At 41.7% G+C, this 957680-nt stretch overlaps 19 protein-coding genes and 11 long non-coding RNA genes across 67 annotated transcripts; 16 read left to right on the forward strand and 14 right to left on the reverse strand.

Annotated features, from left to right (window-relative positions):
* Positions 1 to 34205: 34205 nt before the first annotated feature.
* On the forward strand, positions 34206 to 41739 carry LOC102687795 (TNF superfamily member 15). The gene is made up of 4 exons (XM_015367165.2): positions 34206 to 34805; positions 35095 to 35116; positions 36071 to 36139; positions 38247 to 41739. The coding sequence occupies exons 1-4, from the start codon at positions 34602 to 34604 to the stop codon at positions 38672 to 38674; spliced, it is 723 nt and encodes a 240-aa protein (XP_015222651.1). The 5' UTR covers positions 34206 to 34601; the 3' UTR covers positions 38675 to 41739.
* Positions 41740 to 64416: 22677 nt separating this feature from the next.
* LOC107079873 (uncharacterized) lies at positions 64417 to 69299 on the forward strand. The gene is made up of 3 exons (XR_011183511.1): positions 64417 to 64508; positions 65335 to 65394; positions 67698 to 69299. It is a non-coding gene; the product is annotated as an uncharacterized lncRNA (long non-coding RNA).
* Positions 69300 to 108960: 39661 nt separating this feature from the next.
* edf1 (endothelial differentiation-related factor 1) lies at positions 108961 to 117132 on the reverse strand. 2 transcript variants are annotated; one of them, XM_006640694.3, is made up of 5 exons: positions 116883 to 117132; positions 116026 to 116077; positions 113038 to 113198; positions 112182 to 112275; positions 108961 to 109703 (listed from the first exon to the last, which is right to left on the reverse strand). In XM_006640694.3, exons 1-5 carry the CDS (start codon positions 116958 to 116960, stop codon positions 109642 to 109644), a joined length of 447 nt encoding a protein of 148 aa, XP_006640757.1. In that variant the 5' UTR covers positions 116961 to 117132; the 3' UTR covers positions 108961 to 109641. The 2 variants fall into 2 exon arrangements, with proteins under 2 accessions (XP_006640757.1, XP_015222637.1); XM_015367151.2 differs by lacking the exon at positions 116883 to 117132 and adding an exon at positions 116683 to 116856.
* A 5897-nt stretch (positions 117133 to 123029) lies between these two features.
* On the forward strand, positions 123030 to 125198 carry bbln (bublin coiled coil protein). Its single transcript, XM_006640722.3, has 2 exons — positions 123030 to 123422; positions 123763 to 125198. Exons 1-2 carry the CDS (start codon positions 123353 to 123355, stop codon positions 123951 to 123953), a joined length of 261 nt encoding a protein of 86 aa, XP_006640785.2. The 5' UTR covers positions 123030 to 123352; the 3' UTR covers positions 123954 to 125198.
* A 1787-nt stretch (positions 125199 to 126985) lies between these two features.
* On the reverse strand, positions 126986 to 146245 carry ciz1a (cdkn1a interacting zinc finger protein 1a). The gene is made up of 15 exons (XM_069183323.1): positions 146097 to 146245; positions 144287 to 144432; positions 142011 to 142174; positions 141261 to 141378; positions 139828 to 139912; positions 138526 to 138614; positions 138111 to 138190; positions 136921 to 137094; positions 135347 to 135477; positions 134382 to 134475; positions 133542 to 133655; positions 132900 to 133046; positions 131583 to 131661; positions 130605 to 130726; positions 126986 to 129127 (listed from the first exon to the last, which is right to left on the reverse strand). The coding sequence occupies exons 1-15, from the start codon at positions 146243 to 146245 to the stop codon at positions 128360 to 128362; spliced, it is 2460 nt and encodes an 819-aa protein (XP_069039424.1). The 3' UTR covers positions 126986 to 128359.
* A 1965-nt stretch (positions 146246 to 148210) lies between these two features.
* On the forward strand, positions 148211 to 154014 carry LOC138224957 (uncharacterized). Of its 3 annotated transcripts, none has more exons than XR_011183466.1 (6): positions 148211 to 148303; positions 151570 to 151688; positions 152141 to 152193; positions 152746 to 152839; positions 153076 to 153131; positions 153592 to 154014. It is a non-coding gene; the product is annotated as an uncharacterized lncRNA (long non-coding RNA). The 3 variants fall into 3 exon arrangements; XR_011183465.1 differs by lacking the exon at positions 148211 to 148303 and adding an exon at positions 150985 to 151143 and having other exon boundaries at positions 151561 to 151688; XR_011183464.1 differs by lacking the exon at positions 148211 to 148303 and having other exon boundaries at positions 150994 to 151688.
* A 755-nt stretch (positions 154015 to 154769) lies between these two features.
* On the reverse strand, positions 154770 to 161143 carry LOC138224953 (uncharacterized). Its single transcript, XR_011183459.1, has 4 exons — positions 160983 to 161143; positions 155671 to 155717; positions 155467 to 155517; positions 154770 to 155047 (listed from the first exon to the last, which is right to left on the reverse strand). It is a non-coding gene; the product is annotated as an uncharacterized lncRNA (long non-coding RNA).
* Positions 159103 to 271933, forward strand: dnm1a (dynamin 1a). Its single transcript, XM_015367101.2, has 22 exons — positions 159103 to 159528; positions 189523 to 189596; positions 195121 to 195270; positions 195990 to 196193; positions 199356 to 199454; positions 203418 to 203578; positions 204022 to 204164; positions 204631 to 204766; positions 208179 to 208246; positions 211674 to 211812; positions 218959 to 219045; positions 219957 to 220027; positions 220118 to 220169; positions 222700 to 222711; positions 229056 to 229169; positions 255273 to 255382; positions 257188 to 257299; positions 258691 to 258702; positions 259427 to 259597; positions 260370 to 260611; positions 261478 to 261681; positions 269608 to 271933. The coding sequence occupies exons 1-22, from the start codon at positions 159368 to 159370 to the stop codon at positions 269666 to 269668; spliced, it is 2583 nt and encodes an 860-aa protein (XP_015222587.1). The 5' UTR covers positions 159103 to 159367; the 3' UTR covers positions 269669 to 271933.
* Positions 239642 to 242542, reverse strand: LOC107079874 (uncharacterized). Its single transcript, XR_001480778.2, has 3 exons — positions 242370 to 242542; positions 241910 to 242073; positions 239642 to 240396 (listed from the first exon to the last, which is right to left on the reverse strand). It is a non-coding gene; the product is annotated as an uncharacterized lncRNA (long non-coding RNA).
* Positions 271934 to 272315: 382 nt separating the features above from the next.
* golga2 (golgin A2) lies at positions 272316 to 312692 on the reverse strand. 6 transcript variants are annotated; one of them, XM_015367090.2, is made up of 29 exons: positions 312555 to 312692; positions 307509 to 307628; positions 304810 to 304890; positions 301529 to 301678; positions 300462 to 300511; positions 299916 to 299979; positions 298923 to 298985; positions 297465 to 297545; positions 295572 to 295610; positions 294660 to 294722; positions 293651 to 293744; positions 292839 to 292945; positions 292307 to 292365; positions 291705 to 291846; positions 290968 to 291057; positions 289975 to 290082; positions 288594 to 288681; positions 287944 to 288080; positions 286992 to 287210; positions 285096 to 285209; positions 284112 to 284336; positions 282012 to 282099; positions 281382 to 281470; positions 280978 to 281131; positions 280555 to 280622; positions 279734 to 279836; positions 279091 to 279197; positions 278136 to 278307; positions 272316 to 277848 (listed from the first exon to the last, which is right to left on the reverse strand). In XM_015367090.2, the coding sequence occupies exons 1-29, from the start codon at positions 312636 to 312638 to the stop codon at positions 277619 to 277621; spliced, it is 3189 nt and encodes a 1062-aa protein (XP_015222576.2). In that variant the 5' UTR covers positions 312639 to 312692; the 3' UTR covers positions 272316 to 277618. The 6 variants fall into 6 exon arrangements, with proteins under 6 accessions (XP_015222576.2, XP_015222575.2, XP_015222578.2 ...); XM_015367089.2 differs by having other exon boundaries at positions 282012 to 282102; positions 312555 to 312690; XM_015367092.2 differs by lacking the exon at positions 297465 to 297545 and having other exon boundaries at positions 282012 to 282102; positions 312555 to 312690.
* A 2285-nt stretch (positions 312693 to 314977) lies between these two features.
* On the reverse strand, positions 314978 to 322715 carry haus4 (HAUS augmin-like complex, subunit 4). Of its 4 annotated transcripts, none has more exons than XM_006640723.3 (11): positions 322472 to 322715; positions 321713 to 321789; positions 321146 to 321240; positions 319750 to 319889; positions 319375 to 319506; positions 318944 to 319084; positions 317967 to 318063; positions 317168 to 317313; positions 316641 to 316771; positions 316086 to 316154; positions 314978 to 315519 (listed from the first exon to the last, which is right to left on the reverse strand). In XM_006640723.3, the coding sequence occupies exons 3-11, from the start codon at positions 321210 to 321212 to the stop codon at positions 315336 to 315338; spliced, it is 1107 nt and encodes a 368-aa protein (XP_006640786.2). In that variant the 5' UTR covers positions 321213 to 321240; positions 321713 to 321789; positions 322472 to 322715; the 3' UTR covers positions 314978 to 315335. The 4 variants fall into 4 exon arrangements, with proteins under 4 accessions (XP_006640786.2, XP_069039493.1, XP_069039492.1 ...); XM_069183391.1 differs by lacking the exon at positions 314978 to 315519 and adding an exon at positions 321910 to 321998 and having other exon boundaries at positions 315540 to 316154; positions 322472 to 322711; XM_069183390.1 differs by lacking the exon at positions 314978 to 315519 and having other exon boundaries at positions 315540 to 316154; positions 322388 to 322476.
* Positions 322716 to 328305: 5590 nt separating this feature from the next.
* hspa5 (heat shock protein 5) lies at positions 328306 to 333388 on the forward strand. The gene is made up of 9 exons (XM_006640698.3): positions 328306 to 328434; positions 329359 to 329516; positions 330114 to 330345; positions 330576 to 330710; positions 330797 to 330909; positions 331080 to 331470; positions 331600 to 331837; positions 332044 to 332211; positions 332431 to 333388. The coding sequence occupies exons 2-9, from the start codon at positions 329401 to 329403 to the stop codon at positions 332997 to 332999; spliced, it is 1962 nt and encodes a 653-aa protein (XP_006640761.1). The 5' UTR covers positions 328306 to 328434; positions 329359 to 329400; the 3' UTR covers positions 333000 to 333388.
* A 2554-nt stretch (positions 333389 to 335942) lies between these two features.
* rabepk (Rab9 effector protein with kelch motifs) lies at positions 335943 to 342877 on the reverse strand. Of its 7 annotated transcripts, XM_069183520.1 has the most exons (10): positions 342359 to 342873; positions 342169 to 342255; positions 341972 to 342083; positions 341681 to 341790; positions 340992 to 341146; positions 340301 to 340453; positions 338507 to 338668; positions 337676 to 337825; positions 336781 to 336930; positions 335943 to 336279 (listed from the first exon to the last, which is right to left on the reverse strand). In XM_069183520.1, exons 4-10 carry the CDS (start codon positions 341731 to 341733, stop codon positions 335978 to 335980), a joined length of 1125 nt encoding a protein of 374 aa, XP_069039621.1. In that variant the 5' UTR covers positions 341734 to 341790; positions 341972 to 342083; positions 342169 to 342255; positions 342359 to 342873; the 3' UTR covers positions 335943 to 335977. The 7 variants fall into 7 exon arrangements, with proteins under 7 accessions (XP_069039621.1, XP_069039623.1, XP_069039622.1 ...); XM_069183522.1 differs by lacking the exon at positions 342169 to 342255; XM_069183521.1 differs by lacking the exon at positions 341972 to 342083.
* A 378-nt stretch (positions 342878 to 343255) lies between these two features.
* On the forward strand, positions 343256 to 353878 carry ppp6c (protein phosphatase 6, catalytic subunit). Its single transcript, XM_006640699.3, has 8 exons — positions 343256 to 343346; positions 344372 to 344470; positions 346262 to 346357; positions 348565 to 348630; positions 349292 to 349433; positions 350140 to 350219; positions 350603 to 350812; positions 351952 to 353878. Exons 2-8 carry the CDS (start codon positions 344396 to 344398, stop codon positions 352198 to 352200), a joined length of 918 nt encoding a protein of 305 aa, XP_006640762.1. The 5' UTR covers positions 343256 to 343346; positions 344372 to 344395; the 3' UTR covers positions 352201 to 353878.
* A 2057-nt stretch (positions 353879 to 355935) lies between these two features.
* Positions 355936 to 406328, forward strand: scai (suppressor of cancer cell invasion). Of its 5 annotated transcripts, none has more exons than XM_069183212.1 (18): positions 355936 to 355960; positions 356636 to 356709; positions 373621 to 373752; positions 382934 to 383029; positions 385861 to 385947; positions 386453 to 386551; positions 386979 to 387075; positions 387794 to 387892; positions 388484 to 388636; positions 389126 to 389227; positions 390610 to 390711; positions 391982 to 392060; positions 397105 to 397204; positions 397937 to 398018; positions 400120 to 400192; positions 400843 to 401016; positions 401490 to 401590; positions 402723 to 406328. In XM_069183212.1, exons 3-18 carry the CDS (start codon positions 373646 to 373648, stop codon positions 402867 to 402869), a joined length of 1698 nt encoding a protein of 565 aa, XP_069039313.1. In that variant the 5' UTR covers positions 355936 to 355960; positions 356636 to 356709; positions 373621 to 373645; the 3' UTR covers positions 402870 to 406328. The 5 variants fall into 5 exon arrangements, with proteins under 5 accessions (XP_069039313.1, XP_069039311.1, XP_069039314.1 ...); XM_069183210.1 differs by lacking the exon at positions 355936 to 355960 and adding an exon at positions 355971 to 356170; XM_069183213.1 differs by lacking the exon at positions 355936 to 355960 and adding an exon at positions 355971 to 356090.
* Positions 406329 to 412017: 5689 nt separating this feature from the next.
* golga1 (golgin A1) lies at positions 412018 to 458389 on the forward strand. 5 transcript variants are annotated; one of them, XM_069183150.1, is made up of 25 exons: positions 412018 to 412179; positions 414748 to 415012; positions 417701 to 417791; positions 419984 to 420058; positions 421649 to 421746; positions 422184 to 422216; positions 423395 to 423523; positions 424621 to 424790; positions 425816 to 425927; positions 426834 to 426929; positions 428525 to 428650; positions 429835 to 429930; positions 430222 to 430317; positions 431681 to 431776; positions 432664 to 432816; positions 433126 to 433221; positions 433582 to 433671; positions 434410 to 434512; positions 436942 to 437102; positions 438594 to 438752; positions 439300 to 439359; positions 439996 to 440166; positions 442561 to 442647; positions 442960 to 443041; positions 458371 to 458389. In XM_069183150.1, exons 2-24 carry the CDS (start codon positions 414884 to 414886, stop codon positions 443038 to 443040), a joined length of 2508 nt encoding a protein of 835 aa, XP_069039251.1. In that variant the 5' UTR covers positions 412018 to 412179; positions 414748 to 414883; the 3' UTR covers position 443041; positions 458371 to 458389. The 5 variants fall into 5 exon arrangements, with proteins under 5 accessions (XP_069039251.1, XP_069039253.1, XP_069039250.1 ...); XM_069183152.1 differs by lacking the exon at positions 458371 to 458389 and having other exon boundaries at positions 423395 to 423511; positions 442960 to 448354; XM_069183149.1 differs by lacking the exon at positions 458371 to 458389 and having other exon boundaries at positions 442960 to 448353.
* On the reverse strand, positions 449738 to 460714 carry arpc5lb (actin related protein 2/3 complex, subunit 5-like, b). The gene is made up of 4 exons (XM_069183154.1): positions 460301 to 460714; positions 453076 to 453147; positions 452598 to 452774; positions 449738 to 450411 (listed from the first exon to the last, which is right to left on the reverse strand). The coding sequence occupies exons 1-4, from the start codon at positions 460439 to 460441 to the stop codon at positions 450349 to 450351; spliced, it is 453 nt and encodes a 150-aa protein (XP_069039255.1). The 5' UTR covers positions 460442 to 460714; the 3' UTR covers positions 449738 to 450348.
* A 2540-nt stretch (positions 460715 to 463254) lies between these two features.
* rpl35 (ribosomal protein L35) lies at positions 463255 to 468942 on the forward strand. The gene is made up of 4 exons (XM_015367149.2): positions 463255 to 463345; positions 464778 to 464914; positions 465724 to 465805; positions 468756 to 468942. The coding sequence occupies exons 1-4, from the start codon at positions 463343 to 463345 to the stop codon at positions 468903 to 468905; spliced, it is 372 nt and encodes a 123-aa protein (XP_015222635.1). The 5' UTR covers positions 463255 to 463342; the 3' UTR covers positions 468906 to 468942.
* Positions 468823 to 478631, reverse strand: wdr38 (WD repeat domain 38). Of its 2 annotated transcripts, none has more exons than XM_015367148.2 (9): positions 478227 to 478631; positions 477461 to 477548; positions 476718 to 476834; positions 475880 to 475977; positions 474498 to 474578; positions 473560 to 473682; positions 472527 to 472676; positions 471771 to 471818; positions 468823 to 470888 (listed from the first exon to the last, which is right to left on the reverse strand). In XM_015367148.2, exons 1-9 carry the CDS (start codon positions 478293 to 478295, stop codon positions 470754 to 470756), a joined length of 909 nt encoding a protein of 302 aa, XP_015222634.2. In that variant the 5' UTR covers positions 478296 to 478631; the 3' UTR covers positions 468823 to 470753. The 2 variants fall into 2 exon arrangements, with proteins under 2 accessions (XP_015222634.2, XP_006640792.3); XM_006640729.3 differs by having other exon boundaries at positions 477461 to 477581; positions 478227 to 478630.
* Positions 478632 to 492672: 14041 nt separating this feature from the next.
* LOC107079878 (uncharacterized) lies at positions 492673 to 515507 on the reverse strand. Its single transcript, XM_015367147.2, has 7 exons — positions 515356 to 515507; positions 510507 to 510661; positions 507691 to 507833; positions 504093 to 504239; positions 501727 to 501873; positions 500203 to 500371; positions 492673 to 494526 (listed from the first exon to the last, which is right to left on the reverse strand). Exons 1-7 carry the CDS (start codon positions 515461 to 515463, stop codon positions 494235 to 494237), a joined length of 1161 nt encoding a protein of 386 aa, XP_015222633.2. The 5' UTR covers positions 515464 to 515507; the 3' UTR covers positions 492673 to 494234.
* On the forward strand, positions 507814 to 541547 carry LOC107079879 (uncharacterized). The gene is made up of 3 exons (XR_001480785.2): positions 507814 to 508581; positions 536895 to 537004; positions 539785 to 541547. It is a non-coding gene; the product is annotated as an uncharacterized lncRNA (long non-coding RNA).
* Positions 537282 to 641879, reverse strand: LOC102689638 (olfactomedin-like protein 2A). 2 transcript variants are annotated; one of them, XR_011183435.1, is made up of 9 exons: positions 641585 to 641879; positions 617605 to 617868; positions 612746 to 612853; positions 610808 to 610990; positions 609473 to 609710; positions 601728 to 601985; positions 601120 to 601305; positions 596204 to 599325; positions 537282 to 537291 (listed from the first exon to the last, which is right to left on the reverse strand). XR_011183435.1 is itself a non-coding variant. In XM_015367132.2 (8 exons), the coding sequence occupies exons 1-8, from the start codon at positions 641651 to 641653 to the stop codon at positions 598721 to 598723; spliced, it is 1911 nt and encodes a 636-aa protein (XP_015222618.1). In that variant the 5' UTR covers positions 641654 to 641879; the 3' UTR covers positions 595880 to 598720. The 2 variants fall into 2 exon arrangements, 1 of the variants encoding a protein (XP_015222618.1); XM_015367132.2 differs by lacking the exon at positions 537282 to 537291 and having other exon boundaries at positions 595880 to 599325.
* On the forward strand, positions 640716 to 649163 carry LOC138224939 (uncharacterized). 3 transcript variants are annotated; one of them, XR_011183437.1, is made up of 4 exons: positions 640716 to 640917; positions 647731 to 647849; positions 648297 to 648356; positions 648920 to 649163. It is a non-coding gene; the product is annotated as an uncharacterized lncRNA (long non-coding RNA). The 3 variants fall into 3 exon arrangements; XR_011183438.1 differs by having other exon boundaries at positions 647742 to 647849; XR_011183436.1 differs by lacking the exon at positions 640716 to 640917 and having other exon boundaries at positions 644951 to 647849.
* A 715-nt stretch (positions 649164 to 649878) lies between these two features.
* Positions 649879 to 651026, reverse strand: LOC138224995 (uncharacterized). Its single transcript, XR_011183525.1, has 3 exons — positions 650989 to 651026; positions 650779 to 650829; positions 649879 to 650139 (listed from the first exon to the last, which is right to left on the reverse strand). It is a non-coding gene; the product is annotated as an uncharacterized lncRNA (long non-coding RNA).
* A 13345-nt stretch (positions 651027 to 664371) lies between these two features.
* nr6a1b (nuclear receptor subfamily 6, group A, member 1b) lies at positions 664372 to 868388 on the forward strand. 6 transcript variants are annotated; one of them, XM_015367133.2, is made up of 11 exons: positions 664372 to 664568; positions 702564 to 702611; positions 789877 to 789900; positions 836141 to 836371; positions 846423 to 846478; positions 850257 to 850423; positions 853179 to 853409; positions 854299 to 854553; positions 858945 to 859066; positions 859175 to 859330; positions 860459 to 868388. In XM_015367133.2, the coding sequence occupies exons 1-11, from the start codon at positions 664502 to 664504 to the stop codon at positions 860593 to 860595; spliced, it is 1494 nt and encodes a 497-aa protein (XP_015222619.1). In that variant the 5' UTR covers positions 664372 to 664501; the 3' UTR covers positions 860596 to 868388. The 6 variants fall into 6 exon arrangements, with proteins under 6 accessions (XP_015222619.1, XP_015222620.1, XP_015222621.1 ...); XM_015367134.2 differs by having other exon boundaries at positions 859178 to 859330; XM_015367135.2 differs by having other exon boundaries at positions 853182 to 853409.
* LOC138224952 (uncharacterized) lies at positions 732706 to 749458 on the reverse strand. Its single transcript, XR_011183458.1, has 2 exons — positions 749133 to 749458; positions 732706 to 734784 (listed from the first exon to the last, which is right to left on the reverse strand). It is a non-coding gene; the product is annotated as an uncharacterized lncRNA (long non-coding RNA).
* Positions 868389 to 889522: 21134 nt separating the features above from the next.
* LOC107079877 (uncharacterized) lies at positions 889523 to 891572 on the forward strand. Its single transcript, XR_001480782.2, has 3 exons — positions 889523 to 889610; positions 890234 to 890393; positions 891275 to 891572. It is a non-coding gene; the product is annotated as an uncharacterized lncRNA (long non-coding RNA).
* Positions 891573 to 899248: 7676 nt separating this feature from the next.
* Positions 899249 to 947008, forward strand: nr5a1b (nuclear receptor subfamily 5, group A, member 1b). 2 transcript variants are annotated; one of them, XM_006640701.3, is made up of 7 exons: positions 899249 to 899448; positions 904787 to 904905; positions 905068 to 905209; positions 907189 to 907835; positions 930551 to 930670; positions 933318 to 933465; positions 940168 to 947008. In XM_006640701.3, the coding sequence occupies exons 1-7, from the start codon at positions 899388 to 899390 to the stop codon at positions 940413 to 940415; spliced, it is 1485 nt and encodes a 494-aa protein (XP_006640764.2). In that variant the 5' UTR covers positions 899249 to 899387; the 3' UTR covers positions 940416 to 947008. The 2 variants fall into 2 exon arrangements, with proteins under 2 accessions (XP_006640764.2, XP_015222626.1); XM_015367140.2 differs by lacking the exon at positions 899249 to 899448 and adding an exon at positions 903401 to 903679.
* Positions 947009 to 947965: 957 nt separating this feature from the next.
* LOC107079876 (uncharacterized) lies at positions 947966 to 951203 on the forward strand. 2 transcript variants are annotated; one of them, XR_011183461.1, is made up of 4 exons: positions 947966 to 949151; positions 949571 to 949698; positions 950235 to 950289; positions 950960 to 951203. It is a non-coding gene; the product is annotated as an uncharacterized lncRNA (long non-coding RNA). The 2 variants fall into 2 exon arrangements; XR_011183460.1 differs by having other exon boundaries at positions 948736 to 949698.
* Positions 951204 to 951921: 718 nt separating this feature from the next.
* On the reverse strand, positions 951922 to 953658 carry LOC138224976 (uncharacterized). Of its 2 annotated transcripts, XR_011183501.1 has the most exons (4): positions 953608 to 953658; positions 953040 to 953086; positions 952830 to 952880; positions 951922 to 952198 (listed from the first exon to the last, which is right to left on the reverse strand). It is a non-coding gene; the product is annotated as an uncharacterized lncRNA (long non-coding RNA). The 2 variants fall into 2 exon arrangements; XR_011183500.1 differs by lacking the exon at positions 953608 to 953658 and having other exon boundaries at positions 953040 to 953555.
* Between the last annotated feature and the right edge of the window lie 4022 nt (positions 953659 to 957680).

Here is a 957680-nt window from a genome sequence, read left to right on the forward strand (position 1 = left end):
TCACGCCTTCATGTTGTCTTCAACAGCTACTGTAACTCCACTACAACCGGAATAGAAGCAGACTTGCCTTCATAACCTCAGACAGAAGTTTGTTTCATATCCCACTTCAGTGTGTGATAGCTGACTCAGACAGTGCTTGTCTGTCAACTCTTTGGGATTCTTTGACCGACAGAATGATATGTTAATATAATATTGTTACAGCTTTAGGTGACTTAGAAGTGATTTTAGATGAAGTTTGTGACACTGGGAAGAGTAAATACTTCGAACTTCAAAGGAGAGAGGATCTGTGCTGAGGTCTGGGGGTCCCTTGAGCAGAAGCAATAGTAAAGTGTATCTTAGTATGCCTAGGCAAGTTGTGGATTAATGATTGCAGGGCAGAAAGACACAATATAAGTCCACCTTAAGGACATTAGGAGAAGGTGAAGAGGGAAAAGGAGAGCAGGGAGAAGACAGATGAGTCCCAAGGAGTTGGGGCCTGAAGGTTAAGCCAGGCAAGAGCTCTTACTTCTTGATCATCCAAATCAAACCTGACTGGAGCTAAGTATTTGAACCTTGTTAGAGAGAGCATGCTATTCTGTGTTTTTAGGGAACTTGGGTTTCCTGGTACCTCAGTTAGAAACGTCTTTCCTGATAAGGGTGCATTTTACGGACAGGGACATAGGCTCCCATTTATTTTGTGGCAGCCAGAGTGCAGAAAGATTTAACTGCAGGTTGCTCTTTATTTAGTTAGAAGGCAGCTTACAGTATCTCTTGTGTGGCCTCTGTAGGCAAATTAAGAGTGTTGTGCTTGGTTGCAGTCTGGGGTTTTATGGGTGACCAGAATGTTAGGCCTGTGAAACACCTTGTCTATAAATACTGTATATGATGTAACTATGTGTTGTATGTTTTGTGTCTTGTGTAGTTTATTGTAATAAATATTTGTTTAACCAAGCGCGCCTGGATCATTACTCCTCTCAACAAAGCTGTGCTGGAGAACAAAGAATTCACATGCCTCTAATTATACCAGCCACTCTGGTATAGTAATCGCTTACAAGTCAGGGGTTATGAATAATTATTTTGCTAATCTGTCCAGCCCCCATTTGTAACAATATTATATATCAATGTATGGTATTTGGCAAAGAACAGTCACAGACTCTGTATGTTGTGCAAACCCTCTCACTTCACTTAGAAATTTTTGTTCTCACCTTCTTCTCATAGACTACAATAAGTTTTTGCATTGTTGAGCAAACTGGAGGAAACCTGCTTGTGACTTTTAACCGGCTCTTCAAAATGAAATGTTGTTTTTTTTCCATGCGGTAATTGGAAAAATGAAAACAATTTGGTTTCCACATTCAAATACTGTGAGGAATAGGCAATTTTCTCTTTCTAACAAACTGGAATTTCCTGTGTGGCATTGTGTGGTAAGTTCGAGGATGGTAAAACAGAAAGGTGCTCTGCAGAGTTTTGAGTAATTTAAGATACATTTGAATCAGATTGAGTTTAACTCCATCAGCAATGTATCAAATCCTCCAGGGCATCAATTATTCTAAATTTCTTGCCTGTCAAAACTCAGTTCATTATTTAGCCTGATGTATTCAATTATAAAGTCATTCTTTTCAAAGAAGTTTCTTGTAGTATATGAAACAAATCATTTGGAAGAGGTTCAGTTCTAAGAAAGCATGTTACAGAATGCTTACCCAAAATTCACAGACTTAGAGTAGGGGTATAACCCCGGCGTCCTGGCCAAATTTCCCATTGGCCTTTAGCAATCATGGCCTCCTCACAATCCTATGAATCAGAAAAGCACTATATACAAGTGTAAGCAATAAATTAAAAAATCGATCTTTTCCTGATAGTGGAATTCAGCTTGGCTCTACTGTATATGGTCAAAAAATACAACAGTTCTTATCTATGATATTAATATTTCAAGTGCCTAGAAGTGATTCAAAGTGAGTTATGCCTTATCTTTAACCACTGTAGTGCTAAAACCCCTGTTCTGGAGCTGTACTAGTTTTTGGAGGTTGCATTGTGTTTACGACATTGGAAACATAATCAGTAAACTCTATTTCGCACCTTGCTTAGGGGTTATAGGGACTGATGAAGAAATGTGTCCTAATTGTTTTAAATGGGTTTTAATCTGAGAGATACTGAACTGTCAGCTGCAAAGGGGTGTAGCTGAAACATTATGCTTTCCTGTCAGGTCAGTGCCCAACCTCTCCATTCAATACATCCTGTCAGAGGAAGGAAGAAAACTCCTACTCCTTATCTCCATGAAGTGCAGGTGATACTCCTTTTAAAGATGAAGAACACTCCTTTCAAAGATCAGAAGAACACCGCAAGTCAGTGTAAAAGGTCAGCAGGTCAGAGGAAGCCAGAATGGTTCAGTAATCAATGTGTTTTCTCAGTGGAATATCTGGAATGCATTTTAGGTGGGGTGGAATCAAAATCTATAAACCTTACAAGGAACCATATTTACTTATTTGGTGTTATCAGCACTCAGTGTTGTGTTTCACAGTGACCTTGTTTGAGCTGCAAGTGTAGTAATGCTTATCTACATCAGAACATTATCTACTTCAGAGCAGTTCTTGAAGTGTGATTTTTTTTTTCCACTGGAGGCATGGCTGTTTAACAGAATGCAATAGCAAATACAAAACAAGGTGTGCTGCCCCAGCAACTCACCTGTGCCTGACAGGTCAAACCTCACACATGGGGCACCTTGAATGCTCATTATAGCCTTTATAACCATCACAAGGGAATCTGTCTCTCTCCACTGCAATGACATGGGCTCACACAGAAATTCTGTGGGCTGTTCTTCCCTTCTATTGCTGTTAAGAGCTGGACCAGGACATCAGTCCATCTCTTTAGTCTCCAAGTTATAATCACAATAAAAAATAATAGCGCAAAAAAAAAAGTGGAGTGAAAATGATTTTTTTTTCCTGAAAGCTGGTCCTGGGGTAAACTGAAGTCACAGGTAAGTTATCTTTGTGACTGCTACTTTTTTCCCCAATGTACTGTAGCTCACTTCTGCGTCCCTCCTCTCCAGCACAGCTCAAATGAAAATGGATGGCCACGTAAGAATATGTCAGAACTCATCAGACACAGATGTCAGTACCACTGAATAACATGAAGTCAGTTCACATCCACTTATATTTTCAGGAAAAGAGAGAGGCCACCACTTTGAGTCAAAATAAAAGAAGAGCTACCTCAAATTAATAGATAATGTACTCGTGTGTGATCATCGTTTATCTCCCAGTCAATCAAACGTCCGCCAATCACAGATTTCACTCAGGAATCGGAAAATGAAACAGGAGACATTAGATGTTGTGAACCAAAAACAATTGCCTCTGCTTCTCGGGAAATCGAAGCAGGAGGGAATTGGATTGTGTCCACATTTTCAGCCCAGAAGTTCAGCTTAGTCAAAAGAGCTCTCCAAGAGAATGTGGGGGTGTCATTATTAAAGGAAAATGGAAATCACAGCTACTGTATGCTGGTGATCAGTCCCATTCATACTGGGTGCTAAACACGGCCTACCTCACAGCCAAACCAGAATTATGCTAGAATTTGCAGCTTTCTGCATGTATGTTTAAGCTCCTCAGCCTGAAATGCATTTCACTGAAACTTTTAATACTGATCTCTCCAATATCCCACTATCACTAGCCCATACTAGCCAGTGTTATTACACAGGCAGTTTTGCCATGTCCACTATTGGAAACACACAGTTTAGTTAGGTGTGTCTTTTCCACACACCCACGGTCCCTGTTGGATGGGCGTCTTTTCAGCACACAGTAGTATTGTTCTTGTATTCATTTACTAGTAAATAAAGGAAAGGTGTGGTCGACTGCCAAATGTGGGGAAGTGATTTCATCTGGTGGACTGAAAGGACGTGCACGAAATAAATACAAACAAGCCGTGCAGTGAAGAAACATGAGTAACGCTTTAAGTGAATAAGGCTTATATCGTGTTCCACAAGGTTTTTTGATGTTATGTAGTGTTGATGAAGGAGCGATGCCTATTCTTTAGCCTCATTCAAATAACAAAATCGAATTTTAGGGATTGTGACTATTAAGCCTGAATAGAAAATGATCCACTAGTAAATCAGGTTCACTCTATATAGGGACATGAATTGATTTTCCACTGAAAACAAAATACGAATTGAGTGATCATCATGGCTAAGTGAAATTTCTGTGGTCATTAATGATCAGTTCAGCATTTTTGCTTCAAATCATGTTACTACCTGTATGGAGCCACGGGTGCTGGCATAGACCTTCCTGCGTGCTCAGCTGTACAATTATCAGATTTAATTTGGTCAAATTACTGTATCTGCCAACATAAACAGCACTTTTACATTTGTAAAAGTACACTTACCACACACCAGCTCTCAGTGGGGAGGAGAACAGAGTGATGAAACCAGTTCATAGATGGGGATTACTAGGAGGCCATGATTGGTAAAGGCCAGGAGGGAAATCTGGCCAGCATAACACCCCTACACTTTTCAAGAAACACCCAGGGATTTTTAACAACCACAGAGTCATGACCGTGGTTTTAGGTCTCATCCGAAGGACGGCGCCTTTTTACTGTATAGTGTCCCCGTCACTATACTGGGGCATTAGGACCCACATGGACCGCAGGGTGAGCACCCCCCTGCTGGCTCCACTAACACCTCTTCCAGCAGCAACCTTAGCTTTTCCCAGATGGTCTCCCATCCAGGTACTGACAGACTCACACTGCTGGGCTCCAGTGGGGCTGCCTGTTGCGAGTGGCAAGGTGATAAGTCTGCAGGTTTAAGGTCTACACAGGTGGTTGTTTTATATGGCTATTACTTTTTATGCAGTTCATCACCAGTTAAGATAATTGGTCATAAGCAGAACACTTGAAAATCCACAGCAATCCAAACTACAGGTTATTCTATGCCTATAGAGTTGAGGAATGTTGAAACATAAGGTAGGGAGAGATACAAAACAAGCATCTCTGATCCAGAACGTCTCTCTCAGAGGGAATGATTAAATTCTTCCTACATCCTGAAAGATTGCTCTTATACATTCCATTGTATAGTTTTATGATCTCGATATTGACATCATGCCTTCTTCCCGAGTAACCTTTTATGGTCCCTTTGCAATTTATCTTATTGCTTTTGGCGGTAGAAAACGTTCTTCTTCTGATATCCTGAGCCAAACCCATGGTAAATGTCACTTTAGTCTTGGGTGGAAAATTCTATGAAGGGACTTTATTCAAGAATTGTAAGTCTTGGGAGGAACAGCACTAGCAAAGTGAAAGGGAAGAAGCTAATTCTCAGTTACAAAGGTGTTCTGATTTAATTAGCTGTGATGTTATAATACTTCTAACCAGGCTCTGAGGTTGATTTACATGTGCAGCTGTCCTGTTAATGAAGATAAGTTCATGTAAAAAGCCTTAAGAAAAATCCTATGCTTTAATTAGAAAACAATTTGGTTAATTGACTAACCAGGCACCCAGAAAACCAAAAGTCCAACAGGAACTGGGTTTTAGACATTTGAATTAGATCAGTGGATGAAAAAAATAAGAAAAAATAGATTTAGATTAGATTAACATTCAAATTAATGTAAAGTCTGGAATAACTCAAACAAAATCTCGGTGGCCTTGTGGCTTTGGAGACATGGATTCTCACTCTTCCTTACTGTACCACCATTTGCAAATTACCACAGCTATTTGATTTTTGATCGTCCAAATATTAGACAGACTGCTGAATATCTTAGACAGACAAATGAAATCAAAAGCCTTATATGAAGAGATCAATATTAACTGTCTTATAATAATAATTATACTTATAACTGCTTACACTTATATAGCGCTTTTCTGGACACTCCACTTAAAGTGCTCTACGGGTAATGGGGACTCTCCTCCACAACCACCAGTGTGCAGCCCAACCTGGATGATGCGATGGCAGCCAGAGTGCACCAGTACACTCCCCACACACCAGCTGTCAGTGGGGAGGAGAAAAGAGTTAATAGATAGAGATTATTAGGAGGCAATGACTGGTAAAGGCCAATGGGGAAATTTGGCCAGGACACCAGGGTAACACCTACCCTTTTCAAGAAACGCCCTGGTATTTTCAATTACCACAGAGAGACAGGACCTCGGTTTTAAGTCTTTTTACAGTAAAGTGTCCCCCTTACTATACTGGGGCATTAGGTCCCACACAGATCACAGACCCCTGCTGGAGCTCCAGTGGGTTGTCAGATGTGAGTTTCAGGGTGACATGGCACATGACATAGAGCAACTAAATACTGTGGTTCCCCAGAGGCACAGGTGCAGCCTGAGGGCAAAACACTTGGTTGCTGGAGGTGTAGACAGGACCCTGGGGAGCTAACAGTGTCATGCAAGGCCACAGGTAGGCCAATCAGCTTTGGAGCTTCCTGGAGCTTCAGAGCCGTTTGAAGGAGCAACCCACAAGGAGCTCTGGAACTGGGACCGTGAGTGGTGTTCTTGGATGCTGTGTGCAGCAACAGGGCACAGCAGGGAGCTAAATCTCAGCATTGCTTGTACACAAATTTCATTTCCAAGCACAGATCCTGTATCCACATTCTTCAGCACCTGGTGCTACAAAATCAAGAATGCTTCAAGAATGATCCTGGATTCTGTGGATCAATACTGTGTCCTCTCACAAAGATAGAATTCCTGGAATGTGAAGGAACAAGTAAAACAAGAAACAATATTTCTGCTCCCACCCAAAGAAGGCTCCACAGCCAAAACGTTGCGTTTCATTTCTTCTCCTTTCAGCATTGAATAAATCTTTGCAGCCTACGCATGCTGGCACAGCTTCCTAGCGTAACTACTTCTTCCTGGAATGTGGAGTATCATGTCACTAAAAAAGGATGAGATAGTATCTAGATGAAAAGGCGGCCATAAACTACCTTAAGGTTTAGAAAGCATACAAATATTTATTCCTCGTCTGTAGCACACCCAGGGCTGGTATGTCATGTCAATGACCTCTTTTTACGGTTGGGGCTTGGGAAACAGTCAAACAAATGCAGATGAAGGTAAAAAAAATAAATTAAGCAAAAAACTCTGAAAACACACAAGCCTAGCTCTGTCTGAACTCTAACTCCACTTCTTCTTTTTACTCCAAGCAGCCAGGCAGCTGCCTGCTGGCATACAGTCATGTGTGTCTCCAAATTATTTTAAAAAAACCACTCACTTTAATATCCTCGTGTCCTTCTCAAGAAAAACACCGATTTGCAGGGTCAGTTCCTTCTCTTTCCCTTTGCTTTCTGGTTTTTAAATGTCACCCAAACAATTGCTTTAATCCGATTGGTCAGGACAGGAGGAACTCGAATTGGAAACTGGTGGGCATTCCCTGATGCCTTCTGGGTAATGCGGTTCACATAAGGACTGCCATGTTGTATGAACCTACCAGCCTCTTCCACTTCTGATCTTTCTACCCTGGTGGAGGGGCAGGTACTTGAGACTGCTTTCTTTTTTATTTCTTGCGACTATCACCAAGAACAAATAAAAGTCCTTTTTCTAAAACCTTGATATGAGGAATGCTTCACCCACTGTCTCTAGAACACAGGCATTTTTAAAGTAGGTACAAGGGATTTAAACCATTTAATATAAGACTGTAAGGTCCAAGCATTAAAATTAAAATAAACATTAAAATTGTTGCTGGGTTTGGTAAAAGAGCCTTCAATATGTTAGGACATGTAGTCAAATATAGAATGTAAATCAAGGAAAATTATTATACTTCCTTCAGAATATCTTGTACAATCACCACATTATAAAATGGATACCGTGCCAGTGTTCAACATATTAAAATGCATATCATACACAAAACCATTTTCATAGAATGAATCTATTTAGTCTTGAACACAGTAGACAGTGTGAGGGGATTTGAAGAGATACTGCATGAGGGGATCTGATTTAAATTTTTAAGGTCCTGAAAGGTGCTGACAAAACTGATTCATCACCTCTGGAATATAATAATGCAACGGGAGCCAGTCCAGGCTCCTGTGAAGCATAGTTCAGGACCCTATGCAGGCGGTATAATCCGGGAGTAAGTGGAGAAGGACATCCGGGGAAGCTACAGCAGGATCAGGACAGGTAGACAGACAGGAGGGCGTGACGATGGTCATCCAGTGCTCGGGGGATGTGGCAAGGGCAAACAAGACCAGACAGTCCGATCTCAGATGGTCAGGACGCCGTGATGAAGCCTGTGCCGTCGGGTACTCTCCTGGACCCACTGGTACGTGGGCTTCTGGGTGTCCATCTTCCAAAACTGAGCCAGGAACAGCTGGGGCCCCCGGCTTAAATAGTGAGACAAAACAGGGGGCAGGTGCATGAAATCAACTAAAATACGAAAGAGCTGGAGCGCCCTTAAGAGGAGGGATGAGGATCGCGACACATAATGCTGCACCAAGGAAAGACACCTCAGACTTCAATCACTGGTCTTGCAGCTCGGCTTGGTTGCGATATGTCCACATGGAAACACATAAACGGCAGAAGGCAAGAACAGTCCCATATATCATTTTGCATTTAGAAATGTAATCTCAGATCCTCCATTCTTAATTGTTACACTGTATATCTACAGTACCTCTATCTAGTAATGTTTATATCTAATAATATAACAGGTGATATTTCATTTATTTTGTGAAGATGGACAACATTAAAATCCTAAGTTGTTTTTACCGCTTGCGATTACAGTAGGTGTGTCTTTTTGTGCAATGTTTTCATAATGAAAACACCTGAGGCACATTCATCTCATCCCTAACGGGAAACCATCATTATTTCCCAGGATTTCCAGTTCCTGTGGCTGATATGCCAGATCAATCATATCTTTGATCCCTCACCTTGTGAAGCACTGTGGCACCTTGCAAGCCAGTATTAATCCTGCCTCTGTGTTTAATTTGCTGTGAGTCACTGGCACAGACTCTGCTGTAGTGCGCACAAACACATTACATTTGTATTGAATATAAACCTAGGTGGAGACAGAAATGATGGTCCTGCACCAGCATGAAGATTAGGAGCATGTTCAAAAATGACCAGCCCTGTGGACCAGCAGGATGTATGTACCGAATCAAAGTCCTTTCCTAAACAAAGCAGGGCAGCGATAACGACAACTAAAGAATGTTTGAATACACTTTACCACAAGGAGTCCAGAATGCAAATCAATGTTCTACCAAATATTATATGACTAAACCTGGGACATTACTTTTGTGTGCTGCAAAATGAGCAAGAAAAGAATTCCAAAAAGAGAAGGCAACTACTTTAAGAGGGGAAGTCATTTCATGCACTGAGTGTCGGAAAGTACAGTTGTTTGCTAAATTGTTGGCCTAATTTTTCTTTTTTTCTAGCTGCAAACACATGAGTAACAAAACCACAGAATCACTCCCCACCCCTCCCCTCCATGCTGTTTGGCATGCTAGCAAAATAACTTTGGAATTGTATTTGCTGTTCTACCAGACTCTATCGCTGGCCCTTACGGAAGAGTGTTGTGCCACACACAAGCAGAAGATACAGTAACTCCTCAGGAAATTAAAAACAGCAGCACACGCAGGCCGACATATTCAAACAATACTATTTACTACATAAATATTCAACACAAAATTTACTCTGTTGAGACCTCACAAAAAAACCGGGTCTCAACACGCAGACCCAAGAACAGGCAGTAAAAACGAGCAGCAAGGGTTTGATATGCTTTTACAAAAGGATGTGAAAGATTTTGCAACCCAATTCCCTCTCAGGCAGGACGGCTGTCAGGGGCGGTCGTAAAGAGAGCAATTGTGTGTGGAACTGAAGAGTGCATTCCACACTAATCCTTAAGACAGCTGAACACAGAACGCTCCTGGCAAAAGCAAAAGCACTAGTAATAATAGTTGCTATTAATGAATAATTTCATTATTACTTATTCTCTTCACAAAATAAGAACAAAAGAACTACGGCATTATGACTAACAACAAATAGAATGTACAGTATAATCTGGATAAAACGTTTTTTTGTTGTTGCATGTATTCTGCCACAATTAACCCACCCTCCCAGATGTCTGAGGCCTGTTCAAGGCCCTCTTCTAGAGTCTCAAGAGCAGCCAGTTTTTTCTAAATTGTCAGCAGCCTCTGACCCATTTAGAAAGGCTAAACATGTTGAGTTAAGCTGCAACTGGGCTAATTTTACTGTCTTCCAGAAGTGCAGGGCTGTATATGAAAATATGCACGTACTGCTGGGCTTAATAACTAGGACAGGTGCCTACTGGCTTTCAATGGAAAAAACCTCTGTAATTGAAAGAGGTTTTGACTATGAAGAAATCTCTGCGGTTGCACTTGGATCGCAGCCAAGTTGTAGTTAAAAAAACATCATCTCCGGCTGGAATGTTTCCTGACCAGCAGTTTCATCATCTTATAGTCACGCCGGATCTGAGCGGATACAGCGTGGATCAGCCACGAGACTCGGAACGTACTGACAGAAAAAGAAAAACTTATCAAAATGTTCCTGACAACAGTGTCGGCTCTGCCACTAACTCACCATGTTTTAGCAAGACACTTATTCTCCATATACAGTACCCAAATACATTTCTAACCAAAGTAACTGACCAGAGCAGCTGCTGATATTGAGTCTCCCAACAAACACAGTTTCTTTAACAGCGTTTCATTAACTCGTTTTCGACAAAAATGCTTGATGAACATTAGTGAGATACCCATGGACTTCAAAATCCAATGGACCTCATTTCCATTTCATGCCAAAGGCTAATTTGTTCAGCTTGGGCACATCATAATTGACAATTACGATATCAATTGATTAAACAGTACAAACAGTGTGCCTTAATGACCAAATCCAGCTAATCTGTGACTTAATTGGACCAATGTAATAGCTTGTCGTTACTCTTCAGGTGCTGTTGCTTTAAAAAGACCTAGGAAACCTACAGACATAACCCAGACCAGTGAACGCACCCCTGGTGTGTGTTATATCCTGATGCTGTTTATGTGAACGTCAGATGTCTGTTTTGAATAATTCTTATCCTGTTGAAAGCTGGGAGTGGGAGAGTGCAGACGTGGGTGGGTTTAGAGAGGAAGAAAATGGAGACTGCTGTAAACATCTAACAATGACCTACACAAGGCGAGCAGGAAAAGGGTTTCCCATATGCAAAATCAGAAGAGTCTGTTTCTGTTTCAAATAGGCAAAAGGCTAAAGCAGCACAACATCTACAATTTTTTTTTGTAAACGTCCGGTCCTTGTCTTTCCTTTTCCTGATCAGGAGAGCGATTGTTTATGTAATTCCAAAACAGATACCCTTTTCGTCTCCCACAGGAGGCTTTCCACAGCAGCTACATCTTAGTAAAAACAGCCGGATTTACCATTGTGCATTTCATCATGGTTTAATACAGTAATCTGATACGTGCGTTTGATGCCAATACCCACAGTCGATAAAATATTGTGCTGTAATATTGTGTTTTTAATAATAATAATAATAATAATAATAATAATAATAATAATAATAATAATAATAATAATAATGTTTGCTTCCAGTAATGTTGTGCTTCTCTGGACTATCCACTCAAAGAGCTTTACAGGTAATGGGGATCCCCTCCACCACATCCAGTGTGCAGCCCCACCTGGATGATACGATGGCAGCCATAGTGCGCCAGAACGCTCACCACACCAGCTATCAGTGGGGAGGAGAGCAGAGTAATGAAGCTAATTCATAGAGGGGGATTATTAGGAGGCCATGATTGGTAAGGGCCAAGGGAAATTTGGCCAGGACGCCGGGGTAACACCCCTACTCTTTTCGAGAAACACCCTGGGATTTTTAATGACCACAGAGAGTCAGGTTTTACATCTCATCCGAAGGACAGCACCTTTTTTACAATATAGTGTCCCCGTCACTATACTGGGGCATGATTGACATTCCATGATTTACAAACATGCACAGTATATCAGTATATTGTAATTTCATTTCAAAATAAGTGTTGCTTTGCAGCTCTGAATGTGAAAGTGTTTACGTCTGATATTAATTTAGCCTAAAATCGACATAAAGAATGACAAATTACAAATTAATAATGATACTAAAGTGTTTTTTTATTTCCCATAACTGTTCCTTCCTTAGAATGACATCCATACAATGGTAACTAGTTGTTAAATATTGTAGAAAGAATCAACAAATAATCAAGGGAATGTATTATAGTGAGTTTAAAAAAACTTCAGGTACACCTGGAGTACTCTAGCCTATAAAAATAGTATTTATCCAAATAAAACCATCAGTGTGTTTCCTATATAATATAATAATAATAATAAACTTTATTTTATATAGCCCCTTTAAAGGTGGCTTCTCAAAGTGCTTTACAGGATGACAATAACAATAAATAAGAAGACTACAACAATAATTAAGAAGATTTCACAAGATAGGACACAATTATAATTACAACAATACAACAATAACAATAGAGGAGACCGTGGAAGGTGGTATTAAGAAGCGCAGAGGGGTGAAGAATGGAACCAGTTAAGTAAAGGCTTTTCTGAAGAAGAAGGTTTTGAGTCTGGATTTGAAGGAGTTTAGAGAAGGTGACTCTCTAATATCCTTGGGCAAAGAGTTCCAGAGCTTGGGGGCATAGCAGGAGAAGGCCCTGTCGCCCATACAATGTAGACGGGCTTGGGGGACAGTAAGGAGGTCAGAATTTGAAGAGGGGAGGTTGCGAGGTGGGGAGTAGGGCGATAAAAGTTCAGACAGGTATTGAGGTGCCAAGCCATGTAAAGCCTTATAGGTGAGCATGAGGATTTTAAAGTCTACGCGGAATTTGACCGGAAGCCAGTGCAAGGACTCCAGGATAGGAGTAATGTGAACACTTGCACTAGACCTGGTCAGGATTCTGGCTGCTGAATTTTGGACATACTGCAGCTTGTTCAGAGTAGATTTAGATACCCCAGGGAGTAGAGCATTGCAGTAGTCAATTCGAGAGAATACAAATATGTTGATCAGCTTTTCAGCCACAGTTAATGATAGCATAGGGCGTAGTCTTGCGATATTTCTAAGGTGAAAAAACTGTTTTGACAGTATGCTGTACATGTGGGTCGAATGTTAAGCCAGAATCGGATATAACCCCAAGGTTTTTCAATTTTGATTGAAGCTCAAGTACAGAGCCATCTACAGACAGGGTTACAGGACTGGCTTTACGAAGTTGATGGGGGGTACCAATAAGCATGACTTCAGTCTTGTCACAGTTAAGATGAAGGAAGTTTTGAGTCATCCAAATTTTTATGTCAGAGATGCAATTAGATAGAATAGAGACAGCCACATCAGTATCAGGTTTGGTATGGATGTATATTTGAGTATCGTCAGCGTAAAAATGAAAGCTGAGGCCATGTGATCTTAAAAGCTGACCAAGTGGGAACATGTAAATGCTGAAGAGCAAGGGGCCCAGTATTGAGCCCTGGGGGACACCAGACTTGACAAGACCAATTTCAGACCTGTACCCATTGAGAGAGACAAAGTAACAGCGATCAGTGAGGTAAGACTTAAACCATTTGAGGGCAGTGTCAGAGACTCCAAACACAGTCTCGAGACGAGAAAGTAAGATGTTATGGTCAACAGTGTCAAAGGCAGCACTGAGATCACGAAGGATGAGTATGGAAAGAGAACCAGAATCAGAAGCTATTAGGAGATCGTTGGTGACTTTGACTAGGGCGGTTTCTGTGCTGTGAAGTTGACGGAAGCCAGATTGGAGGGGTTCGAAAAGGTTGTTTGTCATGAGGTGGTTATGTAAGTGTGACAGCACGTTCTAGAATTTTAGAGAGAAAGGGTAAGTTGGAGATGGGGCGAAAGTTGTTAAGATTGTCGAGAGCCATGTTAGGCACTGGGGTAATAGCAGCAGTTTTGAGGACCGTTGGTACAATGCCAGTGCACAAGGATTCATGTATTATATTGAGGACAATGGGACAGAGAGAAGAGAAACAGGACTGGAATAAAGTGGTGGGAATGGGATCTAAAATAGATGTGGTGGGTTTCATGCGCGTAACTAGTTTGTTTAGAGATGCTGAGTCAAGAAGAGAGAAGCTGGAGAGACGGGAACCAGAGAAGTTGGATGATGAGGGAGGAGGTATGGAAATTATATTCGTAGTGGAGAGAATGTGATGCCGGATGTTGTCAATCTTAGAACTAAAGAAATCTAAGAATGTGTTGCAAAGTTGTGATGAGGCAGGTAATGTGGTAGGGCAGTTCGGCTTGAGCAGTCTGTTGATGGTGGAGAAAAGATGTCTGGGATTGTTTTGGTGATTTTCAATGATGTGAGAGAAGTAGGTGGATCTAGCAGACTCTATAGTAACCTTATAATCAGATAAGTAATCTCTCCAGGCCTGATAATGTACATTTAGGCCGGAAAGACGCCACCTACGCTCAAGTTTGCGAGAGGCTGCCTTCATGAATCGCAGATGGTCATTGTACCAGGGGGCAGGGCGAGAGAAGGAGATGATTCGAGTTTTTAAAGAGCAAAGGTGTCGAGGGTAGATAAAAGAGCATTGTCAAGTATATAATGGTTGGCAACTTTTTCCACTGTTTATCAGAAGTATCTCCAGTAATATAATGGTTAGCAGGATGTACTGTAGGAAGTTTGCATTATGATTACAATGAATACATAGTACAGCTAGTTATAGTATTATATGGTATTTGTTAATCTCAATGGACTGACCTTAAATAAATGAAAATGGAATAAAAACACCAAAACAATCTATATCTCTTATCAAGGTACATATTGATTCAATGATTAAAAGGACCGAATGATTATTTTTCTTTGAAAAAGGAAAATTGATTGCGTGGGGTCTCTGCGATTTTCCTAACCTTTGCCCCAAGGAAAAGATAATGTATTGTGTGGGAGTGAAATACTGAAGATTTCTTGTCATTTCTTAGTTGCTGGGTGAGGTGTTAGTGTTTAAAATCTCCTGTTTTTTTTTAAACATTCCTTTTGTTCCATTATTTTCAATTCCGGAGACATTAAAGGTAACTTATATGTACAGTACATAAGTCCGCATAAGCTTCACAGTGTGTTCAAAGAACTATAAAATCATAGTGTGCTTCTAAAACAGCTATAGCCAAATTTCTTACTGTAATTTGCCTACAGTGAACTCCTGAACTATTGTTAGCTGTTTTACTGTTTCACTATACCAAAACTACTGTCCTCCATCTATGTTTTGCATGAGTATGAAATAACCATGGTTAATAATGGGAGATGTGTGGAGATAACTGACAAGCATTGGATCTTTAAAACACAGATGGAAAATTGTCATAGAAAAGGCAGCAGTGATGCCGTGGGAACATTAATGTCAAAATCAAAATAGAGCAAGCAGATGAGACACCTGTCCACAAATTAGGTTATAACATAATGAATAACAGAGGAGAAAGGCTAGTTGAATTTGAGAAAGAAAACGATATGCTAATTTTCTTTTTATAGTGGAAACCTAGTATGAAATAGATGTGGAAAGGTCAAATGAGATAAAGAATGAAATGTACTACCTCCTGAGACATTTCAGTCGTAAATGACTATTTATTGTTTGTTCATAACAAACAATGAGTACAGAAACCGTGGGTTTGCTGTAAAGACACAACACACCTTCCTTTGGATGAGATGTTTTACCGAGGTCCTGACTCTCTGGGGTCATTAAAAATCCCAGGGCTTTTCTTGAAAAGAGTAGGGGTTTAATCCCAGCGTCCTGACCAAATGTCCCATTGGCCCTTACCAATCATGGCCTCCTAATAATCCCCATCTATGAATCTGCTCTCCTCCCCACTGAGAGCTGATGTGTGGGGAGAGTACTGGTGCACTATGGCTGCCGTCATAATACAGTTTTGATCAAGACCACACAAGAAAATAAGGTTTGAGCAAGGTGTCCAATATAGTGATACAATTTCCCTTAATTCCAATTTTATTATAAGTGTTCAGTTACTAAAAAGACTCCTGTTACTGGTCTGTTAGACCAGATTATCAGGATTTTTTCTGACACAGGTTGAAGGCCACTACAAAAACCCAGGGGCTCTGGAAGAGCAGATTGACCAAGAGGCATACATTCCAAAGAGGTCTGATTTTCTTAGCAGTCTGTCACAGGAATGAAAGCCGGAATCTTTTCAGAAATAAGTCTCTTTCAGATAGCCACACATGGCCTCCCCAGAGAGACAAGTAAAAGGTTTATTTCATGCTGAAAAGAGAAGAAAGGAAACATGGTTCTCACATCCGAAGAAGGCTCCACAGCCGAAATGTTGTGTTTCTTTCCTTCTCTTTTCAGCACGGAATAAACCTTTTACTTTGTTCCTTTACAGCCTACGCACGCTGACACAGCCACCTCCTTGAACTACTCCCCAGAGACAGTTTATTCAAGAGGGGCAGTTCCCAATCATTCCTTCTGGGGGGAATATATTCATTGATCAGAACAGAGAAACGGATGCCCTCCCATGACTCCGTGTTCAGAAAATCCAACTGCTTCTCCTCTGGCCAGCAACACACACAGGCCAGGTCAGGAGAAAAGAACAAGCAGCAGCCTGCCTGCTTCATCATTACATCTGCTGTCTGATGTCATAAAGAAAGGTGCCTCCTTTTAGGCAGTCATCACTGATACATCAAAACATTGCATGCTGAGCAACTACAGGGCGTGTGCTTTCAAACTGAAATGCGTTGGTGATGCAAATTTTACACAAACGGTGCAATAACAATTAACCAAGAGGATGACACCGCCTGAAGAGGATCGACTTGCTTTCAATTAGGTTTATTTTTAGAAAAGCTCTGTTGCTACAAACAAATATTAGTCATTGTCTGACAATCAAAAAAACATATTATACAGAGAAGTGATCTTGGCACATACCGTACTGTAGTTCTGATTTGAGCAATATAAGAACGTTAGTGGATGAGGTGTTGAAAGAGCACGTGGTTGTTGGCTAAAATTATTTTTTGATCCTTTAATTAATAGATTTCCTACTCTTAAGAGTTTTTTATGGCATTGCTTTTTTTGGCAGACATGCCAGTACTTTGTACTTTTAAACTTCCTAGCTCTTTAACCCGGTTTGTGACACTTACCAAGGTTCTGAATGAAACCTTGAAGATCAGCTTTTTTTTTGTTTTACCTTGGAAGAACAATATATACCTGGACAAATGACATTGCTGATACCACTAGATCAGTCTCCTTTCCCTGACCTCAACCTCCATCATAACTCATCCTCGATATTTTTATGTTGTTTGAGTAACAAAATTGCCTACCCACTATGTGATACCTGTAACTCAGGGCAAGAGGCTGCTGTAAGCATAACTGCTCTACACAATCTTATATTTCTACAAAGTTCTAAACTGAAGAGTTTGATAGTTTCATATTTTGTACTCCAGTCAATAGGCACAGTGTACAAGTTTATGATAACCGAAAACCAGTCCCTTAACTTGAGCAGAGAAGATTACTGGGGGACATTCATATAAGTCTAGAAATAACCAACTGAAAGTTTTCCGAGAATGCAGTGTACGTTGAACAGAATCTGGAATCAGCGCGTGAAGAACATTTAAATTCCAGAGGATTCGTCACACAGACTTTGATCCAAGCTACAAAAACTCAGAAATGGTGCACGATTACATGAAGGAATACACATAAATAGTATTTGGATGACTGATGAAGCAGATGAAACAACATTGTAAGGTGTCAAGGTGTCATCTAAAATTATACCAACAAAAGACTCAAAGCATTTAAATTGTCTGTCTCGCATGGAATTGGTTTTCTATTGTTCCAGTTTTACTCATTCTAAATCATCAAAGAGTGTATAAATTGCCACTTCTTTGTGTTTCAGGAACAGCACATTTCAATTGACCCAACTCTTTTGAGGAACATAGGAAACTATTGCATGTAAAAGTCAACCCCAGCTGTAATGTAATCTCAATATTCATGTGAGTGGAGAAAAAAAAAGTCAAGATCATCTCCCTTTAATGTTCCTGATTTATGACCGCATAGATTTTTTGCCTTCCTGTCTATCAACTACTCTATCTTTTGGTACTGCTTGGACAAAAGTATCCAGGTATAAAGCATTTCAACAGAGTAATGGTGGGAATTATCTTTCAGGTGAGTTGACAAGAGGTACAGCCTGTTGAAAGCTAGCCAGGGGTGTCTTGGCATTAAGGAATGGTGCAGTGTGTGTGACAGAGGATATGGACTTGCGGGTTCCATCGATGTTTCATTCTCCTGTGCTCATATTGTATTTGGTCTTTGCCAAGCATCAAAAGGCAGGAGCGTGAAGGCATAGGTCACAATGTGGAGTAATGGTTAGGGCTCCAGACTCCAGGCCAAAAAGTCATGGGTTTAAATCACAGATGTTGTAGCCTTGAGCAAGGCGATTTCCTCACATTTCCTCCGACTGTAAAAGGCCATGGTTGGTACAGACTTGTGACCTTTTTCCACTTGAATAACATCCCATGCACTACAGGTTTACGTATTGTCGCAGTGCATTGTAGACTAATTTGCACAAAAATTGGCCACCTTAACGCTACTCATCTGGATAAGGTGAAGGCGACAGAGAGGCGAGCTGCATCAAAATAGTTTTCTTGCTGATGGTTTTTGAATGTTTGTTGAAGGTCTCCTGCTCCTTTCTTCGTTATAAAAAAGGGAATGAAATTTGAAGTAAAATGGAAACTTGGAAATCCCCTGATAATTCTAATAAGGCGGCGTGACATACAAGAGGAGTGTCAGTTGCCTACAGCAAGTTCCCTTTATTGTGTCTGCAGATGTCTTACATTCCATTTCCCTTTTCAAAAACCAACACTAAATCGTGTTCGGTTTTCGTGTCTTTTTGAGAGAGAGAGAGGGAGAGGGGGAGAGAAAGAGAGAGAGAAGATCTTCAGAGTTGAGAATCTTTCAAGAAATAATCTTCAGAGAGAGGCTCGCTTCAATGACAAAATGTGAGAGGAAGAGCCACATCCCCCGGGTATGGCGAGCATGAGCGTGGATTCACGTCCACAACTGTGTCTGGGATTTCCCAAGCAGCGTTGTTTAAGCGAACACTTCAGAGGGTGGGGATGAGGGTTGTTCTGATGCAGCTGCCTGGACATGTGATGAGATGAGAGACCTCCCAGGAGAAGGCAGGCTTGTGTTGGCGTTGGCTAGGGACAGCCCTTTCCTCCGTCTGGAACTGAACCTCAGGCTCAGCCTCCTGTGTTGTGTCAAAAGGGGGATGGGTCGAGGCAGGAGGGATTGGCGACGCCTGTTTCTACTTTGTCATCCTCCTCTGTGTGGGCACAGCAGTCATAGAGGTGAGCCAAAAAAAAAATAAAACGCACAAACCTGCAGCTACTGTTCTACGAATAAAACCATCTGCATTAGCCCTTGAAATCAAAGGGCAACTCTCAACGATGTACTTTGAAATATTTTCCTTGATGCCTTGTGTGTCTGTTCCTTTGCGGTATACTGTATCTAGCCCATTGCCATATTAGCCTCTTTGCTCTTTAATGATGTATCACAAATGTGCTTGAACTCTGACCCATTCATTTCTGTTTCTATATCTTATTGTAAGCCTCTTCTGTAGTTTCATGGGTAGTCTGAAATGTTGGTATGTTGTAACCCAAGATACTAATGCCTGCAGCGCTTTTCTTTTGAGGCTCAGCAGTTTCAGCTTTGGACATCTGTCAGTCTCCCTCATACACATCAGTACATTATTGTTCTTTCTGTTATTATTCTTTTATTTGCTTCTTTTGTACTTCCTTCAGGTTTTCTTTGGTTTCATTTTCAGGCACAAGCAAGTCCTGAATTCATTCATTCATTCATTCAATGTTATTCTATACTGGTTGCTGTTATTAAGCGGTCATTATTTCAGTATCAGTGATTTGAATAGGCAACAGAGTTATCACAGCCTTTCAATAGTAGCTGTATAACATTTAATTGGAATAATAGGCAGACCCCAGTTTATTATATAATAAACTAAGAAAGTATAATAAAATTGAAATTAAACAGAATAAACGGCATGAAAAATCCAATTGGTCACATCGCTGCTTCATGATGCTTCTAAATCACTGAACTTGAGAAAAATGAATCTAAATCTCTTATTTCAATTTGAAAGTAGCAGTTTATGACCTTATCCACTAATAATAAATTAGAACTGGTATGATTTCATCTGCTAGCATGCAACCTGTAACTGATTGGATTTATTGAGCTTTACTGACCAGAAATTTGATAAGCACATTCAATTTGTCAGGTTATATGAACATCTCTGTTTGGCCCCATGCAACATTCCAGGAAATAACTATTTTTATAGCCAAACAGACCTAAGAGTTCCGTTACAGCATGTAAGCGTTATTTTCACTTCCATTGCAGCAACAAAAACAAAATCTGATTAAAAAGACAAATAGACACAACAAATGAGCAGTGCAGGAAAGAGGAATCAGAGAAGTAGACAAGATTCTTTTAGAAGGGTTTTTTATATGTTTCTTGAAAATAATATCTTAAATCTTTGAAAATAAAACAGCAAATCTGTAATTTCTTCTCTGCCAACTCCATCCGTTTTCCTTTCCAGATGTTGGTAATCTCTCACACAAGTTACATTGTGAATAACCAGACCATAAAATGGCTCTACTGATAATTTAACAAGATTACAGCTATCTAAATTGGTTGATAGTGATCTAATTCTACCAGTAACCGTTCTGCACTGGAATTGAAAGGGAGGTGGAAATGTCTGACTGAAATTAGTATTAGCAAGAGATTACCTGAAATCAAACATTAGTTAACAGAATAAAGTGATCCAGTGACTTGACATCTGAAAGATTAAGGCAAGATGGCAGCTCTGGCCTGAACTACATTTCCCAGAAAGCTGGGGGGGGGATGTCCTGCACACTCAGCCATCTCTAAAAAACAATTGGTCAGGTGATGCTTTAAAAACAGGAAGCTGAAACGTCTTGAAGAGGACACAGACGAAATAGAGAGAGGAAGAGAGACCGTTGTGTGGGGTGAAGGATGGACCCAGTGGGTGACATTAGTGTTTTATGTTGAAATTGCACAGTGTATTAGAAAGGGAACTGAAGAAGTCTAGTCAGTAGCTCAAAGAGGAGCTAGCCTTTTGTTTGGACTGGTTTTGTTTCTCGTTGTTTGGCATTTCTGCACTATAAAATAAAAGCACTTCTTTTTTTACCTTACAGCTGCATTTGTGACTGTTTTTCTGAAACTGCCTATAGAAAGATCAATGACATTGACACGCCACCTCAACTTTCTAGTGACAGTAACTTTCATTTTAGATGTGCTTTAGAACAGTTTTCGTCTAGAGTCAGTTAGAGTCATCTCCTCTCCTATTGCAAACTGCGATACCTAAGCTGACAGACCTCACTGCTGGGTTTAACTGGGAAACACACGTGATCAGGAAATGAATTATGGAAAATTCAAATACAGGCCAACCTGTAGGTTTGCATTTAATAAGCTTCAGTACTCACATTAATGAACTTGTAGAGGTACAATACGTCTTCTGCTGAAACAACATGTAATATGTCAGACAAAAAATAGTTTAAAATCTTACAGTGCTTATTAGTCATCCGACATTTTCACAAGTCTCTAAAGCTGACAGATGTTTCTTGAAAATCCCATGGTTCACATTCAGTATGAATATGTCTCTACAGTACAAAATCCATTTCGGTCGTTTGTGTTCATGGAGATAATTAGCAGAAGATCTCAGATTTTCATGGATATCCACAAGACAGGTGAAGGCTCTAAAAAACATTTTTTAGAATATCCAGCAGCCATATCACCCTGCAGCTCACAACTGGCAACCCACTGAACCTAAGCAAGTTTGAGCCTGGTCAGTACCTGGATGGGAGACCTCCTGGGAAAAACTAAGGTTGCTGCTGGGAGTGGTGTTGGTGGGCCAGCAGGGGGTGCTCACCCTGCGGTCTACATGTGTCCTAATGCCCCAGTATAGGGACGGGGACACGAGACTGTAAACAGGTGCCGTCCTTCGGATGAGACGTAAAACCGAGGCCCTGACTCTCTGTGGTCATTAAAAATCTCAGGGTGTAGGGGTGTAACCCCAGTGTCCTGGCCAAATTTCCCATTGGCCCTTACCAATCATGGCCTTCTAATAATCCCCATCTATGAATTGGCTTCATTACTCTGCTCTCCTCCCCACTGAGAGCTGGTGTGTGGTGAGTGTTCTGGCACACTATGGCTGCCCTTGCATCATCCAGGTGGGGCTGCACATTGGTGGAGGGGAGTCCCCATAACCTGTACAGCGCTTTGAGTGGAGGGTCCAGAAAAGCGCTATATAAGTGTAAGCAATAATTATAATATCCATGTTGTGTACCATAGGGTAGAGGCCACGGGAAAGTAGAGTTACAAAAGTAGTTTGGAAAGCTACATGTAACAAAAACCAAAAGACATCAGAACACGGCTTTTGCAGGACTCCCTTTGGATACTACCCGCAGTGAAACATAAAATCCTTGAAGTTTAAATGTTTTCATTTCTAAACCTAACATAGAACCGTTACTATCATGTTTCCAACACAAACAAAGAATGCTGAGGTTATTTCATTACACTCGCATGTACATTGTACATTTGAAAGAGTGCGATGAAGACAGTCATACATCTACTATCACTCAATCTATTTGGCCAGGTGTAGTTAAAACACTCTCTGGAAATCTATTTATTTCTGGCAAAGCACAAGCTAAACTTTAAGATGAAAACTACTGTACAAATACAGTAATACTAATTGCAGGTTTCCAGTAACGAGACCAGTAAGAGAACAAACTCGTTTTTCTAGTACAGCGCATTTTTTTGGGAAAGATAACAGATGAAGAAACTGAATTGTTTTTGTAGTAGTCATACACGTACAGTATACATCAGCTATAGTGTTGTTTACTCCACAATAGGATGTAGGTGGTGTGTTTATTGTCTATCAGAATGTTGACAATATATCTTTCAGGAGGTTTATCTGTCAGTGTTGTTTTAGTCTGCACTTGAGAACCTGTGCTGGGCTGTTATTACTTGAGTTTATTTATTCCTAAAATAGACATCTAAATATCCATATAGTCAATTATAAATACTGTGTATTGTAATGACTGGAGGATTCACGCAGAATACAGCACATGCCTTTGACATTGCACCAAGTTTATTGAACCTTTACCCAACAATGAGAGATTTAAAACTGTTTTCCCAAACAATGGGGTTTACACACTAGGAAGGGGTAGGACAGCCTGCAGGGATTTACAGAGACACAACAATAAACACCAGCAACTATTTACAAGGACCACTCAACAACACTACAACTATTTACACGGCGGGGTCAGTCCCAGGTCAGCGCGCTGACCACAAGTCCAGTCCCTAGGCAGCTGTTCCCAGACTGCCTTGGGAGCAATGTGAAAATGCAGCCGCTAAACCGCTCGGCGAGGGCACAACAGTATATACAGTCAAACCAGCCATTTCGACCATGTTTTGGTGATGGTTGTGCTGTTAAAAGGCATCCAGTATTTAAACAGGCTTAATGCAAGAAAAATGGTGTTTGGAACAATCTACTCAGTCCTGTGGCTGAAGCCAGTATTTTACCCTCATTCGAGGAACAGCTGGATGAGATCTTTAGATCAATAAAATACTTCCAAACAAACCAGACAGGCAAAAAGGCTCATCTCTTTCGTAACCTCTAGGATGTTCTTTGAAGAAAATATTGATAAGTTACGACAGCAATGTCTTTGTCCTGCCCTAACCGAGGCTGTGTTTCTACTTGATAAAGAGACTGCAGCTCAGAACAGAAGGCACTTTGTTTTCTAAAAAGCGTAGTGGGAGTCTAGAACAAGCAGCCCAGCCCTGTTATTCAGGCAGATTCTTTCAAGAAGAGTCTTAATAAGATCCTCTGATCAATTAGCTACTGAAACACCAAGCAAGCTCAACTCATTTACAGCCACTCTGAAATCCTAATGACACCTTCTCTCCATACACAACGATAATGGGACTGATCTTACAAACCTTTTATTCCTGCATACCTATGGTCTTTTATCACTGCACTGCTCCATACTGTATCTGCAAAACTGACTTCATCCTCTGAATTCCTCACCTGGATTAAAAGTGATTTGTTTTACAAGATAATGTTATCTTGCTCCTCATGTAGTCTTATTTATTCTGTACCTTGCGTGGTTCTGGATTTCCTGTCTCACTAAATGTTTTCATATCAGTTTTCTTACATCACTCTGTTGACTTAATTATGGAATGACTATGTAATTGCTACACCTTATGGTACAAATTGTGATCATTCTATGAAAGTCAGTGTAAGCAAATAAAACCATATCTTTAAACACAATTCTAATAATAGTAACCAATATATTTCTACTAAATAGTTACTATTAATAGCAGCATGAGTTTGAATAGGCATGATAACAGAGTAAGAAAGGTCTGGCTATCAGTCTGCTTTTTCTGCTGTGTGGCACTTCTTTTCACAAACTGTAGTTTCAACTGCTTTGTTAACATTCTTTTGTAATTCAAGCAATAAGAACATCCTGTTACCATTATGTCATGTGTGTTATCACACAACTTCATATAAAGCAAATAACTGAAACACAAAAGAGAAGGTGCATATGCCTTTAAACCATGTGCGTTACTGAACGAACACAGTGTAAAACGAAAATAATTTAAAGTGTAATTGCTTTCATTTTTTATTTGAACTATATGAGTCTGATTTATATTTGCCATGCAGACCATACAATAATTGTACTTAATTAATATTCATCTCTTTACTGTGCAATGTGTAAGTAGATCAGAATATCGTGGAGACCTCACTAACATTTCTTTGTTTTACATTGCAATAAAGTACACTGTTATTTTAAAGCTTGCAACCACAACTCACTACTCTGGACTCATGTTCTCAGTTCTCAGGTTGCTTTCATTCCATTTAGAGCATTAACAGGCAAAGCATGTTCTGCACCCCTATCAATTGATGTAGGTGTCACCAAGGTGACAAAACATTACATAAAAAATAAGATTTCTCACACCCATTTTTTCTATGTTGTCTCTTACTGGTTTGATCTGTCACCAAACACATTAGGGTGTGTTTTATTACTAAACATTTTTTTTACATCCCATCACTGGTAGTTTTCCCTTATCTCAGCTTTCTTTTTACATTTCCTGTTATAACTGTCAGCAGCTGTTTATGACTCTGCATAGAGAACAATTTACTCAAATCTATAAACTTTCTATAAAATCTCAAAACGCTTAGACATCAGAGATATTATCATAAGTTACAATACATAGTTTATTATGAGCATTAACAATTGCCTCTGTGTGTCCACTGCTACCTCTACAATCAACTTTTTATTCATGCATTTTAGTTTGTGTTAGAAGAAACCAAGCGTGTCATTTTGCTACAGTATCTTTCTTTAATTCACATTAACCAGAATCTTCAGAAAGCTTGATCAGAACATTGTAGGGAAAACTGAAAAGCTTGTGCGAGGTGTGGTGGTAACGAATCTGTCCTCTCTTCAAGGTTTTTCTCTTCATTAACATGATTTATTTTTCAAAATCGGTGAATTTCAGCTTCTTGCGTCACTAAATACAGATTTGTTTAGGACTGTTTCATAGAAAATAGCTACAATTGTGGTGGATCTGCAGAATGAGAAGACATTGAGTGAAAAGAGCAGAATAGAAACAATAACTAACATTCATACTGTGGTTTGTGTTTTTACTATTAAAAAAAAAAAACACTGCTCACCTATTTGAACATCACTAATCATACCTGAATACAGTACTGTACCGTATAGTAACCACTAGATTTGTTTTTTGGGCAATCACAAACACACTCACACTCATGAGCTAAGGGGTCATGATAAAGTCTAAACCACAAACATTCTTACAAAAAATGAATTTATCACACGTCTCTTGTGCCACTGTAAGCTCTGTGCTGGCTCTCACCTGTACCAGTTCGTAGAATGTGATGCAAACACTTGATATGAAACAAGTCATAAGGTGCTTCTCTCTTCACGGTCTATATTTGGCGGAGGTTTAAACGAAATCTCTCTTTGTAGCACTTCTTTTACTTTTGAAGTTGGCTTTCATTATACGAAATGTGGCTTTGTAGAATTGGATTTTCATAAAAAGAACATTTGTAAAAAGAGGTATGGGTGTATTCTGTATGCTTGTATGAGAAAGAAGTTCTTAATTTATTGCTTTGATTCACTGTTTATAGCACATAGTCATATTGCATTCCTGGACCATATGTGACATAAGTACTCCCCATTAAAAACTTTCTAAAGGAATTATTTAGTTAAACCAAATCTCATCACTGATGTTATTTAGCTCATCACTGATGTTTATTAGATATGTTAAATTGCAAGGTATCTGGCATCTGAAACAGGATAATGTTGTAATAAACTACACTTTTGTTCTGCTCGTCCCAAAACACTCGGTCTGACTATATTTTTACCTCAGAGACAATAATGAATACGTGACAGAAATTGTCACCACTTCTAATCTCAGTTATTGAACTCCATAACATTGTACCTTTATACACCCACATGTGAAAAGAAGGCATTTTAATACTCGTCCTTGGTGAAGCAGTAGTTCTGGCATATAATAATTATAAATGTAAAGAGACCGCATGCCTCATCCAGTAGTTTTATGACTGACGTTAATTAACTTGACGGAGAAAATCCAAGGAATGCTCCAGGGAGCTGCTGGAAGGGTGGGGAGTCAAAACAAATGCACGTCGAATTGTGGACAGATGCCAAGTATTTCTATGAGGGAGAGTGGAAGGACAAAATTACATTTTGTCCTCTTTCTGAACGTCAAACAACACCATTTTGGTAGTTTGGTCAAATTCTAATGGTCAGTAGTCATACGGCAATTCTGACAACCACACAGGCCTGAAGAGCAACTGATACGGTTTCCATCACTGTTCTTGTCTTGACCTTTCGTTTTGATGTGCAGTTCTATTTTTAAAAAGTTCTTCCTGGAGATGTTTAGAGGTTTACCGTCATAGTGTTTGTTTTTTTTTAACCTAAATGCAAGCCTCAACAGTGTTGTAAGTAGTTGTATTTACTCTTTCCTCCTCCCACCCCCCCTTCCCTCTTTTAATGTTTTGCTTTTCCATTGATCACAAGATGACCTTGTTCAACAACCTGCTTGCGTTCTCAGAAAATGCTTAAGGCCTGGTCTACTTTGGAATGGCTACAGCCGTGAAGAAGAGAGAGAGAGCCATGGAGTTTTTAAATAGGTAACTTATTTTATTTGGTTGATATTTAAGATTACTGCGCTGACATTCAATTCCATTATTTATCTCAGCAAGGAGAAAGCTTAATTTCTTTCAGAGCAACAGCAATTTTTAATCCTATCCTGTCCCACAATGTGGTAAAAAAAAAAAATCTAGGTTTCTATGCCACCACCATGACAGGTTAAAACACCTAACATTAGAAAATAATCTGAGATTCTACATATGCTCCTGGGCTTCAAGGCCAGAAGGAAAATGAGCTCAATGCTTAAATCTAAACCTACATCTGTTTTTGAAGCCGACAAGAGTTACAATTGAACTTTCTGCATCTGAGCTTTGAGATCTGTTTGACTAAATCTGCACTTCTAATCTAATCTTTGATCTCCTAATTTATCTAACCTCCCCTTTTCACGGACAATGGAGAAGTCACGACATTGCTGATAAATCCCTAGACACTGGAGAGGAAAGCCTAGTAGTGTCTAACGGTTCATAACATAGGAAACCAGAAGAGTTTTGAGAATAACCTGACTGCAGGTATGGATCTCAGCAGATACACGTTAGCGTAAAATAATCTCAAAAGGTATGCACACGCTTTGAAGCCTTTATCAAATAGAGTGAAAGCTAAACAAACGTAACTGTTATTTGTGTATGCCTTGAGAACTATAGTAACAGTAAAAAATAAACATTTGTGAGTCACTCCATCTTGCTGAATGACTTCTTGATCACTTCATACTGTATCAAGTTAAAAGGAAAAACAAATATCACTTTGGATGGCTAATCTGTCCATGTATAATTAGATTTTGAAAGAATCTAGTGACTCATAGGACACAACATCTGAGCCTCCCATCAGCTTTTGATACTTCCATTTTTCCCCCCCCCATGTGTCAGTTATTAACCACTTTTGTTGATGCTACACATTACTTTATAATACAACCATTTTTTCTTCCATACACCAGCAGAACATGGAAAGAGGACTGAATTTGTCCCAGACCCAGCTTTTGGGGTCTGTCATTCGGTTTCAGTGCAGGCTGAACTCTCCCATCTGGAGACATTTCGAGTCTTTACTAAACCATGACAGGAGTTCCTCCAGTGGTGAACATCTGGTCTAATACTGCCAGAGCTGGGTATCTTAAGTTGCCCCCAGAGTATGTAAGACTTGCTGTAAATCAGCACCAAATAGGACTTCAAGGTACAGGCACAAGGCAGGCTGTACCCTAGATGAGACACCAGTCCACCACACGGTAGATACACAAACACCAGAGCCAGTTTTCCCCAGAGGCCAATTAACCTACAAGCGTGTCTTTGGACTGTGCAAGACAGCAATGTGCTAGCAGTACAGGGCTGCACTGTACTGCCAGGTGAGATAGACAGACTGAGTTAATATTAAGGTATCAGCCAGTTTGATCACCCAGTTCCTTGTGATAGAACTTCACAGATAGGATTTCACCCAGGAACTCTAGGAGTGTGAACACACTCCTCTGACAAGGTCACCTGTTAGAGCCATCCTTCTTTTAACACATTAGTGTGAGCAATTAGTACTGGCTTTCTTGCTTTATCTTCAGTCGAGTTATATTGTTTTATTTAGCCACAACTTAACTTCTAAAGTCCTCTACTTTCTCATTTGATTTTTTTGTTTTTATCCATGTGACCGCCAACTGAAACAAGCAAAGACAACTTCAAGCAGAAGCAGATGGGAAATTTGGTTTAATCAAGCGAATAGTATTGGAGGGTTCGGGCTCAGGTGAAATTGACAACTTTTTGCTCAGCCCTTAACTGGTCACGCCCAGGCTGGCACTGACTTGTAGCCAGTGGTTGGCATGGGTAACCGTGGCATTCTGAAGAGTGCTCGCCCTCCAGCTGGCTCTGCGAGTATGAGATCGGGCCTCTCGTCTGGCCGTCTGGCTGCCTATCAGTCAGGCAGCTAATCTTCTAGAATCGTCTTCAGTCAGAACACTGCCAGACAGGTGCTCTGACGTTAAGCTACTGAGAGCCGTCTGGTGAGACTGAAACCAACAGTGATACCCACCTGCCAGATTCCCCCGAGCAGCTCAGATCCTGTCAGCTCGTCTGCCAGATTCCCTGAGCGGCCTACCAACATGTCTTTGGACTGTGGGAGGAAACAGGAGCACCCAGAGGGAACCCACACAAACACAGGGAAAACATGCCAACTCCACCATGCAGACAGCAGCCCAGGAATTGAAGACCCCTGTGCCATGAGGCAGCAATGCTAAGCACTGGACCACCCTACCACCCTGTGTAAGGTGTAACTTCTGAAAGCTTATCAGAAACAAAAACCATAGGGATGAAAATACTATATACAAAAAAAAAACACAAAATCCAATGATAAAAGTCACAGCAGTCTAGGTCTGTGAGTCATGCACACCACATTTAAATCAGCATTGCTGTAACTGTAATCAAAAGGTCACATTTTGCTCACGGTGGTTTAGAACACCCGGCAGACAGAGATGAGGATGTTGCAAAAATGCTCTGCAAGTATACAGAACTGAGAAAGTCAGTAGTATTTGGCAGGGATTCCTGCTCCTATGCCAGAGATATAACCATGTTTTGATCTTCTATTAGGAGATAAACAAGGCTGGGCCTGGGTAGCAATAGGGAAGATAGACCTAAACCAGGCTGTTGGTTTTCAAAGGTGGGTTGGTGGACCAGTAGGTGGCAGTCTTCCCTCGGTCCATTATTTCCAAACCCAGTATAACAACCCGGACTACTGTGCGGAAGGAGATGTCTGTTACGGCGCGTAGGTCAGGACCCTGTGCAGACGGTGTCATCCGGATCGAAGTGGAAACAGACACGGGGAGGAGATGACGACAAACAGGGGGGCGTGACGAGTGTGCACTGGTGCTCGGGAGGGGCGTGGCCATGGTGAACTAGTCCGAAGGAGTCCAAGGGAAAATCCAGGGTGATGTCCAAAAGTCCAGAGATCCGGGTGATCCAAACGAGACGAAAAAAAACACCGCTAAAAACCTGAACGGGATCCGGTGCAGGGACGGGGAATAAAAGCAGGAACACGAGGCCAGGCGCTCTGGGCCCTGGACTCAGCTGGGGCAGGGCGCCGATAGGAGGCCTACGCCTTCAAGCCGCGGACGTAGGGCGACTTGGTGGTAGGCGGGCCTCTGGGCGTCCGTCTTCCAGTGCAGAGCCCGGAGTAGCGAGAGTGCCGGGCTTAAATAAGGAGGGGCAGGATTGAGGGCAGGTGTACCGAATCAGCAAAATGTGAAAGAGCCGGAGCCCCCTTAAGAGGAGGGGTTACGATCGTGACAGATGTCCTTCAGATGGGATGTTAAACAGAGGTCCTGACCACACGGTCACTAAAGAACCCTTTGCACTCTTCATAAGACTAGAAGTGTTATCCCCAGTGTTCTTTCATGCTTAATCGTACTGCTCAATGTATTGAGTTTAATCCAGCTGTATTTATTTCAATTGAACTCTTAATTTAGCAAATAATCAGGTACACTTTAATGTTTTAAAGCTATTACTGAATATCTGAAGCCAAATGTAAACCTCTGTTACTACCTGAAGCGGTAACAGATCAATCTGTTCCTAATTAATAAATCATTGTTCAATTAGAATTCAAGTAAAAACATTATTTCCCAAAATTCATATTAACTAGTTGCCACTAAAATGCACAATACACAATGTTGAAAGATGTTCTATCAAATATGAATATACTGTATATGTCTTTTTTCCAGTTCATAGTTAACTGTGTCCCATAGATGAGCCTAGAAGAGGACTAAACAGCTGACTGCTTAATTTGACTTTATATACTGTATATTAAGATGAACTACAAAATGACAAGTCTATTTAGACTGTTTTCAGCATTGTGTAATCAAATTCTTTTATTCCTTTAAACTATTAAGTGGAATTAGAAGTCTGTTGAGACTGATTTGGTTTACGACAATGTGAAACAGTAAGAGATTTATAGTTAATCCGTTGTAGCAAAATAATAGTCAATCTGATAATATCAGGAGCTCTAATATGTAGTCAAGGGGATTCAGATGGAGAAAACCATTACTGTTGTTTATAAAAAAATAAAGGGTTAACTTTGTCGATGTCCTATTTCAAATAGTTAGATAGGTCGCCCACACACACGCTTCTCTGTTCAAGACTAAAAAGGTCCAGTTGTTTCAGTCAGTGTGGGGCATTTCTTTAACCCCATAAAATGTAAATGGTCACTCTTCTCTGATTTCAGAGGAGTAATTTCTTTTTTTGTAATGAGGTGACCATACTTTTGACATAACAACCCCTTTGATTTCAATTCTATAATTTAAAAATATATCCCAAGTTAAACAAAAACTTGTCCTTGAAATGCTTTTCACCATACAGCTCCTGTTTATGGACGTTTGGGCCAATTAATCCAAATTTTGTGCAAACAGAACATTACAAAAATAGAAATCACAGAGCAGGATAAGCAAAAATGAAGTAAAATAAACACACAGCCCCCTCAAATTTGAAAGATGTACCAAGAATGTACCCTTAGCAGCTTGAATAGTTAGAGGCACGTGAGATCGTTATTCTCTGGCACTGCTCGTTTGAAGAAGTTAAACATCAGGCAAACTGGGTTAAACAAATATTTATTAATAATGACAGCAACACACACATAGCAATACATAACATTTATACTACTACTACTACTACTACTACTACTAATAATAATAATAATAATAATAATAATAATAATAATAATAATAAGGAAATCACATACTGGGCTGCTGTTCTATTGAGTTTCCTTTCCCTGCATTCAGTGGGATTTGAAGCTGTTCCGATTCTGGCAGAAGCGTGAATACTGTGATTGGATTTGTTATTTATTGAGAGCGAGATCCGACCCATGAATTATTTTCCTTATAGCTGCTAACTGACCCAATGGTCTTGTCATTAATAAGCCAGGGCATTGGATTCAATAGCGTGTCTGGGTAACCTGTTCCATACTCCCACAACCCTTAATGCAAACCATTAATAGTAAATTAGTGAGTAAGTGAATCTCACCAGCCAGAGACAGGGAAGAACTCCAGATCTAGTCCCCACTGGCCTAATGTGGTTACAAGACAGTTCCCCGTTGGTGATGACTGTATTCCATTTTCAGGAAACCAAGGTAGTGAAGATGCCCCATCATTCTGTCACACTAAAACTGATTTCAGATGTACACGTCATGTTGTAGCAACGATTTTTAAGCCCATAGCTGGTCATCACCTGTTTCTCGGAGCACAATCTGACTTTCTACCTGTTTCTCTTGAAAACCTCACCCAATTAATTCCAGACATGGTATCACTCTAATTTCCTATAGATTACTCAAGCTCCTTCACAGTGCTTAAGGTGCTCTCCTGGTTTTGCGTGTTGTGCTGACAAATATGGTTTGGAACTCTTTACTTTTTGATTTTTTCTTATTGTTTTAATTATAACAGAATTACTTAAATTTTGTATTTGGGATTTTTACTATTAATGTTAGCATAACAGATGTTTGATGTAACTCATTGGCATGATGAAGTGTACCTTCAGTCTGCATTTTTATCCCCCAGAATTTATTTCGCAATGCCATCTCACGAAATCTGGGCCTGCTCACTTTGAAAAAGTTCCCTGCAGTAACACAAGATTACTCTAAATACCTAAATCCCACACATAACAAAATAGCCATTTTTAAGCGTAGTACAGAGACGGTATTACACGTAAAATTATTTGGACAAGAGTCTGAAAAGCGCTCAACCTCTTTGTGTACCGCTTTCATTGGCAAAAATAGTTCAAGAAAAAAAAAACACTTTTCCTCTCCCTGCTATAAAACCGACCAGTCCAGATGAATTCCGTGTGTTGAAAATTTGTTATTTTTGCTTGAAGTACTGAAAATAAATAATCCCACTTTCAACCTGAAGTGAAGTTTGTGACTTTTAGTGTTTTAGAATGACGGACTGATTTGCTCAAAACAGCTTAAAGTAATAATTTCTTGAAGCATTTGGACTTTCTGGAATCGAGTCTGCAGTTTTCCGTTCGGAAGAACACCCTGGGTTTAGAGTTGGAAGTGGGATCATTAAGAAGTATGATTCAGTAAATTCCGGCAAAAAAAAGAGAATGAATACATTCCAAATATTTTGTAATAACTCTAGATGTGAAATTTACAACTACCAGAAATAACTGTGGTAACTGTTGTTTTGTTTTTTTTCAGCTGAAGAGGCACTGTTCGAAAGTACGGATACTTGTTCTTAACCAAACTGCGTCTCCGGGCCTCTCCGAGCCCGTAGTTGCCAAAAACGTACTCGGAAGAAGACGCCGGTTTTTCCATCATTATCTACAACGTAACCATCAGCTGTTCCCTATATACAATTCCCTATAATTTAACAAATTAAATAAAAAAAAACGTTATGTGTACAATACAAAACTGTATTTCCGTGGTTTTCCAACGTAGATTTCTAAGTACATTCAACGACGAGGGAGGGCGTTCATTTGCGACCGGTGACGGTCTATGCGTAAAAGCGCATCTTTTCGCCTAACAATCTCTGCCTCTAATGTAACCCGTTAACTAAACGCGAATCAGCCCAAACAAATGCAAAACGGGCTGTTTCCAGTCACAACCACCCGTGCCACCATCTCTGCACCACTTAAGGGGCTGGTGTTTTTCTCGTCTGTTCCTTGTCACGGTACAGAATGGTGCTCCCTGTCTTGTGAAGTACACCAGCTGCGGCCGTGGGACAGCGGCTGGGGCTCTGGGCTAGTTAGAGGAGAGACGTGACACCAGGGTTTGGCTGGGGATACTTCTGCCATACCCTGCACTCAGCTTTAAGTTAGATGCCCAGCTACAGTGGGTACCGGGGCTATGTTGGATATACGCTTCAGCCAAGTAAATTCTTTGCAACTACTAATAATTTGAAGGTTATGGCCGTAATGTCATTATTCTGTAACTTATTCTCCGGTCACCCAAATTGATCTAGTCGTGTACGCGGAGAGACAGATTCCTCGTTGGCGAAGGAATGCTGTTTTCACGTTGGAAGCGGAACTTCTCGGCGCGCTGCGTTGTGAAAGCAGCTGTGAGGCAGCAGGGACCTCCAGCGGCGCAAATCCTGCTCGCCAGCCTCGACAGAAACCCGAAAGGGAAAAGGGCTGCGGAAAGAAACGAGAGGAGGTTCCTCAGAGGGTGCCGAGTGAATCATGCGCTGTTAGAACCGCACTTTCCTTGTAAAGTCTCCGCGGTAACACCCCCTTTCGCTCATCCAGTTGAGATCCTGTGCCGTTGTGTAATGCGCAAAGCGACTTTTATTAGGGTCGCCCTCTGGGACTTTCCGATTCTACATCGCCCATCGCCGAAAAACAAAAATGAATATTCTGGTTCGTGTTCGTAGGCGGTGCTAAACAAAGAACGCGGGGGATCTAATTAGTATAAAGAGGGGCTCGGTTCGATGAAGAGGATATCGCGCATCAACACATTCAAGACTGAGATACAGTACGTGCTATTGCTCTCGGCTTGGGCTGCTGCTGATACGGAGAAACTATGGATCGCGGGGCTGACGTGTCGGAGGAGACGAAACTGCAGATCTTGGAGCACGAAAGATCTGTGGCCGTGATAATAAATACCTGCAACGAGATGAAGAGGAGGGACTGTGTCTCTCGTTTTTCCTTGGGCTTTCTGTTCATCTCTTGTGCGGCTTTCCTGCTCTTCTGTCACGCAACTCAGAGGGAACCCTCTGATCACCAGGTGGGTAGCGTCCAGTCAGCAGCGATGTACTGTACAGTACGGTTTCAGGACACTACAGTATGTACAGTACGAGAAAGGCTCATGAGAGATTGTGCTGACCGGAGTGCCTCTCAAAGGCAAAAGATATACTGACACTTAACTCTAACTGTAAACTTGAGAGGGCGTGTGGGGAGCTCATGAAACACTTTCATTCTTCACACACCCCTGGAGCTGATTAAAATCTTTTATCCCAATTAACAGATAAAACACGCGTGCTCAACCAGTCTAACTCTATTCTCTCTTTTTACAGACAGCTGCGCAAGTTTCGCAAGGTAAGATTCTCTGACTATTTTTATATAGAAAATGAGTAAATAGCGTAAACCTGTATTTTGGCAGCATAAATCGGTGTTTTTCTTTTTAAAACCAATCACACCTATGTTGTTGTTTTTTTCCAAAAGGAGAACAAATTTAATGTAAAAAATGAAATGATGAAAATGATTATAGTTTCTCATAGCAGTCACGAGGCGTGCTTAATAAAAGTTACTGTGGCAGTAGTGAATATTGCTGGAAGACAATTGAATGGTATTCTGTTGCAATTTTTAGTTTATTTTTCTGGTTATTCTAGTATTATTTTCACTTGTCTGAAATCTTTTCGGCAAGGGTCAGAAAAATGCGTCCTGGGCTTTTGTCTAAAATCGCGTATTTCAGATTTGTCTGACAAAATTCATTGATAGGGACACAGCTGAAGATAGAAGACGATCGGTCTTTATGAATTCCGTGTGAAATATGAGGTTTCGATTTCAGACGTTTGTCGTATTTGCTTAGAGAACAATAAATAAACCACTTCCACTCAAAGTCAAGTATGCGTTTTTACAGTGTGTAAGAATTAAGAATTGATTTGCTTAAACAGTTTAAAATAATTCTTTTCTGAATAAACAAATATTTTGGTGGTGGGGGTTTAACGTTTTCCTTTTGGAGAAAATGTCCACATTAGGATTGATTTGAAAGGTTCTGTTCTGATTTCAACTAAGAGTAACATTATGTTTTCTAGGACAGCCTTAGAGAACATAGATTTGTACAGAGAAAATTGTATTCTCGGTGCAATCAACAGGCATAGCAGTGGCAAAGCATAACAGCTACCTTACAAAAAGCGTTGTAAAAAAAAGAGCTGTATACAGTATGTATATTGGTTTACAATTGAGGCATCGACCTGAATAAAGCAGCAAACTAGTCTAAATGAAAATGAGATTCTGTGCCAATAAATGTTTTTTTTTCCCTTCAAAAAGGTCCTTCACAACAAATGGCCTTATTGACTCCATCTCCTAAGAGATCTATGCCAAAAGCTCACCTGACTGGTAAGTACAACAGTCTTAAAAATTTGTGAGCCATGTGATATGAGCAGGGAATATTTCATCTTGGCAATGTGCTCTAATTCCTTCAGTATTCTTTGAAACGGTATACTAAACCCTGTTTGTACACAGGTTTATATCTACACAATTAAATACATTCTGATTTTCAGCAACTCCACTAAGAGGCTGAGCTTGACTGTTCTATACAGCTCAAGATTAATCAAGACCTTCTCCTCCTCAGCCAGTGGAAACTGTTGTCAAGTTTTAGAGTCTGAAATATGTGGCTGTTAGGGTTTAGGTGTTATTATGTAATGGGGGCCTGTCTGTTACGTCTTAGAAACAGAACACTAAGTACAGTATGACATTTGAGAGATTGCACAGTTTGAAAGGTGCACTGTCTGCAGTTTGCAAGTCATCACCATCATCTCTTCTAAAAAAGACATTGCACAGTTTTAGTCGACATTTCCAGTTCCAGAAAAAAAATGGAATATGCACGTGAAAATATTTATAAAAAACCTGTTGTTTCCTTCTTATTTGTTAACTCTCAGAAACAAGATCCCTAATCACAGAAGACATTAAAATAGATCGAATGAATTCCACTCCTTCTTGAAGTGCGATAGTGAAAATAATTAATTCGTGACCCAGCCTGTCTGGCAACATGTTTTGTCAAACTGGTTAATTTTAATGTGGCAAAATGCATCCATTCTCATTGTTGTTACCGATAAGAGCTACACACAAAGAAATTAAAGCAACGATTGAGAATTATTTAGTGTTATGTTCTTCAGACAAAAAAAGCAATGCATCAGGACTTGTTCTAGTTTCCCTGGGTATCAGGTGTTTGGACAGGTGTAAAAAACTCAAAAAACTGAACAGTTTGAGAAAGCCAAAAGAAAAAATCAGCATGGATGAGTATGTCAATAAAAATTCAAATTTTCCCTAGAATTTCCCTAAGAATATCTATAGGGGAACACTATATGCTATAGGTGAAACTATATGCGAACAGACAATTAAGGATGTTTGAATTAATTAATCCTTTTGTTGGCAAACCATCTAGATAACACATAAGGTATTACTGTGGCTATTGCTTTGTCACAAAATTGCCTCCCGTCCCTCAAAGAATCCAAGCCGAACATTAAAGCTTTGGAAAATGTGGCATTGCTTTTTAAAAACAGAACATTACAAGCCGAAGAGGTACAAGCACCGTTGATAAAGGGTCTGGCACGCTTCTAGCAGCAAGCTGCAAAACGAAATTGCCAGTGGATTGAAAGGGAGATTGACAGAAGAGATCGTGAATTTGTAGATGTCAGTTCGGCACTTGATTATTTGTATATAGGCAAGGTCGTGGCTTTTTGGCTTACTGTGTAGGCTAGGAAGTGGCTGACCCTCCTTCTTCAGGAAGCGCTATTTGTTTATTCCTCCTTCTCTGGCAGCAACAGGCTGCATGTGATCCTCTGATCCTTAGACAGGAAGATCAGGAGTGTATAGAATAGCATTGGGAAAGTTTATTGCGCCACTAATAATGCAGCCTTTTCTTTGGTGTGTAAACCACACCCTGTAAGAGTGACCTCAGATTCACCTACAGCAACAGCCAGTAGGGCCGGTGAGTAATGTGGTGAAGCCTGTGGGTTGTGTGAAGTAAACAGAGCTCCGTGGAGCTGATTTGTGGTTTAACTCAGGAGGATTCGATCAAATTCTTTCTGCTTTGAAAAACGGGAGCGTTTCCCTTGGGCCAGATCGTGTGCAAGGCACCCCCCGAGAATAAAGAAAACATCAAATAAAAAAATATGCCGTTTGTACTGTAAGAGGTAGAAGTTTACACACAAAAAAACATTGCATGGTTTACCTTATAAAAGAGCTGTTACAATACTTAGATTTGAGCCTAGTATTCTTATCATTCTCTGATGTAGCCTGACATCTCTCAATCACTTCTTTCCGCACGGGAAATTAAAACGTTTTCTTTCTAGCTTGTTTTTTATAATCCCACGCACGCACCCTCCTGCTAATGCTTTTCGGCTGAGCGTCCCGGCCAGTGGCGGTCTCCAGTCCCGGGAGCCCCGCGCTCGGTTTCAGTTTCTGACGTCCCCCCCGCTTGGGCCCTTCTCTCTCTCCGCAGCCAAAATGGAGACGACCGCCAAACTGGAGAACATCCTGCCGTGGGAATCGAACCTGGGCAATGCCTTCACGGACAGCGGGTTTGCGTACACCGACAACGCCCTGCTCATCCCTGAATCGGGACGGTACTTCGTCTACGCTCAAGTCACCTTCAGAGCCCTGATGCACGATCATGGGAAGAGGGGCTGTGAGCCGGTGAGGTTGAGTCAGACCATCAGCAAGATGACCAATGGATACCCTACACCTTCAGATCTCATCACTTCTTTTAAGACTGTGGAATGTGGCAGCGACACGTGGATGAAGAGCCTGTATTCTGGAGCTGTGTTCTTACTGGAAAAAGGTGATAAACTGATGGTGCTCGTCAACAATATCACCTTGGTCGACTTCACTGATGAAAAGAAAACCTTCTTTGGGGCTTACTTGCTTTAAGTCAGCTTAGGGGTGGGATAAGGAGGGGGTTCAATGTGAAAATGGTTGGGGTATTTCATGATGTCTTTTATTTATTTTTGGGGGGGTGGGGTAGGAGGCTTAAGGAGGATACAAAACCACTGCATTTTCTGTTAGTTAGGACAACACTTTAACAAGACGGGCAAGAGCTTCGCCTTCCTTACATTACCAAAAATGAGGCCTGTGATCTGAGATTACAGGGATATAGTCTGTACATTGGACATTTCAGTCAAAATGATCAGATGATCAGATTTATTACCAGATTTTCCAAGGTAGTATTTTGCTACAATGTGGCATATTTACAAGCCCATGTAAACCCGATGGACTGCATGCGGTGCTTAAAAACAAAATAAAAGATTGGTACAATTTTTAGTATCCTGGCACAGTAATTCATGTGATCCTGATTTTTCTAATATTTTATATTTTGTTCAGTGTAACACAGTCAGGTGAAGGCTGGGCCTGGTCAAATACTAGGAAGGCCTGATGGCTGCTTGAAGTGGTGTTGTTGTACCAGCCCTCCCTCTGGATCAGAATTTCCAAAACTAATGCACCAGTAAGGTGATGAGGGACACTGTACTGCAGGAGGTGTCATCCTTCAAATGAGATGGCAAACCAAGGTCCTGACTTCTTGGTCGTTAAAGATCACGTGGTACTGTTCGAAAGAGTAAGGGTTTTAGCCCACTCTGGGCTCGTAAACTCTGATCTACCTACAGAAAACTAAGGGAATGGCTTCTCAGCTACCCATCTGATCTGCTGGGAAGTGTGAGCACTGTGCATCACCCAGACTAGTGCCGCAGTTCAGAGGGTGGATGGAGTGAGTTGCCCCCTGCATGCAAAACACTTGAGATTGAAAAGTGTCATATCAAATTGCAATTTGGGATTAATTTGGGAAAATCTGCACTAAAAACTGATGGGTTCAGTTTGCACTAGAGGCAGCTGACGTGTAGAAAGTCATAGCCAAAGTTGGCAGCTCTTCATATGTATGATTTGGTCTGATCCCCTGAGCTATTACGTGTGATTCAACAGAATGCCAATTGAATTCACTTCTTTCCAGAGGGGTACAGCAAAACAGGGTTCATGCAGGTTTCTATCGCATGTTTTGTTATCAAAACGTATTTTCTCGTTTTCAGCGAAAAAACCTTTTTGATGTCGATGTCGAACCTTTGATGCCAGAATGTGGTTTTTATTCTACATATATGCAATATACACTGCACCCAAGGGGCGTTAGGTGAAGCATTACTGTGGGACGTGGGACTATTTATTCAATAACTATACAAGTACCCGGGTTATTAGAGGCTGAAAAACAACATTCCATGGATCAGCAAATTGACACATCGAATGTTTGTCCCTGGCTTATAAATTGCTAGAAAAAAATCAAAATAAACCTAAAAGCAAAATAGCCAATCTAGTCCTTGTATCATGACACTAGATTTCAAGATTCTTTTGACCTAGAAGAAGAACCCTGGTACTTGTCTATCAATAGCATACTCTATTTAAGAAGATAAGTATCTTAATTTGCGCATATATCAATCTTTGTGATGGTTTGTTTGCTATTTAATATGCAAAAAAAATGATTCTAGTGCTGTTAGACCGTTCTGTTAGTAGGTCATCTCCATATCTGAGCCACAGAGCTAGAAGGCTAGAGCTTATTCTGGTTTCCAGGATGTTAAGTGGACAAGAAAGCACATGCGTCCCCTTCTCTGCAGGGATGACCCCCAGAAATTCTGAGCGGACTGGAGCAACTAGGGTACAGGACGCCCTGTTCTGTTAGCCTAGGAATGAACTTTGACTTTTACCATTATCTCTGTCTCTTGGCAGTCCCACAGCAGAAATCTCTCAGGAATGATGACTGCTGCTTATATGTATTGCCAGGAGTTTGAAGGGCAACATTGCAGACAGAGTCTTTGTAGTAGACTTGTAGTAGACTTCCCAACAGAAAGACCTGAGTGTCGCTCTTGCAGAGAAGAGAGGACAGAGATGTTTCTTACCGGTCGAGCTCTCTGAAGTCATAAAATGAATGTGACAGAAAACCCAGCCAGTAGTTAGAAAGGTTCTCTTTTTTAAAAATAGTATTTATTGAGTATTAAAGTATTTGTTGAGTTGACGATTGTGTAAATAGATATGTAAAAAAAAGTAAAGTAGATGCATGTAAGGAAAACATAGCAGCAGTTTGGTTGCATAATGTTTGTGACTTTAATATTACAGGAATTTGGGAGGGATATAAATGTGGAGATATTTATAGGAAGATAACTACTCCCTATTCATATTTGTTCTGTAACTGACTCCAGTCAATTTTGAAAGTATGATAACAATGACTAATGCAGTAGTTTAATGATATCTGCACAACCTAATTCTCCCTGCGTAATTCAGCACTTTGCCTGAGACTACTCAGTGTCCTGAATTTAAAATTTGCACATCATAAAATGTGGGTCCAGAAGAGGAGAGACAGTTGTGCTTTCTGGAAACCCGTTTGCACAGGCCAGTGCTGTGACATTGTGTGTTGTCTGTGGCAGAGATGTGGCTTGAGCCGAGAAGCCTTGATTGTGGTTCCACATGTAATGAACAGTCTCTTTGAATGCACTTAAATGATTTGGAATAAATGTGCACACACAAATATCCTCCATATATTTGGATACATATAGCTATACATATTCATGTTCTACTGAGTGAACTACCTTCTAAACTTTAGAGGACCTCATTTTAAATTTTGCACGTGCCATCCTTCCACATCTGAAAAAACATTTATGAGAATGCAGCTGCTGTACTAGGTGGTATGTTGATATGATGACAATGTCTGTAATGCCTGACATTAGGTGTCAAGTGCTGTGGTGGCCACAATTATGTAATAGTTTGATTAATTTACATTCAATGTTTAATGCTTAGATGTAAGTCACGTTTTATATTAAAACAGTTGTAGAGTACAGTACAATGTACTGTGCCCAATTGCAATAATATTACTATGTAAATGTGGAGTAATTGTTTTGTGTGGTAGGATTCTATCATTTATGATTATATTTGTTATTTAATAAAATAATAATATTAAAATATTCCACTGTGGATGTGTGTTTTGTGACATGCTATTGAAAATAATCTTCATGCAGGCTCTTAGATCAATAAGACTGACAAGACGCGTCTTGTAGGTTTGCAAATCGTTCTGTGACTTGATTTGGGAATAACTGTCAAATTAGAGGCACACAAGTATGTCCCTTGAAAACACTGCACACGCGTATGTCTAATATTGTGCTTAATTAGTAATTTAGATGTTTGTTGAAGGTGCTCGTACAGTAGCACCAACACTCGAAATTCTTTCGTTCCTATAATTCTTTTTATCAAATTAAAATTCTGATGAACTAGGGTCTGACTAAACCATCTGACAGGGTAGCCCATACAAAATATGGGCCATTCAAAACACTAGTGCAACGTAGTGTCCATTTGCTAACAGTCCTCCTGTGCAAAAAAAATATCCGTACAAGAAACTATTCAACAAAAAATAAACTCAGTGAAATTTCTTACCAGTGGTTTCAAAACAACAGGCCTTCCATTTCTCAGGCTGTGTACCAATATGCAGACAAGGATACTGGACAAAACTAAAGTACTACTGTACACCAGAGTGACGGGTTAAATATCCTAAACCCCTCACTAGGCTCCTCCTCATGGACAGGTAAGCTCTCATTTTAAGCAGAACTGCAACACTATTTTTATATTTGGGGGTTAAAAAGAATCAGCAGTGATCAGTGCATTTTAAAAAATTAAATATTACACAGCAACGTGTACAATTTCCGTCACAAAACAGATTAGATTTCCAGGTCTGTGCAGCGTCATATTCTGCAATTCAGAATGTGGCAACCCAAATTCCAGTGACATGAAGAGGAACTATTACGTTGCAAACAAACAGGCTTGTTTTTGCAGGTTTTGCAGAAAACTGCTACAGACTTGTTAGCTCTGCATGTAGATCACAACCATTTCTACAGTGAAACCTCTGCTGCACATCCTGTACGTATTCGCTCAACCATTGCAGTGACTAGTGAGAGGGAAGGGCTGCATCACGTCCAAATTTGTGGGAACTCAAATGCAAGTCTCTGGCAACATGGTGACTTAGAGCACTTTCACAAAGTTTTTGTGCTTAACTCGAAATTCGTACATTTTTTCTATAACATCAATGACTGTATTTTGTTACCATGATTTAATAACCGGTCTGAGATATTGGGACTGCCCCCTTAAACCAGAGAGGAGGCAGGATCTGTAACCCCGATACAAAATGAAAGAACAGAAAAAAGTTGTGGATCTGCAAATCTAAGCGAAAGCCAAAACATACATTAAATAAACTCTACTTTCTAAGAATACAAATAAGATATAAATACAAAGATACGTAAGAAAATGACTTCCCGGAAGAAAAGGTGAATTGGGCTTACGAAAGCTTATGAAAAGACCTCAACTGAGGTTGTGTGACAACTTTAGCAGATGGAAAACCTTCTCAAACTGAGAACCCTGGAAAGCGTTAATCCTTCAGAAATCTGGGCTTGAGAATTCCCCTTGATCAGCTTGACAGTGAGCTTCTGGTATATAATGGCTGCTGTGTGTCAGGCAGCTGGCTTCTCCTCCCCAGGGGAGGATGTTAGCGGATCCCCTCTCCTGTGTGAATAGCGTTTGGACTCCTTTGGAAGTACTATCAGAATGCAAGGAATTAGGTCACTTTCCTGTCATTTCTGCTACCAACAGTGCGTCTGCAGGCACTGCAGTGGCTACGTTGCTTGTGTTTACACTGACTGGAAGCTACACTCGGCAAACGGAAACATTTCAGGCAGTGAAGGTTCATCGACAACTTCCTCTGCACATCCCTGCCAGGGGGTTTTCCATATTCGGCAGTTTCCTATCTGACAAACAACGTTTGCACACCCTTAGGTGGCACCGCATGGACCTTCACCTACAGAAAAGGCAGTCAACTACGCAATCCACAAAATGGCACACAAAGGTCCTTGAGGGAAAATATGTGTTACGCGGTTCTTGTATCTCTTTTTCTCTGTTCGGTTATCGACCTATTTGTTTCAGTTTGGCAGCTGCTGCTGCAGGGCAATAAAATGTGCAATGTATAAGACGACACTGGGGCATCTTATCGAATCACTTCCGGACGTCAGGGTCTAACCCGCTGTAGCTTCGATAGCAGAGCACGGAGGCCTTCCCCCCACATTGTCTAATTGCTCCAAAGTCTATGTGGAAAACAAATATTTGCACCAGCGGCATTTGTAGTGAAGGCAGCAGCTGTATTACTGTACTTCCTCTGTCTTTTGTTCTCCTGTATGGTAATTCATTGGGTAATATTTTACGATACCATAGGCATTCTCTGGTTTTACATCTACCTCTCGATGTTTGTTTTTCGCTCACTCTTCCTGTTACGCGGCTTTTTGAAAAACTAGTTTCTTGAACTCCTTGGAGTACACTGAGCATATGACGTACATACAGTGCCTTCAGAAAGTATTCACCTCCCTCGCCTTTTTTTCGCCTGACCTTGGTGAACTCTCCAGCGCTACGACCCCTTCATCTGCACAAATATCCCTTTGGGTCTTCTCTGGTGCTTACGCCTCACTCCACTTCTGCCGTGTGCCTGACTGCGATCTCTGCTACGAATCTCTACTTGCCTGCCGATTGACGTACACAAGTTCAGCTTTTAACTGTACTAGGATTCATCAACTGCCCCAGACTGTTGCACACTTTCTGGGTTGAACAGTGCTCTGCTACACATTTCGGATGTACATTTACAGACTTTTGCTGTGCATAACACCTGTTGTTGTGGATCCACAATCATCGTCATTGCTGTGTTTATCATCTCCTGTCTGTTCTACTGCTGCACGTTATGTTGGGATATGGACCCTGACCATCTCACCTCTGGTCTAAATGGAGTCTTGCCTGTACACACCATGGGGAAGTCTCATTTAATTTGGGGAGTTTAATTTGGTTGTAAAATTCCCTACCACTGTCTGCGTACTGTTCCTCAGATTTGTTTTTCTTCACAGACTGATAAAAAACAATTGTTAGGTGTGCATTTCCTGCAAAGCTACACTTTCATCGAGCTTCTATTGTCTAGCACTTAAGGAAATGAACATTCTTTTATCCTTTCGGCTGTTTTGGTTTCCTGTGGAGTTTATGAGTTCCGTGACCCTCCCCCCACTCCGTTTTTACATCAAGCTGGCTTAGTCCTGTAAAAGCTGCTGGATTGGAAATCTCCAGGAGCAGGGCTGGAGATCCTCAGCAGCATGGTGAAGCCATTGGGAGACAGGCAGGGCACAGAGGGCAGTCATGCAGATTAAATTTGGGAGACGGTTCCTTTTGGGATTCTGTATTAGAATTATTGGAAAACAAAAATAACGCAGATTTGGCCATTGAGAATATTGTACATCATTTTCTATTAGACAGATAACTCAAAATTTATTTGGCTGGTGCTGGTATCCAAAGCAACTTACATTCATGCAGTACAGACAGGTATTTTACTGGAAGGAGGTGGTCAAGAGTACTTCAGCAGTGTCTCAGTTGGGATTTGAATTCCCACTTTTCCAGTCCAGAAACTGCCCAGTCCTCCACATCACTTCCCGTTACGTAAGCAATATAAGCTTCATTTTAAAGTGTCTCTTAGACCTAAAACTGGAGGGTGTGAAGGAAATATTTCTGTTCTGCCGATATACTAATAGGCTTAACTTATTTCCAGGTGTAGAACATGAGATGCAATTGCACATGGGTCGAAAAACAGAGAACAGCTGCAGACAGTTGTCAAAAGCGATTGCAAAAGGGCATGCTGGATCTTGAGAATGCCTGAGGCCCATTAGATTGCTAACATGCAAGAAAGTTCAATTGTTTGCCAGTGTCCCCCATGAAAGAGAGAGAGTCTGTGGGTGGGTGTCACAACTCTTTGCCGATTTCCCTCTGATGAAACTGCATACGCACTTTTTCCATGCTAAGTTCCCTGAGCATTGTTATTCGTTTTCGCTTTTCCTGTTGTGAAATGGAATTTTCATATTTGGCTCCAGTGAAGTGAGAATGAGATTGCAACACAGGGCTCTGACTAAAGCAGCACAGTCTTGCTCTTTCAAGTCTTCCCTTCATTCCCAGCCCGCTCTGCGTTAACAAAGACATCAAACTTACGGTCCACATTTCAGCTCCGTTGACTCTGGATCTGCTTGTGTAAGCAGGCATGCGTGGTGTGACAGGAAGAAATGTAATCCAACAAGCTAAGTTGCCAAATGAGTTCAAGATGTGAGAGGTTCTTTGAGCAATCCTTCATGCCCCTGTCGCACAAAAATGTAGCGTTATGTTTTTGTTTTCTAATGCACGTTTCTTCAAAGGAGAAACACCAAAAAGGGAAAGAATATTCTGAGCTGCATTGAGCATAAAAATATCATTGTCAGAGTGAGCTTCACCCCAGTGACCAAGCACCCTGGTTGTACTGGGTTTCGTCTGAGCTCTGCAGTGTGACTGAAGAAGCAAGAGAGGAAATGCATTGTACAGGTCTGAACCCATGCTGAACACTACCAATAGAGTCAGAGATTTTAGAACACACAAAAATGTGACTTAGAAACGTTTGCCATATTTGTCATGAAAATAAATCAGTTTAATTATGTCAAAACCCAGCGAATTGCATTGCTAAAATAATTTTATTGCTTGCAAAGCCACATTTAATATTTTTACTTCCTCTGTAATGCATACAGTACGTGTGTGCAATAAGGCCAAGTGCTCTGAAGATTAAAGACTGACTTCTGGTGTGACTTGCATGCGTACACAAACACAGCAAGTACTGAGAATGGGCAAAACGGTGTACTTTGAAATACATATCCATGTGAAAAATGGAGGGTTTTCCTTTGAATGATCAGTGAATAGTAAAGATGTTCAGGCTCCTGAGGGGCTCAATCAGTAACTCTATATTCCTGACAAATTGTAAAGAGTTGAATTAGATACTTTGCATTCTAAATATCAAAAAGAGTTCATTGCAGAAATGAGAATTCTACACACAATAGAAAACTACACAAGCAACTTCATCTTCATTTGGTTTAGTTCCATAGACTTTCTCAAGCTCTGGCCCTCAGCTTTTATTGGCTCAAACCTAAATGCCTATCTCTCTAACCCTACAGCTGAAAGATTCTGTTTTGTGCACGTAGCCAAACAATTCAACTAAGAAGCCAAAGTCATTTCTGACTTTCCTTAGACCTTACAAGGGAAGCAGCAGTGGGGGTGCTGTTTTGACATTTAAGAATCTTGGAGGTAGTTTTAGTTACTGTACATAAGGCAGCAGAAGTCCAAAGTTAAAAACACACAAAGCCTATTAAAGTACATTTCAGACACAAAACATACATTCCAATTATGGCTCTGAAAACAAATTGCATCACTAGCATGTGACTTGACGCAGATCGTCAGCCTTTAAAACATTTTCATAGCAGCTCTTTGATACTTTTTAAAACTCACGTATCACAACTGTCACAGATGTCGGAAGGGCATGCCGTGGAATGACAAGGAGAGCAGTGGAGACCCTGTGCGTAGAGGCAAAAGGGGCAACATGGAGGCTAGCCCAGGCTCAGGGGGTCGGACGATGTCAGTATAGAAACCTATGCCCTCAGGCCACGGACGTGGGGCGCCCTGGTGCTAGGCGGGTCTCACGACATCCGTACCCTCAATGCTGAGCCAGGAGCAGAGCAGACACAGGAAGTAAATAGGCTCCATAACAAGACACACTGGAAAGGCGTGAATAATCACAGCGAACTAGGAACAGGACAGAAGAAGAGCGCCCTCTAGTTGTACAGCACGTGACAATAACTTTGCCAGAACCCCAGAAACAAAAAGGAAAAGCTAAAAGTGTGATTAAACACCTGTGTATTTAAATACCACAATGTTAATGTGAAATGTTATCTGCATCTTGTTGTGGTTAATATTTATATTATCTCAGATATCATAACAGAAAGTGAAATTCATGTTCAGCAATGGGGATTCTGAACTTTGTAATTCCTAGGTATTCCTTATGCGTGACAGATTTAAAACAGAGACAAAAGCCCAGCTGTGATTTCATGAGCAGTATTCAGTTTGCTTCATGAATACCTACTGTTGTCTCTCATAGTATAAAGACCTGTCTTTGTCTTTTAATTTTACACGTGAAATACTAAATAAAATTAATACTGTGAGTCATTTATCTTTTTCAATCTAAAATGACTGGCATAAGTTGGAACTTTACAATGAAAATGCTCCCATTTCAAAACATTTAACAGTAAATTAAAACAACTTTAACTGTCTGTATGTATAAGAGCTTTTGCTGTTAATGATGCAAATTGCCTTGGCCCAAGGCAACAAGACTATCACCTAAAATATTACTCCGCAGCCAAGAAGCTGAGACTGTTTTAAGAAGGATGCGTGAACGGGAGTTTATAATTCGATATGTAATCTGAAACAGAACTGTTGTTATCAAATGGACAACATTGATTAAGGACTCTTAAAAGCCACGAATCATGAAAAGAGATGTCAAAGTCCTGGTGCCGGATTCTCTGTCGAGTAAAATGAGGGAAAAAACCTGCCTGTCTGATACAATAGGGAAATTTACCAGGGTGCTGCTGTTGGAGAAACAGAGAGTCATTTCTGTAGACTGGCAGCAGACAGGCAGCAAACATGCAGACTCAATACAGGAGGGACCCTGACAATCTGCGGAATCTTTTTGTGGTCATACTATGGAAGGTAAGTTCCAGTACCCCTCTATTTAAAAGAAACACCTGCAGCAAGGCCTGGATAAGGCCTCCGGGCCTTGCATTTGTGCATGGTCTCGTCATCTGAAACTTTCCATCCTGTCAGGTGATTTGTCCCGAAGCTTCTGTACAGATGCACAACAATCATACCTTGTTTATTAATTAACACACTAGAATTCCTGACTCCCACTTGCTAAGGCGAGTCAGTGTGGAATGGCAAATATAATATGAACTGGTCTTAATGAGTACATAACATTGGTGGAGATGAGGGGGTTAGCAGAAATGGGAAACATTATACAGGATCATAAGTCAGGTGTAGAAAAGATCATGAGAATTTTAACTAAAGGACGTTTACAGCCAGTTTAGCTAATTTGGCTGTTAGTAGTTGGCCTCCAGCCTCTAGAGGGCGCTCCACTGCTCTCTTGTCATTAGTTCCGTGTGATTGTTTGTATGTTCTCCTGCTGTGCCTTGTTTGTCTTTCCCTGTATAACCCCAGCGCCTCCAGGGCTCAGGGCTCAGCCCTGGACTGCGGATGTCTAGAGGCCCGCCTACTACCAGGCTACGGCTTGCCTGAGGGCATAGGCCTCATCCGCGACATCCCTGATCTCTGAGCCCGGGGCTGGAGCACGTCGCCCTGTGATCCCTCAATGTTCCTGTGTTGGTGTTCCCCCCTCCTGGGGATTTTAGCCTTGTCCTTGTCTCTGGACGGATCTCCCAGTATCGGAGTTTTGGACTGTGCCCTGACCTTCGTGTGGACCTGCTTGGACTTGGTTGCCTTTGATCATTCCCTTGTGCACCTGTTCACGTACTGTTACTGTTCACTAGCATCACAAGTAAACCAGTAAAGTCTTCCCTGAAGTCCGCCTCCTGTCTCTTCCGGATTCTGCCTCTTACAACAAACCTAGGTTCGGATTGCTGAACTACATCCTTGACAAGCAGATCATTGATCTCGGGATCGCATCCAGCAGTTTCTTGAAAGCCAGGGTATCAGCTTTGACAACACGGCTCGATAGCTTGTTCCCCTCTCCCACAAAGGGAAGACCTCCTATTCTCCAGTTAACGTGCAAACTACTTTCCCACACTTCACAGATTGCATCACTCCAATGTTTAGCTGTTATCCCTTATCTATCTCTCTATTTCCTGTGCATTCACCAGTTGTTTATCCAAATACATGCCTGCTGCTCACAAGAACAATTTGTTTTTACAAGAAAGTCTTCAGAAAATGTAAATAAACCATATGCTCTGCTTCTATTCACTGCTGTTGCTTGTTCAAATACCTCTAACAAGATAATAAAGCAAGACCAGCCTTCCCTTTCTAAACACTGTTGACTACCCCATAAAATCTTATTGCCTATAAATCCGATAAGTGAACTTCTAGTGCCCATGATGGACACTGGAGGTTTCTCTATCACTTGGGCCCTGCACAGGGACTAAAGCAGAAATCCCTGGTCCCCTGAGGTCCTGCGGAGGACCGGACAACCATAGTTTCAGAGCCGGCAGAGACAGGGAAATGTACAAAAGCAGGTGGTGGGGCTTGGAGGGACTTTTCATTGTGCAAATCCAGCCCCATCATCCACCTGCACTGATTGATAATGGACAATCACGTGATTTAGAAAGTTCGTATTTGATGTGAGTTGGATCATTTGTTACGAGTGTGTACGTATTGTGAAATGTTGTTCGTGAAATAAAGTTTATTTTGATACAAAAAAATGATCTAGTTTAGCTCTAATTTGTAATGGAATTAAGACATCATAGTCTGTAATAATTTCATTTGATTTTGCCAATATCTTTATAGATGGATATTACGTTAGTTTAAATAATACCCAAAGCTTGAGAGGAAGGGTTATGTTAATAACCAATTCAATTTGCCTGCTTGGAGCATAAAGTGAATTCAAAAGTTGAGATATGTTGGCTCATATAAGCACTGCTTCATTAGAAAAGTGCAGGTGGGATTTGTAAGACTTTTCAGGCCTTGTGAGTTTCCAGGACTTTTAGACCTGCATCTGTCTTCCAGTTAACGAAAAGCCCTGCAGTATAAAAATATGCTAGAAACTGTGCATTTATCGATGAACCAGTGCATGTGGTCACAAATCCCAAGGATGAGGTTTGAGGATCCTAGGCAGACGAAGGAGAGGGAAGATACTGAAACAGGCGTACACTCCAAAACGTTACTCGAACGTGATCAAAAGCCAAAAGGAAGATCAGAAGCTGAATAATACAGAGACAGGTGTGCACTCCAAAGCGTGAGGCGAGTTCGTGGTCAAAAAGCAAAAGGAGGTTCAATAGCCAGGAGAAGTATCACAAGAGGGGTTTCAAACAAAGGCGAGGTAGGAGCTCTCTAGGAGAGGAATCAATAATGAAAAGCGAGTTTAGATGGTTTAAATACGTGGCCAAATACTGTATGTTTTGTCCCTGTCTTGACATTTATAGTAACGAGAGGTTAGCCAGAACTGAAATTTTGAAATGGATTTCAAGAATGATTGTATTTTAAGCACAGCTGGAGACACATTTGTATCTCTGTTTTTTTTAGTTTCCCCAATTTCCCCAGAAGCCAATTAACCCATCAGCTTGTTTTTAGTACAAGTTGGGAAACCAGTACACCTGGAAGAAAATGGGGAGAGCATACACAGACAAAATGCCAGGAACAATGACAACATGAACTGCATTCTTCATATAAATAATAATATTGGATATATATTTTAGGATTATGATCATAAAAAAAAATAAAACTATAGTTGTAAAGCAATAGCTATTGTATTTAAGGTGGGTAAGAAATGGAGTTCAACAGGAAAAATGCTCCTGTTTACTGAGTTGTGCCTTTTCAGGGCTCTGGATTTTAAGGCTGCCTGGCTTCAAGTTTGTAAATCAAACATTCCTGCCCACTCAGACAAACAGGGCTAAACAAACAACTAGTGTTTATTAAAGGATAGCAGTACTGTACAATCAGATGACACACCCTCTGCAAAGGGCAACTTGATTTACAATATATTGATAAATCAGCCATTCAGGAGGAGACAAATTATTATTTACCTCTTATTCTTACATCAAATAGTGTGGTGACGAACCTTCAGTCTAGGCATACGTAATCTATATCCTAAAGGGATGCAAATACTGAACAACACATCCATCTCCCCAAGAACTCAGAAGCTGACATTACTGTCAGGGTGCCACAACACCAGCACACTCAGAAACTGCTCTGCCTGCGTGTCAACTGCAATGTTTTGTTTTATGTTTTAAGCAGATTGCCTTTCATCTTTCATGTCCCCTCTGGGATTCTAGTTCTTTCAAAGTGCTCCCACCTTGGTGAAGATGGCAAGTCCTCTTCCTTGAAAGGTTGGGCTTCACTTGCCTCTGCTGAGACAAGTTACAAGTCTTCCCAGCTGTGCATTTCCCGTGATGTCGATTTTAATGCATCACAGTTTCCGTTTGTAACTCTGCACTCTGACTTCATTGCAAATCACTTTAACTCAACTTTCGCCTTTACTCTTCACTAAGCAAACGCCTATTAACTTCTTATCACCACACCAGAAGAAGGCGCCACAGCTGAAACATGTCTCATTTCTTCTCTTTTCAGCACAGAACAAACTTTTACTTGTTCCTTCTTATTACCAGATTTTCCTCTGCTGATCCTGTTTGGCCAGGAACTCCTTTTATTCTCACACTCCTGGAGACCACCAATCCATTTGCTGCTAGGATGGCCCAGGGAGAACTCAAACCCATGTTATCTAGACTTCCTTCTCTTCTACCAAGGTACACTTCTACCATGCCGAGCCCTGACCCACACCCCCAAGTTTCCAACACCTCCATTCAATCCTGGTTCAGGAGTCCAAGACTGCATTCTACCCCATTGAACCTGGCTTATGAACTGCCACAGAGCCAACTTGTCCACCTGTGATGGCCTGGGCTGTATTCTTTCAAGCCCTCTGGAAGAGTTCTTTAAGCCAGCTGTAAGTGTAGTTCAGGACCCTGTGCAGATGGTATAATCCGGACGTGGAGTAGGACAACAGGGAAAAGACGTAGAGGATCAGGACGGGTTGACAGACAGGGGTGTGGCGAAGGCAAACGAATCCAGACAGTCCAAAAGGGGGGAATCCGGGGAGCAGTCCAGAGCCCAGGAACCAGAGGATCCATTCGAGTCAAGACAGGGTTAAAATCAAGAGTGGGATCCGGAACAGGAAAAGGAGGTTAAAAACAGAATGACGAGGCCAGGCGCTCCGAGCCCCGGACTCAGCTAGGTCAGAACGGAAACAGAAGCCCTCAAGCTGCAGATGTACTGTAGGGCAACTTGATGCTAGGCAGGCCTCCAGACGTCCGTCTTCCAGTGCTGAGCCAGGAATAGCGAGAGTGCCAGGCTTAAATAATGACAAACTAAACAGGGGGCGGGTGCACAGAATCAACTAAAATACGAAAGGGTCGGAGCGCCCTTAAGAAGAGGGATGACGATCGTGACACCAGGCTCAGTGCTCCCCCACTAGAACTCCCACTCTTCCTTATCCTGACAGCCTCCTTTCTGTCATGTGAAATTTCATTCTTTCTGAGAGCTAATTACTCAATCCATTCAATTTTCTCTCTCTCTCTCTCAAAGGCAACTCTCACTACCTCATAGAGCGGTTTGACAAGAATCGCTTTCAGGACATCTCTGCCATGGTAGTTAGTAGCTAAATGATCCTAAGGTCTGAAAGAAGTCCGGTTATCGGCTTCAAGCACGTCTGTGTACTGTGTTCCATACTTCCACTGGGTGAGTAGAAAAATACTTCCTGTTCTCAGTTTTAAATGCACTTTCCCCATTTGTCCTCTGTTTGTGCTTCACTGCACATTCTGAAAAAGTCCACTCGGTTGACTCTGTCAATACCTTTGAGGATTTGGTATCAAATCCCCTTACACAATTCACTATTAAAGAGTAAAACAGTCCCATTCCTTCGGTCTGTTAGTGGAGGAGATCCCCTTAAGACCAAGAATATATCTGGCTACTCATCTCCGGACTGATTCCAGAGCAGACTTTTACTTTTCAATACTATAGTTGCCAAAATCGTACACAATATTCTAAATGAGTCCTTATTAGTGCATTATACAGTTTTATAATAATAATAATAATAATAATAATAATAATAATAATAATATAATTGTGTTTAAATTCTGCCCTTAGGATTATATATGTTTTGCCTTTTAATTACTTCCATTATTTAGAAGACATAAAGGGTGTTTCAACACAAACACCTACAGTGTGACTTTTTCATAAACAGCCCCTTCTAAGTCAGCATACCCCATTTTGCAATTATAGTTTTTATTATCTGCATGTAAATCCCTCCATTTGCCTACATTAAATGTTGTGACCGAGGTCTTTGGCCAATTTTGAATTTTATCTAAATCTTTTTGAATTCCTTTTGCTGCTTATGCAGTGCTTGCCAATCATCCCAAATGTGCGCATTTGACCAGTTAACCTTAAAGACCAGAATGTCGATACTTGATATAGGTCAGGAACAGCAGTGGTCCAACTATGGATCCCTGTACACTGTTCAGTAACTGTATTACTCTAATTGTAATGTCAGGAAAAACTTTGAAATCCTAATGTGTTATAATTGGTACTGGGCAGGAAAGGGGCACTTACCAAGGTCAGGGGCAACTAAGGGTAAGGCACTGTCACTGCTCAGGGGTAAATAAAGGCTGCTAGGTTTAGTAATTTGACCCATGTGTTTATGCAGCTGTCCTGTGCCCCGAGTCAGTAAACATGGGCAAAGGTCTAGATGATCAAACGAGTAACACTGTTAACTCAGGTGCTGTGTGTTGAAGCCAGACAAAACATATCCAACATAGTTTACAACACACAAATTACATTACACAACCCAACCCCCCTGCCAACTGACCTAAAGCATTGGGCACAGCAACACCTAGTGGCACAGGGTAACACCACCTCCTGTTCCCCCGTTAGTAAAGAAAGCTTTCTTGCAAGGTACTACTAAACTCATATTGTTCCACATTAATAAGACTTCAATGCACATAATCAATAAACAAGCCATCATACTTTTCAAACCGCACAGGTGGTCTCTTTCAGTGGCAGGCTCTGTTGACTCAGACGTAGTTTTCTAAAAACATCAGAAACGGGTACTTTAAATATCCCTTTTCAACGCGCTTTTCTCCTTGGTCTTACCAAGCAGGTGCAATGTGAATTGCATTCCATCTCTGTCCATCACACATTTCATATACTGTAAAACACATATTGTACAGTCCTTTTCATCACTTCAAATGGATTAGTGTACTTGTATTGTCTTTTCTTCTATAAGCCAGGTTTCTTGCCTCTGAGGAAAGACCCACTCTTGAAATTACCTTCTCTAGTTCCTCACTTTCTGTTTTTGTATGATTTACATTTCTCCTGCTGTTGTTTAGCTACAGTACAGAATATGTGCAAAAGGCATTTTCAGTACATCAGTTTTTTTGTATAGTTTTCAAGTTGGCAGTTATGTAGCTCAGTAAACATTTGTTTATCATGAAGCAATTCTGCAGGGGACATCAAATGCCATAAAGGCCAGTCATGGAATGAACAGAAAAGCAGATGAGACCCAATGCGTAGTGGCACAAATGGTACAAACACAGAGCTCCGGGTTGCTCAGGCGATGTCGGGGATGAGGCCTATGCCCTCAGGACACGGACGTGGGGTGACCTGGTCCTAGGTGGGCCTCATGACAACCATACCCTAATGCTGAGCCAGGAACACTGGAGACACAGGGGCTAAATAGGAAACGGAAACCAGACACACCAGAAGGACATGAATAATCACACGGAACTAGGAACAGGAAAGAAGTGGGGCTCCCTCTAGGGGATGGATATCGAACGAACAAGTACCACTCGAGAATAAGCTTCACAGCAAAGGGGGGAGGAAAAACCTCATTTAACTGTCAGGAAACCTCTGGGAGTCCACGTCTGATAGCTACTGTACCCTCTCCTCCAGGGTTAGACAATAACCATTATTAACATGTGGTAGAGGAGCCAGTAGTCTCATTTGGACCGTGACAGGTAGTTGCAAGGCTAGTTTCTCCAACAATATGCAAAAACTCTGTAATGAAAGTTTTGTGGGGTTTTCCTAGCAGTTTGTGGTGTTTTTTTTTCAGGCATCTGTTGAATCGCTCAATTTTCCCGTTTGATTGAGTTTAATACAATGAAGAATTTCTAAGCTCAATATTTTTGTCTCTCTGAAGAAAGCATCAAATTCCACTAAAAGAAAATGAGAGGCATTGTCGGAAAAAATTCTTTAGGATTTCCTTATCCGCTGGAAACTTTTGGGAGGAATGTAACCACAGTGGCAGGTGTAACTTGAGAGGTAGTGTAAATGCAGTTTCTGGCCATTTACTGTAGGGATCTATCAGACTTAGAGTAAAGCAGCAATCCAAAGGTGCACTGCCAAATGTCAAGTCAATGTCAAGTTCTGCTCATGCAAAATTAGGATAAGGTACTGGCTGCAGTGGTGTCTGTTTCTGGTTTTGCTGGAAGGTGCAACAGCACCACATCAGGCTAAACTAATCCTCTGTAATCATTAAATCAGGCTTCTAAGAAAATAGGTATTTAACATTTAATAGTGAGTATTAAGTTAGTCATTAAGTTAACCATTAATTTAGTATTCAATGAGGATGGGTCAGGGGACAAAGCTGGACTCGAGGTAAGGTGAGCACAAGACAAATGAAGGAAGTAAAAAGGGAGGAGACGTCATCAGCAGAAGGAAGAGGGAAATATTGAACTGTGGGAGTGTTTGCTTACAGTAGACTAGAAGACAGAATTTGTCCAAGAAATCTGAACTATGGAAGAGAACAATACTCTTCATGAAGGGCTGTGCTGCCTTGTACGTACAGTAATTCTGATTTCCTCTATTGTGGATACTACAGGATAAACATCATGTCTCCACAGTTAGTAATTAATCATTTGGAGAAACTGGTACAGACAAAAATGGTTCAGATTAATTTCTAGTATCCATTTTCAGAGGCACTTTCACAACTAATATTTACAGATATGTATGATAACTTACATATTGCAATATGGTACATATTTGTCTGTTGTATCAAACTTGCTGTCTAGTTATTACTCCATTACCAACCTGTGCCAGAGAATAAAGAAGTAATGTGTTGTGATACACTCAGTATTTCTGATTTCAGAATTCACTTATACTGCAAACTGGAGTCATGATTTAATTTCAATGTCATAACTCCTTACCTTAGAATTTTTAACACTCTCTTATTGTGTCAAGATAATCATGCAGTTGTCCAGCACGTAAATCTAACAAATATCTCTCACTGAACACACTGTTCTCCCCTGTTCCATCGAAAAGAAGGATGAATCGATGTGTGTGGATTTCAAAGCATAAAACAAAACAAACAGGCGCAAAATAAAATTAAACTGTATTATTGTTCAATTTATGAGAATTACAGCAGCACAGGACCAAAAGCAGATCAGGAGACAGTCTGAAATCTATGAGAGACCGTTCAGTTACATAAGTAGACTCTGGGGATCTGAGGACATCAGACCCACAAAGGTGATACTGGATGGTGCAGGACACCTTTAATGCAGAAACGGGAAGCTTATGCAACTAAAAGATTTCTTCCCAGCCCCCCCAGAATGTTACCAAAGTCCCAAGCAATATCACTTTTATCCCTGAAGGAGTACTGATGACACTGACTTAACCATCAACGGTAATCACAACAATTAAATATTTACCACCCTCTGGGCCTACTCATAAATTCTAGACACCTTAGAGTCGCAAGTGGCAGGTTGTTTGTTGAACAGCCCCCTCAGCAGACCAGCCTTGCAAATTCCAGTTCAAACACGTAACCGTCTTTGAACTGAAAAATGAAATGATCTGTGCACCTCCCTGGTTCCAAACTGAGCTCAAGCTGTTAGTAGAGTAGGACACAGCAGCACGAAGGAAGCCTAAGGAAATTAATCACTTTGTGCACCTGAAAAAAAAAATTATACTGTGATTAGAATTAAAATAACTTGTGCTGTATGGGTGAGTTAAAGACTCAGGGTATGCCCAGGGCTCTTGTAATCATAGTGATAACAGATGTTTGAGCAAAGCTTTATTACTCACATGCTTCTAAACCACAAAGGCTTCTTCAAACGCCCTCAAATCACATGCGCAGAAAAAAATGAAGAAATGCAACGAATAAAATGTAAATTAAAGCATCACATGAATCTGCCCCCAAACTAAAAGGCTTCCCCCTTTCTTTTGTCACTACTAGCAGACCCTGTGCTCTGACCCCAAGCTTCCCTCTCCCTGTCTGTGTGCCTGTGTGCCTCATGGAGAGCGAGCTGGGGTACGCGAAAAGACAAATTCCCAATGCAAGAAATTGTATATGGCTAATAAAGTGATCTTATCTTCTCTGATCTTATCTTAGATCTAAAACAGGCTTGGAAGCAGAAGATAGGAGCAGAGCAGAGTCAATATAGAATCACGCTACCACCCACCTGACTCTTCCAGTACCGAACTCCACTCACCCACACCATCGGCTTGTTATCTCCATGCTGCTCTGGCCGGAGATTGTAAGCAACTTACAGCATAGCCTTTCTGTCTCGAAAATACCGAACTGTGGCTCGGAGTCTCATCTGGGAGCATAAGGATCTGGGACGCAAAATATCCTACTCCCCAAAGAGGGAGGGGGGTTTTGTGGCCGAATAAAGTCTGGACGTGCGCCCTTTTCTGCTACTCCTGCAGAAACCCTCTCTTTCCTGCCTCTGGCTCTACTGCTCGTATCACGTTCCACGTTGACTGTTGTCTCGCAAACAACCACTTCTTCCCGGCAGAAAATCATAGCATGGCAAGGTGTGACAAATCAATATCAGCGAACGTAAATTCCCGTAAATTACGACGGTCTTTTAGGGCCGGGAAGTCACGTAACAGCTCTCATTAGTTCCCCCTAACGGTCGAGCCATCGATTGACTTCCTACACCTTGCTAATAAAGGATCGCTCATCACTTCAACGTCAGTGCCACCCCTGTTGTTCTGTGCCGTAGGCCACCCTATGCCATTGAAAGTCAAAAAGAAACAGGCAGATTCCTTGCCAGGGTTACATTTTCGTCAACCTCTTGGGTATGAATGACCCTCACATGAACAGCAGATTCCCGGATTTGGAAGGTCCGAAGAAACTCGAAGCCAGGACGGGTCAAACCCAGGCAGCAGGATCTGTACCAGGAGGCGGAATAAAAACATCACGGATTTGTCCATAGAGACACCGATACTGTATACTGCAGGTAAAAACTTTGAAAAAGCAGAGACTGAAGTGTCAGACAAATAAAAAAATAATGTAAGAAAGCGAAGCACTGTCTCTAAACGGAGTATATCCTAAGGTTTTCAAAGAAATCAATAAGGCCATTGGTAAACCACTAACAGATTTGGCTAATAAATTAAGTGAATATTTCACGCTGATTTCATGTGGTAAGGAAGAAACTGACCGCGTGGCTCAATTTTAATTTCTCTCAGCTTGAATCAATGCACACAGTCATTTTCTGGTTATGAATGGCAGTATAACAAATGTATGAGATCACATATTCAGAATATATAAAGAAGCTCTGTTACCGTATAATAATTTAATATTATTTGATGGAATTTTTCTTTTTCTGTCCCAATTGTAACAAACCTTAAGAGTCTTGCTGGGATGAAGGCCTGCAGAGCTACAGCCCTCCAGGAAATGTGTGTAATCTCTGCTGTATATCAAACGCTGCTTTTGTTAGGTGACCTTATCTGCCCGTGCCGATGTATTTGCATAAACATGTCAGTGGAGCTGGGCTCATTTCCTCTTCTGTGTGCTAAGAATTCTGGGACTTGTCGTTCCCCAAAACCACGCATTATATCTACTGTATCTCCTTTAACCTCCTGTTTGAAATAAGCCTCTCACTGTGCTTTATCAAAGGATGAGCATCTTACAGAACAAATATGGACGCTCATTCAATGAGTCTAGTCCTGATACGAACAGAGCCCGGTTCCATTCCCATTTTTTCTCTAGCTAGTGGATAAGTAAAACCTTCGATGAACCCAGCAAGCATTTATTTGGGGGGGCAACCTCTTCAAGTTGAGTCAACTGACTAATAAGTTTCCAGAAACTGGGCACAATAAGTTAAATGCCCGACAACCCCACCCCCTCATTTATAACCCTTTCTATTTTCCTAAACAGGAATTCTGCAGATTACCAGTTCGTACTACGAGGGTAAAATAGGCAGGAGGAATTAGTAGCAACTCTGCAGAGGAGCTCAGGCACGGCCGAATGATGGCACTGCTCGCCTTAGGCAGGAGATGACCACTTCTACCTGTCTGTATGTCTCACACATATCTGTCCGGCAAACGCCTTCTGCTTCACACATTGAGCCTGCAGTCATTTCCACTGGAGGTTTGGTAAAAGCAAAACAAGGCCTCATTATCACTTCTATCAGCGCGCTCCCTCGTGCTGATAAGAGAAGCAAGAGACTCTCGGTGTGCTATCAGTTGTCCGGTAAAACTCCAGCCCTGGGCTCATGTTCATTCCACTGATCACAGCACTTGTTCTGCCCCGCTTCCAAGTTGACAGTGGGGGATTTTCAGCGGCCCACATTAAAAAGCCCCAGATACACGTGTTCAAATAGTGTCCCAGGAGATAAAATACACAAATCATTGATGTGACATTGAAAGTCATATTTGGAGCAAAATTACTTGCCGTTTGAAGCAGTTCCTGTAAACTTTTGCTTTTAAGGGATGCTGATGACCTTTTCTATTATATTAATGATGCATATGTACAGTATAAGTAAATAAGTATATATATATATGTTTTATAATGAGGTACCTATTCCTACCACATTTTGACATAGTAACTTTCCACATTAGGTAGATTGCTGTAGGTGTTTTTTTATTAAAATATTTGAACTTTTGAAAGATTGTATTTGTTAAGCCTATTAAATTATCCCCTGAAAGCCATGGTTCTTCACACCACTGATACAGACTAGGGGGTCTCCAAAGCCATAGGGAAACTTTTTGTCCACAATTGCCAGTCTGCAATAATGAACATTTTTATGTAGGGGTTAATTTTGCTTTGAATAATTGAATAGTGTCTCTGACAAAGCTCCTGATGGAGTTGTTGATCTGAGAGTCTGCTTTAGTTTTTGTCTCGAAAATAATTCTGGCATTATTTATCATTATTCGTCGTTTTGAATTTCTTCTTAATTGTGAAAAGGAATGAGTTGAGGAGTTAGGATATTACCCAGAATCTGCATTGGAATTATTTCATTTAATCTCGCCGGGCGCCTAAACTATGAGCTAAAGTACAGAATCTAAAATAAAATCTCTTAGACCCTCTAAAAACATTGCCACCTCCACCATGCATTTAGTCTGTATTTTTATCTACCACCATTGAGCATAAGCTGGCATGTAAACTGCTGTATGGTAACTATCCAGAAGGCATACAGAACATTCACGACATCGCCTCATTGTGAATGCTTGAATGCTTATCAAGATTCCAATTTATACGCCTGATAATGAAGGAATATATATCAAGCAAATTCCTTTTCATAAAGTGGATTTTAATCCCCTGCAATATTCCCCCTGTGCTGTCATCTTTTTATTTTTATCTAGAATAAATCAATAATTTCACTTATCTGTTGGGCTTCACAGCGCTGTACCTAATTAATCTCTGCTATTCATAAAACAGAAAGACACAGACCAGTGTTTGAGTGTACAGTGGGATACAACATGACAGGCAATCAGCATCTGAATGAAGAAAAATGTTGCTATTCACCCAGCACAGGAGCAGGACTGAAAACGCCACACACAGTTGGAAACAGCAGCAAAAACAGATCACTCTCCTTTAGCAATAATAAACTTTCTTGTATCCCCTTTGTTAAAATTATATCCATCTGTTTAAAAAATATTCAAAGGCAGTCCCCTGTGTGCCTGCCTCACCAATTCTATTACAGCATATTAGTTACCTTTAAACTCAATTAGAATTCCTCGACTGACTCTTCACATTTGTCCTATGTACATACACAAGGGAGTGCACTTGAGATCAGCTGTAACGTAGATCACATTATTGCAGTTTGCCAGAAATATAGGTGGCATATAAAAATGCCCTGCTTATCCTCAAATATCTCAAAAGGCTGTTCAGTTGTAGGTTTTGCCCATCTCCATCATTTCCATCATTTCATTTCTAAATTCAGCTCCCAGAAATCTCTCGTGAAAATGTGAAATCGGATCATAGTGGCACAACCCTAATCTTTAGTCACGTGGGCTCTTTCCATTTGTTTCCATTCAAATTTGTTTGCCTCGTTTTCAAACAGAAGGACGTTATAACAGCTGCTCTGTTATTGCCCAGAAGAACATGTAAAAGAATTCTTAATAAGGCTACACGTGGGATCAGGGATTGAAAACCTGAGAAGCCAATAGTGAGTACTTGAAATTCTGTGGTTTGTTAATTGTAACCTTTCTCAATTATCAGTGTCCTCTAGTGAACATACTATTGTCACGTTTGTAAACCCCTCCTCTTAAGGACGCTCCAGCCCTTCCTTGTTTTCTACTCATCCACCGCACCTGCTCCCTGTTCCAGCCCCCTGTTCAGTTCTCCTTAAAAGCCAGGCTCTCACTTTCTTCCGGGCTCTGCATTGGTTTCTGTACCAGGCGAGTCCGGGACCTGGAAGCGCCTGGTCCCGTCAAGTTTTTTGTTCCTGTTCCTGTTCCTGTTCCTGTTCCTGTTCCTGTTCCTGTTCCTGTTCCTGTTCCTGACCCGGTTCTTGTTTTTAACCCCGTTTGTCTTGGATGGACTGCTCGGCTTTGGACTTTTGCCTCCTCTTGGATTCTCCCTTGGACTCGGTTCTGGACTGTTTGCCTCGGCCGCACCTTCCCCGATCACCAGCGCACCCTGGACACGGCCCCTGTTTTCATTCCCGACTCCCGCATGCTTTTCCCCCCGTGTTTTCCTCACTCTACCCCGGATCGTGTCGTCTGCATAGGGTCCTGAAAGAACGTTTTCGTGACAGCTATATTATTTGAAAACGAATTGAATTTTAAAGCAAGTTACTCAATCATTATCATCTTCAGTCGTTTAGACCCTTGCTTATCAATATGCTATTTCTTTCCAGTGTAACAGAGTTGTCGCCCTTTCTCTAACCAGACCAACGGACTTGCTCTCCATAAGCAGGGAATCACACTGGAGACCACTAAAGATTCTTCTCACTGGGCTCCAGAAAAAAACTAAACCTTTGAATTGAGCCTCAGGGACACTTCAATCCTCTGAGAATGTTCCAGAAGCTTCAACAATGCCTCGAGTGCACAGCAACATAGATGAGGAGGATGAGGTGTATCACTCTATCAGAACTGAGCAATTTTTAAGCATAATTGTATCCCAATGATAAAGTGAACATGAAGGGGGAAAAAGAGAGTCCACAAGAATCAGATTACTTGTTTCACCAATACTACCCCACTGTCTATATTGAGTGGAGATACAGTGGTGAATCCATTATCTTACGGCCTGCTGAACTGGGCTCCATGGCTTTTGAGGACCCAACCACCTCACTCCTAGAAGAAATTCTAATTTCATGCATAAGCAGATTACTTTGTTCCACTTCATTGTTCAGTGTCCTGTGGAGACCGCAGAGCAGGAATGAGCCGACGGTTTAGACAAATTCTAAAAAAAAACGCCAGAAAGTACCGGACAGTGCTGCTTATCGTTACCTCGAGTGACATTTTACATCTGTAGTTCGGACTGTGTGTGCACAGGGCTAGAGGGCCTAGCAGCAGGAAACTGAGGGTTGGCTGAGAGATTTTATCACCGAGGAGCTTTACGTTATGCTGGCAAGTAGGATGAGATAACACAATCACTTAATCAGACTGAAATGTCTGTCTCGGGGGACGAATTCAATCCACGCAAAAAAGGCCTTTCACTATGTCACAGACCAGCTGACCCTAGCTGCATTTCAAATACAGCCTCGTCTCAAGACTTCTCCCATTCTGGAAACACTCCATCCAAGTAGAGTGTGGCTCTGCGCAGATAACGATAAGGATTTTAAGCTTTCCTCATGGACACCCAGAGACCCAGGGCCCAGGGGTGCCATTCGGTGTTGTTTTTGGGCGTGGCTCTGCAGTGGTTGGTAGTGGTAGGACTAAGCAGCTTCATTTATCTCTACACAGAAGCTCACAAGCAGGTAGGTTCTTTTTTTGAAGGCTGGGGGAGCTGAACACCTTTTTTACTTTCAAATCAAGTAAATCGTTAAAACCTTGCACTCAGCTGGAGTTATGCAAAATTGCTCGGACTGAGCTCAGAAAGCCAAATGCCCACTGTATACTGTAATATACTGACTGATACCAACCATATGGCTGTTATAATCTACCTATTGGAAAATAGTTACTAGCTTCGGAAGTCAAAGTGCCCATAATGGTATTATATTTGTTTTGCACATTGCCTGTTGTTGTTTTTTGCACATTGCCTGTTGTTGTTTTTTTTTCACATTGCCTGTTGTTGTTTTTTTGTTGTTTTTTTAAGTGCAAAACTGTGCCAATAAGTATAAAAGGGCTTTTGTTAAAAAACAGATGGTAAGAGAAAATCGAAACTGATTCATGCAGTACAGGGTCGCATGGGGGAGCTGGAGTCTATCCTGGAAAACAAGAGCACAAGGCAGGGTACACTCTGGATGGGACGTCAGTCCCTCTGAGATCACATACAGACACAAACACACACAAGATTAAATTTCCACATAGGCCAATGAACCTACTAGCATGTGTGAGGACTGTGGGATAAAAACTGGAGCTTTATCTAACAAACACTCAGGGCAAGCTGAATTATGTACTCGGGTCTGTGATGGACTTTTTTTTTTGACACATTACGGACAAACGTCAAATCTGGACAAACGTCCGATCTGCTCTGTGCGTTCTGACAATTGGAAGTTCTGGAGCTGGTATTAATATAAAAGCAAAAGCTGGATGAAAAATGTCCACAATTAAGTAGAAAACATTATAAGGAAGAAAGGGCTTACCACAGAACAAGCAACAGAATAAAAAATGTACTAAAAATAGACCAGCGTTATCACAATTTTTTTTATTTTCTGCACTTTGTTGTTAAAGGATATTCAGAAGCAAGTGGAACTGATAGCTACAAAGCTCAACTCCTCCTGTAAGTCTGCACCCTGTGTTATGCTGTTTAATTTTCTCTTCTTTCCCTGTGAAAACATTTCACACAGGCTTACTGCAGTATGTTAATATGTTATTTATTACAACATGCATAGCATAATCACAGGAAAACAAATGATGAAACGTAACAGAAAATACCAAATCCTTCAGATTAATGTTTTTTTCTGATTAGATAAGGATCATGCACATTGTTGCATTGTTTATTGAAAAAGAGTGCAATTGAAAGTTCATACTGATAAGTTTGTTATTTCAGGTGTTAGTACGATTTCTAGTATAGAAGCCAGCACTAACTCGTTAGCTCTCAGTTTGTTTGTTTGTTAAATCTTTTTGTGTCTAAGGTTGTGTTTCTTCTTTTAAAAAGTAAGAAGTTTTTTCCTACATCAGCCAGCAGTGAAGCTTTGTGTAGATGAAGCATTCACAGCATCAGAATGATAAAACACTGAGATTAGAGCCTCACTGATGGGGCTTGTGAGCATAATATTCAATCAGATTAGCAAAAGTGCTTTTGTTACAATTCGGAAATTATAAAGGGTATCTCGACAATAAAAACAATACTGGACCGAGGTGTAACTAAAACCTAATGGCTGAAAATGTTTACACTTTTAAGCTTTGACACTGGCTATTAAAATTATATTTTTGCATTTTGTGAGAATGAAATTGCCTAAACACATTAGTAACCGATTTCTTTTAAATAACAGAAAAAAAAAAATCTCATTCTTGAGATTCCAATACTGTCCGGCACAGAGCTCTGAAACTCAGGAGCAGACACTTGTAAAAAACTGCCTTCATTTTAAAATTCTTTTCAGCAGCTGGTGGTCCTGTGTATGGTATTCAAAACCGGTACATTGCACATTTTACAGCTTCGTCTGGTAAGTAAAAAGCCACTTTCTTCGGTAGTTCAGTAACAGTGTTAACAAAGTTTTCTCTCTTCTCATTGTCTTCGATTACACAGTTGGCAGGATCACTTTTAAAAGAACAATGCGGGTGAAGAAAAGATCAAATTACAAGTTTTAAAAAGCAGCTTTGTGATATGTAATACTGATTTACTGTTTACATGTACAAGAGGCAATTGCACATGAAACCCCTCTTCATTCTTTTATGGTGTGCTCAGTGTGGCTGCAGCCCTCATCAGGAATAATAGATGCAGCTGAAATAATTAAAGTAATCTAATTGTGAAGTGTTTAAAAACGAACACTTGTAATAATTCACTACGATAAAATATCATACATTGATCCAACATTTCCCAATACAACCATACTTTGTGTTTTGCACTGCTTGAAATAGGGTTTACTGCAGTAAACTGACCATGCTTATAGGTAATGACCATGATTATAGTCTATGACTATGACTATACTAAGAATTACAATTGTGAAGACATATTAAAAAGACTGTGAGACTGTCAGCATAGTCATGGCTGTTTATTATGGTAAGTCATGGTAATGTACCATAGTTATAGTTATAGTTAATAATACTGTGCAAAGTTAGCAGGACCAAAAGGTCTTTTTATTGATTGGCTCAAACGATTCATACCATTAGTGCTCTCCTTGAGTATCATATGAATTAGAACAGGAAACAGGAACATTAAAACAAGAGGAAATACGCGAACACACACTATCGTTTCAATTTTATGTCGGAGGTTATTATGCCATTTGCCTTATCGCCCTGCAATCACTGAAGCTCAGTGTGAGCCTGGTCAGTACCTGGACGGGAGACCTCATGGGAAAGCTAAGGTTGCTGCTGGAAGAGGTGTTAGTGGGGCCAGCAGGGAGTGCTCATCCTGCAGCCTGTGTGGGTCCTATTGCCCCTGTATAGCGACGGGGACACTATACTGTAAAAAGGTGTTGTCCTTTGGATGATATGTAAAACTGAGATCCTGACCCTCTGTGGTCATTCAAAACCCCAGGGCATTTCTCGAAAAGCTTGGGGGTGTTACTCCAGTGTCCTAATTAGATTTCCCCCTGGACTTTACCAGTCATGGCCTCCTAATAATACCAATCTGTGAACTGGCTTCATCTCTTTTTTTCCTCACCACTGAGATCTGGTGTGTGATTACCTGTAAAGTGCTCTGAGTGGATTGTCCAAAATAGCCCTGTATAAGTAAGGAATTATTAATTATTATTATTAATTGCCAGACATACTGCTTTGCCAGGTCTGTAAGTAACTTAACGTATGCTTGAATGTTTCTGTTCTTATTCTGAACTATTTACCAAAAGGAGGAAGAGGTCTTCCTAACAGTGATTAATCAGTACCAAAGTATTCTGTCAATGTTTAAGTGTAACAGGTGCTCTGTACTTGTCTGAAGGGTTAGCTCACAAAGTTTATTTAATCTGGGAGTGATATCAGTATAATGTTCAACGAAATTAACTGTTATTGCATCAAACAAACCTGTTGAAGCTGGCTGCATGAACAGAACCGCAGAACAGAAGAAGCACTTGGTCACTCCAACCAGCTGTCAAACACAGTACCTTGACCAAAGGATTTACTAAGAACTTAGTGCTTTCACCATCATGATCATGCTAGGGATTGAGGTTTTTAGCAAGTGTAAGATACAGTGGCCAGTAAAAGTTCTTCCAACCCCTTGCATCTCCTGGCCGATTATGTGCTCTTGCTCTTGCGTGTTTTTGGTACTACCAACACATGAGGTGTTCAGGGATACCTTTTTGGTGTAGCGTTGCTGTTTCAGTTTACTTCAGGCCATGCTGACTTCTCATTGGTGCCTAAAGAGGAACAGCAAGGCTATTTTTTTATAGTTTGGGCATTTCAAACCACAATGAAAATAAAATGCACACGGTAACAAGTTCAACCTCCAATTAACGTCACAGAATAGACTAAATTTCCAGGTATGTGCCCCTCCATATTCTGAGATTCAGAACCAGGCAACAAAACGTCCGGTGAGGTGAAGCGGCCTTATGACACTGTAACCAAGCAGGCTTGTGAATCCATCTCTTTTAATCCAACAGAAATATCGCCGTAGACTTTGAGACGGTTCAGCCATCAAATACAACGTTCTTGTTTACTCTGCATGCAAATCACATTAGAACATTCCTGCGGTGAAATGTCTGCTGCACAACTTGCATTTATTCACTTGTACATCAGATTACATTTATCTAGGGAGCTACATGAATGCCAACTCGCTAAGGTGCTGGACTAAGATTATCCTGTTTTGTTTCAGCCATGGGGTACACTGGGGGAGTCCTAACCTTTGAGCAATCAGTTGGCTTGGCCTTCAGCACAAAGCTTATGGCTGATGGGAACAACCGTCCAGACAAGACGAACCTGACAGTCCCTCAAGATGGTATTTACTTTGTATACAGCCAGGTCACGATCAAAAACAGCTCCAGCTCTGTCCAGGTGTGCATCAGAAAGGACAGCAAGAGCTACAGAGATACCGTGACGCTCATGAAAGCCAGATCCGGCTCGGACAGAGGGGATTCCATTTTCCAGGCAGGGATCTTTGAGCTCCTTGCTGAGGACAAGCTTTATGTGGAGCTCCAAGGCTACAAGTTGGACACAGTGTCAGTGTCCAAAGAAGAAGCTGAAACTTTCTTTGGAGTGTTTCAACTGCAAGGCGCAGATGAAGAATAATGTGGCACCTCAGCTACCCCATGAAATTTCCAAGGCCACAAGACTCCTTTCAGCCCTCAGAGTCAGAACTGACTCATCTCTGCTACCACAAACAGTTCTCAGTTCCTTTCTCGTTTGTTTTTGTGTTTCACTTTTTAAAAGTAAGAAATTCTTATCGTTGGACGTACTTTGAATTTCCTTCGCCTGTTTTCCCTTTGAATTTCGGATGTATTCCCCTTGCACTTTGAATATTTGGCAGAATTTTGTGAAGAAAAACATCATGTTTTTCCACATATTGTTTCTTTCTAGCTGCTATTTAATTGGAAATGCAGACATCGATGTACCTCATTCAAATTTGTATGTAAAACTGTATGTTGAATAACCACATAACTCTTAGTTTAATTTGTTGTTTAACCAGTGTGGAAAATCATTCGAATTTAAAACTCTTTAAGGTCTGGGCCGTCTTTGACTGCAGAGTGTTATAAAATGGTGGCAAAGGTACTTAACACATTTGTGGGCACAAACTGTTTTGTGAAAAGTGAAAAAAATCTCTTAAAATAAACCTATGCAATTGTTCCCATTCAGCCAGCAATGTGCACGAGAAGAGCTACGTTTTTTTATTCTTTCATGAAGATGTGGCAGCATATCACCCTGCAATTTACAACTGATGACCCAATGAAGCTCAGCAGGTGTGAGCACGGTCAGTACCTGGATGGGAGACCACCTGGGAAAGCTAAGGCTGCTGCTGGAAGATGTGTTAGTGGGGCCCGAGGGGGCGCTCACCCTGCGGTCTGTGTGGGTCCTAATGCCCTAGTATAATGATGGGGACACTATACTGTAAAAAGGCACCGTCCTTCGGATAAGAAGTAAAACCATAAACTGACTCTCTGTGGTCACTAAAAATCTCAGGGCGTTTCTTGAAAAGAGTAGGGGTGTAACCCTGGCGTCCTGGCCAAAGTTCCCACTGGCCTTTACCAATCATTGCCTCCTAATAATCCCCATCTCTGAACTGGCTTCATCTCTGTTCTCCTCCTCACTGAGAGCTGGTGTGTGGAGAGAGTACTGGCTGCCATCGCATCCTCCAGGTGGGGACTACTCACTGGTGGTGGAGTGGAGTCCCTATTACCTGTAAAAGCACTTTCGATTGGAGTGTCCAGAAAAGCGCTATATAAGTGTAAGGAATTATTACTATTATTCTGAACAGTTATATAAAATGGAAAAAATCAAACACTGTTAACATTATTTTATGTACATACACACAGATGTAGGTACATAAGTGTTCTCTTTCTTCTTTTTTTCAGCATGGAATAAACCTATTACTTGTTCCTTTGCAGCCTACGCATGCTGACGCAGCTACCCACCTGATGTATGTTATTATTATAAGTAACAAGATTATACAAGAAACATAGAATTCATTTAGTAATCACAAACAAGTAGGAGTACTTACAAATGTCAGTGTCTTGGGAGTCATCGCAGTGACTGCATTTTTATATTTGATCTAGTCAGTCTTAATTTAATAATCATAGTTTACTCAATGGGTTTTGTTTAGCTTGGAGCACTCTGAGCATAATGGAAAAATGAAGGAGCCTGTTCTGTTATGGTAATCACCTCAGGTTCAATGTGATGAAAGACAATGTACAAGTTTAAAAAAAGACTAGCAAAGCTACTGGTAAGAGCCCCTGTGTCTTTCTTCAAAACCACCTTGCAAATCCTTCATTTAGCACCAGGTACTGATGTGATATGATTTCATGCAGCAAAGTGCAATATGCTTATACTTTCATTAGAATGTTTGTCTTACTGTATGTTTCATCAAAGGGACAGATTACTACGTTCATTAACGTGATTATTGAATACGTGGAAAGAATAAATGCAAATGAAGTTCTTTCAAGTAATGTGTGGCTCCTGATTCTCATGCCTGGGACAGTCCTGACAAAAGTGCTACAAAATTAATTTCCTGATCAAAATGCACAAAAACACCCATCTCACCTACATCCACTGTTGTTTTCATTGTTTAAATTTCACTGCACTGATTTCCAGGGGAATACAGTATTTCATGGGTGTTTTGTCAGATACTGTAAATAACAACGGAGCTTTTTTTAATTAAATTTTGGCTGGTTTTTCATAGAGTTTTTTTTTTTTACTTTTATAGACTTCCGGCTTCTTTTACAACACAGAACACCCCAGAAACATGGGTGTGAATCCATTGAAAGATAGCAATTCATTCATCGCAGAATAAGAGGAAGTAATATGATTTTTAATTCAGAGAAAGTATCTTTCAAAATGTAACCCTTTTGTATAGATTACACTGTACAGTATATGGACAAGCAAAGACATGACTCAGAAGTTAATACCCCAGACTCAGTTACAGGTGATATTATGCATCAGTAACTCGCAGTCAGCATCATCAATGACAACAGCTGGTCACTACTAGCCACATTCAATGTCAAACATAGCTTGGCAATTGTCCCATTGTTCTTAACAAGGAAGTCAAGCTAGGCAGGGAACTCCATGATCTTATAGTTAATCCAGTTCATGGACACCATCGAAACCATATCTGCATGGCTCTTGCTACACTTTTCCATCTGTTTCCTCCTCCTCAACCTCCACTTTCTCTCCAGTTTCACCAAACAGAGGAGTGGCAGTGAAACAGCTCTTTTTCTCTCAGTGCTTGCTCCTGGTCTGGCTGAATGAGGGGGCGTGCTTGTCTCTTCCAACATGTCTCAACACCAGTTTGCTTATGTTCTTAGCATTACTAATAGCAATACTACTGAAATACACACATTGAATTGTTTAACAGGGCTTACTCTAGGCTTCCTTAATTACATGATCCGCTTATAGTAACAACCGATTCCATTTTGTTATCTTGGATTATCAGTTATCTTTTGGCCCCTATTTGTTCTTAGACAACAGAGCGTTCATTGAGCAGATCATTTTTTAGTTAAGTCAGGTTTGAGACGTGGGGTCATATAATCTTATTGGTCCATTTGGGCAGGTCCAAAGTCATCTATACTGTATGCAGAAGAGGAGAGATATTAGAGCTGAATATGGGAGGTAATGCCAACTGAGAGTGGAAATAAGCAATGAGGTATAGAAATGTTCTTAACAAGCTGTTCTGTTTTTTAACCTTCCCATTGCACGCATTTTAAGTACTCAGTATATGTTTTATTAGTGTATTTCTTGATGTCACACTCTAATCTCGATAATCGGTGCAGGGCTTGACACATTTTTTTCAATTCAGTTTTCTTCCTTTACTTAAAGTTGAAAAAAATTAGCACGCCCTATCAAGTGTCAAAGCAGCACGCCCTCGGGATTTCTTCATGACAAATGTGAGGCTTCTTCAAATTACAGGTTCACATTGCAGAAAAGTATATTTAGCACGCTGCAACACGTCATGGAGCTCAGAAGGAGGTGACATGTAGGGCTCTTCACGGCATTGTTTTTGCTTTCCATTCTGTTGTTGTTTATTACAAACAAGTTCCTAGGGAAGTTTTCTAGGGAAATGATGTGCCAGAGCCAGTTTTTTCCAGAGTTTCTAGTGGGCAGAAGATACTCCAGAGTAACACATGAAATCTTGAAAGACTTCTCTGCTCTAAATGACTGTTTGTTATGGTCTATTACCACAGGTGCTGGGTTATGTTGTTATTTCATGATTTATTACTCGCTGTCAGAAAGGGACACAGAAAACAAAAGGAACGTCTTGAAAGTCCTGGGGCTGTTACACTCTTCAACAGATTTTACAGCATAAGCACTCATTCACCTGCAGTTCCCTACACTGGAAACTGAAAAGGGCATTTCTACACTTTAGCAGTGTAAACAGACATGCTCCGATTTGTGAAACAAAGGAAACTTATAAGTACACTCATCCGTTTCCAGACAAGCGCCATTGATTTCAAAGTTTCTGCTCGTAGGAGAAGCAGCATTCAATTTCCTTTAAAAATACTTTGTTTTTGCCAAGTTGTTCCAAGCATTCATAACCGGACGTAACTTTGATCTACTTTTCTGATGTCCTTGAATAGCGCGGAACCAGAAATTGTTAAGGGTATGTTACAAACGAGTAGAATTTACCAACACCTGTTTTTTTATGCGAGCCGTTAAATGTGCTATGAAGCAGTTGGGTAAAGAAATAAAATGTTCATGATCTCTGTAGGAGATGGATAATATACAGTATATGATGTACAGTCTTCAGAAATTCTGCACCAAACTGTCTGGTGATACTGTGCATTCATAGATTACATCATATTACAATCTAAATTGGAGCCCCCCAACTCTTGCTTTGACAAAGAGCTTTATTCTGAAATCAGATGGAATGCAATGATAACTCACCTATACAGTAGAAATGTGTGTCTGTCAGGAAGGAAGGCACCAGGGAGATATATGCTTGGAATTTCATACCTAAAGCCAGGAAAAATTCAGCATTTGTTGATTGTGCAGCGGTATTCTCGGGTGGGTGTCTCAAACCTTTTTTCCAGGAAGTTGAAAAACATTTAAGACACATTCACGTGAAGTGTACAGTGTCTTCAGAAACGATTCACCCCTGTGTATTTTTTCCTCAACTTTCCTTGTGTTGCAAACTTAAATAAAAAAAAATTAATATGTCATTTTTTGTCACTGCTCCACACAAATGACTTTATGATACGAAAGTGTAATGCCAATTATGTTTTTTTTTCCCGTACCTTTTCAAGAAAACAATGAAATGGCTTGATGTGATAAATATTCAACTCCTTTGTTATGTCACTCTAGATTGAGCCTATGTGCATCTCATGTTGCATGTAGACCATGGTGAGGAAATTGTGTCCTTGGGAGAATATTTCTTGTTCTTGTCACACAGTAAAAAGGTTTTTGCCCCTGCGATTTGTCGCTTATGTCGTGTTAATCAAGGGAAAAATCATTAACACGACAATATTTGCAATTGTTCAAAGAGGTATACACATTCTGAAGGCATTGTGTTGATCGCCTCCAAATAAAATACTCTGAAATAATTATTTTGCTAACATTTTCCCATGAGCATCTTTCATCCCAGCAATCCTCATTCGCACAGAGTGCAGCATTCTGTTACACAACCTGAGCAAGGGAACAGTGTATAAGGAGATAAATATGCAAAAATCTGCATTTGTATATATAATTCTAATTATATTAAGGTAACTGGAGAAGACCTGTGGATTCATTTTTTCAATACAGCTCTTCTTCCATCTGGGTTTAATTAACCCCAATTGTGTGTTCAGGACTATTTTCCCACTGATTCACAAACTATTCAGCCAACCTTTTTCTATAACAGCTAAGAATATAAAACTCTCTAAACTTATAGTTTAGTACATAGTCTATCTATGTCCAAAGGCTATCAGGCTTCCAGGGAAGTTAGCCCCAGTGTCAGTGTGTGTATGTCTATGTGCTTGCCTTCCCATTACTTGCAAAGATAGACTCCAACTTCCCCGAGAGCCTGAATCAGATAAAGCAGTTAGAAAATGGCTAAATGTAATGAGTCCGGAAAAGAATTAGAAATGTATTCCAAACTAAACAGGTGGATGTGAAATACTTTTGTATTTCTAATTATGTTTCATACCATATTGTTTTACATCAGGTATACCAATGTTCTCTGTTTGTAAAAATAGTATATTGGGTTCCAAATACTGGAATACACACGGCCAGTGTGACAGTATCCGCAAGCATATATTTTCATTTATAGGTCAATCCATTCGGGTTAGCTCTCACCGTTGATTCTAGTTCTGGTTTTCCGTGAAGGAAATAGCTGCTGTCACAACCAGGAAGACGTTTGTGTGTACCTGTATGGGAATTGTCACTTTCGGTTTAGTTTCATCATCACTGCTGAGAGAAAATGCCTAACACACACCACAGAGGTGCAGAAAATCCCTACGGTGTCAGGTTCCTCATAAGATGTTCTTCTCGCTTGAAAGTGAAACTGCGTTGGACAATAACATAACAGCATTCCTCCTCCAGGAGTTGCCTCATCGGTATAACCTGGGTGACGGCAGCATCTGCGCGATCCACAAGCACAGCTGGATCGCCAGGTTTCTGTGGCAGTGTCTGGTATCGCCAACACAGGCCAAGCCGAGGCGGAAGACGCCCCACGATGCTATGAGTACCTGGAAAACGCAGGATGTGAGAGGCGCACAGTCAGCAGGCTCGGGGAATGACAGGGTGATGTGGACACTCTCCGACTCTTTAACTCGTTTGACTTGTTTGACAAGTTTAACTCACAGGCAAAGGAAACAACCGAGCCTATCGTTCCCCCCTTTATCCAGTTCTTTGAATCAAAAATAATGGATATTGATAATAATTCCTTACACTTCTGTAGCCCTTTTCTGGACACTCCACTCAAAGCGCTTTACAGGTCATGGGGACTCCCCTCCACCACCACCAGTGTGCAGCCCCACCTGGATGATGTGACGGCAGCCAGAGTGCACCAGAACACTCACCACAAATCAGCTATCAGTGGGGAGGAGAGCAGAGTAATGGAGCCAGTTCAAAGATAGGGATTATTAGGAGGCCATGACTGGTAAAGTCCAGGGGGAAATTTGGCCAGGACGCCAGGGTAACACCCCCACTCTTTTCGAGAAACGCCCTGGAATTTTAATGACCACAGAGAGTCAGGACCACGGTTTTACGTCTCATCCCAAGGGTGGCGCCTTTGTATAGTATAGTGTCCCGATCACTATACTGGGGCATTAGGACCCACACAGACCACAGGGTGAGCGCCCTCTACTGGCCCCACTAACACCTCTTCCAGCAGCAACCTTAGTTTTTCCCCGGTTCTTCCATTTTCCACTGCTGCCAAACAGATGGACATGATCCGGATGACACCAGTCAACACTTCTGAGAGCTTCTCAAAATTGAAATTCCAATTAATTAAGTCAGCTGAACCTTTTGTGTTGTTAAAAAAGTAACCCCTTTTTTACCACAGTTTTTTTTGTAATCCCCAACTGCTTCTAATGAAAGTAAAAACTGAGTGAAGATTCCCATATCAATGGTAAAAAAAAATGGTAGTCATCTTCCATACTGAATTAAGAAGGCAGTCAATGAAGAAGAACCTCTAAAACCAAATGAATAAAGCTTGAGGTCATGCAACTATTTTAATCCTGAGGCAAAATCTCTAATGAGAGGTAAGAGAGTTATGAAACATTTGAAGAATCCACACTTAAAAGAGATTTTCAGAACCCTGATATTAACCTGCCTATCCCATAATCCATAATACTTTTATATCCTTAATACTATATACAGACCCAAGTTCTGGAAAATCACAGAAAACAGAAAATGCCACTGAAGGACCCAGAAATTGTTTCTGTCCCTGGGGTATTGGAAAGAAAATCAGAAGAATTCTCCTTCCAACATATTTTGACAAGGCCTCAGTCTCAGCAAGTTGTGAATACGTGGGGGTGTGCGATTCTAGCTGGAGGCTCAATGCTAGCATTTAAATTTTGCTTGTATTAACATGGATTACCCACACACAATTTATGAGGAACACATGATATGTATTTGAAAACACAGCCAGGGTGATCTAAAAGTGCACATTTGTGTCTGTCATTGTATTATCGGTCCGCAATATTATTTATCAGGAAGCCGCTTAAAATCCGCATTTGTTGCGATCAATTCATAGATTTGTCAAACACAAACATTTTTGTTTTCACACATTAAAACTAAGGAGCATTAAAATTTGATCATGGCCAATGGTCCCACCTGCTCCCATAAGAAGGCTTTCACTGCCTCTGACATCACACTTCCAGTTTGTACCAAAAGCTCAGAGACCTGGCCAAGAAGACAGCATTACTAACGTTCATCAGAACATATGTAAATAACTGACAATATCAAAGATCTGAAAGAATACTGGATGCGTTAACAGTAGCAGTGTTAAAGCAACCAAATATATCTGATATATAATTCCTTATAATCTTAAAATGTAAATTCATTTTATTTTTGTTATGCTTGGGAGAGCACGAGCTCACGGCCCTCAGTCTCCTCAGAAAGCAGGCACATTCGCTCGAGGACAAACCCCTCCTGGGTCTGTGAGGACCTTCTCGGCCACCTGCTACTAATAAACGGGCAATTATTCCATCGGCGCAGGATATTTCAACCCTGATCCAACACTGATCCGGTGCTCTGTCATTGAGCTACACACTGACCAGGACAGAGTTCTCAGCATAACTTGTCCGTGTCCCAGAAGGACGTGGACAAGTTATCCTGAAGGACATTAGCCCTGAATCGTGCCTGATTGTATCTACACCTATCTCGAACCTCTGCCTGTCACCTCTGCCTCTGCCTCTCCCCATCTGTCCAGCCAAGCACTGGATCAGCGACACAGAACCTAATCCTCCCCCCGATCCTGTGCAGGGACACAACTGTCCTGCTCCGATCAGCCCTGATAGCCACGATGGCCTGCAAATCACAGCTCAACCCATGTGCTATCGCCTATCCTCCAGCCTTCTCTCTCTGACCTGCTTTGGCAATCTCCGTCTGCAATCATCTCTTTCCGAGCCTTCACTGGAATCAAGCTTGTAGTTTCCTCTTCCTGCTTGCCACATCACAACTCCTTTCAGTCTTCCTGAAGATTGTTGCTGGACCAAAGGGCCAAAAGTTATTTTTTTCTTCCAAATGAAGGACTTGCAGGGCCTTTTCAGGGAGTGTGGGATCTACGATGGTGATTGTCAACAGCAATAATTAACAATGAACTAAGGTTCAATGGACGTTGACCCAAAATAGGTTCAAGCACAGAAATGTACATACTGGCTGTCCAGTTTAAGTGAGAATGATAAAGTCAGCTCCATCTTCCTGGACAGCTTGCAGCGAGGAGTAAGAGAGCTGGAATCCGACAGCTCCAGGGCACAGACTGCCTAAAACAATTAACAATCTTGTTGCGTAGTCAATAGTGAAACAGAAGCATAGGATACAAACCTATTTTCCTAAATATTGAATGAAAATTGAAATTTGTTGAAGGACAGCAACCGAGTTTCAGTTTCGTGGATTCGGTTTGCAAACTTTGAAATCCTCACCCAGCCAGATGCCCTGCAGCGAGAGGCCCAACGCTTTAGAATCTGTTGCTTGGGAACTCCGCCTACGGTGAAACTGGGGGGGTGACTCCATATTGTTCACGCTTCTTTGCTGTCATCCTAGATTCGCACTTATCAAATTTGGCATCCCTGAGCAGGTAACAGTCACCTCTCTTACAAAATGCTAATGAGGGTTCTTTCAGCAATGGCAGTGTCTTCCTTCCTCTGTGAGATCGGTAAATTCGGAGAATTAATCCACTTTACAAAGACTTAGTTGTATATTATTAATTTTCTTTAGCAATTGCTTTAGCTGACACTTTTGCCTACAGAAACTTACATTTGTACCCCATGTATTCAGCTGGAACACTTCACATGAAGTAGTATGCCGGGGATTTCTAGTTATGTCTCCGGAATCAAACCACTGCCTTAAAATTGGTGCTTGCATTCACAGCATCCCTGGAGCTGAGAAGGACTCAACATCAGAACCACAGTAGATGATTAGAGGCTTCACAGGAAAGTGTAAAACGTCATTCAAACCAAGATGTCAATATCCTAGTCTTGTGTCCGATTTCGCCAAGTGAACAATGTAATGACCACAAAGTGAATTTTAAAGTGTGTTTGTCCCCTACATATACTGTATAAGTAGTATGCATTAGTCAATCAGTGTTTAACAAGGCTACAACGTCTAATGAGAAACAGTTGGCATTTCACACGATTCTCAATTTAATTTGACCTCTTTCCCATTGGAAACAAAAGGCTGGAAGGCAAGTTAGAGGTGGTAGGTACCTGTTCACAGACGTAATAAAATTAATTAAACTTCTGGGTAAAGTGTATGATAAGTATACATCACAATATAGATGAAACAAACACCGCCTGATTTGAATGTTAGGCCACTGAGAATTTAATGCTTCTAGATGCGTGAGGTGAGATCCTGAGGGAAGTCACTGTAAATTAACTGTAAAATGAAAATTAATTATCTCAGTGAAAATCAATGGGAATCCCTCTGTTTCTAAGAGAAACCACAAGTAGGCGGGTTTCATTAGGTATCACTTCATGATTCTGCTTCGTGGGCACCTACTGCTTGTACTGATGCATTTCTTTCAAAAACAAAGTGTCTGAATTGTTAGAAATACATATTCTGCCTGCGGCACACATCTCCCTTACGCAGTTACACCTCTGAGTGGGTGTTGGAGAAAAGGCCACATCAGGCTGTTCTCGGTGTGTTACTGTAGTTTGCGGATGAAGCACGGTTTGACACCCCCTAGTGCCAGCCAAGAGACTTTGCAGCACAACACAGCCAGTCTACACAAACCTCCTCACAGAAGAGGACGTAATTGGACGTGAAAGTGGAAGTTGGATGGCGCAAGATTTAGCTGGGGAAAAAAAACTGCATAAACAACAAAAGTAGTTTTTCATTTCTCCTTCAAGAAAAAGGCTGAAGAGCTTCTCAAGAGGAACCAACCTGTTTTTCCTCCCCCATTTCTTCTGGAATGTTCTTGATCGAATGACGGCATTGTTCATGTTAAAATCCGGTTTTGATCATAGGTTGGATTTTGTCTGATAGATGAGAAGAGGACTACAGATACAGGTTGATTTTAAGCACGGATGAACACGGAAGAGGACGTCATTGGATGTGAAGGTCAAGGATAAAAGGTCATTGATCTCATTTGTCTGATAGATGAGAAGAGGACTACAGATAGGTTGATTTTAAACACGGATGAACAACAAGGGGATTTTTCACATGTTAGAGCACTATCGGGATGAAATAGGGTTTTATGAACTCCTTCTTATATAAAAGTCAATGGATAAGTGCACTAGAATTAGCATGGCCACCAGTGTACAGTAATTGCAGGCAGTAGAACGTAAAAATCCAGGGTATCAGCTTCAACAGCATGGCTGGGTAGCTTGTTCCACACTCCCACAAATACGTCCTTCAAGCCTACTAAAGAAGTTCCTCCTGTTCTCAGTTTTAAATATGCTTCCACATAGGCCCAACTTGGGTCCTCTTAGGGGGGGATGTTGTCAATGAGGCTTTTGAATACCCCTCAGATCCTTCTCTGTTCAGGACTAAAATAAGTTGGTACCTTCAGCCTGCCTGTGTAGGATATTCCATTAAGATTGATTCCCGGGAAGCGACATCTTTTCTGTAACAAGATGACAAAATCGGCCACGAAACTCGGATGGCACAAAGAGATGAAAAACGCATTCAAGTGAGAGCAGATCTCCAGTCTTGATCTTCTTCTTCTTCTTGCACTGGACAGGAAAGGCGCAGTGGAAACAAAATGCCAATTATTAAATTGATGCTCAATGGGAGGTTTTAAATAAGAGAAATTGGAGACCAGTGAAAGATTCGGGGTTTCTGTTTCTGCTTTATGGTTGAGTGTTGCTGTCATCTACTACCCAGATTCTTAAATGCTGAGAAGATCTGTCTAAGCAGAGAATCAGAATTGCCTGTACAATATCTGTAAAGACCCTCCTGCTACAATACAAAAAACACAGGTGAAAAGAAAATGGGTCTGAATCTTGCTTTGATTTGACCCCCAGTTGTTTTCTGAATTCTTCGTTGTGAGTTTCACTTTCTGCATTGTGTGCTCATTTGCTGTTTCTCTGTGTTTGCATTTTTGAATTATAAAGGCACTTATTGTTGAAGCCTAGGTTTCAGCATTTACTTCCCATTTTGAAGTTTGAACAGGTTGGGTTGTACACTTTCAGTGGAAAAAAGGGAACTTGTGATGATATCATCCTCAATTATGTCAGCAGCTTAGCTGCTCTGCTTTCAATAATTATATGAAAGAAATGATGGGGATATTCTGTATTAAGTAATACTGCGCATGTATAGGCATGTACTCCAACATCAGTGTGAGTGCAAAATCTGAGTAAACATCCCCTAAAATATCTCCTGACAAACAGGCAATGTGAGGACCTCCCATAACAATATCCTAGAGACGATGTCTTATAAACCAACTGACATCTGTTAGAATAATTCATTTGGGGTTTGTTTTCATCCGGTGTGGAATTGCATGTACGTGGAGTTTAGAGCACTAAATAAAACTCCAGTGAGAATCAGTGGGGGGTGATCCACAAAGACAGGAAAGCAGAAGGCAGGTAGAATACTAGAATTCAGGGGTCTCTCCGATCCACAAGTTTGTCTAAAATCTTTCCTCAGTGCCCTTGCCTCGGAGTCTCTGCCTGCTACTCCTGCTAATCGAGTTTGTAACAAAAGTCTGGGTGGGATGACAACAGCCAAAACTCAAGCAGGCTCATCTGTTTGTGATTTGCAATCACCCCCGATGTCATTTCTTTACGTAGAACTTAGAAATACTGACCGCAACCCACTTCTCGTCCTAGCATGTCACTCCTATCTCTGCAGGGGGTCCCAGCATCATCATCCTGTAGCCAGGAGGTCAGCCCAAAGCCAGATTGTGATTTTTTTTTTAAAATCCTTTCAGTACACTTCAACACCTGGGTGTTGTTATCGCTGGTGCTTTCACGTACCATCAGCAGATTTTAGTCATTTGCGGACTATGACGCAATCTAGATGGATAATATGCTGTCGATTAGAAAGAACATTATTTTGAAATCCCTGCTGTACACCACTGTTTACAGCTTCCAGCCAGAGGGTACGCCCCCAGCAGTTCTTAAACCACGTGCATATATTACCTCGGCTTTCTATAGCTCTTAGTTTGAAGATTAACCTTCTCAAAATTCTCAGGACACGTAAATGTCTCATATGGTATGATTTTGTTGCTTGTTCAAAGAATTCTGATTTAAACAAGTCCTTCCCGTTTCAAATTTATGTCTTAAAGGGCCAATGTTTTTGTATGTAAGATGATTATACAAACAGGTTAAAGCCATGATCTCCAACACTGATCCTCAAATTCTTTAATCCATTTTTTGACGGATTTGGAGGCGACAAAATGAAATAGGTGAAGGATTTCCTTTTTCCATAACAAGTGGATATTGAGTTATTTATAATAGAAATTTCATCATTTCTTCATTGTATTTATCATGCCTTGCTTGTATTGTAGATGTAGAAAATTCTTTCACCAACGTTTGAAATGTTTAATAATGCTGTTCAACACATCTGAAAAACAGAACCACATAAATCTGATTTATATCTGATTTAACTGGCTTTATTTCTGATATATCTGATTGAACAGCCCCGCTCAAAGCAGTGCCAGATTTCCCATCAGGCACTGCAGGCACAGTGCCTAGGGCCTAAGGAATGTTTAGGGCCTACGAAGGAGGGAAACACTAGTGACTAACGAAAAACAAGCTGAAACAACATGCTTGTGATCGACTCTAGGTGCTCCAAATCAAAAACCACACGCTATCCAGTGGCTCTTCTAGAAACTAGAAGTATTAAAGTGATGGTTGCTCAACTCGCTCCATCAATCACTAGGTTAAACACTAGAATCAAGTGCCTCATGTCAATCTATGTAATTCAATTGGAGTGTCCCCCTCTTTTTGCACATTTCGGAATGAAAATGCCTAGGGCCTACGAACACCAAAATCCGGCCCTTGCTGTAAGAACTAGAGCCAATTAAACATTTTCTTTTGTACCAATATAATAGATTACAGTCTGCCTACTTATTTTCATCAAGCTAATTGAAGTCTAGTTGTGGTAGTGTAATAATAATATTAATATTACTACTTCTACAACTAAACTGACCAAAATGTAAATTAAAGAGATGAGGATTCGTGTTGGTAATTTTTGGCCTTCTGAAAAATGAACTCTGTATACTAATATTGTTAAATTCGGTACCTGTAAATGACTATGGTCAACATATTGTTAAAGTATTTTAGAGCTAAAAAATATTCAAAGACAACAGCTTTTCAAGAACAATTCAGGCTTCTTCATAGATTAACTACGGACGAAACACACAATTTCCTGCAAACCTTACCTACCTCAACCAGAAAAGAAAACAACAATTTTCCATTACAACACAGATAAGGAAATAAAGTCAACAACTCAAAACAAATGGATTTGATATTTAAGAATATTGTAGTTCTAGAAATAAAGAAAAAGTCAGTCAACAAAAATGACAGCAGGCAGCAAAACTCACAAATCCTGCAAAGGCTTTAAACAGCCTTTGACACATTATTTTGTATGTTACACACATACTTTAACAGTTAGAGTTTCTCCTTGTTTTAGTTAAGCGTGTAATGGCAATTGAAGAACTGCTTTCTTTTTAGTAATTTTAATAGTGGAGCCTTTTGAGCCTTGAAAGAACCAGTGCTATGACTCAGGTTTTGCACCTTGAAGTGTCTCTGCAGTGGAAAAATGAGAGATGTCTGAAAAATAACATAAGTAATAATAGTTAAAGGAAAATAATCAGTTAAAGTTCAGAATTGTTCCCAAAGGCACTGTGTTATACTGAGTCATGTCTTGATTGTGTAATACTGGAACGTAACAGAGCATATTATACTGTACAAAAACTGCTACCACAAAAAGAGACTAACCAAATGCATTTTCCGGACACAATTTACCATTTCTGGACACACAGTATAAATAAAGACTTTTATTGTCCTCTTTTCTCATTTGAGAAATGTGACTGTTTGACATTCTTGAGTTCAGCAGGTAGAAACACTGCTTTAAGAATTTTCTAAAGCATTCTGTCACAGAAGAGCTGGCTGCCAATTCAGTATTCCACATTTAACACACTTTACAAACAAAAATAAATTTGTTTTTTACATAGGTAAATCTTGAGCACCGTTTGGAACAGAAATATTATAATATCAAAACAGGAATAACGCTAACGAAAGCAAAAATCAGATGCTTGGTGAATGTCTACTGAGTTTTTAAGTATATTCAATTTTGGCTTAACCTGCACAGTTAACAGGTAGCCTCATGGACATATTAACTGTAGATTTGACCTCCCCATTAAGAGAGAGAAGTTAACCAGGGTGGAGATATAAGGTGAAGATGGCACAAAGGTGAGATAAATACAACACAAAATGCAAAAAGGACATGTTTGCTATATACATACACAGTTAGATATACATATACAGTAAAGCAAAGTTGGTAGTTTCCCTCCCGAATGACAATATTTCAGCTTAATTCAGCTGGGCACATTCTATGTAATTGTCTGGATATTTTCCTCATCATGCTAATTGAATTCATTGTTTTAATCTGCAGGTAATAGCTTCTCACACAGGCGGTGTCTGCTGGAAAGCTGAGATTCAATCCTGCATTCTGGTTGTCTGCTCGAGCAACTGGCACTCTCCTAAAACCTGTTTGAGAGGAAGCGCTTTGCGTTCGTATAACTAGCATTTGAGCTTGACTTGACCCAGGGGACGTGATGTGTTATCATGTGTTATCAGAGCTACCCATGAGCGGCACTGCGCAACTGTGGTACTGCATGTCCCAGCGACACATTCACAAGCAATGTTGGTCAGCTTCACAAACCAGAAACGGAAATCAAATTAAGAGCGATGCCAGACGGCACTCTCAGATAAAGAAGCTTATGTGTTCTGTATAGATATGATTCCAACCAAGGCCTCCATCATACTTCTCCTGATGCCAATAAGAAATAACAGCTGGTTGTACAACAGCTCAGAGCTGAACATACAGATGCTGGAGGGTTCTCTTTTATGATTTTTTAAAGTTTATACAGCTTGCCTTTTCCCTCCGCGTACATACAAAACAAATCCTAAGTGGAAAATACTTTCCGCTGAAAATAGAAGAGCAGCAACAAATCTTTTCCGTCTCGTGGGGTAACTTATTCACCCGCTTATAGCACCTCGACAAACTGCAGTCGTTTCGGTGGAAAACTGTATTGAAACTCAGCTCTTTTTTCTTGGCAAGGAATTCATTTCCCATTACGCAAACACAAGACCACCCATAAGAAAAGCACTGTTGTCTGTGGTAAATGTGGAGGGCACAGTCAGAACGACACTTAGCTTCATTTCCCAGAAAGCTCAGTCTCAATCAAAAAGGCAGGGGTTCCCTCCCTTCATGGATGCACGTGAATTTTAAAATCTCATTTCCTTTTTTTTTAAATCTTATTTGAAACTTTCAGCTGTAAATGATTTGTTTCTGAACTTATTCTTGCATGAATGGGAAAGGTGAAAATGCAATTCGCACATATGGTAAAAAAATAAGAATATTACACTTTGCCAAGTGGGAAACAGAAGAGACTTCTGCAGAAATAAATGATCCTAAGCATTTTTTAGGGCTACAGAAACCACAAGAGCAGAAGTAGCTTATAGTACAATAGGGATCTAATAACAAGACATGAAAAAGAATACTAAACGTTCCAAATTACTAATTCGCACCAGTTTTTACTACAAATGTCAACATCATGCCCAGTGATGTCCCTGGAAGGTTCTACAGAGTCTAGGCCAATTTTAAACTAGTAGATTATTGGAGCCTGATATTGATCTTGTCGTACTTACCAAAAAAACAAAGGAAACATATTCATTCACTCCCTAGTGCTCACTAGGGAGAAGTACCCACTGATTGAAGAATTGCAATTCATAAAAAGATGGAAAGGAAGGAAACTACAGACCTCAGAGTCGTACTTCTGCTACTGATAAAACTGCGGAAACGTAAAACACTTTCAAAACTGATAGTTTTAAGAAAAGCCCAGCACAGATTCGAAAACAGGTCTTGTTGAAGTCAGTTCTTAGAACACTTCACAAAAACTTATGACAGGATACATTTACAAGTCAAGAAAACTTTGATAAGACCCCTTATAAATGGTTAATACTCAAATTCAAATGCCTCTAGAAACCATTGTTTTGATGTACATGAGTTGCGAAACAGTAACAGCGTAGATCTACTGATGGTTGTACTGCAGAGATCTGTTTTCATCCCATTAATCATCCTGATTTTTGTCAATGATTGAGATTCTGACATAGTTCCCAAAATAGGTACTGTAAATCTGCGAATGCTTTTAAAATTTAGTGGGAGTGACAGAGACAAATGAAAGGTAGGCATTTTAGAATGCATATGGCCAAGAAAAATGTATACATGAAATCTTTTTGCCCCTGTGCATTATTAAACTTGTGTTAACATGATTGTTATCAGTATGAAGCTATCCAATTAATGTAATATGGTCAGAGTGAGATGTGTGTGTGTTTAGATGCATTGTTGTATGGCTAGGCTATTGTTTGTTTTTAACACTTTAAAAATTCTGAATTAACCACACATTTTTAAAGTTCCTGAAAGTACTGTATAGTTGCCATGTTGTCACAAAGCCCTGGTCTTGCCACTGGTGAGACTGAGCATTTGCAGGAATCCATCCTTCCTGCTTTTCTTTAAAGGGGTCTTTTTTCTAGTTTTATCCTCTCCCACTTGACTGTTGGATAGTTGTTCTTTAACTCCAGGAGATTCAAACAGCTCCTCTGCAAAACGATACCCCTTGTGTATCTTCAGGGGTATTACTGTAGAAGGAAAAAGCAATGAGATGTTCCCCTGTTACCAGGGGTTTAGGATAATTTAGGAGGTATTATTATGATGTTGTTACAAATGAATGAAAATGGTTAGAATCAGGAATTGACTCAATAATTGGTTGAGCCAATAAGTTAAATAAATATTCTTAGCCCCCAACTTGGAAGTGTTTCTCCAGAATATACCCGAGTGGTTGGTCCAATTAGAGACACGAGAAAGCTCCCTTTGCAGCAATTGTTGGACACAAGTTGTTTTGGTCACAAGTCTATCAAATCTGCACACCTGTTTGGTGCCATTTCTGCCAATCTTCTTGGGGATCGATTTTGAACAGTCGTTTTTTGAAGGAGAACTAACTTCTCAGGTCGGTTATTAAATTTCAGTAAAAAAAAAATAATTCATTGATAGCAGTTCCCCTTACAGTCTTTCCAGAGATTGTCAATGGAACTCAATTCAGTACTTGGACTGCACCACTCTAGAACATTCACTTTCATATTCTAAAACCAATTCAAGTCTCCCCGAAAGGTTAATTTATCACCCCATTTTTATGTCTTTTGGAACAGATTGGAACAGGGTTTTCCTCTAGTTTTTGCCTGTACTTTGCTCTGTCCATTTTTCCTTCAATCCTATCAGGCTTCCCAGTCCTTCCTGAGAAACCTTCCCATACTACCATCATCATGCTTGACTCCTTGACTATAGGGACAGTGTTGACTGGGTGAGGCATTGTTTTGGATAACACTTGGCAATCACCCTAGACAATTTCACCAAAAAAGTGTTTGCCACATGTTTTCAGTGTCACTTAAATGTTTTGGGGCAAATTACATGAGAGGTTTTATGGGTTTGCCATTTTCGTATATAGGCCAATTTTGTGGAGTGTCTGTATTGTTGACTCAAGACATTGTCTCCAATCTCAGCCAATGAGCGAAAGTTTCAAAGTTGTTATCGGCATCACAGTGACTACTTCACCAGTTTCCTCTGTTCCTGTCTGCTCGAAGGGACAGAACGATCTAGTCAGTGTTTGAAACATTCCAGTTTTTGGTAACTGAATTAACTGCCCACCAAGATATTCAGCAAGTCCAATAATTGTGTTACCCTTCTCCTGATCTGTGCTTTGCAATGACTTTGCAATGTTTGTTTTTTTTTATCCTTGACTTGTTCTAAAAACTACTTAGCCTTTATGGTTATGAGACTCGTTAAAGCAATTTTGTGCACCTAAATTAATTTAGGTTTCCCACAGCAATCATGAGATTTCCTCTTTTCATACAATTTTTTCAATTTACATGTTTTTGTGCTTTTAATGTCTGGCTTAGTTTGTGTTTATTCTTCCAAGTGTAAGTTTCAGAGTAACAAAATACCAACAAAGTTGGGTGGGTGCACAGATGTGAGAGGTCAAAGCCAAAACTACATATCAAGATTATATCACATCCAACAACAGACAGGCAGCTGAATTGTACAATTACCTATTTTTATAAGTCCTATTAAGATATATATATACCCTTGCATACGGTATGTATTTATAAAGTATATTTTATCTGGAAGAATCCCAAAGCACTTCCACAATTCCATCATGGGTCCTCAGGAATCTCCACAGCATGTTAACTAGGAAGCTGGCTTCAGCACTGTTGAAATGACTTGGCAGCTATTATGGCTCAGAGATACACAATGCACAGTCCATTGCATCTGGAAATGAGAAATTACATCAACCATTGAATTAAGGGGGATTTTTAGGTCAACTTTATTATTGTAGTCCAGTATAAGTGCCATGGGATTTTTAAAAATGAAGCACACTGGGAGCCTAATTTAATTTCGCATCCAAGGGAGTTTTCCTTCGACAGTACAGTGACCCCGGTCATTGTACTCTGGAACTGGTTTGGAAATTCTAGTCTAGAGGGGAGACTCACAGCAATACCACTTATTGTACAGCAGAATTCCTTGGAAGACTCTCTTCCCAGTGCATACAGTAAAGGCCCAGCTTCTCCTACCTTCAACACAAACAGTAAAAACCATCCACCCAATCACGGAGGAATCTCAGGAGCACATCAATGACTATTCCTCTTTACTAGGAAGACCAGATTATCTGAGTCGATGGTGAGTCACATCGGCAGTAATCTGAATGTTTCCAACATTAGCTCTCTAAGGCAGACAATCTTGGGCTGTGCTTAGTCACCCAATATTGTGATTTCTGCCACTACTTTGACCTTTTCACTGACATTTTGAGACGATGACTTCCCAGGCAGTTTCAGCAATATGTGCATCTTAGTTTTGGAGTGACTGTCTGGTTTCAAACACATATTTTATTTAGACAATAATTCACTATCCTATCACCTATCAGACATGTCCACCAGCGGCTGCCCCTAGAGATTTTTTTTATCTTTTTTTAGGGTATGCCTACATGAAAGCACGCAGGAACTTGTCAGCGGAGGACGACGGGGGGAGCAGGTTTCTGTGAGTTTGGTCGGGCTTCGGGCCAGTTTGAAGCTCGAGAATGAGACGGCTGGAAAAATTTATTGTGGCGGCATGCCCTGTACGCTGCGGGTGTCTGATGCGCTTGACTATCGCTGTGAACAGAGTCCCGGGGTGTCAAATAAGTGTAATGAGAGCGCTGTAAAAGGAAAGGTGAATGGTTGTCTTGGAAGAGAGAGGCAGGCGGTTCCATCGGCTGGGCTGTGCTGTGCGTGGAACAGGTGAGTGTGGGGAACCGACAGTGGGGAGACTCAGTCTCCCATGGGCTCTGAAAAGCTTTATGGAAGTATAGATTGGTTGAAATACCGCACAGGATCTCAGCTTCAGCTCTTTCCTTGTCTTACCGCGACCCAAATTCGGGTGCTTCGCACAAATCGGCTTCCGCCTTTCAGCTCTCCCCCCTCGACGGGTGTGAGCTTTCACTTCTCTCGTTCCCCTCAACTGCACTACGAACATCATCTCACAGGCCCTTTCGTCTCCCGTCTCATCCTTAAGAAATCGAGACGCCCGCGTTGGGTAATCGGGTCAGAATTCGTGCTGCCCATACCCCTGGGTTCTCAAACCAGAGCGCTGTGTCGTGCTTTCAGTTCCCCCAATCCTGGATCTTGTCTTCAGTCACGAAACGAGGACCTACGTCGATTCCCCCCTTTAAAAAATCATGTTTCCATTCTCTGTAACCTTTGTTCGCTTTCTCCAAAGCGTCGCAGTTTGCACTCAGCACTCTCGTTCAAGTGGAATTGTCTCCACCACATAATCTTTCCCTCTTTACCCCTGAAATCTGAGCATACTACATTCTTTTTCAACAAAGCAGCTTCCTTTCCGCTGTACACAGATTCCCGAAGATTTATTTCTCACTTTTATTTGGTTTCTCACAGAGTGCCAAATTCATGGTGCTAGCCATATCTATCACTCTCACCTACATCCCGATTTTCAGACGTCCCTGTCAGCTTTCACAGTAAAAATCCTGACCACCTCAAAACGATCAGTCAGGTCAAGGCGTTTACATTCGCTATTATAAGTTCAATTCTATCATGACCCCTCAGGAATCTCCACAGCATGTTCACTAACAAACTGGCTTCAGCACTGTTCAGTTCTCCAGTCATATCTTCCACTACTCAGCGGAATACCAACCAAAACGCCGGATCAATGGCCTTCTAGAGTGTATGGCTCATACATCCGATCTGGATATATTAGTTAGAGATTCTGCATCCGTGATTCTGGGAGATTTTTGTGGGATTTGATCAGCCTTACCACACGACCAAACTGCCCCTCCCCCAGCTAGGTGAGTGACACCAAATACGGCTTCCATATTTTGTCCTCTCTGTCACATTCATCAGAATCTATCGGAACAACGGGAATCTGTAAAACTCTGAAGCTTGTGAGGAAGGTTATATCTTAATCTGGGACACGTGCAGATGCAACTCTCACACCCAGGAATCTTTCACGTGTCTCCTCATCTACACCCTTGTAGCAGCTCCCTAAATCACTGCTCAGAATAGAGAGGGACGGTTCGAGCAGCCTGTTCCCAAAGCTAGGCCGTCATTCCCTTCAGTTTGTCGAGTCATAGCAAATTCTCCGTACATATTTCCTCCTTCTGTCACTTTAATTAGGATCTAGCCAAAGAACTAAACCACTGCTTGTCTTTTCACTTGAGATCATTCGGCTCTCCAGTTCTTCGATTAGCTGAGATGCAGCAGCGGACACTGTAAAGAAAAACAGAAGACTTTTTGATGAGTAACATGGTAAAAAAAAAAAATTAGTTTGTGTGATGAGAAGAAGGTAAGATATCCTGATAGCATAGGGATGGTGGGACATCTGATCAATTGCCTGAATATATTCCAGACTCTCTTCAACCTTGAATGTATCCAAGTCGAAGCACTAAAATCAGTCAACAACTCGATCAGCTGAGATCAGCAGGTTCATATATTTCCACTGCTTTAATATTGCAACACTCTAAGAACTCTAAATGGAAAATCCTTCAACGTAGGCCAGACATACGTTAGCTGTTGACAGGTTGTAGCACGATTTGGCTGAATAATGGTTATGATATGATTTACACAGACTACTGTAGCTTCCAACATTAGGAGGTGCAGGTCAGGACCAATAATCCCACCTACAAATCCCAGCAAACTCTGTGTCCTGTGTGAGGAAGCCATTTCGAAATGCAAAACATTGGCCTCTGAAACGCACGTTCAAGTAGGAATGTCAAAAGCGCGTGAGTCAACATGCCTATGTTTTGCCACCTGGGAAATCTTCACGGCTTACATCTCCTGTGCTGCCTGGGACAAAATATAAGAACCCTGCAAACATAGGACAAAATCGACTAGATGGATTAAGAGACCTGGAAAACGTTAGAGGTAGCACAAAAAAAAGAAAAAAAAAGGAACAGCCCTGAATACAATGCAGCAACATTATATATCACAGTTGAGTATTGTACAGTACATCCATTTAGGATACATCGATTAGTGGGAAGCACCTACCTAGCAGCTTCAAGCTGTACAATATCAATGGTTCCAGTTCACTGCAAGCAAAAGCAGAGCAAGGGGAGATAAATTGTGAACATACAGTAAGTCAATCATACTCTTTATGTAAATGATGTGGTCTTGCAGCAGCTCTCTGTCTGCAGCACTTACTATATTAACATTAACTAACTAACCGCAAGACGAAGGCTGTTAGTGTTATAAAAATAACAAAAGCGTTCAGTGTTTCAATTTCAGTCAACAGGACCGAAAGCAATGGTCTCTAGTCTAATGTAAGAAAAAAGCAGAATGACTTTAAGTATCAAACCTTATATATAAAATCTTTATATTTTCTACTTTATATTTTAAAAGTGGTCAAACATAAAACATGTCGCAAGGACTGTACATTCTCACCTGAATTACAATGAAATTGAATTTTTAACCTCATTCTTGTATTTTCTTAGATTAATTTCAGGCAAAGTATTGTGTAATTGCATTGCATAGTACACACTGCACATCAGTGTCAAACCACAGTGCGAAAAAAACAATTCTAAAAATACTACGTCTGGTTTAAGAAAGAAAGCAGGGACCTTTATCTGTGTTGTGAAGCTTGCGGCTTGCTAATGAATTTCAGAGCTGTGCAGTTCCATGTTAATTCATGGCTTGACAATCGTTTTTAAGAAGGCATTTTCTCAAAATCCCTACAGAAAAAATCCAGCAAAATAGAAGTGGAAATCCCCCATACAGTAACCTCCATAGTCAGAAATGGCTATTAAAAGAGGGGACTACTTTATTATAGATTTTATGTACTATGAAATGTATTCATCTATAAGGAATTAATTTAATATGGCAAATTTGTCTCATTATTTCATTTTCCCCCAGTTTTCTGGGTTAGGCGACAGCTTTTCCGGCACTTTGTAATGGATTAGCAGTTAGCAAATGGATGGATGGATTTTTCCCCATCAGTTTCACATCACATCAGATTTGTGGATCAGAGGACAAATTACGTGGAAGTGTGTGGAGCTTAAAACTGTTAACAGGAGGCAGTTCTGTCCTCACACAGTTCTGGCAGTATGGAACAAACCACCCAGGCGATACCCTGTCTTCTTCTGTCAAGAAACAGCAGGATCCCTGGATCAAGTAACTACTGACTAGATCAGTCAATTAGCCTCCTCTCAATTGTAACCTTTGTTCTCTGATGGCACATTGTTATAAGAGTCAGATCACTGGACTGGTGTGATGAACAAAATCTCCACTGCATGAAACTGGAGAGGGAAGTCATGAAATTATACTACTGCCAAGGCAAACTTTTTTCAAAGATTCTGTACGTGGTGTTTTCTTTCAGCTTGATCGGTCATGAGTTTTTTGTATCTGGTGTGATTTCTGGGGAGAGTAAAAGATTTCAACTAATCGTTAAAAAAAACTCTGCAACTACATCACATTCAAATGAAGCTCACTTTCCCAGCCACAGGTTTCAGTCTGTATGTCTGTCAGTGAAACTACTGGCTGATCAGTTGACTTTGGCAAGCAATTAACCCACTGTCAGGGATTTTAGTGTGACAAAAAAATACAATGTTTCAACAGAAGAGAGAAAACAGGGTTTTTTGCTTTATTTTGCAGAGGGCAGACCTAGGGTTCCTAACTCTTAGAAAGAAAATTACCATTAGCTTTGCCAACTCAAATGCCTACTGATTTTCAGCTTCACAGGACACATTCTGCTGTTGAGATTATGACCAACTAATGATTCATGCTGTGACAGATTAGTAAAAGTGTACGGACAGACAGGAGTTCATGTTTGGAAGAAAAATGACAACAATGTCAAATCATTTACTGTATATCAATTTGCAACTACAGATTTCAGAATGAAAATTTCGGTGACAACAAATGTTCACCAGCCTTGTTAAAATGACAAGGGTTTAAACATGTCGGCATCTGAAATCATACACACATATTTAGGCATTAAAACCCAGGGGAAATAGGAGAAATGCACAGTAGGCAACATCTTTATCTGCATTTCTCAGAGTGGTTTGAAGAGTGTATTTCACGTTGCAGTTCGTATTGGGAGGGTCAGTGCTTATGAGGTACAGAGATCCACATTCAGCAAAATAGTGAAAGGCATATTGTAAACAATGCCAACTAAAAGCTAATCAATTAGAAATGACATTTAGCTTCTGAATGCTGTGAGCTGAAATTGCGATCTAGCTGATTTTAGCAAAAATGTAACTATAAAATTCGACAAGCTGTTGAATCAGGAGAAATAAGGAACACTTGGTGGGCAGGCTGTGTGAAAATAGATTCGTTTTCCCCTTGTAACGGAACAAAGGACAGAGAGACTTGGGCGGCCTGTGGATCTGTTGGCGTTTTCCTCCGTGGTAGTAGGTAGGTACTGATGAAAAATCATTTACAAACAGCACATAGCTGTACGCTATCTGCTACACGTACAAGTGTGTTTTGTAAATAAACGGGGTTCGGGTCATGATTGTCAGATCACGATTTGTTGAAGTGCAGAAGGGAAACGTCGGCATTTCAAAGAAACGGGACCGCAATCCATTTCAGGCCTTAAGCAGAAATCCCCTGCCGAGAAGCACACCCATCGGTTTCGCCCACTTTTCCGATTTCGTGTCTCCTGTTCTTGGGGGTCTTCGCAGTAAATGGGGTGTGTGCGTCACGGGACCCCCGGCTCTGCGCATGAGACAAACGTGTGAAAAACCCGCGGCCAAAAAAACTTTTTTGCGATCACTTGCCCTCACGAAACTAAGTTTTTGTAGGCCCAAACGCTTGGCAGCAGGCATCGCAGCTGGTGAAGAACACCAAAGGAAACCACAACTGAGGGCGACCTGGAGTCATCTGAGCGAAATCTCGATCCCCCCCTTGTGCACATCGCCAGACTGCGATATTAGTCACCAAGATGCTTTTAACTGTCAGCTGTGCGAATCAAATCGAAAGTGTGGCTCTGAAGGAAACTTAATGCTGTGCGGCTGAAAGGTTAAGTGATGCCTGCAGCGACATTTATCAGTCTGTACCCCACGGCGACCCCCCAGTTTGTCTGTTTTTTGCTCTTCCCGTATTCATGTGTTCGTGTGATCGCAGGCTTTTGCTTCGCAAGAAGTACAGTGAAGAGCAACCCGAGCCCATTGATAAAACGTACAAGTCGAGCCCATAAACTGGTGTATACCGCTCTGTGGACCACTTTAGGCTGTGGCTCAAAACTACTGAGAGGTGATTTAGTTCATTCGTCACATTTTCACCCCGGTATTGAACTATTGAAAATGTTAACTGACCCCTGTTCCGTCTGTTTCAGCACGGACATGCGTGAAACTTTGTCATTCCAGACTGAGGTGAGCACCTCTTGGGCTTTAGGCTGTTTAAAGAAGCAGCTCTGAAAGAAAACAGACGTAACAGGTCACACATCACCTAACCGTTTTTTAAAAAATCAAACTGTAATGTGAACTCAAAGGTAAAAAAATGAATCTTACAGCCCTCTCACATCCATGTGTGAGGTGACGTGAGCCCCCATGCTAATTAATAAACTATTAAACTCCCAACCTCTCTCACTCTCACCTCACCTCTCACCTATGATCTGAACCTCACAGTGTCTTCTTTCTTACCAAAAACTCAAACACACATCTACCTCTACCTCACATTTCAAAAAGCTCACTCCCCATGATTTCTATCCTTTTATTTAATTCTGTTGATGTGTGTTTTTGCACATCTGATGTTGTTTTGCACATTACCTGTTACCTTTTTGTTGTTTTGCACACCGTCTGTTGTTGTTTTTGCACACTGCCTGTTGTCTCTGTCTTTCTACTATTATACAATTGTATTGTTGTTTTTTTGTCCTACTTATCGTCTGAGAGCTAGCTAAATAGCATTTCGTTATACCATATACCTGTATATGAGTATAACGACAATAAACTTGAACTTGAAATTAATCAGCAGGCTCTGTAAATTCTGGCAACAGGGCTGCCTTGCACAGTGGTTCCTCTCTGTTACTTTTATGGTTGATGGGATCTGATCAGCATGTGGATTTGCAAATAATTAAATTTCCTGCTCATTCATTACAGAGATCAGGTAAGGATGCTATGATGATGATGCTATATCAAGAAAAAAAACAATAGTTTATAATAAGCATCATCATCACTTGAACAGTATAAATCTATTACCATTCCAAAGCTTCAAAAAGCCGAGAGCAACGTCTCACTCAGCTCTGTGCATGTGTAATCAATACCTGCAAAAATAATGAATTAAGAATGATCAAAATAAGAATACAGAAAAAAAAACATTTTTGACAGGGTGAGAGTAACAGAAATGTTGCATAATTTAAACATGGGTTCCAGAGCAAATCAGATTCTTTTATTTTAATTTTATTTTATTCCCCTGGGACTGAAAAGTGGCATTATGAAGAGAAAAGGTGAGAGGCCCTGAAACCTTTGACCCTGATTTTAATTTCTGCTTTTATCATTCCAGGATCTTGAGATCAAGTTGTTAAATGCCTCAGAGACAAAGCTACAGTCATCATCGAGAGATCATACACAGACTTACACACTACTTAAAATGTGCCCGGAGTAAGTAGCACTGCAAGATTTTCATCTGACAATAAATGCATCATGAGAGAAATATTTCTCTGAACTAACGTAAAAAGTATCCGCTTCACTTAATTTTAGAACTTAGCTTTTGAGTTAGTTATGAAATCGACCTTCATCTGCTTTTAAAAAAAAATGGCTGATAATGATGTGCACTATACTGTCTGTAACCAAATTTATTTTGTTTTCAAACCTTTTCCTCTCATTTTTTATATACACTGCATAGATATCGCCATACTATAGAGAACTGTCTGGTTCAATTCAAGCTGCAGATATTCCACAAAACATTCAGAGGTGATTTTAGCGTAGATACAGTATGACACTACTGGATAAAGAACTGGTTAAGCAGCTTCTTTGTGCTTGAAAGGGTTTTTCTTTTGGTATATTTTGTCGTCACTGTGTGAGAGCCACTGAGGCATCTTGAATGTTTCATTAGCTATTAGTGATCTCTTTCAGATCAAAACCAAAGTGCCTTGTCTGCTACTACTTTAAAATCCTCCGGATGCATGGAACATCACTGGTGCTGGAGCGTTCTAACAGTTTTTTAAGGCATGGGTTACTCTCACAGACAGGATCCATTTCATTCATAAATTAGTAGTAAAATCACTATGTATAGTCACTGTATACACATAGTGTAAGTGCATATAAAAGCACATGCCATACATAAATATCTTAGTGCTAAACATTGTTCAGTTTCCAACAATTATTTGAAAACCTTCCAGACTTCAAAATATCTGTATTGTATCAATAAGTTACAAAGCTGCACATAAACAGGATACAGACAATTTGCAGAGCGTTGAGCTGTATTGTGTTGGAAACACATTTTGCAATAACGTCACTCCCACCTCTCACCTCCATCTGCCCATGTGAGAAAGGGAAACAGATTTTAAAAAGGGGGGATTGTTCTCAGGTCAGGGTTGTGCTGAAGCTCCAGAGAGGAGCTGGGGAAGTACCAGTGAGCATTTTATGTTACAGAAAACGCAACATGACACAACAAGAATAGCGAGGGCTTAGTCATTAGACACCTCAGGGGAACTACATCTCCAGTCCAGCTCGACCACTTTAAGCGAGGGCCTGTCCCAAGCCTACATTACTCCACTCTGACCTTGTTCATTTTCGGTCTTATTAACACAGTAGCCCTGGCAAACCTGTCACTGTCACCTGTTTTGATCAGCAGGAGCAGACTGCACAACAGTACTTAGGAAAGGGTGAGGCAAACGAAGGCAGAATGACTCCTTTAGCTCAGTTAATCCCTTTCATCATCAGAGTTGGAAAAGTTTCAAAGCTGAAGTTTTGAAATTTCTGAGTCAGGAAGATTCCTAAGGAACGAGACTGTGGGAGAGTTCCTCAAACAGGACACTGGAGGACATTTGATCCAACGAATCTTTTTTGTTATTCTTTGTTGCACGGCCAGACCCTTAATTAGGATGAATATAGATTTTCAGCTGATGCCATATTCTTTAAGTTAAGTTAAATATCTGAAACATAGACAGCTACCATTCAATAATTGACATTTTGCGTCTGTGATAGATTGCATTCTTGTACAACATTGCCACTACTGAAAAAAAAAACCTTTAAAGGGAAAGGGAAAAGCTGATAAAAAAGAAGCAGTGCAGGAGAGATTTTTACACTGGCATTTCAGCCTCTTTGCCCACATTTCACGCGCCTGATTTCCTGTTGCTTTCTTTCAGTCTTCCACTCAAACTCTTGTAAGAAAAAGCTAGAAGACATTATAAATCAGTCTGAATCCTGTCCTATTTTCCGTTCTGAGCTACGCCTTTTCAGTGAACAAGATTGTAGCCTACTGGGGGTCGTGACTCGACTGTGAAATTCAAATTTCATAGTCTGAATTTTGCAAGACATAGAAAGCTAAGAACGGAGGTAAAAAAAGGTGGAGTACAAGGTTATTCAATTGTTCCACGTGTTGACCGCTTGTTGATAAAACGTTTGGTTTCGCAGAGACGACGATCTAGAAAGGACGTGATTTCAAGTGACTTCAAGTCATCAAGGCAAACGCTGACCAAAAGATGCCAAAAGTGCGTGAAAATTGAATGTATCTGGAGCTAGAAAACCTGACTAGCACAGCAAAATCTAAAAAAAAAAATGAAATGACATCTTAATATTGAACTTCAAACAAAGCCAGGCCAGCTCTCCTCGTGGGATCTGAGGTCTGGGTTATTGGAGAGGGTCCTGGCTCTGGTAACTTTAATAAAAATACTAGAGCAGTTTTTCTGTGACGCGCTGTGCATATGGTTCTCATTCGTGCCTGAGTTCTTAAAGACTTCAAATGAAAGGCAGTCAGTCAGCCTCATAAATCATGGACTGGCCCTCACTGGCCTGGCTGATCTGTATGAGAGAGAGGGCTGTGTGTGGGTGATTCCTGTCTGACTGACCCTGAAGAGCAGCAGAAAATCTCAAGATTGTTATCTCAGTTGCTCTCGGTTTCGTAATTAAACTCATTACTTGGTAAACTGGCTGTATTTTTGCCAAGCCTAACGCAGCTGTCAAGTTAAGATAAGCCTTGATTTCACTGACCAGAAGAATGAGAAAAACTTTCACAAAACTTTTTATGCAGTGTGTGTTTAAATCAGGGATGGGCAGCCTCCATCAAGATTCTTACAGGGTTTACTTGTACTTTTTATTAACAACGGATTTAGACCCTTGAACAGGTACCTGACTTCTTTCATTGACTAATTATTCAAGTAATTGAGATCAGAGGTATAATGAAAATCAGAGAAACCTGACCAGAAATGCTAATAAAGATTATATATTATGCTGGGCTACAGTGCCTTTCTTTGTGGAGTCTACATGTTCTCCTGTGTTCACATGGGTTATCTCTGGCTTCTTCCTACCTGCCAATGACATGCTAGTTGGGATTTTTGGTGTCTCCGTGGTGCGCACCCTTTAACAGGGTGCTGTCTTAAGCAGGGTGCAGTTTTGCACCCTATATTTTGTGAAAAAATAGGCCTCTGAAAATCTGCAACCCTGACCAGGAATAAGCGTTTTTCAGGTAAGGAAGGGATGGATGAGCAGGATAAGGGTTACTGGCCATGACAGAGGCCCTGTCTCATCATCTGAAGGGAAACCAGGAGAAAGGCTGTCAGAGTAAAGTTCGTCCACTAAGCCTTTTTAGGACAGATTAGTTTTAGAATCTAACCTGACAGTGTAGATACAGGTTAATAACAGGAATGCATTGAGCAGGGTTGTGAACAACATGGGCTGTGAAACATTCATACCAGGGCTCTTGAGTTCAGTCTTTGTTGCATCCACAAACTCAGTGACATAGTCAAATCATTCAATGAACTACAGTATATAACTGTTGTGCTTCTAAGCAGACTCTGAGCTGTTTTCCAAGTTAATGAAGTGAAAATTTTGAGTAACTTCAAACAGATCCTAAGAAAATAGACAGTAAACAGAAAACATAAGACTCTGGGCTATCCAGGAACTGACCTAGAGTCTAGACCCCAGATTTACGCAAATCAGTATCTGAAAGGTAATGTTTTCTGTAGATCTGAGTTTACCTTGCAGGAACTAGAGCCCTTTGTGTTCGTCTGTATGAAACAGTTGCTATTGACCTTATTATCTTATCCAAAGCAGTGGTATTTAATTACAATAGCTATTAGCCGCACTTGCAGCATAAGATTACAGGGTTAGATAGCAAAGTGTAGAATATTCCTGGCCTCGAAGGATACAATGGACAGGATATATACAAACACACACACGGGAAAAGGGAAATTAATATTATTATTGCAAGATAGTGGGCTGGGAATAACCAAGCATTACACTAATGTGTACTTTTTCCTCTCGGAAACACGTCTGATGACAGAGTGATAAATCAAGCCCAAAGGTGGACAAGAAGCAAATATTTATTAACAATAAATAATACAACTATACAATATTTGTTTCATGACACATACGTACAACATTCTGGGGTCCCACTACACTGAGGTGTAGCAAACCAGAAAGAGTTTTCTTACTCAAATACAGTAATTTGCATACTAATAAAAATGGGATATTACTCAGGACTAAATTTCCCTTTCTAAACAGAAAGAACTGAACTAGCCCACAAGTGAATGGGGACCAATTTTCTTTTTCTCACAATGAGTCACTAACATAGGACAAAATGTTTTTAGCCAAAGGATTGTACAATACAGGAAATCAGGATCTCCAAAAATAAATTAGACAGCAGGCTCCCTTTATAGATACCTAGTCTGTCTCTAGTTACCTAGACTGAATCTGGTCTCCAAAGCTGATGAGAACATTTCTCACTTGGCTCAATTATCCCTTGGCTCAAGCTTTGGGGGGAGATGAAGATGACAGACGATACATGATGATGATGATGTTCTTTCTTCTTGTCTCTCTCTGTTTTTTATTACCATATTGTTTTTCCTTTTGTGTCCTGTCCTCCCCACATTTGAGCTACAATCCATTTCCTACAGAGTACATCTCCAAAAACGTCTCTCGCAATGGCCAGTCAGTGTTTAACGTTTATTCTGTATTAGGGTATCGTAATGATGTGTAGAGCTGTTAATTGACCAGGATAAATCATCAGGAACACCCTTCGATCGTTTGTGTCTTCCCTGTGTTTACTTGTCTCTTAGCCCACTAACAGATAGACAAAAACCTCAACACAACACCCTTTCTTCTAAAAGCCATCTGTGAGGTTGTGAGTAGTCGCTTCGATAAGGAAGCCACCTTAGAAGGAGGACCAGCTGGTCTGATTGAGTAATTAGCACTCAGAGGGAGTGAAATTCCACATGAGGGAAAGGAGTCCGTCAGGATTGGCCCTGGCTGTAATTAGCCACATCCCTGGTGGAATGGAGAGGTGTATAAGAACTGCCGGGAGGTCTTTCTCTGGTGAGAGCTGTGTAGGGCAGGGGTTATGAGTAATTGAGCTGGCTTATACAGGAGGCCTGTGAAACTCAGTAATTGAGAGATATTTGAGTAATTAAAATAGGAGAAATAGATTAGGCAGCACTGAGAGGTGTGGTATAGTTTCATGATAAGCGGGCCTCTAAGAGGTTGAGTTGTGCTGTCAAGGAAAAGGGCTGGCTGACTGGAGGTGTTAATACTCCTCTCTTCCAGGTGCTACTTGACAAGGTAGTAGGCTACCTTCTCCTCACTGCTGAGAGAGCAGTCTGGATAGTACAGACATGTGAGTTGAGAGAAAATGATGAGGCAGCTGGTGCTGTCAGGGATGTGAGTGTTTCAGCAAGGCATTCCTGGCTAACGGGATGTGCTGGTGCAGTTTAGTGATGAGATGTTATTGGTTAAGACACGGGCTGAAATGTTCTAGGGACTCTAAATGCAGCCAAGTGGAGAAGAACCTCTGGGAGGGAAAGAAATCCTGCAGATCTCCCTGAGAGGAGAACAAGTACAAGCTACTGTAGGCTCTAGGTGAGGGGAAGCCAGACCCTTTAAAATGTGGAAGGCTAAGGTGACGCACTGGTGGGGGAGACTTGACTGAGATGTTTGCCAGCAGTTGTCCTGCCTTTTGGCAGGAAAGTGAAAATGTACTCTTCAGTCATAACGTAAAATCGTCTGTATTGGTGGGGTTAAACTTACACTGCAGTTTTAAGTCCTCTAGGGTAGATTGGGTCTTTATATAAAGTTGTGGATATCTGAAACAACTGGTTTGTCTTCCCTGGGCACTCTTTAAAAGCAATGGAAGTAATTCTTGGGTGGGGGGTGCTAATTGATTTTTATTTCTGGTGGTCAAGACTGATTGAAAGGCCTCTTAGTGTTGGTCTTTGTCTCCTTCTGTTCTCAAATGTGAAACGTCTCTTGAGAAAGAAAACTGGCAGTTTTACCGCTGGCTTTCCAGTGCAAAGACCTTTGGGGGGCTAACGATTTAAAAGGGGGCACATGGGTGAGTTTGGCAGCAGACTGATTAATACTTGAGTGAGGCTTCCCCTGTCTCACGACTGAAACTGTTCACAAAAACCAGTTAACGAAAAGGGGATCGGGCTTCCAGATAGCTCGAGGCACTGTTTTGATCTCCAGTTAATGTTCTGTCGTGGTGTTTTGAAATTAGCACTTGAGTGGGAATTTCCAGAATACATGTTTTCTTTCTCCTTTCATCCACTGTCTACAGGGATGAGTCATTGTTTGTTTTACACAAAGAAATGAAGAAGTTATTCAAAATGTGTTGTGATATCCCCACTGCACGGTATGGTGATGCTGATGCGGTCTTTCATGTGCCTGTTCCTTTAGTCTTTGCCTTGGATATGACGCACGGATGCTCCCAGTTCTGAGTTTCTTCTGTTTTTGTGGGAGTAGGGTTGTCAAAAGATTGTTGGGATCCCCAAATGTATCACTGAAACGGACCCCAAGCACAGTGTATACATGTTCTGAATCTTGACCATGAGGAATGAGAGGAGAAAGCTGATAATTTAGATCAACATCTAATCATGATACCCTCCTGGGGAAATATAAAATACAGGACACCAAAGTAATATTTCAGTTTATTATTTTGGGATTTGAATTTACTTTTGAAAACCATAAAGTATCGACAAGTACTTAAAACGCAAACAATTCTGCACAGGGACTCCCCCTGGTAGCATTATATCATACACAAAGGATGCAATACGGTAGTTCCTCAATTGAAAAAATGCTCTCACTCAGGTCTGAAGATAACATATCACATGAATGATGTACACTATGCCTCAACTATCAAAACACTACTTCAAGAGGCAGAGACTGAATTCAAGATTAGAGCACAGGATCTGTTGTATTAATATTCATTTAAGTTTGAATTAATGGCATACACGATGAACAGGCAATGCAGACAGTACTCTATAAATTCTAGATGACTATTAATTGGTGTATGATGTGAAAAGGTCAGATTTGGACATACTTCATACCCAATCTAACATGAATAACTTTAAATGATTTAAATTAAAATATTCCTCATTTATCACACCTGTAAAGATACAGTATATAGGGGAAATGCATTAATGGTTTGAGGCTAACAGTTTTTGCTATTGTGAGAGATACAGTATGACTAATTCTTTGACTTATCAAAGATGGCAAGCTGAATTAGTTAAAATAGTTAGTTTTTTAATTAGTTCAAAATAAAATACAAATACAATTCTGTGATTTTCATTGACAAACACGGGATTAAGCTAAGAATACAGGACTGCTCTCAGTAACACAAGATGGTTTTTTTCTTGATTCGTATCTGTAACTTTTGATTCTCCTAATTTTTCCCTGACATTTCGTTCAAATAATGCATCCTCTATATCTTTAGTTAAGAATTAAAGAGCTCTATCTCACCATTTAAAGTTGGTTTTCAAGACCTGTCGGCAGTTCTCTTTGGTTTGTAATTACACTTCTGCATGTGAAACACAGCTATTTTTCAGTTCTACATTTTTCATTCCCGTATCTGCTTACAGCGTGAATTTCAAGCAAGAAAAAGTTTGCAATTGTTTTCGACAACCCACTTTGGTTTCCTGGCTGGCAAAGTTTAATTCTGCATCGGACTTTGTGTCTGCTTTCTAAAACGTTGGAAATAAAGAATATCAGCTGCTAATGAGACAATGTAAATCATGTGGTTTACGTAGACAATAGTGCAGACCAACGGTTTCAGCTGTTGAAAGCAATCTGTGGTGTTTTTTTTTTCATTTCATTTCAAAAGGTGCTAATTGTTGATCTCCGTATTTATCTTCTTACACCCAAAGTCATATATTAAACAATACGATGCCATAAAATGTGGCCAACTACTACAGGACCTGAGAAGGAGTGTCGTTTGTAGCATCTGCATTTGTAGCATCTGCGTCCTGCTGCTGAGATAAGGCTTGGCAAATTCCCACAGGCCTTCAGGGTGAGATCTGGAGTTGAGCCAAACCAAACATTAACACTGAGGCAAGCTTCCACTCCAAGACGATGCTGACAATCAACGATTGCAGACTTTCGAGTTATTAATCACTTGCATACCGAACATACTTTACTCTTACCAGCAGTCCATTAGCTTACTAATGACTCACCATTGTTCAGACGGCAGGTTTAGGCCAAGAAGCCTGTCATTAACAAAAGGAAGGACAGAAAAGAGAGAGAGAATGTTAATTATAGGAATACTAAAATATTGTGGTTCAGTGGAATTTTATATCTTCTCTAAATTTGTCTTGTCTGAAAAACAGAAAGAAAAACTAAGGCATATCAAAACAGCATGCATGCTCTTTTAAGGAGTGTGTTATACATTGCTATCAGTGATCAAGGTTCAGACAGAAGGTACAGATAAGCTGTGGACCTTTATCTAAATTCTATCTGAGCACGTCAGAACATATTGAGAAAGCGTTATTGTTGTGTTATTTGGCTTTGGCAATGGTTGGACTCCCAGATACTATTTGTTGATTTTCTTCTTTGCATATACTTCATTAGTAACATGTTGGAAAACAAATAGGAAGGAGATCAGTCGCGACTCCTGCTGAGACTTCAGTCCATCTCGGTTCTCAAACAGCCGTTCTGTCCTCGTGCTCCAAAACGGGACTTCTTGGGAATTTGTTCCAAACTGGGGGGCAAGGGCCAACTCTCTAAGTTAGAAATCGGCACACTTTTAAGAGTCAGTTGTTAATTTTTTTACTTCACGCCTGAAGACCGCTTAGCTGACACCTTATACCTCCTGGGCCAAGACGATGACCGGGGTGAGGAAGAGACAACATTGCGTGACTTTACAGCCTACCAGAGAGGAAGAGGAAGCTATGACTGTGTCAGTTAGGGGAGAGACTCGTGGTGATCCAGCTCAGCACCGCACGTGGAAACTGATTTGGCTCGGTGCTAACAAACAGCAGCGCTTGACTGTAGAGAGGGGGATTCCCAGTGAAGCACCGTCCATCAGCGGCCTGTGGCCTAGAAAGCACAGCTTTTTCCTGCCATACTAGTCAGTGAGCCACTGCACCGATGAACCCCCAGAGCTCTGGCAACAGGAAGGAGCAAATGGCAGTAGATGAAGGAGATCAAAATCCTTTTTCAAGGGCTTTAAAGGAAAAATTAGCTCTCAAATAGCCTACCTTATCATCGTTGCCAAATGACATTTCAGGGTCAGCCATTTCTACGGCGCCCCTGGAGCAGCTGGGGTTAAAGGCCTTGCTCAGGGGCCCAACGGAGTAGGATTCCTCTGCCAGCTGCTCCAGTGGCGCCGTATAAATGGATAGACCCCGTGCTCTGACCCCCAGCTTCTCTCTCCCCGTCTGTGTGCCTGTGTGTCTCATGGAGAGCAAGCTGGGGTCTGCGAAAAGACAAATTCCTTATGCGAGAAATTGTACATGGCCAATAAAGTGATCTAATCTTTCTGTGGAGGGAAAAAGAATCCATATGTTTTCTCTCTCCACTTGTCCTTTTTTCATTCCCCCTGCTGCCTGTAGTCCAACGAATTTCATTCTGAATCCGAAGCCTGACTCGTATCCAAAACCCTGGCCGTGCCAAGCTATGGGGCTGAGCAGCCACAGCAGCTGGTTCAATCTGGCCTCGGTTCCCTCAGCTTGCTGTGCCTCAGGGTTGAGACAATTTTGCTATGACGTCTTAGACGTCGTTAAAGACAGGGATTTTGTCAAATTGGGCGGGCAGGGGGGAGTGAACAATTTTTAAGTGCTCACATTAAAATCTCGCACGGATTCTCTTTGGTAATGGTACACAGCCCACAGAGAATGTTGGCTGACGTGTGACAGAGAGGGCGGTCTGGTTGATTTTGATACTGAAAGGTTCACAGCACATACATGGTCAGTCAGAGGGGGGACAAATCAACTGTATCCTGCGCCCAGTGCTTCAGGGTAGTGGGGGTGAAAGCTCTGGTTTGGTGGTTTGACAGTATGTGCCGCACAAGTTCATTTAACAGACCTCTCAGAAATGACAAGCTATCATTCAGGGGACTGAGTCACAATCACAGTGACCGCAACAATTGCACCTCCTCAAACCACTGACAGACCACTTTCGAAATCACATTTTGCCGGCGCCCTTAAAGTCCAACAGATAGCAATATTTCAGGGCTTCTACTGTATGAGCCTTTAACATCCTTTCAAAACCACTAGTGCCTCTCTGTCTAATTTTGGTGCTGCCCAACTGTCATTCCCAAACTCTCTTTTTCCAAGACTCACCTTTGGCCGGATTAAAAACTGAAGGCTGTGGTGTGGCGAGTGCTTGACTTCATCTGAGAAATAACTCTCGGTTCGAGAGGAAGAGTCTTGTTCATGAGGTCAAGCTTCTTTGAGTGACTCACTCTTCTTGCAGACCTCTTCAGACTGCACTTCAGAATCACCGACGATGCACTTCAGCCACTTCAAACACACTAATTTAGTAAAATATCTAAAAGCCGGTAGGATCTGGGGCTAATATTTTATCCCTTTTTAAAAAACAAGGAAGCATCTGTACCCTGTGAACTCCACTGACAAGAGTCTACTGTGGCTCTTACCTCATCTGTTTCTCATCCTCTCAAAGCTCTGTGCTCTTTGTTTCTTTCCTCGATTACATTTTCTGGCCAGAGAGTAGCCAAAGACCGAATGCTACTGACAACCAATTTCACAAGCAACAGAAGAGCAGTGCCAATAAACTAAGCATTTTAGGACTCTGTCTCCACAAAGTCAATTTTGATTGGCCTGTCTCTTATCAACTTCTGTGGTTCTGAATTACCCATTACCTTCCTGCATGACTATATTTGAAAGGGTTGTGGGTCACAAATTTCATGTGTGCCAAAAGGAAATGTAATACATACAGTATATATATATATTTCACTAGGCATAACAACATCCAAGAGTTGAATGCTTCGTGAATGTTTGGAATAGCTGTTAAGATAGGTTTGTCTTAACCCACTCAGTTAAGGGGCAGCTGCAGGCTGGAAATGGGTAGGAGACACGCAAAGGGGGGTGACCGAGTTCAGTTTATGTAGCTAATTTTTGTAATGATGGCCACTAGGCACAGCCATGTGAGACTTCCTGGTTGTTGTCCCTCCCTTGGAGTTACAATATCATTGACATCTTATTTTGATTTTCATAAAATCGGCAATACGACGAAACTTTTAGAAACACTAGCAACTAGTAAGCGAAATACCTGAAGTACAGTACTTGAAACACTTGTGGACTTGTGTTCAAAGAGCATTACACCGTCTTTGACGAGTTTTGTATTTTTTCTTGTCTTGGAGTTTACTGACATTTGAAATGCTTTGCGCCTGAGGGCAGAGTGGTGAACCATAAATGGTGAACAATTTACGTATTTTCTGTTTTCGAGAAGATTAGCATGTATACATCCCCTTCTGTGCTCTATATCTCTTATATTTTAGGAAACGTTATTTTTTAACAAACACTGCTCTAACTGGTCCAAAATGACTCAGTATTGAATAAATAATTTACTCTAACTTACTTACTCTTGGCTACATTCTTCCTGAGATGGGTCTGTTTCTGAATTTCATCCAGAAGTATGTTTTTTTTTATTTCAGATGTTGGACATAAAGAAATGATGCTCAAAAGACCCAATCAAATGCATGAAACCAAAATCATATGATGAACATTTTGGAGTTGTCCGATAATGGTATATATCATAATAATCATAATGTGGTTTTAGGACTGTTTTTAGCTCGTATGCGTTTCCCTTTGAGGTGTTTGAATAGTGTTTTGAAGGATGTTTCTGGGGAGGTTTGTAGATTAGGCAGCAACACTACCCCCTGGTAGCCAGATTTAGCAAGTACTGGGAGACTGAGAGTGTTACTACTGTTGGCGGGCTAGTAGGTGATGTTTCCTCCTCTGAACCAGAAGTTTCAGTATCATGCCCCAGTATAGGGACTGGAGACACTGGGCTGTAGGAGATGTCATTCTTTAGATTAAACCAAGATGCTGACTGGCTGGATTATTTGAGAGGGTCAGTGTGTTCACTCAGTAAACTGAGTTACACAATCTAAGCTTCCCAGATTTTTCCCTTAATACAGCCAGTGAAGCAACTTCTTAGGTACCTGGCTCATCAGCCTCATAGCAGTGAAGTGGGTCTCCTACTCTATGCAAAGTGACTTGGGATTCTTGATGATGAGATGCAATACATAAATGAAAACAACTACTATAAAGAAAATGTGTTCTTGTTGGCACGGTGGCACTGGGGTTGGCGGTGTTGGCTCACTGTGCAGGTGGGCTGGGTTCAATTTCAGACCCGGGGTACTGTCTGTGTGGAGTTTGCATGTTCTCTCCCTTGTTCACGTGGGTTTCCTCCAGGTGCTCCAGTTCCCTCCCAGAGAGCAAATGTGGGTGCCCTATGATGGACTGGCATCTCATCCAGAGTGTACCCTGCCTTGTGCCCATTGTTTGCCAGGATAGGCTCTGGCTTCCTTGTGACCCTGTATTGGATTAGAAAATGGATAGACGTTTTCTGATTGCTACATACCGTACATGCAGTTAAACTTTTCACAGTAGAATACAGCCGATTTCATTTGCTGGTAATTTCTGGAAGTTGTTAACTGTTGCTCCCTAGTGAACTGATATTGCTGCTTAACTATGAAGAAAATGGCCAGAATTACTTAAAACAGACAGATCTGAAAATAAAGTTGCAAGCCGAGTCTTCCCCTTTTTTTATTTTTCAGCCACGCTGCCAAGCACCAGTGGTTTTAATGTGATTTATCAAAACATTTTTTAAGGGCTGGGTTTACAAAAAGTGAACTATCCATGCATCTAACAACAACAACCAATAAACCAATCGTTGTGCTCATGTTGGTTTTCGAGTGCGCATGTCGTCTGAACCTTGTGTATTTTATGCTGGGATAGACTGCCATCTAGTGGAAAACACCTGTAACTCACAATTAACAAAAAAAATTCTGTGAGCATCTTCCTTCTTGTTTCTCTGCAAACTTGTGCAGTTTTTCAGACGCTTCTTTAATGTTATTCATCTTGTTTAAAAGTGCACTTAATTACTTCTGGAATTGACCACTATTACAAACCCATTCAAAAACTCCTGAAAATGTTTCATGAAAACCAGGGTTTTTATACCCATCTGCTCTACAGTGATCTTGTACCGATAATAGTTCCATACTGAGCATCAAAAGAAACCCATCACTGCTGTTACAATTTTATCACAGTAAGCAAAATGACAATCTTTTGTGCAGTAGGTACATTGACATTTCACTTAACAGATGAAATGTTAAATGTGGATTAATGCGTCATCAACAGGATTGATCCACAAGGAGCTTGTTATGAACATCACAGACGTATAGCTTTGCACAGCCACTGCTGGAAGCCATACAAGATATATACCTGTGGAGCATAACTATCCCCAATCTGCAGACTCTGACTTGAGGGTTCGCCATTACCCTAGATGTCACATTATCCCATTCACATTCCAAACTCTTTCAGCAACAACTCCTGTCGGGAGGGAATTACAAATCTTCCATCCTGATAAGTGGAGAACCTGAAAAGACAATTTGTTGAGGACTGTGCGAGAAGAGGCAGTAGCTCCACTGGATTAGCTTCTGAGGCTAAAAATATACCCAATACAAACATTAAAATCTAAATGTCCACTAATCTCATCTTACTTTATTGTGATCTAAATTTTTAATTCTAGACAAGCCTTTATTTACCCACTTGTGGAATTTTTTCATCCCAACTGCGTAAAGAGTTAATTTTGGCCACAGAGCACCACTGCAATGTTTAATCTATCAAACATCTACAAACAAGGCACACTATCAGAGCATACTGTGGGACAATGCACAAGGAGAATATACCATTGTCCAAGACCAACAACCACCTTGAAACTGTTAAGTACCACAGCAAGTTCCTCAGGAGTCAAATGAACTCGTAATGTTCTTTTATTGAAACTGCTCAAGGAATTCTAAAGTATCTTTTAGCCTGGAAATTACATCACTCTTAAAAACAGAACAACGATTCAGTTTGAAGGTAAAAGACGGGAAATCCTTACATTGAGCTGAAAGACCCAATACTTCATCATTTGCCAAATACAGTCTTGTCATTTCAAAACAACAAAAAAACAATCAAAACAAGGACAACAGTACTTGCACATCATATATTTAATTTTCTCTTTCCAAATAGCTCATACAGATGTGTGACAACAGCTGCTGAGAAACAGAGAACCAGTGCCCAATTTTGATGTATTAGCACCTAAGATATTGGCATAGTATACTGTGCACAAGCTTGTAAAATATTTTTTAAAAAAGCCCTGTTCAAGCAGGCAAGGTAGAGACTTTGCGAACCTCCCCTAAGAGTAACTGAAAGAAAAGGGCTGCCGCACCAAATCAGAAATTAAAAAAAGCCACAAATGCAGGTGAAATGCCAAAGGGTTTTATCTTTATTTAAGTCCAAACAACAACTTGGGAGGGTCTCCGTATCGTATGTGAAGAAAAACCCCCAGGAAAACCCAGGGTTCACAGTTGCTATAAACGCACTGCCTAAAAATGGATGGAACTTGAATGATTCTTTAAAAGAAAAAATATACTCAAAGAACAGTGGTAAAATTCTGGTAATAGGTATGAACCAAAACCAAAAAAGCAGGAACATCTTTTCCAGGAGCTTGTTTCATGCCAAACCCAACACTTTAAACCACAGGAATTTGGGATCTTGTGTATGAAAGCCACCATTCCTCCTCTTGGCAATGACCTTGAACACCCTGGTTCTCCCGTGGGAACCAGCCGAGATCAGCCCCGATGGCACAGGGGGCCGACTTCGAGGCTTTGTGTTCATTTTGTCTTTGGAACCACCTCGAGGGGTAGTCCAATATCCTTCCCGCGCAGCTTCATCCCTGGAAAAGAGAAAGAAAGGGGCACTCATTAAACCCATTGAAGGTAACATTTCAAGATGATACATGTACAGGGCAGGTTTCCTGACCAATCCCATTCTAAATATTTCTCTCAAAAGGTCCTTTACTGCCAATTACTCATGCCAACAGTTCAACACTTCATGCTTACAATAGCTTTGAACCAACCGATAGCCTTATCAAACATGCCAAATGGGATCCATTATTACCATTTGTGCCTTCTTTCATACCAACACCAAAAGAAACCTTTTCAAGAATTAAAATTAAAACTTTAAAGCAATTGTTTTCCAGGCACACTGGAAGTTACATGGAAAAGCACTTAATACATGTGTTACACACACAATTACAGAGGTCTAATGCTATACACTAGTGTTATCAGACACTGCCTTCTGAGAGAACATTTTTCATACGGCTGCACCAATAAATTCTCTAAACATCAATACCACATGTACCTTATGTTGTAACAGCTGGCTCAGACTGCCAACTATTCTATTAGCATTAAACCAAAATAAGAAATCCCATAAACTGCTCTTTAAATATTAACTTAAGATGCTATCTTTTGTAGTTGTCTAGTGTACTGCCAGTTCATGCGATAGTTCTTGCATTTTTATGGTACTAGTACATGTTACAGCTTAAGGATTCCACTGCTTTTTTTTTTCCAAGGAGGAGCATGTAGTATCATTAAGAGTACTGTATACTGTATGTACTATGTACTGTATATTATATTTCGGAGTTGTAGTTTGTAACATTCACCCAGATTTGAAAGAATTGCCTTTTCAAAAGTCTGGGTAAAGTTTAAAAAATACGTGTGAAAGTTTTCAGCATGAAAGAGGATTTTATTCAGAATTAAAATGTCAACAACAAAGTACAGATGACTACTCTACATCTGAAAAACAAAAGTTGGCCATTAAGTCTACTGCTTTTGCTACCAGTTAGCACTCTTAGATAAGTTAATTTTGATGTTTAAGACTGACTGATTCCTTACTACACAAGAAAAGGTAAAACTAAACTCCTGATATTTTAGTATTTACCACCAATTTGTAAAATGTGATAAAAAACTCAGTTGTATTACACTAAACAATAGATAACTATTCCCAAACACTTCAATTCCCTTTAACGAATAATTGACAAAACATCATTAAATTAAATTAATTCCATGCTGGTGTAAAAATGCTGAATTAATTTGATACATATGGTATTTATCTCCAAGCAGAACTATGCATTGGAATCTTTTTTGTTTTGTTCACATACACTTTGCAAATAAACAGCAAGATGCCACCAGCCTGTGACACTTATGTATACCTGGTTTAAAATCCTCACCCTCCATACAGGCAAGTCAACAGGGAGCACATAAAAGAACTAACAGCTACAGTACTTTAGAGTTGGCTGAGTAAACAATCTCATGTTGCAGTACGCACGTGCCAAGTTATTTCTGATTACATCATATAAGGTTGGGTTTCAGTTTTACAACTGCACCTAGCTGATGTACAACGCATCACTAACATGATTAAATGCAGAGAAGCAGTTTCTGGGACACCCAGATGAAGTGAAAACTTGCCCATGAAGTACTTTTGGAGAACATTAGTAGTGCAGATCAAGTGCACATATACACAAAGGAACAAGTGTGGCGTGAAAGGGGTATAAACTGTGCTGTAATTGCTTACTCGACATTACGCAGTGCCCAAAGACATTTCAAAGGGACTCACTGAAACAAAACAAGGGGGAAGGGTACTGAGTGTTGAAATAGAGATCTCTCAAAATAATTGGCTCATTCTGTAGCGATGCACTTTCTACACATCATAGGAGTAATTAATAGGAAGCTGTGGGGGTCTGTGGAGCGGATAGCTCAGGGTTCAGACGTTTCCGGAGGAGAAATCCGCAATTGCACAAAAAAACAGTACACAAAAGGCACAATAGTGTGAATTCAGTTTTTTTCATTTATTATAGCATTACACATTATATATAAACCATTAAAGAGGCATTTAATGTACTATACATTTCTCAGAAGAAAATGCTTGGATTTAAAATTGTTCATAATTTGATTTACACGGCTTTAAAATGATATTCACAATTTTACTATTAAGAGCTTCGGGGAGTCATGAATGAGCAGCTTGCAACTTCAACACAATTCAAGCGCCACTGTGCTTAAGCACATCCCTATTCAAACATGCAAATTCCTCTGTTGAGACAAGTTCACCATACAGCACAAACAAGCCTGTGTACTGTTTCCGTAAACAGTCCGTCAATTGGCAGTATACCCTTAAAGCTAAAAGCTCCAAGCAGCAATCCCTTGACCAGCAAAATGGCAGAAATGAATGCAGTGTCATTCAACCCCTTAGCAGTGCATTTCCTTGTGAAGACAGACCTATTTTTTTAGTTCATAAGTCCTGAATCAGGACAGTCATCCAACAGGTTCCGCATTAGTGAGTCTGTAGTTTCCAGTGAACAAGTGTGAATACTCACCAATAGCTCGCTCAATCTTCCCCAAGACCTGGTTGTTAGGAATGGCTTTTCCGCATTCATAGTCCGCAATGATCTGAGGCTTCTCATTGATTTTCTACAGAAATAAGAAATGTATGAAAATGTAATGATTTCCACCAAATGTGAACATTAAATAAGTTACAGCAAAACCATACATTTAACTTGTGCCTTAAATCCAAACATATTACAGGATTTCTTAATTTATTAGACAAATTTAACATCCTTTCTTATATTACTAATTTTCTGAACCATAAAATGAAAAAAAGGCACAGAAGTTTTATATTTGTGGATTTTTTAGGTGGTCTTAAGTTATTACTAGCTCCAATGACCAAAACACATATACCGATCTGGGCACATTAGAATCAGCTCACATTAGCTCAGTTTAAACATTCTGCAGTTCTTCATTACTGCTCAGTTTCAATTACTGAGTGCTTAAAAACGTGATGAAATCATGCCCTTTACTGAACACCTTTCCTGAAGCACGAAACTATCATTTTTAATGATGTCAATGACCATAATGTTCCAATGTATCCTACAGCTATATTTCAAACATACCGACATAACGTATGTACTTCTGACTTGGGAGAAATCCTGACATACTGTTCAAATAGTGCTCATGTAGTGTTTGATGCGTAGAAGGCAAACACTCCCTTTCAGGTGTGGGACGTAAATAATACACAGATAAAAACAAAACTCAGCTATACCAACCAGACGCTAAATAACCCTGAAGTCATTCAGATTTAATATCTGCTGCAAAATACCTCTGGTGTCGCATGCATTAGCAGAGTTAATTCAGCAAGTACTGGTTCCATTCCAGGTAGGTCACGATGTTACTCACAGTGGCCAGGTCTTTCTGGGTCAGTCCTTTGGCCTGTCTGCCTTGCTGGATGACTTTTCCCACCTCCAGCGAGACCCTCTGGTGGTGCAGTTCTTCCGTCTCCCGATCAAGCTTGGCTGTGTTTTTGGTCACCACGTGCTGCTTGTTTTGTCCTGCAGACCCTGTGGGATCACAGCACAGTAAAGCGCTAGCTGGCTCCCGCGGCACCACTCAGAAAATACAGGACGCATTCCTCCTAGGCCACAAAGCACAGAAACACCGGCATTCAAAACGCACCACTGCATTAAGAATAAAACACTGTTGTAGCAACTTTCACAGGTTTTGCTGGGATTGTAAGATAAGAATCAAACACAAGCATGTTTTTATCAGGTTCATATACACTGCTGCAAACAGATGTATGGAATAGCTAAAACGTTCAATCAAGGTATAAGATAAATGATGGATTAAGCATTTCTAAAACAGTGTCCACCTTGTACAAATTCTACATCATATAGCAGATAAAATTAAAGATAGTCACAAACAGTTATATGACCTCTAAATGATTGTCTACCTTAACGTTCAAAACAATCAAGTCCACTGGCACAGAAACGTTTTTTAATTGACATAGCAGCATAGCAACAGCTTATGAGTGTACTGCCCTGACATACAGTCCTACTTGGAACCATTGCCCAGTGTAACATTCTAAAGGGCATAAGTACATGTAAATAGAAGATTGGTTTATATAAACAGCAAATGGGCAGAAAGAGAAATAAAAGTGTACATTTTTAAACTTGTTCTAAACAGTGGGAACCACAACCGTGTTTCTTTTACCTTTTGCCCGTTTGTGTAAGCATGGTCAGAGTGCACCACTCAGACAATACAATGTCTAGGCACAGGCCAAATTAATGGAAATTTAAAAGACAAACACAGCTGTTTCACCTCTTCTTGATGGTGAAGCCAAAGCCTCAAAGGGAAACCAGCCAGTCAGTGTTTAAAGAATTGTTTTCTACTCCCCCCTTTTGAGTGAAATGCCTTTTACATTCCATGTGCAACTCGGTGTCCTTATTTCACTACTAAGTACTTAGTTGGGTTTAACTGATGTATACCCCTTAATATTTCACATGCTTGAGTCCCATCTCTACTCTAATGCCTTTTGGCCTAGACTGAAGAGATTTAATTCCTTTACCCTGTCTGCACTTTCAGAAAGAATTCCTGACGAGCAACGACCTTTTACTGGTATGGCGAGCACAACCTTCTTAAAGAAGTCTTAATATGGAATATAAAGGTTGGGCATTAACTTCTCTGATTTTAAGTCCCGCACATTTTGCTGTATACCCGAGCACTACTGGCATTTGATCGATTCCCCACATGGTCTGGATGAGAACACAGAGGAACCTGCATAAGAAAAAAATACGCCCAAGGCTTTAGGACACTTCGAATTAGATGCTTACTACCTATAATTTGTTACTACGCCCTGTGTGGATCACTGTGCGTTTCACAACAGTAATTTTGGCAAGTGTTTAACCAAATGATCGTCTAAATATTTCTGCTGCTCCTTGCAGCTTTTTCTATTTTTGCTACCCCCACTGTTTTTTTTGTATAACGTGCACTTTATCCGGCTTACTAATCGCACCTCAGTATCGATCAATCATGACTACTGAATGAAAACTAGTCATGAATTAGTGCTCAAACCACAAACACATCATTTCTGCAAAAATAACTCACTATGGGTAAAACCACTGCTATGGCACGTGGGCATGTTATAGAGTGGTACCGTGTCTAACAGCAGCTGAACCGAGATGATGCAGTCCCTCCTGTTTTCCCTGTCAACTCAACATACAGCGGGCTGATTAACGGGACTTCAAAGTATGTTAAAAAAAGCTGGAGGATGAGTGAATCTTACATGGATTTATAATAGCTGTCCATTGCAGAAACCCCAAATCAAGGTTCTGCCAAAATAAGAAAAAACAGTACTGGGGGAAAAAAAATGCTGGACATGAACTTACTGTCAAGAGGATTCCTGGATCACTACTCGGACTAAATAAGATTTGGTGTTAAATTAAGAGCACCTTCTCCAGTTGCTGTAAGTGGAACTCCCTTGTCTCTTTGATATATTTGCAGGGTTTGAAAAATAACTAACACACACACAGGTTAAAAGTGACACTGCTGTCCCCGTTAGCCAGTTTTACACCTACTTCTCAGACTTGTATGTTTGGAAGATCAGATGAAACTATTAAAGATAACCAAAAGGACTTCTGTTTTTGCAAATGATTACGCACTACCGTTTCTGTATCCTTTCACTGTAATCAAGGCATCTACAAACAGTCATAACCTTTTTAAAGGGCATTCCCCACGCTCCATAACTACTGCTTCCTCTAATAATCCGGAAAGTCTGGTGAAAACCAACACCGACTGTAATTCAATGCCATGGGAAAACACCTTGTGTGATAAGCAGACAAATCTTTAACTCAAAAGTTTCTTCGAGGTCAGGCACCGAAAGAAATGTTTTTAAGTCACATCTCTAAAACCTTGGCTGGAAAAAAACTATTATAAATGTATTATATTATAAACGCACTGGTTTTCCCCATGGACAGAAATGTAAGCCTTTTAGTAGACAAGATAGAAATCGCAGCAGGAGACCATTACTTGGTGGCATTTAAAAGGACGTATCAACCAAACGGGAACAGTGATTACTTTCTACAAGACTTACACAAAGTTTCAAACCGTCACATGTAAATTTTACATTTGTAAATTAGTAAATCTACAAGACTACCTAGTATAAAGTCTGACAAGCTTGGAGAACTCATGTCCCCATAACAAACTGCACCCTTATGATAAGCAGTCCATAAACTCGGGGACATACAGGTGGATACACAGGGACTCCAAGCACGCCCAGCAAAACAAAGCCATGTGACCTGACACAAAGTCACAGGCAATACTACACTTCCAGGTTTGTGAAAAAAAACAAAATGCATAGTACCACACTTCACAACTACGCAGGATTCTTACATTTCTTTGTGGTTTCGAGCTCCTCTCCTCTTCTCTGTGCTGCTATAACTGCCTGGAAGACAAAGTCCATCATTACAGAGGGCATTTGCAAAAGCTTCGTCATAGGCATTTCCTCGGGGGAGGGGGGTCTTCAAAATATATTTGGCACAGATTTACTGGAAAACGGCTCACTAACATCGTAGCGTTTTGCAAGCACCGAGTCAGCAGCGATGGGCGCTTAACGGGCAGGTCGCCTCCTTCCATACGAGAGACGCGGATTCTCAATCGGCCGCTCGAAGTTAACATGGAGCGACAATTCATGAACGGCCGGCTGCTGGTTTGAGGACGCCTGTTCGTGCTGTTCCTCGTCGTAATGACAATGCACGCAGGATAACACCAGTACTGTGCATCGGTAATATAACGAGCACCCCGATCTCCTGAACATTAACCAGTGGCCCGTCCGACGCCAATATCTCCACACGACACGGTCACCTCGAAGCTCACTGGCGAAAATGGGGTCAGCTCCCACAGTTTAATAACGTTAAAAAAAAACATATTTATAGGTTTATAGGGGAAACTACTATGTCGTTGGGTGGAGAACACTGGACTTTAAACCACTCTCGCACGTCACCCTGCACATATGTAATGCAAACACACGAACAGTGTGGCCGTGTATACCTTTGAACAAACTACAACGCACGGTTTCTTGTCTGACGACGCCTCCTTCGGCATTCAGTAGTGTCGTCGGGCGAAAAGGGCGAGTCGTTTACGGTCTGCACACGGGATCGAGCCGAGAGGCCCAGTCCTCCCGCTCCCGTCCCCGGGCTCGATTAGTGCGGAGCCCCGGAGACCGGCCACCGCGAGGCTGCCCACTTTACCTGTTTGGACTTCGCCTGCGACGCAGTCGGGCCCTTCTTCCTCAAGACAGTCACGGTATCCCAGTCACTTTCTGCCATTGTTACAAAGATAAGTCTCTTATTTACACAGGTTATGACGCGACGTCGCTTGTTTTTTGTTTTCCCCCCCACAAAATCTGTACCCGCAGAAGTTACCCCCGAAACAGACGCACGTTTTCCTCGAAGCTTTATTTAAACGCTCTCGTCGCAGACAGAGCTGGAGCCCGGGGGGGGGCGGGGCCTGGTGTGGAACTTACCAGAAACCTGCGGCTGACGTCACCGCCCTGGGAATACTGTTTACAGGGAGCTGGGCTGTCATGTCATGACAGGCCGACATCGGGCCAGCGGCGTGCTGAAGACGCGTGAAGAAACGTGCATTGGCAGAGTTCATGCAGCGGACCTCCCGTGTAGCTGGTTGTTTGCAGACTTTGCTGGTGGGCAGGCGCATACCCTGCACCAGTAGGTGGGGCAGTACAGGGGATATTTAAAAATATGCTAAGAACATCTCGTTTTCATCATCCTGTATGTTATATGCCAAAAACATCACATGTACATTTTAGGCATGTAATATTAGGGAATTTCTGGACGTTTGGGACAGAAGGGTGCAAGAGTTTGATTGCTTATTAGCTCTAAATCACTTGCTTTGACAAATCCGTTACACTGTACACAGCGCCTCCCCAGGGAGCACACGGTAGCGCAAATATACCCCTTTTCCCAACACAGCATTCGTGGTCAGAAAGAAGTGTGATGTCTAAAGGGGATGGAGAAATGCTCTCTGCTTTTCGAGCCGAGGAAAGCTCTCCAGGTGGCATAATAAACTTTTCACAATTGCAGTGCAATACACTGTGACTTTTGCATCCCTATGTTATTGGTCCTTCAAGCCTGCTTTCAGCAGAACTCAAGCTTTGTGTTAGAGATCTCCCATTCTGGCACAAATGAGGTGGTGTGCACGAAGGCTCAACGTCAGGCAAATTCATCAGGGGAGTACCCCAGGGGTCTGTATCAGGACCACGGCTCTTCCTAATTTCCATTGATGGTCTACGTTTGGCTAAACTAATCGAGTTCACAGACGAAAGTTTTAAGATTAGCGAACACTTTGCTTTAAGGAAAGCTGAAATGGAAATTCAGAATGATTTAGGTGCGAACGGAAACGTTCTGATGCGTTTAGATCCTTTCAGATTAGGGGGTCTCAAACTCAATTCCTGTGGCCCCAGCGCAGTGCTAACCACTGCAACACCACCCTGCCCTGAAGAAGCTTTTTCGCTGTCTCTGGAAGAATAGGATTCAACATCATAATACTCATAGAAACCTCATATTTAATCTTTTTCAGTGTAAATGAGCAACATGAGGACGCCACGCGATATGCTGGTTAGTGTCAGAGGTGAAAGGTCAATCTGCGAGCACAAGGTCGAACTCCTGATTGGCTGACACAAGTGAAAGATGAAAGGTCACCGTCTCTTCACTGCGGGGGGGGACAAAGGTCATTCTCGCCGATGTCCTGATCACTAGGAATGGGGCGAAGCGGCTACCAGGCACAGGACAATTCAGAGGCCGCGTCGCTGTTCCTGCGCGTGCGCGCGGGAGACCAGCCAAACTCAGACTGGGCATCGTCGCCGAACGGTGGCCTGGGCCTGCGTCCATAGCGCTTGGAACCCTGCGTGCTGCCCCAGGTGCGAGGCTTGGTGTTCATCTGGGAATAAAAAGGACAATCTCTTGAGTACGATTACGACAGAAAGAGGTGCTCCTCAGCAGGACAAAGACGTCCTAATTTAAGCCTGCCAGCCTAGTGGACATACTTTCTTTCAATAGATGCCTGCAGAAAGACTAAAACTGAGCTCATTCACTTTATAGCAGCTTAATGGGTACACACTGGGTGGGATGCCAAAAACAAAAATATCTTATTAAATCCCAATTTAAAAGCAATGCATTGGGTAGGATTTATTGGACTTTGTACCTACAATTCTTACAATGGTTTTGAATGGATAAATCTGTCAAATTTTAAAACACAACAAACTATGTATAATGGCTCATGCAGATGTGGTCTGGGGAATAGAATTATGGATCCCACTGCAAGGACACACGCCAGATCACATGTATGTCATGAGGCACGGTATCGAACGTTTCTCAATTTAAGGGAAGCAGTCACAGTCTTCTCAGAAATGCCCCTTTGAATCTGCCACTTTTGATCTGCCTTCTCACCTGTACAAACACAGCTGTGCTCATCTGCAGAGTCTCCATTCGCTCGCTAAGTCGGGCCAGCCAATCCAGATGGTCAGCGATGGACATCTTCAGGTCGATGTTGTTTTGCTGGAATTGAACAAATAACAAGTAACACCACCAGTTTCATAATGAAGTTTAATCACTGGCAAACTTCTTACTATGGAAAAGAGATAATAGACATTCGGATACCTAGGGATCAATGCTAGGAGTATCCAGTGTCCACAATTCCTGCAGTCTTTACATGCAGTTCCAGTTATGTCACTGGGATCCAATCTGATTCCCTGGTATGTATTCCAGAGAACCCAGTTATATAGCTGATCCCTTAACTGACATAGTTATGTCATTACTCAGGCCTTTTCAGTCAATTACAGGTCCTAAACTTACAGTGTTCTGTTGTTTCTTTGAAACCTCCTGGGTTTTGAGGAACTGGAAAAGGGTCCACTTGGGGAGATCAATTGGCTCAATTAAAGACTCGATTCAAAGAGACCAGCTGCTATGAAAACTAGAACTGTGGGTCACCACCCGCATTCCACCCAAGATGTCCTTGGCTAAAACCAATGAGAGATCATGGACCTCCGCATACTAAAAAGGATGTTTTCTTTCATTAACTGCAGAGAGCTGTTTTTTTTTACCCAGAAGCCACCTTCTCCTGCTGAGCAGGAAAAGCTTGGCCCCCCCAGAGACTGAAAAAGTTCCAAAAAGAAAGACCCCAATATGCTTTAGTGCATTGTTGACTCGTAACCCCACAGTCTAGTGATCCCAAGGTTGGAGACTGAGGAAGGAGTCAGGTGCTGTCCAGGAACCAGCAGGGGGAGTTCAGACCTGGTCCCAGAGGGCAAGTTGTCAAGGTGACCTTTAGAGGCACAGCACCTAACTGGGAGAAGATGTTCAATTGGTCCAATGAGGCCAGCCATTCAGCGGTTTAGCTCATTAAGACCCATGCTGGAATTAAAACCTGCAGGACCTGGGCCACCCATCCCTACTGTTACGTGTTCTGATCTTGAATGTGTGTGGGAGTTTGCAGGTCCACTTATTTAAATACTCTCCCAGAAACATCCACTTTTTCAGGGCGCTGGCTGCCTTTACCCTCTAGTCTGGAAGGTTTAGACCAAGGTTAGGTCAAGAATTAGGGCTAGGAAAAAATTAGGGTTGAGGCTGACCGCAGGTGATGAAGGCGTTTGGGTTCAAACCCCGGAGCGGACAAGTGTCGTACCGCCGCCATGTTTTCCTTCAGCTCGGTGGCGGAGAGCCGCAGGTGCTCCAGCCGGTCCACCTGCTCCCGGAGGCGACCCTCCAGAGCCTCCATGAGCTCCGGGCTTTCCGCCGCCTTCGGCCCTTCTCTCGCAGACATCGCCGCCTCGCCTGGCGGGGACGGACGCGCCGCGGGCTCCGGCCTGCGCAAAAAACCAAGAGGCGCATCGCCGCGTCAGTTGCAACTGCCTCTCCCCTCAAGAGTGAAAATATACGACTACGGCGTGAGCGTCCACGTCAGACCCTGCGGCATGCACAAGCCATAATCGCCGCCAGAGCCGGTGTTGGGGGTGGGGATGAAAGTTGCTCGGTGTTCTGCAGCTGAGGTCGATATTTCCTCGGTGCTGAGGCTGCCCGATTTTGTGGCATGTCAGAAAGCCGCACTACACGGGCTGATTGTGTAGGAAATGTACCTGAACCCAGAGCAACTTCATTGGGGGCCCCGATTTTTTTTTAACTTTTCAAAATATATACAGTTTCACGTCGTCTCAATTAGTAGTAGCCGATTCGATACCAATTAGAAACTCTACCGTTATCCCCCCCCAAAAAAACAGGTGTCGGACCATTTTATTTTATTTACAATCACATGCAAGCTTCTTTACAGTTATTAGCTACAGTAAATTGCCTCATAGCCGCTCAACATTTACCTGGCGCTTAAGTTCGTGTCAGGCTAAAAAGAAAAACAAGTCACTACTATGCCATTATCATTATATCGGCAGCGATCAGGTGATCCTCTATGAATCTCAATAGAGAAAAAGAAAGGCAAATATATAATGGAATTTAATAGGAACCTAAACGAAGTACAGGACATACCGAGCCCGTCTGTGTAAACAACATTTGTACAGTCATCTTACTCGACATTAGGAACAATTAGCATGGAGTTAAAACTTTTGGTAGTCTCCAGCCGAGAAACCCTATCGAGGTAGGGGGAAGGATAGCTTTGAAGGAGATCAAATTGATAACTTGCATGACAAACTGGCGCTTTTGTAGTCCAGTATTTAGCGGAACAGCAGAAAACAATTCACTTACACTTCTAAGGAGACTGTAAAAAAAAAAAAACAACAACCCCGGGACCGTGCGGGTTTCCTAAAGCTTCAGCGGGCACCACAATGCTTCTGTCGAGAAGTCCGTCCTATTTACGGCTCTCCGATTTCCCAGTTTTGAAACAGCCGTGGAGTATGACTTTCGGACAGGGGACGTCTTCAGCGCACGGCTGGGAAGCTGGTCTGTCGCCGTTGTAGGAGCACTGGAGAGACCTTTTGTCTCGAAAGAATCCCAGGAATCTCACCTCGGCTGACGTCAGCCCCCTCCGCCGAGGGGAAGAGTGGAAAACGGCGATTTCAGAGCCCAGAGGCACCGGCTTTCCTAAAGCCTGAGCGCTCACACCGTGTCCGTCTCCACTATTGTGGCTGTGAAAGACGCACACCCCCAACACACACACACACACTTTCCCAAGAGCCGTAAACTGGGGTGCCTCGCTGGACAAGACGTTAGGCATTGTAGATAAGACACCGCTCTGCTGTAGGCTGCTGGCACGAAAAATATATATTTTTTTCATTTACATTGTGTTGCATCAGGGAGGCCTTGTTGTTTTTGTAAGTTAACTGCGTTTTTTTTTTAAAGGCAGCAGCAAGTTCTTTGCAGTATGTATAATTTTCAGTATTTGCATTGTGCGTACTCAGTTGTGTGTCCACGACAGCATTATGTAACCTAAATCCTTCATGCAGTAGCTATTCCATGACAGTGTAGCACGGACATTTGTCTGCTCATTTGAACACGATGGGCTCAGTTTGTATTGTACTGGAAGACCTCAGTGAAAGACCTGTTTTTTTTTTTTATCGTGGCGCAGTCTTATTACGAGAACAACGGCGCGTTAATATCCAACTTTATTTTACAACCCTGCTTTTGGATAAAGTATCGTCTACAATAGAAAAGAAAAAATACACAAGCTATTGTTAAAGCTATTGACATCGTGAGGTCCATACAAAACTAAAGTGTCTTATAATGAGACTTTTGTGTATGCATGTGGGATTTTTTTGTATACACGTACAGTAAATTCATAATATTCAATTCGTAATATTCATAAAATCTTAATCCTGTTCATCGGGTTTTTAAGTTGTCTGATATGTACCTAGAAAAAAATAGATTTGTGCAACGTAATATGCTACACATACACTGCACAAAAATGAATGTGCAGTAGATTTGTCCACAAAATGTACTGCTTAATAATCACTGTTTTTACGGCTTTCGTCATACATAATCTCAAAAGCACTTTTTAAATATCTTGCTGGCAAACTTCTGGAAAATGCATGGCGAAACAACACAGACTAAATAGCAGAATGAGCGAGTTTTTCATGAAGGAACCTTTTGTTAAAACTGGATAATACCCAGATATGGGTATCGCTGTAAGAAGTCTGTTTTTCTTGCAAGACTGAACTACTATCCGAACATACAACAACACCCGCAGGGTCTTTGACTGAAGGACCCCGTGTGAAGTAGCTCACAAGATGCCTTTAACAAATGTTTTTAAAAAATGGCGGTGAAGATTTTTGTTACATACAATTATTTCAGTAAATGCACTTAAATATTTTTTTTTCCTTTTTATTCATTATATTTAAAAGAATTGTGCACTACAAAACTTAACTCATGTACGATTAAGGCGTTATCGTTGGACACCCTAGTGTCCTTACTCGTGAACATCAGCTGAGCCGATCATTCGTTCTGCTTTTTAAAATAACCGGGTTATGATAAATGGCGATATTCTGAGTTTGGGTTTCTAGCTGTATGGCAGTACTTTTCACTTGTTTATAGACCTAGCGCTGTGTCTGAAGGCATTGATTGCATTCTGTAGCTGTCCTATATATGTACGCTGCACTCTAATCTGACCTGTTCAGTGAAGGGTATTGTGATCTAAATTAGGCTCGCCAAAACAAGCTGTCCTGTTCGAGGTGGTAAACCCGTTTTTGTGATCCACAAAGATCATGTCCGGACCAAATGGAGATCCAAGTGTTTCCATCGAAGTGGGCGAAGACGACGAGTTCAGCGAGGAAGGTAAATGCACTTTGTGATTTTTAAAAGACAAATTTGAAAAATATAACCGCAAGTTATCACTGTTGATTTACGCTGGGCAACAACTGTCCGGTAGCTTAAAATTCTTCTCATCGATACGCTTCTGTTGCTGTGTCATGTTATTTAAATAATCATATTGAATAGTATCTTGTTTCTTAAGCTTGCCGGCGGAATTGTCGTTGACGAGGGTTAGCGTGAGATTGATGTTGAATCAGGGACTCTGTCCGGACAGTTACTAGGCATCAACAGGATCAGGGTTAGGGAGCAGCCCCGGGTGTATCCCAGCAGTGCAGAACTGTGCTTCTGTCGCCATCTCTTCCAGAGTACGCGGCCATTAACTCCATGCTGGACCAGATCAACTCCTGCCTGGATGACCTGGAGGAGCGCAACGACGTGCTCAATGCCAAGCTGAAGGACCTGCTGGAGTCCAACCGGCAGGCCAGGCAGGAGTTCCGCGAGCAGGTGGCGCCCCCCCCGGGGGAGCCCGCTGATGGGGACCGCGTGGAGCAGTGAGGGGCGACCAGGAGGAAAGCGTCTGGGGGGCGTTGGGGTGGGCCAAGGAGGATGGTGGGGAAAATATGTTCAGGACTCTATCGGGAAGCACTTTATCCTGAGGTCACTTGCCAGTTTGTAGTCTACGTCATTTGCCAGCTTGGAGATCAGGCGGCAGGGCAGTGCAGCGAGCATCGAGGAATGAGGAATGAGGAAACGCAGAACCGGTGGTGATGTAATCAGGAGATGAAATGGATTAGCTGTCAGGTGTACGCTTCTTGGACCCTCGCCGATTCCTTCCTTCTTATTTCAGTGACGTTCTGACTGTGGTTTGTTTGTGAACAGCCGCTGAGGCCCCGCGTCCGGCAGAGGAATCCGACTCTGTTGGGCCCCTGAGCAAGGCCCTTAACCCCAATACACTGCTCCAGGGGCGCCGTACAATGGCTGACCCTGCGCTCTGACCCCAAGCTTCTCTCCCTGTCTGTGTGTCTCATGGAGAGCAAGCTGGGGTCTGTGAAAAGATAAATTCCTAATACAAGAAATTGCATATGGCCAATAAAGTGATCTGATCCTATCGTGTGGAAGTCTGCAAATGAGGAGCTCTGTGTTCTGTGTTCTGTCGGGCGTGTAGATGGCTGCTCCTGCACACCGTCATCTTGTGGCGTAACTATTTTGTCGAGACCAATTTAGTTCCTGCTAATTCCGAGCTGAGCATTCTGAGCCAAATTCTCATTTTCTGTTTTGAGCCTTTCCTGTCTGCTAAAGGTTTTGAATCTATGCGTCTGCCGTGTTGCATCTCAATAAATTATTAGCTTGCAACTTTCACATTTGTTCGACTTATCCATTTATTGTATTAATGAAATGTATTTCAGAGCAGCGGATTAATGATTAATTTATTTTGGGACCCTGCATTGTTACCTGTTACTGTTTCCTGGTAGTTTGAGTGTGTAAATAAAACATAACGTGCAGTTGAACTATAATATTGGAGTGTATAGCAATTAAACCAATATATATTTTGGGTCATCAATACTCGAGACTTTTTTATAATTCAAGTGGAGTGCAGAATTTGCTTCACTTTCATTAATCCTGCAATTTCCCACACAGGATCAATGAAGTATCTATTACCTGCTGAAATTACTTGCATTCTGTAGTAACCACGGATTGTAAATATTCAGGACGAAGGTACAAAAGACGTTTGATGCATGTTGCTGTGTTTGACTTTAAAGGACATATGAAAGATTTGCCAATAAAGATTTTAAAATCCCATCGGCAGCAGTGGTATTCTCTTCGGCCAAAACTATTGGTGTGATAATATCGCTTCCATCCGTTTTCTAACTGCTTCATCCTCTTCGGAGCTGCAATCTATCCCAGCAAGCAGGTGGCACGGTACACCCTGGAGAGGACGCCAGTCCATCGCAGAACAGACAGACACAAACACACACTCACACCATGGCCAGTGTTCACAGAAGCCTACCAGAATGTCTTTGGACTGTGAGACCAAACTAGAGCACCTGGAAGAAACCCACATCGACCTGGGGGGAACATACAAACTCCACACAGACAGCACCCCAGGTCTGGAATTGAACCCAGGACCCCAGCACTGCAAGGCATCAATGTCAACCACTGCACCACCCTAAAAAGCAAACACCCTGTGTTTATAATGAATTGCAAAGGAAAGCATGTGAAGAACTCAACAGGGTTTCCTTAAGATCTTACTCTCAGCCCTCAACTGACACATGCACACACTGCATAGTGTTTTGCATTTTGGGAGCTTGGCTTGTGTCGTGTCTCTTGAGTTACAGCTGAAGGATTCTGTTTCCCTGTCAAAACACTCAAATCTGCTCGTATCATTTCAGTATCATCAAACAACAGAGCTTGTTTGGCCTCAAACCCTCAAGACAGGCAAACCAGTTTCACTCATTTCAGTGCCGCTGTTTACCAGCTGATGTTTGCGGATGTTCAGTTTTTTTTCTTTCTTCCAGTACACAGCGCTTTTCAATCCAGAGCAGTCTCGAGGCACTCTACATAAATATACGTACAATCAAATGTACAGTTAGCAGGAAAAAAAGACTACAACAAGTAGTCAAAATAAGAAATGAAAGGAGGTGTCTGATTGCCTGGCTAAGGCAAAATACGTAGAGTAGAGCCTTTTGGTGGTAGGAGTGTTGCTCAGGAAGTGAGAATGATGATTTAGACAGATCCTCCTGGAGAAATCCACGGATCAAACCGAACACGATAATCCAAATGAAGTCAGACCGCTTCGCAGCTGAACTGTATCATGACTTTCCCCGGTTTTTAATTCTACGCCCCCGATGCGTTGAGTGGCCTGTGTAACCCCACAAGACACCACATGAGGGCACTACAGCGTGCAGAGAGCGGCAGTGTTTAAAATGACGGCACAAAAAACACGCGAGAATGTGTGAAGTGGGATTCCTCGTGCAGCCTGCGGCTGCGGCAGGTTGTGATTGGGGAGAGGGGATGATAAAACCGTGCAGTCCGGAGGACTGGCAGTCTGTGTGCTTTTAGGTGTAAACGTGGTAAACGGTATAGTAGAAAGCGTCCAGTCTTCTTAACAAATGTTAGGATGACGCTCGAAGAACGAGTTTGCGAGGTTATTAGATGAGAAAGGAACCTTAATACCGACAGCACCCGTGTCGGGAGGGCCAGAGAAGCCGAATAAGGGAATTCAAAGTCCATCTCCTACCCAAGTGTTGCATTTTTTTTTAAATGCAACGATAAATATTGACCTGCTCCGACCAGCAGGCTGTGCACTTGCACAAGGTGCACCGACACAGTATAAACAGCAGCGATGTTTTTTCTAACCGAATCATTGAGTAGTTCATGCCTTCTGAATGACTATCATTGTGAAAACAGGACGTGTTGGGGTTGATGAAAGCTAATTAAAACTGTTGCTGGAAGATGCACCTAACACCGAGGTCTTCATGTACCCCCACTCCATTAGGCAGTAATGGATCGTTCAGCGTCGTACTAGCTTCTCGTTTGTAGCGAAACATCTCGTCTATTAGCATAATGAAAGAAGCTGGACCCAGAGGCAAATTGTCAAACTTTTATAAATTAGAAGACTTAAAATACAACCAAAACAAACTGCAGACATTACAAACGAAGCTTCTAAAAAAAACCACACTTGTTTCAGTTATTTGCAAAAAAAATACATTCTAAAAATGCACAGCATTGTTTTGTCTTCCAGATACACTGTTCTGTACCATCACCCTGCACCTCTGCTGTATTCCGACAGGTGGCAGACTAGTGAATTGGCTTGTCTGTGGATGGCATGAGAGTTCTCCCACTCGGCACCTTGTTAGAAAGGCGTTGCACCAGAGCTTGCAATCGGTACTTCAGAAAGGTGTAACAGACCAAATGGGTTTTGACAGATTGATGGAGCCCTCTAAGCATTGCACTAACAAAATGAGCACTTTCTAGCAGAAGTTAAATTCACTATCCTCTTATAGGAGGATAAAAACTGTAAACTGCACACTCACAGTTTTAAAGGAATACAGTAGGTTTTTTTCAGATTTATCCTTGCTCTTCGGAGTTCGACAACCCTAATCCGCACACGACTGTCACAGTATTTTCACATGGAACCCCAATGTGTCCAATGTGGACACACAGTCATTCCTTGTTTGTTAAGAGGCATTAGGAGAGGTTATTGAATGCCCTGTAGAAGTAAAAAGAAAAAAAGTGACTTATTCTGCAAATGCGTCTGATGCTGAAGTGGAAAAGTAGGAGATCTGAGTGCCACAGGGTTTCACTACCCCTCAGTTCATGTTCCTTAGCTGAAGTAAAAGACGTGACTGGACAAGATGGGCACTTGTTGAGTGCTGTGCAGCTGCCGGTCTGTAAGCATTTGAATATGCTTACGTCAACACCAGTGAGTGTGTCACTATCAACGTTGCTGGCTTCTAACCTAAGAAGAACACATTTGTTCAATCTATCAAATCATTTGATTGGAAACAATGAAGCTCCCACCTGTCTATCCAAGCTGTCCAGTAGTAGACAGACCTGCCCTAATGCTGTGGAAAGTCTGTCTCTCCAGTTGAACAGGTTTTTATGTACAGAACCAATACGCGATTACTTCCTTCCTGAAATCAACTCCAGTGTCTCCTAATTTCATTGTTTTTTTTTTTTGTCACATTGCGGATCAAACTAAGCTACACACACCCACCCAAACCTAACCTGCCCCCTGTTTAATTATACCTTCATTACAAAGCTGGGCATCCGTTCCACTACGTCAAGACCCTGAATTGTCTTCAGGATCGGAAGCAAAACGTCATTCAGTCTCGCTGGTCAAACCACTTCAGGGCACACGTCTTCCGTGCTCTTTTAACACGGCAACTCCCAGATGCTCGCTCAAAATCTTTCGGTAGAAAAGGAGGGGAACCCTCTTTCTCCAGCCAGCCGACGGTATTTCAGCGCCTCCGGGTCGTCCTTGTGGATCTTCTCCTCGGAGCTGTTGCCCGGGAGCGCCCTGCCGTCAACCTGTCACCCGCCCCCGCCTCCTCGTCCTCTTCTTCCTCGCCTTCCCTGGCTGCCTCTTCCTCTTTGCCTTCAGCGTTAGGGCTCCCCTTCTCTGCCTGCCCAGACAGCACCTGCGGACCATCCCTCTCCGGCTCCTCTTCCCCAGGCTCCTCGGCTGGGGGCCGATCTGGGCAGCCGTCCTTCTCCGACAAGGAACTACGGTTCCCCGGGTCATCAGCGAGCTGGGCGGGCTCGTCCGCCGCGCAGTCCATGTGGGAGCTCACGGAGTCTGACGTCCCGTCTTCAGAGCCCTCTAGCAAAACACAGGGAGGGCTCGCGGATCTTGTCGGGTCTGGCGAAAAGTCTTTGGTCTTACTCTGAGCCGAACCATTGGAGCTACTGTCAACAGCAGCTCCACTAGAGTCAGTTTTGCTTCTGTTGGGGAGATCCGAGCTGGCCTTCTCAGGATCCTGGATATCAGAGGCCGATTTGGGGCCTCCCGGGGTGGCCTGGTCAGAAGACGGGCCGAGGGAGAGAGCGGGTTCGAGGTGGACATTCTTTCTGTTCCCACCTACGCTGGTCATTTCAGGTCCCACCCCTGTGGTTCCCTCTGCTGGCCCCAGTTCCTGATGGTCCTCCAATATGCCGCTGCTGCCTGGCTCCCCTGCCTCTGACAGAGACTCTTCGGTCTCTTCTTGGCTCTTTAGGGCTCTGTATTTCTGTGAATAGATGAGAAATGAGACCGTAAATTCGCAGTGCAGGCCCCTTCAGAACCAACTGCAGCAGACCTTTACTATAGTCAAGTTACAAAACATTCAACGACTTGCTTAGTTACATGATAAAGATTAGTCCACGGAATAAGTTGATCGAACAGCAGTTATAATATACCCTGAGAAGGAAGAGTTTGTCATCTCCAATTGGACTCATTAAGCATCTACAAGACGTGGGAAGTAGATCTATGCACGACTTTGGTTCCATAGGCTGCTTAAGCATTGTTCATTTAAGAAAATCTTTCAGCGATGGACAATATGTAAAGGTTATGTACGTAAAGCTCTTCAAGATCCTTCGCCAGCAAAGACCAAACCTTGCATGAAATAAAATGGGGCCTAGAGAACAATGCCTTGGATTGCTCAGGAATCCAACAAGACAGAGCACGGCCTGCTGCTGCCAAGCCAGGAAAACACATGAAAGCGGGCCTGGTATTACCAATATTACAAATTGCACAGTGTTCAATTCTGGGTGATGTCTGAGTTCTTCTCCCAGACGACGGCCCAGGTTTCGTCACAGCTATGCTGGGAGCGGCTCGCTCGTCCAGCAGCCCCAGAGGACGCCATTTCTGTTCCTCCAATTTTTCAATCGGGCAGCCAGTCTAATAATCAAGCAGCTTAATGAGCCGGCGATTTAAGGCTTAATTCTCCACTAGACCGGTGCTCGTGGCACCGAGTCGTGACAGCACCAGCTCTACGTTCCTCTCGTTCCTTTGCCGCTGCTTAGTAGTGTGACACTCTATTCGTGGAAGCTGTGCGTGAATGTGGTTCTAGAGTCTGTCATCTGAAGAGATCTACCGGCTGCCGACCCCTGATCAAGGCTGGTGCAGCTTCTATGTCCTTCTGCCGGTTGTAAATCATTTGGTTCCTGATAATTTCCAAGAATGAGGGCTATCCTGCGGTCCATGTGGGTCCTAGTGCCCCATTATAGTGATGGGGACGCTAGACTGTAAAACCAAGGTCCTGACTCTCTGTGGTCATTAAAAATTCCAGGGCGTCTCTCGAAAAGAGTAGGGTTGTTATCCCCGGTGTCCTGGCCAAATTTCCCATTGGCCCTTACCAATCATGGCCTCCTAATAATCCCCGTCTATAAATTGGCTTCATCACTCTGCTCTCCTCCCCACTGAGAGCTGGTGTGTGGGGAGAGTACTGGTGCACTTATGGCTGCCGTCGCATCATCCAGGTGGATGCTGCACACTGGTGGTGGAGTGGGATTCCCCATTACCTGTAAAGCGCTTTGAGTGGAGTATCCAGAAAAGCGCTATATAAGTGTGAGCAATTATTATTATCCTTTATAAAAAAAGAGGCAGGACTTCCCATTTTCCCCTCAATGCACCCAATAGAGGAAAATCTGTTAAAACAAGCGTCTTGAATGGATTTGTACGGATCGCGAGCTGCTGCAGAGACACAATCGCCCCGAGCCCCTGACCTGGAGGTTCTGGAAGTGCATCTGAGACTTGCAGTGGGACAGCCTGGCGGTGGACTCGAAGTGGTAGAACTTGTGGCACAGCCTGCAGAGGAATCCAGCCACTGGGACCACAAAACTAGAGCCTGTGGGGGGGGAGACGTTGAGGGGAGAGGAGGGGTTAACAGAGGATAGCAATAAACCCGGTGGTAGAGAAGCACGCTACGACAAGGGCAGAGTCGGTGCCACAGCCATGCCTGGTTGGCGCCAGAAACGTGCCGGAGAGACCTTTCGCCTTCAATCCGAGCCGTGCATGGGTCGGGTTACAGATGCTCACGAATCGAGCGAGCTTCTTTAAAAATACTTCCTTGCAAGACGTTTTGAATGCCACAAGGTTGCAAAAATTAGCCAATCCGAATTGCACGTGAACAACGGATGGAAACAAATCTAGTGTTCATGGCACAAGGCTGGAGGAACACTTGGGACAAAGACATAGATGGACGAGGAGAAGAGAGACCAATGTTGCAGACAAGACGGCACAGAAGGCGCTAGAGGACCAGTCACTCCTCTTATCATGCAAGATTCTTCAGATCTTGAGTATCTACTTTGTCCTCCTGAGTCAATTCACTGAGGTCAATAACAGAACCAAGCCCGTTCCTGTGTGGGATTAAGGAATCCCCAGCAATAATCGTTAAAGCTACTTAAAAACTTTTGTCATGATCTTCTGCTGCATTGGTACTTATTCTGAGTACTTGAGCATTACTGCACTGAACTTGAGACAATTAGGAAATTCAACCCCAAATGAAGTCTTTTTTTTTTGTGGTTTGCTCGTAGTCCGTTCAGCAGGACAAAAAGTGAGAAATAATGCAGCTTTGTACTCTGATATTCAACATGTTCTGATTTGCCACCATGGGTTTAAGCGGGCAGGGGCTCAAACCCACGGTGCTTTCTGGCTAGAGGGGAAAGCCCTGCTCCCAGTGACTGCCCGTGCAGACCACTTACCGTACTGGGTCTCCGAGTCGTACTCCTCGTCGTCCCTCATCTCCTCCAGGGCCACCTCCCTCTGCGCCGGCCGGACCACCTGCAAGGACACGCCTGGCCGGATCAGAGCTCTCGCACCCCTTAACACCCCTTAGCAACCTTCCAGCTGGCTCAACCAGGAAAGACACTTGCTCGGACTGCTGTCTGAACACTGGGGTTTCCAATGGCAACACTGAGCCTGGCCATGACCAGGACCACGTTTTCCAAGCAGCAGTCACACATCACCAGATCTAGCACTCGGTGTCCAAGATACTCCCCAGTTTCTGACAGATCGTAGCTCCCAACGACATTGAGACCCTCTCATTCAGCGCTGTGGTGTTCGCAGAGTCAGGTAGCAGATGACTCTTCAGACTGCTGTAGGAGCTATAGATCTACCCATTTTGCTCTTTTCCGGAGTCGGCTGCTGACTCTTTAAACAACTGGCAATTCCAAATGAAATGGCTATAGAATAGTCAAATATGAATCACACGTCTGCGTACCGTTCTCTAAACACTAACATCAGTATTCGTCTTGGAGAGCTGTTATGCTGCAGCTTCCACCAAAGTTTACCCATCGTGACATAATATGTACTCTGCAGCCTGTCTCTTGCCAGGTCATTTGTTTATGGTTTCTGATCCAATTCATGTCTGCCGTCAGCAATTGAAATTGTACCTGGGCATTGTTCTGATGGCAAGAAAAATAAAACCACTGAATTCCTTTTATACCTTAAAAGATGACACCTGCTTTCTTCCCTAACATGACCCCTCCTCATTCAAACTGCAAGTAAAACAGTCCCCGTGCAGGACAGCTGGCATCCACAGAACGGCTCAAGAAATTCACATCAAGCAAATCCACAGACAGCCCAGCTAAACTGGCTAAGCCCTGACCAAGAAATAGGAGCTCGTCGGCACCCACCTGACCCAGTACCTGCGCACGACAAATTAAAAAACGTGCGATTCTCACCTGCAAGCTCACAGCACCAACTCCCAGGCTGAGCCATCAGAGGGAAGCCTGACGCAGCTCCTGTCTGTTAACACGTTTATATTCACAAGCTACCAAAGCCCAGCTATGCTTAAACCTTTTATGCACCAGTGACATTGAAATCAGGCAGCTGTGGCTGCGGTTTCAATGACCAATCTCTGAAAATTGGCCTTTACCAGATAAACCGGAACATGAACCGATTCCGCCACCTCACAAATCTATTACATAATGTCTGTGTGCTTAGAAGTACAGGACTGTCTTCTATAATCTCTGGTCTTTGCCAGCTGTCCCAGGCGAGCATGAACACAGGCCTCTTGCCTTTTGGCTATGGGAAGGTTGACTGTCCTCGTCCTCTTCCTCCCCCTCGGTAGGCTCTTCCTCGTAGTCCTCCTCTCCCTCAAAGCAGCCGATGGCATCCACCGTGATCAGCTCCTCCGGGATCTCTGGCCCCCCCTCGTTCCGCAGCTGCGGGGGAGAACATTCACTCTTCATCAGTCTGTCTGGAAATCAAACCGGCCCTCCTAACCTACTGTCAACCCCCCTTTCCAGCCCACTTTACTCTCTGGCACCCCTGATAATATGCCAGAACTGCTCATTTGAGGATAGCAACATCCCTATAGTCTGTACAAACACACAAGCGACTGAAAATGTCTCCAATCTCTCTGGCTCGGATTGCATTCAAAGGCTCTGATCATTCAATGCCGAATCATAACCCTTTTTCTAAAACAAAAAACAAAACAGTTCCCCCCCCCGGAACAGATGCTCCAAGAGCACGTTCGGCATCAAGCCGTTTTGTAGGATCCAATCGAGATTTTACGCGGGGAATGAGAAAGCGACGTGGGGTGGAATCAACTGGAACTAGGGAGCTGCTGGACCAGCGCTCGTGAATCTCCCCCTGATGGAAGTGCTGACGTCTCTTGCCCACCACCGGACCTGCAGAACCCCCGCCACGCAGCCCACCTCCTCCACCCTCTGCTTGTGCTCGGGCGACTTCATGTGCTCCACAAACTTGCGCGGCGTCCTGAAGTGCCACTTGCAGACCGTGCAGAACGGCCGGGACGAGTGCTTGGCCATCTGGGGAGGGAGAGGAGAGTAGATTTGGTTCTTACGGCGTCTTTGTTTTGCTCCCGGCAATCATTCCTGCCGGGGTTTTCCAAAGCAGGAAAAAACCAGCATGGTCGGGGAAAACTGATTTTAAAAAAAGGACAGCAGGTTCTTAATGAAAGGAAAAACCGTGCTCGATTTAGTTGGGCGGATCATTAAAGGGGTTGTTCTGATCCACTATGGTTGGAATTTTTATTTATTAAACAATAACTGACGGTAGGATTCAAGAGGGTTTTGATGGGAACCGAACAGATGGGACATAGTGAACTCGGAGAAGCCAGACTTGGTTGTAGGATTCCAGTCTGGCGCTGTTCCTTGAATTGTCCAAGTGAAGGATTCCCACCCTCCCCTTCCCGACACTCAAACTCAAGATATTCCAAAAATACGCCTCTTTGGGTACTTTCATATTGTGATGCCCAGCAGGGGCGTCCCTTTGTAAAACGTATTCAAGCAATCTTGTAATAACTAATACAAATCCCAAAAATACAATGGGAGAGTTGCAGATCAAGCAATTTGGGGCTAGTCGCCGTCGAGTGCAGGGCCGATTTATTGATGTATTGGTGTAGATTATGGACCCCAGTCAGAAAACCACCCGCTTAACGCACTGGTTGAATCGTGGAGCACTCAATGCCAGGAACAAGCCCTAGCAGGGTATGGCACAAGGCGGCATGCTCCCCGCCACCCCCCTCCCCTCACCTTGTGCTCTCTGGTCCTGCGGTGCTCAATCAGATCCCCGGTGAAGTGGCCCTGGCAGGTGGCACACCATCGCTGCAGCCCCAGCCTCTTCTCCCTGGGACACACCAGCACACAGGTCACCCGAGAGCTCCACACTGCCTGCGCCGTGTCAGCTGCTAGTGGCTCTACCGTCTCGAGAGTGTGCTTACCTCAGAGTCGCAGATTAGTTCATGTGTAAAGGCACTTGGGACACATGTTAAGCCCGGTCACATGATCAAGCACGCACAATGCTGCTAGCCAATGGTGAATGGGATTCTCCAAATAGCAATGCAATGTGCCACCTGGGAAAGCATGGGATGAGTTGGCCAGGGATCTGTCGGCTTTCTAGCCAGCTTCACTCCCGTGTCTTGCCGGGCACCTGCAGGCTTACAGCAATGCCAGTGAGAGGCTGTGCTGCTTTCTCTGTGCTCTGCTGTGCTGCAGCACTTACAACAGAACAAAAGGTGCATGGCTCTGCAGATGAGCAGTTCCCCATTTCCTCCGGAGCAAGACCGGGGTCATTGTAATAGGGTGAGCAGGATGGGCATGCTTTCTGCTCCCAACAACTGATTGGACGCAGTCAACTTAACAGTTTAAGTGCACATAAAGGCCTACAGTGGGACTGCAGGAAACGAGACACTGCCAGAGGACTAGGTCTTAAAAAACCATTGCCTGAGCACTGCCAAAAGCAAGGTGGAATTAGTTCATCAGTGTGTTCTCAGCAACAACTGCAGCCTCCTAGGCACTTGCAGCAAAGTGGTGCTATCAGTAAAGCAACGTACCTCCCCTCCAATATGGGGCTGCTTCCTGTGATGTGCTAAGACAAAACCCTGATTGATAATTTGATCTTTCTGGGGAAAACTCTGCTTTTTGCAAAACCTGTTTTGGAATTGAATCCTAGCACAGGGATGTAGGGGAAACAAGCCCTCCTGCTCCTGTCCTCTCACCCTTCCCTGCGTGACCCCTGGAGGGACTCCTTGACCTTCGGCAACAGGGTGACCAGACAGGCGTTGCTCATGTGCTGGATCTCCATCATGCGCTGCTGGTGGGCCAGCCCGTTCATGTGGCTCTGGAAGTTCTGGAAACGAAATAGATAGATAGATACTTTATTGATCCCGTGAGGGAAATTGCAGAAGTCGGGAAGGGCAAAAAAGCTCAGCTGGCTCCTTAAAGCCCTGTTCTTAAAGCACAGCTCGATTTCAAATCTAGCGCTAGGCCACTAATAACCACAAAACTTCCATCAGGCAGTCAAGATTGGCGTAATGCCCACCGACTGGAAAAGTGATCCATCCATCCATGAAAGTAATCCAGCAAAAGGGAGAACAGCCTTACTAAGAAATGGCTAAATGAGATTCTTGGATCACCAGCAATCGAACAAGCTCCAGTACTTGGACTGAGTGGCCTAGTCTTGTTTGGGGCCTCTCTCTTCTTATTTCTAATTGCAATTTCTAATCAATAGTTTAGTAGAGAAGCACCAGAGGATCTTGTTTAGGACTTGTGGTATAGGGACACAAAATTGCCAAGTGGCTGAACTGCGCTGTTACTTTGTAACTTTTTCATTTGAAGAGAACAGACGCACAGCTACTCCCTCCATTACACAGTGCCTGGCTCTTATGAGCTGATCACCTTTTATGGAGCAATCGGAAAAGACTGTGCCGTTTCCAGTCCCTCTCACTTAGAACCAGGATGCAGCGTTTTGACTGCATGTTCTTCTTTCACAATCTACCCCCCACAAAATAAGACACTTGAAGAACTGCTAGTCCGTTAGATGGAAGAAACGCAAAGGATCTTGGCATGCTGGAGAAATGCTCAATACCAGGATTACCGGGATCCGTGGAAGCTCAGACAGCAAGGGCGTCTATCTCTGGACCGGAAGGTCCCGGGTTCAAACCCAGGTAGGGGCAAGCAATGTAGCTTACTCTAATTACTTCCTGATGGCTCCCAGGTCCACTCAGCCTTCTTTTAAAATGAGTACAGGGGGTTAATCCTTATTAGAGCAATATTACCCTTCCGGGGGTAAAAGACCAGCCAGAGCGTGATGCTGGCCACATCACCTCTACCTCCAGTGTCGGATGCTCGAGAAAAATGGTCCTTTTTGGTCCTTCCCATGGGCCTATTATGCCCTGAAAAGGGATCTCCCCACCTACCAGGATTACTGAATCCTGGGCGGAGCGGTGGCTCTGTGGCTCAGGATCTGCGCCTGTGACTGGAATGGTTGCCGGTTCAAATCCCGCGGGCCGGCGGGGGAATCCTACTCCGTTGGGCCCCTGAGCAAGGCCCTTAACCCTAACTGCTCCAGGGGCGCCGTACAATGGCAGACCCTGCGCTCTGACCCCCAAGCTTCTCTCCCTGTCTGTGTGACTGCGTCTCCATGGAGAAAAGCTGGGATATGCGAAAAGACGAATTCGTAATGCAAGATATTGTACAAGGCTAATAAAGAAGCATTATTATTATTATTATTATTATTACTGAAAGGACTGAAGTGGCCCTGATTCGGAAGCAGGACCCCACACGTCCGTACCTGCTGGTTGTGACAGGTGATGCTGCAGATGTAGCAGTAGAACCTGTTGGCCCCCTCGCAGTCGGAGTTCCGCTCGCTGCTCCTGGAGGCCAGCTCGGACCCGCTGGTGCTGAAGGCCCGGCTCTCGCTGCTCTGCTGGATGGTCACTTTCAGGGAGGCCCCTGCGCCCAGGACCTGAGGACGGCAGCAACGTGCCCCTGAAAACTCGTCCTGAAACGACTCGATCTTTCTTGCAAACTCCTCCATCAGAAACCGCTCATTTCCTGGGCGTGTCCTGTACAAGCTCCTCATTTTCCTTTTGTTAAACGGATTTGGAGGCGCCAGGAATAGAGGAAGACCTCACTGAGAATACGGCGTGCGGTTTTGGTCACCATACCGCAAAAAAGAATACAACAGCCACGGGAAGAATTCAGAGCAACAGGAATTACTCCTGGTCTCAGGGGATTAGAAATAACAGACATTGGAAGGGAACTAGATCTCTTCAGTCTTGAACAAAGGAGATTTTATCTAACTTTATAAAACCGTAAAGGGTGCAGATATAGTGAACCCATGAGACTTGTACCCTTGGTTGCACGAAACAAGTGGGAACTATAAAGGAATTAATTAGCATGAAGAATAGGAAACGCTTCTTTATCCAAAGAGTTGTGGGGAGAGTTCAAACAGTCTTCCCAGCCAGGTGGTTGAGCTCCAAACTCTTGGCTTGAGAAATGGCTGGAAGGAATCTTATATTAACTTTACTATTAAATTACCATATCTGTTCCTAAACCACCCACAGGGAAAATCAGGCCAACTGTCTTAGCCACTTTCCCAGGTAAATAACACAATGGTCTAAAATACAGCAGATTTCCTATGAGCCAAATGCACAATCTTATAAACCTTGCATATTAGCATTTTTGCCTTTGTGGTCCTTTTCTTATTCCATTTTTAAAATTATTATGCCTTTTGCTACAAAAAGTATATCTTCAGAGCAAAGTTTACAAAGACTGCTCATCTACGTCTTACAGAAACAGTTCACGCAACTGCCATAGCACTGAAATTTAGTTCTTAATACAGCTTCATTAGCCATTGATCACTAGCCCAGATTACCCTTAACCAGTTTCCCAGCATTCTGGAAGACTTCTCACAATGGACTATACTGTGGCTTTGACGACCAGTTTTAGACCCCCTGTATCCCATCATCCCCCACCCACCTCCGCCGCTCTGCTCTCTTCAACAAACTCTACAGCCTCTGGTCCATCTGCACTTCCTCCTTCTTCCAGAACAGCACATTCTGTTGGACAAGAGAACATGGATCAGTGATCCCCTATACTGGGAATCTTTCTTAGGCGATAATTCTAATAGACGAAAGCATCATTCCACTGGATTGGCTTCTACCACTAACACTGCTCCCGATGTCCCAATGTTCATGGCTGGTTCGGACGACATACAAACCCACAGATATTGAGCCATGCCAGAAATACTGTAAACGTTACGCGAGTATAATTTTTTTGCAGCGTTGCTCTCTTTTAAAACTATTGTACCAAGCAATTAATCATTTCTGACTTATGACGTAATGGTAACATAAGTGAATTTTACAACACTCTGCACAGTACAGAAACCACACACCTCCAGGCTCTGTGTCTTCCACTGTACTTTTATAATCTGCGGTCAGCGTTTCAGCAGAAGCAGCAGCAGTCCCTATATCCTCTTCAGATCTGTAAAGGAAATGCAACCTAGGATAAAAACCCAATTAAGCACATCCTGTATAATAGTTACTGCTCGGATTATTAAAAAGGGACAATGTGAAACACTGAATGTTGGACATTCCTGCCATGAAGTATTCAAAAGAAGCACAATTAAAAAAAAAACAACCTAGTGTAGCACCAATAAAGATTTTTCCATTTACGGGTTTATATACCTTATATTATATATGCAGACAGTGGTTCATGACCAATGAGCCGTGATCATTGGATGTCATGACATAAAATACAACCCAGGATGTGTAAAAAAACGGAAAGAAAAATAATCATTCAGGCAAGGGCCTTTGGAGACTGTTTTAATTCTCTAGATTGACTCTGTGCAATTAATATTCACAAATAAGTTGTGCCTTCTCACCTTTCAATGTTAACAGCTCAAACAGGAAGCGCACCTTGAGCTATCTGCTTGACACTGCGGATCACTTTCCTCCTCTTAGCCCTTGCTGACCTGTAGACTTCAGGTACTTTTCATCCCTGGTCTTCTTGAAAACACCTCAGGTATCCTGGTGCGTTCTATTCTCTGCTCCTTCCTATCTGCAGGTGTTCCCCAGGGGTCTACCCTGGGTCCTCTACACCCACTCTGAGTTTTTTATCTCCACCTCCTTTTTATTCACCCATCCTTCTTTCCCTCATTCTGACAATCAGGTCTTCTACCACATCTCTGCTTCTGTGATAGCCATCTCCTCCTGTGTACCTCTCCATCTCTATTCCTCCACCCTCTACTCTCACCTGTTAGGGTGCAACAAACTACCCACAAATTCAGATTGCTCAGTCCCTGATCGTCTTTCAGCATACTACACCCATCCTTTCAGCTCTTAACTACATCCTTTAGTTATTCTTACATTCCACTCCACTGTTTTTAAAGCACAGTCTGGCAATCTGCTTTTTCACTGGAAACACAGAACACAGACCGATAGGGTTACTGGATTTCTGCTTTGTGTTCACACTGCCTTTACAATACTGTTTTCATACTACTTCATTTTTGAGCAGCACTTGAGGTGTCAGTTTTTCTTTGCTAGCCTGCCTTACTTTGCTCTCCTTTATTGTACTTATTTTACTGCAACACTTTTCAAACAATGTAAGACGCACCAGGTACTGGTACAGTATCTACGCACTCGATGCAGGCTTTTGATGACCATGCAAATGAACAGGTTTTGGTTTCAATTCATACCTCTCTGTTCGCTGCCTTTTCACCACAGGCTCTTCTTGATCAGCTGAGGGCTGAGTCTGGCCATCTGGGACTGCAGCGTTGTCCTCTGTACAGACAACACAAAAGTCACAACCGTTTTTCCCTCCAGAGAGCGGGACTAAAATAGTGCTGTAAATGTATCTACAAATGAAATACCAGCTCTGTCGGACGGATCTGAGAATATACAGAAGTTTACCAATTTAATACAAAGCAGCTTGTCAAATCAGTGCCTCTGCATAGAGATTTCCATCCTAAAGGGTACCAAAACATTTTAAACACAAAAGGGGAACCATTTCATCCATTGAACTTTCGGTTAAATAAAGGGGAATCTTACAGAGACCAGATTGTGCAAGACTGGGGATAAATTTAGACAGAACCTTGGGGTGACCCAATTAGTGAGGATCTCGGCTTAAAGTCATATCTGAAGGATGTCTCCATACTGGGTTGTTGGGATTGGACGTTCTGGTCTAGATGGAAGTCTGCTACCTACTGGTCCATCAAAACCACTAAGAGTTGCTTCCTGATTTCAGGTCAGCCGATCAGTACTAACCATTCCAGCCTAAGCACCTCAAGGTTATGGAGATCTGACCTAATCTTCGAAGGTGAAAGAGCTGCTTATTAGACCGCCTATTGCTTCTGCAGTTCTTGAAGAATGAAAGTATGCAAGTATGCAAATGAATATACATTAAAGCTTGAGTAGGGAGCTGTGTCAGCATGCGTGGGCGGCAAGGAACAGGTAAAGGTTTATTCCATACTGAAAGGAACCAAAAGCGACAATGTTTCAGGTGTGAAGAAGGCTCCACAGCCGAAACGTTGTCTCTTTTCCCTTCAGCATGGAATAAACCTTTACGATTAAGCTGGTTGCAAACCGAAAGATGTTCTTAGCGCACTCTACACCCCTTAAGAGTAACACTTGAGTCCGATTCTTTTCGTACACATATACATCCGACATGGGGCACACAGAGCGCCCCACTCCGGCTTTTACAGGTCATCAAGCAGCGACTGATCGCAATCCAAAGGGACAGGTGGTGAGAATCCCCATGCAGGGCATTAGTGTTAAATCACTTCTATACCTTTCACGGTACACGTCAAAGTGCTGTACAATTATCCCACGTGGACACCCAACGGGAAATCAACGCTTTAAAAAATAAAACCCAAGATGCGATTTAAAAGTGCTCAAGATCTGAAATGTGCAGGGAGCTCACTTCCCCCAGTACTAGAGGGACAGGAAAGGAAACAGAAATGAAGAGAAATGGGGACTATGGCTATTGGTGGCACCTCCCTAATAGGAGTATTACAAGCTAGAGCTGTACTGTGAGTGGAAACAAATACCCACATGTCCCGTTGCCACTCGGCACATGCTCAGATCACATTCGGTTCCACCTGCCCAGAAGGCAGGAAGGGGGCAGCCATACCTCTGGAGACTGCCCTGTCGCTGGGCTCCCCTTCACTGCCACCCTCCGGTCGGACCTCCCCGCTGGGCGGGGGCCGCTGGTCACTCTCTCTCTTCCTTTCTGGGAGCCTAGCAAAGTCCTGGGGGGGTCAGGAAAGGGGACGGACCAAAAAATAAATAAAAAACTCACTATTGACTTGCATCACACAACTTAAAGGAGGAGCCCTCTTTCTGCCATTTTAGACCGCGTTAGGAGCGTAGACCCAAGATGTTCACTAATTCTGAAGCCAAAATGGTTTCCTGCAACTTGCCATTGGGCTGCAGGAGGAATACCGGAAACACCCCCTGCTCACCTGCCAGGTGTTTGATCTTCGTCCTGCCTGTGACTCACTCTGACAGATGCCAAGATCCTGGTCGGGATACCGAGGTGTAACAGAGATTGATTACCGCTGCATTTCGGCATCTGCGTTCGTCAGCGGTCAAGGTTCTACTGCAAAAATAACACCTGCTCCCTGCCAACATGCCCACTTGTCCAGATGGAGGCCGAACTCTGTAATCCAGGTGGTGACGAGGCAGGCAAGAGAAAGAGTTTGCCAACACACGATACGTTTTTTTGACAAAAACGAGGCAGCCGAGCCCTGGAAATCATACTGTTTTATGCGATTGTTTAAGACCTTATTACGCTTAAAAGTACTGTACGTCAGCGAGTGGAAATGTCCCCCTCCGTTGGGAAAAACAGCTTTCCCCCAAGTTCGGCTTGAGCACTCCTCACCTTGTAGTGACGGCTGTGGGGGTGGTAGTGTCGGGGAGGAAAGCCCATGACGGGGGTCTTGATGGCCACTCCCATGGGCGCAGGCCCCAGGAGGGATGGCCGGGCCCCAGCAGGGAAGAAGGGGGGGAACTGCTGCCCACCCATTGCGAAGCCACGCAGGTTTCCTGGACGGGGAAACAGACCAGTGGGGGTTAGAGACCAGGGCGCCCACACGAGATGGGTCTGGGTATCGAAGCGCGCTCTTCCTGCTGAAGCGTCCTGCACTGGCAAAATAAGAAACAGGCTTCTGGTCTTGCATCGTCAATACATCTGACACAGGATTTTTCAAACAGGTGGCGGTGAGGAGCTAAAGTAGCACCCCTTTTACTCCACTACTAGGTGTGGCCCCAGTATGTGACATACTCTGCCCCTAGTTGGAGCAGTTCCAGGGATCTGCGCACTTATAAAATCACAAAGGTGACATGCAGAGCCGTCTGAAAGTCCTTTCACGCGTAAGACCTGCAGATCTACTGTTAAACTCTGCCCGTCTGGCCGCTCCCACAGAAGCAGGTCAGCTGCTCCTGCATTCCCCCAGTTTCCCCAGCCCTGGAAATCAGGTTTGCACATTTCCGTGTCTTTTAAAATGAGTATCGAACAACTTGTGTTTCAATGCAGGAGAAAAAAAAAAAGAGATTCATGAAATGGAAGTCAAATGTTAATGACGAGCCACTTGTTGAACTGTCCGCAGTCCCTTTCCATGAGGAGGCTGAATGACACACAGCAAATGCGGTCAAAAAGCAGCAGTCTGGAAGTCACGCTAAGCAGCTGTTGCGTTCCCCACTGATCAATTCTTCAGTCACTCAAATGCAACAAAATAGAATAACGCTAATTAGAGGAAGCAGCAACAGTTATCCCACTCAGGTGGTACAGAACTGTGGCTTCCCACTCTGTTCCTGATGAGTTCTGGTATTTATTCCAACTTGGTTCGCACTAATTGATTTCGATTTTCTATTTGAGGAGCATCTTGAAATGTCCTTGAAACTTTCGTTCTTAACTTGGAAGGCTGTTTGGAATTAGTGGACTAATTACCAAGAACACCGCTCAATCGAGTGTCACCTTAAATGTTACCAGCTTGATCCGTGCAGAATGTTTTTTCCCCTTGTGGGGAATATTTGACACGATTATTCCTACCCGCTGCTATGTCTATCATTATAAATTCTATTAAGAGCTGTGTAAACAAAAAAAAAATAGGGAGACATTATTAAAGGATTATTAGGTTTTTTTTTTCCTGCATTGTGGAGGAGAGACTGTATACCAGTGCTGTGTGCATAGTCTTTAAACCAAGGACTGACTGAAAAGATAAAGTATAGCTAAACAAGCAGATCCATTAAAAGCATCAGTGATTATGATCTCAGATGGAACAACAACCAGTGAAGATGGGGAGTCACAGGACTGTGGATACAAGCCACTGGGCAGGAACACAATCATTTCTGCAATCAATGAAAACCTCCACAACAAATCACGCCACATCTCCGATGAAAGACCTCTCCAGAACTGGGTCTGAAAGGAACACCAGATGGACAATACATTTTAGAACTACTGTACATGTACCGTCCTCCAGTTTTCTGCATGCAAATGTTTTCTTTCCCGAAATAAGAAGCTGACGTTCTTCCATGTGTTTCTTGGTGCAAAAATCCTGCATTTCTGATGGTTTCCAATTGCATGAAGCCCCTTCAAGCCCCAGACATACCGCTTGCTGTAGAAAATGTAAATATGCTGGTAGGAGATTTTAAATATACATTCAGAACATAACTCACATCCAGAAATAGCAAAAGCAATTGAAAGATTAATAATATTTGTTTCCATTGTATACCCACCACATTCCATGTACAGTATACTGCACTACCTCTACACCCCTTGCACATGAGCCTAAAAAGGTGATAACAGCATTTCTGAAAAGCCTGCTCTTATATATTGAAATAATAAACGGACAGAGATTCAAAAAGTTGGCGTACGTGTGGGGAAGCCTATAATCGGGGATCTCTGTACACTGTCCAAATGGAATACCTAATTGACCCGAAGTCACAGTTTTTCCATATGCTTGATCCAGAGAGCTGGCATTGCTTGCAGCCTGCTTGGCCAGCCTATTCCCGACACCCTCTTCTTCTCCACCAGACCTTCTCTGGACTGCATGTGACAGCAGGAGCTGTGCAGCGGCCCCAGTCTGTACCAGCGGCGTTGGGCATCTTGGGAACCGGATGCCCGAAACAGCCACGGAAGGAGAAGACTGACAGTACCTTGCATCTGCTGCATCAGCAGGGCGCCCTGGAGCATGGGGTTGGGCCCGATGAGGGTGGTCTGGGTGGCAGAGCACAGATTCACCATGCGGGGTGAAGGAGGAGGAGGAGGCGGCGGGGGGGCCTGCGTAGGTGGCGGGAGCGGCCTGTCGCCAAAACACAAAAAGGCAGAGGACACGAGACGCGGTCAGGACCACCCAGCGCCAGTCTCAACGTCAGGGTGCTGTCCCAGCCCGCCTGAACCCCACTGACTCCTAGCAAACTGATCTGCGAGACTGAGTGTCTGCGAGTGTGACCGCTTTGGATTCATGCCTCTCCAGCACCTGCAAGACGCCAGCGGGTCATTTATTCTCTTTAAGGAGGGCGTGCTGGGAGAGCCCAACAGCAGCAAGATCTTTCCAAAGAGGAGTGTGTGAGGTGAGATGTTAAGTGTCGTTAACAGTTTTAATCAAACCGTCAATGCTCAAACTCAACTCTTTCAAGGGTGAAATGCAAAGTCTGCAAGACTACAATACAAAAATCATACACTACTATGTTGATTGGATGCAGTGCCTCGCTGAAAGATTCAGAACCCTCCTATAGTGTTCCTTTCTGTAAAAACCCAAAATGATACCTACACTATTTTCAAACTTTCTCAGCCAAAACCTGAAGAGTCAAATTGAATATTTCTAAAGGGTCAGCAGATACAGTGAATGTCAGGGAAAAAAAACTGGGATGTTGATTACAAAGGTACTGTATTCAGACACACAAACTGCTCCAGATCCCTCAAGTTGCTTAAGGATTGCTTATGGTCAGCATACTGCACGTCTTTCTACAGATTTGCTATAGGACTCAAGTCAGATCTTTGATGGTGCCACACAAGAACATTCACTTTCTTATTCTTAAACCACTCCAGCGCAGCCTTGTGCTTTAGTTAGATCACTGTCCTCCTGAAAAGTGAATTTTCATTTCTACGTCTTTACCTGCTTTAGTCTAATATCCCTCGATATGCCTGTACTTTGCTCCATTTTCCTAAAATATCTTAAATTAATGTCCACAAAGGGTGTGTCCACTTTTTTGCTCGATTTTATCATGTTAAGATGAATGCTTAATAAATATTCCACCACTAATGAGTCATATAATCTAATTTATTTTGCCTAAATATCTTAATTTAAAAGTTTCACTTCCTTAACATAAAAGGCCTTGTACTTTCTTTGTGATTAACGCCATGTTGCTGTCCGATTATCACAGATCAATAGTTTTTAAAACCCTCTCCAATGTTTAGCAAACGATGACGGGTACCCCCAGACAAGCCAATCACTTTTTTAGGACTTAAAACAAGTTGTACAGTATTTCGTTTCATAGTCTAACGAGAGGAGACGGGTGAGATGAGATAAAATTAATGTTTTATTTCAAGGTGGGCGATATACACTAGGGTTACAAATATTTTTCGCAAAAAGGCAGCACACCGTTATACTGTAAATTAGCTGCAGATCACATTGGTATAAAAAAATCTAGATACTTCAACACGCACATAAATGATCAAATATATTGCAGATATGCAATAAATTGAGGCTCCTGTCAGTTATTTGAATACCTACTGCGTAATTGTTCCGTGTAAACCAACAGGTAGTTCATTCAACAGAACACTACTTCCTGTTATAAGAAAATCATTTCGCTCCTCATAAGATTTGTGTTATTGAAATAAACTCTTTACTATTTCCGAAGCATGTGGATGGAGGGGGGTTGGGGGGTAAATGCGACATTTTTTTTGCCTACGATTTCTCGACTTCGCGGCCTTCAATCCCCGGCCTGGATTGGACTCTCTTACCGGCCTCCCTGGTGGTGGTGGTGGTGGTGATGGTGAGGAGGCGGCGGCGGCGGTGGAGGCGGAGGAGGAGCTGGCTGGTGTTGGAAAAGCTGTTGGAGCTGCCGGAGGTGCTGATGAAATTGCTGCTGTTGGTGATGGTGGTTGAACATGTTGTCGCCGTGGAAACGCTACTGCTGACTATAATTACAGAAGAAAACGGAGGCAAGCAGTAAGTAATCCATAATAAACCTCTTAGAATTACTCATACTCACACGAGTATCTACGCTGTGACATCGCGGTGGATCTTGACGTTTAATACCGAGCAATAACCTCGCTCTCCAAAAATAGGAACTAACTTTTGATTCATTTGCAACTGAATGCACAAAAGCCACTGCTCACTCGCTCTGCATAATTCAGTGAATGAGTGCACTAGCTACAGCTGACAAAAACAGCCTAGTAACATGCAGTACAAAGCGCATCTTGTACACACGGCAGGTGAATTGGGTGTTTTCGCAATCCAGTCATAAACCGTAAGATTTATCGACCCCCCCACCATACAAATAAAAATGAACAGAAAAGGCGAAGTGCTTCACTTCGAATAATAAAAAGGCAATGTTCAATGAAAGGCTCTAGAGCCAGCCTCCCTGTCTGTAATCGCACTGACACAGGAACTGTACACAGCGTAATACTCCGAACTTGGCAATGCACAACTTCAGGAATCCAGTTACATGCTCAGGGAACATTTAAATTCAACCTGTCGTCGCTCCTGTCTGTCCTGTTGATTATGTTTTTTTGTCCCACCGGCAGCTGCGCCTGCTATTTTCTTTGAAGCAATTCTACTGTACTTGCTTTTTAGGAGATCGTGCGCTTTGTCACTGAAGTCTGTGGTTCCCTGACATCGCCTCCGGGAGGACGGGAGGACTGTATGCACCGTTTTTATTATTAAAGATGGACGGGGGAGGTACTGTACGTGACATCGCTGGTCTTCGTTAATTAAGCCATCTCCCTTGGGCCCCCTTTCCTGAGAAGGGAAAACCTTTGAAGACGCCAAAAAAAAAACGCTTCCAGGGTAGTGTGTGCAGTGAGCCGCATTCGAATGGCCCGTTTAAATACCTCGTGTTTATAAGCAATGTAGGACCAGGAGGACAGTTCACTGCTGTGCAAGTCGACTGGAATTCTATTTATTATTAATAGAATTTTCTATTATTGCAGAGGTGATCAGTCAGGGGAAAAAAACACTTATTTAACTTCTCGAATGAGCCATGCAAACAGGCACCATTGTTTGTTACCATAGTCAAGAATACCTAAAGCACAAGCGTGTCAGCCTGCATCCCACTGTCTATAACATGGTGTCAGAAAACCAGTAGCCCTGGGCAGGGGTGTGACTGGGAAATTGTTCAGGGTCCAGCTGTAGTGTCTACACAGGGCCAGACTTTGGTGTTGGTAGGCCCTGGGCACCCCGAAAACTTTCGTAGGCCCTGAAATCCAGCACTATATCTCCAAGCAGTGAAAGATACCCAAAAATCAATTAATTACATCTAGCATCCTAATATCTTCATCTAACTGTGTTTTCTCCGGGTGACCTAGTTTTCTGCTGCTTTCCAAAGCCATGCTGGCTAGCTTAATCAGGGTATTTAAAACTGTCCCTACTGTGTTTACATGTGACCTGTTCTGGGTTCTGTGGTGTCCCATCCAGGGCGTAGTCTTGCTTTGTTCTCTATGCTTCTGGGGTAGGCTCATACTCCAAAGTCTTTGTAAGAGAAGGAGTCATTCTGATAATGTATAACAAGGGCAAAGATCTGTAACCAATAATGATATGGGTATGAAGTCTATTGGTATGCCAATATATGTGTTTTTAATGTCTTTTCATTACATTACGTATTATAGGTTAGAGCAAACATATTTAAAGAGAACCTATTAAAGGCTTGACATCCAAAGACTGAGTTGTGCCATCTTTTCTTTCATAATATCTCTAGAATTTATAATGGAGGGGAGGGACTTTATTGAACATGCTCATTCAATTTTAAATCTATTCACATTGTTTAGTATGGGGGTTTATTTTAAAGCGATGCACAAGTTTAAGGGGAAAAAAAAGCATAAATGCTCAGTCAAGTAAGTAGTCAGTTTTTCTGTTTCTCAGATTGCAAATTTTGAGCAGCTGGACCCTGCTTGCCGACACATTGTTTCAGCACCATGGACAGAGTTTGCAGTTGACTATATAAACCAAGGTATGATATTTTTATGCACTAGAATTTCCAGTAGAAAATAAGCTGATACAAATTATGAAAACAACAAATCGTATGAAAAACATGTGGTTTCGTATGTGTTATGAAATCATAACACATAGGAAACAACAATGCATACTTGCTCAACTCTCTGCTGCAAGCAATTATAAAAGACCAGCCCAGAGAGGACCTGCATATTTAAAAATGAAAAATCGGAAAATTATAATAACCTTTGTTTGAAAAGTGCCTTTCCAAACTCAGGGCCGCTGTACATAGTGATCAAAAAAATACAGTGAAATAAAACTGGAACATGCGAGACAAGATATAAGACAAGCAGGTGTAGGTCCGCCTTAAAAGGTGTGTTTAAAATTTAGATTTAAAAACAGTGAAAGAATCTGCCTCTCAAAGACAGCCAGGAAGGGCATTCCATAACAATAGAGCTGCGACTCTAAGCACAGTCAGTAGTATAACATTTAGTCCCAAGTACAGTGAGCACAGGACCAGCCTCAACTGAATGGAGCCTATGGGAAGGAGTGTAGACAAGGAGGTGTTCAGATATGTATGATGGAGTCAAATTATTCAGAGCCTTATAAGTCAGTAACAACATTCGATTTGAAAATGCGACTTCATAGGCCGCCAATGGAGAGACACAGTGGGTGAGAGGTCCGTCTGCAGAGTTGTGGACATACTGTTACTCATTGAGGAGAGTCTTTAGGGCGCCCACAGAGCAAAGAGTTGCATCTCAACGCGGGCAATATTTCTAAAACAAAGCCAAAAAAGCTGTCCCGTTTTTCACATGGGACTCAAATGACGGGAGAGGATTAAGTGTGACTTTCCAGACTAAGGGAAGCTATCCACCATTACTGTGAGTCTCTCCCACCACCACAGTACCTGCATTGCCTGCCAGTAAACGTTTTGTTCTGACACTATTTAGCTTCAAGGATTTCCATCTAGGAATTTGCTGGACTGATCTCATACACACTAGGCATTGCACTAAATTCTTCAGAGCCCATTTGCTCTGTACCGTCTGAATGTAGCAACCCCGTGCCGCCAGTGTTAGTACTAGAAGAAGCAACATGCTTTCAAAGTGTCATTCTGTGCCACCTGGAGAACTTAAACCCATCAGCAGTTGAACATTTTCTCCCAGTCCCACGTTCCTCTAGTCCAGATTAGACGGGGAAGCATGTTTTTGAAACTCAGTGAAATTTCAAGCCGAGAAATTGTCAGTTTGAATTTACCGTGAGTTCACTGCAAACCCACCGCATTCGTTAATGCAGTGTTTGTGCCGGTTTGTGCCTTTGCAAGTACAGTAGCTTCCCAGCTGCTTTCCCTCCGGAGAAATAGCGGATATAGCGCCTTCTTTTTCAGATAATCACATGACCATGTACGGCGACTTTGAAAGCTAGTAGCCCCGTCTGGAAACGATGGTTGATTTTAAATCTAATACCAGTATTTTCTGTACGTTTGTGTGAACAAGAAAATGAAGTCTCCGGGTTTAAGTTTAGCCCGTAAAAGCGAGCTTTAGCAAACAACTCCATGTTGTTAAAAAGGCTTTATCTAGCACGTCTTAATACTGCATCGTCGTTTTTTTTTTATCTGAAGAAGCAATCGGTTTCTCATTGTCTCATTTCTCAATGCAAATATGCAAATCAAGGGACGTTTAAAGATTCGACCTGTCTTTTGAGCCACGTACAGTATGTACAAATACAAGAATTAGCTGTATTACAAGACCTGTAATATAGGTCGAATAGAGAATTCCTGTATTACAAGAACAGTATTATGCTATCTTTTTTTATGCAAAATTCGGAAACCAGTGAAAAGGAACCAGGATTTTTTAAGGGAAGGGACACTGTGTACTAATTCGACTTAGGTATTTCATAACACGATATTGAATTCTGATCACTTTTTCAATTCATCAGAAATTTGCATCTCTCTCTCAAAGATGACAATTGTGAGTTTATATAAAGACACTGCGTCCATTCGTTCATCGTCAGCCGTCTGATATTCGTAGACAACATTTTTACCACCTGCATTTTTTGCACTTGACTCCTGTTTTATAGTATATTAAATACTAGCTATTCTAATAGTAGTAAGAAGGAGTGATGTGATACTCCATTGATTGCAAAACTAGTTATTGCATCCTTATCACTATACTGTTTTCTATGCACACACCAGTTCAGATTCTGTTTACATGCATTGCTTTTGATATTTAAATCTTTAATCTGAAGGATTTAAATTTCCATATGGAACCTTGTCAAACGCCCATGGAAATATACAGGTCTTGACAACTACCAATATAAGGGAACTAAAGAGATACTCCACACACCTGGGTATAAAAGGTTTAGATAAATATAGTGTAGTTTTTTTTTAATTGTCTTGAGAATCATTTTAGACACCTTCTTCTAAAAAATAAAAACCATTAACATGTTAACCTCTCAGACTTCACGTCTGATATGATATGCAGGCTCCCCAGCTCTATTGCAAATGTTGACGCTTTATTTTTCACTGTCATTCGGAAAGATAAACAGGTCATGTCCAGAAGTAAAAACGGCTAGAAAAGCGCATTAAAAAGGCGTCTCAGTAGCCTTAATGTTACAAAACCGAGCAAACAGGCGGAACCACCTCGTCTCCGAACCGCGACTTGGCTTTAGTCAGGATAAGAGATGTACACGCCCAGTGTTTTGCGTGGCCGGCCTGGTGGCTCCGCGGGCTGAACCATCAGACACTTCTAAAGTTCAGAAAAGCGCATCGACTCCCCGTGAGTGTCGTGAATCGAAGACGAGCCCCGAGCCTCCCCGTCAGTCTGAGATCTAGGCCCCGGGTGAAGCTCTCACGCTGTCGGGGTGAGTTTGTGGAAGGGGCTGTTCTCTACCACGCCGGCCGTTTTGGGGGGCTCCATTTTCGGGGCTCTCCAAAACTGGGGAAAATGGGGGGTTTAAGACATTAATTAATGAATAGTTCTTCATTCAATTCTAAAAAGCAGCCCCTTATACCACTGAGACACCTGCAGGACAGGTGTGGCACTAGCAGTGAGAGAGAGGTGCAGTCCTCACTAGGAGCGACAGGAGTCTCTCTCCAGCACATTTCTCTTGATACGATCAACCGGCCGCAAGCTAAACGAGTCTGGCGAAGTCTCGTAGGGGAATGTCGCTGTATTAGGCTGTCTGAAACTCCTTAGCCGTTTTATACTTTATGCATGATTTGGTGAGTTACAGTTTCTATTTATCTTCGGTGTGGTCAGTGTTGAGCCCTTGTAACAGAATCCACAGCTGTCATTCAGGAGCCGAGCCCGCCTCCAGAGTGACCTTCCTCAGCGGACACGCCCCGTCCACCTGTTCCACAGGTGCGCCCGGCAAGATGGCGGCGGGGCGAGTTTCTGCGGCGTGAGGTGCGTTTGCGTTTTGTTTCTATTTTTCTTATTTTAAGTGCAAAAATCAAATCTTACTTTGAGGAAAGATAGACAAGAATGTATTGTTGTTGCTAATTTTGTTGTTTGCATTTGTTTCGGTTTGATTTGTGTTTTAGGACGCAGAAATTAGTGTCCTGTCCTTTTCGGCGTGCTCTCGGAAGTTTTTAAAGTCCGTGCTAAGCTTTGTTATAGTTATATCGTTCATTTCTTATACTCATTTTTCGTGTTTTAGTGTTTTTTAATGATATTGTATACCTAGGTTGGTTTTCTTTAACGAAAAAAGGCTGTAGTTTATCTCCAAACATTTGCTTTATAAATTCAGCAGTTGTGTATCCTTTCCGATTCGGGCTACAAATAACGCTTTCCGCTCCGAATTTATGAAATATTGTAAAGACTAAATTTACTAATTCGTAGTTTTCTTATGTCTCCAGGTGACAAAAGGATTGCAAGAATTCGCCTCCAGTTATGAAAGTTTTTTTCCAGGGTAAGCTATATTCCTACTTTCCGCTATACTATTTATCTTTGTGTAAGTCGGTTAAGACAAACGTATTTTCCAACATTTTAACACCAGAACGGGTTTATACTGACTATATAACTGATTTTCGTTCCGTTGTGCTTTTGTTAAATAGAAAGTGGAAACTCTAAGGCGCTGAATTTTAAGCTTCTTTTATTTATTGAATGCATTGCGTAAAAATGGATAATACTAACAAATTGTAACAATTTTTCAAAGCAGGGAGTTAAAACGAATGTTATAGATGCTGAAAGTGGTACTTTCTAAGTTTATTTGTTCATTTATAAGTAGAATTGCATTTCTATGTGGCTGAACGTATTTCCTAAATATTGGAGTAGTTTGACTGGGATGTATCTGTGATTTCTCATGGAATTACCTATTGCTTTCTTATTGAATTTGATCGTGTTTGTATATTTCTTTATTCAGGCAGCTTGTTTGAAAAGTTAATAGACTTCAGAACGTCAAGTGAATCGATTCTGCAAATCCGATCTCTTTTTCACATGATCCTTTTTCTTTTATCTTCAGTTCTGCGGCTCCTGATCTTCAGCGCTCCGACGATCTCCTTTCCAGCTCCACCCCAACAACTCGTCGTGGGTTGGCAAGTTCTTCTTGAGGATGTGTGCGTTTTCTTACATTTTATTTTTGATACCAGTGGCTTGATCTGTAACGTACCGATTCAGTGATGTATCTTGTATCTTATTCTTGACCTGCAAGATTCCTGTTGACTGTTGTGCTGTATAAAGTTAGTAGTTGTGTAATCTCTACTTTTCGGATTCGGATTATAATAACGCCGAAATTTTAAAATGGTGTAAAGATGAAATTGACTAATTCGTAAATTTTTCTTTATTTCTCCAGGTAACAAAAGGATCTGAAGAACGGACATCCACTTATGAAAGTGTTTTTTTCCCAAGGTAAGTTATGTTCCTACCTTCCACTACACTATTTGGGTAACTCGATAAAACAACACGTATTTCCCAGCATTTTAACAAAAGAACAGTTTTATACCAACTTGATAACTTCTTTTCATTTTATGGCGCTTTTGTGAAGTTTTATGATACTTTTATTCATCTATTGAATTCATTGTGTAAAGATGGATAATACCAACAAAGTTTATCGATGGTTTTCAAAGCCGAGTTTATTCGAATATTATACACGCTGTTACCTGGTCTTGCATTTACAAGTAGCATTGGATTTCTATGTGGCTGAACGTATTTTCTAAATAATGGAGTAGTGGGACTGAGATGTATTGGTGATTTCCCATGGTTTATTGTTCAATTTGAGTGATTTTAAATTTCTTTATTTAGGCAGCTTATTTAAGATCCCGCAAGTCCGATATCCCGTTAACGTGATCCTTTTTTCTTTTGCCTTCAGTTCTGCGGCTCCTGGTTCTCTGCGCTCCGACGATCTCCTTTCCAGCTCCACTCCAGCAACTTGACGAGCGTTGGCGAGTTCTTCTTGACAATGTGTGCGTTTTCTTACATTTGATTTTTGATACCAATGGCTTGATCTGTAGTGTACCCTTTATATATCGATTTATCTTGTTCTTAACCTGCATGTTTCCTGTTGACTGCTGCTATTGTATGTGCTGCGGCTCCTGGTTCTCTGCACTCCGACGATCTCCGGCAATTTATTCTCGACAATGTGTGCTTTTTTCTGACATTTGATTTTTGTTACCAATGGCTTGATCTGTAATGTCCCGATTCAGTGCTGTATTTTATTCTTGACCTGCATGTTTTCTGTTGACTACTGCTATTGTATTTGCTGTGATTTTCGCAATAAAAACTCTTGATTTCATTGTCTGCATTGTCGTGTATTTTTGAAGGTGCGAAGGGTTGTCTCGCAGTGTGCGCCACGCACCGCAAGGGGACACCCTATCGCACGTGTACCTAAAAGTGCGAAGACGCCCGCCTTTTTAGATAGTCTCTGGGGGGGAAAAGGGTCCCTAGCAGGGAGCGTGGGTACAGCCCCGGGGGGAGGAGAACTGAGGATAGCTCTAGCCAAGCCCCCTCACTCCCAGCTAGAGGGGAAGGGAGGCTGGAGATGGCCTGGGCCCGAGAGAGACAAGGCACCCAGGGCGGACTCAGCCTATCAGTCACAACTTGCAACTGACAGCTTTCTAAGTCCACACCAGGAGACCCACCTCTCACAGGCACCAAAGCCATCACCAGCCTGCCTTCCTCTCCTGCTGGGAGTGAGTGGGCTTGGCTAGAGCTGTGGTCAACCACCCGCCCCCCCACCTCCTAAAAGCGGAGTGGGTGGGGCTTGGTTTGATTGATGGGTGGAGACCACGCCCTGAAAAGTCCCCGATATATACTAAGTTTTTTGGCGGGAAAATCTGGCCACACTTAAAAAGGGGGTAGCCTCTGCAGTTTCCAAGTCACAATGCGATAGGGTGTCCCCTTGCGGCCGGGCACTCCAAGCAACAAACAGCCCATCGCATCGATTCTCAGAAACTGTTTGCAAAATCTCTCCGCCAAAAAACTCACCAACACCAGGGTTTTTCAGGACCAAGGGGGTACAAAACTCTGCACAAGAAATTAAGAACACAATCAAACTTCAATCAACAATTTATTGAGCGAAAACTGCATACAAAACAAAGCATTCCAGTACGACACATGCACAGTCCTCGAAGTGAAAGTAACATACATTTCAATTACAAAGTTTCAAAGCACGGCTACATGAACTCTAAATGCTGTTACAAGTCAACAGTACGAAAAGATTTGCATGCAACTACACGGCAAAAACAGAAACATACAGCACGTTACTGTTTCTCCAAGGCTTCTGTCGAGCAGCGATCAGCATGAAGACTGGAACTTCGGTGCATTTCCTGCAAAACAACAGAAATCAGTCTGAGCTGTGCTTTCTGTAACAGGATCTCAAAACGAATCCAGCCAGTTAGTTCGAGTATTGACGGACACGTTCAGAAGATGAAACTATTTAAAAAGTTTTACAGTTGGATTAAAGCGATTAGCCTGGTGTAACAGAAAATGTTCCTGTTCAACAGGGTATTGAAGCATCAAAAAAACTAACGTGATCGCAGTTTTAGCAGACAATTGCTTTTTTTAACCAGCAGGCCTACAGTGTTGTCGGGTCAAAACCATTTCTGCCCTGGAGAAATCTAGTTTCACTAGTCTAAGTCTTCCTTTGACAAGGTGCATCACGTTTTCCAACAACAATGTTCGGCAGGTACAGATATAGTGTACCTCAATAGGATCCGTGTAAAAGAATAAAAACGTTTATACTTACATGGTTAATTCCAGCAGCTGAGCCAAGCATGTCCTGCCCGAAGACACCAAACTGGAAACAAAAGAAAACATGTATTTATACGACCATTTAAAGATAATTTAAACCAAGGTTTCTTACTAGCAAACGGCGTTTTCACCAGGGCAGATAGCGCAGAATATATTTCAATAAAATACGTGTAAATAAATGAAAAAAGTTTATACTTACGTTTATACACCCATTATTCAGTGCGAATCATGTCCTGCCCGAAGACACTAAACGGAAAACACAAAACAGCCCAATTTAGAATTTAAAGACCATTTAAACTAAAAACTATTAGAAGCGAATATTTTTACCACGAATTTGTTTACATAATCTGGAAAATAATTAAAAAAAACTTTACAGGGATACTGTCGGTTTGGATAAATGCACACGCTTGATTTTGTGAACAAAGTTCATGAAGTGTCTGATAAAGAAATATTAAGATAAACATATTGTACGGAAAGCGACGTTTTTATTTCACCAATACAGCAGTGTCTTTACGGCCGCAACAGAGCTTCTCTTCCATGTAAGAGGAAAACACATGTTGTCTGTGAAACACAGGTGGCTTGTTAACCATAAGAGAAGCGATGGAAAAGAAAATACTTATATTACAGAATGCCAACGAAAATACGAGTTTTACTCCCTTATCCTGCGAGTTTTAGATTTCACGATTATCTGAGTTTAATTTTATCTGCATAAAAATAAAGGACAAATTAAAAAAAAATCATTAAAAGACGCGGAACAAACTCACCCAGCTCCCTTCTCCCCCGCTGAACCTGGCGGACAGGTGCGCGGGGCGTGGCCTGCGACTGATGTCACCCGAGTGGGCGTGGCTACAGACTGACGGTGCACGTAGCTTTTTTCTTGACTGCCTGAAAACGTGCGGAAGAAATCCAGTGTGTTTTCATGGCTTACAAGTTTCAAACTCTTTTTTTTTCCACGGCCGTCTGAATAATCACAGTTAGTACATTTAATCCTTATGACCATCTTAGGGCCAAAGATATGTGAATGAAAGCTACAATGCTTCTGCACCAATGAATATTTAAGAGTGATCAATGAGTGAGAGGGGAATCAATTGCAATGAAAAGCTGAAAACCAATAATCACAAACGGACAGCTAAGATTTCGTGAACCAATTGCCCTTTAAACTGATTTGCTTGATTGCCTTCTGTCTCTGGTTAGGAGCGAAATCCTTTATTTTAATCATATTAATGAAAAGGCATACACGCTATTAGCATGATTATTGGAGTTTATGCTCATATACATGCTTGTAGGTTATATTTAATCCGTCCTACATTTCCATAGGTAGTGATGACCCGTGGAGTTATTGTGAAATGAAACTTCCAGGGTCATGCGCTCAAATAGATCCCATTATTGATTAATACTGTAGGCTGTTAATTCCATCCACTCAATGTATATCCTAATATCTTAGTTAGTACAAGGAACATGGTCAGGGTGGCACTGTTCAGTACTTTTTCTCAGCTAAACTCTCTTTGACGTAAAAGTTGAATGACTTCCTTCGCTTTTCTTAAGATCTGAAGGTGATTCATTCATTTCTGTCCGTTTGCTGCTCGGGAGTAGAAATGCGTCTTTTTTATCCATTTTCACAGTCCTTGAGCTCACCTCGATCTCGTCTCGTTCTCTTTGTGGCAGCGTGACTATTTGAACAACAACAAGAGCCTAGGAACACTCGAGCAGAACAGAACGCAAAGAAATGGTTTGATTTTATCCTTCAATGCACTTTACACAACGAGCTTCCAAATCCCCTTTAGGTGATATTTCAGCCCTGTCCATGACAAATAAATTGGACCCTAAGGGGGAGATAAACCTGTTCTAGTCTACGTACTGTATCTACCTTTTCAGCTTGTAAATGTTTTCAAAGAGATAAAGTAAAACATGTTTCACATGTGAGTGGTCTAAAGTTAAGGTGGGGAGCTGCGTCAACATGCGTAGGCTGCAAAGGAACAATAATAGGTTATTCTTGGTCTAAAGTTAATCCTGGAGTTAAGAAATTGCATGATGTATACAAAAGATCTAAGAGGGCAGTGACCATGCAGTTTACTTTGTGGTGTGATTTTCTTTTCTTTGAACTGGAATTTCCGTTTTTGTCAAATCTGTCTGAGAGGAGCGATTCATCTGGTTCATTCCGATAACGAACAAGTTACACCGAGCCATGGCGGGCCAGTAGGGGTGCGCACCCTCTGATCTGTAACGGGGACACTATACTGTAAAAAAGGCGCCGACCTTCGGATGAGACATTAAACCGAGGTTCTGACTGTCTGTGGTCATTAAAAATACCAGGGCGTTTCTCGAAAAGAGTAAGGGTGTTACCCCGGCACCCTGGCCAAATTTCCCCCTGGCCTTTACCCATCATGGCCTCCTAATAATCGCCATCTCTGAACTGGCTTCATCACTCTGCTCTCCTCCCCACTGAGAGCTGGTGTGTGGGGAGAGTACTGGGGCGCTACGGCTGCCGTCGCATCATCCAGGTGGGGCTGCACACTGGTGGCCCCAATCACCTGTAAAGCGCTTTGAGAGAGTTAATACTAATGTCATCCGAGAGGGGATGGTGTTACAGGTTTCTCCTGCAAAGTGCACTTTGCCCCATGTAACAGCTCACTTTGGATTACACGATGACACACAGGACTGTTACTTGGCTGTGCTTTACCAATTTCTTTTCCAGTCTTGCCCCTGAGCAGCCCTCGCCTCTTCACTGCTGTATATTATAGTATATTAGTGCTCTAGTGTTACATAAATCCTCATTTTCGTCTCCGACGCAGTGCGCCATAGTCTGTGCTTTGCGGGCTCCCAGTATTGATTTGCTCTGCATTTCGAGCAAGAGAAAAATCCCCCACTGCAACGGATGTAAATAGAACCGTTTCATCGTCCGGCACCTTCAAAAGAACAGACATCACCGGCCCCTTTGATCTCCGTTGCCTACCTACAGTAGGTACCTTATTTCAGGACTGGGATATGTTTCACGTGTGCCGCCTCTGTCCTCAAACTTCCCCGCGGTGACGTTTGCCCCTCCCCAGGGCCCAGCGTGTGTCTGTCGCAAGTGCGGGATCCAGAACAGAGAGAGGGACCGGATTGTTCTCCTCAATGCCCAGCAATTCAGATCAGCATCAAAGCCCGAACCCGGGCTTGAGCAGCCCGCCCGAGTCGCCCAGCTGGGTGAGTTCAGGACCTCCCTCGCGTTCAGGGTATTCAGAGTAACCAGAGAAACAAGCTAAGTCTAAGCAGGAAAGCAGGTTACTTAAGTCAGCAAATAGCACTGGAGATGCAGAGCTCAGCTAGAATCAAAATCAGAAGAACCAGGCCTTGGAAGAGCTGTTCTAGAAGAGACCTTTCTTTGAGAATCGCTCAATAAAAAAGCTGCTTTTAATTTCCATAAAAGTACGATTAAAAGTCAATTAAAAAAACGCATTACCTGCTTTGTGGCCAAGCTTTTGTTAAAACAAAATTGAGCAAGATGAAGAACACCTCATCACTGGGCAATACCAGCTCTCACCGTTCTATCGCAGTGCAAAGAAAACTACGTTTCCCAGAACGCCAAGCACGGTCCACGCTGGCGCACGCCGTCCCTGCGCCCCCTGGTGGCCGATGCCGATCATCGCAAGGATATCCCATTTATCCGACAAGAGCGGAGATCATCCTGTAGCCAAGCTGGGAGACAGCAGAGCCGAGGAAGAGGGGGAGGCGAGAAGCCGCGTTTCGTTAAGAAGGGAGACGGACAGCGTATAATCAATGAAGGTGCATGCAAAAATAACATAGCCATCGGGTCCAGACGTTGCAGTATCCAGCTAATAAAAAGATCAACGATTTTTTTGGGGGGTTGCCTTCATTTTATTGGCTGTGAGGGAGAATAGGCTATTCTTGCAAAGATGGGTAACCGAGGGATGGAGGATTTAATTCCTCTGGTAAATCAGCTCCAGGATGCCTTTTCTGCAATCGGACAAAATGCCAACCTGGATCTGCCCCAGATCGCCGTGGTCGGCGGCCAAAGTGCGGGCAAAAGCTCGGTTCTGGAGAACTTCGTTGGAAAGTAAGTGATTTTTTTTTTGTGGTATTTCGCTGCGTAAATAAGGTGACAGCAAGAGTGACCGTGGCCATACCGTGGTCTCCAAAAACCCACCCCTTTAAAAACGCATTGGGGAAAATAAAACAAATCGCGAGGCAGCTGTCAAATTCAATTCGCCTTTCAAGGGGGGAATTGCTCTTGAAGGGTTTCTGAATTTTCTCAAATCGATGAAATCCCTGTCAGCCATCGTCATAGCTAGGGGGCAAATATGAGGGGAGATTATTCCGTTACATAAACAGTGTGCACTGTCAGTGCTGTGGACATATTATACAATAGAAAGATACAACACATCAATCCAACCCGTATATTTCCTGGTACACATTTCGCCTGCTATTTTAGCTTATTTGTAACCAGTGTCAACGATTCTTTCTCTGTCCTATTGAGGTGCACTAATCCTAGTGGAGGTGTTTTTTTCCAAGCGTGTTTTCGAGCTCTCCTGATGGTGGAGGTTTTGACATTAAGGGGGTTATATCGATTTTTAAATGGCAGAACGTACCGCCGCTGATGGAGCGGGTTTGCGCTCGCCCTGTATTGTCCCTGTCGTCCCCCAAGATGAAAATGATTACTATTTTTTTGTTGTCGTTTCTGTCAGCCGCAGATTTGAAGCCGCTTGCGGGGGGTCGCCGGGGGCAGGTGACAGCGGCGCTCGCACGGTGATGCGATGAGAAATGCGCACGTAACCAGCCATCTATCAGAGAACTTCCCGGGCTCGAAACACAGCCCGTTCTTCCCCCCAATTGCAAGAATAAAAGATAGGGAACTGAGGGAGCGGAGTTCAGACCGGAAAAAAAATATGGCTGTTAAATAGTGCAGTCGGGATGTTCTAAAGTGGTATAAACATAATGTATTTAGCAATTCCATGCATTCACTTGATAATTTCCCAAGGATGTTTATTGAAGGGAGACGTCCCTGTTCAATATATCAAATATGCAGATGCGTGTAGCAGGAGAGCACCTTACCCCGGTGTGTGGAGCTCCGAGCTTGGTGTTATTTTTAGATCTCGCTGGTGCAGTTCAGTTGCGCTCTGGGGTGCTGTTTAGAGGACACGCACACCCCTACGAAATATTTAGAGCCATCGGCTATAGAACGGAGTGCGGTGTTTTTAAAACGAGCACAGCTGCCATTTTGTTGCACTTTTTTAGCAAGCGTCGAGCTAGCCCGGCGCGGTCCTGTGGTGTTGGTTCAGCTCTGACCTTCAGCGCATTGAAGAAGAGTTGGCGAGCTGCGGGTTGCAAGGAGAGAGCACACACACACATACAAGGCAGCTGTAGGGCGCTCTGTCCCTGTTCCCTGGACGGGTCCGCGCTGTGAAACGCGTCTTGCACACACCCGCGGTCGGTCTGTGGCTTTGCACGTTGCCGTGACCTTGTGTGGGAAGGATATCACCCCGGGGGCCGGTCCCAACGCGCGCACTGTACCTGGACTGCAGCATCCAGTGCGTTTGGCGAGGCCGGCCTGAACGCTCCTCTCCATCCCATGACAACGGAAACGTCGGGCTCCTTAAAGAATGTGTTTACCGTTTTGGAGGACTTTGTTTTTCACCCCCGGGAACCCTGATTTTAAACCCCTCCCATGCCACTACACCTATCTCCCGTCGCCCGCAAAAAAAACGTCTTCCAGCAGCTCCTCCTTTGTTTTTTGGAGATGCCCGGCCTACGTCGTGTCCGGTGTGGTTTTCCAGTTGTGACCGTGACAGCATCAAACTGTCCCATCTTACCTGTGATAACAACTTCATAATAATAATAATAATAATAATAATAATATTAATAATAATAATAATAATAATAAATGTCAATATTGCTTTTAACCTGTGCGCTACGTGTCTGTTCTTAATGAGTAAGGCTGTAGTCAGTTGCTAGGGTTCAGAGAGGTGTGTGTCACTCAGACAGTTCATCATACATGACTTACAAGCCACCTTTGAAGTCTTCCTATGTTGTCTGTTATCTTTTGAGCTTTTTTTATTATTCCTCATTTGCGTTGTGGATGTGATTGTTCATGATCATGAGTGTCTCAACCAGTATAGGTGCTCACTCTAGTGCCGCGGGTTCGAGTCACTAGTGGACTGTGTCTGCTAAGGGCAGGGTGCGATGAGTCGGTCAGGTCTCTAGTGGTTCTCGGCGACGCGCAATAAGCGCGGGGTACGCGCAGCCCTGCGGCGCTGCGGGTGATGGACACGCGTGTTGTCCAATCAGCGCCGTGCCTTTCAGACAGGAGGCCTGAAAGTGGGCGGGTTCGAGGAGTCGACACTTCCTGATTCGCTGAGCTGCGCGGTGGCGGTGCTCATACAGTAGCTGTGACTCGAAAAAGACTAGTCACACACCTGGCGATTCCAAATCGGGTCGGCATAACAAAATCTAATTGTACATTTGTTTTTTTTTAAAAAGCACAATTATGCCGCAAGTTTAAAGGGTCACTACTTTACAGGAGAATTCAGATCTCAGTTTTAATATCCGCACGAGGCACTGTATCATCGTATTGTTTATCTCCTGGAACTACAAGCAACTGTACGACCATCCATTTTCTAAACCCTTTATCCACCACAGGGTTGCAGGGAAGCCAGAGTCTATCAAAGCAAGCAAGGCAGGCTACCCCTTGGATGGGACGGCAGTCCATCACAGGGCAACACACAGACACACACTCGCACCAGAGCCCATTCATATATATTAATAATATCAATACAGATTAATACCGTATATTAAACTCTCAATATAGATACAAATATTTGGTGATGGCCTTTTTGGATGTGAAGGAGAGTACCCAAAAATGCAGATTATTTAAAACTGGTTTGAGTATAAATAGGATTCAATCCAATGTTTGACCAGTTTTCTTTGGAATGAGGAGTGCAGTATGGGGTGTGATCATGACAAATTATGTGGGAGGGAGTTTGCTCTCCGATCTCCTTCTGTCATTATAGTGAGACAAATCCCGGTGCACATGAAATACAATCCGGGCGTCACAACTCTAGTCTGATCTTGTCCTGAAATGGTGTAGTCTTGCAGACCTTGCAATTGTCTTTACAGTGTCAATGACTGAAAACCTGGGAACAACAGCAGTACTGGCTAATCAATTAAAAAAATGATTCAATTAAGCAATTAACAGCGCGGAATTAAATTCGGGGACAGAATTAGCTATCACATTATACGATATGGGCAAACTGAAAAGTCTGTAAATATGGGATTACAGAGATCCCCATGATATTTTAATCTATCTTCTGTCTAAAACTAAGCTCAGGGTCAGCGCTAGAGGAGAAAACAATATCTGGTCAGTCTAAAGACCACGGAGGTCCTAGTGAATGAACTAGATTGAAAGGGCTCCAGAAATCAGCTTTCATGGGAATCCTTTTCACTGCCTTTTGGTGTAAGGTCGTTCCTGACTCTCTTCGTGTCCTATTTGTTTCACGTTTTTTGCTTCCTTCGAACACTTTCTTGACATCACGTTCCCTTTTGAAATTCGATCTGGTTTTTTCTCATCTCCAAAATCCCCAGTGTCGGAAATGAAGACGGTATAAGTTTCCTTCTTGTTCGTCGCCAGATGAGCGTTTCTGCTTTTTAAGCAATTTCCAGCTCACGTGTTCGTTCGGCAGTGAACAATGTGATGACAAAGCGTCAGATATCAGTTTCCAATCAGAAGGCAAAAGCCTCCACAAACCTGCTCACTATTGAAAAGCCTCCTGTAGCGTTTTCTAGTGCGCGTTACTTTCTTTTTTTAAAGTTTTTGGACTTAACTTTTCCCTTTCGACCTCGTCTCTCGGATTTCGCCTTTCGGATTGTCTTCTCGGTTTGTCTCGGCTTTCTGGCTAACGGATCACAAGCTTCGCCTAACCGACCTTGCTTCTGGATTGCGATTTTGGGTTGTTTGCCTCTGCATCCCGCGGAATTCATGGCTACGCTCGGGATCAGCGGTATCTGCCTACTAAAAAAAACACCCCAAAAATCCCAACTTTGGTTCTGGCAGGGGGTGAAAGTATGGTGCTTAAATATCGGGGGAGGTGTTCAGATATACATAAAAAAAATCCTAAATGAGCAAATATTTTGCCTGAACAACCAAACTAAAATTGTTTAGAAAACTGGTGACATTTTCAGTTTCCAGAACCACCTAGCATATACTGTAACCTGTGCTGAATGGTATGCAGACTTGAAAACCACAGGCACCTGTGAGAACAGAGTCCAGAATTCTCAAATTTCTATATGCACTTGGGTTTTCTCATCGTATTTTTTCATTCCGTCTTTTTGCACCAGACACCTGATAGCGAGTGTCTCTTTACATCCTGTAGGCCTAGAGGACTGTGAAATCCTTCTGGGCTTTGTCCCTCTGAGACGCTGAATTGAACAAAACATGTTGTGTTAAATAGCTGCGATGAAACATCTCGCCTTTTGCAGCTGCTGCTGAGTCAAGAAGAGATCTAAGCAATGAAGCTCAACCCGCACTGTGGCTTTTATGGAGCAGAGTGGGACATGTTGGAGACATTTTTCCCCCTTCCCCTTAAAAGACAGTCAGGAGTCCGTCTCAGAAGTTTCAAGAAGTTCACAGAGGTGTATTTTTCTCAAAGTAATGAAACTAGAACAGTCCTTAAAACGTTTCTGTTATCTATCACGCACCCCTTCCTACCTCCCTGTTTGCTGAAGATAACTTCTTTTAATACAATTGGTCACTGAGGTTCATAGCACACATTTCTATATAACGGTATGGAATAACATAGTAGCCCTTTTTCTTCCAATCCAGTTCAAACCAGTTCTGACTGTCCACTTTATAAAATATTGCATCTTCTGCAGGAAAAGTGTGTACAAAGTTCACAGAAACCCTCTCAACGGACGAAAGTGGTGAAACACTCCCCAGGTGTCTATGTGGGAATATATGTAGTCACAATTCTGCACCTCTCTCAGGACGCCTGGTGCTGTTAATCTCAAGCCCAGCTGGCTCCACTCTCCAGACCTCTGGGTCGTAGAAGTCAAAGCAGCATTTTCTTTAAGGCCTGTGCAGTTCCAATTGCAAACTGCAGGCAGTGCATACAGTATGTGAATAGAAGCATAAATCTTCACCGATCTGGAATATACATTTTCATAAAGCTGTGCCAGTTGGAAAGAGTGACCCAGCTACCTCACAATGCAAAGCACAGCGAAGCTTGTGTTCCAGAACAATACTGATACTGTAAGGTCACTCACAGAATGAACTGAGCCCTTTTCAGATAGCTCTGTTGGGGTATTGAGATTTCTTTTCAGTCGGACTCTATGACCTTCACGTTGTAAAACACTATTGTTTTAAAGAAAAAAACGAAGACATATGCCCTTTCTACAGTACATGGGGAGGTAGCTACAGGATATGGAGTCTGTTTCCCTGAAACGATAGTCACTTCTTGTTGTATACAGTGTATGTTGCACAGTATGTCAATCTGGGCCTTTCATACCTTAGTGTGTTTTCTCCATTTACCGTCACAACAAGTTATTGTATTAATTTACTGCTTTAACTTAGTCACAATTGCACATTACAGTAGCCATGTCATGTGGGCCTAAAAGCATCACATTACCACAAGTAACAACCTCTTTCGAGCTCCCTTCATTACTGGCAATTGAAATGAAAACAGCAATGGTATCACGCTTGTGAATTGAGTCCTGAACCGCAAGATGAGGGAAGGTATACTGAAATTGCTGAAAACCGGGAGACCATTGTGTAAGAAATTAACTATTAAAATCGTGCAAGGACCATGTTAACTGAAACACACTGTAATATATCCATTTTGCCTACAACCATTGATTTAGCTCAATGAAATATTAACATGTGAGCCACTTTCGTTCCCTTATTGTTTTCTCACAATGAAAGTCCTCACCCTGGTCTGATGCGATTCACCACTCCTGCGCTCTGTGTCGTTCAGCTCCCTTTCAGCTGCGGCCGTTGTGTATGACCCGTGTGCTGCAGCCTCTGGATTTCTGAAGGCAGGCAGGAGGCATAGGGATTGTAGAACCTGGCAACCAGCAATGCAATATTCCTTTAGAGCCACAGATGTCCTGTCAGAAGAGCTACAGGGACCTGCATGTGTGTGGAAAAAAACTTTCAGAGACACTACAGAGACATGTAAGTCATAATTCCTCAGCTCGTTACAAAAGAAAATCAGCTCGTCAGCCAACACAGCTGTGGAACTTTGGAAGCAAAAAACAGCTGTCCAGCAGACAAGGTACGCAGAGGAACCATGCTCTGTTGTGTGAGGGCTGTAGAAAAGGCTGGCTGAACTACATCTGAGAGGGGGCCATTTGACCCACTGAGAAGAAGTCAATGAATTGTGGGATACTGGCTAAGTCAGTAAGCGTCATGTAGTCAGGTGAAAAGTGCCACTGTATTGTGAAGGTTTCAAATGCAAGAAGACTGCAGAGTAAACTGCTTGCCGACAGTAATACTGGACATTAAAAAATAAGGTCAGCAAAATCCAATAATTCTACACTATTCACCCCCGTTCAATGATCTCCCATTTTTCTTGAACTACAAACTTCGAGATAATAATTTATCAGAAAACACAATCCATAAAATGATTTTTAAAGTGAATATTTGGATCAAAATGTGAATGTTCCACCTGGATGCTTTTAGGGGTGAAAAGAAGTTACGTGTCCGCAAAAAACGGAAAAAGAAACTCCCCAAACTAAACGACTGTATTTTGTGTGCTTTAGAATTCGCCCCCAAGTCAATACCTGGTGGAAGCATCTTTGACAACAGTTACTCCTCCAAGGCTTTTCGGATTAATCTTTACCAGCTCTGCAGTCGCTGGTTCGGTTTTCACCCATTCATCTTTACAAGCGTGCTTAAGGTCTGTCAGGGTAGGGATCAATGATGGACAGAGAGTTTCAAGTCAGCAAACTGAATGTCCTTGAGATTCCCAGTTACTCCCGCTTTCTGTGTAAATTAATCTGGGGTGGTTTTGGATCATTCGGCAAAAAGGTGGAATTTCTTTCTAGTTTTATGTCTTTAGCAGACTGAACCAAAGTGGCCCATCAAAGGAATTCAGTAATAATAGTCCACTTCTGAAATGAAGAACTAGTTTAGCTAGATTTATGTATTTTCACAATATACATTTTTAATAGGCAATATTTATTTTAATCTGTCTAAAATTGTATTAATTGGTGCAGCCATTAGAAACATGTAAAAAAAAAAACAATAATAATCAGATCACTTTCAATAAGTGCTTATCCAATTCAGGATCACAGTGGCCCAGAGCCTATCCCAGGAAACATTGGGCACAAGGCAGGATACAGCCTGGATGGGACACACCCAGACACAAACATTTACATTAGGGCCAATTTCACAGAGGCCAGTCAGCCCACCAGCATGCCTTTGGACTGTGGGAGGAAACCCATGTGAACACACAGAGAACATGCAAACTCCACACAGACAGTACCCTGGGAATTGAACCCAGGGCCCCAGTGCTGCAAGGCACCATGCACAAACAGTGAATGAAAAATGTTATCGATCTTGTCTAAGTGCACAAGCTAACTAAAAATCTGAATGTACAGCAGTCTGTCACCTCCAAAAGCATTTGCAGAGAGAGATTGAAGCTGTGAGGCCTTACACCACAACAAAAACGTAGCTTGGGCAAGGAGAAATAGACCGAAAAAGACAGTAATGTGCTATCTTTAGTAAAATGTTTGCAAAAACTTACTTATTTTACACAGAACTGTTAAGAAATAGTAAATATTATTAGATCAGTGTATGCTTTTATACAACATCAAACATAACAACACAAATATTTATAGGAACATCAAATATTGACAGTTCTGAAACTAAACTACAGTACAGTTGGCTACGTCACTGAGTATAACAAACAGAGTGTGCCATTAAACTGGAACAACCTGTTGAAGTAAGAGTTCCAAAATATTACCAGTCACAGTCTAAACAACACAAAATAACAGAACAATAATATGATCAAGTGAACAACCACAATAGTGCCAACCGTGGCAGAAACATTCCCAGTAAAACACAGGCGTGCTTGTGTAGGAGATACAGTGGAGCAGTGCAAGTGTGTTTCATGAATAAGTGTGTGTGTGAGCATATCCGTAACTGTGATTGTGTGTGTCAGTGAGTGAGTGTGAGACAGTGTGTGTGAGCGTGTCCGTGTCTGTATATGTGCGTGTCTGTGAGTGTTTGTGAGTCTGTGCAAGTGTGTTTCATGAATAAGTGTGTGAGCATGTCCGTAACTGTGATTGTGTGTGTCTGTGAGTGAGAGTGTGTGTCAGTGTGTGTGTGTTTCTGTCTCTCAGTAATTTAATGCTCTCATCTTGGCTGTAATCTGTTGCCCTTCATTAAGCTGCTTGCTGTTTATCCTTTTACTTTTAATAGAAACAATCAGTGAGCTTGGAACTGCAGTGCTATTCCTCGCAGTAGCAGGGAGAAGTGTGGCAGCAGTCCTGACCACCAATTCGTTAATTAGCACCATTAATTACAAGACAGCTGCCGCTCCCCAGACATTGGCCCATGAGGGTCTTAACAAAAGCTGGTTTCCTCACCTTTCAGTGACCACCAGACCTGCCACAGGATAGTTCATTGGCTCAGAGATGGTGGTTTAAGACTGTAGTTTAGGTCATTTGTATTTGGTGATTTTTCATTGTCGAATTGGATGAACTGCAGCTCAAAACGAATTAAAGGAAACCTCCCAGCCCATTGGAGATGCAGATATTTAGAGTAAATGTTCAATAGACCATGGTGTTTGGCTGAACCGGCTCAATCCCTGCCCATGGGTTATGGAAAAGTCTGCATTCGAGTCTAGGGAATCACTTTCCGGAGATTTTTGGGACCCTAAATGGGATGCTAGTCCATCTGTGAGTCAGCCCTATGTCGTTACTGGTACCCACTGTACAGTAGGTGTAAACTACAGCAATCAGGCTGAAGCAGCACCTTGCTCAAGGTGGCGCGTTGAAGAAAACTCTTCACTAAGTTCTTTATCCACGCACACGGAGAGGATACAGCCATACAGATCTCTCAATGAGGATGGCAAAGGCAATGGGTTTGATACAGCAGACTCGGGGTCACATAGCTCATTCTCAATTTCCGTATGAGGAGTTGGTTTGCTCTACAAATACGTCTTTGTAATTGACCACTGTATTCTTGAAGAAATGAAAGGACGTATGCCGATAGAAGGTGTGGAATCCAGCTAAACGTTCTGTGGTTAAAGCATTCGCATCAGAAGATCAAATAACTTGCCCGCAATTTATTCTTTCACGCTGTTGCTAAGTTAAAAAAAAGGCATGTTAGCAAAGACAAATAGTCTTTAATAGAGCTATTGAAACTATGAAGCAAAACCTAACCAGCTGTGGATAGCAAGGTGTCCTTTTCTTATTCCTTTACTAAATTGTAAGATCTGGGACTCCAATACCGTCAATGCAGAATTCAATAAAGGCCCCAAAATCAAAGTAAACCCATAGCACACAATTCTTCATAACCTAAAACAACATTTGAGGACAGCAGGCAGTGGGACGCTTTGTACTTTTCATCATTATCATCATCAAGTCTTATATTAACAGCTCATGAAACTAAGCGTCAGGATGGGGCCGAAGCCTATCCCAGGAAGCACTGGGCACAAGGCAGGATACACCCTGGATGGGAAGCCAGTTCACTGCAAGGCACACACAGGCCATGCCAACCACTGTGCCACTCCCACATTTTCTAAAACAAATAACGTTTCAAAAACGAAGTCAGGGGATTATACTGCACTGTCCAGCAATACTGCAGCCATATCACCCTGAACCCCACAGCTGGCAGCCCCACTGAAGCTCAGCAGGTGTGAGTCTGGTCAGTACCTGGATGAGAGACCTCCTGGGAAAAACTAAGGTTGCTGCTGGAAGAGGTGTTAGTGGGGCCAGCAGGGGGCGCTCACCCTGCGGTCCATGTGGGTCCTAATGCCCCAGTATAGTGACGGGGACACTATACTGTAAACAGGCGCCGTCCTTCGGATGAGACGTAAAACCGAGGTCCTGACTCTCTGTGGTCATTAAAAATCCCAGGGCGCTTCTCGAAAAGAGTAGGGGTGTAACCCCGGCGTCCTGGCCAAATGTCCCATTGGCCCTCACCAATCATGGCCTCCTAATATTCCCCCTCTATGAATTGGCTACATCACTCTGCTCTCCTCCCCACTCATAGCTGATGTGTGGTGAGCGTTCTGGCGCACTATGGCTGCCGTCGCATCATCCAGGTGGGGCTGCACATTGGTGGTGGTGGAGGGGAGTCCCCATTACCTGTAAAGCGCTTTGACTGGAGTGTCCAGAAAAGCGCTATATAAGTGTAAGCAATTATTATTATTATTACTGTTCAGCTCAGCTGAACATGGGCCCATTTATAATAATAATAATAAACTTTATTTTATATAGCATCTTTAAAGGTGGCTTCTCAAAGCACTTTACAGGATGACAATAACAATAAATAAGAAGAATACACATGATAAAACACAATTACAATATATAGAGGAGACCGTGGAAGGTGGTACTAAGAAGAGCAGAGGAGTGAAGAATGGAACCAGTGAAGTAAAGGCTTTTCTGAAGAGGCTTTTGAGTCTACTACATTTCTACTATGCTAGATGAGCACAAATGTCTTTGACCTACAGTACCTCTGCAGGATGCCTTTACTGGGGTGTCCCAGTCCCATGCTGAAATGCTGGGGTTTAGAATGCAGTCAGATTACACTGAAAAGAAGAAAATTACAGTGCATCTTGATCAAAATGACGGGGCTAAGGTATTATTTAAAGGGGGCAAATGACTTCCAGAGGGTGATTACTTAGGGTCAATTGAGAAATCTGCGCTTTTCATCTGGTTTTAGTAACACTGCCGCTGAAAAAAGCTTTTGAGCATTCATGTCCGCCTCCTCAGTGCAAGACTGCCACATGCCATTCAGGTTAATAGTAGGGTTTGAGGACCTCGTTGTGCTCGTCAATGGAAATTAATGAGCTGTGCATCAAGTGAGTAATAAAGGAAACTCTGGGAGGGTTTATTTTGTGATTGGCTGATGCGGGAGGCCCTGCCGTGCTGTGTGGTGCTTTTTCATTTAGGTGATTAATGACAGGCATCATTTTTACAAGCTGAGTGGAATTCCTTTAATTTTCTCTTTGACGGGTTGGGAGTTTTTTTTCTGTACAATGAATAATGTACACTGGCGCCACCAATCAATAGCATCAGCACACGTGCACCTGCAAATACTAATAATAGTTCACTTCTATAGTCTTTTAGAAAGACAGCTTCTTTTGCCATTTTTTTAACTTGCCGTCCCGTCTTAGTATGTCACTTCGTATTCATGGAGCATGTTAGATTTCAATGGTTTTTACTATTTGGTACTATTTTTGCTGCACTTTTTCAGTTAATCCGAGGTGCATTGTGTAGCTGAAGTGAGTCTGTGGCACGACACGTAGGTTAGGTCTGGGGCTCAGCTCTTATCTGAGGTGCCTTGTGTGTGGAGTTTGCATGTTCTTCTTGTGGCAGTGTTTTTTTTGTTTTGCCAGGTTCCTCCTTTAGTCTAAAGACAAGTAGACAAAGTGTACTCCTTGCAGTGGGCTGGGCTCTTGTCTCACCCTACTGTACTTTAGGGTGTAGTCCTGCCTTGTGTCCTGTTATTGGGACCCTTACCAGACCTAATCAGCTTTCTAATAATGGATGGATGGTTTTCACTTCTGTTTCCTTAAAGGGGACACCAGCTCCTGGCTTCAGATTTGTATTCATTTGATTATTATGCATTCATGATGTCAGCAGTTATGTATTGATTTTTTTTTAAATAACCTGCTCACACTTAGAGCTAGTGTCATCTAACACATCTCACAACACCTATTTATTCCAGTGACTTTTCATCATCGCTCCCCCCCCCCAAGGCCAAAGTTGGGTGTTAAAACAAATAAAAACCAAATGAGCTGTCACGCCTGTATACGCTAGACCGCAATGCTGTGAATCTCCTTCGTCTGCTATCTCAGAGCAAACATCCACATGCAGGGCGAGAATCTAATCAACCTTTCTGGAAAAACTGCCACGTTACACACAAGCCTGTCACCCCCTCCTGGAGCAACTCCTCAGGCCTGACTGAGTGTGGGCAGAGACAATAAAAGTGTCACCGCAGAGATAACCTCACAGCAGCGGGGTGGGGTGGGCTTGTCTCTCTCTTATCAGTGAGGGTCCGGCGGGCGATTGCGCTGTGGTTCTGGTTTTTAGGCTGCCAGCTGCCGAGCAGAACGTGGAGCCAGGAGCCCAGCTGTGTGAGCCCAAGTGGGTTCTGTTACCCCTGCTGTTTCAGTAGAGAACAGCACACGTCTTCTTTAATGACCTCATCCCAGATCTTAGGAGTGTTTGTTTTAAAGGAGCTATTAAAGGTTAATTCCACCTGGAAAAGCAGAAAGAAAAGACAACGTTTCAGCTGTTGAGCCTTCTTCCGGGATGAAGGAGAGAAAGAAAGGTAGCAGCAAGATGAGCAACACCTGCTCGCTCCCACTAACACCATTTATTGGGCCCGTGCTAAACACCTCGGGAGATCGAGGGTACTTTTAATTTCGGATAAGTTTCATGCACGAGAAAACAGTAGAAAAATGTTGGATATTTTAACGGCAAGGTTTAGAAAGAGAGGCGTAAAGGACTAACAGGAGAAGTTTATTACTTGAAATGTAGCATAGTGGTTAAGGCTGTGGACACTTAACTGGATGCTTGTGCATTCAAATGTCTGCTTCTCTCGGATCTTGACCGCGCTACTCCATCCACTTGAATTGATAAATACCAGGATTGGAGGTGGTTTGGAAAAGACCAGTGCTACAGCCCATCAACCACACTTTCCCATAATAGTGAAGGGAATTTACTATACTTCTTAGTAAGAATTCAGCCCCAAATTTTCCAAAAGCCATTAATTGCCTTACGAGTCTGAAAGGAAATTAGCAGTGGTGTAAAGGAAGACGTATGGCACTCTCCGAACAGCCAGCGTTGCAGAAAGAAACCAGAATTGCTGCTCAAGAGACACCAAGAGATGACACACCTTAGGAGTGCTTACACTTATTACCATTTGTAAAGCCCCAGTTAAAAATGTTCGTATCGTCACGTAGAAGATTGACTTAACCGATTTTTTAAAAGTTAAAGGAAATTAGAAGTGGTTATTATTGAGAACTTTTCTTGCAGCGCATTACTCCAATATTTTAAAGCCTTCCCCGTGATCTTATGTTGGGAGCTCTTCCATCTCCCATGTCTCTTGATGTTGTAGAATGTTAATCCACAATCTGTGTCATTGTCCCCACCCCCCCACCCCACTATTGGATAAAATTGGCTCAACACATCAGTGCCATCTAGATCATTTAAAACTCGACTGGAGCTGTTAAAGATGAGAAAATAAACAGTGGGTAATGGGCTCAAGGCATCACTGGGAACACTTCTGTCGTATCGTGTAGAGAAGCAAAAAGTCACAGCACAGTTCGGCAATGGTTTGAATTGAGTTTTTAATCTGCGATGAAAAAGGTGATTTCCGGGGAACCCTGAAGGAGACCCACACAAGATGTATCCCTCTCCCCCCTCCCCACGGTGCATGAATCCAAGCAGTTCAGCAGTATGTTCTATAGTCAGAGTGCTGCTCTGGTCCGCCTCGGTTATTTCCATGAATGGGTGTTGACAAGTGACCACTGCATATGCATTAGAATGGCAGAAAATACTTTCACACGTGGCACAGCTCTGATAATATCCCTGCCTGTCCGTTATCTCTGAAACGTCATACGCACAGGTTTAAAAGGTGTCACACACACAACTATTAAAATACACTCAGGTCAGGCTTCTTCACATCCGCAACATTACTGTTCTTGACCCGATTGCGGCTGAGCACCTGTAACAGACTAGGGTTCCAGCCAAAGATAATCTAGTATCCTCAGTTTTTTTTTATCACTACTGAAAGTAGGATAATATCCCACAATATAACCCAGTTAAGACTGGAAGAAAGGCTTTGAGCTCACCCAGGCATGTGCACAAGGTGTTCTAGTACATCATGTGCCTTGTGGTGTCCAGGCTTGAGCTGTGCCGCAGTGGCGTTAAAATTGGAGGACGAATGCCCAAGTCACGTATCTGTAGTTGGGCTAAGTGAGCTGTTGGCATTGAAGTGGGTGCAGATGTAATGGACACCTGGGTTTTGACTCCACCTGCTCATGAGGTTGAATCACATTTTCATTAGTGTCAGTTTGTGTGACGTCAATGTGCTTGCGATCTGTGCTTCCCTAATTAACTGCTGAGGTGACGTCCTGTAGAGGTAGCTGGACTGAAAAGGCTAGTGAAGTCTAGATGGCAGACTGAAGACTTCTTATTATTATCTAGCCCGTGAGAGGATACCATCCATCCAGTTTATGAGCTCTGTACCCAGTGATTGGCTGCAGGGGAGCCAGAGCCTATCCCAGCATGCAGTGAGAGTATTCATGATAGGGAAAACTACCTGTGATTCCTAATGGGGCTCCACAAGGCTGGCCGCTTGGATAAGAAGTGAGAATTCATTTGAAAAGAAATGCCAGAAGCCAAAGAGACTGAAAGGAGTTACAGAAGAGTTGGGCTGTCAGGTCTCGTTTCCCCACAACTATCATCGTCCTTTCTTCCCCTTAACAGACTTCTCTGCCTGTTACTCTTTTTTATTAGCGTCTTGCTTAGAACTGTATGGTTTGCTGTGCACTGCGGTTGTAAATTGTCACTTTATATTTATATTGTCACTCGTACTGCATGTTGTGCTTGCCTAATGGCTGCCGCGTTTAAAAAAATAAACGCTTCTCCGATAAAAACCCGAATCGACCGGCTTGATTGAGCTGCTGTCGAGCGGCGTTAAAAGAGGAGACCCTCTTCTGTTGTCCTCGCCCACGCTATTCTAGGAAATACCCAGGAGCAGCTGCATAAATAATCTGGGATACGGGCGATTTCATTGCTAGGAAACAGGACAATATCCATGAGGCAGGTAATCCGGTGAATGTTTGTCTGTTTACAGCGTTAATGGATTTTTCTTTTAGCTCTTTCTGGAAGCCATATCGTATACTCTTACAGCAAGAGACTTCTGGAGTATGAAATAAACAGTAACTTCCCTTTTCCCCCCCAATTTTCACTCCGATTGTGGTTTTCATACCTCAGTGTCACTTTCCTCTGAAATACCTCTTATCAATAGGTGTCACACAGGCCAGATCACTGCAATGTATTAAGTGACAGGATCCTTATGGGCAACCTTATGGGCCTTTAACACTCATTGAACTACCCATTTGTCACCATTAATTTACATGTTCTGTCACTCTTCTGGAGTGCTTTTCCACATATTACTTCAATGGAGGAGGATTCTGTAACAATATGAGGTCTTAGTGCATGCATTTTCCGTTTTGGACTTGCATTATTCCATACATAATGTTAATGAATATTTTAATGCCACTGCTTGTATTAGATTGCATGTAGTGTTTTGTCTAGATAGAGCCCAGTCATGAGAAAGCTTGTTGATTTCAGGACCATGGACAGTACAACCAAGGGTCCTTTCAATCACTTATCAAATAGGTCAGAGCAATGCTAGATTCCCCACATTTGTAGGGTTTGTGTGCTGTGCTGGTCTGGGTGCATTTCATTGTGGGTTTGTCAACCCTGTTGGCTGGTTTGGCTTAGCACAAACCAGCCAACAGGCTCTCTCGTACAAGTTTACATTGGACGGCTTAGCACATTTAAAAAGCTATACAAGCCTTCCTCAGGAAACTGTTCCCTATAAGAATTATAATAATAATTAATAATTGCTTACACTTATATAGCGCTTTTCTGGACACTCCACTCAAAGCGCTTTACAGGTAATGGGGACTCCCCTTCACCACCACCAATGTGCAGCATCCACCTGGATGATGTGACGGCAGCCATAGTGCACCAGAACGCTCACCACACATCAGCTATCAGTGGGGAGGAGAGCAGAGTAATGAAGCCAATTCATAGAGGGGGATTATTAGGAGGCCATGATTGGTAAGGGCCAATTGGAAAATTGGCCAGGACACCAGGGTTACACCCCTACTCTTTTCGAGAAGCGCCCTAGGATTTTTTTTAATGACCACAGAGAGTCAGGACCTCGGTTTTACGTCTCATCCGAAGGACGGCGCCTGTTTACAGTATAATGTCCCCATCACTATACTGGGGCATTAGAACCCACATGGACCGCAGGGTGAGCGCCCCCTGCTGGCCCCACTAACACCTTTTCCAGCAGCAACCTTAGTTTTTCCCCAGGAGGTCTCTCATCCAGGTACTGACCAGGCTCCCACCTGCTGAGCTTCAGTGGGTTGCCGGTTGTGAGTTGCAGGGAGATATGGCTGCTGGATTATGGCACTCCACGCAGAGCTCCTGATGGAAATAGACCAGGAGCATGAGGCCAGTTAACTGCTGGGCATACACTCACCCCTGCCAGTGTGGAAGAACCCAGGACAGCTGCACAAAACCCACACAAAGACAAGAACATTGAAACTCCACACAGAAGGCACCCCAGTCTGGATTCAAGCTCAAGACAAATGCTGACCCCCCCCCCCCCATGCCACCCAATAGCTGTAGATGCCAAGACCGACTGTGAATGAGGTTCTTTCAATAACCACCCTTCACCACACCTCCACCCCCAGCTTACCTGCAAATCCTGAACAGTTCAGAGAACCAGCTTGCAGGATATTTTCATAGGAGACAAGTGTTCACTGTGCTTTGCAAGTCACTTAATAAAAAGGTCAAATGGCTACTGCATAGGTTCTCTCTCGGGAGGGTCCAAAACCTCTTATCCACAAAGGCAGTTGAGGATGGAAGAAGGCATCAAATATAACCTGGACTCCTCCTAGAAGCAGTTCTGCATCCCCAATGTATTTCAGGGTGTTCTAGGGATTCTTTGTAGACATTGGAACACTTCAGACTGGGATCTCAATGTTGTAGTCCCTGGGAAAAGTCAACAAAGTACTTCAGCCTCAAGTCTCAAAAAGTGTCTGAAAACACAACCAAGCACCCAAGGGGAATATGAGCAGATAGAATCCTTAACAAACACCAAACTCCAGTATTACTCACTTTAGAGCCCAAAATGAGACATCACCAAAAACCAGACTAACTCTTAAACAAAAAACTCTAATACCAGGGCTTGACCACGCTCTTTTAAAGCCAGCAAGAAGGCCGCTAATCCCTCACACCTGAGACTTTTTAGACAGGAAATGAGCAGTTCCTTCCGAGGCATCATGGGACGTGTAGTTCTCCACATCCCCTGCACAGAGGAAACTACAAAATCTTTAAAGAGACAGGGTCACTTGAGTCAACGTGAATAGCATATGTGGTATAACTTTTCACAATAAATATGGCACTTACTGTACATGTGACTGAAATTGACTACATTTATGCCTAAAAAGTTAGAATCACATTCATGCCCAGTGTGTGGGCTATTGGTGTTACATGTGCCTTATGTTTGCTATAAGATTTTTGTATATCTATTTAGGGAACGAGAAAAGGAAATGAGTGTTAACTTCAGCATCAAAAGTAACTCATCCAGCATCAGATCATAATGGTAGTGGACATCTGCACCAGTTCTCTCCCTCATTCCCTTTTGTGCAGCACATTATGTTACCCCTCTGTAGAAAAATATTGCACTAAAGTACTTTCATCTAACTGCTTCACCTCGTATGTGTTTAACTAGTAGAATACAATAGTAAAAAGGGAATAGCATTATTTGGAAATAATAAAAACATCCTGGAGCAAAGATTAGTAGATCTGCCTAACCAATCCAAGAAGGGTATTACTGTATATGTAAGAACCAAACTGTAATGTGACTAAACAAGGCAGATCCCCCAAGTTAGTGCTTCCTGTTTCCCTGGTACTCAAATGTACAGACATAGAGATTAATTGGATTTCTGGCTTTGTCATGCAGTTGCTCTGTGGGATTCACAGAAACTGCGTCTGCAGACAGCTGCCTGTAAGACATGACCAACATCTGTTCAGGCGAGGAGAGGGAGGGCAGGATAGGGCTGTGTTGGGGCCAGTGCATTTTGAGCAGGCACTCTTAAGGACAGCTCTGTACTGAGCCCATGTAGGAGGTTTGATTGAGCCACTGCAAAGAGAGAGAATGGTACCATAGAGCAGGTATTACAATCCCTGAGAAACTACTGTGGGATTAATCTGGAAGCCTGTGATAATAAAAAGAAAGCTCATTCGTTCTTAATGGAAGAGAAACAGCGTGTTCATCAGTTATGGTGTCCAGACCTCGGTTGAGCACTGATTAGTATAGTTTTAGCCCCTGAGCTGCAGTGTGCTGAGTAGCCCAGCCTTGTAATAAGAGTTTAGAGCGAAAATATTAAAGGTACTAAAACTTTGTTAATAAAATACAAATACTGGGCTGTGGTGTCTTCAATAGCCCAGCATTAGGGTACAGTAATGCTTGTGTTCACTAGCTACATATAGCTCTTCCCTGCGAAATGGGCTGATGTCAGATTAGCACACTTGTGGGAAGCAGTCTGTTGCAAATAAATGCAGATTGCTTTGAATTTGCCAAGGAGTCATTTTCGTAATGCTCAAGAAAATGTGGTTCTTTGTTCATTGTGTGGCCCCTGAGTATATCAAAATATGGATATCTGTGTGTAGGCTCCTGGCTGGGAGCCAAAGATCGCAATGTAATATTGATTCTGCCCCAGCTGAAACAATTCACTGGGCTAAGGCCTTTACATTATCGACTGTTTTGCCTTCTCATTAACAAATACTTCCAATGTCAGAAGACCTCGAATACATCATCTAAAATAGGAAGAAATTTTTTAGTGTTCTGAGCAACCGCCAATCATTTTGGACTGAATAGCAAAACCCTCAAGTCATTGTGTCGATAAGGTCATCGTTCTGTGAGGTTAGGACTGCAAGCCTGGCGCAGGTGGTTTCAGCCGAAGGGGTTGTGACTGAACTCGGTTGAATACAAAGTGAAAAATCAGTGTATTAGTTAATAGAATTAAAATTCGACTGCTGGTCCAAGCCTAGTGTTTTGTGGGTGCAGAGAGTGTCACATTTCTGACAGGTTGGTGCTGCTTTTTGTCATCATCGAAGATGTAGGCAAGTCTCCTTTGTCTTTACCTTCTGGCCCTTTCTGCTAGTGCTGGTGCCACACCTTGTTGTCCAAAAAAGCAAAGAAAACAGGGCTAGAGGAGAGGAGTCTCTTCACACCCTTTCCCCTTCATGTCTGCGGGAATCATCTCTTCCTGTAGGAGCAGGGCCTGTTCGAGACTGGGCCTCAAATCCACTGAAGCAGGTCGTTCAGTAAGAGTGCATCACGCAGAGGATTCTCAGTCTGTCAGGGAACTCAACTGTAGGAGCACACAGCCAGCACGAGCCGAGCCGAGCAGACCGTGCAGGGGGGAATGAGCTGAAAGTGGGTCACGTGAATGAAGTGCAGAGCCGTGAAATGGCAAAACCACGATCTCGAAAGTCAACTCGCAGTCTGACAGGCACACGGCGTCAGGAAGCAAACTGCAAGGAATGAAGGAAGGGACAGAGAAATACAGCAGTGGGCGGGAAATGAAAACGGCCTCGTTATTTTTTATAGGATTCGGCGACCAGTTCAAGCGATATCTGTCTGAATCCGCACCTGCTGCAGAAACCTTAAGGCAAGAAGAATGAGGCCCGCGTAGCAATGTTGCTGGTCCCTGATTCTGACCTCCTGCAGGCTCTATGAAACAAATTGCGAATATGCCGGGGTGTCTGCTTCTGCACAGCCAGGCTTTATCAATAGAAGCTGACACTGTGGCGACAGTGCAGCTGTAGCAGAGCCCAGACCAGCAATTACACCACGCCAGAGTGCCCCCTGGCCACATGTGATGGTGGCCTGAGGAAACAATGCTGCCGGGAGACCAGCTGTCACTTTGCTTTACAAAGCATCACGTTACTAATAATACCTTCAGGCTGATCAGAAGGCTCTGAAGTCAATTAGGTTGAACTCATTCACAAAGTAGCCTTTGTTGTTGGTCTTTATGCAAACGGCACGCTGATTACTCGTTTTAAGCCACCAGGATCACTGTTCAATTCCAAGAACAATCTTGATGGGATTCTTAAAGTGAATAACGTTAGTTGTTTGTGAATGACAGCCCGTGGTCATTTTCCTATTCCAATGGGAATCCGTATGGATGCTGTTTTTCCGGAACGAATTGCTCACATGTCAATATGAGCCCCCCAGCAGGTGACAAACAATTTTCCTTCCAAGAACTAAAAAAAAGCACTCTAATGTAGGCTCATTCATTTTTCCAAGTTTGAACACAAACGTTTGCTTTTTACATTACTTTTTGATCTACTGTACAGCACATAAGTGATCAACAATTTAAAAAATGCTGCAAAAGCTTTGCTTTTGTCTTGGTGATAACTTGTTTGGAGTTGGTAAAGGCATTTAGTATGAATTCTGACAGTGTTATATCCTTTTTAAAAATACTACCTCGGTACTTATTTCATGCATATTATATAATATAGTGTGCACAACTGTAATTCTGGTACTGTCACGCAAAGAATTTCATAAGCCTTTAATGGCGTTTTATGTGCTAAAATACATATAATTAACTTGTACTGTGAACAAGCTTAGTTTACTGGTTGTGTCTCCCAGCCCGTTTGCAGCCAGATTATATAACAGTCACATGCTGTATTTCATTTTTCTGGAAAACGCAAAATGTCAAGAGAGGCTCACATAAAGAGTGCTGTGTAAGAAGAAACTGCATTGTATTTATTTATGGGGTCGGACCAGTTTGGATTTGATTCTTGTTACGGGATTTTGAATTGAGTTTCCAGCCGGAGAAGCTGGAAAACGTGCTGGCGCTCAGATCAATGGTGTTTAATCGAGTGCCCACGCAGGGCTGGTGTGTGTGTTCCATATGACATCTCCATCTGCTGTTGCTGGGGGAGGAGAGGGTCCTGTAGACACTGCCATCTGTCCTAGGCACACAGATACACTGGCCCCCTGCAGGTGGGAGCAGGGGGCTTACAGACTGACCAAAAACACCTATAACTGTTCTTTCGCCTGGTTTGGTAGATAGATTTTACTATGCATTTCTGGCGAGACGATCAGATTCATTCTAAGCTGCTAACCATTTTCTTACCCATTTTTTTTTCTGTGCATGGTTAATTTATTGAAGTGAAGTTGATTTGTTTTTCCCAACCTCAGGATTTAGATCCACTACAGGCTACAAGTCTGGGAGTAAGCACAAGAAGCCAGACAGAAAACCACAGCGTACGTAAGCAGTACACAGTCCTGCACCTTCCAATTAAGCAACAAAACGCAAATTAAAAACATTCCTTGACATCTCTTCAGGCGTAATCAGTCCCCGCTAGATGACAGTCAGTCTCCGCGCGGATTGCAGAAAGGGAACGAATGCTGATAGGCGATGCTCAGACAGGAAGAACTTGGCCAAAGCAGGGAATAGTTCAATAATAGTTGCGTGTAATTGGTTTGTGTCCAGATAAGACTCAACCTGCTTTATCCCAGGGATGTCAGACCCCTCCGTAGCTGCACGGCTCATTCTGCTGGCCGTGCAAACTCAGTGAGCAACAGAGACACATCAAGTCACGTGACCCTGCTCCAGAGAGGTCCCTCACCAGAAAAGAGCCTTGTTTCACATTCACAGAAAGTAGTAGCTGACTCAGAGCCCTAGACATCACAACCACAGCATCATGTTTACTGCTGAGGGGGAATATCTATGGCCTACGGAGTCAAGTCGAGTTGTGGCTGTAACAGTGTACTTGCTGTAAACTGGTACACAAAACAGAGAGATCATCTGGCCTGTCTTGCTTATTTGATCTCTTCTTCAGTCACATCACAAAGGCAAAAAGCTGGGCAAAAGAAATACTAACGGAGCAGCAGAAGATTAAAAGACGGTTCTGTCCAGAGGAAAAGCTTCATGTGCCCTCATTCCTGCCTTGTGCCCTGTGCTTCCAGGATCAACTCCATCTTGCCAAGCCCCCTTCCAGGATAAGAAGCTTAGTGGTTATGGGTGGAATTGTGTGTGGATCATTCGGAAGAATCTCTTTTCAGAATTGCGTTTTACAATATCTGTAGGGTTTGCTTAAGCTTACAAAAAAAACTTCATTTTCTAAGCATTTTGTTAGTCCTTTGTACAGTTGCCGATCCTCTCATCTCATCAGTCTGCTGATAATGCAATTACTGTCTTGTGCAGTAAACAATCAAAGTTTCATAACATGCGTCTACAGAAGGGATCCTTGAGTACCTCTTTGGATACAATCTTCCCCAAGCGCTGTAGAGTGACTCTGATACTCTGGAGATTGCCAGTTCAAATCCAAGATGTGCCTCTTGCCAGTTACAGGTCTTAACTGGGTGGCAGAGCATTTCCAGATGCCAATTGGAATAGGTAGTTGTCTACAGCAGTGAGCTCGCTTGTGGTGTTTGAAGTGGTTCATTTCATTTTTAGCTTAATTCCCGGGAGACTCGTTTCCTGCAGAAATCGAAGGGGCTGGAACATAGCAGCATTAGTGGTCTGGGCGTTTATAATGAGCAAGTGGGTGCAGGCGTCCTTATTTCTGGGACTCCTCATGATGCACAGACACGGGCTTCTTACTTTTGGCTTCCTGCTCATCTTTACTGTCCCGCGCCACGAAGCAGGCGAAAGCACTCCTGGAGTTTAATTCCTACCATCTGCTGGACTTACACACCCCAGCACGTGAAAACCGCAGAGGGTGGCCCAGTGCCAAATTCGAATCCAACGTGGCGCTCCGGTACGGCACTGTATTAAACACTCGGCTTTTGTCTGCGCGCGTCAGGACAATAACTGAAGTGTAACCCACTGCTCCTTCACGAGGAGCTCTCATCCCGAAAGAGCAGCGATCAACAGGGCCCTTGTTGAAGGAGGGAGAACAAGGAGTGTGTTGAGAGGGCAGAGAGAAGTCCTGGAATGCGAAGGCACAGGGGAAATGAAAGAGGGCAGATTGTACAGCAATCGGGCAGCTGGAGCAGCAAGAACGAGCACGTCTCCCGGGCCTTGAGACCATCTGCGAGGGGCCACGGAGGGCAGTGTCCTCTCAACAGGTTTGCAGCAGGCTGGGAGACCTCAAGAAGAATGTCTGACTAGTCTGGCCAAACAGCCAGGGTGCCAGTGAGCTCTCTCACGGGCTTTTAGAGACAGCAGCCCTGTCATACGCATGGAAACAAAACCCCTCCTGCTTTGATCCTGCAGGGTAACTATGCAGGGTCACTGCCAGCAGCCATATCACCCTGCAACTCCCAGCTGGCAGCCCCCTGAAGCTCAGCAGGTGTGAGCCTGGTCAGTACCTGGATGGAGGCCTCCTGGGAAACGCTAAGGTTTCTGCCTGAAGAGGTGTTAGTGGGGCCAGCAGAGGGCGCTCACCCTGCAGTCTGTGTGGCTCCTAATGCCCCAGTATAGGGGACACTATACTTTAAAAAGGCTGACTCTCTGTGGTCATAATAAATCCTAGGACGTTTCTCGAAAAGATTAGGGATGTTACCCTGGTGTCCTGGCCAAATTACCCCCTGGCCTTTACCAATCATGGCCTCCTCATAATCCCCATCTTGAAATCGGCTTCATAACTCTGTTCTCCTCCCCACTGAGAGCTGGTGTATGAGGAGCATTCTGGCGCACTATGGCTGCCGTCGTATCATCCAGGTGGGGCTGCACACTAGTGGTGGTGGAGGGGATCCCCATTACCTGTAAAGCGCTTTGAGTGGAGTGTCCAGAAAAGAGCTATATAAGTGTAAGCAATGATTATTATTGTTATCCACTGGTGGTGGTCCCTATGCTTTCCTCTAATGGCTGTCATGGACACAGACTCTGAGTTCACCCCCACCTGGCAACTCTGGCCAGCTGAAATCCATCCTGTTGGAACCTGAGCAAAAGAAGAGAAAAAACGGTGCAACACTTTATTCCTTAAATCGGGGAAAATGTTAAATGTCCCAAATGTCCTGTCCACATGACTGGCCCTGGGAATATTGTGGTGTGATCATGAAGTGGAACTGAAAGCCCTGTGTTGGGAACACGAGAAACTATATTAGAATTATAAAAAGACTGTTTTGCTTACCCCAGTTCACTAAGTCCCTGAGTGAAAAAAACACATTTAAACAGGAAGGTTATTAGAAAATGTGCAGCAGGTGAAGGGAAGATGGTAGTTTTTGTTGAATCACATTGCCAGCAAAGCTGTGGGAAATGACCTGCCATCTTCAGTCACCTGACCAAGTGGCGGATGATGATTGGTCAAGTGACACTTAAAACGGGGGGCTGCCAGGGCCTCTGCTACCTACAGCAGCAGAGGATGCAGGGAAATAACCACCCGATGAGCCAGAGACCTGAAGTGTGAATTGGTTTCATGGGAAGAGGGTTTCAGACACTGAAACTGAAGAGAAACTGAATTTCAGAAGCGTCTCAGACAGAGGCTCGTCTTTTTGAAGCCAGCAAGCAGCTTAAGCTGCCCAGCTGTGTTATCAGAAAGGTACTGAAGATGTTGAGTTAGAAGCTCAAAGAAGAGCTTCTGTTTTTGTTTCGTGATTTGGGTTTATTTCCTTGCAATGTAAAATAAAGAACAGTTTTGATGCCTTCCTGCTGGATTTGTGTCCGTTTTGCCTAGACCCACCTATTTAGTGACTGGCTGGAGACAGCAGACCCTGTTAACACTGGATAACACTGAGAGTTGGCTCAAGATCCCCTTGAGGTATTTCCATGAGAGTTATAGGTTTTCTTCTTTGAATGCATACCACAGAAAATTCACCATGCATGTTCCAGTCCATGGACTACAGCTGCATGTCTGAATTCCCTTTTTAGTTGACTACTGCTGTTTGAATCCCACAGCGTATCTCTGGTTGATTCTTGCATTGGGGCCAGCACAACAGGTTCTTCATACACGACTCTCCAGGTGTGAGCAAGAGTATTCCTTGCTGATGGACTGAAAATTAGAAAGGTAGGAATGAGAAACAAAAACTGCACACATGTTCTTTTTAGTTAGTCAAATGTTTTCCAGAGTTGGTAGTGTCTCTTGCAGTGAGGTATGGATTCATAACATCTGGTAGCCAGTGTTATCAAAGAGCTTGCTGTCTCCAGCCAGTCACTAAATGAACCCTGGGAATGAACAACCAGTCCCATTGATTGGCTTCTCCAAACAGCTGTCTCAGGAGGACACAGGGTGTTCTGGGTAAAGAGGGATGACCCCGAAGAGTAAGGTCAGCCTCTCCCTCACAATGGGTCCGATTCAGCAATCCACACATTTATTGGAGCAGTTCAAACATTTTGGTTTCCCTGAGCTTTGCACTTAAAAATGTGTGCAGTTCAGGCAGAAAATAGGGGTTGCTCCATTTACGCACACCTAACACAGGACTACTGGTAATACCACACTGAACAAAATGCCGAAGTTCCTGAAAGTGTGCATGGGGTTGTGATTTCCTTGGAAGGCATTGATCTGCCTGGTTGTCTTCTGCAGGGGACAACAGCATAACAGACGGCCGCACAGTGGTACTTCTGCTAATCCCTTAGTTTACCTGCCTTGCGGAGATAAACGACAAAAAAATTCAAGAGCAGTTCTTTGCATTTAATTGTTTGCTAGTATTAGTTCAGTTTCTTTTAAAATTAATTGCATGTGTGGCATATTTTAATCCATTTTCAAAATTATCCAAATGGTTGCCTGTTTTGACAATTCTGCAGGACGTTTCAGTTAGACGTTTTATTTTTAAGAAAATCCAAAGTGCAAAAGTCACTTGCTTTTCCAACGAATTTTCAAAGCTGCATAAGAATGTCTGAATAAGATAGGAATGGCATAAAAGAACATGGATTCTGTCAAAATCTTTAAGAAAATCATATCAAAGATTTTGAGTTTCTGTCATTGCAGTTTCAGTACTAGAAGCTACTGTACATAAAGAACAGTTTACTAAAAGACAAGGAAAAGCATACAAGGTTTGAAATGTTTACAATAGTGACAGCAGTGAATAATGTAGTTGCATATGAGCAAAGTGTATTATGCTGCAGAAATGCATTTACTGTCCAGTGCAATACTAGTAAATATGTTTTTTTTTGCAGTGGTTTTCTAAATGAGAATAGCTGTTCTACAGCAGTGTTGGCTTATTTTTAACATGACCTTACGCTTACCTTACATGCTCTTACTGTTTCTCCTTAATCTCAGGGCCCTGGGTTACAAGGAGGGAACCCAGGTCAGGTGTTGCCATGACAGCAGGCATATCCATCAGGATGTGCTCATAGGCACATTTCCTCTTGCACCGTCTGCGGTTCTCGTTCACAGAATGTGACCGGATCACGGCCCTAGTTTCCTGAGCTGCTTTTGGACTGTAAGTGCTTTAGAGTGAAAGGGTCTGAGAGGCGATTTCATCACTAAGTAAACATTTGAATACCGATGGACACATTGGCAACCGTCCAGCCTTCCTGATTGCAGCATTAATTGAAACGATTTCCTGACTTTTCTAGAAAGCTTATTTTGCCGTTCTGGAAGAGAGCCTAATGTTAATAATCCATCCAAACCCTTTTCTAAACACTTTATATCCAATTCAGAGTCGTGGGGAAGCCGGAACCTATCCTGGCAAGCAAAAGGCGCAAGGCAGGATTCATCCTTGACCAGACACCAGTCCGTCCCAGCGTAGACACAAACACACAACAGGGCCGATTTTACTAGAAGCCAATTAAATTACTGGTATGTGTTCAGATTGTGGGAAGAAACAGGAGCACCAGGAGGATACCCGCTCAAACAAGGAGAAAACCTAAAAACTCCAAACAGAAAGCACCTCAGGAATTGAACAAACAATTGATTATAGCAAATTATTGGTTGATTAAGTCAGTTAAGGATTCAGTGCCATGATTGAAGATCCCTTTTCTGAAGTACAGGATGGAGTCCGAAAGCTTTCTATTGCTTCGTTGTTGGCCTCTCTTAAGATATTTCTTCTGTGAGGGAGCTCACTTCCATGTTGGACCACAGCCCAAAGCCTTTTTCTATGGCATTATTTTCAGATTTTGCTTTTGTGTTCGTTTTGCTTAAAAGCATAAACCAGACACTGAAGCTTTCTGGGCATTTCCTCAAGAAGGGAAAGAAATATCCACTTTGGGCAGCAGGACTGGGGCTGGAGTCTTTCCCAAATAGTTTCAACACAGAGGTTGGGCTCTGTGGGAGCGCTCAAGGCCACCTTCAGTAAGAAGTGTTTCCTGAATACATCAGAAAATGACAAAAAAGGGATTACACACAAGAGGCCACTCTGTCTGTTTTCTCTCTGTTGGTTTTAGTAGCTTGTTTGGCCCAAGACCCTCATGTGTTCATAGGGGGTGAAAGAACGGAAACAGTCTTTTGTGGGGATCTGAAATGTTGGGGATCCAAACTAATACAACTGCTCTTGCCATCCAATGTGCCTCGATGCCACATATAGACCATCACCTCGCTTGCGTCTCGTGGAGATCGTGCTTGATTTGAAAGGGCAACTCTGACTGCAGAATTAAGAGAGCTGTGGATGAATTGCATTCAGCTGTACAGTAACAGTTATACAACTGTAACAGAAATCGTCTCACCCCCCCTCGTTCACTCTTTGCTCTCGCCACCCCCTGCATATTTCTGGAGAGGTAACTGGAAAGTATCACAACGCTCCATTAGATATGTAAAACTGCCCACCACAGGAGGTAGGGGATGTAGCTTGTCGAACCGGCACTCGTGATTTCTGAAACGATGATTTCATGCCGAAGATCTGAGGGGCAAGCTATTTATAGAGTTGCGTCGGAAGTCTCTTTTTTATCATTTGTGATTCCTGGCATATTCCTTGCATATTTTCTGCTCATCTTGTCATTTATGCCCTTTCCCTGATCAACCAGCATCAACATGCTTTACCCAGCTGAGCTCAGATGCTGATTTCCAGTTCTTTAGTTGCAGAGTTTTAAGGGGAAGTTGTGTAAGTGCACTGGGAGAGAATCTCTGAATTTCTTTTTTTTCTGCTACTAGTCAATCCATCCACCCATTTTCCTCCAATTCAGTCTTGCGGGGGAAGCTGGAGCCTATCCCAGCCAGCGATGAGCGCGAGGCAGGGTACATCCTGGATGGGACACCAGGCCATCTCAGGACAGACACAAACACAAACTACACACACACCAACAGGGCCAATTGTCCTAGAAACCAATTAGCCCACCATTGTGTCTGGAATGGGGGAGGAAAGCAGAGTACCCGGAGGAACAGGGAGAGAACATGCAAACTCCACACAGACAGCAGGAATTGAATTCAGGGCCCAAGGCCGCTGTGAGACAGCCATACTAACCATTGCGCCACTGTGTCACCCTCCCACTGCCATCAGAATAGGTGGAAACTGGAATTGAGACGTAATTCAACTTAAACAGGTGTGAAGGCCTCTCTTATTCCAAAGCGTCGCTGATACGAGCTAGGCCCAACATGTTGACAGAATGGCCTTTGGGTTCTATACAGCAGGTGAGCTGAGCTGTTGTCTTTTTGCAGTATTGCATCGAATCCAGTCCTGGTCACAGGCCACTCTTGTTTTTCTGAGAACTTGCACCAGCACTTCCCTAAAAACCCTTACAGCGCAGACACAGAAAAGTATGCACCTCCTTTCTCCTTAGAAAACGACTGGCATGGGAATTCCCTGCTATCTCCTCCACAGTTTCCATAGCAACAGATGGGCAACGTGCACTGCTCAGTGTGCTCCTGTACAGTCTATGCATGTACTGTAGTAAGGTCTTGGCTTAAATGGCAGAGTTGTTCTGTGAGTAGGCGGTGATGTGTTATAGGTCTTCTAAGTTGTTACTAGCATCAGGACCTACACAGAGCGAAGCAATTGTGTCACTGGCGTAACTGTGTCAAACGAGCTTCAGAAATTCATTTCTCTGATATGAGTTCCAGTCTTTATAACATCGGAGGGAAGGCTAAACATTTTAAAGTTATTGATTTTTTTTCTGGCATTCCAATGTGGGCCTCCTGAGCTGAAGATCATGGTGTGCTGATTGGATTTTCCTTTCCTTTTGTAATGCTCCTTTAGAGCCTGCAGGATTTTGACATTTTTTAAATGTATAAATGTCATATTTTAAGCAAAAATTGCTTAAAGCAACTGCAGGGTTCAGCTCAAATGAAGATTTTTTAAATCCTCCAATAATCCCTGAAAAGGGCCAAATAAAAAATGAACCGTTATTACCATACGTATTATCCACAAGCAACATGAACTGACTTTAATATTAAAGAAAAACACTAATGAGTCTCTATGTTACCATTGCATTAGAGCATTTGTTTTGTTTATTGCAGTAATGTAATTTTCGATTTAGCCCATGTTCACAGATGAATCATTTTTTTAAAGTGATACATTAATGTTGTTAATAAAAAATCAATTGAAAGGAACTGTGACATTAAGGGAAGCAGGCAGCACCATCTGGGCTCATTTTGGCTCCTCCTGGAGTTTCAGACAGTATGGACAATTTGCCAAATTTACAGACCTGTAAACAGTCAAAGCAAGACCTGAGCTCGTGCTTTGCAGCAGTAAGCACAGTGCCTAGAAAAGTATTCGCCCTCGTCTAATGATGCCCTTGCGTCTCTACTGGTACCACGTCCCACATGGCATCACAGAACAGGCACATAATAGCTTCTTCCCCAAAGTGTGGTTCTAATTTGTATGGAAATTGTTCATGTTGTCTTATAAGCCTTCCAAAATTATATTACACATGCACAGTGTGTGTTAACAGTACATGAATCATCACCAGCTCTGGTCTGGGGGTTTTATGAACTCGACTTCTTTTTGCCCTTAACACTCTTATCTTAAAAGTAGAGTAGATTGACCATTCTTCAAAGGGCACAGGTGGTTTCACGGTGTGATCGCTTGTTTTAGCAGACGCATTTGCTTGGCTTCTCCGATTTGCTCTGCTCAAAGGACGGGCCGCGCTAAACACCGTTTACCAGTCAAAACGGTCTTCTGGAAACACCGCCTGGTCAGACTGTGAGGAAGCCGGTCAGGAGGTCTGGCCAGCAGTGTCCCGCTGGAGGGCTGTGTGCCTCTGGGAAGGATCTGATGATGTTCTTCCTGTGCTTCTTACAGGGACTTCCTGCCACGAGGATCTGGGATCGTCACCCGGCGCCCCCTTGTGCTCCAGCTCATTAACTGTCCCACAGGTAACGGCCGAGCTGTTTTTGTCTCTGATCTCCTAACCAGCTTGCACACGGCAGGTCCCACTGCCGTGTAAGGTGCCCACCCTCGGCCGGAGAAACACTGCCTCTTTTTCCACTTGACAAATCTTAAGCCAACGTAGCCAAAGTTTTGCTGTTGTCCTAGCATGGAGGAGAACCACACACAAAAAAAAACGATGTGCTGTTCTGGATGCAGAGGGAACTGATTTAACCTGACCAGCACTTCCACCTCCTGGTGATTCCAACACCTGCTGGTCTTTCATTCAGTAATTGAGACCCTGATGCCTGCTTTGTTTTTTTTTTGCCCCTAAATATTAATGTCAGATTACTTTTTGCACGCGTAAGCAATCAATGGTGAATCACAAGTTATCCCAAACAATTTACAAAACACCTTGTATTACAGATCACTGTAATGTTAGGTGGATCAGAGTTCTGCAGTGCCTTCATATTATAGTAGGTACTGAAAAAGCATCTAAAGTTGATAAGAATTGAAACTAAGATTATAAACCATAAAGACCAGTCTTATATACATTTAGATATACAGCATTTATACTTTGGAGTATTGTTTCATGATGTCAAAAATCGTGAGATGGAAACGAATGAGACTCATTTAGCCCACAGGTTTGGGAGTGTCATGGCTCTTGCATTTACATTTCTTTCTGCCTGGGGCTCAACAGAAGCAGATCAGCCCCCCTGACAGGCATCTGATGGAAATGGAAATAGATTCACGCTGCTATCTAACAGGGCAGCACATAACTCTGAGCGATTCTCATGCGACAACGAATGTGCCGCCTCAGTTATAACAGCTGGCACTGGTGCTGAGAGAGCAACCTACTTCTCCAATAAAGTAAATATTTTCTTTAGGAAAAAAAACAAGGGCTTTCTTAAAGTGTTTGCTCCTATCAACACTGCCATCTAGTGTAATATCCAATGCTCAATGGAAACCAACTTAGCAGAGATCCAACCAGATTGAGAAAAAAAAATAGACCACATATTACAGTATAAACTTATTTACTACATAGTTGACCTTATTTTACTTGAGTGTAAAAAAGCCCCAGTGTTCTAAGGATTGACTTAAGCACAATTAATGATTTGATGACAAACTTGTGCATGAAAACTCATCAACCGTCATCTCGAAAAATGAACAAAATACTTCGAAGGGGAATGAACTCCAGAGATCAAAAGCAGGTTTCAACCCTCAAGTAAAAATCAGTAAGGAATAAGTATAGGTTTCTAAGAAGTGTGTGTGTGGAGTTATCAAATGCAGCCTACAATTGAAATATTCCAGATATCTTTTGGATTCTGTCGCTAAACTACAGCTCCATTCCCAGGTCTCATCCCATTCATGGGGCTCAGCAGTGGTCAGTCCAAAAAATCAGGTCACTGCTGTGTGCAGTATTGGTGGGCAGGTGGTGCTTTATTTAGACTACAATTTCAAAGACTTACTCTACAACTTATTCATTTATGTGGCTTATTCCTTTATCCAAAGTGACAACTTTCCACCCATTTATACATGTAGATATATCGGAACAGTTCAAGCACCCTGCCTTAGTTAAGGGCACAACATAAGCATCTCAGCTGGGACTTGAACCCACGGCCTTCTGGGTCTAAGCCAGAAAATCTTGACCACTGCCCCAGTCTGGTCTGGCTAAATTTCCATTTTGGCCTTGAACACTCACCCTACCTGAAGATCAATCACCCTACCTGAAGAACAATCTGAAGTTCCCTTTTATTTCAGCTAGGAGTGAAGAAATGTCTCACTTCTCTAATTTGTGTGTTTGTGTAAGGTGCTGCGGGCACAGAAAAGACGATACACCTCCCTCAGGAGGGATTTGCTCTTCAGGGGAGGATAAAGAGGGTCTCCTTCTATGTGCTTTAAGGTCCTTTGAGATTAAAAACACTATACAAATAGTTTTTTTTATTCTTATGAATAATTAAATCTATAGAAATCACAAAAAAATGATTTTTATCTATTTTGAAAAGGCCTGGATTTTTTTGAAATGTGACCCACTGGTCACCAAATTCAAAACCTGGGGAGGACAGTGCCTTCCTATAGGGTAGAAAGAAGAGACCAACAGCAAGCTGCTGTTGAGGGATATTTTAAAATGGTGTGACTGGTGATACCATGGAATTTTTTGGGGGGGCTTTCCAAGGAACATAGGTCTGGAATTGCTTCCTCAAGACTCTTGAGAATATGGCAGCGCTTTATTCCAAATACTAGAAATAAGGTTTTAAGTGATATTTAAATAACTTACAAAGGTTTAGTCAGAAAAACAGGTATAGCATATGATGCCAATAACACATGAAGGCTATGAGTTAGAGTTTTTTATTGGCTCTCTGAGAACAAAAGCAACTTTTGCATTACAGCACTGAATGCTCTGTAAAATGTCATTTTACAAAGATGTTATTGGAAAACAGCACTGAGCCCTGTTTACAACATTCAGTATGTTATTTGTGCCATACAGGTTGCATTAAAAAGTAAAGGGCTGCACAGTGCTTAGTCAATTTTGTTTTTGTTGAGCTCCACGTCTGCTACAAGCCTGTGTTCAGAGGACTCTCTTCTCTGGTCAGATTACTGTACACTTGGGGATTGTTTTTGGTTGTTTTTAAAAGCTGCCCTCTCTGCCTGGGTTGACACTTGTAATCAACTCTGTCACCAGGTTGTCTGTGTTTCTAAACTAAGTCCACTTTCCCAAAGATACCTTCCTCGAACAGCTACAGTGATGAGACAGCAGGGAACAACATCAGGCATTTGGGATGCAGAATCAGGCGATTGTGGAAATGGTACAGCCAAAAATAGGATAAGGATTAAGCAACCAGCTTCACATCTTCTTTCTGTGAGTCACTGCTCCCTTAGAGAAACTGCTCATTTTAAAAAATGTGAGAATGAACAAGAACATGAGAAACAAAGGGAGGTTAATTGCGAGCTGAAAAGCAGAAAGGAAAAAGAAAAAAAAGGACGTTGCAGATACATGCCATATTTTTAATATATATAGCAGTAGGGTAACACTTGCTGTTCTACATTTTGCAAGAGCTGTCATCCGTGGAGCCTTATCCATGTGTGTGGGAATGAGAGTGAGAGAGCAGGAATAATGTACAATATCAGGGATAGGGAAAGGTAAGGAGGACAAGATAATGAACGAGTCGCCAAAGAAGTGGGAGACTTCTTTGGGAGACAAATTCCGAAGGAAATGTGAAAAGACGTGATCGATAGTTTGAAGAGAGATTCAACGAGGTAAGGTTAATTTCTGTCCTGGTATCCATTTGATCGATGATTGACCCAGACAGAAAGGTCAGTGTCGTCATGGATGAGAAATTCCCAGTGGGGAATTACTGTATCCACTTCGATCAGGAAGAGGTCTTTCATCCATACTCTGACATATTTTCCCTGAAATGGCTGGCTGGTCACTTTCCTCTTTCAGCAGTGGAACTGCCTAGGTCCTTTCTGCAGTAAGGGAGATGGGCGGACAGACATGATGCCCTTTAGGTGATTTTGAAATGGCCAGTGGAGCTGTGTGTATTCATGCAAGTGGACCTGTACAGTATTTGCAGGTGATGCAGAGAGCAGGATCAAGTGGACAAGAAGGCTGTGCAGATCAGGTGGACAGTGATCGGACATGATTGACGGTTCTGGGGAAAAAAAAGGCTCCAGTTGAAGTTTCCTCCTGTTAAATGGAGAAGATTGAATCGTCTAATTCATCTAGTAGTTAGAATCTCATCCAGGGTCAAAGCTTCGAGAACATGGCTGGGCAGCTTGTTCCACACTCCCGCTACTCCTTGTGTAAAGAAGGGCTTCCTGTTCTGCTTGGATGACCCCACCCTGCTGTTTAATGATAGAAGCCAGGGTAATGGCTTCAATAACATAGCTGGGTAGCTAGGTCTATATTCCCACAAGCCTTTTTGTATAAAGAAGTTCTCAGTTTTAAATACACTTCATCATAATGTTCACTGGTGCGGTTGGCTTCATGTTTCACTGTTGATTCTGAGCACTGGGTTGACTTTGTCAACGGCTTTCCCTAATAGTCCCCTCACAGTCTTCCCTGTTCAAAACCACAAGAATGACAAAACGTTCTAGGCTGCATTCCACCGTTTGTCGTGGTGAGAATTCCCCCTCCAAACTCCTGTTCAAACTGTTCTCTCACAGGGTCAGAAGATGATAACCCAGTGATTGAGTTCAATGGATGATAACTTAAGGGCAATTGAGAGGTAACATATTAATGAACAGGGGGGTGAAAAAAAGCTATTTGAATAGTTTTAGAATGTCAAATGTCATTGAACTCCAATCCAGGTATGGTGCCTCTTAGATCTCCAATCGTGTCAAGCTGGGAGGTTAGCTTTATGGTATAGGGAACTCCTCTGCAGTAGATGTGGGCTGTGTAACTATAGCACTGAGGTACCGCAGAAATGATGGACAAGACCCAGGGACAAACACAAACACCACAAAACCCTGAGGAGATGATCCATCGGGGAGCAATAAGGGTTGATTCAGTAACCTCACGAAAAGACAAAGTCTGGAGTCCACAGATTCACCCACCTAATCTTCCTAGTAGGTTCACTGGATTGGCTAGGCTTCACTCATTTCCTGTTGAAATCTCTTGCTTGTGTTGGTGTTAGTTATCAGTCCTACAGCAGCTTCTTTGCCGACACCTGTCGGGTTTAACGAAGATCTTGCCCTGCATTTAAGCCAGTGCTCAAGGAACCCTGGTTTGAAACTTTGTTAAGAGAAACAGGACACGTAAAGCAGCCCAGCAACAGTTAAGCCTAGACTCTGAGGCCAGGAGAAACAGCAATAACATTAATGATAATGAAGATGAAAGGCATTTATACACCTGTCACAAAAGGTGTCCCAGGATGATGGCTAAACATTAAATAAGAAAATTACTGAAATAAATTACACCAGTCAAACTATAAAAAAATAGTATATATAAAAAACTGCAGCTACTGACAACACTACTGGCTTATAAGGCTAATATTCCAGCAGTGTGGTTACAGTCCTGGATTCATAAAGTAGAGGATTGTGGTTTTAAATCCCAAGAAGGGCATAGCTGTTGTAACCTCGAGGCAAGGTCATTCACTTGGATTGCTTGCATAAAATGTCTAATATCTTTATAAAAAGGTGAACTACAGTACCTACATATCTTTTTTTATAGGGGTTATTCATTGTTTCTAGTATTCAGACCCTGTTAGCTTCTCCCAGCTACGTCCTTTGTTAATAAATGAAGGGTAACAGTATTACCATCAGGATATCCTTGTTTAAATGACCAATCTACCTCTTTAGCTTCAGTTAAAGGCCCTTTGTTCCAAGTCTAAAGTGATTTCGGGTGATGTTCAAAACCTGGGATTTTGTGGCTTTCTAATATTAGCGTTGGAGACCTCTGTCCATTCGATCTCATTGCCTGTGCTTTGCATTCGTTTCTCCTCTTATCATGGTAGTTTGGCAGTAAGATTGGGTTACTGAAAAATCCAGACCTGCTGTTGCCTGATCTCTCATCTCTTCTCCCCCTCATAGAATATGCCGAGTTCCTGCACTGCAAGGGGAAGAAGTTCACCGACTTCGATGAGGTGCGACAGGAGATCGAGTCCGAGACGGACCGAGTCACGGGGATCAACAAGGGCATCTCTCCTATCCCCATCAACCTGCGGGTCTCTTCTCCTCACGGTACGGGCCTAGCAAGGCAGGGAGGAGGCCAACAAGTGCTGGGGAGACCCCTGAGCAGCACTCCACTATCCCCACTGGGGTTTCTCCTGCAGACTCTCGGGAACTGTTCTTGCAGGAGCATTGTCAAGTGACAAGGCTGGCACATCCACAAGACGAGCAGTTTAGGTGCAAATCCATGTCTGTCTTTCATTCTACAACTTGGGGGACAAATATGAAAACTCATTGATATATTTTCTAAAAGAAACATTGTGGCTCATCCAGTGAAGCAGGATGTACCATAAGATTTAAAGCTTCTTTCTTGGACAAGTTACTCCCTAACTGTAATCATGATTGGCTGCAGTTGGCTGGATTTGCTGCTCATCAGAGTGTCCCTAGCTGCCATTTGGACACTTGTGAGCCTGTGGTGCTATCAGTGGTGTTGGATTAGTCCTCTTCCCAGCGTTAAGCTCTGCTGGTCATTCACAGTGTGAAAAGGGGCAGACAGCATCATAGTGCTACTTCCATGGAGTTGTCTTCATCTCTGGATGTTCTGAAGGTTTGTTACTGAATATCAGTTGGATATTTCAGATTGGTGGGCGTAGAAAGGTTAGAAGGAATTCACAGTTCTACATTACACAAATAAGAAAGCAGATATCTGTCTTCCCCTGCATAGTTTTCTTCAAAGAAACCATCAAAGCGCAGTGTTTGTCTTCTTCATTGGGTTATATGTCTCGTCGCAGTGTTGAACCTCACCCTGGTGGACTTGCCCGGAATGACCAAGGTGCCCGTGGGCGACCAGCCCCCTGACATCGAGCACCAGATCCGAGAAATGATCATGCAGTTCGTCACCAAGGAGAACTGCCTCCTCCTGGCTGTGTCCCCGGCCAACTCTGACCTCGCCAACTCGGACGCGCTCAAGATTGCCAAAGAAGTCGACCCACAAGGTAGGAGGGCACGTGAGACTCCGAGTAAGAACAGGCTGCAGAAACAAACAACTGAAGTCACAAAATGAAAGCAATATTGAAATATTAAACTGGATTGGTCATTGAAGATACCGTGGCCTCCAAATTGTCCCCATGAATGATTGGCTTGCACTTGCCCTGCGATGGTGTACCCTGCCTTGCGCTCGTTGATTGCCGGGTAGGCTCCGGCTTCCCACGACACCATATGATATAAAGCGGTTTGGCAAATGACGTGACATGACATAAACTGAATTGACCAGGCACATAATTGACTGCTTTTTCATCATGAAGGGTTAGAAACTGTTAGAAGGACAGGACTGAATGGCAGGTAATGTTGCTAGCCTTCAGTTCCAGCTCCTGGTACAGATTAGTGGGAACCCATACTCAAGCTGAATAACCATTAGAGAAAGGTTCCGGTGTGTAGGTGTAGGTCTCCTTCCATGATTCCAGCACTGCTGAGGACTGCAGGACCGCATTACCATCTTATTAACGGGACATTTCTATGAGACGCTTTGGAAAAAAATCTATTCCAATTTGTCAATCTTACCAAAAATGAATGATGATTCTGTTTTTATCAAACACCAATCGTTTTACAACCCAGGATATATTATATCTGGGATCCTGAGTCGGTAAATGAAGTAAATGGATAGAGACACGTGCCCCAGCACAAACTTTGCAGTGGTTAGCACTGCTGCCTCTCAGCTCTGGGGCTGCGGGTTCAATTCTCCAAAGACATAGGTAGGTTGACCTCTTAATCCTCGCAGTCGCCTGCGACCACGGGTTAAATAAATATTTACTTAAGAGGCGCATCTTACTTCATCGTGTTACATCAACAAAACCACAAAACCTTTACAGAAAACCTTTTATCAATCGAAAGAAGGGACAACTGGAGCTTCACAAAACAGTTTTCAGAACCAAAAAACACCAAGGTAATTTAAGCAAAATATGATTGCGTAAGTCCATATTTACTTTTGAGACCTGCGTCATATTTAATCATTTTTTACCAACAAAACCTTTACAAAACCTGTTATCAATCAAAAAAAGGACAACCGGAGTTTTACAAAACCATTTTCAGAACCGAAAACACCAAGGCAATCAATCACACTTTTTATCTGATGATGCACTTCCAAACTTTCAAAGTGCATCGATAAGGTAATCAAAAAGTCAGCAAAACGTAACCGCAAAAGCAAAAACCAGAAAAAAAGAATATATCCCATGTTTTTACCTTATTCTGAAGCACGTTATATATCCACAGAGGCTAGACTAACCCACCTCCAGACCTGGAGGAAACTGAACGTTATTGGCTTTGGAAGAGATATTTGAAACAGGACCGCCAGAAATAAGGTGATCTGATTGGTAAAAAACGCTGTCATTCATTGTATTTTCAGCCATTCGGAGCCCTTAGGGGGTGAGACTTCCTCTAGAGGCCTCAGGCTGCATTCCGCCTGCCTTCTAGCTGTCAGTCATTGACTCAGATGGGGTAATCAGTTTCTTATCAGTGCCCCTTTTTTTCACACCAGAAGGCAACTCTGAGTTTTCTTTTCAATGTCTAACAGCAGAAAAAGGCTTTCTAGCAGTGTCTAAAGGTTTTTATAGCAATTGCAATGGCTTTTACTGTTATTGCTTTCAATATTTTTTAGAATTTATTTTGGGATGCAAGAAATTTCATTCCTGGTCCAGTCTTCACAAAACATTATGCAGAATTTCTTTTCAAATTGATCGATTTGTCCCAACGTTTTATCCAAGCTAGTAGAAACCTACAAGCATTCTGACCTCTGAAGACCCCCCCCAAAAATTCCGCCTGCTGTTTTTTGTTGGTTTGTTTTGTCATAAATTGGTCTGCTGAGTGGACACATTAAGAAATAAGAAATAAGGAATTTGCTCACACTCAAAGCCAAGGGGGTTAGCTTCAATTTAAGACCTCAACCAGGCTCCTGCTATGTTCTGCTGCAGAGATATAACACAATGTTTAAGGGGAGGAAATTCCAGGTGGACATTGGCTAAAAGGGCCTGGAAGAGTTTGGGGTTAACTGGCTTCTGGGAAAATTGCCACAGGAATGAAGGTTTGTGTCTGGGTGCCCTGTGATGGACTGGCGTCCTGTCCAGGATGTACCCTGCCTTGCGCCCATTGCTTGAAGGATAGACTCCCTGTGATTCTGAATTGAAGAAACTGGTTAGAAAACAGATTAACAGATTTGCTCAAAATAACTCAATTGATATGTCATTTAAAATCTGCAAGCCATCCTAATTACCATGAACTGTTTAATAACAGACCGCTGTTGTTGGTAGTGTGTTTACAAGTAACACCACACCATGGACCTATAGGAATGAGCAATAAATGTAAGTGTAATGAGTATAATTAAAAAAATACTGTTTTCAGTCATGCAGGTCTTTTTTTAGTTGGTAAAGTTTGAGCTTTAGTAACAAAACAGCTTCAGATTTACCCACCAAGGTTTTGAATTCTAGACATGATAATAATTGCTTACACTTCTATAGCTCTTTTCTGGACACTCCACTCAAAGCCATTTACAGGTAATGGGGACTCCAATCCACCATCACCAGTGTGTAGCCCCACCTGGATGATGTGACAGCAGCTAAGGTGCACCAGTACACTCCCCACACACCAGCTCTGGGGAGGAGAGCAGAGTGATGAAGCCAGTTCATAGGTGGGGATTATTAGGAGGCCATGATTGGTAAAGGCCAGGGGGAAATTTGGCCAGGACGCCAGAGTAACACCCCTACTCTTTTTCGAGAAACACCCTGGGAGTTTTAATGACCACAGAGAGTCAGAACCTCAGTTTTACATCTCATCCGAAGGATGCTTTGGGATTTTGTGTCAGCCTTACTATACTGGGGTATTAGGACCCTCACGGACTGCAAGGTGAGCGCCCCCTGCTGGCCCCGCTAACACCTCTTCCAGACGGAACCTTAGTCTTTCCCAGGAGGTCTCCCATCCAGGGACTGACCAGGCTCACACCAGCTGGGCCTCAGTGGGGCTGCCAGCTGTGAGTTGCAGGGTGATACAGCTTTTGGCTGCAAAACAGTTGAGTACAGAAAGTGGCCATTTTTCAAAGGGTAAAAAAAAAAACAAGGAAAATGAGGTGCAAGTCTGAGCTGTGTTTGTGTGTGTGTGTGTGTGTGCAGGTCAGCGTACCATCGGGGTAATCACCAAACTGGATCTGATGGACGAGGGCACGGATGCCAGGGATATCCTAGAGAACAAGCTGCTGCCACTTCGCAGAGGTATGTCACAAACTCTCTCCCTCTCTCAGGAGTCGGCCTCTTTCTCCCTGCCTCCTCCCCTAGAGATGCTTACAACACTGGTGTGCTGCCCCTGCCTCTTTCAGGATCTCCGGCCGTGACCTCTGAGCTCTCTGTTACCGACTCAAACCCATTCATTTCTCATTCAAAGAGACTGGCCTATAATAACTCAGCCTGCATGAAGCTTGTGAGCTTAGATCTGGGTACATTCTCATCTTACATGGTGTAAAAGTGAAGGAAAGAAAGGCCTAGATGATTTGGAAGACTAACCAAAAATTAAATCAAAAACACTGAGAAATGATCTGCTGTTCATGTGCTATAACAAGTTTAATCCTAGCTGGCCATCTTGTATTGATTTGATTATTACCATCAAGGGGAAATATTAGAAGAACAGAGCATTTCATCTTTGCATGTTTCAATATTTATGTCAAATGTAGCTGAATGGTTTAACATCCTGAGAGCCAATGGAAACACAAAGTACTGTATGCTCTTGAGGGGGATGAACACTTAGGCGGTGTTTCAGTGTGTGGAAAAAGACTTTGGCGCTATTGGTACTGTACACAATGTACTGTACTGTATTGATAACTGCTTTGCAACAACTGCAACAGTGTGCCAGTGTCATTTGGCTTGCTGTGTATCTGCCAACTCTAATTGGCAAGGCAGTAATGAATCCTGCCATTTTACTGCAATTTGCCATGACGGATGGGTTTAAGCAGCCAAGCACTTGGGTGAATGCTAGAAGGTGACATCTTTTTAATGTCCACCCAAAAAATCTTTTTTTGCAAGACGTCCCTGCTTATCCTTGTTCTGGTTTTGCACATGTCAGCACAGTGCAAGTATGTCTTGCAACAGGTATGAATTACCTTCACACCCATGTATGGTCACTTGCTTTGTTAAGCAACTTGGGGGCCACCTTGTTGTGAAAGGCGCTATATAAAAATGAATCGACTCGAATTCCTTGGCCACAGAAGTCAAAATGGAATGAATTCCTTCCTGTCCTGACAGATTAATCACCTTTAAAGGGAGTGATCTGCACAGAAATGTGTTCCTGAAAGATATGGGTCAGATGGTAGAGGGGCAGTGTGGGATGCAATTCACACCCGAGTCAGAATCCGTCATGCAGAGTGATCTCACCCTGCCTGCTTCGTTTTCCAACACAATATCGTGTCCGACAGCAATCTCCTCGACTGCAGAGCTGGTGGAGTTCTTGCATCGTCATTAGATCAGTCTCACAAGCGGTTAATGAAATCATCCTACCAGACTTAGCCATGACATCCTGTACTTCTGTAAGCTTGAGGGAGTCCTGCTGGACTTTAGTCAGGCCACACCAGTACAGGCTGCTATTTCTTCTGCTTACGGGGCTCTACAGTGTATTTTCCATCCATGCATTCAAGGAGCTCTAAAATGATTTCACTCACAGAATTCTCGATTTATATATATAGTTTGTTTTACTATTCTGTTTACGCCGTCACACAAAAAGTGTGGCCCATCAGCACAGATTTCTTGGAGCAGATGTGCTGAGTCGTTAATCTGTGTGGTGAAACGACTGTGTGGTGCCAAAGATGAGAAATTACTGCGTTGACGTTTTTTTTGCACCTACCATTATAAAATCATCATCAGAGAAGGCAGGGTGAAAACCCTTTCTCGTTTACACTGATGACTTGACGGTGGGAGCACATTTTATAAGCCTTGAAAAACAAGCGCCACTTCGGTGTGAGCCGATATCAAGTTCCTATTTGCATTACGTTGCATTACGACTTGAACGGTGAACTTTCCGGAAAGGTGTTTTGTTCAAGCATCATTCTTCAGTTAGCTTATAGCTTCCAATGTCAATAACTATGACACAAAAGCTCCCTGATTCTCCAACATAACTATTGAGCTATAGTACTGCTAGGAACAAAACAAACTAATCAGAAAACAAACAAAATGCTAGAAACTGCTTCCGTTTTAGTGCCAGCTGGTGATTGATTAATTGGTTTTTACAGCTGTGCAGAGCCCCAGCATTTTCCTCAGCCTGAAATTGCAAATTTGTGTTAACAACTGGGACGATTCTTCTGTTCCACTACTACTGATGTGACGTTTGGTAGCTGTAGACCTGGGCGAGAGAATTCTGGGATTGCAGTGCCAGGTGGCAACACCTTATTGCGAAGCACCTTGCGATTTTTTTGTGGTTGCTGAAATAAATCGTCAGGCCAGCCCAGTCCCATCCTGTTTAAAATAAAGTAAATCAAGCCTGAGGCCCAGTCCAGTCTACCAGGTAAACCAGGTCTCAGTTTCTTCCTGGAAATCCACTCCCGTTTTTGTTTGGCCTCTTTGGCTTGATTTGTCTCCCCCTGCTGGTCAAACTGGGACAGGGCTCGCGGTGGGATTCTCTGGGGCTCTCCCTCTTCCGAAAAGGAAAAAAAAAAACAGATTCCAGCTTTGGGATTTTGTCTGACATGTCTGGAAAAAAGCTCCACCCTCCCTACCGCCCCCACAACCCACTGCTGGTTGGCCGAATATGTTGCTGATCTTCACAATAAATTTATTTGCGGGGAGTCTTGTAATGAAACTGCTGACATGCTTGTTTTCTTTGCTTTTTTTTCCATTGAATCCAGATTTGGGTTGAAGCCTAGACATGCTCTGTCATCGGTCTGCAGACATTTTGCCATCTTTTTTTTTTCCATATAGATAGAATTTTTACTTTCCAGAAAATCCGAACTACTGTAGTCATGTTGGCTCTGTAATTTCAAATTTCCTTTGTGTGTGTTTTGGAGTTGAAACGAAGGGCATGTTTATCTTAAAGGGTAAAATGCCGTCTTCTTTAAAAAAAAAAAAAAAGACTGTTCGCTTAATGTAAAAGATTTTCGAGCAAAACCGGGGTGTTGTGTAGTGGCCAGCCCTCCTGGAAAAGACATATTCTCCTTCCTGTTTAATTTCTGAATTCACATTCTCTCCTTAGATGTTTTCCATGCACTGTGTGTGCCATCAGGCACAGAGTCTGCTCGCCTCATTCTGCTCTGCTGTAATGTCCTGAAACCTGCTGTGTTCCATCTCACTGTGTAGCTCCAGCCTGGATTACTGTCGTGCTGAATGCACTGTTTCTAAGCTTTGGCTGGTCCAAGACTTTGGCGACCAGAGCATTAACATGCTGCACAATCTATAACTCCTAGATAAGTACTACATTCACTAGCTTCCTGGAACTCAAACAACTGAATGTCTCCGTTCACTATTAAGGCTCCATTAGGACAGCTCGCCTCTCTGACACCATCCCCTCTGATGGCTCGGATATCCTGAAGCGAGCTCTGTGATGCTCTCCTGCATGCTCTCCCTTTGCCTTCCCAGGGAGCATTATTTCGTTCCCAAAACTTGGAGCTCTCGGTCTAGAGACAGCGAAGGCAGCTCTTCATTAACTCCTTCTTAAAGCGAGGAAAAAAAAACAAACATTCTTGTCCATCCGGGACTTTAATGAGACATTGACGTCTTTTTAAACTGACTCTTGTCAGTTGGTTTTGGAGTCGGGGTTCTGAGCTCCACCAAGGAGCGGGGCGAGATGTGGTGACCAGGGCTCTCTCGGCTCTCAGGGAGAGAGTGACCCCTGCAGCCTCCGGGGAGGTGGACTTGGTGAGGGGTACACCTCTCTTCCAATCAGCTCTCAGTCTCTGCAACGGCGTGTTGAAAGACGTGTTGAAAGACAGGAGGGGTTCAAAGTTGGGGCAGGTCAAAGGAAGTGGCCAAAACTTTCTTTCTCCCCCGTGTGCGGTCACGAGGTTCATGGGTAGGTGCGAGATGAGTTGAGACACAAGCAACATCTGCCAATGCGTAGTGGCCCTTCCCTGCAGACCAGGTTTATCTTCACAGATCCTGTGCTGTGACGACGAGCTTTCATTCTTGAGGGTGGTAAGGATCATGTTTCAGGAAGGACTTGGCATCACTGCTTATAAAAGGGAGCTCTTTTCTTCCCAGGGTACATTGGGGTGGTTAACCGCAGCCAAAAGGACATCGATGGGAAGAAGGATATCCAGGCAGCACTGGCAGCCGAGAGGAAGTTCTTCCTCTCTCACCCTGGGTACAGACACATGGCAGACCGCATGGGCACCCCTTACTTGCAGAAAGTGCTCAACCAGGTGAGCTGCATCAGTACGGAGCTTCGGAATTCGGTTTCACTCCAATGATATTTTGTTGATTTAATTCCCGATTTTACAAATAACAGAAGCAAACATTTTAGTGTAACTGTAGGTTTTCATAATTTTTCAATCTGCTTTTAATAATTATAATAACTCCTTACACTTCTATAGCACTTTTTCTGGACACGCCACTCAAGGCGCTTTACGGGTAATGGGAATCCCCTCCACCACCACTCAGGAGGTTTGTATGAACATTCACAGCTAGATGTAAATGCATCACATGCAAAAAAGGCATCATTGGTCACTGCCGCATTCGCGCCTGTGAGGGAGGTTCCTTGCTTTGGAAAAACAGTTTGCCTTCGAGGCCTGTAGAAATGGTGGCTCTGTGCGTCGCAAGAGCAGGGGTATTCATGAGACTTCTGCACTTTACCCCCTCCCCCCAGCAACTGACCAATCACATCCGGGACACCTTGCCTGGTCTCCGGAACAAGCTGCAGAGCCAGCTCCTGTCCATCGAGAAGGAGGTGGAAGAGTACAAGAACTTCCGGCCGGACGACCCGTCTCGCAAAACCAAGGCCCTGCTACAGTGAGTCCGAGCCCCGTCCGCCGCTCCCACAGCCTCACCGGGGTAAGAGCAGGGGCAAAGAGAGCGTTACTGAATGAAGAACGGTTTTTCGCCCCCCCTGGAGCAACATCTTTCAAACGGACCCGAGAGTACAGATGCCAACGCCTGCTCCCGCAAGCAGGAAGTGAAATGTTACGGGTTAGAAAGGCAAAAGGTGCAATGGCTCTTCCCCAAAGAAGACATTTTGTCTCCGACTGATGAGACAAGGAGCTAACGACTGCGGTGACTCGATTTAGATGCGGTAACCGCAGTGCGGTAATTTCTACACTGCGGTACACTACAGTCATTTCTGAGCGCAGAAATCACAGGGCCGCGGGCCCCACCCATGGGTCACGGACTTTTTGTGCGGGTCCGCAGCCCTGGTTCGCGGTGCCACAGCACGCGTCTGGGGACGGTAATGACCGTATGTCCTTCTCCCTCCCCGCAGGATGGTGCAGCAGTTCGCAGTGGACTTCGAGAAGAGGATCGAGGGATCCGGGGACCAGATCGACACGTACGAGCTGTCGGGAGGAGCCAGGATCAATCGCATCTTCCACGAGCGCTTCCCCTTCGAGCTGGTCAAGGTGCGACCCCCCCCAGGGGGGGCCCGGAGTTTAACGTACCGTTTAGCCGGAATTCTCTGCGGCCAGCAGGAATGTCAACAAAAACACGAAGCAGAGAGCAGGAACATTATCTAGGGTCTTCCCAGACCTGGCCTGAGTGCATTTTAAACAGACACCTGTTGTGTCAGCATGTGACGGTGCCGAAAGACAAGCAGGGATGACATTAGCAGGAAGAGGCACTGTGCCACGTGTGGAAGTATTTTCTATAGCTCTGCTGCATATGCAGTGACCACTTCTAAGCATCTCTTCGTGGTAATAACCACGAGGGTGACCTGAGCTGACTATCAAACCACTGACAAAAACGGCTTGGATTCAGAGGACAATGGTGGGATACTTCCTGCATGAATCAGTGAAAATGATTCGGGGGTTACAGAACACATGAAACGCTGTGAATTGTGCTTTGAACCTGAGATTTGTTGGGGTTTTTTTTTTTAAGAGCACAATCCACAATGGCTGTATTTTGTCTCGTGTCATTTGCGGATTTCTGGGTAATGGAGTCAGGTGCTCTGCAGGGAAATGGCACAGCCATTAGCAATTTCATGACTGTAGTGCCGGGGCTGTATGTGACTCAGATCTCTTCTGGCACGATCCTGCCTGACACAGCTTTCTGGAAGTCCAAAATGGAAAAAAAATAATGTGAGAGCAACAACTAACCAAAGGCGAAATCTGTATGAGTACAGCACAGAAAGCTGGTCAGAGCTAGTTTAAACAGCTTTTATAATGAAAACAGGTGCAAAGCAGGCTCTGATATAAAGCCACTCTGTAGTTTTACTCTCCTTTTAATACCACAATGCCTTACTACAGTGCATTTGAATACTAAAGGCCATCTTATTGGCAAACCATGAGCTAAATTCCTGCTTTGGTACCACACATGTGGAAGACTTGAAGCCGTCTGCTTTAATTTAATAGCTACAAATGACTAACAGCTCCGGATTGCATCCCCTACGGTGCTCATGAAAAGCTTTATGACAAAACCATTCCACTTTGGTTTTGGAAAGAAACCCAAACAGGCTTGGTATATCGGCAGCCACATCGTCTGTTTTGGTAGTAATCGTGAATATCCCACAATTCCACTCTGCCGTGCAGGTAGGCAGAATGGTTTTGCCTCGAGGTCTTCTGGCCAGTGTGGATGTTTCCTTACATACCGGGCAAGATACAGTTGTATGCAAAAGTCAAATTGCATATTTCTCAGAATCTCTAAGTGAAAACACGTTAGCGCAACATCTGCTGGGTACAAACTAAAGCATGACATATCTCTAATGCACAAAAAACTAAAAACAGTGAATGTGGAAAAGTTTGGGCATCCTGTCAGTCAGTACTCCATACTGACTGACACCTGAAGAAGGCTCCACGGCTGAAACGTTGTGTTCTTTCTTCTTTTTTTCAGCATGGAATAAACCTATTACTTGTTCCTTTGCAGTGCTCCATAACACCTCCTTTGGCAGAAATCCTTTGACAGCTTCCAAAGATTTCTTGAAGCCAGCTAAGAGACTTCTATTCTTGCTTAAGGAATTTTTTCCCCACTCTTCCTTGCAGAACTCTTCTAGCTCGGAAAAACTTAGGTCTTCCCCCAGGATTTTCAAAAATATTCAAGTCTGGGGACTGTGAAGGACATTCCAAAACCTTAATCTTTCATTCCTCTAAGTACTTGATCTTTGTCTTGCTGAAATATCCAGCCTCTTTTCAGCTTCAGTTTCTTTCACTGCCTCTAGGACATCAGCTTCTAGGACTTGTTGCTATGTACTCTCCAGAGGTTGTATTAACTCCTTTTCATTTAGAGCTTCAGTGAAACATGCAATATGACCAGAGTTGCTTGATGTTTTCAGGGGTTTTTGAGTAACAACAACCCTAGCGCCTTGTACTAGCAGTGAAAAGTCAGTAAAGTACTTAATCCTCAAGACTTTTTACAAAAACATAACCATGCTTCCTCTTTTAGGAAGAATAAGCAAATAGAATGCTTAATGTAAACACCAAACTCCAGTATTACTCAATTTAGAGTCCTAAATAAACTATCACCAAAATCCAGACTAACTTCCAGGTCCTTCTCAAACAAAAGACAAAAGGTTGGCTTTGCCACACCCTTTTAAAACCAGCATAAGGCAGCTAATCCCTCACAGCTGAGACTATTTAGACAGGAAATGGGCAGTCCATTTGCCCAAGGCATCTTGGGACGTGTAGTTCTCCAAGTCCCCTGCACAGAGGAAACTACAAATTTATAAAGAGACAAGGTCAAAGAGAGTAGAGGCTTCTCAAAACTCTCAGCCCAGGGTACACATTTTGTAACAGTGCCCAAACTTTTGCATACAACTGTAAGTAGTTTGAATCCCTGGGTTATTAAAAAATGTGAGATGTCAGGTTTTAAAAAGGTTTTTGACACCTTTAGAGAAATGATAAACACCCAGGAAATCAGATATTATCTCAGCTTGATCTGAAATGTATTTAGTTTTATCTGTTTTTTATTTCCGGAGAGAGTTTCACAGATAGCTTGCATTTTAACAGACCTGCTGGCTGCCACATTCCTTTGCACACTTGGTACAGTATGTTCAGAAGCCCAGAGTCTAAGCATCAGAGAAGTCCAGAAAAGATCAGAGAGAGATGAGATACAATTATCTGTGCGGTAGGTTATCATCGCTAAGCTCAGCCTGTGACCTTAAGGGTAATGGCAAATGTCCCCCATTCCTGGTCTTGAAGGGACAGAATGTTTCCCAGTTTTCTCAATCCCTTTGAATCACCTGAGGATCTGCGAGAAGCTCTTATACTGGTCCAGTTAAGCCAATAATGAGCTGATTTATGAGCCCAGTAGATACACCTGTGCGCAAGATTCAAGATTCAGTATCCTATACCATGGCTATAGGGAGCAGCGGAATATTTGAATCATCCAGGAGAAAGAACAGCCAGTGCCCGATTTCCCATGAGGCCCTGCATGCACAGCGCCTGGGGCCTACGAACGTTTTGGGGCCTACGAAGGAGAGAAACACTAGTGACTATTACGAAAATAACGAAGTGAAACAACATGCTTGCGATCGACTCTAGGTCCTCCAAATCAATAATCATCCGCTATCTGGCAGCCATTCTAGAACCTAGAAATATCGAAGTGATGTTTGCTCGACTCTCTCCGCCAATCACGTGGTTTAGCATTAGAATAGTGTAAGGTGCCTCATGTCAATCTATGTAATTCAATTGGCGTTTCCCCCTCTTTTCGCACATTTCAGAGTGAAAGCGCCCAGGGCCTATGGACAAAATCCAGCCCTGAGAATAGCCACGATTTTCGGAGACTAGCAAAAGAGAACGCTTTGGTGTGGTTGCGGCCTGGAGCCCTGTGTCTTTGTGAAGCCATGCAGGGTGATCGGTCTGCCTGTTGGCTGTTTTCCAGATGGAGTTTGATGAGAAGGAGCTGCGCAGAGAGATCAGCTATGCCATCAAAAACATCCACGGTATCAGGCACGTAACCCCAGACTTTTTCTCACCTCCTTCCTAGTCTGTCTGTCTGTCTGTCTGTCTGTCTTCTCCCCGTTTCTGCCACCCGACAGGGGGTGTCTGAGTGGCCCCACAACACTGGCAATGAAGTTTGTGCCCTAAGTTTCGGGGGTACTCGGTGATCATTAAGGATCCTTTTGCCCTGTTTACAAAAACCTCTAAACTACTGCAGTTTGCACCGCTATTGTGGCCAGTCCAGTTGATATTGAATTGAAATTTTCCTCTACATTTGCAGCACACCCTTGATGTATCCAAGGACGTCGCTAAACAGTTCTTTAGAAGGACGGGTGTTTATCTGTTGAGAACGGCAAAAATCTCAGGAGCTAAACAATCTCAATTCAATAAAAACAAATGATTTCAAAGAAGAGGCCGCGTTAAGTACAGTAACTGAGAGCCCAGTCAAAAAGAAATCCAGAGCAGGGAAAGTGCCTGTCAGAAGCAGAATCTGTGAACGTGGGCTCAAATATTGCTGGCTTCCTCCTTGCCCTGGTCTCACCTGGACGGCTGTCACACTCTCCATTCTTAAAAGGAAAAAGCGGGCCCTAGATCTCCCCCTAGTGGTCCCTCTGTGTTTGACACCCAGAATGCCCCCCTTTTGGGTAGACTGTTGTGCATTGAGCAGCACGCCTATATGAATGAAAAGACAAGCACATCTTTCCTTCCTGTTCCATTCAGATGCCACCCACTTCCATTCACTCAGAAATGTATTGACTGAATTGGCTTTTTTTAATTGATTGCACTGGGCCGAAGCCAACTTCAATATTCAAGGACTGACAGAGAACATAACTGGGTAAGGAAAGATAAGGGGAGAGCAGACTCTTTTCATCCTTTGTGTATCTGCCATTTAACTATTTAAAGTTCTATTTCCTAAAGCTTCAATCACTCTGTAGCAGGTAGGGAAATAAAAGAAGGTTCTAACCCTTTGTTCACATCTGCCTTGTACATGTATTTCCTTTTGTCTACTTTTTGTTTGCATTCTTCTGTTGTGTAACAATTCTGCTAACCTGACATCTCAAAATAGTTCCTTTAGATTAGGTTTTGATGGCATGAAGATACACCATATTATTCTAATAATAAAACACATGATTATTATTATCCTCATTATTATTAATAATAATAATGGTTTGCGCATACTGTATGTAGTACTTTCCATCTACAAGAATTTACAAGCAGAAGGGGCCTCAGTTCACTAGTCATTGAAGTGTGGCTTTTAGATGCACTTGAGAGGATAGAAAATGTATTTTTTTTTAAATCACAGAAGGTTTGATGTTTGAAAATATAAAATACTTCTTTAAAGGTGGGTCTAACACAAACCTTAATAAGAATTCAAACTCTAACCTGGACCCTTGCCGGGTTGTGATTTAAAAGGGAACTGCAGTCCCAATTTCTCAGATCGGTTACTAAATCTTGTCGACATAATAAATTCATTGACAGTATCACACAATTTGACAAATTCCGAATGAAGCACAAAATAGTGAAAGTACTTTCTGAAAGTCCTGTAAGGCTGCCACTGCTGTCGCAAGCTGCTGGTTGTGCTACGGGTGAGAGCGAGGGTTTGCCTGAATTGTGAGGTGATGCAGCCCTTCCTGCTCAGTAGTCCCCGTAATGGCTGATGTAATGCGAATAAATACATATTGCACAGCCGACATTTCACCGCAGAAATGTTCGATTTAGCAGCAAAGCCATCTTGAGGCTGAGAGCAATATTGCTTTTGGATTAAAAGAGATGTTCTCACAAGCCCTGCTTGTTTACTACAGAGTAAGATTGGTTCATGTCACTGGAGGTTTTGTTGCCTTATTCTGAATCACAGAATATGGCGCTGCGCATACCTGGAAACGTAGTCTATTGTGTAATGTCAATTGGAATATTTACACACCACGGTGGTCATTTTACTTTCATCGTGGTTTGAAACGCACTCATCGCTGCCAATTCGCTCTAACCCCGAATTGTGAAAATGGAGTTGCAGTTTTAATCTGTTTGTTTTTTCGCATATTGTGTTTTTTGGCAGATTGTTTTTCTGTTCGATTAACATCTTTCTCTCTGCCCGAACCTTCCTTTCTTTGTTCTGCTGTCTTCCTGCTGGTCAGGACTGGCCTCTTCACTCCGGACATGGCCTTTGAGACAATTGTGAAAAGGCAGATCGCGAAGATTAAAGAGCCGTGTCAGAAATGCGTGGATATGGTCATTTCTGAGCTAGTCAGTACCGTTAGGCAGTGTACGAAGAAGGTAAAGCCCTCTGCAAAAGTCCTCACCCCCCCCAACATTCTTGGCCTTGGTGGGAGGGGGGAGAAGAGCGCATGAGAGCAAACGTCATCATGCCTGTTGCTTCTTAGGGTCCTGAGAATGCCCTGGGGCATTGTGGGGCTGGTGTCTGGATACGGTGGCATGGCAAAGGTATGGCAAAGCCCGGACCCCCCTGCAAACACATTCAGCTCAGCGCAAAAAGACATTTCTCATTGGTCAGTGCCCAGATCATGCCTGCAATCATTGGAACTATTTCGATGTGGTTTCCGTCTCTCTGCCGCCTGCAAATTCCAGTGGCAAATGACGTTCCCCCCACCGATCACGTCCTGACCTGAAAACACACCCACACGCTAGGTATGTCCGCTAAGCTCTTTGGCTGAGCTGGAGTAGGGGTGGGGCCTTTAAAAGTGAGCGACTCACTGAGAGTTTGATACCTGGTGTTGGTATAGCAGCCAGACTAGCTGCCTGTCTCCAGACACCACATCTGTGACAAGAGCTGTACACCCACGACGGGCTCACCAATATCCTATGAAACATCCACCACAGTGTTCAGGAACAGTTCTTAATATTTTTAATACATTACAAGAGAAGGGGGGTAGTTGTTCTGAAAGCTCTTGGGACCAGGAAACTCTTTGCTCAGCAGACCAGGTCTTTGGTCTACCTTGTGGCATCCAGGCCTTTGTTCCAGGTTCCAGTCGGATCCATAGCTCTTTGGTGGCCTTGGAAGGTGTACGGCTCGTGTTGCCGAGCTCACAGTCTCTAGCTGTCAATAGCAACAACAAAAAAAAGGGAAGGCACAGGTCCCTCTCTTATTTCAGGGACAACTGATGAGGCGGCTGGGAAAAGGAAGCAGTTGTGATCTGGACAGGGAGAAACCTGTGCCAGCCCCAGTCAGAATGGCTTAAGGAGATACCAATGTCTCACTCTGCCTTTTTTCCCCTCCCTTTGTGCTGTTTTCTCCTCCCCCCCCCCCTTTCTCCCTCTGTCTTTCTCTTTTTCTCTGGTCTCTTTTCCCCTTGGCTCTGCCTTTGCCCTCTCGGTCTCCACTCCCTCTGGGTGACTCTCCCTCTCCCACTCTCCCTCTCTCGGCTATGTGCGTCTCTCTCTCTGCTTCCTGTCTCCTGTTCCTGCCCAACTCCCTCTACAGGACGGGACTCTTTACCCCTGACTTGGCATTTGAAGCCATAGTGAAAAAGCAGATCCAAAAACTCAAGGAACCCAGCTTGAAGTGTATAGATATGGTAGTGAGCGAACTCACCTCTACCATCCGAAAGTGTAGCGAAAAGGTAACAAGGAATGAAGCCCTTTGCGTCCATCTTAGGCTAGGGATAGACCGATGGCTGCATTTACAAAAGAAGGCTCATTCTCCAGGTCTCCTTTCCCAATTCCCTCGCCTCTGCAGGACAGCCTCCAGGGCGTTCCTCACTCACTGGCGATGGGCTGTCCCAAATTCTAGATCACATACAAGGTTTGTCTGGTACTGTCCTTCTGTCGGACAGTTGCCATATTTGCTCTCAACTTTGTGTGATGTTCTCCTTCTCCAGTGTCCTCTGATTCTCCTATCTCCCAGGGCCTTGTCTAAGTTTGTGATCTCAACACGTTTGGATGGGGTGGCAGGATCTTGCTCGTGGAGGAAAGTGCCACAAGACAGCAAGGCAACTGATATGGCTGCTTAGTGTAGGGTTAGACTGATGAGCCCATCAGGTCATCTTTCCATCTGTATTGATCTCTCCATCATCCTATCTCTTTGCCTTTCTATCTGGTTCCCTACCTACTGATCAGCTGTTCTCTCTGTACGTCGCTTATCCTTCTTGTATCGTGAGTGCATCATGAGATCAGTGTATTTTTTTAAAAAAGCTTTTGGGTAGAGGTGCATGCTGCTCTTGCTGAGAGTCCACACATTTTTGTTTCGTTTTTTGGCCGACGCCATGGAGACGTTGATCGTCCCACTTTGGAAAAAAACAAAACAAGGAAACCAAACCCTTGAGTCCATAACTGCAGTTTTCAAGTTTTGAACTTGAAAATATCTGTCAGAACAGTGCTGAAAAATCCAGCTGTCTTGTGCTTCAGTACCTTTCCGATGACACAAAATACAGATTTTAGCATACTTATTCTCAGCATTAATGCACTCTCAAGTGCTTTTAATCCATTCAATGTACCCTTACATTCCCTCCATTTTAAAGAAATGTGAAGACTATTTCCCAACATCTGGCCAGGTCATTAACAGGTAAATCACAAATGAGCCCCAGTGGTAGATTTTGCCATGTAAGGAGAATGTGACTTCGGTCAAAAGTCTAAAGAGCATGTACTAATACACAAAAGAAATGCAACACCCAGACCTAATGGATGTAAACGGTCACTGCGGCTGTTTTGAGCTCCTCCACAAGTGTTGTGCACGACTGTGCATGGTCGGTGCGTTTCCAAAGACTTGCTGCACAAACTATGATGAAGATCGATTTCTTAACCTGTCAAAATCTTCCCTTGGCCTTTAAAGAGCCTTTCGGGACAATTTTACTGTGGGCTTTAAACTAGGGAAATGGTTTCTCCCTGAGGTCTGTAAATGCATATTCATAACCACCAGTTCAGGAATGAGCATGCTGCTCAAGGACAGGTATTGAAGTCGGGGTACCCAGCTCCGTTCTTCATCAAGAGCAGGGGTATCAAAAGCCCTTAGAGTAGGGGGTCCCCAGTCCTGATTCTGGCAGGCTAGTGTGCCCTAGATCCTAAAGAGCTGAGAGAGCCTATTAAATTGGTCCACTCCTTGGGGTTGTGAATTGGTCCTGATGGCAATAATCCCCAGGCCATCTGAGCCTCACATATCACCTACTGGGGTCAACTCTGGACAGAAAAGCATGTAAAAACTTTCAGAGATTGGAGTCAGGCGCCTGCAGGAGTCAGTGGCCCTTAGACGAGACTGTGTCTGACAGTGGAAAATGACACAACAGTGCACACTTTCAGATTAACATAAATTGCTCTAATGACATTTTTTTAGGTTTCTTCTAAATGGGGTCTATAAAGCCTTCATTGACATTGTTAGTGATATAAATATATTGCATCTCTAACAGTTTTAATTGGTTCATTTTCCCAGTGGACTGTCAAAGCATGGGAAATTATTCACTGGATTTATATTGCAGGTTCTGTAGAATATGTGGGGGGAATTCCTAGACTGAGTCAAATCTCTTCCCTGATAAGGTTGTGCATGCACCAGAACCTAAGTGATTTCAACCAACAATAAAAGATTGTGTATTACAGACAGTCCATATTTCACAGTCCGGAGGAAAATTAAACATGTATGTGGTCATGTTTACACAATCCTAACATACTTGCTACTTGAGGGACTGTTTCAGTGCTGATTCATGGAAATAATGAAGGGTTTAGTTTTCCTACAAATAAAAGACTTCATCTCCCTCAGAAAGCTTTTTTCTTTGTGCTATTAAAATTGGCAGCCATTATATTTGACGCGTCTCTTGGGAAAGTGGAGAGATGAACTAATGATAAAGTCAGGGGACGTGGCCAACTTTTGCATCATTAGGAGAGTCTGGACTCAGATTTTCCAAAGTGCTTTTCTAGATCTTCACAGATGTTGCTGTCATTAATACTGTGAAACAATTCTTACAGGCTTTCAAGTATGGTCTACTTAACTGCAAAATAACTTACCTTTACTTATAAAAAACAAATTTGTAAGGCATTAGGTGTAAGCAGATTCAGATATGATTCCAAGCTATTCCCATAATTTAGACCTGACATATATTAGACATGTTATAGTGGGTCATTTTAATTTGGTGTGAACTGAATTGAATTGCAAGATGGAACTATCGATGAAGAAATTTTAACAAATCTATTTTGTCTTGAACAAAATGTTGTTTTAGGACAGAAATAGGCTTCAGTGCTTGGAAGACCAAGTCCCTGGAATGTTTTTTCAAGAAGAAACTGTTTTTAAAATAATTATTTCAAAAGCAGAGTTAAGATCAAGGGTGCAATAGAGAACCCGAACGTCTAAAGTTGGCCATCCCCGTAAAGACAAAACTTAGAATTTTAAACTGACTAGCCTACTTTTTCAGTACTGTTCATCTTTTGAACAGGTTACATTGAGAACTTTCTTTGACATTATTAATATCATAGATCTCCTCCTTTATATATACACTCATGCAGCCATTAAGATGAAGTCATTTTAGTGACTATGTGTGATGTTTGATTTTGACAGCTTTCTCACCAAGCTTCTAGTATAGAATCCTTACTCTTTGGATAACTAAGACAAAAAAAGTTTAGAACGGACACTTTAGGTACTTCTCTTAACTGCTCGTGCAATAACTCAGACAAAAATATTTAAATAATTAAAATGTCGCCAACCAGTTCCTTTTACGTTTTAAACATCCCCGAGAGGAGATGAACCGCACTGTCCCCCTCTCTGCTTACTTCAAGGGTTTAGAAGTAGTCACACAGATCTGATTGGAAACAGCAGCCCAATTTTTTCCCCATTCTTTCCCAGCAGTTAATCGGTCTATCCTTACCACAAGATTATTATTTTATTGTCTTTAATTTTTTTTTTCCCCATCCAGTGTCCAGGAACATTTCTTCTAAAAGAAACGGCACCCACAATCTTTGATTCTTTTGGAAAAAAAAAAACTGAAAGCATGCCAGTTATATTCTTTTTTTTTTGCCGATTTTTCGTTGTTCCTCTTCATTCCATTTCTGCATTTTCAGTTTCCTACCGATTTCTAATTTTTGAACTTTTTCGGGGGTTTTTCTTATCCACTGATATGGGTGATCAAGAAGATTGTGTTCCACACTTTGACTAACAAAGTGCACCCTGGGCACTGTTTAATTCCTCATTATTTATTTCACAGTATTGCTTCTTCACTGGGCAAGGATAATAAATAGATCATTTGAACTCCTGTGGATGTAGACAACACCAAAGGGGTAGATTCTCTTTAATAGTTTAGGATGCTAAAGTGCACTTAAGTTGCAGAGCTCTTAACTTCACATCAAACACTATGAATGCAGAAAAGTGAATTTTGTCCCCCTTTTAAATAAGCTTTTCTAAATGTTATCCGTCTGTGATCTGTGGCTCACCCAGCTCAAAAAAATATTAAATATGATATATAAACTTAATTAAACAACACATGACAGTTTGGAATTGGTATGAGGATGACAGAAGTCAGTAACCTACAATAAAAAGAAAATTGAAATGGATTATGAGACAATGGAACTGCATATCAAAATATGAGCTCTTGTGGTGCCTCTTAACTGTGCAGTGGGCTGTGCAGTGGAGAATGAAGTGTTTTAGGCCATAACGTTGGGCTGCTGAGAAACAATCTTGGCACAGTGATCATTAGAGAAGGTGGCCGAGCTCACCAATTCCATGGCAGTGCTCGATCAACAGAGAGACCAGTGGAGTTTCGGGTGTTTTCAAGGTAGCTGAAACAGAAATGAAGATCCGTGCACAGCTCATTGTTCCTTTGCTAGGTAGTTTCTGTGCTTTGCCTTTGCCAGGAGAGTAGACCCGTAACTGGGTTTGCTGGCCTCGCGCACGATTGAGCTTGCGTTTTCTAAATTGGGAATTTCGATCGCCGCATTTGAACAAAAGCTACAATCCACAGGAGATCATGTGGTTGAGAGTTCTCTCCCTAATCTCCTTCCCTTCCCCTCCCCAGCCTTCCTTTGCCTCCTGTTTCTTTGTCGATCTGTCCCTACCTGTGCACGCGTGCTGGCCTGCATGCCTGACCTAACTGCGATGTGTTGTTTAATTTGTGCGTGAAGATAAGCATTGTGTTGCCGAGTGGTGCAGAAGACCGTCGACATGCTATTGTTTACCTGAAGTTCAACACTCCTAAAGTTGCAATGCATCCTGCAATGCAGAAGGGGAGAAAGCAGATTACCAAGTGTGAAGCCTAAACTTTGAGATCTTTTTTTTTCTCCCTGGTTTATAAAACTACCCTATTTTCCCTTGGTCTCTCATCTTAAAGCTGAAAGCACATAAGAGGTGAGTTAACCGGGTAGAATCACAGACTGACTTCACTAGCAGTGGAGTCACTAGAAAATATGGGTAATGAAAAAATAGATCACAAAAATAAAGTTGAATGAGAATCCCAAAACTATTTGAATGGGGGAAGAATCCGTTTTATCCCCCTCATCTGCATTGTCCCTTGCAGAAGTCAAACCTCTAATTGCTTAAATGGCATCCATACAATTGGAAATACATTTGGATATCCCAAAGTTCAACAATGTCCTCCAGTGGTGCATCAAGTAAAAATGTCCTATTAGGTTTAAACTGTGATGACACACTCCGATAGAAATGTGGGACTTATCAACGCAGACAACGTTCTTGTAAAGATGACCCAAGTTTGAAATTTAATTAAACTCTCTGGGAACTACATTTTGATTCCTTTAAGGTATTGCTTAAACACAGCTCATACGTTCTGACTGGACCTACACAGTCCTATCTTCATCTGGAACAGCAGGATGCATTGTAACTTTAAGCAGTCAGCACTTTGTTACTTCTAAGACTTTTGCCTAACCGAGTTAATTTCTTTTCGCTACCTGCCTTCATTTATGTCTGTTTTTGTATGCTATTGATCCGTTTTTTGGTTACCATGAACAACCATTTATTTAGCTATTGGTGTATGTGATGAAAAAGGAAAGTATCAGTGTATCATATCAGTACAAAGGACACACCAGCAGTTATCGGTCAAACAAAGTGATCCTATGCTAAGGGATAACCAAAGACTATTCACCAACAAGTATTTCATTCACTTATGTTAGGCAAATCGACTGCACCGTCTTGAAGAAAAGTTGAACTTTTTCGGAATCAGCTTTGCTTGCTTGCTTGCTTTCTTGTTGGTGTGGAGTCTTTGAGGGGTTTAGGGTTTTCTCAAGCTGCTTCCATGTTGGTCTGGGGTGGTACTGGTCTCTCAGAAAGAACACTGGAAGCAGCAGCAGCACAAAAGGAGCACAGTGAGCAAAGCATCTGGTTTTAATCCACGTCAGACGCCCCCAGAACGCTGTCAGCTCTCGTCTGACGGAAGGAAGGTTGCTGTGACAGTAGTGCTATCAGCACATTCTTAAACCACTGCATTCTTTATCTGTGCTCGGGCTGGGTTACATAGCCAAACCGTCTCATGTTACTTCAGGAGACCACGAATCTGATTTTCATTTTATGGGTTGAAATCTTGTCTTATTATAGATTTTAACCGAGGGGCTGGTTCTCATTCCCTGCTGCATAGAGTTAAGATTTTCCTGTGAGAGCGCTAGCACAGGCCCTCGCAGTCTGTGAGCTGACATCACCTCTGTGCAGCAACACAAAAGATTGCTGACACTTTCACAGTTTTCTAACTTCATTCTCATTCATGATTCTGTAAAAAGAAATGATAGAGGATAATTCGACACAGTAGATCGTTTTAAAAATGAAAAAATTCCAAGTGAGGAACAATTTTTAAAGGACTCCTTGAAGTACAGGACAGATTTCAGCTGGTTTGTCATGATTTTCCACTTTGCTGAAGGCTGTCATCTCCAGTGCATTCAGTGAGGATTCAAAGGGAAACGAAGTGGAGAAGTTAAAAATCACAAAGCTCCGGTAAACTGCCTATAAATTGAGTGAATAAGAAGCATTGTGCTGGACTTGCCATCAGTTTACTCCAGACATACAGTGCACATTACAGATCCCAACAATTTCATTTCTTTTACTTCACTTTAACCTCGAGCTATAGTGAAACCTGGGTTCTAAAAGGCTTTTACAAATGATAAAAGTTAAGCAAGAATAAGGAAAACGTACCAATCATTACTTATCAACCAAAGGGAAAAGAAAATAGTAACTCACTCTGAAGTCATTTGAGATTTTCTTCTGTAGCTGCGCTGAGGTGTTCAACTACTTTAATTCCAGCACAGCTATAGCACTGAAACATCATCACGGCTGTTCAGCCCTACTCATGAGAGGCAAAGGCCAAGATGATCAGCTATAGAGGAATGTTTCAGACCATGAACAGCATTGCTCAAAGATTAGATCCTGAATCATTCACAAACTGGCTTTCCCCAACTAGATGGGCATAGGCGCCTTTTCATGAAAACCTTTACATTTTTATGAAGCTGACTCATCGCTTGAAGGGTGAAATAAAAAGTCCTCAAATTAAGAGAATCCCGCCTGGGCTAAATTTATACACTAGCTTAAATTATTTTATTTTTTATGGCTGATCCCAGAGGCAAACATTTAGAATGCAGTCGTTTGCTTCTCTGCCCGCCACCAGCAACCAGTCATATTGTTCCAGATGCCTTCTTGCTAAACGTTAGGAGAATTGGTAGCAGCCTGGGGGCACACCCCAACATACTCTATCCCAGATGCTTGCCTGCCAGTTTTTGCACTCCTGCTGCCCGGTGCCATCTTGCAGGCCTGGCGTTATTGTCAGATACCCACGCTCTCACTCTGCTTTGTCTTGTAGCTAGCACAGTACCCTCTCCTGCGAGAGGAGATGGAGCGCATCGTCACCACCCACATTCGGGACCGCGAGAGTCGGACCAAAGAGCAGGTAGGCCACCCCCCAGGTGATCAATTTATTGCCACATCATCTGGGGTACTACTGAACCGATCAGAGGCATGATTTTGTGTCAGGGGTCACCGACGTTGCTGTTAATCTACCTGGTGATGCCTTGTGACAAGGTCTTGGGCATGTCATCATGGGATCTTAAAAAAATAGGTAGGTCCAGGTCAGACACACTAAAAACCAAGCTGTAAGGTTTCAAAAAGACTCCCCAGTGCCAGGAGAATCAGAAACATCATAGCCAAACCACCAAAACAAAAACTTAAGCTCTTTTCATAGCTACTTACTACACTTCTTGAAGCCCCTAACTATTCCAGGCTAGCAGCTAAACCGCTTCCCAGAACCAAACACACTATTCACAAAAACAACCTCCCTCTTCACAAAAATTCACAATACTCACAAAGTTCCTCTCTTCATCACTCAGTCCTTCTCCCTCTGGTGAGTGGTGTGTGTGCACACAGGGAGTTCTGCTCCCTCTGACAGCAACCATCCTCTCCCACAGCATGACACCAGAAGCCTCTTCTTCCTGCTTTTTAAAACAGATACCTGACCAATTGGCTTCCTGCAACTGGTCAGGTGACACAGCCACAGCTCCTCCCCGCAGAGGTTTCTGGGAATTGTGCTCCAGACAGGTCTGAGCTCTCCCAGCCTGTAAATTGGAGCAATTAAATGACTAATTGAGATGATTAAGGCGCCACGATGCCATGATTGTTTAAGTGGCTTTAGAAGAGGTGAGATTGACCTCTTGTTGTCAAAGGACAGGAAAACAGATCAAACTAAAATCCAGAGGTTCTTTATGTGGGTGCATGAAAGCTTGAGCAGTTGAAAGGTGCCTAATAAAGGTGCCTACAGTGTTCATGACAAGAACTCTTGTTCCATTTTATCACTGTCATTCTCAGGTGATGTTGCTCATAGACATTGAGCTAGCCTACATGAACACGAACCATGAGGACTTCATTGGGTTTGCCAAGTAAGTAAGTCTCTCTTACCTGCAGATGTATTCACAGACTTGAGCAAGAGTGAAGTACATTAACTAACCTGACATTTCCTTTCTGTGCAGTGCTCAGCAGAGGAGTAACCAAATGAGTAAGAAAAAGGCTTCTGGGAATCAGGTAAGGAGCTACAGACTCAGATTTCAGTCCCATGTTTTCTACTTTGTCCTGCATTTTGCCACTGCATTTGCTAAACATAAAGGCAACCTGCTTTTGTAGAGGTGGCATTCATAAGGGATGGTAGTTCTAGCAAGAAAATGTGTGGGATTTTCGAACTGCTACTGAACTGAAACAAATAACATTTACTGTCCTTTTGTCAGATGGACAGAGTGGCTCTGTATTTCCAGCCCAGGCTGTCCTAAAGAGAAGTTGAAAGCTGACCAAGGGATGTTATTTTGGGAGTTCATCCTCTGCAAAGCCTCTGTATTTGCTAAGAAGGCGACAGAAGAAAGAGATTTGAGGGATCAGTCAATCTGAAGGGTCAATCGAAACATTGGAAGCTAAATTCTTCTTTATTTACGTTACTATTATATCACATTTACTACACTCCATCGTGTCTTGGAATGTAAGGATGGGGTGACACTGAGTGCCACAACACTGGGCAGATCTTCTGGGGAGATTTGCTGGTTTATGCTCAAAGATTGATCTTGGATGGTCAGCGCCATAGTGCAATTTAGATCAGAGATGTCCAGTTCTGGTCCTGTTTTCTTTTTAAAGGTAGTATTTTGTAGGTTGTAGTTGGTTCTAAATGCAGAGTTTCTGTTTTTCCCCCTGAGTTCTATAAGAACATTTATTAAAAGGTATTCGGTTTTAATCATTAAGGTCAAATGTGTAGGTCCTCATATTAAATTACACTTTCCTATACCCTGGTATGCTATAGTAAATGGTCCTTGAAAGATTAACCATAGTATGTCAAAGTATTCCTGCAATCCAGTATACTTAATTTTAAATGTATGTTAAAACCTTAGAAACCCACATCAACACTGTGGTGAAACATTTGCTAAATATTGTTTGAGAGTGAGATTGCAGAGGGCAGGAATGATTTCCTATAACCATCACACCAGATTGGAGAAGTGTAAATACGCAGTGGAGAGAATGTTAAAACATTTTTGCTAAACGATTTGAAGAAAAGTGCTGAAATGGTTTTCTATGGCCTTTTTATGTCAGCGCATTTATTCTATTTCAGGTTTTTATCTTTGATCAGTCCCATCAAGTGGCCATATTAACCAGCAAGCCCTAACCACACAACTCAGGTTGATCCTCTTGAGTATAAATGCTGTGAACGTGATAAACCTACTGTAGTATGTCTCTTTGGAAGAGGAGAGAAACATATACGATGAAAAGCAAGCACAGTTTGTGATAGAAAGATGCCAGTCCATTTGCTGCTTTGTCCATTGGAAGATAGTTATTAAAGGAAAGCTTTCATGTCATGTCATGTCCTCCCAAGAAGTCGCAGAAGTCATTTCCGGTATTTTCCTTATACGGGAACACAAAATCAAATTCCAAGCAGGTGCTAAACCAGAGAATCACGCAAGGAGCTCAGTCTTGAGCAAGGCCATTAGAAATCCCATAGGCAGCCCACTGAAGCTCAGCAGATGTGAGCCTGGTCAGTACCTGGATGGGAGACCTCCTGGGAAAAACTAAGGTTGCTGCTGGAAGAGGTGTTAGTGGGGCCAGCAGGGGGCGCTCACCCTGCGGTCCATGTGGGTCCTAATGCCCCAGTATAGTGACGGGGACACTATACTGTAAACAGGCGCCGTCCTTCGGATGAGACGTAAAACTGAGGTCCTGACTCTCTGTGGTCATTAAAAATCCCAGGGTGCTTCTCGAAAAGAGTAGGGGTGTAACCCCGGTGTCCTGGCCAAATTTCCCATTGGCCCTCACCAATCATGGCCTCCTAATAATCCCCCTCTATGAATTGGTTACATTACTCTGCTCTCCTCCCCACTGATAGCTGATGTGGGGTGAGCGTTCTGGCGCACTATGGCTGCCGTCGCATCATCCAGGTGGATGCTGCACACTGGTGGTGGTGGAGGGGAGTCCCCATTACCTGTAAAGCGCTTTGAGTGGAGTGTCCAGAAAAGCGCTATATAAGTGTAAGCAATTATTAATTATTATTAAATCATTGTAGTGGCAGCTGCTCATACTTACCTTGATTGCATTTAGATGCCAGTCCAAACATCGCGCTTTGCTTTTGACTTCACACGTAATATCCCCGTGAACGCACACTGGGTGTGTTTTTGTATTGGCAAAACCGCAAATTGAGATAACGACTGGATTCGTCAGTGATGGGTCAGCCAACGTGAGGTAAAATGAAGTGCTAATCCGAATCAAGAACAGTGGGATTAATGCGACTTGACCAGCTGTGAATTTCCAACTGGAACGTGTCTGATGTTTCACTGTGCACTGGCCTCCAAACTTATCCAAATATCCCCCCAATACAGCTCAGCTTGGACAAATGCTAATAACCCATGAGGTGTGCAAGCTCTGATCCTTTTTGATAGCAGACACTACTTGCATAGCTGCTCTAACAAGTCCCCTTTGGGTGCCTTTGGTGCGAAGCCCCCTCTGCTGTGTTCGTTTGCTTCTCTAATAAATCTCTCACCCCTTCTCTTTGCTTTGCTGCTGTTGCCACGGCAACGCCCTCCAGGATGAGATCATGGTGAGTAGGCCGAGCGCGTGGGTGTGGGCGTGTGTGTGTGTGTGTGTGTGAGCGCGCGTGTGCCAACAGTCACTCACTAATCTAGTCTGGGTAGGCTGGGTAGGGGTGGGTGGGAATTTTCACCTCTTCTGTGCTCCCTTTTCCCTCCTCCTGTCCCCCTTTCTCCTTTTCCGTGACATGCCTAAAACCAGCGTTTTGGACGTGGGGTGCAAGCGAGACAGTGAGCCAGAAACGAAAATCAATGATTTCATTCTCTTTCAAGAAAACAACGCCAATTGGGCCAGGAAGATTGAGAGCCTGTCTGTGCTCTCTATGCAATTCTTTCAAATGATGTGTTAAATGATAGCCTGATTTTCATTAAGCGAAAGGGGTATTCCACTTGAATTTGAAAATAAAGCTATAAAAAGGTATCTTGGTTTCATATTTGTAATCTTCACAGGCAGCTACTTTATGGCTGCTCAGAATTTCTGAGTGAATCCTGCTCTATGACGATGCAGCATCTTCAAATTCACCAAAAATACGTTAGGATATCAGGAATGATTTGGCGTTTGGTGTGATCTGTTTCGCTTCAAAAAAGCTCCTGACTTGCACACTGCAATATTGATATCCACTGTAATAATCATGTTGTCTGGTTACAGTTTATTTATTTGTTTTAAAGCAAACCAGATAGCACTTGTTGGCCAGTATTAATAGTAAAACTAGTATATTAAAAGGGCATTTTCACCCTTATATAGATGGTACATAAATTGGGTCATTTGTAAAATTCAATGAACTGTATTTAAGTGAGCTGTAAACATTTTGCAGCATATTATTTGGTGTGTATAACTCTATTCAGGATTTAGACAGAAACATCACTGTCTGCTATACTGTCTAATAATACTAGGATTTAAAGGTCAGAATCCCACCATCCAATTGTATTAGTAAGTGGGCAAACTATTTGCAGTGCTCAGAAATATCATTCCACTGTGCTTCTATAACTGTATGGAGCTGGCAAGACACCAGCTAGGTTCAGACTGAAGTACTGCAATCAGTTCTTGCTTCATTATAGGCAATGAAAAGGTTTCCTGTTGAAAAACGGGGCTCGTTATCTTTCCTGAGAACCTCAGCCTGCTCTGCAACAGAACTGCCATTCCCTGCTTGCGACGTGAATGCTGAATGTAGAGCTAGCGATCAGCATGCAGAAGAAAGCACGTTCATTTTTTTATCTTTCTGTGGTGCTCTTGAATCTATTGAGTCTTGCAATGAATCAATGAATTACACCCTTGCTCAAAAACTGAAGTAGCTTGATTATCCCTTTATCGCACCGTGTGGTTTAGGCATCAGCTTTTCGCTTGTGTTAGTTCCAGAACTGCATGACGCCTAGGAGCTAAAGTACTAAACTGTCACGTGAGGCTGTATTGCTCTGTCTTGTGCATTTTGTTGCAGTTATAATTTCTCAATTCTATATCACATCTAAGAAATCAACCAGTCATAATTCAGCATTTATGAAAAATTGCTGTTTCCTTATATACTGTGCATTCCTTACAGTCTGCACATGAAACCTGAAAGGTTTCATGAATTCTGCACATGAAACCTGACAGATGTCATGAAATATTTAACCAGGGATTTCACATATGTAATGAAATAAACAAGGATGTTACTGATTGATTTACTTTTGTGCTGTCACACATAAAGCTCATCTTGTACATGGAATGTATTTCCAAGATATAACTCCCTGCTTGATAGCCACACACTGTGAAATAGGAATTTATCGATCCTACTCGACCACTGAGACATCCCGAGCCTGACAATGAGAAAATCAATTTCCCAAGACTAGCACAGCTCCTTTTTTTATCAGTCTCTTAGAAAACAGGCAAATGCTCAGTTGTGCCGAACATTTTATTAAACGGCCCAAATCCCAGCTGCACATTCACTTAAAATAATCTCTGAGGCTTAATTTTTACCTTTAGAAAAGTTGCAGTTCTTTTCATTTAAAATCTTATTAGGTCTGAGTTATGGCAAGTGGACTTGCCAAATAAAAACCATCTCCTGTTTTATAAAAGATATTGTATACATTTGCAAAGCGGTAGATTGGAACAGCTGCTACACCAAAGACTCTTCCCACATGATATACAGTATATCAGTACATATACATTATCATATAGGTCCCGGTCACTCGCTTAAGTTTGGCACACCCCTGCTGGCTAAGCAATCTTAGGAAATCAGGACAGAACATTTTTTCAATTAATTTGATGAAATACTGGTGTGTTGTCTCATGTTTCTTCAGAGATCCTTCTTGAATCAAATGAATCTCAAACATCCTGGATTCCTTACTCATTCTGATTTGTGCAAAGTCCTGCTCTGGCGAAGGAGGCTCTGTAAATAAAGTTGTACATCTGCATCTGGTCAGGGAGCATACCGACTTTCCCTGAAATGTATACTCAGGGCTCAGATTTGTCAGATGTTCATCCTGAGCCTTATCCTGCTGCGATTTCAACTCGAATTAAGATTGCATTTTTTATATTTGAACAAGCTGTTCAAATTATTATTTTGGATAATCATCACCTTGTAACTTTCCCAATCTTCTAAAAAATGACAGTCACCTCCATAGTAGGTGAAACCCCATATCACGTGAAACAGAAACCAGCAGCAACCCACTTAATTAAACCAGTGGGGGAATTAAAAAGTAAAAAAAGACAGTGCTTTACTGTTTAAAGTTGTAACATGACATGCACAGGTGTGATTTGCTCAGTGCTCAGAAAATCCGAGTTCTGACATCCCCCCTGCTTTCTAGAAGTGACAAAACTATCTTCCCTGGCTATGACTGTCCTACAGTAGCTTCCTGCGCTGCTCTGCCCGGCTACTCTACAGCACTGAATGCAGACCTGCTTATTCCTCCTAGCAAACTGAACTTGATTCCTGTCTTGGTGTAATTTCTATTTAAAATTTTCATTCAGCAGGATAGAGGATCCGTAAGTTTCAGATATGCGGAGGTAATTGAAAATCTATCTTGTTTTAGCAGTACATGAGATACAAATGACAAAGGGCTAAGTCTCTCTGCCATGAAATATATCATATATCATGTTTTGCATCAGTGTGTTTTTTTATTTTAATTGCCATACTGGGTTAACAACATACTGTATGTTTTTTTTTCTTTTCACGATACATTGAAATCTCTGTTTCACTGAAGTTTAACTTCAAGTGAAACTCCATATGACAAAAACTAAATAATTGTAATACTTGATGGCATCCATTAAGGATCAATCAGAACAGAATGCAGTAAGAGTCTTGTAGGTCTGTGCTTTGTTTTAGTTGAAATAATACATCAGTGTCTATTCTATACAGCAGAAATCTACTGCAGTTTGGTCCTAATTTGGTTCTAAGACCACGCTTGAAGATGGACTCCATGGACTGGAGGCTATTTGTACATAAGCATTTTAATAACAAGCTCTCTGGAACTATCTGATGCTTATCTTAATCAATGCAAAATGATTTACAGGAACAAAGATGTATCGCCACTAATACAATATACAGTCAAACATGTTGTCTGCTTCATGTCAAAACTAAATCCACAAACTGTGAGTAATCAAGTTCTGCTGTGGGAGTAGCAGTGATTATGCCTTGGAGTCTTTAAGATCAGGGCAAGAGTCTTGCTAATGTACTCAGAAATAAGAATTAAATAAGTGTTTGGTTAATTCATTACCCTTACGGTATCGGCCACTTTGTACTGATCCCTTTGTGTCTTTGACTCAGATTAATGACAAAGGCAGGGATCCTCACAGCCAGTCCTGGAGACTGTCTTGTTTTCTCGATGACTGAACTTAATTAATTCTTTACTTATTGTTTGATTTTGTGTCTTTAGTCATTTAGTAGTTTGAATTCCCTATAAAACCTGCAGGGCTATAGCTCTACAGGTCCAGCAGTGAGGGCACTGGTTTGTAAACTTCTCAAGTGTGAAATAAAGAAAAGCTAGGAACACAGTATTTCTCCACTTACTCAAATCTGCCTAACCGATAGGCACTTTGCGTACCTATATAATGTTATACAAATTTAATATTCAACTGCAGCTTTTTATGAATAAAAAGTTCAAAGTCAATATTAAGTGCAGTGCAAAAATATTATTCAGAAAAGTATTAAGTATTAAATGAAGCATTAACATATTGTTGTCTAACACCACTGTGTAATTACATAGTTCCATTTAATGTCGTTTAACTCTTAAATCAAACCATAACATGATTCGTTCATGCCGAATTTCACAATGAAACAGTGGGACCGAGAGGGTTTGATTGCGAAAAGTAAAAATCAGACTACAGAATTGTTGCAACTCTAAAATCAATCTTAATTCTTGTGTCAAAGTTAGTCTTTTCCTTTCTGAAAGCATGTAACTTGATGTTACTGCATTATTAGTATTATTACCATCATTATAGTTGAAATGAAACATTTCCTTGATTTCCCTAACAGTAAGTGAACGTGGTTGAGTTTTCACTTGCGTTTTGAATCCTCTCAGTAGAAGGCAAACTCCAGAATTATGCTGTGCATGAAATGCTGGACTGGTTTGCACACAGTAACTCAGATAAAATGTCAGTCTGTCTCCCAACTGCGATCCAGCCCTTTAATTGCTGAAACCTTCGTAATATAATGGATCCCATGTGTGGGCCCTGCAGAACCCCAGGGTACTCTGGTTTGTGTTTATCGAGTTCTCAGTTACTTAATATGATGCTTAATTGAACTAGTAATTAGATAGTTGTGAAATATTATACTGCTGCATTGAGGTTTTGTAAATATCTTGAAATCTGCAACTGCTTGGGAGCCGAAAACTTGGAAATCCAGTGAATTTCGGTCATTTCTCATCAAATCTAAGAGCCCTTTGGAGTTTTCTGTTGCCCTTTCCTCCCAGGTTATTATTCGCTGCAATCAAAATGTTTAAATTGTGTCAGAAGCCTTCATTCTCCCACCAGCCGTCATTTGTCGATCTCTGTTTCTCTCTCAATTCATACTGTTATCGTAAAGTATGGCGTTTTTGTTATTCATTATTCAACAATCCCGGCTCTCTCTAGTAACGGAATTGAATTGCTGTTGCTCAGAAGGAAAATGTTACGTTTTTCTTAAAGCAAATCACATCTCACAGCGGTAAGGGGAGACAGGAAAGAAAGACACGCAGGATACCAAGAATCAAATCGCCGCACTCGGTTCTAACGAAGAATTTGAAACACAGCAATCAAACAAAATCACAGCAGTTTTCAGTATGAACTGTGACCCACTGCCAAAATGAAAACGTAATGACATTCATATGGTCTGAGTTTGGGTATGGCCTTGCTGAGTATTAATACAATGCTGGAAAAGAAGATGCACAGGCTTGGTCAGCCGATGCACTGTCTGCTGTGGGCTCCTCTGCCAGTCTGTGTACAGTACCGCGTACTCTTGCTGATAGCTCGGGGGCCGCAGACGTTCTGATGGATTAATTTTAAAAGAAGAAGCCTTTGCATTGTTTTCTTGAGAACATGCCATCCTAGCGCTGTGTTTCTCTGCTGGAAATCAGCATTTCCACTTTGGCTTGTAGGAACAGAAAAACTGCTGGCTAAAGGACTTAAGGACATCAATGTATCTTTGCACTATGAGGTCTGTTATTACTAAGCAATAAGATTGCCCTTAATGTGCTCTAAAAGCCTTCTTTATCTTGAAGAAGATTCCTCACCACCAGTTGGATTGCACAACACAGCAGACGGCATAAAGCTTACCACAAAGTTTTTTTTAAAAGGTCTTTCAAGAAGAAAACAGCATTTATTGGCGCATAAAACACTCTACCATTCTCTCTGCTGCCACCTCAGATCCTTTTTGTCCCACAGTTAGCAGCAGTTTCATCCGAGCTGCCAACATTACCTCTGAACAGCCTCTGAGCACGCAAATCCCTTTAAGGCAGACAGCAGGCTACAGTCATTCTGCTGAGGTGCAAGGTGTTACTTCTCCTGCTTTTATTCTCAGTTGAAGAATGAACAAACGATAAGCTTTTTGTTACTTCAGACTCGGAAAGAAAACCTCTGGCATGAGAGATAATGTGACTGATGACAGTGAGTTTCATTTCGAAGGTTACACCATTTACCAGCGTCCTGGAAGCATAGGGTACGAGGATTGCACGCTATTACAGCATATAACATAGGAAAAGTATTATAGAGGGGTTTTCTAACAAGCAGACAGATGTCAGTGGAGATGTTGAAATGCATTGTGCACAATTTCCCACTGAATTCAATTTCCACCTTGCTGTAGACATATAGCGGGCATTGAACCTTACCTAGCTCCATAATGGGTTTAAATGACTGGATTGGCATTGCTGGCACACTAATGCCATGTGTTGTCTTTTGCCCCAGGTGATCAGGAAGGGCTGGCTCACCATCAACAACATTGGCATCATGAAAGGAGGAGCCAAGGAGTACTGGTTTGTGCTGACAGCAGAGACACTGTCCTGGTACAAGGATGATGAGGTGAGTGGCACTGAGACACTGGACAGTCCTTCTCGCCTTCACGGGGCCCGAGGGAATCCCAGGGTTGACTGTGAATGTATTTTTCATTTATTGTTCATTTCATTTTATATCAACAACAGAAACCAGGCCCGTTTTTTCTGTTTTTGTTTCAGCAGGGTCTGTTGGCCTGTTTTGTTTCTGTGAATTGAAATTTCCCACCGCGTTATGGAGCTGGTTTTGTCTAGCTCGGTCTTGCCATACCTATTCCTGAATAGTACTTTTTATTTTGCCTTCCTTTCTGTGACTTCCTCCCGCCTTCTTAACATCCGCGCATGGTCGACTTGGTCAATTTTCACATGAGAAAGTTGACGCGGAAAGTCAAGTTCACCCAGCCTGCCCAAAGCCGATGTGTTTTCTCCCCGCATTTAAAATGTCAGTTTGCTTAACTGACCCTGCCACAGCAAATTGCAGATCCCTTCCTCGGTATACTCCTGATTTATTGCCAAACCAATGAGTCTCAGCAGCAATGACCTCTTTGAACATTGCCCAGGGTGGCTGACACAATCGCTCCCCCAGGGAGAAATGGGCTGGGGTTCATTCTGTATGGGGGAGAGGAGGTAAAAATGAGACGAGGACCTTTCAATTTCAGTAAAAGAAGGTCCCTCCCCACAGCCTGACACTCAAATAAAAGGTGGCACCCACATCTGTGGACCAGAAACTACCAGTCGGCCTTAGCTTTCTTCTTTAGTAAAATGTGAGGACTGCTTTTCATAAACGTAATTTCTTTCAAAAGCAGGAGGTGTGGGGGAGGGGGGGGGTGCCTGATTTGGGCCTTGTAATGAACTCCATGTGGAAAATATAGGGGCACTGGGGCACTGTGGGCTCTCTTTCATCTCCTGGCTAACAAAAGCCTCTGTTTAACCCACACGCACACACACACACACGAACACACACACTTTCCTAAATGACTAACACACGCGGTCAGGCGGGAACCTCTCTTTCCCGATCCTGGGCTCCTAACCTCCATATGTATTTATTTTTACATCAGACCAGGATCGCGGTTACTCGCCGCTGGGGGACCCAAAACTAACACTGCCCAACTCTGAGGAAAAAGTGGGCCATTGTTTCCATAGCAATCTTTCAAAAGAAGGGCACATTTCCCCACTTTTTATTATTATTTCTCCTGTGCGCAGGCCTGGGGGTGGTTGAAGGGTTGAGAGGGGGGTTGGCAGGAGTCAGCATTACTGACTGTCAATCTTGGCCTTTGTTCCAATTTCCCTGGCGTACCAGCGCTCAGAAGGAGCCCTCTCTACACTTGCACACGTTGTGACGCAAATGACCGTGTGTTAAAACCATTTATCCCCCGTCTTGTCTTCACGTTAAAGACACGTTTCGTTCTAGGAGTCTGCTACACTCCGGCGACTTCTATACCACAGGAATTTTTTTATTGTATTGCTGGTCCCTAACTCTGGAAAAAGGGACTTTTCAGTGCACATATAAGAAAGCCTTGGTGCTTTCGTTTCGAGGTCAAATCTGCCTGCAATGTCCCCTGCAGTGTCCTTCTAGTGCTTGTGTGTGGAGCAGGGGATCCACATACTGTATAACTGACCTTTACAGACCATAGGAATCAATATACAGTTTTATTTAATTCTATGTGTAGTTCTTCACAAATAACGTTTTGATGCAGGAGTGGAGTGGAGCTAGCTCAGAAGTAATGCGTCTTGACTGCAATAGTTGTTGTTCAAATGATCGCAAAAATGTGGTCATTAAACCCCCTTGTACACAGGGATACTCCTGGTTTCCTGTGTGTATTTTCTGACAAGAGCTTTTGTGCTCCAAAATGTAAAACACTGAGACAACCTTTCAGAGAGAGCCGCCGCCAGACATCTCTCTCCATCTGACTCGCGCACAGACCTGTCTTCAGATGCGTAGCCACAGTGCTTGTGAGAGAAAACCTAGTGCTCGCTTGAAAAAAAAAAAAAAAACAACTTATCGTTGGCTCTGGCTCTGATCATTGAAATTCTTTAGTCAGGGACACTCCCAGTGGTCTACCATATGTATGGTCTGTCGACATCTTGGCTCTCTTGGCGTGTCACAGCAAAGAAACCAGACGTGGAAGCAGTACGAAGCACGACAGCGAACAGGAGTCAGCCCACATGTCGTTTGAATGCTGTCAGGTCTTAACCAGTCCAGCCTCGCCCAGCCCCCTCCACCATCTCCTGCTAGCCCCCGACACTAATAATAATGTTCAGTGGAAGCATTGGGAGAAATCTGGTTTTCATTAGCGGACATACCAAGTCTTTGAATCAAGCAGCCCTGCGCGCTCCGAGTCTCACTGGAGCTTGCAAATAACAGCGTAGAAGCCAGAAGCTCTGCGCTGTCGGACACGGAAAAGCCCGGAAAATGAAGGAAGCCCGATCCCCAGACTGCACTCAAACCGGCCTCTGCTGGGCTCCTGTCTCCCCCGGCCTTGTGTAGGCCAAACCCTCAGCGAGCTTCAAGCGTCGCATCGCCTGAAAGGCCTGCCATTTTCACCCCGCGAAAAAAACTTTTCGATATTCTAGGATGCTGTGGGGTTTGGTTTTTTTCCAAAGCTGTGGTTTGGGCGGGAATTTCTGAGTTGCCCAAGCTTCATCGAAGCAAGTTTTTTGAAAATCCCTCAGGCTCTCAGTTGACAGGTTTCCTTCAAAGCACCCGGGCGTACAGTACGAGCAGAGGAATCCCATGATACACAACCAGAACCCTGCCTGGACCATCCAGATTTCCAAAAACGTTTTAATATTTAACCATAGTGCCTGATGTGGTCAGGTTTTGAAAGCATACATCAAACCCTTTCTTTAAAAAAAGCACAAATGTTTTAAATAAGAAAACTGTCCACAGAACATGTGGCACATACTGTATGTAACCTTTTTTGGCTGCTCACTTTTTTGGTTAAACGCATAGATACAGGCAGGAGAGAGTTACAAAAATATCAAATTTCCGCACAGGTTTTGCAAGTAAATTGTCATTCAGGCGTCTCCTTTCAGAAATCAAAAAAACTTTCATAGGCAGCGCTGACCGTTCCACAATAGCTGAATGTGGAGCAGTTTATTTTCATTTTACTTCAGCTCGGTGTGGATCTTTTGGCAGCGAGAAACTTTTTGCGCAACCTTTTCCTCGTGATTGATGAAGTTTGCAGATATTTCTTCTACGTTTTTTTTTTTCCTTCGAAGGCAGATCGCAGTTCATGCGGTGTTCGTTTTGAATTTATGGCATTTATTTTCCAGCCGAACCTGCCAATTACATCCCTCTGACTGGAATGGCTAATTACTGCTCAGGCTGACTCAGTGCTGCAGCTTCGCCACAGTAGCTGGGTCGAAAGAGAACAGCCTTCCAGCATCCTCTGAAATATCACGGTAAAATAGTTCTCTGGTTGTGTCACCGATAACATGTCAGAACAGTAGGTGTCTGACAGAGGGCACAGGGGTGCCCACAGGCATCCTGCTGGCGTGTTAGTTCCTGAATCAGGCCTGCCAGGTAGACTTGAAATTAAGAGTTTATTCCAAAGTCTTATTTACTCACTATTGCCAATATATTCAATAGCCTTTTATTTTATTGGGGGACGTTTTTACAAATTTCCTTTTTTCAGGAACAGTGCAAAAAGTAAAAGCTCTAGACCAAGAGAACAGGGCCGTTTGGCTTTGAGTTGGCGTTTTTGGCTGCAGTAGGTATCCACTGCAAAACATGACTTGAGAACCGAAGCTATGTACTGTAGCTTGGGAAATCGCACCAAGCTCTGCGAAAGCCACGAGACATTTCCAGGAACTTTGGGGCTGGAATGAAACAGGAGGAAGTTAGTTACCAGCAATCAGGAAGCAGGGAAGGAGACAGCCAGGTCTGGAGGCCTCCTGTCGTTCACAGCCTGAGCAATGTCCGCATGGGTCTGTTCTTACCACTGTTCCCTGCAATTCACACTGTAAACAGGAGACTGTAGGCTTTGGTCAGCTCTGAGAGCTGCCTGCTGTGGGTGTTCTTACATCTGTACTGCAGTAAAAAGAAAATCAGAAAAAAAGACGCAACTTCAACCGACAGTCTGAGGCGTGTCATCTTGAAAATCCCGTCGGCGTGAAAGGACTTACAGCCTCTTTCGCTGGCCTTGATCCAAAAAAGCATTGCAGCATTCGCAAAGTGCGCGTCACATTTTCACGTTTCACATCTCGCAACGTTCGCGTTTTCTTCAGAACATAAGACAGGTTCCAAACAAGAGGAGGTCACTCAGCCCATCTAATCTGTTCGGTAGTTACAGCTATCCAGCCATTTTGTAAAAGAAGCCAGACTACTGGCTCCAACAACAGGGCTGGATAGCTTGTTCCACGCTCCCACAACCCTTTGGGTAAAGGGCTGCCTCCTGTTCTCTGTTTAAAATGCACTTCTTTGCCCCCTTGGTTTGTGTTCCAAAGTTCATTCTGAAGAGACGCCCCTGGGTCGACTTTGTCAATTTTCACTCAAGATTCAGGGAAAGTCGCATGAAACGACTGCCCGTTCACTAATGCAAAACCAAATCCAACTGATGTGTTCAAATGTCTCTCTCGGAGCCACAACCAAAAGTAGTGACCCTCGAGGAACCGAGCTCAGGACTCTTATTCAAATGAAAGGCCCTGTTCGGTCAAACTATCTGATTCTTTAAAAGATTCGGTATGAACTCACACATCTGTGCTCTCCTTTGAACGGGAAAATGGAGTGAAGAGAATTTTGGAGAAGAGCACAAGTAAAAATGAAGAATGAATTTAAAAATGAATGAATTTAATGAAAAGTTCAAAGGTATTACTAGACCGCCCAGGATACTCACAGTATGTGGCTTTTTTTCCTTTTTCTTCCTCAAGAGCTGGACCTGGTTGCTGTTAAGTCAGAAACAAGTGGAAATGATACGCGAGTGATATCCATATGTTTCTTAAATGGCCTTGGCTTAGAGAGCTAATATTGTTCCAAAATAACTTCAGAGCCTATATGTTTCCAATTATTGAAATTGTGACACCTGTCACAAGCTAATCTTTCTAACTTCTCATTCATTTTCTCTGCTCATTTTTGTCTGTAATGCAGACGTACTGTAGTCAGGTCTGTCCGTTTTGTCTTTTTTCACTCTATGTAAACGTTCTAACACAAGTATATCACTTGTACGCATAATGAAAGTGTGCAGAGGTTGAAAAGGAGATTTTCTTTTATGCATTTCTGTAGTTGTTTAGTTCTAAGTTCCAGACTCAAACCGGCTTTAAAACAGCTCGTAGAATTCCAGCAATTCGTTTTTGGCTGAAGCTAAGCGGGGCCTTATTATTTCAGTGCTGCCGGAGATCAGTTTAGCCTAAAGAGTGTCAGTCACCTGCCTTGAAATGCATGTACATCACATGATTAAAGCGAAGGACCAGAAAGATATCGCTTTTTCTTCTCAGCTATCTGACAACTAACGCTGGTAGACTGAAGCGGTTTTGAAAAACTCTTGAATCAAGGTCAAAATCGAACACATTCCCCCTTTTTGGGAGCATGGCACTAATTTGAAATTCTGAATGACACACGGCCCCCTTTTAGGACATACAGAGCTTTTAGACGCTAATGACACCTCAAAGTCCGAAGCAGATCCATTGACATCTCTGTTGTTCAGTTTTCTTCTTGGCTAAAGAGAATGACTCATGCTGGAGGAGGGGGTGTCAAGGACAGATGTACCCCATGAAAGTGCAGAGTGCTAACAAGGGGACTGAGCACATGGTGCCCCCGACCATGAGGAAACCACTGAGTTATTATAAGACAGGACTCCGCTATGAAACCTGGCCCAGTTTCTCGTTTGTCTGGGCCTGCCAGACACCGAAACTCCTTCCAAGCCAGCCAAGTCATAAAAACTGTCGGAAAGCCAGTTATGTCAGGCCCATAAATAACTTGGAGGAAAAGTGGATACAGTTTCAGAAAGTTGATTAAGAGCTGAAAGGGAAGGAGAAAAGACTTCACTGAAATGTGTGGCCGTGTGTGTATGTGGGGGGGTTTAACACAGTTCCTGGTGTGTGGAGACATGCAAACCTTTGCGATTCTTTAAAGATACAGAAGCGTTTCTCTTGGGTTTTGTTCTGTGATCTGACCTTCCCCCGTGCTAATGCAGTACGTTTGTTTTCTAACTGTTACGACAAAGCTCACGTCTTCCCACTTACATGTGTCATAGTTTGTAAGTGGTTTTGAAGCCTCTCTCAAGGCCGCAACAAGGGAGCGTAAATATTAATTCAAGTACTACTGTGCCACATATTTGTGCCTCCTGGTAAAAACGTTGTTGTGGTGCCTAATGGCATTTCCTCTTGCTCCAGATTTGAGAAGGGGTTTGTCATGTGCCTAGCATCAGACACAGAGACACACAAGATGTCTTTGCCTGCATAATACAGAAACATGTACTGCCTATGTAATACACAAACATGTACAGAATATGTGTATTACTTAGGCAAAGGCATCTAAATAACTGAGGCCAAACGCAGTGATTTTTTTCTGTATAGTGTGGTCTCCTTGAAGGCTCAACTTTGTGAATATGTAATTACTTGTCCTAGATAGGGATGTTTTAACTGATGTCTGTGTGGCTGTAAATGTTGTAATGTTGGCTGTAAATGTTGTAATACAGTACAGCCATGTAAATGTGGATGTGAAAAGTCTGCCCTCACTCTTGGGATAAGAAATTTAAAAGAGGCGATTTAGATCACAATGTGGCTCCATCTTCTACAAATTAAGTGTACAGAGGGTTTGCACAAAGTTTGAGTAAAAACGTATGGGCACACATGTAGCTTTGATATATGCACATCTGGATTGCTTTACATCTGGAATAGAGATTCTAACTCTTCAGCGCACACATGAAGCACAGTGAAAACCAAAAACCCATTCTAAATCCATCATTCATAAAGCAGTTGGAGTTACAAACATACAGGAAACCCTCTCCACCGAACATTTTAGTAAGATTCTAGGTCCTAAAATCTCCCCTCGATAGAAATAATACCTCCTTCTCTGTAGTGGACTGCCTCTCTGAGAGCGAAGTGGGTGTCCTTAAACCATTCCCTTTTTATTTTGGATGTTAAAACAAAGCTGTTTTCTGTACAGGAGATTTTTTTCCCCACAGTAAATGCAAAGATAACACAAAGCCTGCACAATTCCTTTTTAAAACGGTTTTTGAAAGAACACTTTAAAGAAGCAAGCAAGATAAAGCAATAATACAGATGTGTCTTGGCTGGCTGAGAGAGAAAACTATCCGGATTTGATGTGGTCCCAAGAGTTACTAGGGGGCTATGGTGAAAGAGAGCGCTACCTATTCCTTCTCTAGGTTTTAGCATTCCGTTTGTATTTTTGTGATGCAGGATCATCCTAAAAGTAATTCCAACCATCACATTTTGTCCTGGTGAAAGCAGATTTTCCTTTGAAACGCTGTCAGATCTTATTGAAGGCCTCAGAGCAAGGACTCCCACGTCGGCTTCTCATGAGCTCAGTATCTGCCGGTTCGGACTGCAGCTGAGCTTGTTCAACTGAAACAGACGGTTTCTAGAGGAGAGCCTCTTAAGAGCTGCACCTTTCAAGGTACTTGTGAAGTCTCCTAGTGGACACGATACTGTATCTCTCCCGCTTTTAATAGCCAACACTAGGACTACTGCATACCTTATTGAATAGGACCAACAATAAGCAGACACTGGCTCACCAGGATTAGGATTAGGAAACTCTGTTTTAGAGGTCAATTGGGTGCTGAATTGAGGGGAGGAGGATAAGATCATCAGTAACATTATTTAGCATTGCTCACTCCTCAGTTTCCCCACTTGTTTATGTTCGGTTTCACGGTTCCGAAGTTCTTTTGTGGATTTATTTATAGAAACGCCAGCTTTCTTTTTTTTACCACGTCCTGACAAACGAGCAGTCGCTGGAGGTCGCCCATGTGGCCGGCGTCCCCCCCGACAGCACGTCCCCCTGCGCTGTCAAGGTGCGGAAATGATCCAGAAAGAAAAAGCCCAAATCGCTTCTTCAGATGTCTGCCGAGCAACATCTGGAGAACGCTTTGGTTGAATGTGTATAAACCTCTCAAAGTGGCACTTTGGAACGGGGAAAAAAAGTGCACATTGTGAGCTGGACACGTAGGCATGATACAGAAGCAAAATTAAAGATACCGAAATGAAGGGCGTTTGGCACTCAGTGGTGGTCTTGCTCGGTGAAGCTACATGCTTTTTTTTTGACAAACGGCTAACAAGGATATTTGTGTTTAATATCCGCCCTTGTCTTCATCCTCTGATCCTTTCTTTTTTAAAGTTTATGAGGACGTATTACTGTGAACCTCAGGGGGCTTTTCAAAGGAACATCTCTTTAAAACCAGTCATGTAATTGCAGGAAATAATTAGCTTTATTATTACTGTTATTATGGGCTGCTGCAGTAAAGGTATAAATAGTATGAACAGCGCTCTTATTTTTTCCTCAGGTTTACTTCTAAAAGATATTTTAATGTACAGTGAAGGCAGCCCTGTTTCAATGTAAACACTAGCGAGGTGTGTTGCCAGCACAACTGCAGCCCTCCTCTAGGAGCTAAAAAAGTCTCAATATCTTCAAGGTCTTAACCAAAAAATGTATCTTAAGGTAACTGAGAGTACTGGTAACACAGCAGGGAAATTACAGCCACCGCTTAGTTCCGTGCTAAGAGGGGAGTCCTTCATTTAACGGAGAGGCCATTGACGTTTTTAAGGAGTAATATCTTGAACAGTGCAAATCAATTAACTGTTTTATTAATTGTGATCACCAGAGAGTGGTCACATGAAAGCAGAAACCTACCTTATAATCTACTGAGGATTACAGTAATAGTGATAAGTGCTGTCGCTCAGTATCTGAGTGAAGGTTATGCGCTGAATTCTTGAGTAAACATGCTTGCAAAAGGAGAACCTGCTTTTTGAAGTGGGAGTTGCAGAATTAACTTGAAAATATGGCATACCACAAGTTGTCTTTTCTTTTCATAAATTATCATGAGACTTTCTAAGTCTTTGAGTTCTTGTCTTGTTGTGGCAAAAGTGGAAGACTGAATAGAGCATGTATTTTTGTTTTTAGAGATTTCTTAACCGTGTTTTCATTAAACTACAGACTGCTGCATCAGATTATTCAATAAGTGGACATTGTTTTGCTTCCCTTGATAGAAAATCTTAAGAACCCAGAAACCAGCATTGTAATGAAATAAACAACTCTTTGTCATTACTAATGACAGGCTATGGATCGGCTCTTAAAATCACAAGACGTCCAATAGTTGGAGAAATTAGATCTCCAAAAATATATATTTTTGTCTTATTTGTTTTGCTCAAAAATATAAACCCCAACACACAAAAATTCACATAAGTACACACTTTTTCAAAGCATTGCTCACGCACCATCAAACTTTTGCTCTGAGGGACCTTTGAAGTAAACATTTTTGATTCACAGTTTTCATTCTGATACTAAGTTTCATACATTAGGCCCAGCTGGAGGTGGACCAGGCACTGCTTCAGTACAAAGACTGCCTTAAGAAAGACTTTGACAGGACAGAAGCCAACAGTTCAAAACACTTTCTTAAACAATACAGTGCATGTTGCTCCTGGAGCAATGCTGGTAACGATAGTCAAGATGTGCAAGGTTTTCTCCTCTTAGAAAATACTAAATAATTTTGACATAAGAGAACAAGACCTTTATTAAAAATCTTTATTACAATTCGTATTGTATTGAAACAGGAAAAAAAATAAAAGTGACAAAAATTACTCTTGCATTAATTTAAACGTGCATTAAGAAAGTCTCCTCAGCTCATACATTTCCATGTCCATGAACATGGCTTGGGGAAATATATCTTTTGCTGTTAGCATATGATATAGACTGTGGGCCACCTGACCATTTCAGATTTACCAGCTGAAGCTCAGTGACCGGTTTAGTTTGCCAGAGAAGTCTGCATTGACATGAAAGATCTTTAATTTGTCATTTACAAGTCCTTCAGCATTTTAGCTTATCACACCTCAGTTTCAGAGTAACGGTTCTCTAGCTTGTTAATCTCAAAGTGTTAAGAACAAACTGAGTTCCAAGCTGAGCAGGCAGCAAGTGCACAGACACCAGCACAGGAGTGATGTGTGTTCTTCCCAGAAGTGGTCAGAACTCTGTCAGCAGGATTTCTGAGTAAGCTATGAGTCAGAGTCTGGGCATTTCAACATACTAGGAAAGATGACACCAAAGCAATCTGTCCCCAAAGGTATGCAGCAGTCTGTTAACATCAACCACATGAATAAAGAGGTCTAATCATAGTAATAGTTATGAGATTATAGCATAAAATTGCTCCCTCAGACATTTTCTTCCTTAAAGACCTTAAAGTACAGTGTACTCAGTCACTAAAAACACTCACACAGAAAGTAAGCAAAACATTATAACTAAAGCCTTACATAAAGTCATTAATAAAGAAAAACTAAATACGGTATAAAACTGCACTGCGTGTTACAAATCCAAAACAGACGCGAGAAAGCTCATGAAGCAACCGCAGTTAAGTCAGTTGCATTTGCAAAGCATTTTAATACACCCACCACCAACACCACATTGAGCAAAAACTGTAGCTGGAAAGATTTTTATAAGTTAGTATTTAAATAGAGAGAAGAGGATTTTCTGTTTTACAGCATGTTCTCGAATAGGAAAAACACCGTCTCACAAATACAACATCAAACAAAGTCCCGCAGGAGCTAGATTAGCGATTGCAATGATGACTGTGACGCCCTGTGACACTAGCGGTACCCTTCAATGGCAGGACCAAGGTGTAACCTTGAGGGGGGTGGCCCAGAGTGTGCTGTCTTTGAGTGACTGGTAGAGTAAACGACTGTACCACCCCTGTTCAGCTAGAAAACGCCTTGTGCTCGGCAGAACAAGGCCTGGCGCAGAGCACATCACGGGGTTCTCGGCGTCTGTGCTCGATGAGGCTGCGGGTCTTGATGTCTCGAGCTCCCCCACACAGCCTAACCAATGTGCAGACTACTGTACAACCACAACTTCCTGAACAGGTAGTCTGAACACTGGGCAGGCGAGGCGGGTCACTGGGCACTCCCTGGGCAACGTCCGACAGGCTCAACGGTGGCGCGTTAATTCACACAGACACACAGAGATGCCAGCTGGGAACCACAGATACCATCGTCACCTACTGGTCAGGATACTGGCCAGCACCAATGTGCCTGCTGGCCTCGAAACCAAGGGATCTTCAGTCCAGGCTGGGCTTTGAAGGAAATAAGGGCTCCTGAGGAAAAAAAAGGGGCATAGTTATAAAGACCAGTGACGATAGCTTCACACCTACAGAAAATAGTTCCTGCAAAGAAAGATCAGTATAATTTCACATTCGCCGTTTATTTGGAGATCAAAGCTGCACACTTTTAGATCTGCCATCTTATCACGATAAGAAAAATAATGCAGAGTTTAATGTCAGATAATCTGTTCTGGCTGATGGTTCAAGCGCTGCCTCTCGCTTCTTGTCTTTTCTTTTCAACTTCTAAGAACAAAAGCTTTCTGATTTATCGGCCAAAAAAATCCAAGAGAGTTTAGCGCTTCCAACAAAAATGGTGCACATTTTAAAGTGAGATACCGCCGTGGTGCTATAAGGATGTGTCATCCCCTCACACTGCTGCAACAGAGACCTGAACAAAAATATCTGCCCAGTCAGAATCAAGAATGTAACGGGCTGAGCCAGAGAGGTTTAGAAACCAATCAAATCAAGGAGAAAAAATTACATTCCAATCACTTCTTTGTAAAACTGCCCAGTAATTTTCTAATATTCTTCGCTTTTTTTTAACCCTGGCAAGAATTTTTTTTAAATTAAGTTTAAAAAGCAAAAAATTAAAACATAGATCACAGAAAAGTATCCGGTAACATCGACTCATCTACGCTGTCATACAATTTTATTTAAGACAAGTTTATCATTATCGTATTTTTAGTCTGTTTAAAGTCAATATCTCGTACATTAAATAGAGAAGTAATAACATTGTGAGGGAAAATAATCCGTTTTTTTTTTTCAAAACTGGACCTGATCTAATACAGTTCTTTTTATGATTGTAAGATCTTTTTTTACCCATGGAGTTAACTGTCCAGACATTCACATCCACAGGCAGACTCACTCCGACACCAACTAGCTACTGAATCAGACTCCATCCTGCATCTACTGTAGATACACAGTATGTTCCAGTGCTGGTGAGGAGCACAGTCCCTGTTCAATACGATTAACCCATCTCGAGCAGAATGCTGCCAACAGGAGAGATGTGGATCAGTTTGGAGCCTGTAATGCCATCAGACTTTGCCACAACAGGCACCCCAATCAGCCAGAATAGGAAAAGCCAGCACTTAGATTTTTTTCTCTGCCTCCCTCTGTCTTTGAGCATAATTGTGAAACAAATGAACCTATCACCCTGCTTTGCTTTAAGATGCTAAAGCAATTAATCCTAAAACCCAAGAAAGAGACCACTGGGTTAGCAACCGGCGTTCACAACGGCAAATATGTTTGAAAAAAAAATGAAAAGCCAGTCTAATCTGGGAAATTCATTTTCTTTAAAAGCGCAAAATTAAGCATTATCCACTCATTGCTCAAACAGAAATAACTCCTTGTGGACTGATGACATGCAGCAGAGGAGTTCCTGTGGCTTCAAACACCCTATGCAATTTGGCTCAAGACTAGAAAAAAAAAATATGGCAGCAGACGTTTCCACTCCTGTCTTCCTCACTTGCCTGAAGAGGTTAAAAAAAAAAATCAAAGCATTCGTTACCCAAAGGGCTTCCTCTACGCCGCTGGTGTACCGTGGAGGTGAAGTCAAGTTGAGCCGCTCTGGGCGGCTGAAAGGACGCAGAAAACGTGATGCTGCTGTCCAGTAGTTCTGTGCGACAAAGGCGCCGTAAGCAAGCGGATGAGGTCAAGATCTGCTTTCTCCGCCTGAAATGAAAAAGAAAGGAAATGAAGTGTTAGATAGGTGCACTTCGGGGGGCTGAGCTGTCTGACTGGTCCAGTGGTGCTCTTTCTCCTCCCTCCTCTACACTCCCTTTCGGTCCACAGACGAGTCGCTGTGCAGCTTCAGGAGTGGAGATGCTTGGAGCTGGGGGGGGGGGCCGGGGGGAGAGAGGGGGTCTATATGATGGAGGTCAAGGGCAGAAGTAGAAGTTGGGAGGGGCAAAGTAAAGAGGTTGCCTTCTCCTTTCTCCCTCATCAGCCCAAACACCCGCCAAAGTTACCTGGAGGTGCTGCTTTGCATGGCTAACTGGAGAAAAAAACAAATCAGTTCTGATTTGCCAGTAGCCACCCGGAAAGTCCCGGAAAGATGGTAAAGCAATAAAATCAAAAAGGGAGCCGAAAGGGGAGAAAAGGAGTGAAATTCAAGTAGAGAAGAAGAGAAAGCGTCCCACATCCCTTTCCAAGGGCAGTGAGAGTAGCTGTAGGATTGACGTGGCAATGTTCTGTTAACTAACTTTCCTAGGGAGGGAGGGAGGGAGAGAGAGAGAGGTGGGGCTTCTTGTCTGGGTTTTTTTTTCTCTTTTTCTCGGGCTTTTGAGGAGGCAACAGGAAGTGGGAGGTCAGAGGTCAACAGGAAGTGAGACGTATTGAGTTGCCCCATGGGGAGGAGGAGAGGAGCCTGGATGTGGAAGGGAGGGGGGTGTTGGTTTGTATTTGGTGGTTGCGCTGGGGGCTGGTAGGGGGCTAGGGAGGAGGGGGTGCTGACATTAGAAGCTCCACGACGTTGTAGCCAGCTAAGGAATGTCGGAGTTTCTTGGCGGGGACAGAGGGTTGTAATAACTCCAGATGTGCAGCCCTGTGGTCTGTTGCTTTTGCTCCTGTGATTCTTTTTTTTAAGCTGATTTCCTTTCCCTGTCATGAAGCAGACTGAATAAAGAGGCCTTTATCTGAGGGCAGGAGCCCCTTAACAGGGGTGATGGAGTAGGGAGAGTTGGTATGTGTGATTTGGAGGTTGAAGGGGGGTCTTTGGGGGGGGGGTACTGCCGTGCATGAAAAGCTAGGGCAAAGTTCATTTCCTTCACAGATTTCAGTACGGGTGCAGGGGACGGAGTGGGGTGGTGAGAGGGGGTTGCAGGTCCGATGAGTGATTCTGGAAAGCAGTTGATCCCAACTGCCTGGGTTGTCAGCCTCAAATGCAGGTCCTTCGTGGACAGCTAATCATCGTATTTGTTTCGGAAGACAAGCTGTATCAAGCATTCAACAGTCGGGGGGGTTAAAGGAACAATGCTGCAAGGAATTTGACTATATTTTAAAGACACCTACCTTTAAGTAGTTTAAGTAGTAAAGAGTTTTAACTCTCAGAACACAGAGGCATTTTTTCTACCGTTTCACTTCCCGAAATGTTAAGTTCTATCATTTGCTGTGCCGTGCTTTATACTGTCATGGTGTGTGTACAGTATATTGGCTGCCAGTGTCTTTTCAACCAAAAACCTGCATCTGAAGAAAAGTACTAAAGGACGTTAATGACTGTGGCACCAGGTACCCATCCAGTGGTAAGGTGCCCACAAAGGTGCCACAAAATGTTCATGTAGAGGCACCTCAGGAATCTAACTCGTCTCGTTCTGTTAGGTAAAAAAATGAGAACTCTCTGGGTTCTCTTCCAGACTGCCAGAAGAGACATTCTGTAGATGGGTCACACCTATAGGACATTCCGTAGATGTGTCACACCTATGGGATACTAGGAGAGAATACCCGAGTTCAATTACAGCATTGGACCACGCTACCTCCTCACGCTACAGATGTTTCAGATCTGTCCAGTTTTACACTTATTCTACATGAGACGTCCTGCAAACCGCGTTTAGAGACGGCAGATTGCAGGCATACAGTCAAGGTGTGTCCTGCAGGTCACGATCCCCTCCTGCCTTAAAGAAAAAAAAAGGAAAATGACCGTCTTGGCACATTTCTCCCTCAAACACTAGTTTCACCAATTTGAAGCGGATGGATTTTGGGTGGATTTGTGTCTGGCCTCTGGCTCTGTCGAGATATTAGAAATACTAACAGGTTGGTCTGCCTTCAGTAAACTACAGCTCCGACAGGTGGAGCACACCAAGGCACATCACGTAGTTGTCTGTGTAGAGCCGGGACCAGTCAGTGGTATTGGATAAAAGTATCAGTCAAATCAATCAAAAAAAGCTTCTTTGCAGACTGAATCTCACTTTCCGTTGGTCTTTGGTAATGTGCTACCAGTCACCCCACATAAGGCACCACTTGCAGCACACAAGGGAACCATGCACAAAAGCCTGCCTTCCCTTTACGATAGCATGCTGGTCAAAAGGTCTGGTCTGCTGTTGCTTTACATCTCTCTGGGATCCTGGAAGTTACCACATGCTGGATGCTTCCCATTATTTTGGATCTTTGGCAGGGCAGTGCGGGTTCTCAGTGTGTCACAGGAGGCCAGCATGTGCACTAAATTTCCAGCGGGGCCAGATAATGTATTGTGGAGTGTAGGTGAAAAGTGTGTATATGTTGTTTTTTTTTTAGTGTTATGCACTTAATTATAAACAATTCAAAGTCCTGCATACCTCCCTGAATACAAAGGCACCCTCCACACACACACACACACATACACACACACACTGTATACACTAAACTCCACTGGTGCCGCAGCTTAAAAAATAGGGGTCATGGGATTTAACATCGTCCTCTTGATTGGAATCCAAGGTGGTCCTAGGGAATAGAAGTGGTGTGTTTGTTTTAGCTACAGTTTCGCTCATTTTCCCGAACGAGAAATCAAAGTGGACTTGCTCCATTCCCATGAGGGCTGTGTCAGCAGTTCTGCAGGTAGGCAGCGAGATGAGGCCAGAGGAAAGGTAGCGTTTTTCCACAACGTCTTTCAGCCGGATTTTAAAACCCACTGAGGGCACAGTCATGGCTGACAACTTGTCTGAAAGCAGACGAAAGAGACTAGAAAGGTGCAGCGGCATTTTTCGTGAGGAAATGCTTTTTCGCTTTCTTTCTCTCCAAATAGGCCTTTCAACCACTATCTTGGAAAAAACAGGACAGGAAGATTTACAACTAAAACAGGGGCCTTAGTAAGCTGGGGAAATAGTTCATTTTATTTATCGTGGGAAACATCCTGTACAGTGCGTTATTTCTTACCTTTTGGATTTTTTTTTCAAATTTAATCCTTCCCTGTCCGACCCCCATCCTCCAACACCAGATCGTTTTTTTTGGTTCCCCTTTGCTCTGGAATTCCAAATTCACCATTTCCCAATTCATCACGCAGGTCTGAGGATTAAAATGTGTTTTCCCAATGCCAGAATTACCCCGTCAATTCTTCTGCAGTCTCCCCTGCAAGTTACTCATACGCAGTAGAACGATGTTATAATTAAGCATGATTTTCCCCTTTTGTGTAGCTACAAGTAGCTCATTGGAGGGAGAATCTTATTCAGTTACAACGTAAAAGCTCAAGACCCCCATCAGTTTCAAATATGTACAGCGCTGAGCAACAGTGGGTAAACTCCTGATATAATTATCTGAGTTGCAATTTTTTTCCATGATACCTCCGTTTAATTGAAGCCATTGTTTCTTAAATGGCCAAAAGGTTTTAGATGCACCAATCTGAGATTTTTTCGGAGATGCAAGAGAATAATTAAGAATCAGTGTAAGTGAAATAACAGTTTCCTTAGCACAGTTGTGGTGGCAATTAGCACTGGGTTATTTAAATGAGAAGTAGACGAGGATGGTGTTTCAGGCGTCCCTGTTCTATATAGAGGTCAGAATGCTCATGTGTTTGGTCTTCAGCCATATGGGTAAGTGCAAACATGCCATGCCATGATGTACAGAGATTTCAGAGGGCCTCAGGAAAAGAGTGGCTGATGCCCATCGGTCTGGAGAGGATTACAAAACCATTTTGAAATGGTTGGGTCTCTATCCATCCACTATCAGGCAGATAACCTACAAATGGAAAATGTTCAAGACCGTGGAGACTCAACCCAGGTCTATTTCTCCTGCCGAGAACGTCCAAAGGAGCAACCTGCAGAATCATCCAGGAAGTGCCCCAGAGTAACATCTAAGGATCTGCAGGCCTCCCTAACTGTGGGTTGTGTCAGTGTTCATGCCTGGACCATCAAGAGAAGACTGAATGGGAATGTTTTAGATGGGAGAATAACCAGGAAGAAACCAATTCTTTCAAACAAGAACATTGCTGCCAGTCTGAAACCATAAAACGACTGAAAGAATATCCTCTGGAGAGATGAAGCTGAACGTCTTGGCTGCAATGAGAAATATTTCGTGTGGTGAAACCCAAACACTGCCTTCCAAGAAAAGAACGTATCCCAGCTGTCAAGCGTGCTGATGCGAGCATGATGGTTTGGAGCTGCTTTGCTGCCCGGGGAACTGGATGACTTGTCATCCCTGATGGATCAATGGATTCATTGTAGTATCAGAAAATTCTGGAGGAGAATGTCAGGCCACCCCCTTCGTCAGCTGAAAGTGAGCAGAAAGTGGTTCCTGCAGCAAGACAGCGATCCTAAGCATACAGGCAGCTGAAAAGGAAGAAACTTCACATTTTGGATGGGCCAAGACAAAGTCTGGACCTCACTCTGCTTTTCGGAAATGTTATGGCAGCATCTGAAGCACGTTGTTAGAACAATGAAAGGCTCAAATGTCACGAACTTGCAGCAGTTCCACTAGGAGGGAGGGGCCAAAGTTCGTATAAGCCGATGCAAGAGACTGATGAACGCTTCGAGAAAGCATCTAGAGGAAGATTCAGCTGCTCAAGGAGGTGCCCCCTATCCTATGTCCTTCTATGATATATTTAATCTGATATATTTTATTTCAGTAGTCCAGTTAGATCATTAGATCCAGACTGACCGTAAGAATGAGGCTGACTGACCCTCCCTCACTTTCACGAGGAATGAGCGAGGGAGCTGCTGGAAGAGTGAACATGGGGTGACAGGAGGAGTGTGTTAGAGAAGTGTAAAGCAGGGTCCAGAAGGTAAGCGTTATATACATACAGTATATATATATGTAGGAGAGAGGAAGTAGGCAAGATAAGGATCTAACCTTCCTCCTGAACTTCTATGATAAACTGCATTAAGACTTTCATGAAGATCAAATTATGCCTTAGGTCTAAAATATACAAAATCACAGACCAACCTAGGGGGTTTCAATTTTTTTCTTGGCACTGGAACAGCGTCGTTGCCTTTGTCATTCAAGTCTGTGAGCATGTGAACAAACCAGGTCCTAATCTTGCTTTTCATGGCGCTCAGGACTGAAAGAGTTTTGAATTCACAAATAACACACTTCTTTTTTCATTCATTCTCCTGCATTCCTCTCACCAAAGGTGATGTTCGGTGATGTTCTGTCTATGGAACCAGGAACAGGCTAAATAATCAACAAACTATTGTCACTGTGTAGAATACATTAAAGTACACCTCTATGTTTAACGAGACACAGCACGTCACATTTGTATTGGGGGGGAAAAAGCTACTGGCAGAATTGGAAGTCGAGACCAAATACTTACATTTTACTATTCCGATTCCAAGTGGCTATGGGTTCCCCCTTCAGATGTTTCAGTTGTGTGTTCATCTCAACAATGAGTAAGGTATCTCTTGCCCGCACAGTAGCTCCCTTCTGCATTCTCCCGAAGGCCTTGTACTGTATGTGCCCCTGCAGCTCAGCAAAGCTGATTAAAAAAGTCAGAAATCAAATCAAATCAAAGTGTATTTATCAAATGCACAACTATACAGCGTGCAGCAGTAGTTGCTGGCAATGAACTTTTCTGCAAGCTCACAAGAATCACAAACATCACTAAATTAAGGTTACATCATAATAGATGATAATGTAATAGAAATTGAATAAAACTCAAGATGAATTGCAATGTATCCATGGTGTATGCAATATATACAAGTAGTGCAGTATGCTGAATACAATGAAAACTGTGTGTCAAACTGTGTGTAGCCATTACGGGTGATTTGCTAAAGGAGCTGCAGGTTGGCTCTTTAGCAGTCTAATTGCCTGGAGGTAGGAGCTGTTCCGTAGTCTGTTGGACTTGGACCGAATGCTTCGGTAGACGTTTACCGGACGGTAGGAGAGAAAACAGTTTGTGACTGGGATGACTGGGGTCATATGAAAGAAGGAGATCATATGAAAAAAGGTACAAGAAGTAACCCAGCATTCTCCAAAAGAGTCTCCTCACAGAAACACTTTTTATAAAATGACATCCTGCATGAGGCAGATTTCTTTTGAAATTGAAGAGTTGAGAAAGTAATGCAGAATCACTTCCTTTCTGACTCAGCCCCCCGTTTCTGCTGGTGTGTTTTTTACTCACACAAAAAGTCTTTTCTTTCAGGAATGTGAAAAATAGGGTGGCCTAGCAGCACAGTGGTTGGCATTGCTGCCTCCAAGCACTAGGCGCCCTGTGTTCAATTCCTGAGGTGCTGCGCGTGTGGAGTTTGCATGTTCTCCCATGCGTCTTCCTCCCACTGTCAAAAGACACACGAGTAGTTGACTTGGTTTCTGTAAACGCCTGGTGTGAGTGTGTGCGTGTGCCCCGCAATCGACTGGCACCCCAACAAGGCTGTACCTTGCCTTGAGCCCATTGCTTGCCAGGCTAGCTGCTCCCCGATCTTCCTGTATTGGATAAAGCAGTTAGAAAACAGAAACAGGAAAAGTAAATTTGTTTTTAGCGGCTGGCTTCATGAGATATGACCTTCCAACCACCAGACAGTGACAAAGTTGTTCAGCAGACAGCAGTCTTTTCTTGCTAACCCAGAGAGTGGCCAGGAAGGCAAGGGAGAGAGAGTGAGGGGGCAGGTGATGTGAACTCTTCTAAACAGAGGAAAGGACGTCTGTCTAATTTGATATCCTGCCGGCTGATTAAATGAGCCACTTGCATCGGGAGGTTATCTCGTCTCATTTCTCCAAACATCACTGACCTCTGACCTGTAAATTGTAACCAGTGCTTCCATCTGATAGCACGTGGGATTTGCATCTTGAAAATAAAAGTGGTCTCTGCCCCGTTTAAGTCCATTTAAGCTCAGGCAGATGTTCTTGCAAAATACTTGAGTCCAGCTCAGGTTTGTAACTAACAAGCAGATTTTCTTTTTGAAGTGTGTTAAGAGTACAGATACATGAAACAGAGCTGTGACCCGCAGACTCTTAAATCAACTTCCTGAAAGATTTATCGGGTACTCCATTACTCCACTGTGTTGCTGTCTGATTAAGAGCCCAACAAATGTAAATTTAACTTAGTGGTCATTGTCATTTAAGAGAACTCATTTTTATTTACAGCTTGTGGTGTGTAGTTTGAAAGGATGGTGTATAGTTTGCCCTGAGAATATTGTAGTATTTAGGACAATTTTGATATTGTATTTGGCAATGTTGTTTTTTTTTTTTAGAATATTCATACCAGCCTCTATAACAATTTCTCGGTTCCACAATTTAATCTCACTTATGCTAGAAGAGTTTTCAACAGCTTCAAATGCAAATAACTATTAAACTTTAGAAAAAATAAATCCATAGACAGAAGCCAAAAATGGATTAAGAAATACGAAATTCAAGGATACACAATATAGATTGCAGCTGTTTAGATGTTATGCATGGAAACTACTGGAGATGAAAAAATGTGTTTCTAAAAATATTATAGCATGTTGTTTCAGTCAGCCTTTTATGTTGAACTGACAATTTATTATTAAAGTCACCCTTTTCAAATGATATAATAAAATAATTACAATTTCTCTAACGGAAGTATGACAATTTTGTAGGCAATTGTGTGATACACAGAGAAGGACAAATTGTAGAGTGATATAATACCATAGCAAGTGTTACATGTAATAATATGGTACTGTACAATACAACATTTGAAGCTCTAGCTAAAACAAATCAGTAAAAATAATGTCTGTTTGAATTTAAAAGTTATTTTGAGTTTGGGAAAAAAAAAAACCTCTCAAACAGCCACAAAATGTTGATTAATCTAGTACGTTTTCATTCACAACTTTCCTCATCTTTTGGAGAGCCTAAGAACTCCGCAGATCGGTTTTAGGTCTAGCAGAGATTTTAAACTTGATGTGGAACAAAGTTAAGTGAAGAGTTTATTATGAAAGCCAAATGTTCTTTAATGCTTTAAAGTGTTATATAACACGCTTGGACTTTCATAACATCCTGTGTGCTCTCCATTAACTGTAGCCTTTTATTAAACACGAGCCCGGCTGTTTTGGTATTTTTCTGACTCATTTATTTACAACGTGGGCTGTTATCGGGATCATGTCTCTTCCCACAATGGGGCTAGAAAAATGCAGAAGTTGCCTCCTATAAGCTGCGTCCCATCACACATTTCTGTACACATTACAGCCTCTCCGATGTTTTATTTTAATTTATTTCAGAAATGGAAATTAAAACAGAAACTGGTAGCTATTTGTTGCCCACAGTGCTATAATAAGGGCTGCACATGCCCCAGTTTGTACGGAGAGTGAACAGAAGGAGAAAATATATTCAGATAACAGTGTTCACTAAAATTACTTCTCTTACCGTATCAAAGAAGCACATAAAAATGTCAGAAAGTTTGCTTGTTGCTTTAGCTAAGCTGTTTGGGAACTGAAAGATTTTACAGTCCACCGTAATGAGCACTGATGCCAAGTCCTGTGTGCTCTCTCCCCTTCGTTTTATCAAAGGTTAATGTTATACGTTTATTTGTTGCTTCAAAAGTCAGGACTTACCAAGAGGCAGCAATGTGCAGACAATCCAAACAAAGCCCTAGCTCAGACTAAATACAGGCTCGGCCACTAAGTTTGCAAGGGAATTTTTATAGCATATATTGTTACTCGTTCAAAAGTCACAAACGTCAGTTCAGTCACAGAAAAGCTGATGACTGACGCTTTTGAGATGTAACTTTAGCCAGAAAGCTGGCAGGCAGAGTGGACTGACAAGGTGGATTTTACTCTGGGCTTACACATTAAAAAATTAACACAGTAAAAAAGAAAACTAGGTAGCTCCTAACTTCGGAGTTTGCACACGCAAGACTTCACTTTTCAAATAGGATCTTTACAGGTCCTTCAACCAAACTCTGATCAAAATCTTTTCATTTCTTGGGGAATAATAAAGAATGTGTGAACTCGTTGAAGCCACTGTGCTCCAGATAGACCAGGTGTCACATATGGATAACAAATAATACTTCTTGCACAATACTTTTTCATTCCGTACAACAGCTTCCACTGACATGATAGTGTATCAGCACATCAGGATTCCGATTTCAAAGTTTAAAATGTTCTCTAAAAAGGCAAATGAATATTTCTGCAGGTAACCCCTATCGAAATTTAATTTTGTTAAACCAATCCTTCTCTAACAATTAAATACTCAAGAGGAAGGATGGCGATAATCAGTGTCAGTTAACAGGGCTGTCTTCGTTGGAACTTTTTGCGAAACAGGGAAAGTCTGAGAAATGTAGAATTCAAATGTAGCGAAAAAAGGAATGAAAAAAGTTTGGAAACGTGCTACTGGCCTCCTCCCAAGGCCCAGACGTTTCAGTAATGAGGGGTTAGCAGTCGGCTTATTGTTCCCAGATGTTGCCCGTATTAGAGTGAGCCTTTGAAGCAAACCCAAGTCACCAGCACTTTTCAATCTACTTTTAACAGAGACAGACACAGGCAGTTCCTTAAAGTAACAGTACCTCCCTTTCTAACCCATCAAGGCTCTGTCATGGGAGAATTTGTTTCCTCTCCCAAACTCGCACTGAACTTTCCATTCAGAAGACTTTGCTTGCAGTTAGAACTGTTAAAAACCCTACTGGGCCTGCAAATAAGCAAGCCGCTTAAATGTGAACATAATTTTCAAAAAGTCTTGTCTTCCTCCGCTCAGCCTCAGCATGTAATATCTAGCGAGAGTTCTGCCTTTTTTGATCAGCTAACTAACACATTACATCCGCAAAAACCTAGGATTGGTGGTTGTTTTAATTCCTTCCAGCCATCATTCAGCACTGTGTGTTTTTCCTTAACAATTGGGTGGGGACGTTTTTCCTATTACATTTTCATTATAATATAGAATGATACGTTTGTAATAGTTCCTGCTTTATTCTTGAGGTAGTCCTTTTACACTCTACTGTTACGAAAGCATTAAAACTGCAAAATTGTAAGTTAAGCAGTCTGTTTTTCACTGAATTGTTTTCCTAACTGATCTTCTGTGCGTGCCCTGCGCAGTTCCCCGGACTTTATTGTGCCTGCCTGTTATCTGGCCCTCTCGCAGAGCACCCCAAGTCGAAAAGCACCGAAAAGACAATACCAGCAATAACTGGAGCAAATGTTGCTGAGGGAAGCAATCAGCAGCCACACAGCAATGACATAGCAGTGCAGTGTTGAAAAGCACTAGTGAGGCGTTTTGAAACCATAGCAAGAGTACAATACTTCAAGTACATTTCTCCTTGTGCTTGTGCACAGGCATTTCCATCTGACCACAGGGCCACAGTACTGACCCAGGCAACAATACTAACCACAGCGCCACCGTGCCTAAAAACCATCAAATGCGTTTCTTTTGATGCTGTTCATGCTTGGTATAATTTGCGTTAAGGGCATTCTTTTTCTCCCCAAAAAACAATAGTTCCTTTCATTCTTAAAAATATCGTTCCGTCCATGTCTCTAAGCTCAATTTTGAGTCTCTTTCTTTTGCGACATGTGTCTTGTGTGAAAATTCAGTATGCGATCCAGAGTCCGTTTAGGATGATTTACTGACATGCGCTGTGACGGAAATGTCTAGAAACCATGGAGGGTGCAAGAGGAGCCCAGCCCCTGCCTCTGGGTCAGTGAAAAGGGTTTTATCTTTCAAGCCCTGCGACCATAAAGAGAAATCCTGCTGTCTAGGACCGGCATGGCAGGGAAAATAATTCCCCCACCCCCACCCCCGAAAAGACGTCTGCTGGGCGCCATCTGCCTGGTGCTGGGTTTTGTGATCTGGTCAGATTGAGGGAATCTTGTAGCCGTGGTGCTCTTCTGTTCCTCCCGGGAATCTCTCCAGCCCCCCCCTCGGAGAGAACTCCCGCGTGCTAGCCCCCGCAGGGCGTTCTTCGAAAGAGCCGGAAATTTGGGTGAAAGTTGTGGACTGTCCTTCCCTGCTCCCTCTCACACTCTCTGCACCCATCCCAGAAGCGCTCGGCACCCAGGAGCACGGGGGCCAGGATAAAGCTCAGAGACGGCCGAAATATGTTGAAGAAAAATCTATTCTTCAGTTTCATGGTCGTTTTCAGTTTTTTGTTCAGTTCCAGCTTTAACAATGATAATTCCTTACGCTGATATAGCAGCTAAAATGTACCAGTCACCAGCACACAGACCAGCTCTCCGTGAGGAGGAGAACAGAGTGATGAAGCCAGTTCATAGAGGGGGATTATTAGGAGGCCATGACTGGTAAAGGCCAGGGGGATATTTGGCCAGGATGGCGGGGTAACACCCCTACTCTTTTCAAGAAACACCCTGGGATTTTTAAATGGCCACAGAGAGTCAGGACCTCGGTTTTATATCTTATCCAAAGTACAGCACCTTTTTCAGTCTAGTGTCCCCAATCACAATACTGTGGCCTTACCCACGCAGACCGCAGGGTGAACAACCCCTACTGGTCCCACTAACACCTCTTCCAGCAGCAACCCTAGCTTTCTCAGGAGGTCTCCCCTCCAGGCACTGACCAGGCTCACACCTGCTGAGCTTCAGTGGTTTGGCAGTTGTGAGTTGCCGGGTGAAATCGCTGTGGGGGAAATTTGTTTGGCAGCAGTCTCCAATACAACAATACAAACGGAAGCCAACATCACCAACAAAGAGATCGGGATAACAATTGTTCAGGAGGTAGAAGAATGACTGCCTTTTCTTCGTTAATGTCTGCAATGGATAACTGACTGCGGTTTTCACATTTTCTCATTAGTGTGCTTGGAAAAGTTTTACAAGAATGTGTCTCTTTTGGCTTTGGTGTTAAAACCCATCAGCTCAGCATCATAGATTTCAGTTTCAACACCAAGCCAGCTGGTGTGTGTGGTTGCCTTAAGATATTTCAGTTCTGGTTAGGTTAATTAAAGCACAGCTTGACACAAAGTGAGGTGTTTTAACCTCTCATACTGTATATTGCACTGAATAATAGGATTTTCACTGTGTTAGTACGACCGTTTAGGAAACAGAAAGCAATTTCCCTCTAATCCTTAATCATCATCCAATCTGCAACGGAATTGATAAAGAATCTGAACTTTTGGATTACATTCTTTTATTCAGTTTCTCCATTGCTATAGACATGGATGACAACCTTATCTTTGATCTAAAAGTGTGTCGTGGAATATGACTGCTAGCTTAATCTGGAGTTGAAGTTGGGTTTCTGTTACTGACTATGAACGAAATATGATGTAGAGATGTTTATTGCAAAATTGTGGTGATTTATCACCACTTTGAACTTAAACCAGACAAATAGCTATTTTATTAAATTTAGAGTGTACGCACATATTAATCACAAGACGTCCTTGAAGTTTAATACTGAAGCAGAAAGTAAAAGGAAAACCCTGGAGCTGTATCCTCATGGCACAGAAGTAAATATTAGTAGAGGTATAGAGTACAGAGACATACACTGCTGTGAATGTAGATACTTCATTGATTCAACTGATATTACTTCAGATATTGAAGGGTCTATAGGCAGGTATAAGGTTAGTGATATTAGTGAGTATGGTGGAGGTGATTTTAAATTCCCGTGGAAACAATGTCGACACAGTCTAATCAGAAATCCATAATAAACAACTCATCTCCTTCCCTTGCCAGTATAACGAACGCACCCCTGCGTATAACAGGGATCTCAGCCTGGGGAGGGGGAGGTCTCCTTTAGCTCATCCAGCAGGATCCCTGTTGTGTGACACTGGAGACCCAGGTTCGCGTCCAGGCAGTGAGGGACGAACTGGCAGGGCAGGAGCAGCAAGGGCAGAAACCCAAGAGAGCCATTACACCCGCCATAACCTTTTATATCGACGAGTAAACTGCACCGATTACCAAAAATTGCAATGTGCAGAGAAGCATGACCGCAGAATGTTCCCTTTGCTTGAAAGCGTGAAACACTGAGGTACTCGTCAGGCCCATTCAGGGAATTCACTGGCCCTGCGGGCGCAGGGATTTCAAGGCTGTGAAACGAGCCTCCCCTCACCTCCACTGAACTGTCTTGTGCCCCCTCTGCAGGAGAAAGAGAAGAAATACATGCTACCGGTGGACAACCTGAAGCTGCGAGACGTGGAGAAGGGCTTCATGTCCAGCAAGCACATCTTTGCCCTCTTCAACACCGAGCAGAGGTGACTCCCATGTGCATATCTCTCCTGTATCGGGCTCGGCCCATTCCTGTCCTCCAGAGTTCTGTTGGGTCTCCTGGCTCGGAGCCCTTGATGAGATTTAGCTGAGCAAGTCTGACAGTGTTCCCAAGACATAGGCAATTGATGATTTAAAGATAAACCTGTCCCACACTGTCCAGTAACCTGGTACACCTGGTACTGAACAGCAAGCTCACATGTTACATTATAAAGAGGACTTAGTAGCTTTCTTTAAATGGTATTTAACAGCTATGTCCTGCTTTGCATCAAGAGTCAATTAAACACCTGACTGATTGACAGCATTGTTACACTATAGATCACAGAGACCAGATACAAGGTGTGTGAGATGTGTTTACATTTCGGACGTTATTATAGACTGCAAAGGAAAATCTCGCTTAACAGCTTGCAGTAATGAAAGCACACACAATGACAAAACAGCACAGCTTCCGAAACGGGACGAGCAATCACCCTCAACTGCAAGCGCTGTGCTTGAAACGCAAAGAGAAGAAATTCCAGATTTCCTGGTGATCCAAGGTGAAAAGCAATCAGCATTGCTCCACAATCATTAAAGGTTGTTTTTTTATCAATTGGGTGATTATATTGATTAAAAAAACTGAAGCATATCGTGAAATGAAAATAAAACCAGAAAACTGCAAACCCTAACTGTGAAAAAATGATGCCATGGCCAAACTCATTATTTGATACATTGTACAATTCAATTAGTTTGTTGTACACATGTTCATGTAATGTTTTTAGCTTGTCTTTCAAAAGGACCTTATCTATTTTCAGGGCGTCCAATACATAGGGAAAAACATTCTCAATTCAGAGACACTAAACAAGTATTTGTTATAAAATAGATATGTATAGTTGAAGAAAGTCATAACTTGAGTGAATACGATTAAAATTTGATGATTACATCACTACAGGTAGAACTGGCTTTCAACAAATAATTCTGTAAGACCTTCTTGCATGTAAATACCTGTGTGCTTTCAAGACAAATTGAACAACTTTGAGACCGGCCATATTTCTTCAAAGATGTTATTAATTACATTTCCACTCAAAAGTTGAAAAACTTAAGTCACGAATGAAAAAGAGCAGCTAAATAGCAGCCTCCGATATATTTTGAAGCTGAAAACAATGGAATGCACTTTTAACATGTATGTTACCGAATTTAAAAATGACTACCAAAATGTGCTAAAATGCATTTCATATATATTTTTTTATTTTTGCTCAAAGATATTTCAGACACAGTTTGGAACTTAGAATACCTGCCTTTTTACATCAGACCATAAACAACATAACATGTACTACAACATTTTCAATTTCAGCTAAGGTTAATTTCAAGGACTACAGTATGTGCCCAGAACTGGAATACGTCTACAAACATAGCTATAATATACCTAAAGGTTTTGCAATATATAATGAAACATTTTGCTGTAAAAGACTAAATATAGCTCGCAAGTGTTTGCTTTTTAGTATTCTCTACCCTACATCACGATATATGTTCCAGTAAACTGAGCAAAATGTTTTTCTGAAAATGAGCTTGTATGTTTTTAAGGGTTTCCTAAAGTGTGCATGAAATATTTTAAACCTAAAAACTTTCAGTATGGTTTGGCAGTGATTTCTAAGTGCTGTTGCATATGGTTCTAATTACATTTCTGCAATACTTTTTGGGTATTTCATTTCCATATGGGGCTTTTCCCATGTGAGGAACAAGAATGTTGTTCTTTCAAAATGGCTCCCGTCCTACCTGAGTGTGGCGTCATGGCTGCCCTCCGCTTTCCCCACAGGAATGTGTACAAGGACTACAGACAGCTGGAGCTGGCCTGTGAGACCCAGGAGGAAGTGGACAGCTGGAAAGCCTCCTTCCTGCGGGCTGGTGTTTACCCAGAACGCATTGCGGTACGACCAGGGGTTCACTCCTCCATCGTTTGCATGCGTTTTCAAAACTGCACCACCCTGAAACCAACGGCAAATCCAGGAAGAACTTCGACCGGACGTGTTCTGCTCTTTTAAGTCATCTTTTTGATTTACTTTGCAGCCATATGCTTACCGCAAGAGTTTACCTTACTTGGCATAGTGAAATGCTAATGGTATACACAAACATCGAGTGCATACTAAAACCCACCAAAAGCTCAGGCAGCTCTCTAATGAGAATATCAGTATTGTCATTGAAGATTGTAGGATTTTTTCATCACAAAGATAACCCTAATACAGGGTGGCGCAGTGGCTAACACTGCTGTCTTGTTGCACTGGAGCCCTGGGTTCAATTCCTGGGGTGCTATCTGCGTGGAGTTTGCATGGGCTTCCTGTGTTTGTGTGGATTTCTTCTTGCAGTCCAAAGACATACTAGTAGGATAATTCCCTTCTGAGACAACTAGCCCTGGTGTGAGTGTGTGTATCTGTTGTGTGCCCAGAAAAGAAACTGGGGTCCTGTCCAGGGTGTACCCTGCCTTGTGAATGTTGCTTGCTTGCTCCATCCTTACCCTGAACTGGAAAAACAAACAGTTCGAAAATGAATGGATGGCTGGATTTAAAAACAAATATGTCTACTGCCTTGCATTAAAGGTAAACCTTTCAGAGAGATGTTACAGCGCAGCTGTGTTAAGGCTAATGGAGCTGTATTGCTCAGGACTCAAATGAACTGTAAAGCAGAGACACATCAGCCAGCCCACACCTGCTCCGATCATAATGTTCCCAGATACCTCGGCCGCATGCTAATGCTAACCTGTTCAGCCCGCCTCTTAATGGAAACATCAGCCTGCTGAAGCAGAGCTGCAGTCGATCAAGGCCAGGGAGCCTGGGAGATGAGGCTGCTGTTTCCACAGTCAAGCTCCACAGCTCCTGCATAATAATAACAGCGCAATAATTATTAATTAAAGGTTTCGTGACGTGTTATTAAATCCAAAGACGTGAGTCTCCACCCGTGTCTATGTGCCACTCTGTGTTCATTTAGTGTTAATGACAGTCCCTCGTTTCCATTAAGCTGCCCTTGCTCTCAGTCAGCCACAGAAAATATCACATCCTGTAATCTAACGGCATTGAAGACCTGCGTAATTAAAAGCTCTTTCCCCGCTGCTGACCCCTGTAACATTAAACACGATGCCTTGAATTCGTATTAGACTGAGTAGGCAGCAGCAGGAGTTACACTAGGGTGATGGCACACACTTAAGTGTTGATGGTCAGTTCTGCATCGCAGACGGAACATCAAGCCCTGTGGAGTTCATGCTTATTTTTTATTAATACATTTTCTCTCTTTTTGTCTCGTTCTTGTTTTCTCTTCAATATGACAGGACAAGGACAAAGTAAGTACCTGTTCTTACTGCTAGAAACATCCGTTCCGTTCTGCTGCTGCTTCTCTTTTTCTGTCTCCTATCCATGAAATCTCAGTGGTTCTGCCTGTGGTGCCTTGTAGCAGCAGTGTGGGGTTTCACTGATACGGGCAGCGTTGGTTCGGCTTCACGTACAGAATGTTTCTTCGACCAACAGCTGTTCCCTTTTGGTTACATGGAAAAATAAGAAAGTTAACATCCTGTCTGGAGGACCAGAACAGTCCCTGTTTCAGATGTGGCCCTTCATAAATCATTAGCAATGCCACTATTCACCCAGAGAACTGTAAACCGTATGTGTAACACTGACACCACCCCTCAGCTTTCTGGGAAGCACTTTTTGCACACCAAGTAAGCAACAACAACCCAGTGTTACATGGAACCTGATCAACTGAACAAGAAATTACACATTTCAAAACAGGAGAAGGTAGTGTATAAGGCAATTTACCCGGAGCTCTGACTAGTGAACTGTTTGGGTAGAGCGCCCTCTTCTGGCAGGATCCCATATTAGATATTATGGAAGCAGCTAGTGTGTCTGATTCTGATCTTCCAGTATTTGGGATTGCTCATTTCTGATCATAGGGCTGTGTGATTTTAGTAGGGGGGTGAGGAAGCACGCCAGAGCTCTTAGTTTTTCCTTTTCCAGAGCTGAAGCAGAATGTCCTGTTTTAACGAATGTGCGTTTTCTCGCTGCCTCCAGCAAAGCGAGTCGGAAGAGAACGGCTCGGACAGCTTCATGCACTCCATGGACCCGCAGCTGGAGAGGCAGGTGGAGACCATCCGCAACCTGGTGGACTCCTACATGGCCATCGTCAACAAGACCATACGCGACCTCATGCCCAAGACCATCATGCACCTCATGATCAACAACGTGAGTGTCTCTCACCCCCTCACACCCCATCATGAAGGTTTTTCTGTCTTCCCAGGATGAACACAAGATCATCACGCAGATGAGCTGAGGTTGCAATTACAGTACATACAGACTGACTGGGGAGAGAACCATGCCTTAAAGATTGGCAGTAGATTGGCTCTTCTATTTAAAAATATTTAGTCTCATCTATCCACCTCTAATTTGGAACCGCCAACTGTTTGAAAGCACAGCCGTCTGGCTTTAATTCCTGTGCTGCGTCGGTAGTGAATGAGACACACAGGCACTCGTCATTTGACACAGTGCCTGACAGGAGAGCTAGCCGATCACCGATCGGCAGAGCAGCTCTGGCAGCAATGCAAGCCTGTAGTCTCTCGGCTTGTGTTAGGAGAGCTGAAACCTGGGGCCGGGCTGACCAATCCAAGCTCTAGCCTGGCGGTGACCAGCCAATTCTTTGATGCCAGCTGGGTAATCATGCTCACGGTGGGTAAGGCTCGCTCGTGCCGCAACATGGGTGCCAATGGAGTTCATTTTATTGTAAGTGAAAGGCACTCAGGAGCCCTCTTGTGTTTGTCATGTTCTGTTGCTGTTAATTTTGTTCTTCCCTTCTCCTCCCTTATTTCACTGCCTCTTTACCTCCTTCTCTTACTGTATATTTCGTTTACTTGATCGCCTCCTCTCTCTGTTTCCCTTATCGAACAACAAATCCTGTGTCATTTCCTCTCCCATCTCTCCGCCGGTGGCCCCTGTCCCTTCCACCCAACCCGCTGTCCAGACCAAGGAGTTCATCCACGCCGAATTGCTGGCCCACCTGTACTCCTGTGGTGACCAGAACACGCTGATGGAGGAGTCCGCCGAGCAGGCCCAGCACCGCGATGAGATGCTGCGCATGTATTACGCCCTGAAGGAGGCGCTCAAGATCATTGGTGACATCAACACCACCACCACCAGCACGCCCATGCCCCCACCCGTCGACGACTCCTGGCTGCAGGTCACTGGCCAGCTGTCGGGCAGGAGGTAATAATAATTAAGAATTGCTTACACTTTTAGAGCACTTTTCTGGACACTCCACTCAAAGCGCTTTACAGGTAATGGGGAATCCCACCGCCTCCACCAGTGTGCAGCCCCACCTGGATGATGCGACGGTAGCCATTGTGCGCCAGAACGCTCCCCACACACCAGTTCTCAGTGGGGAGGAGAGCTGAACAACTACTGGAGCTCAGGACAAGACAAGTCAATGTAGAAAATGAAATAGTTTTTTTTTTTTAGGATTGCATTTTCATTATTTATCTTGGTCAAAATAGATCCTGTATTTGTACATCTGTGAGATGTATAGTGTGAGTCAGAGCCACGAATAAAGCTCTTAGGTCTTCTCTTTAACACAAAACAATGATTCAAGCAACAATAGTTTTGATGAAACTCAATTTCCATCGAAATTTTGAAATAGACTGGGAATATTAGAGCTGCCGTGGCAACATGGCTCCCCCTGCTGGAAAAGAGATGAACTAGTGATATCACTGTAGATCAGAATGCTGCAGTCTTCCACAACCCTCAGATCAAACTCGTCTTGAATATTCTGTATCATCGCTTCTCAGTACAGCTACAGGAACGGCTAATTCACTGACAAAACAGCCAAACAAGGGGATGTTTTTTGCATGAATCTGTCTGCAGTGTATCATATTCTAGTGCTTTAATTAGTATCATTCCCCTAAAACAGGAAATGCACTCTTGAGCAGCTTCCTCCTTCATTGAGTGTTTCCCTTCAAGCTGTGATTGACCAATGCAGAAATGCCAGCAGGCCTCCTTTCACAGATTTTATAGCTGCTTGTGACACACCTCCCCAGGAGTCAGTGCCCAGTGTGTGTGTCGGCTCTGCCCTGCAGGTCTCCGACGTCCAGCCCCACACCCCAGAGGAGAGCCCCCGCTGTGCCACCAGCTCGGCCTGGGTCCCGGGGCCCCGCCCCGGGCCCCCCCCCAGCCGGGGCGCCCCCGGTGCCCTCCCGTCCCGGCGCATCCCCGGACCCGTTCGGGGGACCCCCTCCTCAGGTCCCCTCCCGACCCAACCGCGCCCCCCCCGGCGTCCCCAGGTGAGTCACCCTCGCCTGAGTCGAGCCCCGGCTGTTGTTGGTTGTTTTGTTTTTTTTTCCAGTCTAGCACGGTGTCCCAGGTGAACATGGTGACAAAGCAGCCCGAAGCAGAAGTCGCTCCCCACTGAGGGCGATCTTCACCCTAAAAGCCTCTTTTCCAAAGCCAGCGCTCTTTCAAGCTCTCAAATCAATTGAATTAACCCAAACTGTGAAAGTATAGAATAGTGGTGAAAGGCTATGATCACCTGAAAAAGATTACATTCAATTTCTCTCTAATTTCCCTCCAGGCAATTCTCTGGTTTTCCAAATTTTACACAAAGCAGCCCAAGGCATTGAAATAAATACCGTAGATAGTCAAGGAAATCCCTGATTGATACTTGAGGTGTTGAGTGCAGAAGGTTTTCTGTGCAACCGAGGCCTGGAAGATCTCCTATATGGAGTGGACGCCAGGATTAGAGAAAACCATGTTCATTTGAGAACCATCTGGAATTTAAAAACAACAAAAAAAATACTTGCTACAAATATCCCTGGTGTAAAGATTGTTGTGTCTGGGGGTTATGTTGATGTGCTGATACATTAAGCTGAGTAGGAATTGCTTGTTTTAAGCAGCGTTTTCATGATGATCTCAGTGGGAGATCCTCTGATCGTCATTTTGATGCTATATGAACACCTAAGGGATCTAATCAGTGTGATGCTGGGTCTTTGCCCCTCCTCTCTGCTCCCTCGTGTTCGTCTCTGACGTTGAGAGCCCCTGTGTCACTGTCAGCCCCCCAGCCCTGTCCAACAGCAGCTTGTAAACGGACACCTGAGCCCCAAAACTGTGTCTCCCTCCCTCTCACCTCTCCTATGGCCCTGTCACCCCTTACAGCCTCTGAAGCCCCAGATGCAGTCAGTCTTCTTCTTATTGACAGCCCACCACTGCCCCAGTGCAGGACAGTAAAGAGACAGACAGAAAGAAAATGTTCAAGAGACAGATAATGAGAAACCAGCGTCTGGAATCCCTGCTGAATTCCTGGAGAGGCCTTTGACTTCACCGCAATTTGATTCAACATTTTAGTCTGGGTTTTTTTTTTTTACAACAGCCTATTAATTCAGATTAACGCCACCATCTACGAATAAGTCCCCAGAAAGGAGACACATAGTCCAGGTGACTCCTCTGTCACTCATGTACAGCGCATCTGTGGAAAGACGGTGTTGATCTGCAAGTTCAGTTAACGAACGTTTCTGGATCCAAACCAGGTTCCAAGACTTTGAGTTCTATACAAATCAGACCTGACAATCTTTTCTTCGGTCCAGATCTCTCAGATTCCCTCGTCTTTCCCCGCAACACAAAATGCTCATTTCTTTCTACATTAGATGATTTCTTTCTCTTTCTTTTTGTTGCAGTCCTTTTATTTTCAATACTAAAAGGAATGATCTCTGAAAAACATATTTACTACACTCACAGTACATTTACTTACAGTTTTAACCCTAGAAAACGCGGGAAACATTGTCAGTATTTACATCGGTCTGTGGCTCTTCCACCCTCCTCCTTAAACGCTGACGATAAGTGTAACCTGCCATCGTTCCAGCTTCAGAAATCCTCCACACTTTTCTTTAAACCTCTTTGGGGTTTTTTGTCTTAAATTTCCTCCTGCCAAAGCCACCTCCAAACATCACCTCTTACTTTAGCTCCGTGATGCGAAAATATTGAAGAAGTGCCTGAGGGGGTTGTCATTGGGTTCACCCAGCCCAAAGGCTTCTGGGATCCTGTGTGTTTGTGTTCTGTGTCAACTCCTCATCCCTCATGCCTGAGCTATGTTAACACCCCTTAGGGGAGAGGAAGACAAGTTTAACCCTATTCTTTCCTAACACCTCTCAGCTGTTTGCACGAACATCAGCACTATCGTACTTTCGTAAGCTAACCATCTGGAAATGGCGCATTTACAACAGGAGACACACACTACTGTCCAAGACTCATCCGACGAGCCTACACAACAGCACTGTTCAAAAAGATGTTAAAGGGTAGTCTCATTAGGAAACACTGTGATGTGTTGTGCCGTGCTTGAACAGGTCTGCTGCCTGATCTGGCCTATTTTCCTTTCTCTGTGTTAAGAAACATCAGCCTCTGTTTTTGTTCAATTGGTCAGTGCTGTTTAGTCTCGACAGTGTGTGTTTCTTCTGTTTGATCTTAACCTCTGATCTTGCCCCCCTCCCCAGCAAAAAAAAAAAAATCTCGCTCCTTTTCAAGTGCCCCATGTTGATTGACTATTATTTTTTCAGAATTACAATCAGTGACCCATGAGGACTAACGCTAATGGTATGTCTTGTACTTTCATACCGTGATTCTTCACCATCATCTCGATGCATGGCTCATGACTCTCGCCATAATTTTCACCACCTCCCATTGCCAAAGCTCTTAAACTACTAAATCCAACTGCTACCACCAATGCCAGTAACAACACCTCCCCCTTTACTTTCAATGTCTGACCTAAATCAGTGAATGAGTCCATCTATCCCAGTTCTGGTGATACTAACACCCAGATATACTGTAGTCTAGATCACAAAGATGAAAGAAGACGACATGTTTCTTTCCTTCCTGTGGGTAGGAGTTTGGTTACCGGGATATGTGTGGTGCTTCACTAAGATGCAGAAAACTGGGTCATTCTCTAAACTCAGCCCTCCCAGAGGGTCCTGGAATCTACACTCACTGACCGAAATGTTTGTAATCCCACATTAAATGAAAAGACTACCACCTAGAGGCATTTCATAGTTGGAATAAAGGCAGACCTCCATCAGCTTCCTTGGCATTAAGAATTCTCTTTTCTGAGACCAGGCCTTCTTGGCAAAAATCTAGAAAATTGGAATAACGCACTATTTTGCTTCTGCATCAGATTTGAATTTGAACTAGTGCCCTAGTGCAATATGTGCAATTGCTTGTTCTTACTTCTTGCGATGGGCTGGTGTCCCATCGTCAAGGGTGTGCCCTGTCTTGAGCCTCTGGCTTGCTGGGATAGCCTCTGGTTCCCCCTGCGAACCTGAATTGGATGAAATGGATTAGGAAATGGGAGGATGGTCGTGCGCAGTCTTCACTACTGCTGTTCTTGAGCTAAAGTCATAACAGAGGGGCGGTGACATTTTCCGCTGTCTAGGGAGTGATGCTGTATCATACACCACGATCATATTCTAGTAGGGGCCTGGGACTGCTCAACTCTGTGTGTCTTTCTGTGGCACGCAGGGAAATGTGTGTTTGCTAACAACCTTCACCTAAAGATAAATTTATAGAATAGATGAATAGAATAAATAAATAGAAAAGAGGCACCTCTAATCCTTTCTAAACAGAAATAATGGCTGCAAAGCCCAGATAAAACTAGGAAAGGACAATGCAGGAACCCAGTGTCCGACAAAAGTTACCTGATTTTATCCTGCATTCCTTTGGAAGCAACCAGGACAGCTGTGCATAGTCTTCAATGTTAGTTAACGCTTGCCAGAATTAAACAGCACTTAAAATACAACCAATCCAATGCAAAGAGCATCATGGGGAAAGGTAGAGATCTCCACCTGGGTCAACAGGAGCTGAGGTGTGTCTCTTGAGACGAGGTGAAGGTTGAAGTGATATTCTTTTCTAGCTATGACGAGGAAGAGTAAAAAGACATTAGCTACAGTCTACTGAGGGGAAGGCGCAACAGGCTAAGAGGCGCCTCTGGAGAGCAGGGCTGCAGCTGCTCAGTAGGGTTGGCACTGATGTTCAAACAAATAATCCATTGAGTCCATAGAGACTCGGTAAACACTTTAAAAAATGTGTGGGCTGCTGCTCTCATCAGCAGTTTCTGGGTTTTGTAAGTTACTGGCTTGCAAACACTCCAGCTACGCCATCATTAACACGTTTCTGAGTTGGAATGGAGAAACAGATTTTGCCAAAAGGGAGTATTTTAATGAATTAATTGCTTACACTTATATCGCGCTTTTCTGGACACTCCACTCAAAGCACTTTACAGGTAATGGGGTCTCCCCTCCACCACCACCAATGTGCAGCATCCACCTGGATGATGCGACGGCAGATTATCATTTAGAAATAATCTCAATTCTCTTTTTGGTAATTTATGCTCGTCTCATATTCTGTATTGCCATTAAAGTCTCGTGATTCATTTGCAGTTAACTGACATTGGAGCAGAGAGGCACTGATTACCTTACACACCTTACACACACGCATGCATAGACTGTATACCACCTAACAGGATTTATTTTTAAATAAATATCTAAAATCAGCCCCAAAGGGTCTGCTGAAGGAAAGGTAAGCTTTTTTTAAAACTGGGTTTTAACTTAAGGTAAAATGGGTAATGTACAGACAGTACTTTCCAATATCATCATTTATACACAGGGCAATCCCAAATAAGTCAAAAAACCAAAGTGGAGTGCACTAGGACAAACTTTCAATTTGTGTAGAAAATGCCCAATGTGTACTCACTTCTCAGGCCTTTCCATCATGGGATAAAGATTATTATTTTATGTTATTATTTGATAACACTTTTATCCAAGGGATCTAATTAAAGATAAAGCTGTCAAAAAATACAACTTACAAAATACTACATAAAGCGGCTCTTAACATAAATGTATACAAAGATAAAGAACAGCCAGTACATTTGTCAGAGCAGTGTCTGGTGAACCAAAGATGTGAAGAAACAGTTGGTATAGAAATCCTTTCCTGTAGCCCCTTTAATCTGGAGTAGCTCCATTTGAAAATAATGATGTTTCTATGATGCGCAGAGGAAGAGGAAGACGTACATTTTTAGGAGTAAGAAAGTCTGTCATTTTTTTTGTTTTCTGTAAAGATATGGTTTCTCCCACGGTTCCATCGTGTGTGTGTTGGTGTGTCAATGTGTCAATATGCGTCTGTGTTCGTGTCAGTATGTGTTTCTGCTATCGTGTTAGTGGGTGCGTTTCTGTGTCAGTATGTTTGACAGTGTGTGTTTGGGTGTAATAGTCTGTTCTGTAGTGTTTGTGTGTGTGAGGACGTGTGTGCTCCTGACTCTGAGGCACGGGTGTCTGGGTCTGTGGTCGCCACACTGTGCCTCAGACCTTGCTCAGGGATTGCGAGGGTGTGTGTGCTGGGGTGGGTGATGTCACTTCCTGTACCGCTAGTTTATCGCTGTTGGTGTTGACGGCTGTCCTCTGTATTTTTCTGTCTTTGTTCCCTGTGTCTCCTCACAGCCGGAGGGCTCCTGCTTCACCAACCCGACCTGCAGTGTCCCGGACAACAGAGTCCCCCCTCTTAGATCTCTAACCCAGGGTCCTCATGCGATCCTAGGGCTGCAGTAGACCACCGACATAGCCCTGCGCCTAACTTGATCTGCTCCAGTAGACCTCCCCCCTGTCCCTTCCCGGAGAACATGCTACACAACACCCACTCGCACGCGAAAAAAACGGCAAAGAGCTTGTCCCATTCTCGTCTCGTGTAGTGTAGATCGTATACCCGACGTGCTTCTTATACTAGTCCAGTATTTGTATTTCGTAGAAGTAGAGCAGAATGACTCGTATCCTCTTAAAGATGTGCAGTGAAGTCATTGAATTACATCCAGCCTATAGCTAAGGTAGGGGAAAACTATTATATACAAGATGCATCTGCGTTTCAGTTTTTGGTCGATGCCTCTCTCTCAGCGGGCGATGGAGGTCCGGTTCGGTCAGCGTAGTGTGTGCTCGGCTGGCCTACGCCTCCAGACTGCTCGACGAAGCGCCATCAGTGCTGCATAAACAGCTCTTTGAGTCCCGCCTGGGGCCTGGAAAAACGCCCCCCCCCCTCCTGTCTCTGTGCCACTCTGCCGTTTCCGTTTTCAGATGTAGTCCAAATCCGTGGGCACCGCCCTGTACGTCTTGGTCTTTTTTCCCCCTCTTTCGCCCGTTATCGCTCACCCCCTCTGGAGAAAAGTAAATCCTGTACCCCCAAATTTTGTCAGACGAACATGAACTTTGGGGACAGCAACCTCCTGCCTGCCTTAACGCTGCTCCACTTCTCCCGATACGCGCTCTGCTCTTCCCCTCCCTCCTCCCGCTCCACCTCCCTCGGAACTCTGGGAGAGAGCCGCTGTCCTGGTCGACCAACCAGCAGGCAGCACTGCGTTGGGCAGCCAATGGGGGGAGGGGTGGATCGGAGCACTTGTTTGCTGGCGTTTACTTCCTAATTGTGTGACTTCTTTTTTTTTTTCTTTAATCTTTTTTTGTTTTCTGCATGTCCTGAAGGTGTTCCATGAGATGCAATATTCCTCGAGGCTGTAGGAGGGATAACTGCATTTTTTTTTGTTTGTTTTCTGTCTTTTCTGTCCAGCTTGGGCCTGTCCTTAATTCACATGCCAGCAAACTGACCCCGGGCCACAAAGTCATCTTGCTTTCCCCTTTTCTGATTAGCCAGAGGTTAGGACCTGCCAGCACACACTGAACGTGTGACTGCCAGTAGCAAAAGGCAAAGTTTAGTAAATGGTAGTTAAAGCTTATCCACAAGTCAACAGGTATTCTGATTAAAAAACAGACCAGACCTTTTCACATCAGTTAACAGCCATCAATTGCTTGCTCAAGGACTGAGAAGAGTAGAACATTTATTTCAGTCACTGCGATTTCACAAATAAAATCTAGTGGGTTTTACTTTAAGGACCCAAGAGAAATGCTTACCGATGGACTGATCTCACCCGGTGAGATCTAGCATTTCTACTCTGTTCTAAACTTCCAGTTACTATGATATTCCAAGCAATCAGAGAAGATTTAGATAAGCTGTTTCTATTAAAATTATAGAAGACAACAAGCCCAAGTAGAATCTTAAGCAATCAGAAGTGTTTTCCTTTAGCCTTGTGAGCTTTTAAGATGCTTGGCTTAATCTTTGTTCCATTATTTTTAATAATAATCATTAATAATCATTTTCAATTTCTGTAAACCCCCTTATGATGCTCTGAGTTGCTCTGTTTCACAATTCATTACCATCTCTTGCCGATGCCTTATCAGAATGCCAGATCAGGTTTGGCTTTAGAAATCTTTGCTGATGGGTCACCCCTTTAATATTTTACAATTTGTTTTCTGAATTATTTGAAGAAAACTTCCGTCAGAACAGTTCATCGGCACATGCGCCAAAGCTTTTGTATAACTGTGCGAGACACAGAAAATGAAGGCAGCTCACGTTATTTCAGACTGCACCTGCTGAAGCACAAGACCAGCCAGGCATGTTCAAAGTCTAGAAAATATTAAAATCCCCTGAGTCACACCAAGCAAGGCAGCAGAGCCACTTTCAGAAGCTCGCTGTGTTAGAAAAAGCAATAAAGACGTTCAAAGCACAATCTGAAACGCTAGCCGTTGATGAGCATTTTGAAAAATGGAACGAGAGTCCGCGAGTCTTTTGAGACGGAGGAGAGATTCATGGTGCTTGATTTCTAGGGCAAAAACAGATCAGGTATAATAGATATTACCTGTCAGTTCACCTGCAAGAACGTGTGCTTTAGGCTTTGCACGGAGAAAAGCCTCCTTTAGTTCTTTAAAAACATGCCCGTCGGTGAATACTGCTTACCTGTAGATTCAATAATACTGGGGGCCGCAGAAAAGGGGGGTTTGAAAACTAAGCATGCTTCCATGCAGAATTTCTGACCCAGGCATTCATTTGTTCTCTTTTTCAACCCCTCCAGAAGATAGAATTGTCTTTCCTAGATATTTTCCAGGGTGTACATTCATGATATTCAGTGGGAATGTCGAGGAGCACAGATATGAGGCAGGCTGACTGGGTCGGGGGTCGGGGGTCGGGGGTCAGGGGTCAGGGGTCGGGTCTTCTTGCTGGCTATGTTGCGATCAAGGGCAGCCCTCGGTTTTTTTTCCCCCCCTTACCTGTTGCGTTCGTCGACTTCTCGTTTCACCGTTTTACGATTTCCTTTCTCTTTCTCCCCCCCAACCCCTCCTCTCCTTTCTTTCTCCCAGCCGACCCAGCAAGGGCAGCCCTTCCCGCCCCGAGAGCCCCCTGCCCCCCTTTGACTCGTAACGGCCCTCCCTCCCCTCCCTCTCCTCTCCCCCCCCCCTGCACCCCGGAGACCACCAGCCACAGTCACGGCGGAGCGCCCTTGGAACCTCACCTCTCCCAGCAGCTCGTCCCGTGTCCTTCATGGCGACGTCTCAGGATGGTTCCCATTAAACACACTCGCACGTACAAAAAAAAACAAACAAACAAACAAACAAACAAACAAAAGAGACACAAACCGGGGGGAACTGGGCGAGAGGAAGAGGAGAGAAGCTTCCCAGCACCAGGAACCCCGTCGCCTCCGTTGCCCAGAACCCCTTCCTCCGAGACCACGTCTTGTAGTGCCGGTGTCGGCCGCGTCAGTGTCGTGCAAAGTGCCGTGTTTCGTGCGAATCGTGGGGAAAAGAAACGTCCCAACGCAAGCCCAGTCCCCCTCCCCCTCAGCTCTCCACGCAGCGAGCTTGAAGGTGTCGGGAAGGTGTGAGGAAGGACCGCTCTTTGATAGACGGGATGGCGTGAACAGGACCAAAACGAGAAGCGCGTTCTGCCCCCCCAGCTGCGGTTAATGACATTGAAAAACCGGAGGAAGGGGGTGGAGAGTTCCGAAAACCTGAGAAAATCTTTTCTCCTCCTGCTCGTAGGGGCGTAGGGAGAACGAGATCTGTTTGACGTGAGGGAACAAGTTCACATTGGAGAGTGGGGTTTGTTTCCGATTCCCTACAGCCCGGCCTCGGGTCCTAATCGCTGCCTCCGCAACAGTGCCTTCATTCGCGATAACTCTTCTGCTAAAAAAAAAACAGAACCAGCGTGAGGCGGGGATTCAATTTGATGTGCAATATCCGATTGAAAGGAATCCGTGACGCAACGCGGATTCCACAGCAACTACAGAAAAAACGCTCATTAATAACAAAGGCACTGTTGCGACTCCAGCATTTGGAACTGTGGCTTGCCACTGCAGGTAGGCCCAGTAAGGTTACCCCCTTCAGAACAGACAACGGAGCAGGAGATGAAAAAAGGGGAGAATATGGAATTCCTGGTTTTACACAAGAATTAAAAGCTAACAATCATAACCAAACAATCCCTTGATAAGTACAATGAGTGAAGGAAAGAAAAACCTGCAAGATGCCTACACTAAGGCTGGTTTTTGTTTAGCTTGTGAATTCTAGGGAAACATTTATGCTCAAGGATCTGGGGTGGCAGCTTTCGTAAAGTCTGTAACGGCTGATCACCATCATTAATGACGTTAGATGCAAAATCCAAAAAGAGCTCCGCTGTGCCCGAAGCTGTACACTTATGGTGGAAATCGTGGAGTAGTGGTTAGAGATCTCAATCATTTCAAAGGTTCCCGTCTAGCAAAGAATACTTCAGGGTCTGGTCTTTCTAGAAATACACCACACAAAGCAATATTTGCTGCTAACGTTTAGGACACACATGTTGGTTAAGTGTGAATGACAAAGTCGGGGGGTGAAAGTCATTGCATTTGCTGAATTAATGATTTGCAGGACTTCCAAGTCTTTATGTTCACAAGGGAAAATAATCTATAGACTCATATATAGTCTATGTATGTCAGGCACGATAAATAATGGGAAATCAGAATGGTTTATCGTACTATGCCTTGAATGTCAAATTTCACATTAAGGATCGGGGGGCATGGACGAGAAGAAAAAGTCATCACGTGAATCATCACTGGCAAAGTGAGCACAAAACAGGCGACTTAATTCTTATGACTGCTTCTGCATGTTATCTTAACTCTAGAGAGCGCTGGAGTTCATCTGTCAAGGTGATCACACTCTGACATGGCTACCTGGCAATGATCTTTCAGAAAACCGAACCCAAACCAGCACTGTTATTCTCTGACTATTATTCTATCCCTTTTCTTGTCCAACACTCCCAATTCTCAGAAACATCAACACACAGAAAACAATGATCACGGACATATCTTAAACGTGTTATGTATCTTTGTTGTGCATATATGGGAATTGTGCTTCCATTGTTTAGATTTTAGTAAGATGTAAGAAATAAATGATTATGAAAAGTGATTGTGCAAAATTATATATGGGGGGGGAAAAAAATCGGGGCTTACTTTCAGTCGGTGTATTATAAATATTCTTTCTGACGAACTGCTTACAAGGCGGAGATGCTGGGAGTTTCAACCTTTGAAACAAAGTGAATTTGTGCTTATCTGATGCAACACGTGTCCTGTACTTATTGCTGTTGGTTGAATGATGAGTATCCTATCTGTTAAACAGGGCCGTGCCTTGTAAAGAAATAAAATTATGTTGGTGTGAAGCCTCTCGAGTGCCCGTTTCCTTACGATCCAGGGATTTTGCAGATTTAACGGTAAGGAATTCAGCTAATGTAAAAGAAGCAGCCTGTTTTGTTTTGCTCAATCATTTTGTTTTTATTCAGGAAAATGTTCTAACAGGATAAATCACAATCAGAAATCCGAGGACAATTGCAGCTGTTCCTATTGTCTCGATATTCATTTTAAAACTGATTCATTTCATGTTTATTCCAAATAAATATTTGTAGTTAACTTCAATCTGAACTATTCCCCAAACACCTTTCATTAGATTTACAGGTAAATAATGCCAGAGCTGCAAAAAAAAAAAAAAAAAGGCTGCAGACCCACTCAATCTGTTTTAAATCTACTTGATGAATATACAATATGTTACACAGTTACAGTATGTACACAGTTCCTTTTACAGAGAACATCAACTTGCACTTTTTGTCTCCTGGTCGTTCAACAAATTCAGACACTCAACCCTGGAAAAAAATGTGCAGGATAGAAAAAGATCAGAAGCTGGAAAACACTTCCAAGTTTGTTTGTTTTTTTTTTTGTTTCTCGTGAAGACGGGTGCGATGACATTGTCCTCATCTCGGCCCTCGCAACGGACAGATTTTTAATAACTGCCCCCAGAGGGAAGGGCTAGAAAAGCCCACAGTTACATTCAAAGATGGCACACCTCCTTAGAAAATAACAGGTCACCGAACCCAGAACTGTCAGGCTAAGCTTGTTGAGTTTCCTGACTTAACTATAGTATTTAGGGATGTTCAGCACTGCTACTGAAATGCACAGTATAGAAAATTATTCACAGCAGCCAGCTACCTCTTTTTTGTCCCACAAGTCCTAGTCTCCCTTGATTTATAACAAACATGTTACAGCTTCCCCACTGAGATGTTTTGAATAAAGCAGTTAAATAACAAGCCTTATCTCACTCCTTCATAAGGGATGAAGTTCTACAAGCTTTCATTACTGACATTGCGAAACAGGATTGCTACAGGGTTTAGTATTAAGGTCAGCTACTAAGATGTACGCACGTTACTTTTCGTAGTGTTTTCTTCTCGGCGTTTGGATTTACAAAAAGATTGTTCTGGAGTTACAAAGATTACTCTTTAGTGACATTCAATTCCCAGCATGTCCACTGGTTCGATAAAGTAATTCGGAAGCGTTTTCTTAAGTGTTCGTAAGTACAGTTTGCTTGGCAAAGACAACATTCATATTGTTCTCTGCAACAGTGTTAAATCTTTAAACCAAGTTTGTTCCTTACCAGGAGCTAATTTGTTTGGACGTTTTGGATTTTCCAATTTGGACCAACTTTAAAAATGTATCCCTTTTGCCGACAAAAAAAAAAATTGTTTTACACAAATTAAATGGGTGGGAACTGATTATATTACTAGCAGTGAGCAACTGTGGAAACTGCATTAAAAAAATGGACCAGAGTATTCCAGACCTGGTCCTGGAGAGCCACAATCCTGCACATTCTCTAGGTGGTGTTTCAAAGGCCAGGGAGACGAGATCTGCACACCTGTTTAAACTTGAATCGACCGATAGGCTTTCAGAGCTCAGCTGGAAGGTAAACCAGTAAATACTACAGTCATTAAGTACCAGGTTTAGACACTCCTGTTGTAGAATAGCTGTCCTTCAAATGCAATAGGAGTGAAAGCATGGCAAATTCCCTAGGAAACAAATCTGGAGGGGAAGGCAGAGACAGCAGAAACCCGGTCCGGATCGACTGAGTGATGGATTCAAACAAAAATAAGAGACAAACTTTGATCTTCCAACTAGGTGAGCAGCTGGGTTTATTTCTACAAAATACAACTCTGGCTCCTGAAATACTGTTTCTTGAAGAGCAGTCATCTTGAGATGGCCAGCAAGCTGGGTGAAGGGATCTATGGAAACAGCCCAGGGTTTTGTTTCTTATTTAATTCAGGGGATCCTAAATTAAGTCCCATTTAAACTGCTCACAGTGTTCTAATGGTGATCAGCATAACTACTTCGGTATCCAAGCAGGTGAACCTCCTCCTTCCCATATAGTCCAGTTCATTCAAAAGGAGACAGTGTAACCTCAGGATTTAATGATTATGATTTAGCAGTACACAACCAATCAAAACACTTCTTTTTCCTTCGCTGTCTAAATTCACAAATCATGAATAAATTCCATCTACCCTTCACCGAAAGAAAACTCGCTTCAGGGTGACACGGAATGCAACGTCTCTGGGGTCTGTCGGCCACAGTTAGAAACTCATTCAAACCAGAAGGCTATGATCTCAGGCCGTCTCAATATCAAACTCCTTTCAGTTTAAATCAGTTTAGACTTTTAAATAATGCACAATTCTGGTGCCATGTCCAGGTTATCCCCATTGCTAGCTGGCTTGTGAAAGACTGTAACAGGAAACTAATGAGAGGAGGACAACTAACAGGAAAGCCATATTACACTGAATTAATAACCTTATGCTACAGATATTTTGAAGAAAGAATACCAGATAGTGTCAGACCAGACTCCTTTATCTGGATATTCCAGAGTGCAGGGAAAGCAGATTTAGATTTCAAGTCTGAACATTGTGACAAAAGCAGCGTTAGGTGACACTGGTAGTGAACTAGACTCCATAAGAATTCCACGCTGCTTTCTTTCATGCTGCTAGCTGTCACACAATATCTTAACTGCTCCTCAGCTAGAAATCCAGGATCACCTGGTTGTGTTGAAATACCAACACAAAACCCTGCAGTAAGAAAAAATTTGATGAACTACTGTGAAAAAGCTGAAAGTGCTCTTTGGTCTAAGCAGAACTATATGTACAAATGAGACATTCAGTCCTCGGACAATGCCCTTATACCCCTCCACTGAAAGCCAATGCAGTGTAGACCATTCCTACATCTTTATTAATAAACCACATCTCAGAGGACTCAAGTTATAAAGAATTAACATTTACAAAGCAAACAATCTTGCAAGTCAATCTCCTCGTCTCGCTCGTTATATTTAAATTACCTAGAGACAATCGGACAGCGTACGCAAAACACCTCTGAGACCATCAGAGGTACTGTAGGGAGACCATATCATGTCTTCATGGGGACACTTTGAGACTGGGCAGGATTTTAAAACTACCCTTAAACTGAAAGACCATTTGTAAACGGAGAGCTGACCCTTTGCTGAAATGAATAACACATGCTTAATGTCACTAAAGAGTAAACCTAAAACCGTTCATCTGTTCCTGACAGGTGCAAAATATGACTGGTTTGAAAAGTGTCATTTCAACGAATATCCGATCAGTTTCAAGTTGACTGTGCACGGAGATTTAACACCAATTTCCATCTCGGTAAAGGTGTCAAATTGAATTTCCAAGTTAACGTCTTCCCAGGGCAGTTTTTGGTCTCGGTGAACACAAAATCACCAGTATCAGAGGATTCTCGGCCAAGCCTCACTTAAGGGCTTGGAGGGTCACTGAATTCTCTGTCTGCAGCTTGCCAACCTCTCTTTATATCAGGCTGTCCTCAACAGAACTTCCAAACCCAAGCCCTACATAGACAAGAACATTCAAGAGTGCTCTTTGTCCACTGCGGACTCAACATAGAACAAAAAGACAATAACACAAGTCTGAGGTTTCTCTTTTTAAATCGATGACATGTGGCTTGATATGAGTGGATAAGCCTATTGTAAAGTAAAATCATGTACGATATTTCACAGCTCCTTCCCCTCTGGGAGAGGACTTAAGGAAACATTTATCACATCTTTGAGCACACAAACACAACGTTTGAGCAAGAAACTCCTTAGCATTCTCAAGTTTAAAGCTTCACACTAGGCCTTCCAGAACTGTTTTGCAAAAGAGATTCCAATGCATTCATCTTATCAAAAAGGGGCTGATGTAAAAAAAACAAAACAAACATGTTCTGTCTTCTTAAAAATTCACAGCCCCCAGAACAAGTTGCCCTTCTAGGACGTGTCCAGTTTATAATCCTGATCGACACTATATGCACTTTTCCTGCACAATTGACAGAAGACCCAGTGCAGTGGGAAACAGTTGACAATCATCTCCTATAAACTTTAGCTTCATGCAGGAAAAACACCCCAGCTGCTGAGACAGTTTATCAAGACTTTCCAAGTTTCATAGTTGACTATAACCATGAAGGAATGGTGGCAAAAATTCACCCATTTCAGTCTGAAACTGTTAAAATGACAAGGACATGTGGAAGGGTATACAGAATAGTCATTAAAGGACACTTCACCCAAAAAAAAACTAACAGCAGCATTTAACTGAACAATCTGGTTACCGATTCCCCTTAACCCTGTCCCGTGTCCTTCAAGGACATGAAGCTCCATCATCTCAGACATTCGGCTCTCACTCATGAGAACTGGCAAGACCCTCCAGCCCCCAGGTGATCACGCTGCTTCAAGAATCCTCTCCAATTCTTCTGCCTCGTTCTTAGTATTCATTCTCATTTATGAGATATGATCTCAACTCAACCTTTAGTGCTGTATCCTCCCTGAACAGAACAATGCAGTGCTGCATACATATGCACATCGCATGCACATGAACAAAAATGCCTGAGTCAGTTTCGAGTCTGTGCTTTGGCGTGTCATTTCCCTCGTATCGGATCGCAAATGGATCGTTTCCTACACCATTTTCACCATGTCTGCTACTATAAAGATCTCCTCCCCCTCTAGTATTACACGGGGTAAGTAATGTACATTTACAGCTGACATGGGTGGAATGACACAGGCCGGCCACTTTGAATCGGAACGGGACATCTAGGTTAAAACTCCTGCCTTACGTTTCTGCTCAACAAATATCATCAACAGACTGCTCAATTGGGAGGTTTCACAAGAGTCCACTTATTCCTGCTTAGAAAGCAAAATCTTAACAAGAAGGGTAAGCTCCAGTCTTCCTGGTATATTAACTTCTTTCACTAAGTGTTATGACCTCAAGGTAGACTTTGTGGATCTCTTCTTTAATACAAAGTGCATTTCTCCTATTCTACTTGTGCAAAAAAATTTGTATGCAGGGTTAGGAACACCCCCTCGCCACCCACCAACGATTTCTAAACATCTTCACTTACATTGGCCAGAAGCCTATGGCACATTGCCGGGAGGCAGATATGGTCTTTCTATAGGCCAGGGTTGACACCCTTTTCAAATCCACTCATAAAACTAAGAGATTGCGGTATGTCATGATACTGCTTTTTATTGCACCCACAACTCCCGATATCAAAGGGGCTGCAAAACCATCCACCGTTCCCGAATCCACTGCAATCAGGGCATTAAAAACACGGGAGATTCAGTAATATCAAGCTGTGAGTATCTGCGGAACACAGCAGAGCCACCAGCACTCCCTCGCGACAGTTTTAAGGCCACAGTTGATTACCCCTCCACTTAGATCAGCAACAAAAGGGGGGAGCAGATAAGATATTTTATTCCCCTTCAACAGAAGTAAAAAATATTTCCAGTTCGCTGCTGAAAGGGGGCATGACGACAACACCAGTTCCTTTTGCGATTAGCTGGTCCAATCTTTCAAAAGAAGAGTGTTTCTTCACAATAAATAATTGGGGGAAAAACCAGGAAGGACACCGAGATTAACTGCATGCAGCCCTGTTACTGGGACCCAGATCGTCCAGGGTGCGGTGTGTGATCGACACGTCGTGGGGGGGGGGCTTGTGGCGTCCTGGGGCTGACCTGACCTCAGCAGGGAAGGGCAGGCTCAGACCACCAAGATCTTGACCTCGTCGTTGTCGTCCGCGCGGTAGAAGAAGGGGATGCAGGGGTTGTCTCCGAGGAAGGGGGCGGGCCGGGCCTGGGGATTCTGGATCTCCTGCAGCAGCTGCATGATCTGCCGGGCGGTGCCGTCCTCCTGGGGCCGGGGGGGCTGCCCCGCCTGCCCGGACAGATCGCCCTCCGGCGCCGCCTCCAGGGAGCTCAGCTCCGGCGCTTCTGCAGGGGAGGGAGAGGACAGATCGGCTCGTGACTCTGGATTCTCCAGCCCCACTCCAGGACGGGAGGAACCTTTCGTAAAAGCAACCGCCCCGATGGAAACGCAATCAAATCAAGTGACGCGCGTGGAGAAAATCCTGCGCTGGCTGTCGGGCTTATTATCATTTTTTAACTCCAGAACAAACCTAAAGGTGTCCAAATTCGGGAGATCCTCAGGAGTCAGAAAGGGTGGGATGTGGCCAGTCTGTCTTCACTGCGGAGCGGCCGGAGGCAGAGAAAATGCTTACCTGGCCCGTCGGTGGCGTTGAGCTCTATGCGTCTCTCTGCCGGCGCGCTAGGCTCCACGCTGCTGCTGGGCAGCAGGTCAGGGTTGCTAACCGAGGTGATGTACTTGCTGTACCACTCATTCCGCTCTCCCACCAGGCGCAGCACAAGGTCCTGCAGCTCGGCCAGCTTCGCCTGTACAGACGCACACGTTCACAGCGCTCGAACATCTCTTCGCTTAGGACTCCCATTTTCTATCTGCCTACATTCTGTCTGAACTGTGGCTTTATTAAGAAGCGGAAGAAAGCTGTTGATCGTTGGGTGGGGTCAACTCTTTTCGCTCTTTAGCTCTGTTAAATCTACTTGCACATCTGCCACATCAGGTTCTTACACCTTCATTTACCAGTCTCTACACAAACGGTAAACGGCAAAACATCTGGGTTTTGGCTAAGCTACAGAAACCCCCTTCACCATGCACAGGTACTGCCATGCTAGGCAGACAATGTACATGGGTTATGATCGGGGGCTTGCTGATTTAATGACGAGTATATAAAAAAAAAAGACTTTCCCCAGATACTGTCACGGATAGAAGCGACAATCCTGATTACAAAACAACAGATTGAAATTCAGATATCAGATAAGCCTACAACAATCAAATAAGGACATACACAGTCCTGGTGTTTCTTGCATGTTTTAGGTACAGATTAGAGGTTGCACTCATCCCTTTTTGTATCGTTTGGATCTTTGATCTCAATCTCCTCTCTGGTTTCCTTCCCACTGTGTTTAAGCCAGGTAGGCAAAAGTAATTGATGCGGGTGTTTATTCCATAAACAGTATATTAGAATCTCTTGCAGTGGCTTTCTGTGGTTGTTGAACCCAAGAGGAAATGTAATAGTGGGGAAAGTGAAGATGGTACTGGGCTGTGGTGCGAGGGGGAGATCTTAGAAGGAAATGCCAGGAAATCTACAGCATCTGTACCTTCATTTCCTCCTTGTCTTTGGCCAACATGCTGATATAGTGCTCCTTCTCCATGTGCCTCTGCTTCATGATGGCTCTCTGACTCTGGTACAAGGCAATGTACTCCCCTGTAAAACAGACCACCGCCCACTGGAGGGCCTTCATTCCACACATCACAAGATTGCCCAACCCATCCCGCAATGCAGATTCCTGGAGTCACACAGATGGCTCCGTTGTTTCGCTCAACACCAAAGAGTTTTTCCATTTGATATATGAACTTCAGCCAACAGGAGAACATTTTGAAAACATGGTTGGGTTTTGTAGTTACCAACCAAGAAATCAATGGGGCACCTGTTGTCACCTACACATGCATGGGCAATAGCCAGTCACCAATTGCTAATCCCCGTTTCAAAGACATGTTTTCACATCAATCTGATTTTTAAAAAACTAAGCGTCCTCGGAGCTGTGCAAGCTGCACAGCCTTCAACACTAGTATTAGGGAGGGCATGTTTTGCAGAAGCACACTGACGTACAGTATGTGATGTGCAGAACTGACGTGTTACTGAGGTACAGTAGTGCTGGCCAGTGGAGGACCCTTGGCATGATGGGAACCTGCAAGGCAGTATGGGAATGTGCTTCAGCCCCTAAGGCGGCAAGCCCTCACCTATGGTGTCCGTTTCTCCAGACAGCTGTATACAGCGGTGCTCCAGCTCCTCCACTCTTTCCTTGAGGTCTGCCTTCTCCTGCATCAGCGCTGTGAACCGTGACTAGAGACACAACACAGGAAGAGAAGAGGAGATCACTCACTCACTGGGAATGAAGAATGAGATGGTGTCATGGAAAACCACACCACCCCCTCTTTGGCTGCGAGCAGTGCATAATTGATCCTCTCCTGACACTTCCGAACAATGGTGCGGGAGATATACTAGAAATACTACAATGCAAAGCTGCCTTCTTTCACCTGTAAATGGATTTCCACTTGTATCTTCGCCAGCAGCCATCTCACCCTGCAGCCCTCAACTGGCTACCCGCTGGAGCTCAGCAGGGTCGAGCCTGGTCAGTACCTGGGTGGGAGACTCCTGGGAAGCTAAGGTTGCTGCTGGGAAGTGGTGTTAGTGGGACGGGCGGGGGGGCGCCCACCCTGCGGTCTGTGTGGGTCCCAATGCCCCAGTATAGTGGCGGGGACACTATATTAGTGGGCGCCATCTTTCGGATGAGACGTTAAACTGAGGTCCTGACTCTCAGTGGTCATTAAAGATCCCCGGGCGTTTCTCAATAAGAGTAGGGAGTTATCCCAGTGTCCGGGCCAAATTCCCCCCCCCCTCGGCCTTTACCAAATTGCCCCCATGTACGACTGGCTTGCACTTGCCCTGCGATGGTGTACCCTGCCTTGCGCTGGGCGCTTGCCAGGTAGGCTCCGGCGTCCCACGACACCGTATGGTATAAAGTGGTTAGGCGAATGACATGACATGACTCCACGCTTACCTGAAGCTTTTCCATCGCTGCTCTCAGAGCCTCGTGTACTTCAACTGGCACGCCGTCCCCAGCAGGGCCTAAAAAGAGCAAAAGCACATCAGGGTAACAGATCCACAAGGTCACCAGATTCACAGTTTGTCTTCCATGGTCTTCTTGCGCGGTGCGTTTCCCAAATGTTTCCATCCTGGCACATGGGGTTCATGTGAACCACGTGACCTTCGTGAAAACATGTAGCTTCAACGGCTACTACATGTTTATTGCTTGGAAATCACACACAATTTGTTTTATTTAATGTGGTGGAGACACCACAAATGCCAAGTGCACAGAAACCAATAAATGCGATCGACACTGATCAGAAATGGCACGTTCTGGTGTAATGTTTTCCACTCCAGGCTCTGCTCCCTTCTTTAAGACAGGTGGGAAATGCCCTACCTGCAGCAGCGGTGCTGTGGTGCTGGTGCTCACTCCTCAGTGCTGCCACCTGCTGGAGAGCGGCCTGGTGCAGCCGCTGCTCCTCCTCGTACAGCCTGCTCACCTCGTCCCACTCTCTCTCCACCTGCGACAGCGCCGACTGCAGAAAGGCAGCCTGCCAACAGCAATCGGCAGGGACAGAGGATCAGGGAGATTCTATCGCCGGGCAGGACTCTCAGAGCCGCAGCGCGGTGCACACAAAACAAAACTACAACACCGACGGCTTGGAACCAATTCTTTACATAAAACAACACAACTGACAACCTGACATAAAATAAAAGACCGAGACAAGTGAAGAGGCCTTGTTTTTCCTCAGTGAAAGTTGGGAAGACTGGCCTGATTTCGTCTTGCAAGAGCACTCTCACCATTTCTTCCCTGCTGTCAAAATCCTCGGGGATCGCGATCGAGGCTTTCTGAAAGCTTTCAGCCGGCGATTTGCTCTCCACACCATCACCTAGACAGGAAGCCTGATATTAATACACACCACATGCCCTGGAGAACCCGCAGTGAGGTGCTGCATGTCAAGTGCTGGATTGTGCCGAGCCAATTATTTTGGCTACAAAATCGTAATGAAAGTAGACTTTTTTTTTTTTCCAACGACACATTGCTGGCCTTTGACGATTGTGACCCAGTCTCTCGAGAAGATTAAAGTTCGCCTGGTGAACTGGTGATGCCGAGGACATTATACACAATCAAAAGGCACGCAGTGTCGTATTATGAATTGCAAAAAGGTCTGACTCATTGAAATCAGTTCCCCTCTTTGAGGGCGACTATGGGAGACGCTTACACTGCATCTATTATTAAGATTGACCTAGAATACCCAAGCAAGTACAGACCCTGGTTATTACACTGTGAAATAAGAGAGGCAAGCAACACAGGATGCCACAGCAATAATACACTAGATATAAAGTGTGACACCGCTCCCCCTTGCAAAACAGCCCCCCACGTTCACCTCAGTCATACAGAACTGACAGTTTCTCTCGGGCAAACCCTACCTTGATCTCTTGGCTGCGTGCCGAGTCCCGTCAGCTCTTTGACCTCTGTCTTCAAGCTCTCGTTGTCTTTGGCGAGCTGCGTCAGCTTCTCCTGAAAGACATTTCGTCCAGAGCTCAGCCCGTTTTCGGCCTCATACTTCAACATGAAGACGAGAATACAAAATTCTGGATGGCATTTTTGTTCCTACATTTCCGGCATCCTGCAACTTTCTAGAAAAGCGTAAAAAGTATCCTTCTCCCTGCTAATGGAGATGAATATTTAACAAGCAGTCGCATTGCTGGGGTTAAAATTCATCAACTGACAGAAGTCATATCCAGCTTTTGGGTTGATTTGTATTTTTTTCCCAGTCATTAGATAAAGATTTGGATTATTACTGCTAAAAAGACTCGGGAAACCTTCAATAGCTGGATGGGATTATCAGATTAGCATCGATACAAACTAGACTGCCTCCTCTTTTTTGCAACTTTTAATATACTCTGAACAGAGTGTCATGAATTACACTGTAGAGATTCAGCTCCAAAGAAAGATGCACGCTCTCCCCAAATGTACTTTCCTTTACAGCATGGACGGCATAATTTCTGTTCTGTTACAGCCCTAATGGCCACTCTTTAGAACTGAACAGTCATTACCCATGGTCATTATGCACTCAGTCTAAGAGCTGCAGTTTCGTATTGATTCTATTTTAACCTCAGGTTTAACCAGGTTGAATGCCATTAAAACACTGATGAAAAATCCCCTGGAACACTTTTCCCAAGCAAGTGTTTTTCCCCCTTCTGTGCAGCTGAGGTGCTCTGAATGTGAAATTCCTCTTTTTTATTTTGAATCGGGGATGTGCAGTTCCAGTCCTTCAGAGCCACTGGTGTTAATTACTCGAACAATTAATCACTCACCTGATTCCTTTAGCTCTTAATCGGCTGCAAACTGAACAGCGCATTTAAAACATGTAGGAATCTGGCTCTTGAACACTGTAACTACCCATTTCTGCCCAATATGAATAAAAAATGAACAATGTACTTGAACCAGATGGGGCAAGTGGAAACTTCATGGAAGTGCATTTGAAATTAAACGCTGATTTTAAATGCAGGAGGCACTTCTTTAGCTTAAGAGTGGTGGGAGTATGGAACAAGCTACCTAACCGTGTTTTTAAAGTCATACCCTGTATTCTTTCAGGAAATGGCTGAATGAGATCCTAAGGTCAATTAGCTTTTAACTAGAAAACAGCAGTAACTTCTTTTTAAACTTTCTCATGTTCTTAAAAAAAATTACTTTTACTTTACTTTCTGTAATCTGTACGGCAGTCACAAAGTACAGTTTCTGGGACGAATACTGGTATATGGGATTCAGCACAGTACAGCAAGTATGTGAGGGAATTGGTATGAACGGTCAGTGACCAACAGGACGTCCCAGAAAACAGGCTTGCCAGGTGACTTACACGTGAGCATTTCATTTGAATTGAAATTCAACACTGGGCAAACACCTGGCCGATATTTAAATACTGACAAAGCAGGAAGCAACTGAAGCTAGTTATAAAAAAAAATACAGGTGTTTATAGCTAGCCAATGTGAGAAAGCAAACAAAGGGAATTTTACTAGTTATAACCATACATTGTAAAACTGTTCAAATTGGACAACAGACTAGTTAGGCCTCATTTAAAGATATCATACAATGTTGGTCACCATGTTACTAAAACCTATTAATGCACTGGGACCGGGCCAAAAAGAAATGGCCCCTCTCATTTTTAATTTTCATTTAGAAAAGCTCCAAATTACTGAAGAGCAGTAGTACCCTCACTCTCGTGCCCACGTATTGCTTTAAAACAACTGATCTGTGCACTGATGTGTATCGGTGTGCGTGTTCTTGTCAGTGTGTGCCCTGTGATGGACTGGTATCCCGCCCAGGGCGCACCCTGCCTTGCCGAGCTAGGCTCCAGCTCCTCTGCCATCCCACAGCTGGAAGTCGCCGTGAGAAAACGGGTGGGCGGACAGGTGGATCGGTGCCTTTTCGACACGCTCGGGTGCGGCTGAGGAAAGGACAACTCTTTCTTATTTGGCTTTCTGTGTATCCCCTGGGTGCCCCCGGGGCTCGGCGCCCGGCCCTACCTTGGCCCGCTCCAGCTCTTTCTGGCTCAGCTCCAGCTGGACCTTGCCCTGCACCTCCTCGTGCTGTAGCCGATCCATCAGCTGCACCTGGTGCAGGTACTGCTTGTGCAGCTCCTCTCGCTCGGCCACCAGCTGCTGGTAGCCCGCGGTGTACTGCTGCAGGTGAGCCAGGTACTGGTCCCTCTGCTCCAGGAGGGAGCGAGCCTCCTGCGTCTTGCCCTCCAGCTGCGCGCACACAGAGAGAGGACTTCAGGGAAAGCAGCCTCACGGCCTCCTCTGGAAACGCTGCAGCGTCTACTGGCCCTCATTCAGGGCTGCTGCTCTGAACTTGGCATTTCTTGAGACAAGAAATCGGACCTCTAATTCTTTTTAATCCACCTTACAAAGCTGTTAATTTCAGATACATTAGTTGTCATAGTGGCTGTAAGCACTTAAATGCTAAAAACAAGTAGAGGAGTCCTAATTCAGTAATGATTCAATTAAGAGCTTCATTCAGAGCTCAGGTGGACGAAAATAACTACTGTTGTGAAATCACACTTTTCCAGGATCAGTGCTCAGTGAAGGGTCCAGGAAATGGCTTCACCTCCTATTAAGGAGCACGAGGTATAGATTTCTAAAGGGAATCCCAGAGTATCTTCTGCAAAACTGGGATCTTACAAGTAACGCACAAGAATTTACTTCCAGTATGTTCTAACTGGAGCTCTGTCATGTATGGTAAACAATTTAAAGGGCCACAAATTTTCACAGGAATGTTCCAAAGCACTGGCAGAAATTTCACCTCTAATGTCTAATATTCACATAAAAGATGTTGTACCTGCTCAAGGCAAAGTACCCAAGCCAAAATGTGTTTTGGGATTTGTGAAAAGCACTTTTCTTCTTGCGCTTTTTAAAAAGTTGGTACACCGTAAAAGGACAGTGAAAGGAAGCCTCAGACGAGGCTACATAGCTGGGCTTGTGCTATCGAGACCCCTGAGCCGCACTCACCTCCTCCCTGGACTGGTGCAGCTCCTCCTGCATCTGCCCCATCTTCTTGGCCAGCTCCTTCTTGACATGCTGCTCAGACTGCAGCGCGCTCATCAGCTCCATATTCTCATTGGTCTGCAGGGGCGGGAAGAAAACCGTCTGCCACAGCCCGCCGCCAACACCCTGCCTGGAGCCCCTCACGATGGAGGGGCCTTGTCCCGGATTCTCGACAGGATCCGAGTCCATGTTGAAATTCCCCCCTCCTTGCAAGCAACGTTCGGCCAGGTGTGGCTCCTGTTTCTAGCTGACCTTTTACCTGTTTAAACCCCTTTCGTGGGACCTTCATTCACCAAACTGTCTTATGTGCCCCAATTCTACCTTCTGTATGGAGTCTGCGTGCTGTATGGCACTAGGCTTTCTGCTTTCCCAGTGCCGGAGTTCCCGTTAGTCATTGCAGGCACTGTGCCTATGACATTTTTAGGGCCTACGAAGGAGGGAAACACTAGTGACTAACGAAAAACGAGCTGAAACAACATGCTTGTGATCGACTCTAGGTGCTCCAAATCAATAATCATCCGCTATCTGGCAGGCTGTTCTAGAAACTGGAAGTATCGAAGTGATGGTTGCCCGACTCGCTCCGTCAATCACGTGGTTTAGCATTAGAATAGTTTCAAGTGCCTCATGTCAATTAATGCAATTCAGTTGGCGTGTCCCCCTCTTTTTGCACCTTTCGGAGTGAAAGTGCCTAGGGCCTACGAACACCAAAATCCAGCCCTGTGGTTTCCTCCCAACTCCCTTTGACACATGGGCTAGGTTAACTGGAGTCTCCTAATTGACCCTGTGTTTGTGCTTTTCCTGGAATGGCTGGTCTCCTATCCAGGGTGTAGGCCTGTCTCGCCCCCGTGATTCTGGGACAGGCTCCAGGTTGCTGGGATCTGGTCCAGGAATTTGCCCTTTTCTGATAATGGATGGATGCAGTTCTTGTTTTGTACAGCACTTGAAAAGATCAACAAAATCTCGGCTCTGTATCAAATACTTCTGCATGGTCTTCGCACAATTACTACTGTCACATACTCCCTCGTTACACTGCTGCCCTTTTCTCAGTCATGCCATTCATTTTAATGATTTAATTAATAACTCCATGCGCAACTAAAGCCTTCAGGATTGGCAACATGTATATGAATAAAGAACAAGGTTTATTCCATGCTGAAAAGAGAAGAGAGCCGAAACTTTGCGTTTGCTCTCTTCTCTTTTTAGCATGGAATAAACCTATTACTTGTTCCTTTGCAGACTACGCATGCTGACGCAGCTACCCACCTCAACCACTTCTGTATATGAATAAACCCATTTGGTCTATCTGGCTCAAAATAATTGTTCTCCAATTGATGAAGTACCAAAAAAAAATGGTTATAATATTCTTATGGATGATGATCCATCCCACACTCCAGCATCCTAAAAGGCATTATTTTAAGATCCAGTGAATTCAGACACGGGTGCAAATACAGTTCCCGATCTTCCTCCTTCAAGTTCCTAAGGTGTTAATGTTTCTTTATCAGCCCTATACAATTTCTTGCATTAGGAATTCATCTTTTCGCATACCCCAGCTTTTCTCCATGGAGACACAGACAGAGAGAAGCTTGGGGTCAGAGCACAGGGTCAGCCATTGTACGGCGCCCCTGGAGCAGTTAGGGTTAAGGGCCTTGCTCAGGGGCCCAACGGAGTAGGATTCCTCTGCCGGCCGCGGGATTTGATCCTTAACCACAGAGCCCATCTAGCCGCCCTAAACAGATCTCACAGAGAGCCCACCTCATATTTGGTTCTATCGCAGTTTTTGATCGTGACTGACTGTACGGAGACGCCTGCCGGAGTCGGGAAGGCGTCGGGCCCCCCCGGGGGGGGGGGGGCGCGCGCTCTCACCAGCTTGACGAAGCCGTTCTGCAGCTCCGCCAGCTGCTCCTTGAGCTCGCGGTTCTGCGCCAGGGCGCGGCTGATGGTGGCCTTGTCGCTCTGCATGCTCTCCAGGATCTGCTGGCGGTCCACCGCGTCCTCGGAGAAGCGCTGCACGGTGCGCTCCAGCTCCAGCAGGCGCTCCTCCTGCTCCTGGCACAGGCGGCTCAGCTGCTCGTTGTCCCGGACCTGGGGGAGAGCGGGAGACCTCTGGGGTTTAGGGCAGCAGTGCAAGCTTCTTGACTTTTATTGGATAAGAGTGCATCATCTGATTAATAAAACAGTGTGCAGGTATAACAACAACTCCTGACACTTTTATATTATTATTAATAATAATAATATTTTCTGGACACTCCACTCAAAGTGCTCTACAGGTAATGGAGACTCTCCTCCACCCCACCAGTGTGCAACACCACCTGGATGATGTGACAGCAGCCAGAGTGCGCCAGTACTCTCCCCACACACCAGCTCTCAGTGGGGAGGAGAACAGAGCGATGAAGCCAGTTCAGAGACGGGGGTTATTAGGAGGCCATGATTGGTAAAGGCCAGGGGGAAATCTGGCCCGGACACCAGGGTAACACCCTACTCTTATTGAGAAACGCCCTGGGATTTTTCATGACCACGGAGAATCAGGACCTCGGTTTTAAGTCTCATCCGAAGGTTGGCGTCTTTTTTACAGTATAGTGTCCCCATCGCCATACTGGGGCATTAGGACCCACATAGACCGCAGAGTGAGCGCCCCCAACTGGCCCCACTAACACCTCTTCCAGCAGCAACCTTTGCTTTCCCAGGAGTCTCCCATCCAGGTGCTGACCAGGCTCACAGCTGCTGATGAGCTCCAGTGGATTACCACTTGGGAGCTGCAGGGTGATATGGCTTCCTGGAGTGACGCACAAGCCTCACTCCGCGATGTGCGAATTACCTGGGCCTGGTACTGTGTGCTGAGGTCGTCCTTCTCCTGCTGCAGCTTGCCGAGAGCCTCCTGCAGGGCAGTCTCATTTTCAGAAGGTCCTGTGGGCTCGGGGGCAGCCTGGTCTTCCCTCTCCTGGGACAGCAAGGCTGTGGAAACACAGAAGAGCACTGAAGGGGCAGAGCAGGGGTGGAAGAAATGGACTCGGACTTCTGTTTTGCTTTACCATTTTGTAGCCTCTTCAGGCTTAAAAAAAAAGTCACTGAATCTAAAGGCCTCCGACAACAAAGTAAACTCCACTGCCAAGTCGATCTCATTCATCTTTAACAACCAACTTTTTGTGTGCACAACTAAAGTAATCAACTCATCTTCAAGCTGCAAAAATGTCCCCCAAATCACACCGAGTCTAGAGATCAGTCATTTTGAACTTTGGAATGGGTTACTTTTGCCACTGGCAAGTACTTTCAAAACCACTGGATGAAGTAATCAAACACACAATCACCTTCGAGGAAATAACGCTGTGGTCAGCTCATTTCTATGCAACTTAAAGATCTTTACCATGATTAAACTCTTTATAAAAATGAAGCAGGTGTGTTGCAGTAGAAACCTAGGAAATGTAGTTAGAAGAGAAGAGTTCATCTTCGCAACTGCTGATGACTTACCAGAGGCGTTTCTCAGCTCTATGACTAAGTTCTCCAGCTCCTGGATCTGAGTCATACTTCTCTCCTTCTCCTCTGACAGTGAGTTCACCTAGAGAGGGGCAGCAGGAAGGTGAATGCGGGTTTGGCTCATCAGTCTAGATTTATGTACAGTTCTTCCTAAGTTTAAACTGCAGGTTTACTTCCCGACAGCTGCAAACCAAGATCCTGTGTACACTGTGTGGTTTATTGTGCCTTTCATTCTTGCCATATTCGTGAGTTAAATCATGTCTCCCAAAATGTGTTAATGCTCTAAATTCTCTGGTTTCAGGTTTTTTTCTGCATCAGTGCCTCTGTGGATGTTTAGCCGATTAGAAATAAACAGAACTGGTAGTGATCTGGACTCTACATTGTTGTCATAAGTTAAGTAGGAAGGAACATAGCACATATGATCATTTCACTGTGAGACAAAGTAGCAGGAACAGAGCATTCCCAAACTGGAATATTCGCTCATTCAGCTTCACTAGAGGATCCTACATAACTGTGGTCAACATCAAAGAACTCGTTCAAATCACTAAGTCTGAAGTCACATTCCGAGTAACAATTTACTGTTTTTAGGTGGCAAATGTAAACGGGAGGGCCATTTTCACATTACTCCATAGCACATGTTGTCAGGAACAAGCTACACAGACAAGCTGTTGAAGTGGACATCCCTGGGAATAAGCTTCTACCAGCCAAGTTAAGATCCGTCCAATGGCCTTTAGTTTGAAACCTTTTTTTTTCATCTAAATGATATGAACAAAGATCAGTTTTCCCAGACAGTGCAGCTCGATGGCCTATGAACTAGACAAGGCATTTCTGCAGAAAAACGTGAACTCTCATTGGAAGGCTGTACTCAGATCTCCTCTTAAGGCCCCAGAGTTACCCCTCCAATGGTTGACAACGCTGTGGGTCACGAGCAAAGTCTTTTAGTATTACACTTCAAGTTCTCTCTTCTGTCTCTCCCCAGCATTTCTAAGGCAATACCAGAGGTTGGAAAGTAAAGAACTACACCTATAAAAGAGATTTTCAAGGAAAATAAAGGAGTGTGGAGTCACTGTGTATGAAGTGTCTACTTGCAACTAAACTGAGATGTTCTGTAAAGTCCACTCACCTGCAAACATTCTGTAAGTTACTGTAATATCTGCAAAAGTGAAAATACTTGCAAAATGACTTTGACTTAGCAAGTGCTTCATTTTAAATGAATGTCTGAGGTAAAGTTACTTTAATAACCACAACTCTCTTGAATTATTGCTGTATGGAGGTCTTTGCCTGTGAGAACACTCCAAGAGGCAGGCAATGACGACAACACACCACAGTAACAACGCGCTCTCTGGGAGGACATGCACTGAGGAACTGCAGTTACCTGGGAGAGCAGCTGCTCAGTCCTATCCTTCCACACTTTGCCTTCCTCCTGCAGCTGGGCAGCATACTGATCCCTCTCGGTCTTCAGCTGCTGCACAGACTCCATCAGCTGAAACAACAGAGGGTGACCCATTAAAACGGCACGTGAGCCGATGAGGAAGTCAAGGGCGATTTGTGTTACATTCAACACCTCCAAGTGATGAGGTCTCTGGTGAGCAAGAGATGTGTTATTTTGAACACTTCAGCCATCTGAGACCGTCAACCTTGAGCTGTTTTCTGTAAATAATATCAGTCGCCATGGAACAGTCATGAAGCACAAACATACACATACAGGGGTTCCTTCAAATGCAACAGTTTGTAAATAGTCTCATCTGCGCACACAGTCACATCGGACCAGGACTTGAAACAAAACATCACTGAAGACAACCAGTTACGCATCACTCTACCGTGTTTCACTGGTCAAAAGTTATTCAAAATAAATATGTAAATGGAATGTACATTTTTCCCCTCGCTAATGCAAAGAGCAAAACCTGGCACAACGACTCATCGTCTCAAACCTGATTACCCATCTTGATGACCATCTTAGAGAAGAACTACATCAATGTTTTACACACCTTAGTTCAGCAATTAAGATGGAAATATTCACCTTCCAGACGTTCAATTTTAAGATGTCAAACACTCACTTAATAACAAAGCAGGGATGTTTTTCCATACAAACCATTTTGGGAGAGTAGGGGGTTAAAGATCAAGTGGGTAAACTGAAGAACCACATATTTGACTTGAACGCACCGACTATCATTTACAACTTCTAATACCCAGACATGTCTGTAGACGGCCTCTGCACCCCACAACAAGCACACAAATGAAGCTGTTTAAAAAAGCTCAGCTGTCCCAGATAACACTTCCATGTCCTCATTCCATATTCTGTCCAGCTCAAGTTGACCTCCCGGTCTTCAGTACTCTCAGCTCTCACAGACTCATTGCTCCCACAAACCTGAGATGTCTGAGCCTCCAATTGCATCTTCTCCTCCAAGGCCATCTGGAGCTGCTGGTTGGCACTGGGTGGGCCTGACTGGCTAGAAAACTACAGGGAGACAGTCAGGTCAGGACAGGCACAAACAACAAACAATTTTGACACAGACAGTCCATCACCGTCTTTCTGAGCACTCATCACTGCCCTACCAAGCTAGTCAAATCAATCAACTGTATGTCTTCATCTTTACTGAGTTTATTATCAAGAGTAACAAATCTTTTTTAGTGGAGTGAAGGCACAAAACAAAAATCACTATAGCTTTTCCAGTCACCTCAAGGCAGAAAACAGGATGTTTAATTCTGATAGCTTATTCTTTTTATAACTGTGCCATTACTATCGGCTGGTAATTCACGGCAGGAACCTGGAATTGAGGCTTTAAGTCCGTAAATGTCCTCATTAAATTGTAAGATGCAGTTAATCAACTAAAGCCTCAGGCTGAGATGTAGGATATGTCTTCAGCCTGAACACAGTCAGTCAGATTTCACTTGTGCCTCTTGGTGAAACAGCACAAGAGCTGAACACACCACATGTCAAACATGGCCCTCCTGGAGCAGCTAAGATGCAGAAATGCAGCAGAACTATCGGAAGCTACAAACAGTATAAAAAAAAGGGAGAACCAAGGGATTCGGGAAAAAGAACATTCAAGCACTGCCGGTCAGAATGCTCGCCGGTGTGGTCTGGGGGTGCAGAGCTCTGACCTGTTGGATCATGAGGTCGGCCATCTCCAGCTTCTTGTGCAGCTCCTCCAGCTCCTGCCTCATGGCCGAGCTCTCGCCCGCTCTCAGCCTCAGCTGCTCCGACAGCTCCGAGCTCTGCTGCTTCGCCTCCTCGCTCGCTTTGCTAGACGCACAGACGCACAGGTCACGATGAGTAGGACAACATTTGCTTTTGTAGAAGATGTGATCAAACTCATCAAAATGGGGAAACCCCTCCAAACCCAGGCCTCGGACCCACCGAGGCCTCAACCAGCTTTAATTAGCCGACACATGTTCTTTTAGCACTGATTGAAGATTCTTTATAGATTGAAAAGAACTAGGCCTCTCCAGGAGCGCAGATGGATACTCCTGCAGAAGGGATGAGGGATTTTTCTTTAATACTAACCACTAAATGTCTAGTAAAAGTAACAGCTGCAGGAGTTTCTCAAATGAGGGAGCAGAATTCATGGCATATACAAAATAAACACTTTCACGAACAACAGAACTGACCGGCCCACCAGCAGCCAGCCACACAGCTCTGAGGAAGGTTATTATACAACAAACCAATAGGAAGGCAGAGGTGTCTTATATTCTATACCACGTACTTCAATCTGTAAACTTCCAGTTTCAAGCTGTCCCTTTCCTTTTCCAGTTCCTTATTATGCTGTAGGGGGAAAAAAAAAAAATCAAACGATCACCAATCGTTAAACTGCTAATGAAGTAAGACATTTCCAAAAGACGGACTTAAAACTTGGAGCTCAGGAGTGGCTATGACAAAGCAGATTTTAAAACCACTCATCTCAGAGTAGTGCTGCTCTAGCCCTCAATAAATTATGCTGTCACCCGGAGAGACGTTACAGCTGATTATTTGACGATGATCTCAATCGTCATTATCGAATAATCTAGTTAGAAACCAATGGAATTCCAATTGTTGGTTTCCCAAATACATGCCAAAAGAAAGAAACTAGAGTTTCATGCATGTTAAGTATTAATCTGTCTATATGAAACAAAAATAAAGTGTCTTTCCTTGTTTTTGGCCATTAGATGCATTTAAGCAACAAAATCAAAACAGTGCATGCCTTGCCTATACAGGCGCTATAAAAACTGTCAGCTACTGAGGACTGGCCTGTGTATTACCTTTTCAAACTGCTTCTGCTGTGTGGACACTGTGGACAGGGTCCTCTCCAGCTCTGCCACTCTCTGCCTGGTTGCCTGCAGGCGGTTACTTAAGTCTTCTGCTTCCGCTGGGAAGAGAGGAAAATGTCACGAGAGAGAACTGAGGACTGCGCTGACTAGACTTTCATTTTCAGCCACCTGGTAAAACGCCAGCAGACAGGACCGGAACACAAGGAGCTGTATCTATCCATTGATATAACGTGGACTATCGGAGACACCCGCCCCCCTCGTTTCACTCTCCCCATTGTATGAACAAACCTGGTTTCTAACACTGAAAATCCAACTGTCCAATTTCTAACCACTTAGTCCGATTCAGGGATGCATGGGGAGCCAGGGGCTATCCTGACTAGCAACGGGAACAGGCCAGGAATCACTCTGAACAGGATCGCCAATTTTGGCCAATTTTCCTAGAAGCAAGTTAGCCTACTGGTATGTCTTTGGACTGTGGGGGGGGAAACCAGTGCACCCAGTGGAAACCCACACAAACACGGGAAGAACGTACGAACTCTATGCAGATCACACCCCACGTAAAGAACAAAACCCAGGGTTTCAGCACCGCGGAGCAGCAATGCCAACTACTGTGCCACAGTGCTGCTCCAGGTCTACAAACATGGATTTAAAATGCATTTAATACCAAATGCCAAAGCATGCAATTTCGTAAGAGTGTGATGACTAAAGACTTTTATTTCCACACAAACTAAAACAAGGACGGATCTGTTAAAAGATGACAAAAAAACAAATTGAAACACACTGAGGCTGTTCTGTGATGGTACCTGTTTTCTGTCTGGCCGCCTGCTGTGTGTAGGACAGAGCCGTCTGCAGTTCAGACTTCTCCGACACCAGGATCCCAATGGTCTGGATGTGCACCTGCATGTGAAGGTTTACATTACATTTCGATTATTACTGTTTCTTAAAATACTCCTAGTTCTTTTCATTTGCATCATGCTTTTCAACCCAAGGGATTTTACACGTAGGAGGGGACCCACGATCTGGGTGATGCGCAAGAACCTCTGTGCGTCAGCAGCAGCTCAGGTGGGGAAGTGAGAAATGAATTTACTGTTTGAATTAAGGGAGAATAAACCTCTTTTGAAAGCCGCAGAGGAATATTTCAATAACTGAGTCAGGACCCCATCTTAACATCTCGATAGGAAGGAGGGCAAAGTCCTACTACAGAATTTCCCCGTTTGGGAATTCTACATTGCGGTGAAGAGCGCCACCTACTGGTCTGCCAACACCACAGACAGCAGAACCCTGGATTCCTTTGGAAGAAGGACACCCATCGCCATACTGACAAGGCCCAGTCCCACGTAGTTTTCCCCCCAACATCAACATCAGTCAGAAGGTACCGACACTGGTTGTACTTCGCAGCACTTACAAAACCAGGACAGCAATGAGCGTTGTGTTTTTTTCTGCAGGTATTATCACTCTAAATATTAATTAACTGAAGCTGTTGGGACCAAATGGTTCACTGATCACAGAGGAAGCACCTTGATGAAGTCCCTTGGCCAACCAGCAACCAATCAAGAATAAAGGGACTAATAGCGTCTTAACATCTATAACATATGTAAGGTTCTTATTTCCCAAATGAATAAAAACTTCCATTTACATTACTATCTGAATTTGTTGTACAACATGCTTTGACATACTGTAGATAATGAGTCATTTCCCACACCCTGTGGCAGGTTTTAAAACTGCACTCCGTTCCCCAGACTCATCACACGGTGTGGCCTGGCGCAGAGGGTCCCTGTGAGATGAACCCAGGCCCTGATCTTCCAGACTCACCTGCAGCTGCTCTCGCATGGCTCCCTGCTCCCTGACGAACTTCTGTTCAAAATCCTTCCGCTCCTGCCCAGAAAAAGACACACCAACAGCGGTTGCTGGACTGCGCGGCTCACCTCCACTGGAAGAGTGGCCCAGCAGTGGGTGGTGTCGGCTGTGTGAACACTCCACTAGTGCTGCCAGTAATTGAGAAGCTTCAGCTGCAGGCGCTGAACAAGCTTCCATCTGCAGCGATGCCGTTCTGGGTATGGTTAAAGCTGTAGGCCATTACTCACTTTTATTTGGGAAACAGCTTTCACAGGCTTCAGATTCAAAATACAGAAAATGTATTGACTGATTTTAAGTCAGATACAGGACAACGTCTCTTTGTTTTTAAAGGGGTTGACAGGATTTTAAATGGGGAAGACCTTCCACATGCCTGATATATATAATCCACAATTGAAGACGGGATATTTTGACAGTATTGCTGAGTGCACACTTCTCTTCGGATCTTACAAGTCTTCATCTAACAAGCTGTAACTGCTGAAGAATGAGGCGGGGGTTTTTTTATTTGAAAGCAAAATTGATATACTTTGTGTACACATTTTTAGAACACAACACCTTCAGCTGGTGAGGAACCTTTTGTGCGTTATGTTGTTACAAGTGCACTGAGGAGTTAAAATGAGGAAAAATGCTTTATTTGTTCAGAAGTGGCTTTAAAGTGTACTGTTGTGTCCTTTTGTTCATTTCCTGAGATCCCCAAACACTGACACTGATCATCTAGATGCTGTGAACAGATAAAACGTGGCAGAAGTAAAACCTTGTATGAGGAATTTGTAAAACCTGGATATGTAAATAGAACTGTACCTCCCAAGCCAAGAAAAGGCTGTTTGGCAATATTCCCCTCCCACATGGTAAATACAGAGGACTGCTTACCTTCTGCAGCTGGTCTGTAACCTCCTGCGATTGTTGCTTCTAAACAACAAAAATAAAGGAAGAAAATTATTTTTAAAGATATCTGTTCCATCTGTGAGGGGTGTAGCTACGTAAAAGAAACGGGGTGCTTTTTCACGGCTCTTCTGCTCATCACTGCACACAAAGACGACCTTTGGCCCAACAACGGCGCCCTCCACAACAGAGGCCACATGGACTTCGGAGATCAGGACAGAGATCCCCTGACGTAGCTTACCAAATGTAAGGAATGATAACCGCTAAATCCTAATTGAGGCATTTTTTGGGTATTTAAGCACCACATATGTGCAGTGACAACAACACGTGCTTACAAAACAGCAGCCCAGTTTACTGAGCTCTCATGAGCTGGTGGGCTTATAAAATCATTCTCCATAAAGTGGCCGTTTATCATGGCTTCAGGCCAAAATAAAAATGCTATACCCACCATTCTCCTAAAACCTGGTGTTGTCTCACCACTATCACATCACTAACTCTTGGAGTGCATCATAATGTCATATGGCTGCACCAAAGATCAAGCAGACGGCCTACATCTCACAATCACGCAATCAAGATCATAAACAAAAAGTGTGAAACTGCCCAGGCACATTACTTCCCTTTAAGCAATTACTCTAAATTTGCAAAATGTTACCATTTATATTTCCAGCTTACCTTTGACTTGCTTTTCTAACAATTTTACTGCTGCACCCAAATTTACAATCATCTCTAGTCATTGTGAGCAGGTACAGTCTCTGAGACAAGCTGTTTTGTTTATACCCACCCTTATTAGGGCAGACATATTCTCTTGAAGCAACACACTCATTGTCTTTGTGAAGAAAACAACATTCGCTCTCGAAGACTCGACAAGAAAAGGCATAGAGCACATCACCATCACCGGCAGATGCTAGCGTTAGTCAGGTGTTAGTACAGTGCTAAAAAAACACACATATCACAGACTCCAAACACCAAGAACTTCCACCAAGTCAATGTAATGATATGTCATTTGTGACGTGCTAGCGAGCACCCTCTTCAGCCTACAAACCAGACTCCACTCACAGGATACTGCAAGAAAAGTTGGTACTGCTGTCAAAAAATCTACCGTCCCATAATTCCAAGTCTTACTCAGCGTTCCAGAAAAATGCTCTTTAGTCTCTCTTAAAGAGACTAATGTTTATCATTTTTTCTACAAGCTAGGTCTCCCTTAAAAGCACAGAAAAGCATAAAATAATTCTTAAAAGAATTAAGAATTGAAATAATCTATAAAATATTGTTTTAAAGATCTTGGGGAGTCCAGTGCTCCGGTTTGCTAAACTTGGGGGGGAAAAAAAAAACAACTAAAATACAAGCACAGAGATCAAAACTGATACTGCACGGACTGTGGATTAAAAAGCATCCATGCCGATGACCTTTAGCACAAAACCAGTCAGATAATCAACGTCAAGAAGAACAAAAACACTTCATTCATTCGGTCATGCAGATGCAACAGAAGTCCAACATTCCGTTCATATGGACAGACTGCACCAGGAAGCAGGCTGCTTACAAGTGCTTTAGACTGGCAGGATGCAGCAGACATTGTTGCAGGAGGGAGAGCATGTCACTAGCATTTATTGTTAACTGTGATCACTTAAAAAAAAAAACGGAAAAATGGTTGTGCTAAATATTGCCAAAAACCAAAGGGAGGAGCACAATCTTAATTAAACCAGGTGAGGGGAAACGGAGCACATCTGGAACAATGCCCAATGGAACGACCGAAGGAATGAGCCAGTGAGTGGAATGAGCGGGGTTAGTGTGCAAGTGAAGATGGGACAGTCCAGAGCCACACAGACACCAGAGAGCAGCAGCACCAGCAGCAGGCCCACACAGCCCACAGGGTTCTCTTACCAACTCGTCTAGCTTTGCACTGAGTTGTGCGTTTGTTAGATTGCTGGAGTCTAGGGCGGCTGCCAGCTCCTGGTTTCGTGTCTGACGTGCGAGCATGCAGAGAGAGGAGGGTCAAAACAGTGAAGGATGGAAAGGAGGAACAAAAATTTACATCAGCATTTCTGACACAGATACCCAGTTCCACCAACAAGTCACAGACAGGCTGTGAAGCAATGGCATATAATTAGGTACTCAAATCACAATACAAAATGTGTCACGACGCACATCTGAAGAAACAATCGGTGTCACAACACAGCTTGAGGTGGCAAATAGGACCGTTGCACACTCGCAAGAGTTTACAACTTGCTTTTCTCCTGCTGATGGGAAAAAAGAACGCAAGTTAACGTAACACAACCATAGACACACTGCTGTGCAGATTGATCAGGGAGCCATTGACAAACTGCTGCATTATATTGAAACTGTTGGCATTTTGAAAAGGAAAAAAAGGAGCACATGGCATGAAACAAACTGGTTTTTTTCCCCCAAATGGTTTGGTTCGAGTCTTCTTCAGAAAGCTGGAATCGTGGACCAGAGGAAGCACTGGAGTTTTGTAATCCAATCTGTGATTCCATCTGGGAAGTAGCAGACTGAATTTCATATTCCCAAAACACCCCCAACGCTATTCCAAGATATGTTTGAAGTTCTGATGTCCCATAAGATCAGCTTGCCATCATCACATCTCTTACCTATTTAGTATGTAAAACCACACTGAATAAGGCATTCAAACACAATATAATATAATCGTGTATTCTACATATATTTCCATAGATTTTACAAAACAGACACACATCTCTTGTGGTCATTATTTGTCAAACCGTATGTTAAACATGCAGAAACCTTGATTTTCTTATGGTGTAGGGATTTCCTTCATACACCAGGTCTCTATTTGTGGGTCACACATTAAGTTTACAAGATGTGCAACATCCATCACATATTTCAAATAATTCTACCCTGCAGACTGCAAGCAGCCATTGGAAGATGTGGTTCATCTCTCAATATGATGATTCCCACTTGACACATGAATGCAGACACTCACTGACCAAAAGGGTCAGCAACGTAGACTCGGTTCTAACCCGATGGACTAATAACCCAAACAAAATCCTAAATCGCTAGAACCTTGAATCGGATTTGCAATAAACCGCAGATTTTCCTGTGTCGGAGCCAACATGACACGAGAGGCTGAAATAACAGTTGGCTTTTTACCGGGAGCTTCCACATTGCAACACTAGCTGAATCCAACTTTACCCAACCGATTCTACCTGCTTCAATGCAGGCAAGTCAGATCAATCTGCGATTCCTCAGCTTCATCTGCAATTAAACCTTTATCATATCTATTTGAAGAACGAATAGGACTGATGTTTCAGAACCAAGGGTTGAGAAAAGAAAAAAATCGAAGGCTTTTCTGAAGCCGGGTCTCACCTCCAGCTCCTTCTCACTGCCAGGAGTTAGCTCACTGTCCCCATTGACGTAGGATGACGGCGACTGTCCCAAAACAACAAAATCACACAACACTATGGTAAACCATTCTGAGGCTTAAAGTGTCCAAACAACAGCAATTTCTGAAGTTGTTTCTTTACATCCATCCTGTCATTTTCCTGAATACCACCATCTATAAATTTGGGCAATGGTTATCAACATACAGTTTAAATTTGTGGTACAAAGTCCATTCATAAAAATAATTTGTATCTTACTGATTCTGAAAGTGCAGTAATACTGGACGCTGCAATAACAATTTATTTTGACTGCAATGTCATCACACTCACAAGTTAAGCTGGTTGCAAAGCAGACAGCTGCAGTATAATGAGTGGTATTAAATATGTAAATACGTGAGTACTAGATGTATCGTACTGTGGACTCGTTCTGAGGATGGGAAGTATACTAATGTTCCACGGGCTTCAGTACTGATTTCACAGATGACTTGTGAAAGGAACACAAAAAGAATATTTCCCATCGTGTTTTTTTTTTTACAATACACAGCCTTTCCTGCAAGTTAAGCAAGAAGTGCACACTTAGTGTGCATCGACATTTTTGTATTTAAAAGAAACCCTTCCTTCAAGATTTTAAACAGCCTGAACCTCCAGATCCTGGATCCTGCATACATTTCACATTTATTGCTGTCAATTTCATTCTTTTTTCATTCCTCGGATAGCTATGTATAACCATACCTTGATGCGAGCCCATACACATTTGTGAATGAACATAATTTTAGTTTATGGACTTTTACTTTCTTTTCCTTTGTTTTGAATGCTAAAACCCAAATAAAGTACAGGCAGCTGGCGGCGTACCCGTCCTACTCTTCTACACCACTAAAACAGAAGATAAAAAGCTACAGATTTAGACAGCACAAAATGTCAGATATAAACTGTTGCACTGACCCCACTGGACAGAAAACGGTGGCGGACAGAGACGTACCTGGGAGAGCAGGCCATTGAGCTGTTGGGACAGCTGGCGCAGGCTTTCTGTGGATGACAGGGGTCTACGAACACACGTGCAACATTAGTGTCACGGGAATCAGGGCTCTGGGCAAGTGACAGAAGAGACGTCACCCCCCTCTGAAACCTAGTGAGCTGCGTTCGGCACGTTAGCACACAACAACTAGACGCTGACAGTTCTGCACAGAGAACGACGAGACAGGAAAATCACTGTAGAATATGAATCAGTTGATAAAACCACAGGCGTATTAGAACAATTCACCAACTGATCTATCGCTTAATGCAGTCATTTCAAGTTTGAAGTCCTATCAAGCCTCTTCACCAAAAACCCAGCATTTTATACTAGAAAACAATACTAATGGTCTCTGTTGTCCTCGTGGAAAACCAGCCACCCCACGCTTATAATTAGTGCTTGGAATTTTTAATTAAGATGGTTGTAGTGCAGCCTGATTTGCAATAAATATGTGGCAATAAATATGTGGTTGACTACTGCATGTTTCATGTGGTTTAGGACACCCCTTCTTACCTGTTTTCCTCAAGTGAATTTTCATTGCAATTAGCATCAGTACTGGGGCTCTGTGAAAAGACGGGGAAAACAAATAATGAACCTGACGAGAGAAAGTAAACAGCAAAACAATGTGAAACAAGAAACTGCAAGTCACAAGCAACAAAACTTCAAACTGAAAGCCGCACATTAAGTAGGAATACTAAGGCTAAGCGTCACTCTTGCAATGGATAAGCAATCACACAGTCATCTTTTGAAACATTATTTAGGAGGCTTCAATTGTTTCACAGTGTATAATTGACCATACTCAATAACATTGTGTAACATCGTACCTGCCCTGGCTTGATGTAACACAGAAGGGCCTTCTAACAAAAAAAACCTGTGGCAGCAACAGCTATGAGAACAGCATACTTTAGCAATGAAAATGTCAAACCACGTCTCCTTATGGGTCTCCTTCTACAGCAATAAAAGCTGAAAGAAATCGGCCCTTAGAACTGCAATTATTTAAAGTTCTAAAACAAGGTAAAACCAACATCAACAAAAAAAATGAGACAAGAAAAAGAAAAGAGAAAAGCTCAGGTCTAACCTACATGTCTAGATTCAGCATTAGTCTACTGAAATATAACTATTACATAGCACACTCCATCACAAAGGATCCCAAAGCAGTCTAGACGTATACGAGAGGATCCTGTTCATCCCTGACTGCTGAAGCACAGCAGTCACTATGCACCATCCGCTCCACAACACAGCAGATCAGCTGGAGACGTGGGAAATTACTTCACCAAGGGAGTTAGGAAGAAACATGAGTTAGGCCGGACTGTTCAAGTCCACAGTGACAAGGAAAGGTTTACTCCATGCTGAAAAGATCTTCCCGCCTGAAATTTTGCGGCTCTTTTCTTTCCCTTGAGCATGGAGTAAACCTTCACCTCGTCCTTTGCGGCCCCTTCGTGAGGACGCAGGTCTCTGCCTGAACTCCAAGTCCAGAACGAGCAGCTTTGCCACGGGCTTTAGACCCCTCCAGGACCTCCGGGACAGGACGAGCATGACGGGGAAGCACAGGCGCAGAAACGCCTTCCTTGCGGACCAACCTGCGTGCCAGGGGGGGCGGCGGCGGCGCACTCCGGGTTAGTAACGCCAACGGTGTTAGAGACGCCAACGGTGTTAGAGACGCTCTCCCCACGGGGGGTCGCAGCCGGCCGGCCACTGGGGGGGCTGCCCGCTTCGGCATCGCTGAGAGCCTGCCAGGACAACACAAGCACAGGACCGTGACACGGCGCGGGCGAGAGAGGCACAGTCTGCCCCCATGCGGCCCGGAGGCCAACGCCGACGCAGACACAGACACACGGGCATGGACAGCACACATACTGCGGGGCTGGGGTTAGCGGGGACTGAGCCAAGTCCACAACACTGCGGTACGGCATTCAATTACGCACAAAAAAATAACAGGCAGACAGGATACAAAATAAATGAAATTATTAACTAAATAAACACCAAAAAAAAAACATGACCACAGACCAATATCGGAATTGTACGGGGCATTTCGGCTCCTCGATACTGCTTCTTACTGTCCTCACAGAGTCAAACACCTAAGAGGGAGCCATCACAATCTGCCTTTCCGTGGAGTACAGTTGCTTATCTCCATCCTCAAAAGGCAGCGAGATAAATGGTATACCAGAACAGAGGCAGGACTGTACCCTGTGCATGGTGCCATTTTCCTTAAAATCTTACATTTAAAAAAAATCAAACCCACCAAGTGCTGGGAGTCTTTCTTAAATAACCATCGTTCAAAGAGACGCGTTCGACCCGAACCTTAAAGATCAGCTTGCGCCGCGGCTGACTCAGGTGAACGCAGCCTGCTGCCAGCAGGGAAGCAGGTCTGGTATGATTACTTGGCAAGGATCAGATCATTACCATACCCCGCACACAGTATGGGAACTAAGAAAACGCTGTAAAGTTGCAGCTTTAAATCTGAGAATGTACTAAGATAGAATGTATAAAAGGCGGTAAATTATGGCAACTGTTAATCTATGAGAGCGGGACTGGGAAGCCCAGTATCCTTAAATAAGATATTTAATTTGTGAAACAAAAACTTTTTGCAATAATCAATGACACTGGCCAAGGAGCAGGGTGTGGAAGGAATTGCATAACCTGGCTGCTTTCAGCCCTGCAGACCAGGATGTGAGCTGAGCAAACAGCCGCAATGTCACTTTATATACAAGCACTATCCAAACACAACAAATAGCAGGACCTCATGCCTCTTCAGGGCTTTCAGGTATTCGGCAGTGGTCACGGGTCACTAAGCGTTGTGTAAAGACTGCGCTAATTGCCCTGGGCATGTTTTCACTTCAAACATGTCCCTGCAACAAGAAGATCACCTCTGAAGATGACCACAGTCTTAATAGATTACCCCCATTTATGACCAGTACTAAACTGCTGAGGCTGATGGGGCCTATTTATCACCAGGGGTAACTTCAACACGGTCCAAGACAGGCGGTCTCCAACCCTGGGCCTGGATCCAGGTCACCTGTATTTACAGACAGGCCACGCCCGTAAGATATTGAGGAATCAAGCAAGTACTTAGAGATCAGTAATGATCTCTAAATTACTGGATTTAACAAATCACTTGTGGGTGGCGTCCCATCCAGCCTGTATCCTGCCTTTTTTCCCCCCAGTGCTTCCCCGGATAGGCTCCGGGCCACTGTGATCCTGAATTGGAGAAGCAGTTATTGAAACTGTTGCGGATGTGATGTGGTGAACAAATAACTAGCTTCATTGATCACCACGTAACGACTCCATATCTTTAAAAAAAGAACGATTCAATTAAACTGGCGATTTAACTGGACTGGGGCTCTCAAAGACCAAAGCCCGAGACCATTTAAACTTGGACAACGAATTCTCTTCTACTCGATAAACCGCAGCTAATAACAATGAATCACAAAGGGTGGGGATACGGACGCCTAAAACTGGCTCTTCGTGAGCATGAAAGGCCTTAGCGATTAAAGGATTGGCAGGGTAGTTTTGGCAGGACGAAGACCACTCAGAGCCCTTGGCTCTCTGGACAGCTGGGCAGAGCAGTCACGGACAGAAAAAACGGCACCGAGTCTGGATTTTGTTTTTTTCTGGGTGCCAAGAGGGTTCTCGAAAACCGAAGAGGACCTTGGCGATGAGAGTTCCAGCCGGCTGCCAGCACCCGCTGCGAGGACAGGGGCGAGGAGGCCGGCAGAGGGCAGTCGGCCAGGACTCTGCTGCCCGTTTCACACAGAAGGCCGCCGGGGCCAACGGCTCAGGATAAAACAGGAGTCCCCAAACCCAGGTCCTGCTGCCCATGGGATCTTTTTTTCCCCCCCATTCAGGCTGGGTGCTCATTTCCCTTAAATCACCCCTTATGAATTAACCCAAACGTGTTGGCTTTCCTAGCACTGCAGTATTTCAGGACGGGAATCCTGCACTTTTCCAGTGACTTTCAAATCACAAAGAGCTTCAGCCCTCCGAATAACTCACTTCGGCATTTGTGAAGCAAATAATTCGTTCAAGAGGCTCGCGCGCAAGAGAAGTCTGATTTTTCCGCGGTGCTTGAAGTTTGACGCCGGTGCCGAGATAATTCCTGCTTTCTGGACGCGTCATGTGCCTTTCCTAAGCCAGCTCAGTTTCTCCTCTTAAACCTCCTCACACCATGAGCCCCTCTGACTGAGTTGACTAATTTGTCACCGCTGCCAGGAACAGCGGGCGTGGCGCACTGAGCTCAACGGAGGAAATGATCGCTGGTGCCATGCTCTGGAGTGGGCAAAAGCGCGAGAGAGCTCTCAGGATCAGCGTCGCATCGGTCCAGAACGGATGAAAGCAGTGCCCTTTTACAGAGATTCAGTAACACAAGCACAGCAGCTTCAAGTAAAGAAGCCCAAAGAGACGAAATCGTGTTTTTGCAGCCAGAGTACATTTCCTCTGGCTAAGCGAAGTGATCTTGTTGTCGGCTATAGTCACACGCTGGTTAACCCCAACTCCCAACGAACACTGCTCAATGGTGTGATCCATACATCGGGGCTAAAGTTCTATGCACTGACCTGGCCTCTTCAGCTGCAAAGAATCAATTAGCGAAACCTAGGGAAAAACACGCCTGGATCTCCGCCCGACCCAAGACGCCAAAAAAACACAGGAAACGATTCTTTCGCCAAACCAATCGAGCAAAAAAAAAAAAAGATACAGGAGGAGACGACAATGACATGCCAGCATAGCAGATGACATCTAGCAGTCAGTGAACGAATGAAAAACCGGGGCTCCCCTGCAGCAGAACAGAAGCAGCAGTGCTGTGAACAGAGAGGACGGCATGCAGAGAGAGAGAGTGAGCCGATTTGGCAAGCAGTCCCCTCACCTGGCTTTTGTCCAATGGAGGGAGAGCCACCCCATTGGAGAGATTAAGATCAGACACCAGCACCTTCAGAAGGGTCTGAATCTAGAGGAGAGCGAGAAGTGAAGAGACAACGCAGAAGGCTCAGAAGGAAGAGAATGACACAGAGAGAAGGGGGACACATTTCATTACGTTGGGTTTTTTTTTGTCTTGGGGATGCCAGCTTACCAGCCAACTCGCATTCGATTCGCCTTTTTCCTTTGATTCTAAAGGAAAAAGGCAAATTTCGAATCATGTCTCGACTGAACTGCAGAAATGATAAGAGTCCAAACTCGGCGTGCCGAGTCCCGACACTTCACATACTGTATTTCAGAATCCATTTGTGCTACATATTTTGCTTTAGTGTTCTTTTGGAAGGGGGCTTAATCAACATGATCGAATCAAACACTTTAAACACTGTCCGTACACGGACTTGGGAACTTTCACTCGGGGAATTCAAAAGCCACATGAATCGAACGTATGAATCGTTGCTCGTTTTTGTCACGTGCTGCTAAACCAGAATGCAATTTATAAAGCTGGTTTCAAGCATGTCGAAAAGCCTGAGCATTTCGCTTGACTGGTCTCGTAAATTCCAGATGGAGGAAGTGGTCAGAGGAAGAAATGTAGGTCACATGGCAGAACGATTACCTGAAGAAAGCCGGCATGTTAAGTATCCGATCAGTAATACTCTGGGGGGGAAATTCCAGTTTGGTGCACAAAACTAATGACGTTGTGCACAGATTTGTCTGAATTCTCCTCATCCGTAAAAAAATTAACATGTAATACCATTCCTGAACACTGACGAACGCTTTGACACTTGGAAAATATACATACATCAGGAATCTGAATAATCTGAGAGGCAACAAGTAAAAAACAAAGCTGCAAGAGAAGACGATAATAACTGGGGTGTTAAAATTACTTTTTTTAGATGCAGGATGGGATTAGGAATATACCCATTTCCATGTTTCTGAACACTTTTTCCAATGTTTATGCTCAGTAACGTTAATTATGTTTACCACAGTAACTCTGCTGTCAACACACAGCTTCCCAGAAGACATCTAGAACCTGATTACCAGGAAACACCCGGGGAGATTAAATTACTTTTCCCCTCTGCTCATTCACCCTATTTCCTCTCATGTGGACTTAATGTACTTGCATATGAAGAAGCATTTCAATCTTCAGGATTCAAAAATAGAGCAATAACTTGAGAACAAAAGTCTAAAAAGAAACTGAAGAGCAACAGAGTACACGATATATTGTACATTGCACTCCATGACCTCCTCGGCAGTCAAGTCACGATGACTATTTCTGCTGTAGACTCAATTCAGTTTGATTTTGAGATTTAATGATTAGTACAAGGCAAGAGTTCACCTTTTATTCCTGGGTAACAATGTCACCTTTTATTCCTGGGTATTTCTGTACATATTTGCTTTAGCATTCTACAATAATACCAAAAATAAAAGGCATCATTCTGTATTTTTGCCTCCTATTTCTACTTTCATCTTGAGTATACATGAACTTTGACTTCACTGGACCAATATTAATGAAGGGACCTGTATAACCCTCTATTTCAATGCATTGATTAGATCTGCCTTTGTGAAAGGTGAACTAAAATGAAAACTGAGAGCTGGTGCAGGGCTTCAGCAGCTACGCTGATCCCACAACTTGATATACTACCCACTTGTTCATTGCTCTAACTGGAATGTTGGTCTCGATGATTTGCATGGTAGAGTTCCTCACGGCCTGCAGAGATACGCAGAGATCTATCTCCAAAGCAAATTAGTTTACTACTCATCTGCAGCCAGAAAGAAAAATGGTATACAAGGATGAGCTACGCAGGGCAGAATTGTCATTTTGTCCTGAATTTCAGTAGCATACCGTGGTAAGTGTGCAGCACAGAAACAACAGAGGGATGCAAGGTGTAAGAACAAGAAATCCAAAATACAAATTAAGGAAGACAGCACTTGATATACTGACTTCACAACTGATAAAGATCTTGAATAGGAGGAAAGACCACAGTGATGCTAGTAGCATCGTCCGCTCATAGCCTTTTTGGAATCACCCCTATATGAGCCCCACATCAGCTCTGGGCATTAGATTTGTCCTTCACTGTCTCACTATGGCCACCGGCTGTATAGGACACTCACTTCCCGATCCCGGACAGACAATATTTGTTTTCCCCGATTTTCACTTTGGACCTTAACGGTAGGATTTGAATCCGCTGTTCACTTTGGTCTCATTAGTCTATATTAAGATAGTGGGCAGGTCTTAACACACAAGAAATTATAAGCCACTTAATAGGTGTAGTGCAGGCACTGCAAGAAGAGGAAGGGTGTCAGGGAAGCCAGGGTGGGAACGGACCTCCAACTCCCTGTGGGAGTAAACTGCATCTGTTCAGAGCAGGACTGACTCCCCACCACACTCATAAGGTACTGGAGTTCTCTCAATCAGATTCTTTGTAAAGGAATTCTGCATTTAAAACTGTTTTTGACACTGCATGCGCTCACACGGTGCAGGTCTCGCCCATAAATCGGTAACTGGGTTACTCTTTAAATAGAAAGCCTGCGCAGTTAGCTTTTTTAGCGTGACTTCCCGATTCGCCATGGGCAAGCTCAGAGGCAGAACTACAGGACGGCGAAGGTGGGACAAGGCCCGGCCTCGTCCCGGGACGCACAGTGACTCACGTTTTCGGGAGAGTGCCCGTCACCGGAGGGGGTGTCTGGTCGGCTGCTGTCTTTGACCTTCCTCTTCTTTTTGGCCCCTGCGCCGGGCCCCGGCGTGTTCTTCTGCTGAAACTCCTTCAGCTGCGGGGAGGGAAGAGAGGCAGGACGGTAAAGACTGCGGGCGCACACTGAACGGAACCCAGCCGAACCTCAACACAGCACCACCAGCTGCAGCACCAAACTAAAACCTACAACCTGCAGGAAAGAATTCCGAGACGTTATTAGAAGTATGCTTCTACATCTACATCTCTTTAATAGACTCCATTTCTTGCGACTTAGAGGGGGGAAAAAAAAAGCAATCCGAATATTGGAATGTACGAAAATACAAACAGGAAAAAAAGTAACTAAAATCGCTGTTGCTGTACTGTATGAATAAGGATATATACTGTATAAAGGAGTTCCCAGCAATGAGAGTAAATCTGAGGTGATATAGTAATATACACGATTTAACACACACCTCTACTTATACAGCTTTTCAAATAAGTGGTAGGATTTCTGCCGAGATGACAAAACGGACATGTGCAGATTAAGGAAACAAATGATTCGCGATAACAAATGAAAGATTCCTCACTTCTCCGCTGTCATCTCCAGAATCTTTTTAGTGAAGACGCTCTGGACCTGACTTGCCGCTGACAGCTTGTAAAGGAAACCCCGCCTCATTATTTTTTTTTTACTACCACCACTAAAAAGCAGCGCGCCGAGCTTCCCTTGCGAGCGAACGGCAATCAATGAGGTGAAAGGCACCGTGCATCTGCGATGCCCAACAATAGTCCGCGTGACGCAGCCTGGCACCCCCTCGCCAAACTCCGATGATCTCAATCGGCTGTCACCAGGAGCGGAAACTCACCGATTTCATTCAACTTTTAGATACGAGACGGTTCACCCCTTCTGGGAATCACCTTGGTGGAGGAATTCCCACCTCCAGGTGAACAGAACGCATCCATCGCTGTGTGCTTGGATAAACAGCCAAACCACACTGTGGGTATCACATTCTCTCAGCAGACCAAACTGCAGCCTTGGCTACGAACACTACAATATTTACTGAAAATAGGAAGAAACTTATCATTACCTATACGTATGCATATAAAATCAAGTGAAAATCCCAGAAAGGCACCGATATCAATAAAAAAAGAACAATGCCTTCTCGTTATTGATTTATTGGCATTTATTTATTATTTATTGGCAACAGTTCCGGTGCACTCACCAGCAGTGAAGCCAAATCCTCTTTAGAAATGAATCATCAGCCTGTGCAAATCACCCTGATCAACATCCACGACAACATCCACATGCAGAACAACGTATTAAATCAGTTGTGCACCACAGACCCAACTGATGGGAAGATCCCAATGTGAGGATCAGAGCAAACTCCACTTGTAGTGACTGACTGAGACCTGACTGCTTGGTGCATCTCTGATCAAAGTGCCTGCTTCCCTTCCAGGGAAGGTGTGTGCCACAACATTCCCACAGGACAACAGGTTTCCCGCAAGAGGAGAATAATAAAGTTATGCCAAGGATGCCTAGCTGAACATGTGTGGCAAGACCTGGGATGGGGTATGGCATCTAGGGCTCAGAGACCAGTGAACAGGCGGAGGTCTGTCCAGGTTCTCCATGGGGAATTAGGCCAGAATCCCCAAAGACAGCGGCTGCAAAGCATTACGGATACTGGGCTACCATCCTTATCCTTGCTTCCAGAAGGCCCCCTGTTGATCTGCTCTATCGATGAATTTCCATCAGTCAAGTCTTTTCAATAAAACGTCCCTGCACAACTACAGAAAGATTTTCATTTTCCTGACAATACCTTTGAGAACGTCGCAGTTATAAGTAACAGGTTTCTCTTGATGCCCTGTATACTCCTACTGCTCTGTGGCCTTCAAAGCAATACACACTACGAATAAAAGAAAACAGACAATGCTCAATGCTCTATGATATGACTACGGAGCAAAGACTGCACTGCTGAAAGCAACAACTTGCAGGGTAAAAATAATCAGACCTAATGTTATAGCCAATGTACCACTGCTTCACTCTAATATTATAACATTAAGTTGCATACAGAACAGACAGTCTCTTACGTAATGCCCGAATCAGCAAACAGATTAACCTCTCGCTGTTAAAGTTTCCATTTCAGCTCAATAAAAGGATTATATCTGGCCTGCACATACAAGTCCTTCTGCGAGTTACCACATTCTCAGAAATTTACAGCCAACTTAAAGCGACATGAATCGGAAAAATCCCCTTTGTCTGATGCAGACCTTACCTTTAGTTATTTTTCATTACTGCATTCACACAGCATCAGGTATGGTCGATACTGCTGAACCTCCGAGTTAAAAACAATCCTTGAAAACAGAGTGGGAGCGCTCAAGTCTTAAGTGCTTTTGTTGACTGAATAAAATAAAAAATTTGCTGTGATCATGTTCTGGGGAAATTATTCCTTCATCAGAAGTCAGGACTCTCCCAACTACCGACTCTCATTCTGCACTGCAAACCAGGAAAAACAGGAGCAGTGACAGGATATTTCGAGCTCCTACAGGTGCGGTGTTCTGTAAAATCCACACTGCACCTTAGTCTGCTTCAAGCAAAATACCGAGCAAACTTTGCAGACCATTTACAATACCTCTAACATTTCCATAGTAGTTTATTAAAGGCACAGAATCCTAGAGGCATCTGCAATGCCAGGCAGAGCGGTGGCTCTGTGGCTCAGGATCTGCGCCTGTGTCTGGGAGGTTGCCGGTTCAAATCCCGCAGCCGGCAGAGGAATCCTACTCTGTTGGGCCCCTGAGCAAGGCCCTTCACCCCAACTGCTCCAGGGGCGCTGTACAATGGCTGACCCTGCGCTCTGACCCCCAGCTTCTCTCTCCCTGTCTGTGAGTCTCATGGAGAGCAAGCCGGGGTCTGCAAAAAGACGAATTCCTAATGGCAGAAATTGTATAGGGCTAATAAAGTGATGTTATAATAAATCGCCAGATGTGCTACAATATCATTAAGATGTGGCTATTTCTAGATAGCCAGCAACACGAACTCTCATTTTCCCTTTGTGCATCAGCAAAAATAGTCAGCGTGCCGCCCCGATTAAAAGACAAACATTTTTCACACAACCTGAAATCTCGCATGCGAAATCCGTGTGTATTTTTCCCAATAATAACATAATGCTTTCTCTGCCCAACACCAAAATCTGTGCCAGGCAACACCGGATACTTCAGCATCAGCAGGAGAGGCGTCGAAACCCGCTGTTTACGCACAAGCGAAACTAAAGTCAACACTCGGTCCCAGTCTCGGCAAACTGACCAACTGTGACATGCAGTCAGGTCAAAATCAATACTGGACTTACCCTGTTGGGGTCAACTCTGCAAGATAAGACTGGGAAATCTGGCTTCGGTCGAAAGCGTGCTCTCAAAGCACCTACCTAAAGACAAACGGGGCCATAATGACCTCTTTGCAGATCAGCCTCGCCGGGCAAAGGTCACAAGATAGCCATCGCTGCTACAAAATGACTACAAACAGCACACACATGCACTGCACCTCCCCTTACCCCACAAAGTTCTCCGGCTACATCAATCACAAGTCAGTCCATCACACAACTCGGCAGCTCCTTTTCCCACAAGTCCATAAACATTACGAGTGTACTGGAATTATTATTTAGCATCCCTCACAAACCAGCGTCCTCTTTTCTGCTCTTATCTAAGCGACCACACAGACACACTAGCACTCGGTACATTACACAGCCAGTCACTGCTGCCTTCGAAACCTCCCTAACCCTAACCAAATCTCTTCTCCCGGTGGTTTCACTCCTTTAGAAACCGGCCGGGAAAGGACGGGAATCTAGCTGGGATTGATAGAGACGCACGTCTCATACGACTCGTTAGGATGCATTAGCGATGCAGCTGAAATTGGATCCGGTTCTTGGAGGGAGAAAAAAGAAATAGGTCTCCGTCATCGACACATTAAAAGGCAGTGCCAGCAAGTACACCTGTCGCCCTCACCAAGTCCTTTCCGCAAACCCCTTCGCCGATTTCAAGGTGTTCAGACCCGTAACCTGGATAATTGGGAAGCATTGCCCTGAATTTTGGGGAATGATCCGGCAGGGCCGGACCTGCGACCTTTCGCCTCTCCGAGAAGACACGGATCCACTCGCGCCTCAGCCCCCCACGCGTGTCCCGCAGCCCCCAACACCCACCCACGACAACCGGTGCCACTGAGAAATGAGTGAAGCCATCGGGACCCCCTTAAAATCCCGGATCCTTGTCGTGAAGCGCTCCTACCGCAGCACGGATAAGGCAGGCACTGCACAGCCCAGCAACAACACTGGGGGCCGGGCTGAAGGCAGGAAAGAATTTAAAAGGCACTTTAAACAAAACCAATCAGAAAAGGGGTAAACTGTATTTCCCACGAGTCGATTGATATTTCCGTGTAGATTTTTTTCGATCCATGAGATTTCACCCGGTACCGTGCCCCGGCTTAGGTAGTAACAAGGTCCAGGGATAACTTGACAGTAAAACAAGACCACAGACATCTTATCACACGGGATTGCCTTTATAGTGGTCCTGCAACCCCAGACCCCGCAGACAAGGCAGGGCCAATCACACGATATCCACGACTCGCCGGCTGACCCACTTTAAAAAGCCGAAACATAATTTACAGCCGCTCAGGAACTGCGCAAAAAAATAAAATGACACCCCCACCCCACCCCCCAAAAAAATAATAATAAAAGGAGCAAAACGTCCACCTGCGCGTCTGCGCTCCCCAGATGCAAATGTGTCACGGTGCACCCTGAACCCGCACTGGGCAGGCCAGCGCGGATCCCCGGCCTTTCCAGCGCCGCGGCCGGCCCCCCCTCGGCGCCGCAGAGCCGGTTCCGCGGCCGCAGAGCCGCCGGTGGACGTGGAAGTGCTTCGTGGCTCCTTGTCGTTTCAACCCCGCGGAGAAGCGACGCGACACGTCCACCCCTCCCTCCTCCGCCAACCCGAATGATTTCTTTCGGTGTGCGTGTGCCTGGGCAAAAGTTTTTAATACCTTTTTCTTGGCCGCGGCGAGTTTATTCTGCCTGCTCTCGTCAGCCATCCTGGATCGCCCTGGAGGTAAACGGCACCACGTCATCAATAAGGGGTCCGCGGCCGCCGGCAGTTCCCCCCGCCGGCCGCCAGGGGGAGCGCTGCGCAGCTCAGGATCCAGCACAGGGTAAACGAGCCAAGCAAAGAAATGATCTGAATGCCGACATTCAGGTGAAACCACTCCAACTTGCCACGCATGACAGGTGTGATCTCTGCTGTGACAAGACAGGGATACCCAGTTAATACTGCACTGTTGCTAATACCAGACCCGAGCGTGTGACATGCCAACACAGTCTGTACAGCACTGTCTTTGTCCTTTGTCTTTGGGTTTTTCAAGATGTGATGGGGCAGATCAACAATGGATCAAGCGGATTCGTCTCCTGGGGACGTGTAAACCAGCACAACAAACGACGACGCGCTCGCAAATTCAAAATGATCACGGCAAAATCTGAAGTCATTGGCAGCCACATGTCATTCTCGCCTATTTCCGGCTGCACAGACACAATACCTGCCTAAAGTTGATAAGGTTCTTTTATTTAAAAAAAAAACCAATATCGCGAGAAGCTAAAACTATGCAAAGCATGACAACGACGATATGAACGAGCCGGCTCTGACCACTGGAGGTCGTAAATCCGACACGAAAATAAAAATGCATCAGGTGCGTCAAGAGTCAGCAAATGGTTGTTCGGTTACAGAACTTTAGAAGAATTATATAAATCTAATGAAAGAAAAGCAAAAGGCACTCCAGGTAGCCTTTAAACTTGTCAGCTTTATTTATAGTGCAGTAAAAAACAAGAAATGGTACATTCTTTGTGCTTTAAGTAGAAAAATGTGAAGATACTATTATTTCTTAATAATATACTATATTTTCCAGTAAGATACAGTTTGACAGTCTGTGGCTGCCACAAAACTCACTGCATGCAAGGATCATGCCGATGTGTAGCAATATGGCAGAAAGCAATTGTTTCATTCAACAGTGTTCATTGAGGCTTTGTAGTCCGCCCGAACATTTTCCAACTGCTTCTTCCTGCTGAGGATCGTGGGAGAGCCGGAGCCTATCCCAGCAAGCAACAGGTGCAAGGAAGGAGACACACTGGGCAGGACACCAGTCCATCACTGGGTACAGTCAACCCCAAAGCCTCAGCCTTTAACAGTGAATACAAATCCAAACGTCATCCCAGACAAAGCCAGAACTGTGCGGTATTGAAGCTGGTTGACCACTTCCAGACAGGGGCCTTGTGCTCACTGCTCGGCCACTAGGAGTACCAGCCTCTACCTCCATTAGGCTGGCAAGACAGGCAGAGCTCTGTCAGGACATCACATGTGATGGATTTTTGTGATCAGTCCCCGAGCGCAGCTTGCTTACGAAGTGATTAAGATACCGGCATTTCTGATGAGACCGAGGCTCTAAAACTGTCTGGAATAGTCCTGAGTGATGCTTTATGGGTAGAATCTGTGTGTGGTTGAAGTTAATCCATTTCAAGTCACCGATACTTATTTTGGGTGGTGCAGTGGTTAGCAGGTTCAATTCCCGACCTGGGGTGCCATCTGCATGAAGTCTGTATGTTCTCTCCGTGTTCACATGTGCTTTCTACGTGTGCTCCAGTTTCCTCCCACATCATGAAGGCACTTGCAGGCAAAGTGTACCCTGCCTTGCGCCCATTGCTTGTCGCGATTGGCACTGGCTGCAACACGACCCTGAATTAGATCAACTTGTTGGAAAACGGAAAGGAAATCGGCGTTCTGTGCCTTTATTTTACCGGGGCAGACTGCAAATGCAGTCTCATTCACAGACCTGGAGGCCTAAGAATACAGCAGGTTCAAGGCTGCAACGCTAGCATCTCAGCCTGGGTCTCTTCCTCCCCAGTCTCGAGTCCAGAGCCCCCGGCCAGCCTGGACCCCCTGTCTCTAGAGGTCCCAGGTCCAGCATCCAGAGCTCCCAGCCAGCCTGGACACCCCAAGTCTCCAGAGGCCCCAGGTCCAGAGCCCAGAGCCCGGCCACGGCTCTGTACTGTAGCCTCATGTATTGGCAGGAGCAAATGTCCTGTGATGACCTGAGGCAGCCTGCCTGTTTGATGCAGAGCCAGTGAAGTCACTGCCCAGGCTGGTTCCTCCAGTACTGCATGTGTGAAGCCCCTACGCTCCTAGATTCTGTTTCCTTGCTCTGCAATATGTTCGATCTCAAGGGCCATTTATTATCCGTAATCAGTCCGTTCCAAAAACAAGTCTCCCCTGTAACACTTTGAATGAGCACCCAGCTACAGAATTAAATACAATTATTTCTAATAAGGTGTTTAGTCAGTTAACATTCCATCCTCTGTTAACTAAAAATGTCACATTCTAACTTAACGTTTGAACACAACTGGGAAAAATAGGACATCAACGTTTCCAGCAAATAATGGGATATCATTCCTCAACTTTATTTGTTTCCTTGAAGCATACAAAAGTGCCATACCTCTAAGTAAATAAGTCTTATTAGGTGTAAATTCCTATATGAAACAATGCCACTGGATAGCAGAATCAAAGGGGGCTGATGAATCTTTAGTCTTCATCTCAGTCCCAACTGCAACACTTCCGGTTCTTAATTCTGGTCAACAGGGCAACACAACCGTGCTACCCTGTGCGATTAGTCCGGAGTATTTCCATCCGCCCTCTTTCAGGGGCTGCTGTCCGAATGGCAGGACATTCTAGGTCCGCGCTTCCCCAAGGAGCTTTGAGGGAGCGGTTGGACTCTGCTCGGGTCTCAGTGGCTGTGCTGCGAGAACTCCTGCAGGGCCCACTTCTTGTTGTCAATCTCCTGCCGGAGGCGGGAGTACTCCTTCACCAGCGTCTCGAAGTCTTGGCCCAGGATCTCGAAGGAGGACAGCATCATCTCTGCGGACTGTTTCTCACTCTGTTCACTCTGCAGCTCCGACTCCAGCATCTCCCTGATGGGGTGAGAGAGGCAGAGATAAAGCAAAGAGACGGGACATTGTGAAACATTGTGAGAATATAGTTCACTATATTCGTTTTTCAATGCGGGAGTTCATTGATCTAACCAGGTGTTGCTCAAGAGCAAGGTCCTTCAGATTGCTCCAATGAATGTCAAACTGGACATGTGATGCTCCAGATTCTTATTTTCAAGGACAATTTGTTCTCAATTGACATACCTGGTGAAATAAACAATCTATCTTAAGTGACACCTGTCAGCATTACATTTTAAAGGAGCAGTTCAGAAATAAGAAGTGCTACAGTTTTAAAAGGAATGTGATGAGTAAACCAGTCAACTTCAAGCCCTTCCTTGTCATTTTAATTAGTTCTGTATTACCCGTTGGTGTCGTTTCCTAAGGTTTTGACTCTAGTGAAAATCAATCACATCTATCCCAGTTTTCAAATACAAGACTTGTAATTCATTTGCACAATGCAACAGAAGTATTGCTTGTAGTCTCCTTACGAGCAGTGGAAATAAGATTGTCCATACCTTACAACACACAATACACACGGTATCTCTCACCTGATCATCCGATGCACAGCTATTTTCTGGGGTGCATAGGAGTCTAGCTGAACCTGAAGCATCTCCATTCTACATAAAATAGAACAATCCAAAGATCTGTCAACATCAACAAAAAAGCACATTCCCGTACAAAACCAAAGCTTTAACAAGCTTCTGCATATCTGCTCTCATGTACATGAAGTCCACACTGCTCATATGAAGAAGATATTGTTTCAGAAGGATACTTTCAGTATTCGTTTTATAAAAGTGTTCCAACTACATTTAAAACAAATATACCTTTAAGTATAAAAAGTACACATACCTTATAAAAGCCTATCTCAGCAATCACAACTACCCATAAAAATGCATAATATATAGGAAGAACTTATATTGCAGAGAATTGATTTTCACCAGGGTAATCTAATCAGTAATGACATACATAAGCCACCATATGAATTACAGAAAACGCAATGTACTACGGGCAGAAGAGTTAAATCAATCCAAGACTTTTTCCTTCCCATTAAAGTTTTACAGCACCCTCCTCCCAGGAACTCCCAGAACATGAGATTTTCTGACCTGATCTTGTGAATGATGATTTCGCACTTGGCCTCCAAATACTGGGTCTTCTTGCGGTCCAGCTCATTCTGAGCTTTCAGCCGGTGATCCAGGATGAGCGACTGTAGAATCTGAATGCAACCCAGAAGCTCCTGCAAAAGAGAGCAAGCGGCCCGTTTTGAAGAAGGGGTGGAGATCTGCACCACACACAGCTGCTGAAACTGTATCCCAGAGTTTCTGGAACTGCTGAAACTGGATCCCAGGGCGTTTCTCGAAAAGAGTAGGGTTGTAACCCCCTGTGTTCTGGCCAAATTTCCCCCCGGCTTTTACCAGTCATGGCCTCCTAATAATCCCCATCTCTGAACTGGCTCCATCACTCTGCTCTGGTGTGTGGGGAGAGTACTGGCGCACTATGGCTGCCGTCGCATCATCCAGGTGGGGCTGCACACTGGTGGTGGTGGAGGGGATCCCCATTACCTGCAAAGCGCTTTGAGTGGAGTGTCCAGAAAAGCGCTATATAAGTGTAAGCAATTATTATTATTACTCACGGTCAGATAGGAGTGAGTTAGGGACTGCAGCTGTATGGCGTTTTCCTTGGCTTTCTGTCTCTCGCTCTCCAGCCTCTTCCTCTCGCTCTCCAACAGGTCCGGGAGCTGGGACAGCTTTGCCATCTTCAGGCCCGCGCTTTCGCCCTCTGGTAGGAAGAACAAGTCAGCAGGCTAAGGAGCGGCCACAGCTTCGACCGCCCAATTTACAGATCAACAGTATGAGCAGGTCTGCGCCGAGCCAACTTCATGTAGCTTTTCACATTACGCTCAGGATAAAAGGTAATGAACCTTGTGACACCTTCTATGAAAACACCTGTCTATTTTAAAAAGGCAAGCATCAACAAGGTTTACCAGTTTGGCCAGGCCGTCTGTTGCTCCCTCAAACGTTTCAAGCTATCCGATGAAGCAGTCTTGTTGCAGGTTTGAGACATTTAGAAAGAGGTTCCAGTTCTCAAATAAATTGAGAACCTACACATTTCAGGAATCTGTTTTGCTCTGATTTAATCAAAAACAGATCACTGCTCGACACGTGACTGTGCATCTGAAAGCCAAGACAAACCTGTGTGCGAGAGCTCTCGTCACAGAATAATTAAAAGTACAGATTGCAGAAGAATAGGAGGCAGAGGAGAAACAACACAGGACCAAAAGACACTCAAAATTAAACTTAAAAAATCCTCTGACATGAGAGGGGTCTTATTACAGTACTTTCAAAAGTGAAATTAAAAAGCCCCACGAAGGAGCTGGACATAAACGGAACATCCTAATCAGAAGCCTGGCTGTCTCAGTCACCAGACATTACCCCAGTCAGGCTGGTAGTAGGCGAGGATGGTCTGACACTTCTTCTGTAGCGTCTCCTCTAGCAATCCCAGCAGCCTCTGCTTCATCCGCTTCACGTCCTGCGGACAGAGAAGCAGGGCTCAGTGTTCCAGACCCACCTCACTATTCTCGACAGCTGGAGATCCAACAGCAGGGGCACAGCACCTCTTCATGGACAGAGTGAGCTTCTCAATAAATTCCTACATGGGAGGACTAAAAAATTCAACAAGCGTGTGCTCGAGAAGAAAGCAATTTCTCCTGCTGTTAATTGCTCCCATAAGTGTCTGTAAACAAACTGTCCACAATGAAGCCAGTCTGACCTTTACTGTGGTATCCGGATATGAGCTGTATGGAGGTTTGGGGAACACACAAAGGGCCACAAACACAAATGTAACGGAGAATCCTTCTTAAAATGTGCGCAGCTGAATGAAATGTACACAGTAAATAGCAAAAGGGAAGAAAATATTTTTACATAACCCCCCAATAACTGCAACCAATAAGTGGGTTTTTAATAAAAGAATTCTGCAGACAAGACCTTTTTAACTTCAGCACACCTAACCTATCCACATTTCGGCTAGTATGCTGTATAAATGTAATGCAACAACAAGCAGTCTACGTCTGCTCCAGACGTAATTGAATTTATTTAATGCATTCAGAATTAGCTCAGGGTGGCACTCAGTGCTGGGGCCCTGGGTTCAGTTCCAGAGCTGGGGTGCAGTCCGAGTGGTGTCTGATCTAGTAGTTTTCCCTGTGTTGGTGTGGGTTTCCTCCAGGTATTCTGGTTAACTGGCCCTGGTGTGAATGTGTGTGCCTGTAACAGACATACAACCTGCCCGGGGCGTATCAGGCTTTGCACCCGTTTCTCCCCAGTGACCCTGAACTGGAAGAAACCAAGCAGTTAAACGGATGGATGGAATGGGCTGACCAGTATGCCAGTGCGAACGTGCCAGTCATGCCCACCTGCTCCGTTGGGAAGAGGTCCAGGACCAGCTGGGATGACAGCCCCAGCAGCTGCGGCTGATCCTGGGCGGTGGTCGGACTGGGGTCCAGCTGCCGGGCACACTGCGCCACCAGCAGGCACTGCTCCAGAGTCCCGTAGAACTGCACCGAAGAAACGGGCTCTTACTGCATCTCCTCACCCAACCACTCCCACAGGTCAAACTCCAAGGGGTTTCTTCGCCTCTGTGAGCCCCCCCACATACATCTGTGAATTCCCGTTTTTTTCTACACTTCAGATGCAAATTTACCATAAATCATGGTTTTAACACTCTGTTAAAATGACTACTGAAAGTTAAGAGGCAAAACATTTTTACCATTTTTACTGTGTCACACTGACCTCCGCAGAGGCAAGACCGACCCGTTTTCCCCCCATCTATTCACAAAATGTGCACCTTGCCGTCTTCCGGCGGGATCTGGGAATGATGTTTCCTGCCAGAGTAATCCTGGAGCATCTCCTGCAGCAGCCGGTGCAGACTCTCCGACCTCAGCCACCCCAGTTTCTGCGCCTGCATCTCCCTCTCAGCCTGGCCTCCCCGAGGAGAAAAACAATTCCGCAAAACAAACACAGTTTGTTGCCGTAGACTTAACTCACTGCCAACCTGTACACATTCAGAAACAATTTCTATGTTAGATCAGTAGAGGAGTAATGGAAAAGAAGATCCAGGACAGTGCTCCTAATTGTAGTTATAAAGTATATTGACATCTGTATTGCAAATTACAAACCCCCTTTTTTCAGCTAGTGTTGCTTTGCGAGAAGGCCACCTTACCTTTTCCAGCTCTCTCTTCAGAGAGGCGGTCAGCCCAGTGCTGTCTATGCGCTGCGAGAGACTGGACAGCAGCCTGCAGAAGTGAGGGTTCTGGAACAGGTCCTCCTCAGTCACCTCGCACAGGGGGAAAGACCCCAGCACTGCGACACAAACAGCGGAGCACCGAGTAACTTTCAGAGAGGCGCCGACAGGCAGACGGCCCGCCTGGGGCAACACAACAAAACATTTTACAACACCAGCACGCTGCTGGATCCATTTCCCAGGGTTTGTGGTTTTAATCAAGCTCCTTTTCATGACGTGCTTCATTCCAAAGCTTCTTCCACAACGCAGAGCTATAGTGCACAGTAAAAACAGTATGCAAAAAGTCCAGTCTAGACAGGTGAAATATTAAAAAAGGTAACAGCCTGAACCTCAGTTACAATGTCAATTTCAGAGAACCTGACATTACATTTCTATGAATTTTAGAAACTGCATAAAATGAATCCTCAATTGTGCACCGATATTAATGGCAACCTACTAAAAGTATTTCATGTATTCTTACTGTGAACGATTTTTCTTAATTAAAATAGACGGCGTTCACAATATATTTCTGAAGATGAGAAAACATCTGACCACGCAGTCACAAGTTGGACATTACCAAATAGGAATCTAGCTGTATTTCCATCCAGAACAATTCCTGCCGCTGAATGCAACAGAGCACGATTTCAGAATAAACGGATCTCAGCCTCTACCCAAAGACTGAATTTTATTTTTCATTTGCTTATGAGACCTCGCTGAAAGGGAACTGTCGATGGCCTAACGACACATTCAATATCGAAAGGACATACGCCCAAAAGCACCTGCGATAACAGTGCTCTGTTATAAGTGTGTCTGTGCTGGTTCAGAACACTTTCGGACACTTTTCTGTCGGGAAAAGAAAAGAAAATAAGTGCCGACGCTCACTGAAGGCTGCAAGAGGAAAATCGAATGCATTATTTGATCAAATGTAATTATTTTCATTACGTTTCCCTATAGGCAGACAACATGTGAATAGGCGTCTGGAATAGTCTGTGTAGTTAGGAAACGATATCCTGGCGACACCACTGTTTAGGAGTAGTTTGGTTTAGAGTCGACTCCAAATCGGGTAACAGATAGAGCTCTGTGCCTGCCCACTGACTCAGGGACGAACAGAGAAACAGAAATAAAACAATTTGCTCCCCCACCAGTGACCTCACACACTCTCCCAGGAACCAGTTCTCCACTGGGGAAGGAGGGGCAGCTCTTGGGTGGACAGAGCGATTTCACCTGCAAGTTACGGCCTTGATAAGGTGGATCGAGCCTCAGCCCCAGCTCCCTGAGATCACTGCAGCGTAGGTGGGACAGTTTCTGCAAGAATGAGCACATGGGAAGGGCATACCTTGCTGGTGTAGGCCATCCCCTTTGGCCAGTGGAGGACTAGACACTGGATCGGGGCACAGAGCCATCTGGACCGCTCATTAAATATCCAAAGTCCTGAGAGGAAAAACAAACAGGGGGGAAATATCACTCACTGAATCTCCGCTCTGAGATAAGCATCCGAGGGCTTTGAGAGGAGCTATGACCCACGCTTAAGGGACGTTTCAAAATGTTTAACAGGTAAAACACAAATGCTAAAAAAATCGTCAATGGAAAAGATGGAAAAGAGGACAAGATGTTGCATAGGAGGCTGGTCTTTTTTTTTCTTCTCATAAAGATCTTCAGTCACTACATACTTGTAAGTGCTGCTTAAGACTGATTGCCAGACACCAACAGTGTTGAACTAGAGATCTTCATGACTGGAAACCACTGATACAAGGCAAGAACTGGTTCATTTAATATACCGTATTATTCCTGTCCGGCATGACCTGGTGTAAGTGGATAAGTTAGCGAAACCACTGTTTTCTCCACCATGGCTGTTCAGACATGTAAGTTAATGTCAAAAAGCTGCAGGAAGACTGGAAATTACCAAGGGTCTGCAGCTCCGGAGCTCTTGGGTCTGCGATTTTTCCCTGCTGTTGGCCACGTCCTGGTCGCTTAAGACACCTCAAGAATGAAACACGTTAACATTATTCTTTAAGTATCGCGATAAGTATCAATGGGCTTAACTTTCATGGGCAACGCGATTTAATTTTACTACAAAAAGGAGAAATTAAAAAGCCCAACTGTCGCGGGTTCACAGCCTCTTTCGTGTTTTCACCACTATCCTGATCGAGATGAAATACTGTTGTAGATGTTGCACTCGCTGAGAAGTCCTGGAACAAAATGTCAGAGGGCTCATTCTCACCCTTTCAGCGTTAAAGCACATTTCATTAAAGAACGCATACCTACATTAATAACCTTGTCCCGACTGCAAAACCCAGTCGTCATAAAACTCTACACCTAAACTAATCCAATCGTAAGAAGAAAAACTTGAAACAAATAGGGGATTGGAAGCTGCATTTTTTTTTTGGTGCGACTGCACACACAAACCTTCAGTTTCAACCATCTTAAGTAAAACATTTTTACAGAATTGTTCTTTTTTTCTATACTGTCTTTCAAAATAAACGATTGCACGCCAGAACGACAAGACATATGGCGCAGTTAAAATAAAGCAGCTCATTTCAACGCGCTAGTTGTACCCTACAAATTTCGCCCCACTTACCTAATCGGTATCCCAACAGAAATTCAGTATTTAGCGGGTTGCATAAAATGCAAGTACTTTTTATTAGAGATCAAACACACAAACCTCATAAAACCTCCTAACTGTCCATCCAACCCATACCGCGCTCGGTCTCAAAACAGAGTATACCATCTGGCCTACAGCACTCGACTACAAGGGGGTTAGTGCATAGACCTCAGGACAATACATATATAGGCGATATCTGTAATGCACATGTGTAATGTCTTTCAAAAAATCTAGTTAGACATTATATGTGCAATAACACAAATAAAAAGGCATTTTAATTAGAGAAGCTCATGCGCTGCATAAATCACATCTTCCGGTTTCCCCTACGAGGAAGACGGATTTGGACGCTTCAAAAAACCGCCTACAGGAAAGCTCACTGTGCGCAGAGCATAGGGGTGTGATCAGTTGTTAGTGGGCCGTGTCGATGTTACATTTAGGAACATATTATACGTGCTTGCTTGATTTTAAACATTTGACAGCATGTAATTTTTACCTAGAGAAATTCAGGCTGTTTTCTTCGTGTTCCTTTCACTCCTGTTAGGAATCTTTACCCTACACCCCTCCAGAATAATAGCATGGCCCTAAGACTAGGGAGTGGTTTGGTTTCGTCATCTGACGTCACACACACGGGGCGGGGGGGACATGGGAGTTTTCATTCATGAAATGGGTGTTTAACGTTTCAATGATTTCTTCATTATGTCCGTTTTTACTTCATTTTGACATCCGATATCCATCTATGAAACTAAAAGCATAAATGCTGTCATCAGAAATATACTTTCACCGAATTGGTCTTTTTTTTCCTTTTATTTATTTGATTACACGAAATTTCCAGCAGGTGTCCTCGGACTCCAGAAATTTCCCCAATGTACATCATCGTACTGCATAGGCAAGGGAAACTTGTTTTTCTTATTTTTATTGTATTCGGTATTACGTGTCATTAACACATAATATAAATACATAAATTATTTCTGAATTATCACCTTCACTGTACATCTGTTTGAATGTTTCCACTCTATAAAGTCAAAGTAAAAATAAATATTTTACTAAATTGATTAATTAAACTTTGACATTAAAGAATACTTTGTGTTGAAGACAAACATTGGATGTCAAACATTGTCAGTTAAATACATCATGGTTCCAAGCTGTAACAATATAAAATGTGAAAAAGTCTAACGCAAGGTGAATACTTTTTATAGGCCATGTATATAACGACGTCTCATGTTGATGAGCAGTATTTACAGCTGAATTATATTTAAGCTTCTTAATGACAAAGGTGTGTGAAAAAGCTCTGCAGTAAAATGGGTGTTTGAAGCAATTATCACACGGGCTTAAAGAAGAGAACAGAACCCTCTTCTTATGTGATCTGTAATCAAGAGGTATCTTATCTCACACCTTGATCACACACCTGACACATGCAAAAAAAGCATTGAAAAATCAGATAAATGATATCCAATTCATAAACCCCATAAACCAGTCTGGAGAGTCATGTCATGCAGCATTCGATGGGTTCAATCAAGTCTGCCTTTCACTTGTATAGCACAAACTGAAATATGTATCATTGATTATGCCAGGAATCTACAATAGAGTCCTATATAACACAGTCTTGTCAATGTCCAAGCAGTGTATGATCTTAGATCATGCACGTCTCTAGCGAATGTATGCATACATCGTGTTACGTATACATTAGAGTCCGTGATACAAGTCATTAAAAAACATTGCATTTCCTTGTGTGGAATACTGTGGGTGTTGTGTATTTCCTTGTAAGATTTTTTTGTTTTCAAATGCATCTCAATCTTTTAATAAGAATATAACGTAGCTGGTGGTCACGGCACAACGTTTTGCTCATTTATGGACGGATGGAACACACAGTCAAGCCTGCAAGGTGGAAAACCGCGTTTTAAAATCTGAACAGAAAAGCTGTTTCACGCATAAAAGAGTAAATACACTCTGATATTATCCACATACCAGAGTGTTTCCTAGAACAAAATAAGAACATGTCCTGTAAGCCCATTGTAACCCCACTTTCCTCCAAATATGGTGAAATACAGTTCCGTGTCAAGCTGGAAATAAGTACAGAAAAAATAATTAACATAGAATGCAAAATTTACGCTCCACATTAGCTTACAATGGTCACAGGGGTCGTACAGCTGTTCGCGGCCTTTTGTAATAGGAAGAAACAAAACAAAACGTTCAGTGGGACTTTTGCGTGCTCATGTGCTCTTCTCCAAGAAGCAGAACCGCCCTTACTTGGCAGTGAGGTTGTTCTCGACATCTCCGAAATCGATGGCTGGTTTCCAGGATGGACTCGGAAGAGTTATCGACCCTGTTTGGCAAACGGCACAGGTTTCGCTTACCTCCTCAGAGTCTTTGCATAGGACACTGATCACAACAGCCAGATAAGCTGCAGGCTGTTAACGGGGTAGGTCTGCGCTAACTTATTTCTGCGCTCTGCTCTTGTGAAACGTTCCTCCCAGGATCACTGTGTCACGACCGCCAGCCAGCATAGATCAACCCACGAAAGAGCTAACCGGTGCCAGCAGCGGGTTGATCGTGTTAACCCATCAGCACGCAGCGCTATTTAAACCATCTGAACTCGTTTCTCGGTATTGATTCCTCTCCTAGAGAGCTCCTACCTCGCCTTGTGCGATGCTTCTTTCGGCTACTGAACCTCCTTTAGCTTTTTGACCACGAACTCGCCTCACGCTTTGGAGCGCACACCTGTCAATGTATTATTCAGCTTCTGATCTTCCTTTTGCCTTTCGACCACGTTCGAGTAACGTTTTGGAGTGTACGCCCGTTTCAGTATCTTCCCTCTCCTTCGTCTGCCTAGGATCCTCAAACCTCATCCTTGGGATTTAAACCTTTAGGAGGGTCTCGCCGCTTGTACTTACGGAGGCCTTGTTGCGTGAGTCATCTGACAAGTTGTCTGATTACCGGTATCAACTACATTAAGATGCACACTGTGCCCACTTTTTGTCTTTGTTCCCTCAACAAACTCGAATCCTGGTATAGGCGACATTAAGTAGGAATGCCGTGCCAAGACTGGAATGACAGATGTCTTTGAAAATGTTTTGTCCGTTTGAGCGACTCAGTGCAACGCTTGAGCGCTGTATCCGCCCCAACTGAGGGACGCTGCTTCAAGCATATCCCTGAGTTGAAACGTTACCCCCCCAATTCACCTGTATAACATCGAGATAATCCGATAAAACACCAGTTTTGTCAGAAACTCCCCTGATTAGCCGTGGAGCGTCTTTAACAATCGAACAACAGACTTATTCCCCGTAGCTTTTATTAATGACTCTCCCCCCCAGAAAAGAGACAGACCGAGCACGTCTGTTGGACACCTGGGCCCCATATTCAATCAGCAATATCCTCAAGAGGCTGGCGGGTCACAACACAACACGCACAGTCACAATCCAACCGGTTTGGGATTCCTCTGAGAATAATGACGCTTTGATTGCACTCCATTTCGTGTGCAAGATCTGGTGGGTGATTCATCCCCGATGTGTCACTGATCCACGGAAGGAGAAACGTGTTGACGGGTGTTACCACGCAGGAATGCTCCCGGCATGGCCCGATCACGCACGTTCGCTCCCATCCATGAAACATTCACTGTCCGGTAATGTTGAGTCACATCATGGAAATCACGAAGTAAACCTCATTCTGTGAAAATAAAAAGGTTCACATTCGTGGTTCTGTTATGGGTGTGCGCTTTCTCTTGCATTTGTGCTGCGGGAAACGAACACAATTCTTATTCTCAACTGTCTTTTTCAGTAGAAGTTTTGCATACTTCACAGGAACCTCATGTGCAACAACTGAAAAGGGGACATTGTTTGTCCCGCTAACTTAGCGAAGAAAGTTTAAATCCTTGTCAACCCACTTCTTGTTCAGAAGGAGCGAATGCCCTGTGATGCAACACGCCGCGTCTTCCCTGCAATTGCGCACCGAATCCTAGCCAGAGCGCCGTCAGATTGCGTCAGTGTCGTATTTTTCTCGTTCATTCCCCCTGTCGTCGCTGTGATGCTGGATCGGCAACACCATGGATCTGGAGAATTCATCCTGCCATTCCCCCTTACCTTGAATGGCGTGCTGGTTCAGTTCAAACTAAATGCATCGCCGGAACTACACAGCAAATGTCTTTGTAGCTGTGGACCTGCAGATGTCGTTTCGTGTGCTGTGCTACGCTATGCTATGCTATTGAATCCTAGTTTTTAAACGGCTCCCCACCCAAACCACCACTTTTCTGGAGAGCTTCTTCTAACCTTAGACAATTAATTACGGGGCGTGTACTGCAGACAGTAACACGGGTAACAGACTCAAGGCACCCGGTCACCAGGAACCGCGCAGGCGAGCATGTGCTCCGAAGCGAAACCGAGAGCGGGGAGAGTCGCTTCAATCAGGTGGTGTGGTTACCGGCGTGGTTACAACTACTGTGTAGCACTCGGTGACCAGTAGAGTGAGCACAGCCTGAGCCCGGGTTACACAGCTGTGGGCTGGGGGCCTAGAGAGGAATATGATCGTGTCTGTGTGTAGTAAGACATGACCCCGGCCTGGGTTTCTATAGGGGGGGGAACAGATCAACAGGAGGAATACCGACATCACAGACTGTGGCAAAACTAATAATGCGGGGATCTTTTCCGCACTTAACCAAAGACCTTGTCTGCATGCCCTGTCATGCTACAGGGCTGCTGAATTTCAGTTGTGACAATAATGTGGCATTATCTGTCAAAGCGCTTTGAGTGGAGTGTCCAGAACAGTGCTATATAAGTGTAAGCAATTATTATTATGATGATGATGATGATGATGATGCAAAGGAACAAGTAATAGGTTTATTCCCTGCTGAGAAGAGAAGAAAGGAAACAACGTATTCGAATCCCACACCTGAAGAAGGCTTCACAGCCGAAACGTTGTTTTCTCACTTTACTTTCCAGCATGGAATAAACCTATTACTTGTTCTACTGAGGATGAGTACTTTATACACGAGCTTTCATAGCTAGTTTTTCAATCATTGACATTTGCTTGCTAGATTGAAACTGGATGCTGGAATGTTGCTCCTGGGACAGCCTGAACTGCCGACAGAGAGAAAAAATACTTGCTTACATTACACCTGTCGGAATTGCAGCCGTGAAAGAAATCTCCAGAAACTGGCCGACGTCGGACAGACCTAGTGTTCAAATGTGGATGGTCGCTGTGAACGAAATACTATCAGATGGCGAACAATAACCACAGAATTAGAAACCACCAACACGTATTTGCACAAAGACGGTCACAACGGGAAAGATATGTAGGGACACCCTCCCAGTAATGGACTAGAAACGAAAGATGCAGCAATCAGAAATTGCATAGCAAGTAATTTCACACTTATTCTGATTTTCTACATGCCCCTTTCTTACTGAAGTTTCTTTTTGTTTTCGGTAGTGTGAAATAAGGAATAATGCTTTAACATAACTACAATAAAGGATAAAAAAGGACGCTTGCTGTCGCTCGAAATACACTGAGAATTTCACTCGGGAGAAGGCAGTGTACCAGTTCAGGCCCGTTTTAAAAAATGAATTTTCGCAGCCTGCACCGTGAATCTTCCAGAACCGCTGCGGGAACGAATCAAAGAAAGGCAGCGCACGGCGACCGGCAGCGCGGACAGCCAATCACACTCGGCCCCGGGACACCGGCACGTCCGCGATTGGGCCGCGGCGCTCTCGCAGCCGGCCAATGGCGGGGCCCGGGGGGGGGGGGCGTGACTCTCCCGACGTCACCTGGCCAGGACGTGTTCGAATCGGGAGCAGCCAGCGTGCTCCCCGCAGCCAATGAAAACCCTCCAACGAGCTGCTCGCCGACCAATCGCTGGCCTCCACGACGGGGAAGCGGCGAAGGTTTATATAGCGGTGGCAGCGCAGCGCTGAGCATCACACTAACCTACTGACGGAGAGGAGCGAGTGTTTCAGATCCTAAAATCTGTGCGGAATTGCGTTTGGCCATTTTGTTGCCGACTGTGCGGGAGTCTTTCTTTACTCTTTCTACTTGAGGTACGTGTTATCTCTTTTTTTTCTTTTTACTCCCCACTCCACTCTAATGCCGCTCTTGGTGTATTTAAAGCGATAAAATAGGAGTTGGCGGTGCTTGCGCTAGTAGGAGTGCAATTCTCTAGCCTAGCTGTCGCTGATGCATGTCTAACTGTGCCCGGTCGAGAAGATGCAGTCAGGATTTTGCTCGTTAAGAAGCGCGGCTGTGATCTCTGCACTAGGCGGTTGGTAGACAGAGAGGTGTGAGCGGAGGTCGGCGTGCAAACCGCGGGTGCTCATAACGCCTTTTCCACAGACCCCCACCTTTCCGATGGGGGGAATAAAGCTCTCGACGCGACTGGGTATGTGCATCTTCCCAGTTGCACGCAAGAGAGTTCATGCATTTTAAGCGAACGTGTAGTCCTCCCCCCCAAAAAAAGGGGTGTTGCATTTTGAAACGTGTCAAGATAGCGAGCGGCCGCTTTTGTCTTCTTAAAAAAAAAAAGGAAACCGCGCTGGGGGTCGCGGATCTGGTGGTAAACGCCGAGTTTTTAAATGTCTTAATGGAGGAGGAGTGGGGGTGGTGTTCGTTTCCGTCTGATTTCGCGGGGTCCCCATGTCATTGATGCCTCGGACCGAGTAAGTGAAGATCGGAAAGCCACCGCCTGCGGCTGTAAGGTCGTTTTCCGCTCGTTAACCGGAAACGTCTGGGTCTCCCGGCGTCGCCTTGTTGTGCGAGGAGGCGCCCCTGTCTCATTGAGGCGCAGAGATGCGCTCTCGCTCCCAGGCCTGGAGGCGGCACCGAGGTTTCGTTTCCTGTAGGGGGGGGGCTTCAGTTTGCGTCTTGGCATCACGATTGATGGTCCCAGTTGCCTCGGAAAATCGTTGCAAGACATAACGGCGGTGCCCGTCGCTTGTGGAGAGTGACCTCCTGTCCGTCTCTCGCAGGCGACCGCAGAGGGACGTACCGGTGAGCGGACGACGCCGAGGATGAAGAATCTGCTTGTGGTCCTGCTGGTTCTCGGCAGTGTGTTTGCCGATGATGAAGACAAGAAGGAGAGTGTGGGCACCGTTGTTGGCATTGATCTGGGCACCACTTACTCCTGGTAAGCCTGAGCTGAGTACTGTCTTCATTTGTAAGTAAATGACGAGGGGGGTGTCAGTCCTTGGCTGTGGTTAAGGAATTTTAGAAGATTATACTATACAATTTCTTGTATTAAGAAATTGCACTCCATGACACACACAGACAGGGAGAGAAGCTTGGGGGTCAGAGCGCAGGATCGGCCATTTATACGGCGCCCCTGGAGCAGCTGGGGTTCAGGGCCTTGTTCAGGGGCCAGACAGAGTAGGATTCCTCTGCCGGCCTTGGGATACGAACCGGCAACCTTCCAGCTACAGGTGCAGATCCTGAGCCACTGCTCTGCCCATTTGCAGTGGGGACCCAAACAGTGGGTTTTGAAATTCCACAGGTGACAGCAATGTGTTGTCACTGGCTTAAAACGCCTGACCTCTTTCTAGAAGAACTGTTAGAATCTGCTCCTAGTGCAGCTTCTGTACGGGCCCTGCTCGACGAGCTCTTCAGAGCAGTCTGGCAGTAGACACAGTACCCAGGGCCTAGTCTATACCCTGTGAAACTTGGTTGCCGTTCCATGACTGTGGTCCCGTTTCAACCGAGCGTGGCTTGTGGCTTTTCCTTTGGGCAGCGTTGGCGTCTTCAAGAACGGCCGCGTGGAGATCATCGCCAACGACCAGGGCAACCGCATCACGCCCTCCTACGTGGCCTTCACCGCCGAGGGGGAGCGCCTGATCGGGGACGCCGCCAAGAACCAGCTGACCTCCAACCCCGAGAACACGGTCTTCGATGCCAAGCGTCTGATTGGCCGCACCTGGAACGATCCCACCGTTCAGCAGGACATCAAGTACCTGCCCTTCAAGGTAAAGGCACCCATGAATCGGACTGCTTCAGATGCGGGAAGACTATATACCTCTAAAGCTGGAGGCACTTGGGTTTTAAGAGTTCTTCTTTACAATCCTGCTAGTTTCTTTCCAGATAAAAACCCGCCAAAGGCTTACGTTTTCTTGTGCCGACTGTTTATTACATGCTTACTGGCATCTTTATCATGGGGACAGATGTGTGAGGAATTCTTTCTCTTCCTGGTCATTAGGTGATTGAAAAGAAGAGCAAGCCCCACATCCAGGTGGATGTCGGTGGTCAGATGAAGACCTTCGCCCCAGAAGAGATCTCGGCCATGGTGCTCACCAAGATGAAGGAGACTGCCGAAGCCTACCTGGGCAAGAAGGTATGGAGATACCCAAGCTAAATGCAGCTCTGCAGGCGATCGAAACGGGCCAAGATGCGCTCTAACCTGCTCTTCCATGCCCACAGGTTACTCATGCCGTGGTCACTGTGCCAGCCTACTTCAACGATGCCCAGCGCCAGGCCACCAAGGACGCCGGGGTCATTGCCGGACTGAACGTGATGAGGATCATCAATGAGCCGTGAGTGTCCAGCAGTGCGACGCCTTCAGCTCTTAAGCAGATGTGCAGATGGTTTTTATATCCAACTGCTACCATGCAAACAAGTGGAATTAGTTGCTACGAACTGGGATTTTGTTTTTGATCTTGTAATCGAACTCGTTTTTTTTTTTTTTTTTGCCCGTTCTCTTCAGGACGGCCGCCGCCATTGCCTACGGCTTGGACAAGAAAGACGGGGAGAAGAACATCCTGGTCTTCGATCTGGGCGGCGGCACCTTTGACGTGTCCCTGCTGACCATTGACAACGGGGTCTTCGAGGTGGTGGCCACCAACGGGGACACCCACCTGGGCGGGGAGGACTTCGACCAGCGCGTGATGGAGCACTTCATCAAGCTGTACAAGAAGAAGACGGGGAAGGACGTGCGCAAGGACAACCGGGCCGTGCAGAAGCTGAGGCGCGAGGTGGAGAAGGCCAAGCGGGCCCTGTCTTCCCAGCACCAGGCTAGGATCGAGATCGAGTCCTTCTTTGAGGGGGAGGACTTCTCCGAAACGCTGACCCGGGCCAAGTTTGAAGAGCTCAACATGGTAAGATCCTGCCTACTGAAACGGGCTTAGGTGTCCTTTGATCAGGGAGTGTTGCATGGAATCTTGACTAAAGTACTTTGAGCTACAGGGAAGATCTTGGGTTTTTAAAAGGCTTTCTATCTTGGGCAGGATCTCTTCCGCTCCACCATGAAGCCGGTCCAGAAGGTCCTGGAGGATGCCGACCTGAAGAAGTCGGACATCGACGAAATCGTGCTGGTGGGCGGCTCCACCCGCATTCCCAAGATCCAGCAGCTGGTGAAGGAGTTCTTCAACGGCAAGGAGCCCTCCCGGGGCATCAACCCGGACGAGGCTGTGGCTTATGGGGCTGCCGTGCAGGCTGGCGTACTGTCGGGAGAGGAGGACACAGGTGCGTCTCGGCTTCACTGCGCCTCGAAACCAATTCAAGAGCTTGCATCTAGTTGGCGTTTTATACCCATTGTTCTACCCAATTGGGGAACATCTAACTGGTCAGCATTATCCACTGCTCATCCAAGTCCTCCTATGTCCTAATATTTCAACGCTGTCCGAGTCTGTGACCGGTGGGGAATGAATGCGTTCTTGTGTTTTGCCCAGGTGATCTGGTCCTTCTGGACGTGTGCCCTCTGACCCTTGGCATTGAGACCGTTGGTGGCGTCATGACCAAGCTGATTCCCAGGAACACCGTCGTGCCCACCAAGAAATCTCAGATCTTCTCCACAGCCTCCGACAACCAGCCCACCGTCACGATCAAGGTGTACGAAGGTGAGTCCTGTTCTGCACACATCTAAAAACGTGGTTATGTCATCTTGAGATGCTTTATTTTTAATAATGGGTCCTGAACAGGAAGTTGCATCAAACCTTCCTTAAATATTGATCCTACAGGATGCGTGAATACTGATCAAATGATTCCTTCGAAGTTGATGCTTTGTCACAGAGCATAGTCTAGACTGTGCAAGATCCTGACTACTTTGCTTTGTCCAGGTGAGCGCCCCCTGACCAAAGACAACCACCTGCTGGGGACCTTTGACCTGACCGGCATCCCCCCTGCGCCCCGCGGCGTCCCCCAAATCGAGGTCACCTTCGAGATCGACGTCAACGGCATCCTGCGGGTCACGGCCGAGGACAAGGGCACCGGCAACAAGAACAAGATCACCATCACCAACGACCAGAACCGGCTGACCCCCGAGGACATCGAGCGCATGGTCAACGACGCCGAGCGCTTCGCCGAGGAGGACAAGAAGCTGAAGGAGCGCATCGACGCCCGCAACGAGCTGGAGAGCTACGCCTACTCGCTGAAGAACCAGGTCGGGGACAAGGAGAAGCTGGGGGGCAAGCTGTCGGCGGAGGACAAGGAGGCCATCGAGAAGGCGGTGGAGGAGAAGATCGAGTGGCTGGAGAGCCACCAGGACGCGGAGCTGGAGGACTTCCAGGCCAAGAAGAAGGAGCTGGAGGAGATCGTGCAGCCCATCGTCAGCAAGCTGTACGGTGGCGCCGGCGGACCCCCTCCTGAGGGGGGCGACGAAGAGCCGTCGGACAAGGATGAGTTGTAGAGCTCCGCCTGGGGGAAGTACGGTGTACATATTGGACTCCTTGAACTGTTGCAAGGAAAACGAAATCTCCTGGGAAAGACTTTTTAAAGCGGAAGCGAGCGGATGTCCTGTATTTTCTTCACTGCGAAGTGGAGTTTAAAAAACAAAACAAAAAGCCCTAGCCCGACTGGGCTGGCTGCTGCTGTTCTTTGGCAGTTTCTGACTTAGGATTTATTTTGTTCTTCGGGGGGGGGGGGGTGGGGTGGGAGGGGAGTGAGGTGTTGATGGGGCTCGACGCGTTCACAAATTCTGAAAGTTATTTATTTGAGATTTGGTCGTTCTGGGTGACGTAGAAAAGCTTTCTACTGTACAAAATACCTTGAATAAACAAATGGTAAGTTTGATACGAATACCTGTCTGGCTCTATTCTTGCACTTCATCTCAGTAGTCAAGAATGACGAATGCCTTGGGCGTTATAAAAAGTGACACTTGAGTGGTTTAAATCTTTTTTTCAGTTTGAAAGCTGCTTATGTTTAGTATGGTTTCTTCATACCCGAGACTGTTAAACGTGGATTTTTATTTTGATAAGAAGTATGTCTGGCGTTTACTGGGGGAAAGCTGCAGTAATGGGACCCATCCTCATCATTCCTGCTTGCAGGAATAGACGCCCAACGTGTGAACTAAAAAATATTTCATCCAGAAACACTACTTCTGACCAGGTTGAATAGGGGAGGCAGGGAACTCATTGAGAAGGAAAATTCAAACTCAAGGACTTCTCTGAAAGACCAGTTTTCTTCAGAGAACTGGTGTGTGTATAGAAATGCCTTCTCACATTTTTCTGATGGAAATGTGAGACACTGCAGATTTGAATTATAGATTCTCCCTAAATCTTTCACACCTGTGTATCCTTTAAATATGATTCAACATGTATGACATTCTGCCCTTTGCAATAGAAGACTGAAGTTCACTGTGGTATAAAGAGGTAATTCAACAGGGCTGACGAACCTGATTCATGGAGGCTCTTTGGCTTTGTTTAAACAAGTAGTTTAACCTCAACCATCTGTCCACTTCTTCCAAACCAGCAAGCAGGAGCCTCTCCCAGCAAGCAATGGGTACAAGCGCAGGATACACCCTGGATGGGACACCAGTCCATCCCAGAGCAGCCATACAGACATGCCCACACTCACACTGGAGCCAGTATTCCTAGAAGCCAATTCACCTACCAGTATGTGGAAGGAAATGTGAATGTGGGGGGGACATGCAAACTCCACACAGACAGCACACCCTAAAGAATTGAACCCAGGACCTGGGTGCTGCAGGACAGCACTGCTACGCATTCTGCTGCTTGTCAGATAATCTAAACAGACTTAATGAGGTTTGAGGTTTTTAATAGTTGACTTTTTGCAGTAAAGCACATCAATAAAATGACTTAAACCTGAGAACTGGTTTCTCACCCTGAACCATGATGACCACACCTGTCCTGATTCTCATTCCAGTTTAGCTTAATTGCCTTATTGAAGCTTTAACTGAGCTAATAAGTTTGGGTGGGTTTATGAGTTTTGTTTTGCTCACAAATCTGGGATTTTAGGTTACTTGTCAAATGGACCTGACCTTTTATTGTTGCAAGGTTTAAGACAATTAAACCTATTAAGCCAACTAAGGGTCGGAACAACAATTAGCAAGTGTTTGGGCCTGCACGTGTAGAATTGGGAATCGCTGACAAGTATGTTGATGAAATAAGTAAACCAAGGATATAACTGCACTACAAGAAACCCAGGAGACTCCAAGAAGCATCACAATGGCGAAGGTCACTGCTGGCTAATGGTCATCGATCTCCACAGGTTGGTAATGACTATAGAAGAATCCAGAAAATACTGAATCCAAATCTTTCTACTGTGTCCATCTACAAAAATGTAAACTAACATACCTCTAACAGGATGGAAGTGGATCTTGCCACCACAAGCTATAAACCAAAGGATCTGAACAATTTACATTAGAGCAATATGCATTGTAAAATGTTCATAACTGCCCTCTGACCTTAATTCAGAAAGTTCATAGTCCCCAATTACACTATTAAGCAGCTGTATGTACTCCTTGCAGCCTCCATTTTAATGCAAATAGTTTTTCTAGAAGAAAAACTAGTCAAGTGTTATGACCACTGGGTGCTCATCTTTCTCTGATTTTGCTTTAAATGCTAGTTTCACACCTGAGAGAGAGGAGGTGTGGTCTTGATGTTCCACATGAATAGGAGGAATTTCCTGGTATTTCCCTATATACCAATTGTCAAATCATAACATAGCAGCCTTTACAGGAGTTTGTCTCTGTGGTTTTGTCTGCTTGTGCTCATTAATGGACTAAAACTGTGATGCTTTCTTGACATGTTCACAGTGCCTCTTGCGTCTGACTTTCTCCTTTTCTCTTTCATTTTGAATTTGTTATTTTGTTTCATGTAAATAGGGAATAGAGAGAGTAGCAAGATAGTTTGTGGAAGACTTCCCATCAGGGGACGTGCGTTGTTTCTTGAGCCAGGTCAGAGTGCTGGAGTATGTTTGGACAAAAGCATGTAGTTTTGTGTTTTTGTTTGGAGAAAAGCAGTAAAGGTCTGTGTTTGTTTTGTTTGTAAAACTGTTTGTTGTTTCTTTTCTGTTTCAGCTTTTGTTGTATTCATGATATAATAATAATAATAATAATAATTGCTTACACTTATATAGCGCTTTTCTGGACACTCCACTCAAAGCGCTTTACAGGTAATGGGTATAATGATAATGTACGTATAATGATATAAAACTGGGGCTTGGGCCTCAACACAAGTTCTTGAGCTCTGGGGTGCTACAATTAGACTTTTCCTGCGCCGTGCTGCGTATCTGTTCCGACATACACTCCTCTTAACCTTCCTTGGTATCTAATACAGGGCTTTATTTTTATCCTTGGGGGCGGTAATCACAAATTACAGAACAAACTGGGTCAGTTCTGAAATTCCTTTATGGAACTGAGACTTTCTACTGACTAAGAACAGCCACAGCACAGTCCTTATAAATGTTCCCCTCGGTGTCCATGCCCCCGAAAACAAAACACAGATGAACAAACTCCCCTGGGCTGGAAAGGCTGCTGTTCTCCTCCTGCTGTCTTCTGGGTAAGCTTTCTGCCGGGTCGTCTTTGTCTCCACCGCCACCTGTGTCTGCCAGCGCCCTTGAGACGTCACCGCTGGCTCTCAGGCGCCAGGGAACGACACACATGGAGTGGTCCAGGCGTTTCGAGGGCAGGGCTCCGCCGAACGTGACAAGGGTCCAGCGCTGCCGGTCTGCTCAGGGAGAGAAGAAGCCCCACACGTCACCCTTCGGATGAGAAGGAAAACCGAGGTCCCGACTCTCTGCGGTCATTAAAAATCCCAGGATGTTTCTCGAAAAGAGTATCCCGGCATCCTGGCCAAATTTCCCCCTGGCCTTTACCAGTCATGGCCTCCTAATAATCCCCATCTCTGAATCGGCTTCATCACTCTGTTCTCCTCCCCACTGAGAGCTGGTGTGTGGGGAGCAGACTGGCGCATCATCCAGATGGGGCTGCACATTGGTGGTGGAAGTGGGATTTTCCATTACCTGTAAAGCACTTTGAGTGGAGTGTCCAGGAAAGTGTTATATAAGTGTAAGCTATTATTATAATAATAACCTCAGATGACCTGTATTTCTCAGCCGTAGAGTCGGAGGACAAAAACTGAGGAATGAAGACTACTCGACAAGTCGAAGTTAACTCAAGATTCTTTGAAAGGGAAAGGGAACGGGATCGTTCGGCGTGTCCGTCTTACCGATGTGGAACTTGTACATGGAGTTGACGGCCCCGGCCGCGGTCATGCCCCCGAAGATGTAGATGACTTTTCCCAGGGCGGCCGCAGAGTGGGCCGCACAGCCAGGGGGCACGTCTCCCTTCGCTCTCACCCTCTCCCATCTCATGTCCGCTGGAAGACAGGCCGCAAAAACACAAGCCCTCAGTCCCAGGCTGACCGGCATACAGCTCGCAATCAGAACAGATCGTAGCGGGGCGTGTTCAGTGTGGGGCCCTGGATTAAGCTAGTGAAGGACGAGCCGCAGCTGTGTGGGGCCCTTTGGGACACACTGAGCTCCTCCCCGCAAGGGGAGAACCTTCCATCGATAGCCCCGGAGGGGGTTGTGGAGGGAGCGTTGTCCTTTTATTTTCTCCTTTGGTTGCAAGGATTCACCAGGGCAGGTTGAGTTTTCTTCTGTTTTTGGCCTGGCTCTTTTTTCTTCAATCTGGACCCCGCTAAACAGAGATAATCCAGGCTGGATCCCACCGTTCAAAGCAAATAACTTCCCCCCCCAGACAGGACCCCGATAAACGTGGACAGTGCAGCCTGGAACGTGGACGCCACTGTGCAAGGCAGCATATTTTACTTCTTGCTTTTGGTTTTTCCCCCTTTATGGGTGTTTTTGTTCCCCCCAGTTTTCGTCACACCAGTGCCCCTGGTGTCCGCTGCGGCCCCTCCCCCTCCCACAGTGTTACAACGGAGAAAAAAACACCCTGCTTCAAATGATACAGCCTAAAAGCCGAAACACGATGACATGTCTCGGCTCTACATACAAAAACAGCCGTGTGGACGCCCCTGAAATAAGACATCATGTGCAGCACAGCTCCTGCTGGTCCTACAAACAGCTCAACAAGCAGTCCGGCTGGATCGCACTTACTGGTGTCGATGCAGTGCAGGTCACTGTGGAGCGCCTCTCCAGCTAAGCCGCCGTGAATGTAGAGCTTGGAGCCGACAGAAACTATAACGTGGCCGTGTCTTGGGGAGGGTGGTTTGCCCTGAGTTTGTGGCTGAGACCACGTCAGAGATGCTGCAACAGAAAAAGCGCCCCCACCAGTGAGAAGGGGGAGAATTACTTTGAACAGACAAGAAAACTGGTGTGTTCATTAAAAATCCCAGGCCGTTTCTCAAAAAGAGTGTTACCCCGGCCTCCTGGCCTCCTAATAATCCCCCCATCTCTGAACTGGCTTCATCACTCTGTTCTCCTCCCCACTGAGAGCTGGTGTGTGGGGAGAGTACTGGCGCACTATGGCTGCCGTCGCATCATCCAGGTGGGGCTGCACACTGGTGGTGGAGGGGATCCCCATCACCTGTAAAGCGCTTTGAGTGGAGTCTCCAGAAAAACGCTATAGAAGTGTAAGGAACTTTCATTATTGTATTATATTAAAATGTCTCTATATTTAAATGTGTGGCCAAGAACTGTGCTTGCTCCTCATTTTCTGAATATGAAAAGGTTTTAAGCCTTTCGCTTAAATGCAGTTTTGGTTTCGTGTTAGACACTGGGGAAAAAAAAGGAAGTACAAGAAATATTGCAATGGAGGAAAAAATCTTGATGGACATCTAGTACGTACTATACTATATAATCCAAAGAGCGTTTTGGGGTTCCAGATATTGAAATATATCGAACCTCCTTTTACAGCTGGTGACACAGAGCTGGTCAGATCTGGGCTGGTCAAATAACGCCCATCAAAATCCCGTTACTCCGACACACCTGAGTCGAAGACGTGAAGCTGGGAGTCTGAGACAGGTGCAGCTCCCTGGTCCCCTCCGGAGAAGACATACAGCCTGTCCCCGATGCAGGCAGAACAAGTATGATAGGTCCGAGCCGAGGGAGGTGTCCCACAGACTTTCACACTCCTCCATGAACCTGCCTCTGGACACAGGAACAGGGGAGACAGGTGTCACACAGGGGAGAGAGGTGTCACACAGGGGCTACTCAGAAAATTCCAACCTAGGCTGAAGCAGCATAGAGCTGTGTTTCAGATCCCTCAATCTTTCTGCATCAGAAACAAACAGGCGTTCAAACACCTAGCTGATCGCCCTGTGGTTTCTCCTGGATTCTCCAGGCTCCGTCTGGACTTTCATCAGGACAAGTCCCTCCAACAGCACAAGCTCAGGCTGTCGAGTGGAAAACGCGCTCTGTACGTTACCGCTGTTCTGCCCCTCTTGCATCTGAATATATAGGTAAATACAGCTGAAAAATTGACTTTAACACAAAAGATGCGACCGGTTTTCTAAAAAAAAGTCCTTTATCTATTCATGTCCTTGACTGCCTTGTGCACAACCTCCAACGTGGAGGACCTGGCGTCCGAGGTGGGACACAAACCCACTACCCTGGGATTATGAGTCTCATGCTCTACCAGCAGAGCTAGTCAGGGGGCCCAGCCATTAGTATGCAGAGGGAATAATAATCAAGTTATTAAGAACTCATTAATAATCAAGAATAGGGTGTGTGAGGCACTAAAACTAAGAACAGAATGAACAAGAAGGTTTTGGGTTTGATGGGCGCTTATATCGAGCAGTCAAGGACATGAACAGCGGTAACGTACAGAGCGCGTTTTCCACTCGACAGCCTGAGCTTGTGCTGTTGGAGGGACTCGAAGTCTAACCTGGACTGTGAACACTGACTCTATCATGAAGAAGGCTCAGCAGCGCCTTTATTTCTTGAGGTGCCTCAAGCGATGGGGGATGCCAACACATGTGTTGGTGAACTTCTACCGCTGCACTATCGAGAGCGTCCTCACCAACGGGATCACCGTGTGGTATGGCAACACCTCTTCGCGAGAAAGAAAGGCACTGCAGAGAATGGTCAATATGGCCCAGAAGATCATCGGCAGCGGTCTCACCGAGATTAAACAGCTCTATGAGGACCGCTGCCGTGGTAGAATTCTGGCCATCACAGAGGACAGTCACCACCCAGGGCATGAGCTCTTCACCCCACTGCCCTCAGGCAAGAGATATAAGAGCATATGGACACTTACCACTAGATTCTTCAATAGCTTCTATCCACAAGCAGTGAGACTGGCGAACACATTTAGCCATCCCCCTCGGACCACACCTACACCATCACCATCTACCTCATTGTAATTTATTAATTGTACGTCTCCAGTCATTGTTTACACGTCTGTATTGTTTACATTCAAACTGTCTGCATGTTTACTTGCACATTGTCTATTGTTTGTTTGTACATTGTCTTGATGCACTGTTTGCACTTTGTTTTGTTTTTTACACTTGTTTTATAATCGAGAGACTTTCTGTAAGTAAGAATTCCATTGTACCAGTACCGGTTACATATGGCAATAAAGTTCAAGTTCAAGTTCAAGTTCAAGGCTAACAGCCCTGTCCTGTAAACGACTAATGTTACGGAAACAACAACAGGGTGTTGCTGCCTCTACGTGCAAACATCCACACTAATCGCTATAACTGCAGTAATAATGCAGCTACTTAACTGTCAGAGAGAATTGAACTGGAGCTGTTCCCAGGCTTGGTACCAAAGTGCTTTTACCCATCTGTAACTCTTGCACGCAGCTACGGTTGCCATTCTGCTCCGCCCCTCCAAACACCCAGAGGCTGCCAGGTCTGCTCTGGGGGACGAAGCTGCAGTGCTCGTATCTGGGCAGCAAGCCCTCCCAGGCCGGCACGTCCCACTCGTGGGCATCTGTCCCACGGATGAATTGAAAAATGAAATGTCAACGTCTTCAGATTGTCTCCTGTCGCTGGGGAAGCTCTGCTTTGTTTTTTTTCTGCACAATCATGCCATTTAAAAAGATTATGAGAACCGCTTTCCTATCAAGGGCCACAAAGCGACCTTTCAGTTTCCGTTCACCGAGCGCTATAAAACAGGACACGCACGGAAACTGTGTGCATAAACACTGCACCTCGAAGTCAGCCTAGGAGTTGCTGTATGGTGCAATAGCAAACTAGCGCCTCAGTTATTCGTTTTACAAGCCAGCATCTGTAATCCATGAAAAGAAAGGGATAATACCGGCAAAGGTATGCCTTGGGCTTAATCAAGTCTTTATTTCTTACAGTGACTGACTGGGACACAGATATTTAAACCCCCCACCCTAGAACCCTAAGCTAGATTCATTGAGATCTCTTGATATCTAGACCAAGCTCAAAACATGCAGTGTCTATAGCATAGAACTGCCGCCTTTCAAATGTCCCCTAACCAGGTTTCAGGATGAGAATCCTACCCAGATCGATGATGTAGGAATCTGAAAAGCTTCCATTGGGATTGGCTCCTCCAACAATGAGAATCTTCCCTTTGTGTCCATCTTTCCCGGGAATGTAGGTGCAGGTGTGGCCAACCCTCTCGCCCGGCCCCTCCCCTGCGGGCACCAGTGCATACCTAGACCCAGAGACACAACATGCGACACCGCCATCGTCACAAGGAGCTGCTTTCTCATTACAAACACACAGGTTGGCGAAACCCTGCTTCAGAGCTTTGCCAGGTATGAGCTCAGTAGAGACAATTCCTTGAAATGTAAAAAAAAAAAAGTCAGGATTATGTTTTAGCTGTTGGATTCTCCGGACTGCTTAAACCGAAAATAGAGGCTGTACAGTTTCAGACAGATGTAATATTCATAAACTATAGGAATCTGATTATATACCACCATGTGGATTTTCATTTTCATTAACCAACGAAATGTTACCTAATAATCTGTAGCAGATTATTATCCTTATCCTTACTGAATAACAATAAAAAATAATCTGACTTGACTTCTTACTGGAAACAGTATATACTCGTTGTGTTTTACCTGCAAACGAGCTCAGAGTTCAGTATGCTTTTGTTTGAATACCTACCAGCGGATTTTATGCACTGACACAACGTCATTTACCATAAACCCTAGAATCTCCGAGACCAGGTAAGGTTGTGACTGACCAGGTTGATTCTTGTGGCTTGTCTTCAGGCTCCAGTACTTGAAGTAGCTCCATTAATCTGGAAACACGGTGCTAGCTCTTCACGCAAAGGAAATCGCACAAGCAGCCCACCTAAACATGCAGAAGGCACGTGTATCAGCCTAAAGCATGTGTTGGTTTCAAACTTCATTCAAGGTACTTAAATCTCCGTGCACAATTCATAAGGTTTCATTTAACGAGTGATGGAGTATTGAACTGAAATAACTTTTTTTTTTAAATGATACTACTTATATCTGTAAGATAGACACCTCACCGTCACAAAGAGGTTTCGGCTAAATTCAATCCGCACTGACGTTTAATGTCACACGTCCGTCCTCCTCGATTTCTTTAAACTCCAAGTATAGAGGTATAGTTATCGGCATACGCTGAAACATTTTGATAAAGTACATCATGCCATGCACACAGCAGATCCGTTGTGTGCCTGATTATAATGTACAACAGCAAACCTACCATCCTCCGTCTAAATCGCGTTGTTAACACTGAAGCGTCTGCGGAAATATCTGGCTGCAAGCTGTAAGTCTATCCGTTCCGGACATGCTAACACGAAGTAAAACGGTCAAGCCTAACAAACCACCCGCACTTCCATCCGATTTAAATTTTGTCACATATAAATTACGTCTATAGCATCATCAACACTTACGCCGCAGTTCCAGGCGCTGTTGCCACCACACGCCGTGCACTTTCACCTTTGCCCTTTGCACTCCCATGCAGAGCCAATGGGATGAGACATTCAGGAAACCATGGATACGCCAACAAGCTTCTTTAGAGTGACGTCGACGTACTGGAGGTGGTTATGTATGTATGGCCATCTTAAATTTTTTCACATGCATCTGTCATTTTTTTCCCCTAATCGCAAAATAGGCAAGAACCTAAAAATCTACAATAAAAAAAAGTAGTCAACACTCAACACAACAGGCGTGGCGTTGCGGTGCCGAGCGCCAGTGATTCATCACAGCTCATAAAACCCCATGAAAGGGCAGGAGGCAGAGAAAGGGAGGTAAAGGCCTCCCGCTGCCGGACAGCACGGCGAACTGCAGCTGCCCCCTTCGGCCCTGGGACGTCCTGCGGAGGAGGCCGGCGGCGGTGACCTTCATCGTGGACCAAGCAGGAGAAACCGTCAAACCGAGGCGTCTCCGCCGCTTGTGAAGAGTTTTGTTTCTGTGTTTTCGTTCTAACTTAATGCCACGTTTACGTGACGTAATAAAGTCTCATTATGACCCTCGCTTGTGGTATCAGTTTAAATATTTTTATTGCATTGCACCACCGGGTAACAACAGCAAATACCTTTCTCACATAGTTGGGCGCTTACTGTAATTATACGATTTCCGCGTCAAAAATGAGCTTACAAATCGTCATTCTGTGAAGCAAGATGGTTTTGTTGTTTTTCCATCAACAATAGCATAATCTGGGACATTCGATGAAATTTGAACAGCCCAGCTGCAATAAAAAACAGAAGAAACCCATGCTCTAGGAAACAATTAATTTACCCCCGTTGGTGTATGCGGCCTCTTGTGTTTTTGTCATCTTGCCTATGACAAAATGGAACAGTTCACAATTGGAAAGGGATGTTGAAGAAAAAGGAATATTATCTTGGAGATGTGGTGTGGTCTGTGGTTGGTCTGAACTAGGTAAAGTCACATTTATAGCACAACAACAATTTTTTACATCCTCAAAACTAGGTGGAATGTGATAAATAGACCCACGGGTAATAGGAAATTGTCGTTCTTCATTATTGTTCTGCTTTCTTGTAATCCTATTGCTGTTTTTATATCACTTCCTCCTTGCAAATTGACACAGAGCTGTGCACTGCTAGACAGGAAAAAGTCTCATTCCTGACACAAAAATAAATTGTGCCTCTCCAAAAGTAGTTCAAATCTGTTCTACAGACCCCCAGCTAACAGTATATAACCATGGTTTTGCCAGATGAGCGTCCTTTGCCAATGTTGCTGGAGTTTATAGGGGTCTTTTAGTGGCCGATACTAGATTTTTCTTGAAGGGCATTGTTAACACTTCACCGGTGGATCATCCTTTCTGGTTTTAAATAAAGCGTCAATTTCACAGGTGTTCTGTATCAAAACACTGCGGATTTTCTCTTCAATCAGATCAGCTTTCATTATTTTGAGTGTAGAACTACTCAGACAGCATTCAAATGCTGCTTCAGCTTTCTGGCCTATCATCCTGTGGACACATACATTCTGCACAGCACAGGGGGAAGGAAAAACCTCATTTAACTGCAAGAAAACCTCCAGGAGTCCAGGGCTTGGGAGTCCAATTTTGGATCATAGCTGTTCCGTGAGAAATTCTCTAATATTAGATTCTATGTCAAAATATACCTGGTTCGGTACCTACGGGCATTTTTGGAAATCTGAATAGCTTTAGATCCCAGAAGGGTCTTGAAAGTCTTGTGTATTGTTACAGGTAAGGCTGTCTGTTTGTCTGAACTGTTGCAAGAGGGAAGCTGCCTCAGGGCACAGGGTGAGAAGCTACACCAAGCGACACGAATGAGCCGGAAGCGTATATAAATAGCCGAATTTCAATCAGAATTACTGCAGATTACCGCACCCGGCTGCTGCTAAATCAGATGGAGAAAAATGACTGCAAGTGTCTGGCCAAAACACAGCGGAAGTGACGTTTTACCTCTTCCCTTTCGCAGGCTGTAACAGTTGTTGTTCCTAAAATGGCGCCGCTGGATCTAGATAAGTATGTGGAGATCGCAAGACAGTGCAAATACCTCCCAGAAAACGACTTAAAGGTGAGAGGATAACTATTTTGTCGGGAGCTGAATTACGCTAATATTGCACCGCTTTTAAATCGAGCTTGGACTTTTGTACATGGGGGGCATTATAGATGAGGATAGGATATAGGGTATGCCTGATAGCTAACAGTTATTCCCTTCCACCGTAGAGGAATCAAAACTAAATCTTTACACATGCTTTTCACTGCAGAAATGTGTGTCTGAGGATAAATGGGTAAAACAGTCATGCGGAAGGGAAGCCGGGCACAGACCGGAAGAAGACAGGGCAAAAAAACACAGTAACGAGGAATTGCCGAAACATGCTGAGAAAAACACGGCGCGTATTTGTCCATTAACAAATGACTAGGTAAAAAAAATCATGGTTTAGTCTCGAACGTACAATTCTGTTCAGGTCCCGAAAGGAGAGTAGTACATAGTGCACGGTATTGCAAAATGTTCCTGGATAGACTATTGAACTGCACTGTCAGGTGTATGGACAGCCAACGAGTTTCCTAGTCCTTATGTTGGAAAATATGACATTGTTTCTTTAAGTGACGCTTATCAATAATTATCAAATAGTTCTGAATTTAAAACCTATTAAATCTGCATTAAAAATGTTTACTCCGCTACTGTTTGAAGCCACGAAATAACTTAATAGTACAAGACTGAAGTTTTGTTAACCATGTACTTGAGTTCCTTTTCACCTCCTAGTGTCAGGGTTAAAAAAACAGTTAAAAACATAGATGTAGTCCACCACCCGGTTCTTGTCACACTGTGACAACTCCAATTTTGTAAGAATAGTAAAAAAAAAAATCTTAATTTCTTCATTCACATTCAAATTGAATGTGGATTAATACTTTAGTTAGATTAGATATGTTAAAACAATAGTTGAAACTTTTGGATACCTAGATTTCAACTAGATATTCTCAGAGAAACAGCAGAGGAGCCCAAGAAACTGTGGGTTGTGAATTGGCTGTTTTAAAAGATTATATGTTGTAATTAATAGCAAATTTTAGCCTAATATTGTATATGAATTTGATGTTGTGCCTGAACAGGGGTTCTCTTGTGAGAAACCCTGCTTGAAAGCAACTCTCTCCTCCCAGAAAGCCAGAATGTGCTGTCTTTAAACAGAACGTTCATTTTTGACTGCCTCGGTCAGGGCCAGGAATGTTAAAAGGGCGTGGGTTTCTATAATGTTAGCTGATGATATTCCTTTAGTAATTTGTAAGTGTGCTTTTTACTCTTTATCATCGGCAGTTCCATCAGATACCGAATGTTTACAAAGAGTGTTGTAAAATACCACAGGAGAGAATTTGTTCAGGCTTCAAAGAGACGTCTATGATACTGTGTTAAACTTCCAGCTTTACGTTTTTTAGGACTACTTTTAGAAACATTTTAATGAGGTTAATTTATGATGTCTAGATCACTTTCACGGTTTCATGAGTATTTTTTTTCCCATAAAACCTTTCATGCCAAAACATTTCCAAAACGCTTTCGGAGAGTAATTTGCTGTGCCTAATTTTTCAAATTGTACTTTTGTTTAAAAAAAAAAATTAGAACCTTCTTGTAAATGCTTGAGGTTGAAAGCGTTTTGCAGTGGTTTGAAAGGAGTTTGCCCATTAGAGAAGACCCTGTTCATGCAGTGAACTGATAGTGGGGTGGGTCTGTGTTTTCCTTTTTTAATGCAAGACAGCACAGTAAAAGTGATAGTAAAAGCAATGATGATTAAAATTGTAGCAAAATGGTAAAATGGGCAGTTAAGTCATCCAGATGTCCAGGTTTAATGCGGTTTCCTTTTCTTCCCTCTAGCGATTATGTGACTATGTCTGTGACCTTTTACTTGAAGAATCAAATGTCCAGCCCGTGTCCACCCCAGTGACAGTCTGCGGAGACATACATGGCCAGGTACTGTCACGCCCTGCTTCAGAATCCTTCAGTTCGGCATCACTGTTGGGGAAATTGCATTGCTATGTCTTCTTTGCTGATGGACGAAACCTCATGCGTGGGTTGACATCTCAACATCTGAATCCGATTCGGTCGAACCCGGGATCACAGCCCGAATCTGACACACTGCAGGATCTCTGGTCTGCACTCCTGCTGAGCTCTTCATTTCAAAATCAACCCTGTTATTTGCTAGTCTGGATTAGTGTGAACTTTGGTTTCCAAGTGCTTTAAAAACCTAAAGAAGTGGAAATCTCTCAGACAAAGGTTGGAGATCGCTGAAGTACTGTCTTTGGTAGGCCTTAGATAACGCAGTACTCTGCAGCCCCTGTTGAAGATATTCCACCAATTGCACCTCACTCACATTTTCAAAGGTTAATTACAATTATTTGTTGTATGTATGGTCTCAGTCCTGCCTGCGTCACTTAGCTGCTTGATCAGTGTTTGCCCTTATCAACATTTTCTGCGCCGACTTTGGAAAGTCCTCATCTCAGGTGTTTTTGTTCTGTCTTTCCTTGAGTGTTTTTAAATAGGGATATTGCGCAGACAAGCTTAACGCCATGGAGCAAATGGCACTGTTCAGGGCAATGATGAGCCGCGTAATTATTGTATGTGCTTTTGAAGGTGTTTTGTGTGACCAGGGCCCGCTCCTCTAGTTCCATCACATTGTAGTCTCCTGCTTGACACCCAACATGACTTTGGGATCTGGGGATCAAATCTTTGCCCAGAATTTCATCACACTGCCATCTGCCTCTCATTATACTCAGTTTCACTGCACTCCAGGCTTAAATGTATTTATTTTTGGATGTTTATAGCATTTTGGGGAAATTTTGTAAGGGGGATTTTTCAAATGGTTGTGTTAAATTGAAGCTAGTTAAATATGCAGTAGGAGCTTCTCTTGCTTTTGCAGTTTCTTCAGTGGTATTTTGCACCTGTGTTATACAGGCATTTTTCTCTGTTTATAAGGGGATTGTAAACTGGTGTTTAAAGCTTCCACTGAGTCTCAGCTGACAAGTAAGAGCAGGTTTCACAGCTGATTCCACAATCCACACATTAGCCTTTATGCATAACGAGGAATGAGCTAATTAGGAAAAGTAACAGATTTTGACTTGACTACAGCTCTTGGCTGCTGCTCATTGAATTCCAAAGCTGTTCTGTTGAGTATGTAAACATGCTCTCGCAGATTATTTTCAGATAGGAATAATGCTAACAGATTTCTTGCTTACAAACAGAAGTAAAATTGGTGGCAGGCTTTTTGTCCTGAATGCTTTTTCTTTACATGTTAAAAATGAAGTCTAAGGAAGATATGCCATGTCATGACTGTAAAACAAGAAAAAGACAGTATTTTGTCCAGCTGTAGTACTATGAAGCCAAACCTAACTCTGTATGTAAAGTCTGAGTAGTGTCAAGGAAGGATAAATTACTGATAGAAGCAGCTGTTGGGTCTCTCTCCCTTTTTTCTCTCTGGGCCAGAAATCCAGCTCAGTGGCTCGGTTCTTCTCTGTATGTTTGGATATGCTTGTAAACATTAATTTTCATCTTTACACCTAAGCCCTATGGTGTGTTGTACATAGACATTGAGTAGTGGTGGAAAACTAATACATTGTTAACTTAATCTCCCCAACTCTGATCAGCTGAAGAAAAAAAACATAACTTAACATGTCGTTGTCTGAAACCTAGGCACTTGCGGATAATGAGAGTTTATACGCTGCACTCTGTATAAAATCCTTTTCTCTGTACGCGTTTAGCCCTGATGGATTTTACTGCTTCGGGTACTGGGGCAGCCTCCTAAGGCCTTCATGGTCTGACGACGGCAGTTCAGGCCCTTGAATGAACCACTCCGGTTTGTTTTTAATTATTTTTCAATATAATGAAATAGATAAGCCAGCAGCCATATCACCCTGCAACTCACAACTGGCAGCCCACTGGAGCTCATCAGCAGGTGTGATCCTGGGTAGTACCTGGATGGGAGACCTCCTGGGAAAAACTAAGGTCGCTGCTGGAAGAGGTGTTAGTGGGGCCAGTAGAGGGTGCTCACCCTGCAGTCTGTGTGGCTCCTAATGCCCCAGTGAAAAAAGGCGCCGTTCCTTTGGAATGAAACGTAAAACTGAGGTCTACTGAAGTTGTTCTCAGCCCTTCCTCAGAGAAACTCCTCTTTTTCTCCTTTTCAGTTTTATGACTTGTGTGAGCTCTTCAGAACAGGCGGCCAGGTTCCGGACACAAACTACATTTTTATGGTAAGATCCTTTGCAGGAAATATCACTTTGTGTATCAGGCAGGTTATCACGTTGTTGATTTGCAGCTTTCGTTTCTCAGAGTCCTTTTTGTCCTGTTTTAACTGCGTGTCCGAAGTGAGCTGCTTCTGTCGAGGGTTAACCGAAAAGAGTTGTTGGTTTTATATGCACTGAAAAGTAACTGTTTCCACTTACCATTTAAAGTGAAACCTCGGTGATCTTGCATCTTCTGGCAAAGCTTATGCTGTGTTTACTGACATCAGTGTCTAACAACTGATCTTGCCAGCTCATTATCATGTGAGATCTCATAACAGAAAGGTGGCCTGCTTTAAGTGTTAGAAAAGGAATCCCAGTATTTCTGTTTCATCTGTTATGCTGTACTTCACGTGATAGAAAGATGCTAAAATGCTGTACTTATGGTGTTGACATATTTTGTGTAAAAAAAAAAAAAGATTAAGCTTCTTTTTATGTTATTGATTATTTTTGGTGTTTGCCATCCAGTGCTGAAGTTGTATTTTGTCGATTCAATAGACAGGGGGAAGGATCACATTTCCTCCTGCTGTTCAGCGGGGAGGTTTCTCTTTAGTTCTGCCTTCTGCTGTTGTGCCAGTCTGAGCTGCCTGACTGGGTGGCCCAGGTCTCATGGCATGCCTTCCTATTGCAGGGCGACTTCGTAGACCGGGGATATTATAGCCTGGAGACCTTCACCTACCTCTTAGCCTTAAAAGCCAAGTGGCCTGACCGCATCACGCTGTTGCGAGGAAACCACGAGAGCCGACAGATCACCCAGGTGTACGGCTTTTACGGTAAGGGATGCGTTTTTAATCCTTAAACAAGAAACTCCAATATGAACAAAATACATTAGCTGAGGGATTGCAGGCATGGGTAGGAATTCCAGACCCGGATTGCTAGCCATTGTAACTTTGTAGCTGCTCACAGTAAGCACATTGTCAGAGGACATCTTAAGCACGGAAGGTTCAAAAGAAGCTGAGCGCATTAATTGATTACATATTGCTATGTTATTTCTGTGGAACCATTATGAAATAACTGCAGATGACCAAGTGTAGTTAAATGAAGGTCATTAAAATGAGATTTAAAGTAATGTAACTTAGTTTGTAGATGTGCATCAGGAGCCATTGCTTTATTCTGTAAAGCATTTTCACGAGACAAAATTCGGCATTTCTTCAGATAGTAATTATGACATTATTTTGAACCTCCTTTTTTCCCCCTTTCCTGTTCACTAAATCCTTTGTACGCTAGATCTGGCAAAAATTATACTTGCAGTCCAAATACACTTCAGTGAGTTTTTTACAGGTTTCCTTCAGGTCTTTTATTACCAGTTGTCTTGTATTTTGCTCTACATCTTACTTTGATGAGTACCCTGGTCTCTGGAGCTGTAAAGCTCTAGTTCTGAGATACCCTGTGCCTCACCTACACCAACATTGGTAGCATCCAGAGCGAAGCCATAGATTTTTTTTAAATCGGATATTCTTCTCTTTTTTCTTTTTGCAGACGAGTGCCAAACCAAGTATGGAAATGCAAATGCCTGGCGATACTGCACTAAAGTGTTTGACATGCTTACCGTAGCAGCTGTGAGTGCACCTCTGTTGTCATGTAACTCCAGGCTAGGCTCCTTCTGTCCACGCAGAAATCACCACCATGCAAACGGTTTCTTTCAGTTTCCAAATTTAAATAAATCCTTTTTTTTTTCCCCAAAATTAAAAAGCACTTCTAATTCATAACTAGCGCCATAATGTTTGATTTTTGCAGTGTAATAGGGGCAAGTGACAATAACAGTGGAGTGGGTTACCTCCTGTCATTAAATGAACACTATTCTGATTTAACACGTTCTGGCGTATTACATTCAAACTCGCCGTGCTTTGAGTTTGATATGAAGTGTCTGTAATAATGAGGTTCTGATGCCAAAACCCAGCTCTGCGGCCCCTGATGTGTGCTCTGTCTGCCTCGTGTCCAGCTGATAGACGAACAGATCCTGTGCGTCCACGGGGGCCTTTCTCCTGACATCAAGACCCTGGATCAGATCCGCACCATCGAGCGCAACCAGGAGATCCCCCACAAGGGGGCGTTCTGCGATCTGGTGTGGTCGGACCCCGAGGATGTGGACACGTGGGCCATCAGCCCCCGGGGAGCAGGCTGGCTGTTCGGGGCCAAGGTCACTAATGAGGTCAGCGGCCGTACCTTTCATCTCTCCTTCCTTTACAGATCGCACTGCGGCAGTGGTTACTACGGTTTTACTGTATGTGGAAGACTTGGGCATATAGTAAGGTCCCTCAGCTTAGTTCAGGGAAATACGGGTCATATAGCGCACCCAGAATTAATGTAATTAAATGTATTCATTTAAAATATCCTTAACCTTAGGAAGACATTGCATACTATGTAAACCTCTGTTCTGGCAAAAAGAATATTTTACAGTTAATGGAGATGACGAATGTGCACCTACATGCATCCAACACTTCTCTCTTCGAATGCTTGTTGGCTGATTTTTGTTTTAGCTGCAGCCAAGCTTGTCTTCTAGCATGTTGTTCACTGCACAAAGACACTTTTGCTCCACTGACGGCGCGACCCCTGAATCCTGTTTCAGGATGTGCTTTTGGATTGTCCTTGGGGCTGTGAAACTGGGAAGTGATAGGAAGGCCTGAAAAGACCTCCTGGAGACCTGCGGCACTTGCGTTGCGCTGACCTTTAACTGCATCGTGCCGTAGTTTCAACAGTGTATTCTTTTTTTATGCGTTTTAGATCTTGAAGCTTAATGCCATTCTTATTTCGACAAGTTATTCTCTAGCTCTCTGGAAAGAGATGTAATGTAATTCCCATTTCAGTACATGTAAAAGGTTTTCATTATGCAAACTTTTGTGTCACGAGCTGTTTGAGGCACAAATCCCCTCTGTAAACTGAGGTGGTGTGCGTCTATATTGCGAGTTCTGTAGGTTCTTGGATAAGGGTTTATTCTAACCTGTAAACACTGCTCTGTGGACTGATATCACACTCCGCACCTGTGGTGAGACAGAAGCAGCTCGCCTTATTTTGTAATTGGCAGGGTTTTAGTGTTTTTATCTGTGAAACAGAATTGGCAAAATACAAGGTTAAATGAGCGTTGCCTGATAAAAAAAACACTGACAAATCAAAAGGTAAAACACATACCGCAGATCTAAATGGTAAAAAATGCTGTCGATTTCTGTCCGGGAAACCGATAGGTGCCCGTCCAGCCCTTCTGGGATTTTACTGTGTAGATCGTGACGTGTGCATGAGGCTGCCGGTCCTGCGAATTAATGCGTCTTCCGCTGTCACCTTCCCCCGCCCCAGTTTGTTCACATCAACAACCTGAAACTCATCTGCCGGGCCCATCAGCTGGTCCACGAGGGCTACAAGTTCATGTTCGACGAGAAGCTGGTGACGGTGTGGTCCGCCCCCAACTACTGCTACCGCTGTGGAAACATCGCCTCCATCATGGTGTTCAAGGACGTCCACACGCGGGAACCCAAGCTGTTCCGCGCCGTGCCCGACTCCGAGAGGGTCATCCCCCCCAGAACCACCACGCCCTACTTCCTCTGAACCTCCTCTCTCCCCCTCAGTGCTGATTATTTGTCCCCTTTTTTGTTTTTTTGTTGTTGTTTTTTTTTGGGCTTGGAAAGTAAGTTATAATCAAGATCTTAATTTTTCTTTTACGTTGTTTTTTTTTACTTTAAAAAACAAAGTGTTAATAAAACCTTAAATACCTTGGAAAAGACTTTTAAAAGTTTATTGAAATGTTTTGGAACTAGATCTCAAGATCTCGGCACCTTCCCTGTCGGATTTGGTGTACACTTTCTTTTTTTGATGTTTTTTTTTTGTGTGCACATTTTGCAATAATAGATGTATTTGTAAACGCATTACTCCCCACGTTCGTATTGGACAGCTCTGTCAAATGGAACGTAGTAGACCTTAAAAAAAAATTATGATCCACACACATTTGTGAGGACAAGGTGACCATATCTATTGATTATAGGGTTATACATGCTGTATGGTCCCTAGAATCTTCATTCTTTTGTCAGAACTGTTGTACACCTGATGCTTAACTTGTCAGTGAATGTTCTGATACTTTCTGGACCAGCCCTGTGTTACTGTGGGGGGTAATGTGTGAGGGTATCCCTTGTGCCACCTGTAGCACTGACACCGTTCCCTGTTGCTGCTTAATGAGTAGTGAAATTGGCTTTAAGGAATGTCATGGTGTATCCCATCTTCAGCCCAGCCTCCAGGGAAAAGGCTCAGAACACAGGCCTTCCCTTTCGTCCTCAACACTCGCAGGTCGACGTCTGCATCCAGAAGGTCCTTTGAATGCTGGTTGTACGTGGAGCAGCTCTTCGCCTTTGGCGTCTGGATGGTCACCTCCTGCACTGGGAGTTAGTGGGGAGACTTTAGGGCAGGTCTCCTGCTTGATTCCCCATGTTGTTGGGATTGTTAGAATCAGGAATGTTATGCAAGAGTCATTTTTCCGCCCGATAACGTTACTGTTCTTCTGTTTATTGGATATCTTACTGGGTCAGCCTTAAAGGAGCCGGCGCAGAAACGAGTGTTTTTACTTGTACTTTTAATAAGTAAGAGCTGTAGCTGTTTTGGATATGATCAGGCGAAATGAACACGATTCTGACACAACTGTGGTCATTTAAATGTTGACCATATTCTCGAATAATAGTGGATTTGGTTGGAGAGTAAAAGGTTGTGGATCCAGACCTTCATTTCCTGTGTTTGCAGTCAATTAATTGAAAGCAATCATTGCATCGATTTGAGGTTTTGTTTCTTAGCAGAAATGTGGGTCCAACTTTATATTTGGGTTCTCAAATGCCATTTATAATTTGTTTGAAAATGGCATCCAGTGAAAGTGGGGGTGCAGCTCTGGGGCCCTGGGGTGAGTTCTGGCTCTGGGGGGCTGTCTGTGTGGAGTTTGTATGTTCTCCCCATGTTCATGTGGGTTTGCGCCAGGTGCTCTGGTTGCCTCCCACAGTCCAAAGACATTCTGGTAGATGAATTTGCTCCTGGGGGAAAATGAGCCCTGGTGCTTGCGTGCGTCTGTGAGCCCCGTGTTGGACTGGTGTCCCATCCAGGGTGTACCCTGCCTTGCACCCATTGCTTGGCAGGATAGGCTCTGGCTCCCCTGTGGCCCTGTATTGGATGAAGCAGTAAGAAACTGGAAGAGTGGATGGCCCTGTATTAATTAAATTGTGAATAATTAAACTAATCTGATGATAACCAACTTGTGCTGTAGACTCATTCATTTTAGTAACAGAATCACAATCCTACACCCTTGCTTGAACCCTACACCTGATCGTATCCCCGGAGTTCTTTGTAGGAAGCTACTTGTTCCATTTCTAGTACTTTAGCAATATGTTTCCATTTCTTAATTGTGATTCGCAACCCCTTAAGCACGACCAGCAGTTTTACTTTGGTGTTACAAATTGGATCTCCATGTTTGTCACTGGGGGTTTTGTGTTTGTTCTGAAGGACGTGTACGATATGTACATTGACTGAAACGAAATCCCATCCTTCACGTCATTCGTTGACCCACAGTTGTGCTGTTGGGTATACAGGCCACTTGTAATATAAGGGCACCAGATGTGATCATTTTATAAAAGCTGTCGCTCAGCAATTTACAGTTTAATGAATGTTTTTCGTAGCCAGGTGTAAACACTTTGCTGGAGTCACGATGCACAGAAATGTTTGAGAACGGCGAGGAAAAATATTTTGACTGCTGGTCATCTAGAACAAAGTAGTGCAATAGTACAGTCTGAACAGATTTCCCCAGACACGATGACAAATTAATCTTGCTGGCAGTTGGATGAATTCCGAAAGGAATGGCATTTAATTTCCTACTGTTCAGTATGGTACGTGTCTTACTGCAGTCCTCGATTTATTGAAGCCGTCTTGGGCTGATGGAGATGCTGTCAGCCCTAAAGTGTTTATGATTGGAGCACTAAAAATATATTACAAGCGAAGGGAGTGGAGGAGCTGTAGGCTGCAGGCTCAACGGCAGACTCATCCCCTTGAGTGCGAAACTGGATGTGTCCCCTCAAGATCCACGAGGGCCGCCCAGGATGAAAAACACAAATGTCTTTTAAAAACAGGAGGACAGTGTGGCTTGTTGCTCTATGACTCTTAATTTAAATAACGTCAGGAAGCCTAGTAACTAGCCAGCAGCCATATCGCCCTACAAGTCAAAAGTGGCAGCCCCACTGGAGCTCGGCAGGTGTGAGCCTGGGCATTGCTTGGATGTGTGACCTCCTGGGAAAGCTGAGGTTGCTACTGGAAGAGGTGTTAGTGGGGCCAGTAGGGGGCACTTACTCTGAGGTCTGTGTGGGGTCGGATGTCCCAGTATAGTGACTGGGACACTATACTGTAAAAAGGTGCTGTCCTTCAGGTGAGATGTTAAATCGTGGTCCTGACTTTCTGCGGTCATTAAAAATCCCAGGGTGTTTCTCAAAAAGAGTAGGGGTGTAACCCTAGTGTCCTGGCCAAATTTCCCCCTGCCGGCTGCGGGATTTGAACCAGCAACCTTCCAGCCACAGGTGCAGATCCTTAGCCACAGAGCCAGTGCTCTGCAGGTTTCCAGTCCCTCACAGATCACTCACATCAGGGCCAATTTTCCCAAAAGCCAATTAGCCTACCAGCATGTCTCTGGACTGTGGGAATTCGGGATGAACGTACAAACTCCACACAGATAGTGCCTCAGGAATTGAACCCAGAGCTACCACTGTGCTACCCTGCCACTCTTAAGCTATATAATAAATCTCATCGGCGTGGCTCTATATTTTAAAAAAGTAGCATTTGTGTTAATTTGTTCTCCTTTACCTCACCGTGTGAGAAAGCCGCTGTGAAGAATAAATGCGATGGGACACTTTTCATTTCAAGTCTAGTAGTTTTCTTTATCGTTTAATTGCGTATAATAACAGTTGGTATTTTTCAGATAAGACTGGACCTCTGATCCTGCAGTACTGCTTCCAATCTAATGTTTCACGATTATCTGTAATGTTATTTTATAATGATGTACTTCTATGTAAAATGTTGAAAACCCCCAGCTCGGGAAAATACGCTGCTTTTCCTCCTTTCGACCACACGGCGGCGCTGTGCTGTCAGTGCAAGAACATCCCCTTGATAACAAACCTGACTTCTGGCGTCGACAACAGCCAACAGCCCCGGAGAGGGCGGGGCCGTCCGCCTCTCGCCGCCGTCTGATTGACAACCGGTGCACCAATCACAAGGGAGAGACGGCTAACCGACGTTGGGGAGCACCAATCCGCGGGCCGGAAGGCGGGTGTTCAAGCCTGCGTGTCAAGATAGGGTGAGTAACACTTCGCCGTCGCCTCCTGCCGCAGCTGGCTGCAACTGTATAACAGCCAAGTACATCTTGCACGGAAAGCCGCGTTTCCATCTGCAGTTTAAAAATATTTTTTACAAAAATCCAACGGAAGGTAGTAAACGACGATGCGACACCTTGCCATGCCCGAGTTTTAACGCGTCTCGTACGTGCCGAGAGCTGGCTACAGTTTCTGTGAGTAAAAGTCGACAACAGGCAGTGCTGCCTTTTGCACTGCTGTTTGGACGGCAGGGCTGCTTTGCAACAGATTGGAATAGCGTCTGGCCAGCGCCAGAGCATTAGCTCGTAGGCGAGGGCATGTAACACAGAACGTGAGACTTTTTTTGTTGTTGTTGTTGTTGTCTTGTAGCAATGCATTTTCTTGTGTGCAGACGTGAGACTCTCTGCCACTCTCTCCCTCTCCCTCTCCCTCTCTCTTGACGTTTAATTGGCTCGCACGGAGCCGAGAGGAGAGGGCATACGCCGGGGGTAACCGTACGGAAAAGGCAGCCGTAAATCACCGCCGGCTCGGACTGGCCAGTCGTTGTCGGGCCCCCATCCTCGGGCGTGATGGGGACCGTGCCCCTCCGGCTGGTCCAGCCGAGTCGCATCTCTGGTTGAAAATCCGCCAATCAGTGCGGGGTGTTTCTGTGTTCACAGCTGGAGGCGAGGTCCCCGAAGGGCGCTCCCGACTGCATCCTGGAGACCTGCGCTCTGCTCGCCCCTCAAACGCAGTGAGTCTCGCCGTCTTCAGCGGTGCCCGTCCGGTTGTGCAATGCAATGCAATGCAAATGCAATGCAATGCAATGCAACAGGGGAGGGGGGGCACGGACAGGATAGGTACGGGGCGACATCACCTTGCGAGGCGGCTGCTGAACCCGCGTTGTGAGCCGCGGCATGGCAGGCGTGCGCGGCGCGGCGTGAACGCACCGCTCCTGGATAGTAAAAGGGGAGGGAAAGGGGGAAAAAAAAAGCATCGGTGTTCACCCTGCGGATTGCACGCTGTCGAGAGAGGGCAGAGGAAATAAAGGACCGTTTGGAAAAAAACGAAAGCGCAGACAACAGTGGAGTCCGGGTCTTGAGGAAGTCGACGTGCCCGCGGGTTTCATTGCTCCTGCACCTCAGGCGGCCGCAGCCGGAGAAGCAGGTCAAGCGTGTATGGCTACAAGCTGTCCGGTGCTCTCTGCTGGCATGTCTGTTTTGCGTCAGAATGGACGTCTTTTTCCCCGGAGGTGTAGCCTGTTCATTCATCACCGCAGGGTTTGTAGTGGAGTACAACGGTGGCATTCACAGTACCACATTAAACAACAACAACAACAACAACAACAACAACAGCGGATTATGCTTTTTACTTTTTGCTTGCTGCTTTTGGACCCTTCTGTCCACCATATGGGGGGGGTTCTTTTCCAGCTAATCCAGCAAATGCGAGTCCACAGCCCCGATAGGTGATAGTGTAGCGAGACCCTGCTCTGCAGGTGAGCCTGTTGTCTGTTTCAGATGGCTTGGCAGCAGTCTAAGTTCTGAATTAAGATCCTCATTTATAAGACTCGTGGCGCACAGTTAGAAAGTACTAAAACAGGAAGATTCGGGGTGGAGGGTGAAGAATTTGAGTACGAGGTCTCACTGACTGTAGACAGAGACTCGAATCCAATTAACTCAGCGGTATGTCTTTGGACTGTGGGAGGAAATCAGACCACCTGGAGGAAAGTCATCCAAACATGGGGAGAAAAAAAAGTTAGAACTACCCTCATTGAGGGTTGCAATTGCACCTCTGCAGAAAGAAAAAAAATGCTCATCGTGGGTGTGTCCGATATGGTATCTTTCCCACCCCGTGTCTGCCCACCATTAACTGATTAACCGGTAAGAGCTGTTGAGTCAGAGGTGCCAGGAAGTGAGTCAAGGAGAGGCTGGGCGCTCGTCTGTGAGCTGAAGTTGTTTGGGATGTTTTTAACGCTCGAAACCGACGAAAGAAACAAGTGAACTAAATCTAAAACAAGCAAGCAGGTCTATTAAGTCATCAAATAGCACTGGAGAGATGTTGAGCTATTCATTTCCAGCACCACGGTTGGGATCCACTGGAGTTGGCTCCTGCTCTAGAGAGGCTGTGACGAAGATTTACATTTCCCTAGTTCGGCTTGCACCGAGGAGGCTGTGACAGGAGTAGAGCAACAGGCTACAAGGTCAGAGTTATGAGTGCGGAGCAGACTGGAAGAATCGGAGCTCGGCGCAGGTGGAGCAGATCACAGCTGGGAGGAGATTCCAGTGGAACTGCGAGGCACCATGAACCGGACTGAGAACCGCCGATACAGAGGATGTCAACCCGCAGACTGTCTGAAATCTGTCCTCTTCTGTATGGATCCCGAGCGGTCAAACATGAAGGGATATTCGAGTGAAGGCAGGTTGTTGTATGAAAGTAAAGCCAAGCTGATTGACAGCACAGTCTTCATTAAAAAAAAGGCTGCTGTGTTTTCTTCATCCGACGGAAGCTGGTTGTGATTAACGGGCCCCGTCGTCTGCCAGAAGTGGTCCCCTCCGTATACTGAACACGAGCGATCGCTGCTTTCTTCACTTCTGTCGCCGTTTTTTTCAGCAGCAGAGCTTGAAACTGACAGCACCGGGGAGGCTGGTGAAAAATAAAAGTTTTTTTTTTAAAAAAAGGAGGGAAGCTTGGCTTGAGTTTCTTTCTCGTGACAGCTGGTCAAGGAAGACGTGGAGGCAGATGGCTTTTCCGGAATGATCAGTGCGATGACCACTGAAGCAAAAGGGCTTGAAGGAAGAAGACGTCGGACTGAGGCATTCGCGGTATATAGCGAGGGGGAACCCGATCAGGGCGTTTCGGCCTGGTGTGGAAGTCCACCTTCGAGGAGTGTGGCTGTCCTGTCGGGGTTGTGAAATGGGCTCTCTCTAACGTGGGATCAAGCCTGTGTAGCAACAGTACTGCAGTGGAAGGTTGCCAGGCTTGGGGCAGCAGCCCTGCCTGGAGCTTTGTTGCTGGGGCAGGGGTTCCCCCGAGCTCTGGAGGTGGCCCGCCCTGCCAGCTGTGGCACCCTCCTGGGCAGGCCCTGCCCTGGGTCTCTCGCTCTTTGCCGCCGGAGTCCAGAGAGCAGCCGCGCATGAAGGACACAGTCCTAGTTTTTCTCCCTTCAGCCCCAGAAGGAGGATCAGAGGAAAGACGGCTTTTGCAGACACAGCAGTGCGGTGTTAAAATAATCAGATCTCTTATTATTATCAAGCCAGGGAGACCGTGAGGAGAAGGAGAACAAGGAAGATTTGATAGGAGAGTTCAAATCATCCTTCCTGGGTTTTTTTTTTCAGTCGGAGGCAGAACTTCACACCCCAGTACGGGTGAGAGACAAGAGCACTGTCCACTTCCTGTGAATCGTTTTCTGTAGAACGCGACGGTGGGGAACTTTCTTTCGGTTTCCCGCAGGTGCTGTGTGATGTTCTGTTGCACTGGGGGTCCGGGTGTTCTGTGCCAGGGCTGTGGAGTTTAGCGTGAGAGGGGTCCGTAACGAGTTTCCTGCTGAGAAGAGGTTCACATGGGCCTTGAACAGACTCTGTGAAAAATGGCGACACTAAGGTCGAGCAGAAGTGCCACCTATCACATTGTGCGAGAAAGCCTTCGCTGCCAGTGGTCTGCTGTCCTCAGCCTGCCAGAGTTTTGGACTAAAACTTGAACGATGAAGAAGGATTTCAAGGCTCCTGGTGTTCCCGGGTCGTTTGTGTGGGAAATGGAGGCTCTGTCTCTGGGGACCAGGGTGTCTGTCAACACAGTCTCCATGGAGGGAGCACAGCAGTTCAGACAGCCATCTTGTTTTCCCAGAGATGAAATACAGCATAGATGTGCCCTACTTTTGCCTCATTAAATCGGTTAATGTCAGGTTTTGTTTTTCTGCGCTAAGTGAAAGCAGTTCCTGGTAAAGAGGGATAATTACTCAGGCTATCACCACCAGATTCTCATGGATCTTAATTCCTGTGAATATCCTTATTAGACGCAGGGAACCTGTTTAAGTGGTGTATTACGCAATTCAATTGTGTATTATTCAATTATCCAAGGTTTTGGAGTCTGAGCAACCCTAGATCTGTACTAGCTACTTATAGTAACACTAGGAAGTCCAGGATCAGAGCTAATCGGGTTGTGTGAAACCAGCCCACAGAGTCCAATTAATTACATTTCTCCTAGAGCAAATTGGAGAAGCGGCCTAGGCTTCTGACTCCTGGCTATGAGTTCCAGTCCGGCGATGTGTGTCCAGCTCGGACGTGGGTTGGCATCCCAGGGGATGATCTGCTATGATCAGACAATGTGCGGTCCAGCAGCTCAAGCTAAGATCACGGGTTCCAGGACATGCAAGGGCAATGCTGGCTTTGGTGGATCTAGATCCAGTGTTGCAGGTCCTTGGCTCTCGTTGTGGACAGATGCAGATTAAAGCTGTATTTGACGCCAGTCGGAAACGACCCTTTCACTTCAGGTCGGTGGAGCTCTGACTGCTGTCTATCTTCTATGCAAACTACTCAGTCTTTGTGAGGAGGGAGGAGAGACACCAGAGCCTCTCTTGACAGGCCAGGGGAATGGGGTGGGGGGCGCCTAGTTTCTGTGCCCCTTGGTTTTTACCTGAAGGGCCCATAAGAGGTGGTCAGACCTCTGTAATGGACACCCCGAGCAACAAGGCTCTCGCAGTGTCTGCAGCAGTGCGAAGGCCTCCAGCTGTTTCCTCGCTAGCAGCTGAAGGTTTCACAGAAATAAGCAGACACAGGGGAGACCTCTGAACTCTCAGATTAATGGCTATGCACTGCTCGACGTCACTTGTTTACTAAGAAACGAGTTTTGGATTCTTGGAGCGCCGTGATACAAAGCTGTTACCTCACAGAAAGGTACCTTTCACCTTGCACCTTTGTGACACCGGTCCAGACAGGAGTCGGCAATACTCCTTTAAACTTCAGCGGCGAGAGACTCTGTGTGGAGAATGGTTTTGTAGAGCCTGTCGGTATCTACCCTGACTGCGCTGTCCAATTTTCTGTTCTAACTGCAAGGCTTTGGGTTTTTTATAGTGAAAAAAGATGGCATTAGGTATAGACGCATCCTAATCAAAAGCGTTCGAGCACATAGCCCACGGTCTTGGTGTTGGCTGCAGTGGTCCCCGGCTTGAATCAGAGTTGGACTCCCTGGTGTTTATTGTTTTAAGTCGGTTTGAACTAGGCCTCAGTATGAATCTGTCAGCCTCATTGTCATGGGAAGCATTTCCAGAGTTAAAGCCCAAAATTACATCTCTCTCGACAGCACCAGTTCCTCAAATGTCTGCTCCTTGGGTTATTACTGCAGTGGTATTGTGTCTACTGGCGCTTTATTTTTGTTGTTGTGTTCCGATAATCAGGTTTTCAGCAGTTATTCACGCCTTCCGGTTGAAATGGTTGCTAAGCGTTCTGGACGGTGTTACACGGTGTCACACGAGAAGGGCCGTTTTACGGTGGCGAAAGCGTTAGTTGAAACCAGCACTGAGAATTTGGGCGGTGTAAGCACCCGCATAGCTGGCCACACATGATGTGAGATCTGGTACTTCATTCTTGGGGAGAGAAAAGGGAACAGGGTGCAGTCCGGTTCCTGTTGAGTGCCTTTAAAGAGCGCTGGTGTCTGGAGACAGTGGGAATACGTCTGCTTCTTGTCTCTACTTCAGGGGCATTTATTGAATTAAGCTGCTATCTAAAGGCCATCAGCCAACACTCTGCCTGCTGTTTCTCAGCTTTTCATTTTCCCTGATGTTATTTACAGCCGTAACGCAATGATAACATGTAATAAGTGCCTCTTAACAGTCTTGCAGCAGAGAGCTATGCTGGGCCTCCCTGGGTTTTCTGCCATCTTGTCTCTTGCTGAACACTTCTCTGCGTGAGTAGTGATTTAATTTTCCGGGTAATGTACTCGGACGTAGTGGATTGCTTTTTTTCCTGTGGAATTCTGTTTTCCCTCTGACCGCTCTCCCCGAAAAGGCTCAAGCAGTAGACCTATTGTTGCCTGTTCATGTTCTGGAATCATGTCAACAGTATGATGCGAGTAACTATTCACTGCGTTCAGTTCATTGTCAAGGCAACACCTATATGCATGGGATTTCTCAGTGTTTTTTTAACGGATATCTGGCGCTGAAAGGGAGGACAGACTCAGCTCCTGGTGATGCTTCCCAGTTCCTTCTTGGACAGCAACAGGGGTCACTGGAGGCGTTTCACTGAAATGGATAAAAGTGACATCATAGCTGCCTTTGGAGTGATGCCATGTAAAATCATGATAACTGCCTGTGTAATAAAAACAGTTTTAGTGCTAGTACCAGGAACAGAGGAATCCTAGAACTAATCTCAGATCTGCAGTTTTGTGTTTAATCTTAATTTCCAAACGCCTCTGGGATCATTTCCTAGGTTTGATTTCTTCATAACCATCGTGTTCGGGACACGATCCACCCATTGGCACACAAGATGTTTCAGCCGAAGCCTCGTCTGCCATTTGGCCCCTTGGTATATGGGATATTTCCTCCAGTACACACTCATTTACTGTGTGGCATAGTTCTGTGCCTGCAGCCCCTCTACCCAACAGGTCAGGTAGAGAAGAGAAGTTATTTCACCCATTGAGCTGAGGGGAAGCTCTAAGTAGATCAGATTATGCAGACCCACACTGGAATTGAAGCCAGGACATTGGAGTAAGTGGTTGCTTATTCTGTTAAATCCAAACTGATCCCTCACTAGATGCAAACAGCAGCAACGGGAAGAGCCGTAGAAGCAGATCCCGAACAGGATATTGGTTTCTTCATTTGCTCCGAGCTGTGGACGACTGTATGCCTGGCAGTGGAAGATTGGTCACTGTTAACCTTTCTGGTGCCGAATTGACTGTGCTATTCTGGGTTTCTGGTGCCCATCAGTCATTATCAGCGTCTCCATGTTGGTGTTTGACTGTCGAGAGCAGAGAATATATTTTAACGGCAGCCCTGAGCTGCGGCTTTCAAACCATGGAAAGGAAAATGTATGGAGTTATGAGCAGCAATAAATCATCCCGAACAGATGTGAGAGAACTGTGCGAAAGATGAAATGGAACAGTTGTAGCTGAAGGCTTAACGCAAGAAAAGGGTTGTTTCTTGTCTCACCCTTTCCAGAGTAACTCATTTTGTGGCCCAACAGCCTGAAATCAAGAGACATTAAATTCGTATTACCTTTAGCTACGCATTGTAATGCAATACCTCCAAGTGAAGATCAAATGTCCAGACATTCTTAAAATTAATTAGCCATTTGGCAATCGGGAGAGTCACCAGTAGAGACTATAAAATGTCTTTGATAAAAGTGGTGGATGTTCTCATCCAACACCCGAGGTTCAGAGAAAAAGCCTTTGTCCACTTTCCCTTGCAGCAGGGAAAGGCCTTACTTTGTCTCCAGCACAGTTAGCTGTTGTACATTATAATTCTCTTCCCCTACCCCTGACATGTTTATACGTGTGTTTGAAAACGATGCCGGAGAGGCATGTTCGGCAGGTGAAATACAGAAAATTAAACCACAAGCCAATCCATACTTGACCCCTTCGCGTTGTGAAGGTCAGGCTACGCATGCGTGCGAGTGTTAGTCTGCGTTTACGAAGGGACTCTTCATGTATTTCGGTACGGTCTGTAATGACTGTGGGCCAGGCATAGCTCGTCCTCCGCCTACAGCTTCTCCTCCAGTTGGTTTCACGTCGAGAAGTGTTTGCAGTTAGCCGTAGCAGAGTGCCGCTTTGGCAGTTTGCCGTTTTAGATTTATAAAGGTTCCCAGAATTCTGAAGTGGCCAGCATTCTCTCACAGTGTAGAGGCTTGGGTACCCTAACTCATACATAATGTGCCAAATGTTCAGGACAAAGTGTGTATTACGCTATGACATCCTAGACTGCATCTCGTGACAGACGTCTGAGTTAGAGCCCTTTCCCTTGTTGCAGTGTGGCTGTGCTGTATTGCTATTTATGGAATGGTCAACTTTAGGATATATGTATACTGTATAGTTAGAAATCTAGAGATGTTATGATTTATTTAGTGCTTTTGAATATAAAGGACAGTTATGGTCCCTTCAATACAAATCAGACATTGGTGCTCTGGATTTGCTGCAGAGAAGGCTGACTGGCTACATCCCCAGGCTTAAAGTAATGATCTACACTGGCAGCAGAAAGGATCCAAATCTTCTTCTCATGCTGGGTACTTTAAGCCCACCCACTTCCTTTCATTTCCAAACGAAATTCGTTCCTTGAAAACTGTCCTTAAAGTGAAAAATCCGAAACCAGAAACAAAATTCTTACTTTACACGAAAACCTTCCGTGTTCTTCCCAGAGTCTAGAAAGTTACCCACTATTACCAGTTGTTACTGCACCGGTATAAAATGTACAAACATTATACCCTGAATTGTAAAATTAAGGACACCGTTGCTTACGACAGTTACCGTGTTTCCCCTCGTACGGTACTTACCAAGGCAGATAGACAAAATGTGTCCAATTCAAATTCTAACAACACGGACACGTTGAGGACCTGTTGTAAGAGGCTGTGGTGGGAGATCACGTTGTGATCGGTGTCTTCGCTGCGGTGAATATATGCCTGCTTTGTTATAGTGGGAAATTTGGAAACTGGAGTGTTTGTAAATAGTCATCGACAAAGCCAACACAGTAGACCTCTTCAGGATCAGCACAGAAACCAGAACCAGGGGACACCAGAGGAGCCTAAGAGCAAGTGCATTTAAGGCTAATAACAGGAGGAATTTCTTTTGTATAAAATGCTGTGGGAGTCTGGAATAAATAACCTGCCATCAATACCATGGCTTAGTTCAGGAAAAGACAGGATGATCAGATCCTCAGATCGGTTAGCTACTCGCGCCCACATGAGCTGGGTGGGTAGGATGTTTAATATTATTCATATGAAACATTGGAAGGGCTGTCTGGGTCTTAAATTTAACAGTTGAGGAGCAGGTGAACAGCATCCTGTCAGAACAGACACAGCTGTCGTTACGATGAGTCACTGCTGGGATGGCGCGGGTTGTGGACGTAGCAGGAGAAGACCTTGTTCGCTTGCCCCAGCAGGTGGGAGGAGCAAGGCCTGCGTTTTGTTTGCGGTTTGCGGCGGGAATCTGCCTCAGCCGGATCCTCCCATCCCTGCCTTTCTGAACCTGGGAGCTCCTGAAAAACTCTGGACGTCGCCTGCCCTGGTAGAAGCTGGAGAATACGCCACAGCGGAGATTTAGGAGACGTTCTAAACGTACTTGAAAATCAAACGGAAACATCGCGCAGGAAGGCGTGCCATGTCTCATACAGTACATGTGCATGCCTTTCAAAGGCCGCCATGCTGGAGTATACGCTTTGTGTGTGGCAGGGTTAAGTGCCAGATACAAGACGAGATTTTTTCGGAAATGACACGGCTAATGTCTCTTTTATTGATGCGAGCTGCCGAGTTTTCTCCGGGGGGTTTCAATGATGATCTGGCTTACTCACCTCCGATACTCAAGCTGTGTTTGTGTCTTCCTGGGTACGCTTGTCGATGGCTTTGAGTTTTTAAAGAGCAGGTTCTTGCCTGGCGTTGTGCAAGTGAGGCGCGTGCTACAATGTAACGCTTCTTTTTTCCGGGATTTGCCGTGGATTGGCAGCAGTAAATCTGCGTTCTGGTTCTGCTGCAGTGCATCTGTTGAGGCTCTTCGCTTCGCGTCTTCTTCTGGGCTGCGCTCAAAAATGAAGATTAAGCCCCCGTCTCTCGGTCTGGATTTCCATTTGCCCTGCATGCTTTCAGTTCGAGTTGCACGCTGGCTGGCCCGTCACCAGAGCTCGGGCATTGTTATGTAAGTAGGTCAGACGCTCTTGTGTACAAAAAGCCTTTTAAGTGTGTGAGCAGAACAGAGGGCGCGTAGTAATGACATTAGGCAGGTTGTTAAAAGCTCGGCGCTCATTGACAGGGAGAATTTGCCCATGTCATGTTGCCCTCAGGCCTCAGTCTTGCCCTAGTGCACTGGACAGTGCATCTATTCTCCCATCCAGCTGGCTTTACCAGTGAGTTGCAGTGCACAGAGGATAATAATAATAATAATAATAATAATAATAATTGCTTAAAGCACTTTTCTGGACACTCCACTCAAAGCAGGTAATGGGGACTCCACTCCACCACCACCAGTGTGCTGCCCCACCTGGATGATGGGATGCCAGAGTGAACCAGTACACTCCCCACACACCAGCTCTCAGTGGGGAGGAGAACAGACTGATGCAGCCAGTTTATAGATGGGGATTATTAGGAGGCCATGATTGGTAAGGGCCAATGGGAAATTTGGCCAGGACGCCGGGGTTACACCCCTACTCTTTTCGAGAAACGCCCAGGGAGTTCTAATGACCACAGAAAGTCGGGGCCTCGGTTTCCTCGAAGGGCAGCGCCTGTTTACAGTATAGTGTCCCCGTCACTATACTGGGGCATTAGGACCCATATAGACCTCAGATTGAGCGCCCCCTACTGGCACCCACTGACACCTCTTCAGGCAGCAACCTTAGGTTTTTCCCAGGAGGTCTCTCATCCAGGTACTGCCCAGGCTCACGCCAGCCGAGCTCCGGTGAGTTGCAGGGTGATGGATGAAGGATGGCAGGAATTGTGGGTGTGTGTGTAGGGAGGGTCTGTAGGCTGCCTGCCTACACAGCGCAGCTGAAGCAGAGGGTGCTCGGACAGTTGAACAGAGCTGGGTGGAGAGAGGTTTATACGTGGAAAAACTTAGGGTGTCATTGACGGCAGAGCTAAGCTCCTCGTTTTGGCAAGGCGTTTGATTTTTAACGAGCACAAGACCGCTGACGGAAGGAGAATTATTACCATCTGGTAAAGCAACGTGTGGTTCTAATTGCGATCTGCTTGGCTGTACGGGAGACTGTGTGACTTCTGCATTGCAGCCTCTGTTCCGGGGTAGGCTGTTCGGAATAGTCTCCATTCCTATTTTTCCGGTGATGGTTTTTATTACATCGAAGGCAGGCTAAAGCGTCTTTGATATATTCGTTATGCTCCACTAGTCAGAGCTGCACCTTTGTGGCCGCTACGTGTGACGTGACGCAGTGAATCCGTCTGTCTCTCTGGTCACCTCCTGCCAGTTGGCCCGTGTAGTGGGCTTTGCTCTGGTGTTCCTGTGACACAGAAGCTGGGAACAGTCGCAAAGATGAATTTGAACCGATATGACCGCACTCTTTTTTTTTTCCCTGTTAAGGAACTCTTAATTCCTGTTTTTATTAGCTCGAGTGATTGCTAATCTCCACGCTCGGGTAATGATTCGCATGCATGTGGAACATAGACAGTCACACGTCGCATGTATTTTTTGTCTTTGTTTGTACAAAAGCCCCTACTAATGACTGTGTTGCCAATGAGAAATGTCAGGAAGCTCACCTGCTTCTTTGTAAATATTATTTTACTTACGGGCAGTGTATGTTTTTCTTGCTAGTATGGTCGCCATTAACGTTGCTGACTTTGGACTTTATACTGTAGTTCCCTAATGCATCTCAAAGTTTCATTCCAGGCCCGAGAGTAGGATCTATTGGCCTGCCAACTCGGGAATCCCTAGTTAACGGCAGTCAACACAGTTTGAGCAGCACTTGCCAAGCCCTCGAAAGAAAAATAGCCCCAGGGGCATCACAGTGGCATTTTGTTTTCATCAGTTGATCTCCCCATCTGGATTCACTGTTTCAGTCCCTGCTGAGAGTTGTTTTAAATTGCTATAGGATTGCTTTGTTGCTTGTAAACCTAAAGTGAAGGTACTTAAAACAATAAATCGTTCAGCAACCGTAAGCGTGGATCACATCATGATACTGTGACGAGCCTCAGAATGGCTTTTGATGGGGCATAAAGGAGTAATTTGGACAGGCTAGACTTTGCTAGTTCCACCAGGGTTAGAGAAAGCTGCTGAAGTCTGAAGCAGACTCCAGGTCCGAGGTGTTACCAGGGGGACAGACGCCGGAGCCTGGGATTTGAATCAATAACTAGATCGATTTCAAGAAGGTGCAGATTGCGAAAGTTGATTACTGCCAGATGACTATGCTAAATCGATGAGAACTAGGAGGCTAGGCATGAATCTTGTCAATTGCCTGTGTTTTTTATGAGTTTTTGTAAAAAATTAAACAGTCCGTTGTTAACTAGAAATCTGACGGCCTCTCTGTCTCTCCTGGTCTGTCACAGTGAGGAATAAGGTCTTGCTTTTGCTGCGAGTTTGTTTTTCTCTGCTTCCCTCTGGAATAAACATATTAACACTGTTTAAGAAGATATAAACGATTCTTTAGGTTTTCTTGAGATTTTGCTTATATCTCTCTATACGCATTTGGAATACAGGACATGCAAGGCATTATATATACAAATTGTTCATTGCTGCATTTATACAATACCATATAGAATAACTTTAGGATGTCTTTATAGCCCCAATATCCATCACATAACAGGTTTTCTGTGAGGCAGCTAGGGCTCCAGGCGTTCAGGTCTCACAGTTGACATTCCTCTGTCTTAAGCTGTTTCTCCGTTTGAAGTGGGAACTGACACAATTTGCGTCCTTTCTGCTTGCAGTTCTTGACTTTTTTGATTAAAGTGCCGAACAGCTGGTTTGTGGTGTGTAGCTCGATATCAGTGCCAACCCCAGTGTCGGTGGGATATTGTTCCAAAGAAGAAGAGCAAAGTTTCCTTTTAAGTCGGGTGGCGTGGCGATGTTTCTAGTCTGTGATATTACAGCAATTTCTTACATTTTGTGAGACAGCTATTCCACAACCATTTGGATGGCTTTATTCCTCTGGATAAAATGCTTGCTTTAAAAATCATCCTTAGTAAAATATTCTGGTATTGGAGAATGGAGCAGTAGCTGATCCTTCATCTGAGGCTGTAAGGACATTGGGTGCTGTGCTGTTGTGAATGCTGTTCCCTAGAAGCCTTTTTTGCCTGCTGCTTGAGGAGGAATCTGTGCAGCACTGAGATGCATTCAAACTGACGTTTCTCCACAGGCCAGTGGCATTTTGCTTCCACCAGAACGCGCCGAGAGAATTGTCCCATCATCCCTTGGTGCAGCGAGGCAGTTTGCTGCCGGTTCTCTGGCTCAGTCCCGCTTTCCGAAGAGGGATAGAGTCAGCGTCAGGGGCAGAGTGGCGGTGATGGTGCCTCTTTATCCCCAGGGCCCTGTTTGTCCTGCGTCCATCTGTCCCTCTTGAAGAGGAGGATCATGGGATAGTATTGGCGCCTCTGGGCCCGTGACATTCAGGTCTCCCAGAGTGGGGCCTGGGGTGGTGCCCCTCAAGTAGGTGCTAAACGCCAGCCGCTCTCGAGCATTATACAGAATCCCACCTCCGGGTCCGGCGAAATTTACAATGAAAAAAACCAAACACACAAAAGTCACGTCACAGTCTGCCCTCACACTGTGGGCTCATGCAGTGGCGGCCAGCTAGCGGGCTTCACGCGCCTGAGAATCGTTTCAGACGTGCCTGAGGCTCGTGAGCAAGCGCAGACATCTGGTGGGGTTTCCCACTGTAGCAGACCGCCAACGGGGATCCGCCCAGTGAAACCGTGTCAAGTGCGCTCACCGCTCCATAAACACCATAGCAAATCTGCAAATAATGTGAAGAGCCGTACAGATGCTAACAAGCCAGTCCTACCTCTGCAGCTCTCCGTTTTGAAGAAATCAGTCAGGTGATCAGTGTTGAGCCAGGATATAGATTTTTGCTTCAGGTTAATAACTGATCTGCCATCCTTTCCAAGGGAATTTTTGCCTTTGCCAATGAAAACATCGGGAAGAAAACCATTGTTTTACTTCATGCTGCACCGGGACTATAAAGGACTCAGTAGGAGTACATACTGTAAGTCTTGTGCGGTTCCATTTGGAATTTGATCCCCTGTCTCACAGAGACGACGAGTCCTCAGAGGTCCTCGGCCAGTTCTGTGACTTGGCAAGGATGAGTTTACTCTTGTTCTCTGCGTGTGAATGTGTGTCATACAGCTTGTTCAGGTGTGTTCATGCATGAGATTGGGCTTAATTATTCTCCCTATAAGGCAGACGAGTGGTGCTGTTTAGGGCTCAGTGCTGAACGGGCTTATTTGATTAGCTTTCACTCTTTCCATCTCGGAGACGAGGGAGTTTCTCAGGAGCCTTACTGTAGGTGCTCATGTTCCTCGCCTGGCAGATAAGACCTCTTAGATAATCCAGGAGCGATGAATCTCCGCCAGGGCTGAACTCAGAAGGCTGGAGGTTGAAGTCCCAGTGTGGCTGTCAGCTGGAGCCAGGTGTTTTTTTTTCCCTTCACTGATCAAGATGGATTTCAGCCCATTGACGGACCCCCCGCAGGGCCATGCCAGGAGTGTTCCACAGGGATGAGCACAGGAGACTGGAGACCCTTCCCTTGTTCTTAGCCTGCTCTCCGCAGATTCCTGCAGGCAGTGCGCGTTCCCAAAGAGATCAGCTTAGAGAAAAGCCCTTTTAGGTCCGTGAGCATTGGTAAACTTCTATCGGAGCGACTGATCTGAAGGATAATGGGTGGGGTAATAATTCTAGTTTTATCCATGGTTCAGCAGCATTTAAATGTTCCTCATTGGGATTTAAAGAGATGGAAACGTGCCAGTCTTTCATTTATGACCCCGATAGTTATATATCCAGGAGAGTATCATTCAGGCAGTGCAATCACCATTACGGGTTATAGCATTTTGTGGTTATCAATGCGAGTGGTCTTGACTGCAATAATAAAACATCATTAATTAGAAATAGGAAAAACATAACCTTGAAATCCCAAAACGGCACATCAGGAGACCCCACAGCTGAAGCGCTGTTTTGCTCCTATTTTTCAATGTGGAATTAACGTTGGTCATGTTCCTAAGAAAGGAGGATGTTCATTATTGTAATCTAGACATAGAATGTTTGTTCTAAATGAAAAATGCAAAGTAGCCTGCGAATATGGATGAGTTCACTGTTTGCTGACTTTTGTAACGTCTTATTTTGGATTTCTTTTTTACTACTTTGTACCTCAATGTAACTGTGACAAAACAAAACATTTCTCCTGTAAATGTTTGAAGCAAATGGAATTCGCTTAAAACAAAAAGGACCTTCCTGAAATTTTTAATTGAAATTGGATTTCGCTATATTTCATTGTTGTCATTAATAATAGAAATTAGCAATAGCAATCTGAATTAGCTAACTTTTTTCAGTGCAACCCACAGAAATATTATTGTGTAGTAGCTGCAGGGAAAACAGGTTTAATTTCATACAGCAGTTTTGACAGTTTTATTTAATCAGGCAAGGAAACATATTTGGTCTTCCTTATTATAGGCACTGTAGTTAATCAAAAGCCACACTCCAAGCCTGAATGTGACAAGATTATTATATAAGTTATTGCTTCTAAAAAATGCATGACTTACCATTGAAACATTGACCAATACAGGAAACCTAGCAATTAACCTCTCTCTTCTGATGCCTGCCACCTTCAAACAGGTTAAAAACGATTTTCTGACGTGACAGCATTAATAAAATAATTTAAAGAAAAAGAAATTTGGGATCAAACCACAACAAAAGTAGAATCGACACGGTAATTTGTAAAACCTCCAGTTGACATCACAAGGTACAGTAGGTCAAATTTCCAGATATGTGCAGCGCCATATTCTGAGACTCAGAACGAGGCAACAAGACATGCAGTGAGCTGAAGTGACACTGTGACACTGTAAACAAGCAGGCTTGTGAATCCAGCTCTTTTAATCCAAATAATTATTGCTCCTGACTTTGAGACGGTTTGGCCGGCAAATACTACTTATTAACAGGCTGCAAAGGAGCAGGTAAAGGTTTATTCCACGCTATAAAGAAAAGAGATGCAGTGTTTCTTCTGGTGGTCCTGTGTTTGTCTTCTACCTGTCCCTTCTTCACTCGTGCGTCACATTGCATTAATAATTACAGTGACTAGTGAGCAGGAAGGGCCGGTTCATATCGCCGTTCTCGCAAAGTCTCGCTCTCCTGTGGTGACACAAGGGGTTTGCCACAACCTTGAGTCCTTTCGCAACTTTGGGAAGTTTTGCGAGACCGCCAATTGAATTGATTTCCTTACTGAGATGTAATAACCGGTCGGAGAAGTTGGGACCACAGATCCCCTTTGACACGGTTTCTTCCGATCGCATGACCGAGGCGGCAGCTGTACACAGGAATCGCAAAATCTGTCCATCAGTCTTCAGTCTGCTTTTTCAGATGAGGGCCAGTGCAGAATCACAATAGCCCCTGTTTAACTGTATAATAGTCTGCTGGTCTCATAACATAGTATGTGGTACTGGACGTTTAGGAACTTGAACTTGAACTTAATTGCCACATGTAACTGGTACAATGGAATTCTTACTTACAGAAAGTCTCTCAATTGTAAAACAAGTGTAAAAACAAAAAGTGCAGACAGCGCATCAAGACAATATACAAACAAACAGTAGACAATGCACAAGTAAACAAGTAAACAGTTTGAATGTAAATAATGCAGACATGTAAACAATGACTGGAGATGTGCAAAAAATAAGAAATCATAATGAGGTAGGTGGTGTAGGTGTGATCCAAGGGGCATGGCCAAATGTGTTCCACAATCGCACTGCTTGTGGACAGAAGCTATTGAAGAATCTAGTGGTAAGTGTCCGTATGCTCTAGGATCTCTTGCCTGAGGGCAGTGGGGTGAAGAGCTCATGCCCGGGGTGGTGACTGTCCTCTGTGATGGCCAGAATTCTTCCACGGCAGCGGTCCTCATAGAGCTGTTTAGTCTCGGTGAGACCACAGCCGATGATCTTCTGGGCCACATTGACCATTCTCTGCAGTGCCCTTCTTTCTCGAGAAGAGGTGTTGCCATACCACACGGTGATCCCGTTGGTGAGGAGTTCCCATAGCTGCGGTGTAGCTATGCCAGTACTGTTTTGGCACTGTGAAATGGCATGGATGCCCCGTGAATTGAGTCAGTACATGAAGCCACGTCTTTTTTTTTGCTCCGGAGCGTCGGCCCCACAAACGCACGACGGGCCTTCCCCAGCCCCAAACCCTGCAAAGGAGAAAATTCTCCTGTTCCACCAGAGGTATAAAGCTCTCAAGGTTATCCTCTCCAGCCACTGAGTATATGAAGGCACCAGCTGGTGGGACATGCTCTTGAAGCACCCTGGTTAATGTTCAGTGTCAGCTTAGTCGCAAGCAGGTTTCAGGGACAAACAGTTCCTGGATGTGTTCTGTCGCTTCCTCTTTGAAAGTGCAGTATATGCTGCCTGTAACTTTTGCGGTGTGCTTTCGCGAGCACGCGTGTTCGTGTGTCTGACTTTGTTTTTGTACGTGTGTGTACAGTGGGTATTGACAAAAGAACTATTACAAAAAAGAAGAGGCCGTTCAGCCCATCTCTAGCCTGTTAGCTTATTGGTTCATCCAAGCTGTTTCTTGAAAGAAGTCAAGGGATCAGGTTCAGCTACATGGCCGGCTAGGTTGTTCCATCCTCCCACAACCCTGGGTGTAAAGAGCATTCCGTTAGGAGAAAAAAGCTCTTTTCAGCAAGCATTGGGTCTGAAAGAGAGCTGAAGGCAGTTCATTGTTCACTTGCTGTAAAGTGTACCAGTGCTGGCCTCGGTTCATTCCTGCTTTTTGCCGAGAGTGTTTCCAAGCGCGTTGTAAACCTGTGCTTCGTTTGTGATGTCCCTCCCAGGAGTGAACTGTGAGCAGGAGGCGCCATGTCTGCTCCAGGTGCTGAGGATGACATCCCTCTCGGCGAGAGGAAGACCGTCACGGACTTCTGCTACCTGTTGGACAAGTCCAAGCAGCTCTTCAATGGACTGAGGTCAGTGCAGGAGCCTCCCTCTCTCTGGAAGTCCTTTTTCTTCCTGTAGGCTGTTAACGCTCCGTTTTGAACTTCAGGTGCTGCTAGGTGGAGTTACGCAGGCTGGAATGAGCTACCACGGGTTGTTTTCCTAGTGTAACTCAATTCCTGTTGCGCATGACTACTGTTAAAGTGGTCATTGTCATTGTCAGCTCTTAAAAAAGCCTATTTTAACCCTGAGTTAATGAATGAGCTTCAGAACTGCCCTCCTTCAGGTGTTTTAGCTGAAATATAGCCAGTCGGTCTTAAGCAGAAGGAGGAACACTGAGTCACTGTGGAAGTTGTCTGCCAGTGTCGTGACCCACCCTTGTCTGTTCATGTGGCCTGTGCCACAGTGTTCACACAGTGTTTTATTCTTGTATTCCCTTAATAGTTGAAATAGTTCTGGGTTTTAGCTAACCTGCAGGGCTGGCATTTCAGATTCATTGAGCCCAAAGGACCACACTTTCTAGACTCATATTATACAGAAATATTATGTATCCAGTCTGGATCAGAAGCTGAATTCTCTTTACATTAACTTGCTGAATAGCTTTTGTCTCCCTTTTATCTCTAAACATGTGCTTGTAATAAAACATGCAGATTTCCAGCAATTTGAAAGCCAGTGAAGCATAGAATGGAGCCATCACCAAGGTTTATCTTTTGCTTTGCCTTCTCTAATAAAAGGCATGCTGGCCACCATCCAGAGTACAACAATTGCTGTGCACTGTCTTCATATACAATACCTTTTAATTTTGGGATACATCAGATACATCAGGTCTCTGTGGTTTGCAGGGCAGCAAACACACAGCGACTGAAACTGGAATTCTGTAGCAAATATCACCAGTTTCTTTCTACAGCACTTAAATAAATGGCGTGAAACGTGCTCTTTTGCGGAAAGAAAAATTAAGATGAATTAATAGATTTGAATGTTTTTGGCAGTGGATCGAGGTGTGAGGCAATGAAAACTAACAGTTGGCAAATGCACATTTGCATAGTTTCCAGCATTCCTCACAAACTGGGAAAAATACTTCACTGCGTAAAGCTGCTTAATTTGTGCAATCAGTGCTCTCACGCAGTGAGAGCCCACATGAGTGATGCTCATCAGTGGAAATGTCTCGACTAATTGTTAATTATTTTTCCTGCAGCGGTGCTTGTCTTTTAGCGCTGGCATTATCATTAAAGGGCAGCACGGTGGCACCATTGCTTTTATAGCATTGCCGCTTCGCAGTGCTGGGGCCCTGGGTTCAGTTCCGGATTTGGGGTGCTGTCTGTGTGGAGTCTGCGTGTTCTCCTGTGTTCTCTTGGGATTCCTCCAGCTGCTCCCGTTCCCTCCCACAGTGCAAAGGCACGCTAGTAGGTAAATTGATTCCTGGGAAACTTGGCTCCGGTGTGAGTATCTGTATTTTTAGTTGGGTGAAGGTATGTTTTTCCTCTTATGAGGGGTTCCTACCAGTTTGGACATGGCCCTTTTTAAAAAACGTTTCCCCTCCCTCGAAGAGGTCCCCTACTTAGACCAGCATGGCAGGCCCTGATTTATATTACCTTGTTGTTTGGCAAAAAGTCCCTGCTCTCTCCTGTGAAACACGTCGAGCTGTATTTCAGTGTCCCTTGGTGCCTGGGGTGCATTAGAGTTAATCAGCCATTTTTAGTGGGTGCCTATTTTTAGCTGAGGCATGTCGGTTGCTTCAGGCAGCACTTTCCTGCACTTTTGCTCTCTGCTCTGACAAGCAGCCAGGCCAGGAGTCCGTGGAGTAATGTAATGGGTTTTCTTTTTGTGCACGACTCGCTGGGTCGTTGGTGTTCCCACGAAGGATGGACGTTTTAGGTCTTCAACCTTAGCTCCCATTACTGCGCCGTTTTGGAGTGTGGCGCCATCCATAGAAGCAAAAGACACGCTTTGAGCGCCGGGATCATGAGCAGGTGGAGCTCGAAACCGGGGCGAGTTTATAGCATAGGCACCATCGGTTCTGAGTGTGCTCAAGCACCGCCAATAGTTCTGAACCCATTCTTGTTAAAGAAGGGATTTACGTTTCATATATGTGGGAGGATTGTGTCCAGACAATGCTTAATACGTCTTGTTCCAGACTCCACCACTGCTTGGATAACCAGAAACTTTAATTCCTGACCCATTATACAGTGGTGACAACCTGGACTGGACCTGGACTGGCGCATGTCGGTTCAACATTTAAAAACTGTGGCGTGCCCTTAGAGGTATAGATTCAAAGCGCAGCAGATAGGCCAGACTCGTTAGTGCGTTAAGGTAAGTTGCAGAACCTAAAGAGGCAGCTGGAGTTGACACATCCCCTGGCGACGCTGCTCAATCTTCCTGAGCCTCTGCAGCTGTAGTGAATCAGGACCTCATTGTGCTCGCACAGGGGTTGTCCCCAAGCACGCCTGCTCTTCTGTGTGTGTGTGTGTGTGTGTGTGTGTGTGGAGGGGGGGGCTTCATCGTCTAACCAGCTGAGCAGCGTCTTGTCAGCTTGGCTGGGCAAATCAAATCAAGCCTTTTCATTGCTTCTGCCAGGCTGATCTTGTCACAGGTTGTTTCTGAATCACACGTTCACAGTCCTTCATTCAGCTCAGGGCGACTTTCACAAAAATGCCCTGTGTCACAGTGGGTTTTTTTTGGGTAGGAACGTTCAATGCAAACTGAACACAATTGAATGCCAAGTGATCTATCATTTTGCTATATCCGTGTGATTAGTGGCTGAAGGATTATGTGCCCGAGCAGAGTAAAACACACAGTGACTACAGTCTTCACAGTGGTGTTTCTTCACACATTATTCAAAAGCCTGCCCACTGTAGTAACCATGTTAAGGTGGAAGGGGTACATCATAATTGAGTTTAAGAAGTTTCAATTTGTGTCACTTGAAAAGTAATACTGTGTAACGTCATTAAAGTTTTAGAGACTCCAGATATTTTTAATGAATGAACCAAATCTTTCTGCGGACCAGCAAACTCAATTACAGGCTTAATTTACTCAGACTAAGAAACATAGACCCGTCTTCTGTTTCTGCAAAATAAAAAATAAAAAGTTCCATTTATTTTTTCCATCCTGTTGTGATGTAATCTGCAATTTTCATTCATCTTCTTTCACTATGGCTATACGTGTCCTGCAGAGGAGCTGTGGAGGTGAGGATCACTTTGTGTCTGTAGTGTGTGCTATCAGTGAGGTTCTGATTGTGATTTCACCTACCGTAGATGTCATGTAGAATCCCTGTTTCCCTTTCTTGGAACTGGAACTAATTGTTATTAATGGGAGCCTCTGCAGCAGTAGCATAAGCTGCATTCTGTAATCACAGTTTATCAATTAACATAGCATTGTTCCCAATTTACACAGCACGATGCTTCCAAAGTGGCAAAGATAGTCACAGCTCAGTGTGCCTCTGTAACCGAGTGTTAAAAACCAGACCGAATGTGTGATGATAAATGAATGTCATTGTGTCAGGAGTGAAAACAAGCTTTTTTCAGATAACTGTTTTCAACTGTGACCCACTGGGGCTGTTCGGAGTGTGATGGAGTCTCTCCAGGTGCTCTACATGGTGACATAACCCACACTTCAGAAGGCAGCTCTGGGTCTCTGAGCACTTCAAAGCTCATGTTAATGAAGCTCGGTGGTCAAGAGGCAGAGATTGCACAGTTTCCTGCCAGCGATCTCTAAAGCAGCCTCCCCAGACTGCTACCGAAACCCAGCCTCCACCTATCAGCCTGAGGCTCTTTATATCCTCAAACAGCACACGTCACACCCATGTGTACTTTTGAGCCTGTCACCAGTTTAATTAGCTGATATTGCAGGCCAGCCTGCTACACTCAGTGGGTTGGATCGAAAGCCAGCGCCAGCTTCTGTTGCTGTGAGTGGCTTTTGCTGTCCGTCTTTTAGACCAGTGACCAGGCTGATAACACTCGCAGGCTTGTTTTCTTCGCTTTGACCGATTTTGGTTTTTTATTTCTAGTGGGGGGGTGAGGGGTAGTCCAGCGGTGACGTTGAGGGCCGGCATGTGTTCGGGGGAGATACCGCCTCACCGCCACCCCAGCTAGTGCCAGGACACAAGGTTTTCTTATCGTAACTCTCCCCTGGTGTTTGGAGAGGCGGCTGGCACTCTTAGAGTCTGTGTTCTTCTGAAGTGGAGCTCTGTTCGGTTTAGCCCGAGAGAATCAGTGGGACTGGGTGCCCCCCTTGCCCAGCGCCTGAGGTCAGAAAGCTTCCAGGAAGGCCTGTAATCAGTGCAGCAGCACTGTTCTTTCCTGCCTTCACTGACTAAAGCAGCTGCCAGGGCTCTCTGATGCCCAGCTCCTCTCTCTAAGGTCTTGGATCTTGGGTGGGCCCACAGACTCTTCTTCACTGATGTTAAAGGTGTCCAAGTCACTCAGTGGACAATCTACTGTTGTCTCGCATTCCATACCAGCTGCTCACAGGCTCAGCAGATTACAACACCAAACCAAAAGTCCTGCATCTCTTCCTCGACACTTCTACACTGCCTGCGTTTCGGAGAGCAGGAGGTGACGTGACCTTTGTAAGTCGGTCAGTGCACTAAGCCCCGTTTACATATACAAACTTCAGAATAAGCTCAGAGGGTAACTTCTCATTCTTGCAAGTTGACGGAGACCTAGACTTTCAGTCTTTGTGGACGGTGCTGTTGTTCAAGGAGACTTCAATCCACTATTCGATGCCGCAATACCAAGTACGTTACTGTCCCTTCCTTCTGCCTCTGAATAGTTTTGAATATTTGCACTTGGCTAAAATGAACGTGATGCTTGGAAGTTGATGATAAATAACGGGGTAGAAGATGTTGCATTTTTGACTTGCATATAGAAAATAAAGTTAATAAAGCAGACTTTGTTTTGGGCCGTCACGCATCTTCTCAAATGTGTACTGTCGTCCTCCAGCGCTTTTCCCCTCTCAAGCCCAACAGCGCCAACAGCGGAATCGAGAGTTGCATTAAGGACTGAGGCAACACTCACTGATAACACTTGCGGCTTGCAGGCACCTTAGCTTGTGCAGCAGTCCAAACACATCCCGATAGACTTAACCCCCCACCCCAGCCGAAGAAATGATTCTGAACTACGCTACATAGTCAGTATTCAGTGCTCTAGGAGTGAGAGAGCCAAGTAAACCAGAAAAATAATGAACATTGAAGGTGCCAGTGATAAGGTTGCCTTAAAGAAGGAAAAAAAACACATTGTTTTTCACCTCATGCAGTAGAAATGGATGGATTTAATTGAGATGAAGGTCCATGGTATTTTCATTTGGATGTGTCGGTTGCACTTCATCAACCCGGAACGTGGGTTTCAGCTCAGTGCCTTCCCGTGTTTCTGAGCACTAATACACACAGAGCTGCCGTTGTCTAAACGGGCCAAATCGGCCTGCTTAGCCTTTTAATTTTCGAGGCAGGTGGCCGTCTGGGGGGCTGTCATCTTTTGTCTGCTGTCGCCCTGAAAAACAGCACATAGGGATGGTAGAAAGTGTCGTTTCTGAACGGCAGTGGGGGTCGGCGCTCGTCGACATGATCAAACGAAGCGGAGGGGAACAGGGGAGAAGTGGGACAAAGTGGAACCAGACAGCCGCTGCTGAGGATCGTGGGTGGCAGGCTGTCTTTGCCACCGGGAGATAAGTGCCGTGTTGCGCGACCTGATAAGATTTATCCCTCCTCACCTAGATGCCCTTGGCAGCTGTAAAAGGCAAGGTCGTTTGGAAGATGGGGCAGTCATCAGGCAGGATTTAATTTCATTCCACACACCATTAATTTCTCATCTCCTCTGACAGGATTAATACCTGCAAGATATATGCAGTGACAGACTAAAAAAAGACTGAAGCGATAAATTAAGGAAATATCCAGTCTACTTTGTCTCTCAGTTAGTAAAGCTGATTTATGCTGTCCTGTGTCTTATTTATTTTTTGTTGCAGTTTAATGTCGAGAGACGTCTCTGGCTGCTGTGCTGCAGCAGGTCCAGGACTGTTTTTAGCTTTTGAAAACGACATAAAGTTGCTAAAACAGCCCGTTACGATTTATTGTCTTTCGGACGAGATTTACCGTCCTGTGAAAAAGGTGTCTTGATGTTTTAAAAGGAGCTCGTACAGCTGTGCGAGACCACGTTTTGCCATTATATGGCATAATCTGTAAGGTGACAAAACATTCAAATTTCTGCAAAAAAATATTTATTTCTGCATACAAGTGAATGAAGTTAGTCCCTTCTTATATGCTTTGTAATCCTCTGGGATGAGAAATGCTACATAGATACTAGGAATTATTTTATTTTTAAATGAATATGGGTACATAGGCGCGACTGGCCAATATGCAGTGTATAAGCGGTGTTTGATAGCTTGTACCAGATATCTACAAGCGAGCCGTCTGCTGTCGATTTAATGCTATTTTTGAATCATCTGTTTTATTCTGAAATGAGTAGCTACTTCCAGCCGACTCGCACAGTTCCTGAGGGTCTTATGTTGCCTCATTCACAGGGGGTAGGCTTTTGCCAGCCTATACACACCGGCACTAGACTGCAGTAAATAGATGACATAGTCCACAGGAGACCATAGTCCACAGGAGACCATTAAGAGAAACCATGAGCGTGTGCCACATTATTAATGTTTTAGTATTGTTGTGTTAGGCATGTTTATGAAGTCTGAGCTGGAGGCTAGGTTGTAGAGTGTAGATTTTTCACGATTCTGTTGGGCCGGCTGTAAGTACAAGTGCCCCACTGAATGGGAGCCCCAGTTGTACTGGTGCCCTGTTACACAGCTGGGCTAGAATGACAGTGAAGCACTATTTGCTAGGGTACAGCAGAGGTGACTCCAGCAGGTATATGAAATCACAGCCCTGCAGCAGGAGTCCAGGGCCCTGTGCACGGCCGTACACTGCCTCCAGATTTGAAATGGTCCAGAAGACATGGCTGTCTGGAGGAGTGGTTTCAGTTCTGAGCTCAGAACTGCAGGTTTGCAAGTTGTGAGCAGGACACTGCTCTCATAGCCTTCAGCAAGGATACTTCACTCAAATGCCCGGATACTCAAATACACACATGCAGGTTGCTTTGGATGAAAGCAGCAGTTGCGTAATTAATCAGCTGGGTTGTTTTTACTGGAGATTGGTCAAACACAGTTCAGATGTGGTCAGTACATGGTAAGGCAGTGGCAGAAGACTTTGCACCCCACTCTTTCTTGCTAGTGATGTGTGTTGTGTTGTTGCTGCGCAGTCAGATTCTCCAGATTACAGCATCTTCCATGCCCATCGAAATGGATTAAAATTCAATAAAAATGTCGTGCTTTTCCAGATGTTAGGACCTGCCAGTAAGTGCATGATCGTTTGTGAATGTTGAGTGATATTTTAGAACTGTGATTTAAAAAACGAGCAGTTTCTTAAGAGTTTAGAATCGAGTTACATGTTCATTCAAAGTAAAGGAGAAGAGCTCCTTTCCGGCTTCACAACGCCATTCGAATGGAGAGATGATTGCATGATCAGTAAATCCTGTCGCTGTTCGAGCTGAAGGGCTGTCACGGTGTATTTGTATTCTGTCAACGTGAGATTGTCCGAATCAGTCGAGGCCAAGCTGAGATGGGAGGAACAGCAGGAAAATAGTGAGAAGATATTCCTTCTTATAGCCATGAATAGGAACTCAAACGACCAGTAATTGACATCAGTTCATCCCACACTGGTAGCTAGTGCAGAATATGCTATCTGATGCCTTTGTACAGCCCCCTCCAAAGCGATTGACTGCACAGTGAATGTTACCCAGAGTGCTTAGCCTGGGTGCAGGATGTAAGGTCAGGGTGAACAGAGGGGGATTGTGGGCCAGGTTGGCCTCAGGAGCTGCTCTCGGAGGCACGCCGAGATTGGAGGGTGGCAAAGACTGCTGCATGTCGTACACTGATGCTCGCTGCCCCAGATGCGTAGTCATGGTAACACACAGCTGATAAAAAATGAAGCTTGGTGATGTTAAGTCCAACACTCCTGGTACTGGATTTAAGGCTCCTTTAGTGTTCAGAAACGTTCCAAAGGTAGTTTTGGTGTTTTTTTTTTTTAAAGGGTCTTCACTAAAAAGCCTGAGGGGTGCTTTTAAATTGTGGCATAATAGTTATCATTGAATAATTTAACAGCTGCATAAGCATTTATTTTTGATTATTCCGTTAGATTTGCCCGTCTAAACCTCTCCCTGGGATAATCGACTTATATCTTCACCCTGTTTGTGTTGTCAGGGTCTCCAGTAAAGACTAAGATGGCAGCACTGGAGTAAGACCACAGTAACACTTCTCATCGAAAAGATCGACAGAGCAGTAGTTCATTCACTTGTGATGAGGGGATAATTGTTCTACAACTGTTGAAGATTTAAAGGGCTCATGTTCAAAGTATAGGATGTATAACTGGGTAGAAATGTGCAATTCTATAGGAGTAAATGAGAACTGTGGTGGGACTATACATGGAAGGAGGAAAAAATAAATTCCTGTCTTTTTCTTGAAAATCACACTGTTATCACTGGAGACATTTTTTTCCAATTCAGGATCTTCAAATAGATCACTCCCCCTTTTTGGATCTTCAGTTGTGTCTGTCAGTGACCCCTGTACCCCACCCACGTGGGCAGAATGAGGCGGTGCGGACAGGCTCTCTGAGCCGTCCAATCACTGAGTCTGGTTTGGCCTGATGCCATGCAAGTCACAGGTATCACTCTCTCACTGGCAGCGGAGAGACCACTGACTCTCCATTCCCAGCTTTGCCCCTGGTGACGCTGAGCCAATTGCGCGCTGCTATCTGCCGAGTCCCGGTCACAGTGACTGGCGTGACCCGGGGCTCAGATGTGTGTGGGTCTCAGAACTGTGCTCAAAGCCAACACACTGACAGGTGGAGACAGATGTTTAAGGTGTCTTTGTCAGCTTTTTTTCCCCCTTGATCCTGAAGTTCAAAACGGTTTATGAAACTTACAATGCATTTGTTAATCCTTAATCTGTTACTACCTAGACTGATGTTTTAGCGGCTGTCTGATTTCTATCACCACTATTCAACGCATCCCTTTCGAAAGTCAATTCTCAAGGACATCCCATCTCCATCCATTTCTGAATTGCATTATCCGATACAGTAAATCAAAAACAAAATATTCAGTAACGGTACGCTTGTTTTTTTTCCCCCCTATCCTTTTTGACTTTTAACAGCGGCTCTGCTTTCTCTTCCTCCAGGGATCTGCCACAGTACGGGCACAAGCAGTGGCAGTCGTACTTCGGGAGGACCTTCGACGTGTACACCAAACTCTGGAAGTTCCAGCAGCAGCACAGGTACATCCCATTCTGCACCGGGGCAGTGCCTGCATCACAGCTCGGGACAGTCCTCATTCTGCACCCCTCTCAGGCGAAGCACAGGAGTGTTAGAAATATGCAGAACAATTAAAACAGTAGGAAGAACACGTGTCTTCCCTCTTGAACCTCATCGTAGGGCCGACAGCGCACAGGAGATTCTGTACAGAGAAAAAGAAGACAGCAGATAATTCTGTAGGGGTGACTGAGTTAAATGATGCTCCTGCTTCGTTCTTTGTAGCTGTCTCTGAAGTTTTTCAATAAACCAGTGTAAGCTCTAAGGTCTTATTGTGGCACACAGCTCACATGCGCCGACACTCTGTGGGAACACGAGATAAAGGGGATTCCACTGTCTCAGAATGCAAAAAGGGCATATTGAAGTCAAATACACATTTGATCAAAAGTGATGTGGCACCAGCTGCTCTTTTGGTTAGTCGTAACGCAGTGAAATGAGGATCTTGCCCTCCTTCCAGCAGCGGTGCTACTGCTTTGCAGTCTGTTCTGAACAGATCTCAGCTGCTAGGCAAGGCTGGGCCTGGTCGGTCCTGGATCAGAAACCATTTCTCTGCTGTTTGTGGACCAGTAGGGGGTGATCTTCCCTGTGGACAAGAATTGACAAAAACTGCAGTATGGTCACCAGGGACATGGTGGTATACTATAGGAGGTGCTGTCCTTTGGATAAGAGATTAAAATGAGATTCTGACTGCTTGGTCATTAAAGACCAAGGCATCCAAGGGGTCGTATGTGCATGATATTAGATGTGTGTACTGGAGTACTAGTACTGAATCCCACTCTGGGCTTGTAGAATTGAAACCTTAATTCAGTTGGTGAAACCTTTTCACACTTCTCCACTAATGTGCTGTGTGGTAGGGGAATGTTTTGGAACAAAAACTGTATATAAATGTAATCAATCATTCTTATCATTCTTTATTTCAACTATTAGGTCCAACTCTTTCTTTAAGGATCAAAGAGGATCTTCTTTTCTGCATAGTTGAGCAGATATCTCCTGGTCCTTAAAACCCTGTGCATAAAGATGACCTGATGTTTTCAGTCCTAGGTCCACATGCCCTTCAGTTCTTTTGTGTGAATGCACTGATTTGCACAAAAATCGCCAACTTACTGCTGTTTCTGAACTTCTGCACAACAGTTCATCTGGGGACAGTACATCTAACTCAAGCGGAGATTTTCAGGTCATAATGTACAGTACAAACCGAAGACAAATTGATAGATAGGAGGGAAAAATACTCTAAATACTTATAGACTGATTTTATATGACAGGAGATGTGGTAAAAGGATCTCTTTAAAGCTTATGTTAATGAACTTTCTTTTGAAAGAAACACAGTAGTTTATGTCAAGCAAACTGTGTGTGAAATGTTAATGGAGAACTGACATATTTTTAGATTCTATTTTTTTTTTAACACTAAAATTATATAACCCATGCAGGAGACTTAAATAGATAGATGAATAATAAATAAATAATGTGCAGGAAGACCTGTCAGATATATTTAGTCCTGCACTGTGAGTATGGAAGGTCATTAATAGTCAGAAAAAAGTGTTTCTTTCTAAATTTAGATCTGCTGAATGGTCCTGCACCTAAAAGAATATGAGTATAAAGTTTCAGACCTGAACTTCAGGGTAGTTAATAGCTTTTGGTTGCTGTGAATTTCCATTTCTGTGTCTGACAATCTGCCATATTGCATCTAGTACCTATATCAGAGTTTCGTGTCCTTCATGTCTTTGAAAAAATAGACTGTAATATCAGAAGTCATTAGGTAAGTGACGCAGGAACTTTAATAATTATATGATGAGAAGCTAAACATGATGGATGCAAACCAATATGTTTAGACAGTTAAAAAAAAAGCCTGCAAAAATGCAGAATGGACTTATGGAACTATACCAAAAAGCATTTCAGTGAGTGAAAGAGTGCACCAAGGCTACCTGGTGTAGGTTGATGAATGGGTTGTATTTTGCAGACAGTGAGTCAGCATTGCACCACACTCAAAAGCTAACACAGGACTGAGGGTATTCTGTATGTGTGAAGGGACAAGAGGCTCTGACAGGTCGGTGATGGAAAAGTATGTCCGCGGGTCTGTACTCTCCCTGTGAGTTGATAACTGGCATTAGAGAAATTCTCTACACTACAGGAACTTCCAGGTGCAAGATTTATAGTGCGCGAGATGAGGCTCAAGCCTTTCTCCTGAATTTTAGGTTGTAACTTCATTCAGCACTGTGGTAAAAGTTGATGTGGACCGTTCTGGAAACACAAAGATTTCTTGTATTGTATCTGTAGTTATAGATGTTAATCTTCATACTAAATACTGTACATTGACGTTGAACTAAAGTGTTCAGTGCTAAACTGCCTCCGAGAGCCCCAATAAACGCTTAACCTAGCCCAGAGGATAAGGAAATGGAAACTCCTGAGGGTTTTCCTGCTGTGGGCCCACAGAAATAAAGAGAGTAGCCTGCCATCCCACCCACAAGCAGTTTCTGGGAAGAGTGGTCAGTGTTTTTGTCGTGAAAGATGGCCGCAAAGTTGGCAAGTAATCTGTGACGATGGGGGTAAATTTGATGTCACAGATCGCAGACAGTACCAGGTGTGCTCTCCTACTCCTGATAGCCTGCGCGTGAGACTGATAGAGCTGGGACTGAAGATCTCACTAATTCATTATGCGCTTTTTTCCTCAACACATTACGGGCTGGGATAGCGAACTGGAGTTAGGGGGGGGCGCCACAACCAGCACTGGCTGGCCAGCGTGGAATTAAAGTCCAGGGCCGACTCGGAGCACTGTCACAGCTCTTCTGTGTCTGAACAGGCAGGTGCTGGATAACCGGTATGGCCTGAAGAGATGGCAGATCGGGGAAGTGGCTTCCAAAATCGGACAGCTGTACTATCACTACTAGTAAGTCACAGCACCGAAGCCAGGCGGCAGCTGAATCACCTTATCAGAACAGCAGATCCTCCAGTCCAGGGACACAGACATGCTGTAATAAGGAAACATGGTGCTTTTGTTGCCATATGGTCCAGTCTGGCCTGTCACTACCACATTGGGTAATAGCACATAGAGTTCTGTGCATCTGTAGATTTAAAAGTTTTAGTATCTTCCAAAACATCAGTCTTCACACATTGAACTAAGTTTTTTATGCGAGTGCAGATTAACAACAAACCACTACAATATATTAGCTAATGGAGAACCCGAGATTAAATACTTGAAACCTGCTGTTAACAATTAGTATAACAAATCTGTTATCTTTTACTCAAATGTGTAGCTTATCATGATTATTTAATACATTTGTTAACAATACATTGATTTTGCTCTCCAGGAATGTTAGAAATGCATTGTTTTAAATCAGATTTTTGTAAATTATTGTTTGTGGTAAAGTCTGTTTCTTTTTTTGTGCTTCCAGCCTACGCACTTCGGAAACTAGCTACTTGAATGAAGCTTTTTCCTTCTATTCGGCAATAAGGCAAAGGTCTTACTACTCCCAAGTCAGTAAAGAGGACAGGTGAGTCACAGCCCGTGACAATAGGATTAATAAAGTCAGTGCATTTCAGTCTTGCAACCAGCAAAGCCTGCCGTTAATTTCAAGAGATTTGTTTTCTCTATCCAGTAATTGTGCCGTCTCTTGTGAAATTCCTTTCTTTAAATTGGTACCATCGCTTGAGGGAAACAGTGAGCACATTCTGTTTCATTTTGTACATAATGCTTTATCGTCTTCGACCAAAGCTCATGAAAGCGTTAACAGTGTTGGATTGTGTAACCATTGCCTAAGATTAAGGCTGGAAAAACTTGTGTGGGGATCTGTGTTTGGTTGCCTTTCCAGCTGAGACATGTTAGGTTGCCCTGTCCAGAACTATCCTGGTGGAGCTGAGGCATGGACTTCAGCCTTGCTCAGGAAAGGAGTTGCTGAAATTTCTCTTCTTGTCTCTCAGGCCAGAGCTGGTGGTGAAGAAACTGCGGTACTATGCACGGTACATTGTGGTTTGTCTCCTGCTCAACAAAATGGACCTGGTGAAGGATTTGGTGAAGGTACAGGGTGCCTCTGGCAGATGAACTGCCAACATACACACGTTTTGTGCTCCTCCCCTTCCTTATACGTCTTTAATTTGATAGCAGTGGCAGTGATTGATTCTTGGCCATTACCTGCTACCGATCCATTTTTTCGACAGATGCAAGTTGTTAATGTAGTTGTATTCTTAAGAGAGCGATTTTAAGTAAAAGCCACAGTCACCCAGCACATTCATCTCCAATCATTCCAGCTGTAATAAAACTACTGAAGCCAGCTGCGCAAAACGTTTCCGTTTCAGCAGTAGGGAACGTGTAAGCTGTCAGGCCTGTTGTCTTCTGTGCGAACGTGTGTGTTCAGTAAGAGGTTGACACACAACCCCACAAGCCTCCCCAATAGGCAGAACACCCTTGCCCACCCCCGGCCTGAAAATGATGGAAAACCTCCTGGAGCGTGCAGTGTGTTATAAATGGTCGGCAACTGGTCCTTTGATGGGATTATCAACACCTGTACGTACGCAGAAGGGAATTTATTTTGTTCTTTTGCTGTAAGGAAAGCAAACGCAGAAAGAAGTGTGACAACACTTTGAGTTTGACCAGCGCGAATTATGAGCATTTGGCCCTGCTGTTGGTGCTATACTGTGCTTGTGCTGTCTTATGGTTATGTGTAGTTTTTTTTTGTAGTGCAAACACACTTTACTTGTGGGTTATCAGTGAATCTGTAATGTGGCGTTTCTTGAAGGAGTTATCGGATGAGATCGAAGACTACACTCATCGCTTCAACACAGAGGACCAGCTGGAGTGGAACCTGGTGCTACAGGAAGTTGCGGCCTTCATTGAGGTGAGCCAGTGGAGAACTTCCACGGCCTGTGGCGAAGTGTCGTCCTCTCTGGCCTGTGGGGAAGTGTCGTCCTCTCTGGCCTGTGGGGAAGTGTCGTCCTCTCTGGCCTGTGGGGAAGTGTCGTCCTCTCTGGCCTGTGGGAAAGTGTCGTCCTCTCTGGCCTGTGGGGAAGTGTCGTCCTCTCTGGCCTGTGGGGAAGTGTCGTCCTCTCTGGCCTGCGGGGAAGTGTCGTCCTCTCTGGCCTGCGGCGAAGTGTCGTCCTCTCTGGCCTGTGGGGAAGTGTCGTCCTCTCTGGCCTGCGGGGAAGTGTCGTCCTCTCTGGCCTGCGGCGAAGTGTCGTCCTCTCTGGCCTGCGGCGAAGTGTCGTCCTCTCTGGCCTGCGGCGAAGTGTCGTCCTCTCTGGCCTGCGGCGAAGTGTCGTCCTCTCTGGCCTGCGGCGAAGTGTCGTCCTCTCTGGCCTGCGGCGAAGTGTCGTCCTCTCTGGCCTGCGGCGAAGTGTCGTCCTCTCTGGCCTGTGGGGATGTTTAGTCTGCCCGGCCCGGTGGCGGAGCAGGCTCGTTGTCCTCAGCCACTGATGGTCCTGTTTTGCAGGCGGACCCGGTGATGGTGCTGAACGACGACAACACTGTGGTGATCACCTCCAACCGGCTGCAGGAGGGGGGAGTGCCGCAGCTGGAGCAGGGCATGATCGTGGGACAGCTCACCCTGGCAGACGCCCTCATCATCGGCAACTGCGCCAACCAGGTACGGGACATCTCTGCACACTGGTTTCAGGCTGTTTTTTTCCCAAAACTTGGCAATGATTTTCATTTTATACCCCTTCCAGAGCTTTGGCATCGCTAACTGTGGGCGTAAAGACATGAGGGTGTCTGTGTTGATGTTCTACTGAACAACAGCCTTCAGTAGCATTTGACAAAGTGTGCACGGCCTCTTGAGAGAGCCTGCACTCAAACCGGCATTGAACTCCGCTTGCTTGCCAAAAAAGTCTCCTCAATTAGTCATTCTAAGGCCTTTATGCTCCTAATAAAGTTTAATAAACAAATACATTTTTTAACTATTCTTCTCAAAACAACCCTACCATGCTTCTTAAGACACTTAAGCAATGCCCGCTGAGCATTAAATTGCTCTAGCTAGTCCTGAACCCTGCAGATCTTAGAAAAAAGAGAGCCGCTGTCAGTCTGTCCAGGCAGGCTACAGGCCTTCCCTGACCGTGTGCGTATGTGTGCTTTGCAGGTGAAATTCAGTGAGCTGACGATTGACATGTTCCGAATGCTCCAGGCCCTGGAGAGAGAGCCAGTGAACTTGGCCACGCAGATGAACAAGCCAGGCACTTTGGTGAGTGGTGCAAATTGAATAAAAACTCTTTCCACCAATCAGCATCATGCCACTTATTCCTTAGTAATATTAGTTTTGAACCCTGAACCTGAAGCTAGACTTGAGTCATCAGGATTTCATTTCTGTTAAGCACTCATGTAACTAATCGAAGGCTTAAAGTAACATTTTGGCCTGTTTTCAGAAGAAGAATAAAACCAATGCAGACATCAGTGAATTAAATAATAATGCTCATCCAGGAGGAAAACCAGATCAGGCAACGGAGCTGGTAAAAACTGGTCAGGCGTTGTCAAACTGCCATGATTTGATGCTGCCAGCTTAACTTGGATCACTGATGCTAACCTGTCCTCGACAGGCTTTGCAGAAGTTCAAAACCTCAGTTTGCAGAGTTCAAAACCTCAGTGAAGGCTCACTAGCTAAACCACTCTGCCTGTGATCTGTAACATATTAATGATGGAGCAGTTGATCATCATTGAAACATGCTACTGTCATTTTCATTATTTTCATTATTTTCAGCTCCTGTTTTGCACTGGCTTAAAGGTACTTAATCAGAAAGTACATTCCTCTGCTGAGCGTGGTGCAGATTTTGAGGTCGCTCTCTGAGACCTTGTGAGACTTCCGACAGTGGGTGTGTTAGAGACCGAGTGTTGTATGCGTGCAAATTGTTTTTGTCAGTCTGTGATTGAGAGAGGTTTAGAAGCTGACAGCTCTGGAGTGCACAGCCAGTGTGTGCTTGTCAGTATACTTTAACCTAATCTGCCCAAGATCAGTGATGTGTGCGTAACCATAAACTGTACTGTTATTTTTGGGAGGACACCGTATGAATGCAATGATGTGTTAAATGCAGAAACAAACATTTTATGAGATAACGTATTATGTACAGTAGATGCGACTTATTACTAATCCTGATTAAGGCCAATGTCAGAGGTTTATAGCATTTTTGTAGGTATAAACCTTCAGCAATACCAATTTGGATATTTATAGCTGCACACCAGTTTTTTTAACCTTAAAACTGTTTCATTTGTGATGCAATATAGCACCCTGTATGTGTATATATTGTTGGCAAGATGTGTGCATGCCAGATTTCTTGTCATACACTCTTGTTGTATTACACCCCTGTTTTGCTGTGATGACTGATTGGAGGCAGGCAGGTTAATTTGTGTGCCAGTCAAGATAAATGCTCCTCACTGACTTGGTTATAAACACCGCCTTGCTGTGTTCAGAACGGTGCTGTCTGTCTTATCGCGAGCACGGCTGCTGAGGTGGTCTGCGCTCTGCAGGGTTACCTTCCGAGAGTGGGTGTGATGTGATGGAGGGGGGAGTGCTCAGCACGAAGGAGCCCCCGGCCTGACTCGTCACGCGCGTGGGCTGTTCTTTCCCCGCAGGAGACGAGCGAGAAGCCGGCCAAGAGGGAGAACCCTCACAAGTACCTGCTGTATAAGCCCACCTTCAGCCAGCTCTACACATTCCTCTCCGCCTCCTTCAAGGTCTGACATCTGCCTGCTCTCCTCTGCCAGCACAGCACAGAAATGTACAGTATGGGGACACTCCTTTGCCTCTCGCTCTTGATTTTCTGTATGCAGCAGAACACAAGAAAGGTTAGAAATGAGAGGAAGCCGCCAGGCCCATCCTAACGCTGGGTAGCTATTAGCTCATTAATCCAAGGTCCTCATCTGGCTGTTTCTTGAAAGTAGCCAAGGCTTCAACCACATGTTTGGGTAGCTTGTTCCACACTCCCACAACCCTTTGCGTAAAGAGGTGCCTCCTGTTCTCAGTTTTAAGTGCACTTCCACAGTTTTCCCCCCCGTGTCCTCTGGTTCATGTGTCACCGTTCGTCCCGCACAGATCTGCTGCACTGACATTGTCAGTGCCTTTGAGGAATTTGAATACTTGACAAAAATCGATTTTTGTAGCGTTTTTTGTACGCCAGAGCTCAATAAGTGACATGCTGTGCAACACATCAGCTCTGCACAGGGCTCCGGACAGCTAGAGTCAAGAGATGGCGTAACGTCGCTCAGATCTCCTTACGGGGAAGAGTTTGTTAGCAGGAGAGCAGCCACTCTGTTAAACCCACTGTGCAGAGATGGCACAGTCTGTGGTATTGACTGTGACAAATCTGGCATCTGTATTTCGAGTTCAGCTGGCTGGTCCTTTGTAAAAGCAGCTTTTGCAGCGAATACAGCTTTGAGTTTCCGTGGGTAAGTCTCTGGTCAGCCTTGCCCATCTGGATTCAAGGCTGAGCTTTGGCCAGACCCCTCAAGGACATTCACTCCCTTGTCCTGAAGACACTCCAGTGTCTCTCGGGCTGTATGTCTGAGGTTGTCCTAGTGGACCATGACTTTTCTCGCAGAGCCAAAGGTCTTTTACTGACAGCAGTTCTCCTAGCTGCTAAGCACCCCATAAAATGTTCTTTTCTCTGTGACGTTGTAGAGGAATGTGTTTCTATTTGGGTCTGCAACGTAAGAAATTATGGAAAAATTTCAAAAGGGGCTGAATATTTTCATTCAGCCCCTGTCTGTGGTATTCCTGGGGCTGTTTTTTCCTCCGGCATCGGCGACAAACGCTCGAGCGAACTAATTTAACTCGAGCTTTGACCGATAAGTAGATAATCTTGTTGGGAGGATTAAATGGCACAGACGCGCGTGGCCTGCCCTGTTCTGTCTCGTCTGCGGGATGTTTAATCGAGGCTGTTTTCTGCATCACTGGGCGTCTGGTGTCCTGACTCAAACTGTGCTGGTCTCGCCTCTGTTTCCCCAGGAGCTCCCCGCCAACAGCGTGCTGCTCATCTACCTCTCCGCCACTGGAGTCTTCCCCACAGGTCGCTCTGATTATGAAGGTACATTAGAGCATAGTGCCGTTACCACAGGGCTTGAACTAGTTGCTGAGGACCCTGCAGGTTTTGCCAAGTGAGAGGTTTTGCTGGTAAAGTACCGCCCTAGATCGCCGTTCGCAATATTAGCCTCGTTTCAGTAGTGCAGATTTCTAGGTATAGTTCAGCCTCGTTTTGGCCAAACCTTTTTAACCAGTTTCAGAACCGTTGAGATGTCGAGATGGTTTGGATACTGCGTTCTGCAGAGTCGACATTGTCTGACTGGTAAAGACGGACAGGTATTGGGAAGGTGCGTTGATTGGACGGTGACACATTCGCGGGTGTACGACAACACCTGTTAAACTAGACAGGAGTTTACAGTACATTGTGAAGTTATAGCAGAGCACGCAGTCTCACACTAAGGGATCAAGAAGGACTGAGCATAAGCCAATGACGACGGTGACATTTTAAAACATTAATTCATTGTGAATACTCAAAGGGAACGCAAGGTAAGTTATCAGTTTGCATTACAGCAGGAAGATGGAAGAACTGGGTTAGAGCACGTGTCTGATGTTCCAACACATATAGCCTCGGGATCTTGACATCACTCGGGGCACACAATAAAACAGAACGTGTAGCAGCTCATTAATTGAATAAATAGTGAAAAGTTTTTAAAGAAATTAAGTTTTGATGAGGTCTGAATAACTTAATCCTGTTTTGTGATCATCAGCCCCCTTAATTAAAATATTGCTGGTATTTTTCCACTGTCATATTTTACCATCTGACTGTACTGGCATCTGTTTTGCCTTTTTTTTCCCCCATTTGCTGTTCCCCTTATGGATTTGTCCCTTGTGGGTGCCAATTCTGCTGAAGCTAAAGATTTAAAAGAGACTGTGAAATCAGTATGAGGAGCTGTGAAATAGTGAAGGTTTTCTTGAGTTAAGTGTTTAGGTCGATGGATGTGTTAACTACACTCTTGAGCTCTGTCTCTGCGGTGAGGGTTTGCCTACAGTTTGTGCCTTGCATGTCTGGCCCAGGTAATAGCTACAGGCTAACCTAACCCAGTAATACAAGCAGAAGATAGTGCTCAGTTTTGCATTTGCTTCCTTTAAAATATTTCTCTCTGGGACTGGCTTCATCTGCATCTGGCAGCATGAGGTCATTTTTCCACAAAATGGCAGCGGCATCCAGGCATACTGTACTGTTTTCCATCGAAAATCGACGAAGTCTTGGCAGCTGTTTCTCTCACCCGTGCTGTCTCTCAGACCTGCTGCTGGCCGAGAGAGAGAGGTTTCCGGAAGCCTGGCTCAGCTTGGCTAAGACTCGGCTTGGCCTCTCCTCCCGCGGTGTGTCAGGAACAGCCTGTGCTCGTGGACTCGGTTAGGACTTGGTCAGATGTTCAGTGCGGGCGGCCTGGATTTTTAGTCTCTGCGTTCAATTCCTGGTTTACTATCTGTGTGGAGTTTGTATGTTCTCCCTGTGTTTCAGTGGGTTTCCCCTATTTCCTCCTACAGTCCAAAGACATGTTGGTAGGTCAACTGGCCTTTGGGAAAATCGGTCTGCGTGTTTGTGTCCGTGTCCAAGGTGCACCCATTTTGTGCCTGTTGCTTGCCAGGATAAGCTCTGCATTGGGGAAAGCAGTTAGAAAATGGATCGATGTAGACATATTGACGATATTGTCTAGTTATCAGGTGTTTCTTTAACCTAAACTTCTAGGCCTTTTTATTGCATGGTCACTGTTATACCTTTTTTGTAACATACTTCACCATAAAATGTGTCCTGTCGTACTCATATGTTTGATTCTTAACTGGAGCAAATTATTCTTTATGTGTATATCATAGCCATGAGTTCAGGTATGTGTCTGGGTTTTCTTTATAGCATTTTTTCCATTGAAACCCAAAGATTGCCATCATGATAAGATCACTTTATTGGCCATATACAATTTTTTGCATTAGGAATTTGTGTTTTCACATACCCCAGCTTGCTCTCCATGAGACACACAGACAGGGAGAGAAGCTGGGGGTCAGAGCGCAGGGTCAGCCATTTATACGGCGCCCCTGGAGCAGTTGGGGTTAAGGGCCTTGCTCAGGGGCCCAACGGAGTAGGATTCCTCTGCTGGCCGCGGGATTTGAACCGGCAACCTTCCAGCCACAGGCGCAGATCCTGAGCCAGAGAGCCATGACATCTCCCACCGAAACCTGAGCTTTGTCACTCATGAATTTGAAGGCCCTGATTCCGCGATCAGCTGTCTGACTCATGTAGAAGAACCGAGCGGAGAAAATAAAGGGTAGCCCATATAATATGTAACTGTGTTGCCGTGATAAAGAAGCATCACAGCTGCAGCAGGAGTTTCTGGCTCATAAAATGTGCCGAGCAACAAAATGTAGTCGTGTTGTGATCCGTTTGGCTCCTTGGGCCCAAAAACCAGCACGAGCTCGCTGTGCTCCCCCATCACACACCATTCAAATCACGTAAAAGCCAAACACTGTATACACCGTCCTCCCTCCCTTCATTCTGAGCACAATTCCAGAAATTGTCTGGATGCTTTACATGGAATGAACATCGGGCTGCTCTGCAGTAGATAATCTTCTCGGGTGTTTTTTTTTAGGTGGCCAGAACTAGAAACCGCGATGCCCCAAGTAAATTAGCAGTAAATTACCTGCTCATTTTCTTATCTTCAATGCAGTAGTAATTGCTTCTTCTGGGCTAACTCCTGATTGAGCAGGTTATATACCTTTCATCTTTTATTCTTAATAGTACTTTGTTATAGCACATTTTGCTTGGGGGGAAATACTGAGGTGTACTGTATATTATTGGATATAATCAGATTTGTGCCTAGTCATTAAAAGATTCCAAGATCCCTGTCTAGTGTATTCACAGTATTTGTATTACCAAACATTGACATCTAGTTTTTGTTTTGTTTAATTTGATACTTTATATGTTGTCTATTATTTCTGTAGTCAAATGTTTTGACATGTTAACGTTTAGCACTAGATCATGCTGACTGAACTTTTTTGATTTTTCAGTGTTGGACTGTGTGCTTTGCTTTAAATGTAAAACATTTCTCCGTGAAAATACCATCCTTCTACCTACTGTCAAAGATTCTACTGTGTAATTTCCACTGAATCATGGTGACTGTGTTTGACTTAAGGCTAACTCATTTGCTGTTTGACCTACTGACAGTAGTGTATGATGTAAACAGTAGTTTTGGGAGCTGTATTGAAATAACCTTTAGAGTAATCGCAGATAGAAAAGGGAAGCTCTAAACAAGAATTTACTACTGAAATGTTAATCATTAAACAATAAAATCACAGATTATGAAAGTCATTCTTTATACGACACAAAAACACCTTCTGTAGTGTCTCAAAGCACAGTCGGCACAAATTGCATGGGCAGTGTGAATACCTTCAGTTAACTGATACTGGGGGCTCTGACAGTGATTTTTAGTAAGCTAAGCCAGGTGTCATCTTCAGAAATTCGTCTGTGGGTTGTCCACCTACATAGTTCCTCAAGCATCACTATTCAAGCCCTGTTTGTGTGCTGCATGCATCCTGTGGTGTGAGGCTTGGGGTTGTGCAACATTTTTTTTAAAATGCTAGGAAGCACAAATGTTTTTTTCTTTTTCCTGTCTGTTAGCATTTCAAATGTCTGTCTGGTGTCTCCATCCCTGCATTTCGGTCCTTCTGCATTCCAGCCTGCTTGCAGTATTTCTGTTTCTCCTGTAAGCTGCTGGTAGTGGCTTTTCCAGTGTTTGTGTCGCCTTTTCAGTGCTGTGCTATTTCTGAACGGTGCAGTGCCTCTCACTCTCATGGAATATTAAAGTCTCTGCTGTTGCTCTCTTCCATGCAATTTAATGGAAGAATTGCTTTTCATTAAAAGTTGTAATGAGAACTGTGCTGGGGATTCATTTATGTCCGTGATATACTGTATATCAAAAGAACTGTTTTTTTTTCTGTTTGGAAAGGCAAAAGGCATTTGTTTAAGTAGGGAGTTTCAGGCAAGGAGAGAGATATACTGAAGAAGCTAAAAAAAGATCAATTTCCTTCCTTTTCTTTTATGGTTCATAAAACTCATCTTCTGAATGTCCCTTCATCAAACGATTCTGACATTTTGTTAAAATATAAATGTGTTCCAGTTGCAGCACTTTCATTTCCCCTCAAATCAATAGTTCTTTCTTGCTCACATTAGATAAGCAGCTTTCTGTCCTGAATTGTATTGATTCATCTAAGGCTTAAAGTCCATTGATTACCTCTTATAAAATAATGAGGATGCTCTCCCAGCACCAGAGCTAGCCTCCAACACAGTTCAGCTATTAATCTGAAGTGTATAATGAACAAGGACAAGTGCAATTGTTCCTTTTTTATTTAAAAGGGAATATAAAGGGAATGTGTGTTTTCTGTCACATGTAGAGAGCAATCAAGAACTTTAAATGCGCTTCTGAAGAGAAGTGGTCCTTTTGCTGTGTACATAGTGGGGGATTATGAACTCCACAGCAATACATAAATAACCAGAGGAGCTGTCTAGAAAGTTCTGTACATTTTGCTCGGTAAGTAAGAAGAGGTGGCTCCTGCCAGACAGTTGAATCATCGAACAATTCCAGCACTAAAAAATGAACAAAGATGGAACTTTCTGTGGCAAAACATTTGTCAGGAGGAAAAGTTATTCCCCTTTCAGAAACAGAGACTACAAGCCTTGTGTATTCTTATATATGTTGATATCATTTTTAAACGATAGAAAGCTTTCAGCCACTCCGATTTCTTCTTGGATCCGATTTCATAGGATTTGACCCATGAAATTGATTGGAGGCCCTCTGAAAAAAAGTTCTGTTATCGCCGCCGCGACTTTGACAGAGTTCCCCTTTCCCCATTTTAAAAACGGAATGATTCCCAGCTCTCCCAGCGTCTGCACTGAAGCTGTGTGCAGACGTCAAGTAATATAGTCTTGGCCCACACTGACGAGGCACAGAAAAAGCGGGGCTACAGAGATACACTCTTCTTCTTCTCCATCAGCCTGGTCAGCGGCGGGTGGGGGGGGTGACACTCAACGCGTGTCTTCTCTTCCTCTGGCCCAGGTCCCTATGACTTCGGGGGGGTCCTCACCAACAACAACCGCGACCTTCTGAACGGCGAGACGGTGCACAAGAGGAGCCAGGCGCACAAGGAGATGCACTGGTGAGTGAGGGGGCTGGCTCTCGCTTCCTAAGATGCGGAACGTGAGGTCAGCGAGCGCCCTTTAGGGAATTGCTTGGAAATACAGACTGTTTCCTGGTATCCGCCAGTGTTAGGGACCAGCAAGGTCATATAGCGGCAGTATGGACTTGACTTTGCCCAGCAATTTAAAGCAGGAGGCTTTTCCCATTAAGAATTAAGCGTCGGGTTAGGGACCATTAGGATAAAGGGCCAGACTGAGTCTCGCACTGTTGGAATAACTTTGTGTGGATGGACGAGCCTTCAGGTAAAAAGCTGGTAAAAGAGAAATATGGTTAACGCCGTTCTGAGTCATTTTGGCTATTCAGATGTGTTTTAGAATAATTCAGGTATGTATTGTGTTTTTCTGTTCCATTCTCTAAACCAGCTAGTGGGATTAATTATCATTTAAAGTTGTCCTTTATTGTGGGTATGAAGCAGATTTTTTAGGAGTGTAAGACTGATATTTTTCCTACTGTAGGAAGTTGTCCTTGAAACCTCAGTGGACATGTCCTTTAAACGTTTGTGCTGCGCTTCCGTACTGTTATCAGCTCCATGTTGTTAACTAGTTTTCATGCCACGGGGAGACAGGCCTTGCCATAAGGGTGCACTGGGTAGTGTAAGGGCTGGGTAATGAGGCAGTGCAGTGAAGAAGACTCACAGTAATGGTAAAAAGGAGGGAAATGCATGTAGCTCTTATTGGCTTTTGTGCTTCAGTCTTCACCCAGGAGACCTGTATCCTTTCACCCGGAAGCCTCTCTTTATCATTGTGGACTCCTCCAACAGCATGGCGTACAAGGTGAGCAGGTTATCTCCCCTTGTCGGTTGTCAGCCAGACTTGCCCAGTCGAACTGGGCTTCTCAAGTAGCAGACCAAATCCAGAGAGCTTGCTTGCATTGTGGAATTAGAAGATTCAAAGGTAGGAGGATTGTCCCACAAGAAATCCTCACCTGTTGTGTAATTGTCCACCTTTTTTCTTGACAGTCTGCGGCAGCCCTGCATCATGATTTTTGAGGCTTAACTAATTACTTCTCTGAAATCCACTTTGTACCTTCCACTGTTTGTGGCTGAAGAGGTTTAATCTGTACAAAGAGTAACTTTTTGACTAAGAGTTTAAATCCCCGGTTCCTAATACTAGTCCTGAGGAATCTTTTGTGTCTTTTGTGTTTTGTTTTCTCCAACCAGACCCGGATTTCAGTTTTCTGTTGGAGGTTTATAAGCTACATTTGCTCTCAGCTCTTCACATGAATGGGATGTACAGTATGAGTGGTTTTACACCACTGTACCAGTTTCTGGGTTTCAGCACTTCCCTCATTAAAGTGTGTTGCCTGAAACACAGCCACCTGTGCCTGTGCAGAAGGAAGGAAAACTCATCCAGGCCATCAGTTTTTGATACATGGTATCACCTCTCTCACCTGTGTGCGTTCAACATGCATTGATCATTGATTAAGAACTGTCATCAACAGGATAAGGTGAATTGAGGAGAATCTATTCCCTTAATGTCTGCGTGCTGCATTTGCAAGTGGTACTCTTGAACTGATGGATTATTTAAACTGAGAGCAGGAGCAAATTGACGTCATCTTCAAGCGAGCCTGTCCATTAAAGATATCAGTTCATTCAGTCGGCGAGATTGGGTCTTGGTGCATTTCAGTTTGTAAGTCAGCACAGGTACTATATTTCATCTGAGCTGGCTGGGATTGTTGTAGTATTCCTCCTGAGTACGTTGAGTCATTGCTTAAAAACGCCCTTTGGCAAAATCCGGTGCATTTGAGATGTACTAGCACACCTCTCAAAATTAATCTAAATTGTGGCGAAGCGACAGCAAGACTTCTGATTTTTTAAACAAGGGCTCTCTCTGGTGGCAGACAGATCTCATTACCTCCTCCTGGCACTTGCACTGCGCTTCTGACTGATACAGTTTTCATTTCTGCTCTGCCAGGCTGAGATAAAATCTCACACCCATTTGAAGATTCCCACAGGAATGAAACGTTTTAAAACTGGAGAATGAGGCAAAGGGGAGATAAAATAAAGAGCAGAAATATTGATTGTTTTTGTTTTGTGCTGATGAAATCAGTATCTCCGATCAAAAGATTAATAAGAGGCAAAAGTATAGAATGTAAACATATCGCACATTTTGCGGACGTTTAGCCATGTTAGAACAGCGTCATTTGTTGTGTTCAATCCGTCTGTTTCAGTCTGTTTCTTGAGTTGTTCTTGAAAAGACAAAAACCGAGATGAAGACTCGAGATTTGCCTGTGACAGAAAAGCCAGCAATTGTGAAAATCGGAGCAAAGAGAATTCCGAAGAGACCCATTGACTGCGGAGAGATTAGGCATCGTGGAATCAACACTATGGAATGTCTTGTGGAACACAATGAGCAAATAGCAGGTCGTCCCAGGCAGATGACACCAGCTCATGGCAGAAAACTTTTATTCTAACACGTAACGTGTGCTCAGAAGTGTCCAGAAAAGCTGACATTCTGTGTTTTTGCCTCATCTAAAATACCCATTTCAATAGCACGCTGATAGATTGCTCTCCACTTTCCCCTTACTTACACTTTTCACTGTAAAAGTTCAAATGGCTTTGACTGGATCAGTTAACGTCTGAACTGGGCACATTTCTCTCTGCATCCTCGTCACTGGAAACATACTTTCACTCTGTGCAAAAAAACAACAGAACTTGACTACAACTAAGAGCTTTCTCTTGTATTTTAATTAAGAAACCACTTGACTCCAAATAAAAGACAGGAAAATCAATACGATTTTTTTCCCCTGTTGAACCAGGGGCGGAATTAAATCTTTGCTGTTGGGGCGAAGAGAACTGAAAATGGAAACAAAATCAGATTAAGTTGAGAAAATTAACAGAATTTTTGTCTGGGTCCTTGTCTTCTTTTTCTGTAGAATTTCACAAACCTGTTTGGCCAGCCTCTGGTTTGTTTGCTTTCTCCGACCACGTATCCTAAGAGCATGCAAGGTGAGTGACCGCCGAAAGTGGAAGTCGGAGAACTTTATCGGAGATTACAACGAGAAGTTACGTGATGCATGTCTAGCAAAATGGGACAGCAATCATACCAACCAGTAGATACAAGGCAAGAGAGTATGGCAGGATCTGCACTGCCCTATGAAATGGGTAGATAATGGTATATTCGATGGAAGTAGCTGATGTAGGCAGCATCTGGTATGTCTTCTGATTCCAGAGGATTGTAAAGTAGCAGCAGACCTGTCTGCTGTGCTCTGGCGAAGGTGGCTAAAGTAAGAGATTTCGTGAGAGGCATTATTGTTGGCATACAGTATGTGCCTGTGATGCATCAGTGAGGGCAACAGCAGTGAGAAAGAAAGCCCTCAGGAAGTGCAGTTCAGGCTGCAAGAAGATGCTGAATCAAAGGGCAGAGGGCAGACGGCACTCCCGGAGAGAAACCGCTGGCCGGGGTCACGAGCCCAGGGCAGGGGTGGGGTGGTATACCACCAGGACAGTGTGTTACAGTTTATTTACAACTGAAACCATCGAAACAAATTGGCCACCTCAGTTATCGTTAATAAACGGAACGTAACGTAAAGCCCTTTGAAGAGAGCATGTGCTTGCCCACACACAGCGGTAGGGTTACCCCTCTCTCTCGCTCCCAGATCAGTCTCAGCGCGGCAGCCTCTTCACCCTCTTCCTCTACAACCCGCTCATGGCCTTCCTGCACGTCTGCGGCCTGTCCAGCATGCGCCGGGGATTGTGGGACAAGTCCCAGGAGTACCTGCGCAAGGTCTACCGCGATGTGGGCCAGCTGATGACCCACTCCCGCGCAATAGGTACTGCCCGTACTGCTGAAGCAGGACCAAATCTGGGCTGAAGGCGTCCGTTTCTGTCTGCACTGTACTTCCCTTACTCCAGTAAATTGTTAGTTTGTACCGTATGTGTTCTTAGAACATCTCGGCTCTGAAACACAGTGATGGTTGTCAAAACAGCTGTTTGTAATGTCATAACAGTGCTTTCTTTTCGATTCGAACTGTCTCTGCTGTTGTAGATATTCTTATTTCCGTTCGTTTAGATTTTCCTAATGCCTGGGAACTCCCTTCTATGTGTTTTATCGTTTGCTTTAATTAGCCCGCAGCGCAGGCAGTAATCAGACCCCACTCCTGTGTGTGGAGTTGCCGACCCCAGCGAGCACGCAGTTAGTCATTATCGAGCCCTGCGATGAAAAGACACACCGACACTGTAATCAAAACCTCCGGGAGCTGTAATTAATGCCCGCCTGTGCTTCTGCGCTCTCCCTCTCTCTCAGACCAGGCCTTCCTGCAGTTCTACGGAGACGAGTTCCTGAGGTTGCTGTTGGTCCGCTTCGTCTTCTGCTCGGCCACGCTCAGGCTGCACAAGATGTTTAGGGTACGGTAAACCCCCCCCCCCCAGTCTCTCCCTCGCCACCCCGCCTTGCGCACGCCGAGAGAGCTAAAAAGATCCGCCGCCTTCTGGGCAGCGAGGGGTGCAGGCCCCACAAAAGGGAAAAAAAACCCTATTGCTTAACTCATTTGTCGGTAGGTTTTCTGGGGTACAGTTTTGAAGGACCGGTAAATAAAAAGATATCTGCAGAAGCACGTTTTCTTTTATATTGACACTGAGACATTGTAAGAAAATGTTTCTCTTAATATTATGATTCACTTGAGTGGATTCCAGAGCAGAAGTGTGAGACAAGCAATGTAAAAATGAGGAAACTGAGAGGTAAGTTCCCCGAGTTCCAGTTGCACAGATGACAATCTGACAATCTTACTGCACCTCCTTAATTGTATAATATCAAGCAACAATTTACCATTGTGTTGGATTATTTATAGAATGTACCATTTCAGCGTAGCTTTCTGCTAATAATTGTGCGCATTTCAATTTTTGTTTTGAAATGTTGGTCCCATACAGCATTACAGGACATGGCATAAATTCGTGAATTCCGGGAGGTCAGTCCCATCCCCTGTTATTCTCTCTCATTCTCCATTCCGGTCCATCTCCGTGTTGAGAGTTTAGGATCGAACCGCACGCTTTTGGATCCAGAGCCGTGGAGAGTAATGGGAGTCTGTCTGCCTTTCCTCAAGCCGGACACTGAGATCATCTAGTCTTGCGGCTGTGTCTTCCTAATGTCTTAGCCATCGGGTTTCTAACTGTGGAGTCTTGGGTGCAGGTGTCTGGCAAATGAATCATGATGATCACCATCATCGTTGCAATCAAGTTCCTCAAGCTTATTGTCGTTATACTCATATACAGGTATATGGTGTAACTAAATGCTATTTAGCTAGCTCTCGGACGGTAAGAAGTAGAAAAAAAACACAACAATACAATTGTACAAGAAAAGAAAGACGGAGACAACAGGCAAAGTGCAAAACAACAACAGGTAGCAGGTAATGTGCAAAAACATACATCAACAGAATGAAATAAAGGATAGGAAATTATTGGGAGCGAGCTTCTCGACTACACTATCAAAAGACAGGAATGGAAATTTGCCACTGAAAGCAGCTTCTGGTGTTCCTTACAGGAGACCAGGAGCTTCCCCGAGACCTATCCCCAACTTCCCAAGGAAGAGACTGTGGAAAGTCCAATGATCCAGAAGCACATCCTGGAGCTGGCCACCATGCTGGACGTTCAGAACTTGTTCATTGACAGCACGCTCAGTGATTATTGAGCTGGCTTCCTTTTTAATCATCCTTGTGTTTTATAGACCCTTTTTTTTTTCTTTTGGAAGTGTCCAGTGGTTGGTTTTTGTCTTCCCTAATTGATTCTCTTTCTACTTTTTAGAGGAGGAACCCTGGGATATTGATCTGACCATGTGTCTGTGTCCCTGTGTAGCTTACGCACACAGGGAAACACCAACACCCTCAAGCACGTCAGTTTTACAGCTCTCTTTGTGAGGATAATGAAACTTAAAAAAAAAGCACTGCCTGCGACATTCCTAAAGGCAACGTCCAACATTTAAGTCTAAAATTTAGACTTTTTTTGCAGTTCCTAGATGTAGGACAGTGTCTCTTTTTTGGTAGCTGTGATCCATGTTTACAAGATTCATTTTTAGACTGCAGTTCTGCATGTGCATATTAAACGGCTGTTTTGTACGGATATCGGTAGCCTGCGTTTTGTCCTGATCCGGTTGTCTTTTTTCGTAATTAGAGGGTTGCGAGTTTTGAATGTCTCCTCGGATCTGCATGAACAATTCCGTTTCGGGGCTGTTGAATAGGTGTCTGGTCCTTTTTTCGACGCACTGCTGCCAGTAACTGCAGTGTCGTGCCTGTTCTCAGTACTTCCTGTGTTGAGCATGTGACTTTCCAGCTCTTGTGCTGAAGGACTGTGGGCAGACAGTAAAGTTCTAAAGGCCTAGGGATTATGTATTGGACATTGAATCCTGCCGTTCAGTGAAAATCTGTTTCTTAAAACGTTTTGTCAAAGCAATACGTGCAATTTACTGAGGACCATTCTGTTGGTTGAGCCCCTAAATATGACACTTTTTCTAGAGCCCATGCTATACTGTAGCCTGTCTGTGTGTAGTGAGTACAGTCAGATGTGGGGTGTTCTGAATCTAGCTGTTCATTTGTCCTGTGTGTTGGACAGTTATTGCAAGATGGAACCTTTTTCATTTTTTAAAAAAAGGCCGAAACACGATGCGGCAAGCATTTTTTTCGGCAGTACATCTTTTCTAGTATCAAGGCTCCTAAATGAACTTGTTTGTAATGAGCGATGCTCAAACCATCCTGCAGTAAATGAACCATGATGCTGTGCTTTGTCCTGTTGTTAGGAGGTGTGTGTCAATGTATAAATTTAATCTGTCTTTATACATTCCAAGAGGAAAGAGTGTGGTGCTCAGTTGTATTATTTGGTTGTTTTTTCCTATTAAGAAATGGTGTATTTAAAATACATAAATGACCTTTGTTGTTGTTTTTTTAAAAAAAAGATAGAACATCATTGCACTTTAATGGATTGTGGCCTGGACTTGTTTTAATGGCCAAAATCAAGCGTTCCTCTGCTGTCCAGAGCTGTGCTGTCAAGGAGAGAAATGCTCCTGTTTCTGGTCAACAACTATATTACACCTACAAATACAGAACAGAAATATAGAGGTACTGTAGAGCTCATTATTTTAGATAATGATTGCAATATGAAAAAAACAATTGAAATGATATCAAATAATAATTTATATTGAAATGGCAGTACTTATCAAGCACACATTTCCATATGTTTCGTGTATATTAAAATATGTCAATATCTGGATGCATTTTCGTTATACTTTTATTATTTCAGTGTTTTTCTGTGGGTCATTCGTTGATGTTGCAGAAAACATTCAGAATTTAGTTCCGTGATGTATTTCTGTAGATTTCTTTTTCTTTCGTTGTGACAAACTATTAAAAATGTTGCGCTTCTCGTTTTTGAATGGCCTGAAGACTATTATTCAGGTCGTGTCTTAATAGAGGGGAAAGACCCTCCTGGACAGTCTTTAAAAAGCCACGATTTAAGTGGATTTCTCTCCTTTACCCCATGTCCTGAGTTTAAGTAAAGCACAAGACCAAATCGCGTATTTTTTAGGCAGAGTCTATTTTATTTAGAACAACGTGTTGACCTTCCGCGAATTGCAAATACTGTGAGGATTTATAAGTCCTGGAAAAGGGAAGTTGGCTCTTGGCCTACCAGTGTTTTTAGGTATGAAAATGCCCTGACTTTAAAATTGTTGGCAGTGCTGTGCAGTGCTCTTTCATCAGATATAATTTTTAATCAGCCCTTCATCCATTTCAAGAGAGTCATTAGTTAAATAAAAGTGAAACAGCCCTCTTGTGAGACAAACGATTGCAAATCATCTTAAGACACATCTACTTTCTAAACAGAAGTAATACTCACATTCTCTAGGTATCTGAGTAATTGTGGATTTTCATAGTTATTTAAAAGATATATGGATCAATGGTATGTAACTAGCTTATATCATTAATGAGAAAATGTAGGAAAATTAATGTTGTTTTTTTGAAGAAAGACCCTCTCTTTATTGCAGTTGTACATGAATGAATATATATGATCTGGGTTTTCTGCACTGCTTGTTCATTATATCAAATTATATCTTGATAACCAGCTATTTGACCTGCTAAGTCATATGTACGTTGGCCTGGTTTTTAAAACATTTGTATTTTAGAAGAGCAGGAACATATTTGCCAAAACTGTTTCAATTGATCAATTTACTCATTTTCACACCGCCTGAAAACCCACTGCTCTGCTTGGCCGTGGGAGATGCAAGACGTCCACAAAAGAAGGAGCACACACACACCTGCTGCTTTTCATTCCAGCTGACTTGAATTACCCCCACTGAAGCCTTAATTGAACTGACAGGTTGCCCGATTGGAATATTGGCTGGTTTTTCACTTGCTTGTGAAATGCAGTCGGTAGAGGTGGTCTCCAACACGACGGAGAGATGGGAAAAAAAACGTCCAACTGTTCAATTTAATACAAACATTAAGCCAACGAAGGCTTCGGTTGTGTAATTGTGAGCGGGAACAGACACCAGGAGGTGTGTGGGCCTCCACAGACCAGGATTGGGGGACCCCCTGCTGTAAGGCACTTTTTGGAAATGGCAGTGTGCAAAACTGGGACTGGCCCTAGCCGGTATGTGTGGTGGAGGAGTATACATGCAGGGCCTCGTCCTCCCTGAGTTGCGTCTGCAATTCTGAGTTACAAACAACTGCCATTCCAAAATTGGGTTGATGTAAAATTAGCGGCGATTCCAAATGGGTCCATATACAGTATGTCGAGCTAGAAATGAAACAACAGGATATCCGAAATGAGGTACACTTCTCCTTTAAGATAGAAGGTTTGCTTACGTGAGGCTCCCACTATATTGGGAGTGATAAAGAGTGACAGAATGGCCAGAATACTCTTTCTTTATATGTGATGGGATTCTACAGTTAAAGAGTTTACTTGAAATCCGTTTTCTGTTGTCTGGTGTGTCTAGTCACTTACAACTGTGTCCCGTTTGTTGCCAAATTCTATTTGATGTTATTGTTGTTTATGGGAAAAAAAGGCTATGTGATGAAAACCAAAACATGCAAGGTTTTTAAAAAAAAAAAATGTTTCAAGTGAATGCTATTGAAGAGTAATAAAAGTCCGACTGTTTTGTTTATTCTGTGTACGTATATATATTTGATGTATTTTTACTGGGGGTGCTTTGTTCCCGAGAGAGTCCGGCTTGGACGTGTCTGGAGACGTTTGGGACAGTGAAGCCTTCGTCTTCAGTCTATTTTTGACGATAAAGCGGGAAGTAAAAAAAAAAACCAGAATTTGTGCATAATTTGGGAATGTTCCGGTTTGGTTTGTAGAGAAGGAAGAGGCTGGGTGATGGGAGATACAGGACACGAGTTCTAAAACATGTAGCCTTGATTTGCGTCATAGAATTGAGATCTGTTGCGGCTGAGGCTGGTTTTTACAAACGTCACACCCTGGAGCCTTTCAATAAACTCTGTGAACTCCACACGACGCGGATGATAGCTCCCATTACCCTGCCTCGGTGTCCTGGGATTCTGCTCCTGGAAGGCGGGAACTTTTATGTACATTTTCTAGAACGGGAGTCTCCAGTCCTGGTCCTGGGAAAGCCCATCCCAATTATTCTTACAGGTCTCCCGAAATCACCGTTCTTCAGAGATCAGGAGCGCTTGTTTAAACAAAGGATCCATTAAATAGGTGATGTTTCATGCGTCGTGCATGGTGCTGTGGTGGCGAGCATTGCTTCCTTGCAGCACTGGGATCCTGGGGTTCGGGGTCCCGGGCACTGTCTGTGTGGAGTTTGTATGTTCTGCCCATGTTTGACTGGGTTTTCCTCTAGGTGATCCAGTTTCCTCCCACTGTCCAAAGACATTCTGGTGTCAGCTGTTCTAGATCTTCAGATATTTGCCGCCCAGCCCCACCTGATGCCCATGTCAATGCTTTTATACTGAAAAAAATTCAAAAGTGATTGTTCATGTGATATATTGATCACATTACTTAGTAATTGAAACCCCCAGCTGCATCTAATGACATCTGGAGAGTGATTCTTAAGAATCCTGATCCTCGTTTTACAGGCAGCCTTGAAATCATCAATTTTTCTTATGACCTGTTTCAACCATGTAATGTAACTGTGATACATTAATCATGTATCTGTTCTAATAAGTCTATTAAGAGATCATTTGGGAAAAAAATGGGCTCATCTTTAAACCTTTAATAACCAGCGGTCCATTGATTTGAACATTCGTCCATTTTTCTGAACACTTCATCCAGTTCAGGGTTGCAGAGGAGCTGGTGCCTATCCCAACAAGCAACAGGGCACAAGGCCGGATACACCCTGGACAGGACCAGGGTGTGACGTTTCTTCACCTCTTCAGGTGAAAGTATAGATTTTTCCATAGACGAGTAGAAAAGCTCAACACAATATCACGCAAATTTTATTTTTATCTATTCGCATTAATAATGGAACTCTAACTAGTGGTCGATGTTCAGGTGAGTTTTCCTCGTGTACTGCCTGTAGCAGCAACAAATTTTGAGGGCTTTCATTCATTTGGTCCACAAACCTCAGAAATTCGTGTTTCTGTACCAGCCACACATACAGTCAAGGCATTGTTCCACTCGAGAATTGCATTCTTTTCTGCGTGAAAAAAATGGATGGTATTTCGTGTTTTTCATTTTTCATTTCCAGCTTTTAATGATGCGCTCTTTCAGTCAGGCTGTTGTTCCTCGTTATTATGCAAAGCATGGACTCGCTTTTGATGACTTCCGCCAGTCCCAGTGGCTTCCACATGGAAAATATTTCTGGAGATTTCATCCAATATCTGCAGACACCGATGATCGATACCCATTTCACCGTTTTAACTATTCTTGTGTTCTCTGTATTGTTCGACATTGCTTAATGGAAATCTATTGACTTCCATTAAAGTGTTTGGGATGGATTTTAGAATACTGTGCTTTAACTAAACAACAGACTTATGCGTGATACTATTTTAATACCAGCAGAATATCAGGTATCCCGAATTAATTGGATTTATGTGCCTGGAGGCTTTTTTTTATTTTTATGCAAATACATGGCAATTCTCAGTATATTTGCATCAGAATTCACTCATCAATCCCACGTCATAATGCTTCTATTCGTGCCAGAAACCAAATTAGATAGTTGGCACATTTATATTTAGTAGAAGCCTAGCAGTAAGAAAGTTAGAAGCATTTTGAAAAGAAAAAATGCAGTCAGTTATTAAAGTAGAGAAGGGCGAGTGAGGTGGGTACAGTCCCAGAAGATAAACTGTTTGATTTGAAGGGGATGACCTTTTCTTTTGTCCCGCTACATCTAGTAATGCATTATGACAGGCAAAATCGAAGTCAAATAATTAATGGCAATAACAGATGCAGATCTGGCAGAGTGGTTTACCAAGTCTTCAATCCGAGATCTAGTGTGGAGTTTGTATGTTCATCCCGTGTTTGTGTTGGTTTTCTCTGGCTGCTTTGGTTACCTCCCACGGTCCAAAGACGTATTTTGCACTGGGATGTAAATTAGGCTTTGGCAAAATTGGCCCCTGGTGTGAGTCTGTGTGTCTGCCCTGCGATGGACTAGCGTATCGTCTGGGGGTGTGTCCTGTCTTGTGCCTGTTGCCTTCTGGAATAGACTCCAGCTCCCCCAGGACCCTGAACTGGAGGGAGCAGTTAGAAATTGGATAGATGGAGTATGTGTAGCGGATCTACAGACCTGGGCACTGAACAGGGGCGGTCGCTGCAATGTGACACTCCTCTATCTCCGCTGTTATTAAGAGCCTGAGACTAAGATTACCCACCCAGTGAACTGATTTTAATGGTGTATTTTATTGCCACTCTGAAACCACATGTACTGTACTGCATATTCCCTGCAGTCTTGATTCAAGGGGGACATAAAAATGGGTCTGTTAAGAGCTAATCATGCTTGATTGCTTTGCCCAAAGCAACTGAACAGCACCGAGGCTCTGTTCCGAGGTTTTTTTTTTCCCCATTCTTTATGTAACGAATGAAGATGAGGGTTAAATGACCAGAGGAAAAAAAAAACAACTTTTCGAACTTCATTTTAAATATATTAGATATTTACATTGCTATGCAGTTTGGAAATGCCTGCTGCTGTTCAACCCAGCTCACATCTGTGGCTCTGGTAACAGCCTTGGATTACAGCACCAGAGAGTGAGCCATCAGTCTAGTATCTCAGAATGATCTCACAGGAAGAGATGACCAGATGCCTACATTTCTGCAGTTCACTTCTTGTTGTTTTGCCTACATTTAGGGAACTAGTATATCATGATAGAGTTTTAACTGGTATGATTTAATATACGCATTATATTCTTGAGTAAGCACTTGCATTAATGTTAATGAATTGGTGTGCTCTGTTCCATTTCTGAGTCTGCCCATCTTTAATCAAATTCCGCAGAGCCCTGGTCATTCCTTGTATAATGCTGCCATGACTGTAAACAGTGAAAATAGTTGATGCAAAAATAAAAACTGGATGCAAAGATTCTCACGGATTCAAGTGACAAACATTTTTAACGACAAATTAAAAGAACACGAGGATCTTGGGAGGTTTCCCAAAGACCTTGGTTCAAAATGGGCACCTGAATCGGAACACCTTCGTTTTCTGTGTATTCAGTTGTGAGTTGCAGGGTGATATGGCTGCTGACGTCATTCTATTTTATAGAATAGGGAGAGAGTATATAGTGTGCTTGTTCCTGGAGGGGAAGGGACAGTCTGGATGATAAAATCCAGTATTTACAATCCAGCTCGCTAAAATGGGGGTGGGGCAGAGTGGTGGCTCTGTAGCTAAGGATCTGTGCCTGTGGCTGGAAGGTTGCTGGTTCAAATCCCACAGCCGGCAGAGGAATCGGGCTCCTGAGCAAGGCCCTTAACCCCAGCTGCTCTAGGGGTGCTGTATAAATGGCTGACCCTGCGCTCTGACCCCCAGCTTCTCTCTCCCTGTCTGTGTGTCTCATGGAGAGCAAGCTGGGGTATGCCAAAAGACAAATTCCTAATACAAGAAATTGTATATGGCCAATAAAGTGATCTGATCTCTCTTCTCTCTTAATCATGTTTGTAAAAATACAATCACAGTACAAGGGGATTCTACTCTTGTTCCATAGTGGTGCGGCCTCTTGTCTATAAGATTCTCTTGTTCTTTGAATCAAGTATGTGTTCATCTCTCCAGTTGCATTGTGCTGCACAAGTCAGATATTTGCTTGTACCAAGATATGGACACACTATCCACCATCTAATCCATTAGATGAAATATAACTTTTATCACTGTGAGATGAACAGTAAATAGCTTTTTCAAAGTGACATTGCACTAAAAGACAGTGCACAGACAATGTATAATGTTAAATAACTAAAAAATCAGTAGCATCAACCCACTTGAAAATTACTCTCTTCATTATTGTTGATTTTTGTCAGATTCTTAATTCCTTAGTTGGCCTCAGTGTTCCGTGGGCCGCTGTAGTTTAGGGGTACTAGTAGTATTCTGTTTAAAAATGCTCTTGTCCATTATTATATTTCATGCATAATAAATGGATGTTGTTATCTAAAATGTCTGAGACTGCACTTTCTTTATAGGCTATCTTTTCTGTGACCTGAAAAGGCTGAAAGGAAAAGACCAAATTATTCTTTCCTGAAGCCAAGGGATTACACTCTGGCTGGAGGGCAGTGAGTGGATTGCTGTGTTGTAGGTGCTCTGACCTGACTGTTCCAGTCCATCCAGCGATATTACGGGGGAGTCCCTGGAATATTCAAGGATCCCATCCGAGGAGGTGCCAGGGAGGAAGGGGATTTCTTCGGAAGGAAGCGTGAAGCACGAACCAGAGGGCCCAAGGGGAGGCTGCGTGGAGATGCGGTGAAAACAGAGAACAGCAGGCACATCCTTACACCGAGGGTTGTTGGAGTGTGGAACAAGCTGCCCAGCCATGTTGTTGAATCGAATATCCTGGTCAGTAGTGTTGGGATAAAGTTAACACGCTAAAACTTTGAAGGTTGGGAGGGGGGAGCGCTTTGCCCTTTCGTGATCTATTGGTAGTAGAGCAACAAAAGAAAATATAACCGTGTACTTTTGCGGTGCGTAATAAGCATATTCACACCAAACGTGCCTTTTAAATGCCGGCTTTGCTGCAATGTGTTTCACTACAGTGAATGTAAACAATAGGGCAACAGAATATAGAAAACAGCTAACAAATCTCATTTCAGTAATATTCTAAGGCGCACCTCGGTATAACCTCACATTCCACTTTAATGAAGCTAATTCTGAGAAACAGGAAAAACATTTTTTGTTCCGAGGTTTATAATGAAATATCCAAATCTAAATCGTGTTAGCCGTTGCGCACGATGGGAAAAATAACCACAGCTGAAGCGCTGTCTGCAAAGCTGATGCACGTTTTCAGTTAAGCGGCCCAGCGCTGAAGGAGTTAAGTCTCCGCTCTCTGGGTGATTGACGGGGAGGAGAACGAATCAGCCGGCGCCCCGCCCCTGCCACCCTCGTCCGCCAATGAGCGAGGACGCTGGATCCTGCTGCCGGGGTGACGTCATCAGCCACATCCAATTCAATTCAATTCAAGGTGCTTTATTAGCATGACCGATGGGTACAATCAGTGTTGCCAAAGCAAATAAAAATAATAAAATTAACATAGAACAAAACAAAAAATAGAAGTAAAATAAAATCTACAGACATGTTACAGACATTTACAACAAAGACATATTATATAATATTGACATACTGTAGGCAGCTGGAGCATTATTGGGAGACGGACTCACTGTTCCTCAGGCTGTGACAGGAGCCTGACCCGGAGGCTGTGACATCCACCGACCCGGAGACAGAGGCGAAGAAGTTAAGAGGAAAAAAAATATTACATTTTAAAAAAGACATCATTGATTACTTTTTTTTTTCCCGTGTGTGTGTGTGGGGGGAAAATAAACAATGGATTCCGGAAGTCACATTTCACTCCAATATTGGAGTTAATAAGGTAATCGCCCTCGTTAAGAATTATCCTAACCAGGTGTCACATTCCCTTAGCCAGGCGAACCAGTTTTTATTATGTTTGTGTAGCTGGATGTAGCTCCTGCAATTGTCTCTTTTTTTTTAGAAAAGTGGGTTATTTTCTAACCGATCCACTTCCTACCTCTCTCTAAGCATGTCAGAAGTCAGAACTTGGGGGGTACTCCGGGGTGCAAAGGTATAACGTTTCGTTCAACACGCAAACCGACTGGAAATATTGCTCGACATATCGAGGCTGATCCGACTTCGGTTCTTGGGTTTTGTTTTTTTCCTCCTTAGTTGAACGGATTTGAAAGACGTGTGACTGCACCGGGGGTTCAGACTCCAACACGGGCTCTCCGACGATGCTTTTTTAAAATTATTGTTGTTATTATTATTATTACTACAAAGAAATAAGCTGCCAGTTGCTCCCTGTGGTGAAACTTGGCTCGTCGACTCCAGCCGTCACAGCTGGCGGTGACGCGTCTGGAGTCCGATCAGTCCGATCGGTGATCGATCCCTTAGCAGGAGCCCAGCGCTCCCCGTCACGACCCGGCGGCACCGGCCGTGAGACCCGTCGCTCAGCCTCGGCTAAGCGCGTCGTGGGAGGACCCTTCCCGGCGGCGGACCGGGAGCCCGGTTCCGGTTCCGCCTGCGGCTCCGGCTCGGTCCCGAGTCCGCAGGCCGAGTGCGCCGTGTGGGAAGCGGTCAGCTGTTCCAGGCCCGGGGCTACAGCCCGCCCCCCTCCTGCCCTGCCCTGCCCTGCCCTACCGGGCCAGTCCGGGGATTGGCCGGGCCCGCTTGTCCGTCAGGCGTGCGTGACCCCGAGGCGCCTGTCCGGCCTCCGTCGCTCGGTAGGTAGTCAGCAGCTGTCGGGACCTTCTTCTTATTTTACAGCTCGGAGGCGTGAGGGCTCCTTTATTTAACCCCGCGGTCCGAAGGAGTACCGTGTAACGTCAGGCACTGGGTGGAAGGGCGGTGCTGGTGTGGGGTTTCTGCCCGCCGGCCAGACACACGCCGGCGGGGTTAATTAGCGTGCAGTGGGTGGGCAGGTGTCGCTTCTGGAGTCCTGTATCGGCCCTTTTAGCAGGGTGCGTGTGTGCTTGAGTCTCCCAAGTACAAGAGGTCTTCTGATAATGGATAAATAACGGGTTCAGTAGGTTGTTGAATTTTTGTTTCAAGTTCCAGGGCTGTCCAGACTTCAAATGCTGTTAAATACTGTTTTACTTGATGTGAGCCGCACTGCGGTGCAGTAAGTGGCCTTGGGTTGAATTCTGGACCTGGGGTGCTGTCTGTGTGGAGTTTGCATGTTCTCCCCGTGTTTGTGTGGGTTTCCTCCCTCAGTCCAAAGACATAATTGGCTTCTGGGGGACTTGGCCTCTGGTGTGAATGTGTTTGTGTGTGTGTGAGCCCTGCGATGGACTGGTGTCCTGTCCAAGGTGTACCCTGCCTTGTGCCTGTTGGCCAGGATAGGCTCTGTCTCGCCTGTTGACCCCGAATTGGAAGAAGCGGGTAGAAAATCGAGGGATGGGTTTTATTGCAGTGTGCCACTTGAATCGAAGTTAAGACCTCGCGCGTTATCTGCAGCCTGTCCCGTAGGACGAGGAGAGACGTTTTGCAAGTGGTGATTTATTTTTATTGGAGTCGCCGAGCGCTGCCAACTGTATTATGATAGCGCCAGCTCCCAGCACGATGAGCTGCAGACGTTCGACCTGATCTGTCTGATAAAGCGTGGGAGATCTTCTCCTGTCATCAATCCAGCCACCCGGAAGGCTAAGTGCTGGAACTTCTGCCTTTTGGAAATCTTCTGTCCTGTGTCTCTGACCTCTCTGGCTGCATTCCTGTAGAATAACAAAGCAGTTAAGGCTCTTGCGCGCTGCATGTGACCTGTCGTATACAGTAATATCATTGTGTTTTCCCAGAAAGTCACCCCTCACCTTGATCTTCAAAATCTTCAAAATACAACAGCAATTGAAATCCAATTTCTCAATTGAGGACAAAATTAAGTAGGTGGGGTCCCCAAAAATCAGAAATGGGACCCCCCCCCCTTGCATAAATGGAGTAATTACAGGAATGTTTTGTGGTCAGCATGTCCTTTGACTTTCAGTTCTCACAGCTGGGGTTGGGGAATATTGTGTGCCGGATTTGTGATCACTCTGCAAGATGGTAACTCGGCAAGTGTTGAGTAGCCAGCAGCCAAAATCGCTCTGCACCTCACTTTGGGCAGCCCACTGGAGCTCAGCAGGTGTGAGCCTGGCCAGGAACTGGAGGGGAGACCTCCTGGGAAAGCTAGGGTTGCTGCTGGAAGAGGTGTTAGTGGGGCCAGTAGGGGGTGCTCACCCTGCGGTCTGTGTGGGTCCTTATGCCCCAGTATAACTGGGGAAACTACTGTAAAAATGGCACCGTCCTCTGGATGAGACGTAAAACCGAGGTCCTGACTCTCTGGGGTCATTAAAAATCCCAGGGCGTTTCTCGAAAAGAGTAGGGGTGTAACCCCGGTGTCCTGGCTAAATTTCCCATTGGCCCTTACTTACAATCATGGCCTTGTGTGTCTCAGGGCGTCATGAGCTGGCGTGCGGCTGGTGTCCCGACTGTGACCAGGGGTGGGCCAGCCCTGCAGCAGCAGCCTTGAGCCTCGGATCCTTCCGGAACCCGGAGCCGGCCAGGGACGCCAGAAGCTTCCGGCCATCGGGATGTTCGCCAAGCTGAAGAAGAAGATCGCGGAGGAGGCGGCCACCGTGCCTCGGACCGGGGGCCGGCTCCCTCGGACCGTCAGCAAGGAGTCCATCACGTCCGCGGGCGCAGACTCCGGGGACGACTTCGTGAGTGTTTCTCCTACTTGTAAAAGTTTCCAGTGTTTAAGAGGGGACTCTCTGTTGTTTTACGGGCTTTTTTATTCCTCCTTGGCTTTCTGTCCTTTTTCCAGTTAGCACTCCTTGGCCAAACTCCAGCTGCTCGTCTTTAGACGACAACACCCCCTTGCTCTCCGGCTGGTCGCGCTGTTTTTTGCTGAGCTCGGCCGCTGGGGGAAAAAAAGAGTCGAGGAAGAGCAAAGCGCCTGTCCAGTCACAGTCGGGAGCTTTATTACGTGGATATAGAAAGGCCCAACAATGTTTTGGATTATTCTGAGGCGTTTATTTCAGGATAGGCTCTGTCATTTGCACTTCAGGGTCAGTTCTTGGCATTGGTAGGTTAATTGTTGTTATTATTAATTATAATAATAAAATATAGCCTCTTTAAAAGTGGCTTCTCAAAGCGCTTTACAGTCAGATGAAAGCACACAAGGAGAGGAGACAGCAGGATTGCCAGTGGCCCTTACCAATCATGGCCTCCTAATAATCCCCCTCTATGAATTGGCTTCATTACTCTGCTCTCCTCCCCACTGAGAGCTGGTGTGTGGGGAGCGTTCTGGCGCACTATGGCTGCCGTCGCATCATCCAGGTGGATGCTGCACATTGGTGGTGGTGGAGGGGATCCCCATTACCTGTAAAGCGCTTTGAGTGGAGTGTCCAGAAAAGCGCTATATAAGTGTAAGCAATTATTATTATTATTATGCATGTGTGTTTTGCACCCTGGTCGCTTGCGGTGGTTTAATACAGTGCTGGATAGAGAGTGATTTATGTAATTGCATTCGTATGGCAAGAAACAAGCATGTGTCTCCGTCAGTGTCGGGGAACTGATGGGTCTAATGATTGTGGAGAGGGGCTGTTGGTTACAGATCTCAAACCAGGCCCTGAGAGGCAGTGAGAGATCTGAGCTCAGAGAACCGTGAAATTCAATCCAGCGATGAGCGAAGTGAGAAAATGGTGATGATTGGTTCCTAATGCGAGTGATGCTGCTGTTCTGCATTAATGGAATCATGGAGCGCAGTTTGCCATTAAAAGCACAGCTCTGTCCCAGTAATTAGGAGCCCAGGGAGCTCTGATTATCAGCGTTGTTTCTCTGGAGTGTGCGGCTGAGAATCTCTTCATGGATCGGGTACTGAGAAATGGTTCCATCTTTATTTTTCCCCTGCACTGCTCAGCTGTGCGTTGTGATGGGCTGCTGTCAAAGCAATGCTGCTTATGAACACCAGTGTGGCGAAACGAGTCTTCTGTTACAGGAGAAGACAAAATGAAAACATTGTCAGGGATTAGCATGGGGTGCTGCACAGCAGAGCACCTCTAGAAGTTGGAAAATATTTGTCTTTGTTAAAGGGGAACTGCAATGTGATTTTTACGTTTCGGGGTTAGATAGAATCAGCACTGGCGAGTGCATTTCAAACCACCGTGAAATTAAAATGTATACAGTAATGTGTAAAACCTCCAATTTGCGTCACAAAATAGACAGAATTTCCAGGTATATTGCAATTCAGGACGAAGCGACCAAACATCTGTTGAGGTGAAACGGCCCTATGACACTGTAAACAAGCAGGCTTGTGAATCCATCTCTCTTAATTCAACAGAAATATTGCTCTCGACATCCAGATGGTTTTGCCGACAAATACTACTTACTTGTTAACGTGGTGAAATGTCTGCTGCACAACCTGTGCTTTCGCTCATACATCACATTAGTCTTTACAGGGACTAGTGAGCAGGAAGGGCTACACCGCATCACAATTCTCTTAAACTCTCGCTCTCGCCCGTGGGGAGACCGGTTGTATTCAACAACAAAGGCCAACGCACGGTACTTTCCCAAAGTTTTTTTTGTGAAAAGTTTTGTGCTTAGTTCCAAATTAAATGTTTAAAAAAAAAATAACACTTTCTCAAAAGGTGGTAAGCGTCTGTGCTCTTTTGGGGCTGTTTTCAGCATGAAATGTGACAACTGGGTGAAAAGAAATGATACAATCACAAATCAGTAAAAACAATATCGATTTGAGAAAAGATTGTCTAATTTCAGTTTTTTTGGCGATTACAAAACAGTACAGTTGATCTTTGGGAGTGTTACTACGTCTTGTCTGCTGGTATACAGTTTCTCATCTAGGAAACATTTACCCAGCCAAGGAGCGCTTGTTTTCTAATCAAATTAGAAGGGCAAAAGACCGGTTTTTCCAGGGCGCTTTTCCAGTTTCCAGAGCGGAGTTTTCTCAGGAACGACAGTCGCTTTTGGCTCTTCTTACATATGGCGTCCATGTTTTCCTCAAAAGGTTAGCTTGTAATGACCAGTAGGGCCAAGATATTTGTGACTGTTGACAATTTCAATTTCCTGCTCCTCAGTGACTGTTGGTCTTGCAGCGGGTGGTTGCTTTCTATAATCAATGATCCCGTCTTTGGTTTTCAACACACGGAGTTGAAGGAAGGAATGTTTACGCCATTCAACTAAATAATCCATCACAGGCCCACGATCAGTGCCTGTGTCTTAGAGGAGACGGACAATGACAGTCATCTTATTCAGCTTCTCGTTTGTAACCGTCCTGTGTCCTCGATACGGAGCGGTGATTGACTTTTTCGGGGCAGTGCCTTGGCCACGGAGGCGGGGTTCGGGGCGAGCCAGAGAAAGTGGACGCTAAATGAAGGGTTCGTGTTTTCCAGGCTTCCGATGGGAGCAGCTCCAGAGATGATCTCTCCTCGCAGCTCCTCAGGAGGAACGACCAGATCAGAAAGCTGGAGGCCAAATTGTCAGGTAAGATATGAACTTCCCTCCTTCCTTTTTTTTTTAAACTGAGGTCACGGCCGATGTCTGTTGGGAGGGGGTAGGCCGCCACAAATTCCCAGTGACAGAAATGTCAAGAAGGAGATTCACTTTGGCATCACAGTTAACATGTCTGAGTCCCTTTGTTCCAGCGTGAATCTCATGCATTCCTGCCTGCCTTTGAAGCTCTCACGGACTAGAATAAAAGCTGTCACAGCCCTGATCATAACTTGCCCCACAGTTCCCCCGTTTGTTTTCATATCCTGTATTGCTGGCGTCCAGTTTTCACATTGTCTGCCGTGAGGGATCTCAGAATAACGCAGAGGGATGGCCCGAGTTGTGCCAGCAAGGAACAAAGGAGTTCTCTCTCGCACACTGCAAGCGAGCGGAAGAGGCACTGGGACCTGATGATGTCAGATGGCACGACGAAGTGTGTGCTGGGCAGAGCTATTGCCAAGCCTCTGACGCAGTGCCATTGTGAGGCTGGTAGCTTTGAGCCGCTCAGAAAGACGTCATATCCCAGAATCACCCTCTCCCTAGTGCGCCCATAAAATTGTGCGATGGTTACGTTTTTCGTGGAAAAGTGAAATCAAAGAGCAGATACTTGTACGCCTAGGCGGTAAAAAAAACTCAGTTAAATTTCTGTAACTGTAAAAAATGAAGTAGGTTTCGTTAGACGAAACAAACGCAAAAAAATGAAACAGTGAAAGTCAAAACCTCAGTCTTCTTTCAGAATTTGAAGAATATTAAAGCCAAAAACAACTTGCACTTTTACTCCTGAAGGACTTGAGATTGTTTTCCGGCGGTAATGTTGTGGCTCTCCACTACAGTGATGTCCTGTGAAATTATCTCAGGTGTGAGGTCACAGGCACATTGACATGGTTACCAGTTGTTCAAGACCGGGTCCACATTTATAACGAGAGAAAGTGCGCAGACAGAATAAGATACGAAAACAAATTAGAGGTGGACATGTCAATATTTTTTTTGGTAGCGGCCCAGAACGTGTTAGTGCACCTTAATGCTCTGCAGAATACTTTCACTCTCGTAAGTTCCCTGCAGAAATTCTGGGTCTTGTTTTCTTCCATAGTGCGTCATGTTTGAAGCATAGGGAATGTTTCTTTGACTAAATGTCAGTTTTTTTTTTGTTATTATGTTATTTTAATAACATATAACATTCTGTACAATTTAGAAGAATTTGAAACATGGTGAAAGTGCCCCTTTCATTTTGCGCCCTTAGCCTGTAAAAGATTGTTCTAAACAGTCGTTTCCCGGAAGAAGAAAAAAATTCAGCTGCAGACGTGAGATGCCAGTAGATGCTGTTCTCTGTGCTGTCCTGAAAATATTACATTCAGCATCGTTACCTTTTTCTCTTTGCTTTAATTCACACTCCCTGGGCTGTAGATGGACTCAGAAAGCGTGAATGATGATTAACTTCCAGCCCGCCTGATTTTGTCTGGGGGGTTTTTGGTGCTCTCGCTACGTAATTGAAGAGAGCCGCGTGATGTGTCTGCCGTGGCGGTTAAACGGAAACTTCTAGCCTGTGTCAAAGACGAAGGGGAGCCCCCTGAGATCCGCGCTCGGGCACAAGTCAAAGACTGCAGAGCGTGAACAGAAAATATTGCTGACACAGCTCGGCCTCTTTGTTCTAGTCAATTTATGATGCAGTGTGCTGAGTGAAACCATCACATGTGCTTATGACAGACACGGTTCGTGGGGAGAGCACAGACCACAGAGGACAGCAGTGTGGAACTGTGAGGCTGTCAGTAGCTCCACAAGAGTGTTCTCTCTGACAGCGTGCAAAACTGAGACACTCTGAAACGAGTCCCCCATGTTCAAGGGTTTTGGGGGTTGTGTATGTTTAGAGGAGAGTGAAGTCTCCAGCACTTACCTTGCATCCCCTCTCTACTTTTACACTGTAGTATGTTTCCTGAGGTCACCCCCAAACTGAGCCTTCAACTCCTGCATGCGGTCTTTGACCCAGGCTGGGGGAGGCAGACTCTCCCCCCTCTTACCTTGACGAGAATGGTTTTCTCATTGCTGAAAATCATTTTTTTTCCAGTTCCATTGTCCACTCATGTTTATCCTGTGTTTGTCCTTTTTTTGTGGTTGTTGTTTTTTGTTTTTGTTTCAAACCTACCTGCCCCCTCGCTGTGTGTGCCCCTCCCTCCACCCAACCCCCCCAGACTACGCTGAACAGCTTCGGCTTTTGCAGAAGACGAAGGAGAAGCTCGAAATTGCGTTAGAAAAACATCAGGATTGTACGTAACCTTTATTTCCTCCTCCTTGTTTCGCTTGTGGGTTTTTTTTTTGTTTCTGTCATTTTTTTTTGTCTGCTTTTAATGGCCAAAAGGCTTTCTTCCCCCCGTGTGGAGAAAAAAAACATGATTCAGGAGGGGGTAGCTCTTGGACTTTCGTTTGGAGTAGCACCAGAGTGTGAACTTGCTTAAATCACTGCATCGCAGACGTATCAGCCCTGAACATCTCTCGTACAGGACAGAATATTTTGCTACCATTCCACACAAGTACTGTGGAAGCCACAAAGTGTAGGTAAAAGTAAGAGATACATTGTAATTTACGTAATTAGTGTTTTTTAATGGAAAATTGTGTTGTGTGCAGGTAGTATAAGCAGTACAAGATCATTCTAAATTTGAAATGTGCATGGAACATCATCAGTGGTAAAAACTATAAGGGTAAGTGCTTAGTACAGATGTGTATAGTAGACAAGATTGTGCCCTGCAGATGAGTTCATTTCTTTTAAAACTGGCACAGTCGTGTGGTTTGAGTAAAGAGATATCAGCATGGAATGAAATGGCTGTTGCTAGTGGTATTACAATATCATTAATGGGACAATTACTTGATTATGTCTGTTAATACCATGGTTTTATATTGATCTTACTCAAGACTTAAAACCCTTAACAGGAAGTTAAATATTTAGGCTTTGAACCTGTTATTAGAACCTTTGAACAAAGTGATTTGGGTTTTTAGGTAGGTAAAACAATTTAATTAGAGCCTTAAGTTAGCTGCTCTCAGTCATAGGCACCCTTGTTTGAGTATGGGGCCGTGGATTTAGCTAAAAGTCAGACATAATTAGTGTGCTAATTGGCAAGAAACTGCTTCTGTGGCATGGGGTGCTCATAATCAAGTTATTTCAGATATTTAGCTTTTCACTGAAATTAATAATGTTGACAACCTCTGAAATATGAGTTGTCAGCTTTGAGCTTCTGAGAAATATTGGGTTTGAACAAAACCTCTAGGATTTGTTTATAGTGGACCTGTTTAAAGCTCCATGCTATAGATTGAAGCACTACTCCAAAATTCCCAGCAATGCCCTAAGACTGGGAAGCACCAATCAGTCAACAAGAATTAGCTTTGAGGGAAACACATCTGTACTGCTTCTTGTACTACAAAGCTGCACTTGGTTGGGAAAACGAGGTTTCTGGTGGACCTTTGTTTTGAAATCAAGGATCCTGACAACTATACAGTATATCACTGAACATGTCCTGCTACTATGAAAGAGTAGATATGCTGAACATCTCCATCGAGATTACAGTACGTGGCTCAGAAATTCCTTACATTTGCACTTGATCTCCTGTGAAGCTGATCAGGATGGTTGCCCTTCAGCTCCCAAGTATGTGATGCACTCCTAGCTGGGAAAAAACGAATCCCGCTTCTAACGTAAAGCGCTCTGGGATTCCTTAGCAAAATGTACCTCTGTGTATAAACACAGTGGGATTGCCATTTCCATGCGGGGGGTGTTTTTTGACTCTCGGGGACTGAGGCTGGTTGTGGGGAGGGGGGGCGTGTGAGTGTCTAAATTTCTCTTCCCCGGCTGGCTTTGATCCGCGCAGCTTCCATGAGGAAACTGCAGGAGCAGAACGAGGCCTACCAGACCAGCCGAGCGAAGATGGCCGAAGGCATGACCTTGGCTCTGGAGAAGAAGGATCAGGTAACGGCGCTGCCGTGCTCTTCGTCGACACGCGGGAGCTTTTCCGAGGCTGATTTCCGTCTTTATGTGAGGAAAAGGGCTGTCCTGCCACTTGGGTGCATTGACAAACAAAACTGATAAAGAGCTTGCGATTTGTCAGTGACAAATTTTGGGTTTAAAGCTGGCAGTTACCTTGCCCAACACCATGAAATACCCCTTTCACGTTGTCTAATAATGTTATTAAATAAGCCACATTACTTAAGCTGTTATAGGTACATCGAAATGAGAAATGTGGTATTCACGGACAACTGCCCTGCCTCTCTACAGTCTCTGAATCTCTGAATCTTACTTTGGACTGTCAATCTTCTGTAGCCTTTCAGAATTTCAAAATGTATGACTTCTCCCTACAGGACAAAGCTCTTTGAATCTTTTCTGAACTCTCTCTCGTTTTTTTTCAGGAATGGAGGGATAAGATTGCTGGGCTAGAACAGGTGAGGTCAAACCCGATTTTAAAAGAGCCGAGTTCACTGCGGAATGAATTTCCTGACCTGCATTCAGCACCTGCAAAACAAAAAAAAAAGACTCATAGCAGCTCCGTCACATACACCATGTGTTAGGCTGAGATTGTTATTGTGAGTCATTCACTTCGATTATACTTTTATGCAACGCAACTTACACTTGTACCCATTTATGCAGCGGGGTATTCACTGAAGGAGTCTGAATCAAGTACCTTGCTCATGAGTGCAACAGCAGAGCCTCACCCAGGATTCGAACCTGCAACCCCCACTTTGAATTTATATTCCTAACCTCTCTTCCACACTGCTGACACTGCTTGCTTCCCTTCCATGTGTCGAACAACTTCTGTATTTTGCTAAATAAGGCAAATGTGATTAATTTTTTATTTCTTCTGCCTTTCTTCAGTCACTCACAGTGGTTAGCCAGATTTCATATCACAGACATTCATACTAACTATGAAAGCAGACGACGTATTTTTCAACAAAGGCTGATCAGCTTTGGTTTATCCTCTGTGTGGGAAATGGACAATTCATCCATTTTCTAAGGCAGGGTGCACACTGAACACTAGACAGGACACTAGTCCATCTCAAGGCAGACAAATGGACACAAGACACTAGAATTGAATCAGGGCTCCAGTACTCCAAGGTAGTAACCAACCACTGCGCCTCCCTAGAAATCCCTCAGTTTAAACTAATACAAGTAAATTAATCTACATAAGGAGCTCAGAGCTATTGATACATGTATCCGTGTATTGGAATGTTAAGAATGCTTTCAAGTCAACTGAATCCCTCTTGTTGAAAACGCCCACATTTGCATCAGTGCCTTTATCAGGTTTCTGTGGGTGGCTTTTACAGTGCCGTTCAGTTACAGAGCACAACCTGTGGTAGTTCGTTCCTAGGTTTAATTAAGGAGCCCCATTGGGTGACAAACTGTGGAAATGTTCATATGTGGTAGATTGTCAGTGACAGCACAGGACAAGGTAGGACGCTGTATTTGTTAACAGGTAACCCAAAGCAGGACTAAAGTGGTCAGTGTGATGGTCAGCTGGACAGGGTGGAAGTAAAAAAAAAAATGGCCACCTTCCCTCTCGGACTGGCTGGTCTTTCGCTCTCTGCTGGTGTTAGAGGCTCTAACTCTCCGGGCCCATCCTCAGGAGAAGGCCACCCTGACGTCGCGTCTGGACGACATGATGGAGCAGAGCCTGAACCTCTTCAAGAAGAGAGACGACATCGACGAGCTGGAGGGCTTTCAGCAGCAGGAGCTGGCCAAGGTGAAACACATGGTAATGGTCACTGTGGGCTTCTTTTTCGTGCTGGGGCCTGTGACGATTGTGAAGTGAAGATGGAGGCTTTGTTACCCTCGTGCCTCCCAGCGCTGGGGCCTGGGAGGGCTGTCTGTGTGGAGTTTGTATGTTCTCCCCGCGTTTGTGTGAGTTTTTCCCTGGGTGTTCCGGTTTCCTCCCACAGTCCAAAAACATGCTGGTAGGCTTATTGGCTTCTAGGAAAATTGGCCCTGGTGTGGGTGTGTGTGTGTGTGTCTGTGAAATGAAAACCTCACTACCTCGTATTATGTCACGGCTGAAAGGGATAGGCGCCAAGAGTACTCACGCCAGCTCTGACAGATCACGCACACCCGTCGAGAACGAGGAGGGTTATATATCGGCCGCCGGCGCCAGCTCTGCTCCTGAGCCCGACACAGGCAGCACCGCTAGTGTTGGCAAGCGTCGAAAAATGGCGACATAGCGCTACGATCCAAATGATCGAAGTGCAGAGTGCTGTTTTTGTTATATGTGTGGGCGCGCGCTCATGTTGGTCATTGAGATTTCCTGTGGTTCCTGTGAGGAGATGACCTGCAGGCGGTACTGGGATGCTTTGGTTTGATCAGGGGCGGTACTTGGTCCAAAAAGTCTGGGAGCCACTTGTTGTAACAGAAAGAATAAGGTTCTGGATCCCGAGATGAAGTAGAACAGATGAGTTTATTGCATGCAAGGAACAATAAAGCCGAAGTCTTGTTTCCCGCAAGAAACAACAAAAAGTATTGTTCGACGTGCCGGTACAAACTTTTAGGTTATATAGTCCTTCCTTGCTGCTTCGGACGTCATTCGGTGTGATGGTAAGGGGGGTTAAGAGCCAGTTTAGAGACCCTGGCCAAATGGTCAGTTTAAGATTATGCCCCCAGGGGGTTCCTTGCTCGCATCTGGAATCCTTATCAGTTAACCCCCTTTCCTGCCATAAACCCCTGTTGCTTAGAAGTCTAATTTTCAGGCAGAACTGACTTAAGTTCACCCTTTTTACATCTTGTCTCTTACTTCACACTGGGTTAGAGGAAAACAAGAGGGGCGACCAACGCTGCTAATTAAACCCGGCTTCTGTTTGTAAGCTGCTGAGAAAGGAGGAAGCCCTCAGTCAGAGAGAACGGGAGCTGGAGAGACACGGCCAGGAACTGCGGAAGGCGAGAGAGGAGCTGGGCCAGGCGAGGGCGAGGAGGGAGACCCTGGAGGAAGAGCAGCAGCAGTGCCGGAGCCACAACGCGCAGCTCCGAGCCGAGAGGTGAGCGGCTCCGGGCCCTGCCTGCCACGCTCTTCGGGAAAACTCTGGGAAGAGGCCTTCCCTGGGAGAGCTCTCACGGAGCCGAAGCTGGGATGAGTGAAGCGTACTTGTTAAGTTACTGCTTCAAGTCCTCTTTAAAAACCTCTTTAAAATGCAGGAAGCATATCTGTTGAGAGATCCTCTTATTACTACATAAAATTAGATTTGTTGGGTATTGTGACTTTTGGAATTTAAGATTATACAGCCTTTTCTGTAACCCACTGAAGCTCAGCAGGTGGGAGCCTGGTCAGTACCTGGATGGGAGACCTACTGGGGAAAAACTAAGGTTGCTGCTGGAAGAGGTGTTAGTGGGGCCAGCAGGGGGCACTCACCCTGCGGTCCATGTGGGTCCTAATGCCCCAGTATAGTGACGGGGACACTATACTGTAAACAAGCGCCGTCCTTTGGATGAGACGTAAAACCGAGGTCCTGACTCTCTGTGGTCATTAAAAATCCCAGGGCGCTTCTCAAAAAGAGTAGGGGTGTAACCCCGGCGTCCTGGCCAAATTTCCCATTGGCCCTCACCAATCATGGCCTCCTAATAATCCCCATCTATGAATTGGCTACATTACTCTGCTCTCCTCCCCACTGATAGCTGATGTGTGGTGAGCGTTCTGGCGCACTATGGCTGCCGTCGCATCATCCAGGTGGATGCTGCACACTGGTGGTGATGGAGGGGAGTCCCCATTACCTGTAAAGCGCTTTGAGTGGAGTGTCCAGAAAAGCGCTATATAAGTGTAAGCAATTATTATTATTATTATTATTATTATTATTATTTTCATTCCAGAGAGATTTTTTGCTGCTTGATTAGGTACGCTGGGTGAAGATGCTGCAGTTGTTCTGCGGGAAGTGTTTTTGTTTTGGCTTGAGCAGGCACAGGTCTGGTGCAGGTTGGAGGTGGTGTTGTGTTGCCTTGTTGAGTTGGGGACTGGGGATGGTTTGTCCCCTGCGCGCCTTGTTAACGGGGATCTCTGTGGCTCCCGAAGGGAGGAGCTGCTCGGGGTGAAGCAGGAAGCGGAGAAGAAGATCACCGAGCTGGAGAAGAGAGGGCAGGAGTTACAGACGGTCATTCAGCATGTTTCTGAGGATTTCCAAAAGGTGAGATGTGCCCCAGAAAATAACCCGTCTCAGAAACTGAGAATCGGAAACCCTGCACACCACTTGTCCTCTGAACTGGAGCCTTCACATCACATGAGACGATGACCTGTTTCTTTTATTTGTGCAGGGGTTTTTGATTTCCTGCTAACCAGATCTATCACCCAGAAAAAAGCAAAGCAAGGATTACTTATCCAGGCATTAAATTAGCCCTCCTTTTCCTTATTTTGGGGTGCTTTTCTTCATTTCCTTGTTACTCTTCCAAGTATTCCTGACATCATGGGGAAGCTGCTTAATGCTTACTCGACATCCAACAACACAGTGACGCAATATGGCTTTCCAATCCACAATATTACCTCCATAACTGGGGTACGGAAAGCCAATGGACCCAAAATACACAACAGAAACCTTCTCAAAACTAGGTGAAGCTGGCTGTGAAGAAAAAAAAAACATGAGAGTAAAAAGGAGACTTTTCAGAGTGACCAACAAATGTATATCAACAGATTCACCTTCTGATTTTTATGTGTTCAGTTGAAAGCCTGCTGTGTTCAGTGAAAAAACAAGAAATAACAAAACGGTATTCCGGCCATGTACCTGGAAACCCCGAAAGTTTGGGAAATCTTAAGTTCTAGACATGAGGAGTGTGTATACATTTTCTGGAAAAGAAAAAAAGCAATGCCAGTTTTTCTATTGATAGCAGAATCCAATTATATATTAGGCTTTTATTCAGATAAAAGACTGTAGGTTGTTCATATACTGTATATATATTGAAGTACTTAATGTATTTAAAAAGGTGGGCTGAATTTAACCAACTGATGGTTGTTAAGTATCATGAAAAACGTCTAATGTCTTTTTTTTAAATGAAACTTTGCATGTACAGCAATGCACCAATGTGTCCTGTGTTTTTAGGCTCAGAGCATGGCCAGCTTGCTGGAGAAGACTCTAGCTACCCTGCAGGCTGAGCACGAGTCTCTGAAACTGCAGCACGAGCAGCACAAACTAAAGGTGCCTTTCCTTTCCTGCCCTTGATTTTTCTGCGAGGCTATGATGGCTCGTGCTAACCTGAGCCCCCGAGTGCAGGGGTCTGTGCTGCAGGGGATGTTCACAAAAGAATTTTCCGAAACCGATTTAAAGCAGGTTAAATCAGTTTGACATCATCTATAGATTGAATTCAAAGAGGACTTTGTTACTGTGCATGTATAGCACAGCAACAACAACAACAACATTACTTTATTAACCCTTTACAATTTCTTGCATAAGGAATGATCTTTTCGCATACCCCAGCTTACTCTCCATGAGACACACAGCTAGGGAGAGAGCCTGGGGTCAGAGCGCAGGGTCTGCCATTGTACAGCACCCCTGGAGCAGTTGGGGTTAAGGGCCTTGCTCAGGAGCCAAACGGAGTAGGATTCCTCTGCCGCCTGCGGGATTTGAACCGGCAACCTTCCAGCCACAGGCGCCGATCCTTAGCCACAGAGCCACCACTCCGCCCCAAGGTCGGAGTGGTGACAAGGTCATACGAATAGCCTTTAAGAGTGTATTGGGCGGTTGTGCATTTATTCAACTTAAAAACTCATCTCCTGTACAATGTACTGCTTTTTGATATTAATAGTTACCTTCCTCGACATTTACAGTAGCTTTGAGGGGTACAGAGAAATGACGATTGGGACAGGGGCTCTCAGAATCGTATTTGTGCTTTGTGGCTAATGCAAAAGAACAAATTCCTTTGACAACCTGAAATCCTTTCCATGTCTTTCATTTAATTTTTTTGATAAGATGGAAAGGGACAATACATGGTTCATAGTCAAGCTCCAGCAGAAGATACACAGCCCGTCTGAAATGATACACTGCCTTGCACAAGTACTTAGATCCTTTCAAAGTTTTCAAATGTTGCTGGATTACAGGTGTTACACATCGTTTCCCAGTCCGTATTTTTATTGCAAAATCATTTGCTCAAACACGTGAGCAGAGGCACAAGCAGTTATATCCTTGTGAGGGCAGTTTCCTTCACCTCTGTAAATCTGCTTGAGTATTTCAGTTTTTGAATGTCTTTAAGATATCTGCTGACAAATAGCTAATTTTGTCTGTGTCTGAACTATAAGGTGGGAACATTAATTTATGAATTACTTATAGTTATGATTTCCTCTTTATTAATAATTTTCCTATAAGTTGCATTAGTTAGGGACTTATAATGAGACCCTCCATACAGTATTTGATCAGCTACGTGTGAAACACACACTCTGTCTAACTTATGGTCTCTAACATGAGTCAATTGCATTAATTATTAAGGGAAAGTCTCCCACTTTGTGTTGTATGAGCAAAGTCAATGCTCTTACGATCCTGAACCCTCCATATTTATATTGTTCTAATGGGGGAAAAATGTGCTTTATATACGTTTTTTCACTATATGTTGTGACTTTCTGGTTGTTCATCTCAGTTTATATTGGGGGTGGCCTGGATCTGATAAATGTGGTTATTAACTGGAGGGTAACAGCAGTCAAAGCTTCTGTTTTATTCTCGGCTGGAAATCTGATGATAAGACAGAAGAGATATTCTAAGTCCGGATGGCTCCTGAAAGCACCGGTCTTCTTTCCTTTCAGGCGATGGTGGCTGCAGAGGAGAAGGACAAACTGATCGTCCATCTGCAGGAGAAAGTGTCCGCTCTGGAGAGGAGGTTTGAAGAGAATTTTTCTGAGGATGAACACGTACAGGAACTTCTTAAAGAGGTATCCCTGGCTGTGCCATTGTCTCACCGGTGGAATTTTTTTCTACAGATAAGAACTGCTTTGACTGATTGTAAGAAAGGAGTTGACAGCTATTGACAAACAATTATTACACATTTCTAAACTATTACTTGATAAATACATAACCTCCACTCCCATCTGCCGTTACATACTTTTCATGTTTTTTTAGAGTAATTCATGAGCATACGGGGGGCATGATGGCACAGTGGTGAGCGTTGCTGTTCACTTTCTAGGGTGCTGTCCGTGTGGAGTTTGTATGTCCTTCCCACGTTCGCATAGTTTTCCTCTGAGCGCTCCAGTTTCCTCCCACAGTCGGAAGACTTGTGTTACGACCTTCAAAACACGTCTAGGGTTTGACCACGAGCCGCAACATAAAAAAAGAACACCCGAAATATCAGATTCCCCTGGGAAAACAAATCAATTTTATTCCCATCGCAAATCCAGGGACCCAGTAGTCAACGTTCGTGCTCAAATCGGGAGGGGAGAGACAACAAAAAAAAAGAAAAGAAGCCCAAGCAAAGCTAACTGACTCAAAGAAAAATAAACCGACTAGATAGACTGGAACTGGGGGGAAAAAGGAGGTTGTGCCTGAACAATAAGACTGTACCCCAGAAAAGTCTTCCCCTGTCTTGGCTAACTAACCAAACCAAAACGAAAACAAAAAGAAACATTCAACATGTCTTTCCCCATCCCAAGAACCACGCACCGCTCAACTGCAGTCTCGTCTTCCCCTTTTAAATGCTCCCACCTCATCTACGTAATTAATTGGCAACGCCTGGAAAAAGAGGACAAAGCAATTCGGAAAAAAACAATAACACTCCAACCAAGGCCCATCACACTTGGGTTCTGGTAAAACGGGCCCTGGAGAGTTGGTGTGTGCCCTTTGATGGACTGGCATCCCCGTCTAGGGTGTGCCCTGCTTTTCGCCCATTGCTGCCAGGATAGACTCCCTTCTGACCCTGAATTGGCGAAGGCGATTAGAAAATTGATTCATTTCCGCGCCTGTTTTATATTGTTTCACAGAGGAAACGCGTATGTTGTTTTCAGTTGCCTAAAAATGTACACTGCGCCTTGCTAGATCCTGGCTGTACTTCACGATGAAAAGAAACTGAGAGAGAAGTCAAATGTGTAATCTACCGGGTTAAGGTCATTTTCTCTGATCACAGAAATCAGCCCTGAGACAGAAGGTGGAAGAAACCAGGGCACAGCTGCTGAAGACCCGAACGGATCACAGCGACACGGTCAGCCTGCTGGAGACCCAGGTAAAACAGCTGACTGAGACCGACTGAGGCTTTTGGCTTTTGTTAACATACGTCCGTCAGGAAGTTGCAAGGGCACTGTATTGCTATCACAGTGTACATTTTTCATGCAGTGCTTATCGGCAAGGTCAAAGGTGTTGGAGTGTCTTTTTTTTTTTTTTTACTTCTGTAAAATAATTTTCAGACGCATTGTCCTGCTGGGCGTTTCCTACACGATGTGAAAACGGGATGCGAGAAGGTTTAGGTCGATTTTCTTTTGTACATCTGTTACTCTTCCCTGCTTTCGCCCTCCAGATAGCCAAGCTCAACAGCAAGGTCGCGGAAGTCCAGACATTGCTGCAACACAAAGACGAATCGGCGAGGTTGTTGCAAGACAGGAGCAAAGCTCAGGTAATGGTCAAGCTCTCCCGGCCTGGTTTTGGAAGTTCACATCGCCAGTTTCCTACACAGTGTGAAAACAGGATGTGGGAAGGTTTATGTTGACTTGCTGTACACCAATATCAATAGGCAAAAAAAGGAAGAAAGGAACACTGTGCAAGGGGAAGACCACATACATTTTAGAGTGGTTTGAGTTCTCAGCCTTTGTTTATCCTTTGCTGTCTTTCCCCCTCACCACTTACTTTTCAGTATTTTTCATATCAAGTAGTTCAGGTGGGGAGCTGCGTCAGCATGCGTAGGCTGCAAAGGAACAAGTAATAGGTTTATTCCATGCTGAAAAAAAGAAGAAAGGAAACACAACATTTCGGCCGTGGAGCCTTGAAGACACCTGAGAAAGGCTCCACGGCCGAAACGTTGTGTTTTCTTTCTTCTTTTTTTCAGCATGGAATAAACCTATTATTGTTCCTTTTTCATATCAGGGCTAGTCTTCGTGATCAATTAAGAGAGGTTTGGTGGGTGACTTGGAAAAACCACAGCCAGGCTGACTGAGTGATGAGTCCAGTTAAAAAACAGAGCCAGGTGGAGTGGGGATGAGGCATTGAGACTGGCAGTTGACGAAGCTGATGCAGTTTGGCAAAACAAAGTAGTATCGAGTTGAAAAGAAAGTGAGTGTGATGCTCAGATGTACTCCACGCTGAAGAGGTTGAAAGTTTTGGTAGCTGTTGAAAGTTGTTACAGTGGGCAAGTCTGGTGCCTCAGGGTGACACCGGTTCGAGAGTTCAGTAGGAAAGCAAAACCGTCCTTCCAAGTCCGATCTCCTGCAGCCCCCTTTACTGTCATACAAAAGTTTGGTGGACCAGTAGGTGGCGCTCTTACCTCGGGACTACACTTTCCTGTCCAACGCCCCAGTATGGTGACCAGGAACACCGTGCTTTGGGATGTGCTGTTTGGGTAGACATTAAGCCTGACAACTTGATCATTAAAGTAGGTACGAAAACCCTGGTACTCTGGCTGAACGCCACCCTGGATTTGCATAATCCGACCTACCTACATTTCCCACTTAATACAGGATGACTGCCGTGCTTCAACAAAATGGGCACTGCACCTCACTGATGGATGCAGTTGGTCATGTCCTATGTGTAAAGCATCTTTTGGGTTAAATAGGGCTATACACATGCAAAGAATTATTTATAAAATTAAGAAGGATTCAAATGAGCTGTGCAAGGTGAAGGCCAGTTTTAATGGTAGTTTGTCAGTTCACCTTAACTGCAGTTTGGTGACTTTAAGCGGCCAATGTAACCAATAGCAGCAAGTGCTAAAACTGCTTACCAAGAAAGACAGCGTTCATGACGTCTTTGTGGTTTTTTTTCCTTAGGTCAGCGAGCTGGAGCAGCAAATACAAGATTGCAGTGAAAGGTTAAAGAAAAGCGAACAGCAGACAGCTGACAAAGAAGCACACATCCAAAAGCTGGTAAGTGCAGGTGTCCCTGTACAAGTGTGTGATTATCATCCTCTCAAAAAAATAGAAAATATCCCTTGCAGTGTGTCAGTCCTCCTCCAGTTCCAGTTGCTCCTGTAGCCTCATGGCATTGATCCCACTAGTTGCTCACATAAGTCCATGGTGTCAGATACTCGGTTAGCAGCAGCTTATGTAGCTCTGCGTGAGATTTAAGTTGTGTTTCTACAGTTTCTTTGCCCCTGAATTGTACTTCCTTTTGGTATTTACCTGCCAGTCAATTCCTGTAAACACCTGAGGATGTTCGGAGTAACACATTAGCCGGGTCTGCTGTTGCCTTCCACCACGTGCCAAGTATTTGTGGCAAATGTTCCTCATGGCTCTCATGGTAATTTCCTCAATACAGTAAAGACAGCCGGTGGAAAAGCTGTTTTGGGCATTTTAGTAGTACACTGCATTTGAAAATGTCTACTGTAATGTGACTGCAATCAGCAATAAAAAAGATTATATTTTTTGGGGAGGGTTTGGCAAGAAAGTCCTGTCAATAATTAACTCGTGCTTTAAACAATCTAAGATAAGATCAGATCACTTTATTGGCCATATACAAGTTCTTGCATTAGGAATTTGTCTTTCCGCATACCCCAGCTTGCTCTCCATGAGACAGACAGGGAGAGAAGCTTCGGGTCAGAGCGCAGGGTCAGCCATTTATATGGCGCCCCTGGAGCAGTTGGGGTTAAGGGCCTTGCTCAGGGGCCCAACGGAGTAGGATTCCTCTGCCGGCCGTGGGATTCGAACCGGCAACCGTCCAGCCCCAGGCGCCGATCCTGAGCCACAGAGCCACCGCTCCGCCCTGGTTGACGGCCGAGTTCCCATCATGCCGTGTCGATGTGTTTTGCGTCCAGCGTGCCGAGCACGAGGCCGAGAGCAGCCGGCTGCAGCAGCAGATCTCAGCGGGGCGCCAGCAGAGCGCCGAGAAAGTCAGCCGACTGGAGGCCCAGGTCGGCGCCCTGGAGGTGGCCCGGGAGATCGACAGAACAGCCGCCCAGCACAAGATGGTGAGTAATCCAGCCCCTCTTCCTGCGCCGATGAGAGCGCTCGGCGATTGCCCTATTTCCTTTTCAACTGATCGAGCGCGTTAGCTTCCTAGCTCCGCTGAGCCTTATCTGAAACTAACGTCTGACCACTTTGGTTTTCATCTCCATAAACTGCCCAGTGACAGGAGAGAGTCTCCCCCTGGCCAGTTATTTCCCCCAGTTATTTCTGTTGCTTTCAGAACAGCCTCCCTCTTTGTATTTCCACCCTCTTGTCTGTGCCAGGCCTAGCTGGCTGCCCTTCCATCTCATTCCTTTCCTTCCCCCCCCCAGAGTCAGCTGGAGCAGGAGAACGAGAGTCTGAAAGCCAGCAGATTGGAGATGGAAAACACTGTGAGGAGACGAGAGGAGGAGCTGGAGGGTGCAAAGGTGAGGAGGAGCGCTGTGGCCTCTGTGGAGACGAGCTCAAACGTCATGTCTCACACCATCAGGCTAATGCCTGTCTGATGCAGTTCGACTGCCACTTGTTTTCCGTGTTCTCCCTGAATTCTAGATCGATGGTTTCTCCTTAAGATCTTTGAATCTGCAGAATTTTACTGCATACCCCCCTCAAGTTAGGAGTATCAGATTCCAGTTGCTGGATACCCTCAAAGCTTTGGGTGGTGGCTTCTTCTGGGGGAGCACACCGCACAGGCGAGCCCGTTGTGAGGTTTCTCTCGTTTGTCGGTTGTTATACGGACACGATCACGCACACCCCTCCACGCCTTCCGGCCTTGGCCGTTTCCGTAGGCCGAGCTGAGCAGCCGACAGACGGTGAGCGTGGAGATCGCGAAGGCGCTGGAAGAAACCAGGAAACAAAAAGAAGAGCTGCAGGAACAGGTCAGTAGTGCATTGCAAACGGGAAAAATGAATACTGTAAGCATCAACGTAAGTACGATAAAGAATAAAAAAATACATTTCATAACCCTGTTTTTAAGAGTGGTAGGGGTTCTTGCATTGGGATTTTTGGGGATGGAAATTCCATTTTATAAAATCAAGGAATTGCTATTTTTTATTATTATTTTGAATCAGTCATTAAATGGGACTCTGAACACTGGAAAATTCCTGTTTTCGCTCGTGCTGTTGCTGGTACACCACACTTATACTGAACTTATATTCTCCTTCCTTATTTTTTTTCGATTGCATGCATCTGACTCCCTGGTGCAAACGTGGCGTTTACAGCGAGTGGATCTTCTGTGCATTAAGCAGTATATATTGGATCAAACTGTCAGTTGTGAAGAGGAGACCTCCAAAGCACTTTAACAGGCTTCATCTTCAATACAAGCTTTGTTTTTCCTTGTAGATATTGTATGTGATAAAAGAATAGATTGTTTTTGGTTATTGCTCGGGGATTTCAGATGTCAAATAACAGCTAGGTTTTTCCCTATAAGTAAGACAGAAATAAGACCTCCACATAACCTTATCATTGAAGATAATCGGCACACTACATTACCACAGTTCCCTATCCCTCTTTACCTCAGAAAAGCAAAAGGCAATAAGTCAGCGCCTCTTCTTCTTGTCTGTACATGTGCTGTGAACTGTTATGAAGCCCTCTCTTGCTTGAAATGCCTGTTCCAGGTGCTGGAGTTCACTGCAGCTTTGAACGCCAAGGAGCAGTCCCTCCTGGAGAAGACAGAGGAGCTCGGCAAACAAGGGGAGGAAATGACAGCCCTCCGAGAGGGTGAGGGGTAGATCTTCGCCTGTTTCAGTCGCGTCTTGATAGTATTTTGCCATATGTTAGCAGTGATGCAAGGCGCTCTCAGCCAATGAGTTGGTCAGCCAATAGGTGGCACTGTTCCCTCTCTGTGGTAATCTCCCAGACGAATTATTGTAGATCAGTAAACCAGATTTGGGATTCAAATGTTTTGCTTCTTGACCTTCTCAGTATTGCAGGGCCATTCTTTGAAGGGGCTATAATAACAGATAACCTACCACTACAGGCTACCAAAGGTCTTTGTCTCATGGTGGTTAGCTGTGCTGTCTTGCAGTGCTGGGGCCCTGGGTTCAGTCCCAGATCTGGGGGTGCTGTCTGTGTGGAGTTCTCCCCCCCCCGGTTTCTGTGGGTTTCCGCTGGGACCTTCAGTTTCCTCCTACAGTCCAAAGACATGCTGGCAGGCTAATTGGCATCTGGGCAAGTTGGCTCTGAATTGAGCGGGTAGGAAATGGGGAAAAAAAATGGAGAGGTTCCATATTCTCATTAAGGTGATGTGCTTGGGTATACAAAAGGGCTTTCACAGTGTTAGTGGTAAGCAGTCTGGAGGAGAAAAGTAACAGAAAAGTGGGGCTTCGCTTTAAAGATTTATATGCGTAAGGCTGTGCAATAAGGCCTCCTTTAAAGAAAGTCATCATGGTTTTTACTGACCTTAGATCCCTGAAGTCTCCTTGATTGGTGGGGCTTGCCTCACCCTGTATTTCTCATTTAAGAAGAGAATTCCCATCTGGACCTTGATTTTTTGGCTTTTGTTCAGGATTACAAGCAGACTCCTAAGGTGGAAACCCTCCACTTGTCAGTCACAGGTTACGGCCCACAGACGTTTCCTGCTGCCTTTCCCGATGAAAGCTTTCCAAATCTTCTGGTTTGTAACTGGAGAACAGATGAAAAAGAGTGCGTGGAGCTGTGTGGAAGAGGTCTGACGGCACACATTTGCACTTCAGAGAGAATCTTCCCTGCTGTGCTAATTGTGATGTTGATGGCATTATTAATTGGCACTGAACCATCAGAACTAACTGCTGGCTGCCCTGAGATTATCTAAACTCTCATGTTTTCACAATCTTATGTCAAGCCTCTGTGTTTATCGAGTCTTTTTCATGATCAATCTTACTATTACATACTTTACTATGACACCTTTGTGTTCCACGGCCAGGTGTATTAATATTTAGGGACCTGAGAAAATAATGGGAGAAACTGACAACCTGATGATAGTTGGCAATCAGGCTGCCCCAATTGAAGCGCTGAAAAGAATAATTGAGCAATTAACACACCAAGCTACTGCCAAGTTTGAATGCAGCAGAGTAGTATTGTGGGGAAAAAACCTAAAAGACTCAATGCTAAGATTAACTATTAGTGAACAGGGGAGAGAAGGCCACAAGGACCACACTCTGCAATTTTAGTACCGGCTAGTTTTAAACTATTACCACTATTAATGATTAGCATTGTTGACTCGCAGAACTCCAGACCTGGGGTCCTGTCTGTGTGGGGTTTGTACGTTCTCACCCGTTGATTGCCGGGTTAGGGTCCGGCTCCCCTGTGGCTCTGAATTGTGGGTAGGGGGAATTTTGTAAGGCTCTAGTATCAATCTAAAAGCAGTGTTTTGAGAGATGGAGGTTTCCCCAAACACGCCGACCCCTGTACTGAAACACCTCTAAAAGAGCTTTACCATTTCAGATTCCTCACCCCCGTCAGCCCACATGAAAGTTGCCATCTGGGTAGCTCCCCCTGTATAGAACGCAGTGCGGTATTGGCCTAGACATGGTATGTGGCTGTTTCCCGCACGGAAGATAAATTAAGATCACTTTATGGGCCATATACAATTTCTTGCATGAGGAAATTGTCTTTTCGCATTCCCCAGCATGGATATGGATAGTATATGGATAGTGTGTCCATATCTTGGTACAAGCAAATATCTGACTTGTGCAGCACAATGCAAGTGGAGAGATGAACACATACTTGATTCAAGGAGCAAGAGAATCTTATAGACAAGAGGCAGCACCACTATGGAACAAGAGTAGAATCCCCTTGTACTGTGATTGTATTTTTACAAACATGATTAAGAGAGAAGAGAGATAAGATCACTTTATTGGCCATATACAATTACTTGTATTGGGAATTTGTCTTTTGGCATTCCCCAGCTTGCTCTCCAGGAGACAAACAGACCGAGAGAGAAGCTTGGGGTCAGAGCGCAGGGTCAGACATTAACATGGCGCCCCTGGAGCAGCTGGGGTTAAAGGCTTTGCTCAGGGGCCCAACGGCGTAGGATTCCTCTGTCGGCCACAGGATTCGAACCGGCAACCTCCCAGCCACAGGCGCAGGTTCTTAGCCACAGGGCCACCGCATCGCCCACTATCCCCTGGGCCCCCAAACTCAGTGTGCCTTTCGCCTTTCGTTCGCAGAGCTGCACGCCGCGCAGACCAGACTGGCAGAGCTGCAGGCCGAGATGGAGAAGCAGCAGGGCTCTGCGGCAGACAGAGAGAGAGACGCCGGGACGCAGCTCAGCAGCCTCAGACAGGAGGTGTTGACTCAGACACAGCAGCTGGAGGCGTGCCAATCACAGGCAGGTTCCGTTGCTGGTGTTTCGGCATCATCGGAGTGGGCGAAGGGGGGGCAACAGGCTCACAGGTTCCCATTTTAGGAACACGCGGAGAAAAAAAATGCACCGAAAGCCGAATCTACACAAGTGATTCAACCGTCTAGGTCTTGATTAGACAAACAGCACGGCACACCTTTTTATTTTTAGCTGCGAGGTTTCTCAGCGGCCGCAGTCGCTTGAAATCTGCGGTTCATCTAAAATAAACTAGAGGAGCTGAGAGGGCCACACCTGAATGCAGTGTGGATTTAGTTTTAGTTTTTATTTCATTTGAGTTTTCGTTTTATTTCATTGGACGGCTCGTGCCTGTCTGACCCCATGGATGTGCTCTAGAAAAAGTGGCGAGATTGCATTAGCTAGTTTCCTATAGGAACTAATCTGTACAGGGTGGGGGATGAGCTTGAATTCAAGCTCAAAATCCACTCGTTTAAAAATTGTACTGCCTTATGATGACTCATATACAGAAAAGGAAGTAATGACAGGCAGCACAGTGGCTATTACTGGTTCACTAGTAGTTAGTAGTTAAAGTAGTAAAGTAGGGAGCTGCGTCAGCATGCGTAGGCTGCAAAGGACAGGTAACGGGTTTATTCCCTGCTGAAAAGACCAGAAAGGAAACTCAACGTTTCGGCTGTGGAGCCTTCTTGGTTAATACTATTTATACTAGTTAGTAGTTAATACTAGTTATATCACTGGTGAGGGATAGATTCCATAAGCATGGTGGCACAGTGCTCAGCATTGCTGCCTCAGAGCGCTGGGGCCCTGGGTTCAATTCTGGACCTGGGGTGCTGTCTGTGTGGAGTTTGTATGTTCCTCTGACTGCTCTGGTTTCCTCCCACAGTCCAAAGTTTTAACTATTTCAACTTTGTTTAAAGTGTTTTAATTCGTTTAACTGGCTTCTGGGAAAACTGGCCCTGCTGTGAGTGTGTGAGTGTGTGAGTGTGTGAGTGTGTGAGTGTGTGAGTGTGTGAGTGTGTGAGTGTGTGAGTGTGTGAGTGTGTGAGTGTGTGAGTGTGTGTGAGCCCAGTGATGGAATGGCGTCCCATCCAGGGTGTATCCTGCCTTGTGCCCGTTGCTTGCTGGGATAGGCTCCGGCTCCACCCCTGACCCTGAAGTAGTGACAGGTTAGTTAAAGAAATGTGGGCGGCCGAGAGGAAATAGGTAAGGCAGCCGAAAGAGAAAACGGATGAACTACAGGGCAAACACTAGTACAGTTTGCTGTCATCTCCCCTGCCTTTGTCCTGCTTCTCATTACTCTCCCAGCTGTAGCACTCCTCACCCTCACCCTCCCAACTCGCTCTTTCTAGAGGGCACCAGGACCAGACAGCCATCGGCGCGCACTAGTCTGAGCCCGGCCCCCGTTTCTAACATGGTGCTCAGCCGGATCGGTGTTCGCTTGCAGCCACAGTCTTCCTGACCCGGGGGTGTGGGGGGGCGCTGTCTCGATTTTCCGCAAGGCAGGTGGCAGATCTCGAAGAGGAGGTGCAGACCCTCCACGGACGGTTGCGTGCCCAGGTGGATTGTGGGAAGGAGCAAAATGGAGCCGTGACGGCAGACGACGTGGCGCACGTTCAGAAGATGAACAGAGAGCTGGAGCAGCAGTTGGCTGAGAAAAATAAGGTGTGTGGGATGGGGGGGGGGGGGAGGGGGACAGGTAGTTTATTACTGTGATTTAACAAATTCCTTTTAGAATTTCTGGATATGTTGTACGCTTTGAACATGCTTACAAAGACTTTCAGAAATAATACTGCACCTTAAAATCGTTGGACTCATGTCAATGTGGACAGGTTTTCAAATTTGGGCATTTCTCTGGGACAGTGCCTTGGTGCAAGATGTGCTCTGGGAGGCTTGTACTTGATCGAGTGTCAAGAATCTACAGGCAGCTTCCTTGGCATCAAACCAAACAAAGTGCTGTATCTAGGAAAGACTCTTCAAGAAAACAGGGATGAAAATGCTGCGAGGCATGAAAATCTGGAAAGATTGTTGTTGATACTGTTAATATTTAATCCTTCCACAGATCAAGCTCTGTATGAGTATCTGACTTAATTGGATGAGTGTTGTTTAAAGACATCCTCCAGTTCTTCCCCACTGGGCTAGTGGGGCATGTGATGTTGACACAAGTTTCCTTGGACCTGGGCTTAGCAGCTGAAACAATCTTGTCTTGCAGATGATAAAGCAGCTGCAGCAGAGGATGAGTGAGCTGAAGAGGACCCTGCAGAAGGAGCTGGTATGCTGTGGTATCTGCCCAGTGCCTTAGAGTCTGGGCTGAGGCATTTGTCAGCCAGGATCAGTAAGCATGTGGCGTGGGGTCAAGAGGAAAATAACTTGTCTTTCCCTTGCGGAAACTGCACACCGGTTCTGCCCCGGAGACCGCTGACATTACCCATTCAGCGTAAGGAAATGGGATTCGAGGTTTGGACATTCCGACGAATACTTCATAGGCACTTGTGGAAGGATAATTTAGGGTTTGTGCAGCCCACAAGATCACTGTTTTTTTGAGCATTGCATTAACATCCATAAATTATGGCTAAGAAATGCCCGATTTGCACTCCAGAGTTTTGTAATTAAGCCTTTTCGGCTTTTTAAATGTCTTATTCTGAATTTTGAAAAAACATCTTTGGCGTTTCGTGCGTGAACTCGGAAGTCTCCAGTACAAAAGAACTCGAGATCCAATCGCGCAACGTTTCGGTTTAATTAAGTGTAGAGCGCAGCTGGAATCAAGCGAGCAGGTGATAAGGAAACAGAATGTGTGAAAGGGGAATGAAAGTATCCCGAAGCTAATCCTAACCACACTATTAATCCCTACACTGAGAGCGCGGGGGGCGTGGCGTCGTTTTTGAGCGCAGCCTGTGTTTTGGTGCAGAGGCTGAAGCCGGACGCGGAGGGGGCCGAAGGGAGGGAGAGGCCGTGCGCCGAGGCCCCGGCGGCCAGCGCCACCGTCACCAATAACTCGGACCTCAACGACTCGCGGGAGATCAACTTCGAGTACCTCAAGCACGTCGTGCTGAAGTTCATGTCTTCCAGCGATGCGGAGGTGAGTGTTCAGGGCCCCTGGGCCGTTCAGGGGGGGTGAGACGCAGAATCCTCCGGCCCCCCTTTCTCCGGTCGAACTCCGAGCCGCAGCCCACCCCCACCTACCCGTGGGGGAAGTTGAGTTCCCCGTTCCCATCGCATTCCTGAGAGGGAGCCGCGTTGTTTCCGAGCGGAAGAGCTGCTGCGTTGGGCGGCCGACGACCTCAAAAAAATCGAGTTGGGGTTGCTGGTCAGTCGCGCAGAGTAGCCAGAGAGGCGCTCGGTCACAATCCCACAGGTGGCGGCTTCGCACCCTGGGCTCCTCGGCCAAGCACAGACCCCACACGTCTGAACCCGCGGCCCCTCTCCGACCGAGCAGGACCACTGCTGCGGTGACGCATCGTCATCTGGCAGGAAATTAATTGACCGTGGTGGAAATGGAAAAAGGAAGTGCTTTTGATAGCCGGGCTTTTGTTACGTTTCTTAATGAAGCTCGTGTGTGGAGCTGTTTTTAATGACAGGAATTTCCATTTGACTGTGGAAGTGGGGAAAAACCTGGAAAAATGGCTGCCTTGATATCCTGGATATCAAGGATAATCCCTCGTCATAGACTGAGTAATAACAATCAGAATTTGAGCTTTTATGTGGAAAGGACAGCTTAGTTTTTAAACCCCCGTTCTGCACCCAAATAGAGAAGATTTGAGACTGTCAGCAGTGTCTATGTAGTCGTTACTTTTCACATTCTCCTTCATGGGGTGCCCTTGCAGGCTGACAGTAGTCATTAGGATTCAGAAAAGCCGCATGAGGCTGAAGAGAAGGTTTCAAGTTTCAAAGCTTGCTTTAGTCACCATAAAAAAACACAGGCTGAGAATTTCCTCGGCAGGATCTTAATTAAAAAAAGAAACAGAATCGAGAGAAGTCAGAAGCCAGTGCCGATCAGAAGCAGCAAACAAGAAGAAACATATTCTGGTGGTTATAGTGAATTTGTGGAGCATAAAATAGAATAATTAGGGTCTCCAAGGGCCCTGGAATGAGCAAGCATAGTTACTCGCTTTGAATTTTATCAATATCTAGAGTCCATACAGGTGAAGCTATTGGTGTACTGACCTCAGGATACGTGTTTATCTTAAAAGCTTATCCAACTGCAGACTAGGCCTCGGGGAAAAAAAGGCAGCTTTCTTAATGTATTTCAAAAATCATGCTAGCTGTAAATAAAAATAAACTTAAGAAAACATTCGTAATTATTTCCGTATCTGTGAAAAAAGTAACCTTGTACTATGCTTGCAAACTAATCACACCCCTCTTGCACAAGATTAATAGTGACTTTTTTCCACTGTAGAATTTTAAATTGCTTTCTCTATTGCAGTGGCAGTCCCAGAAATGTTAAGAGCTCAGTTCAAACAGTATGTCCATTCGAAACAGTCTTTCAGTAGGTGGTTTACCCTGCATATTTTTGGGTACAGGCTTTGCATATAGTCCATCTCTCAGCAGCAGGACAGCTCTGGGTGTGTCCAGAGTTCGGTGGGCGGGGCTAAGGTTCAGTGGGCGGGGCTAAGGTCTGGTGGGCGGGTCTAAGACTCAATGAGAGGGCCTCTGTGCTGAGGAATGTTTCACGTGTCACGAGACATAACTTACATATGCAGCCAATATCATTTACATTGAAATTCTCGTGTTTCTAGTCTTGTGGGTTTGAGGACAGTGTAGGGTAGCAGTGAAGGTTCTAAAACAGGCCTATTATCAGTGTCAGTTCAGAGAGTGTTGCACCTGTCATAACTCTGCACGCTACCTGGAGCCTGAAAAAGATGAATCTGTACTTTTATATATCATAATAGGAAATTTAGTACACTTTTAATTCTTCAATAGCCCCAGCTTTAACCATAGCCAATATGGGCCATGTCTTTTTTTGCTGCAAAAACACACATTTCTGTGGTTCATACTCATTTCCAAGTCCATATAACAAAGAAATAATACATCTACACACTTGCATTAAATGGGTGCTCTCGAGAAGTACACAAACAGTAGAATAAAGGAACCTGCTAGAAAAAACATTAACTCACTGTATGAGAAGATAGAGGCAAAGACGTTTTGGAAAATCAGTGCTTGCTCTCTTTTTATTCTATGAATAAAAAAAAATATATTTTGCTTGGGAATTATTCTTTAATCATTTAGCAGCAACCTCTCCCTAAGTGTTCCGATCAAAGTCCTATTGACACTTTCAGTGTAAACATCTCGTGTTACTGCTCTGAAGAGCTGCTTTACCTTAAAGTTTGATCTTGGAACGAAACAGACCAACAAATTCCAATAGTCTTCTTCTACATGCTCTCCACACGCGCGGAGACGTCTCTTTGCAGTGATGTCCGAGAGCAGTAAAAGTTCTCGTTTCTCTCCTTCCCCACCCCCTCCCTCCCTCTCCCAGGCGTACCAGCTGATAAAGGCCGTATCTGTGCTGCTGAATTTCACGCGGGAGGAGGAGAACATGCTGAAGGAGACTCTGGAGTACAAGGTGAGATGGCGCCTCCGCCTGGGAACGGTCCTCCTGTGATTCTCACAGTCCTGTGCTCTGATTGGCTGAAGCACGTGGGCCGGAAACAGGGACGGGTTTGGCGTCGCAGTCTTCAGCGCACCCTGACAAGACGGCACGCGGATCAGCCTGAGATATGAGCCGCTTTAGCCGATATTCCGGGAAACCGCCGGTCAAGATCCTTGGGTCAATTAGCTGCCGATTACCAAACGAGCTAGACAGCCTCCTCTTGTTGGCACCTGTTCTCGGTACGGCCTCGGTCACTGTGCCTGTTTTACTTCCCCTTGCTTTCAGATGTCGTGGTTTGGATCGAAACCCGCGCCCAAGGGCATCGTGCGCCCCTCGATTTCCGGAGCCCCCGCGCACTGGAGCTGAGGTATCTCTCCCCCCGGCAGCCTGGACTGGGAAAGCTGCAGACCCCCAGCCCCCCCCCCCTTCCGCGCCCCCCCCGCTGCCCGGTCCACCCACTTTTCCAGCTGGCGCCCCGTCACTGTTCCAACGGTGTTTTAGCAGAAGACTTCAGTTTTTAAACTTGGTTTACAGCTATTTAAGAACTTTATACCGGAGAATCCTGTTATGTAGATTGACGGTCTCTTCTGAGGACAAGTTATCCCGTCTTTCTCTCTTCTGGGAGCGACGCCGTGAGTTAGTCACAGTGGAGGCGGGGTAGCATAATAGGCCGCTGCGAAAGGGATGGCTATCGTTTTATGCGATTTTACGTTTTTTTAGGAGTGATTCTGTTCTATTGCAATCAAAAAGGTCGGTCCCTTCTTCTCAGACTGAATTTTTTTTTTTGTTTTTCCTCTGGGGACTAAGGTTGTTTTGTTTTTGGTTTTTTTGCACACGGAAAACCTCCCACCTGTCTTTGTTTTTAAGAAAAGCGAGCCGATATCCGTCTTGCAGAGCTGGAAGATCTGGAAAATAGAGGTGGATAATTTATCGATGAAGGCAGCTCCACCATCTCTGTAGCCCATTGCTGTCCTTCTCTAATGCCTTCCTGTTGGACTTTAAACCCCGAGTTCGAGAGTACTTCCCCCACGAGTGACCTGTTTAACTGTACCACTGGGCTTCTGCTTCATCTCTTAGCTTGAAGGGCTTTGATGGATTCTTCAACTCCGTAGCCTTAATGCAGAAGTGACAGCTCTGGCAACCAGACTGGAGCTTCGCGCAGAGGTGGTTAAAACTGTGCAACTGTGCTCCTGGGCTGAGCAGCCACGCTTCCAATGCCAAAGGCTTTGGGTTGGGATCTGGCCCGCTGGATGAAGGCCACAATTGCGTTGCTTTTATATCCGGTTCTATATTTTGTGTGATGGGTACTTTAGCCTGTTTTTTTTTTTTTTTCCGGGAAGGTGGGTAACCCCCAGATGACAATAACCGGCTTCACCAAAAAATGGTCCTGATTAACCAGCCCGGCATTGCTACGGTACAGCTGATCACGGCATCCTGTCCTTAGCCTTTCTCTTGTATGGGAAGGCCTGGCTTAGTGTTTTTTGTAAAAACTTAATTGGATTCCTTTACGCAGTGAAAGGGTCCCAGAGTGAGTGTATTTGGAGCCATCCGGTAGCGAGCCTCCTTCTGAGACATTGTTCAGCCTCATATCATAGCAGTCGCAGCTTCGGTTGAGCGGACACATGCCTGTGCATGTTTGTAGGCAGGCTTCGTCTGCAGACAGCGGTCCATTGCTTCTTTGAGTTGATGAGCACTTTTTACATCGCAAGCAAAAGGCTTCCTCCCCGCTTGGAAGGAGGGCCACAGTGCTTGTTTAGATCATGGATGGATCATGATCTCCGATCCTGGATGGCTGGGTTTGGAATCGAGTGATCGGGGACATGCTGTGTCTGATGGGTGTTGCGCCAGATCCACAGTGTGATTAATTTATCTGTTATCAATAGCCACGGAAAGGCGGCTTCGCTTGCGACAGCGCACTGTGGAAGGGGGAACAGGTTCCGTGAAGATGACTGCAGTTCGTTCACAAAGATATTCAGTGTCATTCTGAGAGTGCGTGGATGGGCTGAGTCACATCAGCATCAAGATGTGCGCACACAGTTTGCACATGTCTTGTGTGCTCTTACCCCACAGAAATGGGATCATTTTCACCCTTGGCAATGCCCGGTTTTAACCTGATGCGTTCATACAATTGTTAGAATGCCTAAAACAGAGTTCTGGTCTTCTGAATATACGTACATACCTATAGTCACGTGTGAAAATCTAAAATGCCTTCTGTTATGTGAAGACGACGACATCAGACTTCTAAAAATCACATGATTTGCCCATTATTCGCTGCTCTGCTACCCTTTTTCGTCCCTCAGTTTTAAATTCGTTGCACGACCAACTTATTATACAAGTCGGGCCGAAGGGAAAAACAAAACGCTTTGCTGATTTCCAGTGGGCGAGGTTGTGTGACAATCGACAAGACTCCAACGTGTTAGATTACATTTGTCCGACTGCTGTAACTAAGCATCTCTCGACTGAAAAAAATGACAGCTGTAAAAAATATCTTGAAACATTTCTCACTTTTTTGCTGCTTTCCTCTCTACATTTCACTTGTTCTGTCACTGCAGAAATGGATTTTCCCTTTTTACTTCATAGACAGAAATTAAAGTGCTTTGTAGCTGCTTGACGTTATAGCTTTTGCAATATTGTAATTTAATATATCATCTGTTGTACATTTTATTGAAGATGGTCTGTGGACTGCCACTTAACTCTGTTAAGGTTGTTATACCACCCAAGCTAACTAACCACATTGATCTTTTGGAATGTCTTCTCCAGAATGACTGGTAGGATTGGCATGGAGGGAGGGGAAAATATTATCTTAATGATCCCTTGATGTCTGGGTACCATGCAGTCCCATCTGTGGGACTTGGTGTGCTTGTCCCTCCCCCAGGTGATGTGGGTGTTGAAGCGAATACAGACTGTTCCTCTCTTCATTACTCAACTTTCTCTTTTCCTGAGAGCCATGTGCAGCTTTTTTGTCTTAACGTTTCAAAAGAGGTGACTGGTTATTCATGTAGGTGTTTTATTTAGGGCGGCATCGTGGCGCAGCTGTAGTATCGCTGCCTCTCAGCGCTGGGGTCCTGGGTTCAGTTCCTGGGGTTGCTGTCTGTGTTGAGTTTGTACATTTTTCAATGGGGATTTCCGTGGGGATTTCCTCTAGGTGCTCCGGTTTCTGTAGTCTCGAAGGCTTTTGCACAATCAGGATATTGTCTGTAAACCGCAGAACTAGACACTGGGGTAGGGCGATACAAAAAGTTCTGCAATTGAAAATTCAAGATCTAAACGTTTGAACTCCTTGCAATGGTATTTAGGACTGCTGATTGTAGTACGCTAGTTTCGCTGGGTCTTAATGGAGTTCACCTTGTGTCAGGCTCAATACGTGAGGTCTGCGTGCGCACTCAGTACTGGTGAACGATAAACCTCTAGGCATTTTTGTTTCCTTTCTATCCATTTAGTAAGGCGAAGCTTCACAAATCTCAACACTTTACTATTGCCCATCTCCCGGCTCCTTCAGGCTCCTTGGCCCTCAGAATGAACACTCTCCAGTGTTTAGGTGAGAATTGGGAGCAGAAGGTGCAATGGATCGTGGGTATTGATTAGCTTTGTCTAAGGGCGATGCTGCAGACGGAGCCCAGGATTCTCATTTCACCTTTTCGCAGATATCAGTCGGCTTGCACTTGACTTCGCTCGTTTCCTATTTCAAGGGTCGAAGGCCACCAGAACCTTTTTAAAATGCTGTAGGAAACAGACTTGTGTGAATGACTTTGCAAATGCAGTCCTTCCAAAGTGTGCACAGGATGTGGGTCTGGTCAGCTCGGTATATAAAAGGTAGATATGTTCTGTCACGCAGAGGAAATTCAGTTTTTGTGAACAAGGCACATGTGACAGCCAGCTGTCCGTGTGTTGCGATTTGTTTGCAGCCGGAAATATCAAAATTACTTTTATCCATTATGGATTACTGTATATCTGATCATCGTGATTACAGGTTATATAATAAAGCAAGAAATTTCCTGGTCTGATGGTCTAGTATTATTATACTTGTTATACTATACTGAATGATTCTAGAAAATCTAGGCTTATTTGACAAAAACACCACTCAGAACATGGCTACATTCAGATCTGTGATCTTTCAAATATTATTTTTGGGTAATACGTTTTGCCATTAATCATTCACTATTTCTGTTTAGAGCGCATTTCCAAGATTATGAGTTGACTTTTTATTTTGGTTCAATATTGTGGTTCCATTTCAACAGGTAGGCGTTGTCTTGAAGTTCATGTTGTATCTTAGCCCCTTGTCTTTAAATAATAGCTTATGAAGTTAACACAATTAGAAAAACAAACAGAACCAGAGCAGCTGCTTTAGCTAAGGGTGTTGGGTTTGCTTTCAAATATAAATTTAAAAAAATCTCAATCATAATTGAAAATAATATAGACGGTCACACCCTGTCTACCTTTGTATTTATAAAATACATTCCGTATGATGATCAATATATGATCAGTACTGTACATAAGAGGAAATTATAAATCATTGGATGTATAGGAGCGATAGCAGTATTTATATCAGTATTTAACCCACCTTCATGGAAGGATTTATCTCAAACTAAGCACAAGTTTAGACTTTTTTTTTACGTCTGAACATTGCTGCTTGCATCTCTAACAGACTGTGCTAAATGATATATTAGTATGTAATGAACCAAAAAACACTGCTCCGGCTGGAATGAATTCATGTAGGAGTTTTAACCTTAAGCACTGGTTCAATCAAGGGTAGGTGTAATGTTAAAACATGGCATTTCGAGTTGACTTTCTTTTTTTTTTTAAAGTAAAGCTTTGTAACATAATCGTGTTGGACCTGGTGCATGATGTCAGGGGTGTTACTCATTTAGTGCTCAGCTGTGCTGAGTTGGTGGAGTTCAGGATTCCTGAGAGCACTACTGGTGAGAAAATGATGACTGCATTTATCATTCCTTCTGTCGGACGTGCTCCCTTCTTTGGGGCGAAAGGTGGGGTAAAGTTTTTATTTGTACATTCCAATGGAGGAAAACAAAACATCTAAATATAAACTGGACAATACACTATATAAATGTATATACATATGGATTGAAAAAAATACGTTTGGCGATGTAAACAGAAATATTTGAAAAGGCGTTTATAATTAGAGCTTTTTTAGATACCTGACAAAAGCTTAATTTTTGCACACTGCTGTTCACCTTTCTCTCTTGTACGCTGTATATATCTCCCTTGTGATCTTTCAGTCACAGCTGAGAAGATGCTTTTATCTTTTGAGTTGGATGACAACCTGTTAATACGAAAGATTGTTCTGTGGCACGTTCTGACAGAACTGCCAATACAAATCTTCCTGCCTTTAGTACTGCTACTTCTACTACTAATAGTATTGAGTGTTGATTTTCTATTTGTGTTGGCGTGGCCTGAACTCTGCAGAGGATAATATAATGGTGTATATTCCGAGAATGACTAATGCACTTTTTAACATGTATGCTGAAGTCAGTCCAGATTGTGAACTGCCACTGAATTCACTTTTGTTCGGGTTCTGTTTTGCTTTTTCCATATTTGGTGTTCTAAAGAAAAAAATGGACAGCATATTGTGAAATTCTGATTTGATTTTTGTTTTGTTTTTGTTTTTTGGGGGGGGGGGGTCGGGAATAATTTGTAGATGTTATTTTTGATTAAACTTATACAAACGTCAACAATTACTGTTTTTTCTTTGGCAAGAGTCGAGCGCAAACCAGGCTTTGTAAAACCACATGAGCAACTGATGGATTCATTTACACATACCCACAGACCGTGAGTTGGCTGATGCTTTTGTTCTATGTGACCTACATTTATACGCATCTATACCTCTAGATTTTAAATATATTTACCAAATACTAAGTATGTGACTGAAGGGGACCTTAACCTCTGTCAAGGTCCTCTCCTGAAACATACTGAGCACATCTACAGTACACTAACCTTAACCAATTCCTGGAAATACATCCCAGCTTATTCCTTATCCTCTGCTTCTATCCAAAATAACTCCCATTTGTACAAGCACACCCTTCCCAATTACATGCCAAGGGTGCTTAACCGTTCCTCCAGTGTTGCATACTGAAAGCACCTGTACTAACAATTAGATCAGCGATTAAAAATGTTCAATTCAGTATGGGGTTTCAGGCATCAAGTTCACGATACTGCATGCTGAACATACCACACACCTGCAGTACATTCCTCAAGTATAAACTAGTTTGATACTTTTCTAGTTCACTGGTGACGATGTTGCGGGACTTTTACAAACCCCAGAGTTCCCCAAAGTCAATGCCTGGATTAAGCTGTGGCCACAGTCTGTTGTTCGCTGGGTCGGTATCAGATTTCCACCTATTCCTGTGTGTACTATTTTTTTTTTTTAAAGGGGTTAATGCGATTCAACCATTTAAGCTCAAAGCGCAGTTAGCAGGCTTATCGGTGTTTCCCTTTTTAAAAACCAGACCACTAATTTGCACTGAAAGGAAAGTAGGACGATCGCAAAAAGACTGTGACTAAGTACCGCCTTGGGGTACAATTTACCTTTTGTTTACCCATGTAAATCATGGTCGAATAAAATGGTTTTCATGGGGGAGAATAAATTGAATGTTATACGAGATGGCCCCCCAGGGCCAGCACTTCAGACCTGGGTTCTGGGAGATTAAAGAATTAAAAGAACAGCACTCCAGCTGAAAACCAGCCAACACCAGACCACAACTTTGAGCCATTTAAGCGACAGCAATGCTTTAACCAGATTCTTTATTTGGAATTTAAATTTTTAGGTTTTACATGAAAATCGCACAACTTAAGTCATTCTGCAAAATGAAAAACCTGATTTTAGCCATCACAAAAAGTCCTTTAATAGATTAATACTCTTATATTAAGCAGGGCACAGAAATGAGGAGCCTGTTCATTTTTCAGCCCCCATACAGGTTTCCTGAATAGCTCTGTGCAGGTAGTTTAGCAATATACAATCTCTTCTTTAACCTGTGTTAGCTGGGTGGGAAAAACTCATCTAAACCCCATTATTAATCAGAATTTCCACACAAAAAAATTCCATAAAGATGATACAAGAGCTTTATTGCAGCAGGCACTTTACATGAAATCACCCCAGTATTCATATCCTCTCCATTGCTTTATATTAAATGTACATCTCTCTGTACAAAAATGAGAATGAGGGGAAAAAAAAAGAGAATAAAATCTAACCTTCAGTACTGAGCCAGTCAAATAACACTATTGTACCATGGTGTACTCCATCATGTGCGCCAATTTCATGGTATAAGCCAAGACTGCCTGTCAGCCTCAGCTGGAGTCAGTCCTGGTCAGTTTTTCTAAATTAACGTGTTTTTAAAATTTTTCTGAAGTAAAAACAAACAGAGTGTGAGGATGTGTAAGACTTTGCATATGATAACATGTACAATAAACAAAAGACATCCCCCCCACACCCCAAACCTTTCAAAACCTCAAGAGATAAAAAGCATTCCAACATACACTGTAGTTCTTCACTCATAATTATATTCTTTATAATGTGTCAGCTTCTGCAAAAATGGCATCTTTTTTCCTGTAAAACTGATTCCCTTGGGGGGGAAAAAAGAAACAAACGATTCCTGGCTCGCCTCTTCATGGTTTTTGTCTTCATAGCTTTTCTTCTTCGGCCAAAGGTTTTACAGTCCTTCAAACAGTCTTTCTGGCTGTCAGAACTCTGACAATGGATCCTAGGCCACCCACTGCAAAAGCCTGAGAAAGACAAGAACCGTTCAGACAAGATGACACGATTACAGTCACAGTCCTTTTTACCTGGTGAAACCCGTCGGCTGGTCCTGTAGGATCATGTCATTCTGGACTCTTTGTATCTAAGCGAACTTGACTGGAGGCAAAAAGTTCATTTTGCTCCTTGATTTCCTGGAGCACTTAGGGAACAAGATCAAAAGCAGCTGACCGATTTGTATTCTGATTCTTAGAACGTTTTGACAGTATTCTTAGAACTTTTTGTAAACCCAAATTTCCGTATCCTGCATTTTCTCTCCCTTAATGCTAAACCTAAAATAAGAGAGGGATCAACTCCATTCCAAATACTACCAGCAGCCTTAGAGATCTTAATGAACATCTGTCTTATCACACACTTCCCTACGATCACTGTACCATAATTACATCCTGTGTTTAGTTTTGAAAAAAAGTCATAGTGTGCAATTTTATTAACAGACCGATCTTCCTTCCGGTTTTGCTTTGCGAAATAGAAAAGCATAAAGGCAGGAAGGAACTACTGTGAGCCCCACCTACTCGAAACAGACACAATTCTGATTGCTTTTATTGTAAGAAAGCTACAACACTGAAGGCAGTCCTTTCAGTTAAAGTAGCGCCATTGCAAGTTGCCTGCTTACAGGCAGGTCAATAGTGATAATCTTTGCTTATTTAAGTCATCTATGATATTTTAAAAGTGCCAGGATCATTTTTGCTCAGCATTTAATCAATTTCGAGTTGTTTTTGCAGATAAAAAGAGAAATAATGCAAGCTAGTAGCCTAAAAGAGGGTGCAAGAATTTCCTTTTTAATTACTGGTTATACTACTGGCTTGGTTACAGCCAGTCTATGCCCAAATGCAGCTGTAGATGTAGGACTTGCTTTAAGCTCTCATAAAAAATGTTCACTCGAGACTTGTGTGCGCTTAGATACATCTGGCCTCCAGAATAGTGAAAAAAGGGATTTAAAAAATAGCAGGTTTTAAAAATGGTCATTCCTGTTTGGAATTTCACTTGCAAACTTCTCTAGGTTAACCTCCTGCAAAACACTTTGTTCCCCCCCCTGTGAACGTCACACAACTCCTGAGTATTCGTCTCGAGCGTTGTACATCGAAAGAGACGCTATTTTAAACCTCGGGTCAGTGCGAAATGGATTTGTTCCCACATCTTCGTGTGCCTAAAAATAACACATTGCTTTTTCTTTCCATGGAAACAGGCCTGGCTGCATAGAATCCCACTATTACCATTACAGCTAAATTCAAATGAGTTGAAAGGGAAAAATGCTGGAAATTTCACAATGATCCAAGGGTCAACTTGAATTATACAGACGGAAACGTAAAATTTTGAAAATACTTTTAAACCTCGTGCATTTACCGTAAGCAGCTTTTTACCGGAACTTTTAAGTCGGAAAAGCCGCCAATCACATTTAAAAAACGCATTTGAAAACATGAAAGAAAGGGTAACAACAGGGAACTCTTACACAAAAGCGTCAGAAGCAATAAGACGTGTTTGACTATGTCCAGATTGACTCAGCATATTGTCATGAGTTACAGTTTGGAAAAAATGTCACGGGGTCATCGGGATGGAAGAAGTCCTTCCCGATTAGCAAACATCAAACCTTTTGATAACAGAGCGATACTAACGTGCCAACTCAATCAGAAAAGAACGTGCAGGTATTTAATATACATTTGTGTCGGTGTGGCATGGTGGCATTGCTGCCTTGCAGCTCTGGGTTCAATCGGCGTGCGTTTTCTCCATTGGCTCCAGTTTCCTCCCAAAGTCCACAGACTGGTGTGAGTGTGTGGTCTGTCTGTGTGCATCCTGAATGGACTGGAGTGCCTTGTGTACCTTGCCTTGTGCCTGTTGCTTGTTGAGTTAAATTAACATAGTTTCTCTTTACTATATAAAGTTAAAAACTGAGGAGCAAATGCCTTTGGATATTCCCCTTGTAACCTTGAAATTTGGCTATATCGTGATCCTGATACTCCTCTTCCACATTTATGGAAAAGCTGAAGGAAGAAAAGAGTAAGAAAAATCTCGCAGAATCCAGTTGCCGTTTTGATGCCACAGGTCTGAAAGCCCAGGTTTTCGACCTCTTGAGACTTCAGTCTCGGAAACCGACCGCCACAATAAGCACGTCTTTTTACCCACCGAACAAAGCCCGAACGGACTGGAGGGAACCTACCTTTTCGTGCCACTGAAGCAAAATTGCACTGCTGTTTTCCGAAGGCTTCTCGAAGCCTCTGTAAATATACTTCATTAATAAGTCAACACCGTTCTTGTCTAAAGATTTCACAGCTGGCTCAATCTCGCTGCTTCTGAAAGACGTGAGGACACGCAGTACTATCCCCTGCGCCCGTTCCTGGGGAGAAACAGATAAGAGAGCTTTGACTAATCACGTATTAATCAAGAGTACCGTTTCGATATCAAAGCGTACACCACAGACTAGCTTTAGGTGTGTCCTACTGAGGTGTTGACTGAGGAAAAGGTGAAACAAGCAGAGCTAATGTAAACAGAAACGGGAGAAAAATGTCCCAAACACAGACATACATTTCACATGTCCTTCCGTAAGAAAACCTTCTGAGTGAGAATAACCCCCCCCCCAAAGTGTGAAAAAACGGGACAGCATTTTGAAAGGGCCAAGTATCAGGCACTGTCCTTACCTTAGCTGCCTGATTCTTGGAGTTGATTGGAGGATTTCTTAAAACTGCATGAAATGCAGTCATCATGTCCCCTGTACATTAGAGTAGGTTAAGGAACACAACACCAGGCTCCAGCTTCATTGCGATTAAGTTAAGACGACACTGTAAATCACAGGAACGACTAGAAATGTCAGCGTTAAGCAACATCAGTTCATGTCCCACTTGTACAAGCAGAGCTGCTGGCATACTTAAGCTGTTTTTACACAAACAAAGGTCCATTTCTAATTTTGTGGAAAATCTGCAGAAAGCTAAGTTACGTTTTTTAAAAACGCAGCAATTCCAGGATCTTGTAAAAACACTGTACTGGTACTTAAGGGGATGCTGCTCTTTAATTCTTCGCGGTTTGTTCACAAATTGAACTCCTTCACAATGCATCAAAGGAAACGTTGAGCAACAAGAACTACCAAAATCGGCCGAGAGTACTGTGCTTTAAAAGAAAACAAATTGCATTATATGCCCAATCTTGGTAGAAGTAGCTTCCAGTAGTATCAGATAAAAAGGAAAGATGCTTAGCAAGATGGAAGATTGAACTCAAGTCACTGAATTTTAGCTAGAACCCGAAACACTGATTCTTAAGATATTGGGTTATAAGCAAATTCTCACCCTTGTCTTATATTGCAACAGAGAGAATGTTTGAATTGAACACAATCCACACCTTGACCGATGAAACATTTCTCCGAAGTTTCCTGCTAGTCTCTCAGGACACGAGCTTATGTTTTTGTTATTCCAAAAACACCCACGCAAGTGACACCAAATTCTATACTGCAGGAGTCAATGATCAACAAGCGAGCGATTCTTACTCGCATGATAAAACAAACAGGTAAGATGCCTAAGTCTGGAGAAAGAGGATCGCAGGAAAACCGGAAAAACTGAATTAACTGGTTTGGGGACTTAAACGTTCTATCTTATCTGAGTGGAAAAAAACTGGAGGAGCTTGTAGCTATACAGTAAAAGGAAATAGTCTGTTCTGAACTCTCGGTTACTTAAAAATTGACCGTCGAAAAAATCACTTCTCAGGAGTGTAGACCCCAATAACTGCTAGACTGACTGTCTTTAAACGTGGCCTAGCCCAGGTTCAATACATGACTGGCCAGGCACTGCCAGCTCTGTGTGGACTGAGAGTCAGTCAGGAACTGCAGCCCCTGAACGTGTCCGGACTCTGTCTGACATGACACTCCTGTCATCGATCAATTTCTTACAACAGGACAACTGTGAACTTACTACCATGCACACTTCATCTCCCCTGGGTAACTGCAAAAATTGCCACTGTGGTCACACCTTGTTGGTGATCTCAAAGCATTAAAGAAATGTACAAAATAAAATATACATGAGACTTCCCATCTGTTTCAGTACCCGTTAGCAAAAGATCTAACTCTGGGGCAATTTTGAATAATTTACATACAGGCAAATCTATCCATCTCTGCTGTTTTACTGTAATCAATTTCAGTGTTCCACTAATCTCATGACGTCACCTACCTTAATCCCCAGCAATGATGCAAAGCTAATTTACATCTCTGTCAAGATTCTGTAGGTAAATGTATCCTACTAAAGACAGCCATTACAAAGCAGCCTACTGCACCCACAAACAGACCACAGTAGGCTTTCAAACTTATGCACGTTAAATAAAATTATACACCCAGCTAAACTGGAAAAAAAATGTAATTGCCCTTTATCACGGCAAGTCTTATTAAAGAAAGACAGTCCTATTATTAACGACTGGTTGATTTGGGAAGTTAGCAGGTCTTTAGCATCTGTCTTCTTATGTGATTAAGCAACTTTCACCTGGTAAAAATTAACTGGTTCCTGCTGTGCTGTCAATATTGTCAAAAGGCAGGACTGGGCGATTTAAAAGAGCTCTTCCTTACTGCGAGAGCCCGCTCAAATTGCACAAATATCCATCTCTTTTCCCGTTTTCCCACACCGCAGTGACAAAATCAAACTTGCCTGCTGCACGTGTATCTTTGTTCTGGCCTGATGGTGACCCTGGATAGCACTGGTTTTGTCTGCTCTTGCTTGGTGGTCAGCGGTTCTCAAACAGGGGCACGGGCTCAAGTCTGCTTGTTGCGACACACATATTCTACCGCAGCACCGGAGGAACCGATCAGGTAAAGGAAATAAGGCCAAGGACAACCACCTCGCAAAACAACCCAACCCCCCTCCTCCCCAGCAGTCATCAGTCACGCGCCCCGAAGCGCGGACGAACGTTTCCTCAACATGCCCCGAGCCGACTCGCGCTCGCTCCTGCTACCCACGCCTGCTGGCGCCACGCCGCAGGCCCAACCCGGCCTCAACGCCCCCCGGTTCACAAGCGCTTCCTGCGAGAGCCCTAGCGTCGTTTCAGAGCCCCCCCGCCACACCCCGTCTCGGGCGCAAAAACCCAGAGGCGCCAAACGAAACGGCCAGGCTTTCGCAAGCCAGCCTTCCGCCCGACGCAAATAACTACGTGAAGCGGTAACTCTGAGGTCGGCTCGAAATGGAATGAGATAAAATGTACCAGCTGGGGTGCCGCTGACGATCTAATCGGCACAGCTGCCAAAAAAGCCACTGTGGGGGAGAACACCACGAGAAAGAGGTCTTCGGATCAGAGACACTTACAAGCTTTGCACCGGTTGCTTCTTGCAATCCAGGGTTTCAGGGGAACCAGAGTCTATTCCAGCAAGCAACTGGGGCAAGGCAGGGTACGCCCCGGAAGGGACACCAGTCCACTGCATAGACAGGGTTCATATAAAGCAAAAAAACAACGACTGAAAAAACTGCAACGTCAGGGAGGCGTCTCCGAAGTTAGCCACACAGCAAGAACTTGCACGCCTATCGCACTGCAAAGCTCACTCTCCGGGCGATTCGAATCGATTTCGCTTCCGTCCCGTTTTCCAGGGGTGGGAAAACAAATCGCTTTTTGAAAATGTCTCCTGCGATTGTGTGTGTAAGGATTCTCGTTTCTCTTCGGAGGGGGGCCGTGTGACCCTCAGTGGCTGCTGTTGCTGCTGCTGCTCAGGATAGCTGCAATACGAAGTCAAAATAAACGCTTAGCTTAACACAAGAATGTGGAACAAGCTACCCGGCCCTGTTGTTGAAGCCGATACTCGGACGCTCTTCAAGAAACAGCTGGAGGAGAACTCAGGAGCAATCGGCCAAGGGCCACAAGAACGAGACAGGCTTAACGGTGACCTCTAGGTTGTAACTCCTCCTAGTTTCTTAAGGTTATAATCTGGAGGATTCAGGTAAGAAGGGAGCAGGGAGAGAGGTCCTGATTCCCTCAGATCCTGCTACCAGCGCTCTTCACCATCGTATTTTTGCAACTCACTGCCTTGTAAAACAGGCTCCGGCACGTCCCGGCGTCTTGCCATTTACAGTGCCCAGCAGGAATCCTCAATGGGCTGTGCTGCAAGGCCAAACTGGCTCATCTGGTTTTTTTAAAGCACCGAAAAGCACAAATGCAGCAAGAGCTTATCTTCCTCCTGGATCCCAGCTTTGGGAAACGGACAGGAAGTGCGTTGGAATTTAAAAAGAATCGCTTTCGTTCTCGTGATTTGCATTCAGCTCCTGTCGGCTTCATTACTGAATTAGGCTTGTTTTTACCCATAGAACTCTACCCCAGAGACTTTTCGATGGCAACAATTCCTAATGACCAGTTTGGTTACGAGGGCTCACAAAATGCTTCAAATGTCCCAGACAAAAGGTCTCTCGGTTTGTGTACTTGTGTTGCAAGAAAATGGTAAAAAAATGTAACCCATTCAAATAACCTGTCAGACAGATAAAGGCTGCAATGCAGCCTTTTTAATCTTGGAAGCACCAAGTAAACACATTTGCTACCTATACTGCACACTATTCTGCAGCAAACATCTGCTCAGCATTTTTTTAATATGGGGCTTTTAGAGCAGAAACCCAGAAGCTGCTAAAACTGACCAGACAGGAGTTTACATTACAGACTGGAAAAAAGGGAATGAGTGTAGGTGAATTCCTTTTGGATGAAATTCACAGTCTGCTTTACTGAAGCACTAGTTTAAAATGTTGATGGAGTTTTTAACAACATGGGACTTCTACCAAAACAGTTAGGTTTCACGAGACAGATCCCACAATGCACTCGTGACATTAAAACCCACTCCAGAGAATAACCAGTATTCAATGGCGGAGTGTCAGCAAACAACACAGACTGATGGTAGCATTTGAAATCTTGGGCTATTTATAAAAAAATGGCACTGGAGTGCTGGGAATAAGATTTCTTGGTCCCTTTTTCTTTCGAAAAGCGATCACAAAACAATAAGAGCTAGACTAATTGGGTGCAGGCTCTGTTGACGATGTGGTAATGCGACTATTTCAGATTGTCAGATAATGTGAATTTTCTTACAGCCCCTGGGGGGCTGAGGCTGTCAGGAGCTCAGAATGTCCTAGATATTATCAGAACGCTTGAAGGCCTAGAATCTGGTACGGAAAATTCAGAAAAAATGAAATCGTAGTACATTAGGATGTCAGCTGTATGGCATCTTTGACTGCAGGTGCACCCAGGAACCTGCACTGAACCTCTTAAGTTTTGGTTCCTCTTTCTCCCAGCTGGGTTGTGACAAGAAATGTACGCTGATCATGCTCAGATCAGCTCTTGTCAGGCAGAAGGAGCAGTAATGGGTTACAAAGCCTCCTCTGGTCTCACAGCTCAGCCACATCCTCTTCATAACAGGTCGACCGTAGCACCGCACAGGAGAGCACACGAGCAGATAGAAATCAGAGGAACCACTAAGCCCAGTTCATCTGTGCTCCTTATACGAGACATTTACTCCCCCATTCTCATCTGTCCATCTCCTGAAGAACTCCAAGGGATCAGGATTTGACGATATGGCTGGGAACTTATGATTGGACACCCTTGATTTTTGTTCCCAGAAAATGAGGTCGTTTGAAATGCTAAAGATACACGTTTCTTTTCCATCCGAGTCCTTGTGTAGCAGTCAACTCAAAGAACTTCCCGACAGGTGATACCCCTAGAATTTGAACTGCCAAATCCAGCGCACTACTGTTTCCGTCTAAATTAGGGAGGACCAAACCCATTCAGTTCCTTAACCCTGTCCGTAAAGAACCACCAGTAAGGCCAGGAATTGAAGGTCATGTTTGGTGGGTTAGACTCCAGCTCCCACCCCCCGCAACCCCATACTGGACAAAGCGGTTTAGAAGCCAGACCGTTTAGTGACAAAACACCTTCGCTTTAAAATACTGGTAAAGCAGGCTTGAGGGGGAAAAACATTATTTACTCCTTTGTGATTGCAGTCCACCCCAGAACAAGGGCGCCACGTCCAACCTGCACAGCCAACTTACCTCCCCTGCGCCGTACGAAAAAGACGGATCCAAACAGCCGACTGCTGGCGCAATTCGGAGCAGATGGCTTTGTTCCCCCTGCAGCTCCTGGCACCTGGACACAGCCAAGTGGAGGGAAGGATTTGGGATCTGAGAGGGGGGGGGGGAGATCTTCGGTCTGGGGCTATTAAACTAGTATAATCCTGCATCTGCTGGGGAGACGCTACAAGCCTAATTCTTCAGGGGGTGCCGTAATACCGTACCTGAGCTTCAAACAGAGTAAGGATCAAGTACAATCTCCCCCTGATTTCCTTCAAGTGCACTTATGCTTTTGCCCTGAATGTCGCCCGCAGTACATTCGCTAACCAGGGTGCAGCTGACAGGCCCATCAGACTCGCCGTCGGTGCGCCTTTAATTAGCATGACTAACGCGAGGCTGCTCCAAAACAGCCCTCGGTCTGCAGAGCAAAGCTGACAGGGCGCTCGGAACCCGTTCAAATAGTTATTAAAGACCTGGAAATCTAAAAACCAGCACCTAAAGACATCCAAATTATTTGCAAATCTTAAAACGGTCGATCAGGAGAAACGTATTATGTCCTGGGTACTTGCAGGCGATATGCATGCAAAATACTGCCAACGTACAGGCGTTTTTCGCACGACAGACTGCACCAGCTTCCCCGTGTGCTCTCGATCCAGTTATTCTTAACCCTGAAGTCACACTGTGGAGGCGAAAGACCAAAAACCGCCGAGGTACATTCCTGTCTATAAAACGTGAACATGAAAAATAAAAGTTATCCATGGGGGTGTACCATGGTATGTACTGCAAGAAGGTCCCACTTGTAAATTGAGGTCACCCCCCCCCCAAGTACTGGTGAGGTTCTAGATGAGAAAGATGAATTAATCCACTAAACTCGGAAATAGGCGCAAGAAAGTGGTCTACTGGGCGGTCATCCGACGGGGGGGACGATCCCGGGAGGTTATTTAAAGCGCAACCCCCAAAGATAAAGACGGCGGCGGTGAAGTGTCTCACCCCTCCTCTAAAAATACACACAGCGAGTGGGCAGCCCAGACCCACGACACAGGCTATGTGCTTCTCTCTAGCTACACGAACCGGTCTGGGGGTTGTGGTGGCTGATATTTCTGGTCTCCTGCTCGGGGCACCTGTGCGATAAAGTGAATTGGGGCAGAAGCAGCGAGCAAGGGCGCATCGGGCCAGTGAAACAGCACAGCTTGGTCGGGGCGAAAACCTCCGCCGGTTTTGCCCACTTAGCTTCACAACCAGGAGGGGAGGCGATTAATAACTAACCTGACCAGCTGAAGACGTCTACGGCCGTCCCCCCCTCCAAGACCATGCCTGTTTCTTGGGCTAACGCCACCTTAACGTTTCAGCCTGTCAAAAGTGCAGAGACGCATTTGGGCGAAATGATTTCGCACTCGCCAAGTTTCCAGCCAGCCTCATCTTGTCAATGAAAACATCGGGGGGGGGTCATTCGGGGATTCATGTCGCATGCGTTTTGAGGGCAGATCCTTTAACGCATGTATAAACTGTCCCCCCGTTTTCTTTTTAAAAAAAAAAAACAGACTCCCCCCCCCCAACGCTTTCTGGTCGCAGCTCATGTGGAGCTCCGTTTTTTCCGTGAATTCAATTCCGGCCGCAGCAGCTGCCGAGGTCGTGATTGCTTTTGGAAAAGTTGCAATAAAAAGCCCATGCCGGCAACTTTCAGAGGCTTGACCGGTACCTTTCGGGTAACCCCCTTTCAATACAGCCCACCCCGACCCCCGTGACACGCACAGTATCACCCGTGTTAGTCTATGGAGATGATGCATACCCATCTGCACGTCATTTGAAACCCAATGCGCTTCCATTCGCGTCCCAGGGAAAAGAGGGGAATAAAAAAAGGATATTGCCTGATGAGGCTGTCCACCTCGGCCGTGTCCGGCCCCTGCTGCTCGGCCGCCTCCTCCTGCTCGTCCACGAATTTGTTCTCGTCGTACTCATCGATGTCCACCTTCCGGAACCGGGACGACAGGGTGTTTTTCGCCATCGGGGCTGCTGCTGGCCCAGTCCTGCTGCTGGCCGGGTCCGGGGGGCAGGCGGGGAGGAGAGGGAAGGGGGGTGGGGGGTGGTGTCCAAATACTGTACTTTTCGCAACGGGCCGAAAGCGCAGCGACACTCATGTAGCCCAAGTCCTGCCTGCCTGCCTGCCTTCTGCACTCTCTACCTCTGTCTTTCACTCCCTCCCCTCCTTTTCTCTCTCTCTCCCTCCCTCCCTGGGCTCTAGAGAGACAAAAATATGGCAGCTCTCTAGACTGGCGGAAACGGAACTACCTCACAGCGACAAAACCCAGACCTGATGCAGCCAGCCTCCGGCTGCTCCGCTCAGGTGGGTGGTGGCACACCGTCTTGCCGGCTGAGGGTCGGAGCCGGGCGCACAGGGCGCGTCGGTGTCGCGCCGGGGCTTCTGTGTGCAGGTGTTTTATCCCGTCGCTCTACAGTCCGGGACTTCAGTCGTTCACTTCAGCTGCACAGAGGTGCAATGTAATGCAATGAAATACAGCTTCACAACGAATGGTTGTGACTTTGTGAGACCGGGAATGTCAATCGATGAATCTTTTTTTTTTTTTTTAAAAAGAACATTCTTCTGGGGTTGAATTATTTAAAAAAAAATCTATATGGATTTTAAGATTTTCTTCCAAGGTGGCGATCTGCCATTTGGGAAGATGTGAGTTGAATCCAGTAATAGTTGCATATGAGTCGTACAGAGTCGTTTTTGGAATGAGAAATTGACGCAACTTTTGAGTGATTTCCTCCTGAAGCGGTTCCATCCTCTGGGGACATTATTTTGAGTTGTTCGGAGGGCGTAGAGCTGTTTTTTATATATTGTTTTCAAATAAATCAAAGTTGTTGTTGTTATTATGGCTCCGCTGTTAAACAAACTCCATACACCCCTTTCCCCAGTTCAAAGGCTCGTTTCCTGTTTATGAAAAATATCAAATATGTTCCCTCATTTTAAACATACAAAATGGTGCTGTGTATAAGAACGTTTTCCGGCGATATTTATCAATAATGTAAGTGTGCCATGTTGGTTTTACGAAAGAGGAAAACTAAATACAGTTCGAAATAATTGATTTTCTGAAGACCCAAACTTCTATTAGGTATTACCCGAGCTGTGGTCGCTTTTTTCGACTCGGCTCTAATAACGAGTGGCAGTAATAAGCGTGTGAGACCAATATCTTGAATTACCTCAGTCTAGAGCAGGGGTTCCAGATCTTGGGTCTGGGTGCTTAATTGCCTAATTTACCCCTCCATTGAAAACAGAATATCCTCCAGCTAGGTTCAATCCTGGACCTTCGGGGTGCTGTCTGTGTGGAGTTTGCGTGTTCTCCCACTGTTCCTGTGGTTTTTCCTCCAGTTTCCTCCCACAGTCCAAAGAGACACTGGTCGATTTATTGGCCTCAGGGGAAAATGGCCCCGGTGTGAGTTTGTGCATGTCTGTGTGTCTGTCTTGCCATGGACTGGCATCCTGTCCAGGGTGTATCCTGCCTTGTGCCTGTTGCTCGCCAGTTTAGCTTTTGGCTTCCCTGCAACCCGGAATTGGAGGAAAATTGACCAATATAGTGAACAATTGATTCCTATTAAGCCATTTATGGGTCACTGGAGTGAAAACCAGAATACATGGTGGCCCTAAAGGATGTTGAATGAACATCAGTGCCACTGGCTAAAGGAAACCGATGCTTTATTTTTTTATAAGAGGTTCAGTTCGCCTGCCACTCCTCATCAGACAGTGACTCTTTAAAGAAACACGCAGTTGCATCCCTTGGTCGTTTCCTTGATCTTGACGCATATGTAAAAGATGAATGAATAATGAAAGTGTGCGCCTTCCACAAAATGGAGGCTTTCCTTAAGAATTTGTGTCGTTTTTTTTTAAGTTATTACTTGTGTCACTTCACAGTAGTAAACGTGATTGTTTAGTTTTAAATGTGATTAAATATTATTGAATAATATTGTCAGTGTTATTTATTATTGTGATGTGTGGGCTGTGGTTGTGTTTGGAATGTGAATGAATGAAATGTAGCATAATATAGGTATATTATTAAAGACACGTCCTCTCACGATAGCTCATCTATTAATAAAATTAAGAACCTAATTTATGACTTCGCTTAGGAGACCTCTTTTAATGGCGAGCGTACGGAATATAAATTAATACCTTCTGAATTAATTTTCCCACATGAAGCCCGGTTGTAGGTTACCTCGCAGGTTATAGGGCATTTCATTTTAACAGCTAAGATACGAGTCAGCTTTTACTTTTCGTGCTTTGTTATGGTTATTGTATTGTGTTGATTTAAATGGACGTGAATGATGTATTTTGTAATGTGATATAAATGACAACACATATGCTATAGCTCTATAACTATAGAGAGGAATGGTATTTTCTTCTGAAACGTCTCAACAGAAGACCACTAATCTACATTTTATTTTAAGAGTGTTCACAGTATCCTAATTTCAAAAGGAAAATATGTTACGTATCAGGGATATTACAATCAGAAAACATTTTATAGTTCTCTCCAATGTGTTCAAATTTTTAACTTATTTTTTGTAACCTACATGGTAACCTCTACAAGTATCTATAAATTAGGGAGACATTTAACCTTATTAAACGTCAGCTTTTGCATCTAACAACAACGTGATTTATATATATACAGATTAGCGGTCGGTAGCGTCTGCAACAATACAATCAACATTATGTGCGTCTTTACTAAAGTAAACGATTATGTTACATTGGTTAATAAGGGAAAGGTTTTAAAATTCGAGTGACAGATGGAACATTCCTATAGCCTCCCCCCCCCCCCCCCCCTTTTGTGAAATACGTTGGTAGCGCCCGTAACCCGGTAGAGCTTCGCCGTGACCCTCTGGCCTTCCTTTCCTGTGACAGCCAGCACTGACGATGGTGAGATACCGTTCTTCCAAATCCAATCTCGTTTAATCCTTCGCTTTATAAACGTTATAATGTACAACGAACACATGCCAGCGTGTGTAAACTCCTTAGTTAAAAGTCAGATGGGTTATTAAACCAGTTGAAACACGACTTTCCCTCTATATAATACGTTTAATAGATTGATTCTCACTGGGCACTTTATAAACTAGTTATGGCTGTCGGGTTCTTTTACGTGGCTAGAATAACGCATGGCTTAATAAATCGTAGCGTTTTCCCCTCCAGCGCTTCTTTTATAGAATAGCATTGATATACTGTTAACCGTTTTGTTTTAAGCATCATCTGATCTCGCTGTATGGACAGCTCTTGTGCATGTGGTGCGGGGTTTGTTTGATAACTTTTTGCGATGATCGTATTGGAATATGGGGGTTCCTAAAATTCTTGGTCGGAAGGCTTTATTCGTTTGTTTTTTTTTTTCTGATATTTAGTCTTCGTTGGCCAACCTATATAAAACTGGCTGCGTTTTGTGCGGCTCTGAATCGAAGCTGAGGACCTGCTTTCAGAAACCTATTAAAAAACAAAAGTGCAGGGCAGGCCAGTGTAAAGAAAGAAGATTCCCTCTAAAACATTCTCATACATTTTTATGGGGGGAACTTGTTCTGCTGCAAGAAAGCACTTAGTTGTATTTACAATGATAATGCCGCTTGTTTGTAGTTGTATTGATTGGAGTTTTAGTAGGTAGGCTTGTGTGCTCACCTTTGGAAAGTTCAATTCACGCTAGTGGAACAGACGTTTTTTTTTTGTCATCATGCACGTAAAAGCAGATACAGATCCACATTTCTTCACTGGGGACAATAAAATATTGGAGTGTCTACTTGTGTCAGTTCTGTGGGTCCAACAGGAACGCCTTGCATCTGGATAGGCATCTGCTTTTGGAGAGAGCAATCCAGTCCATAGAAATAGTTCCAGTCCCAGCTGTGTCGGCTTGCACAGGCTGCAAAGGAACAGGTCCGGGTTTATTCCACGCCGAAAGGAAAAGAGAACATTTTGGCTGTGGAGCTGAAATGTTGTCTCTTTTCCTTTCAGTGTGGAATAAACCTGTACCTGTTGCCCCACAGTTTATTGGAAAAACCCTGCAAACACTCTTACTTCTAAGGAGCCTGGGCGGTGTACCACTGGGTGGCCCAGCCAACTTTTTGTATTGTAATGCAAAAAGTATCAATTAGTGTATTGAAATGCTGTGAACAGTGGTCGTGTTCTTTTCTAACCGGTGCCTGATGGCTCTAACACCTGAGCTGGGGTCACAAGAGATGAGCAGGGTGTCATGGTTCCGCAGCCCGGGTGTTGGCCTAGAAGGTTTTGTAGTTTTAGCTTCTGAGGCTGATCGCGCAGGAGATGATGGGGACGCGCGGGGCTGTGTGTTAACGCCGTCTGTCCCGGTGCCCAGGCGAAGATCAAGGCCCGAGACCTGCGCGGGAAGAAGAAGGAAGAGCTGCTGAAACAGCTGGATGACCTGAAGGTGGAACTCTCCCAGCTCCGCGTTGCCAAGGTCACCGGGGGAGCTGCTTCCAAGCTCTCCAAGATGTAAGTCCCGGAGGCCGATGGGGGTCGTCGTCGCCGCGCACCGTGCGGCCGAAAGGCTTTATGTCGATGTGACCCGGCAGTTTTTAACGAGATTCAAAGACGAGGAGACTGAGACCCCTTATTTCTTGGCGTTTTGCTCAAAATCATGTTAAACTAAAGGTTCCCGTGCAGGATGTACTGGTGTCATAGCAAAGCAAAAGGGACTCAAAATTAGTCTGTAACAGAGAAGATGATGCTGTGTGCCATCTGTGTTTTGCAATCTCAGATGAACTAAACTGTTGCTCAGTGAGAGTCCCCAGGACTGGCACTCAGTGTTGGCTCATCTTGTCCTGTTTCCTTTCCTTGTCATATTTGCTTCTGATTTCAAGTCCCAGTTCAAACCCACTTATATTGACTAAATCTTTTTTTAGATTTAAACAAGGTTTTTCACTTAAACTCTGTGGAATCCCTCAGCTTTTGTACCATCACAAATTTAGGTTCAGCATTGAATCGTTGAGGCCCGAGATCAATGTGGTGCTCGTGTAGGTGAATATGCAGTATTATCTGTCAATTCTACAACAGTTTGTCGATAATTCCTTACAACAAAATGACTCTTTAAGTGATGTGTAGATATGGGACTCCCATCCAGGTACTGGCCAGGCTCACACCTGCTGAGCATCAGTGGGCTGCCAGCTGTTAGTTGCTGATTGATATAACTGTAGGCAGCTAGATGAAAGCTCAAGTCCTGAATCTTTCTGCTTGGGTGTTGGAGGACAAATGAGGTGTCCAGGAGGACGGCACGTTTCAAGGGCAATGCTTTTGTCTTTCAGCCGTGTCGTGCGCAAGTCCATCGCCAGAGTTCTGACTGTCATTAATCAGACACAGAAGGAGAATCTGAGGAAATTCTACAAGGTAAGTACTCTGCCGCTGTACTGGATGGATAGGAGTTTTGTTCTCTTTTGGTATACACGTTCAGAAATACGCAGTACTGGTCCGATGGGTTCAAACACCGTAAGCCAACAAGGTATTTCAGTCAAGTCGAAACTGCCAGTGGTGTCACAAACCCATGAGTACTGGTCTGACTGCTGGGCTTTTCTCTTTCAAACCAGTTCCTGGTTGGTTTTTTTTGCATTCATTGGATTGGGTCTTAGGATGAAATAAACTTCAGCACTGCTAGATGGTGAAATTCAAGCAGAAGGTGAGTTATTATGGGGAGCATTCAAGCCACTGCATAAATGACCTGGACTGTGAGCAGAGATTCTGTGTAGTCAGCAGTGTTTTAGCACAGAAGGTTTGGCCATAGTAGAGGTTTATGACTTTAGTTCTTGAAGTTGACTTCCAAGGAAAAAGCATTGATTCTTGCTGTTGGTCATTTAACTGTAATCATAGTGTAATATGTAGATTTTTTTTTTTAAATGTACACTCTCTGAAGAATTCCTCTGTCTTTAGTGTTATAGTCTGTTCTGTGTTGTGTACTCAAGAATATCCACAAGTAGAAATTGAAATTAGACACTTAGTAATTAAACTGTACATTCATATTCTCCTAACTCTTAATGTTTTAGTATTTGCAGAGGTCCAATACAATTCTTGCAGATTTCAATACAACAGATCTATACAACAGTTAGTAAGTTTATAGCAGCAGAGTTGGGACATAACTATTGTACTTCTCTCAAGAAGATGGTCACTTTAAAGTCACTAAATACTGGGGAGTACAGCAGTGTTTTAAAACTTACTTTCCAAGATAAATCTGAAAATGTATAATCCTTCCCGACACCATCCTACTTCAGAGAGAACTGACACAACCTTTGAACATTGACAAATTAAGCCTTGCATTCCTGTCCTTATTTCCAGGCTGTGCTTGGAAACAAAACTCATGGGCATTTCCCAGTTCTGTTGGTTGTTCAGCTTGACACGACCATTTGCCGTTGGAGAAACACTCCAGCGTTTCTGGTGTTGCTGAAGTGGTGTAGGCGATATGATAGAAGGTGCATACCCCAACCGTGAGACACAAACTTCACCTTTCCATACTGTTCTGGTCTGCAAGACAAACACCCAGCGCTGCTCTCCGTTCCCATAGACGCAGTGTGAATTAGTTCTTGCTACATGAACACCTCCTAAGCAGTGCTGCTGGCCGGCTTGTCTGGCTATACATGCTGCTGAGGAGGGACACCTCTCAAACGGACTGATTTCTGCTCTGCAGAAACAGATTGATAAAAAAAAAACTGATCCAAGGTCAGTTTTGTGGCGGGGAGGCATGTAGTCCCCCTTTTACAAAAAGCCAGCCATTTGATGTGTTTTCAAGCCCCGGCAGTACATTTAACACTCTTTAAAAAATGTGAATTACACTTTTTCAGTGTGCCTAGGAGTTAAGCTGTCCAGAATCCTCATTAAATGCCCCCAAAAACATTTTGGACTGCCTCTCCTGAAATTTCCTACAATGATCCTGATCTTTGCCTGGTTACACTGCAATTCCAGATCATTTTCTACATCCGTCATTTTCAGTGTGCTCATACTTTATCTAGAACTATGGTCTTTTTGATAATCATTTTTTTTTCCTTCAATGGAACAAAATGCAGATACATTTTTTTTTTATTCCCTTCTGCCCTGCCCTGCCCTGCCAAGTTGAATGAGATACACAAATAATAATAATAATTGCTTACACTTATTTAGCGCTTTTCTGGACACTCCACTCAAAGTGCTTTACAGGTAATGGAGACTCCCGTCCACCACCGCCACCACCAAATGGAAATTAGTTCTTTTTTAATCACCTCCCTCAGGTATAAATGGCCTGTCAGTGGGAGGAAGTGAAGCTCCCTTTACCTCTTCCAGAAGGTTGATAAGTTTACAGTTTTAGCACCTTTGATAAGTAAGGATGATTTGGCACAATGACAGCTGTGGTGAGGAGCTTGTTGATTGAAATCCCAGGCGAGACACCGCTGTTGTACCAGGTAGTTCACTCGGGATTGGTTCAGTGAAGTGTCCAGATCTATAAATGGCCAAGCGAAAGTTGCTTTTTGTGAGTGTCAGCTAAGAGAGTATAGTGATGTTGGCTGTGGCATGAAAGCTATATCTGTAAAAAGTGTATTTGACAATTCTGTGATGGTGTTCTATAGTACTTGTCACTGTGAAAGAACTTGCTGTGTTGTAATTGTGTATCTCTGGCAAACATTGATTTTTCATTGTGCTCTGGGTTTTGAATTTAAGTTACTCCATTCTAAGCAGGCCTTAGAGTCATAATATTTCCACCAGATTGTTGACAAACATTTTAGTTTCACGTGTTCCGGAATTTTAAAAAGGATGGTTTTATATTAGTCTTGTTCTTGTTTTGTGCTTAGATTGATTGATAGATTTATTGATCCCGTGAGGGAAATTGCAGTGCAACAGCAGCTTAACACACACAACACAGCCAGAGTGTAACGAATTATATAATAATAGTACAATACATACAATACAAGAGTTACTCACAGTCCGGACACACAAAGAACAAACTAGAACAGAACAGTACACAGAAAAATCGTATCACACACATGAATATAAATATAGATGTAAATATAGATATAAATATAAATGTATTGCACAGGTCCCTGGCATATATTGCACAAAAAATGGTTGTAAACGGGGAAAAAGAAAAAGTAGTGCTTCGCCTACTTGTTAAAGTCCTTTGGTCATTGTATAACTACTTCTGTGTAATATGTAACTAATCGATGCCGTATGTTGTGCTGAGAGCTGGGGGTTGTTGGGAGTGTTGTTACACAGTGAAATGCTTTTTAAAGAAACAGATGGTGGCGGTCCCGATGAAAGGACTTGGTGTAGAAACGGCGTGACTGGTTGTTCAGGCGCAAGTAACCGTGCTTTCGTTCAGGGCAAGAAGTACAAGCCCTTGGACCTGAGGCCGAAGAAGACGCGCGCCATCCGCCGCCGGCTCAACAAGCATGAGGAGAGTCTGAAGACCAAGAAACAGCAGCGGAAAGAGCGTCTGTACCCCCTCCGCAAGTTCGCCGTCAAGGCATAGCACTGTTGAATCATGCTAAATAAAAGCCCGAAACAAAGACGTTCTCATGGTCGTTCAGTGTACATATTTGATTGAAATAAACCACTTGGCTAGATTCTCTGGTTAAAGTGTTGGCTGTGTCAATGGGGACAATGCGAGTTCTCCTAGATTCCGACCTCGGCTCCATCCTCGTGTGGCAGGGATGTTCTGTAGGATGGGATGTCGTTAAGACTTACCGTTTTGGGGCCTTTTGTTTAAAGGAAAACAAAGTCCAGATTTAACATTTCCTATATGGAAGATATCGTTTTATTTTCCATCCCGAAGGGTGGGAATTGCTGTGGAGTGGCCAAGGGAGTCGGGCAATTTCCCGAGTTCAGGTGAGCGGCAGCAGTTTCAACCCCAGCTTGTCTACATGCAAGGGAAGTGAGCTCGTACCCCCTCTGGAGACCTGCTCTTCCACAGAGGAAAGTGTAGCAGTGAGGGTCTCGGCAAAGCAAGCAGTGCCAGGTGAATTTAACTGACAGTAATTTCTCAGCCATTTCTGTGAATTAACCTTTATTTGTGTCATCTTTCAGTGACATTTGAGAAAAGACCGCTTAAAATGAGACATTGTATTTTTTATTAAACTGCTAACCTTCAACAAAGGATAAGACATTACATAGCTTGAATATTTGGACACTTTTCTTTCAGTCGTTGGCTGAATTAAGATCAGAAATTTAAGATACTTGGTAGTGAGATTCATCTTCCAAAGACTGATTGGAAACATTTTAGGGACATGGCGAAACTGAAATGTAGACTCCAGGTCTAATTGCAGTGCCGATTTTGAGCTGGCCTTGGCGTCTCCATATAAAATGATGGGAATGACAAACGCAGGACTATGTACTGTGGCCATCTTTCACCCCAGACAAGCCTGTCAATGCGATGGAGAGCTGAGGCTTGTTGGAAGTATTTTATGAGAACATAAAGATGTGGTCCTACAGGGTGACTTGGGTGGAAAATGCGCTTAGGTATGCATTACTTGTACCTTGAAAGAAATTCAAACCTAAAGGTTCCAGGACCCCCTTTTTCGAATGCAGTTTCTTTTTGTTCCGCATTAAGTGCATGGTTGAGACGAAACTGAAAGCAGCCTTCATGGAAAACATTTTTTCCATAGCAGCAAAATATGCTCGTCGTGAACACCATGTTTTACACGGGGCTCTTCCAGATGTTCGGTTTTAGCAGACTGGGACTACTCAGAGGTTCCGACTTCCAACATTTTCGCTTGCCGTGAGCTTCAATCTAAGAAAATGTGCTCTCGTGTAGCCTCTTGACAAAATTCTGTTAGATGGGTTCTTCCAGTTTTGAGTGATCGCTGTAATGCTTCATTTTGTGCAGCAGTAAGACCCTGGTTTTCATCACGTCTAATTCTATGTAATTGAGCTGTTTACGTGGGTAAGAGGTCGGACTGCCTTCTTTAGATTTTAGTAAATGAGCAGCATCTGTGGTATTAAGACCAGCACGGACAGGAATTGTCCAGTCTTGGTTTATAGGATCTCGGCTGCATATTCCTAGAGCACTCACTTCAGGTGGCTGAACTTGTCTTGAGTGATTTTTCTGCCCCCCCTATAAGAACACTCCTGTCCTGGCAAAACGAAAGCAGCACGGGTTGTTTGCACGTGATCATGAGACGTTAAGCCACGCAGTTGATCTCGTCGCAGCCTCTCGAGCTGTTGGGAGTGCGCAATCTGGCTACCCGAATACCTTTCAAGATGAGTTGATCTTCAAAAAGGCATACGTCAAGCCACAGGAATGCCCTGCGTGACTGCCGTTGGCTGCCATCATTGACTATGAGGAATACAGAATTGTTGGTGTTAAAAGGGGGCGTTTTGTTCACGGCTGCTGTGCTTGATCTGCTTCCTGCTCCTCGGAGGCGTTGCCAGCTTTCAGGAGGAAATCTGCAGGTCCTGTGGTCAGTAGGGCCCCACTGGGCGCAAAGCTGCATCCTTGAGCTAGACCAGCGTGCACCTGGAACAGAAAACACAGTTTTTCCTCTGTCCGCCACACGTATGTTTTATTATTTTATTACCATCTTGACAGCTAGTCATTCCGTTTAATCCTGTTGCTCTTGCTGCTGCATTATGCTGTAACAAACTGGGGGGTAACAGCAACACTGAAAATTGACCTGTGCCTTTTCTGTTTCACTCCCAATTTCCTTTTCTGGTTTAGACCAACTGCTACATGTATTTAAGGCAGGGATCTTGTTGTAGGCCCATCAAGTATTAGCCACACAGCTCACGACAGCAGTGTCACCATGTTGTAGTCTGGTCTAGTCAGATCTCAGAAGTTCTAGACCTGGTCAGTACAAGGATAGGAGATCTCCAAGGAAAACCAAAATTGTTCAATTCTTTCATTAACAATAATACAACGTATTCAAGTTCTGAATGTACGTTCTGTAGGGAATATTGACTTGTGTTTTTTGTATCCTTGAAAATATGCCACAAAATATTAAAATGACGCATGTGAAATGCCAGTATTTACAGCACGTTCTTGTAACTATAGTGGGTATGTTTGTGTAAAGGAAAAAAGTTTGAATCTGATTTTTTTTTAAGATCACATTAAATTTATCAGATGAACATCCTTCAATTTTCAGTACATTTTGATCGTAGACATGCTATAGAGACTAATAATCCACGTTACTCTTCTAGAAAACATCTCAACTCTTGTGGCGATTTTGCAGTGGCATAAAAATGCAGTGTTTTACAGTGTGTGATTTGGGTTAAAGTGACCACAGTTCTCTTCCTTCAAGCTCTGGTGTTAGAGGGTGATTACCAGTAATAGGTGAATAGGTAAATATGGTATTTAGGATAATGATCTTAAAAAGAGTGTCAATATTAAAAACAAACGCACCTTGAGGGATTTGATACAGCGCCCATTAGACATGTCCCAAAGTCTGACCTAAAAAAAAAAAGGTTTCGGAATGGTTGCACAAAGTCAAAAGGCAATTCAGTAGTTTGGCCAAACACTAATTGAGGCGTAACTGGTCCAGACTGAATTACACCTAATGCCTTAACCTGCCTGGCTGAGGGAGCCCTTTGTGAGCTGTGGCAGGGTGATGCTGAGGTGGAGGGAGGGATTCGCAGATGCACAGGTGTGCTGAAAGGATGATAGTTGGGTCAGCAGTAGTGGGTGAGGTTAGGGTGTGATCCCCACCTAAACATCCTTTAAAAGTCCCTCCTTCCGTTTTCTAACCACTTCATCCAATTCAGGGCCGCGGGGGCACCGGTGCCTATCCCAGCTAGCAACTGGCGCACGGTCAGGGTCCCCAGGACGGGACGCCAGGCCATGGCAGGGCAAACGCACACATTCCCACCAGTGTCACCAGTGTCAACCCATGCGAACACGGGGAGAGCTTACCAGCTCCACACCGACTGCACCCCAGCGCCCGCGGCCTGACTCTACAGGCACGAAGTGTGTCACCGAATTCCCACTCAAACCTGGAGCACTTCAGCAAACTCTGCCAAGGCAATCGCATGTTTTACAGAGTCGTTGTATGGCCATAATCGTGAGTCGCGGTGTATGAACTTGCTACCTTTGGGAAAAAACAGAGAAGCGAACTCCTCTGGGCTCCAGAACTCTCCCGTGTTCGGTGCGGCGGGACCGTACCCTGTCGTGATCTCCCGAAGATGCAAGGACTATCCCGTCTCGGGAAAAGGCCAGGTTCTTCACCCATCCTGTGTGGCCCTCCAGCAAGAAGAGCAGTGTCCCGAGCCTGGGGTGCCACACCCGTACTGTCCTGTCCCACGACCCTGACGCCTGGAACAACATGCTCTCCTTCTACAAGGTCAGTTCCTCAGCTCGGCTGCCTGCCTTACAGGGTCTTATAGTCCCGTAGGACCCATGTAATGGGGCTGAGGCACCTTCTGGAGATCTCGGAGATACCAGCCCAATGCATGTTATGCTTTTCATTAATTAGACATCCGTATATAACCCCAGCAGGGCCTTCAGCACCCCGTTTACAGAGCCGACAGGACTCATGTACACCCGAGATCTGGGATTCTCCCTCCCCCCACCCCCACTGGCCGGTACCTAACTTCTTGAGGTGAGATAGCCAGAACCCCATCCCAAACAGAGTGAATCACGTTGCTCTCGATCATATGATCCTTTACAACAGAGCCCCAGCACCCCACACACAACCAAACAGAACAGTCCCAGCTCTCTGGCAGGGCTGGAAGCCACAGTATTAAGTTTCTTTCTTGATAAGATCTTGAATTGTTTGTTTCCATTGCGATTGGTGTATTTCTAGTGTGCCAGTGCTGGAGGTCTAGATTTGGTGCAAGTCTATAGTATAGTGTATATTACAGTTTAGTGGTTGAAAAGATGCATTTCCATTTTAACGATTAAAAATAACATTCCAGTGTGGTATGCAAAAAGAAGGCGCATTTTCTAGGTCACAGTGAGACATTGAATATCAACCACAGTGAAGTTGAATATACAGATCAAGCATATCGTCCTCCAGTCCTGTGAAAAACGTGTCCTCTGATCTTCACGCCATGTTCCGCGTAATACCAAATAAACCTAAATTATTTGCTTCGCTGGACATTTTCAACACTATTTCACAGTGCATTCCAAGTGTCTGGTAGAGTTACACACGTTTACATTATACAAAGATCTGGTGAGAGTGTCAGTCAGCGCTTACCAGCATCCCTGACACAGAGAAACACACACAGCTCACGTTTCCCCGGTGTCCTTCCAGAGTCTTCTCTCGCTCCTGTGCGCGGAGACTCCACACCTTGACAGTGTAGTCCCACGAACCTGTGGCCTAGGGGGAGACAGAAAGATTGGAAATCTCGGGTGTGGTCAATCAGTCATACAATTAGTAACAGAAGAGTATGCTACAGGAGCCTTTTGCATTCAATATTTTACAACACAAACATGTAGGTTTATTATTTTAAACAGGGCGCTGTACATAACAAACTTCCCTTCCCATATTCTGTACATAGTAATGGCTTCAAATTCACTTTGGGGGACTGTACTTGACTAATCTCCTTATATTGCTTGTCTTAATTCATAAATTTCTTACAATATTTGTTTTCAGCTGAGAGCTGTACTGCATCTTTAAGGAATGGCGAGTTCTAGAACAGTATCTGCAACGTCTTTGAGCCCGGGGGCAACATGGGATAGATTACAAGACTTCCCTTTTGAATCAACACAGGGACCGCAGTCCAAGGACTGTTGCTGGCCTAACTCGTTTACAAAGGCACAGCCAGCTCTGGGCTGCCCTTTTCATCTCACGTTACCAGTGGAATATGTAGGCAACGATCTGCTTTCTGACGAACTAGCAATTAAAACGTGGAAACAAAGGTACTGTTCCACTTGGTAAAGAAAACAGTATTTCAACAGACAGGTTAATTATCCTTTTAAATAATAAATGTTGCCCTTTAATGTTACCTTTAGCAAATCAAGAATGAGCAAATTCTTAGAACATTCGTCTCAGACTAATGTAATATGAATTTGCACACGTAAAGTAACACTCTCATTTACTGACAGAGGTAAGATTAGTCATCTGGGGCTGGGCTGTACATTTTCAGTCCAACTTAAAGAAAGAAATCAAATGAAATAGTCAAGAAAAATTACCACATATTGAGAATTCAGGGAGAACATGCTGGTTTGAATTGCCCCTTGGTGTCCTGAGAATATTCTGGCGATTTCTCCAGTCTAGAATTAGAACCAACATCAGGGAAATGAGGGCGCTCTGATTAACAAAGACTCTTCAACTGATTCAGCTTTCTTTGTGAAGTTCGCTAGCACCTGGGCACTTTAAATCCTGATGATCCTCCCACACGGGGGACATTAGCTTAGATTCTAGGCCTTTATATAGTGGCACCTGTAGTAAGCTGCACAGTGAAAGGACAAAGCCATATGACTTCCACAGATACTCCGCAAAGACCACAACGCAAGCAGACAGAGGCGATCTACTGATGTGTTCAATAGATTTCAAACTGAGGGTGGGAAGCACATAGTGACACATGATAACGCTTGGTTCTGCCACTCTGGACCAGAGAGCACACGACAGCACAGGAGGAAGCATCTAAATGTTGGTGACAAAGAAGTCCGGTTCTGGATGTTTTGCGGGGAAAAAAACAATCACAAAGATGACCTTTTGATTGTGGTACCCAGTCATGGCTCTAACATCACCTTAAAAAACTGCAGGAACCGAAAAGTGGTTCTTTAGCACGTCTGCTGATTTAGTCATATTCTACTTTGGATCAGGTACATTCCTGCCAAATACCGGCAATATTACTGACTGAACTGGCACTTCACATGTAATTGGAGCACAACTATATTATTTAATGACATAGATCATATATGTCCCACAGGTAATTTACTTTTATAGCAACCCCTGATACTGCAGAAAATAAATGTTAATTCTATGCTGAAAAGTTGAAAGCAGAAACAACATTTTAGCTGTTGGAACCTTCTTCAGGCTAAAGAAGGCTCTACTGCAAAATCGTTATGTTTTATCTTGCTTTTTCCTTTAAGTGTGGAATTAACCTTTTCTAATTCTTTTGTAGCCCACACACACTGATGATCTCCCCCCTCAATCTTCACATAATATAAAACTGCAACCTGAGCACTTTCACCCAAAATCACAAGCCAGTGCCTGGGATAAATCAGTAATCAGTGGAAATTTAGTCACCTTAATTGTCATTTTTTTACACATCACCCAAAGTGACAGCATGAGAACTGCAAAAATTAGTTGAAGCTTCGTTCACCTATAAACAAAGAGCTGTGAACTGCATCAGTAAATACAGAGGACGTCCAGCTACAAAAATGGGAGGCACTTTTCTTTCACAGAGAAGACAGCCAGTGGATGTTGATCTTTCAGGGAGTTTTAATAAATTTGTGAGATCGTGATAGATCAATGCTATTGATGTAACATAAAGGTCTTCATAGCTTCTTCAGTTTTGATACGTTTTCTAATCATACAACAGTCAGTACTCTTGTCAATATCTTACCTGCACATCCCACAGAATAGCAGTTTTGTCCCAGCCTCCTGACAAGAGCCACTTGGCATCAGGACTGAAGCAGACTGTTTCCACACTCTTGCTGTGACCTGTGATCCATATTGAACATAGCAAGAGGTGGGATCTGATAACAACAACGTCAGTTCTGAAGACGACACTTCAAGGCCACTGATGATATGATCTACCAAACCAGACAGTTAACCCGATTCCTCAGGGTCCTTCAAGGACATTTCTGTCTCGGTAAACTTTTAGCTGACAAAAAACCTAATAAATGCCTTACCCTGTGGAGCCCCAATGTGCCTTAGTCTATTTCATGAATTTAAAAGTGTTTTCTATTATTAATATGCAATTAGCTATGAACAAGGGTGGCATTTGTGTTCCTGTACTCCATTTGCAAAATGTATTTGTTGCTTGCTGGGATAGGTCCCAGCTCTCCCCCAACCCTGAACTGGGTGAAACGGTTAGAAAATGGATGCACACATGCTGGGATCAACCATGTTTATCCACGTTAAAGATAAAGCCAAAAAACATTGAATTTGAACCATTGAATACTAACACTAGAAATAACATGTTTCTTAAGTGCATCCACATAAGTGATGCCCTTTACCCCCACAACATGTAGAGCTCCTGTTCTCTGGACCTTCTCAAAAGCTCCTATTTCTTTTTTGTAATGTGGAGACCAGAAATGTCCACAGCACTCCAGATCGGGTCCAAGCAGAGCACGGCGCTGTTTTAGCCTCGATTCTGGTTCATCGGGGATTCTTCCTAAAGAAAGCGCCGGTAGACTTCGTGTGCTGGTTTTGTGCGCAGACAGTGCCGGCTGAAATACCTGTCAAGACCCGCAGGCACTGCGTTGTAGCCGTGTGCCACACTCTGACCGTGCGGTCATGGGATGAGCTGGCAAACAGCGTGCAGTCCGGGGAAAAGACGCATGACTTCACTGGACCTGCGACAGGGATTTGAGACAAGAGAAAACCTGAATCCCAGGTTCCCACAGACGACCACAGAATACATGCAACTTGATGAAGTCCCTGAGAAACACGGGTTACCATCGCTGCTTCACAGTACTGGGACCTACAGTAGGCGTACATTAGGTTCAGGTCTTTAGCACACAATTGTGAGCTCTGTTTTCTGTATTGGGAGCAGGACTTGCTGATCACAGAGAGCAGAAGAACGGGGAAGAACAACATGTTTAAAAAAGGTCGTAGCCATCCCAACCAGAGATGAACACCGTAAAAAAACAAAAACTTTTCCAAGACTGCAGAGTCTTGATCGCAGGAAACGGCGCACACACTTTAAAGTTCTGTCTTGAAAGAAAACACTACATCAACACACAACTTCCAATGAAATATCCTATTTTCTAATTCGCCCGTAGCCACTGGCCACAGTGCTTTAAACATTTTGAGAGCCATCGTCAATAAGTAACCAGTAGTGAATAATAAATCCGCATCCGTCTGTCTTCAACTGTGCATGGTTAACTCCACCGTGTATTTGAATTACTCAACAAAGTGCATATCTTAAACTTGCGCAAAAATGTCAAAATATTGAAAAACAAAAACAGACAACGCGCACCCGTGTGTCCGGTGACTTTGGCCAGAAGCTGTCCAGTCGCGGCATTCCAGAGGAAAATCCGACAGTCGTCCGAGCAGGTGAGGAGAATCTGGCAGTCCGGAGAGAACACGCATGAGTTCAGCTGGGAAGAGCACAGCAGGAGACAGCGTTTTAACATCGCAACATTACTGCAGAGATGGTTTAAAACAAATCCGCTCTATAATAAACACTTTCAAATTTGACGCTTTAAAATTCTACAATTTTAATTGTAACTTGAAGAGATAAATGGTCAGATGAAATATATCCGACTTTTGGAAATTATGATCACGAATAGCAAAAGTGACAACAGATCACTCTTGATCACGCTGAACAACTAATACAAGGAAGGAAAAACAAAATACAAAACAGAAAACTGTTTATTACAGCACACCGGCTGGCGAACACGCATTGCATTATTATTGCAATTCGTATTCCAAAAATGCGAGTACAAATGTGCTTTTATTTGAAACCCTTAGCATATTTTATCGGTAGACGAGTAACGGACGATGTTTAATGGTCAATTTATAACAGGCTATTGAATAAGGTGAAAAGGTGAGGGACCATAAAGATTTATTTACATCAAGGATAATGCGCGTTCGATGCATTAAATCATTTATGCCCCCATGGAACTCCTAAATACCTCGTATCGTAAAACATAGGATTTTAGTAATTGCTCAGCGAGTGCAAGTACTCCTGCCCGTTTGTTAAGAAAAGCGTATCAAGAATGTTGAAGTCGAAGGCTGCTTACCTCGCCTTTGTGTCTTGCGAAGTATTTAACTCCTGTTCTGGTCAAATCTTCTGAAGGACTTTGCCACATGATTTTATATTTCTAAAGTACTTCTTTAGATACTTCTCTGGCCCCTTTCGGCGGAAGCCTAGTTTGACTTCGCCTGGGTAGAAGTGATACCTTGAACCGAATTATCGTAATTGCTGCAGTCTTCAACCCGGTCAGTATTCACTACTACGGCTATTTTAGAGCTGTAGAAGTCGATCTCTCAGAAAGTGTTTGAGCTGGAGTCGCACAGCACCGTTTCCCGAGTTACAGATTTGACTCCTCGGGGAGTTTGTCTGGGCTTGAGTATTTGCACATTTTATTAGTATTGCTGCCAGGCACAGAGCTCTCAGTATCTTGACAATGGAATACTTGTTTGTATAGCCTGTTCAGAACAAACTGAGCAACTTCTCAGGACTGCAGAAATGAATATTTAATAGCGGCCTGATATTTTAATCAGTAACAGCGCTGTACTTTAACCAGCCTCTTCGATGATAGCACAGACTGACATCTGGGAAGTACAGTAGGCAAGTCTTCGTTCATTCAAATCTTTATTTTGTATTAAAACAAAGCAGATCATTTTACTTGAGATCATTTTCACTGAATACAAATTGACACTATATTATACAATGGTGTGTTCACGTCACACAAGTTATCAAAATATAAAGAATGCCGAAAAAAAATTTTTAAAAATGAATAAAGTCAGCTTGTTTAGGCTTATCATGCTGTACAGGCCGATACAGCAAAGGAAAATGTAGTTGAATGATATTCGAAACCCAACTATTATAGTCCCCAAATGTGTAAAGTTCTTTTTCTATACACTCTCAAAACTTGCATATTGTCCTCGCAAGATCAGAGTGTTTTCCTTTTGTATATCATAAGCTTATATCATATGTAAGGTTCAAACTAACTCAACTGAAGTAGAGAGAAGAAGACTTTATTTACATATGTACATGTACTGTACATTGGAATTCTTAATCACGCTGATCTCTCGGCACATGCATATATGAAACGTGAGAAACTTAATTCCTTGAGGGCCCTTTGTCTTCTGGTTTTCGGTCCAACGTGAGTAGTCAATAAAAGAGTTAACTTAATTATTTTCTAATGAATAAAAACTAATTAATTTCTATTTTCTAATTAGACGTATTTCATTTAATGACTGTAAAAATGCGCTCCAGTTAAATTACAATTACCTAGAAAACGCGTTTAATCCTGGTTAGAAGTTAATGAAACAATTAGACCTTTAATGTAACCGAGAATTCGGGTGGCACAAAAACCAGAAGACACTCCAGGAACTGATTCTGACACCCCTGCAGTAGGGGCACTTTATTTCCGAATTTATAATCCGCAGATGAGATTTTTTTTGGGGGTAAAAAATATAAAATTGCACAATCTGTACTCCAAGCACATACTTTACTGAACGTAATACTTGTTCCATTTAGTTACATGTTAATACATTCCTTTGCGAAATGCGATTTAAATTGCGTGTGTTTCATCCATTTGCCGTCTGTGGTAACCTACAGTATATGCTCTAAAGCTATTTTATTCTTCTTTAATAGGAGTCTCTGAAAAAAAAACACACACCCATGTGTGCTATTTGTCTTCTTGCGCTTTTGAACCACAAATGTCATAAAGCCGTTTCTGGAAGGAGTTTATTGGTTTGGCTTCAGCAATGTGGCTAGGGCTTTTGTTACGGACTCCCACAGAAACAGGTCTCTTGTTTTCTATCCTGTATGCTCCTGAACTTACTTCTCACATGTGCTTCAGGTGCCTGAAGATGCCCTATGCATTGAGTTGTACCTTGCTTTTCAGGGTTTAAAAAACCTGAATGAATTCCCCCTTAAGAATTTGTTCTATTGTTAGTCTGTGGCCTCACTGTATGTGTATTTAATAATCCCAGAGTATTACTGTGTGGTGATTTATGAGGTTCAGATGATCCTGCAAGCTTTTTAATGGCAAACGTTAGAGGCTAGCATTTTTACATGTATATGTTGATGTGAGCTACTGAAGATCAGTGCTCCATTTGGTGTCTTAGATGCATAAGAGATAATTTCCAGTTAGTAAAGAGAAAATATTTAGTTTTTTTTAGGACACTGCTCACCTTTCCTAAATAAATCCTGATATTAAGTATTTTGATAAAAACCTTCAAGCGGAATGCCATTTGTTAAAGTAATAAAAATTGGTTCTGGCTTAATAAGTACCATGGAAGATTGTTCACCTGTGTTGTATCCAAAACAGACCACAGAGGAACTTGTATTGCTGACAGCTAGGTTGGAAATTGTTTAGTGTCGTAGAAACACATGCATATATCCAGTTAAATGATAACAATCTGTGCGCGCGCGTCACTTCAGTTCCACTGCAGCTGTCTCTTCTATAAAATGCTTATTTTAATCGTCTCCTAACAGCGCGTTCTGATCATCTGTTCTTTTCTGTCCAGGTTGCCATGGCGAAGCTTGTGGGTCAGGAGGAGGTTTCTGGCGTCGCCATGGCAACAGGAACAACAAGGTTTACTGTAAATTTGGTTGGTTTTTTTTCGAAACAGGTGCAGTGACGGGAAAGGTTGACAGATGTTTGAGAGAACATAATGGAAAAGAATGGTTTCTCGGGGGGGAGAGTGTAAAGATTTGATTTTTGGGCGTGAAAGGCAGCTCCTTCAGGTCATCTGGGTAGTGGTAGCATATTTCAGCTCTGAGGTGGCTTTTCTACACAGAGGAGGTTAGAATTTACATGAGGTTACATGTGTAGTTGTGGTGAGACATTTACCAGTGTTTCTATACACTGAGGGAAATGATTCCATAGACTTGTTTTCCCACAGCAGACATTGAAACCTAGCTGTGACCTGCGAGGTCGGGAGGGGTAGGCTTTGTTTAATAGCCCCCAATCAAGGAGAAAGGCCGAATTAATAACAAGGCACACCTAGTTTAATGGGATAATAACATTAATTTAGGGGGGTGCTCTACCACAGGGAGAGAGAGGAGCAATTCTGATAGGCCCTGAGTGAAACTGGCCACGCCCTCGTCTTAATGGGCAGGAGTATAAGAGCAGCCAGGAGGAAGGCAGCAGGAGTCTGGTCTGGGTCCTGGAGGTGGTGGGAGGGGAGGCAGAGCTCTGTAGGGAGTCTTCTGTGCTCCGACATCAGAAGACAGGTGTGCGGTCTCTGTCAGAAATCCGCAGAGTGGCAGTTACAGTGCCAGGGGAGTGAGTGGTGTTTAGTGAAGTCAAAGAGCTGCGTCCCTGACCAAGGAGGAGCAGCTGCCGTAGAGATGAACGGTGAGTGAAAGGAAGGTACAGTACAGAGTCGGTTGGGTCGAATGATCCCTTGGCTTGTGGTGGGTGGAGGAGAGATTAATGCTTTGTACGGGGATGATTTGAAAGCTGGTTGCTCAGAGGTCAAAGCCGAGTTGAACGCATCGGTGTAAAAAGTGCCAGTTGAGTGAATATCCTCAGTGAGGGACGTGGAGAGGTAGAGGGGAATTCTCCCATACCTGTCAACATAAGAAGGACTAACAATCGGAGAGGTAGCAAAGTGCAAATATTCCAATGAAGCAATATCTTTGCTCAATTAAGAAGGGACACTTTTCCCAGCAGCCAGTTCACCTACCAATGATTTTGTTTGGGGGGGAGACCATGCAAACTCCACACAGAGAGCACTCCAGGTCCAGAATTGAATCTGGGGTCCTCCCACTGTAATGCTAATGACTGAGTCACTCTGCTGCCCACTGTTGGTAATCTTGATTTCTGGAAACTGAATATAATAAAATAAACATTTAGTTACCATTGTCCTACTACTTTACAAAGACTCCTGCACTTACCTAGAAATGGTTAGAAATTAGACTGGTTGTACTGACTGATGCGCGTTCCCCCTTGGTGCTGTAAAACCGTGGGACTGTGAGGTTTGGGAACAGTCAGCCAGAATTAGAGATGAAAGACCCAGCATGTACGAGCCGGGCCGGGCTCATGTCTGCCTCAGAGACATCTGAGCAGACGTCCTGTTTCTACACCTCCGTTCTGCACTTCTGATTAATGTGCTCAGTGCGCTTTGTAATCTAGAATCGCATGGGGGGTTTGTCTCTTGTGACAGATTTTGGGTAAAAAGTCACTTGTACAGCTAGACCGACTGAAAGAAATGTTCAGGTTCCCAGTTGTAAATGTCTGAGGAGGTGAAATGATACAGCCTGGAAAACATACGGTCTGGTAACTTGTCTGTTGGTAGGTCTTCGGGAAGTGTTTGTGATGCTGTTTGTGTAGGTAGATTTCTGGAAAGTTAGGGACACCCTGACTTCTGATCCACCATGTCATTCCCTTGGGAATGCGTCTCCGTGCAGTGATTTATGAGGACGTGTGTACCACGAAGACAAGATGTCAGGCTTTGACTGAAGCATAGGAGCTCCATACCTAAAGCTGATTTACTGAACAACAAATACATGCGCATGTTTCTGTAATTATGCATGGTAAATGCGGTATGCTTTTTAAATTGTTTAAACTTTTCCCTTTTGTCCCATAAATATGTCCAGTTCCTTATTTAAACTACTCATTTATGGGTTATTGTTCTCTTTCTGCTCTTCCATTCTTCAAATTCCTGCTCGCTCCCGACGTGTATCTTGGTGACCAGATGCCCTTTTTGTGGTCACTTCGTTTGCTGTAAACACTTTAACACAAAGCATCCGGCCTTTGCTTCATCCAGAGTCACAATCACACTTCTGAACAGAAATTCCCAGACAATGTGAGGTTTTTCTTAAAATCATTCGGTTTAATACCGTATGGGAATCACTCGGTGTCTAACGGGAAGTTGAATATGTTGTCATCGCCCTCTCGTGGTGTGAAGTGTGTATTGACACTTATTGGTTTTTCCACTTTCTCGATCCAAGTTTTTTTTTATGTCGGACTTTCACCACTTTGGAGTCTTGATGAAAACAGTTGAACTGTCCTGTTTTCGGTTTCCTCTTATACTCCATATCCAGAATTATACAAAACACCTTTTGTTTGTATATACATCTTTTATGTATCTAAAAGTCAATATAACCCTAAGCAATGGTTCGGAATCCAGTAGTTAGAATATTTCATTTCACAAGAGAGCTATAAGGCTGCAGGATTCGGAAACGGTGTCATGTTACCTTTTTTATCGATGAAATAATTATCCTTGGGTTTGTGACATCGCACTAATTTGGATAGTAATGTAATTAATTCACCGTTATTGCAGTTCCTTAAAAGATCCACAAGAGGGCAACAGAGATCGTACAGTCTGGTAAAAAGGGGGCTGATTTGTAAGAGAATGATCACTCTGACAGAGTGTGAGCAGGTCTCATACTGAGCTGGGTTCATGAAAGATTACCATCTTTGACTTATGAGTCGTTAATAACAGATTAATATTAATACAGATTTCAACCTGATTTTTCAAAACAATTACTTTAAGGGTTCTAAGCAATTTGTTGCATGTAGCTTGTATATATATTACGACTATCGTACCTAAGATGTCTGTACCTAAGGGTGTCTGAAGAGCCGCTGTCCTATCAGCTTTGTCCCTGCATTGTCTCTTTCCTGAACTCAGTCATTCAATCGATTGATTCTGTTTCCTATGAGAAGGCCGTTAAAACTGTTGATTTTCAAGTGATGATCAGGGATATTGCACCTATGCAAATTAGGAGAGAACACGCAAACTCCACACAGACAGCAGGCTACAGAACTCAACCTGACCTCTGAACCAGAGCCTTCATTGAGTGATGTGCGAGCGCTATCTGTGATTTCAGTTTGCACTTAATACCAGCAAAAAACCTGATGCTACAGGATGTTTTTTTTTTCCTGGGCATGCACGTGTTAAGATTGGATAAGAGAGAGTGAGGGATTTTTCAAGCTGGCTGATGCCTGTGTGCTCCAGGAAGTGAGCTGTAGAGTTAGATATGGGACACGGGCAGCTCTTTCATCTAACGATGTTATCGGGGGGGCTATTTTTGAAACGAGGAAGGAAAAAAAAACATCACTAGAATGAGCCATTTTCGAGAGCCTCGACAGGCTTTGAATCGAATGATTTCACATTCTTGAGTCTTCCTCCTTGTAGAAGAAAAACAACTGTATGCTGATATTTTGGGGGTACAGCCCTGGATGTCAGCGTAATGTTTGCAGGAGCTGAGGGGGCCCTTGTGTTGTTAACGGTGGTCTGCTAACCATCTTTCTTCTCAAGCTCAGCCGTGTGGGAGTGGAGGCTGCTGACCTCATTAAACGAGGAGATGTGGGTCATGTCCTAGGCAGGTTCTTAGAAATGGCACAACCATGAACCTTCACTGGCCTGGAGAGCAGCTACTTGACCCCAGCCCTCAGGAGTCGAATTCCTCTGACATCTGTCGCGGACTCCACAAGGTGTCAGCTGAGTCCTAGGACATGCGTGTCGACTGGACACACGCAAACAGTTCGGGGGATTTCACCCTGCGGTGCTTCATAATTCTCTTCCGGCTGGTGTTTCTAAAATAGAGCAAGAGGACACATGTTGAGCTGAAAAGAGTGTATTCAACCGTACGTCCGTGCTGCAGCAGTTGTACGCAGGATGTGTGCTATTAGTCCACAGGTGATAAACGTTGCAATTTGCGCACAGCCAGAGGTGGCCCGGACCAACCAGGAGATTAAGAAGCAGTATTATTAAGGAGAGCAGCAGTCAGGTGTAATTTGTTTGTCGGCTTGATAGTAAATTTACTTGAAAAGGGCTCATCAGTTCCTCCCTTACTTCAAATGAACTTCTGCAAGAAGCGTTTCATGATGATCGCTGTAGGGTTCGTACTCTGCTGTGTGCAGGCATGCCTTATGTGCAAAGCAATCTGTTGCAAATCTACAAATCCCAGGTAGTCATAGTGCCAAGTTCCACATAGCACCTGTGAACTACTAAATATGCAACAAAATGTGCTCAGTGCCCAATATTTCCCTTTTTGAGAGTATCTGCTGTGATTAAAGTCAGCTGTTAATAATAATGCTTTTTTGATCCACATCTATTCTTGAATCTGACAATCAAATCTTGACATTTACTTTCGTTGTTCCCTGGCCAATTTGACATGCTGTGCTCCTCCACTGAAACAGATGTGTCAACATCGCTTCTAATGGAGCAGTTGTTCCCAACCCTAGACCTGGAGGAGCACTGTGTCTGCTGGTATTCATTCCAGCTGAGCTCCCCATCTCCAGTGCTAATTGATGACTTTTATTTCACTTGTTTCTTTGTCTGGTCCAGAGAGTTAAAAATACACTACTTCAAAGGATACAGTTCCTGACAACTTCAGAGCACAGGCCTGCACACAGCCTTTCCTTAACTGGATGGCCATCGACGATGAACAGATACAGGTGGGAATGACGGCGTATCAGACAAACCCACAATGAACATTTTTCCTTCTGCAAGAGTCCAACTCAAATGTTGACATTTCACAATTTTGACTTTCTGCAAAAGTCAAAAGTCCAATTTGTGTCTTGTTACATTCTAACAGGAACCCAGAATAGAGGCAACGCTGAACCTCAGAAACGAGTACATAGTTGTTAGCAATTAAAAATCCAATTTTAACAATCTATCGTATGAGATTTGAGTGTCCAATCAAATTAGATTGTTAAATAAAGTTTAGAAACATTTATTAACCTAATTAATAAGCAGCCTAGTGTGATGTTGTAATACTTACATTGGAATCTGTGTACTGTATATGCATAAAGAACTTTTGATTTCATTCAGAGTCTTTTAGTGCTAAGGACAGTTACAAAACATTAATCAAGAAATTTGAATGTCAACGTTTTTGCCACAGATACTATGATGCTTGAAAAAGATTCACCCCTTACAACACTGTGTGAAGCAGCAGTGTTTCTCTGCATTAGGCACCAAGAATCACGGGTAACATTTGCTTTTTCTGCAGCAGAACCTTAATGGTGAGGTGAAATAATTTAGCAGAATGTTTGAAATAGAATAACTTACATTTATTCCGCCTTTGGGGTACGTTTGTTTCATGCTGTCGTTGCAAAGAGGACTTTGTTATGTCTGGGAATAATTAATTCATTCCTTGGTGTTCTTTGTGAAGAACTCTCAATAGATTAAAAATTAACAATGACTTCAAACAGCTGGGAGTTGCTCTCCGTCAGACACTACCATGATAAACATTCTCAGACTCAGCTGTTCATTGACTCTGTGGCCAAAATTAATCCGAGTGGTTTGGCCCACTTTCCAGTGAGTCACTTGGAAGGGGCTTTCTGGTTTCCAGACTTGCTTGGTGGAAAAGCTATTAACACATATTGGGCTGAAAACCTGTGATACTTGGACGGGACAGATTTATTTTTGATTGGCTCTTCCAAGTGGCTCCTCAATGCCTCAGACTTTGGCTTTTTCAGCTCGGTCATTAGCTAGCTGTCACCAGGATGCCCAAGCAGTAAACACCTGGCCAAAAGCCTTTAGAGTTCGTTGGGCTTTGTTTGCCTAATATTCTCTTTGGTTGTTGTGCAAGAACAGCTGCGAGGCACTGCCTGAAGCTTGGGAGATTGGAGAGGAGTCAATCAGAAAAGCTCTGCTCCTCAGGTCAGCACTGATAGCCTTGTAAGGCACTGCTGCGTTTATGGTACGTCTCCCGACAAACAGCTTTGACACACGGTAATTCCCAACTGGAGTTTGTACAAAATCCAGATCACCGAAAATCATTGCATTTTATCTGATCCCACGCACCAGATGCAGAGAATTTGGAAACCTAGGATTGAATTCAGTACTACAGTAAGAAGCCTATGAGAAAAAAAGATGTTCCCATTCGTACTGCTTTTAAGCACAGCTTCATGCACTGGGAGATAACTCAGATCCTTTGTTGTAACCCAAGCTGAGTGGTATTAGGAGCAGGACACTCGTTTAATTAAGACCATTGTGAAAACGGCAACCATTTTGCGCTATTGTTCTGCAAACTATAGCTAATCCAGGATTAACATCCTGGTAGGGAAAAAGAAATCCAGCTGGCATTTTTTTGAACACGTAACTGGATTAATAATACTGTACTGGCAAATGAGTGGCAGGGGTTGTTTAATACCTATACAGTACCACTGACCTCCTACAGCTCCGACATGTCCTCTGTGCAGAGACACAGTAGCCAGACACTGGTCTGAAATTCCTCAGATCCAGTCTATGGTGCAAGTTATACTCCCACAGGCATTGGAAAAAATATTTAGGACAGTTCCAATTTTTTTTTTTGCCAGTTGAGCCCCTGAACATGACTTCTTTTCTGCTTTAGAAATCTTCATTCAAAGCCAAATGTAAATAACCACAGGAGGGATGATGCTTATCATACAGTTTCGGAGGTAGCAGAATGATTTGTGGAATGAAACAAAAGCCTCATGTCCTATGCTACTTTTTAAACTATGTACCAAGCCAGAGTGCTATCCTGCTGGTCCTGCTACAACCACAGCACTTCTGCAACAATATGGTAACCTTTTGTCCTCCCACATTAAAAATGTAGTACTGCGATTCAAAGAGTGACTCGTATGATAGGCCAAGAGGAATTCTTTTGAGGATCGCTGTGAGGAGCTGAGTTTATGGAAGGTGATCCGTTTACCATTTCTCTTTGTCACCTGTTGTGAAGGTCTGTCCAAAGAGCTTTTGTCTTCTTGCAGCTGTAAATAATACAGAATAAAAAAAAAAAGATCCAGACATGTTAACGGAGACTCTTATTCCCAGAGTAAAAGGAACGCTCCATTCTAAGTTAAGCAAAATATTTGCTTTAGCTGGACTGAGAGCCAACTTCTTTATCACAAAACCATCTAGTCTAGAAGTGCCTTCCTGGTGTCTCTGGCAACCCAGGATTTTGTATTCTAATTAGTCACCGACCCCCATGAGCAGTGAATTCTGTGAGTGTGTTATTGTGTGTCAGATTCAGCATGCCCAATAATAATAATACTGGACCCCAGCTGAGTCTGAAGCAAAACGTTACTTTTTTGGAAAGGAAAAATACATTCGTTCTCTTCAGGGCTTGTGGACCATTACTGTAACTGTTTCCACAGGATATGTGGCTAGACTGATGCTTTACCCTCATTCAATCCTGCTTTGCTTGAGAACAGGATGACCGGCAGAACATCCTGTGTTCAAGAGCTCTGGGTGGCCTCTCCTCAGTTAAGGAGGAGCTGGAATATCCACCTTTGCAATCCGCTATCAGATAAAAATATTCTTCTGGACCGGCCCATTGCAAAGGGCTTCCCAACAAGAACACTGGTTAATTTCAGTACTGCTCTTGTGAAGTGATGGAACTGGGCAGTCACTCAATTAAAGAGTTTGCTTGCAGAATCCCGTGGTCTGATTTGGAAAGCCCGTCTTAAAGGTGTTAACGCAAAAAGAGTCACAGGCCGATTTGACCAACGAGCCTGTGTCATATAGCCCGCAGAAACACGTGATTACGTTTTTTGCCAGAGGTAGATGACATTTCTTGCATGACAGTTTCAACACCTGATACTGCAATGCCAAAAGTACCTTGATTTTCTTTTACCGCTGCTGGTCAATGCCATCTCAACATATTATACATTTTGACATTCGCGAAATAAACATGAGAATTCCTCTGAACAACGGAATCTGAATACTACGAGAACTTCCAAAGAACCAGCAAGCCACCATCCGTGACCAACGTCAGAAGACAACTCCAGAAGCAATTCAAATGTCGAGCATTTACAGAGCAGGGAAGGTCATAGAACCTGAAGTTTGGATTGATTCTATCATCGGAGAGGAACGCTGGTGCCCCTGGAGGAAATCTGAAACTCTAGTGTACGATAGAGGGGGAGTCCGGAGAATTTGCCTCATTTACAGTACAAACGCTGACTTGCTACAGAGTGAGTCATGGCTTTTAATAGGAGCAGGGGCTGGGGCTGCCTCAGTCAATGAAGTGTTTTGTGCAAGGGGCTTGTAGAGCAGACTGAGGGGTGATGGCTTCATTCCCTAGCCTTGCCATGCCCTATTGTACGTGTGAATGCGATCAGTGTTCCTCTTCACTTAGCATTCTGCACCCGTACTGCCCTGTCTCATTAATCCCAACCCGCCCCCCTCCCTCACACACACCCTTCTCCTCCCCCCTCGTTTTCTGGCTGAGGGATAAAGGCGCTGATGCTAGCTCGAGCCGACAGATCAAAGAAAGATTTCCGCCTTCCCAATCGGTCCATAAAAAGGCCTACGTTTGGGGGGACGAAAAAAAGTCAGAAAAATCCAACTTTGCCGCTTTCAAAAACTTGCCAACATCACTTCTAAAGGCATCTAATTCTGAAAACCAGGCGTGGGGCTCTTCACTGGACCTCTTTTCCCCGGAGTTTGAGAATCGGGAAAGCGAGGGGGAGAGACGCTTGTGGCTACTCGAGTTAAACGCGCTGAGCCTTCGCACTGTTTCGAGTTGGATTCATGGGCTCCTGTGCCTCCTCCATTAGACAGGGGCAAAAGTTTGCGATTCGAAAAGTACTTCCCAATGATGCTGCACTTTTTAAAAAGGAAAGTGCCCAAGCGACAAACAACCTTCAACGTTTGATTTCCCTTTTCTTCCGTGATTTCTGGTTCTCTGGGACTATCACCTGCGCTTACTTAGGGGCTTCTGGTACTCTGGGGGAAGAGAAAGGTCTTGAGAAATGGTTGTGCAAAATGAATCATCTCGCGTTTGAGTTCCAAGAATAGGCTCCTAGACTGACTCATCTGCTGGTTATTTAGACCCATTCCGCTGGGGTAAAAGCCACTGAGAACGTCCAAAGGGATAGAAACGAAATCACTTTCGACAATATATATTTTATTTCTGTTAGAATGCAGCCTCTACAGTAGAAACGTAAATTGTAATGTCTTTTGAAGCAATAACATATTTAGACCAGATTTTAGACCTGGCTTGTGAGCCTACAAGTATATCTATATTTAAAAGTCTCCTGAGCAATGACAGCACTTTATACTTGTTTTATACAGTGTCACACGCTGACTCGGGGAGTGGAATTCTCTGCTGGAAGTTCTGCACTCGGTACTGGCGTGTAACAGCTGTTGCCGAACACTTTTAATAACTTTTAATAAGGGCGTCTTAGTCTAAATGTAATAAATGTTCTCCACTGTGGAGGAGGGACTTTGATGCCAATATAGCTGACCCTGCTGAAAGGCTTTGCGAAGGCATTGCTCCACACCCTACACCTGTTTCTTTGTGGGGTTCCGGCTGCCAGCGAGTTGCAGCCAGTGTTACGTCCTTCGCATGCAAAGTTTGCCCACATTTCCCCACAAGTATGGCCATGAAATCAATCTCCACTGGCTCCTAAAAAAAGCCAACGATAATGTTAATGTTGCTCAACCTATTCCAGCCCACCCACCTAGTTAAGGAACTTTTTAAAATGTCTGACCTCGGATGACGGCAGCCCAGATCTTCCTGAGAAAATGTATGCACACCTATGCGAGCCTCTGTCTCTCGCTTCAGTTTGTCTTCCTGCGTCCCACCTTCATCACCTCTCCACCTGTGCAGCTTCCCCTTGGTTAATGTCTCTCTCTGCCTGGGATCCTTCCTTCCTCATCCGAGGTCAGAGGTAGGTCCAGGTCCACTGTCAAGTGAGTTAAGGTCACTCAGTGCCTAACTACTCATAAAAATATTGCTAAATGCATTTTGTTATTGGGCAATGGTATTTCCAGTGAAACTCATTTTAAGCATGAGGTGTCTTGTCACCTCTGATTATTTCCCATCTGATACAATCTTCGAACCGGTGTTATGTTTTTGGGGTGCTCAGTTTAACCTTCATTGCGACAGACAATCGGCTCTTTTTTACCTTGCGGTCCAAAAAGAGAAGTCCCAAAAACGTCAAGGTTCGGCATAACATGTGGATCGTGTAATGAAATATCAAAAATAATCTTAAACTTGTGTCAGTTAAGGGAATTATCTTCTCTTAATTGGAATACAGGGAATCAACATTATAGATAAAGCTTTATCAGGAGGAAAAGAGAGGGAAAACAAACTCTTTTATGGGGAATATTGCAGAGTAGGAAATTTGGGTTCAGTAGCGCCCAAAGAATTAACCAGACCAAACTGAAGGGTTCAATTTCTCGATCCGAGGCGAGAAGTCAGGTGGACTGGATGAGGGAATTCGATGGCTTTCGAGATCCAGTAGCAATAAACCCTTTAGCACAGCTAATTAAGTGGATCGGAAAGAACGCTGCTTGATACCTGGGACCTTTGCTTAGAAATGTTTCAGGGAAATTAAACCAAAGCAACTCTTGACACTGAAAAGCTCAGGGGCCGCTCCTGTGATGAACAGCTTTGACTCCACCATAAAACCTGCGCCCCCTCTCTTTACAGAGCACATCCTGTTGAGAGGATTAAACTTGGCACAAAGAGGCTGCAGTCTTTCTGGACAAGGGCAACATCAATAAGGGAGGCCGTAAGCCACTATGTATATATTCTGACAATCACTTTTCACGTGAATGCCACGGGCACTTGGTTTCTTTTATTTGTACCACTTGCTTCATACTTCGTCGAAAGACGCCTGCTGTTTCTTCATTTTGGACTGGCCTGTGGCGAACAAATCAAATTATTTCCTCCTCAGTGAAGCAGTTGGCTGGTTTCTTGCCTGCCAGGGACATGTAACGCGGATTATGCTCCATTGTCCCTCTGCACTTAGCCCTGCGAGAGGGAAAGTGTGTGGGGAGGTGTGTGAAGGAAGATGGGTGTCTTTGCAATTAAGGTTCGCTGCCCGTCCGTGCCCGGTGTCTGTGCCTGGGCCGAAGATAAATCGATTTGTTCTTTGTGCTCTTTCTGTGTTTCCCCTTGCAGTGAGAGAGAGCTACAAATGCTGGTCCTTGAAGCACCGTGGTTTTCGACTGGCCACTGTTCTTGCCAGCAAAGGCAACGGGGAAAAAGCTGTCCGCCACATTCCTTGTCGATCCCTGTGTGCCACTTCGAAACCCCACCCAAAACTGACTCTGGATTTTCTGAGACCACCTGGTGAGAAAACTCAACATAATCTCTAAAAGAACAGATTCATATTATAGAGTCGCCACTGCAGCACCCTTAACCTATACCAGTTAAGGGTGTTGAGATGTAGTGTCCACCAGTGGGTAGCCTCCTAACAGAACCAGGAGCAGAAACTGCAATCGCAGCTCGAGAGTGCTGCTTGGTGTGCATTCTGTTGTGTTCAGCGGAATCCTTATTATTTCCGCCAGTCATCAAATTTCACTAAACTGAAGAATTCTGCTTACTGACTTGCTTCGTTGGGACCATATGACTCCATACTCACCTGGACACTTTGACACAGGACTGGATTTGACATTTTACCGAGAGTTTGCTGTCCTTCTTTAATTAATAATTGCCCAACCGCTAGAGAGAAGGTCATATTCTGTGTTGCATTTTTAGGAACAGCAAGGGTGTTTCACTTCTGAAGTGACAGGTGCATGATTTAATTTCTAACGTGCTTGTAATAGCCTTTCAGAATTAACATTCTTGGAATTTTTGCAAATCATATTATCTTTATTTTTCAGGATACCCATATAATTGATTTGATGTTCTGTTGATAAATATATACAAAAACTGTAAAGACCGCAATACATCTGTAATACTGACCACTTCATCGCCATTCCTCCTGTCTGACATTTAGGCAGGAGAATCACTGCAAGACAATACAATTTTGGACACTATTTTAAAAGAAATTAGTTCTACCTTTTTAGTGGCACAAAAAAGTGTTGCTAAAATTGTCTTTGTACACAGTGAAGGAACAGAATTCAAATGCTGTGTGTTTTCAAATAACACACGCAGTATATTGTAAAAATCTATCCTATGTGTATGAAACATAATTTCTGTAGTTGAAATAAGTCTGGTCATATGTGTTTTGTGGAGATATACAATTTATCGCCTTGTCAGTCACTTAACTAGAACCAAGACAAACAAAAACGCAAAGTAGCAAAATCCACATCCAGGCCAAAGTTAATCTAAATACATTTTAGTAAAATAATTCATTCACATTTTCTTACTCATGCTGAATTTGGTCCTGTTTAAAAGAAAATCAAGACCAGAAGGAAGTTTGCTATTTGATTTGAAGTGGTTTTCCTTTGCTTGGGCTCATGTTTCAATTTGACTATCACATGATTTCATTCAAAACCAAGTTTGCAACTTTCTGGCAGTTGACATGAATTAAACAAAAACACAGTTTTCTCTCTCCCTCTCCCACTTAAGCAAGGTTTAGTGTCTGAGGTTCTTTCACAACAGGTCTGAAGACTTGGAAGGTTTTTTTTTTCCTTTTAAGGCTGAGAAGGTTGTTCATAGAACAAGTGAAAGCAAAGCAATGATAACAACAACAAAAATGGGCATTTCTTCTTACAAGGCTGAGAAAGCGATAGTGATGCTTTAAATTCTATCAATTCAATGCTTCAATTCATTAATGCTTCAATACAGCAAAACATAAAGAAATTCATCCCCAAAAAACATGAAGAGAGTATAAAAAAAGCACCAAAACCACTTAGAAAATTCACACGGATAATCTTCTGACGCAGCTTCCAAACAGCACAGCGAAACAAGCAAGTTTCTCCAACATTCTCTGAAACCCGTTATCAGGCCAGAATAAATAGAAAATTGCATGAAAACTGCCGTTTTTGAACTTGACCTTGTCTTTCGGCAAATCCTACATGCAAAGTCTTGTAACAGCGTGACAGCTGATCATCAGAAACCAATTTGGAATCACACAGTAAGAGAGGGCGAGGGCTAGTGTCGGGTTGATGAATATGTATTTTCTGCAAAACTTGCCGTCCTGGGTGTACGATCGATTGCTCGCAGATAGTATACTGTCTTTGTTTCTTGGGCTCCATCTTGGCCTAGCCTGAAGGTCTTGGTAGTCTTTGATTTGATGTTCCACAGTCCAGGAGAAAGGATGTCTCTTTCATAGTCATTATTTTTAGGCGGGCATGCCATGCTCTTGTCACCTGTGTGGCACGACATCTCATTCGGCTTAGCTCCTCCTTCTGCAGAGCTCTGCTGTCCTGGCGTGGAGTAGGACCTGCTCATCCTATTCCCGAACTGTGGAGCTTCACCACAATGTTCCCTTTTCCAAGGGACATTTTGTGGTGGAGTCAGATGGTTCCAAAAGCACAGTGGCAGCTGGGAGATATCTTTTAATGGGCATGGGCTTCCTCCTACGGGTGTAAACCATCGGAGAGCAATTTCTGGATTGATCCAGACTGGCACGCGTGCTAGGGGCACTGCCTTTCGTCTGCTTCATGAATTCCCTGCTCCTGTCTCTGCTCGAACGGAGGACAGGGGGATGAGTCATCCCGCTGGCATCCTGGGGTTCCAGTTGTCCAGTTCTCTCGATCTGATGCCTGTATGAGAAAGAGAAATAGTTCCCCACAAAATAATACTAAAAACAAAATACAACTAAATGGGATATTTGAACTAGAGAATAGAACAGATGATGCATAAAAATAGTCTCGGCTTCATGCATATTCATGGAAAATCATGATGATAAATATGTTGCACAAGCCTGAAAGATCTTAGTTTTGCAATTGCCACTACACACAACACAGTTGGATTATGTTGGCTATTTTTCGTTGGATACTTTCTGGCCTGGCTCTTAGTAACTTTTATCAAACAGGATATTTCCAAAAAAGGTTTCTATTTCATAGACTTCATATTTGGGAATGGTCACTTATTAACGAACAGGGTTCCTTCTGAGTGGGAGAATAAGGCGCTGCTCATGCATTCTCTGATAAGACCACCTGTTGGAACTACCTGTCATTTCACACGTCACTGCACAGTGACAATAAAGCAGAATCAGCACTGTAGACAATAAAGCAGAATCAGCACTGTATTGCTGACCAACTCAGGGTCACTGGAACCAGTTTTGTGCTGCTGTTTGAGGGCACATCAGTCTCAATCAGTTCATGACAATTCATCAGGTTCAACTGAATTGCTCTCTGCGAGTACACATTGCCCTGCATTGTTTAACAAATATTTTTACATCCTGATGTTTACCGAAACTGCATAGAATCTACCGTAGCGCTAGCTCAAGTAGAAAATGTCCTACTTACAGGAAAAGAAGAAAGTCATGATCTCAAAGTACATAATTGTAACGCTCTTTACTAAGTGTTGCTTGAAGACACAGATGTTGGGGTCTGTATACCAACAGAATATAGCCAAACATGGTTGGAAACAATAGCTATTTTGATCACAGATTAGAAAGAGTTCAATCAGTCGGCCACGATAATCTCTCTCTTGAGTGCACACACACTTCAAGATCTGTGAGTTATTAACGCTAAGAGGGATTGAAAGCCCAGAGGGGGCAAACAGGATTGTTTTTGAATGTTCTGAGCTAGATGGAGTGAGAGAATGTGTTCACAGTTTTGCCTTTTTGCCAGAAAGGAGGCAGAAATTCACAGCTATGTCTTAGAACTCAATCTGCAGTGATAGTGGTGAAAAGATCTCTGGCAGGTACACGAATGGGCCAATATTGAGATATCCAAAAGCAAGCGTGTCACAGATGTCGGAAGGGCATGCCGTGGAATGACAAGGAGAGCAGTGGAGACCCTGTGCGTAGAGGCAAAAGGGGCAACATGGAGGTTAGCCCAGGCTCAGGGGGTCGGACGATGTCTGTATAGAAACCTAGGCTCTCAGGCCACGGTCGTGGGGTGACCTGGTGCTAGGCGGGTCTCACGACATCCGTACCCTCAATGCTGAGCCAGGAGCAGAGCAGACGCAGGAAGTAAATAGGCTACACAACAAGACACACTGGAAAGGCATGAATAATCACAGGGAACTAGGAACAGGACAGAAGAAGAGCGCCCTCTAGGTGTACAGGGTGTGACAAGTGCATATTGCAGCATGCACGCTAATATTAAACATCCCTGGAACATAAAGCAGTATTTATAGATCTGAGAGATTTTGATCATTTTTACAAGCATAATTGAATCATTTTACCATGGGGTATTAACTGTTAAATGTGGTGAGAATCAGCATGATATGGTACACCCTGGATGGGATGCCAGTCTGTTGCAGATTAGACACAGACACACACACTCACACCAGGGACAATTTTTCAGAAGCCAATCAACCAGCCAGAATGTCTTTGGACAGTGAGAGGAATCTGGAAAACCACAGCACCTGAAGGAAACATGCAGACTCCACACAGACAGCACCCCACGTCTGGAATGGGGGGTCACGGTGTTGTGAGGCGGCAGTGTTAACCACTGTGCGGCCCCCGAATAATATCTCATGAGCAATTATATGAGTTTGAATCTTTTTCGCTTGCATCGTGCTGATATAATCAAATACTGAATACCAAAATTTCAAAGCCATCATGTCCCATAAATCTTTAAAGTAACACATGCATGCGTAATGGGAAACATTTGTAGAATACATCAGAACACACTTCTTTTCATGTTGGGATCCTTCGTAAAGCATCTCGGTTGCAGTCATGTATCAATATGCTACTTCCAGACAGAGCAGGACAGGATCAACTGGCTCCTCTGTTTGGTAACCTTCCCTATACCTGCGATTTCTTTGTTTTCTTTCTGTTGCCATAAAATTGAGACTTATTTCCCAACGGGCCCTGTAGAGACTCGAGTGCACATTTGACACCCACATGCAGCATATATTAGATCCGGCTGTGCAACACTGCTTTCACTTTGGGGCTAAATTTAGTCCGTTTAAGGGCGATTCCTGTCGCATTTACAAAGAACCTGGAATCCAGATCTCGGGCTTTCCGCAGCTCATTTGTGATCAAATAAAAGTTTTTAATCTGTTTAGTGGTTTTCATTGTGCAAAAAAAAAAAAAACGGACAGTATTTTCTATTCATTTTAGGAGTTTAGGTACCAGGGAAATAGATACTTTAAAATAATACCCACGATTTCACATTTAATGCCCATAGAAGACCACTGGAAATCAAGTTCCTCTGTTCAGACAAAGTCATATCTCTGACCCTTACAGAAACCACCAATATCAAAACTCTGGGGAAGTGTACAATATATAGCTTTTATCACTGGTACTTCCAGTTGGAAATAATTGCAATTCCATTCACTATTTTAGCATGCATCCATCTTCTAACTGCTTCAGCAAATTGGGGGTCGTGGGGGAGTCGGATCCTACCCCAGCAAGCAACGGGCACAAAGTGGGACAGGATGCCAGTCCATTGCAGTGCAGACAAATACAGACACCACTCCAATTTTCCCAGAAGCCGATTAACCAACTACTATGTGTTCGGACTGTGGGGAGAAACCAATGCGAACACAGGGAGAACATAGACTCCACACAGACAGCACCCCAGGTCCAGAATGGGATCAGCACGTCTTTTGAATAAGTATCACCTCTGGTCTTTACAGAAATCGGTTTATAGTCAACTACCAACCTCACCAAAACCAGCAAATCTGTACTGTGAGTAAGACACTTGATACTTTCTAATTCATTTACATTCCTCAACTCTTTTTGAGATGAAAGGAGATGATATTTCTAAAAAAAGACTGAGTGAATTAAACAAACAAGCAAACCATAGGTACAATTATACGTTAACCAGAACATAAAGCATCCACATCAAAAGCCATTTCTCCTCCACACTGAGAACACAAATAGACCCTTTCCATCGATGGAGCAGAAACAAAGATCACGGCAATTATTTGGTCCGAAGACTGAAATCACTCTGCACCATAATCCTTCATTTGTAGGAAAGCCTTCATTTTATAACGTTTTATTTAAAACATGTAGAATAATGTGCTACCATGATTAAATTACAGTATATCTACAATCAAATAACATTTTAATGTAAAACACTACTGTGACAGCAGGCTTTAAAATTTTTTGCCAACATTTAGCAGCAGAAAAATACTTTTGGAATCAGTCCACTTTTCCCCCATTTAATCAGTGGCCTTCAGTGGCAACTCATTCCGATCACAGCCTTTGGAGCAGCTGAGCTACAGTACCAGCAGCTTAAAGCCTGATCATCACGGAGAGGCTGGGTCTGGATATCGGAGGTGTGACCACAAAATCCAAATCACCATCCAGGTGCAGCACAATAGGATATCGTGCATTATTTGGGGATGAAAACCTAAAATTTGAGCTGGGACTTCACCTCATTGTAGTGGTGAAATATGAAAACAGGAGTTCATTTAAATCCCCCCCTTTAAGAAGCATTAAAGAGAGATTTTGGTTGTGGCTATTTTTTATGTACCGTTTTGTAACATACCGTCTTACATTGTGTGGTTCAGTCTGTTCTACTGCGGATGTCCTCAGAGAACGGGGCAAATAACTATTCCACCCTACATGTGGCAATAAATTCCTCTACTCTACTATTTAAATCTGCAGTTGGATAAAATATCTACTGCAGTCTTTGGATATGTGTTTGGATTCAGCTGCTGTTTACATACTTAGTTTGTTTTGTGTGTGTACCCAGAGGCTCTGGAACAGATACTGCATGACAGCCAGCAACTTGTGTTAGATTTACTGGAAGGGCTGGTCTTTTCCTTCGATCTGCTCCTCGTTCCTGGTCCATTTGTTTTCGATTCTCTGTAATTGCTATTCATTCCTTCTCCAGATGCACAACGGCAATATAAATTTCCATAATGGCTGAGAGCCCAAGGTTTAAGAGCTGGCAGGGTGACCATGTCAGTATATCGTAGGATTTTATGATGAGGTGATCAGAGGCACTGTCAGGCGATGGCTGTGCTGTAGGATAGAGCTGTGATATAATAAATGCTGAATTCTGTTCCAGCAAATGCTGTAGCCCTTGGGTCCCAAGAGCATCCCATGCTTAGGAGATCTGCAGAAAATAATCTATTTTCAATCTATGTGTAATCATACACATCATCATGTATTGAAAGCCATCATCTGTCCTTTTTTGTGTGTCTTTTTCCTGTGAGACACAGTGTGAGTAAAGTAAGGGAGGGTATTTATTTCTCCCCATTGTTGCATACTTTTATGAGATCAATGAAATTGTGGTACTAGTAGTGGCGAGGAAGACGAAAACAATTTGCTTTCAGCTGTAATTGATTCCAGGTCCTTTGTGCAGGACTTACTCTGCTCACCTACACACAGACAGTTAAAACTTGGTTTTGTAAGCATGGAATTATCCAATATCCAATATAGGATCATGGGCCAATCAGAGCCTATCCCAGCAAGCAATGGGCACAAGGCAAGATATATCCTGGACAGGATGCCAATCCATCACAGGGCGCACACAGACATGAACACAAGACAGGCTGCTTTTCCCAAGAGCTAATTAATGTTTCTGGACTGTGGGTGCAAACTAGAACACCAAAGAGAACCCCATGCAAACACAAGCCCCACACAGATGGCACCCCAGTTCCAGAATTGGACCCAGGTTTCCAGCGACTTAGATTCTATTCATTTGATGTTGAGAGTGCTCTGTTACTGCCTGAGGATTTGTGTCTCAGTGTTAAGGGAATATGAAATGGGGACTGGAAGCAGTAATCTGAGTTTCAAAGGCAATTTGCTCAATAAAAGACAACAACAATAATGTACACAGTAGCCATCCATTAATTGTGCCTCAGCCTCTCCCTTACTTCAACACATGACAAAATATTAACCCTAAATATACCATAGTAATAGCGTGTTGTCAGGGTGGCAGTGAGGCATGATGGGTAGCGCTCTGGTCTAATAGGTGTGTTATGTCGTCAGATCCCAGTGGGAGACACGGCCGCTGTACCTCAGAGGAAGGCACTATACCCATGTTACTCCACCAGGCCTTGCCAGTATAAATGAGTTCCAATTTAAACTACTTTCAGTTGCTTCGGATACACATGTCAGCCAAAAACATCTGCTGATAATGATGTCAATTCTGTGTTGACCAAGTCCCCCTCTCTCTTTTTCTCTCTTAAATATATCCACTCTTCGGTGGGAGAGGTGCAAGTAGGTTCTTATGAATTAATATTTCTTTGGACAGAATTCGGAGAGGCAGGACTATGAACGTTCTTCCCCTCTACCCAATTGGAGTTTGTTTACAGCTTCTCGTGGTGCTCTGATACCTAAAACATACACCTCATTAAAATACCTCCCTTCTTCCTCCTCGTCATCTTCCTCCTCATATTTTGTAGAGGGCAAGTAGAGGTGCAGTATGCCTGCAGCAGGTGTCTCTCTGGAGTCCCCATCAGCGTCTCTGGATTCCTTGTGTTGAACCATATCTGTTTCTGGAGGCTGGCTTGCAATTCTTCCCACATGTGCTGATGATCGACACAGACCGAGGGTTGAATCACAAAAAAAAGAAAATGACAGACTGGTCAATATGACAGAAACACGCTGCCAGTGTCATCGACAGGATTTTGATATTACCATGAGCTGGCTCTACTGTGATGAGCTCTGTGTCTTTTCTGTTTCTGATAATTGAGCAACACCCCCCTGCTATTTGTTTCTTGTGCGTTTTGTCAAATGGTTTGTGATTTGTTTCTTTTTTTGCAGCACGCCTGTTCAACACGGATGGGTTTTCTCCTGGGACAGCGCCTCAACACGACACTTTGCCTTTGAGGAACTTGAATCAGATATTTACACCAGATAATTCAAGCAGGTTGTGCAACTGGTATTGTTTGATAGACGTATTCTGACAAAGGGACAGGACGTGACATTCAGTAGAGTCATATAAGATGTTAACCTCTCCAGTCCATCCTAGCACTCCTGCAGTGACTGCCTGTTATTTCTGTCACCCTTCAGCCAGATGTTACACAGTGCTTCACTGGCATATGGAAGTCCTGTTTCTCAAGTCACATCTGGCGTGCCATTGATGTACTGTAAGGCCTTTCTAAAAGCTGTGATATGATTATTTGCTTTTGTGAAGCACAGAAGTTTGTTGACTTCTGGAACGGTCCATTGTCCTTGTTTGTTAAACAGGTATCAGTGGAGCAAGGATGATGATGTTTGATCAAGGCATCTAGAAACACACCTTGAAACATTTTGAAGGACAGCGATGGAGAGAGATCATTCCTTGACTGATTAACATTACAAATACTGCGTTACCTTTCTTTTTGTCTGTTTGTTTTTGGAATTAAGTAGTATAAATTTAACAGTTCTTTGACAGTGACCACACTCTTTACAAAGCTCCTTCTGCTCAAATCCTGTGTGCTCCACCTGCTATATTTTCTTTTGTACCTGTTCTTTGACTCAGTCAGATTTCCAGTTTTGTCCAAAAGCAGTTTTGCTATGTGCAAAAGTTTAAGAATCACCAAGCTGTTTGCTTCACCGTGGGCTCCCACACAAGAGTTCTCAGAGGGACTTTAGAGAACAGCCTACTTTACATTTAGGGTAACACCATCCCCATTATTACATTCCCCAAAACATTTCACTCGCCCAGTTAAGAGTAAACATTGTAGAAGTTTGTTTCTGTGGAGCAGCTAATGAGACGACTCAATCTAATTAGGAACAGATCATCATATGTTGCCCATATACCAGGAACCGCAACCAGTGATCAAGAAAGGAGATTTAAATTATGTTCTTAAAAGTGCAAAGGTTTACATGGATATAGGGTCTTTTTGGAAAGATCTGCCTTGTACCCGTTATGAGCAGACAATTCAAGAACCTCTTTTACCTTGGTCGACATTGAGCCCATCTTTAAGCTGTAGGGAAGACTCCTCTCCTGGTGCAGCTCCTCCTGCCATCTTGTGAAGAAGCCCCACTGCTCTCGGGACCCTGGCACTGTGCGGTCTCTCCTGCAGACGGCAGCGAAACCCCTGGACTGGCAGAGATAAGAGCCGCAATCCGGATCATAACTGGTCCTTTTCTTCTTTCAAGAACAAGTTCTTCAGATGAATGGCTCTGCACCCATGGGTTGAGGTGGGGAACACTTGAAAAGATAGTGTTCCCTCTTGTCTGCGATCACCTGTTTTCAGCAACCCTGGTCTTTTAGCGACCCAACCCTTCAGAGCTTATGGGCACATTCAATCATTGCCTAAAGATCATGCTAGTAAAAACAATGATCGCTTCAGCTTTTGCCAACGTAGTGCGAGCTGCAAATTGAAATGGGTCGGAAAACGTCCGCGGGAGCTGGGAATGTCCCTTTGCTTTAATGCGCGCGGTTTGTACAAGGCAGCGGGGCTGTGATGTATGACTGATCGATGGAAGACGAGCACCGGTTGTGCGAAACCTGTTGAAGATGGTGGAGTCGGTGTGAAACAGATGAGCGAGATGCGTCCTCGCCAAACAGAGGCGATAAACAACACAGCAGACTTGGAACACATGGCGCCGCGTCAACAAAACACAGCAGCACGAGTTTCGAGCATTCAAAGCCCAAATCTCCTCATTTCAATTTTTTGCAAAAGAACACCCAGTAATAACGCTGCTGTACAAAAGAACGAAAAAAAAACCACATTTTTTAATTGTGAATGGCGTCTCGCTATTGGAATCTGTCCGCTCTGCTTGTGATCAGCGACAGGAGACTGTAGTAAATATGCTCCAAGGACTGGTGCTGGGAAGTGGAGGGGTGGCTGTGTTGTCACCCTCTCTCGCATATCAAAAGGCCGTTTCAAGTAGTGAAACGTGAGAGGGAACAGACAGTTAAGTGTTGACACACCATCTCCAGATGGCAAGAGCTGTTCGAAATGACAGTAATTAAGAATTGGGGGAACTGCATTTTCAACCATATACAGTACATCAACGCCACAATTACACTTTTATATTCTTTATGGGGTAGTCATTTCAAGGTCTACTTGTCTTTGCGTTTTAAAGTTTTCTCACTCGAGGATCTTAATTAAAACGTCCCTTATTCCAGACAGTAAAGAAATAAAAACCAGTTTTGAAGTAACTGGCAGTAACTGACAACTTGAGGATTATTGAAGGAAGGAGGCGAAGACAGGTGGCCTGGTGTTGAAGTGTTTTGCACTGCTGCCTCATAACTCTTGGGCCTGGTTTTGATTCTGGGCTGGGGTGTTTTATGTGTGGCATATGAATGTTCCAATTTTCCTCTCACTTCCCATAGACATAAAGACCTGCTGACTTGATTAAAAGGTGTCTTTGAATGTTCCTTGTGTTATTTTGTGTGTGTTTTCCTTTTGATGGACTGGTATCTTGTCCAGAGTGTAGTTCTGCCTTGTGCCCAGAGGCTTCCAAGATAGACTTCACTTTCTCAAAACGCTTTCCCAGAAACAAGCAGCTTTAAACTGAATGGTCAGCATACTTGGGAGTGATTTCTTTTTGGCTAACCCGCAGCAGAGGTCTAAGGTCTTCAGAACCAGCTCCCCTGGTCAGGGATATAATAATTTTTTTGTTAATGGTAACTTTTGTTTTGATACAGACTAAGCTTTGATACAGTGAACCGCAAACTTCCCATCAGCTTAGTCATCCGTTCCTATTTTCTGTGTTTTCCCATCCATTAGTGAAAACCTAGGACCATCCTTCCAATGTAATTGAGTTCATAATTACCATGTGGTGACTTTCTATAACCTAGAGTGGAGCACGTGCTTGTATTGCACATTAACACAGTGGCAGGATTGTCCCGATTACTCACGATTTAAAACAAACGTGGTGTTGATTAAAGTTTTAGATCCTTAACTCTTTTGTTGCTTAACTGTTTGCATCAGAGTTTGACTGGCTCCCAAAAATAGTACAACGCTCAACAGGGCTTCAGAAAACAGCCTGCTGGATGAGTAAGGTAACATCAAGCCCTTGGCAGATACATTTTTAGACTTCCAAAAACATTTTCACTCTCCTGATTAGGGGTGACCTGTGTGGAAGGTTTTTTTTACTTTAGTTTCTGTGGAGCAGCTAATGAGACGAGTCAATCTAAATAGGAACAGATCATCATATCCTGCTCATATACCAGGAACTGCAACCAGTAATCAAGAAAGGAGATGTAAATTATGCTCTTAAAAGTGCAAAGGTTTACATGGATATAGGGTCTTTTTTGGAAAGATCTGCCTTGTACCCGTTATGAGCAGACAGTTCAAGAACCTCTTTTACCTTGGTCGACATTGAGCCCATCTTTAAGCTGTAGGGAAGACTCCTCTCCTGGTGCAGCTCCTCCTGCCATCTTGTGAAGAAGCCCCACTCCCCTCGGGACCCTGGCACTGTGGGGTCTCTCCTGCAGATGGCAGCGAACCCCTCGTGCTAACAGACGTAAAAGGACAATGAAGATCATGTCTGGTTCTTTGGTTCTTTTGAAGACAAGGCCTTCAAAACAATGGTTCTGACTCCACCAGCTAAAGGTGAAGAACAGGGTGGAAATTACATGGTCAGTTCTTAAAGAAATGATATTGCCTTTGAGCTACACCTATTATCACCAACCCTGGTCCATCAGTGACCCAATCCTTCAGGAGTTATGGGCACCTTCAGTAATTGGCTAAGGATCCTGCTTATTTAATCAATTACATTTATACCAAACGTGGTTATTGTTTGTCCTGAATTCCTTTTATTATTCCTTTATTATTCCTTTTATTAACCTGTGCTCCAGTGCCTTGTATATTGTGGAGATTGCTGAAAAATCCTAGTATACAGAAATATTTGGACCAGAATTTCCAAACCAATGCCCCAGTATGGTTACTAAGGACACTTTGCAGTCCTTTAACATTCAACCAAGGTCCTGACTACACGAGGGACCCCATGATGTCCCAAAAGTACAGCTGTCACGTATTCTGAGGGAAAGGTCGGGAAAAAGACCCCGTGCGGCATCTGAGAGCGACAACTGAATTCCAAGGCGAACGCCATCCGAGTCGTGAGGCTAGTGCGAGGGCGGAGATCGGTTGCAAGGCCAATCGAGGAGTCGGGGGAAGTGTCACGGATGTCTGAAAAACGAGACGAACCGTGGAGAGACAGGAGAGCAAAAATGACCCTATGCGTAGCAGCGGAACGGGAAAAAGACCCGGGCTCGTGAGTGCAAAGTGTTCAGGAGTGTCGTATGCCCTCAGGTAGCGGACGTGGGGCGACCTGGTGCTAGGCGGGTCTCAGGACATCCGAACGTCAATACTGAGCCCGGGCGGAGTGCTAGACCCGGAAATATATAGCCCAAGGGAAAGAGACGGACCGGAAGGACAGCAAATAACCGGAAATGAGAGACAGGACAGAGCAGGAGCGCCCTCTGGCTGCAGAGGGCGTGACAGTAAGTCACTAACTGCACACGTAGCTCAGGCTGAGGGAACCTCGGTAGTGGGCGAGGACAGGTTGCAGAGTGGGAGTTTAAACTGACAAGGGGAGTGAATTCAATTAGTGAGTGATCAGCAGCTCGTGGGAATGCAACGCTGTCAGCGTTGCCCGCGTGCGGCTTGTGACAACAACCTGTCTTTCCTCAATTCAATTCAATTGGAGCAGTATTTTCTCGCTGGTACTGTTCTGCTTCTCCTTAAAGTATGAGAGTGAGGCATTTTTACATCTCAAGAGACTGCACTGTGAGTACTGAGTTTTGATATTGGCAGTGGATCTGCAGCATCCAACCACCCGATGACATACATTTGACCAAACTGCAGTTTCGAATGAATTATGTTTTATTTTTGTCTCTCATTGGATTTCTGTTTTAAGGGCCATTAGTTTTGCTGGCGGCTCTGAATTGATATTTTCAATAGGGGCTGAATCAATGTAATTGAGCAACACCATGTCCTAGAGGAGTGTAGCTGTGTTGTATGTTTAGAGCTCTATAAATGATAGAGTTGAGTGAAAACCAGCCAAGCATGGCTTCGTTTTATGGGTCGTAATGGGAGTCTGAAACAACACTGTGAGGATTTTCAGCATTTCTTGTATCTTTAGGATTGGATTTTTCTGACAGGCCTGGTGCTACTCGCCTAAAAAAACACATATACAATAATAGGTGGGAATCAATCCTCTGCTACAGGAGAAAAAAATGAAGAAGTATTTGGAAATGACCAAGAAAAATGAGACATACCCCATATGCCTTTTCACATGGGATCAACGTACCAGGTTAACAGTGTGAAAACATCCAAGCCTAGAGCCATAAGGCACTGTGCCCAGTGTGGAGACAGCAGGGACTGGATCTGTCTGCCATAGTGCTAATCTTCTGGGAGCTCCAGTGAACATGTGTACTTACCTAACTGTCTAAGGACTGAAGGAAAAAGAAAAACATATCGGCCAGCGTTTTGAAAGGGACAGCCGTGGGATTTCTAAATTCACTCATGGAACTAGATAGTTATTATTGCCGTGCTGTAATTACATCAAAAATCACTTCCCAAGATTCTTGTTTCAATTATTTTTTTTTTTACCCAGGGGTCTGAAAATAGTCTTACAGACCTCAAGTGTATTGTAGCCGAAACAAAAACGAAATGAAAAGGCACTTTTTTGTTTCTACTTTTATGTTAGTTTTACAGCTAAAGATGCAAAAAGGCATTTTCACAGTGAAGCAAATAATCTTCACAGAGATTCCCGAGAGCAGGGCAGCACCTGGCTGTTCTACAGATCATTTCCCACTACTTGGATCATCTGAAAAAAAATGATTCAAATTCCCAGAGGCTAAATTTGGTGCTGAATGATCTCTGAGGTATTATAAACACATGGGAGTCGGGGAGCACAGCTGAAGTTGCAAAAAAAGCTGCAAGTTTTCCTAAAAGAAATACAATTGGATCCACTGAGAGCAAATGAAAGGAAAGCTGTTTTTTGAAGGAAGCCAGAGTATGGGCTTCAACAACATGGCTCTGTATAGAAATTCAGTACCAGTTCAAACTGATAACCACGTTTTGAAGCACTTCAGATTTTTCTAATTATTTGGACCAAATCCATAATATTACCACTTGATGGACACGCCTGGAATGTTGTAGCTCACAACTCACCTTTCAATGGTGACATTGGGCACCTTGGTGTTGATGTTTTTTAAACCAATCAGTCTAAGTTATTTAGTCTTAATTTCACCCCAGGTCTCAAAATCATTGACGATGATCTAAACCAATGGGATATTCTCTATGTTGCGCATATCGCTGGCTGCCTTCCATGTGTTTAATTTCCTGGACCTACAGAACTCCTTGTGTGCTGATCCAATCACTCCACTGCTTTTGGCCAGACTTTGAATGAAGACTTACCTGGGTTAACATGAACCATACCGCCTAGGATCTCTATTACAGCCACACCTGGAGATCCTAAACTTGGTCTCTCTGTCTTCCCAGGAGCATCAAAGTCCTGACCTTTATTATTAGCTTTACCATAAAGAAGCCCAATTAAGAGATTCTCTTGGCAGCAGGCTTCTCCAAATTATGGTGATCCTGCTTACTAGATGAATGGAATGGCTGGCAATATTTCACAGCCTTGTTGAATACAGTACATGCCATATTATGTTCTGGAAGTTCTGACTCTTTCAGAGACCCATCTTCTTCAGTGGAGGTCCCTAACATTGTGGCCAGCAGGTGTACAGTATGAAATGCAGTCAATTTTCTGCTAACTACCAAACAGGGTGTATGGGCTGAATGGCATCCTCTTGATTGTAACCTTTCTTATGTACTTATGAGATGCTGTATGGATTTGCTCCTTTTACATGTAATGTATTCATACATTGCCTTGGATATATGCATTATTTAAACGACTGAATGAGGATCACAGCAGCAGCAATGATGATCATGTGTGTTACCAGTGAGGGGGGCGTCTGCTGTGTCTCTGGGGATCATGCTGGTTGTCACTGTTGCGCTCACTGGCCTCATGCCGACTCCTGTGGCTCTTCCTGACACCAGCATCTCTTCACTGCTCCCCTTCGGATCAGAGACGCGAGCTGAGCTGGGTGAGGAGAAGGGAGTTACTTTCCCAAGGTATTTATGTGACCGCAAAGAGACAGAATGGTGGAACTGTTTTTTTTTCCCCGAGGGGACATGAAGGCCGTAAGGTTTCCATTCACACGGGAGAAAATAAGACCGAAGTGAGTTCTTGACCTAGTCCTACCACATTTGAAGATCTTGCTAGAACACAGAGCAAGGGCTGAGGTTTTGTTTCTCACATTCCACTGTTTACAGCTCCAGTCCAAAACATTTGAAAAGCAAAGGAGTATGAAATGTCCTTCCTCCAGTTTTCCAGCTGTTCATCAGCATCACCTGTCTGAAAGTTTGCACGAACCCTCTCCTGTGGAAACACCTTCACAATGACTTGAAGAAAGGAGAGAATGAATTGAAACCTGGAATGACACCCGGCATCATTTAATCTATAGAACATACTGTGACTAAATGTGGGACAGAGGACATAAAGGGAATGTACTTCGGGCTTAGAGTGTTGAGACGCCTTTATCCTCTTTGACCCTGTCTCTTTAAAAAGTTGTAGTTTCCTCTGTGTAAGGGACATGGAAACTACACATCCCAACATGCCATTGGGACATGGCCTGCTCATTTCCTGTCTAATCAGCCTCACCTGTGAGGGATTAGCTGCCTGCTTGATGGCTTTAAAAGGGTGTGGCAAATACACATCGGGCTTTTTCGTTTGAGAAGGACCAGAGAGTTTTGGTGTTGACTTTTCTTGGATGGAAAAAAAGGACAGAGTGAGTAATATTGGAGGTTTTGGTGTTTGTTAAAGACTGTTTGTTTATATTATTATTGAATATATTAACCTGAGTGTGTTGAGGACAAAGCATTTTACTGGCTTTTCTTGGGAAGTGTAAGGTTGTGGTCTTGGTTGGTTGTGACCTGAGCACCCCTGAAAACATCACAATATGCTTGACAGTCCTGGTGTTAGGGCTGCCACATGGAGAGGTCAAGATCATGTGAGTGACTGTGGCTTATTGCAGAACTGTTTCTCAGTGCTACAGACTGTAATAAAGGAAATGAATGTGATGCAGGGGTCCATTCTGTTTAAAACAACTCTCCATGGGTTTCTCCCATACTTCTGCTAAAAGGGAAGATACAAATACTTTTGGCACTCAAGTGCTGCTGTGGGCTTCATGTCGTTAACAGTGGGCTGTCCAAATGAGACACTGGGCTTTTTACTGAGTGTACGTGGGGTCAGCTTTCTTACATCACTGCAAAGGGCCAGAGCCAAGAAAAGTAATGGGATAGTTCAACCCGAGAGTGAAGAGTTGCTTAGAACTAATGAAGTTAAGCACTGAGACAATGTAATGGTGCATTCATCTTCAATTAGTTATAAAGTTAAGATCATGATTTCACTGGCTAGGCATTGGAAGGGGTAGAAACAACTGGCTGTTGGTGAACACTAACTCCTGGCCTGTAAAGGCTGATGAGAGAATGTTGGCTGAGGCTGTTAGGCGTGGCCTTGATGCTTGCCAATCCTTACAAATTCCTTGAGAAAGCTTCAGCATCCTCCTCCTCTTAGTGTAACTGTCGGGGACTGAGCTTTTGTCCCGCAATTTCTTTTAAAATGGAGTTATTGCCAGTCGCAGCATGAGAATGTGGAATTCCAGCAACAAATGTAATAAGTTGTGTTATTTGCTGTATCACTGGGAGGTTCTAACAAGCAAAGGCTTAAAACTGCTGACTCAGGCTTATAGTTAATTGTGCTATGCATTTATTCATTGCTTACCCTTATATAGCACTTCTCTGGATGCTCCAGTATTAAATAATTGTCTGTGCTCACAGGGGGTTAACCTGTGATGGACTTACAAAACATTAAGGTGAAATCACTCTCCACTTGCCTGATGTTTACACTATCTGTATAACCCCCTTTTATGAGTTTCCTCATATTGGTTCAGAATTGTATTCAGTCAAAAACATCGGATTAAAAAGAGCTAGTGGGTCAGTAAGCTCAGCATGGCTCGGAAGATTTTTATACTTGAATCTTTCGGCTTTACTACCGATTATACTCCCACTTATTTCTGGGCCCTACTGTCTGTGTGGTAAAGATTGAAGTTCCTCCCTCAGCCTGGGTGTTGAGCTCTAGTGTTCAGGTGCTGGTCATGTCATTTGGTGACTTGTAGCTCACAAGTGGAATAGAGCCACCAGGGGTGTTTGGGATAGGTGTACCAGGGCACCCTGGGTTCTTGGCAAAACAGTCACAGGGCAACATGGTCCTCCTCCCATTGGATACAGCACTACTTTAAGGCACTGTGGGGCTTGTAGCACTTGTAGCAAGATGGGTGGTCAGGCTGGAGGAGAAGGGGCATCAGTCCTCATTCTCTTAGCGTAATGCAGGAGTCATTGCTGTGAGCCAAGATGTAAAGAAATACCTGGTGTGGCCAAATAAAGGACTATGTCTGACTGGATTTTGGTCTTCATGATTTGATGTTACGATGTTACCCAATACCACTGGACACCCATCATCAAACAAGTCTTTCCTGAATCATTTTATTGTGGTGGATTGCCTGTTAGACCACAAAACACAAGACATGACAAAATATAGACAAATTGGTTTGAAAATGCACATATAAGGTTTAGTACTCTGAAGCAATTTGACTTTTATATTGGATGAACTGCTTTTGTGAAACTGAGAGATCTGTGTACTGTGAGTACTCACCAGACTTTTTGGGGACTCCGAGTGCTCCATGTTCTTCTGCATTGTGGGTTCCTGGCAGACTGTGATCGAGGAGTGATTCCCATCATGTCTGACAGATCAGGGATGACCACATCCTTCACAGCCAGCTGAATCTGTGTCTTTTCAAACTGGTGCATCTGAATAGATGAAAGTCTCTATTTTACTGAAATAGCACAATAGGAAACAAACCACAACAGTAGTTGGTAACAAAGTGAAGTGAGTATAAAAATTCCCCAAAGACATGACTTGTTTAATCTGATGATAATGGGGGGCGGAGTGCAAGGTTTATTCAATATCTAAAAAGCACAGTTTTCTCCATTTTCTTTTGGTTGTGGTTAGGAAATGTCTCGGTAACAAATGTTTACGTTTAAAACTAGACAATATTTAGGTGAATCCTTTTCTTATTTAATACTTTAAAGATCAATGCTGTGACCTGGTGTGAACAGTTACAAATGGTTATTGGTGCTTGAAGTGTATAATCTAAAAGGACAAATTTGTACAAAAAAATAAAGAACTGGATTCAGACCAGGACTGTGTACTTTTGAGCCTTTAGCAAAATGACTGACTCCTCAAATCTGATTGATCAGAGCTCAGTGGCCTGTCGACTTTACTCGCTGCAGGTGAGTTTCATTACCAGTCGAACAGACTGAAGTTTGTAGTTCAGCTTTGGGAAGGTACAGTTTATGCAAGAGAATGTGCTTACAAAAAGAAAGTCTTGTTTTAAAGATTATATCCCCCAGATTGTGAAGGATATTTATTTATACTTTTACCCTGGTATAACCTTAGTTTAACTCGGACTTCCTAGAGATTTATCATTTACCACTGAGTCTATGAGCCCCTATACACAGAAGAGCAGGTGAAAACAGGATAAATTACTTCACTAGTCCAGATTGTACAAGCCCAGTGTGCGCTTTTGTCAGCACACTTGTGGCACTATTCATAAGGGAAGAGGATTTTTACTGACCAGTCTTGCCCCAAGGACAATGCCACCTACAGTGTAGTGACCTTGGTCGCGATAAGGAATTGGTTTTGGAAGCAAATGGTGCAGCAGGATACACTAATACAGTAATTGTATTTCATGAGATCATTTAGGAAATGTCGTAATACTAGAGATAAATAGTTTTAAGAAATATCAATTGTCAAATGTAGATTTCCCAAGCAGTCATCAATAATCAACAGATTCCATTCAAGAATGATTTTTAAATACAAGTTAAACTAGCCTCTGATACTTTTGCAAGTAGAAAACACTTTTTATAATTCTGTTTGCCACATTGTTTATAGAGGATATAAATAGCTGTCATGTTAAATTATTTAAAGAACTCCTTCCTCTTCAGTAACTCCTCCAGGGACCCTGATAAGTTTTCTTTTTTGCCTCCTAAGAATGAAAGGCCTGTGGCCCTACTGCTGTTGAGTGCTTTCAAGTTCAAATTCTCATGACCCTGTTTATCAAGGGGGAATCATATTTTTATACATTTTCCAGATTTCTTTGAGGTTTCAAATGAAAGGCACGATCTTCAAAAACGTGTGAAGATTCTTTGCAGGCCATTCCTGGCAAACAATCAAACTGAATTATTGACTGTTCACACTATATCCGAAGGGACCACATGCTTTAGGACAGATGGCGCTGAACTAATTTTGAGAACATTAGAAGGGATGCAGAGAAGAGGAGACCACTTGGGATATCTAACTTCTTTGATTGCCGTTAGTTAAATGGTCATCCATTCATTCTTGAAAGGCGTCAGGTTACTGACTTTGACAGTATGGCAGGGTAGCGTGTTTCAGACTCCCAAGCTCTTGAATAGATTTCCTCCCATTCTTGGTTTTTAAGTCCACTTCCCTTTGCTTTCCATTTGTGTCCTGTGGTTATTACATCGCTGATTCAGGAAAGTGCTCCAAAGTCAACCCAGTGGAGCCTGAGCCATGGAAGTCTTCTCTGTTGAAGGCTCTGTTCATGGCTAAAAATATTCAGCTCTGTCATCTCGTCAGTGAAGGAACCTCTTTTAAGTCTAGTAACGCCTTTCCTCACTCCTCTCTGAACCGAATCGTCAGTGGGGTTTGGGTGCAAGAGAGACCCTTCAAACTACAAAAGAAACCATGTAGCTGTTGAGCTTGAAGTGGATTTCACGCTTTCTCTGTATCAAAGCATATAATCTTCAAATGAGATGTGGGTATGTCGCTGACATGCTTAAGACTTGTACATATTGAGAGAGAAAGCGCTGAGTGAAACAGAGTACCTTGTCTTTGTTTGGAACTCAGAAATATGACCCTGTTCTTTTTCCTGTAAATCACAGCATGAAAGCAGACAGCCATATTCAATAACGGCTTTGAGTATTTTTCATTGGGAGGCAAAGGATTTCAACCATATAATTTTATATTATACTTTGTCTTCTGTCAGTATTTCTCCATATTTTATTTCTATGGACCCAGTGGTACTAGCATTTCGTTTCTTACATGTTCACACTTGTCTTTATTTTTGCTCTCTTGAGGTGAGGATTTATTAACTATTGAAATGCTGGATGGCATCAACAAAGGCAGCCTAATGGCCTTCAAAATTAAAGAACCTGAGGACGTATGTGGAAGTTGAGATGAATTGGTTTTACTGCCAAGAATATAGGTACTTCTTGATGCCCATAACTACAGGAGTCTGGAACAAGCTAAACTTGAATTTGATACTCTGGCATTCATCACGAAATGGCAAGATTAGATCCTCAAATAACTCCTCTACCATCAACCAAACAAGTTAGATAGGCGTAATGGTCTTTCATTGTTTGTATCGTTTCTTCTGTTCTTAGCTGTGGTGTGGGGGAAGACAGGTTATTTCCTGTCGTGATAATGTGTTTTGTGTGTTCTACAGAACAAACAGGACGGGGTTCAATCTGTGCAGTCAGTTTAGTAGAAGATCCGGGCTCCTGTAGTTCATTTTGATTACCTGTACACTGTAGCTCACTCACAAGGGAGGCGTTTAGCAGCTCAATACGTTTGAATCCTTTTTTGCATACCAGATATTGTATCGAACAACTTAACGGTAAAAGAGAATTATGAATGTTTTTTAAAGTCATCCTTTTTCCTGCCACATCCTTGACAAAAAAGTCTGCTGTTGAGGATTCCAAAAATAGCTAACATGATAATGCAAACCACACCATGTGGGCAATACAGCATAAGGTCCAGAAACATCTTACAGACAGACAACGGATATGTGAACTTTTATACTGTATATTTAATAAACATATACTTTACAGTACAGACACCTTGCTATTTTTAACTGGAATAGTATAATTCATCTTCTTTCCATTTAATTTCTCGGTGTTCCCTTTTTGTAATTCAGTTCAAGTTCACTGCAATTGCATAGGCAACATCACAGCATGTGGTGGGGACCATATGATAAGAGACGTGCCCCAGTTATAAAGTTTAGAGTAATTAGAAGCTTGGCCTGAATTTAGCAGCTTGACAGTTCTGTGTTCATAATGCAATAGATCTATGGTTTCCAACCTCTTGAACAGTTGTAGTCCCTGTGTAACTTCCAGGTGGTCTAGTAGACGTTATAAAGCAAAATTACCGACCTACCACACTCGCACTAATCTCTCCTCCTAAACACATGCGTTGCAGACTGTACAATTTCAGGACTTGGTAGCTGTAACCAAAAGTGATTTTAGTTGAACTTGCTTAGATGTGCACACACTTCAACATCAGGCTTTCAGAGCTATTTAAAAAGTGCCCGCCTGCAGTTCTCATCCAGGCGGCGTGATGAATGCCCAGACATCTTTGAAGTACAGCCACTAGCGATTTGCTGTGATTGCTTTCCCCCGCAAAATTATGAAGCAAGATAAATGTTTTACAAACTCATTCCAAACAGAATTACTAGGAGCTCCATGGAGAAATCAGGATAGCGACACAGATAGCGTCTGATTTTTTTGAGGGTAGAACTTCGTTGACTTTTTTCCCACTTTGGCTGCAGGTTTTTTTATGATTTGAGCCACATTGATCCGTTTGGTGAGGGCTTCTTAATAGGCAGCTTTTTGAAGACTTCATTGTTAGTTTTCAGAATTGTTCACAGTTGCCTTTATGCTGTCTTACTAAAATGGTGCTCTCTTTGGGGTGACGTGCAAAAGTCCTCTTGTACCGGTAGCTTACATATACTGCAACTGACATAAACTGGAGAAAATGGGTGGTTTCTAGGACGTCTATGAAAAATAGCACAGGTCAAAAGTCAAAGGGAGGGAGTTTGGAATTTAGCCAGTTCATTCTTTCAAACTAAAAAAATATATAGTTGCTTAGAACCTTAGTTTATTGCATCATCCTAAATGTAATTCTACTCGGGTTAAAGTTGCATCTCATCTTTAATATATGGAAGATATTCTCAGGCTTAAACTCCACGTTCTTTCCTCTAATCTCTAAATTCTGTCCTCTGAGATTATGCGGACTTCTATTCCAGACCACATATGTGGAACATTCTTTCCAATAAGTTAATAAATCTGGGAGAGTGTAAGAACTTTTCGGCAATTCTAACATTTCTGTGGATAGTTAACAATTAGCTGCCTAAGGCCAGCACTGTCTGCAATTTTCACATGAATTACACAAACTCATTTTATTCCACCTACCTGATGAGGGATTTGTGAATATAGTTAAACTCTCCTGTTTAAAACACCTCTTATTCTTTTAAATAGTCCAGAACAACTTCACAAACCTGAACTGTGCAGCACTGTCCCCGGTTCACACAGATACATTTTGCTGAAACTTTGAAGTAGTTCAGAGTAGAATGCATTGAATTCTTTGTGAGAGTTTCAGAACTAGCACTGTCTCCGTTCTCAAAACGGGTAAAGATAATTCCTACCTGTCTATATCTGGGATCCCTGTCTTTTGGGTTTGTCTCAGACAGAGCATTCCTGTTGCGATTCAAAAACAGGATCCACCTGCTCCTGGCCTCAATCTTGGGCTGCATTTCCCCCAGCCTGGTCTATGGTTTCTGTATAGCCTCTTGCTTCAGTGCAGTGAAGTTGAGCACAGCTAAGAAGTGTAATCAAATTACAAAGAGATGGGGTGGGGGGGGGGGAGAGGGAGAATGTTGATGTTGTCATGGTGACATTATGCAATCTCCTTTCCCTAAGCCTTGCAAGGTCTCCTCAGGTGTTTTTTTTTCCCCCCTTGCCAGTAAAATGTCAATAAAAACAATTTTCATAACAGCCATAACAAATCCAGCCAAAAACACATAATACATTACATAGATGAATAAATCTTCCACTTTTTTCAAACTTTATCCATAAAATGACATATCTGGGGCCAATAGTAGAGTTGAGGCTAGTAGCCGTACAAATATTAATGAATGCACTCCTTAATGGTCATAGGTAACAAATTCTGAAACATTGTATCATTCTGCCTAGTTTAGAATGAATTTGAAGGCTCAATTCAACATGGTCTTGAACTGAAATGGTAAATTGTCCTGTAATATGTAGGATTTATATCTGTCATATATAATCAATCAGACTGGCAGCGTGTTTAGACACTGACTAGGCTGACTAGGCAATGGACTGAAGGATCCGTTGTTGGAGAATAAAATCCAAGCCTTGGGAAAACTCGAAAGAAGGTCTTGGCCGACTGCTTCTCGAAACGTGTAAAAAAAGTACTGGGTGAGGATCTGTTTCCTACACTTAGGATCATGATCCAAATGAACTACTTTATATCTCAAAGGCTTTCATTAATAAATTAAGTGAGGCTGTGCCTTTAAGGCAAAGATCGTGGTGGCTGATTAATAGGGCATGACCAAAGTACTCTAATAGCCATATCATTGCAACTGGAACATGGACTGAACAGCTGTTTGGAACATTCCTCCTGCTTTGGAAATCTCGTTAATTTGGATTGAGTTGTCATGCCTAAGTGAAAGTGATAAGCCAGTATCTTAAACCATTGGCACTCCATTTGCCCTTGTTATTTAGGTTTTATTAGCATTTCCACAAAATTAAAAGAAATTTAATGACTACATGACTCCTTGTAAACATGAAGATGTGCAGTTCTGCAAGACTGTACTTTACTCAGTATCTATTTCTTAATGAGTAACTGTCTCGGCACTGTAGGCAACTTGAGGGTGCCTATAAAGTTTGTGAACCCCTAATCTAATTTGGGGGATGACGGTTTATCCTTGTTTAATCAAAACCATCCATTTTCTAACTGCTTCAGCCAATTCAGGGTCTTGAGGGACTCAGAGCCTATCCCAGCACGCAGTGGGCACTATGAAACGCTTTCTTTTGTGTATTTCTTTAAGCTTGCAATCCGTTTGAAAGCCAACATGGTATTGAAGATGGGTTTTATGCTGTGAATAGTGAAAACCTGAGTGTTTATGTAACGCCTGTAACTTTTTTTTATGCAACCTAGCAAGCTGCCTGGCCTTGATCTGCACCCACTGGGCTCTGTTTCATGATCCCTCTGTTGTGGGAAGGGAACTCCTACTGGTACATCAGCTGATGCAGGGGTAAAGCCCAAGGAGCAGCTCACTGACATGAAGTATCATATCTCCCCCAGCGCAGTCCTGAGCCAGCTTTGGGTCACTCCCAAAAGAGCCCAAATTCCACCCCCAGTCTTATTGGGTCTGCCCACTGCTGCCTGAGTCGCCCAGTATGTGTAGGGTGTCCTCTTCCAGAAACCGCTGGAATCTGTCTGGGAAGAAAAATCCAGGGCCTGACATTCATGCAACAGGAGAGCAAAAAATACAGAATTTTTGGCATTGTCTACTGCTTATCTGCCATGAAAATTCCTGCATCCTGCCGATTGTGCAGAGCTGGAAGGCATATAAAATGCCCCTTTTTTAAAAAAAAGTCAGGGCCAGAAGACGTAACTGAGACAAAAATGCATACAATTGTGTTGAAAAGCTGAATTGTGCTCTTTTGTTCAGCACAAAGAATACCTCCAGTAATAAATTTGCCCATAAGTGATTAAAGACAAGCTTTTTACAAACTTTTCTAAAGCTTTTTAGAAAATTAAAATCAATTTCAAGCATGTATAACAAAAGGAGAAAAAAATACTCTAGACTTTAGTTAAGGTTATATGTTTTTATTAATACAGTTGAATTAAATTTAAACTTTCTAATGCTGTAGTCTAATATTCCATCCATAGTTACCAAGCAGGCCTTTAGAATCAGACATGTATCCATTTTCATTAACGGTTTAGTATAATTACAGGGTGGTTTAGTATAATTACAAAGGCCAGATCCAGGAGAGAATGGCCACAAGGCAGGGCACACATCTTAGGGCAAACACTCACACACATTGAACAATTTATAATGCTTACACTTAGTGTGCTTTTCTGGACACTCCACTCGAAGTGTTTTACAGGTAATGGGGACTCCCCTCCACCACCACCAGTGTGCAGCCTCTCCTGGATGATGTGACAGCAGCCAGAGTGCGCCAGTACTCTCCCCACACACCAGCTCTCAGTGGGGAGGAGAGCAGAGTGATGAAGCCAGTTCATAATGGGGATTTTTAGAAGGCCATGATTAGTAAAGGGTTTAACTGGGGTTAACATCTCTACTCTTTTTGAGAAACATCCTGGGACTTTTAATGACCATGGAGAGTCAGGACCTCAGTTTTACAGCTCATCTGAAGGACAGATACTTTATTTTTTTACAGTGTAGTGTCCTCGTCACTGTACTTGTACGTTTGGACCCATGCATACCTACTCTTCCACCAGCAACCTTAGTTTTTCCCAGGAGGTCTCCCATCCAAGTACTGGCCAGGCTCACACTGCTGAGCTTCAGTGGGTAATTTTTTTTGAAGAGGTCTTTGAGATCCATAGTATAAAATATAAAAAAAGGAACTGGAACAAACAGTTTCTGATGTTTAATTTCAATTCTAGCTATTACAATATAATAGCATTGGCTATCTAAAGATTATAGAACCATTCATCATAACTGGATTTGCTCAGTGATTTTTAAAAATAAAATGAGGTCTCAGAATTTCATGGCTTGTTTAATGTCCTTAGGTGGCCCAGTGATAATGTCAGTATTATGTAGGAGATAGCATTTTACCTCCTAGAAGACTGCCTTGGAAACTGATTTTAACATAAGCAGTCTGTGTTCTTGGAAGTCTGCCTGCCCTCGTAGCTCTGACTGATTAGGCAACACAAAGCTTCTTCTATTACAGTATAGACTGTCAGCCATTCAGTTTGTGACACTGTAGCCTGGTTGTCACACCATGATGGATCACTGATCTCAATGAGCTGCTGAACTATGGGTTCTGGTTGAAGCTGGAGTGTAGATATAGTTGGTCCATCAGAGTCAAGTTACAGTATATGTAGGTTGTTCCTCTTTGAAATATGATCTATATATACTTTATATAACTATATATATATAATTGCACTTTAGAAGATGCATATATTTTTCTGAATTGCAGAATTTACTGTAACAATAGTTTTTGAAGTTTTTTTCCCTCGTCTGACCCTGTTAAGTATGAAGCTATTTAAAGGGACAGTTTTCAATAAGAACAAGTAGCTCTTAAGTCTAAATCATTTTTGTTAGCTCGTACTGTATGGCCTCAATTTTATTTAGTCCAATTGAGGGCGTGATGTTGTAGTCCTTATAATTGAACTAAGTTTCACTGGGATGACAATGTTGACAAATATCCTGTGCTCTTAGCCTTCACAAATGGGGAAAAAAATACATTTCTAAGTACTCATGCGTTTTGGATGGGTGAAAAGGATTAGTTTCTCTTAGTTTAAGTGAAACATTTGACGACAATTTGTATTTTTGAAGCCTAAATGCTGCATGGTGAAAGTTATCTGGAAGGGATTAATGTAGATATTTTATTGTATCTGTCAATTTTATAAAAGTGTATACTGAGAGAAGCTGACTTCAATTTAAAGATCTAACAATACGTTCTTAATTTTTGGACTGCACTACATCTGATGTTATCTGTGGCATGTCATTATTTCACTGGTTGTATTGAGGTACATCCCTGTAGTTGAGGGGCAGCCACTATCCTCATCAAAATCTATGCCACTCAGAAGGGTTCCAGAGGTGTTGAATGAGAATGATTGGCTGAGTGGGATAAAAAGCAGAGTAGATGGAGCACTGCTGGAGAAACTGAGCTGTGTGAGCCACTCACTCCTCTGACAGGCAACAGCAGCATCGGATGAGTAGTTAAACAGTGCTCACAAAGGAAATTTGGACATGTCATGGAACATGTAAAACCTGTTGCACTTCTACAACAAATGCATCCCGTTGTCTCAAAAGAAATCTCTTCTGACAAATGAGTCCAAGAAGGTCATGTTGCATTCAATTGACGTGTCAAACGAGTATGTGTCTTTGTTCCGATCTCTTAGCTGATAGGAGTATGCTAGACTCCACATGAGGGAGCTGTTGATGCTCATTCTCTGGCTTTAAGAGGTCCACTTTCTTAGAAACGCTGACCCACGCTGCCTGTTTTGTCCTTTTTACCTGAGCCTCTTCATTCAGAAAAATCACGTGTCCCCATTGTACACACAAAGCCCGTAATATTAAGCTCTTTTCGCTTTTTCCTAAATCCTCTGATTAAGTTGAATTTTATTTCATTTTTCATATAGGGATGAAGGCATTTTTTCCCACAACAAAATCACGAAATCTCTCACTGATGTCATAGCAGTCTGTGATGAATTTATTTCTGCAGTAGTAGCACTATTGCTCAAACATTTAATATCTGACTTAGAGTGCATGCATATCATGTGGCTTTTTGGCATTCCTGAAACCCTGAATGAACCCTAGCTAAGAGCAATTAACTTTCTTAGTAAATTTAGGGCAGTGGGTTACTATGGCACATGGGCATAACTATACGCTCTGTAAGATTCACAGAAATTTCACCTGTTCTTTTTGTAGGAATGGTACTGTATTGTTCCATCTCTAGTATACACCTTGACATTTTTTTCTTACCCAATAATATGAAGTTGAATGAAGCAGGCACAGCAGCAGAAACCATCTTCCTTGAGCTCCATTTTAAAACAAGGCCAGCGTGTACCAACCAATTTAGAAACATGACCTGGCCAAGTCGCTTTTCTTGAGCACCTGTGGGAAGAGCAAAAACTGGGGTGCATACTACCAACATTAAGGGAGAAAATATTATCTACAGCTTTGACCCCTGAAAAACCGAGGAGGAGGTCAGACACTTAGGCCTCAACAGCAAGAAACTACCACTGTAGCATTCTCTAAATGGAAAGAAACAGTGGGAAGATGAGTAGTGTTTGGCTGTGAAGGTCTCTGTTAATGTTCAGCATTCAATGTTCAGGTTAATGGGCATGTAGAATTACCAAGGACATTCATCTTCCTACATGATGAAGTCACCGCCCAGATGGTGCAGCGATGAGTGCTGATATTTCACAGCTCTTGGTTTTGGTTCCAGACTGGGGGGCCTGCTTTCTGGTTTCCAAGTTCTCCTGCGTTTGAACAGGATTTCTAGGGGTGCGTCGAACTCCTCCCACATGCTGGCTAGGTTAATTGGTGTCTTGTGTGTGTCCTGTGATGGACTAGGATGCAGTCCTTCAGTGTGCCGCATAGGTCTGGAATGGGCTCTATGCAGCTACAACCCGTACCAGGAATAAGTGGCTTTCTGATATTTTTGTGTGGTTATATAAAAAAAGGCAGAAGAAGCATGCGCCAAATCCCTTTCTTAAACTAAAAAAAAAAGCGATTGCTTTTCCCATTGTGAACTGTCATGGAGTTGGCATATCTTCTTCGCATTCTGGGGCTGGAAAACAGTCAGACGTTCGCCGATGTCGAATGGGATAGCTGGACACAAAAGGCCATAGCCCTGAAGCCAGAGCGAGTGTCCCGTTTCTGGGAAACCCTGCTCTGAATCAGCCATTCCGAAACGCTGAACTATAACGAACAGACCCCCCTCTATGCTACAGAGCGCATCTGATCCATCCTCATAGCAGCAGTGTTGCATTTTGGAGCGCTTCCCTAGGAAAAACTGGAGTGGAGTCCCTCATGGGAAGCAGAATATACTGGTCACAAATCAGGCATGTTGTACTACCCTGGAGCCTTGAACATATGAGGTAGGAGGCTTCAACAGGATTAGCTCATAAATAGTGTGGGGAGTTTTCGGTGATGCCGGAGGTGATACCGGTCTTGATCAGTGCAAATAGCAAACTGGGAGTCATTTACACATCTTCCCAGACTTCAGGTACTGTGGTCTTGCTGGCACTCTGAGCTGTAAGCTTGAATGATTTGCTCAAGTCCCTCTTGTAGCGGGGGGGGCATGTTTTTGCTCTCTGTAGGAGAACGACGAGCTCGGGGCTTAGTATGCGCTGATCTCAATAACCTCGCCGCTCCTCTCAAGCTCAAAAACACGCTTTTCTTAAGCACTTCCATATGAGAGCCGCCACTGAGCTCTGTTTCCGTTACCAGGACCTTTTTTTGTTCTCCTTTATTAATCGTGCTCTTGATTTGATTTTGTCCTCATTGGCTTGAATGCGTTTGTTTTGGTACAGGGAGAGACTTTTATTGGCGATGTGTACTTGTGCAGTTCCTTTATCCCTGGGATGTAGTAAAAAAAAGCCTTTGGAAATAAACAGAAAACCTCAAGAACATGTAATAAATGCAGCACTTGAATAGAAAATTGTTTTGTGGCTTCTGAGGTACATAAAGTGCATACAAAGAACAGTACTCATCCAGATAGAGCTTTAGAGCATTATTTTATTTGTAGAGCTTTATAACAGTAACATCGGTTTTAGAAAAAAGGTGACTACTGAAGGTTGGCAAAAATGTCAATGTTTGGAATCACCTTTTTTTAAGTTGCGTATTATTTGGTGCCCCTGTCTTGTGCCCATTGCTTGCTGGGATAGGCTGCAGCTCCCCCACAACCCTGAATTGGATAAAGTGGTTAAAAATGGTTGGACATTTATGCAGTTGAATGCTTGATGTAGCGGAACAGGCCAACTATAATTTTTGTTAACATGAATGTGGTGCCTGGTATTACATGGCACAGAAGAAATCAGATGTGTTTCTCAGTGCTTTACAACTCTTGGATATCTCTAAAACATTCACAGTGCCACACAATTTTTTTTATGTTTCCCACATTTCCTTTTTTTCCCAGAATGAATAGATCCAAACCACAGGGATGTACCTTCATCTGAAAGACATTTGTTTTATAGTGGGGTTTCTCAAAACCATTTCTGGCCAATTCCATTTGCTCGTACACAGGATTTGGTTCACGAGAGGCGGGATATTAAAGCCAGCCACAATCTTCAAAATAAAATCATCACATAGCTGGAAAATTATACCAGCATAAACAATCTTAACCATATGGAGGCATTATTACTTTTAAAGTAAGCATGCCATGAAGCAAAATGTAAATGTCTATTTCAGTATTTGCACACAGAAGCTGGCTTGTGTTTTGACAGACCGGAATGATTTAGACCATGATAAATGGACTGTTTTAAAACTGAAAAACAGAAAGTTTTGCAGAAACCTAAAAAGAAAATAACACTGTAATTCAAACTGCATGTTTGGTGAATTAGAGATTACACAGGATAAAACTAAATCAGATTATCCTTACGAAACAGTTGACCATTTCTGGCACAATGTAAACCCCACAAATAACATGTTTATAAAAACAATCATTCAGGTGGATGAGTTTCATTTTACAGTTTTATATTTCAAAAGCCAGTTTCTGTTTTCATATCAGTTTCAGCGGATCACCGAGTGCTGAAATGCTGGTAATAATATCCATATTTTGTTTTACCATACATTTTAGGAAAAACTGCAATTTGGGAGCCACCTATAAAAGAATGAATCCAGCATGCCCATGTCCTGAAATTGTTTTACATATAGTTAATGCGAAGTTACACTTTGCAGTTCATTGATATTCTTCAGGCCTCATAAAATATCATTATCCTGCACAAGGAAAGACTTTTCTGATGCCAGGACTTGCAAGAGAATGAACAATTATTTCTCAGAAACATCTTGGGAATCTGCTGCCACAAGTGCAGAGGGGTTAATCAATTGTAGCTACAATCACGCGCCTTATATTTAACAAAGTATTCCTGTCTGGAGAAAAGAGTGATCAAATGGTCATCTAACGTGAAATAAAAATTATTTATGTGATGGTGGGATGGACAGACCTACTGCCTACTGGTGATCTCAAGTTCAGATGTATATAATCTCCAGTGCTTCTAGAATTTGGTGCAGTGAGGAGACCATGAATCCTTGATTTTGATTGAGTTTATAACAAAAGTTTGGGAGGGATGACAACTAGCCCATCTGTCAGTAATTTGTGATCAGTCCTGATGTCATTTCCTCACCTAAAACATTATAAAACTGTACATGATCTCCTTTTCTCCCTCGAATGTCTTTTTGCATCCCACTGCAGCTGCCCCTTGGTCGCTCCTTATGGTTCATTAAATGCATTTTCCCAAGCCTGGATTGTCTCCTGCCAGAGTGTCGCCTTTGTAAATATTTTATTGCGTCCAGAAGAAGAATTGCGCTCTGGAGGAAAAACAAAATGCACCCCATAACAGCCAACTCAAAATTAGTGTACTAAAAAGGGAGGAAATAATTGGAGAATATAAATATGGGAAAGATAAAGGAATCGGCAGAATTGCAGAGAATAGTATAAAGGGAAAAGTAATTGCCATTCATTAACAACCTAGTTTTAGACTTTATTGACTTCAAAACCAATTTGGTAAGAGCTGTCTCACTAATTTATGGACCTCAAGGGACTTTTTAATATAAAGGCTGCTGTAACCATATATCTTTATATTTTTGAAAAAGCTCCCTTGGGGGTTTCATAGCTATTAACTGATTACTCTCCAGTTACAACACCTATGTTTAACCTACGATACACCAAGGTGAATCCAGGGAGGAGATCATTTAGCATGATTTGTTCCCAGATCCAGACAGCATAATTGGTCAATAAAACCACAATTCCTAGATTTCCCACAAATGCCTACATTAGCCAGTGTGTGAAGAGTATCAGGGGATGGATCAGAGTTAACAGAGCCAGCACAGAATACTGTTAAACAGCACAAAGGAGGTTTCATTTTCTTGATGTGACCTGCACTTTCTCTGAGGGATTTTTCTTTTCTACAGTTAATGAAGAGACATTTAGAGGCTGCCATTGGAGAACTGGGTCTCCAAAACACTGAAAATAAAGCGTTGGGTATCAAAAATCCAAGCCTTGATACATCAGGCAGGAATTGTTTGAACACAGCAGTATTTATCTACTCCAGATTTCTGTTTTAACCTAAGTTGTTCCTCAGGCCATGCAAGTTCAAATTTTTACTGGTAGAAGTTCCACCCTCAGAATCCTCAAAGTCTGCTTAACAAAATTAATTCTAATTTTTCCATCTCACTTGGTGTCACTAGCAACCTGTACCAGTCTTCCCTGCTTGTCATACTAAAGACCCACTCTGTGTCTCTTTCCCTTAAATATCTGAGTTTTTCCCAGGGTTGTCAGATTCCCTTGATTGCCTTCTCCAGAGCCCCAGGCATCCCTGGGAATTGTAGTTTTTCCATCTTCAAACTGGCTACAGATCCTTTTCCTTTAAGCTAGAGTTGAGAATGTTCCAGCAGTCTATTACAACGCCCCTTTGGGTATTACAGTGTATAAGGAATTATCGCTAAAACAAACACCACACTAATTGTGTTGCTTTTTGATTATGTATTTGGTTCTTCACTTAAGGAAAATAATAGCACCAGGAATGAGGAATCCAACAGGCCACTGAGGTACTAGTCTGTGTATTTGGTTGCATTATGGAAGCAGGTACTTGCAAAGTGATGTTCAGTAGTGGGTACTATCAAATAGTGCAGTGCTAGTGATCAAACATTTTATTTGCATACAAACCTTATCCTTCTTCGGCCATGTTCAAGTTGAGTTGGCCATGACAGACTTGGGGTCACAGATACTTTTCCAATGATGAACGATGGAGTCTTTATCTTCATACAAAGCTGTGTCAATAGAGGTTCACTGGCAGTCTGCAATTTTCAAAAAAGGCCAACAAATCTTTCAAGCACCTAATGGTAAAATCACAATATGGATCTTTTCTTTGCTCCTGCATTCCCCAGAGCTCTATGTAAATCCATTGCCATTTACAGCACATATATGCCGTCCATATGTAAAGAGAGGAATCAATGTGCTGTTTATTATAGCAAAGCAATGCTGTGTAGCTGTGAGGCTTTGATGAGTGTGCCAGATGTTTGTATAAATTTGTATCCACTGTCTTATAAGTGGTGCATTGCTTCCACTGAGTTTCCTTTTCATCCGTTTATCCAGTCAAGCACATCAAAGCTGAAGGAAATTATATTTAATGATATTTAACCAGCTGACAAAGTAATGCCTTATGATGTCCAGCCATTGTCTCTTTACATCTCCTGCTTAAGTCTCGGAAAAGGATGATTATATTGATCCAATTAAATGAATAATCGGTTCAATTAGGTAACCAGGAGCAACCAGCATTCCCTGTGAACCTCAAGGACCAGAGTAGACCACCCCTGCAATGATAGAATAGTTTCATGGTTCATTCTAGGAATGCCTTGTCAACAGCCTCATGCTTTCACAGTTCCAAATGACATTTTATATATTAATCTGGCAAGTGTTTTATGTTTTGTTATATATATCAATGTGGAATCACCTCAGCTTATTTTACTCCTTGTACCATACAAAGAGAAAGAGGAGTTGCGTAAGCACACCTGCAACATGACCTATTTGGCAGTAGACACATTAATTATTTTATACACTGAGGGCCCCGCAATATCTTCCAGGAGATTTAGTATCGGTAGAAGGAATGATATATCCCTCTCCTCTGTGATGTCACTTCAAGCCTGCCTTCATGTCCCAGGAGTCACTGTTGCACAACAAGCTGAGGAGGTCTTAGCTGACTTGAATCCACTCAGCCCTGTGCGCATCCATCATCTGGCTGGTTGAGTGTTTCTACATGACACAACTCAGGCAGTGAGTGTCTGGGTATCCTACACTCCAGATCAATGCGTGCACTGGTTGAGCCACATTTCTAGTCTGAAGATTGCAATGGCTTTGCAATGTGGTAAAGAGTCATTGGAAGCAACTTCACAAAATCAGTTACTTTACTCAGATTGAGTGGCAAATGAGGAGTTTTTAAGACATACCTTCATTAGGGCATTAGGACTACAGATAATCAAGCAGTGAAGCCAATTAGAGAAGCATGCAGCACCTGTGGTATATTTTAATTCTCTTTTTTCATGTACATTTCAGAATCTGTAATCTAAGATCTCCCACGTTTGCAGGGTGGGTCAACCGTTTCACGGTCTTGAAATATCAGCAAGTTCACTTAGCACTTTTTAGACCCCTTCAGTACTATGCTTCACAAGTCAGTTGAGAGTTTTGTCTCATTGGCCACTAACTGCTTCCTCCTGTGACACAGTGAACCCACGCAGAAGTGGTGCTGAGACATGAATTCCTGCAGTTCTGAATTCAGATCCAGTTTATTTACACCTGACCTCACCGAAGACCTTCCCTGCAGGGAAACCACTGGATTGAGATGCAGATTTGGTCTTTCCTGGGCCCCAGTCCAGCTGGTTTTATATGCCTTTTAAAACTATTACTCCCTGTAAACCTGGTAAAAGGGTTAAAGAGGCTCAGTTAAATGAATGCTTAGTTGAGTTAAGTAAATAAGAAGCACCTGTGGTCTCAGAAGGAACTGATTCGAAGTTCTGTGAAGCAGGGAATGAGCCCCCTTGTACGTCTCATACCCAGTGGACCCCCTGTGTTTGGTGATCACAGTTGTGTAGCAATATTTAGAAGGAGGCTCACTACAAAAGTCCTATTGAAAGATTTGTCTGTTGTTGCAGGATAGTAATGTTTTATTGACTTATTTATAATAATTTTCAAGCACATTGTATTCTTTTCTTTTGTAGAAGAAAAATATCAATTTTGCTTCTAAGAAGTGCTTTTGGAATTAAACCATATGGTTTGTGGTAATTTAACTGTATGGAATGCTGTCCAAACAAACTACTTCATTGTAAAAGGATCTTGGAGGTGAGAAATTTGTACTAAAGTTGTGCTACAAATTGAATGAAGCCACTTTTTGACTAGTATGTTTTGTCTATGTGATTAATAACATCACAATTGTATAAGGCTGTATGTTTTAAATCTTTTTAAAAATAAAAATTTATTTTTATTATACAGTAACAGCTTATATTTAAGCTGTCTGACAATGAATTAACAATTTGTTTCCCAAATGTTTAATCTGTTTAGTGATATCTGTATTTTTAATACAACTGGCAATCATAGTCTTCCGAAGGCCTTATAAAACTTAGTTTTATATTAAGACTGAAAACACCACAGTAGAAGAGCATTCTTTTAGTAATGAAGCTGGCCAGGCCTGCTGGTTTAAAAGGAAAACAAACAACCAATGTTGCCACATTACTTTAAAAAAAACAACTTTCTAAGATGTTAAAAATTAGGGTGTTAAATTTTGAATTTCTAAGGTGGAGTTGCATTCCATGTGTGTTAAACAACAATTTTGAAATACTTTGGTTTTTCTTATGGCTTCATGTATTTATAAATGCTGAAGTTATGGTTTAACTCTTACTGGAGCTGCGCTGAGACACTTTATATGTACCCGGGGCTGTATGAAGTCACCATGAGCTCCGATTATTTCGTGCAGCAGCTTAGCATGAAGTCTACATAGCAATGCGCAGTCTACCACAGTATTTTAACCCATTCAGCTGTTTATTTGTCGTTGTGCAGAGGCAATGATGGTCCTGAGACGATCAGTTTCAGTGCTTAGGAGCAGAGTTGCAATAATGATACCTGCATTGACAGCCATCCCGATCTTAGTCAAGTTATTACAATCTTTGCTATCTCTGTGTGTTGGTATGTTTGAAATTTAATACCTTGAAGGTTTTAATAGTTAAAATAACAGTGTCTCATCACAACATCAACTTATTACCAGAAAGAGCATCATTTGTTTATCAAACACAAGGTGGATTGCTGACTCCATGTGGTAAAGCATAAAGCCCTCCCTCCATGTGCAAACCGGTTCAGTGTTGTGGAGCAGCAGGAGCCTGGGTCACAAGGCAGGGTACACTCTGGACAGGATGCCAATCCATTGCAGGGCAAACGGTTACAAACAGGCACGCACTCAGCCAGCAGGCCCAATTGAACCGGAAGCCAATTATCCTACCAGTATGTCTTTGGACTGTGGGAGGAAATGGGAGCACCTGGAGGAAACCCACACAAACATGGGGAGAGCATACAAGCTCTACGCAGTTAGAACCACAGGGCGGTATTGAACCCAGGGCCCGCGGAAGCGATGATAACTATTGAACCACTGTGCGACCCATCGAGCCCATCAAGTGAAATGTACTGTCATTAATATTACATTTAGTGCATTAGACTTGATATACGTTAACTGAGAAGTGTAATCTCTAAGCAAATTTTTACTATTGTCATAGAACTCACAATTTGTCATTTTACACGTGATTCAAAGGCTTTTGCAAACTACTTGACATCGTGGACATTATGAAGGAGCATGGCAAATCTCAATGCATTGTTGCGGCACAAGCCATGAGGGTTGTAATATTTGACTGGCTTTAAAAAACCCATTTGTTAAATCGATTATACTGTAGTTACACGGCCCCCTGTTGCACTTCCATGTCAAGTAGTTCTTTGGTAAGTGTGATCCCTCAAGAAAAGACAAATTACAGCTGCCTTTCAGTGAAGAATCGGTTGGCTCAAGAGTCATAGTTCATTGCCTCAGGACGCTCAATACTATGAAAAGTGTTAAATCAGTGTAATTTTTGTAATTTGAATGTGCTTTAACTCAACAGAACAAATAAACATTGATCATAAACTCAACATGCAGTTCAAACATCTAATCTGGAGAACCGGTAGAATTTGTGCTGCCTGCATGAAATGGTTAATTCTTGGCTGCAGAGATTCCTTCGGGGATACCAACAAAGTCTTTTGTCTGTTCATTAAACTAAGTTTGCATTGCCTTCTGTAATCAATAGTGTTAAACAGGATATACTGTAAGTGAGTGAAAGCCCTTCATGTATCCCCCCTATTAAAGTAATTTAATTTAATAAAAAGTAATTTAATAAGCATTTCTGTGGCAAAACTGAATTGTGGTGGTCTGCCTTGTACAGATCTTTTCGAGCCTGCGATCTTCAGCGAGCACCATTGTATGTTTACAGATTGGCCATTGAGTGTGCTAAACCAATGTGGGTTGAATGCAATTAAGTTATGGGGATTGGGATTGGGATCTGCTCTCTCCCAGAGGTTACTGAGATCATTGGCAAGATCACAAGGCTCCTAATTGGAGACACTCTTGTTTTCAAAGATGCATTTTTGAGTAATGTGTGCACAGCTTTGTGGGAGTATGGAATTAATGTTTGTCTGGGGCGACACATAAGCTATTAAATGCTTTTGCCACGTCACAGAGTCAATCTGTTTGGCAGCCTTTCCTTTGATCTTGGTGAAAACTGAGTGCTGTTTTGTCTGTTATGTAATATGGGCTAATACTGAGACTAGGTTTCATTCATGTATGATGTTACCATGAAGAAAATGAGCTGTCCTCGTTGAAAAGCAAAGTGAAATGCAGTGCAATTAAAATCCATGTGGTTGCTAACATTGATAGATTCTTGGTTTGAAGAATTACCCTGTGTGCCAAGATCTGAACGTCACCTGACTTATTGAAGAATATTTTGTTCTGCAGTCTAAAACAAATTGAAAATCCCCGAGTTCAACAGACCATTCAGTCCATGAAGATAGCACAGAGGCTTTATCCTGTCTCTTGTAAAGGAACATCTGCCTTAAATGGCACAGCCGGGTATACATCATGGACTGGAGGTGGGGAGGTCCTTACTCTTGGGTTTCTAAATGATGTATATGTGTTACAGAATAATCTACTGTTAAGAGTCCACTAGCTATAGAAAAGCATTAATCTGTTCTAGATAAAATGGCTAGAGAGTGGTCTCTGGTCAGAATGTCCCTATGAATTTCAGAGTATTTGTGTCAGCTAATATTCATCCATTAACCAATCAACATCCTGAAATGAGTGAGCTGTGATTTATTTAGTGGGTCAATTGCTTCCATGAAGCTAAATGACTTGCATCCTTCAGAGTGGCAATAATACATTAGTCAACAGGGTGGACTGACAGGGTGTGTAAGCTTGCACTCTGAATGAACTGTTGTCAGAAGTCCCCAGGAATGGGGCAATGTTGACTGTTGCTACTCCACAGCTAATCAGTAGATCAAACATGTCACAAAAGTGCTACTCTAATGAGGTCCTAACCGATTCAGCAGTAAACAGACAAAAACCAACCGGAAGAGTCACAGACAGTGAAAACCTCAGGCCTTCCAATTCAAGAATCATTTTTCAGAATTTACGGAGGCATTGGAGAGGTGCAGTGATGTCTCATTGGCTAATCATACCAGGACAGTTTGAAGAACCACATTTTTGAACATGGGTTTTGCACCACGGTTAATGAGGTGGTTAATTCTATACAATATCTAAAATAACTAAGGTTTCCAGGGTATTACCTTCAAGAAGTTAGTTTGGAAAAAGACATGTTTTAGATGTTTTTTGCCATACTTTGAGCATTCTCTCAAAAATACCTAACAGGTGCATAACCATAACATTCCTTTATTTAATTAGATTTCTTAGCCATTATGTCTGTATTGTAACGTCAGCAGGAAAGTACAACAGTATATGTTTGGAAAAAGAAACGAAAGGATGAAAAAATGGCACACTACACCAAGGACATTAACACATAAACATGATAAAGGATTTGAGTGGTCTCTGATTACATAAAGATATTAAAAGAATCCTGCATTGTGGTGATGTTTTTTAACCAGTGAAGAAAACATTCCATAAAACATGGATCCATTTTACCTGGTGAGATACATGTTTGTTCATATTTCATATTCACTTAATATTTATAGGATCTTCATCCCCAGTCATATTAATTAAATCTGAAAGAATCTTTGGGACTTATTTTCTTGTGGACAGATTTAAAAAAATCACAAGATATGTTAGTTTTGAGTCAATGACTCCATTGCTATCTTGTATCCAGATCATGATCTCTTGCTCCCTTAATTCCAGTCCAATCTGATTGCTACTGTAGCTCTCATCCTGAATCTGGAATATTTCAAGCCAATGCAGTTACCCTATCTGTGGATGGTCCTGTTCTTGAGCTTGAGTCTAAACTGAAGAACCTGCGGGTGATATTTGATCCAGGCTTGATGTTTGACCCACATGTGAAACATGAAAAGCTGGGTCAGCACATTGTCTTCTCCTGAATTGACTACTGTAGGGTTCTACTTGCTCGGGTTTTTAAATCCACACTGAACAAACTCCATTATGTCCAATGTTCAGCTGCCAGAATCCTGACCAGCCCTTGTGCAAGCCTGGAGTCCTCGCCCTGGCTTCCTATCCGGTTTTGTCGACTTTATAATACTCATGCTCACCTATAAGACCCTGCATGGGTCAGCACTTCAGTACCTGTCTGAGATTCCTGGTTCTGTGTCCCTTTGCTCCTGCTATATTCTGTACTCCCTTCTACTATCTCCCCTTATTTGTATATTCATTGCATATTTCATGTACTTTTGTTTCAAGTGCTTCGAGAGGCTATAAAAATACATTTGGATTATGTATTATCCATTTACTGTTTTAAATGTGAACATTATAGTAATAACTTAAAATAAAAAATGTATTCTGGTTGACAGCCACGAATGTTGTTTTGAACCCGTTTTATCCAGTTCACCAACTGTCAGGATTAATTACTTGTTATATATAACGGAGAGGAAAAGGATCTCAAACCTGCAGGCCCAACGGAGGGGCCAGCGGATACCGGTATGAGAGGGGTGTGGTACCAGTCTTCCTCTGGGGGAAGGCGTGTTAGGAAAGAGCCTGGATTATGTGGGAAGCCTGGGCTTGGCTAGGCCCACTGAGAGACAACAGATCTCCTCCCGGGCTTCGGCGGCGGCAGTCTGGAAGAGATGGAAACAAGGTTGCCAAATATCTAATAATGTGCTGGAAAGAAATTAGAAGTGAGTTAAAAATAATGAGTTGGTGTTTTGTAATGGTGAAATCCGTCTATGTACAATAACATCCTGGGACTCATCTACATTACTGTCAGTTAATTATGTTTGTGTTATTGGTTATTGGTGTTCTAGCAGTCGAGGGGTCTATCGGTATTAAATTGAGGGTAACAGAGCTGAAGAACAAAGCTCATCACAACTGTTTTGCTGAGAATGATGTGACAATGTTATCATACCATGGAAACTCCAGAAATGGAGTCTGACAATGATGTATATGTTCGTTGAACGCAATGGAAGTGAAGTTACAGTATGTACCGATTTGTGTTTCATGTGTTGGGGCTTGCCCGTGCTGGTGAAATGGGTTGGGTTGTAAATGTGTGAATGGGGCAGTGAAGGGGTGGCGAAATTAATGTGGTTTTGCGAGTAGAGAACTGAATGACGGAAAGTTGCTGGGTGTTCTCCGGTTGACACTGCTACCTGTGTGATCATAGCCACCACAAGGATAAACAAACTAATACTATAGAAATAACTTAACACTGAAAGGCCTGCGCCCTGGCAACTCTGTTTAGCAGTTAGGCTTTCTTTTGAACAGAAGTGCCAATTCTCTTTGATGCTTTATAGAGGACATGGGGGAATTTTTCCATGTTGTCTGTTGCTTAAAAATGTAAAAGTACAATTTACTTTTCTCTGTTGGGTGTAATGAATCTTAAAATCATCAGATTAATATGATGATGTCCATGTAACTGACCACTACAATATATTTCTTGTGAAGTTTAACAGTGATGATGGAATGTACTATGTAGATAATTATTGTAAGAATTCCAGAGCACAGAATTGAATAATATGTGATCCAACGCAATCTGTGCCAGATTTAGAGATGTAAAGTAATCCGTGCCATAGGCTCTAAGCCTCCAACATCAAGACCTTTCAGCATCACTATAAAGATAGGCTATAACAGCTGGTTTCCACCCAAGACTGTTCACAGTGAAGATTCCAGCAACATTTGTATTGGATAGTGAAGGCTGTTTTGCTAAATCCCAGAAGATCCGTGTAAAAATATTTGCACATGAATGCCATGGGATTCAGTAACAAATGATCCTTCTCTGAAAAAATGTGTAAAGGTTTGGTTAGGCTGTTTGCTCCAGGAATAATTCTAAAGTTTCATTTTCAGTAGAGCTTGACAGTGAGTGGCACACAGCATAGCACTCTGTTAGATTACAAGAAGACCTGACTAGGAAGGGAGGCTAGTGGTGCTGTGACCGTCGCGGTTCTGCGCGGGCTCGTGCCCTCTGTCACCCCCATTCCCTCCCGCAGCACCTGGAGCGCGAACCCGGGTCTCCGGTGTAAAGCAACAAGGAACCAGCCGCATGGGCTAAAGGAGATCTCCCCCAGCCCAGGCAGCTGAGGTCCCTGCTACGCGCAGCGAGGGCGATGACGTCACCGTATCCGAACTAGCTCCGCTACAGTGCCATCCCCCTAGTATGGTTGCCGTTATTTAAATTTCCCATGATCTTATCCCACGATTCCTTGAAGAATCCTGGATTCTTGGCTTCAGGTGTGAATCCCTGGGTTGGTGGCAGCTCACGGTACAAGGCTGGCCGTGACTGTGACGTTTCCACGAATGAGTGCCGCTCCTCCTACCACTACCGAGTAGTACTTTTCAAAGTACTGTAAAGACTCGACCTTATGCATCAACGAGGTTTCAAAAGAACTCCGGGTCGAAGTAGTGGAAGTTGTGGAAAGGCACAGACCAGGGGATAGGTATAGTGTATACAAAATTTACGCAGGCTCTGAATATCCCTTGGAGCACAGTCAACGCAATGAGTCATTGGGAGGTCTATAGAATCGCCAAGACCCTGTCTAGATCAGCCCCTCTTCCAAGACGCCAAGGTGAAGTACCAGGAGTGTAGCAAGATTGTGAAGGAGAAGGCCCTCGAGAGGCAAATGGGATGACCAAACTGATCAGAGAGGCTGTGAAGAGGCCAACAACAACGTTGAAAGAGCCACATACAGGTTTTTATGGCCAAGACTGGTCAAAGTGTGCAGGTGTGGACAATATCCCGAGCACACCACAGACCCGGCCAATATGTCAGGATGGCAAAAAGGAAGGCATTACTGGGGAAAAAAAACAAACGGCTTTTATAAGTGATACTGAAAACCATGTGGTAAACGTTTTGTGGTTTGACGAAACTAAAATGGAACTCTTTGACCTAAAAGCAAAGCGTTATGTTGGGTGCAAACCCAAAACAGCACATCAGAACACCAGCCCTGCTGTGAGACATGGTGGTGACAGCATATAATAATGGGGATGTTTAATTAAAATCTGTGCCACTGATATATCCAAATATGAAAAATGTTCAAGGGGGTATAGTAACTTTCTATAGGCACTATAGGTTAACCAGACGCCAGTCATTTGTAATGTCGGCCAGCCTCAAATCATGCCTAACCATGGCAAAGACAAAACCAGAAAAACCAGTCAGTTTGCTTACGAATCCTTTTAAATACTGTTCCTACAGATGTCCGTTTCCTATTTTGAAGGAAGAAGGATTAAGGCAGCCTCAGCCCATCTGTTAACATGTTAATCTATACATTTCATTTAATAATTTGCTTTCCACAGTATTTACAGTACGTTACATAAAGTTAAAAACTATCAAATGTTCCAGAAAAATAAATGTTCCTCTAGGCTTTTTCTAATTCCTTTATTAAATAGTGTTCTGTGTAACTAAGCAATTTATTTCATGTTTAGCCTGGCAGCTTTTCCAGATTTAGCCACCCAGCTGTTCCCATATTGTTTTTGGATGTTTTTCAAAGTTCCCTTCAATTCCAGAAAATGTCAGGAGGTGCAGCTTCTTCTGCTCTCCCCTTGCTCTTCAGTGTGAAGTGTGTCCTTGCACACCATTATTCAAAGTCAGAACTAGCCAGATATTCACTGCCTGATCATCTTAGACCGGAATCTCTCTCTGCATAGCTGGTTTTCTAAGTACTGAGCAAAAGATGGCAGTCTCCCTTCCAGTGAGGTGGTTTCAAGCTGGAATTTCACGTTTGGCGAAGGGAAATAAACGGAAATGAAAAGTCAACAACACATAAGAGTGCTTCTGAAACATGACATGCCAGTATATCATGTGACACGGAACCCCAAATGGCGTGGTGATTTCATGCTAATTTCAAGTTACCCCCATCTTTTTCACATGAAGGATTAAGGCGGATGATGTGCTGTGTGTACAGTTACCTTCAGATGTGGAAATTTTGCTCTTTCTTATTTACAACGCAGGCATCTCAGACACATCAGAGGAAATCCTTTTGTCACATCTAGTCTGGGGGGTCATTTTATGCCTTAAAAAGAGTGGGCCACCACACATTTCTCACAGGTGTATATCCACACCACAGTGAGAAGAGCCCCCTATGAATACACTGAACCTGGCTGCTGTTTGACCATGAACAGCCGTGTTCCACTGGAGAAGATTGTGTGCCACTCTGACTAGAGAACACCATATTCATGTACCTTAGTTCACTGTTTGCTGTTCCACACTTAAAGCAGTGTGGAAACTCACTATGGATGCATTAGATGTTGAATGTGTAACATTGATCTTTTACTTTCAAAGATAAATGCAATAACTTTAACATTATGAATCTTTCCATATTTTGTGTGATCAATTAAAAATCTGGCTGAAGGACTTGTCAGGTGGGACTTTGTTGATAGCAGATGTAAAGCAACTTTTTATCTTGGTGTTGCATGTGAATCAGAACATTATAGAACCTGTAACAGTTCATTAAGTGTTACAGAATATCTGTTGCATGTCAGAATATAACAATTTGTGCTTTTCATAATCTCAATTTACATGAATTGAGATTTTACTTTAAAAAATATCTATACCTTTCCACTTTTAGGCCACAATAAAATTTAAAGCTAATTCAATTCAAGCTAATTGTTTAGATGTCTTTATTCTTATCTAATTCTAAAACCTAAAATTTTCCTCATGTATTTTATAGCTCATGGAATGTAAAGATTGAAAATGAAAAAGTCCTGTAGTATATGGCTTGTTTAATATAAGTTGTCAAGTAGCTGTATATAAATAGTTGGATTAAAATGTCAATGATATGAAGAGGCCACTATGTGAGACTAAAGGCTCATTAAGGTCTGTAAATGGAGTGAAAGGTTTATTAGATCATGAAAGTATTATGTGCTATGCAAAATCTCTTCAGGGTGTATCGATTCGTGGTGGGGTTTCTGGTTAAGACAGGATGCTCATGCGGTGTGCTCATAGGATGTTTGTCTTTTTCTAACAGCATGTTTCGGAGATAATCACCAGGGAAAAGAGGTAATCTAGCAAATGCCCAATTGTGAACTCTCCTCTGGCTATTAATCTGATTTCCCTGTATTGTCTATCATTAGGTCAAGAGAACCATTAAAGACATCAGCCACAGAGAATAAGCGCATTTCATCAACAGGGGTCTGACTGTGAGATCGTTCACTGGAACAAAGACACTGAATCATCTCAGCTGGTAAGTCTGGGCCTGCAGAGGTCTTGAGATCATCAGCAGGTCTGGTACCACCTTTTCTGAGTTAAGATTGATCAAAAGGAGGCTTCAAATTCCTAGGAGGTATAAAAGAGAACCAAAACATTTAGAAAACTGAAATAGTTTTTAAAAAATATAGCAACGACTTAGGCAGGGAGGTAGGAAGAAGGATTAACTTGCACGGATGAACGCTTCCTAAAATGAAAGACTGTGGGCTGATTTTAAAAGCCTGCAACACTTCTAGAGCTTGCTCTTTCTCAAAGTTTTAACTGCTTGATTAACTTAACCATGTTTCCAAGGGATTATTGAAGGAAAATCACAGTAATGGGACATGATTGTATCAAGTTCTAGTTTGTCAGTCCAGTCATATACAAATATATAGAGGAGCGAGATCTCGTTCTCCAGGTCTATGGTGCGAATACAGACAGACACTGACAAGACAATGTCATAGACATTTCTGACAGGGTACAGAGTACATAAAGTGCAATGTGCTAGTGCAATTTACTTTACGGATTGTGCAAAGAATACATCAGACAGTATGCCTGACATTAGGCAAAAAAGTAGGTTTCCAGATTTGGAGTAGGTGCAGTAGGTACCTGGGTGTTGAGGAGCCTGACAACCTGTGGGGAAAAAAAGCTGTCTGGTGGAGCCCGTATACAACATCTATAATGTTCAAAAGAGGAAGTTGTATTACACAATATTTTATGCCACATAATTATAGCTCCTAGTTTAAATCTGCTTTAATTATTCCGTCTGCACTAATGTTTGCTTTATCCCTCTGTTTACATTTTCACTTCAGTATGGTCCCTTTCCTGAGACATGAATCTCACCCTCCAGTTTGCTATGGTAACCCATGTAAAGTGTTTCACTGCCTGGCGTGCGGTAATGTGTTCCTCCAGCCTTTTCCTTTCTCAATATTCCCACACTTGTTTAAAGGTAAAACCTACTTTTGGACACTCCAAACCTCTGGGACTTTACAAAGGCCTTTTTTTTCCTTCTGTCAATCAGCCACTGTGGTGTTTTCTCCATTTGCAGAATCAAAGGGAACACTATACTGTAAACAGGCGCCGTCCTTCGGATGAGACGTAAAACCGAGGTCCTGACTCTCTGTGGTCATTAAAAATCCCAGGGCTCTTCTCGAAAAGAGTAGGGGTGTACCCCGGTGTCCTGGCCAAATTTCCAATTGGCCCTTACTAATCATGGCCTCCTAATAATCCCCCTCTATGAATTGGCTACATTACTCTGCTCTCCTCCCCACTGATAGCTGATGTGTGGTGAGTGTTCTGGCGTACTATGGCTGCCGTCGCATCATCCAGGTGGATGCTGCACATTGGTGGTGGTGGAGGGGAGTCCCCATTACCTGTAAAGCGCTTTGAGTGGAGTGTCCAGAAAAGTGCTATATAAGTGTAAGCAATTATTATTATTATTATTAAAGGGGCCTTCTAAGAGATGGGCAAATCCAACTGAAGAGGACAAAGATTTGAATTATAAGGAGTCCACTTGGCCCTTTAAGTAATTACTGCAGAGTCCACCACCTGTGAGGATTGTAACATGACTGCAGTAATTAATGTAATTAGCTGTGTAATTATTTCCAGACACTAAACTCGGCACCTTTCCCTGCCAAGAAGAGGTGAATCTGTTAAATTTCAGGGGTGCTCTTGAGTGCGCAGGTTAAGTCATATCTCCAGTTTTACTGTAAGTGTACTAGACCATGCAAATCCAGCGGCTTCTTACATTTTGTAGCAGCATGTGTTTTCTCATTCAGTGGAGGCCAGGTGTTTGCTCTCTGGTATAACTGATGACAAGACAGATTCACATTTGTTCCTTGGGTGGTGAGCTTTCACCGCTAAAATGGTGCATACGTCTCGTATCACAAATTTAAAGTACATCACTTAAAACATGCCTCAGAATGATTTATTGATGGTCAAGAAATAGAGACTACACATACAGTATATAAAACTTTGATGGATTTTACATGTTAATTTATGTTTCACTTGTGAGTTCAGGCAGTTTGTGTATTAAAGAACAGGTTTCATGTGCCTTAAAGTGCAGGAAGTGCTTAGAGATTTAAATTCACCTGTCTTTTCAATTTGACTCTGTTTCTCTAAAATGCTTTTTTAGTAGTTATCTGGAGAACGTCATGTAATCCTCAAGTGATACAGACCAGAGGAAACCTGTTTTTTTCAGTTTCTTACACAATTTTGCTCAGTTATGCAACCCAATAATCTCCTGATCTCATGAAGCTATTTTGAAAAATTGTTATACAAATGAAGCTGCATATATCTGATGTACAGTATATATCGTATTTTGTGAACTTGCTGCCCATTTTACTAAGTTTTGTGAAAACAGATAGATGACTCGCAAAACCATAGAGATGAAATAAGCTTTTATAAAATACCAAACCCTTAATACTTAAGTCAAATTGAGCAATGTTGTCAGACTCTGGAAATGGAAATCCCATTTAAAATTGTGCTTAGTTGACTTCACATGAAACTCTCGCAATTTAATAAAGATATGCTCTAGTTCCTCAGACGTGCTCTCCAATGGCATCTGGAGTGAATCATACAGTATTTCTCTTAAACTATAAAATTATTCACATCACAGATAATTAGAACAACTGTGGGAATGAAACTTGAGTATTTTCTCGTTTATTTTTGTAAGCCATGTCACTTGACTTTTAATAGATGCCAGACATCAAGATGAGTGTTAATTCCTTGAAAAGGGCCACAGTGGTGTTGAATTTTTTTTCCTGTTACATTACACAGAGGTACCCAGACTCTTCTTTGGAAAGAAGCCACTTGTAACTCTCAGGGGCCACAGAGGGTGGTCCGGCATTCCCTTCTGCCTCTGGACATCAAAGTGCAAACCCCCTGTAGCTAAACAGCCAAGCCACTTGAGTTGAAGCGATACCCAATGGAGCTAGCCAAGCTGAATTTCTGCAGGCTGCACCTGTGCAGACAATGAAGGGAGGCGCAGTTACAGGCAGTGTCCTTTCTGAAAGCTTGACTTTACAGGCCCTGGTGGAATCTGCACAGCTGGAATTTGCTATCCTGGTCCTGGTGTGCTACTCTGAAGGGCCCCCTGAGAAGAAAATGCATACCAACAAATGTAGACCATTTTTAACAGTCGCCATGCTCTTCATGAGACACTTGCAGTTTCCGTGTCAAATGTATTAAAAATACCTTCCTCTAACCTTATGTGCTTGGAATGCCTGCTTGTGGCACAAACCCAAGCTAGGTAGGGTTGCAAAGTTCAATTTAGACACAAATTGTCAGCATTTAATTTGCAGTGAAATGTTCTGTTGTGGATCCTCACTGAATCCTATAGAGCAGCTCCACCATAATGATGGAAATGATAAGGATGTACTTCTGCATTATTGAAAGACATCTTGAAAAGGCCATGTAGAAATATATGCTACATCGAGAGAACAGACTGTCTGATAGGAATTGCATGAATATACTGGGTACAATTCTCAATCCTGTGATTTTAATTGGTTTGTAGGATGCGGTCAACACTTTTTCCCCAAGATCTTTTTGGAAAATGGTGTGCTTGGTCCCCATTAAGATCTCCTATTAGGAGTCTATGAAGCCTGAATAGAAGCGTTACCTTCCCAGGTAAACGATTTGACCTGTTCTGCAACTGACACTGGATGTAACAAAATCGAGCAAACACCATGGTTCAGAATCCATACACACTCTGAATTTTGCTCAGCCACCTCATGCAAATTCACAAGCCAGTGTTAGAGGGTCTCGCCATTGGGTTACAAAAGTGAAGTTCAAGTGAGTGGACAGCTGAAAGTAATGCACTTGAACTTAATTCTGTTGATTGTGTCGGGCTGGAGTTTACCTCAGTTGACAATTACTTTGTCTTCCTGAAACCTCGGTACTGTGCAATGGTTTTGTCATTTCGAGTTGTGAACCACAGGCATCACTCTGGAGCCACTTCTAAATTTTTTTAGAACTGTGCTGGGTTTTTTTTTTTGAAGAAATTATGGGGGCTTAACAGCTTCATACTTTATATTCATCAGCTGAATATGAATTATGTTGTGAAAATTTGTTAGGCCAAAAGCAGAAGGCATGTTTTTCCAATTTACTGGTTTTGTGTTAAAGGCCAATTACTGGCTCCGAATGAAATGTTCACATTCAATGACTTTAGTTGGATATATGAGTAATTATTCCATTAAATAACAATGTATAACCCCGTGCAGCTAATGCACTTAATGTTTGTTACACATCTCAGCCAATATTTTAGGTTGCAATTAGTGGTCATACCATATTGTAGACTCTGGCGCCAAGAAACCAGTAATGGGTTTTGAGGCCTTTAAAAAAACATATCACTTTTGTTTGTTCATATCAAATGGGATTGTTTTGTACATTCATTTTTTTTACAAATTAAGAGACTCAAGTTTCTTTGTAGCTCACATAGTGAGACAGCCATCCTGTCTAACTATATAAATGAAATGAAATATTAAGCGATATTACAATAACAAATGCAGTGTTTCTTTCAATAAACAGATGTTTGCCAGTGATGTGCATAAATACAAATACATACTCAAATACATACTCAAATTACAATTGTGAGGAATAAAACAGCACATTTCTTAGTAATGCTAAAAATCCTCACCGCTACCACACACGAAGATGGAGTTCTATGCTGTAGTGCTTAATGTTTTCATTTGAACTTTAATTTTAATTCTGGTAAATGATGAAGCACATAAAAGGTTCATATACTGTACAAACAAGCTCTTCCAGTGGGTGAACTTCTAAGATTATCCTCTGTTGCTAATGTAGTGGTTTTTCTTAAGAAAACATTTTTTTTTGTGCTTGCTAAACAAACTTTCAGGTATATGTGGAAGTGCGGCCTGCTGTGGAAAAACATACCAGCTTCTGCTAATACAAACAGCCTGTGGCTGGTGTCTGATATGATTGGAAGAACAGTCTCTTTTTCAACTTCACTTGCATTTCTGACCATGTTTTTCAATGGGTTTTGAATCAAAAACGACAAACGTGTTATTTATATGACGGGTCAGTATTAAAGAGTACTTGGTGCCTGTGTTGTTCAGATTAGTTATGTTCACGATAAGAACATAAAGGCAACTGACAAGTGATGATCAGATTTCCCTTCCTGCTCATCCAGGCGTATACTGTATAAACCTTTTCAGGATGAGAGGGGAGTTTTCAGGATTGTGGATGAAATGGAGTTCATAACATTGTTTCTAGCATTATTCAGGACCTTGGCTACCGATACCCACTGTAAAGAATTAAGATAAGATCACTTTATTAGCTAGATACAATTTTTTGCATTAGGAATTGGCAACCCCAGCTTGCTCTCCATGAGACACACACAGGGAGAGAAGTTTGGGGTCAGAGTGCAGGGTCAGCCATTGATACAGCACCCCTGGAGCAGCTGGGGTTGAGGGCCTTGCTCAGGGGCCCAACAAAGTAGGATTCCTCTGCCAGCCCTGGGATATGAACTGGCAATCTTCCAGCCACAGGTGTGGATCTTTAGCCACAGTGCCTCTGCTCCGCCTACAATGTGTACATATGTGTACATACAGCATACCTACAGTATGCATTTCTCAAATTCTTCTAAGCCTGTGTTTCCAGGACTGCCCAAAGTTAAACCAAATTCCATTCTCAATGGAAGACCTTTGGTTTACCAACCTAGGGTTCCCTTATAATCAACAGAGCAACTGACTAGAACCCAACATTGACCAAAGACGTGTTGGCTTTTTGGAACACAGAGAGCAAAAGCTTATCAGAGCAGAACATCAGACAGATCCCTCTGTTGATTCTGGGGCTGAATTTATCTGGAAACTAAATGTACTAGTTTAGGTAAAACTGCACAGTGAAAGTATTGTGTGAAATGGGCTGCTATTACAAGATAGTTTAATCCCTTTTTCCATTTAAAATGAGTCACTCTGACTAGTTCATCTTATTGATGCTACCCTCTGTGAATCGGACATACACTGTTTGGAAAATTACAGTAATATTCAAAGTATAAAATAAAGGTCTTTGTGTTTTTGTCTGGTAAGCACTGTCTGTCTTTTGAGACAGCATTCTTAACCTCAAAACAGTTAGCAGAGCCGATTGTCTATTGTAAGGAGCATCTGCATGATCTCTTCAAGCATGATCTTTTTGGATTAGAAATGGGTACTATGAAAGATTTAGGGAACTGCACTAAATAGTTTGACTTTGATCCATTTTTGAACACATACTGTACAAGGGACCCTAAATGTACATGAAAAATCTTTCAGTGCCAATTATCCTGCTGTGCTAGAACTTTGGGACTAGAATGAGACTGTAATTCTATATACTAATATATTTCTCTAGTGTTTACTATGGAAATGTTAGTACTGTAACTGCATAACAAAAGGACAAAATACTTTGACTTTAAAATGTATTATTGTATGTACATCTGAGAAAGTCAATAACAGTTTATACTTTCACGCTGTGGATGCTGTTCCTATTAAAGCGTGTTCCTGAAGTCTTTCCTGAATTACTTGCTAATCTTCGTGAATTAGATTGAACATCTGATTTTTAATTTTTCTAATTTTAAGGATGTCGCAGTCCTTAAACAGGGCTGGACGTTAGAATAGAAGGCCCTCAGAAGGGACTGCATCTGCATTTCCTTTGCTGAACTATTTTTGAAGCATGTCGGATATTAATTGTAATGCAGTCTTATCTTAGGAAGTCGGAAACATTTGTAAAATTGCGGTGTCCAGTAAAAACATCACAAAATTCAGTAGGAAGGGGCAGTGTGCCATACTGCCTGCTGTAGCTCAGATGGAGTGTCATCTAGGCCAGGAGAGTTTCCCTTCTGCATGGCTGGGCAGCAGCCTGGAACTTCTGCACAGGTGTTTTATGTGCTTTCTCCAGCTGTTAGCTCGTCCTTTCTAACAAAATTTCCCTAGTTTTTTATTGGCCCCCAAAACTGTGCACTTCATCAAAATGGATCTGTAGGAATTATGACTATTTCTTCCTTGCTTTGCCATGATGCCTAGAACATGATTTACCTTTTCAAATAAATTCAGTTTATTCAATTTGTGAACTGTCTATGCACAAGCACTTAATATTGTTTTGTAAACCAAATTTGGTGACCTTTGCCTTCTGGAGAGCAGTCTGAGGGTGACAGATTTCAGGCTTCCTGCTTGGGACTTTATTTTTTTATTTTTCCCCACTTCTCCGACGACACTAATGAAGGAGTGGATGGATCAATCCTCTTTTCGCCCGGCTGCCCCTCTTTGCACAGCTGTGCTGATGGGAACGACCGGGGGTTCTCCGCTAGTGTAATCTCGTCAGCGGATTTAGCGGGTGAAGGGCTGAGCTGTCGAAATGGCAGCCACCCTGGAAATCGCTGCACAACGGAGCTTACGATACAGAAATAATTGGAGCTGGGGTGTTTTGAATACCGGGCTGGAGAGGGACGGGGAGTTAACATTCTGGTTGCACCTCCACAATAGGGTCCAAGTGTTACAAAACAGAAGCAGCAGACTGTCGCTGCGGCCCAGCTAAGCTGATTAACTTGACAAAATTAAGATGTAAAGGACGCAATAGGCAAACAATAAAACCTCACAGAACAATGCATCACAGAACTCTATCCAAAGCCCAGGGCTGTGCTGCTTCTGCCAGTGCCAATTAAGGCAGGAACAGTAAAGGGATTTGAAGGCCGGGATGCAATGCATTCTTTATACTGTATGTGAATGAGGTGCAAGGGTCCTTAGGTGCACCAATACAGTACCTTCTGTTAATCCCTCCATAAATGAGGCTAAACAACACTGTCATAACGCCTCCATAAACACGACAACTTCATGGCTGAAAAGATGGCATAAATCAACTCCCAGCTTATTCCATTCTCTTTTCTAAAGCCAATTCAACTGTACATTGACTTATAGGGCACAACTCTTTAAAATAAACTTTCCGGTAAGAATTCACCTCAGTGAGGTTAAATAACACCGTCCTACCTCTGAGCAGTGCAGTAAACCACTATTAATAAGAGCGTGCTTGGAATGTCATTTGTATAAATTGGCTATGAACGATTGTGCATGTTGATATATCATATTGCAAATTGTTTATGAGGAAGTCATGGCAACATTATTTAGCCTCTGTCAGGACAAGCACTACCAAAGATCCTGATGGCGCCTATGGAAATCGACTTCTCTGTTTTAAGATTCTTGGATTTTAGTCATGAAACTCTTGTAACCTTTACATACTTTAAAGGTTACATACTTTCATTTCATTGTTCAGTTTTTTTGGGGGAAGCAACCCACACAAGCCTGTCTAATTCACACAGGAGCTGTGGTACAATCCCTCTTGTGCACCAAAACATTATTTTCTTGCTCTTTGGTCACTCTCTAGTCTGTTTGCTGCTGCTGCCCTGGTGGTGGCAGACATGGAGGGTGGTCTGTAAATCAATACGTTAGCAATGAGCAGGGCTGTAGGGGTTAGGAGTGTAGGTTATCGGATATGAGACCGCATGTACAGTGTGGTGCATAAAGAAAAGGGCAACTGTCCCTTTGTAAAAAGAAAATGAATGCTAGAGATTTGAAAGGATGTCAGAAATGGATAAAAGGATTAATCTGGACAGATTTTGGAAATCTATTCATTACTGTATAAAGTGTATACAGAGGCACAGTAATGCTTCTTTCAGGACAGTTAATCTCCATTAAAGAGGAACAGATGACTGTTAGCAGAGATGAACTGTCGTGGAGGGCATTCTAATCTGAGGTTTGGATTTGCTCTGAGAGATGGCTTTGCAAATCTTTCCCTCCTTGTCCTTTTAAGAGTTATGTTCTGTCACGCAACCTATATCTATACTTCTGGATTAACTGTTTTTCCACAATCCCCTGTAAACCTTACTTACCACTGATGTCTTGCAGTCACTTCAGTGCTGGTTATGTTGGAGGAAAACATAAATGGTTTGTGTTAAATTAAATAGTAATGGAACATTAGTGAATCAGTGCCCAACATAATTTCTAACGCAGGATTTTTCATTTTAAATTTAGACTCAAATTCAGAATCTTAAATTTACTCCCCAACTCTTTGAATGAGGTGCAATAAAAACTATTTCTAAATTAATTGAAAGCCCCAGGTTTGTAATTGAGGGGGTAGCATGCTGCTATTAACCAACATAATCCCAAAGAAGAGCAATCGACACTACGGTGTTTGTACTACATGGACTAACCTGTTTATTTCATGGTGGAGGTTTCTTGATTGGCAAATTTTGGTACAAAATTAACTCTTCCGTTATGAAAAGGTACTTGAAGCTTTTTTCATTCATCCATTTATTTGTCCGTTAACCAAAATGTTAGAATATGTTACACATTCTTTCCCAGGCTGACCAACGTACTGGCATGTGGTTCAGGAGGTCTGGGGATTTCAAGTACACATGAAAGTAGTAGCAGACCAGTCCTTTTATTTGCTATTCTGTGCTGAAGAATAGGAAGGCACGAGAGGTTGATGAAACGCATCGGTTCAAAGAGCTGCAAGATGGAAAACGAGACAGTCGTAATACACAAATCACAACAAGCTACTGAATTGAAGGGACAGTATTTGAAAGATGACCAGTGAATAGTACCATATGGAATCTCCACATATACAGTATCTGTGAATGTGCAGTTGAACTCATGTTGTGGTGGGGAATTAATGCACAGTTAGGGGTGTCTCTAAGTATTTGATAGGGCAGAGCATAGGAATATTAAGAAGGGGTAAAAATAAGAGAAGGTCATTCGGTACACCATACCTGTTTGATTGTTAATGCTTAATTAATCCCAAAACCTTATCCTGTTACATCCTCAAAGATTGCAGACAGTGAACATCCATAACTCAACCCGGACTCTGTGCTTTGTGTATCTTGACCTCAGAGAAGCAAAATTTTGTTTGCTCTCGGTCACATTTTTATCCTCTGTTTTATGCTGCTCCTTATAAGGAGCAGCAAGGTCATGGGTAAGTCTCACTCCTGGTCTTCTGATCTAATCCCTATCATGTGCTACTACAAAGGGATGGGCAAAACCCCAATTCAGAAATCCCAGAGATCTGGTTTAGAAACAAGAGACCCACGGAAGGGTTCATTTAAACCCAGGACTGATTCAAGCGTCTTTCAAACATTTCAAACACTGGCAGGGCAGGATCAAATTTTGTTTCAGCCACATGAGACACCAAAAACTCGCACGCTCCCTTTGAAACAGTGCGATTTAAGGCCTGCTGCCTATTTTCACCCGGCGAGATTGGAGCGATTTGATGTCCCATTACACAGATGGAGCTGGTTAGCCTCCAGTCAAGACTTTCAAGAGTCGCCAGTCATGGATACTTAATCCGATCTCAGAGTTAATTAGACAGCATAACCCACTCATGGTCTTAATTCAGGCTGGCCACCTCCAGCTTTGCAGAGATCATTGTCTAGTCAGGGTGAATGTTTTAGCAGATGAGATGATGCCTAATCATCAAATCACTGATGAAGGCATCATGCTCAATTACTAATTACGGTACTAATTACATGATTGCCATGTTGGAGTTAGACTTGTCTTTAATCCGAGTCTGATTTTATGTCCAACTCAACTCATTAATGGATACATTTGCCAGATGATGTCATCAAAAGAAAGTATAAGAAAGGGTATCATCATTTGGCACTGAAGGATATTAATCTGTAATCCGCTTCTGCCAAATATGTATGTAAATGGAATAAGTGAGGGGCTCAGATTTTCTATGCGTTTTTTACAAGGAATATATAGAATAAGTTGGATAAGAGAATGTTAAGAAAATTTCACTGTCGCAGATTTTTGTGCAGAACCAGGTGATTCATGGAATTGCATCATTCTTAACTATGAGTTAAATTCTGTACTTTGTTCTTATTCACCTTCTGTACAGGACATGTGAAATGACACCTTTTCATGTTTTTGGAGAATAGTACAATAGTAGCGATTTATTGTACTTATTTGTAGCTTCATTGCAGAGAAAGCCAGGAATAGCACAGTTTCCTGAGAAGAATGTTTTGAATTAGCATCCACAACTACACAGTTGCATCCAATTAAGATCGGCGATTCAAGTTTGGGATAGATTTATCTCAAAGGCAGATATGTTTTTTTATGATCACAAAATGAGTGCGATATTTGATCTTTAAAAACGTGCTTTTAACTGTAAAACAATAAAATTAATTTCACATGCAAGTGTAAAGTACAAAAACTGATTATTTTTAAATTCATTTTTCCTTTGCATTGAAACACTGTATTTCCACAGTGAGTTACATACAGTATAATTTGATTTATGAAAATAAATTATTAGTATTAAATGTACACTATTAGAAGTTTAATATTCTCTTTCAAAAATGTGTCCATTCCTTTACTATCACATCATTAATAAACAATGTTTAAATAGTTATTTTAGGAAAAGATTTTCCATGATGGTAAAGAGGTGTTAAAGTGAAGTGTAAATTTCTTACAGGAATTGCTGATTAGTAAAACTTGAAAAAATGTAGCAAATACTAAACAAATGCATTGCAGTAATGGGATTAATGTACATGGATGTGTAGAAAATTGACATTGTTTTCTGTACACTAATTGTTTTTAAACATATATTAAAAGTTATAGACAAGTACTTACATCTCAGGTAATGTTTTCTATGGAAGCGTTACAGCGATAAATATTCTTATTGCCTTATCAAGGGAAATCTTGGCTTTGTACTACATAGTAATGGGCATTAAAAAGTATTTTCAAAGGCAGACTTTTCTGGAGTTAGTAGTACTGCATGGTAAACAAAAATCAGACCCCTAAAATGAGAATCCCACCCTTGAGATATGCAAAAAGCAAAATAAAATAAATGATTAATGTTAAATCTTTTTAATCAGATTCTTCTTTTACAGGCTGCGATCCTGCCTGAGCCTATTTAAACCTGATGTTGGATTCTTAGGGTCAGAAATTCTGCTTTGTTCAAGGGCTGCAGTTGTTGAATTTTTATTCATGCCTGTTATAATAGGAAGTCATTTATGAAGTCCATATGATGGCACTGCTGTCAATACTCTTTTCCGCTGTCTATTTTAGTTCTTGAAATCTCGTAACTAATGAGTTAGGAACCAACCAAATAATTGATGCAATTAAATGTGGCTTAGCTACAGGGACAGGAATAAAGGAATTCTCCCTCTGAGGAATTCTTCCTTTCCACAGGGGTTTGGAAAAGCCAAAAACAATAAGCTAAAAGGAATTAAAATAATCTCAAAAGAAGAAAAATGCTTAGCAATCACGTCTCATATTGAAAATGACTGAGTGGTCCTCCTGATGTGGTTTTAAGGTTTAAACTAGAAAGAAGTTACCATAAAACAGGAGATAAACCTATAAATACTGGTACCAGGGGAGTTTGTTTTAAAAAATAACAGGCAGTGTGACATCCTTGGTACGATAACAATTAGTAGTTTTTAAGGAAGAGTGCTAACAGAATATTTTTACTTTGAACTTATCCGTGACTCAATGCAGAAAAGTCATTTGGATCTTTAAATACAGGTTGAAAGTTAGAAAATCGAAGCAAAATCTTAAATTACTTGTCATCGGGGTATTCGAGGAGGCGTTATTGGTATCACAAGTTGCCGCCCTCCTGGAGTTATAGAGAGATGGTGTGGAAATGAGACTAGGGGAGGCTGAAGAGATGCTGGAGTAGTGTTACAATATGTATGTTCACTAGTCACTGTACACAAATTTGGCCTTGCGTCCAGTTGTCCAGATGGTGATAAGTAATGAAGACTTCTGAGTTGCTGTGTGGGGAAAAAAGCCACACACCAAGAGGTCTACTTTGGAAAACAAAAGACCAAGAAAAAAGTATTTAGAAAAAAGAAGAAAACACTGATTCATTGTCATGATGGAGAAAAAAACTCTGTGACTGTTTTACTTGCCAAAGTATGAGACAGATGTGTTTCCTTAGTCTTGTGTAACACCTTACAGCGCTTAGTTATGTAAACTCAAGGCTACAGATCTATTGCTTTGTAAATACGTGGTAAAAAAATAGACTGCCATTACACAGTACAGTAGTTTGGTACATTATGAGCTTTATGACTCTCGTACATTTGACCCTGATGAAAACGTAAACTTCGCATTTCCTCCCATGAAACTGTATCGAAATCTGGGGAAGAAGCCTGAAATATCCAAGAATTGGTATTTGGTCATACAAAATATAAATCAGACAGCTATTGTCGTCTTATTCCCCGCACAATACAGACTGCAAAAACAGTCAGGCACTTTAGAAGTCTGCAATGTAATTTGTTTAACATTCTTTTTTTACATCAGTGACACAAAAGCAGTGTCTTTCCTTGTTCTGTCACAAGCTGGTTATGATGAACCTTCAGCAACTATAGCTTACGATTTGAAATGGACCATTCTTACTGAAGCCGGTTAAGTATTGGCCTGGAAGAGTTTAACTTCTGAGACCTGTGCATCGCCAAGCCTCTTCTGCTTACCCACACCAGAAGCCCATGATGGTGGTGGGGCAATGCAGCCTGTTTGCTGGGAGAGTCCATTTCTGCCAGCTCACACCCAGGGAAACCCTGAAGGTCTGATGCAAACAGAGCTTTCCCTGCACCACACCCAACCCCAGCAGTGTGCAGCCAGTTTTGCACCAATGTGGGCTGAGCTCCTAGTCACAAACACAGGCTGGAACTCTTGGCTGAAGGACCCATCCTAGCAAAGGCTTGTGTTGAATGAGCCATTTGGGAGCTGCAGTGCTGTTCCAACTTATTTGTATATTGAGCAGAAATTCAGTCAGAGCTTGAACCCTAAATTTTATTCTAATGTTCTGGGGGTGTGGGAATGAAAAGTAGTTAAATGTGGGGCGATCATTTGGTTCCAATTAAGGTGGACCCTTAGTATATCCATAAACTGTCCAGATGTCTCCTCAAGATGGGTCCCCAATGCTTGGTTTCCATTCAGCCAGACGGTGAAAGGGGATCGGATGTATCTGGAACTGTCCCCAGCTGTTAGTTAGATGGGATCTCATTTACCTCTGAACATCCCCGAAGATGCAACATAACCTCACACCCAATGATCTCACTTGCTCCCTGCTGCTGAAGGAATACCTTCCCTTTTGACCTACATTGTACAACGGAGAATAAACACCACATGAAAGCCAGAAAACATTTGCTCGGCCACCATTGAGGGAATCCTGACTATTTGTATGGAGGTATTCTAGCGTGAAACCCACAAACCCTGAAGTTTTCCAAAAGAAATTAGAAACATACGTCCACCATTAATCAAAGAATATATTTATGGGAGTTTCTGAGTGGCTAAAGCAGTAAAGACACTCACTCCTGGCCCAGGTTAATCTCACAGATTCAAACCTGGGTCCTATCCCTGTTTTGGGATTGGACATAATCTGTAGTTACTGTACATGTGTTACGATCAATATTTTTCTCAAACTGTACACTAGTATTTTCATCAATTATAAAAAACTTTGAGTATTATTAATCACATCGATCGTAATTTTGACTTGATCAAATAACTGTACAGGAGCAGCCAATCCTTCACATTCACCAATCAAATCTAAGGGACACGTTGTCAGGTGTTATCATTAATGTAATCTGTTTCTCTCTCTTCATATCCATGTAGTTTAATGTCTAGCTGTTACCTTTTGAATTACAGAATGCAGACCTATAAAGAATAGTGGCTAGCTTAAAAAAATGATAACATTTCAGATGAAGATTGCCATAGAAATGTGTTTCTGCATTTATGCAAGAAGGAAAAACATTTAGTGGAAAAAAAAACAGAATGATGTAAAATGTCACACTAAATATTTTTTTATTTTTATGTGACAGTTGTCTTCTGCACTACATTTTGCTGTATAACTATAACATTGCGGATGTGGTTCTGTTGTACCAAAGGTCTTATTACAACTGGACCTAAATTGCCTGGGCTGCTTCAGGCACAGTTGCCCATTAACTTGTCCTGGGCTTTGACAGTGATTTGTGTTAGCCTGTCTGGCTACTCACAAATTAGTGCAAATTATGTTTAAGTATGAGGTAAAGTGGTAGCTTGGGAAGCTCACTGTCATTTATCCTCTCCAGCTTCAGGTGCAGGGGTGTCCTGAAATCAGATAGATAAGAAAATAATGAAAGTTGATCAAATTGAGAGCTTTTTGGGATTGTAGGTTGCATATACTGTACTGTGTAGCATTCCAGTGATTTATTTGAAAGTACAGCCATACTTGCATACAGTCCTGTTAAATGCTTCCTTAACCATTTGTTTAGTAAATCGTTTTCATGAAAACAGCTCTTGCAAAGGTTGTAGTGGCTGTAAATGGGAGCAATTTCAGAGAAAAGCCTGTTACATTATAGGATTCTTTTCTCTGCCTTTCTTTTCTGTCTTGTCACCATCTTAAGCACCAGGTTTTAGTAGCTGGCCCACTCATTTAAATGGCAAAATCAACCCCAGGTCCTCCTCTTATTTTGCAGTCAAACCCAACTGTTTTAATTTTAAGGAAAGCTCTGGCGGGAGGACAGCCCTGCCTCCACCCACTTCTGCTCCCACATAAGCACAAGTATCAGGTTTCTAAGTACACCTCACTTTCCATCCCTCTCACAACCCCATCATCTGCCTTAGAGTTCTGATGGGCCTAGTCCTCATAAATCCAGTTTTAATACTGTTGTCATATGATAATGTTGTCTTAACTACTGGATTTTCAGTAAGCATTAAAGGTCATGACTTTTGCTTTATGGTGTTTCTTTCCTCAAAGAATGCCCATGCTTTGGGTAAGCAAGAACGCATGACCTACTGGAAAACCAAGAGCAAAATTATTAATTTAGAGAATGAAGCTCAAATGAGCCAGGGTCATTGAGGAGAGTTTAGACCACACAGCCTGCGCAGCCTATGAGCTGGGGTGAAGATCTTTTACCCTCTTCACTGAGTCATCAGGGACACTGCGTTCAGACCACCCAAGGCCTGGGAGTCTAGCTCTCAATAACACAGAGCAGAGTGGAAAGAGGGAGAGTTGGGCAGAGATTTTAAGTGATAGTTGTATATTTTCCCATAAAAAAATGAAAAAAAAATATATAGGCCCTTTCAATCATTTCTGGACAAATTGCTTTATATTTTATTTGCCAATGAAAAATGTCATTTTTCACCCCAGATTCCATGACAGGGCTCTTTGATATCTGTAAGGGCAGCTGACTCTCCACACTACTGCAGCTGTGCTGTCCAGCTACTGTTCCTCATCCAGCAGAGCAGAAGTGTGAGTTTGTGTTCTGACAGATTTCCTACGTCCCACCTTTATGTTAAAATGAGCTGGAATACTTTCCGCAAAAGTGGAGACACACCTACAGTAGGTGCTATTATACCAGTTATTAGAAAATTTCCACCTGTAATGCAGCCACATTTTTGAAACCCAGGGTAGAGCTTAGTAGGGTGCGATCCACATTCACAGATTTGTTAGGGCGCTGTAAAATGTGTTGTCATCTTCCAGTGCGGGGAAAATTAATCCATGGTAAATATATACTTAGCAAAGTAAGAAATGTCTGGGCTAGAGTGCTGTTCACTCACCTGACGTCTAAAGATTGATTGGGTTCTATCAGTTTGGTTGATTGAAAGTTGTGGCTCATGAGTTCCCATTATGAAACTTGGTCTCTTTAGGTCTCGGAAGCTGAGCAAGGTTAGGCTGGAACAGTTCTTGGATGAGAGGACAACCAGATCACTGTTGGAAATGTGGACAGATGAAGCTGGTGGAGCACGAGGTAAGAAATTGAAACAGATCCTGATACCCGCTTATGGACATTGGAGACACCTAAACTGAGATCCTATTCCCATTACAGCCTTTAAGGATTCAATTAAGGATCCCCAGTGGAGTTTTCACAAGAGAACAGTTGCTACGTCATAATAACTTGCCTCAAGCCACGATCTTCCTTTAGAATCCTTTCGTGTCACGATTTTAAAGAAACGTTTTATGCTGTCACTGTAATGATTAGTGTTACAGAGCGTGCGCTTATTTGGCAGAGACACAAGTTGATTTCACAACCAAAGCTTGGCTACTGCTAATAACCTACAGTCGGTTAACTCATTGGGGAAAAATAGCTCAGTATGCATCAACACTTTCTCCTCTTCCCCCAAAAAGTACTGGGTTCCAGTATGGAATGGAGACAGATTCAGAAATGAATTGAAAAGTGAGATCAGTGTATTTGATGGAAGAATCAGGACATATATTTCATCTTATTTAAATGTATCATATTTGGTCAGTTATGGAATTTTTCTTCCATTGCAGTAAACAGTACCTGGGAATAGAGAAAGATTTATTTTGGAATTGCGTATGGTCAGTTATAGTGAGCTCTTCCATCTCCCAGTATTGCTGTAACATCAATGTAAAGAAACCGTCAGGCTAAGACTATCTGGAACAGATCCTGAAACTTATAAAATTTCTCCTTTATTTGTTCTGCAAGAAAAAGCCATGACATCGTGTCTGATAAGAAACTGAGCAGGTATACAGGATACTAGTGTATTTTAAAGGAAAATGTCATGTTATCTTGAGGATGCAGTACCTACTGTACAATGCTATGATCTTCTGGATAAAAAAAACTGATTAGATCTTTGGAAACCTTACATGTAACTACCTGTCAGATCCATTAAAAAATAAAAAGTGAAGTAATTACTTGCACTAAACAGTCTGACATAAATTAGTAAAACTTAGTAGATTTAGTGGAAGAACTATAGGAATAGGCAATTAAAAGTAATGGTAAACATCACAGGTTTACAGACTTCACCACTGTAAACTACAATATTGTCTCAGAAAATTAACTGTTTCTTGTTAAAGGTAATAGGAAGGAAATGTAAGCCTTAGAATAGTTACCACACACTGAAGCAGCATATCTAATTACTTTATGGCATTATAATAAAATAAAATAAAGCATTACACACAAAAACAGCTACTGTACATCTTAAATAAACCCCATTATGTGAAAATTAAAATCTCTAACATGTATTGAATGTACTTTTGAAAATCTAATTTTTCTCCTGTCCTGCATGTGGTCTCTCTATGAACCCTGTTAGAAAGACTGCAACAGCTTTTCCTTCAGTTCTAATAGGTAAATGAATACTCTCAGTGTAAATGAAAGATTATTCCTTCCACTCATGGTCCTTGTAAATTTCTTAATGGGATGGTACTGCAGACTTTTCAGATCAAAGCCATATGCAGACAAACTCCACCTGAATCACATTTGGTCTTTACCACTGTTTATAATTGCCTCAGATCCAATTACCAGCAACCTCAAAAGGCCAGTGTACAGTATACAGTATGCAGACTGATTTGTGACAACTGTATATAGTAACTGGCTGCAAACTACAGACATGATCTCATCATCACACCACAATGACACTGATGACCAGCTTCAAATGCTTTCATTACTATAAGGTAGTTATACCCAGCACTGTCGCTGGTTTTGGATTTATGTTATGAATGTATTTTACTTTGCACCTTCCAGAAGAGGGATACATTTAGTACAAATACTAAAAAGAAGGAAAGCATCAAATTTCACTTTAATCAGTTTAAAATGTGCATAACTGGGTGTGGTTGCTATGGGTGGGTGACCCACTGCCTCCTGCATTTAATCCGTTTTTTTTTTCTAATCTGCAAATGGCTGTGTAACGGAGAGTTTCCCTCCTTTACTGTAGCTTTGTGATGATTGGCTCAGTTCCTAGCAAGAGTGACCAACAAGGAAAAGCATGGCTCACCCTTAAACGATCACCCTCTTAATACTTACAGTTTGGTGTTTTCTTAATTAAGAGTTTGAGAGACACATTTAAGTTAAAATAACGAAAGCACCCACATTCTAATACTTTGCAGATCTCAAAGAATAGTTTCCATTCCTGACTAAATTGAACGTATGAAATTATCAACTATTTTAATTTTTAAACACATTTGATAAAATCTGCTAAACTGTGGTCATTGTTAACCACCGCTGGATTATAGAGTCAGCCCCAACTCCAAAGATACTGGTATCTAAGAACAGGAAATGAAGCTGTAAGAGACCCACAGTAGAAATACATGAACATGTAAAGAAAGTAATAACACATTTACAGATGTGTCCAAGTGAATTAGCCTTTAATCCCTGATTTAGGTGCAATTGTGATGATCCCTGCTTTACTCACCTGATGATTCTTATCTTATATTTAAAAATTTGTCTGCCCATCCAGGCTGTTGTAAGAGATGCTTACTGAGAGATCAGAAGTGTAGTCTCTCATTAGGTGTTTACTTAAGAATTTGAGACATTCTGGAAAAATTAAAGCTCCTATATAATTATGTATCAGATGATCTCAGCGATAAAATATGAAAGATGTTATTTCTCATATAATTTACCATTCAAAGTAGAAATGTAGACACTGGTCACCATTCTGTCTGGGCTGAAAGTTTTTTAGATGGTGTTGCATAACTTAGATGCCAAAATCATGACACTCGTTATCACAAAGAACAGTGCTTTTAAGAAACAATACAAAACACATCTTGAAAACAGTATGTGGTTTTTTGAAACACATATTGCAGGATTAAAGGAATCCAACCAAGTCCCTGAACTCTCAGTTCAGCCAAGTGAAATAAGGAGAAGCTTGGGGGATATCTTACCATGTACAATGGTCACAGTTTGCTAACTGCTTCTTCCAGTTCAGGGTTTGACAGGGAGCCGGAGCCTATCTTGGCAAGCATTGGGAACAAGGCAGGATACACCATGGATGGGATGCCTGTCCACAGGGCACACAGTCACACTAGGGCCAATTTTCTCGGAAGCCAGTTAGATTACACTTATACAGTGCTTTTCAGGACACTCCACTCAAAGCGCTTTACAGGTAATGGGGACTCCCCTCCACCACCACCAGTGTGCAGCCCCACCTGGATGATGCGACGGCAGCCATAGTGCGCCAGAACACTCACCAGGATTATCAGGAGGCCATGATTGGTAAGGGCCAATGGGAAATTTGGCCAGGACGCCGGGGTTACACCCCTACTCTTTTCGAGAAACGCCCTGGGATTTTTAATGACCACAGAGAGTCAGGACCTCGGTTTTACGTCTCATCCGAAGGACGGCGCCTGTTTACAGTATAGTGTCCCCGTCACTATACTGGGACATTAGGACCCACATGGACCGCAGGGTGAGCACCCCCTGCTGGCCCCACTAACACCTCTCCCAGCCTTAGCTTTCCCAGGAGGTCTCCCATCCAGGTACTGACCAGGCTCACACCTGCTTAGCTTCAGTGGGTTGCCAGTTGTCAGTTGCAGGGTGATATGTCTGCTGGCATGTTAGCTTACCCGGATGTCTTTGGACTGTATGAGCAAACCAGAGGAAACCCACGCAAACACAGGTAGACCATGCAGACTCCACACAGACAGCACCCCAGGTCCAGAATTGAACCCTGGGCTCCAGTGCAGTGAGGCAGCACTGTTGGTCGATCACTACACCACTGTGCTGCCCTCTTTGTACTAATTAACCAGAAATTCGTTTTTGATCAGAAGCTGGGTGACTGTTTAGTTTCTCAAGGGTTTTTAGGTAAACGTTATTGCAGCTGTTGATATCTGAAATCCGTCCAATTTTCAGTTCAATCAGTATGGATCTTTGTGAGAAGATGACTGGCAAGCACAAGCAGTTTTCTTGAATTGGAAGCCTAAATAGAGGAGGGAATTTGTCCGAAAATGTAAAACAACTGTAAGCAAACCAAAGATTTGTGCTTTGGGATCCTTTTGATTGAAGAGTTTGCCATTCTTATAACTAATATGGTATGAAACAAACAGTTCACCATAGTCACTGACATTGATTTTAAAAGTCTAATCCCTTTCAGTCTAAGTAAGAAGGAGGGATTAAAGGATTTTCCACATCTCGTCTCTGAGTCTTGTGAAATTGATTTAAATTACATTAGGCCCTGTGACTTGCTTGGGTGAGATGAGCGTGAAAGTGCTTGATGGTCTCTGGCTTAAGAAGAGGGCTGCAGGAGATGGCGTGTAATGTTGTTTGAAGGTGCGTAAATTCCTCACAGATGTGCTGGGGTTTTGAGAGAGCAGAAGAGGCCTTTTGAGAAAACCGAGGGGATCAAAGAGCATATTACTGCTTTAGTTTTCCACAGGCTCAGGGTCAGCTGCCTGTCTTGACTGCAGAGGTAGTTTCCTAAAAAGTTTTTTAAAAAAGTGTTGCAGGGCAAGGCTTCCAAAATGTTAGGATCTCAGTGTCTTCAGTTTTTTTAGTTTTGTGGTCTAAGGATCTCATCCAGCTTTTTCAAGAGCCTCCGAGGAATGGCTTCATCAAAATGCTGGGGCTGTTTGTTTCAGCACTTTCTCAAGCAGGCTAACCTGTGAACTTTGTAATGGGAAAACTGAAACAAAGCAGACTGTCATTCTGAGAGACGGCTTGGGCAAGTCTCAGTGTTTTTAGTGAATGAAGAGTCAATGTAGAACTACTGTACCTCCTTTCAGATAATTCAGTTATCAAATCTTTCAGAACACCTTGGGGAAAAAGTGGGTTTGGTCTTTAGTCTGCTCTTTTTCCACTGACGGTTAGGAAACTTGGCTGAGCCTCGCCTAAGAGCCAGAACCAGTATATAAGAGACCTCAAAGTGTTTTAGTGATAGTCCCGATTGGTGATAAATCAGATCTCCACTTTTCTCACAGAAGATTTCTCACGTGTTCAGGGGCACATGGTACATGTGTCGGCAATTGATTCTTAGATTATTTGCTTGCACTCCGGCTGTTTCACGAGGGGGAATGAAAGGAAATGTGAATTCTTTGAAAAGGTTTGCGTGCACCAATGTTTTCTACAACATGCTGACAATGTCTGAAGGCGTGTTTCCCTTAAAACTTTCCCTCTCTTGTATTGTTAACTATTACTTTAATCAGAGCCTCCTGGAGTACAAAAATAAATGCTGAACTCATTCCATTGGGTGTTCAAGTATAGAAGAGCAATCATCCTGTAAATTTAAGTACGTTACGGGGAAAGGTTAATGTGACTTCATTGGTTCAAATGGTATGGGCAGAAGTTCTTTTTAGGTGCCTTCTAAGTTCAAGAAACAAGGCAGGTGCTGAACTGAAAGTAAACTGCTCTTTTGAGCTGGTCCTTGCTGTTCAGACACTGCCAATTATTTGGTGACAAATGTTTGTAAACTGAGTGCGATTACTCAGTATAGAGTTAACTTTGGACTATAGGGGACAGTGAGGAACAATATCCCATGCATGCATTTCTAAATATGGTTTGAACATAATCAAAACATCCCTCAATATATGCAGCATTAAGGACTTTTCAAAAGCATGGTGGCGCAGTGGTTATCATTTCTGCCTTGCAGCACTGGGGCCCAGTTCTCCTTGTGTTTGTGTGGGTTTTCTCTGGTTGCTCTGGTTTCCTCCCACAGTCCAGAAACATACTGGTCTGTCAATTGGTTTCTGGGATAATTGGCTCTGATATGAGAGTGTGCGTCTGTGTGTGCCCTGCTACGGTCTCATGTCCCACCTAAGGTGCACCCTGCCTTGTGCACCCCTTTCTTGTTGAGATTAAAAAGTGGATGGACAGACTTTGCAAAAACAAAGTATTTATTACACCGCATAATCCGTCTGAGATCAAATTCCCTTTTACATACAACAGCTGGCCAAGCATAACATGAAATACCACAGTATAAAACAGCCGTTTTAGCACCCACTGAAGGGAACAACACTGATGCCAGCGTTACAAAAGATTGTTCTCACACAAATGCTGATCCAGCTTTTACGCAAGGGGTATCATTGTAAACAGTAAGGTTTCAATGTTGTGTAAATATCATTCCATGTCCAAAGTGTTAGATAAGCACTAAAGAATGTTTTCTGCAAGAAGTCTCCGCAGATCAGACCCCTTTTGAGAATAAACCATGATACTCCTAGCACACACTGTCATCATAATGTGCACCAAGCCTTATGCTGTTAAAGCTTACGCATTATGCTGTTGAATGACACTGAACAATATATGTGTAAGGGAGTGAGTATACGTCTGAATTACACTGAGCAGTATACACTGAGGTATGAGGGGGTGAGAGGTGGATTTGTCTCAGTCACCAATTAAGCCACCAATTAAGGAGACAAGCCAGGTTACAGTGAGACACACTTGGGCATAACTGATCTTTGTGTATAAACAAAGAGAAGCAGTTTCACATTTTTCAATCTGGAAGCTAGCTGATTGAATACATTTCTTTGTCAGGAGATCAATCCTATTAATATACAGTAATATATATCGCAATCAGTATAAAAACGATCTTTTACTATGGAATCTCAATCAGTTTCAAGTTGGTTTCTATTTTCCCTCAGCCGTGATCAAGATGACAGGCCTAACTCAAGTGTCTTCCACAACTGTTGAAGCATAACAATTAACTCCTCCAGGCTAGTTTTTAAAACATATTTAGGCACAAAAGACAGTCATTTAGCATTATCAGAGTAAGGCAACACCAAAGATTAAAGTTGTTGGAGATGAAAAGTGTGTGTATATATAGTTTATTGTGATCACGATAAAGATCCCCAAATTTGTCAAACAATTATCGTAGCCCGTTTTTTGTTTTTCACTAGTCCCGTTGCGATAAGGTACAATAAAAGATGCGCCGCAGTGAATACAAGTAAAATCCGGTAGTGGTCAAGATTTTAAAAACTAATCTGGAGGCTAATAAACTCTTGATGTACTGTATGGAGGACTGTACGTAGTTGGCAGTATTTGAAACGTCTACGCAAACATATATTGATTCCCTGAACTTTGGAGTTCATGGTAAGAAGTTTAGCTCAGAGATCATCAGAGAAATCATTAGGTGGCTAGAATGGGGATCCATGCTGATTTACGAGCCCTTTCCTTAAGCTGCTCAACAGCCTTAGCCTCTTACTGTTTTCCAGCTAATCAGCCTTGGAAGATTGAACTCAGTCCTGGCTTCTGCTTTTTCCTGCTTCCTGCAAACCATCCATCAAAAAAATGAGCAGTATAATGCATATTTAAATTAGTGACATACTGGTAAAAGGTTACACTTTACAGATCAAGCAATGTATCATTTTGGACCCGATATACTGTATTTTTATTTCCTTTTCTTTTCCTTCTCTTCCTTTCAGCATGGAATTTCCCTGTTCCTTTCCCTAACTGGCAAGAATGAGAATTCCTAGTGGTGTACGTTGCCTCGTGATTTCGGGGGTTAGCACTAGCATTTGTCAAAATCAATTCCTGGTGTCCCAGGAATGCCAGAGCCAGACTTACATTTCCAGTGTAGTCCCCAGCCAAGATGTGATTCAGCATGGTTATACCCCTGGCTCATGCAGTGCTCAACAAAACACAATGTTCTGCTTACATTGCTAGGGAACCCTCATCTGCGGCTTTTCCAATATTCCATTATTGAAACGTAAACTATTTCACGGTGACTTACAAATAGAGAATTTGTTCTGCAAATGAGGATGAAAAAGCTGAGTGGACCTGAGATTCATGTTGGTGTGCTTAATCCTTAACTGAATTCATGCAATAATTCCACAAACTATATTTCATCACCCCCTCTTCTACTGCACAGTATGTGAGTCAGGTTATGATACGTCGAGCCCCCTCTGGCAGCATACTAAGCTATAAAGTCTTATATCTAGAGTTTTCCAACAGCTGTAATAGAGTTCTATTATATTACTGAACTGTTTCTGATTTGCTTACACATCTCCTGCAGCTGTGAGAGGGAGCCATTCAAACATTTGTCCATTTTCAAAAGCTTAATACAAAAGCAAACTTTACTCAGCACTTCGAGAATATTTTTTCCAGTTGTCGGTTACCTGTCCATCTAGTCCCATGTGTCAACAACATGTTGCAGGGGAAGGAGGCTTGTCTTAGTGTGACAGGAGAAAAACCCATGCAGTTATGGTGAGAACATGCACACTCCCCACATACTAGAACCCCTGACTGGAATTGAATCCAAAATCCTGGGATAACCATCATGTGCATATATATTCCCATGTACAGCTATAATATATATTGTATATAAAGACTTTCTCTGACCATTCTTTAAGTGCCCTACATTGGTTGCCCTACAATGCAACTCTGTATTGGTTATTGGACATGCACGAGAATGCCTGATGAATTGTGAAATGAAATGAAAGGAAACCCAACATGCTTTGTAAAAGTCAATCATGGACTGCAAGAAATGGCAAGAGCAACATGTCCTTCAGCCATATGCCTTTTAAAATGTGGCTTAATCCAGTGAAAACACGAATCTGATTAAATAAAGCAGGAAACCCAACTGCTGTCAGATTAAAGCAATGTGGGCTAATTTGCTCTACTCAGCTAAGTGTGGTGTAAAGAGTATTAAAACAACTTAGCCTTGCCAGGCACAAAAAAAGCCTTCGTTCTGTGGATTGTGATGAATACATTTTTAGTCTGGATTAAGGACAGGTGACATTAAAGTTATGCAATTTGGTCTTGTCTTTAAATGAACAGGATTAATTATAGTTTGAATGAACATAACGGGATGATTTAGGCTGGAAATATTATTTGTTCCAAGCAGTAGGTCTTCTGAAACATGTTCCAGTGTCCTCAACTCTTTCTTATGGGAACGTTCCTCATTCTTCTCACCTGAGCTTTTATAAATTATACTGCATTGAAGTACAAACATTTAAACTTGACAGAAAGGCCATGCCTCCTAGAAATATTTATGTGAGACGCCCAAAGCAAATTACTAGGTTTAAATCACAAAATGCTTTGGTGATTCTGGTCCCTTTGTTATACATTGTAGAATTTAATATTGTGTTTAAGGACTTGCAGTACCTTGTTTTTGTTCTCAAAATAAACTTTTATACAGGCTAGTTTGTGTCCCCTTAAAAAATTAAAAAGATGAAATTCAATCTGCCATATAAATGCATTGGGATTTAAAACACTGAGCTCTTTTTTTTAGGTTTCAAAAACTTTAAAAACAAAATGGACATAATCCTTAAGTAATTGGAAACTGTTTGCCCCTAGATAGATAATACTTTATGAATCCTGTAGGGAAATTGATGTGGTCCTAAGAACAAACATACTGTAAAAGACATGAAATGACATGAATTATTTTCAGACATGAAGAACAAAATTATTGATCATGAAAAGTGGGGCACCGGGACAGGGTGTTTTGTTTTGCTTTTGAAAACTGTTTATCTGGGGGGTGGGGTAGCATATTATAGGACCTATAAAATGTTAATGAAGTCAAAGACCATCTCGTCCCACGCTGCCAGATTCAGGCGATTGTTGTTAATGGAAAAACTGGTTTACCTGCCAAGGGCATGCGAGGTTATGTCTTCAAATGGGGTCTCAAAATTATGCAAAGCAGGGGGAAGCACGCCCTTGCTTTGACTTGTCAGCAGAACGTTTGGATGTGCTAGAAATCACTTTTTTGATTCCCAGAGTGAATCATACCAGCTTATCCCTGCTGTGCATCTAAGTAATGCCTCTCCACCCAGCCTTCTCCCATATTTTGGCTTTAGCTTTGGTGGAGGAGTGGCAGCTATCCTGCATCTCTGCTTTGGCATGTCACTATCAAGACTCTCTCTGGACGGATTAGGGCTTTTCCTGCCCAAGTCCTGAAGGTCCTCGGCACTCCAGCTTTTTAATGAGCAGTTTGTAAATCGCATCTCCATCTCATCAATTCTTTTAAATCTCTGCCTTTACCTTTCTTGTTCTGCTCCTTGTGTCTTCTCCTGACCCTCTGTACAGGGTCCTGCTGACTCCGAACATGATCCAACAGCAGCCAGGCGCACCAGCAATGACTAAAGAGTCGCAGGACTTCATTGCAATCAGTTATTCAAACTAATCACTCCCTTAATTAGCCTTAATTAATCTGAATTGTCAGTGATTAAGACTGAAAGGGAAGAGTGTTTCCCTACGTTTTCTGCTTTCTGTTGATTTCTAGTGTTCACAACTGGAGTTCAGACCAGAACTCAGGTCCCTTTCCCCTGCTGGCTCAGAAATCCAAGGAAAAAATATGCCCTGATTTATTTATTTTTTGCATATATGCAGGAGGTCTTGCCAAAAAACTGTTCCCAAGAAAACATGTAAGTGTTCATGGAACGGCTTAAAAAATACAATGAAATGCCTTGGGTATGTGGCTTCATGGGGCTTCAGTCAGCACACTGGAGCACATGCAGACAGAGTGCAGTGAGTGGGAAGTAGGGCTGGGGGCACATATTTTAACAAGTGGCCGCCTTAATAGGATGCGTCTGTGTGATTGGAATTCATACGCTGTAGTTTATTGACTTATCAGGGTCTGATCAACTAAACATCACCAAGCTGTGGGACAGGTGAAATTTGCTAAGCATTGCTGGAAGATGTGATTTGCACATACAGTAGGGTCCTTTTTCAATGTTTATTTCCTGCATTTGATCCTTAACCTATAATCAGCCACAATGCCTATATGAACGTACCCATGATGCTCTGTAAAAGGTTAGAAAGGACGATTACTAAATATAATTTTCCAGTTTTTTATTTTTATTTTAACCACCCTTCTATTCTTGTGTTTTTTTCTCATAATGGACTTGTTACACTCAGTACCGATGTCACATATTAACCGCCCACTATCAATGGGTTAAATGGTAAAGCCAATAAAACGAAAACAGCGATTTAAACGCAAAAACACAACAATGGCCTTGTTGACGACCGTGTGACTATAAAGAGTCACTCACGCAGCAGAACAATTGCGATTGCAAGCAATTGGTCTTGCCAATGAGCAATATATGTCACATGCATTATCATTAAAAAAACATTTTTTTTACAGCAGGAACTGTAGATAAACCAGCTCCAGGATGAAGGTTATTCCTTTCCAAATAGTGCTGGCCGCTGGGGTGCAGCAATGTCTGCTCAGTCCTACTTTCTTTCATAAACTGATATAAGTATATCACGCCCAATTTTACATCACTTTCATTACACCACAGCGATCCCCATGAGAAATATGATGAGTTCAACCCCTTTGATGAGGAGTGTTGGTGAAACCAACAATTCCTAAAGTGTGCTGGTATGAGGGTAATGCCGTCTGTCTCCTGGTTCATTAAGGTGCTGGCTCCAAACAGTAGCTGCTTCTTCTGTGTCTGCTGGTGGTCCACAGGAATCCTGCAGATAATTGGTGCAGTATTCCTTTTGGCTGCCATTTTCTGTGGGATTATTTCAAACAACAGCCGTGCCTGTCAGCTGAAAAAGCATCTGAATCAAGTTTCCAATGGTAGGCAGCACTGATTGATTGGACAATGGTCACATTCTTATTAGTTCAGTTTTGCATTCTGTCACCCCTCAAGTATTCCAGCTGTAGGGCTGACAGAGAAGTCAGTTGCTCCCTTGTAGAGGTCTGTGACCTTGTGGGCTTTGTGTCTGGGGCAAATGAATGGCCTGGTTGATGCCTGCGAAAGTGCCATTGGCAACTATTTCTCCTCTTGTCGGGCTGCTTAGATGATGGCACTCTGAAAGCAGGGCAAAGAGAGATGGATATGACCTCATTGAAGTGAGCATGTGACATTATGAATGTGCAGGATGTAGGCAAAATAAAACTGCTGGGACAAGCAATATGCCCATATTGGTGCTCGATGATCTCTCCCACTTTTCTGATTAGTGATTCAAATAATATATAAACTCAGTGTGTGCAAAATACCCACGTGGAAGCTGGTTAATAAAAACATCCATTTGGCCACTGCATTTTGGTGGCGTCCTCTTTGGCGGTGCAGTGTTACTGCTCTGCTACACTGTTACTGTCAAGTCGACTTGTCTTAGAATAACAGAGAGGAGGTTTTATGGTGAAGCTGGGGATGGGATGAAATAGGAAGGGATAGTGTTAATGCATGTGGCATATCGCCCTGTGTAGGGACTGCATTGGAAATAGCGGGCACCCCGACAGGCTGCACATGCAGTTGTTGCTTGGACATAGCCCAGCCTTTTGGAAAAAGTGAATACAGGATTAGTACTACTGGTTGGAATGTTGGGATTTTCACATGGGGTTAATTAGTAGGATGTATATACGTTTTTTTTGTAGGTTTACTAGTTGTTGTTAGGCTGTGTGGGTAGAGTCAACAATCTGAGCCGCAGCTCTTCCGTTTAAGAAGTCTATTGTTTCTTTTTGTCCAAAAGCCCTGCACAATACAGCCAGACAACCACTTCTGGAACCTTTCAGTCGGCATTAGAGTGCAGAGTGATTTTGCGTGAAAAGGTTCCCAGTGGCTCTTCTGAGGTGAGTGGGGATCTTACAAATAAAGCATGAAATGTGATGTTTTATTTGTAAGGACTGTGAGGGAAGATTCTGTCATTCTGTCAACCTAGGGGGTACAAAATAGCACATCAAATACATACCCAACAAGCAATTAACACTTGACTATAGAGCGCACTAATTGTTTCTGTCTAAAAAATAATCCGGCTTTTAAGAAATGTCTAATCATTAGTGGAGGCCAATTGCGATCCGATTTATCAGAGCTTTGTTAATGTAGTGCACATTACCAAGAGTTTACAGCCCCAGATCTACTGAAATTTCAAACGCCACCACCAAATTTTAAAAAGCTGGGAACAGGAGAAAACTCTTAATGTCTCGTTAAAAGCAAATCTTGTCCTGCACACAATCTGATCTGTAAAAATGTATTTGCTTTTTAAAAAAAATACGTTTATTTGAGCTCTACAGTTTGACTTTTATGGATCAAGAAAACATTATGTATTGCCTCCAGTATTCTATTATATGAATTTATAGGTTACCCTCTGGTATCATACTGTTGGATACACTAAAGTCAACATTTACAGTAGCACAGATGTTACACTTTAAATGTTGATCATTTTAAAGGAAAGTAATTTCTCCTCTATTTCAAAATGTTAAAGACACTTTTCCAGTCACAACTGCTAAAAATTACAGTACAAAGATTGAGAATGAAAACGCAGGGAATCCCATTGTGCAGTTATTAAGTTTGAACAAGTCCCTCTGTATTTTAAATTAGAGCTGGCAGCCTCAAATATTTTAAAAGAAGCAAATATCCAAAAACTACTGGTCATTCTATTCCAACAGCTGCCATGGGAAATGAGTGTACCCGTTTAATGTGCAAGTAATTTCAGCATGCTGGGAAAACATTTTAATGCTGGACACGCCGTGTTAAAATCGAAACATGTAATAACACTCCCATTGATGACTGAGCGAAATATTAAAATACTGTGCTCTTTTCTGCATGGGCTTTGTTTTCCGCTAGTTAATAATCAAGCCATGAACACTGACTTCATCAAAGTCTTAATTTTAGTAATAACGTACTAATACGTATGTTTTAAATTTGTCTCAGCTCTATAAACACAGATAAGGATATAGGAATGGTTAGAAACAGCAGGAAGCCATTCAACCCATCTAGCCCAGTTAGTAGCTGACCACTCCAAGGTTCTTGTCCAGCCATTTCTTGGAAGAACCCAAGCTATCGGCTTCAACAACATGGCTGGGTAGTTTGTTCCATACCCCCACAGCCCTTTGTATGAAAAAGTGCCTCGAGCTCTCTCCTGTATCTTGTATCCTCTGGTTTGTGTTTCCTTGTTCATTCTGAAGTCCAGTGACAGCACGCGATGTAGAAATCATAAGGAATTTAATCAGAAGCTGAAAACACGTTTAAAATGTTCCAAATACCCAGTTTTCTGATGAACATTTCCAGTTATGTAATTTCATGTTACAAAACAAATGAGAAACTGAGGTTTTTAGGACTTGATAGTGAGACATTAGTACTAGATTAAATTGATCTCACGTGGTCACTATTAACAATTGAAAATGAAAAAGGTTTTAGAGAACAATCAACTTCAAACAGAAATTCTCCAACAAGCGTAGGACAGTCAATAACAAAGCAGACAGAATATTAGTTGCATTACTAAATAAAATGATAGAAAATGTATACACATAAATAAGGCTTATTTAAATTAAGGCAGTTTGAATGTAATGCTTTTTTTTTTTACAATCTAGCAACTGTAACAATCTTGTCTAACATAAAATGTGACTTATTTAGTAAATTTCCTATTTTAACAGACTGGTCAAGAGAGTCATTCACTATCGCAGCTCTAGTTTTCAGATCTTGACATGAAGACGTTCTAATTTAATGACATGCATAATACTTTCATTTTAGGCTTTTTTTGTAAGAAGTTTAAAAATGCTTATCACAAACCTTAAGAGAACAGTGTTACCCCATTGGTAGATAATTTTGCTTAAATTGTTCTGTCCAATTCTTCTTTTATGTTTTTTTTGTAGTGTAAAGATGTTGAGAATCTTCACATCTGAGAGGTGTTGTACTGTATACTTCACTGTATTCTGGATGGATACTGGCTCAGTGACAGATCCCATTGTATCAGATGGTCAACAGCTCAACATCCTGCCTTCATTTGAAATCCTTTAAGTCCTGTGGCCATTCTGTCAGGGCTGACTGATTCTTTTCTTTAAGCCTTGCCTAACACAATATTATTTTTTGAAAATTGAAAAGGGGTTATCTTTCATGGTCTGGAAGGAATGTGTTGGATTATTTATCATTCAGTTTAAACAGAATCCTTTTTTTCTGGATTTGTAACATATTTTGTAGGAGATCATTTACGATCTTCCGGTAATCAATATATTTTTAACATATTGTTATTCATCTTTTTTGTTTTGTAGTCATTATCAATAAATGCATGCCTCCACAATCAATAAACAGTCAATTACCATTTTAAACAGTTCTTAGTAACCTGCCTGTATTATTTTGATGACACCAAATTTGTTCAAGTAGCAGGGCTGACATGTCTCCACACTCTGCAAACGATATTGATCAAACATCACAAACGTTTGAGTTACCAGACATTAACTCACAACATTATTTTATCATTGCTAATACACTGTTGGTCTCCATCCTACTACGACAAACATTTGGTGTGACTTTACTTATTGCTGGATATATATTCTTTTTTCTCCCTTATCAATTGCTTGTGCTACTCTCACAAATCCATTAGACCACAGGAAACACTTAGCCTACAGAGTGTGTTCCAAGTCAAACCTCTTCTGGTAAACAAATTATTAGACAGAGGCAATGCAAATCAATACAGTTAATCCTAGATTTCTCTGCTAGCAGTATTTTGGCATTTCACTGCGGTTTATACTGTAAGGCCGTGTACCTCTTCTAAAACAGACAGCTCCTCATAGATCAGTTCTGGGGGGTGTGATTTCATTCCAATCCAAACTAAAGATGATTCCCAATCAGAGGCTGTCGTAAGGCTAGGATAAAACGTCTGATAGAACTAAGACCTTCGCTTTGACGTTACCCATTGAAAAGGTTATTTAAATGTTTTCTGCAAAGGAGGATTGTTGCTGGTTTGAATTCTACCTTTAAACTGGTGGTCACTGGCTCTGGTCCTGTAGAGTTACTACTTCAAGGTTCAGAGGTGTCGTCCATGACTGATGGGCACATTCATCTTGATTAATTAAGCCAACAGAGCCACAAGGCTTGATTGGAATGGAAACCAAAAGACCCTTTTAATATCCAGAACCAGGTCTTTAAGGCTAAAGTTAGCAGTAGAAAAAGATATCTGAAAAAAAGTTAATTATTATTTACCCGAGATTTATTTTTTGATCCTGTCTTGTTTTTTTGTTTAGTCAATAAGAATCAGGCACTAGAAAACATATAGCATGTAGGTTTCCTGGTCTCTCCACTGGTGGTTACGTGACCTATTTTCTTTGTTCCTAGCCGTTCACTTTCCCTGAAAACAGCAGGAAAGCAGGGGGATTATTTTATTTATGTGAACCCTGAGGCAGTATCAGAACATGGGTGTCTGGTTTATCAAAGTATCTGTGTAGCTAAACTGTTCTTCTGAGCTAAGCCAGAAGAGCTATGTGTAAGCAGGGGGGTGGCAAAATCACTTAGAGCTAAGTGGATTCAAGTCTGTTACTTTGGAACCTAAAAGTCTTAATTTAAGAGGCCTGACTAGCATACGATACAAGACTATTTTAAAATTCCCTTTTAATCATAATTGCTATTATTTGTGAAGCAAACACAATTATCCTGTGTGACAATTAGCCTTTGAGTGTTTCTGAAGGTTTTTAAAGTAGGTCCAGCAGGAAGCAAATAGATATTGATATAGTGTAGCTATGGTTCTAAGCAAGTTCAATAAGATCAATAGAAAAAAAAGTCTGTGATCTGAGATGACAAAAGTCTTATTATTGTTATATAGCAATGCAATTGCATAAAAATGTTTCTGGTTAATTGTGCAAAGTTATAAAAAAGAGTACAAAATAAACCTTGTCTGTGCTAGAAAATGTCCTTTAAAATTGACTGTTCTATTAATTATTTATGCACACCCTGTACTTTTTCTGGAGGATCCGAGTTTAGGTGGTGGAACTATCGTTAAGGGTTAATGACTAGATTATGAAGAGTGAAGCAATTAAAGAAATGTGGTGGGGTGACATGAAGTGAATCTGAAAGAACACTCCAGTGCCTAATTGGATTAGTGAACAATGATTTGTGAAATGAAGATGCTGAGTGATTGTGCAATGAGGAATGAATCCAGAAGAATGCTCCAGTGCCTAATTAGATGAGTGAATGCTGATTAGTAAAAAAACTGAGTTGAGGAAGGATCTGAGTGAAACCACAAGAGAAAAATAAGACTGTGACTTTCCCCAAGAGGGGATTAATGAGAGATGTTGGAGCCCACAGACGTTCTGTCTCTGGGCTTAAAGACAGACCGCTTAAAATGTGCAAAAATTAAGATCATGCATTGGCAGGGCTGTGTGATTAATGTGCTGGTGTTGGTACAGTCCCTCTTCTTGCTTTGCTTCTTTTTTGGATGAAGTTTTCAGAGGAAGCCATCTTACAAAAAAAGTTATCCACTTTTCTCCTATCTACCTGTCCCCACATCATTCCCATGTGCCCACAATTTTTTCTTACCATCTGAAATATTGAAATGACTTGGTTTGAGCTACAAAACGTTCACTCATTTCTAATGAGCTTGGAGTTTGGGCTTATGTCACATACCAAGTCCATGGAGCCTTGCAATAGTATAGTGTCCCCATCACTTTAGTGGGCCATTAGGACCCACACAGACCGCAGGGAGACCCCCCTATCATCTCTTCCAGCAGCAACCTTAGTTTTCCCCAGGAGGTCTCCCAACCAGGTACTGGCTAGGCTCACACCTGCTGAGCTTCAGCGGGTCGCCAGTTGTGAGCTGCAGGGTGATATGGCCACTTCCTGGAAGGATAATGATGGATTAGATAACCAAAGGCTTCAAACATTTATTTGGCCAAGATGTGTTAATGAAACAGTCAGTTCAGAGTAACCATGTGAGGAAAAACAGCTGAAACATCCCCAAAATGCACGTTAAGATATGCATTATTGAGAAAAAGATAAGTAAAGAGAAAAGATTGTTGCTTTAAGAGAAATATGGACCATTCACAGGAGTCAGACATTAGCAGAGAGCTCATTGTTATAACACTGCCTTGTGGGACCTTGCATTGGGTAATCAGAGCCTTCAATGTTTACTGAAACAAGCACATTTGAGTGGTGATATTCATCTGTGATAATTGCTCTGCAACCTTGTGGTTTTCCATGAACAAGGCTGAGGTTTCACATTTTGTATGAATCATTCCTATTGTTTAGATTTAACAGCAGTTTTTAAAACCCTCATCTGTCAAGTATAGTTTTATTTCTCCCATTTTGTACCTTGAGCAGGCTTTTTACTGCTCAAGAAAAAAATATGCGTTGAAGAAATACTTCAAGGTGTCTGTTTTCCCAAATGGCAGGAAGTGGTCTAGTTTCTGAATCATTTCTCATGAAAGTCATCTCCGGATGTTTCTGCTTAAAAACAAGTGATAGTTGACATGTTTTTCAAAAACCAAGCTTTTATTTTTTTTTGTCCATAAAATGATGGACACAAGCTAAAATCTACAGGGCAAGGCAACATAATTCATGTTCCTATGTCTCTATCAGATTTGACATTAATGAAGTAGTTAGCTTGTAAAGACAATACCAGTCAGCCAGTCAAGATATACACAGAAATACACATTTGTGTAATATTGCGCAGGTGCAGTGCTTTTTTTTAGCTTTTTGTGTACAGAATAAATAACGTGTTAGAATAATTATAATAAATGTGGTTTTCTTGAATATCAAGTAATTTTTCCAACATGATTTTTTTAAATATAAAAAACTTCCCAGATTAACCAAAAAGTATGAAAGATTTCCCTTGACTTTTCGAAGAGGTAGTAGAAAAGTAATATCTGATCAAACTTGTTTTAAATACATAGTTGTAACAGATCAGAACAAGCAATTTAAACAACCTTCGGGGCACATATCAACATTACTCCAGCATAATGGAACGGTTCTTTCTTTATATCAGTGTGACACAATGCAATTCACTTTTTAGGTAATGATCTTAAGTTCTTTTGTTGATCGTGTGCTATTAACCTATGGTAGGAAAATAACTAGGTTATGTCATATGATTTCATGACACTTCCAGCTGTTCAGTATTTGAGGTTACTTAAAAATGCCAAAACGACATGATTTGTGAGAATTGCTTGATTGTTATTGGCATGATTGAAGGGGCCTGAGAGAGGCTGATCAGAGAATGAGATGTTATACCTAAAAAATAAGAATACAAGTCTAAAGTCTGCTCCAACGGCATTGGAATTTGGATATTCGTAAGCATTGGAAATTACAGGAGAAAAAATGTACATATGAGCAGAATGATTGTAGCTCATTGTATCTGTATGAAAATGATTTACATGCTTGGAAACCATGCAGGGTATAACTGGGTCAGAGGATATCTGAGGTGCTGGCAGAATATTTTATAGACTGGTGAATTCTGTTGTGCTCTTGACATGGGTAAAGGTGTTGATGTGAGCGTTTTGCCTGCTGTGGCAGTGTTCAGCCTGATCAACAAGGTGGAAGTGAGACATTCATCAAGAACGGGTCTGAAGAGACACAAGAAATCTTTTGGTGTACTGTAGGGCAGCCTTAATGTTTAGTGATACTGTATATTGACATAACCTGTTGGATCTAGGATTTGCTCTTCATACAAATCATTTTCCTACACGACAATGCAAGAAAACCCAGTGCCAAAATTACAATGGCACACATGTAGGTTAATGACCTGGCTAGAACAATCATTTTCTCCAACAGAAGAGCACTGGGACCAACTCACCAATGCCATTAACAGGAGAAAACAGTGACCAGCCAATCTTCGCCCCCCTTCTGCAAATACAAGTGAAGTGTAGTGTAGCAGTCCATAGCAGTTCATGCAGAGACTGAATTCAAAGGGCCGGCATTGTTAGGTTTATATGACCAATGAAGTAATCAACTGTCCCCATTTTGTCCGATACGTGTTTAAAATATTTGATTAAATCCATTAGACGTGAGTGTTGCATTTATGCACTGGCCTTTGAAACTTGATTTGCAGATTCTAAATTACGAGGTTCTGCAAGAGGAAAGATTTGCTGTTGGAAAAACATCAAAAAACCTCCAACATGAGCTGATTTAAGTATGCTTAAAGAGATTGATTATTCGCAGTTGTGTGCTCCGACTTCTGAGGGTTTACTGCATTTTAGTAATGTGGTAACAATACAGTTTCATGGTGGTGCGAACAGAGTCACCCTCAGCTGCAAGAAAACAGACAGTAAAGGAAACATTTGAAGTCAATTCACTGTGTTTATTTTGAGCTTAAAATAACCAACAGGCTGTTAGTGATTATTTGCTGAAGCCATTAACTTTTAAAAAACATCTCCTTCAATTTTGTTTTGATGTGTTTGAGGCATTGCTTCCATTATTGGACAGAGGTTCAGATGATCCATAACTGGGAGATCTGTCCTTTAAGAATAAATACCAATATACAGCTTGGATACTTTATGTTGGATACCAATATATAGCTCCATACTTTGGATTAAAGTGAGAATGAGCCCTACAGTATGTAGCAGTTACCGATGAATGCATTCTATGAATCAATAGATAGAAAATCTCATAGTCTGTAGTTATTTGTTGTTAAAACCCCCTGACCAAGATTTCAGAATCAGTCCTACCAAATGTACTGGACTTTTGCATGCAACAAGACTGAACAGGCATCTATTCACAAAGTTTTGACATTTCCAGCCCATTCCCATCACTTCAACGGGATGGCCTTCACTTGAGGTTGTAATGAAGACGGATGATGTTATTAAAGAATTCAGATGTAAAATGTTGTTAGAGAAGACCCTACACTCCAGTACATTAATGAGTTACCAAAAAAAGCAAGAAAAACCATATAAAGCAAAAAAAAAAAACTCCTTATGTCCGATTCAGAGAATCTCTTCAGCAGCAATTAAAAGCTTCAGAATAAATAAAGAAAAACCTTTCCCAGGTCAATGAAGTTTCCTTGTTATGCAAGCTCAGCTGGTACTCCTTTCCTGTTGTGGCAGCTAAGGATTCTGGATCTTGTAGTTTCCAGATTGATCTAATCTTTCTTTCACTTCGCTGCCTCTTAGAAGTATACTGTGCCTTCCCTCACTGTGCAACAATATCTAAAGGTGTTCCCTGACTTAAACATCTGCAGAGTACATTATAATTCAGTTTCTTGGAACACATCATTACAGAACATGTAGTAAAACTGATTTAGTGAACTCCAGGTGAACAACCCCAGTAAACTATTTAATTACTGGATCCCCAGAGGAATAGGACTATACAGTACCTTTAAAATACATGGCACTCTCATGGCAAATTGCTCATGAACTGAACACTTGGCTGCTTCCTTTCAAATACAACTCTTTCTAGCAGATTACATGTTTAAATATTTCAGTAAATCCTTCATCTAAGATATTCAAAGCTGATCTGTAAAAAGCAGAAATGCTAAACTTGTCAGAAGATTTTTTTTTAAAAAGAAAAGTGAAAATCTAGGGATTTATCTAGGGATAAGTTGAAGAGCTGGTATGAGCAGCATTCTCAACAATTTTGTGTGCCTGTTATTTCCAGGCTTTGTTCATGTTCCAAACTCTGCGAGTTCAAAAGACCCTTTTTTAATTTTTAATTTTGTTTGCTTTCAGGCATTCACAGAAGATTAAAAGGAGTAGAAAATAGGACATGTCAGACCACACTCGTTATTAATCTGCAAACTGCACATCCAAACTCTTAAGCTTCAATATGTAACTATTTTGTAACTATGATGTTATGTTATGATGCTCTTGTTACTGCATAAATCAAAGCAATGATGTAAACGGAAACAAAGACATTGGTCACATTGCGCATTACCAGACCTGGCATTAATGTCAATGTGTTTTTTTTAATAAACAATGCAATGTCCAGGGAGTCAAATTCTAATGTACTGCCCTGAGAAAGAGATGTGTTGTGATTTATGCTTTTTCTGTATCACTCTTATAGACCAATACTTTTACATTTCTGTCTGAATTAGCCCCTCCCAAGCCATTTCTCTCAAACCGTTTTACAAAATAAAAGCACAATTAAAACTTGCCAGAAGGGGCATATTATAAGTTGTCAAACGTGCAGCACTTCCTTCCCACAAAATCGAAAAGCAGAATATCCTTAAAATCCTCTGGTCATTTGTCCGTATCAGCAGCTGGCCATGCTGTATTAATGACATAATGTATGGAAGATCCCAAGGACATCCTTGGATATTTTGTGAACAGCCCATTTTATAGAAGGAATTGTGGAGTAACCTATTATTTTTCCTATTTGGAATTCATGGTACAGTCTTCGGGCGGCACTATTGTTGGCATTGCTGCCTTGCAGTGTTCAATGCCCTACCTGGGGTGCTGTCTGTGTGGAGTTTGCGTAGGTTTCCCTTGATGCTCTGCTTTCTGCCTACAATGCAAAAATAAACTGGTAGGTTCAGTGGCTTCTGGGAAAATTGACACTGGTGTCTGCCCTGTGATGGACTGGTGTCCTGTCCAGAGTGTACCCTGCCTTGTGCCTGTTGCTTGCCAGGATAGGCTCTGGTTCCCCCATGATCCAGAATTGGTAGAAATGGATGCATGGGACAGTGTTTTTTTCTCAATAACAAAGACCTAACCTGTGTTCCTGGTGCAGCCACACCTGGTACCCAGAAGCCCTCAGAACTGTTCTGATGTGCATGAACTGCTCTAACTGTGCAAAGAACTCCACCTTACTGACCGCCAAAATATTTGCTGATAAGATTGCGGATTTGTTTTTCCACTGGTACTTTTCTTTGTTCGTGATGTAAAGATTTGACTGGGATTATTGATGTAAAACTGCTTCACTTAATAAACATTTAAATGAAATCCACACACTTCCACGTATGAGGTGAATGCAGTATACTTGCATATTTCTACATAGAGTAACATCTTTAGGAAGACTGCAACGCAACTTTAAAACATAAGAAGTTGACTCTGAAGAGTTTACACTGTACCTTTTTGTATGTAAATCAAGTAAATGAATCTGTTGATGGGACAAGAAAGTTTACTTTTTAAGACGGGGATCTATTTTACTACTGGAGACTGGAAAATGGCAAGATTTCTTTCCATGCAAATCTTTATTTTTTAGATTCTGTTGTCAGGTATCTTTTTTTATTAACTATAGGAAACATGGAGTAGGAACTAACTTCCCTTGATCACCACTACTGCACACCTTCACTGAAGTGGAAGATTTGTTCGTGTTAAAAGTTATGTCCTGGTTTCACTTTAGCTAGGGGGTTAGTAATTCTTTATCATAGGAGTCTTTATCATTATCATAGGAGTCTTTCCCCGGCACAAGATCAAAGTGTGTTATTCACAAATGAATGCAGAAATGGGCTCCACTGCCCTAAATTCTCTGCAGCTTGGTAGAATGATTGAGCGCCATTTTGAGTCTTTTGTTTAGTTTAATATAAATTTAAATACGCATTTCTCTTGTGTGATGAAAGATAAATAAAGCTACTAAACGTGTTATTGACATTTTGGTGACGTATTCTTGCAGAACATAAGGTCAAGGCCTTTTGCGCTTTCATGCTAAACATGAACAAAAATGAAGGACGGTACACGCTATAAAAATATTCCTGGAGATCTCTTTCGCTGTGGTTGTAATTTTGTTCTGCATTCTTGGCCAATTTAACTAAACTACACTCTTGCACATTCCAGAAAGCTGGAATGTTGTGCTTATCTAGAAATCGATACGCTATCTGCTTTGCCACAACAGAAGTAAATGTAAACTGATATTAAATAGAGGTGTGAAATATGGGAATAGAAAATCCTGGCACATGCACAAAAAGTAATGAATCTCAAGGGTAGTGTTGATTTCCTCACAGTATTTTTTGGAACGTAATTAACAACTTGCCAACGTAAATCAATTTTCGAAACGTTTACTGACTGAATCGTTCTTGACGGCTGTAGAAAAGGTGTTTTGGAAACTTTATCACCCTGCAACTCACAACTGGCAGCCCAGTGAAACTCAGCAGGTGTGAGCCTGGTCAGTACCTGGATGGGAGACCTCCTGGGAAAGCTAAGGTTACTGCTGGGAGAGGTGTTAGTGGGACCAGAAGGGGGTACTCACCTTGCAGTCTGTGTGGGGCTTAATGACCCAGTGAAGTGATGGGGACACTATACTGTAAAAAGTTCTTTGGATGAGTTGTGAAACTGAGGTCCTGACCTTCTGTGGTCATTAAACATTCCAGGGTGTTTCTTGAAACGAATAGGGGTGTTACCCCTGCGTCCTGGCCATATTTCCCATTGGCCCTTGCCAATCATGGCCTCCTAATAATCCCCTTTTATGAACTGGCTTCATCACTCTGTTCTCCTCCCCACTGATAGCTGCTGTGTGGGGAACACTTACACTTACAGTATCCAGTGCTTTTCTGGACACTCCACTCCAAGTGCTTTACAGGTAATGGGGACTCCCCTCCACCACCACCAGTGTGCAGCCCCACCTGGATGATGCGACTGCAGCCAGAGTGCACCAGTACTCTTCCCCACACACCAGCTCTCAGTATGGAGGAGAGCAGAGTGATGAAGCCAATAAGTAAAGTCAAGGTAGTAAAAATAGTGCTTTATTGGTGTTAGGGGGTGGTGTTACATAGTGAGTAAGCCTTTGGACGTCTGAAGGACAGGTTGTTGGTTCAGTTCCCTGCTGCAGGCACTCCTCTTACTTTGAGGAAAATACTTCACCCGTCTTGCTCCATTTCACCCGGTTGTATAAATTCTCGTGAAATCAAATCCGTGGGTTTGCGACAGAATAAACAGTTATCAATAAGCAGCTGACGGACTAAACCCAGGTCACAGCTGTATGCTTAACTTTAAAATGTTAGTAGCATTGGTAGGTGTTAATATCTGATAGAAGATAAAGTGTGTAAAACCAATTATAGGGCAATTTCAGCGATAATGCCACGCTTAAAAAAAAAAAAAAAGTCCTATTCTGTAGGTAAAAATAATCCCAATCTAAATAGCAATTGAATTATCCCTTTTGATTAAGGCTAAGATCTCCCTGAAGTATTTGCTAGGGGGAGAGACAGGAAATGTCCACTTAACTAAATGTTCTTGCGCTGTTGGTTACGGACAGTAATGAAGCTGGCTCCACTGTCCGTTTCTGGGATTAAGTGATTTGGGATACCCAGCCTGTGCTTTGTGGTTTCCAGGCAGCTGACTGTCAACTGCATATCCTAGGTTTAGTCTGACTAATGCACAAAGCTGGGAGAGTTAGACCTGCTAAATAAATCCATCCATCCATCCATTTCCTAATCACTTCTTCCAATTCAGGTTCGCCACTGTTCCGCCCCTGCTGAACACAGACACATAAAATTACACTAAACTTTACTGAGACGCAGCACAGTTTCCTGTTTTGAAGAGCTCAGTCCGATAAAGGGGTGCATACAATAGGGGTGGCACAGGAGCTTTGTTTTAGGCAGAATCTTACTGTGGGCTCGCCTGGGAAAGTGGGTTTGTGCCAGAGGGGTGCCCACTGGGCTGGCACTGGATCGCGGGCCCAGGCGAGGGGTGTACAGTGACTCCTACAGCTGCTTTTTCTCTAGTTTGTTTGTGTGCATGCCATTGGTTACTAGGGAGGGCCGATAGCTGCCTATTTCCCAGGCATAAGCTACAACAATGCAGTCTTTTTATGTAATAAAGTCAAATTGTTTCCTTCTCCACGTGATTATCCCACGTGCTGTCCTTACAGGACCAATTTAGAGAGTTTTATAAAACTTTTCACATCTCTGGATGTGACCTAGGTGGTTTTAAGAAGGGTGTCATCTTCTATTCAAGTCTGGCTGCCTTTGATAAGACTTATACCCGCAGTGACTGGGATAGACATTGTCTGCTTTGTTGAGAATACGCTGTGTTACTCCATACTAGGCCATTAGCACACCTACACCTCTTTGGAATTGTACAGTTAGTATTTATCTGGTCTATTTTTACTTCATTTCAGCCCTTGTACAAGGTACACTAAAATTATATATATTTTTCCTTTTCTGGACTGTAATCTCTTAAAGAGCTAACAAACCAATCGCCCGACCACAGGTACAGTACACGGCCACTCAGGTATTGAGGAAACCTACAGTGCATTTCTCTTAGGATGTCGTCTGATGGTGAATATAGCCATCTGACTATCCTGTTATCTTGATCCTGTTAGTTACTACTTTCAACATCTTGAAACCAAAAAGGGTCTCATACTTTCTGTAGTGTGTACTTAGCAGCAGATTTCTGTGTTCTAGAACAGTCGCTAGTGATTTAAGTACCCTAGTGAAGCAGCAGAGTGGCAGACCACAATTACTGCCTGCTGCAAAGTTACAGAGCAATGCTATTTTGTTTGTAAGCAAAAGTGCCTTATCTTGTTTTTAAAATTGTAGAAAGAGAGAGACACAATAAACAGAAAATACCCTGTTCTGGTCTGGGTAATATTTTACGGAATATACCGTATAGTCTCTTGCAGTACAGTCTTTGCATTTTGTTACCTGAAAGCTTTCAGCTGGGACTGAGTAGCCTCCTCTCATTAGTGCAAACAGGCCTTTGCACTATTTTCACATTTTCTCTACCTTAAAGCTCACAGTTATGACTCTTCGAAGTCACAATTAATATTTGTTGTGTACAGGATGCACAAACTCCACCCCACATTCAAAGCAAAAAAAAAAACCAAAACACTCCTACAATTACTATGTATGAAAATGGAAGAGTCGTAAAGTAATGAGTGAACAAAACCTTTGTTTGGAAAACCCCAGTTAATTTAGGTGCAGAAAATTACCTAACTGAGCCATGTGTAGCCAATAATTGTGGTTGCCGTGATTTCAGAATAAATACATCTGTCTTTGTAAAAGTCAGGTAGTGAATTCAGCAGGACAGCGACCCGAAGCAGAAGCAGAAGCAGAAGGCCAAAGTGACAGTGAAGTGGTTTGACATTCTTAAATGACTGTCCTTGAGTGGCCCTATCAAAGTCCGGACATGACTCCTATTGAGAATCTGTGGAAGGACTTGGCAACTCCTATCAGTAAGAGTTCCCCAAGCAACTTGAGAGAGTTTGATTAAATCTGCCCAGATGCATTGACAGAAATTGCGCCAAGCTAGTATAAGTGCAAGTTGGTAGAGTCCCAAAAAGATTTGTGGTTGTAGTTGGTACCAAAAGCGCTTCCAAAAAATACTTAGTTTGTGAAGTAAGTCTGAATACTTATGCAAAAAACATATTTTACTTACTCTTCAGTTTTTGTTACATTTACAGTAACTTAGTACACCCTTAGAAGTCTTCAGTTTGAGCGTTCCGTTTATGAAGTTTGAGTTCTCAGGTTATGATTAAAATATTGTTAAAATATAATTTCACTAAATGAGACACATAAGAAAGGGTCTGATTATCCTAGATAGTCTGATTATCCTAGATAATCAGAGTTACATACATGTAACTTTCCATTTTATAAGTTAATGTGTTTTCGTACAATTTCAGGGGACTCTGAATTGTATTTGAAATGTTTTGTTATATACACAATACCATATTATACAAACCATACTGTATATACAGTATGTGAGTGTAGTTCTATATGAGTGCTTGAAAATAAAATAACTCAATAGAACTGTGCTAATTTTCTTAATAATGGGTTTCCTCAGATTTGTATAGATTTGGCTTGTTAGTTTCTTACAGTCAAGAAAGAATCATCACATACCTTTCCTGGTAAATGCATGTCAATTAAAAGGTCACTAAATAATTGAAGCTTTTCTGAAGTGTACATACTGGAGGTGTGAGGTGCAGGGGCTAGGCCATTTTATTCCAGAGATCTCTTTTCACTGATACCAAGTATCACCGGTGGCTAAATTATTGCCTTTGAAACTGGTTATGAAAATAAAATACAGTTGCAATAGAAATGTTGTGATTCTGTGGAGGATTCCATAGGATTCTGTGGAGAATTGGGAAATTCCTACAGAAAACGATAGAACTTCTATACGCTAGTTTCATAAGGGAACTATGCTACTGTATGAAATGAGAGACAATGTAAGTCTCACTCTATAATGACAATTGGTAGTAGCTGGATAGTTTATTCTCACACTTACAACACTAATGATGTTACCAGCCACTGTTACTTTGAGTGTTTACTTACCTGCAGCATGTGATGTTCCTTTTCTATCATTCCACACTGCAATCACACATGCATTAATTAACTTCACTAAGGCACCATTAAAAAAAAAACACCTGGCTGACATAATAGATTTAAGAGCCCTGCTAACATACAGTAAGTGTAATATACAGTATAATGCTGAGCGAATTACAGTGTGTCAGGCTTGGAGTGTACTTAAACACAGTGGATGCTAGAGTGAGTCAAGATGCTTCGATTTACCTGCAGGTGAAGAAGAACAAAAAAAGACCTGATTTTCAGAGGGTTTTCCTTATGGGACAGATCTGCAATGGAATTGCAATAATATTCTGCGACTTTCAGTAGGAGTCCCGCGCATTCCTAGAAGTTCAGCTTTTTGTTTTGCGCAGCAGCACTGACACTAAGCTCTTTTGTCAGAAATTGCCAAAGAACCTATTGTGTTTTGTACAATGTAGTCCTTGAGAATTCTATTCCAACCATCGTGTCTAGACTTCAGTTCAAACTCTCTTCCTACGGAGGGAATAAGATGTTATTAAGCATCTGCCAGCTCCACTTTCCAATAAGCCTCAAGGAAACAGTGTAATTCTTTTAATTAGCCACCCGACTTACTTCAGACATTTTGGCTTTGTTCTCTACACTCCCTCATTCTCTCCAGCTCTGTCCTTTCTAATTATAAAGCACTTTCATGTTTTCTTATCTCTTACTTTTGTATTTCTGTATCACTCGGTGGCTGTTTCCACTTAGTCTCCTTCCTGCCTCACTATCTTTCTCTCCTAGCATCGCGCCTGAAGAGGTTTTGACAAAAACGAAACTGTCCTCAATGACACAAATCACAAATATCCCACAAAGCCTTTTTTTTAAATAGTATTGAATTATTGAAATAAATAGAATATTATTGAAATAAATGGAGTTCATAAAAGAAGTTCAGGAGGAAGGTTAGCTCCTAATCTCTCACACTTCTGCTTACCGACGTATGCCTCGCACCCTCACATATCCCTCTAACATCCTCCTTCCTCTCCTTCTACACCCCTGGAGCAGCTCCCTGGCTCATTCCTTGCAATAGTGAGTGGGAGTTGGGCAGGCTATCCTCACAGCTCTAGACTGCCACTCCCTCAGCTAGTAGAGTCACGCCAACAACACGACACATTTTGTTATTTTGTATACAGGACTACTGAAAAATAGATATTTCTATTTATCTAGGAGGTTCAACAACATCCTCTACTTTCTGACTGGCAGGTCAGAAATCCTTGCATGAGCTATGTCAAAAGTTCTAGTGGACGGCACTCTTTTTGACAGCTGTCTCAAGGAAATCTCTCCAACCTTTTGGTAATGGAATATATAAGATTTCGTAGAAAAGAGTTATCAAAGTATGATAGACGGAGCTCCCATTACCCGCCGTATGTACCAAGGCATTGCAGACAGCCGGCAATCGCTGAGAAATTGTTGGCATCTAGTTCATGCATTTGGTTTATAGTGCAGTTTCACAGTACCTTTCTGTCAGCAGCCTTCCCAATGTTTCATGTTTGTTCTTGTAGAAATAAAGCAAGAAAGATTCATTGTGTTTTGGCAACAGTGATTACAGGAGTGTAGTTAAAGCATGACTGTCTCACAAGAGCTTGAACACAGCTACATTGATTCAATTAAATTATTCAAGACAGCAGACACAGGGTTCACATAAGGATAATGACCACTGGCCCTACAGTATCTAGTTAGGTTAAATAGGAAGGACTCTAAAGTCTTAAAGTCTTCTTTCAGTTACTGTTCAGTATTTTTGCTGCTAGCGATTTATGTTGCTCACAGCAAACGTGAGCATCATAAATTGCATAGATAATTGTAAAAAGCATAAATAATTGCAAATGTTTTCAACCACAGAGAGCAGTATGAGCTTCACTGACGAGTACAGAAACATTATTTTCGTTCGCTACACTATTTCTGGGAGAAACGTGTAAAAGGGTTGAAGCTCACCGTAACGGTGATATTGCCATCTATCATTGCCGCGGCACATACAGAAACACTAAAATCTCTCCATCTCCACTATCATGCCATCTAAAAAGAAATAACACAGTAGACTTTAAGAAATGCTTTGGCATGCCATTCTTAAATCAAACACTGACTGTTTTGGAAGTTTAGTACTGTGGAACTTGCAAAGCACAGGGCTGCATGTGGATGAACTAAATTTGAATTGTGGCTGTCTGAGCAGGTATCACAGCCTCCCTACAAATAAAAAAAAAAACAAAGAAGAAGGCATACCGTATCTAATGGGATATCTAAACCATACCACACGATTGTTTTATGGATGTCTTCCAGATTCCACTTTACACTGATTTTTTTCCCCACTTCCTGTCTTTAAGTTAAGGGTTTTGCATAACTTCCTGTTTATGCTTCAATTTTTTTCTTGTTTTTCTTAGCTGACCATTTAACCAGTCGCTCGCCCGAAAACAACTGCTGAAGGAATTCCTAAAGCAGAAGAATCTACTGGAAAATTTCCAGAGCTCTGCACAGCCTAAAAGTCTCCTTAATTGTGCAACACTGAATGTTTCCCCTGTGTGCTTCCTTTGAAACGGTTCTGAGGAACTGAGGGGAAGTAACTTCGGTTGCTCTCATTTTTTTGTAGACAAGTGTTAACTCGTTATAGGAAAGAATGGAATAGGACAGTGGCTACAGTGCCAGGCAGGGTTCTATAGCTTTCTAGGCGAACCTTCAGCATTAGAGCTTTGTATTTGCCTTCAGTATGAAATAAATCATATGATGATATTATATCACTATCAATTATCTCAGCTTGCCATTATGTTGAGGCCCAATCTGACCATGTAGTTCTCCTAACAGAACAAAAACAATCCAAGGACTCACTTTAACCCCACAGACCTCGGGCTGAAATAATCATTGAGAGATTAAATACCTTTGCCGAGCTTTCATAAATGAACCCCTTACTGCACAAGAGGACATACTGTATAATAAGTGAGGAACTAAATAAAGATATGTTGTTGATATAAAGCTTTCATTAAAAAGACTATAAACCACTCTGCTCAGATTGCATTTCACCGCAAATAGATTGGACAAGCTTATGAGTGGTCTAAAGTACATTCCGATTCAAGTTCAAAAGGCAAATGAAACGGGATAATGGCACATCCTTGCCAGGCTTGATAAGGGGCTTAGAAGACTAAGGAATATGTCTCCTTGAGTTCGGCGGTGAGCCTGCTGCTGATGGATTCCCCCAAGATCATCTTGCATCATATAGTTCAGTGCTAGAGGTGAAAATGGATGAGAACTAGTGTTATCATCTCTGATCATATACTGCATACGGCATATACACTTTGATTGCATTAAATAGTCTCTGTTAATAGACCATGTTTGGGATCATGTACAGGGATGCATTTGTTTACAGAAATTGAAGCAGTTATCTTAAGCCCCTTTCCAAGGCTTAATATTTGGATGGTGGTATGCATGTTTAACAAAAAGTGATGGATAAAGAAGAGGTCTTTACCCATCTCTGCAGCTGCTATGAAAATGTAGTACAGACAGCTCCTTGTCCAAGTGAAGTGCATAGATTCTTGAGCAGTTACTGTAAGCTGTTTCTTTCATATTCACCAGCTGTTAACACATTTCCCTCTACAACTCTTGCACCAGTGGTGAAGAGATGAAGACATCATACATACTAGTCAAAATATGACTAACTTTCAGCGCAAATGGTTTTTTCAGCTCATCGACTTACTTCACTGGAGGAACACAGCCTGGAGTTGAGATTGTATCTCCCTAGTTGAGCTCAGAAACACTTGATTTTGCTGCAACCTTGACATCATACTTTTGTGTAGTTATATTCATTTCATCCCCCATTGGAATTAGTACTACCTGCTTCAGAAACTCTGGTGCTATTGGTAGGTGTGTTAAGGAAGGTGAGTTTCAGTAGGAATAACTCATCATGGCGGATGAGGAGCATAAAAAGAAAACAATCAAATTAAAAAGCAGAGTATATTAAGTACAGGTGTGTGGAACCAAAGCAAGTATAAAAATTCATGCAAACATATGTACAACTCCTGTACTGTATTTCATCTTCTAGTTGAAATAATGACCATGAAAATGGCACTGAAACACTTGTAGATTTATTTAGAATGAAGTCTTGTTTAAGAGGGCCTCTACACAGCTAAAGTCCTGCTGTGCAAAGGTCCCTCCCTGAGGAAGTTGTTTAAGTGCCTCTCTTACTGTTCCAGGTGTATGAAAATGGGAGTTTTGGTCAGTACAAATTCCATGTTATACTGTATGCTGTTGAAGGCCTTTTGGTGAGAATACATGTCATTTTAAAAAATAGATTCATGTCCACATTTTTTTAAACCCGTCAGCCTCATTATAACCCTGTCGTTAAAGCTAGCTAAAGACAAGCCCAAATTTAATCTATTTGACTTGTCCATAGCAATTCTGGACAGCTAATGTAGCAAACTTTTTGGTCCAAGTCACAAACAAATTTGAAATGTCTTCCTCCATTTGCCAATTTAAAAATGTATTTAAAAGAACTCAGCAAAAAAGAAAGGCTCTGAACTCAAGCTGCACTGAAAACATATCTCTGGTTGTTCCGACAATATAAGCAACTTAGAAAACTTCACCTATTCATCAGTATTAAAATGCTAGAACAACATTTTTATTCTGTTCTGGAACTTTAAATTAGGCAATTTAAATTAAACCTCTCTTTCCTAACATGTTTTTATTAACTGTTTAAGAGCAATCATTTTTAAAGGAAAAAATAACATATATCCCATCACTTTTCAAATCCAATTGCGGCTGCTTTCCTTGTATTTAAAACTTAACGTAAGGATTATGAAATCTATTACATTTCTCTCTGTGGTTTGCGAAACACTTCACTTTCACAAAATGTAATAGAAAACAGAAAACTGCCTTCTCCAGTTGCTCTGCTGTATATTCTCCCTAACCCCTGTGATACATGTTCTCTTCATTCTCTGGCTGTTGATATTGGCCTTTCCACTACAGTTGCTATTTAACCTAATACTATTTAAGTTTTGCAACCAGGTTCCTAAAAGACTTTCCAAAGGAACAAGAGAGGAAATAATGAATAATGCACCACAGAGGTCCTGCAGAGCATGAGTACGAGCGATCTTGAAGCTTCTCCCTGCTGGTGCATTTCAGAGGTTTTCTCAAAAACAACAAAACTGGGATAGAACAGCCATTTATTAACATTTGTTTCCCATAGATTAGCATTGGACTTTTAAAGCCTTTTTTCTGGGTAAGGCTGAATTAAACAAGGACCGGAATGAAGTCATCTGCGATCATGGACTCCAGCAAGGCTATGAAAACTGAAAAGGCAATGCTGGGGATGTAATGGTAAAAGGAAACAAACTCGCAGACTGATAAATCAGAACGCTGGTGTTTAAAGTCACGCCAGTCATATTTGTGAATTTGACCTGTGCTGGTGAAAGAAAGAAAAAGCAACAAGCCAAACTTTGCAAACTCATTCTTGAACATGAAATGACCATTTTATTTCTTGAAGTATAAAGCAACGAGCAGAACTGTACAAAATCATTCTTAAAACGATTAATTTCTGAAGTATTCTCGTCATCAGCTCCTTGTTTGGCGATGTTTGTTTCTGGCGTGTTTTTACATTGGAGGGTGGCATAGTGGTGCAGTGCTGAGCATTGCTGTCTCTCAGTACTCAGGCCCTGAGTTCAATTTCTGGGGTTGCTGTCTGTGTGGAGTTTGTGCATTCTCCCCGTGTTTGTGTGGGGGTTCTTCTGGGTAATCTGGTTTTCTCCCGCAGTTTGACGACATGCTAATACTGTAGGTTTAATGGCTTCTGTAAAAACTGGCCCTGCTGTGAGTGTGAGCACGTTTGTGACTGAATGCCCTGAGATGGACTAGTAGCTCCATGCAACCATTACTTGCCAGGTTAGGCCCCAGCATCCCCCACAACGCTGAACTGAATAAAGATGCTGTGTTGAATTGTGCCAGTTACCCCCCAGGGGATAATATACTTGACCTGAAACTGAAATGTCAAACTGACACACAAAGAACTCCATCAGGATCCTGTCTTTGCTTTTCCATTCCATGCTCATCTGAGTGATCTCTAAAATTGACCATGTTTGGTTCCAGTTCCTGGACACAATCAGCACTGCTTTGGCTGACTACGCGCTCTGAATCATGGATGGACAGACGTCAATCCTTTATAGATTCATTTAGAAGAAAAAGGAGTCAACTGCTTTATAAGGTTCTCAGCCATGAAACTGTGCTGTTCTGTCAGAGTGGCCATTGGGTACTTGGCCATTTCTTTAATCAAGGTCCTGCTTGACCATTTGCTTAGTTAGGGAGGACAGCCTTTCTTAGGGAGAGTCTGGGTGGTTCCGTATTCTTTCCATTTCCTAACAATGGTCCTGACTGTGATCCTGTTGAAATTTTCAGAACTCTACCTGTGGTTTTATAGCTGTTCCCAGATCTATTGCTCTTTACAGTTGTGTCCTGGAATTATATGGACAGCTCCTTGGTCTTTTTCGGTAGGGTTTCTGCTCTAATGTGCACTGCGAAACTTATATAGACAGTTGTATTTCTTCTCGACCAATTGAACGGGCCACAGGTGGATTCCATTTAAGTTTTGGAGTGATCTCACAGGCAAATTAAGGGTGAATACTTAATAAATCAAGACATTTGACTGTTAAATGACACGTAAAAATATCTCCATAACTTTGTCATTGTAGAGTAATTTGTGTACATCAGTGGAAAAGTAATAACTTTAATAAGAGCCAAGGGCTCCTGAGTTATGGATTTAGATTTTCTGACAGGCTTGCCTAGTTATTTTGGGAACACCAAAAGTTTCCTTCTAACAGGCAAAATATTTATTTCCTGAAAGGTTTTTCCAAGGTTTACCAGTCACCATTACAGTTAGGCAGCCACCCGGTTCCAAACTCAACCAATACAGAACAAGAAAAATAATCATTAACCAACCTGGATCAGAATGGAAAAAGTTTAAAATTTCTGTAATAGAATAGAAGATCAACATGGCTGAACGTGGTGTTGACAGCTACACTGTATGTCAGAGGGAACATTTTAAGTGGAAAAAATCATATCTCCTTCGACGCCATTTGTCATCATGTTAACATCTCCTTTCCATTTTATCTCTGTTTTCACCTCACAGAACTAGACAATTGACTTTTGCACTAGTCTGGAGAAGGGTTTTCTTTAATAACTTAAAAGCTCTTTCAATTATCTATATGGCTCGAGAGTCTCAGTCTACTCCTTCAGGTTCATTGTGCTCAGATTAATCTAAGCACAAGCCCTAGACTGTCTTCCAAAGGTCAGAGGGCGGGCTTTGATTCTCTTGTTTTCCTTCAAGAAATCACTTGAAAAACATTAACTCTTTGTGTCCTTGCTTTGGGCTATCGAGACATTCACCAGAGAGTGCCATTATCTTGTGTGGAAAGATAAAATCCTCCTTTTCTCATGTTTTCCTACTCAACTGTCAGCATAAGGAGTCTGTAATTATTTTTCTATGTTCAATTTCATGGAGCACCCATTAAAGACCTAAACAAATTCAACCTTGTGTTTCCTTTGGATTTAGAATATTAGCTACAGTTTAGCTGGAGGCCTTAAATATGAAACATTGAAATGATCCTTGCAATAACTTTGATGAATGTATTGTTGTTCATCCAAACAGAGGTCAGAGATAAAGCACGTATTCTGAGTTAGGTTTTGCGAAGTACAATTGTATTTTGTTGTAAAAGTTTAGTCTTACAAGTAAATATTACTGGTAAGCCAATGTTACACGACAACTGAACGCTTTGCTTGTTTGGCAATTTGGTTTTGCTCTCTCACAAAGTTTGTGGTTATATTTATAGTATTAGTCTCTTGGACAAAACTGAGTTTTGGGACTTTTTGATTGTAATTTATTGTATAACCTTACAAAATGAATAGCAAAGACCAAAGTCTGAGGCTAGATATATGGAAGAAGTGTTCTAGTTTCGTGAGGCTATGCAAGAAGACATTTCTATTATCTACAACCATACTCACCCGCAAAGTACAATGAAATTACCTGAAAGCCAGTTGCAAAGTTATCCTCTATTTAGCAGTTTATCTTAACTTCTTCACATCCCAAAAACGGTGTTTTGCCAGCTCTTCAGGGTCTGCAATTGAACTAGAACTCTAGTGTTTTATATCTTCTGATTGCTATGCCAATTATTTGAAAGTTTGCACTACCCAAATATTTTCAGCTTTCAACGAAATAAAAAAACATCATTTATTTTTGGACTGGTGTGATGCCGTTTCAGTGAACAGAAATGTTTAATGTTGGGGTTAATGCTGGAAAAAGCTACACTGAGCTCCTGGTCCGCGCGTTTTAAACACAATCATTCCTGATACTCCGAGAACACCTTTCCAGACTGTGTAGCGAACCTTGTGATTAACAATGCACTCAGTATTGCCCTTAAAACATGTCTCATTAAAAACATTGATGGATTTCTTGACAACACGCATTAGCATTATATCTTAAAGATCCCTGGGGACTTTTAAAACATTAAAGCTGATGTATGGCACACTGTACATAATAATAAATCTAGCTCCATTGTTGGACTCCATCAAAATGAGATATTGCAGAAACATGCTGTGGACCCTTCATCATTGTCACCAGGAAACAAAGAGCGTGTTTGATATTTTAAAGGGTGTATGCACAAAACCCCATTGACTTTGTGGTCTGGAATACAGCATAGAAAACAAAACACAGCGTGGTTCAGGGTTTTAAGTGAATTACTGATGATAGAGACTGAATAGGCTGGAAATGATGCAAGTAAACTCTGTCCTCAAGCATATTTGTCTCTAAAAGGGCAGAGGAACTTGAATCAACCTTCCCCTACGTTCTTTGCCAACAATCCTGTCTTAGCAAATGCATACAGAACTAACGGGCGCGAAGCTATCATTTTAATGTAAAGGACTTAATTAGAATGCATTAGTACTACATTTATGAGTGTCATACTGCACATTTCTTAGCCAATAGTAACATAAGAATAATTTAGAAATAGAACAGGTTATTTGGTCCTAGCAGAAATTTTGTTTCTTAAACTCAAATGCACTCAAATGTTCAAATGCACTATAAATCCAAAGAAGAAACAAGGAGCATGTGAAAATGTGGGCTATTTGTCAACTGTCACACGCAATTCCTAATGAGAGAGGAATGTCTTCAGTCTTCTGTTTCAATATGATACTTAGGACAAATACTGGCCCTCACTGTTTAAAGTCACATAAAAGTACAGTTTTCTCCTTTTATAGAAAAATGCATACTTTTGTTGAAAATAAATTTCTGTCTTTATCCATAAGGACAGTGCATCATCTCTTCGGAGGTCCAAAAAGTCAAATGTTAATTTTAAATTTACAGAGGAAGTAAGAAAACATTTTCTTACTGGTAGCAGCAGTTAAAACTACATTTTTTTTGTTTTCAAGTTGTTAAATGTTAAATCGTTTAATGCTTTCAGGAAAAAACCCTGCCTTTGCTATTTCCCTATAGGATGGTTCCATGAGCAACATGTTTAAAACCTTCTACTCCATTTTTATGAAGCCATTTCCCTTAGTTTCATGTTTATTAGGTTTATTCATTCCTCTTGACAGTGATTTGTGCCCAATGAAACGGAAAGTAGGATCTAATGCAATGCTTTTGGAAAGAAACAGGAGAACTAATAGGGTTCCTTTATATCACACGTCAGGGGCCATTTTTAGAACAGTTTCTTCCTTTCCTCTCTCTTTGTCCAGCTCTTACAATCTAGTCCCTGAGCTGATTTTTAACATCCCTGCTTCTCAGCCAGGTCTGGCCTCCTGACATGTGTTAACCGGTCACCACACCTGCAACTTTATGAGGGTGGAACAGGCCTGTTTTAAATTGGCTTACTGAGTAAAATTGCCTGCACCCATTTAACACAATGAACCCTCTTGGAGAAATAATTAAAAGTGAAAATGACCAATATATGATGTCTCTGTTGTAGTTCCTTTCACATCAACAGATAATTGTCAGAGTCATGTCAGTGACTTGTTTTAGACTGACTGTGAAACAACTCCAGAAACTCTAATTAACACCCCATACAGAAGCCTAGACAAAGACCCAATCCAAAGCAAAAATAAAGATGTTATACATCATGAAAAGGGCTCAGTGCTAGTGAAAAAGCTGATTAAAATCGATTTTTAGAGTACACAAGGAAGTATTACCTGTCATCATGATCTAAAAGTTACTATCCTGAGACTGATTAGGTGCAAGAATGAGAAGACAAACTAGTTGTGTTAGTGCATTTGCCACCTCAATGGTTTCATGAACTTGTGCTCACTTTCCAAAGTGATAACCATGCGCTTGACAGGGCATCTGAGCAATTCCAGTCCCTGTTTTTCATCCATCCAGAATATTATGAATAATTGACTCCTCAATTCTTGATTTGACTATCATGATCACTTAAATACCAAGGCTTGTCTCGATAATTTGTTTTAAAAAGGAAATGCCATTTGATAGTTATCTATTTCACTCTTGGCTCTTGAGGTTATTTGACCTGAAATATTAGCCAGATCTGCTCTTGCCTTCATCGGCAATATACAAGAGGCACGTACACTTATAAACACGCTTCTTGAGAGGTTACTGATGATTAATCTTTGAAGAAGCCATGAATGCATTTAGATGTAAAACCCAAACCCACGGATGAAGCAATACTTCATGGCTTATCATGACTACATTTATAAGGTTCCTTCATTTACAGCCTGCCAGTATTATTTTCTGAGCACCACATGACAGTGCATGTAAAGCACACATTGTTAATCACCATATACTGTATGTTTTAACCACCTGTGTGGTTCAATAAACATTTATTCTGCCATATACTGTACACTAATATATCCATTAAACTGCAGATCATGTTACGAATCTCCAAAGGAAAAAGATGTTTCCCATTGATTTAATGTGGGAATTGGCCTCTGATAGATGGAAAATGCAGTATAATGCGCCTGTGAGCTTGGTGTTTATATAGAATAGTGTAGGAGTTTTGATGGAACATTGTAGAGCCAGCACTATTGGAGTATAGCTGATTAAGAACACATGAAACACTCCACCCCTCATTTATGTTACAATTGATTTTCCCGTGCAAAAGTAATGACTTATTCCCAGTGGGCTCATTCTGTGGGTTTGAATTGAGTAATTACCCTTTTTACAAGGAAGCCCATGAATGGTCCTCCCCTCTCTTTTTAATATGGCTGAGAAAGCACAGCTATTCACAGCCTGGGTGTGTCAGGGCAGGTGGCTGTGTTTCTAATCCAGCTGAGTAACCCTCACTCTGGAAAGATATGGATCGTGTCAACCACCCCTGTATTTCCTTTTGTTGGTGACAGGTTTGAATTAAAATGAGAACGTATGAGTCACTGACCACTCCAGTATAGTTGGAGAAAACAATTCCCCTAGTGCCATAAATAATAATGGATAATGATATTGTAATATGATTAAACTCACCTGGGAATAAAGACATAACATTTTGAAATAATCTCTATGGTAGCACTCAAACAGGAAAGAAAAAAGTTTCTGTAGATCTCAAAATGTGGCCCATCACATAGAGATGGCTGAGTGCAGTAGTGCACCTCCTAAGTGATTTAAGGCAGTGGCCACAGGCTGAGGTTGTTATCCCAGTAGGAGACAGAACTTTTCCAAAGGCACCTGGAGGTTTTATGCACAATTGTGCAAGAACAGCTGATTTTGGCTTCTAAATGCTCATGAGTGCTAAGAAAAAGCACAGCATTAGCTATAAACAAAGATATGCTTTACTTTGATTCAAAAATCTATTCTAAGCTTGCCCAAGGGGCAACACTGAGGGCATGCGAACTGCCTGGCCACATTTTCCAATCCTCAGGGATCTGATAACCCCAAGCTACAGACAGAAGATATTTTATTCATGATGGATGGGAAAGCAGAGCAAGTCCGAGAAGGCAAAGATATACTGCAATTTAGCCATAATTTAAAAGAGACATGCAGCAGGTGTCTGAAAGGATGGCGTTGATCGATGGCCACTAAGATCCTGTGATTCCAGCCTGTATGTCTTCTGCCTGAGACAGAGCTCCACTTCCAAGTGAGAGCAACTCTAGGTTGTCATCCCTGGTAAGGGGGTGGTCATGATCGAGGACAAAGCCGCAGACAAGGGAGAACTCAAGTGAGACAACTCAAGTGAGCTTGAACGCATTTCAAAATCATGAACAGATTTTTTAAATAGCTGAAAACAAAAGCAAAGGAATGAATGTGATCACCCATGCGGTTCAGACATTACCTTCACGTACAGGTATGCCTCTGTGGAAAGGTCTCCAGATATGTGAAGCCTTTTAAAATGCTGAGACAGGGCTGAGCATCCTGAGTGCTGCTGAAGACACGCTTGATCTTCTTAAAACAAATACTGTATATACTGGTATATTAATATGTATCAATTGAAGAATTGGCTCTGGAATATGAATAGCCCGTAGTTTACGGTAAATAACCCCACTTTTCACACACCTTGGAAAGGGAAAAGAAACTAGGACTAAGCGAGCCAGAGACTCTAAGGTAAATCACTGAAACCTTGAGAGGTAGACAGAACACACAATTCTCCTTCCAGTCTGAGAAGTAAAAAGGAAGTAGTGTTGCATTCCCTTGAATCTCTTCAAAGCTGTAAATTAAACAAAGAAAACTGCCCTTGGTATTTACAAGCCAGGTTCAGGGTCACTGTGCCTCAGTTTAGATTATTAGATTCCCAGCTAAACAAAAACAGCTCTGACATGGGGGAAACAGGGAAAGCGCAGAGCCGAAGCTGGGTGGAGATTTTAAGTGAATTATCGCGCTCTTATTTACAAGCCTACACAACAGCTGCTTTACAGTAGAGCTCAAGCTTATCATGAAGATTATGAGGTGGGGTTTATATGCTCTTTCATCAGTTTTGGCGGAGAGTACAAATAAAACTCCCTAACTCCCTGTGAAATCAAATAACAAGGTCAGAACCCATAGATGAAGTGCATCTCCTGTACTGCTAACAGCTTTGCTGTGCAGACAGTATCATTTAGTTTTATCTACTTAGATCTTTGACCAGGTCACTGGCACCAGTTTGAAGGATTTTTCTTTGGGTTTGTTTGTGTGTTTTCTCACAAAGTACTCACCAAAAAAGTTCAGGGCAAAGTAGCAAGACCTGAGTATAACAGAATGACCCTCCTTCCATGGGACAGCTCTCCACAGCTGTTCCATAGGCCTGAAATGAAGCAGGGGCATCACTCTTTGACCTGTATTACATGCAGAATATCAAAGGATTAGTCAATACTGTGCATAGCTTGATATCCAGCAAATCGCCAGATACTACTGGATTTGTTCTTCTAGTTTGCTGATGAAAACCAACTGCTGGATTTTTCTTAGTGGCCACCCACGTTCTAGTTTCATTGACTCAACAGCTTGTTCACCGTTACCCAATGTCTTTTTGTATTGCCCCCATTACAAATGTGGCAAATTGTTCGCTCATGCTTCAAAACGAAATCCAGAAAATTCACCTTTACGAATGTGTCCGGGGCCAAGAAAATGTTTGTGAACCCCTTAGGCTTTTCACATATTTCGTATATTTGAAATCTAAAATGTCACAAGATCTTAAGCCCTAGTAAACAAACAACACATACATGATAGTCTTTCCACATTCACTTATCCTCAAATGATGCAACATTCAATATCTTTGTGTGACAAAGTATGAAACCTTTTGATTCAGTAACTGATGGTCCCCCCGACTAGCAATAACTGCAACTAAATGTTTCCTGGAGCCGTTGATCAGTGCCTCATATCTGGTTTGAGGGATTTCAGTCCATTCCTCCTTACAGCACTCTTCTGCTTTGAGGCATCTGAGAGCTTCCTTGCATGGACATCCTGCTTCAGGTCCAGACAAATCATCTCGAAAGGGTTTAGTTCAAATTGAAATTGAAGTCCCGATTTATCTGTGGTCATTAAAAAATTGGAGGGTGTTCTCAAAAAGACTAGGTGTCCTGGCCAAATGTCTGGTGGTGGAGGGGAGTCCCCATTCCCTATGAAGCGCTTGAGTGGAGTGTCCAGAAAAGCGCTATAGAAGTGTAAGGAATTATTATTATTATTGGTGGTGTTGGTGGTGTTTTTTGTCAACAGGACTGCATAAAAGTTACCTCAATTGCAATAGGCTGATACAGCTAGAGTTCTGGCTCTTTACAGATGCTTGACTGGTCGATTGAAGACATGAAAATCTAGGCAACTGCCCTGTTCTCACTAGTTGGGCAAACAATCAGTTAGGATTTTAGAGGGCATTAAACAATTACCTGTGCAGACGTAGCTGAATCAAATGGGTATGTTGCTGTTTCTGTTGTAAATCTTTCATTACATTACTAAACCCATGACATTTCTGAGCCTGATCTCCAGTCTCCTGTCCTTCTCTGACACACACAGATTCTCTTTTGGAAAGACAAATTCTACAGCAATTGCACACGAGTCCAGGCTTGATAAATCACATTTACATTTAATCGATCAAACAAGTTTAAACCCAGAGGGTTATGAATGAATGTCATGTTGTTATACGAGTAACAGAGCAGCAATACACTGTTGGAAAAGCAGTTGATCTCAATGACAACAGTAAGTTCATATTTTAGTCTCTCTTTTTATTCATTCTTAACTCAAGAAACTATTAACATCCATTTAAAGTATTAATTCTCAGGGTAGTCAGCTGTAGACATTTTAATCCAGATAAAGAATACACGAAAAGGAAATACACCAGATTATAAACAATTAAATGAGTTTTCTAGATGTACACACAGTGTTTTAACTAGGCTAAAAGACTGTTTTCACTTTAACTGAGTGGGTTGCATTTAAATTTTAATGTTATAAACATTAAAAAATGCTATCTGAGCAGACAAACATCCTCTCAAAAATGTCTTTATGCAGAGTTGCTCTGATCAATTTGCAAGTTCTATTTAAACCTGAACTTAGAACATTAAAAGAGAGATAAAATCTTCTTGACTTCAAACGTTCCTGCCAAGATTTCAGTGAGCAGTATAAAGCAATCAGAAATATTGTACAGTATGTTTGTGCAGAACTGACTGCAGTCTTGGAAGCCTGTAAACACCATTTTCTATCACCTGAGATGCTCTTGTGAATGCAATATTATAAAGCCCACCTTAGCATAGCCCTCAGTGTTGTTTGATGAAGATCCAGGTAATTTCCAAGCACTTGATTTTCGGATTGATAGTTGATCAAACTATGTGTTTTGGCGGATGTGACAACAGTGAAACCTTAAGAACGGTGAAAGGATGAAGTCATCCAGGAAATGATGAGGTTAGACCATGCTACGCAAGTAAAGGAAAGGCAAACTTAATAAATAAAGCCACTGTTTTTTTAAGTAAACAGAAGAGAGCTGGTGGCAAGTTGTTACTGTAGGCAAGCTAATAAAGAGCTCATATTTCTGAAAGGAATTATAGTACGATAGGATGCCTGCCACCACATAATCTGACCTTCTTAAACCATGATAACAAGCTATCACATAGCTCATTACATATTTATTTTTTTATAAATATCAGGAGCACTAAATTAATAAGCCCCCTGTAACAACTGGCTCCATTCTTGCTTATTCAGATGAATTTTAGAAACCCCGACTGATTACAAACTTTTCTTTGGAACTGGAACATTATTGCTGGCACACAGAGGGCATGGAGTTCTGCTGCACACACAAACATCAGATTCAAAACAACTTTACGAAATGTTTTACTACAAGAATCTGTGTCTGATTAAAAAATCAGTTCTCACATCGTACCCCTGCTCTTTTCGAACTTTTTTTTTACCACATAGAAAAAAATGTTCTATGTTCTATTGACAAAAAAAAACCCCAACAGAAACAACGTCAGAAGTAAATAACCTGTGATTTAAATCCACTTACGTGGAAAAGTAATGGGAAATGAAAGCATTCTTTCTTTGTTTGTGTTCTTGATTTTTTTTGTTAGTCCTGCAGAAGTTAACTATTCTTGATTGAGGAGTTTCACATAGAGTGTGTATGTTTTTTATGTAATAGTAAACACTTTTGGTCACAATATACTTTAACATTTTACATAAAACAATAAAACAACAGCTTTGCTTATGTCTTAATTAAGCAGGGGCTTAATTAAACAGCCCCTGCGTAAACACGGAAACCATCAAGTGTTGCTAAATGAATTGAAACATTTCAACATGGATATAGGAAAGCAAATGTGTTATATTTATGGATATTGCAATACTGTAATACAGTACAGTATGTATGTTGTAATTTCATAAATGTTGCCAAATGAAAATGTTTTCAGCATATTCATTTGTTAAAGTTTTTAAAAAATCCCTTTGGATTTGAAACTTTCACCTTAATTAGCCTGAAACTCCTACTTGCTAACACCTAATGCTGCTTTATTTCTCTGTGTTACTATTACATAATACCCTGGTTTCTTTCAGAAACTGGCTGGATGAGAACAGTGGATCAGTTAACTCTTAAATACCAAATGGGTTAGATGGGCTGATTCCCTCTCCTTTGTAACCTTTTTGTGTTTGTACAGTATGTTGTCTCTGAAAGATTGCATCATGTCTTAAGTAATTCTTTAAAAATGCAGTCTTAAAATACAATGTCATCATGCTGCCATTTTGCCTAGTTTCTAGAGACTACAGCCCTCTCTTTATTAGCTACAGTATGATGCTGATAGTCATTAGCTGACAAAGTATAAATATATAGTGTATTTTGTACAAAAACTGTGTATACCTGTTAAAGTCAAGAAAACTAGAATGCAATGACATACAATTTATATGACTGATATTTCATAGTCCTTAAATAAAAATAAAAACATTTGGTAGTTCAGGATGCTTATTTATACCTCAGAAGGCTGTTTCTCTCAATAACGGAAACACAAAACGGTGTTCTAATATAAGACGTGATAAACCTGACTCCATATTCTTAAAAAGAACATTAAGGGGAATTGTTCTTTTCTGCCTTTAGAAATCAATGTCCAATAACCATTGCCTGGCACATCTTCTGTCCCTTTGTAACACGTTAATAAAAAAACAAATAATAACAAAAAACAGCCACACACAATCTTTGGGAAGGCACTGATGTCTTTCCTAAGTGTCGCTGCTTCAATTTTTGTGAACCTCTCTCATTTATGAAGAAAATCAGTGCCGGCTCTTCGTTGCACTCTTTTGCATACCACTTGACTGGAATGGAAGACACCACACTAATGACCGAACACAACCAAGAAGAATCTCACAGAAATGAAGAACAAAAGTAACAAAGTGCTTGACGAAAGGATGGAGATGTTGACCCAAGGACCCCGGCATTACTGGACCACGAAGTTGACGTTGTATGTGAGCTGATGGCCATTGTCCCAGGCGTACAGGACCTTCTCTTTGGGGTTGTAGTCAATCTGAGTGGTGAAGGCGTACTCGTTGGTGAAAGGCAGCCTCGGAATGGCCTCTGTGTTGGTGTGAGTGTCGTAGGCATAGGAGACCTCCCCTTCCCTCTGATTGTAGACGTCCACGGCGTACAGCACCCCACAGATGATGAAGCAGTTGCCGTAGGAGTTGCGCTTCAGGCCCGTCTTCCAGGTGGTCTCCTTCTTGACCGAGAGGTCGCCGGGATCCAGCTTGCTGATGACGATGACCTCCTGCTGGGAGTAGTCGTAGTCGACGGCCGGGTAGATCACCCACAGGCCGCTCTCGTCCACGGCGAAGTCGATGTCCGAGTGGCCCCTCCACTTCCAGGGGGTGGTGTCCTCGTAGACCACGTCGTGAAGCAGGGTCCAGGCCGCCACGTACCGCATCTTCAGGTCGTACTTGATGATGTTCTTGGTGAAGGCCCGGTTGTAGTAGAAGGCGCCGTTGTAGACCACATGGCCGGTGCCGATCCAGTTGTACGGCAGCTTGTACAGGTTGCTCCAGCGCCCTTTGAAAAAAAACCCCAAAACAACAGCTTATCGTTTTCCTTTCCCCTCATTCACTATGGCAAGGCGGTAGCAACTTGAAACCCTACAGGAAGGTTATACTGTCCCAATTAGAGGGGAACTGCTGTCTCGGTTTCTCAGGCCTGCTATTAAATCTCGGTAACAAAAGAAATGAAGCGACAGTATAGGAAAAATTTGGCAAATTCCGAATGAAAGCACAGAATCCTGAACTTTGTGAAAGTCGCCATGTTGTTGCAAACACCTTGTCTCTCAGAGGGTGAGAGAAAGAGTTTGTGAGAACTGAGACGTGAAGTGGCCCTTCCTGCTCACTAGTCCCTGTCATGACTCATGTGACGCAATCTTACGAGCGAATAAGTACAGGTTGTGCAGCAGACATTTCACCACAGAAATGTTCCAGCGGGACTTGCATGCAGAGTGAACAACTAAGTCGTATTTGTCAGCAAAACCGTCTTGAAGTCAAGAGTAATATTTCTATAGGATTAAAAGAGATGTATTCACAAGCCTGTTTGTTTACAATGTAATATGGTTGGTTCATGTCACTGGAAGTTTGGTTGCCTCATTGTGAATATGGCATTGCGCATACCTGGAAATTTAATCTACTTTGTGATGCAGATTGAAGGTTTTACATCTTACATGTACATTTTTCTTTCAGTGTGTTTTGAAATGCACTCATCAATGCCGATTCTTTCTAACACCAAAATTTAAAAACGGCATTGCAGTCTCCGTTAAAGCCTTCGTAACATCCTCTGCTGGTCTGGTGCTTTGATTACTTCAGCAAAGCTTGCTGGAATCTGATCCTGAGGAAACCCTGATCTAGACAATCCGAATTGGAAAAGGAAATCCTAAATGACCTGCGGAAGGATTCTTCTGAGAAAAAAAAACAAGAAAACATGTATATTTTCTAATGAAAAAAAATCAAATAATACTAAATATAATCTGGTTGAAGTGAATGGCTTTGTTTCTGCTAGCTTAGAGAACAACTGTAAAAGCATTTGAAGTACAAAAAACAACACCCCCATTTCAATAACCTATAAAGGGACTAATTATAAATATAATATATCTGTTTAGTGTCACTTTGGCACTGGCATTCACAGAGGGTAATGCAAGACAGACCAGAGAACATCTAGGTTTGTCTCTTTTAGTGGCACTGTACTTCAAACATAATGCTCCTTACGTACAATGTAATGTCAGTATTATTATGAGTTGCAAAATTACAAATACTGTCAGTAAAGAAAATAACAGTCAGTGATCTGCTGTGTAATGCGACAGCTGGTACATCATTGACGTATCTGAAAACAAATCCTACTCCATCCTCCCATAGAAAACAGGACCTTTTAATTTGTAATACAAAAGTATTGTTCCAAGGAATACTTCTTTGGCACCATTTTGTTTTTCACTATTTTTTTAAAAGTGTTTTCCATCTATTGTGGACAGATGCCAGAAAAGTGTGAACATATTAGCATAAGGTACATAACTCAGATAAGAGAAAGCATTCCCAAACATCCACATACAATACAGAGGTCAGTTCAAAACTCGAGTTTTAAAATCGGCTAAGTTTGATCACTTTCTGTTTTGGACAACCACACGGTACAAATAGTAATTCAGACAACCTCACTTTAATGTAATGATACTGCACCTTCAGTCTTGTGTTTTGAAATGATAAAAGATTTCTGAGAACAGCATTTATGCGGATTTAATAACAAGGATACTGTATGTGAAACAACCACAACTCCTTTCGCCAAGTTCAAAATAATTTATTGTCAAATCCGGCCTACCTTGTTTGAAATTGTCCAGGTTCCTGAACTCCACCAGATTGTTGCCATAGTAATAATTGGTGACGTAGATCTTTGAATCTTTGGCCACTGGGTCCTTCATCCACGCTCCTTCGTTTCGCCCGTAGCTGTGATGTTTCTCCGGCATCTCAATAGAGGATATGGTCCCCTCACAGTCCACATCTTTTGCTAGCGGAAGCACAACAAAGGAACATTGCACATACATTACACGGATGCAGTCAAGAGGTGTCTTCTTGGGTATGATGAGGAGAGGTTCTCCAGTTGTGGGCCTTTTCTGTGACAATAAGAAACATCCCCTTGACCATCTTCCCCTTTTAAAATAAATCTGCGTCATATCCGTTAAGCACTTTTCTTCCCAGTTTTTTACTGCTCGTTTTACTTCCTAATTAGGAAACTAAAAAACTAAAAAAAACACTGTGAAACACTATGGAAAACGTTCATGGATTCCAATTTAACAAGCCATAGAAGACGTAAAAATGAATGTTTTTATGTTTTTAACATTAGAAAATTATTATACGTATATATTTTTTTACATTGGAGTGGTCAACTGACAGCAGCACCAGTAGATGCTAGTAGTGATTGTGGCGTACCTGCTCGGTTCTGCAGATAACGACTGCTGTTGTCTGAGTTGTCCAACACCAGTAAAATGGTGGGCGCGGGTTTCTCTGGCTTGGCCGTGGTCGTCGTGGACACCGTGGTGGTCGTGGTGGTGCTGGGGGTTGTGGGTACAGTGGTGGTGGCTGCTGGCGTTTCTACGGCGACCGCCCTCCCTTCTTCAGAGCTCTGCGGCCTCTCCTCCGTCACCACCTCCTTCGCATCAAAATGGCCGTGAGCTCTCACTGTGTTTTCTATGGAAAGTAACAACCACAGAACACACATCGCTACATATTTGGCGCCATTTAATTTCTAGGTGTGCTAAAAGAGCCCTGAGCTATCCCAGAGTGCACATTCCCTGATTTCAAAAACACTCTCATGCAATTAACAGCAAGACTGAATCAAAAGTGCAAAGTAACATTAGAACTAATGCCATCATGTTGATCTTGCTGTGGTGACAGAAGTATATGATGGGTTAAATCTGAACAGAGGTACAACTCCCTTTATAAAGGGTGTGCGCACTGATGCAACCGAAGCATTGAAAGTTTTTTCGTTTTAATTTTTCATGATTTTTCTAAAAATGATCCATTTGTTTTTCACTTAAATATTGTTGGTTACCCGATCTTATGAAAGGTGAAAAAAGGTCTGACATGATTTTGTCTTGATTTTTCAAGAAAAGCTGAAATTTCAGTAAGGCTGTGTAGGCCTTTGATATACACCGTATATTCTGTAGTTTTACTTTAAGGATCTTCAAAAGTTCCTGAATGACAGTGTGAGAATCACAGAAAGAAAGCGGCTTTACTTGCGAGCCAGCAATGGAAATGCCCTTATTAATGAAGTTATTAAAGTGTCCCAGCTTTCATTTAGACGCCTCTTTCTCCTGTAATAGAGAGTGTTCAGCCCTGCTTCCGGCTGTTTATATTCGACATTCCACACTCCACTGGGATTTTTCCAGGCGATTTGAAATATATAACAGGAGACAATGTCAGGAAAACAGCAGGCTTAAGCATTGTAACTTCCTGTGTTCTTTATTCTCTGTTTTCCTGTGATGTGGAGGAGCAGTGTATGAAGGCCAGATGGTGGGAGATACTGACTGCTCTGCCGCCATTTACATTAAATGACTGCCACTTCAGCTTGCTGGCCTGCTGAATATACATCTCTAGTTAACAACAGGTTAAAATGATATTGGTATATATTATACAGTATATGCATATGTACTCTGTGTGCAGTCGTGTAAGTGCTGTGCGCACGAAGCTGCTTGATTTGTTACATTTCTTAGGCTTTTAGGCCTGGATTGAATTCAATCCAAAGTGAATCGAGTATGATTTTTTAAAAATACTAAAAACTATACTAAAAATACTAATATATATATAAAACTTTCTTAACCTTCTGTCGACGCAACAAAGAATATTTGTAAATGACATTTTACTAGCTAAGCCTTCTCATCACAGAATCTACAATTGTGAGCTATGACAGCTGCACACTCTAGGTAGTCTGACACACATTAGAAGTGGTTCCCTATCTATATTATCCCCCATTCTGTGGTGATTATCTTCCAAAGCAAAGTTTTCAGTTGTCAAACTTTAAAACTAGAAACTTCAGATGAAGTTACCAAATCTCAGTGCAGGTGTGCATTTAACAATTTCATGTCCCAAGAAAACACCCATCAACCACAAGTTGTCACTCTAGCAGAATGGAGAATAGAAATGTAGTGCAGACTTTAAAACTGTGCTTGCTCTCTTTACTATATTCTTTGTCAGTGTACGAGCAAATACTGTATATAAAAAGGTCCTGTGTCCAGTTTTGTTATCTGAGTTTATCTTGGTTTATTGTATCAGGTGTTTCCATTTTTCACCAGCTCGTGGCTCTTCGGAACTACAGGTGATTCTCTTGAAGAATTATTGTTTGCAGCAAGACAGGTCTAAAAGCTAGAATTAGCTGGAGGGTCTGGGTGGAGAGATGTAAGAGACAAGCACATCACGTAAACTCAACTACAACAGGTGGGAATACATCAGCTGTTGGATGAGCTGAAGCACCTGGGACAAATTTACCAAACATTTTTGGTATTAATTACTGTGATGAAGTACTCGTGTTGTGTTGGTATAAAGAGGAAAAAAACCCAAACAGCTGGGAGCTAAAGTCCTTTGTTTTTCTAATGCGATCAGACATGAAAAGGTCCCTTCCCTGATTAACAGGCTCTTTTGCAGGGATTATGGAAATGCAGCGCTTGTGCTCAACTAATTCAGTTCACATTTTCTACAAGTAACTCCCTCCTCATCCTGAGATTAGTCTTTCATATCCACATAAATGTGCTGGACATTTGATGCCAGTAATATTTAAAAAACTCAGCATAACCTGGCTATAGAAATGGAGCCTACACATTTCTGCACAATACTCTCTTGTAATCCTTTACTAAGTATTATTTTTGAATTTCTTATTACTCTGGTTTCAATCTGTTAAAACATGCGCTAGAACTTACAGCAGGTTCATTTACCTTTCAGTTTTCATGTCAAATTTTCAGTAACCCAGATGCACATTTAATATACCTTGAACAAAAGTAAAAAAAAGTATCGAACATTTTTTAAAGTCTGTGAATTGTCCTTTTTAGAGGTCCAGATATGAGGTAACGTGACTCTTCTACTGGAAAGGCTTGTTTATTTCTCTACGTCTTTTTGACTATTAATGTGAAGGAGAATTTAGTTTTGACAGTCACTGTATAGGGCAGTGATGCAGTACCTTCTCATTTTTTAATTTATAGTGAAGGTTCTTCTGTTACATGTACAGTATCTTGCTTGTTACTTATTAGTACCGGTGTTTCCCTTGCTGTAAAAGTGTTTTAATACTAAATATTAGGCAGGTTCTGTATTTCTGGGGAATTTATATTTATCTAAACCTTCATCCGTTGTACATCATACTTAAAATGCACTATTTTAGTGAGGGCCAATGAGATCCAAGCTGTATTGGGGCTTTGATTTCTCTTGTAAGAGACAGAAAGTAACAGAGCCCCCTTTGGATAGCAATAGTCAGTAATTTGGGAACAGTGGAAATGACACACATTTGGGCCTTGCATTCAAAAATATACTGCTATATCATTGAGTTATAGGTGATCATCTGTTTACCTTTGGAAAACACGGTATATTCTGCAGCAGGAAACAGGGTTTTAAAATATGAATTGTTGAATGCAAATACAGTATGTGACAGCAATAGTTTTCTATAGGCTCACAAGAAAAAAAATATTTTGTTCTATCACAATGGAACTTTCTGCTCACCAATGAACACTAAGGGCAGAAGTTGGGGAGTGATTACAGCTAATGAGGATGCTATCAGAAGGTACAAACACTAAAAATGTAGAGTTGTTTGGATTTCCATGTACAGTATTTTTTCCATTTATCTCTCTACAATCTAGAAATCTTATTGTGCTGCTTAATAATGTGTATTTTCTAGAAAGACTATTTTACACACTTGCAGGACTAGACTTGAAATGACACTTTTAATATTGTCTAGTGAGCTTTGCGTTATCACCTATTTATGTAAATTAACTTTTTTGTGTAATTTACTAAATTTACTTTTCTGTGTAAATTCCATAATTACCTATCCTGAGAAAGACTACAGAATCAGTACTATCAATCACCAAAAAGAGTTTATCAGAATACATGTGTGAAAGCATTCAGAATTCAGAATTCCATAAGGCCTCCAACAACAGAAGAAATAAGGCTTTGAAATGACAAAAAAACGAAAATGAATATGCATTTCAATAACCGGCCTTTAGGTGATTAAACCACAGCCCACTGTTGATGCAAAGGTTAATCGCCAAACGCAGATTTGATTGTTTCACACAGGTCCGTGTCAAAGTCTACAACAAGCGTTTTTCATGATGACTCCCCACTGCCTTCCAAATGAGTTTGCTCTCTACTCTTAACCTCCGTCCTTGATCTAAAGGTTTCAAAAATCAGCCCATGAGAATCCCAAGACTCGGTTGAATTTCTTTCTTAAGAAGGCACGCATTTTCCGCCTACTTAAACATCTATGCTTCAACAGTTTTGTGGCATGCTCATTAGACTGATTCTACTACTCGGGTTAAGAGACATTCTTCAGTTCCTGACTTAACAGGAGGTGACACACCTATTTCAAGCACGGACAAATGCACGTGATGCCCTCGGTTTCCACAAGACCTTTCCTGAATTTACAAGCGGCAGGAGGACAGTCATTACTTCAGCCCTGTGCCAAAGCGATGACAGTGTTTTGGCTTGTGTGAGACGCACAAGGATGCAGATGTAAAGATAATGAAAAACGTCTATCGTCAAGGGGTATAGATTCCATTTAGTTTTGCCTGGAAACATCTTTCAACAAACTGGGTTCCTCCATCAGTCAAAAGGCCGATTCATCTTGTTTTCCAGCTATTGTTGTTCGGTTGGATAACTTTTTTTTTGTTCCAGTGGAATAAGTGATCTTGAGCATTAAAGAGGAAAAAATAGGAGGGCAGTAAAAGGTGAAAACTCCTCCAAATGTGTGATTCAGTAACCTAAAAAGTGTTACTTTCAGGTTTTCAGGGGTATCTGCTTTTGCAGATCTTCACCATTGCCTTATTATTTTTACTTATGTTGGATTTTTGGGCATCTAGTAGATGCTCGATGCTTTAATCCAAAGTGACTGAATAGTTATGAACCCTGAAGTACTAAAACAGTCACTTAAATCGGAACCTTGGTTTTCTGTAGATTACAGGGCGAGACGGAGGAAAAGGCAACTGTTCAGTTTGATTCAAAGTGAACCAATGGCCAAGACTGGAAATTGGAACCACCTGGTTGTAATCACTTTAACAAGCCTCCATTTTCTTCACCACTGGGTTCCCTGTTCTCCTAGTTATTAGACCTTCAGGCAGCACTCATGGTATATGGGCTTGCAATATACAAGTATATTGATGCCTTAGCAGGTTTAAAATATTGTATTGACTTAGATATCTGAGTCTTTGTTAATCCTATGATATTCCATGGGAGATTCAGAGTTTTCTGGCACGGTGCTTTTAGTGCAGTAATGGAGTACCTTACGATTGTAGGCCTATTCTATCACAAATAAGTCAATGTGCTGTGTGCTTAATTAGTGTTTCTCATTTTTTAACTCCATTTGAAACCCCACTTTGGAGTCAACCAGACCCCATTTTTGTGACCTCCAGCACTAATGTAGAAGAGTGGAGGACGGGGTTCTCAGAAATGGGCTGTCCTTAAGTCTGCGTCTTTCTGAGCTGTGGATCCAGAGTGGTAAGAGTAAAAGGCCATTCATCATGAACAGCTCAGACTCTGTACAATTAACCTCAATCCCTACCGCATGGCAGAGGATATTATCACATTGGCTTGATGAACCGCATCGATTCAAAATAAGACCGTTAGTTTTGTGTGCAATCTGTGAAGAGCGGACAAAATCATTTTATGAATAAAAAGATTTTGTCTGCAAGCTCAGCAAAAGTGTCTATAAACAAGAATCAACAATCAAGTAAAGTTTAGGCCTGTAGAGTTCTTAAGCGTCCGAGTCTATATCCAATTAAAGGGAGCTGAGAAGACAAAGGGTTAGATCCCTGCAAAAAGCATTTAATTGTTTAGCAGTTACTAAATAAATGCAAGTTCCTTCGCTTCAATTAACCTTAACCTGACTACTGCTGTTTAATTACGGGATGGTTTCAGTAATACGCTTCTAAATAACTGTTGCAACCAATTTTCATTACATAAGCAGGGATGTTTCTCCTCAAAATAAATGTATTAAAATGTACAAAACTGTGTCAGTAATAATGTGGATTTGGCAATGCAGTGGATTGCTGAATTGATACTATTTGGGTACGTGTTCATTTACCATTCCTCCTTCTTATTACACTTGAATGAGCCTGGAATCCAGATCTCCAGTTCTCCTGAACCAAAACCAGGTGGGTTTAAATCCCTGCATTCTACATCAAATATTTAACACCTTTTCAATTATGACCTAGCCACTATAAATATAGGCAGTGTGTGCCAAATGCGTACGCCCCTCTGTGGGTTTTGACATTGAGTCATATGGCTTCAATTTTGGAATAAATACTGTATATTAGAGGACTGAGTGAGTATCTCTGCCAGTGTGAAAAACACTTCAATGCAATCATAGAGTAGCATAAATCCCTGGAGTGTTTTGGCAGACCCCAGAATATCCCAGTTCCGGGCTATATCAATTGGATGATTTACTATACAAACAGATAAACAATTTACAAAAGACCCTCCTTTGTTCAAATACTAATAGAGTGTGTGATTTCATAAACATTTTATGCAGAAGGTTTTAGTTTGTGCTCTAAATATCAAGGCTCAAATGTCAAATGAGGGGTAGAATAATACAGGACTGAGTTTGAGCTTGACAGGGTTTGAGTTCAAATAATACATTTGTATGTATCTGACTCTAAGGAAGTCTGAGGGATGTGCTGTGAAATATCTTGATTTTAAAGTTAATCTTTGCAAGGCTGCCTAAGTCTTTTTCTTATAAAATTCTAATTGCCAATTGTTTTTGTTATACCCATCTATGACACAGCTTGGAGTCGGGTGTCTTAAACAGGATCATTTCTAGGTACTGTAGGTCTAGGTAAAACTGGCACACAGAACAGTCATAAGGTTGGGCATATTTCCAAAACCCCCAAATGTTCACCAGACTCTCTCCCATTTGTTCAGTCGGTTGCTTGATTCTCTCTCTCCCCCTCCAGTGCAGTTTGCATATTAGAGAATCTTCCCACTGTCTCCTGGGAGCAGATGTCGACTGACACCAGAAACCTCAGTTTCCTGGTTTTACGTTGGTCACGTGACTGAGGATGGCAGGTCCCAAGAGCTTTCTGGGAAATGTAGTTCAGACAAGGGCTGCCATGCTGTCTGAACCTATCACCCTCTTACCCTGGAATATCCAACTGAAGGTATTTCGTCTCTTGGCTTGCAGTTACAATATTAACCCTGTGACTGCACATGATGGAGAATATAGAGGGAGTGTAAGCAGACACACCCAATTCAAGCTACTTGTCTTTTCACACATCACAATCTCCACATTCCCGCACCAGCAGTTCAGCACTGATTGGAGCAGAGCCCAGGAGGCTATAGGTGTGTAACGGAAAAGCTGTTGCTCTGAGTGGTCTGTGTTAGTTATGTGTCTGTAGTACGGATTTAAGGTTCAGGTCTGGAGGGTTTAAAGAGAAACAGGTGAAGGCGTTTTCATGCAGGTTGAGTGCAGGCATTCACTCAGGGGTTCAGCAGGGCATTCTGCTGCAGCTGATGTCAATTAGGATTTTCTTCAGATTTGGAAACAACTCAGGAGGAGGAGTCTTTTGGTTAGAACAGTCCCTTTTTCCGCTAGGGTTAATCTTTCAATTAAAGAGAGGGCTCTGCCCCACTGACCATACCCATACCCTTTGACTTCAGTAGACTGACTTCAGAAAGTATTGTTGTCATTTCTCGTTCACAATGCGTTCACAAGCACTTTACCTGAGCTGAGCCAGAATTAATGACTTTCACCGGCCTTGGATACGAGTCCTGAACTCTTATGTAGGTAAATTGCTCCTTGTCCTCCACTTTCACAGAATTTAAGGGAGCTGTCTGTACCTGGCAGTGGAAAGGTGTCTTTCTCGAGTTCTTACGGTCCACCTGACTGTGCCTGAGGCTGAGATCCACATCATTGCCGCAGCATGTGAATTCATTACAGCTCCATCTGTCTCAAAGGCCAGACTGCCCTACCGTCACCCACGTCTCACCTTTGCTGGTCGTGCCATGCTCTATGCCTTCCATCTTGGCAGCTTTGTAGTAGGTGATGCCCCTGATGACCCCAGGCTGGTGACCGGCCACCTTGGCTTTTGCAGTGGGGTCAGGTTTCCCCGGCTTGACGATGTCTTTCTTGGGCTTCACAGGTTTTTCCTTGGGGGGTTTGGCTGGAGGCTTGGCCTTTTTGCTAGGATACTTGGTTGCCTCCTTAGGCTTCCCACCAGCAGTTTCCTACAACAGAGAGTCCGGCCCTGTTTAGCGTCATTTATATCTAGATGCCGCACAAACGTGTGTTCGATGCAGATTTGAGAACATCTCAATATCATAACGCGTTTTCTTTGCAGCGAGCACGTGCTCATTCTATGCCATTCTGTGCTTTGAAAACAGCTCTTAAAATGCACTTATAAATAAGGAGAAAAGATAAAATAGTAAGAACACATTAGGGTAGAAATTTTGGGGTCACAGAATGATACATCATAGCTAAACCCATTTAAAATAGAAGCATGATATTTATTTCCACACATTTTGACGTGGCAAATCGTAAAGGAATAGTCTCCTTTAATCAGTTGACCAAAATACACTCCTTAAGAGTAGACTCTGACATGAATGTACCATTAATCTTTGCTGTAGAAATAAGTACATAAAGATTTGGAGCAATAGAGCAATGACCAAGTCAGAACTGTCCATTGCAACAGAACAGAAACCACACAACCTGTCAAATGTTGCAGGGAGGTCACACAAATCACTTGATTATTGACATATACTATATGTGTTTGGCTATGAAGCCCAATTCCTACCACAAAGCAAAGCATTCTGCAAGCTCTAAAACAATAACACTGGGTGATTCCTTGCATGTAAAACACAAGGTAGGTTTCAATTTATAATGTGTTCTTATACTGTAATAGCAATAATATTTTAAAAATCCTGACTGTGTTGTAGTACTTGCTAAACAAATCAAATGAACACTTAGCAGTCAGCTAAGCTATTTACCGACTTAAAAAGAAACACAAAATAAAACAAAATAGTCTAGTCTTAGCTGTTTCTAGTGCTATAAAAACTTGTTTATCTTGTTTTTTTGGCTGCTCAGGTCTAGTAAAAAGTCTTGGCTTTCTGAGATCAAAAATACTCTCTGGTTTTCGATCCACCTTTCATCACATTAAAAGGTGTGTCTAGTCTCAAATCCTAATTGGAAATGCTCAGATTCATTCTGAATTATGTGATTTTCTCTTTCACTCCCAGTTATGTGAAAATGATGCAGCATCTTGCCACCAAACTGAGTCATCCAGAAACAGTGTAACTAAGAACGGGCTGAGCATAGTGTACAATACCTGCACTTTGCTGTCCGGGGCAGCAGCATCTTTTTGAAGCAGCTGTAGGCCCAGACTGGAGATCTCCTTCTTGATGCTCATCATGATGTCAGAGTAGTTCTCATAGCGCTTCAGCTGGTTGGTCAAGTTGATCACGCTGTCCTTCATAAACTCGTTCTCCCGCGTCAAGTTGGTCTTAATCGTCTGGGGGAACAAGCAGGTGTTTGCACAAGGAATTAACTCTGATGCGCTCTGTGAATACTGGCGTGCAGGGTTAAATGTGGTAATTCTCGGATCTTTCAGTGCTTGCGACTAAAGGCTTCTGGCTATGATGACAAGAGCAGTCTGTATCGTAATTGGGAAAAACAAAATCGCATTGTTTGGCACAACTGGTCACCCACAGTGGACATACAGTAAAGATGACTCTTTAAGCTGATGTTCCATCCAGAATGGACAGGTCTCCACTTGTAGTGGTAGTGGTCCTTGCATTGTTAATTTTCAGTGCAGCACAATGCAAACTTGATCCTACTCACCTACTGTCTGGCATGCTGCTTTTGGAAGGCAATGCTGTTAGTCTTGTTGGTACAAAGATCTAACAACGAAGTCAAAAATAAAATCTACAATCTCTCACTACGCTTTCAGATTATGCGCTACAGCGTAACAATGCCAGATGGAGAAAAATAAAAATGGTGTAGAAAATACAATGAGAAAAGACTCAAACATTGAGAAACTCTGATAAGTAAATTTGATACAACTACCCATTCAAATCTGCAAGACATATTATGAAATATGCTATTGCACTTAAGCAGTATGTCTTACCACTCTCTCACTAAAAACATTACAACCACAAGACATCCTCAAGAGGCCTCTTTATGCTCTCTTTTTGCCTTAGAACTGGAATAGTTGTGGTTTCTCCGATTTCTTGGTTTAAATTAGCTGCACACAGCATGGCTGGCAATAAAGTACGCACTATGGCTTAGAGAACAACCACAAAAATATATAACGAGACTGCAGTTCAGCCTCTTAATGTGCCTGCCAGCTCTAAAAATGAAATTGAAAAAATCTGGAATTAATTAATCTGACATGTAACCATAAATCCAAGAAAGAGTTATTCAGAGATTTTTCAAATCTTTTTGGCTGATAAAACTGCATTACACTAAAGATGTTTCACCTGGGCCATTTACAAAAAGTGCTTTATTGAAATTGGAATGACAGTTACAATCAACCAAAGACTTTGCATGATCAAATTACAGTACATTGACCATTTAATTTATATAGAGGGAACATAAAACTCTTTAATTCAGTTATTGTATTTTTATCTAAATTGACTGAATGGTGTGGAAAACAGATGTCAAAATATGTGATATGTTTCCTGTTTTTGGTCAATATTTATCCCACATTTGGGTTTTGTTGTTTTGGCAATTGGCCTACAGCTAGTTCAGATACTTAAGTCTTGAAGCTATACTGAAATGTATATGGAGACATCTGCACAAATCTGAGCCTGGAGAATGGCAACAGTGCAGCTAAGAACTGTCTGCAGGGATTAGTGAAAACAGGTTTCGCTGCAGCATTATTATATTTACATGAATGCATCCATATTAATATATACAATGACATTAATATTTGGTCATGTTTGCTGTTTTTAGCAACTTATTTCTGAATTGCTTCAGCCATTGAAAGACATCTCCCTTTTTACAGTACGTAACATTACCACAAATACTAACTTCGTCCCTCCTCAAATATATATTTGCCGTTTATACAGGGATAAAGTGAGAGGCAGTGGGATCACATAGAATATCAAGGCCCTCTTTTCCTGCTCTTGTGTGTCCTAGGGTTGATCTGACACTCCTCACAGACAGGTGTCCAATGAGGCACAGCAGAGGTCTCGTCAATGGCGAACTCGCGCTCGACATTCACGTCAATCTCGATTGTTGCTACGTTGGCCTTTGTTCTTCTTACCTCCTCCAAATTGTTCATCTGAGAGACAACTTTGTTGATGTAGGAGTGAACTTTCATGAGGTCCATGCTGTACAGTGTACCCTCCAGAAGGTCCACCATAGACTGCAACTATGGAGTAAAGCAAACAGCAGAAATTCAGCTTGGGTAACCTGTCCTGCCTTAAGGCCCGAGAAGTTAGTTAAAGTCTGTTCATAAAACCAAGAGGCTTTCATTTGCCAGTGGTGTTTCATGTTAAGAGATAAAAATAAGAGTGAGACAATGCCACTAATATTTAGGAAGATGATAAAGGAATGTAACATTTCACCTTCATTCGGTCATACTGTCTGAAAATAATACTTCAAACTCACTTTTGAAGAAATATTTTATTTTCTAAAATGACATTTGACATTTTCATGAAAGTGGAGGTTCTAGTGACCCACTGCCCACAACATGATTTGACTCCAGAAAATATGTAACAGAGGGATTGTGTAAGAGATTTTCCTATGCTGCTAACAAATCAGCTGTTCAATGTATAAAAAGAACAGCTGAAACATACTGTAGAAAGAGCCAATCACCTCCCATAAGATCTCATACTTCATGCAGGCTTAGTCCTGCTCCATACTGGGATGGGAAACCTTTAAGGAAAACTAGGTTACACCTTAAGTAGTGTTGGTGGACCAGTATGTGGCGCTCTTTAGTCAGGACCAGATTTTCCAGTACAAAGCCACAGCATGGTGACATGGGACACTGTACTGTAGGAGGTACTATCCATAGGATGAGACAAGTCTTGACTGCTTGGTAATTAAAGATCTCATGTACTTAAAGATCCTATGGCACCTCTTGCAGCTATAGTGATGATAATCCCAGTGTCCTGGTTTAATTTCACTCTGAACATAAAAGAACTACTGTAACAAATGCAGGAAGGCTTTTTGACTCATTTGTCACCCCTTCTTATGGATGACCACTACATCTGCAATTTCCAGTTGATGGGTTCTTCCCCTGTCTTGAGTGACTGTTGCATCAGTTGCTTCTGAATAACATCTCTTGTTTCTGCCCCTTCTGTGCTAATACTACTTAACACAGACCTTTGTCCTTCCACTGCCTGATGCCTGTTGTCTTCCCAGGTAAAGAAATCTGGTCATGAAGAGGCGGTTACGTCCAAGGAATCAACACAATAGTTGCAGCAGACTAAAGGAAGGCCAGGGAGACTGAATGTGTTTATATTGGAAGAAGCAGAGGCTAGGCCGGTCTCTACCAGGAGCTAACAATAGCATAATAAACAAGGAACACAGCACACAATTTCATGCCAGTTTCAGACACACACGATCCCTGGTAAGCGTTACATGAGCCTCTCCTGTTTCTTCCATCGCTTGTTAAAGAGTAGCTCAGCTTCCACCTTTAACTCCATAAAATCCCTGAGTTGTTTTATAATCTTAATTCCCTGTATATGGATATGAGCTTATCCAAAACTTTGTAGGCTTCCAGAAAAGAGTAAACATAGGAATTCTGAGCCAATTAAGGTTAGAACTTGTAGCTACCAGTAACCTAAAAGCTACAACAATGAAGAAAACATGAAAAAGTCATTGATATGGATATAGGGTGCTATTTTCTTTAACCTATTCCTGTATTATAACGCATGTTCGTTGTGGTATTGTGTTATCACCATAAGTTTTAAAACGAAGAAACAAGACCATACGTGGAATTTTGGGAAAGCCTCTTGTAGGCAGAAGATTTCCAAATGAATTCAGTTGAATTCCACACATAATCCATCAGGGTAGAGAGTAGTGCGCCAGTAATTCACTGGAGGTTGTTTTTCAGTGTCTTGATTAGGACCATCCTATTGGCTTATCTCTGGGCTGAGGAGTTAGAATCTGCTGACTGACCCCAGGGCTACATTACATACAGCGCTGTACAATACACCCAGCATCTGTTTCTTCTTTTCCCTCTCCAGATGGTGCATTGCGTGCCTTCACTCTTACACAATTTTTGTTAAAGGAAGTACACCTCAAAACTTTGAGGCTGTCAGCATGTCACTACCAAAAACAACGGCGAAAAACCGATACCTGTGAGTCCTTTCCTGTTACTGGTTTTCTTTACAAGAATCATTTGACTCCAATGGACTTCAAAAGCTACATTTAAACATATCTTCGTTTAGCGGTCCTGTGTGACCAACAATCCTTCTAGAAACAATCTGACACAACATTTGCCAACTGTAAAACAGCATAAGCAATAATCTCTCGGCTTCAGTGAGAGGAACATACATACTCCAGCTTAACACTTCTCCACATCACTGGTCATCAATGCGTACCCAACCATGGATAAACACGGTACATCCTACACTGAATAAAATGCAGGGATGGTTAGAGATTTCTATCAGGCTTTATCAAAACAACTGTTGCTGCAGTCTGGGGAAGCTCCTGTCCCTCTGTGTCATTCAGTGTTAGCCACTATCATACTGCTAAATGCAGAATATTTTGCATGACCTCGCAAAGGCATTAGCTGGCTTGTATTCACCCAAGACATTTGTGCATTTACTGTGAATCTCCATGTTTGGTAAGGTGATAAGTAATGACACCACAGGCATTCTGAAACACTAACAGTGCCTTAGAAATGTATGACTTGTAGAAGCCTTGGCATGAACATTGGGTGCCAGTGTAATAAACAGTAAAGGTTCCAAGATTCACTTTGTATTGGATGCCAGTTGTCAATTCCACTTGAACTGGCAAATCTAGCCAAATTCAGACCCCTGTTGTTCTTGTAGTTTCCGACACTGTCTGGTCCCTTTTCCGGAACCTGATCCTGATTGAGAGAGCTGTTCCGATGGATTTTAATGTGCACCGTCACTATATAAAAGCTTTTTAAACATGTTCAGGTCCAAGCTTTTACTACAGCAGTCACATGCCTGTTAACATCCCCTCATCTTCCACATGCTAATATTTTCTTTTGAATGCTGTTTTACAGGCACCTACCAACATAACTGATTTGGATTCTGATTTGATCACATTCTCTAGCTAGGTCTTTTTCAGCCATCTATCCATTTTCTAACCACTTCTTCCAATTCAGGGTGGAGGGGCGGCTGGAACCTAGCATGTACCAGGCACAAGGCAGGATACACCCTGGATGAGGTGCCAGTCCATCACAGGGCACAGAGACACAGACACAGGTACAGGTGGACTCACACCAGGGTCAGGTTTCCCAGAAGCCACTCAACCTACCAGTATGTCTTTGGACTCTGGGAGGAAACCTGATCACCTGGAGGAAACCAACCCGAACATGGGGAAGAACACACAAACTCCACACAGACAGCACCCCAGGTCCAGAACTGAACCCAGGGCCCCAGCGCTCTGAGGCAGCAATGCTAGCTACTGTGCCACCATGCCACACAGCTTGGTCTTTTCACTTCACTTCATTTTTAACAGTGCACAAACGCAGTTCTCATTCAGAATTAGAGGTCTTAGATAAATGTATCTTGATGGTGGTATAATAAAATAACACAAGCAAAACTAGGAGCAGATAAATCACACTAAATGTGATAAATATACAGAGTATAGATTTTTTTCTTTCTTCTGTGAACATCTACTGCTCTGTAAAGCAATATTGTATTATTGGTCTTTACAGTGGTAGCAAGATGCCACTGCAGAACAGCTTCTTGGTTCTCACCAGTATGATGAAATGGAAGCAGTGGATTGTCATGCAGCAACATCCTTACAGAGTGCAAACCCAGTGTGTCTGTTTCCCAGCTTCCAGCCGGTTGTCTAGACACCTTTTCCAAACAGTATTAGGCAACTGTATGTGCTTGCTTAAGAAATTAAACTCATTCTGGGCAGACAACACAGCAGTGATAAACAAACAAGGAGGCAGTTTGATCCCAGTCACTGAGCCTGACTGTGACCCAACGCCACACTTGGCTGATTTGAATGGAGCCCTTCTACGCCTCTATTGCTAGGCAGACTTGTGAAGGAGATAAATGTCTACATTTCTGCTTTCCATCTCCTACAACATTCAACAAAGAAGTGAAGAATCTAGTCAAGGAATGATCTAAGTTAGGAGATAGGTTTCGTATTTTAGATGGAACTTATATACTGTATATATCACATCCATTCATTTTCTAACTGCACCATTCTTTACTCAGTAATTATTTATTTAGTAACAAGTGACTACAGGCACCACCAAGTTACCTACAGTGTGTAGTAAAAGATTGTGAACCCCACTAAAATGGACCTCGCAGCTAGAACCCCAGGAATTTAACCCAGGGCACCAGTCCTGTGAGGCAGCAACGCTAACACAGTGCTGCTCAACAAACATATGTATTCTCATATTCAATTTATTGTACGTCACATACACTCACAGATCAACTCTTGGTCAATGGAAAAGACTCACGGTGGTAGGCCTCCATCAGAAACATTCCCAGGCTTCAAACCACACCCACCACATCATCCAGTGGGGAAACCTTAATCTTTTGGCCAGTGAGTGTCTATAGGGACTGGTGACAGATATGTCCTACATCCCACCCGCAAGCTCTTTGTAAAAGCACTCGGTAAAACCACAGGCAGCCGCAGAATAATCAACGCATAACACACAGTAAAGCCTTGGAAAGAGAGCCAAGTTTACTGTGGGATATTGTACCAGCTTAATGTTCATCATTTCCGCCCCAGTTAGCCAGCGGCAACCCAGGATTCGAGAACTGATGCCTGGCCTGGCTGATGACGTTTTGTGGAACCCTCCTCAACACGGTCTTACAGCAACAAAACTGGCGTTCCCAAGTCAGCATGAGCACAAAGAGAGGAAGAATCATTATTTTTTTGGGGGGGTTGGAAAGGAACGATAGCAGTGCCCCCGTTTTCCTCGTAGCCGGGGACAGTCGGGGTGTGTGGCCTTACCTTCAGCAGCTCGGGCGCCTGCTTCTTCAGCTTCTCCATCTTCCACTCGTTCTCGCAGGGGTTGAGGGAGGACGGGGGCGCCGTGCAGGAGCACTTGCAGTCGGCGCCCGAGCTGACCGTCTCCACGGTGTAGAAGTCCTCCACCCGCAGGCTGCCGCTGCGGATCCGGCTGCAGGCGTCCTTGCTCAGGGGCCTCATGACGCACTTGCAGCGGCAGTCCGAGCCCTCGGACGTCATCCGCACCTGCTCCCCGTCTCCAAAGATCTGCCGGGAGGACACCGGGCTGAGTCTCGGCAGAGGAAAGCAGCAAGGCTACTGATAATAATGTGATAATGATGTTTCTTTATTAGCCCTATACAATTTCTTGCATTAGGAATGCATCTTTTCGCATACCCCAGCTTTTCTCCATGGAGACACAGACACACAGACAGGGAGAGAAGCTTGGGGTCAGAGCGCAGGGTCTGCCATTGTACGGCGCCCCTGGAGCAGTTAGGGTTAAGGGCCTCGCTCAGGGGCCCAACGGAGTAGGATTCCTCTGCCGGCCGCGGGATTTGAACCGGCAACCTCCCAGTCACAGGCGCAGATCCTGAGCCACAGAGCCACCGCTCCGCCCACAGACACACTGACACACCCCACAGAGAGCTAAAGGAAAACCTCTTTGAGGACAGTGATTACTCAGTGATGAACTTTAAGCCCACTAAATTAAATTACTCATGCGGTATGTCAATATATCCGTCCATTTTCGAATTTGTTTTATCCAATACGGGGTTGCAGGGGAGCCAGAGACCATCCCAGCAAGCAAGAAGGCAGGATACACCCTAGACAGGACACCAGTCCATCACAGGGCTCACACAAACACAAACACATACACTTACACACCAGGGACAATTTACCTACCAATACAGTATGCCTTTAGACTGTGGGAGGAAACTAGAGCACCCTGAGGAAACTCACATGAATGCAGGGAGAACATACTGTACAAACTTCACGTAGACAGCGCTCCAGGAACTGTGCCCAGGACTTTGCAAGGCAGCAATGCTGTCCACTGTGCTACTCTTTCATCCAAACATTGAAAAGAAAATACACTCAAAACACAGGATATCTGGTCGAATCAAAGACCCCCTAGCTGCAAAAGGAAAGCCCACTGGTTTTAGCGAGACATTTACTGTATCCACCAGGGCAGACAGCAGCCTACTGCAATCCGCCAGCACTGTTTCGGGGCTAGCCGATATCTTTCTGAATACGAAATCCATTTCTTCGAGGAAATGATTCAGATGAAACACCGGCACATTGAAAGTGATCCTTAAAGTAAAACCGCAACCTTTCCTGTCTTTGAAGATCCAGGCACATGGAACACATTAAGGTCACTGACATAAATTACATTATTGGTTACACGCTGCTTTGACCAGCTCCTTGACTCCTCCAGATAAAACCTATTAAGAGCTGTAAACTCAGTCTTCAAGGTGAGCGTATTGGTAGAGAAAACGTCTTGTTAATATGAATACAGCTTGAATTCTTGCTCATAGCTCACAAAGTACAGTAACTTGTTAAAAAAAACAATTGCACTGGAATAAACAATTCCAGTTGATATAATATAATAATAAGTGAAACCAGCATTAAAACCTAAATATTTACAAGCAAAATAATTGTAATTGTGTTCAATAAAATTGATTAATTTTGATTAACTTAGCCTTTAGAAAGTCTCCTGTTAGGGTTTTATAATACAAAGCAACAGCGGCTATATCACATGGTGGCACTGACTTAATTTGTGGGTGTCATCATTTTTATATATCTTTTGCAATGAGGCAGTGGTAAAGAGTACTTTTTGTACTATTATTCAAGCAGTGATTTCTCAGGTCCTCAATGCAGCAGACTTACAATGTCTCAAGTTCAAAATGAAATTTATTGTCTCATAAATTCAGGAATGGCCAACATATGAGACCCAAACCACATAGGGTTTAAAATCGTACCTTAAAGATTCTTATCATATTTGCTTGATATTCTATATCACACCCTACCTGCTGCTTGCTGACATAGTTCACTGCAGCTAAGCTGAACTAGTTTTTTTTTTACAATTTGTTGCATATTGCTGAAAGTCAACATCATACAGTTAATTGATGTAAGGGGTGGGGTTGAAGGACAGTTTTACCATAGGGCTGTTCTTACAAATAACATACAAATTGCTTTTTTCCAAACTATATTTTGTACTGTGAAAGACAACATATACATGTGAGATAATGTTAGCATTGCATCTCCTTTTAAATCAACTAGGAACAAGGAATTGTCTGACCCAAGTAACAGTACTAACCCTTTAAGAGTCATTGTCTTGACAGAAGTAAACACACTCTAATGACTTTTACCAAATACCCATTCTCACGCCATCCATTTGAATACAGCAGAGTTTTTGGGTCTGAAGAAAGGGACAACCATAACTAACAATACCTCAAACATACAAGCTCCTGAATCTGTGGCAGCAGCTTGCCTGAATCATGAGGTAGCTGATAAGATCTGTCCTGTTCCTTAACCATCTGGCCTCTTTGAATTAAAGAATTATGCAAGGCGCAATACTGTTAAAATTAAAAGTATAAACAACAAAAACTAAAAAAAAACTGAGACCCTATGCATCGGTCTTAAGGTTACAAACGAGTGGAAGCAGTTAGTAGTTAAATGATCCAAGAAAGTCATCCAGTCAGATCTTGAAAGAAACCAGGGTATCGGCTCCAACAACATCTATTTATTTTTGGGGTTGAAGTTTAGTAGGACAATCATTAATAATCATGCATAAAAACTACAAAACTGCACATCGGGTGCTAAATATGCTGACATTTTGGGATCCAACCTCAAAACACATAAAACAAGACAGTTTTGCACAAAGACTGCTTTTCAAAATACCACTGCAATGTACCATTCTTTATTCCTTTCCCGGTCCTGAAGCAACGGCCTGACCGAACAGGCTTTTTCATGTTTGGCAATTAAATCCAACCACCTGCGGTGAAAGTTTATATTATGTGGCCAGTTACCAGGGCTGTGGTTTAAATAGAACTGCAGCTAGCAAAAATAACAGTCCACCTACTTAAGAGCGTGCTAAAATACTGAACTGCTGCAGGTTATTCCAGTCCCTAAAGAAGTGACAGCAGGGCATTTTCAGTGACAGTGAAATTTGCTTTGCTTTTCGTTTATTTTTACCTACACATAATGCAGTGTTGTGGGTAGAGAGCACTTTACCAGTTATGCATTCAGTGAAAAAGGTAAAGCTTGGGAGTTCTGAGTCTATTCATATATTTTACATTTATATTTTCCAATAATAAAAAAACATTTAAGCTCCTGCAATAAATACTGACGGTGATTTTATAACATGTTTTATTCTATTGGTTTTAAGTTTGCAAAACAGAGCAAAAATAAAACTCCAAATACAAAACAGCACACAGACAAGGAAAGAGAGAAAAATTCGTCAGACAAAAGAAACCAGGTGTAACACTGAAAACTGTAAGCTAGCTGTACTTCTTTTCATAAGAACACTTTTGCAAATAAATGCCATCGGGGGGTGATCTACAGTACAGCCGTCTTAATCTTCAAATTAAGCAAAGCAAGTAGACACACTATAATAACAGTAATGGAAGCTACTGTGTTCTGGGTACAATCCCAATGCACACAGTAAAACAATGCATATTATCGTGTTTCTAAAAGAAGTAGAAAAAGCAATAAGAAGGAGGAACTGATACGTATAATGTATTTGCTACAGTACACAAAACACATAACTCACTTAAAATTTGTACCAAAAACCTCCAGCATCAAGCCACATACAGTATGGGTAATTGCCAGTTCATATCAACAGAGCCTTTGTTTTACAGATGTACAGAGGAAAAGTATATCCTAAGCTTGAGGCTTGAGGCTCAAGCTTCGCAGCACATTAATAAGTCTTTATCTGGATTGTCTTCAGTTTGGGTCACTGCATCACAAAAAGGATATTATAGCCTTATAGTAAAAGTGCAGAGAACAGCATGAAGAATCGTTCCAGGTTTCAAGAAAGTGTCTTGAAATACAGTCTGGTAGCACCAGTTGTGTGTCATATGCCTTGGCTGACAGTTACAAACACTGCAACGACACATACAGAGAATGACGTTGTGTCGATCGGGGGAGAAGTTCCTCCCTCACTAACAGCGCTGCAAACCTGCAGGTGCCCAGGAGACTGCAGGGGCCACTGTGTCACTGAGAGCCGACGTTGCCCTGTCTGACCCATCCCATCCTGCTCTGGGGTTGGGGGATCCTGGTCAGAGTCGGCTAGTGAGATAACACAAGCTCGAATTCGCGATGCTATAAGTTCAACCTACACACTTGGAGCAGGAACTTTCATCCAGTGGGGAAAAAAGTTGTTTTTTTTTTTCATTCTGGCTGAAACGTGAGCACTCAGTGTGGAAACTCTCTAGAAATCTTTCAATTCCCCATTCCCATCAAATATGAGAAGCTGAGTCTCTTCACAATGAGATACTCCTTCAAAGACCAGTAACGGGAATCACCCATCATAGGTTTGAGCTTGGGCTATGTCACTGGTCGACAGTGACCGGGATTTTCCGAATTGACTGAGGACCGCTGAAAGCAGAGCTGGGAACGAACAGCACAGCGACTCCTGGTTTGTGGTACCAATGGTGAGAGACGTGCCTCTCCCCCAATCAGCACTGAGCCAAAAAAGAACATATGCAGAGGACTATCTCCAATAAAAACCACCCACCTTGTTACTCATTTAAATACATTACATTTAAGTACAGTACATTTAAGAAAAGTGTTCCAGCTATCTGCATTACCCATGATGTAAAGTCTTTCAGTGGAATGGCTCTGCTGTGTAACAGGCTTGATGCAAGGATGCCTGCTTTGAAGTCATGTCTCATTTGCCTGTCGCATGACTTTAGTTAGCATATGTGCTTTCTCCATTGGATTCATGGTAAAAGCTTTGTTCCTTTGCAGAGGTCAGGCTTTTGTTATTGAAGTCTGCTCATCAAGGTCTTTCAGTAGGTCAAAAGAGGAGCCACTTACTCAATACCTCTGCAAACACCAAAAGAGTTGATTTTTCTGAGTTAGTGTTTATTGTGGTCATCAGCACTAAGATACTATGTTTAAAGAGGAGCTTCGGATGACCAACTCCTTAGAAAAGCTTCCCTCTGAGTTGTCAAATGCTACAATGACCTCCATTTCTTGAGGCACTTAAGATAATTACCCAAGTGGAAAAGATGAAGCTTCAACCAGCAACTCTAGGGTCATAAAGGGTCACATTATCTCTTGGATCAGTAGTTTTTTTCCTCTGCTAAATAAGAAAAGATCTAACAGCTTGATTTCAGTCTCAATTACTAGTATGATTTGAGGTGTGAGTTTTTGTTGACCATTAAAAAATACTTAAGAATGTGTTTACCAGAGCCAACATTCATCTTTGCACGGAGGAGGAAAATAGATTTCTGTTAATCGTTCCATGTTTTCAGAAACACGTGGAGGTTGGGGGATAAGTGAGATACAGTAAGAATCACATCCCTTTGTTTCAGGACTTGCAGGAACAGTGCAGAAGACATTGCACACAAAAAACTAAACAGAGGGCCCGGTGACTTTTCTGAACAGTTTTCATGCTAGCCCACATAAGGCATGTACTATAAAACACGCAACCCAGTTTCAAACTCATTACAACCATATCCAGCCACAAACAAGACAAAACGTTTTCACGTTAGTTTAATACTTAAACCGTGCAAGTGAAGTTTACCTCATGTATTTGGAAAAATACTTCCTAGGATAAGGAGTAGCATAAGCAAATCTTTCACACTATCTATCCATCCTTAGTTTGCTTGTCCTGCAGAGTGTTATTGCAGCAATCATGCCAAATCCTAACATTTTAAGTCACACTTAGGAAACGGGCATTGGCAGTCACTGTTTTAATAGACAAGCAAAATGTTTTTTTCGACGTTCTGTATAAGAGTACCAATAGCTTTCACTCTCTCCCTGCAGCATCTGGAGGGCAAGTATAGTAGAAAACAATGTTTCTAAATAATGTCTCTACATGCGGTTATTTGTTTAGTGTTTATTATTATTTTTTATTGCTTGTTTCTTCCTGCGAAATACCTATAGGTTTTTTGGGGTTTCGGTGGTCATTTTGACATTTAAAAGTTGAACTCAAAGATCTACTTGCTTACAGTAAGGAATAAATAGAATAAATTAGGAATAAATAGAAGATGCTCTTCACTCTGTTTACTCGTTATTAAGTAAACACTGCGAGTTGTCCTTTAAGCCATTTAAGGCCTCACTCTAGATCTGCTTATCTCTTTCTGTCATTACTCCTTCCTCCTTCTGAAAAACTCTTAAGAGTAAAAGAAGTGCAAACATAACATCAGCTGTATCACCCAAATACTGCATCACATCATTCTATGATCTTTCTCTACGTCCATATATACATATAGAATATGCATGCTACCATTTGTGGTAATCTGTATGTTTTCTCCACTATATTTGCATTATATTTATATTATGCAATAGTACATACAGTTTTTATTAATAATAGATGTATTCAATCCATCAGCAACATAAGCATAAAACATAAAAATAAGTTTGCCTATTTTGACAGTATTCCAATGATCAAATTTAATCCACAAGGTTGTCAATATATATGTGCAAGCCACTGGAGAATATATACCAAAGTGCATGTGATACTAGAGTATTTACTGAGCTTCATCCACACTGTTGCCTCCCCCTCTAGTAAACAGTTGCACTGTGTGCTGCTCTTCAAAGAGAAGTCTCTTTGTCAAAGCAAACGGACTGAGCAGAGACCTCATTAGCAGCGGAATGTGGCAGAGGACATTAACCTTCATTACAAGAGATTTACACACCATGCGTACTCTTTAACTGTCTGACAGGCCCTTTGCGAGGGGGAGGAAAATCGCTTCCTGCCAAAGTCAACAAAAATGGTAGCAGGTTAACAAATGTTTCATCCGCATGAAAACATACTAAATTTACAGATCTGGAGATCTTCCAAACCCATCCGCAGCACAGCCATTGTCCTGAACTTGATAGTGGCCTATTTTAGACCCATCGCTGCAGCTCCATAGCAACAGAGGCTAAGAAGCTTGTAACCTAGTTGGAAGTATGGGTTGGTGAAATTCTCACTGTTGGGATTGAGTTGGTTTGGTAAAAAGGCTAAATGAAACCAGGCCGAGCTTTCCGTTTCGTTTTTTCGTGATGTATTTTGTTTGGGGAAAAACGTTTGGAACAGGACGTATTTCAATTCGATTCGACAGCTTCCCGCAAGGCCCTAAATGCAGGCCCACACTGTGATCAGAATGGTCTCAGTTTGCACTGCCCCTGTTCTCACTTGCCATTGGACACAAGAACACATCAGTTCAAAAAATACCTTTTTTTTTTGTCTGAAAGGTTGCTGTTTCCTCTTCTGCTTCCCTTAATCTGGTCTCAAAGTCGCCCTCCGTCTTTTCCAGAGGGGCCTCAATGTATAATTCACTAAGTTGTAACAATACAGTCCATTCAAGTCCATTCCTCTTCTTCAGTGCCTGTCCACAGCATTGACAGAACTGTTTTTTTTTCCGAATTGCAGACTTTTTCAAACACTTCATGTTCATGTGCCATTTATACATCAATATATTTTATTAATATAGGATTCCATTGAGGGATTTGGTAAAAATGCATTTCGAAAATGGAAAAATCATACTAAAGACACTCTCTCGATTTGATTCATATCCCTTCCTTTTTTTTATAAAGTTATCGTGTTCATTCATTTCCCACCTTTTAGCTTGGCTGATTTTAAATATCCATGTGGCCTTCAGTCAGATTCACTGTGAACTTAGTATCATAGATAAATGAAGATTGCACACAGAACAGGGAGCAAAAACAAGCTGTATAATGAGGAAGACAGACACAGCTTTCACTCATGTCTCCAGACCCAGGCTCATAAAGCTCCACAGAAATCGCATACACAGGGAATTGAGGATATCCAAGCAAACTACAATCCCAACACTACAGTATATCCCAGCCCATGGTAACTCTCAAGCAACAGAAACTCTCCACTGAGCCAGCTGCTCAGAAACCTTTTTGTTTTCGTTCAGCAACAGATTTGGAAAAAGCCAACATCAGATGGGGAGACAGACCGAAAGAGACAGCTTCAACATTCTAGCTAGACCATAGGATCTAAAGAGTATTTCAATGACACATTTTAACAAATACACATACTGTATAATAAGTGAGCAAGAACTAATAAAACTAGACTTGACACGAACCCAAAAAATGAAAAATCATTTCGAACACAAACGTAGTTCAACACTTACTGTTTTAATGCACTTGCTTTCACTGAAAATAAATCTACTCCCATGTCTTTGATGAGAGCTGGACTTTTGATAGTTTGCCATATTTCTGATCTGCAAGCATGATTTTTTTTCCTCCTTCAAAGAACTAGCAAGTGCTGAACTAGCCAGCTTGCTGCAGCACTAACATTCAATGAGCAAAATGCTACTGAAAAACCAAACGTGGTCAAGTTAGAATAGTGATGTCTAGTGTGAAAAGCAAGCACCATACAACACATTAACATCTTAAACATTACAAATATCTGCAGCATGCACACAAAATGGGTATATTTTAAAGTTAGGCCACCGATAATAATGTGTTCAACATGTTGAAAAGGTATTTGATCTTGCTATCATTCAGTGCACAATATTTTGTTGGGTCACATGTCTGGTAGTTTTTTCCTTCCTGGAGTGTTCCCTAAAGATATTAAAAACAGTAAATTAGCAGTAAAAATCTGACAGTCGGATGAAATTTGGGAGATCTGATAACTTGATAACCTAATTACTTATCCATGATAAGAAATGCCTTACTCTCCCACTGTGCTGTGACCTATAAATGAGAAAAGACTGAATTGCACAGAAGTCTTCAGTTTTTCTCTCCTTGGGGTCTGCATTTCCCCCTCTGAGCTAGATCAGTGGATGTTGGGAGACGAAGGGAAAACTTTTTTGAATTAATTCAAAGAACTATGACATTTGAATTTCTTGTCTCAATAAAACTATGTTGAAGGACTATGTGCTATCCGAAAGATTAGCTAAAACCTCCCTCTAGCTCACAAATGGACTGGCTTGGAATCAGAGCAGAGCACTGTGTAATGACTCAAGCCCCTTCTTTAAATACGGTTGAGATAGAGGAGGATGAGTCCCCAGCATTCTGACACCTAGGGCAGACAATGACAGCGGACTGCTAGCTTTCTATTGTTCTAGGGTTTCCATGCAGGAAATGGGCACAAGAATTAAACCAGACAACCCATGACATTTGTCCATTGTCGTCACTGGGTTATAAGCAGAGCTTGACTTTAATTAAGGGACCAGTCGCCTCCAAACGGATTAAATCCTGACCTTTCATGTCACTGTAAAATCTCCTTCATGGGGTAGCTCCCCAGCCAATCATTGAAGCAATGCCTTATCTTGAGTATTACTATTTGAAGTTCAAAGTATTTCATTCATTCGGCATGCTGATGTTGTAGGATATTGTAGAATTCTTTTTGGCTGATCGAAATATTTCATTGCATGTTTTTATATTACAGTAAAAATATGAAATAAAAAAAAGTACAGTATAATTAACATACAAATTCAAGAAATCATAAGATATCACACTTTTATTATTTGTTATTACTACTTCCTTAAAGCAATGAGTATCATGCCAACCTCTTTTTCTGCTGTGATCTGCCTTTTGCGTAAACACCAACCAAAATACATGAAACATGTTCACACATGTTCAGTGCAGTATGTACAGTATGAGCTGCACAAAAAAACGTCTTTCCCAATCTTAAATGTTGAGCACCTGGTACTGATACTACGATTATGGCATCACCATGATCACCATTGTTATCACAAGCTAGTCAAACATCACATGGGCACACAATCAAGTTACAAAACATACAGTACTGTATAATGTATGGACAAGGAGATATTCATTTAAAAAATAAACTGAGCACTACATACTGTAAGATTAAAGATTTTCCATAAAGATATTGTTGTATTAGGTAATATCTGTACTGTATACTTAGCATAAACTTAATTTATATTTAACTTTATAAATTACTTAAAAAGCTATTATTTAACAGATGGTGACCTTATTTATCATCATATTTGCAGAATTGTTTTTTCATGGGAAAAGATATCTAACAGTCAGTGTGAGAGATGCTAATGGGTTGTACTGGCATTGATTCATTGCAATAAGGCTTCAGCTTTTTTAAGGTCTCCTCTAAATATCTGGCAAAATATTTGGCAAAGCAAATATTTGGCTGGTTTGGATTTTCATGCCCCTTAAATGGGATTTTATAAAGATCTGTAATGAAGCCGTATATCTGCTATACAGTACAGCATATCTCACATATCTGCTTCTTCAGGTCTTGAAGTACTGCAGTGATAACCTTATTTAACAGCTATGGCAAAAGGAAACAGCGGAAGAAAACAGATTCAATGTATAATATACAGGAGAAGGGTGTGAAGGGATATATTAGCAGAGTAAATGCTAAATGTGGTGGTCTATCATAAAACTAAAGCCATTTAATCACTGCATGTAACAACTGCATTATTAAGACCAACGTCTCCCTTATCCTGTGTATATTATGGGCAGGTTAAAGTAAACTCAATAACTGTAAGTACTTGAAAATGCCAATAAATGACAGAGCAGGTACAGAGATGTCTTCACCTGGGGTCACAGAAGCCTTTATTACCGTAACAGATGGAGCAGAGTGTCAGGTGTTTCTGCCTCTCCAATCGGATAATACTGGCTGCAGCTGACAAAATAACAGTTGTGTTCAAGGGAGGGCTCTACTACATTATTTGAGCTCTCTGTGGCTTTACACCTGATGTCTGACATTAGTGGTGTTTGCTGGGAGAGACTAAGAATAGGAGACTACACCCCTGGTAGAGTGCTCTTCACAATGCTCATATAAGTGCTCATATAACGTAGTTCTAAATGTGAATAATCAGGAATTGTGCTTCACAATATGGAAGCAACTACCTTTAAGGGCCTTCAGGATGTCAATACCTGACTCAAGCTATATCACAAAGGACTCACTTCCCAGATGAAAGTTTACCTACAGTTTTAGCCTGCCTCTACTGTGGTTTAGTATACTGGGCTATAGAAATACCATGGTGTAATACACTAAAAGAAACATGTATTAAAATATATTTTAGTATTCCTATGGTCTAGTGTGGTAAAGCACAGTAAAAGCATGTTTAAACTATAGGAATCACAAAGAACTATAGTAAACCCGTAGTACACACAAACATACTTGGGAAATGTACAGTGGTAAATAATGTGTTCTTAATCATTCTTATAGCTCGTACAGATAATATCTATTATTGATCAGCTGTGCATGGTGCCTCTTGAGGATCTTAATGAATAGTTTCTTGTAATTATAGTTCGCCACCAATCAGACCAGCAAGACGCGTGAACGTGCACTAAACTTGCTTGTTTCTACACCCTGCGTTAGGACTTTCCAAAACCTAATGTGTGGCAAGAACATTTGTTTCCAATTTGCAAAAACAAAACACGAACTTAAGCAAAAGCAGTAACAGCTGGAAGATGAGTCACGACACTGTCCTTAAACATGTTTTAAGGAAAACAAATTGTTGATCAATCTTAAGTTCCCAACACACATAAACATTTAAGTTACAGTCTAATAATACCACCACTGTTTTCTAACTAAGCTCCACTTACATTTTGAAAATCAAGGTTAAATGAGAACAAAATCTGATGTTCTCTACTTCTGTTTTATTTTGTAAGACTTGTCACTGATACATTTGCCGTTTGCTTTTATTATCCAGGGAGAAAACGGTCTCTTGGTAGAAATTCACATTCGGCTGCTCCTTGATTGACAGTGTCATGTCACATTGCTACTGTACCTCAAGCAGAAGACCTAGAAATCTACAGCAGTTAAGGTGAAGCTCCAACAGCTTCTCTTGAATGCTTCTGTACTACACTCATGCTGTTCTCCCTAGAGGCTCCTGCCTTTCCTTTCCCAGTACTTCACAACCAGTTTCAACAGGAGGTGGTTGGGCTTTACTATCAAGTTTCAGGAAACGAACAATCAAATAAGGAACAGTGTCCGACACACATGAAGAATTCACATAATAGAGCATGAAGGGAGTAGACCGGTAAATTGCAGGAAGAGGAGATTGTAAGAAACACCTGCGACCTGGCCTGGGTGCACTCATTTTTGGGAATGTGGCCATCGCCAGGAGAAAGGAGAAACGTCTTTAGATGGGGCTGTACTCAGCCCTCTGCAGATGGCATTAATCAAGTTTTCCATTAAAAGAGCCATAGTTTACCTTGGCCTTTTTCCAGATACCTTACCTGTTTTGGACACAGCCTTTGGTTTAAATACAATATACACACCATACATACAGTACCTCCATCTCGTTGCCCCATAAACTATTGTATAACAACTCTGCTTAAAAACCTTCTGATCTGTTCTTCACATTTTGTTATGTCATAGTTAAGGAAATTGCAGCACATACTATCAAACTATATCATGGATTCCAGACTTCCTTTTTTATAGTACAGATGTTCTTTTTTTCTGAAGTAGTGCTCATATGATTTTTTCTGTGTTGGATTTCCTTTTAGCTTTTTTAACATCCAGTTTTCTGCCCCGGAGAGCATGAAGACTATACTGTAACTACCAAGGTTCTCTAACAGAACAGCCTTTAAATGACTGTATCTACCAAAAACGTTCAACAGCCACAGTCTTGGGGAAACCAATGTATTGAAAGTACTCAGCGACAATTCCTTTGAGTCCAAATGACAGAAAATTAATTTGATGTGTTTAAGAGTATTCTCAGTTCCCATCTGTGAGGAATATATATTTCATAAACATGCCATATGCATAGGAAGCTTGCTCCTCTTTAACTTGAAGTAACTGCAAAGTTAAAGATCTAGCAAAAGACAGAGTAGAAACACATGTGGTGAAGAGTATTACTTGGGGGGGTGGTTCACTCAGAAAGTTAGCTGGAGGTTTTTTGGATTCTGAAGAAATGAAAAAGCAAAAATAATTGTGAAAGCTGCCCATCAATGCAGCTCCACTAGGGCTCAAAGAGCATGCGCTTAAATTGCAGTACTATCCAAAACAGAAGCCAAGAGAAGAAACAGACCAAATTCTTTGACAAGCATGCTTCTTTTTTCCCTTAAGAGCAGCAGTGGATCAAAGACAGCATTACGCAATGGTATCGGAATTTATGTATTTCAGGCTAAACAGTTATTGCTGTGAGTCCAACCAGTCCAAAAAACCTATACTAGGAATTTGTTGAATTTCAAGAACAAATGCCCAGATTTCATTAGGCGACAAAGGTGTAGACGTTCCTGTGGCCAATTTTCGTTGGACACCAATTTCATACTTGGATCTGTGGATTTGAGGTAAGAGATTTCAAGTGACAAACAAACCAATTTCACATTGCAAACAAATGAACTACAAAAGCTACAGGCTCACTGTAGTGTTGGCAGACATCAGATTGCACTTATAAGATGTCATATACAGTACAAATGGGATTTCATGAATCGTGTGAGAAAGTCACTGCACTAATCTTCACAACAGTTCCATAAATACATGCCAACAGACTGGATATATACTGGATATATAGCAATTTAAAGAAAACTGTCTCCAAAACCTGTTTCATGACTCAAAGATATTGCTGGTCTGGGTAAGGTAATAAAGTAGGCCAATCCAAACAAATCCTGATTGCATAAAAACACATTAAATGAACAAAATCTCTTTAGTCTTTACCCGATGAGATGGCATAGTGATTGGACTGAAAATTAAATAGGAACCAGAGGAGACACACAGTTTTAATGTAGGTGTACTTTAAAAATAATAAAAAAAACAGGAATTAAAAATAGGAGGCACTGACTTTCTGCAAAAAAGATTCTAGCAACATAAGTCAAATGGATCAAATAACACCCTATGGTTTGAATCTGAATTTAGAGGTTGGTGGGTAGTAACATTTAAGATCACAGAGACAGTGAATGAATGGAAAAAAACATCTCAATTAGAAACCAGTAGCCTCCTACTCGGACAAAGACTTGTTGAGCTTTAACTGTAATACTGCAGGAGAGAAGTATCTGTCTGGCTGACAGGGGAGCATCAGAAAGTAAAGATTGTGAAAGAACAGCTCTCAGTGTCCACCCCCTTCCATGAAAACAAAGAGCTTTCCTCTCTGCGTGTCGTGGAGTGTGACACTGCCAAACTGTCTTATCATTCTTCACAATCCGCACAAAGGGAGAAATCTGGCCTGACCCCCTTAACGGCTGTTTCCTGGAAGAGCACTGTGAGTATGTGCCACCAACTGCAAACGAAAGAAGGCTTTAACTTTAGAATCTGATAGCACGTGTGGGAAATGTGTTCACCTCAAAAAGTGCCGCATATTTAAAAGTCCTTGAAATTCAAGTTAATGCAATTAGTCAATTCTTTAAATTATTAGATGACTATTCTTTTCCCCACCTGATACTTCAATGACTCTTTCCTTAGAGAGAATATAATCTACGCTTTATTCTTCATGCTTGCAATCTACAGCATTCTCCACCGCTTTTTAAAATAAAATCAAGCTGTTTTCCTACATTAGACTTGTAGACAGCACATCTGAGCTGATGTCCTGCAAATGATCGGCATAAGCTTGTGTCACCAAGCCAGGCTTTTTACACAGTACAATGCTTGGTCCAAATGATTCTATAGTAAATTGCCAGCATACAATTTAACATTTAAATGTTGAATATGTTTCCATTGAGCTTACAAGAAATTCTGCTATGCTCATCAGCCAATTAACTAAATGACTACTGACAGATGCTAATGAGATCCAAAGCTTTTTGTAAAGATAGTTCTCAACCGCTAAGAGCTAGGTTGGACCTGAACAATTAAGTGCCGGTACCAAAACAAGTGCAGATTCAAAGTGTTTCTGCAAAGAGTCTATCAGTTAATGCACTTCCAGAAATATGAGGGAGAAAAACCCACAAATATCACAAAGAAAGTCTCAATTATTTCTACAAGGTAGTCCTAATGCACATTCCTAAAACTCATTAAGTCAAACATTGTGGCTGCTCTTTTCTGACAACTTTATTAGGCCCATCTAGGGTTCTGGACTCTCTCTGAAGTAAACGTAAGTCACGCTTAGTGCCGTTGTGATAAAATCCTTGCAGCACTGTGACACGGTGAGTGCCTAAGCACTGTGTAAGAGAAACTGAGAAAGTACACACCTAAATAAAATCTGTGAGAAAAGTGTTAGCAGATGCATATTATGCAGATCCCATCAAAGTCAAGACAAATATGCTTGTAGTTTGTGTGAGCATACTGTAGTTATTAGAGGCTTTCAGTATTGGTGAAAGGAAGGGATGTGACATTAAAGACAGAGAGCTAAAATAAGCTTCTTGTGTCTGAGCACCACAGGCTCAAATAACATGAATTCAAGTTCACAAGTATCTTCAATATTATTCAAAACATATTGGCAAATCCTAACCCTAAAGCTAATTTATTTTTCACTTTGCTTCCTTATTTGTTGTTAGTTTTTCCGTTTGTTATAATAACACACATACTAATGGCAAGACATAATTGTACTGACAGTACACTTTCACAAATAAAGTGCAATTCAATTCTCTATCACTAACGAAAGATAAAGAGAGGGACTATAAGTTCAGATGTGCAATTTTTCAGTGTACTAAGGAAAATACACAGAAAAGGGGCACATATTTTAATTTTCAAACCAATGAACAGACCTTTTTTTTCTGGCCTCTCTTTAAAGGTCAAAGATTAACAGACATCTCAGATGGTTATATAAGCTTCCCTTTATCCACAAGCAATTCAACACACCTTTCCTTTTGTCAACAAAATGGACGTTATCTCCATGTGCTGGCCCACCCTACATCAGAACACCAAACATACCCACTTCAGAAACAGAGAACAGTGTGACGTTACTCAGTCTAGTCAATAAACTTATACTGTTCTGTTTAACTGACACTTTTAATTACTGTAAACTTTGACATCCTCCTCCATTCATCCATTTTCTTTACTGAAATAATTAAGGTACTGAATTTGTGTCAAGTTTGTCTTAAGCTATATTTTTTTAGGCTGAAAGAAACCAGTGTATTGGAAGTTACCTTGCGTTAAACGTGTTGCATCTCACATTTAATCGAATATGACGGGATATGTTTAACAACAGTGTCCGAGACTAGACTTAAGACACCGACAGTGTTAAAGGAAGCACTGTCCTCTCTAAGAAGCCACAGACTTGAATTCTGCTGAAGAGTGCTCCAGGGAACCCAGGCAAAACCACTTTGTTTTTGGTACAATGCTTCAAGGATGGGGGTTCTAACTTTTAAACCTCCTAAAAGTTCTCACAGTAACGCAGATCTGAATGGCTAAAATTCTCCCTTTCGGTTCTGATAGTTATCTTTTTTTCTTAAAAAGGGGACGTGAAGAGACCTACTTTTAGGTATAGTAGCCAGTTTTCCTTGTTCTGTGCTGGTGACCTGAACATCTACTGAGGTCCCTTTGCTTCTTAACTAAATCTTGTCTCTGTACAGAGGGGTGACCCCTTCATCAGGTTTTTCAGGGGTCTGCCAGGGATACTCAGGGGTCATCATATAAAAGGGCACTTTTGAGTAGGAAAACACAAGGAAACTGCTTCAACTCTGTTTACCAGCCAGGAAGAACTGAAACGAAATGTATGAAAGCAGAATCTCGTGTTAGCTGATGGAATGGTCTGGAGCAGAGTACCTAATAAATCCCTATGGGTTTATGAGCACTGTCATTGCTTTTAGGTAAGAAGCCCAAACATATTTTGGAAAGGCACGATTATACTCAGTCTTACATAAACTATGTGACAATTTCATAGGATACCATTCACACTGTAAGGTTTGTTTGAATCCCACAAAGGACAGGGGCCAAAAAGTCCTGGAGAACTTTCTTCTGGTGTTTTCTCTTCTCCAAAGGTGTTTGGGCATTGAGAAAGACAAGCATGACCTTTTTTAGCATACAGTATGCATCTGTCTCATAAATACGGAGGAAGCACAGCTCTTCTGATCCCTGACTTTTTTTGCAGTGTCTCCGCACTTTCCCTGACCTCTCCATGGTAATCCTAGCTTGTTTATAATCACAATAAGCCATGAGGAGATTCATATTCCCACAATACTACACTTTTCTTAGATTCAAACACTCCCGTCCCAGTGGACAAGGGAGTGACTCTTCAGTGATCTTGCTCAGATCTCTCTGCCAGCTGAAGTTGGGTTCTCTACTGGACATCCCAAAGCTCAAAGAAACAGAAGCAGATTTGGGGGACCAAATTTCAGAGGTGATGAAAGATCCACTCCCATATCTCTTATCTGCTGCTCTAATGTCACGTGTGCAATACATTGGAACTGTGTCTCACAGGTTTCAACTGTATTTTCTCAGGTGATTGATTCCAACAGGACATTGTTCAGCAAAATCCAATGTCTGAGGAGACAGAATTAAAGAAAGACTTAGTAAAGGGTGGGTATGACATGACCTGTGAGTGGGATTGTTAAAAACAAGAAAAATATTACTGTTCGTCCACTAATTCCAGATGAGACTGCGTGCCATGTACATTAACTTCATTTTGGGACACAAAAAGTAAAGGTCAAGACCTCTTACAATGTGATTAACTCTATTTCCAACAAATGCAGAAACTTCAAAGAAACTGAAAAAAAGTGCCTTCCATACAACAACAACAGAAAGCTGACTGCGATCAAACCTCTCTCATTTCAGTTATTTCTTCCCCTCCTGCTTGAAGAGCAAACATTTCAAATGAGAGATTTTGGACTGTTTCTAATAGGAGCAGCTGTTAATTTCTTCAGGTCTTCACACGGACCACATAGGTTGAACTGACCTCCTCCAGCAAATTTGTGCTGGCAGCTCAGCTGTAGCAATGGTGACATAAGAAATAAAGTGAACTCAATTCATCCACAACAGAAAGGAACATCAGACATTATGATGATACAAATCGACAGAGATACATCCTGGTAAGGCAAAATTACTGAACAAGAATGCTAGACAAAAATGCTGCCTACAGTATTTCAGATAAATTGGGTAAGGTGTATTATTTCAAAACACAATTGTGAATAAACTGATAGGATAGAAGCATCATGTTGAGCAATGGATACAGCGGTCGGACACAGTCCTCTTATAGTCAAGAGAAACAGATGGGCAAGACACTTAAGAATGTCAGGGCAGTCGCAAACATGCCTCGTGATTAACGGAGCACGAGTGTGATTGTTTCTTATTTTCTTTCCATTTTAGGCTCCTTTGAAGAGAAAATACTCAGGTTTTGAAAAGGAGTCTAAAAACAATTTAGAAATCCAGAGTAATGAGCCTTGGTTTTCTAAAGAGAAAGTCATCAGTTCTTTCGAAAATGCAAAACCCAGCGGCCTGAATCCTTTCACTCTAGGGGTGAGGAGGTGAAGAAAACTTATGACCAGTTTTCCCCAAAACCAAAGAAGAAGTGTTGTGCCAGAGCACCTTAAAAGGTGGAAATGCTAAATCTGGGTTTTAAATTGGTTCCAATTAAATCTTAAGTTTAATTAGAATACAAATGAACGCCTGTATGCCTTTAATGTGATGTGGACTGTCAGACAGTCCACAATTCTTGTTTTTCCTGAACAATTTGGGAAAGAGTCTCTAGCTGAGTGGACTGAAACGAAGGCCTCTTGAGAGTGGAACTCAGTGGACAATAGTCAATGCCTAGCTCCCCAAAAACTTTTCCATGAGAAAGCCCTGTGTTGGACTTGAGAATGAGCTTTTAGTGAATATTTAATAACTCGGTTTAGCCTGCTTTATTTGGATAAAAAATCACTATCTGCTGTCATGCAAAACAGGCTGGACTCTGCTTCATAATCACAATATGCCAGCTGTACCTCTTCCAAATAACCAGGATGGAAAACTATTCTGCAGTTAAACCCCTGATTGAGACAGTTCAAAAGCTCTTACTAGGACTGGTAATGGACGGACAAGGAGTTCTCCGAGGACAATATTAGGTCGCTGATAGCAGATACTGTATATTGTTGTAGAGACAGTAGTTATTACATTAGACATCTTCATTAGATATAATGTGCATCATACTTTATATATTTTTGGTCTCTTGCTTTTAACATTAATTACTAGAAACCAATGCAATCTTATTTTTTTTGTTTCCCGAGAAGTGCATTTTCAGTCTGTAAATCATTTGGATCTTCTGATGATTCAGGATTAGCAACACATGAATCCCGTGAATATGATGAGTTTGCATACTGTGCATCCAAAGGAGGCAACAAAGAGCGCAAATGTTCAGACACCCTTAAACCCATTCCAAACTGCTCTGCTCCTCTGGCAGGAGAATAGCAGTGAAAAAAAAAACAGTTTCCAGTGTAGTGCAAACATTTCATTAGTCAGCAGACACAAAACAGTCCTACTGCAATCAAAGCTTCCTCCTAAGCTCTGTTGATTCAAGCTGCGTGTTTGTTTTGTTCAATTAGGTTTTGCTAGAGACAGCAACAAATAAGAACTTAAAAATGGGAGTGCTGGGAGAAGCCTCTGGATCAGAGGGTCTCCTTTATTTAAAAGCTTAAAGAGCAGATCATTCACTGAGCTTCTAATGGACCCTGACAGCACATGTAAGTAATTGAAATACTGTATATATCAGAAGGGGCAGCCAGTATGAAGACTGATTTAAGCCAAGTTCAATAAACACATACATCGCTGAGCCCAAAAATGTTCATCTTTCCATAATGGCAACTATGGACCTGCAGAGGTCATCAGATATTTTTTTTTCAAAAGCAGCATTTAACAGTGACAGCAACCTAAATCCATCCCTTTCCTAACCGCTTTACCTAATAGAGGGTCAAGGGGGAACTGGACCACGTCCCAGCAAGCAATGGGCACAAGGAAGGAATCGCCCTGGATGGGATGCCAACCCATCGCAGGGCACACGCTGGCACAAACCCGCACACGCTCCCACCAGGGACAGTTTTCCCGGAAGTCAATGAGTCTACCTGTATACATTGAGGCTGGAGCATCTCAAGGAATCTCATGCAGACAAAGGAAGAATATACAAACTCCATCCCAGGAGACGGCAAGGATAACCACTGAGCCACCATGCCACCGGCAACCAAGAGGTTCTGCTGGAAAACGCATTTGCACGAACCCATCTAATAATAATAATAATAATAATTGCTTACACTTATATAGCGCTTTTTCTGGACACTCCACTCAAAGCGCTTTACAGGTAATGGGGATCCCCTCCACCACCACCAATGTGCAGCCCCACCTGGATGATGCAACGGCAGCCATAGTGCGCCAGAACACTCACCACACATCAGCTATCAGTGGGGAGGAGAGCAGAGTAATGTAGCCAATTCATAGATGGGGATTATTAGGAGTTCATGATTGGTGAGGGCCAATGGGAAATTTGGCCAGGACGCCGGGGTTACACCCCTACTCTTTTCGAGAAACGCCCTGGGATTTTTAATGACCACAGAGAGTCAGGACCTCGGTTTTACGTCTCATCCGAAGGATGGCGCCAGTATACAGTATAGTGTCCCCATCACTATACTGGGGCATAAGGACCCACATGGACCGCAGGGTGAGCGCCCCCTGCTGGCCCCACTAACACCTCTTCCAGCAGCAACCTTAGTTTTTCCCAGGAGGTCTCCCATCATAATGTATCTCTATGTTTGTTTGATTAAATGAAAAGCTGATGCTCCCTAAAATGTGCCCAGTATAGCACTTTTCAATGCAAACATTTAGCCCTTATTAAGAAAGTTTAGACCATCTCTCTAACAGATCTGCTCTTTAACCCCTGTCAGGCATCCTGGCCATGTGAGGATTAAGCAGCTGTTGCCTACAGTATGGGCTATGCTCACAAGATTAGCACCCGTTTAAAACAACAAATGTGTTTCTGTAATGGAACTCTATGTGTATGGCAAGAATGCAGAACACTTAGGACACAAATTCCTAACAATAACAGGAGCGAGAAAAGTTGCCCTAATAAAAAACAGATTTCTAGTTTAAGCTTCTCCAAGAATGCATTTACAATATTAGTAAAACTAATCTATAAGGAATGTAAAACTCTTGATCAAATTTACCCTAACAGCCGTTCAGATATATTGTAACTTTCCACCTCTCTGGCAGTTACTGTACCTGCGTATTATCCCCATATATACGATAACCTACAGTATCTAAACAAAGTCTGTGGGCTGGGTGTGTAAGTTGTAAAGAAAATGAGATTCAATAGCAGAAAATGTCATTAAAAGTACTGTACGTACAAAAACTTATGGGACCACAAGACATTCTGACGCAATTTCGTACATCATTGCAGATATGTGTATTCTGCCACCCACACACGTTTTAAAAAGCAGCTGAGCAGTTGTTACATTGCTTCCAAATAACATGATCCCCCATTTCTCTCATCGTCACCTTATTTTATCACCCACGTTACTGGTATCCCCGCCACATAGTCCCCGAGCGTCCCATTGACCATTTCCGCAAACGCACACCTCCGTAGGCACTGGGCTTTATTTCACTGAAATCCTAACCAGTGTGTAAGCAGAGCTGAAGGAAGCTGTGCCTTTGCTCAGCTGGCACCAAGGGCAATGGGAACACCCCAGCCCTGACCAAGTCAGTAGGAACAAGGCAATAGAAGATGTTTGACCATCTGTCTTATGCTGTGCTGACAATCTCTAAAGACAACCAGGGTGGTAGATAAACAAAATCAAAAGCCCATCGCGGGGGTCAGTGATGTTTGATTGTTTTAGGAGAGAACAAGGGTTTTGGAAGATAAGGCCAGATTCCTGCAATGCGAGGCAAGGTGACAGAAGTCTTTGCTACGGCGCAAGGTGGTTAAATGGATCCGTTTAGGCGAACGTAATAGAGAATTCCTTTAGTTCCATGGAGTGTGAAGGCATGGAAGAGTTAAAAAACTGAGAAACAAGCAGTTAAAAGAAAAAAGGCATCCACTTGATGTGCTCTTTTTATGTGATTAGTGTTAAATTCCTGGGATTCAAAGTCTAAATGCAGGGTATGTTTTTAACATGCACGGTGTGCTTCTTTTTTTAGTTTGAACTACATTATCGCTCTTTTTACTAGTGCCAGTCTGCTCAGCTGCTCAGCAATCTGCTCTTATCATACAGCTTTTCAATTGGATTGTATTCCTCTATAGAGCTCTGTTTTGCTTATATGCATTAAGCGTTTGTGCAGAATATTTAAAACATTTTTAAGCGGAAAACGTAGTTTCTTTCCCTTAAACAAAACTAAAGCGACATCTGTTGATGGACTATTTGATAAATCATTACCATCTGGAGGGAAAAAAAAGGTTATACATTAATTCAGCTGGCTTCTGTGTAATGTTTTGAGACTCATGAACTTTATCTACAGTGAGAAGTTTAAATATTTAGCAAATTGCATCTGAATGCTCAGGTATCCCCGCACAAGGAAAATATCCTAAATTAACTTGTCTCAAGTACAGAAGATTGGTTCTGTACCTATTACCCATGAGGGCTTTAATGCAAAATTGCTATTGATTGTTTTTTAAAAGCCATGATATACTATATACATCAAATTTTAAATGCGTTAGATCAATGCACGCGATCATCGTATCACATTCAGATGTTAGGCAATATGCACTGTATAAAGTTTCATTACTTCTATTGCTTACAATATATGGACGTTTATAGCCTCCATTCCCAAATTCCCAGGAAAAGCAATTTACAGATTTCACCGCGTTCTGTCTGCAAAAAGTACGAAGATGAACACTGCAGCCACTAGCTTCTTTAGCGCAATCTTTTAGACACTGTCGTGAGGGAAAAAAACAAAACAACTGAATAACTAGGTGTTGGTGTATGTTGTAGGTATCAAATAGTTCCCAACGTCTCTCTACTATTTTCTGAGTTATTAAACTATTAGATATGCAAGCTATACGGTACAGTACAGGTCGCATGATCTAAAAACAACTGATCAAGCAGATCTGGCGGGGCACTGATGTAATTTTAAAAGGAGCACGCTTTCTGAAGTTCACCACTGCCTTTTTTCAAGGCTGGGTTATTCGGCTCCATGTTAACACTGGTCGCGCCTTTGGACGGGGCAGAACCCTGTTTACTTTACAGATTGGACACCTGCTGCCCAATTTCGTGCCTCAAAGGGCGCTGTGAATCCGCGCTGTCTTCAAGCCGCTGACCCTGATAATTAATAGGAAAACTATTTGACACGTCCCGTATGCCTGTGCTCTCGTCCGCCTTTGAAATGTGCCGAAAACTGCTGCGGGGCGATTGGAAAAAGAAGATCCTTAAACCGTAAGACATCATTGCATTGCAATTCACCTTGCATTGACCGTTTTAAGTGTTTAAGCGCTGTGGACAATTTGGGAAATAGTTGAAGGGCAGTGCTTTGTAGAATCTTTTTTAGTTGTGTTTTAAGTTTTAACAAGTTGGAGGTTTGGGGACAGAACGCTAGTGCCAGCGATATCGAGTTTAAAAAATCCTTTCCCGTTAATTGTTCAATAGCATTTCATCATAAAACACCTTTACATGTATTTGTTTTACGAAATACATTGCGTGATCCACAGCTTTGCTTTTCGCAACTAAGTAGAAAGTAACGAAGCAGACGATATACAAACATCGAGCCGTCAGTAGACTTCGGAAAAGAAAGTAAAAGTCAACACGTTCGGTAGATAATATTCATGTTTGATAATATCGACAAGGTGGTTTCACAAGCAGAACAATAAAGTCAAGCCCTTATAAGAACATAAGACGTAATGCTTAATGAATTGAGAAGCAATTAATACACATTCATCGCATCTGACAGCGTTCAATGAATTACCCAAATCTCGAAGTAAATATAGCAATCTGGAATTGCCAATTAAACGTATGGATCTTTTGGTGAGCATGAAATTAATGCAGCAAGAAAAAAAAACACACCAGGTTTAGCTGGGTGGGTAAAAAAGGTTGAAGCCAATCTTACCTTACTTTGTGCCGAGACAGTTCGGGACAGTACCAGGATACAAGCGATGATGTTTAAAAGCCACCACATCTTCCTGACTCATCCACCGCTGGGGCGAGATCTTCAGTACAACTTGTTTAAAAAAAAAAAAGGTTCCTGAGTGATGCTTTGTATGTTTGGAAAGGGGCAGATGAGGGTTATGATTCCATTGCAGGGAGACGCGCTGCTTGTAAGGAAAAGGGGTTGATGCGTGCAGCCTGCAGCTCCTGTCTCAGCACCCAGCCTCCAGAGTCTAAGTTATCTGCGTCGCCCTTCCAGTTCATACTCTTTTGCCCTCTTTGGAGGAGGAGCGACAGTGGCGCATCCCGAGCGCTAATAATAACAGCCGAAGCCCGGGGGAAAGTCCGGTTTCCGCAAGAACTGTTAAAACAGGGGGCTGTTAAAACTAACTAAAACTATGTTCAAAGTTAGCCGAGAAATGCCGAGCTCGAATTAATGTCGCACGCCCTCAGACATCGGGTGCAGGTCCACCAAAAGCACCTGCAACACTCGCATCGCTTGTAGAAGTGGGGCTTTGATTTAACGACTGTAAAATTGAAGTTGAGTACAAATCACTCTCCGGATTTGATAAGAATTTGAGAATATTCGTCTTGGCATAGTGTCACCTTATATTCTTATATTCTTATACTCAAGTTAGAGGAATGGTAAAATTGACCACAACTTTAATAGGAAACTGGTTATCATAAGCGACCCGAGTCGTTTGTTTATATTATGGGCCGTTTTTCGTTCAAATTGTGCTCCAAATATATATTGGAATGCTTAAACTTCAATTTCCAAAATTGAGGGACAGTTTTGGGAGAGGTCTGACTCTCAACTCCTATCTTTGATGGTCGCGTTGTTGGACCAGAAATAGTCGGTTTTACAGCGCCATCTCTTGGTTGTTGGCATTATCGTTGCGTGAAAGCTCTAGATTAGGATAATTTGACAACGAATTGCGAATTATTTGTGATATAAAAAGCTTAATTTAACCAAAAGGTATTCATATATTTTTTTCTTTTACGCATGCATATGATCCATAATGCATATTTAAAGTTTGATTCAATCATTTAAAAACTGGCACAGGTTTAACCCCGATACAAACGTTTTTTTTTTAATTCACTCTGTAGCTGTATTAATAAAATGTTGCTGTGCTTTTCAAATATCTTTCATCTGTGTTAAAGGTGGAGAGAAGTTCTCTCTTATCATCACTTGCAGTGCACTAAATACTTTGTAGTGTAGTTTAGGGTTTGAACTTTGTCATGTAGAGAAAATGAACAAAATCACGATAACTTCACGATAGCTTCCCGACAGGAAAGCTTTAAGATGTTGTTACAGAAAAGGAAAACATTTCGTTCCAGGGATTCAGTTTATTGCAGGCGTCGAGGACGATGTCAAAACAACATTTGTCCAGGAAGTTTGAGAATTCAGAAAATAGGAATATGTCCGCAAACGTAAAGATCAGATACAGTAAAGTTTAAACTTTACTAAAGATCTGTAACGATTACACCTTATATTGTGTACGTGTGATCTGAATTGTAAATCCTAGACATAAGTGTATTTTGCAATCCTGTCAATTCTTCTCTGTTTTTAACTGGTTTCTTATTGATGCCTAAAACATCAGAAATCCCAGAAGCCTTATATGATTGTATTTCTAAGACTGTACTTTCACTCTTTTGACATTCATATACACGTTTCGGCTTCGAGTACCATTGCTGATACAGTAGGTGCTTCTTCACACCAAGAACAAGAGAGCTCAAGTAACTGTACAATTGAGAACCATACAGAGTGAACGAGAATAGCACACACTCTGCAAATTCTTAGTTTCACAGTTTGCTGCCTCCAAACTTGTTTAGAATTATAAAACAGCAGGGAAACAAGCACAGGGATCTCTAATCACATGACTCTGAGGTCTCTGTGAGGGAAAGGGGGTGACACTTATTTTACACTGGGGAGAAACTGTGGAGCTTGATAGTAATGACCCCAAACTGCTTTACGTTGAAGACTCCTGGTTACAAAGCGTTACTGTTAGTTAGTTGAGTTGGATGTAATAGCTTCTTAAACCTGCTCTGGATATCGTTATTTCCACCTAGCAACCTTGTGGGATGTCTTAAAGTATAAACAATGAGTAACAAGCTTATAGTCCTGTTGTATCTCTTTATTATTAAAGTGTATGTGTTGGGTGGGGGGTATATACAACATCACTATTCTTGCTTTAGAAGGTTGCCTTGGTAACGGGAGAGCTGAAGAGCAGATCTGAAAAAAAAAACAAGCACCATGTTGTCTGTGTGTTTTCTCATACACAAGCTCCTATAATGTATGGAAAGACATAACCAAAAAGCTTTTTAAGACCTCCAGCAGTCCATCATCTGTTCGTTAACCACAAAAACATGAAAAAAACACTAGGATTAGAAGGAAAGGGGCCTATTTTGCTTCCTCAGTTGCTAGTAGCTTATTTTTCTGAGAACTTCATCCTGTTGTTTCTTGAGAGATCCCTGGAAATCAGATTCTACAACAAGGGAGAATTAGAATATGGCTGGTCAGCTAGTTTTAAAACCCCGCAGCTCTCTGTGTAAAAAAAAAAGACAAACCAAAGAATGAAACAGAAACTCATACATTGAGGCTACAGTATGTCAACACAAGAATGTATTCAGAGGCTGTTGTACCAGAGACGTTAACTTGTCCAACGCAGCACAAGAACGTCATAGCATAGCTACTTCAATACTGAGGAGCTGGAGCCTATCCCAGCAAGCAATGGACACGAGGCAGGGTTCACACTGGGTGGGACACCAGTCCATTGCAGGGGCGACACACAGACATGCACACATACACACACCTAGGGCCTGTTCTTCCAGAATCCAATTATTCTGTTTTTGGAAAGTGGGAGGAAACCACAGCACCCAGAGGAACCCTACGCGAACACAGGAAGAACATGCAAACTCCACACAGATAGCACCCCCGAGTTAGGTATTGAAAAAGGAACAAAACTCTCAAAAGCAAATTTTACCCTTGTTTTATTTCAGAGGACTTTTTAACCTATGAGGTATGAAAACCTTTGAAAGCGTTCTGTGTTGCTCACATTTACAGCGTCAAATAATCTGTTGTCTTTTTATAACTTTTCTCACGCAGAGACTTCCCAGTGCTTTGTCAGACTTCCTTATAAAGAATCACCCCGTGCTGTTTTTCGCACGCAGGAGCACAGCAAAATAATGGACGACAATGTTGACTCCTGGTTAGAGAGATGAATTGCATATCACGCAATGGGCAAGAAATGTGCCACAGATAAATACATTTTATGCATAATTTATAAAAATCTAATAATAAAGGGATTTGTAGTTCACAGAGGATCCTGTTAAATGAAAAAAGAGCTCAGGAAGGACAAGTGAAGAAAAACTGGATATGAAGTGACCCAGTTTCAGGCAGTTTCTTTGCACTGCAGGGATAAGGTCAGACTTTGGGTCTACACCCTTCCTGGATCTCCAGGGCACCATTCACATGTGCTGACTCACAACCACAAAGCTCTTTAGAAAAACATGTCTGAAACAAGGGCTTAATCCATCTCAATGCAGACAACTGCTGAGCAGAGGGGAGAAGCAAAGGCTTCATCTCTTTTCTTTCTGCCATATTTCTGGCCTACATAATCAATTGGTTTCCATAGCTACCGTCTTTGACGGGAGCCGTTCTCTGACACGACAGTGTTTATTTATAAACAGGTAGACTGTATTGAATTATGTTTGAAAGGGGCCAAACACAGCAGGATGATGCAACGTAGAGGGGCAGTGTGGGTTTTTTTGATTACCACAGGAACAATAAGGCTTTCAGGATGAAGCATTACTTATTGAATGTTACGTCTTCTTCATGTTCCTTGGAAAAGCCAATCTGAGGAATGAAAGCCTGCGGTTGACACAATCAGGGCTATCCAGGAGCAGATCAGCTGAAAGAATAGAGTTTGTTAGGTCGTGTGTGCTGTAGAAACCTTGGGGAGATTTAGCTTTTTCTTTTAAGGGAACAATGCTCTTGAGGTACCTGTGCAAGATCAAAATCAATTAAACCTGATAAATACCTAAGCAATACAGAACAAATGTACTCGTCTTCAATTGGCTAATACTAAACTGTTGTCCCTAATTGGCAAAGTGAGAATGAACATTTTAAAGGCATTTTCCATGATGATCTTTCTTGCCAATACAGGCAAGAGCTCAAGAAATCTAGAACGGTTTTCAAATTCCCTCAATAAGTTGATACATTCCTCAGACCTTTAAATGTACTCCTGCACAAACATCGTATTTCACTAAAGACAGTTGCTCATCTGTAGACCTCCCAGAATGTCGGCCATAACCATGTCAGAAAAACTTTCCAGGAGGTTTCTTCTTTAGTCTAAAACAGGGATTTCCAGCCCTGGCCCTGGACAGCCCCAATCCAGTTAGTCTCATAGATCACCTGTTATTAAAGATTTGCAACATCTGTAAAGCAGAGAATCACGCACGTAATCAGTTCAATTAAGAGAAATGCTTTAAGGGCTGAAGAGAGGTTTGATTTTAGCCCTAAATGATCTCTAAATTGCTTGATATAACAAATTAAACAGTTTAATCAGTCATAATGCAATTGTCCATATACACTATTTCAGTATATTTAGAAATTCATAATTCAATAGCAACCTACTATTTAGGATTGGTATTTTCTAGGGTTAGGGTTGAAGACCGCTGATCTGTAGCACCAGCCCAATGAAAGAATTTGGAACAAATGAAGTACTGTGGAGGCTGAACAGCCCACAAAAGATTTGCCTTCCTCGATTCACACTTACTGTACTACCATCATCTGCCTCACTGCATAATCACAGCTGTCTTGGAGATGGAGATGGTCGTACGTTCGCAAGGTATTTATTGATTTGGAATCAATAGCCACACTTCCCTTTTAAAATGCATTATATGAAACTGGAGTTATAATTTTATTTAGGAGTTAAATCACTGGTCATTTATGTCAAAACCCCAGTAAAATGTGAAAGTCTGAACCAGAATCTAATTAACAATGACTGTAATCATGAATTGAGAAAAGGCATAAAAGATTCCATTGAGAACAGACTGCACAGCACAGACAAGAGCCATTTGTATTTTTTGCTAATGTTTTCACTACTTTCCATTAAGTAATGTAAACCTGTTATAAACCACAGTAGCCAGAAGAAACTGCCCAGACACCAGCCGGGGCTTAAAACATTTAGACGACTTTAATCGTTCATGTAGTTTTTTAAAGCTCTTTTTAGAAGCATTTTATTCTGTTTAAAATACAAAAACACGAACATTTTAACCTCTCAGACTTCACAGCTAACACATGACATACAGGCTCCCTCAACGCTGCTGCAAATTATGCTTTATTTTTCACTCTTATTCGAAAAGATAAAGAATTCATGTCCAGTCGCAGAAACGCCTAGAAAAGCGCATTAGAAAGGCGTCTCAGTAGCCTTAATTTTTTAAAAGCGAGCAAACGTGGTGGGGATAGCCTCGTCTCGGAACTGTGACTGGATAACAGATGTACATGCCGGGTGTTTTGCGTGGCCGGCCTGGTGGCTCCGCGGGCTGAACCATCGGACACTTCTAAAGTTCAGAAAAGCACCTCGACTCCCCGTGAGTGTCGTGAATCGAAGACGAGCCCCGAGCCTCCCCGTCAGTCTGAGATCTAAGCCCCGGGTGAAGCTCTCACGCTGTCGGGGTGAGTTTGTGGAAGGGGCTGTTCTCTACCACGCCGGCCGTTTTGGGGGGCTCCATTTTCGGGGCTCTCCAAAACTGGGAAAAATGGGGGGTTTAAGACATTAATTAATGAATAGTTCTTCATTCAATTCTAAAAAGCAGCCCCTTATACCACCGAGACACCTGCAGGACAGGTGTGGCACTAGCAGCGAGAGAGAGGTGCAGTCCTAACTAGGAGCGACAGGAGTCTCTCTCCAGCACATTTCTCTTGATACGATCAACCGGCCGCAAGCTAAACGAGTCTGGCGAACAGTCTCGCAGGGGAATGTCGCTGTATTAGGCTGTCTGAAACTCCTTAGCCGTTATATACTTTATGCATGATTTGGTAAGTTACAGTTTCTATTTATCTTCGGTGTGGTCAGTGTTGAGCCCTTGTAACAGAATCCACAGCTGTCATTCAGGAGCCGAGCCCGCCTCCAGAGTGACCTTCCTCAGCGGACACGCCCCGTCCACCTGTTCCACAGGTGCGCCCGGCAAGATGGCGGCGGGGCGAGTTTCTGCGGCGTGAGGTGCGTTTGCGTTTTGTTTCTATTTTTCTTATTTTAAGTGCACTAAATCTAATCTTACTTTGACGAAAGCTAGACAAAAATGTATTGTTGTTGCTAAGTTTGTTAATTGCATTTGTTTCACTTTAATTTGTGTTTAAGGACGCCGAAATTACCGTCCTGTCCTTTTAAGCGTGCTCTAGAGGTTTTTAAAGTCTGCATTAATACGTATATCATTTATTTCTTATACTTCTTTTTCATTAAAGTATGTATTTTAAATATATTTTTATCTAGGTTGGTTTTCTTTAACGAAAAAGGCTGTGGTTTACCTTCAAACATTTGCTTTATAAAGTCAGTAGCTGTGTAATCTCTCGCCTTTCGGATTCGGGCTATACTAAAGGTCTCCGCTCCGGAATTCTTAAGTATTGTAAAGATTAAATTTACTAATTCGTAAGGTTTTTATTTATCCAGGTAACAAAAGGATTCCAAGAACGGGCCTCCAGTTTTGAAAAGGTGTTTTTTTTTTCCTGGGTAAGTTATATTCCTACTTTCCGCTATACTATTTATCTTTGTATAAGTCGGTAACACAAACGTATTTTTCAACATTTTAACACCAGAACGGGTTTATACTGACTATATAACTGATTTTCGTTCCGTTGTGCTTTTGTTAAATAGAGAGTGGAAACTCTAAGGCGCTGTTTTTTAAGATTCTTTTATTTATCGAATCCATTGGGTAAAAATTGATAGTACTAACAAATTGTAACCATTTTTGAAAGCGGGGAGTTAAAACGAATGTTACAGATGCTGTAAGTGGTACTTTCTAAGTTTATTTATTCATTCATTTATTAATTTATAAGTAGAATTGAATTTCTATGTGGCTGAACGTATTTTCTAAATATTGGAGTAGTTTGACTGGGATGTATCTGTGATTTCTCATGGAATTACCTATTGCTTTCTTATTGAATTTGATCGTGTTTGTATATTTCTTTATTCGGGCAGCTTGTTTGAAAACTTAATAGATTTCAGAACGTCAAGTAAATCGATTCTGCAAATCCGATCTCTTTTTCACATGATCCTTTTTCTTTTATCTTCAGTTCGGCGGCTCCTGATCCTCTGCGCTCCGACGATCTCCTTTCCAGCTCCACTCCAGCAACTCGTCGTGCGTTGGAAAGTTCTTCTCGACAATGTGTGCTTTTCCTGACATTTGATTTTTGATCCCAATGGCTTGATCTGTAATGTCCCGATTCAGTGCTGTATTTTATTCTTGACCTGCATGTTTTCTGTTGACTGCTGCTATTGTATTTGCTGTGAATTCCGCAATAAAAACTCTTGATTTCATTGTCTGCATTGTCGTGTATTTTTGAAGGTGCGAAGGGTTGTCTTGCAGTGTGCGCCACGCACCGCAAGGGGACACCCTATCGCACGTGTACCTAAAAGTGCGAAGACGCCCGCCTTTTTAGATAGTCTCTGGGGGAAAAGGGTCCCTAGCAGGGAGCGTGGGTACAGCCCCAGGGGGAGGAGAACTGAGGATAGCTCTAGCCAAGCCCCCTCACTCCCAGCTAGAGGGGAAGGGAGGCTGGAGATGGCCTGGACCCGAGAGAGACGAGGCACCCAGGGCGGACTCAGCCTATCAGTGACAGCTTTCTAAGTCCACACCCCAGGAGACCTGCCTCTCTGCAGGGACCAAAGCCACCACCAACCTGCCATCCTCTCCTGCCAGGAGCGAGTGGGCTTGGCTAGAGCTGTGGTCAATCAGCCAGCCCCCGCCTACCCCTCTCCAATGAGGGGGGGTGGGCGAGGCTCGGCTTGATTGCTACCACACCCCGAAAAAGACCCCAGATACTAAGTTTTTTGGCGGGAAAATCTGGACACGCTTAAAAAGGGGGTAGCCTTTGACCTTTTCAAGTCAAAAAGCGATAGGGCGTCCCCTTGCGGCCACAAACTGTTAGCAAAATCTCTCCGCCAAAAAACTCACCAACATCGGGGTTTTTCAGGGCGAAGGGGGTACAGAACTCTGTACAAGAAATGAAAGAACAAAATCAAGGTTCAAAAAACAATTTATTGAGCGAAAATTGCATACAAAACATTACAATACGTCGGATGCACAAGCTTCGATGTGGAAATTAACATGCATTTCAATTACAAAGTGTCAAAGCACGGATACACTAACGTTAATGTTGTTACAAGTCAACAGAGTACGGAAAGATCTGCATGCAACTACACGGCAAAAACAGAAACATACAGCACGTTACTGTTTCTCCAAGGCTTCTGTCGAGCAGCGATCAGCATGAAGACTGGAACTTCGGTGCATTTCCTGCAAAACAACAGAAATCAGTCTGAGCTGTGCTTTCTGTAACAGGATCTCAAAATGATCCCAGCTAGCTAGTTCGAGTATTGACGGACACGTTCAGAAGATGAAACTGTTTAAAAAGATTTACAGTTGCAATAAAGTGATTAGCCTGGTGTAACAGAAAATGTTCCTGTTCAACCGGGTATTGAAGTAGATACATTTAAAGCTTTAAATTCAAAGCGTGAACACCGAGGGCACTATACCGCTACAGTGTATCGATTAGATGGAAACGACCACATTCGAATGAGTTTTTTTACGATTTTCATTTCATTAAAGTACTTTTCATGAAACTCACTTCTTTCAAATCTTTCTAAGCTCCGTTGTTTTAATCATGAACCAAAACGGTTTCTTATGAACCTGCTTTTCGCGCATCAAAAAGCTGAAGTGATCGCAGTTTTAGCAGAAAATTGCTTTCTTTAACCAGCAGGCCTACAGTGTTGTCGGGTCAAAACCATTTCTGCCCTGGAGAAATCTAGTATCACACCTAGTTTGAGTTTTCTTTTGACAAGGTGCATCGTGTTTTCAAACAACACTTTTCGGCAGGTACAGATATAGTGTACCTCAATAGGATCCGTGGAAAAGAATAAAAACGTTTATACTTACACGGTTAATTCCAGCAGCTGAGCCAAGCATGTCCTGCCCGAAGACACCAAACTGGAAACACAAGAAAACATGTAAAGATAATTAAGACCATTTAAAGATAATTTAAACCAAGGTTTCTTAGTAGCGAACGGCGTTTTGTCCAGGGCAGATAGCGCAGAATATATTTCAGTAAAATACGTGTAAAGAAATGAATAAAACGTTTATACTTACGTTTAGACTCCCATTACTTGTGAATCATGTCCTGCTCGAAAACACTAAAGTGGAAGCACACAAACAGCAGAATTTAGAATTTGAAGACCATTTAGACTAAAAACTATTAGAAGCGTTTTTTTGTACCACGAATATAAGAACACAACCGCACAACATAGTCTGGAAAATCATGAACAAACTTTACAATTCTAGGTGTCGGTCTGGATACATTTTGATTTTGTGAACACAACTCACGCAGTGAGAAAAAAGAAAGAAAGATGAAGAAAGAAAGATGAAGATAAAAAAACATTCGGAAGGCGACGTTTTTATTTCATCAATACAGCAGTGTCTTTACGGCCACAACAGAGCTTCTCTTCCATGCAAGAAGAAAACACATGTTGTCTGTGCAACACAGGTGGCTTGTTAACCATAAGAGAAGCTTTGGAAAAGAAAATACTTATATTACAAAATGCCAACGAAAACACGAGTTTTACCCCTTTATCGTGCGAGGTTTATACTTCATAATTACATGCGTACAATTTTATCTACATTCAAATAATGGAAAAATAAAAAATAATCATTAAAAGACGCGGAACAAACTCACCCAGCTCCCTTCTCCCCCGCTGAACCTGGCGGACAGGTGCGCGGGGCGTGGCCTGCGACTGATGTCACCAGAGTGGGCGTGGCTACAGACTGACTGCGCACGTAGTTTTTTTCTTGGCTCCGCCTGAAAAGTTGCGGAAGAAATCCAGCGTGTTTTCAGAAGCCCCCATGAGTTACAAGTCTCAAAATCTTTTTTTCCATGGCCGTCTGAATAAACACAGTTAGTACATTTAATCATTATGACCATCAGAGAGCCACAGGAATGTGAATGAAAGAATTTAGACATATGTAGGCGAGCTGTGGGTCTAAAGTTCTTTGCAGGACACTTACAGTTCTATAACCTGACTTATCTTAACGCTGCACCAAGAAATCAGAATTTTTATCTCAATTTACTACCGATATAGTTCTTATTAGTCATGCAGCTGGAGTGTTCATTTAAGAAGTTACAAGAACATGAGAAATTTCAAATGAGAGGGCAGTATTTGATCCATGTAGCCCTTTTGGTTACTGGTATCAGTTTGATTTGATGTGATCTCGTGCAGCCATTGCTCAAAAGAAGATAGGCTGTTGGTTTCAGCAAAATGGCTGGATCACATGTGCCATTCATCCACAACTCTTTGTGTAAAGAACTTCTAAAGATATTTCCCCATGACATGAGCCAGCAACCATATCAGTCTGCAACTCACAACTGGCAACCCACTGGCAACTGGACTAGAGATGGCAAAGAGGAAGCCAAAACAGCCTACCTACCCTATTTTACTCACTTTGTAAGGTCAGGAGTGGGTGTGGTAAAGGGGGCAAAGGACAAATGGATCTTTGCAACAGCAAACGACTGGTTAATGAAACCAGATCTTAAGAGGCAGCACAAGGTTCCAGAGGAAATAGCAGGCACGAGTCTTAGGCCAACATCGATGTTTGGTCTAGAGACACAAAGCATGGAGCCCTCATTGAATTGACAGTGCCTGGGACAAGAGGATAGTGGAGGCACATGAGCAAAAGGAAATATCAGTCCCTCATCCTCGAGTGTCAGCAAAACGGATGGAGAGTATAGGGTCTCCCAGCTGAATCTGGCTGGAGGGATTTTGCAGGACAGTCACCTTGGAGAGACCTGGGGCTGCTTGGTGTCAAATAAGCAGCAAAGAAAGTTAGTGGCCAAGGTCAGTAAGCAAGCAAATGCAGCATCCAGATGGATCTGGATTACAAGGAAGGAGCTCTGGCGATCTAAAGCAAGCTACAGCTGGGCTAACCTGAGTGGACCGAAGTAGACCTGAGTAAAAAAACATAAACAACAAAGCAAACCTCACAGAAAATGAGGGTTATGTGTCTTTACACCTCTGTGTTAGTTTATTGTAAATGCTCCTCTGGCAGGAATTACACTAACAAGATGTCTCCTGTAAGTTTCTGGCACTTCTCAGAGGGGATATGTGACCATTCTGAAAGAAAATGTTCATGGTCTGTTTCCCATCCCTAGAGTTTTCAAAATGGTAGAAGTAGTAAGTGCAGTTAATTAATAATGGGTTGTGCCTAAGAAGGGGAGGCCAGGAGGAAACAGTGATGATACCACATTTTTTTGGGGAAGAAAGAATTTACAGGAACCGGGGGATGAAAATGAAAACTCATAGGTGATGGGGTTGTTTGAGAACAGGAGGAAAAACCGAAACCATAAGCAGAAACAAATAAAAGGTTATTTTGGACTCTATTGTATCTAAATGCCACCAGACCAATTCTCAGTGAAAAACGGAAGGAGGCTGTTCAGCAGGGAAACAAAACTTTAAGAAATCATCAGCCAATACAGGGCATCCAAAATAATGGAAGGCAAATTCTATGTCTTAAAGTAATGCCTCAATCTCCTCAGTAAAAAGAAATTACAACACTTTCATCAATCATTATTTTTTATATCCAGAGGACTCAATTAGCAAAGTATGTTTTTACAATGGGTCTGCAGTACTGACTTTCTCCTTTACGATACATCAACTGAGAACTGAGAACACCATTCCAATCATAACAGGCACTGCCAAATGCTGTGACAAAGGAAAATAAATAATATTGGGTGCTGAAATGATTCAATAGTTCGAATCCATTCCTTTTGTGCTAAAGTGAGCTTCCTCACAGCAGTATCTTGGCTACACAAGTCTGTGGGACTTCTTTGAATGATGGCACATGAACTAGGTCAAGTTGAGACCCTTGTGTTCTAAGTCCAAAGTATGACTGACCTGTGCTTGAATGTTGGTATTGAACTGCCAAGTCTCAGAATGACTACTTGGTTGGACGTTGGTCATGAAGTCTTCTTTCAACAGACAAAGGAGGTGTGCTGTTTATTTCCCCTGCTAAACAGAGCTCTGAACTTGGGACATCCTCAGCACTGCATCTGGAATGTGGAACACAATGGCTTGTATGGTAACCCTCTGACCTTCATGTTCTTGACCCTGATCTTGTAACTGTATCATGTTTGTGCAGTAATGTTAAGGCGATGGGTGCTTAGGAGCTTTATATTTCCTCTTCCTCATTTTTAAGAGGAAAACTGCCTCTTGATTAAGTGAATTCTTACTGTGTGATCCAACCTTAAAAGATGGGAATTCTGAAACCCTTTCTGGTGCAAGGTTAATACTAATTTCTAACTTTTTGCTATTCAGGATCTGAATCCCTGGGGATGAAAGAAGTATTGTACATGTTCACTTCTTTCAATACAAAGATGCATCTTTATTTAGAAAAAAATCTGTTCAAACATTTTGGAGGTCTGCATGTGTCTAGTCTGCAATGTTTTGCATGTTATTGACCACCTTATACCTAGTACCCCTTTAAAAAAAAAATCCTGGTTCTTTCACCATTCCAAAGTTGCTTTGCATAAAGTACAACCATGTTCTTGTAATTCAGGAAGCTGTTAATTCTAGTATTTTAAAATGCATGCCTTGAAAGGGGTTGACTCTTTGAACATACCTTGATTTCCTTATTTAAAACTGATTAATACTCTAGTGCCAATAGTCCAACATTGGAGACAAATCTATAGTCAAAATTTGCCATTCATGATCACGCGAAAGAGCAGGTGCTGTATCTAGGGGAATTAAAGCAGCTGGGAAGCTATTTTCAACAACCAATGTGGCACTAAGTGGCTTCATTTTTTGCGCCGTTTGTAGTGGGGCCAACCTCACGTAGTTCACAGTGCGGTTTGAAATTTCTTGTAATGCTCTGCCTTGCTACTAGATGGCAGTATTTATGCAGTTTTTGGATTACACCATGGACTTGAGCGCCTTTTGAGGAGTACATCTTGAAGCCATCATCTCGTCTGGCAATACCACAGGGAGCAGGCCTGCTGAGCTCATCGGCTAGTGTCCGCCAGCAATGGCCATTGCAAAGCAGCTTAAATACAATGTGTAAGGAGTTCACAGGTCTGTTTACAAGACATGGGAAGACTTACAGCTGGATTACACTTCAACCTGCTTTTGTCAGGACCATGCCCTAGCCTTTTGCCACCTCACCCTGTGCATCCACAATCACAAATACTCACTTTTCCGATTCCCACAATCTTCTCATGAACGTTCAGGTGAGGTATTGCTATTTATTTTTACTTCTGACAGTGGTACCCAGTATAATGAGTAACATGTTTTTACAGTATGTTATCCCTCTGTACCATGTATGATCAATAAAAGTGTATTTAGATTGTAGAGACATGAAAAAACTCTGTAATCGCATTCTCAAGTGTCATTGACCAGCCAGCAGTTCTGAAAGATTGTGCGAGTTAAGAGAGAGTACATTCTGACTTTCTCAAATTAATTGCCGATAGATGTCAACAAATTGCATTAAACCCACAATCACACAAAATAAGGGCTTGGTGTGCTGGAGCTTCAGCTTTTTTGCATACTGGAAACCTTTCCCATTCAAAGGACATCTGTACAGATGTGCTGGATTAGACCTGGGGGTGATTTGCACCATTCATCTTTGGTGGGCGAATCTCCATAAATAGCTAGAAACATTCAAACTAAAAAAGGATGAGGGCAGCCTGTGTTCATAGAGGTTTTCTCCAGGTATTCAAGAGGAGCAAGGGCGAGCCAAAGAGGGGAAAAACAATACAAATTATCAGGTATTTAAGTGCTTATGTCCATGTAGAGAGTAACAAAGAAACGAGATGAGATGGTTATCAATTGTTACTACAGAATCAAGGTGAATTGAATTTTAGTGGATAGAGATAGAGGGCAATGTAGCACTCTATATCAAATAGAGCACTGATGTCCAGGAATCTAAGAGATTCAGAAACTTAATTCCTCCGTATGCATCAGATATCATCATAAGAATGGAGATGCTTGTCTGAACCACAACCGATTACTGTGTGGAATGAGATGAGGGGGAAAATAACTGGTTAGGAAATGCACCAGAGGTAGAAGAGTTACTTTGGAAGGTTTTTTTTTAAACAGTCCCAGAGACCCTATCATGTGCGCTTTTAACCGGATTAGCTGCCCAGTTAGTGATACTATGAGGAGTGTAGTTAGTGCTGTTGTGCTGGAGTAATGGAATTGTCCGATGCAGCAGAAATACTTCATAGCAAAGCAACTTCTGTACTGAGTTTTTTTTCCATTCATCCATCCTCTTTCTAACCTCTTCCTCCAATTCTGGGTTGCAGGGGAACCAGAGCCTATCCCAGCAAGCAACGGACACCAGGCAGAGTACGCCCTTGACGGGACACCAGTACATCGCAGGGTAGACGCAAACGCACAGACTCGGACCAGGACCCAGTACGTTAACCCACCAGTATGTCTCTGGACTGTGGGGAGGAAAGTGGAGCTCCTGGAGGAAACCCGCACAAACATGGGGAGAACATACAAACTCCACACAGATAGTAACCAAGGTCTGGAACTGAAGCAAGGGCCCCAACAAGGCAGCAAGGCTGACCAGTGGTGCTGCCGGCTCAGCTCGTTTCCCTTCACTGTAAATAAACAGTTTTTCTGCCTTATGGCTGGAGTTGTTTTCCTGGGCTGGCCTTGGTTAAAATGTTTTCTGACACACCAGGGCTTGGTGCGTCATATGTGGTGGAGAACAGGAGCAGAGGCTACAGTCTAGGGAAAGGTGCATTCTTGTGGCTGTTTGAGGAAAGTGGGAGAGGAATTTCTTTGGGAGACGATTCCAAGTCTATTACTGTGCTCGGTTGCACACTTCCAAGCATGTTAATCTGCCGTCACTGCGTCAAGTTCATGGCACCTGCTCTACATATATTAATGTGGAATACGCTGCTGGACTCTCTTATCAGTTCATGAATATACAGCTCTTTTCAATGTGGGTCCGCACAGAGGCGAACAGTCCTCAGCAAGCTGCTTCCAAACTCCCACCCCTGTGTTGACCATCAATCATGCTCCATGATCACAAATGACACCATTTCATGTTTTTAGTGATGGGTCAACTTTCCTTCATTCCAAAGTGGTTATCCCTTTTTTTTTCCTCAGGGGCTTCTCTTCTTTGAGCAGCTTCGAGTTTTGCCTGACATTTGTCAGCACTCCGGTGTCTTTTTCTAGCATTGGGTTTGTCAAATTATAGGAGGACACGGTCTCCACCTTATCTCTTTGTAGCATGAAAACAAGTGAACAGCTATCAAAATAACTATAACAAGATGCACCCCCAAGTTTAAATGATGTCCAACAGTCTTCCTTTTTAAGAAAGCATTGGAAAGCACTTTCCATTGAACACAAGACAGGCCAGTTAAGAGTCATCCAGGAGCTTCATTGTGCTGGGGTTAAACTAGTTTACATCCTTGTCAGGTAAATAGACATATTGGTGCTTTTCGTTGCTGCTAGTTGTTTCCAATATTGGCAAAACCATAATGACAAACACAGTGGATGAAAGATGGATGGGTGTCCCCCTAATATGTTGTTCCTGGTGCTCTGCACTCCATCAGTGACAGAGAACAGCAGGCACACAGGGACCTATTATGGCTCAGGCAGCATGTGTTCTAATATGGCTTGTTAGCAGCTCTGCTACAGGGCCACTGACCTGCCTGTTTTCAGTAAAAATGGCTTTGAGGTAGACAGACCTTCACTAGTCAGCCCCTGTGAGGTCAGTGCGGCATTCTCAGTTCACACGAGATGGCAACCTGAATCTCACCCATTCTGTTATATTTTTGGATCGACATGATATTGTGAATAACGCCTGTTAATTGGAAAAGAAAACTCCTTTACATAACCGCTTTATCCAAGATTGGGTTGCAGGGGTTGCCAGTGTCTATCCTAGCAAGACACAGGTGCAAGGGAGGACCAACTCCAGATGGGACAACAGCGCACACTGAGATACACGTTTTCCAGGAGCCGATTAACCTTTCGATATGTCCTTGGACTGTGGCAGAAAAGCAGAACACCTGGAGGAAACCCATGCGGACATGGGGAAAGAAGAGAAACTCTATACAGATTGCACCCCAGGAATTGAACTCAGGGCCCTCTGAGCTGTCATGTGCACTGCTAGCAGATCTAAACCCATTTCTTCTGTTTGAACAGTTGAATATGTGGGACGATTGCTCTGAAATTTCAATCATTTATCTTATAATTTGGAAATCTAAAACATTTCCTAGAATGAAAGCCAATAGTATAGTGAATGAGCTGCTGGTTATCTGTTGAACAGTTTTTTTTTTCAGGCCAAAGAAAAGGTACAGTACATACTCCTTGTTTGGTTCTAGCATTATAAAGGGCACTTAACGCCTGCAACAGTTTACCAGATTATGACAATTAGATTAACTCATTGCAATAATCAGCAAGTTCTAAACTCGGCGCTCAATTGTCTGCACAACAAAAGCAGTCCAGTGAGCTCCATATTCACTGGAGGTATTGAAATTTATTGAGGCATATACTTAAAAGGATAAATCAGAGACACTCAACAACGCTGGGACAGACGGGCCCAATCTACCCCACGAGGCTTGTGTGAGCTTGCAAACAGAATCATCACACCCACACGTTGTTCAAAATACTTTAGCGCTACAGCACAGGAGTCGGACCTGCTGCAGTCTGACAGTCCACTGGGAACGCATTCTGCAATTCCAGTACTACAGTGTGATATACACCAGCCCTCTAGGAAATATCTTAGTTTAACATGGTACGTCATGTTCTTAGGGATCTCATCCAGAAGCCTAGCTCTTCCACATAAGTCCCTTCTTGGGGACCTATGTGGTCTTTTCACTTCCTGCTAGTCTTCCTTATCACTGCTCTCTCGTATGCGTAATCACTCACTGATTCTTCACTCCGTATACTTGAGCACAGCACCTGGAACTCTCAGCTCTCTATTACTCCTGCATGTGCTGCCATCAACTCTCCACCATCACTTGTCAACTTGTCATCACGGCCATCTGCATCTCCTCTGCTTGGGCCGGCCACTTTTCTGGGCCCTGCAGCTGCCAAGAGCCTCTACTGTTCAATAAGGCTTCTTCTCCAGCCTCTCGGAGTCCGGACAGAGCTGTTGGCTTGTTCTCCAACCGCATTGACTGATGAGCGCTAGTTTAAACAGGGTGACCCACAGCTGCCACCGATGTCTTCCACACGAGCACTAGCTGACACCCTGTCATGCACCCTTTTGACAGTAATCAACATAACACCCCTTTTCACAGATCTTCAGCAGCCCACTGAACAGCAGACATCAACTAAAATAGGGTCTTTGACATGTACAATTCAGAAAAGCCCAGCAGAATTTCCACAAAAGAAACTGCATTGATTGATCTCTAACTGTACGGTATATTGGAATTAAATTGTCCCTAAATCTCTGATGTTGGCCAAAATGCAATCTTCAGTTAAGATCACTTTATTGACCATAAACAATTTCTTGTATTAGGAATTTGTCTTTTCGCATTCCCCAGCTTGCTCTCCATGAGACACACAGACAGAGAGAGAAGCTTGGGGTCAGAGCCCAGGGTCAGCCATTTATACAGTGCCCCTTGAGCAGTTGGGGTTAAGGGCCTCGCTCAGGGGCTCAACGGAGAAGGATTCCTCTGTCGGCCATGGGATACAAACTGGCAACCTTTCAGCCACAGGCGCAGATCCTTAGCCATAAGGCTACTGATTGTCCAATCAGTCCTTCGATTGATCATTGGTTATCTCCTTTAAATTCACAAAAGGAAAACCCAACAGTAAAGCATTGAATCAATAAAACTAACAAATGAATGCAAGCCGTAAAATTGTGCACTAAACCACAAATATAAAACTGGTACAATAGGAATAGCCTTACTAATTAATATGTAGTTTATTGTTCAATCCATTACTGTGAAGGTGATTGAAATTAGTTTATTTAGAGAGCAACTGGACAATTGACTTTTAAAGAGGCAATTATATGCATTATCGGAATTATTTACATTTGCAGAGCAAAGTTATGTAACTCTTCCCATCTTATCTGCTGTGTAATAAGCAACCCATGCAATCAGGCTGTTATACACCACTCCAATGCACTATGGACAAAATGTCTCTTTTTACCTTTTGTTTACAGGGAACAAAATCTGCAGTATACACAAAACATGTATCTTAATCTAGTCTTTTTAGCTAATTAATGGCATTTGAAACACGCCTAAGAAGGCCAAAAACATTATGCGTGTAGGACTTTTCTCTAATATGGAATTGTGTCAACAGCGTGTGAGGTGTGATACGAGGTAAACATTTCAATTCCTGTGAATTAAAAGGTTTAGAACTGTAAATGGTTTAGAACGTCTGCTGATAGGAAGAAACTGTTCCTGTTCATTGAAATTGAGGGCTGAAAGACTGTTGAATAAAGAGACAAATCAGCCACTCTGTCATGAGAAAGCTGAAACTATAATTTGTGGGATATGTTCTGATGTATCCCAGGTAAAGATGACAAGTATTTCATACGCTATCTGTTGGTTTACCATAGGAAATTGTCATTGTTCGGTGTTTGTGAAGGCGGCATGCTGATGCAGTGGTCTGCACTGCTGCCTCACAGCGCTGGGGCCCTGGGTTCAATTCTGCACCTGGGGTGCTGTGTGTGGAGTTTATATGTTCTCCCCATGTTTGTGTGGATTTCCTCCCACAGTCCAAAGATACCAGTGGGTTTAAATTCCCTTCTGGGAAAATTGGCCGTTGTGTGACTGTGTGCATGTCGGCGTGCCCTGGGACGGACTGGAGCACAGTCCAGGTTATATCCTGCCTTGTGCCCCTGGCTTTCTGGGATAGACTCCTGCTCCCCCATGACCCTGAACTGGATGAAGTGCTTAGAAAATGTGTGGATGGTAGCATTTGTCAACACGATTGTTAACGTGGTCAACAGCTTTCTTAATTTTAGAACTTAGGATGATTAAAGGATGCTTCCTTTCCTCTTCCTTTACAAACTCCGAACCCAAACGGAAACGAAGATAGCTCAGGCTGTTTCATCGTAACCAAGGATTTCAGAGCACTTCAATATAATGTTCTAAACGAACAAATATTTGTCTTCAAATAATTCCTTCCCCGAGGCCAAAAGCACTGGATATCCTCCTGTAATAAGTAGGCTACAAAAGCAGTGTTTGTTCCTGATTTGTTTAGCCCAGTTATGCCACAGGTTTTGAGAACCTTACTTGTTGTGGTCAACAAATTGAAGCATGAGGATGATGCATGAACATGCTTTTACTAGAAATCACAGGTTGCCGGTTTGTTCCAGCTGTTAAACTCACACCTTGCATTCCTTTCTGCTCTGTCCTCAGATATTACACATTCTTTAGTCTGTGGTAACAGTAGCGTTGTCCTGGGTGTGGTTTCAGGCAGTTTAGGAAATGAACGCAGGAGAGGAGATGACTTGGAAAAAGTGTTTTAACTGTCAATGAAAGGATTCAATTCCACTTTAGCTCCTAATCCCTGAAGCCCAGTCACCATTGTCTTCTAACAGAGCAGCGTTCAGGCTTAGTGGCAAAAAAATCGACTTTTTGATCACATACTGGATTTGTGGTCAGCTGACGGAAAGTCACCCTAGTACTTATTTTATGAACTTCCTGTGACAGTGTGTTTCAGACCTTGTGTTTTTACACCTGTTGTTCAGGTCATTAAGAGGGTCACCACCTGACTGAACATTCCCAGATAGACCACTTGTAAGCCAAAAATATATTGGCTGGACTTTAGTGGTTGCTATTTTAAATGCTGTTTTGTCCACTTATTCGGCACCCTCTGCAAAAGACTTTGCCTTGTTTTGGTTCATTGAAAACAAACGAAAATTATTACTGAAGCTACAGGGTGATGGATCCATTGAAAATCAAAGAGGTTGACCTAGATTGTGATACAAAATTAAATAGCCAATGAGGCTGTCACAGGAGATAGCCACAATACCGATGCCACAGCATTGCAAGTTCGATTAAATCCATGATGATGGAATTTTGATTTAGATTGCTGTCTTACATGTATGTTTAACAGCCTGCTCTTCATACATTATGTCTTGCTGTGCAGGAATGCTCTAGACAAATACTGTATTGCCAAACAATCTTTAACAGAGCAGTCAAAACTTTGTTATTCTTTGCAAATGATTTTGATTCTTATCAATGCTTGAAGGCACCTCATTTGTCATTTTAAACGGCAAGAATTATTAGTTCTTTACCATTATTAGTAAACATAATTAAATATATTTTACCATGATTTATTTCTGTCACAGTGATGTTGTACACTCTTGCAAAGGGTTTCAAGTCATGTTTTTTGTTTAATAAGTCTTTTAATTAGCACTGCTGTCTCTCCAAAAGAGATGCAAACTCACACAGGAATTACAGACAGACCCCTTTTTAACCTGTGTAAGAGAATACATTTCTGAATGAGGATTACACACTGTACACTTACTGTCAGTCTAACTGTATTTTAATGACTCATCATGACTTGTCCCTCCAATCTCGTTTAAAACCTACTTTTAGGCCACAATGCAAAACGTCAGCACACAGCTTTACAATTATGTATTTCAAGACTGTATCCCAATTGATGGAGATTTCCAGATACAGAAGAGAATTAGTAAAAGGTAGCACAGTGGTAATAAACTCCTTTCCTTTTTTTTTTAGTAAAGGTTTAATTAATGGCATCTCTCACCCGTTGCCCACAATCACATTCTGCCCTGATTTTTTCATGCCCTAGATAGGCATGTACTGCATCACCAACTTAGATATCTTTCATCTTTGGTCTGAAGTAGGGCAGTTAGCCTTATTCATAGAGTGAAATGCCTGATTTATGATTAAAGACTGAAAGGGATACAGCTCTGCAGCTTTAGTGGGTGATGACTGGAGGTGATTTATCCAATGTCTAAAGTGGCATAAATAAACAATTCTAATTTAGTTCATTTGGCGGGACACAGAGGCAAATGGAAGCTTAGTATGAGCAGCTCACAAGCTGGAATGAAGCAGCAGTGTAAAGGTGTAGACTAGCTAATACTCAGAATATCTTCCCAAGCTGTGCATTTTAATTGGAAGCAATACGAACAGATCTTTCAACACTATGGGTTAGATGTTGCCCTTGAATCGTTTTGGGGTCTGTTTGCGGCGAGCCAGCTATGTGGGGTCAAAGTAACTGTCCCAGTTTTTTTTTTCTTGTTCCTTATAAGAATGGATGACACCAACAACTCAAGAATGATGTGGATCCGGATCCTTGTGAATCAGTTTAGAAGATCCCATCTGTCCTTATAAAAGGGCTTGTCACACGCCGCGTCATGAACTTTGGTAACAGATTTAATTAGTTCATTCTTTACATTTATACAGCGCCTTTCTGGACACTCCACTCAAAGCGCTTTACAGGTAATGGGGACTCCCCTCCACCACCACCAGTGTGCAGCCCCACCTGGATGATGTGACAGCAGCCATAGTGCGCCAGTACTCTCCCCACACACCAGCTCTCAGTGGGGAGGAGAGCAGAGTGATGAAGCCAGTTCAGAGATGGGGATTATTAGGCGGCCACGATTGGTAAAGGTCAGTAATTTGCAATTTAAAATGTACTTGCGTGGGAGGCATGATGGCACAGTTGTCAGCATTGCTGTCTGGCATTGGGTTCATTTCTGGATCTGGGGGGCTGGCTGTGTGGAGTTTGTATGTTCTCCCCATGTTCATGTGGGTGTGCTCAGGGTGCTCTGATTTCCTCCCTCAGTCCAAAGACACACTGGTAGGTTAATTGGCTTCTGGGAAAATTGTCCCAAGTGTGAGTGTGTCTGGCCTGTGATGGACTGGCGTCCTGTCCCTGCCTTCAGCCTGCTGTTTACTACGACAGCCTCTAGTTCTCCTTCGGTCCTGAACTGGAAGACTTGGTTAGAAAACAGATGGAGGGAATATACTTTCATGAAGGATATTCCTTTAAAGCACACATAGCAATCATGAATCCTAAAATAGGAACTGGAAAAAAAAATACTACAATGTGTCTGTGAAAAGCCATTACCGGTCATCAGCGTGAATCTCGTTAAAGGAGAAACCGTTTATAAATGACATTTTCTGTTGCCTTTGGCAGTTCACGGACACGAATACGGGAATCAAATGAAATCAATCTTTTCATGCATTTAATAGTAGAGCATACCGAATTCAAATTTTAAAACACCTAAACCGTGTTATAAGTGTGACAAATATTCCATCACAAACCGAAATCAGTACAGCTTCCGTCGCCTACCATAATTTTGTGGGTCTATTGGGTTGTGCAACCGTTTCATTTTATACTGTGCAATGATGTAGTGTGTTCAATGCACTTCAGGGGCCAAAAACTCCATTGCGAAAACTGCAGGTGTTTGCAGCAGAAGGAATACATTTCCCAAGATGCCCCGACAGTACGCAGATGTCCAACGACGTGATGTCACTGTAGTGGTTGTGAAGGGCTGTTTTTGTGTGAGCGCATGGATAGGTTCTCGGTTTACTGACAGCAGAGAACAGCATGGAGCGGCGTAGCTTTCATTGACTGGTGAGGAGAGCCTTTTCCCCCCGAAAGCAAAACGAGAAAAACAAAACAGCAGCTGCTCGACAAGAAAAAAGGGGCAGAAATTTGACACGAGGATGGAAATAGAAAACAGGACAAATGGATTCGAGTACGCAGAGAGGAACGATGTTAAGTCTGTGAACGGTAAGGTATCATCCCCATTCAATTTCTGTGCGATTAATATTTGATGTAATTTGCCTTGGATTTCCTATGCACCCGGTGTTACGTGCAAAGCAAGTTTAGCATTTTTGCTTTAATTTGGAATTTAATGACGGATGCAATTTAAAAGTATTGCACAAAAAAGACAAGCAACGCAGGTTTGCATTAAAGTCTAATATTTATGCGCATGTATTTACTCAAAGCAAGAAAAAAACAACTTTAACCTACCAAAATAAACAATAAATATTTTCAGTTCCAAAACCATGACTTTTTACATGATTAATTTAGGTTTTAAATTGGGGGGGGGAGGGCATTTAGTTTGGATTCGTATTAGTTTAAGTAAATAACTTAAAATACCCCGTTTTGCACGGGTACATATTGAGGGTACTGTACAAACTAACCTATCAACAACGCATAGGACGGATTTGTCGATGCTGATTTTATTTGCTTGTTCTATTGAGCTTGGGGAGGTGGGGGCTGGAGTTTCAAGAAAATCTTGCTTTTGAAAGGAAGAACATCCTTAGATTAGTACTAGCGGAATAGGAATGTTTCTGTTTGGGACATCTAGTCAGTAGTTTTTTTTTGGGAGGTTGTAAAAGGTGAACTTTTGAACTTGGGGAAGCGCCCTGGAGCAATTAGGTAGAGCTAAAGAAGTCCTGTGAATCCGAGTCACAAAGGATGTTAAAACGAGAGATAACGGGGGCGAAGATTATCACCAGAGGAACATAGTGTTCAATTAGTTTATCAAGTGGGCTTCTTGTACTCTTAGTTTTCGTTTACAATTATTTGCGTCCACTGTTGGCTTTTATTAGCTACATTATTTAAAAAATATATATATTTTTAAAATGTCAACAAACAATTTCTTCTTATACAACATTAGTTGAGCTGGCCTAAAATAAGCTACTTTGTGACAGGAGAGTGGTGTGTCGAACGCATTTTGCTTCATCATCCTGACACCCAACCCCCGAAAACGCACACATTCAAGTGAAAACGGTCCACCAACCTTTGTACTGTATTTGCTCTGGTGATAGTATGTATCTCTGCGGGTGTGTGTAACAGCACGGCTTTTCTGAAGAAACGTTTTGTCTTGGCTAACTGGAAAGCTGTTTGTAAACAGCATCTTTAATTGAAACCTCTCCGTGCAGTGGTTATGTAGTCTATAATTCGACGCCAGTCGTTAAGGGTTCAGTTGAAGGCATGTATGTTTGGTGTTTACGAAATCATATATATCGACCATCAGGGAATTAATTATTTGGCGCCTACTTTTAAATGTCATGTACAGTACCTTGGCCCTTCAAGTGGTCGTTGAATTTTATTGACTCGTGTGCCTCAGACTGAAAACATATCCTTTGATCTGCGATGGGAAGAAACATTACGCAGTTTTCCTGGCTTCAGGTACAAGGCAAAACAGCACCAGTACTGGAGGAGAGCGTGTGTGTGAGGCGGCGTTCTCAGTAAAATGTCATTTCTTTTAAAATAATGTTTTTTTTTCGTCTGCATGGGGAAAAAAAAAACTATCACGATTGTTTGCTTACTTTGTAAGCTATTGGCGGAGCAATTTGATTTAGCTTGCCACCAAAGTTGCACGGTGCGTACAGTAGATCTCGGTAGAAAGCTGAATAGTTTTTAGAAAATTGAGCGTGGGTTTAATTATTATTTTTCCCGAAAATTAGCAACTTTATTCACATTTTATATCGCTTCCTAACAAAAGCCCTTCTCATAAAAAAGTTTAAAAACCACTGGGATGAGCCCCTTAATAACGAAATTTGATTTTATGAGATATTGCACATATCATTCAATTTTATATTATTTAACCCACAGGTGAATGGAAATTTAGATTTGTATTTAGAATTGTTTAAATTTCAACGAGACTGGGAAGGATACTGGAAGACATTTAAACTGAATGTGACGCCGCATGTTAATTTCCTCACAGAAGCGTATTGATATTTTTATTGCCTTCACTTTAGATTCCTTAATATGTTCCCGTTTGTAGCTATTAACATAATTCAAGGCCAAAAGCCATATTTTCCAATATTGTCTGCTGACTGTAAGCAAAGCATCTTTAATTTTATTAAAATTGATTGTTTTGCCTGTAAGGGATTTCCTGGAATAGTTTAAAACGGATGAAAATCCTATGCAGTGTGATGTACGCTAGTAATGAATAGGTCGTTTACATCAACTTTGTTCAAATCTAATTTGACTGCTATCTATCAATACAGAACTGGGATATGTTTGGTTCTGTCAGCAAGGAGTATGTAATATTTTACCCTTGTGCTGAAGATTCAGTTCAATTCCACTCCTGGGTGAACAGGGAAGGTGATTACGTAGTTATAGTTACTTAAAGCATTTATACAGAGCTGTGACTCCCTACAAAAGGAAATTCACTCCTTTTCAGGTGCATAGGGCATTTTAAAATTATCCTGTCAGGATACTGTATATACCTCACCTTTTCCTCATGACAGCAGTGAGCTTCATTTTCCCTTTTCTTAATGAGTTCAATTTCCCTCATGTGGAAATTAGCCTGCCTTGTGGAAACTTGCAATCAAATAGCTGTCTTGGCTCATGAAATGCAATTTTGATCCAAATGCCATTTCAGATAGGAATTTGTTAATCATAAACATCAGATTGCAAAGTCTTGTATGATTAATTTAATGCATTTGAGGATGGTAGATCTTTAAATGATTGCTGCTTAGATATCTCTTAGATTGCAAGTCATTTTTGTCATACGTGTACGAATTGAGTCATTGAACAATTTAATTGACAAAAGTTAATAATTGAAGCTTGAGATGGGCCTTTTTCTATAAATGTACTTGCAAAGTATTTTTTTTAATTGAATCAGTTCTTAACATAGTGAGACTATTTCTTCTGCTGTTAAAAACCTAATAATGATCAAAGCGAATTGAAGGTGAAAGCTGAAATTAATATTATCATAGGGATAGGTAATTAAGTTACTGTGATGACAAAAGCAATCGCAACGGTTTAATTTTAGAGAGACTTATTGATTCGTATCAATTATGGCAAGCTGTGATTTATAAGATTTGTATTGATTTTCTTAACATCACTGATTGATCATTAAAAAAAATGTAATTATGCTTTTACTTGAGAATGGGCTTTACATGGTGGTGCTTAATCATGGATTAAGAAGGTTTAAAAAATAAGTTTTTTTTTTCCTGGCTCTTTGTATATATTGCATGATTCGTAACTCTTGTATTTGAAAGTAAGGGTGTTGAGTTTGTGACCTGAAGGTTAAACAACAGGAAGTAATGGAAAAATATTATTCCATTCATCATTTGTTCATAGTCTTGTTTTGTTATGTTCTTTAAAGATTTGGAGAGAAAATTGCATTTTCATGGATTTTGAAAGCTAACAGGCATTAATTTACTTAGATGTTGATCAATAGAAACGTAAGAGCATTTTAAACTAATAGGCTGGGCAAGTTATTACATTAAAATGTTTAAAGTTTTAGAATCTTTTTGTTGACATTAAAGATACATTTCCTTAAAAATTCTCTGGTGTGGCTGAATGTTTTATTAAGAACCCTTATCATAAAGTGTGTTTATCAAACTGTCTGTGTGAAATTTAGAATTATAAGGCAAGCCAATGATATATTCAGTAGAAAATAAAATACTGATTCAAGTGTATGAAAAATGGACAAGTGTTTTTAATGAAATCTTGAAAAATGGAAAGTCTGTTTTTCCATGCACACAATAAAAGCCTTCAAAATCTGTAAAATTGTTTCAATATATTCGAATGGTATTCATGTTTTGTATATGAAATGTATCATGCAGAAAGAAATTATGTGTCTATTTAATGTCATTTTTGCTATCTTGGTTTATTAGGATGTATTATTTTATAGGAGGTACTCACATTTGTTTAAAAAAAACATTTTGGGGGAGTGCAAAGATTGAGTAGGGTATTAATTAAACCAGTCCCTGGTCAACGGCAGAAGCTGGGTGACGGATCTTGTCCACATCAGAATCCCTCTTCTGATTCTTGAATATTTTATTTGTTGTTTGGGGATTATTGATGAGAGAAGAGATGAAAACTCTTAAAGGACTAGTTTAAAGAAGAAAAAAAGTAAAACTTTATCCGTGTAACAGTTGCGCATCTGTGTCGTTTCTTTGACTTTGCCTGCTACAATTTCGGAGACTTTTAAAGTGTGCTGTTTTTTTTTACATTTTCATTTCCTATCAGCGTGGGTGAGGGGGGTGCAGGAACAGTGGGATTAGACACAGTATGTTAGTGACAGCGCACCCGCTCTTGATAAAGTAAAGCTTGGAGGATTCCAGTACAGTAGGTACTGTAGAGAGGACCTGAGTCCCCAAGACCTCTAAAGAAGCTGTCGTTCCAGCCCTGCCAGAGGTGATGTGGTCGGGGGAGAGGGTGGGTGGGGGGGATCTGTGCTTTATTTGCCTGAAGGAATTGTTTTCTTGGGGTGGGCTGGGTAGCTTGACCCCTGCTGAGTCAGGGAATGGTGATAAACAAGTACAGTAGAGTCACAGTGAGTGGGGGAGGACACCACAGCTATCTCTGAGACCCAGTCAAGAGCATGATTAATGACACTCCATGCTAGATCGCTGCAGTGCCACTTTCCTTTCAGAGCACTGCCTATATGCATATGTAAAAATGCCCTTTTGAAAACGGTGCTATATAAGCGCAAAAAGAAAAAGCAGGGCGTTTGTTATGTATTTCCCCAGGTCTTACATGATTTCAAAAGATTTTTTTTTGTCCATCTGATGGATTTAAATTATTCCAACCTAATATAGTGATCAAGGTGAGAATTTTGTAGTAGTAATCAAGTCTTGTATTAAAATAATGCATGAAACTATTGAAAAACCATTAGATTTATGTCAGATTCGTTAAAAATGACGTTTTTAAAATTCTGTGTGGCTTAATTTTCTTTTTAATTTCAGCATTATTTTCAGAAGATTATTTTAAACAGGCTTGAATTTTGCTTTAAAATGTACAGTGATTACAAATTGTTTTTGTTTTTGCCAAGTATTGAAGTTTATAATTTCAGTAAGGGAATCGTCGAGTTCTAGAAAAAAATAATTCTTATACTTTATGCACCTGGCTACAGTGCTGCAAAGGAACACTAATTAGTATAGAATGGTCCTCAGAATAATTCGAAAATGTTTTTTTAGGCTTTGATATGAGACTAAAAACAATATTTAAACATAAAAAGATAGTGAATTGTGACTGTTTAATGGAACATGTTGGCCTGTCTTTTTAAAACCACATGAACACAAAGATAATTATTACTTCTGCACAGAAATAAAAAAAAAAATATGTAAAATTTTAAGATGAGTGTTCTAGGTCAAGAAATACTTTTTTCATATTAAAAATTAATATGATTGATATTGTATGATTAATATGTATAGCCCATAATATGTTTCTCTAGTTTATATTAATGTAATGTAAATTTAATCAAATTGATCTAATCTTTACTCTAATTTTAATACTCTCTGAAATATCTCTTCAGTAATTTAATTCCATTTTTACTTCAGATCTTATTTATTGTCGGAAATGTTTGTTTTAGCACTTCCAACTTCTCCACACTACGGGCTTAATTTAAGATGAATTAAATTGCTGTTGAAATATATTTGAATTATTCAGATTGTTCTTGTATTATCTATGGAAAGCTAAGGCAAACAAGTTATCAGGTTAATGATGAGCAAAGATCAGGTGAACTGAACAGAACCTTACGGCTCTGTTCCTTTGCAGCAAAAAAATAGTAATTTTACAGCATGAAATTACTGATGTCAAAACTGTGGTTTTTAGTCTGAACGTCTATGAAATGCAGAATCGAGCTATGCAAAGAATGCTAGTAAAATATCAATGATGTTAATTTAAACAAAAATATGAATTAGTTTCCTTTTTTCATTAAGTTATTTGAAAGTAAAAAAATCATAATCAAATAAAACGTATATTAGCTCATATAATTAATTCATTCACAGGTTTAAGTGGCCTGTGAATAAAGGGTTCCCAGAGCTTTCTGCCTGGTTGACTCCTTTGTATTAGTACTTTTCAGTGGTTTAGAGCACAGCACAGTTTAATTGCTACTATTAAATACTGATGTACGATGCACTTGTGCACTTGTGATGTAATTGTGGTGGAGAAAATAGCCATTGGTAGTTTAACAGTTGCCTTCAACAGGATTTCTTAATGCCTTCTGGGTGAGTGTTTCATATGAACACCTTCAACAGGGAAAATGAAACAATGAGCACAACATGTGATTCATTTGTTTTTAGATTTATCATAAATTCAAAACACTTAACCTAAGGCATTTCCGTTATTAAGGAACTGATTGAGAGTATTAAAGCAGAACTGTAATTCTAATTTCTCAGACAGATCTCGGTAGCGAAATAAATTCATTGTTGGTATAGAAAAAGAATTATAAATGTTTGCGTTAAGCGCACAATTCCGAACATTCCGGAAATTCTTGAAAGTACGGCAAGTCGCCATTTTGTCGCAAACCCCTGGTCTCGCTACGGACGAGGGCAAGAGTTCCCACGAATCCCACGAATTGTGATGCTGCCCTTCCTGCTCACTAGTCACTGTAATGACTAATGTAATGCGATCTAGGAGTGAGTAAGCACAGGCTGTGCAGCAGACATTTCGCCACAGAAATGTACCAACTTGATCTGCATGCAGAGTCAACCAGTGGGTAGTATTTGTCGACAAAACCATCTTGAGCAATATTTCTATTTGATTAAAAGACATGAATTCACAAGCTTGCGTCTTTACAATGTAATAGGGCCACTTCACTCCACCGGAAGTTTTGTTGCCTCGTTCTGAATCACAGAATATGGAGCTGCACATACCTAGAAATTTGTGATGTAAATTGGAGTTACTGTGTACATTTTACTTCTGTCGTTGTTTGAAATGCACTCATACTTTCTAGCCCCAAAATATCAAAATAGAGCTACAGTTCCACTTTCATCTTGGATTGAATTGTTTTCTAGTTTTTGTGAAGATCCCCCCAGAAGTGTCTCTGAGCCCCCTCCTGGAGTCCACACCATAGGCAGGAGGATTAATTGTGTGCAAGACGAACGACTTTGATTAGTCAGCTAAGGTTATTTTCGCCAAGTTACCTAACAAAAGTGGGGGGAAAAAGGAAATCTTGCATCTGTAAAATCCATCGGAATCTTTAGGGCTCATTTCTTCAGAATAGTGTCAAATTGTAAGAGCAGCTAATGGAATTAAAAAAATTATACCGCCCGATGCGCCCTCTGTAATTTCGAAGTTTCTGATTGAAATTTCACTTGCATACACTTCCTGTAAGTTTCCAATTTTCACGTACAGTATCTATGTCTAAGTATTCTTGGCACAAAGGGAATGATACTGTTCCAAGGTAGTGCCATATAAAACAGTCCTACGCACTAGAATTGTGCATAATATGAAGTGGCAACATTACAAGCCTTCTTTTCAATGCACACTTGTTCAAGGGAATTTTTTTTTGTAATTCTGTTTGCGTCCATGACAGCTTATATGAACCTGTAAACATCAATAATAGCATTTATGCATCTCCCTTCATCCCGGTGGATCCCAAACTGCTTTACGTATAGGAGAGGACTCTTCATCCACCACTACAGTATAACACCCACCTAGGTGGCACACCGAAGCCACTATGCACTGGAGGTCTCCTGTAAACAGCAGTTGGGTGGTACAATGAGAAGTGTCTTGAGTAGTTGACATAGAGGATGATGTAACAAAGCCAAGCCCAGGAGTTGCACAAGATTTAATCTAGTGGTGCACGTTGCTTGTGATTTTTACTTTTTTATTAAGAGTGTAGCCATACAATGTCATTGCACGGGACACCAATTGTTTTTTAACACAGCTGGAAGAAATATGCTCAATAGTGCGTTACAGTATAACTAGTATTGATGTGTTGCCTAGAGTTGTGGACCTAGTTAATACAGAAACCTGGCTGGTACTCTGTAATTCTTTTGTGTCAGGTCTTACTGCTTGAATCTGAAGTAATTGCACAATACTGTCACCTGTATTTGAAAGCTCCTCCACATTTCCTCCTGCATTTGAAAGCTCCTCCACATTTCACTTGTGTAACTTATAGTAAACCACCTTGCTTTCCTTTGGTGTACTAAACATTTCTAGATATTGTCGTGCTATTTCAGATTATATTCTTTGCTTTTCTGACCTAGGATCAAGCATGCATCTTTGTAAATGTGCATTTAGTAAACTGTAAAAATTAGGTGCGTCTCATTTAGATCAGGTCTTAGGGGATGCTCTTCTAAAGAGGAGCTTAAGAAGAGGTAATGCCCTTCTTTAAACTTTTTTTAAGGCTTCAGTATTGCTCTCAATAGTTTCTGAGATTTCTGTGTGATAGTTGAAGAAGCTGGTTGTAAATGCATCCTGAAATACACCATCCCAGGGGATTGAATCAAAGCAGATCTCCTGGTAAATTAAACCACAGAGGCAGGTGGTGAAGAAAACACAGATGGTTGAGTGATGAGTGTGCTGATACATCAGTCACTGAGATGTGTATGAAGAAAGTGTGATACTTTTTTTCCGCGCTCTCATTTTCTCATATGGTTGGTGTTGAATGTCCCTCGAAAATAAGGCCACCCAGACTCTTGACTTGGTTTGCAAAAGTGTATTTTTTCATGACAGAATGAATGGTCATGCTCTTTACCGAACTGTGCAGTGACATGTGGTCATTTATTTTATACTGTGTGTTTAGAATATGTACTGCATGATAAAGAATGCTTTAGATGTACGTTGTGTAAAAGTTTACAGTTTCCTCATCTTAAATGTTTCTAGAAGTAACCAGGTAAATGTATGTTGTTTCGTGTATACAAAACAGCTGTTTTTGACAGAATTGAAAAGTCAGGGTATTTATTAACATTTATTTCTATCAGTTACAGCACAAAGTTAAAAACTTTTCATGAACAAAGTTCACAACCTTCAGATTTTGTTCAGCTCCCACAAGTACAGGAATTGTGGATGAACAGTTTATTGTTTTCTGTCGATGAGTTGAATTCTGCTTCAAAGGCGCTTGGTTCCATTTTTCAAATTGATAAAGACAAATCGTGCCTTATCCATCGTATTGAATATTTGTTATACATGTTCTAGCCTTGCAAACCACATTTTCAGAACATAAATATTTGATGAATAAGACTTGTCGGATTGTTCAGGTTCAAGTATTTAATGCGCTTGACTTGTAAACATTTATACTGTATGCAGTCAAACATAAGCATCATATTAAACAAAACCCACTGCTAAAATGTAAATATACATGGTCCGTGCTTATTCATATAAGACGATAATCTCACCAATGGGCATTTAAGTTGTTTTTAATATGTGTTAAAGTGAAATGACAGCCCTATGGAAATATATTTGAATCATGCAAAGTGACTTGCCATCTGAGATTCTCTCCACCTCCCTGTCTCAGTATATATTGTACTCCAGGTTACTTTTAAAAAAGAAGATCCCAGATAAACACCTAATTTAAGGTTCAGCCATCATACTTTGTTTTCATCTCCCCCAGTTGGCTGTGTGACTTCAGCTTCATCTGAGCTTTAACAGGCTGGCGCACGCCATATGTTCCATAAAACGGAAGATTAAAGACTGTCACAGTATGATGGTGAAACATTGTCTTCTTATAGTGAAGGAATGCTGAACTTTCACAAACTTTCTCGTTACGTTCGCAATAGCTGAATGAATACAGATAGAGGAGTCTGTGTGGCTCTTCGTCTGTTAAAATCCCTGCTATGCGTCTCAGGGCAGTGAGGTATTTGACTGTTTCTAAGACGCACATGCATGTCTAAATCTTTTAAAATTTCAACCTTGAACACCACAGCAATTTTAGATAAAAAGTTCACAGAAATGTAGTGGTATTAATATTTTAACTTGCTGTGTTATAGCCCCCTTATACACCCCTTGTCTGCATTCCGCACACATGAAGAAGGCTTTTCAGCCCGGATATACCCTCTCCTTGTTCCCTTTTAAGTAATGTATTTATTTTTTAATCCTTAAATCTTATTGTATAGGATGCACTGACTAGACCATTTAAAATGTGTCCCTAAATGTGGTGGTGATAATTTGGGAACAAGGATACACTACAACATATTGGTAAAAATATATGTTTATGCTTTTGGTGAGGAAATACAGAGATAATCCTCTAAGCAGATTGGTGTAGGTATGTTTAAAATATTCAAAATAACCACAAAATCACAGAGCAAACGTATATCCTGCTGCCACTGAGAGAGCAATTCTCTGTACCCAGTTGCCCTGAGCCGCACCCCACTGTGATACTAGTGAGTCTCGGTTCGCTCTTGAGCCGAAACCCAAGTGATACTAGTGAGTCTCGGTTTGCTCTAGAGCCAAATCTCCCCATGATAGTAGCGAATTTTGGTTCACTCTTGAACTGAATCCCCCCTGTGATACTAGTGAGTCTCGGTTCACCTTTGATCTACATCCCCCGTTATACTAGTGAGTCTCGGTTCACTTTTGATCCAAATCCACAGTGATACTAGTGAGTCTCTGTTCACTTTTGATCCAAATCCCCAGTGATACTAGTGAATCTCGGTTCACTCTTGAGCCTCATCCCCCTGTGTCCTTCTTTTTGTAATTCCCCTGGTGCTTTTTCGGTTTGCTCCTCCCCCTCTTTTGTGTCATCAGCATATTGAACTTGTTTGCTGTATGAGAAACTACGGTACAGTTGGTCGCTCGTATAGGTCAGGAAGAGAAGTGGGTCAAAAATGGACCCCTGTGGCACACCACTATTCAGATTTGCCCAGTTTGAGGTGCCCAGATGATCCTGTGATGAATCACAGCTGAATTGAATTTGGATGTTTTGGTTTGGAAATGAATGAAAATATAAATATTTAAAAATTAAGTTAACTCCACTATGAATTGAAAAGCTCGTCACTAATAATTTGACCAACCCCATAAACGTGTGTGAAGTTTCAGTCATTAAACTTGCTGTAATCCAAGTAAACCACTGCCCTAAATATTTAATGTGTTATGCGATTCTCTCAACTTTTTGGGGATTCTTGTCTGCTTTTCATTTTGAAGGAAAACAAGTCTAAACCTCAAGACCACTGGAATAAAAATGCACTTGACAGTATATAGATAACAATGAAAGGTAATGCTTTTGTAGCGTGATCTTTCTTCCTAGAGATATTTGCTATTTACACAAAATAGAATAGTTCGCAATGAATTCAACATTGTATTTAGGTTTTCCCAAGATTTGAGCATGTACCTTAATTACTTGTAAAAATAGTGAATTCAAAAAGTAAGCACTGTTTTATATTAAGTCACTCTATAGATTGATTGCACACTGTGCCGTTGCTAAGCAACTATACTTTTTTAAAGCAGATCTCCCTAGTGATAAAAATGATATAGGAAAAAGGAGTGACCAGTTGGCTTTGGGCCTCTGAAAAGCTTAGGAGAAGAGAAAATTGACTTTATGTCTTTAGGTTTCATTACTGTTGTACTAATGGTAATTATTATTTAGTGTTGGATTTGCCTTGGTGTGACTGGAAATCAAGTTTTCGGATTCCATCTGCATGAAGAAAAATGTCAGCACTGGGTTTGTAGGACAAAAACATTTCTCTGAATTATTTTCATGGATTCAACTTCCAGGCGAAACACTACTGCTGTATATCACTCAGGTGTCTCCAGTTAATTGCTCACCAGTATAAATAGGTACAGAGTCTCGTTCCTTAAAAGCATCAGCCAAATAAATTAATAATTAGTGCCTTTAATAAGCTCTCCTTTGACAATAGAAGACCTGGAAAGAATAAAAACCTGCAGGAAACAAAATTGTTCATAAATTATTTAGTAAAATAGTTAAATGAACTTAAGGTACTGTTCTTTTTCAGTTCTTGTTGGAGGCCTAAAGATCCTAGGACAATTTAGAGCAATCTGGCAGGGCAAATTTAATTAATTGTTCCTTCTTATTGTAATTGTACCTCAAACTACAAAAAATCATTTTTATTTATTTCACTCCCCTAAACAAATGTTTTCTATTAAGTCATTAAGAACATATGGGGTTGTATGCTTTTCATTGTAGCTTTCTTCATTCAATGCCATGGAGTATTTCATAGTTGACTTAATTTCACTTTTAAACCATTCATCACTTAAGCTTGCTTTTGGTTTTCCCAAACCCTGATGGATGTATTCGCTTTTGAAAGGCACAACAGAATTACGAGACATCATTTTTCAGATTGCTGAGATAGCGCAGTGTGTTAAGTCTTCATAGTCTTCAAAATGACCATTGTTGAAGAGTGCTGATTGGTGCACGAATTAAAGGACATGCATTTCTAGGGAAGGTTACTAAGTGCAGTGAGGTTATTAGCAGAAAAGCAGGGTAACATCAGGGTATCATTTAAAACTGGTGTTATTGTTTGGAAATTTGCTCTTGCAGTTGTTGAGAAAGATGCTGAAAAAATGAGGAATGAAGCAGAAAGTATAAAAATGCCCCTAATTCTGTTCCCATAGAGCTCTGACGAAAAGGACCTGAGTGGTGTTTTTTCTCATTTTGTTGACCCCATCCCTGTAGTTAAGATGATAATTTGGGATTACTGGTGCTTTGTCTGCCTGAATGTATACTTACTCAGTCACGTCCCACAGCATAGATTTCTTTGACATCTTTTTTCAATTAGCCTTAGATCAGAATAAGGTGAACAGACCTTATTGGCCATGACAATATATCCCTTATATAATATAACAAATAAAATATAATAATGCTACACTAATGATAAATTTAGATACATATTCAGTACATTTCACACATCCACCTTTTTGTTGGATTGTTTACATAAAAATAATTCTAACTAATATAAAAATTGTGAAAAACAGTGGTAGCCACAACGTTTATACAGTATATTACCAGTGTTTTTCAACCATTTCCATCCCACACGCGTGAGCACACTACACTTTATGCAAAATATAAACACTTTATGAATCACTGCCTCTTTCCCCATACAAGCATCATCAGCCCAAGAACATTATTATTGGAAAACAAAACTTATTGCAGAGTTCAATCTGAGTTTGCTTCAAGCGCCTGGCGTCCTCATGCTGGTGGGAATTGATGAGACACTGAGCTCCTGCTCAGCCGTGTGGTGAAGTTCTCCGGTTTTGTCTAAAACTAAACTCACCCCACACGTGATTCCTAGAGCGTGGTCTCTGTCTCGGAGTTCTCCGCTCTGGAAAACTGCTTCGCTCGCATTACATCAGTCCTTACAGTGGCTAGTGAGCAGGAAGGGCCACGCTACGTTGCGATTTGCACAAACTCTCACTCTCACCCGTGGAGAGACCAGGGGTTTGCGACAACACTTACAGTACTTTGTGTTTAATTCAAACTCAGTCCAAATTATCGCTAACGTTAATTAAATTATTTGTTACCGAGATTTAATAAGCAGTCTGAGAAATGCTTTTAATAAATACAACAACAGTATATCCACACTGGGAACCTGAACCTGAAGAGACCCAGTGGCTCTTCTGTGCTGTACCCTATTTACAGAATAAAAGTGGTTTAGTTTGTAGATCACTGCCCAGGACTGTTAGACATCGTTTAGCCCTTGCTGGAATTGAATCGCTGGGATAGTTATGCCGAATATTCTTTGAATTGTCAGCAGTGGGAGTTGTACCTGTTGCTCCTGTCTGGGCTGCAGGTCTGGGCTTCGAGGGTGGAAGGCTCAACCTCGAACTAGAAGCAGTAGACACTAAAATTCCAAAAGGGGAATGAAAGAATGGCTGCAAATGAGGCAAAAGCACGAAACGGAAGTTAAATGACAAAAAGTTAATTCCATACCAGCTCAGCCAGTCCCATTGCCCAGTAGAATCACAGATAGAAAACGGCACTGCAGAGAAAATGGGCTTGCTGGGTTCTGAAAAAAAAAGGTGTTTTTCTTTAAAAAAGAATGAAACTTAAGGTTCTTAAAGCAGTACTAAGATTATTGTACCCATATCCTTCACAGGGCAAAGGGATATGCTCAATTTGCCAAACTTCTGCCGCTAATATTTTTTGATGAAGAAAGTCCTACTCAACCTCAACCTCCTGAACCTCGTTAGAGATTGGATAGAAGTGCTAACATGGAGACAGTGATGAGGCGGAAACTTGGGAGCTTTTCTTTTACTGTTTAGCCTTCCTTCTGGTTTACCTTGTCCTGGTCACAGTTTAAGGGAAAATTAAAAGCAGCTCAGCAGGCCTGAAAACCTGTTTCTAGAAGATTCTGAGATGATGCCATCGTTTTGGCTGAGGAGGTGTGGAGTGACCCAGTGATGTTCAGGCACGATCTCATGAGTGAAAGACCAGGTGTAGTGCTGTGGTTGACATTTGACTATCCAATACGACTTTTTTATATCAACATTATTTGTCTCTGCTCATAGCAGCTGTATTTTACATTACCACAAAAAGTGATAGAGAAGGAATAAAAGCACACTAGCAGCGTAAAATACTTTGTATCTAAAAAAATACCAGGCTTTTTTTTAAACATCACAAAACGTTTCCTTTCAGTGATCACAAAGAATCAAATGACAAATGTCAACTTTTCTATTGACTTGGTCTTTTATCTTGTCTGTATTTGATCTTGACAAATTTACAGCTTAACAGCTTGGGGGCTGTAGTAGGGAGATGTCTGACTGTATAGGTGAGGAAGCTGGGCTCTTTGCATCATTAGCCTCATTGTATTGTGAAGACTGTACTTTATTTAACTAACGTCTGTCGCAAGACACATTTTTTAGCTTGTTTCACGTACAAGATACAGTGCAGCATTCCCTCACATTCATATTGTATAAGAAACTGAGTGTAACTGCATAAACATTGTCGAATAAAGATAAATATTTGCCACGTGTGATCAATAATAAAATTCTAACCTCAGATTTGATTTAGAATGTATTTGTGTGTGCCTCTCAATCCATTCGAAATGTGAGAGTCCTTTGTTTAGTTGTCAAGACCAAGGCTGTTATTTTACAGTTGTGAACAGTCATTTAAATGTTTGACATTTAAGCTTATTTATTGGAAGGCAAGCTGTATTATGATGGACACTATGTCTTTCTTAAAGGACTCATGTTCTTCGCAAGATGAGCTTACACCAGTTTTTATTACTCATGTTCTTGTGTTGTATGTGGCATTTCTTATTAATCTGTTATGTTTGAACTGGGTTGCAGAATGCCTAAACATCTGTCAGCTGCTGACCATATTTCTTTGAGAATTTCTGGCATGGATGTTGTATCCGATGTTTTGTTTTAGATAGTGTGTGTCTCTTTAAAACTAGACCTAAATGGATGCATGATTAAATGCACAGGGTATGCAATTAATATTACATATTCATGCTCTTATTTAGTCCTGCAAGTTTGGGTTCTTCAAGCAATCAATATTTCCATGTCGCCAAGTCAGTTAAAAAAATCATTTTTATTCTTCATTCCCGATTGCATCTCTCTCCGCAAAATTCATGGGGGGCAAAAAATCTTTGGCACACATTTTGTGTATTGATCCCATGGCTGCCAGAAGCCTATTGATTCAAGAATCTAATTAAAGCTGCTTTTCTTGAAGGTGTCCTAGAAAATCGTCAGATCTACAACCTGGTTTGGCAGGTTGGTCTGAAAGCCTATAGCTGCACAAGGAACAGTCTCTCCTCTATTCTCTCTTCTAGGTCTGCTAGTGCCTAATGGGTTCTACAGGGTCTGAAACAGTCATTTCAGTTGACTTGGCTTTTAAGATTTTGGATACCACAGACAAATCTCCCCCAAAGTCGTCTTTATTCTAAGCTCTGGAGATTTAGTCCTTTTAACCTTTCTGTGTATTACATACGTTTCAGTCCTGGGATTATTCCATTGGCTTTCCTTTGCAGTATTTGTAGACCTTCATTGTCCTTTTCTGTAGTAGTCAACCGAGATAGCCTCAGCATTGTACATGGGCTTGCAGCAGAGTAATATTGAATTGTGAATGTAACATTTTAATGTCTATTTATGTGTAGATATTTTTTTATTCTTTTTATGAATAAATGGGCTTTCAGTTGGACCTGTTATTTGTCTCTACTCCTCTTTTATTCTCTTTATTAACAATCCTTATAAACCCCCAGGTTACCAGCACAGGTTGCCAGCTCTACTCCTGCTTTGCGTTCATATTAATTTTATGTCTCCGTCCACCGAAATGTGTTGCAATTCATCATCCATTTGCCAGATCCAGATTGTCAAAACAGAATCCACTAGAAAAAAATATTTTTGTTCTTTATGGCAATGATCCCTAGATGATTACAAGATAAGTCCAGTTTTAAAAACATTTAGTCCCTGAGGTATTAACAAGTATTTGAATGCATGCAGTTAAAATCACCAAAAGCAGAAGGCTGGTCCTATAAGCAGTAACAGTTAGAAAAGTCATAGGTATGTAGGTTCCTTATAAAACATCCTTTCAGTTTTGGTGTTTATAAAGTAAGCAAGATGATTCCTTTAATAAAAAAAAAAATCAATACCTCCTTGTAATCCAACAATTCAATGTCTGGATGACAGTGGTATATTTGATTTAGGGATATCAGTGCTGATTGAACACAGAAAAGAAACACTGGTCAAATCTCTGAATGATTCAATTAAGGAAACAGCACAAATACCTACAAGACACCTAAACAAGCTCAGTAAAGTCCACATAGTATTTTCTGTCTGCTAGAAAGGAATTTGTTTCTATCTGGGCTTCGGTATCTCACAGTTTGAAAGGCAGGCCTGTTCTCCACCATCTACAAGGGTGTATCACTCTGAAAAGTCTTTCTCATGCTGATTTGGAGGGAGATAACACACTGTTTTGCAAAATGAGATGAAGAGAAAAACTGGTTTGTTTGCCCTCTCTACCTTTTCTCTTCCCAGGAAAAAAGTGTTCTCAGAAGACATTTGCATGTCATGCAGAACAGGAAACTAGTAATTAATTTAGCAAATCATCAAAAACTGAAACTGCAACATTAATTTTCAGCCTAAATGAAGAACATTCCCTGAGATATAATTATTATTATTTGTATCAAGTCAAAATGGACGCACAGTGGCTGAGTGGCCTAGTATTTAAGATAAAATTGATAACAATCCAAAATGTTTGCTCTGTTTTGATTCACTCATCAAAACTGGTTAAGGATTCTGAAGGATTCCCCAAATAAATTACAGTTTGCAGCAATTTAATTATTTGAAACTAAATCTTTGCTGTGGTCTAAATCTTGCTTAAACAGTAATGTGGGCACTCTGTGAAGTATACTGCTGCTATTCAAATGTAGAGGCCATAAATGACCATGGTGTGAAAATTGTTAATGTAAAGACAGACGCGTTGGTACAGTAACAATGGTAACATGAAACACAGGAGGCTTTGTTAGGAGTCTGATGTTAAATGAAGGTGGAAACAAGATGCCATAAAATTCTCCCATTTGCTGCTGGGAGGCTTGTGAAAAAAAATGCTTTATGGCTTATATAAAACAATGAACTTGGTATTTAATAAGGGAAACCAGGTGTCATTGAATCGTCAGGTTGTTTTAATTGTGCAAATGGTATCCCATGAAGAGACTTCCTCTGTACCAAAGTGACTATAGCAGTAAAACTGCTGTTCCTTGTGATTTTGAGTACTGTAAACTAATTTGATCATCTCATACTGCGCCAGCTGTGGACCTGTGATTGTAAAACGATACAGTGAGGCACTGCGGTGTTAATCACAGGTTTTGACAGTGAAACATTTTGCATAATCTGTGAAGGGTCTAGATTTCTGGCTACAGTGAAGAAATTGTACCAGTATTTTCTCTCAAACTCACATATTAGTATATTTTCATATGCTGAAGTAGTTCAGGTGGGGAGCTGCGTCAGCATGCGTCGGCTGCAAAGGAACAAGTAAAGGTTTATTCCATGCTGAGAAGAGAAGAAAAGAAACCCAACGTTTCAGCTGTGGAGCCTTCTTCATGTCAGTTTTCATATGCTTTTGTATTGGGTTCTGTGTGAATTATAAAAGTATTGTGTTTTGTTAGTTGATCCAGGTAAATGGCTCGTCATTTTTGGTTGTGATATTTAGATAAGTAATATATCGGCTCCTATTTTGTGACTTAGAAACTGGACTAAAAAGTTATATAAATATTAAAAATAGATGAGTGAGGGTTACTCAATATACATTTGATAATAGCACGTTCAGTTTTTTGATCAAATGCACTGTAGAACTTGAAGCAACGGGAAGTGTGCTGATTTCTGTTTGAATGGAGTGACGTTGCAGGTTCAGCTTTAAGCGGAAGGGATTGTAAGATGGGTTCAGGAGCTGGCTAGTCTTCTCTAAAACAGAACAATAAATTCCAGCACTGGTCATCAGAGAAATTGCACAGCCAACAGCAAGCCCTGTTTCAGCTGGAATTTTATGGTGCTGGAATCAGCCAAAGCCCAGTTCACTCTTGAGAGGAGTTCATTAAGATCTAAGCAGTGGTCACTAAATAGAAATCAGTTTTGCATAAGAGCCATACAGGGAGTGAAGTTTTGAAACTTTTCTAGCATCTCTGATGTTAATGTGAAGGATGATCAATAACTAGAAGGTTTAATGCAACCCTGTTTGTGACTGTTTTCTAGTACATGCGTTTTTTACTGTGAAAGACCCTGGTTAACAGGAATAAATAAAGCCTACCAGTTCACACATTTGGTTAATGTCATAAACATACAGTTTGCCTTGAGCTATTAGCTGCTATCAACATCTCAAATACACTGTGCAGGCCTCAAGCTGTATATCTTGAGCTCTTTTATGTTGAAAGGGCAAGATGTCCCTTTGAGCTTGTCATTGAGGCTCACAGAATTACATGTTCCCTGTCATAAATTCCCCTGGCACTGTCACTGACCAGTGTTCGACCTCTCGTCGGTGGCAATCTACAAGAGATTAGAAATCTGGATAAGATAAGGCATTTAAAAATGTTGGGATCAAGTCATCTGATTTTTTTCCTAAACAAGAGGCTACATAATCAGAGTTTTGTTTTTTAGTTGGAACAGAACTAAATAAACTTTTCTAGAGACAGCAGGACATATGTTTCATCTGAAACATCCTCAGACTTGACCTTTATTATTAACCTTTGTTAACATTTCCTTTTGGCTGTGCTTTTGTTTGAAAGTCAAGAGTTAGTTTGATAGTTACGCAATTCAGCTGAATTGAAGATTCTAGCACTTGTTTTTATAAGATCCTATATCGGTAGATTTCTTTTTTACTTTGTTGGATTCTGAGCTATGATTTATGAAAGTAGCAGCTTGACGTTCAGTATAATTAAACGTTTTTCCTCTTTACAGTTCAGCACATCTAGATGCCTCCTATATGAAACTCTGACCCAGAATTGTAGTGTCACCACAGCTATAAAAAAATCACTTTTATGCAGTCTAATATTTATAAATGTACTGTATATAGCTAGAGAGATTTTTTAAACTTTGAATTATCTAGGGAGAAAGTCAGTTTCAATTTGTTTCTTATTTTTGAGTGAGTTTAAAAGCTAAACAATAGTCTTTGAAAAGTGAAAAGAGAAGAGATTTCCCCTAATAGAGTAGCACCCCTTAGCTAGGAGGTTATTTTTGTTAGCATTTGGGGTGAACACCTTCTTTAATTAAACACTGAAGTTTTTCAGATGGAGTGGTGGCTCTGTGGCTAAGGATCTGCGCCTGTGGCTGAAAGGTTGCCTGTTTGTATCCCGCAACTGGTAGAGGAATCCTACTCCGTTGGGCCCCTGAGCAAGGCCCTAAACCCCAACTGCTCCAGTGGCTGACCCTGTGCTCTGACCCCAAGCTTCTCTCCCTGTCTGTGTGTGTCATGGAGAGCAAGTTGGGGTATGTGTAAAAGACAAATTCCCAATACGAGAAATTGTATATGTTCAATAAGGTGATCTCTCTCTCTTTTTATGCTGAAGTATAATGACTTGGCCATGCTTCATTTCTACAATGGCACAGTTGTAAGATGTCTCTGTGCCTCTGGTGTGTTGTGGCAGATGAGGTGAAATCTGGTTCCTTCAATCATCTAAAAAGTGGATGTAAACACCATGGAGTGTGATTTAGCTAGCACTTTAAGATTACAAAGTGTCTACAGATACAATTAATAGCTCATTTCCATTGCAGGAATGCCAGGTCAATTTGACTCAGTCCTTGCTCTGAAATAAAGAAAACAGTGTGCCACTGAGCTGTTACTTAGCGCCAAATACAAACGTTCTTGTCCTGTGACAATGTGATGTAGAGGTTACCTGGAGTAGAAAGAAATTCACAATGGCAAATCTGCCATTTTCAGTATATATTGAATTGGGGGGTGGGGATTTATTTTTTATTATGTTGGAAATTGGTGTTTTACTGCATTGTTAATGGGGCAATTTGACACAGGCGTTAACATTTATGCTTACTCTGTGCAGAAAAGGCACTATATATGTACAATTAATAATTAATCAACAACATGAACAATGAGATTAACATAATAGTTTAAATGTTTCAAATCCTGTCCTTTCCCAGAGACCTGAAGAATCTGATTTAGAGGTGACAAAAGAACCAAACTGAGCACCCTGAATTATTACATGTACAGTATGAACAGAGCATCATGTTAAACAGCCAGTAGTCTTTAAAAAAGCATTGATTAACAGGACTAACAGGATCAGGAGTCTTTGCTTTTTTGTGACAGCTCCACCAAAATATTTTATTTTGTGAAACTGTGCCTACGTAAAGAAATGTTAAATCAATACATGTATGTAACTGAGGGTCGGGTAAGTAATGTATATTATCAATTACCTTATTGATAGATGAATAAAGTACAAAGATAACATGCAGTAAGTCCTAATACATGTGGTGTATTTTAGTCATTTGATGCCATTTGTGAATGCTTATAGACGTTAGAAATAACAATTTACATAGAGAAAGTGTGGAAAAGCTTTGAGAAAACAGCCCAGACGCATTACCTATGGGTACAGTCTGCGTAGAATACTGTCTCCTGATGTTTCTTCAATGCCTGTTGTAAAATGGGCACAAAATAGGTGTCCTGAATAGCACTGTTGTGTTACTATTTTTAACATATTTCCTACAAAAGAGCACCTTTATTTCACATTTTGTTGTCACTATTAGTGAAACATCACACTTTACAATGTAAGTAATAAAAAAAGAGTGGTTTTAAATTGTGTTTTATAGAGCCACATCAAAAGTAATGATGAGTGTGAGTCGTGTGCTTTGGATGAAAGCAAGATTCACTACAGTGAATGCTGAAAACTTTAAGTTAGCCTTCAATCTGTGTGCTTGCTTTTACTGCTCAAAGCAAACACTTAAAGGTGCAATACGTAAACATTATTTGCTCCTACTTTGTATATCTCTCCCTTCTGTTGGTTAAATAGCAAAGCAAACTCCTCCCAGTTAAGCTGCTGATGTAGGGCCTATGTTGCTGGGCAGGGTCAGCGAGTTGCAAAGCAGGCCATCAGTGAAAAAACTCTTTTTTTTATAACCTGGTGTGGCCTCATATCCTGAAATGTCACTTCTGGCATCACACAGACAGCCCATTTCTAAGAATGGAAGGGCTACTGTAATCTGTCAAAATGGAAATCTTTGAAGTGCCGTTCACAACGACCTAACTGTGAAAGGAGAACCCAGGAAATAACACTGCAGGTACAGCGGCTGTAATTGTGGTGAGAAGGTGGTGCCGAAGCAAACAATTAAATGAAAGAAGATGAAGAGAAGTATATAAGGTTGCCATGTTGGTTTATTTCACTTAAATGAAGGGGGAATAAAATGCGGGCAGGTTTAGGTGCAGTAGATTACTCAAGATTGCACACTGAATGTTTTATTAACAATATCACGCTGGGGTGAAATGGACACTCCCAGGAGTTTGGCGTATTTTGACTCTTAAATATTGACTTCTTAATAATATGTAACCCCGTTGAAAGTCTGGTGTGATCTTACCAATTTCTAGAGATTACACAGAGACATTGCATGTTTTAAAAAAAAAGCTAATTATCTTACCACGCAGGGTTTGTAATGCTTGTTCCGTAATTATTGAACCTGTTATAGTTCAAGTAGGGAGCTGCGTCAGCATGCGTAGGCTGCCAAGGAACAAGTAAAGGTTTATTTAGCCGAAAAGTTGTGCTTCTTTTCTGCTCTTTGCAGCGTGGAATAAACCTTTACTTGTTCCATTATTGAACCTGGACTTAGTGCTGTAATTATGTAAAGTAAAGTATTGCTCTGATGCTTTTGCAGGATGCGTTACGGGTTTTCATAAAACCAGATTGCTCATCAGTTGTATTTTCTGTTTCAGTACATTAACAGATACAGATGATTTTTAAGTAACAAAACAATATATATTTTTTAAAAGACAACAGTTTTCAACCCCCTTCTAGGCTGTGGATGAGTAAATGAGATTCAGCCTGGTTATGTCAATGAAAAAAGCCATAACCATAGAAGGAAAGTTGAAAGTATTTCCTCTCCTCTTCATGGCCTTCTTATTGGAAATGTCACTTAAAATGAAAAGTGAACTTTTGTTCTCTCCATTATGCAGGCAGGTGTTGTAAAATGAATTTCAATACATTTCAACTTTATATGCTGTTGTGAGCAATATTTGTTAAAGAATGTTGCAATTCTGTACACTGTGCAACTGCAGCACATCTGGTGGTAACTCTCTGGTTATATATCCTGTTACAGGGAATCTATTTGTCTTTTGGTGTGCTGGAAAATACACTATTTGTAAGAACAACACTGACTTAAATGGTATATTTCAGAGCCCCATTGTGAACGGTATTTCCATACATAATCTCCTGCCAGGGTTAGAGAACTCTGTCTGGGGACTTTGTACAAAAGTTCTTAAAGTTTTATTTATTTTCTTTCTTCTCCGTGCTTCTTATGAAGTCGGTGGATGATTGATACATTTCGTCGGAGAAATAGATGTTAAATATGACATTTTCAATGGGAAAAAAATGACCAAGCAGCTGTTCTGTGCTCTCTTTCAAGCAAGGCAGCAGAAGAGCCCACAGGAAATGTTAGCAATTAATTTAAAGGCCGCCAGATGACCTTGAATCTACCAGAACAACAAAAGCAATCTTAAAGCAAATGATCCTCATTATTTGCTGTAAACCGAGGTTATAGAGAATGCCAACATTGTTTACCATGACATTAAGTGGTAACCTTGAGGCCATGGAAGTCAGAAAATGAATTATGGGACCGTGGATGTAGGACATACAGAATCTCCTTGTCACGTCTGTTAAATGGAATATTTCAGCTGAAAGTCTTTTATTCTGGTTTAGACTGTACGCTTTAACATGAAGGTAATTAGACCTTTCTGGGTCAGTTCTGATGAATTGAACATCCTGGCATTACATACAGAAGTAATATCTGATCTCATACTCGGTTTAGATTTATTATCGTTGGTGCTCTTTGCGCCGATAAAATTTAAAATGATCAGTTTGGTCGACAACTCTTTGCTCCAGAGACGTTCATAAGATGCGGGATTTTTGTTAAAAAAATAGTTCTGGTCTTTTATTGTCAAAGTAGAGTGAGGACAGCAACCAGCAACTGAGACTTTTGGTGTAATCAACTATATTGTCAGAACCATCACACTTTCAAATCACATCTTATTAGCTGTTAGCTGCAGTTGTGCTTTAGAAGTACATCACGTGTAGAAACAGTGTTTTCATACATTTCATACATTACCTACATATAGCGCCTTATAAGGGTCAGGTAGCCTGCGCTGGGACCTAGTGTTAGGAAATAGTAGTGAGAACCCTGTGCAGAAAACCTGAACAATATCCAAAGGCGTTGTCGAGAGAGCAATCCGAGGTCCGAAAGCCGCAGGTAAACAAGCAAAAGTACAAAACCAGAAGCGGGGCCGGAAGCCGAGAGTCGAAACCAGAGCGATCGGTAAAGAGCCACAACCCTCACCAGGAGACCTAGTCGGGGAACAAACCAGGGACAGGAAGCCAGTAACCAAGCAGTAAGTCGCAGCGAAAGAGGTAGTTGCTCAAGCCAGGAAAACCCTCATACTGAGCACAGGGGAGTGTGTGAAAAAGCATTAAATAGACTGGGGTAAATGGCAAAACCCCACACAAACACAGGTGGACCATGCAGACTCCACATAGACATTCCCTCACGTCTGGATTACAAACCCATGATCCTGAAGCTGTGATACCCCAGCACTAACCACGGCACTGTGCTGCCCCTAGGGCGACTTTCCTCGACAAGCTAGATCTGTTTCAAGAGTCTTTAGCATTTATCTGAAGGATTCAAATGGTTTGTGGACATATCCTTCCTGAATATTGGTATAATTCCTTCGGATGCTATGGTAATGCCTTTGACAACAGGTGTCTCATGTCTCAAAATTGCGTTTTTGTGAGAAACAAAATATTTCAGATGCTAAGAAGTTGGCACTTATGTGTGAAGTTGCCATTAACCAATGCATACAGACTGGGATTCTGCAGGACCATTGTATCTGGTAAATGGATATGGATCAAGTGAGACCTGAGGCCTTTCTGTCATAAAACCTTTTCTGTGAATAAATCGGTCAACTCCAACCTGGTGCTCGGTGAATGTGGGGCTTGTGTGAGTTGGTGGCTGTTTGTTGTCTTCAATATTTTGCTCATCTCCTTCAGGAAATCCTTTCGCTATACATTAAGAAAAGAAACCACATGGGCTAAAGTAAATAACCTTACAATCCTAGTTAACACAAATGTGTTACTTGCTGTACAGCTCTCTAGTTGATATAACAGATATCATCAAATAAGAGGTTAATCTTCCAATTTTTTCCCATTTCTGCTGCTAATATTTGATTTGTGGTACAATTGCTGTTCTGTGGAATAATATAAGCTAACACTGGACAAGCAAGGTCCCAAGAGCAGAAATGCATTGAGACCCGAATACAGTTCCACCTCCAACTGGCATGTCTATGCTGTTTTAAGCGCGAAAAAGCAATTGGCCCTGCTTTTTAAGCTACACTGTCTAAACTAAGTGCTTCCCTTGAAATGAGAGGAATGTACATGATGTGTGTGTACTAAAAGCCATTACTGTGGTGATGATTTTCAAGTGTATGTAAACCCCAGGAATTGAAAGCAAATTACCCTCTTGCCCCATGACAAACTAGATGGATTCACTTGACTCTGTTGCTGATAATCCTTTTATTCACTGTCACTGTGGTCTTGCTCAGGGGCCCAACAGAGTAGGATTCCTCTGCCAGCAGCAGGATTTGAACCAGCAACCTTCCAGGCACAGCTTCAGAGCCTTAGCCACAGATCCACCTCTCCACCCCTAATATTACGATATTCTACTTCTAATAAAACCTCCTGTACTGTACATTCTTTTCGAAAGACCCCATGAATGCCTTTCAGTGCTTATTTTCAGAACAGGTGCATTAACAGTTAACTGTTTTTTTAGCCGTTTTGTTGTTGTTGTTGTTGTGGTTGTTGTTTTGTAAATTTTATCAGTATTTTTTATTTCCCTTAATTAGTGGGTTTTGGAAAAGAAAGTGATTGGAGAAAAACATTCCGATATGTGTGTGTTTTGTATGGTGGTATGTGTCTTGCCTATCACAATTTAGAAGTGATTTGCAGACAAACGAGCAGCACTAACAGCCAGCACTGAAAGGGTTACAATGAGAAATCATCAAGGTTAGCAAGGAAAACACTACAAGTCCGAGAAACCATGGATACCATTGGTTTTCAAAGGTCAGGTTAGAATTCAAAAGGTTAAATCTGCAAAGAACCCAAATAGCATAGAATAGCTGGCACGTGCATTTTTTTTTATTGCTTGGACAGTCCCTCAAGGGAATTAGTTCAGGATTTAAACAATTCTAGCAATTTAATCTTTTTTTAGTTACATTTTTGCAATCCCTGACACCTTACCTTTTAGTGATTAGTATTATTTGGTCGCCATTGCTGGGAGCTGGAAGAAAGATGTGTTCTCAAAAGAATGACCCAATTATCTAGGTTCAAAGACCAGAGGCAAATAATAGTGGGCTGATTAAACGGGCAGTGTGTGGTGGCTCCACAGGACCGCTTTCCTTCATTTTATTTATAATAATAATAATAATTGCTTACACTTATATAGCGCTTTTCTGGACACTCCACTCAAAGCGCTTTACAGGTAATGGGGACTCCCCTCCACCACCACTTATGTCTCAACATGCACTAAATATAAGGCTGTAGACTCTTATATTGCTGTGTAATGGTTTTATTTTTTAATAAACGTTCTTTGATGTTAACCATAAGAAAAAAAAAGACGTCTTCAGGTGTGGCATTAAACATATGGAAGCAGATGTTTTTAACAGCCTTGACAAAAGAATTGGACCCAATGGTTTGATTCTCCACCTGTCGAAATCTGGTCATTGCTGATAAACTGTCCCTCTGAATTGCCACAGGGGCTAAGGGTAGAGAGCAGAGTAGAGCAGTTTATTGCCAGTTATAATTGTTATTAATGTCCATTCATTTACCTAAGCTTAAAAAAACATGCTAACATCATGAAGCACTAAAGGCAGAGCCTGGCCAGAATCTGGATGGGAGACCTTCTGGGAAAGCTAAGGTTGCTGCTGGAAGAGGTGTTAGTGGGACCAGAAGGAGCATTCACCCTGTGGTCTGTGTGGGTCCTAATATCCCATTATAGTGACTGGGACACTATACTGTAAAAAATGCTCCAGCAGTTGGATGAGATGGAAAACTGAGGACCTGGCTCTCCGTGGTCATTAAAAATCCCAGCGCGTTTCTCCAAAAGTGTCCTGGCTAAAGTTTTCCCTGCCTTTTACCAGTCACGGCCTTCGGATAATCCCCATCTCTGAACTGGCATTGTCACTCTGTTCCCTTCCCCACTGAGAGCTGGTGTGTGGGGAGAGTACTGGCGCGTCATCCAGGTGGGGACTACACACTGGTGGTGGTGGAGGGGAGACCCCATTACCCGTTAAAGCATCATACAAAAGGAATAGATTTGGTATCATGGTACATGAGCAGCAGATGAGGCTTTCTGTTGTGTTTCTGAGGTGCTGAGGACAGATGTTCCTTGAGTTGTCTTGATGCCTCTCAGAATAAGCCTTCTCTCTCAATGCAAACCCAACAGGGGAGACACTAGAATCCATTTGCATTCATCCCTACCTAAGACTATGATCAGTTGTAAACTGCACAAAATGGAATTTTATCATAAGTGGGAAACGTTACTCTTCAGGAAGAGGGAATTCTGATGGGCCTGCAAAAAAACAGTTTTACTGGGATCTAAAATTAAAGCTTAAACAGATTAATATATCTAGTCTGTATCATTGTTTTAGTTTTAAATTCAGATTTTGTGGTTTGTTGGCACCTATGCTGAACACCTGGGAGTACTGTTCAGAAGAATTTATTTCTAACAGGGCCTTCAGATTAGGACCAAACCTTGTTGCTCCAGCAGGTGGCGCTCTGAGGGCTTCTCTGAGCTTCCAGGTGGATACAGTGAATGGCTACCAGTGGCCACAGCTTGTCTGTTGAGATTCTGTTACTCGCAGCTCTGGTGGCTTCCCCATCTCCCACATACCCCTACATGAACGTCTCATCCACGGCCAGCTGACTGGACACGATGGGTTAATGAAAATGGTAGAGAAATGGCCACTAACCCGATTTCCACCTGTTGTCAAATTAACAACACCAGTGTGGCAACACACAGAAATACAGATACTGTGTTTATTATTCCTGCTGTCAGGGTTATATCCATACAGGTGGTGCACACTGATCATATAAAACTGCCTGGTTGAACAATTCTTTTTTTTAACTACTCTTATTCTCACAGTTATAACACACTGGCCCATGGTGTTATTCAGATAGCTTTCACTGTAGTAGTTGACCGAAGGAGTAACTACACACCCCAGAAATCAGCTGGTCTCTGCCATGTTTCTTGGCGTTAACAGCGCAGTTTAAAGCATGAAAAACATTGTAATGATGAGTCCCTGACAGGGAGGGACTCGGTTGCTGGTTTTGTGTATGTGGAGAGAACTAGGATTGGTTCTGGTGTCTCTCAGGTGCTTCTTAGTGTCTGACACACAGCCCACACGAGCAGCAGACAAGTGCATAACATCAGTGCCCAGCCTTTCACCACAGAGGGCTTGACTTTTCATACAATGAATGATCCTGTCCCGGTACACTGAATATCCTTTGATTTGTGTGGTCTTGTCTGCATCTCCTGTGGACACCAGAATCTAATCAGATGTAAATGATCAGCCTGGGACAAAAAGGCTGATCAGGTGACCTGTGGTCCCTCTTGCTATGTGCCTATTCAGTATTCAGGAAAAAAAAAATCCAACCCAAAAATGTATTTCTTGCTTTTATTAAAACCATGTTCGCAGGACTGATGTACCCTAAATTAGAACTGTTTTAGGACCTCCGGCTTGCATTTGCAGGATGTTCAGATCTAGAATCTGTTTAATATGTTTATGCTGGGCACACTTTGCCTGTCAAATTAGTTTAAAATAGTGTCTCTGTGGGGTGCTGCTCCTATCAGTCAAGAGTAATTCACGTGGCATCACAGTTCATTCAGAGCTCACTGAGATTGTCATCCCTGCTGTCTCCTTCATCCTGAAGGGGAAGACAGGGGCTTTTAGTTGGCCCAGTGCTCAGAGATAAAGACTCTCAGACATCTGCTTCTCTTAGATTCTGAAGTTTGGTATAAACTCTTAGTGGCTTAAAGTGTTTTACTGTCTGCTGGAACAGACTGAAAATTCATGGTTTCAAAAGTCGTTTTCAACTGTGGCAGGCTAAGCGTTTCATAAAAGATGATTAATTTGATCACAAATGGGCCTTGTACAAAGCCCTATTATGTTGGACCCATGTGTAATTCAACCATCTTATTGAATGGAATATTTTTACTGTCGTGTCTCAAAGAATATGTGAAATGTGCCTCTTCATTTGTTCTTGAGCAGTTCATTTTTCCTTTTGTGTGTAAGAACGTATGGTGTTGAGCTTTTGGGAAGAAGGTCAGATACTAGTTGCCACAAGCCACAAGAATGTCAAACACTTCAGTTATCCTGTGAAAGTAGAAAACCGAGGTTGCAAGAGATAAGGTTCTCACCCTTTTACAGAAAATGGACCCAAAATGTCCATTTTCTGTAAAAGTATGTCTCAGCACCATAAATATCTGAGGAACATAGATTAAAAAAACTTTTACACAATTTTTGGGTCGGCAGATTTTATCCTAGTCCCTTAGCACTTAAATTAAAACCTGGAAGACTGAAACTACTTTAATCTGGTGAATAATTGAGAAAAGATTTGACGCGTCTAAAGAGAGGGTGATTTTGTTTTTAAACACCTTACTTGGTTTCCTCTCCCATGACACTTGTGATAGAGTAGATGGAGACTTCTGTTCTCCTAGTCACTACATCATTTTCAACTCCTTTCAGTGACTTCCGCTTCCCTGGGTCAGAGAAAACAGCTTCAAAAGTCCAGCTGGGCCTTCTTTGAAAGGGGAAAGATATTTTTCATTGTCGGCCCCCATTTTGGGAGGAGATAAGACAGGTAGGCCTCTGCTCACATGTCAAGCTTTGGTACCACTTTGTTGCCCAAGCGGAACAGTAGCCATCTGTGAGTGACAGTGATAAACTGAATTTAGGGGGTCCTTCTAGGTGAGACGGTTATGCACTTAGGTGGCCTCCTAAGACATACCGAGTTACATTAGGGCTCCAAATGACACCCTTGATGGTTCTTTCAGAACATCAGTTCCCAGCCTATACTGCGGTTACACCACTGTGGTGCTCAAAACATGTTCTCTGTCCCCTTATCAAGAATAATTGAAGTAAAATTGTATATTTATATTGATTTTACAGGAAAATACAGAATGGATTGAATGAAAAAAGTAACAAGATGAAAAATTGCTCCCCTTTTTAAGTTTACTTTACAAAAATATCTATAACAAAGTAGCTGTACATGTTTGCCTATACGTGATTCGTGTTTTTGATGGTTTTCCTTCTGAAAAAGTCTGACATGTCTCACACCCCAGTTCAAAAACCTCTGTTTTTGGAATAATGTCTCAAGATTTTGGAACCTAAATGATCTGGAGAGCTGTTTTCTGATTATTTCTGTTATTGCAACTGCTATTGAATGTATGATTGGATAGTGGTGTACACAGAAATATGTTTTTCCTTAAGATACAGCACGTTTTCAGGCAAGCTGAAAACAAAGCACTTTGAAAGTTCCCAGTCAAAGAAATACTTGGTTTTCTGAGGGCAAACCGTAAGGCTCCTGTATTTGTGGTAAATTGTACTTAAAGGTTGTTTTTATTTCTGTTTTGACTAAACACGTATTTCTGAAGATACCTGTCTTTAGCACATGAGATGAATTTGTTTGGTCCATTGGAAGTCCTAATTCAGGTGTTGTGACTGCTTGGGAATCATGATGGGGAATGGTTTTACAAATGTCCATTTGCAATAATCGGGAACTACCACCTCGCAAGATTAGTGCTAATCTTAGTCATCTCACTCACCACTTTGTCTCTGTTTTTCCAGCTTACCACAATTCTTACAATCCTTAACCTCCTTGGTATTTGTTGTGGGAGCATAAACACACTCACACAGAAAGCAGAATGGACTAAGAATAAATGTCTGGTTGATTTCTTTAAAAAAAGTGCAAATACCCATGTTTAAAGTATGGTACTGTTAAGGTTTTATTTACCAGGGGATTCTATAGTATATAGTGTAGTAATCTGACTTTACAGACTTACATTTTGTACAACTGATTTTGTGCTTTTTGGATATTAGGGACTGATGGGCAGTATAAATGGTGCATCTTTTGAGCTGCAGAGAATCACAAGTGAGGTTCAGTCAGCAAATGCTGTAACTTGGTTTGTTAGTGAGTTGACCACTACACCTGACAATCAAAGAACTAATTATTCTTATCAGATACTGGTTATATTTAATCTGATTAGTTTTGCTCTATAAGAAAATTGTGTATTTTTGTTTATATGTCAAAAAATAGATATTAATTTAATTTGAAATATTTTTAATCTATAAAAATAAACCTATACATATATAAATGTATCCATGATATAAGAACAGAACCTGCTGTCTGTTACTCCTTTTCTAATTTTTTACCAAAGGACCCCTGAAACAGTCCGACAGCTATCAAAAAAAAAGAACCATGCGCAGATATTTTTATATGACAATCAAGCTATCAGATAAGTAATTGCATAGGAACTCGACAGTTTGTCTTTATTTGTACATTTAAACTGACGCAGAAAACGGTGTGATGGCAGGTGTTATTTTAAAAAAAAACCGAAGTCGTACGTAGAAGATGTTTAAGAGTGATTTAAAGTTCTTATGGTTTAAAGTTTTCTCATTCCTGTTTGACTGGGCCTCTGCGGGGTTTGGGGTATTGAAGCACGTGTGTATCCTGTGTGTTCAGCGATCACGGAGACTGGAAGGGGGGGAACAGGGAGGCAAGTCCGGACCAGAAAGTGCTGATGTATCCGATACGAAACCCGTTGTGTTGCCAGGAAATGGTTTTCCCAGCCTGTGCAAAAAGAACACGCGCAGTTGCAAATGATGGTGCTTTTCTTTGAAAAAGAAACTTCAGACATTTATCTGTAACACCACACACACCTTATACAGCCCCTCTGCACCTTATATAGACACACCTGAGGCTTAGTAATTATTCGGCTGCATTTTAAACGTTAATGCAGCTTCAGTGGTCAGTATGCTGCTGGCGTGGGTACGTACAGCTTCTGTTACTTAGGTTTTAAATGAGACATATGGTAGGTGAGGTGGTAAAAATTGCAGAGGCTAAGAAACTCCCTGATGAAAGTGGCGAGGTCCATTTTGCATCTGTATGAAATGTGCCCAAAGTTGCAGAGGTTTTGCGGGTCAAAGGTTAAAGATGCGGCCTTTCTTTGTTGCTATACAAAGGGCTATAGTAGCCGCCATGCAAACAGGATGGGCGGCACACAGCCACGAGTGCTCCAGGCATTAATGGTTAATCACGGGTCAGAAGGATTAGAAATCAGCCTCACAGAAGGGCAAGGACTGTGCAGTGAGGTACAGTAACTCCTGCCACACGACTTTGTGTTTGTGTAGATTTGTGTTTGCCAGAAGCAGCCACTGTGTGTTTGTGTGATCACACCCATAGAGACTCCATGTCCCTCTCCAGGATGGACCACCTTTGTGTCAATGAAGGGAGAGAATTTCTGTGTATTTCTAAGTCTCCTCCCATTCTTTCCAATTCTGCTTTAGCATTTAGCATCTGTACTCAATTCATTTCTATTTAAGAATTTTATCTCCATACAAGCATTTTTCACTTTCTCGGGCCCTTTGAAGAGTTATGTATTTAAGGATCAATGGGTCTCATTCCCTCACGAAATGACTTTTTAATAAATCACTGAAGTAGGACAGGGTTGTAATAGCAGGTAACCACTGCTGTTTAAGGAGTACCCATACTTGATCCAGTATGTGTGGTGGCTTATTGTAACTTTTCAGATGCTATACATTGAAAGCTATAAAAAGCATGTTATTATGTCAGCTTTCGTTATTAATTTTTCTTGGAGAAAAATAAAATCCAGAAACCTTTAATTGAAACTAACTGGAATTGTGTCTCGTCATATTTCTTTGAAGAGGTGACACATTTTTTTTTTGTTTATTTCTTTGAACACCATCTTGAGAGTTTCTCCTTATATCGTCTGGAGCTGCAGTTTTGTGAAGTTGAGAGTGTACACCGTTTTGTGCGTTTGTGAATGAGCGAGTGGGTGACGGGGGTGTGTACAGTGTCTGTGTGTGTGTGTGAGAGAGAGAGAGAGAGAGAGGGCAGTCAGGGAACATATGCTGGCGCTCAGTGAAGTGTGGTGGAGGCAGCTCGGCGTGTGTGAGGTCAGGAACCTGCAGATGTCAGGGAGGAGCTGGGCTCCGAGATGAGACAGTGACAGGACACGAACCACAATAATTGATGATTGGAGTCAATTTGCCAAGGCTGAATGAATGAATGAGTGAGTGAGCACAGTTGAGGAGGAAACCCCAAAGCAAAGTCATAGCTACTCAGCTACCAGTGTTGGCTACTCAGACGGGTCTACTTGGGCGCAGATGGTTTGAAATTGTGTGGATTATCGGTGAAAGAGCTGCACAGACAATCAACATGCTAGGTGAGTTGATCCATGGTGGTAGCAGAAAGTTCTTAATACGCTGTTTTAATATTTTTGGGAGGGTCTGTAATGCTCACTGGCAGAAAAAGAACGGCGATGTGATCTGCATACAGCTATAATGGCGATTTGAAGTAGTTGATGGAGAAAAAAAAGGCCTTTTGTGAATGATAGAGAGGCTCCAGCACAGATTTCAGAATAATTTGTGTTCCCTGGCGCTGTGTAATAAATGTGAGAGCCTCACAACTGATTCTTCACCTTGTGTAGAAAACAAAGCTGGAACTCTGCAGGAGAAAGTTCGTGGATTGATCACCTCCTGATGTCCAGATGCAGTTTCTGTCTTTTTGATGTTGAATTGCCTTTCATGGAACTCAGCTGTACCAAGTGAATGATCTTTAGGTATTGTCATTAATTGGTCTCTATGCTTTAGGCTCTATTTGCTGAACTGGAAATAAACTCAGGAGCGGAAAGGAAATCAATGAAGGAAAAAATTAATTTTTTTTTGTTTTATTCCAGCTGCGTATGAATCAGTGTATATACTGCAAGAGGGCATAGGTGCACAGAATGAGTAGGTGCAAGTTAAGGTATCTTGAATTGTAAAATTCCTTTTGAGCACCCTGTATAAAGAAATAAAACCCCATAAAGAATACCATTCCGTAATGCAAGCATTTGTTTTTTGTTGCCTGTGAAAAAAATAATTTTGTTTCATATAAGGGGAAAATCTTTCTCCTTTAACTCTGCTGAAGTTTTGGGTAATGCTATATTTCCATCAGGTCATATTCATTAGAAGCTTATACATGAGTGTACAATGGGATTGCTTACAAAAATATTAGAATATAATGAAAACTCCACAAAATGCCGAACATCTGAATTGCATTTTCACAACTGGTCGTTCTGTGGCTTTAAATATATTTGCGTATTGTAACCCAACTCATGAGTTGTGACTTGAGATTAAAGCACTTCTGCGTTTCATACCCTCCCGAAAGCACTGAATAAAAGCTGAAAAATATCCTTTTGGTGGAAAAAGAAGCCTATCTCTGTGTGTGTGTGTGTGTGAGGTTGAAAGACAGTGAATGAATGAGTTGCCAGTGTTGTGAAAGAGCTTTGCATCTCAGGCCTTAGGAGTTCCTACTCCTTGCTTTGAGGAATTCTTTCAGTCTGGGCAATTGTTGGGATGTGAAAGAAAAATTTCAGAGTGCCTGAATAGAAAAATGAAAACTAAGAAGTTCCCATATTTACCAACACTGTGCCCCCCTGCCCTTTTCTTTGTGCTGTACGGGCTCTCTGAATTGATTCCTTCCACTCTTTGTGGCTTTTAGAATGCAGTACTGTATTTCAATTGCAGCATATGCTTCCCTGGTACAAAAGCTGGCTCAGTGGCTAGTCAGAATGTTCTTGTTCATTTTCTCTCTGAAATGTTGAACGAGACACCAGACTTATATAGTTGGAGAAATGAAATGATGGGAATTCTTGATCTTTTTTTTTTTGCCATTTCTTTAACTTTGACCATTCCTCGTGGGCATTAAAGAAGCAATGAGATTTTCCATGAAACATTTTGAAGCCTTTTCAGTCCTTTTAAAATATTTGTTTCGAAAAATGCTTTTTAACATACGTCTACGTTGCCTGTAGGTACAAATCAAAACTGGGCAACGTAAGAAGGCATTGATAGTTGATTATTAAATCATTTCAAATCATGTCAATTATTTCATCAATAATAAACAGATACTAGAAAAAAGATTTTTTTTAATTCTTTGTTGGCCCCGTTATTCTAACAGTAGCTATCATAAAAGGGAGAAAGTGATATAAGGTGTTTTTTTAGTATTTGTCCACAAAGATTATGTGGCTGGATGTGTGATGCATTTCTTGTTCATTAGTGAATGCCGACGAATTTAAGAAACATTTTAAATCACAGCAAGTCAGTTTCAGTGGATGAGAATGCAATTGATAGCTGACCCCCTAATTTGTTGGTACAATAGACGTTGTTGTTACAGATGCATTGAAATTTTCCATCATGAGGCGATTTCCTTTATTCTCCTATACTTGACACTCGCTCTGCTTAATTCTTCAGTTTCACAACATTTTTATGATCATTATTTTAGCTTATTATCTATTATTATCCAAGTATTTCAACTTTTAATCTAGGATTTGAATGGGTTTTTCATCTGAGATGTCACACAAATGCGAGCACCTTAAATTGTTCAAATACAAGCTAAGAGGATATGAGTTGCAGTGAAAAGAAATTCTCTGTAATCCTCTTGGGGGGCTCAGTAGGCTGTTCATTAGATACAAATACTATCTGTAAATATATTTCCAAGATGTGGAATCAAAAGTTTAAAAGAGCTTTCCAGATTTTTTTCGATTGGCTGTGATCAGGATTTGGAACTGTTAATGAGCCTTTCAGTTTTATTTTTCTGTACCCTGAGCCATTTTTGTGAGTTTTCAATTGTATGCTGTTAGATTGGAATAATTATAGGTGCCAATAAAATTCTTACTGTCCATCACATCAGTGAGTTGGTTGCTGTGTCTTCGCAGTTATTCCCACTTGAAGTAAGATCATAAATGCTATGGGCATTCTGCCCATCCAAGCCCGTTATCTACAGTGGTTAGTCGCTAATTGATCTCAGGATCACATTCAGCCATTTGGTGAAAGAATTCAGGGTACAATAGATTTAGCACAACAAAACAAGGGAGAGAAAAAAAACTGTTGAATGTAAGGGCATCCTTGCAGTTCCAGAATCAAGCTATACAGCGGATGGATTTGCAGTTTTAAAAATCCAGTTCAGTTGCATGAAGCTGAAGAACTTTCAGTGCGTCATAAAAAGAAAAAAAAAAGAATACAGTGGTGTTGTCTGGATTCAGATACATGAAAAGAGAAGGAGAAAACTGAAAATTGTGGCGAAAGCGGCTTTGATTAAAAACACTGAAGACAATAGAACTGTTAACCTCCAATGCAGGCTAATGGCATCAGACAGATGCTGGCTACTGCTTTGATTCCATTGTGGAGAGATTCAGGCTCGCACTGCAGGAGATGATACAATTTGCAAACAAGAGGCTAAAAAAAGCAAAAATAAAAAAGGTGGGAGGTATCTTAAGGCAGACAGCTCCATGTCCCCCGACGCCACTCACTCTATAAGCTGACTCGCTTCCCGGCACTGTCAGTTCTGAAGGGTGGACAATAGTGGGGTGAGCCTGGAGACGGGGCAGGAACGGAGATGTATGCCCTTTGAAACTGGGCACTGTAGGTGGCCGCTACATATCTGTGCGATCCACACACTGGCTAAGGACAACTGGAGTAGTGTACTGTAGCTTTAATGCATTTTTGTTCTCTAGAAATAGAGCAAAAATAAAAACCCACTCTATCGGTGCATTTACATAAACACTCTTAAAGTAATTACAGTAAAGGGTGTACGTTTTTAATCGGTGGTATCTTCTTAAATCCTCTTTAATCATTTGTCTAGAATGATACATTCATTATGATTCAACTAATCAGCCCCTCGTAAAATATGGAGACCCGTTTAACTGTTACAGCCTTACTGTCCTCTGATAAAATGTTTGTGATTTACCAAGTTCAAAATGCAAGACTGCTGATTATGTGTGCAATATAAAAGTATTTTATGTTCCCCGTATAACCCTAACATTTAACTCCTGAAATATTTTTTTTTCTGAAGTTAAAGTTAAAAAATACAGCAAACAACTTTTAAAAAAAGAAAATTGGGGCATTTTTCCATGTTTTTTTTAATCGTTATACCTTGTATATAATATGTACTACATATATGTTATATGATATGTAGTTCTCAGAAACAGTTTAGGTGAAATCATTAATAAAGTTGGAGCTGAAAGTGAGAATGGGAATTTGTAAATATAGGTATATTTTAATTTCAAAAGCCAAAAGATCATTAGTGGTAGTGGTAACGATAATATCATTCGCAGCACTAGTAATCATTTGAGATATGACAGGGTTTATTGCTAAGGCTTATGGATATAATTTATGATAACTGACTAAATACCTTGTATTTTAATTTGCATAACATACAGTAAGAGCAGCAATATGACTGGACTCGGCCCTTTCAGTACAGGGATGGTTGAACTCTGTGGAAAAGTGGTGAAGGTGGACAGTAGATGGCGCCCCACCATCTCACCCAGAATTTGCAGACCCGTGCTCCAGTATGGAGATATGGGACACTAGGCCATAGACGGTGCCATTAGTTGGATGAGACATCAGACAGAAGCTGTGACAGTTCAGACTGAAGCACTTCCACTGTTCACAAGAGTAGGGATGTTTACCCCCAGTGTCCTGGCTCAGTTCCACTCCAGAATCATCGAGTCTGTCCTCCCTGAAGTCGTACTTTCGTTCATTTGGTTGATTTCGTTTCTCGTTTATCCATCTGATCGGCTGTGTATTGGGCCTGGTGGTACGTATTGACTGATACACGTCTTCCAGGCAGGAACTGCAATTTAGTGGGTGAAATGGGTCCCCTCCTATCCGGGAACTGCTTCGGGATCCTTTGGCATAAAAGGGGGTATACACATGTAATGAAAACCTAGAAACGTTTAATTGCATTTAATTTAGATTGTAGAAGGTAGGAACAGTGCCGATGCAAAACTGCAAATACAAAAACTTTTGTTTACACTATTTGTTGTAGTTTATTGCTTTCTCGCTTTGTATGTTATCAAGCATCCATTTGTTTTTCATAGCAATAATAAAGCTCTGAAAGGAGTTATCAGTTGGGTTATTACAGTACATCTCATTTAATGTAAGATTGTGGTAACAGGTTTTGATTGTCATTGCTGCTATTTTGTTATGTAAAGATCAATAATGTACAGAAGTTTTGTTACAAGCTCAGTTAACACAACAAATTAATACTACATATTACAGACCACCTACTGTTGTTGTTTATAGTGATCTAGAGTAAGTAGGATATATTGTGCTGTTGTGTGTTAATGACTCTTTTCCCCATTTTTTGTTTTCTCCAGGATTCTATGCAGATCACTCTCTCGAGCCGGAGCAGGCTGATGGGATAGGTGAGTACACTGATGTTTTATGGCCCGTGGGAACTCTGGGAGTTTCTGAACCCTGCGTTTTGTTTTCAAACTCTTAAGAATACTTTTTAGCATTTTTAGATGCTGTACTTTTAAACCATGCCTGACTATATCTATATATATGCCTTGACACACAAAACTGGCAAAAAGTGCTGTCAGAGGAAGGGTTCGCATGAATACTGCTAGCATGTGCAGGTGATTGGGCGAGAATGAGAAATGAGAACACCCCCAGCGATCACGCTGGGCTCCCCAAATCTCCATAGTAGTGGTTTTACTCCCTTCTGATTTGCAGCTCTGTGAAGGATATTACCCATTATCCCTGAACCCAGGTTTTCAGCTTGACTCTTTGCTGACAGGTTATTCACTGCTTATAAGACCATTTCTCTCTCAATCATGTCCGCTTGTCTTGTGCCTGAAGAAAACACTTGTAGGAGTCAAATGGTAGGGAGGGACAAGGAGGGGCATCACTGTATAACGATCTGGCCTTTTCTCTTCCACTGCTTTCCTGTGGATGTGCAGCTGCCACCTCTAGGCCTGACTGCAGTATCCACGGCACGTATTACATTTTTGTAACACGAAGATGCTCTCAAGCCGTATAGCGAAGGCAATGGCTTCTAAAGACCAGAAAGGTCAGGGTACTCAATTATAGGTGATGGTGATTTCTTAACCCTTCCGCTAAGCAGAGCGTTTATTAGTTCATCTGGCGCAGTTTAAATGTTGACTGCCTGCCTGCATCACATTTGTCTGCCTTACCCGGGTCTGTGCATGTTAAAATGCAATTTTAGGTCTCTTGGCTGCTACATAACTGTTTAATTAAAGTGTGTTTCTTTAAAAGAATAATGCAGACAAAATAATTTTCTCCGTATATCTGCTCACTGTGCATTCCTGCTCAGCACAACTAATCAGAATGTGCACTTTGATGCTGGGCTCTGATCTGCCTATAGCCGAGTTCTATGTTTAGAATGTTTGGCTGGGAGACCTACAGTAACTGCATCTGAAACAGGCGGTGAATTCCTCAGCAGCCATTTTATAATGCTTCTGTAATCCACGGACATGGTAAAGTGTTGTATACATTCCGAGAGAAGGAGAAAAAAGACATTTAAAATGTACTATGCAGTAAAATCCATTGATCCATCTGTCCATTTTCTGACTGCTTCATTCAGTTCAGGGACGCCTCATTCAGCTGGAGCCTGTCGCAGCAAACACTGGGCACAAGGCAAGGTACACCGTGGGTCAGAGTCCTTTGCAGGCAAAAAAATACTGTGAACAACAAAACCTAGCCGCATAATTACTTTTTTTTGCCACTTCATTTCTTAGCATTTTTCCTTTCCTTCCATTCGCAAGCCCGTCCACAAAAACAACAAGTTGCAAAGGGTTTCTAAAACATTCTTGTGTACATATACTTACAGGTATCTCACATTAAATTCTCACGTATGCACGTTTTTACTATAGATACGAATTATGTCATTTATCACCATTCATTTCAATATTACAATCAAAACTGCCAATCAAAGCAAATCAAAAACATATACATGTAAGACAAACAGGTGAGCTTAATATTATTGCTCTTACCTACCAGGGACTTAATTTCATACTTTCATTTTTCTGTTAAGTTGGGGGGATGAACCTTTTTCATGCCTTTTGGTCACTTTTTATGATTTTCCATCAGGATTTAATTCATTAAATTTAATTGGAGAGAATATTCATGGAAAATAATAATTCTGTTTTTAACAAAACAGTACCTAGAAATAGAGGCCCGAGCCACAAACCAGAAGCTAAGCCAGTCAAGCTGAGTTCAAGGTCTGCTTTTGGTTCCAAGATATCTCGAGTCAAGTCCTGAAGTAGCACTGTCCAACTTGGTGGTTCACTTTATGATGGTCAGTGTGAAAGTGATGCTGGATATGTCATTCTTGGAAGCGACCAGAGTAAATGCCCGTGCATAGTACTGGGAAAAAACCGGTATACCCAGTCGTAACAAATAATCAAGAAATCCCGTTTGGTAAGGTGTAGGGTGTTGTGTATAATTTGTCTGTCTGTAATGGGCTTCTCCGCCCTCATTGTGCTTTCTCTAGACTTAGTTTGTTGAGAGTGGCATGATTCCTTTCCCACGGAACGCTCCACTGGGGTTGAACGAGTTTGGGATGGCGTTTGTCACCGTCCACTTTCCCATTTTGTGCTTTATCACATGGCTTATCCTCCGTGCATCAAACTTAACACAGTCCAGAAAGGCGTGGGGTCTTGTGCTGTCTGACTGCCGTTAATTGTTAATGCTTTGGTGACCTCACCAGCACTCTTGATTTACTGTCCCGTAACAGTCATTATCGCTAGGAAGCACAGCGTAATGTAGAAGCTGCTGTATGTTATTGTACACCAGGGGCTGGTGGGGAGGGTAATTTGGAATGATTTATTGATGATTAAAGCATAGCTAAATTGTTTTACTGCTATGATAATCCGTCTCTTTGTCTTTATGGCCCACTTTCTTCTGTAATTCCTGTAATGCAGAGGACTTGCCACAGAGGCGTTTGGTTGAGAGAACAGAACCCATCTGGCATGACGGCAACAGTCAACTCGTGCCCTGGTTTCCCTGGTGGAGCTGTTTGCTCAGAGTTGCGTTTAAATCTGTGAAGGAGACATTGCAGTGTTGCTTCTGTCCAAGGCACCATGGCTTTTCTTTCTTGGCGTGGCTCAGGAGGGAAGGAACTTCCACGTGCCCAGCAGAAACCCTGGCACAAGCAAATGTGTGATATAAACCCTTTAAGAAATTAAAAATTGTGCTGTGTATGTCGTCACTATGGGATTAGGAATGGGTACAACTAAGATAAGAGGCATTAAAAACATGGGAAACCGCATTAAAAACATCTACTTTTCCACATCCTTTGCAAGCTCACCTCATGCAAAGCTAGGGGAAATAAAACAAAGAGGGTATTGATGCTTCTTTGATAATAATGAGCATTGTTCCTTTCATCCATTAGACCCCTGTGGACTATTTGCTTATTTCTTTCTCTTACGCAAAAAGAGCTTGCCCACATTTTGTGTTGTGTGTTCTAGTTTTTTTTAGTGAAAGCCTTTGCCCGCTCATCACCAACTCAAGTCGTGTTCACGTGACAGAGGAGCTTGGTCTATATTTTCACTCAGGAGGATGATAGGAACCCCAGTCAAATAAGAGCATAAGAAAAGTTTCAAACGAGAGGAGGCTATGTGGCTCATCTGGCCCGTTTGGTCATCCAAGGTCCTCCAAGGACCTCATCTAGCCATTTCTGGAAAGAACCCAGGATATTGGCTTCAACCGTGTAGCCGGATAAGTGATAAATAGATGCAGACTGTCAGCATCACCTTCCCTGGCCAGTAAAATTATCCGTGTTCAGTTCTCTAGTAGACAAGCGGGGCAGTGGAATGTGAAGTTCACTTTTCCAACCCTTCTCATCACACCCACAGCTGGCTGGCAATTCTGCTTGAAGGGTGAGTTGGGAGTGGGCTACTAAAACAGAACCTTGTTAATACGTGCTCTGTCCTTTTCAAAAAGGATTTCAAACTGTTTTTGCTTCTTGCGGAGGCCTAACATCTCTCCAGAGTTTTTTTTTTCCAATGGTTTATATCTTACAACTGAGACAAACCTTGAATCCCTATGTTTCCCTGAAGTCTTGAAATAAGCTTGTAACCATTTGCTCTCCAGTTTGTGTCCCTATGTAACTGCCTGTGATACTCCCCTAGCTTGCTTTGTTATGGCCACCCAACACTGCCCTTTTTGTGTTTTTGGCTTTGACTCCACAGGATAAGTAGTAACGATCCTTCTGCTCGATGCGTCTAGTAGCGAGCTGGGAGTGTAAGATGAACTCACTTGCTGGGCGAAAGGCAGATGAGACCCTGGGGATCCGAAGGCAGCTTATTGATAGAGGCTGCAGTGCAGTGCTGCATGCTGCCAGGGGTACAGAGCCGCAGGCAGGTTGGTGGTGTAGCAGGCATTGGTTAAACCTGGCAGTAGATGCAGAGCTGCAGGCACGCTGCTGTAGTGGAGACCAGATAAGGTACCGGTGGAAGATTTGAAGGGGGAAATCCAAAACAGGTGAGAGGTCGTAGCACTGGACAAGTTTCTTAGGTGGGGTGATCCCGGAATCATGTTTGAGGGAATAAGCAAGAATCACATTAAGAAAAATACTAAATGGGGGAGTCTTCAAAACATGAAGGGGATGGGCTTGAGACCTGGGAGACTCAAGAGTCCAAACTCTATATCACAGCCCTGAGCAGAGTAAGAGCAGCACTTATATATCCCTGAATCACCTGAAGGGGGAGAGTAATTTCCTCCAGGTGGTCCAGGTCTCCTGTCATTTGGTGTCCTTAGCAGCTGTTGCTGAGTAACAGTTGGGTGGAGCAGAGGCTGGCTGCCACACAAGTATTGGAATATCCCTAAAGAGCAGCAGCCAGGATAAGCCTTGACAGGAGTAGTACATCCTCCTCATTACTGCTTGAATTGGTTGATAGTTCAACAGGTTTTTGTCTGCTGTGTTTGTAACGCATCCAGTGATCTTAATTTGATATGCAAATGTTGAGTTATTTTCTCACGTTTACAGAATGTGAAAGACGTGTTAAAAACGCCAATGGATCAACAGGATTATTGCTGCGTCTGTTTCAGGCACAATATGTTTGTCAATACTGAAAGCAGATGCTTTGCTGTGGTTAAAAAAACTATTGTCTGAGGATGACAATCAAAACCATTCCTAAACCTAATTAAGCAATCCACTCTGGCCGAACCACTTTTCAAAGGGTGCTTGTTGTGCCACTCCGTTTTAGACCAGTAGCCAAAATCAGCACAGCCGTACATAATGAGGCAGTGGGAGGAAAGTGCTTTCTTCTGTCTCTGTGCCTGCTCTAAAGCGAAACTCCTTTTCAGCTGCCAAGTAGGCTTGGCACTTTTCCACATCTGTAAAGGGATTTCCCAGATGCTGCTCTGCTACTGCAATCTATCAAAACGGATGGTGTAACCCCAGCAATTATTTTAGTGTAAGTGCAATGAGCTTTGACAAGGCAAGTTGCTAGGCCAGCTGTGCATAATTAGGAAAGGTGTGCAGCATTAACAGCAAGTTCTGCTATGAGTTTGCCTGCCGAATTAATTAGATGATTGTAACAGACTAAGTCTAGACCTATTATGAGTAGGACACAGAACAGGGTCCGAAATGTTGAGATAAGGTGCTTTGTCTTCAGTGTGACCAGGCATTTGAGGTGATAATTCAATGCTTAGAACCCTGGACATTGTAAATCTTTCATCAATAATGGGACATGTAGAATTATATTTGTAACAACATGTCAGCACTTCTTGTATATATCCACTTTGTCACATGTGCTCTGAATGCAGTTGTTAATAAATATTTGATGGGAAAAGGATGAATCTGTTGGCTGCCTAAACCTTTCTTTTTGTGGGCCATATTTTCCCTTAAACAAACCAAAACATTTGGTACTTATGGTCTTAAAAGTACTCGTTCACCAGAGTGCATGTTCATGGAGATCTGGAATTTTATTTTCAGAATTCAGGTTTTCAGCATCTTCTGTTCTTACAGGGAAAGGGTTTCAGAATTCGCATATATTTTGAAGAAATGAGAAGCAAAACACAATTTTACGCTCCTCTCTATGTGCTTCCGTGTGATTCATCAACTGAATTAAAGTTAGTGGATTGTCCTCAGATTGTTTTGGCAGCATGGGGATCTGAGAGGAGTCTCCTTTCTCCAGCTGTGCAAATCAGAACTGCAGTTTCCATGTAAAACCTCCAGTTTACTGCACCCATTGATTTATTGCATTGGAAAGACTGTATATACATCTGTCATATAAGTGATTTTAGTCAGAGCAGAGCTGTCTATTTTTGTAAGAACTTTGATTTTACTTTCCTTTATTTCAACCAAATTAAACAACACGTCCGCATAAAAGCCATCAAATCATCCTAATATATGTCATATTTTGAGAGCTTTGTCTTTCTTAATTGAATAAAACGTTGTTAGTTGAGGGACAACTCTCGTATATGTCACATTGAGGTGTTCGTTTTCCCCAGCCAGGGCTTGATGAATCCGGCTCTAATATATTTTTCCAGCTCTAATATATTTGAAAAGTTTGCAGTCTCTACTATTGAAGTTTTGCTTCATCAATGTAGCACAAATCACTAGTATCTCCTCATTTACCAGCTCAGTTATCATATCCAAATGGCTTTCAAGAGAACTTTTGCTAGTTTGTGTTTTCACAGCTTTCTGCCATGTGTCCTGTCCCTCACTGCTTTGACAATGAACAAGCTCCTGACTTGTCTGCACATTGTCTCAGGTGTTCCAGCACAGGCTGGTTTGATCGCCTCTTCAGCGATACGTTTATTTTGGGATTTTGCCAGTAAAAGGGAGCACCAAGTTTGTGTAAAACAGTATTGGAATGTATTTGCATAGGGTGCAAAAACATTTGTAATGCACCTTAATTTATGAGCTTTATAACTCAAGTTCCTTTTTTATGCTTTTCCGTTTCTTCGTTCGTCACATCCTCAAAGTTCATTGACGGTATTGATTTTTCTTTACCCTTGCCCTAGAGAGTCTCTCATGGGACTAGTGATGCAGGCTTATTATGATGTTTATAGGAAGTGAACAAGCAAGCATGATCATCTCATACTCAGACCTCTTAAACCTGATTAAACTTGTTACCTGTCTACATAACTGATTGCATTTTTCTAAATTAACCTAAATAAACAGCAATATGTCATACCTTTCAATTACAGAACACTCTGGGCCTAGAAAGAATAATCCAATTAGCCAGCACAGCTGTTAGGCTGTCACTTTGTAATGTTAAATGGTAGTTTTTAGTGCTCTCTGTGAACTATTTATATGCATTACTAATGCATTAACTGCCACTCAAGTCATTTTATTCTGGATGTCATGGATTTGGCAGGAGAGTGTGATTGAGATGACAGTTGGAAATATTTCTGCAGCGTGGATGAGATTCGTTCATACCAAGTTCCGAACAGTGAGCAACAACATGCAACAGCATGATCTAGTGTACATGTTTCCTGAAATATTTATGTGTAGGCAAGTAGTGTTCAGATTTTGTAGGTCTTTTTTAAAGCACTCCAAAATGCTAGGTTTGACAATTTCCAGTAATGTCAATTTAATATAGAATTGAGGTAGAAGACAGTACCGCCTTCGAGGGCTGATTTTGTTCAGACTTGGTGAGTAACTAACTGAGTTTGTGGACGTTCTAGTTATAGTCCCAGAGGTCTAAATGTATCCACGGTTGTCCTTAATTTTCCTTTGTTCACTAGTAATGTTTTTCCTCCTTTTTAACTATTTCTTAATCACTTAAAATCTGATGAACCGATTGGTGTTTTTTTCATTTTTAAAGTGTCGTACTCGGATTTTTGGAGAGCTCAGCAGTGCAATGGAAAATTTCTGAAGATCTGTATTTTGTGCAAGAGAACAACTCTGTTGCATGCCTCTCCCGGTTTCACAGCGTAGGCTTGGTGTGCAGTACCAGCGATTTCCACAAGGTGGCTTCTGGAGCCGAGATACCGAGGGTGGTGAGAAATGCGCCGCTCATGATGCAACCACGAGATGGATGTGCACAGTACAGGATGTGGTGAGAGGAAGGAGTGTTAGTTCCTAGCAGGAAAGAGACCAAAAACACAAGGGATTTTTAAAACCATGTCTTAATGGGTATATCCCTGGGTTAAAGGAAGTGTGTTCCTATTCTTTTAATTTTCATTCCCATTTCCCATTTTGCAAACAATTGAGGTCTATAGTGTTAAAAAGGTGCTGTCTTTTCTTCTCAATTTCTGCTGTTTTCTCTTGTGCTCAGACAGAATCTACTTTGTTTATAACACTACCCTGTTTGGGCCTGGGTAGACACGAGGTGAGATCTCTGTTTGCTCTGAGGGGGAAGAGTGGGAGGATTTGTTTTGTTTTTTTTTTTAATTCCAGCGCAGGATGTTCATTTTGTTGTGCTATCACTTTGCCTCAAATCAAACTGAGTGGCAGAGCACTGAACAAGGACAAAACCCGTTCCTAATAAGGCAGAAAATGGCTTCTGTTTGAACAAGGACTGTCATGGTTCACAAACACACGTAAAAGGTACCAACGAGAAAATACTAACAAATGACAAACCGATGTTTCTGAAAGAACCATACTTGCTGTCCTCAGGAAGAGATTATTTTTTTTTAAATGACATAATTATCCTATAAGTTATACTTTCTATGAAGTTCTATAAAAGCTAGATGATTGTAGTACAGAAACATAATGACATCTTTGGATGGAAACCTTGGTTTGAAGGCCTTGTGGAATGAAATTCTGATTACTGCAACCTATGTGTCCTATTCCCCCTCTTCATATTTTTGTATCTGTTGTTTTCTGGAGTGCAAAGGTGAATGATGCAACTAAGAGCAAGACTCTTAAGTGACATCTCAGCAATAATATGTTGCTACAGCGAGGATTATGATGATCTCCAGCACAGGCCTTGAGGTCATTCATTTATTGTCAACGCTGACACAAAACCCAAAAGACATCGCTGCAAACAACAATCAGGAGAAAAGAGAACAGAGTAATGACGAGATAACTAGTCAAATTGCTGAGATTTTTTTCTTTCGCTCAATGGTAACCACGCAGCCACAAGCTAATAAAAGCCTTCAAAAGCGCATAACCTGTGCAAAATCCTGAATATTTCCCTGGTGTTTTGGGAAAAGTGGGCAAGTTCCAGGTGGGTGATGTCATGACACATTTCAGCACTCAGGGGGTTGATGTACTGGCATATTTACAGTCTCATAATTTTCTTTCGAAGGCTAATTTTCTTTCTGGCAAGTTTCTGATAGTGAATTTGAAGGATTGTGTAGAGGGAAAATTCTTCAGTCTAGGAATGATCCGATTTGGTTCACATGAGCAAATGATGGTGCTCTTTAGCTGTTTTTTGAAGGCTCGAACAGCTGCCAGCAATGAGGCCTGAAAACCCGAGACTAGAATGCTTGACTGAAGAGGTAAAATGTCTTTTTCTTCTTTCTCAAGCCTCCTGCGCACATTTAGAGGTCTGCTTTACGCTGTGCGCACATTCCTCTTGTTGTCTGAACAGAAGCTCAGTGAATGAACAAACCGATAATGTGCACATTTGACAAATTTGCAAGTCTGAAACAGAGAAACCCATGCATTAAAAACCGGAACACTGCAGTCTGCTTTAGTGAAGAAAAGATACACCCCTATTCCTCAAGTTATAATTTCTTCTAAGGCAATGTACTGTACATAAAAGAACAGTTTTACCTTTTTATCAGCTGATGTCATTGGATTTCTTTCAATGTTTAACGTGGTAATTAGTGTTAATTTTGAGTTTAGTTTCTAGCTCGAGAGCACAGAATTGGACTGATTTCAGTGCAACGTTGCCTTTTTTTTCCCGTCACTACTTCTTAAAGGAGACCAGCAAAGCCATAATGCTTTAAAACATGTTGTCACCAGCTTTCCTTTATTTTGGTTTTATCCCTATGTATTTTCCAAGCAAAAATGTAAAACAGGAACCGCACAAAACTTTAATACACGCAAACTGTTTTTTTTTGTTTATTTTTTACGTGTATGTGTTTTTTAAAGACCTGTGCCCGTGAACTTTGAAGGGAGGTGACCCCTCACAGTCTCATTCCTCATGCTGGACTCCTGCGGTGTTGCTGGGAGTCCAATGCTAAGGCCCAGGTTCAGCCGAAGTTCACTTCTGCCCTGCTTTTTCGTTCAGCCCCACGGCCTGTGACGGAGAGAGGCAAAGGTCAGCAGCAGTTCACCCCCGCGTGACCTCCTGCTCCCCCTGTAACCCGGCGACCCTGATTCGGTGGGCTTGCCCGGGCCCTTTCCCAGTGCCCATGTTTACTGCACAGCTGTAAAACTTTGGGAACAAGGAATAACTTGGGCTGGAGGAACTGTAAAACCTGCTTGGTAAGAAAGGGTGGCATTGTTGCTTAGAGCAGGAGAAATAATTGATTTATGTTATGGTGCCCAATTAGGTTGTAAACTGGAGCCGGGGTATAAAACCGTCATATGACTCTGCACAGGGTCATCTTTTGCTGTTGTGAATAGGTATGTCTACAATAAGGGGCTGGTGGTGGTAGAAGCCAAATTATGAATTCTTTTCACTCAGGGCAGGGCTTGTAAACAGTGTATTATTCACAAAAAGAATCAGTGCCCTTTATTTACCGGCTAGAGAAAAGGTCAAAGGGCAAATAGCTGGACTGGCAGCAGCTGTTCTTGGGAGTCCCCCAAAAGTCTTTGTTCCTTCCTTGCCTTAAACGGTCCTTTCAAACAAACCCGCAAGAAATTTGCTTTCCAGTGTTTCCAGTTTTTCCTTGCTGTCCCCCCCAAAGCTGTCTTATAGAGTACACAAGGCTTTATTTTACAGTGCTTTTGGGTTTTAATTCCAGAGCTGGGTTAAGCACTGCACGGAAAACAGAAATCTCTTGATCCTGAGCAACAGTTAAATGCTAAAGTCACGTCAACATAGAATTGATCAAATTAGGCAGTTTTGTCCTTTTTTTCTATGTAGTTCATACTCAAAAGAACAGTGCAGTATATTTATATGAGATCATGGCAGGTCTCTCCAGCACAAGGTTGTGCAACATGTTTTTTGCACACTTGTAGCTCAGGAAAGAGAGATTAGAAGCTTTATTATGTCACTGAGTGGCAATTGGTTGGGTTCGGTCAATACTCTGAATGTGATGGGATTAACTAATGCTTTTCGAGCGGCAGCAGAGCCACATGGTTTGGGATTTGTGGAACAAAGCCGTATAATTTCAACATGTGGAAATGAGATATCACAGAAGGGTCACCGCTTGGCAGTTGTCACTTAAAATAGGAACAGTTTGCATGCTTGCAGGCCTCAGTATCATTTATCTCCATTTAAGTTATTGTAATAACTGTGGATTTGCATCTCAAATGCTCCCCTAAATTAAATGCTGAAAAAAATGGGCTCAATTTTTCCTTCAACAGACAGGAATGTCGCATCCTGCGTGCTACAGGTAAAGCTGATCTGTCCATTCGGTCTTGAGGTTGTTTGTTCCCTGCTAGATAAGGAGCAAGAGGATGAGGCTCAGTGGGTGTCCGATATTTGATAAATCGCTACAGATGTTTGCAGGTATATGTTACGGTTTGAGGGTGGGCGGGTGCTCGGTTGACCACTTCTGCCGAGCTGTCCTCCGGCAGCTGAGAGAGAGAGAGAGAGAGAGAGAGAGAGCGAGAGCGAGAGCGAGAGCGAGAGCGAGAGCGAGAGCGAGAGCGAGAGCGAGAGAGCGCGTGTGTGTCCTCTGCCATCTGGCCCCCTTAGGGGGATGTTGTGGGTGTTCATCTGCCACACACAGTAGCAGGTAGGATTGCAGAGAACATCTGCTGACCTCATCCTGCTGGACTCTGTGGAGAAACCACTGCCCCCAGTGTGAGAGGACCCCACTGCCACCCTTCCAATCACATTGCACGGCCGGGCGCAGAAAAGCCTGCATTATCCCCTTGCGGGTACAACCGACACGATGAGGGTCCGGCGTGCGATCACGACAGACTCCTTCAAGGGGATCGTTTGATATCCCAAACACTACAGCCCCTTTACTTCTCCATTCTGAAAACATCGACTGATCATCTACGGCGAAAACAGCCAATGTCGGTATTATTTTCTTCCGTTTATCTAAAGCTTTCCGCCCCAAAGAACCCCAAAGCGATTTACGGACTTCATCTGCCTCCCAAGTTCAGCCCCCACCTGAATGATCCCAGCAGGCCCCGTGTAAAATGTCTTTATCAGCTGAATTAATGGGGATTTTTTTTAACAAGGCCAGATTGTATAAACCCAAAGTTTTAGCCAGAACACCAGGGTCAATTAGTGTCCCCTATCATCGTATTAGGGCCCTGGTTTGGAAATTCCTGGGTAGGGGAGTGAGCACCTCCTTCCGTTCCACTAACACTCCTTGTAGTAGCAACTTGGATTTGGGGAGGTCTCTGTTCCCAGTACTTACCTGACCCAACCTTACTTGGCTTCTGAAATCTGGTGAGATCTACTGCAAAATGGTAAGGCTGCCAGTACAATAGTCCTTTTGAGAGTCTTTGAGACATGAAAAAATGGTAAAACTCTGAATTACAGTACATTTGATCATGTTTCCACAAGGCTTCACATTTCAGGCTTGAATGGTTGCTAAGCTTAGGCGTTTCAGTGTGCCACGATTTCTAAATTTGTAACACACCTGGGCAGAAACAGAAGATGATGCCGTTCTGGAAGCATAGCGACAGGGGGGAGACTCCAAGTGTTCGTATTTTGTGTCTCTGGGATCGCACACAGGTCTGCAGGGGCAGGGTGGATGGAAAGATGGTTAAACAGTAGTGTGCTGTCCTTTAACAGATTCCAGCCCCAGAGTAGTTTTTAATAACCCACATCCTGGGATTCGCTCACACACATGAAAGGGCTGCACCCCTGCGGAATAGGATTGATGATCCCATCTGTGTGTCTGTAAGTCGCTGCCATACATAATCCAAATTGATAACACACTGTGATCTAGCCATATACAAATTTTGATTCTGCTACTTGGTTCCAGTGCAAACAGATGCTTCCTCCAAAGATGGGTGTTAGATCTACTGTATATCTAGTCTCTGTGTGCATTTTATTTAGCTCCTCTCAAATATTTTTGAATCTGAATTGACTTCTATAAGGTATTTACAAATATACCTCTGTAGTATATTGTAGTCTGTAGTGAGAACAGTTCCACTATTAGGCAAAGCATTGATTAAATGGCAAATTCAGCATTTATTGAACATTTTCACAATCGATTCCTTAAAGACCTAGTTCTGATGTGTATTAGAACAATATTTTAATTGCCCCTCACAGTAGCACGGTGTCTCGTCTGTTTTCCTTTCAAACAGGGGGATTTAAACACTTCAAACTGCTTTCTAATGCTTGTTGTGTCTCCAAATTTTTTGTCGGTCTGTTAATTATGATATTGAATAGAAATATGGAGGTTTGCATTTTCGCTGCCAGAAAGTCATTTTCGTAATGAAGTCATCTAAAGGTAGATGTCTTAAAACGACAAAGGGGACTGGTTTTGTTTTCCATTCTTAGCACAGACTTTTCTTGAGGACTGCCAAAGACAGTCAAAGTGTAATTTACAGTGCCTCTGAGATTAAGAAATATATGTCCCCTAGGTTTTTTTTTTAGATAAGTACATAATGGTTAACAGAACTGCAATATCTGTGATGTGTTAGGCTTAAATCATTTGAACAAAAGCCATCTAGCGTCTGCTTTTAATCTAAGCAGACTGCACACTTCCTACTCGATTCCTAATGTTGCCATGGCTACACTTGTCTGCCAGCCAATCCCTACTGTGTTGTGTCAGCAGTGTAGCCAATAAGAATAAGCGTGAAAGTGGGCCACTGTGCAGGTTCATATGTTGGCCCTGGACTGGGTAGGTTTAAAGGCCTCCAGTGTATGTTGTATGGAGCACACCACATGTGGTATTATAAAAGCCATTCCACCACACATAGACGGCTCTGCTTGATACAGATGAACCCAGTACAACAGCAATATACCATTCTTATATTGACGTGCTTTGGACTTGTCTATTGATCAATACAAAAATTACAATATTGCCACATCATAACCCGATATTTGTTTTTTGTCTGTTATGGGCGTTGGGTCATTTAGATGACTAGATGATAATTTGACTTCATTTAGAAGTTACCTATTCTTCAGTAATTGGTCAAAAATCAACCTGAATTCTGACGTTTTTTGAGTCGACCTTATAGCATTTGTCTGTTTCTGTGCATCTAAAATGAACCGGATATGGGTTACTCTGTAATTTTATTCTCTATAATAATTCAGATCTTGCCTTTGATTATAACTCACCTAAAAATAAGCCATTCAAAGTATAAAAAAGGAATAATAAGTCTGTAAAAAAGTAAGATACTGAGCCAATAATATATTTCAGGAAAAATACTTAAGTATTTTTTACTGTATTGTTCGAAATTAGTGTTTTAATGTTCGGCTGGATCTCTCCTACAGCTTACTTTGTTTTTTTTTTAAATGAGTGCTATTGATCATCCAGCAGGACGATGATCCAAAGCACGAGGTCAAAGCCCCAGTACGTTGGAGTGGTTTAAAAACAGGAATGTGAATGTGCTTGAATCCTATTCAGAAACGGTGGATAGACTTGAAATCTGCTGTCCAGAAGCGACCCGAGACCCAAAAGACTTGCGGCTATAAGTGCTTCCAAATGAGCTTGCACCAAATATCGAATTCTTTCGGTTCTTTTTTTCCTTAGATTTTGTTTACTGTCACATTTTTACCCTCAGGGGGATATTCAGTTTGGATATTCGGGTTTCAAATGAAGTCACGATTTAAAAGAAGTCTATGCATCATTTTACGATCTAAAAAAAAAAACAGGACACCTTAGGAAGGGTCTGAATACTTTTGCAAAGCGCAGTTTAGAAAAGGCGTTTTTTGGTAGGCCTTTAGATTCCAATTTTAAAAACAACGAGAACAGATTGCTTATTTCCTTTATAGTCTAGGGGCTCAGTTATGTGGCTGATGGTATACTCCATAGGCACATGGTATCACAACAGAAAGACTAGAACTGCCAGGCTGGTAAATATTTTATTGGTTCAGCTGGCAGTCGAGAATATATTGTGACTGTTTCAAGGGAATTAGGAATGTTAACAGATGGAAATTAAACCACCTAAAACTTAAATGATTGTGGAGTTTGTAATAGCCCAAGATAAATCTACCTTTCATCCAAAAGGCAGTAAACTTCCAGTTCAGTGAGATTTATTTAAAGTGTATTTTATCATCATGAAGGCTTCATCTCTAGAAATTGATTGCTTTTAAAAGAGCTCTATGAAGTCTTATTACAACTGTGATTTTTAGGCATCCATGTATCAGCTGAAAGTTGTCTTCATCCATCATTTCAGAAGTGTTTAATGCAGTGCGTGACCCCTGCATCCAGCTGGCTGTTTTTAGTTTCAGACGTTAGGTGTTCTGCCATTAATTTACTCAGTTCTCAGGCAGTGATGGCATGAATAGCCATATAAAATGTAGACCCCTTTTGAGTTCTCCCTGAACAAAGATACAGTAAAATACTATGGTAAACTACTTTTAGTTTAGTTAGAAATTAGTTTGTTGTGTTTTTCAGCCCAGCAATGCTGATCACATCTTTGCATGACCTTAAATGCGGATGCTTCAGTCCACTTTGAGTTCAAATAAATCAATTAGATTTGTACTTGAACTTGGCTTTTGGTCAGCTCCCGTTTCAAATGTCCCATTGTATGTTTCCTCATATCGCTGCAGTTATGGTACTAGAACCATGAGGGTTGGACTTCCTTTGAAATGCTGACCTGACAAGAAGCCATTTTGTGGATTCGGATGGCGCACGGACTATGCTGACCGATACCTCCAGGCTACGCAGGGCTGTCATCCCGTGTTAAAAGCGTGATCTTGCGTTTTCATTCATGATGTGCTGAGGCAGGAGAGGGTCAGAGGAAGCCAGTCATGAGGTGCCCTCTGGCAGAATGATGCCCTTCAGCGCAGGCACAGAGAGAAAGTACAAGGCACCAGATGGCATAGGAAGCAATACCTGAACATGAAAACTAAGGCATTGCTGAAAGTGAAAAAATAAGACTCTTCTCTGAAGTGCAAATGCACAGATTTTAGCAGGAAGCCATTTTAACCCTCTAAATGTGTTTAAAATATATTACCGTACTGGTACCATAGGTACGTTTTTTTGCCTTGCGTTCTAATGTATTATGCATGCTTAGGTTACTGTTCAACTGTTAATCATCAGTGAGCAGCTTGCTTTCTTATTGAGGAAATAATTAATCTAAGGGGATTTCTTAAGCAATTGCATCCGTTTGAAATATACAAAGGGAGTACAGCAGCTTTTTTTGAGGTTTGATACTTCAATTAAAAAAAGTACTCATTGCTTCCTGACTGTTTGTAAAAGTGGTTACAACCCTTCTCCATTCCAATAGCCAAACCAGAGCAGTGATAATGTCAAATTCGTGTTATACTTGGGGGCTGTGAGATACCAGTGATGACTGGAGTGTCATCTCTAAATCTTAAATTTAACATATATGCTGACTTGCTTTTCATGTTACATCAAAAACACGTTCTTTAATCAAAGCATAGCACAATGTAGTCATCTGTATAAATTGTTTCCTCATAAATACTGCCTGATACATTTCTAATTTTCAAAAGTTGCAATTTATGAGTGACTTAAAAGGTAATATTTTATTAACATTGGCTATTTTAGAATTAGCTTATCAGACCATTTTGTTTTTTGCTTAGTGGTTATACCAGAAAAGGTAAAGTCTCTGGCTGCTAAGATGTTATGAAGTGTTTTGGGCAAAACAGTATGCACAGCTGACATTACCCATGAATCCTGAAGAGTACAACTTGTTTTACCCAAAGTTGTCTTTACTCCTGATAATCTCTCCTACTTCAAACCCCCTGCACAGCGCTGATAACACAATCCTGTTGGGAAAAGCAATCATACCTACAGGCACATATTCATCATGTGTCCTTTTTAAACATTGCGTGTAGATAAAGATACACTTAAGTTTGGCTTTTAATGTGGGGAAGACCTGCTTATTACTCCCTTGCAGCTAATTAACACTTTCAGGCTTGTTTGTTCCTTAAGGCAGCAGGCTCAGGATATGTTAGTAATCTTCACTGTTGGAAAGGTTTGTAACATTTTTCCTGAGATGATATACACCTGTAGTGATTCTGTTCTTGTTTAATACATACTGTGCTTGGGTTAGTATCTTAGCTAGTAGCCTGGGTTTTTGAATACTCTCATTTTTTAAACTTTTGACGTAGTGCTGCCTCGTTCTTCCTCGTTTGACAGTATCTTTTGCTACAATATCTTGGTCTGCTGTGTAGATATTTAAGAGCTTGGATTATCCTTCTAAATATACGTTGTGTACTGTATAGAGCAGGCCTCCATTGTCTGTTAATCATATGGAGAAAACAATTTTTACTTCTATAATTCAGCAGAATTATACAGCAGTTGTAGTTAAGTGAATTTAATAAGAATATTGAAGGGAATGGATATTCTTTTAACCTGCTTGTGTTTTGTAAAATGAAAAAATTTTGGTGTGTTTTACTGTAACCTGCTGTACCTACTGTGAATTTCAAGCTTTACTCAGTCAAAACTGTTAATATGAGAGTATTTACTGAAACTATATCCATATATATATAGGAAAATATATGACTGCATTACCTTAAAAATATGTTCAGATGTACAGGTATAACTATCATTTTTACATGTTGAAATAATTGAATATTTACCAATTAATTGCTGTGCTGTTTTAGAAGCAGGCATCATGAAAAGTTTAAAAAAATAATTCCCATCTTTCAAGAATGTTGGATGACATATTTGTTTTTGTTGATGTGTGTGTGTGCAGAATTTTCCATTATATCCAGTCAGAACTGGTTATATAGGAGCCATCAGCCCCATAAATAGGTTTAATAATATTTTTAAATGTCTGAGAGGAATAAGTGAGAACTGGATCTACCACATGAGACTGACTTAATGTATATCTTGTATTATGCTGTGTAAGGAAAACAAAGACTACCTTAAAATCTTGCAGAATCCCAAACGAAGAATCCAATGTTTTGGAGCGGATGCGTTTTACAGTGTGTCTCCACCTACTGGTCACTGGCAGTAAAACACAGTGGGTGTCCTGTGGCTTGGCAGTAGGCCCACATGATGGCAGCAGTCAAAGACATTTTGATCTAAGAGCCTCACTAACTGGAAATCTGATCGCATTACAAACCACAGGAAAGCCTAGACTGTTTTGAACAATTTTAGATTTTAAACATACTGTATAGTGAAGTGGGGCTTCTTTTTACAAGGCTCTGTAGCCTTTTTTATTTTCTGTGTAAAAAAGTGAAGCCCTTTTTCTACCTTCTTTAGATTATCAAAAAAGGCCGTTTTAGCACTTTGATTCCAATAAAGCACTGTGTTCACTGTGTTATGTTTTAGGGGAAAAACAGCAAATCGTGTCAAGATACATTAGCTAGCCTCTTCTGAGGAGCACAAAAATTAATTCTGGCATTTGTGTAACGAACCCCTGGCATCTCAAGCATGCAGTAGCTTCCTGTTGCTTTACTCATGTAATCATAGTTTCTTGGCGATTTAACTACTACTTGTACTCATTCACATTTTCTGTGTATAGCTCGCAAGCATTGAATGTCATTAGTTTCCTATCACATCAATTGCATGTAGATTATTTTCCTCTTTAAATAGCATAACCATTGCATGGAAACAGGTGCACAAGAACAATATGTACATCTCCTCCGTGCTGTCCCCACGGTGGAGTTTCTGATTGACCAGATTTTGAATGTTTGTGGTCAAACCTCGCCTCATACTGGCGGTTCGATCCCAGCCAGATCTGGTGCATGTTCAGACGTGTCCTTGCCAGCACAACCAAGTTCTTCCTTCTAACTGTTTACAGTATTTTTCACTGTGGGATTCTTGAACTCCAGTTCAAACTCACAAAGCTGCCAATATGAATCTGGTCCCTGCTGTTCCCTGCCTGTTTCGCACTGTAACGCAGCCCTGAGCACCCACTTTGATTTGAAAAGCAGACAATCTCCTGCTTGCCGTTGCAGGTAGGGAGCCCTGTTACAACTTACAACATTAACTTAGGCTACCCTGGGTTGTAAATGTGAGCTATCTCTATAAAGATAAGTGTGATTAGCTCCTGGAAACACAGCTGGCTTATCACTGACTGACAGGGCTTCCCCAATTTGTGGAAATGAATTCACGGATTTCAGTCTCATTGCACGTTTCAGTGGGCGTGTTTGGGTTTTTGCGTTGGATTAAAAATGTTAGTTTCCGTCTGTGAAAATCAGTCGCATCCAGAGAATTTCACGTTACAGTTTTGGCAAGCAGAACGCTTACTAATGGTTTGAACACGAAGGATACTCTGTTACTCGTGGAGCGTGTGGAAAATGTATAGATCTTTGCGATCCAACATATGTGAGTTCAATAGGATTTCTTTCCTGTCTGAGGTGCCTTGATAACGGTTGGAAATAAAGTTTTTGCTGAGCTCTTATAAGACCAAAGGCAGGCTGCTGAAGTGAAAAGCTTAATTTTTTATTTATGAATGCCCAGAACCCTTTCTCAGAGAATTGCGCTTAATGCACCTTTGCTTGTCTTTGACTTAGAATCCTGCCTTTAGAGTCTTTACAGGTCATATGGAAGTGGGTCACAATGTTCTGGGCAGGCAAGGGACTTGTCATACTCAATAACTTCACTGCGTTTAATGACATAGTGGCACGTAAGCATTCTAAACAATGAGCCATTGTGTGTGACTAATGTATGTCACAGGCTGCGTATACAGTCAAGCAAGAGTAATGAATGAGAACTTCTTTTCTGGAACAATAGATTGCTGCCATTAAACAGTGCAATTTGAGCTGTAAGCACAAGACGTATTTAAAACTCGATTTTTTTTAAAAAGTGCTAATTTAATTAATTAATTTACTCTTCAGATGAAAGGTATGCCATTTTTTCTAACAATGTATCGATCAGCAAAATATTAAAACAGTGATTCACCCCCTTCTAGGCAGTTATGTAAAGAGGTTCGGAAAACAAAATCTTGAAAACCATGAAAATCTGCACTATATTTTTAAAGTGGATGGCTCTGCTCAAGGTTGTTCAGATATTAGTATCTGAGTGAGGCAAAATCAAAATTGTTGTCTTTATTCCCTCTGTTGCTCTGTGGAGCATTTTGTTATCAAATTTTCAAAGGTGCACTGTGTATCCATGCTTTTGACCAGTACGTCTGTGTATTTCTATTAATTTCAATTAATATTTTGGGGAACATCATTTTAATATTTCTTTAGTACTTTACAAGGACATTTCTGCTTGTAAGCAAAATTTCATTCTTGGTCTTTGTTGCGGTACTTTTGTAGGTCAGGTTTTTATTTTGTTCTTTGAAACTCCATTAGGTGGAAATAAAGCCAAATTTACTGGAAAAGAAACTGCAGTTCGAGTACTGTACGTAATAAACAGCATACCACATAGGAAGAGAGAATTATTAGAATTTTATTTTCTCCTTCTCACCCTGACCCCGAGCTTTCAGCTGTGGGTGTAAGCTAACATCGTTGCCTTGTGAATAGACTTAAAAGAAAAAGATTTCAATATAATAGTGCCTGTTGAACAGAAGCAAATCAGTCGATGGTTCTCTTTTAAATCATAAATACATAGTACACAGCATGATACTTCTTGTAATTTCTATGGGGGTAGTGAATAGTTGTTTTTTTTATTCCAGTTGCATTATGTGCATGACAGCATAGCTATTGAGCAAAGGTGCTTTTGTTTATTAATGCCACTGCTGCAGCTCTGCTTAACAAAGTATGATCATCCAGATATTCTGCTTGGTCTAAGGGACGTGTCGTCTTGTGTGTTCTATGAGATTTGACTCTATGCACCCTCTTCCAATAACCAACTTTCCAGTTCATCCATCATAGGGCACACACTCACACCCGGGTCAATTTTCCCAGAAGCCAGTTGATGCACCATTATGATCCACACAGACAGCACCCCAGGAATTGAACCCAGGGCCCTAGCACTGTAAGGCAGTGATGCGAACCACGGCACCACCATGCTGCCCAACTTTTGTAATCCTAGATCATGCAAATAGATTTCCACTGCCCCGTTTGCTTCATGTGTGTTCGTCATCTGAGTCACTAACTTTCAACAACTGTGCCAAAGATTTTTGAAGCATTACACATCTGGGAAAAAAAAAATGTTGGCGTGGTTTGAACGTAAGATGACAATGTCAAACATTGTTGTTATACATAATGGTTCAAGGTAAATTGTGTTTATCACCTCAGCTGGCAAATGTGACACTGTTTTAACTCTGGAGGCAAATTATAGGCCCCTTTGACACGCACAGTTTAAAATAAATGCTTCTCTACGGCCTCCTATTCACCCGTTATTGTTTCGCACCGTCTGGAGAAAAATGTTCTGCGTGGACAGTTGAAGCAGGAATGCAGTGAGATCCTATTTATGGAATTTTCTGCACAGCGGAATAATGTTTCGAAACCTTCTGTCTTTGAACCTGCAGAAATCTGGCGTCACATTCACTTTTCTTGCTAATTTAGGATTTCTATAGAATGTAGAACGTCTAAAAGAATATGGGTTTAATCTAAGCACCTTTCCGGTACACTGCAAAAGGTCTACAGCAGAGGTTCGAACTTCACGTGACCTCACTTAGCGCCTGATATAGTCCCCAATGACTTTCTGGCTTACTGATGAGAGTGCAGACATTAGCCAAGCTCAGCAACATAATACATCTGGGACTCAATATCCTGAATGTATGCTACACCTGAAACATAATTTGCCGTGTCCATTTAACGGTCTGCTCTTTGGGGAAAGCTGTTTTTGAAACTCCAATGAATATTCTATTTTCTCAGTCCTTACCCCTTGGGCATGATTTTCTAAACATGCCATTTCCCTTTGTAGTTAGCATTAGACCCTGCCTGTTTGTGTGTGATGCTGGTAATAATAGGAAGAAATTTAAATCTATTGCCAGTGAGCCTTTTTGTTGTCTTGGAGTAGCATTGTGTAGTAGTGGTTGGGGTTCTGGACTCGTAACTGGAAGGTTGTGGGTTCAACTCGTAACTGGAAGGCTGTGGAGCAAGATACTCGTCCCACAATGTTCTGTTAAAATGCCCAGCAGTATAAATAGGTGCAAACATGAATCACCTTGGATGAAATAATAAGGGAAATAAATGAGTGAGATTTTATTTGAAAAAAAATCAACATGATCTTTTCTGGCAGGCTTTGTCGGCGTATTTGTCAGCCTGATCAAATGCGAGCCGCAGTTGTTGGTCAATTTTTCACTTTCTTTTAAAATTTGGCAAAGGCACCTGTTTTGTGTCTCTCCTAACTTAGACAGACGGGCCTCTGAAGCCCTTCAAGTTATTAAGTTGAAAGTTCAAATCCTCCTGTCCCATATGCCCCTGGAAGATCCTCAAGCCTGGTAGTTCCTAGTTGGAATTTTGGATTTTGGCGAGTGTGTTCAATACATCTGACCAGGTTTGGTACAGCAGATGGAGAATGTACGGTAGTAATAATAATAATAATAATAATAATAATAATAATAATAATAATAATAATAATAATAAACTTTATTTTATATAGCGCCTTTAAAGGTGGCTTCTCAAAGCGCTTATCAATGCAGTAATCAATGCACTGCCTTTAACATAAATATTGAAAGGTCAATGAAAAAAACCTCTTTACAACAGCATAGTATGCACATTTGCCTCTTCACACAAATTATTTTGAAAGGATCTTGAGTCACTGATTAATTGCAGGCAGGGCAGAGAAACAATCCGTGTATAGGAGCTAGCTCTGTTGCATTGGCATTACCAGGATGCAGCGTTTTTCATGGGAGCTGCAGGTGAGTGGGTTCGTGTCTCAGTGATATTTAGGTGCAAGAGTGGGGAATGTGTTTTGCCGGCTGCAGTGCTATGTCGTGTTTCAGCACCTGTTGTTCTGTTTTTATCAAAGGGGAGCCATGTAATTCGTTTGGTAACATGAGCCCAAATCAGTACATTCAAGGCGGATTTCAAAGCGAAGGGGGGTTATTAGCAATAAAAGCTTTTACCAGCACTTCCCCTTGGAGGACAGCTTTAACTAAATTAAAAATAAGTGTATAATGTTGAGAGCACCAATTTTATCACTGCACCTTGAGAGCTTTATACTGCCTGTGACGGCAGGCTCTGACAGACAGGAGACAAGCTCCCTTCTCCTTACATAGCTAAGTCAGAATTCTTAGATTTTATGCTCCTGGTTTATAGCATCTCTTGATAATGCTTAGGTGTTGTAACAAAGATAAAAGATAATTGAATCCACACACATCAGTATCTGGAAATTACCCAGATGTGTGAAAGGGGGTGGATTCTGTATTTCAAGGCTATGCAGAAAGAATGTCAGAGCACAGAAATAAGCACCCCCCCCCAATCCTTGCCCCCACCCCCGCCACTATACCAAAAATGCCTTGTTGGCTCAGATTAAAAGGCTCATTTTTTCTGCATTTACCCTTTGTCGGTTTATTAAAACAGATAATCTGTCAGATTGTTAGCAGCAGGAGGAGATGTGGTGTGAATGCATGTCATTGTTTTACACAGATTGCTTCCTGACACTGCGCCGAGTCTTTGAACTCTCAAGCTCGTTGTTACAAAGGAGCCTAAGAGACCAACACCTCAATACGAAATTCCTACAGCGCTACCAGCATACCAGATAAAAGTGGGTAGAATCAATAGCAGCATGCTATTGTCTCTGCACGTTCGCAGTACCTTTCCTGTAAAACGTGATGACTTGTGCTTATCACGCAGCCCGTTCATTCAGTGGCTGGCGTGCTCAGTATGTGTTAGTATACCGGTAGCAAGAAATAGTGAGAGAATACTCCCAGCTTCCAACTCGAATGACTGCAGCAGTACTGAAAAGCAGTCCTTTGTTGTCATTCCTCCGGAGTGTGTACTGCCCGTGGTTTACGAATCAGAGTGACTCTCCATGCTGTAATTTGTCTAACATGGTCAGTCAGAGAAGACATTCACTGCACTGGATTCTTCAGACAAAGTACCTGGCTGTCAGAATGCACATTCCTGAAGCAGCTCACAGATGATAGATCAGGCGTCTTCATGAAACTCCCCTGTTGATGCTGTAACCTGAACAGGCAGTTACAGCTTGATTCCTGATGACAGTTGTCACAATTTGCTGACCCTACAGTTGCTTCGAAATCTGCTGAAGATGGATTATGGGCGAACACCGGGAGTATTGCAATGTTTTTTTTACATTGTAAAAGTGTTTTTAGATTTATGTTGTCATAGGTTTTTTAACAAAGTATATTTTATGGGAATCTAGTAGTCTGTGTAGGTAAGAATAGTATTTCTGGCAGAAGAAAATAATCTGCAATGAGAATATTTATCAGTTTAAAGCACTTTGTTATCAGTTCTGTTTAGTACTGTTCCAAATGTTCAAACAGTTGTCTAATAAAATTCTAACAAACAGTTTAAAGGAATGCTTTCTTGCCAAGCAGAGTGAGTACAGGAACCATTAAAGATGGGTCTTTTCTATCCTGAGTACAGAATTCAACTAGAGATGTCAATTTAAAGCCAACAACATAGCACTTTGGTTTATGAAAATTCTGCAGAATTCAGGTCCAATTTATTTTGCAAAGTTTGAATGTTGTGAGCCATATGAGTTGATAGGCCCTTGTGATTTTAGTATTTCTTTCCAGGGTTTCAGCCTTTAAATACAAATCAGCTAACTTGAATCCCTACTTTACTAATTCCTATTAGTAACACACCCAATGACTGAAGAATTTTGACTTAGAATTCTTATTTTTCTAAAAGTGTATTTGATAAACCTATACATATAAATTTATGTCTTATGAAAATGTGATGACTCCATAGACAATAGCAGCACAAGAAGTTCTTTGTTTGAAATGGACCCAAATAGCTTATTACCTCAAATGATTGCTTTTTTCTGTGTATGTTCAAGCTGGCTGATTAATAGTTTTCTTTCATTTTAATTAAGCAACTTCATTGTCTCATTTTGTTCAAATGAAGATATGTTTTATCCGAGCATTGAGAATAAAGGGACATGCACACTCTATGTGCAATTGTGATTATTTTCTCCAGTATTTACTCTTTTTTTTACATACTGAGAAACCCGTTGTTGTGACTGTGAAATGGTTTATTATCTGTGTGAAACACAAGGCACTCATCGTCAGCCTTTATTCCAGCCCAACTCAAACCTGAAAGCTGTCACTGTTATTACTAGCTATGTAATTCTGTTGTGAAACACTTGTGAGTTCAAAGGCTTTACATTCCTGCTGTCTTACATTAATTCTACATTGTGAAAATGTACACTGTGAGAGGCTGTCATTTTGTAAATGAAAAAGATCCTGATGATTTGTCATTATTGTGAGTATAATGATTACTAGTTTTACCATGGTATGTCTAACTCATCTGTGGCACCATTGGAGAGCTCTCTTAAGAAAGAACTGTAATTGGCTGTAAATGAAGCAGGCCTGCTTGACCCACCTAGACCAATTGACAGTTAATACCTTATTGATCCTAAGATATAATCTTGAAGGAAGCCAGGTTTCCAGCTTCAACAACATGGCTGGTTAGCTTGTCCTTCAGCAGTCAAGGGAGGTATCTATCGCTGTACTAAAGAAGAACTTGGAAAAAGTGTTGAAGGCATTCAGGCAAGAAAGGTGTGTGTTATGATCCATCTTGGCAGCAAATAGAAAAACTAATCTCTCTGTTATCTTATGTCCCTTCCATGTTATAAAAACGACCATTTGCATGAAAGCAGGCGTGATAACTGGAGGCAAAAAATAGGGCACTAGTTAGCACCATATTCTGAGAGAATTGGCAAATTTCCAAAATATAAATATTTTATAATATACAGTACAGATAGAGGAAACAATTATTACTGGGAAGAATGTGACCCATCGGTTAATGAGTGCTCTGATCAATTTGGATCAGATTCAAGAGAAGGTTCCTCTGAAGCTGTTCTGTGATTTGTTCCTAACTTAGTAGATGACCCTGTGCTTGAGAAAATAATCTTTTTTTTTTAATCAACAATGATCACATTTAAGTGGCTTGGCTAGGATTCATCTGGCCCTCATGCATTTGATCTTGAGTGTAAGATCAGATTTGCATGAGAAGTCATTTTAGAGTTTGCATTAGTTTTATGGCACAGAAAGTCTCCGATGGATGTCCCTGCAGATTTGTGAAGTTGAATCTTGCCCTCCAAGTTAAATTCATCACATTCGTGCAGACCCTTTTCAGAGCAGATCTTAACTGCCGGTAGATGCTGGTAACTGTACAAAATGTCACAGATCTTTTACAAAAGGAAAGCCTCTAATAAACGAACAACAAGACAGACGAAAATAAATACCCTTGCTTTAATGCTGATGTCTGCTTTGATATGTTGAGCTCTTGATCAAGGTTAGTGTTGACTGTAATAACCCATGAGAATTAGTAAACGAAGTGGGAGCTGTTACTAACAAATATGAAATAATGTGCATATTATTCATAAAGGTATTACTGCATTGTTACTCATACATGATTTTTCATTTGAAAGCTTTAGGTTTTCTCTCTCAATTTTTAAAAACCTTTTTTGCTTTTACTGGTCTTGGTCCTTCAGACTCACAGCGATGCCATCTTGTTAAATGACATTATACTTAGGTTCATATCCTTTAAAGAGCCTTTTCTGTACCCCCAGCTGAAGCCTGAAGTCTGAAGGATGCTTAGTTGATATTTTAGATTGGAAGACTTGTGTTCTCTCCTCTCTTTGCTACTATAATACCACAAGAAGTTATTTGTCAGATAAAAAACAGAAGGATAAAATGGAACAGAAAAAAATGAGGAAGAGAAGAAAGAGCAGCACTGGCTCTGATAGAATTTTGTGCCTGAAACGGCAAGGCTCAGATTTGTTTTTTCCTTTCAAAAATATTAAAAACAAATGAAAAAGGAGGAAAGAAAAACAGTCTTTATGTGGTTTGCAATTTGTTCTTGGTTAGCATGTTTTTTTCTAGGCTTACTAGGCTTCCCAGCGAACTGTAGAAGAGCAAGCCTTCTGTGGCATTGTGAGAGTGTGTGTCTTAAATGCTGTCTAAGGTTCTGCTCTGTTACCCAGAATGACTTTGATCCCAGACAGTGCTGCCCTTCAGGCCCTGGTTTACCATTCTAGCCTCTTTTAGCACGGCTAAACCTGGCAAGTACAGAATCTGTGTATTCTGATATGGGTACAGTGCTACTTTCCCCTTGTCTCGGGCTGATTGGGTGATGCCTTAAGGGGCGTAGATAGTAGATCATCTTGCCCACGTTAGAGCAGGTATTCCCCTAGCAGCAATCAGCTTAGACTCTGTTCTGCTCGGCACCACTAGAAGTTCCATCACTGGTCCTTTTTTAGTAAGATTGAGGTTTGTAGACCACAAACTGTTCTGAGGGTGACAGAAGAAACAGAATCATGGCAGAGGCTGGTTGGTCTTCTGTTGGTAATTTGTGCAGTAATGTCATATCTCTTCTAAAGAGGTATTTTCATTCCTGCGTTTGGCCCACTGTGGCAGCTGGAGGAGCTACTGTGTAGCACCTGGAGGCTCTTCCACAAGTGTTGCAGCTGTCCCTGGTCGGGCAACTTCTGATTCCTTCTTCAGCCCAGAGGTGCCCAACCTTAGAACCCTTCATAGATGGTCATGTAGACTGAATCCTGGTCTCCTCTGTGAGGCTGACAGGTAAGGAGGGCACAAGTACTGTATCGTTAGGACTGAAAATAAGTCGGTGCTTAATCTTTGACACATACAATATGTGGAACAAACTATCTTTCCATGTATTGGTTTGTATTGCATGGTTTCTTGAATAAATATATTACTGAATCCAAATTAGCTGTATAGCTTCCTGTTCTTTAAAACTGTGTTTTAAAGTGGATTGCATACATTATACAGCTTGTCACATTGTGATCCCAATATAAGGCCGCATAAATAGTACAGTATATATTCAGAAAACAACTCGTTCCTACTGCAGGAGCTGTATAATTGTAGCAGGAAGGTTTTTTCATATTACATATATATCTTAAATTGCATGAATCTGGTTAAGTGTGTACCAGCTTTTGTTTTTTGCTTCTCACCTGCTTTGGAATTTGGTCGACAGGCCGGTGAAGATCTGTTGTGGAATTGTTGATTTGTTGTGGGATTAACGTGGGATTAACGTGATTATGTTACGGAGAGCTGTGGCCGAGCACAGGAGTGATTACCCCAAGTGGGTAGGAGTTTAGCGTTTAATCTGTAAATGTGCTGTTTTCTCTTCCTCCAAACTCTTAAACATCACAGATCTTGTGATTCTGGGGTTGAGAAAGGCTGCCCAGGAAACAGATTCTTAATAGGATGATTCATATTTGTTATTGTTTTTGGTACACCCAACTGGCCTTGATGTAGTGTGTGCTACGTAAAGGCTGCTTTCAGAACCCCATTTCCCTCAAGTGGAATGAGAGTCATTAGCTTTGACAATCACCCAGCTGGTATGCAGTAGTAAACAGCTGAGACAAGTCTCTAATAGTTGTCGATCCTTTTAAGGGAAAGGGTAATGTGAGTGGGTGAGAGCTTGTTCATAGTTAGAACGGGTTTTTAAATTTCCTCTGCAAGTCTATTAAAATTGGCCCAGTCTTCAAGATTGAGCTAATCTTTTTTTATCACCGAGAAAATACATTTTAGTAAGGATTTAAATTCACTTTTATTGTGAGGGGGTTGTTGTAAACAATTTCCGTGGTAACCCTTTCTGTATTTTGCTATTGAAAACAAGCCCCCATGATGAAATTGGAAATAATAAACTATGTTTTCAAGCTATATCATTACCAAGAAGGAAATAGGAAGCTTTAACTTTTTTCATTTCATTCAGTACAGTTCAAGGTATAACTAAATGTATCAAAAGTAATAAGCAAAGGGTTAAATGCATAAGTTTCTCACTAGAGATGATTTTGCTAGATCAGGTTTCTGCTGTTTAAATCGTTTGGATATTTTAGCAAAAGCCCAACGAATGTAATCTCCCATAGCCATTGAACTATTTCCAGCTGTGTAAAGACAGCTTCGATTCTTCGAAAGAAGCTGTGTTGATAATGAAGTCAGGAATCTGCTCAAGAAAAAAGTACTGTCGTTTATGGGGAATGTTGTTTCTTTAGCAGCTGTAAAACCGACTCTAAAGGCTGGAAACGTATGAATGCCATCCTGAATATCAAGCGTATCAGGTTCAGCTTTGTTGAGCGATTTCTGCATTGCTTTGATAGGTTGTACAGCGCTGGTGAAAAATTCTGCAAGCTGTAGCTTGGCACAGGGGTCTCTCTTTCCATGACAAAAATGTTAATGAAAACAGGTGCTGTGAGAGCGCTTAGGCTGAGCAAAATATCCAAAAAAAAACAGCAGTTGAGACTGAACGAGGATGGAAAGTGCGTATTATAAAGAGCTTGACCCGTACACTTTGCTTCTAAACTGAAGTTTGTCTTTCCTATTTAACTTTCAAATGAGACCCTTTTTATGAAGTGTCTCACGTTAACTGCCAGACACTTGAGGTATACCGCACAATCTTATAACTTCTAGGCCTATATAATTTTATTCATTTAAGTCTCCACAATCCAACTACAAGAGTGTCTAAATCCAGTATTTTATTGAGCCAGTTGGATGTAAACGTACTCTTCTCAGCTCTCGATTTAAAGTAGGAAAGATTCATCCTTTTTGACTGTGTTGTGATAGGATGCTGCTCAGAAAAGAAATAATAGTTCTACTGTTTACACTTGGAATTGGACGATGGAGAGAACAGTTATGGAGCTGTGTAGACCATTTTCGTGACAGGGCCATGATGTCTTCACCTCAAAGATATAGTTGGGACTTCCTAGTAGGAGTTTATCACAATGTGGTAAATTACTACTATTCAGAGACTATACAGCTTTGGCTGTACTTAGTTATGAAGTATAGGAATTAAAATCATAGGAATATTACAAAAGTGAATTTACAATGAAGAGGGAACTTTAGGATGGCCAAATAGGGCCAGAGAGAAACCTCGAATGCTAGAGTAACTACTCAGTGCCATCAGATTTTGAATGACACTGTAGTCAGAACTTTAGTTTTAACGTCTCATCTGAAGAGCATTACCACCTGCCTTGCGTAGCCCCCAATCTGAGATCTGAAGTGATCGGGTTAGATGGTGACAGTGCTGTTGTATGTCATGGCAATACTGAATGTGGCTTTTCCTTGAAACAAAGCTTTTTAACCTCATTTGTTCATGTGCTCTAAATATAATTGAAATGTGGAGTCTGGTTCATTTTTATCCTATCTAATTAAGGAGTAAGATTGAGATAAATATAACCCTGTTATCCTGCCTTTTGCCTGTTGCTGGCTGGGATAGGCTCCAGCTCCCCCATGACCCTGTATTGGATAAAACCGTTAGAAAATGGGCAGATGGATAATCCTTTTCATTCTGACCTGTTTTTGTGTTTGGATTATTCATCACAGTCTTGATGTTGTGTGTTTTTTTTGTTAGAAATTTTGTCCAGTCACACTTTAGGAATCAAGCCCAGAATGTGATTCTGAGTGTTTATTTTCTTGTGCCTCAAGTACAAATCTGCATGTGATATGAATTCCAAGAGAGAATGGGTTACAAGCAGTTCAAAGCAGACTAGGCCTTCTGCGTTTTTTTTCTTGTAATTACGTTTTTAATTACAACATCAATTTACATTTTTTGCGACTTCCATCATCTACCAATAGTTTGGGGATTTTAACAGTCACACAAAGCAGAAAGAGCATAGCCGAGCAGTTTAAATTAGTTGAAACCTCTTATAACAAACCTATTATGTAAAATGCATCTATAAAATCCAGCGTGAAATGCTGAAACTCCTGGCTGTGCCTTTTGGGCTTGGATTGGCACCTTGAAAACATGCCACAAGTATAGGCCAACTGTATAACACAATTAAACTCAGTTAAATAAATGTAGAGTAGCGCACATACGAATCCAAAACTACGGTATTGCAAGTCTTAAGTTATCAAACCTTCTGTCAGAAAATGTCCTTGTTATTTTTGGATACTGTTGAAGATCCTCATGGAAGCACAGTTGTTTGACTGGTCCAATATGGCTTTATTCACTTCATCCCGGCGGTGAAAAACGTAGCTGCTGTTTGGGAACGTCTTCCCCTTTCTTCGGAGTGCAGTGCTCCGTGTTTTGTGGCCTGTGGATGATGTTTCCTGAAAAGAGCTTGGGGTTGTTGAACCGCAGTTTGCATTCATTGATCAGTGAGTTGTTTCCATGTAAAACCCACCGACAGCAATGAATGTTTATTGCAGCCATTACTGTTTACTTACTCGGAAAACAATAGAGATCCGCTTGTCAGGACTCCATGGGACTTTGAAGTTCATTGCTGTGTTAATGTCTCTACTTCGTCGGTTCCAGAGAAGCCCATAAACCGCGGAGGTAGTCCTGTGAAATGTTGCCATTTCCTGGGTAATGACTTTCATTTTCACTCACTGTTTTCTCATCAGTTTTTCCTTCTTTTACAAATTTTAAATAATGTGCAGTTCTAGTATACCTATTTTTCACACTTTATAATGCATGCATTTTGCATCTAATTATTCAGTCGTTACGCCATACACCGTCACATGAGATTTTAAAACAGGTCTACATTTGAATTTATGTATGCCCAGTGGTCATTTGAAAAAACACATCTTTAGGTCCTTGTTGATCCGCCGTTCTAGGAAGCGTATTCTAGGAAGCATGTCGGCATTATGTCCTGAAAAAAGCAAGCTGGGGACCTATAGATAGAACAGTGTTTCCAATCTGGGAGCCGACTTTATCTGGGATTGACTCGTCATCTTTTGCTAGACCAGTTCTGTATGAGACGATTCATAGTGCAGGGCCCCACTGGGGTTAAACAGATACAGCCCAGTTCTCATGTGCCTGACAACATCTACGGAGTGGGATGGTTGTGTGAAATGGAGCGGAGCCACTCGTCCTCTACAGAAACCTGGTATATACTTTTGCAGTAAGAATCTGACGTTCTGAACTGTTGAGATAATTACACAGCTTAAGCAACACAACCTATAATATAGCCTGTCTAGATCACATTTATCTCAGACTAGGTCATTTCCAGACTATGGTGCTGACTTGCGTGGTGATGAGAGCAGTACGCCTCAGGGTACAGTCAACGGTCGATGGTTTCTGTTAGAAGCTCAAACTCACCGACAGCGTTGAATGTTCACCGAAGGCACCTGGAAAACACTACCTTGATGTCTGCTTTGCTGTCTTGGCTGCAAGAACTGAGGTAGCTAGTATCAGCATATTCTTTCAAAGGACTGAAACACTGACCTGTACTCAACTCTGTTGGATAAATCACATTTCAAGTTGGCTGACATCTTATGTCTCTGAGGGCTTTTTCTTCACTTCATAAGTGTTGCAGAACAGAGCTACTGTACTTGACTGTTTCTTTTGTGCTTCCCATTCATAATGCATTTGAGATATTGTACAGAAGTATGATTCGCCGAGCTCTTCATTTCCTAACGTGTCTCACCTTTCAGGACTGAAATCAGGCATCCTTCTTTGAGTCCCTCTGTTAATAGCTCACACCAGCATTGTGTCTTTCAGAAGTGAGCTGTAGAAGGAAAAAAAGAGTCATTATAATCCCAATTATGTATCTAAACATGCTTCTTCTGCATTAGTTGAACTATTTCCTGGGTTTGCCTTTTATTTTCAGTACTTTCCAGACAATAAGCAGGTTCTATGCTTTATAGTTATATTGAATTCATTAGATAATACAGAGTAGGGTATGAATTGTACACATTTTTCTTTCAAATTCTATCCATAATCTCATTTTCTATTGTATGAAAATGTTTGACATTCAAATCACGCAAGCAGCTAATCTCTGGTTAGAGTAACAGTACAGCTGACGGCATGCAAAATGTTTCTCTTATGTGTTCGGCTTCTACTGTAAATATGCAACAGTGTAGCGGAAAGGTAGGTTAGGGGTTCAAATCCAGGATGGGTCATGCCCTTAAGCAAATTACTTCTCTTGTATCCCTTCAGTGAAATAGCTAGCTGTATAAATGGTTGCAAATGTAAGTCAGTTCAGATAAAAGCATCAATCAAACATATGTAAATGATAAAGTCACAGACAAATTCTAGTAATCTGTTCTGTACAGAGAATGGTTTAAATGAATGGTTTAAATATACAGTACAGGGGATCTCACCAAACTTCAGGTACTGTTGCATGGCAAACTGCTGTTTCATTATTTGAATGCTCATGAAGATATTTGAATAGTCAAACAGATTGCAATCCACCACTTATATCACTAGTGAATAGATTCTGTAAGTTCTCCTTGGAACAAACTATAAAGAGTGATAATCTTTGAATACAGAAAGTCATACGGAGGAAGGAAAAGTGGTCTAAGTAAGTACCTCCTTGGGCACTGGTAGTGCAGGTTTGTATTGAGAAAAGATTAATGAAGATATTTAGTGTTTTTTGGCATTCTGTGTTTCTGCCTCAGATATATTAGTACTTAAATAAGACATTTAAAAGGGGCTTGAGATGTATCATTATTCTGTATTTATACAATTATTTCCATGAGTGCAATAAACTTGTTTCTCTGTAACTTCCTGAATCCCTGAGTATCCAGAACAATATACATTTCCTAAAACATTGTATACTACACGTTCTATACACTTTCCGTGTGAGCAGTAAACTGTGATAAAGTCTATAGATAGGCTAAATGCTAAAATGTTTTCAGTGTTGGAACAGTTCAACATGGTTGTTAAATGAAATTAAAATAACATGTTACAGGTTCTCAATAGTTACTGTATTATATTCACTTAACCTCTTTTGGTTTCGGTAAGGAAAAGCTGTTAGGTGCTGGCTGTGCTCCAGACAAGAGGCAGGTGTGTTTAGGTAGTGATAAGAGGTGTCTGTTTTTGTGCTGAGAGAGCTGAAGAGATCATGTTTGAGTAAATGTTTAAAAAAGCTACAGAGCATTGGCGAAACCAGGGCATTTCCCTGGATTTTTGTGACCTTGATGGAGTACATCTGAAATCTCCCTAGCTAGAAAATACTGGAGCCCCGTAGTTGTGAATTATTGAGCAGATTTTGCATCAGCTGTGTTGACAGTGTGGAGAAGACTCACACTGGGAATTCTATTTATGAAGACAGTTTGCATTCAGGCATATGAGACTATATATAGTAAGTGTTCTGTCAACAGATCTCAGTTTTTAATGCACAAACCATACCAGTTCCAGTAAAGTAACTGGAATGCACAGAGGTTTGCTTGTAGTCTTTTTCGGTTGCTTGGCTTGTATTTTGTTTTACATAATTTATTTTTATATATTGTAACAAAGCCACATTGAACCATGTGAATCAAACTGCTTGCTCAGTTTTAAGTATTTCCATAAGGTGCATGAAAGGCTAATGTACATCAATGCATTAAAAGTTAAAGAACAGCAGTACAGTTTTTATTCATCTTTTTTAAATTGTTTAAACATACGGTTTAGTAACATATCTCCATATGTTCACTATCACTATCTCCATGGTGAACAGAAATTTCATTGATTTATATGAATACATGGTTACCGGAATATATTAACAAGTCAAACTGCAATGCTGTTGAGTCTTGGCTGCTTTACTGTGGATATAAATTGCACAGATAATCAATGGAAGTGATCCTATGGCTACAGCTTTCACAACGCAAGGCAATCAATCCACAACACACAAACCTACCAACCATCAGAACCATTTTTCTCCTACTGAGGCTTTCCTTAATGTACTCCACTACTCCTTATAAAGAAATGCTCTAAATGCCTTCTATCATGTTCAATTACCCGCATTTGTAGACATGCACTGAGATAGCAAACATCATTTGAAAGGATGAAGCCATTTACCATCATGTCTTATTTTGATTAGAAGCTGCTCATCATTACAATTCTATGAGAAAATGTGACACTACTGCGAGGTGATTAATGCAAAATCAGGTGCATTGTACATTTTTAAATGTGAATGGCAGTGGTTCATAGATGCTCAAAGTGTGCTTCATTTTAAATTCTTCTTCCTACATTTTACAGATGCCAGACTTGGAATCTATAGTTTTGATCTTTATAATCCAGATGAGAAGAGGAATATATTTGCTTTTGGTCTTGAAATTGTATTTTGCTCTACCTCATAAGAAATTGTTCATGAAATATAATCCTTTTAGCTTTGATGAACATGATGCTAACATGTAAATACAGTATCATTATGTATGTAGATAAAACTTCTGTTTATAAAAAGAAATACCGGATCTTCAGAGTATGTACTGTTCCATTTTTGTGTGGATCAAGTTTTCCGAAACGCTGATTCCCCAGCTTAAAAAACCAAGATAAGCACTGACACCCTGGAAAAGAATCTGGTTCTTAATAGTGTCCTGCCATTTCTATTTTACAGGTAAAATTTGCAAAGCATGAACGTGTTTTTCTTTTCACAAATGAATACTGTGGTCTTGGAGTTCTCTTGAGGTCGTGTAAATAAAGTAGGCCTCTTAAGTCTCAAAAAGCTTCAGAATGTCGGAATTCTATAATGAAAATTACAGCTGATCAAAGACTGATCCCTAAAGTGTGTGTTTGTATCTTTATTTTCCCAAAGAAATACCGATAATTGTTTCCATGATCCTCCAGTGAAGATACTTAACAGGGCAGTCTCTAAATGAAATGACATTCTCTGGCTTCGGCCTACCATTTCTGTCTGGCTCTGAGTCAGCCTCTTTTGGCTTCCTGCCCAGCCTTAACAAGATTTTCATTCTTGATTTTTTTTTTCCTTTTCTTGAAACTGCCACTTCCTTCTCTCACATTTCTGAGGGATAAAAAAAGGGGCTAATTTCATGTGTTGCCGGTGTGGTTTAGGGAAGGCAGCGAAGCCTGTTAACACTTTCAAGGAGCCCGGCATCTTACAAGAAGAAAGTACCAATCATAGTGGCATGTTTTAAAATAGAAGACATGGTGCAGTTAACCAGACCATGTACTGAAACCCACTGCTTTGGATCTGTCTGTAAAATAAGCATTCAGTGTCATCACTGGATAGTGTATACCGCTTGTACTATTACAGTTGTCAACAGCAAGATAAAGAGCTGCTATATGACAGTGGTTAAAAAGATGGTAAACTTAATATAGAGAGAAACAACAGAGGCTGATCATTTTCTAGTCAATTTGAAGTATGCTCCAGCAGGAAAGTCAGTTACTTTGGACTGTTCTTTCATAATGTGGCCACCGCGGATGCCGAAAACTGGCAGATCAACTGCCCTGCTGCCATTTTGGACGCGAGAGAAACCATAAACCAAATTTAATTTACAAAAACAAATTTGAAAAAGGGTCTTGAATATTATTTTTTTGTCACGGTCTGCCTGGCAAAGAACAAACTAAGCCAGAAATTGACCATCACCAACATGGACCACAAGAAAGGTACAGAAGCAGAGGTCTCTGTTCTTGTCCTACTAAAAGTGCTATTTTTAAAAAAAACCTTTTGAAGATCTGTTTTTAAATAATAAGGCAGGGACAGAAATTTGGATTTGAGAAAACGTTTTCTTTTTCAGGAGGCCGCTGTCCGTGGAACTCCCTACTGAGAGCACTCCCAGTACGTGTAATGGCTGGTAATTCGATGAAAAGAGTACGCCACATTCTCGCGCTATGAAATGTAACTCGAGACTTTAAAATAGGCAGGATACCATCGTGCTCAAAATACTCGAGCAGAAATATGCCAACAGATGTTCCTGCTTGCAGGTCTTCTAGAAATCAAAGACCGTCAGACAGCCATAATGTGCAGAGACAGGCCAAAGTGGATAAGAGCAACCTCCTAAATCTCCATGGAAATGTAAGATGGCAGCGTGTCACCAGACACATAAAATATCAGTTGAGGAAGAAGAAAGATCAGCCTTTTTTTTACTTTACTTGAACATTTTGTTGCGTGTCATTTAGAGGCCTACAAACCAGAGCACATAAGCTCGCGTCCATTTTGTCTAGTTTCGCGTTGTTCTTGGTAATTATAGGCTTCACAACTTAATGGTGTGCCGAGGATAAATATACCCAAAATGTTAAGCTCCAGAAGTTTTCCAGCCGTTTTAAATGGAACTCCTTTGGAAGAGGTTCCAAAAAAAACGGAACGCGGGCAAAATGCCTGTAACTCATTTCACAACTACACTGCCGACAGAAACTGTGACAGTGTTTTTAGTCACACCAGAAACGCGACAAGTTGAAAAGAGAAATTGCGTTTGTTTGGTTTGCCTTGATAAAGGGGTAAAGTGAAATTGCCATTTACAGCACAGGACACCTTAAGAAACCAGAAAATCCCTCCCTGGAGTCCATGGGCTTCCAGCCAACTATGTGCAGGGTTCCCACAGAGCACACAGTTATGATGTGCGAATTTGTACGAGTATACAGAGATGCAGCCAAGGTTCAGGGTGTCTTATTACAACACCATCTGCCTGCCAAAGTTCACAGTTAAATCCAGTCCCGCTTACAGAGCTCTGTGAAGCGAGGTGCGTTCGGATTAGCCATTAAAGAGATGGTGACTGTTATACTACTGAGGGCAACTAAGGACTGGTGTGTGGAATGCACTAAAGAGAAATGTAATAACAGGGACTCCCTAATATAATAGCAGTTCATGGTAATTCTGTTTATTCCTGTATAAATATTATAGATGTAAACAAGCCTCAAAAGCAAAGGCTTTCTTGTTTCTTTTCTACATTAATACCGCAGATACATCTTGATCCAGAACTGTTAGTCCAAACCAAACGCATAAGAGCAGTTTGGGGTCTAATTCGTCATTGCATTGCAGAAATAAAACAAAGCTTTGCCTAATTTTGGAATACACGCCTAACTTTCTACATACTGAAAGAATAATATGAGTTAGGAGGAAGTAGAGGAAACACGTATGTCCACAGTTCATTTAATTCACACGATTCCACACTGGCAGGTGCTGCTTAATGGGTCACTTTTTTATTTCTGTTTTCAGGGGTTAATGACAATGATTCTGCTTTTGAGTCTGGCAGCAGGCTTTGCGATTGTGAATGTCTAAACTGATAATTACATCATGTACAGTCAGAACTCGCCTGAAACATTTGACTCTTATGATGGTTAAACAGGAGAGGCATGTAATCACATAGCTAGTTTTATACAACCAATGGCCGTTTTTCTTTATAGTATACACACAAATGTTAAAATTAAAGTGATACAGGTTTACAAGTGGTCGCAGTTGTATTTCGAGTATGCAGGATGTATTTCTGAAAAGGCTGAAGTGTAGTATTTCAGTACAGAACTACTGTGCTGAGACATTTAGATGGTACTGTAAATGAACTTCAATATACAGCATCCCTCCCTTTATTTTTGCTGCTACAGTGGTCATTGATATTCTTTATTATTTCTGTAATACTGTCGATCAAGTGAAAATTCAATCAGTTCATCGATCTGTAATTATTATAAAACACTGACATTTTAAATTCTCCTTTACTGACTTTTCTCGGAGGTCAGTGTTCCGAAAACATGTTGTAATGGAAATGAATCCCATGTGTTGCTGGAACAGAAAAAAACAAACAAACAGGATGAGAGCTGTAGTTGTCAACTTTCAGCTAAGATATTTTGATCTGTATCTTGTTTTTGTGGATGGTATTTTGACACATGACCCTTGTTTCTCAGGTGTTATATAAAACCAATACTAAAATGGATCTTATAAATATTTTAGATATAGGCAGAGCCTGCATTAATGGAGGAAATGTACTGTTCCAAAAAAAAGAAAAAGGCATGGCTCATGCTCTAAAGACTTAATGGTGTTCATAAAAAGGAGAGTTTAAAATGGGTGGCTTAACTTTAAACTTGAACGTCAAGATGAATTCATAAAAATGTTGGTCAGCCTTCTAGATAATTCGAAAGATTTGGGTGGTACATAAAGAAAACTCTATGTCTGATATTATGAGAATTAAATGTATTATTATGACTAGAAGCTCATTTGTTTAGGATGCTCTATGGCATTAGAGGCTAATTCGATAAGAAATGTCTCCTTTTTGCCATCATCTTGCTTGTAACATTCGCCCAATTTCCTTCAAGACCCTGATGGCTAAATAGTCAAAGATCTTATATTGCGTGACTTGTGTAGCCCTCCATTCCACTGGAAGCTCAAAATAAATATATTCACCCAAAGCTGAACCTGAATTAGGTCAAACGTATAATTTGGGCATGGCAGTTTAATTTAAAATGTTAATTTCACAATGTTTTTTCTGTGTTAATTTGCACATCAAAGGCAAGCTATTCTTTGTATTATCCACTTTCTTCGTAACAGTGCCGTGTTCAAATGTTCCTTTCATGTAAGAAAAAAAAACTCCTGTAGAATTATAACTAATTATGATATGTACACAGTAAAAAGTGTTTAGTTAAAAGCAGTCTGCACTGCCAGATTGTAAAATCTTTTCTCAGAATTGCTAATGAGAACAGCATCCGGCTGCTTGAAAATGAAGTGACACGTTAGTTCTAAACCGCTTACGATTCCAGTGAGTTTTTGTTTTGATTTGATATTTTAGGATTTACATTTGCCTTTTCGTTTGACTTTCTTGGGCCAGTTTTACTTTGGAAGAGCGATGCACTTACAGTCTTTCACTTGGGGAAAGAAAAAACCTCCCGTTCTCGAATTTGAAAAATTGAGCCATTTGGCCCTGTAAATTTACTTCGAAAACTCAGCGCAATTTGTGAATTTAAAATCAATTTAATTTAAAAAAAAACTTGAAATATTATAATAAATTATCCTTATTATTCAATCTTATTAATCAGATAGTACATATTACTTAGTTTTTGTTGCAGATAAGATGATAGATAATATACTGAATCGGTGATGCATTGGAGTCAGAGGCAAATGTTTAAAATGTGGTCGGACTTATAATATAGAAGGTGGCAGTTTCATTCCGCTGTCTTTTTTCCAGGATCAAGGCAAAAAATCCTGTTGAAAGATTATGATTTCCATTAAAAAAAAGTATTAAAATACAATTTTTAGCCTGCCAGGGCAAAAAGGCTGAGATTAAGACTTATTTTTGACTTCTGGTCTAAAAAACCTCAACCACGACTGTTAAATGTTTGATGATGCACCGTTTTCCCCTTTTTTTAAAAAAAATCAGCGATGAGGAGGGAATTAAATGGCATGACAAAGGGTTAAATAAAATGAGTTTTTTTTTTTCAAATCAAACAAAAGGTTACACCACCCTTGTTTGTGATTTGCTTAATCCATTCGCTTAATCTCTTCAGTAGACTCCATGCAGTCATTGCGTTTCATCGAGACGGATTATCTTTTTTTTGTCCTCCCTCTGTTCGTTGTGAGTGTGTGCGCTCATTACTTTTGATTATAATAATCTTAATAAATAAACCATACAGTAGCCAGTCATCACAGCCCTCCTGCTGCTGGAGACCGGTTGGTGGTGGGAGGGAGGGGCGAGTAAGGGGAATTAGCAGAAGATGGTGGTTGATGGAAATGTGTGGGGTAGAAATTGTGCAGAGACGCTTTGCGATAATTACATTTTTACATTTCTTTTTCTTATCTCCCCAAAACACGGAGGGCGCTTTGCTCTGCGAATAGCCTGAAGTGGGGTGGACCGTATCATACCCCCTCAGTCTCCCAACGCCTCCCCTTCCAAAGCCAGCGATGTGAATTCTTACGCTGGTCTCGCGTCTGGAGAGACGAGAGACGTCTCTGCCGAATTGGGAAGAGGAGTTGTCTTGTTGGGGGGAGAGTTGGGGGCTGGGTTGAAGGGGAGGGGGCTGGGGGGGTCTTTAGTCCCTACAGCTCCTCTCCTCTTCAGCTGTGAATTCAAGTGATGGTTACTGACCCAGACGTAGGTCTGCAGAAGATCTGGCTGGAGGGGAGTTAGCGGCGACATCACTGTCTGTAAAAGTCAAGGACGGCAGCGATGTCCAAAATACTATCCGTCAAAGCCCAACCACAGCGGAAGAAAGAAAATCTGCTACCTCCAGTAGTTCGTAATCTTTCCTATCCAGCCACTTAGGCTTTATGGGCTTCAGTTTTCTGAACAAAACATTGTTAACTTTCTCTTAATGGAGTTTTGGGAGTTTTTGTCACACCAGAAAGCTGGAAACAATGCTAGAACTATGAAGATTCAGTTTTAAATTACACACGATTACGTTTTGCATGAATTTTATAATAATGCAAATCTACATTGTCACCAAAAAATGAAGAAGCTATAGCAAATTGGCGTACTTATGAATTCATGTACATACCTGTATTTAACCCTTAAAGTTAATTCTCTGCTGCTCGCTGAATAGCTTAAATATTACTGATTTATATACATATAAACATAATCTAATGAATTTGTGCTCCTTTCTGAATTTTTAAGAACAGCTAAACCCTTTTGGATTAAAAGAGCTTCTAAGCTGGCAGGCTGAAGATTGCATTAGCAGTCTTGGCACTGGGTTTATTTTATTATTTTTAAACCTGTATTTCTGTGGCTGATTTAGTAGCATTTAGGATTATTTGATTGCTGTAGATTCAGGAAATCTACCCACATATAACCCCTTTGTTTGAGGGTTTGCCTCTTTGTGGGTCATTTAATGGAGGTGTACATGTCACTTCAGGCTCACAGTACCATGGAAGTTGCAAGTCCCTCGACTGAATATGTTAGTAGAATGTATGATTTATCATCTCCTAATCCACTCTGATTGGAGAGCTTCATTCCAGGCACTTATCTGTTGTTGAGGCTGTTGTTAATTCAATAGCTCATAATTAACTGCAGCGCTACATTTAAAAGCTAAACCTCTGAGTTGGGCGATGTGTGACTTTCAGGAGCTTATCAAATGATGGCTCTCCTTGCACATTTTAAATTCCTTTGCTAAGCAGTGACTTTAAACAAAATCTTTTCACCATTCTTGGCATGTGAAATACCCAGATTCCTGCTGTTTCTACTTAACATATTTAACCCCATAGCTTTGTAACACAACTTTTACAAACCCTACAAAAGGGTAGAATTGTAAGCCTTTCATTTCTGGAAATTGGTATGAAAAATATCACTTGCATCACAGTACATTGAATGCTCCAATGATTTGAATTCACTGTCATTTTGGTCACAATATTTACTGTTGGGCTTTTAGATGTTTTAATTTTAGCTGCTGAACACGCATGCACAAAACAAGTATATCAAGAACAAATCTAAATGACTTTAAGCCTTCATGATCAGCTTTTTGGAAATGTCTTAAGCAGCGGGGCAAATGAAATAAATCCCACCCTTAAATGGATACAGATTCAGAAAGTGCTTTCAGCTGAGACAGCACCAGATTTGTCAATGTAATAGCAAATGGCGAACGCATCACAAAAATGTAGGTCAAAGCAGCAGATGACCTGCTCAGGGTCCTAATATTTGATGTTACTGTCTAATCCACTCTAATGCGGAGAGAATAGCAACCAGACATGGCAACTAATTGACCCTGATATTCAGTGAACAGAAAAAAAAGCTTGTCAGATGGTTCTTTCAGTTTTGACATGGGAAGAGAACGATATACATAGTGATGCACAGCCACTCTTCGACCAGATCCCTGAAATGATTCCTACATTTTGTATATCACAAAAGGGTATTTTCATTTTGGTCAAAATTTGATTCTGGTGCATGGCCTGCTTAAATATTTTTTTGTAACAGATATTACTGTTCAATACGTTTAAAAAAGAAAACGCTGTCTATAGAAATGCAGGCCACTATTGTGCGAAAAACCATTGATGGTCATATTTTGAATTTCTCACAATTTGCCAATAATGCAAACTGATTATTTGAGAGGATCAGAGAAGAATGTGTAGAAGGACTACACTCTTATCACAAAGGACTTGACATTGTAGGAGACATTCCTGACTAGATGAAATCCTGCACTTGATCCTTGCTTTTATGAAAGAAAACATTGCTTCGTTTCGAGTCCTGGTACACACTATTTTATCCCTTGCTTCTGTCTCTGCGAACGGACAGATCTTTCTAGTTTCCGTCAAACTAAACGTAAAAAAAAACTATGATGACCAGAGAAGAACTCCTAGGAACCTCCAGCCAAGTCTTATATTATATAGGAGCCCATTTTAGCTAATTGCACTCTTGTCTGGTGCCCAGTCTCTTGCTAACTAATTATTGCGAGTCCCTGGAAGTTAATAATAATGTGGTCATCAGTCACTCGTTGCTGATCATCTTCACAGATAATGCGCAATGATCTGCTTGGTGCCTGGGGTTTTTTTTTTCCCCGATCGCTGTTGTTATTGTACGTACACAAGATGTGTACGTTCTTAATCATCAAATAGTTTCGCTCCAGACTGTACACATCAGAAGGAATGCTTTCATTTATCACCAGATGAGGTGTTCTTCCCAGGGCTTTTCTCTGGGCATGTGGAGGCAGCCTTGTGTGCGTTTTTGTGCCAATCCTCTTTTGCCCACATCTCTCCCTTTTGAACATTCTGTTACTCTTAATCACATCTTGGCATCTCATCGCTGAAAGACAGTCTGGAGCGTCTACGCTACACTGGTGGCTGACCGCAGATGGGGGGGAGGGAGGCTTTTACTAAACAAAAATACTTAAAGTCTTGATTACTACCTACGAAAACACCATCCCAGGTTTAATTATATGCAGAATCGTGATATTTTGTGGCGTATGCTAGACCGGGTTTTGAGCACTGTAAATGCCTAACGGAACGGCACTAAAAATGAATGGGCCCTCAAATTAACTGAAATATTAAAGGTTTTAATCCATACTTTGCTATAAGTGGTCTGTTCAACTGTAAACACTCCTCCTGTTCCCTTACAATGAAATGGCATTTAGTAAGCGCGCCCAACTGGCAGTTTATATGCAAATTCGATTTTTGCACTTGTAGTACGCCAGGAAGAAATTCATCCATTACCATTCCTTGTAGTGGTAATCGTGTGTATTATCGAGGCAATCTTGGTACCCCAAAAAGATAATGTAACGTCAGCAAAGCAGCACGAGAGCGTTAACTAAACTGATCAAGGTGTTTGTGGCCTCTTGCACCTGAACGCCAATTCAGCTGTTGCGGTGCAGCGGAAGAGGGGAGTCAGGTATTAACTGCTGTCTGCCATACCCTTGCCCGTCTCACTAGCTAACAAAAGGCTTATGGGGTTGTTCGAACTGCCTCCTTTTGTGTCAGGTACTCACCCTGCCGGAGCTGTAGTCCTGCAGCCCTGCTTCCGTTTTGTAAGCATGTGTATCAGTTTGCAGGGCCGTGATTGAGCATTAAGGTTTGGAGAGAGAGAACGAATTACCGGTTAGAGTTTGCTTAGCCAGGAGAGGCAGAGTTAGTGCTGAGGGCCGTGCTCCATCTACCAAAACGGGAAACCACGAAGAACAACTGTGTTTGTGGCCGACCACCGCAGTAACAAAGCCGGTGTTCTTGTTGCTCTGCTAGAGGACCTCAAAAGTGTTTCTTCTCAAAGGGGGTGGGGGGGGGGATTATTGCGTGTTATTCTGGAAAAGCGTCCGTCACTTTTTAATTCAAGCTTTCCAGGAGTTAATGGTGCCACCAGCGGAATTCAGAAGAAAGTTATGAAAATGTTTTCCGATTCTCAGTGCAATTTGAAGGTCACTGTTAAAAAAAATACCCTGAACATTCTTGAAAACAAGCCCCCGCCCTGTTGTGTTACAAAGCCATGAAGCTCTATGGATGCTTTCATTTTTCCGAACAATGCAAGGCATGGTGCTACAGGAACATGGAATGGGTAATCACCAAGATGAGATACCATTGATCTTTTCTCCCTGTTTTGAAGACTAGCACGCAATGAAAGCCACGCTAAACAAAAGCCAAGTTTGGTTCAGAGCTATGACTCGTGCTTTTTTTTTTTGTGTGTGTGTGTGTTTTCAAACCCAATGAGGGGATTAAACAAAAAAACGATTCTCAGAGGGCGGAAAACAGAGGCAGGCCGGAGAAGAGACAGGGAGAATCTCCCCATCACCACCCACCGCCCACCACAGGTTTGTAAAGCACCTGAGTTTCTAACAGCCGTGTCAGAGGAAGTACCACAAACGCGCCTCCCTAGACCGTTTGATAAACTCCCTCCCCTCATGGATTTTATGGCACTTGAATTAGTTCAAAAGCTAGTTTAGGAGCCTCGAGACATGACACAGAAACGCTCCTTGTTTTGTCAGCACGGATATCTGCAAGTGGTTCATCAATGGCAGTAATTTCCTGTCGACCGTGGACTCCAGCATCCCCCCACCCCCCCCTCGCCCACCCGCCACTGCCCCCACCCCGCCAACCAACTCCCTTCACCCTCCTCTTTTCTCTGTGCGGCATCCAGCTTTGTGTTGGGAGGCTTGTGACTGCGTGCTAACAAATCTCTTTTGTCCACTGGAGGGAAGAGTGGCTGAGTGGCGTGAATTGCTGTCTGGTTTCTATTCAAATCCAGGTACGGCCAGAGGCAGAAAGCCGATGGACTTTAAGACAAGCATGTGAACAAAGTCCGTGCTGGCTACTGTCTAGAGAAAGAGTCTACGGACCTCAGCCTGCAGGCTTTGGTTTGTGGAACCTTTGTCTACATCGACTTTGTCTCAATTTTGTTTCTCGTTGCATGTTCGCTTAGTAATTGGTGAACGTGTAAAAGCAAGAAAGTTCTCGTTAGTCTCTATTTTTGTATCGAAGCATGTGTTCCTTTGATATTCTTGCCTATATCTCCCGAGTTACAAGACCGGGTTCCTGTTGTGCCTCATGTGTGGATTTTTTTTTTTTAAAACACATGCCTCCCACAGTACAACCGACGCATCTCTTTTTAGCAAAGAGTAGCAAGACTTTACACATAAAGGCTTTTAAAAAAAAAAAAGAAGTCTGTCAGAAATGCAGGTCCATTTCCTCAGGAAGCGATAGGCACAAGGGCTAAGGGTCTTACCCCTGCACACACAAGTATTTTGTGAAGTTTATCAAAGTCACAGTTTTAGAGCCCCCCCAACAATCGGCTTGTGAGGAATCTGCTACATTAAATTTCTCTTCAACTTCGGCTCCCCGCGCACACCATTCCCCACCCTGAGCCGATTCAGGTACAGTCCTTTCATTTTTTTTGGGGGGGGGGGGTAAATCTCAGACTCAGACAGCCCTTATAAGCAACAACATGTGGATTAAGGGCTTTAGACAAAAGCAGGCGCGACTAAAAAACAGAGAGGCTGGAAGCATTTCCTGTCACTCAACACATTCCAGCCCCCCCCCACCCCCAAAAAAAGGGCAGGAAAAAATCTCCACTCCCTTTTTTTCATAATTCCAGCTCCCCCCCTCCGCCTTCTGCCACTTCGCTATTAGATATCGGCTTTTGTCGGTATGCATTCCTACACGGAGAACACAGCTGTAAGGAGAAAGAAAAAAGGGGAGGAAAAAAGTGCCCCAGCCTTTTGAGAAGCTAGTCACGAACTCGCACATAAGCACCTCTCCCATCCATTTTTTTTTTTCCCTGCACAGCAGCTGGCTGACCTGTCTTCTCCACTGATGGCCTAATGAGTGACCTAGGCTGTCTGGTTTTTGCTCGTGCTTTTGTCCATGTCTGGCTCAGTTCCTCCCTGTCTATGTGAGCCGTACCCAGTGCTTTCGGCAATGTCAGCCTTCACAGCCCCACCAGGAAAAGCTGTGGAGTACGTATTGGACTTTTATTGCTGTTCAGAATCTCAAACCTCTACCTCCTTAGATTTTGAAAAGTAACGATCGTAAAAGCCAGAGTTCAAGTCACACAAGTAAAAATAGCAGCACTCCACACTGTGGTGTGTAGCAATGACTAAGCAAAGCTTTCAATTCAGAAAAGGGCATGCCAGGGGTGGAAAAAACAAGAAATGCATTGAACAAAAGAATAAAGCCCATGCAGGATACACACAACAACATCTCCACACTCATTTGAAAAGGAATGGAATTGGTTCCAGACCAAAAAAAAAAACAGAATGAGAAGAAAGGGACAAATTAAAAACCCCAAAAAGGCAAATTGTTCTTACCTAACAGAGAGTGAGGAATTTAGTCCTGTGAAAGGCTTCTTTTTTTGCATTACGTCAGCCACTTTTTTGCGAGGGGTTATCTGTCAAACAAAAAAAGTTGCCGCTGCTTCTGGGAGGAAGGATAACTTCCCTCAAGTGCTCCAAAAAAGTTGCTGTCGAAATGAAAAGAATAGGAGCTCTCTCCTTCGCCTGTTTCCCTTTCTCCGCCTGGGTGCCTGACTGCTGGCACGTTCCCTGGCCTCTCCAATAGGAATTCAGCCATTCGTTCTGTTAGCAAATATCAGCAGCTCAAAAAAGCAGGCTAGACAAGGTATTGAACTGCTCCACATTTCCTTGCAGCCTTGTCTGCCTCACTTGAAATGAACTATATATGACCCAGATGATGGACAGGAGCAAATTTAGTCATGTGCAGAACAGGGACACCAGCTATTCGCTGAGCACTGGCAGTTAGGGGCTATGGCTCCTGATTGGCCCAGAGCAGGATCATTGAAACATGAATCCTTTACCATTCACAGGCTGCAGTGCAGGGAGATTGAGTGTTTGGGTGTCTGGATGCCAGCAATCAGAGTGAAATCCTTTAAAGTGATCATTTTCCCCCCTCGCCTTTGCAGTGAACCATTCTTCTAAGCAGCTAAAAACAAGGCATGCAGTCTGTGCGTAGCGAAAGTGGACGGGACATCTTGACTAGCATGATATGGCTGATTTACTGACCCATGCGCATTTATCCAGTGCTGCTTGACTGGGTTCGAGACTGGGTTTGAATAATAGGAACACGGCCATTAATTTGCTGCTGGGATTAATCCTTCGAGCAAAGGTGATCTTCATCAAGCACAGGCTCGGGTTTTGCAGTGTGCACCTCTTCTGTTTACTGATAATGCAGAACAAGTTGTGAAACTCGCAGGAGATTCATGAAGGAAAGGCAGGGTAGGACATGCACATTGTTAGTTAGAAAGGCAAATTGAATTGAAAGATGTTTTCCCTGCTCAGTCTTTTATGGTATTCATTATCCACAACTGCCATTTCACCCCAACTAATTATCATTTCATATAGAGATATAATGGGGCATAAAGGGACAAAATGCATAAAACCATTTCCAAATCAAAATACATGTGCTCATTTTGTGAGACAGGTTAAATTACTTTTGCTGTCAATGATATCGAAAGAGTCGACACTCAGATGAAGAGCATTTTGGAGGAGGATTGCAGGGTCTGTTATACTGGGGAGCTTCCCAGCTGTGATTCGGCTGAAGAATGCGTCCTACAGAATTATACGGAGGCAGTGTAGAGAACATATCGGAAAAACTCTGATACTTTCTTGTCTTCGTGAAATATAACTCCAGTGCTTGCAACATGTCAGCAAACGCTTTCAGAGTGATAGCACAGCTCAAATAAAATTTGCCTAATCTGGAGTGTTTAATCTTGGATTTTATGTACGGTTGATACTGTATACTATAAACACGCTAAGATCACGGAAGCACAGCTCATACACATGTGGATGCTTTTTGTTCATAGGAATTGACCCATGTCATTGCCTGGAATAACATTCTCGCTGATTTTTTAAGCGATATGGATCAAGCACATTGTAAATCCCAAGAGACTTTTCTGTAGGTTGTGCTTTATTCCAGTCACAGTGATGTTATCATTTAGTGATGATGTTACAAGTCGTGACAGCAATTAACTTTTTTCGCACTTGCCTAGGTGGGATTTTTATTTACATCTTTTTTTTTCAAATTGGTCATTTCTAAAACATTTTGCCTAATATTTTTGTGAGTATAATGGGACAGCTGTAGTTTTCTACTTCTATATATAGGAGATGTTAAAAGCAGAATTTTAATTTTTAGTATACATTTTAGTTTATTTACCAACTAATCAGTATACCTTTGCCCACCGACATTCCGGATGTACAGTTACAACAATACAGTACAATTCAGTAGGTAGTGAAGTTTCTTGTATTTAAAAAAACCTTTTAAAAGCTCATTTTTAACAGGAGCTCCATGCATTTGTGTAACTAATGAAAATGAAAGCAAAATGAAAAAGGAATAAGATCAAGGAGAACTTTAGCACCTGCGCAGGTGGTTTTATTGAGAAGAAGGGACTTTTTGAACAATTGTACTTGTATTTATCAACAGCCACCAGAATAAATTAACAACAGGTTAACTGTGTATCAGTTAGCTGAAGAAATGGCTCAGCAAACTTTAAAACTATCTAGACCTTAGAAAGTGAGAAAAAACAGCAAATACCAGAGCCTGAATATTATTGCTTCAGGTTACTGTAAGCCTTGATGTGGTAAATCACCTTAAATATTGTTATAATGTTACAATATTTAGCACCTGTGCTATGTAAGCAGTAGCACTACATTTCTAAACTAAACGCATAAGAAGACACATTATGGTATGACATATTTGTGTTGTGCAAATGCTGCTAAATATGTCCTTTTATTACTACAAATTGACATTGTACAACCAGGAAATATTTCAGTAGTGATTGGAGAAAATTCCCAGGTGTCATGCATTCCACAATCAGTGCCATTATTTTGCCGTTTCCCTTGGTCTCTCTCTGACGCCTGGATTCGGAGATCAAACAGACAGGAAAACAATCAAAACTGAGGTGTACTGTCAAAATAGCGTGCAATTAAATACTGATTCCTTATTGTTACTCCACTTTGTGATGTGACCCTTTATATTGTGTGCAGAGTGTACTTGATGACGTCGTCATACAACATAGTGTCAGCGCATTTTTCAACCAGGGTAAAAACATCTTTAGATTCCACGGTGGGCTTCCTCTGGCTCTTTCCCAGGAAGAAATACCCCCTAATTGGAAATGCATAGTTCCAGAACAGAATGTACCCAAAATTTTAGCAACACGCTTCCAGAATGCAAATGTAAACGCACCCTTTATTGTTCTGCATATCTTCTCTGGTCAAACATTTCACACTGTAATTCTGTAACTTTTATTTTACTGAGGTTACCTGTCGAATCACTGCACTGTTTTTGGAACGCTGCCTATGCGACTATATTAAATCTGAACTTTGTAGCTTTCATTTGGTCCCTGATGAGTTTTATTGTATTACCAGTGGTGTGCTTCACTGGGTAAAAGGAATTACCCAAAGAAGAAATAATGTTCTATTATAAATTAATGTTTCTGCATACATCTAAAAAATGTGGGAATTTCAGAGGCCCTACTAGGGTTCTACTGGGAATTTCAAGACAAGAGGCTGTAATTAGACTACGGGTTTCTCCATGGGCTTGTTTCTTTTCTCCTTCTGTTTGAGTGACGTTTTAAAACGAGGAGGCTGCAATATGGAAAACCCGAGCTAGTGGAGCTGAATTTTCCGTACCCAGTGCTGAAGAAAATAACACATCCCTTCTGAAATGCCTCTTTCCCCTCAAGCCTTGTCTGCAGGTTAGCCTCATTGTGCCCGCTGTTGGCCCAGAGACAGTGGGTCTGTGTTTTGTTACAGCGCATCGACTCCAGGAATTTTGTAAACGACACAGCAGATAATGCAGTCTTGAGTGTACTTCCTCAAAGCTTTGTGAACAAAAATATTGCTTTCCTCCAGAATGCCCTGAAGGAGTAATTCCAGAAAATCCTTGCTGTGAAATTTTTGGCCACTTTCGGCTTACTTAGATTTTTATAACGATCCCACCTCTGCTACCATATTCTAGAAGACCTGCCTTTGAACTCCCGCTGAGCTTTTCCTAACATAAGTGCTTGTTTTTTTAACGGTTCAAGCAGTCTTTGTCAAGGATGTCCAGTTTTGACAATTGCAGCTAATGTGCAAAATGGAAAATCCTAAATGACGAGAAAGAAATTGGCAGGAGAAAAGGCAGCGCCATGCTCGTTACTTTTTTTTACACAAAAAGCATTGAAAATGGGGAGCCACTGAAAATGGAGCATTTACCAAAAAAAAATTGCTTGTTTTTCCCAACTTCAGTTTTCTCCAAAATAGGACTTCACCACCTCTACACAACATGGAAACAAAGTCTGTCACTTCAAAACAAAGCAGTTTATTGTTGCCATTTACTTTTTGTGAACTGGATATTCGAAAGTGGTGATTTTACAAATGTTTGTGATAGGCAAATGTTTCCTGTTGCCAAACAAATACGTTAAAAAAAAAGAAGCTAAGTCCACCTTTTGGTGTGGGACCGTCTTCATTTTCACTGTTACAATAGTGCAGTTATTTTTATCAGCCCTCACAGGAAAGGACTCGTCGTAAGACATTGAGGCTGGCAGAATAAGACAGGGCTGTCTTCCTGTCACAACAGTTTCTCTGGTGTGTTTAGGAAGCTCAGTTGAGGCCTCTGTCCCTCCTACACGTCTACCTGGAGGCAACAGTGAAGAGAAGAGTCAGCACCTCCTCATTGTGAGGTTAGGAGTAGGACACGAGGAATGCAGTCGAGTCGGGGGAGGGACGGACAAGTCTCTCACCGAAGTAACACTCTCTTTGTGGCAGGAAAAATATTCCGGTGGGAAATATCCAAACACAGTGGGAGGCAGATGTTTGCGCAGCGAGCCATGTCTTTCGATAGGTAGAATATAACTCTACAATCCTCGGTTATAGTAGACAAAAAAATATTTTTGTGTGTGCAGATTTTAGGCAGAGGATAGAAATGACTGGCCTGCACCATGTCTAAATATCCTTTATACTTTATACTAAACCTAGTGAATTTATCCTACGTCGGCATTTTTTCTGTGTGCGATTGCTTTAGTAAATTGATCTCAATCGTGCTGATAATTACCATTCTAACTACGATGTGATTCTTTTGATCATTATTCTAAGAGTCTGGACAGGTGCTGTGTTGTTGTCGTTTCTTAACTCTCTTGCTGTATTGTGTGCACAGAGCGTACAGTGCTTTTTCCTCACGAACAAAGGGCATCTCTTCCCATGCTGTAATATCCTAGCAGGCTGGATTTAGTAACCCAGAGCTAAAAACAACATCTGGGGTTTTCAGGTTCATGCATGTGCACTGAGAGATACTCGTGTCCAATCAGTAATGGGTCAGTGTAAATCGGCCTAAATCTGATGGAGTGCGGCTCAGATTGGGTGGCGTAGCTGTAAATCGGTCTCAGCGAGAGCTCCGGGCTGCAGACTGCAGAGGTAGACGAGAGAGAACAAAAGATGTTCATCCAGGGAAATGTAGAAATGTCGAGAGTAAACAAAATTGCATCAAGAAACTTTTTTTTTTCTTAAAAAGATTCGTATTGCAACCCAGGGGTGAATATTAGCGTTCTGGGGAGAACAGAATAAAATCAGACTTGGTTTGTCAGACACTACTTTGATGTTTGCCTTTTTGCGGTGTTGTGTCTCTGGGTCTGTACGTTTTCTGAGCGACTGATGGGGGAAGGGGTGCATAAAGGGATTATGTGTCATGTTTGTCAAAATAACCTCTTCTAGTTCTGCAAAAACAGAGGTGACAGCCTTTTGTCTTGAGAGGCTACAGAGTTTTTTTGGCCTTGATTTTGTGTGAGATCTTAACTTATTTATCTAAATTAGTGCTTCGTCTAAATCTAGCTACCTAAATATTTTACAAGTTTGTTTTAATGACCTTATAATCAGGATCCTGGGGCAAAATAAGTATCACAAAAGGATCAACTGATGAGTTATTGTGATTTTATGAATGCTTTATTACAATTTAAAGAGGCCCCATACAAAATCCACTAATTGTGTTTCCATTATAGGTGTTTTACAGAAAGACCTTTGTGTATAGAAACTTTCTTGTGGTATTGCTGGTATAAAGACATTCCACCTGGTAGTTTGTGCTATTCTTTTATGAAAGATTTTCAAGGACTTGTGCATCTAATGTGCTGAAAGTAATTACAAAATAATGAAGATACCAATTATTCTAGAGACAGCATAGGTACAGAAACTACAAATGAAGTTAATATGTAAAACATGTAATGATTACCTTTTTTAACATCATTTTGTCATTATAAACTGTAAAGAGCAAGAAGAAAACTGCGTACTAGAGCATAATGCTTTGAAAGATGTGCTATATGTTGCTTTCTTTGTTTTCCCAATGAACAAACAGCATTTATTTTCATTTTCAATATATTTTTCTGATTTTATTTTTTATCATTCTTTATGGAAAGACTGATCAAAACCTTCATGGTTAGAAATCGATTAAACATCTCCGATGAAATGCAGAGATTCCTTGCAGATTATGCAGTAATCAAAGCTAATTGCTTTTTTTTTAAAAATGTCAAACTCCTGCCAGCTCTTCTGTATGCCTTTTAAAGGAATGGTTTGCTTCAATTTACATTTTCCACTGAATGTATCTGTAAATCACTTAGTATCAGATAATGAATTTATTCTAGTAAATTCAACCTGTGCCTTGCTCACACATCTTTTTTTGTGTTGCTACCTTTTAGGTGTGTGTAGGGTGAAGTGTAGGGTATAGGTGGTGTTGAACTGTAATTTCTCTGTATATTCTTATCATTATTTTTTATTACAAATACTGTAGCAATCAAACTTTGCTGGTTCCTTTATCCAAGCAAGATACTCTATGGTTTGCTACAAAAAATAAGGTGCAGGATTATATGAAAATATGCTTTAATACCAAGCATGCAGCCAAATCCAGAGTTCACTGAAAGGCAGCCGTTAACTACAAAGGCCACATAGATACAACACAAGCCAGCTTCCAGGAGATGCTCCTTAAAACTCAATTTAAACTTGCTGTGTCTTGAAAGTAACTAAAATATAGTGCACTGACCTATTTAGCAAGGGAGAGTAAACACAATGGGAATGAAAAAAAGAAAACCACGATACCAGGGAGATTCAAGGAGAGAAGCGAAGCTGTAATAAACAGATCTTTTTGAATTCTTGGCAGTGAAGGAGTAGAACTACAGAAACATGCCTACAGTTGAAAGGCGATGATTGGCTCTTAAGATTGTGAATGGGAATTAACTCAAAAATCTTCTCGTACTGAGGAACCTCATGGTGTCGGAGGTGATAGGGATTTGACAGGGAGTCGGGCTTAGATTATTGAAGAGGAAACTTTGAATTCGAGGATGTCAGAGGTTATCGCCTGCGTGTGGCTGTTTAATGCTGACCAAAAGATCATACTTAACACCGAATTCAAAGTCCTAAGTCAGGTATTAAGTTGAGTTCTTTTTTTAGCAACCTGAATTATAGGGTAGAGATAACAGCGCTTTCTTGCCAGCTGAGCTCCTGAAGGCATGCAACCACACCTTCAAAAAATCAGATCCATATGTTGCAGGTCTGCTTCCCTCATTACTAATTAGGTCAAAACAAGGTTGTGAATGGGCGCCTTATGTTAGGGGGAATGTTGCAGTGTATTTTGGCCAGCTGTTTTTTTTAACCGTTGTTTTTAATTTTTACAATAACCAAGCCTGGATACAAAAGCTTAGATACCCATCTTAAAACAAATGCAGAAGCTTAAGAAGATGGATGCCTGTGTTGTTTCCAGACCTGTGCATATGAGGTGCAGTCCAAGTCCGTTCTCTAAGGGCTGGGGGTGGGGTAGAGGGGAGCTCTGACTGGCTGGAGTTGCTTCAGATTGACGTATTGCTGCTCTTTAGCAAAGGGAGAAAGAAAACACTAAGGCACAGTGACTCAGGGATATCCAGTTTTGTGTTTAAGGAGATGGGGAAGGAATATGTTTTAGCTATAGTGCGCTAGGCTATCATTCTTGTTTCTTATCACAGATCGATTTTTGTGTGATTTTTGGTATCGTCTGCTTACTCAAGGTTTACAAAATATGCTTATCCATCAATGGAAGATTATATTGCACTGCATGTTTTTTTTTTAAATTGTTAACCTACTATTGTTCCAGTATACGCATCTGCATAATGGACATAATTATAGAGATTTTTATTTTGTGGTTACCTAAGGCACTGATGTGCTTATTACCGAATTATTCAGTTTTATGACTTCAAAAGTTTCTTACATTTGTATAGCGCTTCATATCCAGAAGGATCCACAAAGAGATGTACATATACTGTACATATCAGGGGACCCATTTCACACGCCACTGAAGTGCAGCACCCACATGGTTTAATATCTCCTGAGATTTAAGGTTGAAATTCAGTCTCGACAGGCTATTGTATTGTACAGTCCCCCCTGCTAATGTATTTTCAATATTAAGAAACACCTTTTGTTTTGTATATTCATATTCCAGACTGGAATAGCCAGTTTTCAGGCTTTCTGCCTTCTCTGAACATGGTTCTGGTCGCTTGCGTCTGAATCAGACGTATCCAGAAAGACCGTGTGTGACCGAGGTCTTGCTGCGACTCTTGCTACTGTTACTTGAAAGGTGTTTTCAAAATATAAAAGGATTCTGGACCAAATTTTTATGCAAGTTGAATTTTAATATTGCTCCCGTAATCCACGTAAATATGAACTTTCAGCACCAACTTGCCTACCATTGATTGGCGGTATCGCTAATTATTGTTGTTCCTGCATTTCTCTTGTGTCTGGAATATTCGTGTGTTTTGTTGTATTGTAATGAAGCGAAACAAGTATACAGTTTAGAAGGATTTTCAGGTCTCTTTCAGATACATGAAACGTGTAGGCCTTGGGTTTTTCGAAACAAAACCTGCTGCCAGAGGTGTAAAATCCAAATAAGACAGCATTGTGGCCAGATCCACACCACAGGTTTTTGCGGCTGCGTTTCACACGTCAATAGTAATCGCATTTTGTATATTAGCACTTGAGTTTTGTTTAGAGCAGAGCTAATTTCAAGAACTGATTATTCTGCGCAATTGGATGATCTTTATCACCAGCCTTATGAATATCCCTGTAATGATTAGTTATACTGCTAAGCTAATGTGTTTAGGATTACACATTTCTGAAAACATATATTTTCAAGGTACCTGACAAGGTACCTGACAGTACAGTTCGGATCAGCACTTTTATTTAATGTTGATAGAGGAAAAGTCTCTTCTAAAGTTGGCAAGCTTTCCAAATATGGGGTCTACATTAATATATATTGCATTAATAATTCACTAGTTATTATAATATTCCATATACCTCCTCTGGAATATCCATGTTCAGATTGCAGATATATGACTTAATGCTCAATATTAGTATCCATAGAAATGTTCTGCCAACAGTGCAGGCCCACAGTTACCTGGTCAGCTAAAAGCGCATATCCCAATTCATCATTATCAGTCATCATCATCTTCAGTCTCTATTGATCGCCTGCTGGATAGAAGCTTCTCTAATATCATTCCACAAACATCTGTTTTTGTAATCCTTCTTGCACCTTCAGGTTTTCTGTTGTAATCTTGTTTTCCATGAAGATGATCTTGGATATCATAGTCCAACACTTAAGAAACAGGGGGGATACTCCATAGCTGCACTGTTAGATATTAAAAAGAATGCCTTAAATGTTTTTTTTTTTGTCGAAATAGATATCTAAGCTTTTAAGTATTTTTGAAGGAAGTTTTTTATTGTACTGAAAGATTGTGACATATTTCAGGGTGCTTTTTTTAAAAAAGCAGACATTGAAACTTGTGACCTCAAAAAGACAGTTATATAATACGACTCCTGCATGTCTTAGGCTCATATGCGTCACAGGATTTGCAGAACACTGTTTTTGTCAATCTTTTGTGTGATAGTGTAGGAAAAGGTATTATTTGCCAGATATTTTTTGTATTATGCCAAGTATTTTTTCCGTGTTGTATTTTTTTACTTGTAAATATTATGCATGACTTTGGACAAGGGGCTTTTTCTTTCCACATATCTTTGTTTTCCTTGAAAAGGGATACGTTTTCTGGAATTTTTAGGCATGGCAATATCAGTCAGCTCTGATCTGTCCTATGTACCTGGGAGACTTGTAACCACATGTTTTAAGCAACTGTACGTCAGGGAAAACTCAAGAAAAGTACTATAAGGTTCGGAATCCTGACCTGTGTGTGGATTTTTGCCAGATCTTTTCATTCTAGACCCAAAAATAAGAAAATGTATTTTTTTTGTGGCTAGAGGCCACTCCTGTGCATGGTTATTATTGGTTAGGAGACATTAAATTGTGTGTTTCTGAAAGCAGTGGCCACAATGTTGAGGTTTCACAGTATGGGAATTCTTCTTTTCTTCTTTTCCTAAGCTGATGCAGCACAATCAATTTGTTCCTGCTTTTCACCCTCTCCGTGACCCCATTCGTGACTCCTCAATGACCCTGCCAGGGGTGCTCAACCAGAGTTTAGGAAGCGCCGATCAATTAGAAAACATTTCCGACAAAAGTGGTTCCTTAAATGGAGTTCAGACATTTCCTCCTTAAGAGAATACTTGCCTAAATTTCTCTTTCAGTATTTTTTTTGGTGCATTTTTTATCGAGTGTTTACCGTATTTTGCCATCTCCAAGCCGTTACTTATTAATATGCTATGAGAGCACTTCTCATGTGAGGTCATTCCTTGCACAAATTTGTTTCTCTGAGTTTGTTTTTCCTCCTTCCGAGTGTTTGGACAGTTGAAGTGTATTCCTTGCTGCTGGAACCTCTTTCCGCACCTTCCTTGCACCATTAAGGATATTATCCTTAAGGATTGTTGGTGATGTGATCTAGTTTATGGTCTCTTTGGAAGCCTTGGCGGGAGCAATTACTCTCCTCCTTGAGCTTGTCTGCTGGTTTGTGAAAAACCAGTGGCGTTGCGGCTGTGAAAAAAGAACAACACTGTGCAGTCCGTCGTCAATCAGTTGTATGTGGCACAATCCGGCCTTGCAGGCACAAAACAGACAGGCTGAACAACAGCTACATGTGAGGCGGTCCATAAATTCTCATCTCATTGTTGCTCTTGCACTGTGGGTACAGGAACTCTGAGTCATACGTCTTTGCTGATCGATCCAGCTCAACCACCAATTTCTTCTTAGACAATCTTAGACTGTTTCGCCTGGTTCCCACTTCTGGTGTTCCTTAAAACCAGGTTAAATGATACAGTACTATTGAACGCACATAGTTCTGTACTGATCTTCAGTCATGCATGCCGAAGAACTGCACAAGTCGGCGTCAAATCTATTATAACGTTTGTGTGCACAAAGAGAAATAGAAGCTACAGTGTGGAGGTGATGTGGATCTCTCTGCTTTTGTTTGATGTTTTTCAGCCTTTTTCCATTTAGTTTTCTTGGTATGGTTTTTTGTTTAGTTGGTATATTTCGGAAAAAAACTATCGTATAATTTGACTTATTGTAAGTGATTGTGCAGCCCCTTCAGGAAAACTGATATCTGAAGATGTGCTCTTGCATCAGTGTCTCTTCTGGACTAGGGTGGAGGGAGGGAGCTTGGGGTAGTTATTCTTACTTTATGAATCGGTGTGTCTTGTACATCAACAGGCCAAACAAATTAATTAATCTAAAGGCTTGGAAAATGTCCGGGATGCAGTGGAGGTAGATGTTTTTTTTTTAGTAGGTACAGTAGAGGTATAATGCTCTTGTTGATGTCAATGTATATTTGCTCTGTTTTTTTATGCCCAATGTTTTCCTGTGATATTTATACTGAGGTGTAAAGTACATGAACTTCTGCCTAAGAGAAACTCTGTGACATGCTGAATCTGAAGTGAAGTAAAGATTTATATTTTTGTAGCAGTTTCTATTAATTGGTCATATTGAGATCAGAAACCTCCCCATTTAATTGCATAGTGTGTACAGAATTAATATAGACAGCATGTGACCTGCACAGCGGTAGATCCATATAGATTTTAGATCTCTTTAAAAAGCAAGTGTTCTGTTTTGTAATGTGTGTGGTTTTATTTTTAAAGTGACGTTGAAAAGGACCAAGCCGAGGTATACATTTTTCAGAAATGTGGGCCCAGCTGCCTTTGACACTATAATTAACATTTTTAAGAAAATTCATGTCATGTTTAAATGTATGTGGAGCATGTATTTCTGCAACATAGTTTGAACTTTTAGTTCTGTTACAAATTTATAAATAATATTAATATGTGTAAAATGTAGGTTTCCCTTGTAAAAAGACACTGGAATGTTTTAAATGGAATGATAAATAAAAGTAGTTACCTAACATGTAAACGCTGTGCTTTAAAACCTTTTTCAGGCTGTGCTTCAAAAGCCATGACACTCCACATCTTTCTCCTGTGCTTAATTTAAAATGGTTCTGAAAAAGCCACTCATTGGTAGTGTTTTGTGTCCATACATTCAGCTACTGCTTAGTATTGCTGCTGATTAAAAAAAGAAACTGTCTTTTTCCTCTTTTTTTTAAATCCAGATTTACTCATGTGCATTTAGGTCATACAATAACGTTTTTGGCTTGTTAAATTCAACCTAAGCTTTGGTTAATGAGAGTTAACATTACAAAAAAATATATTAAATGGTTTGGCAAAAAAGAATCACCTTTGTCTGTTTTAATGAGAAAAGAGACTGGGACCATAGAGAATAAATTACTGCCTTTACGTTTATTTAAAAGGTCTGTTATATGAGCAGTGAATCAGGTTAAGAGTACTTCAGCATATATCATAATTAGGTCAGACACTTAAGAGCATAGAGACGCTACATTTAAATATTTATTCTGCCTGAAGGAAAGAGGCAAAATATTCTAACTTGGATCTGTTACTTCACTGCACATTTCTCCGATGTCTTCATGGGAAATGGAAATGTATTGTCAAACCACTAACAAGAGAGGCAGTTTTTTTTTTCTCTGAGTGTTCTGTAATTCAAATTGCAACATCTCTCAAGGCAGGAGTGTAGCTGGTTAAAGGTATGCTTGACCATAACCTGGTATTTTGACACCACCGTGTTAAACAGGATTATCAAGAGCAAGCAGTGGCAACACTGGGAGTCATTTACTGGCATTATAGAGGAGAGGCCGAGTATACCGAAGAGTAACGTGTGTCTAATAGTTTGATATAAACATCATCTTGGGAGTATTGTAACATAGTATGTTGCAAAAAAGGATTAGAAATCAAAACCAGATTATATATATAATAATAATTAATAATTGCTTACACTTATATAGTGCTTTTCTGGACACTCCACTCAAAGCGCTTTACAGGTAATGGGGACTCCCCTCCACCACCACCAATGTGCAGCATCCACCTATCAGTACATATCACCTACATATATCAGTGTTATCAACCTGCTAAATGTTTTTGAAGCAGCAGGTCTCATTGGAAAATAAAGAAACTAGAAGCAATTCTGGTCTGATGCATTTCTGTATGTCAGAGAAATTTTTGAACTGTGGGCTAGATTGTAGGAATCCAAAGGAATATGTGCATACATTGAATTAGGAATGGTTTACCAGACAGTAAACAAAGGGTCCTGTTAAAGAGAGTAACATCAAAGTGGAGTTGTGCTGATGAGATACCCCAGGGATCAGTAACAGATCTGAAGCTCTTTCTAATCTATATGAATAATCTAGAAAGTCAGTTTGTAAGCCTAGTTTCCATTTCTGTCATTGTTAAATTACCCCCTAAAACTAGCTAGGGTGATTGAACTATAGATACTATATACTATATACTATATACTATATACTATATACTATATACTATAGCTCTATAGAAAGCTTTTTGTTATATTCTAAGGTGGCCATAGAGTAAGTGCCATATGTAATTCAGAAACAAGTGTAATTGGATATCAAAGATGTACATTAACATATAAAAGATAATTTATTAAGCATGAAGAAACAATGTGTGAAAATGAATTATTGTTATATTATATGTCATATTGTAGGTAATACAGCCAAAACATGCAACAGAAGACTTGGATTTTGCTAAATAAATGTAAGATCACAAACAAGAAATGCTAATAGTATAAGACACACTTGTACAGTCTAATTTAGTGTTGGGTTTTGGTCACAAAAAAGAGTGTTTCACTCTTGCAAAAACAGCAAAAAAAATGTTTGAGTAGAAACATTTTTAAAAGATCATAGACTAATTCCTGTATTAAAAGGTATGCCTTATCCTGAGAGATGAAAGAAATTCAATCTCTTGAGCACGTAACTGGAGATTCTGATTTGGGTATTCAAAATCCCAAGAGAAATTGACTCAGTCAACCTAAGTGACTAATACCAGCTTAACAAAGAGCTCAGGACCAAAGGATCAAAAATATGTGAAGTGCATTTATGTCAGAAAACAGGAGGCATGTACATACACATACAATTTTGGCTGAACCGTTCAAAAGATTCAGTTTACTGAGGTTCAAGGAATCTAGCGCAGTTAAACCATGATGATTCCATCTCAGGAATATCACCAGACTAAGTCCTGTGTTGAAGTAGTTCAGGTGGGGAGTTTTGTCAGCATGCGTAGTCTGCAAAGGAACATGTAATAGGTTTATTCCCTGCTGAAAAGAGAAGAGAGAAAAACACAACGTTTCAGCTGTGAAGCCTTCGGGCACCTGAAGAAGGCTTCACAGCCGAAACGTTGTGTTTTCTCTTTTCTCTTCTCTTTTCAGCAAGGAATAAACCTATTACTAAGTCCTGTGTTGTCTTTGACTGTAGCAGAAAAGCTGGTCAACACATTTGTCTTCTCTGGAATTGATTACTGCAACCCTCTGCTTGCTGGGGTATCTAAAGCATTACAGTCTGTGGCTCCAGGGGTCGGCATTCATCACATCCACACTGAACTCTACAATCCCTTGTTTCCATTCTTATTTTCAGTGAACATTGTATCTCTCTTATACACACTTTGGTCAGCTTTTGGTTGTGGGAAGTTAATTTGGTAGATGATATTAAAGATATTAGATCTATAGAAAACTCGTTATTCTGCCCAGGTCATGCTGGGCCCAGTTATGTTTATTAAATAGCTGAAACCTGCATCAGTACAGCCAAGACTTTACATTAAGTCTTTTTTTGTCAGATAAAGCTATGGTGTACTGTGACTGGGCTCTGCTCTGCATGATACCTGCTAGATAATACCTGCCAGTAAACAGGCAGAAAAATGTTGCCCGCAAAAAAAACCAAACATTCTCTCTCGCTATCTCTCAACCGTTAAACAAAAAATAAATCTTTCCCACAAGAGTCACAAACGTGATCAACTTACACAACTCCCAAAATAACATATTAAAAGACAATAAGACGACAAGTGCGCCTCTCACAGTAGAGCACTGAAGAGCACAGTGGCTCCCCTGCCTCATCTTGTGGGGCTACTAGATTAATAGAGCCGCGGTCTCTGAAGATAAACCTCGTTCCTGAATTGCTAACAGGTGTGCACATGGAGGTTCAGAGCTGTGGCAAGCCGGAGCGAAAAATCTTATACTCGCACTTAAGGTATCTTATCATAGTAACACTTAATGTGCACTACAAATTCAGAAAAAAGCATCTGTGAGCTACTCATACACTTTGTACTGCAAAATTAGACAATATTGAGTAAGACGGGTTACTGTATGGTACTAGAACTTGCAGGACAAAAAAACATGTTATTGAAGATAGTGTTTTGGGGCCAGGCTTCTGAATGGCAGATGCTTAAGTACTATTATATTGGCAAATTCTGCAAATCTTATTAAAGGATAAACCTGTTATAGATTTAAGCAAGTAAAGATTCTGCCTTTTAAAAGTTCACACACCATCTCAGATTGATTGCCAGACTAAGTCCTACGGTGTGTTCGATCGTAGCGGAAAAGCTGGTCAGCACATTTCTCTTTTCTGGAATTGATGACTGCAGCACCCTACTCGCCGGGGTATCTAAATCCACACGGAACAAGCTCCAGTGTGTTCAGAATTCAGCAGCCAGATTCCTGACCAAGTCGTGTGATCACAAGTGATCGCATTGTGCCTGTCTTGGAGTCTTTGTGCCGTCGTCTTCAAAATCCTCATGCTCACCTACAGCATAAGGCTCTACATGGCCTGGCACCTCAGTACCTTATCTTGTTACTCCTTACCTCACAACCTTTGTTCGTCTGACGTCTCCCAAGTCCATGGGTGACATGGCCTCCTCCTGCTGCACCCCAGTGCTCTGGAATTCTATCCCTAAGGATATCAGAGTGTAACCTACCCTGAGTGCATTTAAATCTAGACTCAAAAAACATTAGAATTAGAATCTGTGCCCTCCTCATTTTCACGCATCTTCTGTTGCACATCTAACAGCTCTGAGTTTCTTGTGCTTATTTTGTAATTATTGCTGCTTTTTTTAACCGTTGTTTTACATGTAGTGAAAAATACTGAGATGCTACTTTTAAAGACTCTCTTTGCAATAAAGGTTATTAGTCCATTTGTTTTCCTTTAAAGTCACTTATGTCTGGAAGGATTGTGCTACTGAACTTTAAAAGAAAGTTTCTCATCACCGTTGCGATCCACCCTCTGTTCTCTTGCAATATATTTATGTACTAATAACGCGCAGTCACCTTAATTTCTGTCAGTTTCAGTTTCTCGTTGTTCCAGACTTTCACAGATTGTCTGCATTGGGCAGAAAGCGAAGGGCTTCTCATACAGCTCTCAAATTATGTCTGTTTTCCCACAACCACAGGCCCGAAGGAGCCTACACTTTGCAGCACAGGGTTAGATTTTAGTGGTTTGGCTCACATTAAGTGAAACAATCGCCTCTCAGATTTGCTGGCTATCTGTACCCGCCTCTTTATGACAGATCAGTCTGTGGGAAAAATGAGCATCTCCTAAAACACTGTAGATTTATCCTGTTTTCCCACAATATGTTTGCGGCCATGCAATACATATTGCACAGGTCTTGTGCATGACAGTGAGTACTATTCCCTGAAAAGTAACAAACTACAAAATATTAATTTCCATGGGTTCTTTTAATCTTTGTGTTTTGGTATAGTTGCATAATCTCTAGGGCAATGCTGTGGATTTTAATCGTTGTAAAAAATCTATACAGAACCATGTAAAATTATTTTTTTCTCAACGTGGGAGAAACATGACCCAGACTTTAGATTTTCTTAAAGGTGTTGTAGTCATAAACAAACTTTTAAATTCCATAACTCGTGTATTTCCCTTCAGTTGTAATGTGGCACCTGGCCACATTTATGGTGGCTCTGTGGCTCAGGATCTGCGCCTGTGGCTGGAAGGTCGCCGGTTAGTATCCCCCGGCTGACAGAGGAATCCTACTCCGTTGGGCCCCTGAGCAAGGCCCTTCACCCCAACTGCTCCAGGGGCGCCGTATAAATGGCTGACCCTGCGCTCTGACCCCAAGCTTCTCTCCCTGTCCGTGTGTCTGCGTGTCTCATGGAGAGCAAGCTAGGGTATGCGAAAAGACAAATTCCTAATACAAGAAATTGTATATGGCCAATAAGGTGATCTTATATACAGAACTGCTGCAGTACAGTTTTTACTGTCACTACATCACTGATTTGCATAGAAACACTGTTCTACTGAAGACTCCAGCTTTGATCTCCACCACTGACTTGAATGAGTTTTACTTCTTGCACAAAGTCAGGCAGATAAATATGTTTTCTCGTGAAATAAATTCCACAAGAATAGAACTGATGGCAATATGACTAGAGAATATGTTTACCTTGCTCATTTCTTTTTCTCACCTATTTACTGAAACTCTTAAGTATTTCTATTCTGTAGAGTTATTAAAACAGCCTGCACTGTAGGTGTACAGAACATATCCTAATGATTAAATATTAACTTCATATTATCATCATGAATATTAAGGTAAGAAAATATTTGTCTTATTCATCAGAAATGTGCAAGTTGCTGCCGGTCAGTAATATCAGGATATCAGCACTTCAACCAGGATTTCTTAGTATTGATTAGCAATTATTGCATGTGTATTTTTATGTATAAAATTTGTTCAATTTACACTAGACAGAGCAATTTAGAAAAATGTAGTGGGGACGGTATTAAATTTAGTCTCCAAAATCCAATGTGCTGCAAAGTTTTTTGGACACGAGTGGATATTTAGGGTCATTCAGGGCAGGACACGGGAAACAGTCATGATACAGGGAATCATGGGAGGCTGGAAGTAAAGATGTAGCCATGTTTTTGAAGGAGTTGAGAAATGGCATGATGGGATTCTACCTATGATGTTGACAACCAAACAATCAAGATGCACTGAAGGTCCTCCTTTAATTTTTTTGCCGTGATATGCTTCTCTAAACCATTGTAGTTTGTATATTGTTTAGAGCCATAAAGTATTTAATTGAGAGATGGACTGTAAAAAATGCTGTTGGTCATCACACACCCTTTTCTAAGTTTCTCCATATCAAAGTAATGGAAGTTGTGGTATAGTGACTGGCTCAGAGTTTGTACTGCACAGTACACCACCAACCCACAGAAAAACTGGCAAGGCAGAGCAGAGACGAACTGGTTTTGGGGGTGGGACAAAGAGAGTGATTGTTCCACCTTCAGGGAATTTGGTGTTTCTCGAAGTTGTTCACTCTGTCAGATCCGCAGGACTACAGTTAGTATAGAAATGAGTTAAACATGTTGCTTCTCGTCTCTATACTAACTAGTGACAGAAAGGAAATGTTCATAATTATGACTCAGCATTGGTCGAAAGACCAGTATTTCTGATAGTCTGTCATGAACATCTGCTGTCATGTTTAACTTCGTGAATGTCATTAAAAGTTGTGACACAGCAGGGGGTGTGTAGCCTTTTACCGATTTGTCTTTCACTTTTCATCTTTTAGCAACTGACATTTTCATCTCATTCTTGGCTTGGTAAGCAAAGCAAACAGCCCAGAATAAAACTTCAGATCTCTACCATGTGAATCAGTAAAGTTAATTAATGGCCAAAAACTCAGAATTTACATAACCTTTACTTTTACACCGTAAAACAAAAATGTAAAATGTACCCTACATGGAGCTTTGAAAAGCTGCTAACTTCACAGAAATGTACAGCAACGCACTTGTTTTGAATTTTGTACAGGTCCAAATACCCTTTTGCTGGCCCATATACTCTATTTGTTTTTCTCTCTGTCGGTCACTGAGCTTGTGTTTCTTGTAAGGGACGGTGCTGATCTCCCATTTGAAATCCCATATTGTGAGTCTGGCTGCTGTGTTCTAGAACTGCGGTTCCTCTGACAGCAGTCAGGTGAATACTGCTGAGGTTGAGTCTGTTGGGTGCTTCATTTTGCCCATGACCTTGCAGGGTGATGTCAGAGCTGCGCCAGTCCTCCAGTCAGTGCTAGCTCTGTTGAAGGCGCTGTGGGAGAAGCAGTTACTCTACAGTGTAACTTTCAGTGGACAGAGTGCACTGTCCTGTTTCTTTCAACATTGGTGCGAGAGCACTGTCTGTAAGCAGAGTGCATTGGCAATAGGAATGTCCTAATATTCTCTTGCCTGTGTTGAGGATATGTCGTCTTTTAAATGTAAACCTAATAATGGCATTTGCCTTTCTTCATTATATGCAGTATTTACTGAAGTAGGGGGCAGAACCAGCCTGATAAGCTCCTGGAAGCAGCTGGAAAGAGTGGTCAGTGGCGTGCTGCAGTGCTCCTCTGTCTTTCTTTTCCGGGCACCTCCTTTGAGTCTAACATGTCATGACACCCCAAAACCCTTCGAGATGTTTGGAGCTGGGACCGAGTAAAGGATAAGGTGACTGGTGTCACTGGTGACTTCCTTTGTTTGAATTGTGTTTTATATTATACTCAGAAACGTGCTGGCTTTATCAGATGACTCTGCTTCAGTATATATTTTGTTTTTTGCATTTCTGTGCTCTATTTTAGTGTCTCAATCCCTGTGCGTATGTATACCACTTCATATGCAGTAAGACACAAGAGTGGGTGCATTAGACTGTTCTAACGTAGCTAGACAGCGCTTTAAGGCTGCAGGCTATGTTACTAATTTTTTCGCTTATAAATTTGCATTGATTAAGGAAGGAAACAAAGTGACACAGTTTTTAATATTTAACAGTTTAAATATTAATGCCCGGGCAAAACTAGGTCCTTTTTTTCTTTTTTATTCTGTTTTGCATGTCGGAGAATAGGGCTCGTCAAAATAACGGAACAGACATTTGTTTTAGACATGACAAAAATGCACTGGGGCATTAAAGCTAACAGTGGACTAAAATGCTACAGAGGTCGGAATGCAATGGTGAAATTTTTGAAAAAGGTTCACAACCAGACATCTCGTGACTGCAATATAAGCACTTCAAACATATATTTGCAAATCTAAAATTAAGATTTTGATTATATTTCCTAAGTAGCAGTGTGAATGAATTGTACAGATGTCACCTGTTGCTAGAGAACTGTTGCCAAAGGTTGCTGAGTCATATTCTTCCTTCAGTTTCAATTAATTTGGCTGACTGTTGTATCCAAAGCATCTTAAAATGGTACCCATTTATACAAATGGGTAATTTACTGAAACAAATAACTGTCATTTGGTACTTTACAAATATTGTATATTGAATATCAATATTCACAATATCATGAGGATGATATAATGATTGAGAATGATTGCAGAACTGAAGGTTGTGTAGACCTTTTATAACTAAACCATAGTGCACCATTTAAATTGAAATAAAAAAATATAAAATCCCCTAGAGAAAAATTACTTAATTTATTGTTTTTTTTTCTTCACTTAATTTTGACTACTCCTCATTCTGTAATTAATAATTAAACTGTCTCTTAATTAAATCACAGATAACTGTTAATGATGAAAGATGGCTCTTTTTTCTCTCTAAATTCCATGACTGATAATTGCTAAAGTCCTGTATATGGACTCGCTCCATCTGTGTCATCATCTTTTATTAATCAGATGCTTTTATCCAGAGTGACTAACAGACACCAGAAGGTGAACTGCCATCAACAGTGAATTAATTCAGTAGCAGACGCACACTAACAAGAGGACCAGTTGTTTTTCTGTTATATCCACAGGTTGTAGCACAATGGTTTATTTATTCTGGGTAATACGTAATTCTCCCTTTTCGTTAAGCACAGGTCCACTAAACCTCCCGCAATGAAAGAAAGACATTTTACGTGGAGATGTGCGCATGCAAAACTGATTAAATAAACGTCCAAATCAAACGAAAAAATCAAGCAGAGGATCAATTAGGCATTTTTACTAAAGGATGTGGAGTTATTGAGAAATGTGCTCATTTTGTTAGCACGCTGCCTTCTTTGAGGGCAGGTGGGGTAAGGTTCCCTGCTAAAGAATGTGTAAAATAAATGAACATACCTCATTGTTAAGACGTACACTTTGAATTCATTTCAAAAAACAAACTCAAGTTGACCCATTGAAGATCTAAGAAACAACTACATTTTTCACATATATAACATGGAAACAGACAGAATTGTTGAATTTTATTATATATTTTAAGTGGTAAATTGATTTTCCTTCTTGGTCTCCCTATAATAAAGATGCAAGATTGCTGTTCCTTCCCTTACTGTACCTTCTCACTTGTCTGCGTGCGTAGGTCAGTGAAGACAAACGACTTGAGACACTGGCTGAAGAAAATCTAATAAGAACAATAACAATGAAGTAGTTAATTGCATATGGCTGTAGCCTTCCTTAATTTAAATTTCGAGGTCAGCTGAAAGGCTGAAGTACAAGTGAGCAATTTGTATGGCTAATTCTGTCTGAAAACAAGAAGTCAGTGGCATAGCTGTTGGTAAATTTGGCCCAAGTACATTGGATGTGTTTCAGTTAATTCAAACAATTTGAAGTTGGTATCAGTTGGTAGTTAAAGAAGCTGGTGTCTATAGTTAAACTGTCAGACCCACTGCTTTAGGATTCAGTCTAATTTTGGAAAGGCTTTATATAATAGTTTAGATGTCTTTTGTGCCACAGCAACCAGTAGGGAGCATATTGCTAAAGTTATGTGGTCTGGTTTTCCACCTCTGATTATTTTTTGGGTGCTTTATATTCTATAAATCTTGTATTCCATATACTTAATCTACAGCACCAATGAAACAATATCAGGTTCCAGACTCCCTTGTGTGCCAATGGTATGCAATAGCACTTTTCTACCTACTGAAATCAGATAGTGAGGACGCAGTGTTATTGGCTAACATGGAAATATATGGTGTAATTATCCTTTGAATTGCTAAAAATAGAACGGAGGTCTGTTAAAGCCGTTTGATTATCAATTTATAGATTACTGACAATAGTCAGTAACACATGGACACTTTTTTGTATCAGTTTTTTTGGGGAAAAAAGTTGGACCTACAGTTACCCTTCATGTTCTCTATTGCATAATAAGAAAGTTAAGAAACTCACTAGGGTTAATATACTTTTCAATTACCTATGTAAGATTCAGGTAGATTGCACTTGCAGTGGTAGCGCTTTATTGAAATATTATTCCTGGGCTATGATTTCAAGTTGCGGATTATCATTACTTATTTATGTGGCAGTTACAGTATAATACTGTTATCACTCTATTTTCTGTTTACTTAAAACAAAAAGCTTCTAAAGAAGGTAGACTAATTTTAATAGCGGTAACTGGGTTAAACCACTCATGTTCACTCTGAAATCTCCTTCGTGTTGCTGGGTTGCGTTAATGTATACACTTATTAGTTCCATTGAATGCTTCAAGTCATCTGTCTGTTGTTGCTTTCAAAATGACAGGATAAGTTTAAATTGTCCGCATAAGCCAGGCTGAGGCATTATCTAGGATATCCACGCAAAGCTGAGTAGAATACTAAAAAATGTCGAAAATACGAAGGTCGTGTATGTCTGTCGTACTGAAGGAAATTCTTCCATCCCATCGGTACTGTTTCTTGAAGTTCATAATAATGGCTTAGCATCTCTTTAACACTCTGACAGACTGAGAATCGCTGAGACAGTGTCTTTTCCCTCTGAGTCTTCCTCGTGAGTGTTGAAGGGTATTTGGGAAAATGGCACCTACTTGCTTCTCTTTCATGAGTGTATGAGACAGGGTGTAAGAAGCAGAGGTGAACGTGTGCTGCACAAGGCAAAGGACAGGGGAAGCTGGAACAGAAATCCCCTTTTGGGGCTTTGCTTTCTCATCCCCTCCTGCAGTCACGTAGCCCTCTGCCGTAAGGGGGACTTGAAAAGCCCAGTCTCCAATGAGCTGTGACATAGTCTTTAATCATGCAAGACAGTTGGGGTCTGCTCTCATCAGCTTGTCTGAACGAGTGGACCTTGGGATTTATTCCTGTGCTTTCTGGGCCACTGGGAAACTAGGTCATTTTACTGTGCTGCCAGTTGTGGCATTTTTAAAGCTGTAAAATAGGACTTTTATATAACAAGAGGATGTTTTCCACAGATAGTGATAATGTGGAAATAGAAAAAAAGAAGACGGGCAAACTGCAGTGTCAGTGCTGTGCTGGTTTGCAAGCAAATTGGAATTCCATTGCAAGCACACAGTATTTAACCCAACTGTGTTCTTGCGGTTGTTATTAGCATATTGGACATGAATGGTTAAAAATTAAATCAGATCCTGAGTTATTTTGCTTTGAAGTGTACTAGCTGATTCCATCAAGGATGTGAGAAATCGCAACTAATTTGTATTTTTTACCTTTGAACCCATTCCGCAGTGTAACGCTGTCCAAGTGTATTTTACACTGCTGGTTGTCTGCTTTTTGCTGGATTTACTAACCTGGTGCCAGACTGTTTTCTAGGTTTTCTCTGTTCATGAATTGTAGAGGGTGGCCTTAAAGAGTTAAGGAACTGTATAGCCATCCAGTGAGTCACCCTGCTGTACCCTGTTTTGTTGTGCGTTGCAGGACTTTCAGAATCACACACAAGCGACAGCTAACCAGCTTTTGGTGACAGTGCCATTGGTGTGTGTGGTATTCATGTATCTACAGGCAGGTGTGCCAAAATCTTTGCTGTTGACTCCGGTTGGGGTCATATATGGACTGGGATTTGCTTACCCTTACTGACAGTCTCACACCGCGCCTTGATAATGCATCACGTTGAGATGCTTAGCGGTTCTCTGTTGTGCTTCATATCACAACCGAACAGATGCACAATCCCGCTTCCTTTAGATGCTTCTTGAATCATACTGAAGTGTTACCTGTTCTCTGCCCAGTGCATGAATCCTCTTTCAAATGACACCTCATCTCTTTAAAAATTCGAAAGTCCTCAGCGATTGAAAATACGTGCCTTTTGTTTTCAGCACTAGTGCAGATCATGCTTTCATTGACTGAGGAAAAGTATGGTGCTGAACTGTTAAGCCTCATATAATTGAGCCTAACCAAAAACCATTACCTGTGGTTTTGACTGTATACTTTAGATTCACATTGATGTGACTAAAACCTGCTTCAGTTTTGCCCTGTGGTAGGTAATTAAATTGTGTGTTCCTCACAGGACGGCATTCTAGGTATTATATACATTACAAAGGCAAAAAATGTTTTCTTTATAAAAAAACATTTTGTAATGTGTGCCAATTCACTTGTTTTTTACATAAGCACTGTTTTTTTAAAAGGCATTGCAGCTTTAGGTTACAGGCGGACACAAACACTCTCTGCTTCATTTTTTTTAGGAAAAAGAATGGTTTGAGGAACAATTAGCTTCCTTTTTGGTACTATCTGTGTGGTAGATGTGTAGGGATGAGTGTTCAAAGTCAGTCCGCTTCAGGCTGATCAAAGCATTGAAGATATCCTGAAAAATCGTGCAGCAGGAGTGAATTTGTCTTCTTTGCACAAAGGTAATGCATCTGCATTATACTGTAGGCTGCATATTAGGGAACCTCTGTGAAAACATCACAGCCATAGCAATAACAGTGACGTGACCTCCTGTTCTGTACTTGCTTAAGACAAAAGCAAGTGAATTAAGGCAATATCTTTTTAAGAGCTCAGAAGAGTTAAGTGTCATTAAGTCTCACAAGGTAGAATTTTCAGAAGCTGAAAGTTTAGTGAATTGCAACATTAATATGAGCCTTTAATACCCCAGAAAATAAAAAGTGATTAACTGATAATCAACAGCAGTGTTACTTTGAGACGAAGTGAAGGCTAGACTGCAGTCAAAACATACCTTTTGGAACAGTAACAAAACTGCTGCTCGTACTGTATGTGGTTCGGTCGCATTTTATTCGAGCGACAATTCCAGTTTATGTTATTGTGAGACAGAAAACAAAAAAATCCCTGCCTTTAATCATTGTTTCCACATATTTGCCCCCAAAGGTAGAATTCTGTGCGTATCTCCTGTGACATTCCAATGTCTCCACTTCTTCTATAGTAATGCACAAAAACGCATCACACTCATACCCAAAGCCCTTTGGCTTTGAAACTTTCTGGCGTGTGGTTTAAGGATTACCCTGCTTTACTTCATTTGTGCTGTGCCAGCCGTTCCGTTTGAGCCCACCCGCTATCGCTCCCACTCTCTGAACAGCTCTGCGAGCGCGTCTGCCACGACTTCCCGACGATCATAAATGCCGCTGAGCTGACGCGGCTTAAACTTCACAGGCATAATCGCGATGAGCCCCGCTCCCTTTTTCCGGGCTGGTCTTAAAGGTACTGTAATGCGGGAAAGGTTCCCCTGCTCTGCTAAGCCTTTGCTTCAGAATTAATCTCATTTTGTTTAGGAAACATAAATACATGTGACAAGGTTTAAAAGGCAGTGATTCTCGTGGAAAAAAAAACCCAGCCAAGTTATTTAATACCACCCCTTTTGGCGTTTATTAATTGACGCGCAGAGCATCTTGTAACCAGATAAATGTCACTGGTGAATCAGGTAGCCCCTGTTTTCCATGGTTTATTCCAGGGGATTGGTGATTTTGCACCAGTTGCTTAATTGTTGCATCAAACCCCTTTGAAAGAGCGATTTAATTTGCTTTTCCACATATCATTTGTAGCCTATATAAATGTTAAATGTTTTAAAATGTATCCGTCCCTGCATCCACTCTTGTATTTCTGCTTTGAAGACAATAATTGCATTATAGATTTTCCCTACATCCCGTTTCAAATGGAATGGTTACAGATAGGTTTCTATAAATACGCTGGCGGTGCCAGGTTTCTTGGTGCTGTAAAACTAATGGATTAAATTCAGTGTGACAGCAGTTTGTCTTTGATTTAACACAGTATATGCACAATAATGGCAGTGCTTGTGAACTGTGAATCACTTTGAAGATTTTTCTGCGTACTAGTACTGCACAGTGGAAGAAGTCTTGTATAACTGAGAGGAGACTAGTCGGGCACCGAGGGTCAGAGAGTGCTTTTCAAATACAAACCTGAAGGTGTTGGAAATGGGGTTTGTGAGGATGTTGATACAGTGGGATGTGCATGGAGGCACCAACAGGGCTGAGCAGTCTTTGATTGAATAAATAGCCCTTGCTGGTCTTGAAGGTTGTTTCTCATTCAATGCTTTATCAGCTGAACAAACCAGATGTGCATAAGGCAGCTGAAATGTAAACATCAGTAGTAGATTTTCTTCGTTTCATGTCATCAGTAGCTCAGTTTCATTTTCCCTTTATTAGAAGTACTAGTTTTCCTCCCCTTCTACATCCTGTAGGGTAGCTAAGAGAACTGATACAGTACTTTTCCCCACACCTCTAATCCTATATGTGCCCCCTTCCCAAATATAACATTAAACATTTCGTAGTGGGGATGGCATTTAGCCAGGACACCAGGGTTAGCACCCTCATTCTCAAGAAGGTTCATGACCGGAAATATTCAGGTGTTTCTTCCAAAGGACAGCACCTCTCCTGTTACCATACAGGGGTGTTTGGACTTTGTGGCTCAGAGGGACGAGAGCCACTACAGCACCTTATCCAGTGGTAACCTGGGTCTCAAGTAAGCCTTGCTCAGATCCTGAAATGGATAGGTCTCACAGCAACAAGCTGGTAAAGCTGCTGATACTTTACATCACAGCAGAGTGGCTGGTCTCAGCCTGAGGGATTGTCCGGGCTTTGAGGATGCAAATTCAGACTCAACAATTTATTCTAGTTGTGTTTTGTTCCACCTTAGTACATCCAATACAGTTTAATAGGCTGCTAACGCACAGTTTTGTAGTGCAGCCCTTTATTTCAGTAGGCATGACACTGAGACCAACTGAGCACTAGCTTCAGTTGTATCAAGATTTTGGTTGCACTAGGGTCAAGACGTTTGGTGCAGAGCAGCTTTTAAATCTTAGTAATTACTATTGATTTTAATCTCTCGTTGACACCCACACACCTCTTAGGTCATATTGCATTCCATTTCCTTGCAACAAATGAAAATTCCTGGGTTCCCTTTCCCAAGAATGTAGACAGTAAACGTATGATATTTAACATTTATTTCAACTGGCTAAAGCTTGCCCAAATCAAGGGGTTAGGCTGTCTGAGCACATTATCAGGTTGTTATGTGATATTCCTCATGGAAGTGAACAAGTTCATGTCTAGATTTTAGCGCCGGGGAAGTGTTCCTAGCCTTAATTGTTTTGGAAAATGTCATCAAATACAGTATTAAAAATATTAGCTTTGAACTTTGGCCATTCTGGAAAATCAGTCCAGTCTTTAATATGTAAAACGAAATACTGCATCCCAGTCTTCAAGAAATCATTGCAATGGTTTCATGGTTTAGTAGTGTTTGTAAACAGAGTAATCAGTTTTAAAATTATTTCATGCTCATTGTACATAATACAGTTTACTTTTTGAATCGAAATCAGATACCTAGTTTGAAAGAAAACTCTTTTTTTGCACTTGGATATTTTTATAGATTTTATATGTATTTAAGACGGGGGGCTGTTTGAAGTGTTCTTCCTGTCTGTACTGTTACAGTCCTGAATATATTTTAAGATATGAGGCTCTCTGATTCCTTAATTTCATTTTTTTTTGTCCATTATGATATTGATGAAGGCAACTGGTGAAACAGGTTAATGGAGTTTCTGCAACAGTAAGATTCATTTTATATTTTTTTAATATTATTCACAAAAATTATACAGATCTAGCTACAACTTTTTTTTTTCTGTTCCACACGAACACTTATACACTTTATTATGACAGACTGCAAAACCACAATAATTGAAGTAGGAATTTCCATTATAACAGCAGGGAGTACTGCTAAGAGCTAGTTTTCTTTTTTGCTGGTAGTTTTTTTGTACCATTTGCATTATTTTACGATTTGATATCCTTTGCTGAACCTAATCTTCTGATTTGTTTTCTGTTGTAGTTTCCTACACCAATACAGGAAAACAGGGAATGAAGGAGATCTTTTAATTGTGTAACATTGGAGGGTTGGTTTCTTACGACCAGTTGATTCATCAGAAAAAAAGAAATACCTGCCAAATTTTATGACACAGTTAAATTATGTACACATTTCTGTTTCAAAACACGCAGGAAGTATCACATAGAGATCAAAAGTTTAATACTGTCATTTATTTGTAGTTACTGGCTGCATTTAGAGGGTGGAAAACATTTGGTGCCAGAGAGTGAGCTTGATGGCATTGACTGTTATTATTCAACTTGTCTTAGAAAGTAGAGCCTCAGGGTTCAGTGAGAGCGTCTCTGTGCTAACCTTTGTTCCAGGCTTTTGTCTGCCTTTGTGAAACCAGCTATACCACAACCGTTTGGGGTTAAGGTCGGGTGACTAAAGAGGTCATACTGAAGCGGCCCTCTCCCTCCGAGACCGTAATGAACTGTAAGGTGTCAGGAGAGAACGTCGCTGCCTTCTGCGAGGGAGAGACTGAATTTCAGCTTCTTTTGCCCTGGAATTGCCTGAGTGCTTGGCTCACATTTTGCTTTTAAGCTCCCCTCCATGTGCAGGGCCTGGTGAGCTTGTTCGCCTGCTTCACTATAGACCTTTCTCCGAAGTGATGTTCTTCAAATCATCGCAGGTTCTCAAGTCACTGTACCTTAGTTATACCATTCAAGTGAGACAAAGAAGCTGGTCTTCCATCCTAACCTGTTGAAATTACACGTACTGTACAGTGTAGTGCGATACAAGGTACATAATTAAGAAACGCAACAGAAGAGTAAGATCTGATTGAACTAAAAATAGGCATCACAATCAGTCCAAAGGCATCATAATCATATCTTGTTGTAGATTTCAAGCAGTGTTGTGCTGAAGATGAATTACAGCTTTATTTGGACACCAGTGTCCCAGTTCGGTGGCAAAGTACATTGTGTTGCAGGAGGGTGTCTTGAAATTCACAAGTGTGTAGACATGTTAACTGTATTGTCCTGGCAAAATTCCACTCTGCTCTTGCACACTCTAGCCTCCCCAACCTTCTCATTTATCCTCCTGCCTGCTTAGCAGGGCAGCTGGTACAGAATGGCTTCTGCTCCCAGATGATCTGGCTGCATGTGTGTAAAGTGCTATGTTACCTTATACAGAAGCAAGCAGCTATTGGATTCCAATGTAGAGTGCAGAAATTGCAGGTGCAGTCTGAAGAGTGTTACAGAGGCATCAAAGATGATGTGTCAGAGTGGCGAGTGGATCTCCGTGGGTTGTTGCCTTCACCAGTGGGATGTTAGCGAAGAGGGGAAAGTAGACATGAGTAGGCAGAAGAGTGAGGTTACATCCAGTTTAATAAGAGAATCGCTGGTTGAACTTTTCAGTGCTCCTGCTCATTTAATCTGGTGCTCACGGTAATGCTGGTCATGCATTCAGACACTTTTTTCCCCTTAATCTGTCATCCTGCGAATAAAAGACTGTTGTGGTTTTGTGATTCTGGTGTATAGTTGCACATAGGTTTGTGCCTATGTGATATCTAATGAGTACAATTCAAGCTAATTAGAAGTAATTTCAAGACACGGTAAAACCACTTTCAACATGAAAGCACCAAATGGGCCTATGTATTGCGCTAGGATTGGAATGAATACAAATAAAAATTAGGTTGGTATCATTTCATATTAGTTATAAGTCACAGTTTTCCTTAGTTAGATACATCCTTGTGATTTTGATCATAGAGATATAAGCTGAATAATATTTTAACTGTAATACTAATAAGGAGGCAGAATAAATTTCTAGTTAGTCCTAATTATCTCTTTCTGTATGCTAAATAAAACAGAGTACTGAGCTTGCCTTTTGATTCTTTTCTAAGCTTTGTTGTTCCTTTATTGTACCAGTAAAACCAACACACAAGGAGATGGTTTTCTGCCTATAATTGTTTCTCCATGATATACAGTACCTGTAATTGGGAAAGTGTTATAAAGTGTTCAGTCAAAATTAGGTAAGGTTTAATGCGAAGAAATAAGTGTTTGGGTTTTCAGAATAATTTTAAGATTAAATATTTTGTTTAGGCAGCTGAAATGGTCTGAAACAGTTATGGTCTAGATATAACATGTATTTTCTAACCTATTACCAGATAACTGGATAATAAAATATTACATCTGAAGAGTTTTAAGTTGATCATAATAAACTAAATTGCATTCTACTCAAGCAGTTGTTCCCTGCTGTTGATTTATGTCTTGATTTTCTTTTTCTCTTTTGGTTGCATCTTACAATCTGATTCCTCCTTTATGGCTAAATTGGGAACATGAGCACCACACTAAGAGACATTCTAGAAATTAAAAGACCATGAATTATTCCAGAAACCAAGCCAGCCTTTTAACATTTAAAGGTTTTTGAACTGCTGAAGGCTGAGATGATGTTTATATATGACCATGCGGTTTGAAAAGGTCTGAGCTGTACATAGAATGAAACCCTAGGCTCTCTTGCTTTTAGCAAGTAGTTATAGACCATGTTCCGCCTGCTCAGCCAAGTTGCAGTATACTGAACGGCTTTGTTCTTTAATTAAGCAGTCTTTTGGAAGTAAACCACAACTGATGCTGGAAATAAAGTATATGTGCTGTTAATGGAATTCTTGACACTCAGGAAGATCTTGAAGTGCCTTTGTAAATTTCATTAGGTTCAAGAGTTGGTTTTTTTTTTAATTTCCAGCTTCCATTGCTGTCACTATGAAATATATAATGTAACAAAGCAATCTAGATTGCTTAAATTTTTTCTGACTCAACACAGACTGGATGTGATCTCTGTGATAATTGAAAATTGAATGCTGGCTGATTTTTAAAAATAAATTATGCCGAAGTAGAAATTTTATGTTATTTGATATCTTAACAGGGTAAACTTACTTTTTCACCAAGTAAGTCACTACACTACTGTAACTGCGCTCTGTCTATCCTGACTTCTGCCTCCTTTTGAGAGTATAATACAGTAGGTGCCTCCAGTACAGATGACTCTACAGGCGAAAGACTTCCACTGCTTCTCCAGATCAGTTTGAATATGATGACTGGTAATCTTAAAATAACACAGTTATTGGTTTATTAATTCATATAGAATGAAGGAGGCAAAAATCTGCCTTTAAAATAATAATTCTGTCTAGATTTGTGAGAATTTGGGCACAATGAGGGTTATACAGTCTTTGTTGAGTGAAGTGTATTGTACACATCAGCTACTAAGGAAGAAGAAAGGGAAAAATCCAGTACTGATATCCTCAACCTTACTCTTTCTTAACAGGATATCACTTCCTCCTTATCTCTTTCCCTTCTCCCTCCCAAAACTACAACACGAACAAGGTCCCAAAGGAAGAAATTCAACCCCAAGAGGGGAAACTCCAAATCCACTGCCCTTGTCAAATCTTCCAAAAACCCCACAGTAAGAGAAAACAATAAAAGATTCCCAAACCGCAACAGAAATTCTGACTGCCAAAAACATCAAGAACAAGTCTTGTAAAAATTAAAACTACATGTAAACAGTTGCACAGCAAAGGCAAGGAGATCAGGTATCACCCTGGACAAAATCATCAATGTAGAAAAACGTTAGTCAGTTCCCCCCCAAAAATCCATGGTGCAAAAAATACTGCATTGACTAGTGTCTAAAGAAACTAAGAATGTGGCACACAAAAAAAACAAAACAAGACACCTGGGTCTTATCTCGCCTACGCGACATGAACAGTTACAATAAAGCGTTGCCGCAAAAAATATTAATATCCTTGGGGAAAAAAAAGAATATGTAAATATTGTTGGCACATAAGCTGAGAAAATGACAAAATAAGAGTTCTATTAAAACAATGTGCCGTCAATATGAATAATACACTGTTTTCGAATAGTCTCGATCGGCCTGAAAGCACTTCTGCATCTGAGGAAATGCTTACATGTGTCTTTGCTTAGAATTTGAGTTCGATAAACCTTAAATACCCTTTTTGGCACCGGATATAATGATTCTATATCCATGAATATCCATTCATGTTCTAATGAATCCCCAGGAAGGGGTGGGACTTCAGTCGTTTTTTTACAAAACAATTTACCCAAAACTAAAGGTGAACTTTCTTTGCCATACATCACCCAGGTGGGTGCTAATCCATCCATTTTCTTACCATTTTGTCCTGCACAGAGTCACGGGGGAGCTGGAGCCTATCCCAGCAAGCAACAGGCGCAAGGCAGGATACACCATGAACGGGACACCAGTCTGTAACAGGGCACACACGGACACACACACTCATACCAGGACCAATTGTTCCAAAGCCAATTAACCCACCAGTATATCTTTGGAGTGTGGTAGGGAACCCATGCAAATACGGGGAGGATTTATAAATTCTATGCAGATAGTACCCCAGGACCAGAATTGAAACCAAGCCAGTGATACTTGCCATTGTGCCACCAGGGTTCCAATAATTATTTCAAAAGTATTTTCCTCTGTGCTGATTATTTTCCTGTTTTTTCTTTGAAGTTTCTAGTTGAATTTCCCCTGGCTTAAAAATAAATTGGTCAAAATCAGTCCTTAAGCCCTGGAATCCCACTGTCAGGACAGCTTGCCTTCCACCCCACATTCCTGCTCAGTCACAGTCCTCAGGTTTCATTTATTTGTGAATTAAAAGCTCCCCTTATGTCCAGTTAAAATGAAAAGTTGATTGTGTATTAAAAACAAAACAAAAAATAGTGTGCTTTAGAATGTTAGAAATTCTGCTCCACACTGTGGAATGATCTAATTGATTTCAGGTAGTTGTTTTTTTACCTGAATCAGGTTATAAAATCGAGTCTGCCTAAAAATACAACCCCACTGTTGGGTTCTTATTAGGCCCATCAGATTCTATGGCGCTATGGAGGCCACAGATTGATGGTAAGATTCTAAAATCGTTAAAAAAATGATGGCTACACTTGTATATTGTGATGCTCTGAATTCTTTTCCAAACGAACTTGGATTACTTTTGTACTGTGATGCTCAAAATCACCAGTGAAACCTGAATAAGATGACACAAGGGGAAACAAGCAACTCAGCCATATTGTTGAAGCTGATAACTTGGCTTTCCACAAGAAATAGAAAGTAGTAAATTGCCTAGATGGGTCAAATGACCTCCTTTCATTTGTAACTCTTCTTCTAATGATCACCTTTGTTGTGGATCTCTTCAGGATATTTCAGGATAGAAAGGCTTTAGAGCATAAGTTGTTGTCACTCTTGCACTGCAGTGCTGTCTAGGCAATGATGACTCTCCCTGAATGCTACCTTGTGGATTTTATCTTTGCAGCTCAACAACATTGCCTGGACAAAACATTTTTTTTTTACAGTTTATTTCCCATCTGTTGTAAACATGTTTTTTTCTCTTGGCGTGCCTTAGCTGGAGACATTTCCTTTCATTCTCATGCGGACGTCAGATGGAATTTGAGTTCTGAACTCCTGTGCTTTCACAAAGGTTTAGCCGTCCGTTCCAGGAGCTGAATCGGGCGCAAGTTTCTCTCTCCATCACTGATCGTTGGAAACTCAAGAATCGGTTTGGCTCAGCCATTCAACTGTGGCTCATATTCAGATGGGCACTGCCTTCAAGTTAACCTCCCTGCTAGGTCACACTATATACCTGTGGCATCCTTCGGCATCTTATTGAACATTCTGCATTTTCATTAATCTAGTCTTTTCCAATATATATAGTTTTTTTTACAAAATCCCAGACTTTTTTCAGCCTTAGTGATGCCCCTCTTTGCTTACACATAAACTTTAGTTGCACATTTTGTCGTGTTACTAATTTTCCATGCAAGGACGGACAGTTCTTAAATTACGGTTTAGCTAATACAGATCTTAATATCGTATAAGTTAAAAAAAAATGCAGAATAGTTTTTCCCCATGCCTTTTTTAATTAAAAATATTTTTAAAAGCATCTGATGTTCTGCAGGGTTCAAAGGAGAACGTTCCCATTGCATCTCCCATAACTGTGTGCGCCTGCAGTATTTGTATTTGAAAAGTGCTTTGCATGAAATCAGTATTTTTTTTATATTTAATTATTTAATGCATATGGGGAAGCCTGGCTTTCTGAACATGGAAAGGGTATTTTTAGAAAGTAGTCACTTACTGCGAGGAAGTCTGCTTAGGAAGCACGAAGTCTCAGGACAGTTGGTAGCTTTTGTTGCGTGAGACTCATAACTGCAGCAAATTCAGAAGGTTATAATGATGAAAATTACAATCTTTTTGTAGTGGAGGCACTGAAATGTTATTGAACAGACATGTCACAGGTAAGTGCATTATGCTGATTAACATTTGTCATCAACAGGTTTGCTCAAAAGGTAGTCTGCTGTGATTATTAGCATGTAGGGCAGCCCTTGGAAGCAATACAACCTGTAAATCTGCAGCACACAAGGGTGCAGATGCTGTCTTGTGGGATTCTATCCCATTTTGCATGTGCCTGTTCACTGCTCTCTGATTCCTAGATGCCGCATTATCCCAGCTCATCCCACAAATGTCCAGTGAGGCTCAGGTCTGGTGATTCGGGCGTGCACAGCGTAACTGTGGCGTTCACGTCTTGCAAGGCTCACTGGAAACCTCATCTGTTGTGTTACTGGAAAGTTGTCACATCAGCGGGAGTCCACAGGAAGACCATGCAGTCCAGTAGTGCCCAGACCATCGCACTTGTACCTAGATTGGTCTGTTGTACAGAGGAAGTACCATATCATTCTACAGGTCCGTATCCCCATTCGCAATGATCCATCAGGGTTATGCACCCAGAAAATCAATCATTTACTATGAATGACTTGGCTCTACTGCCAACGAGTCCAGTGAATCTTTGAATCAGCCCATCCTCCAACATTCTGATGGCATGACGGTGTTTTCTTGCTAAGTAAGACATGCTGCTTTTTTTCAGTGCTCTTCTCTCTTCATTTTTTACCAGGCTTGGTGTTCAACAGGTTACCTTGGTATTCAACAGGTCACCTCATCATCTGTGCTCATCATTCAGTTTTCAATGAACACTGCTAGGTAGTTGCTATTGCTGATTGCAAAGCCGTAATAAGAATTCAGCTAGTCTGCAATTAATCTCCTGCAGAGGGGTTCAATTAAGTAATGAAGTATAACTTAAGTAAGGCATAAACATATTAGCAGCATGTTCAGGAAGACCAGGCAGTTTTAAAGTAAGCAGTTCGCTTGTGGAAGATATTTTATACAGTAGGTGACTACAGACACGCACGCTCTGCTGAAATCCTCTTTGAAGAACATCATAAATATTTTTGAGCTGTTCACGAAGAAGGGAGGGCTTGTGCCTAGATTATCTCTGCCTGTCCTGGGCACTAGGCACATGCTGAGTAAGGTCTACTGTGCTGGAGGACTGGAAATCCATTCCAGATGATTCTCTCCCCAGTCACAGCAAACGCCAAAGCCCATATTGTGCTTCCTGGGGATCCTGAGCCAAAAGAAATTGATGTGGCTGTGTTTGAGCAAACAAATGTGCTTGCACTGTTGCTCACCTCGAGCAATTAAAAAAGCATGTCAAATTAAATTATACGTGGACGGGAATCTGAAGTGTAACAGTGTAATCAGGAGTGGATTAATTTAATTCAAGAGATGCAGGGAACTGACCTAAATAAATTATACCCATATTGCATACATATTATATGCCAATACCTCACAATCCTAGTCCCCTTCTCAGGCACGCTCGACATTGACATATCTAAGGAAACAAATCAGTTATTCCTTTTGGGGAAACCTAGCCTGATCCTGTGTAGCCAGAATAAAAGGGACAACCTTCTTTTTTTTTTTCTTTGCGTGCCATTGTTTTTGAATACAGATTGATGGCTTCCACACACACAAAAAAAAGAGTCCATAAATCACTACAGTGTACATTTAAATCATAAAGCAGGGCAGCAAATTATATGCAGCTCTCTGATTTAATTTTCTATGACATATTGAGTCTATGTTTTAGCCCACAGAACTACACAGCTGTGCCCTAATTCTTTTTTCCTAGTGATCTCAACATTTCTGCCTTATAAGGCATTGCTATTCTTGGATCTCAGCAGGACACTATGTTATATTCTCACTGCACACTCCATCGCACCACTAGTGAAAGCTTGAAAGGTTTAGATTAGCCTTTAAACTAATATATGCAAAACGAAAACCCTGCGGGGCTTGAACTTGATTGCAGCAATCGGAATCAGGAAAGTCCTGCTGGAGTGTCTCGCTCTCCTTCCTGCTATTGTTTACAAATAAAGAAAATGTCAGATTGTGCATGGCTTTACCCATATTTCATTCCACACTGTTGCCACTTCTGCGGAGCCATAAAACCTAGTATTAATTGTGCTTTTTTCTAGCGCTGGGACTTTTGTTTTTTTTTAACCTTTGTGTTGGTTCTTCTCTCTGCCTGATCTGTTTGTCAGGCATGTAGACAGTGGTCCTCGGCGTTAAAGCGCACAGCTGCTTCTGTCCTGGTGCTTTCTGGGTTTAAAATGGCACCGCAACCAGACCACAACTCAGCAGGCATGTAATTGTGTAGCAGGACCCAGCTTTGCCAGAGCCCAGTTACCCAATGGAGAGAAAAGCTGCTGTACAATTGATGCAGGATCTATATGCGACCTGCGTTCTCCTAAGCTCTGTGGTGTGCCACGATTTCAGGCCATGTCCTGCCGAGTTTCACTCTGGTGATTTGTTATTTCATCAAAACATTGGCATCTTCAAAGATTACAAGTTCACAGTCACTTCTAGTCCGGTTTATTTGCTTCTTTCCTGGTGCACGTGGTTACAATACCTTTTTTTACTATGTGAATAAAAAATAAAATGTCATCGGAATCCCTTATCTACTGCATATGGAACAAGTACATAAGGCTAATGATAAATTGATCATTTTAAATCGGTTGATTTCTTAAAGGTCAACCCACAAATTAAGGAGTTTACTATCCAGAAACAGTTTAGTCGTTATATAACGACGTTATGTAAGTTATATTGGAAGTGGCTCTACAGTTTATAGATAGTGGATTACGTTTTACATAGACTAATACCTATGCAATTCTGGAACTAATAATTCAGTGTAAAGACTGTAAGCTCACTATGCTTACTGCTCAGGTCAATGAAAAAATTGTCACTTCTTCCCCTGAAGGCAGTTTTAATTTTTAAGAGGGGGTGTTTCCACTTCAGCACTGTGAGGGAAAAAAAAATGAAGTGCAGGTTTGCTTAATATTTTCTATCATACTTTCTACCATATCTGTTACCCCAACTCTTCAGAAATTTCACTTCTTTTATAAATGGCAGTGCAGTATACACTTAGCCTGGATCAAACGTTCACCTAGTGAGTAAGGGATACCCAGCAATGTTTTTGCTAGGGTAGGTGACAGTCAAAGTCTTAACCTTCCCAACTATGGCTTGGCAGACACAAGGGAGTGGCTGACAGACCGAACTTAGTCATTAAGTGACTTTTTAAAAAATTTTCGTTGAAGTTCGTTTTAGTTCATATTGTCTCAAATGGCAATGTGTTATAAAAAGTAATGTATATTTAGAATAAACCAGTGCATAAGTCAGTGAGGGTGGTTTTCTGGAATGTTCTGTGACTCAAGGTTGCTTGGCAATACTGCATTACTGCAGGGGTGTCAGACTCATTTCCTGTAGGACTCGGTGTGTGCTCCTTTTTGGTTCACCCCGGGTCTCGGTCACGCAGTTGGTCTGATTTATTTAATTGCATCATTTAATTGCACATGTATTTGCATATGGTTAATAAATTTAACCAGGCTCCAGTACGTTTTCTGTGTAACTGTATAATAACTAAAGTATGTTATTTAAATAGCTATTTAAATAAAGGTCTGGGATATGTCTAGATAGGGAAATAATTAGGTAAGTTACAGTATCTAAGTACTCTGGTTTGAGCAAAACCCAGAAAACAGGCCTTCAAGGGATTGACTTTGAGACCCTGGCCTTACAGCAAGTTTCTGTTAATCTTTTCCACTCATTATACAGTAAACAGATGACAAGAACCTGCTTAGTCATACTGAAGAGTTTCCCCCAAATAGTTAAATTCAGGTTGTTGTTTTTTTTTTTCATGCCATCACCTCTGCTATGTCCTGGAGGTGAAATAGAAGCTGGAAGTATTTTAAGCTGAGAACCTTTATCGAAATTCTCAAAGATTATGGAAAGTGTATCTTGAATGGTAGTGCTCAGTATATTAACAGAAAGCTTCAGGGAGTCGTTGTTTATACTTATCGATATGTTTAGCTGTTGAGGATCCAATAATTGTCTTATATACTGTACCACAGTCATGTGCTGTATTATCAGGTATCAGTGTTAACTAAAACTGTTTGCATTTGGGGTAAAAGTAAGATGCTTTTGTCCTTTGAAAATGGAAGACCTGGTTGAATTAAATCATATGTTAATACCGATCTGAGGTCCAAGAGCCTTTATTCCTATAACCAGGATCTTTACTTTAATTTTCATTGTCCAGTTTCTGCGAAATCCAGATTTTATAAGACCATCTGTACAAGAGTACTGAAAATGAGAATTGTTGCCTTTCGAATGTGGACCTCTGAAGATTATAAATTAGAATAATTATATGGAGAACGGTCCTGTTTTGTCCTGTTTGATATGTTACAAAGAGAAGTATGAAAACAGTCCTTGTATAACAGTAGTATGTTGTGTATACAAAGTGATAAAGTGAGGGAGATATTACTATGTAACAGTTTGGACATTTATCTACTTATAGATCTATTTACAAATCAGAGACATTTTATATAGAGAGTTGTTTTGTGACATTGCTGGGCTATTTTAAAAAAAATATTTCAATTGATTCAATTTCTTTCATTCTCTGTGTAGAAAAAAGTTTCATATTTTTGTAACAAATGTCAAAGGAAGGTGTGCCACCTTTTTTTTAATACTTTCTTTTCCTTTGTGTTTGGAAAGAAAACTGCTTTCAGGATTTCTGATGTCTGTATCTTGGTAGCGCACTGGCAAGGAAAGACATATTAATACTTTCTCCACCAAAACTAGTATATTATACACGTGCTCTGAATATATTGCTGTTGGCTGAACAAGTCTGAACATGTCTGACTTAGCTTATTCTGGCAGTTTTTAAGAGATAGAAGTTTAAGGTTTCTGTTAAAGACGTGCTTTGGGCCACAGAGGAATGTGAATTAGAGACAGCATTGTGGAATTTCAGGTATAAGGTATGCTGAGAAACAACGAGCTTATAGTTACAGACACTGAAAGAGGTAATTTCTGTCCCCTGTCCCTGTCAGTCTACAAGTTTCAGTTTTTTGAAAGCAGATATGATTGATTACATGCTGCATATAAAAGCAGTAAAATGAACCTGAAAAATGTACCATTCACGTCCTCTTTTTCCTGCGTCAAAGCTACTTTTCTCTTTTCGACATGCCAGTTGGAGTTGTATAGAAGCAAAATTGTTGTCCTGTCGGTATATCAAAGCACTCATAGCTCAGTTTTTTTAAGTGAGCTTTTATTATCTCTAAAACCATCTTACACCCAGGAAGCACTAACCCCAAAAAATATCACTTGCCTTTGTAAGGACTGTACTTGTATGTACTTTGATGAATAAATCTGCAAAAATCAGATGTTTTTGCTAGTATACGTAAATGCCTGACAGAACTTGTACAAAACAAAATCTCATAGGGGCTGTTTGTCCTAGTTTGAGGGTTCGAATTAAGAAATGCTTGCTTTCGTATTTCGGTAGCTTTGAAAGATAGAAAAGAAGATAGATGTTTACAGTTTATCTGAGATCTGTCTCCCCAGGAGCATGACATTTTATTTATACACATTGCAAGGAGTTACAAACGAACAAAAAGCCCCTTCCTTAATTAGGGTTAACGTCTGTTTCCGGCGCCAGCTCTTTGTTGTCAGGTAGTTTCGGTGGTCAGGCTCGTTTGTGGTTTTGAGGGAGCCAGAAACTATAGATTTGAATTAACAGCATTTCAGCTGCGCCAGAGAAGCACTGTGGGACCATCATTGTGAAGAATAAACCCTGTATAAGTGTCAACCAGACATAAGATGTCAGAAATCTCATATTGTGATGAAGTATAAACTTTTTCCATCTTTTTCAAGACCAAAATCATTACCACAACATTCAGTTTTTTAAAAGGCGGAGCAGTAATAGCAGAAATGGAAAATGTTCTTTTTCATTGTTTTGTTAAATAGTGTTTTACATGAAAGAACTGATATCACATTCAAGGTTACCTAGGTAGGAAGTATACTATAAGACCCCAGAGAGAGAAGAGGGAGAATGACTACCGTAGTATTAGTTATTGATATGTGACTGATTCTTCCAACATTGTTGTATTTCAATCAACTGGCCAGACAAAATGGCAGATGAATCAAAAGCAATAAATTACTGAAAGGAAATTGGAGCTCAGCACATAATTGGTAACAGCTGTAAATAAGGTAAAGTATTACCATTACATGGGCTTGTAGTACAAGAGATTTCAATAGAAGAATGAACAGCGATTTGCTCTGTTGTTGTGGGAGCTGGCAGGTATACAGGTTTGTAAGCTGATCACGTGACAAATCAAATGACTCCAATTTAGTTTCACTTTCTCTTTTTTAGGTTATTTCAAGGATTATATATTCACTGATCTCAGCAGGAATAATGGTCCTGTAGCTTTCAAGTGCTTAGAACCACTTTCTGTTCAACTCAGTTGTGAGGTACTAGTGACCTTGTGCCATGTCATTGGACACCTTCCAAAATAGTTTTCATATGCAGGAATCTGCATGCTGAGTGCTAAAATACTTGACATGTGTAAGTCTAATATTTTAAGCCAAGTTTTATGTGAATCGCACAATTGCGTGTCTTGTATCGTTTTTGATTGTGTCTGGCCTATGCCATTATAAGCATGGGTTAGGTTGCTGAAATCACAAACCCTTTCTTCTGTTTTCTTGCAGATGGAATGAATGAAAATCATATAGGTAAGATGCCTTTTATAATAATTCTTTGTATTTATATGGTGCTTTCCATCTACAGGGATCCTAAAGCATTTTACACATAGGAGGGTAACTACTTCTCCTGTCTCTGAAGAGCTGCCCCCATCTGGGTTTTGCACGCCAGTCCTTCTGTCTCAGCAGCTCAACTCCGCAGTGTGTCAGGCAGAAGTGAGAAATTGACTCGCCAACTTAATTAAGGCAGAACTTTAGGGAGGCCAGATTGTGCAAGCCCACAATAGAGTTGAAATGAGCCAGGACACTGTGGTTAACTATCCCCTCTCTTTCAAAAAAGTGCCATGGGATCTTTCATAGTAGTCAGGATCCCAGCTGAATGTCTCAATTGAGGAATGTTACCTCCTACAACACAGCCCCTGCTCACTAGAGTGTAGGTGTGGCAACTCGGACAGGATAACAGAGCGCCACCTACTGGCCTACCCACACTGCTTGCAGAAACGTGGACTTCCTCAGGGGTGTCCAATCCCAGCACAGTGCAGGCCCAGCCTTGAGATCCTACCTCTCCTCTAAGATGCTTTTAGTGATATAATTTAATTAAGGGAGTTATGTGGGTTGACTGGATATTTGTTTGCCTCTATTTCATTTTCTTATAAAAAAGCATTAGTTTAGTGCTGAATGTATTCAGTAATTCGATTTAATATGTTCCCTTGAAAATACGCTAAAATCTTTTTCTCGTTTTCCAACTGAGTGTGGCTCAGTGTCCAGTAGTGTTGTGGTCCATTGCAGCTTTTCTGTCCTGCTTCTTTATACTTTTTAACACAACTTATTGAGAAATCTTTGACGTTTTGCTCGATGTAAAGAATTCTACAAACATTTTCAACGAGAAGTGGCACCACTGTTACGCCTCCAATCACATTTTTCAGTCCCTAGGTTTTTCCTCTAATACAAAGGCTCATCGCCGCCAACTTGGTCTTTACATGTTAATGGGAATCAGTTCGGGGAGATTGAGGGGCGATGACGAACCACGAAGTTAACTCTTACAGCAGACAATTTTAACATTTTTCTCATTTTTAAATAGTACTAATTCTACTGCATTAACTCCCACAAAAGGAATCTCAGACTTCAAGGACTGGAGGAGATACAATGCAGAGGATGGCGTGAGATAAATGTACTTACTCTCTTTTCCCCTTATTGATTACACTAGTGATCTTTACTTTTATCAAATTGCTTGAATAAATAGAACTATCCTCTTCCTTGCAGTACCTATGGTATAAAACATTAACAGCCCGTACAGAAGCAGGACTGCCTCAAACAGTGGTTGAAGATAATGTATATGCGTCATGGCTGTGAAAGTCACAGACAGCACAGAGGGTGCATTTTGTTTGCAGTTTTTTGAAAGGGGAATGACTTGTCGCCATTTTGATGCATTCTTTGATGTGCATCCGTATTTTTTCCCGTCAAAGTTCTGAGATTGAGGAGGAAAAGGGCTGGAATGGGTTTGCATACATGTGAAATAAAACTCTTGTGATTTTTCCTTTCTTTGAGCCTTTTTAGTCCCAATGCTTAAAGTGTCCGTGCATGGCTAGTTATTAAATTGTTCTGTGGTTTTACGATTCCAAACAACAGTGTAGTTGAATGTAGTTTGATTGCATTTCCTGAACGTTTTTTTTTCCTCTGCGGGTTGGGTCTTAAAGCGTAAAACTGCATTCCTTTCCACTTTGCAGGCTAGCCAATCCCAACCTGAAAACCAATCAGAGGCTTAAGCCTTATCTTTCATGGTGATGTTTAGTTTTGAGAACAAGACATTGCAGTCAGTTGACATCTTGTGGTTACTACTGTCATGCTAACAGCAACAACTGAATCGCCAGTGACCTGCAAGTATATGTGTAGGTCTGATAACACTGCAGCCACCACATTGTAACCGCGTAATAAATCTTTTAATTAAAGCGAATCTTATTGGGGTCATTGTGAAAGTATTTGTGAAATCTTTATAATATTAGGGGATGTTTACTGGTTGTACAGACAAAATAGGAAACTGTGAAAATAAATGATTAGGCTTCAGATGTTTTTTCCATGTTTCACAGTAGATGCAGCACTTCTTTATTCTTGGTTTGTCAAGAAGTATTCTAATTATCTATAAATGTTCAAAGGATTGTTGCGGAGAAATTCCTTGAGGATTTGTTCTGAATCCAAGCAGTTCCTGTAGGGAATTCTTCCCCAGGAAGTGCTTTTTGCAGACTATTAAATGCAGGAAATTTCACCACACTTTGTTGACAGCCTGCTTTCAGCTCAGTACAGCTTTCAGTTTTTCTAATTTTATCACAAAGCCTTTAGAATTAATCTGCCTGGTGCGGAGTATCATATAGTTGTTGAAGGATATGCATTCATGCTTAAAAAAAATCTTTTATCTGTTTCTTTTGAGATTTTTTTTTTGCATATTCTTGCCTTGCACATATCAATGGATATATAATATGGGTCGGGGCAAGGAACTACAGAGAAATTCAAAAAGACTAGCAACTGTAAAGGAAGTGGGGAGAATCCAAAGGGATTCTGTAAATCATCATACCGTCATCATCATTTCCTGAGCGCTTACTCCTGGCAAGGGTTGCAGTGGAAACAGGGCTGAGGAGGGCAGACCAGACCTCGCTTTCCCCAGCAACAGTCTCCAGCTTCTGGGGGTCTCCCAGGCCAGCTGAGAGATATAATCCCCCCAGCGTGTCCTGGGTCTCTTCCCAGTGGGCCATGCCTGGTACACCTCCAGCGAGGGGGGACCAGGGAGGGGGCATCCTCACCAGATGCCTGAGCCACCCCAGCTGGGCTCTCTCGATCCAGACGAGCAGCGACTCGACTCCAAGGGCCCCCCACACTGCCAGTCTCCTCACTCTGATATACAACACCGAATGTAAATGTTTTTGCCAGGAGGAACAAAATACACAAAAAAAAAATAGAAGGGTGTTCACCGACAGGCATTTGTGACGTAACTGGTAGTCACTGCAAGACGACTGACAGAGAGCGAAGTCGACGAACACGACGTTATCGAAGCCAGTGTTCTGAAGAGGCAGGGAGGTCTGTCACTACATCAAAAAAAAAAAAACATTCAGGAACCAAAACGTAACCTGAATAAATGAAGGACCTCACCATCCGGTATGTTACATTCCTGTGGTGTTAGGAGTATGTAATAGACCACTTCAGATATATCGTATACTGTACAATGTAGTCTCGCTAGAGGGACTGGAGGGTCTCCTCTTGTTTAGATAAAGGTTTACAAGCCCACCCAAGTCACTGCTCGGGGGAAGAGAAGACTCGTATTGCATTGCAGTGTGGTTCATATCAGGTTTCATAGGCTACATGGATTTGCTGTTTGTCCATAAAAATATGTGTATATTTATATATTCTATAAATGGAGTCAGCAGCTTGAAATACGTGTTGGTGGCTGACAGAAGATTCTGAAGTCCCTGTGGTGCAAACACTGTTTCCTCGAGATGTTTCCTCAATCCATGGCAGTTATGGCCCCATACACACAGCTACAGGGCTTTAAGAGTGGTTTCATGAACACCAGGCCAAAGTCAAACACCTTCCACGGCCTCCCCAGTCACCAGATCTGAACACTATTGAATCGATATTGTCGCGGTCGTCATCCCTCCTCTAGAGGGCGCTCCTACCTTTGTTGTATTGTTTTTAGTTTTAGTCCTTTCGCCTGTGTCCCGTCACCTCTTGGTTAATGAAGCCCGGTGTCTCTGCAGTTCCGGGTTCAGCCTTGGAAGACGGGCGTCTGGCGGCCCGCCTATCACCGGGCTCCGGAGAAGCCCGAGGGCAGAGGCCTTATCCCCAGACGTCCTGACCTCGGAGCCCGGGGCTCGGAGCGTCCAGTCCCGTCATGTTTTTATCTCCGGGTTTCCTGGTCCTAGTTCCCCGTTCCCTGGTTTTAATCGTCTGTGTCTTGGATGGTTCTCCCGGTTCTTGGATTATGGACTGCGCCCTGCGCCCTGCTTCCACCCATATCACTACGTTCACCGCCCCCTGTCTGTCAACCCGACCTAACCCTGCTGTGTCTTTCCCTACTGTCCTTCTCCAGACTCCTCCGGATTATACCGTCACGCATAGGGTCTTACCAGCAGATTTCACGGGAGTCTGACCCGGCTCTCGTGACAAATCTGGAAAGTTGTGGAGCTTAGAGTGTGGAATACTTTTCCACCTCAGATCTGAAGGCTTTCCTTTGTGATGAATATCCCACTAGAAACAGTGCAAATCTTGTACAACAGAATCCCAAGAAAGACTGAAGCTGTTCGAATGGCAATGGACAGCCTAACTCCTAAATACCTGTCTCCAGATGTCTCCTGAGATAGGGTTACGTACTGCACAGTGCAGTCATGTCAAGCTCTCTTCACACTCCTCCTTTTCTTGATCCTGAAGGGGTTAATTTTAAGGCACAGAAAAGCATTCTGCCAGAAATCGGGACTATAAAACGCAGAACAAACCTGCTGTGAAAGTAACGCTGCCTAAAAATCAGACTGAACTTCATTAAAGCTCCAATTATCATTTAAAAAAATGACATTTTAACCTTTAAAAGTTGAAACTTGATTGAAAGTTCAAATTTGATTACATCCAATGACAGGGCAGTGCTACAAACTCACTGGTTAAAGTTAACGTTCCACCTTATTTTCTCGAGTTGGATTGGAAAGTGATTCACACAGTTGTAAGGATAATGAGTCAGATTATTAGGGATTCAAGTTGTGTGGTAAGGAGAATCGTAAATGTTTTTTTTTTGGTTGGATGTGTCATTTAGGTGGTTATGCAATGTTTAGAAGTTTTAGTTCAGACAGGTACTTTGTTTAACGGCAATGGGTGATAGGCTACCAAATGAGATGTCTCATGTTTTTGAAATGCTGCTTGGCACAATGTAAGCACCCGAGAAGCACAAGCCATTTGGGTTTTAAAATGTTTTGTGAAAGGATGCCCCTTCCCTGGTCAAGACAGTGGGAAAATAAAAACACAACCGCATTGATGGACTTTCATGTAAAAGAGAATATAATATGAGGCTTGCTTTAATTGCAAGGATTGGTGATGCAGTTTCCTGCACAGAGTACGTCTAATGGTTACATTGTGCAACAAAATATATTATTAACTCTCCACCTAAAGCTATAGGATAAATAGTCTGTCATTTTATGCCTGAAATTATGGTACACATTGAGACTTGTAGGAAAGAAATGTATTTGGTTTAAGAAATCCCTCTTTTTTAGAAGTCAAACTGAAAAAGATGGTTAGATGGCAGTTTTCATTTTATGATTTGCAATTACAGTATATAAGCACTTTCATGAATTTTAATGCCATTCTGCTTTTTGACATACAAGTATGTCTTTTGCAACCTCTGTACACAGTGGCTAAGTTTTTAATAATATTGATAATAACTGTAGATCCTTCAAAAATCACGTTGTATAGCAATTTGAACTTTTACAGCTGAGATTTCACATTCTATCCTCTGTTTTTCATTTCTATTAATTAAACAAAACGTCAAAAAGTAGCTTAATTTAAGTGATATGAAAAGATGCTATTATCTGACCACATTTTCTGTTATAAATGCTATAAGTGTTTATTAACGATAGTAAATTTTAGCTGGAACATTTTCTGATTGATATGTTATTAACTTCCTTGGTAAAGATCAGTGAAATGGAGCTTTAACACTAATTTATTGTGATGACTAAAACAATATCCTGTAAGTGTATTTTAGTATGAGTTGACATTTAGATCAGTTTAACTGGAAATGCTTTCCTGACAGCAGTTATAATGTGCCACAATTACAGCACTAATGGCTGGAAAACCACTATAAGCTTTACAGGGGTCTGCAGCTTATTTGGAACGGCTGCATATTGCCGCACAAAATTTTAAAATGACAACTGTTAACCTATTTCAGATAAAACCATTAAGTGGAAAGATGCATCATTTGTCATTTTGCTTGTGTGACCTATCAAATTTTTTCAGTGGCATTTTTTTATTGATTGAGCCCACGGATAAGTGCAACCAAAACAATTTTTATAATAAAAATGATGCGTTTGCCATACTCCGTAAAAGCTAGGGTGATAGTTACTTTATAGCAAAGACTGGTACTCAATTACCTGTCTTATCTTTACACTGCTGTTTAAAATCAGTCTTTATGAGTCACATCATAAAATTGTGCTACCGGATGCAGGTTCCATCTTGAAGTTCAATTCTCTGTACAGCCGATTAAATTAACCGGCTAGTAAGTCTAGTAATGAGCAGTTGTTTTTTTCTCATGTGTTATGTTTAGACCGCATCATTTTATCAGAAATTGTTTTTGTGTTTTTTCCCCTGTTTGTGTTAATAACTGAGTCAGCTTCTGTCTGTAATAACTGTGTCAACAGGAGAGAGGCTGATGAAATCAAACCGTTTTGCTGTTAAAATGATTTCCGTTCCTGAATGATGCATCTGCCTAATAAATTGGTTGAGATTAGTAGGGCACATTGTATAAGTGAGGGCCACAGCACAAGTGAAATAATGTCGGCATCTTACCAACAAAATCTGTTTTGTCAAAAGATAACTGGAGCAGGAGAATTAGGCTGTACAGCAATGTTTGTGGCTGTTATTTCTGCAGGCGGCGAATATGTGAGGCGTTAATGTAATCTGACAGTTCTGGAGCAAGGAGAAGGCCGGATGAGAAGAAAAGAAAAAGCCTGACCAGTTTTGACTTTAATAATGCAGAACTGAGGAATAAAAATAGCCTATTAAAAACGGGTTTTGTCATCGCATTTATTAGAAAAAATACTTTATTCCCCTTTCTAAGGCCTGTACAGTGTGTGGATGTTCTTTGGGCATGTATTCGTAGAGAAAAAAAAATGTTTTGTGACTTATTAATTGATGAGGAGATATCTTAACAGCACGAAATGATAGATACCAAGCTGAAGTGTGCATACGCACCATAGAAATTCAGACCTCAGACGTAATGGATTTAATGAAATACATATATAACAGAAATGACAGAAAATGCAAACAAAAATACAGATCAATGAATCCCCTTCTTAACTTTGGAGCCGTGATACTGTACACTGTCAAAGAAAAAACATGATAAAAAACGAATATCGGGTATGACCTTTTTGACCATTACCACAATCCTGGCAACAATGAAGCGCAGACCTGATCGCTTGATAGACTGCTGGGGAACTTTAAGCCAGTTCTGTAGAGCAGTGGCCAGCTGGCAGAGATGGGCAGGTTTTGGTTGGATAGCTTTAGTGAATTGGTCCTGCAGATGTTCTATTGGACTTAAATCAGGAGTAAAAGATGGCTTCAATAAGATCCTCCAACACAACATGTGGAGGTACTGGAAGATGAATGCTCTTATCTCGTCCTGCAGTGGTGAAGTGGGCTGTACCAGTTTGCGGACAGTGTCTTGCCACTGCCGGTCTAAAACATAGGAAATAGTTGCTGGGTGAACATATTTATAAACAGGAACGTATCTTAAATATTGTAAATCTTACAGTACTGTGTGAATCTTTGACTCAATTTAATTGTTCTAAATTGTAAATCAAATGTTTCTACCATGATGAGCTGCTGACATGTGCTATTAATATAGTTAAAAAGGTATACCTATGTTTATCTGGCGGTGTGTGTTTACCCAGAATCAGACAGAAGCAAGTGGAATCCAACAGATTTGGCCTTGAAGAATTTTCCAGTACATTCTCTCTTGCAGACTCTTGCAGCAGGACATGTGCACTTCAAACATGATTGAAAGACTATGAGAAGAACAAAATGCAAAATGCAGTATAACCCACAAACTGTTTTATAACCTCTTATTTGAACGTTTTTACACCGCCTGTTGATTACGTATTTTTTCATGAAAGAAACTGTTACAACAGTAATACGTTTTACAATAAAAGATTGCAGCTCCTATTAACCCAAACATTTCTACAACACCTTGTTGATTTAAACTTAACTCATGCTCAAATATAATCAATCTACTTCCCTAGTTGAGTAATATTCTGTAAACTACACAGTTTGGATACAATGTATGGTTCAGTAAACATTTGCCTGTGTCATTTCAATGTCAGTGTATTTTGAAGTCACAAAACAGTAAAAGAACTGTTTCTTTAAAAAGAATCGAGTACAGCATAGCTGAAAGGGGTCTTTTTTTGGATATCCAACTGCCAAAGCAAACATGGTTATCAGCTGAGCTTTGTTTGCCACAGTTCAATGAGTTCAGCAAGCACAGTTCAACAAGTTTAGTCCATATCCAACGGGACTTTTCTTGAATCTTTCCTCCAGAAATGACACGTCAATAAATCGTCGTCCTCTTACTTATGCTGTCTTTGTCTATGAGGCCGGCCATTGAAAAGAGTGAAGAAGGCCTTGTTATTGACCAACGCGATTAAAAATGGCTTTCTGGGATATAGAATATATATCAAATATAGAAAGAATTCAAACAGCAAGTGGGCCAAAAGCGACTGGCTTAAATATAGTGTTGAAAGTGTTGAAGTGTTGAAAAACAGTGCAAAGATAAAACACTAGCCCCTGTTAATGCTAAAAGTTATTTAGCAGCACTGCACCCGTCTTGCTTTTAATTATAGAGAAAGAAACTTTTGGGTAACAGCAAAGATTGTGCTCAATTTCTTTGATTATCATATTCAACTACACCTGGACTCTCAAGTGATTAGCAGGGCACCAGTAAATTGAAGAGGTTGTGTAGTGTAAATACGCAACCAAAGCATAACAATAATGTATTTAAATCCTTAAAACACGGCAGTGCTGGGATCTGCAGTGTACAAAGTGGTATTTCTAAGTGCTGTTGCTCTTCGGTATTTTCTTAATGTTTTATTTAGTTCAGTCACCATCTGTAGACCACTTAAGCAAGCATGTTCTGTGATCATCTGCTTTACCCTCTAGCTATCTAAAATCTAAATGTGTAAAACTATAAACATTTTTTCGCTACCGCTTACAAAAGTAGCATGCACAGTATTATTATTTTCTTAGTTGTAATTGTAGAAACAACTGAGACACAAGTTTCCCATCTATAACGGTGCTGGGTTAAAGCCCTTTCTTTGTATGCTGAAATACTGATTGTTTATCAAGATCAGACTGCTTTAAAGACTTAACTACTAGGTTATCAGAGTTAGATAGTAAATAGGCTTCTGTGTGTCCAGAATTTTGCAGTCTGTGGGACTTAAAGAGGAACTGTAAATATCCCACATGTGCATGGCACATAGTTTTAAATAACAAATTATCTATGAAGTTCAGGTGGGGAGCTCCGTCAGCATGCGTAGGCTGCAAGGGATCAAGTGATAGGTTTATTCCATGCTGAAAAGAGAAGAAAGAAAACACAACGTTTCGGCCGTGGAGCCTTCTTCAGGTGTGCTGCCTGTTCTATACACAAAAATATGTTAACTATGGGTATGAGAAAACTGACCATTTTCGAGGGTACAAGGGTGTGCTGATGAGACATTTACCATCAAAATACCATAATTAAACTCTTAATCAAGGCCGTTTGGCGAACTAATTTCTGTTAAGTAGTGATGTTACCTCTTTTTTATCCTGCCAAAGGGCCATACTGTACACTAAAGTTTTCAGGACCAAAAATGATAACTGGCATCTAGGTGAAGGATTTAGAGCACATACATATAACATATAATGTCTAAAGAGATGGAGCAAAAAATCAAGAAGATTCGGAGGTTTTGTTTCAGGAAGCAGCCTGTTTTTCCTGCAGTCTGCAAAAATGCATCTCATTTGAAATATCCAAAAATTAACTTAAGCCTCTTTCTTCTTAAAATTATTGTAGTTATGACCAGAGTGCAACACTGCATTATGTTGTAAATATGCAGTTTATTTTTTGTGTGTGTGTGCTTCAAATTCCTGCAGAATCGGAAAGTCTAAATTATTCAGTACCAGTTTCCAAAATATCTAACTTCATTTGTAGGAGGAAGCAGATTTTTTTTTTGTTTTGTCTTGGTTAGCTCCTGGTATGATGACTGTCAGCTATTCATACACCTCAACAGTTGACGTGATTAAAGTGTACAGAAGTGTACAGAAGCTTTTTAAACAAAGTAACAAGGTAAAATGAAGTGAATAATACTGATTTTACTGTATTTAAAGATACAGATAGTAATGCTGAACTCTTCTGAGGCAGTACCCACGTTGGAGTAGTTTAACGGACAAATCAGAAAACGCTGTTATAACGTGAATTCCAGCAGATTCAAAATGTTTCAGTATTATAACAGTAAAAGAAAAGTGAACATTCAAGTAGGTGGTTTGAAACGTAGTATGGATTTGACGTCGAAAGATGAAGAATTAGTGAGTTTGCTGGTTAAATTTGTAGATACAGAAATAGTAGAAGAGACAAACAGAAGCAGCTGCAAAGGATATTGAGAAAGACTGCGTATGGATTGGGCTGAGACTGGGTAAATAAAATTTGATGTTGACAAGTGCACTAAATCTCATTAGGAAGCAGGAACACATACCACGTGTATCATTTGTGATTTTCAGCTACATGAATCTAAGCAGGAGAGGGATCTGGGTGTTTATGTTGGTTCTTTTATGTCCTCTTCAAGGGAAAGCAGTAAAAAAATCAAACAATTTGTGGAATTCAAATGGGAGTTATGATCAAGGTTAACAACACAGTAGTAAGACCTCATTTAGAATATTGTGTTCAGATTTTGACATTATACTACAAAGGGAATATAGCCTTAGAGTTTAAAGACAACATACAAGAATAGTTCCTGCTCTTTGGGAGACCTGAGGAAATTGTATCCAAGAATATAAAATTGTAACAGGGGATGTATGCCTAGGTAGGTACAGTATGTTGTGAAATGATACTAAACAGATAACCAGAGTAATTATTCTGACAGTGATTGCATTTTCAGTGTTTTTAAATAACATGGCAATCATGTTTATTATTTGTCGGTTCCATGTTCCGATTTGAAAAGCTATGTTATTAATTAAATATGTTCACTTTTAACATAAAGTGCGTCTGTATTCCATTCTTAAATGAATAAATGTAAACACTGAAGAGCAACAAATGATACCCGTCCAAAAAAATTTAATCTACCATCTAGGGGTTTTTATGTTTAAAAATAACGCGACGAGATTGTTGGAGAGGGTGTTTGTAAAGTTGTGTTCTCTCCAGGTTCCTGCATTTAAGAATACATCACCGAGTGCTTTATAAAGAAGCAGCATCACTGATGAACTGAGATTATCACTTTTTTTAGCATTTTAACACAATAAAACTTTGTGCAACACAACGTTTATGTTCTTGAAAGTGACTGCAATCCAAAACGTCTATGCACACACATGAGGAATAGGGTAAGGCAATCAAGTCTAACTTTTGTCCCATCGATACCAATAATTAACCAATGCAAAGTCAGGGAATAACATAGTATATAAATTAAGGTGTAAAATGTGAATTAGCCTTTTTTAAACTGATAAAATAATTTCGAGCACCTGGGATCTAAAAAGTTGATACAACATCGTGGTGCACAGCTTGTAACCTCACGATCCGCAGAAGCAGAACCTCTTGCGACCTTCTCGTTGTCCAGCCCCACTTGCTTCTTGGAGTTTTCAAACCAACCTGGGCTTCTTCTCTCCCCCCCTCAGTCCCCGCTAAGTGGTGGTCTCGCAGCCTTTTCAGGAATCACTGGTCCATTAAGAGGCACGTTTTTCCAACTTAATAATCCTCAATCCAGAAGCTCAAAGTGTTCTCCTTCTTCTTCACTGACGGGATTTCTGTGGCTCGCGTACAACACCATAGCACTCACAGGAGCACCAACTTGCCCTTAGTTTCTCTTCACTTTTCTTAATATACCTCACTTTATGTTCCTGAAGTACGTTCGTTTATTTTTAGATTTTTATGATGATCAGTTCAGTTAGGTTGACTCCTTTAACCATGACATGACACAAAACTGTGAAAAACGTATGTGATGCATCCAAAACCTGTGAGGGTAAACTGTTATAGCTAATGTGGAGCATCATGGGATATTCTGTCTTCCATGTCTGTAAAAGTGAAGTGCAGAAGAAACCAAAATAGTGAAGTGGAACAGCTGTCAACGCAGAGCGGGTGAAGACTGAACTTGGGGGCGTTGTGGAAGCACCCAGTGGTGGAGATCCCACACTCACTGAGATCGGGAAGCACAAGTCAATCCTGGTGTTTTCTTGCGACTCAGGAATTTGAGTCACAGTTACGTGCTACAGTAGATCCTGCTGCCATCCCTCACCACAAAGTCTCTTTGACACCCTCTTTCGGTGTCCTGACACTACTGAAGATTTGTGCCCAGCCCCTTTGAGCATCCGTCTGAAGGGTTCAATAAAAGGCATCGACTTTATTTCTCAAGCAAAAGGGATAGCAGTTACCTAGATAGCTTCAGTTCAATTGTAATTTGGGGCTAAAACGTGCATAAAAATAAGAAAGTATGCAGAATCTATTGCTGCCTTTGAGATTAAGTTGAAGTTTGAAACGGGCATCTATATTTATCTTGCCTATAAGCAGAAAGCAAATTTCCTTCCACTTACAGTGCTGGTTGAACCGGTGGATCCCACCCTTTCTCCGACAGATGCCCTCATTGTGAGGTTTTGGGATTTGCCCAAGGAATGCCAGCAGTAGAGGAATGCTTTCATGTGGTGAGCACCATGCTGTCCCACAGCAGAGCTGAGTAAGACTGTATGGTAATGTTAGAGGGATGTGACTTGTGGAAAAGCTAAAAAGTAGTAAAAGGCCTGCCTGCCAGTCAGAACCACATCTTCTGTCAGAGAAGTAAATATACTTAAGAAATCAGAACGGAGTTCTTAGACTTTTTAGAAGGTGATACAAAGAACAAATTCCTAATACAAGAAATTATAAATGGCCAATAAAGTTATCTTAAAGAAAAATCTACATCATTGAGAGAGAGTTTTCTTTTGATGGCTCGGTATATAATGCAGAACAGACATGTTGCCCAATTTCAGCAGTCTTTCCCTGACTGAGTCATGAACTATCAATCGTGCCAATGTTCCTCATTTCTTAGTGTGATAATCATCATAATCTCGAGAGTCTTTACTTAGTTGTATGCAAAATTTTGCCTTGTCGAGCAGGTAGTGCTGAGACATCGGTGTTTCGGTTTCCAGTAATACATGAGGAATGCAATTACTAAATGAGGGTGTGTTACCACACATCTTTTATCTGCAGTACACAGTGGCAAAGCATGAGGAGCAGTCAAGCCAAGATTCAGAACAATTTCCTTTGCCAAAGAACCAACCAGTTGTGTGCATGTTTCTGATATGGCAGTCCTTCCAAGTTTTTTTTCTCTCTAAATATCTCAACTATATAATAAAACTCTGATATCCACTTAGTGGTTTCAAGTAGCAGATTTAAAAGCATTGTGTGGTCATGTGCAGGAGTTTGCTCACTGTCAGCCCGGACTTGATAACACTTGGATTTGATGTGGAAACTCGCTAAACAAACGTTCTACCGTTAATGCCCATATGACCAAATGCAAATTTTTTTTTGGAGAAGCTGAAATACTAAGTCTGAGGTAAAATATTTCAGATTGTCTTTATTGTGAAACAAATTGAAGGGCGATTTGGGATTGTGGCACTTTTTTCCTTCTCCGTGTCGTGTGGCGTCTCCCACTGCTTGTGATGCTGTGTGCAGTTTTTTTTTCTTATTTAAAAAAAAAAAACCCCAACAAAACCGATCCAAGCTGTTCCAAGACAGAAATGAGTGTTCTGTGTTTTCTGCATAATGTCCTCAGAGCATCCCCTGCATACACCTCCTGCCTCCTGCTCTGCTGCCCTTGCTTCATGATGGCGGGGGCTGAGAGCAGGGAGGAGGAGGAGGAGGAGGGTGGGGTGGGGTGGTGGGGGGATAAGAGTGAGGCAGCTCCACTGGCTCTCTTTCCGGGATTTCGGCCGATGACGCCTGCACCGCTCCAGTCGCACTGTAATTTCCATGGCTCCGTTCTTCAGCTGCTATAATAGACATTATCTTTTGAAGGAGCGACCAAAATTGCCCCTCTGCAACCTGTCATTATATTTTGGCAGCGTAGACTGGCTGGAGTCTCATCCGAAAAAACCTCAGCCACAAGAACAAACAGCTGCTATTTTTAGAGGGTCCCTCCCCGCGGAGGTATTTTAGTGAGGGTGGCCCCCACTGTGGGCCCCTAGGTCCAATCGTGCGGCCCAGATGCTGATGGGAGAACGCTGTTGCCCAGGCTAGTGACAACAGCGGCGGTTGAGCGGCGACGTTGAGCACCAGTGGGATTCAGTTTAAAAGCAGGCAAAGCTGCTTTTTAATTACTTCAAGAGACTGCGAGGATGCTGCAAGGGCTGTGTGCCAGGGAGGCTTTCTCCAGCTCTGCTTCTCAAGGAATGAGCAAGATGGTACACGTTTGACAGTTCATTCCAGACTCCGCATAATAACTTCTTTAAACATTTGGCATGAAAGTGTGGGAGGGCCTGTGAAAGGGTTCTTTTTCTCCATGAAGTTCTCCCCTGCCCCCCCTGTCTATGTCATGCTATATTAGCAGGCAACAATCAGCTCGCTGTCTTGTTTTCCGCAAAGCTGGGGCATCCTGGTGCTCTGTATTGCCCTTCTGCAAGGGTACGGATTCAGAGTTTCTGAGCTTGTCGCAGCTCAGAAATATTGTACATCTTTTCCGTACTGTGCCTCCACAGTCTGCTTTTACCACCTGATTAAGTCTTAGTTCTTGCAGAGCTAAATTATTTTCAGTATTGTAAAAGAATTGTCTGCTGCCCACTCGAAATGTATATTTAATTTATATTTAATTGTAGTAATACAGTTTTAAAGGATGAAAGTTTCTTTCAGGTAATAAAAATGTGTTCATATCCAGGTCTGATGGAGGACAATTAAATGAGACCCGAGTTATCTTTGTGTCTACAGTACATGGTGGAAGTTTCAGTTGATCCTGTGTTTAATCTTGTCTTGTCTCCCTCTGCTGGTCAAATCGTGCCGTTGCTAGCTCGCGTTCTGGCGGTCGTTTGAATCCTGTAAAGAAGCGATTAAGTGCTTCTGAGGACTTTCATTCCAAGGGATAATCCTCTTTGTGTGTGCGGAGCTCTGCAGTGTCAGTTTGCTTCTTTTTGATTGAGTTCACAGGAAATAAAAAGGCGGCTGCAATTTAGAACTTTTGGGGGGATCAGAATTCAGTAAGCAAAGACAGGTGACGCTGAAAAGTAGATTTTATGCAGAAATCTACATGTGTGTAATTATCGTGTAGAATACGTATTATTAGATTACAGAGCTTGGTACAGGTTAGTTTTTTTTTGCTGGTTCTTATTGTATCTTTTATATTTTGTTTTGGTCCATGGTCATTATGATCAATATGATCATTATGTGATATCTTGTCCCTTCTGGGGCAAAAGAACTGAGTTAAAACCAGTCATAAGCTGGCGATATGAATAACTAGGCCAGATAAGGTTTTATTAAAGTAGCTAATTATGTTGTTGTTTAGCAGCATTACCATTACCGTTAGAAAGTAGTTTGGTAAACATTATTCAGAATACACACAATAACTTCCTAATTGTCTGCCTTGTGCTCAAACAGGTTAGTGCTCTCATTATATTTGAAAACGTCCTGTTTTTTAGTGTTGAAAATGCTTTTAGAATTGTGCTGTTTTTTGTCCTCTGGTCTCATTAAATACACTGAACCATATTGCACTACCTGGTGAGCAGTTTTTATTTTAAAATATAGCTACCTGACCATCACAACAACACTTTGCTGAATGTAATTTACAAGCAGAAAAGATTCAGAGAACCTTTGAAGGCCAAATTGTTGGCCTGTAGAAAAGCTTTTACTCTTACTTTTGCAAAATCGCTAAATCTTGGTCTCTCAATCATCTCTGCTCTGCACCCTCAGTACTTACAAAATAGCACTCAGTGAGATATGAGACCTCAAACAGTGGTGCAGAAGACACACTGAACATTCCAGTAATGGTTACCAAAGCATTTTCATGTTTACAAATGTGTTTTAAAAGTTGTTGCAGTGTCAGCCAGACAGTAAATCAAGTTATCTGGTGAAGAGAATTAAAGAAAACACCGAATATCAGTCCATTCACACCTAGTGCACATTTCTGAATACTACCATTCGGTTCCAAAGCCAAATGTTACAACTATTTCAGCTGTTGTTTTTCGGACGGAATATTCTGAAAGGCATGCTTAAGAACTGTATTTTTTCTGTTTTTAATTCTTGGAAATTGTGTTTCCCCAAGAGACTTTGTTACTCGGTAAACCATGACATCCCTAGTTCCTTCTCATAGTAACCTCATGAGTGGCCCATAGATGACCCGCAATTACTGAAATTAATAATTAGTGAAGTGTTAACAAGCTCTGCACATTTCTGCATGGCTTGAATGCCAACTCTGCCCTTTTCTGATAAGCACAGAGCACTCTCTTGTACAATTGCTCTCTTGATATTGTGCACTGAGCAGCTGTCCAGTCCAGTATCTGTAACACTGTACTGAAAGAGCTTTGCATGATGTGAAAATTAAAATTGAGCTCATGCAGGACAAGAAATCAAGTTTGTTTGGTTAGTGAAAGCAAAGGGCAGGCTCAAATGTTTTTCTAAGTCTGATAAAGAACAAAAAGCCTTTCAGTGGTAGAAAAGAGGTAACTTATTGGTTTCAATTTATGTTTACAATATTCCACCATTAAGAATCAATGAAAAAGGCTCATCTGTCTGAAGAGTTATCTTCATAAAGAATCACCCTTGTCCTGGGTTACATTGTCTGATTGAGTGCTATCAAGACCTTACAGCAGTTCAAACACAAGAAAAAGAAAAGCTGACCATTTTTGTGTGGCAGCAATAATTCTAATTATTGTCATTCTCATTATGTGGTTTTGTATTTTCAGTTTCCAGCTTCAGAGCATGTGAATTTCTCCAAAGTTAAATGCAATGGAAATTGACAAGTAAGATATGTATATGACAGAGCTGCCAGAAAAAAAAAACTCATTGTGGTTAGGGTTTGGTCACTGCCTAGGAAATAAATATCTTGATAGCAGTCTGTGGCATACCTGGAATTCCCAAGGAAAATCTTTGAAAATCTTGGACAGCTGATTGGACGAGAATTGAGTAGAATGTGTGCAATTTCTGACCACTTTGTATTTCAGAACGACACATTATTCTGAAACTGGTGTGGTGCTTTTCTTGTGAATGAGGAACAGGTGGGTTTTCTTGAATATGGTCTGAGTTGGTGGATTCATAAAAAGCAGATAATAGATTCTGCCCAGAGACCTCACCCATCTACATGTACTGTTTCTGTCATTTTGAGTACATGCCTGGACTTTGCCATAGTTCCTGTGGCAACACAAGGTGCAACACAAGGGCATTTGAAAAAAAAATGGTCATAAAAGAATACTGGATAATTACATTCCCCTTGCTTTCGTTCCGAAGCTCTCATTCTTGCTGTAGAAAGCTTTAGAAATACAAAACAGGAACAAAATGCAAAAGTAAGCAAAAGTTGTCTGAGTTTTTTATACGTGTAACATTGTGGCTGGTTTATGGAGTTGACAGAAATGCCTCGGATAATAGGAACTAGTGAAGCTTCTGATAGTTTAGTGCAACATCCTCAAGTTATTATAGAGAAATCTGAGGTTTGTGAAACACAAAAGAAGCAGTACTTGATACCTGCCCCAAGGTTTGAGAGCTAAATAAGGCAGTAAATAGTGCACATTCTTACCAGTTGGCTCACAGCTGAACTGATTTTTCAGTTTTAACAGAATAATTCAAATTATTTTAATAGCATTAAATTTATGGAACAATGCATTATCCACTGAACTGCTGTGTGTTGCTGGTATCTGTAGACGACAATGTAAAGGGCGAAACAGGATTCCTCTAGAAAAGACTGCATGAGATTTTTATTGTTAAAATACTGGCACCCAAAGAAGCTAGTAAGTTTGTGTAATCTTTCTAATTTCCATGTGTAACTATATTCAAAGAGCAAGCTGAAGATCTGAAGAATATAGCAGGTGCTCAAAAAGCTGATATGGTACTGTCATTGCATCAGGAGTTTTCTCTGTTTTCAAACGGTGGCTTAGAGGACATAACTACCCAAACTCGAGATTAATCTCCAAAGTACTCATGTACAGTATGTAAAAGCTTTTTCTGTCGCTTATATTTTAGTTAATGTGTAGGCTTTTGAGATTTGTTTTCAGATTTAAGTAATGAAAGATATCCTTGCTTCCTGTGTTCCTTGTTAAAATATGCTATTGTGTAGGTAAGAACATAAGAATGGTTACAATTGAATAGAGTGCCCTATCTGGCCCCTTTGGTACACAATAGTTGATTGATTCAACTTGGGTTCTGATTCATGGGTGGCTAGCTTGTTCCATACTCCTACAGCCCTTTGTGTAAAGAAGTTCTCAGTTTTAAATGCACTTCCACATAGTTTCCACTTGTGTTGTCTGGTTCACAGTTTGCTGTTTAATCTGAAGAGGTACATCGCATTGACTATCAGTGCCCTTGAGGATTTTGAACACTTGTCTTCTCTGTTCCAGACTGAAAAGGCTAATTTTTTTTTCAGCTCGTAGATCAAGACACTCAAATGTTGATGCCTAGAAAAGGGGTGGCTACCACTGGTCCTTGAAAGCCACAATCAGTTTTTATTGGATAAAAATAATATTTTAGTTTTGAATTTTTCAGCAGGTTATCTATCACTATGCAGTTTTCCATAAAAATACTGATTTACAGATCTTAATAAATCGATGAAAAAAAAAACACATCTGTTCCTTGTCTTTAAAACTGGGGACTAGGAATGATCCTAAAGCTCTGAGAAAATGTAGTTCTTCTCGACCTGAGGTATATACGCACTACCTTCAAGGCCGTGGAACAATTGCAGAAATATTGCTACAGCTGCTATTCAGCTGAAGGAGTCTAGGAACTTGGCAGTTAAGGGGAACTAGTTCATCAGGAAACTCATTAGGTTTCTCACATAAGCCCTTCTTCTTCAGCCAAGCTGCCATATAATGAACCTAATCAGTATTCATTTGAAAGCCAAGTCAGCTGCAAGGGTCAAAATCAGGCACATTTATACCTTGCCCATGCTCTGCTGTTGAAAAGGATCCATCTTATAAGTCCCGGTAAGCTATTGGAATTCTAGTTTCTTTACTTAGACTGTATTCCTTTCTAAAACAGAAAAAGATTGAATATAATTTGTACGTGGTTGCGGTTCAGATTTCAGACGATCGTGCTTAAGTAAAATACCAGAATAAATTGATGTTTAGAAACATGCTTAAAATGCAGCTAATGGAATCAAAGATCTCATCCAGCCACTTCCTGATAGAAGCCAGAGTGTCATCTTCAACAGCGTAGCTGGGTAGCTTGTTTTATTCTCCCCCAGTCCTTTGTATAAAGAAGTGCCTCCGTTTCACAGATTTACATGCACTTCCCTGTAGTTCCTGTCTGTGTGCTCTGGTTTCTGTTTCGCTGAGAGTTCTGAAGAAGTCTATCTGTTTGATTTTTTCAGTGCCCAGGAGCATTTTTAATACTTAGACTGGGTTTTCTCATGGTCTTCTCTGCTCGGCGCTAAAACGATTCTGTTTTATTAGCGTGACAGTTTTGTTGAAGCCTAGTGCTAATTATAGAGCAGCAGGATTTCTTTTGGATCGGGGTGACCAAAATTATACACAGTATGCAAAATAGGGATTTTACTAGTCTGTTGTACGGTTTCAACGTAACATCCCTTGAATTAACTTCTGCACCAGAATACACGTAGTACACCATTCTAGAAACATGAAACTTGGCAACAGGAGTGCTGCATAATGTCCTGTCTTACAGTTCTCATGCTGACACTTTTTTAATTCCCCTGATATGCAGGGAAAGGCCCAAGAGTGGTCACTGTGTTGCAACAGAATTCCAGTGGCTCATGTGCTAAAGGTGTTTTTTTTTCTATGACGGGTCTCCTGTACACTTACTGTGCCTGAACAAGCAGCTATTTCACAAGCAGTCAGGCTAAATTAGTCTACTAATCTGCCTCCATGTGCTGCTTGCAGATATACAGCACTAAACTTGCACCTGAAGGACAATTGACTGTTGTGGAAGAAACACAGTGCACTGTCAAGAAAACCACGACTTTAATGTCACCTTGATGTCTTTGTATCAGAGCATACATGTAAATAAACATTTCAGTGCAGCTGTGCATCTGACAGATAAACTGAACTGAAATACCAGTGTGTGAACAATGTAGATTGTGTGTTGAATCTAACAAAAGATTCAAAACGATGATGTAGGATTTGTTTTTAACATGGTATATAATTATAACCAAATTTAAACACCTCCTGAGAGAGAGGAACACCGGGTGAAAGGTTTGGATTCTAAGTGCTTTTCTTCAGTCAGGGAGATTTTAATACATACGAACTGCTGCCACTGAGCATTTTCTGTATGGCTACTACCACCTTTGTGTTATGTAACCTTTCATGTTAGTTTGTTATAAGAACCCAAGGAGAGATGAATAGTATATACACCTCATGTCCTGCTCATCTATCCCACATATAAATTGAAATCCCAAAGTGTTGTGCTCACTATATCTGTACAAATATAGTACCTTACAATGCACAAATTGGCACTGACGTTTCCTGTTTCCTCAAGAGAGCACTGTCTTGTTTACAAAAGCTGGAAACTGCCTTCACAAACCAACAAAACAAGTTGGAAGTGTTAGTGTGGGATGTTTGGGATTTTGGTTAATTTTGAAAGATGTGAAGACTGGCTCTAGCGCAGAACAGTACATTGGATCTGTTATCTTTAATATAAAATCACTGTAAGACACAGAGGCTAAACAGTCTTGCCATGTCAGCATTGGGTCTTGCCGTGAGCAACGTAAAATTCATTTAAAATAATTTGCCACAATAATTTTACTTCTCTGCTCAGGATTCTGAACAGATGTCAAAGCTGAAACCTACTCTACTGTAGGCCTCATTTCATAGACATCTCAATTCTTCAGTTCTTACTTTCCAAATAGCATTTCTGACACACTGGTCCTCTGTTTCATTTTGCTGTGTTCCCTGCCTGCTCTCTTGCCAAATTTGTTTGCTTAAATAAGGATTCTCCTTCAAAAAAAAAAATTGTAGTCTTGAATTGGAATCTTCTCAGCTTATAGAAACTGACTTTAAAGAACACCTATTTAAGTCTAATCGATTAAATGAGTTTTTTCGAGGTACAGTCTTATGAAATTAGTAAGTATAAGTATTGTGAACTTATGCTCTAATTAAGTGACTCAGTATTTTTTTGTGTTCTAAAAGCTAAAATTAAGTAAACAGAGAAAGCCTTTTCTTGAAATGCAAAGAACAATTTCTCTATCTGAAAAACAAAGTGTTTTGTACAATACTAATTATACTGCCGCACAAATTAAATGCTAACTTTCCGATCTGTTACATATTGGATACGTGCTGAATGCTATTTATTTTAAATACTGAGCAAACTGTTGATTGGCTGAGTAATTTGAAATAGCAGTATACTCAGCTTGAGTTATGTGGCTTTAAAAAATGCAAGCTGGTCAGTGTTTGCTATATGATTCCATTTAAAAGTTAATTTGGTAAAGATTGTGTAAATACGCTATTTGAGTCATAAAATCCCCCTGGTTGCTGTTGGATGTGAGAGAAGCTGTCCTGAGATTGAGATGTTGAGCTTCGATGACAAGCAGTCCAGCCAAAGATACAGGCTCTGTGGGGATCAGGTCAGATTCATCTGGGTAAATGCTTTCAGACAGAAGTAGCTGGAGTATGAGTAATATCACGAAAAAAATTACTCAGCATCGGCTTAATGACTGTACTCTGCCATCTGTCTGAAAATGCTCAGAGGCTGTTCGAGGGTAACATGTTGATGGCTCAGAGATAGAGGACAGCCTTACTGGTCAACAATACAATAGTTTGGGGTTTAACTTGTGTTTTTTTTCATTCCTGGAACCAATTTGGAAATGAAATCAATTCCAGAAGGTCAATGGTCGCAAGGCTACAAAACCCTAGGACTTCTTTGAGATCCACAGTGTAATCTTACCACGGGCAGCCTTTTCTCCTCACCTAATTGGAGTAGAGTATCTGTGGGATCAACTCGCTCATGCCTTAACAGAAACCACATCCAGCTGGGAAGGTGTAGCAGGCTAGGCTACAACAGTTGCTCCAGAGGTCAGGATTGCTCAGCAAGGTCATATCTGATACCAGCTTTTTAAAGTTTTCTTTTTGGTATTATGTTAGACTTTTCACTGACAACATAGCATAATTCTTTATTCCTTACTTCTGTTCACATTTTTTATACTTTTGACATTCAAAACGTTATATCACAGTGTTGCATTTTAGTTGTGTATTATCAATTTGTATACATTATCCAAAACATGCATAGTACTGTAGAATAAGTGTATTTGTGTACATGTATATATTGTGTATAGGTATTGGTAAGCATATGTTTGTGTATAATTATTGTATATTTTGTATATTCATTTTAAATATCTGAGATTATGTATGAACGATACCCTTTCTGCTTGTAAAAATCTCCCAGTCAAGATTTCTAGTGTAGTTTTGTATTGCACAATACATATAAATTTTTTAATGTACATCTTTTACTGTGCTAAATACATTCTCATGCCTAAGTAAGCAATTTATTTGGAAATGGTAATTAAGCACACCAGTTTATTCCACAGTGCTCCTTCTTGTGGTGTTTGTAGATGACCTGGGGCTTTTTTTAATCTGCTGAAATGGATCAAATGCATTGATCTATTGGTTACCAGTGTTTCAAACAACAAATATCCCTTTAAATTTAATCCTATTTTAAATGTAAACCACAAAATATATGGTTCATTGTGCTTATTTTGATGGAGCCAGAAAAATACCATCGCATGTTCTTATACAAACCCCATTTATGAAAGACACGTATCTTTCATTAAAAGACCAAAATTAGTTCACATGATTTGTCATCGCAGGACATGGTATTAAGACCTCAAAAAAACTGATAAATTTGCAGTGAACTGCAAAATTACCTTTAAATAAAAATGCAAAACATTTTTGTATTATGGAATTAATTTATTTTCTGTTGAGTAAAAGCTGGTTTCTGAGGATACCTTGTCTTGTTACCCACTGATGTAAATTGATTATCTAAGTCTTTGTTATACGATAGTAACCAAAAAAAAAAACAGAAACATTTGCATGAAGCTTTGAAGGCTTAATGAGTTTAAGTCAGCATGAATCTGCAGTTCCAAAGTTAAATTGTTTCTCACTGTGCCCAGTGAAAAGCACCATGTGGATTTGGACTAACAATGCCAAATGTGGATTGCTAATGTACTTCAGTAAGTGCAGCATCATCTCAAAGTCAGTCTTCTTTCCTCACAATTATATGTTTTATATTTGTTGAGATTGGGTGATTCTGCATCTCCTTAATTTTATTTGATTAAAACCACCTTGTGTTTAGATATTTCTAATATAAGTGATTCAGATTTTTTTCGGTACCCTCATCAACTAAGCCCTTGTTGTTGAACTTACTAACTCATTTACTGTCCTTATGATCTTAAACCATGGTGCTTCAGCTTGTTCGGAACATTGCAGCCAGAGTGCTTGCTCATAGTTACCAGTCTTGTACCGGTCTCCTGATGCAAAATGTTGCACTCATTTAAAATAGATAATTTCCAGGAAGTAACCTCCACAACCTTTTAACAAGGTTCTTTCTAGCTTGAAACAATTTGTGAGTTAGTTTAGATTTTGCATTACTATGATTTCAACCATTATCTGAATGAATACATTCAGAGCATGTTTCAAATGAAAACCTGCACATCCTACAGCATCTAAGTAGCAGTGTTGGCCACTAACCTGAACTCTTCTAATTTCATGCTAAATTGATCGAAAATTGACATTTTTGCAAGTCTTCAGAAAATGATTTTAGGATTATTATAGAACCTGCTGTATTATGGAGCTTTGGGATCAGGGACCGCTGTCCTTGTACAGTACCATAAAATTAATCTAAGCTGAATTTTTGGTATTGCCTATGAACCAATTAATAGAAAAGGAGCAATACATTGTCTTTGGAAATTCCTGCGAATCAAGATCACTTTAAGAATGCCGACAGAGTTGAATCAGACAAGTCAAAACTGAGCAGCCCCATCACGTATCACTGTGAAGCACACAGAGAAGCCTGAATGAATCTTTCTCTCCGGATATGTGTGTTGTATTTTGTGATGTATTGTGTTGGTTGTGAATTTGCTTCTCCGTGTGTGAACATTTTATTTTGCTCCTAGCAATCCCAATTTGACTGAGGGCAGTGAAAACAGAAAAGTTTAGCATTGATTATCTTCAGAGATCCTAGAAGTTGTCTCTCTTGTCTGTGATAATTAAACTCAGTAGTGTGATGTTGGCACCACTAGGAGTTGATTTTGCTGCTGGTAATACATAAGGAAACGGATCACTTTTATTTCCTCTTTTGTTCCTTAGCAACAAATTAGCACTTGCTGAGGCACAGATACAAATCGGCAACATTTCAGCATGATCCTGTGATTTGGTAAAGTAAACCCAGCAGGTGCAAGAGGGTTATATTCATAAAGCACTTCCTGCTATGCAACGTTTAACTTTATTGTAAAAGGAAAAACAAATTGGCTGTTACAAAACCAGAAACAGACAAACACATGGCCTCTGTGCAGCCTGTCTCCCTCATTTTGACCTAAACTCACCTTTGAGTGCTGTTTTCTTGCTATTTGAAAGGCCAGACAGGCTGTCAGTCTGTCAGTCCTTATTAGGAAAATATGCACATATAAACATAGCAGTGTGCAAAGACAGGTCAGTTTATTTAAACAGAAAATGTTTAACTGTCGCTACTTTTTGCTTTGTATAAATGAGTACTATCCATTAAATTCTTAAATTGGAAGTAATAAAACAGTACATTAAAACCCCTATCTCCCTGAATTCAAAAGTTTGCCTATCTTGATGTTGCATTCATTTAAAATAGATGTTTTTCCACTTTTATTTTGTAATTCACACTGAAACTGTTGATGACATACAGTACATTCCAGGGGTCTCCATTCATGGGTCTAGAAAGCTGGTGTGTGTGCAGGTTTTTAGTCCAGCCCAGTTCTCAACAAACAAAGGTCATTCACATAACTGGACCAATTTAGCAGGTTTTCCCAGCTTTTCTGCTAAGAACTGTGCCCTTTCAAGATTTATTCTCTGTCTTAATTCTCAGTGGAATCACTGTGATTTTCCGAACAGGTTTTAGTTATTTACTGTATTACTGCAGACAAAGTTGCATGAATTTTTTTTTCCATCTTCATCACCAAATCCTTTGAAAATTGTGCAATTTAACCAAATTTAACATTTGTATATAGTTTAAGATTTGACGCAAAGGAAAACAATAAAGACACTGGTAATTTAAGACACTAAAAGTTGTAAGGCTTTACATTTACAGTTCTCATTCTGAAATGTTGAAACTTAGCACCATTTAACCATAATAAAATGATTGTACTTGTTATGTTATGCATTATGTATATGTTATACATAACACATATGCATAACACATAACACAGTGCATAATAGCACATTATTGTTATGCTATGCATTAATGTATAATCTTAATGCCGTACTATACATGTTTACAGAAATCTGAACATTTTTAGCATACTTTATACTTCCACTGACCCATGTTAATGTGTATCTCCAGGTCTCCGTGACACATAATTCATGTGTGTTTCAGTCACCTTGCTGTTTCTGTTAACTTGTTCTCAGACATCCCCTGAAATCATCATTTTCAGTTTTCGCTGATGGGAGGTTCTGCTGGCCTCATTGTGACTTGGATTTTTTTTTCCGATGCCAGTTGAACTGTAGGTAGCTTATTCACATTGAAAGCATCCTTCTGCCATGGAAATGTTCTCCTTGTTGTAATCAAAGCAGTGGATTCCATTCGCAGGACAAAAGGATTGGGGATCACAGGCAGTGTCTCTGTAAACCTGAATAAACTCATCACCGTGCTGCTTAATTAACAAAGCCGTCTTTCCTGAATGCTTTGGGTCACCTTTCATTTTCCCGGATAAAACAGAAATAACAGATTGATCTGGAGAGACCATCGAAGTAACGGTCAAATACTCTTTTTTAAAGCCCTGCCCCTCTCTGTAAAGTACCTGTAGTTACAAATCAGACCCTCACAGTGTTTGCCTGTTTGCCTTTCTATCTATCTGTTTAAAAATGTTGGGGGAAAATGCTTGAGCTTGTGGTGTTAGAGATCACTGTCAGAGGCACTTTAAATGTGGTCTAAAAATTAGCACACACAATAACTCGACCAAGCAGAAATGGAAGTTAATTTATGATTGGTACATATTCCTTAGGACAGTGTATGTAGATTGATATGTTAATACACACTTTGGACTCTCATTCAATTGCACATATTGGTATTATACATATACGTGAAAAAGAAAAGGAGACCCCTGTTTTTATCCCCTAATTTCATAAGGCTGTTCCAATAAGAGTGAATTCTATCTAGAGCCACTAAAGATTTCAGCTGTTTTTGTGTTTGAGCTTACTGAGAAAGATATTACCACTTCCTTTTGTCCTTTTAAATTTCTTTTAACATGATGTGTGTCATCAAAAGAGTTCTGTTAAGTGGTGCAAAAATGTCAAGGAATCTGTAGGTCACTGAAAGAACAATATTTTATTCATTTTTATTTGTTCAGAGTGAACAACGACCTTTCCCCATAGTGTAAATATAAATCAATGTGCATGTATTTGTTTTGTCTCATTTATATTACAGATATGCTTGTGCTACTACTAGTAATGTTGGTAATAATTATAATTGGTTATTCAGGATATAATATTAAGTGTTTCTCTAGGTTTTGTGCTCATAGTTTATAGTGAAAGTACAATTCATGAGTTCTACATTTTCTTTCTGAATCTGTACTTCATTTTGTTAAATTATTTCATATACTTATTCCATTTGCTACTCATTCCTCTCAGACATATATAAATATGTGAACCTCATGTAGACTGAATGCTACACTTTAGATGTTGCCTGACAGGTTGTCACGCAAGTATATACAGTAAAAACAAGTCTTAAATCCACTCAATAACTGTTGTTTCTGGGTGAAAAGCATGTGTTTAATAAGATGCTGATTCCAGTCTTTTAACATTATCAAGTTGTCACATTAGGTAAATGGCACTAAGTCAGACAATGAAAACAAAGAATTCCCTCCCTGCCTGTTTAACCTGTAGGGTCACAATGCTATTGTTCTGAATTTCTCACTCCTGAAGACCCAGCACTAAATTTGTAATGGAAAGGAATGTTTTTCATTTGTTGTACTTTTGCCATTAGAATAGATCTATTTGAACATCAAGTACAGACCCATTTATAGTTACTGTTTTGATTTCTTGTCTTAAATTGTTAAATTGTTACATTCCAGTCTTTACCCAACAACCTAGGTTCATGTTTTTGGCAGAAATTGAGTATTGACATCAACATAGAATATTGTTAATGCTAAGTGTATTTCAGTTGCATTCACTTTATCAGCTATCAAAATTATTTTTGTTCTTTAGGGATCATATGTTCAAGACCTGTATTATCCATTTAACAAACACCAGTTATCTTGTAGAATCTGGGTCTGCTGAGTTGTATTTTTCCAATTTCTTCGTTGCCTTTGGCTGTTGTTTTAAAACACATGGTGGTAATGCATTTGTTTTAAACTAGTGCACATCATGGTCGAAAGAGGTACGCAACAAAACAGACATTTCTCAGAGCAAAACATCTTCTACTTAGTCATAAATAGCCCGTTAATAATTAACTTCAAAGAAAAACCAAATCAAGAGATGTGCAAGCCTTTATCAAACAGGGTCTGTTGAGAGAGACACTGAGTAGAATGCATTCAAATCCCGTTTTGTTTTATGCAGAGCTTGTGTCACAGTTATTAGAAGCTACAGACCTCTGCTACATTGAAACGTGCAGTCCTGACGTTGAGAAATGTTTGTGACACAACACTAAGCACTGAATGGAGCAGACACAGTCACAGCAGTAGCTGTGTTCTCAGTACATACTTCACTGTAGGGCTGTTGTGAATACTTTTGATAAAGGCTGCTTTGCACTGTAACAATGGCTTTAAGTCCAGCAAACAATGTTTGATTTTGCAGACTTTCTGGACTTTTTTACATTCATTTAGTGTACTGTACGATAAAAAATGACTCTTTTGTAGCTGTTGTATCAATAGGAATACCTTCTGCAAAAACTGGTAAACACTACATTGAAAAAGAAACATTAAAGAGAGTTTAGTCTGGTCTTTGTAATGTGTGCTTTCCTGATTAGTGTAGTCAGTTCTATGGATTTTAATTCAGTAAAAAGCCTCTTGTTAAACTTTCCCATTACATGGAAACATATGGTGATGTTCTTCTTATGAATTGGATGGTATTGAGGTCATAGGAAAAGCCACTCAATACACTGTGGCCCAGGGTGCACTGTACTATTGGAGCTCTGAGAAACCAGCAGGCCTGGTGTTTCCAAATATTTGCCATTCCAGTCAAGGTTCCCATAAAGGCCTTAATCCCTAACCTCCAAAGCACATAGCCCTGGCTTTCCTGAGGTACTGGTGAAGAGTGTTTGAGGAGGGGTTTATTGTGGAGGACTGGTCGTGCCTGAGGGGAGGGCGACATGACCCAGATTCTGGGGATGCTAGAGCTTTCAAACGTTTAACATCTCACTCCCCATCCCTGAATTGTCATGGGGCCCCAGCAATCTCTTGATCTTAAATATATTTTTTTTTTTCAAAAAAAAGAACCTTTATATCAACTTCTGGCATTTGAATGTGAAAAGCCTCTTATCTGTGACATCACAGCTCATTAGCATAAGGATCCCATTTGACTCACCACCACCAGAATGGCAGGCAAGCACTGCTCCAGCCAGCAGTGTTGTTAACATGGCTCACTGAGCAGGAAGAGGGGACATTTTGACCATGGTTTTCTGAAAAAAGGGTGTACCTGGAATGAAGGAGGAGACAATCTTTATGGAAGGTAATCCTTATAAGTTAGCTTTATTGAAGGGTGACTTCCCCCTGACACAAAATAAGGGCTGGATTTTTGTTCTGTGAGTCTTGTGACTGAATACAATCGCAGGAGATCTTCATTGAGTTCTGCTCTCTCCACTCTCCTCTGATGTGCATTGACATTGATGGATCAGTTTGGGGAGGGTTTTTTTTTTTTTTCAAGCATGTAATGGGTGGCCTTGTTTTGTTCCAGCAATACAAATGATTCACTGCCTCCAGGAGTAGTATGTACTCCTAATGGTGAGACAAAGGTTTATGAAGAATTATGAAGTTTTGCAAGATGTCTGCAGCATGAGTGGGTTTTTTTTTATGTCCGTTAACAGCAATTGAAAAATGAACTGCGGTTGTGAATTCCTCAAGAGGTTGTAATATTGGCTGCCTGTGTTTGTTTGTGTGTTTATCCCTAAATGTATTTAGGAGGGCTGTTCTAATTTAAAGTTGGGGCTAATTTGGGTGGAGGGATAGCATTGTTAACTGGAGAAAATAGGGCTATCAGTTCCACTCAGATAACCCCTGGTCATCATTGGACCTCAAGCAAAGTTGTGACCTTAGGGCTTGAACTTTGCAGTCACATGACCTGCTTGTAAACTGACCTGTGGGGCTGGCTAAAGTGTTGCATCCCAGGCTGAGCTCAGAGAGCAACTGGCACTAGAGAGAGGAAGAAACATGAGGTTGTGGCTGTGCCTGCTGGTGGCTTTTTTGTAGCAGATGCATGTTTGAATGGCTTCCAGGGAAGTTACTGGCAAATTGGGAGAAGAATGAAATGGACACATGGGAAGGTAGGGGTCTCTCTTTTACTTCCCCCTTGCAACGCTGCAGGTGAGATCTGGCCGCTGGCATTGAAGGGTTGAGAGTTGGGTTGTTTTTTCTTTCCTGGGAAAGATGTCATTTTCGGTTTTCTTTCGCTTGAGAAGATGGCTAGGGGTTTGACAAGGAGACCCCGGTTACTCTTACAGATCTGAAGTTGACGTTTTTGAGCTCACGCTAATCGTCGTTTTGTATGTATCAGTAATTTATTGGGATTTGTCCTCACGCCGCCCATCTGGAAAAGGTTTTCTGTGCAGCAGTTGTTACTTGATGGTATTAGGGCTGGGGTGTTTCCACATAGGGTTGTACTTTCCCCTGGGGCCTATTGTGGACCTCAGCTGGTGTCCAGTTTGGAGGTTTTCTTTTTTTCTGCTTGCATACAATTACAATCCCCCCAAAATATGAGGGAAACCAGCATAAGCTTCCTTTCCCGAGCTGTGATTGTAGCCACTTAGTGTTACTTTGTATATCTTTAATTTTCTTACATTGGTGTGACCAGTCAGCTCAAGTGCTCAAAGCATCTGAGATGTTAGCAAGGGCCTTAGTTTGGGGCTGCTATCACACAGATCTTAGCCTCACCGCCACCCACATTCCCTTCATTTCCTTACATTCTTTTCCAGGTTGCATAATTGCACCTTTTTTTTTTAGTCTTGCCTTTTTTTTTGTAGCTCTTAGAATAAGGTACAGATCTCCCGAAGGACTGGCTTATTCTTACCTGAATGTCTTTTCAAACTTTGAGCTGGAGTGCAGAAAGCATTTGAGCACATCAGGATTATGCAATTGTTATTTAAAAAACAAACGTGTTGACCTTTGATAAATAAAATCTTTGATTTATCTCACCGGCCCAGTTTACTGATAGGCTCCTCTGTGTTCCACGGTGTCGATTTAATCATTGCATCTCATGAAGACTTGGTGTGAATTCAAAGAAGAAACAGGATTAAGATGAGTTTTTTTTTTTAGAGACAGGGGGTTGAAACGAACGGAATTTGTATTTTGTGCTGCTTAGAAAGTGTGGAATTTGGACACACAAGATTTTGAAAGGAATCGCTGATAAGTGGTTAAAGAGCTTGTTCGCTTGTTTACATGTAACGCCTCATTTGCAAGAGACATCTGAAAATGTGATTTCTCAAACTGTGGGACTGCAATTCTTTCAGCGTTTCTCCTTCTCCCTTTTCACTCTCTTACTGTTGAAATCACCCACTTAATTATGTACATACCGCAGAGTAATCCGAGCTCATTAAGGAACCATCTGAACCAAAAATGTGAATATAGACGTCGGTTAGCACGCGCCACGATGGGCTGTGTTTTTTTTTTCCCCCATCTCGTGCCTTCATTCGCTGTTTGATGGCAGCGATCAGCTGAAGCAGGAGCTCCTGGGTGTAGCATTTCCTCACTTCTGTGCGTAACAGCTGGGGTTGACTCAAAGGTGATTACAGCCTCGCCATTAAAACAAAGCAATTTTCTTTCCCTCTGGTTTAATTTTTTTTTTTGCTCTTATCTAGATGGAGGAAAGAAAACTTGTTTTTTTAGTTGTTTTCAGGAGGGGGGTGGGGAGTGGGGTCTCTTTTTTAAAGCTCTTTTTGTTTTCTGAAAAAATCTGCATTTTCTTAAAAACAAAACCAACCCTGTCATCAAAAGCCTTCAAAACTCAACCCTCTTGGTCGGCCGGGCTCTGCCGGATAAAAGGAAAAGCTACTGTATTGTATGGCTCCTTGATGTTAACCCTTGCAGCAGCTGCCCACACAAATGTTTTTGTTTCAGCTGATAGAGGGTTAATTCCATTCAGGCTTTCATCATCACAAGGCACAGCAATCTGCTCTTTCACCATGTCATTCTGGCCAGGCAGGAAGTCTTATTTCTTTTGCAGTCTCAGTGGGGGAGGGTTCTGCGAGTGGGGGGTGGGCTTGGTGGGGGGAGGGGATATTAAGTCTGTGTGAAGATCAATAACAGTGGAAGAGGTCACTGGTTCTCTGCACTTAAATGCAGGCTAAATTTAGCCAGCGCTAAACAGAGTTTACCTCGCAAAGTATTTATTTTCTCAACTTTCTGGCTGTATGTGGACATAACTGCCCACTTTTCATTTACAAATTCCGAAATCCATAATGGATTTGCGGTGGATTATGGCTGTCCCCTTCCCCTCAGTCTCTTCACGCAGCTCACCACCAACACATGTAGGCGAAGAACATGTTTATCTATTTCATCAGCACCTTAAAAAACATGAATGCTGCTTAAAAATACGGCTAACCCAGGCGTATTTAGAAGTATTGTTTATCCAGAGAAGAATGTAACCGTGTCCCGATGTTTTTGTAACTGACCCAGCCAAAGGAAGCTTTTATTTTAATGTTGAATATTTCGAATTGAGTTTGGGGTTAGCCTGATGTAGCAAAGTTAGAGTTTTCACAGCTGTCATGTCAGTTTCAAGGAAGGCGATAGGTTAAGCAGAAAACAGCATTAAGCGGACTCTGGAGCTATTTAGCAACTTCTGAAGATAAAACTCATTCCGTTGGCAAATCCACTGTTGGCTTTCATCAGAAGAAGCAGGAAAAAAATCTGAATAATTTATTGCACATGAAAAGCTGAGTGGCTGTGTATTTTATTTTTACGCAATTCTCAGATATGTGTTGTTGTGTCTGTTTTCATGTATGAGGCAGGACTGTAACAATACAGTAAATATGAGGAAGCTAGCCCTATCACTCAACATAACAAAAACTAGATGACTTCTTAATTACTATTATGTAACAGTGGGGTGGTTGTGGGTAAGCATGCAGGATACCCACAGGATGGAAAAACAAAAAAACCGAGGGGAACCTGTTCTAATGATTGTGAATTAAACTTTGGTGCTTCTTGTTGCTGCGGATTGTGCTTTTGGAAGAAGCTCTTCAAATGAAGGGGACAAATCTGTCTTTAGTCTGTGTTTGTACTGCAGCTCTGAAATATAATCTATGCGATTTGTGTTTGCGCACAAGTAAACCTTACTTCAGTGTGTTACATAAATTTAACAGCGTTGCGTAAATATAATTAGAAACAAAACTTAACCTATTTAACACTAACTGAAACATTTGGTTTAGGTTAATGTGGGTTAAATTTATGGGTGTAATATATTCTTATGAGGTGTGTGAGTACTTTTATGTAGGACCCTCAGTATATATGTGCACTTTTGTACTGAATGTAGAATATAACTATCACTCTTTAAACTGTCCTTGCATTGAATGTGGTGTGAAAATGGATATTTTTCAGAATATGGACTTTCCCTTCATAGCCTTCGGTATTGTAGGAAACATATACAGCTTGAACAAGGGAGCTCTTGTTGCATACAGGAATCTGCGTTGAAATTGCAGTTGAAATAGCTTTTATAACCAAGAACTTTCAAAGCTTTTTGTTCTGGTGCAGGTTTCTTCAAATTCCTTTATCTCTAACAGATATTTCCAAATTGTTTAAATTCCGAAGATCTCAATTTGATTTTCCACACCTACAGTATGTCTCCCTTAATGACCTTTGAGCTTTTTTTTTAAATCTGTTAAGCGAAAGGAGAACACATTTTGATCACTTTTGACGAATTACGACATTTTGGGGGATAACAGTTTTAAGATTATGCTTTAAATTATTCTTCTCGCTTTGCAACATGTCCTTAAGCCTCTGCTTAGAAAGAGGTTTCCATCACAAAAAGCAGTGACATTTTCCGACACAAGTGAGTTCTGCGTACATTTTAAAATAACTTTCTAGTAACAAAGAATAAAAGATCTTTAATGACAAGAGGGACCAATGCCTCAGTTTGCCACTGTTTCAATGTGGCAACATGAGAAAAGATCCCATGGTGGGAAATCCATTTGTCTTTGGAATACCATTTGTTTTGAGGAAATAATCAATAGCATTCTCCATTATATGTCATGCTTCTTAATTTTAGGTTTTTGATTTCCCTAATTTCCTGTAGGGCTGTATTGATTACAATTGCATTGAACGCTGAAAATAGAAAGAAGCCTGTTAATTATGGAACAGAAGCGTGATTTAGCCATCTTGCAGTCCTAGAATAATCTTTTGGCTTTCAACCTCACCATTCTTGTGTACGGATTTTGTTTATTAACACAAATCACTCTTTATACTTTGGATTTTGAGCTGCCTTGGCAATCATTTGCTCAAGGAGTACAGGAACGTTTGAAAAAATGACGGCTTCAAGAAGATCCAAAACATACAGACTGCTGCCTTCAGGACATCATCAGATGTGTTTTTTAGAATCAGTTTTGTTGATGAGTAAGAAGCACCGATACGTGGTAAGTTGTCTGTAAAAGAGAGTTATTCTAATAAAAGATACACCACTCCAGGAGTTATACTGTTTGGCTAAAGTAACTGGAGGGCTTGCTTAATGAAGACGTTAAATCCAGTATATTCCTTAGTTTGTGCGTGTATGAAAAGGGTGAGAAATGTAGCAGACTCTCACAGTAAAAACAAGAGCAGTAACTGTAGTAGACTATACGTCTATATAATTCTGATGGTTACAGACTGAAAGTTCTCCTCATTATCTTAATTTGTTTTGCAATGTTAACACTGACAGGTAACAAAGAGGCTTGTAGGGCTTGTATGGTATAAACAGTAGAACAATGTCATTGTGTTATTTTAAAAGGAGGAACATTTTAAAATGTTCCTCCTTTTGCTGCTAACATTATTTATTCATTTTGATCTACAATTTCAGAACTTTGCCCAGTGATATTAATCATCTTTATCAAGACATTAGGTTGAAGTTTGTATTGATTGCTTCGAAATTTAAAAACAACAAATTTTAATTATGGCATGTGGAAAAATCTTAAACAAAATGATGTGAAAACTGCTTTATTACCTTAGACAAATTCTTGAAGATTTATAAGGAACAGTAAATAAAGATTTAACTTTGAAAAATGGTACAATGGAACTACAGTGATATTTTAGAGAGCAGCTAATTACTAAATGCTAATTGTACCATTGTTGACCCCTTAAAGATACCAGTCAACAATGAGCAAATATCTCTCTTGAGTGCCTAAGGGTTCAGCAACTATTGTTGTGAGATTGAACAGTCACAAAATGAATTAACATAACATTAACAAAAAGGATAGAATATTTGTAAGAATTTGATGACTCAAAAATTAATAAAGGTCTAGATAAAACCCATCAGTTGCTAGTGCTCAGTATGCAAAGGCATTTGTCATCTTTTGTAAACCAGGAGAAACAACAAACTTCTGGGTCCTGCTGTCTTTGATATTAAAGAGAAGCTTTCTTTGACTTAGGAACAGGAACATGTCAAGCAGCAGTGGAAAACTACAGCTAAAAAAACACTTTCTCTGTCACCCAACCCCCTATCCACAACCTCCTGGTTTCATTCCTCTGTGACAAGGACTTTGGATATTTGTAACCTGACACCACTTTTACAAAATTTAATAAGCCAATTATATTTGATATTTGTCCCCTTCAACCATTTTAATTCTTTGAAGGCCAGTTCAATTCTGCTGGTATGCATCGGAAGTCATCACACTTTTGTGGCTGACACAAATGCTGCTGTCCTTTTTCTTTTACTTCACAAAGCACAAAAACCGTGTGGATTTTAAATCAAGGCCAAATAGGAGAAGTCTCGAATGCATATTACGTTTCTGTCTTTTTATGTAGGATGTGTTATGGTGTTAAAACCCAAAGGAGGTATGGTGTATAAACTTTTGTCTTTAATTTAGAAATGCAGTTCTAAAAACATTTAGTAAGCGTTTTTGGAAAGTTAGGGAAATATTAATGGAGAGCACTTCCATTGAAAGGCCTTATACCACAAATTAAGTTACTCTGAGGCCATTTAAATTCCCCCAGTTGTACTTCCTCAATGCATTAAAATTTGGAATGAAACCTACCGTGACCTTTGGAAAACAATGTCTCCTTTAATGTGTCATGGGGGAGGGATTAGAAGGCTGAGACCATAAAATGCTTGGAGTTCAAGATGAGGTTGACGGTTTGCGAATGCTTCGTCATTTTCACACACCAGTGCAATGGCTCCGGCATTTGATTTAGCACGTTTGTCACAATAGTTCTGGAGAACAAAGTAAATTCTGCAGGTATCTGCCCAAATGTGGATCGCCTTCACCCACGGTTTAGACCCCAGCTTCTAAATGACAACGATTAATTTTTGGTTAAACGTTTATTTCAAATTTAAATATATTCAGTGCTTCATTAGAATGTACTGTATATTTTACATTGGATCAGTGTTTTGAATGAATGTCATTTCTTTCAAGTTGGAATTCTTGAACAGAGACATTTACAGTTTACGGATTCCTGGCTCGTAGTACTACTATAGTCCTCGTTTCCATACTTTTGTAATCTCAAGTTAATTCACCGACAAACTTGGAAAAACCATTAATGTTTGCCAAGAAGCTCACATAAGGTGCCTAATGAGAAAACTGCGAGCGCTTTAAAGTTCAAGAATTGAGGAAAAATGGAAAATCCAAGAGATGTGTGCACTTTAAAATCCTCTGTGACGTGAGATCTACAGCGAATTAAAATTCTCAAGGCAGCTGCACACTGGACGTGATGCCACAATGAATAGCATAGGGAAATTGTGATTCGAATATTTCTCACCTGAGAATAGGTGATGTTGCTGTGAAGCCAGAGCTGCCCTGCAGTGATGCGAAAGACAGATTAAAAGATGTTGGCATGTTGCGTCATGTGTCGGATGAGATGCTAACCCACGCTCTTTGTGGATGACCCCTCTGTGTCATTTGCTTCCTGTTTGTTGGGACGGAGCCAAACTAGCTGTAGCGCGTCTTCAAATTCGGGTCTAGGTATACTTTGCCAAGCCAGATACCAGTTCTTGAAGACGGGGGAAATTCGCCCAGATCTTGTTGCAGTATTTCGTGCGCCTTATGCACCACTTGCGCCTCTCTGTCTGTCAATTTTCTTAGCGCTTCATCCAATTCAGGGTCACGGGGAAGTGGGAGCCTATCCCAGCAAGCAGTGAAACCAAGGCGGGATGCACTTTGGATGGGACACCAGTCCACTGCAGGACACATACAGACACACACACACAATTAACTTACAAGTATGTCTTTGGCTGGGGGGAGGAAACCCACGTGGATATGCAGACTCCATGCAAGGACCCCAGGTTTGAAACTCAGTGTCACAGTGTGACGGCAGTGCTCACCACTGTGCCGCCGTGTCAGCCCACTTGTATGTAATCAGAGTAGAAGCTGCAGCGTTATCTGTTTTGCCACTGTATGTCATTTTAACGTCAGCGTCCCTGCTGTATCACAACCCTCATCTCCAGCTGCCTGGTAGTCATGTTGTGGCCACAGTGTCATGTTAGCAGATGGATTTTCATATACGGTCCAGTGCCACCTCAGGCAATGGAAATTCGCGTGACAAGGCTGAGACCAAAAGGTGATAAAAGTTCCGAGGACGGGTTGGGAAATTTGCAGACCTGAGAAACGAGTGACGAGAGAGAGCTCGTCTGGACTTGCATCCCAAAAAATGAATTCCATGCAAATTTAAGGACATTGCGGTTGTTTTTGTGAATTCAGCCAACTAGTTGGATTCTGCCAGTTAAGATCCAAGCTTCCTGATTAAAGTGTTTGATTTTTAAAGAGGATCTTTGGAAGTGAAGGTAACATTTGTGAGTATAGTCATAGATCTGCAACAAAACATTACTCCTGCCCGAGAGTATGATGCAGATGCCATAGAATCTAAAATCCTACATGAGACTTCCTCGGTTCTCTAAAGAAGTAATGAATAAGCATACACATACAAGAACTGGTTTCTAGACACATTGCAAGTCTGTGACTGATGAAATACCATCGCATTGCAGAAGGCAGTATGCAGCATTGTAGTGTAAGCATAGGGTATCTGCTTTTCAGGAGTTTCTGCAACCTCCTGACTCCTTACTCATCTTTCAGTGTTACAGGATATTTATGGCTTCACTGAAGAGTGCAACAAAGGGATATTACTGGCTCTTTATCTAGGACTCTACTACTTTAGAAAATAGTTTGCAGTGCAGAAAACTCAGTGGGTACCTTGTTTCTGGGCCCATTAAACTTTTTTTTTCCCCGCAGACCCTTGTGTTTTGTATGTGCTTATGACAGAGTGTTTCTACAATGAATCTGAAATGCAATGTATCTTTGAAGCATGGCCAAATATATATTTTTGACATAGAATGCCCATAGATTTAACATCTTAAACACTGTTCTGAAGAGTGATCGAAATTAAACCCCGGATGAGATTTAAACAAAACCCCATTTTCCCAAAGATGCTCTCTTTCAGTTTATGAGAGTCTTCTGCTTCTGTTTCATGGAAAACCATCTTCAAATTCTTCAAATTCTACAACTTCAAAGTTTGTAGTTTGCGGATGGTAGGTGAATCAGTGTCTGGATGTAATGATGGCCCCTGATTTTACAACGTCAGAAAGTAACATTACAATTGCTTATATTATTCAAATACATTTGTTTGATTATTGTGTTTCAGTTTTGAAATCGTACGTGTTATACAGAGCCATGCTCTTATATGCTGCTGAAAATCAAGATGTTCAGGATGTTTTATAGATCACAACATTTTGGGGGCTATCAATATTGATGCTGCAGGATAAAAGGTGTTCATTATATTGTCACCATTTCAGCCTCCCTACCACATATTTTAAAGTTTAGTGTTTTTAAGCAACGCCTAATCTGAATATCCTTTTCAGTAATTTTAGAATTTATTTATAGTCCGTCAGGAGCTTATATGAAGTTATACTGTCTTATAGCGATCCATTTCTCTTAGCAAGTTAGATCAGTTCAATGTGCAAATATGGCACAAAATTAATTACATTTTTTCATCTGCTTGTGTTTTAGCCACTCCTATGCGCACACACAGACGAGCACCACAGATTTCGTAGGTGTTAAGATTTAAATGAACAACAGCTGTGTGATCTGGTGTTTGTTATAGCTGTCTTTAGAAACAGATTTTAGTCTTTCCAACTTCAGTCCTTATAGGATAGGATCTTCCACTCTTGGGTACTATTAATGCTGTGGTTACAGACAGTAAAACTGCCATATCGTTAAGATTAATCTGATTATTTTAATATGTGTGTAAACAGAATCTTCTGTCAGTGGAGTACAATAAAGCCAAAACAGCTAGTAATTAGAGTGTGAAATACCTAGGGGATTTAAATGTCTCTCGTTCACTATTTAGCATATCTGTGAGAGAGGCTAGGCAGTGCTGATTCTCTTTCAGCTAATTGTTTTAATTTAAAACCCCTCCTGAGTGACACCTGGATCTACATTTTGTCCTAAAAGAGGCAATAAAGGGTTAAGTTTCTCTTCTCCTTGAAGTTGCACAAAGTTGTTTTCACCTTCTTGAAAGGTCATTTTCAAGAATGATTGTCCAGAACACACTGAAGTGGATATAATGATCGTGTTGTGTTGTATGTTGTAAGTATTCTAAGTAAAAATACATTTTAAGAACATAAAATGGAAGATATTCAGCTTTACTATATGTTGAGTGTGTAATATTCTTGGATAATTTAGAAGAAAGTTTTATTACACTCATCTGAGAGGCTTGTAAAATCCCATTTTTCTAACAGATTTGAACAACAGGTTTACATGCACACACCCTAATGCCTTTCTCCTACTCATTAGTTAGTCACAGGGCCACTACAAAAGAAAAACCATGTGAGAATTTTTGGGTATGTTTTACATATAACATGGTGCACAGAAACCTTCTTTGATTTTGTAAAAATCAAATCAAGGCTACTTGTCAAAAACATTTTTGCCTGAAACTGCAATTTATCTTGCTAGTTGATTTTAATGTGTAGTGTGTGTCCGGTAAGGTGCGCTGTTGCAGGAAAACATAAAAAGCTTTGTAACACTGGACCTTGGTCTCTCAGCTCAGCTAAATTCAACTGAAGCATAAAGAATTATCTTAAACTTAGCTTTTCACAGTCGGTTTTTGAACTCGTACAAAATGAGTTCGGGTGACCTACAAATGCTCAAATATCCGAGCACACGCGCTCATTTTTGTTCGTTTTATGTCCCGAGTCAAGGGAGGGGTGCGAGCGTAGGTTTTCTCATGTTGTTGTCACCTCCCCAGGAGCAGCTGAGGTTTTCCCACCACACGGCTGCTTTGCATAGGATGAAAAAGCTGTGATGAATTTAAAGGTCATTGCTAACTCAAGTGCGAGCCGACCGAAGCCGGCATTCTTGCGTATAATAAGAATGAGTGACAAATAACGGGGGTCAGGAGGCAGTGACCGTTAGGCTGTCCTGCCTGCTCAATAGCATCCCGAAGAAATCCAGGAGGAGGTGCCGGGGCAGTAGCCCTGGTGTTTACCGTGATCCAATCAGGCTGAAAGCAAGGCATTAAACTCTGGTTGCAGGCCATTTTATTGCAGGATACTCTCAATACATTTGTATTTATCAAAACCCCTCTGAAATCCAGCTTTTTTTTTCCTGCATTAGGGATTAATACAGTGTTCAGGACACCTCTCAAAAACGCCTCCTGATGTCTGCATTTGTTTGTTTTTTTTTTCTTCTTAATCGCGTCCACTCTCTGAAGAGTCGGCACCCCCGAATTAAGGATTGCGGCCAGCGCAGCTACTATTGTAGCCGGCTTTGTGTGGATATAACATGAAAATGCACTATGGCCTTCCCTGTTGTGCTTCAGACAAGCGATAGCCACTGTCTGATATAATGGCTCATTGACCTCTAAACAGGAGGAAAGACAACAATGTTAACTGATATCATAATTATGAACATAAGCCTTGAGAAGGTCTTTTTTTTTAACCCTTTGTGACTACTCAGCCATGTCTCTCACTTAGGCCCAGGAACATTCCAGTCTTGTAAGGTCTTGCAAAGCTCAGCTATTCACCGTAACCATGGTATCTTCCCATCTGTTAAGGATTTTTATGACGGAGAAGGTGGTGGTTGGGTTGAGGGATGTGTGAGTGGGGGGGGGGGTAGGGCTGGGTATTATATTCAAGCATGTCCCCACCAAGTTAGACAGAATGAGAAAAGGAAACTTAAGAGGCCTTTGCTAATGCTCTCCCTGTGCTTGTCTTTATCTGGTAAATGAAGGTTGGGATTATGCCATTTAAGATTTTAAACAGCTTTTTAGAGTCTGCAGCTTCTGCCCAAAGTGTGCTGCAGTGAATGTGCTGTTACCTAGGTGATTAGCAGAGCTGCACTTTCTGCTGGCAGCTCAAGGAAGATTTAGTGTCCAGAGTATAAAGGCAGATTTTTTGAGTCCTCATAAATATACATAAAGAAAAGAAACCAATAATGTCATAATTTTGAGGCACAGGGATTAAACAAAAGAGAACTGAGACCACTGAGGTAATGGTTAGCCTTTTCTGCAGCCTCGTAGATGAGCAATCATCTTGTATCTATGAGACCGTGAAGCCTAAAAACAGCGAAACTAGTGAGATGCCTGTTCTTATATAAGGCTCCTGAGAAAGATAGTGAGTAAAAATCTTTCTTTTAGAGCCATATGGATAGGTTGGGAAGAAGAATAATGTCACTCTTAAGAAAAACGACAGTCATCTGTTGTCTCATTAAGGGGTTAAGATTTCATGTCCGGTAATGCTTACATATACATGTATATCTAAGCAAGCATTCTTGTTTCATTTGAAATACAGTAGATAATCTTATGTGCCAAGCCATCTATTTAACTTAAGGCCTTGAAACAGGGTCTGTCATATCCACTCTCTTCTCATTATGGACAGCTTATTGCTTTCCACAGCACTGAACGCTGTGCTGATTTAAAACCCATTCAAAACCAGGTTTTCCTCATATTTTTTAAGTAGAATAAACCTCCATTGCATTACAGTGTTTACTCAGTATTTTTAACTTAACGAGTCAAGGCACACCACAACGGAGTAGATTACACACTAAATACTCATCCTGGTTCCCTCCTAGTATACATTTTTAGAGGGCTGTTAAGCTAGTGCTGGCTGTTGCTTGTGACAAGGATATTCAGATAAATATCAGGGATGATAAATCTCATTCCTGAAAGTTTATAAAACAATTTAATCCTGTACTGCTCACATATGAGTTTCTTAGCCTGGAAGCTGAAGGGTGTTGAATGATATTGTCTCGGTTTAACGTTGTTTTAGACGATTAGTTCTGTCGAACAGTTTCAAGATGGCACAGTACCTAAGGAAAAGTACTTTTATGGATCATTTTGGTTGCATTTTGTTTTCCAAATCAGGCTTGCACCTTGACAAGTATTTATGAACCTTTGGAACACCTTTTGAGTGGTTTCCCTGAATGAAAACACCGTGCTGTCTTTGAAATGGCACCAAGGAAGTTTTCAACTCGAGTGCTTCAAGAATGTATCAATAAAAAAATGATTTTAAAGAAATTGGATTTTAATTTTTCTTTAGCTATCGGGGTCTACATTAAAATCGAATAAGGAGCAAAGCAATCTATAGCATATACCTGGGTGAGGCTCAGCAGTTATTCTGGATAAGCATCCCCAGTAAACAACAAAGTAGGTGAAGGAAGAAAAAATTACATTGCTGATTTAAATAAGGAAAGAATTTAAGGAGGTCAGACTCTGCATGCTCAAAGCAGAATTCAGCCTGGACACTGGGGTAACATCCTTACTCTTAAAAATAGTGTCACGTGAACTTAAATCAGGTAATCGGGACCATAGTTTGATGTCTTATTGGTGTGTCCTAAGGCATAATCCTGGAGCTCTGGGTTCTCGACCAGACTCAAGAGTGCCACCTACTGGTCTACCAATACTACTTCCAGCAGCAGCATTGTTTTCTGTAGAAGAATCCCACCTTAGTACTACCTAGCCTGAATCTGGCTAATTTAAAAAGGCTTACAATGTGGTTGTATTATCAGTAATAATAATTAATAATAATCCTATATAGGTAGCATGTTTTAACTTACTATTGCTTTGACTACAGTTTGTAAACTACACCTGAAGATCTTGAAGAATATTTCTAATGATATTCAGGTAGATGCTGCACATTGGTGGTAGTGGAGGGGAGTCCCCATTACCTGTGAAGCGCTTTGGGTGGAGTGTCCAGAAAAGCGCTATATAAGTGTAGGGAATTATGATTTATTGTCTAAATCCAATTTATTTCGTACAGACATATATTTGTCACCTGTATGTGCTATACAAACCCACATATATTATTTACATGCTAATAAAATGCTTCGGTCTGCTGTGGGCACCACATTTTAAATTTGCTGTTTGTTTAGACTCACAACAGTTGCTTTTTTAAAGGGGAGCCAGCTGTCTTTGTTTACACACTTGGGTAGGTTAATTAGCAAGTACTGTAGTTGGGTTTAAAAGGTAACAGAAAGCCACAGAGGCCTGCTTCCCAAAATGAAGTGCTTGTGTAAATAAAATAGTGGAGGGTGTGGTCCTAGTTTACTCCTGACTGATTGAGTAGAGGCCTCCAGCAATCACTGCACACATGTACTGTAACATTCCCATTTTTTCAGCATCTGTGCAACAGGGCATTTGGCCCATATCCGTTCGCTGTGCCCTGCATTTTTGTTCACAGCAGTTTTTAAACAGTCACATTAATGTTTGCCGGGTACAACCATGAAATGCTTCAAATACACACCAAAGTGTAAATGGCTTTTTAGAAAACCAGTTTTTAGCATTTTTGTTACTGAGAAAATCGTGCTGTTTACAAAGCTGATATTTATTGCAGAAAAACAATCCCATCCAGCCACTGTGTTAAGACTTTTTCATGGATCATTTTCTCATTGCGTAGAACAGTCGGTTTGATTTTAAGGGCTCCCAACTTGTCAAATAGTGTTCTGGCTGAAGGAAAAGGACCAACACAACTCCACCCTGTGGTCTCTTTGTATATCAGAATACATCCTATTAAATAATATACTATTTTATGACGAAAACGTGTGCAGTTCATTGTACTTTTAGACAGATTTCAGCGATCGGCGATTTGTGACAGAAAGGACCGTGCTTTACTGCAGGGTGAAGAAATATATTTTCACTCAAGAGATACGTATTTAGGCTTCCATAATCACAGTTCTGCGTTCCATGGGCCTTTGTAGTCCATTAGCTAACCTCAAGTCTGAAGTACTGTATAATTCGCCACACTATTTTAAGCAACTGCTGCATGTGTTCTTAAAGTAAAAATCAAAACCTTTGTCTACATCTGTTTTGCATTAAAATGCCTGACCCCTCCCTCATTTACAGTTGTGTATTGATTTAGGGTCAAAGCAAGGACTTCCAGTTTTGAAGTAGCCCAAATAAAAATTTTTTTTTTTTTGTTCCAGTCTTCCTTGGCTTTTCACAGATGTATACCAGTAGCTGTTGCCTCTCTGCTTGGTGCACTAGTACTTTGACTTTGACAAAGCAAAATTTCGCTTTGATTTTTTGAGCTGCTAGTAGGAGCAAAAAATAACATGGTGAAATAAGAGAGAACTGTGAGTGATTTGCAGTATGGGCAGTAAGAGTGATGTTATAGGTATTGAGACTTACCAAGCAATCTGTACTTACCTCTTCCAAGTTTGTGGATATTCTTTCAATCTAATGTGTTTTTTAGGACCTTTTATCTCTAGATTTTGGGAATGTGAGGAGGCCAAGCAAATATTGTGCTGTTTGTGAAGATCTTCACAGCTCACACAACCAAACACAGAAGCAGGTCAGATTGAGATAATGGGACTGCAGTGGAGGCCGAGAAAGTCATCTGCTTTTGTTATCTGCTTCATATTTCATTTATTTTGGCAACTCTGTCTATTAGCGTTATTAGACGTCACCTAGAATCCTGTTCAGCTACTCTTCAGCCTTATTCTGTCAACACGAGAATGTTCAAATGTGTTTCCGTTAACCAATTTAATGTGACAGCCCCTGTTGCCTTGAAGTAATGTAATTTGCACGCGGCTCTCACTGTAGAAAAATACAGAGGTATAGGAGAATTCCTTTTTGTAATAGAAAGCATCTACTGATCAGGGCTTCATATGTACAGCATACATACAAAACTGATTTTGCATAAAATCCAGGTGTATAGTATTTTAAAATCCAGAAAAATCATAAACCAGGCTTGTAGAATTTTGGAATACTGTAAATGGAAGATTTGTCAAAAATTGTTTAATATACTTCTGTCGAGTATATTGGTTAGGAGTGGAAACTGCAATGCACTGCTGTCAGGTGTGTAAATGTGAAGGCTTTAGCTTTCTCACATGTGCGTTTTTGCGAATGTCTGACTTCCATGCTGCAGCTGCATGGCTGAATGCACCTACATCATGGTTTAGGTTTTTCCCCAGAAAGACTGCAAGACGGACGTTACCAGACAAAAGAGTTAAAGAGACTACTGAAAATCTCTCAAAGGGCTTTTTGCAGCATTTTTCCATCTTAACTAGACTTAACATATATTACCCAGTGTTAGGGGATACTTCTGCCTCAGTTTTAAATATGTTTTCACATCACATTTCACATACTTAAATAACTGCTGCAAAACAGTGTTGCCTACATATCAGAACTCACATTATTTCTCGATCAAGGTTTCTTTCATATACGTCTGTGTTCTGAATTAATTGTAAAGTCATTTAAAGAGGAGGAGTTTCTTCTACTTTCACTAAAGGAATGTAAACATTTCATGCGCACTTACCAATATAGCGTGAAACACTATTGATAGTATATTTTCTCTTTCTATACTGGTTTTCCTATTTATCTTTAACCCCATATTACTATGCAGTATATTGATTATTTTCCTAAAATTTGTATTGCAAAAGGCAATTTTTTTTTACTGTAAACAATTTAGAACTGTAATGTGCAATGAAGAAAATCAGTGACAACAACAAGTGTCTGTACACAAGAGCTACATGTACTGTAGCAGAAGATTGCGTCCTTTCTTTCTCAAGTGCTGAACAGACATATCAGAAACATGTTTGTGATGTAGATTGCTTCTTTGAGAAAGAGTAAGTGTGTTTTGACCACTAAAATGACACACAATTGGTTGGGAAACAAAGCAGAAGTTATTAGAGGACCCTGACAAGTATTTAATATTATGCTGATAGACGTATACAGGTAAGACCCTTAAGTTGTCTTTCCGAAGGTTTTCATATTCAGATTTATTTATGTCTGCAGAACAAAACCTAGCATGCAAAGCGTATTCTAGCCACAAGCAAAAATAACATTGCAGAACCTTCATGTATGCAGAAGCAGAGGGGCGGACAAAGACCCCCACAGGTAATCTTTTCCAGATCAATAGAGACACGTGAACGATGTCCAAAAATGTGCAGCAGAGACTTTCAGGCCCGAAGATGAGACAGTTCATGAGTTCATGAGATAGTTAGGAGGCCTTGCGGTGGATATAGATCCTGTGGTACTTATTGACAACCGTCACCATATAGCCCTTGGTGGCTGTTGTACTCTTTGTAATTAAACTAATATTTTGTTCGAATGAGGTAGACCCAGAACACATTGAAGGAAGTTTGTGCACTGGGGGCAATGTGGGGTCAAGTCATCTGTTATCTTTGCCGCGCAGAGCACGCCGCCAAGCTCCACAAGAACGTAATCGGAAAACCCGTCTTCTTTTGCAGATGATCAGGCTGATCAGCGAACTTGCCTTATCTGTGGAGACAGAGCCACAGGCCTGCACTATGGCATCATCTCCTGCGAGGGGTGTAAAGGGTTCTTCAAGCGCAGCATCTGCAACAAGCGAGTCTACCGCTGCAGCAGGGACAAGAACTGCGAGATGTCCCGCAAGCAGAGGAACAGGTGCCAGTACTGCCGGCTGCTCAAGTGTCTGCAGATGGGGATGAACCGCAAAGGTAAGGGAAAGGCTCACCTGAGCAGGACACACCTGTTTCCCCGTCTGGGCTTTTACTACGTGGGTGTTGAGAAGATGCTTGATGTGTTGTGGTGGGGGAGAGCGTTGAGTATGATTTGGGATGACATGCTGCTACTCTGAATAGCTCCTCGGAATACAGCTCGAAGCGGTTTGATATTTTGACAGTTTGATTCTGTCTCTCTCATTCCAGCCCCGTAGGTTTCTGTAACTCAGGATGACATTGACTTGCAGTCATCGTCGCTGTTGTAGAAGGAAAATATATCGGGAGAAGAACAGAGATTGTTTGCTTTATTAGGAATTGCTTTCCTGTCAGTGTCTCCCTGGTATCATTGAAAATGAATTTCCCGGGTCTAAAAACAGGCCGACATTTTCTTCACCTAAATTCCCCGTTTTATAAAGTCACTTCAAATTGAATATGCGCAGGAGTATAAGCAAAAAAAAAAAGCCCTAACTAGTCTCTCTTCAGAACCCAACACCTACAACGACATATTTAAACAAAGTTTATGTCGTGCTCACAAATCACTGTGGCATTTAATAAGGAAAAATACTGTAAAGTGTCATTATGAAGTAAAATAAATTTTTTACTTATGTTACCTTTCAGTAGCCTGCAGAATCAGATCATGTAAAGGACATTTTGCTGTGTTCCAACAATAGTGTGTTCATTCCAGGTTAAAGTCAAAAGGGAGTTTTGTTTTGGGTTTCCTTTATAAGGGAAATCACTGTTTGCACATCCCAGCGACTGAAGTGCGAGTCTGGGAGGTGTACTGGAAGGTGAAATGTCTTTGGTACGCACCACAAAAACAGCAATGAAGGAACCACGTTGAACAGGATCTTTATTATAGAACAATTTACATTTCACTGACATAATGTTATGAATGGTTGTGCTTCTGCTTTAATTTTGAATATCCAATTCTGCCCCATAACAGACCCCCTGACGTTGCTCTCATTCATTTAACCTATAATTAATTGCTTTTGCTTTCTCTGAAAGCACATTGGCTTAGGTCAGTAGCAGGTGTAGCTCAGTATCCAACTACATCTTGCAACTGTTTTAAAATGATCTGTATTTATTGGTCTATTACTACTAGAATGGAAAATAGAACCTGGGCGTTCATACTGTAACAGCCTTAATAGTATAATCAACGCACTGCTGAACAATATTTCCAAAATATGCTTTTTCCCCCCACATATAGACGTGAAAGAATTATTTTTGTGTGGCTTCACTTCATTATTTTCAGTTCTTGCAGCATGTGCAATCGAGGGCTGTGTTTGTGTGTTTATTTTTTTTTATATGTATTTTTTGAACAGACAAGTAAAAGGTTCACAGATGAAGGATTTCATCAGGCAACATTGCTGCGTATTTTGTGGTTTTATAAAACTAGTTACCAGTTGTTTTGTTATCGTTGTGTTAACTTTATTTTTGAGTATGTATGTAACTGTATGTGACAGAGAAGAACTGGTGCCTAAAGAGTAATTTATTCTCTACTCTGATCCCTTTGTCCTGAGAGCTTAATGTAAGGTCAGGCTTGCCTATTTTTAGCATTTATATGTACGCCACACATAACTTATTGTAATAAATTATTAAGATGGCTTTGACACTTTTTAAGTTTCATAGCCAGTCTTGGGAGACTGTGATCTTCGTTCAGAGTGATAGCTGCATAATCAGTTGTTTCTAGATTAAGTTGGGTTTTCATCAGTTTAATTGGCTACTTCGGGAGACAGACACGGTTTTCTAGCATTTTGATGTACTCTGCCGCATTAGTGAAAATGAGTGTAGGGATAAATTACATTTTCTGAACACATTTCATTTGCAAGCTTTATTTTATAGTGACTGTAGATTTAGAAGGGGCTTTTACATGTGTCTTTGTATTGAAAATAACCATGCTCATGTATGAAGGGCAAATTTTGTGAATAAGATTGTTTATTGTGAAATATAACCTCAAGTCTAATACAACATCAGCTCAATCCATTTCATTACAATGGAAAACACAGTAGTTAAGAGCAGTAGTTAAGATTTCTAGCGGTATACTAATATAAAGGTCTCAGGGTAATGATGAAGATAATAACCTATTTTGATGTAAAGCTGTGGCTCATTACTCATATTCCTTGGTCAGCGAATTTGGCTGGAAGTAAATCTAATCTAGATCGCTTGAGATTTTAAGGTGAATTATTTGAACTATCAATTTAATCAGTATTTAAAAGGCAGGAATGTATCTACGTTTGTCAGCGTTCCTTGTTGTGATTGTGAGTGCTGTATTTTGGTTAAAACAGTATTCTCAGAAGTGAATGTAGGTGCCTGTTCCAGACTGAATGCTTGCTGTGTAGCCTAAGATAATGGGGGGCTGTGCTGTGAAATGTAAGACCACCAAGGTTTTGTGTAAGGGTCACGGCCAGGCTAGGATAATTTAACCACAGGTGTTGTGGCACTGAGATCAATATCTGCCCTCTCATTATGCTCGTCATGAGACTAAAACCGGCTATTTATTGAGGACAAGAATACATCTTTTATGACAGCAGAAAAAAAAAGCACTGTCATGATTGTTGCTCAGCATTGAAGGGTGTGGTTAATACTATCCACACATGTTCACATCTATAGGTGTCTGCGGTTTAATAATAAATACACAAACACAGTCAACAGCAGCGACTGGGATTCATAAAAAAAAGTTAATTCAGTGCAGCAAAGCACCTTGTCAGAAATAGTCCTGCCTGCGATTTGTTTGTTTGCACCAAGCTCTTGTGACTCCAGAGGCACATTTCCTTCACCTGTCACAGTAAAAGGTCTTTGTTACCCTTTAATCCTTAGAGATTTAACATAGGCAGTGTGGCATCTGCTTTTTCGGAAGTGGTTTTGTGTTTGTTTTCTTTCATTTAAAAATGGAGGTTTTTTGTAGTACCATAAATAAGAGACAGGTTAGAGTTACTCTATTACCCAGACTAAATTATTTTGAACCTAAAAGGCTTTAAGGACGACTTCCCTGTTCTATGTGAAGGCAAGCAAAGTTTCATTTAATTTTGAAAAAGCAAACTGATTTTACTTGTATTTGTACTTTTGAGTAAGCAGATATCGACATGTCAAAACTGGGGAGGAGAAACGTTTCGAAGCTTTCTGAATGAAGCCTGTTCTGTTTTTCCACTTTGAGGACTGTGGTCTTGTGGGCCCCCTCTTGTGGATTGAAAGCTATGGTTTTCCTGTTTTTTGGTTTCTATTTTTTCATCCCATTTCTGAGGAAAGACCTTGTAATTCATAACATCACATTTTTTTTATCTGGGAATATCATTTTGCATAATAGATTGAAGTTCTGTACTTCAAACCGCAGACACTTGTATTAATTGTGATGATGAAGTGGAAAGTTAAGAGATAAGAGAGAGATAAGAGATCACTTTATTGGCCATATACAATTTCTTGCATTAGGAATTAGTCTTTTCAGATACCCCCGCCTGCTCTCCGAGACACAGACACACAGACAGGTTATAAATAACTTGTGTCTATCAAAGGCAATTTACCCAGAGTAGAAAGGATGAAGCATCCCATCACCTTGTGATGCCTGAAATTCAGGCATTTGAAATTCCTAAAATCTGAAACAGATGAACTGCTCTGCAATGGCAGTTTTATTTCCAATTTTATATGACACATACAACAGTGGCACGCAAATAGGGTGCGTATGTTTTTCTGACAGTTAATGTGTCACTTTCCAAATATGTGGGTAAATATACAGAATCAGGGAGGCATTCCTGTGCGAGACTGGTCTGGCACCACTTTACTTGACTGACAAGTTGCGCTGCCCTCATGTTAATCTTAGTAAATGTTGAGAAGATGCTGGAGTGCTATCAATAGTTAAAACCAGCCTGCTCACTAAAGGATGATTCAGATTTTTCACTTATGAATCAAAACTGTGGAATTTACACCACAATGTGGGTTTGTTTTTACATTTTGGTTGGACACGTATTTTTTTAGTTGGTCTTCAATTAGATATATGTATCGTTTTATGCTACTGTTGCATATTTATCGGGATGTGATTTTTAATGCATCTTTCATTGATTGTTTATGTAAGCCAAACTCGTACTGTGAAACGGATCATACCAGCCTCACTATCCTGTGGGGTGACAAAACGGTCTTTTCTGAAAGTTGCTGTTTCTTTGTTTAACGGGGGCTTTTTTTAATGGGCTGTCCAAAGTGTTTCTTTTGAGGGGGAAAAGAAAAAGAGAATTAAGATTTTGCTTTGAAATACAGAAACCGAGTCTGACAGAGCCTCAAGGAATTATCAGGGCCACCTTTGAGAAGCAGTGCTGCTCTGGGATTATTCCTTTACCCAGGCCAAAAGAGTCAACCGTATGGCTAAGACCTTTTGTTCCATTCCCCGATTGGACTACACTGCGCGAGAGAATGCTTTTTGTCTAACATCGGGCAAGGTCATGTCTCTGGCTCTTTGAGGTTACATGCGAGTGACATGTTATTTTAATGAACAGCATCATTATTTCACTTTTTTTTATATAATCCTCCACCATTTACCATGATTAAGTGTGATGAGGCCAGAGCCACTTTATCGTAAATTCAATTAAGGGCATTTTCAAGACACGCTGTTTGTCACTCCTCATATAATAAAACCGTGTTACAAAAACACGGACACCACCATCCCAAGAGATGGACTTTTAATGGAAAAGCAATGTTTTTTTTTTACTTACGCATCCTTTCCTGCTATGTGGAGTTTAGTCTTTTAAATTTCTTAAGCTGCTTTATTTGCAGTTGGCAGTGATTTTAGATACATAAACGATTTTGTTCTGGATGCATGAGATATTGTGAATTTGATAGAACTTTCATGAATTTACTTCTATGGTGTTGCATTTAATCGAGGGATCCATTGCAGTGCCAAGCTCTGCTGGCAAAGAAATTAAGAGATGTTGCCAGACATCATTTTGGATATTGAGATCCTTATGGTATTCATGGTTTTAATTTCACTACTGATTTACCATTTTAAGGTATTATAATTTAGCGGCTTGTTTGAGAAGAAGTTTCTTACTGCTTTGATCCCGATAAAGAGAGATAAGATTCCAGTAAAATCACAGATGGAGATTGCTTTCTGCTCAGACGTTTGATATGCAAAGTACATGATATGATCATCAATGATTGGTGATGCCTGGAGGGATAGAATTAGAAACTCACAATTTTATCACAACCTTAAAGGCCATGGCTTGTTGTGAAAAGAATTAGCCCACTACCATGTCTTTGAAGAGCAGTAGTGTTAAATATGAGAAATTTTGTTTTATTTTACTATAAGATCTGTGTATGCTGTTTTCACCCTCACCACCTACTGTATGAATTGTTACTTTTGGTTAGGGAGAAAAATTACTACTTCAGTTATTGTAGGATAAGCTAAGTAATCGTATTTGTGATGCTGTTCAATTTCTAAAAAAATAAAGTATTGCACAATAAAACATTTTAAAAAGAATATATATGTGATTAATTCCTTCAGAGTAATTTTGCAGTTCTGTGATTAGACAATGTCAGGTTTCTTTTCAGGAACAATGAAGCTGTTTGAATGGGAGCTGTAGTGTAACCTAGTGGACAAAGATAGGAACTACAAATTTAGTTTTGACCTATAAAATATCATTTTTAAGGGTTAGAGTTTATAAATGCTAAGTTTATAAATGAAAAACATTTTTATGCACTGTAAAAATGTTCTGGCTTTTGTATTGTGAAATAACACAACAGTAATGGCATGATTAGCCTTATTTCTGCAACATTTAGAAGGCTTTTGGGGGCTAAAATAAAGGTGTCTCAAATAAAATGTATGTTTATAAATTGTAATTACGAGCTGTAGAGTCACATACTGTAAGTATGTTATGATATATTGTATGTTTTTTAGCTCTTTCGGGTTTACAGTTGATGGCAACATGTATATTCCTGAATTACTAGGAATGCTATTTCCTTGTTTCAAAATTTTACATTTGACTAAATACCCAGTTACCACTGATCCTTCATTTAATTCAATTGCATGTTATAAACATCAAGTATCGTTTCAACCTGTCTTTTTTTTTCAAGAATAGAAGTCATTGTTCTCCCAGAAACTGCCTGTAAAGTGTAAGATTCTGAAACTTTCATTTTCTCTTTAGAAGGCAAATAATTGGCCTTGATTTCTTGAAAGTGCCCTTACCTCCTAATAATCCCCATCTCCGAACTGGCTTCATCACTCTGTTCTCCTCCCCACTAATACCTGGTGTGTGAGGAGCATACTGGTGCACTATAGCTGCCAGGTGAGGCTGCACACTGGTGGAGGTGGAGTCACCATTTTTATTATTATTATTATTATTATTATTATCATCATCTATAGATCACAAAACAGTTATCGCCTATATCAGTCGTGTAGCCAGCTGCATTGTAATGTATCCAACTTCCCCATTGGAAAATTGCTTATGTAAACGAATGCATACCTTAAAAGATGCGAGGAGGCTTTGTTCATTTTAGACATTATCAGTACTTTCACACACACTGGGATTTTAAAGCCTTATAAAACTCCCTTTCTTTATAGTGGATATAATGTGAATGTATCTAGAGCAACAGCAAGTTCCTACATAATACCTTCTGCCTGCAGAACTCCAGAGATAAGGTTTTTCTGTGATAATTATAAATATTTGCAATACTTTGATGGAAATGCTGTCCAAGACAAAGGTATTTACCATACAAAATGTATGCAAATAGTGAACATTCAGTGTTATTAAGGTCAAAATAATATTCTGGTTTTACTACATTAAAACTGTTACAGCAATCTTACTGCTTTGTATTTATTTGACCTCTTTTGAGCTGTTTTGGATGAAAATAACTATGCAGAATACAAGGAATAATAAGACCATATTTTATACCATCAGTGGACAATTGTCATGTACTGTTCTTTTACAGTCTGTAAACACTTATTTGTTTGCATGTTTGCTGTAAAGAATGTTACACCCTAGCATTGTATTATTATATATTACTCACAGAACCTATCCCAGCAAGCAGTGGGCACAAGGCAGGTTACGCCCTGGATGGGACGCCAGTTCATCATAGGGCAGACACAGACCAACACAAACTCACACCAGGGCTCATTTTTCCAGAATCCAGATAACCAAACAATATGTTTTTGGACAGTGGGAGGGAAACAGAGGAAACCAGAGGAAACCCTTCCCAAGAAAAAGGAGTTTTCTGTTAATGGATGGATACACCTATAGTATTGTAACATCATAATACTAGTAGTCTCCCTGCGCAGCAGAGTGAGTGGGGTGAAAGATTGGGAACAATTACTCCCCCCGCTTGGAAATCAAGGAGGAAAGATTAAAATGGCCTTCACCGAGACTCCGCAGTTAACAGGAGAACTCCGAGTTCTCTGTAGAGATTCAGATTCAGGCCACAGGGGTGACAGCACTTCTGTGAAAGTCGTACCTCAAATGTTCAGCCCGTCAGTCAAGGCAATGGAATTTGAATAATCTAAAAAAAAAAAGGGTGGGCCTTCTTTAAAGAAAGTGAGTTTCTTTTCCAGCTCTTCTTTTGAGGGCTCCTGGCTGATATTTGTCTTTTTGAATGGCTATCCCTATACCTCCATATAATGTGCCTCCGCGGCTGCGACACCAGAGGTTTGTAGAGGAGGTGAAGTGTGCTGTGTCTGCTTCGGCGTGTCTGCAGCAGGAGCAGGTGGATTTAATCGACCGTACCCATCGCCTGGGCCTGGCCTGCAAGCTGAATTCATATCGCACTCAGTGCGAGGCGGTCCAGATGACAGCCACAATTTGCCATGCTGTGGCTGCGCTAGAGGATGTTTATCTGTGGCGTTCTGATAAGCCATGCTGCAAATCTTACGAAAGATAGGGCTGTTTCCATTCATTCGACCTGGATTCGGAAAGAGAGCGTGACCGTTTACTCTATAAATGGGACACAATGGTTACGGCAAAGGACTTCAAGAATATTAACATTTTCATTTTTAAATTAAAATCATGTTTAATGTTAATAGATAACTGGTTTAGAAGATTCTGTTATCCGGATTAGGTTTACAGAGATTTATGGGGTTAACAAATGCTGTTGGTTCAGCAAACCCATTTCGATATATGACCTCATCTACAGTAAATGGCTCGTCAGAAAGACAAAGTACAAGGCTCTCCAGTCACCTTCTCAGTGGCAGAGGAAACTCTTTATAATGAGCTCTTTTTCCTAGCCTTCTGCCATGTTGTGCGTTATCTCTCCTGCACCTTGGTCTGGTCCTGAGGGAAAACACATGCACTAGAACTGAATCCTTAACAATAAAGGAGCTAATTGTAGGTTTTAGATCCGCAATTCACTCCTACACCTAAACTTCTGCACTGTTTTTTTATAGAATCACATGTTTGATAAAAGGTCCTGTTAGCGGACTTTAAAGGCTTCAGATAATAAGCCTCCATCACCCATCTCTGTACTCCCCCATGTTTATGCTGCCCATAGGCTCCGGTCTGCTGCCTGAATGCCTTTTCTGTCGCTGTTCCATTGTTATGGGGTGCCCTTCCTTTTTTTGACTCTCTTCAAATCTAAACTCAAAACTCGCCTTTTTACTAGGCCCTAGGTCTGATTGCCCTGCTTTCTATTGTTCTAATTTAACTTTTTCTTTTACTTTTTATCATACTTTTCCCCCTTATTATTATGTACAGCATCCTGGGGTTTGGAAAGGATGCATGCAGCTGCAAATATAGCTTTATAAAGGAAGATGCTCAAGTAGACTTTATCTGAGCAGCACAAGGTGGTCTGTATCAGTGGGAATCTGCTTATGAGGTTATGAATTTCAAAAACAGATACCTCAGTGTCAGCTGGCTGTGTTTACACAGACATAGTCATGGTATTGCGTCATACAGAATGATGGAGTTCAAGATCAGCCGATAGGTCCTACTTTGTACACAACTTCGTAGTGTTGGTGTTGAGACACACTGTACGCATTTATTACACATTTATATAATTTAATTTAGCTTTTTTTCAAGATTATTAAAGAATATTAAATGACTAATAAGGCTGATTTGTAAAGTATGGTATTTAATAGTTTGTCTCATTGTGATCAGGAATCTGTAGTTAACATTAGCTTTACCCTGGACAGTGCTGCCTTCTAGTGGCAACTGGTGGTACTGTCACCAGTAGGCCAAAAGCTATGTTAAAGTGGTTCTTGATGGCCGTGCAGACGGGACAGTGGGAGCAGAGAAGTAATTGTAAACTTTGGTCAAAATGTGTGATTTGTTCTAACCTCAGAAGGTTATCTTCCCTCAGCTTCAGCACGTTCTGGCATAGAGCCTGTGAAGAAAGAGGGCACTACGAGTCTCGCATCTTGCTGGGAAATCATTGATGTTTTCCTACTGATGACCACTAGAGGGGACCAGACACACACAAAGGGGGTTTCGGCAGGGCAGAAAGTTTGCTATCAGTACCCAGTGAATCCTTGGGATTCTGAGAAGCTTTGAGATTTTTACGATGTAACGTTAGAATTCCATTAAAAGCACATCTGAGTTTCTTTATCTGAATAATATTAAAAGCCAAAACATGAATTCTAAAACCGGAAGTTGTACTATATACAACAGACATTGGTTAAAGGAAGGAATACTTTTTTATTAGAAGGAGTCTTATTGGCTTTGTACCATAGAAACGTAGAAGAGGTGTTTGTGATAGAACTAATTGTGTTTCGCAGGGTGGTCCTTGTGTATTTTTTTATTTTTTGAAAATGGATATTTTGTTGAAGGGGGCTTCTAGCTGTTGTGCTGTGTTAACTGCATATAAGGATTGTACAAACTGGGAGGAACAAAAAAATCCAAATTATATGCTTGCTTTGTCACTGTACAGCTATACTTGTCTCTGAGTTATTATTGCTGATATCGATGTTTTCAACTTTTGCTGCCTGAACCAAGCACATTGGAAAGTACAGAGATAAAAGATGTTCTTGGATATGTTACTGGCAAAAACAGCGCTGTGTTTGAGGAGACACCATGCAGCATGTGAGTGAGCCCGGTGGGGCTTGTTTCTGCTGTTCTTGACCCATTTCACTGTTTATCCTTCGCAGCAATCAGAGAGGATGGGATGCCAGGAGGGAGAAACAAAAGTATCGGGCCTGTCCAGGTAACTCTCCTTATTTTCCTCTCTTTTGCTCTTAACCTGTAATCTTGCTTGGGCCGTTTACAAGGTAGACAAAAATGGTGGCCACATTCAGACTATATAGCGCCGTCTGGGGTTTACTGACTACATTCCTGTCCATTCTGTTCGTCCGTCCAGCAGTCTAACTTTAAACCGCTTCTTCCATTTCTGGGTAACAGAGAAGCCAGAGCTTATCCCAGCCAGCAAGGGGCACGGAGCAGGATACACTCTGGATGGGACACCAGTCCAATTTTAGGGCAGACAAAAAACACAGACATACACACATTCACTCACACCAGGGCCAGTTTTCCCAGACACCAGTTAACCTACCAGTGTCCATGTTTGGACTGTGGGAAGAAACCAGAAGGTCAGGAGGATACGCGGGTGCCGTTGGGAAGAGCATGCAAACTCCATACAGACAGTCCCTCCGGTCTGGAATTGAACCCAAATTTCATTTCTCCACAGTGCACAAAAAAACAGATGTTTCAATACATCAGCTAACTAGTATACAGCAATGGGATAAGAATGGGATTAGTTTTAACACATGCTCAGTGGCCTTGGAAGGTCTGCTGTCATTAAAATGAATGTAGTTTCAGTGTTTATGATATTTTAATACTTTTGTACCCCTTTATACTGTGGTGACAACGATTGCAACACCATTATTTCTTTATTTAGGGTCATGGTGACCATTGTTATAAAATGGCTCATGTTACATTGCAAGATGGTCTTGGCCTTATTTCTAACAGCTTATTTGATGCTGATGATAGTATTATTACAACAGCCAACATAAATGTTATAAGGAACACTTTTGAGTTTTATGGTTTATTTTAAGAGCATAAAAACTCCATGAATTATTTCGCTGGTTTTGCCCTCCTCAGAGCCGAGCCCTAATAAGGACAAAATGGGTGTCGGTTCCTGCAAACTTTGAATTCATCGGCACGAAAGGTGGAATTATAAGTCTCCCTTAGGCGCCTTTCTCAGCATTGAGGAACCTCAACAGTTAAACATTATTCTTTCATATGACTTGTATATGTGTTGCTTCTTTAGACAGATAAATTCATCACCTATTCTTGCTCCCTGAAGTACAGTGATTTAACCAATGAAACCTTTGCCATTTACTCATTGTCACATTGGTTAATTGTTGAAATAATCAAATCCATCTTGGTTCTGGGTCTTGGATGTGTATTGGTCCATATCCAGTATCATTATCGTGATCCAGCAATAGAAATCTTTATTCTCTTTTCTTTCCAAATGAATGCTGTGAATTCTGCTGAGGGCTTCTGTAGCTGTGTACTGTGACTTGAGCATGTTGAGCATGAACAGCCAGCTGAATGTCTTATTGATTCATGTAACGACTTGTCATGCTGTGTCTTGTACAACCCGGTCAATGTAGGACAGCTACTCCATTTCAGAACATAATACAGCTCCAATCCTTTTCAATCACGCAACACAAAAGGTGTTTGCACTACATTACTGCAGCATGTACAGTCTGCAATTTACCTTCCTCTGAACTCTGTCCACGCAGTTGTGTAGGCATTGTCAATGGTTTCAGTACCTTCCATTTTGTTAAGGTAAGACATGAACAGAAAAACGCTAATGAATTTTTAAACTGTTCTTGAATCATGCGCTTCATAACACCGAATCACTTAAGTAGTTTCAAAATGTCTGTTTACAATTCCCATATGCCATTAGCAAAGTGCAAGACTTCCCACTGACATTCCTCGTATCAATAGCTTTCTTAAAGAGTGTGTCCTTGTGCAAAGATAAAATTGTGTATTCAAGAGAGGCGTGCTGCCTTCTGCATATATTTGGTATTTTGCCATTCATTTTGGTTAATTCATTAGTTTACATTGTGGTATTTAAGCCTACAGAGAGATAAAAATGAATAAAACAGCCAGATTTTCTGAGAAGATACTGAAATTGTGCGTAGCTTGAAACGTTAACTCACATTAAAGGTTTAGAGCGCATTACTAGCGCCCCCCAAAGCACAGAATTATGTAAAAGAACTCACGGTTCTGTTTTTTTTTTTTGATCCACTGTTTTGTCACCTGCCCCTGTACTAGAAATAGAAGACTTGCAGTGTGTGTCCAACTTTGAGGTTTTGAGGTTTTGAATAAAGAATGTTTTTTATAAGCTTTGGTTGAGCTTTGAAGCCCAGAAGTCACGGGCTTCAGTCTGGGTCATGTCACTATATGACTGTGATCGGGATTCGGCACAGGGGGCTCAGACCTCTCAGAGGCAGAATTGGGATGAGTGGGATTAGACGTCTCTCAGCACCCAGTAAACCAGAGGCCCATGGTGCCATCTGGCAGGGATACAATTCTCTTCCAATGGTGATTGCCCATCCAGCTAGTGTAAAAATATTAATGGCTGAATGGGCAAGTAGTGCAGTAGAGTCTGTTTGCACTTTGTCATTTCTCCTGTGTTGGTATAGAGATAACTACTGTAATTAGAGACTGGCATTTCCAAATTTGATAAACATCTATGAAAACGAAAATATCGAATACTTCCCGCCAAAAGCCAGTAATTCCTGTTTATTAAGAGAATATTTTCCCTAGATTTAACTCTTTACTTCCTTATACGAAGGACTGTTGACACTAGTTGTTTACCTATTCGTTATGGTTTGGTTCATTTGGAGCGTCAAGTGAATGGAAAAGTTTGATTGGAACACAAAGCACTGAGTTCAGTTCACTTTGAAACCTACAAAAGGAACTTGTTCTATCTGATAAAAAAGGACCACGTGCGGAACATGAAAGTTGCATTTCACCAGCTGTTCCGGTAGTTAACGCAAAAATGTGTCAAGAAGCGTGTGGACAGCAGAAGCCACAAAATAGGGTCATACATCTGTATTCAACCAGAAATTGATAAAACAGAAAATCATTTGAATTCTCTGCTTGGGGGTAATCATTTCTGTTTACAAAACAGTAGAGCACTACTAAGAAAATACCCACCTCATACACGTTATCTTTGTCGCAATCACTGCCATCCTTAATAAAGTATTTCAAGGCACTGTTTATTATTGCAGTACAAGCACATGTGAACTCAGTCCTGAACAAACAAGAAAAGCGACCTAGGAAAACAAACCCCATGTGATTCATACATCTTTTCAAAGTAAAATAACCGGTGGTGGTTTAAAGCTAAGCCTGTATGAAAACAGTCTAACTCATAATCCTGTGGAATTGTAGGGGTGATGTTTCCTAATGTCAATACACACCTCCACAGCCATACCCCCAGCTACAAGAACAGTCTCGGATGTGACAAAACCCAAGGATGACTTTAAAGCTGTTTACGGCAGGCCAAAAAGTAGTTCCACTTTCGGTCATCCATCCATTAGCAGAAAACTGTTCATTCCTGGAAAAGGGCCATAGACACCCAGAACCTTCCAGAGGTAAAGGGTGTAAGGTTGGACTACTCTGTGGATGGGACACTAATCCATCCCTGGTTGTACATTCACCAGACAATTCAGAGACACCTTTATACCTATATAGCTTATCTCAGGAAACCTGAACATGCAAACATGCAAACTCCACACAGAATGTGCCCCCGCCTCGAATCAAATCCAGAACCCTTGCGCTGTGAAGCAGCAGCGTTAACTGCCATTCCTTCAAGCTGCCCTAACCTCTGACTAAGCTTGAGACGTTTTCCTGGCGCTCTCAGGAAAATTAGGAGCGATTTCTGCACCCGCTCCACGAGATGTGAATAATTCCCGGTGCTCATATGAGATAACAGTCGCCGCTCTAAACGGACTTTTGTGTTTTGTCAGATATCAGATGAGGAGATCGAACGAATCATGACTGGACAAGAATTCAAAGAGGAGGCCAGCATACCTGAGCATACATGGAGTAATAATGGCGACAGTGATCACAGCTCGCCAGGCAACGGGGTGTCTGAGGGCAATCAGCCTTCTCCTGCTTCAACTCTATCATCAAGGTGTGTGTCTATTTGAAACTTCCCACGTCACAGTGAATATCCTCCTCTCAACTGTCAACTATCCAGCAAACACTGTGAGAGAGAGTTGACTGTATTGGCCATATACAATTTCTTGTATTATGAATTTGTCTTTTCGCAGACCCCAGCTTGCTCTTTCTGAGACACACAGACAGGGAGAGAAGCTGGGGGTCAGAGCGCAGGCTCAGACATTTATATAGCGCCCCTGGAGCAGTTGGGGTTAAGGGCCTTGCTCAGGAGCCCAACAGAGTAGGATTCCTCTGCCGGCCGCGGGTTTCGAACCTGCAACCTTCCAGCCACAGGCACAGATCCTTAGCCACAGTGCATGCGCTGTGTTCCCTCATGGGTTCCATAGAGGCAGGATGTTTTGAGGTTTCAGACACAGGCCAGTCACTGTATGTTTTCTCCTACACTTTCCCTTATAGTCAAAAGGCAGGTATAACCTAGAAAAAGTTTGCGGTTTTTGAGTGAGCCCTTTTTGGGGATTGCCTACTGTCGTTTTCTCCCTACAGGGCTGATCATGGTGTTTGTGGGCTGAAAAAGGTTTTGTGTCACAGTACGTACAGTAGCAACTTTACTGTTATACAAACACACGCATTCACAACAACACCACTTCGACGTGATCATTGTAGCTCAAAGGGACTGCACCGTTAATTAAATGAATTTTCGGCCCATGCTCCAGAGAAAAAAACATTCTTTTATTTTATAGGCAGAGGCTATTGGCACAAGGCCTTAAGTCTGTGTACCTATGAATTTGGAAAGGATGTTTGTGTCAGAAATTGCAACAGTTTCTTGTTACTGTAGATTTTTTTGCTGATGCTTTTGTCCACTTGTTGCCTCTTCCTGTTTTTACATACACATTTTGGTGGCCATTTATACAGTAGATGCAATCTAGGTTTGGTACTTTGCTGAAGGTTACAACAGCACTGCCTCAACATTTGAGGGCCAGGAATCCAAAGTCCTAATCACTACTCTATGCTGCTACCCCAGTTTCAAGGGTTTAAGTATGAAGATATCGAATATACTTTTTACTGAATGACATCTTTGAAGGAGTTAAGTAGCAAATACCAAGAGTTAAATGCCGACTCTTAATCTAGGAATTCTAACTTGGGTGGTGGTTCTTCTTGTTTTTCAGTCAGTTCCATTCTTTGTTTGGACCTTTCCGGTTATTTACATCTATCAGAAGTTATAAAATGACTGAAATTCTGGATAACACTATGAAGGAATGTACTTTGATCAGAAACAAAATCACTTGATACCTTGTCAACTGCAGCCGTTTTTTTTTCCCTCCATTTTCTTACTTTACATTTTATTACCGGTACAGACAGAAGGCAAAACTCTTCCCTCTGTCGCCACTGTGACTGTCTCATCAGTTGATTAGTCTATTGTAAAGCTGAAGGCCTTTGAAATAGTTAAATCACTATGTAATCTGTGTAATGGTATTTCTTACTGTTATTTTTTTCTCTGTTTGGGTTTTCCTGTCCATCTTTCTCAAACGTGCTTTTAATTTCATTCAAATATACCGTGTTTTACATTTTCATTTTTGCATATGAAATTGGAATATAAAAAAGGTTTTCCCTTACCAAAAGGTCTAGCTGGATCGGAGTCATGATTCTATGGCCGTCACAAGGACATAAAATTCATCAGCATGTCTCCTACGCAGAAGCCATTTTATAGTCTTGTAGTTGACCTTGTGATTCTTCTCAAGGTTATTCTCGAATATTTTCTTTACAGTTTACTCTCCTCTTGCTGCATCTTTTGTGTCATTAAGTAGTAGTCTTCTAAAGGAATGTTTATATTGGAGTTGGTTAAGCAGGAATGGAGTTGGATTCCTCTGAATTTAAAGTAACGGACAACGCTCCCATTTCAGGAAAAAAGGGCTGGATCGCTGTCCCCCTTGTTAAAATAAGCCTTTTGTAAATATGTTACACTTGTTTAAAGCGGTATTAAAACAGTTTGCAGCCAGCGTAGTGACGATGAACTGGATAATGATAGCAAACAAAAACATTTTGCGTGTTGGATCTGCCCAGCGTTTTGCCAGTTGCTTAAAAAAAAATATGACAGCTCAAACTATTTTTTAATCTCGTAAGCACGTCGCTCAGGTCCGAGCGGGTCGTAACCAGGTCGTGTTGAACATGTTTCTCCCTTCAACCCCGTCCTTGAAGTGCCCCTCTCTTCAAAAACGCCATTAAGGCTAGCAGGTGGATTGCTGCATGGGCACCAATGACATTAGCTGGTGGATAGATGCTTGGGAAAAAAGTCTAATGCCCTCTATGTATACCTTATTGAGAGCTTACTGGCACAGCTTCCTGGCACAATTTCCCCCTGGCCTCCACCAACCATGGCCTCCTAATAATCCCGATCTATCATCATCCCTCTGTTCTTCTCCTCTCCGATAGCTGGTGTATTGTGAGCAGACTGGCGCACTTTGGCTGCCATCGCATCACCCAGGTGGGGCTACACATTGGTGGTGGTAGTGGGATCCCCCATTACCTGTACAGAACTTTTAAGTGGAGTGTCCAGAAAAGCGTTATATAAGTCGTATGATTAAGATATGGATTATTATAACCTTTGAAACCTGTGTTATTTATGAGTTCAATTAAGGGCTCAGAGGTGATTTAGGATGAGCACCAGAAGACGCAGGGATACTCTTGGACCTGTAGTGGCACCTCTGTGCCTGCGCACATGGCAAGTGTCTGGACCCTAACAGCAGGTTCTGTGTGCTTGCCTTCCCCAGTAGGTCTGCGGAGATGAATGGATACACTGCTGCACTCAGGGATCAGTACATTGGCACTCCAATGTCCTCGCACTACCAGTTCCTGCCACACCTTTTTAGCTACGCTGCCCAGTCGGGTCTGCTGCCCCCCCAGGCACGGAGCTTGTACCCCCAATCGCAAACCCTCATTTCCCAGCTCGTAGCAGCCGAAGACCTGGAGCCTTTGAGTACACCTATGCTGATAGAAGACGGGTGAGTGGGACGTCATCAAAAAGGTTTTTGATTGCTTTCGCAGTTATTCCTCCTACAGCAATTCATTTCACTAAACGTTGCAGGACCTTTCATCAGTGAGATTGTGCAGTAGGGAGAAAAACCTGCAGGACACTTAAACCGGCAATTCTCAGACTCGAGTCTACAACCCCTTGTGTACCTCTGAAATGTGCATTGGCAGAAAAGCCTAGAAAGAAGTCCTCGTTTTTGCGGTCCATATCCTCGTTCTCTCATTAGATTTTAGCCCATGAGTGCATATACTGTGCTTAACTAATTGTTAAATGGTGCTCAAACTGTACAGCTTCTAACTTCATTAACCTGAATATATATATATAGGTGTATCTTATAACACTGGGGTTGAGTTCAGGAGGAGCAGAGTGATATTTCAACACAAATGGGCTCAGAGAAGGTTCTAGTAGAGCTGTGGTGAAAAGCTGTCAATCGCTTATTGGTTATGAATTGTATTGTAATTTGATTTTATAAGTGCAAGAATCTGGAAATCGAAGCATCAAAGCAATTCAAATGATCACTGTGACTCTAAACCTCCTCCTCTTGCTCACATTAGCTGCGTGCTTAACCCGAAGAAGAGGGTGATTAAACATATTTTTGCCCCCAGATATTTCAGCCAGCTTGTGGGCTTTATGCATACTCATTTCGTAATGTGGTAGGGATGTTGAGAATGCCAGAAAACCTATTTATCTCCAACAATTAAACTGCTAACATTTGAGAGTTCTTGGAAATAAAAAAAGGCAAAATAAATCAAAGTGGTTCTGACTTTTTTGTAGCTGAACAGGGTCCTCCTGATTACACTTGGCCGTCTCCTGGCAGCACTAAAACCAGGGATCATCTCTCTCTTCCTTCTCTCTCTCAGGTATAAAGTCACACAGGTGGAGCTGTTTGCACTGCTGTGCCGACTGGCAGACGAGCTGCTCTTTCGACAGATCGCCTGGATCAAGAAGCTGCCCTTCTTCTGCGAGCTGTCCATCGAGGACTACACCTGCCTTCTGAGCTCCACCTGGCAGGAGCTTATCCTGCTGTCCTGCCTGACTGTCTACAGCCCACAGATCTTTGGGGACCTGGCTGATGTCACCTCCAAGTACACGCCTTCTGACGACGAGCTGCATGGGTGAGCACTGGGCTTACAGCTGGAGGAGCACATGAGCAGTTGTCACACCCTCTACACCTAGGGTGCTGGTCTTCTGTCCTGTTCCTAGTTCCTTGTGATTATTCATGTCTTTCCAGTGTGTCTTGTTGTGTAGCCCATTTACTTCCTGTGTCTGCTCTGCTCCTGGCTCAGCATTGAGGGTACGTTGTCGTAAGACCTGCCTAGCACCAGGTCGCCCCACGACCATGGCCTGAGAGCCTAGGTTTCTATACTGACATCGTCCGACCCCCTGAGCCTGGGCTAGCCTCCATGTTGCCCCTTTTGCCTCTACGCACAGGGTCTCCACTACTCTCCTTGTCATTCCACAGAATGCCCTTCCGACATCCATGATAGCAATGTGGAAATGAAACTTTAATTGCTCTGGTTCCAAGCAGGACATGGTATTTGGGAACAATGTAAAAATCCAAGGCACCATGAGCTAATCATTTCTGTACTCTGTACTTTTTAGAGAGCTCAAAAGTCATTCTTGTGACTTAAAACTATTTACCTCCTAGGAACAATTCAATTCATATAGGTCTGGCTGAAACTGAATTCTTCATTGTATCATTGCAATATCCCACACCTAGTTGGGAATTAATCTGCTGTTTAGTCATTAACACAAACAAAGAAGGGGATCACTGGTACAGTTCCATCACAGGTAAGAGACGCTTCTGGCGGTTTTTAACAAACTGCAGCAGCTGACTTTCAAAACCTCCAGGAAATCCTGAAGAGAAAAGGGCACAGCGGTCTTTACTTAAAGCTTCATTGTGAGTTACAAAATTAACAATTCTAATACACTTCTCTTGTCAAACCTGGATAATTAGCTGGAAATATTTTTGTTTGCCTCTGTGGCGAGAATTATTTTTTACTGGCCTTTTATCATTTTAGCGTGGCATTATCTTACAAACACCAAAGGCAAGCTGAGTTACGTGCTTGGGTGTGTGAATTATTTTTTTGCATATCATGGGCAAATGTCAATCTGCTTTGTGTGTGTTTAGGTCACTTTGGAGTGCTTGAATAAGCTCTGCTCTCTAGCTGGCTTTAATTTATGTTTCAAAAACAGATTCTTTGGACCTCTCTGCTTCACGATGTCTGAAATATTAACCATATTGGCCGTGACACTAAAGGCTGTATCAGTAGAGCATCAGACAATTAGTGATGTTGAAGTGAAGAGTGATGTTTTCTCCAAGTCGGTGTGCGGAGACAGTGTGGGAGACGTACTGCTCAGTAAGAGTTACCAAACATCCTCACTGACCTTCTGCATGTTTTACCTATTTGTCTTGTCTGCCTAAAGTTCAGATGTTTCTTTAGAAGTTGGAGTGCAAAGCTTGTTGGGAAGAACGTGCTTTTCTTTGGAAGATTATGTGACCAAATGTTTTTTTTTTCTAATTTGTGTGTTCTGCGGCAATTATGTACTTTGTTTTATGGGGAAAGGCTTGCTGTTGGTTTCGATTTATACATGTTGTACAAATTTGTCAGATCTGCAAGTTAATTTTATTTTACCTCTGCTTGACCTATATTAAATAGCTTACTATTAAATCCTTCAACAGGCCACCAACAACTGAATAGAAGAGGATATATTACATGCTTACAGTTCTCTTACGCTTTAAAATCTTCACATTTCTTTCTCCTCCCAAGAAAATGTCGTTTTTCTTACATTCACTAAGAAATAAGTCTCTATTCCACAGGCACTAAATCAGCCACACATACACATGCATTCACACATATAATGTGTTTATTTACCACACTGAATTTACCGCGTCGGAAAAGAGCCAGAATGCTGCAGATTGATCAGGAAACCAGTGGGAGGAATGTGGATATGCTTGTCTTTAATATATAAAACATGCAAGGATTTGGACATTTCAGATTAGTCCTTTCTTGTACTATAAATTAGTCCTGAAATATCTCTCTTTCACCTTTCCCTCCTAATTTTTCGTCAGATTTATTGCTCTTGAATCTCTGTGCTGATTTCATAGTGTCTCTCTGTTGAGTATGAGATCCGTGATTTAGTGCTGGATTGCTTCAATGAGTAGGCAACTATCCAAAATTGTTACACCATTCAAAACATTTCATGGTATTAAGCTTCCTTAGCAGGGATGCGATACTTTTTTTATTAAAATGTATGAGACGTGGTGGACCTCCAAGTAACAGGCTGGCCCTCAGCTTTGTTAAATGTTTTTACAACGATCTCTATCTGTGAGTGACTCCACTGATAATCCCTTAATCGTAGTTAATTACAAGCCCACAGACATTCAAAGTATTCCCTGACTGGCATGTAACTATTATATATAGTGAAATGCAACAGTTTTAATCACTACTTTTTTAAATTATGCAGTACTCCCCCATTAAACTATATGAGTATGATATTATGAAAGGTTATTTTATAAAGTTATATTATAAATTTCCTCATCTCCTTTTGGATTTCTTCTTCTCTTCTGTTTGACATAAGGTATGCCAATGCACGTGAGGCAACAGATGCACATTTAGGACTTCACTGCAGTTAAAGCTGACATTTGCACATGTAAAACTCAAGCCGAAACATGAATTATGCAGGTTTGCGTAACCGAAGATAGACCTATAAATTCTACATGCAAGTTTAAGTCTTTTCTCCTTCACATGCCTCCTCGTCTTAGGGCCACAGCTAAATGGAATGAGCCAAAACTACAATGATTAATGATAATCAATAATTGTTTTTAATGCACGTAATTCTTGGGTGTTATGTTTATGAAGATTAAACAGAGGAGGGGTCTGTGTGTGCTCTTTCTTGTCATAGTGCCCTAAGTTTGCGTGCATGTAGATATATGAAATAATAGTTAGAAAACTGGGTTGCTTGGCACTACCCTAAAATGCACCATGTGACCTGTATCGCCTGATTTCCATGAGGCATGACAAGTCAGAAAAATATGACTCATCCCCACAAGCCTCATTTTATCTAGAATACCGCTTGTTTTGAATCTGCAGTTTTATATTCTACCCGGTCACCTTGTCGTCTGATTAGGTCAGATCTGGGAAGATAAGCAAGGCTGGCCTGGTCAGGACTGGGATAAGAAAACTCCAAGGAAATCCAGGCTGCCGATCAAGTAGTATGAACGGAGCACAGGTCCCTCTGGACCAGACTTTCCAAAATAATTCTGAGCCGTAGGAGGTGCTGTCCTTTGGATGTGATGTTAGACTGAGGTCGTGACTTTTTGGTCATTAAAGATCCCGTGCTACTTTTTAAAGAGGAACATTATGAACCCTGCTTTTCAGGTTACATCCCACTCAGAGCCTGAATAATCACACCACTCCAACGTTCCCTGAGTTCAGTTGTGAAATTAAACTTGGAAAGTCATTTCACGCTTCTTCTGATCCGCTCCACACTGGTTCTGTAGGCGCATAATGGACACTGTGTCTCACCCAGGTGGGGGCTGCACTATACAGGTGGTTGCATTAGGGTGGGTGTGTAAAATGCTTAAGGATTCTTTTATGATGACTATATCGTTATAAGACATTATAATTATAATTATAATTATAATTATACACAAGCATTCGTCATTTCCGTTTAAGAACAGGTACATTCCGTGCTGTCTTAAGACTGAGATGGCTTTCCTAGCTGTGCTTTATTTTCAGTGCAACATAAGGTGAGTGTCCTAGAGCCCTGAATTGGCCTCAGTAACAGCTGAAGATCACAAATGCGGAGTGTACAGGGATTGTCTCCCACCTTTAAATGCCCAGACCATTTATCACTTGTTAAGTCCTGCGGAGGAGTTCCGAGTCAGAACAAATGAACAAAGCTCCATTTCAGTGAATGGAAGGGGAGTGATATAATGAGAAAAAGGAAATGAAAAATTTCTGGACAGATACAGACTAAAGCAGCTGCAAAATTCCTGGTGTGCCTATCTTGAGACATTAAACAAGGCTGTTGTTGTTCAGGGGTGAAATTTCATTTGGTAAAGAAAAGATAACCACTGCAGCTTTACACCTGCAGTGTCTTTGATGCCTGAACTTCCTTGACAACAAAAGGGTTTTTTAAATCAAAAAAGTGCAAACACATCAGAGTAATCAAAACATTTTTCTGGTTTTCTACATTATTACTTGCTCATTTTAAAATTAAAATCCCCTTAGCCAAAATAGAAATAATAATATATTAGATTGTATAAGACATTGATTAGCGTAAGAATAATGTTGTCTTTTATTGTGATTATCAGTTATAACTCTTTCCAAGAACTGAGCTAATCAAACAGATTATTTACCATTTTTATGTGCAGGATACGGGAGTTTAATACGTGCTTATCCAGCAGAGCAGACCTGGGCTCTTTTGAGTTTTCAGGTCTGGCAAGTAAATAAAACTTACTGGGTTTTTTGGTTGATTTCCCATTGTCTTGTTCCTTTAGGTTTAGTGAGGATGGAATGGAAGTTATGGAGCGTTTGATATATCTCTTTCGCAAGTTTCATCAGCTGAAGGTCAGCAACGAGGAATATGCCTGCATGAAAGCCATCAACTTCCTAAATCAAGGTAATACTTTCTGCCTCAATCACTGCAGATCCTTTCCCAAAAAAGAAAACCAGGGGGCAGCCCCAGACCTCCACGCAATGTGACCCGGTGTTCCTTCTTCTCTCTAAGCAGATATCAGAGGTCTCACCAATGTTTCCCAGCTGGAGCAACTGAACAAGCAGTACTGGTATGTGTGCCAGGACTACACAGAGTACAAGTATCCACACCAACCCAAAAGGTTCCCGGAGCTCATGATGTGTCTACCCGAGATTCGCTGCATAGCAGGTAATGTCCAATCACCAGCCAGAGGAAGCCATCCAGGCTGAGGCTATATTGAACCCCATAAGTATTACACACCAGTGCCACATTCTGCGATTCAGAACGGGGCAACAAAACATCCAGTGTAGTGTTGCAGCCCTATTACATTGTAAAGAAGCAGGCTTGTGAAGACATCTCTTTTAATTCAATAGAAATATGGCTATCGAATTTGAGACGGTTTTGCCAACAAATACTACATACTTGTTAAGTCTGCTTTTGAAGATCACGTTTTTCAGCAGTAAAATGTCTGGTGCACAACCTGTGTTTATTTGCTCGTCCATCACATCACATCAGTCATTATAGGGACTAGTGAGCAGGAAGGGCCGCATCACGTCGCAGTTCATGGGAACTCGAACACATGGTGACACAATACTTTAGTATGTTCAGAAAGTTCAGTCTTGTGCTTGATTGGAAGTTTGTAAAATTTTTCTATACCGTCAATTTTATTTTGTTATCGAGATTTAATAACTGAGAAACTGGGACTGCAGTTCCCCTTTAACTGGTAACATTTTAAGATTTGGCTATTTGGGAGCACAGGACAATTTATTTAATGAAGGCAGAACTTTTAAATAGCTGAAATAAATACTACTGTCTATGTGATCTTCTCTCAATTTCATTTGAAACTCTTAACATAAATTGATCATCCGACCTATGAATGGGAGCATATGGCAGTAGCAGATATCAATATTTGTTTGTTACATAAAAAATATATAGCTGAATTCTTTAATGATCTTCAGGGAAGATGATACGTGCCCCCCAAACAATGGCTGTTATTTGTTTTAGAATCAAAGCTTTGCTTAACACAGATTATTATTTGTGAGTTTGTAGAGGTTTGCATGAAAAATACCACCATCTAGTTATGCTGCTAAAATGAAGTGAATGAACGTTGTGTTCAGTAATTTCTTTTCTGGTTCAGGTTGTACTGTTGATCTTGGAACAACTGAAATAAAACCACGGACAGTCTATTTTGTTTCAAGCCAGGCTTAGAGACACACCATTTCTTTGTTTGTGATTAACCTTTTTAATGCAGAAAAGATCCTGATCGCCATGGGGCTGCCTTTTGTTGCACTAATATCCTTGGTGCTTCTGTTTTAGGGAAAATGGTCAATGTTCCTTTGGAGCAGTTGCCTCTCCTGTTTAAAGCAGTCCTGCACTCCTGTAAATCCAGCCTCAACAGCTACAGGCCTATGAATTCTCCCTGCCTTAACGTGGGACCTGCGACAGGGAACTGAGCTCATTGGATCACCAGGAGCGACCTTGTGGGGTTGGGGAATAACCCCTGTGAATGTGACAAGCAGCTATTTTTTACTATTTTTTTCTTATATATTTATTACACGACAGAGCTGAATGTATGATCTACAACACAGTGCACATGCTTCTGTACAAAAAAATATGCAGAAAATGCATTGTTCTTGCAGTTTACAGTGTGTCCAATGTTTAATGTTACAGTGTTGCCATTTTTAGGACTAGTTTTTATATTTTTATTTTCTTTCTAAATATGGACTGAGATATAATGATTTGATTGTTTTAATGAAAGACTACCTCAGGAACACGATATTATTTCAGGTACCATTTTCCTCAATATCCCACACCCCTTTCCCATCTGATAATTTGTTCTTGTTTTCTTTCATGTAAAATAGTTAAAACATTAGGAAGCAGCCACTTTGTAGTTTGAAAGTATTTTTTTTTTGCTTTTAAATACCAAAGATTCTGAAGGCCCGCGTTTGTCCTATGAAGTTTGGTTTTATATCACAGGCCAGAGTATTCTGTAATTTACTTCTGCTTGTGTTTTTTTTTTTAACGGTTGGCTCACTCATTTCTTTTGGAGTGTTTTACTTGGGGGATCGTGGTTCTTTTTCATCCGTGTTACACCCAGCGAAAATGAAGCGGTGTGATTAAACTACCACCAGAGATAGGAGGAAGAGTATAGGTGATTCCATGTTACTGAAGGGAACTGTGTTAGCATACACATCCTTCATCCTGCAAGTGACCATGTACTTCATGGAAAAATAAATGACAGTTCTCTGTTTGCCTTTTGGAGCTTAGCTTAAAGCTCCGTGGTGGTTTATTTAAGTAATTTAACTTTGGAGTTGTCTGCATACCATCCACACAGACACAATGTATTGATCTTAGAAAAAGCTGCAGGTCATTTTATCACTTCAAGATAGATTTGCAGGAGCACGGTGAACAGTCTGCATTATCCCCTTCTTTCTCTTGCATGGGAAGCAGTTATAAAGAAAGTCTTTTCCAGGTTGAGGTTGTATGTTCGGTCATTCCATTTCTGGGTGGTGCGTTTCACTCTGACTAGTCAGCATAAGTTGCTGCCCGTGAATGGAAAAAATATCTATAATTCGTACAGAATTACAGGAAGTGATAACTTTGAAGTGTAGTGCCAGTTCAGCTTCTTGACTCTGATGCTACCAGAACTGTAAATTGCCGGTTATCTTTCTGTCACAAAGGGGTGGAAGCAGTCTGTAAGAGCTAAATAGGGTTAGATCTTCACAGCCCGCAGCACCTCTCCCCCAAGCAAACTGCTTTTTAAAAACCAACAAATAACCTGTTTGGGTTTTTTTTTGTATTTGCCGAAAAATAAGAAAATACAAACTACAAAGTGGTTCCGTAATAACATCAGCTTCCTCCAATTCCAATGTGCAATTCTACCTCATTTACGTGTTAAAATAAGGGTATCTGGGCACAAATAATTTCGAATGAAAACAAAAGAAGCATTAATATTAAAATACGGGTATTTTGCAAATTTCTTGGATGGGAAATGGGGAAAAATATTTTGTTTCCATAGTTGACCAAAGTTGGCAGACGTTATGCACAGTACTTCCAGGGTGCCTGAAGTGGTAAAAATTGGCCTTGAGCTCATGTGCTGTGCTGAAGGTCGCTCAGGAGAATATACTGCTATTAGCAGACATACCTCAGGCATAGCTGGAAAGGTTCGGGATATATATCTACCTTTCTCATACTGTTTTCTCTTCTGATGGTTATAGTGGGATCACTCTTATATATAAGGATGTTTCACTAAGTAAGGACAGAAAGGCCTGATATTTTCACATCGTGATCGCAGTGTTAAACAGATTATTCAGTGTTTCCCAGCCCCTGTATGGGAATACACTTGTTCCATGTCTCTACAAGTTTTCATATACCCATTACAGATTAGTTCTTCAGGTTGAAGCTGAAGTAGCCAAGACAGTATGGATTCCCTAATAGCATTAATACCAGTGAAACCAAACTGATTTCCATCATGATTTCCCCCACCAAATATCCAGACCCGGACTTCTTTGTCACCACCATTTAAATGCTTCTTTCCAGACCCGAGTGAAATCAGGTGCCTCCTCAGCTTGACTCTGTGGGACAAATCAGTGCATGGTTTCTAATCACTCTGAGCCTCTGTGTATCTCATCTGGCATTGTCCCACCATTGTACAGAAGGCTAAAGATGCTGCCAATATAAAATCTAAGCGAGTACATCCTATGTGGACATTATGACCTTTTATTCATTATTTATTCATGATGGATAAAGTGTCCAGGAAGACATCTCACTCTATGTGAGACTCTATATGGACTTCACAATGAAAGCTTTAGAAATAATCAGTAAAACTGTCTTTACTTACTGTAACACTCTTGTACTAAGTCAGGTTCAGTCTGGTTATAATGCTACATTCTGGAGTGTCTGCAAGTTTTCACTCCCAACACTGCTCAGCTGAACCAGCTGGTTACTGGATGAACTGGGCCAATTTAACAGCTATACCAGCTCTCCATATGCAGATGGTTCCAGTGGACCTTGAAAAACTGCAACACACCTCAATCCAGGGCAAAGATTGAACCACCCCACTTGATGGGTGACAAACAGTCTTGATGGGTTTCAGACGTTATTTGAACAGAAGAATGTGCATGTCTTCTTCTTTTTTTTTGGTTTAAAAAAAAAAGACATGTATTCCATCAAATTGAACAGGAGCTGGAGCTGAAAAAATCCCTGTTTCTGGAACTTCAATACAAATCAGAATAACTTTGGAAAGTCCATATAAAAACAAAATAGCCTTTGATTCAGCATACAGCTTTAGGCCAGTGCTTATTAGTTGTGCTTTCAATCATTGTCTAAAGGACTGTAAGAACTCGATGTTAAGCAGAGGCCAGTTTCTGATGATCTCATAGGGCTGGCCAGACCTGTAAGTTTGTACTGTGGAAGAGAGACCAGTTTAGTTTGCTGCCTGGAGGTGATTTACTGTGCCATGACAGTAGGGCTGGGCCTGCTTGTAAGTTTCCTTTGGTCTTTTCTTTCTCAAGTCCTTTAAGACTTGTGTTTAAACAGGGTAAAGTGAATGTGTTGTGTTGCATTCTGAAGTTACTCAGGTATTATAATGCTGAAGTACAGTAGATTTAAGTAGTGGTAGTTTATAAGGACATGTAGGTCCTTTAGTAGGTGTTTCTTTTTTTTTAAACTTTGGGTTTGAAGGGTATTTAGGAGTTAATATCAATGCAAGAGCTTTATGCGATAAAATGAACAACTTGGTCCACGTTTCACAATGGGGAGGACACTTTCAGAGATGTTTTGCCACGAGGGCTCCCGGTTTTCAGCGTTTCTTTGGGACCCCCTAAATGTGCTTTGAAGTTGTCAGCAGTCACTGACGAGTTTCACAGAGGTGTTGAGTAGGTTGGAGTAGCAGCTTGTGTTTTTCTTGCAGGCGGTTACCGGGGAACTTCAGGAGATGAACCACTGTCACTGGAATGATACTGCCCCTGATGTACTGGTTTTCATGTACCGGGACAACAGATGTAGTATCTAAATTCTGTATCCCTGTGTTAAACCTAATGAAGGAAAACAAAGACTAAAAAACCGGGGGCCCTATTTACTTCTGAACTGGTTGGCAAACCAGTGAGTTCTATTCAAGCACAGCGCGAGCAGCGATCTGAAGCACGAAACCAAGCAACGTTGTGCTTTGTGAGGCTCGGTGCCGATAATTGTACCGTTTGAAAACATTCCAAAAAGTGTTTACAAGTTGCACCAGACAATGAAAAAAGTGCGTTTTCCGTGATGTGCATATGTGCTGTGCCGTTATCTTAAAACTAACGTAGCAATTGCCCAAAGGTTTCGCTTCTCCATGTAGCTTTTTTCCCTCTTCACACACCCACCTCCATTTATCCTAAAAGCTCGTCTTTTCATATTCACAAGAATGTAGTGGCAGAACCATCTTACATCCGTTTGTTCCTTCAAATCCTTTTCTTTTAAACTTGAATTTTTTTTATCCTTTAATATTAACTGCTGTGAATGTGTTTTTAATGAAGTTCCTTTTTGGTTGCTTCCCTTAAGTGAAAAGGTCCTTGTTTGTTGTTGTTTTTTTTTAATTCATTTTAATGCTGTCAAAGCTAGGTGTTTTTGAAGATATATCTCAGTCTGTCTCAGGATAATAAGAGGCAATCATTCCTGCCTTGTAACGTAGGGCAGAAAGGAGGTGTGAAGAAGCGCTGGTAAAGTAAATTAGTGTATATGATGTAAACCCCAGTGCAGATACATGTTCAGCAACAGCAAGGGAGGGTTCTACATGGGTCCACAGTGCCCTGCTTGTAGGGGACTTGCAGCTCAGGGATCAGATTTTAAAATATGACCCTTGAAGAACCATGCCTTGTGTTGCTCGCTTCTTTCATGAGTTGGTGAAGGAAGAATCCAGTTTACTAGTTGAGCAATGCCTACCTGGACGTTGTCACTATAGACTGAACGGATTGACGAAGACTACATATTAAGACTACAGGAAACAATTTCTCATTCCTTCTTCTCTTTCCAGTTGGTGTCCTTCATTTTTTATTACACAGCAAGGTGAAGCAGTCTGGTAACTTGTGTTTTCCTGGCAGTGTTTTTTTTTGGTAGGACAATATCTATGAACTCAAGTTTCCTATTATCCCAGCAGTCCGTATGTCCTATCAGTTTCTGCTGTCGCTGAAGTGTAGAGAGATTAATTTCCCTAGGTATGAAGTCTGATTTGCATAATCTCAGCCTTTTATTTCAGATGTGTTATCACCCTGAGAAAACAATGACTGAAGAGTATAGCTAATCATTTTGCTTGCTTTTTAACGCCGTTAAGTAGTATTCGGCAGTTGTTTCTGAACCCACCTTTTCTTAGTGGTTTACAAAGTGGACTGTAATTAATACAGAGGCTGGATCTGTAATGTACATTTGTTTTTTTTTGTTATAGGTGAAGGAAGTGCTTTTATCCAAATACTAACACTGAGGGACAATTTCTAATGTCCTACCACTGATTTCCATAGGCTGTTATAATGTAAACCAAATATACAGTAATAAAAGGACTAGAATTATGTGTTTATTATATGCAGTTACTGTATGTACATCTTTATCAATATCTTTAGAAACTTACATTAATCCTCATTTCATAAATTAAAAGTAGAAGTTTCAAAAATAATTTTCTTATTCAAATGGTAACTGCTGTATATCTGATGTGTCAGTATTTTTTTTAATGTATGTGCATTTTTTAGCTTTTTAACAACTGTTGATTGTACCAGAAGAACAAATCTTGCAGTGTTATGTCTTTACTCCATAGATACACACCACTAGGAGCCTATGTACAAGATAGTTTGTAAAATTCCTTCTCAATCATGTTTGTGAAAAGACATTGCATTCATCATTCCAGACACTCTGTAATAAGAGAAAGTAAGCCTTAGAACAAAGCGATTTACCAGGTCATGTCACACTGTTGATTCAGCCCATATGTTCTCTTACTGCTGACAAATATTAATCCGAGAAACAAAGCTGCTCGCCTACCGTGCTTGGCTTATGGAAATCTGTAGTAATGTCTTGTAAGGGTGGAGAACTATCTTTATTGATTGGCACAGAATTCAATTGCACTTTTCTGCTGAAACTACCTCCTGTGGCATCTTGCTGTTTGCTGTCGCAAAGGGACTACCTTTGGTTGGTTTAACACCAACTTCACCAGTGTCAGACTTTTGCAGTTTCTTTCAACCCTTTCTGCCATTTTGGACGTGAAAATCTTTAAGATATTTTCTTGCACCCTTTTATGTTCTTACATTGCTTCCCCTACTTGAGCCTCTGTTACCAGGGCCTCAGGAACAGAAGGGTTTTTTTTATGCCTGTGCTGAAGGTTTATTGTTTTTTCCTGTGTAGCGCTCATACGACTTTAACCAGCCACTAAGCGTGCAAAATAAACGTTATCTTCTGTAACAGTGGACAGCTAAGTGCAGTTAGTTGGTTAGAAGTGAGCTAACACTGAATCAAAGTAAAAACAACCAAAGATTTTAGGTTTTAATTTTAGCTCACGTATTTTAGAAACTTTGTTGTATAGGTCAGTTATCTCAGTTCGGTACATCTATAAATCTTGTGTCTTATTGTGAAATACTGAACTTTCTTACTATCGGGGCAAACAGCACTGGTTTGTACACAGCTATATGCCGTCTCTGCTATGCAGGAAAAAATCGGTGATGGCTGGTGGAAATTGCCACCTGATGCCCCAGACCAGTTTCAGTGCTATTCACCGTCAAACAAACATTTCTCTTATTATACTGCAGGCTCAGTTCTGTAGTTGTACAGACTGAAAAAAGGATTAACTATAGACCTCATTCTATATCTAAATTCCCTACACCTAAACCCTTTGAGACTATATATGCAAAATATGTTCATTATGGGGAATTGTTCCAACAAATGCGTTAATGGCAGTAGAGTTACAAGCAAGCAAGCTATTTCTTTTTATGCACGGTTTTATATTCTGTTGGATTTCCTTAATGCAGTTTAGCGTTATTATGATTTCTTCTCTGTTTTAAATCAGTGTACATATGTTGTTCATGGATGAATGATCCAGAAAACAGGTTAATCAACATTATACACATTTGTACTCTACTCTGATTTGGCGGTATTGTATTTTGAGAGTTTGCTTGCTTTGTTAGTTTGTAGTTGTACATCTTAGTCCCACAGATGACCCCGGTGAACATTTCAGTATTTTCATAATTATCCTTCTATTTTTTATTGTTAACCATTACACATGAAACCTAGCTTTAGATACATGCTCAATAAAAATATAAATGACAAGTAATTCATTTTGAGAAGTTAAATGTCTTGTATTCTATATATTTTCCACTGCTCTGTAAAGGTTGATTTCTCTAAGAATGTCATTTCACTGCCGGTCAAGATATATTTTTGCCGTTTTCAAAATCTGAAACCTCGCTCTTCTGCTCCCACGACGCATTCTTGCCAATCAGCATTATTTTCTAAACTGTTACGGGTACACTGATTGGTGGCTTCGAGTGTGTGTCACAGAGGAGGAGATGAGCCGTTTCAATTAAACAGCACAAAAAAGGATCCCTGGAAGAAATCAGGGAAATGTGACGTCACTGCAGACAGAAATTCTTTGATAATTGAAGTTACTATGGTGAAAGATGAAGCTTACCATACACACAGAGCCGGAGAAGCAGATTAAAAGTGTTATCAGGCCATATTTTTTTTAAAAAAGGCTTTCCAGTCTAATCCTTTGCAGTGCTTTCTTTCATATGGCCAGCAGCTCAAGTGTTGCACCAGAAGTGCTATTTTATCAATGAAATAGCTATATAGCTGGCTGTTGCAGAGTTAAGCAGTGGACTGGACTGGAAGAGCTTGGAAATCGAGTAGCCCTACGAGAAAAACATCGCTGTGGGTTGGCATGGGACTTAACCTTTTCTTTAAAAATAATCAGTTCTTTAAAGTCTTTTTTCTCTCTCTCTCTGGAAAAAAAGAAAGCTGCAGACGACCAGATAAAAATTGAGATGAGTTTTTTTTTTAGTTTTATTGACGAATCTGTGTGAATTGTCACCTGCTTGTTGATTTTTTTTAATTGTGTGTAATCCATGCTTGATGGAGACAGCAGAATGCTGCTCATTGTCTCTGCATTATGGCTTTGTGAAAATCTGCCTGCTCTGCTCTGTTTCTTAACTACCTGTGAAAAATGTGACCAATAAGTGTTTAAAAGCATGTTTAGAATGTGTTAGAACTTGAAACAAAAAAAAAATAAATGTGAATCTTATGCAACGGGATGGTGTGTTTTATTGTCTTCTTCCTTCTCACTTCTTCTAAAAAGAAAACCAGAGTCAACCCTACCAGCTGGTAAACTGGCTCCCTGTTCATTAATATTTGTTGAAACATTTTGGGTCAAACCACAAAGGACCTCCTCACTTTCGATTGTGTAATGTGTGTTATTGAAGACCGATAATAAAAAAAACGTTTGGGGTGAACCCTGAAACCGTATCTTAAGCGATTTTTTTTAACTGCAAGAATTGCGATCGTGTGCGACGACCACTCTCATTGTTAACTGGTGTGGTAGAGCACTGCGCAGTGGCCAGTCAGGATGATTTTAAGGTCAGTGAGGTGACAACAAAGACGTCGTGGTGCCAGTTTAGAAATGCGTTACCTCAGCACACAGTTGGCAAAATGGGAATCCTGTTGCGCTTGGATGACTGTTTTTCAACAAAAGCTGTTTGAAATTTCAAGATACAGTAACGGCCAAACTGCCATTCCCATATTTGAGTGCTTCTATTTTGATATTTAAATTGTTTAGCAGTTTATGTGGAGCCAAACAGAAGGAAGGCCTGGTTGTTGCCGATATTATCTTTATTGGTTCTTAAGGCGAAGAATTTGAGTTGGAAAGGTTTTCCCAGCATATGTGTCAATATTATTATCACATCTCCTTTAACAAGTGTCCAGGTTAACACCCCGGCAAAATCATTGATTATGCAGCGTTTAAGATACATCAAAGATACATCATGGGCGGAGCGGTGGCTCTGTGGCTAAGGATCTGTGCCTGTGGCTGGAAGGTTGCCGGTTCAAATCCTACAGCCGGCAGAGGAATCCTACTGGGCTCCTGAGCAAGGCCCTTAACCCCAGCTGCTCTAGGGGTGCTGTACAATGGCTGACCCTGTGCTCTGACTGCAGGCTCTCTCCCTGTCTGTGTCTCATGGAGAGCAAGCTGGGGTATGCAAAAAGATCATTCCTAATGCAAGAAATTGTAAAGGGTTAATAAAGTGATGTTATTGTTTAATATTTTGAATGTGCAGAATGCAACAGTAAAAATGGGATATGGCACAATTGTATCAAATCTTGTTCTGTGATCCATTTTTGATTGTGTTCACAGTCAATGAAAAATCCCATGCTTCTGTGCCCCATTTGGAGTTAAATACCAAACCCTTTTCTGAACAAAAAGAGTTATTTGAACGTTATGGTGGTCAAGTTGGACATATTGTTCTATTTAGCTCCAATGATCTGGTTAGATACAATTTTGGATCAATCGATTATACATGCTGTGAGACTGAAGATTACAGCCTTTACTTTCATATATTGTTTTATTTCAGTTCTATTTATACTAGCATGGATAAATGAGTGAAATAAGCTATAGTCTTCTAGGTAAACTGCCTGTTACCAAATAAAGATTGTATTTTGGATGGACAATAAAATATGTTGCTGTATTTAATCTTGGGTGAGTACTAAGTTACTTTATACGCTTTTAGTATCACCTTGAAGTCTGTAATGTTTTTCCTAGGATTCCATATTATATCCTGTTGTACAAAATATCATGTTATAATCAGCAATTTAATGTTGATTAATAATATTACAACAGGCGATATATTTTCACAAGTCTACAGTTTCCAGGAATCCTGAAGTTCTATAACTGTTCTAGTTTGAAATATGACATTTAAATTGCCTTCAATGAGTAAACAACGCGCTGAAGTGCCCTGAATCTATGAATGTGTGCTAATTTTTGAGTACGTCAGCAGACTGCACACTTCCCTACTTGGGCTAATCTCCGTGGCCGTGACCCTACACTGGAAGCACTTTGGTCGTTTCTTTTTCCTCGTTGAAGCCCATCTCAGCAAAGACGTGCCACGTCTATAAAAACAAACAATTCTGACGCTACAAGTGACACCTTTGCGGTGTGCTGCCGTTATTTTAAGCATCCAGGATCCTTGTACAAAAATACGATCACAAAGGCTAAGGATCAAATTAGTGTAAACACTGCCTAGTATTTATGCAGTGATAGTACAGCTTGATAGCACTTGAAAAAAATACCCCCGATAAATAAAGGACTGGGCTAGAATTTCCCTGTGTGGTGCAGCTGCATCCTTTCTGCTTTGCCTCCTCTTCCTTTCCAACAGCATCGCTGGGCTGTTTATAGCACAAGAAGTGGCCTGCCACTGTGCTGATGCAGAGCTGTAAAAATGGATTGCTTCCCACCCTTACACATGGCACAAAACCGGGATAAAGAAAGGAAAAGTAGGTGTAAGATTATGTCCGAAAGAGTAGTGCTGTGGCTGTCATTAAAAAAGAGTAGCGCAGTAGCTTATCCGGCTCGAATGATGTACTAGATCACCTTTATTGGCTGTGGGATGGCCAGTAATATATGGGCCACTTGTGCTTGCTCTCAGAAAGAGGGGGAACCTACTATCTACGCAACAAAAGCCCCGCTAGCATTTCTGCCTTTATTCACTATTTGTTTTCCCATTCAGGTACAATTATCTGTGGATGCCGTAGTGGGTACATGCTTCACAACTCCGGGGTTCTGAGTTTGTGGCTCTGTCTGTCCGGAGTTTCCACGTTCTGCCCTGGTTTGTGTGGGTTCTCTCCAGACGCTCCTCGTTTCCCCCCGCAGTCCAAAGTCATGTTGTCCAAGCTAATTGGCGCCTCTGAATTGGCTCACCTGTCCCCAACGTTAGAGTAATGAGCAAACGTCTGTGTGAGAATGTGTGTCCTGCAGGGTGTTAGACCGTGATTGGTATGGAGGGGGCTGCTGGGAACACTCCTGAGAAATGGAGCCCTGGATTTAGCAGGTAGTCGAGTTTCCCCGAAAGGGGATAAGTGGTTAATATTAATCCCGGAGTGGGTTATATACAAACGGGAGAAAACACCGGGTTATTAATAAGGAAGACTGATGGGAAGTACAGTATATAGATGTGGTTATATGATTATATTGGTTTAGTAAGAGTTCACGGCTTATGGTGGCGAGTGTCCAGTCCTGGAGTGAGCGCGCCCTCTGGGGTGGCTCAGAGACCCCAGACGACAGTCTCCCCAGAAGCAGCGAAAGAGGCGGAGCGAAGGCGGCACAGCCACAGGTGAGTAGAAATGCTCCGAGTTTAAAACTTCACACAGCCGGGAACCCGAGCCGTGGGCTGTGAGCGGCCCGTGAAAGGGTTGTCGTGGTGCTCACGCAAGGGTAGGGTCATGTCCATAAGCAACTGTACCCAGGATTCCCCAGGTGGTGTTGCACAATTCCCACCGTGCCGCTGGGTGTATGGTGAGGGCCTCTCAGTGAAACGAATTCCCAGGCAACGTCGCTGCTCCGGTCGGCGCTTACCTTCCTTTAAGGCACTGTGGAACACGGCAAAAATGAGTAACTCAGTGGGTGGTCTGTTGGGACCAGCCTCTCTGCCCTTATTCTTTCTTTCCATGCCCCCCCTGGCACTGTGAAGTGTCACACAAAAGGAACGAACCTCCGAACCAGATGCATATGAAATGAAAATCTACCAAAAAAAAAACGTTAAAGTTATCATTCTGTTTGTTGAAGGGGTGCCGCTTATTGTTCATTTAATATCAAACGAATACAAAAAAATGAAAGTTAAAAAAAGAAATTCTCACCTCCAGCAAGAAACTTGAAATCCCCCAGAATTCAGTGTGGGGAGCTGCTTCCGTGACTTCAGATAACCTGAAAGCCAGGAAGACGCAATCCCAAAAAATATTGTGCGTTTCTGCAAAACACCAATGCAGACGTTCAAACATTTGGAAAAACATTCTCCCATCTTCAACTACAGTTATGGATTAATTGGAGAGGTGATTGGTAAAAGATACGATCTTAAAGTTAACCTCTATTATCTAATTTACATATATTTTAGATGTCACTTACATACAAAGTGTTGAATTCAGTTTGTTGTATATCAGACTCTCAGTCTCAGGGTGTGCCCTATATTCTGTCCTACAGAAGGTACAGCTCCGAGATAATAAGCACAGCTCTTAATATCATCATTATCATCCCATCACTTTCAGAAAACACTCACCCAAGTAGAGGGTCAGGGTGGCCCCGAGCCTATCCCAGACCGCACTGGGCACAAGGCGGGATACACCCAGATCAGGGACGCCAGTCCATCACAGGGCACACACAGACACAAACACGCACACACGCACACACGCACACTAGAGCCAATTATCTAGAGTGTCATTATTCCCTATAAACTGGTGACTACATAGATTCCCCCTTCTTAATAACAATACAAGGGTGTATTTCTATCTCTTTGCAGAAGTCATCCACATTAGTGCTGCCTTTCTTAACAGTGTGCTAAAGGCAGTGTGAGTGCACATTTTAGTTTTTTTTTCTTTTTTCCTTGGTTTTTACAGAATTTTTCATGATTAAAAATAGTGTTTGCATTTTTTTTTCCTGGAAATTGCCTGTCAGTCTTTGTTTGCACGACAGCTGTAGCTTGCAATCTTTTGAGGCTGTCTGAATTGACGCAGCGCCCATGCCTGGTTTTCAGCGACGCCTGAGAGGCACGTTTACCGCCAGCGATATTCATCACTAGTTGTGAATTGGTTTACTTCAGTCTTTCTCATAACACAGCCTATACTATCCTGTTCTGCTCCTACATTAAAACCTTAAGGAATCATGGGACATGGGCCACCACCATTTTAGACAAGATATCTGTAAATCATAAATTCTTTTAAAGCACTTGAGCAGCCTCACGTGGGAAAATGTGCTATATTTGAGAAGTTACTAAAGTTTTGAACAAAGGCACAATCTTTCCTCAAGCCTCTTGCAAACGGGACACAGCGGAGGTAACAGAATGCGTGTTCGAAACGGAAAAAAAGAAGCTGTTTTCTTGTATTTAGCAGCGTTTGCACAGAATCTTTGAGCAGCTCACTATCTGCAGCTGTTCCAGGAGGATTTCCTTCCTCCTTGGCTCCCAAGTTTTATGATTTTTCCAGAGTGTCAAGTGGCTGCAGTGAACCTTACTATTCATGGAGGGACCATCAGGATAGGTTGTATTTCTATCCTTTTCTTTGGCTCTCTTTTTTTCTGAAATATTTTTGTGTTTCCTGCAAGTATCTGATTCGTGCCAGTAGTAGTAGTTTGAGGATGTGAAAAAACGCCTGCTACAACCCTTGAAAAGGAACATTTGAAATCAACTTGTGTCATACATCTCAAGGAAAGAGCAACAGTCCTTACGATAAACTTGGCAAATGAAACATTATTACTACTTACAATATCGTTGTTTAAAACAGCTTCTAAATTATTAATGGATTGATGAATTGAGGTGAATTCTGTATTTCTTACCCGACTGTCAATCATAGGAACGTCTAACTAATGGCTTTTGAAGGAAAAAAACAACACGGTGTGAAAGATTCAAAAGGTGAATGTGGTTTTACGTTTTCAGGTGGAAGGTTTTGTGTATATGAGGGCTGCACAAGTTCTTCCAACCTACTGTCCTCAGCGGTAATGCAAAAACACTTTATTCTATTAATCCCGTTTAAGGGAGAGGACTGGGAGAGCCACAGTTTAGTGAACATTTAAAGAAGTGTCACTGTTTTTATCGATTACTAACTGAGCCGTTTGTTTTTGTACAAATGATACGAATTAGCCAACATGTATCTTCTTCGTTAAATAAAGAAGGAAAATATCGTCCGGGAACATTAGACCAATAGTTACAAAAACAAAAGTGTGCTTAGAAAGCTGGTTTGTCAATTGCCTCATTGGGATTTTAAGTGGCCTCTTTGTATTACTTTTACAGTAACCAGATTTCTTCCAAGAACTGAAGTCTTCATCAAGTGGAATATCCTATTATAACAATCAGCTTAAGAAATGTTAAATATATTCTTCCATCATCTAACCACTTCATCCAGTTCAGGGTCACTGGGGAGCAGAGGGTGTGAGACAGGATACACCCTGGACGGGACGCCAGTTCATCACAGGGCACACACAATCACAGACACACACACACTCACTGCAGCAACAATTTTCCCAGAAGCCAGCATGTTTGTGGACAACGGGAGGAAACCAGGGAACCCGGAGGAAACCCACACCAACACAAGGGGAACATACAAACTCCACACAGACAGCACCCCAGGTCCAGAATTGGATCCCGACCGCTAGCTCTGCGCGCCAACGATTTGCTTAATTACCGTGCCGTCTGTTTTAAATACAGATCGCATTCGTTTGTTTTAGAACAAAATAATTCAGATGCAGTTTAAAAATAAACTTTATTATAGACCACCTTGCACAATACAGCACCTCAAGGTGCTTTTTTACTTCTGCAAGCCAGACAAAGGGAAAGATAAAACGTTAGAGACACATTATTTTGGGAAACTGAATACAGTAAGTTAGACATGCTCGTGCATAAAAGCATTTTAAGACAGGATTTAAAAGAAAGGATTTTAAACCGACTGAGATGCAGTGTTTAATATGCAATGTAACACCGTCTCAGAATAGCAGTGTTGATCATTGTGCTCGTAGGTAGTAAAAATTGTATCTGATGCAACTGATGCTGCTCCCTTTTTTCTTTGTTTGCATAGCTCTAAGCCCATATCTTCCGTGGTTATCATCGAAGGACTTTCCGTGATTTGCAGTTTGGCTCTGATGGCTTGTGCTGGCAGTTGCATCAAACTTGTTAACCTGGTCACCAGCGGATCACCAGTGTCATCTTTGCACGGAACATACATTATCGTCTCCAAGGCCACACTGAAATGTATTTGACAGGTTGTTCTATTGCAACACCACCAGCTCTGGCCTTCAAACACAGTCGCTCAAGGCTGAGGTAGCTTCCCTTTACAGAGACACTTACTACAGAGACCTCCTGGGACAGTGTGAACAACAGTACAGAACACATGCAAAAACACCATACTTGCTCCATACCTAGAACACGGCCTGCTTTATATTGAAATAAGTACAAAACAACTATTTCGGTTATTTTAAGTATTTTGCCTGAACTCAAATATTTCAGAGCCCTTCTGTATTTTGTCTACAAAGTGAAATGCTATTTGAAACACTTGGCAAACTTCAAATGCCTCTCAAATAAAGTCAGAATTTCATGAACATTCTTTGAAAGTCAGATAAGTCTCATCTGAAGTGTATAACAAACCCTGCAACCTAAATGATCATCATCCTTTTTTAACCAGTGATGCACTGGTCTAACTTATACAATCTTCTTTTATCGCCCTGTCTATTTTTTGACATGGAAGACCAAAGATAATGTACGTGCCATTTTCAAAACACTAGTCTAACATCTTAAAAGATTTAAATCATCCAAGGAGACAGGCTGTACATATTATATTTTCCTACAAAGCCCTAAGCGAGGTGACTAACATACAAATGGTACCAGTCTATATAATTAGTAGTTATTTAAGTGAAAAGGATTTTACTGTATAAGAAACTGTAATATGTATGGCTTTTTTGAGTGCTTATCTGTTTAAAAATGATTTTAGAAACTGCGGTTTGATTATTTGATCAATGGATTGATCACTGATTACCTCATTTCAGAACATGTGCAGTGTTTAGTTCCTGAACTGTGCTATTTATTTGTTTTCAATTTAAGACTTAATGCTAAGATAAGATCACTGTATTGGCCCTATACAATTTCTCGTATTAGGAATTTGTCTTTTTGCATACCCCAACTTGCTCTCCACGAGACACACAGACAGGGAGAGAAGCTGGGGGTCAGAGCGCAGGCTCAGACATTGATACAGCGCCCCTGGAGCAGTTGGGGTTAAGGGCCTTGCTCAGGGGCCCCACGGAGCAGGATTCCTCTGCCGGCCGCGGGATACAAACTGGCAGCCTTTCAGCCACAGGCGCAGATCCTGAGCCACAGAGCCACCACTCTGCCCTATCTAACATGACAGCGTACACTCAATCAGAAAGTGTATTCCTTTGCACAGAAGGTTGCCATTTAGCATACCCCTTGGGTGTCAATGAATTTGACTTGTTTTTGGTGTCTATTTATCTTGTGTTAAAGAACATACCCTAAAGCCCTTTACTGTGATTTACTGTTTCAAGACCTCTTGCCATAATAACAAACCCTGTGTTTTTGATTCCTTTTGTTTTCTTTTGGGTAGAATTTGACTTTACAAAACTATCACTTTCTCAAGGAGCGTTTTGTACATTCTTAAATTGTAATCAGCTAATTTTCAAGTTTCATCAGCACTCCCTATATGTTTAACTCTAGGCATTGTGCACACTACACCCATAGTAGTGAATAGTTTGTTCACATCACTCTTGTGCAAGCATGACATGTCACGATCATGATCGTAATGGCCCTATTAAGTCATTTCAACCATTTCTTTTTTTAAATTGGTATGTTTGCACGCTGCTGTACAAAGCTCTCCAAATCTTTTACTGTACAGAATTTCCAAAGTTTCAAGAATCATTTTTTAAAAATATTTCCTTCTTTATGCAGAAATAGTTTAATCTCTAAGTTTTCGAACAGTTAATTCAGATAAATGGATGTATAGAAGAACAAATTATCTTAATGATGAAGAATAATTAATAAGTAAACTTAACTTCATTGGTAGATATGATGGAATAGATGCTACCTATTTTATTTCCCTATTTTGATATTTGGTTTTTTGATATTCACTGGTCATGTATAGCACCTTGTGTTGATGTGATCAATGTGATTGATCGGCATGAGCTAAAGGTTGCTTTACGTTTGACTTGGATTCTTTTCACATTAAAGAAATCAAAATTGTTATCTTAGCAGCTAATAGCAACAGGAACTTTGAAAAAAAATAATTGTTGCTTGTAGAGATTAGGAAAGGATCAGGAAGATTCTGAAAATGGAAAGAATAGGAGAAAAAATATTTGTAAATGCCAGGTTTATAAGGAGAGTGCAAAAATAGTTTTCATGAACAAGTTTAGGACTGTGTCCTTTTATTTACTGCTGAATAAAAAAATGAACATCTGTATAAATGGTAACTTTGTATTTTGTGGGTCTATAATTTATAGATGACTTTAGAAATTGAAGAATGTATTGAGAGTAGAACAAGAAGCACCATGATTGTGAATGAACATTTGAGTAAGATCCTCACATCACATTTAGGGAACCACGAAAAGATTTTTGCTTTATTATGCCAGAATACTGACATGCCAAGAGAAAGGCTTGAAAAGAATGAATGATTTCGTATTGATGCACAGGTATAGTCTTAAAATGCCCTAATACAGAAAAGATACAAAAGTATTCTTACAATTAGGCATGGAAGTTAAAGTTTAATATTAAAGAAAGCAAGGTTTCTTTCTTGAAGACCACAAGAGCTGAAAGGGAGTTATCTGAGCAAAGAAAAAGGTTGTTTAGATGCCAAATGTGGAAAGGGTTTCAAGGCACCTAAATCAGCTCAGATGAAGATTACCAGCATCGTTGTTTTGAAACAGACCAGGGTTAGAACCACCTTCATATCAGAGGTGTGACCTAGTATTGCATCTGCAATGGCGAAATGCAATCGCTGAGGAGCCACCAGGGCCTATCAGAAGGCGAAGGAACTGAGAGAGGCATCAGAAAAATGCAAGGAACAAGGTTAGAGCCATCTGGAAGCCTGTCAGTGAGGGTGGTTCACGCGTAGTTATCGCAAAGTGCAGTTCTGTGTGTCAGGGACAGATGGATGGACAGAGAACACGGGGAGATTACCAACCAAACAGTAGGAAGACCACACCTGCTGCTGGCACACTTCAGGAACGTGGCAGAAAGGACAGGCTTAAAGAACTAGAGATAAAACAGAGTGGACAGTGATAGCCAGAAAGCGATATGCCTTCAGATCAAGGCTAGGAAGGCAATCAAGTTAAACAAATATATTAACCAGAATCCTTATGGCTTGTGTTTAAGAAATACTGTTTTCAACATTTTTGAGTCGTCGCCCAACGTTTTGTGAAGGCAAACTGTAGTAAAAGCTCCCGTGGTCCAAGGATACAGCTGACAACGCTGGCTGCGATTTAGCATTGCAGATAGAAGAGCAGTCAACAGAGAGCTTAGGCTACGTTTCAGTATGCAAAAAAAAGAGCTGCAAAAGGTTTCATTAAGAATTGTTTCAAGAACCATAGAAAGTGTTTCTGTCGACAAAAGGTAAAGCTAAAGGACATGCCATAAAGCAATTCGTGGCTGGTAATGCCCTATTTTCTTTTCAACATAGGTTACCAAGGTGTCTGTTTTTGTCAAAACTTTTTTTTTTCCATTTCTTGCTCTTTGATTCATAGGTATCAGTATGGATTATGTCAGGAAGGTCACAAGAACTGATTCAAAAGAGAGGAGAAGATATACCTTCAGATCAAGGCTAAGAAAGCAATCTTATTAAACAAATACAGTATATTAACCAGTCCTTATGGCTTGTGTTTGGAAGATATTTTGTTTCCAACACTCAGGTATTCAGTCTTTTTTTCTGCAGGTTACAAGGTTACATTCAGTGTTAGAAATCAATAAAATGTTCTTTGTTGATAGATTAATTTAGATGTTAAAGTTTTTTTTCTTTAGTTCCAAGCAGCATTTTTAGCTCATCAAGTAATGTTGTATATTGGCATAGCCATTATGGTCCATATATTTTTTTTAATTGACAAATTTTCACGAACTCAGTATGTGGGGTTCTTTTTAAAGCCAAACATCCTCATTGTGTTGCCAGACTGCTTCCATCTGAAATGACTCCAGATGAATTTCTCCTGATATATATGAGCAAACCTCTTTAGAATCCTATTTTTCTTGTGTTTGTTTTTATGAAAATGTTGTACAGCAACATTGTCAACTATAGACTTAAGATAGCTGCACTGTATTAAAATATTAAGAGCCCTCCAATCTAATTAAATCACTCCATTACAGGCAGTGGATGATCTTGGTCTATGGCTTATGAATATCGTAGATTCCACCTAACATTGCAGAACAGCTTTTATATCTGTAGTAAGACCCCCCCAGTAAAATCAATCAAGTCTAAAGATTGATTGCAACTCTGTTGTCATCACTAAGAAGGAGGTTGAGGGCTCAATGTCACATCCAAGAGCACATTAGTCACGTACACCTGAAACCATCCTGTGAGAGAGCACCATCAGAACGTGTAATTAGGTACCGATTGCACCCTAAGTGCATCTGAGCTAAAGAGAAGCAGGGATACTCTTCATCTGGAAACTCCCATATAGCATGTTTTGGGAGTCTAAAATAGATTAGCTGGTGTGCTAAATTTTTAGAGGAAGAAAAAGGTAGCATTCCAATCAGAATTACCTACCATCTAGCTTGTCCACCTACCTTTCCTATGTGAACATAACTGGGTGAGAACTGATATTACACAAGGCAGTTATATAGAGAAGGGACTGGACCTCTAGTAGTCACTGTTGAAACAAATCGATCACTGGGTGAGAGTATAAAGCATTCACCCATGGCTTAGGCCATTGGGTAAGGAAAAGCTGAGATAGATAAAATGACTAGTATGTTTTCCTCAGGACCTAAAGTGTGTGCAAGCCATTGACGTGAAAGATGTCAGAAAGAATGTGGTAATTTCTTCTAGACCAGGATGTGTAAGCAAAGGGCTCAGAACAAGTTGCTAAGAGAATTATTCCAGAAAGGGTGAAGATTTATGAAATACTGAGCGTCTACCGAGAATGCAGCTGACTTGCTTCCAAATGCGTAGCGATTCTGTCATGTGTGGGTCCCTTTGAAGGGTAATTAAAGATCTGAAGAAATTTAAAATCTGAAGCAAAACAAATTAAAGATCCAGGAGGTTAAGTATATGTGTCTCCTCAACTGGGCACTGTCTTTAACATCTTCAACATAAAGGCTCATTAATAGTATTTGAAATTGGGAACAGACAAGCAACAGCTTTGGAACACTACCCTGTTTACAAATGTTTACAAATGATTTTCTTTCTGATTTTAGTACCCATAATAGCCAATGGCTTAATTTTGACATTGTAACGAAGAGCCAATCTCAAATGAGAAATTATTAGAATATATAAAAGGTATTAAAAACAGCCTTTTATGTTTAGTATTAAAAGGCTGACCTGACCATATTATACAGCATTTTCATCAGAATCCCATTTGAATCAGGGAATGTCCAATTCTGCGTGGACTGAGCAGCTGTGTTTCACTCCTGTAGAGTTACAGGGGCATGTTAGAAGCTCTGTTCAAGTGATAGATGAAGAAGCCTCAAAACGTTTAAGAATTCTTTGATCTTGGTCAACTCTGCAGTAACTACAGTGGTGGTGGAAGGGAGTCCCCATTACCTGTAAAGCGCTTTGAGTGGAGTTTCCAGAAAAGCGCTATATAAATGTAAGCAATTATTATTATTATTATTATTATTATTATTATTACTATTATTATTACTATTACTATTACAGAAGCATAGAAAAATTTATAGAAGTCTTGGAAACTTCATTAACCTGCTCAGGGTCTAACAGTGCAGCAGTATTATTGTCTTTGATCACCTCAATAGAAGCTAATCATTTATTTTGTTTTAGTCTTAATGATAACAGTCCACTAGGGTGGTCATCATGTTTATTGTAAAACTTCTTACGTGAAATTACATTTTTTTTTTCCAGCTCTGGGATTTTATTACCACTAAGAAGTACACTTCTGCTTTTAGCTCAGATTAGAGCTCGTAATAAAACATTTAGTAACATCCCAAAAAGAATGAAGTTTGATTTTAGGACCATAGTTAAGCTCTAGTAAATCTTTCAAACCCCCCAGAGAGGTGTTTAAAAGAGACAGAACTAAAACATCAGCTGTTAGCAACACTTTTCCCTGTGAAATTAATACATTGAAATATGATTAGATGATAGGATTCTAAATAAAAAATTCTGTCTTTACTTAATGTACAAATGTACAAGGTGTCATTCTCTTAAAATAAAGATACTGCTCAACTAAAATGTTTAAGTACATTAAATTTCATTTCATTCCATTTTTTACAGTAGAAGTCTATGTTATTTGAAATGATTTTGCTGAAGATATGTTCCTAGTCTTCTGGATAATGCCTGTAAAAACAAATATCCTTATTGTTATAAATGATTAAACCTCACCAGTAGAGCACATATTTCTAGTTAACTTGTTTTCTATTTGTTACATTAGGAAAGAACGTAGTTTCTTGTATTTATAAGGAGAAAAACTGAACTGAAACATTTGAATATGCAAGCCAAATCTGTATACCCACCCAGAAGTAATAACCTTGAATGAGAATAAGATTGATTTGATTTTGGCATTGCGTCTAAACATCTGGTGTTTTATAGATAATTGCTCAGGATTGTGAAGCCGTCAGTGCATGGAAGACTGTTTTCATAGTTGTTATGTGTAAGTTAATGGCAACAAATATTTTAGGAAACTTTCATATCAAAAACAAAATTATTTTCCAAGCCTTATCTTATGAAACTAAAATTCATTTTCATTTTTAATTTTGTACACTTGTGTACGTTACCTTTTTTGCCCTCTTCAAGCATAGACAAGCTTTAAATCTGACGCCAAAATGTAGCAAGAATTTTGACCAAGGACACAATATCCAAGTCTCATAATATAGCCAAGACTCTTCAAAAGCACAAAATAAAATGAAAATTGCAGAAACATGTATTTCCAGGTTTGTTTTATTTTGTACATGGTATATGTTGAACTAGGAAAGAAGTCTTATGGACTTAACTTACAGTACGTTAACAATACATATGTAAATACACAATATCCAACATTTTATTAATTTACTGCAATACCGTGGAAAAAAGGGTGATTGTTTGATGTTAAAAATTTCACAGGGAAAGCATTTTCTTTTTATTTTTACTACGTGATTTCATATTTGTGTATCTATATCTAAATGCCTATCTGCATCTAAAGTACTGTTGCAAATTTCAGTGAGGTAGAAAATATTTTTACGTTGTCTTCTGCATTTTGTGTTCTTAGGTATTTTCAGATCTATTTGAATCCAGGTTTAAACCCATTCTTGTTCTCGTGCAGTTAACGTAGAGGTTGTGAGCCATTCACAGCCACAGGGAAATACAAACGAACCCTTTACGTCGGGAGACAGAATATTAGAACTGATCATCTTGAGCTCCTCAGAAGCTGCCATTAAAATGTCATTCCAATGCTGCAATCAAGCAGCAATGAGAAGGATACTTCATTGCTACAGAACATCTGTTACACGATAGCCATACATTGCCATTATGAAATGCCCTGCAAACACTAAATAAAAAACAGATCTAAAATTTGATAGCACTAGATGACTCCAGGCTCCAGGCCTGTTTAACTGAAATAAGTACTGATTTGCCTTGATGTGAGTGTGTTTGTGTCTGTTTGTGAATAAAGCAGTTAGAAGGACTGATATTTTTTTATTGGAAAGGTATTTTTTGCTTTGTTTGTGGGTGCCTAGCACGTCTTCAGGCTATTTCTGTTTTTCTAGATTTTCCAGTTGTGTATTACTGGGAATAAACGCACTAACAGTAACTGATAAACCTCCACAGTTTCTCGGTGGAAAAAAAAAACCTCACACATTTCTGGTAGGTGATCCTACAAATGAGGTGTGACCCATTATTGCAATCGGACGTCACAAATAATCCACCATATATCTTAATAGATAACAATCATCACAGAGTTTAAAGGTAGTCATTGCCTGGACTAACCTCCATATAGCCAAACCGTATAAGTGCATACTTTGTTTTCACTAGAGAGACACCAACAAAAACCTATGTTAAATGTTAGAGTGTATTTTGGTTTCCATTTTTCCTAACTATCTAACAACAGGCATGCGCAATGCAGTAGCTGCATTACACATGTTAATGCAGTAATTCAGTGATTAAAAGATTTCAGAAAGGGGAAAGCATTAAATAATTTGAAAAATCTGAAAGACAGCGCTTAGTAATTGTAGTATAATGAGCTACATTCACATAAACAAAAGTTCTCCAACATGCCGTTCAATGACAGTGTGCTACACAATGTTTTAAGTACTCAGATAAAGTAAGTGATTTCAGAACAAGGACATGATCAGATTTATGCTTTGATAATTGACAAAAACATGAAAGCACAGCTTTTATTTCCTGACCTCAACTAGGTCTGCACCAAAATAGCAATAGTCTAAAATGTTAATAATTTATTTTTGACAAAAAGAACCATACCCTTCAAGGACAAATATTATGTCTGCTTTTCTATTGCAAAAATATGTCTATTGGAATAGCTCACCTTAATGCAACTTAACATTTTTCATCCATTCTAATGAATACAAATCACAAATTAAGTTATAAGTGCTAATAATCATTCATATTTAACTGCTTGCTTCAATACAGATACTTTTTATATTAATAAAGATTTTTAATGCCAAAAATCACAAAGTCGTTCCTTAAAATTGTCAATGCTTTCTTTAAATTCTACTGTTGGACTGTAATATTCCATGCACAATGTATGATTTTAATTCTGTTTTCATTGTGTATATTTGCAGACATCTTTTAGGTATGCCAAACACCGACCTTACTGTAGCTTTAGTAATTCTGCATGTGGAAAAATTGTCTTCTGTCAATATGAGCTGACAGAAGGTATAGGCAGAGAATCCTGATTATGGTTTAAGGAGCTAATGCACTCTTAGCTGAATTGACACCAAAAGGAAATATTTATTGTACTGATAATGAAAATATATAAAGGCAGAGTGAACAGTAATAGAGGTTAACCTTGTGAAAGCTTTTGAGCATCTATCGATTGTTGCCTGACAAAGCAAAGTTCACAAAAGGACTTTCAGTAGGGAAAAGACTCTTTAATTTCTAAAATACATCAAAAGAGAACAATAGCAGAGTCTTCTCTTTTTGTAGTTGACAAGGCTCTACGATGTCTTTAAAGATGTGATTGGGTTGCTGTTTCCTAAGGCCCAGAGTATTAAATGAGGCTCTGGGACCATTTTATTTCCTTTCTGTCTTACCACGGCACTGTTCATGACAAGAAACACAAAAGGTAAGATTTGTGAGGCCTCCTCTTTGATTTGTCTTTAAAATAAAGGACAGCACTGTGTTGTGTGTTTAGGAATTATTTTATTTTACAGGTATGTGTTGGAACAAAGCATAGCAGTGTGACGTATGGCGTGGCTCAGCATGCGTACACATTTACAGTATATGTCGATTTCAGCCTCCCCACACGGCCTTTGGTGTGGTCATTGACAAACGCACTTGCCCACTTGTATCACACAGATCTTTAAGTCCACATTATGTTCTGAGACTGACGGAAGATTTTTTAGCAAAGTGAAGGCTGATATTCTGTAGGCCTGAAGAAAAGCTCGGGACTCTTATCAGAAGATTAGCTCAAAGCATTAAAGACTTGTTAAAGGTCCCCTTATTATATTTAATGCAGAAAATATCTATTGCTTAAGGATCGTTATACATCAGACTACCCAGAATACAGTATAGTGGTATTTGTGCTGTCTCAAAAGCATATTGATATACTTTGATAATTTTCCTTTCAGACTTTTTTTTTGTGCAAGTTTCAAGTTTCAGGCCCACTGCTTTCTGGCCCTTGATCTCTAATATCAATGAGAAATGGTTATATCATTAAAGCTTGCCACTTTGAAAACAACAGATCTCCTAACATTTATGTCAGCTAGGCTTAGTAGTATCGTCAGGTGTCCTAGAAGAAAGAAGTCAGGGGTGGTTATTAGCATTAATTTGTCAAAATGACACCTTTATCAAAGTTAGCTTAGTTAAACTACAATTCTTGTAGGACATTTGGAATGGAATGAAATAATACTAAGATGGCACGAATATAAATTGTATATTCAATATAAGAGACTAAAAATCTACTGAAATATAAACTCTTGATAATTATGAATATTATTACATACAATATTATATAATACTATAAACTCTTTGCCTTAATTCACGTCCCTGTAGGTGTTTCAGGGACTACAATCTGCTCAAAGGCTACCTAAAGGAAATAACTGATAATAAAGGAAAATTAATGGAAATAACTCAATTGGTTAAAATTAAACCATTAGGTGCTACAAAAGAAAAGCAATGAAAACCAGAAGACTCTGTGGTTCTCCAGGAAAAGAAGAATGATCACTGCTCTGCAGGAATAGTAAAGCTGAAGATTGAACAGAGAAGAAAAGAGACCAGGGCTCATAAAGTCCTGATGGTCCTAATTGCTTGCTCTGCTTTAGATGATTCATTATACAGTAAGTCACGTTTTTATTATCATTTATATTTCTGACATAATAACTTGTCATGTTTTTGAGATGATCCAGAATAACCTGCTGTGGATGCAAGCATTTCAACTCTTGAAAACAAAATCGAAATTGTTTGCGGTGGTATTTATTCTGTTTCAAGATTCTGTTTGACTAACCACCCTTTAAGCGCATACAGAAATACATCAATAAGAAGATGTATTTTTACTTTCAATAAGGAAGCAAAACGAGAGTCTAAAGTGGCCTTTAGCGAGTTGTTATATCCTTTGCTGGAAATAAATTGGTTCTGTGAAAAGCTCTCGCTCTGGATGAAGTCCTTCAAAGGGTATCAAGTGAGAATTCTGCACAGCTCTGAAAAAAATAATAATTTAAAGACTGGACCATCTGTTGACCTGTAATAATATAAGCTGAACAGACACGTGTTTTTTTAAAATGCCCTTAAAACCGAAACAACATTTGAAACAAAGCTGTCAGACAAGCAGTTAGAGTATCTGCAGAAACGTTAATGAATTAATGGGATTTGAAGTAATTACGTTTTTACAGTGTAAATCAGCGATATTCTCCAGATCATACATCTGTGTACAGAGTATTGTGCCATACTACATTAATTCCTTCGGTCACAAATGAAATGTCATAAAAATTGTCCAAAAATGTAAATGTAAAAAAAAAACATTGATTGAGCAGTTAACACTTATTTACCCAGGAAGATTGTGAAAATCAAGATGATGATGATGATGATGATTATGATTAAACATATTGGTTACAAAACAGAAAAACTAAATTCAGACATAAATAGTGAAGCAAAAAAAATCTCAGAGGAAGATTATAAAATAGTGTAAACATTACAAGATAGAAAAAAAAGCTCATTTAATGGTATAGTTGAACTCGCTCATAATGTCCTAGAATAACAGGGTCAGGTAGCCATCTTACAAATTGACTGTTTTTTTTATTCAGTGTCTCTTGATGACCAGAAGAGGGGGCTTCTCTTATATTACACAGCCACTCTGTAAGAAGAAGCAAAACTGTATTGTGCATGTTCAACAAAGATACATAACTAAAATACAACAAGGATACATAGCTAAAATATAAAATCTATATGCTCAAAACTATTCAGGTAGCATATAGGGAACTATGTATCATGTATACTGGATTTTTGGTGGTGTTTGGATATAAAAACATTAACAGTGTTAAATTTTTAAATTAAAATAGATGCTCTTTTTCTGCCCTGAAACACATAGAGGGAATTACGTTGTCCTTGAACAATTGCCTCTTCTCCTTTATTTGCTCAATTTGCATATGCGCCTCACATAATTGGAAATGGTTTAATTGCCCCCAGAACAAGGAACTAGGAATCTACCGCACAGTTTGGGGGGACATATTGAGTGACTGCTAGTTGTCCAGAAAAATGAGCAAGAGAGTTCAATAAGATTCCTATTAATAGGCGAAACTAAACCGTGTAGAAAATAAGGGCTTAAGAAGCAACTAGCGGAGTCAACTTTGGCCCATTTTGTGAAAGTGAAGGATATTTTTGTTTAGTTTTGGGAAATAATGAATATCCTTTACAAAATTGTTCTTCGTGCCAAAAAAACACCAACCTGGACATAAACAAATATATTATGTTAAACATATTTTTACATATTTAGACATTTATATTAAACATATTTTTGAAAACAACTTGATATAAAGTGCTATAAAAATTTGCCAAGGGCCTTGAAGAACCACATTGTTGTAAGACAGATTCCAAGTCATATTTTTCAAATAGTTTTTCATTGTCCAGTGGTTGAATAAATTCTGCTATTGGGGTCCATAAACAAGATATCTGTCTATAATAATTATTAATATTACATTGTGAAATGATCAAAATAAATCAGTATTTATTCACATTTCTTTATTAACAGTAAACAACCATTAAATTACATTGCATTTCATCTATTCTGTTTTAAAAACACCATTGCAAATCTCACATTTAAACTGGCGTTTATGCAGTGAGGAAGTTTTATCGTAACACCAAGAGGCTAATCAATTCATATGTAATCAACGACACAAACCAATCATTTTTATACCCTAACAGGTTGAGATGCATTAAAAGATGCTATTGGTTCTAGTACTCGTTGTATTTCTTCCTTATACAGAGGCATTAAATATTTGTTGTATTATGTCATCATATTGAAAGGAATTAAAACTTTGATATTACTGTATATATGTACAAGAAACATGAGAGTACTTTGTCTAGATCTTACATGAAATTTTGTATCTGTTCTAGTTGATTGAAGATATGTTAAAACGTATAAAACACAAACCTTTTTTCATTTTAAATGCCCTCACATTTTCAAATTGTTAACAGGGATACATTCCAGTAATTAACTACAGACTGGAGAATTGTCAACTTAATTGATCCTACTTTTCATATTTTCTTGTTTATGTTTTTACATAAAAATTCATTCTAATATATCCACAAACAAATATCACTGTGAAACTTTCTTGAAAAGAAAATCTATTAATATGCTTGAAGTCATTTTTATTGTCATTCGTCATTCGTATCCTAGAATTTAGCGCTTCACAACTTTCACCCAGATGTACGCTAGGCTCCACTGAATGTACCACGTTGCATTGTTTGAAATGAAAGAAAAGTTAAAGAATGTCTGATGTACAAAATACTAGCGCTGCAGTCAAAACAATTAGCAAACCCCATCTGACATCTTTATTTATTTAAAAAATATATCTCTGAAACAGAGACAGAGTGAGTCTGTGGCATAACTGAGTTGAACTGTAGCCACAGCACATTCACAAAACAATTAATCTTGGAGACAAATACAAGATAGGCCATTTTTTCTCAAATTCATTGACAGAATACTTGTCTCATTGCTTGTACATCTATCCCCTCATCCTCACAGTGGTGTCACTGCTTGTCAGGTTGCATCCTATCTCAGGATGTAAAGACAGGGCAAACTCATGTTGTGTGTCCCTCTTTAGTGCTTTTGTTGCACAAAGGTGAAAGGTTCTGTAGCCAAGAAGGGGACAGGGGTCATTTTGTTAAGGGGAAATGTGTGTGATCAATTGGAGTCATTGGTCATGGATTAACAATTGTAAATTACTGTTGTTGGCAGGAAGAGAACCAATGTGGTTGAAAACAAATGACTTTGTTCACTCAAGCATGTTTACAGAAGGGCTTGATGAGAGTCACTCTAAAAACATAATTGGGAAAACAGTACAAATGGAGACTACAACTATATGACGCTGAATAGTCAGAACAAAACATTATTATTCATTTAATCAATTTGACAACATTATTCAGATCATTTTGAGTAATTGGGTATGCATGGTGTATTTAATTGATCAGAAACTACAGCAGTCGGTCTGAATTAATCAGGGAATGTAAAAGAAAAAGTCAAATACTGTAGTTCAGTTACATCATACTTTCTTCACTTACGGCCTTAATTAATGATGATACTAATCCTTAAATTGAAGATTGACTGGAATTTGTCTGATTTAGTTGTCTGGTTTAGTTTTTTCTTCATGAGCTGAAGAAGACCAGCCTGGAGAGAATAGAGTTCGCAAAACCTAGATCTCCCAAATTGAAATGAATAATACTCCTTTCCATGTGGCTGTCCGGTGCAGCATATACAGTATGTCTTTTGTACATCTTCTCCTTCTGCTTCCATGCATTTGTTAATGTGTGTTTGGTCTGTGCAATGGCTTTATTTCTGCACTTCTACAGGCTGCTAAATTAGAAGAAGCTAAAAACGATTACAAATGAAAAGAGGCCATTTCTACCGATTTTGCCAATTAGGGAGTTAGTAGTTAACTGATCCCAGCTGTGTCTTGACAGAAGCAAAGGTATAAGCTTCCACCAGAGGGGTGGGTTGCTGGTTTCAGCCTTACCTGCAACTGTTTGGGTAAAGATGTGCCTTCTGTTTTTGATTTTCAATTAGGTTTATTTTCATTTCTTTTGCCCTTTTGGTTAGCAGTCATTCCAATAATAATTCCCAAGGCATAGAATGTAAAAAGAACAAAAGTTTTTTTTGTACATGGTGACTTTATTAGTTGTAGATGTGAATGGAAAGCTGATGAGCTTGACTTGAACAGGCAGCTGTTGCCAAAGAACCATTGCAATACTTGTAGAGGTGAGTTGTTTTTTTTTTTTGCTGTTTTATATCTCTGATATCTAGCAAATAGTGTCTTGCACTTTTAATGTTTATTTTTTAACATGTCCTCCTTAATCAGTCCCATTTCATGGCTTAAAACACTCGCATTCTGCTAAAAGTGAACAATGAGAATTGCTTCTCACCTGTTATCACTGGTACAATGTGTCTGCCTCAGTATGATCAGTCCCTTATGCAGAGGTGATGCTAATCAATAATCCAGAGCTCATATACCTTGTGTTTCACACCTGTGGTTAACTAATGTTCTTATTAATAGTCTGCTGCAGGGGTTAAGATTGTGTGGAGGTAAGGGGGCAACATGCATGAAAATAATCAGCAGGCAAAATATTTCTGTATAGAAATCAATTTCAATAGATCAGGCACATTCTAAATTAATGTAAAAAAAATTACAACTAGAGGCAGAACATACCCAAGATTTTAATATTTAAGCAGAACTGATCTGTTTGAGGAAATGACAGTTGTGCCCATAAGGTAAAGTCTGATAACCCCCCCCCCCCCCCCCCCCCCAAAGGATTAAAGTAACCCCAAAACACCAGTGCAGAGTTCAATTAATGACAAAGCATTTGGTGTGTGTGCTTTGTTAGAGTTTGTTCAGACGCGCAAAAACGATCACTGATCAGGCCCATTACCGCATGGGGTGATGGGAATTGTGGAAGAGGAGTTACTAGACCTGACGCAGACAGAGCGGTGCGGCCCACTCAAGAGCAAAGCCTCATGGTCTCCTGTGGCTGACCATTAGGGAAGGTAAGGACTTTTTCCTTTATGGTCTTTCTAACGTTTTATTTTTTTCTTCTCTCTTAATTGGGCTGAGATTAAGTGACATGCTGCGCTGGTAGGAGCACTGACATTTCGTGCATAGGAGAATCCACCGTGTTGCGTGGTAAGGTCTGTATTCGGGGAGGGGAAATGCCAAGATGAAATGTTTTCCAAATTATTTTTGGCTCTCTCTTGTACTTGGATTATATGGACTATATATACAGTTTTCTGTTCCTTCTCGTTCCCAGCGAACAGCGCAAAGGGGCAAGAGTGAAAGAACAGGCACGGAGGCCTGGCTGGAATATTTAAATATTTCAAACATCCGTGGTCAAGTCAAGTTAAGACGAGGATCTCAGTCATCACACAGCTTGAAATCTCAGGAATGAGTAACAGAATGCTAAACCTGCAATTCAAGGGTGATTTCATAGCTGTGTGCTACCCATTATGAAAGCCTAAAATACTTTCTCTTGCTCCAATCACAGAAATGTGTACCAAGTACAGTGAAAATTATCCTATTGCATTAAGATCCACAGTTGCAGGAGCTTCAAACCTGGCCGAACTGGAATACGATGCACTGCTGTAACCGTGTCAGATGTTGCACAACATCCATCATCTCACAGTTATTTCTGCAGCCCTTCAGAACATCCTGTCTTTCCACACCTGGATGTTTCACTTCACAATTTGCATACCAAAACTAATTTAAATATCTTTCCTCATTGTAAATGGAATGAAACTGACCTTGTCACAATAAGGGAACCAGACGACTAAGTTTCTCCCCACGAGAAACAAAAAAAGTGTATTTTTCATTTTAGAACAGTTTTTTATAAAATCATTTTATAATTTGTTTCCAATTTTTCATTTTATTCTAGAGAATTCATCATTGGATAAAGAAACAGTCTTATTCCCGGCAACTGTGACTTGGAAACAATATGCGCTCCCACCTATCTGCCTTTGTTCAATGATCTTGTCATCTTCGCGATGTCATCAGAAGGAAAAAGATCTTGCGCGTTAATGTGGACAGATTCCTCAGAGGACTTCTACTGAATCATGAGATGAATCTTAGCTGATCCTACTGTACACGCCCACTTTGAATGAAAATAAAACTTGCGGAGAAACCAAACTGGAAATAAAAATGTATGTGCCAATGGTAGTAAATTGGTTCCCCAATTTTTAAACGGGTGGCTTTCAGGACTTGGATTTGACAACGATAGGAAGTTGTCCTGCTTATCAGTGCGGTACGGACGAATTGCTCAAGGATGCTCAGGCTTATGTGAGCAGAGTAGATCTTCAGCGAAAGTTACCTTCTGCGTTCGCAGAATGAGTCCATGCCATGGGATATGTTAAGGCCTATATAGGATATTGCACATGATTTGTTTGGTTCTATGTCCACAGAAAAACTTTAACATTGTACCTGATAAAGAGTGTACAGTCCATTCCTCCTTGTCACAATTCAAGCTCCCTCTACTGTTGACTTTATCACTGACAAATTTAGAAAATGTGCGTACCCCCTCACACACACATCCATACATTAATATATCATTTGTATACACCAACCCTTTCCTAAGGATTATTTATTAATGATTATTACTTCAGTGAAGTTTGATATTGTGCCTGTGGTTGAATAACAGTTTTAACTTGCTTGCACCCAAAGGTACGCACAACAGAAACAATTTAGAGAAAGAGCCCAGTTACAATTAATCTAAAAAAAAAAAAAGAATTTAGTTTGCTGCCAACCGAACCCTTATGTTTGAAAATTGTGTAGCCAGGTATTTTTGAAATGGGTCGTTGTGCTTTTAGGTTTTATGTGCTTCAGTTTTTTTGGAGGACAGCTGGGCTCCATGCTTAGGTTATAATGCTTGCAACAGTGTGCTGGGTAGAGTCTTACTACTTTCTACACAGTGTTACCCCAAGGGGGCTGGAGGGTTAGATCTACACATGAACTCCCAGCATATTACAAAACAGAATTCTTTACCATTTCCCCCTATCTCCGGCAACTATTGTGTCCTCAAGGAGCACAATGAAAGGGAGTAGGATACACTGACTTTCATCTCTACAGACTGACAACCATTAACTCAAGGCAGGGGAATGCTGGTGCATTAATGTGCAGATGCTTTTAAAAAAAAAATTAAAAACTTAACCTTGTATACACCCCATTGTGAAACTCATCTGTAGCCATCAAAGTTACAGAGGAAAAAAAAAACCCCGAACTGCAAAGGTTTTAACACAATAGCAACAACGTGGAATTTAAAACCTGCATTCCACAGCTAAATTCCACAATAACAATGTCTCCTCCATTCTTTGCTGGCGCAACTCTCTGCATTTTTTTTATCAACAGTGGGTGTTTGACAATGCTTTTTGAGGAACATATGAATACAATGGTATAACGTCACTCAAACAGGACAAAAACAAACACACAATCTGAAAAGAAGGATAATCTTTTGATGGGATAAAGCTAATATTACCATAGACAATAACCACCCAATTCCTTTTTGGACTGTGAAAGTGAAGGAGGCCTAACTGCAGCCACTGTAAAGCTGTCCTGATCCCCTCGCTGACACCAATAGCACTGACACTCTCCACTGCAGAGTACTAATTTCTTTGTAGCTTAATTCATGTTGGCAGATTCATGTTGCCTTTCATGTTAAGTTACCTCTGTCCTGAGGACTCATTTAGTTTTTTTGTGCATCTCAATGACTTTTCCTTTTTAGGTAAAATCTCATGGTCTCATTATTACGTTTCTGGTTCCTAAATGATGGATATTGAATATTTTCCATGGGTATTGAACCAGCACGCAGAGCTGTGCAAAACAACTGCCCCATTGTATTTTGTGGTTACATTGATTTGCACTGCGTTTGTACAAACATCGCCTTACAACGAGGTGCCTCTTTTTAGACTCGTCGATGACGGTATACTTCAAGTGAAGAATGATTAACATTTTTTATTTAATTAGTCCTGAAGTTATTTTGAAATACAGTTCTGAAGTAAGGACACTTAATTTTATATTCCAAGTCATTGTGTGAGGGAGGATTAAGTACGTGTAGTAAGATTAAGGATATTTAATAAAAAATATTCCATTTTTTATTTTATAGTAGATAGCATAAAAATCCTTTGTACCAATGTTATGTAAATAAAAGGTTCATGGGCAATTAAACAGATTGAGATTTTGGATTATTTACACTTTAATGGCACTAAGTATGAAAAGATTTATTAGACTCATCTTCAAATGACATAAACAAAACTACCACTGCAATTATATCTTAAGTGTTTGTTGTACTGGGGTAAATAAAAAAAAAACACTATTCAATTTGTCATATTGGTCTCCTTGTGGGGACAAAAGTTAAATTATGACTCAATAAATTAGGTCACTTAACTAATTATCATTTTTGAAAATTATACTTCACAAAGGTCAGGTACGGGTTTCTACTAACTATTCAGTTTCTCATTATTTCCAGTTTTAAAAAGATGCCTTCGGTCAACTAAACACTATCTGCTACTCTTATGACTATTCAGTCAAAATGAATTAATCTGTTATCAAGAGTTTACAAATATCTGTAAAAATGAACAAAGTCTCAACGTGAATGAAATACTGAACGTCACTGAATGTGTTCTTTTGAAAACGTCTACTTTTGCCAGAAAGCCGTTTCTGCATCAATAGGAATGAATCTCATTTTCAGACTTCAAATCCACAAAATGGGACAATTATTTCAGCATTGGCTTTATTCCTTGTTTCTTTGTCCTCCATTTTTCCTTGCAGTAGGGTGAAGAATGTGTGTGTGTGTATCAGTAAGGAACGGAACCCCACTCTCAACCAGGCTATCACTTCAGGAAGAAGACCAATGTAAGAAGGGTCTTCATAATGCTTCTTGGGAAAACCTCCAGATGTACGTTGTAGCCACCTGGGTATCTTCAAGACAATGTTAACAAAAGCCGGCTACTCAACAAGTGCTGCTTTTATTCTAAAACAAATGTCTGTTATTGACTGTGCAGACCAACTGTGCTTGTGTTTTGCACTTTGAAAAATAAGCAGATTGTTTATATTGCTATATATAATACTATATATTACATATATGTTTGTAACACAATAATCGGTTAGTTCTTCTCTGCAATTTCAGGATAAGGAGATGAATAGGTTCTCCATATATTGAAGTTGTGCATTCTTAGTAAAAATTATTTAACTTTAAATTTAGGTTTTATAGTAAAACTGCAAATGCTACACATAGTTGGGATAAATGCAAGAACTTTTTGTCATAAAATGACTGATTTCTAAAAACCTTGTTAATATCTTGTACCGCTATGCACGTTGCACTGAAATAGGCTTGCTGTACATTAATGTACTGTTGTCCACAGTAGTTTGAGCATAACCTCTAGCTGAAACGTTTTGCCAACTTTCCACAAGGGCCATTTCAGTGTATCCAATATGCATTAACAGTGATAGAACTCTGATGGTTAACAGGCCTTCTAAATGTAATTTTTAAGGAAAAAAAAACAGTATTAAGAGTGACTCTTGAACCTCAATCATACAGACTGCATGGCCTTGTCTTTACTCTTTCCTGCCCTGTCTCTCCCTCAGACATTATGGGAGAATTTTAATTGTTTTTAAAGAAAGTCTTTAAAGCTTTTATTGGCATTTTAGAATTTTGTTTGAGCTACAGTCTGCATTTCCGACTTCTGTTTTCAGACTGGAAAAGAATTAGAGGAAATATTTCTTGTTCATATTGACAAGACACAGTAGGTAGAAAATTAAAGTTTTCCTTTATTAAAACAAAAGGGTCACGAATTTCTTTCTAATCAAGCGTTGAGACAGATATTCATGGGCCTTGGACACAATGCATTTTCTTCCGAATCATGAACATATACTGCTAATTATGATCATTTCATGCAAATCAGTTTTGTATTGACTACCTCAGCAATGTTAAGAATGTGGCTTTGTGCCAGAAAAAGTATATATATCTTAAAGTGATTACTTTTACTCTCACATGGCACCCCAGTTAAGTTGTTTTCAAGTGAAAGCAATATAAAAAAGAATGACTAAAATGATTGAATATTTTAAACTGTATTTCTTGCAAACGATCTTTTATATAGAAAGATATACAGAACATATGCCTTCCTTCAGTGTGCAATTTAATAATGTTGAATTATAAAATAACAACCCAAGGAAATAAAGGCAGAATTTCTAAACTTTAAAGGACAAGTGAACAAAATCACCAAATCCCTCACAGAACACGAGCACAACACAAAAAATCAATAAAACAAGCAAGACTCATTTGAATATTCTATTACAAATTCAGCTATTTTGTGTTGTTACTCACTATTTAGATTTTTTTATAACCTCCTGCACTTTATATTTAATGTATTGTTTTTTTATTAACTTATTTTCACAATATGCCATCACAGGAAGACAAGCTGAAGAGCAGTAAAGTGAAAAATCACCCCAGTGGAAGTCTCACAGGTAAAACTCTGTTTTTACTGAATCGCTCTGACGACACTCAAGCACACCTGGTAAATTAATCTTTTTATTCCTGACTTTGTATTTATGTATTCAAATAACACACTGATTCAGCTGGTGTTAGATAGCATTCCATTTGGAATTCCCTTTGGAATTCTCGACAATACAGTGGTTAAAAGCACAATTTAGGTAGAGCTGGAGGTTCTGCCCTTTTCACATTAAAACATGAGACCAAACTACAGTGATTGCTAAACGGGCTCCTTTATAACAGGCATAATTCTTATTACTGTATGTGACGGCATTAAAAATGAGTACTCTTCCAAACCAAACAAACCAGAACTTCCTCATCCTACGGCCATCATTATTTTGTATTCATTAGTAACGAATGTGCTTGCGACCAGATTTTCCCCAGCATCACAAATCTTGTTAATCATATAAAAATAATTACTATGATGGCTGCCCGCCGTGCTAACTGATACACGCAGATTACTCTCAAGGACACCAGCACATTCAGTTAAACCAATAGAGACAGTAAGCCCTTGTTTATATCCGCTAGCTAGCAGAATCAAGTTGAACGGCTCATCATCTGTCTGTGTTCACTCCCTCACAACAAAGCGACTTCTTTCAGCTAGTGCACTTTAGGTTGGATGTGCACATGTTCCACACAACAGCTTCAATACGAGTCTCATTATGCCAGTTTCCTTGCGACTTCTACTCTGCAAGAAAAGGAAATGGCTGGAGTTTTTCCCCCTTTTTTGCAAGAATTCTATCATCACCTTGCTGGAATCCCGATTTATTTTTATCGTGATGACGACCACAATGCCTGGGTCTACAGACACTTTGAAATATACGTGCTTTGTTGATGGCATATATGCTTGTCAATAAATTGCTTGATTATTTTTCATTCAATGAATGTTGATTTTTGGCAATGATCCTTTCGAGCCTAAAATCAAATAGGAATTAAAATATCTGCCAAATTCTTATAACACAGGGATCCCCAGTTACATAGGTGTGTGCAAAATATGATCATAGTCACTGTAAAAACAATAAAATATATGCAAAATGTGCATAGGTATAGATAGATTGAGTGTCAATGGAAAGTACAATGGAGCAACATGCTGTCCATAGATGAGCAAATGAAGGGCTAACAGTCCTAGCCTAGGGCAGCATTATACACCCTGACAGCCGCCGGGAGGAAAGACCTGCGGAAACGTTCCCTTGAACACCGCAGCTGGAGCAGTCTGTTGATAAATGTGCTCCGCTGCCCAGTAACAGTCCCATGAAGCGGATGAGAGGCGTTGTTCATGATGGCTGTGAGCTTGGTCAGCATTCTCCTCTCAGCCACCACCTCCAGGGGGTCCAGACTCAGCCCCAACACAGAGCAAAAAGCATCTCACTCAAGGGACAACAGCAGTATGGATTCTAGTGATGTACCATAGGCTTGTCCATCTAACCCCTGAACTACATCCATAATCTATTAGTCTATAATAATAATAATCCTATAATAATCTATTATCCTAGTAAATAATGAGATATTCTTACATTAATAATATGTGGTAAATGTATTAACACTTCCCTTATTCTTCATTTACAAAGCCTGCTTTTGCAACCCACTTGTCTGACCCCCAGTTCCCTGATATTAATGACTTGATCTGATGCAACTGTTCACTCACTTGGTCTGTAGTGGCACATTGTTTCCAAGTCTTCACTTACTGGCATTTATAAGTTGCCTATAAACCTTATGGACTGCAGCCCTCCAGGATAAGAACTGAACATCATTGCACAAGTTCTTAAGGATCTAAAGCAGAGATGGGGGTAACTCTTGAGGACCACAATCTCGCGGGTTTTACTGGTAGTTTTCAACCTAAAGATACTGCTATAAATTTGTGAAGGCCAGAGATGCTTACTTTTTTGGTGGCATTAGAATTTTCTAATAGAAAGTAGATATGGATATATACTGTATATATAAGAGATTAATACAAAGCTTCAACACCATATTTACAGTATTGTGTCTGTTTCACTTGTAGTTTTGCATTATGAACAGGCAATAGGTTTATTCCCTGCTGAAAAGAGAAGAAAGAAAACACAACGTTTCGGCCATGGAGCCTTCTTCGGGTGTGAGCCCAACAGGTGGTTTCCCTTAGGAGTGTAGATGAAGTCCTTTGGTTGGATACAGCGCTTCATGCAGTCAGGGAGAGCAGGAGGGAAATGTTTGTCCATTTTGCCTTGAGCACAGGGGGCACAGGGAACATATACTGTCTACAATATAGAGGCCATACAGTACAGGGCTGCTATTACACTTAGACTTGTTTCTCATTGATGTCAGGAAAGTGTTATAAAAGAAGAAACAGATAGTCAGGTACAAAGATATTTAGATATATGTAGTTCAGGTGGGTAGCTGTGTCAGCATGCGTAGGCTGCAAAGGAACAAGTAATAGGTTTATTCCATGCTGAAAAAAAGAAGAGAGAACACAACGTTTCAGCCGAATCTGGGAGGCTGCCCACAATCTTTCATCCATCCATCCAGTCGTTTTCTAACTGCTGTATTCAATACAAGATGACAGGGGAGTCAGGGCCTATCCCAGCAAGCAACAGGTGCAAGGCAGGATACAGCCTAGATAGGATGCCAGTCCATCGCTGGGCAGATAGAAGACACAAACACACACTCACACCAGAACCAATTTTCCAAGAAGCCAATAAACCTACCAGTATGTATTTGGACTGTGGTAAGACACCGGACCAGTTGGAGGAAACACACACAAACATACAAACTCCTCACAGACAGCACCCCAGGTCCATTTGAGTGATAGAGACTCTTTTAGAAAGAAAATGATCAACTCTAGAATTTTCTTTCTAAATTATCTAGCATATATATCTGTTATATATCAAATATTATCTATCATTAAGAGCCAGTACACAAACACACTATGACACATAAAGCATGGCTTCCTGGCTTTTTTAAAATCAGTCCAATATGCCTTTGGATGTTGGAGAAATTTTCCTTGAGGGACAGTAAGTTGCATTGAAGTGCAAACTACTGTTGCCTTTCTCCCTTCTTGACCTGAAGATACATCAGCTTAATTTAAATCAGTGTTCACTTACACAGCAGTCAACTCTACTCTGATGTTCTTGTACCAGACACTGTTCTTACACGGAATCGTTTAGACTTTCAGAAATTAGTCTTTCCACAAATGGTAAATTAGCACATCCAAATCTACAGAAACAGATCGATGACCGAAGAAAACTAATTTTTAACATCTGGAGGAGTTATTTAAATTCGTAAGAGAAAAGAATGCATTATGAACTCAGTAGCTGTCACATGAGTGTGAAATCCAATCAGAATCTCCCATCCCAGATGCACGGCTCAAATATATAAATATAAAAAGGCATGCGGTTAACTGTGTGTCTGACTCCTGCTTAACAGCATAATTGGTCTCATTATTATTATTATTATTATTTAATCAGATCAGCTCTTTTTTATTCCCAATTATAGCGAGGTGGACCAAACAAAAGAATTTAGGAAGGCTTACCTGAGAATGTCATTTGATGCGACTTTTTCAATCTGCAGTCCGTTGAAACGAGAAGACGAAAATCAAAGTAAGTATTGCTAATTACTGTTTGGACTTCATGAATATTTGTTTCCCCTCTTCCAGTACGGTTACAAAACTAAATAACTTCAAAAGCTATCAAATAACGTCCGAGTAAAACACGTCACATTAAATTTAAATTTAGACGTCGAATTTTATATGGTAATATTATATGCATTTATCTTAAGGTAATTGGTGGTTGAAAATGTTCAGTTGACGTCAAGCATTGTTTTAAACGAAGTCATTTGAGTGTATAAACACTTAGCGTTAGTATAGCAAGTGTTTGAGTAGTATTGAGATATACTGCCTTTACGGACGTCAGTTCAAGGATAAACTCGGTTGAAGAAGCTAATTTATACCTTTTGTAATCCTTAGAGGAAAGTGGGCATTAAAAGAATACATCGAGGCTACGTTTAAATATTCAAGGATTTACCTACGTTTTTACAAGATAGATTTACAACTAGACGTTTTGTGGAAGGCAACGCAATTTTAATCACATATTGTACAGATATTTTCACCAAAACATGTCTAAATAATTGAAGAACTGGCCTCCGCGCGTTGAAGTTTTAAGAGCCTGTGTAAACTACTTTTTATCGACATACAGATAACAAGGCAAATATAGTTAGCATTTAGTCTTTTTAGAAGAATATTGCCTAAATGCATATGTCTGGTTTAAATACTATCAACAATATCATTCTATTACTATTCTATACCTAATCATTCTATTTTTTTTCGATCTTATTATTCAATAGACGCTTGCTGTGTGGTAGACAGGATTACGTTTATTGCCCTGTAAACCTTCTGAATGCAAATCATTTTACATGTTGGTGGAAAATATGAATAAACTGCCGTTTGCTGTCAGCATCTTTTGCTCGCAAATGAAAACTTCAATGCGCTAAAAAAATCGAATATTAGGCAAAAAGATTCCAGCTTTCAAACATGACATTGATAAAGTGATGATGCATTGCCTTATCGTGTACCAATTCTCAAATATCGTGTAAAAAGTTTAAAAATTATCAAAACTGTACCAGGACATTTTGAGGAATTTGAAAAAGTCTTCATATATGAGGCTAACGGTAGTATAAACGTGTTAAAAAAAACTGTTCAGGACAGGAGATTGTACCTTGTTTATTGTTTCTGTAAATCTGTTCAAATTATTGTATTTCTAAAAGCAATATTAACGACGGCTTTTTTCTTCTCCATTGTACAGGAAAAAAAGGGTAGTGCAATTAGTAAACATTCTGTATTTTGTTATGATAACTAGTATTATCAATATGTTGCCATTTTTGTAGTGGTTATTTTTAAGGGAAGTACGCCATTGCGTATTTTACTGTTTAGAAATTGTTTAACTTTACTGCAATATGTAATGGTTACAATACAAAGATATTTTAAAATAGTTACTTCAACACAATAATGTTTTGGAAAGAAACGGAAATGAAGCGCGATTTAAAAGACGGTGCTTCATTAAATTACAGCAGCAATAATAAAGCTAAATGTTACCTTTGGCGGATTTAATTTGAACACTTCAATCTGTGATTTTTTTGTAGCTTAATGAAGTTACGCAATAAACCTCAACCGCCGCGTAAATGCAGACATACAGGGCAGACGAAAACGTTATGTTGAAAATGCATTATTCATTATTAAAAACTATGACAATAAATTAAAATATAAAATATATTTTTCGTGGCAAATTCGGGTTCAAGAGAGCTAAAGTGAGAACAAGTCTGTAGAAAGCTGTTTTTTTACGTACGGTTTTTTTTACGATGTTTTTTGCACTGTGGTCGTGATGTCACCGCCCAATTAATACTGTCGAGGTGAAAACTAGGCCTGGGAAATGTGCGGCATCTAGTTTATTTCGTTTTGCAGAGCTCCACGAAGCAACAATTTGAGTGTCCTCGGTTCGTTTCCGCTGTAACTGGTGTTCGAGAAGATACTTTTGTTAGCTCTCCGCGGAACATTCCTGAAAATGTTACGGCCAAGCTCAAGAGTTTGTTTCTTTTCATTTGCTCTCTCAAACATACCTTTCTGTGTACTCGTCTGATTAAAAAAAATTGCACCAGGCCTACGACGAACCTACAGTCTGCCTTCTTCGATAATACCAACTGCAACACTGAGTCGTTCTCAATTTACTACCATGTATTGCATCTTAAGCCATAAGAACATTTAATATTAATACTTTTTTTTCCCAACACGTAAGTATGAGGTGTTCCGACCTTTGTAAAGCGAAACGTTATTTCTATCCCATTGAGACGGTAAAACGTAGAGTTTCTTTGAAAACTGGATGACAACCAAAAGAACATTTTATATTATTAGAAATATATAAAGAGACATTCAGTACGAGTCTGGATTCCTCAAAATCCAGATTGATCATGTTCCGTTGATAGACTTTGTCCACGGTTGACAAGGATGAAAAATATAAACTTTTAAGGAAACTATGCAGTCAGTGAAAACTTAGACTGCGTGCTACATTACAAAAAAATCAAATTACACAGCAGAAAGGGTGTCCCTGCGCAATTCGTCTAGAACAGCAGGTATTAGTGATCTGGGCAGTAGCAGAGGGTGACGTGTATACTGCAGATGTAAAGTACAGTATACACCTGAGCACAGAAACAGGATACGCAACTGCCTATCAAAAACGGCATTTTCATATATTTTCTGTTTACTTTTTATACTGTTATCACTTTTTTTTCTAAAGTGCACTGAAATTTCACGAATCATTGCAAATGCTCCAGTTTATGATCATTTGCAAGCAGTCCCGAAGACAGAAAGATGTGTATAAATATATCAATTACTTACGAATTCTTTTCTTTTAAAGCCTATTAGACATTTTTTAATTTAAATATACATTGCGACGTTGGGCTGTTTATAATTAGGATCAGAGTTGTTCCTGCTATGAATATATCTTTTTCTGACTTCACCGAAAAAAATGAAATACTGAAAGGAAAACGCACCTGTTTCTTCTTGAGTTTAAAGGTAGACTAAACGTGCCTCTTTTTGGTTTGATCAATGTAAAACACAATTACAGCGAGGGCAATGTACAAACGGTATCAGTACTTCTCAAATGCCTTTTTGGATTTAACAAATTTATTTAGGTACGTGAAGATCATTGCAAGGCATTTAATTATATTTAATATGAGTATAACAATGAATCGTTTAATAAACTATAAGGAATCCCCTAAGATAAGCTACACTGTAAGCGTTTCCAACGGTTTGGTTTTTGAGAGATAATTGCCCATTTATTTCAGTGACCAGTCATATATTCATGTCGGCAGAACTCCGTCATTTAATTTTAAAGCAGTTTGGTGTAAACTATACAGTATGTTGTTCTCACTGTACACGATAACAATGTCTAAAAACGGGGCTGCACATCTGTTAAACGTTTCAATATAAATTGTGCTCGTGTTTGAAATATTTTTTTGGATGCCAATTTAAAATGTAGCCTGTGAAGAAATGCACACATGCTTTTTAAACATGGAATCAAGCCTTTTAATTTTTTCCCCATAATTTAACGGCAATATCCAAAGAATGCTGTGCTGCATTTGCTGACCTGAGCATACAAACCTGTTCGCTGTTGAAACCTAACCAGTTACAGTATAATAATAATAATAATAATAATAATAATAATAATAATAATAATAATAATAATACCTTTCAAATCCGATGTTAGGTACTTCGGAAGATAGGTATTGAGTGTGATTTACTCAGTTCGATCTGCTATCCCATTGCAGTTTGATAGAACCGTGCAAAGTGATATTTGTAAGCACACGGATTCTATCCTGTCATGTTTTGATGTGATGAAAAGCGATTTAAGCAACAGGAATAAATCGACTGGGCTCCTCCGGCGCTTTCTCCCCACCACTGGAGACACAAGGCTAAGCGAGAAGGCTGAGCGGCCGCCCCTTGAGCTGGGGATTGGCTCTCTGGGATTTTAATACGACACATAGCGGACCCGGACGGGCTGCTGCGCGATACATAGGAGGCGAGACCCGTCGGTCGCCCGCATGTCTCCCAATCGGATCGGGGAAATGTGTAAATAGGAAGCGATGTGCCGTCGGTTTGCACGGCTGGGGGCTCTTCGTCTTGTACTTGCAATCTTATTCTAATTGAGTGGTCCTGGGAAATTAGTGAGGCGGCGGTTTTTCTGTGTCTTGAGTGCGAGTTTTTGTCAATTTACCGGTCTTAGTGCAAATTGGGGAAGATTACAGCAATTTAAACCAGGATAAGACTCGGAAACAACGAAGGTGAGGGGCTAGTTATTATTATTATTATTATTATTATTATTATTATTAGTAGTAGTAGTATGGTTGTTGTTTGTCTGTTCCTCCGATTAATTTATTTTCTAAGTGTTTCCCAGCAAGTAGGCATACTCTAGTTTACGAACCATTTGATAGCAAAACTTATGACTTGTACAGTTGGTATCTAGTAAAAAAAAGAATATTCGGTGTTTTAAAAAAAGCATGTTCAAACTATGAATTACTATTTTATATATACAGAATATACTGTACGTATTATTAGCTGTGTATGCGTTGTAAAATCATATTGTACAGTTACGTGTTTAATTCGATTCTTTACCTTTTCGTTAATATTATTTGTAGTGACTGGCGTATTTCGGGGGAGCTTTTGTTAAACAGACATTTATAACGTGTATATACAGTAAAGTGATTTCGAGGTGTTACTTAAAGCGCAATGTTTCGCTTGCAGCATTAATCATGAACTTTGAATAATTCCGATTTTGCCTTGCCCATCATAATATCAACGTAGAAAATAGCCTTGCCTAACTAAATATACAACTAAAAGTAACGAAATTTGTCAAATGGAAACAGAACGCATGATCCTATTTCTGTTACTGCGAAAGTATGTGAATGTATCAAATACATCCAATTTAATATTTGCGATTTTCTGTGGATTTAAAAGTAATGCTACCAAGATTGTTTTTTTTTTCCAGGCACCAATGGTGTAAGTTTCGTTTAGCATCTATACTTTAAAAAAAAAAAACCTATACGTGTTTTTTTTTAACAGAAACTGGACGTTTCATTTTTTTTTTTAAGGGCAGTCTTAAAATCGCCAGGAAGGTCGTAAACCTGCGGAGACGATGGCAACTGTTTATTTAACGTTTTCGTTATTGATTTTTAAAGGAGGGTGTCAGCATCGAGTGGGTTGGACAGCTCTTTAAACAAACACGTGGCTCGTCTGTCAACTGGCGTGAGGATAAATATACCCTTGATCGCATACACCGAGCTCATACACCCGAGATCCGCGACATCCCATGCCTTGGGTCTCAAAAGATTTTCGCGTCCTGCGGTCCTGACGGCCGGCTTCATTCATTGTGCTTTCTCTCGTTTGTATAGGTGTTCAATTTAAGGTGATGGACTACTCGTATGACGACGATTTGGAAGAACTGTGCCCGGTGTGTGGCGATAAGGTTTCTGGATATCACTACGGACTGCTGACATGTGAAAGTTGCAAGGTATTGGATATGTTATTTTCCAAAGAAACAAACTTGTGTCGTTCCGTTTAATGTTCCCATAAATAATAATAAAAAAATTGTAGGCGTAGCTCATAACTATAGGCTTGTATTTAATTTTGAAACTTGGCATGTCTAATAAAACCTTTTTTATTCTCTCTTTAGGGGTTCTTCAAGCGAACAGTACAGAACAATAAACGGTACACTTGCGCAGAAAACCAGGATTGTAAAATTGACAAAACGCAACGAAAAAGATGCCCGTTTTGTCGGTTTCAAAAATGTCTGACTGTCGGAATGAGATTAGAAGGTAAAGACCACTAGCATTTGTTTAATCCGTGTGATCCGTTGTTATTTTGCCTCGAAATATTTATATTTATTTAAGAAAGGCGATAAACAAATTATTTCATTTTAAAGGCTATTTGTTAGATAATTAGTGCTGCATGAAATATCTAAAATTGGATTATGTTGAGTTCGGGTTCAGTTATTTAAAAAAAACGTAAAATGCATGTTGACACCTGTATTGTTCTGTTATGGACAAAATGTTAAGAGAACCGGTACCCTCTTTTAGTTTGTACGGAAATACGCGTATATTAACACTTCTGTTTTCAAGGTCTTTATTTAGGCAGAAGTGGGATTATAATTTTTAAAAAAACTTGAGGAATTGCATGCAGAGTCTTTTGAGGAAATACAAATTATTGGACTATAAGATTTTTTCTGTTTTAGAGATGGAGAGTAGGCATGGTATACAATAATACCTAAGAATACGTGCCGCTCGGCAACATTCAGTTATGCCTGAATCTGTTTTTTGGTTAAATTAGTAAACGACATTAATGGTTTTATTCTAAATATCCATTATACTCTTATTCTAAGCGCACCCTTTTAAACGTGTTTTTTTTATTTCTGTTGATCTCGGCGCCTAATTTCGACGGTTTAGAAATTAGTACGGTTTCAAAGTAAAAAAATAAAGTAGAAAAAAACAATTATTTTGTATTTATCAAAAAACGAACGTATTTATAAATATAGTTTAGCGGGGACGATTAAAGTCCGACTCACAACTCTGATTAGATGCGACTTCTGAGTTCAAGTCAACGATCCAACGGGAATAAAACAAAATGTGTGGTTTCCTCTCGGAGATGTAGAAAAGCACCTGTTTCCTCACAGAAATGACACATTCTTGACTGCTTGTATAGCTCTGGCAATAGGATTACGTTCCTTCTAATCGACCAATACGGTGGAAAAAAAAATGTTTTCCCATTAAAGAATAACTAATTACACGCATTTAAATTAAAAAAAAGCAGTAAAAAGTGACAAGAAAAAAAGTTAAGCTCCCTTGCTCATATCCTCTCCTAAATTGGAGTTAAACCCAAAGGAGTTCACCCTGGAGATAAAGACACAGGCCTTGAGGACAGGAATGAATTACAGCAAACTCACTTTAATGCAGAGGTCTCCTTAAATAGAGGAAGCAAGTTTTCCCAAATATGTATGTACAAATCTACCCGATTCTGAGGGAATGATGCAGTTCTCGAGCTATTGTGAAACCATGGATGTGTGCTTGACTTATGAAACCATCCTTAAATTACGTGCCTTGTTTATTTAATCTGAAGTTTGTCGTAAGCTTTTATCACCTATCCACTGCCCTTCTGTCAGTTCTAAACAGATTACTACATAATAGCATCCTGCTGGGAAAATCTGATTCTTGCACATCAACAAAACGTTCATTGTCTACTCTGTGTGTATTTCTGCATACTTAATAACTTAAGAACTGTAACTGTTTGCTAATAGTGCTGATATGATCATTGTTGAATTGAAACAAGCAATGTTCTGTGGCTCAGATTGCCATCAGCGTACAATCCAACAGTGGCAGATCATACGCATTTTAATGCCAGTGAGTGATTTCGTTTATTGAAGCAAGCATTATCTGGAGCAAGAAATCAGTGATCCGGATTTTTAGCCACTGCAAATTTCCAGCAAGCTCAGAAGATAAGGTGCATTAGAAATATGATCATATTGAGATGCTATTCAAGTGTACCCTATGAGGCCTCTCAAAAACAGTTCTATGTAGAAGGTGTAATTAATCTGCACTGATATTTTAAATTTCTGTTTTCAGCGGCTTAGTGTATTTCCGATGCAAATAGCTCATTCGTATGTTTTTCGGGGGAGGGTTCAAGTATATCTTCTTTTATTCTGAACTTACGTTCTCCAAAACGGAAGCCGCCTCTGTTGTTCACGTGTGAACGTCACTTCGCCTCGAAACCGATGATGTGCTCTTCTCTTTTCTCTGGCCAGCCGTCCGCGCAGACCGCATGCGGGGGGGGAGGAATAAGTTCGGGCCGATGTACAAGCGGGACAGGGCTCTGAAGCAGCAGAAGAAGGCTTTGATACGGGCCAACGGCTTCAAGTTAGAGGCGACGCCACCTCTCGTCTCCCCGGTGCAGAGTGACTACACTCTTTCAGGCAGCCTCCACGGGCTTCACTCCGTCTCGAAGAGCATCCCCCCTCCGACTCCAGCCTCAATAACCCCCTCAGACTATGATCAAGTCCCCTATGGACCCCCAGCAATCGGCATGGCCATGCAGAATCATGTCCCCCTGCCAGGCTACCAATATGTGTCCTTCCCGAACCGTGCCATTAAATCAGAGTACCCCGACCACTACACCAGCTCTCCAGAGTCCCTGTCTGGCTATCCTTACCCAGATGCCTACCAGACCAGCTCCCCTCCCAGTGTCCCCCAGCTGATCGTGGAGTTTCTCCGCTGCGACCCAGACGAACTCCAGGTCCAGAACAAGATCCTTTCTTACCTGCAGCAGGAGCAGGCCAACCGTGGCAAGCTGGAGAAGCTCAACACCTTTGGCCTTATGTGCAGAATGGCAGACCAGACGCTCTTCTCCATTGTCGAATGGGCAAGGAGCTGCATCTTCTTCAAAGAGCTCAAGGTAGGGAAGCAACTGGATAGGCAGCCATTAGCCTTTTTATGTCGGAGTACCTCACAGACTGGAAGGGTTTCGGCTTTATTGTTAAAAGATCCGACCACGGATTTGCAATTCGTGAGCAAAGCCCATATGCTAAAATACCATTTTTCATAGTTGCTGATACGTGGTCTTTCGGCATTGACACCTTCAACCATACAATCATGTTGTAAACATTTAGTTATAGTTATGGTTTTCCGTCACGCACTATGAATTTGCTTCGGAGGTATTTTTTTGCACAGGCAACTTTTAAAAATAAGACTTTGCTGAATATGGATTTACATACAACAGTTTCAGCTGTTGTTATACGGTAGTTTTAAACCATAGTCAGCATAGTGTTACAATATCAAGAACCCGTAATGAATTTTTAATGATCCGACTACGAATGTGCTTTCTGCTTTCTATGGTTTTATTATAGCTGCTGTACTATATACAGTACCTGCGGAAAAATAACGAAATAAAAATAACCAGTAACTTATTACTAAATAAATTACAGTGGTGCGTGGTAATGTGGCATAGTGGGGATGTCTCTGGGTTTGTAAACAGTGAGGTGTGTGTTCAAGTTCCTGCTGCAGACGCTGTTGTTGTACCTTGAGTGAGGTACTTTTCTCCAGTTGCTCCAGTCCTCCCAGTTGTATAAATGGGGACCGGCATTGCTGGGGACTGGCCATGTGACAGACTGGTGTCCCATCCTGGGGGGAGTCACGTGCTCTCTGATCGCTTCATGCGAAACCAGGATAAACTCCGGCTGAATTAGCTTCAAATGGACTTTCCTACCTACAGTATCTACTTAAAATGATGTACATTGGGGAAAAGCACTACAAATTTGTTCATATGTTAGAATACAGAGCCTTACTATAGTGGTTTTCCTGAAGTTGTAGTATGTAGTATAGTATGTAGTAGTGAAGTATGGAGCATATGCAGTATAGTATGGCTTTTTTTCCTAGGAAGAGTATAGATCGTTGCACAACCTAAATTTTCATCATGGAAAGATAAGGTTTTGAAAATTCAAATCCTCCAGAAGGAAACAGCTAATAATAAATGCAGACTATCAGCAAAATGGAACAGCTCATAGAACTGCTTGTAAGCAGTGTGACAATTCTGATGTCTGAAGCCATGGAAGTAGTTCTTTGCTACACGGGATAGCTGCGTATTTGTTCACTATTCCTTTGGGAATAATTCCAAATACTTTAAAGCTGAAAAAAGACTGATCACACACGCTAAAACAGGTTTATAATGCGGCGCCAATTTTATTGGCTTCTTTAAAACAGGCATATTGGCCACATGGGTCAACTATGATGGGACACTGTGACACTGTGTTTACCTATGAGTAACAGCTGAACAGAGCCCTCTTCTTTCACCTGGAATACGGTTTTAGATTTCATCTACTTCTAAAAGCTGTATTGGAAGTTGTGTGCAGGAAGCAATTTTAAAACAGGGATCAAGTTACCCAAGAACTATTACAGAGAAAATAATAGTTTAAGTTAGGACCATATTAATTTGGGATACACTGATTAATCAAATTGGGCAGGTTGGGTATGATTACATTTTAGTTGATTCATTGAAAACGTTCTTAAGTAATATAGGATATAGTGCCAGTCTCAGCTGGGTGCTGGAGCCTATCCCAGCAAGCAATGGGAAGAAGGCAGGGTACACCCTGGACAGGACACCAGTCCTTCAAAAGGCACACAAAGACACAGACATGCACACACCAGGGCCAGTTGTCCTGGAAACTCATTAACCTACCAATATGAAGCACCTAGAGGAAGCCCATACAAACTCCACACAGACAGCACCCCCAGATCCATTACTGAACCCAGGGTCCCAAGGCTGCAATTATAACCCCCATGTTATTGACTTACAACACATTCTTTGCTTATCTTCTGTCAATATAAAAACACCCGTAATTGGATGATTTAAAAACTGAGAAATAGCATGCAATTTAACACCAATAACCATGCATTTTAAGAAGCAGCAGTGGGATTTCAGTTAGAATGGCCAAGTTACCAAAATGCCACCCAGGCCTTTAAACATAATTTAACTTTGTTTATTTGAACAAGATACAATGTGGACAATATGGAATTCCCCGACCTTCATAAATCAAGTCTATGGCGCAGGTTATGTGATCATTAACACGGTAAACTCTGTGTAGTGCAGAAAAAGAAAAGATTGTCTTTTTTTGTTGTCATCCAAATTATTGTATGTTAAGAAAAATAAAGAATGATTTATTTTGTATGACAGTATAAGTGCGTATTTTGGAGTACATCTAGGAAATTAGACTGCTGGTATTTTCTCTGTATGAGATAAGGTTATTGACATTGGAAATTCTACTTCCAATGTCAATAAGCTGCCACACAATGGCATGCGATTATAATAAGTAGTTTTATTGCAATGGTACATCGCTTTTACTTGTTACTCATTATGAATTAGTGTTATATTCAACACCCTTACAAACAGGATAAAGAAGACAGGTTTATGCAAGTGGTTCTCATCTCTACAGAGAGGACAGGGGGCACACAGTTGGCACCTATTTTCTATTCATATCTTTTTAAGCTCCCACGCCAGCACTCACAAAACAGGAGCACCACTGAGATGACACAATAACCTAGTCTATCTCCTTGTGGGTAATGATTTAAGATTCATCAATGTCAGGAGCAAGGTGCTGAGGAAAATATAACTAGCAGTGTGAACCGTAGTGTCAAGTGAAAGATGTAATTGAAAGATGCCACACTGAGGAATTATTGCCAAGGAAAATTCTATCTTCAGCCTTTGGAAGGGAAAATCAATACTGTCATATAGGTGCATATTAGTGGTGGCCAGAGCAAAAAAGGTCAGAGCCGTATTTCTGAGTTCTTTGTGAGGAGAGTCCAAAGCTGTTACTCTGAACGATCCTCTCAACAAAAACTGCTTGATCTTTTTTGCCAGATGAACTGAGGTTAACCCTGCAGTTCCTGAAAGTAATTTCATGTGTAGTAATTATTGTATTATGTAGTAATCATCTATACATTTATATACTGGAAATTAGAAATATTTTAATGCTCAGGAATTTTTTGATACGATACACAGTCATGTGTTTTTTTTAGATCCATTTATTTTTTCTTTTTGTTATTGTTGAATAGCATTAAAACTTAGTCCGCAGTGGTGCTCTGTCTAATGACCAAAACCTTAGCTCATTTCAGGATCACCAAATTACACCCAAATGCACACTTAAGTACCTGGCATTATTCTGTTAAATTGATGGTATTTTCCATCAAATGCAATAGGGCTGTAGGTTAGTATTGAGAAATGCACAGTACTGATAACTTAAAAAGTTCCAAAATGAGTGTTTGCTGTAGTGACTATATTATACTTAATATAGACGTTCCCCAGAACTGCACAAATCTGTTCTTTAGGCAAAGGCCACGTAAACCTTATTAAAATATTACAAAATATCTAAGTACAAAGTTGAGTGTAGCACTGACTTGTTTATGTCATGACCTTCAGAAGTGAATCCCTAGATTCATACTTCTCATGCAGAGCTTTGCAGACAAATATACAGATGATAAAATAACAAATGATAGTGCAGATGTCATTTTGAATGCAGAATCATAAAGGTTAATGATTATGTTGTTTTTTCTTTCTCTTCTGTACTTTTAAATATAAGCCCGCATAGTGAACTGTAATTAAAATTAACAACCTGCGTGAATTTCCAGTATACTGATTACTAATGCCAGAATTTGTTATGCTATAGTGTAGCAGTTGACAGAAATGCCCTTTCATCCATATGAATATATTTAGAAGCATGATCTACTTCTGTGATATTCTACCAATCCTAAGCTAGATATGTTCGCAGTTGATTTTAAATGATTTTACATTCTATTTTATTTATTTATTTGTTTGCATGGCAGATGGTTTATCCAGTTGTAGCTTCAATGTCATTTCCAGTAATTCATTTATGTAATTTTACCTTGTTGTACCCATAAAGTTGTTCCTTAAGCTTACATTTAATGTCAGATTTCCTTATTGTTTATTTGCCCTGAATAAGGCCATCTGCAAAACAAATACATTCTACATAATAGTAATACGAATACTTTTGTATGTTTTATATAGCATTATCGTAACTCATTTACTGTCATCATTTTCAGGTTTTACTCTTGATATTTTACCTTCTCTTTGGCTTTTAACTTTGAAAATGGTCAGATATCTTAATATACAATCATGGCTAAGGCTACATTTCCCATAGCAGGGTTAGAAGCATTCTTGATAAAATGCATGACATTAAACATGGCAAAAACTCAGCAGCCAATAGGGGATTTCTCATGAGCATTGTCAAGACAGAGAATTATAGCATGGCTTGGCACAATTTTCTTTCCTAAAATAAAAACACTTGAGCCTAAACTAGGGTCAAAGGAAACTGACACATGCAAAGTTCTTTTCATACGCAATATGCGCGCCTTGCAGTCAAGTGATACCAGTGTTCTGGGTTAATTTTGGGAGCCCAGCTCATTTGTTGTTTGTGCAAAAATCAGATAATTTAGACAATGGGATGATTGTTCACAAGATAAGGGTTTGAAAAGTATAGGCTCATGTTTAAAGGCAAAAAGCCCTGTGTCATTTGCTTTATTGTTTACACGATTGAAAAACTGTAACGTTTTTCTAGCAGTATTGTGATTTTATGCATTCAGTTGGCCTTGTTTGTTGCTTTTTCTTTACTGACTGCAAAACTTATACATGTAAGACATGCTTCCTTCCTCCCTTTATGCTTGGCTTATGTTGATCAGGCTTTGCGGTACCTGTTTGTCAAATTAATGATAACCCTTCTATTAATAAAATAGACCCTCCACTTGTGTATGGCAGGTCAACAATACACGGACAAAAATCAAAAATAGTCTTGCCCTCTGCATATCGCCTGTCAGTTGAACATTTAGGCTGAATTTGGTAGCCAGGATTACTCGATAATAAATCACGATTTATTATGGAATGGAATAGTATACCCTGCATGTCCATTTTAGTATTTTCTGCCCGCTGCATTTTGCTTTAATTAACTGAAGAAGCGATTGTAAAATTATACCGACATTCTCATTTACCATAGTGTTGCAGTAACTGTAAACACGACAACATTATCAACTACTGCATAGCACGTGTACTTATAGAAGACACAAGGTGATTCAGGTTCAACCGTAAATGCTTAGGCGAATTGTTGTTACCCATAAATATTGTAGGCATATGACGAAGCTAGTTAATTGCATTCTCTGTGTAGATGATAACATCTCGGGAACAGATGAAAAAACAACAGTACAAAACTACTTTATAAACCTCAGTAAACTTTTCACTTGAAAGGGTAGGAAATGTGAAATTAAGACTCTGCTTTTCAAAATGTTTTGCTTGACCCCTTTGCTAGATTTTCTTGCCAATATTTCTGTGAACCATGTATAGAACTGTAAGTAATTCTGTGACAGATTCTAATATTTTTGCAAAAATAATGGACAAATCTATTGTAGGATTTATGCAAGATTTTCAAGTGAAACTAGGATGAGACTAGCCCAAACTACGCTAAGTGAATTTTTGGTATTCATCATGATGAGTTTTCTGTTCTGTACCACATTACTTTTCTCAATTTTAAAGCTTAGTTCAATGTTCATGTCTAATTTGCCTTAGCCGTTTAGACACTTGCTAAGTTACTCAACGATAAAAGGATTCACTGTTATTCATTAGCAAATCATCACTGAATATTGCTGGTGATCGTGATCGATGTGTCAAACAAGCTGAAATGTTACAATTAAAAAATTAAAATTTTCCCTGAAACATTTCTTCTGTTCAAATTTCAAAATAGTGTCTGTTTCGTCTTCTTCAGCTTTCTCTTCGTGTCTCCCTTGTAATGAGACATTTTGTAATTGGGAAGTCTTATCCACAACCAGGGTTGTGGAAGCCTAGAGAAAATCCTATTTGACTGTGCCAAACTGTTAATGTACAGCTGGAGTGGAATTTGTATATTCTGTATGTGCAAACAAAAGAGTTGCATTAAATTTTCATTTATGGCAAACAAAATTGATTTCTTTATCGAAGAAAGAACAAATGAATTGTGCAATTACAAAAAAGACTTGCAGTACAGAAATATTATGTGTCTGTTTCTGGAAATATCCCTAGCGATTCTTCACGACAACAATGAAACTTAAAACTCATCTGTTGAGAGAAAACAAAGACAGATGTACTTGCCAGGAAAGATTCCCCTTACATTTTTTTTTCCAGTAATTGCATTCCATCATACAGATAAGACTAAAATGTGAGCCTTCTCTGTAGTGTTGTATTTTTACTGAATGTGGAAAAACAAATACTGGCACTGAGAAATTGCCTTGTAGATTATGTGTTATAAATTTCAGTGCTCTGATACAAGTAAAAGTGTATTTCTGTGTATAAATCAATTCGCAGTGAATGGCTTAGTTGATGAATTAAGAGGCCCAAGTATTCAGTTCTCTTCTGTGTTTGCTAGGTGATTTTTTTTCATCCTAATACTTTACGAACCAGTCGGCTACATTTTTTTGTAGTGTAATTGATCTATTATACAACAAACAACATGTTTAATACAGTATACTGCACCCCGAGTACGTGAAAGTGGTTCTGTTTAAGAATGAGGGAACGGTGAGAGTTGGTCATTGAACTCATTGTGCTTGTTTGGTCACTAAGAGCTTTTAATACTGTTTTGTCCCTTTGGATTGTTTGGTGAAATGTTAATAAGCATCACCGTAACAATTCGTTATTGTAGGTAGAACCTCTGTTGGTCTCTTTTCCATGAGCCTCTTAACATCAAGCAACAGCATATACAGTATTAGGTCTTTTGCACAGAGCCACATAGCGATACTCCAGTACATGTAGGAGCAGTAAATAATCATTTTCAGGTTTCTCATGAATGCAGTCAGTTTAAGTCTCATGTTTTCTTTATTTGAGAATTTGTCATTTCAAAATGTGTTTTATTGTTTTGACAATACTCTAATTGTAATATCTTAACCTGTGATGTATTTATGCACTCTGCTTTTATGGTAATAAAATGTAACCAACTAGGGCACTAGGTCATGTTATAAATGGGCTCCGTAGATAAATGCACCTGCCCTGTTATAAAACCAATAAATTAAAATAATTTCATGCTAACACGCAGTGAGTCAATGATAGCACTGGGAATTGCACAAAGTGACATGGTAACAAGACTTTTTCCTTTTCTAAACTGGATACTAGCCTAGTTATTTTTTATTTTGTTTGCTGCAGAAAGTATATTATAATTGAAGCAAATGCTAAATCACAGTAGCCACATCTTAAATGTTCATGCATGCATTTCCTGACAGTAGACATGATTAATAATTGTAATAAATGCATTCAATTGTAATACAATTTCAATTTGAATGACAATACCTGTAACACACCTGTTTCCTAAAGCACTGGATAGCTTATTTAAAAAAAAAAGTTTTCCTATAATCTCCGTTAAAATGATGTGCTTTCTTTCTGTATGACACTATGAAGTTAATTGTGGTTTAAGTGACAGTTGGAGAGTGCAGTGTGAAAGTAGCAAAAGATAAAAGCAGCAAGAAGATAATGTGCTCATTTATTTTAGCTCTGTTTCACTGTGAAACTGTGCCAAATTGTTGATGTCCTGTAGTAAAAGCTCTGTAAACCCCTGCTCTTATCCAGTGCATAGGTAACTGCTATGAAGATCACACAGTGATCAATCATTCATTCTGAGTCCTTTAACATATTAAAAACTGTCATTTTCATATAAACAATACTGTTGACAAGCCCTTCCTATTAATATTTTCAGTGATAATGTTAGTCCCATCACTGCTTTGAGTGCCCACCAGTTAACCTGCAAGGTCTGTGTAGTGTGCCTATTCACACAGGCGCTGTCAGGTCAGTCCTTGTGTCTGCAGGACCTTCTCTGCTCCCCAGTGGAAGTCTGTGTTTACTCCAGTCTGCGTTCTAATTCACTATCGCAGGTGTTTAATGTAAATATAGCATGTGGTGAAAAACAACCAGCTCCAGTACCAGACAATGTGGTTCTCCATTTCTCATGTCAAAAAGCATGTTGGCTTTTAATTCGGAAGCTTGGAAATAACGTCTGCAATATTCATACAGAATGAACTGTAAAATAATGATAGTCAGCACTCCTGAGCTCTGGAAACATATTTCTGAAATGATGTTTCCAGACGCAGATGATATAATTTTTTTACAAACTAGAAAAGGTGAAGGGTATGATGCAATTAAGTTTCCTTTATTAAAGATCTGTATGAAAGTGTTATATTGTGCCAGCTTTTTTTTCCAGCCTCCAGTCATTACAAGGTTAATGTGTCAGCTTTGGTGCTGAAATCAAATCCCAGGACCCTGTATCTTTGCAAAATAAAATCCATGTTGGGCCATGTGGAATATGAAATCCATCTGTTGTTACAGTTGAAACAGATTCTGCTCCTTTGAAGGTTATTTTACAAGTTTAAAGCTGAGACTGTAAGTAGCAAGAGAAAACATACTTGAGGTGCTTCCTCTTTTACTTACATGTAGTTTTAGAAAATCCACAGGGGTTTAAAAATAATTTTGAAAACTGCGGCACAATTTGCACTGTACGTACTTGCAAAAGGCAAAACTTGCCATGCACATTTAGTCAGCTTTAATGGCCAATTATAGAGATTGAAGATGTTCCAAAGCACATTTTAGATTCAATGAATTCTCTAGGAGAGTGGCACCATCTTGTTTTATTGCTGTGAAATTTAACAACAAGCTATTGAGTAAGCCTATCAGAGAAACATGGATTTAATGTTGTTGGTCTCTGGGGGCTCATTTCTGAAATTGTACACATTGCCATGCTGTTTCTGTGAAATGAAAGCAGTATTTAAATGCAGTTATAAGGTGACAGTTGTTTATTTAATGCAGTTTGGATTGCGTGTCAATATTCCCATAAATATCTGAAAAAAAAAATCCAAGATTATCCAGAATCCAGTGCGTGTGCTGACATGATAATACATGCCAGTGAATGAATTGAATTGAATGGATTCAATCGATCCAAATCACGAGCTGTATACTGTAAGTAGTAAGAGCAACCTCTAATTTGATACTGGGTTTAGAAATCTCAGTTTAATGCAGAAATGTCTAGTGTTTCGCAATTATATGGCACAATAATGCCAATTCCTTGAGCTATCTTCTGCTATGACCAAGATGAGACTTAGTGAAACAAAATACATCCAGTGAACCTAATACAAGCTGGCATATTTGGAAGGGAGGAAGAAATTGCTTAAAGAAAATGTTTATATCTAATATAAACAAAAAAAAAACAGTGTGGACAAAGTGGGCTCAGGGCTTAACTGCAACATCAACAACAACAATTTTAAGCAGGAAAACAAGAAAACACACATGCACACCATATGATGGGGGAACCTTTCGCTGAGCAGGAGTTTAGAATTAAACCAAAAAAATCGTTTTGCCTTTGTAGTGGTAAAATGATCCCCTTGGTACATACAGCCTTTGCCCTATGACATGAAGTGTATTCTTTATGTGTTGATATGCTTTTTCCACATCTTTGTCTTTCTGTCGGGCAGGTGTATTGGTCTAGACATTGTGACAGAATGGTTTTTAATCCTGGATCAGGAAGCTACTGTGCAGGGAACAACTGCAGTTTTATTTACCTGGAGAAAAGCCCCTGTGGCGATTTCAGCACATACATGCAAAAGAGAGTCAGGGTGGTGGAAGGGACCTGTGAGGTATCGATCCAGTTCTCACACACACGCTCAGAGGCATTCAGGGAGCAGTCCCTAAGGTTATGGAAAACCGACTGCAACATGAGTTATTTTCTGTTTTCCATCCACGTCCATGTAATTCCATAATAAGAACTAACTCTAAGTGTTGGATGTACCAAAACCACTCTGCTCAAAGGCAAGTAACGAGATGGGGAGCCCATCCACCTTCCTTGCGGGGACAAACCCCAAGGGGAAACATCCAGAGTCAAACCCACCATGCGTGTCTTTGAGAGGTGGGAGGGAAACCAGAGCACCTGGCGAAAACCCCCACAAACCTGGGGAGAACATGCAGGCTTCGCACAGAAGGGCACCAAATGCTTGGATCAAACCCAGGACGCTGGTATTGAGAGGGAGCAATGAGAAAACAATATGCCACTGTGTTTGTTTTTGTTTTCAGAACTGGCTGGCTGCCTGATAAGGACTTGCGAACACACTGCCCGTACGAGCTCATTCAAAAGACCTTGCAGGGATCACAGGCCCAGGGAACAACCTTTCCCTCTAGGCATCACCCTAGGCTGACTGGAAGCCCTGTGGGTCTATACCATGAATTGGCCAATTCTAGCACATCCAACCCTGTGCACTTTCTCTTACCTGCAGCCTTATCAACCTGCAACTCACACCTGGCAGCCCACTGAAGCTCAGCAGGTGTGAGACTGGCCAGTACCTGGCTGAGAGACCTCCTGGGAAAAACTAAGGTCGCCGCTGGAAGAGGTGTTAGTGGGGCCAGTAGGGGGCGCTCACCCTGCGGTCTGTGTGGGTCCTAATGCACCAGTACAGTGGCGGGGACACTATGCTGTAAAAAGGCGCTGTCCTTTGGATGAGACGAGAAAGTGAGGTCCTTACTCTCTGTGGTTATTAAAAATCCCAGGGAGTTTCTTGAAAAGAGTAGGGGTGTTACCCCAAATTTCCCATTGGCTTTTACCAGTCATGGCCTCCTAATAAGCCCCCTCTATGAACTGGCTTCATCACTCTGTTTTTCTCCTCTCTGATAGCTGGTGTGTGGGGAGCGTACTGGTGCTGCACACTGGTGGTGGAGTCCCCATTACCTGTAAAGCACTTTTGAGTGGAGTGTCCAGAAAATCACTAAAAAGTGTAAGCAATTATTATTATTATTCCTCTTGGGGAATCTAATTAGCACTAAAGATTGCAATGAGTTCAACCTGTATTTCAAGACACTTGGAAGACCTTTTCTGTTATTAACTGAACAGTTGTTTTTGGTGAAATTGATTTTGTATGTGTTTTATTTAGGGGGCACGGTGGTACAGTGTTTATCTTAGCATTAGCATTGCTGCATCGCAGCGCTGGTGTCCAGGGTTCAATTCCAGACCTGGGGTGCTGTCTGTGAGGAACATACCAGCAGGTTAATTGGCCTCTGGGAAGACTGGCCCTGGTGTGTGTGCGTTTGCCCTGCAGATAGCATGTTCAGCTCCAGCTCCCCTGTGACTCTGTATTGGATGAGTTTGAAAATGGAAGGATGGGTGTGTTTTAAAAACGGTCTAGCCGAGTGTAAAAAATGTGTATTCCTAAGGATGTGACATCAGTCAAAAGTGGTAGCGAAGTAAAAAAAGGTACTATAAAACAACAAAAAAACACAGTTTGGTTTTATCTGGTCTTTCTTTCATTCACAAATATGAGCTCCATAGCTTAAAATTGTTCAAATATAATGTTCATTTTGACGCTCTTCTGTGTAAGACGGAAACGGTTAATCATTACAAAACCCAGGTGGGCTTAACAACAAGTTATATTTTAAGCACAAAAGCAGTTTAAGTGTGCTCCTTCCCTGTGATTGTATGTTACTTTAAATGGTAAAGTATTGCACACTGTATCTAAACATAAAGGAGCAAAGAACTCACTCTATAAGAATCAGTTTTACTGGGTAATGCTTACTAGTGTGTTTTTAGCGCTCAGTCTGTAAGTACATGTTGCAGTCCAGTGATGAACAAATTATCTCGCAAAGCCCTGCTTGTTGTCCTGAGGGAGAGCTTGTTGTCCTGGAGTTTGTGTGTGCGTTAGGAAGTACACCAGGTCAGTGAGCCCTTTAACGTCCACTTGTGGTCTCTGAACAGATAAAGACGTTTTGTGCCATGCCCCAACCTAAAAAAAAAAGATACTTGACTTCCAAAGATATATTGTTTCATTTAAGGAACCATAATTCTGTCAGCCATGCCTGACAAACGAGTGACAAGCATTCTGGCTATTAGGGAGGTGCACTAACAGTTTCTCTATGTCATGCAATCCAGAATTACTGACTACACTGGCCTTCAGCTGCTAGACTGATATTGCAGGCCAACAATGGGGAGTGTGGATCTCCGGGCTTGTTTAATAGGCAAGATGAAAGGTGAAAGAGTACTAGAGAGGTGAGGAGGTGAAAGGGGTCATTCCTGACACTCGTAAATACCCCGTTAAACTGAGTTGAGATGAGATGTGTCAGAAAAGAAATGGCTGCCACTTGCAGTGGAGAAGAAATATAGCACAGGACATCATGCATCATGCAAGTGTGTGAGGGCAAGACTGGCACCTTCTTCCTTAAAGTGGCAGTATTTTCACTGTGAAGCATTTTACTCTTTAAACAGGAAGCAAAAAATGAAACAACTTATTTGGTTTAATATATAAGATATTAGGTTTAATCCTTAAACTTCTAATGATCATTTTTTATTGTAGTTGCTTCAGGCTTCAAGTGTCTTGAAGGAAATGTTTTGGTTGTGTAGTTTTTTGTCTGTGAACAAAGAGGAAGGAACAAGACTCTTTTAACAGAATATATGGGGATTTGAATAAAAGGAGCAGGCGACTATAGGCTTTGCCTGAATCGAGAATGAAATATGACTGTATTTCAATTGAAACAGTTTAGTTAAACAGGTAAATCTCAGTTTGGAAAATGTCATATCTCATCGTGGAGGGAACACAAATTAGCATGAGTAGATGTAAATGGGACCACACACCTCCGATACCGAATGCCAGTTTCTGCCAGTCTAAGTAGTGTCTAGATTAAGAAACTTTTCTAAATGCACATTGATGAAAATAACTGAATTTTGAATCTACTATTCTGGTCAGTTGTTCTTTGGTTTCATCAAGGGATATTGCAACAGATTTAAATGAAAGATTTTCTCCCCTAGTTTAAACGGTATGAACCTTATCTTATGAAATTGTCCGTTCACCTTAGTTACCAATGTTTTTTTCTCAAAAGAAAAGTCATCCCCCCGCAGTCTGTAACACGCAGTGGATAGTGGTGTTCTTTTCAGTGCCACAGATAATAAAGCGCACGGTGTTTGACTAATGAGACACCCTAGAGCCAAAAACCACCAAGAGATTTCACACTTGTCAAAGTTTGTGTCTTCACATTCTCATTAGGAATCACTGTTTCCCCGTTCGGCACTGTGGTTTACAGAAACCTTTTTCATAAAATGCACAATTTATTTCTAGTTTCTGTCTATAAATTTAAAAAAAACACTGCATTTGACATTTGTTTGAAAAATGTTAAATAAGAGTGCAGGTAAATTAGAATGCTGTTTTTTTTTTCAATTACCCTTTTTATATAAAACAGACTTCAAAATGCATTCTTTCAACATTTTCAAGACCAAAAGGCTTCGTAAATACTTCAGGACTGTTTCAAAAATCTGAAGACTAAAACATTTGCATATGAGAGTCCATTCTGACCATCTAGCTTGTTGCTTGGTAGTAGCTAATTTAATCAGGCAGCTCATCCAGCTGTTTCAACTGGTATCAACTTTGAGAACATGGCTGGGCAGCTTGTTCCAAACCACCATTACCTATATTTTAGCAATAATATGAAAAGCAGATATAACATGGCCTCTTTATTGTAAATATGGCTGTGAAATGTCATACAGTATCTGGAATACAGTATAGCTGTAATGCAGTATAGCATTTCAAAAATGGATGGGTAGGTGGGTGGATAAGTGATGAAATATTTTGTATAATTAAGATAATTATTAATGCAGTGGAATCATGGGATATCCATGCAATGATATCCCATGATTCCACTGCATTAATAATTATCTTAATTATACAAAATATTTCATCACTTATCCACCCACCTACCCATCCATTTTTGAAACTGCTTCATCCAGAATAAGGTTGCAGGAAAGCTGTAGCCTATCCCAGCAAGCAACGGGCACAAGGCAGGATACACCCTGGACGGGACACCAGTCCACCACAGGGCAGACACAGACTCACACACCCACACCAGGGTCGATCAACCTACTCTACATCTTTGCACTATGGGTAGAAAGCTGAGCACCCGGAGGAGACCGAGGTGAACATGGGAAGGACATTCAAACTCCACCCAGACAGCACCGCTGGAATTGAGTCTGGACACCAGCACTGTGAGGCACCAAGGGTAACTACTGTGCCACCATGTTCTATGACATATATTGAATAAAAATAGCATTTAATTGGCATCCAAAGAAGTCACTCAGATTCAGCCCCAATGACTGCTTGGTTACAGTTAAGATGTAGTAGTCTCCATTCTAGTGGTCAACAAACAGTCAATTAACATGTCACTAATGATGTCGCAAACCGTTATAAAAATATAACGTATTTCTAAACCCAAGGTTAAGAGCATAGTTCAGGCAGTGGTCAGGATTAAGGTTTTGTTACTAACATCCTACCTTCTGCGGTAGGAGTTGGTCATGATCACGTTTATGTCACTCTATTAAAAAAAGTATGTTTAATTTTTAAAATGTGTAGAAATAATGTACAATTTGGGGGCTCTGTTGGAAGCGTTACCAATGTTTTCTAAGCATATTCCAGAAATGTCAGGTGGTATATGTGACGTGATTAAGTTTGGATACCTGTGTAGCAAATCTGCCTCCAGTATAAGAAAAGAATGTCACAAGATCTGCTTGTTCCTAGACGTCTGCCAAGCCAGCAGAGGCTGTTAAAAAGTTTCAAGTTTTAGTGTAATCGCATGCTTTGACATATTATCAGTGCTAGGTTTTAGGTAAGGGAGATCTTATTGAAATCTTATGGCCTCCCTATCTAGTAATCCCCAAACAACATTGTCTATCACAAGATAGGAAGGAGAAATGACTCAAGTTCAGCACAGGGCCAAGCTGAGAAACCACCTCAGTTTTGAAGGACTTTATGGTACCATACACATTTTGCTCCAGGCTTTTTGAAAACAAATTGTAGATGTTTAAAAGTACAAAAAAAGTTATTGTCTGTAAGTTAATTTACAAACATATTTTGGCTTAGTATATTCCATGGGGGTTACCTATCCTGTAATAAATATTGGGAATAAAATGACCCATTACATGGATATCCCATGATTCGCAGGAACTGTAAAGTAGTAGCAGACCAGGCCCTTTCCTGTGCAGCAGCACATCTTATAAATGAATCCATTTAGATTATCGTAAGAGTTTGTAGGCAGTGCTTGGAGGATAAAAAAAACACCACAAAGAAACACAACCCACACTCTTCTCCGATATTATGGTAGGGAAGTGTATATACAGTGGACATTAATGTACAATATTTCGTTTCCATTTACACTCAGTTTTGGATAATAATCTAGAGATGAAATGAAGAAAGAAAGGGTATTAATATGGCAGATCCATTGCCTGTAAAAACTATATGGTGTGTACTGCATATGAAATGTGAGCAGTATGGCCTTCTCTTCTAGGTAAGGCTTGACAAGCTGTATATCGTACTTTTTGTACAGACTTTTCTGCTTCAAGTCTCATTATGTCTGTGCAGCTGGGCTGGCATTTACTAACATCTTCTGTTATTTGACTGAGTACAGTCGGGCACAGGACCAATATTCCCCTTCAGAGATTTCAACTTCTCAGCCCAACACATTCAGTCTCCTTTGAACCAATCACCCACCTGCAGCTGAACCCTGTACTCCTCTCTGCAAGACTTCTAAATTTAGCTATTTTACTGTCTGATTATGTGAGTATTTGTATGTCAACAAAGCAAAAGGCTTGCTACTCTTGACAGTTTTAAACGAGAGGGGTGAAAAGTTCAAGGGGTAAAAAACTCACCTCCTTCTCTTTTGAACTACCTTGGTATTATCTCCAAAATATGTGATTTTAAATAGCCACATTTTTAAAGAGGACACAAAGTTGCTTCAAGTTAAAAATATTGTATTACACATCAACATCATTGGAAAAGTATACTAGAACATGCATATACTGTATTACTGTATCTCACTACTTTCTCACCTGCATACTGAAGTCAGCGTGAGATATTCTTGAATATACTTTCCTCATTTGAAAAGATGTCAGGGTCACATTCAAGAGGGTTGAGTTACAGTAAGTGGAGACTGTTTCACTTAATAATTGGTTAAAATAAATAATGCTTGTTTGTTAGTAGGCTGGAGTGTTCGGTAAAAAATAATAAAGTAATTGAACTGTATCAGACCTCTGAGTCCTTAACACAAACCCCGACAGAGTTCAGTTTTTAAACTCTATATCCTTCGTCAAATGGTAATGGCTCAAAAATTGAATAGTATATTCCATAGAAGTAACCTATCATATAAAGAGTATTGGAAATAAAATGATCCATTAATAGTATCGGTTAATACACGGAATACTATAGCAACCCCCAAATAATAATTTTGGTTGGGTTGTAACACCCAGGGCTGGACACTGCACTAGTGACATTACTAAATCTAACATACATCTAAAGATTGTTCTCATGGGATTTACTGAAGTAAAACACCCCCTTTACTTTTTGATGTATTATAGTTTTACTCTGTCTTTCTGTACATTAATCATAAAGTCACCATACAGTACATGCCATGATGTCTGGGGATATTTTACATTTAATCAGTAGACCATGTGCTGATGCCTTAATGATGTTTTAGATTGCTGAAGCTAATCAACAAAATTGTTTGCCTCCTCAAAATTGGGACACCATTGAAACGTCTGAATATTGTTGCAAGGCACTCTAAAAAAATAGTAGCTATCTTTCACAATTCAATATAAAATACTTTATATGTCCTGCATATTTTGTTCATGTTTTTCACAATCAAAAAATTTTCACTTTTAGCGTCTTAAAAATTACATGAAACATGTTTCTCAGAGTGTGTATCATTACGATATGCTATTAGTTCACTGGGCATTATATCATAATAAAAATATGCTGATATGTTCTGTCTCTGAAATATAGTACGAAATCCTGATATTTTCTTGAATTTACTTACAGGTATTTGTGGAAAAGGGGATTTGAAAGGGGGTATTTGCAAAGTGTCTAACATCTAAGGAAAAAAAAACAGTATTACTCAAGCCACAACAATGAAAACATCTGTCTTCAGTCTTTAATTGAATGTGGCTAATCTGTACAGAGAAAAGGAAGGAAGATTTACTGGGCATGCCATATTCCTCACAATAAACTAAGCATGTTGAATCTGGTTCCGAAAGAGATATGTTTAGTTTCTGTGCTGTACCACCAAGTCCTAAACAATTTAAATACACTTTTGACAGAAACACGTTAACTCTTTAAGCTCCAAGGGAGGTGCATCTTAAAATATAGCTGCAATAGTATTAAATATGATTTTTATTTGTGCATAAAGTTATGTGTGCAGACTTTCTATATAAAGGTTTATGAAACTTTTAAGTACAGTACAAATGCTTTATGTGTGTACAAAATATCAACAGCAGCCTTGTAGCCTCACCAGATCTCAGGTGCTAAGCCAGGCTTAAGATGACATGTTAAACAAAGGTCCTGACTAAAGGTCCCTTGGCACTTTTATAAAGAGTGTGAGGTGGCATAACTCTTAATTCAGTTATCCTGTAGGTAAAGCACTGAGATCCATTAGGGTGAAAAACGCTCTTTAAATTGCAGGAATTTTAAGGTAGGTGTACGCAGAAACAAAATTGGAAATATGTCACTTTACGTAAAAATGAAATGTTGCCTTGTTGGTATTATGTTTGTGGCATAACGTGCATGCGTGTTCAGAGTAGAGGCGGGGCTCTGGATTAAGGGCGACACGTTGCCTTAGAAACCACGCTAATTAAGGAGCAGCTGTGGGTCCCTTTGAGACACGCTGAGCACCTCCCGGAGGGCCGAGGCAGACCCCCGCAAGGGGAGACTCTTCCAGCGACAGTCCCGGAGGGGGTTGTGACTTTTTTCTCGGTTTTTGCCAACCTCACCAGTGCCTCCGCCCCCTCAGACTGGGCGTCTGCTCTTAACTCCTCCCTCTCCCGCATTGTCGCCTGGTGACCTGGCGTATTTGTCCCTGCATGCTGACGCAGCTACCCACCTGAACTACTGTAATCGATTGCCTTGCAACCAGTCCCATTGTAGCAAGCCGGCAGAAAGCTGATACAAGTATAAGCATTCACATGATTTAGAGTCCTGGGATTTGAAACTTGCAATAAACGTGGCTCCTGGGAAGGAACTCACACATGACAAGCATGTAAAAGTCCGTGTTTTGAAACACAAGAGCAGTTAGGGTTGTTATTTGATCCAGGCATCTCCAGTTGTTTTTTGAAAGAAGCCAGGGCATTGGTTTCAACAATATGGCTGGGTTGCTGATGCCCACAATCCCTTGGTTAGTGCCTGGTGTCCTCAGTGTTGAATACACAAGCCAATGTTTTTTGAGGAATTTGGAGAACTTGTATCAGGTCCCCAGGTAATCTTTTCTGTTTAAGATTAAAAAAGGTTCAGGTGTTTCACATATCAGTGTAAGACATTCCCTAACAATCCAGCATGTACTATATCTGAATGCTCTTCTCTGGACTGAGTCTGGAGAAACAGTAGCTAAAGATAGCCTTTCCTGTTGACAGTATGCGTCCCGAATTTTACTTTTCACCCAAGGCCATATATACAAAATGCTGATGAATGTTCCTGAAACTGGTACTGTTGACTGCAGAAGTGTTCAATGAATAGAACCCAAACTGTCCAAAACTGCTGGAAAATTCCTGAGTATATTCTCTGTGATAGGCAACAATCCAGTAGAGATTTTGCCGATGACCTTGCTGCAAGCACATCTCAATGTTTCTTCAGGGTGAGAAAGAGACAGATCAGTGCAGAGTGGCTTCAGGGTGAGGGATACTGCTCAGAAACCTTTGCTGAGAAGAAGCTACAGTACAACCCAGAGGGACTCAAATGGGTAAGAGAAATGCAACAGTGTAGTGATCAAACCTGGAGGAATAGGTCCTTTCTGGTTCAAGTGTGAGCTGCTTGTAAATAATTAATGGCAGTTTGTTTGAAAGTGGAGAGTGGCTTAACAGTTTCCAAAAGATACCAGGCAAATATGGGAAAGATAAAAGACAAGTGTGGAGCTGTTTCTTAGCTAAGGATGTTGGAGATTACCTCAGCTGCTTGGAAGGTTGAAAATAACCTGACTACCATGAGGTACAGTAAAGGCAGATTGAGGTCCGGAATGTCAAAATTCCCTGAGGAACACATCTCTTTGGAGAGGGATTCATATTTCAACATGGGAAAATCCGTCGTGAGGCTGATGGAGCAATCACATTGATATAACGTCATTCCCAGAGCCCCGGTATATGAATGTCGTGGAGGCCAGACGGGGGACATACAGTACACTCTGAAAAGGTTAAATAGCAACCAAACAACTTGGATGACTCCTGGGAAGTTTTTCATCATATTTGCAACAACATATCAGAGTCCCTCCTTGATAAACTGCATTGAGCATGAAATCAAGATCTCAAATTATGCAAGGAGCTCACATATCAAATATCAGTGTTCCGAACAGTGAATTCATGTGCCTCCGCATATTGTCTGTAACAATGAATTGTGCTTATGCTCATGCTTATTGGTTTAATATAATTTGCATTATGCTGTATAGATTCTAGATTTTTTTCAATATTATCTTTTCACAATTATTAATCTGTACTTACAGACTTTAAATGTTCCATAGCTATAATGCTGGCTGTTTTTTATGTTTTATTTTGTATTGCATTAGTTTAAAAGCAGTTCACCTTGAAAACCAGGGGCTGTGAGAATCAGCCAGGCTACACATACAGTACTTAACTATTCTAACTATATGACAAAAAAACCACAAGGCATTATGTGTAAACTCTTGTGCGCTTGCTTACCATGGCAACAGCTGCTCACTACAAAGGGAATGCAGTGGGGCTTTTTGCAGGTTACAGTTATATCAAGGTATCGCAACCTGATCGAGTGGAAACAAACTGTAATTTTTCACAGTTTTAAGTTGCCAGTGGGTTGATGAGTGCAAACATTTAAAAAAAAACTTTAGAAACCTCTTTCATAACTAGTAGACTTTGTATGTCACTCATTAAACCGAACAAAGGGAACCAGAGAGAAGAACACATGCTTTCTGTTCTGCAGAGGAAATATTGGTTGGAGTGAAATAGATGCACTCATTCATGTATCTGACTCCAAGCTCCTTTTAGCTTCATGAGTGTGTAGAGAGAAGCACATGTTTAGCAAATTAATGATGAGGAACACCTGACAACAGCTCAATCAGATTCAGCTGGTGAATGTAATGGAGTAGCTTCTACGATGGTTCAGATTTGCTAGTCATGTATATATTAGTACCTTGATGTGTTGCAGTGAAGCTTTTGAAGATTCTGTTCAATGTCAATTAATGATTGTTGAATTCCAAACTTTTCCTCTCACTTAAACTAAGCCACCTTAGTTATAACAGAAGGGAATAGTCCTGAAAGCATTGCATACATTTGTGATACTCATTACATGTATTGTAACACTTGATCGTATCTACATTCTTGTCATTGATTAAATCAATCAGCTAATTGTTTCTGTGCTGATGATATAATTTATACAGAAAGTTGTTCATTGAACCAAGTGGATGTCCTTTGCAGCACTGACTACATTTTCTCACAGGTTTGCTTTTTGGACAAGTCAAAACAAATGAAGGTAGATGTATACTGCCCTCTACTGCCACAAGAAAGAAGGAACAGTTCCAAAAACTGAGGTGCACAGTTAACGCAGTGAATTTGAATCACAAGCTTTTGATTGTGCATCGGTCATTTTTCATTTTGCAACGTTTTAAAACATTTCCGTTTTCATTGTTCTGATAGGTCAGAGCAGCCTTTTCTTATAGGTTTCGATGAGTGAGTCCAGGCCTCCATTGTGACATAAGACATGAATCCGTGGATGTCTGCCATGGTAACAGAGTTCCATTCTCATGAGAAAGAATGGAACCAGGATTTGTGTAGGGAATGCACACAATGCGCACGTGACTGGATTTGTACATTTGGAAACAAATTGTGATGTTTTGAGAAACCAAGTGAATTAGCAGAGCAGTTTGTTTACGGAGCCTCGGTTTTGTGACGTAATGATTTGTAAAGTGATACACCACAATCAGTGCAGGAGAATTGCAGTGTCACTGGGAGACTGGGTGGCACAGTAGTTTGAACATGGTGCTGAATCTGCAGCTATGATCCAGTCCCTGTCTGGTATGAATGAGGAAAGGGCATGAACATCCTACCTCTTCACTATGAGCTAGATAGGGCATTCGACAAGTGAGGCTGTTTTAATCCTGGACACACATACGTTTGTAATTATTCTGACAGGTTAAAGCTCTGTAAATTCACTCTTTACATATCATAATGGAAAATGAGATCTTTTCTAGCTAGCTTCCTTTTCTGCAATGGGTAATAGCCAGTTCTGGGCCTTAGATGCTCCAGTCCTTATTAGCGAGCAGGTTTTCTTTGAAGTTTTGAATCCTTAATGGATTCAAAGTGGAGATTATATACCTAGATTATACCAGCTAGGTGAACAATTGAGTTGTTTTGAAAAATGATGAATAGCTCAAGAGAAGTGAAAACCAGAATCCCGCGTGACATCAAAGATAGCTGTGCTAAAACCATTATCTGCCGATCCATTTTCTAATCCCAGGTTGTGGGGGAGCTGAAGCAACAGGCGCAAAAGAGGGTGAACCCTGGAAAGGGCTATTAATCCATCCCAGGGCACATAGACACACACTTGCAAAAGGGGCAGTTTTCCCAGAACCCAATTGCCCACCCAGTAAGTCTTTGGACTGTGGGAGGAACCTAGAGCATCCAGAGGAAACCCATGCAAATGCAGGGAGAACATGCAAACTCCACACAGACAGCGCCCCAGGTCTGGGATTGAACCCAGGGCCACAACACTGCCAGGCACCACTGCTGACCACTGGGCCACCATGCTGCCCCTGTGCTATGATCAGTGTGCTCCTTTTTCTTGATAGAGCAAAGCTGCGCACAGAATGTAATGTTTTGTCTAAGACCAGTGCTGCTACATGTCTGCCTGAAGTCTGCTGTTGGCCTTAAATGCATGAGAATAGACTTGGAATGTTTACCTTAAAACTCCAATCTGGATGCCTACAGGAAGCTGATGTTACAGTTGCTAAGCAATGCTGCACTCGTAAAGAGACAAATCACACAGATTGTGATTTGAGACAGCTTTCTTTGCTAAAAAGCTATTCCATTGTTCGTAGAAATTTGAAAAATCTGCACAGACTGATAGTTGCATTCAGCACTGACATTCTTCATATCTCTTTGAATATGTATAGGTTTCTTTCCTAAGCAATAATTGCAGGGGAACAAAGCACACAGCAGAGCTTTTTCATTGGGTTATCTATTGGGGCATTTGAAAGGATTTTTTTTTCTGTTGGTTTAAAGCTTCTAAATCCCAATTTTCATATAATTGTTAAAAGATTTGACTTAAAAAATGTCAAGCAAAATTAAATTGAGACATTTTTAACCATAGGTTAAACTTTTAATGAACAAATTGACAGCATTAAAATGTTTTCTTATATTAGGAAGTTCTAGTTCTCTGCTCCTTACAGTATTGAAAATATGAGTAATGAAAATTGCACAATATAGATTAGAAGCTTGTTGACTTCTAACCGAAATTGGGACTGCAGTAAGTTTAGATCATTTACGTCCATCAAGTACAACACTGTTGCTAGTAACCTATTAAAGTATCAAATGTTCACAATTGTTTTTTTTAGTTGGTATTTTCTTATTTTTCTCTTTCCAGGTAGGAGACCAGATGAAGCTTCTTCATAACTGCTGGAGTGAACTACTAGTGCTGGATCACCTTTACAGACAAGTACAGCACAGCAAAGAAGGGAGTCTACTTTTGGTCACTGGCCAAGAGGTAAGAGCTCAACAGTCTGCCCACTTTAGGTTGCTGTGCTTTTCTAATGATGTTATCCGCTTGAGTGGTGTTGCGCAAAATCATCTCCAAAGAGATACGCAGACATTTTCAATATAAAGTATGAAGTGACAGAACACATCTGTGTGTTGATCTTCCTAACACATAAAAAAGGTTATTTATAGAAGCACAGTGTAAAATTAATGGCCAGGCAAAAAAGGAAGTTAGACAATTAAACCGAATGAACATGAGGTAATTCCTTTGTAGTTTTCTCTAACCTACTAAAGAACAAGTGAGCAGTTTTGCACTGAACGGGGCTCTTCAGTACAGTAAAATCCCAGGAATTAATAGTGATATACCAATATCAGTTCATCAACCTAAAATCTTAATAATGGTTTGGAAAATAAAGTTAAAACCACATACAGTTGTTAATGTTTTTCAGAAACCCCATAAACAAACAAGCAGATTCGCTTTCCTTAATATTTAGTCATTTTCATTGGTTTACCTCCAGATCCAGATTTTGTACATGAAATGCTCATCAAATCAAGCACAGAAGCAACTTCACTCCGCCTTCATGTTGTGATACATGTAGATTAAGGGAAAGGAAATATTTATTACTTGGCGAAAATAACACTTATATTGTCCGTCCTAGCTTTTTAAAAATCAGTAGATAATTAGGTGTTGAAATGCCTCCCTGCAAAGCCCAGCATCTAGTTCTAGTGCTGTTTAACAAGACCTTGATGTAGTAATTTTATCAGGACCAAGCTTTCTCGCTTCCTGTATTGTGGTCAGACATTAACTGTAATAATGTCAGAAGTCGCCACTCAAATGTGAATTTCCATCTCTGATCTTCAGTTGTTTAGGTCACTAAGTCAGATATGGAATCTATATCCGATAAGAATCAGATATAGAAAATAACCTGATGGTTTTAGATGGGTGATTAGTTAGAAGCCCTAGCCGAAAACCAGGCTCTGTTCAGTTGTATTCGTTGGTGAGGTAGCTAGCATTTTGCCGCCATGCGAGATGCTCAGAAGGAGCTCAGTTTCTGGCAGCATTCCTTCTATGACCGGAAAATGACCCACACAGATGCTAGCGTTTGTTTGCCTGTTTTCGGAGATGTTTTCGTGTGCAGGAAAAAAAAAAACAGTGATCCGCAGATAACCTCGGATTGTCCACACACAGCATGTGGCCCAGGTTGGAGGAGAAAGTAAAAAATTCATTTTATTTCTGTTAAAGGCCCACATTTTCCCATACGAAAGTCAGCCCTGTGGTCTTTATTTACTGATGCAGCTGTGAGAACCGAACAGAAAACGTGGTGTGGGGAACTTTTTGGATATGATCAACTCTTGGCTGGGTTTTTACATGGGTTGTGAAAAGCTGCTTTAAAAGACACGAATATATGACATAAGTTGCAGGATGGCCTGTGCAAATGAGAATAATATTTCGTTTATGAAATTTATGCTTGCCAAGTTCGACTTGCGTACCAGATCATTAGTTGTCACGCCATGAAGTCGAGACCCGATGTTGTATTCAATCTCAAAAGGTGGATCTGTAAGTTAAAAGAGCAGTACAGTGGGAAATGTTTGGGATCTGGTTTTTCAATATTTTTATACCACGGTTCCTTAGAGGTAGTGACAATATTGTGCTCTGGAAACCCAAATAGTTAAAGATGATTGATTTTGAGCTCCCTTAAAGAGGTTATTTTATTTTCCTTTGGCTAAGAAATAAAGTTACTTACAGTATATGTGAAAATGCTGGTATATAAACTAGACATCACCAATGTGCTTGTGAAATTATTGTCCATCACAGGAGAGAGTCTGAGTCCTGAAATGAATTAAATGGAACTTTTATCTTCAGAGCACCATTTTGCACATTTAGAACCCTCATTCGGTTAGAAGATATTACGTTTTGCCTTGCTATTGTGTGTTTTACTTTGCATCGTATGCCCTTAAAATAGGACCATGTACAATGGCTCCAATAAGCATTTGGATGCCAGCCATTCTAATACATACTGAAAGAACCACACCAAAAAATTAAAAACCCTGAAACTTCAGAGTAAAAATGTAATAAAATGGGAACTGTGAATCTGTGGAGCAATTTGGTGTTATACTGTAAAGGTGCCTTACAGTAATGGTGTCATAAAGGACCTGTTTATTATAATTCAGAGAAGGGCTTGTATTTAGACCTGAAACAAATACCAGGATAATGTGTTTGATAAGTTATTCTAGTTCTACTTGAATTTGTAACAATGTTTTATAGCAGTACGTTTTTCCCATTAAAGTAAAGGAAGATCTGATATATGTTTTCTTAATTCTGTTCCCAGTGTATGAAATTAAGGATTATGGCGATCAGATCTGTTCAGGCCTTGTTAGTTACCGGTACCATAACAGCCAAGCAAGAAGTACCCTGATTGGGTAACTTAAATCTTTTTGGCTCAGCAAGGGAAATGGTTCAGATCATCAGGACATTTAGATAGAAAACAAGCTTCTTTGATGCATCTGTGTAATACAGGTTTAATCTTTATTTTGGAAACAGAAAAAAGATGCTGACCAAATGCAGAGCACATAGTTTGATATCACTAATCCCATAGAAATTGTCTTTCTATAAAAATATATTTTCAATTTATTATATTTTTTTTCTTATTTTACAGATTGAGCTATCAACCATAGCAACCCAAGGTGGGGGGACCTTGAATAATCTTGTTCTGAGAGGTCAAGAGATAGTAAGCAAGTTACAGTCTCTACAAGTCGACCGGAGAGAGATTGCCTGCTTCAAATTCCTTATGCTTTTTAATCCTGGTGAGTGTGGTATAATTTCATTTGCTTGCATACGTTTTGTTTCTGCAGTAGAAATCACGCTTGTAACTGCAGTCACAGGGTGTTCGCCAGTAATTTAGTTCTCAGAGGTTAGGAGTCCTTCGTTTACACAGTAAGGAAATAAATCTGTAATTGTTAAACAATTCTCTTAAACACTGATCACATAAGTATTTATTTAATAATAAAATTTAGTGCCGAATTGCTGTCTTAACTTGCATAGCTGAATGAATAACAACCTGATTGTAAGGACTAGGCAGTCCTTACTCTCAAGGAATGAGCCAGGGAGCTGCTACTAGGGTGCTGATGGGTTGAGGAAGTGACGTGAATGAAAATGCTCTAGAACAACGGTATTTGTACGTCAGAGAGCGAAGACTTTAGAATTCAGAAACTGCATTCTTTCAACTGCAGTTGCTACCTGCTACAGTAACGATTCTGTCATTGTAGCTGTAAATGACAACTGTCATTGGATACTTGGCATCATTTGCAGAAAATAAGAAAATCCTCTTTCAGCTGTTCAATTTTCTCACTCCAGTGCTGCGGCTTATACCGTTATTGGTAAATAGGTTTCTTCTCATGAGACAACCTTTGCTTCACGAAAATAGCCTGTTTGGGGTTATAATTTCAGAGCAGAAACAAAATCACTGATACAGGCTAAGAAAATGAACAATACAAAACAAATATAATCATGTTGATATGAAATTAGGATAATGGCTGATTACTCCTGCTCCCATGTACGTCAGTGTCCGACAGCAGGAACCATTGCCTCCAGTAGCTGGAAACTTTCAACACCGAGCACCAGCCACTGTGCCCCTTTTTAAACACGCTTTGACTTCCTCAACAAATTATCCTCCAAGGTAGCCATAACAAAGAACTGTTCTTGAGCATTTAATATAGCTCCGAAAGATAAAGTACTGTCCTGCGTAGAGCATTTAACCCTGCACACCACAGGATATGCAATAAACATGCGATCCTTTATTATTTTCCATAGGATTTCATTATAACCCCATCATAAAAAGGAATAATAACTTGGAGTCAGTTTAGTAGTAATAATTACTTGATTTTTTAAGGCGCTTGTCATTCCAAAGCAGGTTACATATAGGAGAGGACTCACGTCATTGGGTCTGATGAGCTGCACTTGTGTAACTGCATGGGAATAATGCACAACTATGTGATATGATGTACATACTAATATGAAATTGGACTAAAAATAAGTATTTAAAGCTTTATTTCATTTTGGGAAGAAACAGTATGGCATGATTAGCACTAAGAACTAATTTAAACGTTTCACATCATAGAAAAAGAAAAGAACCACAACCTAACTGACATACTTTTATTTAAAATACAGAGAACGGTGGTTTTTACTCACTATAGATGCTGCACAAACCAGCAAAGGCTGTCTTTCTAGAAACAGTTTACACACCCAGAATTCTGCTCACTTTCCTCAGTCCAGCTCTAAAGTGAGATCGCTTATGAATCAGCATGAAATGTGCAGCTTAATATGTGAGCAAGACCCATCTCTTGCCACAGCTTTGAAAGTAAGGACTGAAGTTCCAAAATGCTGTAGCCTATAGTATGTGTTTTTTCACTTATTAAACACCTGTGACTAGTCAGTCATTCTATAAAGTAACAACTACTTAGATCTGTCAGTCATTTCTTTGTTCAACTTGCTTATCTTACCTGGTAGCATATATATATATATCACTTGTATGAATATTTGCAAATATTGTGACTGAATATTAAAATTCAGCAAGATTAAGATTTTCTTCAGTCGGTTTTTGTTTAGTTCTGACCTGTTTCAATTAAGGGCTGAAAGCAATTGGATGCTGTCAACTTTAGCGTTGATTTAGGTGCCACTTTAAACATATCTGTTCCAGGCTTGAGTTGGATTGAGAATGGCATTCTGAATTCCAGTGGGACCAATATAATTGTATATAGTGTGTGTATATATATATGGAGACATTCTGTTTATTTAGATAACTGCAGTTGCTGTCTAAATAAATTTCTGCCTGTAGTAGGTAATGAGTTTAATTAAAATTAGGGGTTTCTCAAAAGGCAATGTTTATGAAGACAACACAGGCTACCTTTGTTCTGCAATAGTACTTAATAGAAGGCTTAATGGATTGACCTATCATTCAATTTCCTGACTCTCATTCATACTGCAGATACTGCTAGAGGAGGGAAAAATAGGCTTTTATATCCCCACATTCCCTTAAGCGATTGCAATTTAGCGCCGGTCTTTGTGGAACAAAAGCCGCTTTAAATAATGAGAACACTTGAAGGCCCAGGAATAATCCAAGGCATTTTGTTTTGTGTGGATGTGTGAGGAGACGGTCGATTTTTTTAATGTAAGGAGGGAATCTTTGCCATAGCTCCTGTGTCTCTCCGCATCCATTGAGTCAGATTTATTTATCAGGACAATTTTCTTTGGCCCTCAAGAGTGCTGAAAAGATTATTCAAAACATTTAATTAAACTGCGAATGCAGCTCCCCCTAGGGCTCACCTGAGTCTGAAAGGGAGCACATCAAACAATGCAGGCCATTTTCAATGTTGGGCCACATTTCTAGTTTCAAAGTGCTGACAAAAACACTCCCCGGATAAAATTTGTGAGGAAAAAGAGGTTAATTGGCATAACTCACCTAGCTGAGAGAGCAGCCGCCTGAGCATAAGGATGAGACTGACTGAACCCCCAGACTTTCATTAGGAATGAGCCAGGGAGCCGCTGAAAGAGTGTAGATGGGGTTGCTGGAGGGCTGTGAAACCCAGAAGGTGAGGTTTATATATAGTATATATACTGTAAGAGAGCAGAAGAAGGCAAAATTATTAGGCCTGTTGTAAACTCTGCTTTACCATCGCTTGAGAGAAATGACATGCAGTAGGTCTTTGCTATGACAATGAAATGGAAGTGCAGAAAAAGGAGAGATAATCATCTGACCTTTCTCCTGAACTTCTGTTAAAAACACGATTTATGGCATTTATTCACGAAACGTTTCATTGCAAAATACGTTCAGTTCGATTAATATAAATAATTTCTATGAACATTTTTAAAATATATAATGTTTTTTTATTAAATGCTGTCTTTTTTCCTACATTGTCAAATGGAAGTGCGTGGAAAGGGGATTTGCTGTCAGAAATGTCTCAATACCCATGAGTCGTCAGGACTTTGCATCCAAATAAATTCAACACTATTTGTAATTAAATTTCTCGTGTAATATCGTTTAATGTGTTTCACGTAAAATATAAATGCCAAAAAGTTCTCATTGCAGCACAGTAAAACCCATATCAGTGTGATGGAAATTAAACCAACAAAGACAAAATATAGCTTTGTTTGGAAAATATTTAAAATTTGACATAACAGCAAGTGTACAACTAAAAGCTTAGACGTTTAAATTCAAAGTGCAAAATGTCAGGCTATGAATTGAATGCAAATATTAAACAATGTGCTTCATTTTCATTACTGACGGTGTGTAAGGTGTCACTTGTCTTTAGTAAAAACTAGATTAGGGGAATGTTTACAGTCAATAGGAACCACATGGTACCTTAGACAAGAAATCAAAGTATTGTATAAGCTAACACTCTGGCACCTGAGCCCAAACAATAATTGAATACTAGCTGCACATCATCATTTTGTCACCATTAGCTGAATTAACCCCATGTGCTGAGGCTCTTTCCAGCATATTGTTTAATTGTGTGCAGTTCAGACATTTTTAAAATCGAACATCTCTCCCATCATGTCTGTAATTCACAAAAGTAGGCAGAAATCCCATTAACTCCCATTCTTCTCCTATGAACCTTGACAACAGCCACTGCAAACCTTTTTCACATGTTTTTTTAAGCCTCTTCATTTTAAAATTTTACCGTGCTAATTTATGTTTCATTATTTTCACATGTTGCATTTTATTTTTTGACAAATTTTAAACCCACGGCTCATAGTCTTTTTTTAGTTAAAGTACACATCACAAAAGCCAAAAGCTGTTCAATGTTGTTTATATGAATATACTGTAAGTGACGGAGAATATTTTATTTTAAAGCAGTGGGCTCTAAACGTGTACATTATAACTAGGGACATTTTTATGCAGTGGCTCTTTTTTCCAGACATTTGTTTCAATTGCTAATTTTCCCTCAGGTCAGATAAGCTCTTCCTGTATAGGTGGTTTCACAGTGGTGCAGTGGTTAGCCCCTCGCAGTGCTGGGGTCCTGGGTTTAGTTCTGGACCTGGGGTGCTGTCTGTGTGGAGTTTGCATGTTCCTCATGGGTGCCAGCCGCCCAGTATTGTGATGCAGCGAACCATTGTGCCACCCGATTGGGTTTCCCAAATTAAAAATAAAACTGTATACAATGCCAGTTATCATTCTGCTAGCATACATTGTTTGCATATTCAAAAAATCTCTTATTGTTACAGCCCTGAACCTTTGTCACATCCGTTTTCTACAGTCAAGAGCAAATATCTAGTTTTCTTTCTGCCTCTCTGAATCACCTTGGTGAGCGTGGAGTACAGTACCACAGCCAAGACATTCCAGTAGACTGTAATCAATTCCGTCCTGTCAGAAGAAAGACTGACTGAGCCCGATACTTTCTTATAAGAAAAACACTGGGGTGGCTTCTTGACTGTTTAGACTTTGTGGGAGTAGACTGATTCCAAGTATCATGTTGACAGGAGACCAAATAATTGTATGTTTATATCAAAGCTTTCAAAATACGTTTGTAGGCAGTGAACCATTTCAGTCCTGCACAAACCAGATGTACCATATTGAGATTTCAATACAGCACTTCTGTATTTATACAGTATTTGAACACTATCATATCACTGCTCTCTTATGTTTCAATGCAACTTTCTATTGTAATTCCTACAACTGAAAACTAGATAGTGTATGCAATACAAAGGAAAACACCTGGAATGTCCAACTTCTTAAATTTAAAATTATTATTTAGCTAATTAGATCTTTTAATAGATGTGTCATGACCCAAACAATTCATTTAGGTATAATTTCAAAGAAGGAGAGCAACACCTTTTTTGAGGCTTTGTAGTTTTTATGTTTTTTTTTTTAATATATTGGCAGAAGCAGAAAACACTGCAGCTCCAGTTTAAAATGGTATTGTGCTACACGGCAGACTATGTTTAAGCTTTCATTAAGCGTTAGTGATTTTTGCCTTTATTGTTTGACCGGTGTATTCCTTAACGCATAAGGAATGCGCAGGAAAGCAAGCACATTTGGTTTTGACTCTTATATCAGAGTACATTTTAGCCCAAAACATTATTACATTACAGGACAAATCCGTAGGTGTTGTGGTAGAGTTCCATAGGAAAGGAAAGGCTGTACAAGAGAGGATGTTTTGGCTGTGCTGAGGGCAACTCAGCTGCTTAAAGAAAATAAACTCCTCCGTCTGAAACATTATTTGAAGCCTCCTTGCAGTGTTTGTTTAACCTCTTGAATTACTGTAAGCAGAGCTGCAGTGTTAATAGGTCAGTCCCTGTCCTCTCTAGTGGATCAGTGCCAACATACAGTACCTACCATGCCTCCTCTGCTTTATTTCTTTCAGTAATTTACTGTTACTGGTATGAGTGTGTTGAAAAAGTGCATTTTCATTAAACCTTTTGCTAATGAACAGGCTGATTCCATCTAGAACAAGAGCATTACCTTAAATGCGTTCTTTTCCACCTTTTAATTGTATTTTGCTGAAAAGTCCCCAATAGTGTGTATTACAAGCAATTCAGAAGAGGTTCAAGTCTTTGAGTGATGATACTACCCACTAATTAGAGGACGTCTGTTGCTGTACTGGCAAGGATTCGTTTGTAAATCTGGTCCTGGAACTGTTGAATGGGTCATTTTCTGATGGCTTGTTAGTAGACCAAGTCATCCAACATAGATCACCACAGCATGATCAAAGTGGATCTCTCCCACTCACCAGCATCTCCATTGATGCAGCAGTGAACACTAGGAACTTCAACTTGCAAACGTGCAAGGGAGCTTTGTTTAATGTTAGCATTCGATTGTGCATCACAATTACATCAGGAGATGTTCCTGCCAATAGTTGTAACATACTGAGTTTAAATTTCCATGACAGATTTATTGATAAAGGTAAAGGAAAGTCAGTGAGCAACAGAAAACTCTGCACTGAAAAATACAATTTCCGAGAACCAATGCGATATTTCATTTTTCATGCAATTTTGACGGTGATAATGGTGTTTTTTCACTCAGCTGAAGTGAGCTTGATGTTGGGTAAAATATATGCACTATCCAGTTTGCGAATTTGAGTCTGCATTGTGGTAACCATAATGCCCATGCAACTTGATATTTCACTTTTTAGACCATTATTCCACTGTTCATTCTTTCATACTTTCCCTTTATTATACAGATATAAAAAACACGTGGATATGGACTCATAACAATAGTTGCCAAGATCTGCCTTTAACCAATCTATAAAATTTGAATTCAAGCCTAATTTAGGCAGGTTATGGAATGTGTTTCAATATCTGGTTTGATTTTTATGTTTCTAGCCAATGATTAGGTTAGAGTTGCAAGAAAATCGTTTTAACAAACAGTGACGATGATAGGAACTGTGAATCGGTTTTGTTTTTCTGAGGCGTGTGGGTTCAAAACCGATCTGTCAATTAGCAATGTAATTTATCGGGCATGAGTTTTTTTTTTCTCCTAATTTTAATCTAGTAATCTCTCACTCTTCTAGATGTGAAGCTTCTGGAGAACCATCACTTAGTAGAGAGTGTCCAAGAGCAAGTCAATGCTGCTCTCCTGGAGTATACCATGTGTAACTACCCACAGTTTATGGACAAGTTTGGACAGCTGCTCTTGAGATTACCAGAGATCCGCTCTCTGAGTTTACAGGCTGAGGAGTACCTGTATTACAAGCATCTAAGTGGTGATGTGCCTTTTAACAACCTGCTTATAGAGATGCTTCATGCCAAAAGAGCCTGAGACACACCTGTCTAGCTGCTTGAAGTGGATGCAGACATTCTCAGAACTCCCTGTTGACGGCGAGACAGCAGAAGACCACAAAGGATTGGAAAGTGAGGTTTGGAGAAGTGTTGAGGAGGACTGGACTGTTTTTTATTAAATATTTATGGGTGGGATTTTCAAAGCTTCCCCGCCCCCGCTAAAGGAAAAGGTGATCCTCATTGTTTGAAAAGAATTGTAAAAAAGTTTTGACCAGTTCACTTAAACCAGAGATATTACTATATGTTGAACAGCTTCCTGGTAAATAAGAAAAAGTGTTAAAAATGTTTTCATGACAGTGAAAAGATTCAAAAGTGGCTTAGTCACAATCAAACCCCATACCAAATACCATCTTTGCCTAAAATTAAACACCCTTAGGCAAAATATATCTCTCCAATTAACTGAACACACACATATTCTGTTTTACTTTCTAAACCTGAATCACTACTCACTTCTAATCACTAATCACTACTGTCTTATTCGTACAAATCCATTTAATCTCAGACCTATGAATACATTTCTTTTGCAAAACATTTTTCTTTTGAGGCAAAGCAATGATTTTTCTTAAACTCAGTACCAAACCCATTGCTATTTTTACTGTAGAGTGCCTGCAGAACTCAAGAGTTACGTTTTTCAAGGGTCAAATACTGATTGACCTTGCTGAAGTCACCAAAGAATTGTTTGTCCTTGCACCCGCAGAACGTGTGAGTGTTGGTTCAGTTCCTGTCAGAGCTAAACTCAGAGCTAAATTATTGCTGAACTTTGGTGCTTTTAAAAGAATAAGCTTTGGTATATTCAGCTTTTAAATTCTCCTGAAAAGTTTAAAATATCTAAATGTGCAACTTAAGGTCAAAATTTCTGGTAGTGCAAAAAGAACAAGACAAAAATAAAACCATAAAAGAGAAAGATATTATTGATAAAAACACTGATTCCAACTTAAATGTTACAAGCCATTGCTAATTACTTGTTCAAAACTCTGTGCAAGACCTAGATGGTATCCTTTCTCCCGTTAATGGCGCAGTAAAGGTTAAAGACTGAGAGGGAAATAAAGATATTGCTGGCTATCAAAAACTGACATGGGAGAGGGAGAGGAAGTTCCCTTTGGCAATAATCCTTAGTTCAATTCTTCAGAAAGAAAAGTAAGTGTAGGAGAGAGGACTCACACTTTAAAGACAACCGAGAATTGATAACTCTACTGTGAAGGCACTAAGAGCAACTGTAAAGTCTTGTAACAGATGATGTAGACAATAGGACCCCCATTGTGTACAGTCATATTAAGCATATACCTTGAGATTTGTCACTGAAGACCTCAGAGCAGAGAGAGGTCTTGGGGAAATCAAGGAAAGGATTTGAATACACATCTGCCCTTCTATTCTCCCTTTATTAGCCAGAATGAAAGATCTTTTATTTAAAATGATTTACAGAAATCTGTTCCCCGGAGATTTTCAGATTTCAACAAAAAGAGTCATGTAAAATGCCTCCCACAGTAGAAATCCCGCAGTGTTCCCTCGGCATAAGGCATTAACCATCTTTGCATTTGGATAGCCTTTTTTTTGTGCAAGAAATTGAAATCTTATTCATAACCAGATAATAATCCATGTATAGAAATATTAGATTTTATTCTATGTTCAGCTGATCTGCTCACACAAAGAATTGTGGTAGGGGAAGGAAAATAAAAGAGCTCCTTTTTTTTATTAAAGCCAAAACCATAAAAAATTCGCCCTACCCAACATATTGCATTTGTTGTTTTGGGTATTATAGTCCAAAGCAGCGATGCAGTGACCTCTTCGTATTTTTCCCAGCCTTTCAAGTGCAGGGACTGATCATCAGGTTACACAAAGTATTAACTGACAGTCGTTTGCTGTGAGTTAAGTACAGAAACACCTCATTCTTCTGCATACGGACTGTGGAAAGGCGTGGGTGCAAAGCAGCAAGTTTCACTTGTTTAGAACCTGAAGCAGTGGCTGAGCATTCGCATTTCACCCAGGTTAAGTAGTGACTGCTTTGCTTTGCACCTGAAGCAGTGTCATCTGATTTTATTTCAGGGTTTAAGAAAGAAAGAATGATCAAATGGAAGCCATGTTTGATGCATGCATTGTAGAATAAAATGTAGTGATAAAGCCGTAGGAGGTGTAGGAGTGGTGTGTGATATATTTTTTCCTTTTTAGATTTTTATCAGCTGTGTTTCCCGGTTGTATGCCTCAAAGTCTTGGTTACTGTATATCTGGAAAATAATACGGACAGGGCAAAGCCAGTTGGAGTTTTGTGGTTGTTTGTTAGGTTCAAACAAATACATGCATGGAGCAACTGTAAAAAGTGCAGTTCACAGGATTTGATCCTGGTTTCTCATGGGCTCTGAGCGTGTGAAGTCCCACTCTCTGTGAAGCAGATAACTTCCACCACTGCAAAAAAACCAAAACAGATCGGTCCTCTGTTGAAGCAGAGTTTTACACTGTCTAGTTTCGACAAGGGCGTGAAGTCACTATAGTATACTGAGCCCTGTGCCACTCTCCCACTCTAATCTACTCCTTCTCACCCACAGCAACCTCAGTGCCATGCGCTGACTGCCAGCCCTGAGGTAACGACAGTATAATTTCTGTGTTTCGATTGCCTCTTTCACATGTGCATTGGTAATTCAATGCTATCTGGTTAACGGATAAGTCTGTTTGATTATTATGTTGTCTTAACATTCATTGCAGAAGTGAAGCTGAAGCTTCTCAAGGTTTGTCTGGCTTTTGAAAGCAAGAAAGCACATTAATTACACCACGTGCTTAAACAATTCGACCACATTCCCTTCCTAAAAAACACTGCTTTGCTTTTGTGTGAGTGTGGTGGTATAGCCTCCTCAAATTCAGTGATTACTCTTTTATTTTTTGCTGCAAATCATTTTCCAAGCATTAAAAACTCCTCTGGGCACACGATACTATTAATATTTGACCAACAAAACATTACCTTGGCTATGTTAAAAAAGGTTCAGAAATACATTCAAATCCCATATGTGCTGTTGTGTGAAGAAAAGAGTAATGCGGCGTCTTCATTTTTAAGTGCTACAAAAGTACAGTAGCATACAATTTCTCAGAGTTTTTCATTCTCAGAATCTGAAACATTAATCGATTCAACTCAAAAAAAGACATCTCCTCAGACATTTCAATTGGTGTGCCTAAGTATAGTTACTGCAAGTTGATGATAAGTGCGAGTGCTGTAAAAAGTCTGTGGAGGGGTACTGTGTACTGTGATGAAAGCTGAAAGAAAAAATCCCAGACATTGCAGTGTGATACTTACCGAGATGCCTGTTTTGCCCACTGGACTCAAAAACAGGGTGGCATCTAAGGATGTGCACACAAACATAATAAAATAGTCTATAAAATGAAAAACATCATTAAGTTAGAAGATATGAAAAGAGATCACACTGAGTGTTTGTATACTGTTTTTTCTGGAAAGGGATTGAAAGATCGAGCATTCTAAAGGCTGTAAGTGTTCTGAGAAGGCTATGCAACTGTATTTAGTATTTTAATGTGAAAAGCAATGAAGTACAGTTGTACCCTGGAGGGAAAGACAGCAATTAACTATATAATTTTGAATGAATTAAAAGATATCTTAATATAGCTATGGATGGGGCTTATTGCTTTATCGCCATTGCGTAAAAAACAACCAACATGGTTATATTTATTAAGGATTCTGAGGGCTGATGTTGAAAAAGCCTGGAAATGTTAAAAAAAAAACACAACTCAGGAGGCGTTTTGATTTTTAAACTGAAATGTCTGAGCTTCTTATTTTTGAGTTTTGCTTTTAAAAAGGAACAACAAATATGTGTAGGTTCAATCTTTGATTCATGAGGAGCTTGGGATGTCTGTAATTCATTTTATCACTTCAATTTTTGTCTTATTAAGTTAAACGAAAAACATATTCTAAATTAATCTATCAAAGTCTAAATATGAGTTACTTTTAATTACATGAAATCTACACTTTATCCCTCTTTTAAACAAGACTTGGCAGAATTTATATGCAAAAATATTTAACAGTAAGCCCCATGTGACTTTTTGTATGGTGTAATGTATATGTAAAAATGTACAGAGCATAGCTAAGCTGTATTTGCATAGACATGTTCCTCAAAGCTGTTCTATCCTGTGTAACGTTTTTTTATGCCCATCACCTTGTTAGTGTGAAGGTAGAATATAATGGATGTGCACATTTGTACTACTTTTCACATATTTATTCTAAATAACTAACCATCACGAAATCTGGCTCTCTCAGCAAACACATCATGGTAGTACATAACAGCAAAGTGTAATGCATTAAATCTCTAAACTCTGCTAAGTTCCCTAACTTGAAAAGTGCAGTCACTCATGTGAACAACAAAATATTATTTAAGCGGTAGTATATAATGCTGATGCAGTGCTTAGCTTTGCTGCCTTGCAGTGCTGGTTCCAGAGTTCAACTGCTGGTGAGCTATCTGTGTGGAGTTTGTATGTTTTCCTCGTTTTCAGTTTAGTTAATTCTGGGTGTTTCGGTTTTCTCCAGTAATCCAAAAACATACTGGTGAGTTAATTAATTTGCTTCTGGCAAAATTGGCTCTGATGTGAGTCTGCGTGTCTGTGTCTCTATGTACTCTGTGATGGACTGGCGTCCCATCCAGGGTGTATCCTGCCTTGTGCCTGTTGCTTAGTGAGACAGGTGTCAGCTCCCCTGTGACCTTGTATGGCATAAACAGAAAATGGACTGATGGATAGTATTATACACATTTTATCAACACTTTACTTGAAGTTTAAAATACTGTTTTGGTTGCTGATTTGAAACATGGCTAAGACAATCTGCAGAACTTCTAACATAGATAGACTTTCTGTAGCAGTTTAACAGCACAGTCTGGTGTAAAGGGAAATCTGTAATCAAACGTATTCCACATTCTTTGAAAAGTTTATTTCACTTTTTAGTTGTATTATGCAGTAGAACCACAGTCACATGCAACTGTTTGAAAAGTTCCATTCTAGTCCTGTGCTTCTCAGTGTTTAAGCATGAGTTTAGGTCTGATAGCACAAGTGTAGACTTACCTAGGATAATCCAATGATTGGACAGCAAATTAACTATATTGCCCAAAACCTTGAATATGTTTTAGATATAATCCCTGAAAATAGTACAGGTTTAAATGTGAAGGACAGAATAAAGGCATAACGTAATTTGGAGGTGGTTAAAAGTACAGCACTTTGAGTGAACTGAGTCACAAGAAAATGTTCCCAAAACAAGAATCTGAGTCAGATAAAAATTATTAAATTGTTTTTGTTTTTAATTTTAGGATACCTTCTAAAATGTACTAATCCTGCCATTTGTTTTTCGTCTGTAGTGTAATCATACTCATAAACGTATTTTGTTCTGCTTTTTTAAAAAGTACCATTGCCATAATCAGTCCTAAACATTTTAGGCCATGAAACCTGGCAAGAGTTGACTCACTGTCAGTAAATATGTAGTTAACAGTGTTTTTGCTTTGGCCAAACAATCAGTTTAATGTTGAGGCCTAATACAATTATGATTTTTGTTAGTTGTGCTTGACTGATCTGGCACAAATGGGTTAGGTGGGTAGCATCAGTTCATCACCTGATATTGGTGGTGAATTTGACCTGGATTGCTTAAGTCATATAATGCTTGGGCTTTGCAAACTTCCCTAATAGCTTTCATTGTGACATCTGCTGCATTTTTGAAAGAAAACCCATTTACATTGACAGCCACTTTCCCTTTGTTCGAGATTCTCGGTCCCCTTTAAAGAGAGAGTCATGTCTTTGTTACTGTGCCACTTTGCTTGGTCTGCATTCACTATCATGAATCTTCGAGTTGCTTTGCTAATCTTTGACCTTTTGTACATCATTTCCAGAGGATGATTGGCAATGTTGTCAGTCTCCATAATTGCCTCGTATAGCGGTATTGAAACACTGAACGTGCAGTTTGGCTGCCCTGCTATCGAAATGTTAATCTGTGTTTATACCCTCTGTGGTGGGTATTGTTTGATTATTAAAGACAATCTGAACCTGCCTTAAACTATTCTAAACCTTAGAGTGTCAAGTGTTATGCTAGTTTACACTCCTTCTGATAGACTCACTCCAAGGATGCATCTATTTATGTACAGAATATTTATAATGTAAAAAGAATATATATATAGTGATCTGTGTCCTCCTAAAAGGCTCAATAAAAATGCATACCTGTATTTTGCTTTGATCTATCCCTTACACCCCATGTAGTCCAGGACAAAGACGAACAACATACTGGCATGGTTGTGCACTGGCCAACACCTGCATTTCTTCATCTGTTCAAAGTTCTCTGCACTATTTCACCTTCAGAGCTTCACCAGCCTGTGATTTTTAATGTCCTACTTTAAAGAAGCCATCTTCTGCAGGTGACGGAAAAGAGCATTTAATCCCACGGCAAAAAGGTTTCATTTCCTGCCAGCGCCTATGTAACATAAACGGTGTTGACTATTAACTTAGTTTTCTGTTATTTTCCTTCTGACTGTTTTGTCAGCTTCTAACAAATTTGTTTCTGCTGTATTTTGTTGTAATAGTTTAAAATCAATAAATGCAATTAATTAAACGATGTATTATTATTATTATTAATCTGATAGTAACATTTTGTGGAAGTAAAGTGTGTTAGTGGAGACTAAACTAAGTTGGACCAGAAACCTGTCCAGCAGAGGACAAACACAAGGAGACAGTGGAGACAGAGGGCAGGACATGGACAAGCAGATGGGGGACAATGGAGAGACAGTTTAACTAGACATCATGTCACTGAGAGATACTGTAAGAGAAAACTGCAACACCTGGAGGAAACGTGGACATTGAGAGATCTCAGGAACTCCCGTCCAGAATCACACGCATGATCTGAAGCTGAGTGTCAGTGATACTGTCACTGTGCCTTCAGGCTACAATAAGCATTGCCATTTCAACTGAAATGAAAATGACCGACGACGTTGACCGCTAGTAACCCCGTCTGGAAAGAGTTCAAAGCACTGTGTTACCGGATGGGAAGGTAAGAATATTTGCAATTTTGTTTCTCTGTTTTCCCCGGTGGGTTGCGGTGGATGATTTTGCAGTTAATAGCAGTATTTTCTGTGCGTTTATGTGAACGGAAACACTTAAGTTTGTCTCCAATATCATACCGTAATCACAGGTGTTGCGGATTTAGCCCCGTCTATTTTAAGTATGCAAATCAAGGGACGTTTAAAGATTCGACCCGTCTTTGTAGCCACTGGAATTGGCAACTTCCTGTATGACAAGACCATTACTGTACAGTGTATTTTATGCAAACTAAATTCGGAAACGTGAAAAAGAATCAGGATTTTTTAAGGGGGCACTATGTACTAAATAGATCTACGTAATTCAAAACACTTCTGCAAAACAACATTGGAAACTTACTGCCTCACACATGCAGACCTTGGAAATATTTGGAAAGAATTTTATTTTCATATAAAATAATAGAATATTTTTAAAGAAAGGTCATCATCCAAGTCTTTGTATTGTATTGATGAAGTAACCTTATTGAAATTTCAATCGAACGTTTACGATTTGTTTTCAATTCAATTGAATTCAAAATGCTTTATTCATCCCCAGGGATTCAGATCATGAATAGTAAAAGGTTAGAAATTAGCGTCAACCTTGCGCCAGAAACAGTGTTTCAGAATTCCCGTCTTTTAAGTTTGGTTCAAGCGCTAAGAATTATACTGTTAGTGTCTGATAGTCAATCTCACTTGTGATTACTGTACAGTACGTCACTCATTGACAGTGGTTCCCCAACACTGTATAACACTGCATAACACAATATTGAGTATCTCTCTTAGAGATGACAGTTATGAGTTATTACTAATACCTAAATACCTGTTGCACGCCGCTTGCACTAGTTAATTGCCAGTTGTCTGATATTCATAAACGTTATGAATGTTGATTTGCAGCACTCTTTGCACTTGACTACAGTAACTTTCTAATTTTATAGATTGGAATATGAAATAATAGCTTTTCTAAGGAGCGATGTGATACTCCATTGATTGCAAAACGAGTTATTTCATCTTTATCACTATGCTGTTTTCTATGCATACACCGATTCACATTCTATTTGCAGGCATTGCTTTTGATTTGTACAGTATATATTTAGTCCGAAGGAACCTTGTGAAACGCTTATGAAAGTAAGTAAATCATGTCGTGATACCTACTAATACAAAGGAACTAAAGGGATATTCTGCCCTTTTAATTTATTTAGATTGATTTAATCGGTCATGTAGGTTTATTATTAAAAAGCTGTCTTTAGAATCATTTCAGACATTTTGTTTTTAAAAAAAGAAAACACTAAACTTTTCATATCTCAGACTTCACGTTTGTCACATACTGTAGCATACAGGCTTCTCCAAGTCCACTGCAAGTTTTAATACTTTTTCACTCTCATTCGAAAAGATAAACAACTCATGTCCAGTCGCAAAAAAAGTTAGAAAAGCGCATTACAAAGGCGTCTCAGTAGCTTTAATGGTTGAAAAGCGAGCAAACAGCAGTTTAGTCAGGATAACAGATGTACATGCCGGGTGTTTTGCGTGGCCGGCCTGGTGGCTCCGCGGGCTGAACCATCGGACGCTTCTAAAGTTCAGAAAAGCGCATCGACTCCCCGTGAGTGTCGTGAATCGAAGACGAGCCCCGAGCCTCCCCGTCAGTCTGAGATCTAGGCCCCGGGTGAAGCTCTCACGCTGTCGGGGTGAGTTTGTGGAAGGGGCTGTTCTCTACCACGCCGGCCGTTTTGGGGGGCTCCATTTTCGGGGCTCTCCAAAACTGGGGAAAATGGGGGGTTTAAGACATTAATTAATGAATAGTTCTTCATTCAATTCTAAAAAGCAACCCCTTATACCACTGAGACACCTGCAGCACAGGTGTGGCACTAGCAGCGAGAGAGAGGTGCAGTCCTCACTAGGAGCGACAGGAGTCTCTCTCCAGCACATTTCTCTTGATACGATCAACCGGCCGCAAGCTAAACGAGTCTGGCGAACAGTCTCGCAGGGGAATGTCGCTGTATTAGGCTGTCTGAAACCGCTTAGTCGTTATATACTTTATGCATGATTTGGTGAGTTACAGTTTCTATTTATCTTCGGTGTGGTCAGTGTTGAGCCCCTGTAACAGAATCCACAGCTGTCATTCAGGAGCCGAGCCCGCCTCCAGAGTGACCTTCCTCAGCGGACACGCCCCGTCCACCTGTTCCACAGGTGCGCCCGGCAAGATGGCGGCGGGGCGAGTTTCTGCGGCGTGAGGTGCGTTTGCGTTTTGTTTCTATTTTTCTTATTTTAAGTGCAAAAAAATCAAATCTTACTTGGAGGAAAGCTAGACAAGAATGTATTGTTGTTGCTAATTTTGTTTGCATTTGTTTCGGTTTAATTTGTGTTTTAGGACGCCGAAATTAGTGTCCTGTCCTTTTCGGCGTGCTCACGAAGTTTTTAAAGTCTGCATTAGTTCAAGTTCAAGTTTATTGTCATTATTCTCATATACAGGTTTATGGTATAACGAAATGCTATTTAGCTAGCTCTCAGACGATAAGTAGTTCTTATACTTATATCTTTCATTTCTTATATTTTTCATTAAAGTGTGTTTTTTAAAGATGTTGCATATCTAAGTTGGTTTTCTTCAACGAAAAAGGCTGTAGTTTGTCTTCAAACATTTGCTTTATAAAGTCAGTAGCTGTGTAATCTCTCTCCTTTCGGGTTCGGGCTATACTAAAGCTCTCCGCTCCGGAATTCTTAAATATTGTAAAGATGAAATTTACTCATTCGTAATGTTTTTATTTCTCCAGGTGACAAAAGGATTCCAAGAACGGGCCTCCAGTTATGAAAAGGTGTTTTTTCCTGGTAAGTTATATTCCTACTTTCCGCTATACTATTTATCTTTGTGTAAGTCTGTTAAGACAAACGTATTTTCCAACATTTTAACACCAGAACTGGTTTATACTGACTATATAACTGATTTTCGTTCCGTTGTGCTTTTGTTAAATAGAAAGTGGAAACTCTTAAGTCGCTGATGTTTAATGGTTCTTTTGTTTATTGAATCTATTGGGTAAAAATGTATAATACTAACAAATTGTAACAAGTTTTCAAAGCGGGAAGTTATTGTTAAATAGAAAGTGGAAACTCTGAAGCGCTGGTTTTTAAAGGGTCTTTTATTGATAAAATCCATTGAGTAAAAATGCGTAATACTAACAAATTGTAACAAAGCGGGGAGTTAAAACGAATGTTATAGATGCTGTAAGTGGTACTTTCCAAGTTTATTTATTCATTCATTTATAAGTAGAATTGAATTTCTATTTGGCTGAGCTTATTTTCTAAATATTGGAGTAGTTTGACTGGGATGTATCTGCGATTTCTAATGGAATTACCTATTGCTTTATTGAATTTGATCGTGTTTGTATATTTCTTTATTTAGGCAGCTTGTTTGAAAAGTTAATAGATTTCAGAACGTCAAGTTAATCGATTCTGCAAATCCGATCTCTTTTTCACATGATCCTTTTTCTTTTATCTTCAGGTCTGCGGCTCCTGATCCTCAGCGCTCCGACGATCTCCTTTCCAGCTCCACTCCAGCAACTCGTCGTGCGTTGGAAAGTTCTTCTCGACAATGTGTGCTTTTCCTGACATTTGATTTTTGATCCCAATGGCTTGCTCTGTAATGTCCCGATTCAGTGCTGTATTTTATTCTTGACCTGCATGTTTTCTGTTGACTGCTGCTATTGTATGTGCTGTGAATTCTGCAATAAAAACTCTTGATTTCATTGTCTGCATTGTCGTGTATTTTTGAAGGTGCGAAGGGTTGTCTCGCAGTGTGCGCCACGCACCGCAAGGGGACACCCTATCGCACGTGTACTCAAAAGTGCGAAGACGCCCGCCTTTTTAGATAGTCTCTGGGGGGGGGGAAAGGGTCCCTAGCACGGAGCGTGGGTCTAGCCCTGGGGGGAGGAGAACTGAGGATAGCTCTAGCCAAGCCCCCTCACTCCCAGCTAGAGGGGAAGGGAGGCTGGAGATGGCCTGGACCCGAGAGAGACGAGGCACCCAGGGCGGACTCAGCCTATCAGTCACAGCTTGCAACTGACAGCTTTCTAAGTCCACACCCCAGGAGACCTGCCTCGCTGCAGGGACCAAAGCCACCACCAACCTGCCATCCTCTCCTGCCGGGAGCGAGTGGGCTTGGCTAGAGCTGCGGTAATCAGCCAGCCCCCGCCTACCCCTCTCCAATGAGGGGGGGTGGGCGAGGCTCGGGTTGATTGCTACCACACCCCGAAAAAGACCCCAGATACTAAGTTTTTTGGCGGGAAAATCTGGACACGCTTAAAAAGGGGGTAGCCTTTGACCTTTTCAAGTCAAAAAGCGATAGGGTGTCCCCTTGCGGCCACAAACTGTTAACAAAATCTCTCCGCCAAAAAACTCACCACCATCGGGGTTTTTCAGGGCCAAGGGGGTACAGAACTCTGCACGAGAAATAAAAGAACAAAATCAAGGTTCAATCAACACTTTATTGAGCGAAAATTGCATACAAAACAAAACATTACAATACGTCGGATGCACAAGCTTCGATGTGAAAATTAACATGCATTTCAATTACAAAGTGTCAAAGCAAGGCTACATTAACGCTAAATGCTGTTACAAGTCAAGTACGGAAAGATCTGCATGCAACTACACGGCAAAAACAGAAACATACAGCACGTTACTGTTTCTCCGAGGCTTCTGTCGAGCAGCGATCAGCATGAAGACTGGAACTTCGGTGCATTTCCTGCAAAACAACAGAAATCAGTCTGAGCTGTGCTTTCTGTAACAGGATCTCAAAATGATCCCAGCTAGCTAGTTCGAGTATTGACGGACACGTTCAGAAGATGAAACTGTTTAAAAAGATTTACAGTTGGATTAAAGCGATTAGCCTGGTGTAACAGAAAATGTTCCTGTTCAACCGGGTATTGAAGTAGATACATTTAAAGCTTTAAATTCAAAGCGTGAACACCGAGGGCACAATACCGCTACAGTGTATCGATTAGATGGAAACGACCACATTCGAATGAGGTTTTTTTACGATTTTCATTCCATTAAAGTACTTTTCCTGAAACTCACTTCTTTCTAAGCTCCGTTGTTTTAATCATGAACCAAAACGGTTTCTTATGAACCTGCTTTTCGCGCATCAAAAAGCTGAAGTGATCGCAGTTTTAGCAGAAAATTGCTTTCTTTAACCAGCAGGCCTATAGTGTTGTCGGGTCAAAACCATTCCTGCCCTGGAGAAATCTAGTATCACACCTAGTTTGAGTTTTCTTTTGACAAGGTGCATCGTGTTTTCCAACAACACTTTTCGGCAGGTACAGATATAGTGTACCTCAATAGGATCCGTGGAAAAGAATAAAAACGTTTATACTTACACGGTTAATTCCAGCAGCTGAGCCAAGCATGTCCTGCCCGAAGACACCAAACTGGAAACACAAGAAAACATGTAAAGATAATTAAGACCATTTAAAGATAATTTAAACCAAGGTTTCTTAGTAGCGAACGGCGTTTTGTCCAGGGCAGATAGTGCAGAATATATTTCAGTAAAATACGTGTAAAGAAATGAATAAAACGTTTATACTTACGTTTAGACTCCCATTACTTAGTGTGAATCATGTCCTGCTCGAAAACACTAAAGTGGAAGCACAAAAACAGCAGAATTTAGAATTTGAAGACCATTTAGACTAAAAACTATTAGAAGCGTTTTTTTTACCACGAATATAAGAACACAACCGCACAACATAGTCTGGCAAATCATGAACAAACTTTACAATTCTAGGTGTCGGTCTGGATACATTTTGATTTTGTGAACACAACTCACGCAGTTTTTAATAAAGAAAGATGAAGATAAAGAAACATTCGGAAGGCGACGTTTTTATTTCACCAATACTGCAGTGTCTTTACGGCCACAACAGAGCTTCTCTTCCATGTAAGAGGAAAACACATGTTGTCTGTGCAACACAGGTGGCTTGTTAACCATAAGAGAAGCGTTGGAAAAGAAAATACTTTTATTACAAAATGCCAACTAAAATACGAGTTTTACCCCTTTATCGTGCGAGGTTTATACTTCATAATTACATGCGTACAATTTTATCTACATTCAAATAATGGAAAAATAAAAAATAATCATTAAAAGACGCGGAACAAACTCACCCAGCTCCCTTCTCTCCCGCTGAACCTGGCGGACAGGTGCGCGGGGCGTGGCCTGCGACTGATGTCACCAGGGTGGGCGTGGCTACAGACTGACTGCGCACGTAGTTTTTTTCTTGGCTCCGCCTGAAAACTTGCGGAAGAAATCCAGCGTGTTTTCAGAAGCCCCCATGAGTTACAAGTTTCAAAATGTTTTATTTTTTATTAATAAATGTATTAATCACACTACATTTAATTCTAATTAGCATCTGAGATCCATGGGAATGTGAATTAAAGAATTTAGAAATATGAAGGCGAGCTGTGGGGTTTAAAGATCTTTGCAGGACATTTACAGTTCTATAACCTGATTTATCTTAATGCTGCACCAAGTCAGATTTCTCATCTGTAAAATGGTTAATATACAGTCAATTTACTACCTATGTACTTCTTATTAATCATGCAGCTGATGCGTTCTTTTAAAATGTTACATAAACATGAAAAAGTTCAAATGAGAGGACAGTATTTGAGCCATGTAGCTCTGGTATCAGTTTGATTCGATAATCTTATGCAGCCGAAAGAAAGGCTGTTGGTTTCAACATAATGGCTGGCCTGAATGGCCTGTGCCATTCTTCCACAACTCTTGGTGTAAAGAACTTTTAAATACACTTCCCCAAGGCACCCTTTCACATTTCCCTTGGTTCATGTCAAAGTAGTTCACTGTATAACAGCATCCTATTTTTTAAAATGGTCAACCGCAGTAATTACCTAACTTATTAGCATAATTCCCAACACTAGTGCACTGTACCAAAATTCATATTATAGTCAAATAAATTCAAATTTCAAGGGGGTCAGGTGGAGTTTTGCAGGACAGTCACCTTGGAGAGGCCTGGAGCTGCTTGGTGTCAAACAAGCAGCAAAGAAAAAGTTGGCGACCAAGGTCAGCAAGCAAGTAATGCAAGCAAATGCAGTATCCAGATGGATCTGGATTACAAGGAATGAGCTTTGGCGATCTAAAGCAAGCTGCAGGGAGACAGACCTGATCTCATGTGAGTGGACCTGAGTAACAACACATGTACCATAAACAATCAAGTGAATCTCAGAGAAAATGAGGATTATATGTCTTCACACCTCTGTGTTAGTTTATTGTAAATGCTCCTCTGGCAGGGATTACACTAGCAATACGTCTCCTGTATGGTTCCTGGCCCTTCTCAGAGGGGATATGTGACCATTTTGGAGGAAGGTGTTCATGGTCTATTTCTCTTCTGTGGATTTTTCAAAATGGTTGAAGCAGTAAGACCAGTGAACTTATAGCAGGTTGTGCCTAGGAAGGGGAGGCCAGGAGGAAATGATGATGTTCCCAAAAACATTTTTTTTTTATGGGAAGAGAGGATTTACAGAAATCAAGGGATGAAAATGAATACTCATAAGTAATGGGGTTGCTCGAGTACACAAGGAAAAACCAAAACCGTAAACAAATAAAATGTATTTCAGACTCCACTGATGATTCGAAAATTCACCCTGCTAGTTTATTTAAATGAACAAGTAATAGGTTTATTCCTATCTCTCTGAAAAGAGAAGAAAGAAAAAACAAAGTTTCGTCAGCTACCCACCTGAACTAATTTATTATTTATTCATCCAGGTGGGGCTGCACATTGGTGGTGGTGGAGGGGAGACCCCATTACCTGTAAAGTGCTTTGAGTGGAGTGTCCAGAAAAGCATTATATAAGTGTAAGCAATTATTATTATTATTATTATTATTATTATTATTATTATTTAAATGCCTACTTACCAAACCACCAGGGCAATTATCAGTCAAAATGGAAGGAGGCTGTTCAACAGGAAAAGTTCAGAAATGATCAGCCAATAAAAAGCATCAAATAGATGAAGACAAATTCTGTCTCAAATTTATGCCTCAATTGCTTCTAATTAACTAATTAATTTTAATTCATTCATTCAACTAATTAATTTTAATCTAATCAATTGTTGTTATTATGTTTCAAATACAGAGGGCTCTATTAGCAAAGCATGTTTTTATAAAAGGTCTGCAGCACTTTTCCCTTTGTGATACATTTGAGAACATCATTCCAATCATAGCAGGCATTGACAAGTGTTCTGACATAGGAAGAGGAGCTAAAATTATTTAATAGTTAAAGTCACAAATCTATATAAGCATAAAGCAATAACCATATTCAAATCATTATCTTCTGCTCTTAATCTATTTCTGAAATGGACTGAGCTATGCTGACAATTTTAGAAAGAACACACTTGAAACATTTATGAAAGCAATGTCGCAGAGTCCCTAGAAGTCTTCTGTAGGATGCTTGCATTTTGGCTCAAGCCCAGACTGTGATGTTTCTTTGAGCCAAGATGGCCTCTGAGCAGGCAGGGATTTGGAAGCAGGTGTGCGTTATTGAGACAGACACACCTGGGCATTCCACGTGGGAATTTTAGGGGTTTTGGGATTGGTTCCCATGGAATTAGCCAAACCCCTGTAATTAATGGAGGCTTATAAAAGTGAAGCCTGGAAGGAAGACATTTAGATTGTGCTTTGAGTTGGAGAGGAACAGGAGAATTATTTGTGGTGAGCTGTGTTGTTAATGGTCCTGTGGGTCTATAATACTGAGAAGTGGTTGGTGAGGAGTGTGATATCAATGGCTTGGAAAATTCAACCAGAACAGTGTTACTGAAGCCAGCTCAATCTGTGGAGCTTGACAAGCTGTGCTGTGGTTTGGAAATGCATGGTAGGGAGTGCTACATGTGCTGAGTGTGTGTGATAGCTCATGGGTAAGTTACACTGGGTTGAGCTGAAGTTGAGGGGTAAAGTGCCATTGCAGACCCCTAGTCAGTGATGCTGAATGTGACTGTTCAGGGTGTTGCATGCAAGAACAAGCCCAGGTTGTCCAAATTGCTTGGTGTCTCTTAAAGACCCTCTAACTGGATGCTTTTCTGTGTGGATCTGAGGTGGTATAGTCTATGAAATGGGCTGAAAACTGCATTGATCCATCTTAAATGATGAAATTGTACAGGGCATGTCTTAGCTGCACACTGGTGGGGGGGTGACGATTCGATTCCAAAGAGTCCCATTCTGAGGGACTAGACCTGTAGGCTCAGAAGAAAACTGGACTCTTCCTGGTCTACAGCTTTTCTGGATCCAGAAACCCAGCTTGACACTGCTGCTCAGGGAGGAGAGATCCCTACACTGAAATCCCAGGTAGGACACTACTGTACTTGGTTCTACTATTTGGGAAAGTTTGGGTAGGAACTGAAGGTGCTCTGGATAAAAGCTCCAGTCTAGGACCACAGTCCTTTGTGTTAAAGTGAGCTTCCACAGTAGTATCTCCACTGGACAGGTGTGTGGAAGTTGAGGAGCTCCCATTTCCCAAGTTTGGGAGTCCAGAGTGTGACTGGCCTGTGTAAGGATGTTTGGTATTGAACTGTCATTCTGAGATGATGACCAATGAGCCAGGACTTGGTCATATAACTTCTTTCCTTTCAACAGACCGGTATGCTGTTCCCCTGAGCCAAAACAAACAAAGAGCCCTGTTGATCATGTGGTAAAAGTAGAGATGGACAACTGAAGCTCTACATCAGGAATGGGACATCCTCAACACTGCATCTGTAATGTGGAACAAAGATGCATGGTTTGTATGGTGATTCTTTGGCCATGATATTGTAACAACAAGGTGTTGCTGGAAGTTTCTTTGTATACAGCAATTAACTTCTATGAATTTTGTCCTTACTATCAAACTCTTCACTTCCAGAGTTCAGGTTCTGGAGTAAACTGTATTTTGTGTGTATATATACTGTATTTGGAGTTTTTTCATAAAATACAGATTTTAGAAAAATAAAAGGAGGCATGTGAAGATGTGAACTTTCTCTGGAAAAACCTATCTCTTAAAACTATTTTTACACAATGCATGCTTAATTGTGCTTGAACTGCATCGACACCTTTACATTTTCTGTTGCAAAAAATCAACAAATATTCTCTGTCTCTCGAACATTCTATGTGTTTACTCATTCTCCAGTAGCACATTTGAACACTATTTCTTATTCTCCATGTCTTCTAAATTCCTGAATGACTAAAACTTAACTTCCTC

The sequence above is a fragment of the Lepisosteus oculatus genome, chromosome 24 (genome assembly GCF_040954835.1).
Source record: "Lepisosteus oculatus isolate fLepOcu1 chromosome 24, fLepOcu1.hap2, whole genome shotgun sequence".
NCBI lineage: Eukaryota > Metazoa > Chordata > Actinopteri > Semionotiformes > Lepisosteidae > Lepisosteus > Lepisosteus oculatus.

What these genes read in the sequence shown, in the direction of transcription:
- LOC102687795 (XM_015367165.2), top strand. Translation starts at nt 34,602, where the DNA reads ATGGATCGCGGGGCTGACGTGTCGGAGGAGACGAAACTGCAGATCTTG. An exon ending in GGGAACCCTCTGATCACCAG is followed by an intron (nt 34,806 to 35,094) that starts GTGGGTAGCGTC and finishes CTCTTTTTACAG; the next exon opens with ACAGCTGCGCAAGTTTCGCA. An exon ending in AGCTGCGCAAGTTTCGCAAG is followed by an intron (nt 35,117 to 36,070) that starts GTAAGATTCTCT and finishes CCCTTCAAAAAG; the next exon opens with GTCCTTCACAACAAATGGCC.
- edf1 (XM_006640694.3), bottom strand. Translation starts at nt 116,960, where the DNA reads ATGGCAGAAAGTGACTGGGATACCGTGACTGTCTTGAGGAAGAAGGGC. An exon ending in CCCAGAAAGACCTGGCCACT is followed by an intron (nt 112,276 to 113,037) that starts GTGAGTAACATC and finishes TTATTTCTGTAG; the next exon opens with AAAATCAATGAGAAGCCTCA. An exon ending in GAAGATTGAGCGAGCTATTG is followed by an intron (nt 109,704 to 112,181) that starts GTGAGTATTCAC and finishes TCTCTTTTCCAG; the next exon opens with GGATGAAGCTGCGCGGGAAG.
- bbln (XM_006640722.3), top strand. Translation starts at nt 123,353, where the DNA reads ATGTCCGGACCAAATGGAGATCCAAGTGTTTCCATCGAAGTGGGCGAA. An exon ending in CGACGAGTTCAGCGAGGAAG is followed by an intron (nt 123,423 to 123,762) that starts GTAAATGCACTT and finishes CATCTCTTCCAG; the next exon opens with AGTACGCGGCCATTAACTCC.
- ciz1a (XM_069183323.1), bottom strand. Translation starts at nt 146,245, where the DNA reads ATGTTCAACCACCATCACCAACAGCAGCAATTTCATCAGCACCTCCGG. An exon ending in GCTGATGCAGCAGATGCAAG is followed by an intron (nt 142,175 to 144,286) that starts GTACTGTCAGTC and finishes TTCCCCGTCCAG; the next exon opens with GAAACCTGCGTGGCTTCGCA. An exon ending in TGCACTTCCAGAACCTCCAG is followed by an intron (nt 129,128 to 130,604) that starts GTCAGGGGCTCG and finishes ATCTATTCACAG; the next exon opens with AAATACAGAGCCCTAAAGAG.
- dnm1a (XM_015367101.2), top strand. Translation starts at nt 159,368, where the DNA reads ATGGGTAACCGAGGGATGGAGGATTTAATTCCTCTGGTAAATCAGCTC. An exon ending in GCGGGTCTCTTCTCCTCACG is followed by an intron (nt 195,271 to 195,989) that starts GTACGGGCCTAG and finishes GTCTCGTCGCAG; the next exon opens with TGTTGAACCTCACCCTGGTG. An exon ending in AAAACCAAGGCCCTGCTACA is followed by an intron (nt 204,165 to 204,630) that starts GTGAGTCCGAGC and finishes CCCTCCCCGCAG; the next exon opens with GATGGTGCAGCAGTTCGCAG.
- golga2 (XM_015367089.2), bottom strand. Translation starts at nt 312,638, where the DNA reads ATGACGTGGTGCCGTTTACCTCCAGGGCGATCCAGGATGGCTGACGAG. An exon ending in GCAGTGAGAAGGAGCTGGAG is followed by an intron (nt 297,546 to 298,922) that starts GTGAGACCCGGC and finishes CTCGCACGTCAG; the next exon opens with ACACGAAACCAGGAGCTGGC. An exon ending in GTGCAAAGCTAGACGAGTTG is followed by an intron (nt 295,611 to 297,464) that starts GTAAGAGAACCC and finishes TTTGTTGTTTAG; the next exon opens with AAGCAACAATCGCAGGAGGT.
- haus4 (XM_006640723.3), bottom strand. Translation starts at nt 321,212, where the DNA reads ATGGCTCTGTGCCCCGATCCAGTGTCTAGTCCTCCACTGGCCAAAGGG. An exon ending in GGATGGCCTACACCAGCAAG is followed by an intron (nt 319,890 to 321,145) that starts GTATGCCCTTCC and finishes TTTGTGTCGCAG; the next exon opens with TGCTGGGGTCTTTCCCCCTG. An exon ending in TAACTCACTCCTATCTGACC is followed by an intron (nt 316,772 to 317,167) that starts GTGAGTAATAAT and finishes TCTCTTTTGCAG; the next exon opens with GAGCTTCTGGGTTGCATTCA.
- hspa5 (XM_006640698.3), top strand. Translation starts at nt 329,401, where the DNA reads ATGAAGAATCTGCTTGTGGTCCTGCTGGTTCTCGGCAGTGTGTTTGCC. An exon ending in CTGGGCACCACTTACTCCTG is followed by an intron (nt 329,517 to 330,113) that starts GTAAGCCTGAGC and finishes TCCTTTGGGCAG; the next exon opens with CGTTGGCGTCTTCAAGAACG. An exon ending in AAGCCTACCTGGGCAAGAAG is followed by an intron (nt 330,711 to 330,796) that starts GTATGGAGATAC and finishes CCATGCCCACAG; the next exon opens with GTTACTCATGCCGTGGTCAC.
- rabepk (XM_069183524.1), bottom strand. Translation starts at nt 341,733, where the DNA reads ATGGAGCTACTTCAAGTACTGGAGCCTGAAGACAAGCCACAAGAATCA. An exon ending in CGTGCAAGAGTTACAGATGG is followed by an intron (nt 338,669 to 340,300) that starts GTAAAAGCACTT and finishes TCCTGTGTCCAG; the next exon opens with AGGCAGGTTCATGGAGGAGT. An exon ending in CATGTACAAGTTCCACATCG is followed by an intron (nt 336,280 to 336,780) that starts GTAAGACGGACA and finishes CTCCCTGAGCAG; the next exon opens with ACCGGCAGCGCTGGACCCTT.
- ppp6c (XM_006640699.3), top strand. Translation starts at nt 344,396, where the DNA reads ATGGCGCCGCTGGATCTAGATAAGTATGTGGAGATCGCAAGACAGTGC. An exon ending in GCGGAGACATACATGGCCAG is followed by an intron (nt 346,358 to 348,564) that starts GTACTGTCACGC and finishes TCTCCTTTTCAG; the next exon opens with TTTTATGACTTGTGTGAGCT. An exon ending in ACACAAACTACATTTTTATG is followed by an intron (nt 348,631 to 349,291) that starts GTAAGATCCTTT and finishes TTCCTATTGCAG; the next exon opens with GGCGACTTCGTAGACCGGGG.
- scai (XM_069183212.1), top strand. Translation starts at nt 373,646, where the DNA reads ATGTCTGCTCCAGGTGCTGAGGATGACATCCCTCTCGGCGAGAGGAAG. An exon ending in CAGCTGTACTATCACTACTA is followed by an intron (nt 385,948 to 386,452) that starts GTAAGTCACAGC and finishes TTGTGCTTCCAG; the next exon opens with CCTACGCACTTCGGAAACTA. An exon ending in GGCTGCACAAGATGTTTAGG is followed by an intron (nt 401,591 to 402,722) that starts GTACGGTAAACC and finishes TGTTCCTTACAG; the next exon opens with GAGACCAGGAGCTTCCCCGA.
- golga1 (XM_069183150.1), top strand. Translation starts at nt 414,884, where the DNA reads ATGTTCGCCAAGCTGAAGAAGAAGATCGCGGAGGAGGCGGCCACCGTG. An exon ending in GCGCAGCTCCGAGCCGAGAG is followed by an intron (nt 424,791 to 425,815) that starts GTGAGCGGCTCC and finishes TGGCTCCCGAAG; the next exon opens with GGAGGAGCTGCTCGGGGTGA. An exon ending in AGGAGCTGGAGGGTGCAAAG is followed by an intron (nt 433,222 to 433,581) that starts GTGAGGAGGAGC and finishes CCGTTTCCGTAG; the next exon opens with GCCGAGCTGAGCAGCCGACA.
- arpc5lb (XM_069183154.1), bottom strand. Translation starts at nt 460,441, where the DNA reads ATGGCGAAAAACACCCTGTCGTCCCGGTTCCGGAAGGTGGACATCGAT. An exon ending in CCAAGAATCAGGCAGCTAAG is followed by an intron (nt 452,775 to 453,075) that starts GTAAGGACAGTG and finishes GTTTCTCCCCAG; the next exon opens with GAACGGGCGCAGGGGATAGT. An exon ending in TGCTTCAGTGGCACGAAAAG is followed by an intron (nt 450,412 to 452,597) that starts GTAGGTTCCCTC and finishes TGTCTTTCTCAG; the next exon opens with GCTTTTGCAGTGGGTGGCCT.
- rpl35 (XM_015367149.2), top strand. An exon ending in GCTTCCAAGCTCTCCAAGAT is followed by an intron (nt 464,915 to 465,723) that starts GTAAGTCCCGGA and finishes TTTGTCTTTCAG; the next exon opens with CCGTGTCGTGCGCAAGTCCA. An exon ending in ATCTGAGGAAATTCTACAAG is followed by an intron (nt 465,806 to 468,755) that starts GTAAGTACTCTG and finishes GCTTTCGTTCAG; the next exon opens with GGCAAGAAGTACAAGCCCTT.
- wdr38 (XM_006640729.3), bottom strand. Translation starts at nt 478,295, where the DNA reads ATGTGGCAAAGTCCTTCAGAAGATTTGACCAGAACAGGAGTTAAATAC. An exon ending in TCGCAAGACACAAAGGCGAG is followed by an intron (nt 477,582 to 478,226) that starts GTAAGCAGCCTT and finishes TGCTCTTCCCAG; the next exon opens with CTGAACTCATGCGTGTTCTC. An exon ending in TCTCTGTGTCAGGGATGCTG is followed by an intron (nt 472,677 to 473,559) that starts GTAAGCGCTGAC and finishes ATGTTGTTCCAG; the next exon opens with GCGTCAGGGTCGTGGGACAG.
- LOC107079878 (XM_015367147.2), bottom strand. Translation starts at nt 515,463, where the DNA reads ATGCAGCCCAAGATTGAGGCCAGGAGCAGGTGGATCCTGTTTTTGAAT. An exon ending in GGGATCCCAGATATAGACAG is followed by an intron (nt 510,662 to 515,355) that starts GTAGGAATTATC and finishes TCATCTATTCAG; the next exon opens with ATGCACCAGTTTGAAAAGAC. An exon ending in AGCAGACGCCCCCCTCACTG is followed by an intron (nt 504,240 to 507,690) that starts GTAACACACATG and finishes TACGTCTGTTAG; the next exon opens with CACGAGGGGTTCGCTGCCAT.
- LOC102689638 (XM_015367132.2), bottom strand. Translation starts at nt 641,653, where the DNA reads ATGTGGTGGCTTTTAAACATCATCGCTTGTATCCTGGTACTGTCCCGA. An exon ending in CCCCGGACAGCAAAGTGCAG is followed by an intron (nt 609,711 to 610,807) that starts GTATTGTACACT and finishes TCTCTGTTGTAG; the next exon opens with GAAACTGCTGGTGGGAAGCC. An exon ending in GCATGGCACGACCAGCAAAG is followed by an intron (nt 601,986 to 609,472) that starts GTGAGACGTGGG and finishes TACTTTCCATAG; the next exon opens with AAAACACAGTGAGAGCTCAC.
- nr6a1b (XM_015367133.2), top strand. Translation starts at nt 664,502, where the DNA reads ATGGAAATAGAAAACAGGACAAATGGATTCGAGTACGCAGAGAGGAAC. An exon ending in AAAGTATCGGGCCTGTCCAG is followed by an intron (nt 846,479 to 850,256) that starts GTAACTCTCCTT and finishes GTGTTTTGTCAG; the next exon opens with ATATCAGATGAGGAGATCGA. An exon ending in GCTTCAACTCTATCATCAAG is followed by an intron (nt 850,424 to 853,178) that starts GTGTGTGTCTAT and finishes TGCCTTCCCCAG; the next exon opens with TAGGTCTGCGGAGATGAATG.
- nr5a1b (XM_006640701.3), top strand. Translation starts at nt 899,388, where the DNA reads ATGTCATTTGATGCGACTTTTTCAATCTGCAGTCCGTTGAAACGAGAA. An exon ending in ACGAGAAGACGAAAATCAAA is followed by an intron (nt 899,449 to 904,786) that starts GTAAGTATTGCT and finishes TCGTTTGTATAG; the next exon opens with GTGTTCAATTTAAGGTGATG. An exon ending in TCTTCTTCAAAGAGCTCAAG is followed by an intron (nt 907,836 to 930,550) that starts GTAGGGAAGCAA and finishes TTCTCTTTCCAG; the next exon opens with GTAGGAGACCAGATGAAGCT.